Source organism: Rhineura floridana, chromosome 2 (assembly GCF_030035675.1).
Source record: "Rhineura floridana isolate rRhiFlo1 chromosome 2, rRhiFlo1.hap2, whole genome shotgun sequence".
Lineage (NCBI taxonomy): Eukaryota > Metazoa > Chordata > Lepidosauria > Squamata > Rhineuridae > Rhineura > Rhineura floridana.
This window is the reverse complement of record NC_084481.1, coordinates 230,906,599-232,060,031: the sequence shown is the minus strand read 5'-3', so window position 1 is coordinate 232,060,031 and position 1,153,433 is coordinate 230,906,599. Positions and strand designations below refer to the sequence as shown.

At 44.7% G+C, this 1,153,433-nt stretch overlaps 17 protein-coding genes, 2 non-coding genes and 2 pseudogenes across 35 annotated transcripts; 10 read left to right on the top strand and 11 right to left on the bottom strand.

Annotated features, from left to right (window-relative positions):
• Positions 1 to 7,553: 7,553 nt before the first annotated feature.
• BMP4 (bone morphogenetic protein 4) lies at positions 7,554 to 13,246 on the bottom strand. The gene is made up of 3 exons (XM_061612530.1): positions 12,981 to 13,246; positions 11,357 to 11,784; positions 7,554 to 8,771 (listed from the first exon to the last, which is right to left on the bottom strand). The coding sequence occupies exons 2-3, from the start codon at positions 11,775 to 11,777 to the stop codon at positions 7,906 to 7,908; spliced, it is 1,287 nt and encodes a 428-aa protein (XP_061468514.1). The 5' UTR covers positions 11,778 to 11,784; positions 12,981 to 13,246; the 3' UTR covers positions 7,554 to 7,905.
• Positions 13,247 to 353,017: 339,771 nt separating this feature from the next.
• Positions 353,018 to 360,928, top strand: CDKN3 (cyclin dependent kinase inhibitor 3). The gene is made up of 7 exons (XM_061613315.1): positions 353,018 to 353,091; positions 355,145 to 355,197; positions 355,859 to 355,903; positions 357,169 to 357,391; positions 358,294 to 358,325; positions 359,686 to 359,789; positions 360,759 to 360,928. Exons 1-7 carry the CDS (start codon positions 353,018 to 353,020, stop codon positions 360,843 to 360,845), a joined length of 618 nt encoding a protein of 205 aa, XP_061469299.1. The 3' UTR covers positions 360,846 to 360,928.
• A 4,606-nt stretch (positions 360,929 to 365,534) lies between these two features.
• CNIH1 (cornichon family AMPA receptor auxiliary protein 1) lies at positions 365,535 to 376,702 on the bottom strand. 2 transcript variants are annotated; one of them, XM_061612528.1, is made up of 5 exons: positions 376,547 to 376,702; positions 372,947 to 373,015; positions 369,011 to 369,123; positions 367,625 to 367,768; positions 365,535 to 365,928 (listed from the first exon to the last, which is right to left on the bottom strand). In XM_061612528.1, exons 1-5 carry the CDS (start codon positions 376,685 to 376,687, stop codon positions 365,901 to 365,903), a joined length of 495 nt encoding a protein of 164 aa, XP_061468512.1. In that variant the 5' UTR covers positions 376,688 to 376,702; the 3' UTR covers positions 365,535 to 365,900. The 2 variants fall into 2 exon arrangements, with proteins under 2 accessions (XP_061468512.1, XP_061468513.1); XM_061612529.1 differs by lacking the exon at positions 376,547 to 376,702 and adding an exon at positions 375,342 to 375,588.
• A 31,596-nt stretch (positions 376,703 to 408,298) lies between these two features.
• Positions 408,299 to 918,466, bottom strand: GMFB (glia maturation factor beta). Of its 4 annotated transcripts, none has more exons than XM_061612525.1 (7): positions 918,463 to 918,466; positions 424,839 to 424,936; positions 422,915 to 422,964; positions 422,319 to 422,368; positions 420,464 to 420,546; positions 413,635 to 413,708; positions 408,299 to 411,421 (listed from the first exon to the last, which is right to left on the bottom strand). In XM_061612525.1, coding segments are annotated over exons 1-7 (429 nt in total). In that variant the 5' UTR covers positions 918,465 to 918,466; the 3' UTR covers positions 408,299 to 411,349. The 4 variants fall into 4 exon arrangements, with proteins under 4 accessions (XP_061468509.1, XP_061468510.1, XP_061468511.1 ...); XM_061612526.1 differs by lacking the exon at positions 918,463 to 918,466 and adding an exon at positions 505,073 to 505,076; XM_061612527.1 differs by lacking the exon at positions 918,463 to 918,466 and adding an exon at positions 441,917 to 442,022 and having other exon boundaries at positions 424,839 to 424,935.
• On the top strand, positions 441,989 to 458,551 carry CGRRF1 (cell growth regulator with ring finger domain 1). Its single transcript, XM_061612521.1, has 6 exons — positions 441,989 to 442,251; positions 444,439 to 444,578; positions 446,903 to 447,080; positions 449,833 to 449,980; positions 454,197 to 454,304; positions 457,509 to 458,551. The coding sequence occupies exons 1-6, from the start codon at positions 442,148 to 442,150 to the stop codon at positions 457,803 to 457,805; spliced, it is 975 nt and encodes a 324-aa protein (XP_061468505.1). The 5' UTR covers positions 441,989 to 442,147; the 3' UTR covers positions 457,806 to 458,551.
• On the top strand, positions 479,253 to 668,207 carry SAMD4A (sterile alpha motif domain containing 4A). Of its 5 annotated transcripts, XM_061612516.1 has the most exons (14): positions 479,258 to 479,565; positions 481,335 to 482,115; positions 586,512 to 587,030; positions 629,604 to 629,867; positions 638,051 to 638,160; positions 639,396 to 639,482; positions 647,700 to 647,994; positions 650,920 to 651,005; positions 654,510 to 654,628; positions 656,158 to 656,359; positions 661,206 to 661,332; positions 662,886 to 662,969; positions 664,020 to 664,319; positions 666,787 to 668,207. In XM_061612516.1, the coding sequence occupies exons 2-13, from the start codon at positions 481,920 to 481,922 to the stop codon at positions 664,277 to 664,279; spliced, it is 2,349 nt and encodes a 782-aa protein (XP_061468500.1). In that variant the 5' UTR covers positions 479,258 to 479,565; positions 481,335 to 481,919; the 3' UTR covers positions 664,280 to 664,319; positions 666,787 to 668,207. The 5 variants fall into 5 exon arrangements, with proteins under 5 accessions (XP_061468502.1, XP_061468500.1, XP_061468503.1 ...); XM_061612518.1 differs by lacking the exon at positions 629,604 to 629,867 and having other exon boundaries at positions 479,253 to 479,565; XM_061612519.1 differs by lacking the exon at positions 481,335 to 482,115 and having other exon boundaries at positions 479,295 to 479,565.
• Positions 522,713 to 522,830, bottom strand: LOC133378486 (5S ribosomal RNA; annotated as a pseudogene).
• TRNAA-GGC (transfer RNA alanine (anticodon GGC)) lies at positions 575,498 to 575,569 on the top strand. Its single transcript has one exon. It is a non-coding gene; the product is annotated as a tRNA-Ala (tRNA).
• LOC133378553 (5S ribosomal RNA) lies at positions 623,363 to 623,481 on the top strand (annotated as a pseudogene).
• GCH1 (GTP cyclohydrolase 1) lies at positions 694,235 to 744,127 on the bottom strand. 2 transcript variants are annotated; one of them, XM_061612513.1, is made up of 6 exons: positions 743,096 to 744,125; positions 721,780 to 721,889; positions 712,078 to 712,133; positions 702,891 to 702,922; positions 701,318 to 701,402; positions 694,235 to 700,178 (listed from the first exon to the last, which is right to left on the bottom strand). In XM_061612513.1, exons 1-6 carry the CDS (start codon positions 743,463 to 743,465, stop codon positions 700,052 to 700,054), a joined length of 780 nt encoding a protein of 259 aa, XP_061468497.1. In that variant the 5' UTR covers positions 743,466 to 744,125; the 3' UTR covers positions 694,235 to 700,051. The 2 variants fall into 2 exon arrangements, with proteins under 2 accessions (XP_061468497.1, XP_061468498.1); XM_061612514.1 differs by having other exon boundaries at positions 700,089 to 700,178; positions 701,318 to 701,397; positions 743,096 to 744,127.
• On the bottom strand, positions 761,359 to 806,923 carry WDHD1 (WD repeat and HMG-box DNA binding protein 1). Of its 4 annotated transcripts, XM_061612508.1 has the most exons (27): positions 806,816 to 806,895; positions 805,257 to 805,298; positions 804,818 to 804,903; positions 802,753 to 802,864; positions 801,394 to 801,545; positions 800,322 to 800,433; positions 798,068 to 798,118; positions 795,457 to 795,552; positions 792,734 to 792,826; positions 791,849 to 791,955; positions 790,579 to 790,717; positions 790,192 to 790,393; positions 789,847 to 790,034; positions 786,602 to 786,786; positions 784,899 to 785,140; positions 783,315 to 783,452; positions 780,592 to 780,748; positions 776,366 to 776,480; positions 773,726 to 773,857; positions 771,094 to 771,323; positions 769,383 to 769,504; positions 768,992 to 769,030; positions 767,464 to 767,510; positions 766,818 to 766,979; positions 765,132 to 765,262; positions 764,858 to 764,993; positions 761,359 to 762,586 (listed from the first exon to the last, which is right to left on the bottom strand). In XM_061612508.1, the coding sequence occupies exons 3-27, from the start codon at positions 804,892 to 804,894 to the stop codon at positions 762,383 to 762,385; spliced, it is 3,369 nt and encodes a 1,122-aa protein (XP_061468492.1). In that variant the 5' UTR covers positions 804,895 to 804,903; positions 805,257 to 805,298; positions 806,816 to 806,895; the 3' UTR covers positions 761,359 to 762,382. The 4 variants fall into 4 exon arrangements, with proteins under 4 accessions (XP_061468492.1, XP_061468490.1, XP_061468491.1 ...); XM_061612506.1 differs by lacking the exon at positions 805,257 to 805,298 and having other exon boundaries at positions 806,843 to 806,923; XM_061612507.1 differs by lacking the exon at positions 805,257 to 805,298 and having other exon boundaries at positions 806,816 to 806,891.
• SOCS4 (suppressor of cytokine signaling 4) lies at positions 806,185 to 823,083 on the top strand. 2 transcript variants are annotated; one of them, XM_061612512.1, is made up of 2 exons: positions 806,185 to 806,242; positions 821,264 to 823,083. In XM_061612512.1, exon 2 carries the CDS (start codon positions 821,373 to 821,375, stop codon positions 822,675 to 822,677), a length of 1,305 nt encoding a protein of 434 aa, XP_061468496.1. In that variant the 5' UTR covers positions 806,185 to 806,242; positions 821,264 to 821,372; the 3' UTR covers positions 822,678 to 823,083. The 2 variants fall into 2 exon arrangements, with proteins under 2 accessions (XP_061468496.1, XP_061468495.1); XM_061612511.1 differs by lacking the exon at positions 806,185 to 806,242 and adding an exon at positions 806,638 to 807,999.
• MAPK1IP1L (mitogen-activated protein kinase 1 interacting protein 1 like) lies at positions 873,990 to 885,589 on the top strand. The gene is made up of 4 exons (XM_061612505.1): positions 873,990 to 874,097; positions 879,951 to 879,978; positions 882,247 to 882,951; positions 885,153 to 885,589. Exons 2-4 carry the CDS (start codon positions 879,955 to 879,957, stop codon positions 885,162 to 885,164), a joined length of 741 nt encoding a protein of 246 aa, XP_061468489.1. The 5' UTR covers positions 873,990 to 874,097; positions 879,951 to 879,954; the 3' UTR covers positions 885,165 to 885,589.
• On the top strand, positions 909,836 to 927,872 carry LGALS3 (galectin 3). The gene is made up of 6 exons (XM_061612523.1): positions 909,836 to 909,921; positions 920,727 to 920,748; positions 921,794 to 922,171; positions 922,965 to 923,053; positions 924,935 to 925,103; positions 927,588 to 927,872. The coding sequence occupies exons 2-6, from the start codon at positions 920,731 to 920,733 to the stop codon at positions 927,741 to 927,743; spliced, it is 810 nt and encodes a 269-aa protein (XP_061468507.1). The 5' UTR covers positions 909,836 to 909,921; positions 920,727 to 920,730; the 3' UTR covers positions 927,744 to 927,872.
• Positions 927,873 to 928,690: 818 nt separating this feature from the next.
• DLGAP5 (DLG associated protein 5) lies at positions 928,691 to 962,423 on the bottom strand. The gene is made up of 19 exons (XM_061612515.1): positions 962,200 to 962,423; positions 959,664 to 959,906; positions 957,990 to 958,192; positions 956,077 to 956,169; positions 954,019 to 954,118; positions 951,419 to 951,523; positions 951,086 to 951,156; positions 949,906 to 950,198; positions 948,802 to 948,938; positions 944,924 to 945,020; positions 942,884 to 942,969; positions 942,536 to 942,696; positions 942,137 to 942,232; positions 937,705 to 937,927; positions 935,121 to 935,322; positions 933,991 to 934,048; positions 933,645 to 933,813; positions 931,931 to 931,980; positions 928,691 to 929,243 (listed from the first exon to the last, which is right to left on the bottom strand). The coding sequence occupies exons 2-19, from the start codon at positions 959,893 to 959,895 to the stop codon at positions 929,118 to 929,120; spliced, it is 2,502 nt and encodes an 833-aa protein (XP_061468499.1). The 5' UTR covers positions 959,896 to 959,906; positions 962,200 to 962,423; the 3' UTR covers positions 928,691 to 929,117.
• Positions 953,208 to 953,344, bottom strand: LOC133378658 (small Cajal body-specific RNA 14). The gene has a single exon (XR_009761091.1). It is a non-coding gene; the product is annotated as a small Cajal body-specific RNA 14 (non-coding RNA).
• Positions 962,424 to 963,741: 1,318 nt separating the features above from the next.
• On the top strand, positions 963,742 to 966,987 carry IMP3 (IMP U3 small nucleolar ribonucleoprotein 3). Its single transcript, XM_061613314.1, has 2 exons — positions 963,742 to 963,900; positions 965,761 to 966,987. The coding sequence occupies exon 2, from the start codon at positions 965,769 to 965,771 to the stop codon at positions 966,330 to 966,332; it is 564 nt and encodes a 187-aa protein (XP_061469298.1). The 5' UTR covers positions 963,742 to 963,900; positions 965,761 to 965,768; the 3' UTR covers positions 966,333 to 966,987.
• A 9,358-nt stretch (positions 966,988 to 976,345) lies between these two features.
• FBXO34 (F-box protein 34) lies at positions 976,346 to 1,050,462 on the top strand. 2 transcript variants are annotated; one of them, XM_061612503.1, is made up of 4 exons: positions 976,346 to 976,689; positions 1,015,793 to 1,015,871; positions 1,046,178 to 1,046,382; positions 1,047,668 to 1,050,462. In XM_061612503.1, exons 3-4 carry the CDS (start codon positions 1,046,303 to 1,046,305, stop codon positions 1,049,823 to 1,049,825), a joined length of 2,238 nt encoding a protein of 745 aa, XP_061468487.1. In that variant the 5' UTR covers positions 976,346 to 976,689; positions 1,015,793 to 1,015,871; positions 1,046,178 to 1,046,302; the 3' UTR covers positions 1,049,826 to 1,050,462. The 2 variants fall into 2 exon arrangements, with proteins under 2 accessions (XP_061468487.1, XP_061468488.1); XM_061612504.1 differs by lacking the exon at positions 976,346 to 976,689 and adding an exon at positions 1,001,208 to 1,001,517.
• Positions 1,050,463 to 1,059,377: 8,915 nt separating this feature from the next.
• Positions 1,059,378 to 1,085,048, bottom strand: ATG14 (autophagy related 14). Its single transcript, XM_061612499.1, has 10 exons — positions 1,084,716 to 1,085,048; positions 1,074,683 to 1,074,745; positions 1,074,504 to 1,074,546; positions 1,072,363 to 1,072,444; positions 1,070,244 to 1,070,481; positions 1,068,986 to 1,069,215; positions 1,067,817 to 1,067,934; positions 1,063,790 to 1,063,880; positions 1,063,597 to 1,063,682; positions 1,059,378 to 1,062,918 (listed from the first exon to the last, which is right to left on the bottom strand). The coding sequence occupies exons 1-10, from the start codon at positions 1,084,970 to 1,084,972 to the stop codon at positions 1,062,606 to 1,062,608; spliced, it is 1,521 nt and encodes a 506-aa protein (XP_061468483.1). The 5' UTR covers positions 1,084,973 to 1,085,048; the 3' UTR covers positions 1,059,378 to 1,062,605.
• A 1,151-nt stretch (positions 1,085,049 to 1,086,199) lies between these two features.
• On the bottom strand, positions 1,086,200 to 1,114,019 carry TBPL2 (TATA-box binding protein like 2). Of its 3 annotated transcripts, XM_061612500.1 has the most exons (7): positions 1,113,819 to 1,114,018; positions 1,110,721 to 1,111,109; positions 1,110,097 to 1,110,184; positions 1,103,174 to 1,103,265; positions 1,096,626 to 1,096,793; positions 1,091,147 to 1,091,241; positions 1,086,200 to 1,086,490 (listed from the first exon to the last, which is right to left on the bottom strand). In XM_061612500.1, exons 1-7 carry the CDS (start codon positions 1,113,867 to 1,113,869, stop codon positions 1,086,411 to 1,086,413), a joined length of 963 nt encoding a protein of 320 aa, XP_061468484.1. In that variant the 5' UTR covers positions 1,113,870 to 1,114,018; the 3' UTR covers positions 1,086,200 to 1,086,410. The 3 variants fall into 3 exon arrangements, with proteins under 3 accessions (XP_061468484.1, XP_061468486.1, XP_061468485.1); XM_061612502.1 differs by lacking the exon at positions 1,096,626 to 1,096,793 and having other exon boundaries at positions 1,113,819 to 1,114,017; XM_061612501.1 differs by lacking the exons at positions 1,086,200 to 1,086,490; positions 1,091,147 to 1,091,241 and adding an exon at positions 1,095,516 to 1,095,617 and having other exon boundaries at positions 1,113,819 to 1,114,019.
• A 6,325-nt stretch (positions 1,114,020 to 1,120,344) lies between these two features.
• ACTR10 (actin related protein 10) lies at positions 1,120,345 to 1,145,609 on the bottom strand. Its single transcript, XM_061612498.1, has 13 exons — positions 1,145,311 to 1,145,609; positions 1,133,163 to 1,133,235; positions 1,132,109 to 1,132,191; positions 1,130,723 to 1,130,831; positions 1,129,259 to 1,129,366; positions 1,128,692 to 1,128,759; positions 1,128,205 to 1,128,284; positions 1,127,349 to 1,127,384; positions 1,125,912 to 1,125,991; positions 1,125,742 to 1,125,815; positions 1,124,041 to 1,124,122; positions 1,123,454 to 1,123,655; positions 1,120,345 to 1,120,916 (listed from the first exon to the last, which is right to left on the bottom strand). The coding sequence occupies exons 1-13, from the start codon at positions 1,145,385 to 1,145,387 to the stop codon at positions 1,120,735 to 1,120,737; spliced, it is 1,254 nt and encodes a 417-aa protein (XP_061468482.1). The 5' UTR covers positions 1,145,388 to 1,145,609; the 3' UTR covers positions 1,120,345 to 1,120,734.
• Positions 1,145,610 to 1,153,433: the final 7,824 nt, after the last annotated feature.

The window sequence follows — 1,153,433 nt, the reverse complement described above, 5'->3', positions numbered from 1 at the left end:
TCTACCTTACGAACATCAGTGTCTGCTACTGGGTCAGCTGAAAGATCTTCATCCAGTATTATACACCTCTGCTCAGAGGTAAGTCCCACTGAGTTCAATGGGGCTCACTCCAAGGAATTGTAGACTGCGTTCTGTTTCCTGCGCCAACCAGCATTCCCCCCCCCCCCGATGGTTCTCTGCATCATTCAGAGATATACTGCTTCTATATTTATTTATTTATTTTATTCATTTATTATTGGATTTATGCCCTGCCCCCTTCCTCCCAGCAGGAGCCCAGGGCGGCAAACAAAAATGCTAAAAACACTTTAAAACACCATAAAAACAGACCTTAAAATACGTTAAAACAAAACAACATTAAAAACATTTTTTAAAAAGCTTTAAAACATCTTTTAAAAAGGGTTAAAAACATTGTTTTTTTTTTTAAAGCATATGCAGAAGTTCTGTTTGGTTAGCACAGCCAATGGCCTTCATTCCTTGAATTGGCTCTAATCTATTTTTAAGGATAGAGAGCCACTGTGGTGTAGCGGTTAAGGTGTTGGGCTATGACCTGGGAGACCAGGGTTTGATTCCCCACACAGCCATGAAGCTCACTGGGTGACCTTGGGCCAGTCACTGCCTCTCAGCCTCAGAGGGAGGCAATGGTAAACCCCCTCTGAATACCGCTTACCATGAAAACACTATTCGTAGGGGCGCCATAAGTCGGGATCGACTTGAAGGCAGTCCATTTCTATTCCTTTCATTTTTAAGGATGTATTTTAAAGTGTTGTAACCTACCCTGGGACCTTAGGTTGAAGGATGGATAATAACAATAACAACAACAATCATAATTTATTGATGTTGCTATTGTTATTATTATTATAAATGTGGCAAATCCTAAACACACTTATAGCACAACCAATCCAAACCCAAGATAAGCGGGGATGAGTGAGTTTGGAATAAGAACTGTAGGCCATGGGCAATTATATAATCATTGTAATGCAATTATATTTTATGTGTAATAATTGTGTATTGCCTACAAGAACGTAAGAAGAGCCTGCTAGATCAGGCCAGCATCCTGTTGACACAGTGGCCAACCAAGGGGAGCCTGCAGGCAGAACTTGAGTGCAGGAATAGGTTGTCCCAGGCCTGGTTGAGCCAGGGTTGCACCAGCATAACTCCCTTATCCTGACTCAGCTGGGAATATGCCAGTGTAAGCACTTCAACCCAGCTGAGCTGGGGCTATGCTGTGTTCAGTTGCAGCTCATCTGGTGGAACTCAAGCCGGAGGAATTTAAGCCAGCAGAAATCCCCCAAAAGGGGTCTTCTGGGGGCCTGGCAGCACAAGAAGGGACTTACCCCTATTCCAAACCCAGCGGAGCACCAGCCCGCAAGAAGGGTTGTGTAAATCAAGCTCTGTTTTAAAGGCTTGTTTTCCCTCTGCTTAGCTCAGCTGGCAGTAGTCACACTCCTGGACAGAGTTTGGAATTTATAGTGGCTTAAGTTAAGCCAGAGTAAATCCCTCCAGCTTCCTATACCTAGGATTGCTCTGTTCATTTGGAAAAATGCACCCCACGGAACTCAGTGGGGCTTCCATCTGAGTAAACATGCTCAGGTCAGGCTGCTCTGCCATCTAATCTATTGGCCTTCTCTGCATCTTGCACTAGTGAACTGAGTGTTGGGTGAGGAAGCATTTCTCATTGTTGGTCCTGAACCACCATTGGTCATCGCCGCACACACTCAAGATCCGACCAAGGCTGGGTCAAGAAAAGATGGTTGGCACAAAATGGGGTGTCCCAGGATCCTTTGCTGCACTGCAACTGGCCCAGACTAGCACAGCGGTGCAGCAACTGCCTTGTAGGAAGGAGATCTCCGTTTCAGTGCCCCACACTCTCCACATAGGGCTAGGAGCAAATCCTGCCTGAAACCCTGGAGAGCTGTTGCCAGTCAGTGTAAACTATACTGAGCTAGATGGACCAATATAACTCAATTGATCTGACTCAACGTAAGGCACCTTCCTGTGTTCTTACATAAATCAACCCCTTCTTCCGAACCATGAGGACTGGAATCCTTTTATGGCAAATGCAATACCTCAGTGGTACAACATCTGCAGGAAAGCCTGGGAAAAACTCTTGTCTGAAACCATGGACAGGCACTGCCAGTCAGTGTAATCATTACTGACTCAGGTGGACCAACGGCCTGACTCAGTGTAAAGCACCTTCCTAAATTCACTACCTCTAGCAATATTGTGCCAAGTGCCCGTCTTGACTTGCTTCCACCATCAAGCGGGGCCCCAGTCGGACCTTCCAATTAATTAATTCCAGATGAATTAAACTTGAGGCTTTGATTAGAATTCCCACTCCGCTCCCAAGCATGCACATGGTGAGTAGGGAGAGAGCAGCCCACCCCAATGTTAAGTTGTGCTGCAGCAGTGGCAGGAGGGCAGGAGGAGACGAAAGTCCCCAAATGGCTTGGAAACATAGCAGAGATTGGCAGGGACGAAACGCCATCACTGATTTCCCCGCAGGGCCAACGGTGTCGTCTCCTGGGGCCACCCCTTCACAATCCTCTCCACGCGGAACAAATAAGCCTTTCTCGGAGATAAACCCACCCATCAAGCTAAGCGGAGGAAGAGGCAGGTGACATGAACACAGACAGCTACTGTTGAACATGACTTTTTTTTATTTCAAAAAATTCCAAAGTCCCTTTATTATGACCAACCAAGAAGTCTCAAATAGTGGGCAAGTTTTTGAGTCCACCAGAATTCCCTATCTGGCTGGGTGTTAAGCAAAGCAAGGTGGAGGGGCAGGGGGGTTTCAGGGGGAAAAACTGGCTTAGTATTGAAGTTATTACATCTGCACTGCTCAAAGATGCTTTTGTTGTTGTTGTTGTTGTTGCTAAGATAGTCTTTCAAGGAGCATGGGTTAGCTTTGGAAGAGGTTGCCCCAAAGACCTGCTGAACTATCCCCACTGTTGCAAAACTTCTTGATTTTGCTGCCTGCTTGGGACTACAAAAACAGCAGAGTTGCCCATCACCTGCAAGCTAACATACATGGCTATTGGGCTACAGTCAACAGAAGAGGGCTGAGTAATTAAACCAACTGACTAGGACAAAAGCAAATGATGTAGCAACCTTGCTGAAGTTAAGCAGGCCTGAGTCTGCTAATGTCTGGATGGGAGACATCCTGGCATCTCCATGCATGCCATATTGCACTCTATTGGGGGAAAACAGGCATAGTATAAATATTATCAATAAACAATCAAAGGACCACACTAGATGTCCTAGGGAAAATCCCTATTTCTTATAAAGCAGATGGGGGATGTTATTTTAATTCAAGGTTGCGTCCACAGTTGTCTCCTCCATCTCTGTTTTATCCTCACAAGAACCCTGTGAGGAAGGTTAGGCTGAGAGACTGTGACTGGCGTAAGGTCACTCAGAGAGCTTCATGACCAAATGGGGATTTAAACCCTGTTCTTCCAGGTCCTAGTCCAACAGTCTAACCACTACACCCACTGGCTTACGTAGAATGATATCCAACTAAGTCAAATCTTACTACACCCATTGAAATCAATGGATTTAAGTTACTTAAATTCATCTATTCCAATGGGTGGTTAGAATGTTGGACTGGGACTTTGGGAGGCCAGAGAACAAATCCCCACTCAGCCGTCAAGCTCATTGGGTGACCCTGGGCCAGTCAGCATCTCACAGGGCTATTGTGAGGACAAAGTGGAGAGGGGAAGAAACATGTATGCCACCTTGAGCTCCTTAAAGGAAAAAGTGGGATATAAATGCACAAATACATTGTTGTTATCACTACCACCTCCCACCATAGAGTTGGAGGGAGCTTTATAGGCTATCTGGCCTGACTCACTGCTCAGTGCAGAAAATCCAGTTCTAGACGGACCAATGGCCCGACTCGATATAAGGTAGCCCTCTGTTTAAATCTGCCCTTTTTCAGAACCATGAGGAACCTCCCTATGATTTCGAAGGGAAGTGCGATCACTCAACGTTGCCTGCGCGAGGCTGCAGGTTCAGTCACCGGCATCCCCAGGAAGGGGATTGAACCGAAACCCCCACCTCACTGCTCACCTGCCCATCACCCCAGACACTTTTCTCCCAGCTTGGCTCTTTTCTGGTACCAGAGCTAACTGGGAGAATTGCACCCAGGGGTGACAGGCCAACAGGCGACCGGGAGAAAGCGCTCAGGCTCTCTCATCTGTGCAATCTTTTTGGTATTCAAATCAAACCTCATTCCCTGGAATTCTTCCTTGCCCTGAAACCTGCCTCCTCGCAATGAAATTTCCTTCCAAACTGGCATACAAAGAGGCCCACCTTTCAAAACCAAAACCACTAGGGACATGATCCACCAGAAGGTTCTCCTGCACAGACGCCGGCCGTGCAAGGGCTCAACCACTGCAGTGAATGGTGCCCATTATTTATTCAAAAGCGGTTCAGGACGTAAGAAGAGCCATGCCACTAGATCAGGCCAAAGGGGGCCCATCTAGTCCAGCTTCCTGTTCTCATAGTGGTCAGCCAGGTGACTCCTCTGGGAAGCCTGCAAGCGGGACCTGAGCAGAACAGCACTTGCCCCACCTGCAGGTGCCAGAAATTGGTACTCAGAGGTTGCCCTCCAACCGTCTATTTAAAGCACATGGCTGCCCCCAAAGAATCCTGGGAAGTGCAGTTTACCTCTCACAGAGTTACCACCTCCAGAATCCTTAACAGATTGCAGTTCCCAGGCTTCTTTGAGGGAAGCCATGCGGTTTAAATGGATGGAATGTATACGGCAAGCTGCATGGTTCTCAGACCTGGCCCTTTCTGCGACCCCCCCCCCATTCACTTCCATGGAGCGTTCAAAGGCTCAGTGGACTGTGCCCACAGCACCATGGGCAACATCAAAGCTGTGATGCACACTCTCCATGCAACCTGCCCTTTTGCAAGTTTACTTGGCAGCAAACTACCACTGAGGTCAAGTCTCGCTCCCTCACAGTGCTTTCCCTCGATTTGTTCCTCACTCCCTCCTTCCCTTCCAAGCCTCTTTTCATGGGGCAATCTTTTTGTTGTTGTTTCTTTCAAAAAAAAAAAAAAACCAGACCCCCAAATAGCCATTTAGCTCCCAATCCATGCTTAACTCTTTTGAAATCTCCACGCACCTCTTTGAGCATCATAATTGCCAGATAGGATCTTCAAAGGCTTGTGAAAGCTTTGAAGCCAGGTAAAGTGCCCTCCCTCATCACTTTTCTGGTCCCAAATGTTAATAGCTTTGAACCTGAAGGCTAGAGGCAAAATAGGTTTAAAAGAAGAAGGGAAGGGAAGAAGGTGAAAAAACACCTCTGGGGATGAGCATTATTCTCCCTCAGGTAAACCCCGAGTCTCTTTCAGATGCATCTCTGTCCCTCCCTTGATGAAAACACTTGGTTAGCAAGTCGGGTGCTTTTCCCCATCTGGGTGAGGTGAATTTGGTGTGGCCAGCTGGCTTGTTTTCTTGCTCCTGTAGCTCAGGGCAAAAGAACAGGCCCATCCCAAACAAGCAACCTTTCTTTTTCCCAGGGCTGAAGGGATGGCACCTGAGGCAGGTCTCTAGACTCCCTTGCAAGGTTCCCAGTTTCTTGATGGCACCAGAAGGCTCCCCTGAACACATGCAGCGTATTTCCTCCCACATCCAACACCTTTGCTAACTAATCATAGTCTGGCTACACCATTGTGATGACTCTTGAAGAGTCTCCTGAGCATATGCAAAGTATTTCATCCTCATCCACCCACCCACCCCAATTAATCACAGCCTGGTTACACAAATTGGGGGAAGAGCAACAGAGCCAGGTGAGAAGATGCAATTGCAGGAAATCAGAGTTGTAGTAATACTCATCGCAAAGGCAGAGCCTGCTGCCTTGAGGTCAGTGTGGAAATAAACATGTTTCAAAATATTAGGCACAGGGAGGGGGGGGGGGAACCAAGCATCCTTAAAATAAAAAATAAAAAGATGAAGAAAGTGTGTTGGGCAAAGCCCATGCCAAATAAGACCCCATCCAAAAGCAAAAGCTGCAGACACACAGGACGTAAACAGGAAAAGGCAGCCACCCACAACAGCCTGACACTGATGTCCTCGGATTTAAGCCCAGGGGCAACGGAATCAGCTCCATCCCTTGAAGGCAAAGCTGTGGTTGGCTTCAGGAAAGAAAGGCAGCGGCCCAGGTGTGACTGTTGGCCTCCAGTCCTAGAGGTGAGGAGGGGAGGTCAGAAAGTAACCCAGAGGTGACAGAAATGCACTCTGCATGTGTTCAGGTTACCCACTTTTCCCATACCTGATTTTGGGACAGTGGCTGGCTTAAATTAAGCCCTGGGGCCAAAGAACGCAATCAGCATGACTCCAGTGGGCTCAGTGCAAGTCACACCAGCAAACGCTGGCTTCCAAGGGCCCTGCAGTCAATCCGCATTGTTGCAATTTTTTGCCTTAATTATTTTGTGGCTCTGGTTGAGGAGGGAAAGTCTGCAGGGCCCTGAAGCCACATACCAGGAAGGACACGCCATTGAAATGGTTGGGACTTGCTTCTGAGCAGACGCAGGTTTACACCTTGAGCAAAGCCTCATTGCCACCCCATCCATTTAAAGCACTGGGCTTCCTCTAAAATATCCTGGGAAGTGTAGTTTATTAAGGGTGCGGGGAGTTGTCGCAGCTCTAATGAGGGGTAAACAACAGCTCCCAGGATTCTTTGGAGGAAGCCAGGTGCTTTAAATGGGTGGTGTGGGCGCCATCTCATCAGCCTTTCAGTTTGGGGGCTCTTAGGTGCTGCAGTTTTGAACTTGAGCATTCTTATCTGAGAATCGCTTCCACTCAGTCTGGGACTTTGGACAGGAAAAGGCAGAATCCATCAGATAGTTTGAAAACTGCTGGAAGGAAAGGGGGATATAAATCAAATATAAATAAAATAAATGAATAAAACTCCAGGCAAAGTGCATCCCCGACAACAACACCCAAAGTTGGTCACAAGCATGCACAGGAGCTGTGGTTAGCCCAGTGGGGGCAAGGGAGATAAGGCCCTTTCAAAGCCAGAAATCAGAGCCTAATCCCCACCCCCTGCCGAGGGCTGGCTGTGACCCAAAGGCTTCGTTTGGCCGGGTGGAGCTCATCAGGCAAAGCAATGATTAAAACCCTGCTGCAGTCATTTAAACAAAAAAAAATGCTAAAAGCTAGACTGGTCGAGAAGAGCAGAGGAAGGAGGTCCTATTTTTAGGAGGAGGGGAAGAAATCTAAATCCAGCCATGCCCCAGAATTGCATCCACAAGAAATTGCAGGAAAGCGGGAGAGTTAACCATCAAGGCTGCAATCCAACAGATGCTTACCTGGGAGTAAGTCCCATTGAACCCAATGGAGCTTACTTCTGTGTAGACACATATTGGATTGTAAGGCGATGCAAAATGAAAGAGTAACAGGGGGATACAACCTCCATGCAACCCCCACAACCAGGAGGGAAGGGAAGGACACCCCACCCCACCTCACCCCACCTAAGAATAAAGGATATTTTTAAAATAGATAAAAATATTGCATTTACCTTTAAAATAATGACTCACTTTATTTTTTATCTTTTAATATGTCGTTATAAATATATTTTGTCAAAATATATGATCATTATTGTCAACACATTTGCACATAAAGTCATAAATAAGGTCAAGGTGAACGGATTAAGGGGATTTTTTCTCATTTCTCAGTTTGTGTAGGTGAGGAAGAGGATTTACGATAACTTTTTTTTTGGTCCTTTTCTTTTTAAAAGCAAAGACCAGCCCATTTTTGAAACTGGGAGCAGACTTTTCTCCCTGGCTTCCGCTTCCGTTGCTGGGGATTTTGGATGGGGAAGGCTGGCTAGGTGGGGGGGAAAGGGGGTGGGGTGGGGTGGGGGGAAGGTAATCGATCCCTTAATCTCTCTCTCTCATTTAGCGACACCCACACCCCTCCACCACCATTTCCTGGTAGTTCTTCAGAACCACTTTGTCATATTCGTCCAGATAAAGCATGGAGATGGCGCTGAGCTCCGTGGGGACACAACAGGCTTTGGGGATGCTGGAATTGACGGAGTTCACCAGAGTCTGCACGATGGCGTGGTTGGTGGAGTTGAGGTGCTCAGCTAAAGGGAAGGGGCAGTCCCCGTGGCAGTAGAAAGCCTGGTAGCCCGGGGGCGCCACGATCCAGTCGTTCCAGCCCACGTCGCTGAAGTCCACATAGAGGGCGTGGCGGCGGCAGTTGCGCTTGTTCTTGCGCAGCCGCTGGTGCGCGTGCTTGGGGCTCCGCTTGGCCCTCCGCGTCAGCAGAGACTGGCCCCGGCCGTCGTGGCTGAAAGTGACCAGGAGAGGCCGGAGGCGAGCCCATTCGCCGGCCTCCAGGCGGCCCCCTTGAGGTAAAGAGCGGCTAATCCGGACATGTTTGCCCTGGTGAGTCTGCACGGGGTGGAGGTGGGCAACCTCCACGGCCAGCCCGTGGTTGGGCTGGCCGCCTGCGGTCCATCGGATGATGGCGGGGCTCACGTCGAAGGTCTCCCAGCGGCTCACGTTGTGATGCACCAAGCGGGTGTCCAGCAGCCGGGTGACCAAGTCCCCCCCTCGGAAAGGCTTCATCACCTCGTAAATGTTTATCCGATGGAAGCCCCCCTCCCAGGCCGCCGCCTCTTCCTCCTCGATCTGCTGTCGGAAGAGCCGCAGCTCCGCGGAAGAGATGGCCTCGCCCGACGGGACGCTGCTGAGGTTGAAGAAGTAGCGGAAGCGGGCGGGTTGATTCTCCGGGGCCGGCACGTGCTCCAGGTGTTCTGCGGGGGGGGGAGGACGTGGGGAGAGGCAGAGAAAGAGAGCAATGAGACGGTTGGTTTCACTGGGAGGAAGACGAAACAAACAAGACGACGACACAACTCTTGCAAGCCCAGACAAAACAGACCGCGATGGCTGTGCCAGGGTCACTGGGAGGGTAGCGCATCGGGCGCGATCCGCCCGCTCATGCACCAGGCTGGAGAGGGCAAAAAGGAGGGCTAACGTCCTCACCCCCACCCCAAAAAGCACACCTGGCGCGGCCTCTCGTCCATTGCACTGGTCTATTGTGCCATCACACACGCCGGGGAGGCCTTTGCACTCTAGCCGTGTTTTTACTCGATTTCCATGAGGCGGCTACCGCCCTGTAGGCACCCCCATTGACTCCCTGCCGCCGAAGCCCAGCCCAGGTCAACGAGAGATACTTGCACATAGGAGAGCCGTCTTGGCTGCCATCCTAAACGCACCAGAAATAAAGCCGGACTTGCTGCTGCTTCCGGGCCGACGATCCGGCTGCGCTGCTATGATTTCACGCAGACTTAGGAGGGTGTAACCCATTCCCACCCACCCCACTTAAATCCGTAGGAGTCCCTGCAAGCATCAGGGATGCAGGTCAGAGTAACTTCTGCTGCCACTTTTTGAGAGCTCGCGCTTTCAACTCAAGGTTATCTTGCGCGATTCTCTACCACTGGGAAAGATTTGCCCCGGCCTCGTTAGCTGTTGGGGGTTGCTCTGGATTTGGGGGCTGCCACGGCTCAGCCCAGACATCCAATGGAACCCTCCGAGCACATGCAGAGTGCCCATCCCTCACCTCACATTTATCATTATTTATTATTTTGTTTCTAGGGCGCCACACATGCACACAGCGCTTAACCGAGCAAACGACACAGAGGCCCCCTGCCCCGAGAAGAACGCGTGCATGCCCTTGGGACCCAGGAACTCGACTTCCCTTGGAGACTGTAAGATCCCCAGGATGGGCGAAAGCTACGCATGTCTCTCTCCCTCCCAAAGAAATCTACGCCCTCCAGCCGGGGAGCAAACGTAGATGCAGCCACTGTGGAATTCACCACCGCTGGATTTCCACCAGCGATTTGCAGGGTGGGGCTTCTGGCATGATCCCCTCAAGTTCGAAGGCAGGCCTTGTTGTGCTATACCCACATCCCCCTCTGTGGCCTTTCCACTCGCGGAGTGCCCCCCTCCTTCCCCGGAAAGTCCTGGCACTAGCAGATGTGACCCCTCTCTCGCCACGCACGCATCTCGGCTCTTGACATCCGCCAGGCCCTCCGCGGCAGTTCTGGAGACTACAACAGGCGCTCCTCTAGAGGAAACAGGCTGTACCTTGCCACAGACGCGCCTTTTACACAAATCTGCCATGCCTGTTATAGCTGCTGCTGCTATTTTTCTGGTTGGTTTTACAGAGGAATAACTCTTACACCGAGCCCCCGAGCCCCACTGAAGGCGGAGTCGCAGTAGGTCAGGATGCCGGGCTCGAGAAAAGGCAAACGCTGGCTCGGAAACATTTGGATCCAGTTGTACAGAAGACACGCACACCTTTTTTTCCCTTTCTTTTTTTTTGCAAACGCAGCTGTAGCAACTCAGGCCCGTCGTTAAAAAAAGACACTCCGCCTCCCTCTCTTCCTTCCCCTCCCCAAAAGAATCAAGCGGGAGCTGTTAAAAAAAAGGCGGTGTCGAGAGCTTTGATGTCTCTACATAAAGTTTGGGCCGGGAAGGGCCGGACGAGGAGCCAGACGGGGGTGGGAGGAACAAAACCGGAGTGAAATCTGGATGGCTGTTCTTGCCTTGATGGAAGGGTTGGAGAGAGAACGCCTTTTAGCCCAGGATGATTGGAGGGTGATTGTTTAATAATATTAATAATTACTGATTAAATAATAATAATAATAATAATAATAGCCACCTCTATAGCGTTCCCAAGAGCGCAGAGTATTCTACAGGCCTCCTCTCTACCAGGCGATGCAGGTCACCTCCCGCCACTAAAGCAATCCAGCGCGCTTAGAATGGGAACGTCTTTCCTGTGTAAACGTTTCCCCGGATCCTGGAGCTCAGTCAGAGCATAAATGGCCCCTCAAAGCCGCCCACCCCACCCCGTTCGACCTCCTCAGCTGCTTCATGGGGCCATGCTGAAGAAGGCAAGACGCATACGTGCTCATCTCCTGATAAGGGCAGCCGGAGTCAGGCCGGAATATTCCACCGGGAACCGGTTTCAGTCCAAATCCATCGCATCCAAAGACGAGTAGGGGGAATGCGGAAGGGGGGGGATAAACTCTCCTCCACACACACACACACACACATACACACCGAAACAGAGGAGCATTAAACCTCCGGTGCCACCTGGGAGTCTTTCAAGCAAGGCTTTTGCCCCCAAATTATCCTCTTGCGGCCCGATTCTTTGAAGCGCCCTTCCTCGGAAGTAAACCCCAGGGAACAGAGTCAGGGTGCGCCCACTCTTGACAGATTACCCCCGCCGCCGCCGCCCCGCGGATGCAATTTTGAAATTCTATCTATCCTCATCGCCCCCTCCAAAAAAAAAACCCCTTTCCACGTCTAATGACTGCTCCGCGCGCTCCGCTACCTTCGTGGTGAAAGCTTCTCACGGTGTTTGCGCGGCTGGTAGACTTCTCCGGGTACTGGAGGCTGAGATCGTGGAGTTTTTCCTCCCCTTCCCCGGACTGGAGGCGATAGAGATCCAGCATGTACGAGGGGACGAGGACTGCTTGGCTGGGCTGCGGCCGCCGCCGGAGCCCGAACATCTGGAGGAGGGTGGCCTCGAACCCGCGCAAGAGTTCATGGTTTGGGAACGGGCGGCGCGAAGTTCCCGGGGCGCCGCGCTCCGGCTGCTGCTCCTCGGGCTGCTCCCGCTGCTGGTGCTGCTGGAGATCCCCGGCGACCTTCTTCTTGCCAGTCTCGGTGGGTATCAAGCTGGCACGGTTAGTACCTCCTAACAGCACTTGGCATAATAAGATGACCATCAGCACTCGGTTACCAGGCGTCATGATGTCTCTGGGGGGGTGGAATAGGGAGGGGAGGGGAGGGGAGGGGGAGAAAAAAAAGAAAACAAACAAACAAGATTGGTCAAACACGCCGCACAATATTTTTTTTTTGAGGAAACAAAACGCGCACGCACCACAAGCTCGCCAAAAAAAAAACACTCCAGAGGAGCCCAGTGCAGGCTTTCTTGCACCCACCCGAAGAATAGCCCCCCCCTCTGCAACTAAGCCCCCGACATTCTTTTCTTCTCTCTGTGTATCCGACCGAACAGTCTCCGTTAAAATGGGGTCATGAAATCAGCTATTAATGCACACACGCGCGCACTTCTGAGTACAAAGTTCTGAAAATCCATCTTTGTGCAAGAAACGCTGGTTGTTTCCCCGCTTCGCAAAGACGAAAGCCTCTAATCGATCCAAGCAGGGCTTCCCCCTGGTCGTCATTTTCACTGTTGTTGTTGCTGGAAACAGACAGACAGACACGGCAGGGAGGGCGGAGAAGTGGGGGTCGGAGGTCTCGCGCATTGTTGCGCCAAACGCCCCGCGGGAAGGCTGGGCAAAGAGCTTTGCGAGCAAGTGCTCAGGGCTGCGCAGCAACGTCCCCGCCTGCCGGCCGCTAACCACTAGGTCTGCAACCAGGCGTCCCGCCCGCGAGGGTCTGAGGGGTGTGGGGGATGCTCCAGGGCCCCCCCTCCGGCGTGAAAGGGGCTCTGTGGGTCGCGGCGGGAAGTCAACGCGGAAGGCAAAGACGGCCTTCGTCCGCCCCTTCCAGCTGTTTGAGTTACTCTCCATTTCGGCAATTGACAAATATCTTCCCCCACCCCCGGCTGGGACGGAGCCGTATCGGGGGGGGGGTTGAATCAATCAATCAATCCAGTCCGATCCTATGTATGTTTACTCGGAAGTAAGTCCCACGTTGGTCAATAGGGCTTACTCTCACATCGGTGCGCAAGGGGACGGCAGCCAAAATGCCCCCCTTTCCCCCGAAAAGAAAACTGCTTCGAAATGAACCATTGGTTTTAAAGGGGCCGAAGGCAAGAACTACAAAGTTGAGAGACCACAACAACCCAAGACGTGTTCTCTCTCACGCGCGCACACACACGCACACACACACACACACACAAGCTGTGAATGATTATTATTAGATTGTTTTTCTGTGGTGGCGGCGGCGGTTGCAAGAACTCACACAAGGAATGAGAAAGCGTTACTCACTGACAGAAAGCAAGGCATATAGAAACAGTCCATGGTTCTTGACAGCCAGGAGTGGAGCCGGACTCGTGGAAAAAGCTCCCGCGGGGAATCCGGAGTCAAGCGGCTTCGCGGAGCGGAGGAGACTCTGGCCGGCCAGCCAGGCGCTCGCTCGCTCGCTGCTGCGCGCTGCTAGGAGGGAGCGATCGCGCCGCCACTTGGTGCTCCAGAGCGGCTCCTGGAAAATGAATATATTTGAATATAATGCAACTCCCGAGCAGGCGCCTGCTTTTCTTCCAGCCCCGGAGAGAGTCACGTGGATCCGAGGAGTCACTCCTCGCACCAGCCTGTCAATCAACAGGGCGCAAGCACCGCCCTCTTCCTCCTCCTCCCCCCCCTCTGGTTTTGCAGTCCCACCTCTTGGCTTCTGTCAATCTCCCCGGAGCTCGTTCTTTCATTCTTTCTTTCTTTCCAAATCAAAAACAAAAATCTCCTCTCTGCAGGACCTGCGTTGCGAAGAGGGGCGGTTCTTGCGCAGAGCAGCGCTCGGCTTAACGGGGGAATCGAACTCTCTTCGGCTTCAGCAGACGTATTGGGCTGACCCAGATGGGAATTCAAAGCCTGCCCCACTATATTCGAGGCTTTGCCTTAGGAAGCCGCCTGATCCTTAGCCAAACCATCTAGCCAAGTATTGCCCACATGCTGCCGGGCAGTGGATCTCCCAAGATTTCAGACTTTCGCATCCCTCCTGGAGACTGAACCTGAGACCTTCTGCGCTGACAGGCAGCTACTCACCGGAGGTTCAGGCCGAGGTCGTGCCCAGGCCTACCTGGACATGCCAGGGACTGAACCTGGGATGTTCTGCATACAAAGCAGATGCTCTAGCACTGGGCTACAGCCCTTCTCTTCAGGAGTCCAGCAAGATCCCATTCAAAGGAAATTGGATGACAGGGGAGGGGATACCCAATCCATCCCTTTTGTGGATGACAAAGAAGATGGGGGGGCTCAGGGTTCAAAGAGGAGATGCCTAGAACCAAATGGCTAATCTTAAGACAAAGGCGATGTTCACACAGCCATGCCCACCACTTGATGAGTGCTCCATCAAGGAAAGACTTGCACGTGCAAATAAATGGACCATGGCAGATTTCCACCCCTCTCATATGAGCCATACTTTTCAGTGTAGCTGAGTTCACACGTTCAGCTGTTCTCAGTGTACACACACAGTGTCTGTGTGTGTGTGTGTGTTAGCAGGGCTTTGATGTATGAGCTGACCCCATGATCGAGGCAATATGAAAGACCCCTCGGTAGTGTTTTATCATCTCTACAATGGTGAGCTTTACACTGGGTCCTAAAGGGGAGGGAGACGTAAACGTGGTGGTAATGACTAACGAAGGCTTGTGCATAGTAAGAGGAACTGAGAGAATGGCTCTAATGGGGCACAGTAAGTCTTCATAAAAATGTAGGAAGGAAGACAGGCTGGAAATCACATGGTCTTCGATGTCTATATACAAATGCCCAGAGTATGGGAAACAAACAGGACAAACTTGAACTCTTAATACAGGAGGGCAGTTACGACTTGATAGGTATAACTGAAACTTGGTGGGATGACTCCCATGACTGGAACACAGCAATTGAAGATATAACCTGTTCAAATAGAACAGAAGGAATAGAAAGGGAGACAGAATTGCACTCTCCATTAAAAATATATATCCCTGCAAAGAAATACAGGAGGATGAGCTTGGTAGCTCCACCAAGAGTATCTGGATTAAAATTAATGGGGCAAGTAATAAAAGGGACATGGTGGTTGGAGTCTACTGCCGACCACCCAAACCAGTGGAAGACGAGGATGAAACGTTTGCAAGGCAAATTGCCAATGTTTCGAGGAGGCATGATGTAGTAGCAGTGGGGGACTTCAATTACCCCGATATCTGTTGGGAGACAAATTCTGCCAAACACGGCCCCTCCAAGAAATTTCTGACTTGTGTTGGAGATAACTTTCTCCTACAGAAAGTGGAGGAAGCAACCAGAGGAGCAGCTATCCTTGACTTGATTCTAATCAACAGAGATGATTTGGTGGATGAAGTGGCAGTTACGGGAACTCTGGGGGAAAGTGACCACATCATACTTGAATTCTTGATTTTACCAGAAGCAAAAGCTGAGAGTAGCCATACTTGTATCCTGGACCTCAGGAAAGCTGATTTTAATAAACTCAGAACAATGGTAAGTGAGGTTCCATGACAAGTGGCCCTAATGAGAAAAGGAGTCCAAGATGTGTGGAATTTTCTAAAAGAAAATTCTAAAGGCACAATGGTAAACAATTCCATCAAGGAAAAAAGGGGGAAGACAGCAGAAGAAGCCAGTGTGACTTCACACAAAGCTTAGAGATGACCTGAAAGCAAAAAAGGATACACACAGGAAGTGGAAAGAAGGCCAGGCCACAAAGGAAGAGTAGAGGTAGGTATCACGGAATTGCTGGGGTGGTATCAGGAAGGCTAAAGTTGAGTATGAGCTGAGGTTAGTGAGAGATGCCAAAATTGGGCGGGATAGCTACTACCCTGGAAGACAGAAGCAAATTTCAAGTGATCTTGAAAGGCTGGAGTGTTGGGCTGAAAACAACAGAGTTAAACTTAACTGGGATAAGTGCAAAGTTCTACACCTAGGACAAAGAAACCAAATGCACAGTTATAAGATGGAGGATACTTGGCTCAGCACTACCTGTGAGAAGGATCCTGGGATTATAGTTGATCACAAGCTGAATGAGCCCACAGTGCGATGTGGCTGCAAAAAAGGCAAATGGTATTCCAAATTGCGTGAAGTATTGGTACTCCTCTATTCGTCACTGGGAGAGCCAGTGTGGCGAAGTGGTTAGAGTGTTGGACTATGACCTGGAAGACCAGGGTTTGAATCCCCACACAGCCATGATGCTCACTGGGTGACCTTGGGCCAGTCACTGCCTCTCAGCCTCAGAGGAAGGACCTTTTCTAGTTCTCTCATAGCTGCCCTCCCCAGTCCTAGTCTTCTACTGATTCCTTGACTATTGTCTCCATTTTGGTTAATTACTGTGCCAAGGTATTGATAATCCTTGACAAGTTCAATGTCCTCATTGTCAACTTTAAAGTTACATAAAACCACCTAAAATTGCTGCAGCCCCACAAACATGTTGGGCACTTTGTTGGTGAGAGGAGCCACTTGGCCCTGCCTGCCTCCGCTCCAAGTACCTGAGTTGCCACCTCTCTAGTACTGGGGGAGTGATTCTTGGTGCCCCCTAATATTGGGGCCATTTTCAAATAGGAGAGGGAGTCCTGCTACAATCACAGACCCAAGTGGCCAATTTGTTTGGCAAATGTGCCCATGCTAAAGTCCAAAGAATACATAGGCTATGCAACTCTGGTGTATGGTGCAGCAGACGTTCCCAAACTATGGTCTATGGACCACCAGTGGTCCACAAGTTTCATTCAGATGTCTGCAGCATGTCCATGTTAAATAGTCATGTTAATTTTTAATTGCATTTTTATTGCTTCTTTCATTTGTTATATTTTTTTTAATATTACAGTGTGGATTCTATAGAATGCAAATTGCAATACAATAAAATAAATTATGAGAAATGAAAGAAGCAATGCAAAGACAATTAAAAATCATTCATTCATTCATTTCATTGGCAATCACTCGTGGCCGAGTAAGATTGTCTTCCAAGATAAGGTCTTTAACGGTGGGTCCTTAAGTGACTGTGGAGGCCAATTCTGGATCCACACAGCCTCTGCAACAAGCAGAAAAATCATTAGGTGGTCCGCCCAAGACCCTCACCAACTTTCAAGAGGTCTGTGTGGGGGAAAAGGTTGAGGAACCACTTTGTTACAGTGAATATATATGTATGCACAGATACATATATGCACTCCCAATTTGGTTCAGGGCTTGATTCAGTTATCCTGATCGGGCTTTGATCCAGGCTGGATCAATCCAAACCGAACTGTGGACCTCACAGAGCCCTAATGTTTAACTAGGGTTTTATACTGAGGCTGACTGGACTGGCAGCTGTATCTTACTTCAACACTGGCAAGGGGATATATCGCATCCTCTGCTACACCTGAGGGCAGCAAGCAAGTATAGACAGGCCCGTGTGGCGCACATAACTCAGAGGGGAATGACCAGGGGAGCTCAGGGGAAATGGCTGGGATTGCCTCACCCTGCCTAATAGGAGGCCAAGACTTCTAGAGGTAGGTGGAAACCGACGACGGGGTTTCTCCATACTTGGCCTTCTGAGGACTCAGTTTCAGCACTGGTGGGAGCCTCCACTCCCCCACCCTTTGCAGGCGGAGCCTTTCCATGAGAGTTGCAACATGGCCTGAGTGTGAGTGTGGCGTTGTGGCACTCCTCTTCACTGATGTTACAAGCATTAGCCAATTGGTGCCTGTGATACATGGTCACATTCCAGACAGCACAGGGCTAACTTGGATAAGAATTGAGCTGGGATGCCATTGAAAGACAGTGGTAGCCATAATGATGGATGGATGGATGGATGGATGGATGGATGGATGGATGGATGGATGATTTAAATGTTGATTCTTTGGGATTAAGTACAAGATATAACTGAACCAATGGATGTAGAGATTATAGGAAATTTACTGGTCATTGCGCAATATCTAAACTGACACACGTGGGAAAACTTAATATATGCCAACAATCTCAGAATGATTAAGAAAAGATTTGGATACCATCTTGTTGGTGAAATAACACATTTTCCAAGGAGTTACTTTAGAAGACAAGAAAACAGATTTATTGAAAAGTGGTCTCTATTTATAAATTATTGGAGTGGATAACTATATAAATAAGATAACATCTATACATTTTTCCTCTTTATTGTAGCAAGTTAGAATCGATTTGTTATAAGGTGTTATGGATTCAATTGACTATAATAAATCCCCGCACAGCCATGAAGCTCACTGGGTGGCCTAAGGTCAGCCACTGTCTCTCAGCCTAACCTACTTCACAGGGTTGTTGTGAGGATAAAAGGGGTAGGGAGAAAACCCTATATGTCACCTTGAGCTCCTTGGAAGAAAGGCAGGATACAAACATAATAAAGTAATAAACATGCTGCCATTGGTCCATCTACCTCAGCATAGCCAACACTGACTGGCAGTGGCCCTCCAGGAAATGCCAGGGATTGAACCTGGGGTCTCCTGCAAGCAAAGCAGATGCTCTGCCACTGAGCCACAGTCCTCCCCATGGACAGGAAGAGGACACAGCTCTATATGCTGTGCAGCCTGTTCTGTGCCTCCTAAGTCAACCTGCTGCCCTCGGGTGCAGTGGAGCCCTCTGTATTCTCCATCCAGACAAGCGGGAGGCCTGATCAGAGTTCAAAGGCACATGCCAGACCGGCCAAAACTCTCCAGGAGGCTGAAAAGCAGGGCTGGTGCAAGGTGTGGCCTGGGGAGGAGCCCTTCAGAGAGGCCTCAAGGGCCACACTTGGCCCCCAGCCTGAGGTTCCCACCCCTGGCATGGTGGAAGTCACCACCTTGCCCTTCCCCTCAGGCAGCAAAGTGTCTTGGGCCAGCCATGAGTGTTGGACTGAAGGCTGGAGAGCCCCAGGTTCTGTTGGAATGTATGAGGTTCAACTCCAACTTGTGGGTTGAGGCTGCATGGGGTTAAAAGGGGTAGCTAGAGAGGAGACCTCTTGGTTGCTAGGCTATACCTGTCCTTTGATCTCCTGCTGTCTCTCCCTTCCTGCTAGACCGATATGCAAAGGATGTTGATCCCAGTTCCTTCCCTCCTTCCCAGTCTTCTTCTTTCTCGAGAAGGGAGCAGACATCTTTCCTTGTCTCTCCTTCTCCACCAGCATGAGGGTGAGTACTGGGCGCAGCTCCTCGCTCCAACTTAGCTAGTTAGCTAGATATAGGACTCTTTCCTATCAAGCATGTACTTCCAGAATAAAGTATTTCTTATTTAAAAGCTTAAAGTCTCTGTCTGACTAATTTGCAGGGAAGGTAGAATCTTAGCAAAGATTCAAACACACACACATAAGCTCGCTCAAAACTCTCCATTCCGCTATGCAACTCTGCAGGGTCCTACAGGACATTGGGCCCAGCCTCCTGTAGGTTCAGACCTCGGCTCAGCAGCAAAGCATTGGCTGACCTTTAGCCAATCACCGATCAAAGTCTCACCTACCTCCTGAAGGTTGCTGTGAGAATAGAAAGGGGAAGCCTTGAGCTCCTTGATGGAAAGGTGCGGGGCGGGTAGGGGAATGTGATAAATAAATAAATAAATACATTTGCTTCTACAGGTTACACCTTGGGGACTCCAAGTGCCATGTGTAACCCCTCAAACAGTGTCCAGAGCCTCCCTACTCCCCCCCCCCCAAATTCTACAGTCTTTCAAAGTGATGTAAGTTCTCAAGCTGTGCTTTTCTGTTCTGGGGAGAGAAAAAACAAGCCGAGGGCTCAAGCCATTCTCTTTGGAGTGCTTTCTCCCAACATGTCCTGATCAACCCAGAACCTACAGGTCAGTTATGCAGATGGAATCTCTTGTGTAGGGTCAGGATTAGGGTTGGGGAGTCCTGGGGCTTAGCGCTTCATAAAAGGCAGCAAAGATATTGTATACATTCAGTACCTTGGATCTTTTCTTTTTTTTAACAAACTTAGAGGGTCTCCATTTCCTCCTCTGAGTGACTGAGGGAAAGACAGTTAAATCCCACTTTTGTGGAAACGTTTTGAAAGTCCTGTCCTCAGTGACATGTCGTTAAAAAAAAAGGTTCTTCAGAACGAATAATGAGGTTTCAACTTTGATCCAAACTTTGAGGTTGAATCTGCTTGTCCAAATCATTGTCCTACATGTTCTCTCTCTCTCTCTCCGTTCCAGAATGGATTTTCCTGTAATTCTCATAAAACGTTGCTACCTGCATAAAGAAACAATCCTTTCTGATCACTTTGTACTCAACTGAGAGGCCTTTGCATAATTCCTTCAGGAAGAATCAAGAATCCTCACCCCCCCATCAAACTCAAATAGGATTAGAAACTTAATCACCCCAAGTGAAGTAATGCAAACATGTTGGGTACTTCTTTTCATAAGCAAACATTAAAAAAAAGAAAATAAAGAAAAAGACAAGCTGTTAATTGGTGCAACAGGGCCCTATCCACAAAGGCTCAGTGTGGGCAACAACCTTTTGCAATAAATATATAAATCACTTGCCAAACTATACATTATAAAGCATTTCAAATCCATATTGTAAATGTTGCTTTCATTACATAAAATGCATTCATTGCTTTTTCTATTAAAGGCACTGAAAGCCTTTGCCTTACTGTGGAATGCATAAAAAGTTACCTACAACACAACCATACTGTTTTCAGATGTTTCAATTGTTTTATTGTGGTGAGTTTGCCACCCTGGGCTATATTGGGGAGGAAGGGTGGGGTATAAATTTAAATAATAATCCCCCAGGTGATTTAAAGCACTGTGAAGGGCTCTTTGCAAGCCCTGTAGGGTGCTTTGAAGTCCCAAAGTCAGGACTTCAAAGCACTCAATCACCTGGTGTCATTGTGATGTCAGGTGACTGACAGCTGGGAGGCCTACACCTGCTTGTCAAATTTGGCCCGCATGGCTAAGACCTGATAAAGATCTGACCCACGGAATGAAAAAGGTTCCTCAACCCTGATGTAGGCAATGCAGGGCTAGTAGATAGATCAACGATCTGACTTGGCATAAAGCAGATTCATGTGTTCCCAGATGTCACAGTTACCTTCCGGTTTTACAGTTCCTGTCTCCAAGTGCATTCAAATAAATAGGGTTCTCACTTTAGACACAGACTCTAGGAATTACCGTAACATAGGTTCTAAAAATACATTAATTGAAATAAATCAGTGAAAAAGGTGTAGCCCAAATCCCTCTGGAACCCCTTTAGAACAGTTCTCATGGGAAGAACATACGCATGTTGCTTGATTCACTAAATCACCCTCCCCAGGCGTCTTGGCCAGTGCGGAGGTTTGGTGGCTGTGTTTTGTTTTGTTGGTTTATGCAGCTGTTTGGAATTTTCACCTAAATATTCATCTGGGCCCTATCGTTCACCATTTCGAAGAGATAATAAGTAGCTTCAGAGGATGAAATGCACATTCCTTCTGTTCTGAAGTTATCACTGGCAGGGAGAGAGGAAAGTATGCTGTCCTAGGGCGCAATCTGCTTGGAGGTTATCTTGCACAAGGCCTGTCGTTGGAATGAACTACTGATCTCTTCCGTAGCTCCTGTTTGTTCCATCAGGGCTTGTGCAGGAGACCTTCCCAATCCTAGCTTCCACCATGAGACCATCTGGCGGATTCAAATAAGCAGATTCCTCACAGATTCATTGACTGCTTTTTTAGGCATCCCACAATGCTTTTGGCAGCTTACGATGCCTCTGGCATCGGCACATCAGAGCCCTGCCGCTTGAGCTGAGCCTCTCTTTACTCTCCGCTTCCAAACTTATTTCGCCTGAGCCAAGCCACACACCGCTAGAGAAGGTGGCATCTGTCTTCGTCCTCTAATTGTCTCTTGCGGATCTGCTAGAGCTTTCGAGGCAGTGTGAAAATCCATTTCAGAGACGGGTGGCTAATCTATCAGTGTGTCTGTGGCTACACATTTTAAGAGTGGGGAAAATGGGAATAATTATGCTAAGCACGCTATTGCCAATAATCTCTGCATTCTGCACAGGTGTGACAGGGGCAGTCTATGGCTTCCCCTTTCCAGCACTCCAGCCAAACTCATGACATGACAACATTCTCCGGAACACCAACAACAGGACTGGGAACTGCAGTTGGAACAGGATGCTGTGGCATGACTGCTGACAGATGTAAGGCCCTGTTGCGCAAGGCCTTACAATCAACCTAATTGCACAACCTTCTCTCAATCCCGCCGACAAAAACAGCTAGATTGGCGGGAACTAGAGAGAGGGCATTCTCAGTGGCGGCCCCCACTCTCTGGAACTCCCTCCCGCAAGATCTACGCCATACCTCTTCCCTAAATGTATTCCGTAAAGCCTTAAAGACCTGGCTCTTTCAACAGGCCTTTGGGATTTCCGGGGAGGGTTAATTGTTATGACTGAAATGCCTCTTACCCTGCATTAGTGCTGTTGTTGCTGCTGTTTTTATATTGTATTATTGTATTTTATCACATTGTGTTTTAACTGTTTACATGTACGTTGCCTAGAGTGGCCATTGGCCAGATAGGCGACACAGAAATTAAATTATTATTATTATTATTATTATTATTGCCAGTATATGACTGAATCATATCTGAAAATAACAACATTTTGGAAGCACGCACCCCTGTTCTCTTGAACTCGCTGCCTATCCATAGCAGGCCTTCGTTGTACTGTTTTCAACACGTGGCAGAAAGGTTTTGGTTTAGGCATGCTTACCCAGACATGTACATTTGTTTTTAAAACACTTGATTTTATCTATATTTTGATAATTTTATTATGTGAACTACTTTTAAAATCTGCTCTTATTGCTATTTTTAATGAATATTTTGTACCATTTGATATAAACTTCTTAGTTTTTTTTATTAAGTGGAATATAAATCTTACTAAGTAAATAAATAAATGCAAGTAATTGCTAAGAAGTAGTACATAGATCTGTGCAATAAAATGAATAATAAACCATCTATCTAACCAGAGCTAACCTGTATCGGCTACCAGTGGCTCCTGCCATGATAGTTAGGTTCTACTTCCATTGCCGGAAACAGTATGTCTCTGAATTTCTGTTGCTGTGAATTATTATATGCTTTGCATCCAATTGATACAAAAACCATTTCACATTGGTAAGTAATTGTGGACACAGGGAAATTAGAGGGTTTTTTTGTCAAAAAATACATTTGAGTCTTTTCTCAGTCATCGCTTGTGAGTATTTTTTATCAGCAACAGCAGAGGACTCAATGAGAGGCCTCTTAAGCTTCTGCAGGTGCCAGTAGAGGACTTGAAACAGTAGAGGGCTATCCACCCACACCCCCAACAGCAGTCAGCTTCACCAGACAGTGGAACTTCAGATTTCCAACCAGTTTCTACATTTAGCAGAATTTGGCAGTGAACCCATTGACACACCTCAGTATGTGACCAGGGTGGTGGTGGTATGCTTGCTTTACATTAAGTTCATCATAGTATGGCAAGCCAAGCATTTAAGCCACATTCATGAGGTCTAGTGGCATGCCTTGCCAAAATAGTTCAGCATTTTGATGGCAGTATCATAATATACATTTCCACATAACACAGCATGAAAGTAAGAATGAGCAATTCTGTCCATTTCAGTTTCTCTCTGTTTCTAATTTTTCCAGTCTTAAGTTCAGCTCTTCACATTGGCTAATTAAAACTAGCAAGGAAGGAACAGTTGGCTGGGCCAAGGAAGTGATTAATGCCTCTTTACGAGAGGGAGTGGTCCCTGGCTGTCTGAAAGAGGCGGCAGTGAGACCACTCCTGAAAAAACCTTCCTTGGACCCAGAGGATGTCAGCAGCTACAGACCAGTAGCCAATGTTCCGTTCCTGGGCAAGATCCTGGAACGTGTGGTTGCTGACCAGCTCCAGGCGCTATTGGATGAAACCGATTATCTAGATCCATTTCAATCGGGGTTCAGGCCTGGTTTTGGCACTGAGACTGCCTTGGTCGCCCTGTTTGATGACCTATGTCGGGAGAGAGACAGAGGGAGTGTAACTCTGTTGATTCTCCTTGACCTCTCAGCGGCTTTTGATACCATTGACCATGGTATCCTTCTGGAGAGGCTTGCGGAATTGGGAGTTGGAGGCACTGCTTGGCAGTGGTTCCGCTCCTACTTAGCGGGTCGTCTCCAGAAGATAGTGCTTGGGGAACATTGCTCGACACCGTGGGTTCTCCAATGTGGGGTCCCGCAGGGTTCGGTTCTGTCTCCCATGCTTTTTAACATTTATATGAAGCCGCTGGGGGCGGTCATCAGGAGTTTTGGAGTGCGTTGTCATCAGTATGCTGATGACACGCAGCTCTACTTCTCCTTTACATCTTCTTCAGGTGAGGCAGTCGACATGCTGAACCGTTGCCTGGCTGCGACAATGGACTGGATGAGAACTAACAAACTGAGACTCAATCCTGACAAGACTGAGATGCTGTTGGTGGATGGTTTCTCTGATCGGATGGTGGATATATACCCTGTCCTGGATGGGGTTACACTCCCCCTAAAGGAACAGGTGCGTAGTCTGGGAGTCATCTTAGACTCTTCCCTCACACTTGAGGCTCATGTAGCCTCGGTGGCCCGGAATGCGTTCTACCAACTTCGGTTGGTAGCCCAGCTACGTCCCTATCTGAGTAAGGAGGACCTCTCATCAGTGGTACATGCTATGGTAACCTCGCGTCTGGACTACTGCAATGCGCTTTACGTAGGGCTACCTTTGAAGACGATTCGGAAGCTACAGCTAGTGCAAAATGCGGCAGCCAGACTGCTAACAAGAACTAAGCGGTCTGAGCATATAACACCTGTGCTAGCCCGTTTGCACTGGCTTCCAATATGCTTCCGGGCCAGATTCAAAGTGTTGGTACTTACCTATAAAGCCTTATACGGCGCGGGACCACGATATCTGTCGGAACGCCTCTCCCAATATGAACCGGCCCGTACACTACGGTCTACTACGAAGGCCCTCCTCCGGGTTCCGACTCATAGGGAAGCCCGGAGAGTGGTGACAAGATCTAGGGCCTTCTCAGTGGTGGCCCCCGAACTATGGAATGGTCTCCCCGAGGAGGTGCGCCTTGCGCCGACACTATCATCTTTTCGGCGCCAGGTTAAAACCTTTCTCTTCTCTGAGGCATTTTAATTCCTGTTAATTGTAAATTATTATATTTTGATTTTAGACTGTACAGTTTTGTGTACAGTTTTGTGTTATTTTTATTGTATTTTTAATGTTCACCGCCCAGAGAGCTGTTGCTAGTCGGGCGGTATATAAGCTTAATTAAATAAATAATTAAATAAATAAATTTCAACATCAATTTGTAGCTTTGGATTGCAAAATTCAGAGAAGTGCAAATTTTGAAGGATGGCTGTGTTTCAATTCACTTAGGGCTCATCTACACAGTGGTTTACTGTGCGTTTGGTGCTACTCACATCTTTAAATTTGTATGGTTCACATGATGTTACCGCCAAACAGAAGCTATCACACAGTTTTTCTCCTGTACTAGCCCAATCCACTGATAATATGAAAAGGGGAGAAAAAAAACTCTCTACTTAATTTCTCTAGTGGTTGCAGACGCTTTGTTCTGATGTTTTTAGGTAAATGTGTCAATTGTTCCCCTCTCCACGCCCACTATCTCCTCCTCCCTTCTTTCATTTTGTTTCCTGTGGGCTGAAAAGCAACTTCTGGTTGCTTTCCTCCATTCTGCTGGCCTTTTTTATGTTGCTGCAAATGGTGCTTTTATTCCCCCCCAACTTGTGCACAAAAGCATAACACTGCTCAAACAAAGATTTGTATTTCAGCGGTATCCTACCAACCATTGGCATGGAAAGCACAGATATTCGCCCTTCCAGGTTTTTGTTTTTAAAGGAACCAACTCCAGCTGGTAGAACAGACTGAGCATGCTCAGTCACCTAGCAACAAGAGGGAGAGGAAATGTATAATTAGAGGTCGGGGCCACAAGGAAACAGCAAAACTAATACTCCCCAGAGGAATGCCTGCTTGTGTGGATGGGGAAAAACAATTGGCAGCTAACTTTTAGCAGGAACTGCAGAAAGTACAAATCTATTACAAAGGTAAATGCAGTGTATTTCCCATGAAGAAATGATCTCATGTAGATGAGCCCTTAGTGTTTGGAAACTGTGAATTAGGTAGGATCACCTTTAAATGCAGACTGAATCTAAGGTCTCCTCCATCTCTGCTTGAATGTTTTAACATTTAGACCTCTTTTGCCCACAGTCTGATTTTTTGTATAGACACCCAACATAACGCCATGGGCACTTATGATGGTGATGATGATGCCTTCTAATCCTGAACTTGGGCTGGCTGTGCTAACGGACAAAACAGTCCCACCGAGAAATGAGAAGGTCATACCTACATGCCGATGTGGACCCTGGGATTTGCAGATGTAAGCAGGGGGTGGATGGGAGATTTTTTTTAACACCCAGAAGGGACAACAGCAAACCAAAAAAGAAATGTATTTGTTCGTATGTTTCTCCAATTTGTGGACCACCCTTCATCATGTCAATGAAACGCCAGAGTGGTTTCCATCAAGGCCCAAAATATACCACATAAAATATAACAATGATTAAAAACAGCCCAGTTAATAAAACAAGTGACAGTGCAGCCGTATGAGAACAATAAAATCAAAGAGTGGCTACTAATTTAATCCAAATGCCCAGGTGAATAAGACTGTTTTTACCTGCTGGCAGAAATCCATCAGAGTCTCCACTGTCCAAACTTCCAGCATCTCAGACTGCATATATAATGCGCTCTATGTAGGGCTATCCTTGAAAATGGTCCAGAAGCTGCAACTGGTACAGAATGCGGCAGCACGCCTGATTAAAGGCAGCCGCCGGCGAGATCACGTAACTCCAGTGCTCAAAGAGTTGCACTGGCTACCAGTTGCTTGCTGGGCCCAATTCAAGGTGTTGGTTTTGACCTTTAAATCCCTACACGGTTTCAGCCCAGCCTATCTGAAGGAGAGCCTCCAGCATCATCAGCTATGCCGCCTAACGAGATCGGCCTCAAAAGACCTTCTCTCTATCCCACCAGTCAAAACAGCTAGACTGGTGAGGACTAGAGAAAAGGTTTTTTCAATTGTGGCCGCCACCCTATGGAACTCCCTTCCAAATGCTTTCCGCCAGGCCCCCTCTACAATGAGTTTCCGCTGGGCCGTGAAGACCTGGCTCTTCAGGCAGGCCTTTGGGGTGGGCTTAGAGTTACCAGATCTCTGGTTTTTGGCCGGAGTCTCCAGCTTTTGGGGGGCCCCTCCGGCTCTCCAGCTAGAACTTTTAATCTCCGGACTCTCCACTTCAATTTTTTAAAAAATTAAGTTTCTAGGTGGTCTCGTTCCCAAGATATACACCAAAACGTCAGCCGCCCCCCGTGACTGTTTAATCTATTTAACTGATACGACGCTGAAGTTGGTTCCTAGATCCCAGTTCCTTATTTGCTTGAAAGTTCAAAACACTGAAAAAGAAGAGTTGACAACTACAGCAACTTCAAACCAAACTTAACATGTCTCTGAACCCCAAAATATATGTTGGGGTACCCTGTATGATATATCACTGTGATCGGGGGACTCTCCCCATCAAGAATAACAATACATTTATGCAATCAAAATAATCAGGCTTCTGATATTATCATAAATACATAATGATGTCATAAAATCATAAAAAATAAGTAACTGGGGGTGCCCACCCCAAACTCTGCTCTGGGACAGGACAAATCATATACCCCAGGAAAGGGGAGGGTGTCCTCTATGAGATGCCACTGCGTCCCGCCTGGCCCAGAGCTTCTGCTGGGCACAGGGCACGGAGGAGGGCATCTATGCAAAATCAAAGCAGACCAAAACATACAGGAAAAAATAAATAACTGGGGGTGCCCACCCCAAACTCTGCTCTGGAACAGGACAAATCATACACCTCATGAAAGAAGAGGGTGTCCTCTATGAGATGCCACTGCGTCCTGCCTGGCCCAGAGCTTCTGCTGGGCACAGGGCACGGAGAAGGGCATCTATGCAAAATCAAAATGGACAAAAACACGTAGAGAAAAATAAGTAACTGGGGGTGCCCACCCCAAAATCTGCTCTGGGACAGGACAAATCATATACCCCAGGAAAGGGGAGGGTGTCCTCTATGAGATGCCACTGCTTCCCGCCTGGCCCAGAGCTTCTGCTGGGCGCAGGGGAAGGATGAGGGCATCTATGCAGACAGAAAGGGTAGAGAATCTTCTTACTCTTACTCATTTCTCAGACCTCTTTCTGAAGTGAAGGGTCAAATCTGTAAAGAAGTTTGGAGCAGCCACATTAAAAGATAAGGGCAGGGCATTCCAGGCAGGGGGTTGCCCACCCTGCTTGGAGATGGATGTCTTTGCAGAGGATCCCTAGTCAAGCTTTACCAACAGCACAATCCAAACTATATCTACTCAGAAGTAAGTCCTGTTGAGTTCTATGAGGGCTAAGTCCCTTAGTACGTGTGTTTAGAATTGCAGCCTTCAGGGGCATCCATCTTTACTCCCGAATGCCCCATCTAACATCTCCACAACACTAGGCTCCTTTCTTCCTACAGTGGCCTTCTGGTGACTGGCCTGGCCTGAAGGGACTTAAACCCTTCTTGCTGAAAGCAAGTTAGGCTAGATTAAATGTTCCCTACCCAGGCTCCATCTTTTAGCTAAGATGTCTAGCTTAATTTCCAGTCAGATTTTTTTTTAATTGTACGCTCCAAGCAACTGTGATTGATGCTTAATCTATCATGCTTAATGACATCACTCGGGCCTGCCCTGTGACATCACTCGGGCCTGCCCCATGACATCACTCAGGCCCGTCCCTAAAATCTCAGGTTTTGGGATGCTTCTGACCTGGCAACCCTAGGTGGGCTAGATTTTAACATCACCTCTTTTAGATTTTAATGTTATTGTATTGATGTGTCATTTTGTGCTATTTTGCTTATTTTGTACGTCGCCCAGAGTGACTGGTTAGCCAGCCAGATGGGCGACTAAGAAATCAAATAAATAGATAAATAAATAAATATGCACAATACATTTAAAGCATGTGACTTCCCCAAAGAATACTGAGACCTGTATTTTGTGGGTGCTGGGACCGGTAGTTCTGTGAGGGGTAAACTACAGTTCCCAGGATTCTCTGGGAGAAGCCACATGCTTTAAATGTGCATTAAATGTCCTTTAAACATATGATGTGCATATAGCCCCAGAATCAGGGGGCCACAACAGAGAAGGCCCTTTCACGTATCACCATATAGCAGGCCAAGCCCGCTGACTGGACACAGATGTATGAAAAACAGTGCATTTGTGTGCCCATGCAAGGTAGGAAGGGCGTGACTTGGGAGTGAAAGGTGAGGAGACCATAAGCCACTCCCATACAGCACAAGCTCCATTTTAGCCGTTAAGAGCCAATGGCTGTACTAGCTCAACTCAATGAGTCTCTCTGTAGTGTCTCATATGGGAAGGGGGGAAAGGCAAGAGGTAGGGAAAGGTGAAGGAGGGAAGGTGAAAGCAGGAGGGAAGGTGGAAGCAGGAGGGAGTGCAACTGACAAGGGAGGGAGCAGACGTACTGCAACAATTTGTTGCAGATCCCCCACTTTTTATTGGGTGCCTCCCGAGAGCCACTATTTTGTGATTTAGGGATTTGAGCTCATACGGAAATTTAGATTTGCACAGTTAAAGTGGATTAAATCACTTTGTTGCCCTAGCACAGCAGCAAATCCACTTCTTAAAAAAAACACTGACTTTTTGCGGTTAGGAAAATGACAGGTAAATGTACTGAAAAAGTATGGGATGAATGAATAATAAGTGGGAAGATGTAGAAACACTTCCCAAGCAAATCAAGATGCTCATTGTCATAATTTCTCCTCCCCGTAAACAAATCAGAACAAATGCTCAATAAAGACCAGATATAATCTAACCTCCACACAAGTGTTTTGCAAGCAAATCAGGATGAATGTTCAATAAACAGGTTATCTGGAGGAGCTCATTATTAACAACTTAATTGTGTGTGGGGACATTTACCAGGAATAGACTTTGATTTTGGCGCTAAGGTTCCAATCTGCAGTCAACAGAAAGTTTGCAGGCAACTGTGCCTTATATTTTCTTTCCATATTTTTTCATTTAGAAAGTCCCTGAGATCTCTTTGCAGACCGGCACAGTTCCTCTTCAGCCTTATCAGCAAAATAGCAACTGTTCCTTCTTCCATGCCTCTTCTCCGTTGAAGCTGGGAATGTTTCAAAGTGGGGGAGAGAGGGGGGGGAGAGAGAGAGAGAAGGAAAGAAGCCTGAGGCTTGCTTCTGGGTGTTCTCAAGACTTTAAATGCCACTTCTTAAAGAGTTAAAGATCTAGATGGCTGTAGTAAGAGGGATGATAAACTAATCACTCATTCGCTGTTGGAGATCTGGAGTGTCATTTACCGAAACATGGAATGCGTTTAACAATGTCAAGGGAAAGAGAAGCCTCTTAGCACCCATCACAGAAGATCGATGGATTGTCAAGGGCTACTCTGGGGAAAGTCCTCCAAACTCATAATTATCTATGCATGAGTAATAACAATATTTATCTCGGTTTGGTTTGCTCGCTTGAAACTCATTCTCTGCTCTTCCAAGAAATTGAGTAAGGGCCATCTTGGCAATTTGAAAGCGACTTCTAAGAGCAGGTTTTGCTTTGGCATGGGAAGGCCTACAGAATCTAACAAGACATTCCTCTTCTTCATTGACCAATCAACGTCTTGTCCAGGTGGCTGTTGAGGAATGAATCCCATCGCTACCACCAGCCTTACTGTCCCCGTGAAAGGCCTTAAGTCAAACCAAGTAGCAATGTCATATTAAAACAAACACACACTCATCCAAAAATAATAATTGCACTGAGCTAGTTTATCTATCAGGAGGCATCTCTGATAAGCACTACTACAACTCATGAGTCATTGGGGGGAAATGTCTAGGGAAACAGCCTCAAGTGACCTCACACAGCATTTAATGGAAAACTTTGTATCTCTTTCTTCATTTTGTTCTGCAGTGAAAAAGCCAGGCTCCCTTTTGCTAGGGGACAAGGCATAATAATTCACTTGGAAGTCTGTGTAACAGGTTGAAAACCAGTCTGAAATCAGATTAAAAGTCAGGGGATCCTCTGCCCTGCCCACAAAGAATTCTGGGAACTGTAGTTTCATGGGGGTTGCTGAGACTTTGCTGCTGGAGATTCTTAGTCCATGGATGGGAAACCTGTGGCCCTTCAAATGTTGCTCCCATCGTCCTTGGCTATTGGCCATGCTGGTTGGGGCTGATGGAGTCCAACAACATCTGGAGGAGCATGGCTTCCGGATCCTTCCCACAGCCTGTTCACACCACAAAACACTTTTCTATGGTTCCTTGGTTAAGGGCAAGAGAATGATAGCGGCTTGTCATTGGTTTAAATATGTAGTGCAGGAAAGGGCCGTAGGTCAATAGTGGAGCACATTCTTCGCATGTAGAAGGCCCCAGGTTCAATCCCCAGCATCTCTAGGCAGGGCTGGGAAAGACTCCCTACCTGAAACCTGGAGAGCTGCTGCCAGTCAGTGTAGACAACACTGAGCTAAATGGGCCAAAGTTCTGACTTCCTAAGTTCCTAGATAGCTATTGGGCTCCAAATTTCTGGACAAAAACTTCAGACAAGATGTAACTGGTGTTAATTTTGTGTGTGTGTGGAGGAGAGTCTTTTCACCAAGTATAAGAGATAATGAATCACTCCATTCCACTTTACAGCCTTATCCTCTTTCACAGATTCAGGCTGCTTAGGATGACAATGAGCCAATTCCTCCCTTACTTCCACAATGGCATTCCAAGATCTGGGATGTACCCTTAACGGAGAAACTTTACTCACCCAACTCATAAGAAGAGCCTGGCTGCTGGATCAGGCCAGTGGGCCATATAGTCCAGCATCCTGTTATCACAATGGCCAACCAGATGCCCATGGGAAGCTCAGCACTCTGCAAGGCAACGCATGTTTTGAAATTTGGTTGCCCTTCTTGACATGTGAAATTGGTTGCTCTTCTTTGAAATTTGAAACTGGTTGCCTTTCTTTGAAATGTGGTTGCCCTGTAAAGAGATACTCCAGCTCATTTTTTGTGCTCTAACATTATTTGTATTCTAACATTATTTTTGTTCTACAAGCCCTTCCAGGTATTCTTTTTAACATGCATTCATGCTGCTTTGTGTTCATGATGGTATCAGGCTTTAAAAGAAATGGGGGTGCCACAGCATCTGATTGTCCTGATGCACAACCTATACTCTGGACAAGAGGCTACTGTAAGGACAGAATATGGAGAAAGGATGTAAGACAGGGGTGTATTTTATCACCGTACTTGTTTAATCTATACGCAGAACATATCATACGGAAAGCGGGATTGGACCAAGATGAAGAAGGTGTGAAAATTGGAGGGAGAAATAGTTTAAGATATGCAGACAATACCATACTCTTAGCAGAAACCAGAAATGATTTGAAACGAATGCTGATGAAAGTTAAAGAGGAAGAAGAAGACTAAAGTAATGACAACAGAAGACTTATGTAACTTTAAAGTTGACAATGAGGACATTGAACTTATCAAGGAGGACTATCAATACCTTGGCACAGTCATTAACCAAAATGGAGACAATAGTCAAGAAATCAGAAGAAGGCTAAGACTGGGGAGGGCAGCTGTGAGAGAACTAGTAAAGGTCCTCAAATGTAAAGATGCATCACTGAATACTAAAGCCAGGATCATTCAGACCATGGTATTCCTGATCTCTATGTATGGATGTGAAAGTTGGACAGTGAAAAAAGTGGATAAGAGAAAAATCAATTCATTTAAAATGTGCTGCTGGAGGAGAGCTTTGTGCATACCACGGACTGCAAAAAAGACAAATTGGGTGTTAGAACAAATTAAACCAGAACTGTCACTAGAAGCTAAAATGATGAAACTGAGGTTATCATACTTTGGACACATCATGAGAAGACCTCATTCACTAGAAAAGACAATAATGCTGGGAAAAACAGCAGGGAGTAGAAAAAGAGGAAGGCCAAACAAGAGATGGATTGAGTCCATCAAGGAAGCCACAGACCTGAACTTACAAGATCTGAACAGGGTGGTTCACGACAGATGCTCTTGGAGGTCGCTGATTAATAGGGTCGCCATAAGTCATAGTCATCTTGAAGGCACATAACAACAACAACAACATGCTGCTTTGTGCTCATGATGGTATCAGGGTAGTTTTCAGTATCGTTTGCTCCTGCAAAGGTTTCGGGATGGACATATTGCTGTGTTTACGATCAGCGCATGTCCAGTAACATCCTGCTGAAATCCTGTACCAGTTTATTTTTTGTTCTGCTTTTTGTTGCACTATAACACAAGAGTGCCCCTTTAGACAGTGATAAAGCATCACAGAACAACTCATAAAAGTGGAATGATGTGTGGAGGGTCCAGTATAAATCTACCACTAATCCACTATTATCTCATTCATAACATGTTGCACAATGCACCCCCACAAAAACACACCACACATCTGGAGGAGGCCTAACCTAAGCGAACAAGCATTATTTGTGTCCTAACGCTAATTCTGTTTTATTTTAGGTTATTTAGTGTCAGCTCTGTGACAGATGGGGTGGACGTTGTTGGGGTTTTAAAATTTGTTTTTACATATGCAATTGTTTTAACTGTTTCAAATATGTAACTGTTTTATATATGCTTTTATTATATTGTAAATCGCTTTGAGATGCCGCATGAGAAGCAATTCAGTAATAGCAGAACCAGAGCCAAGGCCCTCGCAGGTGCCTTCCCCTGGGTCTGAAGAACTGAGGGCTCATCCAGACGACTGCAAAATGTGTGACACGCCTGCTATGTGTGTTCATTATTTTTCGGTCGTCCAAATGACGTCTGGCGCTGTTACGCATTTTCGTGGGTTAAATCCGCTCCTTGCAATACCGGCAAAAATGCGATTTGCTGTTTAAAATTAGGAATCATCCGCTGTGCCTTCAGGAGTTAGGATGCAATACCGTGGACTTTACAGCTGATGGGCGGTTCTTCGGTGTTTCCCCTTGCCCCTTCTCCTCATTCCAGCCAATCACGTATCTGCACTTTTGCGCATATGCAAGAATAAGCCCGGGAAAATTGAACCAATCATCGCAATGGTGGGGTGTTGGGGGGGGGTCTGCAACTACTGCGCTGATGCATTTTATTTTTTGCCAGCCTGCAAACTGGGCGGCCGCTCTGGGTGAGATCTGCAATGCACAGCAAGCGAGAAAGGGGGGGGGTTGGTTTCAGCCTGCCTCTGAAAGCTTTGTCAATTTCATTCTACTTGCTGGGGGTTTTGCTTCAAATCAGAAAAGCATACATTTGTTTAAGTGTAATATTGCAAATGCAAACAAGAAAAGGCTTCTGGTCGGTTTCAAGCCTGCTCCAGAAAGCTTTGTCAATTTCATTCTCTGTGGGAAGGAAAGGGAAAAGGAGGGGGGGTGACACGTTTCTTGCTTTTTTGGAGAAATAAGTGCATTGCCAGCCTGTGTATCTCCTTAAATATCAATAAAGGCAGAAAAGCATACATTCGTTTAAGTGTAATATCACAAATGCAAACAAGAAAAGGGCTTTGTGGGAAGGCAGGCGTGAAACCGACCAGCAGCCTTTCCTTCCCAGGCGAGAACTCCTTTGCAGCCATATTGTGCTTCGTTGCAAAGGGGGAGAGGAGCATACGTAATTTTTTTGCTGACCAATTGGTTGATAGGGGGAGGTTTTAGAGGCGGAGCTTGGAAAAAGCGAAAAGAATGTAGGGGGTCTTACCGCTGCATGTGCGGGTGCAAAAAAGGGGTTTTTTTTAATTGGGAAAGAGCGAACTAAAAGGCAAAGTGAGGACTATCAGATGACAAACCGATTATGGAAACCGTGGATTATCCCGCTCCATTTGGATAAGCCCTGAGTGTGCCCCAACCTACCCCGCTAGTCCAATGGCAGGAGGAGCACACCAGGGGAGGAGACAGAAGTGCCCATCCACAAACCAGAGGGTTGGCCCTTTAAGGATGATAGAACCTTGGAGAGGGGAACTGGAGGCAAAGGTTCGAAAGTCCTCAGTCCATCTCTAGCCTGTGTTGGAGCAAGTTGCTCACCTAGAGCTCCTGACCTGCCTTGTCCTGTAGGCTTCTTGGCCAGGACAGACCAGGCTAAGACAGGGGGCTTGCAGCTAGGAAGAGGGCCTTTGCAACTGCTGTGTCCAATCCCCAGAATTCTCTCCTAAGGCCGGCTTGCCTGGCACTCACATTGTCTTCTGTTTTTAATTACTTGATTTTAACTGTTTTTATTGATAATTTTGGTCCCAGGCTATGATCTGAAGGCACATGAGGCCAGCTAAGCAGGGTCAGGTGTGGTCAGTGTCTGGATGGGAGACCACCTGGGAACCATATGTAAGCCGTCTTGCGTTTCAATCATGAAAAGAAAGGCGCGGTATAAATGTAATAAATAATTAAATAATTTTAATATTTCTTGAAAACTGCTTAGAGGTTTTGTTAATATCAAGCAGCGTATACATTTTGTTAAAGAAACTCTTATAATTTTGGTGCCGTGCAAATTCCATTTTATTTAGTGGCTGTTGATATTGAGGGTTCCCCACGACCACATTTCTTTTTATTGGGTTCTGGCTGCTGTAATTGCTAAAATTATGTGTTATGATACACTGGATGTTTAATTGTTGTAGCTTATTCGTTTTAATGGGTTTTTTTTGCATATTGTGAACTGCTTTTAAATTTATAATTTATAAGTGACATGTGGTATATAAGTTTTTAAAATAAATAAATAAATAAAATGAATATTCTTCCAGACGGCTTAAATTGTTTTGATTTGGGGTTTTATGCTGCTTTAAATTGCCAATTTTGCTCTTTTATGAAGATGCTTGTTCTTTGATGCTTATTCTCTATCATTGGGTTTTTCTTCTGTCTGACTCTGAACGCTTTGTAAACTGCCCTCATAACTGAGGTTGAAGTGTGCTTGCTTATTTAATTAACTAGATTTATTACATAGTAATCATTCCATAGTAATTGCAGGTAATTTTCAAGAGAATAATCTAAAAACATACTGCAAGATAAAACAGGCAATATAATACAAAGGAGATAAAATCTAACATAAAGCTGTCAGAAACAGACAGCCACCGATCAAACAAAGCCAAGATGTTAAAACATCCATTAGAACAGTTATGGGGAACCTTTGTCCTTCCATATATTGCTGAACTACATCAGCTTAGTAAAGTTGCGGCCATCTGTGCCTCCCGGTGCAGTGAGTTCCACAGCTGGGATGCCACTGCAGGGAAGGCCCTGTCCCCATGTCACGGCCCAGTTAGTAACACCCACACAGAGAAATTTTGCAATAAATAAATAAGGAGGGCATAGCTATGGAGCCACAGCTTTATTTATTTGTTTTAAAGCCTTTACATATTGCTTAATATTTCAAAAAACAGCCTATCATTAAAAGGTTTAAACAAAAACACCACCTAAAACCAGTAAGACGATAAAATAGGCACATATAAAAATATACAAAAGCAAACACAAAACATATAAAAACTGTCACCTGGCAGCAGCCCTTCCATCAGATCACCTCAGTGTAAGACTTCAGAAGTTCTGCTGAAAGACCGACTCCATCAGGCACCCCCACCACCCCGGCCCCTGAGCTGTTTCTAGGACAGCTGGTCATGATAAGAACTACTGTTTAAGAATTGGTCCCTGAGTTTGTTTGTTTTCCTCTTCCCTCCCTGACCCTTTCCCCTCGTGTGTTGTGTTTTTTACACTGTAAGCCTGCAGGCAGGAACTGTCTTGCATTCCTTAATTGTATGTAAGCCACTCTGGGTCTGGGAGCCTTGTTTGGCTGAAGAGTGTGGTACAAATACAATAAATAATAAAATAAACTAAAATTTAAAAACCAGAAATTCAGAAGATTCAAACACGTAAAACAGGGTCCGATCTCACGGGTCAGGAAGACTGGATGGAAAGAGAAATCTTCACGAGACATCTGAAGCAATCCGTGGTTGCTGTTTCACGTATGGCAGAAGGGAGGAGATGACGCAGGAGTGTAGGGGCAACAGCAGAAAATGATATTCTATAGGGCGTGGTGCCACGAGTAGAATTTCCCCAGCTAATCTAAGTCAGGGGTGGGGAACCTTTGGCTCTCCAGGTGCTGCTTAACTACAACTTCCATCAGCCCTAGCAAGCATGGCCAATGGCCAGGATGCTGGACTAGATGGGCCTCTGGCCTGATCCAGCAGGCTCTTCTTATGTTCTTATGTTCTTAAATCCCCAATATATGGATTCTATTGTTTTTTGTTTTTTTAAGTGTGCTTCAGCAATCAGAAGTTTGGGCAATGCTGTTCCAGGGAATCAGAGCTCTGAAGATGGGCCGATCAATATTTCCTGGCTGTGAGGTTGCGGCCCAGAGATCATGCACACAGGTGTACTAGGGTTGCCAGGTCCATGGCCTGAGACTGATCCTGAATCTTTAGGAGAACAGAAGGTCAGCCAAGTGCAGGTGTTCTTGAAACACTGTAATGGGAAAAACTACAAGGTGGAATTCTCCCTTCTCCCTGCACAACTTTTAAAGATACAGAAGACCTCTTGGAGGCCGGGCCTGGCAACCAAGAGGTCTTCTGTATCTTTCAAAGTTGTGCACAGGGAAGGGAGAATTCCACCTTGTGGTTTTTCCCATTATAGCGTTGCAAGAACATCTGCACTCGGCTGACTTTCTCTTCTTCTAAAGATACAGGATCAGCCTCAGGCCAAGAACCGGGCAACCCTAAGGTGTACCATCCTTGCCATGTGCTTAGGGAGTCAAACAAGGCCCACGTGTATAGAGATCAGGCCTTCTTAGCTGTGGCACATATCTGTTGCTATACACTAACAGAAACAAAAGGGAACAGCACCAAACAAAGGGCAGGATAGAGAGGCAAGCTCTGGTGCTGGAAGAAGTTTATTAAAAGCTCAATGCGTTTCAGAACTGGTCCTTTGTCAGGAGCTGTGAGGAGCTGTGGGCCTGTTTTAGAGAATGTGCATTGCCTGACAAAGGAAAGATAAACAGATCCTCACAGCTCCTGACAAAGGACCAGTTCTGAAACGCATTGAGCTTTTAATAAACTTCTTCCAGCACCAGAGCTTGTCTCTCTATCCTGCCCGCTCTACACAAACACCAGCCTCACTCACACATGTAGCCTTTCTTTCCAGAGGTAGGGAAATCATTTCTGACTGAAAGGACTTTTCAGATGTCATCTGACGTGCTTTTCCAAATCTATGTTGATATACTTGCTATCTTTCTATCTTGCTAGATTCCTACATTTCTTCCAAAGGAACTCAGGTCTTTCTCAACCAAGTCACCCATTTTATCCTCACAACAGCCCTCTCGGGTAGGTTAAGCTGGGAGATAGTGACAAGCTGCTGGTGCAAAGGACAAGGGAGAGTTAATGTCTTCACGTCCTGGTTACAGGCTCTGTGGAGGCATCTGTCTGGCCACTAGGAGATGTGAGGTGCCAGGTGATAGACTAGATTGTCTGATCCAGCAGGGTCCCCCTGATGTGCCTGTGGCTCATGATTACCCAGGGAACTTTGCAGCTGGGGGAAGACCTCAACCCGGCTCACCCAAGACCTAGTCAAGGGGCTCCCTAACTGCTCTGCAGACCAGACCAGTGGTGGCCAAAACCTTCATTCAGGTGGTGCACCACATCTCTGTAAAAGCATAATTTAAAATCATTATGTATCTAGCACTGCACATTACAATTGCTACAACAGGCAGGAAAATTAAGCGGTCCACCAAGATCCTCAGCAATTTTCAAGTGGTCCATGGTGGGGGGGGAGAAAGTTTGGGGACCACTGCCACAGTCCAATATAGCTGCTTTGAGTCAGTGTATATGTATGTGGTGTGTGTACTGTGAGAACAGGATGCTGGACCTGATGGGCCATTGGCCTGATCCAACAGACTCTTCTTATATTTGTTGTTGTTACGTGCCTTCAAGTCGATTACGACTTATGGCAACCGTATGAATCAGCGACCTCCAATAACATCTGTCGTGAACCACCCTGTTCAGATCTTGTAAGTTATGGAATCATTCAATCTCGTTTGGCCTTCCTCTTTTTCTACTCCCTTCTGTTTTCCCCAGCGTTATTGTCTTTTCTAGTGAATTATGTCTTCTCATGATGTGTCCAAAGTATGATAACCTCAGTTTCATCATTTTAGCTTCTAGTGACAGTTCTGGTTTAATTTGTTCTAACACCCGATTATTTGTCTTCTTCACAGTCCATGGCATGCGCAAAGCTCTCCCCCGACACCACATTTCAAATGAGTTGCTTTTTCTCTTATCTGCCTTTTTCACTGTCCAACTTTCACACCCATACATTGAGATCAGGAATGCCATGGTCTGAACGATCCTGACTTTGGTGTTCAGTGATACATGTGATGTATTTGGAAAGATTGTCACTCAGTTGGTAGAACATCTACTTTCCATGCAGAAAGTCCCACAGTTTAATTTCTGGCATCTCCAGGAAGAGCTGGGGAAAGATCCCTGCCTGAAGTCTTGCAGAGCCGCTGCAAGCCACTCAGTGTAGACATTACTATGCTTGATGGACCAATGGCCTGACTCAGCAAAAGGCAGATTCCTAGTATATGAAAAATAAACCTGTGATATAAAATCCGGACTTGAGGTTTTGTCCATGGAGATGCATTTGTTTTTGGTTTAAAATCTAGCACCCTAGATGATCATCATCATCATTTCCAGTGGGAGATAGTCCACTTGTCAAAATAGACTATCCTTGAAGACAGCCAGTGTGGTGTAGTGGTTAAGGTGTTGGACTACGACCTGGGAGACCAGGGTTCGAATCACCACATAGCCATGAAGCTTGCTGGGTGACCTTGGGCCAGTCACCGCCTCTCAGCCTCATGAAAACCCTATTCATAGGGTCGCCATAAGTCGGGATCGACTTGAAGGCAATACATTTACATTTCGCTTCAAAGCTGTCTCCTAAATGTTTGGCACCAGAACTGTTCTACAGCCTCAAGATTTATTTTACTGACCCTTCTTTCTCGCCATCCTTTGCATGTGGCGGGTGGCACCTAATTATGTCACGGGGAGAGGGGGAAGGTTGCCACAGAGGGTGGATGTCTGAAGCATAGCGAGGCACCCAGCCAAACAGTTACGTGCTCTAAGACAAAAGAGCAGCACTGTTCCAGGGACAATTTATTTGCCTGACCTTCTGAGTGGGATTTTTGTGAAGCTCATCCCCGCCCGCCCCCCCTTATTCAGGCTGCCCATTATTGTTGCTGTTGTTCCATGAGGGAGGAGGGAATATTATGGGCTGTTGTTGAGACCATCAAGGCTGCTTTCCCACATGGGGCTGATTGCTTTAGTTTAACGCGTTAAAAATGTAACGCTTCTGACCCAATTGCTAAAATCCCGTTCACACTGCAGTACCTGTTGCATTAAGGAACAGCAGTTTTTTCAGCCGATACGCTGGAATTTAATGCAACTGTCTTTTGCACAGCTGCAATGGCAATGTCTCGGTTTTGTCCCTCACCTGTTATACACATGCACACTGTAGTTCCCCACTGCGTAGGAGGTCTAAGATCATCCTGTCACTATGCAACCTCTTTCCCTTTAGCATCTGACATATATGTGTGTGTGTGTTAGTTGTACAGACACAGGAGGATGTATAGGAAATGGTGCTGCTACCTGCACCTATGCCGGAATACCAGTACAATTTTCATCAGGTTAAAGAACCCCCACACAAGCGTAAAGGGCGGGAACGCACTGCATGCTGGAATGCCTGTCACGTGAGTGGCTTCAGCTGGTGAAAAACTCCCGCAATCTTCCGGGTTCCCAGCCTTGCAAACCGATTATTTCTGGTATCATTTATCACGAAAATTAGCGCTAAACTTGCATTATATTCCACTAGAATTCTGGAGCTAGCTTGTATGTCATGTGAAAGATCAAATATAATCTGCAAATTACCAGGTAAGAAATCGTCAAAATAACAAAATACAGTGCAGTGTGAAAGCAGCCCAACTCTCCCCCTCCCCCAAATGCGCCAGGTCAAACTGGTGGGTGGCTAAAAGGGGCAGGCCAAATTATTTCACTCCATTGCTGATTTAGAGCATTTCTGAAGTGTTAAAGGACACCACAAGGACTTTTAAATAACAGTTTTTATAAGGGGGGGAAACTAAGAAGACTTTATGGAATATCATTCAGAGGTCTCAGAGAGGTGAGAGGCTGGCAGGCAAACAGCTTCCATTCAGGATCTCCTCTGAAGTCTCTCTTTGCACGCTGACTTGTTCCCCACCACCAACATCCCCCTCTTCTCCACTCCCTCTCTCTCAGGAGTTGAGCGACGCTTCAGTTTTGAACTTCCAGAAGAGGAGGCAGGAGGTTAAACCAAACTGTTAACTGTGTCTTTTCAAAACTGACATTTAATACAGGGCATAAATCACAGGGCAACCCTGTTACTCCTTCAGGAATGCAATTACATAGGGTCAAATAAAACATGAAAGGGGCCAACAAGTTTTAAAATGGAGCATGTTCGCCAAACCAGGCAAAAAGGAATGTCAAGCAGTTCAAATATGCTAACATCCACATGTCGGCCTGTGCAAAAAAAGGGAGGCGATGGGAGGGGGGCCGGCGAAAAGGATTAGGAGGAAAGGTTTCTGCACTTTAATGATTATGTCGTTAAGTAGAGGTACGAGTATCCAGGTTCAGGGCTCTCTCTGAGCGGCCCTCCGCCAGGGGAGCATTCAGCCCTTCCCAACGGTTACTGTGTTCATTCAAAGCAGGTGTCTTTTCTGTGTTTCATTACCTTAATTGCCAACCACGGGCCCATTCACCATGTGCCGTAGCCACTTACAGGAAAAGGCCTCTTATATGGGTGCGCAAGGAGGGGCATGTGTATCCTCTCAGGTTCTGAACCCCGTCGTCCTGGCAACCGTTAATCAAGACTTTGATGGTAGGCCTTGCTCGGAGAGGGAGCCATGTTTGGATTGGTCAGCAACTGCCTCGGTTTAATTCAGTCCATCTGAGCAGCACCCTGGCCCTTGGCCCCTTGTCTGCTGAGCTTTGCAGTATTCGGGATCAAGAGGCCAGAAGCCAAGTTCACTCATCATCTACAGCAGCGTTCTCCAACCTGGTGCCCTGCAGACACTTTTGGACTATAACTTCCATTAGCTCCAAAAGCATCTGCAGAGCACCAGGTTGGGGAAGGTTATTTTAGAGATACTATCTATCCACACACCAAGGGAATGTACTTGGGGAAGATATTAAATATCATTATGCAACTTTGGGGATGAGGTGGTCAGTCCCTACAGGTATGTAGGATCCAAAATGGCCAGGATCCTTTAAGGGCTTAGGGCTTATCCAAAAGGAGCGGGATAATCCACGGTTTCCATATTCGGTTTGTCATCTGATAGTCCTCACTTTTCCTTTTAGTTCGCTCTTTCCCAATTAAAAAAAACGCTTTTTTGCACCCGCACACACAGCAGTAAGACCCCTACATTCTTTTCGCTTTTTCCAAGCTCCGCCTCTAAAACCTCCCCCTATCAACCAATTGGTCTGCAAAAAAATTACGTATGCTCCTCTCCCCCTTTGTAACCAAGCACAATATGGCTGTAAAGGAAAGGCTGCTGGTCAGTTTCAGGCCTGCCTTCCCAGGGAGAATGAAATTGATACCCTTTTCTTGTTTGTATTTGCATATTACACTGAAACAAATGTATGCTTTTCTGCCTTTATTGATATTTAAGGAGATACACATGCTGGCAATGCACTTATTTCTCCAAAAAAGCAAGAAAGGTGTCACCCCCCCCTCCTTCTCCCTTTCCTTCCCATGGAGAATGAAATTGACAAACCTTTCCCGAGCAGGCTTGAAACAGACCAGAAGCCTTAAAGGAATGTATGCTTTTCTGATTTGAAGCAAAACCCCCAGCAAGTAGAATGAAATTGACAAAGCTTTCAGAGGCAGGCTGAAACCAACCCCCCCCCTTTCTTGCTTGCTGTGCATTGCAGATCTCACCCAGAGCGGCCGCCCAGTTTGCAGGCTGGCAAAAAATAAAATGCATCTGCGCAGTAGTTGCAGACCCCCCCCCAACACCCCACCATTGCGATGATTGGTTCAATTTTCCCGGGCTTATTCTCGCACATGTGCAAAAGTGCAGATACGTGATTGGCTGGAATGAGGAGAAGGGGCAAGGGGAAACACCCAAGAACCACCCATCAGCTGTAAAGTCCGCAGTATTGCATCCTAACTCCTGAAGGCACAGCGGATGATTCCTAATTTTAAACAGCAAATTGCATTTTTGCCGGTATTGCAAGGAGTGGATTTAACGCGCGAAAATGTGTTACAGTGTGAGACGTCATTTGGATGACCGAAAATTAACGAACACACATAGCAGGCATGTCACACATTTTGCAGTCATCTGGATGAGCCCTTAGTCTCCCATGGTCTTTTCAGTAAGCAGCTTTGCCATGCTGTTTAAGAAGCAGCATCCAGCAGTGGCTAAGGATCGTTCCCCCCCCAACTCCATTTTGTTACACAAGTGTCAAGCTCCCTTCTTGGACAGAAGAGGTCTTGCTCCATTACCCACAGTGTTTTAATCTCTGAGCTTGACTACTGCAATGTGTTCTGTTATGGGACTGCCCTTGAAGGTTCATCTGGTGCAAAATGTCACTAAATTGCTCCAGAAATGGTGCCAAATGCTGCTGCTGGTAGATGGGGAGATGTGCACATGTACAACATTTGTTTCAACAGCACTGAATGCCGGTGTGCTTCCAGGCTCAACGTAAGGTGCTGATTCTCACTTTTAAAAACATTTGTTGCCTAAAAGAGAGTCACCAATATGGTGCCCATGGGCACCATGGTCCATTTGAGGACTTCCCCTTGTGCCTGTGAAGCCTCTGAGGCCTCCGCCACCTCCATTCACTGGCCCTTGATCATGAGGTGGTCAAGGTGGCTGCCTTTTTCTCATTTGAAATGTACATAGAGCTGAAGGAGGAAGTTGGGAGAGTGACTCTCTTTACCACTCCCTCTTTCTGCTTGGGGTGCTTTTCAAGGATTCTGTTGGAAGTGATTTTTTCTCAGATCTCTTGAAAAAGTGACGTTTGTGTCCATGTGTAACCCCTATGGATTATTGATTGGGCCCAGAGGGTGGGGAAACCTTAAGGAAAGGGCTGTACTTGTGAGTTTTAGTTCAGAAAGAGAGAGCTGAAGAGGAAAGGAGCCATTAATGCCATGGAGCAAGAATTAGGCCCTTGTCACCTTGAATTAGGTAAGGGGAATTTAATGATTGTGTGTAGGAGGGAATGGAAAAGTAAATTCTTTTAGTGGCTTTATGTATTTGCATTATGTATCTATCTTGTATTTTATTTAGGGCTTTAAGGTTTTGTCTGTGGGGACTCTTATTTTGCTATCTTGAACTTCACTGCAAGCAACTCCTGCACTGGTTGGAAGCATACTACTTTGGAAATTATGATATTCTGAATATACATGTTATATTTTGTTGGGGACATTGTTGTATTGTTGTTGCTACATTTGCTACCTGATTTAAACTTGCAAAATATTACAAATTCTAATTATGTTTGCATTATTCATTTATAACATAGAACCCAAGGGATTGGTACACGTGTACTTTCTGTCTGTCTCTTGGGGGGGGGGAACTCATCTAGGGGAAGAGAGAAGTGACCAGGCCCCCACAGCTTGTTGTTGTTGTTGTTATGTGCCTTCAAGTCTATCACGACTTATGGCGACCCTATGAATCAGCGACCTCCAGTAGCATCTGTTATAAACCACCCTGTTCAGATCTTGTAAATTCAGGTCTGTGGCTTCTTGCTCAAAAATCCAAACGTACCCAAAGGCCTAAAAAGGTAGCCTAAATGGCCTAAATCTATTCTTGAAAGTCCAAGGACACATATTTTGCATTAAGTGGGATATGGCACTGAGTCATTTCCTTGATTTTCTCTAAAATGCTTTTGCATAGTTCACTGGACCTTGCCAGTGACAAATGCACACCCACCAGAGAGAACTGAACCCTAGTTCATCCTTGCTCCCTCCCCATGGATCGGGTGGGTAGCTCACCTCTTAATTTTTATTTTTATTTTGCTGCAACAAAATTTTATTCAAAGCAGCACAATGACTTTATGTGGTCGATTATACAATTAAGCATAGGGATTAAATTGTACAGGATCAGACATCTAGAAAGGTCTACAATATTAATATTTACCTGTGTTAATCTAGACGGTTCCAATGAATGTGTGCATCCAAAACTTCGTGAACAGTTAATTCTGTTTCTCCACAATACAATTATCCACCTGTGTGTTTTTTTATGTTTAAAAAGTGACGGTTTGTTTTAAATTTTGTTTCAAGTTTACTTATTCGTCCAGAGCTTGGAAAAGTTACTTTTTTGAACTACATCTCCCATCAGCCCCAGCCAGCGCCATGCTGGCTGGGGCTGATGGGAGTTGTAGTTCAAAAAAGTAACTTTTCCAAGCTCTGTTCGTTTCATGTTCATTTGTCACCTTTCTTTAAAAAGCGCAAGTTAAACACAGTCACTAAAGTGATCCACAGATGGGAGAGGTGGCTTCCTGGAACCACAGGCACTCACCAATCAGCATTCTGTTCAGTGGACCCCGGCTGCAAACCTGCAATACTTACCTTACAGGTCTATTGAAAGGATTGCTGTGATTATGGAGGAAGGGAATGTTCTTCGCAGGATTCTTCAAAAGGTGACTTCTTATGTGAAGCACCTCCACCACTTCAAACACAGGTCTGCACAAGCCAAACAAAGCCCACTCTGTTGGCAGGGCCATATTATCCATTAGGCTTAGTAGGCTGAAGCCTAGGGGCCTGGAGCTTTTGGGGGCCCGTGCATAAGCTAAAAAAAATTATCGTGGGACAAGAGCTTCCGAACCGCCTGCCATACCCCCGCTTCACTTACCTTTTTCTGTGCTGTTTTTTGCGGTTTGCCATCAATCAAGATGGCGGCCGAGGTTTCCCTAAGGGGCTGAAGCCTCTGCCGCCATCTTGGTTGATGGCACACACGCACGCATTGCTGCCATCAACTAAGATGGCGGCAGAGGCTTCAGCCCCTTAGGGAAACCTCGGCCGCCATCTTGATTGATGGCAAACCTGCGCAAAAAAAAGCGGAAAGGTAGGGAGAAGAGGGCCCCAAACACCAATCAGCCTAGGGGCCCTCCTCAGCTTAATCCGGCCCTGCCTGTTGGAGCTAGCTATGTGCCGGGCCAGCTGCCCTGCTTTTGCTCTCCTTGCTAGGCAGAGAAAAGAGGTTTATTGAGTTCTTGATGGCCTCAATTTGGCTTAGAGGGTCACCAGTTGCATGGAACGATGGGACTGAACGCTAAGTGTTGATTACGTTTTTATCTTTCCAAGTCACGGAACTGAAATTTCAGCTGTAGTAGATAAAGGGCCTGAACTAAAAATCATGGAGCTCTCATGGCAGCTGCCAACCTCCCTGGTAGGGCAGCCACATGCCCTGCTTTACAGAGGACAGTCCCTTATTTTGAGTAGGGCTGCGCACTGGATTCATAGAATCATAGAATCATAGAATAGTAGAGTTGGAAGGGGCCTATAAGGCCAACAAGTCCAACCCCCTGCGCAATGCAGGAATCCAAATCAAAGCATTCCTGACAGGTGGCTGTGCAGCTGCCTCTTGAAGGCCTCCAGTGTCGGAGAGCCCACTACCTCTCTAGGTCATTGGTTCCATTGTCATATGGCTCTAACAGTTAGGAAGTTTTTCCTGATGTCCAGTCGAAATCTGGCTTCCTGCAACTTGAGCCCATTATTATTGTACGTCGCCTAGAGTGGCTTCGGCCAGATAGGCGACACAAAAATTAAATTTATTATTATTATTATTATTATTATTATTATTATTATTATTCCGTGTCCTGCACTCTGGGATGTTTGAGAAGAGATCCCGGCCCTCCTCTGTGATTCAGCCGTGAGACCTGAGCCAGATCAAGCCTATTCAGAGGCATATGAGTCTCGGCCAAGAAGGGTTGAGGTAACCTCAGATCTCCACGGTTCTGGCTGAGCGGCCCAGAGTGATCTGGGGCTATCAAGGGTGGTGGACATAAAGGAGAGGTGGATGGGCGCTGGGAGAAAGAGAAACCAGGAAAAGGAAGTACCTCTTTGCAAGAAAAGGTAGGTGGCTTTCCCGCCCAGCCTTCCCAAGCCCTGTGTGGCATCCAAGTCCCCTTCTCAAGTGGCTTTTCTCTGTGCAGGAACCCGCTGGATGGAATCCTCCCACTGATCAGCTGGTAAGCAGAAGGATTGACTCTGGTAGTGCCCATAAACCCCTCTGAATTGCTTCAGAGATGGGGCATGTGGTCCCTTAGTCGAGGCAGGGCAGATGGGCCGTTCTCAAGGCCCATAGTTTGGGGCCACAGGGTGGATCAAGAGGCCTAATTTTGAGGCATCCTCTGTTTGAGGTGCTGCCCAAGCCAAGTCCTGTTTGAAAACATAGAACCCTAAGAAGAGAGATCTGAAGGGCCTTCAACTTGCCCATCAACAGTTAGTATCTGGATAGCAGACTGAGCAGGAGCCCAGCAGGTCATGGAAACACAAGAAGTTGCCGTCTGGCTCAGTATTCCCTGCACTGCCTGGCAGTGGCTCTGCAGGATTTCAGACAGGAGATATTCCTACCCCTACTTGGAAATGTCAGGGTGCCTTCTGCATGCAAAGCAGATGCTCTGCCGAGCGAGTGATGGTCCTTGTTCATATATTACAAACATACACACTGACAATATGTCACTATTTGAGCCCAAATTATCCCCTCAAAGCAGCTATATTAGATTAGGGAGTTTTTTATTTATTTATTTATTTATTATTATTATTATTATTATTATTAATGATGATGATGATAATGATAATAATAATATAAAAATTTCTGAGACACCTACTACAAAAATAGTCTCAAGGTGACATACAGCATAGAAGTAGTAAAATATATATATATATTACTTATACGCTGTACTTCCCTGTGGGATATACATAAGCTAAATCAACAGTGAAGTACTCTTAGGAGTTGGCCTTTCTGCATGGAAAGCAGATGCTCTGCCATTGAGCTATTGCCCTTCCCAAAAAGATAAAGTAAGATTCTAGTCTTCATAGTTGTGAATAAAGGACTGATTCGCGGCCCTGGACTTCTGCTGGGAGAAAGGGCCGGATATTAATCTAATAAAATGACAGAAACTGTGGAAGTTGCCTTATACTGCGTCAGACCATCTGTCCACCTCCAGGCCTTAGATGGGGGCAATCCCAGTGCTACCTGGAAACACCCGTTTCTATCATAGACATGATAGAAGTGTATAAAATTATGCATGGCATTGAGAAAGTGGATAGAGAAAAGTTAATAATATAATAATAAATAATTTAATTTTTAGGCCGCCTATCTGGCCGAAGGCACTCTAGGCGGCGTACATATTAAATTCAATAAAATACAAAATACAGTAAATACAATAAAATACAAATAATCAACAGTGACAGAATAGCAGCAATTGTAATACATAGTAACGGGCGTTGAGTATATAATTAGCCCACCCCGATAGTCCCAAAGGCCTGACCAAACAGCCAAGTTTTTAATGCTCGGCGGAAGGTATCCAGGGAAGGGGCATGTTGAAGATCGAACGGGAGGGAATTCCAGAGAGTGGGGGCCGCCACCGAAAAAGCCCTCTCTCTAGTCCCCACCAACCTAGCTACTTTTGTTGGTGGGATTGAGAGAAGGCCCTGCGTGGCGGATCTTGTCGGGCGGCATAGTTGGTGACGCTGGAGGTGCTCCTTCAGATAAACCGGGCCGAAACCGTATAGGGATTTAAAGGTTAACACCAACACCTTGAATTGGGCCCGGAAAACTACTGGAAGCCAGTGTAGATTAAATAATACTGGTGTAATATGATCACGGCGACGGCTGTTTCTAAGTAAACGAGCCGCCACACTCTGTACCAGTTGAAGTTTCCGGACTGTTTTCAAGGGTAACCCCACGTAGAGCGCATTGCAGTAGTCTAATTGAGAGGTGACCAGGGCATGTACTACTAGTGGGAGCTGATGAACAGGGAGGCAGGGTTGCAGCCTGCGTATGAGGTGTAGTTGGTACCAGGCTGCCCGGCTCACTGCCGAAATCTGAGCCTCCATGGACAGCCTGGAATCAAGAACAACCCCCAGGCTGCGGACCTGGTCCTTCAGGGGCAATTGTACCCCATTAAACCTCAGGTCAACAGGACCCAGCCTACCCCTGTCTCCCACAAGCAGTACCTCGGTCTTGTCAGGATTTAGCTTCAGCCTATTCCTTCCCATCCATCCACTCACGGATTCCAGGCACTTGGACATGGTCTCCACAGCCAACTCTGGTGAAGCCTTAAATGAGAGATAGAGCTGTGTGTCATCCGCATATTGGTGACACCGCAGCCCAAATCTCCTGATGATAGATCCCAGCGGCTTCATATAGATGTTAAATAGCATGGGAGAGAGGATAGAACCCTGTGGCACTCCACAAGTGAGGGGCCAAGGGTCTGAAACCTCATCTCCCAATGCTACCTGTTGGTGCCTGTCAGAGAGAAAGGAACGGAACCACTGTAAAATAGTGCCTCCAATTCCCAGTCCTTCCAGGCGATCCATCAGTTCTTCTCCCTCTCTCATAATACTAGAACTCGTGGACATTCAAAGAAGCTGAATGTTGGAAGATTCAGGACAGACAAAAGGAAGTACTTCTTTACTCAGTGCATAGTTAAACTATGGATTTTGCTCCCACAAGACGCAGTAATGGCCACCAGCTTGGATGGCTTTAAAAGAAGATTAGACAAATTCATGGAGGACAGGGCTATCAATGGCTACTAGCCATGATGGCTGTGCTGTGCCACCCTAGTCAGAGGCAGCATGCTTCTGAAAACCAGTTGCTGGAAGCCTCAGGAGGGGAGAGTGTTCTTGCACTCGAGTCCTGCTTGTGGGCTTCCCCCAGGCACCTGGTTGGCCACTGTGAGAACAGGATGCTGGACTAGATGGGGCACTGGCCTGATCCAGCAGGCTCTTATGTTCTTATGTTCAGTGACAGAACTTGGGACCTTCTACATGCAAAGGAAATGCTCTGTCACTGAGCTATGGCCCTCCTCTTGGGTTGCATTCAATTCAGAGTAGACCCATTGAAATTAATAAAGTTAAGTTAGTCACATCCATGAACTTCAATGGATTTCCTCTGAGTAAGACTAGCATTGAATCCCATCTCTTATTGTTCAGTCTTCTCCACTAAGGTGACATATGTTGTTGTTATGTGCTTTCAAGTTGATTACGACTTATGGTGACCCTATGAATCAGCTACCTCCAAGAGCATCTGTTGTGAACCACCCTGTTCAGATCTTGCAAGTTCAGGTCTGTAGCTTCCTTTATGGAATCAATCCATCTCTTGTTTGGCCTTCCTCTTTTTCTACTCCCTTCTGTTTTTCCCAGCATTATTGTCTTTTCTAGTGAATCATGTCTTCTCATTATGTGTCCAAAGTATGATAACCTCAGTTTCATCATTTTAGCTTCTAATGATAGTTCTGGTTTAATTTGTTCTAACACCCAATTATTGGTCTTTTTCACAGTCCATGGTATGTGCAAAGCTCTCCTCCAACACCACATTTCAAATGAGTTGACGTATACTGTATTTGTATTTGCATCGATACCTATAAATAAGCACATGCAAATTTAATGCAAACCTCTGGCCTTGTTTTTCTTTTTTCCCCCTTCATTTCTTTTCTTTTTGGTGATGCATTGCCTCCTTTTTGGTGATACGTAAGTGGACACCCTGTTAACATTTGGTACAGGAAACGGGACGTGGCGACTTCATCATGTCCTACATTTCCTAACCCTGTGGAAGTGGCAGCCAATGAATTGTTGCAGAGCTGAACCTCAGGCCGTGCCCCACCTTGCATGTCTTTTCATCGGCAGCAGAAGATGCATCAACTGGGGGGGGACTGGATGTAACTGGCAGTCCAGATCCTTGTCCCTTCTACTCCCCATGGGCCAAAACTGACAGGGGATGGGGCCACCTGCCTGTCAATCACCTGGTGCCACAACAATGAGATCACAGTGACCTGTTTTTGCCCACACATGCTTTGCAGGCCTCAACAACCAGCTGATTGTCACCACTTGTGAAGTGCTATGCACAGCATTTTGCAGGTGCCGCCAGTCTGCAGATCAGTGGTGCCTGTGAATCTTTCAACCCAGCTTCATCCTTACCTGCCCCACACTCTAGGGCAGGTGAACATGGCTGTAGATCAGTGGTAGAGAGGGTTGGAAATCAGTTTCGGTTTCTCAGTTTCCCAATCTTAAATTCAGTTCTCCACATTTCTGAGGCAATTTGTCATTTTTTTTAAAAAATCCTCATGAAAATTCTCCAACATTTTAGTGCGAATTTCTCCTGCTCAAAACACGTCCTTGTAGGCAGTTTTGACTAACGTACACATTTTTGTGAGCAATTTCTCCTCATCTAATGCATTTGTGTATGTTATTTTCACTCATATATTCATTCTTATTCACACTTTCCCCTAATATGTGCATTTTTGTAAACGTTGGTTGGCCAACTGCATTGCAAAATTCAAATAAGGGTGAATTTCAAAGGATGGATGCGTTTCCATTCTCATATTGTTTTGTAAAGTGTGAAGTTGATCGATCCAGCTTGGAATGTGAACTGAATCGAATTTCTCGCCCAACCCTACTGGTAGAGCATCTGATTTGCATTAAGAATATAGAATCATAAAGTTCGAAGGGGCCTTGTAGGCCATCGAGTCCAACCCCCTGCTCACAGCAGGAAATCCACAGCTAGAGCATCTCCCGCAGATAGCTGTCCAGCCTCTGCTTGAAGACATCCAGTGAAGGGGATCCCACCACCTCCCTAGGCAGTCGGTTCCATTGCCGAACTGCCCTTACTGTCAAGAAGTTCCTTCTAATGTCCAATCTGAATCTACGCTCCTGCAACTTAAAACCATTAGACCTAGTCCTACCCTCCGGGGCAGCAGAGAACAAATCTGTACCCTCCTCTATGTGACAGCCCTTCAGGTACTTAAAGAGTGCAATCATGTCGCCCCTCAGCCTTCTCTTCACCAGACTGAACATGCCAAGTTCCTTCAACCTTTCCTCATAAGTCTTGTTCTCCATACCGGCTATCATCCTTGTTGCCCTCTTCTGAACCCGCTCTAACTTGTCTATATCTTTCTTAAAATGAGGTGCCCAGAACTGAACGCAGTATTCCAGATGAGGCCTGACCAATGCAGAATATAGTGGGACTATTACTTCCCTCGACCTGGAAACTATAGCTCTGTTTATGCAGCCCAAAACTGTGTTTGCCTTTTTTGCCGCAGCATCACACTGGTGGGTCATGTTCAACTTGCGATCCACTACAATTCCAAGGTCCTTCTCACACGCACTACTGCTAAGCTGGGTGTTTCCCATCCTGTACCCGTGCATTTTGTTTTTGTGGCCTAAATGCAGAATCTTGCATTTGTCTTTATTGAATGTCATTTTATTAATTTCAGCCCAATTTTCTAGTCTATCCAGGTCCCTTTGGATTTTATTCCTGTCTTCCATTGTGTTAGCTATCCCTCCCAGTTTCGTATCATCCGCAAACTTCATAAGGCTTCCCTCCACCCCGTCATCTAAGTCATTGATAGAAATGTTGAAGAGTATTGGCCCCAGGACAGAACCCTGTGGCACTCCACTCGAAACATCCTTCCAGTCCGAAGCAGAGCCACCGACGACCACTCTTTGAGTACAGTTTTCCAACCAGTTGTGAATCCACCTGACAGTATTTCCATCTAGTCCACATTTGACCAGTTTGCTAATCAAAAGGTCGTGGGGGACTTTGTCAAACGCTTTGCTGAAATCTAGATAGATGACATCTACAGCATTTCCACCATCTACTAAGCTAGTGACCTGATCAAAAAAAGAGATGAGATTAGTTTGACAGGATTTTTTCTTGACAAACCCATGCTGGCTCCTACTAATCACAGCATTGTCATCTAGATAGTTGCCAATGGACTCTTTTATTATCTGTTCTAATATCTTTCCCGGTATTGAAGTCAGACTGACCGGCCTGTAATTCCCCGGATCTTCTTTTAAAAAAACCTTTTTAAAGAGCGGGACGATGTTTGCCCATCTCCAATCCTCCGGCACCTCTCCCGTTCTCCAGGATTTCTCAAAGATGATGGCAAGAGGTTCCGAGAGTACATCCGCAAGTTCCTTCAATACTCTGGGATGCAGTTCATCAGGCCCTGGAGATTTGAACTCATTTAGGTTAACTAGGTATTTCCTGACTATCTCCTTATCAATCTCGAACTGCAATCCCGACCCCTTACTGAGATTGCTACCGATGCAAGTTTGCACACTGTTCCCTTTTTGGGAGAAAACGGAGGTTTTGCCTTTTCCTTGTCAACATTTTGCCCTCCTCATTGAGCAGCAGTCCCACCGTTTCCTTGGTCTTTCTCTTGCTTCGAACATATCTGAAAACCCCCTTTTTGTTGTTCCTCGCTTCCCTCGCCAGCCTCAGCTCATTCTGGGTTTTAGCTTTCCTTACGCTATTCCTGCAAGCCCGAGCCGCTCGTCGGTACTCTTCCTTGGTGGTGCGTCCTTCCTTCCATTCTTTATACATGCTCTTTTTTATTTTTACCTCCTCCACCAGTCTTCCGTGTAGCCACATTGGCTTTTTCCAATGTCTTCCGTTTTTCTTCCTCTTTGGAATTGTTTGCGATTGCGCTTTTTGTAATACCTTCTTCATGAACTCCCACGCTTCTTGGGCTCCTTTTTTCTTTAGTCTATCTAGCCACGGGATCCTACCCATCATTTCCCTGAGCTTGCTAAAATCGGCTTTCCTGAAATCCAAGGTCCATATTTGACTATATTCTTCTTTGGCTTTCCCCAGAATCACGAATTCCAGCATTACGTGGTCACTTTCCCCCAAGGTACCGACCGCTTTAATTCCCGTGACCAATTTGTCCCTGTTAGTTAAGATCAGGTCCAGGATTACCGATCCCCTTGTTCCTTCTTCTACTTTTTGAAAGAGGAAATTATCAGCAAGGCCCATCAGGAATTTGTTGGAGGCTTTGTGCTTCGCAGAGTTTGTCTCCCAGCAGATATCTGGGTAGTTGAAGTCCCTCATCACTACTTCTTCTTGCCTCCTTGAGATTTCAGAGATTTGTTTGAGAAAGGCCTCCTCTACCACCTCTTCTTGGCCAGGGGGGTCTGTAGTAGACACCTACTACCATGTGGGTTTTATTTGTTTCTCCATTTATGTTTACCCAAATGGTCTCTACTGGACCCCTTTATTTGCTCTCTTGGATTTCCATAGAGGTGTATTTGTCTTTGACGTATAACGCTACTCCCCCTCCTTTTCTGTTGCTTCTATTCTTTCTGTAGAGTTTATATCCTTGAATGGCTATATTCCAATCATGGGAGTCATCCCACCAAGTCTCTGTTATCCCTATGAAGTCATATCTCAGGTTCAATCCCCAGCATCTCCAGGTAGGACTGAGAGGAGCTCCTCCCTGCTCCTAAATGAAAATGGACTGCCTTCAAGTCGATCCCGACTTATGGCGACCCTGTGAATAGGGTTTTCATGGTAAGTGGTATTCAGAGGTGATTTACAATTGCCTGCCTCTGAGGCTGAGAGGCAGTGACTGGCCCAAAGTCACCCAGTGAGCTCCATGGCAGTGTGGGGATTCGAACCCAGCTCCTTAACCACTGCACCACACTGGCCAAAACCACCTTGCAAGCCAAATGGGAGGACTGAGTGCCTCATTAGGCCCACAGGCTGGAGGTTCCCTACTGCTGAGATGTATGGTAGATGGGGCAGAAGTCCATGGCAGTCACGCATCCCCTGAACATTCCCATAAAGCCTTCCTGCCATTGTTATTTATTTAACAATTTAAATGCCACTTGATTGTTTTTAAAAAACCAAAACTGTAAGTGGTTTACAAGAAATATTAAAACTATCAGTAAAAACAAGTAATTAAAAACATTTAAAGGACAATTAAAATGAGCAGTAAACTAAAAAGAAATTTAAAACCTCATCTGGTCCATGGTTCTGATCCGGCGGGGGCATCAAGCCAACCCACCTTGGGTTGATCTGGGTACCACCACCACCCGCCCCAAACCTGGTTCAGGGAGGGGACTAATGTGTTGAAACCCTCATTAAACATATAGCCATCTCCTTCCCCCCCTTCCTACTGAGACATCCATTTTGCAGGGTGCCGTGATGCCTTCCCCCCCAATGCCTCCTGGAGGCAGGGCTGGGTTATCCATCAGGCTTAGTAGGCTGAAGTCTAGGGGCCCGGAGCTCTTGGGGGCCCGTGATCCACACAAGCAGGACAGGAGCCGCGGATCGCGGGACAAGAGCTTCCGAACTCCCCCCCCACTTCACTTACCTTTTTCTCCACAGTTTTTTGTGGTTTGCCATCAATCAAGATGGCGGCCGAGGTTTCCCTATGTCCACCAATCAGCTGTCAGTGATGCTGTGCAAACATCTTTCCTAAAGGAAAGCTACTTGAGGAACAATTTCCACATGCTGCAGAAACAAACAGCCATTGGGCAGCAGGGTTAATTCTATGTAGGCGATGCTTAGCAAGTGACTTTCCTTTAGGAAAGCCCCTTGTGGACATGACTCGCACCCTGCAGAATCACCCCTCAGCAGATGGATCAATGTGGGGGGGGAGGAAGCACCCAGCAGGCAAGAAACTGGGCCAACCTTTTCCCGGATATGAGATAGGTCTTGGCCTTTGCAGCCACGGATTGCTCTGGGTCATCCAACCTGACCCATAGCAAACCGTGGTTATCTGAACCCAATTTCTCCAATGCACATGTCTCTCCAAATAGCCCCAGGACTCGGCCTAATCTGGTGCACAGCCCTAATCAAAACACGTCAACATCTATGTGTCTGGATAGGCTTGCCAGAAATGTTTTAAGGAGACGCTGAAAAGAGTACAGCAAAGGCGCCTGCCAGATGTCAATAGGCAAGGAGTTCCAAAGTGTAGGTGCTGCCACATTAAAACAATTCTGTCTTACAAATGCGATTTCTTGTTCTGTATTATTGAATTGTCTTTCCATTGCATCCCTCTTTTTTAACACATGAAGATGTTGCCAATTCCTTGTTTGATTGTGTGACCTTTAGCAAGTGATTTGGCATTAGGGCCCAGAGTTTTAATTTGGGAACCGTCAAGAGGAGCTTGCCCCATAACAGCTGCTGCAGCAGCAAAAAGGATTTCACCTTTTCTTGGTGGCTACACCCACCTGGTATTATCTCATTTGATTTCCTTGGACGGCAAGAAGAAAATTAAAGGTTTGCAAAGTTTGCTTTCATCTCCCACAAGAGTTGGCGGTTTTTTCAGCATGGAACTTCCCTGCCTCCTTTTATTCATTCCCCCCCTTTTCTTTCCTCAACCACTCCCTTCTTGTTTTCGTGACTAAAAATATCGCCCGAGTTGTCGCTTTAGTTTGAATTATTTCAAGGAACCTAAGAAAAGCTGAGGCTTCAATTTGAAAGGGGGACCGAACCAAGAATAGGTGCCATCCCTGCTGGTAAAAGTCTGCTGCAAAAAGATCAGCCAAGCAACCAAGACAAGGGCCTGATTTGAGTAATGCACCAAAGTCTTTATGGGCACTTCCAGATGACCTGGTTATTGAGCATTCATTTCGATTTTTGTGGGGAGATACCGGCTGCATTCAGACATGGGGTTTATTGTGTTCACTTTACTGACTATAACAGTAAGCTCTTCTCTCAGAATGTAACATGAATGCGTGCAAAAGCTGATACAGGCTGAAAATAGGCTGATGCAGACTGGCCTGCCTATTCCTAGCATTAGCATCTTTTGAAAGAACATGTAGGATAGTAGCAAAGAGACTGAGGGGTTCCTGCTTCATATCTTGCCTCTGAAAATGGAAATGGAAATGGACTACCTTCAAGTCGATCTTGACTTATGGTGACCCTATGAATAGGGTTTTCACGATAAGCAGTATTCAGAGGTGGTTTACCATTGCGTGCCTCTGAGGCTGAGAGGCAGTGACTGGCCCAAGGTCACCCAGTGAGCTTCATGGCTGTGTGGGGATTCGAACCCTGGTCTCCCAGGTCGTAGTCCAGCACCTTAACCACTATACCACATTGGCTCTGTCTTGCCTCTAGTATGAAATAATTAGGAGGCCTTAGATAAGCCATTGAGAGCCAGTGTGGTGTAGTGGTGAAGGTGTTGGACTGCGACCTGGGAGACCAGGGTTCGAATCCCCACATAGCCATGAAGCTCGCTGGGTGACCTTGGGCCAGTCACTGCCTCTCAGCCTCATGAAAACCCTATTCATAGGGTCACCATAAGTCGGAATCGACTTGAAGGCAGTGCATTTACATTTATTTAGATAAGCCATTATCTATCAGCCTTCTCCTGCCCCCAAGCTGCAATACTGGGATTATAACACAGATCTGTCTTGCAGACTTGTTGTAAGGATTGCTGAAATGATACATGTGAAGTGCTTCAAACCCTCAGCAAGTGTTAAGGAAAATGCTAAGCATCGTTGTTATTGTTATTGCAAGCTGTGCAATTTGGGGTTGGATCCATGGGGCCCAACATTGGGGTGATATGTCAAAACAGTGCTGAAACGACACTGTAATTTAGGAAAGAGGCAAACCCATGCGATGTAGTTCAAAGCACACCTCAGCAGTCTCTATTCCACTCCCTACCCCGCCTCTAAAGACAAAATTGCCTGAAGAACCCCTCTAGCCGAAAACGCATCTTGGCGTGATCCTGGTTGACCTTTCCCTCCATGCAGTCTCCCTTTAAACAGAGGTCTTAACTGAGCCAGAGGGGTTGCAGATAAACGGCTGGAAGGAGCTGGATTTTCTTGTTGCACATGTCCTCACTTGCCCTGCTCTGCTTTATAAAGAATGTTAGGAAACTGCCCCAAATTATACACTGGATATTTGGTGGGATGGTGGCAGTAGCTCTTTGTATGCACTTTCTGAGATCTAACTTGTGCATCTGGCTGATTCCCCTTTCCTAATTTAAATGTGAGCCCCATCAGTGCTGCCCTACCACCTAAGTGAGCATGTCCATGCCAAGGTGCTACCATGTTGGGGCAGGGAGGTACCCTCCAACATCACTGCCATGGTCGTTTTATCTTCCCGCTGGATCTGAGTCCACATCCTGTGTGGTTACCTTCAGCCCCTTGGCTTTTCATGTGGTTTGACATGCCTTTAATTTAGAAGCAATCACGTTGGGTCTCTAACTTGAAATGCGAAAGGGGGGAGTCGTTTTCGGGGAGATGGTGAGCCTCTCGAAGAATTGAACAGATGTCGACATGGCGGGAATGCAAAGTCAAACTGTCAATTAGGTGGGTAAACAGGGCCGCTGGTAATTACACACCCAGCACAAATATTATTTGATGTAACTATGGGCTGACTGCAGGCTCTACCAGCTCATCTAAATAGATGATATTATTATGCTAAATCTGCAACAGGTTCGACCCCAAGCAGTCCCTTCTAATCCAGTTGGGTTGCCTCACTTCCACTGAAGGCCCAGATCTTTGACCCTTCGCTTATATTCTTTCAATAAACAATAATGAAAACAGCCTCCTACACCCGAAATAAGGCAGAATTTGTCAAAATGTAGAGTAGGACTTCTTGCCAGAGACCAAAGGAGCCTCAACTGGGCTACAGCTGAGGTGGTCAAATGTGGCTGTCAGCCTCCCTGTCTGGCCCTTAGGACTCTCTGCAGGCCACACCCACTCCCGAAACACACCCTCTCCTCCCAGGCCTTAACCTTCACCGGGCACGAGAGCAAAGAAAGAGGCACCCCAAATGCACCGCAGACAAAGGGCAAGAAGCCCTTGAAGCGCAGAGCCAGCAACCATCCAAAAATGAAAATGGTAATTGTTTTATTGCAGGGCTGCAATAAAACAATTGCCATTTTCATTTTTGGATGGTTGCTGGCTCAGCCCTCGCCCGGCCCTCACTGGCCTTGCTTCACACCCTCCCTGAGTGTTTTTGCCTAGCTGGAATGCATCCTCAAATACTGGTAATGACTCCGGCTTGCCTGGATGGGAGGCAGAGGGACACGGAGGATACAGTCAGGTGTTTGAATGGAGAAACTAGCCTACTGTGCAATGGTAACATTTACAGTCATGGCTCCACCCACTTTTTCCTCTGGCCCCGCCTACTACTGGCATTGCAATCACTATTAGTATTTATATACTAAATTTGCATCCTGCTCTTGCTCCCAAAAGAGCCCAGGGCAGCAAACATAACCAACACTATTTAACAAAAAAAAAAACCCATACCAAAAGCAGTTAAAAACATTCTAAAACTTAGTAAAAATATTGTAAAACACAGCTTAGAAACATTATTTCATCAGTGATCTTCAGGATGCCAGGAACAGCCATCAAACGCCGGGGGAAACAGGAGTATAAATGCACCCCAAGTTTGTCGTGTCTGTTAACTTCAGCAGGTTTACTCTGAATAGGACTAGCATTGAATGCCACCCTTTCTTCTTATGTTTTAGTATCTATAATTTGCAATTATGTTGTTCTTCAAATTACTGTGCTAGAGATAGTACCAGGCGTTTTGGTCATAGGAACATAGAAAGCGGCCTTATACCAAGTCAGACCTTTGGTCCATTTAGCTCAGTATTGTCAACATTGACTGGCAGCGGCTCATCAGGGTTTCACAGGAATCTTTCCCAGTCCTGCTTGGAGATTCCGGGGATTGAACCTGGCACCTTCTGCATGCAAATCATGTGCTCTACCATTGAGCTACAACCCTTCCCCTTCAGGATGGGCATCTCATCAATAGGACAGTCAGACTGTCTGCAACTTCTGTCTATTTCCAGTGTTCAGTGGTGACTGATGAAGGAGGGGGGAACGTAGATGTGAAATGCCCACCCCAGAGTCATGACAGGTTTCTACTTGTACATTTGCAACTGTAGATGTAAACATGGGGACCTTTGGGAGGAGCGGTGGGATATAAATTGAATAAATAACAATAGTATCAATAACAAATAAGGATAATACTACAAGTTCTGCTGATAGAAGACTGGCCAGGGGGAAGGCAGGTCTGTCGCTTGGCCAGGCAGATGGGGATGCTCCCCTAGGATTTGGGGGGCAAAATTGTCTCCTTTTTAATTTCTGACTAGAAAGCCAGTGTGGTGTAGTGGTTAGAGTGTTGGACTACAACCTGGGAGACCAGGATTCGAATCCCCACGCAGCCATGAAGCTCACTGGGTGACCTTGGGCCAGTCACGGCCTCTCAGCCTCAGAGGGAGGGAATGGTAAACCCCCTCTGAATACTGCTTACCGTGAAAATCCTATTCATGGGGTTGCCATAAGTTGGAATCGACTTGAAGGCAGTCCTTTTTTTTAAAAAAAAAAATTGTGACATGCCAGACAGTGGCAGCCTCCATTTCAAGAATGTTTTAAGAACAGGAGCAATTTAAGAATAGGACCCTCTGAAAAACTCAGTGAATAAGGAAGGGTGAGTGCACAACAAAAGCCTCATCTGGAAGAGCCCCCAAAAGTCTGATCATTCAAGACTTTCTCTAACCGAGGGTGGATTTTTCATGATCACAATCATGGTATAAATACTTAAGTGATCCTGAAAAAATCAGCCTGTATAGGAACATGACACTTGTTGCAGATTAAATATTAGAACTTTGTAATATGGGCTAGAGTTAGGCTCCACCCCATGGACATTCCTTTGCTCTGCTTTTCAGTTTCAGTTTCCATTGTGCTGTCTACCTAAGACAGCAATAAAGACGCAAGTTTGTTTGCCTGCAAAAAAAAAGGTGAGTTTGTTTATTCTGCAGTTATTATAATGAGCACAGCAGCATTGGGTGATTATTGCTAAAGGGTGAAATAAAGAGCTAACGTAAAGTGATCTGAAAAAATTGGCTACCCTTTGATCTTTTAAAGTGCTCACTATACTCACAATCATACTGGCTTTTTTTTATTATTAAAGTAGGGCCCCGCTTACCGGTGTTCCATTTTGCGGCGTTCCACTGATGCGGCAGCTTTCAATTTGGGGAAATTCCCGGTTTTAAAGCCGATCTTGCGATTTTACGGCATTTTGCGACATTTTCACGTCATTTTCGTGCGACGCGGCTCATTATAGTCAATGGGTTCCACTTTACGGTGATTTCCGCTTTACGGCGGGGGTCTGGTCCCTAACCTGCCGTATAAGTGGGGCCGTACTGTACTTGATGGCAAAGGATGGAAACCGCCCTAGAGGAATAGAAATATTGCTGTATATGCTACATTTAGCTTGCTGGCTGGCTGGATACCTAGGTTGTACCTCAGGCCTAATTTCTGATTTTCCCAATATGTGCAGCTCAGCATGAGGCCTGTTCAGAGTTTCTGGACAGAGAAATCAACCCAGTATCCAGTAAAAAACCCCACCACAGTTGCTTTCCCAATTAGTTTCCAATTGCTTAGTTCACCCTTTATATAGCAGCCAGCTAAAAACTTTTCCCTTGATTGTCCAACAGGAAGGAAAGTCTAAAGGTCAGGAACAAGACTAGAAGGAGGGACTCTCAAGGAGGAGCCAACGAACACACCCTAAAGTATTTGTTTTCTCTCTGCCCTTCCCTAAACCTGTAGTATGGACAAGTTTGTTTTTCAGGTGGAATCTTAAACTGAGATACCTAATGTGGCATCAAAGCCAAGCTCAGGAGCTCAATGTAACTACCAAAGTAGTTCAGTTCATAAAAAATCAGAACACAGGGACAGAACACAGGTAAAAGGGGACTGTGTCTATAGGCAATGTCAAGCTTTTGAGTCTGGTATACCTGGGGTAGAGAGTGAGCTGCTTCAACAGATTAAAGTTCATTCATGTAAATTAACATTCTGGATGAAGAAGGAAGAGTGAGGGGGAAGAAGGTCACTGCCTTTCCCTTCCCCTGGCCTGGCTTTCATGTACTTTCCTCCAGGAAGGGGGAGGGGAATTGGCTGGCACTATGCGCCTCCCCCCCCAATGCCCCACATAGAAATGTGGCTGCCCCATCTAACAAGGAGTGGTGGCTACAGGGCTAGGGAGGGGATCAGACTCTGAGAAGGAGAACCAATGAACAGCGTGAAAGGCTTCCATGCCCAATATACCCACCCACCCCCACCCCATCTGTGTACAGAAGTAAATAAATTGTGCAGAATAAGAAAATAGCAACATGTTTAAAAAACCCTATTTTTAAAAAATGTCTATGCATTGTTAGGTACCAATTTTTCTCAATCCATTCTGAAATTAAAGGAGCCATTCTGTTCTTCCAAATTTTAGCGGTACAATTTTTTTTGCAGCAGATAGTAAATTTAACACAACTGATGTGTTATAGAACAGCAAGCAACTATTAAGCAAATAGGTTTTTGTTTTAGAACTATGGGCTTTATTTATTCTATTCTGTCACAAAAAGCTTCAGGATAACAGCCATTCTTGTAATGCTTTTGCTGTGTTGTAAAAATGGAACTTATGTGTATACGTGTACATATATGTTTCTTAAAAAAAAATTTAAGTCTATGCAAAAATAAGTTCCAGAAACTTTGTGTAATTAATAAAAATGATAATAAGGCACTATATATACAAACTCCCAATGTCATGACTTCCCTTGGGCTGGGGTCCCAGGCAGTGGGTGGGTCAGTGGATGAGCTGGTTGAGTCCAGAGGATCCACATTCCAAGGGCTGAGTCCCTAGGACCAGGGTACTTCCTCAGAGGGAGATTTTTATTTATGATTATTTATTTTATTTCATTTTTAAACCGCCCATAGCGAATAGCTCTCTGGGCGGTGTACAAAAGATTAAAAGTACAGAAATACAAAATATCACAATAAATAAACTGAAACAAAGAGATTTAAAATTGTAACATTAAACGCATTAAAATGCCTGGGAGCATAGCCAGGTCTTAACCTGGCGCCGAAAAGATAGAAGCGTCGGCGCCAGGTGTATTTCTTCGGGGAGGCTATTCCACAGATACTGATGACTCATCTGTATACAGATACTTTCTAAGGCCATATAAAGGCTGGATGGCCTGACATCCCCCATGGACTCTGCCCCTTCTCAAGAGCAGTCTGCTGTTTAAAGGGCCACTGCCCTCTTCTCCTCTGGCCTGGAGGGCCATGTGCGTGGATGCCATGCTGACTGGTGCTGATGGGGGGCACCTGCTTGGTGATGGCCACCGTAGGTAGGTAGAACAAATAAGATCAAAAGAAAGATATAAAATAATAGTTCATCTGCTGATCAAGGTACAAATTAATTGTGAATGGATCCTTTCCATCAATTCTGGTGTAAGCCCCCCCCCCCGGGTTTTCTTAACAATCTGAGCAGTGTGCTTTTCCTTCTATAAATCCAGGGTTGGGAAACATATGCCCCTCTAGATGTTGTTGAACTATGGCACCGATAATGACTGACCATTTGGCCACCCTTGCTGGGACTGAAGAAGGATGGCGTCCAGCAACTTTGAGAGGGCCACAGTTCCTGGGCCCTGATGTGGACTGGAGTTAGTGTTCTGTTCTACTTCAGCCTCCCAATTAATTGCTTTAACCTGGTGCATACCGCACATTACTATATGGCAATTAACTGCAGCCCAGTCGTAATTAGCTGGTTATTAGACATTGTTAATTGTCTTGTTAATTTCACTCCAGGGAGGGGGATTCACTTTCAGACCTGCCAGGTGGACAGCTTGGCTTCTACACAAGAGAGGCAGCCTTTAAAACAAGGAAATCCTGCACTGTAGATGGGTCTTGTCTGGTGGGCGAGAATATGTGAAAGATTTAGGAACAATTTGCATTGCAAGTAGCAATAACATATGCAGTCCATGAGCCTGAAAGCAGCCAAATCCCCTGGGTCATAAATGAATTAATAATAATAATAATAATAATAATAATAATAGGAAGAAGAAGTAGCCAAACATATACCTCATGGGATCTGAAGCTAAGAAACCCCTATTAAGTTAAGAGAGAGGCATGTGATCTCTGATTGTTTTGTGATAACATTTAATTTAACAAAAAATAATATACCACTCGATTGTAAAAAAGAAAGCAAAAAACCTTCTAAGCAGTTTACAAGAACCATTAAAATTATCAATAAAAACAGTCAAAACCAAGTAATTAAAAAAACTTTTAAAAACAATCAAATCTAGCAGCGTTTATTCCGTTCTGTTAAAAGAAATGCATGGATAAAAATATGGTGAAATATTGAAGCGGAAGAGAAGGTTGTATCCAGCCACGTTATACTCAGAATAGTAGACCCATCGTTGTTAAAGGCCATGACTAACTTAGGTTCGTTAATTTCAATGGGTCTACTCTCTGAGCAGGACTTAGTTGAACAGTGAAACGAATAAGCCTATGCAACAATGCAAGGCAATACCTGTCGACTTTAGAAGTAAACTGCAATGGGTTCAATGGGACTTACTCACAGGTAAGTATGTATTGGATTGCAGTCCAAGGCATCTTCATTAACTCCAGTAGGTCTACTGTGAGTAGGAGGAGCATTACATACCACCTAGAATGTTTGGATTAATGTAAGTGCATAAATACCATTATATTACATACTATGTTGTGTTATATTACCTCAGTGTAGAAGATTTATTGTCATTATTGTCATTATTGTCATTATTATTATTATTATATCATTGAACAGCAGAGCACATGTTCTGCTTGCATGCATAAGCTGTAAGTCTCAGTCCTTAGCATCAGCAATTAAAAGGATCTCCAGTAAAGTGACTATGGATCCTGCTTTGTGGGGGACAGTCCTCTGTTCAAAGGCCTGTCTGTTCTAAATCTATTTTAAAGATAAAGAATCTAAAAGGCAACACACAGGTCACCTGCTCACAGTGTTACCCTACTACAAGGAGATGTATTGGATTTCTTTTTAAATTATAGCCATGCGTAAAGTTGCATCTACACATATAAACCAGCATATGTAAATTTTATGCAAATCTGTGCTGTCTCCCTTTTTGGTGATGTGGTTCCTGGCCACCTTAGGTCTGGAGAGCTTTTTTTGTAGGCAAGATTCTAATTCAATCTAAGGGAGCTTCACATGTATCACTTGCAATGTGGAGCACTTCAGATTATTTTTGTAATACCTACAACAGCCCTTTAAGGTAGGTCACCATCATTATTATTATCTCCATATTGCTGTGTTACCATCCTTATAATTTTCTGCACACTATTGTTATCAGTTAAAGGGACCTCTGTAATGTCTATTAAAAGCACTCCACCCTCTGATCCCTCCTTCCTCCTCCATAATAAGGTGATTGATTAATCTGCAATGAAAATTATTTTTAAATGCTCTCTGAAACATACAACTGCACTGTAATCTTAATACAACCAAAACAGAAGTTTTAACAGTTGCTGAGATTTTTTGCTCCCTTACTGAAAACCCTTTGTCAGTTAGGCCCTTTGAAATCTGAAATTGCACCCTTTTCAGCTACTGTTAAATATTGCTGGGTCCCTGGTCACCAGTGGCAATTGGTGGCTCCATGTCCGTGGGGCAGTGGAATCCGCTCCAGGTTTTAATCCAAACTTTCAATGAGCTGTCTAAAGCACCGTGGACAGCTCATTGAAAGTATCTACTAAAACCCAGAGTGGATTCCACTACCCCACCAACATGCAGCCACAAGCCACTGCTGGTCATGTCTTTGTGAGACAGGTATTTGGACTGCAGTCTTTGATCATCCCAGCTTGGGCTTTGCCATCATCACCACCACATTCTGAAAGCTGCAGTTGGTGCAGAATGCAGCAGCTTGTCTTTTGACCAGGCTGGACCCCACATAAAGATGGTTTTGCCACACCTCCTCTGCCTACCTGATACCTTCCAGACCCAATTTAACATCAGAACATAATATTAGCCCAGCTGGGTAAGACCAAATGCTCACCTAGTCTGTTTGGTATTTTAAAAATATGTGTGAAATAGGAATAGTTTCGTGGTCCTACTTCTTAGCAGAGATATAATGCCAGCAGCGGAATGAGAATCAGCCAGTCCACCCTTTCCCTCAGACACAAATAATAACAGACACAATCTTCTTAAGTAAAAGATAAAGAATGTTTACTCACGACCTTTCATATGTTCAGGAAACACAGGCTCTAGCTTAGGTGAAAGAAAAGTAGAAGTCATGGTAATGGTCATGTGCATGCTTCACTCTCCTCAGGCTTAATGGAGAATATGCAAAAATCCCAGACAAAGGAGGGGGAAGAGAAAGCCAGGTAACCCCACCCTTTAGGAAGTTACATCACTGGTAAACAGGTACATGGGATATTTCCCAAATATCCCTTAAAGGGAACATGCAAGTTTGCTTATTGTAACAGTCCAGTAGTCTGTTTCCCACGGTAGCCGTCCAGATGCTTCTGTGAAGCCCTCAAGCAGGATTCAAGAGCAACAGAACTCTCCCCACTTGTGATTCCCAACAACTGGAACAGAAAAGCATACTGCCTCCAACAGTGGAGGTAGAACATAGCCATGGCCGATAGCCATGGACAGCCTTATTCTCCTGCATGAATTTTTCTAATCCTCTTTTAAAACCATCCAAGTTGGTGGCCATCACTACATCTTACAAGAGTTAATTCCATACCTAATTCAAGGTGCTGGCTGTTCCATTTAAGGCCCTATATTGCTTTGGCCAGGAATACTTTAGGGAATGTCTCCACGCATTTGTATCCCCCTTCTCATCATATTTCACCAGCTGTCCTTGTTCCACATATCTTCTTTTACTGAAGTCCGAACTATGAGGGCATACAGCGGGGCCTTTATAGTTGTGGCACCCTCCCTCAAAAGCTCATTTACACCAAAAAGTGCACCAGGCAGGCTCCACCCTTGCATACTGTTCTCTGTCAGGTGAAAGGGCTTGATGCAGAAATGTATGAGTGGAAAACATTCTGGCAGTGGCACTGTTCTGCCAACAGTTGTCTATGCCTACAGAGGGAGCAGAAAGTTTCACAGCACAGTGTAAAGGCGCATCTTCTTCAGATGTTGTGAAATACTTTGTGCAAAGTAAAGTAAAGGTGTCCCCGCACTTGTAGTGCAAGTCGTTTCCGGCTCTTAGGGTGACATCTTGCGACATTTACTAGGCAGACCGTATATATGGGGTGGGATTGCCAGTTCCTTCCCCGGTCTTTCCTTACCCCCCAGCGTATGCCGGGTACTCATTTTACCGACCACGGATGGATGGAAGGCTGAGTGGACCTCGACCCCTTTTACCAGAGATTCGACTTCCTCCTTCCGTTGGCATCGAACTCCGGCCGTGAGCAGAGCTTCAGCTGCGTTACTGCAGCTTGCCACTCTGCGCCACAGAGGATCTTGTGCAAGAGATTGTGCAATTCCTTGTGCTAACTGCTGGATTTCTGTTCTCTTTTCTCATGTGAGGACCTTGCACTAAGTCGAGAAAAGCCCTTCCGCTAGTGGAAAAGGTCTTCTGTAGCTCTGGACCCAATCCAAAGTGGTTCTATTCCAGAAAGGTTATTAAAATAGTAAAATTTGCTTGATGGCTGGTTGAAGCATGATTTTAAACAGGTTTTAATTTTAATTGCATCTGGTTTTAAAGCGCTGCTGATTTTTCATGCTGTTTTGCTTTTCAACATATATTTTTTCATTCTCTGTTTTATTGTACAGCACTGGGTTATCTTTTCGACAAGTGACCAATAAGCTTTATCAGTACATTTTGAAACAATGCCTGGCGCATCTCTCTCATTTTTAGAGCCTTCAATAAGTACTTGACACGCACTATCTCTGTAATGTCCGCAGCCTGGATTCCTGACCCAGCATTGTTGGGTCATCGAAGGCAGCATGGAGTGGACGCAGGGCCAGGCCCCTGTCTATTTTTCTCAATGGGAAAACCAGGGATTGAAGCCAGAATGCCTGACCACTTCTAAGCCCTCGCTGGGATTAGAGATCTGTGTCGTTTACTTCCAACCCCATCTTTAAGAGCAGCAAGGGCTAAACAAGTGGGGTAAGTTAAACAAAGGAAATACAATTTCTGCATGTACTCGTTTCAAGTTTATGCAAACTGTCCATTCCCAAAGCTGTCTTTCGCACCGCTGGCAAGGTTTCCTCCCAGGACGCTTGAGGAAACGTCAGGGAGATTTCTTAGATGCTTTCCACGGGCCAAGTTTCTCCTCTCAGCTCTATGCAATGTCGAATTCTGGCCGGAGCCAAATATTGACTCAGGAAGTACAGTTCCTGACATGGTATTTGTGGGATGTGGACGAGAGCGAGGTGCTCTTTAATTTTACACATGATGGGCAATGTCCAGCTGGAATCACTGTTCTGCATGCCCAGCTGAAAGGAAGGCATAATGAATAGGGACAGGATGCCACGGGTTTCATCGGGCCTTTCCTGGGAGGGGTTCCTAGTGGACTCTGCCCAATCCAGACCCAGCCACAGGGAGATTGCATCATTATCTACACTGGCTCAAACCAGGGGAGCTGGCATAGTGTGGCCATTTAAAAAGATAAAGGTGTCCCCGCACTTGTAGTGAGAGTCATTTCCGATTCTTAGGGTGACGTCTTGCGACGTTTACTAGGCAGACCGTATATATGGGGTGGGATTGCCAGTTCCTTCCCCGGCCTTTCTTTACCCCCCAGCATATGCCGGGTACTCATTTTACTAACCATGGATGGATGGAAGGCTGAGTGGACCTCGACCCCTTTTACCAGAGATTCGACTTCCTCCTTCCGTTGGCATCGAACTCCGGCCGTGAGCAGAGCTTCGGCTGCGTTACCGCTGCTTACCACTCTGCCCCACTGAGGGTCTATTTACACATCACCAAAAAAGGAGGGCAAGCAACAGCACTGATTTGCATAAAACATGGATGCCCTAATTTATATGCATCGATGCAAATTTGTGAATGATTACCATTATTTAAAAAGAATTACAGTGCAGTTCGCCATAGCGGGGGAGACTGTGGCCCTGCACATGTCCTGCTTCGTTTACTGATGGAGAACTTCCAGACCCTTTCAGGTCTCCTTTCTTAGGATCGTCTTGGTGATCTCATTTTTTTTAATAATTTATTATTATTATTATTATCATTATCATTATTATAATTATTATTATTTATAGCCCACCTTTCCTCCAAAGAGCACATGGTGGTGTACATGGTTCTCTGCCCTCTCCATTTTATCCTCACAATAACCCTGTGAGGTAGGATATGCTGAGAGACTGTAACTGACCCAAGGTCATCCAGCGAGCTTCATGGCTGAGTTGGGATTTGAACCCTGGAGTCCCAGGTCCTAGTCCAGCACTCTAACCACTACACCACACTAGCTCCATTACTGAATCACTTCCTATAAACCAAATGCACAGTTATAAAATGGGGGATACTTGGCTCAGCAATACAACATGTGAGAAGGATCTTGGAATTGTCGTCGATCACAGTGCGATGCGGCTGCAAAAAAGGCAAATGCTATATTAGACTGCATTAAGAGTATAGTTTCCAAATTGCGTGAAGTATTAGTTCCCCTCTATTCAGCACTGGTTAGGACTCATCTTGAGTACTGCATCCAGTTCTGGTCTCCGCACTTCAAGAAGGATGCAGACAAACTGGAACAGGTTCAGAGGAGGGCAACAAGGATGATCAGGGGACTGGAAACAAACCCTATGAGGACAGACTGAAAGAACTGGGCATGTTTAGCCCAGAGAAGAAAAGACTGAGGGGAGAAATGATAGCACTTTCCAAGTACATGAAAAGTTGTCACACAGAGGAGGGCCAGGATCTCTTCTCGATCATCCCAGAGTGCAGGACACAGAATAATGGGCTCAAGTTTCAGGAAGCCAGATTTCGACTGAACATCAGGAAAAACTTCCTTAACTGTTAGAGCCATACGACAATGGAACCAATGACCTAGAGAGGTAGTGAGCTCTCCGACACTGGAGGCCTTCAAGAGGCAGCTGGAGAGCCATCTGTTGGGAATGCTTTGGTTTGGATTCCTGCATTGAGCAGGGGGTTGGACTGGATGGCCTTATAGGCCCCTTCCAACTCTACTATTCTATGATTCTATGAACATCTCAAAGTATTTTAAAAATAAAAACATCAGTAACAAATACATATATGTAACAATTTCATATATGAAAAACAATTACAACAATTTCATATATAAGCACAATTTCAAAGTTCAGTACATATATAGAATGGGATAAAAATTGCAACTTAAAAGGCTTGTTGAAAAAAAGGTCTTCAATAAACACTGAAAAAATAACACAGACAATGCCTGTCTGATGTGTAACGGGAGGGAGTTCTGAAGGGCAGGTGCCATCACCCTAAAGGCCTGATTCCTACACTGTATGAACAGACCTCCTGAAGAGACGGTATCTACAGGAGGCCCTCACCTGCAGAGCACAGTGACTGATTGGGTATATATGGAATGAGATGGTTTTTTTGGAATTCTAGCATTTTGGAAGAACATTTTCCCCTCTCCACCCTGTTTATATTTTTATGAACATTTCTCACAGCAGTTTCCAAATGGACATAGCCAGGGTGGTGTAGTGGTTAGAGTGTTGGCCTTAGCACAGGGATATCTCATTGGCCATGAAGTGTACAGAGTGAACCCAGGCCAGTCGCCATCTTTCAGCCTAGCCTACCTCACAGGGTTGTTGTGATGTTTAAATGAGGAGGTAGAAGCCCATGTAAGCTACATTGCGCTCCGTGGAGGAAGGGCTGAATAAAAATAATAATAAAGAAAACTACTTGTATGGCAAAAAAAAAAAATATTGTTAAATAATTCAAGGTTCCTATGAGCTAACCCATTAAAGTGCGAAGCACGCAGTCACCAAGAAGGGCTGCCTCTTATATGAATCCCGGGTCTCCTTCCAACCATCCTCTGTGGTGGGTGGTTAATTCTGTCCCAACTTTGCATTGGGCATGGCTGGAAACATTCAGTCAGTCCCACTAAGATATGCAGGAGAATAATCTGTCCTCAGTGGAGGCTGCCTGTTGAACCTTTGCATGAATCATGGCGCAGTCTACCAGAGACAGCCAGAACAACTTTTTGTTGTTATGTGTCTTCAAGTCGATTACGACTTACGGCGACCCTGTGAATCAGTGACCTCCAACAGCATCTGTCGTGAACCACCCTGTTCAGATCCTGTAAGTTCAGGTCTGTGGCTTCCTTTATGGAATCAATCCATCTCTTGTTTGGCCTTCCTCTTTTTCTACTCCCTTCTGTTATTCCCAGCATTAGTGTCTTTTCTAGTGAATCATGTCTTCTCATGATGTGTCCAAAGTATGATCCCAGAACAACTATCCATGCAGAAACACAGGGCAATTTCTAGATGAGTGGTTCATGCTCTAAAACCGGGGCAGCCAGCATGATGCCCTCCAGATGTTTTGAACTACAGTTCCCATCAGCCTCAGCCAGCATGGCTAACAGTCAGGGGTGAGGGGAAGTGTAGTCAACAACGTCTACTCCATGTTGGCTACTCTTGCTCTAAAAGCAAATGTTTGTGGGCACGTCTCTAATTTTAATTTTGGGGAAAAGGTGTGCTGTAGCTCTCAGAATTTTGGGAAAGATCATTCTCACAGTGGCCAGCCAGATGCCACAATGGGAAGCTCACAAGCAGGACCTGAGCGCAACAGCACCCACCCTCCTGTGACTCCCAACAACTGGTATGCAAAAGCCTCTGACAGTGGAAGCCGAGTATAGCCATCATGGCTAGTAGCCGTTGACAGGCTTATCCTCCATGAATTTGTCTAATCCTCTTTTAGAGCCCCCCAGGGTTGGGTGGCCGTCATCGCTACCTCCTGTGGGAGAGAATCCCACAGTTGTGCTGTGATTTCTTTTGTCTCCTGACAAGTGTGCATCTTCATGAATTCTAGCGTTAAGGGAGAAAACCTTTCCCCTGTCCACTTTCTCCATGCCATGCATCATGTTGTACACCTCTATCGTGTCTCCGCTTACTCAACTTTGTTTTCAAACCAAAAAGGCCCCAAAGTTGTCCGCATTCCTCATGGAGGGGTTGCTCCAGCCTCTTGATCGTTTGGGTTGCCCTTTTCCGAACCTTTCCCAGCTCTCCTCTCTGGGATAGTTGACATGTTTTACCCCCGATGGTATTGCGCCTCCAGATTAATCCAAATCTGGCAAGGCGGCTCTTCTGCCCCTTGCATGTTTTCTCCTTCTTCCTTGAATTCATTTATTCTGCCATCCTGGTGGATTTACTGCGGCCGTTGTGCTGCACATGCAAGTGACATTTTCACAGCTGACCCATCTGGAGGAGAGCCCTAATAAGATAATTTCTAGCTTAGAGAGGGTTGCTGGTAATTGCAGGCCATTTCCAGGATAATTGCAATCGAGTTGAAAAACGCTGCACTTGGAGTGTTTATGCTCATCAATCTAATTTAAGATCTAGAAGGATGGAAGAGCTGCATCTGGGTCCACGCCCTCTTTCCTTTTTTTTACTCTCCTCCTTCATCTTCCTTATTTTTTGCCACCAGTGGTTAAAAAAACAGCCCCAGCAAAAACCGCAGTCTGCAATGCAAAGCAGCTCTTGGAAAACTCACATTCAAAGTTTCAGGCAAAGCTGGCTGGAGATGAGCAACGGAGGATGGGAATGATTAGCGAGAAGGTGGTGGAGGTGGGCGGGAAGGAAGCCACCAAATACTTGGGGCCCAATCCCCTGGGAAGTTCTCCACTGCAAGGGCCATTGAGATGAAAGTGAGCTGTTCTCTTTGAAGGTAAGCCCCCCAAAAGCCTCTTAGATCCAATGCTACAGAGAGCTTGATTGCTGTAGTGCAGGGGGGGGGAGCCTCAGAGCTGGGAGTCCAATGTGGCCCCCCAGGCTTCTCTGTCTGGCCCTTGGCACTCTCCGCAGACCACACCCTCTCCCCCCAGGCCACACCTCTCACCAGCCCTGCTTTGATCCCTCTTTGAGCATTTTTGCTTGGCTGGGATGTGTCCTCGGACTCTGATTATGCCTCTTTGCTTGCCTCAATGGAGGATAGAGGGGTGCATGAGTGTGTGTAGAAACTAGCCTATTGTGCAAATTTACATTCATTGCTCCACCCACTTTTGCTTCTGGCCCCGCCCAGCCATGTGCATTCAGGCTGAAAAGCCCACCCACCCTTTCTGTAGTGGTTATAGTGCTGGGCTTAGTCCAGAGAGATGTGGTTCATACTTGTGGTTCGTACAAATCTGATATTTAGAGGTACAGTGCCTCCGGCCATGGAAGTTCTTTTTAACAATCATGCCTAAAAGCCATTGCTAGACCATCATTTCATGTGACCAGCATCATCTCTTGCCACAGTGACATGTGTGCAGTCCTGGATATTGCCCAGTCCTGATCTACTGCCCAGCTCCTTCACTGAGTGACCTTGTGCTAATATTCTGAGAAAGGATGACACGTTCTGTACACTTGTGCATTGTTTATGATTTTATAAATCTCTGTTAGTGGTGGCTGGTGGCTCCATGCCAGTAGGGCAGAGGAATGAGGGATTTTTATGTGAACATTACCTTAGTATGTGCATTTTTGTATCAATTACTTGGCAAGAGAACTGTGGTGTGAATTTAGAAGGATGGTTGAGTGTATTGTCTTGGGAAATCTACCATATCCACCTTTAAATGCAAACTTTTCCACCCCTAATGCATAATGGTATGGCCACAATTCTGTGTTGTGAGTTCAGGGACACATGGCATCAGTCAAATTCCACCCCTTTTTCTTCCAAAATCTGGGATTTTTTTAGATCACATGCATTTTCCCTTCAAGCCACACCAACGTCAAAACTGTCTGGTCAACCCACTTGTTGCGACTCCAAGGTGTGTCCAATGGAATTGCTTCACTGTGTGTGGTCCTGAAGGGTCTGACATCAACAGTGGGACTGGGTGTATTCCAAATATCATACGATAGAAATGGTTAGAGTTAGGCATAGATTCATTCCAAGCCACACCCGGACAAAACGGTCTTGCTGCTTTTTATGGACATAGTGTGTGCATGTTGCCTTAGTCATGCTTACAGGTGGCTCACTGAAACTGATAGGTCAAGTTAGTCCTAAGTAGGGATGGAAAGATCTGTCAGTTTTGGTTCCCTCTGATTCTCATTTTTCCAGTCTTAAATTCGGTTCTCCATATTTCTGCAGCAATTTGTGATGTTTAAAAAAAATCCTCACGAAAATTCTTCAGCATTTTAATCATATAGTTGGAAGGCGCCTATAAAGCCATCGAGTCCAACCTGCTGCTCAATGCAGGAATCTAACTTAAACCATTCTCGACAGGTGGTTGTCCAGCTGCCTCTTGAAGGCCTTCAGTGTCGGAGAGCCCAACACCTCCTTCGGTCATTGGTCCCATTGTCATACCACGCTAATGGTTAGGAAGGTTTTTCCTGATGTTCAGCTGAAATCTGGCTTCCTGCAACTTGAGCCCATTATTCTGTGTCCTGCACTCTGGGATGATTGAGAAGAGATCCTGGCTAGGGTTGCCAGGTCAGAAGCATCCCAGACCCTGTAATCTCCTGCTGAAACCCCAACACTTTTTATGCCACAAATGTTCTGGTTTATTTTTTGACTTGCTTTTGTTGCACTGTAGCTCCTCTGGACAGCAATAGTGTGGTGGCATAGGGGAGGCCTCACAAACTAAATCAGGATAAATCCATCACTAATGCACTATGGTTGTGTCAAGAACATGTTGCAGAATACTCCTGCACGAAAACACCAGTCTGGAGAGGCCTTAAGAATGAGTTGGCATCGGAGGAGCCCACCTGCTGTCTCTCTGTATGAATCACCACCCTGAACCTGTCTCCTCTGAGGCAGGGAATTCTAGGGCAGCCTTCCAGAATCTGGTGCTCTTCAGATGTTTTCAGTGACAACTCCCATCACCCACTGGCAGTATGGCCATTGAAGAATGACGTTCTAGGTCTATGACATAGGAAGTGCCTTGTAGTAAGTCAGGCCATTGGCCCATTGAGCTCAGTATGGGCAAGGCTAGTCCTAGAATCAAAGAATCATAGAGTTGGAAGGGGCCTCTAAGGCCATCAAGTCCAACCCCCTGCTCAATCCAGGAATCCAACAAAGCATACCTAACAGGTGGCTGTCCAGCTGCCTCTTGGATGCCTCCAGTGTTGAAGAGCCCACCACCTCCCAAGGTCATTCCATTGTGCTACCGCTCTAATAGTTAGGATGTTTTTCCTGGTGTTCAGTCGAAATCTGGCTTCCTGCAACTGGAGCCAATTATTCCATGTCCTGCACTCTGGGATGATCGAGAAGATGGTGGTTCATGACAGATGCTCTTGGAGGTCGCTGATTCATAGGGTCGCCATAAGTTGCAGTTGACTTGGAGGCACATAACAACAACAACAGTTTAGAAAGTAAGTAAAAGGGGACATGAGCGAGGTGTATAAAATGGCTCATGGCACATGGTGCATGATGTGGAAAAAGTGGACATGGGGAAATTTTCTTTCTTCTCTCATAGTACTGGAATGCCAGAGCAACTCCAGGAAAGACATGGAGAAAGCTTCTGATCAGGGCTGGCCCTACCATTAAGCAAGTGGAGGCAGCCACCTCAACTGGCAGATGCTGGCAGGGGGATCAACAAGATGTGGGAGGACACTGTTGCATGTGCCACACAACCTGCCCTCCTCCCCAGCAGCGGAAGTCTTGGTGGGGCAAAGACACTTACCTGACCTCCTGGCAGGTGAGTTGCTGCTGCTTACCAGGAGGGAGAGCGAGGCAGCAGGGAGGGCAGGGCAATGCATACACACTGGAAGGAGCACTAGATTGCTTCTGCTGGTGCATTTGCACCATGCCAACCTCACCGCCATCTCGCCCCGCCCATCCTGTAAGCAGCAGAGACTCACTTGCGGGGAGGTCAGCGAGCGTCTCCGCCCCACCAGACTGGTCCCCTACTGCTCTTCCCTCTAAGCTAGACTGCTGCCCTCTAGTAGTCCAGTTAGTTTTCATACATGACACTGGAGGTAGCGGAGAATCTTGTCTTTGCTGCTGTTGGGCAGCAAAGTCTTTTAGGCAGCCCCTTCCCCTGATCCAGTGGATCGAAAACCAGGCGGCATCAGTATTGCAGAAAAGGGAATGGGGCGAGGGGTTGTCCGCAGCAGGGAAGGCCTAAACCCAGTTAAACTCTGACTGGGAGTCTAGCTCATTCACAGAAACCAACAAAGTGGTGTTACTTCACGACTGGGGCGGGGAGGGGATGCGGTCTACCAGGAAGATGGGAAACATTTAGCTGGGGAATCTGAGAAGGCAAGGGCGGCTCACCCCAACAGGCAGCTGAAAGTATTTTCCTCATCTTCTTCTATAGACCCAGTGTCTCCTGAAGGGCCTGGCTGAAAACATACATAAATCTAGGCAAATTCTCTCTTAAAAGTGCCAGGCGATAAAGGGCTCACAATCTGGCTGTTTAGTCTCTGGTAACCTCCCGTGTCCTGAGGCCATTCGTTCAGAAAATAAATACCCTCACAAAAACAAGGGGGGGTATTAAACAGCAGGGGATGTACCCTTGGAAGATGACGTTGGAGGGTGAGGCAAGCGATGGGGAGTCAGTGAAAGGGACTGTGGCCTCTTAAGCCCAGGGCTCAGGTCATTCCAGGAACACACAGGCCAAAAGAGCAACCCTCCTCCTTGCATCAGCAGGATAACATCAGGAGCAGACAGCACGGGGTGGGTAGCTCTTACCTGGACTCCCGATACCTGGGTCACTGCTGCTTACCGGGAGGGAGAGCAGCAGGTGCGTTTGCACCGTGCCAACCTCGCCCCAGCTTTGCCCCACCCATCTCTCTCAGTAAGCAGCAGTAATTCTGCTGTCATGAGGTCAGGTTCGTGGCACCACCCCGCCCCATTTTCCATTAAGCCCTACAGCCTGTGGGAGGTGTCCACATTGTGGCTACTCTCCACAGCAGCCTCACCCCAGTTTGTAAAAGGTTGGTACAGAGAGGGGAGGAGCCACACATGCGTTCCTCCCACATGTCTCAGGGCTTCTCACATCATCTCAGCAACGTGAGAAGGAGCAGCATCACTGGGGAGACATGAGCATCGACACTTGGGACTCATTCGGAAGGCCACTTAATGTTGTTCATTTAGCCACTGAGTTGCTTGTTCTTATATAATTGACTAGTGGGACTTGCCCCCGCCAGGCGTGGAACCAGCCACAGGCCTAGATGGCTCAGAACAGAGATAAGAACAGCCTTCGCCAGCCTCCTGACGTTTTGGACTACGGCCCCCATCAGCTTCAGCTAGCACAGCCATGCTAACTGAGGCTGGAGGGAGTTGTTGTCCAAAACAACAGGAGGGCACCAGATTGCAGAAGGCTGGATTAGACAAATCTGTGGAGGAGAAGTCTTTTGGTGAGTGTTATGGTAACTATGTGGAAACTTGGGTTGGCCGTATATATCAGTACTTTATCTCAGTCTGTATCTCTAAAACATAAAACATATTTCTTTTCTCTAGCATTTGAAGACTACGTTATGTTTAGATTGAGTTGAGATTTTAGCCTGTTCTGTGATATTTTGTGGTGTTATTGATTGATACTGTTGTTTTTTATTATTTTCTGCATTGTTTTTACAATACTGTATTATTCTTGCTATGGAAGTGCTTTGAGGTAACCTAGTGATGAAAAGTGGCATGTTGTTGTTGTTGTTATGTGCCTTCAAGTCGAGTACGACTTACGGCGACCCTATGAATCAGTGACCTCCAGTAGCAACTGTCATGAACCACCCTGTTCAGATCTTGTAAGTTCAGGTCTGTGGCTTTCTTGATGGAATCAGTCCATCTCTTGTTTGGCCTTCCTCTTTTTCTACTCCCTTCTGTTTTCCCCAGCATTATTGTCTTTTCTAGTGAATCATGTCTTCTCATGATATGTCCAAAGTATGATAACCTCAGTTTCATCACTTTAGCTTCTAGTGATAGTTCTGCTTTAATTTGTTCTGACACCCAATTATCTTTTTCACAGTCCATGATATCCACAAAGCTCTCCTCCAACACCACATTTCAAATGAGTTGATTTTTCTCTTACCCACTTTTTTCACTGTCCAACTTTCACATCAGTACATAGAGATTGGGGATACCGTGGTCTGAATGATCCTGGCTTTGGTGTTAAGCATGAGCAAAAAGAAGGTGAGGATGCCAGTAAGGACTAGATATTATTCATCCATTCTGAAGTTCAACAAGAGGAGTGGGAGTTTGCAAGGACTGCCACGGATGCCTGCATTTCTGCCAGCAATATCCGTGACACTGAATGGGAAAATCTGGTGGGATATTATTTCATCTGAATGCACTTTGAAGCTTCCCCATCAGCAGGAATCCCAACCCCACACTTTAGACCCTACCCAGCATGCCCCAGTGAGTACATGGGAGAGCTGCCAGTGTGGAAGTAGAGGGGATTAACTATAGGGGACTCCTATGATGGCTTAGCAGTGTGGTTGACAGAGGGAATGTGGTAGGGGGCTTGTGGTAGGGGAGCTCCCATGGTCTTGTTGTTACAGATGCACAGAAAAAATGAATTCCAACCCCACCACAACCCTCGAAAATAAATGCTCTCCCAGTCTTCACAACGTTGGTTTTTGCTCAATGCCTCATTCTGGCTCTGAAAGACATTTTACTGAAAAGGTTTGAGGCCTTGAACTGATCCTCCCAAATTTATTTCTGGGCCTTTACAGGATAAGCATTTGTCCCAAATGTAACAAGGCGTTATTTTGAGAGATGTGCAGTTTTTTTACTAGTCCATTGAAACATTCCCTCCCGCTTCTGTTGAATTCCCTCAGGTGTTACCCCAGAGAAGGTAAATCTGCCTTGAATTTCACTTTATGCAGAAACCAGCAGCAATATCCCGAGCCAGCCTTACTATTATGCAGATGCCGCTGCCCACAGGTGCAACACAGGGTATTACCCCATTGCTAGTATTAAAGAGGATTCAGCTGCCAGTCCAGTTAGATCCTGTAGATGGGAGTGCCATCTTTATCTCAGGCAGCAAAATGTCTTGGGCCAGGCCTGGATACATCAATATGGCCACATCTGTATCTTACACTAAAATCGCTGTTATACCACTGTAAGAGTCATGGATTCCCTCAAAGCATCCTGGGAACTATAGTTTGTTAAGGGTGTTCGGAGACCCCTATTCCCCTCACAGAGCGACAATTCTCAGAGTTCCCTGGGAATGGGGCGTGACTGTTAAACCACTCTGCAGATTGTAGTTCTGTGAGGGGAACAACTCTCTGCACCCAGAAGGCGCTACAGTGCCCAGGATTCTTTGGGGGAATCCCTTACTGTTTAAAGTGGTATGATACTGCTTTAAATGTATCCTGCAGATAGGGTCTATGTCAGAAACCTCATCACATTCGGAAATGTCTCATGTGTTGCCAAAACACCCCAGATATATTTCATCCTTCAAATTCACCTCGGAATTTTGCGTTATATCAAACTCAGCTGCAACTCTAATTACACTGATTTTATAGCGGAGGCTCCTGGGCCATTCTGAAGAGTTGCCAGTGATTACTCTTGTCTACTGAAGTTAAATGCCTGCGATTTCCCCCAAGCTACAAACCCACCATAAGCACGCAGCTGGTGCAGCGGAGGGACACAAGGTCTCCTAGTGTAAACTCTGCAGATATCATCGCCATCAGAAGGTCATAAAGCTGATGGATTATAAATACAATCCTCATTTGTTTACAGCTAACATTTTTGGGTCCTCGGTAATTAGAGCATTAGCCATCTCTCAGAGTGATTGTTCGCAGGTGCTGCTGCCGCTCGCTGGAGGAACAGCCCAGGAGAGAAGCATCGTTGTAAGTTTTAAACAATCCTTGGGATGCCTGCTGTTGGGAGGGGTGGAGAGGACGGTAATTGATTCTGTAATTGTTTTGTCACTTAATCACGCCTACCCAGGAGTCGTGGGCAATGACGGTTGGGTTCGCTGAACTTCCTTAAGCATGAATGTAAACTAGTACTGTGGGAAAGAGAAAGAAATACCAGGAAAAGTGATCTCAGTGATGTCTACGGCGGGATGAGACTTCTAAGATTCCGTCTCCTCCGCACGAGCCAACATAGATATAGATGAGAGGGGTGGAGGAGGAATTCGATTCAGTTTGCATTTAAAGCACCCTCCAAAACAAGGTGAGAACCAAAACAACAGCCATCCTTCAAAATGTGCGCTTATCCAAATTTTGTGATGCCATTCTCCAACCAATGTTTACAAAAATGCACATAGCAAGGGAAAGTGTGCGTAAAAATGAATATATTAGTGAAATACAAAAATGCATTGTGTTGGAAGAAACGGATTATAAAGATAAGTTCCGTCTAAACTGCATACAAAAATATGTGTTCATTAGGAGAAATTCATTAAGATTTTTTTTTAAATTGCAAATTGCTGCAAAGGAGAAAGGGAGAGGACCAAAACCGACAGATCCATCCTGAGATATAAACAAAGATCCACCTTCTTTCTAGTAACTGCTGTTTCATCCTCAGAGCCAGAGCTAGATGCTTTTGCTGCTTGAGGCAAAGAACAAGATGGTGCCTCCTTCCATCCTAGAAGCTCGCTGGATGGGCAGTTGAATCTCTTTTCACCACTGGTGATGGGACAGCATTTGCAACCGTACCTGAGGGCTGTCAGTTGGCTTTGGTGGAAATGTGGCCACGAAAATGTAGTTGAATGGTGGAGGGAGACTTCTGGTTGTTGCTCAAAACTGTGTGCTCACATCCAGCTATTTTCCTTTCCAGACTATTAAGTGCACTAGCCTTTATCTCTTGGTCACTGGGCATGCAAATAGGTCTGAGAGGAGGATAGGGATTGGCTCACGATGGCTGCCGATGTCACAAAGGCTCCCTAAAAGAGTGATATATTACTTCATGCACCTCCTCATGAACACATCCATGGAACACATGAAACTGCCTTATACAGAATTCAGACCATTTCCCCATCTAGCTCAGTTTTGTCTGCCTTGACTGGAAGCAGCTCTCCAGGGCTTTAAAACAGAAAGAAGTCCCTCCCAGTCCTATATGGAGATGCCGGGGATTGAGCCTGCAACCTTCTGCAGGCAAGGGAGATGCTCTACCGCTGAGCTATGACACTCCCTCCCCACACAGCCCGTTATCTTCCCCCTTCCTCTCAGTTTTCCAGAGGTTGGACAAGTTACTTTTTTGAACTACAACTCCCTTCAGCCCACTCTAGTGACCATGCTGGCTGGGGCTGATGGGAGTTGTAGTTTTTAAAAAGTAACTTTTCCAAGCTCTGGCCTTTCCAATAATACCGTTCCTTGGCCATGCTGGCAAAGCTATTCAAAAGGAGAGGGTAGGCAGTCAGACTTGCAGAGGTGTGAGACATTATAACCAGGGTAGGCTGGTCCATTAGGGCAAGGGCGGTCCTGCCCCACCAGCCTGCCTTCATGCTTACCACCTGACCAGGAGGTAGGCCTGACTGTCAGCTACCTCCTCCTTTGTCTCATTATTGCCCTTGTAGAACGCAGGAGGAGGGAGGAGGAAAGGGTCTAAACTAGGATTAGTCGGGTCCACCTGCCATTGGCTCTGGCTCCACCCATCATTAGGCTCCGCCTACAGCCCCGCCATTCCCAATGGTTGCCAGCCACCACTGATCACAGTACCAGATTACACTTGCATCTCACCTTTCCTCCAAGGATTTGAGGGTAGCATATGTAGAGGTTATCCGATTTTTATCCGCAAAACAACCTGAGAGTTGTACAGAGTGACCATGTTGACCTGTTTTTATTTTGCTTTTTATTTTATTTTGGTCATGAATGCATGTAGACTGTCCACTGGCAAACCAGTGCCAAGCAGGAAGACACAGCTACTTTTGCATCTTGCCTGATGAGGAATCCTATGAAACTCCAAAGGTTGCACAGTTCTCCTTGCAAGCCACACCTGGCCCAATAAAAGCAATCAGCTTATGTCAGTTGTATGGCTTCTTTTTCTCTCAGTCATTTTACAACCCTCCTGAAGACCTAGAGACCTCGATTTACTGCGTTTTTTACTGCCTCTCTGGCTCTGAACAGGTTCACTGGCTCAAGGAAGCAAGCGCTCAGCCAAAATAAACCGCTACGGGAACATTTTATGAAAAATGTTTAATATTGCTTTTCAGCACGCTGCAGCAAGTGGAATGTCAGCCGCACGGCACTCGTCCCAGGGCAAGTGACCTTCATGGCAGAGCTGGGCATTACTGGGCCCTTTATGCTGCTTGGGTGAATCACAACAAGCCGGCCTGCAGACCTGCCATTGACATCTCCTCACCTAATGATGGCCAAGGCAGAGGAAACGCAAAATAACTGAAGCAGCAGAGCAGGGATGGAGGAGAAATTCAATTCGGTTTGCATTTCAAGGCAAATCTTAACCGAATTCACATTTTCTTGAACAGTATGGAAACCAAGTGACGTCCATCCTTCGAGATGCACAATTGTCTGAATGTTGCAATGGAGTTCTCTTGCCAAGTGTTGTGTACTAAATGCATACACTGGGGTAAAGTATGCAAAAAAGAAGAAGCTTTTATTAGTGAAAACAACATGCATTATATTAGAAAATTTTGTCTTTCCAAAATGTGTATGTTGCCTACAAAAATGTATATATTAGGGGGAACATGCACTAAAATGCTGATACCTATTTTTTTAAAAAAATAAATAAATGCAAAGCTATGAGGAAATGTGGAGAACTGAACTTAAGAGTGAGAAAATGAGAAACCAACATGGACGGATTCACCCATCCCTACAGCAAAGGAAGAATCCCAAAGTGAAGTGGGATTCATATTTGCTAAAACCAATATTGTTCTTTACACTCAGCCATACAAACCACCGAGCAATTTACTGGACCGCCAAAAAGAGAGGTTTGCCCCCGCTTGGAGTTCATATCTCCAGTGTTTCTCCAAAGTCAACATCAGGCAGTTGTCTTTCTACCAGCACAGTTTGGAAACTGGCGACCCTCCCCCCCTCCAGTTCTCTTGCTGCATTGAGGCCTCAAAGAGAGCTGCCCCCACCAGCATCTGGTCTGACAGGCCCAAGCTGTCCCACGATTACAAACGGAGAATTGCCATGTCCGTTTGGAATCCATCTCAGAGCCCCCAACATTCTTGAGTTTTGTTCAAATTATGAGGAGGCGGGAAGGGTTAGGGGTGGGCTTTAATGAAATCTGCAAGCCCTACCCCTTCATTCTTCCCGATTTCAGGCAAATCATGCACACAGGGACACACTCGCCAGCTAGCCTCCTAACAACAGTAGCCAAGATGAACTGGCCATCACAAAAGGTTAGCAGGCTCCCCTTCCTCTCTGCTTCCCATAATTCAAGCATTGTTTTTTTGTACACAGCTCTTGCTTCACTTATTTGTTTAAAAAGCATTTTAAGACTGCTTCATTAAGAAAAGAAATCTCTAAGCAGCGCTCCAGAATGACATAAAAAGAATAAAACACTATACCAGCCTTTTCCAACTTTTGGGGTCCCCAGATGTTGCTGGACTCCAGTTCCCATAATTCCTGACCTTCAGCCATGCTGGCTGGGGCTGATGGGAGTTGTAGTCCAACAGCATCTGGGGACCCAACGGTTAGGAAAGGCTGCAGTATACCAAGGATGGGGGATCTATGGTCTTCCCGACATTGTTGGACTCCAGCTACCATCTTCCCTGGTTGTTCGCTGTGCTGGGTGGGGCTGATGGGATTTGAAGTACAGCAACTTCTGCATAGGTTCCCCGTTCCTGCAGTGCACTAGAAAAAGCAAAAGGGCATTATTAAAAAAAACAAGGGTGGGTGGGAAGGAATTAGAAATTCAGAAGTAATGGGTTCCACTCTTATCAGTCAGGGTAAGCCTGGGCATAAAGGTTTGTTTTCATAAGGCATCTGAAGCAACTAAGAGAACCCTGGATCCCAAACATTTTTGGGGTGGAAAACTGCTCATCATCTACGTGGACCATTTAATGATGATTCTGCCCATTAGAATCACTGAAATCCCGTGGGATTTAAATTTTAATATAATAAAATACTGATAAGAAATAAAAAGAAGCACTAAAAATGCACTGTCTCCCATCTTCAACCACAAATCCTGGCCTCCTGAATGAAGCTCGCAGACCACCGTTTGGGAACCTCTGTAATAGATTATGCTTCACATATGTTTAGCATGGGGGGGACTCCACTCTTAGCCTCTTCCAGACAGGATTGGCCCACCTGTTAGCCACTCAAAGGCCTTTGTTTCAGGCAGACAATCCGGAGGATCTGCGTTCCTCCCCAGAGTGGCTCAACCAGCCCGCTGCTGATGCCAGCTGTCCACAGGCCTGTCCATCCTCTTGCCACCCATTGTGGCCAGAGCTTAGCACTCTAAGGACATAGGTAGACATAGGAAGGTGACTTATACCGAGTCAGACCATTGGTCCATCGAGCTCAGTTCTGATCTACACTGACTGCCCACAGGGGTTTCAGGGAGGAGTCTCTCTCAGCCCTATGTGGAGAAACCACTCTGCCACTGAGCAACGGCCCAGTGAAGGGTGTCGCTGCTGCTTTGCCACTGCAGCAAAGTAGTCAGTGGCACTCCTACTGGGCTCTTCAGTGTGAGGTACAGTCCTCTGTACTGTGGGTGAAGGGGCTCCAGAGGGCGCTTCTGCGGCCGCTGCTTTGCCATGGCAAACGCAGCAGGTGTTTTTCACGGCCGCTTCACCCATAGTGCTTTGCTCTGGAAGAACCCGACATCACCAGGTCCTTTGTCAGAGTGAGGCATTGCTGGGAAGGTGGCCCTGGAGAACCTCAGAACGACTGTGCTGACAGCATAGAACAGCAACGTCAGGAGCAGATCAGTGCAAAGCAGCAGTGTGTAGCATCAGCTGCTGGTCTGCTTCCGGCAAAAGAATGCCTTTCACTGGCCCAGTTTCCTCCACACCTCGCCTTTTGCTCACAGCTGCCCGATAAGCATTTTCCTGCAAGAAAGTGCCTTGGGAGCAGCATCTATGGCTGTCTCTTTTGGCCGCGGGCACCAACAGCTCCAGGCATATCTGCCATCCTTCACATCTAACCTAGCTGGAAAGAACAGGTCAGGAGCTGCTGGGATCCAAACTGTTTGGATATGTGTGACCATCAGGCTGAAAGCTGGAACATCTTCCTAGGCAGTGAAGTAACAACAAGCCGTGGAGTGACTTCACCAACCGAGGCTGGCCACTGGCTTCTCCTGGGCAAGGAGAACTCTTACGAGGGGGCTTCCTGTTCTCTCGTTTTAAGCCTTGCCTGAGCATCATGGTCTACTCTTCTTGAGCTTTGGAGTGTTCCTGTATCCTTTGGCTGTTCTTCAGTTCCGAGTTTGAGCTCTATCTTTGGCCTTGCTTCCAGGTTTTCCTTTGGTCTTGACTTGCCCTCTGGTGTGGATTCCTGTCTCCTGGTTCTCAGTTCATCCTGGACTTGTTCAGTTGAGTTCACATTTCCTGAAACAGTAACCAAAAGACAGTGGACTGTGCTGAGCTAAACTTAAGAGGCCTTTCTCTCAGTCCCGCCATCCTCAAAGGCATTACGGTGGGAACACGGGAAAGAGCCTTCTCGGTGGTGACCCCCAGGCTCTGGAACTCCCTTCCTAGAGAGGTTAGACTGGCTCCCTCCCTGCCATCCTTCCATCAGCAGGTGAAGACTTTCCTGTTCTGGCAGGTGTTGAGGAACTGACTGCAAGGGCTATTAAACAGGGTGCTGTTTTTACTGATTTGTCTTTTGTGGGTTTTTTAAATTGCTACATTTTAATTGGCTTTAATTTTATAGTTAGTTTAACTGCATTTTAATTAACTTCTGTATGTTTTATTTTTATGCTTTTAACTATATTTGTTTTAATTTTTGTAAGCTGCCTTGAGTCTCAGTTCTGGGGAAAGGCGGGATATAAATGAATAAAAGTATTAAGATTGGAAAAGTGTCGTCCCCACCTGCAATTCCCAGCAACTGGTATTGAGAGGCATACTACCTCCAACAGCAAAGGTAGAACATCTGCTGAAGCAGAATGTTGGAAGAATCAGGACAGGCAAAAGAACATTCTTCTTCATCCAGCAAATAGTTCTTCTCTATTCTTTTCTTTCTTTCTTTTTTTTAAATTTCTATCCTGCCTTTCCTCTCAGAAGGAGCCCAGGACAGCAAACCAGGAGAAAAAAAATCTAAGCACATCTTTAAACAAAACATCTTAAAAACAACTTTAAAATAAAACTTTTTAAAAGCATCTTTTTCTAAAAAAAATCTTTTAATACCTCTTAAAAAGCACAGACGCAAACTGGGATAAAGTCTCTACTTAAAAGGCTTGTTGAAAGATGAAGGTCTTCAGTAGGCGCTGAAAAGATAACAGAGACAGTGCCTGTGTAATATTTAAGGGGAGGGAATTCCAAAGGGCAGGTGCCACTACAGTAAAGGTTGATTCCTATGTTGTGCGGAACGGACCTCCTGATAAGATGGTATCTACAGGAGGCCCTCACCTGCAGAGTGCAGTGACCAACTGCGTATATAAGGGGTAAGACGATCTTTCAGGTATCCTGTTCGCAAGCTGCATTGGGCTTTGTGCACCAAAACTAGAACCTTGAACTTGGCCCTGTAGCTAATGGCCAGCCAGTGCATTTTTTTTAGCAGTGGGGTAACATGATGGTGAGCACTCATGCCACCGCATTTTGCATCAGCTGCAGCTTCCCATCTTACCAAGTCGGCTCAGAAGGATACCATGGCCAATAGTATCAAAAGCTGCCAATATATCAAGTAAGAATAACAGCGTCGCACTCTCCCTGTCCTTCTCCCGATAAAGGTCATCCATCAGGGCGACCAAAGCCAATTCAGTCCCATAACCAGGCCTAAAACCAGACTGGAATGGGTCAATTTAATCTCTTTCATCCAAGCGTACTTGCAATAGCTGTGCCACGACCCTCTCAATCAGCTTCCCTATTAAGGGGGTATTTGCGACCAGGTGGTAGTTGTCACAAACCAATGGGTCCAGGGTGGGCTTTTTCAGGAGCAGTCAGATCGCCACCTCTTTCAGGGTGGCTGGGATCACTCCCTCCCACAAAGACTCATTAACCACACTTTGGATCCACTTGGTCAAACTCCCTCGGCAAGCTTTAATCCCAGAAGGGCAAGGGTCAAGAGGACATGTTACTGGCCACATGGCTGCAAGCACCATGTCCATGTCATCAGGCTGCATCAGCTGAAACTGACCCCCCAAATTTGCAGCAGATGTTGCACTGGACACCTCACTGGGGCTACAGTAGATGTAGATGGGGCATCAATGGGGCATGTTATGGAGGTGAGCAACTTTACCCAAAAAAAACTGTAAACGTACTGCCTTCAAGTTGATTCTGACTTATGGCGACCCTATGAATAGGGTTTTCATGAGGCTAAGATGCAGTGACTGGCCCAAGGTCACCCGGTGAGCTTCATGGCTATGTGGGGATTCAAACCCCGGTCTCCCAGGTTGTAGTCCAACACCTTAACCACTACATCACACTGGCTCTCTAAATGCCTTGCAAAAAAATTTCAGTGGGCTTCCAAAGGGTCTAGAGCTCCATTTCCTGGAGTTGATGTTAGCTGACCCCGGACAATACGAAGTTAAACTATGTTGTTTAAACTAAACTACTTTTAACAAAGTTAAATTTACTCCCACCAGAGGCAGTGATGGCCACCAGCTTGGATGGCTTTAAAAGACAATTAGGCTGGAGGCTCCTAACCCTGATCGCTATGCTCTGCTTCCACAGTCGGAGGCAGCCTGCTTCTGAATACCTGTTGTTGGGATCGCAGGAGGAGAAAATGCTCTTATGCTTAGGTCCTGCATGTGGGCTTCCCATTGGGGCATCTGGTTGGCCATGGTGAGAACAGGATGCTGGACTAGATGGGCCTCTGGCCTGATCCAACTGGCCTCTCCTGGTGTTTTTAATGTGGTACCCTCCATATCATGCAAGCTGCTTAATTTTTTATGTAAACTGTTTAGACATTTCTGATGATTAAGTAGTTTGCAAATCCTATTAAACAGTTAAATAAAAAAGAATTGTCTCTGATAATTGCCTTGGGCTGGTGAGAGTTGGAGTCCAGCAACATCTGGAGGGAACCATGTTGGCTATCCATGGGCTCAGCTGAGAGTAACCCAGTAAGCTTCGCAGCTGAGCAAGGATTTGAACCTGACTTTCCCCGGTCCTTCTCTGATAATCCAACTGCTATAGGAGCCTTCCCCAAGCTAGTGCCCCCCAGATGTTTTGGACTACCACTCGCATCAACATCTGGGGGACGTGGCTGGGGAGGCTGTATTACACCATACTGGCCCTTGGTACATAGGTTCCAATTCTGGTTTGGATGGCAAGCCCAAAGCATAGCTTGTCCAAACCAGGAACCGAACCACATCTTAAAAGCAAGCAGCCAAACTCCATTGTTCTTGACGTTTGTGGGAAAGAAATAAAAAACTGTGGATAAGAGCACACCAGGGGGATTGCCTTTGATATAGAAAATCGAGTGTCATGGAAGACAGTTATCTGCTCACTCCACCCCACCCCCATTTTAAAAATAGAAAAGAAAATAATGGCTTTGTGAGGGCAGGCAGGAAGTGACACCTGCTATGGTTGCACAACATCAAAGACTCGTAAAAGAATGGAACAAACACCAGTTGTCAGTCTGCTCCTTTCTGAGGTCATGAAAGTGTGTCTGAGCTGATTCACACAACCATGTCTCTGAAGGTGACTCTGGAACTGACCTGGATTCATTTTGCTAAAGGGCAGCATACGCATTTTATAAATAAACAAATGTGACCATTTAAAAAATAATAATCTCCTTGATTGACTTGTATTGAAACACTTCACATACATTCTCATAACAATCCTCACAACAATCCTGTGAGGTAGGTCTGTTTTAGTATTCTCATAATGTAGAGGGAAGGCTAAGACAGAATAGGTTCCTAAGACCATCTTTTAATGCAGCCTTCGTCAACCTGGTGCTCTCCAGATGTTTTGGACTACAACTCCCATCAGCCCCAGCCAGCTGGCTGGGACTGATGGGAATTGTAATCCAAAATATCTGGAGGTCACCAAGTTGGCGAAAGCTGCTCTAATGAGTTCATGGGAGAGGCAAGATTCACCTAAAGAATTTCTGATTCTTAGCTCAACGTCTCAGCCACCATGCTACATTTGACTTCAGTATAACAAAGGTCCCAAATATTTGGTCTGAGAACACACACACACATCTGAGACCGATTCCCAACACAGAAACCAAATCCTCCCTCTTCTCTTTTCCTTCTAGTAGTGCACAAAAAAATCCACCCGAGAGTTCTCAAAGAACTCAAAGGTGAAATTGCTGATCTGCTAACTAAAATATGTAACTTGTCCCTCGGGTCCTCCTCCGTGCCTGAGGACTGGAAAGTGGCAAATGTAACGCCAATCTTCAAAAAGGGATCCAGAGGGGATCCCGGAAATTACAGGCCAGTTAGCTTAACTTCTGTCCCTGGAAAACTGGTAGAAAGTATGATTAAAGCTAGATTAACTAAGCACATAGAAGAACAAGCCTTGCTGAAGCAGAGCCAGCATGGCTTCTGCAAGGGAAAGTCCTGTCTCAGTAACCTATTAGAATTCTTTGAGAGTGTCAACAAGCATATAGATAGAGGTGATCCAGTGGACATAGTGTACTTAGACTTTCAAAAAGCGTTTGACAAGGTACCTCACCAAAGGCTTCTGAGGAAGCTTAGCAGTCATGGAATAAGAGGAGAGGTCCTCTTGTGGATAAGGAATTGGTTAAGAAGCAGAAAGCAGAGAGTAGGAATAAACGGACAGTTCTCCCAATGGAGGGCTGTAGAAAGTGGAGTCCCTCAAGGATCGGTATTGGGACCTGTACTTTTCAACTTGTTCATTAATGACCTAGAATTAGGAGTGAGCAGTGAAGTGGCCAAGTTTGCTGATGACACTAAATTGTTCAGGGTTGTTAAAACAAAAAGGGATTGCGAAGAGCTCCAAAAAGACCTCTCCAAACTGAGTGAATGGGCGGAAAAATGGCAAATGCAATTCAATATAAACAAGTGTAAAATTATGCATATTGTTCAATAATCTGAATTTCACATATACGCTCATGGGGTCTGAACTGGCGGTGACCGACCAGGAGAGAGACCTCGGGGTTGTAGTGGACAGCACGATGAAAATGTCGACCCAGTGTGCGGCAGCTGTGAAAAAGGCAAATTCCATGCTAGCAATAATTAGGAAAGGTATTGAAAATAAAACAGCCGATATCATAATGCCGTTGTATAAACCTATGGTGCGGCCGCATTTGGAATACTGTGTACAGTTCTGGTCGCCTCATCTCAAAAAGGATATTGTAGAGTTGGAAAAGGTTCAGAAGAGGGCAACCAGAATGATCAAGGGGATGGAGCGACTCCCTTACGAGGAAAGGTTGCAGCATTTGGGGCTTTTTAGTTTAGAGAAAAGGCGGGTCAGAGGAGACATGATAGAAGTGTATAAAATTATGCATGGCATTGAGAAAGTGGATAGAGAAAAGTTCTTCTCCCTCTCTCATAATACTAGAACTCGTGGACATTCAAAGAAGCTGAATGTTGGAAGATTCAGGACAGACAAAAGGAAGTACTTCTTTACTCAGCGCATAGTTAAACTATGGAATTTGCTCCCACAAGATGCAGTAATGGCCACCAGCTTGGATGGCTTTAAAAGAAGATTAGACAAATTCATGGAGGACAGGGCTATCAATGGCTACTAGCCGTGATGGCTGTGCTGTGCCACCCTAGTCAGAGGCAGCATGCTTCTGAAAACCAGTTGCCGGAAGCCTCAGGAGGGGAGAGTGTTCTTGCACTCCGGTCCTGCTTGCGGGCTTCCCCCAGGCACCTGGTTGGCCACTGTGAGAACAGGATGCTGGACTAGATGGGCCACTGGCCTGATCCAGCAGGCTCTTCTTATGTTCTTATGTTCTTATGTTCTTAATATTCCTGTTACATTTCTTGCAAGTGACACTTAGCAAAAATGTGCTGGCTGAAACATCTGGTCACATTCTCTCAGCGCCTAATTTCTTCCTTAAACGTTCTTTTATTTTATTAATGTGTCACAGTTGTTAAGCTTTGCAACGAGCCTTTTCCCACGGAAGCAAACAACAGCATGTGGTATTTGGAAAACGAACACTACATTTACATCAGTAAACCAGAGAGGCAATTGTAAGTAAACATTTAATGGAGCCAACTTCGTTCACTCCACGCGCTTTTCGGGCCAGTTTGGGAGACCGTGTCTTCTCCTCCATGTCGGAGTCATATGACCAGGCAATTCAGGGCCAGGAAAATCTCGGGTATCTGACTGTCTGGGAAAACCAGAAGTCAGAAACTGTTACCAAGGGATTCAAAATCTTTGTTTAGTTCTTTGTGGGGCTGGTACCAGTTGTACAAAATGGAAGTGATTGCCTAAAATTTGAAATTGTTTTCCAGCCTCAACATCCTTGTCTCCTTCTGATCCTCTTCTAGGAAAGTTTGAGATAGCCATAGATTCTCCCTCTAACCTTGTTCCTCCACCACCGCCATTAACTAGAATCCAGACCAGAAACTCGGGTTCAAGCTGATAATGAATGTCCAGTCTGCTGTGGTCAACTTGGAGCCCGTTCCACATTGGATTGCGTGCTCATTCCATTCATAAATACAAGCTGAGGCATAGGATATCCAGGGATGCCCTTGGCCGTGAATGCTGTGAGGATTTGGGCACACTGAGGGTTCCTGATGTGGTGTGGAAGCTCATTGCCTTCCCCTGCTGTCAGATTTGCCAGACACTGAGTAAATATATTTGCTATTTATTTATTACATTTATATCCCGCCCTTCCCCCCAAAAGGAGCCCAGGGCAGCAATCAACAAACAATAACACATTTAAAAAACTCTTTTTTAAAAAAAGTCATAAGAACATAAGAAGAGCCTGCTGGATCAGGGCAGTGGCCCATCTAGTCCAGCATCCTGTTCTCACAGTGGCCAACCAGGTGCTTGGGGGAAGCCCGCAAGCAGGACCTGAGTGCAAGAACACTCTCCCCTCCTGAGGCTTCCGGCAACTGGTTTTCAGAAACATACTGCCTCTGACTAGCATGGCAGAGCACAGCTATCACGGCTAGTAGCCATTGATAGCCCTGTCCTCCATGAATTTGTCTAATCTTCTTTTAAAGCCATCCAAGCTGGTGGCCATTACTGCATCTTGTGGGAGCAAAACAGTCTTAAAAAACAAAACATTTTAAAAACAATTCCAGCACAGATGCACACTGGGGTAGAGGTCTCTACTTAAAAGGATTGTTGAAAGAGGAAGGTCTTCAGTAGGCGCCAAAAAATACAACAGATACGGCGCCTGGTAAGAGAACTAGAAAAAGTCCTCAAATGCAAAGATGTATCACTGAACACTAAAGTCAGGATCATTCAGACCATGGTATTCCCGATCTCTATGTATGGATGTGAAAGTTGGACAGTGAAAAAAGCGGATAAGAGAAAAATCAACTCATTTGAAATACGGTGCTGGAGGAGAGCTTTGCGCATACCATGGACTGCGAAAAAGACATACTTGGGTGTTAGAACAAATTAAACCAGAACTGTCACTAGAAGCTAAAATGATGAAACTGAGGTTATCATACTTTGGACACATCATGAGAAGACGTGATTCATTAGAAAAGACAATAATGCTGGGAGAAACAGAAGGAAGTAGAAAAAGAGGAAGACCAAACAAGAGGTGGATTGATTCCATAAAGGGAGCCACAGACCTGAACTTACAAGATCTGAACAGGGTGGTTTATAACAGATGCTATTGGAGGTCCCCAATCTAGGATGCACATCTTAACGTGGTGAGGGGGTTTGAGAATGTTGAAGAAGCTGACAGCAATGCCGTCAGGAGTCGAGATCAAGAGGCTAGACTCCTTGCAGGGACACCCAAGGCGGAATGGTCAAAGCTGAGACACCAGACTAAAATGCATCCAAACTCAGAGGAAAGCAATGGTAAACCACCTCTGAATACCTCTTACCATGAAAACCCTGTGAAGTGAGTATCCAAAATGGAACATGAGATAGTGCTAGAAGATGAGACCCCCCAGGACAGAAGAAACTCACCAAGCTACTGGGGAACGACAAAGGACAAGTAAGAGTAGCCCTGTGACTAATGACACAGCTGGGTGAAAGCCGAAAGAAAGCTCAGAGGCTGATGCGCACAGAAGAGAAAGGTGAGTCCAGAGTTGTATGACACACACAATAGGAAAATGGAATGTGAGAAGCATGAACCAGGGAAAGTTAGAAATTGTCAAGCAAGAAATGGAACGTATCAACATTACAATACTTGATGTGAGTGAATTAAAATGGACTGGAATGGGACATTTTCAATCAGGCAACTACAAAATATTTTATGCAGGAAATGAGAAATTAAGAAGAAAAGGGGTTGCTTTAATAGTGAGAAGTGATGTAGCAAAAGCAATTACGAGCTACAACGCAAGGTCTGAGCAAGGGATATCAATGAGATTAAACAGGAATCTTATTAACATAACCATCATTCAAGTTTATGCTCCAACGGCAAACACAGAAGAAAAGGAATTGGAGAGATTCTACGCAGAAGTACAGGAAGAAATTGATCGCACACCAAAACAGGATGTGCTTATAATCATGGGGGATTGGAATGCAAAAATAGGGAACAGAGAAGAACTAGGAATTGTGGGGAAATGGGGCCTAGGAGATAGAAATGAAGCAGGAGAAAGACTTATTGAATTCTGTGAAGCCAATAATTTGTTTCTTGCAAACACATTTTTTGAGCAACGGAAAAGATGATTGTACACGTGGACACCACCAAATGGTCAATATAGGAATTAAATTGATTATATAATTGGCAACAGAAGATGGAGAAGTTCCATACTTTCTGCGAAAACAAGACCAGGAGCAGACTGAGGTACAGTTCATGAACTGGTCGTACTGACAATCAGAGTAAAGCTAAAGAACACCAACAAAGCAATCATAATGCCAAAATACAATTTAAATAACATCCCAGAAGAATATAAAGATCAAATAAGGAACAGGTTTGAGGCTTTAAACTTAGTTGACGGAGAACCAGAAGAACTATGGAGTGAAATCAGAAGACATTATCAGGGAAGGATGCAAAAAGACAATACCTCTAGTTAAAAAGAGAGAAAGACCTCAATGGATAACTGAAGAAAGTCTTAAAATGGTTAAAGAGAGAAGGAAAGCAAAAGCAAAAGGAGATAGAAACACAGTCAGAACCCTATATGCAACAATACAGCGACTAGTACGTAGGGACAAAGAGAACTATTACAATAGTAATTGTATAGAAATAAAAGAGGACAACAAAATGGGAAGAACAAGAGCCCTATTCCAAAAGATTAGAGAAATGAAAGGGAAATTTAAACCAAGAATAGGGATGTTGAATAATCAACAGGGGAACACACTGACTGACTGAGAAGAAATAAAAGGAAAATGGAAGCAATACACTGAAGAACTGTATAAAAGAGATGCCAGGATGACAGATTCATTCATGGAGGAACCGTACGATGAAGAACCAGAAATTTTAGAATGTGAGGTGAAAGCTGCTCTTAAAATACTTGGAAGAAACAGGAGCAGATGGCATACCAATAGAGTTGCTACAAGCTACTGAGACTGAATCTGTCCACATTTTGACAAAAAATTGTCAACAACTATAGAAAACTAAACAATGGCCCACAGACTGGAAGCGTTCAATATACATCCCAATTCCAAAGAAAGAGGATCCCAGAGAATGTAGTAATTATCGAACTATTGCCTTAATATCCCAAGCAAGTAAAGTAATGCTCAAGATTCTACAACAAAGGTTCTTGCCATATATGGAGCGAGAAATGGCAGACGTCCAAGTTGGATTTAGAAAGGGAAGAGGCACCAGAGATAATATCGCAAACATACGTTGGATAATGGAATGGTCCAAGGAATTTCAGAAGGAAATCACCCTGTGCTGTATAACCGCAAAGCCTTTGACTGTGTAGATCATATGGAATGCTTTAAAAGAAATGGGAGTGCCACAGCGTCTGATTGCCTGATGCACAACCTATACTCTGGACAAGAGGCTACTGTAAGGACAGCATATGAAGAAACCGATTGGTACCCCATCGGAAAGGGTGTGAGAGGGGTGCATTTTATCACCCTATTTGTTTAATCTATATACAGAACATATACAGAAAGCAGGATTGGACCAAGATGAAGGAGGTGTGAAAATTGAAGGGAGAAATATCAATAATTTAAGATATGCAGACGATACCATACTCTTAGCAGAAACCAGTAATGATTTGAAAAGAATGCTGATGAAAGTTAAAGAGGAAAGCACAAAAACAGGACTACAGCTGAACGTCAAAAAGACTAAAGTAATGACAGAAGATTTATGTAACTTTACAGTTGACAATGAAGACATTGAACTTGTCAAGGATTATCAATACCTTGGCAAAGTCATTAACTAAAATGGAGACAATAGTCAAGAAATCAGAAGAAGGCTAGGACTGGGGAGGGCAGCTATGAGAGAACTAGAAAAAGTCCTCAAATGCAAAGATGTATCACTGAACACCAAAGTCAGGATCATTCAGACCATGATATTCCTGATTTCTATGCATGGATGTTAAAGTTGGACAGTGGAAAAAGCCGATAAGAGAAAAATGAACTCATTTGAAATGTGATGTTAGAGGAGAGCTTTGCGGATACCATAGACTGTGAAAAAGACAAATAATTGGGTGTTAGAACAAATTAAACCAGAACTGTCACTAGAAGCTAAAATGATGAAACTGAGTTGATCATACTTTGGACACATCATGAGAAGACATAAGTCACTAGAAAAGACAATAATGCTGGGAAAAAGAGAAGGGAGTAGAAAAAGAGGAAGGCCAAACAAGAGATGGATTGATTCCATAAAGGAAGCCACAGACCTGAACTTACAAGATCTGAACAGGGTGGTTCATGACAGATACTCTTGGAGGTCACTGATTCATAGGGTCGTCATCAGTTGTAATCGACTTGAAGGCACATAACAACAACAAAATGGTAGACAAGAGTAGCTGTAAATCAGGGTCGGGGAACCTGAAGGGGCTGAATATGCCCTTCCAGGCCTCTCTGTCCTGCCACTGGGACTCTCCACGGGCCACACGCCTCCCTGGCCATGCTTTGTGTCCTCCTTGAGTGTTTTTGCTTGACTAGAATGTGTCCATGAACTCTGACGATGCATTTTGTTTGTTTGGATGGAAGACAGAGAGGGGTGTGTGTGTGTGTGTGTGTGTGTGTGTGTGTGTGTGTGCAAGTCTACTATAATTTACATTCATTGCTCTGGCCACGTTTGCCTCTGGCCCTGCCCACCACAGACATGTGGTCCTTGGAAGATTGCAAAAAAAGTGAATGTGGCCCTCCTGCTGAATATGGTCTTCTGCCACTGATGTAAATAGTATAACCGGAGTTTTTGTGTGTGACTTATTTATTTCTGCCTGCCCTTACGAAACTGTTCCATTTTGCAGACCGATATTGGCCACAGAATGTTCCAAGCCAGTGTAGCTAAAACTGTCTTCACTTGTGACGCAACCGGCTGCATTGCGCACTTTCTGGTGAGTTATTGCTGTTTGTAAAACAACAGCAGCCTAGGAGGAGATGTTGATTTATGCATGTCTGCACATTAAGAAATAGCAACATGACCAACTAAAGACCACAAGAATGACATAATTTATGTTGCCTTATTTCCCAGTTGCTTAAAACTACTGCTTGGTCAGAATGAGCAAGCAAAGAATATAGTGCAGAGTGCCGGGTAAACCTTTAGACAATGGTAAGCCTCAAAAATTGCAGACACCTAGAGCTGGTATAGCACAGTGGGGAGGAGAGCCTGGCTGGGAGTCCAGAGTCTGTGAGTTCAAATCCCAGCTCGTGTCTCCTAGATGTAAAGGGCCAGCTAAAGATCGCCCCCACAGTGAATGGCTCAGGGGTTACGTGTCCTGCCACCTGTGCAGCCGTGGGCAAGCTGCAGAGTCCCAAGGAGCCCAATTGCCCCCCAGCTGGCTGTTGCGGACGAGGAAGGGGCTAGCTTGTGCAGCTGTGGCAAGCTGAGCAGGCCCTAGCCAGCTGGGGAGGACTAGCCTCAGAGGGAGACAATGGTAAACCCCCTCTGAATACCGCTTACCATGAAAACCCTATTCATAGGGTAGCCATGTCGGGTTCGACTTGAAGGCAGTCCATTTAAATTTTCAGTGATGAGAATTAGACACTACCCACAGAACTGCCTGCATGCATACTTAATCTGCATAGGTGGGCAGGGCTTGTTTACATGATCAGCTGTAGAGCTTTTTGAAAAGTAGAACAGTGCAATGGATTGTGGGATGAGGAGAAATCTAATTTTGTTTGCATTTTAATGAAAAACCATCTAACTTGCACATTCTAAACCAATAAGCAAAGTGAACCAGAGCAACCCTTTTAAATTCATGCTTCTCTGAATTTTGCAATTAGGAAGGAGCATAGGCAGATCCTTGGTCCATCTAGCTTAGTTCTGTCTACGCTGACTGGTAGTGGCTCTCCAAGGTTTCAGGGCAGGGGTCTTTCCTAGTTTACCTGGAGGTGCCAGGGATACAGTTTTCCAGCCAAACAATGTGTTCAAAAATGCATATATTGGGGGAAGGTGTGCATAAAAATGCATACATCCATGAATGTAAACATACAAAAATAACACACAAAATGCATTATATCTGGGAACGTTGCTTGCAAAAAGATGCATATTAGACAAAACTGCATACAAAAATGTGTTTATTAGGATAAGTTTGCACTAAAATTCTCATGAATTTTTCATGAGGATTTTTTTTAAAAAGGGCAAATTGCTGCAGAAATATGGAAAACGGAATTTTTAAGACTGGAAAAAATGAGAAACTGAGATAACTGAAACGGACAGTTTCATCCATCTCTACCCTGAAGGCCAACTAGACAACAAAGGGGCCTGCTGCCTTCCTGTGTCACTGGACACTGGAAGCATCCGGTTTGCTGCTGTTGAAAACAGTTTGCTGGGCTACCCAGACCTTTGGGCTGATCCTGTGGAGCTCTTCCTAGTAGCTTCTGTTGAAATCAGTGGGGCTTACTTCCCAGTTAATGTCTTCAGAAGCAGGCTCCCAGACTTCCAAACAGCTGAAGATGAGATGCACTTAGGTTAAGCCCCCGACTCTGACTTACTCCTGCCCTTCGCATCTGTCCCCTTTGACCTCTTGAGATAACATTTGTCTTAAAAATGGCCGTCCTGTCTTACGCAGTAGTGACTGCTTCCAACATTTGTGCAACAGATGGTGAAAAACTCTTTGACAAGGTCGTTGCATTGGAGGGTGTTTTTTTTTTTTTTAAGAATCTCCAGAATGAGGTTATTGGTGACTGAATGTAACCCAATATTAATCACCATGACCACTACTTTAACCTCATCAGACTCCCTCCCTGGGCTTTCCAGGGGCTCACCTTCATCCTTACCTTTGTGCCAGGCCTGACAAACATAAGACCTCATGGGACCTACTGGGTGCTTTGAGGGTCTCTGGTGTGACCCACGCCATGGTTCAAGACTGAATGGCAAGAAATCTAGGAATTGACACCCTAAGTAAGAGGATGGCTTGCCAACAGTTGCTATTGCCTGCCTCAGCAGTGGCATCGCCCTCAATTCCATGTCAGTTAGTGGATCGGGTAATCAAGGAGGGGAGATTTTTAATTTCGCCAGCATTCGCAGCATGGAGAGAAGGGTGGGAACTGACAGCAGTGGCTGCCATAGGTCAGTGGAAAAGAAGAGTTGAAGGGTTGTAGCATCTGCTTTGCATGCAGAGGGTCCAAGTTTCAATCCCCGGCATCTCCAGGTAGGCCTAGGAGGGAACCTTGCCTGAAACCCTGAAGAGCCACCACTAGCCAGGTAGACAATACTAAACCAGGTGGATCGATGGTCTGACTCAGTATAAGGAAGCTTCTTTCAAGGAGAGGGCCCTGGCTCAGTAGTCGAGAACCTGTGTTGCCATTCCTGGCAGCTTCGGTCATTCCTTCCTTCTTGAGCCTCAATCTCATGGTTGGGATGGGAAATGGAGGCTCAGGGCTGGCTCCAGGTTTCTGGGGGGCCTTGGGAAAAGGCTGTTAGTGCGCCTCTTGCCCTCTTGCTTTCCTCCTCCTTCTTGGCCCTTTAAAGTCAAACAAATGCTGTGATTTGGATTCCTGCGTTGCGCAGGGAGTTGGACTTAGGGTTGCCAGTTTCAATCCCTGAGACTGATCCTGTACCTTTAGGAGAAGAGAAAGTCAGCCAAGTGCAGGTGTTCTTGCAACACTGTAATGGGAAAAACCACAAGGTGGAATTCTCCCTTCTCCCTGCACAACTTTTAAAGATACAAAAGACCTCTTGGAGGCTGGGCCTAGCAACCAAGAGGTCTTCTGTATCTTTAAAAGTTGTGCAGGGGGGAGGGAGAACTCCACCTTGTGGCTTTTCCTACTACAGGATTGCAAGAACACCTGCACTTGGCTGACTTTCTCTTCTCCTAAAGATACAGGATCAGTCTCAGGGATTGAACGTGGCAATCCTAGTTGGACTTGATGGCCTTATAGGCCCCGTCCAACTCTACCATTCTATGATTCTATGAAATCTTGACCAACATGGCAACCCCCTATTGCCAAAGAAAAACAAGACAGCGTCTCAACTATTGAAATGGTGAGTGCTGTTTCTTTATCACTGAATGTACACACCATTCCTGCACGTCTAAAATTAATCCTTGGGTCTCTCTACTATAATTTATTTTATTTATTTTATTTATTTATTTTATTTAATTTATATACCGCCCTAAGCCCAAGGGCTCTCTGGGCAGTGTACATAATAATAAAACAATCAGAGAATATATAAATACAATAATACAATGGAATCAAACAAAAACAATCAAAATAGCAGCAAAATACATCAATAAATATTAATAGTACACATTAAAATGCCTGGGAATATAAAAAGGTTTTCACCTGGCGCTGAAAAGATTGCAGCGTCGGCGCCAGGCGCACCTCATCGGAAAGACCATTCCACAGTTCGGGGGCCACAACCGAAAAGGCCCTATTTCTAGTCACCACCCTCCGAGCTTCTCGATGGGATGGTACTCGGAGGAGGGCCTGAGATGTTGAGCGCAGTGTACGGGTAGTTTCATATTGGGAGAGGCGCTCCACCAGGTATTGCGGTCCCATGCCGTGTAAGGCTTTATAGGTCAAAACCAGCACTTTGAATTTAGCCCGGAAACAAATAGGAAGCCAGTGCAGACGGGCCAGAACAGGTGTTATATGAGCGGACCTTCTGGTCCGCGTCAGCAATCTGGCCGCTGCATTCTGGACTAACTGTAGTTTCCGAACTGTCTTCAAGGGCAGCCCAACGTAGAGCGCATTGCAGTAGTCCAATCTAGAAGTTACCAGAGCATGAACGACTGAGGCGAGGTCGTCACTGTCCAGATAGGGACGTAGCTGGGCTACCAATCGAAGATGGTAAAAAGCATTCCGTGCCACTGAGGCTACCTGAGCCTCAAGAGACAGGGAAGAGTCGAAAAGAACTCCCAAGCTACGAACCTGTTCTTTCAAGGGGAGTGTAACCCCATCCAGAACAGGGTGAACATCCACCATCTGGGCAGAGAAGGCACTCACTAACAGCGTCTCGGTCTTGTCTGGATTAAGCTTCAGTCTGTTAGCTCCCATCCAATCCATTATCGCGGCCAGGCAACGGTTTAGTACGTTAACAGCCTCACCTGAGGAAGATGAAAAGGAGAAATAAAGTTGCGTGTCATCAGCGTACTGGTGACAACGCACTCCAAAACTCCTGATGACCACACCCAGCGGCTTCATATAGATGTTAAAAAGCATGGGGGACAGTACCGATCCCTGTGGGACTCCACAATGGAGAGTCCAGGGTGTCGAGCAGTGTTCCCCAAGCACTATCTTCTGTTGACAACCCACCAAGTAGGAGCGGAGCCAGTGCCAAGCACTACCCCCAACTCCCAACTCCGTGAGCCTTCCCAGAAGGATACCATGGTCGATGGTATCAAAAGCAGCTGAGAGATCGAGGAGAATCAACAGGGTCACACTCCCCCTGTCCCTCTCCCTACAAAGGTCATCATACAGGGCGACCAAGGCTGTTTCGGTACCAAACCCAGGCCTAAAACCGGATTGAAACGGATCGAGATAATCAGTGTCATCCAAGAGCCCCTGGAGCTGGCCGGCCACCACCCATTCCAGAACCTTGCCCAGGAACGGAACATTCGCCACAGGTCTGTAGTTGTTCAAGTTATCTGGGTCCAAGGAGGGTTTCTTCAGGAGCGGTCTCACTACCGCCGCTTTTAGGCAGTCAGGGACCACTCCCTCTCGCAAAGAGGCATTGATTACCTCCTTGGCCCAGCCGGCGGTTCCGGTCCTGCCAGCTTTCACCAGCCAGGAGGGGCAAGGATCCAGCACAGACGTGGTCGCCCGCACCAGTCCAAGGATCTTGTCAACATCCTCAAGCTGCACCAACTGAAACTCATCGAATAAATGAGGACAAGACCATGGCCTGGATGCTTCATTGAATCCAACTGCTATAATATTGGAGTCTAAGTTCCGACGAATGCAAGCGATCTTATCTTGGAAGTGTCCAGCGAACTCTTCACAGCGGGCTACAGATGAATCTATAGTATCCCGAGGGCCAAGATGTAAAAGCCCTCGTACAGTTTTAAAAAGCTCCGCTGGGCGGGAGAGTGATGCCTTAATACTGGCAGAAAATATCTCTTTTTTGCTTCCCTCACCGCTGCTATATATCGCTTAGAGCAGGCACTTACCAAGGCATAATTGCATTCGTCGGGAGTCCGCCTCCATCTGCACTCAAGCCTCCTCCTCTCTTGCTTCATCGCTCTCAGCTCCGGAGTATACCATGGAGCTGTATGAGCTCTGCATAGGAGGGGGCGCATGGGAGCGATCGTGTCAACCGCCCGGGTCATCTCCGTATTCCACAGTTCAACCAGGGCTTCAACAGGAGCACCAGTCTTCTCAGTCGGAAAATCCCCCAGAGCCTTTTGGAAACCCTCAGGATCCATTAATCTCCGAGGGCGGACCAATTTAATAGGTCCCCCACCCTTGCAGAGGGAAAGGGTTGCTGTAAGCCTAAACCTCAGCAAGCGGTGATCTGTCCATGACAAAGGGGTAGATGAAAAAACCCCAACCTCCAGATCACCATCTCCCTGTCCAGTGGCGAAGATCAAGTCAAGGGTATGTCCCGACACATGCGTTGGGCCAGTAACAAACTGAGACAGCCCCATGGTTGTCATGGACGCCATGAAGTCCTGAGCCGCCCCAGATAAAGCAGTCTCGGCATGGACATTGAAGTCCCCCAGTACCAACAGTCTAGGGGACTGCAACAGTACCTCCGAGACTACCTCTGTCAGCTCAGTTAGGGAATTTGTTGAGCAGCAGGGCGGGCGGTACACCAACAAAATTCCCAACCTGTCTCTCTGGCCCAGCGCAAGGTGGAGACACTCCGGACCAGTCGTCACCTGTACAGGGTGCTTGGAGAGTGAGAAAGAACTCCTATAGACCACGGCAACCCCGCCTCCCCGACCTTCGGCTCTACCATGATGCTGAACCGCATACCCAGGTGGGCAGAGCTGGGTAAGAGCAACTCCTCCCATATCACCCACCCAGGTCTCGGTTATGCGCTTTTGGAGATAACAATAACATTACGCCAAAGTACGTAAATAAATAATATTTGATATTATAGCAACATCCACAAACTGGCTCTGCCAGTGGGGGTGGGTTGTGGGAAGACCCTGAAACGCAATGCTGAGGCGAAGGCTGCCCTCACATAAAGTCCTGCTTACAGTATCTCTGCCCCACTCCCTCAAACAGTGCCTTCCTTTCCAATGTCAGCTCTCTCTGTCAGCTACTCCTTTCTCCTCTCCCAGGCCCAAGGATCCAGCTCTATCACTCTCCTCTCCCTTTCTCTAGGATTTTTACATGTATAGATTAGGGATAGGGTAAGACTCAGGATGCACTTCAAGCCAAATCCATCGAATCCGCACTTTCCGAAACGATTTGAGAACTGAAACACAGCGACTTCCGGGAAGTGGTGCTGGCTGGTGGTTGTCTCTGAGGGAGCTCTGCCTCAGAGGAAGCTTTTTTCAGGTTAAAAGTCAGCCAAGAGGAATCTTGGACTGGCTTAAATGTTCTCCAAGGTATAGGAGAACCGATCAGATCTTCCACAAGACTTCGTTGAGCTGTCGGCGGCTGGAATTGATCAGGAAATTCCTGAGATAAGAAGGCAAGCCGATCGGCTGAAGACGGAGTCAGGATTTTCACGCAAGCTGGACTGGAATGAAGCGAAGCGTTTTTTCTTTTCTTAAAAAAAAAACGTTCTTAACCAGCGAGCCCACTTCTGCCTAAACCTTATCATTTGGCTTAAATTACTGCAATAAAAGGGATTTGTTTATGAATCAGCAATTGAGAAACCTGGGTGAGTCATACTTTTTCTCTTTTAAATATAATTAAGGAAGAAAGAAAATATAAACAACTTATTTACTTTTCTACGACAAAAAGCTGGCTTGAATTTGGACTTTTAAAGTTTAAAAACGGATGAGAGGTAATTATTATATTTTGGACTATTTTTCTCTTTGGACTATTTCTTGTTGGATGAATCCGCTGCTCGTATATGCTACTAATTGTTTAGTCTTGGCAACCAGAATTGTTTTGCATTCTTGGATGCAGATAAGGACTGTGTTGTGCTGGCTGGATTCCAATTACAGGCCTGGAATATTAACTCTTCTTTTTGGTGGAGGGAAAAAAAGAAGAAATAGACTGCCCTTAGGTTCTGAAACAGTGATTAATTTTAGAAATTAAAGGCCTCTTTTTGAAAATGACAACTAAAAAAACAACTAAGGCCCAGGGGCGAAGAGGTTCTATTGATACACAGGAAGAGGATATACCCCCAGAAATGTTTCAAAAAATAATGGAAGGGATTAATGCTATAAAACAGGAAATTAAACAGGAAATGAAAATTGAATTGACAGATATAAAAGACTATATTAAAACACAAGTGGATGAGATTAAAGGGACAATTGGGCAAATAAAGGAGGATGCAAAAAATACTAAAGAAAAGGTACAAACCTTGGAGAATAGAACAGATATACTAAATCTGGAACTAGAAAAAAATTTGGACTATTTAGCTATGACTGAAATGAGAAATAAAGAGCATTGTTTGAGATTCCGTGCAATCCCTGAGGAAACAGGTGAAGACATTAGAGACAAAATTGTTAATGCTTTAGTAAAATTTCTGGACTTGAATGAAGATAGGATGGAATTTGAAATAGATAAAGTTTATAGAATTAACTCCAGATATGCAACAATGAAAAAAATTCCAAGAGATGTGCTTGTTCACTTCGTAAAGAAAACGACCAGAGATATGGTTTTACAGCAACACTTTAAATATACCTTTAAGATTGATGGTAAGGAAATACTGGTGATGAAGGAAATTCCTATTAGACTTTTACGTAAGAGAAAAGAATATGCTTTCCTTACAGAAAAACTTAAGCAATGCAAAATTCAATTTAGGTGGGACGTTCCAGAAGGAGTGATTTTTACATTCAGACAACAGAAATATAGATTGAATACTGTTCAAAAAGCAAGGGACTTCTTGAGAAAAGCTTCAAAAGATATGGAAGAAGATAAACTCAAAGATATGGATACAGTTCCTGGGAAACAAAGTCAACAAGGATACGCAGAGGAGGGGAAGGAAGATGATGGATCAAAAGGAGCATCAGGCAAATTTTAAAATACACGCTTAACGATGGATTACAAATACCTAACTTGGAATATAAATGGAGCCAACACGGCGCAGAAGAGAAAGAAAGTGTTTCATTATTTGAAAAAATTAAAATTGGATATAATTTGTCTACAAGAAACTCATATTCAGAAGAAAGATTCTAAATATTTGATTTGTAAAAATTTGGGTGAAGAATTTATTTCAGCTGGACCAAAAAAAAAAAATGGAGTTGTTCTCTATATTAACCCACAATTGCTTCCTAAATTGGTATTATTGGACGATAGTGGTAGATTTGTGGGGGTTGAAATTACTTTACAAGGTACAAACATTTTGATAGTGGGTATTTATGCCCCCAATGAAGATAAAACAAGGTTTTATACAGGACTTATGGAAAAATTGTCAGAGTTTTCATATGAGCATTGGTGTGTCATGGGTGACTGGAATGGGGTAATCTCACCAAAAATTGATAGGCTTTCTGAAAAAAATATCAAAGAGACACAAGGTAAATTACCGAAGATTTGTTTTGAACTCATGGAACATCTAGAATTGGTGGATACCTGGAGATATATAAATGATAATGCAAAGGAATTTACTTATTTTTCAGAAAGACATAAAACATTTTCGAGGATTGATATGATTTGGATGTCAAAAATTTTAGCGAAGGATATTTTTAAAATGGATATATTACCAAAAACTTTTTCGGACCATAATCCTGTGATATTAACTTTAAAAAAAAAAAATCTTGGATTTAGATGGAGACTAAATGAATCTTTATTACAGAATGATAAAGTAGTACAAGAATGTAAGAAGAAATTAAAGGAGTTCTTTGAATATAATTTACATAAAGGAACAAGTGAAAATATTGTTTGGGATACAAGTAAGGCATTTATGAGGGGATACTTTATTAAATGTAATTCTGAATTAAAAAAAAAGAAACAACAGAAAATGCAATTAATTTTGGAAGAAATAAAACAAAAAGAGGAAGAATTGAAAAAGAATCCAGCTAAAGTTTCTATTGTAAATCAAATTAAAATGTTACAGAAGCAAGTATCAATGTTGACAGTTAGAGAAATTGAAAGGAAATTAAATTTTGCTAAACAAAGGACTTTTGAATTTGCAAATAAACCTGGGAAATGGTTAGCATATAAATTAAGAAAAGAACGTCAAAAAAATATTATTTTAAAGATACAAGAAGGAGATGAGACGCTGACAGACAATGTAAAAATCAAAAAGATTTTTCATCAATATTACTCAACATTGTATAAGTGTCAAGAAATTCCATCTGAAAAAATAGAAGAGTATTTATTTAAACAGAATTTGCCTAAAATTACAGATTTTCAGAGACAAGTTATTAATGGCCCTATTACGTCAAGAGAGATATCTGAAGCTATAAATAAAATTAAATTAGGAAAGGCACCAGGACCAGATGGGCTATCTGCAATGTATTATAAATGTTTGGAGGAAGAACTCCTGCTACCTTTACAGTCTACAATGAATTCTATTTTGCAAGAGGGAAAGATACCGGATAGTTGGAAAAATGCTAATATAACATTAATACCTAAAGAGGACCAAGATTTAACTAAAACAAAAAATTATCGGCCAATATCTCTACTGAATAATGACTATAAAATTTTTACAATGATTTTGGCTGAAAGATTGAAAATAATATTGCAACAATTTATTCAGGAAGATCAATCAGGGTTTTTACCTAAAAGACAACTACGTGACAACGTCAGGAATGTTTTGAATGTGTTGGAATATTTAGAACAACGAAATGATAAACAAGCAGCTCTGATTTTTTTAGATGCTGAAAAAGCATTTGATAATTTGAATTGGAAATTTATGTTCCAGGTTTTGGAGCAAATGGACTTTGGAGACAACTTTATAAAATGGATTAGATCGATTTATACATCACAGAAGGCCCAGATAATTGTTAATGGAGACTTAACGGACTCATGTGAAATACAAAAGGGTACAAGACAGGGATGTCCATTATCTCCCCTTTTATTTATTCTGGTTTTAGAAGTGTTGCTTAGAGATATAAGGCAAGATAAAAGGATTTCGGGATTAAAAATAAAAAAAGAAGAATATAAATTGAGAGCATTTGCTGATGATTTGATAATTGTACTAGAAAACCCTTTGGAAGGAATTCATATACTGATGGACAAATTAAAAGAATTTGGACCTTTAGCAGGATTTAAGATCAACAATCAAAAAACAAAGATGTTGGTGAAAAATTTAACTTTAAGGGAACAGAAAGAGTTAATGGACAAGACAGATTTTACAATAGAAAAAAAGTTGAAATATCTAGGCATTATTATGACAAATAAAAACTCAAAGTTGTTTCACAATAATTACGAAAAATTATGGACAGAGATTAAGAAAGACTTGCTAAAATGGGATAAACTACAACTGTCATTAATGGGTAGAATATCTGTGATAAAAATGAATGTATTACCGAGAATGATGTTTTTGTTTCAAACAATACCTGTAATATCCTCTGATTTACCTTTTAAACAATGGCAAAAAGATATTTCTAAATTTGTATGGCAAGGAAAAAAACCAAGAGTTAAATTTAAATTACTTCAAGACGCTAAAGAAAGAGGAGGACTGGGATTACCAAATTTGAGACTTTATTTTGCTGCCTGCTGTTTAGTCTGGATAAAGGAATGGATCTTATTGAGGAATAAAAGACTATTGGATTTGGAGGGCCACAATCTGAAGTGGGGATGGCATGGATATCTATGGTATGACAAAGTAAAAGTAAATGTAGACTTTAATAATCATTTTATAAGACGTCCTCTGTTGAAAATATGGAATAGATACAAACCAAGGTTTTATTCGAAAATACCATTATGTGTCTCAAGTCAAGAAGCGTTTTATAGAAGAGAAATGTCTGGAAAAGAGAAATGGTTAACTTATCAAGAACTATTAGAAAATGTACATGGAGAATACATAATGAAAGAGAGAGAACAATTGATAAAGGAAGGATATAGTTTTCATTGGTTTGCATATTTACAATTGTTAGAAAGATATAAAATGGACAAGAAAATGTATGGGTTTGAAATAAATAAATCTGATTTTGAAATAGGTTTGTGTACAAATGATGAAAACATAATTGCAAAAATGTATAAACTTTTATTGAAAATGGATATGGAGGAAGAACAAGTAAAAGAGTGCATGGTAAAGTGGGCAAAAAATTTTGGTCATAACATACAAATGGATCAATGGGAAAATATGTGGAAAAAAGGCTTGAAATTTACATTATGTTATAATCTTAAAGAAATTTTTTATAAAATGATGTACCGTTGGTACATGACTCCAGAAAAGCTGTCAAAAATGTATAGTAATGTCTCTAATGTTTGTTGGAAATGTAAACAACAAGAAGGATCTTTTTATCATATGTGGTGGTCATGTAAAAAGGCGAAATTATTTTGGGCACAGATAGGTAGGAAGATGCAAAAAATTCTAAAGATAAATATTCAGTCAAAACCAGAATTTTTTTTATTGGGTTTTATGGATAAACAAATAGAAAAGAAATATGGAAGAATAATATTATATATGATTACGGCAGCAAGATTATTATATGCACAAAAGTGGAAAATGGAATCAACACCAACAATGGAAGAATGGTTATTGAAATTAATGGACTTAGTAGAAATGGATAAATTGACATGTTTACTTAGAGAAAAATCGACAGATACATTTCTTAAGGAATGGAAACCTCTCTTAGACTTTTTGTTGAAAGATCAAAATAAAATGATGATACTGGGATTTGACGATTAATTAAGACAGCCTATGGAGAAAAGGGACTCTGTATGTATACATTAAGGGACAGGTTTGATGTATATTATATACTTATAGCTGATCTGCGACAAATCGGAAGTCAACTATTTTATTTTCATTTTTTTGTTGATGTATTGTTATGTCTTTTTGACTTTGTTTTGTTTGTTTTTGGAAAAATTTGAATAAAAATTATTAAAAAAAAAAAAAAAAGAGAACTGAAACACAGCCATCCTTTGAAATTTGCGCTTATTCAAATTGGACAATGCCGTTCGCCAACCGACCAATGTTTACAAAAATGCATCTGTTCGGGGAAAGCGTGCATAAAAATGAATGTATCAGTGAAAATAACATACAAAAAGAAATTGATTTTTGCATGTTAGATGAGAAATTGCTTTCAAAAATGTGTACATTAGTCAAAACTGGAGGGGGAATTCACACTAAAATTCTGGAGAATCTCCATGAGCTTTTTCAAAAAATTGCAAGTTGCTGCAGAAGTGAAGAGAACTGAATTTAAGACTGGAAAAATGAGAAATGGAGAGAACCAAAATTGACAGAACTTCCCATCCCTAATATAGATGCAAATTTAGAAATGTATATAGAAATACAATCCATCTCCCCATTGTAGGAAAACTGTAACCAGGTCAATCCATCTGTGTGCTCAGTCTGCTGGCTAGGTGCTCACTGTTGATGGGCAACGTCAAGGCCCCTGCAGGTCTCCATTCTTGTGGTCCTTTATCTTAAACTGGCCTTGGATGAGACGCAGCCCTTCAAACAGTGGGCTGTACTCTGATGGCCCTTCTGATAGAGGACTTACAGTCTTCTGTAAAGTGGGACAAGGCTACTCTACATGGAACAGTGTGTAGCCTCCATCCAGGTCAGGAGCTGGATCTTCTGCATATGACTTGGGGCTAGGGTTGCCAGGTTCATGGCCTGAGACTGATCCTGTATCTTTAGAAGAGAAAGTCAGTCAAGTGCAGGAGTTCTTGCAACTTTGTAATGGGAAAAACCACAAGGTGGAATTCTCCCTGCACAACTTTTAAAGATACGGAAGACCTCTTGGGTGCCAGGCCCAGCCTCCAAGAGGTCTTCTGTATCTTTAAAAGTTGTGCAGGAGGATGGGAGAATTCCACCTTGTGGTTTTTCCCATTACAGTCTTGCAAGAACACTTCTCTGCCTCCATCGCATCCTCAAGTAGCCGTCTGGTGTAGCTTTTCCGTATTGTCAGGAGTCTGTTGACATCAACTCCAGAAAATAGAGTTTTAGACCTTCAGAGGCCCACTGTGAATTGTTTGCTAGGCACTTTGAGGGTAAAGTTGCTCGCCTCCGTAGCAGTCTTGATGCCCCCTCCAGATCTACTGTGGTCCCCAATGAGGTGTCCAGTGCAACGTCTGCTGCAACTTCTTGGGAATGGTTTCAGTTGATGCGGCCTGATGACATGGACAAGGTGCTTGCGATGATGCGGCCAGCAATGTGTCCTCTCAACCCTTGCCCTTCTTGTCTTATTAAAGCTTGCCAAGGAGGTTTGACCGAGTGGATCCAGAGTGTGGTCAACGAATCATTGCTGGAGGGAGTGGTTCCGGGCGCGTTGAAGGAGTCAATGATCCGACTACTGCTGAAAAAGCCCACTGTAGACCCATTGGTTTATGACAACTACCGACCAGTTGCAAATACCCCCTTTTTAGGGAAGGTGACTGAGAGGGTTGTGGCACAGCAATTGCAAGTTCTCTTGGTTGAAACAGATTATCTTGACCCATCCCAGTCTGGGTTCAGGCCTGGTTATGGGACTGAATCAGCCTTGGCTGCCCTGATGGATGACCTTTATCGGGAGAAGGACAGGGGGAGTGTGACCCTGTTATTCTTACTTGATCTCTCAGCGGCTTTTGATACCATTGACCATGGTATCCTTCTAGGCCGACTTGGTGAGCTGGGTATTGGAGGGACTGTTTTACAGTGGTTCTGATCCTATCTCTAAGGTCGCTCTCAGAGAATAGCATTGGGTGACTGTCTTTTGGCCCCCTGGCAGTCATGCTGTGGGGTGCCACAGGGTACCATCTTGTCCCCCATGCTGTTTAACATCTATATGAAGCCCTTGGGAGCAGTCATCAGGAGATTTGGGGTGAGGTGTCATCAGTATGCTGACGACACCCAGCTCTATTTCTCCATAACATCTGAATCAGGAGAGGCCGTGCAAGCCTTGGACCGGTGCTTGGACTCGGTGGTGGGCTGGATGAGGGCCAATAAACTGAGTCTGAATCCTAGCAAGACAGAGGCGCTGTGGGTTGGTGGTTCCCGAGTTCGGATAATTGGTCAGTTGCCTGCTTTGGATGGGGTTGTACTCCCTCTAAAAGAGTAGGTCCATAGCCTGGGGTGCTCCTGGAACCATCTTTGTCGCTAGAGGCCCAGGTGAACTCAGTAGCTAGAAGTGCTTTTTACCAGCTTTGGCAGATAAGACAGCTGTGGCTGTTTCTGGACCGGGATAGCCTGACCACTGTTGTCCACTCACTGGTAACCTCTAGGCTGGATTACTGTAATGCGCTCTCAGTGGGGCTGCCCTTGAGGTTGGTCCGGAAGCTGCAGCTAGTGCAAAATACAGCAGCGAGACTGCTGACTGGGACAGGGTATCGCCAACATGTCACCCCGCTGCTGAAAGAACTGTACTGGCTGCCCATTTGCTACTGGGCCAGGTTCAAGGTTCTAGTTTTGGTGTACAAAGCCCTATACAGCTCGGGACCAGAATACCTGAAAGACCGTCTTCCCCTTATATACCCAGCCGATCACTGCGCTCTGCAGGTGAGGGCCTCCTGTAGATACCATCTTATCAGGAGGTTTGTTCTGCACAATATAGGAAATGGACCTTTAGTGTGGCGGCACCTACCCTGTGTAATTCCCTCCCTTTAAATATTAGACAGGCGCCATCTCTGCTATCTTTTTGGCACCTTTTGAAGACTTTCCTCTTCCAACAAGCCTTTAAAGTTGAGACCTATCCGAGTCTGCATCTGTGTTAGAATTGCTTTTAATATGTCTTTTAATATCTTTAACCCTTTTTTAAAAGATGTTTTTTTTAAAAAAATTAATGTTTTTAATGTCGTTTTAATGTATTTTAAGGTCTTTTTATGATGTTTTAAAGTGTTTTTATTGTTTCTGTTTGCCACCCTAGGCTCATGCTGAAAGGAAGGGCATCTGCAACCACTAGAGAAACAGAGTGGAGACGCTTTTTTCTCCACTTTTTGTATCATCACTGGATTGGGTTCGTATGAATTTACAGGGGGAAAACTGCATGAGAGCTTCTGTTTGCCGGTAATGTCATGTGAACCATGCAAATTTAAAGGAGATGTGAGTAGCACCAAACACACAGTAAACCACCGTGTAGATGAGCCCTTGGTAAACCAGGCTTAGCATCACCACCCGGCAGTCTCAGGCAGCAGATGGGAATATCCTCTCAACAGAGCTGGAGTTGGAGGTGAGGAAAGAGACTTAGCACAGGTGTGGCAAACCTTTTTCAGCCTGAGGGCCGCATTCCCTTCTGGACAACCTTCTGAGGGCCACGTGCCACTGGTGGGCAGGACCCGAGGCAAAATTGGGCAGAGCGACAAATCTACATTTCACCTTTGTACAGTGGGCTAGGTTCTACACACACACAAACACACCTCTCTATCCTCCATCCAGAAAAGCTAAAGGCATGATCAGAGCTCGAGGACACATCCCAGCCAGGCAAAAATGCTCAAAGAGGGATCAAAGCAAGGCTGGTGAGGGGTGTGGCCTGGGGAGAGGGTGTGGTCTGCGGAGAGTCCCAAGGGCCAGACAGAGAAGCCTGGAGAGCCGCATTGGACTCCCGGCTCTGAGGCTCGCCACCTCTGCACTACAGCAATCCAGCTCTCTGTAGCATTGAATCTGGGAAGCTTTGGGGGAGGCTTACCTTCAAAAAGAACAGCTCGCTTTCATCTCAATGGCCCTTGCACTGGAGAACTTCCCAGGGGATTGGGCCCAAGTATTTGGTGGCTCCTTCCCACCCACCACCACCACCTTCTTGCTAATCATTTACATCATCTGTTCCTCATCTCTAACCAGCTTTGCCTGAAACTTTGAATGTGAGTCTTCCAAGAGCTGCTTTGCATTGCAGACTGTAGTTTTTGCTGGTGGGAAAAAAAGTAAGGAAGGAGGGAAAAATCATTCAGAGTGTGCAGCAGGGATAAATGAGGTGTGGGGAGAGGGCTGTTGCCTAGGAAGAGTCTTTGAGGGCCACACAGAGAGACCTGCAGGGCCACATTAAACCCCCAGACCTGAGATCCCCCTCCCCCTGATGTAATACAAAACTGCATCTGATCCCAAAAAGAGGCAGGAGTTTGAGACCAGAGATTTCTTCACTCAAGTGATCTAAAGCTATCAAAAGCATCTTGGAGAATGTTCCCAATGATGTCAGCGGGGTGCGAAGGGCCTCCTCAACTCCCACTCCCCCGTCCGATGAACTCTGTCCAACCACAGATTGAGTCAAGGTATTTGCATATGAATGATAGAACTCTACGAAATTTATTAGTATCAGGGAGATAATGGGTGCAAGAGAGGAGGAAAGAGGTTGCAATGAAATCATGTTCACCCTCCTCCAATTCTTGTCAACTTTCCATCCTTGAAAGAAACATTTGTCAATGCTTGCCGTATGCCAAATTCTGTTTCTCATAATCTAAACGGGGGCCAGTAGCCTTCTTGAGAAAGCAGAGGGACCTGCAGGCAATAAATCTGCACTGGCCTATATTTTATCACGTTTCCATGGCAGAGAAGGAAAGATTGATGGTGTGACTTGAAGAGGTTGGACAGCCTTCTCCCCATCACTTAGGTACCTACCCTAGCTGGTGTCTGAAATATTAGTGACTTCTGGACCTAGATGGGGAAGACCCAGATGTTCTCTGGCTCTGTTGAGTTTTACACCTGTCTAATTAAAAGAGACAAGACGCAAGAATTAAATGACTTGGTCATTCTTTCAGAGAGGTACACCATACATTGTCCATCATACAAATAGGATATTGTCTCATAACAGTCTTCAATGCCAGATTTATGCACAAGCTAAGTAAGCTACAGGTCAGGGCCTCAGATTATGGGGGGGGGCTCTAAATACATAAAAATTATTAAATGTCAAGTTTTACGTAATTATATTTTAGGTTGTTAGTTTGCAGCTCGTTAGACTGCAAATGTTAAAGTTTATTATTTCTATGTTCATTGTCCTTTCTGTTAGAATAACATACTTTGGGGGGGGGCAGTCATGCTATAACGGCCTCTTAAACTTGGCATGACTTAGGATCTCAGCAAGTTGTTTCAAAAGCCCTGGCAGTCTTTATCTGTTTTTCTTTTGCTATTTATTTATCATTTATTTATTTATTTATTGCATTTGTATTCCGCCCCACAGCTGAAGCTCTCTGGGCGGTTTACAACAATTAAAAACATTACAAACAAATATACAAATTTAAAAATACATTTTTTAAAAAAGCAATTTAAAAAACATGCCAAAATGCCTGGGAGAAGAGGAAAGTCTTGACCTGGTGTCGAAAAGATAACAGTGTTGGCGGCAGGCGCACCTCGTCTGGTGGATCATTCCATAATTTGGGGGCCACCACTGAGAAGGCCCTCTCCCTTGTTGCCAGACTCCGAGCTTCCCTCGAAGTAGGCACCCGGAGGAGGGCCTTTGATGTTGAGCGTAGTGTACGGGTGGATTCATGTCGGGAGAGGCGTTCCATCAGGTATTGTAGTCCTAAGCCTTGCAAGGCTTTTTGGGTTAAAACCAGCACTCTTTCCTGCTGTTCTATGAATCAGTGACCTCCAAAAGCATCTGTCATGATCCTGTAAGTTCAGGTCTGTGGCTTCCTTTATGGAAACAGTGCATCTCTTGTTTGGCCTCCCTCTTTTTCTACTCCCTTCTGTTTTTCCCAGCTTTACTGTCTTTTCTAGTGAATCATGCCTTCTCATGATGTGTCCAAAGTATGATAACCTCAGTTTCATCAGTTTAGCTTCTAGTGACAGTTCTGGTTTAATTTGTTCTAACACCCAATTATTTGTCTTTTTCGCAGTCCATGGTATGCATAAAGCCCTCCTCCAACACCACATTTCACATGAGTTGATTTTTCTCTTATCCGCTTTTTTCACTGTCCAACTTTCACATCCATACATAGAGATCGGGAATACCATGGTCTGAATGATCCTGACTTTGGTGTTCAGTGATACATCTTTGCATTTGAGGACCTTTTCTAGTTCTCTCACAGCTGCCCTCCCCAGTCCTAGCCTTCTTCTGATTTCTTGACTATTGTCGCCATTTTGGTTAATGACTTTGCCAAGGTATTGATAATCCTTGACAAGTTCAATGTCCTCATTGTCAACTGTAAAGTTACATAAATCTTCTGTTGTCATTCCTTTAGTCTTTTTGACGTTCGGCTGCAGTCCTGCTTTTGTGCTTTCCTCTTTAACTTTCATCAACATTCGTTTCAAATCATTACTGGTTTCTGCTAAGAGTATGGTATCATCTGCATATCTTAAATTATTGATATTTCTCCCTTCAATTTTCACACCTCCTTCATCTTGGTCCAATCCCGCTTTCTGTATATGTTCTGCATATAGATTAAAAAATAGGGTGATAAAATACACCCCTGTCTCACACCCTTTCCGATGGGGAACCAATCAGTTTCTCTATATAGTGTCCTTACAGTAGCCTCTTGTCCAGAGTATAGGTTGCGCATCAGGACAATCAGGTGCTGTGGCACTCCCATTTCTTTTAAAGCATTCCATAGTTTTTCATGATCTACACAGTCAAAGGCTTTGCTGTAATCTATATAGCACAGGGTGATTTCCTTCTGAAATTCCTTGAACCATTCCATTATCCAATGTATGTTTGCGATATGATCTCTGGTGCCTCTTCCCTTTCTAAATCCAACTTGGACGTCTGCCATTTCTCGCTCCATATATGGTAAGAGCCTTTGTTGTAGAATCTTGAGCATTACTTTACTTGCTTGGGATATTAAGGCAATAGTTCGATAATTACTGCATTCCCTGGGATCCGCTTTCTTTGGAATTGGAATGTAAATTGAATGCTTCCAGTCTGTGGGCCATTGTTTAGTTTTCTATAGTTGTTGACAATTTTTTGTCAAAATGTGGACAGATTCAGTCTCAGTAGCTTGTAGCAACTCTATGGATACGCCATCTGTTCCTGGTGATTTGTTTCTTCCAAGTATTTTAAGAGCAGCTTTCACCTCACATTCTAAAATTTCTGGTTCTTCATCGTACGGTTCCTCCATGAATGAATCTGTCGTCTTGGCATCTCTTTTATACAGTTCTTCAGTGTATTGCTTCCATCTTCCTTTTATTTCTTCTCGGTCAGTCAGTGTGTTCCCCTGTTGATTATTCAACATCCCTATTCTTGGTTTAAATTTCCCTTTCATTTCTCTAATCTTTTGGAATAGGGCTCTTGTTCTTCCCATTTTGTTGTCCTCTTTTATTTCTATACAATTACTATTGTAATAGTTCTCTTTGTCCCTACGTACTAGTCGCTGTATTGTTGCATATAGGGTTCTGACTGTGTTTCTATCTCCTTTTGCTTTTGCTTTCCTTCTCTCTTTAACCATTTTAAGACTCTTCAGTTATCCATTGAGGTCTTTCTCTCTTTTTAACTAGAGGTATTGTCTTTTTGCATCCTTCTCTGATAATGTCTCTGACTTCACTCCATAGTTCTTCTGGTTCTCCGTCAACTAAGTTTAAAGCCTCAAACCTGTTCCTTATTTGATCTTTATATTCTTCTGGGATGTTATTTAAATTGTATTTTGGCATTATGATTGCTTTTTTGGTCTTCTTTAGCTTTACTCTGATTTTCGATACAACCAGTTCATGAACTGTACCTCAGTCTGCTCCTGGTCTTGTTTTCTCAGAAAGTATGAAACCTCTCCATCTTCTGCTACCAATTATATAATCAATTTGATTCCTATATTGACCATTTGGTGATGTCCACGTGTACAGTTATCAAAGCAACCCCATTTCTTCTTAATTTGTCGTTTCCTGCATAAAATATTTTGTAGTTGCCTGATTGAAAATGTCCCATTCCCATCCATTTTAATTCACTCATAGGGTCGCCATAAGTCGTAATCGACTTGAAGGCACATAACAACAACATGAAAATTTAGAGGGTTGTTAAGCAAGTGTTTCTGAGTTTAGGACTATTAAGTTTTGTAAGATTTTGTTTTGACCATGTCTTATGGAAAGCAGCAGAATGGCATGGGGTTGGCCACTGTGGGAAGAAGGGCCAAGGACCTGATGGACATCTGATCTGGTCCAGCAGGGCTCTTCATAAGTTTGCATGAGTTAGATCTATAAGGAAGGGCCATAGCTCAGAGGCAGAGCATTTTCTCTGCACGCAAAAGGTTCCAGGTTCAATCCCTGACATCTCCAGTCAGAGCTGGGAATATCACGGAGCGACCCGCTGCCAGTCAGTGCAGACAATACTGTCCTAGATGGCCCAAAGGTGTGACTCAACATGAAGCAGCTTCCCGAGTTCTTGTTTCCCACTCTCCCTCCCTTAATGGCACCCAGTACCTCTTACCTTGTCTTGTGCATTGCTCTCCTCTTGCTCAGTCCTTCACACACGCTGCATTGGTGTCAAGGGTTGGCATGGTCTGCTGAAGGCCCACACCCCAGCAAGGTGTCCACTGAGAAGCACCCTCCAGACCTGCTTCCAGCAGTGGCTGGTGCCCATTGGGACTGGTGGGGGAGTAGGCCAGGAGGCCAAGGAGAGGCAGAGCCAACTCATTCTAGTTTTGCCCCCATCCTCATTGCTGCTGAGTTCTACAATGGGCAACGCTGAGACTAAGGACACTGACAGGCAGCTCCACCCTCTGGTCCAGTTACAAGTAAGAAGGTGAGGGGGGAGGTCTACATGAAAGCAATCTGTGTTTGGTGGAGCTGTGCCCCATTTCCCCTAGTAGGCGACCCTCCATTGCCTGGTGCATGAGGAAGCAGAGGGATGGCTGTGACGCCCTTCCCTGGCTCTCCCTGTCAGGTTCCTACCTGCTCGTGGCTACTGCCTTTCACTAGGCACCACCAGGGACTCCACCAGTCCGGACTGTCCTTTTTTATGGTTTCTCTCTCCGCTCTAGCACAGATCTCAATAGATCCCCCTGCTAGGCAGCACCACCAGTCACGTTCTACAACCAATGTTCCCAGAGACCTTGCCTGAGTCTCTCTATCCGGTTACATTCGTGACTGCGTGCCTATGCTGTTCCCAACCCCCTTGTATCAATGCAGATAACTCATAACTCGGGGTTGCTCTGGATACTTATAATGTTATCTTCTCCTCTTCACCGCTGCCACCATTTGTTACTGTTTCCCTTCAGCCTTGGTTATTACCTTACCCTCCCTTCTGGTCTGTGAAACCCCAGCCAAGGATAAGGCCTTCGGTAAACCAAAATAGTATTTATTAAATAACATTAATAACAAGATAACTTTGATAATGATCTACAAGCTTATGGTTTCATCTGTTACTGTGATATTTGACATTACTAATCCGAACTCCACCTCCCTCTTTCTCCACACTCTCCTGACATACACCAACTCACACCCACCTCCAAACTCCACCAAAACAACCCACTCACATCCACCTAACACCTCTCAAACAACCCACTAACGTCCACCAAACACCTCTCAAACAACCCACTAACGTCACCAAACACCTCTCAAACAACCCACTAACGTCCACCAAACACCTCTCAAACAACCCACTAACGTCCACCCAGATTCAACTGTCATCCTTCCATTTATACTCTCAACAATTCAAACACTCAGCCAATCATCCAGCATTCTACTGCTCATTTACTCCCCCTCCTCTTTCATTCTACTTACCATGTATCTTCTATACAAACAGCACTTACCATATATACATTAATACAGGAACATCACAAGGGGCGCCAATGGAGAGTGTCTTGTTATGTTATGTTATGTTATGTTATGTTATGTTATGTTATGTTATGTTATGTTATGTTATGTTATGTTATGTTATGTTATGTTATGTTATGTTATGTTATGTTATGTTATGTTATGTTATGATGTTAATGTTTATTTATACCCTGCCTTTCAGCCAAAAGGCCCTCAAGGCGGCTTACAGAAAAAGTAAACACAAATATAAAAATACATCAAGAAGGCAATACATCAATAAAGCAATACATCAGTTAAACAATACATCAATAAGCAGTACATTGTACAAAAATTAGATTAACTAGCCAATAACATTATATTAAGAAAAAATATCCAGGAAAGGCATTTTGTCTCACCTGAACTTACAAACTATTTCAAGGGACAGTACACCAGTCCGAAACAGCGACGGCCTGCGGCTCAGGCCAAGAGTAGTACAGCTTAACGCTGAGGGTCTCCGTCTTGTCAATGGGGCCTCAAAAGCCGAGAGCCAACACTATCTCCACACACCCGGACATGATCACTAGATTACAAAAAGAGGAGTGGGATGGGGGTGTGGCTAGGTGAGCCACAAGATGGCCTCTTAATCTCTCAGTACCTCTTCTCCCTGGAGGGGGAGAAACCCCCTTTTCGCAGCATTTAGCCACTGAAACGAGGAAATATTGATCCGCTTGGCTAATAGGGCATGATATCTTCCTATATTAAGACCAAAGAAGAAGTGTTAGAAGGCTATTTTCGCCCGATTGAACTGGATTGTCCTACCTCAAACAAAAGGCCTCTCACAGGTAGCATGGCACCTGGCCATTCTAAATTGGCACGAACGTCTCATGGCGATATGGGACAAAACACTTCTAATTTCAAGGAAGACGTGGCCTCACAATTAGGAATATTGGAGAAAAAACTGGAAGGAAGCTGGTTGGCAGCAATAAGACCCATAGATGACAAATTAGAAACACTGAACTCTCGGCTGGGGAAAATTGCTGCCACAGCCTCAGGAGCTATGGACATGGGCTTGACGAACTCAGAGGACATAATATTCCTGAAACATGCAAATAACATTCTCAAAAATAAGCTGACAGGATTGGAAAATCACAGCCGTAGTTCAAACCTGAGATTTTGTGGAATTCAAGAAAATGCGGAAGAACATTCACCCTCAATGACGTCCTTTATAGCAGGATGGCTTGCTTCAATTACACCTGACCTAGAAATAACAGCTGAAGACTTTGATAGAGCTCATCATGCACTAACTACAAAAGCTAAGGACTCTGGTCCGCTGAGGGACATCATAGTTTGTTTTTCACGATATGGGGAAAAAGAAGAACTTCTGACAAAATAAAAAAGATGACTTAGTTTTTGAAGGAAAGTCAATAATGGTCCTCCAAGATTTAAGCCCCGAAACCTTGAAAAAACTCAGGGAATTCCACCCTATCACAACCCAGTTGCAAATAGCAGATATTCCCCTTTCGTCTGATTGTTCCACGGAATGGACAAATATTAACCGCAACCACAATAAAGGAAGCAATATCCATATTACAATTATGCAACGTAGAAGGACCTAAGGACTCAGACTTAATACCTGAAGTTGGGGAAGAAGTAAGGAATCAAAATAAGGAGGGAGAATGGCAAAGAAAACAACCAAGAAAACAATTTCACAAAAGACTCATCACAATGGAGGAGTCGACGAGAGGCATCAGGCACGCCCTGAGATTCAGGTGTCGTGGTCAACTTCACAGATACATTTCAAGCGGCAAGAAGATAAAATATGAACACTTTAAGAACTATTGGCAATTTCAGTGGTAGTATTAAATATAGGTAAAAAGGTAAGCATGAATGTATATGTCCCTATAGATATAGGGAAATGTGGATATATATATGAATACCTAATACCTGGTTAAATGAGGGGAAATTATTTGCAGGGACGTTGTCCCTTTTTGATTGCTACTTCCTATGTTTTAGGGAGAAATCTCCTGGGGGGGGGGGAGGTAGCGAGTTTATTATTTTTTCTTCAAGTTAATTCATAAAATATAATTTGGCGGTTTCCCCTGGAAGGAGATAGTGTGCTGATAACACACAGGGCATAGGCCAGTGTCTCACACTGATGGGTGTGGGCATTGCTCCAGCAGGTTTGCAGGACTGCACTGGATAGACCCTATATTGTTTTAATTAGTTAATAGGTAGTTATATAGTTAATGGCAAAAAATGTTAGGAGGGAAGGGGGAGTAAAAGCAATGGTAATATCAAAAGGGAATGAAAATACAGTAGGGACCTGCTTTACGGTGCTTCGCTAATGCGGCTGTCTCAATCAGACACAATTAGACTAAAGCCCCACTCATATGGCGCTTGTTCTGCTTTTACGGTGGTTTTCGGGCGTCACACAACATTCTATTCAATGAGTTCCGCTTTTCAGTGGTTTTCGCCTTTCAGCGGGGATCTGGAATGTAACCCGCCATATGAGTGGGACCCTACTGTATACCACATTTTAGTTTAGATACTTACAATCTGTTAACAAGTAAAACATTTATTTATTTATTTATTTATTTATATACCGCCCCATAGCCGAAGCTGTCTGGGCGGTTTACAATAACTAAAAATAGTGACTTTGAATGTTAAAGGTTTAGGTAATGTAATAAAAAGAAAAAGGATAACATCGTATGTTAGGAAAATGCATCCTACAATAACTTTTCCACAAGAGACACACAAAGTTGAAAACCGAGAGTCTTTATTTAATCATAGATATTTTGGAGTGCAATACATAGCATCAGGTTCCTCTCAGGCAAGAGGGGTGGCTATTATTTTTAAAGCCAATTTCCCTTTTGTAGCAGAAAAGATATGGAAAGACCCGGGGGGGGGGTTCCTCTTTATAAAAGGACTGCTTAATGGTACTGATTACTTTATAATTAGCACAATCTATGCTCCCAATAAAGGAGAAATTAAATTCTTAACCACACTCTTAAAAAACCGTAAACTTTTCAGAAAGGTCAATTGATAATAGGGGGTGACTTCAACATTAATCTTAGAGGCATGACATCCTTTGAAAAAAAGAGGAAGAATACCACTGGTAAAAAGCAGAGGAAACAGTCTCCACCTTCTCAGGATAAACAACAATTTGCTACGGTTCTCAAGAAATTTAATTTAAAAGATACCTGGACTGAATTACATTATAGCTTTATGTTTTTCTCAATGACCACTAAATCCCATTCCAGGTTGGACAGCATCCTCATCACAACAGATCTGCTCCCATCTTTAATTAATGCAGAAATTTGAGCAACAAGAATCACAGATGATGCTCCAGTCTCAATAACTATAGAAAATACACAATTCAATAAAAAACCCCTTTGACCGGAAATTGAACCCTATATTACTCACCACACAGTCAAGTAGAGACATGATCCAAAACGCTTTAAATAATTGGACTTCCGGGAAGGGTGACTTAGCCTGTGCCTGCTTTTGGGACGGGCTCCCGCCGCAAAAGAAGCTTATTCAGATATAAATCAGTCAAAACTTTTTTTTTTGACTGATGAAACTTCTCCCGGGCAGGGAGAAACGAAGAGATTAACCTCAAAGCCTATTTTTGTTGGGAGGACTAGATTTCATTGTTTTATGAGACGTGGTCCAGCCGACAAAGGAGGACGGATTTTCAACAAGCTCTATCTGATAAAGCGACACGTTCATCTTTTCTTTAGAGAGAGAACGGACTAACAGGCAAGCACCCTTCTTTCTATATTTTTTTACTTGACTTAAACTGTTGCAGTAAAAGGAGATTTGCCAGATTGATCGGCTTTGGACATCTTTCCGGTGAGCTATAACTCTTCTCTGCTATGCACTAATTAACAGCTTATCTCTGTTTTTGTTGCAAAAAGCTGTCCTGGATTTGCATTCTAAAGATATACACAGAAGAGAGATTTCTATTCCTGATTTCTATTCTGAAGAATATTATATTGTCTGAGACTACTCTCTTTTTGGTTTATTTTATTTTGACGAATCTGTTTCCTGACGACGCCATTAATTGTTTCGATCCTGGGAACTACATTTTGTTTTCCTAAGCATAGTGAGATAAGGCTGGCTGTTCTGTTTATACTGTGATGTCATCAAGTTTGGAGTATTAACCCAATTGTTGCTGAAATAAGAAGTGGTTCTCTTATATTTTTCTTTTAAAATGGCAATCAAGAAAGTGGCTGAGAATCTGGAAGTAACTAGGTTTCAGAAAATAATGGATGAGATTGAGATAACGAAACGAACCCTGCGACAGGGTTGTAAGGAGCTGAAAATTGAATTGTGCAAAATGATCCAGGAGTTTAAAGAAATAGGGGTCCCTGTGAGAGAGGAGACCCTGGAGCCTGGAACAAACGTGGAACAGGAAAAAGATTTGGAATTTATGGATTTTAGAAATAAAATCTACTGTTTGGAATTCAATGTTATCTCTGAAGAAATTAATGAAGATATTAGAGATAAAGTTATCAATGGCATGGACAATCTTCTGGACTGGAATGATGTGATGGAGCCTAATATAGAGAAAACCTATGGAATTAACTGCAGCCATGTGACAAGGGAAAAACTTTCAAGAGATGAGCCAGTACATTTTGTAAAAAAGAACAGAGATATGATTTTACTGCAGTATTCCAGCAACCTATTCAGAATGGATGGCAAGAAAATATTTGGGATAGAGGAAATTCCCATTAGACTCTTACTATATGACTATGGTTATGACAGCAAGATTATTACGGAATACTGATAATGGAAGATTGGACACTGAAATTACTGGAGTTAACAAGACTATTGAAGATGGAAGATGGAAGATGGAACTAATAGGGATAATAGAATAATGGCTATTGAAATTATTGAACCTAACAGATTCTGATGAGATGGATTAATCGAAATGTTTATTTTGACTATGGTTATGACAATAAGATTATTATAATTATTAATGAGATGGATTAATCGATATGCTTATCTGGAGAAAAATTGATAGATATATTTCTTAAAGAATTGAAACCTCTCTTTGACTTTTTGTGGAAAGAATAAAGTAATGTTTATGAGATTTGATGATTAAGTAAGATAACTACTGGAGGAAAGTGATTTTATAATATGATTTAAGAGACAGGATTGTTATACATTGTAGACCTATAACTGATTTGATCTGTGACAAATGGGAAGTTAATATTTCTATGGTTATGACAGCAAGATTATTACGGAATACTGATAATGGAAGATTGGACACTGAAATTACTGGACTTAACAAGACTATTGAAGATGGAAGATGGAAGATGGAACTAATAGGGATAATAGAATAATGGCTATTGAAATTATTGAACCTAACAGATTCTGATGAGATGGATTAATCGAAATGTTTATTTTGACTATGGTTATGACAATAAGATTATTATAATTATTAATGAGACGGATTAATCGACATGCTTTTCTGGAGAAAAATTGATAGATATATTTCTTAAAGAATTGAAACCTCTCTTTGACTTTTTGTGGAAAGAATAAAGTAATGTTTATGAGATTTGATGATTAAGTAAGATAACTACTGGAGGAAAGTGATTTTATAATATGATTTAAGAGACAGGATTGTTATACATTGTAGACCTATAACTGATTTGATCTGTGACAAATGGGAAGTCAATATTTTACTTTTTATTTTTTTTTGTCTAACTATTTTTGATTTTGTTTTTTGTCTTTGAATGTTTTATGGTTTTGTTATGTATGTTATATGAAAATCTGAATAAAAATTATTGTAAAAAAAAAAAAAAAACGCTTTAAATAATTATTTCAAAGAAAAGAATACCACGGGAATGCCAATTAGAACTCAGTGGGAAGCCATGAAAGCAGTATAATTTGTATAAAAGAACTATATGAAATTAAAAATAGAAATAATTTGCAAATTAATAAACTGACAAGGAGATAAAAGATCTAGTACAAAAATATGGGAAAACAGGATCCCATGAGATTTATAAACAAACAGAAATAAAACGTAAAGAATTAGACCTACTGGAAGTGAACAAAACCATAGTTAACATTCTATACACCAAACAAAGGTTTTATGAGCTTGGTAGCAGAGGTTCACAGTTACTAGCAAGCAGGATTAAACAAAAACCCCAAAAACATACTGTAACTACAATACAAAAGAAAGATGGCTCAATAACTTGTTCTCCAATGGAAATTAGGGAGACATTTGATACTTTTTTAAAAAAAACCTATACCAAAATAATACTGTAGATCCAGAAAATACTGAGAAATTTATACAAAAAGCAGAACTTAAATCCCTGCAACATACAGATAAAAGAACCCTAATGAAAAATATTAGTACAGAGGAAATTGAATCAGTAATTAAATCCCTTAAAACAAATAAAACACCCGGACCAGATGGTTTTACCAATGAATTTTACAAACTATATAGATCAATATTGATTCCACAATTAACATATCTTTTTAACGGTCCACTTCAAGGTGACCCTTTTCCAGACGTGAGATGTGGACTCAGTCTAAAATTGTAGTCCTTTTAAAACCTCATTGTGATCCCCGACTGAGAGCTTCCTATAGACCCATAGCACTACTTAATACAGATTATAAAATATTTACTGCAATTATAGCCAATAGATTGAAATATATAATTCCAAAATTAATTCATTCTGATCAATCTGGTTCTGTGCCACATAGACAAATTGCTGACCCCATAAGAAGAATTTTAAATCTTATTAATTATTGTAAAATTAATCAATTGCCCCTAGCCTTTTTATCTTTAAAGCATTTAACTGCGTGCATTGGCCTTTTTTAATATCAGTAACACAAAAAATGAATTTTGGTAATGAATTTATAACACTTTTTTAAAAAAATTATTCCCCAACAATAGCATCTGTAAAAATTAATGGGATTGACTCACCCTAAATTGACATATGCAGTGACACCAAACAAGGATGCCTTTGTCACCTCTCCTATTCCTCTTAGCAATAGAACCACTAGCACAGCATCTGAGAAACAACACTAAAATAAAGGGAATTGAAATTGGGAATGAAACGCATTTGGTTAGTATGTACACAGATGATACATCCCTACTTATTACAAACCCAGTAGAAGCTGTACCTCATATCAAAGATATACTGGAAACTTTTGCAAATGTCTCTGGACTTCGGGTGAATCTTTAAAAATCTGAAGCATTATGTTTCCATATTCCCCCGCAGCTCAGAGGCAATTCTCATCTGCCCTGGGAGTTAGTTTGTGGCCAAGGCAGTTGAGATATTTAGGTATACAGATACATAAAAATATGCACAAACTATTTATGGTTAATTATAGGCACTTGTGGTATAACATAAAGGCAGATATGAACAGGTGGATCAAATTAAAACTATCTGCTCGAGTAGCTATAATAAAAATGGATGTTTTACCTAAATTAACATTTATTTTCCTAGAATACATAGCTGAAAAAAAACTTAAAATTTGGCAAAAGGAACGTGTCATTTTGTTTTTGAGAAAAAATCTCCTATGATTAATAAACACATTATTTCATAAATCCATAAATTCAATAATTTTATGATGCCAACCTGTTATACCACTTACTACAACTGATAGGTGACAAATAAAAAAAATGAACTCAATTAGAAAACACTGAAATACAACACTTTCTGCTGGGAATATGGCTCCTTAGACTAAAAGCAAATAAAACAATAATGCAAGTCAGCAAAAACCCATTTACAACCGCTTTGCTCAGGATCTGGGGCCAATGGTCACGATGACTTGTACCTAAACCTTCTCCTTAAGTCCCTGTATTCTTTTACCAGGACTTTTTCAGTAAAAATAGATATTTACCATGGCAACAGTGGCAGGAACAAGGATTATTTTGTTTAAGAGATTTTTACCCCAATAAAGCTTTAATAAGAGAAAGAAACTTTAAACAAATAGTGGGCCAATCAGGATTTCAATGGCTTTTTTTGGAGACAAATTCATGATTTTCTTTCCTGCCCCAAAATCAAAGCACAAGTAATATCAAACCTATTATCTTTCAAAAATATAATTTTGGTAGCACAAAATGGAGAAAAGGGGATTATCTCTAGACTATATAACCTACTTTGAGATATGGGGTCAGAACAGCTCTCAAACACCAATGGAAGGGAGATTGGTTGATGGAACTGGATGAGAGAGACTGGGAACAATTATGGATATGGAATAACCGTTTGATACCCACTTCCTCCCATCAAGTTCGGGAAGTAATGTTAAAAATTGCCCATCGCTAGTATGCTACTCCAGTGTACCTATCAAGGGTGAACCACACCCTCTCCCTTAAATGTTGCAGAGGATGTGGTTCAATTGGTACGTACCACCATATGTGGTGGACGTGGGAAAAAGTTAAAACCTTTTGGAATGCTATTTTCAAAGAAATTAATCAAATAACCAATCAAGACATCACTCAGACACCACAACTTGCTATTTTAAATTTATTGATTGATTCCAATAAGAACATACGATGTAAGAACTTAAGCCAAACAACACATGGATGGACCCCACCAATAGAATATGTGGCCACTTGGAATGCCTAAACCATAAAATACTTTAATTTAGATAAGGTTGCATATATCTATTTATTTTCTAGTCTTGTTAACATATCAATACATAGAAAACAAAAGGAGGAGTGGCCTGGGTAAGGGCCGTCGCTCAGTGGAAGCACACCTGCTTTGCATGCAGAAGGTCCCCAGTGGCATGTCCAGGTAGGCCTGGGAGAGACCCTAGTCTGAAAGCCTGAAGGTCCACTGCCAGACAGTGTAGACCCATGTTCTTCAACCTTGGGTCCCCAGATGTTGTTGGGCTGCAGCACTCATCAGCCCCAGCCATCTTAGCCAATGGCCAAGGATGATGGGAGCTGCAGTCCAGCAGCATTTGGGGAGCCAAGGTTGAAGAACGGTGGTGTAGACAATATCCAGCTAGATGAACCGATGTGTCTGACTCAGTGTAAGGCACTTTCTGCTTGTTACTGTCCTTCCCCTCTCTTTCTTCTTCTTCTCTTTTAAACCAATGATTCCAAACTTCCTGCTTCCAAACTTTTTGCTTCCAAAGTCAAATGAGATTAATAAGAATACCACCTGAGGGAAAAGGCTAATGCACAGACGCACTTCCTCTCTGGAGGATCAAACAGCCAAGACTTCCTTTTCAAGTTTTATTAATCCCCGGTTCATAATTTCTACCACATCATTAGTCATTTCCTATTATCAAATACTTGGTCACCGAGTCATCCCCGCCGTAAACAGGGAGATAGCCTTCCTGCCACCTGAGGGGCTTGAGATGACAGCTCCCCACGAACACATCTGTGTGGAAGAGAGAGAGATGATGTTTTAAAGGCAAGCCAATTAGAAACACAGGGCGAGATGGCTTTGGGGCGCTTTGTTTTGCTTTGCTTTAAGTGCTTGCTCATTTCTTTTATCCGCATTATCTTCCCAGCTGGGTCTCTTCTGGTCACCCTCAGGAGGCAGATACAATTCTCTCTCTCTCTCTCTCTCTCTCTCTCTCTCTCTCACACACACACACACACACACACACACAGAGAGAGAGAGAGAGAGAGAGAGAGAGAGGGAGGGAGAGAGAGAGAGCACCTAAGAAAGAGAAAATGAAATTTTCAGGAGCAGCAGGGTTGAAGTGTCCTAAAAGGGGTGTTCACATGTTACATCCAATAAATGTATAATTGGTGTGCCTATGTACCATGAAGCTCACTGGGTGACCTTGGGCCAGTCACTGCCTCCCAGCCTCAGAGGAAGGCAATGGTAAACCACCTCTGAATACCGCTTACCATGAAAGCCTATTCATAGGGTCGCTATAAGTCGGGATCAACTTGAAGGCAGTCCATTATTGGCATTATGTATTTATTCATTTTATTTATTTCTTACATTTATCCCCCGCCTTTCTTCCATCATTGAACCGAAGGCAGTCTCCCATCCAGACATTTTCCAGACCCGGATCTGCTTAGCTTTAACAAGCTGTGTGGCCGGCGTAAGGTGGCCTCTTGTGCCTTCAGATCACAACCTGTATGCAGAGAGTTGATCTGTCCATTTGTACAATTATTCACATGTAACGTTCAACACTTGCACAGTCTGTGTTCCTGTGTACACAGTTAAGGGGTGTTCACTCATTACACTCACTGAGTGTGCAATCTGTGTACACAGTTAGTTGAGCTGTGCACTCATATAGATATTCACATGTAGCATTCAACGAATGTACAGTCTGTACACCTGTGTATACAATAGTTGTGAAAATTGTACATTCTTTCACACAAGCACATGTACACACATAGAGACAGGTTGTACCTGTGTTCAGGATAACATGTGAACAATCCTAAAGTCTTTGCTCTACAGAGGGTCTGAAAGGCTCATCTGTGGAGACAATGAGAGAATGCACATTTTGAAAGCCCTGGGTTTCTGTGCTTTGAGTGTCAGCTCAGCTGTGTGAGACTGATCGAATCGGTGCAGTTGGAAAGAGATTCTGGCTTTTTTTTCATTGTTCGAGGCAACCAAGTGCTGCAGCCTGCACAACTTGTGACTTACCAAGCCAAATGAAGCATACTAGCAACATATGATTATCTGCAGCGGCAGCAGCAGAAACTCAGGGAGCAGCAGCCTGAGAAAATGGAGATGGAAGAGTTAGGAAATATAGAACACGTCGGTGTCAGCGGCCTCCTTATACTACTCCTCAGGCCCGGTCGCTGTCACATCTTCAGGGCCATGACCTGGAGTTCGTGATGCATCGGCCGTTGGTGACGATGGGCCGTGGCTCCTCACAGGACTCGGTGGACTTCAACATGGGCCACTCCAGCTTCATCTCACGCCACCACCTGGAGCTCGCCTTCCACGCCCTGCACTTCTATCTATGCTGCCTCAGCAAGAACGGCATCCTTGTCAACGTTGCCTTCCAGCGCAGGGTGGCCCAGGCCTCCAGCTGCCCCCACATCCTTCTGTTTGCCATTTTTGGGATCCCCTGGGAAGCTTGTGAGACTTTGGGGATGATTTGTGTATGTTGGACCTTGGGTGAGAGCCAGGAGGTTGAGAGATGTTGAGTGGAGAAGTACAAGGCAATAGTTTTAATATTTATTTGTTAATTTGTATTATGTATGCATTTCTATTGTGGCTTTATTGAATATTTTTATAAAATTTAATGTTATATCTTCTGTACAATGCTTAGAGATTTTTATACATATTAAGTGGTATAGAAATGGCTTTAAAAAAAGGCTGCTATGCAAATCTATGATGTGACCACAGTTGCAATGCTGTGTACAGTTCTGGTCACCACACCTCCAACAGGAGATTGTAGAGCTACAAATGTGAAGAAATGGGCAGCCACAATGTTCAAGGGGATGGGGCAACTCCCCTGTGAGGAAAGGTTTCAACAATTGCGTCTTTAGAAAAAAGGCAAGTAAAGGAGGAACATTACGGAGGTATATAAAATTATGCATGGTGTGGAGAAAGTGTATAGAGCTTTTTTCCCCCTCTCTCATAATAATACTAGGACCTTTTCTAGAAAAGGTCCTCAAATGCAAATATGCATCACTGAACACTAAAGTCAGGATCATTCAGACCATGGTATTTCCGATCTCTATGTATAGATGTGAAAGTTGGACAGTGAAAAAAGTGGATAAGAGAAAAATCAACTCATTTGAAATGTGGTGTTGGAGGAGAGCTTTGCGCATACCATGGACTGCGAAAAAGACAAATAATTGGGTGTTAGAACAAATTAAACCAGAACTATCCCTAGAAGCTAAAATGATGAAACTGAGGTTATCATACTTTGGAGACATAATGAGAAGACAGGATTCACTAGAAAAGGCAATAATGCTGGGAAAAACAGCAGGGAGTAGAAAAAGAGGAAGGCCAAACAAGAGATGGATTTTATTCCATAAAGGAAGCCACAGACCTGAACTAACAAGATCTGAACAGGGTGGTTCATGACAGATGCTCTTGGAGATCACTGATTCATAGGGTCGCCATAAGTCGTAATCGACTTGGAGGCACATAACAACAACAACAACATAATACTAGAACTCAGAAACATGTTGGAAGATAAGAACAAATGAAGAGCCTGCTGGATCAGATTAAAGTCATCCTGTCCTCACAGTGGCCAACCAGATGTCCCCATGGGAAGCCCACAAGCAGGACATGAGCCCAAGTGCACTCTCCCCTCCTGCGTTTTCCAGCAACTAGTATTTAGAAGCATACCGCTTCCGACAGCAGACGCAGAGCATAGCCATCATAGTAGCCAGCAACAGCTTCATCCTCCACGAATCTGTCTATTCCTCTTTTAAAGCCCTCCAAGTAGGTGGCCATCATTGTCTCCTGTGGGAGTGAATTCCATAGTTTAACTAGGTGCTGTGCGAAGAACTCCTTTCTTTGATCTCTCCTGAATCTTTCAACATTCAGCTTCATTGGATGTCCACAGATTCAGGACAGGCAAAAGAAAATACTTCTTCACACAGCACATAGTTTGACCTGATCCTGAAGGGCTCTTCTTATGTTCTTACATCCTTTGCCTCAAGAGTCAAAGTATCTCCCAACGTGGAATTTATAGCACCACCAGGTACGCACATTTCATGCAGACCTTTGGGATGGGACCAGTTTGAACAAACAACCATTGGAAGAAAGGTGTGACACAGTATGTGTGCCAGCTCCTTGAGAATGTCTACATACACACACACACTAGGGTTGCCAGGTTCAGGGCCTGAGACTGATCCTGTATCTTTAGAAGAGAAAGTCAGCCGAATGCAGGTGTTCTTGAAACACTGTAATGGGAAAAACCACAAGGTGGAATTCTCCCTTCTCCCTGCACAATGTTTAAAGATACAGAAGACCTCTTGGAGGCTGGGCCTGGCAATCAAGAGATCTTCTGTATCTTTAAAAGTTCTGCAGGGGGAAGGGAAAATTCCAGCTTGTGGTTTTTCTCATTACAGTGTTGCAAGAACACCTGCATTTGGCTGTCTTTCTCTTATCCTAAAGATACAGGATGAACCTGGCAACCCTAACTCACACACACACACACAAACACACACACTCCAGAACATAAGCAGAGGCTGGCTGTAGGATCAGGCCAATGGACCATCTAGTCCAGCATCATGTTTTCACTAGGGATGGGTGAGAATTTCAATTCAGTTCGCATTTCAAGCAGAATTTATCAAATTTGCGCTTTCCAAAATAATATGAGAACCAAAACTCAGCCATCCTTCGAAATTCGCATTTATTAGAATTTTGGAATGCAGTTCGCCAACTAAACAACATTTACAAAAATGCATATGTTAGGGGAAAGTGTGCATAAAAATGAATACTTGAGTGAAAATAACATGCAAAAAGGCATGAAATGATGAGAAGTGGTTTGCAAAAAATGTGTACCTTTATCAAAACTGCCTACAAAATGTGTTTATTTGGAGAAATTCGCACTAAAATGGTGAAGAATTTTCATGAGGATTTTTTTCAACAAAATTCGCAGATGTAGAGAATTGAATTTAACATTAGAAAAGTGAGAAACTGAGGGAACCAAAATTGACAGATCTTTCCATCCCAAGTTCTCACAGTGGCCAACTCCACGGGCCTGTGGGCACAACAGCACTCTCCCCACCTAGGATTCCCAATATTATTTATTCATTATATTTATATCCCACCTTTCCTCCAAGGAGCTCAAGGTGGCATACAAACATGCTCTCCCTCCCCATTTTATCCTCGCAACAACCCTGTGAGGTAGGTTAGGCTGAGAGACAATGACTGACCAGTGAGCTTCACGGTTAAGCAGGGATTTGAACCCTGCTCTCCCAGGTCCCAGTCTGACACCCTAGCCACTACACCACACTGGTTCTCAGAGGCTTACTGCCCCTGCAAATTTCCCACCACTGCAGCTAGAGATTTGAGGTGGCTGGATTATTACTCAGGCAACAGTATCTGTTCAGCAAAGCATGCCCCAAATTGGAGGCCTTCAATTCATCTCATGGCTGGGCTGGCCATGCTGTCCCTTCCCCAAGGACACATCCCTTTTCTTTCAAGCTTTGTCTCAGATGCTATAAGGACCACCCTTAAGGACTTTATTAGCAGGGCTATTTGACATCCAATTAAAGAAATCTTTAAAACAGTCCATGATCACACACTGGTAGCTTCAGCACATCTGCATCTGCACACCCACTCTGGACTCCACATTTTTGAGAGAAGTTTAATCCGTGTTCACTTTGAAATTCATTGAGTGCATGATCATTCACACAAACATCGGTACTTGGATACAGAATAGTTGTATATGTGTACAGCATAGTGTGTGAACAGCCCTTTAGCTCATGAATAATATGAGTTGTAATTCAGCAATGAATCAATCAACTAATTTTGCATCAGCATGTATATGAGCGGGGGGAAACAATAGTTCTGAAGCATAAAAATCATGCCTTTTTCTTTTTTAGATGTGCATGTATGTCATAGTATCATTTCAGAAGAGGCATTCTCAACTGTGAGAGAAAATGGCAGTTTCCATCTGCATTTTTAGTAAATACCGGGGGGAGGGGGAGTGGCTCTTTAGTCAATGAATTTGAAATAAAATCTATCCAAATTAACTGATTAAGGCTGCAGTCCTATAGATATCTCTCAATTGAAAGAAAATCCCATTGAGTTCAGCAACTCTAACTCACACTTCCCGAATCAGTAGACAAATCAAACAAATTCTTCAAAATTTCCTAAAAAGCTACCTTTCAAAATTCCCACCCTGGGTTCCTACTGGGAGGAAAGCCAGGACATAAATCTAATTAATTAATTTTTGGACTTTTTGCAATGCAGTTCTCCAAGTAACCAGTCACATCATGTGAACAACAGTGTGTATGCTAGGGGCAAGTGTGCATAAAAATTATGTTACATTGCTGAAAATAACACAGAAAAAAAGTATTCTAATAGGAGAAATTGCTTGAAAAATGTGTATATTAAGCAAAATTGCATACAAAATATGGATTATTTTATGTAAACTACATAGAGGTTTTTTATTAAGCAATATATACATCTTGTTAAATCAAAAAATGTGCATTATGAAAAATGACTAAAATGCTGACAAATTTCTGTGAGTTTTTTTTTAAAAAAACCTGCATTCTGATGCAGAAATGTGAAGGATTGGAGATCGGAAAGTTGGAAGACTGAAATTGACATATTTCAGCCATTCCTAAAAAGGAGGCTCTGTGTACACCCATTGAGTTCTACAGCCTTTACCAACCTGGTGCCCTTCAGGTCTTTTGGACTACAACTCCCATCAGCACCGGCCAGGAGACTGTTGGTAGCTGTAGTCCAAAACATCTGGAGGGCACCAACTTGTCAAACAGTTGAGCTCCACCTGATCTGAAACATCCACACAGACAGACAGTGGAATTGCACAAGGAGATTGGATCAGGGCCACTGTGTCCAAAGTGCCCAAGCAAGGCGCAGTCTTCCCCTCCCTCGCTTTTTTTGATTGTTCTCTTTATTAGTAACAGTAATAACATCTCAGAAATGGAGGCTTAACCATAATTGCTACATGCGTCTAATAAATTGCCTCCGGTTCCTCAAAATGAATTCTTGTGAATCAATCCAGGCCTTTGTTCTCAAGGCTGCTGAGTTATTTTACTTCATTTATTTCTGCCTTCCTGCTGGGGGGAGGGGGTTGCGGGGGTGTCATGCCATAATAATGAGGGAACGTCTCTAAAGGGGGAAATGGAGGGTCATTGCTCAAGGGAGCGAAGTGGATCATGCAAGAAAAGCCTCATCAGAAAACAGACCAAAATATAGTGTTTTATGAGCACCAGTTCTGTTACTGCGGTTGGGCTGAGAATATCAGAAGATCCTGGCGGCTAGATCAGGCCAATAACTTATCTAGTCCCACAGTGGCCAACCAGATGTTTATGGGAAGCCCCCAGAAGGACCTGAAACAACAGCACCCTCCCCACTTGTGATCACTGGCAACTGGTATTCAGAGACATATTGCCTTGGGCCCTGGAAGTAGTACACAGCCATCATGGCCAATAGGCATTGGCCACCTTATGTTCCGTGAACCTGCTTCATCTCCCTTTCAAACTACCCAAGTCGGTGGCGATCGCAGCATCTTGCAGTAGCCAATTCCAGAGCAGTGAATTCCCCTGCCTGCCATGTTTTTGCACACAGCATAAAGATTATAAGAAGACCCTGGGTACTGGGCAGGGCTAAAGGTCCATTGTGTCTAGCAAGCTGTTTCTCACAGTGGCCAACCAGTTGCGACAGCACTCTGCCCACTTGCAATTCCCAGCAACTGGCATTCAGAGGTGTACTTCGCCCGAGAGTGGAGGTGGAGCATGCCCATCCTTGCAAGTAGCCAAGGATAGCCTCAACCTCCATGAATTTGTCTAATTCCTTTTTAAAGCTGCCTAAATTGGTGGCATCAGTACATCTTGCAGTAGCAAATTCCATAGCTTATCTCTGTGCTGTGTGTTGTATTTCCTTTGGCAGTCCTGAATCTCCCACCCTTCAGCTTTCATGAGATAACCCTAATGAAAAGGGGAGGGAATGTCTCTCTTTCTGCACACTGTGCAACATTTGATAAGCTTCTATCATGCCCCCCCTCCTTTTATTGGTCATGTGCAGCTCCTGTTCATCCGGGAGGGTGCAGGTTAGGAAGGAGAACTCTCTGGCAGATCGTGCCTTTCATTTCTCTGCCATTGTTTTTCCCTGCATGGTTCTGCATTCTGCACGAGGTTTGAGGATATCAAGTGGCCTTCAACACGGCCACTGTTCTCTCTAAAAGGATGAGGAGGGATAGACAGATGGGATTGCAAGCAAAGGAAAACAAGCCCGCCTTTATCGGTTCGGAAGTCATACTTCTGCCTTTATCTAAAGCGGTGTAATTGCATCGTGCACTTTATCTAGAAGTGCTTCCATCCTCCCCAACCCATTTCCTAAAGGGGGGGTGAAGGGCTGGCTTTCATTTTCTAGAGAGGCCTGAGCTGCCACCCCCATTCCTGCTCAGAAGCCCATTTTGCTTTTCACTAGCAAAGTCCACCCCCCCAAAAAAAAGAACTGATGTAAGAAGAGCCTGGCTGCTGGATCAGGCCCAAGGGGGCCCCTCTAGTTCAGCATCCTGTTGTCACAGTGGCCAACCAGATGCCCCAATGGGAAGCCTGCAAGCAGGACCCGAGCGCAAGAGCACTCGCCCCTCCTGCGGTTTCCAGCAATTGCTACTTCCTTTGACCATGGAAGGCATCCTTTATTTGAAGACAGTGGTGGTTGGTGCCCATTGGGCGGAAGGCAGGGAGCCCCACAGTAGGTGGAGCCAGAGCCAATGGCAGGCAGGGCCTGCAAATTCTAGTTCTGCCCCTATCCTCTTCCTTGTCCCTGTGGAGTTCTCTAAGGGGTAACGCAGAGACTAAGGAGGAAGAAGCTGATAGCCAGGGCCACCCCCTGGGCTGGTTGTAAGTACACAGGCAGGCAGGTGGGGGGCTGGCTGAAGCCAGAGTGAGGATGGCGAGGCAGTGCCCCATTCACCCTAATGGACCAGCCTCTGTCCGGTCCAAGTCTAGTTTAAAGAGAAAGAGCTATAAGAAGCGACAGCAGGAAGGATGTTGAAATTGCCCATCGGCTGTTAGCACCTGGACAGCAGACAGCAGTAACACCCTTCTTTGCTATGGAAATGGAAACGGACTGCCTTCAAGTCGATTCCGACTTACGGCGACCCTCTGAATAGGGTTCTCATGGTAAGCGGTATTCAGAAGGGGTTTACCATTGCCTCCCTCTGAGGCTGAGAGGCAGTGAATGGCCCAAGGTCACCCAGTGAGCTTCATGGCTGTGTGGGGATTCAAACCCTGGTCTCCTAGGTCGTAGTCCAACACCTTAACCACTACACCACACTGGCTCTCCCTCTTTGCCTTAGCAAGATGTATTTCTGTTTAAATTATGGTATTTATTTCTCAACTTGCACCTACATAATGTAATGTAGCATAAATCAGGGCATGCAAATTTTCATGCAAACCAGTGTCAATCTTCTTTTTGTGAGGTGTTTCCTCTTTAGGCCACCCCAGAACACACACACCGCATTGCTTTTGGTTCTGAGAAAGGGGCCTCCGTTTCATAGGAGTGGGGCAGGACTGATTGCTCAGGCTGTGCAGGTTGAAGGTATTCCTCAAGCCCCCATCACACAGGGGTCTCTGCCAAGATATTTATTTATTTATTTATTACATTTGTATACTGTATAATTAAAACATTAAAAACAAATATACAAATTTAAAAACACATTAAAAAAAAAATTAAAAACACATGCTAAAATGCCTGGGAGAAGAGGAATGATCTCTCTGATGAGGTGTACCTGGCACCGAAAAGATAACAGTGTTGGTGCCAGGTGCACCTCGTCAGAGAGATCATTCCATAATATGGGGGCCACCACTGAGAAGGCTCTCTCCCTTGTTGCCGTCCTCTGAGCTTCCCTTGGAGTAGGCACCCAGAGGAGGGCCTTGGATGTTGACCGTAGTGAATGGGTGGGTTCATGTCGGGAGAGGCATTCCATCAGGTATTGTGGTCCTAAGCTGTGTAAGGCTTTATAGGTCAAAACCAGCACCTTGAATCGAGCTCGGAAACATACAGGCAGCCAATGCAAGCGGGCTAGAATCGGTTTTATATGTTCGAACCATCTGGTCCCTGTTACCAATCTGGTGGCCTCTTGAGCTCTGTCTTCAGCTGGTTCCTTTGGCATCATCCTCTGACGGAATCCCAGCAAATCTTCACAGCAGAGCTCTGCTAGGTCAAGCAGAAAGGACCACCTAGTCCACCATCCTGAGTCCCACAGTGTCTAGCCAAATGCCTACCAGAAGCCATTTGGCTAGTGCCCATTGGGGCTTCCAGGGCGAAAGGCAGAGAGGCTAACAATTGGTGGGGCCAGGGCCAATGGCAGGCGAAGTCGCGTGGTTCTAGTTTTGTCCAATCCTCATCCCTTCTGAGTTCTGCAAAGACAGCACTGAGACAAAGGAGGAGGAGGAGGAGGCTAACAGCCAGTGCCACTCCCTCGGCTGGTTGTTGTAAGTAAGAAGGCAAGCCAGTGGGGGGCTAGCTGAGGGCAGGCCGAGTTTGCCCGGGCAATGCTCCATCTGCTGAAATGGACAAGCCTCCACTACAAGCAGGACACAAGGATAACAGCCCTCCCCTGCTATTTCCCTGCCAACAACAGGGATCCAGATGAGGTATACTGACTGTGATCATGGGGGTCCCATTTATTCATCATGGCTAATAGCCATTGGCAGACGAATCCAAAGAATAAGCCTAATCCCCTCCGAAAGCCGTCCAAGTCAGTAACCATCACCATGTTTTGATTATTCACTTATTAAACTTCTGTCCTCCCAAAGAAGCCCAGAGTAGCCCATCTTGTGGCAATGAGTTCCATAAGTTAAAATCATCTCCTGATGTGTGAAGAAAGAGGGACCATTTTTCTCTATTTGCTTTTAGAAAAATCCTCCTACATGTCTCCCTTCATACATATGTTTGTGTGGATTGCATCCATGATATGGCATAGTTTTGCCTCCAGACTGATTCATAGGGTCGCCATAAAGTCGGAGGCACATAACAATAACACTATTCAGCCAGTGATTAGCAACATAATGGGAAAGGCAGGCAGAGGTTCAGATCTGCCTCTCTGTGCAGTAGTCAGGCATGCAGGCTTTCCTGTTCCTGTCCAGACAGGACACAAAACAATTCTGCCCATGGCCGTTATGTCATGGGTGTGACACAGGTAGGTGTGCAGGAAAAGCATCAGTGCAGTGAGCAAACTCCATCATGCTGAGAATGTTACCTTACTTTAAAAAAAAAAAACCTGCACAATCCAAACCCAAGATCTGCCAAGATGAGAGTGGAGCTTAGGCTTTCCTGGCAGAGTCAGGGCTACACCAACATAAGTCTCTTGCCCCAGATGAGCTAGATATATGCTGGCGTAAGTCCCTCATCCCAGTTCAGCTGGGGCTCTGCCAGTGTAACTTAAGCCGGAGTAATTTACACCAGTGTAAATCCCTAAAAGGGGGCATTCTGACTGAGACAGTGGCCTGTTCAGCTAGGTCATGTTACCTAGGGCCTGATCCTCAAAACTTGGGCTTCCACTCACTTGGTGGCTGAGCCAGCAAGCCTTTCCAGAGCCTCCTGATTGGAGTTTGGAATAGGGGTAATTTATGGCCGCGTAAATTACAATGGCCTAAATTATGCTGGCTCAATATATTTAGGATTGCCCTGTAAGTTACTAGTTCTTATGACACCAAAGACTGACGAGAGAAAGTATAAGCAGTGCTTGGTAAAATCACAGAATCCCCGTCAGCGGCTGCTGGGTAAGATTATTGGCTCAGCAAGAAAATTTCCTACTTCACCCTGGGAATGATCCCCAGAATAGATAAGAGTTGGGATAATGGACAGAAGTCAGCTTGACCATATTGCTGTTTTTGCCCAGGAATCATTGGCAGCTGGGCGTGTATGGTTAGCAAAAAACCCAGCTGTCTCTCAGCCAGTTCCTTTAATCAACAGATGCAGTGTTGTGTAGGCCTCCATCTTCAGTACACGGACACAATGAGAGCTTTTTTCCCCGCAGTAACTGCTTCATCATGATAGACACACACCCTGCTATTTAATCTGTCACTGATAGACATGGTTGCTGTCAGTACACCAGTTCAGATACAGGATGCTTCTAGAACTTCTGCATACCTCTTATTACAAGATGCAGAGGACAAGCAAGAGCCGGGTGTCAATCTCCCATCGGTCCTTCTCGTGAGGTTCCCAAGGGGCCCCTGGCCGGCCACTGCTGGAGCCAGCTGGTCAGTTGCCCTGACTCAGCAGTCAGCAGGACACTCCCTTAACATTGCATTAATCCTTAAAACACCTTGCTAACTTCTCTTCTAAGAAAAGAGCAAAAAACAGAAGTCAGCAAGGCTTTTTAAGGATTAAATCATCTGAGGCTGTGTATATTCAAAGCACATGACTTCTTCCAAAGAGTCCTGGGAACTGCAGTTTACCCCTCACGGTTACACTTCCTAGCACCCTTAACAAACTACAGTTCCCAGGATTCTTTGGGGAAAGTCATGTGTTTTAAATGTATGGTGTATACACAGCCTAGGCACATAGGACGCTGCCTATCTAGCTCAGTATTGTTGACACTGACTGGCAGTGTCTCTCCAGGGTTTCAGACAGGGGACTGTCCCAGCACACCCCATAGAAGCCGGGGATTGAACACGGGTCCTTCTGCATGCAAAGCAGATTCTCTGCCACCGAGCTGTGGACCTTCCCAAGAAACTGTTGGGAAGAAATTTCCCAAGCCGGAGTCATTTTTCATGAATACATTTCCACACATGCAAGAGCTTGATTATTTGTCTACTTGTTTATTACATTTATATCCCACCCTTCCTTCTCAAAGGAGCCCAGGGCAGCAACCACAGAAGCAATAATACATCTTAAAAAGCCATTCTGATTAGGGTTGCCAGGTTCAGGGCCTGAGGCTGATCCTGTATCTTTAGGAGAAGAGAAAGTCAGCCAAGTGCAGGTGTTCTTGCAACCCTGTAACGGGAAAAACCACAAGGTGGAATTCTCCCTTCTGCCTGCAATTCCACCTTGTGGTTTTTCCCATTACAGTATTGCAAGAACACCTGCACTTGGCTGACTTTCTCTTCTCCTAAAGATACAGGATCAGTCTCAGGCCCTGAACCTGGCAACCCTAACGGAGCCTAAAAGTCTCATTGCAGCTGAGGGGCGAAATAAGACACTGACACATCAGCTTGGGTTAAACAAGGGCCACTTTATTAAATTACAGCAGACAAACCCAATTTTAAAGTGACCTGCAGAGGGAAAATCTAGGTGCGGGACTATCTATAAGCAAGTAGCTTGCCATACAGCTCTTGGGCGACCAGCCCCTGCCGGGGCAAGGGCAAGCCCATCTGCTTACCCCTTACCCTGGCCACACCTTGTAGGTGAGTAGGGGGGCCTTCCCACATCATCCCCACCCGGGACCGTATAACCCCTGGGTAGATGAGGATAAGTTGGCCCCAGAAGCAGCCCATATCCTGCTCTAGAGCCGTAAAGCCCTGAGAGACAGGCCCTCCGGAACCGCCAATCACCTCCAAAGGTGCCTAAGGGGGCCACCTAGCTGTCCTTAACTATTTCCCTTCCCACACCTTCCCGCACCAGTGCTATAACAAAACTGCCCCATAGGGCATTAGCCTACAATATATCAATTTTACCAAATTAGCCAAATCCACCTATTAATAACAACGCCCCCTAACCCGATTCCCTCCCCCTCCCATAGTCTCAATGTCAGAAGACCTCTTGGTTGCCAGGCCCAGCCTCCAAGAGGTATCTTTAAAAGTTGTGCAGTGGAAAGGTTGCCCTGAACCTGGCAACCCTAATTTTGATATAGGTGCAGGCTGGGAAAGATCTCTACTCAAAAGCCTTCTTAGAAGAAGGAGGTCTTCACTAGATACTGAAATGACAATGAACGGAGACAGCATCTAATATTTAAGGGGGGGAGGGGATTCCAAAGGGTAGATACTACAACACTAAAGGCCCAATTCCTAAATTGTGGGGACTAGACCTCCTGACAAGCGCAGTGACCAATTATTGCACCATCAATTAACACTGGGGGTATGCAGAGCAACACCAGCAGCTGGGACCCTGCCCCTGAGGAACTTGCAATCAAAACTTTTGCCACTGGGGAAGAGAACAAAGGAGGGAAGGGAGAGGACTGGGGAACCAAACATCATGTGAGCAGCTGCAGGGAATGTCCCTAGGCTTTGCTTCGGGTTGGAGTGAGGGTTTAGGTCAAAAGTCAAGCTGGGATCAGAAGGAAAAGAAAGGGAGGTCACCCTGTAGGGTGTATGTTTTTAGGACCCGCCCTTTTTTATTGCAAGTTGTTTTATTGCAAGATGTATTTTATTTATGTATTTATTGCAAGTTTTATTGCAAGATGTATTTTAAATAGTTGTAACCCACCCTGAGAAAGATGAGAGGCAGGTAAGTAGTAGTAATAGTAATAGTAATAGTAATAGTAATAGTAATAATAACAATAACAATAATAATAATAATAATAATAATAATAATAATAAAAACTGAGGCACAGCCACCCTTTGAAAATTCACACTTTTCTGAATATTGCAGTCCTATCTTCGAGCCAAATAGTGTGTGCAAAAGGCATATACTAGGGGAAAATGTGCACAGAAATGCATATATTGGTGAAAATAGCATAGAAAAATGCATTAACCGCTGCCTGGCCGCGATAATGGACTGGATGGGAGCTAACAAACTGAGGCTCAATCCAGACAAGACTGAGATGCTGCTCGTGGATGGTTTCTCCGACCAGGTGGTGGATATCTACCCTGTCCTGGATGGGGTCACACTACCCCTAAAGGAGCGGGTTCGTAGTCTGGGAGTTCTTTTAGACTCTTCCCTGTCACTTGAGGCTCAAGTGGCCTCGGTGGCTCGGAACGCATTCTACCAACTTTGGTTGGTAGCCCAGCTACGTCCCTACCTGAGCGGAGAGGACCTTACATCAGTTGTACATGCTCTGGTAACCTCACGATTAGACTACTGCAATGCACTCTACGTTGGGCTGCCTTTGAAGACAGTTCGGAAGCTACAGCTTGTCCAAAATGCGGCGGCCAGATTAATAACGAGGACCAAGCGGTCGGAACACATAACACCTGTTCTGGCTCGCTTACATTGGCTGCCAATATGCTTCCGGGCCAGATTCAAAGTGTTGGTTTTAACCTATAAAACCCTACATGGCACGGGACCACAATACCTGTTGGAACGCCTCTCCCGATATGAACCTGCCCGGACACTGCGCTCTACATCGAAGGCCCTCCTCCAAGTCCCGACTCATAGAGAGGCTCGGAGGGTGGTGACAAGAACTAGGGCCTTCTCAGTGGTGGCCCCCGAACTCTGGAATAGTCTCCCCGTTGAGGTGCGTACGGCGCCGACGCTGCTGTCTTTTCGGCACCAGCTTAAGACCTACCTCTTTTCTATGGCGTTTTAATTTAAATTTTTAAAAAATTATGTAATCTGATTTCTGCATTTTATATGTTTTTGTAATATTTATTATGCACTTTTTCTATGAGATGTATTTTGTATTTTCTGTTGTACACCGCCCAGAGAGCTATGCTAGTGGGGCGGTATAAAAATCCAATAAATAATAATAATAATAAAATTATGTTACAGGAAGATTGCTTTGCAAAACTGTGAGTATCAGGCAAAATTGCATGCAAAAATTTGAATGTTAAAAGAAATTCGCATTAAAATGCTCATGGATTTTCATGAGGACATTTTTATTAAAAAATTGCAAACTGATGTGTAAATGCGGGGAACTGAATTTCAAATTGGGAAAATATATACCCCATCGATCACTGCGCTCTGCAGGTGAGGGCCTCCTGCAGATACCTTCTTATCAGGAGGTCCGTTCTGCACAACATAGGAAGCGGACCTTTAATGTAGTGGCACCTGCCCTTGGGAATTCCCTCTTCTTAAATATTAGGCAGGCGCCATCTCTGTTATCTTTTCGGCACCTATTTAAGAACTTCCTCGTTCAACAAGCCTTTTAAGTAGAGACCTTATCCCAGCAGGCGGTCTGTGTTGGAAATGTATTTTACGATGTTTTAAACTTTTTTTAAAAAAGTTTTTAAACATGTTTTATTCTAATATGTTTTTAAAGATGTTTTGTTTTAATATGTTTTAAGTCTGTTTTTAAGATATTTTAGAGTGTTTTCAGTGTTTTTGTTTGCCGCCCTAGGCTCCTTCTGGAAGGAAGGGCGGGATACAAATTTAAATGATGATGGTGATGATGATGATGAACTGAGACAAACCAAAACTGACCAATGTGCCCATCCCTAATTCTAACAACCTCTGTAGGGCACTACGTTGGCTACCCTGCTCTAGGCCTCCTTGGAGGGAGTTAGAAACAAGCAGAGCTTGGAAAAGTTACTTTTTTGAACTACAACTCCCACCAGCCCAATCCAGTGGCCATGCTGGCTGGGGCTAAGCTCTGGAAACAAGCTGCCCCCACCCACCCATGGCACACGCCAGGACTCTGCCTTCTGAGAATGAGCCTCTTCCTTCCCTCAAGCAACTGAAACAAATTACTTCTTCTATTTTGAGATCTCACCAGCCAAGGCATCGCCTTCCCCCTACCACAAGCCCAGCCATGTGTTACTATATTAGAAAATGGGAAGCAATAATTATGGGCTGCGCGATGCACGCCAGCCACCATCTGCCCAGCAGCTATATGATGGTAGCTACAGACTCTTGGAGGCTGGTCTTTGAGCACAGGGCAGTATTATTCAAACAGAGAGAAGGGGGGGCAGTGAATTGCTCCACCTTTGAAAAAGTTGTGTAAGTTAGCCTTCCAGAGTAATCCAGTCAGCTGTAAGTCTAACTAGGATAGTCTGATATCAGTTAATGGAGGCTGAGCCTGGTACAGAATTCAACTGCTTGAGAGTCTCGGTTTTCTTGCTTGCTTTTTTAAAAAAATAAAAGCAAGTTTCTAACCCGTAATATTGTAAAGACAGACTTGGAAATGTATGAGTTCAGGAACCTCTTTTGAAATGTAAGGAGCCTCTAAGCCAGAATGTTAACTGGAGCACGGCACAGGAAACATATCACCCCTGTGCTTTATCAACTCCACTGGCTCCCAGTTTGTTTCCGGGCCCAATTCAAAGTGCTGGTTCTGACCTTTAAAGCCCTAAACAGCCTTGGACCAATGTACCTGAGGGACTGCTTACACCCATACACACCTGCCCGGGATTTAAGATCATCTGCCTCTGGTCTCCTCTGCGTGCCTGGAGTGAAAGACGTTAGACTGGCAGGCACGCGGGAGAGAGCCTTTTCAGCTGTGGCCCCCAAGCTTTGGAATACCCTACCCCAAGAAGCCCGCTCTGCTCCCTCCCTGTTGGTTTTCTGGAGACTTCTGAAAACGATCTTGTTCCAGAGAGCCTTTGGGAGGGACTGAAGGTGGAGCCTGACACTGATTCTATGCCTTCTACAATAAATTTTACCTTTGTAGTCCCTTTAGTACCAATCCCTATATGTGTGTGTGTGTGTGTGTGTGTGTAGTATTTTATGTATTTTAATTGTATTTTAGGTGTTCTAATTTATTTTAATGTTTATGTGATTTTACTGTTTACAATTTTATTATGTACATGTTTGATTTTATTTTTGTAAGCCACCCTGAGTGCCCTATTATAGGGTAGAAGGGCGGGATAGAAATATTTTAAATAAATAAATAAAGGGGGAGTTGCCAACTTTTTCATGTGTCTTGCTCCTTTACCTTCAACAGCAGCTTGATATGCAGCAGTCTGCTGTTGGTAACATTTGCCCTGCCACAAAAACTTTCACCTAAAATTCCTGCCTGTGACGCTACTGATGAAGGAAAGACACAGGAGCAGGTCGAAAAGCTGGCAACCTCCCTGCTTCTCTTACTGGGAATTGAATCACCATGGATTTGAATTGAACAGGAACACTGAGACAGCTGTAGAGCGAAAGTTCTATCCAGAACAAGCAACTATTCAGTCATAGAACATGGGAGCTGCCAATGAGGCTTCTTGTCCTCAGTGCCTCCTCTGTATAAAATGAAGTGCGTCACAAAATGGGGGGGGGGTGTAAAAAAAATTGCCACTGCTTAGGCTGCATTGCTTTAAAAGAGGATTAGACAAATTCATTGAAGATAAGGCTATCAATGGCTACAAGCCAATGGCTACAAGCCCTGGGCTCCTGCTGGGAAGAAAGGTGAGATATAAATCAAATAAATAAATAAATATCACACAGCTGGCAAAGGTTCAGAAAAGGGCAACCAAGATGACCGAAGGAATGGAGCAACTCCCCTGGGAGTAAAGGTGACAACATTCAGTGCTTCTTGATTTAGGACAAAGGTGAGTAAGAGCGGACATCATAGAGGTGTATAAAATTATCCATGGCATGGTGACAGTGGATAGAGAAGAGTTTTTCTTCCTCATATAATACACAAACTCGGGGAGATCCAATGAAGCAGAATGTTGGAAGATTCAGGACAGACAACAGGAGGTCCTTCCTCACGCAGCTCACAGTTAAGCTAAGGGATTTGCTCCCACAAGAGGCAGCGATGGCCACTAGCTTGGATGGCTCTAAAAGAGAGTTTAGACAAATGCATAGGGGATAAGGCTATCAGCGGCTGCTAGCCAAGATGGCTAGGGTCTTCCTCCATTGTCAGAGGTGGTCTAACGGTTTCTGGGAACCAGAAGCAGCGAGAGGTGCTGTTGCACTCATGTGATCCTTGCAGGCTTCTCAGAGGAAATCTGTTTGCCCACTGTGAGAACAGGATGCTAGACAAGAAGGGCCCAAGGTCTGATCCAGCAGATATTAAGTTCTTAGTGGACTCACTCCTCATTCACTGGCTTGGTTGGAAGATGCCTGTGCGTGAATTTGTTTTATGTGGGGAGATCAGTGCATGACAATCAACACACAATCTTGACAGAAAAAGGCTTTGATCCAATGGCATGGATACCATGACGATTGGAAGTCTTTTATCTGCTGCAGCCTTCATCCGCCTTCACAGCTGTTGTAACATACACATTGTTATCCTCCGCCTGTTCTGCCGTTGAGGACTTTCTTGGATCGTTCTTTGTCTGGTTCCTCTCCTTTGACCTCACCGCCATGGGTGGCCCTGCTGGGAGTACATGACTCCAGACATCATTGCTCACAGGGTTCATTGGAACACGCAAGCCCACTCACCACTCCAAGGTGACGATCCAGCGAGGGGTCCATAAGAGCATGTAAACGTTTGATGGCAACCCTATCAATCAGCGACCTCCAATAGCATCTGTCGTGAACCACCCTGTTCAGATCTTGTAAGTTCAGCTCTGTGGCTTCCTTTAGGGAATCAATCCATCTCTTGTTTGGCCTTCCTCTTTTTCTACTCCCTTCTGTTTTTCCCAGCATTATTGTCTTTTCTACTGAATCCTGTCTTCTCATGATATGTCCAAAGTATGATAACCTCAGTTTCATCATTTTAGCTTCTAGTGATAGTTCTGGTTTAATTTGCTCTAACACCCAATTATTTGTCTTTTTCACAGTCCATGGTATGCACAAAGCTCTCCTCCAACACCACATTTCAAATGAGTTGATTTTCTCTTATCCGTCTTTTTTACGGTCCAACTTTCACATCCATCCATAGAGATCAGGAATACCATGGTCTATTTAACATTTATTAATCATCAGTTGTCATTACTAAGAATCATAAAGTGTCCAAAATATGGAATATCATTGGATTGTGGAATCATTAAATACCAAGGTTCTTCATCATTAGGAGCTGTGCATTCTGTACATGCTCTATCCCCTATTTCTGAGGCACATAATTCCTAGTTCAAATTTTTGCACTGTACATTTTTAAACCTCTTTTCCACCCCAAGAGGGTCCACCTAGCTCAGACACTGGCTGGCAGCAGCTCTCCTGGGTTTCAGGCAGGGAGCATTTCCCATCTCTATGTGGAGATCCTGAGGATTAAACCTGGGACCTTCTGCATGCAGAGCAGATGCTCCACCACTGAGCAATGGCCTTCCTGGAGTTGTAGTACAGGTTGGGTAGGGCTGCTGTAGAGCATGGGTTGTGAGATGTATATATTTAGCAGAATACAGGCTTTGAGGGTAAGAGAAAAATCAACTCATTTGAAATGTGGTGTTGGAGGAGAGCTTTGCGGATACCATGGACTGTGAAAAAGACAAATAACTGGATGTTAGAACAAAATAAACCAGAACTATCACTAGAAGCTAAAATGATGAAATGGAGGTTGTCATACTTTGGACACTTAATGAGAAGACATGATTCACTAGAAAAGACAATAATGCTGAGAAAAACATAAGGGAGTAGAAAAAGAGGAAGGCCAAACAAGAGATGGATTGATTCCATACAGGAAGCCACAGACCTGAACTGACAAGATCTGAACAGGGTGGTTCATGACAGATGCTGTTGGAGGTCACTGATTCATAGGGTCGCCATAAGTCGTAGTCGACTGAAGGCACATAACAACAATAACAGGCTTTGAGCCTTGCAAAACAAATTTTGTTCTCTTTGTCACGCCTCTTAGAATATGAGCCCTGTTCTTCGCGAAAACTCCTGAGAGCATCAAAGATTCATATTTTTGGCTCCATGAGCAAAATGCCACTCAATCACCACGGCAATTTAAGTGGTTTTTCTCTACCTGCCTTATACCTAGAAATGGGGGAGGAATTCATTGAGTCCGTGTTTCACAACAGACCGACTTGATGATCCTGAACTTGGTTGCGGATGGGACTGCAATTCCCAGATGGGTTACACACTTTTATGGATATGACACTGCAGTTTTCGTGCAGAAAAAGTGTGTACAAAAACACATATTTTATGTAAAAGATGCCTACAAAACACATATTTTACTTGTGAATGCATTGAAAAGTGTGTATTTGATATAATAAGTGTAGGTAAAATGTGTACAAAATGCATATAACTGGACGGAATGAGGTGGAACAGACCTCTGACTGAACGCCAGCAAGCAGGCCCGGCACCAGCAGGCAGCTGGGTAGGACATGGACCCGAGGGCCCCTGGGCCTCAGAAGAGTCCCTGGGAGGGTGGGCAACTCCTGCTCCACACCAGTATCAGGTTGCAGGGTGTGGCTTGTTGCACACATCACCCCCTTACCCCCAGCCGCAAATCACATCCTGCAACCTGACACTGGCATGGATTGCAGAGCTCCACCCCACACACACAGGACCCCCTGATGTAGCCAGTGTGGGCTTCAATAGGCCTGGCCACCCCGCCTCCCATGTTTCCACATCAGCGCATGTGAAGGTGTGTGCATGCAGCGCACTAATGTGCTGATGTGATGACATGGGAGGCAGGTCGGCCAGGCCTACTTAAGCCCCCGCCGGCTGCATGAGGGGGGCTGATGCCCGAAGGCCCCCTCATGCTTGTCACCAGCCCTGCCAGCAAAATTTAAACAGGATGGAATTAGGGATTCATCTCATTCCTATTTATAACCTAGGCATTGGGTGGGATAAATACACTCTCAGTGTCGAAAGCTGTTTTGAGAGGTCTGATGAGATCAGGTCCCTCACTGATTTTATTATCATTCCATTCATTTGTACATCCTCAATAATTCGAGAAGTTCCTGGAATCTTTGAAAGAACAAGACATGGCCTAGCAGTGCATGATGAAATGTACAGTTCTGTCTGGAAGAGGAGAGATAATAACACACAAGAATATAATTTCATTTGGGGCAATGAAAATCCCACAAAAGGAGTTCCTCAGGGCCGTTTGGGGGGAAAAAAACCTGATCTTTTTAATTATTTTAAGAAATAAACAAACATAGAAATGAACAAATAATCAAAATCCCCTTTCAGCAAACATTCTCTGCCTCCATGGCCCCTGGTAGTGGTGTGGAAAGTTCCAAGAATGCTTTTAACCACAGGGAAAGAAACCCACAGCACTCGCTCAGTGAAGATTCAGTGGAAGAAAATTCCATCATAAGCCAAATTATGGAGAAAACATTACCACTAACATCAGTTAACCTCTTCCACCGATATCATACCCTGAAGGTCGGAACAGGCTGGATTTGGTGCACAGGGACTCTCCGTTCACACAGGGAAAGACTTAATAGCTGTGTGATGTATAATCCTATAGAAGTGTGCTCAGATGTAGGGATGGGTGCATCTGTCGGTATCAGTTATATTTCCACACATAAGTTCGCTTCTCCCTACTTCCACATGTTTGCTTAAAAAAAAGTATTTATTAAAATTCATCAGCTTTTTTAGTGTCAATTTCTCCTAATATACACATTTTGGATATCATTTTCCCTAACGTGCACGTTTTAGCCAAGCATTTTCCCCTAATACAATGCATTTTTGTATGTTATTTTCACAAATATGTGCATTTTTTATGCACGCTTTGCCCTGGTATATCCATCTTTGTACACATTACTTGGCCGGAGAACTGTATTGCAAAATTCGGAGAAGTGCAAGTGTCGAAAGATGGCTGTGTTTCAGTTTGTGGATTGTCTCAGAAATTGTGGATTAGGCAGATTTAAAGAACTGAATCTAATTTCTTCCCTATCCCCATTCAGAAGCCCTATTGACTTCAATGTGGTTTATTGCCAGGTAAGTGTGTATAGGATTGCAGCCTACCCAAAGTGATACTATAATACCCTAACATGTATATAGGGCATCATACATTTTTTTAAACACACAGCAAAATTAATTAAGAATAAAACTATTGAAGGTTAATTCAGAGAACTGAAAATAGCCCGGTTCTTATCCTTGGCCACTGAAAATCTCTGTTTTTGTTTTGCTTTTAGTTTTACATTGCCTGAAAAAAAATGTTCAGGCTAGAGAATTCCAGAAGAGTTAGGAAATCACCAAAAATGCTTCCCTCCTGTTGGACCAGGACTTTCAAACTGTACACTTCTTGGTATGAGGAACCTCATGGCTTCAGGCTGGGTCTGTGACCCATCTTGAATGGCCAGAGCTTGGAAAAGTTACTTTTTTAAAACTACAATTCCCATCAGCCCCAGCCAGCATGGCCACTGGATTGGGCTGATGGGAGATGTAGTTCAAAAAAGTAACTTTTCCAAGCTCTACGGCATATGCTTAGATCTTTCTTCTTTGCATACAGAAAAGGAACAAGTGCCTGTGATTGGTAGGCAGTATAAATCCTGTGGAATGGTCAGGCCTAGTATAAACAGAGGGATCCTGGTCTTCTGCCCTTGATTTGCTTGATGAACAATAGTTATCTTTAGGGATAGGAGACAAATTCAAATTGGTTTGCATTTAAAGATGAAGCTACCTGATTCACCCTTCCTGAAACAATATGCAAATTGAAACACAGCCATCCCTTCTCTTATTATTGAAATGCAGTTCTCCGGCCAAGAAATGTATACAAAAATGCATACCATAGGATAAAGTATGCATATAAACACATATATCAATGAAAATAGCAAGCACCTCACGGTTTGTTTGCAGAGAAACATGTGAGTGCTGTTCCACACATAATGTGAAGCTACCCTCTGGTTTGTTTACACTCACTCCAGCATGGCAAAATCAGGAGCAGGGGAGAAATGAAGTTGGCGCATTAGAGCACCAACGCACTGCTCGTTCATGTTCAACCATAACTTAAAATTAACCCGTCAACATGGCCCTGTGCAATACATGTCTACTTATTTTAACAACAACATCAACCAGCACAACATGTGGGATTAAGCCACATTGAATGGATTTACTCCAAAGGAAGTGTGGACAGGACTGCGGTTTTAATCTGCTTCACATTCTGTTGCAATAGCGGGGGAGGGGGGAAGCACTAAAGCCATTCAGCAGGTAGAGACGATTGCCCTCCCCATTGGAGGGATATGTGTCTCTACTGATTCATGCTACTGTCAGCATATAATGCTTTGTCTGCAAGATGTGCTCTGGCTGCCAGTCTACTGCCAGGCCAAGGTCAAGCTTTTGGTGCTAAGGCCGTATACAGCTGAAGGCGCTGCCTTGTCTCTTATATACCCAGTGCAAAGAGTAGGGTGGCCTGCTCTACAGAGGACAGCTCTCTATTGGAAGGTGGTTACCTGGTTGAAGCCTGGCTTAAAGAGAAAGGATCCCGGGAAGGGAAGCCGGGACCTTGAAGTTTCCCACTAACAGTTCATACTGAACAGCAAGCGGACACACAGGACACTTGATCACAGCCTTCCCTGGTATGAGATTGCTGTATATCTAATGAAATTGTCTAATGGCTGCATCTGTGTTGGAATTGCTTTTTAATATTTTTTTAACAATATGTTTTTAACCCTTTTTAAAGATGTTTTAAAGCTTTTTCTAAAAAAATGTTTTTAACGTTGTTTGGTTTTAATGTACTTTAAGGTCTGTTTTTATGATGTTTTAAAGTGTTTTTTAATGTTTTTGTTTGCTGCCCTGGACTCCTGCTGGGAGGAAGGGTGGGATATAAATCCAATAATTAATAAATAAATAAATAAATAAAATTGTAGTAACAAATTCTAGCACAGCATGTGCCCATTTGAATTAGCATGTGCACATTTTATGGTCGCAGATTCATAGGGTCGTACTTGACAGGTTAACCTAGTAATCAATACACACAAGAGACAAACACTGGGTGCTGATTTAAGGATGGTCTTCCAGTGTGGTGTAGTGGTTAAGATGTTGGACTATGACTTGGGAGACCAGGGCTCGAATCCCCACAGAGCCATGAAGCTCACTGGGTGACCTTGGGCCAGTCACTGCCTCTCAGCCTCAGAGGAAGGCAATGGTAAACCCCCTCTGAATACCGCTTACCATGAAAACCCTGTTCAGAGGGCCACCATGAGTCGGGATCAACTTGAAGGCAGTCAATTTCCATTTTTTTTATTGATGGCCTTAGGGGGTTGGGCAGCAAATGCCAATGTCACTTTCCTGCCCCTAGAACATGGGTGCTTGAAAGAGCCAGGCCTAAAGCCTCCTGCTCCCTTTCCAGTTGAGAAACGGCATCCTAATGGCACACTTAACACTCCCCAGTTATTTGACCTGTCTCACTAATGCGTTTGGGGGGAAGGTTAATTAGCAGGGGAGAGCTATATCCTTAAAGCTTTGTTTCTTTCCCAACAGCCTTGCTCATAAAAGGGAAGGGGAGGGGGAATCCAGGCCATATTAAAGGAAGCAAGCAATTAAGTTACACAAATAGTGAGCTCGCCAAAGTGCAGCTGATGTCTATCATGTCAAAGAACAGCTAAACACAGAAGCAATGAAAAGATTGTTAACCGCCGAGCCGACCACCACGGAGGACTGACTAGCAATAAAGATGAATAACTTCCTACTTGAAGATTAGTGATGAACCCCTTGGGAAAGCAAAAAAGGTTAGATGCAGGCATCGCTGGAACAAAATCATTTGGAACCCTCCATCGGAGGATCCTGGAATGTTTGCTCCCAGAACACCCCCCCCCCCGAGAATTCAAAAACACTGATCTGCCCAAACATTAATTAGCTCTCTCCCATTCCAAAACAGCTGCAGCTACAAGCGTTTTCTTTTCTTTTTTGGCTGTCAACTATCTTTCTCACACATTCAGTCGACAGACTTTGTCCTTTTGGACCAGCATACTTATAGCAAAGGACAGATTCTCCCCGAGCTTCTTGTGCTACTTACAACCTCAAACACGGGTCTAAATGAATTGTGATGAAACCACCGCCCAAACTACAACAACAACAACCGTAAATCCAAAGCAAAGAGAATAAAAACAGACTGCCGTTAATTGCCAGCAAAGGCCCTGGACAAGATATGTGTTTTCAGCAGTTCCCAAAACACCATTAATATCAGTACCTGCTAGAGGCAGTATGTTTCTATACAGAGGGGGCCTCAACAGAAAAGGCCCTCCCTGTAGTTGCCACAAGATCTTTCAAGTCGGTGGTGTCACTTATCACTAACGTGGCACCTTTTTGCTAGATTTTCAGGGCAAGATGTTTTGTTGGCTTATTTTGATATGTATTTCTATGATAAAAATCAAATCCAAGGTTTATAAATCAAATGGTTAAGGTTATAATAATCCTTCCATCACGCTAGGCCAGACTGGACCAGCCCTGAAGCCTCTAGGCCAGCCCTTGCCAACCTGCTGTCCTAGAGAGGCTTTGGACTACAACCCCCAGCATGCCTAGCAAGCAGCCTGGTGGTACATAGCAATGACATCATCAGCACATGTGAAGACTTACATCAGATTCACATCAGCAGGTGACCCTGAACGCATGGCACAAAAGTCGGTAATGGAATAACTAATGGAATGTGGAGCTTTGGAGATCTTCTCTCCCAGAGGTCATTAAGACAATGTTTTATTTTATTTATTTATTTGATTTATATCCTGCCCTTCCTCCCAGCGGAATGCAATGTTGCAGAAGCATCGAAGAATATAAGAATAGCCCCACTGGATGGAGCCAAAGGTCCATTTAGTCCAGCACCCTGCTTCCCACAGTGGTCCAGCCCAGAGCTTGGAAAATTACTTTAAAAAAGTAATAAATTACAGTTACAGTTGAATGGCCCAAAAAAGTAGTAATTACCGTTACAATTACAATTGCTCTGAAAGTAACTGATTACTTTTCCTCCAAAGTAATCACTACAATTACATTTCAGTTACTTTAGAAAAACCACCTACAAGGTGCTGGCCTTGGCTGCTGCACATCTAAGTAGCCTAAAACAACATTAAAAATAAACAAACACATACAGAGGTAGTAGAATAATTATTTTTATTCATAAGATAGTAATGGTGGTCTCTCTGCTGGTAAGGGAGGTGGGGAGGGAGGCAGAGGCCACTACTCAGATATTTGCACGTCAAACCAAGTGCAACCCCCCCCCAGTCAGCCAGCCAGCATAATCTCTCTCAGTTAATCACCTGCCAGACCCTGCCCTGCCCCCAACTAAGGGACACTCACCCCAGCAAACATTTTCCCCTGAGATGCAAAGAAGTTAAAATACTGCAAATGTAGCACAGTAGCCAGAGAGGGTGGTGGAGGCCACTTTGTGTGCCAAGTGCAAACACAGTATTCACACACACACACACATTGTCATCTTTCACCTCCACAGTTCTTTATCTCCATTCTGCTGCTGCCTCCTTCTCCTCCTTTATCCATGTTCTTGACCTCCGGATCCTTTTTCCCTCCACTCCATTCTTCACCACCACTATCTGTTTTTTTAAATAATTGTTTTCTCCACTCCACCCCGTCTCACTCTCCGCCTCCTCCCTCGTCTCCTCCTACCCATCCACAGAGTATGAGGAAAGCGACACTGCACAGAAGCCCAGTTTGAGGCACATGATTTTCATGCACAAATCAGAGGAGCAGAAGACTTCCCCTGCTCCCCTCCCAAGTAACGCCCAAAAGTAATTCTGGAAATGTTACAATTACTCCACAAAAGTAGTAAAATTACTCCTAGTTCTATTACAATCAAAATGTAACGGAATTACCCACTCATTACTCAAAAAAGTAATGAATTACAAGTAATTTGTTACATGTAACCAGGGCTGGTTTTAAAGGGTGGCCAGGTTGGGCACTGGCCCAAGGGCCCCGGAGCTACAGGAGCCCCTGAGGGGCCCTCCGCTCCCCTTCCACGATCCGCCCCCACACGCCCCCCCCCACTTACCTGTCAGCCGGCTTTTTAGCATTGCCCTTAATGAAGATGGTGGCCGCAGCTTCCCTAAGGTACTGAAGCTGTTTGCTGCCATCTTAGTTCATGGCAGAGATGTGCGCATGTAGCATACACGTGTGCCATCAACAAAGATGGCGGCGGAGGCTTCATTCCCCTTAGGGAAGCCGCGGCCGCCATCTTCATTAAGGGCAATGGTAAAGACTAGACAGGTACGGGGGCCAGGGGGTGTGCAGGGGGCGCACACACGTGTATGCACATGAGTGCACACCCACCCACTGGGGGGCCAGGGCAAGCTGATGCCCAAGGGCTCCCGCATGCCTGGAGCCGGCCCTGCGTGTAACTAGTTACTTCCAATCTCTGGTCCAGCCAGATGAGCCAACGGGAAGCCCACAAGCAGGATATGATTGCTTCTTCTGGACACGGCACTTCCATTCATTGTTTTCTGTTATCTGGCTCCTCCTTATCTCTCCGTCCTCATTTCCCATTCTAGCCCTGCTCGGGAACTCCGCTCCTCAATCTCGGGGTTTCTTACCTGTCCCAGGGTTGTTTGTTCAGCTCTACTTCGGCCACTTTCTCTTGCTGCTCCTTGTTCCTGGAATTGCCTCCCTCAAGCTCGGTTTGTAAGTCTTATTCAAAAACTCTCCTTTTTTTCCAAAGCTTTTGGAACATCAGCTTAGGCTGTTCATTTTCTATAATTTGTATACCCCGAGTTTGTGCATTTGCAGTCCTCGCTTTGTCGTCTGCTTGTTCCCTCTTCCTTCCTTTGTTGCCCTCATTTCATTTTATTTAGACTGTATGCCTTTGGGGGCAGAGACTTGTTTTTCTTGTTTTATTTCCTCTACAGTGCCATGCGCATTTGATGGTGTTATATAAATAAATGATAACTATAATTATTATTCCATGTCTTCTTCTGCTCTCATTTTATGTTGTAGATTTTATGTGATTGATTATTGTATTGTTGTTGCTTTATTTAATTAAATTCATGTTAATTGCCTTGAGAGGATATGGTCTGAAGAATGAGGCAAAACACTGGGGTGAAGGAGAAGTTTGTTCCATCTGCATTTTAAAGCAAACTGACACAATTCACTGGTCCCACAGACATGAGGACAGGAATGCAGCTCATCAATCAGATTGTGCACTTCACCGAATTTTGCAATTCGGTTTTGGTTCCAAATTGTTTGTTTTAAGGACAAATGCATACAATATGCATATTTTAGGGAGGAAATGCATACAAAATGCATATTAGAGGAAAGTGTGTATAATTTTAAAAAAAATTCCTTGCAGGTTTTTTTTAATCTACAGAAAATAGGAAGAACATATGTTTGGCCACTGGGTAACTGACACAGAACAAAAATAGGAATGAAAATGCAACACGCATATGAAACAAAAACAGGCTGGTGCATCCACACCTATTCAGAAGTAAGTTCAGTTGAGTCCAATGGAACTGAGTCCATGCTAAGTATGTACAGGATTACAGCCTAGATTTCCTTAGCAAGTAAACAAAGCAATCATCATCAACAGAAAGAAATCTCCTCCATGAATTAGTCTAATCCCCTTTTAAAGCCTCCTGATCCATTGCGTGCTTTGCGCCAATGAACTCCAGAAATTAAATGTGTGTGAAGTTCTTCCTTCTGTGAGACCTGAATCTGTAGCTTGTCACTGAGAAACACTGACTTCTAACGTTCTGAGAAAATAAAATAAAAATTATCTCTATCCATTTCTCCACACCATGCAGCAGTTTATAAACTTCTGTCCTGTGTCCCTTGATTATGGTACGGACAATGGATAGAGAGAGGTTTTTCTCCCTCTCTCATAACACTAGAACTCGTGGACATCCAATGAAGCTGAATGTAGGGAGATTCAAGACAGACAAAAGAAATGACTTTTTCATGCAGCGCATAATTAAACGATGGAAGTCGCTCCCACAAGAGGCAGTGATGGCCACCAACTTGGATGGCTTTAAAAAAGGATCTGACAAATTCATAGATGATAAGGCTGTCAGTGGCTACTAGCCAGGATGGCTAGGTTCTATTTCCATTGTCAGAGGCAGTCTGCAGTTGCAGGAAGCCACAGGAGGGGAGAGCACTCAGGTCCTGCTTGCCAGCTTCCCGTGGGCATCTGGTTGCCACTGTGACAACAGAGTGCTGGACCAGATGGGGCACTGGCCTGATCCAGCAGGCTCTTATGTTCTTTGTTTGGTTGACCTTCTCTGCACCCTTTTCCAAGTCTACAGTATCATTTCTGAGATGAGGTGATCAGAACTGTACACAATAATCCAACTCTGGCCCCAGCACAGAGTTATGCAAAGGCAAGGGACCTTGGTCTCCAAAATCCTAGTCCCAACACTTGGCTTCATTTCATCAGTGACAGATAGGCAGACAGATAGACAGATGTCTTGTGAACGGATTTCAACATAATTAATTGCATTTATATCCCACCTTTGCTCCAAAGAGCTCAAAGTGATGCGCAACCACCCGGTGAGATAGGTTAAGCTGAAAGATGGTGGCTGGCCCACAGTCACCCAGTGAGCTTTGTGGATGAGTGGTGATTTGACCCCTTGTCTCCTGGGTCCTACCCCAACACTCTTCCCACTGCACCAGCTTTGGGCATATCTTCCCATACTCGGCTTTGGCCACATCTACCACCTTGGACAGCTCCTTGAAAATTCGGATGAAAACCCAGAGCAGATTCCACTTCCCCACTGACTTGGGGTCACCAGCTGCTACTGCACTGATGAGAAAATCCATTTCTTGGAGCGGGGTGAGGGTTTGTGTCTCAAGAGCACCACATCCTTTCATGCAGGATTTTGGCGATGGCACAGGACTTCGCTCCATATGGAACCGCCCCCGGTAACAAATCCCAAAAAACCAAACAAAAAGGCGGCAGTATCTCTCGTGATTAGTGCCCGGTTATGCCCTCTGTAATAGCTCACTCTGCGTTGCACAGTTACTGGATGCCGGCAGCATGACATAAATCAACTGCTAACCGGTCTGAACTCCCTTTATGAGAACCAGAGTACCAAAGAATGTCGCTGGGACTTTTGGTCAGTCCAGGAGAAAGGGAGGAGGAGGGAGTTCAAAGAGAAAGGGAGAGGGTTGTACTGGAGCACAAGAACTCAAGTGAGCCAAAGTGGGAGAAGGTTTCTCTTTCATACATGGGTAAAGCAACTCCCCTATGAGGAAAGGTTGCACCATTTGGGGCTCCTCAGTTTAGAGCAAGGGTTTCCAAGCTGTGGTCGGTGGACCACCAGTGGTCCATGAGCTTCATTCAGGTGGTTGATGGCATGTCTGCATTAAAAAGTCATGTATTTTATCGCTGCTTTTATTCCTTATATTGTATTTTATTGCCTTACAATTTGAATTCTGCAGAGTGCAAATTGTAATACCACAAAATACAATATAAGAAATAAAAGTAGCGACAACAGGGAGAAGAATCATTAAGTGGTCCGCCAAGACAGTGATTTTTCAAGCGGTCCTTGGGGGAAAAGGTTTGGGGACCACAGGTTTAGAGAAAAGGCGAATCGCAGGTGACCTGATAGAGGCGTATAAAATTATGCATGGCATGGAGAAAGTGGGTAGAGAAAATATTTCCTCCCTCTCTCGTAGTATTAGAACTCTTGGACATTTCTCTGAAATGCTACCGGTTCCACACGCAGGACCAGCCAGACAGGACCAGCTTCACAGTCTCAATGCGTGGATGAGACGATGGTGTCGGGTGGAAGGGTTTGGATTTGTTAGGCACTGGGGAACATTTTGGGACAAGCCGGACCTGTACAAAAGGGACGGGCTCCACTTGAACCAGAATGGAACCAGACTGCTGGCACTTAAAATTAAAAAGGTGGCAGAGCAGCTTTTAAACTGACTGAGGGGGGAAACCTGACAGGAGCTGAGAAAGGTCCGGTTCGGAATAAACCTCCCCCCTGGGATAAAAACCAAAGAAATGATGAAATTTTAAAAGGGGTAGGCCTAGAAGTAGGCATTGTGAGAGCAGGGGCACAGGATATAAATTCAGAAGAGCAAAATTACCACAGGCCTAACCACAAGTGCCAAAGACACTTGAAGAGAGACACTGCTTACAAGTGCCTGTACGCTAATGCTAGGAGCCTGCGAACCAAGATGGGAGAACTGGAGTGCTTGGTCTTAGAGGAGAGCATTGATATAGTGAGCATAACGGAGACCTGGTGGAATGGAGAAAACCAGTGGGATACGGTTATCCCTGGATATAAACTATATCGGAAGCACAGGGAAGGACGTATTGGTGGCGGAGTCGCTCTATACGTGAAAGAAGGCATTGAATCCAGCAAGCTCGAAACCCCAAAAGAGGCAGACTCCTCCACAGAATCGTTGTGGGTGGTGATACCATGCCCCAGGAGGGACTTAATACTGGGAACGATCTATCGTCCCCCTGATCAAAATGCTCAGGGAGACCTTGAGATGAGATATGAAATTGAGGAAGCATCCAAACTAGGAAAGGTGGTAGTAATGGGTGACTTCAACTACCCGGACATAGACTGGCTGCATATGTGTTCCAGTCATGACAAAGAAGCAAAGTTTCTAGATATTCTAAATGACTATTCCCTAGACCAGTTGGTCATGGAACCGACCAGAGGGACGGCAACCCTGGACTTAATCCTCAGTGGGGACCGGGACCTGGTGCGAGATGTAAGTGTTGTTGAACCGATTGGGAGCAGTGACCACAGTGCTATTAAATTAAACATACATGTAACTGGCTAATTGCCAAGAAAATCCAACACGGTCACATTTGACTTCAAAAGAGGAAACTTCACAAAAATGAGGGGATTGGTAAAAAGAAAGCTGAAAAACAAAGTCCAGAGGGTCACATCACTCGAAAATGCTTGGAAGTTGTTTAAAAACACTATATTAGAAGCTCAACTGGAGTGCATACCGCAGATCAGAAAAGGTACCACCAGGGCCAAGAAGATGCCAGCATGGTTAACGAGCAAAGTCAAGGAAGCTCTTAGAGGCAAAAAGTCTTCCTTCAAAAAATGGAAGTCTTGTCCGAATGAAGAAAATAAAAAAGAACACAAACTCTGGCAAAAGAAATGCAAGAAGACAATAAGGGATGCTAAAAAAGAATTTGAGGAGCACATTGCTAAGAACATAAAAACCAACAACAAAAAATTCTACAAATACATTCAAAGCAGGAGACCATCTAGGGAGACGATTGGACCCTTGGATGATAAGGGAGTCAAAGGTGTACTAAAGAACGATAAGGAGATTGCAGAGAAGCTAAATGAATTCTTTGCATCTGTCTTCACAGTGGAAGATATAGGGCAGATCCCTGAACCTGAACTAACATTTGCAGGAAGGGATTCTGAGGAACTGAGACAAATAGTGGTAACGAGAGAGGAAGTTCTAAGCTTAATGGACAATATAAAAACTGACAAATCACCCGGCCCGGATGGCATCCACCCGAGAGTTCTCAAAGAACTCAAATGTGAAATTGCTGATCTGCTAAAATATGTAACTTGTCCCTCGGGTCCTCCTCCGTGCCTGAGGACTGGAAAGTGGCAAATGTAACGCCAATCTTCAAAAAGGGATCCAGAGGGGATCCCGGAAATTACAGGCCAGTTAGCTTAACTTCTGTCCCTGGAAAACTGGTAGAAAGTATTATTAAAGCTAGATTAACTAAGCACATAGAAGAACAAGCCTTGCTGAAGCAGAGCCAGCATGGCTTCTGCAAGGGAAAGTCCTGCCTCAGTAACCTATTAGAATTCTTTGAGAGTGTCAACAAGCATATAGATAGAGGTGATCCAGTGGACATAGTGTACTTAGACTTTCAAAAAGCGTTTGACAAGGTACCTCACCAAAGGCTTCTGAGGAAGCTTAGCAGTCATGGAATAAGAGGAGAGGTCCTCTTGTGGATAAGGAATTAGTTAAGAAGCAGAAAGCAGAGAGTAGGAATCAACGGACAGTTCTCCCAATGGAGGGCTGTAGAAAGTGGAGTCCCTCAAGGATCGGTATTGGGACCTGTACTTTTCAACTTGTTCTTTAATGACCTAGAATTAGGAGTCAGCAGTGAAGTGGCCAAGTTTGCTGATGACACTAAATTGTTCAGGGTTGTTAAAACAAAAAGGGATTGCGAAGAGCTCCAAAAAGACCTCTCCAAACTGAGTGAATGGGCGGAAAAATGGCAAATGCAATTCAATATAAACAAGTGTAAAATTATGCATATTGGAGCAAAAAAACTGAATTTCACATATACGCTCATGGGGTCTGAACTGGCGGTGACCGACCAGGAGAGAGACCTCGGGGTTGTAGTGGACAGCACGATGAAAATGTCGACCCAGTGTGCGGCAGCTGTGAAAAAGGCAAATTCCATGCTAGCAATAATTAGGAAAGGTATTGAAAATAAAACAGCCGATATCATAATGCCGTTGTATAAATCTATGGTGCGGCCGCATTTGGAATACTGTGTACAGTTCTGGTCGCCTCATCTCAAAAAGGATATTATAGAGTTGGAAAAGGTTCAGAAGAGGGCAACCAGAATGATCAAGGGGATGGAGCGACTCCCTTACGAGGAAAGGTTGCAGCATTTGGGGCTTTTTAGTTTAGAGAAAAGGCGGGTCAGAGGAGACATGATAGAAGTGTATAAAATTATGCATGGCATTGAGAAAGTGGATAGAGAAAAGTTCTTCTCCCTCTCTCATAATACTAGAACTCGTGGACATTCAAAGAAGCTGAATGTTGGAAGATTCAGGACAGACAAAAGGAAGTACTTCTTTACTCAGTGCATAGTTAAACTATGGAATTTGCTCCCACAAGATGCAGTAATGGCCACCAGCTTGGACGGCTTTAAAAGAAGATTAGACAAATTCATGGAGGACAGGGCTATCAATGGCTACTAGCCATGATGGCTGTGCTCTGCCACCCTAGTCGGAGGCAGCATGCTTCTGAAAACCAGTTGCTGGAAGCCTCAGGAGGGGAGAGTGTTCTTGCACTCGGGTCCTGCTTGCGGGCTTCCCCCAGGCACCTGGTTGGCCACTGTGAGAACAGGATGCTGGACTAGATGGGCCACTGGCCTGATCCAGCAGGCTCTTCTTATGTTCTTATTTTCTTATGACATCCAATGTAGCTGAATGTTGGAAGATTCAAGACAGACAAAAGAAAGTACTTCTTTGCACAGAGCGTAGAGAAACTATTGAACTCGCTCCCGCAACAGACAGTGACAGCCACCAACTTGGATGGCTTTAAAAGAGGATTAGACAAATTCATGTTCTTATGGAGAAGATTTATCTTCAGAATAGGAATGTTAGTTCTGCTTCACTGAGCCTCACTCAACCTGGTGCCCTGCAGAAGTTGCTGGACTCCAGCTACCATCATCCCTGACTACTGGCCATGCTGGCTGCGGCTGATAGGAGCTGGAGGTCAACAATATCTGGAGGGCACCAATAGGGGAGTACCAATCTGTTAGCGTCAATTTTGCTCAATTTTTCCAGTCTTAAGTTCAGTTTGCCACATTTTCTGCATCCGTTTGTGATTTTTTTTAAAAAAAAAAATGCCCTCACAAAACTTGGTCGGCATTTAAGTGCACGTCTCTCCAAATATACATACTTTTCTATGCAGTTTTGACTAAACTACACGTCTTTGTAAACAATACTTTGTTTTTAATGTTTTTAATTGCTGTAAACCGCCCAGAGAGCTTCGGCTATGGGGCGGTATATAAACGTAGTAAAATAAATAAATAAATATTCCCTAGTAGGATTTTCACGAATATATGCGTTTGTCTGCACACTTTCTCCTGATATGTGTGTTTTTGTACACATTGTTATTTGGTTCTGTGTCACAAAATCTGGAGCAGTGCAAATTTCAAAAGGTAGCCAGCTTTCATTCGCATGTTGTTTCCGGCAATGTGTGAATTAGGTAGGTTTGCATTGCCGCCCTGGGCTCCTACTGGGAGAAAGAGTGGGAGATAAATAAATAAATAATAAACAAAATTTAATCAATTAATATGCACACCACACCAAACTTCTCCCCCATCTCTAGTATGCCTCAGGTTAAGAACATAACAAGAGCCTTGTCGCTCAAGCCAGAGGCCCATCTAAACCAGCATCCCGTTCTCACACTGGCCAACCGGATGCCCCAGTGGGGAGCTCACAAGCAGGATAAGCAGGACCTGAATGCAAAGAGCAAGGCTTTGTTCCCTTACCCAAGGAGGGGCACCTTTTGACCTGCTGATACATTTCTCTGATGGCTTATTTCTTGTTGCTTTCTCTCCTAAAATACCACCTCCTGGGAAATTATTTCAACGTTCTCCATACTGTCCTCCTAAGAAATACAGAGCTTGGAAAAGTTACTTTTTTAAACTACAGCTCCCATCAGCCCCAGCCAGCATGGCCACTGAGTGGGCTGATGGAAGTTGTAGTCCAAAACAGTAACTTTTCCAAGCTCTGAAGAAATATTTTGGGGTTTTGTGCTTCAACCAAGAACTTGTTCCCCCAGTGCATAGTTAAGCTACGGAATTTGCTCCCACAAGAGGCAGCGATGGCCTCCAACTTGGATGGCTTGAAAAGAGGATTAGGCAAATTCATGGAGGAGAAGGCTACCAATGGCTACTAGCCACAATGTCTCCGCTGTTGGAGGCAGATTGCCTCTGAACACCAGTCTCAGGTGAGTAGAGCACTGTTGCATTCAGGCTCTGCTTCTGAGATTCCCACTAGAGCATCAGGATGGTGGTCCAAAGGCCTTCCACTTTTGCAATGGAACTTCCCCTCTTTCTCCTCCCCCCCCCCGTGCAGCCCCCAAATCTGTTCTGGGAGTTCCCCAAACCCTCTGGACCAAATTGGGGGGGGGAGAGGCGCACGGGAAGGGGAAGTTTTGTTGCATAGTTTTGTTGTGTAAAATGAAAGTCCTCCTTGTGCAAGCAGGACGGCTTTGTTGGACACAACCCTAAGAAATTTAAGGTGCCACAAGTCTCTTGCATCATAGTTTCATATATGGCCAGATGGAAGATCCATACAGGGGGTACATCCCAAATTTTTGGCAGGGGGAGGTTGAACCATGTTAATTTGAGGGTTGGTTACTTTTCAAAAACTACAAATCTATGAAGTGGCCCAATTTAAACCCAAGTGCTCCATCTTAAATTACTTTTCAGTTTGGCTCGCTGTTTTATTGCCTACCTGCTCCTTCGTCCCCCAGCCCAAATATTTTTTCTGGAATTGCTTTCTCTCTGAGATGAATCATGCAAGGAAATGAAACTCCTAATTGCCTCGTGTAAGCTAAACACCACGCCTTGACTTCATTACCACAAAAGATAATCAAAGGGCAAGGGATCAGCGGCATCTCAGGATCATGGGGCTTCCCTCTTGCATTTACCATATGCCAGCATATGGGAGTGTGCAAAGAAATTAGAGGGGGGAGAGTTTCTTTTATCTGCCCCGTGTGTATTCCGACAACTTCCTTTGTCTGGTTTCACCTCAGATGGGCTCGTGGGATGTGCTGGTGTCTTCCGCTTGTGACCAACAACCGGAGCAAAAATAGGGAGAGGAAATAGGTAGTATAGAAAAAGAGAAAAATTTGAGAGTGGGGAAGAATATGGTACAATTTTTTCTTTCATGATCAGTCATTATCATTATTATTAATTCAATATCATCATCATCATTGAATCATAGATAATGATTCATCATGAAAGAAAAAAAATCATTCATTCAATTTATTACCTGCCCTTCACCCTAAGGTCGCGGGGCAGGTTACACCAATTTAAAATCCAAAATTAAAACAGTCTAAAACAAACCCTAATCTTGGTCTATATTAGGGCAGCCTTCCCTATCTTAGTTCCTTCCAGATGTTGTTGGATTACAGCTTCCATGAGCCCCAGCCAGCCTGGCCGACGGTCAGGGACAGTGGACTACAACTCCACCAAAACTACTGCAGGGCACCAGGTTGGCAAAGGCTGTATTAGGCTGTATTAGGCAAAGTCAACGGCTGTTTGTTTACTTGTTCATTCATTTGGTTTATAAGCCACCCTATACGGTTAGTTCTCTGGGCTATGTGCAATGTAAAACACAATGGAAATGTTGAAGAAATTAACCCCCTATTCCCCTCACAGAGCTACAATCCCCAGAAATCTCTGGGAGGAGGGGCTGACTGTTAAGCCACTCTGCTATCAGGGAATAAGGGTCTCCTAACAACTCTCAGATCCCTTCACAAACTACACTTCCCAGGATTCTTTGGGGGAAGCCACACCTGTTTTAAGTGGAATAAATGTCTGGCGTGGATGTGGCCCCTTGATTAGCCAAGCCAAACAGCTGTGAGTCTGGCTTTTAGAACACTGACAGTTGGTTCTTACTGAGCATGCCCGTGCTTATCATTGACTCCAATATTAAATTTATTAAATTAATTAAAAATCAGCAAGGCATTTTTTTTAACTTTTAAACTGCAGAAGATGAAGGTCAGAGTATGGGACAAGATCAGTAATAGGATTACAGCACTCTGTGAACATGGCTGATGTTTAATTAATTTCAACAAATTATAAGACCACTGACGGAAAAAAGTCCAACAGGGGTCTGGAGTTGTTTACTCTTATTTGTCACTTCAAACTCTCTCTTAAATGTTTTGTATATCGCCATGAAAACTTAGAGCACTGTTCAGCAAGTGTTTCTGAGTTCAGGACTATACATTTTGTAAGATTTTGTTTTGAAATGAGCTTATGGGAAGCAGCAGGATGGCATGGGGGGTATTTTCAATTTAACATAGTGGAATGTGAAAAATTCATGCTGTATAATAAATGCAGCTTTTCGATCCAGTATTGAAATGATAAGGTTCGTGATGCAATTGCCACCTTCCTAGCGTGGCTTCAGAGCAACTCGACATCACATTGTGTCATATGATTCTGACCGTCCTGAAAGTGTAGGAAATAGTGGAAGGGAGTGGGCATGGAGACATTTATGCAACTGTGAGTGGTGTGAGCCCTTCTTTAAACGGTTAAAAAAACAGCACAACAACCTTTGGTCACCTCATACATGTAAGGTGAGAGATGAGAGAAGTGGCCACGGAGCGGAGGGCAGAGTGGGCTAACTGGTAGGGGAGAAGGTTTGGCAGAGAGCACCCCATCAGTGATTCCCTCTAACCTGGCAATGCCACTGTACCCACAACATTTTTCTATTATCATTTCCAAAGTTGAGCATGGAGGGCAGCCAAACATCTAGACATCGGTGGTAACTGTTGAACAGTCCTTACCCTGGCTAGTAAGTGTGTCCAGTGGCTAATAGCCACACGGCTACAGAAACCATTGAATATTATTGTCTAGTCATTGTCTGGCTCTTCTCCAGGTCCCCCCTCTGAGGGAGGCTTGGAGGGTGGTGACAAGGGAGAGGGCCTTTTCAGTTGTGGCTTCCCATCTGTGGAATGCTCGCCACAGCAAGGTCCAGCTGGCACCTTCCTTGAGATCTTTTCAGCGCCAGGTAAAAACTTATCTTTTTCCCTTTTGATAGACTAATGATATTGTTTCTTATTAGTGTGTTGCCAAAGCTTCCTGTAGCTGTTACAGGGGTTGGTTTTTGTTCTGTATTAGTATATTTATTAGTGTTTTTAACAGTGTTGTAAGTCACTTGCAGACCTTTTGGTTATTGTTATTATTGGCCACTGTGAAAACATTTAATTATTAACAGCTAAAGAAAAGATTAGAGGTGAAGTTATCTCCTCACTTGGCAACTGTTGCAGATAGGAATATTACAGGAATCATGTATGTATTCAGGTTAGGACAGAACTCTGTGTCACTGTATACCATTCAACTGCACAAACCTGTCCCCACTCATCTATAACCCACAGAAGGGAACCACCTTGCTAAAGCTAAGCAGGTCTGCATCTGGTTAGTGTCTTGATAGATGACTGTATGGATTTTCCTCCCTCTCACATCACAGTAGAACTCAGGGACATTAAATGACTTGAATGCTGGAAGATTCAAGACAGACAGAAAAAAGTACTTTTTCACACAGTGCATAGTTAAACTATGGGATTTGGTCCTATGGGATGCAGTGAGGGCCACCAACTTGGACAGCTTTAAAAGAGGACTAGACAAATTCATGGAGGAAAAGGCTATCAACAGCTACTAGCCACAATGGGCTATGTTCTACCTCCATTGTCAGATCCAGTATTCCTCTGCATACCAGTTGCTGGAAATCACAAATGGTCCTTGCTCTTGGGCTTCCCAGAAGAGGCATCTGGTTGGCCATTGTGAGAACAAGATGCTGGACTTGTTGGATGCCCCCAAAGTATGCCCCCTTTGGCCTGATCCAGGACCCAGGCTCCTCTTACGTTCTCATCTTCTTATGCCACCTTGGGTCCCACACTGGATGACAGATGGAATGTAAATGTAATCAAATAAATAAACAAGCAAACACACAAATAAATAAGTGGAAGATCCCACCTGTTCACCCACAGCATTTTTCTTTTTTGAGACCATTAGGCAGTTACTTTTGAATATATATATTTTTTAATCCCCCACACAACCATGAAGCTCACTGGGTGACCTCTCAGCCTCAGAGGGAGGCAATGGTAAACCACTTCTGAATGCCGCTTACCATGAAAACCCTATTTGTAGGGTCGCCATAAGTCAACATCAACTTGAAGGCAGTCCATAAGAAAGAAGGGTTCCTGGGTAGCCCAGCTTTCTTCACATAATAAACCAAGGAGGTATCACAGATTACCTGCGATGAAGCAGCCACAGAAGCTACTAGATCAGTCTTCACCACCCCACACTGCCCAGATGTTTTGGACTACAAAGCATTGTTTTCATGAAGGCTGGTACTGATGGGTGTTGGAGGCCAAAACATCTGGAGAGCACTGAAAGCAGAACTTGGAAAAGTTACTTTTTTCACTACAACTCCCATCAGCCCAACCCAGTGGCCATGCTGGCTGGGGCTGATGGGAGTTGTAGTTCAAAAAAAGTAACTTTTCCAAGCTCTGGGTGAAAGCTATATTAGACAGGTATCTTGCAGGGCAATCTTTCCTGTCCCTAACACCCCCAAACTAACTGAGCCTCTAGAATGCTGGCCTCAAGCTATATTTTATGCTGCCTTTTGGTTGGTTTTAATTATTATTGTATATTGTGTTTTTAATATTTTGTTGTCAGACACTCAGAATGTTTATGGGTGGGTGGCTGTATACATCTAATAAATAAAGGGTTTTACTGTCAGAAGAAATGTAATTTTACTATGCATATTTAGCAGTATATAAATCTTTATATATTTATTTATTTATATCTATATTTATAAACAATAAATTTAAGTAATGACAACAGAAGATTTATGTAACTTTAAAGTTGACAATGAGGACATTGAACTTTTCAAGGATTATCAATACTTTGGCACAGTCCTTAACCAAAATGGAGACAATAGTCAAGAAGTCAGAAGAAGGCTAGGACTGGGGAGGGCAGCAGTGAGAGAACTAGAAAAGGTCCTCAAATGCAAAGATGTATCACTGAACACTAAAGTCAGGATCATTCAGACAGTGGCATTCCCGATCTCTATGTATGGATGTGAAAGCTGGACAGTGAAAGAAGTGGATAAGAGAAAAATCAACTCATTTGAAATGTGGAGTTGGACGAGAGTTTTACAGATACCATGGACCACAAAAAAGACAAATAATTGGGTATTAGAACAAATTAAACCAGAACTATCAGTAGAAGCTAAAATGATGAAACTGTGGTTATCCTACTTTGGATATATAATGAGAAGACCTGATTCACTAGAAAAGACAATAATGCTGGGGGAAACAGAAGGGAGTAGAAAAAGAGGAAGGCCAAACAAGAGATGGACTGATTCCATCAAGGAAGCCACAGACCTGAACTTACAAGATCTGAACAGGGTAGTTTATAACAGATGCTATTGGAGTTCGCTGATTCATGGGGTCACAGTAAGTTGTAATCGACTTGAAGGCACATAACAAAAACAACAGAGATGCAGGAGAAATTTGATTCAGTCCTCATTTAGAAATTAATCTATCAAATTATATTAGGGAAAATTGCTTGCAAAAATGTGTACAGTAAACTGCACACAAAAGGTGCTTATTAGGAGAAATTCACACTAAAATGCTGATAATTTAAGAATGTAAGACTAGAAATATGAGCAACTGAGAGAATCGAAACTGACAGATCCTTCAATCCCTATCCCACCCCAGGAGTTTTCAAAACATCTACCTTCTGGGAAGTCTTTCCTCATTGTCTCCTTTGCCTTGCAAGTCCCCCTGGCCTGTCCATCACAGAGGATCCTCACCTCATCAGAAATGTTGGCGGAGGGCACATTTAGCCTCTACTAGTTGGAACACCCCCCCCATAGGAACATGGGATGCTGCCTTATGCTGAAATCAGGCCATTGGCCCATTTAGCTCAGCACAGTCTACAGCGTAAACAATCATCTGATTGTCAGAGCTTGCATTGCTCCATGTGTGGCACTTTGCAAGGCCCATCAATCAGATGATTGTCTGCAAATCCCTTGGCCCAACCAGGTGGGTGTGGCTTGACCAATATGGCCTCGCAGGCCAAATGGGGAAGTCTATGAACCTAATGAGGCCCGTGGGCTGGAGGTTTTCCACCCTTGGTCTACCCTGACTAGCAGTGACACAGACAGCAAGTCCTACCTGAAGATGCCAGGGATGGAACCTGAGGCATCTTACATGTAAAGCATGTGCTCTACCACTGAAAAATGGCCCTTCCTCCCATCTTCATCTTGGCAAGATAATCTGTAGCGATGCCAGTGGGCAAAGTGCCTTTCGGGGATGCCAGTCTGCCACGACAGGGGATCGCTAGGGTAGAAGATCATTCTTCTGGCCCACACATACCTCAGCATGCTTTTATGAGGCCGTCAAAGGAGTGTCACTTTTATAAGCTGCCTTCCAATGAAACAGGCTTTGTATTATATTATTGATGATTTGGCACACAAAGCAGATTACAAGAAATAAAAATGTTCCAGCAATGAGATTTAGTATTTGTACCACTGAGTACACTGAGCTTGGAAGTTCTCAGTGGTGCCTGTTAGACATAATGGCTATAATGCTGAGCGATGCTAGTACCTCCCATACGCGAGGATCATAGCCAATAGAATTTTTTTTCTTGTTTGTTTTTTCCTGTCTATCTCTCCTGACCTCCCTTCTACTACAGCAAAGTCAACACATTCCTCATCCAGCTTGCTCTCCATCTTCCCATGGCCCACACTACTAGCAGGTCCTGACCCAACGTTCAGAAATCACTTATCTATGATATAATTCATGCTAGACTGCAGTGCCATCTAGTGGATGCACAAGGAACAGTCCTCCCTATTTGCCTATGGGTCAATGAAACAGCAGAGCAAAGGGGCAGTTGGAAGTTGCCTAGGTTCAGTTTGCAGGGTAGCTAAGGGTGTCTATGGGAGGGAGACATGCCCAGTGCATGCCAAAGATCCCAGGTTCAATCCCTGTCATCTCCAGGTAGGGCTAGGAGACACCCCCTGCCCAAAAACCTGGAGAGCTGCTTCCAGTCAGTATAGATGATACTGAGCTGGATGGACCAATGGTTTGAGTCAGTATAAGGTGGCTTCCGAGGTGCCTATGGAAACCACAGGAAGATGCATGCAAAAAGGAGCATGAGAAATAGTCTCATGGGAAAACGAGCACATGACTGATCAATGGGTTTATGCCCACCATATGTTTTGGACTACAGCTCCCATTGGCCCCAGCCAGCATTCCTGGAGGAGATCACTATCAATGGCACAGTAGATAAATGGACCCACCAACCAGTACACCGCTGAATACGTTAGAAACAAAGGAAGGTCCCTTAGACTGAGTCAGACCACTGTCTAGCCCAGTATAGCCTACACCAGCCTTCCCCAAACTGGTGCCATTCAGTTGTTTTGGACTACAGCTCCCATCAGCCCTGGTAGAACAACCTCACTATCTGGGGCTGAGCGCAGTCCAAAACATCTCAATGGGCCCAGGTTGGGGAAAGCTGGCGTAAGGTGTGAAAGCTGCTGCCTGCCCATAGCTGGGCCTTCTCAGTGGTGGCTTTGTGACCACCTTAGATGTCTGTCAACCATTTCCCTGTTTTAAGTCTCTGCTGGCGGGTGAAATCGTTTGTTTTCTCTAGCAATGCTTAATATGGATAGCTTTTTATTAAGATCACATTCTTTTGTTTTAAAACACTGTTTCACACTGGGTTTTTTTGGATGCTTTTTCTTTTCTTTATTGGCAGAAGAGCAGCTAATGAATTTACAATGACGTTACTGCTGCATCTCCCAGGGGTCATTTAATTCCTACCTAATGCCACTCAAAAGCAAACAGCAAGAGCAGCGAGGATCCTCCTCCAAGGAACAAGAGGAACCTGATGCAAGGCTGAACTGTGGAAATGGTAGGCACATTTACAGTTGCTGTAGAGGCATAAAGTGAAGACAGATACAGTGTTTTAACAGCAGCCATACATAGGTGGTCCTTCGTCCAGTGTGAGCCCAGCGGAAGGGCGACTTTGCATCTTGCTTTAAGAACATAAGAACATAAGAAGAGCCTGCTGGATCAGGCCAGTGGCCCATCTAGTCCAGCATCCTGTTCTCACAGTGGCCAACCAGGTGCCTGGGGGAAGCCCGCAAGCAGGACCCGAGTGCACTCATAGGACCATAGCAAGTTACCTTATACTGAGACAGACCATTGGCTCATCTAGTTCAGTATTGTCTGCACGGACTGCCAGCAGCTCTCCAGTGTTTCAGAAAGACTTTGCCAGCTGTACTCGGAGATTCCGGAGACTGAACCTGAAGCCTTCTGCATGCAAAGCTGAGGCTCCATTGCATAGCTACAGCCCTTCCCACACATATTTATCAGACACTGGTTCAGTCACCAATCATGCCTCATGTTTTATGCATATTCAGGGAGGGCTATTGCTCAGTGGCAGAACACATGCTTTGCATGTAGAAGGTTGCAGGTTTTCTCCTCGGCATCTCCAGTTTAAAAAAAGATCAGGTGCTAAAGAGCCACTGCGAGTCAGAAAAGACTATACTGAATTGCTGCTGTACTGGGCTAAAAGGATTTATTATTTATTTATTTATTTATTGAATTTTTTAGTCGCCCATCTGGCTGGCTATCCAGCCACTCTGGGCGACATACAAAATAGGCATACAAATATAACAGACATTAAAAATCTGAAAACAATAATGATAAAATACAGATAAATAACGATACAGATAACAATTTAACATAATGTTCATAAAATACCCCAAAGTAGACAAGCCGTGAAAACAAAAGCAACAAAGTCTGAGTCCCTCTGAAACATGACGAAGTTTCCATCTGGGAGATCTGCTCAAATTCAGCCATCAGTTAGCAGGCTTGACACCCAATACAGCCTTGAAGATCTTGACGATCTTCACAAAGAACCCTCATCCACAGAAGTGCTGGGCCACATTCCCTGACGCTATGCATTTCAGCAACCTCTCACACACCTTATTGCACTTTTCCAGTGAGTGGAATTCCAGATTTTGAGGTTTTGTTCTCTTTCCTTCACTCACTTTCTCTCCTGTAAATTTAAAAAAGCTAGCTCCTTCAAATATCTCTCTCAACCGTTTCTTGTATCCCTGTTTTGTGATTAGCTCATCATGACGCAACTGCTCCACTTCATCCCACTTTCTCCGGAGGGTTTCAGGCAAAGCTGGGTACACTAAGAGAGAATGTGGGTGACAAACAAGTGGAGTTTCAAATGTAAGAGAATAAACACAAGTGCTTGGTTCAGACACATCAGCCAATCTGTTGTTCTTTCCACATACAAGAAGAACCTTTGTCTGTCTGTTCTTGGTTTCACATGAATCTCCATCTCTAAATAGTCTGACCTGATAAAAGTCAACATGGACTTGTTCATCCAGTGTGGTGTAGTGGCGAGAGTGTTGGACTAGGACCTGGGAGACCAAAACTCCAGCTGTGAAGCTCACTGGATGACCTTGGGCCATTCACTGTCTCTCAGCCTACCTCATAGTGTTGTTGTGAGGATAAAAAGAGAAGGGGAAGAACCTTGTATGCCACCCTTGAGCTCCTTGGAGGACAGGCAGGATGCAAATGTAATAATAAATAAATTAAACCCGTCACTTAAAAAAAAAAAAACATTTTTTTAAAATGTTGCAAAATTGTCTCAGTGTTTGGGAGTGGGGAGCTGGGTGGGGTGATGCAACAGGTGTTAGTCAATCTGCGCGGTCCAAAGCCAAACGCCGCAAAATGGGTCAGAAGGTGGGATTGTGCCCAGCCTTTATTGAACATTTGTTCTGATTCATTTGCAGGGCAGTTGTACAACACTGAGGATTCCTCCGGATTTGCTTTGCAGGGTCTTTTACACATCTTCCCGTTAATCATTTGTTCTTCCCATCACTTTCCAAATCTCAGAAAGTCCTTGCTTTGTTTTTTTTTTTTTAAGTGAATTTAAACTACTTTAAGTTTATAAACCTAACGTTCCAGCATGCTCTTGAATCCCCCACACACAAAACACTGGCAGCCTGGAGGCAACCCTGCAACGCTAACCTCAAACGTTTTGCCTTAAACAACAGAGCCAGCCTTGATTTGCTCAAAAAAAGAGAGAAGAGTCTAACATCTTAAACCCATCATGTACAAGGGAGGGAGGGGAGCAAGGGAGGAATACATACGGAATAGAAGAATATATTTTCTTCCTCTCTGTCAAATTGGAGTGGAGAGGAACCAGATCCCTGGAGCGTGAACTGGTGCAGTTTTTAAAAGAGCGGCTGGTTGTTGGGCTCATTAACAAGAACTCTGAACTCTCTTTGACCACAGTGTTGGCTGTACTTTCTGAAGGTATTGGGGGGGGCAACTGAAGAGGAGGAAAGGATATTAAATGCATGGGATTATGATAACAAAGTGAGTGAGTTAATTCTTTTTTTCAAGCCACTTTCCAAAACTACGTACCTCAGGGAACTGAAGTGAAATTCTGTTTGTAATGTTTGACACCCCGCGGATGGTGTTTTGAGCACAGACGTAGCAGGGTGGCCGTGTGTCAACTTTATACAGGACAGTCCTGTCTCTAAAGGACTGTGAAAGGAAAGGGTCCTCTATTAAATACTGTGATGCCAAAAGGAGTTTTTGTGGCCTGCCAAGCCCCCCCTCCCATTTTTTCATTTAAAAAAGAATTTGCAATTGTTTTTTTAAAAAAGAAAACAAAGCATTAGTGACTCTTCAAGCACTTGAGAGGTTGTCACACAGAGGAGGGCTAGGATCTCTTCTCGATCACCCCAGAGTTCAGGACACGGAATAATGGGCTCAAGTTACAGGAAACCAGATTTCAGCTGAACATGAGGAAAAACTTCCTAATTGTTAGAGTGGTCCGACAATGGAACCAATGACCTGTGGAGGTGGTGGGCTCCCCAATACTGGAGGCATTCAAGAGGCAGCTGGACAGCCACCTGCTGGGCATGCTTTAACTTGGATTTCTGTATTGAGCAGGGGGTTGGACTCGATGGCCTTATAGACCCCTTCCAACTCTACTATTCTATGATTCTATGATTCTACTCCCCACCATGATACTACGATGCCAAAAGGATTTTTGTGTCCCTGATCAACCACCACCACTAAATTGTCCATTTTTTAAAAAATTGGGGGTTATGTCCACTTTTATTCTTTGGGCACTCCTATTTTTACACTTTGAGAGAAGTAAAGCATACTGAAAACATATAAAACTTTAAAATGCAATTATTAAAAAAGAAACATTGGGCTCATCTACATGGGAGCATTTCTTCGTAGCAAATACACTGCTTTTACCTTCATTATTCATTTGCATCATCTGCAGTTCCTGCTCAGTGGCAGCTGCCAATCGCTTTTCCCCATTCACACAAGTAGGCATTCCTCTGGGAAGAATTAGTTTTGCTGTTTCCTTGTAGCCCCCCCCCCTCTAATTATACATTTCCATTCCCTCTGGTTGCTACGTGACCAAGCATGCACAGTCTCTTCTACCGGCTGCAGCAGGTTCCTCTAAAAAAAAACACCTGGAAGTATGAAGATCCATGTTTTCCCTTCCTATGGCTGATAGGATACAGGTGAAATACAAATCTTTGTTTGAGCAGTGTTATGCTTTTGTGCACAAGTTGGGGGGGGAATAAAGGCACCATTTGCAGCAACATAAAAAAAGGCCAGCAGAATGGAGGAGAGCAACCAGGAAACAAAATGAAAGGAGGGGGCAGGAGATAGTGGGCGTGGAGAAGGGAACGATTGACACACCCACCTAAAAGCATCAGAGCAAAGCATCTGTGTGAAGGAGAGCAGCGCAGTGGAGATGTTTTTTCCTTCTCATTTCGTATTATCGAGGGATTGGGTTAGTACGGATTTACAGGGGGAAAACTGTGTGACAACTTCAGTTTGCCAGTAACATCATGTGAACCATGTGAATTAAAAGAAGATGTAAGTAGCACCAAACACACAGTAAAATACCAACACGGTCACATTTGACTTCAAAAGAGGAAACTTCACAAGAATGAGGGGATTGGTAAAAAGAAAGCTGAAAAACAAAGTCCAGAGGGTCACATCACTCGAAAATGCTTGGAAATTGTTTAAAAACACTATATTAGAAGCTCAACGGGAGTGCATACCGCGGATCAGAAAAGGTACCGCCAGGGCCAAGAAGATGCCAGCATGGTTAACGAGCAAAGTCAAGGAAGCTCTTAGAGGCAAAAAGTCTTCCTTCAGAAAATGGAAGTCTTGTCCGAATGAAGAAAATAAAAAAGAACACAAACTCTGGCAAAAGAAATGCAAGAAGACAATAAGGGATGCTAAAAAAGAATTTGAGGAGCACATTGCTAAGAACATAAAAACCAACAACAAAAAATTCTATAAATACATTCAAAGCAGGAGACCATCTAGGGAGACAATTGGACCCTTGGATGATAAGGGAGTCAAAGGTGTACTAAAGAACGATAAGGAGATTGCAGAGAAGCTAAATGAATTCTTTGCATCTGTCTTCACAGTGGAAGATATAGGGCAGATCCCTGAACCTGAACTAACATCTGCAGGAAGGGATTCTGAGGAACTGAGACAAATAGTGGTAACGACAGAGGAAGTTCTAAGCTTAATGGACAATATAAAAACTGACAAATCACCCGGCCTGGATGGCATCCACCCGAGAGTTCTCAAAGAACTCAAATGTGAAATTGCTGATCTGCTAACTAAAATATGTAATTTATCTCTTGGGTCCTCCTCCGTGCCTGAGGACTGGAAAGTGGCAAATGTAACGCCAATCTTCAAAAAGGGATCCAGAGGGGATCCCGGAAATTACAGGCCAGTTAGCGTAACTTCTGTCCCTGGAAAACTGGTAGAAAGTATTATTAAAGCTAGATTAACTAAGCACATAGAAGAACAAGCCTTGCTGAAGCAGAGCCAGCATGGCTTCTGCAAGGGAAAGTCCTGTCTCAGTAACCTATTAGAATTCTTTGAGAGTGTCAACAAGCATATAGATAGAGGTGATCCAGTGGACATAGTGTACTTAGACTTTCAAAAAGCGTTTGACAAGGTACCTCACCAAAGGCTTCTGAGGAAGCTTAGCAGTCATGGAACAAGAGGAGAGGTCCTCTTGTGGATAAGGAATTGGTTAAGAAGCAGAAAGCAGAGAGTAGGAATAAATGGACAGTTCTCCCAATGGAGGGCTGTAGAAAGTGGAGTCCCTCAAGGATCGGTATTGGGACCTGTACTTTTCAACTTGTTCATTAATGACCTAGAATTAGGAGTGAGCAGTGAAGTGGCCAAGTTTGCTGACGACACTAAATTGTTCAGGGTTGTTAAAACAAAAAGGGATTGCGAAGAGCTCCAAAAAGACCTCTTCAAACTGAGTGAATGGGCGGAAAAATGGCAAATGCAATTCAATATAAACAAATGTAAAATTATGCATATTGGAGCAAAAAATCTTAATTTCACATATACGCTCATGGGGTCTGAACTGGCGGTGACCGACCAGGAGAGAGACCTCGGGATTGTAGTGGACAGCACGATGAAAATGTCGACCCAGTGTGCGGCAGCTGTGAAAAAGGCAAATTCCATGCTAGCGATAATTAGGAAAGGTATTGAAAATAAAACAGTCGATATCATAATGCCGTTGTATAAATCTATGGTGCGGCCGCATTTGGAATACTGTGTACAGTTCTGGTCGCCTCATCTCAAAAAGGATATTATAGAGTTGGAAAAGGTTCAGAAGAGGGCAACCAGAATGATCAAGGGGATAGAGCGACTCCCTTACGAGGAAAGGTTGCAGCATTTGGGGCTTTTTAGTTTAGAGAAAAGGTGGGTCAGAGGAGACATGATAGAAGTGTATAAAATTATGCATGGCATTGAGAAAGTGGATAGAGAAAAGTTCTTCTCCCTCTCTCATAATACTAGAACTCGTGGACATTCAAAGAAGCTGAATGTTGGAAGATTCAGGACAGACAAAAGGAAGTACTTCTTTACTCAGCGCATAGTTAAACTATGGAATTTGCTCCCACAAGATGCAGTAATGGCCACCAGCTTGGATGGCTTTAAAAGAAGATTAGACAAATTCATGGAGGACAGGGCTATCAATGGCTACTAGCCGTGATGGCTGTGCTCTGCCACCCTAGTCAGAGGCAGCATGCTTCTGAAAACCAGTTGCTGGAAGCCTCAGGAGGGGAGAGTGTTCTTGCACTCGGGTCCTGCTTGCGGGCTTCCCCCAGGCACCTGGTTGGCCACTGTGAGAACAGGATGCTGGACTAGATGGGCCACTGGCCACAGTATTCCAAATGCGGCCGCACCATAGATTTATACAATGGCATTATGATATCGGCTGTTTTATTTTCAATACCTTTCCTAATTATCGCTAGCATGGAATTTGCCTTTTTCACAGCTGCCGCACACTGGGTCGACATTTTCATCGTGCTGTCCACTACAACCCCGAGGTCTCTCTCCTGGTCGGTCACCGCCAGTTCAGACCCCATGAGCGTATATGTGAAATTAAGATTTTTTTGCTCCAATATGCATAATTTTACACTTGTTTATATTGAATTGCATTTGCCATTTTTCCGCCCATTCACTCAGTTTGAAGAGGTCTTTTTGGAGCTCTTCGCAATCCCTTTTTGTTTTAACAACCCTGAACAATTTAGTGTCGTCAGCAAACTTGGCCACTTCACTGCTCACTCCTAATTCTAGGTCATTAATGAACAAGTTGAAAAGTACAGGTCCCAATACCGATCCTTGAGGGACTCCACTTTCTACAGCCCTCCATTGGGAGAACTGTCCATTTATTCCTACTCTCTGCTTTCTGCTTCTCAACCAATTCCTTATCCACAAGAGGACCTCTCCTCTTATTCCATGACTGCTAAGCTTCCTCAGAAGCCTTTGGTGAGGTACCTTGTCAAACGCTTTTTGAAAGTCTAAGTACACTATGTCCACTGGATCACCTCTATCTATATGCTTGTTGACACTCTCAAAGAATTCTAATAGGTTACTGAGACAGGACTTTCCCTTGCAGAAGCCATGCTGGCTCTGCTTCAGCAAGGCTTGTTCTTCTATGTGCTTAGTTAATCTAGCTTTAATAATACTTTCTACCAGTTTTCCAGGGACAGAAGTTACGCTAACTGGCCTGTAATTTCCGGGATCCCCTCTGGATCCCTTTTTGAAGATTGGCGTTACATTTGCCACTTTCCAGTCCTCAGGCATGGAGGAGGACCCTAGGGACAAATTACATATTTTAGTTAGCAGATCAGCAATTTCACATTTGAGTTCTTTGAGAACTCTCGGGTGGATGCCATCCGGGCCCGGTGATTTGTCAGTTTTTATATTGTCCATTAAGCTTAGAACTTCCTCTGTCGTTACCACTATTTGTCTCAGTTCCTCAGAATCCCTTCCTGCAAATGTTAGTTCAGGTTCAGGGATCTGCCCTATATCTTCTACTGTGAAGACAGATGCAAAGAATTCATTTAGCTTCTCTGCAATCTCCTTATCGTTCTTTAGTACACCTTTGATTTCCTTATCATCCAAGGGTCCAATCACCTCCCTAGATGGTCTCCTGCTTTGAATGTATTTATAGAATTTTTTGTTGTTGGTGTTTATGTTCTTAGCAATGTGCTCCTCAAATTCTTTTTTAGCATCCCTTATTGTCTTCTTGCATTTCTTTTGCCAGAGTTTGTGTTCTTTTTTATTTTCGTCATTCGGACAAGACTTCCATTTTCTGAAGGAAGACTTTTTGCCTCTAAGAGCTTCCTTGACTTTGCTCGTTAACCATGCTGGCATCTTCTTGGCCCTGGCGGTACCTTTTCTGATCTGCGGTATGCACTCCAGTTGAGCTTCTAATATAGTGTTTTTAAACAACTTCCAAGCATTTTCGAGTGATGTGACCCTCTGGACTTTGTTTTTCAGCTTTCTTTTTACCAATCCCCTCATTTTTGTGAAGTTTCCTCTTTTGAAGTCAAATGTGACCGTGTTGGATTTTCTTGGCAATTGGCCAGTTACATGTATGTTTAATTTAATAGCACTGTGGTCACTGCTCCCAATCGGTTCAACAACACTTACATCTCGCACCAGGTCCCGGTCCCCACTGAGGATTAAGTCCAGGGTTGCCGTCCCTCTGGTCGGTTCCATGACCAACTGGTCTAGGGAATAGTCATTTAGAATATCTAGAAACTTTGCTTCTTTGTCATGACTGGAACACATATGCAGCCAGTCTATGTCTGGGTAGTTGAAGTCACCCATTACTACCACCTTTCCTAGTTTGGATGCTTCCTCAATTTCATATCTCATCTCAAGGTCTCCCTGAGCATTTTGATCAGGGGGATGATAGATCGTTCCCAGTATTAAGTCCCTCCTGGGGCATGGTATCACCACCCACAACGATTCTGTGGAGGAGTCTGCCTCTTTTGGGGTTTCAAGCTTGCAGGATTCAATGCCTTCTTTCACGTATAGAGCGACTCCGCCACCAATACGTCCTTCCCTGTGCTTCCGATATAGTTTATATCCAGGGATAACCGTATCCCACTGGTTTTCTCCATTCCACCAGGTCTCCGTTATGCTCACTATATCAATGCTCTCCTCTAAGACCAAGCACTCCAGTTCTCCCATCTTGGTTCGGAGGCTCCTAGCATTAGCGTACAGGCACTTGTAAGCAGTGTCTCTCTTCAAGTGTCTTTGGCACTTGTGGTTAGGCCTGTGGTAATTTTGCTCTTCTGAATTTATATCCTGTGCCCCTGCTCTCACAATGCCTACTTCTAGGCCTACCCCTTTTAAAATTTCATCATTTCTTTGGTTTTTATCCCAGGGGGGAGGTTTATTCCGAACCAGACCTTTCTCAGCTCATGTCGGGTTTCTTCACCACCACTATCCATTTTTAAAAAGAATTATTTTCTCCATTCCACCCCGTCTCACTCTTCGCCTCCCCCCTCTTTGCCTCCTCCCCATCCACAGAGCATGAGAAAAGAGCGACACTGCACAGAAGCCCAGTTTGAGGCACATGATTTTCATCCACAAATCAGAGGAGCAGAAGGCTTCCTCTGCTCTCCGCCCCCAAGTAATGCCCCAAAGTAATTCTGGAAATGTTACAATTACTCCACAAAAGTAGTAAAATTTATTATAATCAAAATGTAAAGGAATTACCCACTCGTTACTCAAAAAAGTAATGAATTACAAGTAATTCGTTGCTTGTAACTAGTTACTTCCAAGCTCTGATCAGGTGATTGGGCACTTTGAAGTCCCAAAGTCAGAACTTCAAAGTACCATGAAGGGCTTGCAAAGTGCCGTCCATGGTGATTTAAAGGGATAGCAAGCTTTGGCTGAGGTAGAGCCAAAGTCCACTTTCCCTCGCCAATGCACAGTTGGGAGTGCATTTTAAGGCTCCTGGTTGTGCATTGGCAGCATCCCTAGTATGTTACATATGACTGCAGCTGTGGGGCAGGTGGGTGCTGTTTGGTGGAAATGGCCTTGCAGGCCAAATTTGAACCCCTGGTTGGCCAACCACGGCTCATAGGCCGGAGAGCCCCCACCCCTTGTCTAGCATGGAGAAGAGATGCTTAAGAGGCAATACAATATCCACTTTCAAAAATGCCACATAGGCAATGGGGAAAAAATTATTTTCTTTAGCTTCAGTGGGCATAATCTGATCTAGTGGGTTGGAATTACAAAAAAAAGAATTTGGACTAAACATTCGGAAGAACTTCCTGATGGTATGAACTATTTAACAATGGAACAGACTGGCATGGAAGGTGCCTCGTTCTCCATTACAGTTTTTGTTTAATTTTTTCCCCATTATTTTTTTTAAAAAACAAAATTTGAAAATATCAGCAAGAAGAAGCCACTACAGAACAGCTGTTCACCTACTCAGAACGTCTTTGTCATCCTTCAGTGCGCTCTTCTTCAACCTTGGGTCCCCAGCTGTTGTTGGACTACAACTCCCATCAACCCCGGCCAGCCTAGCCAATGTCCAAGGATAACGGGGGTTGTAGCGCAACAGCAGCAAGGAACTCAAGGCTGAAGAACAGCATTCAAGAGGTTTTTATACAAAGGCTGCATGGCCCCCTAGCCGGGATGCTGTACCAGGGAATCTCCTGCATTGGCAGGAGGCTGATGACCTTTGAGGTCCCTTCCATGAGTCTATGAAGAAAGGAAGGCCTCTTTCATGCCTTGTTACCTTACCTATTTTGGAAAAGGGTTGCAGGAGTAGATGGAGCTTCGTTTGAACCACCAAGGCAATTATTGCATCCCAATGTTTTCACCCTTGCTGAAGCCTTGCCCTACTCTGTAAGAGACGCCCTACATAACATTTGTGCTGAGGGCATAAGATAGGTTCTCCTGTTTGAATCTGGCATTAAAGCTCTACACCAGGTGGGAAGAGACAAGGATGTAGAGCGGTGTCTCGTGCCTACGTTCCATTAAGGCAAGGATTTACACTTGTGCAACAGAACTTCCCCTCCTTCCCCTGTGCACGCACCCTCCCCAAATCTGCTCCTGAGGGTTGGGGAAACCCTCAGAATAGATTGCGGGGGCACACAGGGAGGAGAAGGGGAAAATTCCATTGCACAAGCATAAATCCTTGCACTTATGAAATGTGAGACTTAGGGCTCCTTTAGATACAAGCCAGATTAAGGTCACTTCAGACAACCTGTTTTATTGAGGATTTGTCCTGATTTTGTTTGTTACTTAGATGATGTTGGCTATTTATTGAGCAATCATTCTGATTTCTTTGTGGAGAGGTTATATAAAGTTTCATCAAGCAATCATTATCCCACACTTCCCAGTGTGTTTTCCTGTCATTATCGCAAGAAGTCTTGTTTTGGGGGAAAGTGGGTTTGTTGCGCAAGATCTCCAGTCATCTTTGATTATGCAACCTGGATTTGCCAGCATGCAACTGAAGCCCATCCAAAAATAGCCACAGTCTGGAAGCACCAGACTTGCTGCTCAAAAGGTCACGTGGTTAACCACTTGCAGCACAAACTTTCCTTGAATGCTTGTGCTTGGAGATTTCTTTTCCATATCATCCCTCTCGCAGTAAATACCCAACCGAAAAGACCATCTCTCTGTTGGGCCATACACTTTGGCACAAACTACTCTGTCTCCATAGCTGCTTGCTGGTTTATTTTTATTGAGATAAAGTTTTGATCTCTTCCCTGGTTAACGTCTTTCACCGTCAATTATAGGCAACGTACCATGAAAAGGTTAGTGTGGTCAACTGAGCGGAGGGAGGATTGGAAGAGTTTATCTAATGATCAGGGATGCCTTGTTGGTGTTCATCCCTTGTAAACAATAAGAAATGTCAGCGTTCCTGGTTGCCGTCACCACTGACAATATAAAGAGCAGAAAGCCAGGCATTCTTTTCGGGGAGCTCTCGTGGTGGGAGAAATAAACCAGTGGGGAGGGATGGAGAGGAAGGCAGCTCACGGATATCTGAGTACCTTGGGAAAAACAGAGGCGTTCCGACTTTTCACTCAGCGACCTAATGAAAACTAGACAAATTGTCTTGCGTTTAATATATAGTTTCCACTGATTCTGCTTGCCTTTTGTTCAGAACAATTCCAGTCTGTATTGGAAAGAGACAGTTAAATATAAAGAAATCATTTCACATTGGCAAGGGACAGCCCAAACTGGAAAGGGGGAAAGGGACTTATGAATGAAGACGGGAAGACATTATAGATCAGGTGGTTTCTGTAACCCAAACAACTCATTCCTTCATGGAGATTTTTACACACATACACACGCCAAAATAAAGGAAAAGAAGGAATTGTTCAGATACCTGGCCAAGTAAAAGAAGCGCTCATGGAGAAAACAACTGCATCTTAGTTTGCCATAAGGGTAGCTGTTACCATATAGTTACCGTACACACCATACATTTAAAGCGCATGACTTCCCCCAAAGAATCCTAGGAACTGTAATTTGTTAAGGGTGCTGGGACCTGTAGCTCTGTGAGGGATAAACTACAGTTCTCTGGATTATTGGGGGGAAGTCATGAGCTTTAAATGTATGGTGTATGTGTACACAGCCTGAGTCTCAATGGATTGAAGCCAACAACCATGATGCAATCTCTTCAAGGATAACAGAATAGCTTTGATGGTTTTATATCTCCATTGTATCCCCAGGCAATCTGGGAAAATGTGGGTTTGCACCCAAATCCAAACATAGGGAAAACAGGAAGCTGCCTTATATGGAGTCAGACCACTGGTCCATCTGGCATGCTATTGTCAGCAGACACTCTGGCAGCTGTGCACCCTAGCCCTAACAGGAGATGCTAGGAATTGAACCTGGGATATTCTGCATGTGTTTTACCCTAAGCTACATCCCTCTCTTTAAAGGAAGCTGCCTTATACTGAGGAAGCTGAGTCAGACCCTCGGTCCATCTAGCTCAGCATTGCTGACAATGACCGGCAGGAGATCTCCAGGGTTTCAGGAAGGACGCTCTCTGAATCCTACCTGGAAATGCAGAGAATTGAACTTGGGACCTTCGCGTGCAAAGCAGAGGCTCGTTCACTCAGCTATGAAACAAGCAAGGGAGAAAGAAATTGGCTGCAATGACTGTTTTTTGTGCCTGGATTTGGATTTTATGTCTGTATTTCTGAACTCCTCTGACTAAACAGCCTTTTGTACCCAGAAGATGGAAATCAGGAGATGATCCATGTATACCTGTCACCCAATACTCTTTCAACGCTTGTCACAGTTCTCCCTAACCAAGACACCTGTAAAATTAGCACAAATGGACATCAGTGTTTAGAGGCAATACTGACCTTAACCTTGGTGAAACCCACACTGTGTGCAGGATTCCACCTTCCAAATTTATGGAGGGCTCCCTGCGAAAACTCCCATTTTTTACTCCCTCTCCTTTCTCTTTTTTAAAAATGGAAAAACTATTCTTAAAAATTATTATTATTATTATTATTATTAAAAGGAGGCTTTTGCCAGCTACAGAAGATGATTAAGTGCAACACTGTTTATTATAAGGTTTAAAGTCTGTGATTAAGAATACCAAAAGGCCTCAGCTAGAAAGGGAGTTAGCCTGTAATTTCCCTACAACCTAAGCCTGTACATCCTTAAGAGCCATTGTGGGTAGGGGGTCGCTTCCCCCCCCTTCTCTCTCTCTCTCTCTCTGTATCCATCATCAGCTTGTAATTATTGCCATTTCCCAAGCTTTTCCAGAGACAGGAGTCCTTTCTAAACTGGCCGGCCGCATGTTTATGAGCGAGAGGAAGCTGTAATATTACTCTGCATCATGGTCTATCTAGTCCTATGCCTTTTCTGCCCCACTTCTGTGGGCCACAGCAAACCCATCCCTTATCAACCACAACAAAAACCCTATCTCAGTTTCTGTCTGTTTTTTGCATCTAATGGGGCTGAAGACAGGATAGAAGATTTGATATCCTATGCTAAGGATGTCATAATGCTCTAGATTCTTCTTCAGACAATGTATAGTTAAACTATGGGATTTGCTCCCACAGGAGGCAGTGGTGGCCACCAACTTTGAGAGCTTTAAAAGAGGACTAGACAAATTCATGGAGGATAAGGCTATCCATGGCTACTAGCAGGGCTTTTTTTTTGTGATGGTGCTCACCGGTATAGAGTATTGCCACCTCTTTCTTTTGGCTGCCCATGGCAGCCATTTTCTGCTGGCACTCACAGCAGATTGATCAAGGCATAAGTACTGGCACCGCACTTTTTTACAAACAAACAACAACGAAAGCACTGGTGACTAGCCACCATGGCTATTTTCTGCCTCCACTGTCCGAGGAGGTTTATGCCTCTGAGTACCAGTTGCTGGGAATCCCAAGTGGAGAGAGCACTGTTGCACCCAGGTTCCACTTGCAAGGACCTGTTTGGCCATGGTGAGATGGGCCTTTGGCCTGGGCTGCTCTTCAGTTCTGATGTTCTTAAGGGAAGCAGGTCGCCAACTTGCGACACTCACTCTTGGCTCAAAAGGCCTGCCAAACCTCCGCTCAGACGAGCGCCCTTTTGGGGGGTTCCTAATGTTTGTTGTTCCACCACTGACAATCTCCCTCCGCCCCACCCATCACCATAAACGTTCTTGCCTTTGCTTGCATTTGGATTCAGAAGACACATATCTGTCTCTCTCTCTCTCTCTCTCTCTCTCTCTCTGCAGTTTAGCCTAGGCGAGAGAAAAAGGGTAAACATTTTCCAAAGAGGTTAAGGTCAAGTCTTTGCACAGCACAGCGTAAGAAAGGGAAGAGTTTCTACTAGCCTAAAGTTCAACTCGTCCTACTGGGAGGCGGGGAGTGAGGGGGGGACAATAAGGGGTCAGCCATGAGTGTTAGGTATCCCAGAAGGCCAAGGCAATGGTTCTGTTAGCAGTTAATGAGGCAGGACCTGCAACAGATAGCCACTTTCAACTCACAAAAGCTTTCAGATTTCTCTGTTTACTTTGAGCCATTTGGGTTCATTCGAGACCTTCCCGGGTGCTTTATCCACCAGGCTCCCCCATTGCCTCCCTCCAGCCTAGATAAATGGCCTCCACTCCCACAATAGTATCATTTACTGACTTTATGCTTAACAAGTTTGGAGATCTGTGACAATGGAATAAAACCCTTTTATTTTTGAGGAACGGGGGGGGGGGAGGCAAGAAAGAGCTGGACTCGGAGCACAATTTTTTTAAAAAAAGCCAAGTGTCGAAAGATAAATGGAAGAGGGAGAAAGGGAGAAACAACAGGAAAGGCTGCATTTTTGGGAGAGATTTAAAGTTATTTGTTTCTGATTAGGTGAGCTGCTCATTTTTTTTTCATCCATCGCTATTTTATCCATGTGATGCCAAAAGAACTCTCTTTGTTAAAATGTTCTCAGAACGGATAAAACTAATTTGCTGGAATGTGAAATAATCCAGAGAGCAAGCTGGACTGAGCCTAATTTTCACAGACCGAGAGCAGCAAATTAAGCGGCCACTTTTTCCAGTCCCCTGGGGCACTGGGCAGGAATTTGAAGCTTCCGAAGAAAGCCCCGGAGTTAATGGATTTGCATGAAGTTTGGCATGCTAATAGAGATTGTCTCTTGTAATGAGCTTTTAATTAGGTCTCCTTGGTGCTTGACCTTCTGGTAAGATGCAGGCCACTCTTCAGATGACAGCCTGGGTAACCCGCAGGTGTGGATAAACAGAGCCTGGATCAGCACGCAGCACATTCCCAGCATTCTCCGAGCTGGCCTCACAGCTTGGCTACTTCCCACCCACCCCCACCCCAGTCTTTTTCAATAACATCCTGCCTGATTGCCACCGCCAACATTAGACCAAAACGTTTTGCTGCCCCAACTCGCTGTTGTGCACGATCCGCGAGGCAGATCCTCAGATCCCCTGCGGGGTTGCAAAGGAGGCTGGCGTAGCCTTTCCCAACCTAGTGCCCTCTAGATGTTTTGGGCTACACCCAGCCCCAGCAAGCACATCTGTGCTGCCAGGGCTGATGGGAGTTGTGGTCCAAAATATCTGAAGGGCACCGGTTTACGAGTGGCTGGCGTAGGCTGTATAGAGCTAGATGGATCAGTGATCTGACTCCTTTGTTCCCAACCTGTTCAGCAGTATTCTGGCTGATGGGTCCGTTTATATACTGTGCCAATGATAGCGATCTCCTCCAGGAATGCTGGCTCGGGCTGATGGGAGCTGTAGTCCAAACCATTTGTTTGTTTGTCTACTTGTTGGAAGCTGCTTTGATGTTTTTAAATGAAATGGAAATGGAAATTGACTGCCTTCAAGTCGATCCCGACTTATGGAGACCCTACGAATAGGGATTTCTTGGTAAGCGGTATTCAGAGGGAGTTTACCATTGCCCCCCTCTGAGGCTAGTCCTCCCCAGCTGGCTAGGGCCTGCTCAGCTTGCCACAGCTGCACAAGCCAGCCCCTTCCTTGTCCGCAACTGCCAGCTGGGGGGCAACTGGGCTCCTTGGGACTCTGCAGCTTGCCCACAGCTGCACAGGTGGCAGGGCACGTTACCCCTGAGCCGCTCAGTGTGTGGGTGATCTTTAGCTGGCCCTTGACGCCCAGGAGACACAAGCGGGGATTTGAACTCACAGACTCTGGACTCCCAGCCAGGCTCTCCTCCCCATGGTGCTATACCAGCTCAGGTTTTAAATGAGATAAATAAATGCCACGAGGCCAGTTCCCATGCTCCATTTTGCATGCATTTTACTGTGCAATGGGAATCTGGTTTCTGTAGGGACCTAGCAAGCTGCCTTATGCTGAGTCAAACCATTGGCCCATGTGGGTCAGCATTCTCTACACTGACTGGCAGCAGCTCTTCAGGGTTTTCAGACAGACATCTCTCCCAGCTCTACCTGGAGATTGAACCTGGGACCTTCTGCATGCAAAGCAGATGCTCTCCCATTGAGTACAACCCTTCCCTTAAGATCTAGGGAGCTGCCTTGTACCGGGCAGACCATGCGTCCATCCAGCTGAGTATTGCCTCGACATACTGATCGTGACTCCAGGGTTTCAGGCAGGAGTCATTCCCAGTCCTGCTTGGAGATGCCGATGATCAAACCCGGGAACTTCTGCATGCAAAGAAGGTGCTCTGTAAGTGAGATTCGCCCTTTCCCCAATGGACACTGCCTTTCCAGGCTGCTGTAAGTGAGAGGCAGGAAGGAGACAGGCGATCATGAAAGGGCACGGGATTATGTGCAGCCCACACAAGCTAGAAATGCCGTGGAGTGATTGCACTAGGGGTCTTGGTTTTCAGCCTGCCTTCTTGGGAACTCTGGGGCACCTTGTTATGTAAATTTGTAATATATTAGCAGAGATCATCTGTGGTCTGAGCTGCGTGTGTGCCAGTGTGTGCGTTTACCTAAGTAGCAGGCTTTTACCCTGCATTGAGATCACTGAGACTTAAGACTTTGTAAAATAAGAAAAGTTACTTTATTTATAGAAATACATATTAGATAGCAAAGGCACACCTAGATCTAACTAAGTTGGAGGCACAACACCCAGGTTTGGGAGTTGCCCTCATGGCTCAGGAGGGAGAGAGCAGAGACAAAGGTGTCTCCTCTCTCTCAGATAGTCAAAGAAGAGAAGAGAGGAAAGGGAGGAAGGAGGAGGGGCAGATAAGCTCCCTAAGACATATCAGTCTAGCGATGGAAGGAAGTCAGTCAGAGCATCACAGGTAAAGGTCGTCAAGCCTATCCATCTGGAGGACCCTAGCTCTATCTCCCTTCTGGAACATAAACAAAAGAACAAAACAGGAGTTGCTCTTGCCCCACTTCCAACACACCTCAGGTGGAAAGTGTTGCTCGAGAGCCACTGCAGTCCCTCTGTGGGGTCCTCCTTCAGGTTATGCCCTCTTCCCCACAGTTCACTCCCATTAAGGCTTCACGGGAACTGCTTGCACATCTGAACCTCCCCAGGCAGAGAGAAGAGTCCACCTAAGAGAAAGTCCTAGGGTGGCAACAGTTGCTCCACATTACTGTGGGGCAGGGCCAACACTCAGTGGTGGTCCAGCACATGCTTTTCATGGAGAAGCACCCAAAATCATTCCCTAGCATCTCCTGTTAAAGGGTCTCTAGTCCTGAATCGGGTAAAGTCCCCCGCCTGAGATTTTGAAGAACCCCCGTCGGTTAGAGTCAACGGTACTAGACTAGATGGAGCATTGGTGTGATTGAGTTTGATATATATCTTCACCTCTCTTCCTGACTCCATCGGCCAGGAGAATACTTTTGGTCTTTTCCGCTAGGCCAAGGTCAGGGTGCAGAATTAAATTATATACACACCTCTTGTTACCTGGGCACACCCCTTCTTCACACCCCAAACCCCTTTAACTAGATACGGTGAACCACCTCTCAATAAAATCATAGAGGCAAAACCTGGTTTAAAATGTTTCCGCATACCTAGGACCCTTCCAGACTGGTCTGATTGGGTGGGTGGGTGGGTGCGTCACACAACATGTCATTGAGGCCATAATAGTACATTAGTGATGGGTTTATGTTGGACCATCCACGCAACATTCTGCTTTTTTAGTTATTCTGAGAGGCTTCCCCGCTGGTGTTGCATTATTGCCACCTGGAGTAGCATTCTTGCGCTATAGTGGAAGAAAAGCAGGACACCCCCCCAAAAAAACAATTGTGGTATAATGTTAAGGATTGCATGGGACCGAGGGAAGACGATGACGACGTTGCTGGCTCCGGAAGCCACTGCCACCACTGCCCTGAGCTGGGGGAGGCCAACGAGGCCTACAACGAAGCAGTTCAGAGCCTGGCAGAGGGGCAGCAGTTGCCACCTTCACTTTTGAAAGCCCCAGAGCCACCAAGTGCCACCCACCCATCTCCGCCACAGTGTCTTCTCCGTTGCCACCCTCCCTGCCGGACTTGTTGTCATCTGGCCTGGTCATGATGGTGGACCTGCACCAACTCTCCGACAACACAAGCTCTGGCGCCGGGACCTCCCCTGCGGACAGGTCCACGTGCGCTGAGCCGGCCTCCACCTCTTTCCTCTCCTTTCCCTTCGAGCCCCTCGTTTCCATCTTTGCCACGACCTGCGAGAGCAGTCTGGCCAGCCTGGGCAGGGAGATTGTGGGCTGGAGCATTGATCACTTTATTCCCGTGATCAAGTTGAAGTACTGCTTACCGTGGACACTGTCTATGATGGCAAAACACTGGACTGCTCCTGTTCCCTTCCCTGTATCAGGACTGAAGCAGTGAATGAAGCAGGCATAAACAATATTGAAAGTGGAACAATATTGCCATGAGCACACATCATCATAAATGTACAATACAAAGGACGTTTGAAGGGGCCCCTAGACTACAAGCTGTAAGGGTGCTACACAGCTCTTCTTTGGTTTAATAGGTTTTAAAGGTATATACTTTGCTTTGCAGAGCTTGGAAAAGTTACTTTTTTGAACTACAACTCCCATCAGCCCCAGCCAGCATGGCCACTGGATTGGGCTGATGGGAGTTGTAGTTCAAAAAAGTGACTTTTCCAAGCTCTGCTTTTGAGTTACTAGGACTCTAATCTTTCACCTTAAAAATCTGCCTAAACTCAATTAGGGACACCTGTTTCTTGAGCACTCATCCTGAGAGATTAGGCAATGCTGGTTATCTAATGAGTATTTGTTTTGATTTGTTTGAGGGGAGATTAGGTGGTGTTGTGTCCAGCAAGTGCATTTTCAGTGCATTTCTTTTCGGGAAGTGGGTTTGCTATGCAAGACCTCCCAATCAACTGTAACTGCACAACCTGGATTTTGTGATTGAATCCTACCTGAAAATACAGTCTTGAAATGCCCCCAAAGGAGACTTTATGCCAGGAAGCATAGGGGAGAGCTGTGGACACCAATCCTCTGCCAACAAAAGGACACTGGTGAAGAATGCTTACAGGCATTGACAGCATGAAGAATAAATATTTTGTCCATTTCCTTCTAGTTGTGCTGATGAAGATGTTCAGACCATCTGCAATGGTTGCAATGCACTGTTTTCGTTCATTCATTCATTTTATATCCCACCCTTCGTCCCAGCAGGAGCCCATGACACAACTGTGTCATTGTGTTTTGAGACATTCAGCTGAGACTTCTCAGCAAGATATTTCTTTAATTATTTCAACCTTTCTTTCAATGTGAGATGGAAACCACTTCTCTAAGATATTAGGGAAGGGCTGTGGCTCAGCAGGAAAGCACCAGCTTTCCATGATTCCAGGTTCAATCCCCAAAATCTCCAGGTCCCTTACCTGATGCCCTAGAGAGCTGCTGCCAGTCATGTAGACAATACTGAGTTAGATGGATGGTGTTCTTATGTTGTGCTGCCAGCCACGTGGTTCGGTGCCTCACCCCCATCCTGTGTGATTATTCCTCCTGTTGTCTTTAAGCCATCCTTGCACATACCTATCAAATATCGGTTCCACTTCACGATAATAAAAACTGCTTGGGACAAAGAATTTTTGGATTTATGCCTGTCTGAATTTTTCTCCAAGTGATTGCTTGTTTCACTTGTCTTGTTTTGTTTTGATCTATTTTAATAAAGTGCCTGTAGCAGATCTTACTGGTACAAACACAATGCGGAGCTCTGTTTTCTTCCACAATTGATGAAAAAATGGAAATGGACTGCCTTCAAGTCGATCCCGACTTATGGCTACCCTATGAATAGGGTTTACCGGGACACAAAATTTTTCAGAAAAATCCTTGCAAGTTTTCAGGTGGACAGTTTTCGGTGTTGTATACTGCATCCAACAGTATGGTCTTTTTCTGACAAGGTGAAGATCTTGGTGTATGTTGGACACCTGTGAGTTGCGAGGAGGTCTCACCAGATCTAGGGCATAGGTGGCGAATCTTTCTGGTCGTTAGGCAAGATCCTTATCAGTCCCCACCTCTGCAGAGCAACTTTGACAGGTGGGTAGGTCAGCCCACCTGTCAATCACCGGATGTCATTCATTCCATGCAGGACACGGGATAATGGTCTCCAGTTGCAGGAAGCCAGATTTCGACTGAACATCAGGAGAAACTTCCTAACTGTTAGAGCCATATGACAATGGAACCAATGACCTAGAGAGGTAGTGGGCTGTCTGACCCTGGAGGCACTCAAGAGGCAGCTGGACAGCCATCTGTCAGGAATGCTTTGATTTGGATTCCTGCATTGAGCAGGGGGTTGGACTTGTTGGCCTTATAGGCCCCTTCCAACTCTACTGTTCTATGATTGACACTGGTTGGTTGATAGGTAGGTTGTCCCACCTACCTGTCTAAGTCCCTTGAGGAGAGCTTCTCAAGACCCCAAAAGCCAGCTGGTTGCCAGGCACTTGGCAACCACAGTGCAGGGGGCTTTGTCACTCCTATGCTTGGCACTTCCTAAGCCTCGAGCATCAGGCTGGCACAACTGCTTGCTGCAGGAATCAGCTGCACAACTGAGTTCCCCATGGGGAACTTGGTCATGTGGCCAATCCAGCAGGCTTGAACTCACTGCTCATTGGCTGATGGCAGTGACTTCAACCCTGCTTTCAGCAAAGATTCACTGCGTGATCATTCCCCGCTGGGTTATGCAGCTGATCTAGTCGCATCTCTACCTGCTCCAAAATTGATGTCTCATAAAAGATCAGGTGTGGGGCAGGTTGGTGTGGTTTAGGGGAAATGGCCTCATGAGCTAAATTGGGACCAAATCTGGCCAGAGGGCTGGAGGTTCCCTGCCACTGTTCTAGGGCATGCATGGCTTGAGTCTTGTCCTATGCAAGGAGCATGTTTCCATCTGGCATGAAGAAGGGCCTTGGGTGTGCTGAGAACTCATAAGAACATAAGAACATCCAAGTGCCTCTTTGGGGTCAATGTGTGTCCGGCTTCTCAAAGCTCAACAATTTTGCCCTTGGCCTTGGCCTTGATGCATTTGAAAGAATCTTTAAATAGTTTCAAGGAGGAATTCTTTTCATAGGGGATCAGGCTGGCTGCTGTACCGATCTTTTCATGCACAAATGTTTTGTGTGGCTTTGCCCCATTAAAGTCCCATTAAGAATGCCAAGTTTGGAAATTTCTTGGAATCACAGCCTTTGTTACAACATTGACAAGCTCACATGACTTGACCAAGAAGGGGTCCCTGTATTCCAGAATGGTATCCTTCATCTTTGAAACTGTTATGTAAATTTGTATAGATATTAGCAGAGATTGTCAATGGTCTGAGATGCTGCGTGCCAGTGTGTGCGTTTACCTAAGAAAGCAAGGTTTTACCCTGCATTGAGACTTAAGATTAAAATAAGAAAAGCTACTTTATTTATAGAAATACATAGTAGATAGGAAAGGCATACCTAGATCTAAGTTGGAGGCGTAACATCCAGGTTTGGGAGTTGCCCTCATGGCTCAGGAGGGAGAGAGCAGAGACAAAGGTGTCTCCTCTCTCTCGGACAGTCGAAGAAGAGAAGAAGGGAAGGGCGGAAGGAGGAGGGGCAGATAAGGTTCCCATATCAGTCTAACAACGGAAGGAAGTCAATCAGAGCATCACAGGAAAAGGTAGTCCAGCCTAGCCATCTGGAGGACCCTCACTCTATCTCTCTTCTGGAACATAAACAAAATAACAAAACAGGAGTTGCTCTTCCCCCACTTCCAGCAGAAACGTTGGTGAACATTCTGAAGTGTTTTGGACTCTGGAAATCAACCATCTTGGACACTACAATCAGCAGGCGAGGTCTTGTTGGTGGTGTTGCTGCCAGGGGCTGCTCGGTTGGCAGTGACCTGTGACAGGCCCTTTTCAGTGTTAGATCCTCGTTTGTGGAATGCCCGTCCTGGAGAGGTGCATCTGCATCATTACTGACTTTTGGAAAGAATCTGAAAACGTTCTGTCTACCTTAGCATTTGATGGCTGAAGGAGGCTGTTCCTGGCAGAGAATGGAAGAATGTTTTTAACTGTAACTGTCTTTAGAATGTTTTTAACTTTAATTGTTTTTAGAATGTTTTAAACTGCTTTAGACTTTATTAAAAAATTGTTTGGTTGGCATGTATGCTGCCTTGGGCTCCTTCAAGAGGAAAGGCGAGATATAAATTCAATTAAGAATTATTATTATTATTATTATTATGTTGTTGTTGTTGTTGTTGTTGTTGTTATATGCCTTCGATTATGACTTATGGTGACCCTATGAATCAGCTACCTCCAATAGCATGTCGTGAACCACCCTGTTCAGATCTTGTAAGTTCAGGTCTGTGGCTTCCTTTATGGAATCAATCCATCTCTCGTTTGGCCTTTCTCTTTTTCTACTCCCTTCTGTTTTTCCCAGCATGATTGTCTTTTCTAGTGAATCATGTTTTCTCATGATGTGTCCAAAGTATGATAACCACAGTTTCACCATTTTAGCTTCTAGTGACAGTTTTGGTTTAATTTGTCCTAACACCCAATTATTTGTCTTTTTCGCAGTCCATGGTATGCGCAAAGCTCTCCTCCAACACCACATTTCAAAGGAGTTGATTTTTCTCTTATCCGCTTTTTTCACTGTCCAACTTTCACATCCATACACAGAGATCGGGAATACCATGGTCTGAATGATCCTGACTTTAGTGTTCAGTGATACATCTTTGCATTTGAGGACCTTTTCTAGTTCTCTCACAGCTGCCCTCCCCAGTCCTAGCTTTCTTCTGACTTCTTGACTATTGTCTCCATTTTGGTTAATGACTTTGCCAAGGTATTGATAATCCTTGACAAGTTCAATGTCCTCATTGTCAACTGTAAAGTTACATAAATCTTCTGTTGCCATTACTTTAGTCTTTTTGACGTTCAGCTGTAGTCCTGCTTTTGTGCTTTCCTCTTGAACTTTCATCAGCATTCATTTCAAATCATTACTATTATTATACTATAGTATTAATATTAATATTTCATGGTGCTTTCTAGTTGTTGACCTCTCTTGTACACCACTGACCTGATCAAATTCTTTAGCTGGCCTGGGGGAAAAACTACTGAGGGCAGCTTCTGCTTCGGTAATACCAGCTATTCCTCCCAACACCTTCATGCCTCTGTTTTCATGCTCCATTCCTGTCTTCACCAAAATGATGGCCTCCAGTTGCATAATCCCCATGTTGGCTGCAGCTGATGGGAGTTATCCAAAAGATTAGGAGGGCACCAGGCTGCCAAAGGCTGCATTATTCAGTGATCAGGATCAATGGAGATTCCCCTCCCCTGAACTAGATCATGGGTTCCTCAATGCACTGAGAACCTGTGGATTAAATTATCCAAAGCTGAGGGTAGCCCAGCCAGCCTTGGCAATGCCAGCCCACATTGCCAAAACAATGACAGCTGCACGGGAGGAGGCATCCAGTTTCTTGTGCGCGGATCTGTTTTCCCACTCGGCCTCTTGGCCTCCTGCTCCAGTTCTCCTGTCCAACTGGAACCTCCTGAGTTCGCATTCTTCCCACTCGACACGGAAAATACAGCTGCTCCCACAGTTCACCACTCTTTACCCAGGGCCTGTAAAATGTTAAACCTACCGTAACCGGGCTTTAATCACCAGAAACAGAGTCGGCTATCCAGAACAGATGTTGGTTTCTCTTACTTTTTTTTCTCAAACACCTGCAGTCAGGTAAAGGCAGACCAAATATACAGAAGGGGGAGGGGGAGGAAACTCTGGCCCCAAACTTCCAGGCAAGTGCAGTGGTGATATTTACTATTCAGTGGCAAGTAATGAGAGCTCTGCACATGCTCAGAAGCAGTGCCAACTCAAGGTTTCAGGGGACGTTTGGGCGAAATAACTTTAATGGCCTCCCTTGGGAGGATGACCATGCCAGACAGTGTAGTGTACTGGTTAGAGTTTTGGACTAGGACCTGGAAGACCAAGATTTGAATCCCCACTCTGCCATGAGGCTCACTGGGTGAACTTGGGCCAGCCACGGTCTCTAAGCCTAACCTACCTCACAGGGTTGTTGTGAGGACAGGAGAGGGGAACCATGTACACCACCTTGAGCTCCTTGGAGGAAAGGTGGGGTTTAAATGTAGTAATAGATAAATAAATGCAAATAAATAAATAAACAAAGTAGCAGTTGGGCAGGGTCCCAAGGGAGAAGGCCGTGAGCCATGGAAGGATCCCAGCCATTGCCAACTCCCAATGTTGGCCCTATTGGAGTTTGGTATATCTTGCAGCAGAGTGCAGAAATGAGTAGCCTGGTAAGACTTGTGGTCAAAAGAATAAAGAAATGTAAGGTTTACAGCCACTGAGAAATAAAGCCACTCTGAGTACATGGCCCTTATGGAGTCATGAGGCTAGCACTCTATCTATCTAACGAACAAGATGAAGGAGGAAGGAAGTAACGCCTGAGAAAAGTAATCTACACATCAGCAATTGGTTTATTAAAGAAGGAATCAGGAAGGGAAGACTAGATTGCCTTTCTGTCTATTGACCCCCCACTGATTGAGGTCACTTGTTACAAGCGTTGGTGTTTTACTCCCAACAAGCCCTTCTTGCAAACACTTGGCTTCTCATCTTGCACGGCAGAATCTTGGCATGTGACAACAGATTCCACAGCTGATTCTCAGTTGTAACCAAACACCAGAAGAACACCAGAAGAGCCTTACAGCTGGATCAGACCAAAGGTGCCCATCTAGTCCGGCATCCTGTTCTCACAGTGGCCAACCAGATGAACTCCTTCCAATGGGGCCGGCCCTACTGCTAGGCAGCGTGAGACAACTGCCTCAAGTGGCAAAAGCTGGGGAACAGCAGGAGCAGCACACACACTAAGTGTGTGGAACTAAGATTCGATTTCCACCTTAGGCGGCTTCTGCATGTGGAAAAGAGGGTGGTGCCATCTCGTTAATTGCCTCCAGCCGCAATGTGTCTTGGACAGGCCCTGCCTGCAAAGATGGGTTCGTCAACTTTAAGCTGACTAGTGCTCTCTCCGCTCCAGCTTTAAACTTTTCTCTGCTTCAGCCTTTGCTAACCTGATGCACTCCAGATGTTGCTGGTCTACAGCTCCCATCAGCCCCAGCCAGCATGGCCATCAACACGGCCATCGGCTCCACCTTTTGGACTTGACGTGAACCCATGGAGATTGACAGCGAGGCTACCAGATATGACTCCACTCCCACTCCCTGGCCCCAATCCGCTTGTTAGGAACGTAGGAGGCTGCCATGTCCTGCTTCCAATGATTGGGAAGTCCATTTTAAAAAGGAATTTGTTCCGGTTCTGGTTCCAGTTCACACTTTCCAAAAAGGAATACATTCCATTCCAGTTCAATTCACAGTCCTTTCACATAGTCCGTAGCAATTTTTTTTAAAAAAAAAAACAACCTTCAGAAGCTGTTTTGCAAAAGTATAAAATATACTTCAGAAGCTGTTTTGCAAAAGTATAAAATATAAAATGTATAGTCAAAAGACTATACAGCTTTCATCAGATGCACCTTTTCACCCTGGCCTTTGACACCTGTGGTTTTAGAACCTTCTCTAGTTGTGATTGTAATTTGTTTTAAATTGTTTTTAATATTGTATTTTATATTGTTTTGACTCACCTTGGGACCTACTGGTGAAGGGCAGATAATTCAGTTCACATTGAAAACCGAATTTATCAGCTTCACACTTTCTGAAACAATATGTGAACCGAAACACAGCCATCCTTCAAAATTCGCCCTCATCTTAATTTTGTGATGCAGTTCTTCAGCCAAGCAAAGTGCATATGTTAGGGGGAAATGTGTGCAAGGTTGTTGAAAGTTACATACAAAAATGCATTACATGAGGAGAAATTGCTTGCAAAACTGTGTACATTAGTCAAAACTGCATACAAAAATAATTCAGTTCACCCAGAAATTATAGCAACTACTTTCAGGTGTAATTCAGAGATTTTTCAATTAATTCAATGAATTAGTTAATCTGAATTAGTTCGTTCCAAGCACTGACTAAGTCAGACCACTGCCCCATCTAGAACAGTATTGGCAACACTGACTGGCAGAAGTTCTCCAGGATTTCAGGCAAGGGTTTTTCCCAGTCCTAGCTGGAGATTCTGGAGATTGAAACTGGGACCTTCTGCATCCTTCTTCAACCTTCTCGGATTAACATGGGAGCATTTCCATTCTATTTCAAGGTGTACATCTTTGTTTTTAAGCTGTGCATCTAAAATGTAATAATTTATTTATGTATTTATTATTTATTTATAATAAATAAATAACACGAAACCACCTGTACACTACGTTCAACATCAAAGGCCCTCTGCCGGGTGTCTACTCTGAGGGAAGCTCAGAGGATGGCAACAAGGGAGAGGGTCTTCTCAGTGGTGGCCCCCAAATTATGGAATGATCTTTGCGACGAGGTGCGCCTGGCGCCAACACTGTTATCTTTTCAGCGCCAGGTCAAGACCTTTCTCTTCTCCCAGGCATTTTAGCATGTGTTTTTACATTGCTTTTTAAAAATGTGTTTTTAAGTTTGTATATTTGTTTTTAATGTTGTTAATTGTTGTAAACTGACCAGAGAGCTTTGGCTATGGGGTGCTATACAAATTCAACAAACAAACAAACAAATAAATAAATTACATTTAAGAACATAAGAACATAAGAAGAGCCTGCTGGATCAGGCCAGTGGCCCATCTAGTCCAGCATCCTGTTCTCACAGTGGCCTACCAGGTGCCTGGGGGAAGCCCGCAAGCAGGACCCGAGTGCAAGAACACTCTCCCCTCCTGAGGCTTCCAGCAACTGGTTTTCAGAAGCATGCTGCCTCTGACTAGGGTGGCAGAGCACAGCCATCATGGCTAGTAGCCATTGATAGCCCTGTCCTCCATGAATTTGTCTGATCTTCTTTTAAAGCCATCCAAGCTGGTGGCCATTACTGCATCTTGTGGGAGCAAATTCCATAGTTTAACTATGCGCTGAGTAAAGAAGTACTTCCTTTTGTCTGTCCTGAATCTTCCAACATTCAGCTTCTTTGAATGTCCACGAGTTCTAGTATTATGAGAGAGGGAGAAGAACTTTTCTCTATCCACTTTCTCAATGCCATGCATAATTTTATACACTTCTATCATGTCTCCTCTGACCCGCCTTTTCTCTAAACTAAAAAGCCCCAAATGCTGCAACCTTTCCTCGTAAGAGAGTCGCTCCATCCCCTTGATCATTCTGGTTGCCCTCTTCTGAACCTTTTCCAACTCTATAATATCCTTTCTGAAATGAGGCGACCAGAACTGTACACAGTATTCCAAATGCGGCCACACCATAGATTTATACAACGGCATTATGATATCGGCTGTTTTATTTTCAATACCTTTCCTAATTATTGCTAGCATGGAATTTGCCTTTTTCACAGCTGCCGCACACTGGCTCGACATTTTCATCGTGCTGTCCACTACAACCCCGAGGTCTCTCTCCTGGTCGGTCACCGCCAGTTGAGACCCCATGAGCGTATATGTGAAATTAAGATTTTTTGCTCCAATATGCATAATTTTACACTTGTTTATATTGAATTGCATTTGCCATTTTTCCGCCCATTCACTCAGTTTGGAGAGATCTTTTTGGAGCTCTTCGCAATCCCTTTTTGTTTTAACAACCCTGAACAATTTAGTGTCGTCAGCAAACTTGGCCACTTCACTGCTCACTCCTAATTCTAGGTCATTAATGAACAAGTTGAAAAGTACAGGTCCCAATACTGATCCTTGAGGGACTCCACTTTCTACAGCCCTCCATTGGGAGAACTGTCCGTTGATTCCTACTCTCTGCTTTCTGCTTCTTAACCAATTCCTTATCCACAAGAGGACCTCTCCTCTTATTCCATGACTGCTAAGCTTCCTCAGAAGCCTTTGGTGAAGTACCTTGTCAAACGCTTTTTGAAAGTCTAAGTACACTATGTCCACTGGATCACCTCTATCTATATGCTTGTTGACACTCTCAAAGAATTCTAATAGGTTACTGAGACAGGACTTTCCCTTGCAGAAGCCATGCTGGCTCTGCTTCAGCAAGGCTTGTTCTTCTATGTGCTTAGTTAATCTAGCTTTAATAATACTTTCTACCAGTTTTCCAGGGACAGAAGTTAAGTTAACTGGCCTGTAATTTCCGGGATCCCCTCTGGATCCCTTTTTGAAGATTGGCGTTACATTTGCCACTTTCCAGTCCTCAGGCACGGAGGAGGACCCGAGGGACAAGTTACATATTTTAGTTAGCAGATCAGCAATTTCACCTTTGAGTTCTTTGAGAAATCTCGGGTGGATGCCATCCGGGCCCGGTGATTTGTCAGTTTTTATATTGTCCACTAAGCTTAGAACTTCCTCTCTCGTTACCACTATTTGTCTTAGTTCTTCAGAATCCCTTCCTGCAAATGTTAGTTCAGGTTCAGGGATCTGCCCTATATCTTCCACTGTGAAGTCAGATGCAAAGAATTCATTTAGCTTCTCTGCAATCTCCTTATCGTTCTTTAGTACACCTTTGACTCCCTTATCATCCAAGGGTCCAATTGTCTCCCTAGATGGTCTCCTGCTTTGAATGTATTTATAGAATTTTTTGTTGGTGGTGTTTATGTTCTTAGCAATGTGCTGCTCAAATTCTTTTTTAGCATCCCTTATTGTCTTCTTGCATTTCTTTTGCCAGAGTTTGTGTTCTTTTTTATTTTCTTCATTTGGACAAGACTTCCATTTTCTGAAGGAAGACTTTTTGCCTCTAAGAGCTTCCTTGACTTTGCTCGTTAACCATGCTGGCATCTTCTTGGCCCTGGCGGTACCTTTTCTGATCTGCGGTATGCACTCCAGTGGAGCTTCTAATATAGTGTTTTTAAACAACTTCCAAGCATTTTCGAGTGATGTGACCCTCTGGACTTTGTTTTTCAGCTTTCTTTTTACCAATCCCCTCATTTTTGTGAAGTTTCCTCTTTTGAAGTCAAATGTGACTGTGTTGGATTTTCGTGGCAATTGGCCATTTACATGTATGTTTAATTTAATAGCACTGTGGTCACTGCTCCCAATCGGTTCAACAACACTTACATCTCGCATCAGGTCCCGGTCCCCACTGAGGATTAAGTCCAGGGTTGCCGTCCCTCTGGTCGGTTTCATGACCAACTGATTTAGGGAATAGTCATTTAGAATATCTAGAAACTTTGCTTCTTTGTCATGACTGGAACACATATGCAGCCAGTCTATGTCCGGGTAGTTGAAGTCACCCATTACTACCACATTTCCTAGTTTGGATGCTTCCTCAATTTCATATCTCATCTCAAGGTCTCCCTGAGCATTTTGATCAGGGTGACGATAGATCGTTCCCAGTATTAAGTCCCTCCTGGGGCACGGTATCACCACCCACAACGATTCTGTGGAGGAGTCTGCCTCTTTTGGGGTTTCGAGCTTGCTGGATTCAATGCCTTCTTTCACGTATAGAGCGACTCCGCCACCAATACGTCCTTCCCTGTCCTTCCGATATAGTTTATATCCAGGGATAACCGTATCCCACTGGTTTTCTCCATTCCACCATGTCTCGGTTATGCTCACTATATCAATGCTCTTCTCTAAAACCAAGCACTCCAGTTCTCCCATCTTGGTTCGGAGGCTCCTAGCATTAGCGTACAGGCACTTGTAAGCAGTGTCTCTCTTCAAGTGTCTTTGGCACTTGTGGTTAGGCCTGTGGTAATTTTGCTCTTCTGAATTTATATCCTGTGCCCCTGCTCTCACAATGTCTACTTCTAGGCCTACCCCTTTTAAAATTTCATCATTTCTTTGGTTTTTATCCCAGGGGGGAGGTTTATTCCGAACCGGACCTTTCTCAGCTCCTGTCGGGTTTCCCCCCTCAGTCAGTTTAAAAGCTGCTCTGCTACCTTTTTAATTTTAAGTGCCAGCAGTCTGGTTCCATTCTGGTTCAAGTGGAGCCTGTCCCTTTTGTACAGGCCCGGCTTGTCCCAAAATGTTCCCCAGTGCCTAACAAATCCGAACCCTTCCACCTCACACCATCGTCTCATCCACGCATTGAGACTGCGAAGCTGGGCCTGTCTGGCTGGTCCTGCGCGTGGAACTGGTTGCATTTCAGAGAAAGCCACCTTGGAGGTCCTGGCTTTCAGCATCCTACCTAGCAACCTAAATTTTGCTTCCAGGACCTCACGGCTGCATTTCCCCATGTCGTTGGTGCCAACGTGCACCACGACCACTGACTCCTTCCCAGCACTGTCTACCAAACTATCTAAACGACGGGCGATATCCGCAACCTTTGCACCAGGCAGGCAAAACACCTTGCGGTCTACACGCCCATCACACACCCCACTGTCCATGTTCCTAATGATCGAATCACCCACTACAAGGATCCCTCCACCCCCTGGAGATATATCCTCGGCACGAGAGGATAGCTGCTCATCCCCCAAGGAATGGGTCCCTTCTAAGGGATCGTTTCCCTCTTCCTCAGCTGGATGCTCTCCTTCCCCGAGACCATCGTTCTCCATGATAGCAGGAGAGCTATCATCGTTGGAGTGGGACACAGCTATAACGTCCCTGAAGGCCTCCTCCACACACCTCTCTGCCTCTCTCAGCTTTTCCAGGTCCGCCACCTTGGCCTCAAGGAAATGAAGTCGTTCCCGGAGAGCCAGGAGCTCATTGCATGGAGAGCACACCCACGACTTCTGTCCAACAGGCAGATAGTCGTACATGCTGCAGGCAGTGCAAAACACTGGAAAGCCCCCACACCCCTGCTGGCTTCTTACCTGCATAGTTTTGTTTAAGGTTTATTACGTCAGTAGGTTGGAGACTGCGGTTTAGTTGAGGTCAGGGAACAGACGGGCAGAGTGGGGGGCCCTGGCCTCCTCGCCCTGCTGCCGAACTCGCTCTGCTGCTTAACTCGCCTTGACGCTTCATCAGCTGGGGCTCCCTCTAGCTCATGGATTTATATCTCACCTTTCCTCCAAGGAGCTCAAGGTGGTGACTTCAACTACCCGGACATAGACTGGCCGCATATGTGTTCCAGTCATGACAAAGAAGCAAAGTTTCTAGATATTGTAAATGACTATTCCCTAGACCAGTTGGTCATGGAACCGACCAGAGGGACGGCAACCCTGGACTTAATCCTCAGTGGGGACCGGGACCTGGTGCGAGATGTAAGTGTTGTTGAACGGATTGGGAGCAGTGACCACAGTGCTATTAAATTAAACATACATGTAACTGGCCAATTGCCAAGAAAATCCAACACGGTCACATTTGACTTCAAAAGAGGAAACTTCACAAAAATGAGGGGATTGGTAAAAAGAAAGCTGAAAAACAAAGTCCAGAGGGTCACATCACTCGAAAATGCTTGGAAGTTGTTTAAAAACACTATATTAGAAGCTCAACTGGAGTGCATACCGCAGATCAGAAAAGGTACCGCCAGGGCCAAGAAGATGCCAGCATGGTTAACGAGCAAAGTCAAGGAAGCTCTTAGAGGCAAAAAGTCTTCCTTCAGAAAATGGAAGTCTTGTCCGAATGAAGAAAATAAAAAAGAACACAAACTCTGGCAAAAGAAATGCAAGAAGACAATAAGGGATGCTAAAAAAGAATTTGAACATTTGCTAAGAACATAAAAACCAACAACAAAAAATTCTATAAATACATTCAAAGCAGGAGACCATCTAGGGAGGCAATTGGACCCTTGGATGATAAGGGAGTCAAAGGTGTACTAAAGAACAATAAGGAGATTGCAGAGAAGCTAAATGAATTCTTTGCATCTGTCTTCACAGTGGAAGATATAGGGCAGATCCCTGAACCTGAACTAACATTTGCAGGAAGGGATTCTGAGGAACTGAGACAAATAGTGGTAATGAGAGAGGAAGTTCTAGGCTTAATGGACAATATAAAAACTGACAAATCACCCGGCCCGGATGGCATCCACCCGAGAGTTCTCAAAGAACTCAAAGGTGAAATTGCTGATCTGCTAACTAAAATATGTAACTTGTCCCTCGGGTCCTCCTCCGTGCCTGAGGACTGGAAAGTGGCAAATGTAACGCCAATCTTCAAAAAGGGATCCAGAGGGGATCCCGGAAATTACAGGCCAGTTAGCTTAACTTCTGTCCCTGGAAAACTGGTAGAAAGTATTATTAAAGCTAGATTAACTAAGCACATAGAAGAACAAGCCTTGCTGAGGCAGAGCCAGCATGGCTTCTGCAGGGGAAAGTCCTGTCTCAGTAACCTATTAGAATTCTTTGAGAGTGTCAACAAGCATATAGATAGAGGTGATCCAGTGGACATAGTGTACTTAGACTTTCAAAAAGCTTTTGACAAGGTACCTCACCAAAGACTTCTGAGGAAGCTTAGCAGTCATGGAATAAGAGGAGAGGTCCTCTTGTGGATAAGGAATTGGTTAAGAAGCAGAAAGCAGAGAGTAGGAATCAACGGACAGTTCTCCCAATGGAGGGCTGTAGAAAGTGGAGTCCCTCAAGGATCGGTATTGGGACCTGTACTTTTCAACTTGTTCATTAATGACCTAGAATTAGGAGTGAGCAGTGAAGTGACCAAGTTTGCTGACGACACTAAATTGTTCAGGGTTGTTAAAACAAAAAGGGATGGCGAAGAGCTCCAAAAAGACCTTTCCAAACTGAGTGAATGGGCGGAAAAATGGCAAATGCAATTCAATATAAACAAGTGTAAAATTATGCATATTGGAGCAAACAATCTTAATTTCACATATACGCTCATGGGGTCTGAACTGGCGGTGGCCGACCAGGAGAGAGACCTCGGGGTTGTAGTGGACAGCACAATGAAAATGTCGAGCCAGTGTGCGGCAGCTGTGAAAAAGGCAAATTCCATGCTAGGGATAATTAGGAAAGGTATTGAAAATAAAACAGCCGCTATCATAATGCCGTTGTATAAATCTATGGTGCGGCCGCATTTGGAATACTGTGTACAGTTCTGGTCGCCTCATCTCAAAAAGGATATTCTAGAGTTGGAAAAGGTTCAGAAGAGGGCAACCAGAATGATCAAGGGGATGGAGCGACTCCCTTATGAAGAAAGGTTGCAGCATTTGGGGCTTTTTAGTTTAGAGAAAAGGCGGGTCAGAGGAGACATGATAGAAATGTATAAAATTATGCATGGCATTGAGAAAGTGGATAGAGAAAAGTTCTTCTCCCTCTCTCATAATACTAGAACTCGTGGACATTCAAAGAAGCTGAATGTTGGAAGATTCAGGACAGACAAAAGGAAGTACTTCTTTACTCAGCGCATAGTTAAACTATGGAATTTGCTCCCACAAGTTGCGGTAATGGCCACCAGCTTGGATGGCTTTAAAAGAAGATTAGACAAGTTCATGGAAGACAGGGCTATCAATGGCTACTAGCCATGATGGCTGTGCTGTGCTACCCTAGTCAGAGGCAGCATGCTTCTGAAAACCAGTTGCCGGAAGCCTCAGGAGGGGAGAGTGTTCTTGCACTCGGGTCCTGCTTGCGGGCTTCCCCCAGGCACCTGGTTGGCCACTGTGAGAACAGGATGCTGGACTAGATGGGCCACTGGCCTGATCCAGCAGGCTCTTCTTATGTTCTTATGTGAATATGGGTCTCCTTCCTCTCCATTTTATCCTCACAACAACCCTGTGATGTAGGTTAGGCTGAGAGGCTGTAAATGAGAGGCAGATCACACATTATAGGCCAACATGTGTAACAATACTCCAATGCCTTTTTTAATTTTAATTTTTCTTTTAAAAAAAAAGCTTCATAAGGAAAAAGTAGTGAAGCTCCTTTTTTCTGCTCCAAAATATACCGCTTGATAGCTTCACAGAGAGGGTTTGGATGTGCTTGTTGTGTCTGGAAGGCCAGCATTTATTTATGTATTATTTCTTCAATTAATGAGGCACCAAATTTTAAAAAAATATTTCGGTGACAGAGAAAATTAAAAAGGCAAAATTAAAATGTCATACTACAATAAACAAATCAATAAAACCAACCCAGCAATAGTACCAGAATAAAATCCAGTCTTAAAATCCACTTGAGACAGACACAAATCAAACCCCTTCAATCAATCCAATCAGCATAACAAAACTCAGCCTAGATAAAAAAATAAATTGTCGTTTATTCTTGCAGAGAACTAAAATAACAGAAGAACATCAGTGACGTATTTTGTTAGGAGAACAACAAACCCTTCATATGGTGCAGAAAATATATTACAGGATTTCTCAGGTGAGCGAGTTCTTCATCCTTGGGTTCCCAGATGTTGCTAAGCAACAACTCCCATCATCCCTGACCATTGGCTAACATGGCTGGGGATGATGGGAGTTGTGGGCCCATCAACATCTGTGGGTCCAAGATTGAAGAACTCTGTGAAAGAGAGAGCATTCCACAGACGGGGTTGGTCACTGCTGAAAAGGCCCGCTTTCTTTCATAGCAGCTCTTTGGGCTGGTGGAGGAACTTATGCATGATGTGGAGAAAGTGGAGAGAAAGAAAGAGAGTTTTTCTCCCTCTCTCATAACACTAGAAGTCGTGGGCATCCAATGAGGTGGAATGCTGGGAGATGCAAAATGAGCAAAAGGAAGTGCTTCATCCTGCAGCACATAGTTAAACTATGGAATTCGCTGCCAACCAGAGTCAGTGATGTCCACCAATTTGGATGGCTTTGAAAAGGGATTAGACAAAGTCATGGAGGATAGGGCTATCAACGGCTACTTGCCATAATGGCTATGTTCTACCTCCCCTCTCAGAGGCAGCATGGCTCAGAGTACCAGTTGCTGTGAATCGTAGGTGGGGAGGGCTGCTGTTGTGCCCATGTCTTGCATGTGGGCTTCCCATTGGCGGCATCTGGTAGGCCTCGGGTTGGAGAACAGGATGCTGGACTAGGTGGGCCACTGGCCTGATCCAGATAGGGCACTTCTGATGTTCTCCTGTTCATTTCTGTTGTGTCAATTTGTACACAGAATGTCAACAGTCTGAGATGTGTATGTGCTAGTGTGTGAGTTTACCTAAGTGGGCAGGCTTTTACCCTGCACTGAGATCACTGAGACTTAAGACTTAGTAAAGACTTAGTAAAATAAGAAAAGCTACTTTAGTTATAGAAATATATAGTAGATAGAAAGGCATATCTAGTTCTAACTAACTAACTCCCAGGTTTGGGAGTTGCCCTCATGGCTGAGGAGAGAGAGAGCAGAAATTAAGATGTCTCCTCTCTCTTGGACAGTTGAAGAAGAGAAGAAAGGAAAGGGCGGAAGGAGGAGGGGCAGATAAGCTTCCCTAAGCATATCAGTCTAGCGATGGAAGGAAGTCAGTCAGAGCATCACAGGAGAGGTAGTTAAGTCTATCCATCTGGAGGACCTTAACTCCATCTCCCTTCTGGAACATAAACAAAAGAGCAAAACAGGAGTTGCTCTTGCCCCACTTCCGACAATTTTGAGGGTACACCCAGAGAAGAGCATTCATTTGACCCTGCTGCTGGGGTTCGGAAAAGCAATCTGAAAGAGGGAAACTTCCTGGATGGTAGAGCCGGGATGGACTGCAGCTCCCACTTGCTGGCAAACCTCGATTTGGTATCATGGGATATATGGAGCACCCATAACAAAATGAAGGCCAAGCAAAACGAACTGGGGTAGCCAATTCCCACCTCATTGAATGGGGTCTCATTTTTACGTCAGTAGGAGGGTACAAGTGGGGGGGACATGAACCTGACCTGAGGCCCTGTGTCAGCATCCAGCACCTTCATGCTGCACATCCTAGGACAAAAGTGAGCTGGGCTGGAGGGGACGGGTAATGTGTGAGAAGTCACAGAGGGGGGGGTAAAGGCCAGTTCCAGGTTTGAGGAGGCCCTCAGCACAGTGCTCCCCCTCTTACCTCAGTGGGCCACTGGCCAGAGGCTTACTTGACGGTTTTGATTTAATTTCCCACAATGCCCCCAATGTCATGTCACCCTGGAACGCTATGAGAAATTTAAAATGGCGGCTTGCAGACCAGGCAACCAGTTCAAACTTGCCTCAGAAGCTGGCCTTAGACACGCCCACGCCTCTCTCAGCAAGGAGTCATTCCCTCCACGTGCAATATAAGGACTAATCATATCGACCTACCTTGCAGGGCCATTATAAGGACCGCTGAGAAAAACGTAATGAGTCCCTGCGAGCTCTATAGATGTGTTAAGCATTTGGGAATAAAATTCATGGGAAGCAGCCATCTTCTTTTGCTTGTTTCTGGTCCCTCTGAGACACCAGAAAAAGTTCCTTGTTTCTCCCTCTCACACAACTGAAATTCATGGTAAAGGTCTATTCTGAAGGTTCCCAAAGAGATTCATTTACCAATATCGATTCGGGGGGGGGGCTTTTACGGTCTCCCAAGATGCACCTCATCCTCTGTTAATTGCTCCAGTATCTCCAAGTATATGTGTATAATTATCTACTCGGATACCTGGAACTCATTGCAACAATCCTTACAGCCAGTAATCCAAACTATTCCCAAGGGCCTTGGGAAACACTCCAATCAACCAGAGGAGGGCTGTGGGTGGGGGAGACTCCTTCACCTCTGGAAACCAGCAGAATCTATGATTCTATATTGGGAATAAGAGAGAATATCCGCTAAATCAGACTTAGTACCAGATTCTGACTGAATTAGATATTCTGCTCGCTTTTCAGACCAGCACTGATTTCTTGGGGCAGGCTGTGGATGTAATCAGCATGGATTTTTTTCCTGAATTTCCCCCCAATTTTACGTAATTATCTTCGTAATTCCCGCTTAGTTGATGCATTCTTAACAGTGTGTGTGATAAATAGGAAAAAATAAACCACGTGGAACACTGTGATCATTTACACAGGCATTTACGTTAAAAATTACGTATTTTTTTCCACAAACAAAACAAAAAAACTCAGCGGATTGAATCAGCAAGTGCAAAAGCAAGCAGGAACAAAAAAAGGGCAGATCGGGATTGAACAACAGACTATCAGAATATAAGTAGATCTGTTTTTGAGCCACATTCTCACCATACATGTATTGTACTATTCACTTTAAACATTCATGGCTTCCCCCCAAAGAATCCTGGGAAGTGTAGTTTGTGAAGGGTGCTGAGGCCTCTATTCCCCTCAGAGAGCTGCAATTCCTTGAGTGGTTTAACGACCAATCCCTCTTCCCAGAGAACTCTGGGAACTGCAGGTCTGCGAGGGGAATTGGGGTCTTCTCTCAGCACCCTTAACAAACTACATTTCCCAGGATTCTTTAGGGGAAGTCGTGGTTGTTTAAAGTGGAATAATAGTGGATTAAATGTACAGTGGGGATGCAGCTTTGAGTTCCTGCATTGAGCAGGGGGTTGGACTCGATGGCCTTATAAGCCCCTTCCAACTTTACAGTTCTATGATTCTATCAAGTCTACATCTGGGGGCCCTAGTCGTTTCCTTGCTCGTGAGTGAGGAAACTTTTTATACGTACATAGAAGTAGCCTGAGAGAGAGAGAGTACATCTTACTTCCTAATATATTATACCTTCCCCTGCTGAGTCCCAAGGATTTGGGCCCGGACTCGGTAACTAAAGTAATATAAATGTTAGCTAAGACGCATTCCGGCAATCTGGTTCCAATTTACGCTTGTTTTGAAGTCTGAGGGACCAATAAGTCTCCTAGATTCTGTACTGGGCATTGAAGGTCTAAATGTAATTTGTGGAGAAGGGGGCGCTGGCTGGTCCCCTCCCTCTAAGGCCCTCTTGTAAGCACTTCAGATACTGGAGAGAGAGAGAGAGAGAGAGAGGGTGGCGAGGAAGATGTTTGTGTGTTGCGTTCTTCACTGAGCATTCTCCCAAATCTCTTTTGATCTTGAGGACTGGCGGAGGAAATGGCATCATATTTGCCAGGCCTCGACAGATAAAGGGAGCCAGGACAGGACTGGCCTTTGTCATGCTTTTGTTTCCTGGGTCTCTTCCAAGGGAAGGGAGGTGTCAGCTAGCAAAGGAAGATAGCCTGTCTTCTGCAGTTCCAGGCACATAGGATCTGGTGCCCCTCCCGGGTAAGAGTTGGGAGGCCCAAAAAACCATTGCATCCAATCCCTTGGCAGAATGAAGGACCACCCTGCCTCCAGTCTCAGCCTCTGCCCCCCACTCTCCTCCATACGGGCAAATCAATGCATGCATGAGTGACGAGGGGTGTCTCTTGTTGCTTTCCTCCTTGGCTTCCAATCTACACTTAAACTGTAAGCACCTGAGGGCAGGGACCCTGTTTGTAAGATGCTATATAAATACTAGATAATAGCAACAGTCCGGACTAAGGCTGCAATGTTTAAACGGTTATAAATAAATAAAACATAGGCAGGCATCTCAGCTGTACTCTTTTCAGCACCTGCTAAAACCTTTTTTGTTTAGGCAAGCCTACCCAGACATGTGAAGTTGACATTTTTTAATATATAATTTTGTTTTATAAGGTATGTTTTAACAGTTGTTTTTATTTATTTATTTTAAACTTTTTTTCAGAGTTTTTAAAAAAATACAACTAATCATTAAACTGAGTTTCCACATCCAGATGGGAATGCTTTTTCTATGGCATTCAATGGCCCTACAACACACACATAAACCTTCATCAACTTTTTTTTTTTAAAAAAAACAGCCCTAACTCATATCTAACCCAAAATGAGAAGACTCAAGGCATTCAAGAGGCAGCTGGACAGCCAACTGTTGGGAATGCTTTGATTTGGATTCCAGCATTGAGCAAGGGGCTGGACTTGAAGGCCTTATAGGCCCCTTCCTACTCTACTATTCTATGATTATATGACTCCTGTCACAGAAAGATGCCAACAGAATCAGGTCACATCCACTCCATTTGAAGAATCCTGAGAACTGTAGTTTGTTAAGGAGGAAATGGGAGGCTTGCCTGGTTCAACCTAAACGGAAAGCAGCCTGGAGCTCTTTCCCCATTGCACACATCACAGGCAAGAACAGAAGGGGATAGCTGGCTCGTGGCAAGGAAGAAGCGAAAGAGAGTCTCTTGTTGCTGCCACGAGACTCCTCGGCCATTGCTCCAAAGTGAAAGGAATTAGACAACTTGCAATGGCTCCACCTGGAAATAGAATGGCCCAAGTGTGCTATGAACCAGAAGGAAGCAGAAGAGATGTGCCGGTATAGCACCTCCCCAAGAAACATCTCCTGGAACCCTCCCTCTCTGCCTGATAACACCAGCCTTTACACCAAGGGAGGAGAGAAACCATTTTACTTCAGGCTTGAAGAAATCTGCTTGCTGTGTCCAGCATTTGGCATTTTTGAAGAACTGGCTGCTGCTTATATTTTTATTGATATTTCACTGTACCCGAAATGTTTTTCACAGCTGACTTTGTTTCATATGTTCTGATAGTGTATTTTACAATGTGTTTTAAATGTTATAACATTTAGGTTATCAAAATGAATTCTTTGTTTGGATTGTTATATTGTGTTTGAATAGTCGTTGGACTGTTATTGTAATGATCTATTGATAGGCGCTTTTTTTCTTTTGTGTTGTGAGCCACTTTGGGCACATTTGTGTGGAAAAGCGGCATACAAATAGAATGAATGAATGAATGTTGAGGGTGCTGGGAATTGTAGCTCTGGGAGGTGTTGCCTAACACGTCTCAGTACCCTTAACAAACAATGGTTCCCAGGGTTCTTTGGGGGAAGCTACAACTGTTAAAGTGCTATAAGAGTGCTTTAAATGTATGAATATAGGAACATGAGAAAAGCCTGCTATATTAGGCAAGTGGCCCATCTAATCCAGCATCCTGTTCTCAGAGTAGCCAGAAATGGGATGCCCACAAGCAAGACCTGAGTGCAAGAGCACTGTGCCCTGCTGTGGCTTCTAGCAACTGCCATTCAGAGGTACCCTGCCTCCACCAGTGGAAGTAGAACATAGTCATTGTGGCTAGGAGCCTTTTTTAAAGCCATCCAAATTGGTGGCCATCACTGCCTCCTGTGCCAGCAAATTCCATTGTTTAACTCTGCGCTGCATGAAGAAGCCCTTACTTTCGTCTGTCCTGAATCTTCCAACATCCAGCTTCACCGGATGTCCACGGGTTCTAGTGTTATGAGAAAAGGAGAACAATGTTTCTCTGTCCACTTTCTCCGTGCCATGCTTCTGCACCTTGGACAGTCATTGAAAGTTCAGACTAAAACCCAGAGTGGATTCCACTGCCCCACTACTAGGTGAGGTATCAGGAAAGTCAGTACAATGCAAACACACCCAGTAGGAGTGGTGGATTGGGTCCACGGGTGCGCTTGCACCACGCCAACATCCTTGCCTGCTTTGCCTCTCCTGGTAAGCAACAGCAGCCTGCCTGCTGGGAAGATAGCATAGCTGCTCCTCCCTACCTGAAAAGCTGCTTCTGTCCTTTTCTGTCTCCAGGAATCATCTCTCTTCACAGATTTTGCAAGTCTTTGGCTGAAGAAGGAAGACCACTGTTACCAAAAGAGAGACCCCTTTTCCCTGGGTGCAACTGGTGGTGCCTTTTGATCCAAGGCTGCCACTGATCAAATAGATTTCTGCAAAAATAAAAATAAAAAACCCTGACAAGCTGCAGACAGAATATACTGGGAAGGTTGTGCAGAGTCCCTTGGGCAATGATGCCTTTACCAGAGCATCTTCCACTCTCTGGGAGAAAAAAGTTGGCTGCCTTCAGGGCCTGTCCAAGACATATTTTCTGCCTGAGGAAAAGGAGAATACCTCCCTCCCCACCACCCACAATTCTCCATGCAGAAGCTGCCAGACTGGCAGATGAATCTTACTTCAACGCTGGCAACAGGTAGAGTCCTCCAGCACACCTGCAGACAGTGGGCTGGTTTAGGGGGTGCATGTCAGGCCACACACAGCTAGGAATGGATTTGGTTCACATTTAAAGGCAAGCTTAGTTAATTCACACTTTCCAAACCAATATGAGAATGGAAACGCAGCCATCCTTTGAAATTCGCACTGCCCCGAATTTTGCAGTATAGTTGTCCAGCCAAGTAACGTGTGCAAAAATGCACACAGTAGGGTAAAGTGTGCATGTAAATGCATAGATTAGTGGAAAATAACACAATAGTGCATTATATTAGGGGAAATTGCTTTCCAAAAATGTCGGCAAAATTGCATACAAAAATGTGTACATTGGCATTCACACTAATTTGCTCATAAATTTTCATAAGGATTTCTTTTTAAAAAAAATTATTTGTTTATTTATTTATTTATTGAGTTTATCAGTCGCCCATCTGGCTGGCTGTCCAGCCACTCTGGGCGACGTACAACATAGGCATACAATACGTAGGCATTAAAAATCTAAAAATTAAAAATTAAAAATCAGAAAGACGCCCGGAAGGCGACTACAAGAAAGAGGGCCTTCTCGGTAGTGGCCCCCGAACTATGGAACACCCTTCCTGATGAGGTACGCCTGGCGCCTACTTTACTATCTTTTCGGCGCCAGGTGAAAACCTTCCTCTTTCCCCAGGCATTTTAATATTTTTAGTATTTTAGTATTTGTATTTAATGTTTGCAAAGATAGTTATATGTTCCATCTTTTTTTTTCTCTAATTACTTCTGATTTGTATTTAATATGGGTTTATTAGATTAATCTTACTTTTGTTGTATGTTTAAACTGTTGATTTGATGATTAGGTGCTTTTAAATTGAATGTAAATATATATTTTTATTTGATGTACACAGCCCAGAGAGCCTTGCTATGGGTGGTATAAAAATTGAATTAAATAAATAAATAAATAAAAACAATGAAGATAAATTCTAACCCACCCCAAAAGCCTGCCTGAAGAGCCAGGTCTTCAAGGCCCGGCGGAAGCTCATCATAGAAGGGGCATGGCGGAGATCATTTGGGAGGGAGTTCCACAGGGTGGGGGCCACCAACTGAAAAAGCCCTCTCTCTAGTCCTCACCAGTTTGGCTGTTTTGACTGATGGGATGGAGAGAAGGTCTTTTGAGGTTGATCTTGTTGGGCGGCATAGCTGATGATGCTGGAGGCACTCCTTCAGATAGACTGGGTTGAAACCGTGTAGGGATTTAAAGGTCAAAACCAACACATGGCAAACTGCTGTGGAAATGTGGGGAACCAAATTTAAATTGGAAAAATGAGAAGCCAAGAGAAACCAAAATAGGCAGGCTCACCCATCCCTACCCACAGCTCTGATCTCTGGCTGGGGGAGAGGGACTCGGGGGGAAGGGATTCTGCCTCCACCACTGCCTCCAATATCTGCCACCTCAGACAACCCTCTCACTTTTACCCAGTGGTAGATGTGCCCTGTCTGCCTTCAGCCTTTCTGTTGAAAAATGTGGCCAAAGCATTTGACCCGACAGAAAAATGGGACAAAAGAACTGTGTTTATATCCAGCATGAGCAACAATACTTCAACAGTAGACTTTTGGTACTGGGGGATTTCAACGTCCATGCCGAGGCTGTCTTATCTGGCGCAGCTCAGGACTTCATTGCCTCCATGACAACAATGGGGCTGTCTCAATTTTCTACCGGCCCAATGCATGTGTCGGGACATACTCTTGATTTGATCTTCGCCACTGGACATGGAGATGGTGATCTGGCGGTGGGGTGTTTTTCATCTACCCCATTGTCATGGACAGATCACTGCTTGCTGAGATTTAGACTTACAGTGGCTCTTTCCCTCTGCAAAGGTGGAGGATCTATTAAGTTGATCCGCTCCCGGAGCCGGATGGATCCCGCAGGTTTTCAGAGGGCTCTGGGAGATTTTCCGGCTGATAGGACTGGTGCTCCTGTCGAGGCCCTGGTCGCACTGTGAAATACGGAAATGACCCGGGCTATTGACACAATCGCTCCCGCGCGCCCCCTCCGCTGTAGAGCTCATACAGCTCCGTGGTATACCCCGGAGCTGAGAGCGATGAAACATGAGAGGAGGAGGCTGGAGTGCAGATGGAGGAAAACTCCCAGTGGATACAATCATGCCTTGGTAAGTGCCACCAATAAGTTGTATACAAAAGTGGTAAGGACAGCAAAGAAGCTTTATTTTGCTGCCTCTATTAGATCATCCCTATGCCGCCCAGCGGAGCTTTTTAAAGTCGTGCGTGGGCTCTTACACTCTGGCCCCCACGATACTACGAAAACATCGGAAGCCCGCTGCAACGAAATTGCTGGACACTTTCAAGATAAGATCGCATGTATCCGCAGGGATCTTGACTCCGATGTTGTGATAGATGAATCCATTGAAGTGTCCGGAGCACGGCCTTGTCCTTCATTATTGGATGAGTTTCAGTTGGTGCAGCTCGAGGAAGTGGACAAGGTGCTTGGAATGGTTCGGGCAACCATGTCTGTTCTGGATCCTTGCCCATCTTGGCTAGTGAAAGCTAGCAGGGCTGGGACCACCGGTTGGGCCAAGGAAGTGGTTAACGCCTCCTTGAGGGAGGGAGTAGTCCCTGGTAGCCTCAAGGAGGCAGTAGTGAGACCTCTTTTAAAGAAACCCTCCTTGGACCCAGATAACTTGAACAACTATAGACCGGTGGCGAATGTCCCTTTTTTGGGCAAGGTTTTGGAACGGGTGGTTGCCGGCCAGCTCCAGGCGCTCTTGGATGAAACCGATTATCTAGATCCGTTTCAATCCGGTTTTAGGCCCGGTTTTGGCACCGAAACAGCCTTGGTCGCCCTGTATGATGACCTTTGTCGGGAGAGGGACAGGGGGAGTGTGACTCTGTTGATTCTCCTTGATCTCTCAGCGGCGTTTGATACCATCAACCATGGTATCCTTCTGGGGAGACTCGCGGAGTTGGGTGTCAGGGGCACTGCTTGGCAGTGGTTCCGCTCCTACTTCGCGGACCATCACCAGAAGGTAGTGCTTGGGGAACATCACTCGACACCCTGGACTCTCCATTGTGGAGTCCCTCAGGGGTCGGTCTTGTCCCCCATGCTTTTCAACATCTACATGCAGCCGCTGGGTGCGGTCATCAGGAGTTTTGGAGTGCGTTGCCATCAATATGCTGATGACACACAGCTCTATTTCTCCTTTTCATCTTCTTCAGGTGAGTCTGTTGATGTGCTGAACCATTGCCTGACCGCGATAATGGACTGGATGAGAGCTAATAAACTGAGACTCAATCCAGACAAGACCGAGACACTGCTGGTGAACGCCTTCCCTGCTCAGATGGTGGATGTTCACCCTGTTCTGGATGGGGTTACACTCCCCCTGAAAGAACAGGTACGTAGTTTGGGGGTTCTTTTTGATTCTTCCTTGTCTCTCGAGGCCCAAGTGGCCTCGGTGGCACGGAATGCATTTTACCATCTTCGTCTGGTAGCCCAACTACACCCCTGTCTGGACAGGAACGACCTCGCCTCCATTGTTCATGCTCTGGTAACTTCAAGATTGGATTACTGTAATGCGCTCTACGTAGGGCTGCCCTTGAAGACAGTTCGGAAGCTTCAGCTGGTGCAGAACGTGGCTGCCAGACTATTGACGAGGACCAGTCGGTCTTCGCATATAACACCTATTCTGGCGCGTCTGCACTGGCTCCCTATTTGCTTCCGGGCGAGATTCAAGGTGCTGGTTTTGACCTATAAAGCCTTACACGGCGTGGGACCTCAATACCTTGTGGAACGCCTCTCTCGCTATGAACCTACCCTCCTCCAGGTACCAGCTCATCGGGAAGCCCGGAGGGTGGTTACTAGATCTAGGGCCTTTTCTGTGGTGGCCCCTGAGTTGTGGAACAGCCTCCCCGAAGAGGTACGCCTGGCGCCTACACTTCTATCTTTTCGGCGCCAGGTAAAGACCTTTTTATGCTCCCAGGCATTTTAATCTTTTAATTTTCTTAATCTTTCTACTTTTAATATGTATCCTTCTTAATTTGTGTTGTATTTCGTTTTTGTTGTGCTTTCTGTTGTTTGTTTGTACATGTTTTTGTGATTTTTTACTATGATATATTGTATTTTATCTTGTTTGTTCACCGCCCTGAGAGCTATTCTGCTAAGGGCGGTATATAAATTGAAATAATAAATAAATAAATAAATAAATAAATAAACTCTTTTTTAAAAAGGGTGGCCTTCTCCAACAGCCAGTAAAGTGCTCTTTCTTTTTCATTTTCTTTCCCCCTTCCCTCTCAGGCTCTCTCCAGAAGATGCCAACTGTATTTGCGCAGAAAAATGCTTGTTCTGAGAGACCTGTCTGCCCTCCCCCCTTCTTCCCTCCCCCTCTCACACCCCACTGGAGCCCCCCAGCTGAATCCACGTAATGAGCAGAGTCCTGCAACTTCTTGGCCTCTCCCTCGCCAGGGCCGCGTGGCCCTTTTGAACTGCCATCTGTGGATTCCGTTGATGCACTAACTTGTTAACTGGGCCATACTGTGAAGGAAATAGCATGATTTAGATCAAGTGCTCGGGATGCCTGTTCATGAGAAACACTTGAGCTAAGCTGTTGCCGCTCAGGATGCACCCTGGGGAGAAGGGTTACCTTTCGGGTCATGCTCTTCCCTTGTATGAGGGCAGGAGCAAAGCAGGCCTTCAGTGGAGCCAGGGGGAAGAGGGAGGCATGGGGAAAGGAGGAGAGAAACATTATGAAACCATAGAAGCGAATCTGCCAAATTAACTTCTCACCCTTTCAATCACACTCTGGAGGATAAAACACAGAGCATTTCTCTTTTAGAAGCGAGCTCGCTTTACACCAATCGGCTCCTTTCCGTCATTTATCAGAGCAGCCAGCTATCACTCTGATTATTTGGGGAAAGGTGAGGTTAAGAATCGAGGTCTTTTCCTTTTGCAAGATTCATCAAGCCATTTGCTGATGGAGGGGGTGGGGGTGGGGAGAGAGTGGCAGGCACAAAGTAGGATTGGGGTGCGGGGGGAGAGCATAATACTCTTTTGGAAATGGTCCGATGGGTTTCTTTGCCCAAAGTTAGGTAGGGGACCCAAGCGAGTGCTTCTGGATTCAATTTTCCAATGTAATATAACCCAGCTAAAGTAAACAGGGGAGAAGTCAAGCTGGATTCGAGCCTATCAGGATCAGGAGAGAAAGAATCCCATTTACTTGGAGGCGATTTGGATCTGCATCCCTCCAGTTGCTGAACCATAGAAAGTGAAACTGCACTCCAGTAACAGGGGAACAGCCAAAAGCATCAGTCCTGGGCTGGATGTTCACATGGACAAAGAAAAACAGCCACCAAGTACTGCTACAGGGGTTATTTAAGAAGGATGTGCCTCAGTGTCTTAAAAAGAGTGGCCCCTCTCTCCTTCCCCAGCTGTCACCACAGGGGCATCTGCAGTGAAACCATATTGACCCCAGGGGAGAAGAGGAGAAGCAGTGACATATTCTTCTTAAACAAGCTGCCTTTTCCATTTTAATGTAACTTTTAAAAAATCATGACTTGTAATAATCTTATGTAAAACCGCTTTGTGAGATCCGCCTGAAAAGCAGTATATGAATGCCTTAAATAAATAAATAATGTCCCGATGTTCACACAAGCTTCAGCCAATCTTGTGAGGATATTCCAGAATTCTCAGTTTTTAAAGAGGAGGCAGCTACAAAATTTGATTCAGTTCGCATTTAAAGCTAAACCTATCAAATTCACATTTCAAGCCGAAATCTATCAAATCTGCACTTTCCAAACAAGATGAGAAGTGAAACACATCCATTCTTCGAAATTCACTCTTATCCAAATTTTATGATGCAGTTCTCCAACCAAACCATGTCTACCAAAATGTATATATTAGTGGGAAAGTGTGCATAAATATGAAAATATCAGTGAAAATAACATGCAATATGCATGATGTTATGCATTGTTTGCAATTAGTCAAAACTGCAATCAAAAGTGTGTTCATTCAGAGAAACTTTCATTAAACTACTGAAGAATTTGCATAAGGATTTTTAAAAAATTATCACAAATTCCTGCAGAAATGCCCAAAATGACTGATCCTTCTATCCCTTTCCCTCCTTGATAGATTAAATTTATCCTTGGAAGAGATACATCCTCTTTAGGCATTTCAGCACCATGGAGAGCTCCCTGAAAGTTCATACTAAAACCCGAAGTAGATTCCACTGCCCCACTGACATGGAGCCACCACTGCATTTAAAGCAATGCTATGCCGCTTTAAAGAGTCATGGCTTCCCCCAAAGAATCCTGGGAACTGTAGGTTGTGAAGCTTGCTGAGGGCTGTGAGGAGGCCCCTGTTCCCTTTACAGAGCTACAATTCTCAGAGTGGTTTAACAATCATTCCTTTTCCCAGGGAACTCTGGGAACTGTAGGTCTGTGAGGGGGAATGGTGGCATGATAGTGCTTTGGCCTAAAAGGCAACCAGTTTGGGCCTAACAGACAACCAGTTCCCCACTTCGTTGTACACTCAGAGTGTTCAGTTACAGAAGCAGCTCCCGTGGGGGGCTGCTATGTTCCACACACTGACCGAAATGGGTTGCTATTGCTTACCAGAAGGTGTGAGGTGGTGAGAAGGTTAGTGCGGTGCAACACCAATGGCAGCACCAAGCTGGTGTTCCTGCCGGTGTATCTGCATCATGCCGCCATATCTGCATCACACCAGCTTCTCCATTGCCTCACCCCTTTCCCTCCTGATAAACAACAGCACCCGACCTGCCGGGAAGCTAGCATAGTGCCTCCAACCCACCTGGCAAGGCGCTTCTGGTAAGTTGTCATGTGGAAATTCACCCAACAGTTTTTAAAAGGGCGCTCGTAGCGATTTATTAACAGATTGGCTGTTTACACATCACCCTAGTGCTATTTGGCTCCCTCCTTATTGGGTTCCAGGCATGTTATGAAGACACACCACTTTAATCAAGCCTTTAAACCAGAGTGACGTTGCTTGGTTTTGTATTAGGATACTTGCTGCAGTTTTGTTCAATGATTTGGATTGTTTAATCGCAGGACTTTTAACCTGAGGTTTAGTTTATATTTTAATGTTTTATTGTGTATTTTGCTGTTTTGACTGGACAGATGTGTAAACTGCCCTGAGATCTTCACTGATGAAGGGTGATCTTTAAAAATCAGATAAAATCAGATAAATCAGGAGCAAAGATGGCACAGACTTGCATAGCATTTGCATATGATAATTTCTATTGCCGCCCTGGGCTCCTGCTGGGAGGAAGGGTGGGATATAAATCAAATAAATAAATAAATAAATATTTTGCAGATGCAAATTCAGAAAAAAATTAAATAGAAATGCAACATCATCTCCTCATAGTGGGGAAGACTGTGACCGCGTGGCTTGTGTGCCTGTTCACAGCCTGCCATCAGGTGTAAACTGAAAGTATTCCACATTCAGTATTGCAGGGAACCCCACCCTGGCTGAGCTGAAGTGGGTCCCCTGCCTCAAAAAGACCTTTCCTTTTCAGCAGACATTTTAAAGGAATATTTGCTTTTAATTGATTTTTATCCACTGGGTGCTTTTTATAATTTTTATGTAAATTGCTTAAGAGACTTTATTTAAGATCAACAAATTTATTTAATTCAACAAATTAATAACTGCGGATGGGCAGTTCAAGGCTTCTCCTCTCACTTCTTATGTTCCTTCATCTTTAGGCTTTAGGGGCCTTCTTCAGATAGAGGACTGTCCTCTGTAAAGCAGGACACACAGCCACCCAACTTGTTAAAACTGTTGTTATTTTCGATGAGAAGGAAAGGGCATCGCTGATGAGATGTGACTAGGCTACTCACCCATTTCAGATCCAAACGCAGCCTTGTCCATTTTATGAAAATGAGCTATAAAGGTCATCCTTGAAGACAAATTTTCTTTTCGGCACACTGTAAATCTGCACAGTTGCTTCCAAGGTGTCGATTACTGGGGCTGAGCTCAGAATATGGATTTCTTAGTAATAGCTTTAATAACATATTGAAATGAAAAGCAGATACCTTGAAGTTTGGCTTTCTTTGAAAAGTCGCATGGGTCAGTCTGCTTTTAATTTATCTCCCTTTCTACATCTGGAATCCCTTATAATTAAAAGGAAAGGTTGGGCTACTACTTCCACCTGTCAAATGATGAAAAGATAAATGCACTAATAGGGTACTAAATAGCCCAACAAAATGGATTTTATACATTCCTGTGCTATACAGTAAGAAAATAAAAGGAGAAGACTTTGGGACTGACGGTCTAAAGCCTTCAGTCATTGCTAATAACTTGTTTTCATTATTAACCTACATACCCTTGTGCCACCCATGTCACATACCTTTTCAAGGTTCAGTTCTCGAAATAGTTCCTAGTGCTATGGGACCTGCAACAAAATGATGCAGTGTATTCAGGGCTGGCCCTACCGTTGGGCAGAGTGAAGTGACTGCCTCAGGTAACAGATGCCAGGAGGTGGCAACAGCTGCCCCTTTCTCCTTGGGCCCATCTGCACTATACATTTAAAGCAGTATCATATCACTTTAAACAGTCATGGCTTCCCCCAAAGAATCCTGGGAACTGTTAAGGGCACTGAGAGTTGTTAGGACTAATGTTCCTTTCACACTGCAGTACCTGCTGCGTTATGGAACTGTGGTTTTTTCATCAATAAACCACCATGTCACACTAAATTCTATTATTATTATTATTATTATTATTATTATTACATTTGTATACTCCTCCATAGCCAAACCTCTCTGGGTGGTTTACAACAATTAAAAAACATTAAAAACAAATATACAAATATACAAATTTAAAAACACATTTTTAAAAAAAAAAAAATTAAAAACACATGCTAAAATGCCTGGGAGAAGAGGAAAGTCTTGACCTGGCGCCAAAAAGATAACAGTGTTGGCACCAGGTGCACCTCATCAGGGAGATCATTCCATAATTTGGGGGCCACCACTGAGAAGGCCCTCTCCCTATTCACACCAGTGGGCATGGTATGACACAACAGCAGTGGACATCTCAAGACACATCACACACCCCGCTCTTTATGGGCATGCACACTTCTGTATGCTGGAATACTGCTCCCGATTTTGTCACGTGAGCAGCAGTGGCATGATCCTAAGAAAAAAGCCAGAAAAATAAAACACCAAACTCTCACAATTTTCCAGGTTAATGTGGTTTGAACGGGATTGTTTTTCTAGAAACAAGTAACATGGAAATTAGCGCTAAACTTCCACTTGATTCCATTAAATTTCCATAAGTGGCTTTTACGTCATGTTAAAAATCACATAAAATGAGAAAATTAACAGGTAAGGAAACATCAGGAAAATAAAGTGCTGTCTGAATGCAGCCCTTGCAATGTTGTTTCAAGAGACTCCTGAGTATCTATTTATTTATAAAAAAATATTTGTATACCTCAATTTCATTAAAAAATATCAAAGCAGTTTACAATTATAATACAATTTTTAAAGACACAAAAAAATTACAACAGTTATAACGCATTAAAACCACACCAAAATTAAAAAACGACCACTCCCTAGCTATTGCAAACGTAGCAGAGCTTAGAAGATTACTTTTAAAAAGTAATAAATTACAGTTACAATTACATGGCCCAAAAAAGTAGTAATTACCATTACAATTACAATTGCTCTGAAAGTAACTGATTACTTTTTTCAAAAGTAGTCACTGCAGTTACATTTCAGTTACTTTTTTTAAAACACGCTTAAAAGGTGCTGGCCTTGGCTGCTGCACATCTAAGTAGCCTAAAAAGACATTAAAAATAAACAAACACATACAGAGGTAGTATAATAATTCTTTTTGTCCATAAGATAGCAGTGGTGGTCTCTCCACTGGTAAGGGGAGTGGGGAGGGAGACAGAAGCCATAGCTCAGATCAATGCATGTCAAACCAAGGGCAACCCCCCCCTCAGCCAGCAAGCATAATCTCTCTCATTTAACCACCTCCCAGACCCTGCCCTGCCCCCAACTAAGGGACACTCACTCAAGCAAACATTTTCCCCTGAGATGCAAAAAAATAGTTAAAATACTGCAAATGCAGCACAGTAGCCAGAGAGGGTGGTGGAGGCCAAGTGCAACACAGTATTCACTCACACACACACACACACACACACACACACACACACACACACACTCACACACACACTGTCATCTTTCACCTCCACAGTCCTTTATCTCCATTCTGCTGCTGCCTCCTTCTCCTCCTTTACCCATGTTCTTGCCCTCTGGCTCCTTTTCCTCTCCACTGCATTCTTCACCACCACCACCCTTTTTTAAAAACAATTGTTTTCTCCACTCCACCCGTCTCGCTCTCCACCTCCTCCCTCATCACCTCCTACCCACCCACAGAGCATGAGGGAAGAGCGATGCTGCACAGAAGCCCAGTTTGAGGCACATGGTTTTCATCCACAAATCAGAGGAGGACTTCCCCTGCTTCCACACCCAAGTAATGTCCAAAGGTAATACTGGAAACATTACAATTACTGCACAAAAGTAGTAAAATTACTCCTAGTTCTATTACAATCAAAATGTAAAGGAATTACCCACTCATTCCTCAAAAAAGGAATGAATTACTTCCAAGCTCTGAAATGTAGTAGATAGCACTCCCTTATTTTTGGAATGTCCTGTTGCACTTCCAAACTGATAGGCACTTGACCACCTGTGATATGTGTGTGTAAAAATGTATATATGAAAATGAAACAGTTGGGCCTAACTCACTGACAATGCTTCCACTATGCACAGAAAATTGAAAATTGACACAGATGGGTTAGTGTGTGAACTCCGGATTAGTAGAAAAGGCTGAAAATGGGGACATAGGAACTTGCCTTATGCAGGGTCAGACCACTGGCTCATCTAACTCAGTACTGTTTACACTGACTGGCCAGCAGCTGTCCAGGGGTTCAGGCAGGAAGTCTTTTTATTTTTGTAAAAGAATTGTTATATGTGATGTTCCTATATTAATGTATATATGGTAAGTGTTGGTTGTTTAGAAGATACATGGTAAGTGGAGTGAAAGAGAAGGGGGAGTAAATGGGCAGTAGAATGCTAGATGATTGGCTGAGTGTTTAAAATATCTGAACGTATAAAAGGAAGAGTGAGAGTGGAATCTGGGGGGAGAAGAGAACTGAGTGGGTTGCTTGGTAGGGTTTAGAGAGTTGTTTGACAGGAGAGAGTGGAGAAGGAGGGAGGTGGAGTTCGGATTAGTATTGAGTAAAACCATATGCTTATGTGCTTTAAGAAGAAATCTTGTTAATCTTGTTAGCTTTGTTATCTTTAATAAATACTTAATTTGGTTTACCAAAGGCCTGATCCTTGGCTGGGGTTTCACAGACCAGAAGGGAGGGTAAGGTAATGACCAAGGCTGAAGGGGAACTGTAACAAATGGTGGCAGCGGTGAAGAGAATAACAATACCAGTATTCAGAGTCTCTGGGAATACTAGTATTGAGACGTTACTGGTGGTTGCCTAGCAGGGGGATCTGTTGAGCGGGGAGAGAAACCATAAGAGAGAGCGGTCCGGACTGGTGGAGTCCCTGGTGGTGCCTAGTGACAGGCAGTAGCCACGAGCAGGTAGGAACCTGACAGGGAGAGCCAGGGAAGGACGCCTCACATTATACCCCTTGCTTGAACCTCAGGGCACAACATATATCTCAGAATAGGGGCCGGCGTCACCAAGGAGGCCTCGGGATAGGAGGTTTTCCCCTTTGCACACACACCCTTTGCCTTGGATTGTGAAAAGAGGGTTAGCAGTGGAAGCCCAAAATTGTCAAGAGGGCAAATCAGACGTGTGATGTGGCAGAATGAAGGAGCATAGGAATTTCCCCTTTGTATAGTGACCCTTACATTAAAGGAAAGGGCAGAAGATTTCCAGGGGCTGCTGGGAATGTCCCTATGCTGGCAGAAATGAAAGCGTCTTTTTATTAGTGAGCAAACTCCGTGAGTGTGTAATATTTCTCTATCTCATCATCTCCATGCAAGGTGAAATCTACACCTGCACAATTTCTACCTGTCCTCCTGAAGTTCCATCCCTTCTTGGTGTCCCCAGCCCCCAATTTCTGTTATATCTCTTTCCATTTCTTAGCGGAAACAGCACAAATTGTACAGGAAGGCTCCTGCATATTGGTTGTTAACATTTATATGGTGAGTCTGTGTGGCTGCCAAGCTGTGCAACAGATTCTCCTTTCGTTGTTGTTATACCTGTAAAAAATACCCAGTCATTGACAGAGGAGGAAAGGTTGTGTTTTTTTATATATAAACCACATCCAATACAGCTGTTTATGCACACTCTGCCAACATGCATTGCAGTCTTCAATGGAAATTCTGAGTTGCAAGGCAATGGCTCTAATAAAGCTAAAATTATAATCATAATCATAGTCATTGTAGACTTCCTTCCACCATGGTCCAGCTGTTCACATAGCTATATTTCAAGCTATATTCCCAGAGTGTGGTCTGATGGCACATGAGGCCACCACCTTGATGAATCTAAGCAGGTCTGGGTCTGGTCAGTGCCTGGATGGGAGGCCATCTGGGAACCACATGTACACCATCTTGGGTTCCATGATGGATGAAAGGCAGGATCTAAATGTAATAAAAGTGAATAAATAAATATGCTGAAGTCAACATTACTTGGTGCCTTCCATTGATGTTCACATGAACTATTCTTCTGAATGGTTTAAGACATATCACTGCACATCCTAGGTATCTTTTAAAATTAAATGCAAAGTCTATCATGTACCAGCAAACTCTTGAAGGATGCTGCTCCTAGTGGTTTCTTATTCATCTATATTGTTACCGCTGTTGGTGGATTGAGGCCCCTTTGGCGACTTTGATTCTCATTACTTTGATCTGGTCCCTTACTGCTCCCTCAGTGGGTAAAACCACCTGGAGGAACCATTCTGTAGGGCCAGCATTTCACACCTGCATGGGAGAGGAGAGATAGAGACCCCTATGGGGCAGACATTGACAGGGGCAGGTCTTCACGCCCCTCTTCTAGATCCTGGTCCTATAGGGAGCACTGAGACACTGAGAGTTATGTTTAGGCTTTAATGAAATACCTCTGTATGGAGGATATTGAAAATATATGTGTGTGTGTGATGTGTTTTTTGTGTGTATCCTTGTATATGTACACCAGTTTGCTGTGGAAGAAATGGGATCTGTAAACACCAGAGAGCCAATGTGATGGAATGGGAGTTGGGCAGTAGAGTTTCACTCAGGAGATCTAGATCAAATTCTGAAGCTTTCAACTTAAAGATGGCGGCAGGAAGAATGGCAGTGGCTGCAGCCGCTGCCGCTGCGGGTTGCATCTCCTTCTCGGTAGGATTATCTTCGGGCAGAGCTTGGAAAAGTTACTTTTTTAAACTACAACTGCCATCAGCCCCAGCCAGCATGGCCACTAGATTGGGATAATGGGAGTTGTAGTTCAAAAAAGTAACTTTTCCAAGCTCTGTCTTTGGGTAAGGAAGCCGCCATCACCACCTCTTCCTGCTCCGTTTCGTCCACCGCAGTTGCCACCGCCGCTCAGAGCCTGAAATCTGTGAGGACCAGCAGGACTGGGAGCACTGGAGGCAATGGTAGCGGCTTGGTTGGAGGGCTTCTGGCGAGGGACTCGGGCGGCAGTGGTAGGGAGCCACACTCAGACTGGAGGCGGAAGCAGCTGCACAAAATGCGGAGAGTGTAACTCGACGGGCTGTAGGAGCCCGCTGAGTGCCCAGAGTCGCCCTTCTGCCTCTAGGGAGCTGCCGCCCCCACTATCACCACCTCCTCTTCCTTGGTGGTGCGGCCTGTGCCACGTTCCTCCCCTTGCAGCCGTGCATCCTCCCCCAGCCGCAGCTTCATTCTCACCGGCTTCCATGACACACTGCTGGCGGGCATTGGGACTCAAGCCACGGGAGCTGGTGCCACTGAAAAGACCATGGAGCCGCCACCGCCTTCAGTTGGAACAGGTTTCAGGGAGTTGTGACACTGAGATGCAAAACACTGCAGGAAAAAGGATGGATGTCTTTTTAAGACAAGGTCTTCAACTCTGAGTTTCTTTCCTGGACATTTTTGTTTCTTAATAATGTTATTTGTTATTTAGTTTAATTTTTGTAAATTGTATTGCTTTTACTGAAGTATTTTTATACTTGTGTTTATTTTTCTTTGTAAGCTGCCTTGAGGGCCTTTGGCCAAAGGGCAGGGTATAAATAAATTTACTGATACTGATACTAATACTAATACTAATACTACTACTAATACTAATACTACTGCTGCTGCTGCTGCTGCTGCTACTACTACTACTAGTACTACTTCTACTACTACTACTACTACTACTACTACTACTAATAATAATAATAATAATAATGTTAGCCACCTCAAAGCTCAAGTGGCCAAGGCAGAATATACAACGGGAAGATTATTGAGATTGTAATTTAGGATAGGCCAAAAATTCAAACACACTGGACCCTAATCTGGACTGGCACACTGTACGAAAATTCAGTAACTGTGCTTCCAGGCGACCCATTCATTGAGCCTTCATTCTGATTTGTTTGCATGGTGATTAGATGGTGTTGGCTGTTTAATAAGCATTAATTCTGATTTCTGTGCAGGGTGATTAGGTGAGGTTGCATCCAAGCAAGTGCTGTCCCACACTCTCCAGTGAATTTTCCCAGCGCTTTTCTTACCACAAAAAGTCTGAGCTTTTGGGGAAGTGAGTATTGTTGTTGTTGTTGTTATTATTATTATTATTATTATTATTATTATTATTATTATGTTGATATATTACCCACCCTTCACCCTAAAGTCCCAGGGCAGGTCAGAACAATTTAAAATACGACATTAAAAGCAGTTTAAAACAAATTACTATTACAAGAATAGGATGGGTCTGAAAAATATACATCTGTCAAAGGCCAGGGTAAAGAGGTGTATCTTCAGCATTTGACAAAAACTGTATTGTGAAGGTGCCCAACGCAGTACAAAGACATCATTCCCCAAAGCGAAGTCTATAGAAGACAAAGAAGCCATCAAGTCATAGAATCAGAATTGCAGCGCTGGGCCTCTAAGGCCACCGAATCCAGCCCCCTGTTCAATGGAGGAATCCATATCCAACATAAAGCATACTCTACAGGTGGCTGTCCAGCTGCCTCTTGAAGGCCTCCAGTGTTGGAGAGCCCACCACCTCCTGAGGTCATTGGTCCCATCACTCTAACATCACTCTAACAGTCACATCACCCTAACAGGAAGTTTTTCCTGATGTTCAGTTGAAATCTGGGTTCCTGTAACTTGAGCCCGTTCCATGTCCTGCACTCTGGGGTGATCAAGAAGAGTTCTTGAAGAGTGCTATCATATCTCCCCTCAGTCTTCTCAAGGCTAAACATGCCCAGTTGTCCTCCTCTGAACCTGTTCCAGTTTGTCTGCATCGTTCTTGAAGTGCGGAGACCAGAACTGGACGCAGTATTCAAGATGAGGCCTAACCAGTGCTGAATAGAGGGGAACTAGTACTTCACGCAATTTGGAAACTATACTTCTGTTAATGCAGCCTAAAATAGCATTTGACTTTTTGCAGCCACATCACACTGTTGGCTCATATTCAGCTTGTGATCAACAACAATCCCAAGATCCTTCTCACATGTAGTATTGCTGAACCAAGTATCCCCCATCTTGTAACTATGCATTTGGTTTCTTTTTCCTAGGTGTAGAACTTTTCACTTATCCCTGTTGAATTTCATTCTGTTATTTTCAGTCCAATGCTCCAGCCTATCAAGATCCCTTTGAAATTTGTTTCTGTCTTCCAAGATATTAGCTATCCCTCCCAATTTTGTATCATCTGCAAATTTGATAAGCATTCCCTGTACCTCTTCATCTAAATCATTAATAAAAATATTGAAGAGCCCTGAGCCTGCAGTACTCCACTCATTACCTCCCCCCCAGTTTGAGAAGGAACCATTGATAAGCACTGTTTAAGTACAATTCTGTAGCCAATTGTGGATCCAACTGATAATTGTTCCATCCAGCCCACATTTAGCTAGCTTGCTAATCAGAATACCATGGGGCACTTTGTCAAAAGTGTTGCTGCAGTCAAGATATATTATGTCCACAGCATTCCCAAAGTCTACCAGGGAGGTTACCTTATCAAAAATGAGACAAGATTAGTCTGGCAGGATTTCTTCTTGATAAATGCATGTTGGCTTCTAGTAATCATTGCATTGTTTTCAAGGTGCTTACAGACTGACCAATTATAATCTACTCCAGAATTTCCCCAGGGATTGATGTCAGGCTGACTGGTCTGCAGTTTCCAGGTTCCTCCTTTTTGCCCTTTTTGAAGATAGGGACAACATTAGCCATCCTCCAGTCATCTGGCACTTCACCCATCCTCCACAATTTCGCGAAGATAATAGACAGTGGTCCCAAGAGTTATTCAGCCAGTTCCTTCAATACCCTAGGATGCAGTTCATTGGGTACTGAAGATTTGAACTTGTTAAAAGTGATTAGGTATTCCTTGACCATTTGTCTATCAACCTCAAACTGCAATCCTGCCCCTTCAACTTCATGTTTACCAGGTGGGTCGTAGACCCTCTTTTGGAAAAAGACGGAGCCAAAGTAGGAATTGAGCCCTTCTGCCTTTTCTTTGTCATCAGTTATCATTTTGCCATCCTCATTGAGTAGCTGTGCCACCATTTCTTTTCTCTGTATTTTACTATGGACGTACTTGAAGAAAGCTTTTTGTTGCTTTCAGCATCTCTCACTAACCTCAGCTCATTCTCAGCTTTAGCCTTCCTGACTCCATCTTTGCAATTCCATGCTACCTCTCTGTACTCTTCCTTTGTGGCCCGACCTTCCTTCCACTTCCTGTATGTGTCCTTTTTTATTTCAGGTCATCTCTAAGCTTTCTGTGAAGCCACACTGGCTTCTTCTGCTGGCTTCCCCCATTTTTCCTTGATGGAATTGTTTGCCATTGTGCCTTTTGAATTTCCTCTTAGAAACTCCCACCCAGCTTGGACTCCTTTTCTCATTAGAGTCGCTTGCCATGGAACCTTACTTATCATAGTTCTGAGTTATTAACATTGGCTTTCCTGAAATCCAGGGTATGCGTATGGCTACTCCTAGCTATTGCTTGACTGAGGAGCTGCCCTGTCCTTCTGCCCTGGACATTATCATTTGCTTTGCTTCTGCATCTGATTCAAGGGAGGGGCTATTCTTCATCAAGGGCCAGAACCACCACTAACATCACCTGTGACTTTAAGAACTTGTGCTTGAGTTTGCTTTTTCCTTCTCCTTCACATCCCTTTTTCCTCGTGTGTCATGTCTTTTTAGACTGTGAGCCTGAGAGTTGAGGCCCTCTTAGAAATAATTTTTGTTAGCTGCTCTGAGAGCCCTTTTGGCTAACGGGCAGGGTATAAATACTGCAGGCAAATAAAGAAAATCTCATTACACATTTATCTTGTTCAGAATAAGCCATTTCTAATGGACCAGTCTCTACTGCTTTTACTAAAGATGATGATGTTAACTGGAACTTTACAGTGTTACACAAAAACAAAAAAAGACAGGTCTTCGCTGCAAAGATCCTATCTCTTAAACCGCACTGCAGGATGCCAGTGGGTTACTCATCTTCATTTGTAAAATGAGTGGTACCGGTGGCTTGAAAGACTCGCCTCTGACCCCACAAACAGGGAGGTGGCCTCCTTTGCAAGGAAAAGGCACTTTTTGCATGCTCAGAGGCACACTCTTGTCTTCGTTTCTTCTGCACATGTTTCACATTGACTCCAACAATCCTGCTAAGCCCCTCTCTCCAATGTTGCTCTGGAGGACTCTGAGGTTCAATTTGATCCTGCCCAAGGAAAGCTGATGGACCGCTGCCATTTAAACCATGAGAAATCTGGCTGTTTATGCAAGTGGAGAGACCTGGCCATTTTTCAGATCTAGCCTGCTTGGGGAATTGTATAACAACAACCTTTTTAAAGCCTCGAAAGGTTGATGACAAATTTGGAACTGTGTTAGGCATATGCTGAGCAAGATGTTTGCCTCCAAGATCAAGAAATTAAATCACCCCAAGACCTGCTCTCTGAGACGCCCCTGTCAAAGGGCCATTTTGAAATGTGCATCGGGGTCTTAATGACTGTACCCTCCCTACATTCGGCAGACTCTACGCCCAGTTCCAGCCCTTCTGGGGCTGATTCATAAATGATGTGTGTTGGTTTAATCTATTTCTCACAGGGGGTGTTTGAGAGTAGGAAAATTAGAACCAGGTAAAAAGAACTATTATTACTGTCTCATAGTGCGCTTTGGTTACATGAGGTCTGGATTAAGGTAACATCTGGTCTATATTTCTTGAACTATTTCCCTTTTATCACGAGAAAGGATCGGCAACCCGCCCCGCAACTGCTCTTAATTTAGGCCCAAATATTACTGATGAAACATTGTACAACATGCTGTTATCTATTAAAACAATTTCCCTGAAGGAAAACTTGATACTTCTATGTTTTCCAGCAAAGCCAATCACACGCCGCTAACCAGAGCTTGCAGTAACAACATGCACTTATAATCCCACGCTCATTCCAAATGTTGTATGAAGAACAGGCAAGTCGAAGAGCCTTGCCGTTTGAGGCCAACCCCACAGAAAACCATTTTGGGAATCGAGGCCAGGTGTGGCATGACCCTGCGGGTTGAAAAACCCAACACTCTTTTCCCCTCCCCCCAACACGGTTTGTGTTTGGGGACACCAGTACAAGCTCCTGCACAGCAGGGGTGGGGAACTGGTTGGCCTCCAGCATCCAGATGCCATCAGCCAGCCCTGTAGCCAAGATGGGCCAAATGGACGCGCGCGCACAGGCACCTGAGCTGTGCTTTGCCCTGGTAGGATTTGGGGGGGCGTATTTTTAATTTGTGACATGACAGACAATGTCAGCCTCCCTTTCAAGAATGACAGCTTGTTTTAAGAACAGGAGCAATTTAAGAATAAGACCCTCTGAAAAACTCAGTGAATAAGGCAGGGCGAGTGTACGACAAAAGCCTCATCTGGAAGAGTCCCAAAAAGTCTGCTCGCTCAAGGCCTTCCCTGTCTGAGAGTGGATTTTTCATGATCCTGGGGAAAAAACCAGCCAGTATCATAACATGATGCTTGAAGAGTTAAATATTAGAACTTTGTATTATGGGCTAGAGTTAGGCTCCACCCCTTGGACTTTCCTTTGCCCTGCTTTTCAGTGTCAGTTGTGTTCTGTACCCAGCCAGCAATAAAGAAGCATGATTATTTGCCTGCAGTAAGAAGTAGGAGTTTGTTTATAATGCAGTTTCCACAGTATTCTGAGTAGAAAAGGATTGGGTGCTTGCTTATTGCTAAAGGATGAAGTAAATAGATAACTTAAAGGGATCTGAAAAAGTATCTACCCTAAGTTAACGTTCACTCTTTTAAATCACTCACTATGTTCAACAATCATAGTAGTGATTTTTTTTCTTGAGTACTTAATGGCAAAGGATGAAAACCCTAGAGGAATAGCAACACAATTGTGCACACTACAGTTGGCTGGCTGGCCAACTAGGATGTAACTCAGATCTATTTTCTGATTTTCCCAGTGTGTGCACCTCAGCATGAAGCCTTTTAAGGGTTTCTGGGCAGAACAATCAACACAGCAATCAGTAAAAAAAAAAAAGTCTAATTGTTTTCTACAATTAGCTTCCAATTTCTTTGTTAATCCTTCATATAAAAACCGGTTTAAAGGTTTTCCCTTGATTATCCAACAGGAAGGAAACTCTAAAGGCCAGAAGCAAAACTAGAAGGAGACACTCTCAAAGAGGAGTTAACAAATACACCCTGTAGTATTGGGAGTGGCACTGTCTATCAGCTTCCTCCACCTTTGTCTCAGTGTTGCTTTTATAGAACTCTGCAAAGAGGAAGATGGGAACAAAACGAGAATTAATTTACTCTGCCTGTCATTAGCTCTGGCTCCAATTACTATTTGGGCTCCCTGCTTTCTGCCCCACCTGTCCCAATGGGCACCAGCCATCAATGATTTGCATACTCTTGAGAACATGGGAAATATGGCTATCTCACCAGTTCTTCATATCAATAACTGTCTTTCCCCCAAAAAATATGGGAATTGTAATTGGGGGGGGGAAGAGATCTCTAATGGACTTCTCACCCTCCTCACCAAGCTACAATCCCTGGGACTCAGGGGCAGGGGGATGTCAAGCTATTAAGATGAACTGGAATAAACCCATTTCCCCTCAAAATTAAGAGGCAAACAGATGAGTCCATTTCAGCTTGTGTCAATGCTACATTTCAGTCTGCTTTCATGTTATAATAATAATAATAATAATAATAATAATAAAATTTTATTTGTTAGTCGCCTATCTGTCCGAATTATCGGACACTCTAGGCGACTTACAGCAACATAAGAAATACAATAAACAGTTAAAACATAATTATGAATTAAGCTAACATCAAAAAACATCCAATAATATATCAAAAAGCTAATCCACCCCAAAATTCCCATAGGCCTGCCTGAATAACCAGGTCTTAAGAGCTCGGCGAAAACCCACCAGGGAGGGGGCATGTCGGAGATCACAAGGGAGAGAGTTCCAGAGGGTGGGGGCCACCACCGAGAAGGCCCCCTCCCTGGTCCGCACCAGCCTAGCTGTCTTGACCGGTGGGACCGAGAGGAGGTCCTGTGTGGCTGATCTTGTCAGGCGGCCTGTTTGGTGATACTGGAGGTGGTCCTTCAGATAAACTGGGCCGAAACCATATATGTTAACCTGTGGCTTAAAAAAACCTCTACCTGAAAATTATATTTAGATATATATTGTATCTCAGTGTATGCATCTCTAAACATATTATGTCCTATAATACATAATTTTAACACATCTTCAGACTTTTATTTTAAAGCCGGGAACAGTACTGCAAGATTCAGAGAAGTGTGAAATCCGATGGATAATTACATTCTAATCCATCTCCTTGTCTGGGAGGTTTAGATTAGGTCGATATGCACAAAAATGCAGACTAAATGACATTCTCCTGCAGCCCTACCCAGGACACAGTTGCTTCATTAGAGTAAGAATATAAGAAGAGATCTTACAAGATCTGAACACGGTGGTTCATGACAGATGCTCTTGGAGGTCACTGATTCATAGGGTCACCATAAGTCATAACTGACTTGAAGGCACATAACAACAACAACATAAGAACAGCCTGCTGGATCAGGCCAGTGGGCCATCTAGTCCAGCATCCTGTTCTCACGGTGGCCACAAAGCAGAACTGAGCACAAGACCAACTCTCCACTTTCAAGCAACTGGTATTTGGAAGCACACGGCCTCTGACCATGTAGTAGCCACTGATAGCCTTATCCTCCAGGAATTTGCCTAATCCTCTTTTAAAACCATCCAAGTTGGTGGCCATCAGCACTACCTCCTGTGGGAATACAGGTTTTGGTTGCCTTCTGTGAACTTCTCAAACTGAATACAAACTTCAGTTTATATTCAAAGCCGAATCTATCAAATCCGCACTTTCTGAAACAATGCGACAACCGAAATACCATGTTGGCTGATGGCACGCATGCGTGCTGTGCGCTCACATCCCTGCCATGAACCAAGATGGCGGCAGAGGCTTCAGCTCCTTAGGAAAACCTCAGCCACCATCTTTCTTAAGGGCACCGCTGCATGCACAACCGCAGAACAAGGTAAGTTAAGGAAGGGAATGGCGGAGCCCCGAACCTCTCGCTGTGCACGAGTCGCGGAAGGGGAGCGCTGGGGCCTGGGGCAGGCTTTTGCTCAAGGGCTCCAGCATATCTGGGGCTGGCCCTGGGCACGCACACATGTGTATGTGTGTGTGTGCACATGTGTGCCAGGGCCCAGGGCAAGCTGGTGCCCAAGGGCCCCGGCATGTCTGGGGCCGGCCCTGGGCTCTCCCCTTTGAGCTGGACTGAATTCTATGAAAATATGAAAGGCCTTGAGCTAGTGATCAGAGGCCAATCATTTCGCCTCCAGGCCCGCTGCCTTTTGGCAGGCACTCAGAGCTGCTATTGCAAGAATTAAGATCCAGCGAAAAAGATTGCCCTGCAGATGGTGAGGTAAGGATAGGGGAGTGTGGCACCTTATCGGTGCAGTGACCATAAGGAAAAGGGTTCAGGGTCTATCCAGAACCAGACGAAAACTGGGGGACGCAAGGTTCTTACTGACCTTCGATTACTGTTGTGTAATGCCAGGTCTGTGGCACAAAAAACTGCGCTCATCCATGATATGATCTTGGATGGGCGGGCAGACCTGGCATGCATTACGGAGACTTGGCTGGACGAGGCCTCTGCTCCCATTCTTGAGGCCATGTGTCCACCAGGTTTCCGTTACGCACAACAGCCGAGGGTCGGAAGGCGGGGAGGGGGTGTGGCAGTCATCCATCGAGAGTCCTTGGTTTTTGCCAGACCTCCTCTCCATAGGACCCAATTTGTTGATTGCATGTACTGGAGGTTGGGCCCGAAGGGCAGTTTGGGGATCCTGCTAGTGTACCGCCCACCCCGCTGCACAGCAGACTCCCTGGCCGAGGTGCTGGAGGTGGTCTCAGCTGTACGGATGTTGTCCCCAGAATTGTTAGTGCTGGGTGACTTCAACGTGCATGCCGAGACCACTCTCACTGGAGCCCCTCGGGATTTCCTGGAAACCATGGCTTCCTGGGAACTGCACCTTAATAACACTGGGCCCACCCATGTAGCCAGTCATGCTCTCGACCTTGTGTTTGTCCTGGGAGAGGAGAGGAGTGCTCTGAAGTTGGGAGTGGTTTATTCCACCCCAGTGTCATGGTCAGATAAACATAGACTTCTCAATGCCACACCCCATCCACAGGGGCGAAGGACCTATTAGAATGGTCCGCCCCAGGCGCCTGATGGATCCGGATGGATTCCTGACTGCGCTAGGGGAACTAGAACCTGCTGAAGGTCGCCCAGTCGAAACCCTGGTGAGGGAGTGGAATGATGGGATCACCAGGGCATTAGACCGGGTGGCTCCGAAACGTCCTCTCCCCCTGAATAGAACTCAGTTAGCACCATGGTATACACCACGGTTGCGTACTCTGAGGCAGGAGGTGAGACGACTAGAACGCCGGTGGCGGAAATCCTGCTCCGAAGATGTCCGGACACAGGTCAGAGCAGCAGTAGCTGCCTACCAAGTGGCAATAAAGGCAGAAAAGAAGGTTTTCTTTGCTGCCTCTATTGCGTCTGTGGAGTGCTGTCCCAGGAGGCTGTTCCAGGTGGTCCGAAGCCTGGTCGGTCCAGTTGCCCAGGAACCCTTGGAACAGTCAAAGGCCTCCTGTGACATATTGGCAAAGCACTTCGCCGACAAAATCGAACACCTACAGAGCTCGATTCCATACGCCGTGGACACAGTGAGTGAACCAGAGTTGGCCAGTTGCATAGCGGTAAGTTGGGATCGGTTCCAGCTTCTCCCTTCTGAGGATGTGGACAAGGTGCTCTCGACTGTGAAGCCTACCACTTGCCTAACTGACCCATGCCCATCGTGGCTCCTTATGAGCTGCAGAGAGAAATTGGGCAAGGGGATCAAAGCGGTGGTAAACGCATCCTTGAAAGAGGGTGTGATGCCATCTGCTTTCAAGGAGGCAATCGTAAAGCCCATCTTGAAGAAGCCCTCCTTGGATCCCCAAGTTTTCAATAACTTTCGCCCAATTTCGAACCTACCATTCTTGGGCAAGGTCATTGAGCGAGTGGTGGCCAATCAGTTGTCGACACACTTGGATGAAACGGATTATCTAGATCCATACCAATCGGGTTTCAGGACTGGGCATGGAACAGAAACAGCCTTGGTCGCTCTGGTAGATGATATGAGGAGGGCATTAGATAGGGGAGAATTCACCTTTCTTGTCCTCCTCGATCTCTCAGCGGCTTTTGATACTGTCGACCACAGTATCCTTTTACATCGCCTGGAGGGATTGGGAATTGGAGGCACTGTATTACAGTGGTTCCGTTCCTTTCTCTTTGATAGGTATCAACAGGTAGCATTGGGGGAGGAGGTGTCAGACCCTTGGCCTCTCAATTGTGGTGTGCCACAGGGCTCTATCCTCTCTCCCATGCTATTTAACATTTATATGAAGCCGCTGGGGACAATCATTAGGAGATTTGGGCTGCAGTGCCACCAATATGCGGATGACACTCAGCTCTATCTCTCATTCAAATCTTCACCAGAGTTGGCGGAGACCTTGTCCAACTGCCTGGAATCCGTGAGTGGATGGATGGGAAGGAACAAGCTGAAGCTGAACCCCGATAAGACCGAGGTGCTGCTTGTGGGGGATAAAGGAAGGTTGGGAGATGTTGACCTGAAGTTCAATGGGGTGAGTTTACCCCTGAAGGACCAGGTCCGCAGCCTTGGGGTTGTGCTTGACTCCAGGCTGTCCATGGAGGCTCAGATTTCGGCTGTGAGCCAGGCAGCCTGGTACCAACTACACCTCATACGAAGGCTGCAACCCTACCTTCCTGTTCATCAGCTCCCCCTGGTAGTACATGCCCTGGTCACCTCTCGTCTGGACTACTGTAACGCGCTCTACGTGGGGTTACCCTTGAAAACGGTCCAGAAATTACAACTTATACAAAATGCGGCGGCTCGACTGCTTACGAATAGTCGCTGCCGGGATCACATCACCCCAGTGTTGTTCGATCTACACTGGCTTCCAGTTGTTTTCTGGGCCCAATTCAAGGTGTTGGTATTAACCTTTAAATCCCTATACGGTTTCGGCCCAGTTTATCTGACGGAGCGCCTTCAACGCCACCAATTATGCCGCCCGACAAGATCAGCCACGCAGGGCCTTCTCTCAATCCCGCCGACAAAAACAGCTAGATTGGCAGGTACGAGAGAGAGGGCATTCTCAGTGGCGGCCCCCACTCTTTGGAACTCCCTCCCGCAAGATCTCCGGCATGCCTCTTCCCTAAATGTATTCCGTAAAGCCTTAAAGACCTGGCTCTTTCAACAGGCCTTCGGGGTATCCGGGGAGGGTTAATTGCTATGAATGAAATGCCTCCTACCCTGTTTTAATATTGTTAATATTGTTAATATTGTTGCTGCTGTATTGTGCTTATAGTGTTTTTATATTGTATGTTGTATTTTATCTATTGTGTTTTAACTGTTTTGTACGTCGCCTAGAGTGGCCATTGGCCAGATAGGCGACACAGAAATTAAATTTATTATTTTATTTATTATTATTATTATTTCATTTCAAGCAGGTCATCTCTGTTCAAATAATGGAACAATTGTGGCTATGGAACACTGTGGGCCTGGCCACAAGCTAACATGAAGGACATAAGCAGTGGAGATGAGTGGCTCCGATGTAAGTGGGGTAGTGAATCCGCTCCAGATTTTAGTTTAAACTTTCAAGGCACTGTCCAAGGTGTTCCTTGAAAGTTTAGACTAAAACCCAGAGTGGATTCACTGCCCGATTGACAATGGAGCCCCCCATCTCCACCGAACATAAGAAGAGCGTGGCGGAGCAGACCAAATGCCCCTCTAGTCCAAAATTCTGTTTTCCATAGTGGCTGACCAGATGCTTCAGGGAAATGCACACGTCGGACATGATGCAATAGCTCTGTCACACTTGTGATCCCCATCCTCCCTCTGATACTGTGGAGGTCAAAGGTAGCCATCAAGGCTAGTAGCCATTGTTAGGCTTACCTTCTGTGAATTTGTCAAATTGCCTTTTGTAGCCATCCAAGTTGGTGGCTATCACTGCCTCTTGTGGGAGCGAATTCCATAGTTTGACTATGCACCGTGTGAAGTACTTTTTTTGTGTCTGTCCTGAATGTTGCAACATTCCACTTCATTGGATGCCCACAACTTCTAGCGTTACGAGAGAGGGAGAAAAACCTTGTTGTAACTTTTCATCATAGGGGAGTTGCTCAAACTGCAAGACCACTTTGGCTGCAAAATGATCTGGCGCATTTGTGTGTCAGTGGGATCTGAGCGGACCCCACTCTCCTCACTTGCAATTCCCAGCAACTGGTATTCAGAAGCAGAATTTGGAAAAGTTACTTTTTTGAACTACAACTCCCATCAGCCCCAGCCAGCATGGCCACTGGAGTGGGCTGATGGGAGTTGTAGTCCAAAAAAGTAACTTTTCCAAGCTCTGTTCAGAAGCATACTGCCTCCTCCAGCGGACATAGAACATAGCCAGCATAGCTAGTAGCCAAGCCATTGGTAGCCTTCCCTTCTGTGAATTTGTCTAATCACCTCTAATCTGTAAACCGCCCAGACAGCTTTGGCTATGGGGCGGTATATAAATACAATAAATAAATAATCATCCAAATCAGTGGCAGTTGCCACATCTTGTGGCAGCAAATTCCATAATTTAACTATGCACTGTGTGAAGAAGCCCTTCCTTCTTTTTTTTCTGTCCAGTATATCTCCCCCCCAAAAAAACAGCTCCAGAGAGTTGGAGGTTTCCCCCAGAGCAGGGCAGAAGATGCCATGTGGGGCTGCAGGGGGGGGGGATGAGTATCAGGTGTGTCGTCATCTGGGGTTGTGGAGTGTCATTGATCCATTACTTTTTTGGGAGGAGGGTCCCAGCCAAGTCCCTATGTGTGAGCCAATCAGCATGAAAAGGGAGCGCATTCACCAATGAGAAGAGCCCTTGTCCTTTTGTGTTGTTTGGAGCCAATCAGTGCAAAGGGAATTGAGTCAGCCACTGAGAAGACTCTTCTTGATAGCTAACCCACAGGCTCCCCTTTCATGCTAACTGGCTCCTGCAGACATCTATTGTAGTAGAGTGTGGACTCGGAGATGACACGGAGAGCAAGGGAGACGAGTGAAAGTGGAAAAGGGGGCATGGCGTGACTATCATGAGGGGACCTTGCACTTCTGAATTTGCCACTACTGGTTCCGCTGCTCTTCTGTTGGCAGAGGCACCCACTGGATCAGTGGGGGCTGGCCCATTAGGGCCCTGTCCCACCAACCTTAGTGTGCCCTCTGCCAGCACCCACCTGCCTGCTTTCTTGTTGGCGACCAAGGGGTGGGCATTGCCTGTCAACTTTCTCCTCCTCCTAAATCTCAGCGTTGCCCTTGTAGAACTCAGCAGGGAGGAAGATGGAGACAGAACTAGAATTAGTTGGCTCCACCTGTCATTGGCTCTGGCTCCACCCACTGTAGGGCTCCCTGCCTTCCGCCCCACCAGTCCCAAAGGGCACCAGTCACCAATGCACTGGATCAAATGCCTTTCCATGAGTGCAAGAGCACCAGTTGGATTCCACCCTTGGCTTTTAGGCATATCTTATAATGGAGGTGTCAGACATGAGTCACATTGGCACCATACATTTAAAGGACATTTAAAGCACATGGCTCCCTCTCAACCCCCCCCCCCAAATGGTAGTTTAAGGGTGCTGGGAACTGTAGCTGTGCGTGGGGCAAACGACAGTTCCCAGGATTCTTTGGGAGAAGCTGTGCACTTTAAAAGTGCTTTTAAATGTATGTTGTGGATTTGCCCGTGGATGTTTTGGACTGGCCTCCTTCAGAGTAGATCTATGACTAGTATCTCAACTGCGAATTTCTTTTACTTTTATTATGATTATCATAGTCATTTTAACCTGTGTTTCAGTGATTTCACTCTAAAGGCTGCTTATAATAATATGGCCGGTTGGAGAGGAACCAAAAATTCAACATGCAATATTTGAAAAAGAGAGAGATAATTTAAAAGAACGGGGGGAGCCATAAAAACATGGGTTTGTAGTCAAATAAGTCTTATTCAGAGTAGACCCACTGAAATCAATCAACCTAAGTAAGGCTGCAATCCAATACGCACTTACTAGAAGTAAGTCCCATTGACTCCAGACATCTATCGGATGCAGCCGTATTCATCTATATTAATTTCAATAGGTCTACTCTGAGTAGGACTAGCACGGAATACCACTCAGTTACTGACTCTGTAACCTTTTCAATACAACTATTTGTACAAATTATCTACCAGTGATATGTATTTTTTATGGAATTATCTTTAATATATTATGATACTCTATGTTTATAGTTAGCAATTTCTTGGAATTTGGAGGCTGGATCCAAAGTTTTCTGTGTATATATACAGGGCTGGTGAAAGCTGACTTAAGAACATAAGAAGCCTGCTGGATCAGGCCAGTGGCCCATCTAGTCCAGCATCCTGTTCTCACAGTGGCCAACCAGATGCCCTAATGGGAAGCCCTCAAACAGAACATTCAGAAGCATGCCACCTCTGATGGTGGACGTAGAACATAGCCATCACAGCTAGACTTCCCTGCCCTCTCCGTCTCACTGCAACCCCACAACCCCCACTCGTGGAGCATGCCTCAGCCTAATTTGTGGAGATTTCCCCTGAACCACAGCCTACCCCATCAGCAGGTTTTTACGACACACGGTAGAACATTTTGAGGGGGGACGTGGGACTGCCATGGGGAAACCAGTTTCCACCAGTCCCATTCACAGCCACTTAACTCCAAACCTGACTCATTTTTGTAAAAAAAAAACACCCTTGCATGCTGCTTTTCCAACAAGTATCCAATATGGCTTATCACAACAAACCAGTAAGGCGATAAATATAAAACAGTTTTACAAAACCAAGATAAAAATCTGAGATGATGAGAGCAAGAAGAGGAATTTGGTTAAAACGTTGCAGTCCAATTTGAATGGGACAGTGTTCAAAAGTGGCTGGCAGACTTCCTAAAGTCTGCAATGTTTTCATTACATACACTGCGCATTCATTCATCCGGGAAGGGCCCTCATGTTTTTCGGTACTGCGACAATATCTTGATTGTGGCTGCAAGCAAAAGTGTACACACAAAGACATTCAGGACTCAACTCCTCCTGAACAATCTAAAAACACACTGAAGGGCAGAAGTACCATATAGGCTCGGTCAATCCATTTGCTGGAGGCGAAGAAAACAGAATTAGCTACAGAATTCATCCAGTGACGTTTGCTCATCGTGAGTCAGCCAAAGTCATGGGAATCAACAGGGATGAGGCAACTTTTTCAACCCAAGGGCAGCATCGCTTTCTGGGCAACCTTCGGGGGGGGGCACATGGCAGTGATAGGTGGGGCCAGAAATAGGCGGAGCAGCAAATGGCAAAAACAGGCAGACCAACAAAAGTAAATATTACCGTTTTGAGAAAGCTAGTTTCTACACACACATGCTGAGACGTCTCTCTGTAGCCTCCATCTAGACAACCCTCTGGGGGCTGCAAGACCACTGTAGGTGTGGCCATCCCACACACTCTCACATACACTCTTGCACACGCGCGCGCACAGGACACGCTCCAGCAGACAGCCTCTCATCCTGATCTGATCTGTGCAGATTAGCAGAAGACGGGGGGTTATCACCACCGACAATCCACTCATCAAATGATCCATCTGATGACCAAGGAAGGAGCTCAGCCCACTCCAGCAGTATATCACGTCTTTTTTTTTCTTTTTGCAACCACCACCAAAATTGGGGTTGGGAGGGGACTGGAAAAATGTGCTTGTAGTTACCCACTCCTGGTCTACACTCTCATGGTCATTGTGGTTCAGGAGCACTAGGCAGTATCTCCTAACCTATCCCCATCCTTTCCAGGGATAGCCAACATGATGCTCTACAGACAACGTTGGATTCCAGTTCCCATCAGCTCCAGCCAGCATGGCCAGTGATCAGGCATGTTGGGTGTTGTAGCCCAACATCTGAAAAACGCACCCTCATGTTCTCTACCTTGCTTTACGACCATCACCAGCCATAAGAACATCAGAAGAGCTCTGCTGCATCAAGCCAATGGCTCATCTAATCCACCATCCTGTTCTCACAGTGGCCAACCAGTTGCCTCAATGGGAAGCCAGCAAGGAGAACCTGAGCACAAGAGCATTATCTCTCCCACACACACACAGTATACAGAGACATACTGCCTCCAGCAGCGGAGGTAGTATATAGCCTATAGTGGCTAGTAGCCACTGATAGCCCTGTCCTCCATGAAGATGCCTAAACCTCTTTTAAAGCCATCCAAGCTGGTGGCCATCACTGCTTCTTCTGGGGGCAAATTCCATAACTTAACTACGCACTGCATGAAGAAGTCCTGTCTTTTTATTCATTTATTTTATTGTATTTGTATACCGCCCCATAGCTGAAGCTCTCTGAGCGGTTTACAGTAACTAAAAACAAATACACAAATTTAAAACACATCTTTTAAAAACAATTTAAAACACAATTTAAAACAATTTAAAAACACATGCTAAAATGCCTGGGAGAAGAGGAAAGTCTTGACCTGGCACCGAAAAGATAGCAGTGATGGTGCCAGGCGCACCTCGTCAGGGAGATCATTCCATAATTTGGGGGCCACCACTGAGAAGGCCCTCTCCCTTGTTGCCACCCTCCGAGCTTCCCTCGGAGTAGGCACCCAGAGGAGGGCCTTAGATGTTCGACGTAGTGTACAGGTGGGTTCGTATCGGGAGAGGCGTTCCATCAGGTGTTGTGGTCCCAAGCCGTGTAAGGCTTTATAGGTTAAAACCAGCACCTTGAATCAAGTTCAGAAACATACAGGCAGCCAAGGCAAGCGGGCCAGAATCGGTTTTATATGTTCAGACCGTCTGCTCCCTGTTACCAATCTGGCTGCTGCATTTTGCACAAGCTGCAGTTTCCGAACCGTCTTCAAAGCAGCCCCACATAGAGTGCATTGCAGTAATCTAACTTGGAGGTTACCAGAGCATGGACAACTGAACCTAGGTTATCCCTGTCTAGATAGGAACATAGTTGGGCCACCAACCGAAGTTGGTAGAAGGCACTCCGTGCCACCAAGGCTACCTGAGCCTCAAGTGACAGAGATGGTTCTAGGTGAACCCCCAAGCTATGAACCTGCTCCTTCAGGGGGAGTGCAACCCCATCCAGGACAGGTTGGACATCCACCATCTGGTCAGAAGAACCACCCACTAGCAGCATCTCAGTCTTGTCTGGATTGAGCCTCAGTTTATTAGCCCTCATCCAGTCCATTGTCGCAGCCAGGCACCGGTTCAGCACATTGACAGCCTCACCTGAAGAAGATGAAAAGGAGAAATAGAGCTGCGTGTCATCAGCGTACTGATGGCAACGCACTCCAAAGCTCCGGATGACCAAACCCAATGGTTTCATGTAGATGTTGAACAGCATGGGGGACAGAACTGACCCCTGCGGAACCCCATACTGGAGAGTCCAGGGTGCCGAGCAATGTTCCCCAAGCAACACCTTCTGGAGGTGACCTGCCAAGTAGGAGAAGAACCACCGCCATGCAGTCCCTCCCACTCCCAACTCAGCCAGTCTCCTCAGAAGGATACCATGGTCGATGGTATCGAAAGCCGCTGAGAGATCAAGGAGAATCAACAGAGTCACACTTCCCCTGTCTCTCTCCCGACAGAGGTCATCATACAGGGCGACCAAGGCTGTTTCCGTGCCAAAACCAGGCCTGAAACCGGACTGAAATGGATCCAGATAATCGTTCTCATCCAAGAGTGTCTGGAGCTGGCCTGCCACCACTCGTTCAAGGACCTTTTGCAGGAATGCAACATTTGCTACCGGCCTATAGTTATTAAGATTTTCTGGGTCCAGGGAGGGCCTCTTCAAGAGTGGTCTCACTACTGCCTCTTTCAGTACCCTGTCCTGAATCTTCCAACATTCAGCTTCATTGGATGTCCATGAATTCTAGTGTTGTAAGCGTGGCAGCTACTTGGACCAGTGGCCAGGGTAGCCAACAGCATGCAGATCCAGCACTAGCAGTGGGTGCAGCCAACTCAAGTTCCCATTCCCTGGTCTGATGGGAAGGAAGGAAGGAAGGAAGGAAGGAAGGAAGGAAGGAAGGAAGGAAGGAAGGAAGGAAGGAAGGAGCTGGCTGAGAGCAAGCTAAAGGTACACACTCACTGTTCTGCCGGTTTCAGTATGTCTCCATCTCTCCCTTCTGAAAACGAGGACACATGGCGCTAGTCAAACCCCACCCCTTTTTACTGCAAAACCTGGTGGAATCAGCTGAAGCGCAGGTATTTTGAAAAAAAATCAGGTTCAAAGAGATTTCACAACTGATTGGCAGATTAACCCGTTGCCCCTCCAGGTGCGGCCAATGGAAACACTTTGCTGTAGGTGACTAGTGTGCTCACAACCTAAGTCTGATACAGTAGGGCCCCGCTTTACGGCGCTTCACTTTACAGCAATTCACTAATGCGGCGGCTTTCAGTTAGGGAAAGTCCCCGCATTAAGGCACTTGTTCCGTTTTTACGGCGGGTTTTTTCCATCGTGCGTCATTTTGATGTCATTTTTGCGTAACGCATCCCATTATCGTCAATGGGTTTCGCTTTACAGCGATTTCCGCTTTACGGCGGGGGTCCGGAACGGAACCCGCCGTATGAGCGGGGCCCTACTGTAGTGTACTTTTTACTCTAATGGGCCAGGCTCTACTGCTCCTCACGCTTTGTGCTTGGCACGCTGCTTTGGAATCACTGCAAAACAGAATTCCACCCACCACCTGCAGGAGAGGAAAGAGGTTTTCTTTTGGCACCATTGCTTGTATTCCTAAATATTCTGGACCAACCTAACTTGGCCAGGGGCTCACATATGGGGAGTGAAGTGTAGATATTCCACATTTTTAATAGAAAATGCAGGGGCTGGGGTTTGGGTTTTTTTTTTTACGTCTGTGCACCACAAATGTCCTGCAATAATTTGAGGGGTCCAAGGAAGCTTTGTGGTTTACTCGTTGCATGAAGCATGTTCTATTTCCTTGCACACCATCTTTGAAATTAGCCACGAAGAGGCATTTCTTTGAATAATCCAAGCTAAAAACATTAGTATTCCTCCTCTCCTTCCTCACAAAAAGCCGTTTTGAGTTGCCAAGCGGGAGGCAAGAGCATTGTGCAGAATAGATCATATAGGAGATACCCACTCATGATTGATTCAACAGAGCTCCCAACTTGTCTTCCCTGCTATTCAACCTCTAGTAAGAGCCAACAGATGTTTTCCTCCATCCCATTCCACTCCACCCCCAAATATCTGTGATTCCATAAATTCCTTGAGGTGGTTTGGCATAATAACCAGAGAAGCCTCTGGAAGAATCAGCTACAATACAAGTCTGCACTGAGCCTCAAGACCTGCATGGCTCGACGAGAAAGTATTTAAACTGGATGTGGTCAGAATAAGCCATCATTTGGGGCCTGAGAGGGCTAGTGGCTGGGATGTGGAGCTGACCAGGCACAATGGAGGACTGGGTCCTGTACCTGTAACAGTGGTACAGAAGAGGGGATTTCAGCTGACCCTAGCAATGGGGGAGATGTCTGGTTTTGTTTGCATTTTAATGAGAAAATACCCAATTCAGGGCTTATCCACAAGTGAACATAAGTTTGTGCTAAAGATGCCGTTTTTACCTCTGTTTTCTATTTGCACCATCTACAGTAAGGGCTGCAAACACGGTGTTCTCTAGTCACACTTGAGGGGAAGCATCAATCACACAGTTTCCTAAAGACCACGCCCTCTAATTTAACATTCCCACTCCCTTTGTTTACCTGGCAACCGAGCATGCTCAGTTTGTTCTACCAGTAAGTTTCATTTAAAACAACAACAACCTGGAAGTGCGATTATTTGTATTTTCACTGGTACAATACAGATGAAATACAAATCTTTGTTTGAGCAGTGTTACGCTTTTGTGCACAAGTTGGGGTGGGGGAGAAAATAAAGGCACCATTTGCAGCAACATAAAAAAGCCTTGCAGAACAGGAGGGAGCAGTGGACATTTCTCTTCAGCCCACGGGAAAAGAAATGAGCGAAGGGAGGAGGAGGAGGGAGTGGGTGTGGAGAGGGGAACAACTGACACACCCACCTAAAAGCATCAGAGCAAAGCGTCTACAAATCTTAGTGATACGAAGACCATTTTTCCTTCCTTTTTTGGATTATCAGAGGATTGTGTTAGTACGGATTTACAGGGGGGAAACTGTGTGATATTTATTGTATTTATTTATTTATTACTTTTATATACCGCGCCATAGCCGAAGCTCTCTGGGCGGTTTACAGAAGTGATAGCTTCTGTTTGCTGGTAATCTCATGTGAACCATGCAAATTGAAAGGAGATGTGAGTAGCACCAAACACACAGTAAAGCCCTGTGTGGATGAGTCCTCACTCTTCTCGAACTGATACTTGAACTGCAACACAGCTGTCCTTCAAAATTTGCTCTTCTCTGAATTTTGTGATGCAGTTCCCCAAACAACCAATATGTACAAAAATGCACATGTCAGGGGGGAAGTGTGAGTAAGAATGCATATATTCGTGATAATAACATACAAAAATGCCTTACTTTAGGGGAACCTTTTGGCAGAAATGTGTATATTAAACTGCATACAAAAATGTGTTTATTAGGAGAAATTTGCGCTAAAATGCTGATTTCTTTTTTTAAAAAAATATGCAGATTGCTGCTGAAATGCGGAGAGCTTAATTAAAGCGTGGAGTGAGGAGAACGTGACAGAGACCAAAATGGATAGATTCGTCCATCCTAACCTGACCCTCCATGCCCCCCCTCCTACCTCCTCACTGCAGCATGTCCTGGGGCCCTTGCCAGTGGACCTCCTGCTGGTACGTGGGCACTTGGCCAACACCGGACAGAGCTTGGAAAAGTTACTTTTTTGAACTGCAACTCCCATCAGCCCAATCCAGTGGCCATGCTGGCTGGGGCTGATGGGAATTGTAGTTCAAAAAGGTAACTGTTCCAAGCTCTGCCTGAGCATGCCAACTCTTGATGCCAGCCCAGGGGCCCAGTTTTCCTCATCCCTGCCTGCAGTGATTGCTGATGCTCATTGGGACCGGTAGGGCAGAAAGCAGAGAGGCCAACAGGAGGTGGACCCACAACCATTGACAGGCAGATCCAACTCGTTCTAGTTTTGCCCCCGTCCTCCTCCCTCCGGGGTTCTACAAAGGGCAGCCCCTGGGCTGGTTGTAAGTAAGAAGACTACCTGGTGGGTGTCTGGCTGAGACCAGACTGGGGTTGTTGGGGCAGTGCCCCATTTCCCCCATGGATGAGCCTCCAGGGCCTGTATGCATTCTCTCTTTTACGGACCTGTTGAGGGAAATAGATCAATGCTGGCTCCCGGTTTTGAGAGGCCATTGGGCAAGATGTAACTCCTCTGATAAAACATCTGCACTGGCTGTCCATATGCTGCTGGGCCAGGTTCAAGGCTCTGGGGTTGATATGCAAAGCCCTGACCAGAGGAAGCTGCCTTGTACTGAGTAAAAAATATTGCCCATCTAGCTCAGTACACCTGGAGATGCTGGGGACTGAACTTAGAATCATAGAATAGTAGAGCTGGAAGGGGCCTGTAAGGCCATCAAGTCCAACCCCCTGCTCAATGCAGGAATCCAAATCAAAGCATTCCCGACAGATGGCTGTCCAGCTGCCTCTTGAAGCCCTCCAGTGTCAGAGCCCTCTGCATATGCCACTAGGGGCAACTTGGGGCCCTCTGCATATGCCACTCAGCTACAGCCCTTCTCCAATGGGCCCAGCATATCTTAAGGACCACCAGAGCCCTTCTGTCCCAGCGCAGTCACTGAGATGATCGAGAGGAGTTCTGTTAGTTGTCCCCCCCACCCATGTTACAGAGGCCCAACTGGCCTTAACCAGAAGTTGAGCATTTAGTGTGGCCGGTCTGATGCTGTGCAACACTCTTCCGGCAGAGATTCAGCAGGCAGACTCGCTTTTGACTTTTCTTGAAGACCTTTTTCTTCCAACAGGCCTAGGCAGCTGTTTAAACTTTCTTGTTTAGCCAACCATACTAATGATTATTTTGTACTGCTGTTATGGTGTTTTCTGTTTCATTGTACTCATATATATTGTTGTACACCGCTTTGATATTCTATACAAGTTGGCAGTATAGCAGTAATTTTCTCAATGCAATTAATAAATAAAAGTCCTTTCTGGGGGCCCTCCCTGTTTGATTGTTTTGTTATGTTAATGTTTATTTCTACCCCGCCTTTCGGCCACAAGGCCCTCAAGGCGGCTTACAGAAAAAGTAAACACAAATATAAAAATACATCAAAAAAGCAATACATCAATAAGCAATACATCAATAAGCAATACGTTGTACAAAAAATTAAATTAAACAGCAAATATTATATTAAGAAAAAAAATATCCAGGAAAGACATTCTGTCTCGCCTGAACTTACAACTATTTCAAGGAGCGGTACACCAATCCAAAACGGCGACGGCCTGCAGCTTAGGCCAAGAGTAGTACAGCTTAACAGTGAAGGTCACCATCTGCATGCCCTGGCCCATGACGACGACGATGACAATGCCGCTGGTAAAGTGGGAGCAGGGCAGCGGCAACTGGCATGCCGACCAACTGGATTTGGCCTGTGGGCCCTCTGACGCTGCAGCAGTAGCTCCCAGGCCTTGTCGTCTTGCAGCTATTGGATATAAATAGCAAAAGCAAGGAAGAGGCAGTCACACTTCTGAATACCAGTAGCTGGAAACCATAGGAAGTGAGAGTGCTCATGAGCTCAAGTCCTGCTTGTGGGCTTCCCATTGGGGAATCTGGTTGGCCAATGTGTGAACAGGATGCTGGACTAGATGGGCTGTTGGCCTGATCCAGCAGACTTCTTCTTACGTGCTTAGGTGAAGGGGCAGGGGCAGGAGGTTCTGGGAGTCAGCAGTGGGGTCCCTGCAGGGCCGTGGGCCTCAGCAAATGCCTAATAGTGCCAGCTGCTGGCACCGGCACCATTAAGGAGCCCTCTGCTCTTGTTCATTCTGCTGGGGGTTCCATATCTGTTTTCCACCCAACAGTAACCACTCTTTAAATGTTGAGGAAGGAGAAAAAAATTCAAATTAGGATAATATGAAATGTTGTCGATTTTAAATTTTGCAAGCCAACTGGGGGGGCTGAGATTTCCACCCCGGTTAATTTATTTTCCATTCTGTTGGACTCTGTGGCCTTTGGTCTGCACCAGCATGGCAATTCTTCTTATTTTCCTAATTGCAGACCTCCTCCAAGAACATCCCTGCTGGTAGCAAGGGGGATTTTAACTGAGAGATGCTTCCTTATGAATTAGGAATCCTGAACCAGTGACCCAAAATAGTGTCGGGGGTCCCAGGGCTGCCGGAGACATCACAATCGGCATGACATGCGAGGGCCAGGTCCTGACTACAGTGGTCATTAACGATCCCAGAGCACAATTTTCTCTCTGCCAAGGCTGGGAGAATGAACCCTGTATCCTGGCCAAATTCCAACTTGCCAGTGTTGTGTTATCAGGGAGCGCTGGAGGAAGGGGAGGGAGGCAGAAAAGGAAATGCACCATTCAGTAAGCTGTGTCTTCAAGCGCCGCCACAGGGGGAGTCAAACTCCACCTTGTGCAAAAGAAAAATGCATGGGAAATTGCAAGGGGGCTGGGGACCAGTGCTTAATGTTTATGACAAAAGGGCTCAAATTTGTCTGGAAGGCATAGCCTCTGACCTGGGGGGAGTCTCATTTCCTAAACTTAAATGGATGAATGTGAAAATGTCTCCGTGTTTCCAGCACTGAGGCAAATTTTGCTGTCTCTCATCGTTTGCATCAGAACTTGTTTGGGGCAAGTTGATTGGCCCAGGGCATAGTCTGAAGACACATGATATGCCACCTCCCTTGCTGATGCTAAGCAAGTCTGGGCTTGCTCAATGCCTGGATGAGAGACCACCTAGGCTATCATTCTGCCCAATCTACAGTCTGTAGGATTTTTTGGGAGATGTCATGGTAGTGTAAAACTGATCATAATTGGGTGCAAGCTCTGTTGGGCTACCTTCATGACATATCTTGCTAAATATCTTGCTAGATGCAAAAAGGACAATGGAAGAGGACCTTGGGGTTCTGATGGACAGCTAGGTGAAAATGTCATCCCAGTGTGCGGTAGTGCCATGGAATTCAAATTCCATGCTAGACATTATTGGGGAAGAAGCATAAAACTGTCAGTATTGTTATAAACAAAACGCCCTAGTCCATTGTCACAGTATCATGAAGTCAATATCATAAATATCAGAATGTCAATATCATAAAGTGAAGTGTGCAACCACACTCAGAATACTGTGTATAGTACTTGTTGCCTCACATTAGAAAGGATATTGCAAGTGCTGAGAAAGGTTCAAAAAATGACAACCCAAATGATCAAGGGGACGGAGCAACTCTCCTAAGAGGAAAGATTATTATATTGGGGGCTTTTTAGTTTGGAAAAAAGACAAGTAATGGGGTGACATGATAGAGGTTTATATTATGCATGGAGTGGAGAAAATGGATAGAGAGTTTTTCTCCCTCTCTTATAATACTAGAACTTGCGGCCACTCAATGAAGCTGAATATTGGAAGACTCAGGACAGACAAAAGAACGGACTTCTTCTCAGAGTGCATAAAGTATGGAACCCGCTCCCATAAGAGGAAGTGATGGCTGCCAACTTCTTGTTGTTATGTGCCTTCAAGTCGACTATGATTTATGGTGACCCTATCGATCAGCGACCTACAAGAACATCTGTCGTGAACCACCCTGTTCAGGTCTTGTAAGTTCAGGTCTGTGGCTTCCTTTATGGAATCAACCCATCTCTTGTTTGGCCTTCCTCTTTTTCTACTCCCTGCTGTTTTGCCCAGCATTATTGTCTGTTCTAGTGACTCATGTCTTCTCATGATGTGTCCAAAGTATGATCACCTCAGTTTCATCATTTTAGCTTCTAATGATAGTTTTGCTTTAATTTGTTCTAACACCCAATTACTGGTCTGTTTTGCAGTCCATGGTATCCGCAAAGCTCTCCTCCAACACATTTCAAATGAGTTGATTTTTCTCTTATCCGCTTTTTTCACTGTCCAGCTTTCACATCCATACATAGAGATTGGGAATACCATGGTCTGAATGATCCTGACTTTAGTGTTCAGTGATATCTCTTTGCATCTGAGGACGTTTTCTAGTTCTGTCATAGCTGCCCTCCCCAGTCCTAGCCTTCTTCTGATTTCTTGACAGTTGTCTCCATTTTGGTTAAGGACTGTGCCGAGGTATTGATAATCCTTGACAAGTTCAGTGTCCTCATTGTCAACTTTAAAGCTACATAAATCTTCTGTTGTCATTACCTTAGTTTTTTTGACGTTCAGCTGTAGTCCTGCTTTTGTGCTTTCTTCTTTAACTTTCATCAGCATTCATTTCAAATCATTACTGGTTTCTGCTAGTGGTATGGTATCGTCTGCATATCTTAAATTATTGATATTTCTCCCTCCAGTTTTCACACCTCCTTCATCTTGGTCCAATCCCGCTTTCCGTATGATATGTTCTGCACATAGATTAAGAACATAAGAACATAAGAAGAGCCTGCTGGATCAGGCCAGTGGCCCATCTAGTCCAGCATCCTGTTCTCACAGTGGCCAACCAGGTGTCTGGGGGAAGCCCGCAAGCAGGACCCGAGTGCAAGAACACTCTCCCCTCCTGAGGCTGGTTTTCAGAAGCATGCTGCCTCTGACTAGGGTGGCACAGCACAGCCATCAGGCTAGTAGCCATTGATAGCCCTGTCTTCCATGAATTTGTCTAATCTTCTTTTAAAGCCATCCAAGCTGGTGGCCATTACTGCGTCTTGTGGGAGCAAATTCCATAGTTTAACTATGCACTGAGTAAAGAAGTACTTCCTTTTGTCTGTCCTGAATCTTCCAACATTCAGCTTCTTTGAATGTCCACGAGTTCTAGTATTATGAGAGGGAGAAGAACTTTTCTCTATCCGCTTTCTCAATGCCATGCATAATTTAATACACTTCTGTCATGTCTCCTCTGACCCGCCTTTTCTCTAAACTAAAAAGCCCCAAATGCTGCAACCTTTCCTCATAAGGGAGTCGCTCCATCCTCTTGATCATTCTGGTTGCCCTCTTCTGAACCTTTTCCAACTCTATAATATCCTTTTTGAGATGAGGTGACCAGAACTGTACACAGTATTCCAAATGCGGCCGCACCATAGATTTATACAACGGCATTATAATATCAGCTGTTTTATTTTCAATACCTTTCCTAATTATCGCTAGCATGGAATTTGCCTTTTTCACAGCTGCCGCACACTGGGTCAACATTTTCATTGTGCTGTCCACTACAACCCCAAGGTCTCTCTCCTGGTCGGTCACCGCCAGTTCAGACCCCATGAGCGTATATGTGAAATTCAAATTTTTTGCTCCAATATGCATAATTTTACACTTGTTTATATTGAATTGCATTTGCCATTTTTCCACCCATTCACTCAGTTTGGAGAGGTCTTTTTGGAGCTCTTCGCAATCCCTTTTTGTTTTAACAACCCTGAACAATTTAGTGTCATCAGCAAACTTGGCCACTTCACTGCTCACTCCTAATTCTAGGTCATTAATGAACAAGTTGAAAAGTACAGGTCCCAATACTGATCCTTGAGGGACTCCACTTTCTACAGCCCTCCATTGGGAGAACTGTCCGTTTATTCCTACTCTCTGCTTTCTGCTTCTTAACCAATTCCTTATCCACAAGAGGACCTCTCCTCTTATTCCATGACTGCTAAGCTTCCTCAGAAGTCTTTGGTGAGGTACCTTGTCAAAATTCTTTTTGAAAGTCTAAGTACACTATGTCCACTGGATCACCTCTATCTATATGCTTGTTGACACTCTCAAGTAAATCTACTCAGCACCAGAGCCTGTCTCTCTTTCCTGCCTTCAGTTTGGTGCTTTTCCCTTTTGCTTCTGCATATAGATTAAACAAATAGGGTGATAAAATACAGGCCTGTCTCACAAACTTTCCGATGAGGAACCAATCGGTTTCTCCATATTCTGTCCTTACAGTAGCCTCTTGTCTAGAGTGTAGGTTGCGCATCAGGACAATCAGATGCTGTGGCACCCCCATTTCTTTTAAAGCATTCCATAGTTTTTCATGATCTACACAGTCAAAGGCTTTGCTGTAATCTATAAAGCCAGGGTGATTTTCTTCTGAAATTCCTTTCTCCGTTCCATTATCCAACGTATGTTTGCGATACGATCTCTGGTGCCCCTTCCCTTTTTAAATCTAGCTTGGACGTCTGGCATTTCTCGCTCCGTATATGGTAAGAGCCTTTGTTGTAGAATCTTGAGCATTACTTTACTTGCATGGGATATTAAGGCAATAGTTCGATAATTACTGCATTCCCTGGGATCCCCTTTCTTTGGAATTGGGATGTACATTGAACACTTCGAGTCTGTGGGCCATTGTTTAGTTTTCCATATTTCTTGACAAATTTTAGTCAAAATCTGGACAGAGCTGCCAACTTGAATGACTTTAAAAGAGGATTGGGCAGATTTAAGGAAGGTAAGACTATAAATGGCTACTAGCGATAATGGCTATATGCTACCTCCATTGTCAAGGACCATATACCTCTGAATGCCAGTTACTGGGAATTACTGGTGGGGAGAGGCATTGCTGGGGCCAGGTCCTGCTTGCAGGCTTCCCATGGGGGCATCTCTTTGCCCACGGTGATAACAGAAGCTGGACCAGATGGGCCATTGATCTGATCCAGCAGTCAAGCTCTTCTCATTTTCTTATGATGTGGAACTGGAACTAGGGATGGGCAAGAATTTCAATTCAGTTTATTGATTGATTGATTGATTGATTGATTGATTGCACTTGTATACCGCCCCATAGCCGAATCTCTCTGGGCGGTTTACAGCAATCAAAAACATTAAAACAAATACACAATTTAAAAACATATTCTAAAAAACAATTTAAAACACAATTTTAAAATTCAAAACTATATAAAAACAATTTGAAAACATATGCTAAAATGCCTGGGAGAAGAGGAAAGTCTTGACCTGGCGCCGAAAAGATAACAGTGTTGGCGCCAGGCGCACCTCGTCAAAAACTTCTTTCCATAATTTGGGGGCCACCACTGAGAAGGCCCTCTCCCTTGTTGCCACCCTCCGAGCTTCCCTTGGAGTAGGCACCCAGAGCCTTTGATCTTGAACGTAGTGTATGGGTGGGTTCGTATCGGGAGAGGTGTTCCATCAGGTATTGTGGTCCCAAGCCGTGTAAGGCTTTATAGGTCAAAACCAGCACCTTGAATCGAGCTCGGAAACATACAGGCAGCCAATGCAAGCGGGCCAGAATCGGTTTTATATGTTCAGACCGTCTGGTCCCTGTTACCACTCTGGCCATTGCATTTTGCACAAGCTGCAGTTTCCGAACCGTCTTCAAAGGCAGCCCCATGTAGAGTGCATTGCAGTAATCTAATTTGGAGGTTACCAGAGGATGGACAACTGAACCTAGGTTATCCCTGTCTAGATAGGGACATAGTTGGGCCACCAACCGAAGTTGGTAGAAGGTACTCCGTGCCACCGAGGCTACCTGAGCCTCAAGTGACAGAGATGATTCTAGGTGAACCCCCAAGCTATGAACCTGCTCCTTCAGGGGGAGTGCGACCCCATCCAGAACAGGTTGGACATCCACCATCTGGTCAGAAGAACCACCCACTAGCAGCATCTCAGTCTTGTCTGGATTGAGCCTCAGTTTATTAGCCCTCATCCAGTCCATTGTCGCAGCCAGGCACCCGTTCAGCACATTGACAGCCTCACCTGAAGAAGATGAAAAGGAGAAATAGAGCTGCGTGTCATCAGCATACTGATGGCAATGCACTCCAAAGCTCCGGATGACCACACCCAATGGTTTCATGTAGATGTTGAACAGCATGGGGGACAGAACTGACCCCTGCGGAACCCCATATTGGAGAGTCCAGGGTGCCGAGTAATGTTCCCCAAGCACCACCTTCTGGAGGTGACCTGCCAAGTAGGAGTGGAACCACCGCGATGCAGTACCTCCCACTCCCAACTCAGTTAGTCTCCCCAGAAGGATACCATGGTCGATGGTATCGAAAGCCGCTGAGAGATCAAGGAGAATCAACAGAGTCACACTCCTCCTGTCTCTCTCCCGACAAAGGTCATCATACAGGGCAACCAAGGCTGTTTCCGTGCCAAAACCAGGCCTGAAACCGGACTGAAATGGATCCAGATAATCGTTCTCATCCAAGAGTGTCTGGAGCTGGCCTGCCACTACTCGTTCAAGGACCTTTTGCAGGAATGCAACATTTGCTACCGGCCTATAGTTATTAAGATTTTCTGGGTCCAGGGAGGGCCTCTTCAGGAGTGGTCTCACTACTGCCTCTTTCAGGCAGCCAGGGACCACCCCTTCTCGCAGAGAGGCATTAATCATTTCACTGGCCCAGCCGGCTGTTCCATCCCTGCTAGCTTTTATTAGCCAAGAAGGGCAAGGATCCAGCACAGAAGTGGTTGCACGAACCTGTCCAAGCACCTTGTCAATGTCCTCAAGCTGCACCAACTGAAACTCATCCAAGAAGTCGGGACAAGGCTATGCTCTGGATACCTTGCTTGATTCATCTGCTATAACACTGGAGTCTAAGTCCTGGCGGATGCTAAAGATTTTATCCTGGAAGTGCCTAGGAAATTCATTACAGCAGGCCTCAGATGGTTCTACCATGTCCCTGGGGCCAGAGTGTAATAGCCCCCAGACAATTCTGAAGAGTTTCGCTGGGCGGCAGATTGATGATTTGATAGTGGCAGCAAAATATTTTTTTTTTGCTGTCCTCACTGCCCCTAAATACAGCTTATCATAGGCACTTACCAGTGTATAATTGCATCCACTAGGAGTTCACCTCCATTTGCACACAAGCCGTCTCCTATATTGTTTCATCGCTCTCAGCTCTGGGGTACACCATGGAGCCATACAAGCTCTACACAGGAGAGGGCGCTTAGGAGCAATCATGTCAACCGCCCGGGTCATTTCTGTATTCCACAATTCAACCAGGGTTTCGACAGGAGCGCCAGCCCTATCAGCCAGAAAACTCCCCAGAGCCCTTTGGAAACCATCCGGATCCATTAGTCTCTGGGGGCGGACCAACATAATAGGTCCCCCACCCTTGCAGAGGGGAAAAGCCACTGTAAGTCTAAACTTCAGCAAGCAGTGATCTGTCCATGACAGAGGGACTGATGTAAGGCCCCTCACATCACCAACTCCATGTCCAGATGCAAAAACCAAATCTAGAGTATGCCCTGCTACATGTGTTGGGCCAATGGCATATTGGGACAGTCCCATGGTTGTCATGGAGACCATGAAATCCTCAGCAGCCCTGGATAAGGTGGCCTCGGCATGGATGTTGACATCCCCCAGAACCAACAGTCTGGGGGATCTCAACAGTACACCCAAGACCACCTCCATCAGCTCAGCTAGGGAGTCTGTTGGGCAGCGGGGTGGGCGGTACACCAACAGAATCCCCAGTCTGTCCTGCTGACCCAACATAAGGTGCAAACACTCCAGTCCAGTAGTCACATGGACAGGGTGCTTGCAGAGGGAGATGGAGCTCCTATAGACCACAGCAACCCCCCCTCCCCGACCCTCAGGTCTACCCTGATGCTGGACCAGGTACCCTGGTGGACATAGCTGGGAGAGACTGACTCCCCCCTGCTCACCCACCCAGGTCTCGGTTATACATGCCAGATCGGCTGCCTCATCCACAATTAAATTGTGAATGAGGGAGATCTTATTATGCACCGATCTGGCATTTAGCAGCAGCATCCGGAGGCCTGAGAGCTGGCTGATAGGGCAACCAACAAACCTGCAGGTGTGGGGAGGACTGGAACAAGGCACAGCCATTAACTGCCTGGGCCGAGTTCCCCTTACCTGGCAAGTCCTCCTCACAACGCCATATCTCCCTCTACCCGTCACTACACTAATTGGCCCCCCCTCAAATCTCCCCACTTGGCTCTGAGTCCTCTCTCCCAGGCACATAACTGAAGAACCAGAAGAAGAAGAAAAGAAAAGAAAAGAAAAGAAAAGAAAAGAAAAGGCAGACAAAGCAGGAGCCGCCTCAGCCAGCCGGCTTATGTATCCCCTCCAGAGAAGGGACAGGTGGAAAAAATCAGCCACAGCTGGCTGAGTACGTGGGGCCTGGTCCTGCAAGGTGTGACCCCCGCAGAGCAGAAGTCCAACCGGGAAAGGGTGGTGGTGGTGGTAGCCGAGCAGCAGCAGCAGCAGCAAGCAGGCAGGCAGACAGCAGCAGCAAACGGCTCTCTTTCCCTGGAAGGGATGGTGGTGTTCCCCTTCCTCCTGCAGGCACAGTTATCATTTAAAGGCGAAATTATCAAATTTGTACTTTCCAAAACAATATCCCTTCCAAAACACTTATCCTTCAAAATTCACACCTTTGAATTTTGCAGTGCAGTTTGCCAACCGAGCAAAGCTTACAAAAATGCATATATTAGGGGAAAGGGCGCATAAAATTGAATATATGAGTGAAAATAACATGCAAAGATGCATTATATGATGAAACATGGCCTGCAAAAATGTGTACATTAGTCAAGACTACCTACAAAAATGTATTTATTAGGAGAAATTTGCACTATTGTACCAAAGAATTTTCATGAGGGTGTTTTTTTTTTTTAGAAAAGCAAGTTGCTACAGAAATGTGGAGAACATTGAGAGAACCAAAAGTGGCAGATCTTTCCATCCTGGTATGAAACTGTGTATATTTATGGCTCATGGTCAGTTCCTTAATCTGCTATAGCCCTTACATCCTTTGCCCATGCTTTATGCATGGTCAGTTACCCTCATTCTGTGTAAGTGCATTTGGTCCCTCCTGGTTCCCCTGTTTGCACTGGAAGATGAGCATCCCTTTTTAATACATAATACAAGTATTTATTAGTTTGTACATGTGTTCAAGTACCCCTGCCAATATGACAAGAGAAAATGGGCGGTATCCAGCTAGCTTCCACACAACATAGGAAGGGGACCTTTAGTGTGGTTGCACCTGCCCTCCGGAATTCTCTCCCCTTAAATATTAGACAGGCGCCATCTCTGTTGTCTTTTCGGCGCCTACTGAAGACCTTGCTCTTTCAAGAAGCCTTTTAAGTAGAGACCTTATCCCAGTCTGCGTCTGTGCTGGAATTACTTTTTAAGATGTTTTTTAAAGATGTTTTAAAAGATGTTTTGTTTTAATATGTTTTTAAAGATGTTTTGTTTTAATATGTTTTTAAAGATGTTTTGTTTTGATATGTTTTGAAGGCTTTGATTTTTAAGACTTTTTGAAGTGCTTTTAGTGTTCTTGTTTGCTGCCCTGGGCTCCTTCTGGGAGGATACACATTTAATTAATAAATAAATAACTTCTACTCAGAGTAGATCCACTGAAATGAATAGACCTAGGTTAGCTATGGCTATTAATTTCAATGGGTTTACTTCGAGTAGCACTGGATGCAACCCAGCGTGCCTGAACTTTAGAGAAGCTAATGATGCAAAGAATCCGATTTGAATTTGAAAAAACAGAGAGGTGAGGAGGATCAGGTCTCTCCATCTGTAGTTTCCCTTTGTCATGGCTGTCAAAGTTTTAGCTTGAAATCAAAGGCTGTTCCTCCTCCTCTTCGCCAGTACTACCTCCCACCCCGACCTTCTTCTCTGCTCCCTATTAGCTCAGTGTGCAGCACAGGCAGGGGAGAATGGCAAATTATCACTCCCTGGCAATTACCAACTGATCATCTGTCACTAGGATAAGCCGGAGGAAGTCTTTAATTAGGGGTGATTCCCTCCTCATGTGTTGACCAAGCACAAGGTCAGAGTAATGGAAGCAAGTGCTAGCAGAATCTCAGACATAGGATGATGATGATGATGATGATGATAAACACGAAGAAGGAGAAGTTTTGACAAAGTACTTCACCAAAGACTCCTGCATAAGCTTAGCTTAAAGGGGATTTTGCACTATTAATGGTTGAGGAAGGGCCGTAGCTCCGTGGGAGAGCATCTGCTTTGCATGCAGAACGTCCCAGGTTCAATCCCCGGCATCGCCAGGGTAGGGCTGTGAGAGACTCCTGTTTCTGAAATCTTGGGTTGTTGCTGCCAGCCAGTGTCAACAGCCCTAAGCCAGATGGACCAATGCTGACTTGGTACAGGGCAGTTTCCTATGTTATGTAAAAGAGGCAGTGTGATGTAGTCTCTAGAGTGCCCAGCTAGGCCTAGGGAGCCCCTTGTTCAAATCCTCACTCAGCCACGAAGCTCACTAGGGTGACCTTGGGCCACTCACTATCTCAGCCTAGCCAACCTCACAGGGCTGTTGTGAGCATACAGTTGGGGTGGGGGAGAACCATGCCTTGAGCTCCTTGGTGTAAAAAAGAAAAGGGATATAAATGTAATCAATAAATAAGAGGAAATTACACAGCAATTAACGTTACAGAAGCCCTGTCCACTTTTTCATCCATAAGGAGGGTTAAGAGCTGGTTTCTGTTGGGAACGTTACAGCTCACTTTTATTTATTTATTTACTTAGAATACTTGTTTCCAACATAGAATTTTCAAAGTGGTTTACATCATAAAAGGATGGCTTATAAACTTGTTTCAGTAAAGTTGTTTGCAGCAGGGGCAGGCATTCAGATGCAGATCTTTCCAGCCTCAAACATCACTTTACATCACTTGATGGTCTATGCAAACTAAGGCTGTCTTGAAGAACAACCCATCCCTGGAATCACCCATTCCCACCCCGCAAAAAAGTCCAAATTTGGGAACAGATCAGATAATGTCCAGGCCAGTAGGACAGGACTCCTCCTGCCATACAGTTTTATAGCAAGTTTATCTGGAAGTCCCACTGTGCTCATTGTGACTTATCCTTTGAAATAGACGCCTATCTTGGCACAAAGCAGTTACGGATGTAAGGAGGCAGTGATTTCCATCCTGTCCTGTGTTCATCGCAATCAGCGCCGTTTCTTTTCTGCTACTGTTCAGCTTCTGCTAAAAGCTACATTACTTGGCTTGCTGGCCGCTGTGGTCAAAACTAACATAATTAATTGCATAATTAAATTCAGTGCATTTCAACAGAAGGGAAACCTCAAAAACAATGTAGAAAATAATGTAATTATTTATATAACTTTTACATACTAAAAACACACACACATGAGAAGTGGAGCAATTTCCACTCCCATTTCCGTTTCTGACAGAATTCTCCAACATAAGCAATATATTAATTAATGAATAACAATAACAACAAACCCAGTACGTGTGTATAGGATTGCAGCTTTATGGTACAATCCTATGCATGTCTACTCAGAATAAGTTCCGTTGCTTTCAATGAGCCTTACTGCCAGGTATGTTTAGAGCAAGAGTGGGGGCCCTTTGGCCCTCCAGATGTTGCTGAACTACAACTCCCAACAGCCCCAGCAAGCATAGCCAATGGCTAGGGATGATGGGAGTTGTAGTTCAGCAACATGTGGAGGGCCAAAGGCACCCCACACCTAGTGTATAGGATTGCTGCCTATGTCTTATTCCACTGCACTATCATAACTAAGAACATTGCACATTTTGCAAGACACTCAGACCCTTTGGGATATTAGGGTTGGGAATCCAAATAAAGGTGCTTCCAGGCAGGGACTAAATTTGCAAATGGGCCACTGAGATATCGCAAATGGAATGTCAGCAACAGGTTTTTGTTTTTTAACTTATCTAACTTCCCTGGGAAAGGGTAAAACTGGATTACATGGAGGAAAAATGGCCTGGCATTTTGATGCCAACCATGTTGAGTGGATGCCGGGGGGAGGGGAAATGGTATACAAGAGGAACATCAATCCCACTATAGACACCACCCATCTGGAAGTACCCAAAATGTCACAAATTGCTTTGCAAGAGAAATAAGCATTGTTAATTTTGATACCAATGTGGTATCAAAGGACAGTGATCTTCAACCTTGACTCTCCAACTGTTGCTGGACTATAACTCCCATCAGCCTCAGCCAGCTTAGTCAATGGTTAGAGATGATGGGAGTTGTAGTCCAACAACATCTGGGACCCAATGTTGAAGAACACTGGTATAGGAGGATGCTATTGGAACAATCAGCTGGAGTGGCTGGGGCTGAACATGTTATCCAACTTTGTTTTCCTTTTCCCCTGTTGCCTGCAGAAAATAAGGTCTTTGCTGCCTTTTGGGATAACGTCCTATCCATAGGGAGCCTGTTGTGCAGCCGTCTAGAGATGGTTTCTTCCCATGGAAATAAAGCCCTATGAGGAGAGACTGAGAGAACTGGGCATGTTTAGCCTGGAGAAGAGAAGAGTGAGGGGAGATATGATAGCACTCTTCAAGTACATGAAAGGTTGTCACACAGAGATGGACCAGGATCTCTTCTCGATCGTCCCAGAGTGCAGGACACAGAATAATGGGCTCAAGTTGCAGGAAGCCAGATTTCGACTGAACATCAGGAAAAACTTCCTAACTGTTAGAGCCATACGACAATGGAACCAATTACCTAGAGAGGATGTGGGCTCTCCAACCCTGGAGGCCTTCAAGAGGCAGCTGGACAGCCACCTGCCGGGTATGCTTTAATTCGGATTCCTGCATTGAGCAGGGGGTTGGACTTGATGGCCTTAGAGGCTTCCTCCAACTCTACACTTCTATGATTCTATCCTTTTCCTTACTCCTAATGGATCCCAGGCAGATTTGCAAGTTAGACATTTATTATTTACACTAAATCCCACCAAGCTGTTGATTTAATCTCCCGAAAAGTGGGGACAAAAGAAATTGGAATGCTAATTATTTTAAATGGGGAGTGGATGTAACACAGAAAAGGCGCTGACTTTGAATTAAACACTTAGTAGAACATATTGAATAGAACAACTCAAGTAAATCTGCAAAGTCCTTTTATGGTGTTACATTAGATCAGAGCTTGGAAAAGTTACTTTTTTGAACTACAACTCCCATCAGCCCAATCTAGTGGCCGTGCTGGCTGGGGCTGATGGGAGTTGTAGTTCAAAAAAGTAACTTTTCCAAGCTCTGCGGAGTAAGACAGTCCCTTGCATACATAGATGCAGTGGCAGCTGTTGGCGCCATGTCAGTGGGGCAGTGTAATCCTCTCCGGGTGTTAGTTCAAACTGTCAGGTGCTTCAGCACCTTGGACAGCTCCTTGAAAGTTTGGACTAAGACGCAGGTTGGATTCTACTGCCCTACTTACATGAAACCAGCAGCCGCCGCTACATAGATGAAGAAGTTATCAGTCAGCTTACTGCAAATTCACATTCATGTTTATTTGTGTTTATCTGCCAACAAAGAAACTGAATGTTTATGGAATCATTGGCTTATTTCAGGGGCTGCCAACCTTGGCTCCATCTCTACTATACATATAAAGGAGTATTATGCCACTTTAAACAGTCGTGGCTTCCCCTAAAGAATCCTGGGAAGTGTAGTTTGTAAAGAGTACTGAGAGTTGTTAGGAAGCCCCTATTCCCCTCACAGAGCTAGAATTCCCAGAGTGGTTTAACAATCAATCCCTCTTCCCAAGGAACTCTGAGAACTGTAGCTCTGGGAGGAGAATAGGGGTCTCTTAAAAAAATTCTCAGCGCTCTTAACCAACTCCAATCCCCAGGATTCTTTGAGGGGATGCTATGATGGTTTAAAATGGCATGATACTGCTTTAAATGCATAGTGCAGATGGGGCTCTTTTGGAGCCACTGGACACATCTGGAACTCTGAGGAAGTGCTGTGGGCACTAGTCACAAATGCAGTGGGGGGCGGTAACACAAAATGGCTGCCATGAGGGCCTGTAGGAGAGGCCAAGCCAGTGCAAACAGAACTGAATGGGAACAGCAAACAACTTCTCATGAATTGTGGGTTTTTGAGGGGATATTTACCCTGGGAGACCAGGGTTCGAATCCCCACACAGTCATGAAGCGCACTGGGTGACCTTGGGCCAGCCACTGCCTCTGAGCCTCAGAGGAAGACAATGGTAAAACCCCCTCTGAATACCGCTTACCATGAAAACCCTATTCGTAGGGTCACCATAAGTCGGGATCAACTTGAAGGCAGTCCATTTCCATTTATTATTTACTCAGAGCTTGCATGGGCACCATAGGAGATACGGATGGGTACACTGCCAAACACAGGTGCCCCATTGGCAATCACTAGCTTATTTTACCAAGAAAACATTTACCTCTCTGTGTGTGACAGAGTTATCCATTTTCCTCTGCTTGACCTTCCTGAGGACTCACTTCTTTGTAGGATGGTATAGTCAGTAGCGGACACACCTTCTTGTGGGCCCTTGTGCACAATACATTTTCTGCCCACTCTCCCAATTTCACGTGATGATGCACCATTATCCAGTGATATGCCTTCTGACCAGAGATGAGACATCATTATGAGAAGAAATTTGATTTAAGTATGAAGTAATAGCTTCAGAATGCAGACACATTTTATACATAACATTAATTGCCATGAAAAGTGATATTAGAATATTACAATATAAATATATAAATTCTAACATCAATAACTTTTTCAAAGAGAATTCACAATTTTTCAACTCAAGTGCAAAATAAAAAAATCTTGCTTGCTTTGAGACAAGCAGACTCATCAATGAGAAAAATACAAACAAAAAGTATTGTTTATGCCAATTTGAGATGATTTCTGGGTTTGGTGAGCCTCCTAGAGTCTGTGGGCTCTCATATACCTCTCACCCTATATGCCCTCTACATGCCCTGTGAAATGGCCTCAGGTCTTCCTTCATGTGAATTCAGGTCACATTAAGATGTTCAGGACAGAATGCTTCCTTAACGTGACTATTTCTGGCTTCTTGCATTCAGATGTCAGAATCAGAAAATAAATCAATGTAAAGGGAATTTCTTGAAGCTCTTGGGGGATATGATCCATTTTTATGTGGCCATTTGGAAATGGCAAAAGAACACCAGAAAAATGGGAAACAAGCACATTGCTTATTCTGGGAAATTCAGAATGAGTTTCTCAAATTATGTGGAAAGCGTATGACAAAGACTGCTTGCCATGATGGCCATCTTCATCTCCACCATCGGAAGCAACATGCCTCTGAATACCAGTTGCTGGGAATTGCAGGAGAGAAGAGTGCTCTTGTGGGCTTTCCATTGGGGCATCTGGTTGGCCAATGTGAGAACAGGATGCTTGACTAGATGGGCCACTGGCCTCATCCAACAGCCAGGCTCTTCTGATGTTCCAAAGACATTTCAAGTCTCTGAACTACACTTGCTCTTAAAAGTCACAATTTACCTGAGGTGCACCTCCTGATGCGTATGAACATTTATTTATTTATTACATTTGTGTACCACCCTATAGCCGAAGCTCTCTGGGCAGTTTACAACAATTAAAACATTAAAAACAAATATACAAATTTAAAAACACATTTTTTAAAAACAATTTAAAAACACATGCTAAAATGCCTGGGAGAAGAGGAAAGTCTTGACCTGGTGCCAAAAAGATAACAGTGTTGGCACCAGGCACATCTCGTCACAGGGATCATTCCATAATTTGGGGGCCACCACTGAGAAGGCCCTCTCCCTTGTTGCCATCATACGAGCTTCCCTCGGAGTAGGCACCCGTAGGAGGGCCTTGGATGTTGAGCATAGTGTACGGGTGGGTTCATGTCGGGAGAGGCGTTCCATCAGGTATTGCGGTCCCAAGCCATGTAAGGCTTTATAGTGCTCAACAACCGCTCTGCCTGGTGAAATACAGGAGGCCCCATCAGTACGGGTATTCCACGGGCTCCTGAGGACACCCCTGTTTGGACAAGCATTTCCCCGATCTCCTGACTTGAATGTGCTTCTTTGATTGTGGCATTAACTGTTTGAAGTGGTAAGTTTTTTTAATGGGCTTGTTTATTATATATTTTAATTATGGATGCTTTAATGTAGTGGGGTTTTTTTTTGCTATATACACTGAGCTGTATTTTTATAAGCAGTTTTGTTCCTGTTATTTTGCTGTTGGCTTAATTTGCTTGTGAACTACCTGAAATGCAACTTAATATATCAATTCTAGTCGGTAGTAGTAGTAGTAGTAGTAGTAGTAGTAGTAGTAGTAGTAATAATAATAATAATAATAATAATATAATAATCATCATACCATTCTCTTAACCCTGTTGCCTCCTCCTTTTTCTACAGCTTAGTTCCTCAACTAAGTTCCTCTCCTCCCTCTTTGAAGGGCAGGAGGATCATGTTGACAAAACCAATTGCTTTTGTGTGGAGCGTTATCCTTGGAATAAACGTTAATGACGGCATTGCTGCAAACATGGCACTGGTAGGCTTGGGAGCAATTAGCTCTCACAAATACCAAGACAAGATGTCTGCAAGCAGACTAAAAGGTCTCCAAAACAAGGAGGGCCTCCATGGCCCCGTGGGCCTCTGTCATGCCCATGAATGTCAGCCTCCATCACAAAGGGTGTGCCGGCCCTTTGATGACCAGGAACCCGAGGTTTTGACTCTCTGCAAGAAATGTCATCCCAGTTTCCGGTTCACCCATCAGGTCCCCATGGCATTTGATTTCCCAATCCCAAGAGCACCAAGTCAATAAACAAAGAGAGGGCCTGGGTAGCAGGGAAGACCACCAGCTTAATTACCTCCAACTCCTCATTTTCTTGTTGTTATGCGCACCATGGATACTTGTCAGCATTAACATTCCTGGGATGATATCTTCTGACCATCCCTTTGTAAAGAGATGGAAGGCTTGGCGTTAATGTGGGTTCGTAGGATGTTTGTGTCTCCCAAGAACAGCTTAATTATGGACATTGTTTACTGATCAGTGTTCAGTTGACAGATGATGGGAGCTAATCTGCGGATTAGCACAATTGCTTGTTTGTATTTGATTGAGGAAGAAGGATTTCCAATACACACGCAAAACCACCTTGCCTTCTTTTTCTTTTGTTTTAGTGATCATTACTTTTCTCCTATGTGGTTCATATGTACCAGAGTGGTGTAGTGATTAGAGTGTTGGACTAGGACCTGAGAGGCTAGGGTTCAAAGTCGTTGGGGGAAAGGTGGGATATTAATGTCATAAATAAATAAGTGTGTGTCTGCACATAAACACACACACTTTTAACGCTTCAGTGCAATGATTATTTGCGTTTGTTTTTTTATTTTTTGCAGATTTATAAACCATTTCACAGCCAAAAGCTACCAAAGTGGTGTACGATAAGATAAAGATAAAATACAAAAGATTACAGACTCAATAAACTAATAATAATAATAATAGTACAAATCTACAATTGTACAATTAACATTCCATAAAATGACTGGGCACACTTCAGGGAAATCCTTCTTTAAAATGTGTTAAAAGAAAAACAGTCAGCGCTTGTCTAATTTCAGTTGGTAACTGTTTCCAGAGGACTAGAACTGCGACACTAAAAGCCCATTTTCTAGTATATGAGTATTCTGAAAGGCATCTGAAGTTGCAGCTGCCAGTCATTGCGGACAACACTGAGCTAGATGGGCCACTGGTCTGACTTTGTATACAGTGCCTTCCTGTGTCCGTAGAATTATCCCCGCATGATTTAAAACAGGTACCTCCTTGAGAAATCAGGACAGGCAAACCAGAAATTTAACCATGGTTTGGTATTCAACATCTGCTTGTAATCATCCTATTCATGATCAACTGAAGGTCTTCCTCATTAGACGCATGATCGTTGCAAGGGAAATGCTTGACAAGTTGGTGCATGATGGAGAACTAGCCTTATGTGCTCATCATCACCACCACCACCACCACCACCACAGGATTTGGCTTTAGCATGGACTGCGGCTTTTGTAGCTTAGAAAAAAAGGACAAGTTAGTTGAGCTATGATGAAGTTTTATGCAAGTATTAAAGGTGTGGAAAGGGGGACATTTTTCTACTTTTCTCATGCTACTGGAAGCCAGGGGCACTTGATAAAGCTGATGGGCCAACAAAATGAAGCAATTCTTCACACAATGCACAATGCCATGAGCTCCTTCTGGGAGGAAGGGCAGGATATAAATAAATTTATAAATTTATTTATTTATAAATAGTATAACTATTACTATGGCGATCATTCATAACCAAGTAAGATTGTCTTCCAAGATAAGGTTTTTAACGGTGGGTCCGAGGCCAATCCTAGATCCACACAACCTCCCACAGTGAGGACATAGGTTTCCAGATGGAAGACAGTCGCAATGAGGATTTGCTTGATGTGCCTTCCGCTTAGCTGATTTGTCCATTTCACCCTGTACTCGGTCTTCTTCAAAGTCCATAGCACCTTTGATAATGGCCGACCTCCATTTGGGATGTTCATAAGAACATAAGAAGAGCCTGCTGGATCAGGCCAGTGGCCCATCTAGTCCAGCATCCTGTTCTCACAGTGGCCAACCAGGTGCCTGGGGGAAGCCCGCAAGCAGGACCCGGGTGCAAGAACACTCTCCCCTCCTGAGGCTTCCGGCAACTGGTTTTCAGAAGCATGCTGCCTCTGACTAGGGTGGCACAGCACAGCCATCATGGCTAGTAGCCATTGATAGCCCTGTCCTCCATGAATTTGTCTAATCTTCTTTTAAAGCCATCCAAGCTGGTGGCCATTACTGCATCTTGTGGGAGCAAATTCCATAGTTTAACTATGCGCTGAGTAAAGAAGTACTTCCTTTTGTCTGTCCTGAAACTTCCAACATTCAGCTTCTTTGAATGTCCACGAGTTCTAGTATTATGAGAGAGGGAGAAGAACTTTTCTCTATCCACTTTCTCAATGCCATGCATAATTTTATACACTTCTATCATGTCTCCTCTGACCCGCCTTTTCTCTAAACTAAAAAGCCCCAAATGCTGCAACCTTTCCTCGTAAGGGAGTCGCTCCATCCCCTTGATCATTCTGGTTGCCCTCTTCTGAACCTTTTCCAACTCTATAATATCCTTTTTGAGATGAGGCGACCAGAACTGTACACAGTATTCCAAATGCGGCCGCACCATAGATTTATACAACGGCATTATGATATCGGCTGTTTTATTTTCAATACCTTTCCTAATTATCGCTAGCATGGAATTTGCCTTTTTACAGCTGCCGCACACTGGGTCGACATTTTCATCGTGCTGTCCACTACAACCCCGAGGTCTCTCTCCTGGTCGGTCACCGCCAGTTCAGACCCCATGAGCGTATATGTGAAATTAAGATTTTTTGCTCCAATATGCATAATTTTACACTTGTTTATATTGAATTGCATTTGCCATTTTTCCGCCCATTCACTCAGTTTGGAGAGGTCTTTTTGGAGCTCTTCGCAATCCCTTTTTGTTTTAACAACCCTGAACAATTTAGTGTCGTCAGCAAACTTGGTCACTTCACTGCTCACTCCTAATTCTAGGTCATTAATGAACAAGTTGAAAAGTACAGGTCCCAATACCGATCCTTGAGGGACTCCACTTTCTACAGCCCTCCATTGGGAGAACTGTCCGTTTATTCCTACTCTCTGCTTTCTGCTTCTTAACCAATTCCTTATCCACAAGAGGACCTCTCCTCTTATTCCATGACTGCTAAGCTTCCTCAGAAGCCTTTGGTGAGGTACCTTGTCAAACGCTTTTTGAAAGTCTAAGTACACTATGTCCACTGGATCACCTCTATCTATATGCTTGTTGACACTCTCAAAGAATTCTAATAGGTTACTGAGACAGGACTTTCCCTTGCAGAAGCCATGCTGGCTCTGCTTCAGCAAGGCTTGTTCTTCTATGTGCTTAGTTAATCTAGCTTTAATAATACTTTCTACCAGTTTTCCAGGGACAGAAGTTAAGCTAACTGGCCTGTAATTTCCGGGATCCCCTCTGGATCCCTTTTTGAAGATTGGCGTTACATTTGCCACTTTCCAGTCCTCAGGCACGGAGGAGGACCCGAGGGACAAGTTACATATTTTAGTTAGCAGATCAGCAATTTCACCTTTGAGTTCTTTGAGAACTCTCGGGTGGATGCCATCCGGGCCTGGTGATTTGTCAGTTTTTATATTGTCCATTAAGCTTAGAACTTCGTCTCTCGTTACCAAACGAGTTCATGGGCCAAAACTTTCCAGTTCTCGGTGCTCATGTTACATTTTTTTTAGATTATCTTTAAGAACATCTTTGAACCTCTTTTGCTGTCCACTGATATTCCATTTTCCATCCTTAAATTGTGAGTAAAGGAGCTGCTTTGGAAGATGGTAATCAGGCATTCAAACAACATGTCCAGTCCAGCGAAGTTGATGTTGAAGGATCATTGTTTCAACACTGGTAGTCTTTGCTTCTTCCAAAACGCTAACATTAGTCCATCTGTCTTCCCAAGTAATTTGCAGAATTTTCCGGAGGCAGTGCTGGTGTAATCTTTCAAGAAGTTGGGAGTGGCTTTTATAAATGGTCCATGTTTCACAGGCATACAGAAAGGTCTGTAGTACAATGGCTTTGTAAATAAGCATTTTGGTCTCCCTGTGAATATCCCGATCCTCGAACACTCTACGCTTCACCTTGTAGTGCTGAGTGGGCTTGCGTGCTCCAATGAACCCTGTGAGCGATGCCGTCGGGAGTCATGTACTCCCAGCAGGGTCACCCATGGTGGTAAGGTCAAGGGAGAAGAACCAGACAAAGAATGATCCAAGAATGTCCTCAACGGCAGAACAGGCGGAGGATAACAATATGTATGTTAAAATCTAATAAATAAATATGTGAACCCTAAATGTATGGGTTGCTCAGTTATAGGATGGTACCAGTCACTGATTCTTCAATTAGTTATTGTTCTGTACATTATTTTCTGCTGCCTTTTTGTTGGTTTTAATAATTATTGTATATTGTGTTTTGAATATTTTGTTGTTAGACACTCAGAGAATGTTTATGGGTGGGTGGCTGTACAGATCTAATAAATAAAGGGTTTCACTGTCAGAAGCAATGTAATTTTACTATGCGTATTTAGCAGTATATAAATCTTTATATATTTATATATATTTGACACATTCATTAACCAAACTGGAGACAATAGTCAAGAAATCAGAAGAAGGCTAGGACTGGGGAGGGCAGCAGTGAGAGAACTAGAAAAGGTCCTCAAATGCAAAGATGCATCACTGAACACTAAAGTCAGGATCATTCAGACAGTGGCATTCCTGATCTCTATGTATAGAGGTGAAAGTTGGACAGTGAAAAAAGGGGATAAGAGAAAAATCAACTCATTTTAAATGTGGTGTTGGAGGAGAGCTTTGTGCATACCATGGACTGTGAAAAAGACAAATAATTGGGTGTTAGAACAAATTAAACCAGAACTATCACTAGGAGCTAAAATGATGAAACTGAGGTTATCATACTTTGGGCACATAATGAGAAGACATGATTCCCTAGAAAAGACAATAATGCTGGGAAAAACTGAAGGGAGTAGAAAAAGAGGAAGGCCAAACAAGAGATGGATTGATTCCATAAAGGAAGCCACAGACCTGAAATTACAAGATCTGAACAGGGTGGTTCACAACAGATGCTCTTGGAGGTCACTGATTCATGGGGTCACCATAAGTCAAAATCGACTTGAAGGCACGTAACAACAAAATCTTGTTAAATAAATAAAGAAGCTATGGTCATTACCTATTTTTAAAGGACTGAACAAATGCAGAGGGGAGCGGTTTGTCAAGTGTCATTAGACATGACAACTAAATGAATCCTCCCTGTTCAGTGGCAGCATACCTATGAATATATGTGAGTACCCAGAGGCAACTGCTGGAAATATAAAGCCGGTCTAGATCTGGGATGGGGAACCTGTGGCCCTTCAGATGTTGCTGGACTACAGTTCTCATCATCCCTCACCATTAGTCATGCTGGCTGGGGCTGGGGAGAGATGGAGTCCACCAACATATGGAGGGCCACAGATTATGCACCGCATAGTTTGGATGGCTCTTGGTCAGATCCAGCCAGACAGTCCTTACTTAGGAAGGACTTCCCGATGAGTGCTGAAAGTTGTAGCCTCCACATGGCTGGCGAAGGTCACCAGTTTGTTTAAGGGTGCTGAGAGCTGTTAGGAGACCCTTAACAAACTATAGTTCCCAGGATTGGGAGTGGGGGAGCCATGATTGCTGAGGTGGTATAAGACTGCTTGAAATGTGTGGATGTGACCTCAAGCAACCTATTTCCCACCCAGGTCCAGAGGAGAGGAAGCCACTCCCAGCTACCCTTTGAGACCTTTCCATGAAGTGGTCCAAGATGCCAGCTTAGAAGGACCCCAATAGTGAGGGCCGGCTCTAGCATTACGCAAAGTGAGGCAGCTGCCTCAGGCCACAGAAGCTGGGGGCGGGGAGGGGGAGGCAGGGAAGAGTCCCAAGGTGTTGGAGGACAAAGCTATATATATCGCACAACTTGGCCTGTGCCCCCTAATCTAGCCTGCTTTGTTCAGTTGTGATGGAGAATCCTCTCCTATTGCCAGTGTTGAAGAATGGCCCCCTTGCACCATACATTTAAAGCACTATGATTCCCAGAGTGGTTTAACAATCAATCCCTCTTCCCAGGGAACTCTGGGAATTGCAGCTCTGTGAAGGGCACAGGGAGTCTCCTAATATCTCTCAGCACCCTTCACAAACTACCAGTTCCCAGAATTCTTTGAGGGGAAGCCATGACTGCTTAAAGTGGTATCATAGTGCTTTAAATGTATAGTCCAGATGGGGCCTAAGAATTTGCTTCCAATTCAGTCAGCAGTACTTGGAATTGGGAGCGGAGCTAGGTGGGTACGCCATCTTGCCCTTGCTAACAAACCCTCTCTTGCATTCTTAAAACAGACAGCTGCCACACCCCATCAGGAGACAACCTCCTGGATATGGAAATAATTGTGCCTGGCTTAATGGAAGATATCAGCAAGTTTCCTGCCAAACTGAAGCAATGTGCACATGGCAGAAGAGATGTAATTCACAAGTATAAATAAAAGAGACCATAAATAAATAAATAAATAAAAGCACACACAACAACCCAGGCCCATGGCGCACTGATCACATCAGCCCAGATGTTTGCAAAATGAAAAGCAGTCCCAGTACACTGCCCCTTGTACTGATGTAAGGGAATGTTTAACATGTGATGGGGTCATTATATATCACAGAATGTAAGAACCGTCACAGAGGAAGACTTCAGCGCAGTCTGGAGGAATGTGGCATTGTTAACGATTTCAAATGCTTTGTATAGCCAGAAAAATTCACATGTAATATAAGAACAGGCAACTTACATTTAGACCTCCTCCAGATGACCTTTTTATTCAGGATTCATCTTGATTTGCATGCACAAAGGTTGGATGATCTGCAGTTTTTATTCAGCATTCATTTTGATTTGATTGTGGGGAGGTTCTATGGCTGTAAACACATAAAGTTGCCAGAACAAAGCCTTTCCACTGGCCATACCTGGGGGGGGGGAAGGGTTGATCTACTGATCAGTTGCAAAATCTCATTGAAGTTGATTTTTTTTTTAAAGCACTCAAGGTTCTCCCACCAGGTGAGGGGCAGGGTTTGACTAGCGTCGTGTGCCCCAGTTTTCAGGAGAGGTGACGACACACTGGAACTAGCAGAACAGTGAGGGTGTTTCTACTCTATGACAATGAGCGATCATCCTCCATTCACCCTGATTTGCTTGCAGGATGTTTACACATCTTCCCATCAATAATCTGTTCATCCCACACTTTTCAATGCACTTTCCTGTCAAGTTTCCTAACCGCAAAAGGTCTGTGTGTGTGTTTTTAAGTGGATTTGTTGCAACAGAGCACTGTAATCCACTTTAATTGTGCAAACCTGATAGGTGCTTGAATCCTTCCCTCAAAATGCCAACAGTCTGGAGACAGAGACTTGTAAATTAAACTGGCACTTGAGGTATATCATATATTTTGCATCATGGCCTGAATTTGCAAGAGTAATGCCAGGTTTGGAGCTCCATCACCCGAGTTTTGTAGTACACTCACTCTACATGAAATTCACGAATTCACATTTGCTTTTTTTGAATGCACGAGATTTCCCATTCTCATTGGAACAGTTCAAGAGCTCGAGGACAAGAAGCCCTCATTTGAACGAAAGGGGATGAGGCCACAGGCTGCTTTTTAATGACAGAGAAGATTTAAGCATACTCAAATTCAAGCACAGGCCTTATTTAGGCTGTGAGCACACTAGTCTGCTACAGCAAAGCATTTTCATTGGCCACACCTGGAGGTGGAATGGGTTGATCTGCCAATCAGTTGCAAAATCTCTTTGAAGCTGAATTTTTAAAAAATGTACTCAAGCTGCTCCCACTAGGTTTTACAGTAAAAACGGGTGGGGTTTGACTAGCTTCATTTGCCCCTGTTTTCAGAAGAGAGAGATGGCGACGCACTGGAACCAGCAAAATAGGGAGTGTGTCTCTACCCTTAGTCTGTATGGGCAGGGCCGGCTCCAAAGGGTGGCCAGGTGGGGCTCCGACTGAGGGCCCTGGGGACTACAGGGGCCCCTGAGGGGCCCCCTCTGCTCCCCTTCCGTGATTCGCAACAGGATCGCTGCTGCGGATTGCAGAGTGGAAGCTTCGGAGCCTGTGGCATTCCCTCGTTCAACCTACTTTTCTCAGCTGTGTTTTGTGGCTGTGTTTTGTGGCACATGGAGGGCTGCCCTTAACCGAGATGGCGACCGAGGTTTCCCTAAGGGGCTGAAGCCTCTGTGGCCATCTTGGTTGATTGCACACATGAGTGCTAATCCCTGCCATCAGCCAAGATGTTGAAGCTCCCACTCTGCAATCCGTGGCAGTGATCCTGCCATGAATCGCGGAAGGAAATCACCAGGGGCAGGGTGCTGCCCAAGGGCCCCGGCATGCCTGAGGCCAGTCCTGTGTATGGGTTGTATGTATCCAACACTGCACAAACAGAGTTCCACTCACACAGTGGGACTTTCTTTTCCTCTCCTCTCTCCATGTGTCCCCAAAATCTGCTCCAGAGGGTCCCCCAAACTCCTGGAGCAGATTTTGAGGGGCTGCAGGGGAGAGGAGGGGGAAGCCCCATTGCACAAGTGGAAGTCTTCTGCAAAAGTGGAACAGCTGCATTAGATACGACCCCAAGTCTGCAATATATTTAGTGGGAGGGGTTCAAAATAATTTACACTGGGTTGTATCCAACAATGTCCTATTCAGAGTAGACCCATTGAAACTGATAGACCTAATTTAGGCATGTTCATTAACTTGAGAGGGTCTACTCTGAGTAAGATGAGCTAGTGCAGAACTCAGCAGCCAGATTGCTGAGCGGGATAGATCGGTCCACACATGTAACACTAATTCTGGCATGGCTGCACTGGTTACTGATTAGATTCTGGGCTCAATTCAAAGTGCTGACTTTGACCTCTAAAGCCTCATGCAGCTCAGGACCTCAAGGACTGCCTCTCACCACATAAACAAACTCCAGCTCTGCATACATCATCAGAGACCCTTCATCGTGTGCCCCCTCTACAGGAGGCTCAGAGGATGGCAACACAAGAACGAGCTTTTCAGTAGTGGCCCCCTGGCAGTGAAATGCTCTCCCCAGGAAGGCCTGCCGGGCGCCTTCTCTATCCATCTTTAGGCGCCAGGCAAAGACCTTTTTTTTCACTAAGGCCTTTGGTTTACTGTCTTAGCCCTTTCTGTTTGGATTTTAAATTTTGTGTATAGTATGTTTTAAAATTTGATTTCTACTGTACATTTTTAAAAAGTATTGTCGGTCACCTAGAGACATGTTTTAAAATGAATAAACTATGTCACATGATACCATGCGGTGGGACTGGGAGTGGTTTCCATGCTTTTTTTTTGCAACAGGAACCCACAGGCCTTAGCTGGTGGACTTCAATGTCTTCCTCTCGGGGGATAATTTTCTCACATTGATTTGTCCCCTGAGAAAACCCTGCACATCTCCATCGGCATCCCTGCACCGGACTGAAACTACAGGGATGGATTCTGCCTCAGTTCAGTGGGGTCCAAACCAGTCCTGCCTCATATGAAACTTCTGGCGCATTGCATTTTGGGAAAATAAAGATGGTGCCCGCAACTGCAGCCACCATCCACACAATGCCCAGATAGCAGGGAACATAAGAAACTATCTTATACCAAGTCAGACCATTGGTCCACCTAGCCGAGTATCATCTACACTGACTGGCAGCGGCTCTCCAGGATTTCAAGCAGTAGCCCCTCCCAGCCCTACCTAGAGATGCCGGGGATTGAACGTGGGACCTTCTGCAGGCAAAGTGGATGATGTACCCCTGAACTACAACTCTTCCTTGTTACAGGTTCCCCAGACCCTGGAGCTGGCTCTGACTTGATATTATGGGGTGCTAAGTGAGAAACATGAACATGTGTGAGCCAACCATTTTATCACACAGTATAAGACCAAGCTGGTTTTCCTCCTGTGCAGTGAGCACAGATTTGCTCACTGAATACCTGTGGGACGGAACGGTGGTGTTTGGATGACTGCCAGTGAGCAAGATTTGGATCCGTTTTACCAGGGCTGTGGAGTCAGTATGTCAAACCTTCGACTCCAACTCTGACTCCTCTATTTTTCTACTGTCTACTCCGACTCCTTCATAAATGGCAAATGTATATTTATTTATTAATATTAATATTTATTTATTAATATTAATATTAATTTACTAATATTAATATTTATTTATTTATACCCTGCCCTTCTTCCCAGCAGGAGCCCAGGGCAGCAAACAGAAACACTAAAAACACTTTAAAACATCATAAAAAAGATCTTAAAAGACATTAAAACAAAACGTTAAAAACATTTTTAAAAAAGCTTTAAAAACACTTTTTTTTAAAAAAAAAGGGTTAAAAACATATTATTAAAGAAAACATATTAAAAGCAATTCTAACACAGACACAGACTGGGATGGGTCTCAACTTAAAAGGCTTGTTGGAAGAGGAGTCTTCAGTACGTGCCGAAAAGATAGCAGGAATTCCACAGGGTAGGTGCCACCACACTAAAGGTGTAAAATATTGATTTTATTTTGAAGCCAGAGTCGGAGTTGGTACATTTGTACCGACTCCGACTGCACCCAAAATTGCTTCCGACTCCAACTCCACGACTCCGACTCCACAGCCCTGTGTCTTACCAGTTCAGTCCACCCAAAGGAAGAATTTGCACAATACGAAAAAGTGAGCTTTGCGGCATGGGCATTGCTGGGGGCTAGGGATGGGGGGGGGAATATTGGCTAAATTGGACTTAGTACCAGATTTTGACTGAATCTGACAGTCCGCTGTCTTTTCGGACCTGCACTGATGTCTTGCAGTGGGCTGTGGCTATAATCGGAACGCTTTTCCCCCCCAATTTGTTCCTCGATTTTATGTTATTATCTTTGCAATTATAATTGCTATAATCCATTAAGTTCCATGGATATACATAAGCATTTATGTTAAAAAAAATTACGTGATTTTTTTCGCCACCAAAAAAACCAAAACGCAGCAGATCCAATCGGCAAGTGCAAAAGCAAGAGGGAACAAGAAAAAAAAGGCAGATTAGGATTGAGCAACGGACTATCGGAATATAAGCGGATCAGAACTAGGCAGCGAATCCCGTCTCTGCTGGGGGCACACATGAAGAAATGACAAATGAGTCTTTTTTTATTATTACGTAAAAGTAGCCTGTAGGAGACTGAAAGGAGATAGGACTTGTGTTTCAGGTCAGTTTACAGTTTACAGTTTCTTCATGAGCGAACCTGGTAACGTGGCCTGCTTTCTGTTTGTTTGTCAAATACACCCCCCCCCAAAAAAAAGCAATGGCACTAAAACCACCATTTTAACTGAACATCTACCCACAATTACTGCAGAAATAAGTCAGCAATTTTGAATTATGCAAGCACAAAGGAAAACATCTGTAACCAATCACCATTTTTCTTTTCTTTTCCTCACCCCCACTCTCCCTCCCTCTCCTTTTAGCCATTTTACATCTCCAAGTTTCATACGCAGTTTTTGCAACCCTTAAAAAAAAAGTACTAGTAGTATTTTTTTTAAAAGCTCTCAAGGCTGGGAAACACATGCATGAGATGTTTAGCCTGAAGAGAGAATTTTTACGGCTGACTTGTAACCTCCAGAAAAATAGGGATTTATAATGGAAATGCTGACAGACCTATAACCAGAACAACAATACATGAGGAAGAGTAGAATTGCCAAGTTATCTCCTCTCTCTCTTTTGTGTGTGCAGTGCAACTGCAGAAATTGATGTATCAAAACACAATGCACAATTTATCAAGGACTGGACTTTTGCACAGCCCACTGAAATGAATATTACTGTTCCCTTTATAGGGAAATGCCTGTAATGAGAGGGGGTGATGATGGAGGAACATCCTATAGATCTGGCACCAGAGTCTTGTTTTTCTCCTCATCCCTCTGTGCTCTTTTCCTTTTGTGTCATGACTTTTCTGTTCTAAGCCTAGAGGCAAAGATTGCCTTGTTTAATTGATTGTATGTAAGCTGCTCTGGGAGCCTTTTTGGCTAAAAAGCAGGTTGCATATTCTCTCAATAGATATATAAATATTGCAAGTAAACCACCTGCACCTTCCGACTTCCTACAGTATCTGCTATTGCATATATACTATTGGTGAGCATTTTAGGTTGTTTCTAACTCTTGTTTCTACACTTGTTAAGAACATAAGAACATAAGAACATAAGAAGAGCCTGCTGGATCAGGCCAGTGGCCCATCTAGTCCAGCATCCTGTTCTCACAGTGGCCAACCAGGTGCCTGGGGGAAGCCCGCAAGCAGGACCCGAGTGCAAGAACACTCTCCCCTCCTGAGGCTTCCGGCACCTGGTTTTCAGAAGCATGCTGCCTCTGACTAGGGTAGCACAGCACAGCCATCACGGCTAGTAGCCATTGATAGCCCAGTCTTCCATGAATTTGTCTAATCTTCTTTTAAAGCCATCCAAGCTGGTGGCCATTACTGCATCTTGTGGGAGCAAATTCCATAGTTTAACTATGCGCTGAGTAAAGAAGTACTTCCTTTTGTCTGTCCTGAATCTTCCAACATTCAGCTTCTTTGAATGTCCACGAGTTCTAGTATTATGAGAGAGGGAGAAGAACTTTTCTCTATCCACTTTCTCAATGCCATGCATAATTTTATACACTTCTATCATGTCTCCTCTGACCCGCCTTTTCTCTAAACTAAAAAGCCCCAAACACTGCAACCTTTCCTCGTAAGGGAGTCGCTCCATCCCCTTGATCATTCTGGTTGCCCTCTTCTGAACCTTTTCCAACTCTATAATATCCTTTTTGAGATGAGGCGACCAGAACTGTACACAGTATTCCAAATGCGGCCGGACCATAGATTTATACAACGGCATTATGATATCGGCTGTTTTATTTTCAATACCTTTCCTAATTATCGCTAGCATGGAATTTGCCTTTTTCACAGCTGCCGCACACTGGGTCAACATTTTCATCGTGCTGTCCACTACAACCCCGAGGTCTCTCTCCTGGTCGGTCACCGCCAGTTCAGACCCCATGAGCGTATATGTGAAATTAAGATTTTTTGCTCCAATATGCATAATTTTACACTTGTTTATATTGAATTGCATTTGCCATTTTTCCGCCCATTCACTCAGTTTGGAGAGGTCTTTTTGGAGCTCTTCGCAATCCCTTTTTGTTTTAACAACCCTGAACAATTTAGTGTCGTCAGCAAACTTGGCTACTTCACTGCTCACTCCTAATTCTAGGTCATTAATGAACAAGTTGAAAAGTACAGGTCCCAATACTGATCCTTGAGGGACTCCACTTTCTACAGCCCTCCATCGGGAGAACTGTCCGTTTATTCCTATTCTCTGCTTTCTGCTTCTTAACCAATTCCTTATCCACAAGAGGACCTCTCCTCTTATTCCATGACTGCTAAGCTTCCTCAGAAGTCTTTGGTGAGGTACCTTGTCAAACGCTTTTTGAAAGTCTAAGTACACTATGTCCACTGGATCACCTCTATCTATATGCTTGTTGACACTCTCAAAGAATTCTAATAGGTTACTGAGACAGGACTTTCCCTTGCAGAAGCCATGCTGGCTCTGCTTCAGCAAGGCTTGTTCTTCTATGTGCTTAGTTAATCTAGCTTTAATAAAACTTTCTACCAGTTTTCCAGGGACAGAAGTTAAGCTAACTGGCCTGTAATTTCCGGGATCCCCTCTGGATCCCTTTTTGAAGATTGGCATTACATTTGCCACTTTCCAGTCCTCAGGCACGGAGGAGGACCCGAGGGACAAGTTACATATTTTAGTTAGCAGATCAGCAATTTCACATTTGAGTTCTTTGAGAACTCTCGGGTGGATGCCATCCGGGCCTGGTGATTTGTCAGTTTTTATATTGTCCATTAAGCTTAGAACTTCCTCTCTCGTTACCACTATTTGTCTCAGTTCCTCAGAATCCCTTCCTGCAAATGTTAGTTCAGGTTCAGGGATCTGCCCTATATCTTCCACTGTGAAGACAGATGCAAAGAATTCATTTAGCTTCTCTGCGATCTCCTTATCGTTCTTTAGTACACCTTTGACTCCCTTATCATCCAAGGGTCCAATCGCCTCCCTAGATGGTCTCCTGCTTTGAATGTATTTATAGATTTTGTTGGGTTTTTTTTTATGTTCTTAGCAATGTGCTCCTCAAATTCTTTTTTAGCATCCCTTATTGTCTTCTTGCATTTCTTTTGCCAGAGTTTATGTTCTTTTTTATTTTCTTCATTCGGACAAGATTTCCATTTTCTGAAGGAAGACTTTTTGCCTCTAAGAGCTTCCTTGACTTTGCTCGATAAGCATGCTGGCATCTTCTTGGCCCTGGCAGTACCTTTTCTGATCTGCGGTATGCACTCCAGTTGAGCTTCTAATATAGTGTTTTTAAACAATTTCCAAGCATTTTCGAGTGATGTGACCCTCTGGACTTTGTTTTTCAGCTTTCTTTTTACCAATCCCCTCATTTTTGTGAAGTTTCCTCTTTTGAAGTCAAATGTGACCGTGTTGGATTTTCTTGGGAATTGGCCATTTACATGTATGTTTAATTTAATAGCACTGTGGTCACTGCTCCCAATTGGTTCAACAACACTTACATCACGCACCAGGTCCCGGTCCCCACTGAGGATTAAGTCCAGGGTTGCCGTCCCTCTGGTCGGTTCCATGACCAACTGGTCTAGGGAATATTCATTTAGAATATCTAGAAATTTTGCTTCTTTGTCATGACTGGAACACATATGCGGCCAGTCTATGTCCGGGTAGTTGAAGTCACCCATTACTACCACCTTTCCTAGTTTGGATGCTTCCTCAATTTCATATCTCATCTCAAGGTCTCCCTGAGCATTTTGATCAGGGGGACGATAGATCGTTCCCAGTATTAAGTCCCTCCTGGGGCATGGTATCACCACCCACAATGATTCTGTGGAGGAGTCTGCCTCTTTTGGGGTTTCGAGCTTGCTGGATTCAATGCCTTCTTTCACGTATAGAGCGACTCCGCCACCAATACGTCCTTCCCTGTCCTTCCGATATAGTTTATATCCAGGGATAACCGTATCCCACTGGTTTTCTCCATTCCACCTGGTTTCCGTTATGCTCACTATATCAATGCTCTCCTCTAAGACCAAGCACTCCAGTTCTCCCATCTTGGTTCGGAGGCTCCTAGCATTAGCGTACAGGCACTTGTAAGCAGTGTCTCCCTTCAAGTGTCTTTGGCACTTGTGGTTTGGCCTGTGGTAATTTTGCTCTTCTGAATTTATATCCTGTGCCCCTGCTCTCACAATGCCTACTTCTAGGCCTACCCCTTTTAAAATTTCATCATTTCTTTGGTTTTTATCCCAGGGGGGAGGTTTATTCCGAACCGGACCTTCCTCAGCTCCTGTCGGGTTTCCCCCCTCAGTCAGTTTAAAAGCTGCTCTGCCACCTTTTTAATTTTAAGTGCCAGCAGTCTGGTTCCATTCTGGTTCAAGTGGAGCCCGTCCCTTTTGTACAGGCCTGGCTTGTCCCAAAATGTTCCCCAGTGCCTAACAAATCCAAACCCTTCCACCTCACACCATCATCTCATCCACGCATTGAGACTGCAAAGCTGGGCCTGTCTGGCTGGTCCCGCGAGTGGAACCGGTAGCATTTCAGATAAAGCCACCTTGGAGGTCCTGGCTTTCAGCATCCTACCTAGCAACCTAAATTTTGCTTCCAGGACCTCACGGCTGCATTTCCCCATGTCGTTGGTGCCAACATGCACCACGACCACTGACTCCTCCCCAGCATTGTCTACCAAACTATCTAAACATGAGTAGGAATAAATGGTCAGTTCTCCAAATGGAGAGGTGCAGAAAGTAGAGTCCCCCAAGGATTGGTATTGGGGCCTGTGCTTTTAACCTTGTTCATAAACCATCTGAAGTTCAGAGTGAGCAGTGAGGCAGCCCAAGTTTGCTGATGATACTAAATTGTTCAGGGTTGCTAAAATAAAAAGGGATTGCAAAGAGCTCCAAAAAGACCTCTCCAAACTGAGTGAATGGGTTGTGAAATGGCAAATGGAATTCAATATAAACAAGTTATGCATATTGGAACAAAAAGTAATAATTTCACATATATGCTCATGGGGTGTGAACTAGTGGTGACTGACCAGAAATGAGACCTTGGGATCATAACGGATAGCTCAATGAAGATGTCAACCAAGTGTGCGCAGCTGTGAAAAAGGCAAATTCCATGCTAGGGATAATTAGGAAAGGAATTGAAACTAAAACTGCTGATTTCATAATGCCGTTGTATAAATCTATGGTGCAGCCACATTTGTAATACTGAGTACAGTTCTGGTTGCCTCACCACAAAAAGAATATTGTAGAGTTGGAAAAGGTTCAGAAAAGGGCAACCTAAATGATCAAGGGGATGGAGCGACTCCCCTGTGAGGAAAGGTTGAGGCATTTGGGGCTTTTTAGTTTAGAGAAAAGGCGGGTCAGAGGAGACATGATAGAAGTGTACAAAATTATGCATGACATGGAGAAAGTGGATAGAGAAAAGTTTTTCTCCCTCTCTCATAACACTAGAACTCGTGGACATTCAATGAAGCTGAATGTTAGAAGATTCAGGACAGACAAAAGGAAGTCCATCTTCACACAGTGCATAAGTTAAACTATGGAATTTGCTCCCACAAGAGGCAGCAATGGCCACCAACTTTGATGGTTTAAAAGAGGGTTAGACAAATTCATGGAGGATAAAACTATCAATGGCTACTAGCCCTGATGGCTACGCTCTGCATCCATAGTCTGTGCTGACTTGGGCTGAGGGGGGTCGTAGTTCAACAAATCTGGAGGACATCACGTTGGGGAAGGTTGTTCTAGGGAACACTGACTTGTGTCTCAGTGCTCAACTTCTCATAAAGCCTAATCGGTGGAACCATTTGGACTGTCCTCCCTGTGATTTGAGATCTACTGGGCAAATCCTTCTGGTGATAAATCACTGAATGAAACCCGGCTGCCAGGACTTATGGTAGATTCTTCTTGGTGGTGGCACCACAGCTGTGGAACCCCCAAGATCAGGCAGACATCGGCTGACTTTCAGTGCCAGCTGAAAACATTCCTATTCTGTCAGGCTTTTTGAGTCAGCTGGGTTGACTTACAGTGGCAGCTTCAGAAGTGCAGAGTCTCTTCATGTTAGTCATAGCCACACCGTCTCTCCCTTTTTTTGCTGCAGAGTTGAGGAGATCCTTGTTAATGCCTTCTCCCACAACAACAGTCATCCATAGAAGCCAATAAGCACCACAGAGAGTGTTAGCTACTGAGAAGAGTCTTCTCAGTGGCTGACTCACCTCCTTTCACTCTGATTGGCTCCAGTCAGCAGGAAAGGACAAGGATGCATGTTAGAAGACTCTTCTCAGCGGCGAACATGGCTCTTTCACGCTGATTGGCTCATGGGATGCTGGAGACATTGGGACCCTGCTCCCAAAAAAGTAAAGGGTCTAAGACACACACACCCAGACCCTGGACGACTACACCCGTGTTGACTTATTTATGAAGGTGGGACAGATGTACAATTTGTTTCCATGAAATTGAATGTCATAATTCTGTAGTTTTGTTACAATTTTATTGAGTGTTTTTATTCATGGCAGGGAAGGGCTGTAGCTCACTGGTAGAGCATCTGCTTTGCATGCAGAAGGTCCCAGGTTCAATTCGCAGCACCTCCAGGTAGGGCTGGGAGAGAATCCTCTCTGAAATCCTGGAGAGCTGCTGCCAGTCAGCATAGACCATACAGAGCTAGATGGACCAAGGGTCTGACTCGGCATAAGGAGCTTCCTGTGTTCCTGTTCTGTGTGCTGTGACCCACCCTGAGATCATTTTTATGACGAAGGGTGGGATATAAATCTGGAAAATAAATAGCCACGGCGGCTAGCCTCAATGGTCGGAGGAAGAATGCTTCCAAATACCAGTTGGTGGAGGTGGGGAGAGCATTGTTGCATTCAGGTGCTGCTTGCAGACTTCTCCTGGGCATCCAGTAGGCTTTTCTTATGTCCTTGTTACCCTTTACTCTTTTAAAGCACTCTCTGCACTTACATAGTGGCTTTTTTTGTCTTTTTCTTGAGTACTTGATAGAAAACAGCCCTAGAATAGAAAACACTGCTGTGCATACTACAATTAGCTAGCTGTCTGGCCACCTTGGCTGTAACTCAGACTTAATTTCTGATTTTCCCAATGTATGCTGCTCGGCATGTGACCTTTTTGGGGTTTCTGGGCAGAAAAAGCAACCCAATAACCAGTAAAAAAAAATCCATTTGCTTTCCACAACCAGTTTTCCAATCACTTGGTCATTTTATTTTATTTTATTTTATTTATTATATCCCAGTGAGGTTCATGGCTGAGCAGGGATTCAAACCCTGGACTCCCAGGTCCTCGTCCAATCCACTAGCCACTACACGACACTGATTAGTCCTTTAAGTAGCAACCAGTTAAAAAATTTCCCCTTAATTGTCCTATGAGAAGGAAATGCAAAAGGTCAAGAATGAGTCTAGAAGGAGCGACCCTCAGGGTGGAGGTAACACCTTTTGATATCCCCTTGTTCACTGTATCCTTTTTTCTTATGAAACAAAAACTTGACCTTTACATAGCCCATTAACACACTGTCTGCATGGAGGAGGACTGAGGGTCACTGCCTTTCCCTTCCCCTGACCTGGCTCACATCTCTCCATAGTGTGTGGGGGGGGATTGGCTGGGGCTATGCACACCCTCCACAAAAATGCCTCAGCTAGAAAAATGGCTGCCAATGACAGGTGGAGACAAAAAATGCAACTTTTGCCCCCATCTGAAGTGGCAAAACTGAGACTAAGAAGGAGGAGGCAGCCACCCAGGACCATCCTCTGTACTGGCTGTATGTAGGAAGGAAGGCAGATATAGAATCACAGAATTGTAGAATCACAGAATTGGAGGGGGCCCATAAGGCCATCAAGTCCAACCCCCTGCTCAATGCAGGAATCCAAGTTAACGCATACCCAACAAGTGGCTGTCCAGCCGCCTCTTGAAGGCCTCCAGTGTCGGAGAGTCCATTACCTCTCTAGGTAATTGGTTCCACTGTTGTATGACTCAAACAGTTAGGAAATCTGGCTTCCTGCAACTTGAGCCCATTATTCCATGTCCTGCACTCTGGGACAACTGAGAAGAGATCCCGGCCCTCCTCTGTGTGTCAACCTTTCAAGTATTTGAAGAGTGCTGTCACATCTCCTCTCAGTCTTCTTTCCTCCAGGCTAAACATGCCCAGTTCTGTCAGTCTCTCCTGAGCTGCTATGGGATGGATGAGGGCAGACTGAGATTGATAAAACCAGCATTGGAGCAATTCAGGGGGGGCACTTACAGGGGATGATCAGAGGTTGGGACACATGCCTGATCCCCCCCCAAAAAAACATTTCTCCTCAGCTGGGCTCACCTAAGAGGTCCTGGAGCCTAGATGAGGGACATTTGCAGGGGTGATGTGGCAGGTGAGGGGAACCTTTAATCCCTCCTTTCTCTCCTGTGCAACGCTTTGTAAGGTCTGGCTGTGTCCTGTAGCCCATGGTTTGATGACAGTATCACCGTGCAGCAGCCTGGACAAAAGTGGGTGGTTTGGAGGCTCCCGTGTGAGGGAGGAAAAGAGGGAGGTGACAATTGTTTTAGCAGGTGTGCGTTCATGGGGCAGAAGAAACGCGCTGATCTAAAAAGCACATGTTGGGCTTGCATGTCTCAGAAGCATGCTAAAGCCATAGCACACTGGGAGCATGGATCCGATTAAAAAATGAATTCAGTAACATCTCCCCTACTCCCTCAGCCTGCACCGAGCAGGGTTTAGGTTCCAGTAAAGAGGAATGCCCATTTAGAGCCGGATGAAAGAGCAGGGGGCTCTCGGCTAAATGAAGAGACTTCTCCGCTCTGCCAATGTTCCACAGGCCAGAGCTCTTTCTCACTGTGGCTTTTGATACCACGGTATCCTCCTGGACCATCTCCATGAGTTGGGAGCTGGTGGCAGTGGGTTGCAGCGGTTCTGCTCCTACCTACGAGGCTGGGTTCAGATAGAATCACAGAATTGTAGAATCACAGAATTGGAGGGGGCCCATAAGGCCATCAAGTCCAACCCCCTGCTCAATGCAGGAATCCAAGTTATGTGGGGGTTATGTGTCCGCCCCCGGCAGTTGTACTGTGGAGTACTTAAGGAGTACTGTGGAGTACTACTGCTACTACTACTCCTATTACTGCTACTACCACTACTACATTTACAACCCACCTTTCCTCCAAGGAGCTCAAAGTGGCGCACATAATTCTCCTCCCTCTCCATTTTATCCTCACAACAACTCTGTGAGGTAGGTTAGGCTGAGAGACTGAATGGCCCAAGGTCACCCAGCAAGATTCATGGCTGAGTGGGGATTTGAACCCTGGTCTCCCAGGTCCCAGTCCAACACTCTAACCACTACACCACACTGGTTCTCAGCCTCTGTTGTTGACTTATGCATCAGCCTTGTTTGTCAAGTCTACATTGCTTTGTCAGAGGTAACACTTTGCCCAAATGCAAGATACATGAAAACACACTGTTGGATCCCTTAAATGACACTGAATACTCCTACTGAGAGGAGGGTTCTTCCATTACCACTGCGGTTTAATATCTATATGAAGCTGCTGGGAGGATTAGGAGATTTGAGGCATAATATCATCAGTATGCTGATGGTACCCAGCACTTTCTCGGTTACATCTGAATCAGGAGAGGCCGTGACTGTTTTAAACCGGTGCCTGGGTGAAGTGGTGGGCTGGATGAGGGCCAACAAACTGAGACTGAATCCTGGTATGATGAAGACTCTGTGGTGAGTGGGTCCCTGGTTGGGGAGCTCACCTGTTCTGGATAAGGTTGCACTCTCTCTGAAGGAACAGGTGCACAGTTTGTGGGTGCTCCTAGATCCATCTTGGTCACTAGAGGCTCAGGTGACCTCTGTGGCATGGAGTGCCTATTATCAGCTTAGGTTGGTTTGAAATCCCTGATAACTGTTACATCTGTTTTATAGGCTTCTGAATCGGTGTTTGGTTGGTCTTCTGTTGTATTTTTAAAGATTAAAAAATATGTATCGTACACCACTTAAGTGGGTTGTCAGAGCAGTCCTCAGTACAGCAAGCCAGTGGAACTTATGCCGGCTTAACTTCCTCTGCCTTAAGTTACCCTGTTCCAAACTCCATCCAGGAGCTGGGCTGTGCCTAGCTGAGGGGAAATGAGCCTTTAAAATAAAGTTTGACTTACACCACGCTTTTTGCCAGTGTAAGTTCTGCCAGGTTGCCAAGTCATATGACTGAGCTAAAAGAAGTTTAAGACTCTCCTTGCCCTGCCAGGCCCGTTTGGGGGGACTTACACTGGCTTAAGGTCCATCAGCTGAGCAAGCATAACTGAAAGAGTTGAGGGAGTTAATGCCAGCATAGCCCCTGTTCAGCGCAAAGTGGTGCACATCATTCTCCTCCCTCTCCATTTTATCCTCACAACAACTCTGTGAGGTAGGTTAGGCTGAGAGACTGAATGGCCCAAGGTCACCCAGCAAGCTTCATGGCTGAGTGGGGATTTGAACCCTGGTCTCCCAGGTCCCAGTCCAACACTCTAACCACTACACCACACTGGTTCTCAGCCTTTGTTGTTGACTTATGCATCAGCCTTGTTTGTCAAGTCTACATTGCTTTGTCAGAGGTAACACTTTGCCCAAATGCAAGATACATGAAAACGCATGGGTTTGGATTCCACTGTGAAAATATTACATGGTTTATAAGTGCATTTAAATAAATCATAAAAAAAAAACACCACTGCCTCTAGGATTCTGGCCAGTTAATACTCCTGGTTGGGAAACATTTTCAGCAGCATGAAAGGTGATTGCGTCAAAAGTCATTGGAGTGGTAATCTGTTTAGGAAGCATTGCCCTCACTGTGAACTGACTTCCTTTGCCCTCAGAGATGTCACCACACATCAAAATCTGATGGGCTATGCAGCCTTTTGACTTAAACCCATTTGGATCACCAACCTTTTTGAGCCAGTGGGCACATTTGGAATTTTGAGAAAGTGTAGTGGGTGCCACTCAGAAAATGGCTGCTGCGGGATATGTCGTATTGTTGTTGTTATGTGTCTTCAAGTCGAGTACGACTTATGGCGACCCTATGAATCAGTGACCTCCAACAGCATCTGTCATGAACCACCCTGTTCAGATCTTGTAAGTTCAGGTCTGTGGCTTCCTTTATGGAATCAATCCATCTCTTGTTTGGCCTTCCTCTTTTTCTACTCCCTTCTGTTTTCCCCAGCATTATTGTCTTTTCTAGTGAATCATGTCTTCTCATTATGTGTCCAAAGTATGATAACCTCAGTTTCCTCATTTTAGCTTCTAGCGGCAGTTCTGGTTTAATTTGTTCTAACGCTCAATCATTTGTCTTTTTCGCAGTCCATGGTATGAGCAAAGTTCTTCTCCAACACCACATTTCAAGTGAGTTGATTGTTCTGTTATCCCCTTTTTTCACTGTCCAACTTTCACATCCATACATAGAGAGATGTGTAGTATAACAAGTGCTTTTTTGGGGGGGGGAAACTGAGGTTCTGGTAGGTACTAATATCTTGATCAAAGTGCTGTGGGTGCCATCCCAAAATGGCAGCAACGGGCACCACAAAAAGAGGTGCTGATACTCAATACCAGACAGTGAGTACTGTCACACAAAAAGCCCTCAGGATAAAACAAAATGGCTGCCATGGGGGAGGGTGGCACAACACAAAATGACTGTCGCATCTAAAAGAGTAGAAAAAGTGACAGGACCCCCAAAATCTACAGATATGCCCTCCCTCAGTGTGGGGAAAATGCAGCCACATAAGCCACCTCTCTCATGCAGAGAGAGAAGTTATTTGCACTTCTGTTCAGAACAGATGGGAGGGTATGCAATCTTGGCATCTAATGAAATGTGGGCATGCTTAAGGGGGCATGTTAAATGTGGGAGAGGCTGGTCCAGTGTAAACAAGAACTGAGCAGGAGGAGCAGTCTCTCATGCACTGTTGCAGTGGAATTTCCTGAGATCTTTCACAGACACCATAGGAGGTACTGGTGGGCACATGGGTTCCTGCCAGCCCTCGGCTGGTGATCCCTACACCAAATTATCTCTGAGAGGCTGACGGGATCAGCTATGTGACTGATCAAGGAGCCATCTCCTCACTCTCCATTGGCTTTGTGTGCCACCAGTGACATCAGCACATAGTGAATTCCAATTGACCACATAGCGTTGTGATGTCATCCCATTCACTACACCGGGGTGGCAAACCTGTGGCCCTCCAGATGTCCTTGGACTTCAACTTCCATCAGCCCCAGCCAGCAAGGTCAACAGTCAGGGAGGATGGGAATTGTAGTCCACCAGCATCCGGACGGCCACAACAAGTTAGCCATCCCTGCACTACACAATCTCAAGTAGGCTGGGGTTACCTATTTCATTAATCCAGGAAAAAAGACAATATAGTAATTGGGGGGGGGAATTGTGCTGAAGAAGTAGCAGATAGAGGAAAAATGGCAGCAAAGGGGTTTTCCAGGAAATCTCTCTGCCCCCATCCCCCCCCTTAATAGTGTTGCTTTTGTCCCAGATATCAAAAGTGGATTGGGTAGTGCATCACTCTATTTACTTGGTTTGTTTTGCCTGTTTAATTTACCACCCTTCCTCCCAAAAGGAGCCCATAGCTGCTCCCTTGTGTCTGGATTCTTTGGCAATGTATGTAAAACCTATGAAGGGGTCCCTTCCCACGCCAGTGCAGTAGAGGATTATGGGATGCGCTTTGCTCTCCAGGTGGCCATCATTGGATTGGAAGACACCAGCTTCTCGGTGATCAGCAAACCAAAGACAAATGTTGCCCCCATATTTGTGCTGTTCATATTTGTTATTGAAAAGTCTGTCTCCTTTTGATGTGATCTGGGAGAGAATAGCCCCGACTAGAAGATTACTTTCATATCTTAATTTTTCCCCTGAGGAAGAACTTGTATGTTCAAAATGTGTCAGGGAATTAGCTTGGCAATAAATTATTTTCTGCACCTGGCTCTTTCTGCCTTATGCAGCTTTCTCGGTCTGTGGTTCAGCCTTCCCTCCCTCAGTCTGCAATCCCTGGCGAATGTCTACCACGTGTCCCCAAGTGTTGTGAGATGAACGTCTCCCCTTCGCACTGAATGTGTTCAGCACAGCACACACACCACAGCAAATCCTTTGGTTGGCTACAGCATGAACTGTCTCTCAAGAGCTCCCAGTCACCGAGAACTGTGTCTAGTTAGTTGGCCTGCATTTTTACTGCCTTGAGTTTGGGGGAGCGGGGGAGGGAGTTTCCCCCAAATCATTGCATTTTCATAAAAGTGTGTAGCAAGTCAAAAGGGAAATAGGTTAGCCTTGTGCTACAATAAATTGTACTTTCTCTTTATAAGCTCGCCAGCTGTTTATGCAAAAATGTACCAGTAAATGTACTAGTTGATAGCCCCTGTACATTCATTTCACCGTAATGAAACATTTTTTCTGCAACGTGCTCTCTTGAAATTGCCTTCTCCAGAGAGGTGCATATGGTATTCTCACTGAGCAAAGGCATAACTTTACTTCACCAGTTGGAAAACACAGGCACTTGTGCCTGTGTCCCTGTATCTTCTAAACCATTGGTTTCAACTACGTCTTCAAAGTGAACATCGCTAAGACCAGCCCAAAACATTCTACTGCCACAGAAGAAATCCAAGAGGTGCATCTGAGAATCCTTTGCAATGTCACAGAAGAAGAGGTGAGGCACAACTCTCAGGCTGTGCACAGGAGTGCATAATTCAAGAGTATTTTATTTTTATTTTATTTGTATCTTCTTACATTTATATCCTGCCTTTCTTTCATCATTGAACCCCAGACACCATACATGTAAGAACATAAGAACATAAGAAGAGCCTGCTGGATCAGGCCAGTGGCTCATCTAGTCCAGCATCCTGTTCTCACAGTGGCCAACCAGGTGCCTGGGGGAAGCCCGCAAGCAGGACCCAAGTGCAAGAACACTCTCCCCTCCTGAGGCTTCCGGCAACTGGTTTTCAGAAGCATGCTGCCTCTGACTAGGGTGGCACAGCACAGCCATCACGGCTAGTAGCCATTGATAGCCCTGTCCTCCATGAATTTGTCTAATCTTCTTTTAAAGCCATCCAAGCTGGTGGCCATTACTGCATCTTGTGGGAGCAAATTCCATAGTTTAACTATGCGCTGAGTAAAGAAGTACTTCCTTTTGTCTGTCCTGAATCTTCCAACATTCAGCTTCTTTGAATGTCCACGAGTTCTAGTATTATGAGAGAGGGAGAAAAACTTTTCTCTATCCACTTTCTCAATGCCATGCATAATTTTATACACTTCTATCATGTCTCCTCTGACCCGCCTTTTCTCTAAACTAAAAAGCCCCAAATGCTGCAACCTTTCCTCGTAAGGGAGTCACTCCATCCCCTTGATCATTCTGGTTGCCCTCTTCTGAACCTTTTCCAACTCTATAATATCCTTTTTGAGATGAGGCGACCAGAACTGTACACAGTATTCCAAATGCGGCCGCACCATGTAGTTCCCAGGTGGCCTCCCATCCAAGCACTGACCAGATCTAGACCTGCTTAGCTTCAGCAAGGTGGTGGCCTCACATGCCTTCAGACTAGGCTTGCCAGGTTCAGTCCCTGAGACTGATCCTGTATCTTCAGCCAAGTGATGGTGTTCTTGTAGTTTTTCCCATTACAGGGTTGCAAGAACACCTGCACTTGGCTGACTTTCTCTTCTCCTAAAGATACAGGATCAGTCTCAGGCCCTGAACCTGACAACCCATGCAACCTTCTGCACCTCTCAGGTTGCATTCTAAAAAGCTTGTCTTTTCCAAACAACCTTGTGCACTGAATTTTGCTGAAGACTCAAAAGAATTCCCCACTGGTAGGAAGAGATGAATGCCTCTGCACTTATTCTTTACTCTGTGCTCATTGTTGGTGCTTTAACATCCTGCTGGAAACAGTAACAATAACAACAACAGGCAACCTTGGCCCAAGCTTTGAGACTTCTGGCTCAATCATCTTTCCAATGTGGAATTTGCAAAGATGTCTTAAATTTCCCAGGTACCCAAAAGGATGCTGCATTCGCTGTGAGATCGTAAGCACTCCTGAGGCTCTTTCAGATGACCTGATTTGTTTGCAAGGAGGTTAGATGGCATTGACTATTTAGCAAGCACTCATCTTGATTTGCTTGGGGGAGGTCACACAATGTTGTGTCAATTGTTATCCCACACTTTTCAGTGCATTTCACTTTCCTTATGGCAAAAAGTCTGATATTTTGGAGAAGTGGGTTTGTTGCGCAAGACCTCCCAGTCAACTGTAAACATGCCACCTGAATTTGCCAGTAGGTGATTGAATCCCACTCAAAAACAGAAACAGTCTGGAAGCACCCTGTGTTCGGTCTTTATTGAGCCATCGTTCTGACTTGTCTGCAGGAAGGCTATACAACAATGAGCATTCATCCCAATTTGCTTGCTTGGTGTTTATATGTCTTCCTGTCAATCATTTTTCATCCCCACACTTTTCAGTGCATGGCGCTTTCATGTTCCAAACTGCAAAAACTCCATGTGGTGGGTTTTTTTTAACTGCATTTATTGCACCGAGCACCAGAGCTTTTTAATTCAGTTTAATTATGCAAATCTAAATTTCTGGTATGCACTTGAATCCTTCCTGCAAAATGCTAACAGTGTGGAGGTGAGCTTACAGCAAAAGAGCTCCAGTTTTAGTAAGCCTAAATTCTCTTACATTACTTTTGACTTAAAACTGCCATCTCTCCATTCCCCTCATAAATAACACCCCTGTCTCCAACTCAATAGTTCCAATCAGGCTGACTCAGCACAGCAGTAGAAATGCAAACCAATGTTCCTGAAAATATTGCCCTTTCAAAAAGAAGCATCTTTCTCTGTGCGGCCTTATAAGAACACCTGGCTGCTGTAGTCTAAATAGCACCCCTGTGTCTGACTTCACCATGGAACACTCCAAGCAGCTTTTAGACACCTGTTTGCAGCTTTACAACCAAAAATATAAATACCTTCCTAAGTATAAATCATGCACAAAAATTTGCTCAGCAGGTGAAACTGCTCGTCCATTCATTAAGTTTCGGCTTCCATGATGCAGCTTCACAGTGAAAGAAGAAAGAAAGTAGAATTAACTTTAAAATCTTCCCCAAACAACACCAGCACCATTGCAACATCCCATGATTATTCCTTTTCTTAATTCATGCACACATAATATCTGGGATCTTCAACAGTGCATCACATTTCCACCACACAACTGGAAGTGAGCTAGCACACAACTTTGGTATGGTCCCAAAATCTTGGATGGCCAGGCTAATCTGATGAGCGCTAGGCGGAGCTGGGCTTTGTCACTAAAGGTGCAGTCCTAAAGACATTGATCACAGAGAAAGACCCACTGTGGTTAATGGGACTTACTTCTGAGTGAAAAGGCTTAAGACTGCATGGAAGAAAATGTCATTTTAATATAGGAAATGATTGGTATTGCTATCAGAATATAGGAGACTTCCCACTCACCTCCCCATAAAATGGGGTGCCCTTGTACAAGAGCCTGAAAGAGCATAAATGTTTTAATGTATTTTAAGATCTGTTTTTATGATGTTTTAAAGTGTTTTTAGCGCTTTGTTTGCCGCCCTGGGCTCCTGCTGGGAGGAAGGGCGGGATACAAATTAAATAATAAATAAATAAATAAATAAATAAATAAATAAAAATATGAGTAAAATTCAAGAAGACCCTGAAGAAAAGTATATCAACACAAATTACTTTACACATTTCAGCAAATGTCTTTATCTGGAATGAAAACTGAAAGTTCTCCTATATGAAGAGGTGGTTCCTCAGACTTTAAGCACAAAATGCGTAGCAGCTTCTGGAGCTGCAGTGATGGCCATAACTATGGTTTGTTCATTCAGATATTGTGTGTGTGATGTGCCTTCAAGTTGATTACAGCTTATGGCGACCCTATGAATCAGCAACCTCCAATAGCATTTGTTGTAAACTACCCTGTTCAGATCTTGATTCAGATATTACCCAAACCATAGTGAGCACAAACCATGCTTTGCAAATTAAACGTTTCTGATCCTGGTTAGCTAGCCAATCACAAACTATGGTATGTTGACTCAGACAGCTTCCTTAACCATGGTTTGGCATGATGTCTGAATGCAGCCACTTTGAGGTTGCTTTTCAGTCCCTCACCATAACATCCACATGAAACTATGAAAGTAAGTCCAGTTGCATTCAGGTTTCCCCACAACAATGCCTTTGGCATAATTGACTTCAAAAAACTAAATTTTGTAGCTTCCTCTAAGTCCTCGTGCAAGCGTATTGAGAGATCACTTCTTGTACTTGTTTCTGATGTCCCCATGTGCTAGGTTCAGAAAAAGGTTTTGAAGAAGCAGCCTTCATAATGAGGCAGAACAGCAAAGAAGCCTCTTGAACAGCAGCAAACCAGAGCAGGCCACCGGGCAGGGCCCGACATCTCTAAAAGCCACAGTCTCAGGCTTCTCTCTGTTAGGAGCAGCAAAAGGACATTGTGACAAAAGAAGAGCCCTGTTGGATCAGACCAAAGGCCCATCTAATCTCACAGTAGCCACCCAGATGCCCATGGGAAGCCCGCAAGCAGGACCTGAGTGCAGCCGTACCTCTCCCCCCTGCGATTCCTCCCAGCAACTGGTATTCAAAGGCTTACTGCCCAGCAGTGGAGGTAGAACATAGCCATCGTGGCTAGTAGACACTAATAGTTGTATCCTCCATGAATTTGTCCAATCATTCTTCTGGAAGCAAATTTCACTGTTTAACTCTAGGCTGTTCCTTCCTCTGCTGTTGTACCTGCTACATTCCATGGCTTGGCGTCACTTCTCTTTTGCCTTGCCCAGAGCTTGGAAAAGTTACTTTTTTTGAACTACAACTCCCATCAGCCCCAGCCAGCATGGCCACTGGATTGGGCTGATGGGAGTTGTAGTTCAAAAAAATAACTTTTCCAAGCTCTGTCCTTGCCTCGTCTTCACTTTGCTGCCTCCACCCCAGCTTTGCCTTGCTCCCAGGAGCTTGCACACTTGGCTTAGACCAGCCTTACATAAGAACATAAGAACATAAGAAGAGCCTGCTGGATCAGGTCAGTGGCCCATCTAGTCCAGCATCCTGTTCTCACAGTGGCCAACCAGGTGCCTGGGGGAAGCCCGCAAGCAGGACCGGAGTGCAAGAACACTCTCCCCTCCTGAGGCTTCCGGCAACTGGTTTTCAGAAGCATGCTGCCTCTGACTAGGGTGGCAGAGCACAGCCATCATGGCTAGTAGCCATTGATAGCCCTGTCCTCCATGAATTTGTCTAATCTTCTTTTAAAGCCATCCAAGCTGGTGGCCATTACTGCATCTTGTGGGAGCAAATTCCATAGTTTAACTATGCGCTGAGTAAAGAAGTACTTCCTTTTGTCTGTCCTGAATCTTCCAACATTCAGCTTCTTTGAATGTCCACGAGTTCTAGTATTATGAGAGAGGGAGAAGAACTTTTCTCTATCCACTTTCTCAATGCCATGCATAATTTTATACACTTCTATCATGTCTCCTCTGACCCGCCTTTTCTCTAAACTAAAAAGCCCCAAATGCTGCAACCTTTCCTCATAAGGGAGTCGCTCCATCCCCTTGATCATTCTGGTTGCCCTCTTCTGAACCTTTTCCAACTCTATAATATCCTTTTTGAGATGAGGCGACCAGAACTGTACACAGTATTCCAAATGCGGCCGCACCATAGATTTATACAACGGCATTATGATATCGGCTGTTTTATTTTCAATACCTTTCCTAATTATCGCTAGCATGGAATTTGCCTTTTTCACAGCTGCCGCACACTGGGTCGACATTTTCATCGTGCTGTCCACTACAACCCCGAGGTCTCTCTCCTGGTCGGTCACCGCCAGTTCAGACCCCATGAGCGTATATGTGAAATTCAGATTTTTTGCTCCAATATGCATAATTTTACACTTGTTTATATTGAATTGCATTTGCCATTTTTCTGCCCATTCACTCAGTTTGGAGAGGTCTTTTTGGAGCTCTTCACAATCCCTTTTTGTTTTAACAACCCTGAACAATTTAGTGTCATCAGCAAACTTGGCCACTTCACTGCTCACTCCTAATTCTAGGTCATTAATGAACAAGTTGAAAAGTACAGGTCCCAATACCGATCCTTGAGGGACTCCACTTTCTACAGCCCTCCATTGGGAGAACTGTCTGTTTATTCCTACTCTCTGCTTTCTGCTTCTTAACCAATTTCTTATCCACAAGAGGACCTCTCCTCTTATTCCATGACTGCTAAGCTTCCTCAGAAGCCTTTGGTGAGGTACCTTGTCAAACGCTTTTTGAAAGTCTAAGTACACTATGTCCACTGGATCACCTCTATCTATATGCTTGTTGACACTCTCAAAGAATTCTAATAGGTTACTGAGACAGGACTTTCCCTTGCAGAAGCCATGCTGGCTTTGCTTCAGCAAGGCTTGTTCTTCTATGTGCTTAGTTAATCTAGCTTTAATCATACTTTCTACCAGTTTTCCAGGGACAGAAGTTAAGCTAACTGGCCTGTAATTTCCGGGATCCCCTCTGAATCCCTTTTTGAAGATTGGCGTTACATTTGCCACTTTCCAGTCCTCAGGCACGGAGGAGGACCCAAGGGACAAGTTACATATTTTAGTTAGCAGATCAGCAATTTCACATTTGAGTTCTTTGAGAACTCTCGGGTGGATGCCATCCGGGCCCGGTGATTTGTCAGTTTTTATATTGTCCATTAAGCCTAGAACTTCCTCTCTTGTTACCACTATTTGTCTCAGTTCCTCAGAATCCCTTCCTGCAAATGTTAGTTCAGGTTCAGGGATCTGCCCTATATCTTCCACTGTGAAGACAGATGCAAAGAATTCATTTAGCTTCTCTGCAATCTCCTTATCGTTCTTTAGTACACCTTTGACTCCCTTATCATCCAAGGGTCCAATTGTCTCCCTAGATGGTCTCCTGCTTTGAATGTATTTATAGAATTTTTTGTTGTTGGTTTTTATGTTCTTAGCAATGTGCTCCTCAAATTCTTTTTTAGCATCCCTTATTGTCTTCTTGCATTTCTTTTGCCAGAGTTTGTGTTCTTTTTTATTTTCTTCATTTGGACAAGACTTCCATTTTTTGAAGGAAGACTTTTTGCCTCTAAGAGCTTCCTTGACTTTGCTCGTTAACCATGCTGGCATCTTCTTGGCCCTGGCGGTACCTTTTCTGATCTGCGGTATGCACTCCAGTTGAGCTTCTAATATAGTGTTTTTAAACAACTTCCAAGCATTTTCGAGTGATGTGACCCTCTGGACTTTGTTTTTCAGCTTTCTTTTTACCAATCCCCTCATTTTTGTGAAGTTTCCTCTTTTGAAGTCAAATGTGACCGTGTTGGATTTTCTTGGCAATTGGCCAGTTACATGTATGTTTAATTTAATAGCACTGTGGTCACTGCTCCCAATCGGTTCAACAACACTTACATCTTGCACCAGGTCCCAGTCCCCACTGAGGATTAAGTCCAGGGTTGCCGTCCCTCTGGTCGGTTCCATGACCAACTGGTCTAGGGAATAGTCATTTAGAATATCTAGAAAGTTTGCTTCTTTGTCATGACTGGAACACATATGCAGCCAGTCTATGTCCGGGTAGTTGAAGTCACCCATTACTACCACATTTCCTAGTTTGGATGCTTCCTCAATTTCATATTTCATCTCAAGGTCTCCCTGAGCATTTTGATCAGGGGGACGATAGATCGTTCCCAGTATTAAGTCCCTCCTGGGGCATGGTATCACCACTGTTGCAATGAGTTAAAATTAAAATGTTATAGTGGAATAAAATCAAATAATGTTAAATGAAACATATGCTTGCCTCCCTTATGAAAAGTACGGGAGTTTTTCCGCTTATCAGCTTCATTCGCAATTTGTAACACCACCCACAACTATTCTGTGGAGGAGTCTGCCTCTTTTGGGGTTTCGAGCTTGCTGGATTCAATGCCTTCTTTCACGTATAGAGCGACTATGCCACCAATACGTCCTTCCCTGTCCTTCCGATATAGTTTATATCCAGGGATAACCGTATCCCACTGGTTTTCTCCATTCCACCAGGTCTCCGTTATGCTCACTATATCAATGCTCTCCTCTAAGACCAAGCACTCCAGTTCTCCCATCTTGGTTCGCAGGTTCCTAGCATTAGCGTACAGGCACTTGTAAGCAATGTCTCTCTTCAAGTGTCTTTGGCACTTGTGGTTAGGCCTGTGGTAATTTTGCTCTTCTGAATTTATATCCTGTGCCCCTGCTCTCACAATGCCTACTTCTAGGCCTACCCCTTTTAAAATTTCATCATTTCTTTGGTTTTTATCCCAGGGGGGAGGTTTATTCCGAAGCGGACCTTTCTCAGCTCCTGTCGAGTTTCCCCCCTCAGTCAGTTTAAAAGCTGCTCTGCCACCTTTTTAATTTTAAGTGCCAGCAGTCTGGTTCCATTCTGGTTCAAGTGGAGCCCGTCCCTTTTGGACAGGCCCGGCTTGTCCCAAAATGTTCCCCAGTGCCTAACAAATCCAAACCCTTCCACCCGACACCATCGTCTCATCCACGCATTGAGACTGCGAAGCTGGGCCTGTCTGGCTGGTCCTGCGCGTGGAACCGGTAGCATTTCAGAGAAAGCCACCTTGGAGGTCCTGGCTTTCAGCATCCTACCTAGCAACCTAAATTTTGCTTCCAGGACCTCACGGCTGCATTTCCCCATGTCGTTGGTGCCAACGTGCACCACGACCACTGACTCCTTCCCAGCACTGTCTACCAAACTATCTAAATGACGGGCAATATCCGCAACCTTCGCACCAGGCAGGCAAAACACCTTGCGGTCTACACGCCCATCACACACCCCACTGTCTATGTTCCTAATGATCGAATCACCCACTACAAGGATCCCTCCACCCCCTGGAGATATATCCTCGGCACGAGAGGATAGCTGCTCATCCCCCAAGGAATGGGTCCCTTCTAAGGGATCGTTTCCCTCTTCCTCAGCTGGATGCTCTCCTTCCCCGAGACCATCGTTGTTCATGATAGCAGGAGAGCTATCATCGTTGGAGTGGGACACAGCTATAACGTCCCTGAAGGCCTCCTCCACACACCTCTCTGCCTCTCTCAGCTTTTCCAGGTCCGCCACCTTTGCCTCAAGGAAATGAAGTCGTTCCTGGAGAGCCAGGAGCTCATTGCACCGAGAGCATACCCACGACTTCTGTCCGTACATGCTGCAGGCGGTGCAAAACACTGGAAAGCCCCCACACCCCTGCTGGCTTCTTACCTGCATAGTTTTGTTTAAGGTTTATTACGTCAATTTTTATTACGCCTTCCCCACCTTTGTGCCTTCCAGCTGTTTTGGACTACAACTTCCATCAGCACCAGCATCATACAGCCATGCTAGCTGGGACTGATGGGAGTTGTGCTCCAAAACATCTGGAGGCGACTCAGTTAGGGACAGGTGACTGAGGCAAATAGCTTCACAGAATGTACATTCACTTTTGAAAGCAATTCTCAGCCATGTTGCATCTTTCACAGACCTAATTTGTTCAAAAAGAACGGAAGGAATAGAAAGGGAGGCAGAGTTGCACTGTATGTTAAAAATATATATCCCTGCACAGAAATACAGGAGGATGAGCTTGGTATTTTCACCAAGAGAATCTGGATTAAAGTAAATGGGGCAAGGAATAAAAGGTACGTGGTGGTTGGAGTCCACTACCAACCACCCAATCAAGAAGAAGATGAGGATGAAACTTTTGCAAAGCAAATTGCCAATGTTTTGAGGAGGCATGATGTAGTAGTAATGGGGGTCTTCATTTACCCCGATATCTGTTGGGAGACAAATTCTGCCAAACAGGGCCCCTCCAAGAAATTCCTGACTTGTGTTGGAGATAACTTTCTCCTATAGAAAGTGGAGGAAGCAACCAGAGGATCAGCTATCCTGGACTTGATTCTAACCAATAGAGATGACTCGGTGGATGATGTGGCAGTTATGGGAACTCTGGGGCAAAATGACCACACTATACTTGAGTTCTTGATTTTAAAGGAAGCAAAAGCTGAGAATTCTATGATTCTAACTCAAACTGCATACAAGAGACTCAAAGCCTGTTCCTGGTGTCATGTGCAAAAAAATGATTAAATACACATGCCATCTCTGCTATCTTTTCGGCGCCTTTTGAAGACTTTCCCCTTCCAACAACAAGCCTTTTAAGTTGAGACCCATCCCAGTCTGTGTCTGTGTTAGAATTGCTTTTAATAAGTTTTCTTTAATAATATGTTTTTAACCCTTTTCTAAAAAAATGTGTTTTTAAAGCTTTTCAAAAAAATGTTTTTAACGTCGTTTCATTTTAATGTATTTTAAGGTCTTTTTATGATGTTTTAAAGTGTTTTTAGCGCTTCTGTTTGCCGCCCTGGGCTCCTGCTGGGAGGAACGGTGGGGTATAAATCAAATAGTAATAATAATAAATAACACTTTATTCTAGAATCAATGGAGACTGAGTACTTATTTCTTTCTATGCAGTCCAAATACAGTCTAGATCTATTGCATATGTTTTGCCCCTGAAAACGCTTCTTGAGAAACTGATTTCATTCTGAAAATAAAAGCTCATTACAGATTGATTCTGCATTACTCCGCAGTGTGTCCATTTGAAAACAGATGAAAATAGATGTAGGCAGTCCCAGCAATAGAGGGATGTATCCATACCTGCCCAATGATGTTGTGAGTGGGCATATACTAAGATTGCAACCACCACTTCCTTCTTCATTCCCCTGGGGCATGTGCAGAGAGGAAAAGGTGAGTATAACCTAACGGGGGGAGGCCTTTCAAGTGCCTATCAAGTAACCACACCCACCATTTTGGACAGCAAGATCTAGACTCCATCTAGATTGTTGAGGATGAGCATTAATGATGCCAGATTGAGGGGGGAAACTACATTTTGGGCTACAAACAGGTTAATGTGTTTGCAGCTACAAGCTTAGAATTTCCCCTCTCCAGCCCCGCTAAGGTACACTTAAATCTCCCAGCACCTCGCAGCTCCCTAATGCTTTCTGCCAGGCACATTGATAAATATCCCCAAGATGTCCGCCCGGTTGCATGGCAAAACATTTCTTCTTTTAATAACTCCACCAGCATGGCAGGCTCTTCCCCCTCACTCCATTACATCATCATTATCAAAGTCGAAAGGAAATTAATTTTGTTTTCCAAAGGCTTGGCAACGGGTCGGCTCTGTGCTTCACCCAACATCTGCTGTTTTTCCTCATAGGTCATTCTCCGAAGCGTACTTTTTCCTTCTGACTTTCTTCTCATAACAGTTTATCATGCTACGCTCTTTGCCAGGGAAATAAAACGTGCAGCGAGATTTCTCACCGGCCCAGTAAAAAAGTGTAAAGCTATCCCTAAAGCTGATAGTCATCGTCTATATTTCACTTTCAAAATAGTTTTTCTGGTTTTGAAACGAGAAAGAGAGAGGGGGGCAGGCAGGGGGGGGTGGAGGCCTTCTCACCAAAGACTGTCAAGCAAAAATAACCTTTCTTGGTCTTCACTTGAAATTTATTACTGTCTCTCTAGCAGTTTGTTTTAACAGATGGCACGTTATCAGCAGGTTCTGTGGGCAGCCTACCAGTTCCCCTTAGGAATGGAGGAGTGCCTCTATTGACTTGGGCTGTTATCTCTGCACTTAAAGCTATATTTGGGCCACAACATTGTAGCAGTTTTATTTTCATTTATTGATACAAGAGATAAAGCACAGGGAATCTTATGTTCTCCTAAATGCATCCAGGCTAGCTCTCGTTAGCCTTCCCCGTGTATTGTCAACAGATAGCGGATGGCTGTCACATACTTTGCATCAGCCAAGTACACCTTTCCCTCATCCCACCCCCAGCTCCGAAACACTTTTGTGAACTACGTTTCCTCCTTGCCATAGACCTCCCATTAAGGTTACCTGAAAGGAAAGCCGCCTCCATAGCTGTGTTGAGGTCTGACAAATCGTCTGGAGGGAGCTTTGTTTCCTTTGCCGCCAACCCCCAAAATGTCATTTCAGCAAACAAGCAGTATTCCAAGGAGCCCATGGGCTTCTGGGTGATAATGGGTGCAGACCAGAGGTGCTTCCAGATGGGAGTTTATGGTGGAATTGGCGCCTCCCACGCATGCATGCATTTCACAGCAACCACACAATGCTATTGTTATCAAAATGCCAGCCCATACTAACATTTTGCATTTAAGCCAGATTTCCTCTTAATGCAGAAAATGCTGAGAGTTGCTAGGAGGCTCCTGTTCGCCTCACAGAGCTGCAATTCCCAGAGCGGTTGAACAGTCGTTACCTCTCCCTAGAAAGGTCTCCTAACAACTCTCAGCACCTTTAAGAAACTACTGTTCCCAGGAACCTTAGGGGGGAAGCCATGACTGTTTAAAGTGGCACAACACTGCTTTAATTGTATAGTCCAGATGGAGCCAAAGCAATTCAGCCCACGTATATTCCACCAGGCTCTGCCCGCTGGTGTGGACATTTGTTGTTGTTGTTATGTGCCTTCAAGTCGATCACGACTTATGGCAACCGTATGAATCAGCGACCTCCAAGAGCATCTGTCGTGCACCACCCTGTTCAGATCTTGTAAATTCAGGTCTGTGGCTTCTTTTATGGAATCAATCCATCTCTTCTTTGGCCTTCCTCTTTTTCTACTCCCTTCTGTGTTGGACATAAAGCAATGGAATAGCAATAAATATCCATGACTGAAAAAAATGGGAATGTGCAGAAGCAAATGGGCCAAATGCACACCTAGAAAAGCCAGACCTTTGTGACCTGTTTGGAATACAAGGCTCCTATATGGAAGCATCCTAGAAGTGACGGAGTTGTTTCAGCTGTGACAAAAAAGGAGAGGGAACAGGAAGTGCAATACAGAAACAGCCACTACAGTAGATGGTGTATCGCTGCAGCTGGCACTGAAGATAAACTTTGGGCTAATTCATGCCAGGATGTGCCCAACAGATGCATCAGTTTCTAAGTTCTACTGCAACCTGCTGGTGTCAGCAGGTGTCCCAAGGAGCCTTGAGGCCCTTTTTGGATATCCAAGCATTTTCACCAAATGGGTTTTAAAAAGAGTGTGTGCAATCACACACACAGAGACAATTCCAATGACTGCACTTTCAGCATTTGACAGCAACTCTGGACATCAGGACGTGACAATAAGTTGGGTGGATGGGGTAGGAAAGAGAGAGGAATTTGTTGGAATATGTGGTTCAACTCCAACTTGTGGGTTGAGGCTGCATGGGGTTAAAAAAGGGTAGCCAGAGAGGAGACCTCCTGATTGCTATCCTTTGATCTCCTGCTGACTCTCCCTTCCTGCTAGACTGATATGCATAGGATGTTGACCACATTTCCTTCCTTCTTCTTCTTTTTCTTGAGAGGGAGAGCAGACATATTCTCTTTGTCTCTCCCTCTCCTCCAAGCATGAGGGCAAACACTAGGCTTAGTGTTTGCATCTCCAACTTAGCTAGATGTAGAACTCTTTCCTATCAAGTATGTCCTTCCAGAATAAAGTAGTTATTTCTTATTTTAAAGCTTAAAGTCTCTGTCTGACTAATTTGCAGGGAAGGTATAATCTTTAGCAAAGATTCAAACACACACATAAAGGCTCACTCAGTCTCTCGGTTCCCAGCATCGCCACTCTCCAACAGAATTAGCAGAAGAGTAGATGAAGTCATGACAGGTCAGTTCAGAGAAAGAGCTGGGAGACTGACACTGTTCATCTGGATCTGCTATTAATAAGCATGTAAGAAGACTGGTCCAACTGCACTGAACAACCTGTGATCTGTCTCTGGTCATAAACGGTCCTAGAGCTGGGGGTGAGCAGTGACTGACCCAGTTTGCTAATGACACCAAATTGTCCAAACCAAAAAGAAATTGCAAAGAGCTCCGTTTGTTTAGCTGTAGCTATGGATAGATGAATCTGTCAGTTTTGGTTTTTCTCAGTTTCAATTGTGGCAGACTTTGGTTCTCCACATTTCTGTACCAGTTTGTGATTGATCAATCGATCAATCAGTCAATCAATCAATCAATAGTCCTCATGAAGAAATGGTCAGCATTTTAATGCAAATGTCTCTTCATACGCCCATTTTTGTATGTAGTTTTGCCTGATATACGTATTTTCATTTTTTCATTTATTCATAAAAATGTTTATGCACTTCCCTCATGCAAAACATGAAAAGCATTTAAAAGCAATACAGAACAATCATTAAAATGACTGCATGCAATCTTTTTTTTTGCAAGCAAATTTCTCTAATATAAGGCAATTACTTTCACTATTCTATGCATGTGAGCACACTTTCCCATAAAACAATCATTTTTGTACACATGATTTGGCTGGAGAAGGGTGCCCATGTTTCAGTTGGCATATTGTTTCAGAAAGAGCAGATCAGGTGGGTTCACATGAAAATCCTAACCAGACCGAATGCCTCCCCCACCCCGAGCCGCAAGCAGAGTACCAGCTTTTCCCCCAGGGGATGCTTGCCGCATTGCTTGAAGGATGAATCTGCCCCTGGTGTACTGGTGAGCTTGTTCGCTAGTGAGCTTCTTGCTTTTCCAGTTCTGTCAGGAAGACAGTATGTGGGAGTGGCATCTCCCATCCCTCATCCAGGGAGCCGATTCAGAGCTCTCTACATTGACAAATAGGACTTTAATTTTGCTCCCTTAGCAGGTGGAAGATGAAGCACTGGGCTGTGAGCTGCTGCTGCTGCATTGTGACTGTGACTGTAGATACCATACATTTAAAGCACATTTGAAGCACATTTCCTTACCCCACCCCAAAATAATCCTGGGAACTGTAGTTTGTTAAGGGTGCTGGAAATTGTAGCCCTATGAGGGATAAACTACAACTCCCAAGATTCTTTGGTGGGGGAAAATGCTTTAAATGTATGGTGTGTGTACATGCAGCCATAGTCCCTGCCTAGTAGCTGGAACTGCTGTCCGGAAGATGTTGCTGTTGTTTTCTTCTCTAAAATAATTAGAAATGGCTGCACTCACCTGAACGTTGCTCAAATAATGAATAACTATTTTTGGACCTTTAGACTTTATTCATGCATGCATTCATTCATGTAATTGTTTTCTGTGTCCTTTCTCTATAAGTAAGCAGTAAATGTTTAGGGTGCAAGAAAAGGATGAGATTTATTTATTTAAAATATTTGTACCCTGCTTTTTTACCCTACAGTAGGGCACTCAGGCCAGCTCACGATGAAGTCATACACAGTAAAAAAAAAAAAAAAAAAATAGACATCACATCTCTGTGCCACTGAAAGCATTAAAAAGGAAGGGGGGGGGTCTTGAGGCAGAACTATACAGTAGCCAAGCTCCAAGAATTGAAGTAAGCATAAAAAATAAGAGAAAGAGAAGAGCCCTGCTGGATCTGGCCAAAGGGGGCCCATCTAGTCCAGCATCTTGTTCTCACAGTGGCCAGCCCGATGCCCCAATGGGAAGCCCGCAAGCAGGACCCAAGCGCAATATCGCTCTTCTCTCCTCACTTGAAATTGCCAGCAACTTGTACTCAGAGGCATCCCTGGGGAAAAAGAGGCGTACAAAGCAGAGTGATGCAGTTTTGCAGTCAGGCATGGCAGGGAAAGTGTGGGATGAACAAACTATTAATGGAAAGACGTATAAACACTGCACAACCAGATCAAGATGAATGCTTATCGTTATTTAACCTTAAAAATGTAAATGGACTGCCTTCAAGTCGATTCTGACTTTTGGCGACCCTATGAATGGGGTTTTCATGAGGGTGAGAGACAGTGACTGGCCCAAGGTCACCCAGTGAGCTTCATGGCTCTGTGGGGATTCGAGCCCTGGTCTCCCAGGCCATAGTCCAACACTCTAACCACTACACCACACTGGCTCTCATGGCCATTGATGCACCCAGCTAGGTTATATTTAATGGAAATGGACTGCCTTCAAGTCGATCCCGACTTACGGTGACCCTATGAATAGGGTTTTCATGGTGAGTGGTATTCAGAGGGGTTTATCATTGCCTCCCTCTGAGTCTGAGAGGCAGTGACTGGCCCAAGGTCACCCAGTGAGCTTCATGGCTGTGTGGGGGTTTGAACCCTGGTCTCCCCGGTGTTAGTCCAACACCTTAACCACTACACCACACTGGCTCTTCTTGCAGACAAATCAGACCAAATGCTCAGGAAAACAGCCAACATCATCTAACCTCCCCGCAGGCACAAACCATGAATGCTCAACGAAACAGGTCACCTGGAAGCAGCCTACGGGCGGTATTAAAACCCTAACTCTATGTTTACTTCATAGTGCTCTGTTGCCCTGTTTCCTCCCAGCCAAGCTGCTCAGGTACCAGAAGTGAACAGGTTCAGGGGAGGAAATCAGTTCAAGCAACAAGGTGCAGGAAAGGAAGGAAGGGAAAAGCTCACTTCCCCTCATCCATATGCACCTTTTGTTGCTGCAGTGGGAGGGGAATGCAATCTCCCCTTAGAAACACCATTTCCATCACTCTTTCAGGTCAAGGTACGACTGAGGACGGGACACAAATTCTGTTCAGTTCACATTTAAGGTGAGCCTACCCTAATACACATTTCCTGAAACATTGCATGAACCAAAACATAGGGTGGAATTCTATTTAGGAGTTCCATCAGTGCAAGGATTTTTAAAAGCGCAACAGGACGTTCCCCCCTCTCCTTCCCCCGCATGTGCCCTGCGCCCTCCCCCAAACCTGCCCCAGAGGGTTGGGGAACCCTTAGAACAGATTTAGGGGGTACACAGAGGGATGTTGGGCCTCAGCTCCTCCGCGGGGGCCAGGAAGGGGGAAGGCATGAGTTTCTGGGTCCCCAGCTGTCAGAAGGAGCGGTAGATCCAGGAGTTGTTGAGTCTCCGCAGGATAGAGGGTGTGGGAGTGAGTTGGAGCCAGGGTCAGTTCCCACGGATGGCGCTCTCTCTGAAGAAGGGCGTGCCCCACCCCCAGACCAAGACAAGGAGCCGTTGGAAGTTGCTCCAGAGGGTGCGCTCCCTCCCCCTCTGCCTAGCGGTTCTCGGGAGGCGCCAGGAGAGCAACCTCCCTCTGACATCAAGCCTGTTGCTGAGGCCCTTTCGGACGAGCCATTGGACGCCCGCCCCCCCCCTCACCCCGCGCTCGTCGTCGCGAGAAACGGACCGGTCAGAGACAGGACTTGAGAAGGAGTCAGAGATTAAGATCAAGGACTTTCCCTACTTAAACCTGTGGCTCCAGGGGAGGAGCTGCTAAGTCAACTTCCTTTATACGTTGCAGAGCATGTCTAGAGTGCAGCTAGGGAATTAACATAAGAACATAAGAAGAGCCTGCTGGATCAGGCCAGTGGCCCATCTAGTCCAGCATCCTGTTCTCACAGTGGCCAACCAGGTGCCTGGGGGAATTCTAGTGAGTTAGTTTAGTGCTCTCTATGAAACTTACTGCTTTTGATGTATCCATTACTCTAATAAAACAAGAATTAATTACACCTGCGTCTCAGCCTCGTGGATCCCACTCTGAACGGGACAAGGGGAGGGCGAGCATGTTCTGCTGCACAAGCAGGAATCCTTGCACGGGCAGAATGAGAGACTTAGCACTACGCTGGATTCAGCCCTTCGTCATCCTTGTAAATTTGCACGTCTCCGAATCTTGCAATGTGGTTATCCAGGCAACTAACGTGTACAAAAATGCATATATGAGTGTAAAGCTTGCATGAAAATGCATATATTGATGAAAACAGAAATGAATTATATCAGGGGAAATTGCTCCCCCCCCAAAAAAAAGTGCATTCAGCATCACTGCCTACAAAAATAGGAGAAAAAGGTGAGAAAAAGTTGATGAATTTTCATGTGATTTTTTAAAAAAAATCACAAATGGCAATGGAAATGTGGAGGACTGAAGAGTGGAAAAATGATTACTTGAGAGCAACCAAAACGGACAGATATGCCCATCCTTACAGCCAAAGCTGTGTGCGAGGCCCTCCTTGAAAACAGTGCCTCTCTCCCATAAAGCAGCGAAGTTGCTGAAGTTACAGTCAGACGGTACTGCAAAGGCTTGAATATGAGGGATTCCAGAAATCTGCTACCTGCTAAACAGGTGGGATTCCCTTCACTTGTCATTCTTGCTAGAGGCCCTGCCTGTTACTTCCAAGAAATAAAGGCTCTTCCACACCAGAACCACCACAGCACAGGGCAGATGCATGCATGAATGAACATCCCACCCATATCTAGGCCCCATCCACACCCTACATTTAAAACACATGACTGCCCCCCAAGAATCCTGGGCACTGTAGTTTGTTAAGAGTGCTGGGAATCGTTGCTCTGTGACAAGTAAATGACAGTTCCCAGAATTCCAAGGGGGAAGCCATATGCTTTAAATTTATGGGGTGGAGGATGTGACCCTAGTCACATCTAGTTTGGTCCTCAACCTTACAAGTGAATGAGAGAATGGAGGCGATCTGGGTGCCTCAGCAAGCCTGTAACAACTCTTTCTAGGCTGGGTTTTAAATCACAACTAAAGCATATCAGACTTCTTGGGAGTGTCACCCAGCTGCAAAACATTCTTCCCATCAGGCCCCTTTGATGGGTCCCCAGCTCTCTTTGTGTTACACTACGCTAAGGACCACATGCCCTTCTGAAGTGCGGCTATGCTTCAATTACTTCATCTGCGTATAAATTTCATAGTTATTTGAAACACATGCAAAACGCAGATACCGATGTACTCTAAAATTGATTAAATATCTGCCTCATTAAAGTATAAAACCTGCAGCGTAAGAGGCCCCATTGGAGTCTTCACTTTGCATTAAGACTGCTAACCTTTGCCAACAAAATAGTATTCTCATCTTGGCTCGAGTTTAAGGGTGCCGCATCTGAGCTGCAGCAGCTGGTCTGCTTCTAGGAGAAGCACAAAACTTGCACGGAGGCCGTCATGATACCTTTGCTCCCCTCTGAGTAAAGCAGGGGTGGGAAAGTTGCTCCAGCCCAAGGGCCACGTTCCCTGCTGAGCAACCTTCCAAGGGGCCACATGTAGAGTTAACAGGTCTCCGGTTTTTGGGCAGAGTCTCCGGTTTTTGGGAGCCCCTCCGGCTCTCCGGCTAGCACCCCTTAATCTCCAGACTCTCCGCTTCAATTTTTTAAAAAATTAAGTTTCTAGGTGGTCTGGTTCCTGAGATATACACCAAAACGTCAGCCGCCCCCCCGTGACTGTTTAATCTATTTAACTGATACGACGCTGAAGTTGGTTCCTAGTTCCCACTTCCTTATTTGCTTGAAAGTTCAAAACACTAAAAAAGAAGAGTTGACAGCTGCAGCAACTTCAAACCAAATTTAACATGTCTCTGAACCCCAAAATATATGTTGGGGTACCCTGTATGATATATCACTGTGATCGGGGGACTCTCCCCATCAAGAATAACAATACATTTATGCAATCAAAATCATCAGGCTTCTGATATTATCATAAATATATAATGATGTCATAAAATCATAAAAAATAAGTAACTGGGGGTGCCCACCACAAAGTCTGCTCTGGGACAGGACAAATCATATACCCCAGGAAAGGGGAGGGTGTCCTCTATGAGATGCCACTGCGTCCCGCCTGGCCCAGAGCTTCTGCTGGGCGCAGGGGAAGGATGAGGGCATCTATGCAGACAGAAAGGGTAGAGAATCTTCTTACTCTTACTCATTTCTCAGACCTCTTTCTGAAGTGAAGGGTCAAATCTGTAAAGAAGTTTGGAGCAGCCACATTAAAAGATAAGGGCAGGGCATTCCAGGCAGGGGGTTGCCAACCCTGCTTGGAGATGGATGTCTTTGCAGAGGATCCCTAGTCAAGCTTTTCCAACAGCACAATCCAAACTATATCTACTCAGAAGTAAGTCCTGTTGAGTTCTATGGGGGCTTAGTCCCTTAGTACGTGTGTTTAGAATTGCAGCCTTCAGGGGCATCCATCTTTACTCCCGAATGCTCCCATCTAACATCTCCACAACACTAGGCTCCTTTCTTCCTACAGTGGCCTTCTGGTGACTGGACTGGCCTGAAGGCACTTAAACCCTTCTTGCCGAAAGCAAGTTAGGCTAGATTAAATGTTCCCTTCCCAGGCTCCATCTTTTAGCTAAGATGTCTAGCTTAATTTCCAGTCAGATATTTTTTTTAATTGTACGCTCCAAGCAACTGTGATTGATGCTTAATGTATCATGCTTAATCACTTGGGCCCGCCCTGTGACATCACTTGGGCCCGCCCCGTGACATCACTTGGGCCCACCCCTAACATCTCAGGTTTTGGGATACTTCTGTCCTGGCAACCCTAGCCGCATGCCAAGGCAAAGTTGGGTGGAACAAACTTTATGAACGCACATTTTACCTTTGCACAGTAGGGTGGTTCCTACATCCACTCACACCACCCCTCTCCACCCTCCATCTAAAGCAAGAGGCATCGTCAGAGCTCAGGGACGCGTTCCGGCCAGGCAAACACCAACAAGGAGGGTGCAAAGCAGGGTCAATGGGGGCTTGGCCTGGGGAGAATTCCAAGGGCCAGAGAGAGAAGCCTGGAGGGCCACATTCAGCCCTCTGGCCTGAGGGTCCCCACCCCTGCAGTGAGGAGGGAACTGGAATTCAGAGGCCTTCTCTGACAAGTATGAGGAGGGCCAGCGCCAGAGGGCGGCCAGGTCGGGCCCTGGCTGAGGGCCTCTCCTTAGGCTGAGTGGATAGTGCTCCCTTCTGCGATCCACAGCAGCATTGGCTCCTGACCCTGCCATGGATTACAAGGGAGCTCCCAGGCACCCCCCTACTGCTGCACAGGGCCGCGACACCCGCCTGCATGCCCTACCTACCTCTCCCTTGCCATAAATGCTGGTTGCGCTGCAGGTGCAAGCCTGCCATCAACCAAGATGGCGGCTGAGATTTCCCTAAGGGCCTGATGCCCCCGCCGCCATCTTGGTTAATGGCAGGAATGCACGTGCATGCTACGCATGCGTGCCATCAACCAAGATGGTGGGAGAGGCATCAGCCCCTTAGGGAAGCATCAGCCGCCATCTTGGTTAATGGGAGGCATGAGCACACAGCGCGGGCAGCATTCACCAAGGGAAAGGTAGGTAGATGGAGTGTGCATGCATGCGTGCGCTGGAGGCCGGGGCAGGCTGGTGCCCAAGGGCCCCGGCATGCCTGGCTCCAGCCCTGAGAATGAGGCAGAGTATATTCAGATGATCAGCTGAGGTAGCGAAGCCATAACAGAAGCATTTTGGCACAGTGGCTGTTTATATTGTTGCACTGACACAGCACAAAAAAGTGGGACAATCACAGTGAATGAGTCAGGATGCACGTCAGCTATTTACCAGGGACTCCAGGGGTTGAGCAGGAACCTGGTAGCCCAGCAAGCAACTTGGAGCCATGCACTCTTACCTCTACAGACCCCCCTGCAAAAAGGACTGGGGGATGCAGGCCACTCACCGGTGGTGAGGTTTGGGCTGAACATGGCTTCTCCAGTCTGCAGGGGTAGGGGACCCATTGAGATGGCCCACCCATGGACATTTATGGGCTCTGAAGGATTCTGGAATGCTCTGGGGGTTTAGCTGACATGGGCTGCGATCCTGTCGAGGCTCTCATCACACTGTGGAATGTTGACGTGCATAGAGCCATCCATATGATTGCCCCTGAGTGTCCTTGCCATCCCTGTGAAGTACTGTATGTAGGTTACCACTCTAGTGACCGGCATGTGATGAAGTGGGAGGGTGAGTGGTCAGAGTGCAGATGGCCTAAATCTCCACCTGAACCCAACCAAACATGGATGAGGTCACACTGTCACACGTGGCAGTGATGGCAGCGAAGAAACCTTACTTCTCTGCCACCATAAGTAGCTATCCAGTGGAGCTTTTCTGAGTACTGAATGGACTTTGGGCATCTGGCCATGACAGCGTTGCTCTGACACTCTTGGCAGCCTGTTATAGATATTTTGTGAGGCACTTTAGGGACAACATTACTCTGATCTGCACAGAATGGAATACCACAGTTGCAGAAAGTCCAATGGAGGCGTCCAGATCACTGTCTGTCCCATCCATACTGGGTCAGTTTTGTCTATTGTGGCCTGAAGATGACGAGCTGTTTGAAGAAGTATGGCCAACCACCTGTCCTCTTGACTCCTGCATATCTTGGCTCCTTAAAACGAGCCAAAGGGCATTGACATGGTAAGCTCAAGGAAGTGATTAATGCTTAACTAGAAACATAGAATAGTAGAGTTGGAAGGGGCTTATAAGGCCATCAAGTCCAGCCCCCTGCTCAATGCTGGAATCCAAATCAAAGCATTCCCAACAGATGGCTGTCCAGCTGCCTCTTGAAGGCCTCCAGTGTCGGAGAGCCCACCACCTCCTTAGGTCATTGGTTCCATTGTCGTATGGCTCGAACAGTTAGGAAGTTTTTCCTGATTCAGTCGAAAACTGGCTTCCTGCAACTTGAGCCAATTATTCCGTGTCCTGCACTCTGGGACGATCGAGAAGAGATCCCAGCCCTCCTCTGTGTGACAACCTTCCATGTACTTGAAGAGTGGAACTAAAGGAGGGGCTGGTGAAGGACATGGTGCTGCATCCCCTCTTTGAGACCTCCCTGGACCCAGAATATCACCCAGTAGCAAATATACTCTTTGGGGGCAACATGTTTGGGAGAGTGGTGGCTACCAGTTTCAGACATGTTTGAAGGAAACTAATTACCTGGAGGCATTTCAGTGCAGCTTCAGGCTTAGTCATGGCACCGAAACTGCCTTGATCTCTCTGGCTGATGGTGCTTGTTGGGAGAGAGATGGGGGAGTGTGACCGTGCTTGTTCTCCTTGACCTCTCAGAAGCTTTTGATACTGTTGACCACGGTTTCCTTCTGGAGCAGCTCAGGGAACCAGGGGTTGGGGGCACTTTATTGCAGTGATTCTGCTCCTACTGTTTCCAGAACATAGTTATGGGAAGCCACTCTGTCAGCACCATGGGAGTTATCCTGTGGTGTTCCGCAGGGTTCCATCTTGTCCCCCATGCTTTTGTTGTTAAGTCAATTACAAGTTATGGTGACCCTACGAATCAGCGACCTCCAGTAGCATCTGTTATAAACCACCCTGTTCAGATCTTGTAAGTTCAGGTCTGTGGGGGGTTACGATCTGCACAGGGGCTGCCTAGGTAATTCTGCCACCCACAGTAGTGCAGGGAATGGTGGCCCAGAAGAGGGCTTCCCTTTGGGAGACCCTAATTTCGGTACTGTTTCCCCACAAACATGTGTCTATCATTTTCACTGTACAGCTTTCACATCATCATCATTATCATCATTAAAGAAGAAGCAGTAGTAGTAGTATTTCAATTTATCACCCACCTTTCACCATCATATCCCAGGGCAGGTGACCAATTTAAAATTGAGTGTTCTTGTTGTCGTTATATGCCTTCAAGTTGATTATGACTTATGGAGGCCCTGTGAATCAGCGACCTCCAAGGGCATTTGTCATGAACCGCCCTGTTCAGATCTTGTAAGTTCAGGTCTGTGGCTTCCTTGATGGAATCAATCCATCTCAAATCAAATTAAATCAAATTCTTTATTTACAGTCGATAGACCCATAGGAGAGGGTGGTACAAAAGAAAGATAGTACATAATGATGAACATATAATATAACTTTAGGAAGGCTGATGTTAACAGAATTTGAAGATCAATGCTGGGAGAGGCCCTTACGTTTCTGTTGGATTGCATAAATATATTTAGCAACTTGCATGGTGTTTTGTTTATCAGCACAAGATAGTAGGTATGCAACTGATGCTTCTGGAGACTTATGGGAAATTTTTAGCAGTAGATCTTTGAGATATTTGGATCGAAGTTGTGAATACAGGGGGCAAGCAAAAAGACTATGGGAGAGAGTTTCTACATCTATACCACAAGGGCATATGCGTTGTTCATATGAGATCCCCTTGAACCTCCCTTCGAGAATCGCTGAGTATAGAACATTGAATCTTGCTTTTGAAAACGCTTGTCGAAATTTGGGGATTGTGAGGTGATCTAAATATATACTTAATTTTTCAGGGGGGAGATTCAAATTCAGATATAGTGGAGAACATCTTTTAGACGCTTGGGTAAATGTTATCTGATAATCGATGTCCTTGATTCTTGAGCGGATTATTGTTAATGCGTCTTCAGGAGGTTGAGATCTTAAATACTCTTTTGAGAGGCCTATATGGCGTAATTTCGATTCCAGTTTGGAATTCCATTTGGAATGGCAATTGTCATTCCAGAGCAGAGTTATTAGATTGGGCGTGGATTTGGATGAAATTCTAACCCAGTAGTTAACGGTTGTCAGCCAAGCATGACATTCCATTGATAGAAAACCGCATTCCAATCTGAGAGCCGCCGAGGGCACGCATCTGGGAACTCCTAATAAACGTCTTAAGAAGGAAGATAGAATTATTTCAATTGAGGGGTCCCAGGAGTGAATCCAAATTGGGGCTCCGTATAGAATTTGTGGGATAATTTTACTTTTAAATATTTGCAAAATCGCAGGGATAAATTGCCCTCCTTTATAATAGAAAAATCGAATCAAACTATTTAGGGAATACTTTATTTGCCTTAAGGTTGTTTTTATATGGAAAGCCCAATTCTTTGAGGAATGGAAATTTATTCCAAGATATTTGTAATGTGAGACTTGTTCTATAGAATGATTATTTACAATCCAAAGTGGAGTACTTATTCGCTTGGAGAAAACCATAATTTTTGTTTTGTCAAAGTTGATTTTTAGATGATTCACTGCACAGTACGACATAAAAGCCTTTAAAGTGCGTTTTAAACCTACTTTTGACAATGAAAGGAGCACGGCGTCGTCAGCATAAAGTAAGAGGGGACATCGCACATCTGCTAGCTTAGGGGAATGAAAATCATGGGAAAGGCAGCTTTCGTTCAGATCATTTAGGAACAGGTTAAAAAGGAATGGCGCGAGTATGCAACCTTGTCTGACCCCTTTTTCAGTGGGAATAGAATTTGATAGCCCTCCCTCTTTTCCACAACGGATACGCAAGGAAGTTTGTTGGTGAAGCTGGAAAATCAGAAACAAAAGTCTTTTATCAATTGAAGAGTTGGATAATTTTGCCCAAAGAATATCGCGGGGGATATCAATCCATCTCTTGTTTGCCCAAAGAATATCGCGGGGGATATCAATCCATCTCTTGTTTGGCCTTCCTCTTTTTCTACTCCCTTCTGTTTTCCCCAGCATTATTGTCTTTTCTAGTGAATCACATCATCTCATGATGTGTCCAAAGTATGATAACCTCAGTTTCATCATTTTAGCTTCTAGCGGAAGTTCTGGTTTAATTTGGTCTAACATCCAATTATTTGTCTTTTTCACAGTCCATGGTATGCGCAAAGCTCTTCTCCAACACCACATTTCAAAGGATTTTTCTCTTATCCCCTTTTTTCACTGTCCAACTTTCACATCCATACATAGAGATTGGGAATACCATGGTCTGAATGATCCTGACTTTAGTGTTCAGTGATACATCTTTGCATTTGAGGACCTTTTCCAGTTCTCTCACAGCTGTCCTCCCCAGTCCTAGCCTTCTTCTGATTTCTTTACTATTGTCTGCATTTTGGTTAATGACTGTGCCGTTGTTGTTGCTATGTGCCTTCAAGTCGATTACAACTTATGGTGACCCTATGAATCAGTGACCTCCAACAGCATCTGTCATGAACCACCCTGTTCAGATCTTGTAAGTTCAGGTCTGTGGCTTCTTTTATGGAATCAATCCATCTCTTGTTTGGCCTTCCTCTTTTTCTACTCCCTTCTGTTTTTCCAAGCATGATTGTCTTTTCTAGTGACTCAGGTCTTCTCATTATGTGTCCAAAGTATGATAACCTCAGTTTCATCATTTTAGCTGCTAATGACAGTTCTGGTTTAATTTGTTCTAACATCCAATTATTGGTCTTTTTCGCAGTCCATGGTATGCACAACGCTCTCCTCCAACACCACATTTAAAATGAGTTGATTTTTCTCTTATCCACTTTTTTCACTGTCCAACTTTCACATCCATACATAGAAATCAGGAATACCATGGTCTGAATGATCCTGACTTTGGTGTTCAGTGATACATCTTTGCATTTGAAGACCTTTTCTAGTTCTCTCATAGCTGCCCTCCGCAGTCCTAGCCTTCTTCTGATTTCTTGACTATTGTCTCCATTTTGGTTAATGACTGTGCCGAGGTATTGATAATCCTTGACAACTTCAATGTCCTCATTGTCAACTTTAAAGTGACATGAATCTTCTGTTGACATTACTTTAGTCTTCTTGACATTCAGCTGTAGTCCTGCTTTTGTGCTTTCCTCTTTAACTTTCATCAGCATTCATTTCAAATCATTACTGGTTTTGCTAGTAGTATGGTATCATCTGCATATCTTAAATTATTGATATTTCTCCCTCCAGTTTTCACACCTCCTTCATCTTGGTCCAATCCTGCCTTCCATATGATATGTTCTGCATATAGATTAAACAAATAGGGTGATAAAATACACCCCAGTATCACACTCTTTCCGATGGGGAACCAATTGGTTTCTCCATATTCTGTCCTGACAGTAGCCTCTTGTCCACAGTATAGGTTGCGCATTGGGACAATCAGATGCTGTGGCACCCCCATTTCTTTTAAAGCATTCCATAGTTTTTCATGATCTACACAATCAAAGGCTTTGCTGTAATCTATAAAGCACAGGGTGATTTCCTTCTGAAATTCCTTGGTCCATTCCATTATCCAACGTACGTTTGCGATATGATCTCTGGTGCCTCTTCCCTTTTTAAATCCAGCTTGGACGTCTGGCATTTCTCGATCCATATAATGTAAGAGCCTTTGTTGTAGAATCTTGAGCATTACTTTACTTGCATGGGATATTAAGGCAATAGTTCAATAATGACTACATTCTCTGGGATCCCCTTTCTTTGGAATTGGGATATATATTGAACACTTCCAGTTTGTGAGCCATTGTTTAGTTTTCCATATTTGTTGACAAATTTTTGTCAAACTTTGGACAGATTCAGTCTCAGTAGCTTGTAGCAACTCTATTGGTATGCCATCTGTTCCTGGTGATTTGTTTCTTCCAAGTATTTTAAGAGCAGCTTTAACCTCACATTTTAAAATTTCTGGTTCTTCATCATACGGTTCCTCCATGAATGAATCTGTCATCCTTGCATCTCTTTTACAGAATTCTTCAGTGTATTGCTTCCATCTTCCTTTTATTTTATCTTGATCAGTCAGTGTGCTCCCCTGTTGATTATTCAACATCCCTACTCTTGCTTTAAAATTCCCTTTAATTTCTCTAATCTTTTGGCATAGGACTCTTGTTCTACCCTTTTTGCTGTCCTCTTCTATTTCTATACAACTATTGTAATAGTTCTCTTTGTACCTACGTACTAGTCACTGTATTGTTGCATTTAGGGTTCTAACCGTGTTTCTATCTCCTTTTGCTTTTGCTTTCCTTCTCTCTTTAACCATTTTAAGAGTTTTGTCAGTCAACCATTGAGGTCTTTCTCTCTTTTTAACTAGAGGTATTGCCTTTTTGCATTCTTCCCTGATAATGTCTCTGACTTCACTCCATAGTTCTTCTGGTTCTCTGTCAACTAAGTTTAAAGCCTCAAATCTGTTCTTTATTTGATCTTTATATTCTTCTGGTGTGTTATTTAAATTGTATTTTGGCATTATGATTGCTTTGTTCTTCTTCTTTAGCTTTACTCTGATTTTCAATATTACCAGTTCATGATCTGTACTGCAGTCTGCTCCTGGTCTTGTTTTCACAGAAAGTATGGAACTTCTCCATCTTCTGCTACCAGTGTAAAATTCAGTGTAAAAAACAGTTAAAACAAATTACAGTCACAGGAGCAAGGTGCGTCCTGTATGCTGAAGATGCACCTCTTTATCCTGGCCTTTGACAGAAGGCATTTTGTTTTGTGAGACCTACCTCTTTTGCTGAATTTATACCGTCCTGTTCCATTTTGAATGGTTTTACTTATTTTTATAATCGTAACAGATTTATCTGTTTTTATAACTGTATATTATGTAGTCACCTGCTCTGGGAGTTTACGCTGAAGGTTTATTTATCAGAAAAACGTTTTGTTTATTTAATAATAAACCCTGTAAATAAACATAACATTGGCCCCTATAATTGGCTGGCATTATGAAGTCCCTGGATTACATAGGTCTGTACGTGTCACGTAGAGCACACACACCCCTCACCCTCAGTCTTAGACGACAATCTGGACAAGGAGTCTCCATCTCCCCAACCAGGTTCTTCACTCACAGGCCTTTCGCCCCAACACCATAGGGACTAATAGCTGAAGAACAAGGCAATGGCCTTTTAAGGACACAGATAGTTCCTCAGAGAGGGTGAGGCCAAAGTCTAGCCAGGCTTCATAAGTCCTCCAAAGCCTGTTGCTGAAGTAGGGATGGAATAGAAATTCGATTCAGTTCACATTTACAGTCGACTTTATCACATTTATACTTTCCAAAACAACATGAGAACCAAAACACAGCCTTCCTTCAAAATTCTCACTTATCCGAACTTTGCAATGCAATTCTCCAGCTAAGCAATGTTTGCAAAAAATGCATATATTAGGGGAAAGCGTGCATGAAAATGAACATTAGTGAAAATAACATACAATTAGGAGAAACTGCTTGCAAAAATGTGTACATTAGTTAAATCTGCATACAAAAATATGTTTATTTGGAAAAATTCACAGAAAATGCTGAGAAAATTACATAAGGAATTTGGTGCAGAAATGTGAAGAAACAAATTTAAAACTGGAAAAATGGGAAGCGAAATTGACTGATCCTTCTATCCCTATGCTGAAGCAACAGCTCCCCTTCAGCCAGTGCTCTGTCCAAGGGCCTTGCATTGCCTTGCCTCATCTTGCCTTGTTCCACTTTGCCTGTTGCTACACCACTATGTTAAGAGGTGCAACAACTGATGCCCACTTCCCTAGGAGCTCAGAGCAAAGCCAAGTCAGAGCAGGATAGTCTCCGCACTTCAAGAAGGATGCAGACAAACTGGAATGGGTTCAGAGGAGGGCAACAAAGATGATCAGGGAACTGGAAACAAAGCCCTATGAGGAGAGACTGAAAGAACTGGGCATGTTTAGCCTGGAGAAGAGAAGACTGAGGGGAGATATGATAGCACTCTTCAAGTACATGAAAGGTTGCCACACAGAGGAGGGCCGGGATCTCTTCTCGATCGTCCCAGAGTGCAGGACACGGAATAATGGGCTCAAGTTCCAGGAAGGCAGATTTCGACTGGACATCAGGAAGAACTTCCTAACTGTTAGAGCCATACGACAATGGAACCAATTACCTAGAGAGGTAGTGGGCTCTCTGACACTGGAGGCATTCAAGAGGCAGCTGGACAGCCATCTGTCGAGAATGCTTTGATTTGGATTCCTGCATTGAGCAGGGGGTTGGTCTTGATGGCCTTATAGACCCCTTCCAACTCTACTATTCTATGATTCTATGAATACTAGCAGCCAGACTTTCTACCCACCATGATCAACAGAGCATTATTTTTTACCTGCTGCACTTCCAGCTCTCTCTCAACCCCCAGCACAAACTCTGTCTTTTTTTACAGCAGAACCCTTCAAGACTCCATGAATGGCTTTTGGTACCATGGCCTCTGGCTGACCTTGACATAAATGTCTGTGTGGTTTTGCAACTGTTTAGATGACAGTTCAGCATATAAACAGACTATAAATCAATCAATAATAATAATTGTTAACCAAGCATTTTATTTTGTAAAGAGCTTAGAGGTCTTTAACATTCAAGCGGTATATATATATTGTTAAATAAAATAAAATAAAAGCCTTCATAAAAAAGAACACAAAACTGTAGAGAAAAATCACATTTTGCATTCATTATTTACTTTAATCAGGTGTTATTACGATGGTCCATGAGAAAAGCAGAAAAGCCTGCATGTTCAGCGGTCCCCAAATATTTTGGGTGGTTTGAAAGTGTTGCTAAAATGAAAATATCAGGTTATCCCTGCCCCCGCTCCAGTCCAAGTTATCCTAAACTCTTCTCTGGAATCTAAAATGAGTTCTAAATTAACTTCCCCCAGTCAAATGCCAATTTTCCTGGAGCCTGAATCCCCCAATAAAGTAAGGCAAATCAAATCAGTCAGGAGGCAGAGATGGAAGAAAGAGGAAGGGCTGACAGCTGAAAAATTAAATGGCTATTCCTCTGCATGTGAAACTTTGTGCAAAATGCTTCGCTATAAATAGTCATCCATAAACACAACTGCAGCAAACATATTTGGTAAACGCCTTTAACGTTTGTTATTGTGCCTTCAAGTCGATTACAACTTACGGCGACCCTATGAATCAGCAACCTCCAAAAGCATCTGTTATAAACCACCCTGTTCAGATCTTGTCAGTTCAGGTCAAAGGCAAGAAAATGTATTGCTTGAATGAGTTTCTGAGTAGTGGTTGCCGTAAAACCCTCCTCTCCAGGTACGAGAAGCCTCATCAGTTTACTCTGCAGCTATTCCAGGCTCTGAGGACTCCCACACGCTTTGTAATTCAAGTAGATAGACAACCAGGTCCGCCATGTTGAATCCATCTTGCTGCAAACTAGTACCTCACTACATCCGTCATTACTGCAAGGATCAATCCTGTCACTGCCTGCTTTCTCACACTGGCCAGTTTCTGGATGGAGTTGCACTTTCACTGAAGGATCAGGTAAGCAGCTTCAGGGTGCTTTGAGATCTGGTCCTATAACTGGAAACCCAAGTGACTAAAGTCAAAGATGGGTGAAGCCATCCTACCTGGAGGAAGCCAGTGTAAGTGTTGCTGGCATGAAGTTATGCCAGCGTAAAGTATGCCACATACTAACTCTGTTCAGGAGGCCTTGGGAAGGGAAAATGGACAGGGAGAAATGAAAAGCAGCAAAAACCAGAGAGCGTTGGTGCACCGACAGCAGGCCACCTGTTGATGAGCACAGGGGAGTGTTCCCAAGCACCCTTATTGGCTGTGGACAAACACAGAGGTCGCCCACAGACAGCGTGTGAGAAGCAGCTAGAAAGCAAACATACTCTGAGCATGGCATGCATGGCGTCCATAGCAACAGCCACCCAGGCAACCAATCAGCACAACACGCATGACACACACCCACAAGTCCGCCCACCACAAGCACCGCCAATCACACAGCCACACGCACAGGCAGTACGACGCAGCGTGACCAGGTAAACAAACACAAGGGGAGACCACAAGCACACCCTGAGACACACAGTGCACCCCCATCACACAGCCCACAAATGCCTCGAGCACACACACATAGACTCCCCACCCCTCTCAAGAACAGGCAGCATACAAGGGGACATGCAAAAGGACAGTTAATTAAGAGCAACCTACAAGAGACATAAGGCTACGGCTCCAGCAGAGACAGTGGGCAGGCAGACCAGCCCCTAAAACACAGGTGCATGCCCTCAGAAGGATATCATGCATGGATACCAAACACACATTTGGGATTCTCAAGGCCTGCTTCCACTGTCTACATCACACCAGGGGGGCGTGGCAGATGCGCTTCCCCATGAAGATGTTGCAAATGGCGCTGGCCTGCACCATGCTGCACTATGTTGAGATGGCTTGGTGGCTGCCTCTGGACATGGAACTTGCCACACAGGTGCCCCTGGGGCCAGAAGAGGGGGGCTAGAATGGGAAGTAGAGTCCTCTCCCCATCACGGCTAGGATCCCCTTGGAGCGGCAGCCTATGATCATGTTGCAAGGGAATTCTTCGGCCCATAGGGTGGCATCCCTGTCCATTATTGGGGGCCATGGGGCTGCCCCTATCTGCTGCCTTCAGCCACTACAGGTGTGGCGGCGACTCATTCCCCCATCCAACCCCACCCTATACCTGTGTGTCTCCGTGGGGCAAGTTGGCCATTCCCAGGTGCCTTTCAGCTCCCCTCCCCATTAGTTTCTCTAGCCCTTCCCCTGGCTAGAGGTGACCTGGGGATGTGACAATGCCCTCTGCTCCCCCTCCCCCAACTGCTACTTAGGTTCCCACACGGCAACTGACTTGTTGCCGCGCGTGTGCGCGTGCGCGTATGTGTGGTGTCCTTGCCATCTCTCTCCAGACCACATCTCCCACAGGCCCCTGCTGGTGCTGTCTCTTCTGCATCAGAGGCTCTTGGGAGTTGTGGTGGAGACCCGCCGTAAACACCTATTGGATTGAGGCCTAAGTTGGGTAAGAATAAGGAACAAAAAAAGAATAAAAGATATGAAATGTTTCTGAAAATTATAGGAAAATTATGTATAACTTTAATCAAATATAACTATATAGAAATGAATAAAATTACAAAATTGTATTTATTATTTATTTATTTATTATTTGATTTATATCCCGCATTTCCTCCCAGCAGGAGCCCAGGGCGGCAAACAGAAGTGCTAAAAAACACTTTAAAACATCATAAAAACAGACCTTAAAATACATTAAAACAAAACGTTAAAAACTTTTTTTAAAAAAAAAGCTTTAAAAACATCTTTTAAAAGACATTTAAAAAAAATTATTAAAAAAACATATTAAGAAGCAATTCTAACACAGACACAGACTGGGATAGCTCTCAACTTAAAAGGCTTGTTGAAAAAGAAAAGTCTTGAAAAGGCGCCGAAAAGATAACAGAGATGGTGCCTGTCTAATATTTAAGGGAAGGGAATTCCATAGGGTAGGTGCTGCCACACTAAAGGTCCATGTCCTATGTTGTGCAGAACGGAACTTCTGATGAGATGGTGTCTGCAGGAGGCCCTCACCTGCAGAGCGCAGTGATCGACTGGGTATATAAGGGGTAACACAGTCTTTCAGGTAACCTGGTCCCAAGCTGTATAGGGCTTTGTACACCAAAACGAGAACCTTGAACTTGGCCTGGTAGCAAATGGGCAGCCAGTGCAATCCTTTCAGCAGTGGGGTGACATGTTGGCGATACCCTGCCCCAGTGAGCAGTCTCGCTGCTGCATTTTGCACCAGCTACAGCTTCTGGACCAACCTCAAGCACAGCCCCACATAGAGCGCATTACAGTAATCCAGCCAGTGCATGGACAACAGTGGTCAGGCTAAAAATGATACAGTAACAAATAAGCTTCTCTATTCAGGTCAAAGCCTGATCAGAAACCTTATATAACCAATAAATAGCAACTAAATATATCAAAGACCAGTGGTCAAAATGGATAAAATTACAAAGACAATGTATTATTATTATTATTGTTGTTGTTGTTGTTATATTACCTGCCCTTCATCAGCAGATATCAAGGCAGGTTACAAATTCAGTATTTAAAAACAATTAAAACAAATCACAGTCACAGAAATAGGGCAGCCCCATAGCCAGCCTTCCTTGTTAGGCAGGGCAGTCACATTTCTAGATGGAGCATTTGTTGAGCTCTAGTCTGCACAGGCAAGGCAGAATTAGCTTGCTGCACAGGACACAGAGGTTTACAGCCAAAACAGTTCCAGTAAGGCGGCAAACAGGAATGAAGAACTCCAACACAGTCCAGCTTCGTGCCAGTAACAGAAATCTTTATCAACATGCAGTTAACAATTACAAATACATTCACCAACATTACATGCTCCTACTATTCCCCCACACAGCCTGGCTCTCTAGGCTTCTATTTATAGCCAGTAGATTAGATCAGTTGCAGCTGTGTGTCCTTGACTAATTGCATAGCTTTTAACCCATTCCCAACATGGGGAATGACTCAGCTTAAACATGAGCCAACAGCCCCCACCTCATTCCACATGTTGGGTGTTGCTGTTGCTCCGCAATTCTTGTTTTACATTTTTACATAATTTTGTTTTACATTTCATTTTACATTTACATTTAGTTTTAGAACACATACTTAATACAGTTGTATACATACAGTCTCAGTTCCATTTGAGTTACATTTTCATATTTGATATTCATTCAGTTATTCATTCATTAAACATTAACGTCAGTTTATCACATGTCTTGGTCAGCATTTATGTTATGTAACTTATCTCGCCAATCTCTACCCCCATCCAGCATTGCAAACCATTCTTGAAAATCCTGCTCGGTCCAGTCATCTTCCCTATTCTGACACTTTGCTGGTGTTTTGTGTTCCTGTTTTACTTTTACAGTCGTCACTTTAAATCTCTCTGGAGGATGCCCCAGATTAGCTCTTTTTGATCTCCTTGGTATGGGTGTAGGTTCAACTATTGGTACTTCTGGACTCTCTGTCTGTGCAATGTTTTGTTCTATCTCTGGTATGGGTGTAGGTTCTACTATTGATACTTCTGGACTCTCTGTTTGTGCTATGTTTTGTTCTATCTCTTCAACATTCTGACATTTATCTGTTCTTTCCTCTGCCTCTTGTTTAATTTCAGTTTCTGCAATTTCTACAATTCCCCCTCCCCTCTCTTCCTGGGGATCAGGTTTAATGTTTATTTCCTGTTGCTCATTTTGTGTGCTATCTATGTGTATTTCTACATGTTGAATGCTGTCCTGTGTCTCATCTTGTGTGCTATCTATGTGTATTTCTCCATGATGAGTACTGTCTTCCCAGTCTTGCTCCTGTGTTTTAACACTTCTACACACATGTAAACGTTTTTCTTTCATTAACCAGACTCTGTGATAAGCTCCCTCAAAGCCGAGATAGTAACCCTTTAACGCTCTCGGACTTTGTTTGCCTTTATGTTGAGGCTTGGGAATATGTGCCCAACATATTGCTCCAAATTTCTTTACATGATTGAGATAAGGCTTTCTGTTAAACATCTTTTCATAAGGTGTACAATCCACAGTACTTTTATATACCCTGTTCAACAGAAAATTAGCATAAATTGCTCATTCACCCCAGAAATCCCTGGTCAGTTTAGAGTCTGCTAACATTGCTCTCACAGTGTCCTGTAAAAATCTATGATATCTCTCTGCAACACCGTCCTGATGTGGCGCAAAAGGAGCTGTTAATTCGTGTTTTATTCCTTTTCTGTACAGATATTTTTGCAGAGTTGAGGAGAGAAATTCCCCTCCTCTATCCAACCTGAGTGTAGCTATCCTGGTTTTGAATCTCGCCTCTACCCATTCCACAAAATGCTGTAACTTCCCAGCGGCTTGTGCTTTGTTATTCAATAGGTAAACAAAAGCGTATCTTGAATAGTCTTCAACCAACACAAAATAAAATTTTGCATTTCCTTTTGACTGTTTAAAGGGACCGGCCAGATCCATGTGGATTAACTGAAATGGCCTTTGAGTGCTAATTAGACTTTCTTTGTGTATGGGAGCTGCAGTTGATTTCCATTCACTGCAAACATCACAGTCCTCATACTGCTTATAAGGTTTAAACTGTAAGTCTGCACTATGATTCATTGTTTTTAGTAGAGTAGCATAACTTACATGTCCCAATCTTCTATGATACAAATGTATACATTTTTCATGCTTTTGTTTGTTTCTTACTGTGTTTACACATTGTGGGGCTTCATCATTTACTATGAACAAGGCTTCTTTGAACTTTCCCATCACACAAATCTTATTCCCTTTGGCTATTGTGCATTTCCCTTTGTCAAAGTTAACAACATAATTCATAGCATTTAACTTGGCTACTGACATATTTCTGTCCATACTGGGAACATAAAGCACATTTGTGATTAGCATTTTCAAACATTTTAAATATATCACTCCTACCCCTTTAACTTCGCAACAGCTTCCATCCGCCAAGTAAACGTTCTGGTTCTTTGTTGGGGTCAGGGTTTTAAACTGTTTTTCATTATTTACTAGAAAATGACTTGCTCCCGAATCTACGGCCCAGGATGTGTTTTGTAGTTCATTGTCCTTGTCTTTAGTGCCAACGACATGCACTTTAAACAGGTCTTTCTCGCTTTGTTGCAATCTTCTTTTCGTCTCTGCCTGGCATTGACTGCGTAGATGAGTTGTGGAGCCGCATCTGTAGCAACGTTTCACTCCATACATCTTCGGTCCTTGCGCATTCCGCTCCGGGTTTTCTTTGTTGCTCTGTTTACTTTTCTCTTGTCGGTGTTCTGCTTCTTGAAGTAGTTTGTTTGTGATGTACGTCATGCTGAGGTCCGCGTCCGGAAGACTTTCTAACGCACTTATCACTCCTTCCCAGGAATCATTTGGAGTAGACAGCATAATATATGCCATCTGTTCCTGTGTATGCTGCATGTCCATTTCTTGCAGGTCGGCAAACAAACGTTGTAAGTTCTGTAAATGCCTCTGCATGGACTCTCCCTCTTTGTAACGGGTCTGGTACAGTCTTTTAGCAAGTAAAACTTTAGAGCCTGCAGTTTTTCTCACATGTACAGCACGTAAAACATTCCAAACTTCCTTTGCTGTGTTTAAGCCACTGACATGTATTAACTGTTCATTCTCCAGAGCTAGGATAAGCAGAGCTTTAGCTTTCTCTGCTGCTCTTATCCACTCTGCCGGTGGGGCTGCTGGGGGGTCTTCTGCAACAGTGTGCCAGACGCCCTCCTTCACCAGCAGCATTTCAGTCTTTACCTTCCAGTAGGAGTAGTTGGTGCTTCCCAGCCTTTCCAAGGGATAAGACGCGCTTCCAAATGCTGCCATCCTTTTCACCCTTCTTGGCTGTTCAGTTCTTTTGCACTTTCTAATTCTCTGCCTGTTGCACGACCTCACAGGATCATTGTGTCAGCTGCAATGACTGGGCCCATAACCCTTTGTTGAGCTCTAGTCTGCACAGGCAAGGCAGAATTAGCTTGCTGCACAGGACACAGAGGTTTACAGCCAAAACAGTTCCAGTAAGGCGGCAAACAGGAATGAAGAACTCCGACACAGTCCAGCTTCATGCCAGTAACAGAAATCTTTATCAACGTGCAGTTAACAATTACAAATACATTTACCAACATTACATACTCCTACTATCTTTCCCCCCCCCGCCTGGCTCTCTAGGCTTCTAATTTATAGCCAGTAGATTAGATCAGTTGCAGCTGTGTGTCCTTGACTAATTGCATAGCTTTTAACCCATTCCCAACATGGGGAATGACTCAGCTTAAACATGAGCCAACAGCATTTGGGGCCATGGGGGGAGGCACAAAGTGCCATCCAATCCCACCACCACCACTCACTGGTGGAGCGGGTGTGAGGGCCATGCCAGGGAAAGGGAAGGCAGTGACCTTCCCCCTAACTCTTCCTCCATGCAGAGAGTGTGTTAACTTGCTTAATGGACTATGTAAAGGTCAAGTTAAGAAAAAAATTAGTATGAACACCAGGAATTAAATGAATGGCACATTTTTGTTTGTTTCATAAGGAAAAAGGATGTGTTGTCATGACAGCATCAATACCGTCAGTGAGATTTTCCTTCCTGTTGGACAATCCAGGGACAATGTTTCAACTGGTGTTAAACGACTAAGTGATTGTAAACTAATTATAGAAAGCACTTAGATTTTGTTTTACTGATTGCTGGGTTGATTTTTCTGCCCAGAAAACGTGAAACCTCATGCTGAACTGCTGTTTTCATCTTTTGCCATTGAGTGCTTAAGAAAAAGAAGAAAAAATAGTCACTAGTATTGTGAGTATAGTGAGTGCTTTAAAAGAGTCACTAGTATTGTGAGTATAGTGAGTGCTTTAAAAGAGTCATTAGTATTGTGAGTATAGTGAGTACTTTACAAGAGTAAAGGGTAGCCATTTTTTCAGATCATTTTCAGTCATCCCTTTATTTCACTCTTTAGTAATAAGCACCCAATCCTGCTCACCATAACTGCAGAATAAACAATCTTTTCTTACTACAGGCAGACAAACATGCTTCTTTATTGCGGGCTGGGTAGTGAACACAACTGAAACTGAAACAGAAAAACAGAGCAAAGGAAAGTCCAAGAGGTGGAGTCTAACTCTAACCTCATAATACAAAGTTCTAATGTTTAACTCTTCAAAGGTCATGTGATTTATTTATTTATTTATTGTATTTCTATACCGCCCCATAGCCAAAGCTCTCTGGGCGGTTTACAGCACCTAAAAACACATATACAAATTTAAAACACATCTTTTAAAAACAATTTAAACACAAATTAAGCATTTAAAACAATATAAAAACATGCTAAAATGCCTGGGAGAAAAGGAAAGTCATGATACTGGCTGTTTATTTCAGGATCCCTTAAGTAATTATAGGGTGATTGTGATCATGAAAAATCCACCCTCGGTCAGGGAAAGTCTTGAGCAAACAGAATTTTGGGGGCTCTTCCAGATGAGGCTTTTGTCTTGCACTCGCCCTGCCTTATTCACTGAGTTTTTCAGAGGGTCCTGTTCTAAAATTGCTCCTTTTCTTAAAATAAGCTGTCGTCCTCTAAATGGAGGCTGTCATTGTCTGTCATGTCACAAATTAAAAAGCCAATTTTAAAAAATCCTGGGGGCAGCAAAGCACAGCTCAGGGGGGCAATGCATCCGTTTGCTATGGGACCCGCCTGGGAATAAGACCCATTGAATTCAGTAGGACTTACTTCTGAGTAGCCATGCATAGGATTACAGTCTTAGTTCCTGCTGTGTTTCCTTGGTCATGAGACTACTACTACTACTAGTAGTAGTAGTAGTAGTAGCAGCAGCAGCAGCAGCAGCAGCAGCAGTAGTAGTAGTAGTACTTTTATTTGGTTTAAATCAATATAAAATATCATATAATAAAACACATCCAAATAAAACAAGTAACCTTGTGACCAACACACAGAGGGCTGGGAAAAGAGAAAAAGTAGTTCTGGGAAGGGATGGGAGACATTCAATGATCCCAGTAGTAGCACTGGGAACTATTACTGAATCCTGTCTCCTAAAGTCTCCTTATGCAAATAGATGGAGACTTGTATGGAGACTTTGTATGGAGTCCAGATAGCAGAGAATTTCCTCTCCTGTTGCTTTCTCATATTCTGCCAGTGTAGGCAAAAAACAAACACCTTTCAACCTGGAGCACCAGTCTTTGTGTCGGAATTAATTTGCTTAGAATCTACTTATGTTGCCCTTCTGTCAAATTCCACAGCACCATGAAATAATTTAACTTGATTTACATCCATAAACCTCAATAATCTGTCCAATATTATGTTAATGCAACCAAAATTGGGCTACCACCAGACCATGTATATCAATGATTCCTGTGGTGTCCTGAAATATGTAGCTGAAATATGCTTTTGAAAAAGGTGATAGGGACTCCAGTGTGCTCTGAAAATCATTTTTTGTTGTTTTAAATTCAACCTGAGGTCTAAGGAACTGAGCCTTACAAAAGACAGAATGGCCTTCCGCTGTCACTCATGCATCAGGAGCTCCAGCTGCCAATTATGCTGCTCCCAGAATTTATATAAATAAATTTTGGTCTTTGACGAGGAGGACGTTACATAGGTAAATTATGAGTTTAGGGTGCTGCACTAAGGCAATCGAATCTTCCAATAATTAAGTGACTCAGATAGTCTCAGGGTCTCAGAGTTTGGAGAAGGTTTCCAGATTCTTGACTTGTCTCATCACCTCAGCCCAAAGCTCTTTGGTCTTTCAGATTGTCAGCAGCCTGGCATCACTGTTCAAAGAAGGAAAAGCATAGCAAATATGGGTGCAAAGTTATGATGGCTCTGCTATTACCTCAATGGGCAAGGAGCGATAAGAGAAATAGCCAACATGCCTAGTCTAGTCAGTCATTTGCTATCTACGATTGACTGAAGCTTCTGCATGATTTTTACGGAATCTTCTTACTGTGCACTGTGCTCTGAGACTTGCTGCAAATAACTCATTCTGCTATTTCTTGGGAATGTCGTAAGATTTTGCCTTTGATGAAGACCACATTGCTCAACATGCATATGATATTCCTTTTTGCTAGTATAAACACCTTAGAGCTCCTGTAGGTGTTCTGTTTCACCAGTGCCATGAGTTTTCAGACACGTGTCTCTGACACACACATTGGAAAAGGTTCGGGAAAATGGGCAACCAGAATGATCAAGGGAATGGTGTGACTTCCCTATGAGGAAAGGTTGCAGCATTTGGGACTTTTTAGTTTAGAGAAAAGGCAAATAAGAGATGACATGATAGGCATGTATAAAATTATGCATGGCATGCAGAAAGTGGATAGAGAAAAGTTTTTCTCCCTCTCACATAACACTAGAACTCGTGGACATCCAAGGTAGCTGAATGTTGCACGATGCAGGACAAACAAAGAAAATACTAATTCAAGTAGCACTTGGATGGATTTAAGAGAGGATTAGACAAATGCATGGAGAATAAGGCTATCAATGGCTGTTAGCCATTATGGCTATGCTCTGCCTCCATAGTCTATGCTGGCTGAGGCTGATGGGTATTATAGTCCAAAACATATGGAGGGCATCGGGCATCGGGCATCGGGCATCGGGTTGGGTAAGGCTGCTCTAGAGAACATTGATTTGTGTCTCAGTGCTCAGCTTGTCATAAAGGCTAATTGCTGGAACCATTTATACTGTCCTCCCTGTGATTTGGGACCAACTGGGGAAATCCAGGCTTCTGGGACTTACAGTAGTCTTCTCGGTAGTGGCACCACAGCTGTTGAACACCCTTTCCCCCAAGATCAGGCAGGCACTGAGACTGGTTGATTTTCAATGCCAGCTGAAAACATTCCTCTTCTGCCAGCCTTTTGAGTCAGCAGGGTTGATTTATTTATGGAGGTAGGGCAGATGTACAATTTTTTTCATGAAACTGTATATTGTGATTCTTTAATTTTGTTACAGTTTTATTGAGCGTTTTTATTTATGGCAGGGAAGGGCATCTGCTTTGCATCTGCTTTGCATGCAGAAGATTCAATCCCCAACATCTCCAGGTAGGGCTGGGAGAGATTCCTGCCTGAAATCCTGGAGAGCTGCTGCCAGTCAGTGTAGGAAATAGTGAGCTAGACAGACCAAGGGTCTGACTTGATATAAGGCATCTTTCTATGTTCCTGTTCTGTACGCTATGACCCTGAAATCCTTTTTGCGATAAAGGGTGGGACATAAATCTGGGAAATAAATATTTCCAGTTCTGACACAGATCAGGGATGTAGCTAACAGAGCATTATTTGGCTCTTTAACAGGCAGATTCTCACATAGTTTTCCATACTGCATGTGCCTGAATACATGCTTGATTGAACTGAAATCAGGTATTCCACAAACAGCAGGAGCCAAGAGCTCCAAGAATTCTAGGACTTAGAAAAATGAGCATGAAAAATCAACCTTATAAATCAAATTCGCAACCCTGAAGATTGTAGGAGGCTTTGTGACACCTCCTGGAGAATTTCGGTACCACAGATTGACACGTAAGATCTCATCTCTTCACAAAGAAACGTTTGAGACCAAGTGGAGCAAAATCTAATCTTTCCTATGGTACTTTAATATGAAAGAATGCTTTTCCTGCTTTAATCCAGAAGGAATTTTTAAATAAGTCTCTCTTTGGAGAAATTAATCCCTGTCACTTTTAGTTGTCTTTGCATTTTAAATCATAGTATATAACATACCAAGCTGTAAAGCACACCAGATAAAACTTTAAAGTGGATTCCAAACTTCCCTCAAGGAACCTTTTTCATGTGAGCCCAGTCTTGCCTCTTCTATGGAATCACTGCATGTTGCAAAGCAAAGGATTATGGGGCATGTTCTAGGCTGCACTCACAGTTTGTACAAGATGCCAGCCAGACCTACTGCCCTGTACAAAATAATTGTTTATTCTGAAGGGATGGGGAACCTGTGGCCCTCCAACTCCCATCATACCAGACCACAAGCCATGCTAGCTGGGGCTGATGGGAGTTGGAGTCCCAACTTCCGGAGGGTCACACGTTCCCTATCCCGGCTGTAATGGAAGGGCGATTGCATCCCCTCCTGCCCAATGGAAAGACAAACATAGGCCCATCTGCACTATATATTCCTTGCTGGTCATGGACCGAAATAAACATTCATCATCACTATATATTCCAAGCAGTACCATACCGCTTTAAATAGTCATGGCTTCCCCCAAAGAATCTTGGGAGTTGTAATTTGTTAAGGTTGCTGAGAGCTGTTAGGAGACTCCTCTTCCCCTCACAGAGCCACAGTTTCCAGAGTGGTTTAACAATCAATCCCTCTTCCTAGAGGACTCTGGGAATTGTAGCTCTGGGAAGGGAGAGGCGTCTCCTACAAACAAACTACAGTCCCCAGGATTCTTTGGGGGAAGCAATGACTGTTCAAGGTGCAATGATATTAGTTTATTTATTTATTTATTTATTTATTTATTTATTTATTAACTTTATATCCTGTCCTTCCTCCCAGTAGGAGCCCAGGGCAGCAAACAAAAACACTAAAAACACCCTAAAAAATGTAAATGTACTGCCTTCAATTCAATTCCGACTTATAGCAACCCTATGAATAGGGTTTTCATGGTGAGCGGTATTCAGAGGGGTTTTTACCATTGCCTCCCTCTGAGGCTGAGAGGCAGTGACTGGCCCAAAGTCACCAAGTGAGCTTCATGGCTGTGTGTGGATTCGAACCCTGGTCTCCCAGGTCACAGTCCAACACTCTAACCACTACAAACAGACATTAAAATACATTTATTTATTTATTTTTATTATTTGATTTATATCCCCCCCTTCCTCCCAGCAGGAGCCCAGGGCGGTATATTAAAACAAAACATCTTCAAAAACATATTAAAACAAAACATCTTTAAAAACATCTTAAAAAAAAAGGTTTAAACACATATTAAAAGGCAATTCCAAACACAGACACAGACTGGGATAAGGTCTCTACTTAAAAGGCTTGTTGAAAGAGGAAGGTCTTCAGTGGGTGCAGAAAAGTTAACAGAGATGGCGCCTGTCTAATATTTAAGGGGTGGGAATTAAAAAGGGTAGGATCCACTACACCAGGCTTTCCCAACCTTTGGGTCCCCAGATGTTGCTGGACTACAGTTCCCATCATTCCTGAGCATTGGCCATGCTGGCTGGGGCTGATGGAAGTTGTAGTCCAGTGACATCTGGGGACCCAAAGATTGGGAAAGACTGCACTACACTAAAGATCTGCTTCCTATCTCGTGTGGACCTCCTGATAAGATGGTATCTGCAGGAGCCCCTCACCTGCAGAGCACAGTGATCAACTGGGTATATAAGGAGTAAGACGGTCTTTTAGGTATCCTGGTCCAGAGCTGTATAGGGCTTTGTACACCAAAACCAGCACCTTGAACTTGGCTTTAATTGTATAGTGCAGGTGAGACCTCAGTGAGAAATTGTCACATTCCTGCTCAGTCCATGAAGCCTTGAGCAGGAACTCTGGCACCTTCCTGGTTAGCTCCACAGCAGGGGTGCAGAACCTTTGAGGCCAGGGGCCAAATGCAGCACTCCAGGCCCGTCTATCTGGCATTTGGTTCTCTCCTCAGGCCACACCTTTCACCAGTCCTGCTCTGCACCCCCCTTGATACTTTTGCCTGGCTGGAAAGTGTCCTTGAGCTGGGATAACGCCCCTTGCTTGCCTCAGTGGAGGATGGAGAGGGATGTGCGTGTGTATTAACCTCTGACTTGTGCTTGGCTTGTACGAAGCCTCCTGTACCTGTACCAATTAGGGTTGCCAGGTTCATGGCCTGAGACTGATCCTGTATCTTTAGGAGAAGAGAAAGTCAGCCAAGTGCAGGTGTTCTTGCAACACTGTAACCCCTGAGCCACTCGCTGTGGGGGTGATCTTCAGCTGGCCCTTGACGCCCAGGAGACACGTGAGGGGATTTGAAGTCACAGACTCTGGACTCCCAGCCAGGCTCTCCTCCCCACTGGCTCTCTTAATGCAGGCATGAGGGAACCTCAGGCCTAAACATTTAATATGGCACTCGAGGCTTCTGTATCTGGCCCTGAGAACTCTCCACAGATCACAGCCCTCTCCTCAAGCGGCACCCTTCACTGGTCCTGACTGTACCCCAAGTGTTTTTGCCTGGATGGAACATGCCATTGGACTCTGGCAATGCTGGCCTGGATGGAAGACAGAGAGGGATGTGCAGGGTTGTCAGGTTCCGGGCCTGAGACTGATTCTGTATCTTTAGGAGAAGAGAAAGTCAGCCAAGTGCAGGTGTTCTTGCAACACTGTAATTGGAAAAACCACAAGGTGGAATTCTTCCTTCCCCCTGCACAACTTTTAAAGATACAGAAGACCTCTTGGAGGTCGGGCATTGTGGAACCTCTGACCATGATACACTTCTGAGGGACTTCACGGCTTCTAGGAATAGACTGCCTTCAAGTTGATCCCGACTTATGGCGACCCTCTGAATAGGGTTTTCATGGTAAGCGGTATTCAGAGGGGGTTGACCATTGCCTTCCTCTGAGGCTGAGAGGCAGTGACTGGCCCAAGGTCACCCAGTGTGCTTCATGGCTGTGTGGGGATTCAAACCCTGGTCTCCCAGGTCGTAGTCCGACACTCTAACACCACTACACCACACTGGCTCTTTGGCTCCTAGGAACAGGTTTCAAAAGCCAGCAGTGCTTTTTGCTGTCACAAAAATCTTTGCAAAATCAATTTTGTTCGTACCATTGTACATATCAGTTTTATAAAACCAAATGGGTGACAGATGCAAATACAGATGCAAACAATAGTTACAATGATATAAGGAAAGAGAGAAAGGGAGAGAGAACTTGTGGGTGGGTGTACAGACTGACCCATCAAAAGATAGCAGTGGATGGAGGATTCAAAATGTAAACTTCTTTTCTGCGTATGTGGGTGTGTGGGTATGGGCATGCATGTCTGATTTTTTAGTACCTGCACTTGTTAAGGAATTCTTCAGGGTAGAAAGTGTGGCAAAGTTAGGCCCCCTCTGTCTGCCCACCAACATCTGAAGACCAGCTGGCAGGAACATAAGAGAGGGCCTTTTCAGTGGTGGCTCCGAGGCTCTGGAACTCCTTGCCAAAGGAGACAGGCTAGACCTATCTCTGATGACCTCCTGCTGGCAGGTAAAGACATCTTCATTTAGACAGTCCTTTGGCCTACAAGCTGACTTGTAAATATGTCGTCATTGGTTTTAACTGGTTACAATAAGGCCCCACTCATATGGCGGGTTATGTTCCGGACCCCCGCTGTAAAGCGAAAACCGCTGTAAAGCAGAACTCATTGAATAGAATGGTGTGTGATGCCCGAAAACCGCCGTAAAAGTGGAACAAGCACCGTATGAGTGGGGCTTTAGTCTGATTGCATCTAATTGAGACCGCTGCATTAGCAAATCGCTGTAAAGCGAAGCGCCGTAAAGCGGGGCCCTACTGTATTTTTATTGAATTTACACAGGTGGAATGGAACTGATATGCTATTTTTCTGGCCTGTGGGTCACTGTGACTTACCGGGAGGGGAGGGGCAAGGTGACAGGGAGGTTGGCACACCAGTGGAGCCGATACGGCACTTCTGTGAGTGCATTTTCACCACCCGCTGGAAGTAGCACAATGACTCTGCCCTACCTGGAAAGCCCCTTCTAAGTTTTACCTGCCTTGATTTTTTAATATTTTCTATGTTATTTGTTTTGTGGATGTTAGCTGCCTTGAATGTAATTTGGTAGAAAGGTGACATACAAATTTAAATCAGAAATAAAAATATACGGCTCCATCAGAGTCTCTTCCCGTGCTATTTAATACAGCCTGGTCAAAATGATAGTATAAATACAGTCTGGTACAAGCTCACTGAAATGAAACATTACACCAGTGTAACAGTGCCTTGTTAGGAGATTTTTTTTGTCATTCCACCAGTCAGTGCATCTTGCGCTGCAGGTTACTAGCATTCCTGGCGAATACAAGCGAAGAGGTAATAAACATGTTTGTTTCATTACAGCATCCTTAAAAATGTAAAAATTCTTTATGTATAAAACAAAGAAAACAACACACAACTCAACCAACTGTAAGCTGACCTCCAGCCAGAGTACACATTAATTATCCAGCTTAAGTCAGGCGGATGCTCAAGGGAAGGGGAGATAAAGTTACCCTCAGCTGGATACTTTGTAGTTAGCACAAATGTAATATAAAGCGAACCAGAGTTTGTCAAGTGTCTGTCTGCATTTTCAGTTTTCATTAGTGCCCTAATTAAAACCACATTTCTCGAGTATATTACCTATAACAAGAAAGGAATGAGAAATGAGGTTGTCAAGGTCATTCACTCTCTGCTCTTTATGCTGAGGATCTGCAGGCCACGAGCTGGATTTTGGCGTAAACCAGAGCAACTGGGGTGGAATGTCGCGTTACAACTGAACCTTTGTGGCTGAAAAGACAAACTTATGAGGTCACTTCCTTTTAATCACCAACGGAACGCGTTTATCCGAATGGCATTTCTGAGACAGGGAGGTGGATAGGACAATGACAGGCAGAAGTGACAGGCTTCCTGAACCCATGTCTCATCACCCCTTAGGCTTAAACTGGAGGCACAGGCCCGGCTTAATTTGGGCTAGGTCCTACAACCAGCATTGAGTGCCAGGGCTGAGCTCCAAATGACATAAACAATAATACGTTTTTGTCACTCACTATATGGAGTTTATTCCATATGCCGTGCAAGTATTCCTGCATTTTAGAAACTCATTTTTAAAAGACAAAAAGAAAACCACAACCAGCTTATGTAGGAATACAAATGAAAGAAACCCTAGAATAATGTCAAATGCTAGCCAGTACCCACAGCCCTGCAAATCTGACTATATCACACATGCAGCAACTCATACCCGCCTAATTGAAATAGAGGAGGGCCGGGATCTCTTCTCGATCGTCCCAGAGTGCAGGACACGGAATAATGGGCTCAAGTTGCAGGAAGCCAGATTTCGACTGGACTTCGGGGGAAACATCCTAACTGTTAAAGCCATACGACAATGGAACCAATGACCTAAGGAGGTGGTGGGCTCTCCGACACTGGAGGCCTTCAAGAGGCAGCTGGACAGCCATCTGTCGGGAATGCTTTGATTTGGATTCCTGCATTGAGCAGGGGGTTGGACTTGATGGTCTTATAGGCCCCTCCCAACTCTACTGTTCTATGATTCTATGAAATCTCCCTTTTATTACAGGATAGCGTCCACCTTTTTAGCAGTTTTTAGCAGGTTAGATAGCCTAAATGACCTGAGTCAGCAAGTAAAGGCTAACAGCACTAGGCCCTGCATTTCTTAGGAACATAGAAATCTACCTTATACTGAGTCAGACCCTTGGTCCATCTAGCTCAGTACTGTCTACACTGACTGGCAGTGGCTATCCAGGGTTTCAGGCAGGAGTTTCTCCCAGCCCTACCTGGAGATGCCAAGGACTGAACCTCGGACTTTCTCCATGCAAGGCCAATGCTCTACCACTGAGTAGCGCCAGGATGATCAGATTCAAAGCAACTTCTCTACTTTTAAGAGTTCTGCAGAGTTTCTGGCAAGTGCAGAGTGCCCTACAGGGGAAAACAAACTGATTAACTACCCTTTCCTTACACAAGCCCCAGGCGGCAAGGATACGTACACAGAGAATGGGACAGAATTCCATAAGGGGGGGATGGACAGTTCTCAAATAAGGTTTTCATTTGATGAAATTTTGTTTTATTTTGCTAGGTTTCCCTCCACTTTTTTTCTTTTGGTACCCTAGCCTTTGGCATGGAGCATGCTAAAGAAAAAGAGTTCTCTTAAATAGTTGCAAATGGAATCTGTATAATTCCCCCTCCTCACCCCCAAGAAAGACAAACTTATTTTGGAACATATAATTTCCAAAATATACACTTTTTATTGTATTGTAATGGTTGTAAACCACTTAGATTTTTTTTTATGAAATTGTGGTCTAGAAATATGTTATAATTAAAGATAAAATACAGTTTGCATTTGAAAAGGGTCTAAATGTCTCACCTGCTGGTTAATGTGCAAAGCCATTTGGTCCCTGTGAAGGTCAATGAGCCATTCCTAGAGATGACCTTCCTTGATAAGCATCTTTGTGAATTAATCTGCTGGCAGTTGGCTGTTGTATTCTGTTGGGCATCCCCCCCTGCCCCCACCCTCCCTATATACTTCCCTACGGCTCCAGGAAGAAGCGATCTAAGGCAGTAAAGAGATTTAGATAAGAATGGGTCATGGTGACAGCAGGACTGGCAGAGCCAGCCTGGGGGAATGAAGACACATACTTGCCAGCAGAACAATTGCCATCCTTTGGGATTTGGGGCTTGGGAATCTAAGTTGACCTTACAGGCAAGAGCAATGGAGAACAAGACTGTGATTTATGAGAAGTAAAGCTGACACAGCCCTGTGCCCTCTTTGAGCTTTCTTTACAACACGTCTTTTGTGTGTTATTTGTGATCTCTGATATTTGTGGAGAGTATTATTTTTAAGCCTTTCTGTTTTCAAATACTTTGCTCATCTCTTCTCTGAAAATAACTCTGTATGCAGTTCACCCCAAAGTTTAAGCACCTGATATCTCATTGATTGAGATTTTAAAAGCATGTGCTCTTAAAAGTACGTAGCTTCGTTTGGATCGCCATATCATCTTTGTTTCTGTCTCCCCCCCCTCCTCCCCGTTGGATAGCCAGCCAGAAGTAGCTTGGCTTTTCATTCATTTTGAAAAGGTCTAATGTTAAACTGGGGAAATCACATCCGTGATTCAAGTCCATTTTCATGCTTACCGACTTGAGAATAGCTGTAGCTACTTTACTCCCAACTTAAGGATGGAAAACGGAATATCGGTGGACAGTAAAAGAGGTTTAAAGATGTTCTTAAAAATAATCTAAAAAAATGTAACACGAGCATCGAGAACTGGGAAGCTTTGGCCCATGAGCGTCCCAATTGGAGGTTGGCCATTATTAAAGGTGCTATGGACTTTGAAGAAGCACGAGTACAGGGCGAAAGGGACAAACGAGCTAAGCGGAAGGCACGTCAAGCAAATCCTCATCGTGAGCATCTTCTGCCTGGAAACCGATGTCCTCACTGTGGGAGGCTGTGTGGATCCACGATTGGCCTCCACAGTCACTTACGGGCCCACTGTTAAAGACCTTACCCTGGAAGACAATCTTACTCGGCCACGAGTGATCGCGAATGAATGATGATGGTGTAGCTAACACTTTATGTTGGTATCCCAGTCAAAATGTTTCCATTGCATAAAAACGACAGACAAAGCACGCCAACTACTCCACTACAACGGAGATATCACAAAGCATGTTGCATCTCCTGACTCTGAGGCAATCCTAGAATGCCATCCCCAACAGGTGTACTGATGCAAAAGTTTAAGACTGCTGTATGGGTTAGCAGTTTTAGGGTTTTATGTTGTGACAGGATGTGAAGCCAGTACAATTGGTTAAGAACATAAGAACATAAGAACATAAGAAGAGCCTGCTGGATCAGGCCAGTGGCCCATCTAGTCCAGCATCCTGTTCTCACAGTGGCCAACCAGGTGCCTGGGGGAAGCCCGCAAGCAGGACCCGAGTGCAAGAACACTCTCCCCTCCTGAGGCTTCCAGCAACTGGTTTTCAGAAGCATGCTGCCTCTGACTAGGGTGGCACAGCACAGCCATCACGGCTAGTAGCCATTGATAGCCCTGTCCTCCATGAATTTGTCTAATCTTCTTTTAAAGCCATCCAAGCTGGTGGCCATTACTGCATCTTGTGGGAGCAAATTCCATAGTTTAACTATGCGCTGAGTAAAGAAGTACTTCCTTTTGTCTGTCCTGAATCTTCCAACATTCAGCTTCTTTGAATGTCCACGAGTTCTAGTATTATGAGAGAGGGAGAAGAACTTTTCTCTATCCACTTTCTCAATGCCATGCATAATTTTATACACTTCTATCATGTCTCCTCTGACCCGCCTTTTCTCTAAACTAAAAAGCCCCAAATGCTGCAACCTTTCCTCGTAAGAGAGTCGCTCCATCCCCTTGATCATTCTGGTTGCCCTCTTCTGAACCTTTTCCAACTCTAGAATATCCTTTTTGAGATGAGGCGACCAGAACTGTACACAGTATTCCAAATGCGGCCGCACCATAGATTTATACAACGGCATTATGATATCGGCTGTTTTATTTTCAATACCTTTCCTAATTATCGCTAGCATGGAATTTGCCTTTTTCACAGCTGCCGCACACTGGGTCGACATTTTCATCGTGCTGTCCACTACAACCCCGAGGTCTCTCTCCTGGTCGGTCACCGCCAGTTCAGACCCCATGAGCGTATATGTGAAATTAAGATTTTTTGCTCCAATATGCATAATTTTACACTTGTTTATATTGAATTGCATTTGCCATTTTTCCGCCCATTCACTCAGTTTAGAGAGGTCTTTTTGGAGCTCTTCGCAATCCCTTTTTGTTTTAACAACCCTGAACAATTTAGTGTCGTCAGCAAACTTGGCCACTGCATGATTTAGAGGCAGTATGCTCCTGGCTATTAGTAGCTGGAAACCGCAAGTAGGGAGAGTGCTGTTGCGCTCAAGTCCTGCTTATGGGCTTCCCATTAGGGCATCTGGTTGACCACTGTGATGTCAAGATGCTGGACTACATGGGCCCCCAGGGTTATTCCAGCTGTTTATCCTTTAAAGAGACTTTAAAAGAGCTCCTGTGATAAAGTGCCACCTTTGCCAACCTGGTGCCCTCCAGATGTTGTTGGATGGCAACACCCATAATTGCCATGCTGGCTAGAATGTGCTGGCTGGAGCTAATGCTAGTTGTCATTCAACTACATTTGTGTTGGAAGTGGTGCAAGAGCAACTCCTGTTTTGTTCTTTTGTTTATGTTCCAGAAGGGAGATAGAGTTGGGGTCCTCCAGATGGATAGGCTTGTTTACCTTTACCTGTGATGCTCTGACTGACTTCCTTCTGTCGCTAGACTGTGATGTCTTTAGGGAAGCTTACCTGCCTCTCCTCCTTCTGCCTTTTCCCACTTCTTTCTTCTCCGACTGTCCAGGAGAGAGGAGACTGTCTCTGCTCTCTCTCCTAGCCATGGGGCTAACTGCCACACCTGGGTGTTATGCCTCCAACTTAGTTAGTTAGTTAGAACTAGGTTTGCCTTTCTATCTGCTATGTATTTCTATAAATAAACCAGCTTTTCTTATTTTACTAAGTCTCCAGTCTCAGTGACGGTGATGCAGGGTAAAAGCCTGCTTTCTTAGGTAAATGCGCACACACGCTGGCACACTCGCATTTCAACAGGGCGGCAAACAGGGCGGCAAACAAAAACACTAAAAGCACTTTAAAACATCTTAAAAACAAAAGAGTTTAAAACATATTAAAACAAAACATCTTAAAAGCATCTTAAAAAGCAATTCCAGCACTGACACAGGCTGAGATAAAAGGCTTGTTGAAAGAGGAAAGTCTTCAGTAGGCACTGAAAAGATGACAGAGATGGCACCTGTCTAATATTTAAGGGGAGGGAATTCCCAAGGGTCGGTGCCACAACACGAAAGGTCCACTTCCTATGTTGTGCGGAGGGGACCTCCTGATGAGATGGTATCTACAGGAGGCCCTCACCTGCAGAGCACACTGATCGACTGGGTATATAAGGGGTGAGACGTTCTTTCAGGTATCCTGGTCCCAAGCTGTGTAGTGCTTTGTATACTAAAACCAGAACCTTGAACTTGGCCCGGTAGTTAATGGGCAGCTAGTGCAATTCTTTCAGCAGCGGGGTGACATGTTGGCAATACCCTGCCCCGGTGAGCAGTCTTGCCGCTGCATTTTGCACCAGCTGCAGCTTCCAGACCAACCTCAAGGGCAGCCCCACATAGAGCGCATTACAGTAATCCAGCCTGGAGGTTACCAGTGCGTGGACAACAGTGGTCAGGCTATCCCTGTCCAGAAACAGCCGCAGCTGTCGTACCAGCTGGAGCTGGTAAAAGGCACTCCTAGCCATAGAGGTCACCTGGGCCTCTAGCGACAAAGATGGATCCAGGAGCACTCCCAGGCTACAGACCTGCTCTTTCAGAGGGAGTATGACCCCATCCAAAGCAGGCAACTGACCAATTATCTGAATTCGGGAACCACCAGCCCACAGCACCTCCGTCTTGCTCGGATTCAGACACAGTTTATTGGCCCTCATCCAGCCCACCACCAAGTCCAGGCACCGGTCCAGAGCTTATTATTTTCAAAGCAATTCATATGAACAACAGCAGAATTTATTGCCTTTTGTTGTTCTAAAAAATCCAAAGGTTCAAATTTTAAAATGTAGTGGTGAAATGGAGTGGTCAGACTTTGACAGGTGAGAGCAAAGTCCAAATACCTGCTCAGACATAGTTCCCTGAGTGATCTTGAGTCATTCATTACTAAACCATATTGGAGGTTGGACCAGAGAGAGGGCCTTCTCTGTTGTGGCCCCCACCCTCTGGAACTCTCTCCCTTTCGATCTCAGAGATGCTCCCTCCCTGTCCAGCTATCGCCGAGCCTTGAAGACCTGGCTGTTCAGGCAGGCCTACAAGATTGGGACAGATTAACTTATGTTACAATTGAATTAATGAATGGTTTTTTAGCTTAAAATTTGATTATGTTGATCTATATGTATTGTTTTTATTCTTGTTGTTCGTCGCCTAGAGTGTCCCTAACCCGGACAGATAGGCGGCTGAAAAATAAAATTTTATTATTATTATTATATAATTCCCAGGTGCATTTCCTTGAGCTTCTTGGACATGGTAGGAGTCATGACAGCATCTCTGTCATCAGAGATCCCATGCACACACAAGGACCCCAGTCCAGAAAGAAGCTATATACAAAAAGTTGTTGACGGGGACTAGCGATGCATGAGCAGTATCCATTTGCTGTGTCTCCAAAGAGCAGTCGGATATTTCCATTCCCATCTACATCACCAGGGAAATGAGAATGAGACTGAATGCATTCAGTAATATGAAGATATTCCCCCTTGAAATGTGATTTGTGACTACACTGATTATCTTTCAGTATCAATTGGGAAAAAATGGAAATGGACTGCCTTCAAGTCATTTCTGACTTATGGCGACCCTGTGAATAGGGTTTGCATGGTAAGCGGTATTCAGAGGTAGTTTTACCATTGCCTTCCTCCAGAGCTTGGAAAAGTTACTTTTTTGAACTACAACTCCCATCAGCCCCAGCTGGCTGGGACTGATGGGAGTTGTAGTTCAAAAAAGTAACTTTTCCAAGCTCTGCCTTCCTCTGTGGCTGAGAGGCACTGACTGGTTCAAGGTCACCCAGAGAGCTTCATGGCTATGTGGGGATTCGAACCCTGGTCTCCCAGGTCCTAGTCCAACACCTCAACCACTACACCACACTGGCTCTTATAAGTTGAAAACCTCCCACCTTCATGGCGGGGGCAGGGGGAGGTTTGACTGCCTGGCCAGATTTTGGTAATTATTGTTACTGTTGTTTTTCCTGTGGTTTCCTCTGCTCCTTTTATATTTCTGTTTGATGACTGTAGTTGTTGGTTTCGTTGATGGCCCACATCCCATTTTAAGGCAGGGCTGGGGAACATTTTTCAGACCAAGGGCCACATTCCTTTCTGGGCGGCCTTCCAGGGGCCGGGGGCAGAGGTGGGCAGGGCCAGAGGCAAAAGGAGATGGAACAAAGAATGTAAAATTTACCTTGAGACAGTACCCTAGTTTCTGCACACACTCACACATCCCTAGAGTTGCCAGGTTCATGGCCTGATCCTGTTATCTTTAGAAGAGAAAGTCAGCCAACTCCCTTCCCCCTGCACAACTTTTAAAGATACAGAAGATCTCTTGGTTGCCAGGCCCATCCTCCAAGAGGTCTTCTGTATCTTTCAAAGTTGTGCAGGGGGGAGAATTCCACCTTGTGGTTTTTCCCATTACAGTGTTGCAAGAACACCTGCACTTGGCTGACTTTCTCTTCTCCTAAGAGACTCAGGCCATGAACCTGGCAACCCTGCACATCCCTCTCTGTCTTCCATCCAGGCCACATTGCCAGAGTCCAATGGCACATTCCATCCAGGCAAAAACATTTGGGGTATAGTCAGTCAAAACAGGGCCAGTGAAGGGTGTCGCTTGAGGAGAGGGCTGTGATCTGTGAAGAGTTCTCAGGGCCAGATACAGAAGCCTCGAGTGCCATATTAAGTCTCCAGGACTGACATTCCCTCATGCCTGCATTAAGAGAGCCAGTGGAGAGGAGAGCCTGGCTGGGAGTCCAGAGTCTGTGAGTTCAAATCCCCGCTTGTGTCTCCTCCTGGTGTCACGGGCCAGCTAAAGATCACCCCACAATGAGTGGCTCAGGGGTTATGTGCCCTGCCACCTGTGCAGCCGTGGGCAAGCTGCATAGTCCCAAGGAGCCCAGTTGCAGACAAGGAAGGGGCTGGCTTGTGCAGGTATGGCAAGCTGAGCAGGCCCTAGCCAGCTGGGGAGGACTAGCCTCAGAGGGAGGCGATGGTAGACCCCCTCTGAATACTGCTTTCCGTGAGTTGGGATCGACTTGAAGGCAGTCCATGTTCATTTCATGTGATGCACTCTGTTGAAACATCCAGCCAGGAGATCTGTTCACAGAAACATGTCCTTGTGCAAACAATTCCTTTGCTGGATTGGTACATATGGCTGGCATAAATGTGCAAAATAGACATGTGATCCTGAAGACAGGGGAAATAATATATTAATATTGGGCCAATCCACCTAGTTAAGGCCCTGTGTGTCCCCTTAATTTTAGCGGTAGGGGTTTAATTTGGATCATGTTCCATATATTTGCTGAAAAATATGGCCACATCTGCACTATGCATTTAAAGCAGTATTATGCCACTTTCAACAGTCATGACATCCCCCAAATAATCCTGGGAACTGAAGTTTGTTAAGGATGCTGAGAGTTGTTAGGAGACCCCTGATGGCCTCACAGAGCTACAATTCCCATAGTTCCCAGGGGAAGAAGATTTATTGTTAAACCACTCTGGAAATTATAGCCCTCTGAGAGGAATAGGGGTCTCCTAAAAACTTTCAGCACCCTTCACAAACTACAATCCCCAGGATTCTTTGGCGGAAGCTATGACAGTTTGAAGTTGTATAATATTGCTTTAAATGTATAGTGCAGATGGGACCAACACGTTATTAAGGCTGCAATCCTATGAATGCTTAACTAGGACCAAGCCCCATTAAACACAATGGAAGTAGACATTTAAAAAGGTAAAGGTGTCCCCGCACTTATAGTGCGAGTCGTTTCTGACTCTTAGGGTTATGTCTTGTGACATTTACTAGGCAGACCGTATATATGGGGTGGGATTGCCAATTCCTTCCCCGGCCTTTCTTTACCCCCCAGAATATGCAGGGTACTCATTTTACTGACCACAGATGGATGGAAGGCTGAGTGGACCTCGACCCCTTTTACCGGAGATTCGACTTCCTCCTTCCGTTGGAATCGAATTCCGGCCGTGAGCAGAGCTTAGGCTGTTACCGCCGCTTACCTCTCTGCGCTATGGAGGGTCCTACGTAGACATTAATAGAATTAAAAATAATATGGAAAGAAATGTGTTCAATTAGTAATTATCAGGTTCAGCAGGTGTGGCACTTAGCGGAGAAAGAAAAATAAAATAATTGTGGAAATATATGGAAATGAAAATATTATCTCGTTTCTTGACTCATACAAATTTTATGTGTCAGACATCATACATTTTTGTTTCCTTCAAAAGATAATAGCCGTTGGTTTTAAAAAGAAAAAGAAAAACCACAAGACTAATGTAGATAGGTATAAACCATTCCAAGTACATGACATGACATGTAAAACATTAACAATGAATGGTACTATTTTGATAACATTATTCTTCTGTAAGGACACAACATTATACTAACAAAAAAAATTTTAAAAATACCCTTTGAAAAATGTTTTACATTTATAAAGCAAGAGTGCCCTCTACTGTTGCAGTAGTGTTTTAGTAAAATGTACTTCCATTTCTCCTCTTTAGGCTGCAATTCAACACCCACTGACCTGGGAGTAAGCTCTATTGAACACAATGAGACTTACTTCTGAGTACATATGTATAGGATTGCATTGTCAGTTAATAAAAAGGAGAGCAATCCAAATAATAAATCCTAATGTCATAAAAAAATTAAAAATTCTAATGTGTATCTTAGATCCTCTGTGTAAGGTAACTGAAACTCCTTTAAAATGTTCATAGAATCATAGAATAGCAGAGTTGGAAGGGGCCTATAAGGCCATCAAGTCCAACCCCCTGCTCTATGCAAGAATCCAAATCAAAGCATTCCTGACAGATGGCTGTCCAGCTGCCTTTTGAACGCCTCCAGGGTCCAAGAGACCACTACCTCTCTAGGTAATTGGTTCTATTGTTATATGGCTCTAACAGTTAAGAAGTTTTTCCTGATGTTCAGATGAAATCTGGCTTCCTGCAACTTGAGCCCATTATTCCGTGTTCTGCACTCTGGGATGATTGAGAAGAGATCCCGGCCCTCCTCTGTGTGACAACCTTTCATGTACTTGAAGAGTGCTATCCTATCTCCCCTCAGTCTTTTCTTCTCCAGGCTAAACATGCCCAATTCTTTCAGTCTCTCCTCATAGGGCTTTGTTTCCAGTCCCCTGATCATCTTTGTTGCCCTCCTCTGAACCTGTTCCAGTCTGTCTGCATCCTTCTTGAAGTGTGGAGACCAGAACTGGATGCAGTACTCAAGATGAGGCCTAACCAGTGCTGAATAGAGGGGAACTAAAGAGGAAGGCCAAACAAGAGATGGATTGATTCCATAAAGGAAGCCACAGGCCTGAACTTACAAGATCTGAACAGGGTGGTTCATGACAGATGCTCTTGGTGGTCGCTGATTCATAGGGTCGCCATAAGCCATAATCGACTTCAAGGCACATAACAACAACAACAAAATACTTAACATGATTTGGAAACTATACTTCTGTTGGGACTTCCGGGAAGGGTGACTTAGCCTGTGCCTGCTTTTGAGACGGGCTCCTGCCTCAAAAGAAGCTTATTCAGATATATCAGTCAGATTTTTTTTTTTTGACTGATTAAACTTCTCCCGGGTAGGGAGAAACGAAGAGATTAACCTCAAAGCCTATTTTTGTTGGGACGACCAGATCTCATTAATTTATGGGACGAGGTCCAGCCGACGAAGGTGGGACGGATTTTCAACAACAAGCTCTATCTGATAAAGCGAACGTTCATCTTATCTTCTAAGAGAGAACGCACTAACAGGCAAGCACCCTTCTTTCTATATTTTTCTTTTACTTGACTTAAATTGTTGCTGTTTAAAAGAGATTTGCCAGATTGATCGGTTTTCGACATCTCACTGGGGAGCCATAACTTCTCTCTGCTACTCACTAATTAATAGCTTATCTCTGTTTTTGTTGCAAAAAGCTGTCCTGGATTTGCATTCTAAAGATATACACAGAAGAGGGATTTCTATTCCAGATTTTTATTTTGAAGAATATTATATTGTCTGAGACTACTCTCTTTTTGGTCTATTTTATTTTGACGAATCTGTTTCCTGACGACCGCCATTAATTGTTTCGATCCTGGGAACTGCATTTTGTTTACTTAAGCATGGAGAGATAAGGCTGTCTGCTCTGTTTATACTGTGATGTCACCAAGTTTGGAGTATTAACCCAATTGTTGCTGAAATAAGAAGTGGTTTTCCTATATTTTTCTTTTAAAATGGCAATTAAGAAAGTGGCTGAGAATCTGGAAATAACTATGTTTCAGAAAATAATGGATGAGATTGAGATAACGAAACAAAACCTGCGACAGGGTTGTAAGGAGCTGAAAATTGAATTGAGTAAAATGAAGTAGGAGATTAAAGATATAGGGGTCCCTGTGAGAGAGGTGACCCTGGAAGGGGTCCCTGTGAGAGAGGAGACCCCGGAGATTGGAACAAACGTGGAACAGGAAAAAGATTTGGAGTCTATGGACTTTAGAAACAAAATCTATTGTTTGGAGACACAGGAGATTAAAGACATAGGGGTCCTTGTGAGAGAGGAGACCCTGGAGACTGGAACAGGGGTCCCTGTGAGAGAGGAGACCCTGGAGACTGGAACAGGGGTCCCTGTGAGAGAGGAGATCCCGGAGATTGGAACAAACGTGGAACAGGAACAAGATTTGGAGTCTATGGACTTTAGAAATAAAATCTATTGTTTGGAACTCAATGTTATCTCTGAAGAAATTAATGAAGATTCTAGAGATAAAGTTATCAATGGCATGGATAATCTTCTGGACTGGAATGATGTGATGGAGCCCAATATAGAGAAAATCTATGGAATTAACTGCAGCCATGTGACAATGGAAAAACTTTCAAGAGATGACCCAGTGTATTTTGAAAAAAAGAACAGAGATATGATTTTACAGCAGTATTTCAGCAACCTATTTAGAATGGATGGCAAGAAAATATTTGGGATAGAGGTAATTCCCATCAGACTCTTACTATATGACTATGGCTCTGACAGCAAGATTATTATGGAATACTGATAATGGAAGATTGGATACTGAAATTACTGGACTTAACAAGACTACTGAAGATGGAAGATGGAAAATGGAACTAATAGGGATAATAGAACAATGGCTACTGAAATTACTGAACCTAACAGATTCTGATGTGATGGATTAATTGAAATGTTTATTTTGACTATGGTTATGACAATAAGATTATCATAATTAGTAATGAGATGGATTAATCGATATGCTTATCTGGAAAAAAAAATTGATAGATATATTTCTTAAAGAATTGAAACCTCTCTTTGACTTTTTGTGGAAAGAATAAAGTAATGTTTATGAGATTTGATGATTAAGTAAGATAACTACTGGAGGAAAGTGATTTTATAATATGACTTAAGAGACAGGATTGTTATATATTATAGACTTATAACTGATTTGATCTTTGACAAATGGGAAGTCAATATTTTACTCTTTATTTTTTTTTTTTGTTTTTTTTTCTTTTTTTTTCTTTTTTTTGTTTAACTATTTTTGATTTTGTTTTTTGTCTTTGAATGTTTTATGATTTTGTCTTGTATGTTTTATGAAAATCTGAATAAAAATTATTGAAAAAAAAAAAAGGAAACTATACTTCTGTTAATGCAGCCTAAAATAGCTGATTCTGCAATTGTGAAATTGAATTCTGCACTTATTTACTTTGAGAGAGATAACAGATAAAAATTAAAAATATTGAAAATATACCATTTTAGAGAAATACCTCAGGATGACTGAAGAAACTCTTAAAATGTTTAAAGAAAGAAGGAAAGCAAAAGCAAAAGGAGATAGAAACACGGTCAGAACCCTAAATGCAACAATACAGCGACTAGTACGTAGGGACAAAGAGAACTATTACAATAGTTATTGTACAGAAATAGAAGACAACAAAAAGGGTAGAACAAGAGCCCTATTCCATTTCCTGGGAATCAGAAGCGAGGAGAGCTATTGCACTCATGTTCTGCACGTGGGCTTCCCATTGAGGCGTCTGGTTGGCCAGTGGGAGGACAGGATGCTGGACTAGATGGGTCCACTTTGGCCTGATCCAGCTGCAGGATTCTTCTTTGGTTCTTATGTTAGGTAGAATATTGCTCTGCATGTCAGGAGGGCAAAGAAAGGCATTTCCTAAACAGGGAAGGTGTCATTACGTTGCAATTCTGTTTGTGACTGAAAAGGGCACTTCTTTATCGCAAAATGGAAATGGACTGCCTTCGAGTCGATCCCGAGTTACAGCAACCCTATGAATAGGGTTTTCATGATGAACGGTATTCAGAGGGGTTTACCATTGCCTTCCTCTGGGGCTGAGAGGCAGTGCCTGGCCCGAGGTCACCCAGTGAGCTTCATGGCTGTGTGGGGAGTCAAACCCTGGTCTCCCAGGTCGTAGTCCAGCACCTTCACCACTACACCACACTGGCTCTCTTCAAGGATAGTCTATTTTGACAAGTGGACTATCTTCCACTTGAAATTGGAATGCTGAGTAAACATGTATAGGTCTGCATGATTAGTCTTTGTACCACCAGACTTGTTTCCCTTCTTTTTTGGTACAGTAGGGCCCCGCTTATATGGTGGGTTAGGGACCAGGCCCCCACCGTAAAGCAGAAATCGCCATAAAACGGAACCCATTGACTATAATGCTGTAAAATCACAAAGTCGGCTTTAAAACAGGGAATTTCCCCAAATTGAAAGCCGCCGCATCAGCGGAACGCTGCAAAACGGAACGCCGGTAAGCAGGGCCCTACTGTATAGAGAGAGAAAAAGAGTCTGGTGGTACAAAGGCTAAGGTTTGTATCCAATGTTAGTTCTACTCAGAGTAGACTAGGGATGGGGGAGAAATTTGGTTCAGTTTGTATTTAAAGTCATATTTATCAAATTTGCACTTTCTGGAACAATGTAAGAACCACAGCCATCCTTCAAAATTAGCACTTATCCAAATTTTGCAGTGCAGTTCTCCAACCAAGCAAAATGCTCATTAGGTGAAAGTGCGCAGAAAATGAACATATTGGCAAAAGTAGCATGCAAATATGCATTATTATATTAGGATAAAGAAAAAAGAAATCGCAAATTTCTGCAGAAATGTGGAGAACCAAATTTAAGATTAGAAACCTGAGAAACAGAGAGAACCAAAATTGATGGATAATTCTATCCCTAAAGCAGACCCATTGAAATGAATGGATTTTATGAACTGAGGTCCATTAATTTCAGTGGATGGAATTTAGACCTCAATCCAGTGCACATTTACCTGGGATTAAGTCTCATTGAACCTAATGGCGTTTACCTCTGAGTAGACATGGATTGCAGCCTTAGTTGGAGCCAGCCCTAATGATGCAATCCTATACATGTCTACTCAGAAGGAAATCCCACTCGTCTCAATGGAGTTTACTTCCAGCTAACTGCGGATTAAGCAGGGCAGCCAACACACAGAACGACAGAGGGGCTCTGCCGCCCAGTCAGTTCCACCCCGTTTAAGAGCTGGGGGGGGGAAGCACCTCCCCTTCCCCCACTTTAAACGCCACCATCCAATAAGAAGCGTAGCAAGGCGGGAGCTTTGTGATTTCCCGCCGGCTGATAGGGTGAGTGAGAAAGCGCAGGCGGGAGACGGCAGAATGACCAATCCGCGCTCTCAAACCTGCGCGAGATTTCTCCCATTCGAAACCGTTGGTGGCTGCCTGCCAACGGCGGTTGATTTGTATTTTTTTTAGAAAAAATAGACAGATGGCGCGAGTCCGCCCATCTGAGGTGAGGAAAGGGCTGTATCGTAGCAACGCAGAGAGCTGGAGGGGATCTGCCAATCCTGCGTCGCTTTTCTGTATACTTTGACGGAGAAGGGGCTTTTTCCCCGCCCCCTCCCGTGACTTGGCTGAGGGCGGGGCAAGTGGAATTAATTCACTCTCAGCCTTCCCCTTCCCCCGTCCGTTTTCTTGTGCCTTTGTGAAGCATGTTAATAAGGGTGCCTCTGAGCATGTGCAGAGTAAATTTATCTCAGTATTGCATGGCACACAGGGGGTTAAGGGGAAAGGAATTGGGCGTGGGCCCTAGCACCTCTGAGGGCACAGTTATGTTCTTATGGGTTTCATATTCCTGAATGGTGGGGTGTCGGGCTTGCAGGATCAATCTATTTATTGGATTTATTTAATATAACATTTTCTGTACTGCTTCTCAGTAGAAATTCCCAGGATGGTTTACATTCCTTAAAAACACGCATGCACACACAAGTGTTAAAATATAGGTAAAACAAGTCAGAACCATCATAAACCACATAGAATTAGCCATGTAAATGAGCAAAGGGAAGGATATGTGATATGCAGATTTATGGTTTTATTTATGTAATAATCTTATTCCAGGCCTTCAGCATAAATTTATGCTCCCTCGGTGGCTAACAAAGGAGTAATGAATAGGGAAAGTAGATTTCCTTTTTCCAAAAAAGTGTGTATGCCGTAATTTTTTCTAACAGAACAAACCATCAACAGTCCATTCAAATAGGGTATCAGGCAGTAAAATCTAAAGTGCTCTAAGTTAAAGCTAATGTTTGTGGCTCTTCAAAGATTGGGAAAACAAATGCTTTCCAGTTGCCCATTTAGGCTGAGCATTTACAGAGAAATAAAGGCAAGTTCTTTATCCCACATTTATTCTGGCTGAAACTGACACTTGTTTCCTTCTCCATCCTCACCCTCCACAACTAGCCCTAAGAAAGGATTAGAATGAATAGTTTTACTTCTGTCCCCTTGTCTCACCTACAAAATGCCCAAAGTGGCCAACAGTCCTTCATGGTGCATCAATCCTAGGCTGGTTTTCTCAAAAGTTTGTTCCATTGTGTTCAATGGTGCTTACTCCCAGGAAAGTGTGGCATGTGCATAGGCTTGCAGTGTAAATCACTTTGCTTTTCCAAATCACCTTTTTTGGTATTGTCATCATATAAAGCCCCTCCTGAAATCCCTACACCAGCTTCCCAATGGTTCCTAGATTTTATTTTTTATTTATTACATTTATATCCCACCTACAGGACCTTGCCTCTCTGCTCTTACATCCCATTGCAATCCTGCCTATTACCTTAAGCATTGCCAAAAAAAAGAGGACACTGATGTGCATAAAATTTGCAAACAGCAGTTTGTAAGCACCGATGCAAATTTAAAAATAAGGATTAACCATTTAGATACAAAAAACAGTACATCTCATTCTAATGGGGAAACTGAGCTGATGATTTGTGTGCCTGCTCAGTCCGCCGTCCAGGTGCCTGCAGCTTCAAAGAGCAAGATTTATTTATTTGTTCGTTTTTTTGTTTGTTTGTTTATTGCACTTGTATACCGCCCCATAGCCGAAGCTCTCTGGGCAGTTTACAGCAATCAAAAACATTAAAACAAATATACAATTTAACACACATATTTTAAAAACAATTTAAAACACAATTTTAAAATTTAAAACAATATAAAAACAATTTAAAACACACGCTAAAATGCCTGGGAGAAGAGGAAAGTCTTGACCTGGCGCCGAAGAGATAACAGTGTTGGCGCCAGGCGCACCTTGTCAGGCACATCATTCCATAATTTGGGGGCCACCACTGAGAATGCCCTCTCCCTTGTTGCCACACTCCCAGCTTCCCTTGGAGTAGGCACCCGGAGGAGGGCCTTTGGTCTTGACCGTAGTGTAAGGGTGGGTTCATATCGGGAGAGGCGTTCCATCAGGTATTGTGGTCCCAAGCCGTGTAAGGCTTTATAGGTCAAAACCAGCACCTTGAATTGAGCTCGGAAACATACAGGCAGCCAATGCAAGCGGGCCAGAATCGGTTTTGTATGTTCGGACCGTCTGGTCCCTGTTACCAATCTGGCTGCTGCATTTTGCACAACCTGCAGTTTCTGAACCGTCTTCAAAGGCAGCCCCACGTAGACTGCATTGCAGTAGTCTAATTTGGAGGTTACCAGAGCATGGACAATTGAAGCCAGGTTATCCCTGTCCAGATAGGGACGTAGTTGGGCTACCAACCGAAGTTGGTAGAAGGCACTCCGTGTCACCGAGGCTACCTGAGCCTCAAGTGACAGAGATGGTTCTAGGAGAACCCCCAAGCTACGAACCTGCTCCTTCAGGGAGAGTGCAACCCCATCCAGGACAGGTTGGACATCCACCATCTGGTGAGAAGAACCACCCACTAGCAGCATCTCAGTCTTGTCTGGATTGAGCCTCAGTTTATTAGCCCTGATCCAGTCCATTGTCGCAGCCAGGCACCCGTTCAGCACATTGACAGCCTCACCTGAAGAAGATGAAAAGGAGAAATAGAGCTGCGCGTCATCAGCATACTGATGGCAATGCACTCCAAAGCTCCGGATGACCACACCCAATGGTTTCATGTAGATGTTGAACAGCATGGGGAACAGAACTGACCCCTGCGGAACCCCATACTGGAGAGTCCAGGGTGCCGAGCAATGTTCCCCAAGCACCACCTTCTGGAGGTGACCTGCCAAGTAGGAGTGGAACCACCACAATGCAGTACCTCCCACTTCCAACTCAGCCAGTCTCCCCAGAAGGATACCATGGTCGATGGTATCGAAAGCCGCTGAGAGATCAAGGAGAATCAACAGAGTCACACTCCCCCTGTCTCTCTCCCGACAAAGGTCATCATACAGGGCGACCAAGGCTCTTTCCGTGCCAAACCAGGCCTGAAACCCGACTGAAATGGATCCAGATAATCGGTCTCATCCAAGAGTGTCTGGAGCTCTCCCTTCCTCGGGTTCTTTATCTTTAAACCTGACAGCCCTTCAACAAGAGGTGTGACCTGTGTAAAGGAGGCCCTATGGCCTGCCTAGACCTTTGCACCTCCACCCTTGGCTGTCCACAGGTCTCCTGCTCCATTTTCCCTTGCTAGAACTGTCTCCCAGCCTACTCTGTGATGACACTGTGACCTTATTTTAAACTGAAATGTTGGAGGATGTGACAACAATGTTAAATCCACCACAAAAATAAATACATCATCAAACAATTTGGGTCTAGGCATTTAAAAACAACAGCTGGGCAAGTGACAATCCTAATTTTAATGGATGGCAACCAGTAGTCTTTCAAGATACAGTTTTTAGCTAACCAGAATGAACAAATGCCGTGGAATTGCTATGCAGGTATCAACTATTTATTAAAAGTGTGGGAGTTGCTTTGTATCCCTGAGGTAGTGTGTGTGCAGTAAGTATGTTGATGATGTAAAATATTCCAATGCAGGCAAATAAGTTTGACTCATCAGATGAAGAGCCCTTGGAGGAAGAACAAGCACCCTTTCAAGTATCCTGGTAAGTCCAAAAATGTGGTAGAACAGAAATGCTGCCTATTTTCTAAGGGGATCCCCCCCATAATTCCTTTGGAACAGACCACACATTTTAGCTTTCCTAATTTTGTTCATATAATATACCTCGGAGGCCCATCTAGTCCAGGATCCTGTTCTCACAGTGGCCAGCCAGATACCAACAGGAAGCCCGCAAGCAGAAATTTCACATTTGAATTCTTTAAGAACTCTTGAGTAGATGCCATCTGAATCTGGTGATTTATTCATTTTTAGTTTGTTAATAAGGTCTAGAACTTCACCACTCATCACCACTATTTGCTTCAGTTCATCAGACTCCCTTGCTGAGAAAGTTAGTTCAGGCACATGGATCTGCCTTGCATCTTCCATTGGCATTCAGCTTCTTTGCAATCTCTTTTTCCTCCTTTAGCATGCACTCGACTCCCTTGTCATCCAAAGATCCAACCACCTCCCTAAGCAGTCTCCTGCTACTAATGTATTTATATTTATTTATTTATTTACTTGATTTATACCCCACCCTTCCTCCCAGCAGGAGCCCAGAGGTCTGTATGCTTTTAGCAATGCACTCCTCCAATTCTTTCTTTTTTTTAATCCCTTATTGTCTGCTTGCATTTCTTTGCTATCCTCATTCCACCATTTTCTGAGGAAACTCTCTTTAATTTTCTCCAGTCTTAGCCCAGTGGCAGTGGCAATTTCTGTCCTGCTTCTTTCCAACAGTTCAAAGTACATGCATAAATCTGTTTACATCAACAATTAACCTTGAAGGTTAAGATGAGCTCTGAAATGTTTCTGGAGAAAAGATCAAATCTGGAAATATTCAAACCAAGGACTTCCCACATGTATTCTTCTTTTAATTTCCAAGTGACCTCTGTGGCTGAGCAACTATTGTGAAATAATTTGGGAAGTGGGGGGTCACTGACCTCTGATGTACCAAGTCCTTGAAGTTAAAAAGATTGTTAATCTTCAGTCATTAATTGTGGTATTTTTACTCCAGATAAGAACAAAGCTGTTTTAAGACACATAGTAAAATATTCTCAGATGAAAAAACCTTTGGTTTAAGAAAAGAGTTAGGCACTTTTAAGACACTTATATACATATCAAAAAACATGCCAGTCATAAGTTAAGGGATCCACTTTAATTTACATTTCCTGTAAGCAATAAACTCGCATTATAGTGTCGCATATTGGCTGTGTTCAGACATCACATCATAATTTATCAGCAGTACTCTGTCTATCCTTGTCTCTCCTCCACCACAGTGCAGCTCCAAGAGGAGATTGGAAGATGTTGCTTCCAATTTCAGTTAAACACAGTTTGAACAAAGTTGTTTAAACCCTAAACCATGATTAACGTTTGCTGTGGTTTATTTCAACAAGCCTGATTCTTAACCAGTGGTTTGAAGTTGGCTTGTTTCAAATAAAATGTAGTAAAGATTAATCACAATTTGTTGGTTTCAGACAATATAACAAGCTGGACTGGCAGAAAGCAAAATCTTCTGAATTCCTCCTCACAGCTGCACCAGAGGAGGGGAGGTATAAGTATAATTAGTGGGTGCTGAGAGTTGCTAGGAGATGCCCTGTTCCCCTCACAGACCTTCAATCAGGGGTTTTTTTCTATCTTTTTAGACTTTGAACTCTCGATTCTCTCTGAATGTTTTGTGTATCGCCATGAAAATTGAGAGGGTTGTTAAGCAAGCGTTTCTGAGTTCAGGACTATAAGTTTTGTAAGGTTTTGTTTTGAAATGACCTTATGGGAAGCATCAGAATGGCATGGGGGGTATTTTCAATTTAATATTGCGGAATGTGAAAAATCCACGCTGGCTGTATAATATACCCGTATACCTTGGAACCCTCAAGTGAAATTGTATGTCCCTCCACAGGTCTGGATCATAAAACCTCTTACTGTATGTAGCCATCTGAAGCACCTCTGAGCTAGATTTTAAACCCTTCTGCTGACGATGGACAAGACCTACAGTTGTAAAGAGAACTTGCTGCTTGCAATTTAAATGCAATTGTAAAGGTTTTTAACTTGCTTTCTCCTTGTAGGTTAGCCTTATCACCAACCAATTCCCAATTTCTGGGAATATGTTCACTGCCAGGTATGCAGCAATGACTAAAAGCTTATTAAAAAGCTTATTTATTTGACAGACAAAAAATCTTAACCCAATATGTGCCCACTCGAGCACTTTGATCTGCAGAACTAATACTATTACAGGTGCCTCATAATACTTATTCCACACATGTAAAAAATTGTTCTTTTAGTGTAGCAGCACCTACTCTTTGGAACAACCTGCATATTAACATCCAGCAGGTGCCTTCACTGTATTCTTTTCAGCACCTGCTTAAAACTTTTTTGTTTAGGCAAGCCTATCCATTCCAGACACATACATGTTGATGTGTTTTAATCTTTTTTAGTGTGTTGCTGTTTTAATTGTTTTTAAAATGTTTTTATTACTTGTTTTTAACTGTGTTATCAATAATTTTAATGTTTTTTTTAAACCGCAGCATGTTTTTTACAATCAAGCAGTATATAAATTTTGATAAATAAATAAATAAGCTTCACACACACACCCCAGTTGTATAGAACTTCTTCATTAATCTGTATGTGCGCAGTACATGTGAGGTAAAATTAAATATAACTAGCCAAGGCAGTCTGTTGGGCCTAGTTGTCTAATGTTTAACAAATATTTGTTTTAATATTTCTAGCAGCATTTGTACCTGATCTCTTCTCTTTCATGCATCCACACTGCATTATTTTAGGTTGCCGATTCAAAAGTATTAGAAGAAGCCTTCAGAAAGACATAGGTAATTATATATCAATGTCTTACGGATTCTTCAGCCTTCCTTCAACACCTGTTAGCCCCGAGTCTCCCACTTCTCATGACATCATCATCATCATCATCATCATCATCATCATCATCATCATCATCATCATTATTATTATTATTATTATTATTATATCCCACCCTTTCTCCCAGTAGGAGCCCAGAGCGACATGGTACTGGGACTGTCATCTGATCATTTATTTGTTTAAATGACTTGTATCCTGTTTTTAAACAGCGCTTTCAAAACAGCTTCCGAAACATAAAGCCACAGTTAAAAACATAATAAAAATATATTAATACAAATCCAAATGAGCAAAATGAGCAGCAGTCACTTAAAGTATCAAAAACACCACAAGGCAGCAGCACTAAAAAATACTCCATTGAAGGTCTGGGTAAATAAAAAAATCCCAGCCTAGCACCTAAAACAAAGTAGATGAGATGCCAGGCAAGGAGCCCTTGGAAGAACATTGGGGTGCCACCAAAGGAAAGGCCCTTTCCCTGATAGCTACTTACCTAATCTAAGAAAGCAAGGGTATCCCCAAAGAAAAGGGCCTCAAAAGAAAAAAAAAACGCATGGACAGGTTCATATGGACACCTGGCAAAAGTGTGGTAAGTTTCCATGTCCTTCAGAACTCTATCAGGCAAGATGTTACACAAAGCAGAGGAGACAAAGGGGGAAATTAAAAATACAAAAATTAAGCTGATGTAGCCGTCAGACCACCTTGTAGACTTGGTTCCAGGATAGAGATTTCAAGCTATGGAATGAGTCCCTCCCAGGTGGTGCAGATATTGGGTAACTCACCTAGGGTTCTGGGATAAAGAATTGTTGGGTGGAATCCAGCTAAATGATCCTGCTAGTGCAAGCACTTTTGGCTGCGCAGTGGGACATCCCCACCCTCTCCTCTCCCCCAAGTCCCCTAAATCAGTTCTGGGGTTTCCCTCAATCCTCCAGAGCAGATTGGGAGGAGGGAGAGGAGAGGAACTCTTACTTTCCTTGTATCCTCTTCACAGAGCCCACCAGCACTGTTTTCACCCTGCCAGAATATCAAATTCCAAGACAGAGCGCTGCAGTTTCTGTTGGCAAGCTTTAAGCGAAGCATCCTTACTTTGCCTCATAATCAGGTCATGGGATACACAGATTCCTTGCTGTAAGTCAATTTGAAATGTTTTCTGAGTTAGGATTCACAAGGTTTGTATGACTTCATCTAGCATTTTAACAAAGCAAACTGGTTGGTTTCATTGCAGATGAACTGAAGAATTATGGGGTGCAAGATATCTTTGTACTCTGTACCAGAGGAGAACTTTCAAAGTACCGGGTCCCACACCTCCTAGAGGCATATCAGAACCAAGGGATCACTGTACACCATCACCCTATACCTGACGGAGACACTCCAGATATTGCCAAATGCTGCGTGATTCTAAGAGAACTGCAAAGCTGCCTTGAATGTAATCGGAAAACCTTAATACAGTGAGTTCCAGTGTACAAGTCCTCCCTCCATACATATAGGTGGTAAAACACTTTCATATCCACAGGTTCTCTGCTAACACCACCGTTCAAAAATTTGCCCCCTCCTAGCTGCTGCCACCCTCCGGAATGCTGCCATCACATTCCAGAATAGGTGGCAGAAAATAAAAGGCAGACATAGCGTATACTAGAGAAACTTCCTGTATCAATAAGTTTCTACAGCGGGATGCTTTAGGGAAAAGTTGGAAATGGGCAGTGAGCCTGTGAAGTCAGGATGACAAGGAAGATGTGTGCCCTTACAACATTTAGGTTGTAGGCTTCCTCTTAGGAGCTTAAAGGCAACTTTCGATAGGTTTCCAGCAGTCCCCATGCAGGACCCAGATTCACTTGGCTGAAAAAATGGAGCTATACTAGGTGTCTTCAGACCACAGAGAAGCTTCTGTTCTGACTGGAATTGTTTTAACAGTTTTTAGTACTGAATTTTAAATTGTTATAACCCGCCTTGGGTCCTGATGGTGAAGAGAGGGTAATAAATTGAAATAATACTACTACTAATAAAAAGGCTCATTATAAGAAAACTGGAGAGGCCTTATCCACAATAATCCTAGGATAGGGCAGGATTTTTGAAGTGGAGCTCAGGAAACAGAGATCCACATGGAGCCCTAGACGTGCATATGCTAGGGCACGCTTCCGCAACCTGATGCTGCTGGGCAGATGGATAGTTATAGGCCAAAACACTGGTATGGCACTAGGCTGTGTTAGGCTGTGTTAGGGAGTGCCTCTCAAAACCAGGTTGGAAATCTCTCTAGAACACAGCCACAGCTAGTTCCTTTTGACTCATAATACTGTTGCAATGTACTTGTCCAGTCTTTGAAAAAGATGTTCAGTCCTTTTTTTCCTTTCAGCGGTTACGGAGGGCTCGGAAGATCCTGTCTCAGTAAGTAAAGCCTTTTTAAAAAGCATTGATTAGTTTAATATTATTCTCCTGCATAAATCCATCTGATCGTGAACGTGCGTCAATCAGCCTTTCCCAACCTTTGGGTCCCCAGATGTTGCTGGATTACAACTCCCATCAGCCCTAGCCAGCATGACTAATGGCCAGGAATTATGGGAGCTGTAGTCCAGCAGCATCTGGGGACCCAACAGTTGGAAAAGGGTGCCTAGTATGATACAGAATTTCATCCAGCAGTACACAGAGCCTCATCTTTGCAGATGAAAAAAGCTGAAGCTTTTTCACTGCTGAGCTGGAGAAATTTGCCATGTCTCAAACAAGTCCTTATTGGATTTTTTAACAGCACCAGATTCCCCACCCAGCAAAATACCTAGAGGCTGAAACAGGAGGCTCTGGAAGAAGAGAATCACTGGCTGTGCACATCCATGAGGAGCCAAGATGATACATGCAAGATGAGAGAAATCTTTGGCCCTTCAGATGTTGCTGAATTATGACTCCCATTAGCCTAAACAGGCACTGGCAATGGCTAGGGATGATGGGAAGTGTAGTTCAGCATCATCTGGAGGGCATGTGCAATAAAAAGGGGAAAGTGGGATTCCTTTACAAGACCTGTCTCATGATAAACACTATGAGATTGGAGCTGGAAATCCTTGGTTTAAAGCCTGGCTGAGCAAACCAGACAAAGATTCTTGTGGCACCTGAACTATTCACAGATGGTATTATGGCAGAAGCATTTAGGGACTAGAGTCCAGTTCATCAGAAGCCTGAAGAGTTATCCTCAACTGGCAAGTATATACACAGCGGAGCGAAAGCCATGAAGTTCAAAAAGGTATAGTCTGATACTTCTGGGCTGGCCTGTAGCTCAGCCACAAACTCTGTGGGGTTCCTGAAGCAAGCCTCGCTCTCTTAGCTTTAGCCTCAAGAACAAGTCTAATAAATGCTTCGCAGGGTTCTTTTACGCTTGCTGGGTGGGTGAGGGAATGTGCTTGGAACATGTACAGCAGGGATGGAGAACCTATAGACCTCCAGATGTTGCTGGACTAGCAACTCCCATTATTCCTAACCATTGGCCATGCTGGCCGGGGCTGATGGAAGCAGGAGTCCAACAACATCTGGAGAGCCACAGGGTGTTTATCCCTGACATACAGCATCATCCCGGACATGTCTACTCAGGTGCAAGCCTCACTGAGTTCAGCTGGACTTACTTCCAGGTAAATGTGCATAGGATTGCAATCTTAATCGTCTTAATATCCATTGCCCTGGCTTTGAAACAGATTCTGCCTCCTCTCTAAAAACTATTCGTTTCCTTAAGCTGTGTTAATAGGAAATCTCTTGCTCTTTACAGTAGCAGCTTGTCTCCTGCTTCAGATATCTGACACAATAGTCCCACAGCAGGCCATAGACAGCCTCCGAGACTTGAGGGGTTCAGGCGCAATACAAACCATAAAGGTACGATGGTAGGTTGTGACGGGCTTGACAGGAAGTAGGATGGGAGATAAAAGAGTGACACCTGATTTAAAGGCAGTGTTTTGTCTGGCACTAAAAGGCTGTCCTGGCTTCCTAAGAGTTAAAGCAGAACATCATGTTGCTGGTGACAGTATCCATAATACATCATTTCTGCTTTCACTGACAAAACCATGCCAAAATCCTGCCTGGTTGCTCCTGGCCCCTCTGTTTATATCAGTAAGCCTTGTATCCTTTTGTATGCAAACTCTCTATTGTATGCCTTACCTTTTTTTTAGTTCTTGATTGTCCTTATGTCTTTGCTCTTAGCAAATGCTCAAGCTGCGTCTTCTGTATCATTAGTCTCTCGCTCGCTCACTCGCTCTCTCACTCTCTCTCTCTCACACACACACAAGGCACTGAAACACATGCTCAAAATAAACTGTGAAAATCTCCTTGTCTTGAACATACGTGTTGAGGCTCCATGCTTTGTTCTCAACCTTATAACCAAGTATTTGCAGAATTAGGGTATTTTGCAAAAATCATAGGTGTGTGTATGTGGAGGGGGGGGATCAGTATCTCCCATGCTTCTCTCTGATGTAGAGAGCTTGGCATTTTCTGAAAACTGCCAAAATCGAGGACCTCTGAGCAAGGAGATTTGAAGGATCCTGGGCCATGGCCTCTCTAAGCAAGTACATTTGGGAGGGAGAGAATGAAAGACACTCTATGAATCTAAAGTCCATCAGACAGGAATTAATGCACTACTATCCACCTCTTGTAGAACCTGAGGAGGGAGGGGTCTGCATGATTGACAGCTAGAAAGCGGAAGGGCCGGGAGTCATGAGTGCTGGCTCCTTTTGGCATTTCTCACAACTACCTTCTTCTCATTTCAGCCTCTGTGGTTGGACGTTAGGGCTAGTCATCCAGATTATGCAGTTCGTTCACCCTAAAATCATCATCTGCTTTTTCTTGCAGCAATACAACTACCTCCATGACTTTCAAGACACCCTGGCAGTCCATCTAACAACAGAAGGTGCAACAGCAAGATCAGTATCCCGATAAAAGCCAGTGAGATTGGAATTGAGCAGCTTCTTATATGTTCATGTTGCAGTTTGTTTGCTTTGCGTACACAGCTGAAAATGAACTTACCTCTAATGTCTTACTGGAATGTATCGGTCAGTTATTCTGTCAATATCTCCCTAGCAATCTCTTTGAGGTGAGAAAGAACAAATTTAAACTCCATGAGCAACAGTGTGATGTTTTAACAGCAGAAATCCAGGTTGGTTTAGGCACATCTGGAGACTGGATTCATAAAACACAATATATCCAACATGTGGTTGACTTCATAATAAATATGAAAACAGAATCATGCATTTTTTAAGTTGAAGGTGGGTTGTGCCCCAGGACACATCAGCAACAGCTGGCATTCTGGGTGATGGGTACCATTTCCAGATGTTGCCTCTCCCATGAGGTTTGAACAAAAATTGCAAGAAATATTGCCCCTGCACGGTTGTCTCTTACCATGGCAGGCTGAGCATTTACTCGCAAGTAGTCTTCTTCAGGGGCAAGAATTCTCATTTGCCTCCGGAAACAATATGCATACATGCCTTGAGCAGATCTGGCATATCTACCCACAAGTATACCAAGCAGCTGGCTGAACCACCCTACCTACCAGAGATCTACTCTGACGCTAATGCCCTCACCTGCTGGTTGAAATGGCACACTTGACATGTCTTCCTGCCTTTCAGATCTAGTCCACTGCAAGTGGCTGTGTGAAGCAGCAAGGAATACATAGTATCATTCTTGTGGCTGCTCTTTTCGTGCGTAGAGTGCAAAGAGCAAAAACATCATAGAAATGTACTAGGATGAAGAGGGATCTTGTGCTCATCTTTATTTTCTGCTAGAATAGGCAATGGAGTCCTAGTGCAGTGGCATTTTTGGAAAACAGAGTCAAGGATCTTGACTTCAGGTACAGAAAAGAAATTAAAAAGAAATACAGATGTGTGTTCCCATAAGGATGGCACATGGTTACTAGTGTGTATTGACCAGATGCTGATGTAGCAACAGAGAATAAGACATTTCCAGAGTTTTCCTGGGTGGGACAATCTTTGACTTCTGGGAATAACATCAGAACTCATGGGTATCCAATGAAGCTGAATGTTGGAAGATTCAGGACAGACAAGAGAAAGGACTTCTTTATCCTACATAGTTAAAATTATGGAATTTGCACCCACAGGAGACAGAAATATCTGTTGGCTATAGGTACGTTCTCAAACCACAAGGTTTTTTGCCTGTTAGTGAATTTTCCCTAGCCCTGGCCTAGGCAGGACTGAAGGGATATTCAGACCTCTCTTACCTGTCTCAAAGGCCACTGTATCATTTTCAGTCTAGCTAGAAGCTCTCTTCTGATGCAGGGGATTCATGACAAAATCAACAGCATCCAGTTTAAGACACAGACTAGGACTTTATGGCTGTGTTTATAGTACCAGGTCTACCACTAGGCCTTCTGATAAGGGTGACTGGTCTGGATTCAACAAGGTGAAGGTCCTTCTACTTTTTTTTCTTCATTTAACCCACATATTACTGAATTTTTTCCCTTTTTTATATATCATTTTGTAGGACTGGTGGCCCTTTATTTGAAATGCCAGGCTTGGTCTGGGAGCTGAGGGGAAGCCCCTTCCCTTGGTGTCATTCTTGCTGGAAGCCTAATCTGTCCACCAAGAGGAGGTTCTTCTCAAAAGCTGAAGACTGCCCTATCCCAGAACCCGAGAATAGAAATGTACAATTGAGTTCAATGTTTCCTTTTCTAACTAAAGAAAAAACAGTGCTACTTCATACACTTTAGACATTGTATGTTGAAATCGAGGGAATATCTATGTAGTTAAAGGCATTTTGCAGAGGCCTGAGAGTGTATGCAAAGTGCTTCTAACTATACAAGCAATAGATGGACAATCAATTTTTCTGTCTGGCTGTAGACAGAAATGCACTACACTGAAGGCCACTTCAGTGTCCTCCTGCAACGCTCAAGAACGGCTTTTGCTATAAAGGAAAGTCCCTGAAAAACATGCAGCCATTAGGATCCCAGTGTTACCTTTATACTTTCCTGTCCATTTCTCTAAAAATATAAAGGCAGCTAATGAATTGCGTGAATTAAACTGACTGCCCTCTAACTTTCATTATTGCCTAACCTGATTCTGTGTTGTCGTCGTCCCCATTTATCTCATATCTTGAAAGCATTTACTGCTATGGACGTTCTAAAAACAGCACTTGTAAACTGGTACTTGTCAAACCAGAAGTGCCTCCTGTTTCATTTGAATTTTCCCATTCTGAAATCAAGGGCAATATAGATCTCTCTGATATAGCCAGCCACAATCTATGTAAACTTAGGCAGCAATCCTGTTTGATGTTAGCTTGGATGGGTTGCTTGCTTGTTTAAAGAGTTTGGAAGGCTATGTAGAAGGAAAAACATTTCATCAGTTCTCAGCCTCAGATATACCCACATACACAGGTTGGACTATGTGTCCATGTACTCTACTTTGACTGGCAGTAGCTCAAGGGTCTCAACAGTCCTTTCCTATCAACTGCTACCTCATCTGAAGAGCTATGATCCCTTTCCCATAATAAGTTCATGGGGTGTATGTGCACTGTAAAGAGGTTCGAATAACTGTGCAGGGATTCCTGGGGATGCTAGTTGGTGGCATACTCATCTCCTGTACAAAAACAGCTCAACTTGCTCCTACACTCCCATCCTGGTACCTTATTTTTAAAAAAAGATCACAGAGTCAGCTTTGAACGATAGCAGACAGCGTGGAGCCAGTATGGTGTAGTGGTTAGAGTGCTGGACTAGGAAACCAGGGTTCAAATCCCCACTCAGCCATGAAGCTCAGTGGGTGACATTGGGCCAGTCATGGCCTCTCAGCCTAACCTATCTCACACGGTTGTTGTGGGGATTAAATGAGGAGGGGATAACCACGTATACCACCATGAGCTCCTTGGAGAAAAAGTGGGATATAAATGCAATGAATAAATAACAATGAATAATAATGAGAGGCAGAGCCAGTTTGGTGGTATCACTGTTGTCTTATCAACAAATTTCCATTTTTCTCTCCAGAGCAAGCTCTGGAAAATAAATGCTGCACACATCATGGGTGAAAAACCCACTTCATTTGTTCTTAAAAGAACAGTTACAGGAACTAATGATGTTGCCAGCTGCACGTTTAAAGATCATGTGAAGTACATGAAAGGTTGTCACACAGAGGAGGGCCAGGATCTCTTCTCAATCGTCCCAGAGTGCAGGACACGGAATAATGGGCTCAAGTTGCAGGAAGGCAGATTTCGACTGGACATCAGGAAAAACGTCCTAACTGTTAGAGCCATACGACAGCGGAACCAATTACCTAGAGAGGTAGTGGGCTCTCCAACACTGGAGGCCTTCAAAAGGCAGCTGGAGAGCCGTCTGTTGGGAATGCTTTGATTTGGATTCCTGCATTGAGCAGGGGGTTGGACTTGATGGCCTTATAGGCCCCTTCCAACTCTACTATTCTATGAAATTAGTCACAAAGACGGTAACAGGCAGAGAGAGATCTTTTCTATGATGGATATTGCATCCTACTAAAGCTATGATAGGGACAATTTCAGATCTTCCAGCAACTTCCCTGGCTGAAGATGGTATCACCAAGTGAACGTAAGCTACGCAAGAACATGTGGCATAAAACACTCTGCCCCAATAGATGATGACTGTTTTGAAGATGGCAATCGAGATAAATGCCTAGAAAAAACTAACAGAATATGGTCTCACATTTGGATCTTATAAGCTTTTGGCATCCTCACACACACACCTCATTTAAAAGTCTTATTTCATAGTTGTACAATACAATCAGAAAATGTTTGACGGGATCTTAAACACTTAGCTATGAGAGAGGATAAGGATCAGCTGAGATTTGTTGATAAGGCAATGGTACCACAGAACTGCCTCTGCCTCTCTTCATAGCGGAATGGCTATGCGAGCCAATCAGCATGAGAGGGGATTAATCCTGATTACTGATCAGCCGCAGCGCTGGAGAAAGAAGAACCCAAGAGGGGATGGTGGCTCTGATAAAAGTACCTGGAGCAAACTGGCAGCAACACAGAGCTGATAAAAATGGAACGGTATTGCCTAGTAGCAACAGGCTAAAGCCAACTGTGCCACAGTGTAAGGTTAAAAAGCGTAGCAGTAGAAGAAAGTAAACTTTTTATCTATCTTTGAGGTTTTTATTGTATTGCACTAAGGAACAGCAGGAATATTCATCCAACCTTGTTGAACATGAGTCTCAAAGTGTATGCAGTTCCACTTGCAAACTCACAAAACAATTTTTATGAGCACATTTGATCCACGTTGTATGGTAATTTGAGACTTACACAAGGTATTTTCTTTTTTTTAAAAAGGTGGTTTAAAATGCCTTCTTCACCAATAACTCCTACTTCACCTACCATATTCACTTAGTTTAGAAAATTAAAGCAAGGGGCATTCACTATTTGCTGTAAATATGGAAAGTTTGAGCCATGCACATTATAGGGAGAGAATATCCAAATAGTAAAAAATGGAACTCCAATTCTTCCTGCAGTTGTAGTCGTGTATTCATCTATAAGACACAGACAGGCTACCACAGAGAAAACATGCAGAAAAGCGTTCGGTCTTTCAGAAGCACTCGGTACCTACAGGTGACAGCTAGATGACAGTCCATAACCCAAATGAGCCACTACAAAGTCCAATAAACAGAAACAAAATTCTATTAGACTAAGGACAGCAATTAATACAATTATAATTGAGGGTATGGCTGCTCCTTATGGAGTGCAGGGTCAAAACTGTCCAAAGCCAGAGGTAATCGCTTTACATTAATTTAGATGTAATTTTCATCACTTAAAAAAACAAAACAGTCTTTCCGTGAGTATTAAAGTATGGACACATTTTAAGGGGGCAAGGGAGAAGAGGAAGGCATTTTTTTCTCCCAGGTGCAACCGTGATCATCAGATTCCATATGTAAATCTTGACACCAGATTCATTCTTAAAAATAACCTTTTGCTTTGTGGCTTCTCTGCATGCACTTTGTTGGAACCAAGTCTGCTGGGCACCCACTTTTAGGAGCTCACCAAAACATAAATCATGCTGTTGGAAAGAGAAGGATAAAGAGTAATTAATATATATTAAATTTAGCAGTGGTATTTCTGTTAAGGCTTTGTTTTGTTGCATTCTAGAACCACTCTGTGTTCAGTCTTCACCAGTTAGTTTATGGTGCTAAGCTAGATCCAGATACTTTTCTTGGTGCGCCCACTATTCCCATGCCAAGGGAAGCCTATTTCTATGCAATCACACACCTGACACCATGATAATAACCACAGCCACCATTTAAAATCTCTGGTACTTTTCTTCCTCCCATAGGGCTCAGAATATGGACCCAGGCTGCACATCCCCTTAAAGACACCATGTAAGCGAATCAGGGGTGGTACCCAACCTGCATCCTGTCAGTGTAAGGATTTCTGCTTGCACAACAGGACTTCCCTCCCCTTCCATCCTGCCTTCCCCAAATCTGCTCCAGAGGGTTGGAAGAACCCCTAGACTATATTTATAGGGATGCATGGGAAGAGAGGGGGGAGAAAGTTCCATGATGCAATCAAAATCCTTGTGCTAACCTTGTTGTAAACCGCCCAGAGAGCTTCAGCTATGGGGCGGTATAGAAATGTAATAAATAAATAAATTATTATCATCATCATCACTTAACGCTATGCTGGACAATGCGCCCAATGTGTTCCTGCTCTTTGGCCTCAGCCATCATTTTGTCTCAAGGGATCCCCAGAAGCAAGGTGCTGCCACTGGCACTGGCCATGATTATTTGCATGGAGTTATTTACTGCATTTTGCCCTGAACACAAGAACATGTATATCTTCAGTAATAACATCACAGTGGTTCACTACTTGGTCCCACCAGCTGGCAAACTTGTTTCTTCTGCCAGTGTCTAGCTTAGCTTTAATATAAAATCTTAACTTTCAGTAGCAGAAACATTTTTAAAAGCATATTAAGTAACCATTTTACTTTGCTGACACTTCAAAACAAGAAAGTATTTCAAGAGCATGACACAAAGGCTTTAAAAAAAGTAGTTTTGTACAAAACAAAAGTCCACATTAGATAGCAAATTCAGAAAACGCATCTAAATGGAAAGGATTTGCTTTCTCATGATAAGCTTTTTGCCTTTTAAGATCCACTCTTCTCAGTCACAGTGATCCAATTATGGAACTCCACCTATTCCCTGCTGAAAAGCACGTAGGTCATGAGATGAATTCTGGATAACAATGAGACAGGTATGAGATGCCTGGGCTTTCAGTATTATTTTTTTTAAAATGCTGAGACTTAATAACCTGTTTTATAATACACTCATTGTACTTTTCTAAACTGTCAACCACCTTGAACTGCTCAAAAGGCAGTATTAAAGGTTAGCTTGGGAATGTCCGATTATTACATTATTTTGGGAGTCAGTATTAGCAGAAACAAGTAACATCCTTGGTCAAGACCTTCCCATAGATCCCACTGTAACAATATCTGGATATATCAAAAGCATCATTCCAGAGGAGGGTCAAGAAATAGAAACCTATCGGCCTTTATGACTAAACGTACAAATCTAGTAAGAGTGAAATAAAAGGTAACTTTACTGTATGGAGCTTCCTTATACTACACTGGAACGACAAGGTGCAAGAACTAATAGATCTGTATTCCCTATTAGGAGACAATAGAAATTATAGAAAAGCTTTTACTTTTTAATGATCGGGGAAAAATTCTGTAATAAATAAAAATAAAATTGATGACTTACCCATATAGGTAGTAAAAAAAAGACAGAAGGTAAAATGCTAGTTTGCACCATCCTTCCTTCTGGCAATATGCTAGAATATCTGCATTCATGATGGTTGTAGGATCATAGAGTCCTGGTCCACTCATTACAGGCCTACTCATATACCTGGAAAAGTGAATTTGCATTTTAAAAGAGCTGTTGGTCTCAAACAAAATGAATTGCACCTATATGGCTGGGACGTGTTCACTCTAACCCACAATTTATTCAGTGTTCATGTCATATGAATACATAAAATTCCTTCATTCAGCAATAAGCCAAAAAATGCAGCTATTACTATTATTTTATATATTTATGAGTCGCTTTTCTTACCAGGTGACTCAAAATGACTTATACAGCTACATTCACAGAACTGAGAACTCTCTTCTTAGTTCACCTCTTCCAACTAATCAAAATGTACGCATTTATTTATATTTGTTAGTTATCCCACCTTTCCTCCAAGGCAGTTTACAAAAAGCTTTAACTTAAAAGAAACTTTACCAGTGAAACACATGCCTAACTATCAATCCTAACCAAAGTATCCTTTGTGATCCATTGCAACGCTGACATATCCAGACCACAACGAAGGGAATCCTGCCAGACAGCTGAGGGTTAGCAACTAGATCTTGACCTGATTCTTTTGATCTTAATTTGCTTTTGTTATTGGTTTCCTAATGAAAAATAAGTATTCTATGCAATGGTTTCATGTAGCAAGTTGCTCTGGGCCAAAAAAGCAGGATACTAACAGTGTATATTGCATTTAGCCATATCAGCTAAGTGCAGTATACCTCTGATTACCAGATAGGGGTAGCTCTGTATCCATGCAGCTCTGTATCCAACTGACTACTGTTACAGACAGAGCAACGCACTAGACAGATTCTTGGACTGATCCAGCACAGGGCAGCTATGTCCTTACATTCATAAAGGAAAATACAAGCTCAAAGTATGACAACACACTTTAAGATCTTAAGTTAAGGTGAAGAGTTGGAAAAAAGAACCTCCCTCTACTTTGCAAATGGAAGTCACGGAAATAACGAAGAAGCATACAGGGAAGTGAAGATTTAATTTAGGCCCAAGTCTGTCTCATTTTCTTATGTCCTCTCTTCCAACAGGAAGAGGTAGAAACTTGATTTCCTTCAAGTCACAGCCAAGACTCCCAGAAGCCAATTTATGTGCAACACACACACACTGAATAGCCCTGGCTGTAGTAGTATTAATTCTTAGACAGCTGTATGCTTTAAACATACAAGAAAGCTCCAACAGCATCCTTAACCCCATTTCTCCACAAGCTTCATTTCTAGAGAGTCCACATGAGACAGTAAAGAGTGTGTTTCCATAAGTAAACTGACACCAAACTGCGCCCAGCATTACCTCCAGATGTGGTAAGCCAGTAACGGCATATTGAGACCCAGCGTGAGCCACTCTGTCGCACACAGAAACATCACACAGAAGAATGCATGGATGAGGTACTCCGGAAGTACAAGCTGAAAAGGAAGACACAAAAATCAAAGCAAAACTGCCCCCACATTTCATGCATTTGATTTATGCTATGATGGTGGGGGATGTACAGATTGTTTAGGGGAAAGAAAAGGTGAGGAACAGTAAGCAAAGTCAGCATCAGACAAGAAAAGCCAATATATAGAGAGAGAAATAAGAATTTCAACATACTGTGTTGCGATGATTGTGTAAAACGTGCAAACAATACTCAGTACAATTTGCATAAAACTGGTCACTTTGCTAACAATACCATTTACAAAATATGCAGTATGAGAATAAAGACAGGTTGTGTATTTTGGAGAGGGTCATTAGTTAAACTGAGGACTTGTACATACCTTCCATTTTTCTATATTTATCCCAGGGGAAATTAGATGGAAAATACCCATAGTAAATCTATATTCATATTTTACTAGCAGATGAGTCTATAACAACCCTCCAAAAGATTCCTACTTTCCTCTAACGAGGTATCTCCAAACCACAGTTTACGGGTGGGATTTCAGCTGCCCAAAGCAACCTTCCCCAGCCTGGTGCCCTCCAGATGTTTTAGATGCAACTGCCATCAATTCTAGCCTACACGGCCAATTGTCAGGGGTGGCGTGAGTTTAGTCCAGCAACATCTAGAGGGCACCAGGCTGGGGAAGATTGGCATTACAACATTTAGTGGCTAAAATGATGTGTGTGAACCTAAATTATATAGCTTTTAGTGTACAACATACAGCAAAAGAGAAGACAGGATACATGGCATTTCATTGGGGGGGGGGGGGTTACCGAGATCTCAAGGTAACAAGTCTTGTCCACTGCAACTCCTAATCAAGTAGGATGGATACCCACTCTAATACTGCTATTTCTTTGAAAATCATAAGCCAACAGCTCTTTTCAAAATTTAGCATATTTTAAAACAATTCTGAATTTGCTTTTTCTTCCTGGGCTCTGTGATTTTAGAAAATTCCACTATCAGTTTCTCTCAGTTATCTCTACAACTTATGACTAGAAACTTACCTAGAATCCTGAGAATTTCTACATTCAAACCAAGACTTACAAACTGCACCGTTCCATGCTAATTTTCTATTGCTCCACTTCCATGCATTTTGGATGGCCTAAACTATTCAGATAATGCTATGTCCTACTGTTTGTCTAAATCCTGGAGTTCTGGAATGCTGTGTATGTTAATAAACCAAGGCGTCTTTTTAAAAAGCACTCTTCCCTTTACAAAGAGTTGGACAGAGTTAGGACCGCTACTGTGATTAAACCAAGCACAAAAATATCAACAACACAAATTCTCCTGTGCAGAAGGGAGTAAACAGTGCCTAGAACTAACTTTTTAGAAGCCTTAGTTCCAGAGAAAGCATATCTGCAATTTACATTTCTGGCATACCCACTGCTTAACCATCCTACTTTCCAGTGAAAATCTACAGAGACACTGTACTCTGCTTATATGGGATCCTGGTATCACGGATAACAGTTTGTACCCAGCAAAAACTGGTAACCATCAGCCACAGATGATCACAGAGGCTGCTGTTGATCCGATGCTCCTCACTTTGAGCTTGCAGCTATAGATGTGTCCAATATGAAAGGAGCAAGCACTGTAGTTGGCACAGACTATTCAAATCCACAAATCCAGGCAGAAATTCTAACTGCACTTCTCCTAAGCAATACGAAATGACAGAAAGAACTAAAAACATAAATTGTTATAACCATTCAGCCATGAAGCATTAAAAACTATAGTTTGATGCTAAAATTCTTGTCAACTTGCTGGCCGGTTCATAAACTTGCAATTTAATTATGCCTTTGAGTGTCCTGCACTTCTTTCTAATGTGCTGCATCCCTAGCGGGAGTAAAGCAATTACAGGCACATTTTCCAGTCACAAGAAAGCCCATAGACTCTCACCTGTATATTCAAAACATAGTTAACCAACATATTTCAGAGAGACACTGATAGCCATTGTCCAACATGCATATGGTAATATCTTTTTGGTTAAAAGTCTGTGATACGGGGAATGCATACATGTGGTGAACATTTTTGCACCATCCCACATCAAATGAGAGATGACTGAGCAGGGTAAACTGTTTCACGCACAGCCACTATCCAGACTTGCTGCATTCTCTCACTTCCACATCTCCACTTTGTGGAAGCATCTTCTCATGGTCACACCTACACAGCCCATGACCTGTTGCTAGGTGAACAGTTTGCATTCAGAACTGACACTCATTCCTACTGGTGCCCTCTGGCTCAATGTTAGCAGTGTACCAGGGCTATTCTCTAAAATCCTATTGCCCAGGGGTACGAACCCACAGCCCTCCAGATGCTGTTGGACTACAAGTCCCATCATCTCTGAACACTGGTCATAGTGGTTGGGGCTGATGAGAGTTGGAATCCAACAACATCTGGAGGGCCAGAGGTTCTCCATGTCTACTACAACTGAATGCAGCTTCCCCAACCACCACCAACTTTCTCAAGCACCCTTGGCAAACAGATTGGCTGTAAGCAAAAGGGAACATTTCAAGCAAAGGCAGAAGTGTGTGTGTGTGTGTATACACACACACAGTGGGGCCCTGCTTTTTGGCATTCCACTAATACGGCGGCTAAAATAAGAGTAAGGCCCAACTCATATGGCTCTTGTTCCACTTTTACGGCGTTTTTCAGGCATCAGACGCCATTTTATTGAAGGAGTTCTGCTTATCGGTGGGTTTCACTTTCAGGCGGGGTTTTGAATGTAACCCGCCATATGAGTGGGGCCCTACTGTATATATACACACATACATATACACAGTACATATATATTGCTCACTATCTAAGCACCGCCTGTTCCAACAGCTAAAAACAGTGTCAGTAACATCTCTTGGGGTTTTGGCAACTATTTTTCATATGTCACACAATGCAGGGATTTAATCCCCATCACAAAAGGCCACCTCAAAGAGAAAACCATGGACTGGAGGTTATCCAACTCTGATTTAAACTGAAAAGCTTTTCAAGAAGATGGACTATGTCTCTCACTAACCTCTGGAGCAAATGTAACTGGCTCCCTATAAACCATTTTTTTGAAAATCAAGGAGCTAGCCTTGGAACAGCACACTCCCTTCTCACTCCCTCTTTTCTCCCACCCCCAGCATGAATTCTCTTAACCATGGTTTAGAGTTACATCTGCACCATCGCTAATCAGGGTTCACATCTGAATGCGAGTCTGAAGCCAGGTTTTGAACTAGATTTGCAAATTCTGGTTAAGAATAAATCTGTCATTTCCCCTTTTAACAACAATTATCAAATCTGTTGGATTCTTGGCAGCTTTGCTTAATTACAGAATAAGAATTTAAGCATGTAACAGTTTCCCCCATCTCTTATTAAGCAAGCCAACTTACAATGCACAAAGTCCATGAAGTTATTACAACCCCTGAATGGACAAAAGACAAGCAAATGAGCAAGCACAGCAAACAAAAGGAAGTTAACATAAATCATACAGATGTTCCTAACAAAATGGAAAGTAAAGAGTGCCATTAAAACATTAAACTAAAAAGCAGTACACACCTTTAATGCAATTTTGACTCTTTTAATCTTTTTAACCTTTTCAACTGTCTTTGTGCCGAAAATGTAAAAAGCAGATTGAAAGAATGTTAGTATGACAGCTAACAAGATCACCAGCAGAAAAGTAAGTCAGAACTTCAAGCTTCGGGGAATTCTGCCAAGAAATCTTAGATCTATTAGATATGATCAAGCAACAATTTACTGAAGCATCTTAAGTCAGCAATAATTACTATAAAAACTAAAACCTAACTACTAATGAATACAAAGAGATCTCTCTCATATAAACTTACAGGGTTAAGCGTATTACACTGGTCTATGGGGTTCTTGTAGTCAGTCTTCAGCTCATCAAAAGCTATAATCTAGAACAAAATTACAACAGTTGTTTTTTTATTTGATTTATATCCCGCCCTTCCTCCTAGCAGAAGCCCAGGGCAGCAAACAAAAGCACTAAAAACACTTTAAAACATCATAAAAACAGACATTAAAACAAAACAACTTTAAAAACATATTTTAAAAAAGCTTTGAAGACATCTTTAAAAAAAGGTTAAAAAACATTGTTTTTTTAAAAAAAAGGTTTTAAAAAAATATTAAAAAGCAATTCCAACACAGAAGCAGACTGGGATAAGGCCTCAACTTAAAAGGCTTGTTGAAAGAGGAAGGTCTTCAACAGGCGCCGAAAAGATAACAGAGATGGCACCTGTCTAATATTTAAGGGGAAGGAATTCCACTTCCAGTTAGACAGCTGGGTGAGAGCAGCTCAACCGGAGTAGATAACCCTGTCCCAAATAACCACACCCTGAAGAGACCAAATCCTAGATCCAATTTCAGAGGGAATGTTCCCAAGGGCTAGATCCTAGCTAGCCTCTCAAACAGTACTGAGCAGCCAGTCTCATTCCAGATGAAATGTCAAAGAACCTGGAGAAAACGTCCTGCCGCACAAACAGCAGCAGTGTCCCTGGCTCACTCCCCAGGCCTGCCTAAGGTAGACTGCTCAGTTCACAGGTTTATAACGGTTTGCGTAATTTTGCAGCAGGGCTGTGGAGTCGGAGTCGTGGAGTCGGAAGCACTTTTGGGTGGAGTTGGAGTCAGAGTTGGTAGAAATGTACTGACTCCAACTTCAGCTTCAAAATAAATTTTGACTGACAAATTTTTTAAAATATAAATTCAAAATGTCAAAGAAGCTTCCCATGAAGTCAGCTGTAGTTGAGCATTTCACCATAACTCAAGATGGAAAACATTTTGTGTGTCAGTGTATGACACAGGACCCAGATGAAGACAAATGCTGTGATGCCAAGATCAGTGCATATTCAGGCAGCGATAAAAATGCTCCTATGAGAGCTTCCAATTTAAAAAGACATTTACAGTGCTTTCCAGGGCTGTGGAAGCAATTCTGGGTGGAGTTGGAGTCAGACAGTAGAAAAATAGAGGAGTCGGAGTCAAAGGTTTGGCGTCCCGACTCCACACCCTATTTTGCAGGGAAAGATGAGAGGCACAGCACAAGCTCTCCATTCAGTTTGAAAGCAGGCAACCCGCTTGAAATCAATTAACTTGTCCAGGGAATATGGTATTCTATGCAAAAAGTTGCTAAAAGCAATATACCTACTTGTAGCAGACTCACATGCTACAGCCACATGGGCACATTTTATCCCAATGCTACTTAGTTAACACTTTCCAGTTCTGTACAGTGCAACCCCAACATTTGCAGAGGAAGCAGATTTTGCTGTCAAGTCTACTTTGGAAGTTGGTGGCAAATGGAAGTGGAGGAAATAATAAAGTGCCCTTGGCTCCATCAGACCTTAAACGGGCTCACCTCTGATGGGCAAGAGAGATACCCTCCATTTTCCTTTTTGTTATTGTGATTTGTATATTATTTTTACCTCCTTCTTTATTAGAGTTTCCAAATTTGTACAGAACAAACATACAACACAACCATCAACAACAAAACAAGGAGAATATTCATATATCAAATTGGTTACAGGCCAAAAGAGTTCCTTTTTTAAATACTTGAGCAATATCATATTAATTCACCTCAAGGCTGGAGTATTAGGAGAAATACCAAACTGCCGCACCATTTTACACACACGCACCCCTCAATGGCCACCCACTTCTCTTTCTCCATGACCATCACCTCAACCTGCCTCCTTCCCAGTTGCTCCTACTTTCCACCAAGGGCCACCACTAGTCACGCCAGGAATGGATGTTTTTCTCGTACTTTCCCGAATACCTCAAACACCCCACTTTATCTCCCCACAACTTCTTGCCCATTTCTTCCTTGACCACCTCCGCACAGACCCCCTCGCTCTCCCCCATGAAATAGCTACTCAACTCTTGCACTCTCCCTCCCCACTTTTCTCCTCCTGCCCCCCCCACCTCATGAGGATTCCCCCCCCAGTGCATTGTCTCTTCCTCACTCCTGGCCCATAAAGGCTCCGCGCGTCACTTTTCTCTTCCCTCCCCCGCCTCATGTGGACCCCCCATGGTCTCTCCCCGCACGCACTGTCACCTCTTGGCCCCACAGGATCGCCCCCCAAACGCACACCCCTCCCAGCCCCACTTTCCTCCTCCCGCCCCCTCGCGCCTCATGCGGAACCCCCCTGGTCCCCCTCACAGGATTTCCCTCCCCCCAACTCCCAGCCCCACTTCCTCACCCCCGCGCCCGCGGGGGGGCCGCCCCTAATCACTCACATGCCAGATGGCGAAGAAGATGAGGGCGGCGGTGAGGAGCAGCGCCAGCATGTAGCAGAAGGCGGCGAACGTGAACGCCATGGCGGCGGCAGCGGCGGCGGCAACTGAGGAGGAGGCGGCGGCGGCCCGGGCCAAGCGGCGCGCGGGGGATGCCGGGCCGGATCATTCAGGGCGGCCGCGGGCCCGGACGGTGAGCGAGGAGAGAGAGGCCACCTGGACCCCACTGCGCAGGCGCCACGGCACCGATGTGGAAAGGCGCCGCAGCGGCCGCTTGCGGCCGGAGGTGAAATTGCAACGCTCCTCGCCCGGCTGTCTCTTCGCCGACTCCGAGCCTCGCTCTGCCTTCCCTCTCCCCAGTAGCGTAGCAGCAAATTCAGAAGTGCAGGATCCCTCCGTGATAGTCACAGCCAAGCCCCACCTGTTTGTTTGCTGCTGGGTTGAGAACGAGACCCTTCTCAGTGTTTTCTCCCACAACAGCTTTTCCCAACCTTTGGGTCCCTAGATGTTGCTGGACTACAGTTCCCATAATTCCTGACCATTGGCCATGCTGACTGGGGCTGGGAATCGTAGTCCAATAACATCTGGGGACCCAAAGGTTGTGAAAGGCTGTCCCACAACAGACGCCCCTTGAACGCTAGCCTGCCGGGATGGGGAACAGAGAGGGCTACGTGTGAGTGCCAGTCTTAGGAATGCAGCTGCTGTACAAAAGCCACATTTTGCATTCACTGCTCCGCCCCCTTTATCTTCCCGCCCCTGCTTTAAAGAAAAGGAAAGGCTCTTCACTCCGCCAGCCATGGAAGCAGGTGGCTTTCCGGGGGCCCTCCTCTGTAAGTGGGCCTGGCGGGCCGAGGCGGCAGGGACGCTGCGAGGAACGTGAAGAAGTTTCTAGGCCCAGTCCCATAGATGTACATTTGCACACATTTAGATTAGAGATGCATACTTGGGATGTAAATGTCACTGAAGGCAAGGCAGCTGGTTCCCCATTCAAAATAATCCAGATAAAATAAAATCCTTCAGTTCACTTGCATGTTCCTCTTCCTTTCATTTGTTCATTTCTTGATGGGTCCTGCTCCAAATCTGTTTGGTTTCCCCTGCCGTTACTCCCCCCATTACCCCCAAATAATAATGTCATATTAAATTATTTCCCCAAATTACTATCCTACCCAGACCACCCCCCTTCTGTTTGTCCCAAATTCATTACCTACCAAGAAACTCTTGGGGAGTCTAGACGAAGACTTGGGGCCACCCGTAGCAGTGTCCTCTGGGCAAAGGTAGCAGTAGGAATGCCTCATGAAGCTCCAGGCAGGTGGGCTTAGCCTCCATTGAAATTTCCCACAATGCCCCATAGGGGAGGTGTCAGTGCATTCTGGGAGTAAGTCTTCTTGATTTTAATGGGATTTACTCCCAGGTAAATGGGAACATATTATGATATTCTGAGTTTATGCCAAGGAAGTGATTTAGGCCTGGCAGATTGAAGCCAAGCTCTGCCACTCTTCAGTATTTAGTCACTGGTAATGGACTGGAAGTGTTTGCAGTAGCCTATCTTGATGATGCTCCTGCAGCTTGCCTGGCTTCCCCCAGGCACCTGGTAGGCCACTGTGAGAACAGGATGCTAGACTAGATGGGCCACTGGCCTGATCCAGCAGGCTCTTCTTATGTTCTTATAAATCCCCCTTCTTGTAGAGGATTCAGAAGGCAGGGCTGATGATGAAAACAAAAAATATGGCAGGTGGCTTGGTTGCAGTTACAGCATTTAGGCCACAAAGTGGGGTGAGGGTATATAAAACTGTCAGAAACTAAAATGGACGCAATCAGAAATTGGCCTCAACATACTTCCAAAAAGCAAAGCCATTCCTTCCATGGATCAGCTGCTACAGGTGGGACATTTCAGTAATCTGGCCACCCTCCTCATGGCCTTGTGTCAAAGGCACCTGCTGGACAGGGTAGTGTGGACCAAAAAGTGTCCAAAGGCCTTTGTTGCTCTCAAGGCCCAACAATCCACAGGTCCCATCCTGAAAGCCCAAGACTTTGATGCACCTTTTACTCTCCATCTGATGGGCATACTGAGAGCTAGGAGCTGTGTTTTACCACAGGCTAGACCGAATCAAGAGCTTCATCTACAAGAAGCCCCTGCCCTGGGAAAGAAATTTGGCAACCATAGAAAAAGACCCTTGCAAAAACCGCAGCCATATTCTCGGGATGGAAATTTCTCCTCCAAATAGACCACTCCCTCACAGTATGCTGGCTGCAAGATGCCAGAAGGCACCAAAAGTAGCTCGAGCATTGGAAAGGGCCAGGTAGGCTGGATCTGTCTCCCCACAGAGGAATTTGCCTGGCATCCCAGGGAATCACTCCCGCCTAGAAGTGCCAGGGCTGCAACACTTCCTTGGTACTCAGAAGTTGCTGAAGGACTTCTTTTCATCTGTCTTCTCTGTCTCCTTCTGAAGCTGGGTCACAGGGCTGGCACCAGATTGCAGGGGCGCTTTTTGTGATGACAGTGGCAGCAGGGGACTTAAATAGGCCTGGCTGTGTCATGGATTAGCACACTCTGCGTGCATGCCTCCGCCACCCAAGATGGCGATGCTCCCATTGCCATCTTGGGTGATGCCAAGCATGTGCACGCTGACATGGCACCATAGGAAGTTTCCATGGAAGCACATCACTTGAAGCTTCCCTAGGAAAAAGATGTGCCTAAGCCTTTGCCATGCAGGAGGGTTTCTCTTGGGGTATATTTACACCAAATGTTTCCAGTGGCCAAATGAAGGCCCCCTTTATTAAGGAAGTTTGGAAAATGAAGTTCTGTGGAGGACCAGGGTGGGGTGGGCAGGGAGTCAGGGATCTCTTACAAGGATATAGGGCAAGGAGGACAGGCTGTGCAAGTACCATCTGGTGCCCCCAGCTTATCAGGAGATGCAGGGAAGGGGAAATTCATCCTCAGAGAGGAATGTCTGCTGTGGAGATCTTCTCTAGGAACTTATAAAGTTGTTGGAGGCTCCACCCTTTCCTGGAAATCAGGGTGTTCCTGATCCAGACAGGTGCTTCCATGAGCTTCCCCTCCTCCTGAGTAGCCTCACATGCATCCTGATGTCCCTTACCCAAACTGGGTCTCAGGAGAGTTGTCCCAGTTGGAAAGGTGAGCTATGTCGTCTGAATAACACTGTAGTTTTCATCAGAAGATGAAGTCAGAAGGGGCACCTGATCATGTGCACTGATCCTGAGTGCCAGATACCTTTGCAGTTCTAACTCTCTGTGTTTCTTGTCTAACAGGAAAGGCTTTCCACAGGTCTGCTGTGGAATGTAATTTCAATCCCAGAACAGCTGATTAAGAGCCACAAAGGTGAGAGACAATGTCCTGGGAAGGGGCTTGCAGAATATTGGGGCCAGGGTTCATTTGTCTGAGGAGGGGATGGAAGAGAGGGCACATTGCCCAGGGCCATTGAAAACTGGAGTGTGCCAGGGATTGTGGCTATTAAAAACAATTAAATAGAGGTTTTTTTAATGAAATGGAAAGGGGGTCTCTTTAGGGTTAGGTTTTATTATTGTTGTTGATATTTTTAATGTTCTAATATAATTATATGTTTTTATTCTGTACGTCGCCCAGAGTGGCTGGACAAGCAGCCAGATGGACGACTAATAAATCTAATAAATAAATAAATAATTTACACACAGAAAGAGTAGGACAGAGAACTAGGGGCCACCCAATGAATTTGATAGACAATGCAGGGCAGACAATGCAAAAGCCTTTTAAAGACATGGTGATAGTCACTAGGCGAGATGACTTTAAAGGGGGAATGAATGGCGGACAGAAGCTTATGAGTGGCTGTTATGAAATCTCTGTATTCGGGGCAGGATATCTGAATGCTTCTCAGAATACTCAGAATGTCGCCCCCTGCATGCACTCTGCCATTCTGCTGTGCTCCAGCATCCTTTAGCTATGTGAGCCTCCTTCCTTGGCAAGTTTTGCACTTGTTTGGTTCTTGTTCCCGCCTCAGCTCCTATTTCTCCACCGGCCTCCAATTTACTTAGATGGCCTTAAAAGGGGCATTGAATGGAGGCCAGGGTCCTATGAGTGGTTGCTATGAAATCTCCATATTCAGGGCAGAATGTCCGAATACGTGGCCCTAGGGACACAGAGTGGGGGAAGGGCTATTGCCTTCATGTGGCTGGCTGGCTACTGGGGCATCCCTGCTTTGACACACCAGGGACACTCTTAGGGTCTTCAGGAGTTCTTGGAGCTTGTGAAACTCTTTCTGTGTACCTGATACCTTTGCAATTCTAACTCTCTGTTTTTTCTCCAACAGGAATTCATAGCCAATTGCTTTAAATGGCTCTTTGACATCCCAAAAGGCGAGAAACAATGTCCTGGGAAGGGGCTAGTGGATTATTGGAACAAGGGACCCCTGTTTTGAGAAAGGGACAGAAGGGAGGTGATTCTAAGAGGCAAGGGGCCAATCTCAAGAAGGCTAATCCTTTAATCAGGGCCCGGGAAGCCACAAGCATATAAATGTGAACACATTTTCACAGGAAATGTACAGTAGGGCCCCGCTTTACGGCATTCCGCTTTACGGCGTTCCACTGATGCGGTGGCTTTCAATCCGGAAATTCCCCATTTTAATGCTGATTTTGCGGCATTTTCGCAGCATTTTCGCGCGGCACGACCCATTAAAGTCAATGGGTTCTGCTTTACGGCGATTTCCGCTTTACGGTGGGGCCCTGGTTCCTAACCCGCCGTATAAGTGGGGCCCTACTGTACATACAATCTTTCCCTCTCAGAACACAAATTTCTAAATGCATTTTCTTTAAAAATATGCATTTTATTTATTTATTTATTTATCCAAGCCATTTCTGTACCGCTTAATATATATATATATATATATAAATCTCTAAGCGGTGTACAGAAGACAAAAAACAGCAAATATTATAAAAATATACAATAAAACCACAATACAAATGGATACATAATACAAATTAACAAATAAATATTAAAACAATTGCCTGGCACTTCTCCACTGTACATCTCTCAACCTCCTGGCTCTCACCCGGGATTCCACCCATCCACCCTGGCTCTCACTCAGGGTCCAACACACACAAATCGACCCCAAAGTCTCACAAGCTTCCCAGGGGATCCCAAAAATGGCAAACAGAAGGTTGCGGGGGCAACTAGAGGCCTGGGCTGCCCCTGCGCTAGGAGGCCCTGTCGACAAGGATGCCGTTCTTGCAAAGGCAGTGTAGGTAGAAGTGCGGGGTGCGGAAGGCGAGCTCCAGGTGGCTGTGCAAGATGTAGCTAGAGTGGCCCATGTTGAAGTCCACCTAGTGCTGCATGGAGCCGCGGCCCATCACCACCACCGACCACCGCATCATGAACTCTCAGGCATTCTCCCAGGCATTTTAGCATGTATTTTTAAATTGTTTTTTTTTAATGTGCTTTTAAATCTATATATTTGTTTTTAATGCTTTTAATTGTTGTAAGCCGACCAGAGAGCTTCAGCTATGGGGTAGTATATAAATGCAATAAATAAATAAATAAAATAAACTCCAGGTTCATGGTAGAGGAGGTATGGCTGTAGAGCCTGGCTTATGAGAGCCCTGGATGAAGACCTCCTCTGCACCCTACAACTTTCAGCATCTCTAAGGTGAATTTTTACAGTGGGTGCAGTGGCCCACAGAAGAAGTTGCTACTGTTACAACTACAGCATTTTAATTAGGTGATTGACCCCAAAATAGAGTGCAAAATTTGGAGAGCTGAAATTCAAAGGAGAAGATGGAGGAAGGGGGCGGGTGAGAGGCTCCACCCCTTGCCAACCCTGATCATGGCACCCTTGTCTGACACAGGTGTGATATTAGAAGGGTCTCCTCAGAGAAACTTGGAATGGTGGTGATCGGGGGATGTGACTCTCCTACCACCCCAAGGGCCCCTCAATTAATGCTTGGAATACATTTGTCTCTCACAGGATGTCCCCCAAGTGCAGTGAGGGGCCGCCAAACTCCATCTGGGAAAGTAAATATGATAAATAAGATATATCTGGAAGTTCATAGCCTTCCTAGAACTAATGGCTTATGTAGCGCCAGTGAATTACAGGAGCTCTGAGGAATAATGTACTGGGGAGGAGGGAAGATGGTTTCAACTGTTGGGGACAGCTAAGGAAAGGGAGAGCAGAAAGAATCACTGGGCAAATGCGAGTTGCTTCACCATGGAGATTACAGACTAAATATTGGCATTGGGACAAGAGAGGCCAAGATGAGGAGGGTCTGTAGTGATCTTGATGTCAGAGGGTCTCCAAGGTCTCTCCCAATACTCTTGAGGGAGAGATTCCAGAGAGTGATCCTGTCGCCCCCTGCATGCAGTGCTCCACCATTCTTTAGCTACAGGCCACTCCTGCCTTGGCAAGTTACAATTTAACAGAGCAGCTTTTAAACTGACTGAGGGGGGAAACCTGACAGGAGCTGAGGAAGGTCCGGTTCGGAATAAACCTCCCCCCTGGGATAAAGACCAAAGAAATGATGAAATTTTAAAAGGGGTAGGCCTAGAAGTAGGTATTGTGAGAGCAGGGGCACAGGATATAAATTCAGAAGGGCAAAATTACCACAGGCCAACCCACAAGTGCCAAAGACACTTAAAGAGAGACACTGCTTACAAGTGCCTGTACGCTAATGCTAGGAGTCTCCGAACCAAGATGGGAGAACTGGAGTGCTTGGTCTTAGAGGAGAGCATTGATATAGTGAGCATAACGGAGACCTGGTAGAATGGAGAAAACCAGTGGGATACAGTTATCCCTGGATATAAACTATATCGGAAGGACAGGGAAGGACGTATTGGTGGCGGAGTTGCTCTATACGTGAAAGAAGGCATTGAATCCAGCAAGCTCGAAACCCCAAAAGAGGCAGACTCCTCCACAGAATCGTTGTGGGTGGTGATACCATGCCCCAGGAGGGATTTAATACTGGGAACAATCTATCGTCCCCCTGATCAAAATGCTCAGGGAGACCTTGAGATGAGATATGAAATTGAGGAAGCATCCAAACTAGGAAATGTGGTAGTAATGGGTGACTTCAACTACCCAGACATAGGCTGGCCGCATATGTGTTCCAGTCATGACAAAGAAGCAAAATTTCTAGATATTCTAAATGACTATTCCCTAGACCAGTCGGTCATGGAACCGACCAGAGGGACGGCAACCCTAGACTTAATCCTCAGTGGGGACCAGGACCAGGTGCGAGTTGTAAGTGTTGTTGAACCGATTGGGAGCAGTGACCATAGTGCTATTAAATTAAACATACATGTAAATAGCCAATTGCCAAGAAAATCCAACTCGGTCATATTTGACTTTAAAAGAGGAAACTTCACAAAAATGAGGGGATTGGTAAAAAGAAAGCTGAAAAACAAAGTCCAGAGGGTCACATCACTCGAAAATGCTTGGAAGTTGTTTAAAAACACTATATTAGAAGCTCAACTGGAGTGCATACCGCAGATCAGAAAAGGTACCACCAGGGCCAAGAAGATGCCAGTATGGTTAATGAGCAAAGTCAAGGAAGCTCTTAGAGGCAAAAAGTCTTCCTTCAGAAAATGGAAGTCTTGTCCGAATGAAGAAAATAAAAAAGAACACAAACTCTGGCAAAAGAAATGCAAGAAGACAATAAGGGACGCTAAAAAAGAATTTGAGGAGCACATTGCTAAGAACATAAAAACCAACAACAAAAAATTCTATAAATACATTCAAAGCAGGAGACCATCTAGGGAGGCGATTGGACCCTTGGATGATAAGGGAGTCAAAGGTGTACTAAAGAATGATAAGGAGATTGCAGAGAAGCTAAATGAATTCTTTGCATCTGTCTTCACAGTGGAAGATATAGGGCAGATCCCTGAACCTGAACTAACATTTGCAGGAAGGGATTCTGAGGAACTGAGACAAATAGTGGTAATGAGAGAGGAAGTTCTAAGCTTAATGGACAATATAAAAACTGACAAATCACCAGGCCCGGATGGCATCCACCCGAGAGTTCTCAAAGAACTCAAAGGTGAAATTGCTGATCTGCTAACTAAAATATGTAACTTGTCCCTTGGGTCCTCCTCCGTGCCTGAGGACTGGAAAGTGGCAAATGTAACGCCAATCTTCAAAAAGGGATCCAGAGGAGATCCCGGGAATTACAGGCCAGTTAGCTTAACTTCTGTCCCTGGAAAACTGGTAGAAAGTATTATTAAAGCTAGATTAACTAAGCACATAGAAGAACAAGCCTTGCTGAAGCAGAGCCAGCATGGCTTCTGCAAGGGAAAGTCCTGTCTCAGTAACCTACTAGAATTCTTTGAGAGTGTCAACAAGCATATAGATAGAGGTGATCCAGTGGACATAGTGTACTTAGACTTTCAAAAAGTGTTTGACAAGGTACCTCACCAAAGACTTCTGGGGAAGCTTAGCAGTCATGGAATAAGAGGAGAGGTCCTCTTGTGGATAAGGGATTGGTTGAGAAGCAGAAAGCAGAGAGTAGGAATAAACGGACTGTTCTCCCAATGGAGGGCTGTAGAAAGTGGAGTCCCTCAAGGATCGGTATTGGGACCTGTACTTTTCAACTTGTTCATTAATGACCTAGAATTAGGAGTGAGCAGTGAAGTGGCCAAGTTTGCTGACGACACTAAATTGTTCAGGGTTGTTAAAACAAAAAGGGATTGCGAAGAGCTCCAAAAAGACCTCTCCAAACTGAGTGAATGAGCGGAAAAATGGCAAATGCAATTAAATATAAACAAGTGTAAAATTATGCATATTGGAGCAAAAAATCTGAATTTCACATATACGCTCATGGGGTCTGAACTGGCGGTGACCGACCAGGAGAGACACCTCGGGGTTGTAGTGGACAGCACGATGAAAATGTCGACCCAGTGTGCGGCAGCTGTGAAAAAGGCAAATTCCATGCTAGCGATAATTAGGAAAGGTATTGAAAATAAAACAGCCGATATCATAATGCCGTTGTATAAATCTATGGTGCGGCCGCATTTGGAATACTGTGTACAGTTCTGGTCGCCTCATCTCAAAAAGGATATTCTAGAGTTGGAAAAGGTTCAGAAGAGGGCAACCAGAATGATCAAGGGGATGGAGCGACTCCCTTACGAGGAAAGGTTGCAGCATTTGGGGCTTTTTAGTTTAGAGAAAGGCGGGTCAGAGGAGACATGATAGAAGTGTATAAAATTATGCATGGCATTGAGAAAGTGGATAGACAAAAGTTCTTCTCCCTCGTAATACTAGAACTCGTGGACATTCAAGACTCCAAGAAGCTGAATGTTGGAAGATTCAGGACAGACAAAAGGAAGTACTTCTTTACTCAGCGCATAGCTAAACTATGGAATTTGCTCCCACAAGACGCAGTAATGGCCACCAGCTTGGACGGCTTTAAAAGAAGATTAGACAAATTCATGGCGGACAGGGCTATCAATGGCTACTAGCCATGATGGCTGTGCTCTGCTACCCTAGTCAGAGGCAGCATGCTTCTGAAAACCAGTTGCCGGAAGCCTCAGGAGGGGAGAGTGTTCTTGCACTCGGGTCCTGCTTGCGGGCTTCCCCCAGGCACCTGGTTGGCCACTGTGAGAACAGGATGCTGGACTAGATGGGCCACTGGCCTGATCCAGCAAGCTCTTCTTATGTTCTTATAAGTTGTGCACTTGATTGATTCTTCTTCCCACCTCAACTCCTATTTCTCCACTGGCCTCCAATTTACTTAGAAGGCTTTAAAGGGTGATTGAATGGTGGACAGACAGCTATGAGCGGTTGCTATGAAATCTCCATATTCAGGGGCAGAATGTCTGAATACAAGGTCCTAGGGACATAGAGTGGCAGAAGGGCTATTGCCTTCATCTGGTGGCTAATGCGGGATCCTTGGTCTGACTCAGGAGGGACACTCTTAGGGTCTTTAGGAGTTCTTCGAGCTTGTGACACTCTGTGTAGTTGATACCCAGTAGTATGCTGGTAAATGTTTAACAACCGGCTCTCCAAAAAAAAATGTATACAATATATATATGTATATAAGTTTATTATAAATTTTACTGATATAAAGGATGTGTAGCACAAAATTTACAAATAATAATAAAATATACAATACTCTTTATTGTAAATTCCATATAGCTAATTGATTCTCACAGAATGCTTTCATTGATTTTTGCCGAGCTCTTGTATCCGTAGCCAACCTATGGGTGCAGTTACACCCCATATCACAAACTGCTTCCAAAACTCCCTTCAGTTTCCAAATTCTTTTATTGTGCCGGATGGGGAGTTGGTGTCTGTGGCAGGGGTGAGGCAACATAAAACTGAATGGGGCACATGGAGCTAGCCCCCCCAGCTTTTTGGATCTATGTCTCTGTGAATACAAATTGTAACAAAAACCCCAAGAGAAGTGAGTATTTAAAAAGAGACTGAAAAGTGCATTTAAAACTGGAAAGCTTCAAAAAGGAGAAACAAGCAACTTCAAGTGCACAAATGTAGCTTTCTGTGCTTTGGAAAGACCCCAGTCAAGTATGAGTGAAATAGGGGTGGGGGATTGGAATGCAAAAGTAGGGAACAGAGAAGAATTAGTAATTGTGGGGAAATGGGACTTAGGAGACAGAAATGAAGCAGGAGAAAGACTTATTGAATTCTGTGAAGGCAATGATTTGTTTCTTGCAAACACATTTTTTGAGCAACCGAAAAGATGACTGTACACATGGACATCACCAAATGGTCAATATAGGAATCAAATTGATTATATAATTGGTAGCAGAAGATGGAGAAGTTCCATACTTTCTGCAAAAACAAGACCAGGAGCAGACTGCGGTACAGATCATGAACTGGTCGTATCGAAAATCAGCATAAAGCTAAAGAAGACCAACAAAGCAATCATAATGCCAAAATACAATTTAAATAACATCCCAGAAGCATATAAAGATCAAATAAGGAACAGGTTTGAGGCTTGAAACTTAGTTGACAGAGAACCAGAAGAACGATGGAATGAAGTCAGAGACGTTATCAGGGAAGAATGCAAAAAGACAATACCTCTAGTTAAAAAGAGAGAAAGACTTCAATGGATGACTGAAGAAACTCTTAAAATGGTCAAAGAGAGAAGGGCAAAAGCAAAAGGAGATAGAAATGTGGTCAGAACCTTAAATGCAACAATACAGCGACTAGTACGTAGGGACGAAGAGAACTATTACAATAGTTACTGTATATAAATAGAAGAGGACAACAAAAAGGGTAGAACAAGAGCCCCGTTTCAAAAGATTAGAGAAATGAAAGGGAAATTTAAACCAAGAGTAGGGATGTTGACTAATCAACAGAAAAATAGTCTTAATAAATAAATATTCCATAATAGGCATTTAAGGTTGAAAATGAAGGATTTTTTAAAATCTTCAAATCCTCCCCCAGTTTTTGGTGGTAATTGCTAGGCACAAAACAAAACTAGACAATGCAACTTTTAATAGGATTAATTTGCCTAATCAGGACATGATTTGCATAATATGCAAATTACACACCTAAAATTATAATTTGCATAATATGCAAATCAGCCTGCCCGGATTTGTGGAATTGGAATATGGCAACCCTAGGCTCGAGGCCAGGACTTACAGCACAATCCTCTGCAGGTTGACCAGAAGAAGGCCCCACTGGACTCAATGGGGCTTCCTCCTAGGAAAGGACGCACAGGATGGCAATCTTACAGAGCTGCACAGGCTCCCTCTTTTCCCCCAAGCACAGTGCCATTGGGTTCAGGAAAGCCCTTGTTCACCTTTGACATTTGGAGGGTCGGTTTCGGTCAGTATCGGGACAGGTCACCTTGCAGCACGAATGGCTTCACTGCAGAGGCTGCCAGTTTCCTCCCTTTTGTAGTCAGAATTTCTGTGCCTATGTTATTATTTGAAAGAACTTTCCTATATTGGATGTTGTGGGAAGGAGTGAATCTGCATGTCTCGCAGAGGAGGTTGCTTGCTCTTAGGATCAATGTCAAAATAGAAGATACCTAAGAAGTTGCCTTATTCCAAGTCCATCTAGCTCAGTATTGCCAACACTGACTGGCAGCAGCCCACCAGGACATCAAACACGGTCTTTCCTTCCCAGCCCTGCCTAGAGAAGCTGGGGATTGAGCCAGGACCTTTTGCAGGCACAGCAGATGCTCTGCCCCCCTGAGCCTCCAAACTGTGGGGCGATGAGTTTCCCACTGGGTATAAAAGGAGGCTGGGGGGACCGTCTCCCTTCAGAAAAGCTATTTAATAGAGAACAACCCGATTCATTAGAGAAACACACATTTAGACGAAGAGGGATGCTGAGGCAAGCCGGCCGGCGGGACAGCAGAACCTCCAAGTTCTGAAGACGCCTCCAGAAGACTCAGGAGGGGCCATTGCCTGGGGTCCAGGGAGGAGGATTGCCAAGGCAACAGGTACCCGCCCTCCTTTCTGACATCTCTGGCTGCTGGCTTAAAAGCCACCAACTAGGGATGTTCCTTGTGGGTTAGTCAGGAGGAGCGGGAGGGGGTGGAGGAGAGAGAGAGAAGGAGAGGTTGGAGAGAGAGGAGAGGAGGTTTTGGTTTATCTTTTGGTTTATTTATCTTTTGGTTTATTTTTGTTTGTTGTTGTTGTTGTTATGTGCCTTCAAGTCGATTACGACTTATGGCGGCCCTATGAATCAGCGACCTCGAAGAGCATCTGTCATGGACCACCCTGTTCAGATCTTGTAAGTTCAGGTCTGTGGCTTCCTTTATGGAATCAATCCATCTCTTCTTTGGCCTTCCTCTTTTTCTACTCCCTTCTGTTTTCCCCAGCATTATTGTCTTCTCTAGTGAATCTTGTCTTCTCATGATGTGTCCAAAGTATGATAACCTCAGTTTCATCATTTTAGCTTCTATTTATCTTCTGTTGGCATTACTTTAGTCTTCTTGACATTCAGCTGTAGTCCTGCTTTTGTGCTTTCCTCTTGAACTTTCATCAGCATTCGTTTCAAATCATTACCAGTTTCTACTAAGAGTATGGTATCGTCTGCATATCTTAAGTTATTGATGTTTCTCCCTCCAATTTTAAGAGCAGCTTGCACCTCACATTCTAAAATTTCTGGTTCTTCATCATACGGTTCCTCCGCGAATGAATCTGTCATCCTTGCATCTCTTTTATAGAGTTCTTCAGTGTCTTGCTTCCATCTTCCTTTTCTTTCATCTCGGTCAGTCAGTGTGTTCCCCTGTTGATAATTCAGCATCCCTGCTCGTGGTTTAAATTTCCCTTTCATTTCTCTAATCTTATTTTTGTTTACATTTCATTTTATCTTATTTTTGTTTATATTTTTATTTTATCTTATTTTGTTGATTTTTATTTTTATTTTGCTGCTTCTATTTTGTTTACCTTTTTGTTTATTTTTTTCTTTGCCATTTGAATATATTTGTGTATATTGCTTTTGTATATAGGGGTTGGGGCCGGATTAGGGTGGGGGGCTGGGGGTGGGGCTGGGGGTAGAATTGGGGCTCGTGTTAGTTTAGGTAGGTCTTTTAGAGTAGGTTTAGGTAGGTGCTTTACAAAGAGGCCTCGACACGTTCAAAATGTAAGTAAGATTTCTTCACACTATTTCTATTTTTGTGTTGATATCCTGGGGGGTCCCCTACGTGGCCTTGGTCCCTGGAGGGCACTTAGGCAAGTTGCCCCAGTTCCCTGCTGCTGAGCCCAGGGACTTCCCCCCGCAACCCACCGTGACACCTGCCTCCACCTCCTCCTGAGGCCAGCACGATTCTCCCTCCACAAGACACTGGAACACCCAGAGAAGGGCGCAGCTAGATTAAAACAGTAAAGGTGTGTTTATTTAAGCAAAATAAGTAAGGGCAGTTTGACAATGGAACCGACTGCCTAGGGAGGTGGTGGGATCCCCTTCGCTGGATGTCTTCAAGCAGAGGCTGGACAGCTATCTGCGGGAGATGCTCTAGCTGTGGATTTCCTGCTGTGAGCAGGGGGTTGGACTCGATGGCCTACAAGGCCCCTTCCAACTCTATGATTCTATGATTCTATGGTTCTATAATATTCAGAACTAGTCGTTCTCTTGTACAGAATGCTAAAATTAGGACTTTCACTCCCTGGCCACATCTCCCCTCCTCCCCTCCTTAGGAGCCCCCCTCCTCCCCCGAGCCCCCCTCCTCCCCCATCTTCTTCCTTCTCCTTCCTCCTTCTTCCATCTCTCCAACGGTCCCAACAGCCACTCTCTCTGCCTCCCTGTCATACATGCCCTGAAAGAGGTTCAAAGTTGGGCCAGCACCCCTATTTCTGTCTTGCCTGCTCTGATCCTTGGCCTCTCCAGACCCCCCTCCCCTCCCCACAACCTTTCCAGCCATGGGCTTCATTCTGACCTCTCCTTCTTCTGTTCTAGGTTGAGGCGGCTGCGGCAGCTGCAGAGGCTTCTTTGGCGCAGGCCTGGCAGGGTCACCCCTTCAGGGGCCAACCAGAAGTCCTCCTGGAGGTGCCCGTTTCAGGTTGAGAAGAAAGCCGGAAGCCAAGCCAGGTGAGGTTGCTGGGGCGGAGGTGTTCCCCCAGTTTTGGGGGAAGGGAGATGGCGAGGATGAGAGCCCAGGAAGATGGGGGTGGTGCTCAGGAATCCCTCATAGGGGTGTAGTTGTCAGGGTCCCATGTGGTCTAAGACCACTTACCCTTTTGGGGAGCCAGATCCCAGTAGGGTCCCTATGTCTCCAGCATCCTACAAGCCAATCGGCAAGAACAGGGAGTGTGAAAAGAGTCCCAGCAAGTGTCAATTGCAATCAAGCCTCTATCAGTTCCTAGTCAAAAGCCAAGACAAAGAGAGTGAGAATTCTGTCATGGCAGAAGGAGAGAGAGGGAATCCTGAGGATAGCATGCCGTCTACATCCTCAAACAGTCTGGCAGCAGCAGGAGACAAAAGTGTAGACAATGAATTCAGTAATTCAAGCAATATCTCTTGACAGTGAGAAAGGACAGTCAAATGGGGGCATTGCTAGAGAAGCACAAAGCAGCATTCAAGCCTGGCCAGATTATTCTATAATCTTAGAAGGTTGCAGAATGTTAGAAGGGGAAGGACTATTACTTTCATGAAGGGACCGTGCACTTTGGAACTTGCCACCGCACCACTGAGATTCCCTCACAGGAAGAGCCCCGCTGGGTCAGAAAACAGTCCTGTCTGGTCCAGTCGCCTGGTCCCACAGTGGCCAACCAGATGTTTCAGGTGGACACTCTACCCCAGGACACCCTGACAGTCACCCTCTCCCACTTCGTATTTGTCCCTCCGGACGTTGCTGAACGACAGTGTGATGTTCCTATATTAATGTATATATGGTAAGTGTTGTTGTTTTAGAAGATACATGGTAAGTGGAGTGAAAGAGGAGGGGGAGTGAATGGGCAGTAGAATGCGAGATGATTGGCTGAGTGTTTAAAATGGCTGAATGTATAAAAGGAAGAGTGAGAGTGGAATCGGGGGGGGGGGAGAAGAGAACTGAGTGGGTTGCTTGGTGGGGTTTAGAGAGTTGTTTGCCAGGAGAGAGTGGAGAAGGAGGGAGGTGGAGTTCGGATTAGTATTGAGTAAAACCATATGCTTATGTGCCTTAAGAAGAAATCTTGTTAATCTTGTTAGCTTTGTTATCTGTAATAAATACTTAATTTGGTTTACCAAAGGCCTGATCCTTGGCTGGGGTTTCACAGACCAGAAGGGAGGGTAAGGTAATGACGAAGGCTGAAGGGGAACTGTAACAAATGGTGGCAGCGGTGAAGAGAATAACAATACCAGTATTCAGAGTCTCTGGGAATACTAGTATTGGGACGTTACTGGTGGTTGCCTAGCAGGGGGATCTGTTGAGATCTGTGCTAGAGCGGATAGGTAAACCATAAGAGAGTGCGGTCCGGACTGGTGGAGTCCCTGGTGGTGCCTAGAGACAGGCAGTAACCACGAGCAGGTAGGAACCTGACAGGGAGAGCCAGGGAAGGACGCATCACAGACAGCTCCCATCAACCCCAGCAAGCATGGTCAATGGCAAGGGGTGGTGGGAGTTGTAGTTCAGCAACATCTGGAGAGCCAAAGGTTCCCTACAACTGCTTTAGAGGCACGATGGGGAAACAGAGAGCCCCCTTAGACTAGTTGCCGTCAAGGGCTTTGTCCCCCTTGAATTTTCTCTAATCCCGTTTTACAGCTGCCCAGGATGGCCCCTCTCACTGCATCCTGTGGCCGGACATTCAGTCCTTGAGGGATGCAGTGCTGTGTGATGATGAAGAGTCCCTCCCCTCCCTTTCACCTGTCCTGCATCTAGGGACAGAGGAAGCTGCCTCATACCGAGTCAGAGCATGGGTCCACCTAGCTCAGTATTGTGTGCACTGACTGGCAGGAGCTCTCCCAGCCCTCCCACTCTTCAGCATCCCTGGATTGCAGCATTAGGAAAGACGGAGGGAGAGGGAGAAGAGGCACTTTGAAGAAAGGCAAGGGAAGAGGCGGAGGGGGCTACATGCAAAAGAGGGGGCAAGGAGTGGGTGCCCAGCCAGAGGGAAGGCCTCCCAGGGACAGGGAGGTGGGAGGAGAAGAGGGGAGGCAGGTGGGGGGGAGTAGAGCAGAGGGGGTCATCTGAGGAATGGCCAGGAGATGGGGAGCAGGAAGGTCAGCAAGAGGATGGCTAAATGCATCAAGGCGGGAAATACTAAGTGGTGCATGGACCTTCCTTCAAGGCCTTTCCTCCTCTTTCCGTTGCAGAACCGCAGGTGCCGCAGGGGGAGGAGTCCATCCCCTCGCCCGAGGTCAGTATCTGGGGGACTGGAAGTGAAGAGGGGGCACAAAGCCCCTCAGCATAGGAGATGCCCTTCCACACCAGCTCACACACACACACCCCAAACCAGGAAAATGCCCATTCTAGGCGTTTGCCCTTTGGGCTCTGGGAGCACACAAGGGTGTCTGCAGGGTGGGGGTGTCCCCCCAGAAGTCTGAATGTGATGACGCATGGAGTTCATAGACCTTCCTCCTCCTGAAACATTTCTGTGGACACTCTTGGGAACACCCCTTTCACCCCATTATTTTCATAGCTCTAATTTTTGGAAACCAAAATGTCTTCCCCTGATGAAAATCTGTACTGTTTCCCTTTTCAGCAACTCGCGAGGGATGAATTCTTCCTCTTCTCCTTCCTACGGAGCTGCGAGGAAGCCTGGGCGAGGGGCCAGGACACCCTCCCCTTTCCCAAGGATGCTGCAGCCCGTGCAATTGGGGTGAGTGAGTTGCAGGAGGAGACGCCCCGGGGGGGGGAGGGAGCCCTGGGGATGGGATTTGGAGGAAGTTCTGTGGGTCTGGAAGGGAGGAGGCCTTTGCAGGTATCTGGAAAGACCAATGGCCAAGGAAGTCAAACCCTGCGTTTGGGGCTGGAGCAGCCGCCCTGAAGTCCCTGGAGAAATGACTTTGTCTCTTCTGCTCTCTTCTCAGGACATCCTTGACAGATCCCAAAACTCAGGTATATTGCGGCGGGGGTGTGTGTTTGTTATGGAACAGTAATTGGGGTTTTCTGCCATTGTGGGGAGGGGGGTGTTTTGGGGGGGCAGGGAAGGTCAGCAACTTGTCCGTGATGTTGGAAGTAAGTATGCGGCCAGCCATGAGGGAATGTCTCATTTAGGCAGGCTCTGGCAGGTAGACTCCGTGGTGGGGGCTGCCAGTCTGTGTCTGTAGCCCTTGATGCTGAAGTGCTCTTTCCCTCCACAGGAGCCGAGTTTTTATGTTATTTCGGAGGAAGAGAAGGAATGGGATCTGGCTGCCAGCAGCATTGAAAGGATGCTGGCGTATGCCATCAAGCTGCCCAACCTGACCGTAAGTATCTCACCTTTATTCATTTATTTTGAATATTAGATGGCGCTTTATGGCCCTGAGGGGCTTTCAGAGGGATGATCCAGACGCCATTTCCTGCCCTCTTCCTTGGGGTTGCCCTTCGGCCTCTGCCTACTAGGCAGCAGAGCCCACAGGGGTCCTCTGAGGCAAGGGAGGGGCTGGGCAGCAGGATCTCGCTTAGTTCTGATGCAGCATTTTCTTTCCTCTACAGCTGGATTCCATCGAAGACGCCCTCCCTCCGGAGGTGTCCCCGCTCTGCCCCCCAAAGAGAGAAGGTAAGATCTCCATCCTGGAGCCACAGAATGAGCCCACAGGTCTCACTGTCCACATGAAATCCACGATTTGTAGCCTGAGGCCTGAGAAGGGTTCACCTCTCGGCTTTAGCACACCTGCCTCAGGCCAGGTCTTGAAATCCCTGCCCTGGAGAGGGCAGAAAATCGGGGGAGGAGGGAGGGAGTGGCCTTACCAACGGTCTGACAATGGTAGTGATGAGGGGTGATGGACAGCAGCCCCGTTGGGCTATACCAGGGCATGGCCCCCCCATCGGCTACCTAAGTGTGCCGGGTGCCGGGGCCAGGCCTGGCTAAGTCACAGAATTCAATATAAGCTTAAGTACGTATATTGACTCACAAATGTTTAATTTACGATGAATGTAATTATGGTTATTCTATTCTTATTGTGAGGTGATGCAGTTTCTTGGTTTGTTTTGCTCTCCTTCACGTTTTTCTTCCTTGGTTTTTCTTTTTCTTCCTTAAATTTGTTATTAAAAATAGTTAATAAACCTTTGAAAAGGTCAAATGAAGCAGCTGTAATGAAGACTTCGCTTGTCTTCCTTTCTCTTCCATGCAGAGGAACTCCAGGCCAGAGCTTGGAAAAGTTACTTTTTTGAACTACAACTCCCATCAGCCCCAGCTAGCATGGCCACTGGATTGGGCTGATGGGAGTTGTAGTACAAAAAAGTAACTTTTCCAAGCTCTGCTCCAGGTAGAGGACTTGGAATGCGACAGTGTGAGAGAGGAGTTCCAAGAGAGGAGTTCCTCTTCTGGAACCCGGATCCAGGCATTTTGTGGACAGCGATGATGGAGGGACCACTGCGCGTGGTTTATGCTTGTGTGGTTTTCTTTGTTTTGAGGTTTTTGTGTGTGTATGTATACTAGTATGTAATTTTGTGTGTGTACGCATACTGGTGTGTGTATGTATAATGTGTTTATGTAATTAAATGTATAAACAGTTCTTCTGAGTCTGTATTTCTCATTTCTTAGAATACAGAATCGCAGAATAGCAGAGTTGGAAGGGGCTGGTAAGGCCATCCAGTCCAACCCCTTGCTCAGTGCAGGAATCTAACCTAAAGCATCCCCGACAGGTAGCTGTCCAGCTGCCTCTTGAATGCCTTCACTTTTAAATGAGGGAAGGACTGGCTATTTGTCCTGAGCCCTGCTGAAAACTCCTGGCAAAGTGAGCAGGGGGAGGGGGGTTCAGGGGAGGGTCCCAGTTGTCTGCAATGTGCGGGTGTTGAAACCAAAGAAGACTTCAGTAGCCAGCATCAGTCCCCCCCCCCCGGTGAGGTGCGACCTGCAATAGAGGAGATGGCAACTGAGGGTGAACGTCCCATATCCGTGCCTGCAGGCTCTGCTTTGCGGTGAAAAGTTGTCACTGCCCGGGATACTAGGAATGGAAGATCAGCTATTAAACAATATTTGTATGCCATTTCTAATGCTTTGCAGTTCCGTTTTTCATTCAACATACTGTAAAGTTCAACACAACGTTACATAACTGAGAGAGAGTGTGACTGGGCCAAAGACCCATAGGAAACCCATAAGAACATAAGAAGAGCCTGCTGGATCAGGCCAGTGGCCCATCTAGTCCAGCATCCTGTTCTCACAGTGGCCAACTAGGTGCCTGGGGGAAGCCCGCAAGCAGGACCCGAGTGCAAGAACACTCTCCCCTCCTGAGGCTTCCAGCAACTGGTTTTCAGAAGCATGCTGCCTCTGACTAGGGTGGCACAGCACAGCCATCACGGCTAGTAGCCATTGATAGCCCTGTCCTCCATGAATTTGTCTAATCTTCTTTTAAAGCCGTCCAAGCTGGTGGCCATTACTGCATCTTGTGGGAGCAAATCCCATAGTTTAACTATGCGCTGAGTAAAGAAGTACTTCCTTTTGTCTGTCCTGAATCTTCCAACATTCAGCTTCTTTGAATGTCCACGAGTTCTAGTATTATGAGAGAGGGAGAAGAACTTTTCTCTATCCACTTTCTCAATGCCATGCATAATATTATACACTTCTATCATGTCTCCTCTGACCCGCCTTTTCTCTAAACTAAAAAGCCCCAAATGCTGCCACCTTTCCTCGTAAGGGAGTCGCTCCATCCCCTTGATCATTCTGGTTGCCCTCTTCTGAACCTTTTCCAACTCTATAATATCCTTTTTGAGATGAGGCGACCAGAACTGTACACAGTATTCCAAATGCGGCCGCACCATAGATTTATACAACCCAGTGATGAGCAGACTCAAATCAAAGCCTTCCAGCTCCAAGACACCTTGAATTCCATGCAAACAAATGTAGAACAGTTATCTTCAACCATTTTAGACAGACAACCCACCTTTAATCCAAGCATGCACTTAGGGACCCATCTTTTTTTTTTTTTTAACAAAAAATTGAATGGTGCTAGTGATCCTGTTGCAACCCACTTTAGTTCAGGCTGCAATCCAGTAGTAGGTCCCCACCCAATATTCAAAGACAAATTACCAGTAACCAGTTTATTGCCTTATTCTGTCATCACAATTCCTAATGCCTATTAGAACACATAATGAAGCATAATAACTCTTTACATCAAAGAACAAAGCAGGATCCGCCATTCTCTGTGCATCTGCACGGAAATACTTTCTTGGAACAATAGTAAAGATACTATAGCATAGCAGAAACAGAGATTGTAAAATGAACCAATGGCGTGTATGTAATATGTAGTGTGTGTAAGGACATATTCAATTACCGCTTGAACAAAGCACATGAAGTCTGTAAACATATTAATAAATCTTAGTCATCAATAATACATGTTGATTAGAAACACTAACATATGGATGCTTGTCCGGTTTCATTGGTTTCAGTTGTACTTGCTCTGTCATTCCTGGAATATGAATGGTTGTATAATTATGGCAGTGAAGTCATTTTCACAACTTATATTTTCAAATTATTAATGAGAACTAGAAAATCATTGAAGATTACAGCATGTTTGCAAGATCACTTGATATGAATTAGGTGCTTCTTTAAAAAGAGTTGAAGCTCAGTGTGTGACCTTGCGCAAGTAACTGCCGCTGTCTCAGAGGAAGGCAATGTTAAGTTCCCTCTGAATAACACCAAGAAAACACTGGGTGAGAGTGCTGGGTGCATTTTGAACCCTTTCGACATGACCCAAGAAAAAACTAAAAAACCTGTTGTTGTCCGCTGGCTGGCAGAGGAGTGGGCTGCTGAAGAATTCAGAAAACAATGGCACCTCCAAGGGCAGCCGCCCTGACATCCCTGGAGAAATGACTTTGTCTCTTCTGCTCTCTTCTCAGGACATCCTTGACAGATTCCAAAAATTCCCGGACCCCCCAAAAATTGTCAAAATGGCCCTAGAGGCAGTTTATGAAGTCAGGTATATTGCTGGGGGGGGAGGGGTTTGTTTTGGAACAGTAATTGGGGTTTTCTGCTATTGTGGGGAGGGGGGAGCTTTTGGGGGCCAGGGAAGGTCCAAGTCAGCAACTTGCTCTGGCCAAGTCTCCCAGGGTCCAGAGGCTTTAATGCTCCCAGCACCAGCTGACTCCTCCCAGTCTCCGCCCCCAGGCACCTGAGATGAAAGCTGCTTCTCCTTGCTGACGCAACCAGAAAGTGTATGGGTAAGGGGTGGAGCTGCATGTGTTGATCAAGTGGGCATGTGCAGTTTTCTAACCTGCTAGATTCTGCAGATGCAGCAGGCAAGCAGACTAAAAGTCTTTCTTTTTCCAGGACAACTGTGGCGTCCCTCATTGACTAAGAACAATGGAAAGCGGGAATTAGGGTTGCTGGGTCAGAAGCATCCCAAGCCCTGAAATTTCAGGGGCGGGCTGGAGGGGGTACTCCTGAGTGATGTCAGAGGGTGCACCTGAGTGATGTCAGAGGGATGGGCCCTAGTGCTGTCATTAAGCATGATACATTAAGCATCAATCACAGTTTTTTAGAGCATACAAGGGGGGGGGAAACATTTCTCTGATTGGAAATTAAGATAGAAATCTTAGCTAAAATATGGAGTCCGGGTAGGGAACATTTAATCTAGCCCATTTGCTTTCAGCAAGAAGGGTTTAAGTGCCCCAGGCCAGGCCAGTCACCAGAAGGCTGTTGTAGGAAAAAAGGAGCCTAGTGTTGTGGAAATGTTAGATGGAAACACTCAGGAGTAAAGATGGATGCCCCTGAAGGCTGCAATTCTAAACACACTTACTAAGGGATTAAGCACCATAGAAGTCAACAAGACTTACTTCTGAGTAGATATAGTATGGATTGTGTTGTTTACTAGGGATCCTCTGCAAAGACATCCATATCCAAGCAGGGTTGGCAACCCCCTGCCTGCAATGCCCTGCCCCTATCTTTTAACATGGCTGCTCCAAAATTCTTAACAGATTTGACCCTTCAGAAACAGGTCTGAGAAATGAGTAAGAATAAGAAGATTCTCTACCCTTTCTGTCTACCCTGTGGGCTGCTATAAACTCACTTTGACAGCCAATCCAATTCCAGTGAGCAATAATGGACAGAGAGAAAACACACATGGTTTCATAGGCAGCAGCTTGGAACAACAGTTGTAGCCACACTTCCAAATACGTGAATTCTCTTTTACCACTATTGGGCAAGAAACAAACTGTCATGCAACCGACAAGGTGCATCATCAATGGGTTTAAGGGGGTTGCCCTGAGCACATGGAACCACTGCTATTGCTTCTATGGCTGTAACAGAGTGAGGTTAAAGATAAGTGAAATGCAAATAGGAAAAACAACAACACAAAAGGCAGTACCACTTTCCTAAATGCAATACCATACCAACCACAACAAGATTCCTATGAGTAAGGCAGAAAACTCAGCATCCCACAACCTGTCAGGATTCATAACCAAAAACCAAAAACTAAAAAAATCCCAGCAGCCAGTCAGCCAAGGTCACAGAAATCCCCTTGCAGTGCAACCTGACCTGGGGACTGCAGTTAATGCAGAATGCTGCAGCACAATTGCTGACATGAGTGAGATCCTATCAGCACATTACACCTCTGCTCTGAAATCTGCATTGGTTGCTGATTTGCTACCAGGCCAAGTTCAAGCAGTGCTTTCCATGTTATGGGTGCCACATAGTACTTGTTCTGCTCTTGTAAGAAATCAGTCCTGTAAAGTGGCAGCACCTACGCTTTGGAACTCCTTGCCTATTGACATTAGGCAGACGCCTCTTTTCAGCACCTGCTAAAATCAGTTTTCTTGAGGCAAGCCTCTCCAGGCATGTAGAAGCTATTGTGTTTTTAAATCTGTTTTTAACTCATTGTTCGTTTTATTATTTTGAACTTTTTAAAATATCTGTCCTTAATGCTTTTGCCAATATTTTATTGTTTTAATTCTTTCTGTAAACCGCTTTGAGATTTTTTTACAATAAAGCGGTATATAAATGTTGTAAATAAAAATACATAAATAAATGTTGGAGTCACTGTGGCCCTTGAGTCTCTTCCCACTTTTAGGAACCAAGGAATCTGCCTTATACTGACTCAGGCCATTTCGTACCATCTAACTCAGTACTCATGACATGGACTAGCATTGGTGCTCCAGTGTGCAGAGAACTACAGCCTCAAGTGATAAGGAACTTGTTCTTTCAACAAGCCTTTTAAGTTGAGACCTTATCCCAGTCTGAGTCTGTACTGGAATTACTTTTTAACATGTTTTTAAGCCTTTTCTTTTTTTAAAAAAATGTTTTTTTAAAGCTTTTAAAAATGTTTTCAAAGATGTTTTAATAGATTTTAAAGTCTGTTTTTTATGATGTTTTAAAGTGCTTTTAGTACTTTTGTTTGCCGTCCTGGGCTCCTACTGGGAGGAAGGGCAGGATATAAATCAAATAATACATAAACTTCACTCACCCAACCCAAAATTCAGAATCATGCCTCTTTAGGCTGTTTTCCAACTGTTTATTCTTGCTTTATGGTTATTGGATTTTAAAGGGATTTATTTCTTATTGTGAGTTGCCTTGGTTTCCAATCACCAACCCAATCACAGGGTTGTTGGAAAGACTCCATACACACACGCACATGCACACGCTGCAGATGTACATATATAGCCCATATTATAGTTTATTGTCAAACCAGCTGGTCATTGCAAAAAATCAGTATTAATTTTTAAAAAATCAGTATTAGTTTCCTACATAATAAAAAACTGTAATACCTAAGTAAGCCCTGCCTAATTGCTTTAAAATAGGACTGGAGGGGGAAAAGATTTAGAACACAAACACGATTCTTTTTTATATTCACTCCAAAGTCCCATTAATTTACAGCACATTCATAACCATGTCTACTCAAAAGTAAGTCCTATTGAATTCAATGAGATTTACTCTGGGCATATGGGATTAGTATTGCTTTTACCCCCACAAAAGCAAGTATTGGGAAGGTTTTCAAAACACTGCCCAGGATCTGACTCCTGCACACAAGAGGGGGAAAAAACTGAAATGTATATACTTACACAATTTATGAGATTTTCAGATAAACGGGGGGGGGGGAGGGACCACTATTTTCTGGCATTGCAATGAGGTTTTCTAGACACTGCCTCAGGTCAACCAAACACAACCCTGGCTTCACTTATTGGCTGCAATCCTGAATGAGCGGGGTTAGAGGCGAGCTACGAAGTGCTGTATAGGGCAGATTTGTTAAAAAAAAAATTAATAGTGGGGGGGCAGCTGATGTTTTGATGTATATCTCGAGAACCGGACCACCTAGAAACTTTGTTTTTTAATTAAAGCTGAGAATCCAGGCCACCTAATGGGCTAAACGGGCGCTGGGTGGCATGGAAAGAATCCGGATAAAACCGGGCAATATGGCAACCCTAACCATGGTATCCTTCTGGGCCGACTTGGCGAGATGGGCATTGGAGGCACTGTTTTACAGTGGTTCCAATCCTATCTCCAGGGTCATTTTTAGAGAATAGCATTGGATTATTGTCTTTTGGCCCCCTAGCAGTTGATCTGTGGGGTGCCGCAGGGTACCATCTTGTCCCCCATGCCATTTAACATCTATGTGAAGCCCTTGGGAATGGTCATCAGGAGATTTGGGGTGAGATGTCAGCAGTACACTGACAATACCCAGCTCTATTTCTCTGTAATATTTGAATTGGGAGAGGCCGTGCAAGCCCTGGACCAGTGCCTGGACTCGGTGGTGGGCTGGTTGAAGGCCAATAAACCGAGTCTGAATCCTAGCAAGACAGAGACGCTGTGGGTTGGTGGTTCCCAAGATTGGATAATTGGTGAGTTGTCTGCTTTAGATGGGGTTGTACTCCCTCTGAAAGAGCAGATCCGTAGTCTGGGGGTGCTCCTAGATTCATCTTTGTCGCTAGAGGCCCAGGTGACCTCAGTGGCTAGGAGTGCCTTTTACCAGCTTCGGCTGGTACGACAGCTGCAGACACTGTTTTCCATGCACTGGTAACCTCCCTTAAATATTAGACAGGCACCATCTCTGTTGTCTTTTTGGCACCTACTGAAGACCTTCCTCTTTCAACAATTATTATTATTATTATTATTAAATTTATTTATACCCCGCCTTTTGGCCAAAGGCCCTCAAGGTGGCTTACAAAGAAAAATACACACAAGTATAAAAATACAACAAAAAAAGCAATACAATTTACAAATTAAACTAAATAACAAATAACATTAGAAAAAACATGTTAGAGTCCTTGGCAAATAGTCAAACCAGAAACAACTCTGTGCCCTATTAGCCTTGAGCACTATGCATAACCGTCTGTAATACCTGGCCCCACAACATGATCTAATTTTCTGTGTTTACATAGCTCATGTGCTTGGATAGTGAACGAACTAAACTAAGATACCTGATTTTCTAATCCTAAGAGGTCTCTTATTTCTAGTTAATTTGTAAAATGGCTGACTGTAATGAAGAGACAATGACTTCGTGCAGGGAACGAATACACATGACTTAACTAGAAGTGTTTACTGGGCTACTTAAAAAGTTTTAAAATATGGTCCCACTAACACATTAGATTGATTACATGTTGATTTATTAAAGCAAACAGTTTCATGTACAAAATTAGTACATTTCCCTCAGTTTTCAGCCTCACATTGTTGTTCATAGCATGAAAGGCAGGTCTGTGTTCTTCTCTCCATGCCCAAAGTAGATGTAGCCATGTTGTTTAGTATTGGGAACATGGTAGAATGTGAGTCCAGGCCATAGCAAGCTTCGTAGTACTATCACTCTGCCTCCCCTCTCCACTTGGATGCTCCAGGACCCATATAATCTATGTTGCTGCTGCAGATATCTGCTGCAGATAGGAAAATAACTTTACAATTCTTCGGTAAAGCAGCATGATATAAGCCTCTGCAAGCATAACCACTAAGGGTTATATTCCAATTCAGGCAAGAATATAAAACAGAATTTATCTCAATTATCCATGAAAAATACACAAGCCTTTTAAATAGACCGTATCCCAGTCTGCATCTATGTTGGAAATGCTTTTTGTTTTTTAAGCTGTTTTTTTAATGTTTTTAAAGCAGATTTTTAATGTTTTTAAAGCTTTTTTAAATGTGTTTTAAAGTTGTTTTGTTTTAATGTGTTTTTAAAGATGTTTTAATAAGTTTTAGAGTGTTTTTAAGGTTTTTGTTTGCTGCCCTGGGCTCTTTCTGGGAGGAAGGGCAGGATATAAATCTAATAATAGTAAATAATAGTAAATAGTAAATAGATAAATAATTAACACTTCGTCACCACACATGTCTGTTGGGAATAGAGTGTGTGAACCTGCCACCTAAGTGTTCCATTAAACTCACCTCCTTTAGAGGAGGGGGATCTTTTGCTAGGGATAAACCGAGCGCTTTGCCCTGAAACGTAACTAAATAGTGTGTGTATAACCGAAGAACTACAGGTCCAAACCAGACTAAAGCAAAGCTTTCTTTTATTGAGAGAAAAGAGAAGAATAGCATGACAAAATTAAAAGGTGCATGGCAGCATTAATCATTCATATCCTAACCCATTCATAACCTTAAACTAGAGATAAAAGATTCTTACTGCTATAAGGAAGGACAGGTACTTAGGCAGAGATTACCTATCCTAGGCCCAGGAGCAGGCAGTAGCTTACAGCTGAAATAGGGTTGCCAGGTTCTTGGCCTGAGACTGATCCTGTATCTTTAGGAGAAAAGAAAGTCAGCCAAGTGCAGTTAAAATTAAAAAGGTAGCAGAGCAGCTTTTAAACTGACTGAGGGGGGAAACCTGACAGGAGCTGAGGAAGGTCCGGTTCGGAATAAACCTCCCCCCTGGGATAAAAACCAAAGAAATTAAATTTTAAAAGGGGTAGGCCTAGAAGTAGACATTGTGAGAGCAGGGGCACAGGATATAAATTCAGAAGGGCAAAATTACCACAGGCCAAACCACAAGTGCCAAAGACACTTGAAGAGAGACACTGCTTACAAGTGCCTGTACGCTAATGCTAGGAGCCTGCAAACCAAGATGGGAGAACTGGAGTGCTTGGTCTTAGAGGAGAGCATTGATATAGTGAGCATAACGGAGACCTGGTGGAATGGAGAAAACCAGTGGGATACGGTTATCCCTGGATATAAACTATATCGGAAGGACAGGGAAGGACGTATTGGTGGCGGAGTCGCTCTATACGTGAAAGAAGGCATTGAATCCAGCAAGCTCGAAACCCCAAAAGAGGCAGACTCCTCCACAGAATCGTTGTGGGTGGTGATACCGTGCCCCAGGAGGGACTTAATACTGGGAACGATCTATCGTCCCCCTGATCAAAATGCTCAGGGAGACCTTGAGATGAGATATGAAATTGAGGAAGCATCCAAACTAGGAAATGTGGTAGTAATGGGTGACTTCAACTACCCGGACATAGACTGGCCGCATATGTGTTCCAGTCATGACAAAGAAGCAAAGTTTCTAGATATTCTAAATGACTATTCCCTAGATCAGTTGGTCATGGAACCGACCAGAGGGACGGCAACCCTGGACTTAATCCTCAGTGAGGACTGGGACCTGGTGCGAGATGTAAGTGTTGTTGAACCGATTGGGAGCAGTGACCACAGTGCTATTAAATTAAACATACATGTAACTGGCCAATTGCCAAGAAAATCCAACATGGTCACATTTGACTTCAAAAGAGGAAACTTCACAAAAATGAGGGGATTGGTAAAAAGAAAGCTGAAAAACAAAGTCCAGAGGGTCACATCACTCAAAAATGCTTGGAAGTTGTTTAAAAACACTATATTAGAAGCTCAACTGGAGTGCATACCGCAGATCAGAAAAGGTACCGCCAGGGCCAAGAAGATGCCAGCATGGTTAACGAGCAAAGTCAAGGAAGCTCTCAGAGGCAAAAAGTCTTCCTTCAGAAAATGGAAGTCTTGTCCGAATGAAGAAAATAAAAAAGAACATAAACTCTGGCAAAAGAAATGCAAGAAGACAATAAGGGATGCTAAAAAAGATTTTGAGGAGCACATTGCTAAGAACATAAAAACCAACAACAAAAAATTCTGTAAATACATTCAAAGCAGGAGACCATCTAGGGAGACAATTGGACCCTTGGATGATAAGGGAGTCAAAGGTGTACTAAAAAACGATAAGGAGATTGCAGAGAAGCTAAATGAATTCTTTGCATCTGTCTTCACAGTGGAAGATATAGGGCAGATCCCTGAACCTGAACTAACATTTGCAGGAAGGGATTCTGAAGAACGGAGACAAATAGTGGTAACGACAGAGGAAGTTCTAAGCTTAATGGACAATATAAAAACTGACAAATCACCGGGCCCGGATGGCATCCACCCGAGAGTTCTCAAAGAACTCAAAGGTGAAATTGCTGATCTGCTAACTAAAATATGTAACTTGTTCCGCAGGTCCTCCTCCGTGCCTGAGGACTGGAAAGTGGCAAATGTAACGCCAATATTCAAAAAGCGATCCAGAGGAGATCCCGGAAATTACAGGCCAGTTAGCTTAACTTCTGTCCCTGGAAAACTGGTAGAAAGTATAATTAAAGCTAGATTAACTAAGCACATAGAAGAACAAGCCTTGCTGAAGCAGAGCCAGCATGGCTTCTGCAAAGGAAAGTCCTGTCTCAGTAACCTATTAGAATTCTTTGAGAGTGTCAACAAGCATATAGATAGAGGTGATCCAGTGGACATAGTGTACTTAGACTTTCAAAAAGCGTTTGACAAGGTACCTCACCAAAGGCTTCTGAGGAAGCTTAGCAGTCATGGAATAAGAGGAGAGGTCCTCTTGTGGATAAGGAATTGGTTAAGAAGCAGAAAGCAGAGAGTAGGAATAAACGGACAGTTCTCCCAATGGAGGGCTGTAGAAAGTGGAGTCCCTCAAGGATCGGTATTGGGACCTGTACTTTTCAACTTGTTCATTAATGACCTAGAATTAGGAGTGAGCAGTGAAGTGGCCAAGTTTGCTGACGACACTAAATTGTTCAGGGTTGTTAAAACAAAAAGGGATTGCGAAGAGCTCCAAAAAGACCTCTCCAAACTGAGTGAATGGGCGGAAAAATGGCAAATGCAATTCAATATAAACAAGTGTAAAATTATGCATATTGGAGCAAAAAATCTGAATTTCACATATACGCTCATGGGGTCTGAACTGGCGGTGACCGACCAGGAGAGAGAGACTTTGGGGTTGTAGTGGACAGCACGATGAAAATGTCGACCCAGTGTGCGGCAGCTGTGAAAAAGGCAAATTCCATGCTAGCGATAATTAGGAAAGGTATTGAAAATAAAACAGCCGATATCATAATGCCGTTGTATAAATCTATGGTGCGGCCGCATTTGGAATACTGTGTACAGTTCTGGTCGCCTCATCTCAAAAAGGATATTATAGAGTTGGAAAAGGTTCAGAAGAGGGCAACCAGAATGATCAAGGGGATGGAGCGACTCCCTTACGAGGAAAGGTTGCAGCATTTGGGGCTTTTTAGTTTAGAGAAAAGGCGGGTCAGAGGAGACATGATAGAAGTGTATAAAATTATGCATGGCATTGAGAAAGTGGATAGAGAAAAGTTCTTCTCCCTCTCTCATAATACTAGAACTCGTGGACATTCAAAGAAGCTGAATGTTGGAAGATTCAGGACAGACAGAAGGAAGTACTTCTTTACTCAGCGCATAGTTAAACTATGGGATTTGCTCCCACAAGATGCAGTAATGGCCACCAGCTTGGACGGCTTTAAAAGATTAGACAAATTCATGGAGGACAGGGCTATCAATGGCTACTAGCAGTGATGGCTGTGCTGTGCCACCCTAGTCAGAGGCAGCATGCTTCTGAAAACCAGTTGCCGGAAGCCTCAGGAGGGGAGAGTGTTCTTGCACTCGGGTCCTGCTTGCGGGCTTCCCCCAGGCACCTGGTTGGCCACTGTGAGAACAGGATGCTGGACTAGATGGGCCACTGGCCTGATCCAGCAGGCTCTTCTTATGTTCTTATGTTCTTGCTATCCTGTAATGGGAAAAACCACAAGGTGGGATTCTCCCTTCCGCCTGCACAACTTTTAAAGATACAAAACACCTCTTGCTTGCCAGGCCCAGCTTCCAAGAGGTCTTTTGTATCTTTCAAAGTTGTGCAGGGGGAAGGGAGAATTGCAAGAACACGTGCACTTGGCTGACCTTCTCTTCTCCTAAAGATACAGGATCAGTCTCAGGCCAAGAACCTGGCAACCCTACTCCGATGTAGTATCATGCCATAGCATGGTGGGAAATTTGTATGGTGGCTTAAGTGCAGGCCCAGAGGGTGGATCAGAGGCAGTGTAAGGAAGATGGGCTATGGCTAGGGTTGCCAGGATCATGGCCTGAGACTGATCCTGTATCTTTAGAAGAGAAAGTCAGTCAAGTGCAGGAGTTCTTGCAACTCTGTAATGGGAAGAACCACAAGGTGGAATTCTCCCTTCCCCCTGCACAACTTTTAAAGATACAGAAGACCTCTTGGTTGCCATGTGTCCCAGACCCTCCACTTTTTTGGGAGCAGGGTCCCAAGGTCTTCAGCACCCAATGAGAAAATCAGCATGAAAGGGGAGTGTGTTAGCCACTGAGATGAGTCTAACATGCTTCCCTGCCCTTTCCTGCTGATTGGAGCCAATCAGAATGAAAGGAGGCAAGACAGCCAGTGAGAAAACTCTTCTCAGCAACCAACACCCTCCCTTTTCAGAGCTAGGAAAAGTTACTTTTTTTAAACTACAACTCCCATCAGCCCCAGCCAGCATGGCCACTGGATTGGGCTGATGGGAGTTGTAGTTCAAAAAAGTAACTTTTCCAAGCTCTGCCCCTTTTATGCTCATTGGCTCCCAGGTATATCTGATGTTGTGGAAAAAGGCACCAACAAGGATCTCATGCTTTAAATGCATTGTGCAGATGGAGTGCCAGATTCCAAGGTTTCAAATCCAAGTTAAGTTGAGACTGCCTGTTATCCTTAACTATGGGTTCTCACCACAGCCAAAAACTTTAAATGGTTAATGTAGTACTGAAGATGAATGGGAAGAGATCAACTTGTGAGGGGGAACCAAGAAGGCAAACAGCATCTTGCAGCTTATTCCTGATCTCTCAGAAACGAGGCCATGGTCAAGTTGAGAGAACCCCTTAGTTACACAACCCCATTTCATGAAAAGGCAACTCCAAAGGGTTCTCGTCCACAGAGACCTTGCCAACCTTCTCTGGCCATTGCAGTTACTCAATTTCTTACCACAGATGACAATCCTATTTTTACATAACTCTGGCTTGAAAGGGAGGCAAGCAGGATCCTCAGATATGTGCTAGATTAGGTTAATTCCCCCCGATACTCTTTAACTTTCTGTTTTACTTTAACAGCAAAAAATTGATAATGCAAGGTTTAAGAGCGTTCAGGGCTTATCACCCCATGATAAACTGTTTTTGTTATGTGCCTTCAAGTCAATTATGACTTATGGCGACCCTATGAATCAGCGACCTCCAATAGCATCTGTTATGAACCACTCTGTTCAGATCTTGTAAGTTCAGGTCTGTGGCTTCCTTTATGGAATCAATCCATCTCTTGTTGGGCCTTCCTCTTTTTCTACTCCCTTCTGTTTTTCCCAGCATTATCTTTTCTAGTGAATCATGTCTATGTATCCAAAGTATGATAACCTCAGTTTCATCATTTTAGCTTCTAGTGATAGTTCTGTTTTAATTCGTTCTAACACCCAATTATTTGTCTTTTTGTGATCCATGGTATGCGCAAAACTCTCCTCCAACACCACATTTCAAATGAGTAAACCAAGACTGGATCAGTAACAAGATACACTTCTTTGCTACCTTGCAAAAACAATAAAACAAAAACAAGAAAAGAGCAGAAAGGATTCTGCAGATAAGAAAAGGACAAACGCTCAACTGTTTCCTGCACAGAGGAATCCTCAGAGATGATTTCATGCCTGGGCAAGAAATGTACATGGCAACCCTCTACCCACACAGCGGCTAAAACAAGTAGGTACTAAATTGATCATGGAACACTAAGTCACGTACATACCATACATTTAAAGCACACACACCACTCCACAATCCTGGGAACTGTCGTTTGTTAAGGTGCTGGGAATGGTACCTTTGTGAGAGAGTACCGACAGCTTCCAGGATTCTTGGGGTTTTTTTGGGGGAGGGGATGTATTTAAATGTATGGTGAGTGCACAACCCAAGAATATCCAAGCCTGACTGCTTCACCAGGCCCAACAGCAGAATCCACTTGAAGAGGCCTGTATGATTCTGGTAGGACATGCGACCACCAGTTTTGGTCTGTTGGTAACTCCCCTTTTGGAAACTGCCTGAAGCAGAAGAATCATACAAGGGAATCATACAACTGACCCCGTTGGAAGACTCCCAAGAATTTTACAGAGAGCTTCTGCAGAAGTTATTATTGGTGGCTTATACAAATACAAAGCTTGTTATTCCAGTGTAGGTTTCACGTCATGAAAGAAAAGCGCATCAGTCATTCCACTCCTTCAGAGAATACAGGATTTATTTTAGGTATTTACAGCTGCTTTTCAATTTGAGAACAAGAACATCCATGGCACATCTTTCATGGAAACTGTTCTTTATGATCCTTTGCATTTACACCACAGTCTTTCACGAAGCAGCTCAGAGCAGCTTTAGGCAATGCTTCCTCAACAAATCCTTCCAATTTATAAACTGAAATGTTATTAAAAAGTGAACTTTTTGCAGACTTGGTTAATCTCTAGCAAAAAGACATCCTATACTATTTACGGTATTAAAAAGGACACCCTGTCAATAAAAAGGTTAATTTATTAACTTCGTTATAAAAAGCATTGTTTTCTTACTGGAATCTTGATTGTTCCCCACCCCAACCCTAGGGATGTGTGTCTATGTGTGCACTTATCTTGTCTTTCTTAATGTGGTTGACATATAGTTATGGGGGGGGGGAACTGAAGAAAAAATCCAAGGCTGGAATGAATTTCCCAAATTAAACCAAGTAGAAGATTGTCGTTAGTCTAAAAGTAAAAAGGAAAGACACCCAACACGATGTTTCACAATCATATCACCTGCAAAAAAGGACAATAAGATCTCCCAAACATTCAAATCATCAGTATCAACTGCACTGTTAAGACATTTAACACCCTGATTGTATCAGCTGCTGCACAAAAGCCTGTAGGATTAGGCAGACCAAAAAAGCTCATCCCAACAGCAACTGCCTGCATCATGTTGCTACGGTGAGCAGGGACAAACTGTTTTACCTAATAAGTACCAGAGAAGGGCACCTCCCCCATCCTCTGGGTGAGAGAGAAGCAGTTCTATGGCCCAGGGCTATCAGGTTTTCTGCTGGGAAGTCCCCCACCCCACCCCTCATCTGGAACAGAGATAGCTACCTGGCAGTCCCCAACCCAGATCTAGCCTGCTGATACATTTTTATCTGGCTACTGGTGGCTCTGCCCAGTTTTAAGCAGTGCTAGGTAAATAGGTTTCCTGTAGTCTCACTCCAAAGGTAAATGCCAGTTTGCTCCCAGAAGTCGATTTCACATTTTAGTGTAGCAAAATCCAAAGAGATGTATAAATAAACGGCCCAGCCATGCAGGACCACATTGCTCCAGAAGTTATGAAGCCCTCACTGAAGAGCGGCACGAGTCTGAACAGACAGCAGGGACAGGGAATATCTGTGGGCCTACAAATGTTGCTGGGACTCCCAGCTCCAGTCACCGCGGGCCATGGTCAGGGGAGTTGTAGTCCAATAACAACAACAACTGCAGGGCCTGAAGGTTCCCCATCCAGAGATAGAACTTGATCAACTGGGAAGAAGGGCAGGCTATGGGGAAATGCACTACTATACCTCCAGTTCATCCCAGCTCTTGAAAAAGGCAGGCCAAGGCCTTGGGCAAGCTGTAACGTAGCAGCAGAGGTCGAGGCCAGGGGAAATGCCAGGCCAAAGTCCTATAGGCAGAGCCATTAAAGTTCAAGCGCCACGTTCCACATCCAGGAAATTAAAGTTGTGTGCCAAGGAAGGTGGGATTCTGCAACCTGTACAAGTGTCCCAGTCCCAGAAGAAAGGGAAGGAGATATGCAGGGCACCAATACCAGCAGTTTTCCCCAACATGGTGCCCTCCAGATGTTACTGGACCACAACTCTCATAATCCATGACAACGCTGGTTGGGGCTGATGGGAGCTATAGACCAAAAGATCTGGAGAGCACCGGAGTGGGGAAGGTAGGGACTAGCTTGGAATGAAGAAGGTGACAAATCAAAACAGTCAGGAATTCTGCAATTGGAATTCTGTATGTGTGCTTTCTGCAGCGGAAAGCTGTGAAGGACATTCAAATATTAAGTAGGAGGGTTTGTTTTTGTAGATTTTTTTGGTTTTGTCAGGCAAAGAATCCCACTTTAGATCATAGCAGGACAAGCCATGAAGTTTATGCCCTGCAGATGAAGTAAATGAGACACTGTGAGGCCTGTTCCTTTAGACACGCTGGCCTGTGTATCAAGTTTAGTGCTTTTTAAAAAACTGGCAATGTAAGATTCTCTTACAATCAATTGAGAGATAAAGACAAGTAAAAAAAGGCACACAGAGAAGTGCTTGTATAAAAAGACAAGAGAACAGTTAATAAAAAGTACATATAAAGACTTCTGGAAGGGATGTCCACCAGAGTGTTACCAAGCCCTTACAGTTTTTGTTTAATCAACTTCCCATTGAGCTAGTAAAAATGCTATCTTCTACACGCAGAGAGAAAAATAGAAGGGTCTAACTTTTGACCCGAAATGGAATTATGTTGACTCAAGATCAACTGAGAACATCACTGGAATTTTAAGAGGAAACGAAGTGGTCAATCCTGAAAGTTGGAGAAGTTAGGATGTCAAAGAATTGGTAATGATATTTCAGAAGGATTGCATTTGGGACCAGTTCTGAACCCTTTATGCCTAGAAGATTAAGCCACCCAAGAGTAAGCTGTTTCACGTAAAGCTGTTACTGTCCAGTCTCTCCCAAGCAAGGATGCGTCTGTAGCTTGGGGGGGGGGCGGGGGAAGAAAGGCTCCTCTAAATTTCCAGACTATGAATATATTTGACTGGGAACATCCTGCAAACACACACCCCAGACACAAGCAGGAGCAGTAGAGAGGGTCCCATTCATCTTAAGGGGGATTGTGCAGGTGATGTTCCTTTGGAGACTGTGCCACATACCTGTATCAGTTACAAGTTCTGGATTAAGCCATATAGAAATATTAAGTCACAAGAGTGCAAAAAAATAATAATAATCTTTTTTTGTTGTCGTCCCTGCAGGGGGAGAATTGTTCCCTTTTAAACAGTTACTAAGAAAGGAAAAGAAAAGAAAGGAAAAACATCCCTGGGCAAAGTTTAGTTCTGCAGCAGATGCAACCCCCCACACGCTTGTATGAACTTTGCACGCACAAAAATATATATGTAAATACATACACACACTGCAGGAAAACTACTATAAATACAGTGCATTCTTTGTAGGTCTAAAAAGGAGGAGCTGCTGCGTCTGGTTCCAGTTCGCACCAGGCTGGAATGCTTAATAAGTCTTTCAGTGGAAGTAGCCAAGCTTCTCATGCAGCCACTCCTCAGTGAGGTCTTCTGTATTCCTGATTTCAAAAACCTGTAAAAAGAAAAGAAGAAAAAGAGGGGGAAAGAAAGAGAAAGGAGAAAAAGAAAGGTACGGTGTGACAACTATGATGCTAGCACAGTATAAGCTATACCACTGTAAGTGTTCATTCTTTAGAGTTGCTACAAAACCACAGTTTCACCGGTGAGGATTACTAGCTGAAGAAAGAGGCTGGAAAGCTCAGCAGGAGAAGGCGTTGTCCTCCCTCTGCCGACTCTACAGGCCGCTACACTGACTTGTGCTCTTAAAAGGGCACCGCGCAGGCTGTCAGGAGCCAAAGGCCAAACCTCAGGGCTACTTTGAGTTCTGACTGCAGGTAAGGACCACAGGAGTGAACTCTCCTCCTAATGCGTCTGGGAGAAAGCGAGGCTAGAACTCTCCTCACCAATACTGGATCTCTTAGTTCACCTAAGAAGTGAAGTAGAGGTGCAGGCCTGAAAGAGGAATCACATGAGGTGGTTTGGGGGAGAAAAAGAAGTGGTGCATTAGCCACTGCGGTGTTATTTAATGCTCCCTCTGAAAGCGCCCAATCTTGTCTGATCTCGGAAGCTAAGGAGGATCAGGCCTGGTTAGTACTTGGATGGGAGATCACCTGGGAATACCGGGTACCGTAGGCTCAGAGGAAGGCAATGGTAAACCACCTCTGAATACCTCTTACCATGGAAATCCTATGAATGTATCCAAAAAAGATTCAGAGCCGCCATAAGTCGTAATTGACTTGAAGGCATATAACAACTGAATGCAGTTCAGCGGCATTTACAGCTACTGATTCATACACTGATTTTAAAAGGCAAAGATGGGGGGGGAACAGAACACCCCCCCTACAATCGATCACATAGCACAGGTTATTTGTTGCATTTGAAAATGGAATTGGCCAATATTAGAAAATATGTTGGGGTGAGAAGAAAGTCTCCTCAGGGAAGCAACGATGGGCCAGGCAGGAGAACCCAGCCCTGTGGAAGACAGACTAGCTTAGAAGTGTTGCTGCTTGGTCAGGGGGATCAAGGGAACAGTAAGAAGCTAAAGGGTGCAAAAAATACCTGGAAGTCTAAATCAGCCTTCCTTAACCTGGTGCCATCACATGTGGCTGGGCACATGGGAGTTGTAGTCCAAAACATCTGAAGGGCACCAGGTTAGGGAAGACTGATCTAAATCCTGTCTTCCTTGGAAGCTGGAGTGCGCAAGGAGAAATGCAGAAAGCATCCTTCCATCTGCGGTGCAGACACTCCTGTAGGGGCCACAAAAGACTCGTTCCGCACTTCTAGGAAATCAGTCTTCTACCGTGGCAGCACCTACGCTCTGCAGCTACCTGCCCGCTGACACCAGGCAGGCGTCTTCACTGTAACCCTTCTGGCTTAAAACGTTCCTGTTTAGGCAAGCCTATCCCAACACGTAGAATATTGGCATGTGTTTTGATCTCTTTTTGTTTACTGTTGATTTTAATTATCTTTGAATGTTTTTAAATACCTGTTTTAAACCATATTTTATTAATAACTTTAATGTTGTTGTTATCTGCAATCAGCTTAGGGGTTTCATTACAATCCAATGGGGTGTAAATTTTGTTAAATAAAAATTATTCAGGCCAGTGTTCCTCACCCCAGATTCGCTCTGCACAACTGTGAACCAGGTGGCTTGTCCTAGGCCCAGTTAACCCTGCAGAGTAGTCAAGGCAGGCAAGGGAGGAAGGGACTCTCTTACCCATCTTCCCAACACATCTGAAATTTAGAGGGTTATCTAGAGATGAAAGCAAGCAATTAGCCAGTGCTGTGTGTCTCTGTGCCCCTCAAATAGCACTCAGCATCCTAGCAAACTTAGGCGTTCATGTACAAGTAGTCAAGTGCTAGCCCATATGGCCACAAAGATGTGGACTTAAAATTGAAAGATGATGCCCAGTGAAATCTGAAGCCAGGGGTGGAGGGCCCCCTCTTCCCCCGCTGAATTTCTAGCATAAAAATAGGGACTGATTTGTACAGCTGTCTGCCTCTCCGCAGAATTTGCAGAAAAATGTGATTTTGCCTAAGTTATAGGGACACAGATTTGTGTGCAGGCCACAAAGTTGAATCTTTCCGCTTAGGGCAGAATTTTATGAGCACCATGTTAGACACACACTCTGAAAATAGCAGTGTTTAAAACCGGCGTAAGAGTTAAGGCAGTAGGATAAGCAGCAAGTTCATATCAAGCATATTATGGGTTTGTTCCAGATTTACCTTTGTGAGTTCTGCTGTCTGTACTAGCTTATTTTTGCTGCCAGCATACATCATCTGTTGCTCAGGCTTACACCCTACAATTTTGGGGGAGAGGCGGGGTGAGGGAGAAAAGAGAGAGAGAAGCAGAGGCAAAGCAAGTCACATTAGACGGTCTGTTCAGTTATAAGCCTTCTTCAATCCGTACCGTGCTTGCAAATAGCTATTCAGGGAACAATCAAATCCTTTTCACACAGGGTTTATTACTTTAAAAAGTTTGGCGTTGGTGCGCCTCTCCTTTCTCACAGAAAACATCACTGAACACACCAAGAGAGCCTCAGCAATTCTGTTAAAAGCAGTACTTGAAAAACAAACAAGGGACTACTCCCTATATAGACGTGTGTACCCAAGAAGAGCTCAGCTGCACCGTTTTGACTTCTCTGAATGCTAACCTACCAGAAAGATATTTCCCAAAGACAACAGGCACCAATTCTGTTTACGCAGCTCCCTGGCAAGGGGTCCAATAGGACATCTTGCCCTGTTTTGCAAGATCAATTTCAGCTGAAAGGGTTGGACTACAGTGGCAAGGTGTTTGCAACAATGTATCCAACTACATCCCCTCTAGACCCCTGACTCTTCCGGCTAATCAAGCCTAGCTGGCAAGAAAAGACTGGTTGGGTCGAGGACGCTATCCACGTTTTGTTTATGCAAAGGGCCGATTCCCCACTTGCCCTTAAAGAGGGAGTGGTATGACCACTCCTAAAGAAGCCCATGCTGGACCTAATGGTTTGTGACAACTACTGAATGGCTGCAAATATCACGGTAACCGAGAAAGCAGTGGCAGGGCAACGGCAGACACCCTTGGAAGGAACCAACTATCTAGACCCATTTCAGTCTGGGCTCAGGCCTGGTTTTGGGACCAAGTCAGCCTCGGTTACCCCAATCTTTATCAAGAAAGACTAAAAGGAGTGTAGTCTTGCTTCTGTAGGCTGCTGGGGAGTCTATCTGTCTAGTTTTCCAGAAAGACAGAAATGAAAGACAAGTAAAGGGTTAAGGTGTGCAGCAGCTCAAGGACAGCTAACAGCAGAGGCTGCAGCTGGCACAGTGCAAACCCAGTCTATACAACCTTGAAAAAGGAACTACAAGGTGTGGGGGTGTTAGGAGAGTAAAGGAAGGTATTCATATCTGTATTGTAACCGTTCCTGTACAAAATCCTGTCAGTAAAAGACTCTTAACAATTAACGGCCTGTGTGTGGGTACTTTCAACTTGCTCTATCCTGCTGGGCACACGCAGTCGATACACCGCTGCCAACAAGGGTTATGGGCCCAGCTAGCCCAGCAGGCCCAGCAAGCCCAGAGGCTAGCCCAGCAAGCTACGAAAGCTTGGAAAGCGCAGCTTGTCCACAGTGCCAAGGAAGAAAGAAAGAGTGCTTAATTGTGAAGGCCAGTTGGGTGACGGAATAGTGTCCAGAAGTGTTCAGGGGACGTGGCTGCAGGCATGGCAGTCTCACTTTCAGCTGGGATGCCTTTGGAAAGGCTCACTGAACGAAACTATTCCTGTTGGCGATTAAGGATGCAAGCGTTCCTTACTAAGGAAGATTTATGGCAGGTGATTGTGACCGACCCACCGGCGGAACCGCAACCGGCTCCATGGATTCGACTGGATGAAAGAGCAAGGGCGTTTATCATCTTGGCAGTAGATGATTCCCAGTTGCTGCATATACAGGATAAGCCGACAGCAAGGCTTATATGGACTGCATTAAACGAGGTGCACGTAAGAAAAACAGCCAGCAGTAAAATCCATTTAGCATGAAGACTCTATCAGATTAAGCTGCCTGATGACGGGACAATGTCTGCCCATTTATTGGAGATAAAGAAACTGTTTGCGGAGCTGCAAGAAAGGAATGTGGTGCACACACAGTTGCAACAAGTGTACATCATTCTCTCTTCACTGAATTCGTCATGGGATCCGGTCGTAAGCTCAGTGGAAGCTATGCCAGACGAGGGTCTGACAGCCGAGTACGTATCGGGCAAGCTGCTCCAGGAGTGGGAGCGACGAAAGGAAGCCGAAGGAAGGGAGCGAAATGAGAAAAGAGAAAGCAGAAAGCTAAACTTTAAGGAAACAGAAGCACGGTCTTTCGGACTAAAGGCCTGCTACCTCTGTGGTTCTAACACACATCTACAAAGAGACTGTGAAGCGAAGCGGAAAGGACAAGGAAGGAAGCCTTCGAAAGTACAAACAGTAAGAGTATCAGGTTCAAGAAAAGAGGACAGAGATTGCACTGTATGGGTTGTAGACTCAGGCGCTACCCACAGTATGATAAAGGACAAAACATTATTCAAAACCACACTTCCCACGAAAGAGGATGTTGTGCTTGCGGATGGCATGCACAGACAGGTATTGGGGAGGGGAACTGTAAAGTTAAGCGTACTTAACACTGTAATGACTGACGTATTATATGTACCAGGCTTAGAAAGTAATATCATGTCTGTAACGAAGTTGAATGCAATGGGATATATTGTCACGTTTAGACAAGGGACATGTGAGATAAAGAAAGGGGACAAACTCTGTTTGAAGGGGTATCTTAAGAATGCACTGTTTTACATACAATTAAACCACACAGGATGTGCTACTATGATTGCAAACAAGAAACCTCATGATAGATGCATTCACCTATGGCACAGGAAACTAGGCCACGCTAAATTCGGTACAATCATAAAAACACCCAGTAATAGTATGGACATAACATTAAAAGAGTGTAACCAGCATGTGGAATGTGATATATGTAATCAAACTAAAGCCACAGTTGCTCCCGAACGTAAAGAAGCAGAGAATAGCACAAGTGCACCATATCAAACGATCCATATTGATCTTGCAGGACCGTTTCAAAGATCACAAGGTGGTGCCAAATATTTTCTAGTAATAGTAGATGACTATACCAGGTTTTGCACCATATATTTGTTACATGCGAAAGACGAAGCAGAGGGGAAACTGAAACTGTTTGTGAAAAAGATTGAGGTGCAACACGGTATAACAATCCAACGAATACACTCTGACCAAGGGGAAGAATTCACTGGTAAATCGCTAGAGCAGTATTTGTTAAAGAAAGGGATAGAACAAACTTTAACAGCCCCATTTTCTCCGTTTCAGAACGGAATAGCGGAGAGAAAAAATAGAACTCTACAGGATGCAACAAGAGCCATGTTAAGGGACTCTGATTTACCGAATGCTTTTTGGGGAGAGTGTATGTTATACGCCAATTACATTCAAAACAGGCTTTATCATAGGGCAATACACATGTCACCATATGAAAAACTCAATGGAAAGAAACCAAAACTGCAGCATATTGTGAGATTTGGGGCGAAATGCTGGGTGCACATTCCCAAAGGTAACCGGAATGGGAAACTGGCTCCCAGAGCACAAAAAGGGCATGTACTGGGATTCCAAAATGCTTATTACCATATCTGGATACAGAATCAGAGAAGGGTGGTGCTTAGCAGGAGCATCAAAGTCCAGGAACAGGATTGGGATAACATTGAGTATGTTGAACTAGGCAATTCACATGAACATGACGCAACCACAGAACATGAAATAGAACAAGGGATAAAACAGGAGGAAGAGGAACGACCTCTTGCTAGCGTGGATGAGAGAGGCAAAAAGGAAACAGAGCCTCAGGTAACATTGAGACGCTCTGAAAGAGCGAATCTAGGTAAACCACCTGAAAGGTTTCAGATTGGCACAGTAACGGGCCAAGGAACGAAGAGGTGCATAGAAAAGGATGATGGTGAAACATTGTACCTAGAATGTGTTAAATAAAGATCGCCATAACAGTAGAAACTGACTGTAATTGTGGGAAAAAAAGTCATTAAATGTGTCTTTATGGAAAAGGTGGGAGCTGTAGGCTGCTGGGGAGTCTATCTGTCTAGTTTTCCAGAAAGACAGAAATGAAAGACAAGTAAAGGGTTAAGGTGTGCAGCACCTCAAGGACAGCTAACAGCAGAGGCTGCAGCTGGCACAGTGCAAACCCAGTCTATAAAACCTTGAAAAAGGAACTACAAGGTGTGGGGGTGTTAGGAGAGTAAAGGAAGGTATTCGTATCTGTATTGTAACCGTTCCTGTATGAAATCCTGTCAGTAAAAGACTCTTAACAATTAACGGCCTGTGTGTGGGTACTTTCAACTTGCTCTATCCTGCTGGGCACACGCAGTCGATACACCGCTGCCAACAGCTTCTCCTTCTTGACTTCTCGGTGGCTTTTGATACCATTAACCGCGGTGTCCTCCTGGCCTGGTTCTGTGGGATGGGTATTGGGGACACTGTTTTACCGTGGTTCTAGGGTTGGTTACAGAGAGGAGCACTGGGGAAATGCTCTTCAACCCCCTGGCAGTTATTCTATGGGGTTCTACACAGCACAGTTCTACCCCCATTAAAATCTTTCTGAAGGTACTGGGAGCAGTCATTAGGGGGTTTGGAGCACAGTGCTATTAGTATGCTGATGACACTCAACTCTTGTTTCTCCATAACATCTGAATCAGGTGTTGCTGTGCAGCACCTGGACCGGTGCCCGGGTGTAGTGGTGGGCTGGATGAGGGCCAGTTAACTGAGTCTGGATCCTGGTAAGACAAGAGGCTCTGGGTGGGAGCACTTCCCAAGTCCAAGATATCTGTCAGTTGCCTGTTCTGGATAGAGCTGCAATCCTGATGAAGGAGCTTAGTGGTGCTCCTGGATCCATCCATACCACTTGAGACCGAAGTGGCTGTGTGGCTTGGAGCACCTTCTGCCAGCTTTGGCTGGTGTGACAGTTGGATTGGGAAGCCCAAGCTACAGATTGGATTACTGCAATGGGCTCTATGTGGGGCTTCCCTTAAAGTTGGCCCGGAAGCTGCAGCAGGATACAGGCGCAGGACTGTTGAAGTGGGTGTCCTTCTGACAGTGCAGAACCCCTGTGTTCAAAGAACTGTGCTAGTTGCCACTATGCTACAGAGCCAAGTTTAAGAGCACCTTGGGACCAGGTATACCCCTTCACAGTGACTTTGATCCTCAAGAGAGACACTCTGATTGTGCCCTGTGCTCTTGAAGTTCATCTTATGCCCACTAAGAGCAGGTCCTTTAGTGTGGGGGCCACCAACCCTTTGGAATGCGCTATTAATGAACACGAGTCAGGCACCTACAGTACTGGCATTTAGGCACCCTAAAACTTACCTATGCACCCAGACTTTCCCTGAGGGGCAATCCAGCTATGTTGACGTACCAACATGATCAACTGACTTAAAACCAATGCCAGACGTATCCTATCTCATCTAATTTTATTGTTGATTTATTATTATAATAAATTTTATTATTTTTCAATGTTGGCAGTACAGAAATTTTCATATGAATAAAATCATGAGTTGTTCCTCACTGCTTTAAATCGGTTCTCATGCAGGGGGGGGAAAGGTGCAAATTTTAGGCAGTAACTAGCTTGCTCAGCAGAGAGGAATTTTGCCGTTCTCTCTGCTTAGCAGAGAGAAGAGTAAACTGGCAAACAGGTGCATTCACAAGATACGTGATTTTCCCTGAAGAAGCGGGTGCAAGATCACAGCGTAACTACTTGTGCTGGAGTTGGGGTAGGTGGGTTTGTTAAAAAAATAAAAGCAGCAATCACGGATTTTTACTCCATTTTTTTTCTTTTACGTAGCCACCGTACCACAAGAAAGAGCCTGCTTGCACCGAGATTCCTCTCCCCAGGAGGACATCTGCACGTCCTGCACCACAAGAAGGAGCCTGTTGCATCTGTGAGGTGCCAGACATGAGAAGAGGCAGGAGGGTGGAAATAAGCCAGCCGCATCACTGCTGCTCCTATCTACTTGTCACCTACTCCTTGCTCTGCTGCAGCCTTTACCAACCTGGTGCCTTCCAGATGCTTTGGACTGTAACTCCTGTCAGCCCGACGGCACAGCCATTTTGAACTAGAATTCCCATCAGCCCGACGGCACAGCCATTTTGAACTAGAATTCCCATCAGCCCGACGGCACAGCCATTTTGAACTAGAATTCCCGTCAGCCCGATGGCACAGCCATTTTGAACTAGAATTCCCGTCAGCCCGACGGCACAGCCATTTTGAACTAGAATTCCCGTCAGCCCGACGGCACAGCCATTTTGAACTAGAATTCCCGTCAGCCCGACGGCACAGCCATTTTGAACTAGCATTCCCGTCAGCCCGACGGCACAGCCATTTTGAACTAGCATTCCCGTCAGCCCGACGGCACAGCCATTTTGAACTAGCATTCCCGTCAGCCCGACGGCACAGCCATTTTGAACTAGCATTCCCGTCAGCCCGACGGCACAGCCATTTTGAACTAGCATTCCCGTCAGCCCGATGGCACAGCCATTTTGAACTAGAATTCCCATCAGCCCGACGGCACAGCCATTTTGAACTAGAATTCCCATCAGCCCGATGGCACAGCCATTTTGGGCTGCAACTCCCATCAGCCCCAGCCAACATGGCTGCGCTGCTAGGTGGAGCTGACAGGAGGAGCGGTCCAATGCAACTGGAGGGCACCAGGTTCGGCCAAAGCTGCTCTAACAGCCTCTCATCCCTTGCAATAACCCATCTGGCTTTGGTCCAAAATGTAAACCCTTAAAAAACAAACAAACATGGAGGTCCTTACATTGGCAGTCGACAAGCCTGCCCCCTCCCCACCACAATAATGCACACAGGTTCATCTCAGCGCTTTTATAAGATACGGCTTTCTCCCATCCGATCGAAACATGGCTCTCCATCAGGCTGTCTGCAGTCTCCATCTTGAACAGCTGCAGCGTCTTATTTGTACCAAAGCAGCTTTCCTACCAGTCAGCCAGAGCTCGACTTACCAACGGGGCTGGAGAAAATGAAGCAGAGCGGATAAGAGACTCTCCCGTCGTCATGCTGGTACTTGTAGCTATAGACAATGAATGTTTTCTTCAGGTTAAGGACAATGAAAGCCAGGGAGGGAGAAAGAGGAGAGGCAGGCTCTTAAAACCTGCTCTTTGCAAAGGGCTTGGTGCATGCTGTTTTTAGCCAGAGTCTGAAAGGGTGAAAAGTTTATAGCAGGGCTGCAGCACTCAGATCATAAAAATGTTGAAACTGACTAAAGAAATTCCTGATAAATCAGACAACTGGCAACACTTCTTTGGGACCACTGTTTGGTCCGAGCAGGGCTGTGGAGTCGGTACGTCAAACCTTCGACTCCGACTCCTCTATTTTTCTACTGTCCGACTCCTTCATAAATGGCAAATGTATATTAATTTATTAATATAAATAAAATAAAATTAATATTAACATTAAAATATTAATTTTATTTTGAAGCTGGAGTCGATACATTTCTACCAACTCCGACTCCGACCAAAATTGCTTCCGACTCTGACTCCACAGCCCTGGGTCTGAGGCCACATTTTCCTGGTTGTGAAGACCTCCTACTTTCCCCCCTTACTCTGAAACCTGACCGCCTCCCTCGGCCCCAATGCGGCCAAAGGTTTGCTCCCTCCTGACCCGAGGGGTTCTAATCCTGTTGTCACTTGGGTCACCACCTGGAACAGAGAACCAGCTCTTACCCAAGTCATGAAGCGTTTCCCCCTCGCCCCCAGTGAGGAAGGAACGCAGGACGCTGCCTTATACGGAGCCAGACTGCAGGTCCATCTATTCCATGTTGCCGACGCAGACTGGGAACTCCTCTCCAGGGTTTCAGGCACAGCACCTTCCCAGCCCTACCTACAGATGCCAGGGATCTAACCTGGGACCTTCTGCATGCAAAGCAGGTGCTCTACCACTGAGCTACAGCGCCTGGATTTGCAAGCCTCATAGAATCATAGAATAGTAGAGTTGGAAGGGGCCTATAGGCCATCAAGACCAACCCGCTGCTCAATGCAGAAATCAAATCAAAGCATTCTTGACAGATGGCTGCCTCTTGAAGGCCTCCAGTGTTGGAGAGCCCACTACCTCTCTAAGTAATTGGTTCCATTGTCGTATGGCTCTAACAGTTAGGAAGTTTTTCCTAATGTTCACTCAAAATCTGGCTTCCTGCAACTTGAGCCCATTATTCCATGTCCTGCACTCTGGGGCAATCGAGAAGAGATCCCAGCCCTCCTCTGTGTGACAACCTTTCAAGTACTTGAACAGTGCTATCATATCTCTCCTCAGTCTTCTCTTCTCCAGGCTAAATATGCCCAATTCTTTTAGTCTCTCCTCATAGGGCTTTTTTGCAGTCCCCTGATCATCCTTGTTGCCCTCCTCTGAACCTGTTCCAGTTTATCTGCATCCTTCTTGAAGTGCAGAGACCAGAACTGGACGCAGTATTCCAGATGAGGCCTAACCAGTGCTGAATAGAGGGGAACTAATGCCTCACACGATTTGGAAACGAAGGCTGAGCGTGTGTGCCAAGGGCAAAGCCAGGGATCTGTCGGATTTAAGGGTAAGGGCTGTAGCTCATTGGCAGAGCAACTGCTTTTGCCTGCAGAAGATCCTATGTTCAATCCCAAGCATCTCCAGCTCAGGCCGGAAATGTCCCCCTGCCTGACACCCTGGAGAGCCACTGCCACTCAGCGTAGACAATCCCAAGCAAGATAGAGTCATTGTCCGACTCAGCATAAGGCAGCTTTCTGTGCTCCTAAGGCCTTTGTAGGCACCAATACTGAGAAGAGAAACGGGGTTTTCGAAACCAAGACATATCAGCCACCGGAAAAAGGATATCGAGGTTGTCTCTCTGGAAGCTCGTCTTTTAGCTCATCTGGAGAAATGCCCTGGTAGCATTAAGGAGGAGGCAAGAGATAATAATAATAATAATAATAATACTTTAATTTATAGGCCGCCTATTAACAGACCTACACAGTAGTTATACAAAATGGCATACATCATAGCAATTGACAGAACAAATCATTGAAGCTGCTGCCTTACTCTGCCTGATGTCAGGGCCGGCCCAGAGTAAGAGTTAAAAAAATAATAATCAAATATCAATCTATTTTCCCCATAGTTTCAGTGGTTATACTGATATTGTGGAGTTTACATAAATAAATCACTGCACTTTATTTCCCACAGGCTTAAAAATGGGGCCCATGTGAACACAAGATCACTTAGGCTTTCCCTGTCCTTTCTCAAGCTCTGTTTGATGCCAGAGCATTTCCATTAGCATAAGTTCCCACTCGTAGATTATACACCGGCCCAAGTGGGTGCTCTGCAAAATCCAGAAATAAGAAAAGCCTTGCCGTGAGAAGGAGCAGGTTTCAAGCACTTTCCAACTCAAAGCAGAGCCACAAACTCCCCGCCACACGAGAAGCCCATCCACAAACCTCGTGCTCTTCATCCAGAACCACCAGCTGCTTATCCTTGTCGATCTTCACTACAGCAAAAGGGGGAAAGAACAGAGGCGAACTTCATGTTGATGGAGGGCACCACCGCTACTCACTCCGCTTCTTCTCTTTTTAGAAGAGCATGCCTTCCTTTCATTCTTTTGGCTGGACCTAATCACTGTGGACAGTGGCACAACTGATAGGGCAGGGTTAGTACCACTCAAGCCGCCCAGAGAATTGACCTGCCTCAATCCTTGCCTCCCTAATCTATGGGAAAGGGCCACAGCTCAGTGGCAGAGCACCTGCTTTGCGCACAGAAGGTCCCAGATAGGTCTGGCAAAAGACTCTTTGTCTGAAATCCTGGAGAGCTGCTGCCAGTCAGTGTAGAGAATACTGAGCTAGGTGTACCATCAGTCTGACTTGGTATAAGGCAGCTCCCCTCAACCCTCTTTTCCTAATTAGATCCTCGGCAGGGACAGGGCTTTCTCAGTAGTAGCACCCAATTTACTTCTCCAGGAGGATATTCTTGCCATATGGAAACCAGATAGAAGCCATACTTTTTAATTTTTTTTGCTTTGAGCTACACTAACTGGACATTTGCCGGGTGTGGTACCTTTGTTTTTGCTGATGGCCGTTGAACAATTTTTGTTCTTCCTAGCGTTCATTTACCTTCTATTTCATTACGAGCTGTTTGAAGGCCACTTGAAAGGCGGGATATAAATATTTTTCCTTTTAAATATTCACCTAATAATGTCATCATGCAGCAGTTCGCCAGGCTGCTGACAGGTGGCACTGTGAACTACAGTGTGATGACAGACTTCTGGGAGCTGCTGGGCCAGTGGAGGAGATACAGACAGGCAGGCGTAAAGGAAGTGGGTGGGTGGTGAAGTGTGTAGGTTAGTGAAGCAAGCAGAGGTGCAGCCCCTAGTAATAAATTTTTAAAAATGTAAACCTCCCCACCATTATTAAACCCCTGAAATTCGCAAATACCACTACAGCAGATTCTTGTACTTAAGAGATGTTTGCTCAACCAGTGCAGGGAAGGAGAAAGAATAAACATTTTACAAGGACATGCACCATGACACATCCCCACTTATCTCTGTAACCATAAGGGCTGTAATCTTCTTTTGTTTTTAAAGGAATCCTTGGGATTATAAAACAGGCTTCGCAGAAGAGCCACTGAAGCCCACAAACTCAGCTCTAGACCAACAGATCCAAAGCTTAACTACATGGTTAAAGGCGTTCAGAAGAACCACCGTGGAGCTGCCACCACAAGACCCAAATGGCAGTTTTATATCACGTTGTTTTTATGTGCCTTCAAGTCGATTATGACTTATGGCAACCCTATGAATCAGCGACCTCCAATAAACCACCCTGTTCAGATCTTGTAAGTTCAGGTCTGTGGCTTCCTTTATGGAATCAACTCATCTCTTGTTTGGCCTTCCTCTTTTTCTACTCCCTGCTGTTTTTCCCAGCATGATTGCCTTTTGTAGTGAATCATGTCTTCTCGTGATGTGTCCAAAGTATGATAACCTCAGTTTCATCATTTTCGCTTCTAGTGGTAGCTCTGGTTTAATTTGTTCTAACACCCAATTATTTCTCTTTTTCGCAGTCCATGGTATGCGCAAAGCTCTCAGGCTGTCAAAGGCTCCCCATCCCTGCACTGCATGGGCAAGCTGCCTTAAGGCCACTCATCAAACTCAGAAGTAAAGAACTGCCACGACATTGGCATGTGCAGAGGAATCTGTTCCTCTGTGGGTGTCAAAATGCAAAACCTCTTTCCACTGCGCAGTCGTTTTCAGAAACAGAAGGGCACGTAGATCTAGGGCCGACGCAAAGCCCAGCATCCCCTGTTCCTACTTGGCAGACCATTCCCACCCACGGAGGCCTTTTGCAACTTTTTGAGGAGTGCCTTCCATCTTACTGATAATTGCAGCGTTGTTTGTCTCTTTGCGGAAACGGAATTTTCTCAGCTTCTCCACAAGGTCTTCAGCGACGTCACAAACCACGAGGGATTCACTCTGTAGCGGGCAGGGAAGAAGGGGGGGGGATGAGTAAGATAGTTGTCATTTCAGCCAGAAACAACCCTCTGACTCCCCCCCCAAGCTGCTAAGGATTCAAGACAAGTGCAAAAATCCCAGAAAATAATGAGACAGAAAAGACAAGTAACTATTCTGGAGGGAAGAAACAGACCCAGGACCCTGCAGCGTCAGGAAAGTTACCGTAGACCAGGGAAGGGGAACCTGCGGCACTCCTGATGTTGCTAGACTACAGCTGCCGTCTTCTCTAACCATTGGGGATGCTGGCTGAGGCTGATAAACCGCCCAGAGAGCTTCCGCTATGGGGCGGTATACAGATACAATAAATAAATAAATACGGAGTCCAGAAACACCTAGAGGACCACTGGTTCCCTATTTCCTGCCAAAGACAGTGGATTTGGGGAAACAGGACTAGTTTGTACGTGCCCACTCAAACACTTCCACCTGCAGAACTGTTCTTGTTACAGGTGCTGCATAATACTTGTGAGAAACTGTTCTTTTAGTGTGGCAGCATGTACTCTTTAGAAGCCTATTGACATCAGCTAGGCGCCTTCACTGCAATCTTTTCGGTACCTGCTTAACACTTTTTTTATTTAAGCAAGCCTATCCTCTTCAGTTGATCCGTTTTAGTCTCTTTAGTCTGTTGCCAATTTAATTGTTTTAAAAATGTTTTTAGTTACTTTTTAAAACTGTTTTATCAATCGTTTTAATGTTTTTTGTAAACCACTTAAACGTACTGCCTTCAAGTCGATTCCGACTTATGGCGGCCCTATGAACAGGGTTTTCATGAGGCTGAGAGGCAGTGACTGGCCCAAGGTCACCCAGCGAGCGTGGGGATTCGAACCCTGGTCTCCCAGGTTGTAGTCCACTTAGAGGTGGTTTGTTTTTTTTACAATCAAGCTTTTAGTTTTTTACCAGGCATACGGTTTTTTACAATGGAATTCGCTCCCACAATAGGCAGTGCTGGCCACCAAACTGGACGGCTTTAAAAGAGCATTAGACAAATTTATGGAGGATAAAGCTATCAGTGGCTACTAGCCATGATGGCTATGCTCTCCTTCCATAGTCAGAGGCGGTACGCTTCCAAGTACCAGTTGCTGGAAGCCGCAGGAGGGGAGAGTACTCTTGCAGTCAGGTCTGCTTGCAGGCTTACTATTTATTTATTTGATTTCTAACCCACCCTTTCCTCCCAGTAGGAGCCCAGGGCGGCAAACAAAACACTAAAAACACTCTAAAACATCATAAAAACAGACTTCAAAATATTTTAAAACAAAACATCCTTAAAAACATATTAAAACATCTTTTAAAAAAAGCTTTACAGACACCTTTTTTTAAAAAAAGGTTTAGAAACATATTAAAAGCAATTCCAACACAGATACAGACTAGGATAAAGTCTCTACTTAAAAGCTTCCCATGGGCATCTGGTTGGCCACTGTGAGAACAGGATGCTAAGGCCAGATGTGCCACTTCCCAGATCCAGCAGGGTCTTCTTATGTTCTTAAGCAGTATATATATTTTTGTTAAATAAACAAACAGAACAAACTGTGTTCATGCCACTGGGAAGCCCATAAGCAGGACAGCTGGTTGGCCACGGCGGGGAGCAGGATGTTGACGTGGGCAGGACCATGGCCTGATCCAGCAGGGCTCTTCGTCTATTATTTTTTTAATTGATTTCATAACATATAACAACTAACAAAACAGTACAAAGGTGGTACATTATTTAACAGGATATTTGCATGCCAGAGTATCTAGAGCAGTGATTCTCAAATGGTGCGCCCAGGCACACTGGTGCACCCTAAGAGGTGGCTAGGTGTGCCTCAAATATTATGAAAGTATATTTTAAAAATGAGAAGAAACCCATTTGTATAGGGTAAGTAATAGTTTTCTATAGTTTAATTTTATTCATAGTTTAAAATATATTAATATATTTTTAATTGTGTACACAAAGCGCGCCAGAAAATGTTTATATGTTTTACAGTGCGCCGCGAACCAAAAAAGTTTGAGAACCACTGATCTAGATAGTGCATTATATGTATTCATGGCAGACATGAACACCTTTGTACTCGTTTGGTGGAAAGGAATCCAGGAATTCCAGACCTTCACGTACTGCAATTGTGGCATCGCATCATTACCAGCTCTGGAACATTACGCAATAAAATCCATCTGCTCTGCACCAAATTCAGCACGGCTCTTCTTACATTCTTACGTAAAAAGCCCAGTACCAAGCCCTATGGACAAACAGTGCTTTTTAAGCAAGCGGGTGAGGCCTTAGTGTCCTATGTCTTTACTATCTTAGGCTGCAATCCCACACACACTTACCTGGGAGTAAGCACCATTTAACCCAATGGAGCTTACTTTTGAGCAGACATGTATTGGATTGCAGCCTTACTCTCCCCAACGTAGCAGCCAAAGACGTGAGCCTGCAGACTGCTAAGGAGTGCAGAACAGCAGATGCATTCAAAGGAAAGCCAGCGAGTGCAATGGAACTTACTCCAAAGGCAGGTACGGAGAGGATTCCTGTATTTGCCTTCGAAGCCATCCACGGCCTTGCCCACTGTCTCCCTGCCCTTATATCCCAACACCGTGAACTTTACTCATTCAGTTGCATCACACCTAGCTGTCCAAGGGCCTCTTGCAGGGGCAGGAAGATTTCCAGCTTGCTGAATCTACTTTGGGTTGTATTCAACTAAGTCCTACTCAGAGTAGGCCCACTGAAATGAATGAACTAACTTAGGTTCACCTCTCTTAACTTCAATAGGCCTACTCTGAGTAGGACTGGCACTGAACGCTGCCCTTTGCTTCACTCCCTAGAATCCCAAGATCTACCAAGCAGAGCCAGGTGCAAAAGACGCACAGTTTGAATTAAAGAAGAAGGGAGCGCCTCTTGAGCATATTTTGAGCCTAGAAATTAGTTTTCGATACCTGAACTGAGCTCATGGTCCCTTCATACAAAAGTCCAACTCCCAATTAGCTTTCTTCATTTCTGCAGCCTAATTTGAAAAAATGGAAATGGACTGCCTTCAAGTCAATTCCGACTTATGGCGACCCTGTGAATAGGGTTTTCGTGGCAAGCGGTATTCAGAGGTGGATTTACCATTGCCTCCCTCTGAGGCTGAGAGGCAGTGACTGGTTCAAGGTCACCCAGTGAGCGTCATGGCTGTGTGGGGATTCAAACCCTGGTCTCCCAGGTCGTAGTCCAGCACCTTCACCACTACACTACACTGGCCTAATTTAGGTGGGGAAAATCATTTTGTTGCTGCTGCTGCTCCTAAACAGTTGGGTGTCAGAAATCTTTGCCAATCCCAGAGGCTGGGAATAGCAGGTGGGCAGAGAGCTGCTGCTGTGTTCAAATCATGCTTCCAGGCTTCCCATTGGGGCATCTGGTTGGCCACTGTGAGAACAGGATGCTGGACTAGATGGGCCACCGGCCTGATCCGGCAGCCAGACTCTTCTTATATTCTTATGTACTGCAAATCAGCCGAAATCTCTAACCCAATTTACCTGCCTCTGTCCTCCCTCCTAGAACACCAGCATGATGCTAAACCTCTTTCTTCAAATCCCTCATCAAAAACCAAACTTTTCGTGAAGTCTTCAAAATAAGCCACAGTCCCCATATCTGATGGAAAGTAAGCCCTTGCAAGTATTTACAGCTGGAGTTAAAGTCACATCTTCTTACCCCGGTTCACTGTCCCTCCATTTATCTTCATTCTGTCATTTTCTAGATTGTAAGCCCCTTGGGGCAGGGACCTGTATTTTCATCCTTTGAGAAGAATCATATCAATATAAAAGACGAGCAGCCTTGTAAGTCTAAGCAACCAAAATATTTTTTAAAAAAAATCAGTGAGCAGAAACCCAATCCTTGGTGTCAGAAACCATCATGCAAAATTTGGTTATGGTAACTTAAAGGTGTTCAAAATCGAATGCATAGTGAACAAACAACTTTCCAAAATATGTAGTAGAACATCATAGGGTTAGGACACATAAAGCAACAGCTGAGGAACTTGTGCCTTATGCTGGAGTGGGCACAGACTATTCCCAGTGGGCAGCACTTCCCTACAGGTATCCTCTTACCACCATCAACTTGGGATGCAATCTTAAGCATGCTCCAAAAGGGAGACTTTCACAACCTGGTGCCCTCCAAACGTTTTGGACTAAAATTCTGAACAGCTCCACCGGGCAGGGGCGAATGATGCTGGGGCTCATGGGGGCTGTAGTCCAAGACTACTGGATGGCACCAGGTTAGCAAAGGCTGCCCTGTGGCAGGGGTTCCCAAACCATGGCTCGTGGACCACCAGTGGTCCACAAGCTTCATTCAGGTGGTCTGCGGCATGTCCACTTTAAATATTCATACTAATTTTTAATTGTATTTTGATTGCTTCTTGTGTTTAAGAACATAAGAAGAGCCTGCTGGATCAGGCCAGTGGCCCATCTAGTCCAGCATCCTGTTCTCACAGTGGCCAACCAGGTGCCTGGGGGAAGCCCGCAAGCAGGACCGGAGTGCAAGAACACTCTCCCCTCCTGAGGCTTCCGGCAACTGGTTTTCAGAAGCATGCTGCCTCTGACTAGGGTGGCACAGCACAGCCATCACGGCTAGGAGCCATTGATAGCCCTGTCCTCCATGAATTTGTCTAATCTTCTTTTAAAGCCGTCCAAGCTGGTGGCCATTACTGCATCTTGTGGGAGCAAATTCCATAGTTTAACTATGCGCTGAGTAAAGAAGTACTTCCTTTTGTCTGTCCTGAATCTTCCAACATTCAGCTTCTTTGAATGTCCACGAGTTCTAGTATTATGAGAGAGGGAGAAGAACTTTTCTCTATCCACTTTCTCAATGCCATGCATAATTTTATACACTTCTATCATGTCTCCTCTGACCCGCCTTTTCTCTAAACTAAAAAGCCCCAAATGCTGCAACCTTTCCTCGTAAGGGAGTCGCTCCATCCCCTTGATCATTTCTGGATGGGAGATTTTCTACCATTCCAACTCATTAAAGAGTTTGTATCTGTGAATCTGGTGAAGTTGAGAACATTGTACATTATCTACTAAGCTACCCCCTATACAAGTCCCCAAGGCTTACATTTATTTTCTACATTCTTTGTTCCTTCTCAAATAGATCTTTCCTGGCGCAGATATGTATTAAGGCAACAATACATTTATAACTACCCAGGTGGCAAAATTTGCTCTAGCTACAAGGACACGAAGAGCTAGATACCAAAACAAAAACCTTGTGCCCTGGCGCCATTATGGCTGTAATAATCCACTAAGTCATGGGGTGGGTCAGTGTATCTTTCGCCTGGGACAGAGAGGAAATTTTATTTGAAATGTAGCGCTGTTGTCCCTTTACTGTATGCTGTCGGACTGTTTGTTGAAATATGACTTGTATCTTAATATGTATATTTTATTTTCCTTTTACATGTGATGAATTGTGGTAGCCAGAGCTTGGAAAAGTTACCCTCCCAAAACTACAACTCCCATCAGCCCCAGCCAGCATGGCCACTGGATTGGGCTGATGGGAGTTGTAGTTCAAAAAAAGTAACTTTTCCAAGCTCTGCCTATGGCTTTGAGCAATAAAGATTCATTTCATTTCATTTCACATTAGATCAGTGATCAGGTTTCCCAGCTTGGCTTTGGGTTTTACTAGAAGCGGTTATGGGAGAGGTGCCTAGTAATACCCTACCCCCATTTTCCCGCTCTAAATTCCCTCCCGAACCTGATATTAGGTCCGCGTGTGGAGAACACACAGGTATGTCACATGTGCTCAGAAGCTTATTGGCTGAGCTCGATGGGTCTTATTCTTTAGCGACCGTGATTAGGTTTGCAGCCTTGAAGTCTTGTAGCAGGAAGTCCCGTAAGGCAACTCTCGCCACAACTTTTCCTTTTTTCGTTTATATTGATAATTTAACAAAACAACTCCCACACCCAAACTCCCTCTGTTTCAAGCATCTCCAATTTATATACAGCCCCTTCCCTGCACCCGCATTTACACCTACCACAAGCCAAAGCTTCAGAACAACGCGGATACTTCTCTTGCTCCTGTACCCAAACTCGCTGGATTCTTTTTATTCTCTAATAATTTGAATTCTATGAAAATGCAAATTGTAATACAATTAAACACAATATCAGAAATATCTGGCCCGCTTGCATTGGCTGCCTGTATGTTTCCGAGCTTGATTCAAGGTGCTGGTTTTAACCTATAAAGCCTTACATGGCTTGGGACCACAATACCTGATGGAACGCCTCTCCCAACACGAACCCACCCGTACACTACGCTCAACATCCAAGGCCCTCCTCCGGGTGCCTACTCCGAGGGAAGCTGGGAGTCTGGCAACAAGGGAGAGGGCCTTCTCAGTGGTGGCCCCCAAATTATGGAATGAATCCTTTGACGAGGTGCGCCTGGCGCCAACACTGTTATCTTTTCAGCGCCAGGTTAAGGCTTTCCTCCTCTCCCAGGCATTTTAGCATGTGTTTTAAATTGTTTTTAAAAAATGTGTTTTTAAATTTGTATACTTGTTTTAATTGCTGTAAACCGCCCAGAGAGCTTCAGCTATGGGGCGGTATACAAATGTAATAAATAAATAAATAAATGAAAGAAGCAATAGAATTACAACTGAAAATCATACAGCCCCTAGCACAGCACATTACAATTGCTACGGCAGGCAGAAAAATCATTAAGTGGTCCGCCAAGAGCTTCAAGGGTTTTCAAGTGGCCTATTGGGGGGGGGGGAAGGTCGGGAACCACTGCCTTAGGAAATAAGCTCTACCAAACTCAGTGGGATTTATTTCTGAATAGACATCCCTAGGATTGCATTATTACTTCTGCCACGACCCAGATGCATTTTTAGAACATCTTACAGAAACCAGGTTTGCAAACAGCAGAACCAGTGTGGTGGTGTGCTTAGAGTGTTGGACTAGGACCTGGGAGACCAGGGTTCAAATCCCCATTCAGCTTTATATTTATTGAGCAACCTTGGACCAGTCACTGTCTCTCAGCCTAATCTACCTCACAGGATTGCTGCAACAATAGAATGAGAAGGGAAGAATCATGTACGCTACCATGAGCTCCACGGATGAAAGTTGGGAAATCAGAATGCATACAATAAAGGGACAAGATGAAATGCCACCCAGGGCCATAGCTCATGCTGGAGCCTTTCCGAGTATACATTGGTGACTCAATGTTCTTGTTAAACTACAGAGCCAAGAGAAAACAGCTTGCCTACAAATTCCTTTGCTCTCTGCAATGAAATCTGCCTGGGATAGCCATGCCCAGCATGAGAGGGACAAACGGATGCCAAGTTACTGTGCATGGAATGTAGATTATTATGTATTACACAAGGCAGAAGGAGCAATGGTACCCCAAAAAGGAGAAACAGAAGCAAAGCGGCTAACAGTCGTCACAAAACACGTTCTTCACTATTCCAGTTTGAGGTTCTATGCTCTGACTCTCACAAGTATCTTTATGAAAATATATTCCTCGCGGTTACACTTACAATTGCATGCAGATTAGCAATTACATCAGAAAACTGAGCCGCGCCTCCTCTTGAACAGGCTGCCTCCAGGTATTTGTTGGGAAGTGTGAGTTCACCACCCAGAAAGCATTTGCTCATAATAATAGGGGGCTTTGAGCCAGCACGGAGCCCTTGAGCATCAGAACAGCTTATCACAGCCCTGTTGCCAAGGAAAATAGGAGGAGAGGCATCTGCACATCTCCAGCTTACATCTTCCCACTGTGTCGCAATTTGGAATCACTTCTGTACTACAAATTAAGCCTGTTTAAAAGTCAGCTGGGTTGAATCCTCTTCTACTGCTGATGTTTTGATTGCAAGCTCCATGGGGCAGGGGACTGACTCTTTTTTCCTTTTGCTTATGTTAATCTAAAGCATGATGAACAATATAAGCATGTTTATCTCAAAGCACTATGTACATCGCTGGAACTAATACTGTAATACTACTTCAAGGGAGTGAAGAATCTAGCAGAGAAGCGTCAGCTCCTCTGCAAAACTACAGAGGACGTAACGCTTGGGGTGGGGAGGAGGAAGCCATCCTGAGAGTAAAACTGGATTAAGTTTTGCAAGACAGGCATGCCCTACATTTTTTGTGTGCACAGCCAGACATAAGACTAAGAGCTCCCACAAACAAAACAGCTTGAGGCTACCAAGGTCCAAGGGAAGGCAGCTGAAAGAGTTCCCTCCACAGCCTTTTGGCACATAAGCCAATTTCCTTGACAGTTAGCCTTTTGAGCATTATGATCAAGACCATCTAGCACAACTGCCACGCACGCACTAGCCCCCTTCCATCAGCTGACACCAATCACATGCCGAGAACGTGGGAAGTTTATTTTTGAAAAGCAAATATGCTCACAGAAGCAAGCCGAGCCAAGCCTGCAGGGGAATACAGAGTCACCTACAGCAGGAATAGGGGTCCTATGGCCCTCCAGATGTTGGTAGGACTCCATTTCCTGTCAATCCCTGCAAGCATGGTCAATGGTCAGGGATGATGGACTCCCAACAAAATCTGGATGGCCAATGGTTCTCCACCCCAACATAGAGCTCATCTCAATTTGATCCACCATCTTGGGAGGAAGGAAGGACAGCATCATTAGGACCAAAAAGACACTATATAAGGGAACCTGCAACAAAATGTTGCAGCGTAACCTCCCTCTGAAAAGGAGTACTCCAGTTCAGGGTTGTGGCCAGCCATTCCCTCCAAGTAGGGCATTTTACTCTCTTCTCCTTCTCCCATTTCCCATGGAAGGAAGCCAGATTTCGACTGAACATTAGGAAAAACTTCCTAACTGTTACAGCCATATGACAATGGAACCAATTACCTAGAGAGGTAGTGGGCTCTCTGACACTGGAGACATTCAAGAGATGGCTGGACAGCCATCTGTCGGAAATGCTTTGATTTGGATTCCTGCATTGGGGAGGGGGTTGAACTTGATGGCCGTATAGACCACTTCCAACTCTACTATTCTATGATTCTATGTTTCTTTTTCTGTCTGACACTCCACATTCCTTAGCTACTGGGTTTCCCAGAGGGCATTTGTCTGGCCACTGTGAGAACACAAGGAGAGTCTGCTGGATCAGGCCAGTGGCCCATTTAGTCCAGCATCCTATTCTCACAGTGGCTAACCAGATGCCTATGGGAAGCCCACAAGCAGGACCTGAGTGCAATAGCACCAGTGGTGGCTGGTGGCGCCATATCAGTGGGGCAGTGGAATCCGCTCCAGATTTTAGTCCACTGTCATGACACCACCAGCCACCACTGAACACCACTCTCCCCACTTGCAATTCCTCCCAGTTGCTGCTAGACAGAGGCATACATGGATTGGTTTGTTTTTTTGGCACAGTTGAGTTTTTTTTTTAAATGTACTTCTGCAAGCCCCACAATTCTCCCAAGAATACTTCCCTCTTATCACTCAGTGACTCCATGTTGGCTACAAAATGTTTACTGTTAGGAGCACGGATGATGCTTGGAGGGTGAGCAGGGAGTTATGCTTGGGGTGGGTGTGAGAGGAACAACAGGGAGGTTATAGAGGAAATAACTTTCCCAAGGGGTGTGAGCGAGCGAGAGCACACGCGAGAGAGAGAGAGGGGTCAACAATTACATTTCTGGGCTCCCTGAGTGGGTTTTGGGGAGGAAAGGAGAGAACGCAGCCATAGGTGAGGTGAGGGCGGCACCTTTAGCCCATAGTAAGGGCACCATATTTTGAAAAAGTGCTACTATTAGTTTAGTATTCTGAGAGAGATCATGGTAGATGCGCAGAAGAAGCAAAAAGGAACTAAGACACGCACACGATCACATCCTTTCACACTAGATTAGCCAAACACAACCACCGCCCCGGTCCCAAATTCACCATTCACTAAAGCAGATTAGAATGACAAGTCTGTACAGAGGTGTGCCTTGGAATAGATGAGAAAAGACAATTCAATCCTCTTATTGATCTTTATTCTCCGGGGTGGCTAAGGTGCATAAAACACACACACAAAACCCCATCTGGTGGCATTCCAGATTGCACTTACCTGTGCAATCCAATATAATTTACTTCCAAGCAAACAGCAGTGGAATCAGGCTGCAAGTCATCTGGAGCAACTCCAATTCGCAAAAGCAGATGATACCTACCACTTTATAAACATACACGGGGGGGGGGGGAGGCCACTACAGTCAGCCATTCCCTTCACTAACTCTACACAGTTACCTGGGTGTGAGACCCATTGAATTCAGTGGGCCTTACTTCTGAGTAAGCAAGCACAAGGCTGCAGTTCGTTGATTAAATAATGTGGACTGGTCACCCTTGAAGCATTTTAGCGACTCATCTCCCCACCCTCTCCATTCATGCCCGCAAGGGGAACATTTAATCCACATCCCCGACTGTGAATGTAGAGATCCAGAGATACGGTAGGGTACTTATTCTGCATTAAGTAACCTGGAATACAGAGTGAGACACTTGCGCGTGGCAATGAACAACAAATCCCCACGAATCAGTCTTTGAAATACACCACACACACACACACACCCCTCAGCCACTTCCAGGGGGTGGGTGGAGCAGAGTTGGGAGGGAGAAACAGACAAAAGAGAACACCTCGGGGGAAGCCTTCTCCAAGAAAGGGCCAGCTAAATACAAATGGGAAGAATTACAGTTTGGCTCTTTCCTTGCAAGAATCCCCGTGATTTTTCTTTGAGGGAAGGCGGATTCTAGTCTACCCCTTTCGGGCAGACGAAGAGTCTGGAAAAAGGCGTCGCTTTACATAAACAATAATAATCGAACAGCAGCCACAAATTATTCCTCCTGCAGGAAGCCACACAGACACATTTATTTTTAAATGCCATATTGATTATGCAAGACCTTTTAAGAGATAAATCGACTGGCTCTCAGCCCACACTGCATTATTTGTCTCCTTCGGATAAATGGGCCCCATTCCGGTTCATTGGTCGAATTCTTCTGTTTGCTTCTCGATGTTCAAGAGGAAGGAGGGTCCCTCCCAGACCACCCTCCACTCCTGCAAGGCAAAAGACTTTCCTCCCCCAATGCATGGGGGGTGCGGGTAGACTGGGACCCCTCCTTCCTATTAAAATAATAAACTTTTTTCAAAAAATGGGAATTTCAGACCAATGAAACTCCAGTGACATAAACCGTCCCAGCAAGCAGAGGAACGATTCCATCCCAGCTCTTTCCCCGCGCCCAACGACTCTCCCACACTCACCATCTTGCTCCTGCAACAGCCTTTCCGAAAGTCCCTTCGAGCCCCTTTAAGAGCTCCAGTGGGCCCTCCCTAGTTCACTTTCAAGCAGGCTTCAGGACTTCGCAATGCGCATGCCCATTGCAGCCTGTGAGCCAATCAGCGGGGCCGCTCGGCTCGGCCGGTGGCGTCACTAAGCTATGGCGAGCGGGAGGTGCCAGTCCTGTATTTATTTATCTCTCTTTCGTGTGATTCTCATCCTCCGGACATCCGTCCACCCGCCCACGCCTAGAGAGGCCCGAGGCTGAAGAGGTGCCTTGCGGCGTCCTCAACCTCACTCGATAGCCTAAGGGCGGGGCGACGTAGAGCTCTTCCTCCTCCTTCCCCCCATGTGTCAACCAGGAAGCACTGTTGCCATGGCAACCAGAGAGCTGCTCCAAATGGAGATGATGATTGCAGAATGCCCAGAAGTGTATCCAAAGAGGTCGATAAGGAATAAAATGCGTGATGAACAACGAACAAACAGTCACATATTTATTGGGAATAGGTTTGTTGTGGATTGGGATATATACATTATTATGATTTATTTATTATTTATGCTCCCCTGGGCTCCTGCTGGAAGGGCAGGATATAAATCAAATAATAAATAAATAAATTTATATCCCACCCTTCCTCCCAAAAGGAGCCCGGGCTTACAAACAAGAACACAAAAAACACTAGTTGTTGTTGTTATGTGCCTTCAAGTCGATTTTAGCTTATGGCGACCCAATGAATCAGCGACCTCCAAGAACATCTTTCATGGACCACCCTGTTCAGATCTTGTAAGTTCAGGTCTGTGGCTTCCTTTATGGAATCAATCCACCTCCTGTTTGGCCTTCCTCTTTTTCTACTCCCTTCCATTTTTCCCAGCATTATTGTCTTTTCTAGTAAATCATGTCTTCTCATGATGTGTCCAAAGTATGATAACCTCAGTTTCATCATTTTAGCTTCTAGTGATAGTTCTGGTTTAATTTGTTCTAACGCCCAATTATTTGTCTTTTTTGCAGTCCATGGTATGCGCAAAGCTCTCCTCCAACACCACATTTCAAAGGAGTTGATTTTTCTCTTATTCACTTTTTTTGCTGTCCAACTTTCACATCCATACATAGAGATCGGGAATACCATGGTCTGAATGATCCTGACTTTGGTGTTCTCCATTTATCTGCCTCTGCAAGAGGCCCTCTCCTGCATAAGCACAGTGATCCGTTGGTAGGTAATAGTTGTTGTTATGTGCCTCCAAGTCGACCACGACTTATGGTGCCCCTATGAATCAGTGACCTCCAAGAGCAGCTGTCATGAACCACCCTGTTCAGATCTTGTAAGTGTAGAGCGAAGAAGGACGCGAGACAAAGCCCCTCTGTCTGCGTTAAACCCCCACCCCCATAATCCAGACCCCCCTCGCCCACTTCCCTAAGCGCAGCCCCCTTTCACCTCTTTATGACTCTCTCATTTCTCTGCCCCCCCCAATAAAATTCACTGGAAGGCATTCCTCAGTCACGCCCCCTTTCCAGACGACCCTCCGGCTCCAGCTGACCCCCTGCCCAAGTTAACAGACATGACTAACTTACGTCTATTTATTTCAGTGGGTCTACTCTGAGTAGGACTTGGTGACCACAACCTAATGGCATCAAGTGTAGGTTACATAACAAATTCTACACAACTGTTAAAAGGTACAATAGCCCTGGCCTCTTTTGCATCCGGCTGCTCTGTTATTCGCAATCAGTATTTTTACCTTGAATTTACATGTAGGAAAATTATTGATTTGATTTCCCTGCCTACTTGACACGCTGGCACACCACGAGCCAAGAAGGCAGGCATGGAAAATCACCGAACAGCGCAAACAACTGCAACTGCCGAGTAAGGAGCTGCTCACGCTACAATCACGCGCGCTAACCGCCAATCAGAAAAGAACACGATGTAATCATCCTCCAATTATTGCTCGGCTGCTTATGTAACTTGTTTATGTCCTACAATAAATACAAGCAACCGAGGGTGCTCGGGATGCCTCGCCCATGATCTTTGTCTCGTGTCCTTCTTCGCTCTACAGCTGGTGACCCCGACGTGATCCGCCGGAACGCGCCGGAGGAGCAACCCCACTCACCGACTGGAGAAGTCTGCGTGCCACTACCATTCGTAGTCCCGTGAGTATGGGGGGAGAATTATCTACGGAGCAGAGAAGGCATGCTAAGGAGCTCCACCAATTGGTGCAGCGCCTGAATAAGGACAAGGACATTACCTTATGGGAGATCGAGAGTCTCTTAAAGGAAATAGTCTGTCAGTGCCCATGGTATCCTGAGAAGGGGAGACTTGACAAGGATACGTGGGGAAAATTAGGGGCATACTTAAAAGAGGAGCCCCGGGCTGCGCCACGACATCTTGTCGCGTGGCAAGCAGTCTCGCGGGCAGTAGGGCATTTAGGTTTCGAGGCATCCCCTACTGCCCCGCCGGCATCTCTCTTAGAGGAGGTGCCCAAACTCAAGTACCCTCAGGTACTTCCCCCGACGGAGGCAGCTCCGCCATACACCGCTTCAGAGACAGCGGCAAAACCTGCTGTGACCCTTGGGGCGGTGAGAGCAGGGATTGAGGAGGCACGAAAGAATGGGACGAACTTCTGGGAAGATGACATCTGGGAAGCCGGAACGGGACCGGCATTCTTCCCTGTTAGTTACGTACAGAATAACCAAGGGCAGGTGATAGCTCAATGGAACTCCTTGCCGTTCTCAGTAATGCGGGAACTTAGAAAAGCAATCACTGAGACCGGGATCCGCTCTTCCTTCGTGAGCGGAATGATAGAGGGAATAGCCAATGGATATACCATGGCACTCAGAGATTGGAAAGATCTGTTCAGAATGATTTTGACTCCAGCCCAGTATGTTGTATGGGACAGTGAGTATCGAATGGCTGCAACTGTGATTAACGCAGCGGGGATCACGCCTGAGCAGATTTATGGTACAGGTCAATTTGAGGATATCAATATGCAGATTCAACTCCCGGCCAATGCCTTTGTGGCTATAGGACAGTGTGTGCAAAGAGCCTTTAAGAGAGTACCAGAAATGGGAAAGCCGACGAAGTCGTTCTCGGCAATAAAACAACAACATAGCGAGCCCTATGCTCAATTTATAGACCGGTTGAAAGAAGCGATCTCGAGACAAGTGGAAAATGGGGAAGCACAAGGCGAGCTCTTATTAAACTTGGCCTTTGAAAATGCTAATCCGGACTGTAAAAAGGTGTTGCAAAGTGTCACACCGCTCGAGTTACGGGCTAGCAGATATGATTAGGGCTTGCGCAGAGGTAGGAAGCCAGGGATTCTCCATGAATTTGTTAGCAGGGGCATTGCAGAGAGGCTCCAAGCCCACCGGGAACTGCTATAATTGTCAAAAACCGGGTCATTTTAAAAGGGAGTGTAGAGCCCCAGGAGGGGGAGCATTCAAAGGAGGGACGGGGGCAGAAAAAAGACCCTCAAAGAAATGTCCAAAATGTCAGAAGGGATATCACTGGGCAAATCAGTGTCGGTCGGGAAACCCGTTGACGGGCCGGCCCCAGGCCCAGGGACAATAAGGGGACAACCGAAGACAACTTTCTTTAATCAGCCACCAAGGGGAGTGCAGGAATTGACTTAGTAGCAGTCCAAAATATCGAAACAAAGCTCCCTGGAGAATTATTAGTGTATGATACCCAGTTAACAGGACCCCTTCCCCCTCAGACGGTTGGCCTGGTTCTGCCCCGCTCCTCGTCTGGAAAAGCGGGTATTCACATCATTCCCGGAGTAATCGATTTTGACTACACCGGAACAATTAAGGTCCAGGCTTGGAGCCATTTACCTATGGCCATTAAAGAAGGAGACTCATGGGCGCAACTTGTAACTGTTCCTTACGTTCCCCCAACGACGGAAACAGACAGGCAGAGAACTGGTGGATTCGGCTCTACCCGATCAACAGAAGAGGCACATCTGACGGCAGCCGTGATTCACCCCTCTCCCGCTGGAAAGCCCGTGGAACAGTACAGAGTGGGTGGTAAGATCTTTTCAGGGATTTTAGATACAGGAGCCGATGTATCCGTCATCAGTCTAGCAGAATGGCCCTCAACGTGGCCCCTAGAACAGGCTCCTGAAGTGCGCGGGGTGGGAGGTACTCAAAAGGCGTGCCAAAGTGCCTGCTGGCTACCAGTCTCCACACTTGCCTCCAACCAGATTCTGGGCCATATCCAACCCTGTATATTGAAAGTACCCTTTAATTTGTGGGGTAGAGATCTTCTGCAACAGATTGGCGCCACCTTGACAATACCTGATTAGATATGAAAACCGCGGCACCCTTGTCGTGGAAGACCTCTGATCCTATATGGGTGGATCAGTGGCCGCTAACCCAAGAGAAACTGACTGCCCTGAAAGAATTAGTTTCTGAACAACAAAACCATATAGAACCTTCAGTAAGCCCTTATAATACCCCCGTGTTCGTGATCAAAAAGAAGTCCGGAAAGTGGCGGCTTCTACATGATCTTAGAAAAATTAATGAAATTTTACAACCTATGGGAGCATTGCAATGTGGGTTGCCTAATCCAAACTTAATCCCGGAAAGTTATGAATTAGCGATTATTGATTTAAAAGATTGTTTTTTCTCCATACCACTACAGCCGCAAGACTGTAAGTATTTTGCCTTTACAGTCCCCACCACAAACAATCATCGTCCAACATCACGATACCAATGGAAGGTCTTGCCACAAGGTATGCTAAATAATCCAACCATGTGTCAAATGTTTGTTGACACCGCGTTGCAACCTTTCAGGGACAAGAATCCAAACCTCCTGGTGTATCATTATATGGATGATATTTTAGTGGCGGGTCCTAGGTTACCTACAGACTGGCTTACACAGCTGACCGCAATCTTGGCACAATATGGATTGACCATAGCCCCGGAAAAGGTACAAACCCAAGAGCCTTTCAAGTATCTTGGTCATAAGATGATGCAGTCATACACAATTCCTAACTATCCGAAATTTAGCCTAAAAAACCCAATTACATATGTTGAATTACAAAAGTTATTAGGGGACATTAACTGGATACGCCCCTACGTAAAACTACCGACTGAATTTTTACAACCATTATTTTTTGCTCTCAAAGGCCATAGCCACCCAGCGGAGCTGATTACTTTAAACACTTTAAAGGTGTATAAACCTTTAAACGAGGTTTAAGTTAGGTCTTAATGGTGTGCAGCACTGGCCCCTCTGTCTGCGTTAAACCCCCACCCCCATAATCCAGACGCCCCTCGCCCACTTCACAGAGCAGCCGGATGCAAAAGAGGCCAGGGCTATTGTACCTTTTAACAGTTGTGTAGAATTTGTTATGTAACCTACACTTGATGCCATTAGGTTGTGGTCACCAAGTCCTACTCAGAGTAGACCCACTGAAATAAATAGACGTAAGTTAGTCATGTCTGTTAACTTCAATGAGTCTACTCTGAGTAAGACTAGCACCAAATACCACCCCATTCCCTTCCTCTGCCCAGATATTCCTCTATAGAATATGCATATATATAGATATAACCTTGTTGTTATTATTATTAGGACAGGTGGTAGGGAGAGTCAATTAAGTCTCAATTAACGAACAGGCCCGCAGGTAGTGCCGGATTTAGGCATAAACTAAACAAACTACAGCTTAGGGCCTCACAATCCGCAGGGGCCTCAAAAAATTTCAGAATTTTTTGGGGGGGCGTTTAAAATTTTATGTGTACTGAATATATAGCTTAGGGCCTCACCAAGTTTAAATCCGGCACTGCCCGCAGGGCTTGCAAAGGATCGCTCACGCTGTCGTCCGCAGTTTGCTATTCGGGAGAAGCGAAGTGAGGGCAAACGCGACAGCGGAAGAGGGCAGCGGCTTCTTTGCCCCCTCGCGGGCATGCGCAGGATTCGCGCAGGCGCTCTCGGCCAGCACGGAGGCGGGCTTGCGAGGCGGAGTACCACTGTATCCCCTTGGCTCGGCGTCTCCGATGGCTGCCGCTTTCCTGGTGGCGCTCTACGAGTACTCGCCTCTCTTCTACATCGCCGTCGTCTTCGTCTGCTTCTTGGTCACCAGCGGCCTGGTCATGGGCTGGTCAGTGGGGCTGGAGGGATCAAAGGGCACGGGAGGGCCAGAAGGGGGCTCAGAGTTTGGGGTGGGGGGAGTTCTTGGGCAGGGGGTCAGCTGGAGCCGGAGGGTCGTCTGGAAAGGGGGCGTGACTGAGGAATGCCTTCCAGTGAATTTTATTGGGGGGGGCAGAGAAATGAGAGAGTCATAAAGAGGTGAAAGGGGGCTGCGCTTAGGGAAGTGGGCGAGGGGGGTCTGGATTATGGGGGTGGGGGTTTAACGCAGACAGAGGGGCCAGTGCTGCACACCATTAAGACCTAACTTAAACCTCGTTTAAAGGTTTATACACCATTAAACCTTAACATCATTAAGACCTAGCTTAAACCTCGTAGCTTAAACGTCATTTAAAGGTTTAAACACCATTAAACTATACTGTAACCTTAACACCATTAAGACTTAACTTAAACTTCATTTAAAGGTTTATTTATTTATTACATTTGTATACCGTCCCATAGCTGAAGCTCTCTGGGGGGCATACAACAATTAAAAACATTAAAAACAACTATACAAATTTAAAAACACATTTTTAAAAAACAATTTAAAAACACATGCTAAAATGCCTAGGAGAAGAGGAAAGTCTTGACCTGGCACCAAAAAGATAACAGTGTTGGTGCCAGGTGCACCTCGTCAGGGAGATCATTCCCTAATTTGGGGGCCACCACTAAGAAGGCCCTCTCCCTTGTTGCCAGACTCCCAGCTTCCCTCGGAGTAGATAGGCACCTGGAGGAGGGCCTTGGATATTGAGCGTAGTGTATGGGTGGGTTCGTGTCGGGAGAGGCATTCCATCCGGTATTGTGGTCCTAAGCCACGTAAGGCTTCATAGGTTAAAACCAGCACTTTGAATCGAGCTCAGAAACATACAGGCAGCCAATGCAAGCGGTTTAAACACCATTAAACCTTAACACCATTAAGACTTAGCTTAAACCTCATTTAGAGTGCCAGAGCCCTTGGAGCTAGCAGGCACAGCATGCTACTATAGTCATGGATGGAGAGAAAAGTTTTTCTCCCTCTCTCATAAAACTAGATCTCGTGGACTTCCAATGAAGCTTGAATGTTGGAAGACTCAGGACAGAGAAAAGGAAGTCCTTTTCCACGCAGTACAGTTAAACAGTGGATTTCCCTCCCACGGGAGGCAGTGATGGCCACCGACTTGGATGGTTGGAAAAGAGGATTAGACAAATGAGTTTAGAATAAGGTTATCAATGGCTACTTGCCATGATGGCTGCTCTTTGCCACCATAGTCGGAGGCAGCATGCTTCTAACAACCAGTTGCTGGAAACCACCGGAGGGGAGAGTGCTCTTGTGCTCTGGTCCTGCTTGTGGGCTTCCCATTGGGGCATCTGGCTGGCCACTATGAGAACAGGATGCTGGACCAAATGGGCCCCTTTGGCCGGATCCAGCAGGCTCTTGGTCACAAGCGGCCTGGTCAGCATATGTTCTTATGCTTGCAGCAACCTTACAAAGGAGGGCACTATTGCACTCCTCATAGCTATATGCAGGTGGGGGGGGGAATTAGGAACATACAATACTGCCTTGCACAGCCAGACTGTTGGTCTGTTTAACTCAGTGTTGTCTGAAGAGATTGGCAGCGGCTCTGCAGGTTTTCAGGCTTGGCTGTCTCCCACCCCTACCTGGAGATGCCCCGAATTGAACCTGGGACCTTCTGCATGCAAGGCAGATGCTCTGCCAACTTGGAGTGTGGCTGGAATAGGCTGCAGGAGGGATAGGAGTTGCTTAAGGCCAGGAAGTTTGGGAGGGGGAGTGGTATGGATGTTTGGGAGGCATGGAGGAGTAGAAAGAGCCTTTTTCATTGAGGGGTGGGCGGGTTGTATTTTTAAAGGGAGGGAACAAATAAGAGTGGCTGCAGTGAAATCCAGATGTTGAGGGTCAGATAATAATAATATAATTAATTTATACACTGCCTCTCATTTCCAGAAGAAAAACTAGAGTGGTTCTCAATCAATTCAAAGCCAACAGCACAATAACAAGAATAAAACCAATTATATTATATACAGGAGTAAATTGGGAGTCAGTGCAATAGGGTTGGGGGCTTGAGTTCTTTTATCTTAAGGTGTTTGTTATTTGTTGCTATAATTTAACCAGATATGACTGTTAATGCTAAGTTCTGCTGTTTTGTTATTTCACTCTGCTTAGGTTTGGGTGGGATGTTCCTGTGATTCTGAGAAATTCAGACGAAACAGAATCGAGTGTGAAAGTGTCCCAGAAACAGATGCAGCAAGTGAAAAACCCATTCAGCTTGGAAATAAAAAACCCAGAAACTGCTTCAGCTGCAAGTCAGTACATTTTCTGTTTTGGCCACTGTTCATATTTCTTTTCCACCCTTTCCTCCCTGCTGTGCTGAGCCTTTCCTCTTGATTGACCAATAGTACCTATTCCTGTTGGATCCTATTAACTGGAACGAGCTGACAGAGTTTAAGCTGGCTCCTACAGAAAGAAGATGGATTCCCTGTTCTGGTTGACTACATTTTTACCCATGAGGTTTAAATTGCCTCCCTGGCACTATTTCTTCTAACATAACAATCATGCAGAGGAGAGGTGTTTGTAATTTGAATGAGCATTCTGGCTGATGTAGGTTTTACACTCTCATTGTGAATTTCTCAGAAGTATGAGCCATCATTTATGAAAACAGCCCTAATCTGTCCTCAGTGCTAGAGGGATGATGGGGGCACAACCACATTAACAGGGTGGTTCAAAGCAAAGGCCATTTAGTTCTGCATCCTTTTCTTGCAGTGGCCTATTGGAAGCCTAGAAACTGGACCCAGGTGCAACAGCAAGGTGTACAGGTGCTGCTCTAACTAAATTTTAGACAGCCACAACCAAGTCACAATAACAACTCATTTTGAGCTAGGTAGTTCTTCTCCAGAGATGAAATCTAAATGTGCTTAGAACTTAGCGTCTCCTCAAAGAGGTTACATACGCTGATTATGAAGGCAGTTTCTAGAATTTATTTAAGATTTTGGATGCTTCTAGATGGGTGTTAAGAACATAAGAAGAGCCTGCTGGATCAGGCCAGTGGCCCATCTAGTCCGGCATCCTGTTCTCACAGTGGCCAACCAGGTGCCTGGGGGAAGCCCGCAAGCAGGACCCGAGTGCAAGAACACTCTCCCCTCCTGAGGCTTCCGGCAACTGGTTTTCAGAAGCATGCTGCCTCTGACTAGGGTGGCACAGCACAGCCATCATGGCTAGTAGCCATTGATAGCCCTGTCCTCCATGAATTTGTCTAATCTTCTTTTAAAGCCGTCCAAGCTGGTGGCCATTACTGCATCTTGTGGGAGCAAATTCCATAGTTTAACTATGCGCTGAGTAAAGAAGTACTTCCTTTTGTCTGTCCTGAATCTTCCAACATTCAGCTTCTTTGAATGTCCACGAGTTCTAGTATTATGAGAGAGGGAGAAGAACTTTTCTCTATCCACTTTCTCAATGCCATGCATAATTTTATACACTTCTATCATGTCTCCTCTGACCCGCCTTTTCTCTAAACTAAAAAGCCCCAAATGCTGCAACCTTTCCTCGTAAGGGAGTCGCTCCATCCCCTTGATCATTCTGGTTGCCCTCTTCTGAACCTTTTCCAACTCTAGAATATCCTTTTTGAGATGAGGCGACCAGAACTGTACACAGTATTCCAAATGCGGCCGCACCATAGATTTATACAACGGCATTATGATATCGGCTGTTTTATTTTCAATACCTTTCCTAATTATCGCTAGCATGGAATTTGCCTTTTTCACAGCTGCCGCACACTGGGTCGACATTTTCATCGTGCTGTCCACTACAACCCCAAAGTCTCTCTCTCCTGGTCGGTCACCGCCAGTTCAGACCCCATGAGCGTATATGTGAAATTCAGATTTTTTGCTCCAATATGCATAATTTTACACTTGTTTATATTGAATTGCATTTGCCATTTTTCCGCCCATTCACTCAGTTTGGAGAGGTCTTTTTGGAGCTCTTCGCAATCCCTTTTTGTTTTAACAACCCTGAACAATTTAGTGTCGTCAGCAAACTTGGCCACTTCACTGCTCACTCCTAATTCTAGGTCATTAATGAACAAGTTGAAAAGTACAGGTCCCAATACCGATCCTTGAGGGACTCCACTTTCTACAGCCCTCCATTGGGAGAACTGTCCGTTTATTCCTACTCTCTGCTTTCTGCTTCTTAACCAATTCCTTATCCACAAGAGGACCTCTCCTCTTATTCCATGACTGCTAAGCTTCCTCAGAAGCCTTTGGTGTTCCTCCTGCGTGCAAGGTTTTTTGTGTTTTTTTGCAATGGCCACATGATGGGTGTTTGCATCAAAATGGCAGTCTGTATATTGTCCCCATCTAATCTAAATTTACCCTTTCAGGGGAAAATCCAGTAAGATTTTTTTAAAAAATACCCATGTTGTATTTATGATTTCTCAACAACCTGTTTGCAAATTAAGATCCTGTCTGGACGTGCTCTTTCATTGCTTGAGGAAGATCCATTGAGTGCAAAAGACTTCAGACTTTGTGATTTTCATCCAGAATGCAGGATTAACATACTGGGTTTTTCCCTCTTTTGACCGTTCACATTGTCTAAACTCCTCTGTGTGACTCCATGTTCTTTTTTTTTTTGTAAGATGGCATAACGCTGATGCCTGATTGTCTGGAAGACTGTCTCCTTACATGCTATTGGGGTTGCAGCGTGCAAAAGCTCCATGAAGCGCTGCAGAAACATGCCTATTGCTTTCGGATAAAAACTCCACAGGCTTTTGAGGATGCACTGTATAATGAGTATCTCTACCGCCAACAGTATTGGTATCCTTTAATCAGACTTGCATATCTTCAGGTTTGGACAAGTGTAGAAACTTGGAGCATTTCTGCTTTATAAGCCAACAATTTAAAGCAAGTTTCTTTGGCTTTCATGAAAAGTTGGAAAAACCAGGAGAGGACGGTTCAGAGACTGGGTGTGCAGTGCCCATACTCCTCTTCCTTGTACCTAGTCTATTTAAAAACAGCAACAACAAATTACTTGAAAACCTCATTGTTGAACAGTGTAGATGTTACGAAGGGTGGGTTGAGAGTGGGCCACAGTTTGGAACTGGTCGTTTTCATGGCATATAGAAATGAATGTGTAAATTGAAGAATTAATTTGAATACAGGATATCTTTTGACTCTAGATGTTTAGTTCTTTGAAAGCAGTATGTCCTATATGTTTCCTTGTAACTCACTGCTCTGCTGCCACTAAACAGCTGATTAGCAGAATGTAAAACAGCCCCGTATGGTCAGTGCATTGCCATTGAACTTTTGCTGTGCTTCTCCATGCGCTGCTTTACTACCATGGAAAAGTGATGGATATATTATTATTGTTGTTGTTGTTGGATTTATATCCCACCCTTCCTCCCAGTAGGAGCCCAGGGCAGCAAACACTTTAACACATCACAAAAACAGAACTTAAAATACATCAAAACAAAACAACGTTAAAAACATTCTTTTAGAAAGCTTTAAAAACATCTTTTAAAAAAGGGTTAAAAACATTATTAAAAAAAACTTATTAAGAAGCAATTCTAACACATACGCAGACTGGGATAGGTGTCAACTTAAAAGCCTTGTTGAAAGAGGAAGGTCTTCAGTAGGTGCCAAAAAGATAACAGAGATGGCGCCTGTCTAATATTTAAGGGGAGGGAATTCCACAGGGTAGGTGCCACATAGTTTGTTCATTAGGCATCTATATGTTTAAAAACATATTAAAAAGCAATTCCAACACAGATTGGGATAAGGACTCTACTTAAAAGGCTTCTTGAAAGAGGAAGGTCTTCAGTAGGTGCCAAAAAGATAACAGAGATGGCGCCTGTCTAATATTTAAGGGGAGGGAATTCCACAGGGTAGGTGCCACCACACTAAAGGTCTGCTTCCTATGTTGTGCAGAACGGATCTCCTGATAAGATGGTATCTGCAGGAGGCCCTCACCTTCAGAGCGCAGTGATCGACTGGGTATATAAGGGGTAAAACAGTCAGGTATCCTGGTCCCGAGCTGTATAGGGCTTTGTACACCAAAACTAGAACCTTGAACTTGGCCCGGTAGCAAATGGGCAGCCAGTGCAATTCTTTCAGCAGCGGGGTGACATGTTGGCGATACCCTGCCCCAGTGAGCAGTCTCACTGCTGCATTTTGGACCAGCTGCAGCTTCCCGACCAACCTCAAAGACAGCACCACGTCGAGCGCATTACAGTAATCCATCCTGCTTTGGGGGAGACCTATAGCTCAGTGGAAGAGCATCTACTTTGCATGCCAAAGTTCCCGGGTTCAACCTCTGCATCTCCAAAAGAGGATGGGAATGCCCTGCCTGAAACCCTGGAGAAACCCCTCCAGTCAGCAGACACAAAACTGGATGCTAGATGGACAGTCATCTGATTCAGTGCAAGTCAGCTTCCTACGTTCCTTTGTGCCAGTTGCACAATTAATGGAGCAGGAAACTGACACCCTTCAGTCTTTTGTCAGTCTTTGAATGCCTGCAGCGAAAGTGGATGACGTCTGATGTGCCAGGAGAGGGGGGGAAAGGGGGGGGAGAAACCCCAAAGACGCCATAAAGGATATTTGCAAAATGTTTCCAAAACAGTTTATTAAAATGACAAGCCCAATGCATTTCGGCCATGTTATATTTCGGCCTTCGTCAGGGGCGAAGGAAAAAAACAACTTTTTTCTGAAGGGATTTCAAGCAGTGTAGCGAAAGATTCTTTTTTATTGAGGAAAATGTCCAAGTCACTGCTTGAAATCCCTTCAGAAAAAAAGTTATTTTTTTCCTTCGCCCCTGACGAAGGCCGAAATATAACGTGGCTGAAACGCGTTGGGCTTGTCATTTTAATAAACTGTTATGAAAACATTTTACAAATATCCTTTTTGGCGTCTTTGGGGTTTCTCCCCCCACTTTTTTCCTCTCCAGTCTTTGAATGCCTGCCAGCTGTTTGCCATAACAAATATAAATTCCTGTCCATAGTAACCTAGGTCTCACACTAAGGAAAGCCAAACTCTGATCTGACCAAATTATGAAAATCAAGCAGACTTGCATGTGCTTGCCGATGTTATATAACCCATTCTCGTTTTTGGCATAATTTATTCTGTTTGTAGTAGCCAAGGGGAGCGCTGGTTATGCAGCCCACTAAAGCCACATCCCCCTGACTACTGGCAATCCTGTTCATCTCTTCGGTAACATTTTTAAAAAGATTTTTTTTAAAAAAAGAAACTTATGATTAATCAGCTGAAGTTGTTCCTCCACTTAACCACAAAGTAACTTCCTCTAAAGTCAGTGAGGCTTACTTCTGAGCAGACCTGTACAGGATTGCACTGACCGAGGCTGAACTTTGCAACTGATGCTAAATTGTGTGTTTGTGAGCTGCTGGGTGGGCAGATGGAACGCAACACAGTTCGTCTGTCCCAGGTGATTCTAGGGATGCTGGTGCATCAGGCAAAGGGACCGGTTGTGCATCTTGTGTGAAATGTCCAAGAACATCCGTGGCGCAAAAACTGTGTTTGTCTTTATTTGTGGATCTGTTCCTTGACACAAACAAAGTATAAAGACAACGGACAAAGAGGAGAAGCATTGCCAGGTACCTGAAAAGGCGCAAATAATTGACTTTGGCCCAGTGCCTAGATCTCGGTACCCGCTGGTTGTGCTGCTGACATTGACTGATGAAGGCAATAGAGAAATATACGACATTGTAGGTAACCTCTTTCTTTTTAAAAAAAAATGGAACAGGAGTTTGTGTTGAACTATGTGTAAAAATGTCAATTGAACAGAATTTACTGGGGTGCTTCCTTTTTTCCATTATTGAATAAGTTTTGGTGTGTGTTAATCCTTACTGAAGATGACATCTCAACCTGGAATCCTTGGAAAATACTGGAATTCAAATAATGTAAAATTACTATTTTATATTGTGTTAACCTGCCCTGGAACCTTATGGCGAGATCTGACTAACAAATCTTTGTTTTCATTTATTAAACTATATTTATCATGTAGAAATAGGCAACCTAATCAATGAACAGTAGTAGGAAATAAAATCAGTAATTAAGGTTGGCCATTAAAATTGAGGAAGGAATTTTGTTCATCTCCTTGAAGTGGAAGTGGACTGCCTTCAAGTCTATCCCGACTTATGGCGACCCTATGAATAGGGATTTCATGGTAAGCGGTATTCAGAGGGGGGTTACCATTGCCTCCCTCTGAGGCTAGTCCTCCCCAGCTGACCTGCTCAGCTTGCCACAGCTGCACAAGCCAGCCCCTTCCTTGTCCGCAACTGCCAGCTGGGGGGCAACTGGGCTCCTTGGGACTCTGCAGCTTGCCCATGGCTGCACAGGTGGCAGGGCACATAACCCCTGAGCCACTCACTGTGGGGTGATCTTTAGCTGGCCCTTGACACCCAGGAGACATGAGCGGGGATTTGAACTCACAGACTCTGGACTCCCAGCCAGGCTCTCCTCCCCACTGTGCTATACCATCTCCTTAATACTGTGTAAATGAAAAGTAGTATATAAATTCTTACGATCTGGTTGGATATGTATGTATGATACGTCTATTTCCCTCCCTATAAGGCTAGGTCTTTATCCCCAAATAATGTTTGGGACCAGTTATCTGAGTTTCTAGCTCTTTTGGAGTGTCAGTATTCGGATCATAGTATGATTATTTTAATGCCCGGATGGGCGATGGTAACATAGATGAACTTTCACTAAATTATGGTCCGGTTACCCCTTTACCTTTGGAGGAAAGGAACTCGAGAGATAAAACGATCAATAAACAAGGACTGAAGTTAATAGATTTAATACTTACTCACCAGTTAGCCAATTTACATGGATCTCAACTCGATAAGTCCAACGGGGCCTTTACTTTCTTCTCAAGTCGGGGCGCCAGTGTAATTGATTTTATTCTGGTTTCAAGTATACTTCTCCCTAGGGTTGATTGTTTTTGTGTAATGGATAGAATTGAAAGTGACCATTTTCCTTTGTTGTTGAGTCTAAAATTGATGTATCATTTGCCCCCATTGATATTACCAAATTGTGAAGATCTCCAGATTGCAGATCGGAGAGTAAGATGGTCCTCAAACTTACACACACTCACTCTCCATACGCTTGAGAACTCTGGTTTCTCTGAGATTAGGCAGGCAGTAATGGATAGGAAAATGGATCCTGCTATAGCTTACCAGCAAATTTTATCAATGATCAAACCTTTGCTGATCAAAAAACACAAACCCATTACAGATCAGTCTAGATGTAAGAGTTGGTTTGATCAGGAATGTAAGTTAGCAAAGAGGCAGCTGATTAAATTTACTCGTAATATATTAAGAGATCCTCTTTCGTATAGTTGTAACCAACTTATTAGCTTGCGCTCCTCTTATAAATCCCTAATCAGATATAAAAAAGTGATGTTTGCAAGAGTTCAGTGGGACCGGCTCAACCAAGCTTGGCATGAAGGCAATGACCGACTTTTTTGGGATTTAGTTGCTGCTGGATCTGGGGTTTATAGACAATTTTTATCTAACCACATTCCACCCATAAAGTGGCAGGAGCATTTTGCCAAGTTGTTTGCTCCTCGGATTTCAACAAATCTTATTAGCCCTAGTCAAATTACGCTCAGTTCCAGCTTTTGGCCGCCGGTCACATCATCTCATGTTCGATCACTTATTTCAGCATTAAAAAAGGGCAAAGCCCCGGGGGAAGATATGATTCCCCCGGAACTTTTCCTTGACTTTCCAGACTGGTGGGCACCTGTTCTGGCCAAGCTTTTTACAAATATTAACAATACAGGAAAAATGCCAGATGGTTGGAAGCAAAGTATAGTTATCCCCATTCATAAAAAAGGAACAAAAGAGGATCCGAGCAATTATCGGCCTATTAGTCTATTGGACATAGGCGCGAAGTTATACAGTAAGTTCCTTCTTCAAAAATTGGAGGAATGGGAAACCGAAAACTCGATCATTGCCCCGGAACAAGCAGGGTTCCGGAAAGGACAAAGTACACTGGATCATTGTGCCACTCTTTATTGCCTCGCAAGGCAGGCAGTGGGTGGACCCACAAAACATTTATATGCTGCCTTCGTGGATTTAGCAGCGGCGTTTGATTCAATTAATAGAGACCGCTTATGGGACAAGCTGGTGTGAACTAACATCAATAAACGCCTTCTTTTTTTAATAAAAGAACTATATTCAAATAACACTCTAAGAATTAGAGTGGGCAATAACTTGACAGCCTCAATAGCAGTAAGGAGAGGTGTTAGACAAGGTTGTCTTTTGGCACCCACTCTATTTAATCTATATCTGAATGATACAGTTCTTGAATTAGAAGGATTAAAAAATTTTCCGCCCTCCGCAGGTAGTAGAAAGATTTCTAGATGATATGATCCTCCTCTCCCTCACGCCTGTAGGTTTAAGAAGGCTCTTGTCGAAGCTGGACTCTTACTGCAAGAAGGAGGGTCTTCAAATCAATTATAAGAAAATAAAAATATTAGTTTTTGGCAATAAATTTCAAAAGCATACATGGTCTATTGGGAACTACCCAATAGAACAATGCCGGTCATTTAAGTACTTGGGAATTTATTTCCAAGATACGTTAGCCTGGAAAACCCATTTGGCAGCCATTAAACTGACCGCCTCTAAAGCGATAGGCTCAATTTTAAATTTTTTTAGGACAGCGGGGGGACATTTGGTAGCCCCTGCTTTAAAAAAATTTCAAAGTAAGATTTTAGCTCAGATTACTTATGGAGCGGCAATCTGGGGATGGTCAGTATCGCCTTACTCCGCATTAGAAGCTATACAAAATACATTTTTGAGACGATTACTTCGCCTCCCGTCTGGCACTCCGGCTGCATGTCTGAGAGCAGAAACCGGTTTGTTACCAATCAGTGCCATGAATCTTTTATGCGATATTGGACATCCTTGGCAAATTCGTCAGTAAAGATACTGGCAAGGTTATGTTTTGAAAAGGCAGCTGTAAATAATGTCTGGAACTCTAAATTTCGGATGGTTCTTGCTCATTATCATATTCCCATTCACTCAATCTCAGCACTGTACAGGTATAACATTCATGATCATATAGCGAGACATTGTGCGTGGATGGATGGTTTGTCAATCTCAAACTCCAAATTTTCCAGATGGTTCAAATTTTTCAAACTTGATCATAAATTGGCTAATTATTTAACACTTCAATTTCCTGTTCATTTAAGATACTCATTTACTGCTTTGAGATTTCAAACTATGCCAACAGCAGTGCTATCTGGGCGTTATCAACATACCCCACTTGAACACCGCCTTTGTATATGCCAAATGGAGAAAGTGGAAGATCTCCCCCATTATTTATTGGAATGCCCAATTTATTCTCAGCCTAGAGCTGAATTTCTTGATTGTTTAATTTCCCGACAGGGCCATAGATCCGATGAGTATTTGATTTCACTTCTTCTTGGTGATAATGAATATTGGATTACTTACCTTGTGGCCCGCTACGCCTTTGCCGCACAAAAACTGAGGGCTAAATATCTATGTTCATTGTGAGGAGTCTCAAACTAAGGCTTTTTTACTAGAGTTTTATATGGTTTTTTAAATGAAAAGTATGTTATTTTTAATGATGTTTTGTACTTGTATGAGTTTTAATTTGCATGTTTGTTGCGATGGCCAATGGACTGCAATAATAAAAACTGACTGACTGAGTATGATACATTAGTAAAATGTATCCCTAGAAATGTTCCTATGTGTGAAATTAATGGAGGTTATGTATGGATGAACGTTTGGTATTTAAGGAAGCTCTATACAAAATATGGGCAAGAGCTTTTTTGGAAATGAAGATGAAGGAGAGTTAACATTTCATTTTTCAGATTTTTTTAAAGTACTTCACAGTCTGGTTGGAAGTTGTTTGAACTATAAGTGAAACAGTATTGTTTTTTTCTTTTTAAAGATTTCTATGGTATCCGTAATTCATGTTCCTGATGATAGTTATAGGCTTTCCTGCCGAATACTGTATCAGTATCTCCTCATGGCCCAAGGTCAATTTCATGATCTAAAGGTAAGCTTTTGGATTTATTCTCTTCATTTTACATCTCAAGAGTGGGCAAAGGATCTTTAGGCTAGAAGGAACTGCTTTGTTCTGTACTGGATGAAAATACTACCTGCAAGTACGTGCAAGCAAAATAAAAATTAAAAAAATTGTACAGCCACAAGAGTGGCTATAGCCGCATGGATTTTTCACATTCCGCAATGTTAAATTGAAAATACCCCCATGCCATTCTGCTTCGCATAAGCTCATTTCAAAACAAAATCTTACAAAACTTATAGTGCTGAACTCAGAAACGCTTGCTTAACAATACTCTTAAATTTTCATAGCGATACACAAAACACTCAGAGAATCTAGAGTTCAAAGTATAAAACGAGAAGAAAACCAGACCCCTGCTGGACCCCTGCTTTTTTCTGCCAGTGGTCTCATAATTTGTTGAAATTGCTTAAAAATCAGCCATGTTCACAGAGCACCTGTGATCCTATTACTTACCATACCTCATACTCTGACCTTCATCTTCAGCAGTTCAAAAGTTTAAAAAATGCATGGCTGATTTTTAATTAATTTAATAAATTATTAAATTTAATGAATTGAAGTTTATTATCATGTCGGGCATGCTCAGTAAGAACCAACTGTCAGTGTTCTAAAAGCCAGAGTAACAGCTGTTTGGCTTGGCTAGGCTAATCAGGGGGCCGCACCAGAGATTTATTCTGGTTATATTTATTTCTATTTTGGGTGCATTATTTTGAGTTGAATCTGAAACTGCAGTTTGATGTAAAATCAGACTGATGACAATATGTTGTTACTTAAGCAATGACTCTAGCTGTTGGAAAAAACAAACTTGGCCCTGCCCAAGATGCATATTTTCAGCCTGCTGTACTTAAACCACCCCATTTAAGGAAGGGTGTGTATGGCCAATTAAAAACATAGAGCACACCTAGAAATTTGCTAGAGTATATTTCACCTCTCACTGTTTTTTATGCAAACTGAGACACTCCTCATGTTCGCTGGAGGCTATTCTGCAGAATAGTCAGTTCCGTTATTCCATACTTGTTTTTGGCGTTTTTTTAGTGTAAATTATGCAAAGTGTTGCTGTACTTCACATATTCACAGAAGCAAAAGGTGAACTCGGTGTCTAGGAGTGCCTTTTACCAGCTTTGGCTGGTAAGACTGCTGCTGGTGCAAAATGTGGCAGAGTGACTGCTCACTGGGGCAGGATATCACCAACATGTCACCCCGCTGCTGAAAGAACTGCACTGGCTGCCCATTAGCTACCGGGCCAAGTTCAAGGTTCTGGTTTTGGTATACACAGCCTATACAGCTTGGGACCAGGATGCCTGATTCAGTATAAGAATGTCTCATTCCTTACATACCCAGTCGATCACTGCGCTCTGCAGGTGAGGGCCTCCTGCAGATACCATCTCATCAGGAGGTCTGTCCTGCACAACATAGGACACGGACCATTAGTGTGGCGGCACCTACCCTGTGGAACTCCCTCTCCTTAAATATTAGACAGGCGCCATCTCTGTTATCTTTTTGGCGCCTACTGAAGACCTTCCTCTTTCAACAAGCCTTTTAAGTGGAGACCTTATCCCAGTCTGCATCTGTGTTGGAACTGTTTTTTAAGATGTCTTTAAAGCTTCCTTTTAAAAAAATATGTTTTTAAACTTTAAAAAAAAAAAAAGTTTTTAAAGCTTTTTTTAAAATGTTTTTAAAGGTGTTTTGTTTTAAGGTATTTTAGGGTCTGTTTTTATGATGTTTTAAAGTGTTTTTAGTGCTTTTGTTTGTCATCCTGGGCTTCTACTGGGAAGAAGGGTGGGATATAAATAAAATAATAAATAAATAAAAGAAAAATAAGTAAAAGAAAATTACTTAGTATAGGAAACGCCACTAAAATTGCAAAGTAAATCTCACACATTTAAAATGTCTGAACTATATCAACTGTCTTAATAATGTTGCTTCCTCCCTGCTAAAACAAGATCAGCGCAGCTCATGTCTTGTTTCTGTTATTTGGGCTGATTGCAGGTGTTGCCGCCACTCACCATATGCTCAGAGGCACATGTTACCAAATTTTCCCAAGCTACACAGGAAGTGAATTAGATTGTGAAAGACCAACCCAAATTGTGTTTGCATTTTACAAATTTGTAGGGTAGCACAATATCTCAGAGAGGAGGTCAGGTCTCCTGCTCCCCTGGTACATTCACTATAGCTGCCCAATTTCCCTGCTTTTTAAATTTTGATAGAAATATCTGTTGGCTGTAGGTACATTCTTAAACCGCAAGGGGTTTTTTTGCCGATTAGTGAATAAGCAACTTAGCAGGAAGATTCTAGCCTATCTTGCTCCCTTTTTGTAGTTTTGCACTTGCAGATCAATTCTGCATAGGGCACCACTTCAAAAAAAATGTACTCCTTGCATGCAATCTGAAGTGGTACAGGCTTTTCTACTACGTTATTTTGCAGTACATTTTAATGTTGTATTTTAAAATTGTTGTAACCCACTCTGGGACCTTTGGGTAAAGGGCGGGTAACAAATTTTATTGATGATCATATGTGGAGACCAAGCTTAAATCTCTCTTGCTACAGAAACACTAGTTTGAGAGCGGAGCGTTGTCCTAAGAGTTCCCAGACAGCAAAATTCCGACTCTTGTTTAGACTCACCAGGTAACATTACTAGGTGAGCTAGTCAGGATCTTCTAGCAAACCAGGACAAAGTTCTAGCAGCTGAAGGTGTATGCCAAGCCCTCTTGCTCTGATGTCCCCAATGCATTGGGTGCAGTGGTGCCTCTGAAGACCTCCCTCCATAACTGCAGGAAGGGCATGATCTCCGCCTGGAGACGTAAATGGAGTTGAGAGAGGAAAAAGTGAGGAAAGCGATGCTCTTATTGGGGAAACTCCTTTCTCTACTCGTGCTTCACAGCTCTTCCCATGATGCCCAAGAAAACAGTGCTGAGATCATGGTGGGGGGGGGGGGAGGAGGAGAGTGAGAGTGTGTGTGTCACTCCTAACATTTTTGGGGGTTGGCCATGCACCATCCCCACCTGACTGCCATTTGGTGGTGTCACCCATGACACTTTTTGAAAATCTCAAGTGTTCCTATGGGTCCCAAGTGTTGAAGACCCCTGTATTGAAACAGACAAGGGGGTGTCCATGCTGTTATCACGCTGTTCCTAAATGTTGGTCTCTTTCTTCCTGCCTCTCTGCATGCCCCTCCCTCAGCAACTCTTCATGTCTGCCAACAGCAACGCCTCATCTTTGAGTAGTCCCCCCGCAGTCGAGAGAACGGAGGACTGTGCCCTTCTCGAGAAAGTCAGACTGGCTGAGAACGACGAGGCGGAGACTCCGGACGAGAGCAACAAGGACTGCATCGTCTGTCAGAACAGGGCCGTCAACTGGGTGCTCCTCCCTTGCAGGCACACCTGCCTGTGTGACGAATGCGTGAAATATTTCCAACAGTGCCCAATGTGCCGGCAGTTTGTTAGGGAGTCCTTTCCCCTGTGCGGCCAGAAAGAGTGAAAACCAAAAAAGAGGCAGGACCAGAGGGCTGCAAGAGTTTCAGCTGGGACTTCTGGAACAGTATCTTCAGACCTTGCATCCCCTTCCTCTTGAACTATAGCTTTGGTGGGCAGTCGATGGGCCACCTCTGAAGCAACGTTGGCACCTTTCCTCAGGAATGGATTGGAAGTGGCGCTGTTAAGCCTTGCGATGCAGGCGCTCTGGTGCTGTCTTCCGGAGCAGTGGAAAAGCGTACGCCTTTTCGGCAGGGACAAAGTGTCGAACTCTACGAAGAATATCTTTACTCTTTATCCTAATGCAGTATTTGGGGGTATTTTCATGAACTTTTTATGAAGAGGTTTATTTCAACAAACTGACGTGAGGAAAGGAGAAATACCCCCCTGGGAGAAATAATTAATATTTATATATGCTTTCAAAACTGGTTAATATGGTTTCACGTCTGCCTGATAGCAGCTCTGCACTTTTAAGCTGTAGCGAGCGAACAGAGAAAGACAAAAGTATACAGAGGACACGTTTGTTTGCAGTTCTTCAGTAGGTCCACGTACATTTTGTGTATTTGATTTTCTTGGGACTGGTGGAATCCGGGCATTTAGACTCGGGAGTCACTTTTGGGAATCTAAAGTGTTTGGGAACATGCGAGATCCTCAAATGCACAGATTTGTAAATGCAAGTGTAGTCCCCAATGTGAGTTACCCCACCTGGGAAGACAGTCTCTAAAAGGCAGTAAATACATATTGAAAATGCAAGCCCATTTTTGTTTGTCTTCCAGCAGGAAAAAGTACGCAGACCGGTCCTATAACATATTTTGAAAGGGCTTATGCAGCTCCTGCCCAATACAGTATCACCTCCCAATTCACGCTCTCTGTATAAGTCTTTGATGCAGGCAGTGGGGGTGGGGGACTTTTCTTCAACCTAAGGGCAACCTTCCCTCAGAGACAAACTCCTGGGCACCGCATGCCAGTGATGAATGACGTCTGATGCTAAAGTGGGCAGATCAATGGCTGTGACTCTTACATTTGTACTGTCAGGTTCCAGTCCAGCCATGCAAAACTTGGAGGTTTCTATGCCGCTTTCCATCCTCCTTCCAAGGGCCTAAGGTTCTCCACCCCGGCTTTAAAGTAACAAGCTCAGCACGTCACGAAACGTGCATTAACCAAACTGAGAGTTCCTTTAGGACTTACAACGATGGTCTGTTGCAGACTTTTTTTGTAACCTCCTTTCATCCAGAAGCTTCTCTGCTCTCCCTTAGTCCAGACTTTTTTTTCTTTTAAGTCTCTCTGTTTATTCATCTTCCTCAGTAGCTCTCTTCTTCCTTTTTTCCTTCCACCCCATGGCTGGGGCTTATAGTTCCTGGCCCCTGGTAGCAGGTTTGCATGACTGTACTGCCACCTGCGGATACAGCCTCCCCATCTGCTGTTCTGTCAGCCTCTGAGGGCTGCACCTGAGCCATCAACATTTAGGTTAAGGAAATCGGGCTCCTTGCAACATGGTACGAGAGACTGAGCTGCAGCTCCTAACATATGGCTCCAGTTTTGCTGGCAAGGCGCGTTTCGTGTTTGCTTAATTAGCTGCATGTCATATTGAAAGCTAAAGCATATTTGCATGCCGCACGCAAGCACCAATGTGAGAGAGACCTCAGCCTTCGTATGAGCTACGTTTCCCAGGGGTGAGAGACAAGCAGGTCTAGGGAGGTGTGGCCTGTTTGATTCCTCCCAAAGGAATGTTGATTGAGCTGGGAAATAAGGTGACAAGAAGGCATCGTCCCTTCCTGTTATTGGGAAATGCAAGATGCCATGTAATTGTATTGGAATAGGACAACACTAGAGCCAGTGTGGCCTAGTGGTTAGAGTGTCGGACTATGAATCTCCACACAGCCATGAAGCTCACTGGGTGACCTTGGGCCAGTCACTGCCTCTCAGCCTCAGAAGGAGGTGTGACGTCCTTCCCTGGCTCTCCCTGTCAGGTTCCTACCTGCTTGTGGCTACTGCCTTTCACTAGGCACCACCAGGGACTCCACCAGTCCGGACTGTCCTTTATATGGTTTCTCTCTCCGCTCTAGCACAGATCTCACTAGATCCCCCTGCTAGGCAGTACCACCAGTCACGTCCTGTAACCAATATTCCCAGAGACTTTGCTTGAGTCTCTCTCTATCTGGTTACTTTTGTGACTGTGCGTATGCTGTTCCCAACCCCTTGGTATCTATATAGATTACACATATAACTCTGGGTTGCTCTGGATACTTGAAATGTTATTATTCCTCCCTTTGCCGCTGCCACCATTCGTTACTGTTTCCCTTCAGCCTTGGTAATTACCTTGCCCTCCCTTCTGGTCTGTATATTCCCCAGCCAAGGATCAGGCCTTTGGTAAACCAAATAAGTATTTATTATCAGAAATAACAAGATTACTTTTATAATGTTACATAAGCGTATGGTTTCATCTATTCCTGTGGTACTTGACTTATTATTAATCTGAACTCCCACTCCCTCTTTCTCCACACTCTCCTGACATCCACCACCAAACACCTTCTTCCTCTCACATCCACCAACACCCACCCCGATTCAACAGTCATTCTTCCATTTATACTCCCAGCCATTCAAACGCTCAGCCAATCATCCAGCATTCTACTGCTCATGTACTTCCCCCTCCTCTTTCACTCCACTTACCATATGTCTTCTATATAAACAGCACTTACCATATTTACATTAATACAGGAACATCACATTTCCCCCCCCCCTTAAAAATGACGGCAGAGTGTTATTCCTGCTCTAGGATTCATACATCGCGTTAACAATAAGACAAGTCTCTATGGGGAAAATGTCTTTTTTGTTCCTACTTCTGGGTCACGTCACTGCAGTCCCGGCCACCTGCCTTGAAAGTCCATTGGCCAATACATTGTCCTTGCCTTTTATGAACTTGAAGTCCACTTGGTAGTCTTGTAGAGCCCAGGACCACCTCTGCAACATAGCGTTATGATTTTTCATAGTCTGTAACCATAACAAGGCCCAGTGATCCGTCGTCACTGTAAATCTTCGTCCCCACACGTATGGGTGCAACTTGCTCAGTCCCCACACGACCGCTAGGCACTCCTTTTGGACCGACGAATAATTCTTCTCCCTCGACATCAGCTTGCGACTAAGATACGCCACTGGATGTCTGGTGCCTTCTCTCTCCTGCAGCAAGACGACTCCCAGCGCTAGATCCGACGCATCTGTAGCCACGATGAATGGTTGCTCGTAATCCGGTGCTATTAATATAGGTCCTTGGCACAAGGCTTTCTTCAGAAGGTCAAAAGCCTTTTGACATTCATCCGTCCATACCACACGCTCAGCACACTTTTTCCTTGTCAGCTCATGCAAGGGGGTTGCGATTTCCCCAAAATATTTCACAAACTTTCGGTAAAACCCAGCCACACCTAAAAATGCCCTAACTTGTTTCTTGGTTAAGGGGATAGGCCACAATTGTATTGCCTCAACTTTGCTCCATAAGGGGGTTATTTTCCCACTCCCCACCTTATGTCCTAAATAGATCACTTCATTCAACCCAAATTGACACTTCTTCGCTTTTATTGTTAGCCCTGCTTTCTTTAATGCCTCTAATACTGCCATCAGGTGTTGGACATGCTCAGGCACCGACTTGCTAAAAATGGCCCATGTCATCTATATAGGCCACTGCAAAATCTGACATGCCTCGCAACACAGTATTAATTAGCCTCTGAAACGAACTTGGTGAGTTCCTTAGTCCCATGGGTAAAGTCACAAACTCATATAACCCATCTGGTGTACTGAAGGCAGTTTTGGCTCTGGATTGCTCGTCTAGTTCCATCTGCCAAAATCCTTTACAGAGATCTATCGTAGAGATAATGGTTGCTGCCCCCAATAACTCTCATTGCGTCCACCCTAGGCATAGGATACACATCTGGGACAGTAATTTTATTGATTAAATGATAATCAATACAAAATCTTGTGGTTCCATCTTTTTTCGGAACCAGCACAATACTTGAGGCCCAGGGACTGATGGATTCCCTGATCACTCCTAGTTCCAACATGTCTTCGACCTCCTTTTTAATTTCACTCAAAACTTTCCCATTCATGGTACGGAACAGATCTGATTGGGGCATGATTTCCAGTATCAATGGAATGTCTGGCTATACTGGTTCGGCCAGGTTTATTGCTAAAGAGATCTCCATAATTTTTCAAAACTCTCAGAATCTCTTCCTTTACTTCTTCCTTCACCTCCTCCGACCATTCCAATTGATCTACCCCTCCTTTTGCTTTGTTTTCCTGTACCAAATCTGGAAGTTCAGGCCCAATTCCCTCAGGGAATAAGGTAACTTGCAACACCTTTGCATCCCTGGTGTGATAAGGTTTCAACATATTTACATGAACCACTTTGTGCTTTTTTAATTGGTCTGTGGTTATCACATATGTCACTGTGTCAAGCTTTTCCCTTATGGTACATGGTCCCTCCCAGCTGGCCTGTAATTTATCGTGTTTCCTGGGTATGAATGCCATAACCATAGCTCTCACATACACACGTTCTCTGGCTGTTCTGTCATACCAGTAATTTTGCTTCTGCTGAGCTTGACTTAAATTCTTCTGCACAACTTCCATCATTTGTTTCACTGGTTCACATTCATTCTCTCTGTCAGCAGGCATCCACAGTCTATATAAAATCCTATTCTCACACACAATTTGATTCCTCAGTTTGTCAGTAAAGGGAATCTTTTGTGTCAGGGCTTGGTCCTTTATTTGCTTCAAACTTGTATCTTTATCCAGTTCTTCCCTGAACTGCTCTGCCTCTTCACTAGAGACCATTTGATACAGTTTGTCTCTTTCAGCAGGCCTGCCAAGGGTTGCTATGGTGACCTTAGGCTCGATAACAGGTTCCACCCTGTTTTCTTCAGCCTCTGTTAACATGGTTTCTGTTGCTTTGCCAAGTTGTCGTCTGGTCACCACATATATTTTTCCTTGTGCCCCCATAACATCTCTTCGCAGTATCACTGGTTCTTGTTGTTGGGCATTAATACCTACTTTATATTTTTCCTCCCTACCTCTCCACTTTCTCCTTATCAGGGCCATGGGTATGCTTTCTGGTTCACCCCTCACTCCTTGGATGGTCACCATTTCCTGAGGTAATATTTCCTCAGATTTTATCAAATCTGGCCTCAGTAACGTCTGAGCGGCACCAGTATCAAGCAATGCCCAATAATTTGCCCCTTGCACACTCACTTCTTCCCTCAGACTCAAATCAAAGTCTTTTACTTTTGTCCAGTTTATCTGGCAGAACTGAACCTTTTTCGTTTCTAAATCCTTTGGTTCTTTTTTCACTGCCCTTCCCTGAGCAGGATTACCAATGGGGTTGGCAACCTCACATTGAAAACGTAGGTGCCCCAGTCTACCACATTTATAACATAATTTCTGCTCCATTTAAGGGTACACCGATCCACTCTGGGGTGACCTGTGCCCTTCAGATTTTATTGGAGGACTCACTCGCTGTGGTACTACATCCTTTCTGCCACCATTATATGGTCTGGGTTTAAACTCTCTTGATGTTTTCTCCACCCAGCCAGTTCTATTGGAGGCAAAGTGATCCGCCATCTCTGTGGCCTCCTGCACCGATGTAGGGGAACGGTCTTAAGAACATAAGAACATAAGAAGAGCCTGCTGGATCAGGCTAGTGGCCCATCTAGTCCAGCATCCTGTTCTCACAGTGGCCAACCAGGTGCCTGGGGGAAGCCCGCAAGCAGGACCCGAGTGCAAGAACACTCTCCCCTCCTGAGGCTTCCAGCAACTGGTTTTCAGAAGCATGCTGCCTCTGACTAGGGTGGCAGAGCACAGCCATCACAGCTAGTAGCCATTGATAGCCCTGTCCTCCATGAATTTGTCTAATCTTCTTTTAAAGCCATCCAAGCTGGTGGCCATTACTGCATCTTGTGGGAGCAAATTCCATAGTTTAACTATGCGCTGAGTAAAGAAGTCCTTTTGTCTGTCCTGAATCTTCCAACATTCAGCTTCTTTGAATGTCCACGAGTTCTAGTATTATGAGAGAGGGAGAAGAACTTTTCTCTATCCACTTTCTCAATGCCATGCATAATTTTATACACTTCTATCATGTCTCCTCTGACCCGCCTTTTCTCTAAACTAAAAAGCCCCAAATGCTGCAACCTTTCCTCGTAAGGGGGTCGCTCCATCCCCTTGATCATTCTGGTTGCCCTCTTCTGAACCTTTTCCAACTCTAGAATATCCTTTTTGAGATGAGGCGACCAGAACTGTACACAGTATTCCAAATGCGGCCACACCATAGATTTATACAACGGCATTATGATATCGGCTGTTTTATTTTCAATACCTTTCCTAATTATCGCTAGCATGGAATTTGCCTTTTTCACAGCTGCCGCACACTGGGTCGACATTTTCATTGTGCTGTCCACTACAACCCTGAGGTCTCTCTCCTGGTCGGTCACCGCCAGTTCAGACCCCATGAGCGTATATGTGAAATTCAGATTTTTTGCTCCAATATGCATAATTTTACACTTGTTTATATTGAATTGCATTTGCCATTTTTCCGCCCATTCACTCAGTTTGGAGAGGTCTTTTTGGAGCTCTTCGCAATCCCTTTTTGTTTTAACAACCCTGAACAATTTAGTGTCGTCAGCAAACTTGGCCACTTCACTGCTCACTCCTAATTCTAGGTCATTAATGAACAAGTTGAAAAGTACAGGTCCCAATACCGATCCTTGAGGGACTCCACTTTCTACAGCCCTCCATTGGGAGAACTGTCCGTTTATTCCTACTCTCTGCTTTCTGCTTCTTAACCAATTCCTTATCCACAAGAGGACCTCTCCTCTTACTCCATGACTGCTAAGCTTCCTCAGAAGCCTTTGGTGAGGTACCTTGTCAAACGCTTTTTGAAAGTCTAAGTACACTATGTCCACTGGATCACCTCTATCTATATGCTTGTTGACACTCTCAAAGAATTCTAATAGGTTACTGAGACAGGACTTTCCCTTGCAGAAGCCATGCTGGCTCTGCTTCAGCAAGGCTTGTTCTTCTATGTGCTTAGTTAATCTAGCTTTAATCATACTTTCTACCAGTTTTCCAGGGACAGAAGTTAAGCTAACTGGCCTGTAATTTCCGGGATCCCCTCTGGATCCCTTTTTGAAGATTGGCGTTACATTTGCCACTTTCCAGTCCTCAGGCACGGAGGAAGACCCAAGGGACAAGTTACATATTTTAGTTAGCAGATCAGCAATTTCACCTTTGAGTTCTTTGAGAACTCTCGGGTGGATGCCATCCGGGCCCGGTGATTTGTCAGTTTTCATATTGTCCATTAAGCTTAGAACTTCCTCTCTCGTTACCACTATTCGTCTCAGTTCCTCAGAATCCCTTCCTGCAAATGTTAGTTCAGGTTCAGGGATCTGCCCTATATCTTCCACTGTGAAGACAGATGCAAAGAATTCATTTAGCTTCTCTGCAATCTCCTTATCGTTCTTTAGTACACCTTTGATGGTCTCCTGCTTTGAATGTATTTATAGAATTTTTTGTTGTTGGTGTTTATGTTCTTAGCAATGTGCTCCTCAAATTCTTTGTTAGCATCCCTTATTGTCTTCTTGCATTTCTTTTGCCAGAGTTTGTGTTCTTTTTTATTTTCTTCATTTGGACAAGACTTCCATTTTCTGAAGGAAGACTTTTTGCCTCTAAGAGCTTCCTTGACTTTGCTCGTTAACCATGCTGGCATCTTCTTGGCCCTGGCGGTACCTTTTCTGATCTGCGGTATGCACTCCAGTTGAGCTTCTAATATAGTGTTTTTAAACAACTTCCAAGCATTTTCGAGTGATGTGACCCTCTGGACTTTGTTTTTCAGCTTTCTTTTTACCAATCCCCTCATTTTTGTGAAGTTTCCTCTTTTGAAGTCAAATGTGACCGTGTTGGATTTTTTTGGCAATTGGCCAGTTACATGTATGTTTAATTTAATAGCACTGTGGTCACTGCTCCCAATCAGTTCAACAACACTTACATCTTGCACCAGGTCCCGGTCCCCACTGAGGATTAAGTCCAGGGTTGCCGTCCCTCTGGTCGGTTCCATGACCAACTGGTCTAGGGAATAGTCATTTAGAATATCTAGAAAGTTTGCTTCTTTGTCATGACTGGAACACATATGCAGCCAGTCTATGTCCGGGTAGTTGAAGTCACCCATTACTACCACATTTCCTAGTTTGGATGCTTCCTCAATTTCATATCTCATCTCAAGGTCTCCCTGAGCATTTTGATCAGGGGGACGATAGATCGTTCCCAGTATTAAGTCCCTCCTGGGGCATGGTATCACCACCCACAACGATTCTGTGGAGGAGTCTGCCTCTTTTGGGGTTTCGAGCTTGCTGGATTCAATGCCTTCTTTCACGTATAGAGCGACTCCGCCACCAATACGTCCTTCCCTGTCCTTCCGATATAGTTTATATCCAGGGATAACCGTATCCCACTGGTTTTCTCCATTCCACCAGGTCTCCGTTATGCTCACTATATCAATGCTCTCCTCTAAGACCAAGCACTCCAGTTCTCCCATCTTGGTTCGCAGGCTCCTAGCATTAGCGTACAGGCACTTGTAAGCAGTGTCTCTCTTCAAGTGTCTTTGGCAGTTGTGGTTAGGCCTGTGGTAATTTTGCTCTTCTGAATTTATATCCTGTGCCCCTGCTCTCACAATGCCTACTTCTAGGCCTACCCCTTTTAAAATTTCATCATTTCTTTGGTTTTTATCCCAGGGGGGAGGTTTATTCCGAACCGGACCTTTCTCAGCTCCTGTCGGGTTTCCCCCCTCAGTAAGTTTAAAAGCTGCTCTGCCACCTTTTTAATTTTAAGTGCCAGCAGTCTGGTTCCATTCTGGTTCAAGTGGAGCCCGTCCCTTTTGTACAGGCCCGGCTTGTCCCAAAATGTTCCCCAGTGCCTAACAAATTCAAACCCTTCCACCCGACACCATCGTCTCATCCACGCATTGAGACTGCGAAGCTGGGCCTGTCTGGCTGGTCCTGCGCGTGGAACTGGTAGCATTTCAGAGAAAGCCACCTTGGAGGTCCTGGCTTTCAGCATCCTACCTAGCAACCTAAATTTTGCTTCCAGGACCTCACGGCTGCATTTCCCCATGTCGTTGGTGCCAACGTGCACCACGACCACTGACTCCTTCCCAGCACTGTCTACCAAACTATCTAAACGACGGGCGATATCCGCAACCTTCGCACCAGGCAGGCAAAACACCTTGCGGTCTACACGCCCATCACACACCCCACTGTCTATGTTCCTAATGATCGAATCACCCACTACAAGGATCCCTCCACCCCCTGGAGATATATTCTTGGCACGAGAGGATAGCTGCTCTTCCCCCAAGGAATAGGTCCCTTCTAAGGGATCGTTTCCCTCTTCCTCAGCTGGATGCTCTCCTTCCCCGAGACCATCGTTCTCCATGATAGCAGGAGAGCTATCATCGTTGGAGTGGGACACAGCTATAACGTCCCTGAAGGCCTCCTCCACACACCTCTCTGCCTCTCTCAGCTTTTCCAGGTCCGCCAACTTGGGCTCAAGGAAATGAAGTCGTTCCCGGAGAGCCAGGAGCTCATTGCACCGAGAGCACACCCACGACTTCTGTCCAACCGGCAGATAGTCGTACATGCTGCAGGCGGTGCAAAACACTGGAAAGCCCCCACACCCCTGCTGGCTTCTTACCTGCATAGTTTTGTTTAAGGTTTATTACGTCAATGGGTTGGAGACTGCGGTTTAGTTGAGGTCAGGGAACAGACGGGCAGAGTGGGGGGCCCTGGCCTCCTCGCTCTGCTGGCCTCCTCGCTCTGCTGGCCTCCTCGCTCTGCTGGCCTCCTCGCTCTGCTGGCCTCCTCGCTCTGCTGGCCTCCTCGCTCTGCTGGCCTCCTCGCTCTGCTGGCCTCCTCGCTCTGCTGGCCTCCTCGCTCTGCTGGCCTCCTCGCTCTGCTGGCCTCCTCGCTCTGCTGGCCTCCTCGCTCTGCTGGCCTCCTCGCTCTGCTGCCTAACTCGCTCTGCTGCCTAACTCGCTCTGCTGCCTAACTCGCTCTGCTGCCTAACTCGCTCTGCTGCCTAACTCGCCTTGACGCTTCGTCAGCTGGGGCTCCCTCTAGCTTGTGGAGCAGGCTCCCTCGCTAGGGTGCTCTGACTTTATATGTGTGGCTGGTTCCTCCCAGCTACTGCTGCCAGCCAATGATGTGTTACTTGAGGCTGATGGCTATCAGCTGGGGCTTAACTCTTTAGTATTCTCTCAGGCTTCCTTCCTTCCTGAGCGAGGGGCGGGGCTGTTTAAGCTTTTGGCTGCTTTTAATCTAATCAAGGGGCTGCGCCTTCCAGGCAAGTCTTTTGTGTTTGTTGTTTTCCCACCTAGAACAGCCTGACCTTTCTTTAACCTAGGGAAACAGAGCTTGTGGTTGTGTTTCAGGAAGGCTGAAGCTGCCCTTTTTAGCAAGGACTGAGCTGACTCTCTCCCTGTATGTGTCGGTGGAGTTTCCTTTTCCCCCTTCTCTCCGACTGGAATTTAGCCTTGTTTACAGTGTCCCCTGAAGCTTTCCTGCTAGGGTGGTGTTGAAAACTAGCTTTCTATAGGCTTCCTTCTCCTAGGATCTGTCTCCTAAGATATAGGTTCTTTCAGGATTTGGCTCCTAGCTCAGGGTGACCTTGGGCTGCCCTTATTACTTATTGCTCTGAGCTGTTTTACTTCAATTAAATAATGGAATAAATGGGAGCTACTTACCCTCTTTTCGCTCTGCTGCTTAACTCGCCTTGACGCTTTGTCAGCTGGGGCCTTGACGCTTCATCAGCTGGGGCTCCCTCTAGCTCGTGGAGCAGGCTCCCTCGCTCCGTCTTTGACAAGGAGCCTTATTTCTGGTGGTAACTGATGGTATAGTTGATCCAGTATCATGAGGCTTTTCACCTCTTCCACTGACTTAGCTTTGGCACTTCTCATCCACTTTCCAAATATATCCATCAACTTTGCTCCCAGTTCAACAAAAGACCTCCCTGCTTGGATCTGACAGTTTCGAAATGACTTTCTAAAGTAGTCAGATCCCAGTCTGAATCTTTTGTACACTGCCTCTTTAAACTCTGCATATGTGACGGGCCTGTCTGAGGGGAAATATTGGTATACCTCTGCCAATTCCCCTTTGATCAGGTTTGATAAATATTGCATATATTTATCCTCTGGTAGCCCCCACATTTGAGCTGCCTTTTCAAAGGTGCTGAGGTAAATTTGTGGATCTTGTCCCGGCTCAAACACTGCAAAATCTTTTGGTGTAACCTTTATCTTTGTTTCATTTCTGTCCTTTCTTGTTTCATCACAATGAAACTTCTCTCTTTCAAACTTTAACTTTTCCACCTGTATTTCAGCATCCACTCTCATTCTCTCAAATTCCAACTCCCTTTGCTTTTCTTTCTCATCTGCCTCCCTCCTCAATCTCTCAATTTCCAACTCCCGCTGCTTTTCTTTCTCATCCGTTTCAAAGACCCTCTGCTTGTCTTTTTCCTCAGCCTCCCATCTTAACTTCTCTCTCAAATATTCTATATAAGCGGGATTGCTTGAATACCCTTCTGGGGTCTCTTCCCTGACAGGTTGTTTTTGCTGGACAGTTGTAAATGCTATTAGTGCCACCCGCAATTCATCTACCCCTTTACCCTCGTGAGGTAAATTGAATGTTATGCACTTTTCCACCAGCTCCTCTCTTTTCATTTTTATATATTCAGCCATGGTGTTGGAGTTCACTCTTTGCCACACACTCTTTGCCAGTCACTCTCACAAGTAATCTTTATTTGTTATTTCTTTTTGCCACACCACGTTTAGGGACTCTTTATTGTTCGTATCTGGACTCTCTTTTGTTCATATCTGGACTCTCTTTTGTTCGTATCCGGACTCTCTTTTGTTCGTATCCCACCGCTACAGCCACCACATGTGACGCCCTTCCCTGGCTCTCCCTGTCATGTTCCTACCTGCTTGTGGCTACTGCCTTTCACTAGGCACCACCAGGGACTCCACCAGTCCGGACTGTCCTTTATATGGTTTCTCTCTCCGCTCTACCACAGATCTCACTAGATCCCCCTGCTAGGCAGTACCACCAGTCACTTCCTGTAACCAATATTCCCAGAGACTTTGCCTGAGTCTCTATCTGGTTACTTTTGTGACTGCGTGCGTATGCTGTTCCCAACCCCTTGGTATCTATATAGATTACACATATAACTCTGAGTTGCTCTGGATACTTGAAATGTTATTATTCCTCCCTTTGCCGCTGCCACCATTCGTTACTGTTTCCCTTCAGCCTTGGTAATTACCTTGCCCTCCCTTCTGGTCTGTATATTCCCCAGCCAAGGATCAGGCCTTCGGTAAACCAAAATAGTATTTATTAAATATCAGAAATAACAAGATTACTTTTATAATGTTACATAAGCGTATGGTTTCCTCTATTCCTGTGGTACTTGACTTATTATTAATCCGAACTCCCACTCCCTCTTTCTCCACACTCTCCTGACATCCACCACCAAACACCTTCTTCCTCGCACATCCACCAACTAACACCCACCCCGATTCAACTGTCATTCTTCCATTTATACTCCCAGCCATTCAAACGCTCAGCCAATCATCCAGCATTCTACTGCTCATGTACTCCCCCCTCCTCTTTCACTCCACTTACCATATGTCTTCTATATAAACAGCACTTACCATATTTACATTAATACAGGAACATCACAGGAGGCAATGGTAAACCACCTCTGAATACTGCTTACCATGAAAACCCTATTCATAGGATCGCCATAAGTCCGGATCGGCTTAAAGGCAGTCCATTTTCAGCCCCGTGTCTGCAATAGTTCAAGGTGCTGGTTGTGCTGTATAAAGTCCTCTATAGCTTGGGACCAGGACACCTGAAAGGTCATCTCACTCTAAGGAGACCCAACCAATCGCTGTGCTCTGCAGGCGAGGGCCTCCTGCAGGTACCACCTTATCAGGAGGTTTTCTATACAATGTAGGAATCGGGCCTTTAGTGTCAGGGTGCCTACCCTTTGGAATTCCCTCCTGTTAAACATTAGACAGGTGCCATATCTGTTGTCTATTTGGCGCCTACTGAAGACCTTCCTCTTCCAACAAACCTTTCAAATACAGATCTTTCCCAGTCTGCAACAGTATTTAAATTGTTTTTAGATGTTTTCTCACTTGTGTGCCATCCTGGGCTCCTTTGGGCGGATGGATGGCCTATCAATCTAACAAATACGGGGGAAATTATACAACAAAAAATATATGGGAGGTTAGGAATGATTACTGATACGGGTGGAACTTATTTAGTCCAGTAGTGGCCACTTGTCAGCCCATCAGAGGGGCCATAGCTCAGTGGCAGGGCACGTTCCACAGTTTAAATACCCAGTTTAAAAGCTACTCTTTTCTGAGCCATTGACCAGTGAAGGAATATCACGCAGGACTAGATAGATCGATGCGCTGCTTATTAAGGTGGCTTCCTGTGGTCAGCTTCCCTTCATAATCATATTCCAGGACTATGTTTTTCCACAAAGGGCAGGTATATGATTTTAGACCTGTACCCAAGATTTAGGAAGCTAGTTCAGGATGTGAAGATTTATCTTCCTGTTGTTACGTGCCTTCAAGTCGGTTACAACTTATGGCGACCCTATGAATCAGCAACCTCCAATAGCATCTGTCATGAACCACCCTGTTCAGATCTTGTAAGTTCAGGTCTGTGGCTTCCTTTATGGAATCAATCCATCTCTTGTTTGGCCTTCCTCTTTTTCTACTCCCTTCTGGTTTTCCCAGCATTATTGTCTTTTCTAGGGAATTGCCTTTAGGGGTTGCCAGTGTGGTGTAGTGGTTAAGGTGTTGGACTACAACCGAATCCCCACATAGCCATGAAGCTTACTGGGTGACCTTGGGCCAGTCACTGCCTCTCAGCCTCATGAAAACCCTATTCATAGGGTTGCCATAAGTTGGAATCAACTTGAAGCAGTACATTTTTTACAATTGCCTTTAACTTGGTGTCCCAGACTCCAAAGCTCCCTTGTCTGTATGTATATGTTAAACATCCTCAGCAATTTGCGGGCATAGTGAAAAAAGCAACGCATTAGGCATGTGTAGCATTTAGCCTTGTGGTATGGTATTAAGAAGTTGGGCAATTTTTGCTATCCTCACAAGTTTATAAGTACCTCTGGGATGAGATGTGTGCAATTCAATTGATGTGCCGGGGAGAGCATTTGGGCAGAGGGGGACGGGGCAAAATGTAGCCTTACATTTTGCAGAACAAATTTGACTTGGGCAGGCAATACCTGCCTGCATAGGAAGCTGCCTTATACAGAATCAGACCATTGGTCCATCTAGCTCAGTATTGTCTACTCTGACTGGCAGTAGCTCTTCAGGTTTCCTAGCCCTACCCAGAGACGCCGTTGGGGATTGAACCTTGGGACTTTCTACCTGCAAAGCAGGTGCTGTCCCACTGAGCCCGTTGCCATCTTGTTCTATAATCAGTATGGCACAAGTGTTCAGAGTTCCAGGCTAAGATCAGAGAGAGGCAGGTTCAAATCCCCACTTAGCCATAAAATTTGTCAGTTGAAGTAGACGCAGCCAAAGCTGCCTCGCAGGGTTGCTGTGAGGATAACATGGAGAGAGCCAGGTTTGCCATGCCAAGCGCCTCAGTGTGAACGGATAACAGTTTTAAGTAAATAAATGGACACCGAGTTTACCTGAAATTCTGACTCCCGTGTTGGACTCTGGATTCTCAGATGTGGCAATGCGAGTCTGATAACTCTCCACTAGATGGCATTTCCCTCTAACTTTATCTAGGAGAGCTGCCATAGTTTCACCACGCACTTTCCCCTACCATTTCCCATCTCTTGCTGCATTGACATCATCAGAAAAGCACGAAACTTAAGAAGTTGCAAAAGAGCTCAATCTATCACCCGAGGTGGCTGCTTTGCCTTGTGAGGTTCTTGCCTTTCGCCACCCCCGCTATGCTTCAAAGGAACTGGAGAGGATCCCATGTTCCCCTGTACCCAGTACGGAGGATGCTGCCTTTAGAGAAGCAACTCTGTGCAGCTGCTAGAGTCGGGGCATGCATCCTGACCGCTGTGGTTCAAGCCACTCAGGCTGGTGCCGTGCCACTGCTAGGCTGTGCTGAAACAGAGGCACTGCTTGTGAGAACCGATGTGATGGGACTGTCAGTGTGATTGGCGCTGCAGGACTGTGGCCAGACTCAGCTGCACAAAGAGGAAGCCATGGGGAGGCGGCACTGCTTCACACAGATTTTGTTTAATGAGCTTTATTTGGCCCTTCCTCCAAGGAGTTTGAGGCAGTGTCCAGAGTTCTCCACCCTCTTAAGAACAGAAGATGGCCTATCTAGACCACCATCCTGTTGTCACAATGGCCAACCATATGCCCCCGTGGGAAGCCTGCAAGCAGGACCTGGATGCCATAGCCCTCTCCTTTCTGCAGTTTCCAGCGACTGGTCTTCAGAAGCATATTACCTCCGGCTGTGGAGGGAAAACATGGCCTTATCCTCCATGCATTTGTGTAATCCTCTTTTACAGCTGTTCAAGTTGGCGGCCCTCACTGCCTCCGGTGGGAGCAAATCCCGCAGTTTAACTGTGTGAAGCAGTCTTTTGTCTGTCCTGAATCACCCAGAACTGTGCCGGGTGGGGCTTTTGGAACTTGTACTCCAAAACATCTGGAGGGCACCAGGTTGGCAAAGGGTGTTCTATATGTTGATAACGCCTTATAATATCGTGCTACCCTGGTGGAGCTGGACTTAACAGCTAGCTAGCAGAAACTAACTACCAAGCCTGGCTGTAATCTGTGGAATGCTGACTCAACTCCTGACCTGTCTTATCTCGCTTCTTGTTGAAAAAGATTTACAAAAGTGCCATGGGCCCCATGTTCTCTGCTCTGATGGTGAGTGATTCTCCAGGGCAGTAAAGTTTTCCTTTTCCAGACTTTCTGATATCTTCTTAAGTGGAGATGCCAAGGGCTGGATCCATGGTGTACCAGTTTCTGGAAACTGCAGGAGGGGACAGTGCTGCATTCGGATCCTGCTTGCGGGCTTCCCATTGGGGCATCTGGTTGGCGACTGTGAGAACAGGATGCTGGAGATCCAGCAGCCAGGCTCTTCTTATGTTTGTTTATTTATTTATTATTTGATTTATATCCCGCCCTTCCTCCCAGCAGGAGTCCAGGGCGGCAAACAGAAGCGCTAAAAACACATAAAAACATCATAAAAACAGACCCTAAAATACACCAAAACAACTTTAAAAACATTTTTTTTAAAAAAGCTTTTAAAACATATTTTAAAAAGGGTTAAAAAACATAGTGGTTTTTTTTAAAAAAAAAAAACACATATTAAAAAGCAATTCCAACACAGACACAGATTGGGATAGGTCTCAACTTAAAAGGCTTGTTGAAAGAGGAAAGTCTTCAAAAGGCGCCGAAAAGATAACAGAGATGACGCACGCCTTGTTTATATATTTTATTTATTTATTACATTTATATACCGCCCCATAGCCGAAGCTCTCTGGGCGGTTTGCAGCAATTAAAAACAATAAAAACAAATATACAAATTTTAAAACAAAAACAATTTAAAAACACAATCAAATTTTTTTAAAAAAACAATTTAAAAACACAATCAATATTTTAAAAAAAAACAATTTAAAAATACATGCTAAAATGCCTGGGAGAAGAGGAAAGTCTTGACCTGGCGCCAAAAAGATAAGTGTTGGCGCCAGGCGCACCTTGTCAAAATCATTCCATAATTTGGGGGCCACCACTGAGAAGGCCCTCTCCCGTGTTGCCATCCTCCGAGCTTCCCTCGGAGTAGGTACCTGGAGGGCCTTAGAAGATGAGCGTAGTGTACGGAAAAGTTATATTTGGGGCTTTTCAGTTTAGAAAAAATGGAAAGTAAGGGGGAGTCTTGATACGAGTTTTATAAAATTGTTGATGGTGTCCAGAGGAAAAAGCTGCCCCCTTGGACTTAAAGACAGTCCATTTCCATTTCCCATAACACCACAAGGCTGGGAAGGCTGGACGTGGCAGATTCCAGGACAGACAAAAGGAAGGTCCACCAGCTTGGATGGCTTTAAAAGAGGATTTTGACAAATCAGTGGAGGTGAGCAAGGCTTTCAATGGCTACGTGCCACCTCCATGATCAGAGACAATGTACCGCTGAGTACCAGTTGCTGGGAATCGCAGGTGGGAGAGTTCTTAAGTAGGGACAAGAAGAGATGTTTCTTCACACAACACACTTCTAAAGACCCCTTGTAGTCATTGGTATGGGATGCTGTGATGACCACTAATGGTAATTTCTTCTGAGATCTGCTGTTGGCCACAGATTCAGCAGCAGAGCAGCAGGTGGGGACGACTTGCACACACCTCTGCCTCTCCCTAATAGTTCCTGCATCCACCCCGAGAACTTCTGTTAATTGGTGGGGCACAAATACTTCAGATAAATAAGTGGTAACTAGTTTGGGTTTGTTTTTCTAAAAAAAGGTCATATTCATCAAGGTGTGACCTGCTGTTTTGTCGTAAGCTTTTTAAATAAAAGTGGAGATAACAGAAAGTGTGCCCATTTTCAGTGACATGCCTGTGACTATCTGAAGATGGAGATTAAATTACAGGGGATGGGCATTGCTAATGATGCTCTGCTTGTGAACTTGCCTATGGCCTCGGCATGCACAGTTGCTGGCCAAGCCACATGAACGATCGATTTGAACCAGAAACTATTTTCGTAGAAATGATGTAGGACATTTCACTGCCAAAATATATGACCCATTTTTATTTCTGATGGTTTTAATTCTGATTTCATTAGGTTATAATGATTGTATTATTTATAATCTTGATTATGCATTTATAAAATAATACAAATGTGGAGGTGCATCACATTACGGCACACTGCCGAGTTCACAGCAAAATGCAACATCCAGAAGAGACTAGCCCATCTTGTTGGTATGACTTGTTTCATCTGGAGTAATATTTAGCAAAGATGCCAGACACTTCCTGCTGTGAGCTGTCTTTTTGAAACACACAATTCTTGCATGCAAGTCCTCCCAGGCTAGGACTAGTACAAGTGTGAAAATGAGCAGTGCAGGGTATCAGGGTAAGTTTTAGTGATGGAATGGAAGCACTGCTGTAAATTTCCTGCCAAAGTATGAACCAGATCATCAGAATGCAATCAAGGGGGGAAGGAAGCACTTAATGTCTAAAACGTGAGGTACTGGCAGGTGTTGACACTGCTGTCTGCCCTGGAAGGAATCCCTTGGCAATTCTAATAAGCATCTCAGGTGGGGAAAAAGTATTCTGTACATGCTCAGAGATACCTTACATTTTTTGGTATCTATTGCTTCAAAAGGGGGGGGGAGTGTGGCTGCAGGGGGAACAAATGAGAGGCCCAGAAGGCAGTATTTGGCTTCTGGGCCTGGAGTCTCCCATCCCCACGTTAAATGGAGGAGGAGGTTAAAACAAATTCCAGCAGGCATTTTAACTGAATTCTGATCTTGCACAGAGGGACTGAAAGTAGAGCCTGAAACTGTTTCTATGCCTTTTAATTTTTATCTTTTTTGTCCCTTCGGTATCACTCCCCTATATGTATGTGTGTGTGTATATATATTGTATTTGATGTATTTTAATGTATTTATTTATTATTTATTATGTGTTTATATATTAGATGCTTATATTTTGGTGCTCTCACTGTACTTGCCTAACTTGGATTAACGATCTTCGGCATGCCCCTTCCCTGAATGTATTCCGCAAAGCCTTGAAGACCTGGCTTTTCAGACAGGCTTTCTGGACTTCCGGGGAGGGTTAATTTTCAGGACTAATTGCCTTTTACTCTGAACTGTTATCATTTCTATTTATAGTTTCCTTGTTATATTGTATTTTATGTGTATTTTATTGTGCTGCATTTACTGCAACTGATTTGTACGTCGCCTAGAGCGGCCATTGGCCAGATAGGCGACACAAATTAAATTATCATTATCATTATTATTATTATTATTTGATTTATATCCCATCCTTCTTCCAAGCAGGAGCTTAATGTGATCTTTATTTTATTTGTGATCTTTACTGTGTACAATTTTATTATGTATGTGTGCAATTTTATTGTAAGCCGCCCTGAGTGCCCTGTTTTAGGGTTAGAAGGGCAGGATAGAAATATCTTAAATAAATAAATATTATCGGGGGGGGGGTTGTACAAGTATTGAGTTACTTCAAGAAGACTAAAGTAATAACAGAAGATTTATGTAACTTGAACTTGTCAAGGATTATCAATACCTTGGCAGTCATTACCAAAAAGGAGACAATAGTCAAGAAATCAGAAGAAGGCTAGGACTGGGGAGGGCAGCTTTGAGAGAACTAGAAAAGGTCCCCAAATGCAAAGATGTATCACTGAACACCAAAGTCAGGATCATTCAGACCATGGTATTCCCGATCTCTATGTATGGATGTGAAAGTTGGACAGTGAAAAAGGCGGGTAAGAGAAAAATCAACTCATTTGAAATGTGGTGTTGGAGAAGAGCTTTGCGCATACCATGGACTGCGAAAAAGACAAATAATTGGGTGTTAGAACAAATTAAACCAGAACTATCACTAGAAACTAAAATGATGAAACTGAGGTTATCATACTTTGGACACGTCATGAGAAGACCTGATTCACTAGAAAAGACAATAATGCTGGGGAAAACAAGGGAGTAGAAAAGGAGGAAGGCCAAACAAGAGATGGATTGATTCCATAAAGGAAGCCACAGACCTGAACTTACAAGATCTGAACAGGGTGGTTCATGACAGATGCTATTGGAGGTCACTGATTCACAGGGTTGCCATAAGTCGTGATCGACTTGAAGGCACATAACAAAACTGAGTTACCTATACACTGCTTAGAGACGGTTGGTGGCATTTATATTGTCCAAATAAAAATAACTAAGACCAGCAAGTAGAAGGAAGAGAGACTGTGTTCCCCCCCCTTTTTTTTTGGTATAGCACTGGGTCAACTGTCTCTTTGCAAAGAAACACAGCTTTTCTGCATCCACCTCAATGGGTAAGCCCAAGCTTTATAGCCTGGTAGGTTTTGATCAGCATGAACAGGCCTACCTGGAAAGTGACCCTCAATGGGCCAGTTTGGGGTAGATCTTCCTTAAATGACTAGTCCAGGGATGGAGAGCCTGCTGCCCTCCAGACGTTGCTGGACTCCAATCCCCTGACTATTGGCTATGCTGCCTGGGGATGATGCTTGTAATTTAACAACATCTGGAGGGCTGCAGGTTCTCCTTCCGTGCACTAGAGAATGCTTCCCTTCATGGTCTGGAAGCCATCTCTCTCTCCCCTTTGGAATGCAACCCCGATCAAAGCTAACGGGCGGGGCTGGCCAATAAAGTCTGTAGAGCGTATGAAATCTGGGCCCCCGAAGCGAGGGCGCTGTGAACTAGGCTGCAGGCACACCGCAGCGCTGCCTGATGCTTTGATGCAAGGCCGGCTCATCACCTCCAGCAGGCTCTGCTGGTGCCACGCCAAACAGTCAGGCTATGGGAAGGGCACCATAGGCGTCCCCTGGCCGCTCTCTCTCCTAGTCTTCGGGCAGTCACTCCATACATTTACAACACACCCACAGCGCAACGAAAGCGTGGGTGCTCGGCAGGGGGGCACCTAACCGTCGAAGGCACCTCGCTTTGGCCTCATTTCCCACGCCCGTCCCTGGGGCGACGCTACCTGTCGCACTGCATTACAGTGTGAAGAACCGGGGGCCTTGCGGCTTACCGCCTGGGCGTGTTTGCGGCCTTCCTGGCCGCCCCCCCATCGCCGAGTCTCCTGCCACCACCGACCCTCGCTCTGCAATGCATCAGCGTTCGGGGGGGGGCGCAAGGCGGGTCCCCCGCTGGCGAGGAGAGGCCCCTTCCCACCGACAGGCGCAAAACCCTCGCCCGGCCGTGCCCGCTCCTCCACGGCCAGGCTTCCTGGAAGCAGCGGCACGCTTCGGCCAACGCCACCTGATTTCCGCCCCCCCCCCGTTTTTCCCGCCACGCAGAGCAGGCGTCTCCGCGCGCATCCGAGGAAGAGGCAGGCCAGGCGGCGGCAGCTCCTTGGCGCCCGCGCTCAGCAAGGGCACGTCTCCTTCCCCAGCGGGGTGCGCAACGCTGAGCGCAACAAGCCGGCGGGCTCTCTTCCTCCCCTTTTGCACAAAGTCCCGCTGTCGGGCGAGCCGCAGCAGCGAAGAGGCCCTCCTTCTCCTCTGGCTGCTGCTCCTCCTGCTAGCTGGAGCCCCGCGACGGCCCTCCGTCCGTCCCGCTGCAGGCGATCGCGCCCGGCGCAAAGCCGCCGCCGCGATGGCCTGGCCTGGCCCGGGCTGAGTCAGCGGCGGAGGAATGCGAGGCGGAGGCGCCCCCGCCCTGCCGTGAGCTCCCTGGCGCTCCTCCTCGGGGGAGGGGGCGTTGCGCCTCAGCTGCCGAGGCCATGACGTCAGGGGCCATGCTAATGACTCGCATGTGGGGAGCGGAGGCTCCGCCGGGCGCGCGGCTCAATCGCGCCTGAGAGGGCAGGCAGGCAGGCGACGCCCGCTCGCGCGCTCGACGGCGAGCCCGGACGCTGTGCCGCTGCCAGTGCTGGGCTGGTGCTTTTGCCGCGCGGGCTCGCCATGGCCCAGCTCGGGCACCACCAGGCGCGGCCACCATCGCCGCCGCCTCCTCCACCTCTTTTTTTTCAGTAAAGGGACAGCTGAAGCCGGCGAGAAAGTCAGGTGGGCATCGCGGGCAGCTGCGGGCGGGCAGGGCAAGGTGTTGGCGGCGGCGTCCCCCGCTCTTCGCTCCTTCCAGGCGCCCCTCGCTGCGGGAGGTCTGGTCGAAGAAGGCGGGGGGCAGGCGTTGAGGCGCTGGGCTGGTCCAAGGGGGGCGCGTGTGGTCGCCCGTCTGAGTTCCTTCCACAGGCGGCGAGCCGGCAGTGCGTCTGCTGCGGGAGTGGGGGGCCTTGGAGGTGTGTGTGGGCTGCAGGGGGGGCGCTCGAGAGGCGGCGGTGAAGAGCGCCGGGGTGCCCTCCCAAGGGGGTGCGGTGAGTGCTGGGGGACGGCGCCGGGGGTGCGTGGGTGGGTCGGTGGGTCCCGGAGGAGGCGTCGCTGCTGCCGTCGAAAGGGGGATCCCGGACTTAACTTTTCACGGGATCGCCTCTCGCCCCCTGGCATCCACCTCCAATCGTGAGCCTTTGCATCGATGGGAGTAATGCTCTCGGTAGAGCTGCTGTGGCTCCTCTGGGGGTCCTAGAAGAGATAGCCCAACCCCAAATGTATAGCACTTTCCTTCCCGCCCCTTCTTTCCTTTTATTTTTTTTGTAGTGGATCAGAGTTGCGTTCCCGAAGCCCACCTGTTTCTTCAGGCGCGCACCCCACCCAGTAAAGGGTGCCCACCCCAAGCTTTGGCAGGATAGCGATGCTTTGATGATAGGCTTGCAGTCGGGGAGCGGGGGGAGCGGCAGGGAGCTAAGCCGGGCTTAGTCTGCTTGTGAACTCTAGCAAGAGGCGGCTGAATAGGCGCAACCCTTGTGAGAAAGACGCCCGTGCCTTAGTTTGTGTGTGAGAGAGAGTTGCGCGCAGGCACAGCTGATTGGAGAAGAGGGAGGGGGCTGCTGTGTGTTGGGTGCCCCCTTTTGAAAACCAGTGCCTGGCCTTCCCTGCGCCTTTCCTGCTGAACGGTGCCTTACCTGTGGTCTTGGGGGGGCACAGCCTGGCAGAGTTTATTTTTGGCTCCCTGCTGGGGCTGCCAGGGTTTGCTGGGGAGGGGGTCTAAATCCACGGGGGGTGGGTGGGGAGGCACTGCACAGCCTGGCTGGCTAGGAGATGCTTGAGTTCTGTAGATAGACGCTGCAGTGGTGCTCTTCTGCTTCCTGGCTGGGGAGGGGGGAGGAGGAGAGGGAAGTGCTAGACTGGGGGGCTGCTTTGAATGAGCTATCTGTAGCCGCAGTGTTAAGTGCTCCGTTACCTCTATCTGTCTTCCCTTTATTTCCTTCCCCTGCCCGCCCCATGCATGAATGATCAGTTTGCAGCCCCTGCACATCACCACTCAACTCAAGCCAGGTACATTCCTATCCGTGAAGGATCTGCTCAGAATGTGGGGGAGCTCCATCCTCCGCACTGTGTGGGCGGGAGGTTTCTTTTCAGACCTCTCGGATGTGAAGCCCACACCTCTTAATCACTCCCTCCCTCTCCTGCCTGCGTGTGGGCTGCATATTTAGTCTCATCTCTCTCCCCCCCATTGCTTTTTGCCGTTATTTCTTCAGAACATTTAAAAATAAAAAAACACTGCAGAAACCCCACTTCCCTCCAAAAAAAAAAAAAACCAGCCCCCCCTCCTTTCTCCCAGTTATCACTGATCCCAAATTTCCCTCTGTCATATTAGGAAGTGAGCTGAGGGTTCTGCCATGCTGAATCATAGCACTGCCTTTCAAAGTGTGTCATTGTTACCATCACTGCAAAATTCTTCTCTCTCTCTCTCATCCTTCATCCCTCCTCTCCAACAGTTGTGAATGCTGCTGCTTCTCCTTTTTAAAATTTTTTTATCCCTCCTCCGTGAGGAATGCTGCGGCTGTGGATGGTCCAGATTGCTTCCCGAGGAAGGAGTGAGGAGCCGGAGAAGACTACAGCCCTGGGCTGAAATAACCAGGCTGGGAAAGGGAGAGGAGGAACAGGAGCTAGATCAAACACGTACTCACACAATTTTCACACATTGCTGTGCCTTGTTGAGAAATACAGCTAAATAAGTCTACCCACACACGAGTGTGCATGCACACACAACTGCCTGCTTCCCTGCTGTGCTGCGTGTCATCATCTTTGGAGGAATTAAGAAGCAGCCACTGGCATCTTGGCCTGGAGCAAGAGGAGAACAATCAAACCTCAAGATCTGTCTCCAAACATCTGTCTCATTTTTGCAGTAACAACAAAATTGTAAAGTAGACTTGAGCAGGAGGAGGTGCGTGAGAAGGAAAGAGAAGGATTCTTAGGAGGATTTATTCCTGCGGGGTCTCTCCCCCCTTGCAAATACATTTCCCTCCTCCTTCTCCTCCTAGTGTTACACCCGCACGCGTTCCCACACGCCAACGCCAACCATGATGTTTCGAGACCAGGTTGGAGTGTTGGCAGGTTGGTTCAAGGGCTGGAATGAATGTGAGCAGACGGTTGCTTTGCTCTCCTTGTTGAAGAGGGTGACTCGGAGTCAAGCCCGCTTCCTTCAGCTCTGCCTGGAGCATTCCTTGGCTGACTGCACCGAACTGCATATCCTTGAAAATGAAGCCAACAATCCTGGTAAGTTCTGCTCTTTGCCCCTTTCCCCCGCCCCCTTGGTGCCTCCAGTCCATTGTGAATGCTATATTGTTCTCTGATTGATGGCTGTAAAGGGTGGCGCTGGCTCGTACTTGAAGGGAACTGGGGCGCACCCCATAGGAATCGCCCTGGTTTCACCTGGAAGCAACTTACTGCTGTTTGATTTTCTTTTTGCTGCGAGCTCATCTAGCGGAGGCTTTGGTGTCCCCCCCCCCAGTAGCATGAATGATTGATTTGTCTTTTTCCTTCCTCCCTTGGAACGTCCTGTCAAATAAGTAACTCAGGTCACGTAGAGTCTGGGTTTCCTACGTGTTGTGGCTTTGCTCTGCCTCTCTCAGCAGGATGAAGTAGAAAGAAAAAGAAGCAGTCAAGTGTTGCCTTGTATCGGTTGTTAGATAATTCTTTTCTCCCTTTGGAGGAGCTGGTAGAAGCTAAATTTAATTTAACTTGTGTGTGCGCGCATATGTGTTAATGGTAGTTGCTGTTTTTTTATATGCTCCTAATATATGTCAGTTTTAGCAGTTCTGGAAATGCTGTTCCGCTGCACAAGAACTCTTTACTGGAAACATTTCAGCTTGGAAAATAATTCATCGTACATGGCAGCATGTTGAGAAACACCGCGTGCTACTGCATGAAATATATGCATGTTTCAATCGGCACGTTTTGCTTAATTTCAGTATTCTCTCTTGTGTTAGATAGCTGTAACTTCCTAGATGTTGGTGGTAAAGATGTAGAGAGATGGGGGAAATGAGACTAAAGATTTGCTCATGCCAGGCACCTGGTCTTCCAGATGCCAAAGAGTGTGTTGCTGGTGCATAGGCATTTTTTTGTGTTTGTTGCTGGTTGCATGGGGCTGATCTCCAAAGGTCAGCATGCTTCTGGTGAGAAAAAATAGCTAACGAATGCTCTGCATTCATAACAACAGTCAAGTACTTGTGGGGCTGACTTTTGAATAGGCATGGATTGGATTGCATGTGAGTGAAAAACTGAGTGGTGCCTGGTTCAAATGGCATGTCTGCCATGAATTCATTAGGTGCCTTTAGACAAATCACTCTCTCAGTCTCAGCCTACTGATCTACCTTACTGGGTTGCTGTAAAAACAAGAAGAATATAATGCATGTAAAGCACATTGAACACTGGAAAGTGTTATATAAATGTTCAGCATTATTAGCCACCAGAACTGCCTTTGGGAACAGGGCACTTGTTTGGAGTCCCAAAAATGTGTTATAGCAGCTCTTTAAAAAATCCAGCTGAGCATGCTCAATAACAGCTCCATGTGAGCAGTTAAGTTGCAAGTGTGCAAAGGGAAACAGAGTCTCTGAGTTGGGGGAGAAGGCTTATGGCTTGTGCCCTCTGCTTTGGCACTTGAGAAGAACCAGGTTTTGAAAATGTAAGCCCAGGCCTACCTATTGTGATGTTTTTTTTTTACTAGGCATTTATAACACGTCCTTCACCATGCAATCTCAGGGCAGGTTACATACAGTACAATTAAACTGTGCAAGATCTTCCACCTCCAACTGCCTGTCCAAAACAAGTGCATCTTGACCTGATTTCAAAATCTGTACAGTTGACGAGGTCAGGTGCTCCTTGGAGCGGGGGAGGGCATTCTGCAATCTAGGGGCCACCACAGAAAAGGCCCTCTTGTGCACCATTGCCCCATGAGGTTCGCATGTCAATGGAACTACAAGCAGGGACTCCCCCACAGATCTCAACACGCACACACACACACACCCAACAGGTCTGTGTGGGAGGCGGCACTCCTTCAGATATTTCTTGTGGCTTCCTCATGGTGCATGCATTATCTTGGTTGTGGTTGGTTTAGCCTCTCTCACTGATAAGGAGAGAATCAATAGGAACTGAATAAATGGCAAAAATGCATGGTAAGCTGTCTTGTTAGAGAGGGTGGAACTGCAAAGTGCTTTTGTATGTCAGTTGACATATGATGAGTTGGACTACATCTCCCATTGACATGGCTGTGCTGTGCTGGCTGGGGCTGATGGGAGCTGTAGTCTTAAAAAAAATTGGAGGGCACCAGGTTGGAGAAGGCTGATATGCCAACTACATGTTCCTGTTTGGAGATTTCTGCAGCGAGAGGCAGGTGGGCAGCAGGACAAGTTTAGCTCTGCTGCTAGATCCACTCTTCCTGACTGCTGCAGAGTTGAAGGCGCAATCTAAACGTTCTCCTGCCCTTGCTCACAAGTGATGCTATAAGGATATTTTTTAAAAAGACAAGCTGTCACCTACACAGTGGCATCCTTAGAATATTTCAGTGCGGGCAAAGAATAGGCAGGCAGTTGACCATCGAGCCCACTTTGGCGTTAAGAGTAAAATGTGCTTTGTGTCTAGGACGTGTTTAAACTCAAGAAGAAACTCCCCGGAAGAGGCTTTCCCCCTAACTGTTCCTTCCCCCATGGGAAGGTATAGTAGGCTTGCAGATAATTTTGGCTCCGTGCCATTTGCGGGGGGGGGGGGCTCTCTTTCTAACTTTTTCCTGCCTTTTTTCTTTTCCCTTTTTAAAAGAGAAGGAGCCGGTTTGATGCTAGAAATGTTTACACCCTGGGGCTTGCACATGGCTGGTGAATTGAGGGGCGGGAGATGGGTGGCGGAAATGTGTGGGTCAGCCCCGTTGTTTTGTGTTTTTTTTTTCCAGGAGGTGGAATGTAGGAGGCCCAGCTGCACTAGGATCCTGAACAGAGCCCCCAGTGTTTACTCAGAAGGAAAAATGCTGGGTGTTCTTCCAGTTCACATTAGAACACAGAGCCTGCAACGTTTTTTTGGCAGCTGTTGCCTGGAGCAATTTGACAGTAGCTCCCAGCCGACTCTTGCAAGGCCTGGGAGGCTGGCTGAAGCTTGTCTTTCGGAAACCAGCCTAGTGGGGGGAGGCTATTCCAGGGCAGCGAGGCTCTCTGCATGGGGATGTCCTACTAGAGACTGGGCATTTCCTTCAGTGTAGCACGTACAAATGAATACGGAGAAGCAGTGTTTGTTGATTGATTTTTCTTACATATATATTATACTACACTATAGTCAGAATGGGTTTTTCGCATTCTGCAATGTTAAATTACATCATTTCAAACCAAAACCTTACAAAACTAGTGGTGAACTCAGAAACGCTTGCTTAACAAGCCTCTAAATTTTCATGGCGATACACAAAACAGTCAAAGAGAATCAAAAGTTCAAAGTGTAAAAAGAGAGAGAGAGAAACCAGAGCCCTTTTGGACTTTTTTCTGCCAGAGTTCTCATAATCAGTTGAAATTCATTAAAAATCAGCCATGTTCACAGAGTACCTGTAATTATTTATTTATTTATTTATTTTGTTGCATTTATATACCCCCCTTGCCCCATACTCTGACCTTCATCTACTGCAGTTTAAACGTTTAAAAAATGCCTGAACCAACTGTCAGAGTTCTAAAAGCCAGACTCACAGCTGCTGGGCTTGCCTAATCAGGGGGCCACACCCACACCAGACTTTGATTTCACGTGAGACAGTCATGGCTTCCCCCAGAGAATCCTGGGAAGTGTAGTTTGTGAAGGGTGCTGAGAGGAGACTCCTGTTCCACTGAGAGAGCTCCAGTGGCCAGACTGGTTTAACAGTGAGCCACTCTGACTGACGCTCTGTGAGGGGAACAGGGCGTCTCCTGGCAACGCTAAGCACCCTTCACTTACTACACTTCCCAGGATTCTTTGGGAGAAGCCATGACTGCCTAAAGTGAAATAAAGGCCTGGTGTGGATGTGGCCAGGGACAGCTTTGGTTTAAATTTGGGTGGGAGGCTACATGTGCCTGCTGTAGAATAAAAAGGTGGGGGAAACCCTGAAAAAGAATGATACTGTTCACAATGTTTTTCTTTTGGAAAGGCAAGGAGCTTCCCCACTGCCCAGTGCCCACCCACCCAATCTCCTCCCCTCCCTCTCCCTCCTCCCTTTCTCCCTCCGCCCCCTCCTGCCCTCCCCCCCCTCCCTCAGGTCACTTTCACCTATCCTAAGCATGACTGCACAGGAGTAAATCCCACTGAACTCAAAAAGTATGCAGATGATCAAACCTGCCCTCCCCTTCTCCTCCCTCCTATCCACTCCCTCTTGCCCCTGCCCTCCCTCTTCCTTCACCCCTCCCCTCCTCCTTCCCCTCCCCTCTGCCTTCCCTCTCCCCCATGGTCAGTTTTACTTATCCTAGGACTACGACCTGGGAGACCAGGGTTCGAATCTCCACACAGCCATGAAGTCCATGAGGCACGTTACCAAAGTCTTCCAAGCTACACAGGAAGTGGATTGGACTGTGAAAGACCAACCCAAATTGTGTTTGCATTTTGGCAAATTTGTAGGGTGGTACAATACCTCAGAGAGGAGGTCAGGTCTCCTGCTCCCCTGGTACATTCACTAGAGCTGCCCAATTTCCCTGCTTTTTAAAGTTTGATAAAAAAAAAATCTGTTGGCTATAGGTACGTTCTTAAACCTCAAGAGTTTTTGCCTATTAGTGAATATGTACATATATATACATACTACCTTTTCTTCCAAGCAGCTCAGAGTGGTGTACATAGTTCTCCCCTCCCCATTTTATCCTCACAACAGCCCTGTGGGATAGGTTAGGTTGAGAGACAGTGACTGGTCCATGGACACTCAGTGAGCTTCATGGCTGAGTGGGGATTCGAACCCTGCTCTGCTGGGTCATAGTCCAGCACTCCATATAGCACAAAACAGTTGAAAAATGTGTGCGCTTAGTAAGAAAGCCTGATTCAAGAATAAATAACTGGGGGTGGGCAGAGAACATCAGAGGAGCCCTTCTGGATCGGGCCAAAGGGGGCCCATCTAGTCCAGCATGCTGTTCTTTTAGTGGTCCACCAGATGTCTGTGGGAATCCCAAAAGCAGGACCTGAGTGCACAGCAATTCTCCTCACTTGTGATTCCCAGCAACTGGTGTTCAGAGGCACACCGCTTCTGACAGTGGAGTTAGAACATAGCCGTTGTGGCTAGTAGCCATTGATAGCCTTATTCTCCATGCATTTGTTTAAGTCTCTTTGAAAGCCGTCCAGGTTGGTGGCCAGCATTGCCTCTTGTGGGGAAAATTGGGTTTAGGCTTAGCTGGTTCGCAAATAAAGCTGGCAACGGTCTTGGCTGCTGTTGAGAGGTTTGGCACAGAGGACTGTGCGCTCCCTCCTCAGGTGTGAATGTCCTCTCCCTGCCCTTAGCCTTGCGTAAATGTTATAGGAGCGTTGCTGGTCTGCAAGGTGTCAAAGCTCCCTGGCTGAGGCTGCAATCCCGAGGGAGATTTGCTTTTGAGTAAAGATGTAGGATCGCACTGTAGCAGACTGAGGCCGTCATGGTGATTGGAGTTTGCCACTTTCAGACTGAATAAAGGCTGGCTGACTGTGTGTGTGTGTGTGTGTGTGTGAATGTATTTCTCTTTCACTTGTGTGTTGATGCACGCTGTAGATTTTGCTTGTCATTTCTGTTACCAGTAGGGGATGGATTACACTCAGTCTGCGTCGCTCTCTTAGCCTTTCCAGTGGACCTTGGGTCTCATCCACACCATGCATTCAAAGCACGTGCCCCCCTCCCCCAAAGAATCCTGGGAACTGCAGTTGACCCCTCACAGAGCTACAATTCCCGGCACCCTTAACAAACTACAGTTCCCAGGATGTGGAGGAAATGTGCTTTTACATGTGCTTTAAATGCATGGTGTGGATGCACTTGTCTCTGCTTAGTGTAATGGCTCACCTTTTATCTAGAGTTGGAAGGGGCCTATAAGGCCATCAAGTCCAACCCCCTGCTCAATGCAGGAATCCAAATCAAAGCATTCCCGACAGATGGCTGTCCAGCTGCCTCTTGAATGCCTCCAGTGTCTCTAGGTAATTGGTTCCATTGTTATATGGCTCTAACAGGAAGTTTTTCCTAATGTTCAGTCGAAATCTGGCTTCCTGCAACCTGAGCCCATTATTCCGTGAACTGCACTCTGGGACGATCGAGAAGAGATCCCGGCCCTCCTCTGTGTTACAACCTTTCATGTACTTCACGAGTGCTATCATATCTCCCCTCAGTCTTCTCTTCTCCAGGCTAAACATGCCCTGTTCTTGCAGTCTCTCCTCAAGGGCTTTGTTTCCAGTCCCCTGATCATCCTTGTTGCCCTCCTCTGAACCTTGTCTATAATTGAAATATATTATATATATATATATATATATTATAAAATCCACCAACTGAGGATAATATATGCGTTTTGATGACATAGACTCTGGATCCCAGACGTTTCGACTCAATTAATAGTTTATCTTTTGAAGTGCTGCAGAACATGTTGATATTTCATCCGTTTCATTATAGATTCTATGGACTTATCAGGTGGTTCCCGGACATTTTTCCCACGGACCACTTGAAAATTGTTGAGAGTCTCGGTGGACCACTTAATGGTTTTTCGCCCCGCTGTAGCAATTGTCGTGCGCAATGCTTGGAACCCTTAATTTTATTTGTGTTGCGTCTTTTATTTCTTATACTGGGTTTTCTTGTAGTACAACTTGCATTCCACAGGGACGGGGCTGTAGCTCAGGACAGAGCATCCGCCTTGCATGTGGAAGGTCCCCGGTTCAATCCCCGGCGTCTCCAGGTGGGGCTGGGAGGGATTCCCTGCCTGAAACCCTGGAGAGCCGTTGCCAGCCAGTGTAGGTAGTATTGAGCTAGATGGACCAATGGTTTGACTCAGTATAAGGCAGTTTCCTATGTTCTTCAAAGACACACCGTGGACTACCTGAATCAAGCTTGCAGAGCACTGGTGGTCCATGGTCCGTAGTTTGAAACCCTGGACTACTCTCTTTTAAATCAGTCAAAAGTTGTGGGAGTTGGCTGCTTACTTCTGTTCTCCTCTGCTCCACCATTTTTGATCTTCTTAAGATTTAAATTAACTCTAGTCCAGAATAAGAGGCAGTGTGTTAAAAAAAAAAAAGTAGTTCTGCAGGTGTGGGCCTCCTGCAGATACCATCTTATCAGGAGGTTCGTTGTGCACAATATAGGAAACGGACCTTTAGTGTGGCGGCACCTACCCTGTGGAATTCCCTCCCCTTAAATATTAGGCAGGCTCTATGCTATCTTTTTGGCTCCTTTTGAAGACGTTCTTCTTTCAACAAGCCTTTTAAGTAGAGACCTATCCCAGTCTGCGTCTGTGTTAGAATTGCTTAATATGTTTTTTAATAATGTTTATAACCCTTTAAAAATTTTAATGTTTTAACGCTGTTTTGTTTTAATGTATTTTAAGATCTGATTTTATGCTGTTTTAAAGTGTTTTTTAGCGCTTTGTTTGCCACCCTGGGCTCCTGCTGGGAGGAAGAGCGGGATACAAATTAAATAATAAATAAAATAAATAAAAATGTAGATACACCAAGTACACTGTCATCTCTGTTATCTTTTCGGTGCCTACTGAAGACCTTCTTGTTTCAACAAGCCTTTTAAGTAGAGACCTTATCCCAGTCTGCGCCTTTGCTGGAATTGCTTTTTAAGATGGTTTTAAAGTTGTTTTTAGTTTTAATATGTTTTAAAATTGTTTGTTTTTAAGATGTTTTAAAGTGCTTTTAGTGTTTTTGTTTGCTGCCCTGGGCTCCTTCTGGGAGGACAGGCAGGATATAAATTTAAATAAACAAATAAAATAATAACAATACTTTTTAATGTACAGATTGCTCTACAGGTGTATATTATTTACAGGCTGTGCTGTAGGAAGGAAATTTCTCTAGAGCAGCTTTTGCCAACTTGGTGCCCTCCAGATGTTTTGAACTACAACTCCCATCAGCCCTAGCCAGCGAGCGCTAAATATCAGTGGATGTGTCATTCTGTTACCTAGAAGTTGGTCTCTTCTCAGCCATGGGGGGTGGGGAACCTGAAAAAATTAGTCATTAAGGAGGAACTTTGTTGCATCTGTGCGCTTGCAATAATTTAAGAATTGGCTTCATTTTGCACTCATTTCAGGGTTGCTACACGGTGCCTATAGGGTTGCTGCCCTGGGGCTTCATGGTGAAGAGTGGGCTGTAAATATAATAATATAACAATACTACTACTAATAATGAATGAGGCCATCCTGGTAGAGCTTTTCACATTCTTGATTCATCTTATGTTTCATGGTATTACTGCTATCAGGAGCACAATGTGGGAGGTGCTGCTTAACCTCCCGTTGCAAGACATTTCTCCTCTGGGGTTCCAATATTTCATAGCTAGGGGGGTGGGTGGGCTAGTTCCTGCATGCAGGTAAGAACATAACATAAGAACATCAGAGGAGCCTGGCTGCTGGAGCAGGCCAAAGGGGGCACCTTCTAGTCCAGCATCCTGTTCTCACAGAGGCAAACCAGATGCCCCTCTGGACAGTCCATGTGCAGGGCATAGGTGCATCAGCCCAGTTAACCGATGATGTGAGAGCTCTTTCTCTGAGGACTTTGAGAGCCGCTGCCTGTCAGAGTATGCTGTACTGGGTTAGACAGACCAACAGTCTTGATGTGGGGTAAAGCGACTGTCTGTGTTCCTGTGCTGCAGAGGTGAAGGCTAACTTTTCTGCCGCTTTAGAAGCCTCGCTTTCCCCACAACTAAGCAGTTACCAAACGCTGCCACATTTCTTCTGTGATTGCATATTTTTGCAAACAAGGCAAGCCTTCCACCTGAATCTGTTCATTCTCCCTGATTTGCTTCCAGCTTCAGAATCTTTGGGCGTTTCTCCCGGTTGTGCTGCCGGTGTAAGGTAAGGCAATGCCAGCACCACGGGGTGAAATCTAATCAGCACCAAACGGAGCAACAGGCTGAGGTGGATTCCCAGCCTGTTAAAAATAATGCTCAGCTGTTTCTGGTGGTTTCTTCCTCTTTCTGTTGTCAGCTTTGCATCCACCTGTTGTCTTATTTGTAGCTTGTTCAAAGTTGCTTTCAAGCTTTTTTTCATTTTGAAATGCACCTGTCAAGTTGCTCACACATGATGAGACCTTCTGTGCTGTACAACTATGGGAGCAGGCAAGGCTGTGGCCTAAACTTGCTGACTTTCTGCAGCTCCAACAGCATGCATGGTGCTTTACAGAGCGACAGCAGAAACCAAAAGAGGGGGGAAAAAATCTTTCATGCGTCTGACTTTTGAGAGTGTTTATCTTCTTCCTTGCCTATATGTTAGTCTGTGAATGATAATCACAAGCATATCTACATAAGCGCTTTGCTTTCCTTTATTTATGCTGTGTATATTTCTCTTTTATTTCCTTTCTTGTGTTTGTGTTGGAAATATATCTACAATATTTTTAAGCACTTTAAATTAAATAAAAAGCAAAACGCCAAAATCTACAGGGCTGTATTAGGATCAAAATCCAAAATGTCACAAAACTGTGGCAAGATTTTGAGTTTTCCAAAACTTCACCTGGCAAGACATTTCACACAACTGGGGTGGGTGGGGGAGAGGATTGATAGTAAGAGTTATTGACACTCAGTCATTTGATGTCACAGTGATATCCGGTGATTGACATCTGTCAAAGCGCAGAGCCTTCCGAAACACCCAACAGTCAGGAGAAGCCCACTTGCAGGGGGAAAATCCCATAAAAATCAAAAACAATGAGGCTTTCTGTGTGTAAGGATCAGACACCTAGAGTTCTCTACTTGTGGCCAATGGCATAGGGTGGGACCTGAACAGTAAACCTGTTCCTTTTTTAAAATAAATAAACAAAGCAGCAAAAAAGAGTCTCTGTGCTACATAGTAGAAAGGTGTGGGTCAAATTGGGGCGGCAGGGTCCTTTCTTGTTGCAAGGGTGTTTGTTTTATTTATTAGAGTATTTATATATAACGCCCTCTCATGAAATATCAGGGCAGTGTACAGCAATAGAAAAATATTAAAAACACTGTTAAATTTGTTACTTTATCAAATTTATATACCGATTGGTTGTGAAAAACCTCTCAGCGCTTTATATATATAAAATAAACTTACAATAGTTAAAAACAAATAATTAAAAACAATTTAAAGCATGATTAAAAGCAACAATAGATTGAACAGAATAGAACACTTCAGCATCTATGTGCCTGGATGTTGTTGTTGTTATGTGCCTTCAAGTCGATTACGACTTACGGCGACCCTATGAATCAGTGACCTCCAAGAGCATCTGTCGTGGACCACCCTGTTCAGATCTTGTAAGTTCAGGTCTATGGCTTCCTTAATGGAATCTATCCATCTCTTGTTTGGCCTTCCTCTTTTTCACCTCTGTTCTGTTTTTCCCAGCGTTATTGTCTTTTCTAGTGAATCATGTCTTCTCATGATGTGTCCAAAACATGATAATCTCAGGTTCATCATTTTAGCTTCTAGTACAGTAAAGGTGCCAAAGAGTAGATGCTGCCACTAAAAGATCCATTTTTCGCAAGCGCAGAACAAGTATTGTATAGCACCTATAACAGTGCCTGTTCCGCAGGTTAAAGCATTTGAGTGGGTACATATGGGGTAAGGTGTTCCTCCAAGTAAACTGGTCCCAAGCCGGTCCCAAGCTACCAGTAGTAGCACCTTGAACTTGGCCCAGTAACAAATCGGCAACTGGTGCAGATCACTGAGCAGAGATGTTACATGCTGACAGGGCTTTGCTCTTGTCAGCAACCTTGCTGCATCATTCTGCACTAACTGTGGTCAAGCGCAAGGGAATCCCCACATCGGATGCATTGCAGTAATCAAGTCTTGAGGTCACCGGTGCTTAAGCTACTGTGGTCAAGCTGTGCCGGTCCAGGAACGGTCACAGCTGTTGTACCAAACGCTGCTGATAAAAGGCGCTTCCAGCCGCTGAGGTTACCTGAGCCTCCAGTGACAAATTTGGGTCTGGAAGCACCCCCAGGTTGCACAACTGGTCCTTCAGGGGGAGTACAACCCCATCCAGGGCCTGTACGACCTCTTCTGATTCAGTTGTCATGGAGAAATGGAGCTGAGCATCATCAGTGTATTGATGGCACCTTGCCCCAAAACGACCATTTCCAGCAGCTTCATATAGAAACTAATTAGCATTGAGGATAAAATAGTGCCCTGCAGCACCCCTTAGCATAACTGCCCAGGGGGGTGGAAAAGCACTTTCCCAGCGCTGCCTTCTGTACTCTGTCCTGTAGGTAGGACCGGAACCACCGTAACACGGTGCCCCCAATTCCCATTCCCCCGAGCCAGTCCAGGAGGATGAAGGGCGGGATATAAATGTAATAAATAAATGAATGAAATGTTGAAAGCCCCAAAGAAATTGAGAAGCAGGAGCAAGGTTACTCTCCCGTTTTGCGCAAAGGCAACTGATAGACGCAAGCCTTTCTCTCCTTGCCTTGCTTCGAGTATGGCACCTGTTTTGATATTGCCTGTACCAGTAGCCATTCATTTATTGTGTTAGTCATTTCTTTTTTAAAGCCAGACTTCAAAACTATCCAGGATTTAGGGGAGAAGGTTTTCTTCGGGACAGTGAATTAGCATTGTCCAGGCTGGTTTCTCGGGCAAACCTACAGATCTGTCCCCTCCCCGAGCTGGGCCTTGGAGCAGGGAAATGGGCCTGGACTGAGTGCAGTGGAGCTCTTCTAAGTCAGTTCCATGTTCAGGACGCCGTCTGAGGCTACCTGATGCAGGCTGCTTTCTAGAGCTGGTCGGCGAATGTCTGCTTGGGAAACCCCATTTAGGCTGCCTGGAGCTTCTAGGGAGAAAAGCATGCTAGGAACACAATAATGAAGTATTCAGTACATGGATCAGCCCTCTGGATTTTCCATCTGCTGCAAAAATGTCCAGACTGAATTAAGAATTCTAGGTTGCTTCTTACCCCAGTCTTGAGTTTACCAGCTTCTGATCCTCGCAAGCAAATCTCACCTATCATCATTAGTAGTAGTATTTAGCTTTCTTACCAGCCTTTCATCATGAGGTCATAATTTAAATATACAATATTAAAAATGGTTAAAACAGATTACAATCAGAAAGACAGGTTGGGCCCTAAATATATCTCTTGGGTGTCAAAGGCCAGGGTAAAGAGGTATATAACGATGAGGCCAGATGCCTTTCCGTGAAGGTCACACCTTAGGGCAGAGGTAGCCAACGTGGTGCCCTCCAAATGTGGTGGACTACAACTCCCATCATCCCTGGCCGTTGGCCATGCTAGCTAGAGGTGATGAGAGCTGGTGGTCTAGAATGCCTGCAGGGCACCACCTTGGCTATCCCTGGCTTAGGGTACTTCTAGCACACGCACAGCTCAACTCCAGCCCCTCAAAGGTAGGAGATTGTGGGCTTTGCGCAAGCCCCACCCAAGGGAAATAATGGCATTGGCTCCTCCTCTTTCTCAAGATATGTTCACACAAACAAAGGCAGACCATGGATGTGAACACACTAGTTGCCTACCCCGAAGCGTTTCCATTGGCCACACCTGGAGGGGGAACGGGTTGATCTGCCAATCAGTTGCGAAATCTCTTTGAAGCTGATTTTTTTTTTTAAAAAGTACTCTAGCTGTTTCCACAAGGGTTTACAGTAAAAGGGGGCAGGGTTTGACTAGCATCGTGTGCCCCCATTTTCCGGAGAGAGAGGTGGAGACCAGCACAACAGTGAGTGTGTTTCTACCCTATATTAAGCACTCCTGAAGAGTTTGTTCAGGAGGGAAGATGTCATTTCTCATACTTTTCCTGTGTGTAGGGGACAAGAGAACAGTCCTTACACACTTTGTCACCTCCCTCCTCCCCCCATAACCATGTCAGAGAAAGTGTGTGAGGAACATATCCTGCACTTTTCTTCCTTGAGATTCCATCCTGCCTGGTTTTGCTCTGAGTTAGGACCCCAGAGAGCTGGCGTGTCCTCCCGGTAAAATCTGCCATCCACTCATATTGCATGCAGCAACATAGTCTGTACCATCCACCAAGGTGAATTTGCCATTCCTTTTCCACCAGGAATTGCATTACACCTTGCAATCAGCTGGAGTAACTGAAATAATAATTAGTCTGAGCGTTTTGCTCTATTTTTAGGCCACTTTAGTCAGCGCTTTCGCTTCTCTTGAATCGCATTTGGTAGCTGAAATGTTTCCGTTCTACAGGGGTAGCATAAGTGCTCGGAGGGCGAGCAGAGAAGCCCCCAATTCAAATCACACCTGGGCCACAATCTCACTGCATGGCCTTTCAGGAAGCTGCTGTTTGGTTTATCTAAGGGCCCATCCATATGACTGTATGATTAGCTTTGTGTCCCCATTAATTCACCGTTGTCCATATGACGTTGCAAGCTAGTATGGATTTTTGTGTTCACAAATCTGCATTAGAGATACCCCGGAGAAAGAGACAAGCTTTCCTAAACCAGTAATCAATTGCATTAATGTCCATGCGCTTGGATGTAACACCGCAGACTTTCCTGCAGTAGGCGGTACATGGGCATTACTCAGTCGTATGCCAAGCCTCCGTCTCCTTCGGACACAATAGCACATCTGCAAACCTGCGCATGCGTGGGAATTTAAAAAAAAAGTTTCTGCGCTCTTCCAAAAAAGCATGTGAAAAGCAAACGAGCATTATGGACCAATCACTGAAAAGGGATCAACTTAGGGGAGTCGCCAATGCCCACACGTACAGATGCTTGATAATTGGGTTTTCACAATAATCCAACCACAAACAGGCCACCAACTGAATATGGAAAACAAGGATTTTGCGGTTAGGTATGGATGGGCTTCAAGAACTGACCCTGGGGGCTGTTCTAGTAGTCACTTGTTGTTTTCTTATGGCCCCTTCAGATTTTGCAAATGGAGGGATGTGGGCAAGATCCTTAGAGAAGTGAGATCCTTCACCGCCTGTGCTTTTGATCATGGCTCTATAAATGAGGGCTAAAGGATACAGTTTGGGAGGTTGTAAATGCTGCATTAAGAGAGGGTGATGAAGCTCACAAGGAGGCTGCAGTGAGATCCCTCTTTGGGGAAGAGGGCATTTGCCGATTTGGATAAACATTATGGCTTTGCAGCGAGGTGTTTTGAGTGCTTGGCAGCTGGCACCAGCTCCAGATTGCCTTGGGTGGAAGTGATTGCATGCATGGCTTCTGAACAGACTCTGGCACCCAAAGTGGCTCTGTTGCCCTGGCAGATGGCTTGCACCAGAAGATGGATTGGGGAGTACAACCAGTAGCGGTTGGCAGCGCAGGAAGGGCGGTGTTGCTCCCCTGCCTTCCCAGTGCCAAGTGTCGCTGCCAGTTCCCAAGAGGAGGCAAGGCGAGGCAGAGGGAAGCCAGTGTGGGCACGGCGGCTGAGCCAATCCCAGGCTCCTGCTGCCATGATCCTGCGCAGCACTGAGCCCCCCGTACCTCTCCCTCTCCGGGGCCAGCAACAACGCTTGGCATTTGGGAAGGCAAGGGATCAGTGCCACTCTGCCAACTGCTGCTGACCCACCTGTGGCCAGAAGCTGCTTTCAGTCCCATCGACCCTGATCTCCTCCTAGGCTGAGTAGCTGGGAAGGTTTCCTGATTCATAGCAATGCCCACCACCCAAGGGAATGTCATGGCCCAAGCACAGTGGGGATCAGCAGGCCCAGGGCTCTGGAAGATAAGACGAGGGAAAGGTCAGGACCTTGGACAAGGACCTCAGGGGCTGGGTCAGTCCTCCAGCTGAGACAGACAATATAAGTTGTTTCAGCAGTGTCTTGGGGAAACTTCTAAGAACGGATGGCAAGCCCTGCAGCCACATCAGGCCAAAGGCCTGTGTCCTCCAGCATTCTGTTATCCAAGCAGCCAAACAGATGCCCCTAAAGGAAGCTGTTAAGCAGAACCAGAGTGCAGCAGCACTCTCCTCCCTTGGGATTCCTCCTACCAATTGGTATTCCTAGGCATACTGTCTCTGACGGTGAAGGCAGAACTTTGCCATCGTGGCTGCTGTCCACTGATAGCCTTATCTTCCATGGATTTGCCTAATCCTCTTTTAAAGCCATCCAAGTTGGTGGCCATCGCTGCATCTTCTAGAACTTTGTAGTCTGGGCCAGCTGGTCAAGATGGAAGCCTCCTGGGTGCTGCATCCAGCCAGTTAAAAGGCTGCTGCTTTTTCCTTCAGCTGTTAGCTTTTTCTAGGTGGTGTGTTTCAGTCTTCCCAGACTTCTTTTGAGGGAAGTTCCTCATCTCTTTCTTAAACTTCCAACGAGTTTGTGGTCCAGTCATTAGAATCTGCTCTCCCTACCCATAAGAGCCTTCCTGATAACTTCATTCCTGTATTGTCTGAAGTGCAGTAGGTGAGGACAAGCAATAGGGTTTTCTGGATTGTGGGACGCAAATTATGAAAGATCCTTGACAGGGAGGCGCACCTGGCCTTGTATACTGCCTGCCTTCAGGCATCCATTCCAGTGAGCTTTGTGGAGTGGTGCCTCTTTGAATCTGCTGACATGTTTTATTTCCTGTTGATCTTGTTGTGTTTTTTACTTGTTTGTCTTTGGGCGGAGTAGAGGGTTGTTACACAGGGAGTCCTGGTATAAATTAAAGGCTAATAATAATAATCTCACTGCCTCAATTCTCCTGTCTGCAACACTGCTTCAAATAGTGAGGAACAGTGTGTGGATATAACAGCAAAAAATTAGAACTGTCACCAGACTGAAATTAGTCTGATTAATCAGCTAGGATTTTAATGAATTTAATCAATTATCTCTGCGTAAATTTGCATATGAATAAAAATGTTGAAGGGGAAAAGATGGCATGCTTTCCTTGTTTTTAGACGTTTATGGGTTGCGGCAGATACCATTATAGAAGAGGTGTTTTCCCTGGGTGAGTAAAAGTTGGGGTTTGGGAAGGATGGCTTTGCTAAGACGGCACCTGACAGCTGCAGTTTTTGTAAGTAAGGTCACATCCGCCGCGTGCATTTAAAGCATTGTTATATTGCTTTAACAGTCACGGAGATTCCTGGGTACTCTAGCTTGTTAAGGGTGCTGACCTTGCAGAGCTTCAGCTCAGCACTGATTTAAAGGTTGCTGCCCTACTAAATATTATTCCCTTTGCCTTCTCTCTTTCTCTCTCTCTCTCTGACCTCCTCTCCCAACGCAACCATTTCTGTTACTCCTGGAAGCCCATTTTTGTAATATTTTTTTGCTGGGGTTGGGGATCTGCAGTTGCGCTTGCTTCCTTTTTATGTAATAATTGATTAGATCACGGAATGTGCTGATTCCAAATTCCAGAGCTCTGACATGGTGAGCTGTAAGAGAGAAGGCATTTGCTGGACGCTTATATAAACTGTTGTGATTGTGAGCCCAAATGTTTTAGAACTGATGTCTTTCGAGTTTTTAAATTTCTTCGACAATACTCTTAAATAGAATTGTGCCACATGGCAGTAGGTGAGGATTGACGGTTCAGATAGGTGGGTTGTTAAATTTGGGAACTTTATTGCCCTGGGTTGAATTCCGTCTCAGTGTCCATCCAAAGAGGTTTTGGCTGCATGTGCAAAGATGCTAAGCATGGGTTTTTGCTTGTTTTTTAAAATGGCTATGCAAACTATGATTGAGGAAATCTGTCTCATAATTCCGGAATCCCTAGTGAGATCATCCCGTGAAAGATGAATGTTGGAAGGTTCAGGACAGACAAAAGGAAATACTTCGTCACAGCGTGCATAGTTTAAATCACAATTTGCTATCACAGGATGTAGTAAAGGCCACCAACTTGGCTGACTTGAAAAAGGGTTTAGACAAACTGATGGAGGAGAAGGCCGTCAGTGACTAACAGCTACAATATCTAGGTTGTACCTCCACTGTCGGAGGCAGTATGCTTCTGAACACCAGTTGCTGGGAGGAATCACAAGTGAGGAGAGTGCAGTTGCGCTCGGGTCCTGCTTGTGGGCTTCCCGGAGGCATTTGGTTGGCCAGCGTGAGTATCAGAGGAAGGGTATGCGCCCAAAGCTGGAGCCCTAATTCAAAAGTCTTGCTTTGTATTGAGGTGGCAATAGGAGACCTCTCTCTCTCTCTCTGTATGTGTGTGTGTATATATATATAAATATATATTAAATCTTTTATTTTTATCTTTTGAGTTCTTTTATTCTCACTCTTTTATATGTGTATGCACATTTATTTATTTTATTATTTAATTTGTATCCCGCCCTTCCAGCAGGAGCCCAGGGTGTCAAACAAAGCGCTAAAAACACTTTAAAACATCATAAAAACAGATCTTAAAATACATTAAAACAAAACAGCGTTAAAAACTTTTTTAAAAATACAACTTTTAAAAAGGGTTAAAAACATTATTAAAAACATATTAAAAGCAATTCTAACACAGACGCAGACTGGGATAGGTCTCAACCTGAAAGGCTCGTTGAAAGAGGAAAGTCTTTAAAAGGTGCTGAAAAGATAGCAGAGCCTAATATTCATACGTGTATGTATGTTTGTATATTTATGCATAATGCATTTTATATATGTGTATTCATAATACATCTTATGTATTTTAATGGTATTTTATGCATTTTCATTTATAGTAATGTTGTGTTTTTATTGTGTATTTTATTATACATGTGTGATATTTTATTGTAGCCGCCCTGAGTGCCCTATTGTAGGGTAGAAGGGTGGGATAGAAAAAATAAATAAATGAATAAATAAATGAATAAATGAATGAATGAATAAATAAATGTGTACACACACATATAAAACATGACTCATTGTGTGTGTCTGGATTCTGTGCTCCGTCACTGTTGTTGGTGAGGTTATTCACCCTTAAACATAGCCCTGTTTATGTTTGCTGCCCTGTGCTCCTTCGGGATGAAGGGCGGGATATAAATTCAATAAATAAATAAATGGCTGCACGTGTTATGTGAGAGCTACAGGGTGCTGCTGGTGGTTGAATGGTGGTTAATTTGTGTCAAGCGATCGTCCATATAAATTGAAGATTGGCCAACTGGGATTAGGCAGAGCTGGTACTATAATTTTCTGAACTAAGAGAAGCTGGATTTTGCAGTTTATGGAACCGTATGCATCCTTATGCAACTGAATACCTATGCAGGTTTGTTTATACATAATTCATTCTGTTTGTGCCGGGGGTGTGGGAGCTATGCAGGGGCTGCGCTTCTGAGATTTCAGGAAATGTTGCTGGCTCATGATCAGACCTGCCTTGAAGAGCCTTAAAGACTAGGGACTTCCTTTCCATTTTAATTCCCTGGGATGCCGAAGTCTGCGTGCGTTGCCAAATCCCAAATCGAGCAAAGTTTGGAGGGCCAGCAACATTGGGAGCTGGCTTATTCCATGTCAGACCCTGGGCCCATCAGTAGCCCAGTTCGGTCTGTTGACTGGCAAAGGCTTTCCAGAATCTCCAGAGAAAAGTTGTCTTCGCCTATTGCCTGCTCCTTTTTCTAACTGTTGATGCCAGGGATTGAATCCGGGGGACTTCTGTGCGTAGAGAAGGTACCCTACAACTGAGTCAGGGACACAATTCAAAGCAAAGTTTCAGAAGCCTGTGCTTAGATGTAATCAAGATTAAATTGTGTATATAGTGTATATATAAAAAAGGGAAGTCCAAAACAGAGTACTTTTCAAGAACATAATGTTATGGCATTCCTTGATTAGGCCGAATGCTACTTAATAGCCCTGAATGGTTGGCTGATGCGAGCTGTTTGTTTAGAGTGGCGCATTCAGGCAGGGGGCTTATTGTGTTAGTTTAACGGATTATAATGGTAGTGCTTCTGTCCTGATTTCTAGAATTCCTTTCACACTGCAGTACCTGTTGCGTTAAGGCTTTTTCGGCATTTCATGCAACTGTCTTTTTCACTTCTGCAACAAACAGCACCTTGTTTTTGTCCCTCACCTGTTATACACATGCGCACTGTAGTTCCCCCATAATTCATTGTGCAAGTTGGTGTCTGGACACGGGGTGGGGTGGGAAAAGGAGGAAGGCAATGCTGCTACCGGTGCCTCCGCTGGAATACTGGTACGATTTTCACCAGGCAAAAATAATTGGTGTGCACCTAAAAGGTAGGAATGCATTACATGCTGGGATGCCTGTCATGTGAGTGGCTGCAGCCAGCACAAATCTCCTGTGATCTTCCAGGTTCTCAGGCTTGCAAATGGATTATTTCTGATGTTATTTATCACAAAAATTAGTGCTACATTTCCACTAGGTTCCAGTAGATTTCTGGAACTAGCTTTTACGTTGTGTGAAAGGTCAAATATGATGTTCAAATTGTTGATGTGCCTTCAAGTAATTACGACTTATGGCGACCCTATGAATCAGTGACCTTCAAGAGCATCTGTCATGAACCACCCTGTTCAGATCTTCTAAGTTCAGGTCTGTGGCTTCCTTTATGGAATCAATCCATCTCTTGTTTGGTTTTCCTCTTTTTCTACTCCCTTCTGTTTTTCCAAGCATTATTGTCTTTTCTACTGAATCCTGTCTTCTCATGATATGTCCAAAGTATGATAACCTCAGTTTCACCATTTTGGCTTCTAATGATAGTTCTAGTTTAATTTGTTCTAACACCCAATTATTTGTTTTTTTCACGTTCCATGGTATGAGCAAAGCTCCCCTCCAACAGGTAAGAAATTGTCAGAATAATGGAATAAAGTGCAGTGTGAAAGCAGCCAGTGTTTGGAACCTGGTCATCAGCCACAAAGGGCCCCAGAGTGGCTTATGTACAATCAGTTACATGTTCTTCAACCTTGGGTCCCCAGTTGATGTCAGACTACAACTCCCATCAACTCCATCCAGTTTAGCCAATGGCCAAGGATGATGGGAGTTGTAGTCCAACAATATCTGGGGCCTAAGGTGAAAGAACAGTGATAAAGCAGGCTTCTAGTCTAAAAGACACAACACAAAAGGAAAAAGGGACAAGGAGAAAAGGGGGAAGAGGAAGTGGCCAGACATTTGGGCATATCTCTATAGGGTTGTCCACCTGAATATTCCTCCTGTAGTTTGTGTGTGTGTAAGCAGAGCTAGTGTGACATAGTGGTTAAAGTGCTGGACTAAGACCTGGGAGACCAGGTTCAAATCCCCACACAGCCATGAAGCTCACTGGGTGACCTTGGGCCAGTCACTGCCTCTCAGCCTCAGAAGAAGGCAATGGTAAACCACCTCAGAATACCACTTGCCATGAAAGCTCTATTCACAGGATTGCCATAAGTCGGGATTAACTTGAAGGCAGTCCATTTCCATTTTTCTAGCAGAGTGGCCATGCTCTTCTGCCCATGCTTGCTCCCCCCCCCAGTGACTGTGTGTTCAGCATGCCGTCTTACACATAGACAAGGATCCTAGGCCAATCAGGATCCCTCTTTGCATGGAGGGGCTCTTAGGACTCATTCTCACAGGTGCCGGGTGCAGCATGGGGCAGGGGAGAGACTAGTCAGAAGGGCCATAGCTCAGTGGTAGAACATCTGCTTTGCATGTAGAAGGTCCCAGGTTCAGTTGTGTCCAGCACCTCCCAGTAGGGCTGGGAAAGACTCCTGTCTGGAATCCTGGAGGAGCTGCTGCCAGTCAGAGTAGACAGCACTGAGCTAGATGGACCTATGGTCCGACTCCCTATAAAGCAGCTTCATTCAGATTTAATGAATTCTGATGGTCAATCTGGATTTGTCTATAATTTAGGGAGAAGATGATGTACTGCAGTCCTTTATCCTCTGCTGCCACCGACGCCCAAACACTCTTCGCTTCCAAATTGAATCTTCTAATTCAGCATCCATCCTAATTTATTTGCACAAAGTTTGCAAGGATGGATATTGAGAGTTCATTCCGATTTGTTTGCAGGGAGGTGCTACAATGTCACATCAAGCAACTGCTATCCCACACTTTATTTTTTGTTCTAAAAAAGCGTATATTCCACTTGATTGTAATAAATGGCTTACAAGTATTACTCAGTATTACGGAGTACTACAAATGTTAAAATTATTCAGCCCCTTCTGAGCCATGACTGGAGTCTGACTGTGGCTGAGGGAAGGGCCATTGCGTAGCGGTCCCAGGCTTGATTCCTGGCATCTCCAGGCAGGGCTGGGAAGTTCCTCTCTCTGAAATTTATTTATTTTATTTATTTCATTTCATTTATACCCCGTCTTTCTTTTTCATGAAACCCAAGGCGGCTTACATATGGTTCCCAAGCAGTCTCCCATCCAGGCACTGACCAGACCGGACCCTGCTTAGCTTCAGCAGGGAGCTGGTCTCATGTTGTACACTTTACTGAGCTAGAGGGGCCAACGGTGTGACTCGGCATGAGGTTGCTTCTTCTGTTCCTAGCAGCGCCCCTCCAGGCGACGTTTGATTAGAGCAGCGTGTGCAATCTCTTTGCCGTCCTTTGACGTTCTGTGCTGGGTTTGTGTTTGCCGTTGTGGAAGTAGTTGTGTCCACCCATTGTAGCAAAGACTGAATCTTGTGGCACCTTAAGGGCTAGAGCACATCCTTTGCATTCAGAAGGTCCCAGTTCAACTTCCAGCTAGGGCTGGGATTGTCCCCTTCTTGAAACCCTGGAGAGCCACTGTCAGTCAGAGTTGACATTCCTGAGCTTGGTGAAGCAGCAGTCTGACTTGGTATAAGGCAGCATTGCATATTGTCCAGCGGCCCCTTATGTGGTGTTGGATCACGGGGAAGGGGTCCGTTAGAAACCATCACCACTCCTTGTGCTTGAATGAGATCCATCCAAATTTGGGGAGGGGGTGGAGGTAAACTCTGTATATATAAGAAGAGGAAGCAATTTGCAGGATTTTGGGAATAGGTAACCTAGGGAGATGGTGGGCTCTCCAACACTGGAGGCCTTCAAGAGGCAGCTGGACAGCCACCTGTCGGGTATGCTTCAGAAGTGCAAGGGCCCTTCGTAACTCACCACCACACCCCCTTTTATGGCTGTAAGACCTTCTAAGATTATACAATAATCTGGCCAAGCCTGAATATGCTTTAATTTGGAGTACTGTATGCTTTGATTTGGATTCCTGCATTGAGCAGGGGGTTGGACTCGATGGCCTTATGGGCCCCTTCCAACTCTATGATTCTGTGATACTATGAAAGAGAGCTGCATGTTGGCTGAAGGCATCTTTGGAGGGGTGCAGACAGAGTAACATTCAGGGGATGCGATTCAGGGCAGAAGATCTGCTGTAATGCAGGAATGCCAGTTCTTCGCTTCCACTTACATTCTGCTCATATGTTTGAAAACAGAGCAAATATTCCAAAGAGATACCTCAGGCATGCAGTGCTTTCTCCAAAGGAAGTTGAACCGGAGTTAGCAGATTTCCTTGGAGAGAATATGTAATGGTATGCTGCGTTTTCTCTTCTTTAAAGACCTCATAACCAGAACTAAAAGTGCTTGTGAGAAATAATTGTGTGGTTTTAAACCACAGCCGTGTGTGTGTGGGGGGGGGGTACAACCCTCCCTTTTCCCCTGCCCAAAACAAAGCAAGTCCCTCTGGTACCAGGTACAACATAATGCGGCTGTTGCATTTTCAAAGGCTGCTTTTGTTTCAAGAAGTTGTCTCCTCATTACACATGAGGATTGTGAAGTGTCCATTCCTCAGCTAGCTGGACTAACTTAGGTTGCCAGTTGTAGATCCAACGGGCCCTCCAAAAGGGCTGCTCTGCGCAGGAGCTCCTCAGAGTCCGCTCTGTGCTCCAGTAACAGGTGGCGTACGGTAGAGAGACAGGCCTGCTGTTTTCCTGCAAAGCAAATGTGCTAATGCAGTGTTTTGTGGTGGGGGCTCTAAAGCACAAAGCCTGGTCTTGTAGTTCGACAGGCAGCTTTCTTCCCTCCACCGCCTCCCCTCCACCGGGTTCTCCTCAGTTTCCTTAAGGAGTGAGGGGCACGAAGGGAGGAGGAGGTACGACAGAAATATGGAGAGATTTCCCAGGAGGATGGGGCACAGCAGCTGAAGGATCCCGCATTCTCTGTGGGATTTTATCACAGAGGGGCTATTGTTCCACTCTGCTGTGTGCTTGGTTTGAAAATTGGGTTAACCTTTGCTGTGCTGCATCCAACACAAGTGGAGAGTGGGAAAGGGGTGTGTGAAATCTTCCTCATAAATGTAGAGGAGTTGCGGGACGGGGGAACCTCTCATTAATGGAAGCATCATATCTCAGAAGCTTTCATCTTGCTCTAATTTCGCTCCTCTTCTTCTCCCCTGGCTTAACCATGGTTAAGCCAGCACTGGGGCTAACCTTGACTATAACCATAGTTACACTGGCCTGGTTTATTTATTTATTTATTTAATTTAATTTAATTTAATTTAATTTCATGCATGTTCAATGCCCTGTTCAGGGCCGGCGCCAGAGGACAGCCAGGTTGGGACCCAGTGAAGGGTCCCTGTGGCCCGGAGGGGGCCCTGAAGGGCCCCTCCTTAGGGTGGGAGGGTGGCACTCCCGTTCCACGATCCATGACAGCATTGGGTCCTGCGACTCATCCCCCTCCCAAGGGAGCTCCCAAGCACCCCCCAATACCGACAGCACGGGCTTCAGTAAGCATGCCTCATCTACATCTGCGTGAATTCCATGTGTGCATGCCTGCCATCACCCACGATGGCAGCGGGGGCTTCTCTAAGGCACCCCTGCCGCCATCTTCGTTGATGGTAGGCATGCACGCTATGCGTGTGCATCGTTCACACAACACAAGAGGTAGGTGGTCTGTGCGTGCAGGCATATTGAAGACCATGCTGTCTCTATTGGGGGGCAGTCCATTTCCATTTCAAATATTGGACAGGCGCCATCTCTGTTGTCTTTTTGGTGCCTACTGAAGACTTTCCTCTTCCAAAAAGCCTTGTAAGTAGACACTTTATCCTAGTTTGCATCTGTACTGGAATTGTTTTTAAATGTGCTTTATTATCTGTTTGCTGCCATGGGCTCCCTTTGGAAGGAAGGGTGGGATATAAATTTAAATAATAATAATAATAATAATAATAATCCTATCAAAATTCTACAGTATGTATTGCATTTCTCTTCATTTCTTTTGTAATATGTATTGATGTTGTTCACCACTTGGGGGCTTTGTGGCCCCAAAGTGGCAAATAAATAAATAAATAAGATCTATAGTTCCCAGAGTGGTTTAGCAGTCAGTCCCTCTTTCCAGGGAACTTGGGAAATTGTTCCGATGTGAGAGGCAGGCGCCAAGAGTATTGAAAGTAGGATTGCATATAACCAACCCGATACCATCATAACCAAAAATAATCATGAATGCACAACAAAAAGGATGCCTGGAAGAGCCCTAATACTGCTACTCTTCTATTCAAGTCGCTTTCAGCTCAGTGGGAATTGCTCCAGAGTAGATGTGCATAGGCTGGGATCCGGTGCCAACCTGAAAGCGCTTCATTAGCCTAACAAGCTGGTATTGATTTGAGCCCATTTTTTACTGATCCATTTTTCCCCTTCAGAAATTACTGATATTAATATTGATATTTTGAAAGGAAATATTGATAACATTATTCTTATTTATATTTTAGAGATTTTTTTTAAAAAATACCCATTTTCAAAATAGCAGTGGAAAATTGCTACATAAAAATCGGATCTGAAATGATAGAGAATAAGTCAATTAATGAAAAATTTGGTACTAAATCTAAATTGCGTGGAAATCTAGCACATCTAGCATAGAGTTAACCAAACTGGAGACAATAGTCAAGAAATCAGAAGAAGGCTAGGACTGGGGAGGGCAGCTATGAGAGAAGTAGAAAAGGTCCTCAAATGCAAAGATGTATCACTGAACACGAAAGTCAGGATCATTCAGACCATGGTATTCCCGATCTCTATGTATGGATGTGAAAGTTGGACAGTGAAAAAGGTGGGTAAGAGAAAAATCAACTCATTTGAAATGTGGTGTTGGAGGAGAGCTTTGCGCATACCATGGACTGCAAAAAAGACAAATAACTGGGTGTTAGAACAAATTAAACCAGAACTGTCACTAGAAGCTAAAATGATGAAACTGAGGTTATCATACTTTGGACACATAATGAGAAGACATGATTCACTAGAAAAGACAATCATGCTGGGAAAAACAGAAGGGAGTAGAAAAAGAGGAAGGCCAAACAAGAGATGGATTGAGTCCATAAAGGAAGCCACAGACCTGAACTTAGAAGATCTGAACAGGGTGGTCCATGACAGATGCTCTTGGAGGTCACTGATTCATAGGGTCGCCATAAGTCGTAATCAACGTGAAGGCTCACAACAATAACAACAAACATAGAGTTGGGTTGTCAGAAATTGATTTTTTTTTTTACATGAATGCTGTGTGCAAGGATTAAAATCTGTACTCAGCATGGAGGATTTAAAGGGATCGATCTGCTAGATAAAACCAGATCTTCCACTCCTTTGGTGCACAGATGAGGTTTTCTGAGAGGCAAGCAGCACTGATAGTGTGTGTCACTGCTATTCCTTTCCCCCGCAGGAGAGCACATTAAGCCCAGCAGGCAATGAAAGATTGTGTAAATTGGACATGAATGAACTTCTAATATACATAATTTTAAAACTGATGGTGTAGGGGCCCTGGCAGTGATTTGCAAGGGCTGTGCATCTGTTTTACTGCATTAGCCTCTTTAATTTTTTAAAAAAACAGCATCCCACAAGTTATCCTTTAATTTTGCTTCTGTGCTGCAGTACTTGACAAACCCAGAGTCTCACCATGCAGAAATTAAACGCTGTTTAAGCTGCATGACATTTCCCCTTTTTCTCAATAGGCTCCCAGCTGCTGAAAGAGTATTTATAAACTTCTGAAAGAACCAAACAAACAAAAAATACACTGCAGCAGCCCTTGTGATTGAAAAAGCCACCTTGTTTCATTGTTGCCCATGGTGCTAGGTTCTAGGGGCAAAGCTGCAGTTCCCTTGGCTGAGAGCACACTTGAAAACTACAGGTATCATTCCTTGCATTTGCTTTACCAAATATGCAAGCGGAACATAGCGGAGGCAAATATGCTCCTATAGACTGATTTCATGCCTTCTACGTTAAATTTTACCTTTGTAGTCCTTTTAGTGCCAATCCCTATATATGTGTGTGTGTGTTTTTATATATATGTATATATATATGTATATGTATATATGTATATGTATATATGTATATGTATATATGTATATATATGTGTGTGTATATGTATATATGTGTATATATATATATATGTATATGTATATATGTGTATATATATATATATGTATATGTATATATGTGTATATATATATATATATATATATATATGTATATGTATGTATATATATATATATATGTATATGTATATATGTATATATATGTATATGTATATATGTATATGTATATATGTATATGTATGTTGTATTTTATGTATTTTAATTGTATTTTATGAATTTTAATTTATTTTAATGTTTTTGTGATTTTACTGTTTACAATTTTATTATGTACGTGTTTGATTTTATTTTTGTAAGCCGCCCTGAGTGCCCTATTATAGGGTAGAAGTGCGGGATAGAAATATTTTAAATAAATAAATAAACAGAGCGCTCCTTAAGTGACACGGTGGAGGCTGTTCCGTGAGGGCGAATGGGACGCTGCCCCACCAAACTCAGTCTGCCTTCATCCAGCCTTACCTGCCTGCCACCTTACTTGCAACCAGCCACCAGGGTGGGCGCCACCTGTCATTGGCTCTGGCTCCATCTCCTGCTGGTCGCCCTGCCTTCCGCCCCACCAGTCCCAATGGGCGCCACATGCCGCTGGACTGAGATGTTTCCAATCTGCTGCCTGGTCTTTGGGCATTCTGTTTTTTAAATGGCATATCCCATTACTGCTTGAGATCTCACGAACAATTCTTGCGTTCTTCCTTTTCTTCTTAGGACTTGGTCTTCACCTGCCTGGCGCTCTCCAGGTGGTTTGGACTACAACTCCCGTCAACCCTACCCAGCGCGGGATTTGCGGTCCAAACCATTTGGAGGGCACCAGGTTGAGGAAGGTTGTGATACTGATTGAAATGAGAGATTCCCCCCCCCACTGCTTTCCTGGCTGACCTTGTTGTCCAGAGTTGGCCTGCCTCATTTAATTTTACCACCACAGGTTTGTGTTAAGGTTTGTTGCTGTTTGTGAAAATGTGGCTTACTGCTTCAGTTTCTAAGCATATGGTCAGCCAGCTGTCTTCCAGAGTGTAATCATGACTGGGCATACTTGTTTCATTCACGCCCCCAAAAAGCTGCTCCCGTGCATTATGCAAACTTGTACAATCCCTCTTCGTTTGCATAAATCTGCTGTTGCTGCTCATGGGAAGGAAGTGAGATGCTCTATGTAGGACAGGCACAGAAGGAAGCCTGCATTGCATGCCGGGGAGGAGTCAGTGGTTATGGTGCACGTTGGCACCAATGACATGGGGAGACTCAGTTGTGAGGTCCCGGAAGCAGAATTTAGGTTGCTAAGTGGGATGCTGAAAGCCAGGACTTCCAAGGTGGCTTTCTCTGAAATGCTACTGGTGCCACGCACAGGGCCAGCTAGGCAGGCGCTGCTCTGTAGTCTCACTGTGTGGGTGAGGCTATGGTGTCGGGAGGAGCACTTTGGGTTTGTTAGGACTAGAGAACATTTTGGGACAAGCCAGGCCTTTACAAAAGGTACAGGCTCCACTTGAACCAGGATGGAACTAGACTGCTGGCCCTCAAAATAAGGTGGCAGAGCAGCTTTTAAACTGCTTGAGGAGGGAGAAAGCCAACAGGAGCTGAGGAGCGTCCTGTTCAGAACAAATCTCCCTCCTGGGAAAAATGGCGACAATTTAAATGGAGACCGAAGTCAGGACCATTCAGAGCATGGTATTTCCGATCTCTATGTATGGATGTGAAAGTTGGGCAGTGAAAAAAGGGGATAAAAGAACAATCAACTCATTTGAAATGTGGTGTTGGAGGAGAGCTTAGTGCATACCATAGTCTGAGAAAAAGACAAATAATTGGGTGTTAGAACAAATTAAACCAGAATGATCATTAGAAGCTAAAATGATGAAACTGAGGTCATCATACTTTGGAGACATCATGAGGAGACCTGATTCAGTAGAAAAGACAACAATGCTGGGAAAAACAGAAGGGAGTAGAAAAAGAGGAAAGCCAAACAAGAGATGGATTGATTCCCCAAAGGAAGCCACAGACCTGAACTTACAAGGTCTGAACAGGGTGGTCACGACAGATGCTCTTGGAGGTCGCTGATTCATAGGGTCGCCATAAGTCATAATCGACTTGAAGGCACATAACAACAACAACAAAGGCCCAGAGCTAGGCATTGTGAGTGCAGGGGCGCAGGATAGCAATTCACAGAGGCCAAAGTACCACAGGCCAAGCTTAAAAGTGCCAAAGACAGTTGAAGAGAGACACTACGAAGAACTGTTTATATGCTAATGCTAGAAGCCTCTGAGCCAAGATGGGAGAACTAAAGTGCTAGGAGTGCTAAGAGGACAGCACTGATATAGTGACCGTAACTGAAACCTGGTGGAACAGAGAAAACCAGTGGGACGCAGTTATCCCTGGAAATAAACTTTATTGGAAGGACAGGGAAAGGAGGTGGTGGCGCTCTATCGGTGAAAGAGGGCATTGAATCCAGCAAGCACCTTGGACAGATCCTCCAGAGTTTGGACGCAAACCCGGAGCGGATCCCACTTCCCCAGTGACATGGAGCCACTAGCTGCCACTGCCTGGATCTTAAGCAGTGGGCACTTTCAGGCTGTTGCCATTTTAAGGGTGGGATCCCATCATGTACCAACAAATTCATGTTGTGCAGTAATAGTGGATGTGGAGCTCTTGCGTAGCCAACTTTCTACCACCAAAACAAAGACCCCCAGACTTTTTATAGTAAGGGAAGTGACGGGAAAATGGCACAGGTGCCACATAATACTCATTCCACAGTTGTAAGAAATCTTTACTGTTAATTGCAATTATCTCTTAAATGTTTTTAATCACGTTTTAACTGTTTTTATTGATAATTTTAACATTTGTAGTACTCCGTAATACTTAGCAATACTTGTAAGCCATTTATTACAATCAAGTGGAATATACGCTTTTTTAGAACAAAAAATAAAGTGTGGGATAGCAGTTGCTTGATGTGACATTATAGCACCTCCCTGCAAACAAATCGGAATGAACTCTCAATATCCATCCTTGCAAACTTTGTGCAAATAAATTAGGATGGATGCTGAATTAGAAGATTCAATTTGGAAGCGAAGAGTGTTTGGGCGTCGGTGGCAGCAGAGGATAAAGGACTGTAGTACATCATCTTCTCCCTAAATTATAGTCAGATCCAGATTGACCATCAGAATTACCTCTGCACATGCTCAGAATCTCCTTTCCTGCTCTTGGGTCTCCAAATCATTAAACAGAATGCAGAAACATTTTTTTTCCTGCTGAAATAAAAACCAACTCATTTGAAATGTGGTGTTGGAGGAGAGCTTTGCAGATACCATGGACTGCAAAAAAGACCAATGATTGGGTGTTAGAACAAATTAAACCAGAACTATCACTAGAAGCTAAAATGATGAAACTGTTATCCTACTTTGGACACATCATGAGATGACGTGATTCACTAGAAAAGACAATAATGCTGGGAAAAACAGAAGGGAGTAGAAAAAGAGGAAGGCCAAACAAGAGATGGATTGATTCCATGAAGGAAGCCACAGACCTGAACTTAGAAGATCTGAACAGGGTGGTTTGTGACAGATGCTCTTGGAGGTCACTGATTCATAGGGTCGCCATAAGTCGCAGTCGACTTGGAGGCACATAACAACAACAAACTCTGTGCTGCATTTTCAAGCTGTTCATTTATTTAACTGTAATTACGCAATGTGGGCTGCTGGACAAATGAATCTGGTGATATAGATAGTTGCCATGCATTATGGCAGGGAAGGGGAGCCTCTGGCCCTCCAGATGTTGCTAGGCTACAACTCCCATAATCCCTGACCATTGGCTATGCTGGTTGGGGCCAGTGAGGTCCAGCAACATCTGGAAGGCCCCAGGCTTATGCATGATAAAGGGTGCATTCCGCTCTCTGTGTCTGTGGCGGTGGAGATTGCTGTTCTCCCTGACATAATCCTCCAAACCAGACCCTGACGATACAGCCATGACACCATACACTTGAAGCACATGACTTCCTCCAAAGAGTCATGGGAGCTACAATTCCCAGCAACCTTAGCAAACCACCGTTCCCAGGATTCTTTAGGGTAAGTCATGCCTTTAAAGGTATGGTGCGCTCAGAGGCTTTTACCAGCCTTGGACCCAGGGCCGTTTAGAATCAGAAGTTGCCTTATATTAAGCCAGACCATTGGGCCATCGTGTTCAATATTGTCTACACTGACTGGCAGTGGCTTTCCAGGGTTTCAGACAGGGGACTCTCCCAGCACTCCTTAGAGAAACCAGGGATTGAACATGGGACCTTTTGCATGCAAAGCAGATGCTCTGCCACCAAGCTATGGCCCCCATCTTTCGTGCCTCCTCTCAAAGACATGTCCAAAATATGATAACTTCAGTTTCATCATTTTAGCTTCTAGTGATAGTGCTGGTTTAATTTGTTCTAACACCCAATTATTTGTCTTTTTCGCAGTCCATGGTATGCATAAAGCCCTCCTCCAACACCACATTTCACATGAGTTGATTTTTCTCTTATCCGCTTTTTTCACTGTCCAACTTTCACATCCATACATGGAGATTGGGAATACCATGGTCTGAATGATCCTGACTTTAGTGTTCAGTGATACATCTTTGCATTTGAGGACCTTTTCTAGTTCTCTCATAGCTGCCCTCCCCAGTCCTAGCCTTCTTCTGATTTCTTGACTATTGTCTCCATTTGGGTTAATGACTGTTCCGAGGTATTGATAATCCTTGACAAATGGCTATGGCAGTGCTGTTTTAAGCTCGCTAGCCGGTTGTATATTGAGCAGGGAAACTTTTCCTTTGCGAGCAGGGCGGGGAGGGAATAGGGAAAACATTCCCTCAGTTACATGAAAAGATTCTGGCATGTACCGCAAACAGATCTATTTATGTCCATGAACAATAGGGCCAGACGTTGGAGGAGAACATTCCTTTTCCAGCAGCCAGTCTGGGCCTCTCCAAAAGAATGTGTGCATTCCTTTGTTTTCCTCTCTTGGCAGTAGGTAGGCCTAGAGGACAGACCAGTAAAGAGAGAGAGAGAGAAAGAGAGCAGCCTCCCTAAACAAGAAAAGGTTCCACCAGGAGCTTTCTGCGCTTGGAAAGCAAGGAAGTGAGAGGTAGGGTTGCAGTGGTGTGGGTTTTCTGGAGAATTTCCCATCCTCCCCCCCGCAGTGTCCTAAACTGTTGGATATCTGAGGGCTCATCCAAACGGAGCGGGATAATCCATGTTTTCCATATCTGGTTCGTCATCTGACAGTCCTCACTTTGCCTGTTTGTTCGCTCTTTCCCAATAAAAAAACCTGCTTTTTTTGCGCTCACACACGCAGCGAGAGGACCCGTACTTCTTGGTTTTTCCCACCCATAACACTCCCCCCTATCAGCCAATTGGTCTGCAAAAATATGACATATGCTCCTCTCCCCCTTTGCAACAAAGCACAACAAGGCGCATGCGCTTGAACGTACGAGCGTGAAAGTTTGAGTTTCCTGATGGTTTGGTAGTAGTGGCTGTAATTTATTTATTTATTTAAAACATTTATAACCCGCTCTATTTTCAAAGAACTCAGAGCGGTGAACATAAACAATCAAGAACAGTAAAATTAGCATAAAAACAACAATATTAAAATACACATAGTCAACAACGAAATATATCAAAAGTTAAAAACATCCTATGTAACATTTAAATTAAATGCTTGACGGAATAAAAACGTCTTAACCTGACGACGAAATATCATAAGAGAGGGAGACAACCGTACTTCTGCTGGTAAAGAGTTCCAGAGTTGGGGAGCAGTTATGGAAAAAGCCTTAGTTTATTTATTTATTTGTTTGTTTGTTTCATTTATAGACCGCCCATAGCGAGTGGCTCTCTGGGCGGTGTACAAAAAGGTTAAAATACAAAATATCAACAATAAAATCAGACAACAAACAATAAACACAAGCAGCAACTAAAGAAAAAAATAAAAAATAAAAAATTTAAATTATAACATAAACGCTTAAAATGCCTGGGAGCATAGCCAGGTCTTAACCTGGCGCCGAAAAGATAGAAGCGTAGTTCTAGTTCTCATCAAATGAGCTTGGGAAATTGGAGGAATCACAAGAAGAGGTTCAACAGAAGACCTTAAGGGCCGAGAAGCCTCATAAAGGGATATACAATCAGACAAATAGCGAGGACCCAACCCATGTAAAGCTTTAAAGGTCAAGGACAAGATCTTAAACTGCGCCCGGGAACAAACTGGCAGCCAGTGTAATTGTTATAAAAGGGGTGTTGTATGAGCTCGTGAGTCGGCTCCCGTTAGCATCCTAGCTGCCGCCCTTTGCACTAATTTAAGCTTCTGAGCTGTTTTCAACGGAAGCCCTACATAAAGCGCATTGCAGTAGTCTAATCGAGATGTGACTAAGGCATGTGTTACCTTCGTCAAATCGGATGTCTCTAGAAACGGGCGCAGTTGGCGAACCAGTCTTAACTGGGCAAAAGCGCTCCTGGAGACTGGCGAAACCTGGGCTTCTAAGTTCAAAGCAGAATCCAGAAGCACACCCAAACTGCGAACCTGAGACTTCAGGGGGAGAACTACCCCATCCAACCTTGGCAAATTCCCTACTTCCAGATCAGTCATACGACTAACAAGGAGCACTTCTGTTTTATCCGGATTTAATTTCAGCCTATTCAACTTCATCCAGCCCATCACTGAGGCCAGGCACTGGTTCAGGGGTAAGACGGCTTCACTAGTATCTGGAGGAAAGGAAAAATAAAGCTGAGTGTCATCGGCATATTGATGGTATCGGACTCCAAACTTCCGGATGACCTCACCCAGCGGCTTAATAATGGAGTTCCTTGTTGCTCACCACTCTGGAGCAGCGCCGGCCAGGGGGGTGTCCCTGACCATCCAGGGGGATTGTGGGCAGTGCAAGGGATCAGCGCTTGTAATGGCCGGGCGAATCGCCCCGTAACCCTTGGGCTCATTCACTGCAGGGTTCAGCCCCGGACCGTTATGCGGCTCGGCAGCAGGAATGCTGCCCCTGAGGGAAGCAAACAGCCCCCCCCCCCACGGGTGGGCGCTCTTGGCTCAGGCAGGGAATGCGGGCAAACAGCCCCACGTGCTGCGTGTCAGTCTGCACTGAAGCGACCAGCACAGGCTTTGCGGTGTTCCCTCTGATAAAAGAAACATGCAAACCACTTATATGCCTATAATGCCTGTATTTTTGTTTGTTTGTATTTGCGATATTTCGCAAAACCGACTGTATGCTTTTCTACCTTTAACGTTTCTGGAGATACACGTGATTGCAATTCCACTTATTTCTCCAGAACAGCAAGTAAGGATGTGTCATGTCTAGGAAGGTAGACCACCAGTCTCTATGGTTGCGGGTGGCTGAGATGCTCTAGCAAACCACTTATATGCCAATAATTCCTGTGGGTTTTTTGCTTGTATTTGCGATATTTCGCAAAAGCGACTGTATGCTTTTCAGCTCAGCTGGGCTGGGAGAACCTGCAGCCTGTGGTTGAAATTGATAAGACTCAAAGAGAATAGCCTTGCAGGCAGGAAAGCGAAATTGAGTAAGGGTGTGTGAGTGTCTGTAATCCAAAATGAAAGCCTTTATTTCTCTTCTCCCCCCCCCCCCCCCGGACTCTGGATGCCTGGAAGCAAAGACCAATACATTCACGAAGGGCATTTGATGCGGGGATGAGGGGTGGGAGGTGGAGGTTAGGCAAAGATAAATATTTTCTCCCTTGAAAAAGTTTACAAACAACCACAATTGCAGATCTCACCCTGAACGGCTGCCCAGTTTGCAGGCTGGCTAAAAATTAACTGCTGTTGCTTCTTCTGTGCAAATGCGCTTTTTTGCATCTGCGCAGTAGAAGTTGCAGGGGGGGCCCCCAACACCACACCATTGCTCTGATAGGTTCCTTCCCCCCCCCCCGGGCTTTCCCCAGACATTCGCCGCACATGGGCAACAGTGGAAATATGTGATTGGCTGAGAATGAGAGAAGGGATATGGGGAACCGCTCAAGAACCGCCCATCAAACGCCCACAGCTGTAAAGTCCGCGGTATTGCATCCAAGCACCTGAAGGTACAGCGGATGGTTCCCCGTTTAAAAAAGCAAATCACATGATTTGCGGTATTGCAGGAGCGGATTTAACCATGCGAAAATGCACAAAAGCGCACGGCGTCATATGAACGACCGAAAAATAATGAAAACACAAAGCGATCATGTCACACATTTTACAGTCGTCTGGATGAGCCCTGAATCTCCAGAGTTTTTTCCGAACAGCTAAAATTATTTGAGCAGACCCATTGGGATGTGGGCGGGGGAGGATCAATAAAGCAAACACCTATAGCACACCAACAAATGCAAAGCTTTGAAAATTATTCTTACTGGCATACGTGTAAAACTTGTATTGTGATACGTGACAGTTCCGTCGCTTCTGCATTATGCAAGCTTGCAAGGCTACCCTTGACTCCTTCTCAGGCTGTTTCAGAAGTTAAACAAAAACAACAACAAGAACTGTGAAGTTAAAATCTACCTTAACGCGAAAACAGTGCTCCAAAACAAAATTAAGGTACAGACATAGAATGCATTGTTATAAAATAATATCAAAAATTTAATATGTATATAAACAATCAATATAAAATCCTTATAAGTATTCTCATGTAGTGATAAAAAGATGGTCAGAAGATATGTAAGAAATCAGTGCCCAAACTCAAAATATATAATATAATCAAGACAATATCAATGTGAAAATAAAAGGCAAGCTGTAAACAGGGGCCAATGTACATAAATTAGTGCCCATATAATGCACAATGTATACCATAGCCAGACACGTTTTGTATTTCATTGAGTTTGGGCACTGGTTTTTTACATATTTTTGGGCATCTTTTTATTGTTTCAGAGGTTATCCTTATCCTGTCTGGCCTTAAGACAGTGTTAAGACCCCAAAGATCAAACCTGCCTGGGTGGGACACTGGCCCAGATATGAGTGTGTTGAAGAAGCTGAGAGCAATGCCGTCAGGAGTCTAGACCAACAGGCTAGACTCCTAGCAGGGGCACCCAAGGCGGAATGGTCAAAGCTGAGACACCAGACTAAGATGCATCCAAACTCAGAGGAAGGCAATCGTAAACCACCTCTGAATACCTCTTACCACGAAAACCCTATGAACAGAGTATCCAAAATGCAAATGTGGTGTTGGAGGAGAGCTTTGCGCATACCATGGACTGCAAAAAAGACCAATAATTGGGTGTTAGAACAAATTAAACCAGAACTATCACTAGAAGCTAAAATGATGAAACTGAGGTTATCCTACTTTGGACACATAATGAGAAGACAGGATTCACTAGAAAAGATAATAATGCTGGAGAAAACAGGAGGGAGTAGAAAAAGAGGAAGGCCAAACAAGAGATGGATTGATTCCATAAAGGAAGCCACAGACCTGAACTTACAAGATCTGAACAGGGTGGTTCACGACAGATGCTCTTGGAGGTCACTGATTCATAGGGTCACCGTAAGTCATAATCAACTTGGAGACACATTACAATAACAACAATTTTAGAAGATGTTTTCATACCTTCTTTTAAATAACATTTTTGAAGATGTTTTGTTTTAATGTGTTTTAAAGTTTGTTTTTATGATGTTTTAATGTTTTTAGTGCGTTTGGTTGCCGCCCTGGGCTCCTGCTGGGAGGAAGGGCAGGATATAAATCAATAATAATAATAATAATAATAATAATAATAATACCTGGTGTGGGGAACCTCTGGCCTTCCAGATGTCATATGACAATGAAACCAATTACCTAGAGAGGTAGTGGGCTCTTCAACAACGGACGCATTCAAGAGGCAGCTGGACAACTAGCTGTCAGGAAGGCTTTGATTTGGATTCTTGCATTGAGCAGGGGGTTGGACTTGATTGCCTCATGGGTCCCTTCCAAGTCTACTATTCTATGATTCTATGATGCTGAGCTACAGATCCCATCATCCCTGGCCATTGGCTGTGCTTGCTGGGGCTGATGGGAGTTGTAGTCTAGCGACAGCCAGAGGGCCAAAGGTTCCCCACTCTTGGCCTATATCTATCCCAGCAGCTGTAAGTCTGATTGCCCAGTTACTCCTTTTCTCCTCAAGCTTCAGGCTACTTTTTAGTTGCTTAAGGAGTCTTCAGATGTTGCACTAACTGCAGGCGAAAGTCTTCCCACCCAGCGCTTAATCTTCTGTCATTCACTGGCAAAGAGTGAAGGCTTTCTGCCAGCCTCTTTCCCTGCCCCCCGCTGACCTTCTCAGAAAGGGCACAATTGTTGGAAGCAATCCAGTGAGAGTAAGCTTTGCAGCCTTGGAACCTTGGGCCACACAGCCACTTGCGGCCCTTCGCCATGGAGACTCTGGCTCCATTTTGTGGCTGTGGCTATACTTTCAGACACACACACACACGAGTATAAACCCAGCAAATGCCTTTCTTCCATCTTGGGTTGCCATGCCTGGCCTGTAATGGGAAGGACAGAGCTTGGAAAAGTTACTTTTTTGAACTACAACTCCCATCAGCCCCAGCCAGCATGGCCACTGGATTGGGCTGATGGGAGTTGTAGTTCAAAAAAAGTAACTTTTCCAAGCTCTGGGAAGGAGGCAGTCTCTTAATGTCCAGGCACAGAATTCCTAATTAATCTGCTTGTCATGGCCTTTGGCTATTACAGTAAACTTTATGATGATGATTGATTAATCACATAAATTTATATCCTGTTCTTCCTTCCCGAAGGAGTCCAGGGCAGCAAACACACAAGTGATTAAACATCTAAAAACAATTGCAGCACAGATGCAGACTGGGGGAAATCTCTACTTAAAAGGCTTGTTGGAAGAGGAAGATCTTCACTAGGTGCCCAAATGGCAACGAACAGAGAGGGCACCTGTCTCGTATTTAAGGGGTGGGAGGGGATTCCAAAGGGCAGGTGCCACAGCACAAAAGGCCTGGTTCCTGTACTGTATGGAAAAGGCCTCCTGATAAGATGTTATCTATAGGAGACCCTCACCTGCAGAGCGCAGTGATCAACAGGGTATATGAGGGGTGAGGAGCTCTTCCAGGTATCCTGGTCCCAAGCTGTATAGGAGGCAGGGAAGGCCACCAACTTGGATGGATTTAAAAGAGTATTAGATTCATGGGGGGAAAGGCTATCGACGGCTGTTAGCCATAATGGCTGTGCTCTGCCTCTACAGTCGAAGGCAGTATGCTTCCAAATACCACTTGCTGGAAGCCGCAAGAAGGGAGAGTGCTCCTTGCACTCAGGTCCTGCTCGTGGGTTTCCTGTTGGAGCACCTGGCTGGCTACTGTGAGAACAGGATGCTGGACTAGATGGGCCACTGGCCTGATCCAGCAGGCTCTTATGTTCTTATAGGCTTCATACACCAGAACCAGCACCTTGGAACTTAGTCCGGTAGTTGGTCCACGCAGACTAGCAGTAGGGTGCTTCATGCCTGGGGGCCAAATGCAGACATCCCTGTCTGGCCCTTGGGAGACCACATCTTCTCCCCAGCTACATCCCCAGGCCACGAGCCTCACTGGCCCTGCGTTGCGCCTTCCACGAGTGTTTTTGCTTGGCCGGAATGTGGCTTTGAACTCTAATAACGCTTCTTGCTTTCCACAGTGGAGGACAGAGATGCATAGAAACTAGGGTGCTGTTGCTCCGCCCACTTTTGCCTCTGGTCCCTCCCACCATAGGCATGCCCCAAAGGTTGCCCAAAAGAAAATGTGATCTGGACCAATGTCGTCTGTTCTGACTGGCTGTGGCTGTCCAAGGCCTCAGGCAGAGAAGGAACCTGGCCATCACCTTTTAAAGCTGAAGATTGACCCTGAGGACATCAGCATGCAAAGCATGTGATCTGCTATTTCATAAGTAACTCTAGGCTGGATTACTGTAATGCGCTGTATGTGGGGCTGCCCTTGAGGTTGGTCCGGAAGCTGCAGCTGGTGCAAAATGCAGCAGCGAGACTGCTCACTGGGCAGGGTATCACCAACATGTTACCCCGCTGCTGAAAGAATTGCACTGGCTGCCCATTTGCTACCAGGCCAAGGTCAAGGTTCTAGTTTTGGTGTACAAAGCCCTATACAGCTCGGGACCAGGATACCTGAAAGACCGTCTTATCCCTTATATACCGAGTCCATCACTGTGCTCTGCAGGTGAGGGCCTCCTGCAGATACCATCTTATCAGGAGGTTTGTCTGCCCAATATAGGAAAAAGACCTTTAGTGTGGCGGCACCTTCCCTGTGGAATTCCCTCCCTTTGAATATTAGGCAAGCACCATCTCTGCTATCTTTTCAGCGCCTTTTGAAGACTTTCCTCTCCCAGCAAGCCTTTTAAGTTGAGACCTATCCCAGTCTGCGTCTGTGTTAGAATTGCTTTTAATATGTCTTTTAATATCTTTAACCCTTTTTTAAAAGATGTTTTTAAAGTTTTTTTTATATATTTTTAACGTTTTGTTTTAATGTATTTTAAGGTCTTTTTATGATGTTTTAAAGTGTTTTTAGTGTTTCTGTTTGCCGCCCTGAGCTCCTGCTGGAAGGAAGGGCGGGGTATAAATAAAATAATAAATAAAATAAAATATATAAATAAGTAGTTATCTAGTAATGAAGCCTTTTCTTGTTTTTAACATGGGCACCATAGTGCCATAGTGCTTGACCATGGAGTAGAAAGGCTTTGTATGTGCATGGGTGACGCCGAAGCAGATTTCGCCATGACCAGCCAGCCAATTGCAAGATGAACGTGGCTCTTGTCTTTTTTTTCTTTTTCTTTTTTTACAAGAAAAAAAGGTGGCTGGGGGCATTCTTGGGAAACTATTGACTCCTTTAAAAATGCACAGGAAGGGGACTTCTGTTATGTCAGCCTTCGCCAAGCCGGTGCCCTCCTGATGTTTTGGTCTACAACTCCCATCAACCCCAGCCAGCAGTCATGGCCATATTATGGATTTAACTATGTATATTTCCACCTACCGACCCACCCCAAAATACAGTTAAACGAAACAAGAGAAAGATTCAGCCACTCCCTCCCTCGGCATGCGCTTGACGTTGAGATTGCTGGCACTAGTTTCAAAGCTTCTGGTTCTCAGATGTTTTGCATTCAGCAGACAGCCTGCCCAGTTGTCTGTTATCTGCCATTGCTCTGGAATAGCGTCGGAATGTCCATCTTTTTGACCTTAGGAATTGCCTTGCTTGTAGCCAGACTGGAGGTCCATCCGGGGCTGTGGTTTTAAGAACAGAAATAGCTGCATGATACTGAGGCTGATTTCACACATGGGGCTGTTTGGGTGAGTTTGACTGATTAAAAAGGTAGCGCTTCTGTCCCGATTTCTAAAATCACACTGCAGTACCTTTTGCGCTAAGGAACAGCAGCTTTTTCAGCCGATATAATGGCATTTTGTGCAACTGTCTTTTACACGGCTTGTCCCTCACCCATTATACACATGCACACTTTTCCCCACTGTGTAGGAGGTCTGAGTTGTTGTCCTGTCACCATGTGAGCCGTCTCCCTTTAGGATCTGACTTTCTAATTATTTTCATTGTATCCACATGGGGTGTATATGGGAAATGCTGCTGCTATCTGCACCGATGCAATTTTCATCAGGCAAAAAAACCCTCTGCGAGACTAAAGGGCGGGAATGCACTGCATGCTGGGATGCCTCTCCCGTGAGCAGCTGCAGCTAGTGAAGAACTCCCATGATCTTCTGGGTTCCCAGCCTTGCTAGCGGATTATTTCTGGTATCATTTATCATGGAGATCTGCACTAAACTTCCACTACATTCCACTAGAATTCTGGAGCTAGCTTGTGCATCATGTGGAAGATCAAATATAGTGCGCAAATTACTAGGTAAAAAATCATCAGAATAACGGAATAAAGTGCAGTGTGAAAGCAGCCTGAGTCAGACCACTGGTCAGCCTAGCTCAGTTTGGTCTATACTGACTGGTAACAGCCCTCCAGGATTTCAGACCAAGGTCTCTCCTGGCCCTATCTGAAGGTGTTGGGGGTTGAACCTAGGACCTTCTGCATGCAAAGCAGATGTTCTGTTACTGAGACACAGTTCTTCTCCAGCCAGATAATCACAGATTTTTACCACATGTCCTTCTGTCTGCTCACAATGCTGAGGAAGTCTTGGCTCTTAGAGCTGGATGGAACCAAAAGCCATCTAGTCCAGCTCTTCCATGTTCTGTACATTAAGGATGAGGAATCTGTGAGCCTCTGAATGTTGTTGAACTCTGGCTCCCATCAGCTTTAGCCAGAATGGCCAATGGTTAGAGATGATTATTAGTAGCAGAAGCAGTATTTTATTAGTTGGATTTCTTACCTGCCCTTCACCATAAAGTCAGGGAGACTTGAAAAATGGGAATGGATTGCCTTCAAGTCGATTCCCACTTATGGCGACCCTGTGAATAGGGTTTTCATGGTAAGCGGCATTCAGAGGTGGTTTACCATTGCCTCCCTCTGAGGCTGAAAGGTCGTGACTGGCCCAAGGTCACCCAGTGAGCTTCATGGCAGTGTGGGGATTCAAACCCTGGTCTCCCAGGTCATAGTCCAGCAATACAATATTAAAATCAGTTAAACTAATGTTGTTGTTATATGCCTTCCAGTCGATTATGACTTATGGCAATACAGCCAAAAGATTCATAGGGTTTTCATGGTAAGAGGTATTCAGAGGTGGTTTACTATTGCCTTCCTCTAAGCCTACGGCACCCAGTATCCCAGGTGGTCTCCCATCCAAGTACTAACCAGGCCTAACCCTGCTTAGCTTCTGAGATCAGATGGGATTGGGCGTGTTCAGAGTAGTATGGCCATAGTAAACCAGTGTACAATCAGAATAATAGGCTGGGTTCTAAAACAACAACAACAACAACTGATGTGGGCCTTACTAAACAAAATACCTTCACTGTCAAAAGGTCAGAACAAAAGAGCTGCATCTTCAGCATATGATGAAAGCTATACAGTGAAGGTGCCAGGCGGACCTCTGTGAGGAGGGAAGTCAACAACTTAGGGGCTGCCGCAGAGAATGCCCTTTCCTGGGCCACATGCACACCCTGGAACTTCTCAAGGTGATGGAACTACCAAGACGACGTGCTGATCTTAACACATGCTAGAGATGGAGGTGGTCTTTCAGATATTTATAGGGTTGTAATCAACATAGCGCCGAGGAAATCCTTGCGCAAGCAGATTGATTGGGTTCTCCCAATCCTCTAGAGCAGATTGGAGGACGGTGCAGGGCAAGGAGTGGGGGCAAAGTCCCATTGTTAGGGTTGCCATATTGCCCGGTTAGCCAGGTTTTACCCGGATTCTATGCATGCCACCTGGCGCCCGGCTAGCCCCTTAGGTGGCCCGGATTCTCAGCTTTAATTTTAAAAAAAATTAAGTTTCTCAGTGGTCCGGTTCTCGAGATATACATAAAAACGTCAGCCGCCCCCCGACTGTTAAATCTTTCTTTAAACAGTACTGTACTATAGCACTTCGTAGCTTTAACCCCGCCCATTCAGGATTGCAGCCAATCAGGGATTGTGTTTCAGTTTCATTGACCTGAGGCAGTGTCTAGAAAACAAAATGGTGGTTTCCCCCCCCGTTTATCTGAAAATCTCATAAATTGGGTAAGTATATACATTTCAGTTTCTTTTCCTCTTGTGTGCAGGAGTCAGATCCTGGGCAGTGTTTTCAAAACCTTCCCAATACTTGCTTTTGTGGGGGTAAAAGCATGCTAATCCCATATGCCCAGAGTAAATCCCATTGAATTCAATTGGACTTACTTTTGAGTAGACATGGTTATGAATGTGCTGAAAATCAATGGGACTTTGGAGTGAATGTAAAAAAGAATTGTGTTTGTGCCCTCTAGTCCTATTTTAAAGCAAGTAGGCAGGGCTTACTTAGGTATTACAGTTTTTATTCTGTAGGAAAGTAATACTGGTTTTTTTAAAAACTAATACTGATTTTTCTGCAATGACCAGCTGGTTTGACAATAAACTATTATATGGGCTGTATGTATTTATACATCTGCAGTGTGTGTGTGTGCGTGTGCGTGTAACACCCCTGTGAGGTAGGGTTGGAAACCAAGGCAGCTCACAACAAGAAATAAAGCCATTTAAAATCCAATAACCATAAAAACAAGTATAAACAGTTGCAAAACAGCGTAAAGTGGCATGATTCGGAATTTTGGGTTGTGTGAATGAAGTTGCTTATCACTTGAGGTTGCATTTCTGTCCCTGTTTGAGTAAGCCCCACTGAATACGCTGGGACTTGCTTCTGAATAAATAAACCTAGGATTGCACTATAAATATCTGTACAGTTTGTGTAAATAATAAATATATTTTATAGTCATGCTTATATAAATATTTCTTCATTTATCATATTTTTGGTTTTTGGTTAGGAATCCTGACTGGTTGTGAGATGCTTAGTTTTTTGCCTTACTCATAGGAATCTTCTTGTGGTTGGTATGGTATTACATTTAGGAAAGTGTTACCGCCTTCTGTGTTTTTTTTTCCTATTTGCATTTCACTTATCTTTAACCTCACTCCGTTACAGCTGTAGAAGCAACAGCAGCATATGCAAGATAATTAACTCCCATTAGTGATAAGAACAAGAATTTATAATTATTATTTCGATTAAAACAAGAGGCTTATCAATACTTTGAAGAGGACCAGATATTTATTTTCTTTCTGAGCCCAGGACTGGGTCTTTCATGATGCCTGGTTGGGGGGGGGGAGCAGGAGAGTAGTTGATAAGACAGACATCCTGGCATTGGTAATCTAATTAGCAAGGTATGTGTGGAATTGTTGCACACTTCCAGGCCCAGTTTCATTTTGAGTATGGAGGTGGAACCTGTGTAGATGTGGTTGATCAAAGGGAAAAGAAATTTTGAGTTAAGCAAAGCTCTGCTTTTATAAAACCTAAGAAACATACAAATACTCTGAATGTCTGAGTGCCTGCACCAGTGGAATACTGGAAGAACTTGTAAAACTTGCTGCAACAGTATTTACAACTGAGCATGTGCTGTGAAAGACTCCTTTTCCTAACATTTTGGCTTCTTGTTTTTCTCCACCCACCACATCTTTGAAATATATCGTATATGGTTAACCGTACTGCTGCCCTGACTTACTTTGTTTGTTGCTATTTTGTGTTTTTATTATGTTTTTATATTGATTGTGTATTTTTATTGTTTTTATTATATTTGTAAGCTGTGCTGAGCTCTGTTTTTAACAGCAAAAGGGCAGGATATAAATTCTCTTAATCAATCAATAAATACTCCATAGTGTTGGAAACTAGAGTCTAGGCATTTAAGGCTGAAAATGTTGCTTTTAAAAAAAAGATTTCTCACATCTTTTTGGTGGTAATTCCTAGGCACAAAAACAAAACAACTGGACAATCCAAATTTTAAAATGCAAATAATATGCAAATAATTTGCATAATACGAAAATAATTTGCATAATATGCAAATTAACCTGCCTGGATTTGTGGAACTGGACTATGGCAACCCTACCCATTGTGCAAGTGAAAGTCATTCCGCTTGTGCAGTTATTTAGTTGAATACCACTCATAAATCTGTGAAATAAATAAGGGCCCAAGCTGTTCTTTATAGAGCTCTGGTTTCCATAATGATATTCAGCTGTGTTTCCTCTACAACACATTATTAGCTACAGTTTTTTTGCCCCTGAATTGACTGTTTATATCCCCCCTCCCTGCTCCAACCTCAACCTCATGCTCTGATCTCTAAGGGAGATGACAGCTCCCCAATGCAGATGGCAGGGGAGTATCCTCATGTTGCTTGCTCAGAACCAAAATAAGTTTCCTGTCAATAGAAACTGTGCATTCTGGGCCTTTTGGTGATGTTGCTGGTGGTTGGCTTAAAAAATCAGCTGAACTCTCTGTAATGCAAAGGGTTTGGTGTTTGTTATATTTGGGGTTTTGTTGAGAAAAGTCAGAAAGTAATGGTTTTGCCTAATTTGAGCGTTGTATTTGTAGGCAATAAGGATGTTTCAGGAGATATAATGCCTTCAAATATAATACTCCAATTACGCAAAAGCATTACTTTCTGACTTTTTCAGCGAAACACGAAATAAAACACGCACCAATCCCTCTGCATTCTCGTTTAGAGACACTTAGGGTAGGGATTGGTGCTTGTGGCAAGAGGACTCTGTGTGATCAAATGAAAATGGACACAATCCTCCAATCTTATTTTTATTAAGATATTTAGTATCTCTGCAGGACTTGTTCTTGGGACCACTGTTGTTGTTATGTGCCTTCAAGTCGATTATGACTTATGTCGACCCTATGAATCAGCGACCTCCAATAGCATCTATTATAAACCACCCTGTTCAGATCTTGTAAGTTCTGTGGCTTCCTTTATGGAATCAATCCATCTCTTGTTTGGCCTTCCTATTTTTCTACTATTTTTCCCAGCATTGTTGTCTTTTCTAGTGAATCATGTCTTCTCATTATTTGTCCAAAGTACGACAAGCGCATTTTCATCATTTTAGCTTCTAATGATAGTTCTGGTTTAATTTGTTCTAACACCCAATTATTTGTCTTTTTCATGGTCCATGGTATGCACAAAGCTCTCCTCCAACACTACATTTCAAATGAGTTGACTTGGGACCTCTATGTTGTTTTACTTATTACATTTATACCCCACCCTTCCTCCCAGAAAGAGCCCAGGCCAGCAAACAAAAATGCTAAAAGCACTTTAAGATATCTTAAAAGCAAAAGACCTTAAAATATATTAAAACAAAACATATTTTCTCCCCCAAAAGCTTTAAAAACATCTTCAAAAGCAGTTCCAACACAGATGCAGACTGGGAGGTCTGTACTTAAAAGGCATGTTGAAAGAGGAAGGTCTTCCGTAGGTGCCAAAAAGATAACAGAGGTGGCGTCTGTCTAATATTTAAGGGGAGGGAATTCCAAAGGGTTGGTGCCTCTACAGTAAAGGTCCGTTTTCTATGTTGTGCAGAATGGACCTCCTGATAAGACGGCATCTGCGGGAGGCCCTCACCTGCAGACCTCAGTGATTGACTGGGTATATAAGGGGTAAGACTTTCTTTCAGGTATCCAGGTCCCAAGCTGTATAGGGTTTTGTACACCAAAACTAGAACCTTGAACTTGGCCCGGTAACAAATTTAAGCCTCTTTTAAAGGCACCAAGTGGGTGACCATGGGTGGGTGATTGACTAGGTATATAAGGGGTAAAATGATCTTTCAGGTATTATTAAATTTCTGGCCCATCCTTCCTCCCAAGGGGAGCCCAGAGCAGCAACTTCTTGTTCTTTATTGGCTGATGTATGAAAATGAACTGATAGTGGCCCTGCCATGAGCCACATGTGGCCCCTTGAATGATGGCATATTGGCCCTTGGCTGCCATCCTCTAGAGGCAAAAGAAAGCCTGGATCAACCGGATATGTAGGGCTGTTTCCCAATGAGTGTTTATTGGGAGATTCATGCTCTTCATGCATGCATGCAAGTTTTTCACAGTGTTCATGTGATGTCATTGTCATTAAAATGCCAGCACGTATTCCCCCTTTTAATCTGAATTTTGAGGGGAAATCAGATAAGAAACAGAGGGAGAGAGAGACAACAACCTGTTTGCAATATCTGAATGGCCTGTTTTGTAAATTACATATCCACCTGAAAGCACCCCAGGAATGGAACTGGGGATGAGAATGACAGCCTTGTCTTCCTTTGGCATGGCCTTATCAGAGTGGCCCCTCTGACGTAACTAGTTGTAAGCAGAGTTCATCAGCATTCCGCCTTTTGGAGACATCTGTGCCTCTCCAAAGCCCAGCATCTTTCTGACCTCCTGCATGCAAAAGCTGGAGATGGTCTCCATGATTTATTTTACTAATTAATGATTTTCAAGCTCATTTCTGTGTGTGTGTCTGATATATAGATTTTTGTAAACTGCTTAGAGGTCTTACTACAATCAAGTGGTATATTAAACACTGAAAAATAATAAATATTAACTTTTTTTTTAAAAAAAAGGTTGTTGAAATTGTTAGTGGAAGATGTGTGCTGTTAACTCACAGCCCTGTTGATTGAGTTTTGACTTCTTACCAGTTCACCTGGGCTGATCAGCGGAAATTTTATTTAATTGATTTACTGAGGACATCAGTTAACAGTTGATGCCCTAATGTATTTATTTATTGTATTTATATACCGCCCCATAGCCGAAGCTCTCTGGGCAGTTTACAGCAACTAAAAACATTAAAACAAATACACAAATTTAAAAACACATCTTTTAAAAACAATTTAAAACACAATTTAAAAATTTAAAACAATTTAAAATGCCTGGGAGAAGAGGAAAGTCTTGACCTGGTGCCGAAAAGATAACAGTGTTGATGCCAGGCTCACCTCGTCAGAGAGGTAATACCAATATCTGCTAGTACATTCTAGAGTAAGGGTGGAAAACCTTTGGGCCTCCAGATGTTTCTGGACTATAATTCCAATAATCCCTGGTCAGTGGCCATGCTTGCTGGGGCTGATGGGAATTGCAGTTCAGCGACATCTGGAGGGCCAAAGGCCCCCCACACCTGTTTAAGGGGAAGCACATCCATCAATGTTGGCTGTAGAGACCACCTGGACCCTCCCTTCCTCCTCTCTGTTTCAATGCTTGGTGAACCGCTTCAGTGGACTCTAAAGCCAGATCATAGAAGGGAAGGGAAGAGCCTTCAGTCCAGAAAATATTTGACATTTGAAACTTATTTTGAAGGCACTGTGACCTCCAGGCGAAGTTTCAGTGCTGTCCAACTCCTAGATTTCCTGTTTGAATTTTTAAATAGTAACACTTGAACTGGATAATCACAGGGTGCGCATCTTTGTGCCGGCTTCTGAGTGCCAATAATAAAACCAGTCTCTTTAAATTTAAAAAAGCCCCATGCAGTGTTTCAAGTGGTGTTTTATGTTTCAGATTCTCATTTGGAGACTAAAAAGGCAGCACTTGCATTGGCAGACTTTATTAAGGGCCTTTTTATTCCTCACTCTTCACCATCCAAAGATAATAATGAATCTGGGCTTGTCTTCCCTTCTACTCCGACCCCCACCTCTGAACCCACAGGGGACTCTTGTTGCTCTGGGCTGTGCGTTTTTAGCAGGAATAAAACCTCCTTGATGCTAAGAAGGTGCAACTACCGGTTCCAGAGAATGTTTCCCTCTTCTGGAGCCCCAAAGGGAAAGTTAACGTTTTAAAGTGTTAAAACTTAGAATGTAGGGGGCAGAACTAGGATTGGCTTTCTCTGTGTTGCTTTTGCTGCAAAGTACATTTTAAAATGCAAGCTGCATTTCAAAGTAAGTGCAATAACGGAAGCTTCCCTAATATAATATATCATATCATAGTATAATATAATATCAGAGCTTGGAAAAGTTACTTTTTTTGAACTACAACTCCCATCAGCCCAATCCAGTGCCCATGCTGGCTGGGGCTTATGGGAGTTGTAGTTTAAAAGAGTAACATTTCCAAGTTCTGTATAACATACACTCTTCCCTTCCTTGACAAGGCAACTTAGATGAGATGGTTTTTAACAAAGAAGGGGAGCAACATACAGAATGTTGGGGAAATAGTGCTGTTGGTTAATCTTGTTTGTTTTAATGCTTGGGGCTAATTTAAATGTTGTGACTTCCTCCATTGGTCCAATTGGAAAGGGGCAAAGTGTTCGGCCCATTAAGGCCAATGTATTATTTGACATTTAAGAGCCAAAGGCCCACCAAGTCCAGCATCCTGGCCAAACCGATGCCACTTCTGGGTAGCCAGCAAGCAAAACTTGAGCACAACCACACTCTCCCCACCTGCGATTCCCAGCAACCGACATTAGGAGGCGTATCGCCTTTGACAATAGAAGCAGTTCACAATCGCCACTGATAACTTTATTCTCTATAAATTTGTCTAAGTTACTATGAAAGCCATCTGAGTTGGTGACCATTACTGTGTCTTGAGGGAGTGAATTTGTTGTTGAATTAGGTGCTTTGTGAAGAAACACCTTTTATTACTATTTTAGGGCTGTCCTGAATCGATAAACATTCACACCATTGGATTGGTGAACTAGTACCATTGGGTTCTACTTTTATAAGAGACGGAAAAAAACATCTCTGTTCGCTTTCTCCATACCGTGCATACTTGTGTTTTTGTTGTTATGTGCTTTCAAGTTGATTTCGACTTATGGCGACCCTATGAATCAGCGACCTCCAACAGCATCTGTCATGAACCACCCCATTCAGATCTTGTAAGTTCAGGTCTGTGGCTTCCTTGATGGAATCAGTCCATCCCTTGTTTGGCCTTCCTCTTTTTCTACTCCCTTCAGTTTTTCCCAGCATTATTGTCTTTTCTAGTGAATAAGGTCTTCTCATTATGTGTCCAAAGTGTGATAACTTCAGGTTCATCATTTTAGCTTCTAGTGATTGTTGTTATGTGACTACAAGTCAATTATGACTTATGGCAACCCTATGAATCAGTGACCTCCAATAACATCTGTCATGAACCACCCTGTTCAGATCTTGTAAGTTCAGGTCTGTGGCTTCCTTTATGGAATCAGTCCATCTTTTGCATATTTGTGTACATCTCTATAATGTCCCCCTTACTTACTTTTTTCTCTAAATTCTAACCTTTCCTTATAGGTGGGTGTTTCCAGTCTCTTGCTCAATTTGCCTGCTCTTTTCAGAACCTTTTCCATCTCTACCGTACCCTTTTTGAGGTGAGCCGTCAAGAACTGTTCACAGTATCCTAACCATGCAGTCATTTCTCTTGGACGTGCATGGGCTGAAGCTGGGTTCAGGTGCAGGGTTGTGCACACGAGCCCCGTCCCCGGCATCTTTGCATGTGCTGCCTCATCCATGAGCTTCCTCGTGTTGAGTGGGGAAGGTCTGTGGGGCTTTTATCCATGTTCACATGGACACATGTAGAACCTGCTCACTGATCAGCAATTCTGATAAAGCAGGGTCCTCAGTTACATGAGGCATTCTGTGTGTGTTCAAGTGCTCTCAGGTAAAAGCCTCCTGGAGGTCTTGCCCGCTTCACATGGGGACTGAGTGAATAGGGGCAATGCACACTGGGACGTTGGGGATGGCTTGGGCGCACCACCCCTTCTGTGTGGCAGCACCTACCCTCTGGAACTCCCTGCCCATTGATATTAAGTAAGCGCCTTTGCTGTTTTGTTTTTCACTGCCTGCTAAAAACCTTTTTTATTTAGACAGGCCTACCCAAGTACGTACATTTGACATGTATTTTAACATGCAATTTTATTTTATTTTATCATTTTTTTTTAAACTGCTGATTTTACTTCTGTTTTAAATTATTTTTAACATCTGATTTTATCTATATTTTAAGTGTATATTTTATATTGTTTTATGTATACCACTTAGGGTTTTTGATGATTAAGTGGTATATAAATCCCCTTGAATAAATAAATAAAACCCTACTCCTTTGCATAGTTTTAGCTCATGCATGTTCAGGCATATATCTGGAGACGCCTCCTGTTTGCAAAAGTTGACCAAAGTTACTATGGGTGCGTGTGGTCACATCCACACCATGCATTTAAAGCACATGCCTTGCCCTAAAGAATCCTGGGAGCTGTAGTTCACCCTTCAAAGTGCTACAATTCCCAGGATCCTTAATGAACTACAGTTCCCACAGAAGGGATTCTGAGGAACTGAGACAAATAGTGGTAACAAGAGAGGAAGTTCTAGGCTTAATGGACAATATAAAAACTGACAAATCACCGGGCCCGGATGGCATCCACCCGAGAGTTCTCAAAGAACTCAAATGTGAAATTTCTGATCTGCTAACTAAAATATGTAACTTGTCCCTCGGGTCCTCCTCCGTGCCTGAGGACTGGAAAGTGGCAAATGTAACGCCAATCTTCAAAAAGGGATCCAGAGGGGATCCCGGAAATTACAGGCCAGTTAGCTTAACTTCTGTCCCTGGAAAACTGGTAGAAAGTATGATTAAAGCTAGATTAACTAAGCACATAGAAGAACAAGCCTTGCTGAAGCAGAGCCAGCATGGCTTCTGCAAGGGAAAGTCCTGTCTCAGTAACCTATTAGAATTCTTTGAGAGTGTCAACAAGCATATAGATAGAGGTGATCCAGTGGACATAGTGTACTTGGACTTTCAAAAAGCTTTTGACAAGGTACCTCACCAAAGACTTCTGAGGAAGCTTAGCAGTCATGGAATAAGAGGAGAGGCCCTCTTGTGGATAAGGAATTGGTTAAGAAGCAGAAAGCAGAGAGTAGGAATCAACGGACAGTTCTCCCAATGGAGGGCTGTAGAAAGTGGAGTCCCTCAAGGATCGGTATTGGGACCTGTACTTTTCAACTTGTTCATTAAGGACCTAGAATTAGGAGTGAGCAGTGAAGTGGCCAAGTTTGCTGACGACACTAAATTGTTCAGGGTTGTTAAAACAAAAAGGGATTGCGAAGAGCTCCAAAAAGACCTCTCCAAACTGAGTGAATGGGTGGGAAAATGGCAAATGCAATTCAATATAAACAAGTGTAAAATTATGCATATTGGAGCACAAAATCTGAATTTCACATATACGCTCATGGGGTCTGAACTGGCGGTGACTGACCAGGAGAGAGACCTCGGGGTTGTAGTGGACAGCACGATGAAAATGTCGACCCAGTGTGCGGCAGCTGTGAAAAAGGCAAATTCCATGCTAGCGATAATTAGGAAATGTATTGAAAATAAAACAGCCGATATCATAATGCCGTTGTATAAATCTATGGTGCGGCCGCATTTGGAATACTGTGTACAGTTCTGGTCGCCTCATCTCAAAAAGGATATTCTAGAGTTGGAAAAGGTTCAGAAGAGGGCAACCAGAATGATCAAGGGGATGGAGCGACTCCCTTACGAGGAAAGGTTGCAGCATTTGGGGCTTTTTAGTTTAGAGAAAAGGCGGGTCAGAGGAGACATGATAGAAGTGTATAAAATTATGCATGGCATTGAGAAAGTGGATAGAGAAAAGTTCTTCTCCCTCTCTCATAATACTAGAACTCGTGGACATTCAAAGAAGCTGAATGTTGGAAGATTCAGGACAGACAAAAGGAAGTACTTCTTTACTCAGCGCATAGTTAAACTATGGAATTTGCTCCCACAAGATGCAGTAATGGCCACCAGCTTGGATGGCTTTAAAAGAAGATTAGACAAATTCATGGAGGACAGGGCTATCAATGGCTACTAGCCATGATGGCTGTGCTTGCCACCCTAGTCAGAGGCAGCATGCTTCTGAAAACCAGTTGCCGGAAGCCTCAGGAGGGGAGAGTGTTCTTGCACTCAGGTCCTGCTTGTGGGCTTCCCCCAGGCACCTGGTTGGCTACTGTGAGAACAGGATGCTGGACTAGATGGGCCACTGGCCTGATCCAGCAGGCTCTTCTTACGTTCTTTGGGGAAAATCACATGCTTTAAATGTATGGTGTGGATGTAACTGAGAGAGAGAATGTTCATGTGTGAGAATGGGGTGTGCATGTTTTGGCACTGCCCACTTTGAGTTTTGTCCATGCAAACTTACAAGTACATAGCCCCTCAACCGCTTTTCCTCAAGGAAATTCAGCCCTTGGAGAAGAAAAAATGCACCTCAATACAGCGTGAATAAATTCAAGACTGGCTCCAGATTTAGGGATTCCCACAGCAAGATATCCGTTGGTGCTTTCCCCTGTAAGCCCCTGTGGCCGCTGGTTTATCTGGGCATCAGCAGCTGCACCTGGGAAGCCACCTGCTCTGTTAAACTTCCCATAATGCTTTAGGGTGCCCAATGTAGTGTTGATCCAGTGGTACGTCAGGTGCTTTGGAGCCTTGTGGGGTGACTCCTCACCTGCTGATATCCAGATAAGTTATCGGGCAGGTGAGCTGAGCAGGCATTGGGGTCCCAGTGCACGTGGTCCACGTGAACTTCCTAAGAGCGCAGGGTTTTGTCATTGGACCTGGGTGCACTCATATGGGCATTACCTGTATAGCTTTATATTTCAGGTTTAGTTGAAACTCAGCTATTTGGACCGTATAGATATACAACTGGTTTGCACAAATGTGTGGCTTGTCACCGAATGACTGGCTACTGATTGTGTGAATGAGCTTTGTGGAAAATGCTGTATTTTAAAATTATTGTAACTCGTCCTGGGGGCTCTGGGTGAAGGGCAGGTAATAGATGATGATAATGATGGTGTTGTATTTGCAGTGGCATCAGGGAACGCAAGAGTCCCATCCGTAGAGTTGCCTGTGATGGGTCATTTCCAACATGCCAATCATGTGTGTACATTGCAGTTGTCAGGTAGCAGTTGTCAGGTCGCAGCTGCGCAGGGATGAACTCAGCCTATAAAAGCAATTCCTGTAGTAACGACACCATACCACCTAAGCCAGCTTTCACTGCCCTGGTGCCCTATAGATGGACTACAACTCCCATCAGCCCCAGGAGTTACTTCCTGGAACTGCCTTCCCCAACCCGGTGCCCTCCAGCTCCCATCAGTTATGGTGGCTGAAGGTGTTGGGAGCTGTAGTCCAAAGCCTCTGGAGGACACCAAGTTGGCGACGGGTGCCCAGAGCGGTCACAGAGCTGTAGTAGAGATGGCTATATCACAGTTTCATCTTAACTCAGCTTACTGTTTTCCGCACTTCACTTTCAACATTAAATCATCCCTCACTATTTAAATAATGGAAACTCACTTTACTTGCCAAGTTTTGGGGTTTTGTTGCTGCTTCTGTTGCTCTGAGAGCTAATTCTTTTCCTCACCCCCACATCCCCCACCCCAAAAGAACTGGAAACACCACACAGCGGCTGTACACAGAGCAGAATGGAAAAGTTCACATTTTATTGTGCCTCTGATTCATACTTTCCAGATACAACCATTTCAGCCACAGGTTGTAATCTAGTACACTAGTAGTTAAAATAAAATAAAATAAAATAATGAATGCTTATTAAGGAACCTCTATTTTTAAGCGAGGAGGGAGTGAAAATATGATCCCACCTCAAGGCACCTTTCAGTAACATGATTAAATTGCAAAATATGAAGGAGCTCTTTTGAAGGAGGAGGACCTATGTCCTAAGGCTCTGCTGCCAGTCAGAGCAGGTCATCCTTCCCCAGGCTAGGGCCCTCCAGATGTTTTCTACCCTCCTCTCATCACTCTTCTGTAGACATCGTAGATCTATATTCTTTCCGAGCCTGTAGATCTGTGATGTTGTAGATTTCATAGATTTATATACGGAATTATGTAGATTTATAGATCTATAGCTGGGAACATTTTGGGTAAATTAAAATGGTTAGCTGACACCAGAATTGAGAGCCACGCTTTGCTCAGTGGCATGGCTACCCGCCTGCCACTGGAACAGCCATCCGTGGGCCCAGCAGGGAGGGTGGTATGTAGCAGCGTGGCCTGGTCAAAAGCACTTCAGGGGTCCTTGGCCGGTGCCTGACTGCTGACCACCGGTATCAGACCTGGTTCTGAACCAGATTGGGATGCAGGGTGGGCAACCAACAAGGGAGCCCAGAATCTGATCTTTCATTTAAAAAAAAAAAGTCAGTCTGTAAGCTGTCCTAGAAAGAATTTTATGGAGTAAAATGTGCCAGGTACCATTCTAAGTGATTTCTGTGAAATGAGCCAGTCTGGCCGCTCCTGCCTGTCCATGTTATTAGCCAATGAGTGAAGTCAGAGCTCTGATTGACAAGCAAGTTGTTTGGACACCAGCCAATAGGAATCCTTGGGATCCTAAAGAGCTGCTGTTTGCCCTTTTCCTTACTGTAGTGCACTTTTCCTGTTTCTGCCTGTTTCCCCTGGTCCTTGGAATCTCCATAGTTTGCCCTTCCTTTTCCAGAGCAACCAGGACGCATCTTTCCTGTGCTGAGTTCATCTGAGATCAAGTAGTTCCCAGAAATTACTTTATGCAAATACAACTACATAGTAAGTGTTAGTGAATGTAAAAGAATCTCGCCCCCCCCCCAACAGCAAATGCAGTAGTATAATAGCAAATTCAGAAGTTTAAGGGCCCTTCGTAACTCACAGCCACACACCCTTCTATGACTATAAGACCTTCTAAGATTATAATCTGGCCAAGCTTGAATATGCTTTAATTTGGATTCCTGCATTGAGCAGGCGGTTGGACTCGATGGCCTTATAGGCCCCTTCCAACTCTATGATTCTATGAATACTGCTTTCTGCTTCTCTGTCACTGTCACCATTGGACTGCCCTTTCTCACTATCGGAGATATTGCCTGAATGACTGAATTCAGTGCCTCGTGCTGCTCGATGATGTAGATGGGATGCTATAATCCAGATTCACTGTCTCTTCTTCTGCAGTTACAGAATTCTTACTCTGTACAACTTGGCTTTTTGAAGTAGGAACTAATAGGAACTGCTTTCATTCTGATTGGCAACAGGAAACAACAAGGAACTGTTAGAAGACTCTTCTCAGTAGCTAACTCCCTCCCCTTTCATGCGGATTGGTTCATAGGATGGTGGAGACATAGGGACCCTGCTAGGACCTGGTTCCCAAAAAAGTAAGGGGTGTAAGACCCCCCCCCGAGACCCTGGACGACTGTACCCCTGGGCAAATGTAAAAACTTTGCAAAGAGATTTAGGCATGGTACCTTTAACAGCTATATGGTAAGCAGAAACTCAACAGGCCAAGCATTTTCTAGTATGGAAATACAATTATGAGAAAAGCTTCACCATGACTACTCTCTAACTTGGTGTTATGCTGTGCGTGCCCCCCCTCCCCCCAACGGCAGCTATTTTGTGACTGGCGACCTTAGCACTCTCTCAACATTTGAAATGTGCCCTCTGATCTGAAAAGCTTAGTGACCCCTGAGATAAAACTTCTGTAGAGAAGTGGGTGGGACATAAAAGATGCAGTGCCCAAGTGGGTTAGGACTTCAGTTTTTTTAAAACAAAAACACGCCTGTCCTGAATCAAGAGTGTTATGGCATCTTAAAGCAAGGGTGAGGAACCTTTTTCATCCCAAGGGCCACATTCCCTTCTGTGCTGCCTTCTGAGGGCCATGTCCCAGTGGTGGGCAGGGCCGGAAGAAAAAGCAGGTGGAACAATGAAAGTAAATATTACCTTTGTATAGGTAATATCCTTGCACGCACTCACACGCCCTTCTCTATCCTCCATCCTGGCAACCAAGAGGCATTAGCAGAGTTCAGTGACACGTTCTGTTATGATTATATCCTGCCCTTCCTCCCAGTAGGAGCCAGGCCTGCGGAGTCAGTACACCAAACCTTCGACTCCTACTCCTCTATTTTTCTACTGTCTGACTCCGAGTCGGAAGTAATGAGTGGGGTACCACAGGGCTCGGTCCTGGGCCCAGTGCTTTTCAACATTTTTTATTAACGACTTGGATGAGGAGGTACAAAGCATGCTTATCAAATTTGCAGATGATACAAAGTTGGGGGGCCATAGCTAATACTATGGAAGACAGAAACAAAATTCAAAGGGACCTTGATAGGCTGGAGCATGGGGCTGAAAACAACAGAATGAAATTCAATTATTATTATTATTATTTGTTCCATTTTTATACTGCCCCACTAGCATAGCTCTCTGGGCGGTGTACAACAAAGCAGTACAAATATATACAGTAAAATCCAATAATAACATACAACAAAAATACAAAGATACAAAAAGCTAAAAACAATTATAACACATTTTAAAACTGAATTAAGTTAGATTAAAAAGCCTTAGAAAAGAGGAAGGTTTTAACTTGGCACCGAAAGGATAACAATGTCAGCGCCAAGCACACCTCATCGGGGAGACTATTCCACAGTTCGGGGGCCACCACTGAAAAGGCCCTAGTTCTTGTTACCACCCTCCGAGCCTCTCTGTGAGTCGGAACTCGGAGGAGGGCCTTCGATGCAGAATGCAGTGTACGGGCAGGTTCGTATCGGGAGAGGCGTTCCAACAGCTATTGTGGTCCTGCGCCGTATAAGGCTTTATAGGTCAAAACCAGCACTTTGAATCTGGCCCGGAAGCAAATTGGAAGCCAGTGCAGGCGGGCCAGAACAGGTGTTATATGTTCGAACCGTTTGGTCCTCGTTATCAGTCTGGCCGCCGCGTTTTGCACAAGCTGTAGCTTCCGAACTGTCTTCAGAGGCAGCCCTACGTAGAGCGCATTGCAGTAATCCAGTCGCGAGGTTACCAGAGCATGTACAACTGATGTGAGGTCCTCCCTACTCAGATAGGGACGTAGCTGGGCTACCAACCGAAGATGGTAGAACGCATTCCGTGCCACCAAGGCTACTTGAGCCTCCAGTGATAGGGAAGGATCTAAAAGAACTCCCAGACTACGAACCCGCTCTTTTAGGGGGAGTGTAACCCTGTCCAGGACAGGGTATATATCCACCATCCGATCAGAGAAACCCCGCACCAACAGCATCTCAGTCTTGTCTGGATTGAGCCTCAGTTTGTTAGCTCTCATCCAGTCCATTATCGCGGCCAGGCAACGGTTCAGCACATTGACGGCCTCACCTGAAGAAGATGAAAAGGAGAAGTAGAGCTGCGTGTCATCAGCATACTGATGGCAGTGCACTCCAAATCTCCTGATGACCACACCCAACGGCTTCATATAGATGTTAAAAAGCATGGGAGACAGAACCGACCCCTGCGGGACTCCACATTGGAGAACCCACGGAGTCGAGCAATGTTCCCCAAGCACTACCTTCTGGAGACGACCCGCCAAGTAGGAGCGGAACCACTGCCAAGCAGTACCACCAACTCCCAACTCCGCAAGCCTCTCCAGAAGGATACCATGGTCGATGGTATCAAAAGCCGCTGAGAGATCAAGGAGAATCAACAGAGTTACACTCCCTCCGTCCCTCTCCCGACATAGGTCATCATACAGGGCGACCAAGGCTGTCTCAGTGCCGAAACCAGGCCTGAAACCCGATTGAAATGGGTCTAGATAATCGGTTTCATCCAAGAGCGATAGGGATTTATCAGTAGGGATAAATGGAAAGTTCTACACTTAGGAAAAAGAAACCAAATGCACAGTTATAAGATGGGGGATACTTGGCTCAGCAGTATGACATCTGAGAAGGACCTTGGAATTGTCGTTGATCACAAGCTGAATATGAGCCAACAGTGTGATGTGGCTGCAAAAAAGGCAAATGCTATATTAGGCTGCATTAACAGAGGTATAGTTTCCAAATCGCGTGAAGTATTAGTTCCCCTGTATTCAGCACTGGTTAGGCCTCATCTTGAATACTGCGTCCAGTTCTGGTCTCTGCACTTCAAGAAGGATGCAGACAAACTGGAACAGGTTCAGAGGAGGGCAACAAAGATGATGAGAGTACTGGAAACAAAGCCCTATGAGGAGAGACTGACAGAACTGGGCATGTTTAGCCTGGAGAACAGAAGACTGAGGGGAGATATGATAGCACTCTTCAAGTACTTGAAAGGTTGTCACACAGAGGAGGGCCGGGATCTCTTCTCGATCGTCCCAGAGTGCAGGACACGGAATAATGGGCTCAAGTTGCAGGAAGCCAGATTTCGACTGGACATCAGGAAAAACGTCCTAACTGTTAGAGCCATACGACAGTGGAACCAATTACCTAGAGAGGTAGTGGGCTCTCCGACACTGGAGGCCTTCAAGAGGCAGCTGGACAGCCATCTGTTGGGAATGCTTTGATTTGGATTCATGCATTGAGCAGGAGGTTGGACTTGATTGCCTTACAGGCCCCTTCCAACTCTACTATTCTATGATTCTATGACTCTGACTCCTTCATAAATGGCAAATGTATATTAACTAGTAATAACAAATTTACTGTAGTAAAATGGTAGCACAAGGCATTTCATCACCACCACGTGAATCATCAGGCTAGATTGATAGATATATTTATTTGATTAAAATTTCTGAACAAGAAAACTTTCCTAAATCCTATGAAAGTTTTTATTTTGAAGCCGGAGTTGGTACATTTCTACTGACTCTGACTCCACCCAAAATTGCTTCTGACTCCACGACTCTGACTCCACAGCCCTGGTAGGAGCCCAGGGCGGCAAACAAAAACACTAAAAACACTATAAAACAACATAAAAGCAGACATTAAAATATATGAAAACAAAATATCTTTAAAAACATCTTTTTAAAAAAAGCTTTAAAAACATCTTAAAAAGCAATTCCAATACAGACGCAGACTGGGATAAGGTCTCTACTTAAAAGGCTTCTTGAAAGAGGAAGTTCTAGCCAGCCAAAACACCACAAGGTGTGAAGCTAGGCCAATTAGGTGTGTCGCCTGGGGAGAGTTCCAAGGGCCAGATAGGGAGGCCTTGAGGGCCACATTCGTCCTTCAGGCCTGAAGTTCCCCACCCCTGCCCTAAAGACTTAACAAATCCTTTATGGTATAAGTTTTTGTGTCCTAGAGTCCACTTCATGAAATGCAACAGATGCAGGAGACAGATCTTCCAGTGTGATTGAGCAAGGCGATTCTTTTTGTCTGATTCTGACAACAGGAGATCAATCTTCACCAACTAACTAATCCCTTCAGTTCTGTTGTTGTGTTTCCAGATTCGCGACAGCAGAGAATCGGCACAACTTAGAAGCTCCCACCAAAAAGGCGTAGAGAATTCCAGTGTCCAGTGTCTGATCTTGCTGTGCCACAGAAAGAGCTCCATTTGTGATCCCTCACAATCCCTCAGCTTTGTGTGTCTGAGATGCCAGAAAAGGCAGCAACAATTGCTGTGGGGTTTCTCAAATGAGTTGCTTTGGACGGTGTCGGTTTAGATGTCTCTGTTTTGGTTTCAGCTGCCAGAGCAAAAATGGTAACATCTGCATGCAGAGATGATAAAAGGAAGGAAGTGCTTTCTAATTTCCCACTCTGTGGTTCCATTGTGGGCTCCTTCCAAAAACATTCATGGTGCGTCCTAGTTGTGTGTTCCTCTAAACTGACTGCTGCAGATCCTTTTTTTCCAATAGTATGGTTTGGGATTTTTCCTCCCCACCCCCCTTTGTTTTTGCATACCTTAGCATAGAGCACTGAAAAATATTTTTGCAGAAGCTTTTACTAAAACTTGGAGCTCAGTTAATACGTTTGTTGAAGACTTGCTTCTGTTGTAAACTGTCATGAGGGAAGAAAGGAAGGAGAGAGTTGTATCCATTTAAGAGTCGCTCCTTCTCTGTGGCGTTTTGTAGTCCCAAATAAGCAATGGTGGCTGGTGGCTCCATGTCAGTGGGGCAGCGGAATCCACTCCAGGTTTTAGTCCAGCCTTTTTGACTTCCAAGTTAGGAGAAAACCTTGAGCGGATTCCACTGCCACCAGACACCACTGCAAGTAAGCAAATGTTTGAGATGAGGGTATGCCAGCCTTCCCCAACCTGGTGCCCTCCAGATGTTTTGTATGGCAATTTCCATCAGTCCTAGACAGCACAACGGAAGCACTGCTTGTTAAGCCAGGCCTGTACCTGACTTGCTGACCAAGCTGAGCACAGCCTAGTTGCCCCGTATTGTGGTCTGATATCTGTGCTTGGAAACTGCCGTGAAGTAGCAGTCCCAGATAGGTGATAAAACTAAAAGGTTTTATCAAGCTGCTGTTGCGCCACTTTCAGCTTGTCGGGAAACAGGTCTGCGCAGGAGTGACATAGGCCGCTGGAGCAGCTGGCCCTTCTAGGGATTTCTTCCAGGGTTCTGTGAAAAGCACTTAAGTCGGAGGGTTTTTTTTATCAGTGGAAACACTGGCTAGCTCAAAGTCAAGAACGTGGCATGCATGGGTTGCTGAATGGATGTTTTTAGCTCCTTGATAGGTGGTGGCTTCCCTCTGTTTTGGCTTCAACTGTGTCATTGGGTGTACCTTAGTAGTTTGGGAAGGACCGTAGCTCAATGGAAGAGCATTTCAGGTTCAATCCCCGGCATCTCCAGGTAGGGCTGGGAAAATGTCCCTGCCTGAAACCATGGAGAGCTGCTGCAAGTGACGGCTGGTGCCCATTGGGACTGGTTGAGCAGAAGGCAGGGAGCCCAACCGTAGGTGGAGCCAGAGCCAATGACAGGCAGAGGCAATGGATTTTAATTTTGCTCCCATCCTCCCTCCTGAGTTCTACAAGGGGCAACACTGAGGCTAAGGAGGAAGAATCTGCTAGCCAGGGCCACCCCCTGGGCTGGTTGTAAGAAGGCAGGCAGGTGAGGGCTGACTGAAGGCAGACTGAGTTTGGTGGGACAGCGCCCCATTTGGTGTAATGGACCCATCTCCACTGGCTGCTGCCAGTCATTGTAGACAACACTGAGCTAGATGGACCAATGGTCTGACTCAGTATACAGCAGCTTCCTATGTTCCTAGTTCCCCAAAGTTTGGTGATTTTTTTTTAACTGCTTGAAAGCCCAGCTTGCTCTCCTGAGTAAACTCCTTTGCAATTAATGGGAGCTGCGTGAGAGCACAGTAGTGCCCCTTTCATTTCAACAGGGCTTGTGCAGTTGAATTTTCAACTTAGATTGTGCCTTTACATTTTTAAATATGTGCCAGTCCCCTGGACAAGGCACCAGTCCTTTAAAACCAAAAGCAAAAATAGGTCAGAATGAGGCCGTTGCTGAAATATCATTATGTCATTAGCCTAGCACTGCTTGCTCGCAACCACTGCACCGGGAGAAACCTATAACTGTCTCAAAACTGTGAAGGGTTTGCTGCAACTTCGGGGGGGGGGAATGCCCAGATTTGAACTGTGACAGCGTACCAGGAAAAGGGTGTTCCATATCCTGACTATGCAACTCTCTCCTGAAAGAAATCAAGCAGTCCTCCACTTTGTCTGCATTCAGGAAATGTGCAAAGATTTTTTATTTATCTACGGTTTGGCCGATAGCTTTATGAAGTTTTTACACTGCTGGTTTTAACTACGATCTGTCTTTTATTTATTTATTTATACATACATACATACCCCACCCTTTTTCCAGTGTAACGGAAGGGTGGGATGTTGTTGTTGTTGTTATGTGCCTTCAAGTCGATTGCAACTTATGGCGACCCTATGAATCAAGAGCATCTGTCATGGACCACCCTGTTCAGATCTTGTAAGTTCAGGTCTGTGGCTTCCTTTATGGAGTCAATCCACCTCTTGTTTGGCCTTCCTCTTTTTCTACTCCCTTCTGTCTTTCCCAGCATTATTGTCTTTCCTAGTGAATCATGTCTTCCCATGATGTGTCCAAAGTATGATAACCTCAGTTTCATCATTTTAGCTTCTAGTGACAGTTCTGGTTTAATTTGTTCTAACACCCAATTATTTGTCTTTTTCGCAGTCCATGGTATCCAGAAAGCTCTCCTCCAACACCACATTTCAAATACGTTGATTGTTCTCTTATCCTTTTTTTTCACTGTCCAACTTTCACATCCATACATAAATTAATAAATACATCACAGTGATTATTTGAATTGTTTCATGTAATTTTATTGTTGAGAGCAGGTGGGTGGTTCCCATTGGGACTGGTGGGGCGGAAGGCAGGGAGACCAACAGAGCCAATGATTGGTGGAGCCAGAGCCAATGGCAGGCAAAGCCACCTTACTCTGGTATTGTCCCCATCTTCCTCCTCCCGGCTGAGTTCTGCAAGGGGCAAGGGTGAAACTAAGGGGATGGATGAAGCTGAAAGTAGTACCACACTTTGGTTTGGTTGCAAGTAGGAAGGCAGGCAAGTGGAGGCCAAGAGCAAACTGCAGGGCACATCTTCTTTTTCTCTAATAGACCAGCCTCCACTGGTTGTGAGCTGTCCTGGGCTCCCCTTGGGGAGGAAGAACAAGGGATGCCTTTAAAACAATAAGAGTAATATATAAGAAAGTCGCTTCGCTGTAATCCTGGCATTGCTGTCACACGCAGCTGCAGGTATGGAGCATGTTCAAGCACTTTTTAGCCCTTAAAAGATCCTGCTTTCCCCAGTACCAATAGCACAAACCACGTTGAGGGGCTGTGGTGATTCCACACTCGTGGGCTGAAGTCCCTGTGGCACGTGAACAGTATAGATATACCACATCAGTTACTGAATCCTTCAAATGGGACTGCCTTCAAGTCGATCTCGACTTATGGAGACCCCATGAATAGGGATTTCATGGTAAGCGGTATTCAGAGGGGGTCTACTATTGCCTCCCTCTGAGGCTAGTCCTCTCCAGCTGGCCAGGGCCTGCTCAGCTTGCCACAGCTGCACAAGCCAGCCCCTTCCTTGTCCGCAACTGCCAGCTGGGGAGCAACTGGGCTCCTTGGGACTCTGCAGCTTGCCCACGGCTGCACAGGTGGCAGGGCACGTCACCCCTGAGCCACTCCCTGTGGAGTAATGTTTAGCTGGCCCTTGATGCAATGAGACATGAGCGGGGATTTGAACTCACAGACTTTGGACTCCCAGCCAGGCTCTCCTCCCCACTGTGCTATACCAGCTGTTATCCTTCAAATACATGAAAGGAACGAGATCTTGGCAATGGAGGCTGGCGGCTCCGATGTCAGTGGGGCAGTGAATCCTCTCCAGGTTTTAGTGCAAACTTTCAAGGAGCTGTCCAAGGTGCTTTCTGGCTGCCTCATCTCAAAAAGATTATTGTAGGCATGGAAAAGTTTCAGAAAAGGATGACTAAAATTCCTCTGAGTATCACTTGCTGGATGTGATGGCGCAAACAAGTGCTTTTGTTTGTCAACTTCCCATTGGGGCATCTGGTTGACCAGTATGAGAACCGAACGCTGGACTAGATGGCCCCCCTTTTGGTCTGATCCACCAGCCAGGCTCTTGTTATGTTCTTAAATGCTGTGGAGAAGCACCTAAAGCATAGCTTTTGATTGCTGATGCTATCCTTGCCAGATAGGAACTTTTGGGATGTAGGAAATGAGGTGGTCTCTTAGGCATGGCACATGAGGAGAGAGCTAGTAAAGCTGTGAGGTAGATCTATGACGTCTCTCACATCTGGATCTTTCTGCTGCCACAAACTCAGTAGATAAGCCACTGTTTTTCAGCTTTGGGAATCCTGTTGATGATGCTGACCCACTTTACAGGGTTGTTGTAGTAACGGTTATAGAGATAATGTATGTGAAGATACTGGACTTCTAAATAAAGCACTATATGAAGTAAGGGTGGGAAACTGGGTGGTTTTTTAACTGCAACTCCCATAATTCCTTATCATAGAATTATATAATCAGAATCGTAGACTTGGAACGGGCCTATAAGGCCATTGAGTCCAAACCCCTACTCAACGCAGGAATCCAAATTAAACCATACCAGATAGGTGGCTGTCCAGCTACTTCTTAAATGCCTCCAGTGTTGGACAGCCAACCACATCCCTAGATCATTGGTTCCATTGTCATACTACTCTAACAGGACGTTTTTCCTGTTCAGTCAAAATCTGACTTCCTGTAACTTGGACAGCTACCTGTTGGGTATACTTGAACCTGGATTCCTGCATTGAGCAGGAGGTTGGCCTCAGTGGCCTTATATGCCCCTTCCAAGGCTACTATTGTATGATTCCTTGACCATTTGTCTATCAGTCTCAAGCTGCTATCCTCCCCCTTCAACTTCCAGTTTGCCAGAAGGGTCATAGAACCTCTTTTGGGAGAAGACTGAGCCAAAGTTGGGATTGAACCCTTCTGCCTTTTCTTTGTCATCTCTTGTCATTTTGTCATCCTCGTTGAGTGGCTGTGCCACCATTTCTTTTCTCTGTCTTTTACTATGGATGTACCTGCCATTTTGTTTGTTTGTTTAATTTGTATGCTGCTTCATACTTGACAAGAAGCCTGTATGCGGTTTACAGTTTTGTAAAAACAAATAAATCAAAATTACCCATTTTAGAACAATTTGTTGTTGCTATGTGCCTTCAAGTCGATTATGACTTACGGTGACCCTATGAACCAGTGACCTCCAAGAGCATCTGTTATAAACCACCCTGTTCAGATCTTGTAAGTTCAGGTCTGTGGCTTCCTTTATGGAATCAATCCATCTCTTGTTTGGCCTTCTTCTTTTTCTACTCCCTTCTGTTTTTCTCAGCATTATTGTCTTTTCTAGGGAATCATGTCTTCTCATGATGTGTCCAAAGTATGAGAACCTCAGTTTCATCATTTTAGCTTCTAGTGACAGTTCTGGTTTAATTTGTTCTAACACCCAATTATTGGTCTTTCTCGCAGTCCATACAAAACATTTAAAAGAAACCATCTTAAACATTAACAACATTAACATTAAACATCATAAAAACCAAATTAAACATTTAAGACAATGCAAAGCATTTTAAAAGGTCATCTTAAACATCAATATAAACTGAAATAACAAGCGTAATAAATTTCGAGCGTGTGTATACAGATAGCAGCATCCCTCCCACTTCTGCTGCTATCACCCCAAAACTACACCCTCTCCACTCCTGGAGCTCCCTCCTTTCACCAGGGAGCATCCACAATCATTCCACCCCCACATATCACCTATAACAACAACAGGCACAAAGAGTGATCTGCAGTAGCACAAGTTGTATATCCATGGATGGGGATTTGAAGATACATTGTGTTGAAGCCACCTAGCGACTAAACTTTTCCTCCCCACCAGGAAGGTGGCACACTCCATGAATGCCTTACTGGCCAGAATGTTGCACTCAGGCTGCTCGCCCCCAGCCAAGAACTGCAGGACGAGAGCACTTTTGCTGTCACCCTTCAGCGAGCGCCCTTGCAAGGCATGAGTTTAAATAGGTATCGTAAGACAGGGAAAAAACACAACCTTCAGTCAGACCACTCCTGAAGAGACCCTTCCTAGACCCAGAAAATCTTAATAACTTTAGGCCAGTGGCAAATGTTCCATTCCTGGGCAAGGTCCTTGAACGAGTGGTGGCAGGCCAGCTGCAGACACTCTTGGATGAGACCGATTATCTGGATCCATTTCAGTCGGGTTTCAGGCCTGGTTTTGGTATGAAAACAGCCTTGGGCTCCCTGTATGATGACCTCTGTCAGGAGACAGATGGGGAGTGTGACTCTGTTGATTCTCCTTAATCTCTCAGTGGCTTCGATACCATCGACCATGGTATCCTTCTGGGGAGACTGGCTGAGTTGGGAGTGGGAGGGACTGCATGGCGGTGGTTCTTCTCCTATTTGGTGGGTCGATTCCAGATGGTGTTGCTTGGGGAACACTGCTCGGCCCCGTGGATTCTCCTGTATGGGGTTCCGCAGGGGTCAGTTCTGTCCCCCTTGCTGTTCAACATCTACATGAAACCGTTGGGTGCGGTCATCCGGAGCTTTGGAGTGCATTGCCATCAGTATGCTGATGACACAGCTCTATTTCTCCTTTTCATCTTCTTCAGGTGAGGCTGTCAATGTGCTGAACCAGTGCCTGGCTGCAGCAATGGACTGGATGAGGGCTAATAAACTGAGGCTCAATCCAGACAAGACTGAGATGCTGCTAGTGGGTGGTTCTTCTGACCAGATGGTGGATGTCCAACCTGTCCTGGATGGGGTTGCACTCTCCCTGAAGGAGCAGGTCTGTAGCTTGGGGGTTCTCCTAGAACCATCTCTGTCACTTGAGGCTCAGGTAGCCTCAGTGGCACGGAGTGCCTTCTACCAGCTTCAGTTGGTGGCCCAACTACACCCCTATCTGGACAGGGATAACCTGGCTTCAGTTGTCCATGCTCTGGTAACCTCCAAATTAGATTACCGCAATGCACTCTACGTGAGGCTGCCTTTGAAGACAGTTTGGAAACTGCAGCTTGTGCAAAATGCAGTGGCCAGATTGGTAACAGGGACCAGACGGTCCAAACATATAAAACCGATTCTGTCCCGCTTGCATTGGCTGCCTGTATGTTTCCAAGCTCGATTCAAGGTGCTGGTTTTAACCTATAAAGCCTTACACGGCTTGGGACCACAATACCTGATAGAACGCCTCTCCCGACACGAACCCACCCGTACACTACGCTCCACATCAAAGGCCCTCCTCCGGGTGCCTACTCGAAGGGAAGCTGGGAGTGTGGCAACAAGGGAGAGGGCCTTCTCAGTGGTGGCCCCCAAATTATGGAATGATTTGTCTGACGAGGTGTGCCTGGAGCCAACAGTTATCTTTTCAGCGCCAGGTCAAGACTTTCCTCTTCTCCCAGGCATTTTAGCATGTGTTTTTAAATTGTTTTTAAAAGATGTGTTTTTAAAATTTGTATATTTGTTTTTAATGTTTTTAATTGTTGTAAACTGCCCAGAGAGCTTCAGCTATGGGGCGGTATACAAATGAAATGAATGGAATGAACGAGTGTCGCAGCTGCGCCTCTTTTCACTAACACTTCTTGCCAGGCACGCGTTTTGATACGTTTTTGCAAGCAGTTTCCCACCATACAATTCATTTTTGTATTTTATTTTCACTCATCTATTCATTTTTATGCACACTTTCCCCTAACATCTACATTTTTGTAAACATTGTTACAGTTGGCAAAGCTGCATTGCAAAATTAGAATAAGTGTGAATTTCAAAGGATGGCTGTGCTGTGCTCACTTTGGCCTCTGGACCTGCCCGCCACTGGTATATGGCACTTAGAAGGTCGCCCAGAAGATAGGGAGGCCCTTGAGCGGAAAAGGGTTCCCCATCTTCTATCGCTGGGGCGACAGAGCCATATAGAGAGATTTCTGCAATGAAGGTGGATTAAAGTTCCAGAATGTGCTTGAATCCCTCCTGTGGATTAGTGACAGTCTGGAGACACCCTTGGTCTGGTCAATGCGTAGACAGAATCCTGTATACGCTGTCTTGCCTTGCGTTCCAGGGAGGAAAGGCAGAGTATAGATAAATGCAGAGCAGCATGAAAGGCTTTCTTTCCCGTCAGGATTGCCAGCAGCCAAGAGCGCTTTTTGGCCAGCTCACACTGGTCTGCCAGCTGCACCCGTTCCTGGAAGCAGTTCACTTGGCCACCCGTGACACATGCATCAGTGACATCAAGGCTTGATTACTGTAATGCACTCTACATGGGGCTGCCTTGGAAAACGTTTCGGGAATTGCAGTTGGTTCAAAACGCGGCAGCCAGAATGCTGACTGGATCACGGCATGGGGATCATATCACCCCTGTACTTTATCGACGCCACTGGCTCCCAATTTGTTTCTGGGCCCAATTCAAAGTGCTGATTTTGACCTATAAATGGCCTTGGACCAGTGTACCTGAGGGACTACTTATGCCCATACGTACCTGCCCATGATTTAAGGTCAGCTACCTCTGGTCTCCTCTGTGTGCCTGGAATGAAAGGCAACAGACTGGCAGGCACACAGGAGAGAGCCTTTTCAGCTGTGGCCCCCAAGCTCTGGAATACCCTGCCCCAAGAAGCCTGCTCTGCTCCCTCCCTGATGGTGTTCCAGAGACTTCTGAAAACCGTCTTGTTCTGGAGAGCCTTTGGGAGGGACCGAAGGTAGAGCCGGAAACTGTTTTTATTTTCCCCCTTTTTTAGTTTTACCTCTTTAGTCCCCTTATAATATCACTCCCTTCGATTTCTTTACTGTATTTTATGTATTTGTAACTATTTTAATGAGGCCAGTGTGGCATAGTGGTTAGAGTGTTGGACTATGACTTGGGAGACCAGGTTCGAATCCTCACACAGCCATGAAGCTCACTGGGTGACCTTGGGCCAGTCACTGCCTCTCAGCCTCAGAGGGAGGCAATGGTAAACCCCCTCTGAATACCGCTCACCATGAAAACCCTATTCGTAGGGTCGCCATAAGTTGGAATCGACTTGAAGGCAGTCCATTTCCGTTCATTCCATTCAACTATTTTAATGTTTTTTGTTTTGTTTTTACTCTGTGATTTTACTGTGAGCCGCCTTGAAATGCCCTATTTTAGGCTAGAAGGGCAGGATAGAAATATTTTAAATAAACATCTTAATTAGGTGGCGGAGATTCCAGAGACCTCTGCAAAAGCTGTACATGGAGAGAGAATATAATACATGGGTTTGTGGCTGTAGGAACTGCATCAGGCCAGTGACAAATTTGGCTAGACAGCAGTGGTTAGGAGGTGTTAGGATTCTCTCTGGAAAGCAGCTGGTTTTTTGGAGGATCACTATCCTGTTTGGTCCCACCTCTCCCCTCTCAGTTACACCTGTCCTTGTTGTTTTTGCAGTGTGGTGTTTCAAGGAGTTAAAAAGAGAAATCCTCGCCTGCTTGCCTCCTCTCTCCGCCCCCGCTCCCTCCATCCTTGCTTTCCACTGTCCTGCTTTTCTAAATGGGGATTGGTGATCTCGAAGCAAAAGAATGCAGCTAACCGCTGTCATTTGGGATCCTCTGAAGCGCTACACTACGGAAACGCTGCATTCTTCAAGCTGGCTTGCGGCGTGCCAACACATTCCACTCCTGTGAGGTGGAAGGGAATAAGTGGCCGCGGGCGCTGGGATGTGGACCTTGGGGGTGGAGGGAGAGAATGTGATTTTTTAAAAATACACTCTTAATTATATTCTTTCTGAGCAAGAGAGCTTTAGAACCATTTTTAGCCTGTTACGAATGCAGTGATTCTCTCTCCCGTTTTAATTTTTTAAATCAGACCATGATCCTGTTAACCTTTGAAATCTTGCTCTTATTTTTAGACTTTATAAGAAAAAAAAGTGCAGTAAGTATGATTGCATTCAGCTGCTTCTTTCCTCTTTGGTGGGTTGTAGACCCCTCCCTCCCCCCCACAAAGAATCTGGACCTGACCACTGATTTATCCACGACAAGCTGGTCATGATGAGCTTCTGCTGCATGACTTTGTCACTGGTTCTGGGCCAGTGGCATGCACTCAACTGGACTGCCACTATGCTGCTCAGTTGGTGGTATTACCGATGCCATATTATGGGATGTCATCCATGAACCAGATTTCTACCCTCCCGTCATTTGGGAAATTGGTTGATTTTCATTGTCAACCTGTACACCACATCAATAAAGTTTGGCTGTGAAGCAGTTTATAAATCTGCAAATGAAATAAAAATAATAACTAGATTAGATTAGATTTAATATGTATACCCCGCATTTCTTTTACAATAATACTCAAAGCGTCTTAAAACACAAAATGAACATACCAATACAGAACACTGTATACAATATGAAATTTAAAACACTTTATAAAAAAATAAAATTACATAATGAATCCCATAATATCAAGAATAATTATATCTCCAGCTGCTGTTCCTCTTACTAACAGAAATTCTGGGAAATGTCCTTACCACCTGTATTCTGACAAACACAGCCTGCCTATGAACTCCCAGAATTTCGGTTTACATCTCATGGTAAGACTCAAAGCTCACCCAAGCATAATCAGTTCATTTCAGTTTCCTAGTTTCATCTTATTTAGCAGGCTTCCCATTGGGGCATCTGGTTGGCCACTGAGAACAGGATGCTGGACTAGGTGGGCCACTGGCCTGATCCGGGCTCTTCTGTTATGTTGGTAGTGTTGAGGGGTTGGAAGGCTTCAATTAACAGCTCCCTTTGGTGGTACTTGTCATATTAATCACTTTTCTGTAAGCTTTAAATAAAGGTTAGAGACTATTCTTACCTCTGCAGAGATCTCACCCAACAGTCTGAAACCCTGGAGAGCCACTGCCAGTCAGAGTAGACAGTACTGAGCTAGATGAACCACTGCTCTGACTCCATGTAGGGCAGCTTATGTGTGACTTATGTTCAAAATCATAAAATCCCGTAACGTTTTATTATAGCATCTTGGTCTATTTTAATTAGTTTGATGTTTTAACTGTTTATCTTGTTGTATTTTGCAATGGCCTCTGGCTAAACGCAAATAAATGGAACACAAGGTGCATTTTCTCCAAGTAATTATTAATTTTTAAAAATACTTATAATCTGCTTTTCCCATGCTTAAGATGGTGCCCTGCAGGTTTGGACCACAACTCCCATCAGCCCTACCTAGCGCAGCTATGTTGGCTGGGGCTGATAGGAATTGTAGTCCATCTGAAGGGCACCAGGTTGGGGAAGGTTGCTTTAAACATTTTACTTATGAACCTAATCACACTCCTCCAGCAAGAATGAATGAAATATGCTGGGTTAGTTTAGGTCCCCAAAAGCATGGTTGCAATTTGCCCCCTGTAAGGTTTTAGTTCCAGCCAAACTGACAACTTTCCCGTCTCTCACAGAAGCTGGCCTGCAAATATTCTAACAGCTGTGTTTTCTAGTTGGGGGATTTGTGAACCTTCCCTGTCATTACCCCAGTTCAGCCAGTTAGTTTAAGAGGCTTCGCTGCCACAAATGGTGTAGTTGTTGTAGGCTTCCTTTAGAGAGTCGTAGGCACTAGTGAAGTTTGAAGTGATTAAAACAGAGCGGCACTGTTACAAAGGAGCCGGTGTGTGCTCCGGTTTATTCCTGGCTCTTGGTGAGACCGCAAATGTATTTTTAGAAACGCAGTCATATGTTTGCTATATCTAGTGTGTGTCTGTACTCCCCCCCCCCAAATCTACTCAAGAGGGTTGTGGCCTTCTTTACTAGATAACCATTCTTAGGAATTGTGTTGCTCACACTTATTTAAAACAACTTCAGTGCTGGAGGCTGCTCCTTAAAGGGATGCAACATACCTTTTCTCTTTAATAAGCCATTTTTGAAAATATACCATTCTACTGCCAAAAAGAGTCAATATCATTCAGTACCACTTTCAGTTAATATTTAATGCAATGTGGATACATTATCATTATTGCTACTATTGCTTATTGTTATTATTTACATTTCTAACCTGCCCTACCTCCCAAAGTGGCAGACACCAAAGCAGTAAAATAATACAATCAAAAATAAAATAAAAACCTATTTAAAATATCTAAAAACAATTATCATGTAAAAACATTTTAACACATTAAAAACTTTTTAAAAACTGTCACATACCCTTGCAGCGAATAATTGGAAGGTTGCCAGGGACAGTATCTTTCAGCCATCAAATGCCTAGGTGAACAGGAATGCTTTTAAATTACTCCCGAATGTTAATAATGAGCACGACAGGTACACCTCACCAGGTAAGGCATTCCACAAATGGGGATCCGCCACTGAGAAGGCCCTGTCATGGGTCAGTGCCAAGCAGGCAGCACCCAGAGACCAGAATTATATGTTCATTAGGTCCATATCCATCCTCCTCTAACCAAAAATACAATCTTACGGAGTTTTCTTCTGGGCAAGCTCTGCTGAAATGAGATACAAGAGTCTTTTAAAACTGTTTTAGTTTTCCTTCCAGTTGGCTGTAAACTGTTTTGCAGCCATTATCGGTTAAACAGCCCATTTGCTTTCCTGGAAATTTTCCTCCCCCCAAGCCAAGGATATGTGGATGCCTTGAATCTCAAACATTGGGTTGCATCCAATGCTGCCATTCCAATCACACAAAGGACTTCTCCTTGTGCAATGGAACTTTCCCCTCTTCTCTCCTGAGCCCCCCCCCCGAACCTCAAAATCTGTTCCATTGAAGGAAGCCATCCCTCTGAGGGGGGCGCAGAGGGTGCTGACAAGGAGAGGGCCTTTTCAGTTGTGGCTCTCCGCCTGGTTCCTTTATTGACATATTTTCAGTGCCAGGTAAAGATTTCTCTTTTCTCCCCCGGCATTTGATAGACTGAGATGACGTTGCTTTGTTTTTCATGTGCTGCCAAGGCGTCCTGTGGCTGTTCAGTTTTTATGGCATTATACATTAATATTTATGTTTTAATGCATTGTAAGTTGCTTGGAGACCTTTGGGTGACAAGTGACTTAACAAGTCTAACAAATAAGTATCCACAACATTGTCTGGCCCTTAGGACTCCCCTTCAGGCCATGCCCCCTCCTGGGGTTACCAGCCCCCCCCTTGCATGACCCTGGAGTGTTTTGCTGGCTGGAATGGATGCTTGCTTGGATTGAGATGGGTGTACGAATGTGTGTAGAAACTAGCCTACTATACAAAGCTGAACTTCACATATATTCCTTCACCCACTTTAACCTCTGGCCTAGCCCACCACTGGTATGTCGCCCCGGAAGATGCATCTTGTTTTCAAACACCTTGAAAACAATGCAGTGATTACTAGGAGCCAAAATGGATTTATGAAGAACAAATCCTGCCAAACTAATCTTATCTCGTGTTTGTCAGCTCTACACTGCATCAGCAGTGTCGGGGGGCTGGAAATTCCTGGGTCTTTGGCAGGGAAGGAAAGTCCTTAGCCAGCAGTCGGGTTGTAAATCTGCCAGGCCTATCCGAAGCGTACTTGCCAAGTCAGAGGTCCAGAAGCGAGGTCAGTGGAGGTCCGGGATCAATTGCCAAGGAGGTCAGTCAAAGAGATGCTGCAGGGAAACTAGGTCTACACAAAGCCACGCCTGACATTGCAGTCAGCAACAAGCTGCAGCCAAGGTGTGCCTTATAAAGAGCAGGATGGACAGCAGGTGTGAGCCCTCAGCGTTTGGGCCTTAAGGAGACAGGCCTGCCTCTCTTCTGCCTGACCTTCTGCTGTCTACGTTCTGCAGGTGAGGGGGGAGTATCCTGTTCACTGTCTGTGTCTGGCTGCAGGGCCTCTGCTGTCCCTGGGGTGCTCTGCAGCTGAGGGGCAGAAGGAGCTGGATTCTCAGGAGGCTCCTCCGTGTCTCCTGCTGCTCCTGGGTCTGCTGCTGTTACTCCCGAGTCGTCCTCATCTGAGGAGTCCTCTGACGGGGCCATGACAGTGTTTTGATTAGGTAACCTCCCTTGTAGACTGTGGGAATGCTGTGGACATAATATATCTCGACTTCAGCAAAGCTTTTGGCAAAGTGCCCCATGATATTCTGATTAGCAAGCTAGCTAAATGTGGGCTGGATGGAACAACTATCAAGTGGATCAACAGTTGGCTTCAGAATCGTACTCAAAGAGTGCTTATCAATGGTTCCTTCTCAAACTGGGTGGAAGTAACGAGTGGGGTGCCACAGGGCTCAGTCCTGGGCCCAGTGCTCTTCAACATTTTTATTAACGACATGGATGAGGAGGTACAGAGCATGCTTATCAAATTTGCAGATGATACAAAATTGGGGGGCACAGCTAATACCATGAAAGACAGAAACAAAATTCAAAGGGACCTTGATAGGCTGGAGCATTGGGCTGAAAACAACAGAATGAAATTCAACAGGGATAAATGGAAAGTTCTACACTTAGGAAAAAGAAACCAAATGCACAGTTATAAGATGGGGGATACTTGGCTCAGCAATACGACATGTGAGAAGGATCTTGAAATTGTCACTGATCACAAGCTAATATGAGCCAACAGTGTGAGTGTGATGTGGCTGCAAAAAAGGCAAATGCTATATTAGGCTGCATTAACAGTATAATTTCCAAATCGTGCGAAGTATTAGTTCCCCTCTATTCAGCACTGGTTAGGCCTCATCTTGAATACTGCATCCAGTTCTGGACTCAGCACTTCAAGAAGGATGCAGACAAACTGGAACAGGTTCAGAGGAGGGCAACAAGGATGATCAGGGGACTGATAGCACTCTTCAAGTACATGAAAGGTTGTCACACAGATATGGACCAGGATCTCTTGTCGATCGTCCCAGAGTGCAGGACACGGAATAATGGGCTCAAGTTGGAGGGAGCCAGTTTTCAACTGGACATCAGGAAAAACTTCCTAACTGGGACTTCCGGGAAGGGTGACTTCGCTTGTGCCTGCTTTTGAGACGGGCTCCCGCCTCAAAAGAAGCTTATTCAGATATAAGTCAGTCAGAACATTTTTTTTTTACTGATGAAATTTCTCCCGGGCAGGGAGAAATGTAGAGATCAACCTCAAAAGCCTGTTTTTGTTGGGAGGACTGGATTTCATTAATTTATGAGAAAAGGTCCAGCCAGCAATGCCGGACGGACTTCCGAACAAGCTCTATCTGATTAATGCGATACGTTTATCTTTTCTTCAAAGAGAAAACGGACTAACAGGCAAGCACCCTTCTTTCTATTATTTTTTTTACTTGGTTTAAATTGTTGCAGCAAAAAGAGATTTGTCAAATGAATCAGCTTTAAAGAACTTCTGGGTGAGCTATAACTCTTCTCTGTTATTCACAAAATTAACAGCTTATCTCTGTTTCTATTGCAAAAAGCTGTCCTGGAAGTGCATTCTAAAGATATAAACAGAAGAGGGATTTCTATTCCGAGGAACATTATATTGTCTGGGACTATTCTCTTTTTGGTCTATTTTATTTTGACGAATCTGCTTCTTCACGACGCCACTAACTGTTTTGATGCTGGGAACTAAATTTGTTTTGTATTCTTGAACATAGAGAGATAAGGCAGGCTGCTCTGTTTATACTGTGATGTCATCAAGCCTGGAATATTAACCCAATTGTTGCTGAAATAAGAAGTGGTTCTTCTTTATTTTTGTTTTGTTTTCATGGTTTTAAAAATGGCAATCAAGAAAGTGGCTGAGAATCTGGAAGTAATTATGTTTCAGAAAATAATGGATGAGATTGAGATAACGAAACAAACCCTGCGACAGGGCAGTAAGGAGCTGAAAATTGAACTGAGCAAAATGACGCAGGAGCTTAAAGAAATAGGGGATCCTGTGAGAGAGGAGAATGAGATCAGAGATGAGAAAAGAAAAAATAAAGGGAAGATACAAGCCCTGGAGATTGGAACAAATGTGGAATTGGAAAAAGATCTGGAGTTTATGGATATTAGAAATAAAATCTACTGTTTGGAATTTAACGTTATCTCTGAAGAAATTAATGAAGATATTAGAGATAAAGTTATCAATGGCTTGGATAATCTTCTGGACTGGAATGACGTGATGGAGCTTGATATAGAGAAAATCTATGGAATTAACTGCAGCCATGTGACAATGGAAAAACTCTCAAGAGATGAGCCAGTGCATTTTGTAAAAAAGAAGAACAGAGATATGACTTTACAACAATATTTCAGCAACTTATTCAGAATCGATGGCAAGAAAATATTTGGGATAGAAGAAATTCCCATCAGACTCTTATTATATGACTATGGCTATGACAGCAAGATTATTATGGAATACTGATAATGGAAGATTGGACACTGAAATTACTGGACTTAACAGGACTATTGAAGATGGAAGATGGAACTAATAGGGATAATGGAATAATGGCTATTGAAATTATTGGACCTAACAGATTTTGATGAGATGGATTAATCGATATGTTTATTTGGACTATGGTTATGACAATAAGATTATTATTATTATTAACGAGATGGATTAATCGACATGTTTATTTGGAGAAAAATTGATAGATATATTTCTTAAAGAATTGAAACCTCTCTTTGACTTTTTGTGGAAAGAATAAAGTAATGTTTATGAGATTTGATGATTAATTAAGATAACTACTGGAGGAAAGTGATTTTATAATATAATTTAAGAGACAGGATTGTTATATATTGTAGACCTATAACTGATTTGGTCTGCGACAAATGGGAAGTCAACATTTTATTTTTTTGTTTAATCATTTTTGTTTTGTTTTGTTTTTTGTCTTGTATGTTTTATGAAAATTTGAATAAAAATTATTGTAAAAAAAAAAAAAGGAAAAACTTCCTAACTGTTAGAGCCATACGACAATGGAATCAATTACCTAGAGAGGTAGTGGGTTCTCTGACACTGGAGGCCTTCAAGAGGCAGCTGGACAGCCATCTGTCAGGAATGCTTTGATTTGGATTCCTGCATTGAGCAGGGGGTTGGACTTGATGGCCTTATAGGCCCCTTCCAACTCTACTATTCTATGATTCTATGAATGCCTTAGACTGAAAAAAATTCCCCTACTCCTGGTCTTAACTGCTTTTACAGAAGTTTCTCCTCCTGTTTAACTGAAATCTGCTTCCTTGCAATTATCACCCACTACCTCTAGTCCTACCCTCCGGGGCGACAGAAAGCTAGTCTGTACCATCTTCCACCTGATACACAGTTCAGTTGATTTAAAATCCCAGTTCCCCTCCCTTGGACAGCTCCTTGAAAATCCAGATTAAAACTCGGAGCGGATTTCAGTGTCCCACTGACATGGAGCCACCAGCCGCCACTGTGACAAAAGCTAATTGCTTAACAGAACAAGATTAACTGTTGGAGAGAAATCTAGAGAGAGAAATGAGTTTTTCTTCTCTGTGGTGAAAAAGAAAAAGACAAGAGGAGGAGAATAGCTGAGAACAGTTTAAAACCCGAAGGCTGCTGCATTCTCTTCGGAGACCTGAAAATTTGTAGAAAAACATGTCAGTAAGTGTAGCTGTGAAACAGATTGTATCTGCTCAGCTACTGATGGAAAGTCATTCATTAATCACCTGAGAATAAGTCATATTCCAAAAACAGCTGCCTTACACAGACGTCTCCAGACACCCTCGTCAGATAGATGGTTCTGTAACGTTTATTCAAGAAGAAGGCAAAAAATAAAACTCTTGCTACATCCTCTTAATAGCAATGTGTCTAAATTATATTTCTATTGACTGCTTTTAAGTCAGGGGGGAAAAACTGTGTCTTGGGAATAAAACACCAGAGTTGAGACACCAAAAAGCCTGCTTTGTTCTTTTAGCCCCGTGAAACGTGCCCTGCAGATTAACTCCAAAATTTGTCCAGCTAGCTAGCAATTTATTTTAAACAACGTGAAGTTTGCGACAGAATCCTTCAGAAACTGGACTTCTCTAGAACTATTCCTGTTCTTTCGCATTCTTTGATTGTATTACATTGGCAAATGGCCATTCATCTGAAGCGAGAATGGAGAATCTGCAGCCCTCCAGTGGTTGCTGGACTACAGCTCACATCATCACTGACCATTGGACATCTTGGCCAGGGCTGATGAGAGTACAACAACATCTGGGAGACCACAGGTTCCCCAGTCCTGACCTCAAGGCAAGTCTTTATGGTTTAATTAAGAAACCTTTTGAAACCCTGGGCCAATGCAGCATGCATTTGCTGCTCAAACTTGCTTGTGAAATGAGGGGAAACTGTAATATCGTGGAGAGGGTTCTCAGAGAATTCCAGTGAAAACAGAAACAGGAGCTGAAATTGCCAGTGTTCGCTCATCCATCCCATGTCCAGAATGGAAATCAATCCAGTGAATATAGTCGGCATACACTGTTGTGGAACCAATTACCTAGAGAGGTAGTGGGCTCTCCGACACTAGAGGCATTCAAGAGGCAGCTGGACAGCCACCTGTTAGGTATGCTTTGATTGGGATTCCTGCATTGCGCAGGGGGTTGGACTTGATGGCCTTATAGGCCCCTTCCAGCTCGACTATTCTATGATTCTTTGTTGTTGCTTTCTATCCACAAATGATTACAATTTTCCCCTATTTGCATTGCCTTTCCTTTGCATTGAAGTGACTGGGCGGAACAGCGTCATGACGATGTAATGTATGGAATTAATTCCATAATAAATTATTTATTTATTTATTTATTATTACATTTATATCCCACCTTTCCTTCAAGGTGGCATCCAAACCTGGTTCTCCCCCCTCCCAATTTTATCACGCAGCACATCATTACAGTATGGAATTCACTGCCTCAAGAGACAGTGATGGCCACCAACTTGGATGGCTTTAAGGGAGGATTGGACAAATTCATGGAGAAGAAGGCTATCAATGGCTACTAGCCATGATGGCTGTGCTCTGCCTCCACGGTCAGATGCAGTATGCTTCTGAAAACCAGTTGCCAGTAGCCGCAGGAGGGAAGAGTGCTCTTGCTCTCAGGCCCGACTTGCAAGCTTCCCAGAAGAGGCATCTGGTTGGTCACTGTGAGAATACGATGTTGGACTAGATGGACCACTGGCCTGATCCAGCCAGGTCTTCTTATGTTCTTATGTTAACCCTGTTAGGTAGACTGAGAGGCAGTGACTGGCCCAACATCACCCAGCAAGCTTCACGGCTGAGTAGGGATTTGAACCCTGGTCTTCCACGTTCAAGTCTGACACTCTTAACCACTATACCACACTGGCTCTGTAATAGCATTATAGCAGACAGCGAGATGAATAAAGTATTTTTTGGGTGGAAGAAAAACTGGAGTGGAACAGAAATGGTGGTGCATGCGACGAATGCAGAGCAGAACAGAAAACGACGCCTTCTTGAATCCCTAATCATGGAGGGTAAACAAATAAATCTGTCAGAGGCCACTAGTGATGATGGCTGCAAACTGTCTCCAATGTTTATTATTTTTTGTTTCATTTATAAATCGTTTCCTACGAGGCATCTCGAGGTGATTTACAATGCAATAAAAAAACTATTATACAGCAAAGCCGTTAATAACAATTTCTTTTAAAAAAATTTAAAGCAAAAACTAAAAAGAATTACATATATAACAATTAAAAACAACAACAATTATGTATATAAAATCAATTTCAAATACCAACAGGAATTACTTAGAAGGCTTGTTGAAAGACAAAAATCATCAACCAGTGCCTGAAAGACAGTAGAAATGGCGACTGTCTCATAAATACCCGGAGGGAGATCCAAAGGGTGGGTGCGATCACGCTAAAGGCTCGATTCTGATGTCTTGTCGAACAGACCTTCTGATAAGATGGCCCCTGCGTGTTGGAGTTTGTACAAGTACATAAGAACATAAGGAGAAGCCTGACCGCTGAATCAATCCAACAGCTCATCTAGTCCAGCATCCTGACCACACAGTGGCCAACCAGATGCCTCTTCTGGGAACCCCAGAAGCAGGACAGAGCGCAAAAGTCCTCTGCCCACTTGTGATTCCCAGCAACTGAGAGCTTCCAACACAGACACCAGTGCTAGAAGCTATTGATAGCTTAAAATCCTGCAAGTATTTGTCCAGTGGCTCTTTTAAAGTCATCCAAATTGGGGGCCATCACCACCTCCCATGGGAGCGAATTCCATAGTTTAACTATGCACAGTGTGAGGAAGTCCTTCCTTTTGTCTGTCTGACCTTCCAACGTTCATGTTCATTGGATGTCCACGAGTTCTAGTGTTATGAGAGAGGGAGAAAAGCTTTTCTGTATCCGCTTTCTCTAGGCCGTGCATACTTTTATACAAAGGGAGTAGAAAAAGAGGAAGGCCAAACAAGAGATGGATTGACTCCATAAAGGAAGCCGCAGACCTGAACTTACAATATCTTAACAGGGTGGTTCACTACAGATGCTCTTGGAGGTCGCTGATTCATAAGGTTGCCATAAGTCGTAATCGACTTGAAGGCACATAACAACAACAAGAACAAATTAAACCAGAACTATCACTAGAAGCTAAAATGATGAAACTGAGTTTATCATACTTTGGGCACATAATAAGAAGACAGGATTCACTAGAAAAGATAATAATGCTGGGGAAAACAGAAGGGAGTAGAAAAAGAGGAAGGCCAAACAAGAGATTGATTGATTCCATAAAGGGAGCCACAGACCTGAACTTACAAGACCTGAACAGGGTGGTTCATGACAGATGCTCTTGGAAGTCGCTGATTCATAGGGTCGCCATAAGTTGTAATTGACTTGAAGGCACATAACAACAACAACCGAAGGCCAGTTGCTGGGGAACCACAGTGGGAGAGAGCTACTACCCTCATATTCTGCTTAGGGGCTACCGATAGGCATCTGGTTGGCTGCTGTAGGGGACAGGATGCTGTACTAAATAAGCCTTCGGTCTGATCTGGCAGGGCTTTTATTCTTGCGTAATCTCACATTGCCTACTTCACAGGGTTGTTGGGAGAATAACAATGGGAACATCCCTCCTCTCTCTCCCCTCTGTGCTGGAGGGGATGCCCTATCCCCGGCTCTTTCCTACATTTATGGTGGGACTAATAAAATGAGACAATTCTGGAGTGGTGTTTTTCAAATTGCCTTAGAGTTCTTAAATCTGCAATTATTCCGGATCCTCCTTGGCACTTCTTGCCCTTAAAGGGGGTTCCATTGTTCCTAAAATTCAAGACGTCTCTCCTATCCAGATTCCTACTAGCAACGAGGCTTGAAATAGCCAAAAATTGGAAGGAGGCAGAACATTTATCGATAAAAAGTTGGTTTACCAGAGTTTGGCCACTTGCACTAGATGAAAAATTAACTCAAGAGCGGAAAAAAGCTTGGGGGGAGTCATCCTCTGATAAATTTACTCCAATATGGTATCCTTTTATATGTTATGCTGTCGAAGATGTGGCAGAAGCAAGGCTGCCCTCATCATTAGCTTCTTTTTGGTGGGATGTGTACCATGCTTTTTAATTATATTTTTCTGCTTTCTGGTATTCTCTCTATATTTAAAGCTTATGTTGCTGAATGTACTCTCTGTTTTATATAGAGTGACATGTTTATTGTACTTTAATTGTTTTACTTGTTTGTTGTTACATTTACTAGAAATCTCAATAAAACACTATTCACACACACACAATGGAAACCTACCTTGATGTCCTTGGAGGAAACTGGGTAGATACCCTTTGAAAAAACAAATACGTAGCAAATGGGCGCCTTGCACCTTCCTTCAAACTTGCATCTCTCCCCCCCCAAAAAAGACAACCTTAAATGCTCTGTAAAGGGGAAATAAAGAAAGGAGTGTAGCCTGAGAATTGCCAAGAAGCCCTGTACATTCCATCATTATGACGCCGAGCTTAGAAACCTTCGCATGCATCACACAGCTATTTTTATATTCAACTCCTAACGCCTGAGGTTCAAAGAGTCAATGCTGGGTTTCGCCTGTCTGCTGCACAATTTTTAGATGTTTTGCCAGGTGACTCTGCCATGTAATGAAAAGTGATCATTCAGTGGGTGAAGAGAGTGCCAAGTCTCTCTCTTAAATGGCAAATGGTGTGAGGTGTAGGTTGTTCATACTACTGGAGACATGAGGGGAACTACAGGTTCTAAAGCCAACTCAGCCAAGGATCTAATATTTCGCTTCCAAGATATACATCATTTCCCACCCCACGTGCCCAGACAGTGGCATAAATGCACATCTAGCTGCTATTGATATATGCATGTGGTGTCCGATGCATTATCTGCATGGGGACTGTGTGCTCTTACCACACAGGTAGAGCCAGGGGATCTGTCAGTTTCTGTTTCTATCAGCTTCTAATTTTCTCCTAATATACACATTTGTATGCAGTTTTACCTGATATACACATTTTTGTAAAATAGTTTCCCCTAGTATGTTGCATTTTTGTGTGTTATTTTCAATAAAATATGCATTTCTACGCACACTTTATGCATATTTGTCCATATTACTGGGCTGGAGAAAATTTGGGAAAAGTGCAAATTTTGAAGGATGGCTGCTGTGCTTCCTTTCTGATATTGTTTCGGAAAGTGCAAACTAGGGAGGTTCTCTTTTAAGTGCAAACTGAATCAAATCTCTCCGCCATCGTTAGGTAGAACACCTGCTTTGCATTTATAAGGGCTAGGGAAGGCCAACTCCAGAGATGCAGGAGGGGTGATTGCTGTGCGGGCAACAGTTATAGCTCAGCTTCTGTGTCTTACGCAGGCCGTCTGCACTTTTCAAATCCAAGAACAGAATGTTGGAAAGCTCCTTCCACATTTCCAGGCCAGTTGAGCTAAATACAGCTCAGATGCCAACCTTCGGTCGTTCTCTTTGCATGTAAACAGTAGCTGCTTTAGGAACAGAGGAAGCTGCCATATACTGAGTCGGACCATCACTTAGTATTGTCTGCACTGACTGGCAGCAGCTCCCCAGGGCTTCAGACAGGGAGTCTTTTCTAGCCTTTCCTGGAGTTGCTGGGGATTGAACCTGAGACCTTCTGCATGCAAAGCAAGTGTTCTGGCACTGAGCTGTGACCCTTCCAAAGAGGTTTGAAATCCAAGTTCAGCTTTGGATTGGTGACTTTGTCCAGGTGCCACACTGGCTTCACTTCATTCTTTAAAACAATAATCATCAGACCTCTTCTGTTTCTTGGAACGTAGGTTGCAATCCAAAGAGCCCCTTGAGGTGCTCGCCATTGCTTATGCATGTGAGCATTGCACCTCCTCCTGTAAGTCGGGTGGACTCCGCACTCGCATCTTTTTTGTTTTAAGCACCATTTATAAATGTTAACTTCTTTGTATGTTCCTCGTATGCATTCTTTTTACTTATTATATATAAATAATATATCACTGAACACTAAAGTCAGGATCATTCAGACCATGGTATTCCTGATCTCTATGTATGGATGTGAAAGTTGGACAGTGAAAAAAGCGGAGAAGAGAAAAATCAACTCATTTGAAATGTGGTGATGGAGGAGGGCTGTGCGGATACCATGGACTGCGAAAAAGACAAATAATCGGGTGTTAGAACAAATTAAACCAGAACTGTCACTAGAAGCTAAAATGATGAAACTGAGGTTATCATTCTTTGGACACATAATGAGAAGACAGGATTCCCTAGAAAAGACAATCATGCTGGGAAAAACAGAAGGGAGTAGAAAAAGAGGAAGGCCAAACAAGAGATGGATTGATTCCATAAAGGAAGCCACAGACCTGAACTTACAAGATCTGAACAGGGTGGTTCACTACAGATGCTCTTGGAGGTCGCTGATTCATAGGGCCGCCATAAGTCATAATCGACCTGAAGGCACATAACAACAACATATATAAAAGGAGTGAGAACACGTTTTAGGTGTTGCACATCTGTTTTAAGGATTGGAGAGGGAGATAACTTGATGACGTTCCAGGCACTAGCCAACTGGTGTCATGCACAGATGGCTCTTTGCAGACCTGTTTTTGTCAGAGGTGGAGAAGTACGTTTGGATCGAATGTCATGAGGGTCGCTTCCAAATTGGCCCCTCTGATCCACGAACACCACATCTGTCTTCACCCGATGAGGAGAACATTTATTTGCCCTGGGTTTTGAAACCAACTCTTTATGGTGGTGCAAATCAACTATAGTCATATGAAATTGTTAAAGTGTTTGCATTTAAAACTAGCTGAGGATTTCATCTGTTGTCGTTGGCAGAGTCTTGAGATTCATCACAATAATTGCCTACAGTAACTGGGACACAAGCAGTGCATTAGATTGCCAGTTGGGTTTTTTGTGCACTCCTGTTAATAAACAAAAAAAATCAAGTAAAGACATTCTACATCAAGATATCCCAGCTTTTGTGAAAAGGAAAGCTGAATTCTGTGATATTTGCAGAATGTCCATCCTGCTGAAGCTTGGGTCATCTGGCTGACATATTTTTAATGGCTAAGGATTGGGAACAAAAGGAGATCCAGGCAGCTGCCTATTTAATCCACTAAAAATAAACCCTTCTCTTTAAAAGGGGCATGAGGAATAACAGGAGCAATGTTGACAAAGAGGAACAGCATCATGCTACACAATTATGTGTAAATGGGTATGTGTGTTTGGTGTTTAACCCAGGAATAGCCAACATGGTTAGAGTGTTAGACTAGGACCTGAGAGACCTGGGCTCGAATCCCCACTCAGTCATGAACCTCACTAGGTGACCTTCTTCTGATTTCTTGACTATTGTCTCCATTTTGGTTAATGACTTTGCCGAGGTATAATCCTTGACAAGTTCAATGTCCTCATTGTCAGCTTTAAAGTTACATAAATATTCTGTTGTCATTCCTTTAGTCTTCTTGAAGTTCAGATGTAGTTCTGCTTTTGAGGTTTTCTCTTTAACTTTCAACAGCATTCGTTACTGGTTTCTGCTAACCCTAGAATCATAGAATAGTAGAGTTGGAAGGGGCTGGCCCAACGAGACTTCCCACCTCTTCTCTCCCCTCCCCCTGCGTGCTCTGCAGCCTCCCCAAATCTCTGGAGGGTTGGGGAAACACCTTGAACAGATTTAGGGGACACATGGGGGTGAAGCAGGGGGGGTTCTGCACTGACAGAACTAGTTAGCGCTATGTTGACTACAACCCATAGTGGTTCAGCTCAGCCATGCAGCATTTCTGGCCTGCATAGTTCCTACCTTCTCATGCCTCATTTATGGCTCTTCCAGATGGCCTGTGCTTGGTATCCATCCTGTTTTGTTTGCAGGGAGGTTATATGACGTTGCATCAAAGGAAGAGTCATCCCACGCTTTCTGGTGAATTTCCGCATGCACTTTCCTAAATGCAGAAAGTCTGTTTTTTTGGGGGGGGGAGCGGGTTTGTTGCGCAAGACCTCCCAATCAGCTTCAATTGCGCAACCTGAATTTGCTGGAATGTGATTGAATCCTGCCCGAAAATTGCAACAGTCTGGAAGCAACTGTTGCAAGTCTTCACTTGTTTCTTAAAGCTACTCACTCTGGGGGCCAACCATATTTTCCCAGGGTGGGCTTTCTAGAATTGGGGGCTGTGAGGCATCCTTCCCGGGCTCTCCCTGTCAGGTTCCTACCTGCTCGTGGTTACTGCCTGTCTCTAGGCACCACCAGGGACTCCACCAGTCCGGACCGCACTCTCTTATGGTTTACCTATCCGCTCTAGCACAGATCTCAACAGATCCCCCTGCTAGGCAACCACCAGTAACGTCCCAATACTAGTATTCCCAGAGACTCTGAATACTGGTATTGTTATTCTCTTCACCGCTGCCACCATTTGTTACAGTTCCCCTTCAGCCTTGGTCATTACCTTACCCTCCCTTCTGGTCTGTGAAACCCCAGCCAAGGATCAGACCTTTGGTAAACCAAATTAAGTATTTATTAAAGATAACAAAGCTAACAAGATTAACAAGATTTCTTCTTAAGGCACATAAGCATATGGTTTTACTCAATACTAATCCGAACTCCACCTCCCTCCTGGTAAACAACTCTCTAAACCCCACCAAACAACCCACTCAGTTCTCTTCTCCCCCCCAGATTCCACTCTCACTCTTCCTTTTATACATTCAGCCATTTTAAACACTCAGCCAATCATCTCGCATTCTACTGCCCATTCACTCCCCCTCTTTCACTCCACTTACCATGTATCTTCTAAACAACCAACACTTACCATATATACATTAATATAGGAACATCACAGGGGCCACTACAGAAAATGCCTCGTCTCCCTCAAAGCATGTGGTGGGAAGTGAGAAGGAGAGGCATTCTTTGAGGTACTGCTTGGGTCCCAGATCTTTGAGGGCTTTACATGCTGATAACAAGACCTTGAATCGGGCCTGGTAACTCACAGGCAGAGAGTGCAGAGCACTAAGAATGGGTGTTGCATGATCCCCCCCTCCCAGGCTGCACCTGATACCAACCTGGCAGAGGCATTCTACACCAGCTGTAAGTTTCCAGTAGGGCTGTGGAGTCGGTACATCAAACCTTCGACTCCGACTCCTCTATTTTTCTACTGTCTGACTCTGACTCCTTCATAAATGGCAAACGCATATTATTTATTATTTTAATTTTAATTTTTTATTATTTGATTTATATCCCGCCCTTCCTCCCAACAGGAGCCCAGGGCAGCAAACAGAAACGCTAAAAACACTTTAAGACATCATAAAAAGTCCTTAAAATACATTAAAACAAAAAATTTAAATTATTAATTTTATTTTGAAGTCGGAGTCAGTACATTTCTACCGACTCCAACTCCACCCAAAATTGCTTCTGACTCCGACTCAACAGCCCTGGTTTCCGGACCGTCTTCAAGGAAAGCCCCCTGTGCAATGCATTGCAGTAATTTATCCGGGATGCTCCTGCTGTAATTTGTATTGAGATGCACACGGGCTGCCTCTTGGGAAAAGCAGCCTAAGGAGGGAGGGGTTTTCAGTGGAGAAGACCCGGTGGGGGGTGGAAGTGGGGGGGGTGCTTCACGCTTTTCTCGCCTGCTGCATTTCTGATGCAACTCGTGGGGGGCCTCCCCAAGGCTTCTCCAGTAAATTGGCTTACAGACACGCGTTTCCCCTCAGAAATCCCACAGAAAGGGGAGGTGGGGTGTGGGTGCTGGAATGGGAAAATGACGAGCCGTGGGGGAAGGGGGCTACCCTACCATTCCCCAAGTCTGCTTTTCTCTAGAAGACATAGCAGTTGGGGTTTGAACAGACATCCCATTCCATCTGAGGTGTGGTTTGCCCTTCAGCTAAACTCCCTGAGTGTGCAGGTATTTCCGCTGTCGACCCCTACCAATCTGGACACAAAGTGAAGGCTGAAGGAGCAGGACAAGAACATCAGAAGAGTCTGGCTGCTGGATCAGGCCAGTGGCCCATCTAGTCCAGCGTCCTGTTCGCACAGTGGCCAACAAGACTGGGAAGCCTGCAAGCAGGACCCGAGCGCAAGAGCACTCCCCACTCCTGCAGTTTCCAGCAACTGGTATTCAGAGAAGCATACTGCCTCTGGCAGTGGAGGTAGAACATAGGCATTGTGGCTAGTAGCCATTGATAGCCTTATCCCTCCCCCCATACCCTCCAGCTGTCTTGTTTTGGTGGCTGTCGCTCCCTCTCGTGGAGAAAACTGGACTTAGACTTCACTGGTTCCCAAATAAAGCTGGCAACTGTCCTAACTGCAATGTATTTATTTATTTATTTATTATTTGATTTATATTTATTTGATTTATTTATTTGTTACATTTCTACCCCGCCTTTCTTTTCATGATTGAAACCCGAGGCAGCATACATATGGTTCCCAGGCAGTCTCCCATCCAGGCACTGACCACACCTGACCCTGCTTAGCTTCAGCAAGGTGCTGGTCTCATGTGCCTTCAGACCATAGCCTGGGAACCTTCCTCCCAGCAGGAGCACAGGGCAGCAAACAAAAGCACTAACAACACTTTAAAACATCATAAAAACAGACTGTACATTAGAACAAAACATCTTTAAAAACATTTTTTAAAATGCTTCCAAGACATCTTTTAAAAAAAGGTTAAAAACATTGGGTTTTTTTTTAAAAAAAGGTTTGAAAACATATTAAAAAGCAGTCCCAACACAGACGCAGACTGGGATAAGGTCTCCACTTAAAAGGCTTGTTGAAAGAGGAAGGGCTTCAAAAGGCGCCAAAAAGATAACAGAGATGGTGCCTGTCTAATATTTAAGGGGAGGGAATTCCACAGGGTAGGTGTCATCACACTAAAGGTCCATTTCCTATGTTGTGCAGAACGGACCTCCTGATAAGATGGTATCTGCAGGAGGCCCTCACCTGCAGAGCGCAGTGATCGACTGGGTATATAAGGGGTAAGACGGTCTTTCAGGTATCCTGGTCCCAAACTGTATAGGGCTTTGTACAGCAAAACTAGAACCTTGAACTTGGCCCGGTAGCAAATTTAAGCCTCTTTTAAAGGCACCGAGTGGGTGGCCATCGCTGCCTCTGCCCTGGTATGAAAACAAGCAGCCTCCAGCATGCCACAAGCCCCCCGCCCCATCCTTGCCCGTAGCAGGATGTCTGACTCTTTAAAGTAGGGCAGGGAGCGACGCAGCTGGGATGAGAGGTGGGGAGAAAATTCGGATGTCCTATCCCTTGCTTGAGCGTTCCCTTCCAAGAGGCTGGTGCGTGCGCTCTCTCTCCCTTTTCAAATTTCCATTTGCAGATGGAGATCCTAGCCAGTGGCCTCCCATTTGGCAGACCTTCCTTCCATTCTGGCTCAAACTGCGATGATTTCACCCTGCTCTCTCTGCCCCCCCCCTTTCTTACTTTCTTTGAATGTGGAAGTCATCATGGCTTTGCGTCATATGGCAATAGATTCAGGCACATTTTATTGGCCTGTGTGAGTCATTGTTGCTTGTCCAGCTGTTCGTGTCACTTGCTTGGAATTTGTGTTTGATAGTTTCCCCTCTGCTCTGTTTGTTCTGGCTTTTTTCTTTCTTTGTGACCGTGATGATGGTGCTTCTGCACATTGCTGTTGTATCTCTTTGCGTGGTCTCCCTCCCCCTTCCCTTCCTGCCCCAAGGGTTAGGGTAAGGGACCAAAGGCAAATCCAGGTTAGAGTTTGGGATGGAGGGATCAGGCTATGGCAAATCCTTATGCATTTGTTCAGAGGTCTGTTCCAAGCTTTGCCAAACTGGTGCCCTCCATCAGAGGGAGTCGTAGTCCAAAGCATCCGGAGAGTACCAGGTTGGCAAAGACTGGTCTGTTCTGTCCTGTTTCCATAAACAGGGTGAGGTGGGGGGGGGTTCTCCAGAAAAGTTGGTATTTCAAATGGAGATGGATTTGTAAGGGTTGGACTCCTACATATGAAGGCTATGGTTGGATTGGAGCCTGGGGGGCTATGTTCTGAAGTGTCTGTTTTATCTTGTTGTGACCCGCCCCTGGACCTTCTGGTGAAAGGCTGACTATTTATTTATTTATTTTATTACATTTGTATACCGCCCCTTAGCCGAAGCTCTCTGGGCTGTTTACAACAATTAAAACGTTAAAAACAAACATACAGATTTAAAATAATAACAATAAATAATAATAACTACCTGTAATTTTTCTAATATATATGAGTGAATTTGCACTATATTCGTATGCATTTTTTGTAGTTTTAAAAACCATTCTTCTGGTGCAAGAACTCTGTCGTGAAATTCAACAGGAGACAAAAAAGCAACAATGTTCTGATCTGCGTATTCATTCAAGAAAGGTGAATCAAGTCCAGTAAAATGCAGACGGAACAAAATCCCCAAGCATTCTTGGTAGAGTTAACAGGGCCTGCACCAGAGGGCAGCCAGGTCAGGCTCTAACTGAGGGCCCCTGTGGCTCAGAGGGGCCCCTGAAGGGCCTCTCCTTAGGTAGGAGGGTAGCACTCCCGTTCTGCTATCCGCAGCAGCGTTGGTGCCCAATCCTGCTGTGGATCACAGAGGGAGCTCCCAGGCACCCCCTCAATACAGTCAGTGCGGGCTTCAGTAAGCACACATTCCTCTCCCATCTCTGTGAATGATGTGTGCACTATGCACGCATGTCTGCCATCAACCAAGATTGCAGCGGGGGCTTCCCTAAGGGGCTGATGCCCCCTTCACCATTTTGGTTGATGGCAGGCATGCGTGCATAGTGCACACATCATTCACAGGGACAGGAGAGGAAGGTGGGACATACGAGCGGGCTTATTAGCCCTGTGCTGCCTGTATGGCGGGGTTGGGCTACAACACCACAGGCCCAGGGTAGGCTGGTGCCCAAGGGCCTGTCATTCCTGGCACCCGCCCTGAGAGTTAACACTTCTACCCACCCCTGACTCTGTTCGTGCTTTTAACCCGGAGACACTTTCCTGGTTGGTTGTTTTCACACAAACTCACAGGTGTGTCTTCAAATGAACATTCCACAAGCACAAGGATTTTTGCTTTTGCAACAGAGCAATCTCCTCCTCTCCTTCCCTTGCGTGCCTCCTAAATCTGTTTCTCAACCCTTTGGAGCAGATTTGGGCAACGATGCTGGGTATATGCGGGGAGGAGGAGGGGGAAGATCCCCTTGCGCTAGTTCCCCCCCCCTATATTCCATTATTTTCATTCAGAGGACAGGTAAAGATCCCTCTCTCAACCCAGGCTCTTGAGACGAAGTCCGTGGTGATGTTTTATTTTAGCATAGTTAAACTATGGCATTTGCTCCCACAAGACGCAGTAATGGCCACCAGCTTGGATGGCTTTAAAAGAAGATTAGACAAATTGACGGAGGACAGGGCTATCAATGGCTACTAGCCATGATGGCTGTGCTGTGCCACCCTAGTCAGAGGCAGCATGCTTCTGTAAACCAGTTGCCGGAAGCCTCAGGAGGGGAGAGTGTTCTTGCACTCGGGTCCTGCTTGTGGGCTTCCCCCAGGCACCTGGTTGGCCACTGTGAGAACAGGATGCTGGACTAGATGGGCCACTGGCCTGATCCAGCAGGCTCTTCTTATGTTCTTATGTTTTACTTGTGACCGTTAATAATGTTAAGGTATTGTTTGATTTATCTTGTTTTAAATTGTTATTAGTTGTGACCTTAATGTTATTGCGTGCCACCCTGGGATCCGTGGATGAAGGGTGCAGACTACAAATACCGTAAACAATAAATAAGTTAAGTACGGAATTAATTTCCACAAGATGTGGTGACAGCTACTGAGACAGCTTTAAGGAGTGGGTGGGGTTTTAGATCAATTCCTGGAGGAGAGCTCTATCAAGGTTCATAGGAAACTGCCTTGTACTAAGTTAGACCATTAGTCCATCCAGCTCAGTATCGTCTACACTGACTGGCAGCAGCTCTCCAAGGTTTCAGGCAGGGAGTCTCTGCCAACCCTCCCTGGAGACATCGGGGATTGAACCGGGGACCTTCTGCACCCAAGGCAGATGCTCTGCCACCGAGCTACAGCCCTGCGCCGTTGTAACTAAATGGGATGTCCACATTCCAAGGCGGTCCATCTCAGTTGCTTGGAGCAAGGGACAAACAGTGGGGGAAATTGTGGAAGGCTCTTGTGCTTCCCAGAGGCATCTGGTGGGCTGCTACAGGGAACAGGTTGCTGGAACAGGTACTCAGGTTCTACTCTATTGTCCTGGCAGTGGTAGAATTTCGAAAACCTGGTATTGCCGGTCATGAGGGCTGATCCTGTGAGTCTTTCTGTAATGCCCTTTCAGTGCCGGGGGCATATGAACTTCTGTGTCTTGGGAAACCTTAGAGTTTCTCAAAAGCTTCCCAGAGGTTCCTTAATGTCATCATATTGCACCAGAGACCTGCGTGGGCTGCCAATTTGTTACCAGGGCCAAATTCAAGGCGTTGCTATTGGTAGAAGAGGCCCTCAACAAATTGGGGCCACTTTACTTGAACTTACTCCGTATGTGCCCACTTGGCCACTTCTATTGTACAAGGGCCACGTAAGGTTGGTTCCACACTTGCAAGGAGTCAGTGCTTTAGTACAGTATTACCTACTCTTTGGAGCTCCCCGTCCACTGATACTAGGACGGTGTCTTTGCTTTACCGTTTTCAACACCTGCTAAAAACTGTTTTGTTTCAGCAAGCCTATCCAGACATGTAATTTGATTGTGCATATTGGTTGTGCATATATTTTGTTTTTAAAAACTGTTGATTTGGGGTGGTGTTCGGTGCAGTCCTACGCAGAGTGGACCCATTGAAAGTGGTAAACATGCCTGACTTAGGTTTGTTAATTTCAGTGGGTCTACTCTGAATAGGACTCAGTTGAATACAACCTCTGTGTGTGTGTGTGTGTGTGTGTGTGTGTGTGTGGGTATGGGTGTGTGTGGGTGGGTGGTTTAGAGAATGACAAGGAAATGCATTGAAAAGTGTCGGATGACTGGCTGATTAACTAAACACCCAAGGAGCAAATCAGGATGAATGCAGGCTGAATGCTCGTAGTTTTATAACTGCCTCGCAAATAAATCAGAACGAATGCTCACTAAAGACTGGGTCCAACCTAACTTCCACATCAGCTTTTTGCAAGCAAATCAGGATGAATGTTCAGTAAACAGGTCATCTGGAGGGACCAAATAGGATTTTACATGGAGTGTGAACTAGAAACCCACCCACCCCCAATAAAAATGTGGGAAGTGTTCTCTGAAAGCTGGACATTTGAAAGCCATTGCTCCAGATCACCCCTTGAAGCAGAAACATTTGGACCTTGCAACATGAGGGAAAGGGCTGTAGCTCAATGATAGAGCATCTGTCTTGCATTCTGAATTAGATGGACCACAATGGTCTGACTCGGTATGAGGGAGCTTCCTATGTCTTTGTGAAAGGAGAGCATTATGAGCATGGAAAAGAGGGGAGAGAAAACTCCTCAATGCCCATGTCCCACTTTGCAGGGTGGAGAGAGGCCAAGTGAAACTCTGTGCTCTAATTTTAGAGTGGTGCTACTGCAGGTCACAAGAGAGTCAGTTTCAAGCTTAAATCAAGTGGCCAGTCACATGTGGAAGCTGCAGAAGGGGGGGCCTGGTCACATGACAGGGTCACACACGAGGCTTCTGCAAGTGACAATTAATCTTTTTTTAATTTGGTCAAGAGCACTAAAATAGTTTGTGTGTCTTATTTTGAAAACAGAGCAAAGCAAATTTGTTGCTTTAGCGTTTCCTTTCCTGTCCCCCCACCCCATGGCATTTCCCAGCTCCCTGGACAGATGCGTTTATATATAGGGGCAGCACCACAGTAGATTCGGTAGCATTATTTTGGTGCTGGAGGAATCTCATCAGTGATTAAGGAGGTTAAGCTGCAAGCAGTGGCGACTAGTGGCTCCATGTCAGTGGGGCAATGGAATCCACTCCGGGTTTTAGTCCGAACTTCCAAGGATCTGTTCAAGGTCTCTGAGTAGGGCCTTCTCAGATATGGCTCAGCTATGGTAGGGCACAGGTGGAATCCCAGGCAGTGGGATGTCTAAAGACAGGATGATGGTGCCCTGAAAACTTCAAACGTGTTATATATGAACAGATGAAGTTGCCTTGCAGCGGCCTCCCCCTACCTGATGCCCTCTGGGCTGGGGTTGTAATCCAAAACATTTGGAGGCCATCAGGTTATGGGTGGCAGAATCAGCCCATTGGTCTTTCTGTGGCAATGTTGTGTCCTCTGGGGGGGTGTCAGTGTTTTAGGGCCAGAGGTCCCATTTGGAATTTTGAGAGAGAGTTCTGTGAGCGCCAGTTCCAAAATGGTTGCCATGAGGGCATGCCATAACAGAATAGCTGCTGTGAGGGTGTGGCTTCAGTGTAAGAGACGGTAAGCAGGTGCTCCTACAGGAGGCAGGAGTCACTGAAAATGGAAATGTGCTGCCTTCAAGTCGATCCCGACTTATGGCGACCCTGTGAATAGGGATTTCATGGTAAGGGGTATTCAGAGGGGGTTTCCCATTGCCTCCCTCTGAGGCTAGTCCTCCCCAGCTGGCTCAGCTTGCCACAGCTGCCCAAGCCAGCCCCTTCCTTGTCCGCAACTGCCAGCTGGGGGGCAACTGGGCTCCTTGGGACTATGCAGCTTGCCCACAGCTGCACAGGTGGCAGGGCACGTAACCCCTGAGCCACTCACTGTGGGGGTGATCTTTAGCTGGCCCTTGACACCCAGGAGACACGAGCGGGGATTTGAACTCACAGACTCTGGACTCCCAGCCAGGCTGTCCTCCCCACTGTGCTGTCTTTAAAAGAGGATTAGACAAATTCATGGAGGATAAGGCCACCAGTGGCTGCTAACCCTGATGGCTGTGCTTTGCTTCTACAGTCGGAGGCAGGATGCTTCTGAATACTGGTTGCAGAGGGGAGACTGTTGTTTGCGCTCAGGTCCTGCTTTTGTGGCTTCCCAGAAGAGGCATCTGGTTGGCCATTGTGAGAAGAGCATGCTGGGCTAGATGGGCCTGATCCAGCAGGCTTTTCTTATGTTAAAACAGTAACGGAACAGGAAGAGCAAACAGTCTCTTGTGCCGTGTGGATTTTTTAGGGGATATTTACTGAGACCTTTCGTGGGCAACACAGGTGTTACTGTAGGCACCATGTTGACAATCCCTGGTCTGCTACTCTGGCAGCTGATGCTGGCTGTTAACAGTTGTTTTAATTCATGTAATCAAATTCCCTGGTCTGCAGTAATTCATAGAAGTGTTTTGTTTCCATATAAATAGTATTGTTGGGGGTCCACAACTCCACTCACAATGGTGAGGTCTTCCATTGCCGCGTGGCAAGTGGGGTGCTAGCTTTTCTCTCCACCTCAACGCCAGGGAGAGGCAGAGGTTGCTGGTGCAGTTGCATCGCGCATGGCAGCGCAGCAGAGCCACCGGCAAGATCCCCACCCCGCCCTCCGGTGCCACACTTGGAGCTGGAGGGAGAGCAGGATGGGATGTAGGCTATTATCCCTGACCTGCTCCGAGTAAGGGACAAGAGGAAAGGAAGGGTCCTGGCAAACATAAATTTTGCCATGGCTACTAAGGCCAGTTAAGAATTGTGGGCCTCTGTATATTCTGTTGCTTTGACATGCACGCACACATGCCTGCTCGATCCATGATTTCACACACATGAGCATACGAGTCCCCTGGAGCCGTAGCTCAGTGGTAGAACATCTGCCTGGCATGCAGAAGGTCCCAGCTTCAATCTCTGGTGTCTCCAGGTAGGGAGCAGTGTTGGCTGGTGGCTCCATGACAGTGGGGCAGCGTAACCCGCTCCAGGTTTTAGCCTGAACTTTCAAGGAGCTGTCCAGGATGTGTGGCGAAACAAATATCTGCTCCCTAAATCTGTGCCTAGGATTAGAGCCCCCTCCCCAAGTAGATGAAGGTGGCCCACCCCTGCTTCAGATCTTTATTTATTTATTTATTTATTTATTGTATTTGTATACATTAAAAACAAATATACAAATTTAAAACAGTTCTTTTAAAAACAATTTAAAACCCAATTTAAAACAATTTAAAAAACACATGCTAAAATGCCTGGGAGAAGAGGAAAGTCTTGGCCTGGTGCCGAAAAGATAACAGTGATGGCGCCAGGCACACCTCGTCAGGGAGATCATTCCATAATTTGGGGGCCACCACTGAGAAGCGAAGTGGCCCTGGTGACCATACTTGCAGCCAAAGGCCAAAATGGCTTATGGATGCTCACTACGAAGGCAGCATTTCAATTGTCTCTCATCCCCTTTGAACCTTTTCTGTTCGTGTTTTGACGAGGCTGCACAAGTCTTTCCAAGCTGCTTGACCTGGGAAGGTGACTTCTCTCGGGCTCAGCTGTACCTGCATCCGCTCTTTGGCAGAGAGCATCTTTCCAAGAGGCGTGTTGGAGGGGCTGTCAGTTCTTTTGCGAGGGGAGGGGGGATGCTTGCAGCTATGGCCCTTCCACACACATAGAGAGCTGCATTATGCCAGGTCTGCCCAGACCAGTATTGGTCTACTCTGGCTGGCAGCAGCTCTGCGGCGACTCAGGCACAGACTCAGGGACTGAACCTTCTGCATGCAAGGCACGCACTCTGTCCATGGGCTAGAGTCCCTCACATCGCACTCCCTTTTTTGGCTTCTTATAACTATAAAGATTGGAGTGGAAGACATAACTTTCCATGTAGCAGGGAGTCATCTGTTGCAGGCTGTACCTGATGCACCTCTGGTATGGGCACAACTGTTTTCAAATCCTGAGACATAAGTAACACTAATGTGGATAGCTTGCTTCCCCTGCTGTGGAGGTGTGTCAGCCCTCAGTATTGTCCTTTCTGTCATGCATCCAGTGGGCTACCTGTCTTTTTTTCTCTCCTTTTTTTTAAGTGCTACGTGTTCACCTTAACCATATCCTCTCCAAATTCACAAACATATCAAAAACAGTTACATATTTTGCTCTGCAGCTTTGGGGAGAAGGAGTGGGGTTTTTTGTGTGTGTGATGTTACAGACGCTAGCCAGTAGGCACGCTCTTCAGCCAGCTTTTACCCAGTTCAAATTGAGACATGCTGAAAATCTGCAGGATAATTTTTCTTGGCCCCAGTTTTAGAAACTTGTCTGCATGAAAGGCAGCAATTGCGATGGTGGCATCATCTCATCTCATCTCATCATGACTGAAATGTTTTATCATTTATTCCCAGGTTAGCACAGCTGAGAAAGGAGATGCTGCTAATGTATTTCTAGATGGACCACCAGTCTGACTCTCTCTTTATTTTGCTTTGCTTCTATTACATGATTTGAAGATGAGCAACCAAGACTTTTTAGTTGATGAAGGTTATATTTGGGGGGGGGGTATTTTTTCATTTTCTTTCGTAAATTACATCTTACCGTTCTCTTCAAGCCATGCGCCTTCTCCAACTTGGTGTCCTTCAAATATATTTATTTATGTGTTTATTTAATAGCCCACCTTTCCTCTAAAAAGGTGGTGTTTTGGACTACACCTCCCATCAGTTCCAGCCAGCATGGCCATATGGTACTGTGGCTGATGGAAGTTGAGGTCCAAAACATCTGGAAGACACCAGGACATTTTTTCCCCCATGAATACCTTTGTAGACATGCTTGTCTTCATCTCTGGTGTTTTGTCTTGCCTGAGGAAATAGTCTGAAAGCACTTGGAAGAAAAAAGAGCACGCTACAGGGTGTGTTCATAAGCTGAAAACAAGAGCGTAATAAAACAGCAATTTAAGCGCAGTTTGCTAACAACTGGAACCCTTAAATGCACCACCGTAGGAGTGTGTAGGAATGATACCCCATTTGCTGCTGCGCTGCTCTTTGATTCCTAGGGCTGTGTTTTTGTCCTTTTTTAAAAAGCAAAAACAAAAATAATCCTTGTGGTCTTTAATTATAGTCCTTGCTGGTTGTTATAAATTGCTGTCTTGTTTGTAAATGGTAGAAAAATCACAGAGGGATTTTTTTTCTGCGTCGATTCCCCTTCCTGCCGCATTTGTATTCATTACTTATTCACGTTCTTACAGAAGCGTATGAGCCCATTGAGGGCAGCCTCCTCCTTACTGTGAAACTTCTAATGTTGTGCTTTCCCCCCCCTCTTTGTTTCAACACAACTGACTAAGGACGCAGTCCTATAGGTACTTAGGCTGGGCTGAAGGGAGTTAGGATATGATGGATCTCTGGCTGGGTCCTGGCTCTAAGTCCTTCTTAGAATTCTACTGTTTCTCTACCAAAATTGCATGTGCAGTTTGAAGCATGCCAAAAAAAGTAAACAGCCTCCTCCAGCCTGGCGCCCTCCAGAATCATAGAAGAGTTGGAAGGGGTCTATAAGGCCATCTAGTCCAACCCCCTGCTCAATGGAGGAATCCAAATCAAAGCATTCCCGACAGATGGCTGCCTCTTGAATGCCTCCAGTGTCGGAGAGCCCACTACCTCTCTAGGTAATTGATTCCACTGTCGTATGGCTCTAACAGTTAGTAAGTTTTTCTTGATGTCCAGTTGAAATCTGGCTTCCTGCAACTTGAGCCCATTATCCGTGTCCTGCACTCTGGGACTATAGAGAAGAGATCCCAGCCCTCCTCTATGTGACAACCTTTCATGTACTTGAAGAGTGCTATCATATCTCTCCTCAGTCTTCTCTTCTCCAGGCTAAACATGCCCAGTTCTTTCAGTCTCTCCTCATAGGGCTTTGTTTCCTGTCTCCTGATCATCCTTGTTGCCCTCTTCATCCACGCTCAGCCGTGGCTGAGCTGACAAACCCTGCCCTTCCCAGTTCAGCCAGGGCTCAGCCAAGATTGGCATAAGGTAAGCCAGTATAAGTCCCCAAAAAGGCCTTCCAGGGATGTAGTGGTGCCGGACCTAAGGGAGGGCGACTTGCGCTGTATCCTGCATCACATGATCAAGCTGGCCTCCAGTCCTGGCATAAATTAAGCCAGGAAGAAGGGTGGTCTGAGTAAAATTCATCAGCATATTAGTGTGAATTTCTCTTAATAAACACACATTTGTATGCAGAAATCTAGAGAACTGAATTTAAATGGTAGAAAAATCACAGAGGGATTTTTTTTCTGCATGGATTCCCCCTCCAGATATATTGGACTACAAGTCCCATCAGCCTCTGCAAAAATTGCCAAAACTCAGGGACCAAGGGAGTTGCACTCCAACGACACCTGTAGGATACCAGGTTGGGAAGAGTGCAATAAAAGATAAAACTGAAGCAAATGTAAGTGCATCCTGGGCTTTCCAGATGCAGTTGACGGGTGCAGAGGAATCCCAGAAGTTGGCCGGACAGTGGAGACCCATCCCTGGGCCTTCACTTAATGGGCAGATTGGGAGAGAGGAGAACTGGGCTGCCCGTTGCTGCTTTGAGAGCAGAGGGTGAATACACTTCTTATAATGAGTGAGAGGTCAGTGTGGATCATGCCTTTGGGCCCCTTCCAAGCAGAGCTTGGAAAAGTTACTTTTTTGAACTACAGCTCCCATCAGCCCCAGCCAGCATGGCCACTGGATTAGGCTGATGGGAGTTGTAGTTCAAAAAAGTAACTTTTCCAAGCTCTGCTTCCAAGCCTGTCAAGATGGCACTGTCTAGTGGAAAGAACTGCTGAAAGGGTGAAACCAGCCTCTTTGTTAAGTGAATGGCCATAGCCAAGGCTGTTTTGTTGTTGTTATGTGCCTTCAGGTCCATTAGGACTTATGGCAACCCTGTGAATCAGCAACCTCCAAGAGCATCTGTCATAAACCACCCTGTTCAGATCTTGTAAGTTCAGGTCTGTGGCTTCCTTTATGGAATCAATCCATCTCTTGTTTGGTCTTCCTCTTTTTTACTCCCTTCTGTTTTCCCCAGCATTATTGTCTTTTCTAGTGAATCACGTCTTCTCATTATGTGTCCAAAGTATGAGAACCTCAGTTTCATCATTTTAGCTTCTAGTGACAGTTCTGGTCTAATTTGTTCTAACACCCAATTATTTGTCTTTTGCGCAGTCCATGGTATGTGCAAAGCTCTCCTCCAACACCACATTTCAAATCAGTTCATTTTTCTCTTAGCCACTTTTTTCACTGTTCAACTTTCACACCCATACATAGAGATCAGGAATACCATGGTCTGAATTATCCTTTTTTCACTGTCCGCCAAGCCTGTTAAACATCCTTTTTACATGTCTAAAGGGTTGGTCAAGCACAGATGTGTTGCCATAGAACCAACAAACTAGCAATGCCTCAAGAAGGAGGTAGGCCTTCCCCAGCCCGTCACCTGCCTGGATGCCATGTCATCCTAGGGATAGTAAAACTAGTACAGGAGCTAGTCTGGGCTCACCTCATCTAGAGCTGGGAAGCCACAGAGGGCAGGACTTGCTCTCTGTGCTGAATCCAAAGCTGTGACATTGGGAGTCTCCCAGGAAACCTAATGAGGGAGCAAGATCTGATAGAGTGTCAGTGATGTGGATCCCCACATCTTATGCTCAGCTTGTATACTGTATCACTAATAGGCAAAAAACCTTGCGGTTTAAGAGCGTAATTATAGCCCACAGATGTTTCTATCAAACTTTAAAAAGCAGGGAGATTGGGCAGCTATAGCGAATGCCCCAGGGGAGCAGGAGACCTGACCTCCTCTCTGAGATATTGGACTGCCCTACAAATTGGTAAAAATGCAAACACAATTTGGGTTGGTCTTTCACAGTCCAACCCACTTCCTATGTAGCTTGGAAGAATTTGGTAACATGTGCCTCTGAGCATACGGTGAGTGGTGGCAACACCTGCCGTCGCCAAAGATGGAGAATTATATTTTTGTATGTTTGTTGGTGTTCTTCTTACTTTGCTTCTTTCCTGTTTCTACAGAGAATCTAAAATAGAAAATTTTATTTCCCTCATTATTCATCCTAGAAATCTGTCAAATTTATTTTTATTAATTTCAAATCCTTTTTATTGGTCAGTGTCTTATGATGGTGAAGATAGCCTTTTGTGTTTCATACTGGAGTTCATGTTCTGTTTCTATTTTGGGTACATTAACAGTTGAATCTAAAACTGCAGTTTGATGTAAAATCAGACAGATTACAATATGTTGCTACTTAAGCAATGACTCTAGCTGTTGGGGAAAAAAGAGGATACATGTATTCAGCCTGCTATATTTAAACCACTTCATTTAAGGCCAGGTGGGCATGGTCAATTAAAACATACAGCACATGTAGAATTTTGCTAGAATATATTTCACCTCCACCTGTTGTATCTTGTGCAAACTGAGTCACTCCTGATGTCCACTGGAGACTATTCTGCAGAATAGTCAGTGCTGTTATTCCACAATTATTTTTGGAGTTTGTTTAGTGTAAATTTTGCAAAGTGTTGCTGTACTTCACATATTCACAGAAATAGAAACGAAAGAAAATGATTTCCTATAGGAAACTTCACTAAAATTGCAAAGTAAATCAGACATATTTAAAGTGACCATCTGAACTATATCAACTGTATTAATAATGTTGCTTCCTCCCTGCTAAAATAAGATCAGCACAGCACATGTCTTGTTTCTATTATTTGGACTGATTGCAGGTGTTGCCACCACTCACCATATGCTCAGAGGCACATGTTACCAATTTCTTCCAAGCTACATAGGAAGTGGATTGGACTGTGAAAGACCAACCCAAATTGTGTTTGCATTTTGACAAATTTGTAGGGTGGTACAATACCTCAGAGAGGAGGTCAGGTCTCCTGCTCCCCTAGTGCATTCACTATAGCTGCCCAATTTCCCTGCATTTTAAAGTTTGATAGAAATATCTGTGGGCTATAGTTATGTTCTTAAACCTCAAGGTTTTTTGCCTATTAGTGAATTTCTCTGCTTTTTAATCCAGGAGGTAAGAAATGTGATCCTGTGTAAGTTTGCTGAGAATGGATTGATCCTTTACATGCTTATTGAGTTCGGTAGGATTTACTCCCCTGCAATCATGCTTAGGATAGGTAAAACTGACCACAGGGGATGGGGAGGGGAGGGGAGGAGGAAGAGGGGAGGAGGAGGAGGAGGGAGGGGAGGGAGGGCAGAGGGGAGGAGGGGGATGGGAGCAGGCAGGAAGAGGAGGGGAGGAGAAGGGCAGGTTTGATCATTTGCATGTTTATTGAGAACAGTGGGATTTACTCCCATGCAATCATGCTTAGGATAGGTAAAACTGACCATGGGGGAGGAGGAGGGGAAGGGGGAAGGAGCAGATTGGAGGGGGGCAAGGGGAGGGGAGGGCAGGTTTGATCATTTGCATTCTTATAGAGTTCAGTGGTATTTACTCCCATGCAATCATGCTCAAGATAGGTAAAACTGACCATGGGGAGGAGGAAGGGGAGGGGGAGGAGGGTGAAGGGGAAGGAGAGGATTGGGAGGGGGAGGAGGGTGAAGGGGAAGGAGAGGATTGGAAGGGGAAGGGGAGGGAGGGGGAAAGGAAGGGGGAGGGAAGGGGCAAGAGGGAGGGGATAGGATGGAGGACAAGGCAGGGTGGGTTTGATCATTTGCATACTTTTGAGTTCAGTGGGATTTATTTCTGTGCAGTCATGTTTGAAAATGGAAATGGACTGCCTTAAAGCCGATCCTGACTTATGGCGACCCTATGAATAGGGTTTTCATGGTAAATGGTATTCAGAGGTGGTTTTACCATTGCCTTCCTCTGAGGATGAGAGGTCACCCAGTGAGCTTCGTGGTTGTGTGGGGATTCAAACCCTGGTCTCCCAGGTCGTAGTCCAGCACCGACCTCGGGGAGGAGCAGGGAGGGTTGGTGGAGGGGGAGGGGAGGAGATTGGGTGGGTGGGCACTGGGCAGAAGGGAAGCCCCTTTCCAAAAGGAAAACACTGTTAACAGTATAATTGCTTCTCAGCCTTTCCCCCAACTTTTTATTCTACAGCAGGCACATGTAGCCTCCCACCCAAATTTAAACCAAAGCTGTCCCTGGCCACATCCACACCAGGCCTTTATTTCACTTTAGGCAGTCATGGCTTCTCCGAAAGAATCCTGGGAAGTGTAGTAAGTGAAGGGTGCTGAGCGTTGCTAGGAGACGCCCTGTTCCCATCACAGAGCGTCAGTCAGAGTGGCTCACTGTTAAACCAGTCTGGCCACTGGAGCTCTGTCAGTGGAATAGGAGTCTCCTCTCAGCACCCTTCACAAACTACACTTCCCAGGATTCTCTGGGGGAAGCCATGACTGTCTCACGTGAAATCAAAGTCTGGTGTGGGTGTGGCCCCCTGATTAGGCAAGCCCAGCAGCTGTGAGTCTGGTTTTTAGAACTCTGACCGTTGGTTCTTACTGAGCATGCCCGATACTATCATTGGGTTCAAGCCAACATTTCTTAAATTAATTAAAAATCAGCCAGGCATTTTTTAAACTTTTAAACTGCAGAAGATGAAGGTCAGAGTATGGGGCAAGGTCAGTATTAGGATTACAGGTACTCTGTGAACATGGCTGATTTTTAATGAATTTCAACAGATTATGAGAACTCTGACAGAAAAAAATCCAAAAGGGCTCTGGTTTCCCCCCCCTCTTTTTAGACTTTGAACTCTCGATTCTCTCTGACTGTTTTGTTTATTGCCATGAAAATTGAGAGGGTTGTTAAGGAAGTGTTTCTGAGTTCAGACTATAGGTTTTGTTTTGAAATGAGCTTATGGGAAGCATCAGAATGGCATGGGGGTATTTTCAGTTTAACATTGCGGAATGTGAAAAATCCACGCTGGCTATAGTATATAGCCACTCTCTTGGCTGTATAATATGTGTAAATAAAGCCATACATCATCAGGACACCACAGTCTCCATTGGCCTCATTCCAAGGAAACCAAAATGGAGGTAAATGCTGGCACCCCTGAAGTCTCTTGCCACTCGGAGATTGGGGTGTGTGAAACCCTAGACTTCGAAGCATGTCTCTAGTTTTAATACAGAAAAACACTCAGGTGTCAGAAATGTAGGAAGTCCCGTTCTAAAGGGCTGCCTTTATGAACATTCTTAACAAGCTGCTCAGTGGTCTGTAGTGTTATATATCTTATTACAAACTACCCTGAAATGTCCAGTTGAATTTTCAGCTAGTGGTGTTTTGTGGAGTGGGGAGGGGGAGCGTGAAGCTTGAGAGAGCTCTGTGGGTTTGGGACATGTGCGTTATGTTGGAGGTGGCTGTATGACAGCCATAGGGACTGTGTGGGTCTCAGGCAATTTAAGCACAAATGTGCCAGTGAATTGGGACGCTTGTCATTTTTTTTCTCCTACGCAGTCATTCCGCTTCCTTCCTTCCTTCTCAACTCAGCGAGCCCTCACTTTTATCTATGACCCAGCTATAACCCACGTACAGAGGCATTTGGCCCTCTGTCAGCTTGTCTGCCCTCTGCTCTGAGTGGAATTTGTACAATGTTAGCACAAGGCAGGGATGAATGTAATCCTGGGCAACCCATGGACTCAGAATTGCAACTAGAATTATGAATGGTATTCTGGGAAAGCAGGATTGGGAGGTTGTTTTGAGCCCCCCCCCCCGCCTTTTTTTGTCAGAATGGACAAAAATCACCAAAAGAAAAGAGTGTTGAGTGAAGCCAAGCTTTGTATTTCTACTTATATTTATAAACAACAGTGAATATTCATTGCTTGATATCCAGTGCTATCCTAAATATGTTTACTCAAAAGTAAGGCCCTATGTGGGACTTACTCCCATGTAAATAAGCATAGACTTGCATCCTTGCCCAGGAAAAGAGACTTTGTACCTCCTAGCAGGGTTCACTAACGATATATAATTTATTAAAGTACTTTTTACTGTTTTAGAAAGTGTTACGTGATACCTTGCTTATTTAATGGATAACTTACTCTCCTTTCAGTATTTGTGTTAGTCTGTATTAGGATGGCAATTAAAAACTAATTAAACTTTCAAAACATTCAAACAGAGTTTTTTTCTTCCAAACGTAGATTTCCATCTGTCTCCTTATTAACAGACACTGAGGAAGACCATTTACTTGCAGATCCAGTGCCCAGTAGCAGTCAAAAGCAAAATGCTGGCAATTAGTAGAAAGTGCTTTCCCAGTGGATAAGAAGTAAATGTTCATGTTATTAAGCCCGAGCCCAGGCTTGTAGTTTGCCTCCTCCAGACAAGCTACGAGTGGTTAGCCGTAGAACAAACCTTGGCTACAGCCTGTGGTTTGTTGGAACAAGATAAACCACAAGCCTGGTTTCAGACATAACTCTAAACCAAACCATGGCTTAGTTCACAGCAGTGCAGCAGCAAGACCAGAGTAGGAGCAGAGCAGCTGCCATCCCCCCTCAGGGAGCCTACACGTTCATGGTAAGCCATAGTTTGGCTTTGCGTTAACACAAGAACCATGTCTGAGTGATAGTTCTGCTATTCTTTGTTGAATTTGAATTTTTTTACGTTTGCCATGATATAAAGAATCCCCAATGTAAGAACATAAGAAGAGCCTGCTGGATCAGGCCAGTGGCCCATCTAGTCCAGCATCCTGTTCTCACAGTGGCCAACCAGGTGCCTGGGGGAAGCCCGCAAGCAGGACCCGAGTGCAAGAACACTCTCCCCTCCTGAGGCTTCCGGCAACTGGTTTTCAGAAGCATGCTGCCTCTGACTAGGGTGGCAGAGCACAGCCATCATGGCTAGTAGCCATTGATAGCCCTGTCCTCCATGAATTTGTCTAATCGTCTTTTAAAGCCAATTTTTAAAAAGGGATCCAGGGGGTGGGGGTGTAGCATATGAATACTTATTTCTTCCTCTGGCCCACAAATGATCAGTACATTTATTTATTTTATTTATTATTTAATTTGTATCCTGCCCTTCCTCCCAGCAGGAGCCCAGGGTGTCAAACAAAGCGCTAAAAACACTTTAAAACATCATGAAAACAGATCTTAAAATACATTAAAACAAAACAGCTTTAAAAACATTTAAATTTTAAAAAAACTTTTTAAAAGGGTTAAAAAACATTATTAAAAAACATATTAAGCAATTCTAACACAGACGCAGACTGGGATAGGTCTCAACCTAAAAGGCTCGTTGAAAGAGGAAAGTCTTCAAAAGGCGTCGAAAAGATAGCAGGGATGGCGCCTGCCTAATATTCAAATATTCAAGTATGTGTGGGGCTATGACCCTGGGATATATCTTTTCTGACTGCGTCCTTGAGTCAGTGCCGTAACCAAGCATGCCTTCCTGGGACAACAGTGCAGGTAATACAGGTGTGGTTTCTTTACTGTTCCTCCTTTCAATATCAGGAGTAGGAAACTGGCATATTAATTCTTTTTCAGTCCTTGGTCTTTTTTTCGAAAGCTCGATTCTGCAAAGCCCTTTCTGTTTTACACCCAGGAGGGATTTCCTCCCTGCTTCTTTCTCACATGCATTGTATTGCACTGGTCTGTCTTCTATGAGGAAAGAAGCAGCCTTCACACGGAAATAGGTACAGGGCTTTTCATTTAAATTAAGCCATTGTTTGTTGATGTGGTAGTTCTGCATGTTTCCCACCTGGATGTTCTGCGTGACTCAGAAATCTACACACTTCCACAGAGAGTTCGGTTTCCCTGATTGGTTGCGTTTGGACTCTTCCCCCACCCCAGGGAGAAAAGGAAAACAATCAGACTGTGTTTCTTGTCCTTGTCTTGCAAAGCCGCCTCAAATTTACAGGGTGTTTGAATCTCCTTTATTTGCTCACTCGGGTTGTTTGCTGATTTCACAACTCTTTTCCTCTCTCGTTTTGCCCCATGACAGGAATCATTAACCAATGGCAGCAAGAATCGAAGGACAAAGTGATTTCTCTGTTGTTAACTCACCTGCCTTTGCTGAAGCCGGGGAATATCGAGGCAAAAGTAGAGTACATGAAGCTGCTTCCCAAAATCCTGGCTCACTCAATTGAACACAGTCAGCACATAGAGGAGAGCAGGCAACTCCTGTCTTATGCTTTGATCCATCCCGCCACTTCCCTGGAGGACAGGAGCGCCCTGGCCATGTGGCTGAATCACTTGGAGGACCGCACGTCGGGCACCTTTGGCGGCCCAAATAGAGGCCGGTCCGACTCGGTGGATTATGGGCAGTCGCACTACTATCACCAAAGACAGAACTCGGACGATAAGCTCAATGGGTGGCAGAGTTCGTGGGACTCCGGCATATGCGTGAACGCCCCCAGCTGGCAGGATAAAAACCTGGGGTGTGAGAACGGCCACTTGCCTCTCTATTCTTCCTCTTCTGTCCCCACGACCATCAACACGATTGGAACAGGCACAGGCACAAGTAAGTTGGGGACATCTACGTGGTTGGCGGTTTCCATTGATAGCAGGGCTCAAGAACAAGATGGCCACATGGCTCAAACGGTGGAGTTATGTCGTCACCTGTGTTACACCGAGAGGCTGAGCCCGTTAGACAGAGGTGACGATTCAGTAGGAGGCACTCCTGAACAAGCCTAATTGAAATGAATGGGAGCTGTCTGAGGGCCCCTGCAACACCCATGGGCCGCTCCTGTTCAGTTCATTGGATCTTGCACAAAAGGGCTTCCCGGTGGATCGTGCCCAAAGAGATCATTACAGAAAATAATCTAATTCAACAGGTGTGGAGGATACTTGTGTAAATTATTTGCATCTGACAATGCAAGCCATTATCTATACAATTTCATGTGGCAGTAAAGGTTGTTTTCAACTCAGTTCTACTCAGAGTACACCCATTGAAGTTTACGAAAACCCCATTAGTCATCTCTATTAACTTTAATGGATCTACTCTGAGTAAGACTAGCACTGAATACCCCTCTAAGTTTGTGTACTAAAGCACACCCATGCTACCTCTGTTCCACATTTCATGTCACCGCTGTACTTCAGTTTCTCGGGACTAATCTTTACCTGTGCCCCATCTGTTCAGTGTGATTCATGGGTGATATCCAGCTAAGTTTTACTCAGAGTAGACCCATTGAAATGAGCGAAACTAAGTTAGTCACGTCCATTAATTTCAGTGGATCTAAGCTGAGTATGAGAGCCAGTGTGGTGTAGTGGTTAGAGCAGTGGTTCTCAATCTTTTTTGGTTCGCAGCGCACTGTAAAACATATAAAAAATTTCTGGCACACTTTGTGTACAATTTTAAAAATATATTAATATATTTTAAACTATGAATAAAAATAACTTAAACTATAGAAAACTATTACTTACCCTATACAAATGGGTTTCTTCTCATTTTTAAAATATACTTTCATAATATTTGAGGCACACCACCTCTTAGGGCGCACCAGTGTGCCTGGGCACACCGTTTGAGAATCACTGGGTTAGAGTGTTGGACTATGACCTGGGAGACACTGGTTCGAATCCCCACACAGCCATGAAGCTCCCTGGGTGACCTTGGGCCAGTCACGGCCTCTCAGCCTCAGAGGAAGGCAATGGTAAACCACCTCAGAATACCACTTACCATGAAAACCCTATTCATAGGGTCGCCATAAGTCGGGATCGACTTGAAGGCAGTCCATTTCCACTAATTATCACCTAGCTGGGTGCATCAATGGCCATGAGAGCCAGTGTGGTGTAGTGGTTAGAGTGTTGGACTACGGCCTGGGAGACCAGGGCTCGAATCCCCACAGAGCCATGAAGCTCACTGGGTGACCTTGGGCCAGTCACGGCCTCTCAGCCTCAGAGGGAGGCAACGGTAAACCCCCTCTGAATGCCACTTACCATGAAAACTCTATTCACAGGGTCGCCATAAGTCGGAATCGACTTGAAGGCAGCCCATTTCCATTTTCCAAGCTGAGTATGAGTAACACTGGAAACAGCCCTATGGTTTTTTTTAAATTATTAGTATTTAAAGCACATAGTAGAGAACCATCCTCAGCACCTCCAGATGTTCTTGGACTCAAGTTCCCATCAGCCCCAGCCCAGAATGGCCAGTGGGTTAAGTATGATGGGAAATGGAGTTCAACAGCATCTGGACGGACCACAGGTTCCCCACTCCTGATTTAAGGAAACACTGTTTTTGTACAACTTCCAGAGCAGTAGCCATGCCCATCTATTGCAAAAAATAAATCTTGTAGCTTCTTCATTATGACATTTTGTTTCTAGTCCAATTTGTTTAATGGCATAGTAAATAAATGTGTTAGACTTTATATTTGTTTGTTATGTGCCTCCAAGTCGACTACAACTTATGGTGACCCTATGAATCAGTGACATCCAAGAGCATCTGTCATGAACCACCCTGTTCAGATCTTGTAAGTTCAGGTCTGTGGCTTCTTTTATGGAATCAATCCATCTCTTGTTTGGCCTTCCTCTTTTTCTCCTTCCTTCTGTTTTTCCCAGCATTATTGTCTTTTCTAGTGACTCATGTCTTCTCATGATGTGTCCAAAGTATGATAACCTCAGTTTCATCATTTTAGCTTCTAGTGATAGTTCTGGTTTAATTTGTTCTAACACCCAATTATTTGTCTGAATTTCTTGCTGGCTGTGTACAGCCCCTTTGTACACACACACAGCTTCATATATTTCATGAATGACCTGGGTTCCAACATTGTAGAGAAAGTTGGGCTTAGTTTCTATTACACAAAATTACCAAACAATTTCGCTGAGCCAGGTTTAGATTCTACCAAAAGGAATTAGGAGACAATTCATAACTTAACAGTTTGTAGGCAATTTCACAACATGCTTAAGAATGGCTGTGTGGCTGCTTCCATATTCAGTTGGTGCTGCAGGCTTTTCACATTTTATAGGGCAGAAGATATAGATCAGCAGTGGGGAACCTCCATCCCATGGGCCTAATTAGGCCCACCAGAATCCCCCATTTGGCCCACAAGGCCACGCCATGCCCACCTGACCCACACCTGACGTCCTGTAAGATGTGAACTGTGGAGCAGGTAAAGGCACAGTTGGGCTAAAAGGGAGTTTTGCAGGCACCCAATCAACTGATGGGTGAGTCTTGCAAAGCACAGTGCATAGCAGGTGCCAATCAGCTGAGTCTTGCAAAGCACAGTGCATAGCAGGTGCCAATCAGCTGAGTGGTGAGTCTTGCAAAGCACAGTGCATAGCAAGTGCCAATCAACTGAGTGGTGAGTCTTGCAAAGCACAGTGCATAGCAGGTGCCAATCAGCTGAGTGGTGAGTCTTGCAAAACACTGTGCATGGCCTGTACCTTTGCCTACATAGTTTGGTTTCAAACTGTGTAGCCATAAATGTGTCACCTGACATCACTGTGACTTCAGGACATTGGCAGGTAAATGTCCCCGCTCACCTGTCAAATTTGGCCCATTGTGGTGGGGTAGAGGAGATAACCGGCTGGATCCAGTTCCTCATCCCTGCTCCAGGGCATCAGAAAATTGTCCAGTGCACATTTTTCTGGAAAATCCGCATCACTTGTGTCCCTATACATATATACACACAAACATGTATGCGCCATCTCCTGCTGCCACATCCTGCGTCCTCCTGTGGATGTGCAACTTTTTTGTCCTTACAGAAAGCGAGTAGTAACATCTAACAAGAGCGTAGTCTCAGCCATTGCAGAATGGAAAAGCCGGTCAGTAACAAAGTGCAAAGATGAACGTATTGTTTTCAAGGCACACGTCGTCGTTGCCTGCAGTTTTCCTCAGCAGTCTGTTCAAAGGCATACTGTTTATCTAATATCTCCACGTTTCCCATGGCGAAGAGCTGTATGCAGCTCCAGAAAACCCACAGTGGGCCTTTTCTCTCAAAATAAACTCACCTCTGCACCCTTATTACTGATTTTTATCTTTGGGCTGTTGCAAAGCCGCGCATTCAGGGAGACGGGTGCAGTGGGCAGCAGCCCAGTTCATGTTTGCATGTGTTGTGGCAGATAGACATAACAGTTACAGCCGTCTCCAGTGCATCAAAGCCAGTGGCTGCATGTCAACGCACAGGGAAACCTTTCTTTGTGGCGAGGCACTGTCTGGCCTCCCCATCCATGTGTGGGAAATGCACAATTAAATGATGTGAGAGCATCACAGTTGCTGTTGGCGGGGGCTTTCTGCTTCTGATTCCTCTTTCCAAAGTCTTGAAACCAGCACTATGCTTTGTTTTTGTTTTTAAGGAGGAAAGCCAGTTCCAGGTTCATAATTAATCTTTACTATTTTCCTGTGACTGGGCCTAAACTTAATTATGATCTGTTTTTTACCAAACAAAATCCATATCCCCTGCTAGCTTCAATGGGGAATGCTGAAGATTAAACAACAAACTTGCAGTTATTAAATTGCAGTCATTGTAATCACTGAATAAAATGCAGGAGTATCATGGAGAATAGCAGAGCAGCCTGAACTCCCAGATCCAGTGGCTGGAGAGGTTAGGATGGGGCAGAAGCCTTCCTCCATTGGCAGGTCCTTGGGTTGGAATGACTGTTCTCCATTTAGGGACGGGCCATAGTTCAGGGACTGAGCATCTGCTTTGCATGCACAAGGTCCCAGGTTTAGTCCCCAGAAGCATCTCCAGGTTGTGCTGGGAGTGTCCCCTATCTGAAACCCCCTGGAGAGCTGCTGCTGCTGCTCAGTGTAGATCTTCGGCAGGAACCAGCTGGGGCAGATGGAAAATTGCAAGTTCAGTTTTCCACATTTCCACCTCAGTTTGCAATTTTGTTTAAATCCTTGTGAAATTCATGACCATTTTAGCACACATTTCTCCTAATATATATATATATTTGTATCCAATTTTGCCTTACCTCCCTTGTAGACTGTGGGAATGCTGTGGACATAATATATCTTGACTTCAGCAAAGCTTTTGACAAAGTGCCCCATGATATTCTCATTAGCAAGCTAACTAAATGTGGGCTGGATGGAACAACTGTCCTGTGGATCCACAGTTGGCTACAGAATCAGACTTGAAGAGTGATTATCAATGGTTCCTTCTCAAAATGGGGGGGTAATGGGGGGTGCTGCAGGGCTTGGTCCTGGGCCTAGTGCTCTTCATTTTTTTTAATGACTTGCATGAGAAGGTACAGGGAATGCTTGTCAGATTTGCAGATGATATAAAATTGGGAGGGATAGCTAATACCTTGGAAGACAGAAACAAAATTCAAAGGGATATTGATAGGCTGGAGCATTGGGCTGAAAACAACAGAACGACATTTAACAGGGATAAATGCAAAGTTCTACACCTAGGAAAAAGAAACCAAATGCACAGTTACAAGATGGGGGATACTTGGCTCAGCAATACTACATGCAAGAAGGATCTTGGGATTGTAGTTGATCACAAGCTGAATATGAGCCAACATGTGGATGCAAAAAAGGCAAATGCTGTTTTAGGCTGCATTAACGGAAGTATAGTTTCCAAATTGTGTGAAATACTAGTTCCCTTCTATTTGGCACTGGTTGGGCCTCATCTGGGTTCTGGACACCACATTTCAGGAAAGATGTAGACAAACTGGAACGGGTTCAGAGGAGGGCAACGGGGATGATCAGGGGACTGGCAACAAAGCCCTATGAGAAGAGACTGAAAGAACTGGGCATGTTAGCCTTGAGAAGAGAAGACTGAGGGGAGATATGATCGCAAAGTACATGAAAGGTTGCCACACAGAGGAGGGCCAGGATCTCTTCTTGATCGTCCCAGAGTGCAGGACACAAAATAATGCCACCCTGGGCTCCTGCTGGGAAGAAGGGCGGGATATAAATCAAATAATAAATAAATAATGGGTTCAAGTTACAAGAAACCAGATTTCGACTGAACATCAGGAAAATTTCCTACCCGTTAGAACAATACGACAATGAAACCAATGGCCTAGCGAGGTGGTGGGCTCTCCAACACTGGAGGCATTCAAGAAGTAGCTGGATGACCACCTGTCAGGTACACTTTAATTTGGATTCCTGCATTGAGAAGGGGGTTGGACTCGATGGCCTTACAGGCCCCTTCCAATTCTACGATTCTGTAGTATTCACATTTTCGCACTGCAAAATTGACAGAAGTGTGAATTTCAGTTTCAAAGGACAGCTGTTTTTCGATTCACATACTGTTTTGGAAAGTGCAAATTAGGTAGGTTCACCTTTAAAGGTGAACTGAATAGAGTTTCTCCCACATTCCTAGTTGTAGACCAAAATACAAGGAGGGTACCAGGTTTGCAAAAGTTGGCGTAGACTGTGCTGCGCTAGATGGCCTAATGGTCTGACTCTGCTACAATGTTCCACTATACTCCTGTATTTTATTCGGAGATGATGTTAATGGAAAGAGAGGACCTGGGCCTCCTCTGCAGTCTCCCTTATTCCAAAGCTTCCTTTAGGTTTAGCCCTGTGGGTTAGCTCCCAGGAGACTTTAAAAACTTTTTTTAAAGGAACCAGGCTGCCGTTTGTGGCTTTTTGTGCTGCTCCTAGTTAGGGTTGCCAGGTTCAATGCCTGAGCCTGAGCCTGAGCCTGTATCTTTAGGAGAAGAGAAAGTCAGCCAAGTGCAGATGTTCTTGCAACGCTATAATGGGAAAAACCACAAGGTGGAATTCTCCCTTCCCCCTGCACAACTTTGAAAGATACAGAAGACCTCTTGGTTGCCAGACCCAGCCTCCAAGAGGTCTTTTGTATCTTTGCAAGTTGTGCAGGGGGAAGGGAGAATTCCACCTTGTGGTTTTCCCCATGACAGTGTTGCAAGAACACCTGCACTTGGCTGACTTTATTTTCTCCTAAACATACAGGATCAGTCTCAGGGATTGAACCTGGCAACCCTACTCCTAGTGCATGAGTGGTTTGTGTCAGGGAACTGAATGAAAAGAGAGGAATTGTTGAGGCAGCTGTTGAACAGAGCTCTGAAAACATAAGTGCTGGATAGTAATAATTATTACTGTGTTGGGTGAGATCTACTTCGATTATACTCAGAGCAGACCCAGAGTAGACAAGGGGAAGCTGTGTTAGGCTGCAGTCCTAACCAAGACTGCTCAGAAGTAATTCTCCTTTCATTCAGCGGGGCTTGCATCCAGGTGACTGGATTGCAACCTTTAGTCTGCTTTGCAAGAAAGAGTCTAGTGCCACTTTAAAGACTTGCAACTTTGTAATGTCAGAAGCTTTTGTGAACTACAGTCCACTTCGTCAGATGCGTGATGATAATTAATACTGTACTAATATTTAATAGTGATGATGAAACAGCGTAGAAAGTTGAGACTGCACTTTGGTTAGAGCTGACCTAAAACTACCCAAACTACTTTCCAATCTGATGAGGCCCCTGAATTTTCTCTTTCCCCGTACCCCACTCCTAAAAGCAACTTGTTTCCATGCCCAGCCTATAGTGGTGACTGAGGGTAGACATTATCTTTGTAATGGCCTGAGGCTGTGTGCCTTTTGAAAGAGCTACACAATGGACAGAACAAAAGTGCATGTGTGGTGTATTGAACAAAGTGCTGGGGTTGGAGCAGGGTTCAAATCCACACTTTTTAAAAATTTTGTTAATCTTTTTACATTAGAAACGTGGGACATTGCACTCAGCCCCTCAACAGATATCTGGAATTTTAAATGACAAAAAAGGGAGGGGGGGAAGCTGGGATAGCACAGTGGGGAGGAGAGCCTGGCTGGGAGTCCAGAGTCTGTGAGTTCAAATCCCCGCTCGTGTCTCCTGGGTGTCAAGGGCCAGCTAAAGATCACCCCCACAGTGAGTGGCTCAGGGGTTACGTGCCCTGCCACCTGTGCAGCCGTGGGCCAGCTGCAGAGTCTCAAGGAGCCCAGTTGCCCCCCAGCTGGCAGTTGCGGTCAAGGAAGGGGCTGGCTTGTGCAGCTGTGGCAAGCTGAGGAGGCCCTAGCCAGCTGGGGAGGACTAGCCTCAGAGGGAGGCAATGGGAAACCCCCTCTGAATACCGCTTACCGTGAACACCCTATTCATAGGGTCGCCATAAGTTGGGATTAACCTGAAGGCAGCCCATTCCATTCTGACCTTGGCCTGGTCCACACAATTTTAAGGAGTAGTTGCAGCAAAGGCACTTGCAAGGTCAGGTTATTTGCCAGATGAATCTGTCAGGAGGTATTGTGGGCTCCTGTGGGTGTCATCTGGGTTCTTTCTGGGTGCCCCTGGCTGAGTCTGTCTCTCTCTCCTGCACAATGTTCCTCTGTTAAGTTGCATTTCTGGCATGAAGCAGCCTTTCCCACCGAAGGAGCCTGCTGTGTAAGACTTTTCTCTTTTGCCTCAATGTTCTCTCCAGGCCATTCCTACACAAACAACCCTTATCCCAGCCCAAGGTACTTCCTGACTTCTTACAATGAAGGCCTTCTGCTCTCAGCAGTAGTAGCGTGGCTCGTTCGGGCCAACACGCAGCTCTCGTTCCACTGAAAGAGGTTTATAGAGGCTGATTTCACGCTGCACTTTATTCCGTTATTCTGATGATTTCTTACCTGGTGATCTGGTCCTTATATTTGATCTTTCACACGATGTGCAAATTAGTTCTGGAATTCTAGTGGAATGGAGTGCAAATTTAGTGCAAATTTCCATGATAAATGATACCAGAAATAATCTGTTAACAAGGCTGGGCACCCAGAAAATCGCAGGAGTTTTTCACTAGAGGCAACTGCTCATGTGACAGGCATCCCAGCATGCAGTGCCTTCCCACCCTTTAAGTCTCACAGGTGGTTGTTTTTTTGCCTGACAAAAATTGTACAGGTATTCCGGCATCAGCGCAGATAGCAGCCTCTCATTTCCCACACACGCCCCTGTGTCGATGCAACTAAAATAATTTTAAAAGTCAGATACTAAAAGGAGAGGGCTTGCATGGCGACAGGATGAGAACCTAGACCTCCTACACAGTGGGGAACAGGGTGCATGTGTATACTGGGTGAGGGGCGAAAACAAGCCGTGTGAAAGACAGTTGCTCGAAATGCTGGTATATCAGCTGAAAAAACTGCTGTTCCTTAACAGAACAGGTACTGCAACGTGAAAGGGATTTTTGAAATCGGGACAGCAGCGCTACCTTTAGCGCTGAAGTTGAGGCTGAAGTTGAATCCTGATAAGACTGAGGTGCTACTCGTGGGAGACAAGGGAAGGCTGGGAGATGTTGACCTGGTGTTCGACGGGGTGAAATTGCCCCTGAAGGACCAGGTCCGCAGCCTTGGGGTTGTTCTTGATTCCAAGCTGTCCATGGAGGCTCAGATTTTGGCAGTGAGCCGGGCAGCTTGGTATCAATTACACCTCATTCGTAGACTGCAGCCCTACCTTCCTGCTCATCAGCTCCTACTGGTGGTACATGCCCTGGTTACCTCTCGGTTGGATTACTGTAATGCGCTCTACGTGGGGTTACCCTTGAAAACGGTCCGGAAATTACAACTTATACAAAATGCTGCGGCTCGACTACTTACAAACTGTCGCCGCCGGGAACACATCACCCCAGTGTTGTTCGACCTACACTGGCTCCCAGTTATTTTCCGGGCCCAATTCAAGGTGTTGGTATTAACCTTTAAATCCCTATACGGTCTCGGCCCAGTTTATCTGATAGAGCGCCTCCAGCGCCACCAACCATGCCGCCCAACAAGATCAGCCACACAGGACCTTCTCTCAATCCCGCCAACTAAAACAGCTAGGTTGGCGGGGACAAGAGAGAGGGCATTTTCAGTGGTGGCCCCCACTCTCTGGAACTCCCTCCCGTATGACCTTCGACATGCCCCTTCCCTGAATGTATTCCGCCAAGCTTTGAAGACCTGGCTCTTCAGACACGCCTTTGGGACTTACGGGGAGGGTTAAATTTTTACGACCAATAGCCTACTACTCTGTACTGGAACTGTTTTATTGTTTTATTGTTATATTGTATTTTATGATGTATTTTATTATGATGTAATGTATTGTTGTTAAATTGTACATCGCCTAGAGTGGCCATTGGCCAGATAGGCGACCCACAAATTAAATTATTATTATTATTATTATTATACCTGAAAGACCATCTTACCCCTTACATACCAAATCGATCACTGCACTCTGCAGGTGGGGCCTCCTGCAGATACCATCTTCTAGGGAGGTTCGTTCTGCACAATATAGGAAATGGACCTTTAGTGTGGCGGCACCTACCCTGTGGAATTCCCTCCCTTTAAATATTAGACAGGCGCCATCTCTGCTGTCTTTTCAGCGCCTTTTAAAGACGTTCCTCTTTCAACAAACATTTTAAGTTGAGACCTATGCCAGTCTGCATCTGTGTTGGAATTGCTTTTAATATGTTTTCTTTAATAATATGTTTAATAATATGTTCTAACCCTTTTTTTTCAAGACCCTCCGTGGCGCATAGTGGTAAGTGGCGGTAACGCAGCTGAAGCTCTGCTCACGGCCGGAGTTCGATTCCAACGGAAGAAGGAAGGCGAATCTCCGGTAAAAGGGGTCGAGGTCCACTCAGCCTTCCATCCATCCGTGGTCGGTAAAATGAGTACCCAGCGTATGCTGGGGGGTAAAGAAAGGCCGGGGGAGGAACTGGCAATCCCACCCCATATATACGGTATGCCTAGTAAACGTCACAAGACGTCGCCCTAAGAGTCAGAAACGACTCGCACTATAAGTGCGGGGACACCTTTACCTTTTTAACCCTTTTTTTTTAAAAAAAAGATGTTTTTAAAGCTTTTAAAAAAATGTTTTTAACATTGTTTTGTTTTAATGTATTTTAAGGTCTTTTTATGATGTTTTAAAGTGTTTTTAGTGTTTCTGTTTGCCACCCTGGGCTCCTGCTGGGAGGAAGGGCGGGATGTAAATCAAATAAATAAATAAATAAATAATCCATTAAACTAACACTGTTAGCCCCATATGTGAAAGCAGGTACGGTCTCTGTGGCGCCCTTCCCTGGCTCTCCCTGTCAGGTTCCTACCTGCGCGTGGCTACTACCTGTCACTAGGCACCACCAGGGACTCCACCAGTCCGGACTGTCTTATTGTTTCTCTCCCCGCTCTAGCACAGATCTCAACAGATCCCCCTGCTAGGCAACCACCAGTAACGTCCCAATACTAGTATTCCCAGAGACTCTGAATACTGGTATTGTTATTCTCTTCACCACTGCCACCATTTGTTACAGTTCCCCTTCAGCCTTGGTCATTACCTTACCCTCCCTTCTGGTCTGTGAAACCCCAGCCAAGGATCTGGCCTTTGGTAAACCAAATTAAGTATTTATTAAAGATAACAAAACTAACAAGATTAACAAGATTTCTTCTTAAGGCACATAAGCATATGGTTTTACTCAATACTAATCCGAACTCTACCCCCCTCCTTCTCCACTCTCTCCTGGCAAACAACTCTCTAAACCCCACCAAGCAACCCACTCAGTTCACCTCATCCACCACCACCACCTCCCAGATTCCACTGTCTCTCTTCCTTTTATACGTTCAGCCATTTTAAACACTCAGCCAATCATCTCGCATTCTACTGCCCATTCACTCCCCCTCCTCTTTCACTCCACTTACCATGTATCTTCTAAACAACCAACACTTACCATATATAGATTAATATAGGAACATCACATTTCCCCCCCCTTAAAACAACGGCAGAGTATTATTCCTGTTCCAGGATTTATACGTCGCGTTAACAATATAACAAGTCTCTATGGGGAAAATGTCTTTTTTGTTCCTTCATCTGGTCACGTCACTGCAGTCCCGGCCACTTGCCTGGAAAGTCCATCGGCCAGTACATTGTCCTTGCCTTTTATGAACTGGAAGTCCACTTGATAGTCCTGTAGGGCCCAGGACCACCTCTGCAGCATAGTGTTATGGTTTTTCATAGTCTGCAACCATAACAAGGCCCGATGATCCGTAGTCACTGTGAATCTTCGTCCCCACACGTATGGGCGCAACTTGTTCAGTCCCCACACGACCGCTAGGCACTCCTTCTGGACCGACGAATAGTTTTTCTCCCTCGGTGTCAGCTTGCGACTCAGGTACGCCACTGGATGTCTGGTGCCTTCTCTCTCCTGTAGCAAGACGACTCCCAGCGCCAGGTCCGACGCATCTGTAGCCACGATGAATGGTTTCTCATAGTCTGGTGCTATTAATATGGGTCCTTGGCACAAGGCTTGCTTCAGTAGATCAGAAGCCTTCTGACATTCATCCGTCCATACCACACGCTCAGAACACTTCTTCTTTGTTAATTCATGCAAGGGGGTTGCTATTTCCCCAAAATTTCTCACAAACTTCCTATAAAATCCAGCCACACCCAGAAATGCCCTTACTTGTTTTTTGGTTAAGGGGATCGGCCACGCTTGTATTGCCTCCACCTTGCTCCATAAGGGGGTGATTTTCCCACTCCCCACCTTATGTCCTAAATAGATTACTTCCTTTAGTCCAAACTGGCATTTCTTAGCTTTTATTGTGAGGCCTGCTTTTCTTAAGGCCTCCAATACTGTTGTCAGGTGTTGGACATGCTCAGGCACCGACTTGCTAAAAATGGCCACGTCATCGATATAGGCCACTGCAAAATCTGACATGCCTCGCAACACAGTATTGATTAGCCTCTGAAATGAACTTGGTGAGTTCCTTAGTCCCATGGGTAAGATCACAAACTCATATAACCCATCTGGTGTACTGAAGGCAGTTTTGGCTCTGGATTGCTCGTCTAGTTCCATTTGCCAAAATCCTTTACAGAGATCTAGTGTAGAGATAATGGTTGCTGCCCCCAATAACTCTAACATTGTGTCTACCCTAGGCATAGGATACGCATCTGGGACAGTAATTTTATTGATTAGCCGATAATCAATGCAAAACCTTGTCGTTCCATCTTTTTTCTGAACCAGGACAATACTTGAGGCCCAGGGACTGATGGATTCCCTGATCACTCCTAATTCCAGCATCTCTTCCACCTCCCTTTTGATCTCATTCAAAACTTTCCCATTCACACGGTACGGAACAGATCTGATTGGGGCATGATCTCCAGTATCAATGGAATGTATAACTATACTGGTTCGGCCAGGTTTGTTGCTAAAGAGATTCCTATAGGTTTTCAAAACTCTCAGAATCTCTTCTTTTACTTCCTCCTTCACCTCCTCTGACCATTCCACTTGATCTACCCCTCCTTTGTCTTTGCTTTCCTGTACCAAATCTGGAAGTTCAGGCCCACTTCCCTCAGGGAATAAGGTAACTTGCAACACCTGTACATCCCTGGTATGGTAAGGCTTCAACATATTTACATAAACCACTTTGCTTTTGTCCAATTGGTCTGTGGTGATTACATACGTCACTGTGTCAAGCCTTTCTCTGATGGTATATGGTCCTTCCCAGTTAGCCTGTAATTTGTCATGTTTCCTGGGTATGAACGCCATAACCATATCTCCCACATCATACACACGTTCCCTGGCTGTTCTGTCATACCAGTAACGTTGCTTCTCCTGTGCTTGACTCAAATTCTTTTCCACCACCTCCATCACTGATGTTAATTTATTGCGGAATTCCAATACAAAATCTACTACAGATGTTTTGTACTCTCCCAGGGTTCCTTCCCATGAATTTTTTAACAGTTCCAAAGGTCCCCTCACTTTTCTAGTGAACATGAGTTCAAAGGGTGAGAAGCCTGTTGACTCTTGAGGGACTTCTCTGTATGCAAATAAGAAGCATCCCAAACGTTCATCCCAGTCTTGTGGGTGATCTTGAACATAGCTTCTGATCATGCCCTTCAAAACGCCATTGAATCTCTCTGTTAACCCATTAGTGGCGGGATGGTAAGTAGTGGTCTTTAGATGTTTTAGACCACAACATTTCCACATACATTGCATCACTTCTCCCATGAATACACTGCCTTGATCCGTCAGCACTTCATGAGGGAAACCCAGCCTCATAAAGATTTTTAATAAAGCCTCTGCCACTACAGGGGCTTCTACAGATCTTAATGCTTCTGCGTCTGGGTACCTGGTGGCAAAATCCACCACCACCACTAGATATTTCTTGCCATGCCTTGTGGGTTTGGAAAAAGGGCCCACCAAATCTATTCCCACTCTATAAAAGGGTTGTCCAATTATAGGAAGGGGCTTTAAGGGTGCCTTAGTCTTTACTCCACTTTTCCCCACCTTTTGGCATATTCCACAAGATAGACAATGTTGTTTTACATCTTTGGAGATGTTTGGCCAATAATAGTGTGCCGCCAATCTCCTCTTGGTCTTTTTTATTCCCAGATGTCCTGCACATGGGACATCGTGGGCTACCTCTAGCAATCTGGTTCTGTATTTGCTAGGTACTATCAATTGCTTCACTGGTTCACATTCATCCTTTCTCTCAGCGGGCATCCACAGTCTATATAAAATCCCATTCTCACACACAACTTGATTCCTCAGTTTGTCAGTGAAAGGAATCTGTTGGGTCAGAGCTTGTTCCTTTATCTGCTTCAAACTTATATCTTTATGCAGCTCTTCCCTGAATTGCTCTGCTTCTTTCTTATCAGAGACCACTTGATACAGTTTGTCTCCTTCAACAGGCCTGCTAGTGGTTGCTATGGTGACCTGAGGCTGGTTAACAGATTTCACCCTGTTTGTTTCAGCCCCCCTTAATATGGCTTCTTTTTCTCTGCCAATTTGCTGTCTGGTCACTACATATATCTTTCCTTGGGCTCCCATTACATCTCTTCCCAGTATTACTGGTTCTTGTTGCTGGGCATTAATGCCTACTTTATATCGGCCCTCTCGGCCTCTCCAAGTCATTTCCACCAGGGCCACAGGCAAACTTTCTGGTTGACCCCTCACTCCTTGGATAGTCACAGTTTCCTGAGGTAATATTACCTCAGATTTTATTAAATCTGGCCTCAGTAATGTCTGAGCGGCACCAGTATCAAGCAATGCCCAATAATTTGCCCCTTGTACACTCACTTCCTCTCTCAGACTTGAATCAAGGTCTGTCACTTCTGTCCAGTTTATCTGGCAGAACTGAACCTTTTTCGCTGTTTCTAAAGCCTTGGGCTCTGTTTTCACTGCCCTTGTCTGAGCAGGATTACTAATGGGGTTGGCAACCTCACATTGAAAACGTAGGTGCCCCGGTCTACCACATTTGTAGCATAATTTCTCCTCACTTTTAGGGTACACAGATCCACTCTGGGGTGTCCTGTGCCCTTCAGATTTTACTGGAGGACTCACTCGCTGTGGTACCACATCCCTTCTGCCAGCATTATATGGTCTGGGTTTAAAATCTCTTGATGTTTTCCCCACCCAGCCAGTTCTGTTGGAGGCGAAGTGATCCGCCATCTCTGCGGCCTCCTGCACCGATGTAGGGGAACGGTCTTTGACCAGGAGCCTTATTTCTGGTGGTAACTGATGGTATAATTGATCCAATATCATGAGGTTTTTCACCTCCTCCACAGACTGAGCTTTTGCACTTGTCAGCCATTTCCCAAATATGTCCATCAGTTTTGTCCCCAGCTCCACAAAAGACCTCCCTGTCTGTATCTGGCAGTTTCTGAAAAGCTTTCTAAAATAATCAGGCCCCAGTCTGAACCTTTTGTATACTGCCTCTTTAAACTCAGCATAGGTGACGGGCTTGTCTGAGGGGAAATATTGGTATATCTCAGCCAATTCCCCTTTAATCAGGTTTGATAAATACTGCATGTATTTATCTTCAGGTAGCCCCCACAACTGAGCTGCCTTTTCAAAGGTTGTGAGATAAATTTGAGGATCTTGACCAGGCTCATAGACAGCAAAGTCCTTTGGAGTAATTTTTATTTTTGCTCCATCTCTGTCTTTTCTTGTCTCATCAGAATGAAACTTCTCTCTTTCAAATTTTAACTTTTCTACTTGTAATTCAGCATCCAATGCTCGTTGCTTCTCCATCTCCTCAAACCCCCTTCTCATTCTCTCAGTTTCCAACTCCCTCTATTTGTCTTTTTCCTCAGCCTCCATCCTTAACTTCTCTCTCAAGTACTCTATATAAGCGGGATTGCTTAAATATCCTTCTGGGGTCTCTTCCCTGACAGGTTGTTTTTGCTGGGCAGTAGCAAATCCTATAAGTGCTACCCTCAATTCATCTACCCCTTTACCCTCGTGAGGTAAATTGAATGTTATGCACTTCTCCACCAGCTCCTCTCTTTTCATTTTTATGTATTCAGCCATGGTGTTTGAGTTCACTCACTCTTTGCCACACACTCTTTGCCAGTCACTCTCACAAGTAATCTTGTTTTGTTATTTCTGTTTGCCACACCACTGTTAGGGATTCTCTAGTATTCGTATCTGGATTCTCTGTTGTTCGTATCCCACCGCTACTGCCACCACCTGTGACGCCCTTCCCTGGCTCTCCCTGTCAGGTTCCTACCTGCGCTTGGCTACTGCCTGTCACTAGGCACCACCAGGGACTCCACCAGTCCGGACTGTCTTATTGTTTCTCTCCCCGCTCTAGCACAGATCTCAACAGATCCCCCTGCTAGGCAACCACCAGTCACGTCCTAATACTAGTATTCCCAGAGACTCTGAATACTGGTATTGTTATTCTCTTCACCACTGCCACCATTTGTTACAGTTTCCCTTCAGCCTTGGTCATTACCTTACCCTCCCTTCTGGTCTGTGAAACCCCAGCCAAGGATCAGGCCTTTGGTAAACCAAATTAAGTATTTATTAAAGATAACAAAGCTAACAAGATTAACAAGATTTCTTCTTAAGGCACATAAGCATATGGTTTTACTCAATACTAATCCGAACTCCACCTCCCTCCTTCTCCACTCTCTCCTGGCAAACAACTCTCTAAACCCCACCAAGCAACCCACTCAGTTCACCTCATCCACCACCACCACCTCCCAGATTCCACTGTCTCTCTTCCTTTTATACGTTCAGCCATTTTAAACACTCAGCCAATCATCTAGCATTTTACTGCCCATTCACTCCCCCTCCTCTTTCACTCCACTTACCACGTATCTTCTAAACAACCAACACTTACCATATATACATTAATATAGGAACATCACAGTCTCTCCCTTGCTGGATCTTTTCAAGCAGGGCTTCATACACAAGATGTACACTTATGGAAGCTGCAGTCTGTGCACACAACCCACACACACCATGGCTCTAGCCTGCATAGGCCAGGCTGTTTCCCTGAATTTTAAGGTTTTTTCTTTAAAACAATCTGTAGCCTGTTTACTTGCAGTGATGGAAACATGCAGGCAGCATTTACAACAGAAGAAGAGCCTGGCTGTTGGATCCATCTAGTCCAGCATCCTGTTCTCACAGTGGGCAACCAAATGCTCCATTGGGAAGCCCACAAGCAGGACCTGAGTGCAAGAGCAGTCTCCCCACCTGTGATTCACAGTAGCTGGTATGCAGAGACATACTTCCTCCAACAGTGGAAGTAGAATATCGCCATTGTGGCTAGTAGCCGTTGATAGCCTTTTATCTTCTTTCAAAGCCATCCAAGTTGGTGGCCATCACTGTCTCTTGTGGGAGCTAATGCCATAGTTTAACAATGTGCTGTGTGCATCATAGAGCAAGGAAGTAGAGTTGGTAAGGCCTTCAAGTCAGACCTTCTGCTCAGTGCAGGAATTCAACTTAAAGCATACCTGACAAGGACTTTCTTTTGTCTGTCTGTCCTGAATCTTTAAACGTTCAGCTTCACTGGATGGCCCCTATGCTCTAGTATTTATGAGAGAGGGAGAAGAGTCCCCCGTCCACTTTCTCCACAGCATGCATAAATTTATACACTTCTGCCATGTCTCCTCTTACTTGCCTTTTCTCTAAAGCAGATCTTTAGTGTAGTGTAGTGTGAAAGAATTGCACTGGCTGCCCATTTGCTACCAGGCCAAGTTCAAGGTTCTAGTTTTGGTGTACAAAGCCCTACACAGCTTGGGACCAGGATACCTGCAAGACCATCTTATCCCTTATATACCCAGTCAATCACTGCGCTGTACAGGTGAGGGCCTCCTGCAGATACCATCTTATCAGGAGGTCTGTTCCATCCAACATGGGAGAGAAGCAGACCTTTAGTGTTGTGGCATCCACCCTTTGGAATTCCCTCCCATCAAATATTAGACAGGCACCATCTCTGTTATCTTTTTGGCGCCTACGGAAGACCTTCCTCTTTCAACAAGCCTTTTAAGTAGAGACCTTATCCCAGTCTGTGTCTGTGCCGGCATTGCTTTTTAAGCTGTTTTTAAAGGTTTTTTAAACATTCTTTCTTTTAATGTGTTTTAAAGGCTTTTGTGTTTTTGTTTGCCGCCCTGAGCTCCTTCTGGGAGGAAGGGTGGGATATAAATTTAATAAATAAATAAAATAAACTCAGAAGCCCCGAATATTGTAGCCTTTCCTCATAGGAAGCCAGATTTCGGTCAAATTTCATCTATACCATAAAGGTAGATATAAGGCAACCCACATCGTCAGTCCCCTCTTTAGTTGCAGTATGGGTGGTGATAAAATAATGCTGACTTTAAAAAAAGGATAGAGTATATTGTCGCAGACTAGGGTAATTTTCATTTTCCCAACTTGGCCACAGAGCTCCCTTTAAATAGGCATGCAGAACACATCCTCACCATACATTTAAAGCATTCTTACAGCGCTATAACAGTCATGGCGTCCCCCAAAGAATCCTGGGAACTGTAGTTTGTTAAGGGCACTGGGAATTGTAGCTCGGTTAGCAGTCTCTTAACACCTTTTGCCCTTAATCCTTGGCTGTGTCGGTTCATAAGACTACAGCATATCAAAGATGTATCCCAAGGTAGGGAAGTGTACCTAACTGTCAGGAGGATTATCAGAAGCAATGTCAGCCATTGCTTCCTGGTGTTGCATAGTCAGGGAATTCTTCCTTTGTGTTCCAGAGATCCTTTATATTATATTAGGGATTCCTCCACGATGAGAAGAATTTCAGTAGGCATCCTTGAAAGAGACCTTCTCTACCCTTACTATTCTTCCTGTACATAGCCTCAGGGTGTTTTTTTTTTTGGAGGGGTACTTTTTAGTTCATCCAGGGCAGTGGTGATCCCAGGAGGCTTAGCTAGTAGTGACTGTGTGGGCACTTCCAGGCTGTTCCTACTTTCAGGAGCAATTTAGACATATATCAGCACATTCAGGTTGCGCAATTAAAGTTGATTTTGCGCTCTTGCCAAAAATGGACTTTTTGCAATAAGGAAAGTGACAGTGAAATGCACTAGAAAGTGAGTTTGATGAAATGACGTATAATCTTCCCATAAATATGTCAGAACAAATGCTCAATAAAGAACCAGCATTGCTTAACTTCCCTGCAGCCTTTGTGCAACCAAATCAGGATGAATGTTCAATAAACAAGTCATCTGGAAATTACTTGTATTGTCGGCCAGGGGTTGGCCACACTTGTGGGATTTCCTTTCCCCCCTTCTTCTTACTATTCACTATTCACTCTTAAAATAATTTCATTTTAAAAGGTGTATCACAACGGTTTACCGAGCAATAAAGCAACAACATGTAACAATAAAAGCCATATCAATAAAACATCGGTATCAGTAGCCAGATATGCCAAGAGCCAGTATTAACAGCCCAGAAAAGCTTGTGTGAAGAGGTATGCTTTAAATTGCTGGAAATACCAAGCAATTGCCACCCACCAGATCTCCAGGGGGAGATCATTCACAAGATAGCTGGCCGCTACAGAGAAAAATTTCAGAGAAAGCACATGCTGGGTGGGGCTGATGGGAGTTGTAGTCCAAAACATCTGGAGCGGTTGGCAAATTCCAAGGTAGACCATCAGTTCCAGTCCCAAGTTCTTCCAATGGTGGCGCACTCTGATGAGTTGGTGATGACACCTAAATGGAGGCCACACACCTATAATTCATCTCCTAAGCCAGCTTTCCCCAACCTGCTGCCCTCCAGATGTTGTTGGACTTCCAACTCCTATCACTCCTGACCAAAACAAATGAAGAGCACCAGGTTGGACTGCACTAAGCTCATAAGCATCCTTGACAAAATATTTATGTGGGTGATGAAAGGCCAGGTATGGGAGCTGTTGGTCAGAGGTCTGATCAACATGCTTGCTAATCATCCTTTCCACAGCAAAATCCTCAAGCTTTTAATGTTTGCTCTAGAACAGCCTTTCCCAACCGGTGTGCCTCCAGATGTTGTTGGACCACAACTCCCATCAGCCTCAGCCATTGGCAATGCTGGCTGAGGCTGATGGGAATTGTGGTCCAACAATGTCTGGAGGCTGCTCTAGAACGTCAGAAGAGCCCTTTTGGGTTGGACCACTGGCCCACCTAGTCCAGCATCCTCTTCTCACAATGGTCAAACAGGTACCTCTGGGAAGCCCTCCTGCAGGAGCTGAGCTCAACAGCTCTCTCCCTTTCTCCGGGTTCCAGCAACTGGCATTCAGTTGAGGCACGGCATAGCCATCATGGCTAGTAGCCACTAATAGCCTTATCCTCCATGAATTTGTTATACTGTGACTTCTGGTGGTTGTGCCCCCACCCTACCCCTTGGCCCAATTGTATCGCTCCTGGGCCTGTAGTAGTTTCTTTAAGCAGCCAGTGGGCCACAGAGTCCGTCTCCTGATTCAATGGATAGCATTGAAAGAAGTGTCCACACACACGGAGGACAGGAGGAAATCACACACACAGTTGCAGCTTTCCTGGTTGTTATCGTGAAAGAGGTATACCATGTTCTGAACTCAACAATAGCTTGGCTCTTTGGCAGGGAGAGAGGCCTTTGGTCAGGGCCGGCACCAGAGGGCGGCCAGGTTGGGCCCTGGTTGAGGGCCCAAGGGGCCCCTAAAGGGCCCCTCCTTAGAATGGGTGGGTAGTGCTCCCTTCCGCAATCCGTTGCAGCAGAGGCTCCTGACCTTGCCGCGGATCGCAGAGAGAGAGCTCCCAGGCAGCCCTCATACTACCGTGCAAGTCCACGACACCCACCTGCACACCTCAGCTACCTATCCCTTGGAGTAAATGCTGGCTGTGCTGCAGGCACATGCCTCCCAGTAACCAAGATGGTAGCTGAGGCTCCTTAAGGGGCTGATGCCCCTGCCGCCATCTTAGTTGATGGCAGGCATGCGTGCACAGCGTCACCAGCATTCACTTCAAGGGAAAGGTAGGTGGGGTGTGCGGGCGGGTGCCGGAGCCCAGGGCAGGCTGGTGCCCAAGGGCCCTAGCATGCCTGGCACCAGCCCTACCTTTGGTCTGATCCAGCCAAGGCTGTTGTTATGTGCTGCAATAGAGCACTGGTCCCAGACCAGGGAGGAATGCCTTCAAACCCCTACTCAAAAATTTCTTAGATATCTTTGGGCCACTCACTAGGGGGGCCTGCAGGTGTCCTTTTTATTGTGCGTCCATGATTATTTGTGCTCTTGATGGTGTTGGGGCAGTTATACATGACCTTGCTTTCAATAGTATTGGTGCTTGCAGACGTTTCGGGGCAGACATACTACTTCATAAGAACGCAAGAAGGGCTGGTGGATCAAACCAATGCCTCATCTAGTCCAGCACTAGGGATGGGTGAGAATTTCAATTCAGTTTTGCATTTTAAGCAGAATTTATCAAATTCTCAATTTCTGAAACAATATGAGAACCGAAACTCAGCAATCCTTCAAAATTCGCATTCATTAGAATTTTGGGATGCAGTTCGCCAACTAAACAACACTTACAAAAATGCATATATTATGAGAAAGCGTGCGTAAAAATGAATACATGAGTTCAAATAATGTGCAAAAAGGCACAATGTAATGAGGAGCGGCTTGCAAAAATGTGTACCCTTGTCAAAACTGCCTACAAAAATGTGTTTGAGAAATTCGCCCCAAAATGGTGGAGAATTTTCATGAGGATTTAAAAAAAAAATTCGCAGATCACTGTAGAAATGTAGAGAACTGAACTGGGAAAATGAGAAACAGAGAAGTGCAGCAGGCAGATGTTTCCATCTCTATCCAGCACTCTCTTCTCACAGTAGCCAACCAGATGCCCATAGGCAGGCCAGAAGCAGGCCCAGAGCGCAGGAGCGCTCTCCTCTCCTGTGGTTTCCAGCAACAGGTATACTGCCTCCTGGGTAGTAGCCATCAATAGCCTTCTCCTCCATGAATTTGTCTAACCCCCTTTTAAAGCCATCCAAGTTGGTGGCCATCACTGCCCCTTGTGGGAGCGAATTCCGCAGCTTAACTACTACTACTACTACTACTATTATTATTATTATTATTAAATTTATTTATACTTCGCCTTTTGGCCAAAGGCCTTCAAGGAAACTTACAAAGAAAAACAAACACAAGTATAAAAATACATCAATAAAAGCAGTACAATTTACAAAAATTAAACTAAATAATGTTATTAAAAAAAATGTCCAAGAAAATTTTTGAACATGTGAATTTAAAATGAATCACTCTCTGTCTTTGCCAGCACACAATATTGAAATTGAAACTTTATTTTTACTCCGCCCTTTTTCCAAACTGGAACTCAGGGTGGCTTACAAATAAAACTACATATAGTTAAAAACATAGAAAAACATACAGTTAAAATACAATTAAACTATGCACAACCTTAAAACCGTAAAAGGCACTTAAAAATCTAAAAACAATTTAAAATAATACAGATAATAATATAAAACAATAAAACAAGCCTTGTAAAGCCCAATCCTAAACACCTTCTATCCCAAAAGCCTGTGGGAATAAAAAAGTCTTTATTTGCCGATGGAAGGATGGCAAGGAGGGGGCCATTCGTGCCTCCCTAGGAAGGGAGTTTCAGAACCTAGGAGCAGCCACCGAGAAGGCCCTATCTCGCGTCCCCACCAATCGCACTTGCGAGGGTGTTGGGACTGAGAAAAGGGCCTCTCCTGAAGATCTCAGGGCCCGGGCAGGTGCGTATAGGGAGATACGGTCTGACAGATAGCCTGGACCTGGGCCGTATAGGGCTTTATAGGTCAGAACAATATTCCATGCTTAGAGTCTCTCTCAGACTCAGTTTGCTTTGTTCCAGTCCCAGCAGACTGTTGGGATTGGACCCCATTTTTGAGACTTCCGTTTCTAAGCCAAACTCAGTCATCGGATGCAAGCCGAAAGGAGGCAGCTTCCTGGGGATGGGGATGGTGCTACTCCTGGTGTTGACGCTCTGGGTGGTAATGGCCTTCTATGTGCTGCAGGGAGGGGGGGAGAAGTCCAGAAGCGAGCCCAGAGAAGGACCGGCACAACTATGCGCTGTGTAAGTTAACTACGCCCTTTCTTTCTAGTTGGTGAATGCCGTGTAACGTCCTGCTGAAATCCTGTCACTTCTTTTGTACCGCAAATGTTCCAGTTTGGTTTTTGGTCCCGCTTCTGCTGCGCTGTAGCACAAGAGGGCCCCTCCAGACAGCTGTAGTGCAGTAATGTTAGGAACATTCTGTGGCTGGAGCTTAATGGTGAAACGCTGACAATACGAGTCCCGCAGGGCTCTGGGCCGGTGGTGGTGATTAGTATTTTATAAGCAGCAATGCTGCCTCAAATACATGTAATCAGCACTGGAAATGGATCTGTGGGCCTGTTGTGGCTTGTGGGAAAGGAAAGATCGCAGCATTTGGGCTTCTTATTTGATAGAAGTGTATATAATTTTGCACGTGGGCTCTACTTTTGGGTTTCCCAGAGGTGTCTGGTTGGCCACTGTGAGAAGAGAGTGCTAGACTAGATGGGCCACTGGCCTGATCCAACACACACACACCTGGCTGAACACATGCAGATCCCCAGTATCTGCCAACTTCTGTTAAGAGCAGCACACAGAACAACTTTTCATGGGAAACAACTCTGGCATGTCCCAGCTTAGAGCCAGGCACATTTAATGTGTGTTTGACTGTGGCTTCCTACCTTCACAAAGGCTGCCTCTTTTCTGCCTGCCTGCCTGCAGGAACACAGTTCCCTTCCAAGCTATTAATATATCATTTCAGTATTTTCGCTTGCACAAGGTAGTGGGATGAGAGAAAGTATTTTTAAAACTCAATTTTAATAAAGGCAGCCTATATCTTTGGCTCTTCCTGTTGTGATCTACTGCAGAGCAGAGGGGAGAGAGAATAAAATTAACGTTGCAGACCCCCAGTTTATTATATATGTGTTGTCTCACAGTCTCCTCCATTCCAGCTACAGTTGGTTCTCTCTGACAGATATCTTGATGCTTCTGAGGTCTCATTTGCCAAATGAAGATGTGGCAACAGTTAGCTTCTTATGGGAAGGTGTGGCTCTCATCTAGGGATCTTGTAAAATCAAAGCTGACATCTTGGCAAAATGTTCAATTTAAGTTAATCCCCCAACAATCTCTACCCGAGTCAAGTCTTTTGAGGGCACCTCCTCCCAGTCCTGGTTTCCCATCACTAGTTGCTCTGAAAACACTTTAATAAAAAACGAATTAACTAAAGAGGACGGGTGAGCGTGAAGTCTGTTTCCCTACTGGGTATCTAACTGGATTCAGCTTGACTGAAAGGCAGAGTTGGTTATGGAAGCCCCATTTGAAAGAAAAAATATGCAGCAGAGAACTTTTCCACTAAGCTTTTTTGCAGTAAAGCAAAACTGTAAGTTTGGATTCCTTGATTTTGCCACTTACTCCTCCCACGTTCGGCAAATGCATGGAGAATGAGGCTACCAGTAGCTGCTAGACACAGTCGCTGCGTTCTGCCTCCACTGTGGAGGAAGTGTCCCTCTGAATATCACTTGCTGGGAACCGCAGGAGGGAAGAGTGCTCTTGCATTCAGGTCCTGTTTGCTGGCTTCCCACTCAGTCTGCCTCCCCTTTAATCAGTGGCACCTCTTCAGTCAATCAAATTGTTTTAAGAGTATTTTTTGGAGTTTGTGTATTGGTTTCATTGTACACCCCTTACACTAGCTAGAAGTGGTATATTTATTTATTATTTATCATTATTTTATTTATATCCCACCGTTCTTCCAAGCAGGAGCCCAGGGCTGCAAACAAAAGCACTAAAACCACTTTAAAACATCATAAAAACAGACTTTAAAATACATTAAAACAAAACAACTTTAAAAACATTTTTTAAAAGCTTTGAAGACTTCTTTTTTAAAAAAAGGTTAAAAAACATATTTTTTTTAAAAAAAGGCTTAAAAACATATTAAAAAGCAATTCCAACACAGAAGCAGACTGGGATAAGGTCTCTACTTAAAAGGCTTGTTGAAAGAGGAAGGTCTTCAATAGGCGCCAAAAAGATAACAGAGATGGTGCCTGTCTAATATTTAAGGGGAGGGAGTTCCACAGGGTAGGTGCCGTCATACTAAAGGTCCACTGCATATTGATGATAATAATGATTAATAGACTATGACTGCAATCCTGTCTGCACCAACCTGTGAGTAATCCCATTTGAAGTCCATGGAACCAAATTCTGAATAGACAGGTATAGTAGATTCGCACAGACAATGTTACCAGCCTACCTGTGTTACCTAGTGGAAGCAGAGCCAGTGATAAAGACCACAGACTCACGATTATAATTGAAACGAGTTGTTCGATTTATTGATACACAGTACTTAATTCAAAGAACAGCATTGTTTTTGTATAGAAAATAATGTAGTACAGTAAACTTTGGAGAAAGGCATAGCAAGACGCCTTTGGGAGGAAGGGTGGGATATAAATTTAATAAATAAATAAACATAAAAGGAGATGTAATATAGCACAGATTAAGAATCATCAAAATCTTAAGAAGAGCATCAAAACAATTTTTTATTCATTTTATTTAGAAAGGTTTATAAATCAAAGAGCTCTCTACGCTGCATAAATAATAATTGCATTGACAAAGCAGTGAACGTAATTTGAATGAGAATCCCTAGGATTGCTGTTTCCTACTCTAACTGAAGACTCCGCCTTTTCCTAACTTCCAGCCCACCTAGTTTTTTTAAAAAAAATCTAAGTTTCCTAGCATTTTGATGTTTCCATTAAAATTTTAAAAGCCCCACAGGAAGTTTCCTTGCCAACCCGATTTTAATATCCATTTATCTCCTGCAGAGAGTGATAAACAGATTGCCCGTGCTAGGAGTCTTACCCCACATACGTAGCTACTGTTCTTATATCGCGTCCAAAGGAGAGCTGTTGGAAACCACACAAGCCTTTCCAAAATTGGCAGCTGCAATGCTGTTACGAAGGGTGGGTTTTTTGGGGGGGTTGTTGCTGTTTCTTCTTCTTCTTCTTTGCCTAATTCTGTCAAACACTTTACACTAGTCCTGTTGCTTGTTCGCAAACAACAAACTGCTTGCCAGCACTTGGAGAACGTTTTGTGGAGCTTCACTTTCTTTTTTTTGTTAAGAATGGGGGGGGGAGAGAGAATGTGTCATGGAAGTCCTTTCTAAACACAGAAGGCTGTAGCAGCCTGGCATTGTCTAGGGGTAATCTTACACAGTCCCTTTTTATGCGGAAAAATGCTGTATCCTCACATTCATCTATGATTGCTCATTTTTAATAATTGCTTCCCTCTTGTGATGAAATTGAGATGCATCCACAGGAGATAACAGTATTAAGTTTGCAATAGAATTTCCCAAAAAAATTTGTGACTCATCGCTTCATATACAAGAACTTGAAAAACTCTGGAAGAATTGCAGGGAAATGTCAATTTGTGGTGGCATTTCTTCACCATTTTTTTTTTTTAAAACAAACAACCGGGGTGCCTAACCTACAGGCCAGGGTTTTTTATAGCTTCCAAAGAGCCCCTGAAGGTTGTTGTTTTTTTGGTAGAGAAGAGTTTTCGTGTGTGCAAATGAGGGTGATGTGTGTGCGTGCGTGAGTATGTGCAAGAGATTTGTGATAGGTATTTCCATGTGTGTGTGTGTGTGAGAGAGAGAGAGAGAGAGATGTATGTGTGAAATGTATTTGTGATGGGTGTGTGTATGAATGTGATCCATATGTGTGATCTGTAACCATGTGAGAGATAGTGTCTTAGATCTGTATGTATGTCTGTGATGGGTGTGTGAACAAGAGAAAGTGTGTGTGTGTGACCACACCCACTTTTGCTTGTGCCACACCCATTGCTGTGGCCCTTGGAGGGTCTGTCAACAAATGCGGCCTCCAGGCTGCAAAAGGCTACCCACTCCAGCCATACAATATAAAAATAACTCTTCACTGTCTGGTTGTCCTTCCTTACCATGCTGGGCTTCAACTACAGTGTAGCTTTCTCTCCTTTAGAGGGAGAGCGACTGAGAAGTGGGTCTCCTCCTTTCTCTTAATCCTATTGGAGAATGCTGTGGAGCTTCAGTCTGGAAGTCCTATGAGATGTGGTCTACATCATGTCCTCCTGTCCTGGCATTTCTAGAGGGTAACCATTTGGAGACCTGCAGGCACCGGTTTAACTGTCACAGCCCCCAACGAAGGAAACCATTGAACTGTAGTTCTGTTGAGGGGACTGGGAGTTTTCCAACATGCTGCCATCCAGATGTTTTGGACGCACCAGCTGGAGCTGATGGGAGTTGTCCAAAATATCTGGAGGGGAACAGGTTAGCAAAGGGAGCTTTGTCATGCAGTAATCTTACCACCTCCTCAAAAGTACGCTTCCCTTGTTTCTCTGGAGGAAGCCGTGACAGCAAAATCGTTTCCAACTTGGCTTGAATTTCACCTCTGGGTTCTATCAGATCAACCCAGATTTATCTCCTGCAACATTAGAATGCACATCAAGTTCCTTTTCAGTGAGAATTGTTATTGAAGGCTGCTCTACAGCTGGGAAGCCCACTGTAGATGAGGAGTGCTGGAGCATTTTTTGCAGAAGTTCTGGGATTTCTGGCACACAGTCCAAATTTTTGCCCAGAAAACTCAGAATTCTGCCCTCAAAGCAAACATTGTGTACATCTGATGAAAACTTCTCACAACAGCCCCTTCCACAGTAAGCCAATTAGTCCTGAAAGGTTATCTGTATTTTCTGCAACATACCTCCTTTCAGGAATGTATCAATCAACAACATGCAAGGGAAATCAGTTTTTTCTACATACGCTCATTTGATTTGTATACTCTTATTATTTATATATACTTTACAGAATTGCATTTTCTCTCTCCTAAGGGAATTGTGTGATGATTGGGGAGTAAAATATTGGTAGGTAATGGGTGATAGTCAAATGTGTATGGAAAGATGTCTGCAGATTACAAGAGGATGAATGGCAAGGCATAAACTCTCCACCCCAAAATCCTACAGCCTTTTGAAGATCTTTCGAACACCTGTACAACAGCAAGGACTAGAATTTGACCACAGGTACTCAGGAATCCAAATCTGGCACCAGGCAGCAGCTTCTCGTGATCTGGTTCTACACATAGTGATACACCATGGTTTAAATGTTGGGTGTGGCCCTATGGTTTGTTTACTACTGCCCTGTTCTCACCAGGCTCCTTAACGAGGAGAGAGACTCCCCAGCAGAAACACAAGGGAGGGCAGCACAAGGCAGTATCCAGGGTCAGTCCAAAGCCAGAGTCAAAACCAAGAGAGTCAGGCAAGAATCGGGGTCAGAGCAGTCTGGGGTCAAAATCCAAGCCGTCTGTAAGCAACACACACGTAAGGGGCAAGGAAAGAGATGGGTCTGGGCTCCACAGGCAATCTATAGATGGGTCAGGTACAGAGCTGGAGTATAGACGGTTGTTGCAGCAACCCTGGGGGTTTTATGCTGCAGCTGCTGAGCCCACACTTCAAACCTCAGCTGATTCCATTTCAACACCTGCAGCCAGACCCTTACTCCTGAGGAGTCCAGGCCTGTAGTTGGGCACTACTCCGAGTGAAGGCGATTCCTCTCCCTTGAGCTCGGGGGGCCATTCAACCTCGATTCCAGAGGCTGAACTTGCCCCGGGTGCAGACATCCCGTCCTGGACCTTGTCATAGGATCCTGACCCCTCACCCTCAGATGGAGCCTGAGTCAGGGCTGAGTCTGGAGCCTCCTGGTCTTCCCCCGATGAGGACTCCCCTAGCTGGGACCTGATAATGACCAACAAACCACAGTTTGAAGCCATGTATTTTTTTGTTAGCTTACGAAATTTGGTTGGTTTGCACTATGGCTTGGCATTACCTGGGAACCCTTCCTTGCCCATGGTTTGCTTGGCCACCCACCCCAGATGCTCACCGGGCTACAGAGGCAAGCGCAGCTGGGAAACAAACCATGGTTTCTTAGAGAACTTGTGGTTTGTTAAACTTGCTGCTGTGCCCCCATGCATGCATGAAACCCCTCTGGGTTTTTTAAAAAATGTTGGTGTTGGCTATTAAACCGAGAAAGCAGAGGTTAAATTTCCACAAGTGAGCTACGTGACTTAGCAGTGAAACTTGGCAGAGCTCGAGCCATCTTCAAGGACACGTTGCTAAGAAACCTAGGCTTGGGCAGCTGGCCTTATCTATATAGAGGGCCAGCAGACACTTGTGAGTGTGGGAGTCGAAGAGTTTGTACAGAGAGAGCTTGTGATATATTGTCAGTAAAGTGACTCTTAAAACTTATTGCTTGTCCGGCTCATTGCTTCAACTGGCATCTAGCCTGTCACTATACTGTTCTGCATCCTGGGCATCTGCTTGCGCCAGATCCAACATCCAACAAGTGGTAGCAGAGGATGGTTACCTGGTGCTGATGGTTACTTGGTGCTGAGGATTGCAGAAAAGCGGCAGAGAAAAGCCAGAACTGCAGACCAGCGAGTAAAACAGCAGAGAGACGGAGAAACCGAAAGCTGAGCTGAAAGCTGTGAGAGAGCCGTGGGGAAAAAAAACCCTACTGAAGGACAGAGGTGAGAAGCTCTAATTACAAAGGCGGTGAACTGTGAAAAGTGAAAGTATGTCTGTTACGTTATCGGCCGGGATTCCCTTGGAAAGGCTGACAGGGAAAAATTATGGCACTTGGAAACAGAGAATGCAGGCTTTTCTAGTGAAAGAAGACCTGTGGAAAGCTATCGCAGAAGACCCACCCGCCGGGGTGCCTATTCCAGCAGATTGGAGAAGGCTGGATGAGAGGGCAAAGGCATTAATTGTTCTTGCTATTGATGATTCTCAATTACTGCACGTGCGTGATGCAACAACGGCAAAGGAAACCTGGGAAACTTTAAGAAATATTCATGTGAAAAAGACTGCCAGTTCTAAAACATATCTTGCCAGAAGATTGTATCAGATGCGCTTATCTGGAGATACAACCATGTCAGAGCATTTGTTGGAAATAAACAGACTGTTTACTGAGTTGTCAGAACGTGAAATTGAACATTCTCAAACGCAAAAAGTGTATATCACATTAGCTTCACTAGATTCAAGTTATGATAGTCTGGTGAGCTCTTTGGAAGCAATGGACGATGCAAATCTCAATATGGATTATATAGAAGGCAAACTTTTACAAGAATTCCAAAGGAGGCAGGAAATGGCAAAGCAGGAAAAGACTGAGTCTATACACAACGTGGAAAAACAGAACAACAAAGCTGCACAAGAGAGACTGTATGGACAAAAGGCGTGTTATTTTTGTGGTTCCAGGCAACATCTTCAAAGGAATTGTGAAGCAAGAAGAAGAGAAAGAGGAAGAAAACCATGTGTACAGGTGATCTATGCTAGTAAGAATAAGCAAAGTATTAACAATGAGCAGGGAAATAACTGTAAAGATTTATGGGCAATTGACAGTGGGGCAACAAATAGTATAATCAAAGATAAATCTATGTTTCATACATTTTGTGACATAGAGGATCATGTAATAATGGCTGATGGATCTAAGAAACAGATCAAAAGTAGGGGTACAGTGAAATTAGCAGGTTTCAATACCATTATGACAGATGTGCTGTTTGTTCCTGATATCGAATGTAACATTATGGCTGTGTCGAAACTCAATGAAATGGGGTTCACAGTAATGTTCAAAAGGGGTTCAGTGCATGTAATGAGAGGAGAAAAAATATTCATGAAAGGAATAGTGAGGAACTCATTGTTCTTCTTACACGTGAAACAAACAAATCATGTACTCATGTGTGTTAATAAGAAACCCCATAATAATTGTGTTCATTTATGGCACAGAAAACTAGGCCATATAGGATATGAAAATGTGGTGAAAACAACAGAGAACAGTAATGATGTGACATTGAGAAACTGTGAAAAATATGTAGACTGCCACGTGTGTAAACAAACTAGGGCAGTTGTGGCTGCAAAGAACAAAGAAGCCATGCCCAGTACAAATGCACCTTATCAATTAATACACGTGGACTTAGTGGGGCCATTTCAACCTACTCAGGGGGGTGCAAGGTATTTCCTGACAATAGTTGATGATTTTTCAAAATTCTGCACTGTTTATTTACTAAAAGCTAAAAGTGAAGCTGCAGAGAAACTGAAAAGATTTATTACAAAAATTGAAGTGCAGTTTGGTGTCAAAATACAGAGAATAAGATCAGATCAAGGAGGAGAGTTCTTAGGACACTCTTTTACTGAATACTTGGATAAAAGAGGAATAAAACAGGAGTTAACAGCCCCTTATAGTCCTCATCAGAACGGGTTAGCTGAACGCTGGAACAGGTTGCTTCAGGACTCAATAAGATCAATGCTATGTGACTCCTCTTTAACACAAGGTTTCTGGGGAGAGTGTGTTCTGTATTCAGCTTACATTCAAAACAGAATATTCCATAAGGCCACTGGAATGTCTCCTTATCAGAAATTGTATGACAGAAAACCCAGATTAAACCATTTGATTAGGTTTGGAGCAGAATGCTGGGTACATGTTCCCAAAAATAAAAGGACAGGGAAGCTGCAAAGGAGAGCAGACAAAGGGTTCATGCTGGGATTTGAAAACACGTATTACAGAATATGGCTGCCAAAACAAAGGTCTGTAGTGTTAAGCAGAAGCGTGCAAGCAATAGAGCAGGATTGGGAAGAGAAAACATATGTGGAGTTGGGAAACACTGAAGGTAGTAATGAACAAGAACAGGCAGACACAGTACCAATAAAACAAGAAGAAACAGGCAGCAGTAGTGAATCAAGTTCTAGCTCTGAGAGAGAAACAGAGGAATTGCCTGACACAGACACAGACACTAAGGCAGAAATACAACCACGCAGATCAGAGAGAACAACAAAAGGTATTCCACCTGTTAGATTTAAAATAAATTCCATTAAACATATAGACTTCAGTAACTGGAAAAAGTGGGATGATGGAAATCATGAAGAGTAATGAAATGTAATGAAAATGATGCTGAGATTGCAATGGAGTAACTGTATTACAAATGAAAGTGATGTAAACTGAAATAAAAGGAAATGTATCAGAAGAATAAAACCAAATGATGTAAATGTAATGACATGTAAAATGTAACACATGTAAATGGAAGAGAAATGTAACTGGCTGAATGTGGAAATTTAAGGTGGGGAATTGTTGGCTATTAAACCGAGAAAGCAGAGGTTAAATTTCCACAAGTGAGCTACGTGACTTAGCAGCGAATGTTGGCAGAGCTCGAGCCATCTTCAAGGACACGTTGCTAAGCAACCTAGGCTCGGGCAGCTGGCCTTATCTATATAGAGGGCCAGCAGACACTTGTGAGTGTGGGGGTCGAGGAGTTTGTACAGAGAGAGCTTGTGATATATTGTCAGTAAAGTGACTCTTAAAACTTATTGCTTGTCCGGCTCATTGCTTCAACTGGCATCTAGCCTGTCACTATACTGTTCTGCATCCTGGGCATCTGCTTGCGCCAGATCCAACATCCAACAGTTGGTGTTTAAATTTGCCTTCCGGCCTTTCTTGACAGTCGGCATTTCCTCCCCAATTACTCACCTCAAAAGCGATATTGTCCTTTTGGTATTACTTGCTTTCCCTTTTTAGAGCTGCAAAATGATAATTTTCACAGAGTTGCTGTCCCACACACGCACACACACTTCTTAATGTTGCCCTGTATAATTTGGAGAGGCTGGAATTTGCTTACTGGATACTGCATGAATAGCCCATGAGCCAAAGCAAGGGTTCAAGAGCAGGGAAGGGAATAGGTGGGAAGTCATTTGCCAACGGGGGCTGCCAAAAGAAAGGGACAGGTGAACCTATTGCATGTGGGGGGGGGATTACTCAGAGGAGCTGTCACAGAGCCAGGAAGTGCCATGTGTGTCTGCGCACGCACACATACACACACCAGTTTTCTAGTCCGGAAGGCGTGGATGGAAACTGTCGTTTGTATACATTTAAAGCACAGATTGGTATCTTTATATGACTTCTGAGATCAGACTGATTAATGATGTCTCCATTTTGGGACTATACTGCTGGCATCCTAGCAAGAAAAGGGGACCTTTTTTCTAAAAAAAAATTACCAGACCAGGAAAATCCTATCAGCAGCCCTGAGTAACATAATCAGCCAAACCACAAACCACTTACTTTACAGCTGTCTTGTTGGAACACACAGCTTTCTCGTTTCCGTCTTAAGGTCAGTTCCTTACATCTGCAGCTGCAGTGTGGCTCAGTACTGGTTTCAGTGAGCTTTTTCATTTGCAAGGTTCTGCCCACGTCCCCTTTCTGTTCCCATTCCTCAAATGGTCCAGCGGCGTCACTAGCGGGAGTGCGGGGGGGTGCGGACCTCCGGCGCGCGCCGTTGCGCGTCCGTGCCCTCGCTCCAGGCTGGCTGTGGAAGGCCCGTCCTGGTTTCACCGCCAGCGAGTGGGCGCCTGCTTTCCGTCTCGCCCGTCCGCCTCCGAGGAGGAGCTGGCTGCGCCGACCCGGAGCGCTTCTCGGCTCCTTTGCTGGGCAACGGCACAGGGCGGGGGCGGCTCTGGGTGTCACCCCCCTCAGGGTGTCACCCGGGTGCGGTCCACACCCTCCGCACCCCGGTAGTGATGCCCCTGAAATGGTCTGCAGCCACTGAGTGCAGGGCAAGCAGAAGTGTGGTGCATGTGGTTTCTTAAAAGTTTTGGGGAGCAGGGAATCTGTTAAGAACCTGTACATTAAGTTGATGTAAGTGGCAATTAAGAACATAAGAACATAAGAAGAGCCTGCTGGATCAGGCCAGTGGCCCATCTAGTCCAGCATCCTGTTCTCACAGTGGCCAACCAGGTGCCTGGGGGAAGCCCGCAAGCAGGACCCGAGTGCAAGAACACTCTCCCCTCCTGGGGCTTCCAGCAACTGGTTTTCAGAAGCATGCTGCCTCTGACTAGGGTGGCACAGCACAGCCATCATGGCTAGTAGCCATTGATAGCCCTGTCCTCCATGAATTTGTCTAATCTTCTTTTAAAGCCGTCCAAGCTGGTGGCCATTACTGCATCTTGTGGGAGCAAATTCCATAGTTTAACTATGCGCTGAGTAAAGAAGTACTTCCTTTTGTCTGTCCTGAATCTTCCAACATTCAGCTTCTTTGAATGTCCACGAGTTCTAGTATTATGAGAGAGGGAGAAGAACTTTTCTCTATCCACTTTCTCAATGCCATGCATAATTTTATACACTTCTATCATGTCTCCTCTGACCCGCCTTTTCTCTAAACTAAAAAGCCCCAAATGCTGTAACCTTTCCTCGTAAGGGAGTCGCTCCATCCCCTTGATCATTCTGGTTGCCCTCCTCTGAACCTTTTCCAACTCTAGAATATCCTTTTTGAGATGAGGCGACCAGAACTGTACACAGTATTCCAAATGCGGCCGCACCATAGATTTATACAATGGCATTATGATATCGGCTGTTTTATTTTCAATACCTTTCCTAATTATCGCTAGCATGGAATTTGCCTTTTTCACAGCTGCCGCACACTGGGTCGACATTGGCAGCTCTTGAGCAAAAATAATACCCCCAGTTACAAACCCAGAGTCTTCCTTATGCCCTTACAGGAAGAGTAGGGGAGAGACAGCTACAGAAGAAAGAATGCTTCCACACACACACACCATTCGTATGTGAACCTAACAATTGCCTGTTTGGATGATATCAAGGGGCCGTATTTCCAACAGCCAGATTGGTTTGTTCATTGAAAAAAGGACCACAGTGGCAGTCAGCCATCTAACCCTGGGCCTCATTAAATGGCCCATCTTACAGTGTTATTGTACAGTTTGCAAGGAATGTTAGGGATCCCTCCAGACTGGTGGGTTGTTGGGGTTTTTTGCGAGTGTATTCCGCACCACGTCATTAGTGCAATAATAGTGTATTCGTGGTGGATTTATCCTGGACCGTCCACCCATTGTTCCACTTCATTAGTTCTTCTGCAATGCTTCTCCAGTGTTAATGCATTATTGCCGTCTGGAGGGGCACTCTTGTGCAGTGCAACAAAAGTGGGACAAAAAAACTAAGTGTAATGTTTGCGGTATGAAAAGTTAACAGGATCTCAGCAGGAAGTTACCAGGCATGCACTGATTGGAAAGCAAGCAGTGTGTGCACCCCAAAACTTTTAAAGGTGCAAACAGTATTGAAGGCAGAGTTGCATAAATTTACTATTTATTTATTTCTTAAATTTATATCCTGCCCTTCCTCCCAGAAGAAGCCCAGGGTGGCAAACAAAAACACTTTAAAAGGCTTAAAAACAAAAGACTTTAAAACATATTAAAACCAAACATCTTTTTAAAAAACACTTTAAAAACATCTTTAGAAGCAATTCCAAAACAGACGCAGACTGGGATAAGGTCTCTACTTAAAAGTCTTGTTGAAAGAGGAACATTTTCAGTAGGCGTTGAAAAGACAACAGAGATGGCGCCTGTCTAATATTTAAGGGGAGGGAATTCCAAAGGGTGGGTGCTGCCACACTAAAGGTCCACTTCCTATGTTGTGAGGAACAGACCTCCTGATAAGATGATATCTGCAGGAGGCCCTCACCTGCAGAGTGCAGTGATCGACTGGGTATATAAGGGGTAAGACGGTCTTTCGGGTATCCTGGTCCCAAGCTGTATAGGGCTTTATATAGCAAAACTAAAACCTTGAACTTGGCCCAGAAGCAAATGGGCAATATAACTGCCCCAATACCATCATGAGCACAAATCATCATCAATGCACAATAAAAAGAATGTCTGGAGGGGCCCTAAGTGACACTCTTTGAGCTCTTGGGGAAAAGGTTATATAAATGCAAGGTGCTATGTACTGTTGAGAGCCAGTGTGGTGTAGTGGTTAAGGTGTTGGACTACGACCTGGGAGACCAGAGCTTGAATCCCCACACAGCCATGAAGCTCACTGGGTGACCTTGGGCCAGTCCCTGCCTCTCAGCCTCATGAAAACCCTATTCACAGGGTCACCATAAGTTGGAATTGACTTGAAGGCAGTACATTTACATTTTTTATGTACAGTAGGGCCCCGCTTATACGGCGGGTTCCGTTCCGGACCCCCACCTTAAAGCGGAAATCGCCATAAAGCAGAACCCCATTGACTTTAATAGGGCGTGTTGTGCGAAAATGACACTAAATGCCACAAAAGCGGCTTTAAAAGAGGGAGGAAAGCTGCCGCATTAACGGAGCGCCGGGAAGCAGGGCCCTACTGTGCTATTGTAATTGTAATCTGTCCTGCAGGCTACACCGGCTGCAATTTCCTATTGCAGGAGACTTTCCCTTGCTTGCCTCTGGCTAGCCTACCTCCAGCTCAGCTCAGGAGATCCCTTCATGCACCTGATAGAATGGATTCTGGTCCACAAGAGCTTATGCTGAGGGGGAAATTGTTGGCCTTTACAGTGCCAGAGGACTGTTTGCTCATCTTTGTGAGTAGATCTGGTGCTGTGAAAGAGGCGCTTCGAAAGACCCACAGCAGCTCTTCTTTGCAAATGGGTCTGGCTTTGGGGAGGGGCAGGACCTCTCCACTGGAACCTTTCCCTGCCAGCAGATCTATTCACAAGTAACCTCCTCTTACTCTTTGTGTGTTGACTGTGCACGCACAAAGAAGAGGAATTAAGTGGGCAAGGAAGGCCAAATTCTGGAGAGTTTTGTCCCCTCTTTATCCCAGACGATAGAGGCTAGTGTGGACACAGATTTTAGGCTGCACTCCTTTATGCATTTACTTGGGAGTAAGTCTCTGACTGCGGCCATACTACCCTGAACATGCCTGATCTTGTCTCATCTTGAAAGCTAAGCAGGGTCAGGCCTGGTTAGTACTTGGATGGGAGACTGCCTGGGAATACCGGGTGCCGTAGGCGTAGAGGAAGGCAATAGTAAACCACCACTGAATACCTCTTACCATGAAAACCCTATGAATACATTCATAGGGTCGCCATAAGTCGTGATTGACTTGAAGGCATATAACAACAACAAAGCCTCTTTGAACTGTGCAAAGCTTACTTCAAAGTCAAGGGTGGGAAGCCTTCTTCATCCCAAGGGCAGCACTCCCTTGTGGGAATTCCCTTCCAGGGGTTGCATGCTAGTAGTGGGTGGAGTCAGGGGCAAAAGTGAGTGGAGCAACAGGTGCGATTCTTGCCATTGTACAGTGGGCTACATTCCAGCCTTGCAGAAGTCAGTATGCTACATTACACACGCACCTCCCCATCCAAGCAAGCAAGAGACATTATTGCAGTTCAGGAATGCATTCCAGGCAGTCAAAACCACTTGAGAAGGGTGTAGAGCAGGGCTAGTGAGAGGTGTGGCCAGGGTGGGGGTGTGGCCTAGGCAGAGTCCCCGGGGCCATATAGAGCAGCCTGGAGGGCCACATTTGGTCCCAGGAGCCAGAAGCTCCCTGTCCTAAGTAGGCATGCATAGGATTGTATTTTTAAGTCTCATTAATTTCAGTCACAGGGGAAGCATGTAAAGCGGTGGCTCTTTTACCCACTTGATTGCTCTATTTATTATCTCACTTTTATCTTATTTTAGCAATTGTAACAGCATTATGCCTCCGATGAAAGGAGTTACAGATTTCTCCCTCTCTTGCATCATGTGGAAAGCACAAAGATCACACAAACACATAAAAATCTAAGAGGAAGGGAGAGAAAAATCTCTCTTGCCCACTCAATAATTACACACTGTGTTGTGGAAAGATTTTGCTGGTGCCTCCATGTCAGTGGAGCAGTGGAATCCACCCCGTGTTTTAGTCTGAAAGGTCAAGGAGATGTCCAAGCACCTTGGACAGCTCCTTGGAAGTTTGGTCCAAAACCCAGGGCGGATTCCACTGCCCCACTGACATGGAGCTGCCATTGCCCATATGTACTACTAGGGGCCCTTTCCAGCTCTGTTTTTACCAATACATTTGTTCTTTTGGGTCAAGGCAGGCAGGGTTAATAACTGCCTGGGCTAGTGAACGGACTGAAAGCTCCCTATCCCTTCCCTAGAGATGACCTATTTATTTATTTATTTATTTATTAAATTTATTAGTCGCCCATCTGGCTGGCTGTCCAGCCACTCTGGGCGACGTACAAAATAAAAACATACAAATACATTAAAACATTAAAAATCTCAACAACAATAATAAAACCTAGCCCACCCCAAAAGCCTGCCTGAAGAGCCAGGTTTTCAAGACCCGGCGGAAGCTTATCATAGAGGGGGCATGGCGGAGATCATATGGAAGGGAATTCCACAAAGTGGGGGCCACAATTGAAAAAGCCCTCTCCCTAGTCCTCACCAGTCTAGCTGTTTTAACTGTTGGGATAGAGAAAAGGCCTTTTGAGGCTGATCTTGTTGGGCGGCATCGCTGCTGATGCTGGAGGCGCTTCCTCAGATAGACTGGGCCAAAACCGTATAGGGTTTTAAAAGTCAGAACCAACACCTTGAATTGGGCCTGGAAAACAACCGGTAACCAGTGCAACTCCTTTAGCACTGGAGTGATGTGATCTTGCCGGCGGCTGCCTTTAATCAGGTGAGCTGCCGCATTCTGTAGCAGTTGCAGCTTCTGGACCGTTTTCAAGGGTAACCCCACGTAGAGCGCATTACAGTAGTCTAGGCGAGAGGAGACCAGGGCATGTACCACCGATGGGAGCAGATGATTGGGAAGGTAGGGGCGCAGCTTCCGTATCAGATGGAATTGATACAGTGCCGCCCGGCTCACAGCTGAGACCTGAGCCTCCATGGACAGCTGGGAGTCAAGAATGACCCCCAGGCTGCAGACCTTGTCTTTCAGGGGCAGTTGTACCCCATTGAGCACCAGGTCAACATCCCCCAACTTTCCCTTGTCTCCCACAAACAGTACCTCAGTTTTGTCAGGGTTCATCTTCAGCTTATTCCTTCCCATCCAGCCACTCACTGACTCCAGGTGTTGAACAGCATCGGGGAGAGGATGGAGCCCTGTCGCACCCCACAAGTGAGAGGCCACAGATCCGAAACCTCATCCCCCAATGCCACTCTCTGGTACCTACCAGAGAGGAAGGAACGGAACCACTGCAATACAGTGCCTGCTATGCCTAACCTCTTCAGGCGGTCCAGAAGGATACCGTGGTCAACGGTATCAAAAGCCGCTGAGAGATCCAGGAGGACAAGGAAGGTGCATTCGCCCCTATCCAACGCCCTCCTCATATCATCCACCAAGGCGACCAAGGCCGTTTCAGTCCCATGTCCAGGCCTGAAGCCTGATTGAAATGGATCCAGATAATCCGCTTCCTCCAAATGCACCTGCAACTGCTTCGCCACCACCCGCTCAACCGCCTTGCCCAGGAATGGCAGATTTGAGACTGGGCGAAAGTTGTTCAGATCTTGGAGATCCAAGGAGGGCTTCTTTAGAATTGGTTTATTACTGCCTCCTTGAGGGCTGATGGCATTACTCCCTCTTCCAGGGATGTATTTACCACCATCTTGATCCCCTCACCCAGTTTATCCTTGCAGCTCATAATGAGCCACGACGGGCAAGGGTCGAGTAAGCAAGTGGTTGGCCTTAAGGTTGAAAGCACCTTGTCCACTTCATCAGAAGGAAGAAGCTGGAACTAATCTCACACCACCAGAGCACCACTGGCCGCCTCTGGCTCGCTCACTGTGTCCACAGCGCACGGAATAGCACTCTTAATACGATCGATTTTCTCGTAAAGTGCTTTGCAAACTCATCACAGGAGGCCTTAGCATGTTCCATCGGTTCCGGGGCAACTGGACCGACCAGGCTCCAGACTACGTGGAACAGCCTCCTGGGACAGCACTCTGCGGATGCAATAGAGGCAGCATAAAAATCCTTTTTTGCTGCCCTCATCGCCACATGGTAGGCTGCCGCAACCGCTCTGACCCATGTCCGATCGTCGTCAGAGCGAGATTTCCGCCACTGGCGCTCTAGCTGTCTCACCTCCTGCCTCAGAGTTCGCAACCGTGGAGTATACCACGGTGCCGTCTGAGCTCTATTCAGGGGGAGAGGGCGTTTCGGAGCCTAACGTTTACTCCGATAATTCAAGTGACGAGGGCCTTCGACAGGAGAAGCAAATAGTTCGAATCAAGTTGTGAACATGATTTGTTTTAAACTGTTTTTTAATGATGTATTTTATATTGTCATGACCCGCCCTGGGACCTACTGGTGAAAGGCAGGTGATAAATAACGATTATGATGTTGGTAGTGCAGGAGAAGAGGCATTGTCAAAAACATGCACTTTCTGCTTTGTTCAGCCCAGTCAGCAGGATCACCTCCTCCGCCCGGCCAGATCTTCACAAAATAGCCAAAAGAGATACAGGCACCTGCAGATTTTCATAGAGCCCAATATATACACATTGTAGAACTGCGTGGTAGATTTTTTTTTTTTCCCAGTAGAATTTCAGTTTGCAGGTGGAGGAATTTCTTGTTTGAATCCTTTCCATGGAAAGGTTTGTGTTTTTCAGGGGAGGTGGGCTGCACTTTGAAATCTAGCATATCAAAGAAAGGGGTTCTAGACTAGCCTTCCCCCTGAGTTGCTAGTTTTCTGCATGCAGGTGGGTGTCTTCTTGGCAGTGAACGAGCATGAAGAACAAAACACACACATAGAAAATACCCTCCCCTCCAGTCTGTAATACTACAGGAAATGCCACAACATGCATGTGTAACTAGGCTTTAAATTGTGTAATTTTTATGGGGGCAGAGGTGTGGGAGGGAAGGGATTTCCTTCATGCAAATGTATGTGTATTTATTATTACTATGGCAAAAAGTACTAGTGGCCAGGTCAACATTTTAAAAGCTTATTTTCCTTTACTGGGTTCTCCTGCCTGTTTACATGGTAAGACCTGATTATAGGGACAAAGGGAGCTGCCTTATGCAGAGTCAGACCATTGGTCCATCTAGCTCAGTATTCTCTACACTGACTGGTAGCAGCTCTCTAATGTGTCAGGCAGGGGACATTCCCAGTCCTACCTGGAAATCTGGGGGGGTTGAACCATGCTCCACTTATGAGCTGTAGGCCCTTCTCCATGAATGTGGAGGTCTCACCACCAGTGGCAGTGGTGAGAATTGTTTGTAGTTGGCAGGATTTTACCTTTAAATGGAGATCCTGCAAAGGTTTCATCCCGACATCCACGTTACAGTGCAAATACTGAACTTGGCGAAGAGGTCTGTCTCTCTCTTGTTGGGGCAACCAGTAATTTTGTTAATTAATTACTCGTTTTTTAAATTGTTTAAACCGTATTTCCAGATGCCAGGCAGGCAGGGCAGCTCACATCCTCAGTATTGATGAAACATCTGTAAAATGTTATATCTAATAATGTCTGAGCCCTTTTCCAAGCAGCGGCATCACTAGCGGGAGTGCGGGGGGGGTGCGGACCTACGGCGCGCGCCCTCCCAGGGGCATGGACAGGGGTGGTTGGTCACGCGCGCTCGCCGCACTCCACGCTGACAGTGGAAGGCCCGTCCAGGCTTCACTGCCAGTGAGCAGGCGCCTGCTTTCAGTGCGCACTGGACCGGGTGCCAGGGGGCAGCGGCGTCACTAGCGGGAGTGCAGGGGGGTGCGGCTCTGGGTGTCACCCCCCTCATGGTGTCACCCGGGTGCGATCCGCACCCTGGTAGTGACGCCCCTGTTTCCAAGTTACTCTCTTGCTTCTCCTCTTCTTCCTGAATCTTTTTGTCAACGCTGCCTGATGGCTGAGAGAGAGGGGAAAGTAACAGGGTGTATTTACAGAAACCTCCATCCCTTTTCACTTAGGAAAGACCCTACCCACCACCATCAAAAAAAAATCCCTGTCCCAAAAGGAACTTAATACGAGGGGTAATGTAAGGTTCTGTGAAACCAAATCCCCAGCCTCACCTCATACCCATTTGCATGCTTAGCAACCACCCTACCTCATGCTAAGGAAAAAGTGAGTCAGGCTACAAAGCTTAAGAGGCCTGGAAGCAAAAGGTCAAGAATGAATGTAGGCAGGCAGACTGCCTAAGAACACAGGGTTGTCTTCAGTGATGTCCTACTCAAAGAAGACCCACTGAAATTAATGAAACTAAGTTGATGGCTGTTAACTTCAATGGGTGAGTCAGACTAGCACTGAATGCCACCCACATAGAGCATGGTTTTGGAAAAAGAGGGGTGTGTTCAACAAGGTTGCAACCTTTGCTGACCTGGCATCCTCCAGATAGTTTTGTACTACACCTGTGCTGGCTGGGGCTGATGGGAATTGCAATCCAAAGCATCTGTAGGATTCCCATTTGGCAAAGGCTGGAGGGTTTGGTGAGCATCTTGTAAAAGGGGCTATAGTGATGGACTGGGGCAAGGATGCACATGAGGTCACAGGCAGAGGTGAAGATCCCAAGCAATCAGGCGATGGAGGAAGCCGGGGCTAAGTGGGAAAAGTGGGGCAGAGCCAAGTCACCCTCCTGCTTATAGGCAGCCCATTTTTTATGTTCCATGTCCGTCTTTTGTCTTTAGAGTTTCAGAGAAATCCAGTGCCTATTTTTTGTTTTTATCCAGAGTCAAATGCACATTCTATTAGGCCACATCTGCACCAGTCATTTGAAGCATTATGATACCACTTTAACAGTTATCCTAGGAACTGTCATCTGTTAAGGGTGCTGAGAGTTGTTAGGGGACCCCTATTTCCCGCACAGTGCTGCAATTCTCTGGGAAGTTCCTTGGGAAGAGGAGCCAGTTGTTAAACCACTCTGGGAAGTGTACCTCTGTGAGGGGAATAGGGGGGGGTGTCCTAACAAATCTCAGCACTCTTCACAGACGGCACTTCCCAGGATTCTCTGGGGGAAACCGTGACTGTTTAAAGTGGCGTACAAGTGCTTTAAATGTGTGGTGTGGACGTGGCACCGGACCTTTAAAGTACCAGTCAGTCCGCTTGCGTCTGTGGGTCCGGCAGAGCAACTTTGACTTTCTAAGCATTTGGAAGGGGTGGATGGGGTGGGGTGGGGAGGTGAAATACCTTGTTTTAATTTTTTGTTCCCACTTTTTGTTGTTGTTTTTTTCAGTTCTCTCAAGCCAGACACACCACAGCCCTTTGAAACGGTCTGTGTCCCTTACCCCGCCCATGACCGTGCCCAACCAGCCTTTAGGACACGGATGGATGTCTCATGAGGACTTGCGAGCTAGAGGACCCCAAGGCATCCCTTCCGACCATGCCCCCCTCTCTCCTCAAAGCAGTGTAGCCTCTTCGGGAAGTGGTGGGAGTGAACACTTAGAAGATCAGACTTCTGCTCGTAACACATTCCAGGAAGAAGGGAGTGGTATGAAAGGTGAGTGGCAAGAAAAACAGATTCCCCATCCTCTTCCTGCTTACATAAGAACAGTGGCAGGTGATGGCTCCGTGTCAGTGGGGCTGTGGAGTCCACTTCGGGTTGTAGTCCATACTTTCAACGAGCTGCACAAAGTGCTTCATCTCCTTGAAAGTTCGGTCTGAAACCCAGAGCAGATCCCACAGCCCTACAACCAGATGTCTCAAGCAGGACCCGAGTGCAAGAGCACTCTCCCCTCCTGCGGTTTCCGGTAATTTCCAGCAACTGGTATTCAGAAGCACGCTGCCTCTGACAATGTACGTAATACGCACCCGTTGTGGCTAGCAGCCATTGTTTTGCTTAACATTACACACACAGCCCTTGGAATTACTTTTAAATGCACTGTTCAAAACAGCACGCTGCTGTCTGTTTCTGTTTTTATATTTTAATATAAATCCTCTCTGTGAAAAGAAAAGAGAGGATTAGACAGATCCAGTGAGGATTAGACAGATTCAGGGGGACTGGATACAGAACTGGCCTTTACTCCATAGGATACTTTGACAAGTGGGCGGGACTGCCTGCCTGTCAGTCATCTGTCAGGTGATCCAAATTTAAACCTGCAGGTGCACAGGAGGAATTGGGTGCACTGCTCCAAGCACCCTCCAAATTCTTCCTTTTTAGGATCCACCCTGTTTTTTGTGATGTTGCGATTTTAAGCTGTTTTTAATTCTTTTAATGATGTATTTTAAACCAGTGGTTCCCAACCTTTATGAGCATGGGACCCCCTTTATAACCTGAAAATTTGTTGTGACCCCCTCCCCCCAGGGAGGCAGGCTGGCTGACAGGAAGGAAGGGGAAAGCAGCCTTTCTGTGCAGGCTTGCTTCTTTTTTCTTCACAAGAAGCCCTCTCCTCTCATTCTAAGCAAGGGTGTTGCCAGTAGCGGCAGTGCAAGGAGACGGGAATCAGTGATAGCAATCCCCTCTTCTTCCTGGCAGCTCCACCCTCAGCCTCCTTTGGCATCTGCCATGTATTTTATAGGCGGATGCCTGACCTTAGTGCGCCTGAAAGACGCTCTGGTGCTTCAGAAAAGGCCTCCCCTCTCGTTTGGAGCAAGGGGGAGGTGTTATCTGCAGCGCCAGTGGAAAGCAGACAGTGTAGAAGGAGTGAAGACTTTTTTAAAAAATTAATAAATCATTCATTTCTTTACTGTTCACGGCCCCCTCTGGATTACTTCGCGGCCCCCCTAGGGGTCCCGGCCCCCAGGTTAGGAACCACTGTTTTAAACTATTGTAAACCGCCCTGGGACCTTAGGGTGAAGGGTGGGTAATAAAGGGTGCTTTTTGAATTTGGTGCCTCTTTCGGTCACCATGCAAGGTAACAGAGAAAGGCTACAAACTCAAGCAGCAACTGCAAAGGAAGAATCGTGAGCACATTCAGAGCGTACGCCTGATTTTGCGTTTTGAATTTGGTGCTCAGCTTCAACTGTCCCATCTGATCCCTTATGCTCTACCTCAATCACTGAGATCCTCTGAGGGGGCATTTCTTGTGGTTCCCCACACCCCTGAGGTTTGGTCAGCCTTTCCTAGGGATCGAGAACTTTAAGTGTAGCAGGCCCTGCTTTGTGGAACTCCCTGCCACTAAAGGTTTGGCAGGAATCTTCCCTGCCTTTTTCCAAACTTCTCCTAAAAATGGTGTCATGCAGATATGCCTTCAAAACATGGATTTCTTCTACCAACCACTATTTATGGATGTTTTTATTGTTAATTTTGTATGGTGCCCACCCTTCGTATTTTTACAAAACTGCAGTTTACAAACATTTAAATAAACCCAATGAAATAAGATACATTTACCCACCTTTCTGTTCCATCAAGAGAGCCAGTGTGGCATAGTGGTTAAGGTGTTGGACTACACCCTGGGAGACCAGGGTTCGAATCCCCACACAGCCATGAAGCTCACTTGGTGACTTTGGGCCAGTCACTGCCTCTTAGCCTCAGAGGAAGGCAATGGTAAAAAACCCTCTGAATACCGCTTACCACAAAAACCTTATTCATAGGGTCGCCATAAGTTGGGATCGACTTGAAGGCAGTCCATTTCCATTTTCCTGTCCCATCACGAGGGCAAGCCCACCCCATGGCTGGCTGGAACTCTGAACAGGAGCATTCCACATTGCAACGTATTTTTGCAGGTCCCCCCCTTGTCCTTCTATATACTGGGGGTTTAAACAACTTTAAACAACTTCTTGCTCTGTCCCTAGTTTCCTGAAGATATCTGATTCGCTGCTACAGGAAACAGAATGCTGGACAGGAGGACCTTTGGTCTGGCCCAACAGGCCTCCCCTTTTGGGATTCATTTGCATAACTTAAATGCCTGCAGGATTTTTCTGGCATATGCATTCGAATAGGCTGCCCTTAATTAGAGTCACAGGCAGGCAGTCTTACTGCCCTCCATGTGTTCTTCAGTATGTGCTGCCTCAGTGGCACATTGCTCGGAAGTTTCACCCTTTCCCATCTGTTTTCTCTAGTTAACAGCCTAGGCTTGACATGGAAGCTATCCCTTCTCCTGTTCCTTTTGTTTGACAAGAGAGGTGGCCTTTTGATTTTTGCATTTTCTCGTGCCGCTCTTTAAATTTGATTCAGTTAATTCCCCTTAGGAAACTGCATGTAGCTTTTGTTCTTAGTTAAGGAATGCAAGCACGAACCAGAAATTTCTTTTAAAAAAGGCACCAGAAAGGGATTTTCAGTACAGAGGATTACTTTGCAGTGGACAGCTGCTGATCTACATGTTATAATTAGTACAGTTGGTGCCATAGAGTAATTGCTTGTCCCAGTATGTGATGCGTCCATGATGGTCCCTGCAGCCACTAAGAAGCTTTTGGGGAACAGGGCCAAGACTTGAAGTATTTATTATACAGCCATGAGAGTGGCTGTATACTATAGTCAGCATGGATTTTTCGCATTCCACAGTGTTAAATTGAAAATACCCCCCATGCCATTCTGATGCTTCCCATAAGCACATTTCAGAACAAAACCTTGCAAAACGTACAGTCCTGAACTCAGAAACGCTTGCTTAACTGCATGTTACCAAATTTTTTCAAGCTACACAGCAAGTGAATTGGACTGTGAAAGACCAACCCAAATTGTGTTTGCATTTTGACCAATTTGTAGGGCAATCCAATATCTCAGAGAGGAGGTCAGGTCTCCTGCTCCCCTGGTGCATTCACTACAGCTGCCCAATTTCCCTGCTTTTTAAAGTTTGATAGAAATATCTGTTGGCTATAGGTACGTTCTTAAACCACAAGGTTTTTTGCCTATTAGTGAATTAATGCTTTACAATCATTCATTCATTCCCTTTTTTATCCTACCCTCTTAACCTCATAACAATCAAGTTAGGCTGCTGGGAGAGTGACTGGTCCTGGGTCGTCTACTTAGCTTCATGGCTGAGCTGGGATTTGAACCCAGGACTCCCTACTCTGTGTCCAGCGTTCTACTGATTAACACCACGCTGGGTTACTGTCATGTTCAGGCTGGGAAACGAAGCCGGGTCTTCACAAGTGGCATAATGAAGTGGTTGAACCGACTGTTCTCCTTAAAGCTGCAGAGTTCTACTTTGGGGGCACATTTTTTTTAATTCCTCCTCCTCCCTCTAAAACTTCCCTAAAGTTGAAATCCAGTACACCAGGGAGAGAGGTTCTACATCCTCTTTATCAGTTGACAACTTGTGCTGTTGTTTTCTGTTTGTATAGGTCCATTCTGCTGCAGGTATAGTCTGGTCCTAAACTCTACATAATCAGATGATTTCATGGCTGCAGGGAATCAGTGTGTGCTGCTGACAGTGCCAGGCCCCCAGAGTTTCCCTTTTCCTGGTTCAGATTCAAATTAATTCTCCCAAATTACAGCATTGTTTTTTTCCAGCATGAAGGGGCCAACTTTGCTATTAACTATTTTAACTATTGCGAAGTTACTAGTGCATCTCAAGCTTCTCCCCAAACTCTTCATTCTCTTTCTGTCTGCTACTCACACCTCTATCCTAGAATGTTTATTTCCCATGTTCTGAAAGTAGCTTATGTCTGGTTCCCAGGGGGTCCAATAGTGGATGGCAAGGTGGGGCAGCGGCACTTCCTGACCTCCTGACAGCTGAGTCACTGCTGCTTATCAGAGAGGCAGCGGGGAGGTTAGCATAGTGTAGACACACTGGGCAGGAGCACTGGATTGGCTCCACCAGTGTGCTTGCCCCATGCTGACCTCCCAGCTGCCTCGCTCCTCTCCTTCCCAGTAAGCAGCAGCGTCTCAGCTGTCAGGAGGTCAGGAGAGGAGTGGCACCCACCAGGCCGTAGCTACTGGGGGAGTCTTTTGCCCAGAGCCAAATCTGCTGAGCTTCAGCTGTAGAACTGCCATCCATTATTTTCCCAGGCTGTTCTTGACAGGTGTTGAGGGTCACGATTGACCCTGCAGTGCCATCCCCAGACAGTGCTGCAGAAGTTGTGGTTTTGATGCTTTGGATTTTTTTTTCCTGGCTTCTGATTCTTCCTAACTTGCTTCCTGGTGTCTACTCTGTGCATGCTTTAAAAAAAAAGTGTGCTTTCATCCCTTGCAACTGGGGATCGATGTCTGTTTCTGTTCTGTTCTGCTCGTGAGCTTCCCAAATGCATCTGACCAGCTGTCAAAAAAACCCCCCAAAACTGGTCACTGCCATACCTCACATTTAAAGCTCTACAAGACCACTTTAAGCAGTCGCGGCTTCCCCCAAAGAATCCTGGGAACTGTAGTTCGGTAAGGATGCTGAGAGTTGTTAGGAGACCCCTCCCAGCACTCTTAATAAACTACAGTTCCCAGGATTCTTAGGGGGAAGCCATGACTTGGTATAAGAGTGCTTTACATGTGTCATGTATAATTCACACACACACACACATACATACATCTTGGTTTAATTCTCCTTCCACCCCAGGGGGGACGGAGTAGAAACAGCCACAAGAGAGGTGAGGAAGATTGCCAGCAATTATAGGTAGATAGAGTAGCAGGGAATCAATTGCCCTCCCCACAAATAATTTATTTGCAAGGCTGATGTGGTTCATAAAATGGCAGAAACCTGTTGTTGTTGACTAGCCCCTTAGGACTGTCCACCAGGGGACCCTCTAAGGAACGTCTTACAGCTCATGAATCGGCCAGAAATAACCTGCGGTAGAGGTTGGTGGGGAAGGGGGAGGAGGAAAGAAAACATAGCCTTTTCAGAAGAAGAGGAGGAGTTTCCTGACTTTGGACCTGAGACATCAGCTCGCCTCAGACCATTTAGACTGAGGAGAAAGAAGCAGCCCTCCAGCTACTTAAGGCCACTGATGTGCTCTTCAAAGAAGGACAGTAGGAAGGGGACCTTCATGGCATGCAGCAGGGCCCTGGGTTTAACCTCTGGCATCTCCAGTTAGAATGCGTAGGTGGAGCAAAGATGGGAAGCCTCTGCCCTGTGAGCCTAATTAAGCCCACCAGACGTCCCATTTGGCCAAGCCACCCCAACCTGCACTACACCTAACATCACACAGGAAGTCAGGTAAAAAAACTAGCTCAGCTGAAAGGGAGGTTGCAGGCACTGCCCAACCAGCGGATTGACGGAGCCTGCAAACACCTATGCAAAGGGCTGTGCAAGGTAGTGCTTTGAAAAGGGGCTTCAAAAGATCTGCCAGTCAGCTGACTTGTTGGGTCTTGCAAAGGGCTTAGGAAGACATGAAGATCAGCTGATTGTCAGATCTTGAGGAGCTCTTTGCAAGGCACATGTGGGGCAAAAAGAATCAGCTGATGTCATTGAGGCATCAGGTGATTGGCAGGTGGGCGGCCCCACCTTCCTGTTAAACTTGGTCCATAAAGGGTGGAGGAATTAGGGGTCTGCCTCACCGGCTGGGGCAAAGGTCCTGAGAAAGACTTTTCTTCCTAAAGTTTTGTAGAGCTGCTCCTAGTCAGTTAGTAGACTGTGGTGGCCTTGATGGACCAAAGGTGGCTTCATATGCTTGTTTATTTATTTACTTATAAAAATATTTGCATAGCATTTTTTATCGTAGAAAATATCAAAACAATTTACATGAACCGTTCGTATAGACAATTTTAAAAAAACCACATAAAGATTTTAAAATCAGAAATCGTCAACTGTTACAGAAAGATTTTTATTATTATTGCCTGCCTAAGCTTGGTGGCATAGAAGAGTTTTCAGCGGGTGTTCAAACAGGTTAAAACAGAAGGCACCTGCTGAATCTCTGTTGGGAAGGCATTCCACAGGACTGGGCTGATAAAACAAAAGGCTTGGTTTCTTGTCGCTGTCAGGTGAGCCTCACCAACTCGGGGCAAACAGGGATGCTTGTACAGATGGTCTCAGTGACCGAGCTGGAATAAGAGGGGCAAGGCAGTCCCTAAGGTATGAGGATCATTTCAGGCAGGGGCCATAGCTCAGTGGTCAAACCACTTTGCATGCAGAAGCTCCTGGGGTTCTGTCTCTTTTTAAAAAGAATCTGGGGAGTCAGAACAGACAGTACTAAGCTAGATGGACCAGTGGCCTTGCTTAGCTTCCTATGTCAGAATCCCCACTGGAGAAGGAAAATTCAAAGTCTGCCACAAATGCATAGCACCAAAGCAGGGCACTGCATCACCAGCAGATTGGGACTTCGGCAGCCACTAGTCTGGGGCTGGGTAACAGGCAGCCACTGCTGTTGTTGCTAGACTGCCAGCTCCTGGCACCCCTGTCTGACTGGGGCTGGTGGGAGTTGGGACTCCCAACAACATCTGGAGGACATCATTGGTCTACTCATCCCTGCACTCTTGCTTTGAGATTAATGCAGGGATGGGAACCTTTGCCCCTCCAGATGTTGCGGAGCTGCAACTCCTGTCAGCCCCCAGCAAGCGTGGCCAAAAGGCTTGGGATGATGGGAGTTGTAGTTCAGCTACATCTGGAGCCTTTCCCAGAGCATCTCCTGGTGCATCTAGGAGTTGTCCCAGGTCCTGAAGTCCCCGAGTTTCACCAGATGTAGTGAGCAGGCCCTCTTTGCTCTGGGCTCTTGCTCCTCACTGCCCCCTGCTGGTTGCCCTCTGCTCTGTATTGGTTTCTGTCAGAACATACCACTAGCGTAGTGGCAAATTCAGAAGTGCAAGGTCCTTTCATGCATTTCACCTTACCATGCATGCATACACACACACACACTTTCTCTCCCCCCCCCAAACATATTTTTCTCTCTTTTCCTCCTCCTCCCCTCTTCCTGGCTTTGGGCTGGAACAAAGCCACTCATCTTCCCCCTCTCCCCCCCTTTTTTTTGCTGCTAGGTTGAGAATGAGTCCCTTGTTAACACCATGTCTCACAACAACAGATGTCCAGCATGAAAGGGGGAGTGTGTTAGCTACTGAGAAGAGTCTTCTCACTGGCTGCCTTACCTCTTTTCACTGTGGTTGTTTCCAGTCATCAGGAAAGGACAAGGAAGCATGTTAGAAGACTCTTCTCAGTGGTGAAAACACTCCCCTTTCATGCCGATTGGCTTGTAGGACATTTGGAGACACGGGAACCCTGCTGGGATCTGGCTCCCCAAAAAGCCAAGGGGTCTAAGAGACCCCTGTAACCCCAGATGGCTACACCTCAGCTCTCAGCCCAACTGGAAGAGGACAGCAGGCCTGCAGCTGCACACTCACACAATCCAGCCAGGCTGTACAACGAGCAACGCTCAGCAGCCCTCCGTACATTAACTTCCCATGTTCTTTTGTTCAAGCGTTCAAGGACATGAAGCGTCCCACAGAAAATGCAGGCATCCAGCTGCGTGGGGCGTTTTTCAGTTGTTTAGTTGCTACATTCACTTCCTTACACTTTAATGACACTTTCCAACTGGGGTTCTTCAAAAGGGCGAAGAAATTGAACAGGAAAAAATTCTGTGCCAGGATGGCACCAAGCAGGGCTGGTGAGAGGTGGGTCTGGGGGAGAGGGCTGTGGCCTGGGAGGGGGGAGTCCCAGAAGCTAGATAGTGAGGTCTGGAGGGCCGCTTTTGGCCCCCAGGCCTGAGGCTCCCCACCCATGACATACGTGGTCATGACCTGAAAGACTGTATTGTCTAGTTCCAAACTGATCCATGGACCACAAGCATGATTCAGGTGGTTCACAGCATGTCTGTGAGAAATGCTTACAGTCTGAATTCTGTAGACCCGGTTGTCGCATTTTTTTCTCTCTCTCTCTCCCACTCCTGCAGATGTTCCCGCCTGGCTGAAAAGTCTCCGCCTCCACAAGTACGCAGCCCTTTTCTCCCAGATGACGTACGATGAGATGATGTCTCTGACGGAGTGTCAGCTTGAGGCACAAGTACGTGAGGGCACCCAGCCGGGAATTCCCACGGGTTTGCTTTGGCTGCAGAAACACAAGAGGTGGCGTGCAACCCAGTCGATCCCCTGGCGCAAGGACTGCTGGCTGTGCCAAGGAACTTCCCTTCCCTCTCCAATCCCTGCTGTACCCCCCACAGACACAAATCTGTTCTGGGGTAGAGTTGCAGAGTGCACGGGGGAGAGGTAGAGGGATGGGAAGGTCTGTTGCACAAGCAAAACTCCTTGCACTAGCGGAGCTGTCAAGTTGGATGCCACCCAAGGCCCATAGAAAAATAAAACAGCCACCAGAAGCTTGGGGCACCCAAACTGACCAAAAGTGAGGCGGTGGGGAGGAACAATGGAACGCCAGGCATGGGTTACCCCCTTCTCTCTCTTTTTTTTAATAAATCAGTTTCCCTCCTATTGTTCTCTGTTCCAGGGATGTGTCGGGGAAACAGGAAGGCTTTGGATCCTGCAGACCCACAGTCTCTCCTGGCATGCTTATAACCCCCCCCCAAAAAAAACCCACCTCTTTTTCTGCCCCTGTGACACCAGAGCTCTAACCCTAGAGAGACAGTGGCTGGGGACCTTTCCACAACCTCAGTGAACGAGGGAGATCTGCAGAACCCAGGATCCCCTGAGGGCACCTTTTCAAGGACCATAGCCTTCGTTGATTAACAATATGGGTTTTAATTGATCGTTTAGTTAATTCTGCACATATTACCTTGTGAATAAACAATTATTTTGAGGTGTCCGGGAGGGAAAGCCATGCTCTCTTTGTTTCAACATAATACCTGCATGTCACAGCAGCACCATCTTAGAAAGAGACCTTCCCTCCCTCCTGTGCGAGAGAAGGACTCTTCTAAGATCCAACACTTGTCAATGGCTGTTTTTGTAAGTACTTATATTCAAAACAAGTTTTTTTGCGGGGTGGTGGTGGAATAACAATAATAATCTGCCAGATTATGAGACACTTTTTCAATCAAAGGAAATATTTCTGATTGGTTAATCTAACCGATTAATTGACTAAATGTTTCAAACCTTAATAGGCCTGCAGCCTTCCCTTCCTCTCAAAGGATCCTAAGGCAGCAAAATGACCAAGTAGCAGAACAATTAAAAGTAAAACTCAAGCATATATAAAAGATGTACTGCGGCCTTCCCCTCATCCCACTCTCTTGCAGTGGTGGGTCTCCTTGTGCATCTTGGCTAACACCGAGATCTCTGTTACTTTTCCAGAATGTTACCAAAGGTGCAAGGCACAAAATTGTCATTAGTATCCAAAAACTAAAAGAGAGGCAGAACCTTCTCAAGTCCCTGGAAAGGGTGAGTTGACTCAACTTTTCTTTCAAAACCGATGTAGATTTTGGCCGTTACGTCAGTTAAGTGTATTAGTAATTAAGTAAATTTCTTTTTTGCCCTCTGCATATATCTCCTTTCTATGCTTTATGCAAATAATTTGCAATGAGCCTTCTTAAAACATGTTTTGCTTCCTTCTCCTGCACCCGTGTTGCAATTGGCTAAGCTGCTCTGATGTCATAGTATGTTCTAACTTCATAGGAAAGAAATGGAGAGAGGTGAGTCAAAGTGGAAAATAAAGAGTTGAGAGCTATGGAGGCAGGGAAGGAGAGAAAACAGCATCAAGGGGTCTAGGAGTCCTATAACAGGTTTGCCAACCTGGTGACCTTCAGATATTTTGGACTGCAACCCCCAACAGCCTGATGGACTGATGGGAGTTGTAATCCAAAACGTCTGGGGGCACCAGGCTATCAAAGGCTGCTGTGCAGAGCAGAGGCTGTAAACAAGGGCTGAAAGAGAGAAAAGTCCACAGCAGTAAAGGAAAAAGAGGCAAGCAGAAAAAAAGCTCGGAGAGGTGATTACAATGGGCCATGGATTGACTTTCGGTCTCTAGCAAGGCTTACTGAGCATTCCATACTCTTTTAAGTATTACATTACATCTACTATATATTTTGGAAAGCCGTTTGTTCACTATGCTTTGAACACCTCCGATGATTGCGTAACCTAATTGTTCATGACGGTTCCTGAGATTAAGGAGCAGGTTTTCATCTAGGTTTAGATACAGTTGGTCATCATTTTTAATCAAGATGGCTGAATGAACATTTCAAACGGAACGGATTTTAATCACCAGTTTCAAAACTGCACTGATTTTTTTGGCTTCTTAGAATTCCTGAGCAATGCTGGGTACAAGGCTGCTATTAAATAATATTGAGGAAATGTTAAATGTATAGTTAGCTAACCAGTCACCTCTGTTTGGGCCTCTTCAGTACCTCTACAGGTTGTCCCTGTGTCTGTCTGGTTAGCTCATACCTCTGCTCCACTCATTTATAATACAAGGCTGTATTTAGGAAACCTGCTGAAGATAATGAAACTGTAATAGATCCCTCTTAGAGTTAATATTAGCTCTTAAAGGCCAATAAGGGGGGGAAAGCCTGCATACTTTATATGTGATTTCTGAGCCATTTCATGGTCTCTCTCCCCTGTTGCATTTGAAATATTGAAGTATTGATTTGTCTGTCATGAATATGCAAACGCAACCACAGCCTTGCTGCATGCTCTGTGAAACAGAAGGTGATGAATCAAGGTGTATGTAGCTGTTGACATTTGCCCTGTGGGGCTGCAATCCTCAAACGCGTTCACTAGTGAGTAAGTTCTATTAAACACCATTAAGACAACATCCAGATAAGCATGCACTGGGTAGATCCTGAACTGTAAGGATACTTCTAGACTCCCGCTATTTCAGGTGGAATTCAATCACATAACAGCAAATTCAGGTTGTGCGATCATAGCTGATTTGAAGGTCTTGCGCAACAAACCCACATCCCCAAAAGACTGAACTTCTGCAGTAAGGAAATAGATGGGAAATGCACTGGAAAGTATGAGATGTTATGTATTAATTAATGTATTAGATTTATATTCTACGCTCCCAGTAGGAGCCCAAGGCAGCAAACCAAAACACTCAAAAACATCATAAAAACAGGCTTGAAAATATATCAAAACAAAACATCTTTAAAAACATATTTTTAAAAAAAGCTTTGAAAAGACCTTAAAAAGCAATTACTAACTTACTTAATTAATTAATTAAAAAGCTCTACTTAAAAGGCTTGTTGAAAGAGGAAGGTCTTCTGTAGGTGCCAAAAAGATAACAGAAATGGCGCCTGTCTAATATTTAAGGGGAGGGAATTCCAAAGGGTAGGTGCCACTACACTAAAGGTCCACTTCCTATGTTGTGTGGAGGGGACCTCCTGATGAGATGGTGTCTGCAGGAGGCCCTCACCTGTAGAGCGCAGTGATCGACAGGGTATATAAGGAATGAGACATTCTTATACTGAATCAGGCATCCTTGTCCCAAGCTGTATACTGCTTTGTACACCGAAACCAGAACCTTGAACTTAGCCCAGTAACTAATAGGCAGCCAGTGCAATTCTTTCAGCAGCAGGGTGACATGTTGGCAATACCCTGCCCCAGTGAGCAGTCGCACCACCGCATTTTGCACCAGCTGCAGCTTCCGGACCAACCTCAAGGGCAGCCCCACATAGAGTGCATTACAGTAATCCAGCCTGGAGGTTACCAGTGCATGGACAACAGTGGTCAGGCTATCCCAGTCCAGAAACGGCCGCAGCTGTCTAACCAGCCGAAGCTGGTAAAAGGCACTCTAGGCACGAAGGCCACCTGAGCCTCTAGTGACAAAGATGGATCCAGGAGCACCCCCAGACTTCAACCTGCTCCTTCAGAAAAAGCAGGCAACTGACCGATTATCTGAACTCAGGAACCACCAACCCACAGCGCCTCTGTCTTGCTAGGATTCAGACTCAGTTTATTAGCCCTCATCCAGCCCACCACCAAATCCAGGCACCAATCCAGGGCTTGCATGGACTCTCCCAATTCAGATGTTACAGAGAAACAGAGAAAGAAGAAGAAGAATTTATTACCCACTCTTCACCCATAGGTCCCGGGGGGGGGGGGTTACAACAATTTTAACACATATAATTAAAAACCGTTAAAAACAACCTAAACAACGAGATCATGTTTGCTTTGATGGAATGCCATCTCCCCACAAACAAATCAGAATGAATGTTCAGTAAATAGCCAATGTCGTTTGACCTCCCTTGCAAATAAATCAGGATGAAAGCTCAAGAAACAGGTTGTCTGGAAGCGACATGACTAGGATCTGCCCAAATAGTAAGAATGTTATAAAGTGCAGGGGGGACATCCTAAACCCCTAACACGTGGTTTTTATATATCTGTGCATGGACAAAGCCAGTTTTAGAAAGTCTTTCAGGGTACATACCAAGGTTGTTGGGAAACAAACCTGGCATGAAATTAAATCAGATAATGTATGGATTTGCAAAAAAAAGAGCAGTTTTCTCTTTCACCCAGAAACCAGATAAAATCGACAACTACAAAACGCTGCAGCCTTTGAAGCCTCTATAGCTACTGGCTGAAGGAGTTGTGGGTTGTGTTGAGATGAGCCTTCCTTCACGATTGGTTCAGCCACTGGGTGACACGGAATGTTCTCAAGCATTCCAACTGCTTGGAGGTGGTTAGCGAAGAAGACTTGACAACAGATTGGCCTTTGTGTAAAGGCAGTAGTAGCCAGTATTGTCAGACTCGTGCTCAGCTGTGTGTGAATGTAATGTTGCATACCAGTCGTAAATGAATTGCATATTTCTCCATGGGTTCTGCTTGTGAGGAGGGTGAATGGTGGAGTGTGGGGCATTGTCCACACAAAAAGTCTGCAGATTGTGTGAGTTTCCACGTTGTCCCCCTTGCCTATTGGATTTATATAGGACCATAGGAAGCTACCTTATATTCAGTGGCAGCTGGTAGCTGAAAGCACCTTGGGCAGCCCCTTGAAAGTTTGGACTAAAATCCGGAGCGGATTGCACTGCCCCACTGACACGGAGCCAACAGCTGCCCTAGCTTATATTGAATCAGACCATTGATCCATCTAGCTCTGTGCTGTCTATATCGGTTTTTCTCAAGTTTTTTTAACTCATGCCCCCTAAAAATGCTGAACCGCTGCAACCCTGTGATGCAAATCCTACTATAAGCTGCATGAGATCGTCTTGCTTTCCAAACATGACATTTCATACTCTTATATTTTAATATTGTTAATTTTTAAATTATATTGTACATAATTTTGGAAACACTCATGCCCCCCCCCCCGAGATCGCCATGCACACCTGAGTGAGTCATGCTGACAGGGAATTTTGTAGTTCGTTGGACTGGGCGTCCTTGAGAGAACTGAAGACACAGGCCTGCAGCAAAAAGGTTGGCCTTTATTGGATGACAAATGTACGCTTGGTCAGTCTCCCTCTGAGTGAGTAGAGAACTGCAACATGGCACTGCTTGCCTGGAGTTTTTATACACTTCAGGGCAAAGAAATTAGCGTTAACGAATCAGGGAGTTTACACATCAGTGTTACACTGGCATTACAGTATTGTATAGGCATTGCAATAGACATTGCATAGTCTACATTATGTTCTAGTCAATTTGGCAATGTTTAAAACTTCACATCCCAGTACATTTTCGCCATGAGCTGAGTACTCCAGCTAATGAGCTAAGCATTTTAGTTAACACAGTCCTTCCTATGTTTTGGAGAGTACAGAGATGTTCAGTGACTGTTCACTGTTATCTTATCTTGTAGAATTCTAGCTGTTCCATTCAAACCAACACAGTCAGGGAAGATAGCTCCAAGAAGCAAAGGGTTCTGGCTGGCTACTAAACTAATTAAAATAATATAAACCTTTATAGCTTTATAAAAGAATATATTTTTATTTATTGTTTAAATAAAAGAATTCTCCATCAGTCTCCCCCGATTGAGAAACACTGGTTGTCACTGACGAGCATCAGCAATGCAGGGTTTCAGGCATGTTTCTCCCTCACCCAGTCCTACCTGGAGGTGCCGGGGGTTGAACCCGGGACCTTCTGTACGCAAGGCAATTGCTGTACTTCTACAGTCTTTCCCCATTTTCTTCTTTTTTCTTGTTAAGTCAGAGCATGCTTACAGCTTTAGGGATATCTTGATTGGGAAAGTGGAATGATAGTCACACGCTTTTATATTTCTGTCATGGCCTGATTCACACATCACGCTAAGCCAAACCATGGCTTAGTGTGAACACACAAGTATGCAAGCTCCAGGAAAGGAGATTATGTCTGCTTTGCTCCTCCCTGATCCATCTACTGCTGTGCTGCGCTCACCTAAACTATGGTTTGGGCTAGTATGTCATCCGAAGCAGAACTCGTGGTTTAGCTCTCTCCCGACTAATGAGGAGCTGTAGCCAAAGTTTGTCCTATGGCTTATGGCTCATGGTTTGTCTGAGAGAGCCAAACCATGGGTCCCATGCTCAGCTCAGTGTACCACAGAAACAGAAGGCCCAAGGGAGGCGCACAACAGCCATAATCTCATCTCTGGGAGCCCGCACATTCCCGCTAAGCCATGGTTTGATTTAGCGTGACATGCAAACCAAGCCTGTGTCTTGCCAGGAAACATTCCTAGTCCTCTGGGCTGAGAGATGACGATGGTAAAAAGAAACGTTGAGGTGGTTTCTTTGAATACCAAGTTTCCTTGTATCATAATATCGCTGACTTTTTTTCCCCTTCCTTCCTTCCTTCCTTCTCTACTCTTGATGGTTGCCAGAAGGCGTTTGTAAACACAGAGCATAGGAGTGTTGTAAATCCTGATGGGCAGCCAGATTGGCTGGCTAATTTATAATGAAACACTGTGGCTTTGGGGCTCTCTCCCTACATGTTCATCTCCTGAATCCATAAAAGGCAGCAAGAGAAATGAATGGAATTATGTAGTGGCAGAAGTGCTCAGTTCTGATGACAAGAAACAGACAACAATGCTGCACTAATTGGGACTGCCTGAAGAAGAGGTTGGCAGCTGCGGAGCGGGTTTGAAGTTAGGAGCTGACTTTCCTTCTCCCTCCAGATCCAATTTCCTTTTGTGTTGTGTCTTGTTAGATTCTAAGCCCAAGGATAGGAACTGTCTTGTTTGTTATTGAACTTTAAGCTGCTCTGGGAGTCTTTTTTTGGGGGGGGGGGGCTGAAGAGTGGGGTATACTTTCTTCAAAATAATAAATAAGTTAATATGAATTAACAGATAATACATGTGCTATGCATACCCTTTGGAGAGATCTCTCCTTAAGGGGATTGTTAACCTTTCCAATAAACAAATAAATGGGCCAACTGGCAGCCTTTGTCTGGGTAGATTTAGCCAAGGGGCTTCAAGTCTCCCACCAATTTAGATGCCTCCCTGGGCTCCTTCTAGGAGGAAGGGCAGGATACAAATTTGATAAATAAATAATAAATAAATAAAAGTCACAGGCAACAGCTGTCACCTCCCTTCCCTGCTCACAAGCTCCCAGATGTTGGCCACAGTAGAAAAGAGGATGTTGGGCTAGATGGGCAGTTGGCCTGAGTCTACGGAGCAGTTCTTACATTCTTAAACTAGCTTCAGTGGTATGCCTTCCTCTGGTGCAGCTACAGTTCTACAAAGATGAGGAGACGTCATTGCTTGAAGCCCCCATCCCAGTTCCCTAACAAAACAGATGATATTCAGCAGTCATTTCTGTGTCACCCGTCAGCGTACAAAGTATTTAACCATTTTTTCCACTTACCCTGGCATTCGTTTACTGTAGGTCAGGCTGAATTATCCCAGGACACTCAGAAACCTTCATGGATGAGCAGGGTTTTAAACCTAGATCTCTCACAAAGCAAAGCAAACATTCTACCCCGCTGGCCCTTTAAATGCTGAATATTCTTCAAATGCCATTTTTTCCCTTTGCTTTGCCTTATCTAGTACAGTACAGTGTTGTCTGACAGTGGGTCCCCAGACATTGTTGGACTATGGCTCCCATCATCCCTGACCCAGAGACTGGAGATGATGGAAGGTGTAGTCCAATGTCATCTTTGTTGTTGTTGTTATGTGCCTTCAAGTCGATTATGACTTATGGCAACCGTATGAATCAGTTGACAATGAGGACATTGAACTTGTCAAGGATTATCAATACCTCGGCACAGTCATTAACCAAAATGGAGACAATAGTCAAAAAATCAGAAGAAGGCTAGGACTGGGGAGGGCATCTATGAGAGAACTAGAAAAGATCCCCAAATGCAAAGATGTATCACTGAACACCAAAGACAGGATCATTCAGACCATGGTGTTTCCGATCTCTATGTATGGCTGTGAAAGTTGGACAGTGAAAAAAGCGGATAAGAGAAAAATCAACTCATTTGAAATGTGGTGTTGGAGGAGAGCTTTGTGCATACCATGCACTAGGTGTTAGAACAAATTAAACCAGAACTATCGCTAGAAGCTAAAGTGATAAAACTGAGGTTATCATACTTTGGACACATCATGAGAAGACATGATTCATTAGAAAAGACAATAATGCTGGGAAAAACAGAAGGGAGTAGAAAAAGAGGAAGGCCAAACAAGATGGATCGATTCCATCAAGGAAGCCACAGACCTGAACTTACAAGATCTGAACAGGATGGTTCACGACAGATACTCTTGGAGGTCGCTGATTCAAAGGGCCGCCATAAGTCATAGTCCACTTGAAGGCACATTACAACAACAATGAATCAGTGACCTCCAAGAGCATCCGTCATGAACCGCCCTGTTCAGATCTTGTAAGTTCAGGTCTGTGGCTTCCTTTACGGAATCAATCCATCTCTTGAAGAACGCATATATAAAAAGAGCCTGGCTGCTGGAGCAGACTAAAGGCTCATCCATCCAGCATCCTGTTCTCACAGTGGCCAACCAGATGCCTTTTCTGGGAAGGCTGCACTCTCCCCTCTTGCTTTCCTCCCAGCAACTGGTATTCAGACGAATACTGGCTCCAACAATTTATTTATTTTATTAGTCGCCCATCTGGCTGCCTGTCCAGCCACTCTGGGCGACATACAAAATAAAAACATACAAATACATTAAAACATTAAAAATCTCAACAATAATAATAAAACCTAACCTACTCCAAAAGCCTGCCTGAAGAGCAATGCGGGGAGAACATAGCCATCGTGGCTAGTACCCATGGATAGCCTAAACTTCCATGAATTTATTTTATTTGTTGTTGTTTTTCAACAATTTATATGCCTTTTAACACCATAGTTTCTAAGTGATGTTCAGTAAGTTTTTTTAAAAAGATACAGAAGATAAAATCAGTTTAAAAGTTTACTTAAAATACCTGCTAACATTTTGAAAAGTCTTCACCAAGTGCCTGTCTAATCTCGGCTGGGAGACACTTCCACGGAAGTGGGCCCACAATACTGAATGTGCAGCTCCTGGTGAATGCAAGTGGTGCATTTAAGACATGGGGGACCACTAGCAACATTTTTCTAATCATCTTCTGAAGCCATCCAGGTTGGGGCTATCAGTAATTTACTGCCTCTTCTTTTTTTTGAGATGTGTGGTTGGCCCCAAACTATATTTCAGGACAGGGCGAATGCTGCTCCAAGGATGTGGGGTAGATAACCAGATATTGACAGTCAGGGGGCTGTTTTCTTGCTTGACCACAGGACATCCTAGAAGGGGGCAATCTGCGTGTGCCGCTGCAGGAGCTTCACCAAATGATCCTCACCCCAATCAAAGCTTACTCTTCTCGGAACTTGACGGTGGATGATCACGGACGGGATTCCGAGCCCCATCGCACGTCTTCTCTGATTGGCTCAGACAGCCAAGGGTCCGACTGCAAGGACTCCGCCTCCGGGGGAATGCCACATCACCGCTTGCCGGGCTGCGAGGGAGAATCCGGAGGGGGCCCTTTGCCAGAAGGCGACATCCCAGGACAGTTTACTAAGGTGATGGGCAAAGGTAAGGAAGGATCCATTACTGTGGATGGGCTTGCTCCTAGGTGAGAGATTAGAGCAGCCGTACGAGGTGGTGGATGTGAATTCACCTGGCTTCCAAGTAAGAGGTGGGATGTTGGGGAGCCTGCGACTCATGAGGGCATGAATGCAGCTCACAAATGAATACCCAGTGTGCTTTGGTGATTTTGCAATGTTGCTTTGATAGATTTGTCGCATTTATTGTGTGTTGCGGTGCTGTTCTTTTGTATTAATATTCCGTTTGCCACTTTAGGGGCCTTTGGGCCCCAAAGCAGTGTACAAATAAACCATAATGTTCCTTTCTTGCTGCTCTTCAGCATTGTCTGATGTTGTGAAATGCCTCACTCTCTGCGGTTGTCATTAGTGCTACTTGTCAGACAGCCTCACCTGGGCAAAGAGTGGTAAGTTGGCTGCATTTGTTCAGAGAACTGCGTGATGAGAATCAAATAGAATTAGTCTTCAGACCCAAGAACCACTCCAACCTGAAATGTGGGCTCTTTTTAAACTGTCTTGTGTATGATTTTTACATTTACGTTTACCTGTATCTACGCGTCTTTTTAGACCTGCATTTCCTCCTCAGTTATATCTGTCAATGGCGGCTGGTGGCTCCATGGCAGTGGAATCCATAGAATTCAAATTGTGATGCAATACAGGCAATAAAAGAAACAATTAAAATACAATTAAAAATCAGTATGAATACTGAATGCAATGGATGTGCCGTCTCCTGTCTTCAACCACAAAGAAACACGCCACAGACTACCAGAATAAAGCTCACAGACCTCTGGTGGTCCACAGACCACATTTCGGAACCGCTGGGCTAGATGGACCCGTCTTCTGACTCAGATGAAGAAGCTTCATAAGGTCTTCACAAGCCGTAGATCAGCCTTTCCCAACCTGGTGCCGTCCACATGTTTTGGAGCCCCATTATTTATGTATTTATTTATTTTCTTCTGTTCCTAAACCACCCTCCATCCCAAGGTGGTTTACAAGCAGATCAATAAAATACAGATAAAAGAACCATTTAAAACATTAGGACAAAATCTAGCAGCAAAACAGATGAAAATGCAGCAGCAGACGTAATAGTCTCTAGATTCCAAAACCTTGGAGAGTATAATCAGCACCACCAAAAGCCTGGTTGAACAAATGTGTTTAGACTTGGTTCTGGAAGCCTATCAACGTAGCGGCTAACCGCACCTTTAGGGGCAGAGGATTCTATAGTTGGGGTGCCACTTTGGAGAAGGCCCTGTTCCATATCACCATACAGTGAGCAATCCCTGGTGACGGGAACATGAGAAGGGCCCCCTCTGCCAATCTCAGGGCCTGAGGCAGCTGGTAAAAGGGAAGGGCTATATAACAACCATCCCTTCACCATTGGCTGCACTGGCTGGGGCTGATGAGAACTGTATTTCAAAACATCTGGAGGGCACCAAATTGGAGGAGGCTGCCCCGGAGACAAGAAGCAGAACCTTTTGGGGGAGGAAGGTTCACAGCTCAGTGGCAGGAAATGGAAATGGACTGCCTTCGATTCTGACTTATGGCGACCCTATGAATAGGGTGTTCATGGCAAGCGGTATTCAGAGCGGGTTTCCCATTGCCTCCCGCTGAGGCTAGTCCTCCCCAGCTGGCTCAGCTTGCCACAGCTGCACAAGCCAGCCCCTGCCTTGTCCACAACTGCCAGCTGGGGGGCAACTGGGCTCCTTGGGATTCTGCAGCTGGCCCATGGCTGCACAGGTGGCAGGGCACGTAACCCCTGAGCCACTCATTGTGGGGTGATCTTTAGCTGGCCCTTAACACCCAGGAGACACGAGCGGGGATTTGAACTCACCGACTCTGGACTCCCAGCCAGGCTGTCCTCCCCACTGTGCTATACCAGCTGTTGCTCAGTGGCAGAGCAAAGGCTCTGGGCTCAGTCCCAGAGAAAGAATGTTAGGAAACCTCCAGACTGTATTTTTGCAGAAGGGATTCAAGCACATGCCGAGAAATTTAGATTTACACAATTAAGCAGATTAAAGTGCTATTTCGCCCTAGTACTATAAATCCACATTTTTTTAAAAAATGGAACTTTTTGCAGTTTTGAAAGTGACAGGGAAATGCATTGAAAAGTGTAGGATGAACAGATGATTAATGGGAAGACGTATACACACCTTGCAGGCAAATCATAGAATAGTAGAGTTGGAGGGGGCCTATAAGGCCATCAAGTCCAGCCCCTTGCTCAATGCAGGAAATACTCAAATCAGGCTTAATGCTCATTGTCGTATAACCTCCCCAGAAACAAATCAGAACTACTAATGTTCAGTGAAATCTCTTCTAACCTCCACATAAGCTGTGTGCAAGCAGATCAGGAAGAATGCTCAACAAATTATCTAGAGCAGCTTTTGGGAAACACGAAAGATCCTTCTCTACCTAAGACCCTAGGAAGCGGCCACCTGCCAAAGATCACGCTGGGCTATAAGGCCCAGTGCTCTGCATCACCATGTGCCCATCTCTGCCCCCTTGTGGCAAGCCACAGACTTTACTCCCTGAGACTGCATCTGACCTGTCCACTCAAAGGCCCTTCGAGTAGCTTTTCCATATTGGAGCAGAAGGCTGTCGACCCAGCTGCTTCCTTTTTATAAATAGACTTAAATGAAGTAATTCCAGATTGACACCATAGTAACAGGGAGCAAAATAAGGAGCTAAAGAGAGAAAGGCATTAATGGAATCTAGTGCGTGTGTGCGTGCGTGCACATTCTTTGTGGATTGCTGTTCTGTTGGTGGCAGCTCTGCTGAGGTCCCTGCAAAAGGGACAGTTTGAATCCTTTCTTAACATGAAAAAGTTTGAAACAGGTGCAGTTTTCCACCCAAGTGAATAAAAGTTCCTGTCTGACTCTCTTCCTGCCCCCACTTTTAAAATTACTGTTGTTATTTGCAGTGTGTACCCAGCTCCTTGTCTCCAGACCAGATGAGGAGAACATAAGCTCCTATCTACAGCTCATTGACAAATGCCTAATTCATGAGGTGAGTCATAGAATCATTGAATCATAGAGTTGGAAGGGGTCGATGAGGCCATCGGGTCCAACCCCCTGCTCAATACAGGAATCCAAATTAAAGCATCCCCGACAGGTGGCTGTCCAGCTGCCTCTTGAAGGCCTCCAGGGTTGGAGAGTCAGCCCCAGTCATTTCTGGGGGGGGGTCTTTGCATAATTAGTGTTCTTTCCTCATGGCTTAAAGAACACCCTCTGGATTTTCCTGGTGTGCCAAGATAAGAGTTTCTTGCACAAGTGTGGCATGGGGGGATTCAGGGGAGAAATAGCACCTAGGCCAGCCTTTGCCAATCTGGTGCCTTCCAAATGCAGCCGATAGGAGTTGTAGTCCAGAAACAGCTGGAGGGCACCAGGGTGGTGAAGGCTATACTAGGCTATCTAGGATGAATTATGTGAACAAGTGTATAAATTATTTTTTTTAAGTTATTCAAAACGGTTTTTAAAAATTATTTCAAACAGCTTCAAAAATATACTATAAGCTGAGACCGGTAGGGGAAACACCACAGCTAATGAGCTGTATCGGTTTGCAATAATATTTATTTATTTATATTTATGAGATTTGTATCGCTTCATCCCAAAGAAGCCCAAGTTAACAACAGCAAACATGCATTCTAAAAACATTCTGAAAACAGTTACATTCTTCCATACAGTGATATCCGGGTCGCCAGGAACAGTCTTCTTCCGCTATCAAACACCTAGGTAAACAGGAATGTTTTCACATTCCTCCTAAAAGTCATTAATGTTGGAGACAGATACACCTCACTCGGAGCCACCACTGAAAAGGCCCTGTCATGGGTCAGTGCCAACCAAGTAGCCCCCAGTGGTGGCAACCCCAGCATTTTGGCACATCCAAGCCCTTGTTTGGTTGCAAATGCTCTGCACTCAAGCCACCTGCTCCCAGCTAGGTTTGTTCATATTTTTGGGAGGGGTGTGGAGGAGTTATGAGACAGTGCTAGCAGGTGCCTCATAGAACATTGTTGTCCTTAGTCACCCACCACATACGCACACAAAGACCTCGGCCCCCAACCTCACACCTCTCTCCCATGCAACTTTTCTTCTCCCCCCACAACCAATTGGCTGCTTTGAGACTTTTGGTGTCAGACAAAGCCCTTCTGCGTCTCTCCACTTGCTTTGAGAAGATCCCCAAAACCTTGTTCAGGACTTAGTGATTTTTGTTTGTTTGTTGAACACTGTCCTCATTTATAGGTGGCTTTTCCACCTCAAATGCCCTCAAAGTGGCATATAATTAAAAAAATGCAAGTTAAACAAAATAATCGCAAATGTTAAAACAGTGCCGCCTTAGAAACCGGAGCAGCACAAAAGGAAGGTGTGGAAGGGCCATAGTTCAGTGGCAGAGCATCTGCTTTGCATGCAGAAGGTCTTGGGTTGAATCCCTGCCATCTCCAGGTAGGGTTACAAATGTCCCCTTCCAGAAACCCTGGAGAGCCAATGCCAGTCAGTGTCGACAACAGGGATGTAGTCCTCCAGGGTCTCGAGAGATCTTGGAACCCTTACTTTTTGCAGGAGCAGGGTGCCAGCCAGATCTCTATGTCTCCATCTTCCTACGAGCCAATCAGGGTGAAAGGGGAGTGTATTAGCCACTGAGAACTAACATATCTCCTTGTCCTTTCCTGCTGATTGGAGCCAATTGGAGGGAAAGGAGGTGAGTCAGCCACTGAGAAGACTCTTCTCAGCAGCTAACACTCCCCCCCCTTCAAGCTCCTTGGGATGTCTGTTGTTGTGGGAGAAGGCATGAACAAGGATCTAATTCTCAACCCAGCAGCAAAAAAAGGGTGTGTGTGGCTGTGACTACCATGAAGGGACCCTGCACTTCTGAATTTGCCACTACACCACTGGTAGACAGTATAGAGCTGGATAGATCAGTGGTCTGACTCAGTGCAAAGCAGCTTCCTTTGTCCTTATGCGGAACAGAGCCAGTTGGGGGAGTGGCCTGAGGAGAAGGCCTGAAGGGCCAGATAGAGAGGACTGGACGACCACATTCGGCCTGAGGTTCCCCTCCTGTCTTGTATGGGTTGCATGGGGTTCCTGATGGCAGGTAGGATGCCAGCCACCTTCACAGGAACATGGCCGGAGCACCTCATCAGACCTTTGCATGTTAAGTGCGCACCCCCTTTCCCTGTCAGTCTCACGCATGACCTTTTGAATGCCTGAAGAGGGCTGTTGAGGGCTGCTGAGGGCTGCCAATCCCACCATCCTGAAACAAGGAAGATGGAGGACAATTCAACGTGGGAATGCTGTTTTAGGGGGCAGCCTCATTTTGGGTGCACGGTGCAGTTCTCTCCAGAGACCGCCTTGCGTCCCCATGGGCCGATGGTGGGTGGGTGGTCCTTACTGCTTGCTCCTAAGCCCAGCCCTTGCTCCAGCTTGTTCAGGATTGTCTACAGCACTGACTGGCAGCAGCTGTCCAGGTTTTCAGACAGAGGACATGCGCAACCCTTCATGGAGATTCCAGGGATTGAACTTGGGGCCTTCAGCATGCAGGTATCAGAGCTTAGTAGACAGCACACTGCTCTGGGTCGAAAAAATGAGATCTGTTCAGTGCAAAGCATCACAGGTATTTTTTTCCCTCAAGAAAACAAAGAACAGGCCCCCTTCTGCAGCCAGTAGAGGCTTTATTGTTTCAGCCAAAGGCCATGTTAAGCATCCTGTTAGTTAAAACAATTGATGCTCAAGCATCCCCAGCCCCCAGGGTCGAGGCTGCTAGAATAGCAGCTTGCTTGAGAGGCTACATTTATAGCCAAGGTGGGATTTGAGTTGGCAGTTTCTCAGCTCATAGATCACACCCATAACCACCCCAGTCCCCTGTCCTGTATGGCAAGCTATTTATGAAATAGAGGGCATGGCAGGATCAGACCTTTGGACCATCTTTCCCCATCTCTTCAAAGTCTCAGCCCTAGAGGAAAGGGAGAAATCTCCTGAGGTGCACATAAGGTTGCCTGCAACGGCTCTGTGGGGTCTCAGCCAATATTCGTAACCAACATGACTGTCATGTAAAGTTTCTGAATTTTTGATCCTATGGGAACCTAAAGAATTTTGTCACTTGCCATGAAATACGGTCTGCTGTGCGGGAGAAGCTAAGCAGGACGGGAGTCTGGTTGGTTGCACGTAGAAGGAGCAGTCCTTGGTGTCAAGAGATCAGAGGAGGCTATTTACACATGTGCACACACACTCATGCCTCACCCCAAAAGAGGGTGTCCCCAGGGCTGCAATATCCATGCAGTTCAATCCCTTGGTTTGTGGGGTCTTCTTTAATGACCCACACGTAGGAAAGTGTCTGAAGTTCAATTTGTCTTCCCCAAAGGGTAATCAGTTGGGTCAACCCTCCTAGGAAAATAGATTTCAGACTTTACATTCAGAACTTGCTGCTTGGTTACAGTGGGGGCTTTCCCCCTTTTATTCATTTATTATTATTATTATGTTGCCTCCTCCTCTCTCCCCCTCCCCTTCTTTTGCGCAGGCATTTACAGAGACCCAGAAGAAAAGGTTGTTGTCATGGAAACAGCAGGTGCAAAAACTCTTCAGGGCTTTCCCTCGGAAATCCATCCTCGACCTCTCGGGGTATCGACAGCAAAGAACGTAGGTTTGGGCCTTTGCCTCTCAAATTTGGGGCCTGGGAGGGGGGCTGTGGCTAGGCTGGCACCATGATGCCAGACCGTGCGTGGCTCAGTGGGGTGGAAGACAGGAGGCCCAGGCCTTGAGCGGGTCGAGAAGACAAGAGTGAGACTGAAGTGTCTGGAGCAGAAGGAGAATCACTGGCCAGGAAAGTTTTCAGTCTGAAGCACCAAAGGACTTGCCCAAAGGGGAAACAGCTCAGATCCAGAAGCTCCTATTTTAGAGATGAGGGCAAAGTTTGCCAAATAAAATAACCATACACTGGCAATAAAAAACTAAGACACAGCACTGGCAAATTAAGGTGGCTAAAAACAACTGACACTCAGAGCAGGTTGAACAATCCAGGTGAAACCTCTTGAAAGGACTCAGGCAAACAAATGTGTCTTTAACTTGGCACCTAAACAATAACAGGATCTGCATTAGTCACACCTCTGAAGCAGAAGATGTTCTGCAGGTGCCACTGCAGAGAAGGCTCTCTCCTGCATCATCTTCACATGGTGGATTTCCCTACACAATGGAGTTCGGGAAAAGCCCCCTTTGACAAGGGCAAACTGGTATAGAGAGAGATGCTCCTCCGGAAGGCTTCCTACAACCCGAATCAAACATCTCGTGTGAAGCGTTCCCTCCCCTTAAATATTAGACAGGCACCATCTCAGTTGTCTTTTTAGCACCTACTGAAGACCTTCCTCTTTCAACAAGCCTTTTAAGTAGAGACCTTCTCCCAGTCTGTGTCTGTGCTGCAATTGCTTTCTAAGATGTTTTTAAAGTTGTTGTTTAAAGATGTTTTTAAAGTTGCTACTTAAAGATGTTTTTAAAGATATTTTGTTTTAATATGTTTTGAAGTCTTTTGTTTTTAAGATGTTTTAACATGCTTTTAGTGTTTTTGTTTGACGCCCTGAGCTCCTTTTGGGATATAAATCTAATAAATAAATAAAATAAAGTGTTGATTGCAGAGGAAGGCTTAATTTCCAGGTTTTTAAAGAAATATTTGCATTATTTAGGAGCACAGGAGCCTGCCTTATACTGAGTTAGACCATTGAGCCATCTAGCCTGGTAATGTGTACACACTGACTTGGCAATGTCTACACCAATTTCAGGAAATGAACATTTCCAGCCCTACCTAGAGATGTCAGGAATTGAACCTGGGGCCTTCTGCATGCAGATCAGATGCTCTGCCACTGAGCTACGGCCATAATTTATGTTAATGCAAATGCTTGCAAATCCAGAAACTAATTATTAGAATTCGTATGCAATAAATTAATCATTTATTTTAAAAGTGTTGACATAAAGTAGTAAAACATAAATATTGCTGTAATTAATACTTTGAATTAAGGACCATTGGTATTATCTTTGATTTTGAACAGCGGTACTAACCAGCTAAATCTCTGGCTCCAAATAAAAATGCAATATATTTCCAAACGAGGGGTAGCTTTTGAGTTTGTAGTGGGCTCCTTGATGGAATGGAGGTCAGTGGATTTGTTTTGTTTTTCCAGGCGAGGCTTTGGCCAGTCGAACTCCTTACCGACAGCTGGATCTGTAGGTGCAGGGATGGGCCGCCGGAACCCACGCCAGTTCCAGATCCCTTCCCGAAATCTCCCCACCACGCGGCTCGGCCTCTTGGGCTCCAGTGGCCTTCTGGGAGCCGCCCAGCGCAGTGCAGCTGCGAATCCCACCATCTTGAAACAAGGAAGACAGGTGCGTATCCGCCCGTTTGCAGGCACCTCCTTGAAGCGAAAAAGAAGGAGGGCCAGTTGCCAAGTGAGGCAAGACAAATGGGGCCAAGCCAGAGGGGGGCAACCTGCAAGGAATGATTATCACGCTGGTATGGAATGGAAGGGCTGCCTCAGCGTATAATGAGGTGGAGCTAAAATGGAAATGGACTGCCTTCAAGTCGATCCCGACTTATGGTGACCGTATGAATAGGGTTTTCATGGTAAGCAGTAGTCAGAGGGGGTTTACCATTGCCTCCCTCTGAGGCTGAGAGGCAGTGACTGGCCCAGTTGCCCAGTGAGCTTCATGGCTGAGAGGGGATTTGAACCCTGGTCTCCCAGGTCATAGTCCAACACACTAACCACTACACCACACTGGCTCTCGAGGTGGAGTTAATTAAGTAGGAAAAGAAAAGGGAGATGGGAGCTGCCATCAGGCAAGAATCCCTAAGGAAAACAGGATGAGGCAGTGTGGTGTAGTGGTTAGAGTGTCAGACTAGGACCTGGAAGACCAGGGTTCAGATCCCCTCTCAGCCATGAAGCTCACTGGACGACCTTAGGCCAGACACTCTTGTTTTAGCCTAACCTACCTCACAGGTTGGTTTTGTGCGGATAAAATGTGAATGATGGCCACTACTTCAGATGAGGCTAAAAAGAACCTCCATGTCCAAAATCAATAACTCATGAGTGCTGGGGGCAAATAGCAGGGGATAGCCCTCAATTTCAAGTTCTTTATGTGGGCGTCCCAGAAGCATCTGGCTGGCTGGTATTGAAAACTAGATGGACTTTTTTAATATGCAACAATATTTATTTATCGCTTGATTATAATAAAACCTCAAGTGGTTTACCACAAATATTAAAATTATCAATTAAATACAGGTAAACAAAGAATTAAAAACATTTAAAAGATAAATTAATATTAACAGCAAGCTAAAACAAAATTTAGCTCCACCAAAATGGAGAAAATAGTCAAGAAATCAGAAGAAGGCTAGGACTGGGGAGGGCAGCTATGAGAGAACTAGACAAGGTCCTCAAATGCAAAGACGTATCACTGAACACTAAAGTCAGGATCATTCAGACCATGGTATTCCCGATCTCTATGTATGGGTGTGAAAGTTGGACAGGGAAAAAAGCGGGTAAGAGAAAAATCAACTCATTTGAAATGTGGTGTTGGAGAAGAGCTTTGCAGATACCATGGACTGCGAAAAAGACAAAGAATTGGGTGTTAGAACAAATTAAACCAGAACTATCGCTAGAAGCTAAAATGATGAAACTGAGGTTATCATACTTTGGACACATCATGAGAAGACATGATTCACTAGAAAAGACAATAATGCTGGGGGGAAAAGAAGGGAGTAGAAAAAGAAGGCCAAACAAGAGATGGATTGAGTCCATCAAGGAAGCCACAGACCTGAACTTACAACATCTGAACAGGGTGGCTCATGACAGATGCTGTTGGAGGTCACTGATTCATAGGGTCGCCATAAGTCATAATCGACTTGAAGGCACGTAACAACAAAATGAGATTAACACATCAGCATCTGTGTGTCTGGATAGACTTGCCTAAACAGAAATGTTTTAAGCAGGCAGTGAAAAGGGTAGAGCAGAGGCGCCTGCCTCCTGTCAATAGGCAGGGAGTTCCAAAGTATAGAGGCTGGATCTGGGTCTGAACCAGCAATTCGTATAAATCATTTTGGTGGGCCTGTGGGAGAAAGAGGCTATTGAAAAGATGTCATTTTGACTGAAATTTGGGATTGGAATGGGGAAGGTGTCCTCCCCCACTCTCATGCACACCCACACAAGCAAACACACGCACACACAAATGCAGTTGTGACATCCATGTCCCAGAGAGAGAATCCAAGCCCATGAACAGTTCTCAAAGCCCAATGTATACATTCCTTAAGTCATCCTATTTCCAGTTTCCTTTGTCAGGCTAAATTGAGTCCGTCTTATTTTTTTTTATTTCAAAAATAAAAAGGAGAAAAGGATTGAGGCAGCCAGAATGGTCTGCAGGCATTTCCTGTTTTCACTCTCTTCTATGCTGTAAAGAAGGCCTGTATAGGGGGCAAGGAGAAGGGAGGGAGCAGAGCTTGGAAAAGTTACTTTTTTGAACTACAAGTCCCATCAGCCCAATCCAGTGGCCATGCTGGCTGGGACTGATGGGAGTTGTAGTTCAAAAAAGTAACTTTTCCAAGCTCTGGCGAGGGAGGGAATGCTTTGAGGATAGGAGAGAAAGGACTTGGGGTGGGGAGTGGTGTTTTCAGGCACATGCATTTTTTTTTTTTTTAAAGTGCCGTGTTTAGAAAGTTAAAACACAGGACACTTCCAAGCGGTTGCTGTTTTCGGATGGGATTCAATAACATATTGAAATGCAGATTCAGGTTCTGCAGTTACAGCTGATTGGGAGGTCTTGCACAACCAACCCACTTCCCAAAAAGATCAGAGTTTTTGCAATAAGGAAAGCGATGGCAAAATGGCACTGGAAAGTGTGGAAATAACACTTGATTTGACGCAGCAGCATCTCACCGCCCTGCAAACAAATGAGACTGAGTGCTCATTTAATAGCTAATGTTGGCTAATCTCCCTGCAAACAAATCAAGGTTTCAGATGGGACAATCCCACCCCTACCTGGAGATGCTGCCAGAGACTGAAACTGGGATCTCCTGCACACAAAGCAGGCGCTCTAACACTGAGCCACTGCCCTTCCCCAATGATGGTAGCACCACTAGCGGTACTTCTCTGGCGACCTCCAGGTGGCTGCCATTGTAGTTGCCCAAGAGCGAGGCATTGTGGGTAATTACAATGGCAGCTACTCAGTGCTGATTAGACGAACAGTAACTGCAAAAGCTAAATTAGAAGCTAAAATGAGGAAACTGAGGTTATCATACTTTGGACACATCATGAGAAGACATGATTCACTAGAAAAGACAATAATGCTGGGAAAAACAGAAGGGAGGAGAAAAAGAGGAAGGCCAAACAAGAGATGGATTGATTCCATCAAGGAAGCCACAGACCTGAACTTACAGGATCTGAACAGGGTGGTTCACGACAGATGCTCTTGGAGGTCACTGATTCATCGGGTTGCCATAAGTCGTAGTCAACTTGGAGGCACATAACAACAACTGCAAAAAACATTAGGGCAGCCCACTGCCTGTGGATGCTTCCTGCAGGCACCAGGCCTGATTACATATCTGTACTGTTTCATTGCTGTACATTGCCCTGATAGTTTATGAAAAGGCGATATATAAATCCTTTCATTAATAAACAAACAAGCATCACCTAAGGCGCACTCCTTTTCCACAGAATCCATTTCTACACCAGTTTATCGAAAGCACCATAGGAACTAGGCCCATCTAGCTCAGTATTGTCTACACTGACTGGCAGTGGCTCTCCATAGTTTCAAACAGATCTTTCCCAGCCCTGCCTGGAGATGCCAGAGATTGAATCTGGGACCTTCTCCATGCAAAGCAGGTGCTCACTATAGAGTTACGGCCCCTCCCCAGAGTCGATTGTTTATTTATTTAACAAAATTTATATACCGCTTGAATGTATAGACCTCTAAGCAGTTTACAAAAAAACATGAAAATTATTAAACAGTTAAGAACAAGTAATTAAAAACTCATTTAAAACAAATAAAACAGCTACTAAAAAGATTAAAACAGATCAGAATCTGTGCGTCTGGAAAGGCTTACCTAAACAAGAAAGCTTCCAGGAGACAGCTAAAAGAATATAGTGAAGGCCCCTGCCTGATGTCAGTAAGCAGGGGGTTCCAAAGAATAGGTGCCACACCTACAAGGTGCTTACAAGTGCAGAACAACATTATGTGGCACTTGTAACAGGGCCTGTTCCACTGAGCGAAGTGCTTGAGTCGGCATATATGGGGCAATGCAGTCTCCCAAGTAAACTGGTCCCAAGCTCTTAAGAATTAGGAACACCTTGAAGGCCCGGTACCAAATTGGCAACCTGTGCAGATCTCTGAGCAGAGGTGTTATATGCTGAGAGGGTCTCACCCCTGTCAGCAATCTGGCTGCATCATTCTGCATTAACTGCAGATTCCGGGTCAAGCACAAGGGAAAACCCCACATGGAGTGCACTGCAGGAATCCAGTCTTGAAATCTTCACTGCCTGAACTACTGTGGGCATACTCCCATTATAACGAAGAGCCTTGGAGATGCTCTTGCCAAGTAACAAAATGTGAGAACCCCTGACTTAGAATGGCTGCTCCTCACTGCATACGCCACACTGATACATTTCCAGTGTGACCCGGTGTGCCGTATCATGTAATTTCCTGATGCCTTCCTGATCTCTAGCATGATAGGTTCTGCAACACACAGAGCCGGAAGGAATATAAATTATATTTATAATAAATGTGAACTTTCCTAATTCACGCTTTCTGAAAAACATAGCCATTCTTCAAAATGCACCCTTCTCCAAATTTTGCACTGCATTTCCCCAGCCGAGTAATGAGTACAAAATGAATGTGTGAGTGAAAATAAAATACACAAACACATTTATAAAGGGTAAATTGCTTTGCAAAAATGTGTATATTAGGCAAAATTGCATACAAAAATGTCTGTGGTAGGAGAAATTTGCACCAAAACGCTGATAAATTTTCATGAGGACTTCAGTTTTTTTATATATATTTATTTATTTAAATCTGCAATCTGGTTTGGAAATGTGGAGAACTGAAGCTGAGACTGGAAAAATGAAACGCTGAGAGAAACTGAGCCAAACAGCTTCTCCCCTCCCTACTTTTACCTTCGCCTCCCTCCCTGTCTGCATTTGTGGCTTGCTTTGCCTTCATGACGCGCACTCTGCCTTCTGCCTTGTAGAACCTTTGGTTTGCAAACCCTGGAGGGAGCAACAGCATGCCCAGCCGGACTCACAGCTCAGTGCAGAGGACGCGCTCGTTGCCAGTCCACACCTCTCCACAGACCATGCTTATGTTTCAGCAGCCAGGTAGGCCAAAGGCATTTTCTTCCTTTTATCAGTCATCACCCTCTCTCTCGTCTCCCTAAGCAGACGATGGATGTTTGGCAAGCAGAACAGAGGAAGCTGCATTATACCAAGTCAGACCATTGGTCCATTCAGCTCAGTACTGTCTACACTGACTGGCAGCAGCTCTCCAGCCCTACCGGGAGATGTCGGGGATTGAACCTGGGACCTTCTGCATGCAAGTCATGTTATGCACATGGAGAGTAACTTAGTGGTCTGAGCTGTGTGTGCCAGTGTGTGTATTTACCTAAGTAGCAAGCTTTTGCCCTGCATTTAGACCACTGAGACTTAAGACTCAGTGGAGTGGGGCAGGGGGGCGGGACATTCAATCCTTTTCTTCAGAGCATTGAAAGTGCGAGTGTATTAATTTAATCCATTCATCCTCTGGGGACATCAAGGCCAGAAGGAGAGCCCTTGCTGCTGAACTAATTCTTGAAGATTTAACCGATTCATGTCAAAACAAGAAATATAGGATATGTGGCTTTGACTTGTTTTTAAATAACGATATTTTTTCTGTTTTGCTATATTAATTATTATGATAATTTGTGTTAATTTGCTGTTACCTTCTTTGGGCTTCCCTTGGGGAGGGAAAGAGGGATATAAACATGTATTTCTTTGTTTATTATTAGAATTATTAGCCGCTTGTTACTCGAAGGTCTCCAAGCGACTGATAACAAATGAAATTAAAAATCATTGCCCAAGGTGTGCACACTTGTTATTTCTGCCCCCACCCTCATCTTTGGCCAAACAGATTTTGAAGGGGTTTTGTTTTGTTTTTAAAGGAGTGCCAAAACCTCATTGACCTCTTCCTGAGGTGGTGGTTCATAGCACCTTCATCTTGCTTAAAAATCAGCTGTCTGCAGTCCAAAAAGAACAAATAATGGCGCTTTCAGACTGTCACTATTTTCAGGTGGGCTTTGATCACATGCCGGCAAATTCAGCAACTAAAGCGGATTGGGAGGGGCATAGAATCATAGAGTTGGAAGGGGCCTATAAGGCCATCAAGACCAACCCCTGGAATCCAACTTAAAGCATACCCGACAGGCGGCTGTCCAGCTGCCTCTTGAATGCCTCCAGTGTTGGAGAGCCCACCACCTCCCTAGGTCATTGGTCCCATTGTCATATACCTCTAACAATTAGGAAGTTTTTCCTGATGTTCAGCCGAAATCTGGCTTCCTGCAACTTGAGCCCATTGTTCCGTGTCTTGTGCAACAAATCTGCTTCTCTCAATGCTGAACTTTTTCTGATGGGGAAAGTGCATTGGAAAGCATGGGATAACACTTGCTTTGGCACAATAGTGTCTAATTTCCCTGCAAACAAATCAGAACGAACGCTCAGTAATGTCTGGAAGCATGCTGAGAGAACAGTCAGCCAGCCTAAAATGGAAAAATCAAAATCTTTTTCTCCAGGAAGAGTACGTTGTAGCCTGAAGTTGCTTCAAGTTACGGGAAATGCAATCAGCTGCACTAGAAATGCTTCATGTTTGCCTTGAAACGCGCTTCCCGTTGCTTTTTCAGAGTTCCAAGTACCGGTGACAGAACCTGACATCAATAACAGGCTGGAATCCTTGTGCCTCAGTATGACAGAACATGCCCTGGGGGGTAAGTACTACTTTCCCCCCCATTTCCATCTGGGCAGCCAATTACACATGATGCAAACTGAGGGGGTAGAATTCAGGACTCTCCACATCAGACTGCAGCTAGGGGATCTGAGTTGGGGGACAAGGGAACACACACGCGCGCACACAGAAACACACCCCTTTGGAGAAAGGCTGTAGCTCAGTGCTAGAGTCTCTGCTTTGCCTCCAGAAGGTCCCAGAATCAATCCCTGGCATCTCCAGGTACAACTGGAAAAGACTCCTTACCTGACAGCTGCTTAGACATTACTGAGCCAAGTGAACCAATGGTCTGACTCGGTAATAGGCAGCTTTCTGTGTTCCTCCCTGCATGCAGTAAACTAGCACACACCCTTTTCCCTGATGACTGAGTTTACTACATGCAGGGAGCTTTTCACATAGAGGAGTGTTCCAAAAACTAAAACAAGCAATCCCCATCCCCAGTTACAGCCTGAAGTGGCGCAGTTCAGCATTCATCCCCCTTGTTCAAAATGTGCAGAACAGCCTTGGCACAGAACCTCAATTCCCACTAGCCAATAAATAAAATCAGTGCTTGGAATAAACTGGTTCTGTTTAACAAAGTTCACTGAATTAGTTCAAAATTATCTGAACTACACCTGAAAGATAAATTGAACATGAATATGTAGACCTTTGAACAATTTTTAGTTCATCTTCAAGTTCATTCTCTTGCAGTTTTTTTAACTATTTAGAGTCTTTGGGCCGTTAAGCGTAACGATTATAATTGTTGGGGAGAATAAATTAAAGCATTCACATGCAGCTGTATGTGTGTGTTGACTTTTCTTAATTTATTAAGTATATGTTATATTTCAGCACAGCAGCTTGTAACATTCTGAATGCTGGGAAAAAATTGCTGAGAATCACTTGGATAAACTTGAATTGAATTGTGAACTCACGTGAACCGAACTAGCTAGTTTTATACAGGGGCAAACATGAACTGGAATGAGTTTCTTTTTGGACATGTTGAATTTACACTAGAACAAGTTCCTACAGCACTTCCATCTCTCATCTCCTTCAGTCGCTCCAGAAGGACACCATGGTCACTGGTGTCAAAAGCCGCCGAGAGGTCAAGGAGAACCAACAGAGTTACATTGCCCGTGCCCCTCTCCCGATAAAGGTCATCCATCAGGGCCACCGAGGCTGTTTCTGTGCCAGAACTGGGCCGGAAGCCAGCCTGGAATGGATCCAAGATCATCTGCTTCCTCCAAGCATGCCTGCAGCCAGCCGGCCACCACAACTGGCTACCCCTGTGATGGGCTGCAAAACGTCCCTTTTTAAAGGCCACGTCCCCCTATGGGAAATTTCTAGGAGGAAGGAAGTAAGTTCCTTTTTCAAAAAAGAAAAGCAAAAGTTTGAGGAATCCTTCCCCCCCCCCCAGTCAGATTAAAGTACAGCTCAAAACATCAGTTTTTCAGGCCAGGCGTAGGGAGCCTTTTTCAGGCCAGGGCCGCATTCCCTCATGGACAACCTTCTGGGGGCTGCATGCCAGTGGTGGGCATGGCCAGGAGCAAACATGGGTGGAGTAATGGGTGTGACTCTTTCCTTTATACAGTAGGGTGTGTTCCAAAAAAACCCAAAGAGGGCCAGAGCAAGGCCAGTGAGGGGTGCAGCCTAGGGAGATTCCTGAGGGCCAGAATGAAAGGCCTGCGGGCCACATTTGATCCCGGAGCCTGAGGTCCCCCACTCCCACCATAAACAATTAAACGCAGCATTTAACTACAGAATAAAACACTCATTAAAAGCAGCAGTCGCTAGAATCACAATTAAAAACAGGCTGAAATCAGAATTTTAGCTGAGGGGATAGAGAGGAAGGGGCAGGCACAAGTCTCCTGTTTGCATTACACCACCAAGTTAAGCCCAAATTAATTACAGACCAAATTAATGCCCAGAGATTTTCCTGCTTGTGCAGCCAGTGCAGCGCTTTCAGCACCGGAGGCGCATGGCCCCATCGGGCTGCTGCAGTCCCTGGCCTAGCAGCCGCATTCTGCACTAGCTGCAGCCTCTGACTGTCTCCAAGGGCAGCCCCACATACAGCACATTATGATAGTCCAGACAGGAAGTCATCAGAGCACGGAAAACTGAAGCCATGCTACCTCAGTCCCGGAATGCCCTACCTGGCAAATCAGCCTCAGCGGGGCATAAGCCCTTCTAAGATGACATCAGCTGCATTCTTGGGGGGGGGGAATCCTACTTGGTGCAGCTGCTTTAAAAGATTGTGGCCGAGACATTCCACGACAGGATCCTGTTCCCTGTCAGTTGTTTTCATTCAGTAATACTAGCCCATGGTTTCCCAATCGAGTTGCACTATAAATACCATTTTAAAGAGAAGGAGCAGGGGAACGGGTTGTTGGGTTTAAGTTCAGGTGTACGGGGTGCTTGTTTGCCCTCTCAAATTCTTTCTTTCTCTTTTTAAGTCTGAAAGGTCCCCAGGTGGACAGATTGAGGCTTCAGTGCCAGGCAATTCCCAGGGCGATTGGACATAACAGTGTTTAACAGGGAGAGCTGTAATGGCCAGCTTGGGAAGGTTTCTGTTTGCCGCCCTGGGCTCCTGCTGGAAGGAAGGGCGGGGTATAAATAAAATAATAAGTAAATAAAAATAAATAAGGGCCAGAGACAGTGAGAGGCTGAGTTGCCTGTGTGCCTAACAAAGCCTTCTGTGTGTGTCTCTCTCTCTCCGCCATGTGTGCCTGTGTAACTTAGAAGCTGCAGCAATACCAGCAGCCCCTAGAGGCATTTCCTGCTTCTCACCCATGGGCTAAATGGAGAGCATTCTGTGGCTTTTTGGGGAGGGAGCATCTCTCCACAACCACCCCTCTTTTGCCCTCCCCCTGTTTGTCTCCCCTCAAAGAGGGATATTGTAGAGCTGGAAAAGGTTTGGAAAACGGCAACCAAAATGAACAGGAGGGTGGAGTGGCTCCCCTGTGAGGAGAGGTCGCCACATTGTGGGCTTCTTGGTTTAGAGAAAAGGCGAGTCAGAGGGGACAGGATAGATGTGTGTAAAATGATGCACGGCATGGAGAAAGGAGATAGGCAAAAGGAAGTATTTCTTCACACAGAACGTAGCTAAGCTATGTAGTTTGGTGCTACAGAAGGCGCTGATGGCTTTAAAAGATGATTAGGCAAATGAGGCAATCCATGGCTAGTAGCCATGATGGTTAGGTTCTGCCTAGGGTTGCCAGGCTCAGGGCCTGAGACTGATCCTGTATCTTTAGGAGAAGAGAAAGTCAGCCAAGTGCAGGTGTTCTTGCAACACTGTAATGGGAAAAACCACACGGTGGAATTCTCCCTTCTGCCTGCACAACTTATACAGAAGACCTCGTGGTTGCCAGGCCCGGCCTCCAAGAGGTCTTCTGTATCTTTAAAAGTTGTGCAGGATGAAGGGAGAATTCCACCTTGTGGTTTTTCCCATTACAGTGTTGCAAGAACACCTGCACTTGGCTGACTTTCTCTTCTCCTAAAGATACAGGATCAGTCTCAAGCCAGGAACCTGGCAACCCTACTCTGATTCTGTTTCTCTCTGATATGTCACGAGGAGGTGAAGGAGAAGAGCAGACCTCAAGAGGTTTAAAGTCTGCCTTGTCATTAAGGGTGCATCCACACATGGACTGTAATGTGATCCATGTTGCTTGGCTTATGAGGAGGGAGGGGAAGTGGAGGAGAGTCATGGGTTGCATCCACCTCCCTGGGACAAAAATTGCTCCTGCGCAGGTAAGCCTTTATGTTAACAGCCAGCCTGCCGTTGTGGTTATGGCGCACAGCTTCTAATTGTGAACAAATCCTTTCAGATGGCGTTGACAGAACCTCAACGATCTAGAAGATAGACGCGTCTGCAGGGAGGGAGAGCACTGGCCCTGAGCAAATGTGGCTGCTGTGAAATTCGGCAACAAGCCCCTGGATGTGTTAAGGCTCCCTGGAGTTAATTTGCAACCTTTTTGTTGCTTCTCTCTCTCTCTCTCTCTCTCTCTGTCTCTCTCTCTCTCTCCCTCTCCCTCTCCCTCTCTCTCTCCCTCCCTCCCCTTCTCCTCCATCTCTTTTTACATTTTGTGAAAGGGCCACTTATCTTGCTGTTACGCATCATCAGAAACCGAACTGGGATTTGTCAGGTTTATTATGCACAAATGAACAGAGGAAATGTTTGGTGGGGAGCGTAAGAAATCGGAGGGCTTCATCAAAGGGGCAGGCATCCCAGTAGTATCTAAGAGCATCTACAGGCAGGCATTTTGGTAGCAAAATAATATGCATGAAGTCTCCACTAGGAAGTGGAGCGGGTTGGGGAGAGGGTGGCCGATGCAACTCCTCTTGTATGAAGCAAGAGACTTCTTAAAGTACATCACTGAAGCATGAGGAAGACGAAGAGAGTATCACATTAGCCATCTGTAAACATGAGCTGTATTTCACTGGCATTCAAACCACAATTTGCGCGGCAGTTATTTGTGCGGAGGGTGGAGTTGAGGAGATGGAAAGGAAATTAAAAAGGCCAACCAATTTCCCTTCAGTGATGGTCAAAAGAGTGGCTTTGGGATTTTGTGCAGTGTTTACAATGAAGGCAGGTAGAAAAAAGCATGTCAGATGTGCAGAGCACTCCACCTTCCTCCTCCTGCCATGTTAACTCAATGAAACGGTGGGGGTGGGCGAGCTGGACCCCCTGACCTGCCACCAGGGGCCATCACATGTAGCCAAGAGACTTGCTGCTTTGTGTCCTTGCCACTATCCCAGTCCCGGCTGCTGTGTTTCCTTAACAGTGGTAACTGCACATGAACTATCTTGGGAGGCGTGTGACAGCCAGGACAGGGGCACCAACACCTGGCAGAGCAGATGAACGGCAGGCACAGCAAGTGCGAGACGGGAGCAGGTCAAGGCCCTGTGGTCGTCTCAGAAATGTTTGTTGCTGCCTCTCCCTGTCATGAAGGAACTCATAAATGGTAACTGTGTGCGTGTGCGTGTGCACCTTATTACAGCAGGTTTATCTTTGAAAATAACTGCCAAGCTATTGCTTCTGTCGCTTCTAGAGGGCTCCTCAGGCACGTGTGTGACTTTTTCTTGGCTTTTTGAGCTGGGCCGGAACAGGAGGTCAAAGAAATGAATGAGAAATGTCGCAGAATTAGACAGAGCTACTGTATGTCTGAAGGAGTTGCAGAGAAGGTTATGTTTCTCTCGTGTGTGTGTGTGTGTGTGTGTGTGTGTGTGTGTGTGTGTGTGTGTGTGTGTGTAAAAAAGAGAGATAGAGGGAACATAAAAGATGTTGCATATGGATTTGTGATCTCACATCCTCAGAGCAAGTGGATGTCTTAAAGTTGTTTCTCTAGGGGCTTTCCTTGCTCTTGGCTTGGTACTGTAATGCAAAACTGAGAGGGTTGAGTAGCCAAGATCCAACCCCTTTGCCCCAAGTGCCGCCTGGCACTAGGTTTTCCCCAGTACACTTTGCGCATTGTGCTAATACTAGAGTGTTACGCGGGATGAAATTTCCAGTGTCGGATTGAAAGCAGCTGATTGGGTGACAGCAGCATGGTAGAGATAGCGGCGAATCCATTTGTACCCCCACATATCTATGGCACAAGCCCTAGTTGCTTGGCGTTGGTCGTCACCCAAGTGGATGTGTTCAATTGGGACCCGGAAGTGTTGGCCACACAGTGTGGAGAAAGGGTCCCTTTGGCTGTGAGTCCCCTCAGCTGACCTTACAATCCTCCATCTTCTCCTTGTGGGAGCCAAAGGATGTTCAGGAAGGGTTGCGCACCAGAGGTGCCCTTTGGGTATGGGATTGGATGCATTAGATCAGTACGTCGGAGCTCTCCTCAAAGGAAGAACCCCATATAGGGACAGGGGAGAAATTCACTTCACATTTGAAAGGAGCACCTACCTAATTAGCACTTTCCGAAACGAGGACTGGAACACAGACATCCTTCCAGATTTTCACTTCTCTGAATTTTGTACAAAAATCCACATACTGGAGTAAAAGCATCCATAAAAAGGGATTCATTAGTGAAAATAACATATTTTTAAAAATGCATTATTTGATGGGGAAATCGCGTCGCCTAATTCCATGCTTTGCAACCATCTCATTTGGTCTGGTGCCCATCGGGATGGGGAGGGCAAAAGGCAGAGAGGCCAACGGGAGGTGGAGACAGAGGCAACTAAATCTGATTTTGTCTCCCTCCATCTTCCTGCTGAGTTGCGCAGTGGCAGCACTGAGGCTGAGGATCGGACAGGCAGGGCTGCGTGCTGGACTGGTTGTAAAGAAAGAAGACGGGCAAGTGTGGGCTTGGCTGAAGGGCAACTGAAGTCAGCGGGGCACTGCCCAGTAACCCTCATGGACCAGCCTCCACCGGTAGCAGGGAAGGTACTGTGGTTGGAGTGGAGCAGCCTTTGCCAACCAGGTGCCCTCCAGATGTTTTGAACGACAACAGCAGTCCCATCAGCCGCAGCTGGCATGAGAGTTGTAGTCCCAAACAGGTGGAGGGCACCAGCTTGGCAAAAGCTGATGTAGACAGTAACTATGTCACAGATTCTTCCCACCTAACCTCAGGGTACCTTTGGAAGGAAGCCCTTACTTCCAAGGAAGCCTGCTTGGGACTGGGACCCTAGATACCCTTAACTTGGAAGACCCTTTGAAATTTGGGGGGGCGGCTGCCTTGCTCGCAAACGTGTTTTGGCTTGGAGTGCTGGCCATTCAAGTCAGTAAGAGCCCGGGTGAGGCAGAGATTCCATTTTTTCTTTTCCCTGCTCTGTGAGGTCGTGGAGCCGGAGGAGGAGGAAGTGGTGGTGTCATCTCAGGAGCGTAGAGCATGCCACGCAGGAGGGAAGGATAAACAGGGCAGCGCGAGGCAGCAGCCCCCTGTCTAAACAGGGCATCTGTTCTGCGGCATGTTTGTGCTGGAAGGCAGACACTGCCGCCTTTCTCTGGGCCTGGCAAACGAGGGTCGTGCGTGAGGCCAAGAGAGGAAAGAAGCCAGCGAGCCTGGCTCTCCTCATGCTATTGCAGGTGAGGTCAGTGCACAGGCGGGTCATGGAGGAAAAGGTTCAAAAGAAAACTGATCTGGTAGCGCGTGGCTTTCCAACACTGGCCATTTCATGTTCGTCGTTTTCCTCTGGTGCTGGGCCTGCCAGATTTCATACAGGCAAGTCCAGAATGCCTTTGAAAGCAGCCTCTGTGCAAACCTGCGAGGGATGTGAGGTCACGTTGGAGCAGTATGCGCATGGATGGAATCAATGTGGTTTGCTCGTGTTCTGTCTAAACAAGAAGCTGACGTGTAAGCGTTTTGCTCCTTGTGGCTACTTGGAATTGTCTAGAAAAGGCACCATAGACTGCCGCCCCCCAAAAAAGCAAGCTAAGAGAGTGTGACTACAGCCTCACGAACTCCATGCTTCATATCAATGTTTCTCTGCTGGCTTTGCAATTATGTGCTGTTGCCACCTACAGGAAGATAATAGCTTTAAAAAAGTGTGCAGCTCAAAAATCTGACATATTTTGGTGCATCACATCATACCAGCATATAGTGTAATACCTGATTATAAGGGCTCACCTAAACAGCACTTATTTGGGGGATCTGTGCACCATTTCAACACTTGTGATCATAGCAGTGCAGGAATGCACACCCTGCTTCAGCCACGCTGGCATTCCCCAATTCATCTGGCTAGCGGCTTTCTGCATTTCTTGATCCCTGTTCCTGCTGTGGTGGTTTCAGTGGAAGAAGAAACACCTCTGTGTCTTCTTCTCCAGGGATATTCCTTCAGGGCATCTGGTTGGCCACTGTGTGAACAGGATGCTTGACTAGATGGGCCTGATCCAGCAGCGCACTTATGTTAGTTCTTGGCTGTCTCCTTCAGTGCCAAGCAATGGCTATCTCTACACTGTGAACTGTAAAGTGGTGTGAAACCAATTTCATCATCATGGCTTCCCCCATGGAATCTTGGGAATTGTAGTTTTGAGAAGGTGCTCAGGAATCATTGTGATGGAGTATATACTGTAGGCTTAAACTGGTTTGAGACTGGTTTTAAGTGGGTGTGGTTCCCTTAACCCTCTTTCCAATCTTGCGGAGATGCTAAGCACCCACTTTTGTGTATCCTCAACTCCATCCCAGAAGTACAGTTGACAGGGCACACAGGTGGAAACCACAACAGTTTAAGCCAGGTGTGGGGGCCCTTTGGCCCTCCAAATGTTGCCAAACGACAATTCCCATCATCCCTGGACACTGGAGTTGTAGTTCAGCAATATCAGGAGGCCAAAGGTTTCCTGCACCTTGTTTAAGCCTACATGAAACTGGTTTCAGCATGGAGTGTAGATGTGCCCAAGGTGTGATACAGAAAGCCCCTGTCTTGTTAAGCATATGGTGTGCAAGTTAATTGCTTCCTACCCTTGCCTCCCTGCAATGTACCCATGACCCAGTGTAATCAGGAAGAATGGAAACTTTCTGAACCTGATCAAGGTTTATCTCTGTGCCAAACATTTGCTGTGACTTTTTAATACGCAGAGTGAAGTGGAGAGGAAGGGAAAAGGCTGCATCACAGCATCTACAACCATAATTTTGAGCCTCCAGAGACCTATGTAAATGCGTTTGAGATGCAGTATTTTGAAGACATTCATTTCGTTTTATTTTATTCTTAAAAGTGCCAAAATGCCATTTCTGTTTCATGTTTACCAGAATGCAAGAGGGGGCATATTTTGATTGCAGCAAAGGAGGAATATTGTAGTGGAGAGAAAAGGTTTTGGAAAGTGATGTTTTCTTTTGTTTTTTAAGGCCCTTGGGAAGAGATGCACAATCCGCCCAGCAGGTCTCTGGCGCAGGCTGCACTGCTGTGAAGGAGGGTTGCCTCTGTTCCATGCAGTGCAGCTTGCTCTGGAGAGCAGCCTGACCAGTGATGCTCAGCCTATCAATGGGGAGAGCACATGGGTCATCCAAGAGTATAAGAAACAGGCTGGACACCAAAGGAGAGAGAATGGCAGTTCTGAGTGTTTTTGGAGATCTACAAAACCTGTGTGGTGTTGCTTGTGCGGGAATCTCTGGATGCAAGGTGGGGGTAGAAAAGAGCGGCGTTCCTCAAAGTATTTAGAAATCTTTATTTATTCCTTTTGCTGAATATAGGAAAACAGAGGTTATCTGATTATTAAGATATATTATTTTGGATAAATATATGAACTATAACTTGCTATGGCTGGTAACCATGATAGAAATCCTGATATTAACAATCATATGCTTCATTCTTTTCCTTTGAATAAGAGATCATCTTTCCCACTGACTGTGTGCAGGTCCATTGTCTTTTAAGTTGTGTGCGTGTGTGTGCGTGTCGTTCTTGTCTAAGCAAAAGAGACTTCAGATGCATTTTTAGGGTATCCCACCCAAGTTCTCTTTTAGGTCCTGTATTGACTGCAGGTAGAGAACATGTTTAAGGGGGTGGGGGGAGAGCACCAGATGTATCTGAACTAAATTGAAATCTATTTATATATATTAAAAAAAAGTTGCATGCAGAAGGCCATGGAAGTCAAATGTTTAGTATCTTAAAATTTAAAAAGTGGCAGTGCCTTTCGTTTTTGTATTTACCCATTTATTGCCAAATGCAACCGTTTTATAATAAGCAATTATATACGATAGTGTCATAAACTGCAAAATATTTCACTATGTAGAAATGTGTGGGATTCTATTTTTTCTTCTTCCTCCTTGCTCTCATTGCAAGGGTGTGTAAGCTGCTTATCCCAGCCTACTCTCCCAGAGAGAACTTTTACTATGCGATTGATCACATACGAAATTTGTATTGCTGCTTGTCTTTTTAGTTGTTTGTGACTATCGTTGAATGGGGAACTGCAAAGAGATTCATGTAACAGGTTTGGGGTTGGTGGGGGTGGGGAGGAATTCTGAGGTTTCCACTACTTTCGCATTCATTTGGGGACAGTAGCCCCAATTCGGAAGAGGTCTGGGGAGGTCTCTTACTTCCTGCACTGTGATACTTTCTATACTGCTACATGAACCAATCCAGTATTTTTCCAAGTGCCCTTGGCTGTGTTTCACACCGTGGAAACAAACTGTGTAGACCACAGGGTGGCACAGGTCTGAGCACAGTTCCTTAGGCTGTCAGCTGGAATGGAAAGCGATTATATACAGAAAATGGCATGACTGGGAGATGATGGAAGGCAGCCACTGTTTGACGTGTTTCCATGTCCTTGCACAGTGAGGCTCTTGTTCATTCCCAAGAAGCTTGTGCAAGGGAGATTTCCCAGTGGAGCGTGACCCATGTTAATCAGCCATTTGGGGTTTCCCCCTCAGGCACCAAACTGTCTCAGGGTGGCCCTTGCTGCGTTAAGAACAAGCACACCGGAGACCTAGGTTACATCCACCCCATACATTTAAAGTACTCATAACAGCCATGGCTCTCCCACAAAGAATCCTGGGAACTGTAGTTTGCTATGGGTGCTGGGAATTGTTGTTCTGAGAAGGGTAAACTACAGTTCCCGGTATTCTTCCATGACTGTTAATAGTGCTATAAATGTGCTTTGCATCTATGGTGTGAACATGACCCTAAATGAGCTCGGTCAATGGATTCAACAGGATTTGGGATAGTTTGCCATGCCTGTCAAAACAGGGCCCATACATACATTTTCCTGGCAGGCCTGACTGTTTAATTCAAGTCTTGCGAACACGCCAGTTGGTTCCAAGCCCTTGGTGGTCAAGATGGCCGCTGTATATGCCTGTCATCGAGCCGTTTGTTTTGATAGCAGGGATCCACGCCGCAGCCTCCTTAGACTCTCCAAAATCTTGGGCTTTGGCAGTGCCTTTTTCGCCTCTCTGTCCTTTTCTCCTGGGCGGGGCCAAGAACAAATGACACGGAGGAAACCAAGCCTTTCTATTGAGGTGTCATTCAGTGCCCCCTTTGTGCAGCTTATCCAGGATGCAGTCTAGCCATTTTCCTTTTTTTTTTCATCCTGAGATCACAGAGGGAATTGGGATGGGAGAGGGGGAGGGGGGGCGTTCTGTCCCCTGCTCTCTGAATCAATCCTGTGGCAAATGATGTACAGACCCATAGGCAGTTCGGATAGCGGAATCAGTGTTCTGCATAGAGCCCACATTTCAAGCCAGCGCTGAACTTTCTCTCACCAACTTCCTCTCTCGCTCTCAATCTCTGGATGTCACAGGGCTAAATTAGATGCTGTTGTCTTTGCCGTCTCTTTCTCTATCAAATGCGGCGCATGATGTGTCCTCCCAAACCCCCTCACAGCCTTGGCTTCAGGGGCAAGGCAAGAGGGTGTGCAGGGACTGGGCCATGTTTTACGCAGAGCAGCCTTTGCCAGGCTGGCACCCTCCAGATGTTTTGGTCTACGGTTCTCATCTGGGGCTGATGGGAACCGTAGTCCAAAACTTCTGGAGGGCGCCAGGTTGGCAAACGCTAGCCTAGTATGCTAGGAGGAAACAGAAGGGCCGAAGAGGCTTGCAGAACAGCAGCCACTCCGGGTCTCTCATAGCACCTAGCGAGACCCACAGGCACAGCCCTCTTTCCACCTCCCTCTCTCCTCTCCTCAGTCCTTAGAGGTTTTCTGGTTGTGCCTGGTTTGAAGAAGCAGAAAGAGGAGACCTTGCAGAAAAGTATAATTTGCACGCACAGCTATGATAACACTAAAGTTGATTTTATACAAATCATCAGAGTTTGCAAAGCGAGTTTTATTTTTTGTATTCCTTTAATCTTTACTTTAAAAAAAAATGGTGAATGTGTATTCCTCTGGGAGGAATTGCAGGAAAGCAGGATTGTTAATAAATGTTAAAAACAAGGCAAACAAAGCAAAATACTTCCTCCCGTATTAATATATAATCCTTATGTATTTATGCCTACTGTAAGTAAATGAAAAAAGCTTGGGTTTCCTATTTTGTTGCATGCCTGCTCTCAGCACAAAACAAGCCCTAAGTTGCTGTTCGTGCACGCATTTTAGTCTTGACCTTTTCCCCCCCTTTTTTTTCATTTTGTTGGAAGGGGAAGGATGCGTTTCCCCCTGTATAAAATTAGTGCACAAAGAAATATTTTTGCCTAATTAATGTTGCCAAGCAATGCATATTTTTTAAAAAAAGGAAATTTGTCATATATGGAAATAGCATGTTTGTTTACACGTTTTAGCTTCCTGAATATACGGGGGGGGGGGGAAGGAAGAGGAGGGAGGGAAATCCTAACATTTGGGGATGCTGTAATTTCTTTGGAAGTGTACAGTTTTCAATTTGTTGCTGTTTCTAGTGAAACACCCTCGTGATTTCAACTTGCTACAATATATATTTGTTCTCCTCCCATGTAACTAGGAGTCATGCCTATGTTTCATATCAACATTATATTGAAAGTGAAGGAAGATGATTAATACAAGATTTTGTAACACTGGGGAGTCTTGGCTCTTTATTTGGGGCTGTCTGTTTTGTTTTGGTTTGGAGAGAGGAGGGAGGAGGGTGCTTTTTTCCTCCAAAAGGGAGAAAGGTTCTCCCCACTTTAGTCGTAAGGTATCAACACACACCATATGTTTAAAGCACATTTTGAGCACATGACTTCCCCCAGCAAACCGTGGGACAGCAAAAGAGGTTTAAAGATGTTCTTAAAGCGAATCTAAAAAAATGTTTTCACACCAGCATTTTTGATTGCCACTAAAGTAATGCATCACAAGGCTTAGGCTGCGCTTGAGGTTTTGCTTAGGAACACCTTTAGGAGGGGAGGTTTTTGGCACTTGCAACGTGGCATGTCCAAAAGGTAGGCAGAGGAGCACCTAGGGAGAAAAGGGGGGGGGCTTTTTTGTTTTGAGAAAAAGGTGAGTAAGAGGGGACATGGCAGAGGTGTATAAAATTATGCACCGTGTGGAGAAAATGGATAGAGAAAAGCTTTCTCCTGCTCTCACAATACTAGAACTCAGGCTGACCCAAGAAGACTGAATGTTGAAAGAATTCAGCACAGATGAATGAAAGTACTTCCTAATGGTTAAAGCAGTACAGCAATGGAACCAATGGCCTAGGGAGGTGGTGGGTTCTCCAACACTGGAGGCATTCAAGAGGCACTGAGCAGGGGGTTGGACTTGATGGCCTTACAGGCCCTTCCAACTCTACAATTCTGTGATTCTGTTATTCTACTTCACACAGTGCATAGTCAATTTCAATCAATCAATCAATATTTATTTATTTGCATATGGCCATAGGCCGTTGCACCATAAAAATATACATTTTAAAAACTGTCAAACATAGTTTGGTTCTATAGGTTACAAAAAATAGTCAATCTATGGAACTCACTCCGGCAAGAGGAACATAGGGGCTGCTTTATACGAAGTCAGACTAATAGTGCATCTAGCTCAATATTTGCTACAGTGACTGGCAACAGCTCTCCAGGGTCTTGCACGAAATCGATCTCTCCCCCCCGCACCTGGAGTAGATGCTCTGCCACTGAGCTACAGCCCTTCCCACATAGGTAGTGATGGCCACCAACTTTGATGGCTTTCAAAAAGAGGGTTGGACAAAGGCATGCAGAATGAGGCTGGCCATGGCTGGTAGCCTCGATGGCCGTGCTCTGTCGGAAGCAATTTGCCTCTGGATGCCACTTGCTGGGAGGAATCATAAGTGGGGGGGTGCTCTTGCGCTTGGGCCCTGCTTGCAGGCTTCTCACAGGCATGTGGTTGCCCACAAGAAGCTGTAGTCAATGGGCCTTAGCCCTGATCCATCATCCAGGCTCGTCTTCTGCAATGGTGCCTTTGAGCAATGCTGGAAAGTGGAACTGGCAGAAGTTTCAGGAACTCCAGCCTGAGTACCTGATGGGTGTTGGCAGCATGACAGGTGAGTTGGCATGTAATAGTGAAGTGACACAATGATCCTTCAACATCAACTTCGCTGGACCAGCCATGTTGTTCGAATGCCAGATCACCGTCTTCCAAAGCAGCTACTTTACTCCCAACTTAAGGATGGAAAACGGAATATCGGTGGATAGCACAAGAGGTTTAAAGATGTTCTTAAAGCGAATCTAAAAAAAGGAACATGAACATCGAGAACTGGGAAGTCTTGGCCCTTGAACGTCCCAAATGGAGATCAGCTATTATCAAAGGTGCTGTGGACTTTGAAGAAGCACAGATATAGGGTGAACGGGACAGACGAGCTAAGTGGAAGGCACGTCAAACAAATCCTCATCGTGACCCTCTTCCACCTGGAAACCGATGTCCTCACTGTGGGACCTTGTGTGGATCCAGAATTGGCCTCCACAGTCACTCACGGACCCACCGTTAAAGACCTTATCTTGGAAGATAATCTTACCCGGCCACAAGTGATCTCCAATGAATGAGTGAAGTGAGGCCACTGAGCTAGGCTCATTGGCTTTTAAAATAGGTATTTTATTACCAGGCCACCCTCCACAGCAGCTTCGGATTCAGCAGCCCTTGCCCTGGTTCACAGGATACTGCTTTCAGGGCGTGGGGAACAAGCTTGCTGTGGCGGTCATCGGGTCAAACGATTCTTTAATAGTCACTCCTAGGGATGTGGGTAGAGGTGAAGCAGGCCCAGCAACATCATCTTGACCTATAAATACATTCAAAGCAGGAGACCATCTAGGGAGACAATTGGACCCTTGGATGATAAGGAAGTCAAAGGTGTACTAAAGAACGATAAGGAGATTGCAGAGAAGCTAAATGAATTCTTTGCATCCGTCTTCACAGTGGAAGATATAGGGCAGATCCCTGAACCTGAACTAACATTTGCAGGAAGGGATTCTGAGGAACTGAGACAAATAGTGGTAACGAGAGAGGAAGTTCTAAGCTTAATGGACAATATAAAAACTGACAAATCACCGGGCCCGGATGGCATCCACCCGAGAGTTCTCAAAGAACTCAAAGGTGAAATTGCTGATCTGCTAACTAAAATATGTAACTTGTCCCTTGGGTCCTCCTCCATGCCTGAGGACTGGAAAGTGGCAAATGTAACGCCAATCTTCAAAAAGGGATCCAGAGGGGATCCCGGAAATTACAGGCCAGTTAGCTTAACTTCTGTCCCTGGAAAACTGGTAGAAAGTATTATTAAAGCTAGATTAACTAAGCACATAGAAGAAGAAGCCTTGCTGAAGCAGAGCCAGCATGGCTTCTGCAAGGGAAAGTCCTGTCTCAGTAACCTATTAGAATTCTTTGAGAGTGTCAACAAGCATATAGATAGAGGTGATCCAGTGGACATAGTGTACTTAGACTTTCAAAAAGCGTTTGACAAGGTACCTCACCAAAGGCTTCTGAGGAAGCTTAGCAGTCATGGAATAAGAGGAGAGGTCCTCTTGTGGATAAGAAATTGGTTAAGAAGCAGAAAGCAGAGAGTAGGAATAAACGGTTCTCCCAATGGAGGGCTGTAGAAAGTGGAGTCCCTCAAGGATCGGTATTGGGACCTGTACTTTTCAACTTGTTCATTAATGACCTAGAATTAGGAGTGAGCAGTGAAGTGGCCAAGTTTGCTGACAACACTAAATTGTTCAGGGTTGTTAAAACAAAAAGGGATTGCGAAGAGCTCCAAAAAGACCTCTCCAAACTGAGTGAATGGGCAGAAAAATGGCAAATGCAATTCAATATAAACAAGTGTAATATTATGCATATTGGAGCAAAAAATCTTAATTTCACAAATACGCTCATGGGGTCTGAACTGGCGGTGACCGACCAGGAGAGAGACCTCGGGGTTGTAGTGGACAGCACGATGAAAATGTCGACCCAGTGTGCGGCAGCTGTGAAAAAGGCAAATTCCATGCTAGCGATAATTAGGAAAGGTATTGAAAATAAAACAGCCGATATCATAATGCCGTTGTATAAATCTATGGTGCGGCCGCATTTGGAATACTGTGTACAGTTCTGGTCGCCTCATCTCAAAAAGGATATTCTAGAGTTGGAAAAGGTTCAGAAGAGGGCAACCAGAATGATCAAGGGGATGGAGCGATTCCCTTACGAGGAAAGGTTGCAGCATTTGGGGCTTTTTAGTTTAGAGAAAAGGCGGGTCAGAGGAGACATGATAGAAGTGTATAAAATTATGCATGGCATTGAGAAAGTGGGTAGAGAAAAGTTCTTCTCCCTCTCTCATAATACTAGAACTCGTGGACATTCAAAGAAGCTGAATGTTGGAAGATTCAGGACAGACAAAAGGAAGTACTTCTTTACTCAGCGCATAGTTAAACTATGGAATTTGCTCCCACAAGATGCAGTAATGGCCACCAGCTTGGATGGCTTTAAAAGAAGATTAGACAAATTCATGGAGGACAGGGCTATCAATGGCTACTAGCCGTGATGGCTGTGCTCTGCCACCCTAGTCAGAGGCAGCATGCTTCTGAAAACCAGTTGCCGGAAGCCTCAGGAGGGGAGAGTGTTCTTGCACTCAGGTCCTGCTTGCGGGCTTCCCCCAGGCACCTGGTTGGCCACTGTGAGAACAGGATGCTGGACTAGATGGGCCACTGGCCTGATCCAGCAGGCTCTTCTTATGTTCTTATGTTCTTATGACCCCCCTCTCATAAAGTCTAGTCATGCCCTCAGCTTTCCCACCACCCCAGTCGCTAAATAGATTACTTGACTTGGACCACAGGCGCTATGTAGGGTTCAACCTCTAGGGCAGCTTTCCCCCAACCTGGGTCCCTCTAGGTATCTTGGAGTGGTAATTCAAAACATCAGGCTGGGAAATGCTGCTCTAGGCATATTAGCTGTTGTTCAGTCACCTCAGAATTGCTAAGCAACCAGCCTCTGAAATGCAGGACAAATGTCCCTTTCCTAACTGGAGTAAAACATTCCAAATATGATGAGGGGAAGCCTTGTTCCAACTGAACAGAGCGGCCCTTGAGGGAAAAGTATGTGTTTCCATGTTACCAACCACCACTGGAACCCCATAAGCATTGGTTGGATGAATCAGTAAATCTGAGTGATTAAGTCATTTCCTTGTCTTCAGGTGACTCTTTCAGTGTATTTATTTTTTTTGTCTGCCTCTCTTGTTACTTGGGAAGCCTGATCCTCAGCACATTTACTCAGAGAAATAGCGCTTAAAACTGCAGCTTGTTTGTTCGACTGCAGTAAAAAAAAGAAAAGAAACATCTCTCAGTATGCATGGCTGTGCGGACACTTCTTCCCTGTCTCTGCTATGGCTACGTAAAAAAGTGGCCCTTTAAAACAGCAGGTATAAAACCTAATTTGAAAAATAATTGCAAATGGCCAATAGATGAACGTGCAGGAAACGGACCGTTTCATTTGTTGTGCATTTCATAAGATCACAAAAGAAGGTGAAGGCTCCCTTTTTAATGTTAATAAAGCAGCAGGAGGGAGATGAAGAGTACAGATGTGTATAGCTATTTGGCTTCCCCCAAAGAATCATGGGAGCTGTGGTTTGGCAAGGGGGCAGAGACGTCTCTGTGAAGAGATAACTAGCCTCCCTCACAGAACAGAGAGAATAGTTCACGTTGCCAAAGAGGGGCCCTCAAGATGTCCTTTTTATTGTGGACGCAAGATGATTCTTTTGGAGTCCTATAGTTTAAGGGTCCCACTCTAGATGACAGTAAGGCAGTAACATTGCGGAAGCCTCACAGAACAGCAAATAAATTGGAATGATGTGTGGCCGGGCCAGCATAAATCCACCATTAATGCACTGTTACTGTGTCAATGACATGTTGCAGAAATATACCTGCAAAGAAAAGAAAACCACCAGTCTGGAGGTGATTGCTTGCCCCCTTCTCACTGTGGGCATCAGGCCCTATAAATAGCACCAAAGAACCTGGTAACATTGATTAATATCGACATTACTCACCGGGCTGTAGCTTTTTGTCTCCCTCGATGTTTCCACTGCTCCTGGGAGATGTGATGTTAGAAGGTTAACTATTTATGTGTATGTAGGTTGGGGAGGGTAGGAAGTATTATTATTATTATTATTATTATTATTATTATTATTATTATTATTATTATTTATCTTTGTTACCTTCTCTGCTAAAACCATGGGAAGCAGAACCTTGCAGGATCTTTTATTACATCGCATGGAACACACAGCAGCATCTTTACTCAGCGCATAGTTAAACTATGGCATTTGCTCCCACAAGATGCAGTAATGGCCACCAGCTTGGATGGCTTTAAAAGAAGATTAGACAAATTGACGGAGGTCAGGGCTATCAATGGCTACTAGCCGTGATGGCTGTGCTCTGCCACCCTAGTCAGAGGCAGCATGCTTCTGAAAACCAGTTGCCGGAAGCCTCAGGAGGGGAGAGTGTTCTTGCACTCGGGTCCTGCTTGTGGGCTTCCCCCAGGCACCTGGTTGGCCACTGTGAGAACAGGATGCTGGACTAGATGGGCCACTGGCCTGATCCAGCAGGCTCTTATGTTCTTATCCTTAAGTGCAGGGTCCCTTCATTATAGTCAAAGCCACAAACCCTTTTTTTTTTTGCTTGTGGGTTGAGAATAAGATCCTTGTTAATGCCTTCTCCCACAACAACAGATGTCCCTAGGAGCCAATAAGCATGAAAGGTCTGTGTGTTAGCTACTGAGAAGAGACTTCTCAGTGGCTGACTCACCTTTCACTCCGGTTGGCTCCAATCAGCAAGGAAGGACAAAGAAGCACGTTAGCAGACTTCTCAGTGGCCATCACACTCTCCTTTCGTGCCGATTGGGTCATAGGATGCTGGAGGAATAGGGACCCTGCTCCCCAAAAGGCAAGGAGTTTAAGACCCCCTGAGATCCCGGACAACTACACCCCTGTGTATATTATAAATTATTGGCAACAATTCACTTGGAGGGCTGTTGGCAGGCAGGCGCTTTGGACTCACAGGAGACTTTTTAATTTTTTTGGTGACAAGTAAACACCACCCTTTGCTATCTATAGTGCTTTGGTCAGCAGATGGCGCAATAGACTCATTTGTGACAGCCAGTCTGGAGAACTGTTGGACAGATAGGCTGGCAGTTGAGCCATGTTTGGAAGGAAAAGACAGCAACGCTCCAGGATTTCCCAGAATTGCAGCAAGCGACAGGAGCAAAGCAAAACATGCCCGTGTTATGTTTAGGGTTGAGACTGGCCAGAGGGGATTTCCCTTCCCCTTCCCTCCCCCCCCGCCAGAATACTGGAACTTGGGGATTACATAATGAAAGTGACTGACAGTAAGTTCAAGACATCTCTGCCAAAATGCACACATTTTTGCTGCCCAATCTTCATGTAGTACCAGCATTAAAACAAGCAAACGATCCATAGCTCAAACATGGAAATCTCTGGAAAATATGGATTTAGCTATATGGTACAGGAATGACTGGAAGTTGGAGATAGCATGAAAGCCAACACATGGAAGATTGTTAGGAGGTGCAGGAAAAGCCACACAACTTCTGTGCAGTGTGGCATATTTTTATTTCTTATGTTAATAATACAGAAATGCAATACATTCCATCAGAGATGGCACCTTCAATTAAAAATTGAAATTGTTGTTGTGTGCCTTCAAGTCGATTTCAACTTATGGCGACCCTATGAATTGGTGACCTCCAAGAGCATCTGTCATGAACCACCCTGTTCAGATCTTGTAAGTTCAGGTCTGTGGCTTCCTTTATGGAATCACTCCATCTCTTGTTTGGCCTTCCTCTTTTTCTACTCCCTTCTGTTTTTCCCAGCATTATTGTCTTTTCTCTACTGGCTAATATTCAATGCTAGTCCTACTCAGAGTAGACCCATTGAAGTTAATGGGTATTACTAAGTCTACTCTGAGTAGGACTTAGTTGAATATTATACTGTACACTCTCTTTATAGTAAATGCACATAGTTAGCCATTTTTTTTCTTCCTCTGTCAGGTAACAGCTATGATATGCAGTCTTTCACTTTTGTGACTTCTTCCTGTTATCAAAAAACTGGAAAACCGTAATGTGAAACCATATGTGAAATTATAAATATTATGTGTGTGTGTTAGATTGAAAATGGTTATATTTTAAAAACCTAATAAAAGTGTGATGGCACCTACCCTGTGGAATTCCCTCCCCTTAAATATTAGACAGGAGCCATCTCAATTATCTTTTCAGCGCATGCTGAAGACCTTCCTCTTTCAACAAACCTTTTAAGTAGAGACCTTATCCCAGTCTGCATCTGTGTTGGAATTGCTTTTTAATATATTCTTAAACATGTATTTGAAAAAATGTTTTTAACTTTTTTTTTAAAAAAAAGATGTTTTGAAAGCTTTTTTAAAAAAATGTTTTTAAAGATGTTTTGTTTTAATGTATTTTAAAGTCTGTTTTTATGATGTTTTAAAGTGTTTTTAGTGGTTTTGTTTGCCACCCTGGGCTCCTGCTGGGAGGAAGGGTGGGATATAAATCAAATAATAAATAAATAAAAAATTTTTAATGTGCTGAACAGTGTGTGAAATATCCTAAGAATCCTGAACGTCCCTGTTGCTGCAGTGAGAACGGACACACCTCCACCCTGCAACGCATAGTTAACCTATGGAATTCACTCCCACAGGAAGCAGCGATGGCAACCAACTTGGATGGCTTTAAAAGAGGTTTAGACAAATACCTGGCTACTAACTATAATGGTTATGCGCTATCTCCACAGTTGGAGGTAGTATGCTTCCGAATACCAGTTGCTGGGAACCACAGGAAGGGAGGGGGGTGCTGATGCTCTCAGGTTCTCCTTGTGGACTTCACATTGGGGCATCTTTTATTTATTTATTTATTTTATTTAATTTAATTTATATACCGCCCTAAGCCCGAAGGCTCTCTGGGCGGTGTACATAAAAGGTAAAAGCAAGCACAATATATAAATACAATAACTCAAGAAACAAAAACACACAAACAATACGAAAACCAAACAACATCCAGAATACAACATAGTAATAAAATACTGTAAAAATACACTTTAAAATGCCTGGGAGTATAAAAAGGTTTTCACCTGGCGCCGAAAAGATAGCAGCATTGGCACCAGGCGCACCTCATCGAGCAGACCATTCCACAGTTCGGGAGCCACAACCGAAAAGGCCCTATTTCTAGTCACCATCCTCCGAGCTTCTTGATGGGATGGTACTCGGAGGAGGGCCTTAGATGTTGAGCACAGTGTACGGGTAGTTTCATATTGGGAGAGGCGCTCCACCAGGTATTGCGATCCCATGCCATGTAAGGCTTTATAGGTCAAAACCAGCACTTTGAATTTAGCCCAGAAACAAATAGGAAGCCAGTGCAGACGGGCCAAAACAGGTGTTATATGAGCGGACCTTCTGGTCCGCGTCAACAATCTGGCCGCTGCATTCTGGACTAACTGTAGTTTCCGAACTATCTTCAAGGGCAGCCCAACGTAGAGCACATTGCAGTAGTCCAATCTAGAAGTTACCAGAGCATGAACGACTGAGGCGAGGTCGTCACTGTCCAGATAGGGACGTAGCTGGGCTACCAATCGGAGATGGTAGAAAGCATTCCGTGCCACTGAGGCTACCTGAGCCTCAAGAGACAGGGAAGGGTCGAAAAGAACTCCCAAGCTACGAACCTGTTCTTTCAAGGGGAGTGTAACCCCATCCAGAACAGGGTGAACATCCACCATCTGGGCAGAGAAGGCACTCACTAACAGCGTCTCGGTCTTGTCTGGATTAAGCTTCAGTCTGTTAGCTCCCATCCAATCCATTATCGCGGCCAGGCAACGGTTTAGTACGTTAACAGCCTCACCTGAGGAAGATGCAAAGGAGAAATAGAGTTGTGTGTCATCAGCGTACTGGTGACAACGCACTCCAAAACTCCTGATGACCGCACCCAGCGGCTTCATATAGATGTTGAAAAGCATGGGGGACAGTACCGATCCCTGTGGGACTCCACAATGGAGAGTCCAGGGTGTCGAGCAGTGTTCCCCAAGCACTACCTTCTGTTGACAACCCACCAAGTAGGAGCGGAGACAGTGCAAAGCACTACCCCCAACTCCCAACTCCGTGAGCCTTCCCAGAAGGATACCATGGTCGATGGTATCAAAAGCTGCTGAGAGATCAAGGAGAATCAACAGGGTCACACTCCCCCTGTCCCTCTCCCGACAAAGGTCATCATACAGGGCGACCAAGGCTGTTTCGGTACCAAATCCAGGCCTAAAACCGGATTGAAACGGATCAAGATAATCAGTGTCATCCAAGAGTCCCTGGAGCTGGCCGGCCACCACCCGCTCCAGAACCTTGCCCAGGAACGGAACATTCGCCACAGGTCTGTAGTTGTTCAAGTTATCTGGGTCCAAGGAGGGTTTCTTCAGGAGCGGTCTCACTACTGCCATTTTTAGGCAGTCAGGGACCACACCCTCTCACAAAGAGGCATTGATTACCTCCTTGGCCCAGCCGGCGGTTCCGGTCCTGCCAGCTTTCACCAGCCAAGAGGGGCAAGGATCCAGCACAGACGTGGTCACCCGCACCAGTCCAAGGATCTTGTCAACATCCTCAAGCTGCACCAACTGAAACTCATCCAATAAATGAGGACAAGACCGTGGTCTGGATGCTTCATTGAATCCAACTGCTATAATATTGGAGTCTAAGTCCTGACGAATGCAAGCGATCTTAGTTTGGAAGTGTCCAGCGAACTCATCACAACGGGCTACAGATGAATCTATAGTATCCCGAGGGCCAAGATGTAAAAGCCCTCGTACAGTTTTAAAAAGCTCCGCTGGGCGAGAGAGTGATGCCTTAATACTGACAGCAAAATAACTCTTTTTTGCTGCCCTCACCGCTGCTGTAAATCGCTTAGAGCAGGCACTTACCAAGGCATAATTGCATTTGTCAGGAGTCCGCCTCCATCTGCACTCAAGCCTCCTCCTCTCTTGCTTCATTGCTCTCAGCTCCGGGGTATACCATGGAGCTGTATGAGCTCTGCATAGGAGGGGGCGCATGGGAGCGATCGTGTCAACCACCCGGGTCATCTCCGTATTCCAACCAGGGCTTTAACAGGAGCGCCAGTCTTCTCAGTCGGAAAATCCCCTAGAGCCTTTTGGAAACCCTCAGGATCCATTAATCTCCGAGGGCGGACCAATTTAATAGGTCCCCCACCCTTGCAGAGGGAAAGGGTCGCCGTAAGCCTAAACCTCAGCAAGCGGTGATCTGTCCATGACAATGGGGTAGATGAAAAATCCCCAACCTCCAGATCACCATCTCCCTGTCCAGTGGCGAAGATCAAATCAAGGGTATGTCCTGACACATGCGTCGGGCCAGTAACAAACTGAGACAGCCCCATGGTTGTCATGGACGCCATGAAGTCCTAAGCCGCCCCAGATAAAGCAGTCTCGGCATGAACGTTGAAGTCCCCCAGTACCAACAGTCTAGGGGACTGCAACAGTACCTCCGAGACTACCTCTGTCAGCTCAGTTAGGGAATTTGTTGAGCAGCAGGGCGGGCGGTACACCAACAAAATTCCCAACCTGTCTCTCTGGCCCAGCGCAAGGTGGAGACACTCCAGACCAGTCGTCACCTGTACAGGGTGCTTGGAGAGTGAGAAAGAACTCCTATAGACCACGGCAACCCCGCCTCCCCGACCTTCGGCTCTACCATGATGCTGAACCGCATACCCAGGTGGGCAGAGCTGGGTAAGAGCAACTCCTCCCATATCACCCACCCAGGTCTCGGTTATACACGCCAGGTCAGTCGCCTCCTCCACAATTAAATCATAAACAAGGGAGATCTTATGTTGTACCGACCTGGCGTTTAACAACAGCATATGGAGATCCGAAGGCTGACTGATAGGACAACCAGCAGTCCTGGGGATGTGAGGAGAACCGGAACAGGTCACAGACACTACTTGTCTGGGACGAGTTCCCCTTACCTGGCATGTTCTCCTCACAACACCATACCTCCCATTACCCGTCACTACGCTAATTGGGGCCCCCGAAGGTCTCCCCGGTTGATGTATAATACACTCTCCCAGGCACATATTAAAACAGATAAAAGCACCAACACACACACACATTCATACCAAATAATAACAAATAATACCAAAAATTTATATCAAAATACACAAAAATTCACACACGTACACACACTTAATCAATAATACAATACAATAAACATACACTCAATACACTCAAACAATATTAAACTACAACACAATTCCAACTAAAGACTCACATATAGTAACAATTCAATCATTCACAAAACATAAACACATTCAAAGCTATTTATTACATCCAGGTGGCAGCAATGAGTTAAAATGTTGCAATCTCAGAGCCGCAACTATATTAACAACACCGGCCGTTCTTAAAAGGACTGGTTGGCCACTGTGAGAACAGGCCTGATCCAGCAGGCTATTCTTATGTTCTTCATAAGGGAGTGAAGGGAAGGCACACAGTTATCCATCCCATGCTCAAGTTTAACTGAGGTTGCCGCTTAAAAGCTATAAACCAGGGGTAGTCCACGTGGTGCCCTCTGGATGTTGCTGAACTCCAGCCTCCGTCATGCCCTGGCTTATGTCCATGCTGGTTGGGGCTGATGGGAGTTAGAGTCCTACAGCACGCAGAGGGCAACATGCTGGATCCCCTTGCCATAAATGAGCCCAACTTGACCCTGTTGCTTCTCTACAGAAAACAGAGAGCCTTTGCTTGCCATCTCAAGCATTGCAAACATGATCTATGGACTCCCAAAACAGCTGTTTCTGTTTCCCCTTCCTGGTGTTCACTTGAAAAACAAATACAGTGCTTTGCAACATACATTTTTATAGCACTATTAAGAAGGTTAATTGTAGTAAAATATTCATTTTTTTATTTGACACATTTATTGCCCATTTTCAACAATTGGTCTCAAAGCAGCTTACCATTAAGTGAAGGGGGAAAAAGTACAGATAAAATTATAGCAACAAGAGAACATTAAAACATCTAATGATTAAAAACGGAGAGGTGGCAATACGTTTATTGTGAAAGGCTTGCCAGAACTTAATGGCTCTTTCAGACAAGTTGACAAAACTATCGATGATGAGGGATACATTTGATTCAGGTCACATTTAAAGGCAAAGCTACCTAATCTGCAGTTTCCAAACCAATATGCAAACCAATATGTCTAATCTTCTTTTAAAGCCATCCAAGTTGGTGGCCATTGTCGTATCCTGTGGGAGTGAATGCCATAGTTTAACTATGCGCTGCGTGAAAAAGTACTTTATTTTGTCTGTCCTGAATCTTTCAACATTCAGCTTCATTGGATGTCCATGAACTCTAGTGTTAAGGGAGGGTGTTCTGTCTACTTTCACCACAGCATGCATAATTTTATACATAATTGTACATATCTCTATCATGTGTGTCCTGTCTTACTCATATATATTTCCTTTACTCTATTTTGCCTTTTTTTTGGAGGGGGGGGGGAAGGGTTGCCCCTCAATGTGGATACTTTGCATCTTGTTCACTGCTGCTGTTGCACTCATCCTTCAGCAGTGAATTGGTGCACTGTACAGGCTTTTGACTAGTTTGTGTAGGTGCAAGCGGGAGATGTAATAGTTTGAATTTGTTGCTACCTAGTGGCCAAAAAGAACACCGGTTAAGCCAAATAACACTCCCAATGGATACCAGGTGGAGTCTTCTGCAAAAATCAGTCCAGAAATAACGCCTAGGGTGAATGGGATTTGACAGTACTGTGCTAGATTGTCTGACATGGTATAAGGCAACGTCTTATATAACAGGGAGGTCCTGTTTTCAGATGAGGATTGGCTGCTTTGTCAACACCCCAACAGTTAACTCTCCCTCCTCCTCCTCCTTCCGCCCCAGCTGCCTTCTCTTACCAGCTTGATTTTACTGCCTTCCTGTGTCCCTCCTCTACCCACAGATTCCAGCTTTGCAGAAATTTGGGTATGCCTGTAAGGCGTTTAAAAGCTAGTGAAAAATCCAAGAGTGTTTTGTGCTTTGAACTAGTCAAGGATTATCAATACCTTGGCACAGTCATTAACCAAAATGGAGACAATAGTCAAGAAATCAGAAGAAGGCTAGGACTGGGGAGGGCAGCTGTGAGAGAACTAGATAAGGTCCTCAAATGCAAAGATGTATCACTGAACACTAAAGTCAGGATCATTCAGACCATGGTATTCCCGATCTCTATGTATGGGTGTGAAAGTTGGACAGGGAAAAAAGCGGGTAAGAGAAAAATCAACTCATTTTAAATGTGGTGTTGGAGGAGAGCTTTGCGGATACCATGGACTGCAAAAAAGACAAAGAATTGGGTGTTAGAACAAATTAAACCAGAACTATCCCTAGAAGCTAAAATGATGAAACTGAGGTTATCATACTTTGGACACATCATGAGAAGACCTGATTCACTAGAAAAGACAATCATGCTTGGAAAAACAGAAGGGAGTAGAAAAAGAGGAAGGCCAAACAAGAGATGGATTGAGTCCATCAAGGAAGCCACAGGCCTGAACTTACAAGATCTGAACAGGGTGGTCCATGACAGATGCTCTTGGAGGTCACTGATTCATAGGGTCACCATAAGTCATAATCGACTTGGAGGCGCATAACAACAAAATGAATTTAAAGAATTCCTTTCCTCCCCCCTTTCTGCTACTGTTTTTGGGGGGGGGCGATTAGTTTAAAGTGGAAGTGGATTTCAATTGGAAGAAATCTCCTGTCTGAATGTGTTGCAGAGTTTCTGCCAGCAAAACAGAACAGGAGAAGTAACTCCCATTCATTGCCAGGTGTTAATAAGGGTAGGGGTATTTTATCGTGAAGGCAGCAGAATTGCCAGCATGGTTTGAAGACCAGCTCTTCGATATAGTCAGGATTAAACTGCAAAAAGCAGAGTACTTTTATGCAGAAAGCATGCAGTCCCTAAATGAGATCTCTTGTTTGTTGTAGCATTGCTTGCTCTCTGTTTTTCAACTCAGTGTGCCTCAGCTTTGGGGTTTTGTACTGAAACATGTGCTTGCCCTTTTGCCTTTGGGATCAAAAGAGGTCTGTGCCAACTTTACCTAAAGCCAATAAGAGGTTAAACTGTCCATCCGGGACCAGCCCCTGTTCCCAACCCTCTTCTCCCGTTATTCTGGAAGGAGCCTTGTTCAAGGACTTCACAAAAATAAATCACCTCGTGCAAAGAGTCATTTTTGGCTGAGCATTTTCTGTATAAATATGCATGTTGTCAACTACCATGTGTCCCAAGAAGATGGGGGGGAAAGCCAGATCCATGTATTTCAGTCTATGCTTGAGTGGTTAGCCAATCATGGAAGGAGGGATTCGGCAGGGAAAAAACAAAGTTCAAAGGGCATTGGCGAAAGCAACGACTGGTAGCCACACTTGTGGTTGTGCTGGTTTCAGTGCGTCCCCAGCTCCACACACAACACTAGTCAAAACCTGCCCCCCTTTTACTCCAAGACCTCGGAAATTGCAGCTCGAGCTCATTTTACCTTGAAGTCAGCTTGGCTGTGAGCACACTAATTGCTTCAAAAGCAGTGAGAATGGTTTTTCTGGCTATGTTTTGAAGCCACACTGCTCTCTGCTGGCCACACCTCCCTTCCTCAACTGCTGCTTTTCAGGACCACCCACAGCAAAGTGTTGGGCCAATCACTGTCTGCCTGCAGCAAAGCATTTCCATTGGCCACACCTGGAGGGGCAATGGGTTGATCTACCAATCAGCTGTGAAATCTGTCTGAAGCTGAATTTAAAAAAAATGCACTGGAGCTGATCTGACCGAGGCAGAAACATACTCACTGTTCTGTTGTTCCAGCAGGTCTCCACCTCTTTCTCTTCTGAAAACAGGGGCACACGACACTAGTCAAACCCCACCCCTTTTTATTGTGAAATCTGGTGGATGGGTTTTAAAAAAAATCAACTTCAAAGAGATTTAATAACTGATCGCCAGATCAACCCGTTTCCCTTCCAGGTGTGGCTAATGGAAACACTTTGATCTGGCGATTAGTGTTTACATCCTGAATATTTTTTAAAAACCCAAAACACTCAAGCTGATCCCACCAGGTTTTAACAGTAAAAAGGGGTGGAGTTTGACTAGAGTTGTGTGCCCCCATTTTCAGATGAGAGAAAGGAAGAGACCCGCTGGCACCAGCACAACGGTGTGTCTCTACCCCTTCCCACATACTTCTAAACTAACTGACCATCTGCTCTGCTCCCTCCCTCATGGCTTTCCAGAGACTTCTGAAAACAATCTTGTTCCGGAGAGCCTTTGGGAGGGACTGAAGATAGAGCCCGAAACTGATTTTATGATTTTATGCCTTCTGTGTTAAATTTAGAAAAGACAATAATGCTGGGGAAAACAGAAAGAAGTAGAAAAAGAGGAAGACCAAACAAGAGATGGAGTGATTCCATAAAGGAAGCCACAGTCCTGAACTTACAAGATCTGAACAGGGTGGATTATAACAGATGCTGTTGGAGGTTGCTGGTTCACAGGGTCGCCATAAGTCATAATCAATTTGAAGGCACATAACAACAAATGTTAAATTTTACATAATCCCCTTTAGTACCACTCCCTATATGTGTGTGTGTGTGTAGTATTTTATGTATTTTAATTTATTTTAATGTTTTTGTGATTTATTGTTTACAATTTTATTATGTACGTTTGATTTTATTTTTGTAAGCCGCCCTGAGTGCCCTATTACAGGGTAGAAGGGCGGGATAGAAATATTTTTTTAAAATAAATAAAATAAATCAACTCCATTGGTAGACTGGTGGTACAGCATCCACCAGTGGCATCTGCGTTGCACACAGAGGGTCTCACGTTCAATCCCCAGGCTCTCCAGGACCTGACCTAGGTGGACCAAATGTCACACTCAGTATGAGGCAGATTCCTATGTTCCTAGCAGGGGCATGAACTCAGGTTTCTGCAGCCAACTCCATCACGCTAACCATGCCACCATTTTTTTTTTGTAAGAGAGCAGGTGGCTTGCAGAAAGTGGAGCCTTGCAAGCAGTTGCAGCTGGTGAGAACACAAGGTTGCCAGTGTTTGAGCAAAGGGCCCAAGCTTTTGAAATACCTACTCACGATGTACTCAAACGTCAAAGCTTTCGCAAAAGGGGGAGGGGGAGGAAGGGGACACACAGCCTGTTGGCAACTACGCAAGGCTAATGACCAAACCAGCCTGCTCAGCGACCAAGAGAACCAATGACATGCTGAGCTTCAGTCTGCTTAAAGAGCATCACGGTCTGCACTGTCCAGCTCACGCACGCCTCTCCAGAGTTGCTGAATCACAGTGACATGGTGAAGAAGAGCAGCTCACTGTTTCTCACTTTGATAATGATTAACCTCTTCCTATCAGGGCAGTACAAGATCTGAGCAGGGTGGTTCATGACAGATGCTCTTGGAGGCCGCTGATTCATAGGGTCGCCACAAGTCGTGATCAACTTGGAGGCACATAACAACAAATCAGGGCAGTGCTAGTGTTCAGGAAGCGAAAAGAGAAGGCCTCCCACCTTGGCAGGGCTCCAATTTGTGCCACAAGGTGGTGTTTCTTAAGTCAGCTCTGCTCTGCCGAAATTCAAATCCGGCACCAGGGTAAGCTGGAAACCTGCACGCTCAACAAAGCAGGCCTGCTGCAGGTGGGCGTTCTCCTGCTCCTTCTGCCAAGCTGGGCCCTTGACTTTGGGCTTGAAGTCCTGCCCTGCCGCCGGGCAGCAACCCTTGGCCGCTTCACCTGCACCCACCCACCTCCCTTTCTCCTCGTAGGGGGGTCACAGCTGGCCAGGTAGTGGTCAGAGCCACCACATCATTGCTTCTGGTGAACAGAGACCATCAGAGAAGCACTGCAGCTGGAACAGGCCAGAGGTCCATCCCATCCAGCATCCTGTTCTCCCAGTGGCCAACCAGATGACCCAATGGGAAGCCCACATGCAGGACACGAGTGCAGCAGCAGCTCTCCTCATTTCTGATTCCCAGCAAATGGCTCTCTGAAGCATGCTGCCTCTGAAGGTGGAGGTAGAACATAGTCATTGTGGCTGGCAGCCATTGATAACCTTTCCCAGCATGAATTTGTCTAATAATCCTCTTTTAAATCCATCCACGTTGGTGGCCATCACTGCTTCCGGTGGTTGTGAATTCCATAGCTGAACTATGTGCTGCGTTAATAACTTTTTCTCTCCCGTCCTGAATTTTCCAACATTCAGCTTCAGTGGATGGCTCTTGGTTCATTGAATGGCCTCAGTTATGGCTGAAATCATTCATATGTCATTTAACACTCCACAACAGGGAGTTTGCTCAAGAAAGCATAGTGCAGAGAGCAAAGTGCTGGGTTTGAACCAGAGAGCCCTGGGTTCAGATCCCAGCCACGGAGCTCAGCGAGCAACATTAGGCCAGCTACTCTCACCTCATAGCTGAGGGATGGGGAAATGTGGCCTTCCATATGATGTTGGACGATTTATTTATTATTTATTTATTTTATTACACTTTTAGACCCCCCTATAGCAATAAGCTCAACAACATCTGGAGGGCCACATGTTCCCCATCTCCATCCTCCTCTACAGGGTTGTGGTGAAGATAAAGATGGGCAAAGCGTGGGCTCCATGTTTGTTGTAGGGCAGGATTCAAATGTGTGTGGGGTGTGTGTGTGTTAAGTTTTGTTTTTTCTCCACTGATGAAACAACTACCCAGCTTTCATTCACCTGCTACAAAATACAGGCTCTTCTGGGTATTAAAGGTCAACATTTCAGTTATTTTGTGGATTCAAAAAAGCTGAACAAAGGCAAGAGGCAAGTAAAGGGTAATTTCAAGAGCATTAGATGCCTCAGCTAGGCCAAGCAGTGGTGTTTGAGCAACCTAATATTGACACTGCTTTTTTATTTTATTATGTTTAAACTTCTGTTATTTTCCTGATTTCTTAAAACAGTTGCGGCTGTTCTTCCCGGATGAAACAAATGAGACATTTCATCCCTCTGGGGGGTTCCTCCACTTCAAATATAATTTAAAAGATGGTGGTTTGGTTTGGAGAAAAGATTGTCTCTTTCTCTCACACACACAAAACAAGAACCCAATGAACGAGGGAAACTGTAGGCATTACATTTAGAAGCAGTGTGGGGGAAGAAATTGTGCATCCTTTGTGGCACCAATTTCCAAGTGCCAACAAAATAGGTACAGAGAAGCCTTCAGGGATTGTAGCAGACCATTCTCTAGAAATCATACAACTGGGCATCAGGTCATAGCCTGGTCTAAACCTCGTCGCCCCCACTCAATTAACAACTGTCTTCATCTGGAGGATGCTGAACTACTTTCTGCTCCATGGATACACTTGGTAGCAGCAATACTCTGACCCCACCCCACAAATATATATATGTGTGTGTGCAATTCACAAGTAATTTAACCCCTGGGTTAAGCTGCCAACTGCTAGCACTCTCAACGGATCATACAACAGAGAGCCTCCAAAAATGACCAATACTGTATCTTATTTTTTAATATTTTAAATAGAACAGAGTTTGACAGAAAGAGAACACATTGACAGACTGTGCGTGGTTTACATATGTGTTTGTGTGGGTGCACACAAGCTGGGCACAGTCCAGGGTGGTTAAGGGTCAAGTTCTATAGTGTTCACAAAAGAGGAAGAGGCGTAAGCAAGATTTCCTCACTCTGGCGCTATCCAGATGTTTTGGACCACGACTCCCACCAGGGAGTCCCAACACATCTGGATGGCATCAGGTTGGGAAGGCTTGCTGTAAACAATAATAATTCACCAAACCATATGACACTGCTCAACACGTTTAAGGCCACGAAGGGCACAAGCCACTTGGAACTTCCTTTTGCTCGCGGTGGAGGTGAAATGGAATAGGAAATTCTTGCACATTGGGAAGTTGCCAGGAGTTTGCTTGCATCGCAGTGCCAGTTCAGAGGTACATCTGAAGGACTCCCAGGATGAAACAAAAAGCAGAGCCTGGACAGCGATGAAACCAGCTCTGTCCCGAATGAAAAATGCAACGCCTCTGCTCTCCTGAGCAAGGCAGGGCGTTAACAGCCTTCCCCACCCCGGTAACGTCCAAGTCTTTTGTTGTGCAGCACCCATCATCCCTGCCCCATTGGGCCACACTGGCTGGGGCTGATGGGAGTTCGAGTCCGACAGTAATCAAAAGGGCACGGCTAGGTTGGGAAAGGCTGGAGGGCCGTTTCACTTTCAAGGAGTAAACATCCATTTAAAATCTTGCTGGTCTTCCTGCTCTTTCCCCCTCCAACAAAGACTCACCCAATTTCAGCTGAAAGGCGATTTAAGGCTTTGAAACCCTCCAGTGCAATCTGCAAAGCCAGCTAGGGGGGCAGTCACGGAAAGTTTGATGGATTCAAGCCAGGGAGATCGGCTGAAATCTCCACTTGGAGGAAGCCGTCGTCAGCCAACATTGGGCCATCTAGCTCAGTATGGTCCACACTGACTGGCAGTAGCTCTCCAGGATTTCAGGTGGAGAATCTCTCCCAGCCCTACCTGGAGAACGCCGGGGGTTGAACCCGAGGCCTTCTGGATGCAAGGCAGAGGCTCTACCACTGAGCCATAGCCTAGCGGAGGCTGGCCAATTAGGGCAAATGGGCCACTGCCCCACCTCAGCCAGAAGGCACCTGCTTGCCGCTTTAATTACAGCCAGTCCAGGGGGGGTGGCCTGGCCTGTCAGCTTCCTCAGTCTCAGGGTTGCGTTACAGAAGTCAGCAGGGAGGCAGATGGGAGCAATACTAGAATCAGCTGGCTCCGCCTCTCATTCGCTCTGGCTGCACCAATCATTGGCTCTGGCTCCACCTCCTGTTGGGCGCCCTGCCTTCTGTCCCTCCAGTCCCAATTGACCACAGCCATCACTGCTGCAGCCATCCAGCCATGAGGCTTACTGGGTGGCCTTTGGTTTAGTTAGCTCACACTTGCCTCCCAGGGGATACAGATCAGAGGAATTTATTTATTTAATTTCATTTATAAACCGCCCATAGCCAATGGCTCCCTGGGCGGTGTACAACATACAAAAGAAGAGCAATTAGTTGGAATAACCTTGCATAGGAACATAGGGAGCTGCCTTATACCGAGTCAGACCATTGGTCTCTCTAGCTCAGTATTGTCTATGCTGACTGGCAGCAGCTCTCAAGGTTTTAGACACAGAGACACCAGGGACCGTCTGTGTGCATGGCTGATGCTCTACCACTGAGCCACGGCCCTTCCCCTTTGCGTTGTGTTGTAGTTCTGATGAACGATACCTAATAATCGGCTCATTCACATGACTTACTGTGAGATTGGTGCTACTTGCATCCCCGTTCTATTCGCATGGTTCACATGACGTTGCAGGCAACCAGCAGCTATCACACAGTTTTCCCGTATCAACCCAATCCAATTTTAATGCGAAAAGGAAAAACCATCTCAGGTTCGCTGCGCTCCTCCGTGTAGGCGCTTTGCCTCAATGTTTTTTTAGTGGGCGGGCTCTCTTATGCCCCTTCACCAGCTCCCTCTCTCTCTGCTTCCCACAAAAGCTGCCTTTCACTCACTCCCCCCTCTATTCAGTTTCATACAGTTTCATGTCAATTGCACTCCCAGGCTCTCCTGTCAGCTGCATGAAATTGACAAGAAACAATGAAAGACAAAAAAAAACCCTCCCATTCTCCATTAGCAATATTGATACTCCGGAGGGAGTAAGCATGTAACATTAGGGGCAGGGCCATAAGGAAACAGCGATACTAAACCCTTCCAGGGGCACGGCTACTTGTGTGAAAGGAAAACAGCAGATTTGAAGGCAGGAAGCGTGAACCTTGCAAATCTATGACGATGGCAAAAGCTAAATCTTTATGGCGAAGTTCAGCTCCCGTGTGAATGAGCCCCATGTTAAGAGTCCTGCTTTGAAGCCCATCATCCTGTTTGTCAGAGCGGCAGGCGCCTCTTGGAAGCCAATCAGCAGTGCAGGAGGGCAACAGCCCTCGGAACACAACAGTTTAAAGAACAAGTCTGAGCGTTCTCTTGCACAAATTGGGAAAACTGTGGCCCAATGTTTCTGGGACAACAGCTCCCATCATCCCTGGGGCCAGTGGACAAGCTGGCTGGGGCTCAGGAGAGTTGCAGCCCAGCAACCTCTGGAGGACATCACAGATTCTCCACCTGGGCTGTATTGACTGACCGATCCAGGTCTCACTGAATGATGCATTTCCCAAATAGCGAGTAAATGGATCAGAGGCTTAGGGGCCTTCATGCCTGCTCAACAGTTGCTTCCAATTAGTGCACCTTCTCTAATTAAAGGGATTCTTTAAAAATCCCCTTAAGTTTTCTGCTCAGAGCACAATGATTTAGATCAGCTGCACTGAGCCACTTCTCACAAGGATGGCATTCTGGTTACACAAAAGAAATGGGGTGGGACGGGTAACCTACTCTAACATCCACTGAAAAGTGTCCCCGTGAAAGGGTGATGGGCTGGTCACAGGTCAGAAACTAGGGAGGAGGCAGAGCAAAATGTCTGGGGAGAAGGATTTTCAGTGCCCTGCATCGCTGCTCTGTGCTCCTCTCCAGGAATGGCAGAATTATGCAAATTTTCTCTGGTTTCAGAACTCAAAGCGTCTCTGGTTGTGGAATCCTGCTTTCAATGGTGCAGAATGCTGCTTACTTTGAAGCAACAGAGGATGCCCCACCAAAGCCACGTCTAACTAAGCCTGAATTTGGTTAAGCCGTGACAGCAGTTCCATTTCCAGAGTCAAGGAGAGGTGAGCAGCATGCTTCTGAAAACCAGTTGCCGGAAGCCTCAGGAGGGGAGAGTGTTCTTGCACTCGGGTCCTGCTTGCGGGCTTCCCCCAGGCACCTGGTTGGCCACTGTGAGAACAGGATGCTGGACTAGATGGGCCACTGGCCTGATCCAGCAGGCTCTTCTTATGTTCTTATGTTCTTATGAGCACTTCAGCCTACATCAGGCCCCACCGCACAGCCAACCAGAGCCAACACGAGCTGTATGGAGTCTCAGCTTTGTGACCTTGGTATCTTTGCTCACCATGGGGTAAGAGTGGCCAAGCCTCAACCCCTTCCCTGGAAGACAAAACCTGCTAGGTTTGCCAGGGAGACTCTGCAATTCAGCATCCGACAGAGATAGCACTTGGCGCTTCCAGACTGCTATTTTCAGGTGGGATTCAGTCGCATACTGGCAAATTCAGGTTGCGCAATTATATTTGATGGGGGGGCTCTAGCACAACAAACCCGCTTCCCCCAAAGATCTGAATTTCTGCAATAAGGAAAGCGACAGGGAAATGCACTGGAAAGCGTGAGGTAACAATTGCTTTGGCACAATCATCATCTAATCCCTCTGCAAACAAATCAGAACGAATGCTCAATAAATAGCTAACGTTATTCAATCAGAATGCAGCTGCTAGGCTAGTGAGTGGGGCAGCCCAACGAGACCATGAGTCACCAGTCCTGAAAGCGCTGCACTAGCTGCCAGTGACCCACCGCGCCCAATTCAAGGTGTTAGTACGAACATAAAAAGCCCTAAATGGCTTGGGAACCCAGCATCGAAAAGAGCGCCTTCTCCAATATCAACCATCTTGGACCCTACAATTGGCAGGTGAGTCCTTGTTGGCAACGCTTCCACCAGGGGCTCCTCAGTTGGCACTGACCTCTGACAGGGCCTTTTCAGTGGTAATTCCCTGCTTGTGGAATGCCCTCCCCAATGAGCTGTGTGTCTCTCTCCTTTGGGGAGAGATGTGAAAACATTCCTGTTTACCCAGGCATTTGATGACTGAAGGGGCCTGTTCCTGGCAAACTGGAGATCATTGGGGCCACATTCACACCATCCATTTATTCCACTATTATTCCACTTTAAACAGTCACAGCTTCTCCCAAAGAATCTGGGGACGAGTAGTTTGTGAAGGGTGCTGAGAGTTGTTAGGTGACCCCTACTCCCCTCACAGAGCTACAATTCTCAGAGTTCTCTGGGAAGTGGGACTGACTGTTAAAACCACTCTGAAAATTGTAGCTCTGTGAGGGGAATACAAGACTCCTAACAACTCTCAGCACCCTTCACAAACTACACCTCCCAGGATTCTTTGGGGGAAGCCATGACTGTTTAAAGTGGAAAAATGGTGGCCTGTCTGTGGATTACTGGCTGCAGATAGGAGGCACCATGTCCATTGCACTGAACACACATATTCATTTTTCATTCTATTTCTATTGCTACATTTATTTCTTAATATTGTATATGATTGTGTTACAGTTCAAATTCTATGGAATTCAAACGGCAACACAATTAAACACAATATATCGGAAACCGTTACAAACACAATTAAAACACCATACAGCATCTCACACAGCAGAATTGCTGCAGGAGGCAGAAAAATAATCAGGTGCTCTGCTGAGACCCTAAGCAATTTGGTCTGGGGGAGGGGGGTGTTTGGGAACGGTTGCCTTAAAAAGCACTACAAAATTTGTAAAATCCTATGCGCCCCACCCATAAAAATAACAGACTGCACTGTGTGAGAATCTGCCCTGAAGGGTCACATAACACCGACGGGTTCAGAAGAGGGAACAAAAATGATCAGGGGACTGGAAACAAGGCCTCATCTTGAGTACTGTTTGGACACCACACTTTAAGAAGGATGCAGACAAACTGGAATTGGTTCAAAGTAGGGCAATGAGGATGATCAGGGGACTGGAAACAAAGCCCTATGAGGAGAGACTGAAAGAACTGGGCATGTTCAGCCTGGAGAAGAGAAGACTGAGGGGAGGGATGATAGCACTCTTCAAGTACTTGAGAAGTTGCCACACAGAGGAGGGCTGGGATCTCTTCTTGATCATCTCAGAGTGCAGGACAGAATAATGGGCTCAAGTTACAGGAAGCCAGATTTCAATTGAACGTCAGGAAAAACTCAACTGTTAGAGCGGTACGACAATAGAGTCAATTACGTAGGGAGGTGGCGGGCTCTCTAACACTGGAGGCCTTCAAGAGGCAGCTTGACAGCCACCTGTTGGGTATGCTTTAATTTGGATTCCTGCACTGAGCAGGGGGTTGAGTTGGACTCAATGGCCTTATAGGCCCCTTCCAACGCTATCAAGAACCTCCGAGATGAAGGTCTTGCTTGAGCAAATCAAGGGGTACATCGGACTTACCATAAAGAACCTTTTACAGAACCAATGAGAAGTAAAACAGAATTTAAATTGACAGCTACTTTAAAAAAAAATAAAATGACAAGATGGGAACAACCAGCAAAGGAACCAACAGTGACAGCAGATAAGACAGTCCAGAGAGGGAGTCCAGGGAAGGACGGCACAGTTTTAGCTGCGGATGAGTGTCAAAAACTCTTCCCGGGTCTTTGGATCTTCCCGGAACACCCCGAGCATTGTGCTGGTAACAGTTTTACTGTTCATTTTCTGAACCCCCCGCATCACCATGCACATGTGTCTGTGGGAGAAGAAAGAAAGAGAATTATTCCATTAGGCAAAAAACCAAATTCAAACAAAATAAGCAGTATGGTGTAGCAGTTAGAGTGCCGGTCTAGGTCCTGGAAGACCAGGCTTCAAATCCCCACGCAGCCCTGAAGCTCACTGGGTGACCTTGGGCCAATCCCCGCCACAAAAAAAACCCACAACTAATTAAACATGAAGAGTTGGCTGGGATACAATTTTCATTTTTTAAAAAGAAAAATCTGCCATAGGAACTTAAGAATTTGCCTTATACTCACAAGCCCTTTTGACTGTAATGTTTTAATACTGAATTTTAAATTGCTGTAACCCGCCCTGAACGGTATGGTGGTCGAGGAAGAAAGTGAAATAATAAAAATAATTATAACAACATCATCCTAATACTGAGTCAGGCCATTGGCCCGTCTAGCCCAGTATCGCCTACACTGACTGGCAGCGGCTGTCTGAGATTTCAGGCCAGGAATCTTTCCCAGCCCTGCCTGGAGATGTTGGGAATCGAACCTGGGACCTTCTGCACACAAAGCAGGTGCTCTGCAACTCGCCTCCACATTCTCCTGTACAACTGCATTTACAGCTTGGGTTCGAAGGCTCTCCATTGCCACCCCGGGATATCCCCCTCTAAAAGTGCAGGCAGAGGCCGTCATTCCTGCACTGCAGAAGTGAGCGCCCCAGGAATCTGGACACCCCAAAGAGATGCCGAGTTTGCCTGTGTGGCTGGGCCAGCCCTGGCTGCCCCCATCACCCCCTGCACATCTGCCAGACCGACAGCTGGGCAATCCATTCCTTCACCCCACCCCGTGTAGGTCTCTTCATACTCGGCAGCCTGAGTGGGAAACTCCTGTTGGACAAGCCCTGTCACTCACAGATGGGCAGCCGCGCATAGGAAACTGCCATATCTAGCTCAGTAGTGTCTACTCTGACTGGCAGCAGCTCTCCAGGATTTCAGACGGGATATTCCCAGTCCTACCTGGCGCTGGGAATCGAACCTGGGACCTTCTGCATGCAAGGCAGATGCTCTGCCGCAGAGCGACAGCCCTTCCCCATGTCAGCACTGGCTGTCCCCAAGCTAGGGAACCCCCTCCCCTCTTTGGAAAGTCAGCAAAGCTTGTGCAAGCTTACGTGGCTTCAATCACTACACCGACACCAGCGGGCTGCAAGGCTTCTGTGATGGCAACAGCGATCTGTTTTGTGAGGCGCTCCTGAACTGCAACAAGGGGGTGGAAGGGTGGGGGACAGATTAGTAACTGTTATGGGACATCTGGAAGGTGCACCCCTTGGGAAAGAGCTGCTTGGAAAGGCAGCATAGCTTTTCAAAGCATGGTGGAAGCCAAGTGGGAAAAGTACGAAAGCTCCTCTGAAGCTGCTGAGGGCGAGGAGAGGTGTTTACGCAAGAAGCCCCTTCCTCTAGGGCACCCCCCCTTCTGCATCTCTTTTACAAAGTGCCGTCTTATTCAGGTGCCTCTATTTAGGCACAAGCAACAAGAGGAAACAAACGTTTATATGTATTATCTTATTTATATTTACATTATATTATATTGACAGCTGGTATAGCACAGTGGGGAGGAGAGCCAGGCTGGGAGTCCACAGTCTGTGAGTTCAAATCCCCGCTCATGTCTCCTGGATGTCAAGGGCCAGCTAAAGATCACCCCCACAGTGAGTGGCTCAGGGGTTACGTGCCCTGCCACCTGTGCAGCCGTGGGCAAGCTGCAGAGTCCCAAGGAGCCCAGCTGCCCCCCAGCTGGCAGTTGTGGACAAGGAAGGGGCTGGCTTCTGCAGCTGTGGCAAGCTGAGCAGGCCCTGGGCAGCTGGGGAGGACTAGCCTCAGAGGGGGGCAATGGTAAACTCCCTCTGAATACCGCTTACCATGAACACCCTATTTGTAGGGTTGCCATAAGTCAGGATCAACTTGAAGGCAGCCCATTTCCATTTCCATATATTATATCTACTACATATTTTGGAAAGTGTTTATTTGCTATGCATTTGGACACCTCTTAAGATACCATAACCAAATTTTGCACAATGGCTCCTGAGATCAAGCAGCAAGTTTTCACCTGTGTTTGGATACCATCAGACACCATTTGGAATCAAGGTGGCGGACCGAACCTTTCAAAATTGCACCTTTTTTTGGTTTCCGAGCAACATTGGTCATGAGGCTGCTAGCTTACCATATTTATATATTGCTTCATACAAAAACAGTCTCTAAGCAGTTTACAAAAACAAACGCTATATAACAATGAAACTGAAAAACTACAATATAATACGAAACTAAAACACAACATAAAATAAAAGCCTCCAAAAGGGAAAAAAATATAGCAGCTGAAAATACGCTATACACTCTAAAACAGCTTTCTAATTTGACCTCAAACAATACTTCAATCAGGAAAAGGCAACAAGAGATAAGTAGGTTTTTAAAACCCAGTTAAACATTTGTAGAGTTGAAGCCATCTGCACTTCAGTGGGAAGACCACCTGTTCAGCCAAGAGTTCAATCCTGCCTTCTGCAGGGATCTGCCTTGCCCGCATATTCCCCACAGAAGGAGGGCCGGGGTTCAATCCTGTGTTGGCCATCCTGTGCCAGCCTGACACCTTCTAGGTGTTTTGGACAACAACTCCGATCAGCCCAGAGCTGGAAAAGGATGCCTTGTGCCTAATTCTACCAGAGTGATTGTAGAGCACAAAAGGAGATCACTTACCCTGTAATCTTCTGCTGTATATTTCAACAATCCTAGAAGAAAAGGTCACATTCTGTTATAACAGCGCTTTTGAGGTGCACGTTTGAAAGCAGAGCTCAAATTTGTAAACACACACACAAAAGCAAGCTATTTCAAATACAGGCATACCCCGCTTTAACGTACGCAATGGGACCGGAGCGTGTATGTAAAGTGAAAATGTACTTAAAGTAAAGCAATTATCTATGCATGTACTGCACTGCAATCGCCACTAGATGGCAGCTGCGTCATGCCATTAAGTGTCAGTAATTGCGAAGCGCGCGTACGTTAAGCGGGGTACGGTGGCGTATGGAGCATGTAAGTTATAAAGAGGTGACGTTAAGTGAAGCAAAGTTAAGCGGGGTATGCCTGTATAAGAAAGCCCATCCTGGCATAATAAAAACAGGAGCCAGTGAAACATCAAGTGATGCCACTTAGTTTTAAAGATCCTGCAGCAAAGGTAGCTGCCTTGTGGAGACTTTCCAGCTAGGGCAGCTGACGTAAGACCGATGACATCCTGGAACAAAATTAAATCCAGCAGCTGCCCAACATCATTCAAGCTAAGGCAGCCTTTGCCAACCTGTTACAGTTGGGCCCCACTTTTCGACATTCTGCTAATACGGCGGCTTTCAATTAGAGTAAGGCCCCACTCATACGGCGCTTGTTCCGCTTTTACGGAGTTTTTCAGGCGCCGGGCACCATTCTATTGAATGAGTTCCGCTTTTAGGCGGGTTTCACTTTTAGGCAAGGAACGTAACCCGCAGTATGAGTGGGGCCCTACTGTACCCTACTGATGTTTGGGATTTCAACCCCCATCAGCCTGTCCTAGCACAAAATAATGTGTCGTTTATTTTGGCACTCTTCAGTTGGCACCCTTATCCAAAAGTACACCCTCCCACACATATTTAAGCTTCCCCAATTTGGGAATACCAGAGGCTTTTCAGGCTTTCAGTCTCTCCCAACATGAATGAATATAAAAAAAAATTCTTAGCTCTGAATGGGTTGTGCCTGTGACACATGAGTTAGCAGAGACTGGTGAATACCTGGATCATTCAAAGAATCAAAGGAGAGAGTGGCAAAGTGTGTAATGCTGGGCGGGGGGGAGGGAGAGAGAGACAGAGAGAGAGACAGAGACAGAGAGAGAGAAGCATGCCAACTGGCAGGGTCAAAGAGTTACTGGAGCAATCTTTTCTAGCCTGCATGCCAACTAGAGATGTGGGTGAAATTAGATTCAGTTCTCATTGAAAGCCGAATTTATCAAATCTGCACTTTCCCAAAACAATATGAGAAACCAACACACAGGCATCCTTGGAAATTTGCACTTTTGCAAATTTTGCAATGCAGTTCCCCAACCAACCAATGTTTACAAAAATGCATATATTAGGGGTCAATGTGCGTAAAAATGAACACACGAGTGAAAATAACATATAAAAATGCATTATATTAAGAGAAACTGCTTGCAAAAATATGCACAATAGTCAAAACTGCATACAAAAAATGTGTTAGGAGAAATTTACACTAAAATGTGGAAGCATTTTCATGAGGATTTTGTGGTTTTTTTAAAAATTGCAAATTGCTGAAGAAACCTGGAGGATTGAATTTAAGATTGGGAAAATAAGAAAGTGATAGAACTGAAATTAACAGATTCTTCCACCCCTGATACCAACCTAGACAGATGTGGCTCCTGAGACACATTTTAATTCTTAAAATGGCTTATACAGAGAAGGGGTCCACCTGCAGAATCAATGCTACATTTGGCTCTAGGCTGAATCCATTTTGCACCTCCTGACTGCAACCTAAGTTGTTTGATGGTGAGATGTCTCTCTCTCTCTCTCTGCTAGAGCGTGGAGCAAGAGAGCACCGCAAAGCATTTGGGAAATTATAAGGATTTAATTACAGAACTTAATCCCAAACTTAACTCGCAGTAAAATGCAAACGGGGAGTAGGGGAGAAAACCTGTTTGTTTACTGTTCAGGGGTCATGCCCCAAGAATACAAATCCAAGGCATTAGACAGGGAAATCCTATTATGAGAGATGATTCTTCTCCTGTTGACAAGCCTGATTTGGAGACATAAGTGGTTTAAATAAAATAGGACAAAGAAAATGTGTGCTTTTGGAGCTCTTACGAATGAGGTATGAAAACTAAAGTACAATGCGTGGATTTTCAGAAAAAATAAAATGATTAACTTCCCAAATTTGCCACTTGCAAAATCAAACTGAACCCCAAAAGCCGCACGCTCCCTGCCTGTTGACATCAGGCAGGCACCATCACTGTATTCTTTTAGACACCAGCTGAACACTTGTCTGTCTTGGTGGGCCTATCAGTTACATTTGTTCTTAAATTTGTTTTAGATTTTTTTAAATTTGGTTGTTTTTAAAATTCTTAAATGCTATAGATATGTTTTTATTTTATTTTTAATTGCATTTTTATTGCAGATGTGTTTGCTGCCCTGGGCTCCCTTTGGGAGGAAGGGCAGGATATAAATGTAATTAATTAATTAATAATTTCAAAGAAACTCATCAGTGAACTTCTGCAGGTCTCCACTTGACATATTTCCAATTTTTAAAAAACCACAAAGTAGCCAAGTGCTGTTACCTGCAGCAATATCAGTATTTGTTTTTATTTGTTTGCACAGTTTCTATACCACTTATATTTAAACAAAACTCTAAGCGGTTTACAACATAAGTTAAAACAACTTAAGCAAACACCAAACACGCACAAAAGCCACCAATTTCTATAGTCTATAAAACACAACTAACAACTGAACAGAACGCCCTCTAATACAAGAAAAAATCATAATAAGGATAGTAAACAACTGAACAAAATATCCGCTAGACATCAATAAATAAAATTACTAATAAAAATATAAAAATTCAACCTTTTTTAAACCTGATGAGTAGACAAAAGAAAAATCAACTCACTCCCCACCTATCATACATCAATCACATCATTAAACAAATCGAAAGGACTGAACTGTCAGCTCCCTTTATAGTAACATCACCAGGAACACCGTAACTGACATAAGCCATTTGTCTGGTTACCAGTTTAGAGTTAACAACGCTGCTGTGCATGAATGAGCTCGAAGGGCAGCCCTGCTGGATGAGATCAAAAGGTACAGCATCTCCACATCCTGCTTGCAACAGCAGCCAATCAGCTGCATCCAGGAAGTGCACTGGTGGGGCTGGAGGGCAAAAGCCCTCCTGCTGTGGTTTCCCAGCAACTGGGATTCAGAGGCTTACTCTGAACATGAAGGTGCCTGGCGACCCTATGAATCAGCGACTTCCAAGAGCATCTGTCGTGACCACCCTGTTCAGATCTTGTAAGTTCAGGTCTGTGGCTTCCTTTATGGAGTCAATCCATCTCTTGTTTGGTCTTCCTCTTTTCTACTCCCTTCTGTTTTCCCCAGCATGATTGTCTTTTCTAGGGAATCACATCTTCTCATTATGTATCCAGAGTATGATGATCTCAGTTTCATCGTTTTAACTTCTAGTGACAGTTCTGGTTTAATTTGTTCCAACACCCAATTATTTGTCTTTTTCACAGTCCATGGTATGCGCAAAGCTCTCCTCTTAACACCACATTGCAAATGAGTTGATTTTTCTCTTATCTGCTTTTTTCACTGTCCAACTCTCACATCCATACATAGAGATCGGGAATACCATGGCCTGAATGATCCTGACTTTGGTGTTCAGTGATGCATCTTTGCATTTGAGGATCTTTTCTAGTTCTCTCACAGCTGCCCTCCCCAGTCCTAGCCTTCTTTTGATTTCTCGACTATTGTCTCCATTTTGGTTAATGACTGTGCCAAGGTATTGATAATCTTTGACAAGTTCAATGCAAAAGATATACACTTAGATTAAAGAACTTGTTCTGAACCGAATGGAGCTCACAATCCTTCCACACAAAAATCCCCTCTCTGTGCTTTCTTCATTTCATCAATTAATTTGGGGGGGGGGAGAATAAAACATCTGGGATTCAAAAATCCTTGCCAATCTACTTCAGATCACCCAGAGCTCTGCTCACTCCTGCTTGGGAGGCACTGACAGACCTCTCCTCCAAGAATATACACACACAAAGCCACGCGCTCATAGCCACCTTCCTGCTACTTTGCATTTATTCAGAATTGCAGGCACATGGAATATCCTCTCTCTGTCTCTTCCCCGCTTCTGGTCTTAAAGAGCTACACAGGAAGGCACCATGTCCTCAGGCACTAATGCATTTGGATACTCATGCACATAGGAGGCTGCCTTTTACTGAATCAGAATAGCGCGGACACTGACTGCCAGCAGCATGCCAGGATGTCAGGCAGGGGTCTCTCTCAATCCTACTTGGGGATGCCACTGGAGACTAAACCAAGGACGGTCTGCATGTAAATCAATCAATCATTCATTTTATCTAGCACACTGCAAAATGTTTAATACTGTAAAAACATCTAGTCAAAACACATAAAAAAATTATAAGAAACAGAAACAAGCAGATTACCCTGCATCCCCTTCTGTACCTCATTTTTACCTCAGTGAAAGGCCGTATGTCTATTACACATAACGATGTCTACAATCCTGAGGATCAGGACCACAGAGATTCCGTAAAAGGTCAAACAATCATGATTTTCGAACTACTGGTGGTTCTCACTACAGTAGGGCCCCACTCATATGGCGGGTTACGTTCCGGACCCCCGCCAAAAAGCAAAAAGCGCCAAAAAGCGGCACTCATTGAATAGAATGGCGTGTGATGCCCCAAAACCGCTGTAAAAGCAGAACAAGCGCCATATGAGTGGGGCTTTAGTCTAATTGAGACTGCTGCATTAGCGAAGTGCAGAAAAGCTGGGCCCTACTCTAGTCCACACTATGGGGAACGTCTAGATAAATAATCTGGCATCGCCTAGCTTTTCAAGGCTGTTTATACTGTGCTTGGAGTAGAGCGGAAGGGCTGTACCTCAGGGGTGGAGCACTTGCTTTGCGTGCAGAAGGTCCCAGGTTCAAGCCCAGCTTCTCCAGATAGAGTTGGAAGGGACCCCTGTCTGAGACCCTGGAGAGTAGCTACCAGCCAGTGTAGGCAATACTGAGCCAAATGGACCAACCGTTTGACTCGGGATAAGGCAAGGCAGCTTCTTACATTCTTATGAGTGTTCAAAGTCCTCTGGATGGAGAGAGTATGAGGCTTGGAATTAGGGAGACCTGGGTTCTAATCCCTGTTCAGCTGCAGAGCACTGAGAGCCTTTGGGCCAGGCTTAATATACCTTGCAGGGCTGTTGTATTGTATAAAAGGGAGAAGGACCATGAACACTTTCCTGGTACACCTTGGAGGAAAGCTGGAGCAAATCCGAAAATTAATCACAATGAGCGATATCTGTCTAAGTCATACTCAGACTCCTTGAAATCTGAAGTAACTTAAATCCATTGATTTCAGTGGGTCGACTGTGAGTATGACTAGCACTGGGTATCACCTGTTAATCCTTAAAGCAACTCTATAAGGAAAACCAGTAATTTTTAGAGGGAGGGAAGGAGAAATAATCGCTTCCGCAAAGCTACCCAGTGAGGAAATGGCTGAAGTGAGATTTGACCAGGAATCTCCACCGACAGCAGCAAGCAACCAGCCACTGACAGGTAAGAAATTCAATTCATCACGTGTAAAGCTGAATCTATTAGATTCACACTTCCCGAACCAATATCAGAACCAAAACACAGCCATCCTTCAAAATTCGCCCTTATCCGTATTTTGCAGTGCAATTCTTCAACCAACCAATGTTTACCAAAATGCATATATTAGGGGAAAGGGTGCATGAAAATGAATATACGCATGAAAATAACATACAGAAATGTATTGTATTAGGATAAATTGCTTGCAAAAATGTGCACATTAGTAAAAACTGCATGAAAATGATTTTATTAGGAGAAATTTGGACTAAAATATTTAAGAGTTTTCATGAGGAGTGGGAAAAAAATCACAATGCTGCAGAAATATGGATAACTGACTTTTTAAGATTTGAGTCATAAAAACAGAGAGAACTGAAATTGACAAATCTTTCCATCCCTATCAGCCGGTCAACATCTTGTGCCACTTGACTTTGAGCGATTTATTGACTGGTAAGAGATGGAAAGAAAATACTGTGTTTCCAGTGCCATTATTAGCAGACACATCAGTAGTGAGGGAGCATTCTAGCTTAAAGTCCTTCCTGCACTTCTGCAAATCAGGGATAATTGTAGAGTGGTGATACAAACCCATCGATCGCCCCCTGCCAATGCGGCCCGGAGCAAAGGGCTGATAAACAGATCGGAAATGAATCCCCCCCCCCAGGATAAAAACACACCACACGATGGGTGAGGCGCTGGAGAACAATTTCAACATTTGCTCACACGGAGACAGACAAAAGCCAGCCACTACGCACGCTGCCCTCAAAAGTTCCTGCACTGGGAAAGTCAATAGTCGTAAGGCAAGTGGATCACCAAATGCCACAAGGCCAGAAAGTCCCCACTGAAATCAGTGGCAAGACAGAGACCAAAAAGACCAGTGAGAGGCAGAAACGTGGCCACAAGGTCTGGAGGTACCTGACTGGCCATGCTGGAAACAGGAAGCACGGCTGCTCTTTGGCTCTCCAGACACCTGCCTGTTTTGACTGTGCTGCCAACCAATTTCACTGAATCACCTTAAGTTCTAAAGTCACGAACGAGGACGGGGAAAGATGCCTTTCTACAAACCTCTGGTGTGACTGCACTGCAAATACTGTGTGCAGTTCTGGTCTCTAAATCTCAAAAAGAGATTTTGCAGAGCTGGAAAAGGTGCTGAAAAGGGCAACTAAAATGATCAAGGGGCCTTCCCAGTGCTACTCACTTAAACCTATTATCTCCTCAGTTGTTTTGAATTAATAAAAAAAAAATACAGTGGAAGATCACCCTTATCTTGCCTCTGCCACCATCTCACCTTCTCCAGCTACACCAAGGTTCTACCCTCCAAGCTAAACGGCATTTATGACATGGATAAAAAGTTTCCAAAAAGTGAAGCGCATTGCTTTGAATTCATCTCTGAAACTCATACAAAAGGACTGATCCCTGCAGGTTGCAAAGAAATGCAAAAAGTCAGATTTAATTTGAGATGCTGATGAAAGTGGAAGGTCACTGGAGTTTCAACATAAGAAGCAGAGCCCATATCAACCTAAACTGTGACTACAGGATTTACTATTTAAAGACGTTACCAAGGGGTTTACTATTTTATTGCTTATTTATTTTTATTAACCTCCTTCAGCAGATTTCCAGGGCAGAGTATAAACACAGGAACAAAACTATTCACATAACATGCAATGGTGGTTTCTTGCAATGGTGTTACCATTACAAAAATAAGTGCCTGCAATTTTTTTAAAGAACTTACCCACCTATCCTTCTTAGAAACCCAGAATAGTAGAGTTGGAAGGGGTCTCTAAGGCCATCCAGTCCAACCCCCTGCTCAATACAGGAATCCAAATTAAAGCATACATGACAGGTGGGTGTGCAGCTGCCTCTTGAATGCCTCGTGTTGAAGAGACCACCACCTCCCAAGGTCATTGGTTCCACTGTCGTACCACTGTAACAGTTAGGAAGTTTCTCCTGATATTCAGTCGAAATCTGGCTTCCTGTAATTTGAGCCCATTATTCCATGTCCTGCTCTCTGGGACGATCGAGAAGAGATCCCGGCCCTCCTCTTATGTGACAACCTTTCATGTACTTGAAGAGTGCTATCATATCTCCCCTCAGTCTTCTCTGAAGGCTAAACGTGCCCAGTTCTCTCAGTCTCTCCTCACAGGGCTTTGTTTCCAGGCTTAATTATGTTTTAACTTAACTGCCAGATAGTATTGTGTTTTTTTGTTGTTGTTTAAATATGGCAATGGCCATTTGCTACAAACAGTAGGCTGAATCCAATGCGCTCTGTCCACTAGCGCAAGGGCTCTTGCGCTACAGGTGGGTGAGCTTTAATGTTGTGCAACAAAGGAATCTAATGCAACAGCTGCAGTAGTGGAAACTAGGGATGCATTAGAATTCCACCCAACTCAGATTTGGTACCGAATTTTCCATTAATTTGCCGATTCTCAGTCACTGAGGATCGGATTTTAATGTAATGAATTTCTGTGACTATTTCTGAAAATGGATTTAAAAAAAAAAAAAACACCAGCCTCTAAAACATCAATTGTAAGAATGATAATTTATTGGTATTTTATTTTAAAATATCAATATTTCCTTCAAAATACTGATATTAATATCAATATTTTTTCCGAGTGAAAAAAACCAGATCAGTAAAAGCAGCAGGTGGCATGTACAGAACAAGCTTGAATCAATGCCAGTCTGTTAGGTCAACAGAATGCTTTTGAACCAGCAGTGGCCAACGGATCCCATCCCTAGCGGAAACTCACTGCACAACAGAGTTTAGGCATTCTCTTGTGCAACAATGTTCCACTGGCGCAAAATATTTCACCAGCAGAACTAGTATACTGCTAAGTGGCCTTAACTTAGCGCTACAGCAGTGTAGAAGCAAATTCAGAAATGCAACGTCCCTTCATGATAGTCACGGCCACACCCCACTTTTTTGCTGGTGGGTTGAGGAAGAGATCCTTGTTAACGCCTTCTCCCACAACATCCCTAGGAGCCAATCAGCATGAAAGGGTTAGCTACTGAAAAGAGTCTTCTCAGTGGCTGATTCACCTCCTTGCACTCTGACTGGTTCCAATCAGCAGGAAAGGACAAGGAAGCATGTACACTCTCCTTTCATGCTGATTGGCTTGTAGGATGCTAGAAACATAGGGACCCGGCTCACAAAAAAGTAAGAGTTCTAACCCCCCAACAAGACCCCCGACAACTACACCCCTAGTGCTACACTGGACACAACCCAATAAAATCTGATGGTCATGTCCTGTTATCCCATGCTGGCTGAGGCTGATGGCAGTTGTAATCCAGCAACATCTGGAGGGCCACAGGTTGGCCATCCCTGCAGTAACTGGTGTGTGCTGGGCACAGATCCACGGTACAATGTCTAGTCGTAAGCAGCTTTGTGGCAGGTGTGCCTTGCCCCAAATATAGGAGGCTTACAGCCAACAGCACAGCTTGCTGGGATTTAGAGAAGGGCCAGATTATACAGCTCAACATACTTCACTCAAGGGAATCCACTTTCGCAATCCGCATTACTTTAATTACCTGGAGTTCTTACCTGGCAAGCTTGCTGAGTCCGAGAACTTGTTTGTTGGGAAGGTACCCTATGTGCACCTAGGGAGGGAAAATCATGAGACAGATCACACAGACGCACAGGGATCTGGCAAGGACCGAAAGATACATGCATGTGCATCCATGCCATATCAAACATGATCCAGAAGTGTGCTTTTTAACATGGGGGGGGGGAGAAGCCAACAGCCATGCAGTTTGCCACAAGGGCCAAGAAGAAAGAGAAATTCGGCATGCTCGGTGAACTCACTTCCCATTTGTCTTTCCTTCCTGTAACGAGGGGAAGAGGCAGTCAGATATCATTAAAAGTTGACTTTTTTAAAAAAAGTTGAAAAGCTTATTTGGAGGTTTAAGAAAATGGAAATGGACTGCCTCCAAGTCGATCCTGATTTATGGCAACCATATGAGTAGGGATTTCATGGTAAGGGGTATTCAGAGGGGGTTTCCCATTGCCTCCCTCTGAGGCTAGTCCTCACCAGCTGGCGAGGCTTGCCACAGCTGCACAAGCCAGCCCCTTCCGTGTCCGCAACTGCCAGCTGGGGGGCAACTGGGCTCCTTGGGACTCTGCAGCTTGCCCACGGGTGCACAGGTGGCAGGGCATGTAACCCCTGAGTCACTCACTGTGGGGGTGATCTTTAGCTGGCCTTTGACACCCAGGAGACACGAGCGAGGATTTGAGACAGACTCTGGACTCCCAGCCAGGCTCTCCTCCCCACTTTGCAGAATGGCTACACAAATCCATGTAGAATTTAACACCTTGGTGCACTAGGCTGTTAAAACTGAAAGCTGCATATGAGTCCTATCTGCACTACAAACTTATCAGTGGTTAGTCCATTAGGGTGAATGTGATGCCACCCCACTGACATCCATCTGCCCTAAGCCGACCTCCACCTGGCCTGTCTCCTTTCTTAAAACCAGTCCGGGGCGGTGGGTGGAACTGCTGGTCAATTTCCTTCTCCGTCATCTCAGTGTTGCTTTTATGCATGCATCAGGCAGGAGGACGGGGGTAAAGCTAGAGTGTGTTGGCTGTGCTTGCCATTTGACTCTGGCTCCACTTACTGTTCGGACACCTTGCCTTCCACCCCACCAGCCCCAATGAGCACCAGCCACCATAATGGTTTTGTAGCAAAGAATCCTGATGACCTTTCATTAAAGGTGCTGCAAATTCTCTGAATATCTCCTCCCTGCACAAAACTACATAAAGTCATTTCCCCAAGATTTCCTGAGAAGACAGAAGGGCTGTTGTTGTTGTTGTTGATTAGATTTATATCCCACCCTTCCTCCCAGTAGGAGCCCAGCAAATTAATTTAAGTCTGGAGGGCAGATCAGGACTGCAGGTAGCACACGCCTGCAGCGAGTAGGAATTTCTCCGAGATGACCAGGCAGCGGAGCACAATAAATGTTTCCGGTTCTTTTAGTTTAGGCCACTCGGGGGGGGGGGGAAGTTCCCCCCCCCCACACACAGCTAATCTATTTTCTTATTGTTGAAACATTTTTGTTTTGCATTCAGTGTGAGTAAAAGAAGGTATAAGTTAAAAAGGGGTGGATTTGGGGGGTGGGAGAGGGGAAAGAGAAAGACCCAAATAGATGCAGGCACTGGACGGAGGATGGCCTGCACAAACTTTGGTTTAAGAGGAGAGGAGAAATGCCAGATCCAACCAGCGGCAGAAATTAAGAACTCCATAGCACTCAAGATGCTCTGTCTGTCCAAAAGAACATCCAGAAGGCATGTTAAGAGTCCCAGGAATGAGAGTTGCATTTATGCCATACCTTGTTTTACCCTTTGCTCAGATGTTTTTAGATTCAAATTTTGTCCTTAATTAATTTAAAAAATTATTAGTATTAGTATTCCTGTTGATAATGTTTGTGTAACTAGAAAAAAAGATCATTTTTTTCCTGTTGCTTATATTTAATTGAAGATTTGCTTTCTCAGCAGCGTTCAACAGGCACTTAATCACAAAGTCTCCGTAGGTAATTGTGAACTGTCAGCCTAGCTAAAAAAAAGTGTGCAGACCACTTTATGGAGTATATGGACAAGTTGCAAGGCTGGTGTAGATAAAATGCCCTTGAGAAGGGCATTTATATTAATATTAAATTTATTCCCCACCCTTCACCAGCAGGTCCCAGGGCAGGTTACAAACATTTTACATTAAAAACAATTAAAGCAAATTACAATCACAGGAATAGGGTAGGTCCTGAATATGTAAGACCCACAATTACAGAAACAACATAGGGAGCAGTGGGGAAGTTCAAGGTTTATTTTGCTGACTTAGGCAGAGGGGTGCAAATGCTAGGACTGTTCATTTGATTCGGGGCCTGATCCAGCACATCGGAGCAGCCCTGATCCAGCCCAGGACAATCCAGGGCTGATCTGAAACAGATCTGGGCCCTGAACCGAATTAGAACTTCCACAGCCTGTAATTAGGGTTTTAAACCCTAATTAAACATGCAGTCAGGAGGTGGTGGTGAAGGAGACACATGGAGGTAGCACGTGTCCCTTTCTGACAGCCCTGGATAGCTCCTGGTGGACCTGATCCAACCTGGGGCTGCCTCAATCTGCTCTGGCTGAATCCTGGGTTGACATGAATTAGCCCAATTTGGTTCAGGATGGAGCCAGAGCCGGTGCACAGCCCTAGCAAATGCACCCTGACCATGCTGTGTCATCGCAGTGGATTCTAGGGTGCACTCAGATTGCACAGAGAATTCTAAAGTTCAAAAGCATGCAGACACTTAACAAGAAAAGAGGGCGATTTAGTGTAACAATCACTTTTTGAGCTGTTCTGTGTTTTATGAAGAACACTCCCTTTGAAGGATTAGACCTGAAGCCTAATCACATTTACTGCCAAATATAAACTCCAAGGCTTCTTCACTAACAAAAGAACATTAAAAAAAGGCCCTGCTAGATCAAGCCAAAGGACCATCTAGTCCAGCATCCTGTTCTGACAGTGGCCAACTAGATGCTTCTGGGAAGCCCACAAGGAGGACCTGAATGCAAGAGCAACTCTCCCCACTTGTGACTCCTCGCAGCAACTGGCATTCAGAAGCACATTGCTCCCGACAACGGAGGCAACAGGGGTGCATCTGTGTGATCAAAGCATCAATCGGAGCCTACCAGAACATGGAGTTGTTCAGTCGCAGTAGTGAAAAGGGACAAACTGTCCCACAACAAACTAGCTGGAACTGCTTCGAAGGAAATAATAATAATAATAATTAGAAAAGCCACAGAATGTACTTTCTCTGGAGAATAGTCTTACAGGCGTCACAATGTCGTCATCTCATGCGGGAGGTAAAGAGCAAAGAGGAAGCTTCAGAGCTCAGGTCTCGGGCCCATCCACTTTGGAGAGCATAAGGAAAATATCCCCCAAAGCCTGTCTTCTGTAGGTTCTACAGCAGGGGTCGGCCACTGTCAGGCTCCAGAGAGCATTCCACAAAAGTGGCTCCCATCAAAGTCTTCCCAGCTACAGCCTCAGTGACACAAGATATAGGAATGTAAAAGCTGCCTTCTACTTGGTCCATGTAGCTCAGTACTGTCTACACTGACTGGCAACAGCTCTCCAGGATTTCAGACAGGGGTCTCTCCCGTGATCGCATCCCTTATCTGGAGATGCCATTAGGGATTGAACCTGAGATCTGATGTCCTTATATTCGTTAGGAAGGGGGTAGATAAAGACAGGCGGGCAAAAAAGCAAGCCCACCTGCAAGAATAATTTGTGAGTCGTTTTGCCTCAGATTTAGTCTAACAAAGAGGTGTCAAAAGATCAGTTGCGTCATCAGCCGCTCTTTGGCAACTTACACATTTATAGCACTATCAGAGCTTGAAAAAGTTACTTTTTTGAACTACAACTCCCATCAGCCCAACCCAGTGGCCATGCTGGCTGGGGTTGATGGGAATTGTAGTTTAAAAAAGTAACTGTTCCAAGCTCTCATTATGATACCGCTTTGAATAGTTATGGCTTCCCCCAAAGAATCCTGGGAACTGCAGTTTGTGAAGGGTGCTGAGAGCTGTCAGGAGACCCCTAATCCCCTCACAGAGCTTCAATTCCCAGAGTGCTTTAACAGTCAATCCTTCTTCCCAGGGAACTCTGGGAATTGTAGCTCTGTGATGCTGAAGGCTGAGCGCCGTTCAGACTGAACTTTCAGCAGACTGAACTTTTGCATGTTGTGGAAAAAGCTTTTCTTTTTAGAAGAGGAAAAAAAGAAGTCACTTGATAAGACAAATTGCTCACAAAAGGTCCTGCACTGTTTGTGTGACCTGTAACAGATCAAAGCTTATGTCAAGAGTGATCAGGTTTAATGCACGGGCTCCTGTCCTCGAGGCACGCCACCAGTGTCTCTCCCCAGAGGGCTTTGAAATGAAATGTCAGAACGTATTACGACGGAGGCAAGCCCAATGCGCCAAGAGCGGAGCGACCTTTACAGCAGAAGATTTCTGCAAAGAAAGGTCTCCGGAAATCACATTTGGAAGATTTGCTGGGAGATGTCAGAGAATCTCTACTCCCACCGCGCCCCAGCCATTCTCTAAAAACATGGATCAAACTGTAACAAGCAAGATATTCTTTCAGTTCTAGAAATGACTCAAATCCTCCTGTTGTTCGCAAACCATGAAATCCCAGTCCTTTGCAAACGTGACTCTTTCACTGGGCGACAATGACGCAATTTCAATTCATGCCACTTGTTCTGGTTAACACAATTTGGGTTTCCCTGGATCCTAGTTTGGACTGTTTTGGATGTTGTTGGGGTTTTTTTTTAAAGGAGAAGAATAATTCCAGCACTGGAAAAACAGCTCATCCCAGATGGTCCCCAGATGTGGTTGGACTACAACTCCCATCAGCCCCAGCTAACATGGCCAACGGTCAGGAAGGATGGGAATTGTAGTCCAGCAACATCTGGGGACCCCAAAGGTTGGGAAAGGCTGCCTTAGAGGGAAGGTGAGATATAAATGTAATAATAAATAACTAAGATAGAGGTTCTGTGGAGCTTATACACCTCCTGGACCCTGAGGTCCTTCAAAATACTAGATGATTTACCTGAGGGGACCCCCCCCATAACCCAATGTAAAGAATGCACTGAGAAACATGGAGGATAGGACTTCTTGGCTTGGGCCGTAGCTCAATGGTAGAGCACATCCTTTGCATGCAGAAGGTCTCAGGTTCAAACGCCGGCATGTCCAGGTAGGCCTGAAACCCTGGACAGCTGCTGCCACCGGTCCATAGAAAATACTGACCTAGATGGACCATTGGTCTAATTCAGCATAAAATAGCATCCTGTGTTCTTATTTAAATCTGTTGGGAGTAAAGAATCAGTGCCTGTAACAAGTAACCTGAACTGGGGGGTGGGGGGAGAGAGAGACAGAAAGGCAACCTATTCTTCCCTCATTGATTCCTTCTTTAGTAACTACTTGTTTGTTTTTCTCAGGCTTTACTTCCTCCCTTCCTCTTCCTGTCTAGACAGCCAGTGTCTGTGAACGCAGGCCTCACGGCTCTACAATGGCCAGATATATTTCTGTAGTCAGAATGACTTTATTTCCCAGTAGTAATAAACCTTAAGTCTCTTTATTCTTTCAACCACATCTTAGCAGACTGTTTATTTATACACTCCGCTGCAATATACACCAAACTCCGATAAAATCAGTCCTTTATTCAGAATCATGAGGGCTAGAACCTTACTTTATCGTTAAGGGGAAGGGCCATTGTTTAATGGTACCGCCTCTCCTTTGCATGCAGAAGGTCCCAGGTTCAATTTCCAGCAGCGGGGAGGACAGCGTGGCTGGGAGTCCAGAGTCTGGGAGCTCAAATCCCCACTCCTGTCTCCTGGGTGTCAAGGGCCAGCTAAAGATCACCCCCACAGGGACTGGCTCAGGGGTTACGTGCCCTGCCACCTATGCAGCCATGGGCAAGTGGCATAGTCCCAAGGAGCCCAGTTGCCCCCCAGCTGGCAGTTGTGGACAAGGCAGGGGCTGGCTTGTGCAGCTGTGGCAAGCTGAGCAGGCCCTCGCCAGCTGGGGAGGACTAGCCTCAGAGGGAGGCAATGGTCAACCCCCTCTGAATACCCCTTACCATGAAATCCCCACATGGAACAATAACCTGACTCAGTATAATGGAGCTTCCTGCATTCTAAAGGCATGCAAATGTGGCAATCAAAAGACCTTCTTAAACCCTCCCTTTCCCTCGACAAGGTTTGTCACTCTACTGCCTTAGCAAACAGAGAGAAATAAACAAGCAAAGCTTTTCCCTTGCAGGGAGATAAAGCAATGAGGATCACAGAAAGCTGCCTTACACCAGTTCACCCTCTTTGTCAGCCTAGCCCAGTAATGTGTATTCTGGCCATCAGTGGCTCTCCAAAGTCTCAGGCACTGACAGGCCTTTACCACCGCCTGCTATCTCATCTTTTATTTAAAAAAAAACACTGATGTTGAGGATCAAGCCTGGGACCTTCTGTATGCAAAGTGTTGGAAGAGGGGCAGGTTCTTTTGTGTTCCAGAAGGGAGACAGAGTTAGAGTCCTCCAGCCGGCTAAGGCTTGCCTACCTTTACCTGTGCTCTTCTCTGCCTAACTTCCTTCTATTGTAGACTGATATGCTCAGGGCAGCTGACCTGCCCCTCCTTCCTTTGCCTTCTTCTTCGACTGTCCCAGGAGAGAGGAGACATCTCTGTCTTTGTTCTCTCTCCTGAGCTATGACGGCAATACCCACATCTGGGTGTAGCGCCTCCAACTTAGCTAGTTAGAAGAGGGTATGCCTTTCCTATCTACTATGTATTTCTATACATAATGTAGCTTATCTTATTTTACTAAGTCTTAAGTCTCAGTGATGTCAATGCAGGGTAAAAGCCTGCTGCTTAGATAAATACACACATGGGCTAGAGATGGGTGAGAATTTTGATTCAGTTCGCATTTCAAGCAGAATTCATCAAATTGCAATTTCTGAAACAATATGAGAACCGAAACACAGCCACCCTTCGAAATTCAGATTTATTAGAATCTTGGGATGCAGTTCGCCAACTAAACAAGATTTACAGAAATGCATATATCAGAGGAAAGTGTGCATAAAAATGAATACGTGAGTGAAAATAACATACCAAAAGGCATGAAATGATGAGAAATGGCTTGCAAGAAATGTGCACCTTTGTCAAAACTGCCTACAAAAATGTGTTTATTTGGAGAAATTCGCACTACAATGGAGAATTTTCATGAGGATTTAAAAAACAAAATTCACAGATCGCTGTAGAAATGTTGAGAACTGAATTTAACATTGGAAAAATGAGAAGCTGAGAGAAACGAAACAGACAGATCTTTCCATCCCTAACACTGGCACAAGCAGCTCAGACCGCTGAGGATCTCCACATATTGCCCTAATGCAAAGCAGGTGCTCTGTCACTGAGCTACAGCCGCCTGTTAAAGGGGCAGCTACAGAAGCCATCTGGAAAGTTGACAGCGACCAGCAGTCAAATGCCAGGCATAAGAACACTCCCCCATTCCATGCACTCCCCCCTGCCCCCTCCTGCTCATTTGTCTTTCTTTCTAAACTCAATTTTTTCCTGACACGCAGCACTGGCAAGAGCATCAGTTCTGCCCCATTGAGCACCAGCTATGTTGCTTGGCCATAGAGCATGCAATGCACCACGGAGACACTCTATCTGACTTCTCTATGGCTGATTGCCTGGAAGCCGGGAATGGAAGAATCGGGTGAAGGGTGGCTAGATCAATGCTGAGCTTGGCGCTAGCCTTAGTTCAATTCTGGGTTGCAATTCTCGGCACCAAATCACCAACAGAGGCACGTTCAGCAATGCTGACAAAATCTGCAACACATTCAGCCACAAGTGAAAAGGGCCACACATGAGAATGACAAGGGCCACATGCAGCCCATGGGCTGCCCACGTGTGCTTTAGCCACTGGTCGACACTGGCTCCTCAGATAGCACCAAACACTACCCATATGTGTTATTCCATGAGGACTAGAAATCTATTTCAAACAAGAGAAAAAGGTGAAAATCTGGGGTTCTTAATTCCATGCTGGTATTCAGAAACATAGTGTCTCCAACTACGGGCCAAACAAGGATCGACATCAGATGATGGTTTGGCTTATTAACCATCCAACTATGAACTCCAGAGGCAGGAGAAGGAAGGACCAGCGCTGGCTGGTGTCCACTGGAACTGGCAGGGCAAGGAGGCCACCGACAAGCACAACGGCAGCCAAGGATAGGCAGAACCAACTAATTCTGGTTTTGTCACCAACTTCCTCTTTGCTGAGTTCTACAAGGCAGTGCTGGCAGATGCCCATTGGGACCGGTGGAGCGGAAGACAGGGAGCCCAACTGTAGGTGCAGCCACAGCCAATGACTGGTGGACCCAGAGCCCATGACAGGCAGAGCCAACTAATTCTGGTATTGCTCCCATCCTCCTCCCAGCTGAATTCTGCAAGGGCAAAACTGAGACTAAGGGAGGAGGAAGCAGAGAGCCAAGGTCGCCCCGTGGGCTGGTTGTTGTAAGTAAGAAGGCCGGCTGATGAAGGCTGGCTGAGAGCAGACTGAGGCTGGTGAAGCAGCACCGTATCCGCCCAAATGGAGCAGCCTCCACTACTACAAGGTCAGCACTGAGACGAAGCAGAGGACGCTTTGCCCCTGGACTGGTTGGAAGCAAGGAGGCAGACAGGTGGAGGCAGACCAAGGTTGATGGGGCCAGTTCCCCAGTCACCCTAAAGGACCGTTCAACCTTCCGCTTCCCAATGGAAAAGGCAACTGAACAGGAAATGGGGACCTCTGAAAGTGGCGACGGGGTACAGCGGGTCTGGTTTATGTGAAAAGACGGGGATGAGTGCAGGGAAAGCACAGAAGGATATCTATTAACATGGAACAATGATGCACAAAATGAGAATCAACCAAAGAAGTGCAATGTCATTTTCAGTTCTCTTGCTCTCTCCCCCGCCCCCATGGCATGTTTCACTACAATTCCCTCCCCCTTGATTCGTAAGAGACAATTAGAATGATCCCCACACAAGATGCACTGCTAGGCCCCATCTGCACTACACATTTAAAGCAGTATGATAGCACGTTAAAACAGTCATGGCTTCCCCCAAAGAATCCTGGGAGCTGTAGTTTGTTCAGGGTGCTGAGAGTTGTTAAGAGACCCCCTGTTCCCCTCACAAAGCTATAATTCTCCGAATTCCCTGGGAAGAGGGACTGGCTGTTAAACTCCTCTGGGAATTGTACATCTATGAGGGGAATAGGGGTCTTTCCTAACAACTCTCAGCACCCTGAACAAACTACACCTCCCAGGATTCTTTGGGGGAAGCCGTGACTGTCTTAAGTGGTATCACAGTGCTTTAAATGCATAGTGAAGATGGGTTCTTAGTCCCACAACTACCCATGGGTAAACCAAGATGAGGCCATCCCAAGAAAGAAGACTTTATGCATCCAGCCTCTGAGAGTCAGTTGTAGTTGGTGGTTGCATCCAGCACCTTGTGGCATTCCCAATATACAGAAACACCCCACAAAGAGTTTTGTACTCGTCTTTGACAGTATACAACTTCCTGGTGAATAAGCTCTGTCCCTTTCCCCACCCCATGACATCTAATGACCTTCTGATGACTTGCCAATTAATCCCTCATGGCTGGGCTCTGGCGAAGCAAACATTCAGAATCCCTGGCCTGCTCATTCTGTTTTTCTTCTCAGCATGAAAGGGGAAAGTTAAATTTTACCTTTCCAACAAACGGAACCAGGTGATGCTCACACATCGAGAACATGTCAATGTCCTTCACAATCACCATTTCATCATGGTCTTCATCAAATATGGCATCATTTAGCACATCTGAAATTAAGCAAATCACATTAGCACGAATTGCAAGATACAAGACAATGAACAATTATGTTTTATGTCAGCTTTTCTGCTCTGTTCCCATTTGTGTTGTCACCAGACCAAATATCTGGTATCAATTCTTGTTTGGCCCAGTTATAAATTATGCTGATACATATTCTACAAATATGTAATCCTGTGATACAGGCACACAGAGTTCCTTATCTGGCTAACACAATTCTAAGTATCCCAAAATTTTCAGCTTTTCAACGCCTCTTGTAGACAAGTGTCTAGTCCTCACAGATGTATACACATGAAGTCTTTGATGAACTCTAAGGTACCTCAACCACTGTGACCCTGTGGTTAGAGAGTTAGACCTGGATCTGTGAGATTTGAGTGTGTGTCTCGGCTTAGGAACATAGGAGGATGCCTTATACCAAGTCAGACCATAGGTCCATCTAGCTAAGTATTGTTAACACTGACTGGCAGCAGCTTTCAATGGTTTCAGACAGGGGTCTCTCCTAGTCCTACTTGGAGATGCCAGGAATCAAATCTGGGACCATTTGCATGCAAACCATGTGATCTACCACTGAGCTATGGCCCTTCCGCAATCAAGTTGCCATGACCTCACTGGGCATTACCTTTGTCTCAGTTCCTGATCTGTAAAATGGAAACAACAGCGGTTTACCTCACATGAATATTGTGAGGAAAAGCAAATATACTGTAAAGTAGTTGGGAAGATTTGGGAAGTAGAAAACAGACAGCACCAGTGTCAGACATTTCCTGCATTCTGGGATATTTCCAATTATGGTTACCTGCCCCAAACTTTCAGGAGGAAAAAAAAAGAGGGAGAAAGAAAGTCTATAAATAAGGATGCAGCTTGACTTCATTTTACACTTTTTACACAGTTCCTGGATACCGTAAAAAGAGCCAATCTGAATAAGAACAAAGGCCCTTGGGGTAGCAGCCCCCATAGACCATCAAAAGCTTCCTTCTCGTCTCCGAGTGACGAAAAAGCTAATATAAAAATTCAACAGCTGTGCCAGACACCTTTCATTTTACAGCTTCCTCTGACACACACAAGGACGCACACACGCCCCTCACAAACATAGGCCTCGCTACCTACGAGCTGCCATTTGGGGCTGATAGCGATATGCTATCGTGGGTGGTTTTAATTTCCTGTGCGCTGCCCGACCGACGCAGGTAACCCTGGTGACCGGGGCTGGAGACTCGCTGCTGTTTTGTTGTGCCATGTCCATCACCAGGAAGGATCTCACGAAGGTGGAGGGGGGAGGAGAGGGAGGATAAAGAGACCATCCAACCAAGTAGAAGGGCTTCCCATAAGGCAACCTTTGCCAAACTGTTGCCCTCCAGATGTTTCAGACTACAACTCCCATCGGCTCCGGCTGCATAAATGTGCCAACTGAGGCTGGAGGGACTTGAATTATTAATTTCTAAATGTATTTATATATCGCCCTCTTGCAAAACAACAGGGTGATGTACAGCAGCAAATACACTTAAAAACAATGCAAAACAATCATTAAAACGACTAGCAACTCAAGTGACATTTTAAACACTGGCATAACTGCTGGCGTAAAAAAAGTCTTCAAGAGATGTTTTCTTTAATAATATGTTTTTAGCCCTTTTTAAAAAAGATTTTTTAAAGCTTTTTTAAAAATGTTTTTAACACTGTTTTGTTTTAATGTATTTTAAGGAATTTTTATGATGTTTTAAAGTGTTTTTAGCGTTTCTGTTTGCCACCCTGGGCTCCTGCTGGGAGGAAGGGCAGGACAGAAAGAAAGAAAGAAAGAAAGAAAGAAAGAAAGAAAGAAAGAAAGAAAGAAAGAAAGAAAGAAAGAAAGAAAGAAAGAAAGAAAGAAGAGATGCCTGAAAGTCAAAAGCGAGGATGGCTGCTGAGTCTCTGCCGGAAGAGTGTTCCACAGCATGCGACTGGCCACACTGAATCCCCAACTTCTAGCTGAGGCCAGTTGGGCCTCTGTAACATGGGCGGGGGGGCAACTAGCAGCACTCCTCTGCATGATCTCAGTGACTGAGCTGGGACAGAAGGGCTCAGATGGTCCTGAAGTTATCCTGGGCCCAAACAGTTCAGGGCTTTGTACATGGACACGACAGCCTTGAACCTGGTAACCCGAAATATCTGGAGGGTATTAGGTTCGAGACGAAAACAGGGCTACAAAACAGCCTACCTCACAAGAGGAAGGCCAAACAAGAGATGGATTGATTCCCTAAAGGAAGCCACAGACTTGAACTTACAAGGTGTAAAATTTATATCCCACCCTTCCTCACAGAAAGAGCCCAGGGCGGCAAAGAAAAACACTAAAAGCACAAATTTCTACATGGGCTGTTAAAAGAGAATCTGATACATTAACAATACTATCAAGGCCTTCGAGTAAACTTTAAAAAATCAGAAGCCTTATGTACGCATACACATGTCTCCACAAAGAAGAATAAAGGGGCACTGGCAACATTCAAAAACCAGTGATGAAACGTCAAATCTCCAAGCCTAGAACATCCTCCTGCTTATCTGAAAGTTAACATTTTTCCAACAGAGAAACCTGCAAAGAAAACTTGAGTGTAAAAAGGTTGAACTAGAACTTATCAGCAAATTTAATTCCATTGGTTTAGGTCTCAACAGAGACAACAGTTTTCCTCTCCTGCTACTGGTGTTAGTTTAGAATAGCAAAGCTAGGATGATTGCGTTATCTCCTCTTGCTCCCATCTGTAAATGGGCCACTGGGCTTATCTTGTGTAGATTTACACTTTAGATAAAACTGTGATAGATTGCATCAACTGTACTTTGTAGCCATTTAGCCCCATCTATCATTCCCTCCCCCCATATGCATGTGTGTCAATCTGCTAATCAAGGACAACACTCCATGAACCTGAGAGTGGCCTCTTCTACTCCAAGCCTAGTCAAAGTTGCCCCAATACATCTGTTAAGTCTTTGAGGGGATACAACCACCTGGTCTATGCTCACACTCAGAACATTTATTAACGACTTTGATGAGGAGGTACAGAGCATGCTTATCAAATTTGCAGATTATACAAAATTGGGGGGGCACAGCTAAAACCATGGAAGACAGAAACAAAATTCAAAGGGACCTTGATAGGCTGAAGCTGGTATAGCACAGTGGGGAGGACAGCCTGGCTGGGAGTCCAGAGTCTGTGAGTTCAAATCCCCGCTCGTGTCTCCTGGGTGTCAAGGGCCAGCTAAAGATCACCCCACAGTGAGTGGCTCAGGGGTTACGTGCCCTGCCACCTGTGGGCAAGCTGCAAAGTCCCAAGGAGCCCAGTTGCCCCCCAGCTGGCAGGTGCACAGAAGGAAGGGGCTGGCTTGTGCAGCTGTGGCAAGCTGAGCAGGCCCTAGCCAGCTGGGGAGGACTAGCCTCAGAGGGAGGCAATAGTAAACCCCCTCTGAATACCGCTTACCATGAAAACCCTATTCATAGGGTCGCCATAAGTCAGGACCGACTTGAAGGCAGTCCCATCCAGGCTGGAGCATTGGACTGAAAACAACAGAGTGAAATTCAAACAGGGATAAATGCAAAGTTCTACACTTAGGAAAAAGAAACCAAATGCACAGTTATAAGATGGGGGATACGTGGCTCAGCAATACGACATGTGAGAAGGATCTTGGAATTGTCATTGATCACAAGCTGAATATGAGCCAACATGTGGATGCAAAAAAGGCAAATGCTATATTAGGCTGCATTAACAGAAGTATAGTTTCCAAATCGCGTGAAGTATTAGTTCCCCTCTATTCAGCACCGGTTAGGACTCATCTTGAGTACTGTGTCCAGTTCTGGTCTCTGCACTTCAAGAAGGATGCAGACAAACTGCAACAGGTTCAGAGGAGGGCAACAAGGATGATCAGGGGACTGCAAACAAAGCCCTATGAGGAGACACTGAAAGAACTGGGCATGTTTAGCCTGGAGAAGAGAAGACTGAGGGGAGATAGGATAGCACTCTTCAAGTACATGAAAGGTTGCCTCATAGAGGAGGGCCAGGATCTCTTCTCGATCGTCCCAGAGTACAGGACACAGAATAATGGGCTCAAGTTGCAGGAAGCCAGATTTCAACTGAACATCAGGAAAAACTTCCTGTTAGAGCCATATGACAATAGAACCGATTACCTAGAGAGGTAGTGGGTTCTCCGACACTGGAGGCCTTCAAGAGGCAGCTGCACAGCCATCTGTCGGGAATGCTTTGACTTGGATTCCTGCATTGAGCAGGGGGTTGGACTTGATGCCCTTACAGTCCCCTTCCAACTCTACTAATCTATGATCCACCTCCTGCTTTGAGGCACAATGTTGAAAACGCAGTGGATGTTAGGGTGCAAAATCCCCATCAGCCGAAGTGACGCTGGAGAAAAGCAAAGAGCTTAGCAATAGTGGAAAAGATAAAGCCCAGATAGGAGGGGAACATACAACAGACACCAATGACTTGGAGACTTTGCGTCAGAGGTAAGAGAGCCTGTTGCTATAGGAACTATTTGCATGACTTTAATGTCGCCAGCGGACCGACCTCTTGACAGCCCTGGTGGGCCCAAAGACGCTTGACAGCCGGAGGGGCGAGCCAGCAAAAGGCACAAATGATGGGTTTGCATCCCCTCACCAGAGCATAATAAGCACAACAAGGAAAGTCTAGTAGGCCTTCCCGATGTTGCTGAACTACGACTCCCATCAGCCCCAGGAAGCTTGGCCAATGACTAGGGATGATGGGAGTTGTAGTTCAGCAACATCGGGAGGGGCACAGGTTCCCCACACCTGCAAAAAACCATCAGCCAATGATGTTTATCAGGGCACAGGCACGCATGTGGTCAAAGGCCTCTCCTCGAGACTTCTACTGCTTGCTTAGCCCACCTAACATCATCCTCTCTCTACAGGAGTCTTAAGCTGTTCTAACCTGAGAAAAAGGCCCGGATGGTGCATCAATGTAGCTAGCAAGAGCTGAACTACACATTCGGAAATACCACACTGTACAGCAAAAGTCGCCAACCTTTTTAGGTCTGTGGGCATGTCTAGAGTTCTGAGCAAGTGGGCAGCACTCCCTTTGGTCATAAGAACATAACAACAGCCTTGCTGGATCAGACCAAAGGCCCATTTAGAGATGTGAAGACCGGGGGGGGGCGGAATGCAACAAAAGATTAGGGGAGGTGGAGAGTTTTTTCTTCTTTTTCTTCCAAAGCCTTGTTTGTTTTTTTAAACGGGGGGGGGATTGGGAAAAACAGAAAAAAATGTTTGTTTTTAATTTCTAGGCCTTCACATCCCCAGGCCTGTCAGTCCAGCATTCTCTTCTCACAGTGGCCAACCAGACGCCCCAATGGGAATCCCAAAGCATCATCTGAGTGCAGCCGCCCTCTCCACACTTATGATTCCCAGTAACTGGCATTAAGAGACACATTGTGGGGAGGAGAGCCTGGCTGGGAGTCCAGAGTCTGTGAGTTCAAATCCCCACTCCTGTCTCCTGGGTGTCAAGGGCCAGCTAAAGATCACCCCCACAGTGAGTGGCTCAGGGGTTATGTGACCTGCCACCTGTGCAGCCGTGGGCAAACTGCAGAGTCCCAAGGAGCCCAGTTGCCCCCCAGCTGGCAGTTGCGGACAAGGAAGGGGCTGGCTTATGGTAAACCACCTCTGAATACCGCTTTTCATGAAATCCCTATTCAAAGGGTCGCCATAAGTTGGGATCGACTTGAAGGCAGTCCATTTCCATTTTGCCTCTTCCCCATCACCCAGATCCGCCCCCACTCCTAGAGACAAAGCAAGAGAAAGCACACACTGCGTCAGACCTAGCAGGATTAATGTACGTAAGAAAAGCACATAAAGCTGAAAGAAAAAGTAGGAAAGAGTATCAACATTTGATGTACTTTCCCACTTAGAACGTTTGGGGCTTTTCAGTTTAGAGAAAAGGCAAGTAAAAGCAGACACTATAGAGACGTATAAAATTATGCATGGCGTGGAGAAAGTTTTTTTTTCTCTCTCTCTCATAACACAAGAACCCGCGAACACCCAATGAAATTGAATGTTGGAAGATTCGGGACAGACAAAAGAAAGGACTTCACACAGTACATCAGTTAAACTATGGAATTTGCTCCCACAAGAGGCAGTGATGGCCACCAACTTGGATGGCTTTAAAAGAGGATTAGGCAAATTCATGGAGGAGAAGGCTACGACCTACTAATGCCTCCTAGTCATGATGGCGATGCTCTACCACCACTGTGGGGAGGCAGAATGTCTGCAAATACCTGTTGCTGGGAGGAACTGCAAGCGGGGAGAGTGCTGTTGCACTCAAGTTCTGCTTGCTGGCTTCCCAGAGTAGGGCTGCCAGGTCCATGGCCTGAGACTGATCCTGTATCTTTAGGGGAAGAGAAAGTCAGCCAAGTGCAGGTGTTCTTGCAACACTGTAATGGGAAAAACCACAAGGTGGAATTCTCCCTTCCCCCTGCACAACTTTTAAAGATACCTCTTGGAGACTGGGCCTGGCAACCAAGAGGTCTTCTGTATCTTTAAAAGTTGTACAGGGGGAAAGGAGAATCCCACCTTGTGGATTTTCCCGTTACAGGGTTGCAAGAACACCTGCACTTGGCTGACTTTCTCTTCCCCTAAAGATACAGGATCAGTCTCAGGCCCTGAGTCTGGCAACCCTATCCCAGAGGCATCAGGAAAGTGTCAGGTAGCAATTGCTTCATGTGATGTCGTATAACTTCTGTGCAAAAAACCCCAGAACGAATGCTCGACAAACAGCGGATGTCATATAACCTTGACTAGATCCGCATCATACATTTAAAGCACTCTTATACCACTTTAACAGTCACGGCTTCCCCAAAGAATCCCAGGAACTGTAGCTTGTTAACGGTGCTGGGAACTGAAGCTCTGAGAGGTAAACTATAGTTCCCAGGATTCTCTGGAGGAAACCATGACTGTTAAAGCGGCGTAAGAGTGCTCGAAACCTATGGCATGGGTGCGACACTAGGCAAACCTTGTGAAAACAAATCATGACAAATGCTCAGGAAATGCTCTTAATTATTCTTAGGAGTTTTAAATATTTTTATTATATTTTAATTGTATTGTTTTACCACCATTGTTTGCCCCTTTGGGCTCCTTGGGAGGAAGGGTGGGATATTAATTTAAATAATAGTGATAAGTTTTTTTAAAAAAAACAGGTCATCTGGAACAGTCCTAGTCTCCACTTCTTGCTGTTGTAACCAGTTATCAGTACTGCCCCCTTGGAGGGCTGCCCCTCCAAGTAACATCTTTTGAGTCTTATCCCCTCTGAATGACACAACCCTATACTACTTTGCATTTTCCACATTCTATGCCTCAAAAAGGCGCCCACAAGGAAGTTTCATGGTTATGAACATAAACATGAACTGAAATATCACAGGCAAAAGCAAAGATTATCAATTCCAAAGGTCTACGGATATTACAGGCCGTCCTAGATCTCTTTGATTCCTCTCCCTCAAATACGATTCAGCTGAACTGCAGGAATGGTTTTGATATTTTCTTAAAAAATAAAAAAGAAGTTTAGTAAGTTTAATATTCACGAGAGCCAAAATAAGGCATTTTCCTGAAACACTGACAGATAAAACGGGGGGGGGGGGGAATGGTAGATCATAGAGGGGCAAGAAAAGGCTTTAAGAGATACCTGGCCCAAATCTCCTCTTCTTTCTCCTGCCAGAATGGGATTTACAAGAAGGGTGACGTACAAGAGCCAACAAGGTTTGTTTCTGTCATCAGTCTCTAATGAGGTCTGGAATGATGTGCCCAGCCCTAAATGGAATCACTTGTTCAGAATGCATCTGCTAGTTCCTCCATCAACAGCAGCGGCAGAGAAAAGGGGTATAATTTAATACACATTGCACTCTATTGGCAAATTGCTCACGGAAACAGCGAGAAAGGGCCAAGCGTAGTTTTGCCCTTTTCAAGATGGGCTCATACACAGTCTCTTTTTAAAAGCTGAGCTTTTGGTGCAGAGCTGAGCTGACACTACAGCGGACATTCACAGCTTGCAGCCCCCCATGTTGAAGTATGCAGCCTACTAGTCACAGACCGTGGCCCTTCTTCGAGTGATGTACAATCCCCTGCTTTTATAATCACAGAGTACAAAAATAAAAATAAACTAGAGAGACTCATATAGACATTTTTGCAAAACAATTTGGCCTCCCCCGATACAATGCAATTTTGAATACTATTTTCACTAATATATACATTTTTTACTTTACCCTAGTATATATATTTTTGTGCACATGACTTGGCTAGAGAACTGCATCGCAAAATTCGGAGAAGTGTGAATTTCAAAGGAAGCCTGCATTGTGGTTCATGTGTTTTTTGTAAAGTCTGAATTAGGCAGGTTTGCCATTAAATGTGAAATGAATCAAATTTCTTCCCCATCCTTAGGCATAAGCACACACAAACCCCGGTCGGATGCTGGGCAGATGCTGGTGAGCCGTGCTCAACTTTAGGAGGTCGGGGCAGACGTGAGACGGACTTTATTTTTCACTAGAACCCAAAGATCTAAATACCAGAGCCAGGTGCAAAAGATACAGTTAAAACTGAAGAGCATGCAAAAGGCCCCAGGATCAATCCTCGGTGTCTCCAGGAAAAGCTCCTGTCTGAAATCCTAGAGAGCTACTGCAAGTCAGAGTAGACAATACTAAGCTAGATTGACCAATGGCCTGACTCTGTATAAGTCAGATTCTGATGTTCCTAAGAATGCATTTTCAGTAGTAGAAATGAACTGAGCTTGGCAAAAGGCAGTGTTCATAAGAGATCCCCAAATGCTATAGCATTTAACATTATTGGGCCTTTGGGATCCTGATTTTATTATTATTATTATTATTATTATTATTATTATTATTATTATTTACATCATAAGTTGAAACTACTTAAGCAAACAGCAAGACACACACAAAAACCACCAAAGAATTTCTACAGTCTATGAAACAATTAACTATACAGAACACCCTCTTAATAATAATAATAAAATTTTATTTCTGAGTCGCCTATCTGGCCAAAAAACGGCCACTCTAGGCAACGTACAATCCATTAATAAAATACAATATAACAATAATTAAACACAATAATTAATAGGTTAAAACCAAGAACTATAATTAACAGCAGCAGCAAAACTAACTCGCCACAGAAATCCCATAGGCCTGCCTGAAGAGCCAGGTCTTTAAGGCCCGGCGGAAAACATTCAGGGAAGGGGCATGACGAAGATCGAACGGGAGGGAGTTCCAGAGAGTGGGGGCCGCCACCGAAAATGCCCTCTCTCTAGTCCTCACCAGCCGAGCTGATTTAGCTGGTGGAACTGAGAGAAGGCCCTGTGTGGCTGATCTTGTTTGGCGGCATAATTGGTGATACTGGAGGCGCTCCTTCAGATAAGCTGGGCCGAAACCATATAGGGATTTAAAGGTCATCACCAACACCTTCAATCTTTTGACTGAAAATAAACATGGCCCATAAAAATCAGCTACAAAAATACAAGGGAAAGACACACAACAAACATGGTAAACAACGGAACAAAATATCCTCTAGAAATAAAAATCAAGTAAAAAAATATAAATTCAGCTTCTTTAAATTAACATGACAGATGATAAGACAAAAGAAAATCTGCTCATTTCCCAACTGCGACAGAGAATCCCTGAGCATATCAAGGCTTCACGCTATGACAGGATCCACGGAAATCTCTCAACACAAGACTGAAAAAAACCCAAACAAATAAAAACATCTAGTGATGACTGCCGTGGGCTTAAATTATGAATTATATAGGACAGCTTTCCCCAATGTGGTATCCTCCAGATCTTTTGGACTACAACTCCCAGCAGCCCCAGCCAACGTGGCCACGCTTTTTGTATGCTTTAATTTGGATTCCTGCATTGAGCAGGGGATTGGACTCGATGGCCTTATAGGCCCCTTTCCAACTCTATGATTCTAGGTGTCTGAAGTCTGATATAGGGAGACAACAGGCAGCTGTAAGCACTGACAATGTCTTTGTCCACTTCTGCCAGGAATCAGCACAGAGGCACTCACAACTGCAAAGATGTGTATATGGAACTGTAGCTCACAGGTGAGGCTTCTTTATTTAATGAGAAAAATCCTCAGGATTACACTTGTATTGTCAAAAATGATTCTATATTTGATCATGTGTACAGTACATTTGGCGATTTAAAAAAAAAAGTGTGTGTGTTGCCTTCAAGTCGATTCCGAGTTATGGCGACCCCATGAATGGGGTTTTCATGAGGCTGAGAGGCAGTGACTGGCCCAAGGTCACCCAGTCAGCTTCATGGCTATGTGGGGATTCGAACCCAGGTCTCCCAGGTCATAGTCCAACACCTTAACCACTATGCCACACTGGCTCAAAAACATACGCTGCTAAAACTTCACATTCTTCAAAACGTCTAGGTTTGGATACAGATGTGCATCATAAGGAATTAATTAGCCTTATTGTCAACAGCAACATCAGTGACTGCGTGACACTGGAAATATTTCAAGGGGGTTAACATAGAAGAATTGTATCAAAGAGCATGCCAATTAGCCCTTTTGGAAAAATTAACTCAAAAATTAAAAGTGGTTCATGGAGTAAAAAAGAAAGATCATCTTGTTTCTGTGTAGGGGAATTTGTTTGTGGTTCATGGCCAGACTCCAACAGCCCTATCCCATCTCTGGATGAATTAATTTTTTTATTTTCTTTTGAATCCTTGGTTGTATATCATATATATGATCTTTACTGGAAATTTAAAATATTATTTCTTTTTTTTTTTTTAATAATTTTTATTCAAATTTTTCAAAAGACAAACAAAACAAAGTCAAAAAAACATAACAATACATCAACAAAAAATGAAAATAAAATAGTTGACTTCCGATTTGTCGCAGATCAGCTATAAGTATATAATATACATCAAACCTGTCCCTTAATGTATACATACAGAGTCCCTTTTCTCCATAGGCTGTCTTGATTAATCGTCAAATCCCAGTATCATCATTTTATTTTAAAATATTATTTCAGGGTTTTGAGATTGGATTTTTGTTTTTGTAATCTTGGATCTGGATTTTGACTCCTGTACTTGATGAAAAATGTAATTTCACCAGTGGGAGAATTCTGTATGTTTAAGATGTAATATTATTCGTGGAGAAAACTTAATAAAAAGTCAATTTTATATATATATAAAAGCTTCACGTTGTGCTAAATCAAAGTTAAAAGTGGACCCAGTCAATCTTTGGGATTATTCCTATTTATAAACTAATTCAGATTAGGATACCTAAAAGATCATCTCCCCATGCACTTATAAACCCAACTGATCACTGTGCTTTGTAGGAGAGGGTTTACTGCGGACACCATCTTATCAGGAGGTCCATTCTGCACAACACAGCAACCAGGCCTTTAGTGTGGCAGCACCTGTCCTGTGGAACTCTCTCCTGTTACACTTCAGAAAGGTGCCAATTCTATTATCTTTTCAGCACCTGTTGAACACCTTCCTTTTTCATCTAGTCTTGATTCCCATCCCAGGTTCTATCTGAACTGAACCTTGACATTGTTATTACATCTGTTTTTATTGTTGATCCTCCTTATCATGGAGGATAAGGCCATCGGTGACTACTAGCCACAATAGCTATGTGTTACTTCCACTAATCAGAGGCAATATACTTCTGAATGGCAGTTGCTGGGAATCCCAAGTGGCAGGGCCGGCACCAGGCATGACTGGGCCCTTGGGCACCAGCCTGCCTCAGGCCAGCGGTGCCCACCTGCACACCCCACCTACCTTTCCTATTGGGGTGAATGTTGTGCGCGCTTTGCGCGCATGCCTGCCATCAACCAAGCTGGTGGCGGGGGCTTCCCTAAGGGGGCTGATGCCTTCACCACCATCTTGGTTGATGGCACACATGCGTGCTACACACACGCACATGCCTGTCATCAACCAAGATGGCGGCAGGGGCATCATGGATAATGGACTGCCTTCAAGTCGATCCCGACTTATGGCGACCCTATGAATAGGGTTTTCATGGTAAGCGGTATTCAGAGGGGGTTTACCATTGCCTCCCTCTGAGGCTAGTCCTTCCCAGCTGGCTAGAGCCTGCTCAGCTTGCCACAGCTGCACAAGCCAGCCCCTTCCTTGTCCACAACTACCAGCTGGGGGGCAGCTGGGCTCCTTGGGAATATGCAGCTTGCCCACAGCTGCACAGATGGCAGGGCACGTAACCCCTGAGCCACTCCCTGTGGGGGTGATCTTTAGCTGGCCCTTGACACCCAGAAGACACGAGCGGGGATTTGAACTCACAGACTCTGGACTCCCAGCCAGGCTCTGCTCCCCACTGTGCTATACCAGCAGTGGCAGGGGCATCAGCCCCTTACGGATGGCTCGGCCACCATCTTGGTTGATGGTAGATATGTGTGCACAGTGCGTACAGCATTCAAAGCAACAGGGGAAGTAGGTGGGGAGTGCAGGTGGGCATCGTGGGCCTTTGCAGTTGTACAGTGGGTGCATGGGAGTGCCCTCTTTGCTATCCGCTGCAGGGTCGGGAGCCAATGCTGCCGTGGATCATGAGCACTACTCTCCCACCCTAAGGAGAGGCCCCTTAGGGGCCCCTCTGAGCCACAGGGGCCCTCAGCCAGGGCCTGACCTGGCCACCCTCTGGCACCAGCCCTGCCAAGTGGGGAGAGGTGCTCTTGCGCTCAGGCAGTGGCGTCACTAGGGTTGGTGTCACCCGGTGTGGCCCGCAACGCCTTCTCTCTCAGACTCTGAGTGATTGTGCATGCGGCCTCTAGGAGTGCGCGGCCGAACGACAGGGTCCGGGAGCGCGCCGCCGCCTCGTTGTCTGCCGCCGCTTCCACCTTCTAACAGCCGAGGAAGGCAGCTGGTGCGCCACGCGAAGACTCTTGTTGGTGCCTAGGCAGTGCCTGGGGGGGGGGGGCGGCTCTGGGTGTCACCCCCGTCTGGAGGTGTCACCCGGTGCGGCCCACACCTGCCGCACCGCCCTAGTGATGCCCCTGCGCTCAGGTCCTGCTTGCAGGCTTCCCAGAGGCATCCAGTTGCCCGCTGTGAGAACAGGATACTAGACCAAATGGCCCTTTGATGTGATCCAGCAGGGCTCTTCTTGCGCGTGTGTGATGTTTTTATGGTCAATCACTTCGAGATTTTTCATGCGAGGTGATATATAAATGAAATGAAATAAAATTAAGTATTTTTAAGGGCACAGAGGGGCTGCAGGTAAGTGCGGCTCTCACAGCAAGACGGCATTTATGCCATCAGAGACTCCCCCCCCCCCCCGTATGCCAGAAAGCTCCATAAGCATAGCTGTCTAGCTGGCAGAGTTCTGCTCATTGGGAGGGGGGAGGACATCTGGCAGCTGATATTTTCAATCCAACGACCTTGTGGGAGCCCTGCAAAAAATGTGCATGCATGAGGAGCACCCATCCCATAACAGACACCCATCTGAAAGTGACCTAAAACTGAAAATGCACACACAATTAGATTTTCTGTTGGGACTAGATAAGACACAGATTTCACATGTTTGCCTTTAAAGTGAGCACACATGCAAGTACAGACTGCAGACTACTTATTAACATAAAAAGCAAACATAAAGGGTGCGTCCGTTAATTTGCAAACGAGTCACTAAAATGTCACAAATGGGATGTTGGCGCAGGTTGGATTGGTTTTTTGCTTTTACTTATTGGCTTTCCCCTGGGAAGGGGAAATCAAGATTAAAGGGGGGGGGAGGAGAGAGAGAGATGGACTGGCATTTTGATGCCAGTGACATCATGTGGATGCTGCAAAAAACTTGCATGCATGCAGAACACCCATCCCACAATAAGCACCTGGCCGGAAGCACCTAAATCAATAAAGAAAACTGAATGCATTTTCAAGAGAGACTTAGAACTGATTGCTTCTGCACAACGCCATTGTATGCTACCAAAACTGCATTACATTCATGACGTCCTAGTGCACAAAAGGCCTCCTTTGACTGCTTATAGGTCTATATCCAAAAAAGAAGCCCAGTGTAAAGCCAGAGAGTGAGATTTTTAAGTTCAAAACCCATTCCAGCCAGTACAGCAGAGATGAAGAACCTGCAGCCCTCCATATGCTGCTAGGCTACGATTCCCATCATCCCTGGGATTACTGGCCATCCTGGCTAGGGCTGATGGGAGTTGGAGTCCAACAACATCTGGAGAGTCACAGGTGCCCCAACTCTGCAGTACAGGTCTGGTATTCAAATTAGGACACTGAGCATAACTCAAGAGGCAAGGCCTTGCTGCCGGCCTTGCATTGCACCTCCAAAAGTCATCACAAGGTCAGAGACAAGCCCCTGTTCCACCATCCCAGCTTCAATTTGTATCTCAACCCCTCTGTTCCTACTTTCTAACCTGGGAGACCAGGGCGAGTGAGGGTAGCCCAGCTGTGACAAATGGCGCCTTGGGCTTCAGTTTTGAGTTTTGAAATTAGTCAACCGTCACTCAAAGGAAGAACAACTTTGGGAAACCACAGAAGGCGTAAGGAAAGTCCAAGTAAAAATCTTCCTTTTGGCTTCTCTTGCTTTTAGGTGCTGACTTTTTTCTCTATGATCTGGAGCATTGACTCACTCTGCACATTAATATCCCGGAGCTGATGAACAAACTAAGCTAAGGATTAGCACAGGAAGCCTGGAACCAGCCAGAAAGGCAAGAGAGATCACCAATCAGCCTGGCACGCCTCATCTTTGCAACATGAAGGGCTTGCTGAGATGTAGACGAAAATGCAATGATAGATAATCTATCTCATCAGCAGAGGTGTCCTGCGTGGGACGGGAACTTACACTGTTCGGAGCAAAACTGGTACTCAAAAGCCCCAACAAGTTTGCATGCAAGCTGAATCTGACTCCAACGACAGCACAAATAAGAAGGGAAGGACAGCCTAGCTGGATCAGGCCAAAGGGGGCCTATTTAGCCCAGCAGCCTCTTCTCCCAGTGGCCAACCAGATGCCTCTTCTGGGAAGCACGCAAGCAGGACCTGAGTGCAACCGCACTCTCCCCACTCAATTCCCTGCAACTGCTATTCAGAGGCATACACCTCCCACACTGGCAACAGAATAGCAGGGGAAAGCTTCATCTTGCTGATTTCCACTTGGAAGAGCCTGCATTTGGTCCCAGACTATGGTCTGAAAGCACCTGAGGCCACCACCTTGCTGAAGCTAAGCAGGTCTGGGACTGGTCAGGGCTTGGATGGGAGATGGCCTGGGAACCACATGTATGCTGGGGTATGTGTGTTTGGAAGGACTCTGTGTGTTGCTGCAGCTATTGCCATTTGCCCACAACTTTGCCGTATCTTCTCTCTGCTCTAGGTTTATAAAGGGGAGAGGCTGCCTGAGGCATGCCTCAGCATGTGTCGCACAAAGTGCGATGCTAAATGCGCACTTAGAGTCGCATTTGGAGTCATCTCGGAGTCAGTTTGGAATCAAACCCCCACCAAGAAAAACCATTGCCGCAAGTGCTGGAGAGAGACCCACAACCGACAAGTTGTTGTGACTGAAAGCCTGTCCCTCTTTAGGGTGAAAATTTGATACTTTAATAGTTGTTGTTCCTCAATTGAGAGATGAGGAAGTGTCATTGCCTACTGTGTTGGAAAAAGTGCTTTCTATACTCCCAGAGTGAGAGCCTAGCGGGGGTAGTGTCTGTCCCCTTGCGCAAGAGACAAGGGGGAGTGTTTGGTGTGGATATTTTATTTAGAGTGCATATGTATGTGCAGTACTTGGTTGCATCTATGTAGATCTGAGTGGTTCTCATGGTATGGATGTGCAAGTGTGCTGTTTCCAGGATGTGAGATTGAATTATGTGAGTGCTTGTAGGGTGTGATTTGAGGTGTGCTAAAATAGTAAGCTTGAGTATGTTGGTTTAGAATGTTGATGTTTGATGAACATGAATGTGTTGATCTTGTAAGGGTGTGTTTGAGTAAACTGAATGATATGTATTTTCAACTGTAGTTAGATGAAATTCTGTTATGAAGGAGGGCGGCTGTTTTAATTGTTTTGCTTTTTATTACACTGTGATTAAGAAATGAACTGATTTATTATGTTTAATCTACTATGTTTAAAAATAAGCTTGTTTTTTTTACCTTAATTTTTATTATTTTTTTCTTGAATCCTATTTCTTGCAATGAATGTTATTGATTGATTGATTGAATTTGTATAGCGCCCTATAGCCGAAGCTCTCTGGCTGGTTTACAAAAATTAAAAACATTAAAAACAAATATACAAATTTAAAAACACATTTTTAAAAAGCAATTTAAAAACACATGCTAAAAGGCCTGGGAGAAGAGGAAAGTCTTGACCTGGCGCTGAAAAGATAACAGTGTTGGCACCAGGTGCACCTCATCAGAAAAATCATTCCATAATTTGGGGGCCAGCACTGAGAAGGCCCTCTCCCTTGTTGCCACATTCCGAGCTTCCCTACTATATGTTGATGCTAAAGAGGATGTTTCATTTATTTATTTATTTATTGGGCTTCTGCTGGGAGGAAGGGTGGGATATAAATCAAATAATAAATAAATATTTATTACTTGATTTATATCCCGCCCTTCCTCCCCGCAGGAGCCCAGGGCGGTTTTATTCTGTTGATTATTAGCGATTGTGGGGGGTTTTGTATCTGATGTTTTAAGGTGTTTTGACTTATGTTGTACACCTCTTAAGAGTTTTATTTAAATACAGACTGTACAGAAGTGGTGTAAATAAATAAAATAAATAAATATGCCGCCTTGGGTTCTATGATGAAAGAAAGACGAAGTATAAATGTAATAAATAAAAAATGTGTAAACAAGGTGAAGCCACAGCCTTCTGCAGCCTTTTCTTATTTCCGGAGGCTCCTCACGTAATTTAGAACCATGATCTTCCAGGGAGCCTACTCAAGTAGGGCACACTCCCTGCTGGAGACGTTCAGCCTCCAATCTGCGGAGGGCTGCAAGGGGACACATCTCCACTTGTAGCAGCCATATGCTGGGCAACACAGGAGTTTAAATGCCAGAACAGAGCTCTGTGCTGCCTTGCCTCCTCTGCTGTTACAGAGGATGTTTGTGTTGCGCTGTGTGTAGTTGTGTTGCTTAATTTCGTTTAAAAGCAGCACCACAGCAGCAGAGTAAAAGCAGATGTTGAAATGCGAGTGTGCCAGCGTGTGCGTGCGTGTGCGTGCGTTTGCCTAAGAAAGCAGGCTTTTACCCTGCATCAGCATCACTGAGACTGGAGACTTAGTAAAATAAGAAAAGCTACTTTATTTAGAGAAATACATAGTAGATAGAAAAAGGCATACCTAGTTTAACTAACTAACTTGGAGGCATAACGCCCAGGTGTGGGAGTCAGCCCCATGCTTGGAGAGAGCAGAGACAAAGGGATGTCTCCTCTCTCCTGGACAGCCGGAGAAGAAAGGAATGGAAAGGGCAGAAGGAAGAGGGGCAGGTAAGCTTCCCTAAAGACGTCACAGTCTAGTGACAGAAGGAAGTCAGTCAGACCATCACAGGTAAAGGTAAACAAGCCTATCCATCTGGAGGACCCTCACTCTATCTCCCTTCTGGAGCACAAACAAAAGAACAAAACAGGAGTTGCTCTTGCCCCCCTTCCAACAGTTTGTTCTGTTTTACGGTATCATATATTTATATTTTTATGTTGTAAGCCTCTTGGAGACCTTCAGGTCTCCAGGTAACTAACAAATTTAACAATAACAATAATTATCCCTTGTATACCCAGTCGAGCACTGCATTCTGCAGGTGAGGGCCTCCTGCAGATACCATCTTATCAGGAGGTCCGTTCTGCACAACATAGGAAATAGACCTTCAGTACAGTGGCACATGCCCTTTGGAATTCCCTCCCCTCAAATATTAGACAGGCGCCATCTCTGTTATCTTTTCGCCACCTGTTGAAGACCTTCCTCTTTCAACAAGCCTTTTAAGTAGAGACCTTATCCCAGTCTGCATCTGTGTTAGAATTACTTTTTAATATGTTCTTAAACCTTCTTTTTTAAGATGTTTTTAATCTTAGATGATGTTTTGAAAGCTTTTTTTAAGGAACGCTTTTAAAGATGTTTTGTTTTAATGCGTTTTAAAGTTTGTTTTTATGATGTTTTTAGTGCTTTTGTTTGCCGCCCTGGGCTCCTGCTGGGAGGAAGGGCGGGATATAAATCAAATAATAAATAAATAAATAATTATGTGGCTTTGTATTTCAACAGGAGAACTATGCATACTTCAATGTGTGTGTGTGTGTGTCTGGATCACAACACGGAGAAGCAGTGATATGGTGGACTGCATTTTGACTCGCATGCCAGCTAACCGCACAAGCAGGATTGGACTTTTTAACAGGGAAAGTGTCTTCTGGTTGACTTCTCTCTGTTACACAGCTGCTAAAAATCACAAGGCTTCCCAGGCAGAAGTCAATAAGGAGAAGCTTCCCCCATCTTCACTTTACTGGCTTGTGCCGGTTCCTCAGCACTTAGAAACACACCGCTTGGGTCCTTGAAACACAAAAGAGAAATACAACACACACACACCCCAAAAATGTGGCAGGCAGTGGTAGCACTAAATACAAAAGTCTGTGTTTAATAAAGAGCAAGAATTTTGAAACATTTGCTTCAGTCACTATCCCTTCTCTGGAAGCAGGGCTAAATGTTTGCTGGTATGGTTCCTGCCCAGGACACACAAAAAGGCAAGCAAGTGTAAAGTGATGCTCACTGGGACAAAACAACCACCTCAACTTCACATATATGCTTATGTGATCTCAATTGGTGGTGACTAATAAAAAAAAAAGAGATCTTTGGAGTCGTGGTAAGTGATTTAATGAATGGCAGCGGACGGCATCGTGAGGCTGAGTCGAAGGGGTGGCGAGGTTAGCGCAGTCCAAACGTGTTGGCAGGAACACCAGAATGGCTCCACCGGTGCATTTGCACTGTGCCCAAATCAACCTCGCCTCGCCCTCTCGGCATGTAGCCGGCATAGCATCCAGAGACAGACAAGCTGAGCAGCAAAGCCGTCATCGACGAAGATGCTGGCCCAGTTGTGAAAAAGGCTAATTCCACACTAGGGGTCATTGGGGAAATGATCCAAAATAAAACTGCCAATATCATAATACAATTATTTAAAGCAGCCTTTCCCAATCTTTAGGTCCGTAGATATTGCTGGACTACAATTCCCATCTTTCCTGACCCTTGGCCGTGCCGGCTGGGGCTGATGGGAGTTGCAATCCAACCACATCTGGAGCCACAACGTTTGGGAAAGGCTGATTTAAATCTATGGGGCAACTGCACTTGGAATACTTGCCTGGCCACACATAATGCTAAGCCATGGTTAATATTTAGGGAACAGGTCATAGCTCAGTGACAGAGCATCTCCTCTGCATGTAGAAGGTCCCAGGTTCAACCCCTGGCATCTCTAGGTAGGGCTGGGAGAGCCCTCTATCTGAAATCCTGGAGAGCTGCTGCCAGTCAGTGTTGACAGTACAGAGCTAGATGGATCCCAATGGTCTGACTCAGTATAAGGCAGCTTCCTCTGTTCCCACAAGCAGGACATGAGCATCAGGGGTGTAGTCATCCAGGGTCTCGGGGGGGTTAGACCCTTAACTTTTTTGGGAGCAGGGTCCCTATGTCCAGCATCCTATGAGCCAATCAGCATGAAAGGAGAATGTGTTAGCCACTGAGGAGAGTCTTCTGCATGCTTGCTTGTCCTTTCCTGCTGATTGGAGCCAACCAGAGTGAAAGGGGGTGAGTCAGCCACTGAGAAGACTCTTCTCAGTAGCTAACACACTCCCCTTTCATGCCGATTGGCTCCTAGGGATGTCTGTTGTTGTGAGAGAAGGCATTAACAAGGATAGAGAAGCAGAAAGCAGTATTCAAACCTGGCCAGGTTATTCTGTATTAGGTCATATCATCTTAGAAAGGGTGTGGCCATGAGGGGGTGTAGCTGTGATTATCATGAAGGGACCCTGCACTTCTGAATTTGCCACTACACTACTGAGGAGCACAACAGCCCTGTTTGAAACCCTGGAGAGTCAGCTGCCAGTCAGTGTAAAGTCAGAGAGAGGCTTTCCTAAGAGCTCGTGGCAGAGGCAAGATTCGTACCTAAGATTCCCCCATTCACAGCTCAGCCGTGATCATGCTATACCAGGTCCATACAAAGGAGTCCAGCAATTTAAAGATGTTTCACTGATTAAAGTCTGGTACTACATTTTAAAGTGAAAGTAAAGTCTCGTTAAAAAGGAAAAATCATGCAGAAAAATTCAATCCCCAGCTGAGAACGTCCCCTGCCTGAAACCCTGTACAGCCGCTGCAAGTCAGAGTGGCCAATATTGAGCTACACAGACCACTCGTCCAATTCAGTGTAAGGGAGCGTCCGATGTTCCTAAGCACTTTGAAGGTACCATTGATTGCAGAGGAAAGGTCTGGTGCCCATTTTGTTTCCCTGCCAACAACAAGGGCCACTTTTAAAGTGTTTCCTACTTACTTCCATAACCCCCTACAGCAGCACCTCATGAAGACCCAAGTTTTACCCCACCTCTGCCGCACGCTCATCAAGGGGCCTCAGGCAAGCCTCTTTTCCAGGCTTCCCACAGTCTGCTGCCCTCTAGCTACTACGCAGGAACAATAATACCAATCTATTCTCAGGGGTGTAGTCATCTGGTGTCTAGGGGGGTCTTAGATTCCTTACTTTCTTGGGAGAAGGATCCTTTTGTCTCCAGCATTGTGCAAGCCAATCAGTATGAAAGAGGAGTGTGTTAGCCAGTGAGAAGAGTCTTCTCAGTAGCTAGCACTCTCCCCTTTCATGCATATTGGCTCCTAGGTATGTCCTGTTGTGGGAGAGGGCATGAATAAGGATTCATTCTTAACCCAGCAGCAAAAAAAAAAAAAGGAGGAAGAGGAAAGGTCGTGGCTGTGATTATCATGAAGGGCCCCTGCATTTCTGCACATGTCACTACAATGCTGTCTATCCTACAGGGATTAAGATGCCTGAAATGACAGCTCAGAAACACTTTAAGGGCAAAAAGCACGCTAAGGAAGTGTGCATTAATTTCCTGGAGCCACGCACGATGGCAGCTGAGTCTGACTCAGCTGCTCACCCATAATAGAAGAGTGGCGGGCCTGTTTCACAGGGCTGTTGTGGACACAGACGCTGCAGAGCATGCAACTTGCCCCGGTTTTCCCTTTTAAGCGCTCTGTCCTCCAGTTGCAGGCACATCTCTCTCCCTTGGGGCCCTCACCTGTGATGGTCTCCTGGTAGCCTTTGGTGAAGAACTGCATGGCCGTAGCCGCCCTCCAGGGGGTCTTGAGAAGCCCTTGGCGCTGCGGGTCCTCGCCCAAGGCGCGCAGAATGGTGGTGTAGGCGGCGGCCAGGCCGGGCAAGTTCATCTCGTTGTCCTCCTCGCTGCGGGTCCGCTCCTCTTTCCAGCTCTCGAAGGGGTGTCCGCTGGCCTCAGCCTTCGGGCAGCGGGAGCCGGCTTCCCCGGCCCCGGTTCCCGAGCGACTGGGCAGCGGCTGCTGCTGCGGAGGCTTCTCCGGCCGCGCGTAGCCGTTCCAGCTGGCAGCTCGCAGAGGCTGCTCCAGCAGCGCCCGCGCCTTCATGCGCTCCATCCGGCCAAGCGTGCGCCTGGAGCCGGGGGACTCCTCCGTGCGCCCCCGTGAGCTACCTAGAAGGGTGACCGTCCGTGCGCCCCCGAGACGCCGAACCCTGGCAGTCCCCGGCGGCGCCCCAAGGGCCGATTTAGAAGCGTTGCGCGTTAAGAGGACTTTCCCTGGAGGATCAAGAACTTTGGAAAGAGCGCGCCCTCTCCCTCCCCGGACGGAGGGACCCCGGAGCCCAAGGAGGCGAGCTGCTCTGGCCAGGGGAGTGGGGAACCCTGCCCAGCACGGGAGGCGGGCCGGCTAAGCGACGCGGGCGCGCTCTGCAACTGGAGCGGCCAAGAAGTAGCTGGGGATGCCTTGCCGGGCGGGCAGGCGGGCACTGCGCGCCGTGCCTCGAGTAGGCAGGCAGAGAGGAAAGCGCTCAAAGGTCGGGAAAAGGCTCCAGCTCCGCCCTGCGCCTGCTCCTCTACGCCGGCTCGGCCCCGCTTTATAGCGCGCCTGCCGTCGGGCCCCTGGCTCGGCGCCGCTCCCATTGGGCACCCCTGCCCGTGCGTCACCCAGCCCGGCAGCCTGTCAGAGGATCAGGCGGCGGCCAGATCAAAAGGCGGCAGCGGCCGAGGCGGTGGGAGACCGGCGGGCGCCGCAGCTCCTGTTGGGGAGCCCAGGCGTGGCCCGGCGGAGGCGAGGCGAGGAGGGGCCTGACCGAAGCTTCCCTCCTCCGAGCGGCAAAGGCCGGGCGTAGGAAGCCCAAGAGAAGCCGGGGCGGCCTCGTAAGAGGATTTTTTTGCGCTTTTGTTTTAGTTTATTTATAAGACTATTTCATAGAATAGTAGATTTAGATCAGATCCAGTTCAAAGCATTCCCAACAGATGGCTGTCCAGCTGCCTCTTGAATGCCTCCAGGGTTAGAGAGCCCACTAGCTCTCTAGGTCATTCATTCCATTGTCGTATGGCTCTAACAGGAAGTTTTTCCTGATGTCCAGTCGAAATCTGGCTTCCTGCAACTTGAGCCCATTATTCCGTGTCCTGCACTCTGGGATGATTGAGAAGAGATCCCAGCTATCCTCTGTGACAACCTTTCATGTACTTGAAGAGTGCTATCATATCTTCCCTCGGTCTTCTCTTCTCCAGGCTAAACATGCCCAGTTCTTTCAGTCTCTCCTCATAGGGCTTTTTTTCCAGTCCCTTTGTTGCCCTGGTTTACAAACCTTGTTTACAAACCACCAACTCAGTATAAAAAAAATACAATAATCATGGTATACAATAAAGCCATCCAAACATATAAAATGCAAAACAAATGACCAACCCTGAATCATATTCTCTTTTCACCTGTTCTTTGCACAGCATTGTTGCTCCCTCTTCGGATTTGCACTCGATGTGAATGCGTCCGTAACCTCTGGCAACAAGCTGGGGAAAGGCTGCTGCAGGTCAGGGGCAGAGCACCTGCTTTGCATGCAGAAGGTCTGAACCTTGGAGAACCGCAGCAGGTCAGTGTAGCTAATACTGGCCTAGAAGGACCAATGGATCAGATTTGGAATAAGGCGCTTTCCTGCGTGAGGCAGAACGAGAACTGACACAGCAACAAAAATATACACAATCTAACACCATTTCATTTCAAAATATAAGAAAGTAAGTTCATGTTGATAACACATTATTACATTTTAAATTCAATAATTGAGAGTCAGATATGACAAGAAAACACTTTCTAGTGCAATCAGCTATTAATTATTATTGTATGTTGTTATATGCCTTTGTTGATTATGACTTATGGCGACCCTGTGAATCTCTTTTGGATACAATCATAAGGTTTTCACGGTAAGAGGTAGTTTACCATTGCCTTCCTCTAAGCCTACGGCACCCAGTATTCCCAGGTGGTCTCCCATCCAAGGACTAACCAGGCCCGACCCTGCTTAGCGTACGAGATCAGGCGTGTTCAGGGTACTACTGAATGGGAATCAACCTGGGTGATCCTTTAGCTAAAAAAGTCTTGAGCTTTTATAAGTCTTTGAAGATCAAAAGCAGCACTTTAAATTGCTCCCAGAAACAAATATCCTTAGAAATGCAAGGAGCATTTTTTAATGGGAAACCATTGCCCAAAATTTGCCCAGATCTCTTGCTCTGGAAATGAACTGCCTTCAAGTCGATTCAAACTTACGGAGACCCTGTGAATAGGGTTTTCATGGTAAGCGGTATTCAGAGGGGGCTTACCACTGCCTCCTCTGAGGCTAGTCCTCCCCAGCTGGCTAGGGCCTGCTCAGCTTGCCACAGCTGCACAAGCCAGTCCCTTCCTTGTCTGCAACTGCCAGCCAGGGGCAACTGGGCTCCTTGGGACTATGCAGCTGGCCCATGGCTGCACAGGTGGCAGGGCACATAACCCCTGAGCCACTCACTGTGAGGTGATCTTTAGCTGGCCCTTGACACCCAGGAGACATGAGCGAGGATTTGAACTCACAGACTCTGGACTCCCAGCCAGGCTCTCCTCCCCACTATGCTATACTATCTACAATTACAGCACCTTGGTCCCCTAGAATAGGGAGTTCACGGTGGAGAGAGCATTAGAACCTGGAACCTGCATCTCTGCCCTTTACATTGCAAGTCCTGCTTCCAGTGGAAGAGAGTTACATAGGAAGATGCTCTATCTTTCAAGAAATCCAGACACTGGACCTGTCTGGAAACAGATTGCCTTCAATTCAGAGAAAGCTATTCATGCTTACCAGCAGTTTAAATGAAAACAGCAACAATAAACAAAGTTAGTTATTAACTTGTCACATTGATTTTGATGGGGCTTAAGTGCAATTCACTTTCTCTGTAGTAAGACCAAGTTTTGTAGTGTGGTCTTTTCAAGGGACACCTCCCATTCACTACATTTTCCCCCCTTTTTGAAATATCAGAAATGTCACAGTCCTGCAGTTCATAGTGGAGATTCCTTCTTCCAATGCATAATATCCCATTCTGCAGGCTTCTTTTTTGAAGTGCTATAGAGTGGATAGCTTCCACACGTTTTTAGACTTTGATAATGCAAGCCCTCTGTGTGTGTTTTAAAAAACCTGCCTTTTGCCTGTTCCCTCTAGAGCTCTGTTAGCTCAGTGGTCAGTATTCCCATCTGCTAAACAGAAGCAAGGAAATTGCTAGCTGCCGAGGAGATAAAGACAGGGGAAGGGAAATATGTCACAAATACGTATTAGTGACTCATTTCCTCTCTGCCCCATTTGGGCACTAATATCATTAAAAATAAAAAAGAGAGAGAGAAAATAGCCGAATTGGCAGCTCAGTGTTCAAAGGTGACATTTGCAGAAACCTAGCTGAAGCTAACAAAGTTGCAGTGCAGGTAACACCATCATGGAAGAGCCAATAACACACGCAATCAGGGCAGGATCATAGTACCTACAGTGAACCAACTGGGCCCCTGAGACAGAAAATCCTACACGGACCTCTTCCTTCAATTAAAATAAATAGCCATTTGCTGCCCTTTCATGATGTTAGAATTGCTTAATATTTTTTTAATAATGTTTTTAACCCTTTTAAAAAGATGTTTTTAAAGCTTTTTTAACAAATGTTTTTAACGTTTTGTTTTAATGTATTTTAAGGTCTGTTTTTATGAAGTTTTAAAGTGTTTTTAGTGCTTCTGTTTGCTGCCTTGGGCTCCTGCTGGGAGGAAGGCCGGGATATAAATCAAATAAATAAATAAATAAATCAGCTGCCAGATTGCCACCTTAGCCTGCCTAATAGGCTGGCCCTATTTCACAGCTATTTAATACTCTAGGGCCGGTGTGGGGAACCTTTGACCCTCCAATGTTGCTGAACTGCAATTCCCTTCAGGCCCAGTGGCCAGGGATGGTGGAAGTTGTAGTTCAGCAACATCTGGTGATGCAAAGGTTCCCCACTGGAGATAAAATTCCCTGCAGTGTAAATACCACATCTGATGCTTTCTGCGCAACATTCAATGCAAGATGAAGCCCATTTCCTTAGCCTGAGGAATCTTGGTTTTCTCATTAATTATATATAAAAAACATTATTGTTCATCATCATCATCATGAAAAGGGTTCTAGTCCAGAGGGGGATTGCAAATAACAACTTGAAAATATGGCAGTAGGCCTTCTTAATTAAATTATGTAAAATTATGCATATTGGAGCAAAAAATCTTAATTTCACATATACGCTCATGGGGTCTCAACTGGCGGTGACCGACCAGGAGAGAGACCTCGGGGTTGTAGTGGACAGCACGATGAAAATGTCGACCCAGTGTGCGGCAGCTGTGAAAAAGGCAAATTCCATGCTAGCGATAATTAGGAAAGGTATTGAAAATAAAACAGCCGATATCATAATGCCGTTGTATAAATCTATGGTGCGGCCGCATTTGGAATACTGTGTACAGTTCTGGTCGCCTCATCTCAAAAAGGATATTCTAGAGTTGGAAAAGGTTCAGAAGAGGGCAACCAGAATGATCAAGGGGATGGAGCGACTCCCTTACGAGGAAAGGTTGCAGCATTTGGGGCTTTTTAGTTTAGAGAAAAGGCGGGTCAGAGGAGACATGATAGAAGTGTATAAAATTATGCATGGCATTAAGAAAGTGGATAGAGAAAAGTTCTTCTCCCTGTCTCATAATACTAGAACTCGTGGACATTCAAAGAAGCTGAATGTTGGAAGATTCAGGACAGACAAAAGGAAGTACTTCTTTACTCAGCGCATAGTTAAACTATGGAATTTGCTCCCACAAGATGCAGTAATGGCCACCAGCTTGGACGGCTTTAAAAGAAGATTAGACAAATTCATGGAGGACAGGGCTATCAATGGCTGCTAGCCATGATGGCTGTGCTCTGCCACCCTAGTCAGAGGCAGCATGCTTCTGAAAACCAGTTGCCGGAAGCCTCAGGAGGGGAGAGTGTTCTTGCACTCGGGTGGATGGACCAACGGTCTGAGTTAGTATAAGGCAGCTTCCTATGTGCCTAAAGTCTTAGATCTCACTGCTTGCTGACGCAGCTTGCACCTTTGTAACGTTTGCTTTGGGAAGCTGCAGATCCTCCTCTGAAGAGGATTCCTCCAGTGGAGCATGATGGTTATATCTTAACAGCAGCACAGTTTTGACAGGTTCAGTCCACCATCTTGATTCAAAATGGCATCCAATTCTTGCCAAACATAGACTGAAACCTGATCCTTTGGTTACAACAGGGGTCAACCCAGAGCTCTCCTTCATTGGCACCCCAGGAAGGGGCTCCAGACTTTTTTTTAAAAGAAGTCTGTGGCCCTCCTATAAAAGAAGGTATGAAGCAAAATGTCCAGGTACTCCTCTAAGGAATTTCTGTGAAATAAGCCAGCCTGACTGATCCCACTTGTCAGTATTTTAGCCAATAAGTGAAGTCAGGGTTGTTATTAATAAATTAGTTGTTTGAACACCAGGCAACTGGAATCCTTGGAGTCCTAAGAGCTGCTGTTTGACCCTCCCCTTTAGAGTTCTTCTCCTGCTTTTGTCTTATTGTCCAGTGGTCCGTAGTTTGCCCTCACTTTTTCCCTAGCAACCAGGATGCATTTTTTCTGTGGTGGGTTCATCTGAAATCAGGTATTCTCTTTTGAATGAGTGGGCACATTTGAATACTGAGAGCATGTTGTGGGAACATGTTAAATAACTTCCTCCTTAAGATGACCACCCTGGACCCAGAATATTAATCACTCAGTGGCAAATATCACCCTTTCGGGCAAGGTGCTTGAGAAGGTAGTAGCAGTCCAGCTTCAAGTATGCTTGGAGGAAACCAATAACTTGGATCTGTTCAAGGCTGGTCTCAGGCCTGGCCATGGCACTGAAACCCCCTTGGTCGCCCTGGTTGATGACATTTGTCGGGAGAGAAATAGGGGGAAGGCAACTCTGCTTCATCTCCTTGATCTCTCAGCAGCTTTCAATACTGTTGACCACAATACCCTTCTGTAGCCTCCCAGGGAGGTGGGGGTTAGGGGGCACTGTGCTTCAGTGGTTCTGCTCATACCTCCAGAGCTATTTCCAAAAAGTAGTTATGGGAGGTTATTATTCAGCAGGATGGGAACTGTCCCACAGGTGTTCCACAGGGTTCCATCTTGTTTCCCCATGTTATTTAGCATCCATATGAAGCCACTGGGATCAGGCGATTTGGAGTGAGTGCCATCAATATGCAGATGACTCCTCTCTATTCCATCTGAATTAGGACAGGCAGATGAGGTGTTGAAGTGGTGCTTGCAGGCGGTGATGGGCTGGGTGTGGGCTAATAAATTGAGGCTGAATCCTGAAAAGTCAGAGGTGTTATGTGTCCAGAGTTCTCATGTCCAGGAGATGGGGAAGATGGCCTGTTCTGGATGGGGTTGCTCTCCCCTGGAAGGAGCAGGTCCGTAGCTTAGGGATACTCCTGGATCCAACAAGAGATACATCTTGGGGACAACTTGTGCCATGACCCCCGTGGCAGTCATTTTGTGCCTGGCTCCCTCAACAGTCTCTGAGCATTTGAAATGTGCCCCACTGTTCAAAAAGGTTGGCAACCCCCTGGGTTACGATATCTTCAGAGGTATCCAAATGCATAGAGAACAGACAGGCAACATTCCAAAATATGGATACAGAAGAAGCCGTATAACGCTTAGAAAATGTTAGGAGCTTTGAAAGTGTACAAGAAATAAAAAGGCCTGGGTCAATAAAGTCCTCCAGGGCTGAGAAGGCCGTAGAGAAAACACCGGATGGCCTTTTGGGGGGAGGCTATTCGGTGGGAGGGGGAGGGACCATGTTTGTATGCCACCTTGAACTCTTTGGAGGAAAGGCGGAATAGAAGTGTAATAATAATAAAATTAATAAATAGGTGCGGTGCCACAACCAAGAAAGGCCTTTCCTTAGCAGGCACCCACCTCACTGGACTTGATCCATTTGCCAAGAAGAATACTGTAGGGTGTACTGCTTCACATTCTTTGCTTCAAACTTCTTTTCAGTTATTATGTAACGGATTTCTCTGGCTTTTGTCTTTTTTTTTCATTGATCTATGGCGAGGATGGTATGTTGCAACTGATAGGACTTTTGAGCCTACGTTCAAGGTAAAGGTTGCCCTACGGTCGGATGTTTACATCATCTTGTTTAATCAGTAAACAAAAGGCTTCATCCCCAAATTTCCAAACTTCTGTAAAGCCAAACACTGAGCTACAAATAAGGCAGTTTCACCCGGCACAACAGCTTACGTTTGTTTGCATGCTAGAATCTCTTCGCACTGCAACTCAGGCAAAGTGCTGGGAGGAATGCTTAAAGGAGTTGTTTAGCTGAGAAGAGCTGATTAAAGAGCAATAGGCCAGCATCTTCAAATATTTTGAACCTAGACAATACAGCAGACCCAGTGTGGTGCAGTGGTTAGTGTTGGACTACGACCTAGGAGACCAGGGTTCGAATCCCCACACAGCCATGAAGCTCTCTGGGTGACTTTGGGCCAGTCACTGTCTCTCAGAGGAAAGCAATGGTAAACCCCCTCTGAATACCGCTTACCATGAAATCCCTATTCATAGGGTCGCCGTAAGTTGGGATTGTCTTGAAGGCAGTCCATTTCCATTTTTCAGACAATAAAGCAAATTCGTTTTCTCTTGCTCCAGAGGGTAGGACCCAAACCAGGGAGTTTAAAATCACAAGGGAAACGTTAGGAGGAATTGTCTGATGCTATGAGTTGTTTGACAGTGGAACAGTGCCTTGAGAGGTGGTGGACTCTCCTTCCAGAGACTGTGTGCCCGTTTTCAGAAAAGAGAGGTGGAGACGCACTGGAAGCGGCAGAACAGCGATGTGTCTCTCCCCATAGAAGCATGCACAGGAACATAGGAAGCTGTCTTATACCAAATCAGATCTTTGGTCCATGTAGCACAGTTTTGTCTACATCACCTGGTAGCAGCTTTCCAGGGTTTCAGACAGGATCCTCTCCCAGTCCTGGGATTGAACCTGGGACCTGCTGCACGCAAAGCAGATGGTCCACCACTGAACTACAGCTTTTCCTCTGCATGCCCATCGATGTGGTACTTAGAATCATAGAATAGTAGAGTTGCAAGGGGCCTATAAGGACATCAAGTCCAACCCCCTGCTCAATGCAGGAATCAAAATACCTGAAGCCCGTTCACACTTCATAGGGTTAACGGCAGTATTTATCATTGATAAATTATAATTTATAAGTCATCTTTACGAGTTCCCACATACATTGCCCCATTAACCTTTAAGGCGAGCCCTGTAAGGCAGTTCAATATTATATTCCAAACTGAGGGGCTGCAGATGCGGAAGTAAGTGGTGGCCTGATTGATGCCCGAGATTTGACCCGAGTGTTCCTGGCTCACCGTTCACTTTCATCCACTCCAACAGACTTAGCAAACCACTCCTTGCTTTTTAAAAACTGCAGCCTTCTCAAAACGCCTCTGAATGAAAGAGGAAAAAAGGGCAAGTGTTTGATTTGTGAGCCAGGACGGCTTAAAAGCAGCTGTGCTCCTGCATCTCTTTGCTCATTCACCTCGGGGCATCGTTATCCTGGGATCGATTGTTCAATTTGTACTTAGAACACAGTATGCTTTCAACAAACATGTTGAATTTCTTCAGTCCCAACTGTCCACCAGTGAAGGGCTATTATCTCCCGTTGGCTATTAGCAGTGATGTTCTATTGAATATGGATAGGGAGGCCATGTCCCATATGTTGTTGTTGGTTAATGTTAAATAATAATAATAATAATTCCCCACCCTTCACCCAAAGGTCCCAGGGTGGCTTCAGGGGTGTAGTCATCCAGAGTCTCAGGGGGGTCTTAGACCCTTTACTTTTTGGGGAGCAGGGTCCCTATGTCTCCAGCATCCTATGAGACAATCAGCATGAAAGGAGAATGTGTTAGCCACTGGGAAGAGTCAATTCTGGCATGGCTGCACTTGATACCAATTACTTTCCGTACTCAATTCAAAGTGCTGGTTTTGACCTATAAAGTCTTATGCAGCTCAGGACCTCAATATCTCAAAGACTGCCTCTCCCTGTATGAACTGACCCGGACCCTGTGTTCATCATTAGAGGCCCTCCTTTGTGTGCCCCCTACACGAGAGGCTTGGAGGGTGGCAACATGAGAACAGGCCTTTTCAGTGGTGGCCCTCTGGCTGTAGAATGCTCTGCCCAGAGAGGTATACCTGGCACCTTCTTTCTCCATCTTTAGGCGCCAGGCCGTTTCACTCAGGCCTTTGCCACTTGATGTGTGCTGTCTTACGTTATTCCTTTTTGTTTGTGTTTTACGTTAACATATAGTATAACTATATGTTTTTTAAATCTGTCCTATATTGTACGTTTTTAAATGTGTTGTAAGTTGCAAAGAGACTGTTGGGGATGAGGCAGCTAACAAATAAAATAAATATTAATCATAATCAATTAAGCTGGAAGGGACAAAAAAGGTCTGCCACCTAAACCAACCTTCAAGAATTCCCCAGCCACACGCCAGCAACCCACAAATCAGCTCCTCTGCAGTCAGGACAACCTGTATGCGCACCATCTAAGAGCAGATGTACAGGTAACAGTAAAAACATTTCACATCTATATAACTCCTTTTCTGTATGTTCACACTGCTTCACATGCACTGCCACGTTACAATGAAAACAAGACTGTGGAGTCTTTCACATCTGTCTTCACAGTGGAAGATATAGGGCAGATCCCTGAACCTGAACTAACATTTGCAGGAAGGGATTCTGAGGAACTGAGACAAATAGTGGTAACGAGAGAGGAAGTTCTAGGCTTAATGGACAATATAAAAACTGACAAATCACCAGGCCCGGATGGCATCCACCCGAGAGTTCTCAAAGAACTCAAATGTGAAATTGCTGATCTGCTAACTAAAATATGTAACTTGTCCCTCTGGTCCTCCTCCGTGCCTGAGGACTGGAAAGTGGCAAATGTAACGCCAATCTTCAAAAAGGGATCCAGAGGGGATCCCGGAAATTACAGGCCAGTTAGCTTAACTTCTGTCCCTGGAAAACTGGTAGAAAGTATGATTAAAGCTAGATTAACTAAGCACATAGAACAAGCTTTGCTGGAGCAGAGCCAGCATGGCTTCTGCAAGGGAAAGTCCTGTCTCAGTAACCTATTAGAATTCTTTGAGAGTGTCAACAAGCATATAGATAGAGGTGATCCAGTGGACATAGTGTACTTAGACTTTCAAAAAGCGTTTGACAAGGTACCTCACCAAAGACTTCTGAGGAAGCTTAGCAGTCATGGAATAAGAGGAGAGGTCCTCTTGTGGATAAGGAATTGGTTAAGAAGCAGAAAGCAGAGAGTAGGAATAAATGGACAGTTCTCCCAATGGAGGGCTGTAGAAAGTGGAGTCCCTCAAGGATCGGCATTGGGACCTGTACTTTTCAACTTGTTCATTAAGGACCTAGAATTAGGAGTGAGCAGTGAAGTGGCCAAGTTTGCTGACGACACTAAATTGTTCAGGGTTGTTAAAACAAAAAGGGATTGCGAAGAGCTCCAAAAAGACCTCTCCAAACTGAGTGAATGGACGGAAAAACGGCAAATGCAATTCAATATAAACAAGTGTAAAATTATGCATATTGGAGCAAAAAATCTTAATTTCACATATACGCTCATGGGGTCTGAACTGGCGGTGACCGACCAGGAGAGAGACCTCGGGGTTGTAGTGGACAGCACGATGAAAATGTCGACCCAGTGTGCGGCAGCTGTGAAAAAGGCAAATTCCATGCTAGCGATAATTAGGAAAGGTATTGAAAATAAAACAGCCGATATCATAATGCCGTTGTATAAATCTATGGTGCGGCCGCATTTGAAATACTGTGTACAGTTCTTTTTTTTTTTATATAATTTTTATTCAAATTTTTCAAAAGACAAACAAAACAAAGTCAAAAAACGTAACAATACAACAACAACAAAAAAAAAATAGTTGACTTCCGATTTGTCGCAGATCAGCTATAAGTATATAATATACATCAAACCTGTCTCTTAATATATACATACAGGATCACTTTTCTCCATAGGCTATCTTAGTTAATCATCAAATCCCAATATCATTTTATTTTGATCTTTCAACAAAAAGTCTAAGAGAGGCTTCCATTCCTTAATAAATGTGTCTGTCGATTTTTCTCTAAGTAGACATGTCAATTTATCCATCTCTACTAAGTCCATTAATTTCAATAGCCATTCTTCCGTTGTTGGTGTTGATTCCATTTTCCACTTTTGTGCATATAATAATCTTGCTGCCGTAATCATATATAATATTATTCTTCCATATTTCTTTTCTATTTGTTTATCCATAAAACCCAATAAAAAAAATTCTGGTTTTGACTGAATATTTATCTTTAGAATTTTTTGCATCTTCCTACCTATCTGTGCCCAAAATGATTTTGCCTTTTTACACAGCCACCACATATGATAAAATGATCCTTCTTGTTGTTTACATTTCCAACAAACATTAGAAACATTACTATACATTTTTGACAACTTTTCTGGAGTCATGTACCAACGGTACATCATTTTATAGAAATTTTCTTTAAGATTATAGCATAATGTAAATCTCAAGCATTTTTTCCACATATTTTCCCATTGATGCATTTGTATGTTATAACCAAAAATTTTTGCCCACTTTACCATACACTCTTTTACTTGTTCTTCCTCCATATCCATTCTCAGTAAGAGTTTATACATTTTCGCAATTATATTTTCATCATTTGTACACAAACCTATTTCAAAATCAGATTTACTTATTTCAAACCCATACATTTTCTTGTCCATTTTATATCTTTCTAACAATTGTAAATAGGCAAACCATTGAGAACTATATCCTTCCTTTATCAGTTGTTCTCTCTCTTTCATTATATATTCTCCATGTACATTTTCTAATAGTTCTTGATAAGTTAACTATTTCTCTTTTCCAGCCATTTCTCTTCTGTAAAACGCTTCTTGACTTGAGACACATAATGGTATTTTCGAATAGAACCTTGGTTTATATCTATTCCATATTTTTAACAGCGGACGTCTTATAAAGTGATTATTAAAGTCTACATTTACTTTTACTTTGTCATACCATAGATATCCATGCCATCCCCACTTCAGGTTATGGCCCTCCAAATCCAATAGTCTTTTATTCCTCAATAAAATCCATTCCTTTATCCAGACTAAACAGCAGGCAGCAAAATAAAGTCTCAGATTTGGTAATCCCAGTCCTCCTCTTTCTTTGGCGTCTTGTAGTAATTTAAATTTAACTCTTGGTTTTTTTCCTTGCCATACAAATTTAGAGATATCTTTTTGCCATTGTTTAAAAGGTAAATCAGAGGATATTACAGGTATTGTTTGAAACAAAAACATCATTCTCGGTAATACATTCATTTTTATCACAGATATTCTACCCATTAATGACAACTGTAGTTTATCCCATTTTAGCAGATCTTTCTTAATCTCTGTCCATAATTTTTCATAATTATTATGAAACAACTTTGAATTTTTATTTGTCATAATACCTAAATATTTCAACTTTTTCTCTATTGTAAAATCTGTCTTGTCCATTACCTCTTTCTGTTCCCTTAAAGTTAAATTTTTCACCAACATCTTTGTTTTTTGATTGTTGATCTTAAATCCTGCTAACGGTCCAAATTCTTTTAATTTGTCCATCAATACATTAATTCCTTCCAAAGAGTTTTCTAATACAATTATCAAATCATTAGCAAATGCTCTCAGTTTATATTCTTCTTTTTTTATCTTTAATCCCGAAATCCTTTTATCTTGCCTTATATCTCTAAGCAGCACTTCTAAGACCAGAATAAATAGAAGGGGAGATAATGGACATCCCTGTCTTGTACCCTTTTGTATTTCACATGAATCTGTTAAATCTCCATTAACAATTATCTGAGCCTTCTGAGATGTATAAATCGATCTAATCCATTTTATAAAATTGTCTCCAAAATCCATTTGCTCCAAAACCTGAAACATAAATTTCCAATTCAAATTATCAAATGCTTTCTCAGCATCTAAGAAAATCAAAGCTGCTTGTTTATCATTTCGTTGTTCTAAATATTCCAACACATTCAAGACATTCCTGACATTGTCATGTAATTGTCTTTTAGGTAAAAACCCCGATTGATCTTCCTGGATAAATTGTTGCAATATTATTTTCATTCTTTCTGCCAAGATCATTGTAAAAATTTTATAGTCATTATTCAATAAAGATATCGGCTGATAATTTTTTGTTTTAGTTAAATCTTGCTCCTCTTTAGGTATTAATGTTATGTCAGCATTTTTCCAACTATCCGGTATCTTTCCCTCTTGCAAAATAGAATTCATTGTATACTGTAAAGGTAGCAAGAGTTCTTCCTCCAAACATTTATAGTACATTGCAGATAACCCATCTGGTCCTGGCGCCTTTCCTGATTTAATTTTGTTTATAGCTTCAGATATCTCTCTTGACGTGATAGGGCCATTAATAGCTTGTCTCTGAAAGTCTGTAATTTTAGGCAAATTCTGTTTAGATATATACTCTATTTTTTCAGATGGGATTTCCTGACACTTGTACAATGTTGAATAATATTGATGAAAAATCTTTTTGATTTTTACATTATCTGTCAACATCTCATCTCCTTCTTGTATCTTTAAAATAATATTTTTTTGACGTTCTTTTCTTAATTTATATGCTAACCATTTCCCCGGTTTATTTGCAAATTCAAAAGTCCTTTGTTTAGCAAAATTTAGTTTCCTTTCAATTTCTCTAACTATCAGCATTGATACTTGATTCTGTAACATTTTAATTTGATTTACAATAGAAACTTTAGTTGGATTCTTTTTCAATTCTTCCTCTTTTTGTTTTATTTCTTCCAAAATTAATTGCATTTTCTGTTGTTTCTTTTTTTTAATTCAGAATTACATTTAATAAAATATCCCCTCATAAATGCCTTACTTGTATCCCAAACAATATTTTCATTTGTTCCTTTATGTAAATTATATTCAAAAAACTTTTAATTTCTTCTTACATTCTTGTACTACTTTGTCATTCTGTAATAAAGATTCATTTAGTCTCCATCTAAATCCAAGATTTTTTTTTTTAAGTTAATATCACAGGATTGTGGTCCGAAAAAGTTTTTGGTAATATATCCATTTTAAAAATATCTTTCACTAGATTTTTAGACATCCAAATCATATCAATCCTCGAGAATGTTTTATGTCTTTCTGAAAAATAAGTAAATTCCTTTGCGTTATCATTTATATATCTCCAGGTATCCACCAATTCTAAATTTTCCATCAGTTCAAAGCAAATCTTCGGTAATTTACCCTGTGTCTCTTTGATATTTTTTTCAGAAAGCCTATCAATTTTTGGTGAGATTACCCCATTCCAATCACCCATGACGCACCAATGATCATATGAAAACTCTGACAATTTTTCCATAAGTCCTGTGTAAAACCTTGTTTTATCTTCATTGGGGGCATAAATACCCACTATCAAAATTTTTATGCCCTGTAAAGTAATTTCAACCCCCACAAATCTACCACTATCATCCAGTAATATCAATTTAGGAAGCAATTGTGGGTTAATGTAAAGAACAACTCCATTTTTTTTTTGATCCAGCCGAAATAAATTCTTCACCCAAATTTTTACAAATCAAATATTTGGAATCTTTCTTTTTAATATGAGTTTCTTGTAAACAAATTATATCCAATTTTAATTTTTTCAAATAATGAAACACTTTCTTTCTCTTCTGCGCCGTGTTGGCTCCATTTATATTCCAAGTTAGATATTTGTAATCCATCTTTAAGCGTGTATTTTAAAATGTGCCTGATGCTCCCTTTAATCCATCATCTTCCTTTCCCTCCTCTGCATGTTCCTGTTGACTTTGTTTCCCAGGAATTATATCCATATCTTTGAGTTTATCTTCTTCCATGTCTTTTGAAGCTTTTCTCAAGAAATCCCTTGCTTTTTGAACAGTATTCAATCGATATTTCTGTTGTCTGAATGTAAAAATCACTCCTTCTGGAACATCCCATCTAAATTGAATTTTGCATTGCTTAAGTTTTTCTGTAAAGAAAGCATATTCTTTTCTCTTACGTAAAAGTCTAATAGGAATTTCTTTCATCACCAGTATTTCCTTACCATCAATTTTAAAGGTATTGTTGAAGTGTTGTTGTAATACCATATCTCTGGTCGTCTTTTTTATAAAGTGAACAAGCACATCTCTTGGAATTTTTTTCATTGTTGCATATCTGGAATTAATTCTATAAACTTTATCTATTTCAAATTTCATCCGATCTTCATTCAAATCCAGAAATTTTACTAAAGCATTAACAATTTTATCTCTGATGTCTTCACCTGTTTCCTCAGGGATTGCACGGAATCTCAAACAATGTTCTTTATTTCTCAATTCAATCACAGCCATGTAGTCCAAATTTTTTTCTAATTCCAGATTTAATATATCTGTTCTATTCTCCAAGATTTGTACCTTTTCTTTAGTATTTTTTGCATCCTCCTTTATTTGTCCAATTGTCCCTTTAATCTCATCCACTTGTGTTTTAATATAGTCTTTTATATCTATCAATTCAGTTTTCATTTCCTGTTTTATATCATTAATCCCTTCCATTATTTTTTGAAACATATCTGGGGGTAAAGCCCCTTCCTGTGGATCAATTGAACCTCTTCGCTCCTGAGCCTTAGCTGCTTTTCTAGTTGTCATTCTCCAAAGAAGCCTTTAATTTCTGATATTAACCACTGTTCCAAAACCTAGAGGCAGTCTATTTCTTTTTTTTTTCCTCCATCAACAAAAGAGTTAATATTCCAGGCCTGTTATTATAGTCCGGCCAGCACAGTTCTTATCTACGTCCAGGAATGCAAAACAATTCTGGTTCACAACACCAAGCGATTAGTAACATATACGAACAGCAGATTCGTCCAAAAAGAAATAATCCAAGGAGAAAAATAGTCCAAAATATATTTCCATCAAATAATAATTACCTCTCATCCGTTTTTAATCTTTAAAACTCCAAATTCAGGCCAGCTTTTTGTCGTAAAAAAATATATATAAATTGTTTACATTTTCTTTCTTCCTCAATTATATTTAAAAGAGAAAAAGTATGACTCACCCAGATTTCTCAGTTGCTGATTCGTAAACAAATCCCTTTTATTGTAGTAATTTAAGCCAAATGATAAGATTTAGACAGAAGGAGGCTCGCTGGTTAAGAACGTTTTTAGGAAGACTGTGTACAGTAATGGTCGCCTCATCTCAAAAAGGATATTATAGAGTTGGAAAAGGTTCAGAAGAGGGCAACCAGAATGATCAAGGGGATGGAGCAACTCCCTTACGAGGAAAGGTTGCAGCATTTGGGGCTTTTTAGTTTAGAGAAAAGGCGGGTCAGAGGAGACATGATAGAAGTGTATAAAATTATGCATGGCATTGAGAAAGTGGATAGAGAAAAGTTCTTCTCCCTCTCTCATAATACTAGAACTCGTGGACATTCAAAGAAGCTGAATGTTGGAAGATTCAGGACAGACAAAAGGAAGTACTTCTTTACTCAGCGCATAGTTAAACTATGGAATTTGCTCACACAAGATGCAGTAATGGCCACCAGCTTGGATGGCTTTAAAAGAAGATTAGACAAATTCATGGAGGACAGGGCTATCAATGGCTGCTAGCCATGATGGCTGTGCTCTGCCACCCTAGTCCGAGGCAGCATGCTTCTGAAAACCAGTTGCCGGAAGCCTCAGGAGGGGAGTGTCCTTGCACTCAGGTCCTGCTTGCGGGCTTCCCCCAGGCCCCTGGTTGGCCACTGTGAGAACAGGATGCTGGACTAGAGGGGCCACTGGCCTGATCCAGCAGGCTCTTCTTATGTTCTTATGTTTCAGTTGCCGTTCAAAGGACAGACTGTCTGTAAGCAGTTCCTTAAAACTGTAAAAGGAATATGCAAAGTCTCTATCCTTTGACATTTCCTCATTTTCCTTAGACCATCCTTCCCCAACCTGGTTCCCCTCCAAATGTTTTTGGCTTCCAGCCCCCATGGCTGTGGCTGACAGTTGTTAAATCCCAAAAATCTGGATTGCACCAGGTTGGGGAAGGCCAGGCCCTAAACAAAAATCCTGAAAGAGGGTACAGCATTGAGACCTGCTTGTCTCATGGCATGGCTTTCTTAACAATTCATCTACATCAGATTCAACCATCTGGTTGGGAAACAGCCTTATACGGAGCCAGACCACTGGTCCATCTAGCCTGCTATCTTCTCCACTATGACAGGCAGTGGCTCTCCAGGATTTCAGACAGGGTCTTCCCCAGCACTGCCTTGAGATTCCAGGGATTAGCCTTGGGACCTTTTTCATTCAAAGCAGATGCTCTACCATTGCACCCTCCCCTTTGGGGTGGTTTTTGTGCTCTTGCATCCAGTTTGTTCAATTCTGGGTCTTCCCACTTAATGTGGAAACGCTGATCTGAGGATGCTGGAAGTTGGACATTCTCACAATCATAGTCAGAACTCAGATAGGATTTTCAAGTCTTTTTTGGAGGAAAGGGGAGAGGGAATGAAAATGTCACATGTGCTCTTGTGCAATCCATTCACAACAGTGGGCTTTAGTGCAACAGACGATGCCAGTGGATTGTGCCTCTTCAGCAGACTGGACGGGAATGATGGTTTCAAACAGACTTCATCAATCTGGTGCCTTCCAGGTGTTTTGGACTGGAACTTCCAAGCAGCCCCAGCAAGTGCAGCTGTTGGCTGGGACTGATGTGCGTTGCAGCCCAAAACATCTGGAGGGCACCAGGTTGGCTTGATAAGTCCCTCTGGAAAACGTTAACCACAATTTCACCCCGGACCTCAAAAATCAGCGAGTTACAGTGACCCTGCGGGGACATGTAAAGAGAAATAAGAAATAGAGATGAAGAACGTAAAACTAACATCTGAGTAATCTGGAGCAGCATCAGGCACTGAAAGTGAAAATGAAGATGTAAAAATATCACCACTTTATTTAGTAATGGCAACAACTTAAAAATACAAAACACTTAGATGTGGAAAATTTGCTGTACGGAACTCAGATATACCCAATGATGCCCCACATGCCTGTGACAGGGGTAGCCAACGGGGTACTCTCCAGATGCTGTGCAGCACAGCTCCCATGAGGACCGTTGGCTAAGCTGGGTGGGGCTGATGAGAACTGAAATCAGACAACATCTGGAAGGCACCGTGCTGGCCACTGTGTTACCTAAGATACAAGACTCTCCTCCATTCTTTTCTTCTGCAAGGCTGGGGGGAAAGTTACACAAACCAGATGGATGTGGGTTGAGTGAAGCCTATTCAACCTGGCTGTGTGGCAAAGGGGTCACACTCTGGCTCCATCACTTACCCAGCTCACCTGCCAGCAGATAAATGAGACAAGCCAACACGTTTACAAGCCTTGTTATTGGACAACAGGCGAACCAACCAAGTGACGGTACCCAACAAAGGCTTTCACATTTTCTATCACTTACAAGAAAAGAGTAGTACTGAGAAACAACAGGTCAGAACAGCGACTTGGTGTCAACCTGGCACACTGGACATCTCTGGAAATGACACCCTGGCCTTTTCACCTTGATCATACCTGCTTCCTACTGCCGTGCTGCATTGTGCAAAAAGAAACATGTTGCACTATTGAAAGAACAAGTTTTATTCAGGGGATGTTTGATCTTGGCTCACGGAAGCAGACTTATTGGGACTAGCGCAATATGTGGCATGGCATACGGTGGTGATGCCTTAACTGCAATGGCAAAATAGCTTTACAACTACTCTATGCAACGCAGGTAAAGATTGAAGCTGCAACCATCAGGTGTGCAGCCATATTTCTACAAACTGTAACTTTGTCTGGACAATTAGCACAAAACCCACCCTCGTTTGTAGAGCTGTTGTCTTCAGCTCCCTGTTGGCAGGCTGGTTCATGCAGCTGTCTAAACAAAATCACCAAGATGTCCTTAGGAAGGCACAGGTTAGTTTAGTTTTGCTTGTACGCAAATGCTGATAGCTTTGAAATGGTAGCCTGCTCAAAGGAATTGGATGTTTTGGCTGAGCTTGTGTCCTCTTTCGATCTTTTTTCTTGGCTTTCTTGCCCATCTCTGTTGACCCCTTCCAGGCGCTTCCTCTTTTTCCCTTCAGATGGATCACCGGCTTCTCTTCCTTTGGCTTTCTCAGTCCAAACCTAGGGCAGGCAAAAAAAACCCCAGTTAGCTCCACACTGTAATTGATGGGTGGGGAAGGCTGTTCCTTTCTAAGAGATGTCACATAAACCCACTACTGGGATTGTCAACATTGGCCCTCCATGGAAGAAGGAAACAGAAGGGAATTTTCACTCTTAGTTACCCACCAAGGTCAGGTGCAGAAGGAGCGAGATGGTGTCACTGAATGATCTTGGTTCAACTAGTTGCAACAGTCTTCAACCTTTTCAGACCCACCTTTAACCCAAACATGCATTTGGGGACCCATTGTTGTTGTTATGTGCCTCCAAGTCGACTACGACTTATGGTGACCCTATGAATCAGCGACCTCCAAGAGCATCTGTCATGAACCACCCTGTTCAGGTCTGTGGCTTCCTTTATGGAATCAATCCATCTCTTGTTTGGCCTTCCTCTTGTTCTACTCCCTTCTGTTTTTCCCAGCATTATTGTCTTTTCTAGTGAATCATGTCTTCTCATGATGTGTCCAAAGTATGATAACCTCAGTTTTATCATTTTAGCTTCACGTGATAGTTCTGGTTTAATTTGTTCTAACACCCAATTATTTGCCTTTTTTACCGTCCATGGTATCCGCAAAGCTCTCTTCCAGCACCACATTCCAGATGAGTTGATCTTTCTCTTATCCACTTTTTTCACTGTCCAACTTTCACATCCATACATAGAGATTGGGAATACCATGGTCTGAATGATCCTGACTTTGGTGTTCAGTGATACATATTTGCATTTGAGGACCTTTTCTAGTTCTCTCATAGCTGCCCTCCCCAGTCCTAACCTTCTTCTGATTTCTGCCGAGGTATTGATAATCTTTGACAAGTTCAATGTCCTCATTGTCAATTTTAAAGTTACGTAACTCTTCTGTTGTCATTAGTCTTCTTGACATTCAGCTGTAGTCCTGCTTTTGTGCTTTCCCCTTTAACTTTCATCAGCATTCTTTTCAAATCATTACTGGTTTCTGCTAGTAGTATGGTATCATCTGCATATCTTAAATTATTGATATTTCTCCCTCCAATTTTCACACCTTCTTCATCTTGGTCCAATCCTGCTTTCTGTATGATATGCTCTGCATATAGATTAAACAAATAGGGTGATAAAATGCACCCGTCTCACACCCTTTCCTATGAGGAACCAATCGAACTAGGGAATAGTCCTGCACTAACACTGAATCCTAACATAAGAACACAAGAAAAGCCCTGCTGCATCAGGTCAAAGGCCCATCTAGTCCAGCATCTCACAGTGGCCAACTAGATTCTGGCTTCTCTCAAGGCACCATCCCTTGACCACATTCCAACTGCAGTACAGATGGACAGATACTGACCAAGAGGTACAGTACAGATATGACGGCCAGCGTGATGTAGCGATTCGTGTTGCACTGGGACTGGAGAGTTCCCGGTTCAAGTCTCCGCTGAACCATGAAGCTCACTGGGTGATTTTGGGCCAGTCACTGTCTTTCAGCCTAACCTACCTCACTGGGTTGCTGCTAGGATGAAATGGGAATGGGGAAAAGCATGTGTGCTGCCTTAAGGTCCTTAGAGAAAGAAAGAGATAAAAATGTAACAAATAAAAATGGAAATAGATTCCAACAATTTGCCAGAGATGTGCCAAAGAGCTATTCCACACATTTCTGCAAGGAGGATCTATCATTGTTTGTGTTCCAGTTCCTGGTTTTTCAAGCAAAACCTTGTAGCTCACTTTTAAAAAAAATGCATTGGTGCAACATGTCCAGGTAGAACCCTTGCTTTGTTCTTCTTTGTTATTTTCCTGACCCTTCTCCATGATTGAAAACCCTTTTTTAAGATACATTTTCATCATTGTACTGCATGTCTTGTTAAGTTCATCTGCTAACTTCTTGTTCTGTGCAGACCAATTAGGAACTTTATGGTGTAGCATAAACCGTAAGCGTAGGGATTCTTTGGCTCTCTAGACGTTGCTGAACTACAACTCCCATCAGCCCTGGCTGTTGGCCATGCTTGCTGGGACCGATGGGAGTTGTAGTTCAGCAACATCTGGAGGGCCAAAGGCTCCCCACACTTAGTGTGGTAGAACACAGGCTGTTTTGTGCCAAATGTTCAGATTAATGTTTCGAGCTGCTACCTATAAAATCCTCTCATTCTTCAGCATGAAAACGACGCTGGAGTAGACATTGGAAAGCAGCAGAACTGAGGGGAAGGTAAACGAATTAGGATTTCTACAGGAGAAGCAAACAAATAAAAAAATCTTCCACAGGGGGACTCCATTACCATCCTTTCTTCAGCAGACAGATTTCTGAATCGACTCATGCCTTCTTTGATTATCTCAGTTTCTTCAAAATGAGGATTATCTGCCAAAATACTGCTTCTGTTCTCTTCCAGCCACATCTGGAACCCAGTCTTTGGCCTAAAAAAAATAAATACAAAGGGATTTGGAGAAAATATTGGAAGTGGGATTTTTGCAACGCCCGAGAAGCTTTCTGTTCCCACATCTGGAGTTTTCATGCCACAGTAGCAATGGACAAGACCCCCTTGGCACGCTGACCTTTTGTTGTCACTGCTCTCAGCTGGAGTTTGAGATTCAGGCAGGGGTGTTTCAGCTTTTCCTCCTCTCTCTTCTAGATTCTTCTTTGCAGAACTAGGTGCTCGGGGTTGGAAAAACGCAGCTGCTGCAGCCTACACAATTAGACAGATGTTTCTAAAATTCACAGTAAAATGTATTATTTATGCATTTCAGACTGTGAACTCCTCTGCGCAGGGACTACTCATCTTCATAGTGTTAAAACATCTCTCTCAAAAGGAAGAGCATCTTTTCAGATCCTTCCCCCTGGCCAATACTTTTAAATGCATTATTAAATAACTATGAGAGAAGAAATTAGTGAGATAACATTAGTTTTCCTATGTGGGTGTGCACATGCATGCGTTTGTATGTATATATGCATTGTTTCTGTACCAAAGTCCAATTTCTGTATCTTGAAAGCAATAGACGTAGCAGGGTGAGTATTATGTTGTTGATCATCCAACATTATTCCCCCCACCTTTTAAGAATTGCTGACAAACTCAAGGAAAATTTATGCACAAGTTGAAATATTGCTTCCAGAATCTTAAGCATCAGTTGGTCTGAATACAGTAACAAGTGTAGCTGTTCTGTATTCATTCTCTGTCTTGTGTATCTGGATATTTATGAATGGTGCACCACAACTATAAGCCTAACCTTCAACAAGTGACTGGAAAACCTTCCTCTTTGCCCAGGCATTTTAATATTTTTAGTATTTTAGTATTTGTATCTAATGTTTGTAAAGATAGTTATATGTTCCATCTTTTTTCCCTCTAATTACTTTTGATTTCCATCTAATGGGTTTATTATGTTAATCTCATTTTGTTGTATGTTTTAATTGTGATTTGATGATTAGGTGGTTTTAAATTGAATGTAAATATATATTTTTTATTCAATGTATACCGCCCAGAGAGCCTTGCTATGGGCGGTATAAAAATTGAATTAAATAAATAATAAATAAATAAATTTATCAAGATAAGCCCAATGGATTTCAGGTATGACACCCTTCTTCAGTGCCAACAAGCAAACACATAATACTTATTCAGAAGCAAAATAAGTAAAATGTGTGCCATTAAGATAAATACAATAATGTAGCCTTTGTGCCTAGCCCAATATTACAAATTAAATCCCTAGTGTGTTGCTCCTAAACAACATTTGAAAATCTTAAAGATTAAGAAAAAACAACACATGATATTTTGCATTGCATTGTATGAATTGGTCCACAGTGGCAAGCCCTCTGACAAAGGGTCTGTGCCGCTTCAATCTAGCACCTAGTCAACAATCAGTGCTATACAACCAACCAATAAAATCACACCACTGTGCCTTTCAGTATATATTAGTTTTCTGCAATACATCAAATGGCATGAAAGACAGAGGAGAAAAAAGCACCACCAAATCTTCAACACTACAAATACTGATTGGTCACTTAGGACAGAATTCTTACCTGCTGTTTGCAAGAAGTTATTTACAAGCCTGAAAAAGGAAGTGAAGGAAGAGGGAGAGGAGTCCGCTTTGTGGCTCTGCCTTTTTCCTTTCCTCATCCCACAAACCGACCACTATGCTTGGTCCTACAACCTTGACTTAGGATCCATTTCCTACACTTGATATGGGCTGATAACAATGAATTCGCTGAGCTCTTCCCTAACAAACCAGCACAAGGCTCAAGATGATCACCTGCTTTGACTTCGGCTTGGGAACCAGTGGCTTTATGACTGGACACTTCTCCTTGTTCGCAGCAGCTCGGCCATTTGGAGTGGAATTTTTCTTGGGCAGTTTGGTAATGTTGTCTAAGATATTAGCTGAATGAACCAGTTGATTCTTTTGGCTACTGGATACCTACGGGAGCAAAACATTTGAAAAAAAAAATACTTTCTCAGGATTTCCAACATACCTTACATATATTATTATTGTTGTTATTAAATTTATTTATATACTGCATTTTCCACAAATGCACATGTGCTCAAAGCGGTTCACGCAAGCAGTCCAAATGCTGTAGCACAACGCATAATAAAAAGGATAATCGCTACAACATTAAGGAAAAAAAATATACATGAAAGTATAAATAAGCATAAAGATCAACAACACAGCCAAAGCAAAAATGTTTAAAAACTAACCCCCAAGCTGATACAAAAATCTTTTCCATCCCCCTGACCCCCATAGCTCCACCCAAAGGACCAGAAAGTCTTCTGAAAGAAGCTGCATTTGAAGGCTTCCAGGGCTGGAGGGTGGGGCAAGGCAGGTGGAAATAGCCTCCCCTGATGACAAACAAGAGTCTCTCTTACTTAAAAACTGAAGTCAATTAAAAGCAACAAATTCTCACCTTGAAGGGATTGACTCGCCCTTGGTTGCTGGGTACAATTGCAGCTTCTGTTACCAAAATTTTAAAAAAGAACACCACCAATGAGAATCTTTGGAAACACGATGTGTGCCTTTTGAGAAAAAGAACTGAATATTTTTCATGTACACTAGAAGCAGGCCTGTGTATCTAGAAGCCTATTTTGGCATTAAGTGGTACGTCAATTGGTTTTATCTTTAAGCTTGTATCCAATGCTGTGTGTGTAGTTCCACTGGTGCAATGTGACTTCTATTTCCTCTTCTCCACCCTTCCAAAAATCCAAAATCTTCTCCGGAGGGTCCCCCAACCCTCCAGAGCTGATTTTGGGGACATGCTGGGGGCTGCAGAGGCCTGGAGAAGGAAAGGAAGCTCCGTTGCACACACAGACATCCATTGTGCCAGCACAGCTTCAGCATTGGATACACCCCTTATTATTATTATTATTAATAAAATTATATTAACCTGCAGGTCCTTGGGTCTACAGCATGGTCAGAATCTTTTATCTGGCATGATAATCTGCCATTCTGACAAGCCCAGTTTTATAACAACAGAAAAAGGAAACGTTTCTGCAGAGAAAAATCTGACAGCCTGATCCTTTGCATAGTTGCAGAGTTGGTGCTGCCCAGCAGCCTGATTGATTGATTGATGATGGCAAAGCAGTTCCTATTTGAGCCCTTTGTTCAGGGCGCCTCCAACTCATTGTTCCTCCCCCATTGTCTGTGGCAGGGGTCCAATCATGTCAGCAGGTTATCTGACTAGTCCCTGGCATTGCTCTGTTGAGGATGCTTGGATTTTTGACCAGGCTTTGGCACTTGGAGTACTCATATTTTAATACTTGTCTGGTGGTTTCAATGCCACACTATTACTATATTATATTATCATCACACCATTACAAGACAGAGCCCATGGTCCTATGGAGGTGAGCAGGATTGTGGTTGGTATCATCAGTCCAGTCTCCTGCGCTGCCACCCTATTCTCCATCCACGTCTGACTCCATGCCAGGCCTCTCACAGTGCATCTGAATTGCAGCACAACTACAAAGCTAACTGCTGATACAACATCTTGATTCATAATACTGACCTGGAGCAACAGCTTTTGCACTAACATCCTAATTGCTTTTTGCCTTGCACAGCAAGACTATACAATTGTGGCACTGGCAACATGTGGCTAACGTGTGTTGAAAGTTTAAAGATGGCTAATTAAAACCAAAGATCAGGTAGCAAGCCTTTAGCGGAAGGATAAGAAATGTGAAGTATGAGCAAATTTGCATTATCCAATTTATTGCAAGTGGAGAATTTATATTTAAACATAGCTCAAAATTTGGACGGCAGGGGCAACAGGGACACCTCGTAAGATACATATTTCCAATTTAGTAGATTTAAAGGTTTTCATGGGATACAAGCATGTTGTTTGACAAAAGGGGAGGAAATGCACTTGGGTAGCCGACATCAAAAGTTGGACAAACAGGCACAACAGTTTCCTTGCCAAGGGGGGGAAAAATAGTTTAACTCACCAGATTTGGGAGTAGATGCACTTCCAAGTGTGGGAAGTCCTTCAAAGAGATATTTAAAAATTGTGAATATATAAGCATCTTACAGGTTAACTATGAAATAAGTGACACAATGTTACATTCCCTATTTTGATACAGAGAACAGCTAAGCAGCAGAAGAGATGGATATGGGGAGCTAGAAATCATTAAAAGCTACAAAACACAGAAAACAGACCCTACTTGCTACTTTGAAACTGAGGGAAGGGTGAAGTCAAGAAAAAAAAATCCCAGGAAAAACAGTTCTTCATTGGGTGGGCCTGTTGTGCATCATTCATCTGCTTCTATCAATGACCCATCCTCAGGATATGATGAATATCAACCTTCCACCCTGAATATTTATGTGCATCAGTCTTACTAGGTTTTGTCACTTCAGATGTGCCCTCCTCTTCCTCCTCCTCCTCCTCCTCCTCCATACTTTGCTGGCACTGAAGATTTCTGACCCGGGCCTGACCCCATTCAGTGGGGGTGTTACTGTAACTGAAAGTAGAGAAACACACTCAGCATTCTACCCATTTATAGTAGTAGTAGTAGTAGTAGTAGTCAAGAATAGCTAACTTTGGTCAAGATGAAATGGGTCAGCCAGAGAGAATTCTGGGAGCCTTTGCTTCCATAGGACTCCCTACTGGGGAAGATCCGCAGCTGTGTCAGACAATGTGCGACCTCGCAAGGGGGTGCAACTGATCCCTAGCTGTTATCATCAGCTTCCTGGGATTAAAAGTCAGGAAGAGGGGGTGTTGTAGATCAGGACCCCTGGGTGATGCGGTCTACTTCCCTTATCTTCAAAGACTTCAAAGGAGTAGATCCCCTGCAGGGGCAGGATATGACTATTTGCTTTCCCCCTTCCTTGTTGATGGTTAAACCCCATAAAAAAGGAAGGATAATCTTCCAGGTTCAGTTCCCTATTTTCCATCTACTGGGACACACTGAAATATAACAGAGAAAGCCTTTTCAGGAACCAGGCTGATCTATGTAAGTATAGGACCTAGCTTAGTAAGTTCTTTATTTTACCCTTTTGTCTGTATTGAACCTCTCCCCGTTTGTCATGCCAATGTACCTGATGTAACCCGCCTGAGGGTGTTTAGCTTGAAGGAAACAAACCGCTGCTCTCTATTGTAAATACCAACTCATTCACTCTTAAATAAATTATCTTTGTATAAACGGTGTGTATTGGATTGGAACTAAGGATTCTAAATCTAGTCCTTGGTCGCTGGATGTTACCTATTACATTTTATTAATGAGGGCTAATCCCTTGGAATTCACATTGGTCTCTGAGGTCCCTTCCCTCAGAGAAAGGAACCGGGAGGAAGGGTGGCGGTGGCACTACTACGAATAATTACTCCTGGAAGAGGGAGAGTTTTGCCTGAGAAGCAGAGACCCAGGAAAGTGGGACTGTTCTCGGAAGCAAGGACCCCCCTTGGGGAACTAAGGACAAGTGACCCCAGGGGGACAAGTCTTTGACAGTAGTAGTAGTAGTAGTAGTAGTAGTAGTAGTAGTAGTAGTAGTAGTAGAAGGAGAAGGAGAAGTAGTAGTAGTAGGAGAAGGAGAAGGAGGAGAAGGAGGAGAAGGAGAAGAAGGAGAAGGAGAAGGAGACACACATCTCACACAAGAAAGGCTGGGGAATTAATAGGATTAAAAAAACAGATTAAAGTCACAATCCTAAAAATATCTATTTACTTCTTAGATTTCTTACCCGCCAATCATAATGCCCCAGGGCAGGTTACAAAAATTAAATACTCAATTATAAAACAATTACAATAATGAAACAAGAGAAGTGAAAAAACAATTAAGAATAGTTCCATATGTAAAACAATTAAAAACAATTGTTTAAGTCCTGGAGCCAGTTAAAAAGGCTCAAGGATTCCCATTACCCAAAGACCTGAGAAGGAGCAGACACTGCCAAGTGTCAGGCACTGAGAGAGAGAAAAATGGGACAGCAAGCCACACAAATACCCACATTCGCTATCTGCAGAAAGATACAACCCCATATGAATTGGCTGAATGAGGTCCATGGAGCCCCTTCGCTACTAAAGTTAGCCAAGTGCTGTGTCACTCTGGAATTTTTTACCCGGCATTCAGGTGGTTTCTGAAATCCTCCTCCTCTTCCTCCTCCTGCGTGCCCTGCCCTTCAGCAGCCGCCATCTCCGCTGCTCTCTCCGCTGCCAGTTCATTGAGCCGCTGGGCAAGCACCAGCCTCCGAGAGCGAGAGGCATACTTAATAGCTAAGCTCATGGCATTTTGAGTCATCAGCTCAGCAAGCTCCATACAGCGAAATTCACGTTCCAGTGTGCAGGAAAGCTATTTGTAAAATAAATAAAAGCCAGGGAGTGGGGTGACGTGGGGGAGAAAGAGAGAGAGAGAGAAGTCGTGGAGGGTTTAGTAAGGAGAGATTCTCTTGTAAAATCAAAAGAGAACAAAAAGGTATCATCACCATCTTCTCCTCACTGGGAAGGCCATGCATCCACCCTGCCACCTGTATTCATTCTTTTTAAACGTAGTAACATTCATTATTCTGTTATTTAGATTATTTATGTACCATCCTTTGCACAAGCCACAGGTCAGTTTATAACAAGCAAATAGATAAAAACCCAGCAAATAACACAGTCCTTTAAAAAAACACAAGAAAATCACTAATGGCAGCAGCAGCTGTAATCTGGTCTCTTTTCCTCCAAATGCCCACTGAAAGATGCATTTTCACTTGAGCAGTTACCAGCTCACTATTCCTGTCTGCAGCAGTGGAGAGAGTCCAAGGTGTCATACAAACAAGAGTCCATTTTCAGCAGCGTAAACAAGTGCACTGTTATTGTCAAGAATTGCTAACTTTGGTCAACCTAAAATGGTTCAACCAGAGAGAATTCTGGGAGCCTTGTGGATCCCTGGGACACCCTACTGAGGGAGATCCGCGGCCCAGCACCAGACAGGCCATTTGCAAAAGTCAAGAAGACTCTGCTATCTTTTCGGCGCCTTTTGAAGACTTTCCTCTTTCAACAAACCTTTTAAGTTGAGACCTATCCCAGTCTACATCTGTGTCAGAATTGTTTAATATGTTTTTAATAATGTTTTTAACCCTTTTTAAAGGTTTTTTTAAAAATGTTTTTAATGCTGTTTTGTTTTAATGTATTTTACGATCTGTTTTATTATGTTTTAGAGTGTTTCAGTGCTTTGTGTGCTGCCCTGGGCTCCTGCTGGGAGGAAGGGCGGGATACAAATTAAATAAATAAATAAATAAGAAGATGCAACTGAACCTTAGCTGTTATCTCTTATCTGCTTCCAGAGATCAAAAGTCAGGAAGAGGGGGTGTTGTAGATCAGGACCCCCGGGTGGGGTTGTCTAGCCCCCTTATCTTCAAAGAAGATGATCATGGCAGGGGTGGAATATGCCCCCCCCCGTTAACCGGGAAACTCCATAAAAATGAAGGATGTTCCTTCAGTTGTTGTTCCCTATTTCCGTCTATCTCGACTCACCTGAAGGTTACAGGGGAAAAGCCGTTGGGAACCAAGCTATTCTACTGTGAGTATAGAATCTTAGGTTAGCAAGCTCTTTGTTATGTTTTTCAGTCTGTGTTGAATCTCTCACCTTTGTTATGCCAATGTATCCCTCGTAGCCCGGCTGAGGGCGACTAGCTTTGAGGAAACAATTGCTGCTCTCTTTTTGTACACACCTTTCCATTCCTTTTAAATAAACTTCCCTTTTATCACTGGTGTGTATTGCTTGAAGCTGATGATTCCTAAATTCAGTCCTTAATCGCTAGATGCTAAGAACATAAGAACATAAGAAGAGCCTGCTGGATCAGGCCAGTGGCCCATCTAGTCCAGCATCCTGTTCTCACAGTGGCCAACCAGGTGCCTGGGGGAAGCCCGCAAGCAGGACCCGAGTGCAAGAACACTCTCCCCTCCTGAGGCTTCCAGCAACTGGTTTTCAGAAGCATGCTGCCTCTGACTAGGGTGGCAGAGTACAGCCATCACAGCTAGTAGCCATTGATAGCCCTGTCCTCCATAAGAACATAAGAAGAGCCTGCTGGATCAGGCCAGTGGCCCATCTAGTCCAGCATCCTGTTCTCACAGTGGCCAACCAGGTGGCTGGGGGAAGCCCGCAAGCAGGACCCGAGTGCAAGAACACTCTCCCCTCCTGAGGCTTCCGGCAACTGGTTTTCAGAAGTATGATGCCTCTGATGCTACTGACTACTGTTGATTAGTGGGGGTTAATGCACTAGAACAGAGAAAGTAACAATAGGTCTGTTCTAGGAAACTCTGCTGGCGCTCTGGGGTCCCCTTCCTCAGAGTAGGAAGCTGGAAAGGGGTGGTGGCAGTTACTACCGTAAGATTAATCCTGAAAGGAGGGAGAGTTTGTCTGGGAAGCAGAGACCCAAAGGTGTTGGGACTGTTCTCAGAAGCAAAGAACCCCCCTTGCAGTACTGAGGGCAAGGGACCCCAGGAGGGGCAATTCTTTGACAGTTGTGACCCTGCACCATCATCATCATCACTGTATGATGATCTTGCCATAGTATATGCTTAAACCTAATAATCCCTTGTCTATCATAGGAGTTACCAAAGAGCAACAACCAGCCATATGATGTGAAAAGTGAAGAGTCAAATTCCTGAGCTGCAGGAGAAAAATTGTGTTTAAAATGAAAGCAACGTAACATCAAAATGCTCAAAACAACTTCAGTTGCTTTTGAATTTAAATCATCATCCACTTACTGCAAACATTTTCATCAAAACATTCTGCTGTTCTTGGATTGCCTGGCCTTTCACACCTTCATCATGTTCGTATCCATTTTGGGACAAGTAGTCCAGGTAGCTATGGAACATGACAGAACGCCAGAACTGCTCCTAAAGCATGCAGAAAGAAGGAAGGAAAAAACCCATAGCTTGTCGTGTTGCTGTTTAATCAGAATCGTTTCTCTGCAGTGCAGAGAAAATTGTCCAATACCACATTTTGCACCAAGGGAGAAAAAAGTTTCAAGCTCTCTTCGTTTTAGAAATGCATTTCAAAATGTGATGGCAAAAATACCAACAAAACAAAGAAAAATACGACCACATTAAGTCATATTTTCAAACCTGGGTGAATTTTAAATTCACATATTAAAGAATTTCAGAATCAGAACAATCTAAAGATATGGATGTGAATCTAGTGGCTTCTTCCTGAAGTAGACACTATCAGGAGGCACAACACCAAGTTACACCACGGTAAATGCAGAGGCAGACTGTTAGCGTTGCATTGTTAGCAAGAGAGCTAGGGAGTGCACATTCTATGGAGCTGCGAAAGGGACAGAAATGCCCTATGCATTCTGTGCTTCACTTGGCTTAAGAGGCAGTTTGTTCAGACACAGGTTACTAAAGTGCCCTTGACGTTATGCATTTTATATAAGCCCAGAGTTGCCATTTCCCCTTGGACACTGCTCCAATAAGCGACTGTTTTTGCTTTATTAGGGAAGTGGTCTTTAAAGTTAATAATATGGTCAATTCAGGTTTTAGAAAGTACTTGTTAGTGAAACATTGTATACTTAGAAAGAATGGCGGTATGTCATATTGTCGTGTGAACATAAAGTAAATGGTCGTAACAAGTTTGTGTGCCTGCTTGTGTTGGGACAACACAGTACCCTGTTCAGTGAAGGAGAAGACTCTTGTCTGCTGCTAAAGGGAGCTTTTTTTTAATCTTAACAGATGTGCAGCCAAACACCGAATGGCCATGATGCAAATCCCACCTGAAGAGGCTAGCGTGTTAAGTCATCCACAGTTTTGGCATTAAAGGCCACCGTGGCATGTCAGGGGAAGGGCCGTAGCTCAGGGACAGAGCACCTGCTCTGCATGCAGAAGGTCCCAGGTTCAGTCACTGGCATCTCCAGGCAGGGCTGGGAAAGACTCCTATCTGAAACCCTGGAGAGCCGCTGCCAGCCAGTGTAGCCAATATGGAGTTAGATAAACCAATGGCCGGAATGAGTATATGGCAACTTTCTAAGTTCCAAGGGTCTCTCCAACAACAAGCGTGCTTAGGGCTTAAGGGTTGGATGTCTGCCCCTTACCCTCTGGAAATCTTGCCCAGACCCTCCCAAGATCTCGGTAGGCATTGCCCATGCAAGTCCAAGCATACATATTTGCAGCCGTAAGGACTAACAATTTGCTTGTTTATTATTAAATAAACGTTAATATTCTTGAGAAACCATTTTGGGTGTTTTTTAAAGTGTATCCTAAAAGCAATATTTGCAGAAATTAAGTAAGAGCCTAATATTACTCCACTACTTTCGATGGACAAGCATTCACATGCTCAATGTGGAATATAGAGACACATATACAACGAAAGGCATAATTTCTGTACATACGTTGCTTGCCACATGCGAACGAACTGAACAAATGATTCTGACTTCTGCCCACAGATAAGGCCAAAGGTTCTGCAGTGCTTTTCCTAATGGCAGAGATAATTTGCCCGACATGATTTATATTACATTCGATGAAGTGTCAGATAAAGCTCTTCAGAAACTCATGTGTTCTGTCATTTGCATGCGATAGAAACAAAGCAAAAAGCATGCAAAATGGGTGTGAGGAAAGAAAGCAAACTGCAAATTCCTTATTTAGGGCTTCAGTCTTCCAGCACCAACTGAGACATATTTCTCCCTTCAGACCTTTGAGTGTGTAGTATTATGTGGAGTCTAGCAGCCGATATGTTGTTGCAGCTGCGTGGAATATGTTTATGTTTGTAATTTGCTTTTATACGATTTGTATTGTTTAAATATTTATTGCATGGTGTATGTAGTTTTGGTTTTTTTTTAATCAGCCCTGGGATCCAAACGAAGGGGGCTTAAAAATGAAATAAGTAAATAAATCTTACCATATAATATTTTTCTAATATTAGGAGGGGGAGCACTGGCAGCCCATCGGAGGGTAGCATGATGCTAGGAAACGAGGCAGCAGTGGCAATGACGGCGTGCGCGGCGCATGAAGCACATGGGTGAGCAAGTGAGGGAGAGAGGCAGAGGCAGCTGTGCTGGCTGGGACTGGCCCTCGGTGGGTGGGCAGGCTGGTTGGTGGGTGGGTGAGAGGGTCGTGGGGAGGGGCAGCATTGGCAACCTGTGTGCAGAGGGTGGGGGAGCGCTGGTGACCCATGGGAGGGAGCGCTGGCAACAGTAGGCAGGGTTGGTGAGCGAAGCAAGCAGGAGCAGAGCCCCTAGTAAAACAATATTACCATTGTGGTCATCACCACCACCTTTTTCCAAGATGGATCTAGGGACCAAAGTCTGATCAAGTGTACACTGCAAGAACAGCTGAAATGCCCTGGGGACATCTCAAGAGGGCACTGATACAAGCTGGCCAACAAACCAGGCTGATGTTGAGTTCACCTACCTCCATCTGACCCTTATCTGTTGCAACCTGACAAAAAGGAAGCTTGAATGACAGCACTGCTACTGCAGGACGGGGCAGCGTAGGCGGAAAGCGGGCTCCTTTACAAGGAATGCATCTGCAAGGACAGAAACAGAGAATCAAGACAAAACTTCTAATTGCAGTGTTTCCCCTCTGCTCTCCTTCCCACAGTAGGCTCTGTCTAGAGGAGAAATGCAGGCATTCAGCAGAATAAAAAAGTAACACCTTTGCAGTATTTTATGACTTTAGACTGCAGGCGAGGGAGGGATAGTTTCTATATTCTCCCAAGGCTGAGAGGAAAAAGGTCTCAACATGTAGAAAAACAGCGCACCAGGCAAGAAGCTTAACCCTTCTTCATGACAGTAGTTTTAAATGCACAGAGTTTTCTTTCACTTAGCATTTAAATGCAACTCCCCCGCACGGATGCAGCCTAGGAAAGTTTTGCTACCAATTCATTTCGCTGAACCAGGGCAGGTTCAAGGCTCTTGTGTTGATCGACAAAGCCCTAAACAACCCTACAGACTGCCTGAGCTCTTGTTACTGAGATCAACCGGAGCAGTGCTGTCAGTTGTCTCCCATCTCACAGAGGCCTGACTGGCCTCAACCAGAAGTCAGGCATTTAGTGGGATCAATCTTCCAGCCGAGATTCGACAGACGCTCTCGCTTTTGACTCTCAAGTGTCTCCTGAAGACTTTGTTATGCCGGCAGGCATTGGTAGAAGTTTAATTTTTTTCTTGAGTAGACTGTCATTTTAATGATTGTTTTGTACTGCTTTTAATGGTTTTAAAAATATTTTATATTGCTGTTCACTGCCCTGATGTTTTGTGAGAGGGCAGTATATAAATACTTTTATAATTAAACAAACAAATATAAATATATACAGCTGTCCTTTAGTCACAACTGTTAACACACAACACTGCATAAGAACATCAGAAGAGCCTGCTGGATCAGGCCAGTGGCCCATCTAGTCCAGCATCCTGTTCTCACAGTGGCCAACCAGGTGCCTGGGGGAAGCCCGCAAGCAGGACCCGAGTGCAAGAACACTCTCCCCTCCTGAGGCTTCCGGCAACTGGTTTTCAGAAGCATGCTGCCTCTGACTAGGGTGGCACAGCACAGCCATCACGGCTAGTAGCCATTGATAGCCCTGTCCTCCATGAATTTGTCTAATCTTCTTTTAAAGCCATCCAAGCTGGTGGCCATTACTGCATCTTGTGGGAGCAAATTCCATAGTTTAACTATGCGCTGAGTAAAGAAGTACTTCCTTTTGTCTGTCCTGAATCTTCCAACATTCAGCTTCTTTGAATGTCCACGAGTTCTAGTATTATGAGAGAGGGAGAAGAACTTTTCTCTATCCACTTTCTCAATGCCATGCATAATTTTATACACTTCTATCATGTCTCCTCTGACCCGCCTTTTCTCTAAACTAGAAAGCCCCAAATGCTGCAACCTTTCCTCGTAAGGGAGTCGCTCCATCCCCTTGATCATTCTGGTTGCCCTCTTCTGAACCTTTTCCAACTCTATAATATCCTTTTTGAGATGAGGCGACCAGAACTGTACACAGTATTCCAAATGCGGCCGCACCATAGATTTATACAACGGCATTATGATATCGGCTGTTTTATTTTCAATACCTTTCCTAATTATCGCTAGCATGGAATTTGCCTTTTTCACAGCTGCCGCACACTGGGTCGACATTTTCATCGTGCTGTCCACTACAACCCCGAGGTCTCTCTCCTGGTCGGTCACCGCCAGTTCAGACCCCATGAGCGTATATGTGAAATTCAGATTTTTTGCTCCAATATGCATAATTTTACACTTGTTTATATTGAATTGCATTTGCCATTTTTCTGCCCATTCACTCAGTTTGGAGAGGTCTTTTTGGAGCTCTTCGCAATCCCTTTTTGTTTTAACAACCCTGAACAATTTAGTGTCATCAGCAAACTTGGCCACTTCACTGCTCACTCCTAATTCTAGGTCATTAACGAACAAGTTGAAAAGTACAGGTCCCAATACCGATCCTTGAGGGACTCCACTTTCTACAGCCCTCCATTGGGAGAACTGTCCGTTTATTCCTACTCTCTGCTTTCTGCTTCTTAACCAATTCCTTATCCACAAGAGGACCTCTCCTCTTATTCCATGACTGCTAAGCTTCCTCAGAAGCCTTTGGTGAGGTACCTTGTCAAACGCTTTTTGAAAGTCTAAGTACACTATGTCCACTGGATCACCTCTATCTATATGCTTGTTGACACTCTCAAAGAATTCTAATAGGTTACTGAGACAGGACTTTCCCTTGCAGAAGCCATGCTGGCTCTGCTTCAGCAAGGCTTGTTCTTCTATGTGCTTAGTTAATCTAGCTTTAATCATACTTTCTACCAGTTTTCCAGGGACAGAAGTTAAGCTAACTGGCCTGTAATTTCCGGGATCCCCTCTGGATCCCTTTTTGAAGATTGGCGTTACATTCGCCACTTTCCAGTCCTCAGGCACGGAGGAGGACCTGAGGGACAAGTTACATATTTTAGTTAGCAGATCAGCAATTTCACATTTGAGTTCTTTGAGAACTCTCGGGTGGATGCCATCCGGGCCCGGTGATTTGTCAGTTTTTATATTGTCCATTAAGCTTAGAACTTCCTCTCTCGTTACCACTATTTGTCTCAGTTCCTCAGAATCCCTTCCTGCAAATGTTAGTTCAGGTTCAGGGATCTGCCCTATATCTTCCACTGTGAAGACAGATGCAAAGAATTCATTTAGCAGCAGGCTGCTGAGTTGTGAACAATTTCATAATCATTTAGCTGTTTTTTCTTCAGGAGAAGAGGAATGCTCATCCACATACTAGGAGCAACATCATGCTTTTCATCTTGTTTCCATGCTGGCCTAGCGGGATGCTGCAGTATAACTGCCACATAGTGGATCTTAAAACCAGTCTTTCAGTGTGGCTTGTGGGTCATAGGACAGCCTTCCAGATGCTTTGGACTGAAACTCCCATCACATCGAGACAGCAACAGTGACAAGTAACAGCACAGTACTAAATGGGGTTATTCAGAAGAAGCTGAGCAGCAGTTCTGACACCACATCCCAATCTGATCTTCACTGACCAGGGCAGAAGATGAGGGAGCATTTCCCACCCACCACCCGCATCTTTTCATAATGCCAATTCTTGGGAAATGTACAGGGCTTTGAATCTAGCAGATCCATCTCTCAAAATTCTCTGTTTATGGATTCTCGGCTGCCAGTACTGGCACAGCTGGGGCATCCATCATGGCAGAGTGTTCCACCCTTTCCGCTGGCAGAGAAGTACCAATGTCTACCCTAATCCACTCCAGCCATCAACATTGGGGGGGGGGATCAGAGGAAGGGTTAGGATTGTGATCTGAGTGTTCTCCAGGTAACCAGGCAGGGATGCTTTACAACGCTGGTGTGAGCAAAACTCTGAAAAGCATTAGCAAGATCTAAAATTTTAGTCCCATTCCATCACATTTTTACAATCAAATCCTTCTACTTCTGGGCAGTATTTTTTAAAACTACAAATAACACATTTTTTGTCTTTAGTTATCTTAGAAGAGGGAGGAAAATCACAATGACTAACTCACGTTCACCCTCTCAGTCTGACATATCCTGGCACTTTCAATGAGTTCCCTAGAAATGAATGATTTGGTAGAGGAAGGGGAACAATGTGCCATTTTTGTACTGTTGGCACAGTCCACAGATAAGGCCAAGATACTTCCCTGTGCAACTGCAGTGAACCCAAGCTTAGCTTTATCAGTGGGAAATAACTGTCAACCATTGGAAGAAAAAAGATAAAATGAAGCAACCACGTGCTGCTTGCTGGGTTCTGCATCTGCAGGGCATTTGAGGCAAGTGAGGGGACCCGTGGCAGCCCTGAAACAATGACAGGTGCACCAGCACAGTCTACCATCAACACAAGCAAGGGCAATACAGCCTTGGCTGCATGCCTAGCCCTTTAAGGGGAAGCAAGGGATGCTTCCCCTGTTAGCTCCACACAGTCCTCTTTTCAGCCAAGATTTTAAAGCTGGAGAGGCCTGGGCTAAGCAGGCAGCAGCAGGGAAGTGGCAGACGGCAGGAAAAGATAACCGAGCTGGTGGCCTCAGGCAGAACAAGCTGAAAATTCTTGTGCCAAACAAGGCTGTTCTTTTCATTTCCTACTGTAGTAGGAGATGTTAGGAATAACAGTGCACGCTTTGTCTTCCTACCTGAGCTGCTGAGGGTTTTCATGAATGCTAATAACCCAGTAGTGATCCGACTTCCCTTTACAGTGATCTCTTGTGTCACAGATTGGAGTCCAGGTATTACCAAGCCCTCTGTTCAGCATGCGCACTACACCCTCTGAATCCACGTAACAAGGGGTACCTACATAATCAGAGACACACACACACAGCATTTTTGGAGAGTCAGTTCTCTCTAAAGCAAACTCATGAGCTGCTAATATGATGCTACTGTCTTCCTGAATTAGTAAACGTACAATGCATTTTGGAGAGAATCACTTGCTGCTAACTTTAGAAATGACGCCACCTTCTGGTAGTCTGCAGTAACCACAGTGTTGAAATTCAGTTTTAACAGCCAAGGGACAACACAGCTTAGAGAGTTTCCTTTTCTATGTCCACTTGTAAACGAGATCAGCCTCCCAAGACCTTCTCTCGGTCCCACCAGTCAAAACAGCTAAGCTGGTGCGGACCAGAGAGAGGGCATTTTCAATTGTGGCCCCCGCCCTCTGGAACTCTCTGCCTTATGATCTCCGCCATGCCCCCTCCCTGACAGGCTTCCGCCGAGAACTGAAAACATGCTTTTTTAGGCAGGCATTCGAGACCTCTGTCTAATTTAGTTTAAATTTTTGTATGATGGGGGTAGGTTTGGATTGAGTATACTTATTGTTGTTTTGTATTATATTTTACTCTATGTTATATTTTAGTCTATGTACGCCGCCTAGAGTGGCCGTTAATTCGGCCAGATAGGCGGCCTAGAAATAAAATTTTATTATTTTATTATTATTATAAATCTTCTAGATGTAGTAGTGGCTCCACATCAGTGGGGTAGGGAAATCTGCTCCAGGCTTTAGTTTGAACTTTCAAGGAGCTGTCCAAAGTTCAGACTAAAATCCGGAGTGGATTCCACTGCCCCCATGATGTGGAGCCAACAGCTACCATTGCCTCTGGAGTAACCAAGGGCACTCTCTTCACAAGTGTGTTTGTTGTGACAGAGCTTGGAAAAGTTACTTTTTTGAACTACAACTCCCATCACCCAATCCAGTGGCTATGCTGGCTGGGGCTGATGGGAGTTGTAGTTCAAAAAAGTAACTTTTCCAAGCTCTGGTTGTGCACCACCTTCAGCCGGCAAGGCATGTAGCAAGGCGCCGTTGAGGGCTGCCCTACAGTTACGCAGCTGCCTTGTCTCGGTGAAGATTCTCAAACAACTTTTGGATGCTGTGCAAGACCTGTATGTTCCTACTGAGTACTGGGACTGAGGTTGTGCTAAGGTGCATCTATGCATCTTAAACTGGCAACAATTTATTCTTTTTATTCTTTGCTTTAGTTTGCTTCCCATCCTGAGACTATAAATAAGTAAAATTATGTGATAAACATGAAAACTCTTAAGTCATATTATGTGGTAAACAAGAAAAATCTGATGCAATCGTAGAGAAAATATTCCTCTCATGAAATGGGACTTCCCATAAGAACCTGCTGGATCAGGCCAGTGGCCCATCTAGTCCAGCATCCTGTTCTCACAGTGGCCATCCAGATGTCTTTCAGAGGAAGGGTGGGAGAGAAATGAATTAAATAAATAAGTGCACCAGCATGCCTTCAACCCCTCCCCTGGCTGGAAGTGATGTCATCGGTGAGTGTCAGAGAACAGTAGTCCTGGTGGCCCAGTCTTGTCTGAAGCTGGGCCTAGGAATGCACAGAGAGGCCTGTTTTGTCCTCTGTGCTGAAGCCAAAGCTATGGCTGGGGGTTAGGGGATAGAAACCTAATGGGGGAGCAAGATCTGTTGGAGCATTAATGCTGTGAGCCCTTCCATGTTATACTCAGCCTTCACATACGAGTAAATAAAACCATGTATCACATAAGAATGTATCAAGTAAGAAGAGCTTGCTGGATCAGGCCAATGGACCGGCTAGACCAGCATCCTGTTCTCACAGTGGCCAACCAGATACCTATGGGTAGCCCACAAGTAGGACCTGAGTGCAAGAGCACTATCCCTGCCTGCGGCTACTGATTTTCAGAAGCATGCCGCATCTGACTGTGGTGGTAGAGCCTAGCCATCATGGCCAGTGGCCATTGGTAGCCTTATCCTCCACAAAGTTGTCTACTCATTTAAAGCCATCCAAGTTGGTGGCCATCACTGCCTCTTGAGGGAGTGAATTCCACAGTTTAACTATGCACTGCATGAAGTCATTTCTCTTGTCTGTCCTGAACCTTTCAACATTCAACTTCCAACATTCCCCTTTCTTCTCCTGCTTGAGAGCCAGTGTGGTGTAGTGGTTAGAGTGTTGACTACGACCTGGGAGACCAGGGTTTGTATCCCCACACAGCCATGAAGCTCACTGGGTGACCTTGGGCCAGTCACTGCCTCTCAGTCTCAGAGGGAGGCAACGGAAAAACCCCTCTGAATACCGCTCACCATGAAAACCCTATTCAGAGGGTCGCCATAACTCGGAATCGACTTGAAGGCAGTCCGTACTTCCATACTCTCCTGCTTACAGATCCTTGTGTGCTTCCCCCCCCCCAACTCCAAAATACACTTCAGAAGAATTGGAGGAACCTTGGAGGAACAGATTTGATGGGGTGTAAGGGGGCTGCAGGTGAGAGTAAAGGAAAGTCCACTTGCATAACACTGAATATTACTCAATCCATTTCCCCTCACCCCGGGAAACAAATCAATACTGATGTCTCCAAATAGAGAAGTCACAAACCATCTTACCTTCTGCTGAAAATCCTACCCATGTTATATAGGATTTCCTGGAAAGGGGAAGTGGGTCGCCATGTAAAACCTGTCTTTTCTTTCTTCCAAGCTCTATCAGCTGCACCCCAAGACACTGCTCCCCTTCAAAGCCAGTACCTAGAAGAGCAAAATAGGGTGGGGATGATTAATTCTAGACAGAAGGAAGTTCCACAAAAGGAGCTGCTGGAGGTGAGGACAGCTGAAAGTTGCACAGTCTGAGTGTGTACAGGAGCAAGCCGCCTTTGTGCTCCTAAAGGACTTGGCTGAATTTCTACTCCCTGGTTCACAAAAAGGATTTAGAAAAATATGTGGGTTATCAGAATTTGAGACTTGGGGATTTTCACTCATGTGACAGGCCTTCTTGTTCCTCAATACTGCTCTGGAAGGTACTCCATCCAGAGGGACGGGGGCGCCTGCAAAAATCCAGTTTGCCAGCCATGTCTCATCTTCAGGCAGATGGATACCCTTGGATTGCAGCCTCAGCTTCCCAAAATAATTCCTATTATATGAAGTCTACAGTATAATTCTCTATCTGTGACGTCCAGCGACATGTAATGATCAACTTTCTCCTGCTAAAGGAGCCACTAATTCATATGATTTAGAAAATATTTTAGCTGCCTTTTGGGATCCTTAACTTTAGGGGAAACTGCTGCCGTTTTTAAGATGTTTTAGAGTGCTTTTCATTTTTTTGTTTGCTGCCCTGCACTCCTTCTGAGAGGAAGGGTGGGATATAAATTTAATAAATAATAATAATAAATATCTTCAAGCTTTTAAAAACCATCTATAAAGGGAAAATGGAAAAAGGGAGGGAAGATCCCCTCTTCAGTACCCAGCATCTCTACTTAGCAGGACTAGGGACGGCACCCCCCATCCCTTGACAGCTTGGAGAGGTGTTGCCAAGCAAAAGTAGACAGCTCTACACTAAAAGGGCCAATGGTATGACTCAAGTTAAATTTTGACAACTGTGCAGAATTCACTTATGTTTCTGGGCATGGAAGCAGTGGGGTTGATTATGTAATGATTTCTCAATCCCTGTCTAATTGGATTACTAACTTTACAGTAGGTGATAGGTTTGACAGTGACCATTTACCTCTTAATTTTATTGTTATCATCTGTGGTTGTCCATTTAGATGCTAAATTTCAGTATCAAGATAAATCCCTTAGCCTTAGACATACGAGGATTTACTGGTCAGAAGAGGTTTTGAACAAGGTTATCGGTTTTCTTGGTTCTTCTCGGGGGAAAGATTTCAAAATTCACATTTCTGGAGCTACTGAAGTTACCTCTGCTCTAAACGATTATTCATCATTGATTTCACCCTGAATACGGTCCTAAAGTCAAAAATACCTATTTTAAGGCCTTCAGTGAAACAGTAATTCCAAATAAAAGGAAGTTGTTAGGCATAACTTACTTTAGTTACGCAGGACATTTGTCGTTCGAAATCGAAGCATATTTGTGATATTTTAAAACAGTAGTTGCAGGGGAGGGGCGTGGAGAGGTAGAAGGAGAAAACGTAACTAACCATGAGACACATTTAAACGGAAAAAGCATGTCAGGGAAAGCACCTCTGTGAAAAACCAGCAGCAGCTGGTCTCCGTGTCCTGCCATTGACACCACAGGACCAGGGATGCTGAAGATCTCCTTCTGAACTCCCGCAACTGTGAACAGGCGAAGCAGAAGGGTGCTGGTGGCACAAGCAGCCCAGCCCTGGCCCAAACAAACAGCTTCAACCTCTTCGTCCTGCAACATGTCGACTGTCCATTCCTTGTTGGAATCCCAGGAGTTAAAGTGGATGCAGTGAAGCTTGCTAAAAATGACATGGGAGAGGGGAATGTGGTACATAAAACAAGATGAAGTTAGGGATGTTGAGACTACAGCCTCTCTGTTGAGCTTCTTTTTGGGGGGGGGTGTCTTTCCCCAGTAGTAGCAGCTTTCCTGGATACTGAATTAAACCAGAATGCTGATTTGCACTGTTCTGTTTTTGATAAGATGATATGGAGCTTCCCTTGAAGAGGAACATGCATGTTCAAAACATGCTTGGACATCAGATCACCAATTTATTAATTAATAAATCTTTTCATTTATCAGCTCCATCTTGTCTTCATTCTTCTGCTGTTCCCCTTAAATTTTGCAAGAAACAGACACCAACAGCATATTCCCAAGATGATACGAGCACAACAGCAGCTCTGAAATATAGTTGTCATGAACCTGTCCTAAACTGGACCCAGTTCGTCCAAAGACTCAATCCCCACCCAGGGCAACTGATCCTGGCAAGGCACAAACCAGTACTTCCATTACCAGGGCTGAGTAAGCCAACAACAACCCTGCAAGATAGGTAGATTGCCACCACCCCTTAAACTGATCAATCACTCTGAGTCCAGGGGAAATCCAGAGTACCAGAAATAAGCCTGCCAAGGATTCCAAAACACAAGAGACAAGAGAACACTCCTTGTCCTGGAGCCTTAGGCAAATAACCCAGTACACAGTAGTCTGTGTCAGTAGCCAAGGTACCAGATTCGGAGCCAAACTCCTCCTGAAATGAACACACACTGGTAAATACGAAGTAGCTTTATTAAATAGAAGTGCACAATTAATAGCAGCAAAATGGTTCCTTAAAACCCACACCCAAAGGGGCAAGGTAAAATACAGAGAGTCCAATCGCAAAACAACACAAGAAAACTAACTAACCTACTCTATACTTGCAGGGAGGTATTGGTTGTATAGTCCCACATCTCCTCAGAGATACATAGTCTGGGTAGCAGATGGAAACGGAACCCAACAGGTAACCACCTATAAGGCAAGATGGAACCCAGGGGAACAAAGGCTAAAGTTCTCAATCCTATTCTTATAGAAAAACCCTTAGCAACAGTCCAGAATTAATTAGCCAATCAGGGGCTTTCTCATGATGCAATGCTCTTCATGTTTTCACACCCAACGGTCACATACTCCGAAAACCTTCCCAGGCCAAACTGTACCAGGCTCTTAGCTGATAAGCAGATGTTCTTGCTTAGGCCTCACTAATTAGCTTCAGCTGTGAAACAAAACTGCAAAGTCATTGCTCTCACACAGAGGCCCCATTTCAAACAAGATGAAATCCCACAGTTCTTTGCCACAGAGCCATTTTAGATTCAGGTTTTCTTGACAATAGTAATCCTGACTACCAACACAACCCATAGGTAAGCCGCAGGTACATGCCAAAAATAGGGTGTCTTTTGTGTTTGTTTTTTACAAGTTGTGCTCCACACAGAAATGTTAAAAGGAGTTTTACCTTGGTAGCTCTTCTGTACTCTCGCAGGCTAGTACCATAGCTTCACTGGAAAGATCTGCCATTGTGTGATTCAAAGAATTCGGCAAGTGCATTGCATGATGGATGGCCGTGTCATGGAATTCCACATCAATGGCATTGTCTTGTTCATCATTATAGCAGCGAATAATTCCAACAGAGTTCCATGCCTATGGGAGGGAAGTCAAGAGTAATACTGCTTTCAACAAAGCCATCTACAGCATTGAATGGACCCAGGTCGCCTGCTCTTATTCTAGAACAGGCTTATTCTAGGAGAGGCGTCTATCACTGCACAGGAAAAAGTACAAGACCCTGCACTGTGGGATCCACCCCATTCATGTAGTCCTAATAAGATACACTCTGTGGATGCAAGTGGTGGCTGGCATAATATCCTTACAATGTTTTCATAAAGGAATTTGTTTAAATGTTTATACTGTATTGTTTAATTTTAATTTTGGATTTTTGGAAACCACTTTGTGATCTTTTCTTAATGAAAAGCGGCATATAAATACTAAAATAATAGTAAACTCTCCAAATCCTCCTTAACTACATCGAGCATTTCTTTATCTGACAATTTCGATTTGTACTTAGCTTGGAGGGAGGAGATGCAGTTTGAAACCGTGGAGGAGAGGATCCTGACGTTTGCTTTGGAATGATCTGCTAAAAGCCAGCCAACACCACACCACAGTGAAGTAGGGTTGCCAGGCTCAGTGATCCTGTATCTTTAGGAGAAGAGAAAGTCAGTCAAGTGCAGGTGTTCTTGCAATTCTCCCTTCCCCCTGCACAACTTTTAAAGATACAGAAGACCTCTTGGTTCCCAGGCCCAGCCTCCAAGAGGTCTTCTGTATCTTTAAAAGTTGTGCAGGGGGAAAGGAGAATTCCACCTTGTGGTTTTTCCCATTACAGTGCTGCAAGAACACCTGCACTTGGCTGACTTTCTCTTCTCATAAGAACATAAGAAGAGCCTGCTGGATCAGGCCAGTGGCCCATCTAGTCCAGCATCCTGTTCTCACAGTGGCCAACCAGGTGCCTGGGGGAAGCCCGCAAGCAGGACCCGAGTGCAAGAACACTCTCCCCTCCTGAGGCTTCCGGCAACTGGTTTTCAGAAGCATGCTGCCTCTGACTAGGGTGGCAGAGCACAGCCATCACGGCTAGTAGCCATTGATAGCCCTGTCCTCCATGAATTTGTCTAATCCATCCAAGCTGGTGGCCATTACTGCATCTTGTGGGAGCAAATTCCATAGTTTAACTATGCGCTGAGTAAAGAAGTACTTCCTTTTGTCTGTCCTGAATCTTCCAACATTCAGCTTCTTTGAATGTCCATGAGTTCTAGTATTGAGAGGAAGAAGAACTTTTCTCTATCCACTTTCTCAATGCCATGCATAATTTTATACACTTCTATCATGCCTCCTCTGACCCGCCTTTTCTCTAAACTAAAAAGCCCCAAATGCTGCAACCTTTCCTCGTAAGGGACTCGCTCCATCCCCTTGATCATTCTGGTTGCCCTCTTCTGAACCTTTTCCAACTCTAGAATATCCTTTTTGAGATGAGGTGACCAGAACTGTACACAGTATTCCAAATGCAGCCGCACCATAGATTTATACAACGGCATTATGATATCGACTGTTTTATTTTCAATACCTTTCCTAATTATCGCTAGCATGGAATTTGCCGTATTCACAGCTGCTGCACACTGGGTCGACATTTTCATCGCGCTGTCCACTACAACCCCGAGGTCTCTCTCCTGGTCGGTCACCGCCAGTTCAGACCCCATGAGCGTATATGTGAAATTAAGATTTTTTACTCCAATATGCATAATTTTACACTTGTTTATATTGAATTGCATTTGCCATTTTTCCGCCCATTCACTCAGTTTGGAGAGGTCTTTTTGGAGCTCTTCGCAATCCCTTTTTGTTTTAACAACCCTGAACAATTTAGTGTCGTCAGCAAACTTGGCCACTTCACTGCTCACTCCTAATTCTAGGTCATTAATGAACAAGTTGAAAAGTACAGGTCCCAATACCGATCCTTGAGGGACTCCACTTTCTACAGCCCTCCATTGGGAGAACTGTCCGTTTATTCCTACTCTCTGCTTCTCAACCAATTCCTTATCCACAAGAGGACCTCTCCTCTTATTCCATGACTGCTAAGCTTCCTCAGAAGTCTTTGGTGAGGTACCTTGTCAAACGCTTTTTGAAAGTCTAAGTACACTATGTCCACTGGATCACGTCTATCTATATGCTTGTTGACACACTCAAAGAATTCTAATAGGTTACTGAGACAGGACTTTCCCTTGCAGAAGCCATGCTGGCTCTGCTTCAGCAAGGCTTGTTCTTCTATGTGCTTAGTTAATCTAGCTTTAATCATACTTTCTACCAGTTTTCCAGGGACAGAAGTTAAGCTAACTGGCCTGTAATTTCCGGGATCCCCTCTGGATCCCTTTTTGAATATTGGTGTTACATTTGCCACTTTCCAGTCCTCAGGCACAGAGGAGGACTCGAGGGACAAGTTACATATTCTCCTAAAGATACAGGATCAGTCTCAGGCCCTGAGCCTGGCAACCCTACAGTGAAGAGAGTTTAGGCTGCAGGGCAGCCTTGTTCTGCTGTGGACTGTTACTCCAAAGGACTGTAGAGAATTAGAAGCAAGCAAGCAGTAAAAGACATAGGCAATGTCTGAGAGACCAGAGGATAAGCTGGGAAGGTGGGAGCAGACAGTCATTCCTACTCATGCACAAATCTGAAGGGTATTTATCCCCATTCAATTCCTTTCCTAATGATCATCAGCACAGAATTTGCATTTTTCACAGCTGCGGCACACTAGGTCAACATCTTCATCAACACCAAGGAATCATTCCTGGTCAGCCACCACCAGTTCAGACCCCACGAGCATATATGTGAAATTAAGACTTTTTGCATCACTTTACAATTGTTTACACTGAATTAGATTTTTTTTTTTAAAAAAACTCAACCAAAAACCCCCAATAATACCAAAGGGACCAATTGATTAGGCAACTAGTACAACTCTGGATAGCACCCCACTCCCCTTGAAACATCGGATGCATAGCCTGGGCGTACTTCTCAATTCAGCATTGCTCTTGGATGTTCAGGTGAGACCTATGGCCAAGAGTGCTTTTTACCAACTTATCCAGATACACCAGGTATAGTCAGGTTTCATTTTTAAAAAAGAAATCAGCCAATGAAACAAAACAATGGAAATCTAAAACATACCATGAAGCGGTGAGTGAGGTGTACTGGGGTGGAGCCAGGCTGGAAGGGCTTCTGCCGAGGAGTTGGCACTGGCCCATCGTAGAAAGGCCTCTGGGTCGATGAAAGTGGCTGAAGCGGGGCAAGGCTTTCCCGATCATCCTCTTCTTCCTCCTTATCAAAGGCAGGGTTAGCTTTCAGCAATCCAGTATCTATGAAAGATAGATCAGAGGCTTATGATATTGTTTTGCAACTCCCTCCAAGGATGCTGACAGCATCACCACAAGATTATATGCCTGCAGTTATCCCAGTGCTTGCTCCCCTTCCCTTAACTACTCCTCCATACATCACGATGTGGGAAATCCAAACCTAGAGAGTTCTCATCGTCCTCAATTATCGCTCCTCGGTTTCTAGGACGTCCTGAGACCATCATAAGGTCGTCATCTTCATCTTCATCATTCCTTGCTGCTTTTGAACCCCAGTCATTCTCATCCAAGTCTCCATTCAGGAAGTCCTCATTGCCATCCTCATCAAAAAGATCATCATAGCCTTTGATGTCAGGAGCAGATGCCTAAAGCCAAGATTTAAGAGTTTAATGACCTCAAATGCATATGCCAAATTAGCTAATATCAAGAAAACATGACTTTTTTTATCCTCGAGTCTGCAAAGCTCCAGATTTACATGACTGCATAAATGTCGCCATCCATGATGGAAAAGGATGCAGAAAAAGCCAAGAATGGTTCCAGTCTGTATTACCTTGTGCTTTGATTTCTTTCCATTTACACAGGCATTCTCCAGTAGTCCCAGATTGCCTTCCATGTCTGTATAAGCAATCTGACCTCCTTTTGGGTGCCATGCCAGACCACAGATGGTATAACCTTTTTCATGCTTCACTCTAAAAAATAATGGAAAACTGGTGTTTTGTGCAGGTTTAAAAACCCGCTCCATGAAACCCTTCAGACAGGAAAAATTATTTGGCCCACAGACACATTTTTCTTGGCTTAGAGCAGTGGTTCTCAAACTTTTTTTGTTCTTGGCACACTGTAAAACATTTCTGGTGCAATTCGTGTACAAAATTAAAAATATATCAATATATTTTAAACTATGAATAAAAATAAACTATAGAAAACTATTACTTACCCTATACAAATGGGTTTCTTCTCATTTTTAAGATATACTTTCATAATATTTGAGGCACACCTAGCCACCTCTTAGGGCGTACCAGTGTGCCTGGGCACACCGTTTGAGAATCACTGGCTTAGAGAGTATCACTGTTGCAGAACCTAAGAACTCCGGCAACAGAGTGACAGAGGGATTCCTGTGCTACGTACCAGTCCTAATATGATTATGTATTCGTTTTCTATAGCAAATGTTTTCCACTTAAGTAAGAAAGGGCCACTCCCAAACACACTCACTCTCCTAACCCCATCAAATCTTCTCAATGTGCTGCATCCTTCTTCTGAAGCGTACGTGGCAAAGGGCATTTCTACCTGGGGACTTTAAGGATGACTGAAGCACATCTGGTCAGTGCAGTCCACACTGCAATGCCCATACTGGCCCACCATCAGTCTGCCACTTATCTAAAAATGATTGTGTGCCATACACAGTTTGCACAGTTGATAAAGAGAGAGATGTCTTAGGCCCCTGGTGCTGAGGTTTCCCCATCCGTGTTCTAGGACACCAGAACATTTTCCAATGCAAACTAAAAAAATTCCCAGTGCAAATTACCCTAATTTACATAGGAAAATGTCCCAATTCTAACTTTTCTGGAAAACCCACACCACTGAGCATTGCAATACAAAGAGGCTGACAGTTCTGTTTCCATGGACAGAGATGGCCCCAAACCTGTCTAGAAACAAAAATAAGAGGCTGTCCTGTCATTAGCTGCTTCACGCGTAGACTATGCCAACTGGATGTAAAAGCTATTGAGAGGGACACATGCTCATTTTATAGAGCCATGGCTCGTTAATTGTTTTACTTTGCAGAAGCCTTTCTTTACAAGAGACACTGTGAAATGTACTGGCACCTCTCTATGCACTTCTGGGTGTCCGCGTTCCAAATGACTATACAGCCGCCGACACTTCCTGCTGCCACATACTGTCCACATGGAGACCAGGCCACAACATTGAGAGGCTAGTGGGGGGGGGGGAGAGAGGGAAAAAAATAAAGCTGTATTCTTAACTGTTGAACACTTTGAACGTGTATTTAAAAATCTGTAACTTATATAAGTACGGAAGTCAAGAAACTAGTTCCAGTTGCCACAGCCATCAGCCAGTTCCATGAAATGCCAATTTTACTTTACAACTGTAACTTCGGAAAGAAAATTAATATCCCTCCCCAAGCAACTCGTTTCATTGTACTGTTATGCACTCCCTGTTTACCTGACCAGTGAGACATCTACTAGTTTCCTTTGAGTAAGAGACAGTGTGCAAGTGCACTTTGTAGTGATCTGTTTACAAATTCACATGCAGGAGACATTGAGAGCAAGCAGACTCCTTCAGCAAGCAGTACAAGCACTGATACTGGATACGATCCCGAAAGAGCAACTGTTGTGTCCCAAGGATACTTACAACACAATCCTATACATGTCTACTCAGAAGTAAGTTCCACTTTCAATGGGGCTTACTCCCAGGTAAGTTGATATAGGATTGCAGCCTTAAACTTCAACTGCTTCTTCTAATCAAAGGTCTCTGCATTTACTCTCACTCTCACCCACACCCTCACCCTCACACACACACACACGATCCCCCCCTCCGGAGGTAGACTGCTAATTTAGAAAAGCATCTCCTAACTATTAATTAATAAGCAATTAGTTTTAACCATGGATGGTCAGCACTTCCTTCACATGCCAGGAAAGCACTCTCCTTACAAAACATGCTGATTAAATAGCAACCATCGGAAGGATACCAACCTGCGTGATGGAATTATCCGACAGATCTAACTGATGATCCCAGGTTTCTCTTCTGTATAGTTTAACAACCTTCTCTACTGGAATGGCTAGAAGCTATTCAGAAGGGAAAATATTTTGTTAATGTGTAAATCTTATTTGCAAAATGAATTCTGGTTTTGTTGATTTATTTATAAATATATTTGTACACCACCATATCATAAAATATCAGGGCAGCATACAACAACTACAAAAGACACCATTAAAAACAATACAATATTTGGTAAGCAAACTTTGATGCTTCATTTATTCAGTAGCTCACCAGACACAAAGCACTGGGCACAGAGCAAAGAACATATTATATGGGTTCTGTCCTGTTCCAGTAAAGCTGAGAGGCTGGCCTGTGGCAACAGTCTGGGTCAGAAAAAGGAAGAGAGCTCCCACGGGTTGATATGACGAATGTTTGAGCTCAGCTGAACACATACATAGTGCAGCAGCCCTACCAAGTGCCAGGCTTCACCAATTCTGCTCAACATGGCAAGCATGGCACTGCCCTCTGATGAAAATGACAAGTGGCCACTCTTCTTCCCAACTTTGAAGCAGCAGAGATGGCCAGGGAGCTTTCTAAGCAACAGGGTGGGAAGGGTGTAAGTCACTTTTTGTGAAGAAAAGTGACTAATAAATGCACTCATAAGAACATAAAAAGAGCCTGCTGGATCAGGCCAGTGGCCCATCTAGTCCAGCATCCTGTTCCCACAGTGGCCAACCAGGTGCCTGGGGGAAGCCCGCAAGCAGGACCCGAGTGCAAGAACACTCTCCCCTCCTGAGGCTTCCAGCAACTGGTTTTCAGAAGCATGCTGCCTCTGACTAGGGTGGCACAGCACAGCCATCATGGCTAGTAGCCATTGATAGCCCTGTCCTCCATGAATTTGTCTAATCTTCTTTTAAAGCCATCCAAGCTGGTGGCCATTACTGCATCTTGTGGGAGCAAATTCCATAGTTTAACTATGCGCTGAGTAAAGAAGTACTTCCTTTTGTCTGTCCTGAATCTTCCAACATTCAGCTTCTTTGAATGTCCACGAGTTCTAGTATTATGAGAGAGGGAGAAGAACTTTTCTCTATCCACTTTCTCAATGCCATGCATAATTTTATACACTTCTATCATGTCTCCTCTGACCCGCCTTTTCTCTAAACTAAAAAGCCCCAAATGCTGCAACCTTTCCTCGTAAGGGAGTCGCTCCATCCCCTAGATCATTCTGGTTGCCCTCTTCTGAACCTTTTCCAACTCTATAATATCCTTTTTGAGATGAGGCGACCAGAACTGTACACAGTATTCCAAATGCGGCCGCACCATAGATTTATACAACGGCATTATGATATCGACTGTTTTATTTTCAATACCTTTCCTAATTATCGCTAGCATGGAATTTGCCTTTTTCACAGCTGCCGCACACTGGGTCGACATTTTCATCGTGCTGTCCACTACAACCCCGAGGTCTCTCTCCTGGTCGGTCACCGCCAGTTCAGACCCCATGAGCGTAAATGTGAAATTCAGATTTTTTACTCCAATATGCATAATTTTACACTTGTTTATATTGAATTGCATTTGCCATTTTTCTGCCCATTCACTCAGTTTGGAGAGGTCTTTTTGGAGCTCTTCACAATCCCTTTTTGTTTTAACAACCCTGAACAATTTAGTGTCGTCAGCAAACTTGGCCACTTCACTGCTCACTCCTAATTCTAGGTCATTAATGAACAAGTTGAAAAGTACAGGTCCCAATACCGATCCTTGAGGGACTCCACTTTCTACAGCCCTCCACTGGGAGAACTGTCCATTTATTCCTACTCTCTGCTTTCTGCTTCTTAACCAATTCCTTATCCACAAGAGGACCTCTCCTCTTATTCCATGACTGCTAAGCTTCCTCAGAAGCCTTTGGTGAGGTACCTTGTCAAACGCTTTTTGAAAGTCTAAGTACACTATGTCCACTGGATCACCTCTATCTATATGCTTGTTGACACTCTCAAAGAATTCTAATAGGTTACTGAGACAGGACTTTCCCTTGCAGAAGCCATGCTGGCTCTGCTTCAGCAAGGCTTGTTCTTCTATGTGCTTAGTTAATCTAGCTTTAATCATACTTTCTACCAGTTTTCCAGGGACAGAAGTTAAGCTAACTGGCCTGTAATTTCCGGGATCCCCTCTGGATCCCTTTTTGAAGATTGGTGTTACATTTGCCACTTTCCAGTCCTCAGGCACGGAGGAGGACCCAAGGGACAAGTTACATATTTTAGTTAGCAGATCAGCAATTTCACATTTGAGTTCTTTGAGAACTCTCGGGTGGATGCCATCCGGGCCCGGTGATTTGTCAGTTTTTATATACACTCAGAAGCAACAGGTAGAGGTTCTTGTTCCATTTCATATGTTGCCCTCTCTCCAAATCTGCATTGCTTAGAAGACACCGCATCTAGGAGAATGACAGCAATGTCTTCACCATCACCCCTCTGCCATTAACTCTGAGCAGCGGTCTGCCACTGTCTCACTGAGGCCAGAAGTACATGTTGCCATCCAACTCGCATTTCTGAACACAACATTTCCACTGTAAAGTGGAATCAGGACATGTTGATCTGCAGAGGAACAGCAATCTGGAAAGAGGAGGGGTTCTAAAACACTTCCCTACTTTTGCTTTTCCAATTCTGTGCACACCCACGCACAGGAGAGAGGATTAAAACAGACAAAGACAGCTTGTTACCTTTCCTTGTTTTGGTTGCCATGAGAGTCTACATATCGATTTTGCATTCACCACATCATTACACATCTGCAGCAATGGCCAGCTTGTCTCGCAAGTCTGGAAGCAAAATATATTAACAGTGATTATCCATTTTGATATTAACCCTTCCAAAACACGAGTTGCAGATGAAGTGGGTGCAGCCATGAAGCCTACTGGCTGCTTTTGAGCTACTTAGGTTGCAATCCTATACTTGCTTATCGGGAGTCAGCCTCATTGAGCTCAGCTGGGCTTACTTCTGAGTAGATATGAAAAGGATTGCACTGACAGTCTCTCGTCCTAACGCACTTAACAGTCGTGTTCTGCAATTAATTGCAGTAAGAGTTATAAAGTGCTTCTGCCATAGTAATTCTAAACCTTATTAACTACCAATTCTTTCCAACAGTGGATTTTCAAACTGTGTCCTGGAGAATGTTAAGAATTCTTAGAAGCTTCTCAGCAACTTCTCAACGAGAAGGCCAGTAATGTGGCAGCACCTCCCCTGTGGAATCTCCTCCCCTTAAATATTAGACAGGCACAATCTCTGTTATCTTTTTGGCGCCTACTGAGGACTTTCCTCTTTCAACAAGCCTTTTAAGTGGAGACCTATCCCAGTCTGCATCTGTGTTGGAATTGCTTTTTAATATGTTCTTATACTTTCTTTTTTTCAAATGTTTTTAATCTTAGATGTTTTCATAGCTTTTTTTAAGTAACATTTTTAAAGATGTTTTGTTTTAATGTTTTTAAACATTTGTTTTTATGATGTTTTAATATGTGTAGTGCTTTTGTGCGCTGCCCCGGGCTCCTGCTGGGAGGAAGGGTGGGATCTCCTCCTCCTCCTCCTCCTCCTCCTCCTCCTCATAAAGGCAACCACTGTTGTTATTTATTTATTAGTGATATATTAATGAGAGAGAGAGACTGCCCAATAATAATGTTATCTGGGCAGTTCACAACAATTTATATACTGCTTTACACTATTGTCTCTAAGCAGCATCCAGTAAGGTTAAAATACAATAAAAATCAGTAAAAACTAGTCTCAAACAACCAAACAACAGAATATCAGTAAAATGAAGGGGGGGGGGAAGACAGATAAAATGGTGGATTAAAAATTCACAGCCTTAAGATTACAATTTTCAAAGCCCTGGGAGAATACAAAGGTCCAGCTAGCACCAAAATGACCATAAATGTGATGCCAGGCAAGTCTTTCTGGGGAGGGTATTCCGCAGTCTCCTTAGAAGGCCTTGTCCATGGGATTCACCCACTTCACTTCACTTGGTGGGGGCACCCAGAGCAGGGCCTTTGAACAGGATCTCAAGGTTTGGTTAGGAACATGAAGGAGGAGGGCCTCATGAGCCCAAGCCATTAAGGGCTCTAAAGACCAAAATCATCACTTTGAACTGCATTCAGAAACATCCAAGGATCTGAGCTAAGACAAAGCATTCACAATAGCAAGGCTTACTGCTCAACCCTACGCATATTTACTCAAAACCAAGTCCCATTGCATCCAACGACTTTACTCCCAAATGTGCATAGGACTCCAGCCTTAATCCTGCAACCAACTATTTATTAGTTCTCTGCTGCTATTCAGTTTCATAGATTTCCATGCAAAAGTACATCTGCAGGAATTCAGCCCTTTTGCTTGACTGATCATACCCTACACATTATTTGGCATTGAACTGCACCTACAAAGACGTTTAAAGGACAAAGGGATCCTTATGCTGACCACAGATCAAGAATCTATGCTTTCTCCATCCGCTGACTCCTAATTAAAAGCACCCTCTTCCAAGTTGCAAATAAAATGCATGTTATTGCCTTCACTTTCTGTTATATATGCATTCAAAGTGGACTCACAAAACTTGGATGAAGAACCCAAGCGTTAAATTCAGTGTTGTGGTCACTCCATTCATACCTCTGCACTTTCGATCTCATGCACGTAAAGGTTCATAGAAAAAATCTTCTCCGTTTACTAACTGGACAGAAGTATCAGCATGCCAATGGAGATTTGTTTTGAGTTTGCATGGTTTCACTGCAGAATCCACTTACCAACTGGAGTAGTTTCAGATCTGATAGAATAGTTAGAATCATGTAGGTTATTCTGTATGAGTAAGCTTTAGTCAGGTGCTGAATCTTGTTAAGTTTAGATTTTTTAAAAAAATCCATTTTGAGAAATGATCAGGAACATTTTTATCCCTTAACATCAGTGTTTCTTTAAAATGTGTCAACAGGGTGGGTGCAGAGAACAACATGGGAGACAGCCTTTTTTATTATAATTTCAAATTATAATTCCTAGTAATGGGCCTGTTAAATCTGAATGATCTAGCAGGTGTGCATTCTTATGAACATGCTGCCCTTAAGATGGGTGTTCCTCGTTGTCTGTCAGAACAGCAGCCTTTTATTATTTTTCCTGTAAAGAAACACTTTCCTGGAGGCATGGGAAAAACTGCAGGGGATGGCATTTCTAAGAGCACAAAAATGGTAATGTGGACACAGACAATGTGGTTTGGTACAAGGTCAATGCAGACATGAAATTCAAAAAACTACTTAAGCGTCTCGTGCTGTAAAATTCCAGGCTTAACTCCAAGAAGTAGCGTTTTACCTGCTCTGAAATTTTCCACACTCTGACTGACCCATCACAGCTTGATGATGCCTGCACAAGGGAACATTTATAAAGAGTTATTAGTCTCTGGTCGGCAAACTACTGTTGCATTAAGATTTTCATTTAAAACAGCAGCACAATGGTCAGTATCATTATTATTATTAATAATAATTACATTTATACCCCGCCTTCCTTTTCATGATAGAAACCCAAGGTGGCTTACATGTGGTTCCCAGGCGGTCTCCCGTCCAGGCACTGACCAGACCTGACCCTGCTTAGCTTCAGCAAGGTGGTGGCCTCACATGCCTTCAGACCATAGCTATATCATAAGCATGTTAATGCAACCAGAAGTTGATGGACATACTGGTCTTCAAACTTGCCCCTCTGGCCAAGAGGAGATCTAATCATCAGCCAAACCAGACTTTTGCCTGTAGACACCAGCAGGGATGATAGCATGCAAGAGCCTATACTACCTTTTATTAGTATTTCATTTATGAATCGTTTCCTATGAAACATTTTGAACTGATTTCACAATACAATATAAACCATATATAAAACAATTCCATATATAAAATAATTTCAAACAAATTCAGGCTCTGACTGGAATATTCACTGAGTCCAATAAATGCATCGAGCCTACAAAGGTTTATGTCATAATATATCTACTAGCCTTTAGGGTGCCCCCATTGTTTTCCCAAACAGTGCCCTTTTCATAAGGGGATAACTCCTCTCTCCAAGTGCTAGTCATGTCCAGTCCTTCCAGCTCTGTCCCTTCATAAAGATGGGGGTAAGAGTGGCCTCGCTGCTTAGGGAGCAGCCTTTTTCAATCCAGACTGAGGGAGGCATGTTCTCCAGACTGGAGAAGTGCACAGCCTCCAGAATATTTTTTTTTTTAAAGCAACACATTAGAAGACATGCCTGCTGAAGCTCTTGGACATACAAAAAGCCACATATAACTGGGGAAGGGACATGTAACACTCTGCTCAGTGAAGGCACAGCAACAATCATCACAGTATTAAAATAAGGGACAGACTCACATTTTCCCATAACTCTACACTATGCTTTGAATACTGGAAAACCACAATTCCCATGCATGTGCACAATACGCTAGTAAAGAGGAAACCACATATCATCTATAGTCCCCTTTAACCTAGAAACCATCCTCCTCAAACACACATGGAATTCTCATTCATCCATTCAAATATCTATTAAACAGCTATGCTAGTGAATTAAAACTTGGTCACAGAAGAACAAAAATTCCATACACTGAGAAATAAAACACACATCTCTTTCTCCATTAAAAAAATGGATGGAATCACATAAGATGAACTTTTACTTATGGCCAGTTCCCAAGAGTTGGCCAAAATGAATGTTTCTCCCACTGCAAAGTGCCCTTGCATGCAAGAAACCAAATAAAAATAAAAAGTGTCTTTGTGTTGTCTCTTCATAATGGAAAACCAGTTTTGTGGTGCATTAAGACATCTATTGATCCGAATTCTTGAACTTTGCTAGGTCTATATCAATTTAGCAGCCGACTGGATGATGAACGCATTCAGAAGACTCTGCTCTACTTGGATCTCTGTCAAGTGTTGGAATAAGTAGTTCAACAAATCAACTCTGAGTTCGATTCTCAGGTTATCTTTTGTACTTTTTGACAGTTTTATTATTTGATGTGGCAAAGTGACACCATGAATTACATGTGATAAATATTTCATTTGAATGCACCCATATGCGGAAACACCTAGTATTTACAAAACCTGGACAAAAATCTCATTTTTAAAGTGGGCATGTACATTATAAACTTTTTATTAGTTTCTAACTGTCATGTCTTTCCCCCAAAGCAACCTAGGAATCATAGTGTATGTAGATTTGCAGGTTAAGTCTCTGCTGTACTCATGCCCAAAATAATTATCTTTTGATGTTATGTTTTATTATTATTTTGATATATTTATCAATTTAAGATATGCAGATGATACCATACTACTAGCAAAAAGCAGTAATGATTTGAAACGTACTGATGAAAGTTAAAGAGGAAAGCACAAAAGCAGGACTACAGCTGAACATCAAGAAGATTAAAGTAATGACAACAGAAGAGTTATGTAACTTTAAAGTTGACAGTGAGGACATTGAACTTGTCAAGGATTATCAATACCTTGGCACAGTCCTTAACCAAAATGGAGATCATAGTCAAGAAATCAGAAGAAGGCTAGGACTGGGGAGGGCAGCTATGAAAGAACTAGAAAAGGTTTGTTACCAGAAAAGTGTCCTTTGGATCAAATGACACACTTAAAACAGGGGCACCATGTCCTCGAAATGTCTTTTGCTGGCTGCTGTCAGTTACCTCCACAATTTTCACAAGAAAGTCACTAGAAACAATCATAGTAATATTATTAGGAACTATATAAGGAAAAGATGGAACTCATTTTTATTGAAACAAATGAGCTTGTATTTCTTCCATTTAAAACTGATTCAACTACAATTCTATGGTGTCAGTGCAGATGAAATTTTTAAAAGACAATGCATACTTCTATGTAAGTTTGGGCACACTTATACAATTACAGACAATTATCCTATCTCAGAAAACCAGAGTTCAAAAGGCCATAATCTCTACTGAACCTCTGTATTTCACAGATTTATTGCTGTTATCTAACATTTTAGACTTAAAAACCATTTAATATACGATTTAAATTTTTGATTATAATGACAAATTGCTTTTCTACCATGGGCTCTCAATGCAATTTACAACAAATTGATCCAATTTAAAATTATAATTAAGAACACTTAGAACTATCTCTACAAACATCCCCTGCAAATTCTTATAACAACAGCAACAGCTAAAAGAACCGCTTAGAGGTCCTAGGTACAGTCAAGCAGTATATATATTTTGTTAAATAAAAACAGGGGAGAATGGCACTAAAAGTCAACTGAAATAAAACAATGTCTTAAGCAGGCCTTCAGAAACTCAGTAAAGTGATCATTTATATCGCATATACTCTTCTGCAGTCCATGTGAAATTCTGTACAGCCAGACTCACTTCGACACAAAATTGGTACAAGAATGTAGAAAGCTTCCTGTGAGCAAAGCAATTATGCATTTCTCAAGGGAATGTCCATTGCATGTGGCAAGGACTATATTCCCACAGTGCTCCCTCCACTTAACACAGTCAATCAGCAGAGCATGAAAACGGTTTTTTAACTTACATGAACAGAGTATTTGCACCATGTTTAAAAGAATGTCTTCAATCCAAAGAAGTTGATAGTATTCAAAATTCACTGCGGAAAGAAGCAGTTTGCATATCTTTTCCCGCCGCTTCCCAGTTAAATTACCTGGATGCAGCCGCTACTCTGCTCCCATCAGCACTGAAAACCACATGGTTTGCATTCATTGTGAAGCGCGTGAGGATACCATCTGGAGTGCCCTCTGGGAATGTATGGATCTGGACAGTATTGTTAGAGACTGCAGTAATCAATCGTCCATTCTACAAATAAAGCAATGCTAGGATTAGGCGATTTAAAGAAACATCAGCTGGCTCAAGGAGTAGATCATTCTCATCTGCAATTTTGACATGTCAGACTCAGATACAAAAAAGATACAAGAGATGCAAAAAGTAAGTGAAAAATGATTAGAGTGATTGTAGTGACCACTCAACAACACAACAGCTATGACGCTGATAATGCTAAATGTTTCCAGGTAAATTCACAAGCACAGCATAACCAACCGTTAGTTAAAAGTAAAGGATTTTTAAATTTAAGGGATAATTTTCTTCTAATAATAGTCTCAATTGAGGCTTATAATAATAATCTCAATTACAATAGTCTCAATGGAGGTGCTTTAACTTGCCATATTCACAAGAGGGCAGACTTGGTCAAGGTTTCGCAAATAAAAAGATATTGTTAAAAAGTGCACTTTGCATATCAAACTTAACAAGCTTGCTTTGAAGAAAGTATTGTTAAACTCTGAAACAAGAGCCCAACTTAAATTATCAGAAAACATTTTAATGTAGCACAAATAATGTTTCAAAAAGGAGCTGCTAATGCACAACGTGAGAATTTGTAATCGTAATGTTTTACTTATCCTGTTTCACTTTTTTCATCCAAGCTGGAAGCTCAAAGTGAATAAAATAATAATGTTGAAATAAACATTCCACCCAGAGCTAGAGATTTGTTATTTGTTAACAATAAGGCTGAAGAATGGATGATACAAACATTAAGTGACCTCTCTTTCAATTAACAAATTTAGCAGTTTTGTCGACCTTATGCAGCCTTGCAAATAATTCTGCACAAAAAATGTTACCAGACCATCAGTTTCTACTAGTCCAACTAATCCATGTGAACCATTTGTAGCACAGAAAGGTGTTTGTGTGTGTCTGTGAAGAGAAGCAGTTCTTCCAGTTTACACTGTTTTGTGTGTCTAGGCTTCACTCTTACTTGCCATAGGTAATCAGGTGAGTGACTATCTTCACGTCTGACATAATAGCCTGTGTAGCAGAAGCATTCAATTGTTCAGAACTGCTGGCCACTAAATCGTTACAGAGCAGAGCTGTGCAAATGAAAACCTCATGCTAGGTATTTACCTAATACACACAACCTATCCAATGACACTACTTTTACAAAGAAGCCCTGCACATGTACTGGAACAGCCAAAGCATCTCCAGGTCCTCTCCGCATAGTTCACAACTGCAGTACCTTGAGAGCAAATGAGTAGGCCTTTTCTCCTACGTTAATTGATTTGGGGTCATCATCATTGAGGCTTTCCCAAATCCTGATATCTCCATCACTGCCGCAAGTTACGATGCAGCTATTCAAAGAAACAAAATCAGCATTACACATATTTGAAAATATACCAATAAATGTACACAGAGTCTTCTCTAAAGTAAATAGTGAGAAATGCCTCTCTCCAGTCCTACCTGGAGATGCCGGGAACTGAACCCCAGCCTTCTGCATGCAAAGTAGATGCTCTGTCATCAAGCTACAGCCCTTCCCCAAGTATCTACATTGACAATGTTGGAAAAGTGATTCTGGTGCTGCTGAACTCTATTTTTGTAGGGTTCAAACTACATCACGTTGAAAGAGGGCACTACCCCAGCTATGTGTATCTGTATTTGACCATCAGAAATCCTATGGTAGTTTGTATTCATCTTGAATACTGCTTCCAGTTCTGGTCTCCGCACTTCAAGAAGGATGCAGACAAACTGGAACGGGTTCAGAGGAGGGCAACAAGGAAGATCAGGGAACTGGAAACAAAGCCTTGGACGGCTTTAAAAGAAGATTAGACAAATTCATGGAGGACAGGGCTATCAATGGCTACTAGCTGTGATGGCTGTGCTCTGCCACCCTAGTCAGAGGCAGCATGCTTCTGAAAACCAGTTGCTGGAAGCCTCAGGAGGGGAGAGTGTTCTTGCACTTGGGTCCTGCTTGCAGGCTTCCCCCAGGCACCTGGTTGGCCACTGTGAGAACAGGATGCTGGACTAGATGGGCCACTGGCCTGATCCAGCAGGCTCTTCTTATGTTCTTATGTTCTTAAAGCCCTATGAGACTGAAAGAACTGGGCATGTTCAGCCTGGAGAAGAGAAGACTGAGGGGAGACATGATAGCACTCTTCAAGTACATGAAAGGTTGTCACAGAGAGGAGGGCCGGGATCTCTTCTCGATCGTCCCAGAGTGCAGGACAAGGAATAATGGGCTCAAGTTGCAGAAAGCCAGATTTCGACTGGACATCCGGAAAAACTTCCTAACTGTTAGAGCCATATGACAATGGAACCAATGACCTAGAGAGGTAGTGGGCTCTCCGACACTGGAAGCATTCAAGAGGCAGCTGGACAGCCATCTGTCGGGAATGCTTTGATTTGGATTCTGCATTGAGCAGGCAGTTGGAATCGATGGCCTTGTAGGGTCTACTATTCAACTCTACTATTCTATGATTGTCTTTGTGCCTCTGTTGCTTTTCACTGCTATTAAAGTGGAATCTGCTTCCACTTAGATCATGCAAATGCATCTGTGCCCAACCATACTGTTCTGCAGTTCAAGATTTATTATTTAAAATTATACCCCACCTTTGCACAAAATGGAGCCCTGTGTGGCTGACAACAAACATATAACAATCCTATAAAATATCCAACAGTATATAAAACAACCAAATTTAAAGAAGAGTAAAAATATTTACCCACAAGCTTTTAAACCCTTTTTTTTTAAAAAAATTAAAAATGCATGAGAACGGCAGATAATGAATCCTCCCACCAATCACACAAAAAAAGCTTAAGGGACAAGCCTTTGTTGACATGGGAGCATTCAGTGCTATATAACGCTGGAGTTCACTTGTAATTCAGCAACAGTTATTCAGATGGCACAGGCAAGGCAGGCCCTGAAGACTAGCCCAGGACCAATATGAGCTGCAGCAAAGGCAAGGTCTTTGGGCCACTTCACAACAGATGAAATCGTTTCTGTGTAGAAAGTGATTTCCTTGCTTTATTCTTCACATGAAACCAATATTGTGGGAAGCCACCAATAATGACCTTCTGCCATATATATCAGGGCTGGAGAACCTGTGGCCCTTCAGATATTGTGGGACTCCAACTCCCATCAGCCTCAGCCAGCATCACCAATGGTTAGTGATATACTATGACTGGTGTATATATTTATCACATGCAACTAGGTTGCAAAGTTCATGCAACTTTAAAATACACACACAAACACACAGAGGAAGATCCATCATTTTAGCAATTTATCTTGGAAGAAGGCCACAGTCACTTACCTTCCAGTGTCATCAAAGCAAACTTCTGTGTGTCCTTCTGTGTGCCCATATCTCATTGGCTTTTGTGACAAAGCCATTTTCTTTACCTATGTTGCAAAGTTAAAAGGGGGTTAGCAATACAAATACAGTGATTTGACAGAATACAGCAAAAAATCAAAGCTTATTTATTGTTTTGGTGATTTATACCCCACCTTTTAGTAAAAACCTCAGGGTGGCTAAATGCAAAGTTAATCCTTTACATGTATTCTCAGAAGTAAGCCTCATTGAGTTCAGAGGGATTTACTCCCACATAACTGTGTTCAAGGACTGTAGCCTGAGTTGTGGAAGAACTAAAAGGAAACTGAGTTATCAGAGATTTGCAAGAATAACATTAAATATATAGCCTATATTGTCATATCAAAAATAACAGGTCTAAGGCTGCAATACTATACACACTTACATGGGAATAAAGGTAAAGGTACTGCCTTCAAATCGATTCCAACTGATGGCGACCCTGTGAAAAGGGTTTTCATGAGGCTGAGAAGCAGTGACTGGTCCAAGGTCACCCAGTGAGCATTATGGCTATGTGGGGATTTGAACCCTGGTCTCCCAGGTCGTAGTCCAGCACCTTAACCACTACACCACACTAGCTCTACATGGGAATAAGTCCTACCAAATATAGGTTGTGAGCACACTAGTCACCTACAGCAAAGTGTTTCTACTGGCCACACCTGGAAGGGGAACGGGTTGATCTGCCAATCAGTTGCAAAATCTCTTTAAAGCGGGATTTTTTTTAAAAAAACTTATGCTGATCCCACCAGGTTTTACAGTAAAAAAGGGTTGGGTGTGACTAGCGTGCTCTGTTTTCAGAAAGGGGAGTTGGAGACACACTGGAACCTGCAGAACAGTAAGTGTGTCTCTACCCATAGCAGGGCTTCCCTCTTGAGTAAATACACATAGGGTTGCTCTGTAGAACAATACATAGTTCAAACAGCTGGTACTGGAGATTTCTAATCAGCACTTGCCATTTCAGGCAGTGGTGACTGGTGGCCACTGGGACTAGTAGGGTGTAAGGCCAGGAGGCCAATCACAGGCAGAGCCAACTAATTCTAGTTTTGCTCCATTCTCCTCGCTGCTCTGTTCTACAAGAGCAACACTGAGATGAAGGAAGCCGACAGCCAAGGCTGACTGTAAGAAAGAAGGCAGGTGGGAGGGCAGACTGAGATTAGTGGGGGCAATGCCCCATTTGTCCTACTGGACCAGCTTCCACTGGTTTCAAGCAGAGCTGCATGAGAGCAATGCAATTCCAGTTTCATTGTCCCACAATAAAATGGCATAGCCTTATAAATGTAACATTTGGAGGATTCTTTGGCAAAGGATGCAGGAAGCAATGGCAGGAGTTGTGCAAACAAGGTGCATGCATTGCACGGCTTTCGGTGTGCACAGGTAGGCTCTTCACTCCAGGAGGAGCCAGGGTTGGTTCCTGCTCCCTTTTGGGAGTACACCCACTGGGGCCCCAGATTTGCTGCCAGGCAATGTCTGGAGCAAGCTGTGCCCAAAGGGTGCATCTAAATTATACAAAACTCTGTGTGTGTTGGGGTGTGTGTCTCTTTTTCCTACAACTTTCCTGCTTTGGCTAGCCTGGTGGAGGAAGGGGGAAAAGGAAAAGAAACAGAGTTCAGGAGAAAAATTAAGGGGCACAAAAAAGAGAGAGAAGCATCAACTTGGGGAGGGGGGAGAAGGCCGAGGTAACAAATCGCCCCATTTACTCCCCACGCCAATAATAACCCGAGATCGAGGGGGCTTTACTCCTCCATGCAAGACCCTCCTCTGCTTTTCGGAGAGGCTGAGGAGAAGAGAGCGAGGGGGGCGTAAGCCTCCCAACTTAGCCAGCCTGGGGCAATAAATCGTCCTGTTTCCCCCGCCACGCTGATAGCCCCGGGGTCAAGCCTTCGTGCAACACCCTCCTCTGCTTTCCTTGGGGGGCGTAAACCCCCAAACGTAGCCAGCCCTACTCACACACGGAGGCCCCACACAGCCCCTCACCGCGGCTCGACGACGGCAAGGGCAGCGCGCCGCCTCCCTCGCGTCTCCCTTCCTCCTCCTCGGCTTCGCGGCTTCCCGCGCTCTCGGCCTGAGGCGGAGCCGGCAGCGTCAGAGGCCGGGCAGGCAGGCCTCCGCTTGGCCGTCTCCTCCTCCCGCTCCTCCGGTCCCTCCTTCCCGGGCCGGCTGGGTCGTGTCACCAGCGGCGATGGGGGCCGGGCGACGGCGGCGCCTGAGGTGACTCGGGCCGCCTGGCTGGGTGTGAAAGAGACGCGGGAGGAGGAGAAGCAGCGCCTCTGCCCAGCCGGGTGACTGGCTGGCTGGCTACGAGGAGGACGGGGAGCTAACCGGGCCTCCCCGGCCTGGCTCCTTCTTCCCCAGCTCTCTCCCTCCCCTCTCTGCTTTAATCTCCCAGCTCCCTGGTTGTCCCTTCTCCCCTTCCTCCGCAATTTCTGCCCTCCTTTAATCATCATCACCTTCCTCTATTCAGCATTTTCTTCTTCACAGTTCCTTCTCTCTCCCACCCACCTCCATCCCTTTTTCATGCCTGTCCTTTTCCATCAATCTCTTCTTTTGGAGCGCCCCTCAATTTTTCTCTTTCTTAAAAAATAAAATACGTATCTTCCACCATTTCATTTCTCATTTCTTCTCGCCTTTCCTTTCCCGTCGCAGCCTGATCCTAACCATGCCCAGCTAGAAATAACTCCCATTGATCTTTAAGGGGACTTCCTTCCAACAGAGCAGGTTTTAGGATTGCAGCCTTAGCCACTGTCCCCATCTATCATCTATCTATCTATCATCAATCTCTGTCTATCTATCTAGTTCCTCTTTCTGCTGCCTTAATCCTTCTTTTTCTCCCTTCTGTCCTCTCATCCTCCAGTTCCCTTCTCTTGCCCCCTTTTTAAGTTCCTCTCCTCTTCTGGCTTCTCCCTTTCCCTTCTGCCATCTTCCTTTTTCACCCCAGTTCCCTGTTATCCACGGGTGCCTCAGCCCAGCCCATCTCCCTCCCCTTCCAGCTGTGCAGTTAATCCAGTCTGGCTTTGTGTCTGATGGGGAGCGGATGTGCCTGTCTGTTGTGGCTATTGCATTGGGATGAAGGCTCCCCTTGGCCCCCTCTTTTGACTGTGCCCCTCCAAAATGTCTCTTCTGGTAAGCAGCAGGTAAGTGTGTGCATCGAGGGAGGGGGGAAAGTATCCCCTCATTATGACCATTTTTTTCACAGCTAAATGTTCCAGCAGTGCACATTTTTTGGCATGCTTCTCAAAATCCTGGGAAGGATACAGCTAGAAGTTCTTGAATTGGAGGTAGAGGTCTATTAACTGTGTTTGCTGGATATTTAGGGGGTGTCTGACAAAATCTGGCTTGCTGTCAGTTTCATAGCTGTTGTCCCAGAAATATAACTGTATAGAAAATAGCTGAAGGCAAAACTTTTTAATGTGTCTGTATCTTCAAGGTTGGAATTGGTGCTGTAGAATAAATCTTGATTTGAGAAGCTCTCAGTTATAATTTTTATAACTTGCTCTAGAGATGTGTAGTACAAAATGCATAGACTATGTAGTTAAATATTTAGGATCCTTGCCTACGCTGGTGAATGTTCTGAGTGCAAATTTTACTGGAGAGCATCCTATAGTGACTTGTCCAACATTTGACTGTATTGTTGGTCAAGGTAGTGTCTTACTTCTGCCCAGAAAGTGATATTTGGCTGACAGACCTTCCTTATGTCAAAGGATTACCCTTTATTTTGGAGCATCCCATCTTAAAAGCAAGCACTGTGCTTGTAGTTTTAAAAACATTGATCTGCCCACCATACTTTAGGTGTATTTTCACTTTTCAAAAATTAAAAACAAGGCTTTCTTATTTTCCAAATGACATTTCCAAGTGTGTCTGCTTCTGGCACTGCTACTTACATGGCACTCATTTCATGCCTCAGGTCTTGAAACATGCATGAAAATGTCACTTAAGAATGATTGAAATGCATGTTGGTTTCACTGCCACAAAATATTCCAGAAACACATGTGTGTGCCATCGATGATAATAATACTGAGAATAGTAAAAGATGATGATAGTAGCATTAAAGGTGTGTGTCTTTGTAGACACCACAAGGAACAAATCTGCCACCACCTTCTTGTGTTAAAATGCTAGTTTGGTATCTCGGCTGACAAAATACATAAAATAATAATAAATTTAATTTTTGTGTCGCCTATCTGGCCAAAGCCACTCTAGGTGACGTACAAACTAAAATTCAGTAAATTACAATACAGTACAGATAAAATACAATAAAATCAGTACGATCATTAAACATAGCAGCATGAAATCAGTTAGGGCGATCAACAGATAATAAAATATCAAAAAAAAAAAATTAGCCCTCCCCGGAATTCCTGAAGGCCTGTCCAAAAAGCCAAGTTTTTAATGCCTGGCGGAATATATTCAGGGAAGGGGCATGGCGAAGATCGAATGGGAGGGAGTTCCAGAGAGTGGGGGCCGCCACTGAAAATGCCCTCTCTCTAGTCCCTACCAACCTAGCTGTTTTCGTTGGTGGGACTGAGAGAAGGCCCTGTGTGGCTGATCTGGTTGGGCGGCTTAATTTGTGGTACTGGAGGCGCTCCTTCAAATAAACTGGGCCAAGACCGTATAGGGATTTAAAGGTTAATACCAACACCTTGAATTGGGCCCGGAAAACAGCTGGCAGCCAATGTAGGTGAAATAATACTGGCGTGATGTGATCACGGCGGCGGCTGTTTGTAAGCAACCGAGCCGCCGCATTCTGCACCAGTTGTAGTTTCCGGACCGTTTTCAAGGGTAACCCCATGTAGAGCGCATTGCAGTAGTCTAATTGAGAGGTGACCAGGGCGTGTACCACCAGTGGGAGCTGATGAATAGGGAGGTAGGGTTGCAGCCTCCGTATGAGATGTAATTGGTACCAAGCTGCCCGGCTCACTGCCGAAATCTGAGCCTCCATGGACAGCTTGGAATCAAGAACCACCCCGAGGCTGCGGACCTGATCTTTCAGGGGTAAACTCACCCTATTAAACTGTAGGTCAACAGCACCCAACCTCCCCCTGTCACCCACAAGTAGCACCTCGGTCTTATCAGGATTGAGCTTCAGCCTGTTCCTTCCCATCCATCCACTCACGGATTCCAGGCACTTGGACACGGTCTCCACAGCCATCTCTGGTGAAGATTTAAAGGAGAGATAGAGCTGCGTGTCATCTGCATATTGATGACATCGCAGCCCAAAACTCCTGATGATAGCTCCCAGCGGCTTTACATAGATGTTAAATAGCATGGGAGAGAGGATAGAACCCTGTGGCACTCCGCATGTGAGGGGCCAAGGGTCTGAAACCTCATCTCCCAATGCTACCTGTTGATGCCTGTCAGAGAGAAAGGAACGGAACCACTGCAAGACAGTGCCTCCTATTCCCAGTCCTTCCAGGCGATCCAACAAGATACCATTGTCGACGGTATCAAAAGCCGCCGAGAGATCCAGGAGGGCAAGAAAGGTAGATTCTCCCCCGTCTAATGCCCTCCTCATATCATCCACCAGAGCGACCAAGGCTGTTTCAGTACTATGTCCAGTCCTGAAACCCGATTGGTATGGATCCAAATAATCCGTTTCATCCAAGTGTGCTGCCAACTGGCCAGCCACCACTCGCTCAATGATCTTCCCCAAAAATGGCAGATTTGAAACGGGGCGAAAGTTGTTCAAGACTTTGGGATCCAAGGAGGCCTTTTTCAGAATAGGTTTTATAATTGCCTCCTTGAGGGCTGATGGCAAAACACCCTCCTTCAAGGATGCATTTACACCGCCCTGATCCCTTCGCCTAATTTCTCCCTACATTTCATAAGAAACCATGATGGGCAAGGATCAATCAGACAGGTGGTAGGCTTTACCGTTGAAAGCACCTTGTCCACATCCTCAGAAGGGAGAGGCTGAAACCGATCCCACAGAACCGGACTGCAATTGGTCAACTCTGGATCCCCCACTGCATACACAGCGTACGGAATCGAGTTCTTCAGGTGCTCGACTTTATCAGCAAAGTGCTTTGCTAATTTGTCACAGGAAGCCTTAGAATGTTCCAAGGGTTCCTGAGCAACTGGACCGACCAGGCTTCGGACCACTTGGAACAGCTTCCTGGGACAGCACTCTGCAGATGCAATAGAGGCAGCAAAGAAATCCTTCTTTGTTGCCCTCACTGCCACCTGGTAGGCAGCTATTGCTGCTCTAACCTGTGTCCGAGCATCTTCAGAACGGGATTTTCGCCACCGGCGCTCTAGTCGTCTCACCTCCTGCCTCAGACTACGCAACCGGGGTGTATACCACGGAGCCGTCTGAGTCCTATTCAGGGGGAGAGGACGTTTCGGAGCGACCCGGTCTAATGCCCTGGTGATTCCCTCATTCCACTCCATCACCAGGGTTTCGACCGGGCGACCTTCAGCAGGTTCCAATTCCCCCAGTGCAGTCAGGAATCCCTCTGGATCCATCAGGCGCCTAGGGCGGACCATTCTAATAGGTCCTTTACCCCTGCGGAGGGAGTGTGGCATCGAGATGTCAAAATTCACCAGATAGTGATCTGACCATGACACAGGGGTAGAATAGCCCCCAACTTCAGACCACTTCCTACCGCTCCCAGGACAAATACAAGGTCGAGAGCATGACCGGCTACATGGGTGGGCTCAGTATTATTAAGGTGCAGTTCCCAGGAAGCCATGGTTTCCAGGAAATCCCGAGGGGCTCCACTGAGGGTGGTCTCAGCATGCACGTTGAAATCCCCCAGTACTAAAAGCTCTGGGGTCAACGCTCGTACATCCAAGACCACCTCGAGCACCTCGGACAGGGAATCTGCCGTGCAGCGGGGCGGGCGGTACATGAGCAAAATCCCCAAACTGCCCTTCGGGCCCAACCTCCAGTACATGCAAAATAGCCCCGGATGGCTTGTTTAGCCATGTTTACAATACATAAGGAAATATTTCAGATCTTGCCATGTGTATGTGTTTTCTATAACTAGATATTTCAGGATACAGAAATATGCTCAAGTTGGTCCCTTACTCTGTTTCTAGGAACCCAACAGTTTTGTTAACCTGCTCATAGCTAGAATATCATTTATAATTTCTGAAATGACGTTTTAAAAATTAGCAGCTAAATAGCCACTTGTTTTATTTAAAGAAATATTTTAAACAGAACAGGTGTTTTCACTTTTACTCTTTTATTTAAATATATATATTTTAGGGTGTTATTAGGACTTTTTCTTTTTAAGTGAAATTGTGATAAATGCCTATTGAGGCTGTCTCAATCCAGGTTTAACTGCAGCACAGTAACGAGGCTAAATATATTTCTGTGTAGAGGGAGAAACAAATTGGAGATAAATAAATGGGAGCTCCACAGGAGTATTTTTTTTCCCTCCAGGTTCCATTCATTCGAATGAGGTTTGCACAGGAGAACCCAAGGCACTCTGCCTTGTTAAAGCCTGGAGGTAGTAATGGATTGGATAACTTGAGACTTAATCCAGACAAGACAGAAGTACTATGCGTGGGTGGGTTGTATGCCAAGTTGAGTAGTATTCAACCTATTCTGGAGGGGTCTGCACTCCCTCTAAAAGCATGTGTGGAAAACCTTTGGCCCTTCAGATGTCGCTGAACTACAACTCCCATCAGTCCCAGCAAGCAAAGGCAATGGCTAGGAATAATGGGAGCTGCTGTCGAGCAACATCTGGAGGGCTGAAGGTTTGGGACTACCAGTCAATCCAATACTTTCACAAGTGGCCTCAGTGACTTAAAATACTGCCTTTTATCAACTTTGGCTGATAAATGAACTGCAACTTAGTTGGAGCAGCTTAGCTTGGCTAGAGTCATCCACGCTCTGATAACCTCCCCTTCTGTTATTATAATGTGTTATGCATGAAGCTGCCGTTGGAAACTGTCTTGAAACTTGTTAGTCCAAAATAGGGCCACAAGGTTGTTCACTAAGACCGGAAAATTGAAACATATTGTGGCAGTGCTTTGTCAGTGGTGCTGGCTTGCTGTCCATTTCCAGCCCCATGTCAAAGTGGTGATTTTAACATTTAAAACCCTGAACAGTTTTGGGCCAGGTTACCTGAAGGATCATCTCCTCCCACATATACCTGCCCAGTCCTTGAGGCCGTTGTTAGTGATATTGCTGCCAGTGCCACTGCCACGTGAGATCTAATGGATAACTACTAGAGAGAAGGCCTTCTCCATGATACCACCCTGGTTATGGAATGCCCTCCCCAGAGAAGCTCACCTCAGCCCTATTCTGTATTCTTTCTGGTGCCAGGCAAAGACGTTTTTATCCTTCCAGGCTTTTAATGGATTTTGAGGGGTTTGGGGGCTTTTAAGACCTGCCTGTGCTGACTTGTTTCATTTATCTCTGTCATGATGTGTTTTGTTTGGAATTTGTACTTTTATTTTTGAATTTTAACAATTTTTATGTATGCCACCTGAAAGTGAGATTCTTAATTTCTCCAGTGGGCCAATTAAGAGCCTCACTTTCAGTGCCCTAAAACCTTCGCTTATGGGGCTGCATTGAAATACTTTAAATAAATAAATAAAGCGTATGAAGGGATGTCATTTGAATTTTCTGCCTATAGTACCAGAACATGTTTGGCCAGCCCAGTTCAGTACACTTCAGTCGTACTTTATATACTAATGACTGAGAATCCTTTGCCAGAAATAGCAGCAATAAAGCAAAGGTTTTGCATGATGTGATTTCTTTCCCTTCACACCATCGCTGCACTGTCCGTGCAAGTGCTTCCATGGATGGACACACTTGCAAACATTATGTGAGTATGCCTTGTGTGTTACCTGTTGACCATTAGAGCCCAATGTCTTGCTTTTTATTTATCCATGTGTTCAGGCACACAAATAATGGTCACTAAAGCTCCTTCACTGAAACAGTTTGCATTAGCAGATTACTGAGGCTGCAGTCCTACATACACTTGGAAGAAAGTACCATTGAACTCAAGAGGGCTTACTTTTGAGTAAACATATATGGGATTGTACTGTGAGTCCCCAAACCTCAAAAATGCATTACATGTTCTTCCTCCAACTCTTCTGGAGAGCTGATAGCCTATTACGTTCTCTTTGCTGTGTAGTTCCTGTGCAAAAGATTTGTTACATTTAAGCGCTTGTAAATCTTTGCAGAATTGGGACTACCATAAAAAGTGCTCATGGGTAGGCAGTTGTACTTTAGTGAGTACCTGCTTTAAAATACAGCCAATCTTTGGAGCAGCCTTTTAAACATGATGTTCTTAAAGATGAAATTTTTTTGGCACAGGGTACAAAATATCTGAACTGAAAAGAGAATTTCTTATAATTTCTGCAGTTGACGCTAGTTCAATTTTATTAGACAAAAAGATCACTCCCAGGCAAAAATCTTTCTTTAAAAAAAAACAAATTTTCAAGTAGCTTACACAACATCTTTGCTTTTTGCATACAGTCCCTTCACTGAATGTATGCCCTTGAAATGCTTTGTAGACGAAATGGTGCTGTAACAGGTTTTAGAACATAAGAACATAAGAAGAGCCTGCTGGATCAGGCCAGTGGCCCATCTAGTCCAGCATCCTGTTCTCACAGTGGCCAACCAGGTGCCTGGGGGAAGCCCGCAAGCAGGACCTGAGTGCAAGAACACTCTCCCCTCCTGAGGCTTCCGACAACTGGTTTTCAGAAGCATGCTGCCTCTGACTAGGGTGGCACAGCACAGCCATCACGGCTAGTAGCCATTGATAGCCCTGTCCTCCATGAATTTGTCTAATCTTCTTTTAAAGCCATCCAAGCTGGTGGCCATTACTGCATCTTGTGGGAGCAAATTCCATAGTTTAACTATGCGCTGAGTAAAGAAGTACTTCCTTTTGTCTGTCCTGAATCTTCCAACATTCAGCTTCTTTGAATGTCCACGAGTTCTAGTATTATGAGAGAGGGAGAAGAACTTTTCTCTATCCACTTTCTCAATGCCATGCATAATTTTGTACACTTCTATCATGTCTCCTCTGACCCGCCTTTTCTCTAAACTAAAAAGCCCCAAATGCTGCAACCTTTCCTCGTAAGGGAGTCGCTCCATCCCCTAGATCATTCTGGTTGCCCTCTTCTGAACCTTTTCCAACTCTAGAATATCCTTTTTGGATATTTTATTCTGATGCCTACTTTAAGTCCAGCTGAGAGAGCCTTCACTTGAGTTGCAGAAGGAGGGATGAATTGCCCTAAAGAACAGGTGATTGTTGATGGGCACCACCCTTTGTCCTATTGAATTTAACCCCAAGTAGGTGGGGTTAGGATTGCTGCCAAAATTACTCTGGGATAGCATATTCCATTTGTCTGCAGCCTCCATGTATGTAGTTATAATGTATTCATTACTCCTGAATTTTTCTTGAGGGAAATGCAGTCTCAACCACTTAGTCTCAGAGGAAGGGTGTTGGCCTGGACCCCTTGCCTCTATTCAAAAATAATGCAGGGTCCACAATAACTGGTTTCACATGTCTGCAATCTTCTGTCTTTCCTGGTGTTGGGAAGGATCAGTCAAATATCTTCCAGGTTCTGCCATGGAAGAAAATCTAGTTAGTTCCTTTATAAGTGAAGTGAAAGGGAACAATGTTGAGTTCCATGCTTTCCCTGAGATAGAATTCATTGAGATTGTAGCCAGCAGAAGAGGCAGTCCTGTGTCAATGGATCAAACTCCTCCACAGTGTTTTTCATGCTTTGATGACTTCCCTGTGGCAGAATCGTATGGTCCAAAAGGAACCTGTCATGTTATTGTCTGTGTGTGGGAGCTAGCTGCATGTGTAAGTTTTTTGTCAAATCCAGAGTGCTTTCAAAATGCTTTCAGTGTGTGCCCACTAACAAGTAAGTTGTACATGGAAGACGTGATTCTCTTTGCTGCTGTTTTGCATCTGCTCAGTTTTCGTGAAAATAAAGCCTACAAGGCAGATGCTCATAACTTGGTTTACCAAATGGCTCACTCCATTAACATTGCCCTTTAGGTGAAAGTGTACTTAATATCTATGCCGTATTTCATTATTATCTGTATTGCTGGCATTGGCAGACATAAAGCTGTATACATTTATTTAGTTCAAATGTCCTTGGGTTATGAAGATGTAGTTAAAGCCTGATTTGGGGGGTATGGGAGTAGAGCTGTAGGGGGAGGAGAACAAGTTAAGGCATAATGTTAAGAAGTCTGCACAGCTGGCACGAATCCAGTTTATATGAGTACTCCTCGAAACAAAACAAAGCATGATCAGGAATTTTCTTCCATCATCCCGTGTTGTTAAAATCTTGTACTTGTAGAATTTTACTCTGTATTTTGGACCTTTTTTGTGTTAATGTGTTATTAGGTTTCTCTAGCCTTCAAGATGGTGCTGGTTAAGGATGACATTTAATAAATAGCCCCTTTCTCTTGCTCATTCATTGACTGAAAAGGAGGAGTGAATGTCTGAGAAATCAGTATATGTACCCTCGGGGAATAGGACATAGAGACTGGGTGTCTCTCAGTAGCAATATTATGGTGGGCAAATGCAATGAAGAGAATGGATAAATTAAATGGAGAGAAGAACCGGGAACTGGTTTTTTCAGTCATTTTAGTTGGTTTAATAAGGAAGAGAGAGCCAGTGTGGCATAGTGGTTAGAGTGCTGGACTACGAGCTGGGACACCAGGGTTCGAATCCCCTCACAGCCATGAAGCTCACTGGGTGACCTTGGGCCAGTCACTGCCTCTCAGCCCCAGAGGAAGGCAAGGGTATACCCCCTCTGAATACCGCTCACCATGAAAACCCTATTCATATTGTCTCCATAAGTCGGAATTGACTTGAAGGCAGTCCATTTTTCAATAAGGAAGAAATGGAGCTGACCTGAGGGAGGGAGGGAGGAATGAAAGGTGTGATGTAAAATTGCTCCAAAGGTCAGATAGAAAACTTTGTTTCATTCCCCACCCCCACACCCTGAACTGTATAGATGAGCTCCTTTCTCTTTATCTGGGAAAAAACAAATCCATGATTTCAGCTATAAACGTGAGAAGAATGTCTGTGTGCTTACATTTTTCCAAAGGCTGCAGCATAAATAAGACAATGCTTCTCTGCACAACAACATTTATTGCTTTTGATTTGTAGTCCACCCTATCCCAAAAGCTCAAGGTAGTAAATGGGGTGTTTGTTTAAATAAATTTTTATCAGCAGTGAAATCAGGGCAAGTTATTAATACCATTCTACAGATGAGGCCCCAGATTTGTTTTTCAGGGTGCAATCTAAACACTACAGAGTAAGCCCTACTGAACACAGTGGGACTTACCTCTGAGTAAGACTTCATAGGATTGCTCAGTCTACCATCCATAGTTCAGAGACTAACAAGGAAAAAATTCTCTAATGGGCTTTTCTTCCATTGACCTCTCAGTGGCTTTTGAAATGACTTTTTTTATTATACCTTGCCTTTCTTTCAAAAATGGCATTCAATATACTTTGCACGACTCTTAAAACAACCATAAAAATCATAATACAAAGGATTATAATGAACAGCAGAATTAAGCATTTTAAAACTGAGTGGTAAAGCCACAGCCTCAAATCTCTAACAAATTAAAGCACTCAAACCAGCAGTAAAAACTGCTGGTCACCATTAGAACAGTGTTAACCATCTCCAAAGGCTCAGGAAAACAAAGACATTAGACGTCACATCCACACCATACATTTAAAGCACATGGCTTCTCCCAAAGAATCCTGGGCATAGTGGTTTAAGGGTGTTGGAAATTGTCGTTCTGTGAGGGCTAAATTACAGTTCCCAGAACTCTTAGGGGAAGGCCATGTGCCTTAAATGTACAGTATGAAGGTGACCAGATGTTGCCTGACACCTAAAAGACAATAAAGACAGCTCCAGGTGAACATCTGTCCAGAGGGAGTTCTGTAAGCCCTTCTCTGTGGTGGCTCTCTGTCTCCAGTAGCTGTGCGCCTAGCTTCAGAATATGGTGACACCTGAAAAATGCCTCAGAGGTTCAAGCGCCCTTTCCCTATGCTATTAAAATATTTATTTTTATGGAGCCCGGGAACACAAAATATGTTCCACGTTTATTCTCTTGGACCAGTATGGCAGTACGTTCAAAAATTAAACTAGGGAGAGCAAACAAAGGCATGTGGGCTAAATCTTGAGGAATGCTTAATTTTTGTAGTGTCATTTCCCCCCCTCTTGCAGTACCTAAAAAAGAAAAAAAAATCCATCCATCACAGGTCTTTTAAAATTGCTTTCATAAAACGAACTGGATTTTATATAATCCTCTTCAATATGCAAAGCCCTAGATAGTTCAAGTGCCTTGTGTGGTAGAGCGTCATTTCCTTTTTTCCCTTTTTAACTTCATCTTGAAAAGCAAGTGACAAGAGCACCAAGAAATTCCCAGTATGTGATTTATGTATTTTTAATTATTTTCTGTCTTGAGTGTGACCTGAAAATGTCAGTATAGAATAAAAACTCTTAACATCACGCTTATGGGAACTAATATTGAAAAAGAGTAATGTGGATATATGAATATGTTACACTTTGTGGCCTATTTTTTCTCCTTCTGGATTTTTTGCTCTTGAATGGCACACTGGAGGGCATAAATAGCTGTTGTTTATAGGACAGACATTTTGGATACTCTGTTCATAGGGTTTTCGTGGGGAAAACAGAAGAGAGTAGAAAAAGAGGAAGGCCAAACAAGAGATGGATTGATTCCATAAAGGAAGCCACAGACCTGAACTTACAAGATCTGAACAGGGTGGTTCATGACAGATGCTGTTGGAGGTCACTGATTCATAGGGTCGCCATAAGTCGTAATCGACTTGAAGACACATAACAACAACAACATAGGACAGGCAAAGCAAAATGATCTACTACAGCCTTTGCCTACCTTGTGTCCTCCACGTTTTGGACCACAACTTCGATCAGCCCCATCCAGCATGAATATATAGCACCTGTGCAAAAGCGGTGGGAGGATAATATAGCCTCTCCGAGGGATGATATTAAGCTCTATCTGTAGATTGTTTATCTTACCAGGAGCCACAGATCTATTTGTCTGAAAGTACTAAAAGACTGGGAGCAACTGAGGGTCTATCAAAGTTGTTGTTAAACAAAACAAAGAAAGTGCCTGTGGGTATTCCAGTGTGGTGGTGGTGTTATTGCCTTCAAGTCAGTTAAGACTTATGGCAACCCTATGAATCAGTGACCTCCAAGAGCATCTGTCATGAGCCACCCTGTTCAGATCTTGTAAATTCATGTCTGTGGCTTCCTTTATGGAATCAATCCATCTCTTGTTTGGTCTTCCTCTTTCTCTACTCCCTTCTGTTTTTCCCAGCATTATTGTCTTCTCTAGTGAATCAGGTCTTCTCATTATGTGTCCAAAGTATGATAACCTCAGTTTTACCTTTTTAGCTTCTACTGATAGTTCTGGTTTAATTTGTTCTAACACCCAATTGTTGGTCTTTTCCGCAATCCATGGTATGCGCAAAGCTCTCCTCCAACACCACATTTCAAATGAGTTGATTTTTCTCCCTCCAGTTCTCACACCTCCTTCATCTTGGTCCAATCCCGCTTTCCATATGATATGTTCTGCATATAGATTAAACAAATAGGGTGATAAAATACATCCCTGTCTCACACGCTTTCCGATGGGGAACCATTCGGTTTTTCCATATTCTGTATTCCAGCGTGTAGCTGACACCAATAGTAATATTGACAGCTCCACAGGAAAAAGAATTTTGTATGAATATATTGTCTATGTGAGGTAGTCATCATTTGCATTGGGGTAGTTTTTTGTGAACTCCCATCCTCATGTTTTTATACCAGCCTTTGCCAGCTTGGTGCCCTCAAGATATTTTTGGCTACAACTTCCCATCAGGTGTATTGACTGGGGCTGATGTGTTGGGACTGAGGGCACCAGGTGGGCCAAGGCTGCCTTACATAGTAATTGTTGTTCTGTAAAAATGTTGCAACCTGAGGGTTCAACTAAGATCCCCAGAGTGTTCTAATATTTCAAAGCTATTACAGTCCTGCCACATGAAGGTGTTTCTGGCTCCTTAATTATACAGCAACTCTTCACCCCGGCCTTCAACAGTATTTGGTGAAGGTTGAGTAATAAATTCAGTAATAATGATAAAAGTGTTTTGCCTGGGAGTAAGCCCCATTCAACACAGCCTGTCTTCTGAATTAGCATGCATAGGATTGGGCTTCAAGCCTAGTTTCAACACAAATAGCCTCTCTCATGGTACTTTACATAGTTGCAGCACAAGCCAGGGGACTTGGAAGGGGCTGCTGAAATCAGTGGTGTAACTTTGGAGCAAATTATGGCCTAAATAGCATAGGGATGAATTGGTGGATTCTTACACCTGTGTGTGTATGTGTATAATATAGATACTGAATGACTTCAGTGGGACTGTATCACTGTAAGTGATCACTGAAGTTCCCCAGTGGAAACCTTTTGAAAGGATTATGAGAATAAAATGTGCAGGGTGGGGCACGTTATATACGTACATCAGGTTGAGCTTAAGGAAGTATGAGATAAAAGATATCCCTTGTAGTCCCCTTTAGTACCACTCTGTCTGTCTCTGTGTGTGTGTGTGTGTGTGTGTGTGTGTGTGTGTGTGTGTGTGTGTGTGTGTGTGTGTGTGTGTGTGTGTGTGTGTGTGTGTGTGTGTGTGTGTGTGTGTGTGTGTGTGTGTGTGTGTGTGTGTGTGTGTGTGTGTGTGTGTGTGTGTGTGTGTGTGTGTGTGTGTGTGTGTGTGTGTGTGTGTGTGTGATATATATTTTAATTTATTTTAATGTTTTGTGATTTTATTGTTTACAATTTTATTATGTACGTGTTTGATTTTATTTTTATAAGCCGCCCTGAGTGCCCTATTACAGGGTAGAAGGGTGGGATAGAAATATTTTAAATAAATTAAATAAATAAAAAGATAGGATAAAAAAAGAAAATATATATTTAGTGGTTAGCTAGCTCAGGTTGCACTTAAGTCTTGACCGAGTGCAATTCTAATTACCCCACAGATGCTAGCGTAGCCTTTTCCTTTCCAACATGGCTGCTGCACTGCTGGTCGCGCAGCCAGGCTGTTTAGTCCAAGGCACCTTCAAAACCTCCCCTAGGAACATGTTGTAAACTGCCCAGAGAGCTTCGGCTATGGGGCGGTATACAAATGTAATAAATAAAATAAATAAATAAACATCCAACAGCTTGAACTCCCTGTCCCTTGTTTGTGGCTCTACTGCTTTTCCTAGGAGTAGTTTGAAGCCTGTGGAAGGACAAGCTATCAGATGTTCCTTAGGGAAGGCACAGAAGGGTTGTGAACCTCTGGTTCTGATGCTTCATGCCTGCTGGCAGCCGATGTGTGGGAAGCTGGACTGCTTGCTTGATCTCTTACACATGTATTCATAAACACAAGTTGAAGGCTGTCTTTTCTCTATTCATAGATATATCCAAAAAGTACCTGATGGAAGCTTTCTGGGATAGAAGCTGGGACAGAAGAATTTGGCAACAATAGCCCTGGACCTTTTGTGAACACAGTTGCATTTTTTTAAAATGGCAGAAAATAATGAAAGTAATTCCAAAACTACAGATGTGAGGCCTAAGACCAGCCGGAGTAGAAGTGCAGACAGAAAGGACGGCTACGTATGGAGTGGGAAGAAGCTTTCCTGGTCAAAAAAGAGTGAGAGCAGTTCCGATGCTGAAACGGCAAGCACCTCAGGAAAGTCCACATTTAGTTTAAGGAGCCAAGAGAGGAAACACAGCTGTTCTTCAACTGAGCTGGACTTGGAACGCTCTTGCAGCCACAGATTCTTAGGCCGTTCTCTTAAGCAGAAGCTGCAGGATGCCGTTGGACAATGTTTTCCTATAAAAAATTGCAGCAGTCGACATTCTTCAGTCCTTCCATCAAAGAGGAAGATACATATCAGTGAGCTTATGCTGGACACGTGTCCTTTCCCACCACGGTCGGAACTAGCCTTTCGGTGGCATTTAATCAAACGGCACACTGCCCCAGTAAAACAAAGATCTGAAAGCTGGTTAAGTATGGGGTCATCGCAAGGAGAAGGGAAGGATGAGGAACGGGGAGATGTCGAGAGTGCAAACGGAGGAGGGTCAGCTGTTTTGCAGGCATGTAGCAATACTGCTTCCTGTAGATGTGATCCTCGGGGTAACTCTTCCGCAAGTAAGCTGCTGAAGAACAGCAGAGAAGAAAGCGACATGGATTCAGATGATGAAGTGGTAACCCTTTGCACTAGCTCTAGGAAGAGAAACAAGCCACGATGGGAAACAGATGATGAACTGCTGCAACTGGAAACACCTCCTAAATATCACACCCAGATTGATTATGTTCATTGCCTTGTCCCTGACCTCCTTCAGATCAATAACAATCCGTGCTATTGGGGAGTGATGGATAAATATGCTGCAGAAGCACTTTTAGATGGGAAGCCAGAAGGGACTTTTTTGCTACGAGACTCTGCCCAGGAAGATTACTTGTTCTCTGTTAGTTTTAGGCGCTACAGTCGTTCCCTTCATGCCAGGATTGAGCAGTGGAATCACAACTTCAGCTTTGATGCCCATGACCCATGCGTCTTCCATTCTCCTGACATTACTGGACTCTTAGAACATTACAAAGATCCAAGCTCTTGTATGTTCTTTGAGCCTCTTCTCTCTACTCCCTTAAACAGGACTTTCCCTTTTTCTCTCCAACATATATGCAGGACAGTTATTTGCAACTGTACAACTTACGATGGTATAGATGCCCTTCCTGTTCCTCCATCTGTGAAGTTATATCTGAAAGAATATCATTATAAGTCCAAAGTTAGAGTTCTCAGGATTGACGTACCAGAGCAACAAGCCTAGGAGATATTCTGAGAGACATTTGGGTCTTAGAAAATTATTTACAGCTGAAACTGAATTCTGCTTGAGCCTTATGGTCCAAATAGATTTTTATTCCCCTGCCTCAATGGGCAGATTTTGTTTGTGTGAAGACACAGTGTTTTCATTGGTAATAAAAATAGGGTTTTATGGAATTTCATGTAGATTTTTTTTAAGTTTTCACTCAAGCCTAACCTTATAGATTTGAAGTTAAGTCAAAATGGATTTTGACTTGTCTTTTATATACTGTGATTTATATGCAGCACAGGCATGTTTGAAACACTGTATGCAATGTCTACTCAAGAGTGACTAATTTGTATTTTATACCTTTCTTTGAAAATTAGTACGTTGTCCTCTCTATAAAAAGTAAAATTGATGTCTATTTATGATGCTGCTGCTACTATGTAGGTTCTTAACATTGTTTTGTTATGAACAAGATTATCTGTCTGTTGAGATTCCATGTGACCACAATCTTATATTTGGCACAACACAAATAGGTCTTCTGATCATTTTTATTTTTTGTTTTTAAAGCGTGTGCATAGTTTGGAGATGCTGTTATCTGCTGAGAAGCCGGAATGATAATTCACCATATTAAGAGCTGTCAGTGTAAAGTTAGTATCTGTTTTACAAGGAACTAAATCTTGGATGGGGACCCAGATTGGGTGCAGACTGCACAAGCTATTAACCACATGTGCTAAGACAAAAATGATTAAAATCATCTGAAGAGGTCACATCTAAGTTCACCAAATCCACTACTTCCGTAGATTCTTTAGTGTGCTCTACTCACCGATTCCTGTTAACTTCCCTTCTTCCCAAGCGAGGCAACACACACACACACACACACCCTCTCTCTCTCTCTCTCTCTCTCAACCAGACTTCCGTGGATTATCACTTGCTTCTCAGTACTCCACCCTCTATCACTCCCCAATTCTAACTCTTGGCCACATCTTGCACGGTTAAAATTGCAGTAAAATTTTCCCCAAACCATGGACTGCACCTGGTATGGCAAATGTCCTAAATCTGTATCCTTCATGCCATTATATATACTTACTGCTGAAGAGTACTTTCATTGCAGGCATTGGGGGCTCCTCATGAGTAGAGAGAAGCACATAGCCTGAAGATCAAGGTTACAAGGGTGGAAATCATTCTCTTTCAGTCTTGAGTCTCTCAAACAAAGTATATATTGAACCATACATGTGGTTTGTCCTTGAGATGGGAGGGCAGGACTGTGTTCCCTCAGGACTAAGAAGTAGATTATTAGGCTTTTTCCTTACTTGTTATTTTAAAATTGCTTTCGAACTCCAGAGATTTCCCTAGATAGTTGGAAGGGCATTGGGTCCTACATGCTGCATGTGGCAGTCACTTAGAAATTTATGAATGGGTCTTGGTGAATTATCTATTCTTAATGCACGCTTTTTAGCATTGCTTCCCTGTCAATCATTTTCTTCGATTTCAGTGACTGTTTCATTCATAAAGCTACCTACATTTCAGTTTTAATAATATCAATGGAATGTTATGTTATATTTAATCCAGCTCTTAACCCCCAGGTGGTGATGTATCACTTTCTTTTTTCCTCATCCTCCATGATTATTTTTCCCTCAGAATAATTTTTTTAAATTTATTTACTGACTTGTCTGTTTTTTTAAAAAAGAGGGAATCCCAATTTTCAGTTTTGAAAGTTCTCAAGGTGACCCATGCCTGGGCCTCCTCCCGTGGCAGCTTCCTTGTGCTTTTATTTCATCTGATGCTCCTCTTTCATCTCTTAGTTGCTTCCTGTCTACATTTGCTTCACCCTTACCTCTCTCTGAGACAGGGAGGGAGTAACCCCATGTTCCCTTGTAGTGCGAAAGGAGGACCACTGTGTCTGGAAATGTGTTTGACTGCCTCTCCTAAAGGCAATATAAAGGCTACTTCACATGCTGTGGAAAAGATGTTTGCAGTGTGTCCACAGCGGGGGCAGATGGTGATCACTGTGAGGCTGGAATGGGAGAGTTGTGGGGGTAAGGGCAAGTGACAGCATGTGTCTGGGAGCATTTAGTGAGCTTTCAGAATAATATTTTTTTCATATTTTAAACTGGTTCTGTAATTGGTCAGCGGTAATTTTGTTTATGAAAGTACTCAAAAATGTGAATGTTGGAGGAAAATCACTGTGCACATATGCAAAGATACAATCTGCAAGGGATATGAATAGTGCATGATGTGCATGTTTCCATTTCTGGGGCTTGACAACTGCATTTACATTCATCCATCACTTGTTGCCATGTGGTGAGGAAGGGGTGTACACCAAACCTTTTGTTTGAGCCTGAGGAAAGGGGTTATTCCCACCCTCCTTTCTTACTTTCATTTGTTCGTCCTTTCTCTTTCTCTGTGACCAGAGAGAACCAAAGACCCCCTGCATCTTGCCTTCCAAGTGCGTACCTCCAGGCATGTGTTATTCCTGGGGTCCTTGCTTTGCTGCCAGGGCTGTGGAGTAGGAGTCGTGGAGTCGGAGTCGGAAGCCATTTTGGGTGGAGTCGGAGTCAGAGTCGGTAGAAATGTACCGACTCTGACTCCAGCTTCAAAATAAAATCAATATTTTAATATTAATATTAATAAATTAATATACATTTGCCATTTATGGAGGAGTCGGAGTCGGACAGTAGAAAAATAGAGGAGTTGGAGTCAAAGGTTTGATGTACCGACTCCACAGCCCTATTTGCTGCTGTGTGCACCCTGACGCATGAGCAAGCTTGGGGAAGCATTTTCCAGGGCTGAGGGAACCATTTGGCGGGGGGCGCAGCTGACAGCCTGCCATCCTCTACTGTAAACTTGCAGCTTCCCCCATGGATCCCCTCTCTGCTCAGCTGTACACTGTGGGAATCTGTGGTGGGGGCAAGGGGGTAGTTCCTCCCCTTCCCTTGAAGAGCCATAATCCTCAGATTCCCCATTTTCATTTTTTAAAAAAAGTCTCTAGCCCATGTACAACCTGATAAACGAGGGGAAATGTGCAGGCACGTTAGCTTTATGAGAAACTATCCTGCCCCTGCCTTTCAGTGTTTTTAGCCAATGAATGAGGTCATAACAATGACTGACATTTGTGAAAGCAGATCTACTCCATTAAAGAGAAGCTTTAAGTGGCACACCTATTATCTGAAGAAGGAACTTGAAGCCCTTGAAAAAGTTGGGAGGACAACACAGAAAACACCGGCACGCCGTGCTGCAGCAGCATTATCATCTGAATTCTCCATACTAATGTATTGTTGCGCGCCACCCCAATCTCCGAGCTACGAGATTTCCAGGGGTCCCTGCACTCGCCCTGGGTTTGGTTTCCTTGGGAAGAAGGTCAGCGGAGACTGTGGTGTCTTTATGAAATACGGTTTATTTATTTACACACATTCCAACCTGAACTTAGGATGGAGGGATTCAAGGCATCAGCAGTCCAATATCCAGCTTTTCCATCACAGTTACAGGAGGCATCCTAAAGCCATGGTGCAGAGAGCTAGTCTCTCCGCCTGCCTCCAGTTCCCAGCCTTTCTCAGACACAACTAAAAACAAGCCTCTCCTAGCAGGGCTGTGGAGTCGGAAGCAATTTTGGGTGGAGTCGGAGTCGGTAGAAATGTACCAACTCCGGCTTCAAAATAAATTTTGATTGACACATTTTTTAAAATATAAATTCAAAATGTCAAAGAAGCTTCTCATGAAGTCAGCTGTAGTTGAGCATTTCACCATAACTCAAGATGGAAAACATTTTGTGTGTCAGTGTATGACACAGGACCCAGATGAAGACAAATGCTGTGATGCCAAGATCAGCGCATATTCAGGCAGCAATAATGCTCCTATGAGAGCTTCCAATTTAAAAAGACATTTACAGCCCTTTCCAGGGCTGTGAAGTTGGAAGCAATTTTGGGTGGAGTCGGAGTCGGACAGTAGAAAAATAGAGGAGTTGGAGTCGAAGGTTTGGAGTACCGACTCCACAGCCCTGTCTCCTAGGCCCCCATACAGCTGGTATAGCACAGTAGGGAGGAGAGCCTGGCTGGGAGTTTATAGACTGTGAGTTCAAATCCCTGCTCGTGTCTCCTGGGTGCCAAGGGCCAGCTAAAGATCACCCCACAGGGAGTGGCTTGGGTTACATGCCCTGCCACCTGTGCAGCCATGGGCAACTTGCACAGTCCCAAGGAGCCCAGTTGCCCCCCAACTGGCAGTTGTGGACAAGGAAGGGGCTGGCTTGTGCAGCTGTGGCAAGCTGAGCAGGCCCTAGCCTCAGAGGGAGGCAATGGTAAACTCCCTCTGAATACAGTTTACCATGAAATCCCTATTCATAGGGTCACCATGAGTCGGGATCGACTTGAAGGCAGTCCATTTCCATTTTCTCCTAGGCTCCAGGAAGGGGGAGGCTCTCCTGCAGAGTTTCAATGACAAAAGGATCTCCCTGGCCTATACACCAGTTGCTGGGCTCCTGATAGACCCATTAACCTTCCTGGCCACTCTGTTAGACTAACAAAAGAAACTCATCTGACCAGCAGAGCGTTTCTCACCCCCAGGCGCAAGTCTCCAAATCAGAGGCTGGAACGGGACTCACAGGAATTATCCATCTCAGCCCCCCAAACTCACAACACTATAAATGGAAAATGGCACTAGGCGGAGAAAATGGTTAGCGTGGAAGCCACTGTTGTTTTCAACAAGAGAAAACCAAGATTGTTTAGCTAGAAGCAGAAGGTCGAGGGATAATCTTTCAACTTGCTCCACTATTTATGTTTTTTTTTAATGTTAACATTCCTAACTGGTATCTGTTTCCACAACAGCAACTGACACCAGCCATTTCTCAGTCACGCTTTACCATCTCAGCAGACAAAACAGCTCCTCCGATTCGCAGCTGTGTTGGTAAAAATAGTGACTGTCCACTCCTTCCACCCTGGCTATGACCACAGCTCTGTTCAATCACATTATGCAACATGAAAGGCCCTTCTACGTGGAGAGTAGAGTTGGAAGGGCTGTCAGTTTCGGTTGCCTCAATTTCTCATTTTACCAGTCTTAAATTCAGTTTTCCACATTTATGCAGCAATTTTCATTTTTTTTTTTTTTAAAAAATCCTCATGAAGATTTGTAAGCATTTTAGTGCTAATTTCTAATAAACACATTTTCGTATGCACATTTTTGCAAACAATTTCTAACAGCATGCACTTTTTTTTCCAATTAATTTTTATTCAAATTTTCAAAACCAAAACAATACAAAAAGAAAAAAATACAAATCAATACAATAAAAAAAGAAAAAAATATATAAAAATATTGACTTCTGATTTGTCATAGTTCAGCTATAAATCTATAATATATAACAAACCTATCTCTTAATAGATTATAAAATCACCTTCCTCCAGCGGTTATCTTAGTTGGTTTCAAATCTCATTAACATCATATCATTTTAATCTTCCACAAAAAGTCAAAGAGAAGTTTCCAATCCTTGAGATATGTCAATCAATTTTTTTTTTCTAAATAAACATGTCAAATAATCCAACTCATCAAGTCTACTAAGTCCAGTAATTTCAAATCGCTCTTCTGTCATTATCCTTATTGGGTCCATCTTCCATCTTTACGCACCCAAAAATCTTGCTGTCATAGTCATAATAAAAGTCTGATAGGAATTTCCTCCATCACAGATATTTTCTTGCCATCAATTCCGAACGTATCACTGAAGTATTGTTGCAAAGCCGCATCTCTGTTCCTCTTTTCCACATGATACACTAGTACATCTCTTGAAGATTTTTCCATTGACACAAAACAGGGATTAATTCTGTTAACTTTCTCCATTTCAAGTTCCATCAAACCCTTCCAGTCCAGGAATTTTTTTGAACCGATAATATCTTTATCTCCAATCTCTTCAATTCCTTCAGGGACAGCACTGAGTTCCAAACTGTAATATTTGTCTCCAGGATCCATCACAGCCAGGAAATCCAAATCTTTTTTCATGTCCATATTTAATCCAATCTCGATAATTTGAACCTTGCCTTTAATTTCTCTTTCATCCTTTTTTGGTTTTCCAGATCTATCTTTATTCTCCTTTCTCATAGAATCCTGAATTTCTTTCAGCTCCTGTCTCATTTCGTGAAATTCAATTCTCCACGCTTGTCTATTATTTCTCAGTTCTTGTTTTATTGAGTTAATCCCATTCATTATTTTCTGAAACATGTCTAAAGATAAAGTCCCTTCTTGTACATCCATGATCTTCTTAATTGTCATTCTTAAAGCCAAAGGAACAAAACTCCTTCAATTTTCAATGTCCCAAGCAAAGAGCAAATGTCCCAAGCAAAGGGCTGTCTAGCGTGTGACGCCAGTTGGTTGGAAAGATTAACTCCTTTGTAACTGGATAAAGTAACAGCATGCACTTTTGTATGATATTTCAAATAAATAATCATTTTTATTTGTGCTCTTCCCTAATACATGTATTTTTGAAAAAACAATGGTTGGTTGGAGAACTGCATCAAAAAATGTGGATATAAGCGAATTTCTAATAATTTCTAATAATTTTACTTCTCATGTTATTTTGGAAAGTGTGGATTTTATTCAGCTTTATATTTGAACTGAATTGAATTTCTCCCCCATCTCCAGTAGGGAGATTTATTTATTTATTTATTTAGTTGCATTTCTAAACCGCCCTATAGCTAGCAGCTCCCAGGGCGGTGTACAACATGATAAAACCACAATATTTAAAATACAGCAAGTGTGTATTGCGCAAACAATATAAAACATTATATAAACAAAGTAAAAGAAAACTAGAAATAAAATAAATAAGATTAAAAAGCATAAAATACATTAAAATGCCTGTTTGAAGATTCCCCAATGACCAGAGAAGCCACCCAAATGCCAAACCACAAATGGGATGAGTTAGTGAGATTCTCTTTCAAAATAGGTGCTTGTTAGTACTTAATACCTCGGTTCTGCAGTTTAATGTCTGTCCTGGGAAAACCGGTGGAAAATATTGTTAAAGACAAAGTAACCAAGTATTTAGTAGAGCAAGTCTCACCTATTAAGAGTTCTTTGAGAGTGTCAACAAGCATATAGATAGAGGTGATCTGGTAGACATAGTGTACTTACAATAATGTCAATGGCAGAACAGGCAGAGGATAACAGTGTGTATGTTATAACGGCTGTGAAGGCGGATGAAGGCTGCAGCAGATAAGACTTCCAATCGTCTTGTATCCATGCCATTGGATCAAACCCCTTTTCTGTCAAGACTGTGTGGTGGATCGTTGTGCGCCGATCTCACCACATAAAACAAATTCACGCACAGGTGTCTTCCAACCAACCTTATTTTGGAAAACAATCTTCATCGGTCACGAGTGATCACCAGTAGTACTTAGACTTTCAAAAAGCTTTCAACAAGGTCCCTCACCCAAGACTCCTGAGTAAGCTTTGCAGTCATGGAATAAGAGGAGAGGTCCTCTTGTGGATCAGGAATAGGTTAAGTAGCAGGAAGAAGAGAGAAGGAATAAATTGAGGGCTGTAGAAAACGGAGTCCCCCAAGGATCAGTATTGAGACCTGTGTTTTTACCTTGTTCATAAACAGTCTAGAATTAGAGGTGAACAGTGAGATGGCCAGGTTTGATGATGATATGAAATTATTCAGGGTTGTTAAAACAAAAAGTGATTGTGAAGAGCTCCAAAAGCTGAATATGAGCCAACAGCATGATGTGGCTGCAAAAAAGGCAAATGCTATTTTAGGCTGCATTAACAGAAGTATAGTTTCCAAATCATGTGAAGTATTCAGCACTGGTTAGGCATCATCTTGAGTACTGCGTCCAGTTCAGATCTCCTCACTTCAAGAAGGATGCAGACAAATGAACAGGTTCAGACGAGGGCAACAAGGATGATCAGGGGACTGGAAACAAAGCCCTATGAGGAGAGACTGAAAGAACAGGGCATGTTTAGCCTGGAGAAGAGAAGACTGAGGGGAGATAGGATAGCACTCTTCAAGTACATGAAAGGTTGTCACATAGAGGAGGGCCTGTAGTGAAGAAGGCCGTCTCTCAGATATTTCAGACCTATGTCCTTTAGGGCTGTAAACACTAACATGAGCACCTTGAATTGTACCCAGAAATGAATGCAGCTGTTTAAAACAGGATTATATGAGTTCTAAAGGGAACCCCAGTGGCGTCACTAGCGGGAGTGCAGGGGGCTGCGGACCTCCGGTGCATGCCCTCCCAGGTGCATGGATGGGGATGGCTGGTCTTGCGTGCACGCACATGCGCACACACTCTCCACGCACTCCAGGCTGGCGGTGGGAGGCCTGTCTCAGCTTCACCGCCAGCGAGCGGGCGCCTGCTTTTAGTCTCGCCCGCCCGCCGCTGAGGAGGAGTTGGTGCGGGGCAACGGCGCGGGGCGGGGTGGCTCTGGATGTCACCCCCCTCAGGGTGTCACCCGGGTGCGGTCCACACCCTCTGCACCCCGGTAGTGATGCCCCTGGGGAGCCCCAGCTAGTAATTATGATATTAGCAGATTTTCAGTGCCTTTCCTAATGATCCCTACCATGGCATTTAACTTTTTCACAGCTGCTTTACACTGGGTCGACATCTACCTATAGCTATCCACTACAACCCCAAGTTCTCATTTCTGGTCAGTCACCATCAGTTCAGATCCCATCAGCATATAAGTGAAATTAAGATTTTTTTGGCCCTGATATGCATAACTTTACACTTGTTTACATAGAATTGCATTTGCCATTTGCTACCGCCCGTTCATTCAGCTCGGAAAGGGCCTTTTAGATTCATAGTAGAATTGGAAGGGGTTTGCATAACAGTTGCATATGGTAATATATAGATGCAAATTTAGAAATAATTACTGTAATGTAAATAGGAAAAAAACCAGTACATCTCACCCTAGTAGGGAAGACAGCAAGTTTGGTGTCTGCTCTCCAGGTATTTGCAACTTCAGGACCCCTGAAGGTGTCCCTTCTTAGAGTTCTTTATATTTAAACCAGAGGATCCCTTAAAACAGAGAACTGTCCCTTCTAAGTAGGACACACAACCACTCTACATGGAACTTCCAGAAGAAGTGTGGTTGGTGTCTCTCTTTTGAGTTTAAGGAGGGTGGCAACGACTTATTTGCCTTTAATCTATTTGATTCCACTGTGCCCCATCTGTACTATACATTTAAAGCAGTATTATACTGCTTTAAACAGTCATGGCTTCCTACAAAGAATCCTGAGAAATGCAGTTTGTTAAAGGCGCTAAATAGGGTTGCCAGGTTCAGGGCCTGAGACTGATCCTGTATCTTTAGGAGAAGAGAAAGCCAGCCAAGTGCAGCTGTTCTTGCAACCCTGTAATGAGAAAAACCACAAGGTGGAATTCTCCCTTCTCAGTGCACAACTTTTATAGATATAGAAGACCTCTTGGTTGCCAGGCCCGGCCTCCAAGAGGTCTTCTGTATCTTTAAAAGTTGTGCAGGGGGTAGGGAGAATCCCACCTTGTAGTTTTTCCCATTACAAGGTTGCAAGAACACCTGCACTTGGCTGACTTTTTCTTCTAAAGATACAGGATCAGTCTCAGGCCCTGAACCTGGCAACCCTAACGCTAAGAGTCATTAGGAGACTTCTGTTCCTCTCACAGAGCTACAATTCCTTTCTTTGAGTGGGTTAACAATCAGTCCCTCTGCCCAGGGGACACTGTGAGGGATCCAAAAGGCAGCACAGAAATGTTCTTATTCACTAATATAGACAAAAAAAACTTGCGATTTAAGAAAGAGCATATAGCCAACAGATATTTCTATCAAGCTTTTAAAAGCGAGGAAATTGGGCAGCTATAGAGAATGCACCAGGGGAGCAGGAGACCTGACCTCCTCTCTGAGATATTGGACTGCCCTACAAATCTGTAAAAATATAAACCCAATTTGGGTTGGTCTTTCACAGTCCAATCCACTTCCTGCGTAGCTTGGAACAATTTGGTAATGTGATTAACGGAGTCCTTATAGGGATCCAGGGCAAGCTTAGGTGAAGTTCAGTTTGTTGCTGTCAAAACTCTCTCTGTCTTTCTCTCTATCTACACACACACACACACCATGCACAAAAATGAACATACAAATTGTGATTCTTTATACAAATATAAATTCTACCTCAGTTCCTTTAAAATCTAACTTCCATCTAATATATTGAATCACACGGATCCAAGAAAAAGCAAGCAAAGAAAACTAATCCAAGAAAACTAATTCTACGATAGCACTCTTCAAGTACATGAAAGGTTGTCACAGAGAGGAGGACCGGGATCTCTTCTCGATCGTCCCAGAGTGCAGAACAAGGAATAATGGGCTCAAGTTGCAGGAAGCCAGATTTCGACTGAACATCAGGAAAAACCAGAGCTTGGAAAAGTTACTTTTTTGAACTACAGCTCCCATCAGCCTAATCCAGTGACCATGTTGCCTAGGGCTGATGGGAGTTGTAGTTCAAAAAAGTAACTTTTCCAAGCTCTGGGAAAAACTTCCTGACTGTTAGAGCCATACGACAATGGAACCAACTACCTAGAGAGGTAGTGGGCTCTCCGACACTGGAGGCATTCAAGAGGCAGCTGGACAGCCATCTGTCAGGAATGCTTTGATTTGGATTCCTGCAATGAGCAGGGGGTTGGACTTGATGGTCTTATAGGCCCCTTCCAACTCTACTATTCTATGATTCTAATTTAGATGTTGCATAAAATTGTTATCATTAGTTTTATATTTTCAATATGCTGTGAGTCACCTTGGATTAACCCCGAAAGCAGCCTGTAAATACTAACATAAGTAAATAAATACACATAAATCCTCATACCACCCGCACAGCAGCAACTGTGTAAGGTAGGTTATGTAGTCTTAGAGATAATGACTGGTCCAAAGTAATCTCATTTACTATATTTATTATCACAAGGCCGGCACCAGACATAACTGGGCCGTTGGGCACCTGCCTGTCCTGGGCCCGCGGTGCCATAGCCCAACACCTGCCAGCAATACAGATGGCACGGGGCTAATAAGCCCACCTGCGTGCTCCACCTACCTCTTGTGTTGTGTGAATGACTTGCATGCATGCCTGCCATCAATCAATATGGCAGCAGGGACATCAGCCCCTTAGGGAAGCCCCCAGCACCATTTTGGGTGATGGCAGGTATTCAAAGGCATTCACACTGCCGGGAGAGGCAAGTGAGGCATTCAGGTGGACTTATTGAAGCCCGACCTGTCTGTATTGGAAGGTGCCTGGGAGTTCTCTCTCTGCAATCCATGGCAGGTTCAGGTTGCAGGATCCAACGCTGCTGCAGATCACGGAATGGGAGCACAACCTTCCCACCCTAAGAAGGGGCCCTTCAGGGGTGCCTCTGGGCCCCGAGGCCCTTTGCCAGGGCCCAACCTGGTCACTGTCTGGTGCCGGCCCAGTTGTTTCATATATGCTAAGGTGAATGTCGGTAACTTGGTGAAAGTCAACATGCATCTGAGAACTCAAGAGTTCCACTGTAGCATACTGAACAGTTGCCTACACTGGAGGCATTCAGGAGGCAGCTGGACAGCCATCTATCGGGAATGCTTTGATTTGGATTCCTGCACTGAGCAGGGGGTTGGACTTGATTACTTTATAGGCCCCTTCCAACTCTACTATTCTATGAAATCTAGAAATGTGATTGTGTCAGCATTTGTTGGTATGTGCTGAAAACCTGAGGAAATACCTACTTTTGGACATTCACAAAATGAATCACGTGAATGTCAACCTTCAATATACTGTATGTGTAGATGAGGAACTATAGACATCAATACCTTTGAGAGCTTATGCTTTCTAACACCAAAACTGTAGTGTGCCTCTTTAAATAAACTGGCCCTACTTTCCAGTTGAAGGAAGTCATCCTTGTGTGATCCATTCATATATGTCCTTACTGTAAAGCTGGCATGCTCTTAAATAATTAAAAACGGGGGGGGGGAGTTACTCAGTTTTGAAAAAAAAGTGCCCTGGAGGATGGAGGGAAAGGCTCAAGGAAGCTTTTAGTCGGTTCTTTGGCCAGGTTTATTGATGACCTGCTGATCAATTCCATGTTCTTTCCTGGACATGAAGCTAATGGGAAGTGAATAGCTTTTAGTTTTTGGACTCAAAGAAATAAAACCAAGACATGATCTAGCACGAAATAATGATAAATAAGCTATTCCCTCAATCTTTTTAAACAGCGCAAATGTGGCAAAACAAGGCTCCGAATGTCATCCTTGTTGCTGCTCATTAGAGAAATGGCTTTTTCTTGTCTGTCTCTTTTATTTTTCTTTTACAAAAGATAACATAACTCCTCCTGTTATTTATTCATGAATCGTAGCCATTAAGATGATAAATCAAATTATCAGTTTCCTGTCTCGCTCCAGGTTTAATCATTTTTTATGGCTGGCGTAATACAAAGACAGCTTCCTTCCTATGAAACAGGAGACCTTTGATGACCTATTTATTAGGAACCTGCATTTCCTCCCCATTTCTAAGTCTATCCTAGACATTTTCTCTGTCAATTCTAGCTGTAATAAAAATCCAATAAGGAACTTGGAACATTGATTCAATGGAGCAAAATTACCCACAAAACCAGAGGGTTTTTTAACCTTTAAACAACTATATTCAAATTTTTCTTTAAATGGGTAGGTAAGGAGAGAGTTGGGTAGAAATATTGTGTGTCTGCCAGCGGGGAAACCTAACAGGTGTGAGCACATATGGATCACACCAAACATATAGTTAAATATTATTTATGGGCGCTATTCAACATATTGCTAAGCAGATTGTTCCTTCAGCCCTTGCATCTGTACAACTTTTTAGTTGAATGCCGCATTATGTAATCCACTTATGAATCGCTTCCTATGAAACATTTCAAAGTGACCGAACAATATTGTTGTTGTTATATGCCTTCAAGTCTATTATGATTTCTGGCGACCCTAGCATCTGTCGTGAATCACCTTGCTCAGATCTTGTAAGTTCCAGTCTGTGGCTTCCTTTATGGAATCAATCCATCTCTTGTTTGGCCTTCCTCTGTTTCTACTCCCTTCTGTTTTTCCCAGCATTACTGTCTTTTCTAGTGAATCATGTGTTCTTATGATGTGTCCAAAATATTATAACCTCAGTTTCATCATTTTAGCTTCTAGTGATAGCTCTGGTTTAATTTGTTCTAACACCCAATTATTTCTCTTTTTCAAAGTCCATGGTATGCGAAAAGCTCTCCTCCAACACCGCATTTCAAATTAGTTGATTTTTCTCTTATCCACTTTTTTCACTCTCCAACTTTCACATCCATACATAGAGATCGGGAATACCATGGTCTGAATGATCCTGACTTTAGTGTTCAGTGATACATCTTTGCATGTGAGGACCTTTTCTAGTTCTCTCATAGATGACCTCCCCAGTCCTAGCTTTCTTCTGTTTTCTTGACTATTGTCTCTATTTTGGTTCATGACTGTGCCAAGGTATTGATAATCCTTGACAAGTTCAAGGTCCTCGTTGTCAACTTTGTTTGCTATGTGCCTTCAAGTCAATTACGACTTATGGCGACCCTATGAATCAGTGACCTCCAATAGCATCTGTCCTATTGTGTGCATCCTACAACTCCGGACTCTCCTTTCGCATCTGTGCGCATCAGCCTCTGGGCTTCCTTTCAGCTTTGACCCAACTGCATCATTAGTCACAGCACTACTGGTACTTGTCCTTTGTTCTTCCCCAGTAGCTCATTGAGTGCCTTCTGACCTGGGGGTCTCATCTTCCAGCACTATTTCGTGTTGCATTTTGGATACTCTGTTTATAGGGTTTTCGTGGCAAGAGTTATTCAGAGGTGATTTACCATTGCCTTCCTCTGAGTTTGGATGCATCTTAGTCTGGTGTCTCAGCTTTGACCATTCCGCCTTGGGTCTTCTATGTAAAACAATTTCAAAAATAAAAACAACTTCATATATAAAAATATATAAAACAACTTTATATATAAGAACAATTTCAAATCCCAATACAGATACAGATTCTTTCAGGGAAGCCATGACTGTTAAAGTGAAATAATAGTTCTTTAAATGTATGGTGTGGCTGCAGCCTTGGTGGCAACATGGAAGTGGGCCTTTTCAGTGATAGCACCCACCTACTCATTCTCTGAGTAGGGCTTCATTTAATACAACTCTGCTTTCCTTTCCTAAATGCATTTTATAGTAAAGTAGCACCGTAAAATAAAAAAATTAGTAATAGTGAGAGGAAACCAGAAATTAAAGCTTCTTACCACCTCAAGGAACAGAAGCTAACTGATTAAGAGGTCAGTTCATCAGTAATTCTTTCAACAGCTCTGAACAGGAAACATAGCAGGGTCAGAAGCTGCTGGAAGGAAGCAACTCATTAACATTACAGGGGACCTTTGGTGAACAGGACTAACTTGCAAGTAAACTTTGTAAAACCTTTGCAAACTTTGTAACAGTATCTTGGCTATGGGGAAGGGCATTTCTGCATAAAGGTATTTACGCTGGCCGTTAACCAGAGCTTGGAAAAGTTACTTTTTAAAACTACAACTCTCATCAGCCCCAGGGAGCATGGCCACTGGATTGGGCTGATGGGAGTTGTAGTTCAAAAAAGTAACTTTTCCAAGTTGTGCTGTTAACATCCAAGACATGTATTTTTAGGACCCAAGCTATTCAGAGATTTTAGGTTGTTTTTAATGTTAGATTTTAAAATTGTTGTAACCCGCTCTGGGACCTTTGGGCAGGTAATAAATGATGATGATGATGATGATGATGATGATGATGATGGTGATGATGATGATGATGATGATGATGATGATAACAGGAACACACAGAACTACTTTTTTATTCTGCTTCCAGCTGAATACAGAAAAGCCCTAAAAGGATGGAAGCAGCCGGTGATGTGCGTGTCTTGTGTCCAACTGCTTGCAGTTCCCTCTGGTATCCCTCCTGCAACCAACAGCTATGGCCTTTTCTCCAAATGAGTTACTGAATGCCGCGAGTTCCCCATCACTCTGAGAAAGAGTAACACGAGGTTGTATCCAACAAGGTCTTTCTATTAGCACAAGGGCCTCTGCCTGCACTGTGGGACTTCCTCTATCTCTCCCTGCACACACACACACCCAGCAAACCTGTTCGGGGGGTTCCCACAACCCTCCAGAACAGATTTGTGGAGGGCAGGGGGCAGGCGTAGAGAGAAAGTCCTACTGAGCAGGTGGATGTCCTTGCACTAACAGGACAGCATCGACAGATACAACCCATGGACTCCAAAAACAACATTATATTTTACTCGGTAGTGTAGTGGCAAATTCAGAAGTGCAGGGTCCCTTTATGTTAATCATAGCCATGCCCCCCTTTTTTGCTGCTGGGTTAAGAATGAGATCCTTTTTAAACCTTCTCCCACAACAACAGATATCCCTAGGAGTCAATAGGTATGAAAGAGGAGTTTTAGCTGCTGAGAAGAGTCTTCTCAGTGGCTGACTCACCTCCTTTCACTCTGATTGCCTCCAATCAGCAGGAAAGGACAAGAAAGCATGATAGAAGACTCTTCTCAGTGGCCAACACATTCCCCTTTCATGCTGATTGGCTTGTAGGATACTGGAAACATTGGGACCCAGCTTGCAAAAAAAGTAAGCGTTCTAACCCCCAAAAGACCCCGGACAACTGCACCCCTATGGCTGCACTGGATACAACACAACAAAATTTGTCTGTCATGTCCCCTTGCATGCTGATTGGCTTGTAGGATGAGACATAGGGACCCAGCTGGGACTCTGCTCCGAAAAAAAAGTAAAGGGATCTAAGACCCCTCTGAGATCCTGGATGACTACACCCGTTTTTACTAGCGAGATGGGTGAGCTGCAAGTCCTCCTTAATAAATGAATTTGTCAATGCTTAGGAACCCAGTTCCTTTGCAACAGATCTACACTGCTGCTGACATTGCCTGTGGAGCCCGATTGATTTTTCACCCAGCTGCAGCTTGTTGCATCAATTTGTCATGGTTTAAATTTCAATTAAAAGAACTACTCTCCCCTGCCTCCACCCCAATGTACATGTTTGCTCCCTTCATTTGCCTCCCTTCCCTCCCACGCACCCACCCAAAAACTAATGAACTGTTTAATGCCCAAGAGGCCATTTCAGGAGCCGAAGCAGAAGATTTATTCCCCTTGTTTGATCTTCTGCCAATGTATTATTATTCCGATCAAGCCAACAACCTGAGCTGCTGGCGCTTCTTTCATGTCACTCTCTTTTCAGGGTATGTGGGGGGGGGGAGTTGTTAGCAACAGACCACAAATGGCCCAAAGGAGCTCAGCCCACCAGCTCACCCACTGGTGGTCTGTCATTGGGGACAAAATTGGATTAAGCCATTTCCTGATTGCACTGCAAACTTTCAAAGATGAAACTATATGCACATATGCGCCCTTTTTAGCTTAGAGAAAAGGCGAGTAAGAGCCTTACTCTTATGGTTGAGGTGTATGAAATGACACATGGTGTGAAGAAAGTGGATAGAGAAACATTTTTCTCCCTCTCTCCTAACGCTAGAACTTGGTAGCATCTGTTGAAGCTGAATGTTGGAGGATTCAGGACAAGAGAAAGGATTTTCTTCACACAGCACATAGTTAAACCATGGAATTTGGTCTTGCAAGAGTAGAGATGGCCACTAATGTGGGTGGCTTTAAAAGAAGATTAGATAAATCCATGGAGGATAAGGCTGTCAGTGGCTACTAACCATGATGTCCTCCCTTCACTGTGGGAGACAGTATGCCTCCGAATATCAGTCGTTGGAAACCAGAGGAGAGGAGAGTGCTATTGTGCTCAGATCCTGCTTGCGGGCTTCCCATCGAAGCATCTGGTTGTTCTCTGTGAGAACAGGATCAGATGGGCCATTGGACTGATCCAGCAGCCAGACTCATCTTGTGTTCTTACACTCAACATATGTGGGTAGAAATCCTAGAAAATCTCTATTGTTACCATAAACACATTAAAGCTGCAATCCTAAACCCACTTGCCTGGGAGTAAGACCCACTTAATTCATTGGGCATTTTGCAGATGCTCATGATGCACAGGGCTTTTTTAAAGCCACTACCTGTCAGTGTTCCTTTTTCATTGGCGATCACTCATTTCTGGATCCACACAGCCTCCCACAGTGAGGACATAGGTTTCCATATGGAAGATGGTCGCGATGAGGATTTGTTTGACATGCCGCTTGGCTCATTTGTCCCTTTTGTCCTGTACTCATGCTTCTTCAAAGTCCATAGCACCTTTGATAAGGGCCGACCTCCAATTGGGACGCTCATGGGCCAAGGCTTCCCAGTTTTCGATGCTTATGTTACATTTTTTTAGATTAGCTTTGAGAACATCTTTAAACCTCTTTTGCTGTCCACCAATGTTCCGTTTTCCATCCTTAAGTTGGGAGTAAAGTAGCTGCTTTGGAAGACGGTGATCAGGCATTTGAACAACATGGCCGGTCCAGCAAAGTTGATGCTGGGGGATCATTGCGTTCCAGATATGGCAAAAAGACATTAACTGTGCTGCTAAGAAAAAATCTATACCAGTGCAAAGGCTGAGATCCAAAGAAGAACTAGAGAACTTAAGAACGCCTGGTGGATAAAGAAAGCTCAAGAAATCCAGCATTTTGCAGATGCTCATGATGCACAGGGCTTTCTTAATGCCACAAAGGCCATCTACGGACCAACAAATTATGGTACAAACCCCTTATGTTCAATAGATGGTACCAAACTTCTAAAGGACAAAGAATCTATTTCACTGTGCTGGAAAGAGCATTACCACGGCCTCCTTAATCATAACTCTATTGTATCTGACGAGGTCTTCTTGCAAATCCCGCAACAACAAATTAGAGATGAGCTTGCAGTATCCCCTAATTTGGATGAAGTCAGTAAAGCCATTAATCAAATGAAGAACAACAAAGCTAGTGGACCTGATGGGATTCCTGCTGAAGTCTTTAAAGAAGGTGGGCCTGAACTTACACAACAACTTCATAAGCTCGTTGAAAAAATCTGGATGAGGGAGGAGATCCCGGAAGACTTTAGGGATGCCATAATTATCACTCTTTTCAAGAAGGGTGATAGAACAGATTGTGGGAACTACTGAGGCATCTCTCTTCTAGCTACCGCAGGTAAAATCCTTGCAAAGATCCTTGCAAATCGCCTCCTACCTCTCTCAGAAGACATCCTCCCTGAATCCCAAAATGGTTTCCGCCCTTCCAGGGGGACAGTGGACATGATCTTCACTGCACGACAGCTTCAAGAAAAATGCAGGGAGCAAAACCGACCTCTGTATATGGCATTTATTAATCTGACTAAGGCCTTTGATACTGTAAATCGAACTGCTCTCTGGACCATCCTTCTGAAAATTGGATGCCCTGATAAATTTGTGAATATTTTGCGACTCCTCCATGACAACATGACAGCAACAATTTTGGATAATAATGGCTCTCAAAGAGATCCATTCAAAGTGGGATCAGGCGTTAAACAGTGATGTGTCATTGCTCCAACCTTATTTGCTACTTTCATCGCCATGATTCTACACCTTGTTGAGGGCAAACTTCCCACTGGCGTGGAAATCACATACCGAACAGATGGAAAGCTTTTAAATCTCAGTAGGCTGAAAGCAAAAAGTAAGGTAATTACAACTTCTGTCATAGAACTTCAATATGCCGATGATAATGTAGTCTCCGCACATTCAGAGGAAGATCTTCAAACTATCCTAAATGTCTTTGCAGAAGCATATTAAAAGCTTGGCCTCTCACTTAACATCAAAAAAACCAAAGTGCTTCATCAGCAAGTGTGAACCAATCCCTGTGTAGCACCATCAATCCAGCGTAATGGTGTGACGCTGGAGATTGTCGATCACTTTTCTTATCTTGGCGCACACGCATCACTGCCATGAACCAAGATGGCAGCACAGGCTTCAGCTCCTTAGGGAAACCTCAGCCGCCATCTTTGTTAAGGACATGCATGCATGCGCAACCACAGAACAAGCTGGGGCCTGGGGCAGGCTTGTACCCAAGGGCCCCAACATGTCTGGCACCGGCCCTGGTCCCAACCAAAGGCTCTCCAGAACAAAATAGTTTTTACAAGTTTCCGGAAAACCATCAGGGAGGGAGCAAAGCGGGCTTCTTGGGGCAGGGAATTCCAAAGTCTGGGAGCCACAGTTGAAAAGGCTGTCTCCCGCATGCCTGTCAATCTAACTTCTTTCATTCCAGGCAAGCAGAGGAGACCAGAGGCAGATGATCTTCAAAAACCTCAAAGTGGTTTATAGAAAGAATTAAAACAATAAAATTATTGGCAAAAACAGTTAAAGACAGGTATTTAAAAACATTCAAAATAATAAAACCAACAAAGAGTTAAAAACAGATATTAAAAACATAATAGCTTCTACATGCCTGAGAAGGCTTGCCTAAACAAAAATGTTTTTAGCAGGTGCCAAAATGAGTACAATGAAGCACCTGCCTAATATAAATAGGCAGGGAGTTTCAAAGTGTTGGTACTGCCACACTAAAGGATTGATTTCTTAGAAGACCAGAACAAGTACTACGTGGCACCTGTAACATGGAAAGCACACCTTGAACTTGGCCTGGTAGCAAATCAGCAACCAGTGCAGAAGATTTCAGAGCAGAGGTATTATGCGCTGACAGAGTCTCACTCATGTCAACAGTCATGCCACAGCATTCTGCACGAACTGCAGCCCCCGGGTCAGGTTGTGCTACATGGGGATTTCTGTGACATTGGCTGACTGGCTGCCAGAATTCTTTTAGTTTTGGTTAGGAACCCTGACTGATTGTTTTCTGTCTTACACATAGGAATCTTGTTGCGAGTGGTATGGTATTGCATTTAGGAAATCATCACTATGTTGTTTTTCTTTTTCTATTTGCATTTCAGTTACCTCTGACCTTACTCCCTTACATCCATAGAAGCAACAACAGTGATTCCATGCCGTCACCTTAACCCCCTTAAACCCATTGATGATGCACCTTGTTAATTGCATGATGGTTTGTTTCTTGCCCAATAGTGGTGAAAGAGAATTCACCTACTGGTAAGTGTGGCTTCCACTGCTGTTGTTCCCAGTCTGCTGCCTGTGAAGGTAGACCAAACCATGTTTGTTTTCTCTCTTAATTATTACTCACTAGAATTGGATTGGCTGTCAAAGTGAGTTTATAGTAGCCCACAGAGTAGGCAGGAAAAAGTACAGAATCTTCTTAACTTTACTAATTTCTCAAACCTCTCTCTGCAATGAAGGGTCAAGTCTGTAAAGACGTTTGGAGCAGCCTCGTTAAAAGGCAGGCAGGGCATTCCAGACAGGGGGTTGCCAACCCTGCTTTGATATGGACATTGTTACAGAGGATCCCTAGTCAAGCTTTACCAACAGTACAATCTTAACCACATCTACTCAGAAGTAAGTCCTGTTGAGTTCTATGGGGCTTAGTCCTTTAGTAAATGTGTTTAGAATTGCAGCCTTAAGGGGCATCCATCTTTATGCCTGAGTGCTCCTATTTAACACCTCCACAACACTAGGTTCCTTTCTTCCTACAGTGGTCTTCTGGAGACTGGCCTGGCCTGAGGGCACTTAAACCCTTCTTGCCAGAAGCAAGTAGGCTAGATTAAATGTTCCCTACCCAGGCTCCACCTTTCAGCTAAGATTTCTATCTTAATTTCCAATCAGATATATTTTTTTAATTGTATGCTCCAAGCAACTGTGGTTGATGCTTAATGATCCTGCTTAATGATATCACTCAGGCCCACCCCTGTGACATCACTCAGGCCTGCCCCATGACATCACTAGGGCCTACCCCTGAAATCTCAGGGTTTGGGATGCTTCTGACCTGGCAACCCTACTGAAAAATGTAAATGTACTGCCTTCAAGTCGATTCCGACTTACAAGGGTCTTTTATCCCCTCATTGCAATTTCAGGACAGCCTCAAAAGCAGAACCTTTATTTATCTTTAGCCACCCTGGGCTCCTACTGGGAGGAAGGGCGGGATATAAATATTATTAGTATTATTGTATTATTGCCCAGGGCGGCAAACAAAAGCATTAAAAACACTCTAAAACATCATAAAAACAGACTTTAAAATATATTACAACAAAACATCCTTAAAAACATATTAAAACAACAACAATTTTTTTTTTAAAGCTTTAAAAACATCTTTAAAAAAAAAGCTTTAAAAACATATGAAAAAGCAATTCCAACACAGACGCAGACCGGGATAAAGTCTCTACTTAAAAGGCTTGTTGAAAGAGGAACCTTGCTAAACGTATATTGCTAATATATGTTTTTTTGAAAAAGATTAATTTTTTAACATTTTATTAAGCAGGAAACTTTCATTTGTATAAGAGAGAGAGAGAGATGTGAAATGGTGTCACAGAAGAATGGTATTCGCATCCATCATCAAGTGGGTAAAGCAACGGATAGGAACAATGCTGGAAATGGGTTTGGCGAGCAGTGATGGAAATGAATTTAGAAGCACAGTCATCTGCCTTACAGAGCTGAAGAAGAGATTGATTGCTTCAATTATACAATCTGACTTCCTCAAATGACGCCTGAGGACGCTGGAGTATTTCCGCAGTTCCCCTCTTCTGCATGCTGACAAATCTTCTTATAGGGGCAACATCTCCCACCAATGGCCAGCGGGAGGTGGGGGGGAACCTTGGCATTGCAAAGGAACGCTCAGAAGTAGCGGTGCCACCTCCCCCCCCAAGCAAACATCCACTTGAGCAGGCCCATTCAGAACAAACAGCCCGATCTTCCAAGAGCTCTGGCCCCTTGCAACGCTCACAGCAGGGCTTGCATGCAGCAAGCCTAATTTATCACTGAAATGTCTATAAAACTCCCCAAGGGAGACCGGTTGCTATTTCACAAATGCTCCTCTGCAGCATAATCTCTTCCTCTGTTCATAAATGGAAAAAGGAACTGGTGGGTATTACATTAATAGCCCTGTCGGAAGAATTAGGCAATTTCTATGGAATTTGCTGGGTTTGTTACTGTCGTCATAAATATCCCTAAGGACAGAAAGGGGTGGGAAGCCCAGTTATTTATATTGTATTATCAAAAGCATATTTCGAAAGCACATTAAGCAGAGTCGAGACAGTTCAACAGCAGTGGAGGCCCCTTCCGAAGTGCAGGTGGGCACTGCCCACCCTAAACCGCCAGCCCCCCAAAGCTATAATCCAGTCCCTTTTCTGTTCCTTACATTCATATTCAGTACATTACCTCACAGAATCATAGAACAGTAGAGTTAGAAGGGGCCTATAAGGCCATCTAGTCCAACCCCCTGCTCAATGCAGGAATCCGGTTTTAAAGCACACCTGACAGGTGGCTGTCCAGCTGCACTCTGGACTTGTTTCTGTGCGTCTTCTGTACTGGCCAATCATCTCTGGACAGCACAGCCAATCACAATCATCCCTATGGTCCCACCTATCTCCAGGGGTTAAAAAAGTTTATAAATGACAAATTTCATTAGGAGTAATTTAGGGAGGGCAGGGGACCCCTCTGCACCTCTGTGTGATTTTATTTCCCTTGGAATAAAGTCTAGCCAATCAGGAATCTCTCAGAAATGCACTGAAAGTTCCATAGCAATGATGCAGGACAATGAAGAGCCTCCCCAGACACTCAGAGGCATGCATTTAAATCTGAGCCAATCAAATGTGTGCATTTGCAAGGTGCTTGTTGCTCTTCTCTGAGGCTGAGTTACTTTCCCCCTTTTGCAAGCACCAGGTCAAAACAGCAGTAAGCACATTTTTTTCTATTTTCTGTGGCTAACCAGTCTTGGAAATCAGCAATATATCTCTGTGAGTTCATTGTTAAGCTTCTGGGTTCATCAGTGCCACACAAACATAAACAAATAAATTCATATTGATATAGATATTTGTCTCATTTGAAATGTGGTGCTGGAGGAGAGCTTTGCACATACCATGGACTGTGAAAAAGACAAATAATTAGGTGTTGGAAATTAAACCAGAACTATCATTAGAAGCTAAAATGATGAAGCTGAGGTTATCATACTTTGGACACATAATGAGAAGACATGATTCACTAGAAAAGACGATAATGCTGGGAAAGACGGAAGGGAGTAGGAAAAGAGGAGAACAAACAAGAGATGGATTGATTCCATAAAGGAAGCCACAGACCTGAACTTACAAGATCTGAACAGGGTGGTTCACGACAGATGCTGTTGGAGGTCATTGATTCATAGGGTCGCCATAAGTCGAAATCAACTTGAAAGCACATAGCAACAAAACAAAATAGATATTTGTAAGCTTCATGGCAAGCGGAGCGGGCAGGCAAGACGGACAACTGAAGCGAGCAAACTGTATCTCCCTGCCTGGGTGATGGTGGTGACAGTGACAGCAGCAGGCAAAGGGAGACGGGAGGCAAACCGCAGCCACCCTGGGCTCAAGGTTGGGGGCAGGGGGGAAGCAAGCAAGCAACGTGGGGAGGAGGCAGCAAGGCCGAGCTCAGCTGGGCTCCAGGCCAGGGGCGGGGAGGGGAGGCTGGTAAGCGGCTCACACAGTGACAGAGGCAGCAGCCTGCATAGCAGCAATGGCAGCATCAGCAGGAGGCCAGTAAGCGGCCTAGATGGGGGCAATGGCTTTGGTGGTGGTGGTGGAAGGCTAGTAAGTGGCCAATGTGGGGTGGAAGGGCAATCCTGCCTAGTGCTGAACTCAGCTGTGCAAGAGAGATCCCTCTTCTCTTGCGCATGCGAACCCAGAACTAAGCAGGCATAGAACTTCTCCCCCAAGGAGGAGGGAGGCAGGGGAGAGAGACGGAGGTGGATGGCCCAGGCAAGTGACAGGAGACTCACCCCTTCTTGTCCTCCATTGCTGAGCCTGGATCCCTGCATTGAGCAGGGGGTTGGACTTGATGGCCTTATAGGCCCCTTCCAACTCTACGATTCTATGAGGTGGGCTGCAGCAGCGCGGCACAGCAGGACAGTTGCTGAGGATCTTCCTCTGTAGCTTGCCTCCCTCTGCGCCTCCCTCACCTTTGGCCTCCAGTGCCTCCAGCCATTGGTGCGCCCATTAGCTCACTAGCACTCCTCTCCCACTTGCCTCTTCTGTTCCTCTGCCGTCACCCCATCTCTCCACAAAACCTTCCACCCCAGCTTACTCCTGCCTCTCTCCATTTCTCTCCTCCACTGCAGTGTGACGCTTACAAAAATATTATATAGTTAGACAAACAGATTCACTAGAAAAGACAATAATGCTGGAAAAAACAAGGGAGTAGAAAAAGAGGAAGGCCAAACAAGAGACAGGTTGATTCCATAGAAAGAGGAAGCCCCAGACCTGAACTAATAAGATCTGAAGAGAGTGGTCCATGACAGATATTATTGGAGGTTGCTGATTCATAGAGTCACCATAAGTCGAAATCGACTTGAAGGCACATAACAACAGTATATGCCACTGAACTATGGCCCTTCCTGTAAGAATAAAGTAAAAACTAGTCCTCATGGTCCTGAATGATTTAAATAGGAACACTGAATCAGAGCATTGGTTCATCCAGCTCAATACTGTCTGCACAGAGTGGCAGCAGCTCTTCTGGAGGAGAGCCTTGCAGATACCATGGACAGCGAAAAAGACAAATAATTGGGTGTTAGAACAAATTAAACCAGAACTGTCACTAGAAGCCAAAATGATGAAACTAAGGTTATCATACTTTGGACACATAATGAGAAGACATGATCCACTAGAAAAGATAATAATGCTAGGAAAAACAGAAGGGAGTAGAACAAGAGGAAGACCAAACATGAGATGGATTGATTCCATGAAGGAAGCCACAGACCTGAACTTACAAGATCTGAACAGGGTGGTTTATAACCCATGCTATTGGAGGTCGCTGATTCATAGGATCACCATAAGTCGTAATCAGTTTGAAGGCACATAACAACAAAGATAGCTAAACATGAAACTGCAGTAAAATAATAAAAGGTTGCTTCTGGCTTCTACACCTGCCCTACTTGCTAATATACACAGGTAGCTTCTCTAGGGTCCTGCAGGCCTACATCAACCTAAAAACAACAGTCTATTCAGTAGGTGGTAGCAGCTACCTATCCACTGGGCTACTCCACTGTGAGTTTAATACCAGTATCAAACATGGAGTAAATTCATCTACTTAGCGTAATTTTGAGAAATAGTGGGCGTTTTTCCCCATAGCATTTTATATATCTCAAATTTGTTTCAAAATGACTTTTAAAAACTTGTACATAAGAACATAAGAAGAGTCTGCTGGATCAGGCCAGTGGCCCACCTAGTCCAGCATCCTGTTCTCACAGGGGCCAACCAGATGCCCATGGGAAGCCCACAAGCAGGACCTGAGTGCAAGAGCACTCTTCACTCCTGTGGTTTCCCAGCAACTAGCATTCAGAAGCATCCTGCCTCTGATTATGGCGGCACAGCACAGCCATCATGGTTAGTAGCAATTGATAGGCTCATTCTCCATGAATTTGTCTAGTCCTCTTTTAAAGCCATCCAAGTTAGTGACCATCACAGCCTTCTGGGAGCAAATTTCTATAGCTTAACTATGGAGTCACAACAGAGTCACAACAATGCGCTATGTGAAGAAGTACTTTCTTTTGTCTGTCCTGAATCCTCCAACATTCAGCTTTATTGGACATGAATTCTAGAGTTATGAGGGAGAAAAACTTTTCTCTATCCACTTTTTCCATGCCATGCATAATTTTATACGCCTCTATCATGTCCCTGATTTTGAGAAAAATCAACTCATTTGAAATGTGGTGTTGGAGGAGAGCTTTGCACATACCATGGATTGCGAAAAAGACAAATAATTGGGTCACAGAAGAAATTAAAGCAGAACTGTCACTACAAGCTAAAATGATGAAGCTGAGGTTATCATACTTTGGACACTTAATGAGAAGACATGATTCACTAGAAAAGACAATAATGCTGGGAAAAACAGAAGGGAGTAGAAAAAGAGGAAGGCCAAACAAGAGATGGATTGATTCCATAAAGGAAGCCACAGACTGGAACTTACAAGATCTGAACAGGGTGGTTCACGACAGATGCTGTTGGAGGTCACTGATTCACAGGGTCGCCGTAAGTCAAAATCAACTTGAAGGCACATAACAACAACAACAACCATGTCCTCTCCTTACTTGCCTTTTCTCTAAACTAAAAAAACAACAACCCAAATGCTGCAACCTTTCCTCACAGGGAAGTCGCCCCCATCCCCTTGATCATTCTGGTTGCCATTTTCTGAACCTTTTCCAGCTCCACAATATCCTTTTCGCAGTGAGGCCAACAGAACTGTACACAGTATTCCAAATGCGGCCACACCACAATTCAACAGCTTTATGACATGAGCAATTTCATTTTCAATACCTTTCCTAATGATCCCTAGCATGGAATTTGCCTTTTCCACCTCTCAAACAAGCCACCGGGGCACTTAATGCTCCATGTGAACATCTTCAAGAAAAAGCATGAGCTCACTCTCTGCTGTCTGGTGTCCGTAATCACAGTCCCAATTGTAAGGTCAAATTAATTGCTTGCTTTGGGACTCCTGCCCACTGTCATCCAAGTTCAGCCACATAGAAAATGTGATTTCCTACACAGTCCCCTTTCCAAAGTCTACGAAAGATCCGGGATGACTCAAAGTACAACTGGGGCCGGTTGGTATATGGTAGAAAACGAGACCATGCTGCATAAAAATCCAAGGCAGAGCCCATTCCTTTTGCCACTCTTTGTCTGGAACTCCACCCAACTGATCCTCTTCAGGCATCTATAAATCTTCTATGATGAGATCATCTGGATGTAAGAGAAAAGGCTTGGTACTTCATTATTTGTGTTTATGTATTGTTACATTTATATTCCCCCCTTTCCTCCAAGGAGCCCAAGGTAGCATACATGCATCTCCCCCTGCCCACGTTATCCTCACAACCCTGTTGAGGTAGGTTAGGCTAAGAGACATTAAGTCACCCAATCAGTTTTAATGGGTGAGCAGAGATACGAACCCTGGTCTCCCATGTCCTAGTGCACCTGCCTAATTCATGGGAGTAACCAATCTTGCTGGGCCTGTGGGCACATTAGAAAAACCCGTGAAACTATTATAGGCTCTACATCATACTGCAACCAGGCACAAATTCAAATCTATCATGTTGAATATCACAGAATGTTTGTTTCAAGCCTAATTTCAGTGGGGCGAGGGGTAGGCACCCTGAGGACACTAGAGAAGATCTGTGTGCTGGTAACTGGCACCTTGGCACCCTGTGACTTAATTACTGCAGAACACTGACTCTCAGTAAGGACGGTGGAGGTGGTACTTTAGAATTATAGAATCACAGAATAGTAGAGTTGGAAGGGGCTTATAAGGCCATCAAGTCCAACCCCCTGCTCAATGCAGGAATCCAAATCAAAGCATTCCCAACAGATGGCTGTCCAGCTGCCTCTTGAATGCCTCCAGGGTTGGAGAGCCCACTAGCTCTCTAGGTCATTCATTCCATTGTCATATGGCTCTAACAGGAAGTTTTTTCTGATGTTCAGTCAAAATCTGGCTTCCTGCAACTTGAGCCCATTATTCCTTGTTCTGCACTCTGTGACGATCCAGCCCTCCTCTGTGTTACAACCTTTCAAGTACTTGAAGAGTGCTATCATCCCTCCCCTCAGTCTTCTCTTCTCCAGGCTAAACATGCCCAGTTCTTTCAGTCTCTCCTCATAGGGCTTTGTTTCCAGTCCCCTGATAATCCTCATTGCCCTCCTTTGAACCTGTTCCAGTTTGTCTGCATCCTTCTTGAAGTGCAGAGACCAGAACTGGATGCAGTACTCAATATGAGTCCTAACCAGTGCTGAATAGAGGGGAACTAATATTTCATGCGATTTGGAAACTATACTTCTGTTAATGCAGCCTAATATAGCATTTGCCTTTTTTGCAGCCACACTGCACTGTTGGCTCATATTCAGCTTGTGATCAATGACAATTCCAAGATCCTTCTCACATGTCGTATTGCTGAGCCAAGTATCCCCCATCTTATAACTGTGCATTAGGTTTCTTTTTCCGAAGTGTAGAACTTTGCATTTATCCCTGTTGAATTTCATTCTGTTGTTTTCAGCTCAGTGCAACAGCCAATCAAGGTCCCTTTGAATTTTGTTTCTGTCTTCCACGGTATTAGATGTGCCCCCCCAATTTTGTATCATCTGCAAATTTGATAAGCATGCTCTGTACCTCCTCATCCAAGTTGTTAATAAAAACGTTAAAGAGTGCTAGGCCCAGGACCAAGCCCTGTGGTACCCCACTCATTACTTCCACCCAGTTTGAGAAGGAACCATTGATAAGCACTCTCTGAGTACGATTCTGGAGCCAACTGTGGATCCACCTGATAGTTGTTACATCCAGCCCACATTTAGCTAGCTTGCTAATCAGAATATCATGGGGCACTTTGTCAAAAGTTTTGCTGAAGTTGAGATATATTATGTCCACAGCATTCCCACAGTCTACAAGGGATGTTACCTGATCAAAAAATGAGATAAGATTAGTTTGGCAGGATTTGTTCTTCATAAATCCATGTTGGCTCCTAGTAATCACTGCAGTGTTTTCAAGGTGCTTACAGACTGACTGCTTTATAATCTACTCCAGAGTTTTTCCAGGGATTGATGTCAGGCTGACTGGTCTGTAGTTCCCTGGTTCCTCCTTTTTGCCCTTTTTGAAGATAGGGACAACATTAGCTCTCCTCCAGTCATCCGGCACTTCATCAGTCCTCCATGATTTCGCAAAAATAATAGACAGCGATTCTGAGAGTTCTTCAGCCAGTTCCTTCAATACTCTAGGATGCAGTTTACAGGACCCTGCTGATTTGAACTCGTTCAAAGTGATTAGGTATTCTTTGACCATTTGTCTATCAATCTCAAGCTCCAGTCCTGCCCATTCTACTTCATGTTTCCCGGGAGGGTCATAGACCCTTTTTTGGGAGAAGACTGAGCCAAAGTAGGAATTGAGCACTTCTGCCTTTTCTTTATCATCGGTTGTCATTTTGCCATCCTCATTGAGTAGCTGTGCCACCATTTCTTTTCTCTATCTTTTACTATGGACGTACCTGAAGAAAGCTTTTTGGTTGCGACGCCATCCCTGCAATTCCGTGTTACCTGCCTGTACTCTTCCTTTGTGGCCTGACCTTCTTTCCACTTCCTGTATGTGTCCCTTTTTGTTTTCAGGTCATCTCTAAGCTTTTTGTGAAGCCACGTTGGCTTCTTCTGCTGTTTCCCCCCTTTTTTCCTTGTTGGAATTGCTTGCCATTGCACTTTTAGAGTTTCCTTTTTTAGAAACTCCCACCCATCTTGGACTCCTTTTCTCATTAGGGTTGCTTGCCATGGAACAGTACTTACAATTGTTCTGAGTTTATTAAAATCAGCTTTCCTGAAGTCCAGGGTGGGCGTATGGCTACTCTCAGCTTTTGCTTCTGTTAAAATCAAGAATTCAAGTATGGTGTGGTCACTTCCCCCAGAGTTCCCGTAACTGCCACTTCATCCACCAAATCATCTCTATTGGTTAGAATCAAGTCCAGGATAGCTGATCCTCTGGTTGCTGCCTCCACTTTCTGTAGCAGAAAGTTATCTCCAACACAAGTCAGGAATTTCTTGGAGGGGCCGTGTTTGGCAGAATTTGTCTCCCAACAGATATCGGGATAATTGAAGTCCCCCATTACTACTACATCATGCCTCCTCGAAACTGCGACCCTACCTTCCTGTACATCAGCTCCCACGAGTGATACATGCCCTGGTCTCCTCTCGCTTAGACTACTGTAATGCGCTCTACGTGGGGTTACCCTTGAAAACGGTCCGGAAATTGCAGCTGGTACAGAATGCGGCGGCACGTTTGATTACACATTGTCGCCGCCGGGAGCATATTACCCCGGTGCTAAGAGATCTGCACTGGTTACCAGTTGTCTACCGGGCCCAATTCAAGGTGTTGGTCTTGACCTTTAAAACCCTATACAGTTCCGGACTTCCGGGAAGGGTGACTTAGCCTGTGCCTGCTTTTGAGACGGGCTCCTGCCTCAAAAGAAGCTTATTCAGATATATCAGTCAGTTTTTTCTCTTTTTTTTGACTGATTAAACTTCTCCCGGGTAGGGAGAAACGAAGAGATTAACCTCAAAGCCTATTTTTGTTGGGACGACCAGATCTCATTAATTTATGGGACGAGGTCCAGCCGACGAAGGTGGGACGGATTTTCAACAGCAAGCTCTATCTGTTAAAGCGAACGTTCATCTTATCTTCTAAGAGAGAACGCACTAACAGGCAAGCACCCTTCTTTCTATATTTTTCTTTTACTTGACTTAAATTGTTGCTGTTTAAAAGAGATTTGCCAGATTGATCGGTTTTTGACATCTCACTGGGGAGCCGTAACTTCTCTCTGCTACGCACTAATTAATAGCTTATCTCTGTTTTTGTTGCAAAAAGCTGTCCTGGATTTGCATTCTAAAGATACACACAGAAGAGGGATTTCTATTCCAGATTTTTATTTTGAAAAATATTATACTGTTTTGAGACTACTCTCTTTTTGGTCTATTTTATTTTGACGAATCTGTTTCTTGACGATTGCCATTAATTGCTTCGATCCTGGGAACTGCATTTTGTTTACTTAACTATTGGAGAGATAAGGCTGTCTGCTCTGTTTATACTGTGATGTCACCAAGTTTGGAGTATTAACCCAATTGTTGCTGAAATAAGAAGTGGTTTTCCTATATTTTTCTTTTAAAATGGCAATTAAGAAAGTGGCTGAGAATCTGGAAATAACTATGTTTCAGAGAATAATGAATGAGATTGAGATAACGAAAATTGAATTGAGTAAAATGAAGCAGGAGATTAAAGATATAAGGGTCCCTGTGAGAGAGGTGACCCTGGAAGGGGTCCCTGTGAGAGAGGAGACCCCGGAGATTGGAATAGGGGTCCCTGTGAGAGAGGAGACCCTGGAGACTGGAATAGGGGTCCCTGTGAGAGAGGAGATCCCGGAGATTGGAACAAACGTGGAACAGGAACAAGATTTGGAGTCTATGGACTTTAGAAATAAAATCTATTGTTTGGAACTCAATGTTATCTCTGAAGAAATTAATGAAGACTCTAGAGATAAAGTTATCAATGGCATGGATTATCTTCTGGACTGGAATGATGTGATGGAGCCCAATATAGAGAAAATCTATGGAATTAACTGCAGCCATGTGACAATGGAAAAACTTTTAAGAGATGACCCAGTGTATTTTGAAAAAAAGAACAGAGATATGATTTTACAGCAGTATTTCAGCAACTTATTCAGAATGGATGGCAAGAAAATATTTGGGATAGAGGTAATTCCCATCAGACTCTTATTATATGACTATGGCTTTGACAGCAAGATTATTATGGAATACTGATAATGGAAGATTGGATATTGAAATTACTGGACTTAACAAGACTACTGAAGATGGAAGATGGAAAATGGAACTAATAGAGATAATAGAACAATGGCTACTGAAATTACTGAACCTAACAGATTCTGATGTGATGGATTAATTGAAATGTTTATTTTGACTATGGTTATGACAATAAGATTATCATAATTAGTAATGAGATGGATTAATCGATATGCTTATCTGGAAAAAAAAAATTGATAGATATATTTCTTAAAGAATTGAAACCTCTCTTTGACTTTTTGTGGAAAGAATAAAGTAATGTTTATGAGATTTGATGATTAAGTAAGATAACTACTGGAGGAAAGTGATTTTATAATATGACTTAAGAGACAGGATTGCTATATATTATAGACTTATAACTGATTTGATCTTTGACAAATGGGAAGTCAATATTTTACTCTTTATTTTTTATTTTTTTTTTTTCTTCTTTTCTTTTTTTCTTTTTGTTTAACTATTTTTGATTTTGTTTTTTGTCTTTGAATGTTTTATGATTTTGTCTTGTATGTTTTATGAAAATCTGAATAAAAATTATTGAAAAAAAAAAAAAAAAACCCTATACAGTTCCGGCTCAGTTTATCTGAAGGAATGCCTCCAGCATCACCACTTATGCCGCCTAACAAGATCAGCCACACAGGACCTTCTCTCGGTCCCACCAGTCAGAACAGCTAGGCTGGTGCGGACCAGAGAGAGGGCATTCTCGGTTGTGGCCCCCACTCTCTGGAACTCTCTCCCTTTCGATCTTCTACATGCCTCCTCCCTGATGGGTTTTCGCCAAGCCTTAAAAACCTAGCTATTCAGGCAGGCCTACAAAACCCTTGGGGTGGATGAGCTTTTATAATGTATTAATTGATGTTTAGATTATTTTTGTACTTTTTTGATTGTATATTGTATTTTACCCTGGTTGTTGTAAGTCGCCTAGAGTGTCCGTTAACTCGGACGGATAGACGACTAACAAATAAAATTTATTTATTTATTTATTATTGGCCAATTGCTTTTCAAAAGTTATATTCTCGTCTTCTCCTTGATTGGGTGGTTGGTAGTAGACTCCAAGCACCACATTCCTTTTATTCCTTGCCCCATTAATTTTAATCCAGATGTTCTCAGTGGAGCTACCAAGCTCATCTGTATTTCTGTGCAGAGATATATATTTTTAACATATAGCGCAACTCCACCTCCCTTTTTATTCCTTCTGTTCTTTTTGAACAAGTTATATCCTTCAATTGCTGTATTCCAGTCCCACCAAGTTTCAGTTATACCTATCAAGTCGTAATTACCCTCCTGTATTAAGAGTTCAAGTTCGTCCTGCTTGTTTCCCATGCTCTGCGCATTAGTAGACAGACATAAGAACATAAGAACATAAGAAGAGCCTGCTGGATCAGGCCAGTGGCCCATCTAGTCCAGCATCCTGTTCTCACAGTGGCCAACCAGGTGCCTGGGGGAAGCCCGCAAGCAGGACCCGAGTGCAAGAACACTCTCCCTTCCTGAGGCTTCCGGCAACTGGTTTTCAGAAGCATGCTGCCTCTGACTAGGATGGCAGAGCACAGCCATCACGGCTAGTAGCCATTGATAGCCCTGTCCTCCATGAATTTGTCTAATCTTCTTTTAAAGCCGTCCAAGCTGGTGGCCATTACTGCATCTTGTGGGAGCAAATTCCATAGTTTAACTATGCGCTGAGTAAAGAAGTACTTCCTTTTGTCTGTCCTGAATCTTCCAACATTCAGCTTCTTTGAATGTCCACGAGTTCTAGTATTATGAGAGAGGGAGAAGAACTTTTCTCTATCCACTTTCTCAATGCCATGCATAATTTTATACACTTCTATCATGTCTCCTCTGACCCGCCTTTTCTCTAAACTAAAAAGCCCCAAATGCTGCAACCTTTCCTCGTAAGGGAGTCGCTCCATCCCCTTGATCATTCTGGTTGCCCTCTTCTGAACCTTTTCCAACTCTATAATATCCTTTTTGAGATGAGGCGACCAGAACTGTACACAGTATTCCAAATGCGGCCGCACCATAGATTTATACAACGGCATTATGATATCGGCTGTTTTATTTTCAATACCTTTCCTAATTATCGCTAGCATGGAATTTGCCTTTTTCACAGCTGCCGCACACTGGGTCGACATTTTCATCGTGCTGTCCACTACAACCCCGAGGTCTCTCTCCTGGTCGGTCACCGCCAGTTCAGACCCCATGAGCGTATATGTGAAATTTAGATTTTTTGCTCCAATATGCATAATTTTACACTTGTTTATATTGAATTGCATTTGCCATTTTTCCGCCCATTCACTCAGTTTGGAGAGATTTTTTTGGAGCTCTTCACAATCCCTTTTTGTTTTAACAACCCTGAACAATTTAGTGTCGTCAGCAAACTTGGCCACTTCACTGCTCACTCCTAATTCTAGGTCATTAATGAACAAGTTGAAAAGTACAGGTCCCAATACCGATCCTTGAGGGTCTCCACTTTCTACAGCCCTCCATTGGGAGAACTGTCCGTTGATTCCTACTCTCTGCTTTCTGCTTCTTAACCAATTCCTTATCCACAAGAGGACCTCTCCTCTTATTCCATGACTGCTAAGCTTCCTCAGAAGTCTTTGGTGAGGTACCTTGTCAAACGCTTTTTGAAAGTCTAAGTACACTATGTCCACTGGATCACCTCTATCTATATGCTTGTTGACACTCTCAAAGAATTCTAGTAGGTTACTGAGACAGGACTTTCCCTTGCAGAAGCCATGCTGGCTCTGCTTGAGCAAGGCTTGTTCTTCTATGTGCTTAGTTAATCTAGCTTTAATAATACTTTCTACCAGTTTTCCAGGGACAGAAGTTAAGCTAACTGGCCTGTAATTTCCGGGATCCCCTCTGGATCCCTTTTTGAAGATTGGCGTTACATTTGCCACTTTCCAGTCCTCAGGCACGGAGGAGGACCCGAGGGACAAGTTATATATTTTAGTTAGCAGATCAGCAATTTCACATTTGAGTTCTTTGAGAACTCTCGGGTGGATGCCATCCGGGCCCGGTGATTTGTCAGTTTTTATATTGTCCATTAAGCTTAGAACTTCCTCTCTCGTTACCACTATTTGTCTCAGTTCCTCAGATTCCCTTCCTGCAAATGTTAGTTCAGGTTCAGGGATCTGCCCTATATCTTCCACTGTGAAGACGGATGCAAAGAATTCATTTAGCTTCTCTGCAATCTCCTTATTGTTCTTTAGTACACCTTTGACTCCCTTATCATCCAAGGGTCCAATTGCCTCCCTAGATGGTCTCCTGCTTTGAATGTATTTATAGAATTTTTTGTTGTTGGTTTTTATGTTCTTAGCAATGTGTTCCTCAAATTCTTTTTTAGCATCCCTTATTGTCTTCTTGCATTTCTTTTGCCAGAGTTTGTGTTCTTTTTTATTTTCTTCATTCGGACAAAACTTCCATTTTTTGAAGGAAGACTTTTTGCCTCTAAGAGCTTCCTTGACTTTGCTCGTTAACCATGCTGGCATCTTCTTGGCCCTGGCGGTACCTTTTCTGATCTGCGGTATACACTCCAGTTGAGCTTCTAATATAGTGTTTTTAAACAACTTCCAAGCATTTTCGAGTGATGTGACCCTCTGGACTTTGTTTTTCAGCTTTCTTTTTACCAATCCCCTCATTTTTGTGAAGTTTCCTCTTTTGAAGTCAAATGTGACCGTGTTGGATTTTCTTGGCAATTGGCCAGTTACATGTATGTTGAATTTAATAGCACTGTGGTCACTGCTCCCAATCGGTTCAACAACACTTACATCTCGCACCAGGTCCCGGTCCCCACTGAGGATTAAGTCCAGGGTTGCCGTCCTTCTGGTTGGTTCCATGACCAACTGGTCTAGGGAATAGTCATTTAGAATATCTAGAAAGTTTGCTTCTTTGTCATGACTGGAACACATATGCGGCCAGTCTATGTCCGGGTAGTTGAAGTCACCCATTACTACCACATTTCCTAGTTTGGATGCTTCCTCAATTTCATATCTCATCTCAAGGTCTCCCTGAGCATTTTGATCAGGGGGACGATAGATCGTTCCCAGTATTAAGTCCCTCCTGGGGCATGGTATCACCACCCACAAGGATTCTATGGAGGAGTCTGCCTCTTTTGGGGTTCCGAGCTTGCTGGATTCAATGCCTTCTTTCACGTATAGAGCGACTCCGCCACCAATACGTCCTTCCCTGTCCTTCCGATATAGTTTATATCCAGGGATAACCGTATCCCACTGGTTTTCTCCATTCCACCAGGTCTCCGTTATGCTCACTATATCAATGCTCTCCTCTAAGACCAAGCACTCCAGTTCTCCCATCTTGGTTCGGAGACTCCTAGCATTAGCATACAGGCACTTGTAAGCAGTGTCTCTCTTTAAGTGTCTTTGGCACTTGTGGTTAGGCCTGTGGTAATTTTGCTCTTCTGAATTTATATCCTGTGCCCCTGCTCTCACAATGCCTACTTCTAGGCCTACCCCTTTTAAAATTTCATCATTTCTTTGGTTTTTATCCCAGGGGGGAGGTTTATTCCGAACCGGACCTTTCTCAGCTCCTGTCGGGTTTCCCCCCTCAGTCAGTTTAAAAGCTGCTCTGCCACCTTTTTAATTTTAAGTGCCAGCAGTCTGGTTCCATTCTGGTTCAATTGGAGCCCGTCCCTTTTGTACAGGCCTGGCTTGTCCCAAAATGTTCCCCAGTGCCTAACAAATCCAAACCCTTCCACCCGACACCATCATCTCATCCACGCATTGAGACTGCAAAGGCATTGAAGACCATGTGATTTATGGCTTGGCTTCCTTACTACGTTTTTCTGAGGACTGTTACTGGGCCCTATTAGAGCCAATCTCTGTTCCCGTTACTGTACACAAGCCTTCATCAGTCGTTACCACCAAGTTTAGGTCTTAGGAGAAAGAGTGCATAAAAATGAATACATGAGTGAAAATAACATACAAAAAGTCATGAAATGATGAAAAAATGGCTTGCAAAAATGTGTACCTCAAAACTGCGTACAAAAATGTGTTTATTTGGAGAAATTCGCACTAAAATGGTGGAGAATTTTCATGAGGATTTTTTTTTTAATTGCAGGTTGCTGGCGAAATGTAGAGAACTGAATTTAACACTGGAAACACGAGAAACTGAGAGAACTGACAGTTCTTTCCATCCCTGGGGATGGGTGAGAAATTTTATTCAGTTCACATTTCAAGCCAAATCTATCAAATCTGCACTTTCCAAAACAATATGAGAACTGAAACACAGCCAACCTTTTAAATTCACACTTACTCAAATTTGACAATGCCGTTCGCCAACCAAGCAGTGTTTACAAAAATGCATATGTTAGGGGAAAGTGTGCATAAAAATGAATATATGAGTGAAAACAACATACAAAAATTAATTGATTTTTGTATGTTAGATGAGAAAATGCTTTAAAAATGTGTACATTGGTCAAAACTGCCTACAAAAATGTGTGTGTTAGGGGAAATTCACACTAAAATGCTGGAGAATTTTCATGAGGATTTAAAAAAAATATCACAAATTGCTACAGAAATGTGTAGAACGGAATTTAAGATTGGAAAAATTAGAACTGAGAGAACTAAAGTTGACAGATCTTTCCATCGCTTGTTGAGATAGACTGGGAGAGAGAGAAGATGGAGGGGAGAGAGAGAGAGTCTGGAGGAGTTAAGTTCTTCAGGAGGGGAGTCAGCAAGCCTAGGTCAGGATATAAAAAGGCTTATATCCGAATTGGCAATGGGCTCCATTTCTGAAATAATCGGATCTGCCACCGGATTATTATTTCTGATATTTTCTATCTTTGCAGAGAGAATTTTGAAGTATCAGCTCTACATGCCTGGTTTCCGATTCATTCTTTTTTCCCCAATTTGTTTTTTTTATTTGGCTTTGAAATCATCAATAATGCAAGTGTAAGAAACGTAGTTTTAACGTGGTTTTCCTTAAGGGAAAAACCCCCTATGAGACCCCAAAAATGGTCTCCTGTGGAAGACCCACGACAGAGACAAGTGTGAATCAATTTTAAAAGCTTTTATTTCGTACTTGCAAGGACGGGTGTCCTACCAGAAGGCAGACACACCCAACATGACATTGATACAGACTTTTATCCCCTAGCCCGACGCTATGATTCCCTCCCCTGCCTCCTGATTGGCCAGAGGCAGGGTTTACAATCTTATCCGAAGAACGCCTTAATGAAGTCCCATCCCTATTTAGATTTCTTATTACTTAATTCTACATTGCCCCATACCAATATTTATTATGTAAATATTAATTAAGCAGAATATCTTCAAAACACTCCCATTACGTCAAGCAAAGTAAAATTTCCCTATAATTCTGTCACGCGAAAATCCCCATTTTATTATTAAAACAGATTTTGACCGCAAACAGGTTTCATCTGTCTGTGTTCCAGATGGCCATCTTATCTTCTTCTATCTTTATGGGTGAAAAACCCCCTTCTACCTAGCAACGTCTTGCCTAAGGTCAATCTATGAAACAGTCATTTAAAACAATCTATTATTTAACTACTCCCCTTTACATCAAGCAAAGAAATAAAACCTCCTCTAAATTAGCCAAGCATGAATCCTTTATCTATTTTAAAATTAAGTTTGTCTACAAAGCAAACAGAGCAGCTACAGCCTCATAGCTTGTGGTCGATCATATCCTGTTCAGAGAAAAAGCCCCTTTTCGTTTACTTGTCTTAGCTTCAGCTTCTATAAAATATCTACTGCAACCTATTACTTGAGTAATTATTTTGAACAATAAAATCACATATTTTATTTATCCTTAGAATATTCTGAAAAAGCAACATTTTATATACATTTCTCTCAATCCCTCCTCTTTTTATTTTATAATTTTTCTGTTGTCTTTTTCATTAAGTTCTCATGCTTCTGTTGAATTCTTCTAACATGGTTTCACATCGGGCTTCCTGGGAGGATTGAGAATCTCCTTCTGGTTCTGCTAAAAGTAACACATTTTCATTATAAAGACAAGGTTCTAAAGGCATCTGTTTGGTTACAGCCGTCTCTATAATTCTCTGTGCTAAGCCTCATACACATGGTATGAAGTAACATCCTACAACAATCAATACCCCTGCTACTATTATCAATGAGGTAAATATATAAAATCCATCCCTTCCATTTTCCAAACTTGGACTCCGACCACCCAGTAAGTTGGTCATCTATATTTCATTGAGTCTATATAAATACCTGTATCAATTGAGGAATCTATTGCCTCTCTTTTATTTCTTCTACTAAACATCTTAGTTTGTTCAAATGCCAGGGTAAATGGCTTTGCCAATTGTGCTATAGCACATGTCCCTTTCCAGTTTTCAGGAAGGATAGCCTGTAATGTTCCAATACCACTATAAGTCTGCCCTTGTTACCTGAGGGTGAGAAGAGCTACTCAACCCATCTCCTGTACAACCATCCAAAGTTCCCACCTCTTGAGTGAGTCCTAGAAACTCTGGCGAACACTGAAGGTGTCCTTAGTCTTCTAGGTTTTAAGGCTGGGAACTGGTGGGAAAGCTCTTGACAGGGTCTCTAGGCATTCTCATGCTGGTACAAAGTCAACAGGCAACTTATTTTAGTGGTACTGTCTGGTCCTTCTATAGAGGGAGCTATTTGTGCCATTGGCCTGCCTGCTGCACAAGCATAGCAGTTCGAATATATATTTTACCCATCCTACCCAGGCATTTTATTTCTCCATATCTTGTCTCTATTTTGAATATAAGCACACGGACTAGGAGCGTCCTAACCAAACTGAATTTTAGTCTCACTCTATCTTCTCATAAACTCCTGTCTCACCCCTCTGCCTCTCACAAGACTTCTGCCGGCTGCCCACTTCTTCATTCATTTCGCCCCTGGTGTTGTAGAGAGTGTTGAGGCAGGGTTGTCCCTCCTCACTGTCCTCGCCTAACAGCAGGACATTGGTCAAGTGGGCGATGTAGCTGGAAGCCAGGCGCAGTGTCTCAATCTTGGAGACGGGTTTAAGGGGAATGAGGGTGCGGAGGGTTATAAAAGCCATATTAATTTTATGGGTCCGGACCTTCTGGCGGGCATTGGCTGCCTGTCGGGCATTGGCTGCCTGTCGTTGCCTCACCATCACTTACAGAAAAAACCGCTTACAGCAAAAGAGATATAAGAAAATGATTACAAGGCAAATACTGATTACAAATCCCACTATTTCAAGGAGGATGGAAATCATTGGGACTACAGTAGTATTATACATTCCTCCCAACTTTTATTTATACTGATATGGTACCAGTTGTTAATCTGGAAATATAGGAATTCCCCTCCCGGGGTATTTTATCAAGAGTGGGTCCATTTTGAAGAGGTCTTATATGCCAAAACTTGTGGTTTTATTTATCCAAGTTTTCTGTATGATAATACTATTGGTTGTATTCCTAATTCTGATAGGAAGTGTTTTGGTCTATAGTACTATGGATACTCTGCTATCCATCTGCTCATTTCTTCTTCTCTTCTTACTTCCTCTGGAGTCCAGGAGCTATTTTGTAGTTCGTTAGTGAAATTCCACTCCTTCTCACACTGATTACACTTTAAACTATTTCGATGTTCCCTTATCCCTAATTTTCCTATGCTCTGCCAACCCCAACCTTTTTGTCCCCACCTGAAATTATATAAGGGGAAGACTAGGTTTTGCCCTTTATGATATATTATCCAATATCCTTGGTCCCCTTCTCCCCACAAGACTATTAGCTGTTTCTTCTGGCAATATTCTGCCTGATATATTTTAAATCTTACATGTGGACACGGGGTCCTAACCCAAGTTTCCTTCCATTCCCACCCTGAACTCCAAGTATCTATTTCTGGAATTAGTAAAGTCTCAAATCTCTCCTTATCTGTCCAGTTTTGATCCTCTAACTCAATCCTCGAGTGGTCTTCCGCAGGAGTAGCCGTGGTGTTTGTCCTGGGATTTCCGCCTGTATTGTACTGGTCCGCGTAGTGGGTAAGGAACCTGGTTTTACTCTAGTGTAATGAGTCCAGCCTTTTTAGGAACACCCAGTCTCCTGGCTTTGTCTCATAAACAGCGCTCTCCCTTTTTCCTTAAAGATATAGAAGAAAATAGTGCCAGTACATAATTTTTCATAAACTAATCCTTAGTTCCAAAGGTTAGTGCTTTTGCCACACCCCTAAATATAGTAGTCCATAATCTCCAACTCATATATACAGTAACAGTTACAAAATGTATAATAGCCATAATATGTGAACATGCAAAAGGAGGGTCAGACTGTAATAAGTCCTGAAACCCTGGGCCATGAAGTGAATGTCCACCGTCCTTGTCATGACCCAAAACAAAACTAACATAAAAAAATACAAATAATTTTAATACCATGATCATTTCTGATATTATCCTAAAGTACCCTTTTAACTATAAAAGAGTAATCTAAGTACTCCATTTTACCTTATTTCTTAGTAAAGCAAAGGAGAGAATTCCCCTAGAGTGAAATTCTCACAATAATAACCAGACACTGTTTTGCCATGAAATTTACCTGTACCCCCTTTTCCTGGCAAAACAATATGAGCATAATAATCCATTGAATGGGTAACATCAGTCTAGGTCCTCTGGTCCAGGCAGTTGGCCACCTGCCACATCCATCGGCCCAGACACAATGATTTTCCCCCTACAAAGGACTACACTATTTAACACTTATTATCAAACTTAAAACCCATACTGATTTTATGATTATATTGCCCCTTATCTTATCACAATTGTCACAAACAGGCACTTCCTCCTGTTCTATTAATAGGAATCTGTCTGTGTTAATACAGAAACAGTTCCTGTGTGGACAGTTTTCAAAAAGGTTGGTCTTTTCAGCCTGTGTTGGCACAATTTATCAAACTACTAGTTTACAAAAAGCAAAAAGTCTGTTTCAATTGTTTCAGATTCTTTTTCCCGAGTTGAATGTCAGGCTGTAGCAAAGATAACGCACACTTGTGAACTTTCCCCTGAGCGATCTGTTCAGCTGGGAAAGTCCCTGCCACTCACTTGAGAGAGACAGACTGAAATGAAGTAATTTCTTCAACTGGATGTTATCCCAAAAGCCCGTTCAGATCTGGACTTTTCAGATGACCGTCGGACTGGATTTTAAGGAAACTGGCACAACTGAAAGTCCACTTCAGTAGACACCCAGGTGTGAAGTTTCTACGGTAGGAATACCTTTTAATTTCTTAAATATTTCTCCTCCTTTACTTTTTATAAATTAACATTAATATAATTTTTATCCTATCAAATGACTAAAGTATACACACGTGCCAATTCTGTATACAGAATTTCTTAGTGTTTTTCATCTGTCTTAAAATAGTGTTTGATTTAACAATATTTATGACATTATTTCCTAATTAAATCAGTCAAATTCATTTATATCTCATTCTCCTTATATATAATTACTATAGTCATGACTCCCCTTTCTCTTCTCATGACATTATTCACTTTCCTGAGAGTCTATGCTTATAACCAAATACTGTCTATTCCAATTATTTTTAATTCTGAGTGAGTATCCCCACTCAGGAACTACTTCATAACTACTGAGAAACATTCAAAGTTTTCCTAAGAACCTGAATGTTTATACATAAATCCTTACTTATTAGGCAACAAAAGGGTAGGATAGAGTAATTTCCCTCAAAAGGGATATACATGTAAAATCATATGGCAGTTCCAAATTTTCTAAACAATTGGCCCTACACTAATAACCCAAATAAAATTTATATTCACCATATAACTTATCAGAAGGTTAATAGACTCTCTTCTTATTTAGAGGGACCTAGTTGTCAAAACTGGAAAACTAAGTTCTACCTTCCAAAGCCATTTTAATGATTTTAATTCTAAATCAAAGATTCTTTCTTCTGGGAACTGTCGCTTTTTGCTTTAAGTACTTATATGAGTATGCCACAAAGACAAGAATTCTATTGGAAACATGCCATATTTCTCATACACCTTGGACATTTTACTTGCTTATTTTCTGCTGCAAAAGTGACAAGTGGGTAAAATTGACCACCTTTATACACATTTTACTTCTTTTTGTTCTCAATTAATTTTTCTCCACAACAAATCCTTGATAATGTTTGGAATCTAAACATTTGTTCCTTACAAAATCCAGAGGATGAGTTGTGGGGTTTATCTTAACTTGGGTGCATTAATTTTGGTCTGAATCCTAACTTCCTAATATGACCTCCTGCACTTGGTTCCCAGTTTCAAATTCCACTCTTTATCTAACAACTTTCTCCACCTCTCAATTGAAAACACTGGAGTGAAGAGAATAGTCTTCTAAATTTTCCTTTTCTTCCTTTTCCTTATTTTCTAACACATACAATGTCCAGACCACAATTCTCACCCTTATTGGATCCTTAAATTAATGGCCTTGACTTAACTTCACAACATTGTCCATCTCTTTTGTCACATCCTTAATTCCCAGCACCAACAACACCAAATGATTATTCAAACCTAATTTTCTAATTGTTTTATTTCCTGTTTGATGGAACTGGGGACAATTTCTATATTAGTATATTAATTGTGATTGGTTCTGACTGTAAGGCAGTTTCTTTTACCTTTTCATTAACTAACTTGTTTAGTTACTGTATAAACACCCATACATCCATAACTTGTATCCCTCTGTGACTTCCTTTGTGTAAAATAGTCATTATTATTCTCTGTTTCTTACTGATAGTTACAATTTGTTCATCTCAACTTTCCAAATTTATTGCCAATTCTACTAGTAAATCCTTTTTAGTATGGTATGGAGTCCACCTCCTGAATTTGATTAACTATTTCAAATCCCATTGTTCTTTGATTCATTAATCTGTGACATGACTTGACTCTTACTTCTTCCTTGTTCTTTATTCCTATATCTATGTCCTCTTTATTCCAACATTTTGTTGGAAGAGGAGTTAATGTACAGGCCTGGTCTGCCAATATGTCTAAGGGACCTGTATTACAAATAGTAGTTGGGCCTTGAATCACTGTTGGACGAACAGATTCAAGGTAACTAGGAAGGACCGAATTATTTCTAAAACAAGGAATTCCTGGTGGAATTCCAGGACAGGATACCATTTTTGGTCATCTTTTTCTCAATTTATTATCAAAATTTGGGTTTATTTTCCAAAAACACCCTCTGCCTGGTTCTTCTGGAGAACGTGGTGTTTTGATGAAATGACAACTCACAGAGAGAGTATGACGTATTGAATTCTGCCATGACTTGTCTATGGTCCTGTAATAGGGATAATTTTCCATTATGTACATATAAATTTCTTTTACTGTAAGTTTTTTATGAGGTGCCATCATAATTGCCTGGAATATTAATTGTAAATAGGACCAATGTGGCTTTGAGTCCTCAGATGTTTCTTCCTTATTTTCTGACTGCATAATGTCAGTCACTATGTTTAATTTAGATAGTTTTACATAGTTTATCTTAGAATGAGGCCTTTCTTCCAGCCTTTTCACCACTCTATATTCATTTCGTGTCCAGGACACGACTCAGTCACACACATTCAGATCTGACACACACTCACACTTTTAAGGCTAATACCTTCCTCCTCCTGTTTTACAAACAAGATGACAAGGTCCAGCCCGGGACTTTATCCCCACTTTTCCTGTCTCACACACAAGACAGTAAGGTCCAGTCCTCTAACCCAAGAGAGTTCACTCAAGGGGCTCAAGGGACTCCGTTAACCCAAGAGACTTCCAGAGGGGTTTTTTTAATCCCTCTACCAAGACAAAATATCACTTCCCAAGTGACATTTCTTCCAAGAGATATTACTCTCAAGGAACCCAAGAGAATCCACTCAAGGGGCTCAAGGGACTCCGTTAACCCAAGAGTCTTCCGAAGAAACACCCGTTCCTTCTGTCTTGGTTTCCCTGACCACCAAAGTAATACTTAACCCAAAACCCTTGTGTTTTTCTTACCTTGGTCCGTGCGCACAGAGTTGGCTGGTCCTTTTACGCGTGTCTAGGCGGTGTGCCTACCGTTCCAGGTCTTTTCCTTCCAAGAAACCCACACCCAAAGAATTTCCCCTTGATTCACAATGTCTGGTCTATCAAATTATGTCCTGGGATCTTTGTCAGTGGAGTAGTTGGTCAGTCCTTTCGTCCCCTAGGACCGTTGAAAAGTTTCACCGGGGCGCGCCTTCCTATGGGGCAGTCAGGACCACCGGTCACTCCAAAAATAAAGGGATCCCGGACGAGCCCCCAACTGTAAGAAACGTAGTTTTAACGTGGTTTTCCTTAAGGGAAAAACCCCCTATGAGACCCCAAAAATGGTCTCCTGTGGAAGACCCACGACAGAGACAAGTGTGAATCAATTTTAAAAGCTTTTATTTCATACTTGCAAGGACGGGTGTCCTACCAGAAGGCAGACACACCCAACATGACATTGATACAGACTTTTATCCCCTAGCCCGACGCTATGATTCCCTCCCCTGCCTCCTGATTGGCCAGAGGCAGGGTTTACAATCTTATCCGAAGAACGCCTTAATGAAGTCCCATCCCTATTTAGATTTCTTATTACTTAATTCTACATTGCCCCATACCAATATTTATTATGTAAATATTAATTAAGCAGAATATCTTCAAAACACTCCCATTACGTCAAGCAAAGTAAAATTTCCCTATAATTCTGTCACGCGAAAATCCCCATTTTATTATTAAAACAGATTTTGACCGCAAACAGGTTTCATCTGTCTGTGTTCCAGATGACCATCTTATCTTCTTCTATCTTTATGGGTGAAAAAACCCCTTCTACCTAGCAACGTCTTGCCTAAGGTCAATCTATGAAACAGTCATTTAAAACAATCTATTATTTAACTACTCCCCTTTACATCAAGCAAAGAAATAAAACCTCCTCTAAATTAGCCAAGCATGAATCCTTTATCTATTTTAAAATTAAGTTTGTCTACAAAGCAAACAGAGCAGCTACAGCCTCATAGCTTGTGGTCGATCATATCCTGTTCAGAGAAAAAGGCCCTTTTCGTTTACTTGTCTTAGCTTCAGCTTCTATAAAATATCTACTGCAACCTATTACTTGAGTAATTATTTTGAACAATAAAATCACATATTTTATTTATCCTTAGAATATTCTGAAAAAGCAACATTTTATATACATTTCTCTCACAAGTGATACTTTTATCGATCTACTTTCCATGTGAGGTCTTCAAATGTGTATTCATTCCCTTTCACTGATGTCGATGAAGTGTTGATTGTAACTAACAGACAGAAAGCAGCAGGGGGAGGGGATGAAGTATTGATTGTAAGCAGCAGGGGGGGAGACACTGACTTGATTATCTGCCTCAATCTGCTCTGCAATGCACTTGAAAAGGGATGTAAACAGGCAAGAATTACAGAGTAGATACCAGTGGAGACTTGTGAATAAATTGTGATTATAATATAGATAATTATCTGCAAAGCAAAGCAAAATAAAAATAAAAATCGGGAGATCAGAAAAATGAAAAGATATCGGAGGAAAAAGGAATTGGGTCATTAACGACCACCAGGGGGCCACACTTAAAAACAGAACATAAAAAAGGAGAGGATTCCATCCTTAATAAGAATACAGAGGAAGAGTCCTTCTGGTCTAAGTAGTTCAGGTGGTGGTGGAGACAGGCATTGAGAGGACCATAAAGAGAAGCCCTTGCACTCAGGAGAGCAACAGAGTGACTGACCTAGCAATCTCAAGGGGGCAAGACTATGAGGGAAAACCTACCCCCCGAATATAAATAGAAGCAGAAGAAATCCTACTTGCATTTTAATGTTTCTCTTTGGAAAGGCAACTCTTCCCCCAAAAGACCCCAAAGCCCTGTCTAAGCTAACTGCCCAAATTCCCACCTAAGCTACCATCACCCCACCCCCTAATCCTACCTTTACACCTATGCCTAGCCGTAAAGATCTATGAAAATATGTACAAAAATGTACACACACACACACACACATATATATACAAAATATATACAAAAAGAAATAAACAAAATATAAGAAAATAAAAATCAAATTAAACAAAATATAAAGAAAAATAGAAATAAAGAAAATAAAGCATAAATAAGGAAAAGATAAAGGAAAAATAAAGGAATATATAAACAAAAAGAATCAAAACCTTCCTCTTCTTTCCTAACAGCCACTGACTCTTTCCCACTCTCCTTTCTACCTCTGCTCCCATGTCTGCTCCGAACTCCCACACTGGACATTTGTGGTAGTGACTTTTAAGCCAGCAGCAAGAGTTGTCACAAAGGAGGGCGGGTCCCTGTTAACCTTGACGACCCACCTGCCTTGGCTCCAGGCATGGCTCCTCCTCCTCGGCCTTGAATGATGCTCCTGCAGACGTTTGAGGCACTAATTGTCCTGGCTTCTGGCTTCCTATAGCATCTCTCTTCATGTTCATATCAGTAATTATCTCATAAATCTGATTGTTCTTCATTAAGCAACATTTCACGTAATGGAGACCATCCCAACCTCCTTTTAAATACAGTAGAAATCTCATACCCATTCCAAACTGAGGGAGGACTGTTGCACAGTATTAGACAATCTATGTTGCATACAGAAGGTCCTGGGTTCAATCTCCAGAATCTCCTGGTAGGGATGGGAATTTCTCATGTCTGAAACGCTGAAGAGCCACTATCAGTCACTGTAGGCAATACTGAGCTAGACAGGGCAATGGTTTGACTCAGCATAAGGGTGATTCCTCTGTACATTTCTATTTTGTCATTGATTCTAAGGGTGGAAACACACTCCCTGTTCCGCCGGTTCCAGTGTGTCTCCACCTCTCTCTTCTGAAAATGGGGGCACACAATACTAGTCAAACCCCACCCCTTTTTACTCATGGGAGCAGCATGAGTGCATTTTAAAAAAAACGTTTCAAAGAGATTCTGCAACTGATCGGCAGATCAACCCATTCCACCTCCAGGTGTGGCTAATGGAAATGCTTTGATGTGGCAACTGGTGTGTTCACAGCCTGTTGTTGTTGTTATGTGCCTTCGACTTATGGCTTACAGCAGAAATAAAACAATAGTCCAGTAGTACTGTAAAGTCTAGCAAATGTATAAACTGCATAAGCTTTCATGGATTACCAAGAATGACACATCAGATGAAGTGGATAATTTATGTCATAATAAATTTGTTAGTCATGAAGGTCTAAGTCGACCCTATGAGTCAGCGACCTCCATGAGCATCTGTCATGAACCACCCTGTTCAGATCTTGTAAGTTCAGGTCTGTGGCTTCCTTCATGGAATCAGCCCATCTCTTGTTTGGTCTTCCTCTTTTTCTACTCCTTTCTGTTTTTCCCAGCATTATTGTCTTTTCTAGTGAATCATGTCTTATCATGACGTGTCCAAAGTATGATAACCTCAGTTTCATCATTTTGGCTTCATGTGATAGTTCTGGTTTAATTTGTTCTATGACCCAATTATTTGTCTTTTTCACGGTCCATGATATCTGCAAAGCTCTCCTCCAACATCACATTTCAAATGAGTTGATGTTTCTCTTACCCACTTTTTTCACTGTCCAACTCTCACATCCATACAAGAGATCGGGAACACCATGGTCTGAATGATCCTGACTTTGGTGTTCAGTGATACAGCTTTGCATTTGAGGACCTTTTCTAGTTCTCTTATAGCTGCCCTCCCCAGTCCAGTCACAGCCTAAGAGCAAGCAACTGTCTCTACAAGACATGAGGATTCCTTCTTTTTCTTTCACATGTAGTAACAGGCAAGTCCTGTTTAAAATAAAAATGCAAATGCAAAAACTCTGAATATAAAAAGGAAACTTTGTAGCTGTGCAATAAAGCCATTGGTGCGCCTCCTCAATAAAATCAGTCCCCCAATAATTTCTATTCAGAAATAGCCATCTACTAGGGCGTTCTAACCCAACACCCTAAATTTAGCCTCTTTCTATGGCGACTTAGAAGATGTATCCAATTATGCATCTTATTTCTTCTGAGGTTCATAATTCTTAATCATGTAAGTCTCTGCTCAAGGTAAACCTACTTGGCTGTGTCATACTTTGATTGGGGAGATTATCGCCTACACATTTTCCTTCTTAGTAAGCCAACCGACAAGAGCCTTACCTTTACACTTAAAAGAACAACAAAGTCCACCAGAAGATCCGGAAGCCTAATTTAAAATTCCGCTTCTGTGCCACAAGCTCATTGTATGGTATTGGGTACATTTATTACTCCGGTACATTTTCAATCAAAGGGGTAGCCAACTAGTCATGGCTTACAGCAGAAATAAAACAATAGTCCAGTAGTACTGTAAAGTCTAGCAAATGTATAAACTGCATAAGCTTTCATGGATTACCAAGAATGACACATCAGATGAAGTGGATAATTTATGTCATAATAAATTTGTTAGTCGTGAAGGTTCTAGTACTGTTCTTTTTGTTGTTTTGCTAAAATTGCACTAGGATCTTCTTTACAGGGTTGATGGGAGGATAAAAAGGCTATAAAGCATTCTGACAAACTTAAAACGCTATTACAAAAAGTAGGATGGCACAGAGGTGGTTCAAATTAGAATTCAGGGTGCAGAGCCTGTATGTAGTATGGGAGAATGGACTGCACCCTGCCTGCACGCCCTACTCAGGCAAGCCTGTCCCAGCAGATATCCACATGTTGGATTTGCAGAGGACTTATATGTAAAGTCCAGTGTTTGTAGGCCTGAATATCCTGGTTGTGTCCATGATTTTTTTCCTTTGATTTTTCGGTTGGGTTTTTTTCATGATTCCAAACCTGACCCCTCCCCCAATTCAAAATCAAAGGCAGGCAGGCTGGAGAGAGACTTTTTTACTTTGATTAGTCCTTATTTATGTCCGTTCCATGATTCCTCTAAGAAGCACAAGATGGCATTCATAGGTTTCCTTTTCCCCATGTTGTTCTCACAACAACCCTATGAAGTTAGGCTGGGAGACAGTAACTGGCCCAAGGTCACACAGTGAGTTTCATGGGTGATGTTAACCCTGGACTCCCAGGTCCTAGTCCACTTAATATTCCTCCAGCTTATTCCACATTCTAGAAAAAAAGTAGAAGAGAATAAGCTGGGGGAGGGGAATATTTTCCCATAGGTCTGGAAATGTATGGAGTCCCTTGTTAGCAGTCTCGTGTTGCTGCCACTTTTAAGACTAACCAACTGAAGCTGCAAGCCTCTGCATACTCATAATGAAGGAATCCCCATGGAAGTTGGAGGGGCTTATCCTGAGTATGGATGTATGAGGATGGATGGAGTATGAGACCATGGTATTCCCGATCTCTGTGTATGGATGTGAAAGTTGGACAGTGAAAAAAGCAGGTAAGAGAAAAATAAACTCATTTGAAATATGGTGTTGGATGAGAGCTTTGCGCATACCATGGACTGCGAAAAGACAAATAATTGGGTGTTAGAACAAATTAAACCAGAACTATCACTAGAAGCTAAAATGATGAAACTAAGGTTATCATACTTTGGACACATCATGAGAAGACATGATTCACTAGAAAAGACAATAATGCTGGGGAAAACAGAAGGGAGTAGAAAAAGAGGAAGACCAAACAAGAGATGGGCTGATTCCATGAAGGAAACCACAGACCTGAACTTACAAGATCTGAACAGGGTGGTTCATGACAGATGCTCATGGAGGTCGCTGACTCATAGGGTCGCCATAAGTCGGAGTCTACTTGGAGGTGTTAGGGATAAATTGAAAACCCCAGTGCTTGTAAAACTATAATTCACTTGTCCTACCTAAACCAGCTTGGGCTTCACGGGACATAGAACCAAACTGGCCTTTATTTGACTTTTGATATAAAATGTCGGTTTATTTCCTGGTGACCTGACCCTTACCTACATTCCAGTGGCTCGCATAATAAAAGCCGGTTTAAGCTGGAAACTTCCCCACTATGCATTTCTGTATCACACTTATGCTTATGGCCTTGCTTATTGTTACTAATGTGCCTTGCATAGGAATGTCAAACGCTGTTCCAAACCTTGACTTGTAATACTCCTTTGATATGTAAGCAAAGTAATATCATGTCTGTCTCCAGTTTAGGGGGTGCCCGGTTGCAGCTGGGCCTCCCCTCAATAGTTGCCTTTGTCTGCTCCTGCATAGTGCTTATCTCAAGGACATGCGAAATATGCAGACATAGAGTCTAAGAGATAGTCTTGATGTTTCTACTTTGTCCTTCCCCCTGTACCCCTTTACCTCCTTACATATGCCCCAAAGCTATGACAGCAATTGTTTCTTTTGTATTTTATGACGTAACCCCATATTGTAAACTTCAGGGTAAGCCTATATAAACCCTTAAACACCAATAAACGAGGTTCCCATGCTGGCCTGCTTCGGCTTGTAAGTATTGGGTCCCCTTTGCAAAGGTTTTTGTCTCGTGTTACTTGATCTCTGATAGTGGGTTCATTTGCACTCAACTCCGCACTCTTCCCGGGTGTAATAAGCGAGTTGGGGTTGACAGGGCGACTTGCGTGTTGGGTTTGGACCTAACAGAGGCATGTAACAACAAGGGCCTAGAAACTTGCATAGGTAGGTGGGGAGTGAGATGAAAAGCTCATTTTCTTGGCATGCAGAGTCCTGCATCCAGCTCCAGAGTTTGCATGAGTGATTTCCAGATAACTTTATATATATATATATATACAACAAGCAGCTCTTCAATCAGCTTGTTCGGGGAGCTTGAGGGGCCACCACCCCAAGGCCACGATTCAAATCACCCCTCTCTCGCCCAAGTGTCACTCCTTCCTCCCACCAGCAGGGGCCGCCATGAAGACTCCCGTCTCTGAGCGGAGGAAGAGCGATTGTTGTCGTCACGTGGTCGGAGGGAGGGACGGAGGGAGCGGTTGGCTCACGTGATCCCTTGTGGGCCTTAGCGCCTCTCTGCCCCTGTTCGCGCAGAGGGGAGTGTGCGTCACGTGATCAGCGGCACCTCTTGCTCCGCGCGCAGCGAGGCTCATTTCCGCTTCCGCCTGGCTGAAGAGACGAACGGGGGGGGGGAGAGTGAGTGTCATTTCCGCTTCCGACTCTTTAAGAGAAAGGGGTAAGGGAGGAGAGAAGGAGGATCGGCGGCTGCTGTTGTCCTTGTCGGGCTCCCTCGACGTGCCCCAGGTAAGGCTTGGCCGGTGGGTTGGGAAAGGGTTGGGATCTTCCCGCTGCCCCTTCCTCGGCTCGGAGACGGAGAGGAGCGGAAAATGTGGCGCGTCTCCCCTGTCGGCTCCGGATTGCGGAGGGCCCTCGTGTGAACGGGAAGAGGCGCCTATCAGCACCGTCCTCCGTCGTTTCCTCTCCCTCCCGCCCCAAACAAGTGTTGCTGTGGCGATGCCCCATCAGCTCGATTCTATCCAGGGGTCAATCTCTAGGAGCTGGTGCTGGGGGTCTTCAATGGGCCTTGGTCCATGGAATCGTAGAGCTGGAAGGGGTCTGTAAGGCCATCGAGGCCAATCCCGTGCTCAAGGCAGGAATCCAAATTAAACCATACCAGACAGGCGGATGTCCAGCTGCCTCTTGCATATGTCCAGTGTTGGAGAACTTATCGCCTCTCGAGGTCATTGGTTCCATTGTTGTACCAGACTAACGGTTAGGAAGTTTTTCCTGATGTCCAGTCGAAATCTGGCTTCCTGCAACTTGAGCCCATTATTCCGTGTCCTGCACTCTGGAATGATCAAGAAGAGATCCTGGTCACCCTCTGTGTGCTTGAGGAGTGCTATTATATCTCCCCTCAGTCTTCTCTTCTTCAGGCTAAACATGCCCAGTTCTTTCAGTCTCTCATAGGGCTTTGTTTCCAGTCCCCTGATCATTCTCGCTGCCCTCCTCTGAACCTGTTCCAGTCTGTCTGCATCCTTCTTGAAGTGCGGAGACCAGAACTGGATGCAGTACTCAAGATGAGGTCTAATCAGTGCCAAATAGAGGGGTCAGTTGCTGCCCCTGGCGTTTTTTATTGTTATTCCTGCAGTAGTTTCCTAGGGGCCCTGGAAAAAGGTTCAGAAAAGGGCAACCAAAACAGTCAAGAGGCTGGAGGAACTCCCCTATGAGGAAACATAGGAAGCCACCTTATACCAGGTCAGAACTTTGGTCTATCTAGCTCAGTACTTAAACTGACTGGCAGCAGCTGTGCAGGATTTTAGGTGGGAGTCTCTCTCAGCCCTACTTGGAGATGTCGCCAGGGATTGAACCTGGGACCTTCTGTATGCAAGGCAGATGCTCTACTTCTGAGCTAAGGCCCTTTCTCATAGAGAAAAATGGGGCTTCTTAGTTTAGGGAAAAGGCTGAGTCTTTGGAGGGGATAGGGAAGAGAGGGTATTATAGAGACATATACCAACATAGAATCCCAAGTGGGGAGAGTGCTCTTGTGCTGACGTACCGCTTCTGGGCTACCCACAGGCATCTGGGTGGGGACTGTGAGGACACAATGTTGGACTAGATGGGCCACTGGCCTGATCCAGAAGAATCTTGTGTTCTTAAAGATAGGCCCTGTTGCAAGGAGATTGCAGTGTTACAGGGAAACAAAGAGGAAGAGGAAAATGAAGCCATGGGTATGTAAGGGAAGAATAAGTTATGCTTTTCAACCACATGTACTTTGAGGTGGGGTGGTGGCTAGGAGAGGTCTGAGTTGAGGACCAGGAAGTCCCCTGGTTTCTGCTGTAAGTATGCCTCGGGTACACCCCCCCTTGAACTGCAGTATGGAGGGGAAACAATGATACTCCTTTACCTTGCGGGTCTGGTGTAAGGATTAGTGAAGAAATCTCAGAGTACTCTTAAACTCTGTATTGGTGATTATCAATCTATGTTTGAAGGCTGAAACCAGCCTTGGAAAACTAAGCTTGGCTATCTGTTGGAGTAAGGACACTCTGTGCATCCTTGGTGAACACACCAAAATATAGGTCAATGGTGACATCTTTGTGGACGAAGTAGTGATGACAGCCTTGGGGAGGAAGTAAGGATGCATGGGGATTTTCTGGGGCATCCCACATCACAGTAACTGGGGTGCAGGAATGGGGATTTCCCAGAAAACACAGTCATGGCCTGGGCAAAGTTCCAAGGAGAATGCCTGCCCCTTATTGAGGAAAATTTACTTATAGTGTGGCTTTAGTTTCAATAAAACAAAACAAAAGAAACACTTGTGCCCCAGGAATTAATAGGGTGGAATACACTACTACAGAGTGAGGTGCTTTAAAGATCTGGCTTCAGTTGGAGGGTTGGGATTAAAAACAACTTTTTGGAGAACCTGATTTTCACCACGTGTACTTGAAAGTTAGTTCCATTGATTTAAATGAGAACTGCTGCCAGAGGAGTGCCTAGGACTGCACCTGTAGAATACAGTCTCAGAAATCCTTATCGCTCTTTTCTATGAAATCTAAAGAACAGAGCTGCTCTATGTGTGAACAAACATCTCCTGTGGAAGCATACCCTTTGCCTTAATGGAGTAATAGAGATCACCTACACCCACCTGCTTTCCTATGTTTTGACACTCAGGCAATAGCTAGAGGGCTGTACACCGTATAACCTTCACGGAGACCCATGATCAAATATGTGCGCTCCTGTGGCAAGCTTGTAAACAACCTACAACAGTGCACATATGCCCCAGAGGCCTAAGTTGTGTTAGCCATCCACACGCTGGAATATGTTGCCACAACATTCAGTAGAAGTCTGAAGTATCTCTGTTCCCCTGTTGCTTTCCGTACCAAGCCACAGCATTCTACATGAGCTCACATCTTGGTCTCTAGAACTATGGCAAGCAAGTGTGTGTGCATCTTTAGTACCTTAGCTGATTCAGTACACTCTCTCTGTGCCACATTTAATCCTATTGGGGCCTCAGATGGCTTATATTGCCCACTGCGGGGATAGAAGACTAGAGTTGAGACAAAGTTATCTCACACTGTACCCCCAGGTTTGTGACACTTCCTGGAATGTCTGATTCAAAACTAGTTTCCAGTTAAATAATAGGATTTCCTCCTTGCCAATCCTTAGGGTTTAGTATGTTTAAGCAATAGTTCATTGCCTTGGTACATTTCCTAATTAGGGATTGTAACGTCATCACTGTTTCTATAGAAATAACTGACCACATTTCCCCATTCTGCTAGGGTGTTTCCTTCTACCTAAGATTATTTTGTAGGGCAGCTTTTAATGAGGTACTTAAAAGCCAAATCCGCACCACCTCCTGAGATACTAGCTTATCAGAAGTGTTGTTTTGCTTCTAGCAAAGTAATGCCAAATGGTTGCCAACACTGAAACAATTTAAACTAAGCCATAGGGGAATTGCGACAAGTGAGCTCTGTTGCCTGGTGGGATTTCAGCAGCTAGCTAATTTGTGGTATGTTTAGCTGTTGTGAGTTGGGAAAGAATTCTGGAGAGGGAATGGAGATCGGCGTGGGGTGTTCCAGGAAACCTGGCTAAACCATCCTGTTACGTGTACCATGTGGCTGCTGTGTACCATGTGGCCGTGGCCGTTGTACAATAATCTTTAGATTTGGTGCATTCCTTTCTCAGCTGGTTAATCCTTTGGATACCTCAAGCTCACATGATTTCCCCCCTTCTCCATCATGGCTGTGAGGAGGAAATTGGACGCTTTACCTTCTTTTCTTAACAAACGACAGTTTAGCATTTTGTTTGGAGATAATAATAATAATTATTATATTAAATTTATTAGTCGCCCATCTGGCTGGATGTCCAGCCACTCTGGGCGACGTACAAGATAAAAACAATACATTAAAACGTTAACATTTAAAACCATAACAATAAAAACCTAACCCACCCCAAAAGCCTGCCTGAAGAGCCAGGTCTTCAAGACCCGGCAGAAGCTCATCATAGAAGGGGCATGGCGGAGATCATTTGGGAGAGAGTTCCACAGGGTGGGGGCCACTATTGAAAAAGCCCTCTCTCTAGTCCTCGCCAGTCTAGCTGTTTTAACCGGTGGGATCGAGAGAAGGTCTTCTGAGGCTGATCTCGTTGAGCGGCATCCCTGCCGATGCTGGAGGCGCTCCTTCAGATAGACTGGGCTAAAACCGTGTAGGGTTTTAAAGGTCAAAACCAACACCTTGAATTGGGCCCGGTAAACAACCGGTAGCCAGTGCAACTCCTTCAGCACTGGAGTGATGTGATCTTGCCGGCGGCTGCCTTTAATCAGACGAGCCGCCGCATTCTGTACCAGTTGCAGCTTCCAGACCGAGATGTGAAGGCTCAGGAAAAAAACAGAATAATACAAAGGTGTCACCCCTTTTCCCCCCCAAAAAAATGGGGGTGGGGGAATGTATATTTGTTTTTAAAAAATTTCTGGGTCTTCACATCTCTAATTTTGTTCAAGCTTGGGCAAACTAGTTAATCTTAACAATGTCTTGCTGAAACAGAGCAATTTCAAGCCTTGCTTTATAAAGCTAGCTTGTTTCAGGGACAGTAGTGTGCGAGCCTGAGGCTAGTATAGGCTGATTCCCATGATGATAAAACATAATTCATTATTATGTCTGAACACGGTCTCTGTCTGGTTTCAAATTAGTCTTGAACCCCAGTGGTCTGAGGGATATGAAGCAAGATTCAACCATCCCTGTGTTCTGGCCAAAGAAAGACCTGTCAGACCCCTAACAGAAAATTTATTCAAAACTCCTGAGGAAATGGTACAGCCAGATTGAGTTAGGTAGATGCAGGGTGGTTTTTAGTCACTGGTATGTGCTGGTGCAGAGCTCTGGGCATCTCCCAGTGGGTGTGGCTGGGTAGCTGGTATCAAGGACCTTTGCATCTCATTCATTCTGGTTGCAGTTGTGCCTATTAGTCAGCAGCTGGTTTAAAGGTCTTCTAACTCCCCCCTCCTTCTTTCCCATTCCTAGCATGGGTGTGACTGCAAAGTTATGGAGGTCATCAAAGCAGCAATTACTGTAGAAGCTGTTCTATTTTTAGGCTTTGCAATGTTACTCAGGGTTGGGAGGGAATAACTCTTGGACAGCGCTTGCTCTGCTAGATTCATTCAGTGTTTCAGCCACTTCCCTGCTTCTCTACTAGAATACTAAGTAGGGTTGTCATACTTGGAGTAGACCCGTGGAGGTCAAGGGACCTAAATTAGTCATGTCCGTTAATTTCAGTAGGTCTGCTTTGAGTAGGACTAACAATGGATGGAAATCCAGATAAGAGAAAAATGTTATACTTGCATGCTTGAAAATAAAGTGTGTGTCTGTCAGAGGGAACCTTCTTCCAAGAGATCTATCCCAGTTAAAATTTGCTATTTTGCACAAGTGCCTCTGCAGTTAAGAGTTAATGGTACTACGGTATTGAGAACTTAGTTAAGATCTTTGGGTGGTATCCAACTAACTCATTCCATCAGTGCAGAGATTACTGCTTGTGCAACTGAACGTACCTGTGTGCACCCTGTGCCCTCCCCACATCTCCCCCAACTGGAACTAATGACTTAGGGAGGTGGTGGGCTCTCCCACATTGGAGGCATTCAGGAGGTAGCTGGACGAGTATGCATTAAGTTGGATTCCTGCACTGAGCAGGGGTTGGACTCGATGGCCTTATAGGCCCCTTCCAATTTTTCTATGATTCTATGAAATCTGCTCCAGAGGGTTGGGATAACCCCTAAAACAGGTGTAGGTGCTGAGCAGGGGGAGGAGGGAGTTGCCTTGTGCTTGTGGTAATCCTTGCACTGACAGAACGAGTGAGCTGGATGCTGCCTTTTAATCCTAGTGAAAAGGGATAATGCGTTCTAAGTGAGCAATGAGCACACTCCTTAGCTGATCCCTTCTGCGCACAGGTGGCTCTCTTCACCTGCAGTGATGTAGGCCCTTTATTTTAGGGTGGTCCCAAATAGCAGTTTATAAGACCCCAGCTGGTGGTAAATCTTGCTGAACATGTGCAGGCTTGATGATGTGCCGTTCAAGAATGTTCATTTGTTCACCGAAATCAAACCAGTAAATTATTTGTATGCTGTAGCCTGGAACTCTGCATTAAACCAATCTAATTTCTTTTCATTTACAGGAAAATGTCGGCTGCTGACGACTTTTCGGTAAGTTGTCCAACTTGGCAGCTTTCTTAGTTGTAACCAATTTGTGATTGTAATGAGACTAATTCAGATGTTTGAACAGATGGTCATTTATGGTCTTCATCATAAACGTGAGAGCTGCATTTTTATGGGGAAAGAAGCTCATTAAGTAGCTATAGCTTTTTATTCTGACCCTTCAATGTTATAGTTGGAACACTTTGTTTTGTTAATGCAGTTAACCATCCCCACCCTGCATGCGTTAATGGATAGTCTTTGCCCACTGGGACGATATAAACCGCATTTTTTGGGGGGGGGATTTGAGATTGTCTGACAAAATGCTTGGTAGAAGCATGCCAAGAGGAAGCAGAATGATCAAGGAGAAGCTTTTCTGAAGAAGCAGTTCTGGGAAAGCGGGATTTAAACCACAGAGAGGGCTTGACAAATTGCAAGTCAGAGGCTGTGTACCATACACAGGACAGGACAAAAGCAGCTGAACTCGTGTGAGATGAAGAGAGAAACAAAAGGACTGGAAATGGTCTGTGCGAGTTATGAGCCATCAGTACATGCGGCAGGTTTTCAGAAAATTTTCCAGCGTCCCACATAGACTGGGTTCTGATTTAGTATGTTTAATAAAACTAAAAAAGTGTCATGTTACCTTTTCCAAGCAGTATAGTTTCTTTCTAATAACCATAAATATTTGAGCTGAAATACTCTGTTAGGGGAATATTCAGTAAAGCACACTTGACCATGTTAACATTTACCCAGGTTAACTTCCCTGATCCCATCTTAGCACAGAAGGGCAAACGCAGCTTGGAGAAAGCCATCTTTGCTGTCTATTGTGCCTTTCATGCCTTAGTTCTGTTGTGATTCTAAGACGGTCATCCTTGTTTTAAGGTTAAGGAATGGCAAGATGTATTTAAGGCAGTCTTCCCCAACGTGGTGCCCTTCAGGAGTTGGGACTTCAGCACCCATCAGCCCGAGTCAACAGGTTCAGTGGCCAGGGATGATGGGAGTTGTAGTTCCAAAACATTCCCAAGGGCACCAGGTTGGGGAAAGCTGATCTAAGCCCTGTGGTGTTTAACACAGTTGCATTCAGCCATTCCATCCTTCTCACAAACTGTCCTGGATTTGCAATTGTGTTGAGAAAAGACTGAGCCAGTGGTACATGTGTACGCCTTGCAGAAATTCCCTTGATGCTGGTAGCGGTAGCAGCTATCAAAACATGCTGCCTTATCAATCAGTGTAAGTGTACTACTGCTTCATGGAGTACTTCGGCCTCCTCAGCATGGGTATATATGTGTCTGTTGAGAATGGCTGCACGGAGAGACCTTGCGGCAATGAAGGTCAGTAGTGGAGGTGCATGCTGGTCCTTCTGTATTGTCCTATGATACAAGGGAGTTCCACCATGTCCTGGCTCTCAGTAGACAGAAAGACCCTGTCAAGAATAGCCAACTTTGGTCAAACTGAAATGGGTCAACCAGAGAGAATTCTGGGAGCCTGTGGTTCCCTAGGACACCCTACTGGGGGAGATCCGCGGCTCAGTGCCAGACAGACAATTTGCAACTTTGCAAGAAGATGCAACTGAACCTTAGCTGTTATCCCTTATCAGTTTCCTGAGATCAAAAGTCAGGAAGAGGGGGTGTTGTAGATCAGGACCCCTGGGTGAAGCTGTCTAGCCCCCTTATCTTCAAAGGCGTGGATCACGGCAGAGGTGGAATATGGCTATTTGCCTCCCTCCTCCTTGTTGACCGATAAACTCCATAAAAATGAAGAATGCTTTTTCAGTCTTTGTTCCCTATTTCCATCTACTGGACTCACTTGAAGTTTTACAGAAAATAAAAGCCATTGGGGAACCAGGCTATTGTACTGTAAGTATAGGATCTTAGCTTAGAAAGCTCTTGGTTATTTTCTTTGTCTGTACTGAACCTCTCCCCTTTGTTATGCCAGTGTACCTCGTGTAGCCCGGCTGAGGGTGATTGGCTTTGATTACACCCAACAAACCTGGCCTTTGGTCTGTGTGAACCTGAAAACCTCCCAGAGTCTTGCATTGTGCAGTGGGTCCATCAGAGTTCATCAGCACAGCAGTTACAGAAATGCATGATGAGTTTACTTGTGTTCTGAATCTGGTGTTCTTAGCTGAGATCAGCAAGGAGGGTGTTAAAAACCGTCTAGACAAGCGGTGGTTAGGATGTGGCTGATATCCGAGATGGTGATGATGAAATGTAAGTTGATGTAACTGTTATTGGGTGGCGGCAACGACAGCAGAGTCTCACCAGTGTTCCACTTTTTCAGCTGGCGGATGCTCTACCCGATAGCTCCCCTGCCAAGAACGCCACAGTGGGCAACACAAAACCTGCTCAGCAGCCTGGCCAGCCCCCACAAGCCTGGCCAGCTCCCAATCCCTGGAGCAACCCGCCGAGTGCTCCCCCTGCAGCGATGTCCGGATTACCTCCAAGCACATCCACCTCCAACGTACCTTTTGGACCGCCACCCACAGGGATGTATCCTTCTCTCCCTCCTGGAGCACCTGCTCCTTTTCCTCCGCCTGGATCTGCTTCTCTACCTCCCGGTGCTCCGTACCCACCCCCAGGCCCTGCCCCGCCAGGGCAATACCCACTGCCAAACATGCCCTTTCCAGAGCTTCCAAGGCCCTATGGGGGCCCAGCAGAGCCAGCGGCACCCCCTGCTGCTGTTGGACCGTGGGGATCCATGTCCGCTGGAGGAGGGTGGGGCCCCGCGGTGGGGGGTCAGTATCCTGCACCTAGCGTGCCATATCCACCCCCGGGGCCATATTCTACTCCGACCCAGACTCCGGGGGCTGCTCCTACGGTGCCATGGGGTGCTGTGCCCCCAGGACCATGGGGACCTTCGCCACCAGCCCCATTTCCCCCACCCACAGGGTCCTATCCAGCTCCAGGACTGTACCCAACACCGCCTAACCCTTACCAAGTGCCACCTGCTCCAGCTGGGGCTCCATCCATGCCCGGTGGCCTTCATGTGAGTACCGCAAGCTTTTCTCTTAACAGTACCTCCTCTGTTTACAGCTAAGCTTTAGAAACTGCTCTCTTGCCATTGCTGTGCTCTCACAGAGCCAGCGAATCAGTCCAGAGCCCTTTTGGAGAGGCAGCTATCCGATTGGAACTTCATATTTGATAAGATTTCTTTTTCGTTCATCATAGTCACTCCTGAATTTTTAAGAGAAGCTTTTCTCTTGTGACAACTGCTCTGAGGAATCTCTGTGTATTGGAAAGTATTATGGGATGTTTTCTGGAGTGCACATTAAATAGGTTGATGGCCAGCCCTGTTGGGCTTCCATCTTTGCCCTGGAACACGCTCCTTCAGCTGTGCGTTGTAGGGGAAAGAGCAGTACCGATGGGCAAGCAAGATGACTTCTCCATATAAGCTTCTCTGCTGTTGATTTTCCATGAGAAAAAACTCCCAGAGCTCTCCCTAAAATACTTTGAAAACCACAGAGGTAAACTAATCAAAATTTAATTGTAACTGGTCCGACAGGCAGGCCTTCTAACTTGACGTAGCCCTCACATTTCGACTTGCATACCACAGTGACCTCTACCTATAGCCTTAAAGGGGCCAGGTTGTGGTTCACATATGGGGTAAATGGTTTCCAAATAAACTTGTCAGCTGGAAGGTAAACTGGATGTTTGTCGGATTGGGTACCCAGGGCCCTTGAGAGAACAATAGGAGAGAGTGTTAATTCCTGCAGTCTGTTTCTCTTGGGACTCTGTCCACGTGCCTTGGAAGCATGTTTCCCCCCCTTGGCAGAGTTTGTTTATTTATTAATTAAATTTATACCCCGCCTTATGGCCAAAAGGCCCTCAAGGCGGCTTACAAAAGAAAACGAACATAACAATACATCAATAGAACATAATACATCAATAAAATAATACAATTCTCAAAATTAGATAACACATAACATTATTAAAACAAATTATTGAGCAAGTGTTACTTAGATACTTGTATATACATGTCCGCAAGCCAAGAGTTGTGGGGAGTGATGTGCAAGTCCCTGCCCCGTGCCTTGGAAGGAAGTAGAACAGAGGAAGTTGCCTTACCCTGAGGGAGGCCATTGATCCATCTAGCTCAATCTCTACACTGACTGGCAGCAGTTCTCCAGGGTTTCAGACTGGTGGTGGTGGTTCTCTCGGGGCTAACTGAAGATGCCAGGGACTAAACTTAGAGTCTTCTGCAGGCAAAGCGGGTGCTCTGCCAGTGGCCTATCTCTGGCCCTTCCCCGCTCCTTCTTCAGTAGGAAGGAATGCTACAAGTTTACCAGCCCTTACAAAAACGCTCATTTCGCCCCATGTTGGATCCAGACTTGCTGCTCTGCAGACTGAAGAGTGCCTTCTGTTTGCAGAAGTTGGCTGGGTACAGCAGACGCTCCCCTTCACTGCTTTGCCAGTAAATACTGGCACTTCCAGAACGTAAGAGCCTTGCAGGATCAGGCTGGTGGCCCTTCTTGTTCAGCATCCTCTTCTCGCTGTGGCCAACCAGATGCCCCAGTGGGAACCCCTCAAGCTGGACCTGAGCGCAACAGCACTCTCCCTTCCTGCAGTTTGCAGCAAATGGTATATAGAGGCATACTCCCTCTTGACAGCAGGGGTACAAGATAGCCATCGGGGCCAGTAAAGCAGCAATTTGCTCTCTGGGTGGGAATTGGTATCTGTAGGCCATATATGCACATTGTGCAGATCGTGACCTTTATCATGGGATACGAGTCATTTATGGTCCTTACGCTTGAGAAGAAAACCCTGTCAGTGAGTGACGATGGTCTAGAAATAGGGGAGAGTATGGTTTCTGTTGGTGAAAGGATGGGATGTCTTAATCCAGACCTGATCCTACCCTCTTCACATGATCTGTAGTCACTGCAGGACTAGCCCGAGTAGAATCTTCTCATGTGGCAGATTTTGGTTGCCATTAAAAAAAAGAATATCCTACCTATTTTATGTATTATCCTTTCCCCATGGAATGGTGCAGAGTTGGAAATTCTTCCACAGACAAAAAAAAAAGTCTGCGTCAGTTGGATATCAGTTTAGATCTGTTGGGAGAAGTGTCAGTTTAATGCAGAAAGGCAATATTTGTCTGTCTCTTAGGCTTCCGTCCAGCTCCTGGAGCAAGCAGTTTACACTTTGATCTTGGAACTGAAGAAACTGACCTCTCTTTTTAATTTTTTTCCCCAGCCTTACCGTTGAACGTGTGCCGGGCTGATGAAGGACGGTCTCCTCACCCGCACCTGCTATTTACAAAAGAAGTTGAACACTTGTTTTCTGTGACCTTTTGGAGTCTTGAAGAGCTTGCTCACTTTCTGCCTGCTCATCTGAGGCAGGAAGGAGGACTCTGTTCAAATGCTGAAGTAACCTTTTTTGTTTGTCGGTGAATTAGGATAACACAAGCCTTCTCCCCCAGCTCTTTAATCCTTACTTTGGACTTAAGGATGCCATCTTGGGGAAAAAAATGGCTGTTTCCCCAGTAAGTAAGGACTGCTCCGGAATAGTCTAGGGATTTGTTGGAAACCTGGACCATGACCGGTGCTGGACTTGCAGGATTGACCAGACAGACCACACCCTGTTTCTGTGTGTTCAGGTTATTCAAGTCATTTCAATAAACTCAAAATGTATTTTGGAGACCTTCTTGAACAAGTGGGCTAAGTGCACTACAGTCATTCATCAAACTGAAAAGAAGCAGTTAGTTTGGAGGCAGTTCTCACATAAGATTCAATTTTTCCTAGCTATGTTCTGGGAGACTGTTGCAAAGATGCAGACTTGGCACTAGATTCCTAGTGCCTGCAGACCCCCATGGGCATTGTTGCGCAAGCCATGTTAGTTGCTCAGGCAGTTGGGATAGATCATTCTGAGGGGCGAGTCTGCCAGCTGAGTGAAACAGCATAGTTTTCATTAAGAGATGGATTTTTCTTTTGAGATGGTCCATGTTAAATCTGGGACTAAAACTATCGTCAGCATGACTTTTTGGTGGCATTTTTGTGCTTCTGCAAACTGAATTGAAACGTTTATTGTAGGGAGGAGGCAGGGATCAGACTAGAACCATCTTTTTCTTGTCCAGTGGCTCCAAATAGAACCTTTGCACCTAGCATTGCTGCTGCTCTGGCTTGGGAACGAGCCAAATCTGTCGGAACTCTGCAAAGCACAGTTGTGCTTCTTTACCTGAGTGTCCTCTCTTTGTCCCCAATTGGATGGAAAAGTCTAATCTGGGATCCAGTAGTCAGAAAGATCTCGAATGTTGTGGGTGCCTCCTGAAGTCTCTTCTCAGACCATCTCCATTTAACCAAGGGATTTGTGTATAGTGAACACCAGGTAATTGTTGCAACAGCAGTTTCGCTTTGCCAGTGTGTATTGTATACATTTTTCTTCACTCTGGCTTCTTGGAGTTCATCCCTAGGCTCACATAAACCTCTCCTTCAAGGAGCCTCTATAGGGTGCCATCATGAGCTAAACCCGTTGCTGTCAGGATTGGCAATGTTGCAGGATAGGGCAGCCTTGCAAATAAACCCACCATTTAGTAGCCCATAAAACTAACTGTTGTCCGATTGATAAAACTTCTGTCTAGTCATCAGAAGATAATTTTTACACTTCATCAGCAAGTAGTTATTTACTGTTGGCAAGTAAAAAGTTCCTAAGAGTATTTTTCCATGGCAGAGTTACAAGGCCAAGTAGCTCACAAGGCTGGAGTGGACGTGCACTCCTCAAGGACACGTTGCCAGGACAACCAGCTGTCTTATCAGTATATAGCTGGAAACTCAAACTGGCAGGGTGTGGGGGTCGAGGAGTTTGTACAGAGAGAGCTTGTGATATATTGTCAGTAAAGTGACTCTTAAAAATTATTGCTTGTCCGGCTCATTGCTTCAACTGGCATCTAGCCTGTCACTATACGCCAGATACAACATCCAACAAGTGGTAGCAGAGGATGGTTTCGATGCACAGACGGATGTCCGAAGAAAAGCCAAAAGAGGAGTAAAGAGGACAAGCGTGTGAAGAGACGGAGAAACCGAAGGCTGAGCTGAAAGCTGTGAGAGAGCCGTGGGAAAAAAAACCTGACTGAAGGACAGAGGTGAGAAGCTCTAATTACAAAGGCGGTGAACTGTGAAAAGTGAAAGTATGTCTGTTATGTTATCGGCCGGGATTCCCTTGGAAAGGCTGACAGGGAAAAATTATGGCACTTGGAAACAGAGAATGCAGGCTTTTCTAGTGAAAGAAGACCTGTGGAAAGCTATCGCAGAAGACCCACCCGCCGGGGTGCCTATTCCAGCAGATTGGAGAAGGCTGGATGAGAGGGCAAAGGCGTTAATTGTTCTTGCTATTGATGATTCTCAATTACTGCATGTGCGTGATGCAACAACGGCAAAGGAAACCTGGGAAACTTTAAGAAATATTCATGTGAAAAAGACTGCCAGTTCTAAAATATATCTTGCCAGAAGATTATATCAGATGCACTTATCTGGAGATACAACCATGTCAGAGCATTTATTGGAGATGAATAGACTATTTGATGAATTGACGGAACGGGACGTTGAACATTCCCAAATACAAAAAGTTTATATTGTGTTATCAAGTCTGGATTCCAGTTATGATGCTCTGGTGAGTTCTATGGAAGCAATGAATGACGCAAACCTAACCATGGATTATATTGAAGGAAAACTATTACTAGAATTTCAAAGAAGGCAAGAAATGGCAAAGCAGGAAAGGACTGAGTCTAAACACAACTTGGGAAAGCTGAACAACAAAGCAGCGGAGGAGAGACTGTATGGACAAAAGGCGTGTTATTTTTGTGGTTCCAGGCAACATCTTCAAAGGAATTGTGAAGCAAGAAGAAGAGAAAGAGGAAGAAAACCACTTGTACAGGTGATATGTGCTAGCCGAAACATGCAAAGTAAAGCTAATAACAATAAATGTGATGATGTATGGTCTCTTGACAGTGGGGCTACAAATAGCATAATCAAAGATAAATCAATGTTTCATACATATTGTGACGTAGAGGATCATGTAATAATGGCTGATGGAACTAAGAAACTTATCAAAAGTAGGGGTACAGTGAAATTAGCAGGTTTTAATACGATTATGACAGATGTGCTGTTTATTCCAGACGTTGAAAGTAACATAATGTCAGTTTCTAAACTTAATGGAATGGGGTTCAATGTGTTGTTTCAAAGGGGCTCATGTCAAGTCATGAAAGGGAACAAAATATTCATGAAAGGGATAGTAAAGAACTCATTGTTCTACCTACACTTGAAACAAACAAATCATGTGCTTATGTGTGCCAATGAGAAACCCCACAATAATTGTGTACATTTATGGCACAGAAAATTGGGACATATAGGATATCAAAATGTGGTGAAAGCAACTGAAAATAGTAAAGATGTGACATTAAGAAATTGTGGTAAATATGTAGCCTGTAACGTGTGTCAGCAAACCAAAGCAATTGTGTCAGCAAGAAACACTGAAGCCAAGTCTAGTACAAATGCACCCACAGTACATGACAGAGAAACAGAGGTAAAAGAATACCTTGGTAAAAGTGACAAGCAAACGTTGAGACGTTCTGGAAGGGCAAATGTGAGTATGCTGCCTGACAGATTTAGGATTGCCACAGTAAAGGGGATTGAAGCACAAACACACAGGGAAATGGATGCTGACACATTATACTTGGAGTGTGTAAAACCCAAAGAAATAAACTGATGATGTTTGTAAAACCTCTGAAAAATAAAGGAACAAAGAAATGTAGAAGTACACTGAACTGAACATGTAAACTGAAAAAAAAGATGATGTATCATGTGGAAGAAAATGATATAAGTAAATGCAGAAATGAATGTAATAAAAATAATGAAACAGAACTGATGTTAATGTAAACAGGATAATATATCATGCAAGAAATGTAAATGTAATGACAAATGGAAGCAAAAATGTGAACAAATGTAAAAGGTGCTGCTTATGGAAAAATAGGTGGGGGGTGTTGGCAAGTAAAAAGTTCCTAAGAGTATTTTTCCATGGCAGAGTTACAAGGCCAAGTAGCTCACAAGGCTGGAGTGGACGTGCACTCCTCAAAGACACGTTGCCAGGACAACCAGCTGTCTTATCAGTATATAGCTGGAAACTCAAACTGGCAGGGTGTGGGGGTCGAGGAGTTTGTACAGAGAGAGCTTGTGATATATTGTCAGTAAAGTGACTCTTAGAAATTATTGCTTGTCCGGCTCATTGCTTCAACTGGCATCTAGCCTGTCACTATACTGTTCTGCATCCTGGGTGTCTGCTTGCGCCAGATACAACATCCAACATTTACAAGCCTCCTTTAGGAAATGGCTTTGTGGGAGGGATTCTGTTGATAATCCATGACTCTCCTCAGTGAGAATTTGGTAGGCTAAGTTAATAGAATGGTAGAGATGGGTATGAAATTAACCCTCTGTAGTGGCTGCAAAAGCACTGGTTATGCATGGAGTGGAAGGGAGCCAGGAGGAAAAATAAATCAGTAAATCTGCATGTGTGAAATTAAGGGGTCTTTCCCGTCAGTACTTGTATAAGTTTGTAGCAAGCATTTATTTTTTTTTGGCTGCATGTCTTCCCTCCACGTTGCCCTTCTCTCGGGATACTGCATCTTCCCAGAAACTCAAAATTCTAGTGTTTCCTTCCTGGGAAAATGCAGTTCTCCCCTAGATAGCACATTCATGGCTGTTGTGATTTGCTTGGTGGAACGTGGCTGTGCAACACTCACAAGCAACTATCGGATATTGTTTGATGTGGTTAGTGATGGGTGGCAACTTTTCCCCATCTTCCCCCCCACCGACTTTGTTGAGAATCCCTAACCTAATAAACCCTGAAGTCAAAGTCCTGTGAACTTTTGAACCTCCTTCAGTTTTGTGTCCTAATGCCCTTCTTTGCAGGCTGTGTGCTGTGTTTCTCCGGGGCTGGAGTATCCGTTCTCCTTGCGTGCATACTCAACAATGTTCTTTGTTTCCTGTCTCCCGGTTAAACTTGGAGGGGAATTGGCACTGGACAGCAAAATGAAGTTTGGGGATGCATTGTCTAGAAAGGCCCTAAATCTTTACTACTATTTACCAAATTTGCTGTTTGGGAGAGTGGGTGGCGATTATTTTTTACTAATCCGGCTTTAAGTCAAAAGTGTGCAGGCTTCTGAGATGCACAGGACAGTATTTGAATGTACCTACCATAGATCAGCCTAAGATGACCCTTGTGTATGTTTCTTGTATGTAAATATTACTTTTTATGAACTCATGGGAATAGAAACTTTAAACAATTCCATGGAGTTTTCACAAAACTGGAGCAGATCAGTGTTCCTGCCAAACCTCAAGTTCATAGAACAGATTTATCCTAACATGTTCTGCTTAGATAGTCTTCAACTGGAGGACTTGTCTCTGCTAAGAAAAAGCTGCAGCTCTGGGGGGGTGGGGTGGCAGGAGAAGGTAATCTCAGGTGTAAGGAGGGATGGTGGGGGTGGGGAGCCTTCTCATTCCTCTAGTTTCTGCCCCATCCTAATGCATGTTCCCTGTCTCCAACCTGAGGCCAGCCTGTTAGAGACAGCAGGGTTTGTGGTGCTCTGAACTGGAACTGGAGGGGCTGTAGGCCTGGCTATAGGCAGTACTCTATATGTCTGCTCAGAGGTAAGCCCTATTGAACTTGATGGGGTTAACTCCCAGGTAAGTGGGTACAGGATTGCAGCCTCAGTCAGAGTTGCCTACACTGTCTAGAGAAGAAGCAGAACCACTCCAAGGCAAGCCGACACTGTCTGTGTGCATGCCCATGTGAATGCATGGTATACACTAGGACACTGCCTTAGACGGTGCTTTAAACACCGGGCGCACTTGGCAAAATGGTTGGCTGCCCACAGCTTCGAAGTGGCAGCCACTTAGAGAAGGCAACACAAGGAGACTTTAATGCAGGGCTTTGTGTACTAATTAAACCTGTGTCCAGGCAACTTGGGTGGCGTTCTAAGAGAATCTATACTCTGTACATTGTGCAAATTTGCACTGGCTGTTGTCCTTAAGATCTTTCTGGTGTGCTGGGAATTGGAAGGAGCAAAGAGCTAAGCGGGCTGCTTAAACCAGTCTCCACTGACTGGGGAGATCTGACTGAGCCAGCCTTGTGGCTTCTGAAATGTCATGCCAGCATTGGATTTCTGCGTTCTGCGCCTTTTCTGCCTCCTGCAGAAATGCTACTTACATTCCACAATGACTACATAGGCACATGTTGACCGATGCATTGCTCTGATCCAGCCTTCCCCACCCTGGTGCCCTCCAGATGTTTTGGACTGCAGCTGCCACCAGCCCCAGCCAGCACACCATGCTGATGGGAGTTGCAGGCCCAAACATCTGCTCTGATAACACCATACTGGAGGTCCCTTGGCAATGCACATCTGGAAAAGGTTCTGCTCTGAGTATGTACAAAAAGAGTTGCAGCCATCTTGGGCACAGCCGTGTCCAAAAGGGAGATGGAATTGCTGGTAATTAAAACATATTTTGTACCCACATTCCCCTTGCCCTGGGCTCCTCTGGGAAACTGGTTTTTGATGAAAATAGTCACGCTTCAAAAAATGGACTGGACTTACCGATAGAAAGCAGGATTAAAAAGAAAGCTTCCTTCCTGGGTGCTTAGCATCTGTGTTGATTATCCCTTGGTGTTATGAGAAGACCTTGGACTTGCCCCATCCCCAGACCTGAGACGGCCTTTCCCCATAAGCATTGGAAGCATCACCCCACGCTATTGTTGTTCAGTGCTGTGTAGTAAAACTCTTTTAACCATTCTGTCCCAAGTGTGAGCAATTTATAGCCCGATTGATGCTTGTTATACAATGGAATTTGTATCGATCTGTACTTTGTGAGGTTTTTTTCCCCCAAAAAATAATGCTGAGAAGTTTGGGGTTGTTTGGTTTTTTTGGCTTGTTCTTCTGGGATGGATATTTAACTGCATTTGTTTACAATATGGAATTATTAAGCAATCACACTTCTGACGCATAGACCATATCACCTGCTGCTGTATATATTGTTTTGTTTTAGACGACAAATTTGCTGTATGATGGTAGTGAAGAGGCTTTAAAATACAGGATTTGATATTTTTTGAAAATGCTGTCACTTTTTGTATACAATTAGACATTAAACGTATTTTCAAAACGACAGTGTCCAGAGTACTTAAACCTGCTTTTGCCTTAAGAAGCGGTCATTGCCTCACACACGCTGCATGGCTAGGCCTTTACCCTCCATTACAAGCTTGCATTGGTTTTATATACCACTGAGACCTCAGTAGCTTACCAGTCTGCATCTGTGTTGGAATTGCTTTTCAATGTGTTCTTCAGCTTTCTTTTTAAAAATGTTTTTCATCTTAGAAGATGTTTTCATAGCTTTTTTAAAAGTAACATTTTTGAAGATGTTTTGTTTTAATGTTTTTAAAAGTTTGTTTTTATGATGCTTTTAGTGCTTTTGTTCGCTGCCCTGGGCTCCTGCTGGGAGGAAGGGCGGGATATAAATCTAATAATAATAGCAGCTTCGGTGCAAAGTATCCTTTTTAAAAAGTCGTCTGTGCCCCTGTTGCAGAACTATATTTCGCAGGGTTCTCTGGAAAAGAGGATGTATTAAATTTCTATCCTGCTGTTCCTCCCAAAGAAGTGCATGGCAGCAAACATTAAAAAGTCAAATATTTTATATTGTTTTAACACACTTAGAAACAATTTCAACACCAACTAAACACATTTAAAAACATTTAAAGCTTTTTTAAAAAAAGATGTTTTTTAGAATGTTTTGTTCTAAAATATTTTAATGTTTGTTTTTTTGATGTTTTGTGGTATTTTTAGTATTTTTGTTTGCCCCCCTGGGCTCCTACTGGGAAGAAGGGCGGGATATAAATTTAATTAATAAGTTATTATTATTTATTTATTTATTTTGTATCCCACCCTTCCTCCCAGCAGGAGCCCAGGGCGGCAAACAAGGAAGGCACTAAAAACACTTTAAAACATCATATAAACAAATCTTAAAATACATTAAGACAAAACAGCGTTAAAAACATTTTAAAAACTTTTTTAAAAGGGTTAAAAACATTATTAAAAAACATATTAAGAAATTCTGACGCAGACTGGGATAGCTCTCAACTTAAAAGTCTTGTTGAAAAAGAAGTCTTCAAAAGGCAGCGAAAAGATAGCAGGGATGGCACCTGCCTAATATTCAAAGGGAGGGAATTCCGCAGGGTAGGTGCCACCACACTAAAGGTCCGTTTCCTATATTGTGCAGAACGAGCCTCCTGATAAGATGGTATCTGCAGGAGGCCCTCATCTGCAGAGCGCAGTGATCGACTGGGTATGTAAGGGATAAGATGGTCTTTCAGGTATCCTGGTCCTGACCTGTATAGGGCTTTGTACACCAAAACTAGAACCTTGACTTTGGCCTGGTAGCAAATGGGCAGCCAGTGCAATTCTTTCAGCAGCGGGGTAACATGTTGGCGATACCCTGCTCCAGTGAGCAGTCTCGCCGCCACATTTTGCACCAGCTGCAGCTTCTGGACCAACCTCAAGGGCAGCCCCACATAGAGCGCATTACAGTAATCCAGCCTGGAGGCTACCAATGCGTGGACAACAGTGGTCAGGCTATCCTGGTCCAGAAACGGCTGCAGCATCTAAAAACAATTAAAACCAATTGCATAAGAACATAAGAAGAGCCTGCTGGATCAGGCCAGTGGCCCATCTAGTCCAGCATCCTGTTCTCACAGTGGCCAACCAGGTGCCTGGGGGAAGCCCGCAAGCAGGACCCGAGTGCAAGAACACTCTCCCCTCCTGAGGCTTCCGGCAACTGGTTTTCAGAAGCATGCTGCCTCTGACTAGGGTGGCAGAGCACAGCCATCATGGCTAGTAGCCATTGATAGCCCTGTCCTCCATGAATTTGTCTAATCTTCTTTTAAAGCCGTCCAAGCTGGTGGCCATTACTGCATCTTCTGGGAGCAAATTCCATAGTTTAACTATGCGCTGAGTAAAGAAGTACTTCCTTTTGTCTGTCCTGAATCTTCCAACATTCAGCTTCTTTGAATGTCCACGAGTTCTAGTATTATGAGAAAGGGAGAAGAACTTTTCTCTATCCACTTTCTCAATGCCATGCATAATTTTATACACTTCTATCATGTCTCCTCTGACCCGCCTTTTCTCTAAACTAAAAAGCCCCAAATGCTGCAACCTTTCCTTGTAAGGGAGTTGCTCCATCCCCTTGATCATTCTGGTTGCCTTCTTCTGAACCTTTTCCAACTCTATAATATCCTTTTTGAGATGAGGCGACCAGAACTGTACACAGTATTCCAAATGTGGCCGCACCATAGATTTATACAATGGCATTATGATATCGGCTGTTTTATTTTCAATACCTTTCCTAATTATCGCTAGCATGGAATTTGCCTTTTTCACAGCTGCCACACACTGGGTCGACATTTTCATCGTGCTGTCCACTACAACCCCAAGGTCTCTCTCCTGGTCGGTCACCGCCAGTTCAGACCCCAAGAGCGTATATGTGAAATTAAGATTTTTTGCTCCAATATGCATAATTTTACACTTGTTTATATTGAATTGCATTCGCCATTTTTCTGCCCATTCACTCAGTTTGGAGAGGTCTTTTTGGAGCTCTTCGCAATCCCTTTTTGTTTTAACAACCCTGAACAATTTAGTGTCATCAGCAAACTTGGCCACTTCACTGCTCACTCCTAATTCTAGGTCATTAATGAACAAGTTGAAAAGTACAGGTCCCAATACCGATCCTTGAGGGACTCCACTTTCTACAGCCCTCCATTGGGAGAACTGTCTGTTTATTCCTACTCTCTGCTTTCTGCTTCTTAACCAATTTCTTTGAGAACTCTCGGGTGGATGCCATCCGGGCCCGGTGATTTGTCAGTTTTTATATTGTCCATTAAGCTTAGAACTTCCTCTCTCGTTACCACTATTTGTCTCAGTTCCTCAGAATCCCTTCCTGCAAATGTTAGTTCAGGTTCAGGGATCTGCCCTATATCTTCCACTGTGAAGACAGATGCAAAGAATTCATTTAGCTTCTCTGCAATCTCCTTATTGTTCTTTAGTACACCTTTGACTCCCTTATCATCCAAGGGTCCAATTGCCTCCCTAGATGGTCTCCTGCTTTGAATGTATTTATAGAATTTTTTGTTGTTGGTTTTTATGTTCTTAGCAATGTGCTCCTCAAATTCTTTTTTAGCATCCCTTACTGTCTTCTTGCATTTCTTTTGCCAGAGTTTGTGTTCTTTTTTATTTTCTTCATTTGGACAAGACTTCCATTTTTTGAAGGAAGACTTTTTGCCTCTAAGAGCTTCCTTGACTTTGCTCGTTAACCATGCTGGCATCTTCTTGGCCCTGGCGGTACCTTTTCTGATCTGCGGTATGCACTCCAGTTGAGCTTTTAATATAGTGTTTTTAAACAACTTCCAAGCATTTTCGAGTGATGTGACCCTCTGGACTTTGTTTTTCAGCTTTCTTTTTACCAATCCCCTCATTTTTGTGAAGTTTCCTCTTTTGAAGTCAGATGTGACCGTGTTGGATTTTCTTGGCAATTGGCCAGTTACATGTATGTTTAATTTAATAGCACTGTGGTCACTGCTCCCAATCGGTTCAACAACACTTACATCTTGCACCAGGTCCCGGTCCCCACTGAGGATTAAGTCCAGGGTTGCCGTCCCTCTGGTCGGTTCCATGACCAACTGGTCTAGGGAATAGTCATTTAGAATATCTAGAAAGTTTGCTTCTTTGTCATGACTGGAACACATATGCGGCCAGTCTGTGTCCAGGTAGTTGAAGTCACCCATTACTACCACATTTCCTAGTTTGGATGCTTCCTCAATTTCATATCTCATCTCAAGGTCTCCCTGAGCATTTTGATCAGGGGGACGATAGATCGTTCCCAGTATTAAGTCCCTCCTGGGGCATGGTATCACCACCCACAACGATTCTGTGGAGGAGTCTGCCTCTTTTGGGGTTTCGAGCTTGCTGGATTCAATGCCTTCTTTCACGTATAGAGCGACTCCGCCACCAATACGTCCTTCCCTGTCCTTCCGATATAGTTTATATCCAGGGATAACCGTATCCCACTGGTTTTCTCCATTCCACCAGGTCTCCGTTATGCTCACTATATCAATGCTCTCCTCTAAGACCAAGCACTCCAGTTCTCCCATCTTGGTTCGCAGGCTCCTAGCATTAGTGTACAGGCACTTGTAAGCAGCGTCTCTCTTCAAGTGTCTTTGGCACTTGTGGTTTGGCCTGTGGTAATTTTGCTCTTCTGAATTTATATCCTGTGCCCCTGCTCTCACAATGCCTACTTCTAGGCCTACCCCTTTTAAAATTTCATCATTTCTTTGGTTTTTATCCCAGGGGGGAGGTTTATTCCGAACCGGACCTTTCTCAGCTCCTGTCGGGTTTCCCCCCTCAGTCAGTTTAAAAGCTGCTCTGCCACCTTTTTAATTTTAAGTGCCAGCAGTCTGGCACTTATGCCAGTCTGGCACCTCATGCTTGCTAATTTCAAGTTTGCCATGGTCTATATTTCAGGGCGTCTGTACTAAGACGTACCTCTCTGTTCACCTGGTGTGTGTTTGTGTATTTGTATTTAAACCTTTTATACTCCAGTGTGGCCTAGTGGTTAAGGTGTTGAATTACAACCTGGGAGACCAGGGTTTGAATCCCCACACAGCCATGAAGCTCCCTGGGTGACCTTGGGCCAGTCACTGCCTCTCAGCCTCAGAGGGAGGCAATGGTAAACCCCCTTTGAATACCGCTTACCATGAAAACCCTATTCATAGGGTCGCCATAAGTCGGAATCGACTTGGAGGCAGTCCTTTTTCCATTTCATACTCCTGGCCTTTAGATAGGAAGGCTGCTGGAGCGGCTTACAAAAACTGAAGGAAGAGGCTGCCTTACTCTCAAGCTTAAAAACATGACAAAAACAGGATGGGTGGGTGGGGGTGTGTGAGAAGCAAATTCAGGTACTAATTGTTAAAATCATAGTTCTATCTCTGCAGATTCTGGCTGTCTAGGACTGCAATCCCTCCCCAGAAAACCCTCCACGTCAGATCAGGGACCAGAGCAAGATACAATATTTGGGCCAAGAGGGCATGGGCTGCTCAGGGAAGGGCCATAGCTCAGTGAATGCAGAAAGTCCCAGGTGCATCTCCAGGAGAGGCCACCACCTAAAACCTTGGAGAGCCACTGCGGGTCAGTGCAGACTTAATTCTGAGCTAGATGGACCACTGGCCTGACTCGGCATATGTTCCTGACACACAGTTGTTCCTTCACACAGCTGACTTAATGTAGGAACTAAAAGTACCATTTCCTAGTTCCACCAGAAGAGAGCAGTAACGCCATTGTATCTGAGCACAGACCTATAACCTAGAAGTCTGGCATCTTGGGAAGCTGCTGATTCGACTATATGCCTCTTTTCCCTTGGTCTGGATTGACGCACGCAGCAGGAGAAAGGTGAACCGCCTTTTGCAGTTTATGAACTGCGTTTCTGTTCTCCCTTATGTAACAACTTCCCGCAAGCAGAAACGGAGCCCTGCAGGGCTCTATGTGCAAGTTTTTCCTCGCCTCCACTGTCTCCTGAATATGAAGTGGAACATTTCAGCCTGCCACTCCATTTGGCTGCAAACTATAGATAACAGATGTGTTGGGCATTGTTTTTTTCCCCCTCCTATGTTTCAGCGGACAGTATGGACCATTGTTTACGCGGGCAAGAGCAGCAACAGTGTACTCGAACTGCAGACAAGAACATTTCAGCTGTATCCTGAAAGTTCATCCTAAACGACAAGTGGCGTTGGTTTTGTGGGATGAAGAACCTTCACAACAGGGAGAGCGGTGAAGCCTTATCTATGCTATAAATTTAAACCACTTCCAGACATGTTTAACAGGCACAGCCAAGGAATTCTGGCAAGGGATTTGCAGAGATTTCTTAATACTTATTTCCAACGATGCTATCTCAGAAATAAGTCTTTTATTGACATGAATCCTTGCAACTGATTTCCACAAAAAAGCAAGGTGGTGTGTAATACTTCATGACGACGAGCCAGCTTTGAGCTTCCCAGAACTCTGGTTAGTGTTCCCCACCCCACACAATGCAAGGGGCAAGGGTAGGAGAGAACCAGCCATACCTAAGATTTGCAGTTTATTACAATCTTAAATGAAGTGTGCAGCAGGAGAGTAGAGGATTTAATCAGGATGGTTTGTGCTGGTTGTAAAACGTGTTCTGGTTGCACAAGGGCTACTGAGGCACAGAAATATCATCTGTCCTCTGCCTTACGAAAATGTAAAAGCCAGCATTTCTGCCTGTAGTGATCTGCTTCACACCCAGCACCATCTGACCAGTTTTAAGTCTGCCTAGCACAGCCTTTGCCAACCTTGGGTGTCTAGAAATGATGATGATCGTCCCTGACCATCGGCTAAGCTGGTGGGGTGGTGGTGGCTGATAGGAGCTGTGGCCCAACAGCAGCCAACTTTTGGGCTCCAAACCGGAAGAATTCTGGCCTAGCACCCACTTTACCTCCATCTCAAGCCTGCTACAAGCTGTTGATTTTGCACCATTAATCATACTTGAAGTAGCCTGCAGAAGACTGAGGGGAGATATGATAGCACTCTTCAAGTACATGAAAGGTTGTGACACAGAGGAGGGGCAGGATCTCTTCTTGATCGTCCCAGAGTGCAGGACACGGAAGAATGGGCTCGAGTTGCAGGAAGCCAGATTTCGAATGGAAAACTTCGTAACTGTTAGAGCCATACGACAATGGAACCAATGACCTAGAGAGGTGGTGGTCTCTCCGACACTGGAGGCCTTCAAGAGGCAGCTGGACAGCCATCTGTCGGGAATGCTTTGATTTGGATTCCTGCATTGAGCAGGGGGTTGGACTCGATGGCCTTATAAGCCCCTTCCAACTCTACTATTCTATGCCCACTGAAATTAATGGACATGATTAACTTAGGGCTATTAATTTCAGCGGGTCCAACTCATTGATTAATATTGGATATATCTCTTTGCGCTTTTCCTATCATGCCCAGCACTGTCCTCACCTACAATTCCCCGCAACTGGTACTGAGGAACATGCCACCTCCAACATGGGAGGTAGAACATAGTCATTGTGGCTGGTAAATGGGGCAGTCTGATGGGACCACATGCCAACAGTCTTCAAAGCACTGCATTGGCTGCCAGTAAGCTACCGGGCCCAATTCAAGGTGCTGGTACTAGCACATAAAGCCCTAAATGGCTTGGGACACAAGTATCTGAAAGAGCATCTTCCCCACTATCAGCCCACTCAGACCCTACAATTAACAGGTGAGCCCTTGTCAGTGGTGCTGCTATTGGGGACTGCTCAGTTGGTGCTGACCCGCAACAGGGCTTTTTCAGTGGTGGCTCCCCGTTTGTGGAATGCCTTTCCTGGTGAGGTGTGTCTCTTTCCATCATTATTGACTTTGAAGAGGAATTTGAAAACATTCCTGTTTGATGGCTGAAGGGAACTGTGCCGGGCAACTTAGAGATCACTGGATGGAAGACTATTTTTAGCTGTAACTGTTTTAGAATGTTTTTAACTGCTTTTAGAATACTGTTCTCAGACCCTGCAATCAGCAGGTGAGGCTTTGGTGGTGCCACAATCAAGCACTGTCAGATTGGTGTTGACCTGTGGCAGGGCCTTTTCAATGGTGGCTCCTCATTTGTGGAATGCCCTCCCCAATGAGATATGTCTGTCTCCATCACTATTAAGTTTCAGGAGGAATCTGAAAACGTTTCTGTTTAATCAAGCATTTGATAGCTGAAGAGGACTGTTCCTGGCAACCTCAAGATCATCAGCGAAATACTGTTTTTAGCTGTGTTGTAGAATGGCTTTTAAATGAAATTGTTCTTTTGGAATGTGTTTAACTTTTTTAGTATATTTTTCTTGTTAAATTGTTCTGCCTATGTTTATTTCCCTGGGCTCCATTGGGAGGAAAGGCGGGAGATAAATTCAATAAATAAACAGCCATTGATAGCCTAATCTTTTAAAGCCTACAAGCTGGTCACCATTACTCCCTTAGTGAGTTGTAGAAGGCAGTGGACCTTTTGCTGGGCTTGAGATGGTGGCCAGGGCCCAACTGTGCCGCCTTCTGGTTCAGGCTCTGGAGGTGCTTTTCAGTTCATTAAAGAAATGGAATGGTTGTTGGGAGGCACCTTTCAGCAAGGATCTTGGCCTGTAGCTCCGTAGGAAACTAAAAAAACCTGCTGTAAGTTAGTTAGCACTCGCCCCAGTGAATGGAAAAGCAGAGCCTGCTCCCTGGAAAACAAACATTCCTGAGCCTTGGAACAGGTGAGAAGTTTGAACAACACAGGCGGCAGCAGTGAAACCAGTACGTAAGTGTTTAAAGAGGAACGAGAAGAGAAAGGCATGTTCCTGGCACTTTTGAAAATCCAGAAAAGGGTGGAGCCTCACCTTGAAGCCCCTCTCTCTATCCCCACTACTTGCCCCCATGCTAAAAGTAAAGCCAAGGACATCAGGCATGATATTCTAATATTGTGAGATAATATACCTCCATGCTAAAAATGTCAACATGCTTCATTAACTGGACAATTTAAGTCTTTATTATTCCACACTCTGTACATTTTTATCTAGGTGTCTTTTTTATTTAAATAATTAAACTCTGCATTTGCTTTAGGAGTTTCTATGCTGCCCTAAAATCAAGTCCTCTGGGTGGCTTACGGCCAGAATAAAAAGCAAATTAAGCACGCACAAACAAAAACTAAAAATGTACATACACATACAAACAGGTCAACAAGAAAACATAAAAAGGGCATAAAAACAAGTGGCGAAGATAAAACTAAGCAGACCTTGGAGGAGATTAAAATACTGGCCAACTTCACAGGGTTGTTGCAAGGATTTCTGGAAGCATACATGTGAAGTGCTTCAAGGACCTGAAAAGAGCTGGAATAAGTTGCTATGGGATGAGGTACTTGAGTCAGCTGCATTGTGGCTCATAGCAGCTTTCGCAAGATATATTGTGTCACTTCAGAGATTATACCAGTAGTGGGGAATAAGATCTGTATGCTTCTAGCTCATGGGGTGATACTGCTGTTCTTGAGTATTAATTAATGAAGGAAGGAAGGAAGGAAGGAAGGAAGGAAGGAAGGAAGGAAGTGGCTGACTTGCATGGATGCTCTTAATTTTTTGAATGCATTCCAACAATATTTTGTTATTACATTTATATCCCACCTTTCCTCCCGAAGCCCAAGGTGGGATACACAATCTTCCTTCACCCTATTTTAGCCTCATTACAACCTGGTAAGATAGGTTAGGCTAAGAGACAGTGTCACCCAGTGGGCTTCATAGACGGGTGGGGATTTGAACCCATGTCTCCCAGGTCTTAGGCTGACACCACACTACACCAAATTGGCTGGTGCCTATGTTTCTTGAACACATATTTTCCCTGCAAGCTAATCCGAGCCACCGGGATTTGTAATGCGCTCCACTGTGTTGCATGGATTTTTGCAGTTCGTATTTGGCACAAGGAGAAAAGTGCAATCCTATGCATATTTATTCACATAAATTCTACTATGTCCAATGGGACTTACTCCCAACCCAGGTAAGTATACACAGGAGTACAGCTGAAGTTTTGATGCAGCAAGGTAAAGAGGAGTCTGCTTTGGGGAGCTGAGCTGCACTGGCACCACCTGGCAAGTGAAACTGCTTCCTACCTAGTCTACCTGTAAATAGATAAATACTAGAAAAAACTATGCAAGGCTCGGGTGTAAATTCAGAGCTGCCCCCTGAGACTTACCACTGCTCTGGGAATGGGAAGGAAGCACCAAACAGTGCACACGGTCACATCCACACCATACATTTAAATCACTCTACCACTTTAATAGTCATGGCTTCCCCCAAAGAATCCTGGGAAGTGTATTTTGTTAAGAGTACTGGGAGTGGTAGCTCTGTGTGGGGGTCTCCTAACACCTCTCAGCACTCTTATCAAACTACATTTCCCAGGATTCTTTAGGAGAAAGCCGTGAAAGTGGCATAAGAGTGCTTTAAATTTATAGCACAGTGGGGAGGAGAACCTGGCTGGGAGTCTACAGTCTGTGAGTTCAAATCCCCGCTCGTGTCTCCTGGGTGTCAAGGGCCAACTAAAGATCACCCCACAGGGAGTGGCTCAGGGGTTACGTGCCCTGCCACCTGTGCAGCCGTGGGCAAGCTGCAGAGTCCCAAGGAGCCCAGTTGCCCCCCAGCTGGCAGTTGCGGACAAGGAAGGGGCTGGTTTGTGCAGCTGTGGCAAGCTGAGCAGGCCCTAGCCAGCTGGGGAGGACTAGCCTCAGAGGGGGGCAATGGTCAACCCCCTCTGAATACTGCTTGCCATGAAATCCCTATTCACAGGGTAGCCATAAGTCAGGATCAACTTGAAGGCAGTCCATGTCCATTTTCAAATGTATAGAGTGGATGGGACCTAAATCCTGTTTTCTTTGGCTTTCTTTTCGTCATGGATCAAGGCAGGAGAATGGGGGTCACGACTTCACCTAGGAACGTAAGGATTGCCTTGCTGGATCGGCCAGGGCAAGGTCCATCTTAGTCCAGGGATGAATGTGGCCCTCCGGAGCTCTCTCTCTGACTCCCAAGACTTTCCCCAAATACCCACTTTCTCCCATATCATGCCCCCTTCCCCTTGCTTTGTGCCCTCTGTCAAAGACTGTCCCCCTGGGATCTCTTGACCTCAGCACCCCAAGGGGGTTCTTTGCTTCTGAGAACAATCCCAATTCCTTTGGGTGGCTGCTTCCCGGGCAAACTCTCCCTCTTTCAGGATTAGGTTTATGGTAGAAACTGCCACCACCCCTTTCTTAGTTTCCACTCCGAGGAAGAGGACCTCAAAGTGCTAACTGAGATCCTAGAGCAGACCTAGTGTTACACCCTCTGCTCTAGGGCAGTAATCCACACTAATTTAATCAGTAGCGTCCACTGATCAAGGATTGAATTTAGAGTCATAAGCCCCAATTATTAATGGCAACACATACCATTAATAAAAGGGTAGTTTGTTTAAAAGAAAAGAAAGGTACATACAAAAAGAGAGCATCATCTGTTTCCTTAAAAGCTAATTGCCCTCAACTGGGCTACAAGAGCTACATTGGCATAGCAATAGTGAGAGATTCAAACAGACAACAGAAAATAACAAACCTACAATCTATTCATACTCACTTCAGCAACGCTTGGTTCCCCAACAGCGTAACTGCAAATCAGGCATGTCAAGAAGCTGGAATTAGGAAACAGGAATGGGAACAACTAACTGAAGGATCACCATTTTTATGGAGTTTAGCTGGCAACAGGGAGGGGGGCCAATTAGCCATCATAGGCACCCCTTCCGTTATCACCTTCTTTGAAGATAAGGGGGGGCTAGACAGTCCCACCCAGGGGTCCTGATCTGCAACACCCACTCTCCCTGACTTTGATCTCAGGAAGCAGATAAGAGGTAACAGAGAAGGTTCAGTTGCCTCTTCTTGACATTAGCAAATTGCTTCCCCAGCAGAGTATCCCAGGGATCAACAAGCTCCCAGAATTCCCTCTGGTTGAACCATTTTAGCTTGACCAACTTTAACTTGGTTAGGTTTTTCAGGTGTTGTAGTCATTAGTTTGTGCTTTTAATTTTCGTGTATATGTTTTTATATTGAATGTACCATGTATTTTATTGTACGTCGCCCAGAGTGGCAGGCCAATAAATAAACAAATAAATCCAATAAATAAATAAATCTCAAAGTTAGCTATTCTTGACACCCTCCTTTTACATCTGGCTATAATGGGAGCTTGAACTATGGTCATCCCTCTTGCTTGACTGGAAGGAGGTTGGGACATGTGGGGGTGGGGTGGGTCTGGCTTTTGTGTGGCTGGAATGTTGTCCACTGTACAGAGATTGCCCTCCCCACTTTTCACCTCTAGCCCGGCCCCCTTTTTTCTCAGGTTCCACCCACTCACTACTGGTATTCACCCCCCTTTCCAAAAGGCTGACCGCAAGGGCATGCGGCTCTCATGCTGAAAACTGTTCCTTCCTCTTGGTCTCGCTCAACATCCTGTTTCCAACAGGAGCCTCTGGGAGGCACAGAAGCAGGATACGAGAGCAACAGTCATGCTCTCTTGCCTGGAAGTCAGAGGTATGGTACCTCTGAACATGGAGTCTCTACTTAGTGGCAGTCACTGACAGCTGCAGGGGCATTGTTGGTAGGTGGTGCATGGGGCCGGAGCCGTGCATCTTTTCCACTGGGCCATGGATCCGCTTCCCCTTTCCCTCTTTGTAGGCTATTATTAATATTATTTTTACTTTGCTTACAGGGCAGGCTGCAAGCTGAGGCTACATGCTGGGCTCCTGCTGGGAGGAAGGGCGGGATACAAATTAAATAAATAATAATACTACATCTGCCCACTATTTTAATTTGCCCAGAGGCAAATTTGTGCCGTATGCTTTGCCTAGAATCTTCTACTACTACTACTAACTACTACTTTTTTATTATTACAAATTTAATAAAGATTGACTTTTATAAGAAATGTGTTCAACTGTAGCAAGGTCATAAGAACATAAGAAGAGCCTGCTGGATCAGGCCAGTGGCCCATCTAGTCCAGCATCCTGTTCTCACAGTGGCCAACCAGGTGCCTGGGGGAAGCCCGCAAGCAGGACCCGAGTGCAAGAACACTCTCCCTTCCTGAGGCTTCCGGCAACTGGTTTTCAGAAGCATGCAGCCCCTGACTAGGGTGGCAGAGCACAGCCATCATGGCTAGTAGCCATTGATAGCCCTGTCCTCCATGAATTTGTCTAATCTTCTTTTAAAGCCATCCAAGCTGGTGGCCATTACTGCATCTTGTGGGAGCAGACCATTGCACAATAGACGGTGGGCGTTTATCCTACCGGGCTTGAAGCACAAGTCTCTTACTGACCAGAAAGGGTTGCAAAACCCACTTTTGCTATCCTGCCGTTAATCCCCACACTACAGGAATATAGTTCAAAAATACATGGACATCTGCAAATATTAAGGATTTTGCCAATTCCCAGAGTGGTTTAACAGTCAATCAGGGGTGCAGGCATCCAAGGTCGCAGGGGGTCGTAGACCCGGTACTTTTTTGGGAGGAAGGTCCCAGCCAGGTCCCTGTGTCTGAACCAATCAGTATGAAAAGGGAGCGTGTCAGCCACTGAGAAGAGTCCGTGCCCTTTTGTGATTATTGGAGCCAATTGGAGTGAAAAGACATGAGTCAGCTACTGAGAAGACTCTTCTCAGTAGTTAACACAGTCTCCCTTTTCATGCTGATTGGCTTCTAGGGCCATCTGTTGTGGTGGAATGTGGACTCGTGAGATGACAGGAAAGGCAACGGAGAGGAGGGAAAGCGAAAAAGGGGTGTGGCTGTGAGGGGGTGTGGCATGACTATCATGAAGGCACCCTGCACTTCTGAATTTGCCACTACACTACTGCAGTCAGTCCTTCTTCCCAGGGAGCTCTGGGAATTGTAGCTCTGTGAGGTGGGGATGAGGGGCTTCCTCTCAACTCTCAGCGCCCTTAAAAGGCTGTTTAAAGTGGTATAATAATGCTTTAAATGTATGGTGGAGGTTGAGTCTTAAGAGGGAGACTGTGAGGTGGGGAGAAGGACCCTGTCCCCCTCTTTTGAATTCTCAGAGACTGGGACAGCCTTTGGAGACAGTTTGTGAACCTTCAGTTGCAGTCTGCAGAATGCCTTCAGGAAACACCAGAATTACTCCAGAAGATACGGCTCTTGGTCAGCAAACTGGGTGTCCCATTCCTCAAAGGGGAGTGAATGTGTGGACTGAAAACAAATTTCACACCCTCTCCAAAAATGCCTTTATGCATAACTGTGGTTAGGTGGTGGATGCTTCTATGACTCATTATTTGGCATGCAAAACTGTTTTGAATGTTTGCAGAGTTAACAAAATAATAGTAATGAAAAGAAGAAGAAACATCACCCCCTGAGCTTTCCTAAAAGAGTCCTCCTAGTATTCCAGAGTCTGAAGGATTTCAGTGAACTGTTGGAACATGATTCCAGCACAGACATGCAAACTGCCTTCTAAGCCTGAGGCTGTTTGGGGGTGTGGACCGGGCAGGGAGAGAAATGGCTTTCAGTGAGCTGAAGGTGGCAAGGCGCATACAGTTTAACCATGTCCTGCATGGGAAATCTGGAGGATTTCAGATTAATGGGTAAATAATGAAACTAAGGTTATCATACTTTGACACATAACGAGAGGACATGATTCCCTAGAAGAGATAATAATGCTGGGGAAAACAGAAGCGAGTAGAAAAAGAGGAAGGCCAAATAAGAGATGGATTGATTCCATAAAGGAAGCCACAGACCTGAACTTACAAGATCTGAACAGGGTGGTCACGACAGATGCTCTTGGAGGTTGCTGATTCGTAGGGTCACCATAAGTCGTGATTGACCTGAAGGCACATAACAATAATATAATTAGTTGCAAATGGTGTTGAGGATATTAACTGGAACCTAAGGCTGCACACACACTATAAATTTAAAATACACTATTTTCCCTCAAATAATGCTTTGGGAACGGTAGTTTACCCCCTCACAGAGCTATAATTCCCAGCGTCCTTAACAAGCTACAGTTCCCAGGATTCCTTGGGGGAAGTATGATGTGCATGTTAGTCTTGGAATGCTTGGATCCAGCCAAAATTGTGCAAGCCCCTTTATTTCAATGGAAAAGATTTATGCACGCGCTCAGCCCTTTCCCACTGAAAACAAAGCAGGGTGAGGAAGTCATTTCAAGCAGCAGATGCTGAAGAGTATGGGATAATGGCAGGAGCCCCCCCCTCCCCACAGCCATTCCCCTTAGTTGGAGGACAGAACTGTGTGTGACCAGTTCTGTGGCCCCTACGCTAACCTGCCATCTTCAGGTGCGGTGGGTGATACTGCCCCAGTGCCCATGTTGAACTAAGATTCACCTGCCACCCAGTGGGCTTCAGGGCACAGAATGTGTGTGCGTCATCTTGTCCTTTGCCTCAGGGAGTAAAGTGTCTTGGGCCGGCTCTGGCCATGAGACTTACAAATATTTAATTTGGGCTGGATCGTGGCCAAGGTGTTAATGGAATCATAGAATAGTAGAGTTGGAAGGGACCTATAAGGCCATCAAGTCCAACCCCCTGCTCAATGCAGGAATCCAAATCAAAGCTTTCCCGACAGATGGCTGTCCAGCTGCCTCTTGAAGGCCTCCAGTGTCAGAGAGCCCACCACCTCCCTAGGACATTGGTTCCATTGTCGTATGGCTCTAACAGTTAGGAAGCTTTTCCTGATGTTCAGCTGAAATCTGGCTTCCTGTAACTTGAGCCCATGATTCTGTGTCCTTCACTCTGGGATGATCGAGAAGAGATCCTACCCCTCCTCTGTATGGCAACCTTTCATGTATTTGAAGAGTGCGATCATGTCTCCCCCCAGTCTTCTCTTCTCAGACTAAACATAGCCAATTCTTTCAGTCTCTCCTCATAGGGCTTTGTTTCCAGTCCCCTGATCATCCTTGTTGCCCTCCTCTGAACCTGTTCCAGTTTGTCTGCATCCTTCTTGAAGTGTGGAGACCAGAACTGGACGCAGTACTCAAGATGAGGCCTACCCAGTGCTGAATAGAGCAGAGTGTATTAAGTGAGGCTGTGTGGTGTCGTGGTTAGAGTGTCAGACAAGACCTGGAAGGCCAGGGTTGAACTCCCCACTCTGCCATGAAGCTCAGTGGGTGACTGTGGGGGAGTCACAGTCTCTCAGCCTAACCTAGCTCACAGGGTTGAGGTGAGAATGAAATGGAAAGGGAGGAGAATCATGTATGCCACGCTGAGCTCCTTGGAGGAAAGGCCATCAGTCTCAATGCCATCAGTCAGTCAATTAAGACTAAGTCAGCAAACACACCATGCATTGAAAGCATATTATTTCCCCCCAAGAATCTTGGGAGCTGTAGTTTGTTAAGGATGCTTGGAATTGTAGCTCTGTGAGGGGCAAGATACAGTTCCTAGGATCCAGGAGGGGGAAAATAATGTGCTTTAAATGTGCTTTAAGTGTATGGTCTGCACGTCGCAGCCGCAGGCTCGTTAGCGTTCCAGGCAGGAGGCTGCTGTGTCTGTTGCTGGTGGGAAGCAGCACAGAGAGATTGTTTAGTTATATTTGTTACATTTCTATTCCACGTTTCCTCCAAGAAGCTTTACTAAACATGCTTCTTCTGCTCCCGTTATCCTCACAACAACCCTGTGAGGTAGGTGTGGCTAAGACATAGCGAATGGCTTATGGTCACCCTGTGAGCTTCATGGCTGACTGGGACGTAAATGTATGCGTTTAATGAACTCGAGGGTCTCATGGCCCCACCCTCCTTGAACCACACCTGTTTGCCGTATGCACCCACCTCCTACCCACTATGCTCCTTTAAAAAAGAGGAAACAGACATAAAGTATATTAAAGAACAGTAACTGAGCATGTGCAGAGTGCCTATCCTATCATTAGGTCTTATGGCCTGAACCTCCGTCAACATAGGCACCCACCCCCCACCAGCTGTCCTCCCTTAAAAAAAATGAAACAGACATGAAGTATAATTGAGAATAGCAACTGAGCATGTATAGAGTGCCAGGCATTAGAAGCAGGACAGAGGGCAGAGGTCCCCTGATAGGCTGTGAGACAATACACCTTAACAGCGTGTTTTTGGAAGTTTAGCAGGATCCACATTTCCCCATGACAGCACGCTGAGAGCACAGTCCAACAATCCAACTATTTGAAACTCGGAAAGTTGACAGCGCCCCTGACAGACGGTGCCAGCTCACATTCACCCTGGGATGAATTTCAATCACTCCCACTAGTGGTACTTGTCACCAAATATGTAACTCCTTGTGACCGTTTCAGGGAGATCCCTTCCACGTTGCACATGCGTAGCAAGGGTGCAAAACAGCCTTCAAGTGACTATGAATCATCCTTGTGTCAGTTTCCATGGTGATAAACTCAGCTGTTCTGTTGTATTTAACTCTTAAGAGGCAATGCTGTTGTTTAGCCTTTGCCAACGTGGTGCCCTCCACATGTTTTGAACTACAACCTCACTGTACTGGCTGGGGCTAATGGGGGGTGTAGTCTGAAACATCTGGAGGGCACCAGGTTGGCAAAGGCTGCCCTAGTCTAATTTGCACCCAGGCCTCCAGCATATGACAAGACTTATGACCCTCACACTGCGATATCGGCTTCTTTCCCTGAGCTGTGGAGTTTGGGGGGGGGGGGCGTTCCCCTTGCCTCCCTCAATGTACACCAACGTCAGGGACTGGCCCAGAACGTTTTTGCTGCCTCCGGCAAAGGACAAGAGTATTTTTTAAAAAACTCGTTCAATTTCTATGCCATCTTTTCTCCCAAAGGAGCCCAGGCATAAAGTATAATGAAGAATAGTAACTGAGCACGTACAGAGTGCCTTGCCTATCACCACCTGCTGGCAGACCACAAAGCAGCAAGCCAAGACAATTAGAAATTAAAAAGCAAAAAGTTTTAAAAACAACAAGAGCATCTGGACTCCTTTAAAAACGCGAAGAACAGCTACAAACATTTCAAAAGTCTCATATATCTGCATCTGTACTGGAACTGTTTTTAGATGTTTCAATTGTTTTATCGTTGTGTGTTTGCCACCAGGGCTCCTCTGGTTATCTTTGGACATGTATATCCGGGGACATACATGTATTTTATCATCATCATCATCATCACTCTAACCACGAGGCCAGGCTGGCTAAGCCGTCCTGGGCTCCTGCTGGGAGGAAGGGCGGGATATAAATCAAATAATAATAAATAAATAAGCGAACGGCCCTTCTTTCCGTTTCCGACGGCGGGGCGCCAGGAGTTGGTGCCCCTGCTGGGGCGGTCCCCGACGGGGCGGTCCCGAGAAGGGCGTGAGTATATGAACCGCCGGCCCGGCCCAGCCCGAGAGCCAGTTGCACCCGCTCCTGCTCCGACGAGATCCAGCCGGGTAAGGGGGAGCAGTTCGGCATTTGGGGAGGGAAGAGGAAATCTGGGGGGACGGCGCTTGCCCCACTGGCGACGAGAGGGGCCCTTTGGAACGCGGGGGGGGGGGCGGCGGCAGAATGTTGGCCGGTCTGACTCGCATACCCAGAAGGAGGCAGCTTTGGGGGATCGTCCCTCCAGCCTCGCCCCATGAAGAGTTGCCCGCCGGGGGGCCGAGGGGAGGCTGTTGGAGAAGAGAAACGGACCCCAAAAGGAGAACCCTCTGAATTGGAGGGTGTGTTGGGGGTAACTGACCTGGGAGGGTAGGATTCACCCTCCCCTGGGTCAGGGCTGTTTGCGCCCAGAGATTTGCGGGATCCTAACACCAGCGTGAGTCTGTGGACGGGCCCCGCCGACGTACGCGGAGCTTTATACACTGGCCTCTTCGAAGAGTGGGGCATCGGAGGGTGGTCGGAGAGACCGGGGAGAGTTGGGCTGAGATTGACCCCCCTCCGTCATCGCGCTCCCGGTGTGCCCCCTGGGGCCAATCGCTCTCTCTCTTTCTCTGTCAGCCTAACTAACCTACCCCGCAGGGCTGTTGGGAAGACAAAACGGCGAAGGTGGAACGATGCATGCTACCCCGACGTTCCTTGGGGGAAGGGTAAAATAAAAAGAGAGAACGCAGGGAAATCTAAAAAGTGGGCAGGTCTCTGCCCCAAGGAGCTTCCAAGGGCAACATCTTGATTCTTCAGCAGATAATAACTAGGAGGAGAGGGAGGGAGAGATAGACGTGAGCAAATGGTGTATGCAGTCGTACGTAATTGTCCCCTCAGACACCCCCCTCTCTTGGCATCCTCCAAGGCCCCCTCCACCCTTCTGATCTTTCTTTTATTGTGAGTGTATTTTGTTTTGTTTTGCTTTGGGGGGGGAGGTTGTTTGGTGGAGGGGTTGCCTATTTGTTGTGTGGTGTTGCCTGCCTTTTTGGGTTTGTTTCGGGGTGCACGTAGGTGTTTTGCATGCTTCTTGAGGGAAGGGTTCTGAGCACTGCCAGTGTCTCTTCTGCAAAATGGGTATTTCCTGGTGCCTGCGGCAGTTTCTTGGATTTCCAAACGTGCTCCTGGGCCCCAAAAGGTTCGGAACCCTTATTCCGAAGGCTTAATGGGAGGACAGCTTTTGAGAAAGGTTTTGGGGGGAGGGAGAGACGGCACAAAATAAAGAATTCTTGTATGAATTGTTTCCCACAAAATATGAGCCCAAAGCAATTAACGATAAAAACATCAACAAAGATGGCGTGGCTGAGACTATCATGATGGGACCTGCACTTCTGAATTTACCACTACGCTGCTGAAAGCAGTAGTTGTCATTTTGTGCTCAAAAATGGGGGTGGGGGAAAGAGAATACAGCTGGCTTATACCGAGTCAGACCATTGATCCATCCAGCTTAGTTTTGTCTGCACTTACTGGCAGTGGCTCTCCAGAGTTTCAGGCAGGAGTCTCTCCTAGCCCTGCCTGGAGATGTCATTGGGATTTGAACCTGGGACTTTCTGCCTGCAGAGCAGAGGCTCTGCTCCTGAGCCAAATCCTTCATCCACTCGGGATGCAGAAATATTAAACTGTGACTGGATTAATTTTGCAGATGTTGGCAAACAGCCCAGGAACAGGACAGACTTTTGCAATGGTATGAAATATGAAATCCTATGTGCAACAGTCACAGCTCTCTTCTGTTAGTTCAGCTTCAGTTAGAATGATGCATATCACCTTTACAGGTAGCAAATCTCTCTCTGTGTGTCTTTCCCTCCCTCTGTTTAATAGCGGCATGTAGCATTTATACTGAGAGTCAGCTTGGTGCAGAGGCTGTACAATATAAGTAATATTCAAAATTCATATCCTGGTTTTCTATCAAAAATCCACGACCTTACAATCAGGATACAAGTTTATGAACTGTCATAAAAATGTCAGCAAGAAGGGGAAAGCTATTTTTGACCAGAAAAAAAAATCAAGGTTCAAATCCAAACACCATCGTGAAGCTCACTGGGTGACCCATCATCCATTCAGCCCATCCTACCTCACAGGCTTGTTGTAAGGATAAGGAGGGGTAACCCATGTCCATGCTTGCCAACCTTGGCAGAATGGAAGAAGGGGTAGGATACAAAGGAGAGTAATTATTATATAAGCCTTACAGCGTTCAAGACATTTCATAGAATTGCAGAATAGTAGTGTTGGAAGGAATAATCGAGTCCAACCCCCTGCTCAATGCAGGAATCCAAATTAAAACATACCAGATAGGTGGCTGTCCAGTTGCCTCTTGAATGTTTCCAGTGTCGGAGAGCCCACTGCCTCTCTAGGTCATTGGTTCCATTGTCGTATGGCTCTAACAGTTAGGAAGTTTTTCCTGATGTCCAGTTGAAATCTGGCTTCCTGCAACTTGAGCCCATGATTCTGTGTTCTGCACTCTGGGACGATCAAGAAGAAATCCCAGCCCTCCTCTGTGTGGCCACCTTTCAAGTACTTGAAGAGTGCTATCATATCTCCCCTCAGTCTTCTCTTCTCCAGGCTAAACATGCCCAGTTCTTTCAGTCTCCCCTCACAGGGCTTTGCTTCCAGTCCCCTGATCATCCTTGTTGCCCTCCTCTGAACCTGCTCCAGTTTATCTGCATACCTCTTAAAAGTGTTGTGTCCAGAACTGGAGGCAGTACTCAAGATGTGGCCTAACCTTACATACTTTACCAGAGTAATTTTTACGTCCCTGTAAGGCAGGACACTATTGTCACCATGCCACAGATGCAAAGACTGAGGCTGAAATGCAGCAGCTTGCCTGAGATCCACTCGACAATTTAGTTTAATTTGCACAATTTTTAGACTGCTAAACTTGAAGGTATCCAAGCAGTGCATGGAAAAGTTTGTGGCAAAGTTCATGTGACTTGATTCAGAAGAGACTTCCTGGTTTACAGCCGCCCCATCTCTTCACTGCTCTGCCCCATCGGTTGTGGCTCCCAGCTATTTGTGGGGCGGCCTTTTGCTTGACACCGCCGAGTCAACATCCCTCCCTTTAAACTACAGCAGCAGCTATAGAAGGTCCCTTTTCCCTTGTGTGTTGCGTGAAATAGGCGAGGCTCCGTAATCCCCTTTGCATTATTTCTGCGTTGCAGGTCTGAGTCCTTCCAGGCGTTGATGCTTAGCAGTAGTCAGACCACAGTCGCTCTGCTACAAGGGCCTACCCAGCGAACCGGCTGAGGAGCCATAGCTCACGGGTAGAGCATCTGCTTTGCATGCTAAAGGTTCCAGGTTCAGTCCCCAGCATCTCCAGTTACATCCTGGAGAGCTGCTGCCAGTCAGAGTAGGCAGTACTGGGAAAGGGATGGTCCAACGAACCGACTTAATACAAGATGGCTTCATATGTTCAACTCTGGTCTGATCTGGCGCACTCTTCACATACCACCTGCTGTGCTGGGTTAGAACAAATATCCATCTGGGAGCTCACAAGCAAAGGGATGCTCTTTGCTCTTTATACCCAGTAAAAGTATACTGCTCTTGTACATGGAGGCTCTGTTTTATTTATTTCATTCTAGCATTCATCTTCCACTTTTCCCGCATGGGTAACGTGTTCAACGCAGTGAACTACATAATGAAAGCACTGCAAAATATGCAGCAATGAAAGTGAGATAACGATACAAAAACAAAATCATGCAATGCTTTGATCTTGTCTGCCTGCAACTGTGTTGAAAGCCAAAAGGGGTTAATAACTGTTTTGGTGCTTCAGAAGGCCATGGATGGGATTTTGTTGTCTAAATACTGGATGTTCCAAGAGGGCTGTTATTTACCTGAGTCCCAGAGTCTGCTGATCTGTGTTTTGTGAAGACATTCTTGGCTTCTAGGGGAATGGCTTAAGCTTGTCTTCACCAGCCTGGGCTTCGTTCTTAAAAGGGTATTGTAACGAGCAATGAGACAATGAAGGAAGATGAAACCTATTCAGAAAGGTTCAATGTTATTTCCAGTGTTAGTATTGCATGGGTCCTACAATAAGATTCCTTAAGGCATCCCTAACAGGCTCATGTGCAACTTCATCATTCCACATCCTCCCTGGGCAGAACAGCTTCCATGGGGAAGAAATTCTTGCCATAATGTGTGCTTTAAGTAGGCTAGTAAAAAAAATTAAAATCATCCAGCCGCCTCTGGTGAGTCACAGTTGTCTCCAGGTGACCACACAGGAAAGTTAGTTGGTGTTTTTTTAAAAAATTATTATTTCAGGCTCTCAATATGCTACAAAGGGCTCACACAACAATGCGTAGACAGGTAGGCTAGTGCATTTTTCTTGCGATTTAACTTTGCAGATAAGTACACAGATTTGTTAACTTAGAGTTTATGGGGGAATAATAAGAGAATAATGCCTTTGAGCATGCGCAAGGTGCCTTTCCTTCACCACACAGTAAACACAGTTAAATTCCCTGGGATTAGGGCTAGGCTGATAAGATGGCTAAGCAGGCTGGATTTCCATTATGGTTTTTTTGGAGAAAGTTTGCACTGTTGATGTTAGTGGCATTTTGCAACAAAACCCAGGAAGGAAAAAAAAAGCAAAGTCCTGGTTTGGCTGGTTTGGAACTGGCTGTTGGACAATTATATCTATCCTAATTTTATGGACTGATTGGTTTGGAATGCATGGCATGGAGGCTTTTGTTTCATCATAGCAGTTCAACTGGATAGCTATTCAGCCTTACAATCTTAGTGTCCGATATTTTCTGTCAGTGATGCTTGCCTAAAGCTATGACAATCCTAAATTCCATTCCCCCAAAATCTAGATTTCACAACCGGAATAAATTGTATACTGGAATGAATTGTGCAAAAGTTCCTCCCTCAGTTTATGGTTGGTTTCCAAGCAAATCTGAACCTTGAGGTCTGTTTTTATATTGCAAATGAAGACCTTGATATATCCTTTGCTGCACCGAGTCGTAACTGATGTGTTTACTTCCAAGGTGCCTGTAAGATAACTTTCAGGCATCAGCTAGAGGTGACTCACTCAAGATAAACTGGAAGCGACATGCCTGTGAGTTAGACTCTTGGAGGCTCCATTCCTCGCTGTCTGAAGGGAGAATCAGAATAGTTTTAAGAGTTGCAGAAATGAAGTAAAATGCATATAAAAATGGGGGGGAGGGCAGCAGTCCCTCTGCAGTCCCACTGTCAATTTTTAGTTTGTCATGCCCACCACTACTACAACAGGAAGTGGAAAGCGGAATTGACAGGGATATTCTCCCTCTTTCTTAAACCACGGATGCTGCAATTGTCCAAAAGGACTAGACGCTGCTGTGGCGTCTCATTCATGCTGGCCTGTTGCCTGGATGCAGGCGTTAGCGCCTAAGGGAAAGAGAGACTTGCATTTATTCTGAGACAGGGGTGGGGAATCTTTAGCCTGGAGACCGGATGTGGCCCTCCACACATCTCTGTCTGGCCCTCAAAAAACTCTACCCAGGCCATGCCCCTCACTGGCTCTACTCTGTGCCCTCCTCGAGTGATTTTATCTGGCTGGAATGCGCTGTTGAATTGTGATGATACCTCTTGGCTTACCTAGAGGGAGGGTGAAGAGTGGTACTTGGCCATACTTTGGCCCCCGGAAGGTTGCTGACCAGAAAATGTGGCCCTTTGGCTGAAAAAAGATTCCCCACTCCTCTTCTAAGAGAAGGGAAACTAGCTGCTCGTTCTCTCTTTCTCTCTCTCTTCTTCTTCTTCTTTGGCACACAGGATGACCAACGTCTCCCTGCTTATTCCACCCTGGGGTGCAGGCAGGTTTCGGATCCCATCCATCCATTTGTTGCGCTGCTCTCGATTCAGTCAATCGAGTTATATCCTGAAACAGTATAAAAAAGCATCAATAACCATCAAGCATTCCAAACCTAAGAACACAAATGATAAAACAGTCACATTTAAATCAAGCAGAGCAATGAAACCATCCATCATCGCTAACAATAAGAAAAGAGCTATGGGGTTGAAGCGATTCATAGGCAGAGTTTTTTGTTGTTGTTATGTGCCTCCAAGTTGACTACGACTTACGGCGACCCGATGAATCAGTGACCTCCAAAAGCATCTGTCGTGAACCACCCTGTTCAGGTCTTGTAAGTTCACGTCTGTGGCTTCCTTTATGGAATCAATCCATCTCTTGTTTGGCCTTCCTCTTTTTCTACTCCCTTCTGTTTTTCCCAGCATTATTGTCTTCTAGTGAATCATGTCTTGTCATGATGTGTCCAAAGTATGATAACTTCAGTTTCATCATTTTATCTTCTAGTGACAGTTTTGGTTTAATTTGCCCTAACACCCAATTATTTGTCTTTTTCGCAGTCCATGATATCTGCAAAGCTCTCCTGCAACAGCACATTTCAAATGAGTTGATGTTTCTCTTATCTGCTTTTTTCACTGTCCAACTTTCACATCCATCCATAGAGATTGGAAATACCATGGTCTGAATGATTTGGGGGGTGAGGAGAGAGACAGAGAAAAGACATGAGTCCCATCAGGAAGAGAGCCTGGCTGTTGGATCAGGGCAAAGGGCCCCCCTCTAGTCCAGCATCCTGTTCTCACAGTGGCCAACCAGATGTCCCAATGGGAAGCCCGCAAGCAGGACCTGAGTGCAAGAGCAGCTCTCCTTTCATTGTTCTCCAATAGTTAGTATTCAGAGGTCTACAGCCTCCAATACTGAAGGTTATACTTGAGCCATCATGACTATTAGCCATTGATAGCCTTATGCAAGGACTCTGACAGTCTGCTGGGATCCTGCTCTCAAAAATATAATGGGTCTAGGACCCACTGAGACCCCCGGATGACTGTACCTAGTCAGGAACCGAGGCAAAAACCTTATTATTACCTGTCTTAAACAAGAATAGGCTGTTCTGACCAGAGGTGCATTTAAGTAATTTTAGACCTTGATGAACATCCCACAGAAGAATATAAAGATCAAATGAGGAACAGATTTGGGAACAGAAGGGAGTAGAAAAAGAGGAAGGCCAAACAAGAGATGGATTGATTCCATAAAGCAAGCCACAGACCTGAACTTACAAGACTTGAACAGGGTGGTCACAACAGCTGCTTTTGGAGGTCACTGATTCATAGTCATAAGTCATGATCGACTTGCACATAACAACAACAAAGACCTTGACTTAATTGTTTCACTTCACTAGTTCAAAATGTGTTTTAAGCCACGAGCCCTGCTGCTTTGGGGAGGGGGCCCTTCCTGCACATTTGGCTGAGAGGAGCCCTGGAGTCCTGCCCCCAAAGTCCTGCCCTGGAGGTCCCATGGCTCCTAACAGTACTGGGACACTTGTTGAGTAAACTCTATGATGCATATCGTCCAAGTCCTTTGGACTTTGCCACAGATATGAAAAGCCGTAGACTACTCGAGCATCTTTCTGGCAGTTGAAATAACATCTGAAATTACTCTCTTGGATAATAATAATAATAATAATAATAATAATAAAATATCCCATCCTCCTGAAGAAGTCTAGGGTGGCATACATAAACAAAACAAATTAACAAAAGAAAAAGGGGGAAAACATTCTTAAGCACAGTTTAAAATGTAAAACACAGCTTAAAAACATTCTTTCATCAGTGATCTTCAGGTTGCCAGGAACAGTCCCCTTCAGCCATCAAATGCCTGGGGAAACAGGAATGTTTCCAAACTCCTCCTGAAATCAGTAGTGATGGAGCCAGGCGCACGTCACTGGAGAGAGCATTCCACAAACGGAGCTGCCACTGAAAAGGCCTTGCCATGGGTCGGCACCAAACAGGCAGCACTCAGTGGCGGCACCACTGAGGCCAACAAGGCCTCGCCTGCTGATCGAAGGGTCCGAGATGGTTGAGACTGGTGGCATCCACCCACGCTGTCGTTAGAAACCTAGGACGTTCCCTCATATTGAGTCAGACCATTGGTCTGTTTAGCGCAGTATTACTTACTCTAACTGGCAGCAGTCTTCCAGGTTCTCAGGGACAGCTCTTTCCCGCCCTGCTTGGAGATGCTGGAGTCGAATCCAGGATCTAGGTTTGCTAGACTGTTTGCATGTAGAGAGCACTGAGTTATGGTTGGTTACACTGCTTCGACCCCAGTGCACTGCTAACAAGGTCATCCGAATCTTTTTCAGAAGTTCTGTCAAACCTCTGTGCAAGTAACTTGACTAAGGCTCTGGTCCTCAGCCCACCTTCTAGCAGTGGCGGCTGGGGGCACCATGTCAATGGGGCAGTGGAATCCACGCTGGCAGCTCATAGAAAGTGTAGACTAAAACCCGGAGCAGATTCCACTGACATGGAGCCACCAACTGCCACTGCCTACTACGGAGTAAGTCCCGTTTAGCTCAGTTGAGCTTTCTTCTGAGTAAACCTGTTTCAGACTGCACTGCTCGGCAACCTTGCAAAGAGCCGCTTGTTTGGCTTGCCCGCACATGGTGAAGAAGAACTCCCGTCAGGCCCTGAGGCCAGGGATCTTTTCTGTGTGTGTGAACTAGAAGAGGGTTGCCTCTTCCTGTGTGTCAGGCTTGCAGTGTGCCACAGAAGATAGGAAACTGCCTTGTGCTGAGTCAGACCATTGGTCCATCTTGCTCAGTGCTGTCTACACTGACCGGCAGCAGCTCTCCAGGGTTTTGGGCAGGAAATTTTATTTATTATTTGATTTATATCCCGCCCTTCCTCCCAGCAGGAATCTCTCCCAGCCCTACCTAGAGGTGCTGTTGGGGACTGAACCGGGGACCTTTTGCATGCGAAACATTTGCGTTGAAAGGATCTCTGGTTGCAGAGGAAGGTGAACTCGTACACAGAGCTCAGTCATGCCTAACAGCATGAGAAAGTGGCTCGTGCAATTCCTGGAGAGGAGAGCATGTTGGATTTTGATGGAGTGTGGAGGAACCTGGGTGCAGGCGCTCACTCAGTCGTGATGCTTGCTGGGTGACCTTGAGCCAACTCTTTGCCTAACATACCTCACAGGGTTGTTGTGAGGATAACAGATGTACGCTCCCTTGCTGAGCCTAACAAATGGCATTGGTTATCCTAGCAACACAATGGCAGTTAAACCTCCTTATCGTTAATGGCAGGCGAGGAGAAGCTGTGACACTGGAACTCATCAATCAAATCATGGGTGGGGTGGAGTTCTGAGTCATTGTTTTACACTGTGAGATATTGCGACATACCTCGCAGGATTGTTGCTAGGGTGGCTTCAGCAGGGCAGTGCCCACCGTGCAAATACTCAACGTTATTTATAGTGGCCCAACTTAACCTTAATGGGGGCAGATGCACTTTCTTATCATTAATGGGGAAGGGAAGACCGTGTAGTCTGAACACTTGATTTGAGTCCCGGGTGTGTCAAGTTATGACTCATGTTTGCACAGAGCTTTACCCTGAACCCATGGACAATGTCCATATGTTTTCCCAAAGAGGATGCTATGGCAATTTCCCTGAATATCTCTTTGAATGCGAGGGGTGTGGGTTTGTGGGTTATTTTACTCAGGCCAACCCTTCAGTACTATGCAGGTTATTGAACTCTCTCAGAAAAACAGCTGTGTTTGTGTTAAGGAAAAAACCCTGAAATATGTTCCTGGGCGGTCTTCTCTGTTTTTTCCAAGATGAGTCAACACCATGTGTGTATAAAATGCAGAAGAAAATGAATTGGTAGCAGATTTTGAATGCTGACTTGCTAGGAGTCGGGGAGAAAATAGATTTGCTTGGTGTTTAAAGGCATACCTACCTAATATGCACTTTCTGAAGCAATCTGAGAACTGAAATACAGCCATCATCCTTCAAAATTTGCACTCCTCTGAATTTTGCAACGCTGTTCTCCAGCCAAGTAGCGTAAATGACAAGACATAAAGGAGGGTAAAGTTTGCATAATCCACATGTTTGTGAGAATAACATACAAAGATGCTTTGTGTTAGGTCTTCAGGGTTTCAGGCAGGGAATCTTTCTCCCAGCCAGCGATTCTCAGGTTGCCCCGGCATCTCCAGGTAGGGCTAGAAGAGTTCCCCTTCTGAAACCTGAAGACCAGCTGCCAGTCAGTGCAGACAACATTGAGCAAGATGGACCAACATCTGTGTCTGTGTTGGAATTGCTTTTTAAGATGTTTTAAAAGCTTTTTTTTTTTTTAAAGATCTTTTGTTTTAATATGTGTTTAAGGAAGTTTTGTTATAATATATTTTAAAGTCTGCTTTTATGAGGTTTTACAGTGTTTTTAATGTTTTTGTGTGCTGCCCTGGGCTCCTACTGGGAGAAAGGGTGTAAAAGGAAGGAAGGAAGGAAGGAAGGAAGGAAGGAAGGAAGGACTGACTGACTTGTAGGGTTGCCAGGTTCAGGGCCTGAGACTGATCCTGTATCTTTAGGAGAAGAGAAAGTCAGCCAAGTGCAGCTGTTCTTGCAACCCTGTAATGGGAAAAACCACAAGGTGGAATTCTGCCTTCCAACCATTACAGGGTTGCAAGATCACCTGCGCTTGGCTGACTTTTTCTTCTCCTAAAGATACATGATCAGTCTCAGGCCAGGAACCTGGCAACCCTAATTCTGAGCCATGGTTTGTTGTCTCTCTCTCTCTCTCTCCTCTCCCTCCAAAATAAAGAAATCCTACATCCTGTCCCAGCTTTGCCAACCTGGTGCCCTCCAAACGTTTCGGACTACCGCTCCCACCAGCTACGGCCAGCATTTGATGGGAGTTATAGTTCAAAATGTCTAGGGAGGGAACCAGGTTGTCAAAGGCTGCTTTATCCATTACACCACAAAGTCTTTCTTGCTTTGGGGCTCTACCATGATTTGGCCTGTGCAATCCAAGGAAGCTGCATCGTCTTGTACTGATCTGTTTCTCTCTCTCTTGTTTCAGGAGGATGTCTGACGGTTTTTCAGTAAGTATCTGTTTTCTTAAGGCAGTAGTGCTTTTAATGCCATTTTTTTAAAAAGTGTATATATATATTGTAAGCTTGGGAGTTGCATGATCAAACTGTCTTGGGCTGCATCCCAGTACAGTGGTTGATGGGGATGCTCTCTGCTGAAGATGCCCCATACAGCTTCCTTGTTAAAGCTGGGCGCATTCTCTATTGCCCAGGAAGCCCCATCCATAGTTTCAGCTAATTGCTACCAAGTCTGGGGTGGCGCAGACATGGTGGCTAAATTAATGCAGGCCGTTCATCTCATCAGTTTATTAGTCTGCCAGTTTCCCACAAAACTGTCCAAAGTGACTCACAAAATAGCAAATGAACAATACATATTAACGATTTGAAACCTCTTAGAAACAATTATAAATAATTGTATCAGTAAGTACAAAACGATAAATCCGTACAACATTGTGTAAAACAGGAACAGGGAACCTCCGGTCCTGAGGCCAAAGGTGGCCCTCCAAGCCTCTCTGTCTGGCCCCCAAAACTCTCCCTAGGCCACTCCCCCTCTTCCTAGGCCACACCCCTCACGGGCCAGCTCTGCATCCTGACTGGTCTTGCCGAACTCTGATCATGCCTCTTGCTTGTCTGGGTGGAGGAGAGAGAGGGCTGTGTGTGAGTGGGTGTTGAAACTAGCCTACTGGACAAAGGCAAAATTTACATTCATTGCTCCACCCACTTTTTTTCCTCTGGCCCCGCCCACCACTTCCATGTGGCCCTTGAAAGGGCATCCAGAAAGGAATGTGGCCCTTGGGCTGAAAAAGGTTCCCCATCCCGGTGTAACCCCCCCCAAACAAATAAGCTAACCTAATTTTTAAACTGCTTTTTGTATGCTTTGCTTTTTCTTGTGAAATTGTTTTGTGTGCAAGTTTGCCAACCTGGGCTCCTTCACGAGGAAGGGCAGGATATAAATTAATTGAATAGTAATAATAATGCTAATGTACCAGTTTAAACATAATTACATCATTGAAACCGAACAGAAGTGGTTGCTGATGTGGCTTTGTTCTCCCCGTAGCTGTCCGACGCCCTGTCGGGGTCCAACAACCCCAACCCCAATGCGCCGCCTGCTCCTTGGGGAAACCAGCCCGGTGCTTTCCCAGGCTTCCCCGGGGCACCTGGTGCATACCCCGGGGCACCTGGCGCATACCCCGGGGCACCTGGCGCATACCCTGGAGGGGCACCTGGCGCATACCCCGGGGCACCTGGCGCATACCCTGGAGGGGCACCTGGCGCATACCCTGGAGGGGCACCTGGGATTACCCCCCCAGGAGCATCGGGAATGTATTCTGGCCCTGGACAGCCCCTTAGTGGTGGAGGAGCCCAGCCGGCTGCACCACAAACAGGACCTGGATTTGGATCTTCCTTTCCATCTGGAGCACCTTCTGGCCCTTTGGTGAGAAACTTGTGTGTTGTGCATGCACATTTAGTTGCTCTAATTCCTAGGTTTGGAAGTCTAGAATTCTGTATCCTATGAAGGAAAATAATCAGTTCACAGAGCAAAAGTTACAGCTGGGTTAATCTATGAATACAAGCTGGTATAGCACAGTGGGGAGGAGAGCCTGGCTGGGAGTCCACAGTCCGAGTTCAAATCCCTGCTCGTGTCTCCTGGGTGTCAAGGGCCAGCTAAAGATTACCCCCACAGTGAGTGGCTCGGGTTACGTGCCCTGCCACCTGTGCAGCCGTGGGCAAGCTGCAGAGTCCCAAGGAGCCCAGTTGCCCCCCAGCTGGCAGTTGCGGACAAGGAAGGGGCTGGCTTGTGCAGCTGTGGCAAGCTGAGCCAGCTGGGGAGGACTAGCCTCAGAGGGAGGCAATGGTAAACCCCCTCTGAATACCGCTTACCTTGAAATCCCTATTCATAGGGTCACCGTAAGTTGGGATCGACTTGAAGGCAGTCCATTTCATTTCAACCTATGAATACGGTGGATTTACAGTACTCCCCATAAACAGATTTGCTGCTCGACCCCAGCTGGCCTTTCAAAACTCCATTCAACAGGGTGCCTGCATTGTGCAGTTACGGGTTGAAGGATCATGTGAAGGGAAAGCCATAGAAGTCAGAGTTCAGAGGTTGAACATCACAGAGTAATTTGACCTAAGCTTGCCAGATTGTTGGCTCTGCCCGCTGGCCTGTGGGTATATGTGTTTTGGGTTTTTTTGTACATGGAAAATAATCTTTTGTTCTTTTGCAGAAAGTTCCCTGTGACATACCCCTTCAGTCAGGACTCGTGCCTCGCCTGTTAATAACAATTGTCGGGACGGTGAATTCAAGGCCGAACCAGTAAAGATGGGAACGGGCGGGGTGGGGATCGACCCAAAGTGTTCTGCAGGAGGGGATTGCATGTTGTTTTGGGTGGAACTGTGATGTGGATTTTCACCCAGTCTCCTGCCCTGTGGCACTGTCCTTTCTCTCTCTCCCTCCCCCCCCCCCCACTCCCCGGTGGCCTTGCCTTGGGGTTGGGAATAAGGAGCCAATAGATAGCGGTGGAGGTTTGCTGTTTAGAGCCAGCCCAGGGGAAATGGACAAATGAGCTGGCTAGCCATGTAATAGCCCTAGGCAGTTTCCCAAATACCCTCCTCCCATGTGGGCTTCTCCAGATGACCTGTTCCTGGAGCCTTCACCCTGATTTGCTTGCACAAAGGTTACGGGGAGGTTGGATTATATCCGGTCTTTGTTGAATAGCTACAATTCCCAGAGTTCCCTAAGAAGAGGGATTGATGGTGAAACCGCTCTGGGAATTGTACGTCTTTGATGGGAACTGGGAGTCTCCCAACAACTCTCAGCACCTGTTAGGCTTGCCAGGCTCAGAGCCTGAGAATGATTCTGTATCTTTAAGAGAAGAGAAAATTCAGCCAAGTGCAGGTGTTCTTGCAACACAGTAATGGGAAAAACCACAAGGTGGATTTCTCCCTTCCCCCTGCACAACTTTTAATGATACAGAAGACCTCTTGGTTGCCAGGCCCAGCCTCCAAGAGGTCTTCTGTATCTTTAAAAGTTGTGCAGGGGGAGAAATCCACCTTGTGGTTATTCCCATTACAGTGTTGCAAGAACACCTGCACTTGGGTGAGTTTTCTCTTCTCTGAAATATACAGAATCATTCTCAGGCCCTGAGCCTGGCAACCCTAGCACCCGTAACAAATGACAGTTCTCAGGATGCGTTGGGGAAAGCTATGCCTGTTTAAAGTGGCATGGTATTCCTTTAAATGTATAGCACAGATGAGGCCATAGCTGAGGAAGGCTCGGAGGGCGATGACCCAGGCGAGGGCCTCTGCAGCTGTGGCTGCCCAGTTGTTGCATGCTCTTCCCAGTGAGGTCCACCTGGCACCATCCCTAACATTTCTGCACTGGGTAAAAACTTGCATCTTCCCAGGCATTTGATGGAGTACGATGATAGCTGTTGCCAGCTGTTACCCGTGAGGTGTTGCTGCCAAAGCCTTTTATGCTGTTGTTTTGGTGCCTTGTCAGTGAATTTTTATTATAATGTATTTATAATGCATTTTAATTGATGCTTATGCTCTTAAAACGCTTGTAAGTTGCTTTGAGACCTTTTCTGTGTAGCAAGTGACTAATGAGTTTTTATTTAACAAAAATAATGGGTTTTATCCAGGGTTCGTTCTACTCACAGTAAACCCATTGAAAAGAATAGACATGACAGACTTGGGTCTGTTAGTCAGTGGTTTTCCTCTGACTAGGACTTTGTCAGATTCAACCCAATAAAGCAGCCTTTCCCAACCAGTGTGCCTCCAGATGTTGTTGGACCACAACTCCCATCTTTCCTGACCATTGGCAATGCTGGCTGAGGCTGATGGGAGTTGTGGTCCAAAAACACCAGGAGGCACACTGGTAGGGAAAGGCTGCAATAATGAGTCCTTATTACCAATATTGGGGGAGGCAGACACTCCAAGTATCTGGGGTCCTGGGTCATGCAGTACGCCGGTGCCAATACCTTTCTGATCATTGGGAATTTCCCTCTTTCTGGGATTACTAAATGGCAGTGCTGGAGAGACCAACACCGTAACTCAGATAATAGTGATCTTAATTCTAAATAACTCCCACTGCGTATTATTATTGTTGGTATTAGCAATCATTTAATGACAAAGGTTGTGGCATTCCTCTGGCGACAGCAGGATAGTGACCGCTTGTGTCTCCCGTTCCTTGCAGGCTTAAACTGGACTTGAAGAAAGGCAGTGACATTGCCTTCCACTTCAATCCCCGCTTCAATGAAAACAACAGGAAAGTGATTGTGTGCAACACCATGCTCCAGCACACCTGGGGGAAGGAAGACCGAACAGCACCCAGGTTCCCTTTTGAGGCTGGCAAACCTTTCAAGGTAATAAAATAAATAAATTGGGGTTCTTTGTCTAAATCAAAACAGAAGCAAGACGATGACATTAAGGGCAGCATTCAGCTAGCTTTTTGTGCTAGTGTGGCAGAGTTGCCCCCCTTCTCCTCTCCCTGTTCTGTCCTCAAATCTGCTTGGGGGGGTTGGGAGAACCTTAAAAACAGATTTCAGGGGCACGTAGAAGGAGAGGGGGAAGATTGTTCTATTGAACAAGGATAAGCTTGCATTGATGGAACAATCCGCTTAGCGCTACATTAAATATAACCCAGGCAGAGCAATCCGACTCGGGGGAAGCCAGCAAAGTTCTGCCATATCTAATTGCTGTTCAGAAACCTCTTGGTTGGCTGAACGTGGGCTCAGCCTGGAGCTGTGCACAGAGACCAGAAAGTGAAAGCCTGCTCTCCCAAATACCGCTACTGAGGAGTAAGCCCTCTCCCATGACTTCTATTGTATTCATTTTCTTAGACTAACCTTTTCCCCGGCATAACTTTTGCCTGAATTGGGACCTGCAGGAGTGCTCCAAGCCCACGCTGGATGAGGCTTAAGTCCTCTCACCTCAGCCCCTCCCATGACATGCCCCCAACACGCCCCTTTTCAGGCCTTACCCCAGCTTATGCTGGCTCCACTTGTGCTGGTCTCAGCTGAGCCTGCTGAAGGACTTACGCCGGCGTAGCCCAGCTAAACTGGGATCCAGCTGGAGATCCGCTGCATCCAACTCCCTTCAGCCCAAGATAAATATGAGTTAGATTGTGCCCTAAACATTTATGCCATATAATGATGTGAATTATCACTTGAATTGTCATATTGCTTTAAAATGAATTGGCATTTAGAGTGATTGTAATGCTGTAATCGATTTGTATTTTTTTTATATTGTGAGCTGCTATGGGCCCATTTACGTGGGAAAGCAGCATATAGATTGAAATCTATTCATGTGGGAATGGCAAGATCAATTTTATTTATTTGACAATTATATACTGTTTGATTGTAGAAAACCTCTAAGCAGTTTACAAAAAAAAAGTTAAAAGCAAGTAATTAAAAACATTTTAAAAACAAAACAGTAGACTAAAAATATCTACCTGTATGGATAGATTTGTCTAAATAAAAAATTTTAAGCAGGTGCCAAAGAGAGCACAGTGCAGGTACCTTCCTGATACCAATAGGCAGGGAGTTCTAAAGCTTTTGAACCAAGTCCATCTAACATCTAAATCCACAAAAATTACTTCCACTTCCTTTTCATTGCGTGTTATTCAACTGTTAAGCCTGCCACCTTATTTCTGTATTCCGGCTAGAAGGAGGCAACGCCTATTTATTGTTAACACCTATCATGCAAAAAGCAACATCTAGAACTTGAAAAGGCCAAATGCATGTCATCACCCGTCTTCCCCAGCGCTCCTAGTAGCAAGAACAGAAGATGACCACAAGCTGGATCACGCTCTCTCAGCAGCCTGTTTTTCACAGTGCCCCAATGGGAACCCCATAAGCATTCAACATACAGCATTTACACTTTTTTGTCAGTGTCTTTGGCTCAGTACAGTAGGGCCCCACTTATACGGCAGGTTAGGGACCGGACCCCCACCGTAGTGAAAATCGCCAAAAAGCAGAACATCGATCAGCTGACAGTGCTTGGCCCCTGAAGCTCCCCCCGCAACAGCTGATTGATGTTCTGCTTTTCTGTGCATAGCCCTTTCCCCCCCCCTCTCGTTGTGGTGGGGGAGTAGTGCTCTCCTTCTGCAGCAGGCTCCCACGCCTGTTCGCTTGCTCTCCGCCACCTCCCTCGCTCATCCCCCCCTTGCCCGCTCACCCTCCCCCCTGCCTGTTCACTCTCCGCCACCTCCCTTGCCCTAAAACGGCACCCAATGCTCTTCTCGGACTCAGAGCTTGGAAACGTTCCTTGTTTCAACTACAGCTCCCGTCAGCCCAACTGTAGTTTAAAAAAGGAACGTTTCCAAGCTCTAACGATGCAATATCGCTGCAAAAACAGAACAAGCCCCGAACATTCAAAACCGCCACATTTGTGAAGCACTGAGAAGCGAAGTGCCGTAAAGCGGGGCCCTACTGTATGCAGTTCCAGTCTTACCAATTCTATACCCATTTTCCTTTTGTATGGTGCCTAAAATCTTCTCCATCAAATACTGAGGATAAAGGCTTGAAAAACTCTTGCTCTATAAGTTATGCTGAGATTTGGTATAGCTACCCATATAGTGAAATCACTGTTTTCTATGTTCTGTGCCTGGGACAGTATCTACATGACTCTGCTACTTAATTGCATGACGCTCACGTTAAGGTGAGTCTTCTGCATAGGACAACTGCTAGGTGAAGTTGTCCCAAGACACCATCTTGATATCGGATAGCAAAAGTGTTGGGAAGCCAGAGATCAGTTTAACAAAGAATTTGGGAGTTAGACCATCTCTATTTTCAGTTCCCCCCCCCGATTCTCAATACTTCCGTTTTTAACATCTGCCCTCGTTTCAGATCCAGATTCTGTGTGAAGCAGACCAACTGAAGATAGCTGTCAATGATGCTCACCTGATGCAGTACAGCCACCGCATAAGAGAGCTTAACCAGATCACCAAGCTGTGTATTGATGGTGACATCAGCTTGACCAGTGTCACACCAACCATGATCTAACCCAGGCCCACATCACAGTAATACTTCATCCATGTTTATTAAAACAGCAGTTTTTTTTAAAAAAAGAGATGTTTAACCAGGTTCACTTAGTAAGGGCAAATAATAAAAATGTAGGCCCAGTCCAACAAAGGCTGAGTGTCATATGTAAACACACAAGATTCTAGTCCTTATGGCTGCTGCAAGTTTGAAAGGATGTGAACAACTAACAGGATTCTCAAAAGATGGAGTGGGGAGGTAGTCGAGCAGGACTACCAGGGGTAAGAACGCCAACCTTCTTTTGATTTGAGGATTAAGCAAAATTTGTTTGATTGGTGTAGTTTGATGCAGGCCACTGAAAGGGGAGGTGGCTGCATGCAGAAGATATGCTTTACCATGTGCACCCAGTTGGAATTGGATTAAGACAGCTATGACTGTATGAGAGTTTTACGGAAGCAGAAAATAATGCCAGTGGGCAGACTCCAGCTTCGTGACATCTATCTTCATTTATAACTCTCATTGTTGCAACGCTATGTTTGAAGCTATGTGTGAAGCCTACTGAAAATCACAGAAGGATTGTTAACAAAGTTCCAGTGGTCAGGCACATTTCCCACCCACCCCAAATTCAACACACATGCAAAAATTGCAGCATAAGTTATACAAACAAAAGCATATAGCTTCTCAGTTTACATGAATTGTGCAGGTCACACTTTCATATTTTCTTGGCTCCGAATGCACCTTTTGTTTTATTCTTTCCCCTCTACGCAGCGCCCTGCTTGTTGCAACTCAGGGTGGGCTGAACTGAAACAGAGAAAACAGCCTTCCCATCCACTGCCCCAGACCAATTGTAACATGTGCAGCTCTGTTCAAATTGAACTGCTGATTTTGGAAGGGAGGGGGATGTTAGGATGAAGAAAGATGATAAAAGAACCCAAAGAGAGAGCTTTGAGAAGCAGCTTAAAAGACACAGACCAAGTTATTTAATTTTTAATAATTTCAATGGATATTGAAGTACAAATTTAGTAAAAGAAAATATCAGACACCACTATAATTAATCTCTCTCACACAAACCATGACATTTATTTACAGACTTTTGAATCTCAAAATGTTTTGCCCCCTGGTGCGGTCAGGCCCATTCAGAATAGAAGCCCTTGCAAGCGACACAACACAAACATTTGGGTAATGCAAGATTCTAGCCCTCATTCTTCATTGCATAACTTGGAGTTCTCTGGCAGAAGCACCCATCTTCAAGACACTTACATTTAAAGTACAAGTACATTATACCACTACTAATTCTGTAGTGAAACTAGAAATTAACGAGGTCAAGAGACACTCCCCTGTGGATGCTGCTGTTGTTGAGCAAGGCATGGCCCCAGTAGACTGCAGTAGTCCAGCCCCTTATTTCTCCCCATCCGGGAAAGAAAGGGGAGAAAAAACAATGAGGTCATTGCACGAAGCGGCTGCCACAAATTTCTCAGCTTTGTTCCTCAGAGGGGTGAAGAAAAGGCTGCCATCCAGGTTTGGCTGTGGGGAACAAATAAGGGGGTAGGGTTAAGGGCCCAGGGAAAAGAACTACCACTCAGTCCCCTTCATAGTCAAAATCCAGACTCTGAAGGACCTCAGCTGTCAGTTAAACCCAACCCCAAGTTTCCAGCCCTCTTCATGGCAGAGAAAAGCTTTTGCAGAGAAATATTTATTGCCGGTTTTGAGGCAATAAGTGGGCCATGATGGGGCTTCTGTTAGCCAACAGAAACCTACCTAGCCCTTGTGTCCCTTATCAATGCTTCCTGAGGCCTACATAGAGGTCATAGCCATAGCTTTCCTCAGTGATCAACTTTAGAATCTTCCTCACTGTAGTGCATGGCACAGTTCACTGGCCAATTTTTACTAACCTATTTCCTTTAACTGGACAGGAATCTTTTTTGATGCCAGGTACCTTGCTTGTGAAAATATCACAGAAATGCGCACCTGCAGCTTCACATTGAACTTGGGCATCCTGTCTATTCCCTGCCTTTTCTTCCCCCAGCAAGGGCAAGGAAACATGTTTCTAGATCTCACTGTTGCAAAGTGGTCATTCTAGAAGGTAATTGGTGAAACAAAACATTTCCAGAAAAGCTTCAAGTGAGCTCCCAGAACATGGGCCATGAATTTCCTCCCTACGCTACAGCTGTATTCTCCAATACAACTTGACCATCTAAAGCCCTTCCCTAGATGCCAGAAATTCCATCGGCATTATCTTGCCAAGAACATTCTATACTACTAAAAACCCAAACACTTGGAGGCAGGACATATTACACAATAACATCAAATCTATTGAATATGCAGAGGTGATTCAGACAAGAGTCTGTCCTCTTCCTGCTCCATGCCCCCCAAATGTGGAAAGACCTCGATTTTGCTCTTATTTTTGGTACAGAATGCACACCAACCTGCTTCATCTCAATAGCAGCCAAGTGATAAAGAGCAGCATTATTCAGATTACATGCTTTTAAAAACAAAAACTGTTTTCCTCACTTGGGTGCCCTGCACCTAATTCATACTTGTATAGGCACGGATGCCTTCTTTAGGTGCAGCATCTTCGTGCTTAATGGCACTGCCTCAAGGAAAAAACACTGAGCTCTGAAAAACCAACCTAGCCGGTTGTGCAGCCTGAACGAGAGATCATGGATCCTCCCACCGAATTCAAAATTTTGAGATCTGACACAAACGCACTTATCACTCATGGTAGCGTCACAAACCTGCTTCTGACAACTTTGTATATAGACAGGAAAAGTTAACTCTGCTGGATTAAGAGCACACATCATGCCATGTTGCCTTACCTCCCAGCCTTATCTTACAACCCCCCCACCCACCCAAATTTTAATCAGCCAGAGAAATAAAGGGATCAGTGGTGGCAGGTACACTCCAGATGTAGGAATGGACTGAGACTGATTCCTCTAGTTCTAGGCCTCTGTATGCACCACCCACAGCTATGAGCGGGTGGATGAGAAAGAATTCTGCCGGATCAGTTTCAGCCTGTGGTACAACTTAAATGATAATTTCCTCTCTTCAGTTCCTTGCCAACACTCCCATAGTAACCTTGACAAGGGGTGTACTCTGCGAGGCTAGTATGCCTAGCCCAATAAGGCTCTGATTCATTTTGAAATCTCCCTCAGCCTCGCTCCCGATCACTGTCATTAGCACCAGACTTTGAAATTTCACTCCAAGTATCTCTATGGCACCCTTTGCTGACTTTTTAAAGTGACACACAGACAACGGAGATCTGAGACAAGAAGGCGGCCCTCCCTTTCTGTCCCGATTCAGCAATTTGCTGCTTCACCATAAGGCTCGCTCTGGCTACTGCAACACAGGAGAGAGCGTGAACTAAAGAGCAGCCATTTTGAATCAGCCCAAACCCCATCTAGTTCCCACGGTGGCCAACTAAATGGCTCCGAGAAAGCCCAAAGCTGGACTTGAAGTAGCCATCTCCCATTGTTGCTTTCCAACAACTGATATTCTGAGGTACACTACTACTGAACCTGGAGGTTCCATCTAGCTGTTACAGTTTCAAGAGAGTTCTGTTCTGGGGTATCGGGCCAACACAGCTCAGAGATTCTGGTGGATCTCTTCTCTCCTTCAGACCTCTTCTCAAAACCCACCCTGAGCTTCATTTCTGTGGGAGGGACTAAAGGATTAAGCCAGACTACATATAACTGCGTTCATTCACCTCTATCATCCTCATCCATCCCCATTGTTGAATATGGATTGTAAGCTCCTTTGGGGCAGGGGCCTGGCCATTTTCCCTTGTCAGTGATGTACTTTCATGGCACCACACAAGTAACAAGAGACAATACCTCAGATGAAAGATTTCCCACCCAATCAGACAGCTGTTCCTTCCTACTCATCCCTGACAGATTTGCTAGCAAATCCGAAGTTTTACAGGCCGGGGTGAGGAGGGGAGTCAACTGGTGTCATTTACTCTTTGGGCAATTCAATGCAACCTCCTTACGACAAACTATCACCTGCATTGTGTGTGTTTGTTCTGGGGCTGCTAAGTCCTGCCTTGCACTGGGGGTGCGCTTGACATTTTGTGTCCTTTCCAATCCCCACTCCCTATTTTTTTAATTAATGGAAAAGCATGTCATCAAATTCACTGCAGTAATGGGACAAACACTGCAGTTGCCAGCATTCAGACGTTTACCCAGCTCAATTAACTCCATTCCAAGCAAACAAACCTGGAGACCGGGCATCCCATCGTCACAGGAGAAGTCACCAAGAAGGAGGCCTGGAAGATAAAGTTGTATTTTCAGTGGGGTTTTTAATGTAATTTAGGGCTGGTTCACCATAGGTAGGAGAGGTTCCAGTGGATTAGGCCAATATGGTTTTATGCTTCACATCTCATTGGCAAGTATTTGTGATTCACGAATGACAATGGTGACTAAAAGCTGTCCCATCTCATAAAGCCAGTAGCAAAAACGAAAGATCTCCATTCCAAGATATCTAGTCAAGCACAAGGCAGTGAAAGTATGGCAAGTGTGTAAGAGCAACGAGACATCCTATCCTGTTCCACCCCACCCCCCTGATCCTAAACATACTGACTTGGATGTTTGTTGCATTGATCACAATGGGACCTGCTTCTAAGAATGCAGCCCTCAGAAGGCAGCCTGAAGGTCTCACCAACAGCGTAAGGGAACTGACTGAGGAGACTGTAACCTAAACAGAAGAGCACACAATAATATATTTGCTGCCTTGGGATCCTTCTGGGAAGAAGGGCAGAATATGAATTTAATTTGTTGTTACGTGCCTTCAAGACGATTACGACATATGGCGACCCCATGAATCAGCGACCTCCAAGAGCATCTGTCATGAACCACCCTGTTCAGATCTTGTATATTCAGGTCTGTGGCTTCCTTTATGGAATCAATCCATCTCTTGTTTGGCCTTCCTCTTTTTCTACTCCCTTCTATTTTTCCCAGCATTATTGTGTTTTCTAGTGAATCCTGTCTTCTCATGATGTGTCCAAAGTATGATAACCGCAGTTTCATCATTTTAGCTTCTAGTGACAGTTCTGGTTTAATTTGTTCTAACACCCAATTATTTGTCTTTTTCGCAGTCCATAGTATGCACAAAGCTCTTCTCCAACCCCACATTTCAAATGAGTTGATTTTTCTCTTATCTGCTTTTTTCACTGTCCAACTTTCACATCCATACATAGAGATCGGGAATACCATGGTCTGAATGATCCTGACTGTGGTGTTCAGCGAGACATCTTTGCATTTGAGGACCTTTTCTAGTTCTCTCATAGCTGCCCTCCCCAGTCCTAGCCCTCTTCCGATTTCTTGACTGTTGTCTCCATTTTGGTTAATGACTGTGCCAAGGTATTGGTCACAATGGGACCTGAATTTAATAAATAAGTAGTCTTTAAAGTAGGGGTGGCAAACCCTGGCCTGTGGGCCAGACTTGGTTCAGCAGGCCTCCCCATCTCATCCACAAGGCCATTTTGCAGAAGCCACGACCCCGACCTGGTCCCACACCTGATGTCATATATGATGTCAGGTGTGGCGTGAGCATGAACAGGGCTTCAAAGGAACAACTGGGAGCTTAAAGTGGGCGTCCCTCTGTGGCTCCTTTCCACCTCTGACATCAGGGATGGAAAGGAGAAGCGTATGGAGGTTTCCAGTGCAACGGGGCTGCAACACTTGGGAACCACAGCGCAAAGGATTTGGACAGATGGGCAAGGCAACTTGCCTATAGGGTTGGGCCAGAGAGAGACCTGGAGCCAAAACGGTTCCCCACTCCAGCTTTTAAGGGTGCCGAAAAACAAGGTTGTGTGGCACAGGCAGCTCCTGATATTCAAAACCTAACCTTTTCCATGCAATCTCAGAACAACTTGAGGACCACAGCAAGAGAAGCTCTTCACACTGCTTGAAGAGCCACGGGGAAACATACCTGTTTTACATTCTGGGGTGTGCAACTCTTCAGTGGGAGAGCATGTTCCTTCACACTGGGAATCCTCATGACTGCACAGAACATTCTGTTCATCCAGATCTGCCGCCATCTCCATCACCTCTTCTGCAATTTCTGGGTCTTCCATTTTAACACTGGGATCTTCCAGGCCCTGAGAATTGACAGAAATCAAGTCATTCATATCACACAAGAGCGATCTCCTGTCACACGTGGCTGTTTGCGCATCCTGGAGTTTCAAAAGATAAGAGAAATAGATTTGACATGATGTGAAGTCGGCTGTTCTGAAGTTCAAGACAGGCACGCATTCAACAAATGTGTCACCACTTACAGGAGCTTTTGCCACGCCTTCGGCTGCAGCACATGGTTCCTCTGGGGCTTGGATGTCACTGGGGGAAAAGGAAGAAACATCACATGCATGCAATTTAGAAGCTCCATCACTGCCCCAAACCTTCCCTTTCACTTAATGCAAGATACTGGATGAACCATCATAGGGACTAAGTTTATCACGTGAAGTAGCACAGAAAAGCAGTCTGACCGCTTCTCTGAAATGAATAGCGATTTCTCCCAGGGAAGTACTCCAGCAGTAGCAGGTTCGCCCTGCCCCAACTACATCTTTCCTACAAACATAAAAATACTCTGTTCAGAACTGGAAGCAAGTGAGGTGACACAGTTGGACATGTGACCAACAAAGATCAGGTGAAGCATTATTGCCAGGAAGAACTGAGAAGGGAGAAAAAGGTGAATTTTTAAGTAGCGCTATCTGTAAGGCGTTATCAGATGAGCTGAATGAACAACTTCCATAGGATAATTCGAGTTTTATAACAAACCTTCCGACACAGGAAAAGGCAGGATGGAGGACTGAGGTCTTAAGCAAAACACTGTGGCATAGGAAGAGCAGGCATTGGTTCTGGCTCGGCAGGTGGGAAAGCCAAGTGAAAGTTTCAGTTTTCTGTTGCAAGTCTCTAGCTCAGTGTGGATTCCACACTGCAGCTGCAACTACCCTGCTCAACAGCACCAGCCTGCATTTGTCTTAAGGGTGGAATGGAGCCTCCATTCACAGAAGCAAAATACCTTGGGGGGGGGGAACAACAGAGGAAGGGCACCCATTTCATGCTCTATGTATGAATGCCTAAACATGCATGGGAACACCCAAAAGCATTCTTGTGGTTGCTACGGGAAACACAACATTCTCCAGGGATGGGGAACCTGTTGTCCTCCAGATGTTGCTAGGCTACAGCTCCCATCATCCCTGACCATCAGCCACACTGGCTAAGGAGCTGTAGTCCAGCAACATCTGGAAGGCCACAGATTTCCCATCTTGCACTAGATGGACTTTTAGTCTGATCTGGAAACCGCCATTCCCATGCCGTTGACCAGGTGCTTCATCTGGATCTTGCCGCCATGGGCCGCCATCTCTACAACCAGCCAAATGGGCTCCCATTCAGGTCAGCTGGATACCTTTGTTCAGAAATGCATCCAAGGTCACTTCCAGCAGGATCCGCAAATACATCCACGTCTGCTTTAGGAAGAATGGTGTTGGACGCGGTTGCTGTGCCCAGTCTCACAACACAGCTACCTGCACAACTCCTAAGCAGGGATCTGCTGGCAGATCTTGGAGTCATCTGCCTGGAAATCCTGCTTGCAGATTTGGGTGTCCGGCCTAGGCAGATGGGAGAGGAGGAATAAAGTCTTGGACATTCTGATCATGTTATCCATGTCAAAAGAACATCTGAATCCTTAAAAGTTGCCCCAGGCTCCAAAACTCCTAGAAGTTGCTTCAATCTGGCACGTGCCTATCTGGAATGGCAAAACCTCTCTAAGAGCCATCCAACACTGTACACAGAATGATACGGAGTTATTTTACTAACTTTATATCCCAACCTTCCTCCCAAAGGGAGCCCAGGGCAGCAAGCAAATGATAAAAGCACTGAAAACATCTTAAAAACAAAACAAAAAATCTTTAAAAAAAGATCAGTACAGATGCAGACTGGGATTTGCATTGCTGAAAGAGTTCTGAACTTGCAGGGAGAGAGGGAGTCACATTTTTCAAGCTCCCTGGATACATTAAGCAACAGGAAGAGGGAGCAGTCTGAAATGGTGCAGTCTAAAACTTGACCACCTCAGAAAGCCATCTCATTCTGCTTAATGCATCCTTCCAAGAGACTTCTTTGAGGCGATTGGCAATCCAGCCAAGCAGCACTGCAGCATTCTTTAAAGGAAAGACTTCCTTCTCTCGCAAGGTTCAAACTCAAGCCGGACCCAGAAGAGACAGAGCTGGAATGTTGTGGACAAAAACGACACTCTCCCTGAACGACCATGTCAGAGATTGCTCAGGGAACATCCATGGTTATAATCATAATACAGTGCCATCGGAGCAATAATTCAACCTAGCATCAAGTAAGCGTCCAGTCAGTGCAAGGATTACCATGAGCGCAACAGGACTTCCCCCCCCTAAAACTGTTCTAGGGGTTCCCCCTCAACCCTCCACAGCAGATTCGGAGAGGACACGCGAGGGGGGGAAAGCGGCGTTAACACTAGCAGTAACCCTTGTGCAGACAGGGCACGTTGGTCGAATACTGCTCCAAGTGGAACTTGAACCTGGACGTCCCCAGTTGCAACCTAGGAAGCTGCCTTACCCCACTGAGTTCAGTATTGTCTACAAAGTGACTGCGGGCAGCCCTCTAGGGCTTCAAAGAGGAGTCTTCTCCTGGCCTTAACTGGGCTGTTTTGTCTGCAGACCACGTGCCCTGCCACCAAGCAGTGCTCCTTCCCCTCTCAAACCACCACAGCGGAAGCGCATGCATTCGACCTGTTTGGGCTGGGGCGTTACTGCGTTCACTCAGAAAATGCGGAGCTGGTTTCCTCTGTATGTAACTGCCCTTGGAAATGTTGGAAGTGGGGCAAAAGCAACTCCTGTTTTGTTCTTTTGTTTATGTTCCAGAAGGGAGATAGAGTGAGGGTCCTCCAGATGGATAGGCTTGGCTACCTTTACCTGTGATGCTCTGACTGCCTTCCTTCCGTTGTTAGACTGATACGTCTTAAGGGAAGCTTATCTGCCCCTCTTCCTTCCGCCCTTTCCTCTCTTCTCTTCTCCGACTGTCCGAGAGAGGAGAGACACTTTGTCTCTGCTCTCTCCCTCCGGAGCCATGAGGGCAACTCCCAAACCTGGATGTTACGCCTCCAACTTAGTTAGATCTAGGTATGCCTTTCCTATCTACTATGTATTTCTATAAATAAAGTAGCTTTTCTTATTTTATTAAACCTTAAGTCTCAATGCAGGGCAAAACCTTGCTTTCTTAGGTAAATGCACACACCGGCACACAGCATTTCAGACCGTTGACAATCTCTGCTAATATCTATACAAATTTACTCAATGGAAGATGGCCTAGAAACTTCAGCAGATACAGAGTGAAACAACCCCAGTGTTGAAAGTTTCCCTGGCTGCTTGGTCCTGTTAAAGATGCTGGCTGAAAGGGAAGGGCTGGGCCTCCTCACGCCCTTCAACGTTCTAGAGAGCTTGCTCTGCATGGTGCCACCACAGGAGGAGAGGCTGCCGGGGTCATGGAGCAGGACTTTTTGGTGGCATTTGGGGAATTCCCTCCTTCAGGAGCCCTGCCTAGCTTAGCTATGCAGAACCTGAAGTCAAATGGCAAAACCTTATCGGTTTTGAAGAGACTTTTGGAGTACTTTCAATAAAGCTTTGTGCTGTGGTGTGTGTAAAAAACAGGGAGCACACTTTGCCTCCTAGCCCAGTACGTACAACAAAAAACATTCAGTTCAGTTCAGGGAAGGAGAGAAACTCAAGATTCCCCTAGCTATGGTTCCTATTCTAGAGACAGGCCTGGTTCCCATCAAAAAAAGCCACAGTCAGTCTTCATTGGCTGGTTCCCAGGCTCCCTGAGGCAAACGACCTTCTCTTTCCCAGTAACTAAAATGAATAAGTATGTTCACAGGAGGCCCACTGGGCCATCAGGAGGGACCCCCCTCTGTGGCAAAGAACCCCCCCCCTTCAAGCCCAAATTCTTGCACAAAGGCAACTGACCTGGGAAGGGTTTGGAAGGAGATTCAATCCGGAAAAACCCTCCATCAAACATCACTTTTCCTGCTTCCTTTGGCATTTCTTGACCTACGGCTTCAGTTTCCAGCTCCTTCTGTCTCACCCTGCTCTTCACAGCTGCCTTTATAGCGGCAAGGCGCTTTCGGGCTGCTCTCCTTTCGGCAGTCCCACCCCCAGCTTTAGTTGCCTTCGGAGGGGCTGCCTTCTTCTGGAAGACAAAAGGCAGGACAGCAGCTTTTTCTCTGAGACGCCTTCTAAGAGTCCAGTGATGTAGGCAACGTTAACGGGACCGCTGCAGAGCGAACAGATGGCATCTGGACCATTTAAATAAACTTTCTGTTTCGTTCATGTCACAGCAGACGTCCAGACCTCAGAGAGACTTAGACGTAGGGCTGCTGTGGGGGAACCTTTGGCCCTCCAGACGTTGATGAAATACAGCTTCCATCAGCCCTGGCCACTGGCCACACTTACTGGGATTGAACATTCAAAAAGTGCTGGACGCTCGCCGGTTCAAGGCAAACAGGGAAAATGGATGTCAAATAAACCCTGTCGCCTGGGCAGGATGATGTGGGTAGCACAGGGGAAGGGGCTCGATCCAATGAGATTCTATTTCCCAGATGAGGAACATCTCACTTCAGTAGAAAAAGGAGAATTTTATTCTCAAGCCATAGCGTCAGGAGGGTGAGGCTCTGAAATAGGCAATCTGGTCTGGGAGGCGCAACGTAGATGGTTGCAATGGGAGAAGTAAGAGAAAGAACTGCAGCTGCTGGTGGAGGCGGTGGTAGTCTCCTTTTCAGAATACAACCCCATCAGAATTCCAAAGTTTGGAAGGGGCTGCCACAGCAATTTTAGGGCTAGCCAAATGCAGCTTGTTTTATCACCTCACTAGGCCGGCCTTCATCAACATGGGGGCCTTCCGATGTTTCGGACCACGACTCCCATGAGCCCCAGCCAACACGGTTGTATGATGAGAGCTGCAGTCCGAAACATCTGGAGAGCCCCAGGTGGGCAAAAATTGTACTACAAGGCTATGGGATGTAGAGCCCTCTAGTGGTAAGCAGAATAATTAACACATGGACATAAGAGCCTGCTGGATCAGGCTAAAGGGGCCCCATCTAGCCCCACATCCTGTTCTCACAGTGGCCAACCAGTTGCCCCAATGGGAAGCCTGAAGGCAGAACCTGAGCGCAAGAGCACTCCCTCCTCCTGCAGTTTCCACCGACTGGCATTCAGAGGCGTATTGCCTCCAGCAGCGGAGGTTGATGCTGCCTTCAGAACTGTAGTCAAAGTCCCTGGTCAGGAACTAATTCGTAATAGGACCTATACCTTGGACTAAGCAAAGGCGGAAAGACAAGAACATAAGAAGAGCCTGCTGGATCAGGCCAGTGGCCCATCTAGTCCAGCATCCTGTTCTCACAGTGGCCAACCAGGTGCCTGGGGGAAGCCCGCAAGCAGGACCCGAGTGCAAGAACACTCTCCCCTCCTGAGGCTTCCGGCAACTGGTTTTCAGAAGCATGCTGCCTCTGACTAGGGTGGCACAGCACAGCCATCATGGCTAGTAGCCATTGATAGCCCTGTCCTCCATGAATTTGTCTAATCTTCTTTTAAAGCCATCCAAGCTGGTGGCCATTACTGCATCTTGTGGGAGCAAATTCCATAGTTTAACTATGCGCTGAGTAAAGAAGTACTTCCTTTTGTCTGTCCTGAATCTTCCAACATTCAGCTTCTTTGAATGTCCACGAGTTCTAGTATTATGAGAGAAGGAGAAGAACTTTTCTCTATCCACTTTCTCAATGCCATGCATAATTTTATACACTTCTATCATGTCTCCTCTGACCCACCTTTTCTCTAAACTAAAAAGCCCCAAATGCTGCAACCTTTCCTCGTAAGGGAGTCGCTCCATCCCCTTGATCATTCTGGTTGCCCTCTTCTGAAACTTTTCCAACTCTATAATATCCTTTCTGAGATGAGGCGACCAGAACTGTACACAGTATTCCAAATCCGGCCGCACCATAGATTTATACAACGGCATTATGATATCGGCTGTTTTATTTTCAATACCTTTCCTAATTATTGCTAGAATGGAATTTGCCTTTTTCACAGCTGCCGCACACTGGGTCGACATTTTCATCGTGCTGTCCACCACAACCCCGAGGTCTCTCTCCTGGTCGGTCACCGCCAGTTCAGACCCCATGAGTGTGTATGTGAAATTCAGATTTTTTGCTCCAATATGCATAATTTTACACTTGTTTATACTGAATTGCATTTGCCATTTTCCTGCCCATTCACTCAGTTTGGTCTTTTTGGAGCTCTTCGCAATCCCTTTTTGTTTTAACAACCCTGAATAATTTAGTATCGTCAGCAAACTTGGCCACTTCACTGCTCACTCCTAATTCTAGGTCATTAATGAACAAGGTACTCTTTAAGTACCTGAAGGACTGTCACATAGAGGAGGGTACAGATTTGTTCACTGCTGCCCCAGAGGGTAGGACTAGGTCTAATGGTTTTAAGTTGCAGGAGCGTAGATTCAGATTGGACATTAGAAGGAACTTCTTGACAGTAAGGGCAGTTCGGCAATGGAACCGACTGCCTAGGGAGGTGGTGGGATCCCCTTCACTGGATGTCTTCAAGCAGAGGCTGGACAGCTATCTGCGGGAGATGCTCTAGCTGTGGATTTCCTGCTGTGAGCAGGGGGTTGGACTCAATGGCCTACAAGGCCCCTTCCAACTCTATGATTCTATGATTCTAAGTTGAAAAGTACAGGTCCCAATACCGATCCTTGAGGGACTCCACTTTCTACAGCCCTCCATTGGGAGAACTGTCCATTTATTCCTACTCTCTGCTTCTTAACCAATTCCTTATCCACAAGAGGACCTCTCCTCTTATTCAATAGCTTTGCCTACTGAACCACCCGCATGCAAAAGAAGATGCAGACCAAGGGCTCTTTAATTCACTCCTACCCAATGGAAAAACTACTGGTACTTTGGTGGAGCCCTTCCTGGATGCCCCTCCGCTGCTCACTCCAGTTTTCCTCCTCTTGGCTTGCCAAGACACATAAGGGGAGAATTAAAAATAAAAATACTAATAGATTTATTTATTTATTTGCTTAAGCATGCAAATAAACCCTGACTTTGCTGTTAATGATACATGATCCAATAACCAGTGTTATCAGTCCCATATTGGGAGCAGGGGGCCGAGAGAGGGGGCTCTCCAAGGAACGTGACCTGGAGATTTCAAGTCTTACAGCTTGCACTCTTAGCAAGGACATCACTCTGGTTCAACTACACAATTCGAACTGGGTGTGAACAAATCCACAAAGTAGCGTGGGGCATTCCCCCTTCCTTCTAGTCTGAGCGCTCATTCTCTCACCCCTTCCAGGAGATCAGCAAGAGGATGAAGGATAAGGTCAACTGATGGCACGCACCACTTTTCAGTTGGACAGAACAAAATGTGATCCCCTAACTTCTCTCCATCTGAGCCTTGAATACCCAAGAAAGCATTCTCAGCTGATATGAGACATGGGACATACGGTTCCAATATATACATTTCTGCCATACAAGCTATTAGAATCTCCTGTAACTGACAGGAGTGTTCATATGCAAGACCAGCAAAGTACCCACCCATGGTTCTGAATCAGCTTCATAGCTGCAGGAGGGGAGAAGGCACCCAGGAACACAGTTGCCTTACACATTACATAGTAGATCCTAGAAGCTTTCATTGGAATCCTAACAATCACATAACACATTTTTTTTTTAAAGAAGCAAACTTCTAGTCCTCATTATATGGGGAAAACGGAGGGTAGAATAGAAGGAAGGCTTGCATTGTGTTGAAAAGGGAAGTGTGTTGGTTACTAAAAGGGGAGCTAGAAGACAATAGGTGCTTCATTGGCTGTTAACCATCAGCCTGTAAATGGGGGAATATACGGTTATTTTTATTTATTCATTTATATAGCACTGAGAGTGTGTGTAGTGCTTTACAAAGTACAGGAGGCAGGTCTTTGCTCCAAAATGAGCTTACAATCTAGAATTCTACACAAGGAAATCATGGGTAGGGGAAGTGGAGGCAGGGATATACAGAGAAGCAGCAAATGGTTGCCTCAGTTGCAGGCACTTAGCATGGCTTACAGTGATTTGCAAATGGAAAGTTTGTCAAGATCTAATCCAAAGAGAAGGTGAGAGAAGGACTCGTGCCTTTTTTGAGCAGCCACCTCTGGTTGCTTCAGGAAAGCCTGCCTTAGAAAACTATGCGTTGTAATAACTATGCGTCATGCAAGATGACAACCCATCTTGCACTCTGGTCCTGCTTGCAGGCTTCCCATGGGCAAATGTGAGAACAGGATGCTGGACCAGATGGGCCACGGGCCTGATCCAGCAGGCTCTGATGTTCTGAACAGCAGAGCTACAGAAGCCTCTCATACCTTGACGGGTCTCTTGGACTGGACATCATCCACCATTTGCCATCCGTTCTCCTGAAGCTTCCTCAAGTTCTCAATTTTTTTCTTTACATCGTCTACCTATAAGGAAAATAAAAATAAACCAAAAAGAAGAACTCCAAGACTAGGCTAAAGTGAGCCTGCTCAAAAATCTTCACTTGGTTGCATCTTTTGTAAACAAGACAAAAAAACTCAAATGCACAGTCAGCCTGCTTGGTGAAACACAGGGCTAAACTTACACAACAACATCAGGAAATCACAAAGCTAAGCTTCACAAAGTGCAAATGGAAAACAGAAGTCATTTTCCTGTATTAAAGTGGTGAGCTGACAATGCATTCCTGTAGAACCTCCTGAATACAAGACAGAAACACTCAGAAGTCTTACTTGGAAGTTCACCATATCCCAGAATCCTTCCAGATCTCCACATGTTGTCTCCTTTTCCCCACGCCTGAACTCACAGTTATCCACCAGTCCTTCAAATTGCTTGAATCTTTCAGCTATCAGCAGCCTGGTTTGCCCAATGGTTGTACGGACCAGATCTTTTGCTGAATAAATGAATATTTTGTTATTTATATAAAGCATCTGGTGAGAGGTTTAAGGAATGTACTTCTTATAAATCTCATTTATCTTGGTTGGGCGGTTCACACTTGAAACCTCTTAGCAATATAGTTAAGCAAATTGTTCTGTCCTGGACAGCAATTTCGCATCTACTCCTTGAGTTTCTTCTCTTACCATCCTGGGGGATATCTGTCTCAGCAGTTCCTTCCCATTCAAGACAATGTGATTTCAGCCTCTGTGTCTCACACTGAAGAAGGTTTCTTTAAAAAATAAAAAAAAGCATGCAGACACAAAGCTCAGTTACACGAGGCCTGGGAGATATTTGAAGCTAGCTATTGATTGAAATATTTATAGATCGCGCTTTCATAAAATACAGCACAAAATTGCAGTAAGATAAATAAAAACACCAGTAAAAATATTAATACATATTGTTCAATAAAAATAAATTCATACTGCAAGGTCCTGTCGGAAAGTTTTTTACAGACATCTGAATGAAGGCAGGAATAATTCCTGCTGAACTGTGACTAGCAGAGAGTTCCACAGGGCTGAGCCTGCCAGACTAAATGTTCTGTCCTTAATAAAGGCTGATCAAGCCTCAGGTGTGGGGAACCACATGAAATGCCCCTTCAGAGCATCTCAATGACAGAGGCGGAACATGAGGAATCAGACTTTTGTGAATTAACACAAGAATCTTGAACCTGGTCTAGTAGCAAATTGGCAAAAGGCAGGGTGGGCTCCAGACAAACTTTGTTCCACTTCCCAGTCCTTTAACATAATGTTATTTGTTCTGAATCCTTACTCAATGGAGCTTTGAATGGCATACATAGGCTTTCCCCAATATATCCTTGCAAGTTTCACTGAGAGAGGGCGACTGCCTTGAAGGCACCCAGTGAGCCAAGTAAGGATTTCAGCTGGGTCTCCCTAGTTCAAACCAGGGCTGTGGAGTCGGAGTCGTAAGCAATTTTGGGCAGAGTCGGAAGAAATGTACCGACTCCAACTTCAAAATAAATTTTGATTGACAAATTTTTTAAAACATAAATTCAAAATGTCCAAGAAGCTTCCCATGAAGTCAGCTGTAGTTGAGCATTTCACCATAACTCAAGATGGACAACATTTTGTGTGTCAGTGTATGACACAGGACCCAGATGAAGACAAATGCTGTGATGCCAAGATCAGCACATATTCAGGCAGCGATAAAAATGCTCCTAGGAGAGCTTCCAATTTAAAAAGACATTTACAGCCCTTCCCAGGGCTGTGGAGTTGGAAGCAATTTTGGGTGGAGTCGGAGTTGGACAGTAGAAAAATAGAGGAGTCAGAGTCGAAGGTCTTAGCGTACTGACTCCACATCCCTGGTTCAAACCCAAACCACCATCCACTATGCCACAGTGGCTCTCCTTCTGATGACTCTCTCCGAGTCTCTTAGCCTAACCAACCTTACAGGGTTGTTGCGAGGATAAAAATGATAAGTTTCCGGTGCTTCATGAAAATGTACTTACTCCCATTTTATTATTACTATTAATTATATTTAATAGTCTTTTTTTCCAGAAAAAACCCTCAAAGCAACTGACAAAGAAATCTCAAAAACATGTACAAAAATTAGTCAAACACAATACAAAAATATCAATATACCAGATGCAGTTATAGTTGCTGCTGCATGTATTGATCATTGTATTGATTTTAATGAACTTATATTTCAGTTGGTTGCAAACTGCTTTTTGAATGATAAGACAATACATAAATGGTTTTAAGAAAAAAATAAAATAAATGAGGTAAAAGGAGTGAGGGAAGTAAACTCCTTGGAGGATAAACAGAGTAGGTTCTGACAGTGTTCTATTGATAGCATTCCTCAAATGAAGCTGTAAAGCATTTGCAGAGGGTTTCCCCACCACCACCAGAGATAACCCCTGAATTTAAGAGCTCAGATGAAAAAGGCTCTGGTCTGAGGTACCAATGTCATCTCCGCGTGTGCCACATTAACGGAGGGAAAGTGTGCCAGATTAATGAGCCAAAAAAGGAGCTTTAAGTGGCACTATAGCTCAGAGAGGGAAGAGAGCACCCAACTTAAGGTCTTTTTACTGGGACAAGCATTTGTTACTTTAATGGGAATGCAAATCTCTTATGCAGCAGAGACACTTCTAAAAAGAGAGAGCATTCTGTCAGTAAGCCTTTTGTTTAGCCACACTTCAAGAGTAGCTTCTGCCCTTTGATACAAACCTGAAATAGGGCACGTTGTGCAGGGGCTCTCCTGCTGAGTCATTTGCTGGCAGATTCGCACCCTGCAGAGCATGCATCATCTCATTAGGCGCACATTCTGGAAAGACAGGAGATTTTACAGGGAAAACTGCAGAACTCTGCAGACAGTACAGGAAGAAATTAAGTCACAATATTACACTATGGTTACCCATCACTTCAAGAATTTTTAGTTGAATAAACATCTGCCTTTTAACAAAATACTTATGAAGTTTAATACATATATGACCAAAACCTCAATATAGGTGCTTTGTAGAGATAGTGGAGGTTGTAATACGTTAGGCTGCAATCCATGTCTACACAGAAGTAAGCTCCATTGGGTTCAATGGGACCTACTCACAGGTAAGTGTGTATTGGATTGCAGCATTCAAGTAAGTCCTACTCTGAGTAGACCCACTAAAATTAATGAACATGTAGTCATGTCTATTAACTTCAATGAGTCTCCTCAGAGGAGCACTAGCACTGAACACCACCCTTGCAGTTTAACCAAAGTGACCGTTAATTGTTAAATGTTTCCTTCTAATATTCTCTCTCATTTCCTATTACAGTAATGCATCAGTCAAAATGGCTTCAGAACAGACTTGAAATTCTCAGTCTCAGCCCACTGATACATCAACTCAATCTTTAGTTTGCTAAAGTGCACAGTCCTGATAGTAAGAATGCTTAGCATTTTTATAGCGCTTTAGAATGTTCCAAGCATTATGTATTTATTAAATTTCTATTCTGCCCTTCCTCACAGTTGGAACCCAGGGTGGCAAATAAAAGCACTAAAAACACTTTAAACTAAGCTATATTAAAACAAAAACATCCTTAAAAACATATTGAAACAAAACATCTAAAACATTTTTTTTAAATCTTTAAATAATCTTTAAAAAAGGTTTAAAAACATATTAAAAAGCAATTCCAACACAGACACAGACTGGGATAATGTCTCTGCTTAAAAGGCTTGTTGAAAGATGAAGATCTTCAGTAGGCATGGAAAAGATAACATAAGACGGCACCTGTCTAATATTTAAAGGGAAGGAATTCCAAAGGGTAGGTGCCACTACACTAAAGCTTCCTTTCCTATGTTGTGTGGAACAGACATCCTGATAAGATGGTATCTGTAGGCCTTCACCTGCAGAGCACAGTCATCAACTGGGTATATAAGGGGTAAGATGGTCTTTCAGATATCCTGGTCCCAAACTGTATACAGCTACGTACACCAAAACTCAGAACCCTAAATGCAATAATACAGCAACTAGTCTGTAGGGACAAAAAGAACTATTACAATAGTTATTGTATAGAAATAGAAGAGGACAACAAAAAAGGTAGATCAACAGCCCTATTCCAAAAGATTAGAGAAATGAAAGGGAAATTTAAACCAAGGGTAGCGATGTTGAATAAACAGGGGAACAAACTGACTGACCGAGATGAAATGAAAGGAAGATGGAAGCAATACAATGAAGAACTCTATAAAAGATGCAAAGATGACAGATTCATTCACGGAGGAACCGGATGATGAAGAACCAGAAATTTTAGAATGCGAGGTGAAAGCTGCACTTCCAATACTTGGAAGAAACAAATTATCAGGAACAAATGGCATACCAATAGAGTTGCCACAAGTTACTGAGACTGAATCTGTCCAAGAAATATGGAAAACTTAACAATGGCCCATAGACTGGAAACGTTCCATATATATCCCAAACCTTTCAACAAACCTTTTAAGTTGAGACCTATCCCAGTCTGCCTCTGTGCTGGAATTGCTTTTCAATATGTTCTTAAACCTTCAAAAAATGTTTTTAAACTTAGATGTTTTGAACGTTTTAGTTAAGTAACGTTTTTGAAGATGTTTTGTTTTAAAGTTCGTTTTTATGATGTTTTAATGTTTTGGTGCTTTTGTTTGCCGCCCTGGGCTCCTACTGGGAAGAAGGGCGGGATATAAATCAATAATAATATCCCAATTCCAAAGAAAGGGGGTCTCAGGGAATGCAGTAATTATCAAACTATTGCCTTAATATCCCATGCAAGTAAATGCTCAAGATTCTACAACAAAGGCTCTTACCATATATGGAACGAAACATGCCAGATGTCCAAGCTGGATTTAGGAAAGGAATTTCAGAGGAAAATCACCCTGTGTTTTATAGATTACAGCAAAGCATTTGACTGTACTGTAGATCATGAAAACCTATGGAATGCTTTAAAAGAAAATGGGGTGCCACAGCATCTGATTGTCCTGATGCGCAACCTATACACTGGACAAGAGGCTATTGTAAGGACAGAATATGGAGAAACCGATTGGTTCCCCATTGGGAAGGGTGTGAGACGGGTGTATTTTATCACCCTATTTGTTTAATCTATACGCAGAACATATCATACGGAAAGCGGGATTGATCCAAAATGGAGGTGTGAAAACTGGAGGGAGAAATATCAATAATTTAAGATATGCAGATGACACCATACTCTTAGCAGAAACCAGTAATGATTTGAAAAGAATGCTGATGGAAGCATAAAAGCAGGACTACAGCTGAACATTAAGACGACTAAAGTAATAACAGAAGATTTATGTAACTTTAAAGTTGACAACGAGGACATTGAACTTGTCAAGGATTATCAATACCTTGGCACAGTCATTAACCAAAATGGAGACAAGAAATCAGAAGAAAGCTAGAACTGGGGAGGGCAGCTATGAGAGAACTAGAAAAGGTCCTCAAATGAAAAGATGCATCACTGAACACTAAAGTCAGGATCATTCAGACCATGGTATTCCCGATCTCTATGTATGGATGTGAAAGTTGGACAGTGAAAAAAGCAGGTAAGAGAAAAATCAACTCATTCGAAATGTGGTGTTGGAGGAGAGCTTTGCGGATACCATGGACTGCAAAAAAGACAAATAATTGGGTGTTAGAACAAATTAAAGCAGAACTATCACTAGGGGCTAAAATGATGAAACTGAGGTTATCATACTTTGGATACATCATGAGAAGACAGGATTCACTAGAAAAAACAATAATGCTGGGAAAAACAGAAGGGAGTAGAAAAAGAGGAGAGCCAAAGAAGAGATGGACTGATTCTATAAAGAAAGCCACAGACCTGAACTTACAAGATCTTAACAGGGTGGTTTATAACAGATGCTATTGGAGGTCGCCGATTCAAAGGGTCGACTTAAGTCGTAATCGACTTGAAGGCACATAAGAACAAAAAACCAGAACCTTGAACTTAGCTCGGTAGCTAATAGGTAGCCAGTGCAATTCTTTCAGCAGCAGGGTGACCTGTCGGCGATATCCTGCCCCAGTGAGCAGTCTCACCACCACATTTGCACCATCTGCAGCTTCCAGACCAACCTCAAGGGCTACCCCACATACAGCACTTTACAATAATCCAGCCTGGAGGTCACCGGTGCATGGACAACAGTGGTCAGGCTATCCTGGTCCACAAACGGCCACAGCTATCTTGCCAGCTGAAGCTGGTAAAAGGCACTCCTAGCCACCGAGGTCACTTGGGATGCACGGACATCACAGGAGCTGCTAGCCAGTATGACACCAAGGAAGAACAAGAGCAGGAAAAGTTGTCTGGACAGCCTGTGGATATCGTGTAATGTTCTAGATTTGAGAATATTTTGTTAGTTTCTTTTAAAGCCTTGTGGGGCTATAACATGAGATAAGTGTTCTATATAAACAAACAAATAAGCATAGTAAGCCTTACAAACCAACCTGTAAAAGGTAGGTCAGCATTGCAGGTGAAGGGGGCGAGAGAACAGCATCTTGCCTAGGACCGGTTGTGAGCTCCCAGTGAAAGAGAGGTCTGAACAAAGGACTTGTGGCTCAGAATTAGCAAGCATCTAAGAAAGCTCTCTGACACACCTGTTTTAATATCTGCCAATTCCAGTGAAGACGGACATTCCTGAAGATCCTCCTTAGTCACTTCTGGGTTACAGAACTCTTTTTTTAGACCACAGTCCTGTGGCACCATTTCCACTGCACCGTCTTCAGGGTCTTTGCTAGGAAGAAAAATAATCCTTTTGATGTTCATTTGAATGGACAGAGTATTACAGAATTTGGGCAGTTCAAGTTCTATTAGTGACATGGTTCTCAGCACAAAAAAACCCTCCAACAAGTGAGGAGAGAGATAGATCTGGCTATCCCTTTCAGATTGTACCTTGATTGGGTTAAGTTAGTCCATTCTTGCCACAGCTACAGCAGCATAAATGGCAGGAAGGTTTCCATACTACAATCCCTTTTTAAAAAAATTGAATTCAGGTTTACCAATATTCAGATCACCCAGGAAAACTCAACACTGAATCTGAGCCTCTGTTATACTGGCTTGGGTTGGGGTGTCAACTCTGAAAGACTCCTTGGGCTCATGATTTCATCCAATGCTTCAGATCAGGAGTGGCTAACCTTTTTAGGATGAGGGCCACATTAGTCCAGTCAAACATCTGAGGGCTTCATGTCAAAGGGGAACATGGCCAATTTTTTGAGGGGTTAAGGGTGTGGGTCACAAGAACCTTCTGGCATCACAGTGTCACATCAGAGGATCTATGGAAGCAGTCAATTAAAAAAATGTAAGTGACAAATTTTGGGGGCTCGAGGAGGGGCACAAAAACGTATTGGGGGCCAGATACGGCTTGTGGGTCAGCCAGCTCTCCCGAACCAACCACTGTATGGAGTCAGCAGCAATACTCCTGTAGCTGGACATACTCTTCTTGAGTTGGGGCGTATCAAGAGGCAGATTGCAACGGGGATCTAGGAGGACCAGAGAAAGCTGGGAAGATAAATAGAAAAGAACAAAGGAAAGAGCTGGCTTTGCAGTCTTCAGGGGAGACCCTGCTCTCAGGGAAGGAAGGGTGTGCATTTGACGTCAGACAATGGCATCTCACAAAGAAGAGTGGGTTAGTAAGATTTGTTACATTCATAAGGCCAGTCCAACTCTAAAGCATCTTACAGTCTAAGCAGCTGGGTTCTTACCAGGTGGTCTTTCTGGGACCCCAGCAGGGTGTTAAGAACACATTTGCCCTGGTAGGGCTCATTGGTTTAACTTTGTAGGTTGTCAAGCCCTCCAGAGGCTTAAACACAAAGTTCTGAGGGGCAAATGAGCGTGTTCTCTTTGGTGGAGCAGGAGCCAGGATGCAAGGCGCTGGAAGGTTTTCTTTCTCCAGGGAGGACTTATCTTGGTCAGTGTCTGTAGCAGATGTGATATGGAGGATCGCTCCTTCTTTCACAGCCTCCACTAAAGTATTCTCTTTCATACCACATGTTGCCTGTAAAAGAAAATCAAGACTTTTTCATATATACCACCCTATATGCTTGAGGAGCCCCCAAGATGCATTCTATGTTCACCACTTAAACATATATATACATGGGAGGTATTCAGTGGCAGTCCTCCTCAAAGTAGACCCACTGAAGTGAGCAGACATGACTAACATAGGTTCATTCATTTCAGTGGGTCTACTCTGAGCAGGACTTAGTTGAATGCAACCCATATGAAAATAGAGGTGGTTCCCACCATTGTCATATGCCTAGAAATATGGATGCAGCCAAGAGAGCTGGAAAAAAGTCAGAATGTTGAACCAGGACGTGCCCAGTCACAGATTGGGAACCTGCGGCGCTCCAGATGCTGCTGGACTATAATTCCCATCATCCCTGACCAGTGATCATTTTGGCTGCAGCTGATGGGAATTGGAGTCCAAGGACATCTGGAGAGCCACAGGTCCCCAGCCCTACTCTAGATGGTTTTAGACAATCCACATTCTTGATCTCTCGCGTGCAACCCCCCTCCCAAGAAAACCCCTACATGGCAAGATCCTAGCAGAGGATTGTTGTAAGAATTATCAATTGATTGATATCCTGCCCTTCCTCTCAGCAGGAGCCCAGGGCGGCAGACAAAAGCACTAAAAACTTTAAAACATCATAAAAACAAACTTTAACACATTAAAACAAAACCTCTTCAAAAACATCTCCCAAAAAAGCTTTCAAAACATCTTCTAAGATCAAAAACATTTTAAAAAGAAGGTTTAAGAACATATTAAAAAGCAATTCCAACACAGACGCAGACTGGGATAGGTCTCAACTTAAAAGGCTTGTTGGAAGAGGAAGGTCAATGTGATGCCATAATGTGAAAAAATATGAGAAAAGTTACAACATTTACCATTGCCGCTGGATTTTTAACCACTCTCTGCAGCTTTCCTTTATTTGTTGCCTTTTTCTGCGACTGATCACCTGTAACAGGACAGATCCAACAATATTGGAGGCATTTTTTTTATCACAGGGCTCCCAACTGCTCATAAAAGCAAGGGAAGGTAAGTCAATTAAAGTTTCTCAAAAGGTCTCAATAGGACACTATCCAGATATTTATAGGAGGCAAGAGGGAAAATGCCATGAAAGTGCAATTTAGGCACAGAGTAAAATGAAGAAAAATTGTAGCTATACTGACTGCTTGAGATTTTGCTCCCCCATCATAGCTTTTTACTACTTCACTCACGTGCACTTGTAGCTGGCCGTGATATCTGTGGTATTTTGGTCAGAGGAGCAGCTGCAGTCCTTGTAGTTCTTCCGTCTGTGGCTTTGGAGGCTGCAGGTTGCACCCCTGAAAAGGCGGGGAGGGGGAGACGAGAGAAGACGTGTGCTCTTAAAACCTTTCTCGTTCCGGATATAAGGTGTCAGCAGCACTCCCTACTCAGAATCAAGTCCCATTGAGGTCAATGGAGCTTACCCCCAAGTAAGTCGGTATAGGACTACAGTCTTATACAGCCTTGGCCCATGAGCGTGCCAATTGGAGTTTGGCCATTATCAAAGGTACTATGGACTTTGAAGAAGCACGAGTACAGGGCGAAAGGGACAAACAAGCTAAGCGGAAGGCGCGTCAAGCGAATCCTCATCGTGAACATTTTCCATCTGGAAACCTACGTCCTCACTGTGGGAGGCTGTGTAGATCCAGAATTGGCCTCCACAGTCACTTACGGACCCACCGTTATCTCGGAAGACAATCTTACTCAGCCACAAGTGATTGCCAATGACGAATGGAAAACAGTCCAAGAGATACTTTTAAGTCTTCAGGCCTGTAGTATTAGAACTTCATGTTTAGTTTGAGGAAACACTTGGGATGAGGACAAGAAAAGGCTAATAAGGCTGCTGTAAAGAGAGAGTAATGACCCTTGAGGAAAGAGGATGCGCTTAGGTGTAGCAGAAGATATTTTTTCTGGAGGCAATTCAGTGTACACAGCAAGCAGGAGACAAAGACTGATGTCTCTGGAATAAGCTTCCCCAGGAAGTAGGCATGATCCCTTGTTTGCTGACTTTTAGGAGGATTCTGAAGACTTACTTATTCCAGTCTGCATTTGGTTAATTTTAGTGCACTGTGCTGTTAACCAAGCTCTTACTTGTGTGATCTTATTTGTTATTTTAATTATTAATGTCCCAGGCTATGGTGTGAAGGCACATGAGGTCGCTAAGCAGGGTCAGGTCTGGTCAGTGCCTGGATGGGAGACCGCTTGGGAAACACATGTAAAGCCACCTTGGGTTTCCATGATGAAAAGAAAAGTGGGGTATAAATGGAATAAATAAATAAAATAATGTATGGAACGTTGTTTTTATATTTTGATTATGTGCTTTGTATTTTAAAGTGTGCTGCAATTTGCTCTGTGGAAGTTTTTACCCTGAAAAGCGGGCTAGGAATCCATTAAACAATAAATTAAAGAAATACTCCTCTCCAGACCTGCAATTTTACAACTTGGCCAATGGCAAAAATACATCTGCCCAGTCTGAACAGGTATCAGTGGAGGAATATGCAGAGGAAAGCCACGAGGTAGAATCAATAAGGCAGATTTTAAAGGAGGATTTGCAAGGAGGGGGATACTTCTGGGCGAGGAAAGCAAGAAACAGTGGCCTTGTTTGCATGTCATGGTAAGTCATAAATCACAGCTTATCATAACATGTGAATGCAGCCACTATGTGGAGGAAGCAACTTTTCACATACACTGAGGAGATGGAGAGACTAAACTCGATGGAGAGTACTTGGAGGCAGAATGGAAATGGTGCAACCACGTTCCCCACCCCTCCAATCAGATGCGCTGTATTCCCAGAAAGAAAAGAGGGAAGAAAGAGGGGAAAAAACTTTGCCAATGCCATTCAAAACCACAGGACACAATCTCCCTCTCCCAAAACTCCACTCCAGGATTTTTAGCAGTCTCACGTAGCAGCAGTAATACAGACTCTCGTCAGGCATCTCACACATACACTCTTACGGGTGATGGGGAGTGATTTTATCAGGGACTGTGTGGGGCATCGGTTCACAGAAGACCTGATAACTGGGCAGGTGCTGCTTTGGGAACCACTAGATTTATGTATGTGGCTGTTGGGAATCACATTCACATTATTAACAAATGCAGTCAATTCCAATTGCAGCCATAATCGTTTGCATGCCCAGCAGTCCAGTGTGAGAATTGAATTCGGAGCTCTGCAGAGTGAGGCAGTGTTTTAACACTATGCTATCCAGCACATCATCCGGCTTCAGGCCTGGGTATGGTACCAAAACAACGACCTGCATCAAGAGAGACATTGGGAGAGAGAGGGTGATATCCTGCTGACCCTCTCCGATTTCCCCACAGGTTTTATACCATTGATCATGGTCTGTCTGGAACAACTCAGGCAACTGCACTGCAGTGGTTCTGCCATTTGGATGGCAAGCTTTCTGCAGAACCTCCGGCATCTTCAAAAATCTACTCCTTTCAAAACGCTTGACACACCTGGGTTCAAATCCCTGGAAAGCCACAAAATCTTACAGGTGCTGCCGTAGGATAGGTATGGGATGGCAACATGCCCATTTCCCAGGTTCAGGAATGGGAAACCTGTGTCTTTTCAGATGTTGTCGGACTACAAGTCCAATTATTTCTGGCTATTGGCCGTGCTGGAGAGCTGCAGGTTCCCCTTTCTTGATCTAAGTGAAATAAAGGATAGGCTGCAATCCAGCCTGAGCCCTTGGGAAAGGGCAGGGAGGGACTCAAACATTCAACGTCACTCTACACTGGCACACACACAGCACCAGTCCTATAGTGTTTGGATGATAGGGTGGACAATTCAAACCTTTGCTCTCCTTTGGGGCAGGTTTGTCTATGTAGATCTGCTTCAGTTTATGCTGATCTGTTTGCAGACTGCAGCTCTTGCTGGTATAGCTTGGGGCCACCTGCAGAGAGAAATTTCGCATGACATCCTTTGTTTCTAGGGAACACATTTTACCATCCATTTACTTCTGGAGTCTACAATGCCTTCCTTTTATTACCAATTGACACCACAATGAGACAATAATTCCCTCATCTATAAGAGCCTTATATCTATTCTTGCAAACAGACCCACCAGACTCACTATCCACCTGCATATGCATAGCTATGTCTAGATTAAAGTGCTAAAATTAACACAAAAACTACTGTAAAACTCACCTGGAGGCAAATCTTACACGCTGCAGGTGACTACAAGAGCAGTTACTCTCAACTGGTAAGTCATTGGGATCAAATAGCACGCACGAAAGACAGCTAGCTGCCAGTTCAACAAGCTCAAACAAACTGAAACACAGCCCTCAATTCTACATGAAGGCGCAACTAGTCTTTTGTACTGTTCTGTTCAAAAAAAGTTCCATTCTAGGAAGAGGTCACTACAGGAATATTTACATATTTGTCCTTTTTAAAACGTACAGTCCAAATGATTATCTGGCCAACTGTCTGCAATGTTGAATTCCATCAACTCGATATGCAAAGGTCAGGATCCAAAGAACTTGGCAAGTACTGTAATTCCACATGTCAGGGAATAACTGTCAGAATGTGTTTCTGGATCTGCAGCGCAATTCCCTGCCCCTCTGAAGAAGATGGAGAGGAGTTTCAAAGAGAGTTTCTGATGTGGTATGAGGGCCTGCTGTTTATTTTATCTTTGAACAGTTTCCACTGGGCGTGCCTCACGTATCTCTTCGAATCCCAACCAAGGTATTTCATTGACCATTTGAATGCAAGTACTATGGGGGGCCAATACTTGTCTGTCAAAGAAAGCTCCCTTATACCATATCAGACCCTTGGTCCACCTAGTTCAGTATTATCTACTCTGATTGGCAGCAGCTCCAGGGTTTCAGATTTGGCTGTCTCCCAGCCCTACTCGGAGATGCTGGAGATTGAACTTGGGACCTTCTACATGCAAGGCAGATGCTCTACCACTGAGTTATGGCCCTTCCTCAAAGGGCCTGGCATTCTTGGACTGGTCTTCTCTAACCACAAACATTTAAAGTGCATTAGACCAGGGAGGGCGGACTTCATGCTTTTGGAATCAGATTAATTTTTTTACTCAGAACCTTGACATCTATGATGGTGCAAAAGCAGAGGTTTTAGCATTTCAGAATTAGGATTGCAGAATTCTAAGCCCAGGAACTTCAGTACCAGAGCTCAGCAGATCTCACAGCCCCTCCACCCAAACGGCTGCTCCAAGATTTCTCCATTTCAGGAGTGCCATTTAGGGAAGGACAGAGTAATTTTGTTGCTGCAATTGTTAAACAATTGCAAGTCAGAAATCTATTACTGCAGATCACCTAGAGGTTGACCTTCTACCACCCTTGCACTGACTACTAGATCACTTAGGAAATTTGAATTCAAGGAACAGGAAAGCTAGATCTAGGATTCAGAGTAACATACTGTCCATCATATTGGAAAGAAATGGTTGGCTGGAGTGGAATTGTAATGGATGTAATATGCAGCACAAGCTAGGTAAGGCAGTATGGAGCTGGACGGATGTCTGTGGGCACAGATTAAGAAAAAAGATAAAAGAAAACCAGTTCTCAACTATGAGAGAAATTTACACACCAACCAGCATTTATGGTTGCATCCAAATAAAGTTATGCTCACGAGCAGACCCACTGAAGTTTGTGGACCTGGATTAGTCATGATTGTTATATTTAATGGGATTACTCTGAGTAGGACCAGCATGAGATACAACCCTTAATTTCAAGCTGCAAATACAACGCACGCATGCACAACAAAAACCCACATGCAATACTACTCCTGCTATTACCACCACCCACCCCAGTTTCCAATTTAATTGCCACAGCTCTGGTAGCTCATTTCTACATTCAAACCACATGAACAAGCATAAAAATATAAGACAAACCACTGAAAGGTGTGATCTAGCTGGTGGTCCGACTGGTTCTTGCAACTGGTTCTTTGCCTTTGATCTTGTTATCCGCACTGGAGGTAGCACTTCCTAGGAGTAGCCCAGAGACAGAGTAAGCAAATTTCACACACAGACACCAAAAGGACGCACACGTTTAAACAAAAACCCACATCTGCACCCCCTAACCAGACTAGCCAGACACAGTGATTTTCTTTGATGCCTTGTTTTGCTTCTGATCTCATTGGATTTTTTTACTGTTATAATAATTATTTATTCATCTTTTTTCACAAGAAGAGGTCTCAAAGCAACTTACAAATCTAGAAGATACAAAACTGCTTGACAATGATTAAAAACCAAATACGTAGGAGGAAAAAACAAGAGAACAAAATTCTTAAAAGTGCTCATCTGTCTACCAATATGTATAAAAAGGACAGATCCTACCCCTTCTAATTAAAAGATAAATCATCCCACAGTATGGTCCAAACTGACAACCAAAAGCTTGGCACCTAAAAGATGACACTGATGGCTCCAGGAGTGCTTTCATATTTTATTGTAGGCTGCTTTTGGAGCTTTTCCGGAAAGCTGCTTATAAAATAATTTTTAAAGATATACTTAAAAAAAGAAGTCATGAGCAGATTTTAAGCAGGCAGTAAACAATGTTGATGGGTTCAAGAAAAGCTTAAACACAGAAAGTTAAATTCTTTACATGGCCACAATCCTTATGTGACATTTAACAAGTTCTGTGTCCACCAAATTTTTTATTATTACTGCTAATATATTTTATTGAATTTTCCAAAAAGAAAGAAAAGTTACAAAGCAAACCATAATGAATCAAGACAATGTGTTCTGTGCATACATGCAAGGGGGAGGAGGGGAGACACAATTGGTGATCCAGACCAACCCAGTGCTCAGGCATTCAAGCAAAATGATCTGCATGAGTCCACAGATCAGAGAACTTCCCATCTTTCCTGTGTTTGTGAAGGTCACCCTTCTCATATGCTGCCATTTGAGTCATGTCCTGTGCACGAGTGGGCTGTGCCTACCACACTTAAAAGTATAACAAACCCCTTCATACCAACCAAGTCTTCCCCACATCTATATGGAAATAAATGCAAACCACTCATTTACAGGCCCTTGACTTTACTACAAGCATGCAAGTGAATGTCAAAACCCAGTTTACATGTAACAGCCATCAATTCTTGATTTGGCCATTCTGAATTGCACCGATTCACTCCGTTTTAAATCATCACCCTCCAAATCTCTCCTTTTCTGGACCACACAAGCCATAGTAGCCCTCCAAATCAGAATTGGAAACCCACTCCAAGCCCTAATTTTCAACTCTAGCTTGGACAAAGAAAGAAGGGAAAGAGGGAACTGGAGCATACAAGGATGAACAGAGAGCAGGGCCAGCTCCAGGCATGCGGGGGCCTTTGGGCATCAGCTTGCCCTGGGCCCCCGGTGGGTGGGTGTCCACACGCCTCCCCGCACGGGCCCCCTACCTCTCTACAGTAGTCTTTACCGTTGCCCTTAATTAAGATGGCAGCCGCAGTTTCCCTAAAGGGAATGAAGCCTCTGCTGCCATCTTTGTTGATGGCACATGTGTATGCTACACACATCTTTGCCATCAACTAAGATGGCAGCAGCGGCTTCAGTACCTTAGGGAAACTGCGGCCGGCATCTTAATTAAGGGCAATGGTAAAGACTACTGTAGACAGGTGGGGGGATGCGGATCGTGGAAGGGGAGCGGAGGGCCCCTCAGGGGCTCCTGTAGCTCCGGGGCCCTCAGGCCAGTGCCCAACCTGGCCGCCCTTTAAAACCAGCCCTGACAGAGAGCCTGTGCAAGCCCAAGGCATGATTTACGTGATACATATGAGCTGGACCCCAGCAAATGACAGGGAAAAAAGAAATACCTTCTCCTTGGGCTTGCTGAATATTGGGATATGTGATGATTTGGGCAGAAAGGCAGAAGCCTCTGGTTTGAATAGCCCACATTTAAATGTGGGTTTCTCTCTCTGCTGTTTTAACTTGCGAAGTTCTTTCTCAGCTTTGTATCGCTGCAGCATTTTCAAGCGTTCCTGTTCACGAGTCTTAGCTGCAGAACTTGGGATCTGGCCTACAAGGGGCAAGAAAAGAATTTAGATCCCATCACACAAACGTCATCAGAATGTTCAGCCCAGTCCTATCCATGTTTATATTAAAACATCCCATGGATTTCAATGTGGCTTACTTTCAAATGCAGCCTAAATCGGAATGATCTAAGCCCTGATTGATCAGGACAAAAGTCCGTCTAGTCCAGCACTCTGTTCTCAGAGTGGCCAACCAGATGTCCATGGGAAGTGCACAAGCAAGACTTGAGTGCAACAGTGCTCTCATCACCTGTGATTCCCTGCAACTGGTGTTCAGAGGGTTACTGCTTCTGAAGTGGAGGCAGAACACAGCCATGATAGTCGCTGTGTCTTTAGAATTTGTCCAATACTCTTTTTAAAGCCATCCAAGTTGGTGATCATCAGTGCCTCCTGAGGAAGCAGATTCAGTGTGAAGAAGGACTCTTCTGCCTATCCTAAATCACCCAACATTCAGTTTCATTGGATGGCCCCACATTTTAAGGTTATGAGAAAGGGAGAAAAAACTGTTCACTTTCTCCACATTATGCATAATTGTGCACACTTCTAATGTCCCCTCTTACTCACCTTTTCCTCTCACCCAACAAGCCCAAAATGTTGTAACCTTTCCTCATAAGGTTGTTCCACCCCCTTGATCAATTTCATTGCCCTTTTCTGAACCTTTTCCGGCTTTACAATGTACTTTTTGAGGTGAGGCAACCAGAACTGTATCCAGCATCCCACAGGCAGTCTCACCATAGATTTGTATAATGGCTTTGTGATATTAGCACCTTTATTTTCAGTCTCTTTCCTAATGATCTCTAGCATGGCATTAGCCTTTTTTGCAGCTGGCACACAGTGGATTGGCATCTGAACTGTCCATTTATTCCTACTCTCTGCTTCCTCTTACTTAATCCGTTCCTGATCCACAAGAGGACCTCACCCCATACTCCATGACTGCTAAACTTACTCAGGTGTCTTTGGTGAAGTACTTTGTCAAAACCTTTTGGAAGTCCAAGTACACCATGTCAACTAGACCACCTCTCTCTATATGCTTGCTGATACTCTCAATTAATAGGGTAGTGAGATAGGACCATGCTGGTTCTCCTTCAGCATAAATTGTTCTTCTGTATGCTTGCTAATTTTATCTTTAACAATGCTTTCCACCTGTTTTCCTGGAACAGACATAAAAGCTAACCAGCCTGTAATTTCCAGGATCCCCCACCCCTGGATCCCTTTTTAAAAATTGGTGTTATGTTCGCCAGTCCTCAGGCATGGAGGCTGATCTTAGGAACAAATTACATATTTTTGTAAGGAAGTCAGCAATTTCACATTTGAGCCTTTTAACAATTCTCGGGTGGATGCCATCCACACCCGGCAATTTGTCAGTTTTTATTTTGCTAATATGGCCTAGATAACACTATAGTGACAGAGTGCGAAAAGCAGTGCTTTGTCAAACAATAGTATCAAGTATCTACTTACTTGGCTTTATGTTGCTTCTCAGCAAGTGCCCTTCCCCAGACTCCTCAAGCAGAGAAAGTTCCCTGTCTCTTGATGGCTGTGTATTGACATCAATCACTCCAAACTGCCTGCCTTTATTAAACTCCTTCTGTCTGCTCTCCTTCTGAAAAAGGGACTTTCGACGGACTAGTTTCGTCTTGAGATTCTCTTTGCTCAGGTCCTTTTTGTATCGAGTAGCAAAATTTGTAGCCATCTTATTATTTTCTAGATAGAACAAAGGGACAAATATTTTATATTATGAATGACAGCCAGTTATGTCATCCCACTTGCACAATAAACTTCTGTTCACACAAAGGGGAATTCCCCTTCCTCTGCAGCCTCCATTGTGTGCCCCCAAAATCTGCTTTTGGGGGATGGAGGACCTTCTGGAGAAAATTGGGGAGGGGCTCATGGGGAAATGAGAGGAAAGGGAAGAATGATCAAGGGGATGGAGCGACTCCCTTATGAGGAAAGGTTGCAGCATTTGGGGCTTTTTAGTTTAGAGAAAAGGCGGGTCAGAGGAGACATGATAGAAGTGTATAAAATTATGCATGGCATTGAGAAAGTGGATAGAGAAAAGTTCTTCTCCCTCTCTCATAATACTAGAACTCGTGGACATTCAAAGAAGCTGAATGTTGGAAGATTCAGGACAGACAAAAGGAAGTACTTCTTTACTCAGCGCATAGTTAAACTATGGAATTTACTCCCACAAGATGCAGTAATGGCCACCAGCTTGGACGGCTTTAAAAGAAGATTAGACAAATTCATGGAGGACAGGGCTATCAATGGCTACTAGCCATGATGGCTGTGCTCTGCCACCCTAGTCAGAGGCAGCATGCTTCTGAAAACCAGTTGCCGGAAGCCTCAGGAGGGGAGAGTGTTCTTGCACTCGGGTCCTGGTTGTGGGCTTCCCCCAGGCACCTGGTTGGCCACTGTGAGAACAGGATGCTGGACTAGATGGGCCACTGGCCTGATCCAGCAGGCTCTTCTTATGTTCTTATGTTCCCATCACATCTTACCCTCAAGCCTCTCTTCTTTCTAATAATTTTGCTCCACCCCAAAAGGAGAACGTCTTGAAAAAAACAGGGTCTCTGGCAGCTACAGTGTATCACCTTAACCATAAGAAGAGTCTTTAATTTAGTCTAGACCAGCATTCTGTTCTAACAATGGCCATCCAGATACCTCTGGGAAGCCCACAAGCAAAACATGAGCACAACAGCTACCTGCCACTGTTGCTCCTCAGCAAAGGAACGTTGCCTTCAATGCTGTTAACCATTGTTAAAGATCTCTCTCTCTCTCACACACTCCCACGCGCGCGCGCGCGCACACACACTCCCACGCGCGCGCACACACTCCCACGCGCGCGCACACTCCCACACACACACACACACACAGAGCACTTCATGTAGCTTATTATTCCACCCCATTTGAAAGAAAGTGAAGGATCACCTCTCTCCCAACACTCTCTTTCCACCCTCACAAATAAAGGATGGTCATCAATCTTAGTTGTAAGCAAGTGCAAGCTCACTGGACTCAGTCAGCTTTGGGGCAGCTGCCAACTAAGGCTGTAGTCCTAGCCTCACTTGTAAGCCATAGGACTTGCCTCTGGATGCTACGTTTATGCCAGACCTTTATTCCACTTTAGGAATTCATGGCTTCTTCCCCCAAAGAATCCTGGGAAGTGTAGTTTGTGAAGAACGCCAAGTGTTATTTGGAGACAACCTGTTCCCCTCACATACTTCTAATTCCCACAATTCTCTGGGAAGAGGGGCTGACTGTTAAACCACTCTGGCCACTGGAGCCCCATTAGGGGAACAGGGTGCCTCCTAACTCTCAGCACCCTTCACAAACTACACTTCCCAAGATTCTTTGGGGGAAGAAGCCATGACAGTCTATAAAGTGGAATAAAAGTATAGCGTGGTTAGGAATGCACTGTAAAATCATACTCCAGAGTAGACCCACTAAGGTCAATGGACCAGAGTTACTACAGCCCGTTGGTTTCAGTGGGGTATGGTACTCCTGAGAATGACTAACAAAAATCAACTCATTTGAAATGTGGTGCTGGATGACAGCTTTGTCCATACCATGGACTGTGAAAAAGACAAATAATTGGGCATTAGAGCAAATTAAACCAGAACTATCACTAGAAGCTAAAATGATGAAACTGAGATTATCATCCTTTGGACACATCATGAGAAGACATGATTCACTAGAAAAGACAATAATGCTAGGAAAAACAGAAGGGAGTAGAAAAAGAGGAAGGCCAAACAAGAGATGGATTGAGTCCATAAAGGAAGCCACAGACCTGAACTTACAAGATCTGAACAGGGTGGTTCACGACAGATGCTCTTGGAGGTCGCTGATTCATAGGGTCGTCATCAGTTGTAATCGACTTGAAGGCACATAACAAAGAACCAAACATACAACTAATTCCCCCCCCCGTTTCTCTCTCTTTCCCCCGTTTCTTGGGCCTTCCAAGGAAAGTCTCCACAACCAGCACCTCCCCACGCGCACTTACCTCACGTATTGGACGAATCAATAAATAAATATCTGCTCAACTCCACACAGGACCTCTAACTACTACTGCGCCACCCCAACGGTTTCCGCCGATCCTCCGATTCAAATATTAGCCGCCGCCTCCACTGATTGGTTGTTAGCATCGGATCTCAGGCCCTCCATTGGCTGGTTCCCTACCCTCTCGCGCCGGCCTACCTATGAAAGGCGTCTCTTGCAAGCTCTCACTAGCAGACGAGATTGCCCTGCTCCTCCCAACCTTAAATCCCGCCTTCCGTGCCACTGATTGGCCCGAAGAGGCGAAGTCCGTCACCCGCTGTTTTACTGGCGTTCCGAAAGCTCCCCGGCATAGAGGCAGCAAAACTGTAGAGTAGCACGCCTATTGTCTGAAGGCGGGACTCGACGACGCCGAGAGCTGCCCAACAAGAACACAAAATTGAAACCCAGGATTTAAACGGGGCCGTTCCTTCTCTTCCTATAGAAAAAATTATTTCAGATTTAAAAAAAAAGTCATTTTAATTTTTTAAAAAAATTATAAACTTGACCTGACAACAGTAACCTTTTAAATTACAAAATTAATTAATTAAAAGACACATTTTCAAATATGAAATAAGCGCAGATTTAGAAAGAACAGAAAGTCAATCCTTTGTTATTATAGGCGGGAGAGGACAGGATAACACACTGGACTGCACTGCAGGGCTGCTGTAATACATTGGACTTTAATTAATTTTTAAACTAGAGTAATATTCCTCTTAATCAACAAAAACCTCTACGTTGAATGCATAAAACAAAAACAATATAAAATGTTCATTTAAAAATACTGATAAAATCAAATGTTAAAAATAAGTTAACTTAAAATTTATTATACTGCACTTGGCTGACTTTCTCTTCTCCTAAAGATACAGGATCAGTCTCGGGCCCTGAACCTGGCAACCCTAAAGAGCACACAACAACTCTGCAGTGCGGTCCAGTGCATTATCCTGTCCCCTGGCTTTTTGCTTTAGAGAAATCATCGCTTTCTCAGGGAGTCTCATCTCACACACACACATGCCGCCGCCGCCGCCGCCGCCGCCTTCCACTGGGGTTTGAAGCAACTGGTGCAGGGAGGCATTGTGACTGCAGAAGCGGCCACATCAGCTTTTTCCCAACCTGGTGCCTTGGAGGTGTTTTGGACTGCAGCTTCCACCAGATCCTGCCAGCACGCTGGGGCAGGTGGGAGTTGCAGTCCAAAACAGCTGAAGGGCACCAGGTTGGGGAAAAGCTGGCTCACCCTTATCCCTACTGTTGTTGTTGCTATAACGTCTGCAGCCTCTGAGATTGCATCCCACGCACCCACCCCCCTCATGCACCTTGTGTGCGTAGTGTGTTGCTTTAAAAATATTATTATCGTTGTTATTATTATTTATTAAATTTATATCCCGCCCTTCCTCCCAGTAGGAGCCCGGGGCTGGAATATAATCCTCTCTTGCCCCTTCTTTTGTTATTGACTGTTAGAAACATTCCAAGGCTACCCGGAAGTTGGGCAGTGCTTGTCAGTATATATCTTTTTATACCTCTGTTCAGAAGAACTACAGAGGGTGGAGCTCTGCCTGGAGAGGGAGGGGGGACCGGAAGAGGAAATTGTTCAAGGCTTTCCCACGTTGTTGCGGCTTGCTAGGGCTGGATCTTGGCCGGCCTTGATTTTTCTGCTTGGAAGCTCCTGCAGGTTCGTTTGGTTTTTTATGTAAAGATTCTTCTAACTTACCCATCTCCTTTTCATTTCTATTGATTACAGCAGTCATACCTCCCACATTTTACTATAACGGGCGAAATTATGATGGCATTTGTGCCCACAAGAGACAGTGATGGCCACCCACTTGGATGTCTTTAAAAGGGGGGTTAGAGAAATTCATGGAGGGTAAGGCTATGAATAGCTACTACCAGTTGCTGGGAATCGCCGCGTGCGATAGCACTGTTGTGCTCCTTTACTGCTTGCAGGCTTCCTATTAGGGAATCAGGTTGAGGACAGGACTAGATGGTTTATTTATTATTATTTATTATTTATTTGATTTCTATCCCGCCCTTCCTCCTAGCAGGAGTCTAGGGCGGCAAACAAAAGCACTAAAAACACTTTAAAACATTATAAAAACAGACCTTAAAATACATTAAAACGAAACAACATTAAAAACATTTTTTTAAAAAGATCTTTAAAGACATATTTTTAAAAGGGTTAAAAAACATATTGTTAAAAAATATTAAAAAGCAATTCCAGCACAGACGCAGACTGGGATAAGTCAACTTAAAAGGCTTGTTGAAAGACGAAAGTCTTCAAAAGGCGCTGAAAAGGTAACAGAGATGGTGCTGCCTAATATTTAAGGGGAGGGAATTCCACAGGGTAGGTTCTGCCACACTATTCGATTTATATCCCACCCTTCCTCCCGGCAGAAGCCCAGGGCAGCAAACAAAAGCACTAAACACTTTAAAACATAATTGAAACACATTAAAACAAAACATCTTTAAAAACGTTTCTTAAAAAAAGCTTTCAAAACATCGTCTGAGATTAAAAACTTTTTAAAAAAGAAGATCCAGGAGGGCTCTTCTTATGTTAGCATGTACCAAGGAGACAATATTGTCTATTCAGTAGCTCTCTACAGTATCCAACAGAGGAGCCTGTCCCATTGCTTGATCCTTCTAAGCAGAGATGGCAGGAATTGCATCTGTATGGGCTTAACAATTACGCTGTGATCCTGTGCCCAATCCCTGTAAGCTGCCTTGAAGGCATTGGCAGAAAGGCACATAATATTATATCTTTTTTCCCCTTTTCTGTTGTGTCTTAGCAGTCACATAGCCTTTTGCTTTCTGGGGGAGTTGTCAAACATTTGGCAGGGCACAATGCATGGTTTAGGGTGGGGGCTGTATTTTCCTTCAAGTTGTCCAAACCTGATGTTCTTGAAAGTATCTAGGTTAATGCCTTCCTCCTCTTACCTTACTTAAATGAAGGCTAAAGGGGGTGCATCTGCAGGCATTCTCCCCATGCTAAGCTTGTTTCTCCTCTTCCTCTGCACTCTTGTCTTCTCTGCCATCAAAATGTAGCCTGCAGTCTCTTTTTGCTTATAAGAAGGAACATGATACGCCTTATACGAAGTCAAACCATTTGTCTATCTAGCTCAATAATGTCTACTCTGATTGGCAGTGGCTGTCCAGGTATCCAGGCAGGAGCTTCTCCTGACCCTACCTAGAGATGCCAGGGATTGAACCTAGGGCTGTCTGCCTGCAAAGCAGATACTCTACCACTGAGACTCATAGGATCCTAGAATTGTAGAGTTGGAAGGTGCCCATAAGGCCATGTAGTCCAACCCCCTGTTGAGTGTAGGAATGCAACCTAAAGCATCCCTGACAGGTGGCTGTCCAGCTGCCTCTTGAATGCCTCCAGTGTTGGAGTGCCCATCACCTCCCTAGGTCATTGGTTCCATTCTTGTACTCCTTTACTGTTTAGTGTCTGCAAGTTTCTGATGCTTCCTATGTGTTTAACAATAATCATAATTATAATGCACTTAGGTAAGTTTCTCTCCCTGATTATTTCCAGGAGGGAAGATGGTGCGCAAGCTGAAATTCCATGAGCAGAAGCTCCTCAAGAAGCTAGACCTGGTGAACTGGGAGGCTGCCTCCGGGAACCTGTCTGAGCTGCGTGTTCTCCGCCGTTACCGCTTGCAGCGCAGGGAGGACTACACTCGCTACAATCAGCTAAGCCGGGCTGTTCGGGAACTTGCCCGCCGGATCAGAGACCTGGGCGATGCGCCAGAGTCAGCGGCTTTCCGAGCTCGGAGTACTGCTGCCCTCCTGGAGAAGCTTTACGCCATGGGGCTGGTCGGCTCCAAGAGCTCTCTGGAACAGTGTGACCGCGTCTCAGCCACCTCTTTTTGCCGCCGCCGCCTGCCTTGCCTGCTCCTCAAGCTCCGCATGGCCCAGAACATGAAAGCCGCTGTCACCTTTGTGGAGCAGGGGCACGTGCGTGTGGGGCCTGAAGTCGTGACGGACCCGGCGTTCTTGGTGACACGGGCCATGGAGGACTTTATCACCTGGACTGACTCCTCTCGCATCCGCCAGCATGTGCTCAACTACAATCAGGAGCGAGATGATTTTGACTTGGCTTGTTAAAAGTCGAGCTTTCCCTCCCTCTGAATTTTGCACCCCATGTGCAAATCTGTGTGCACCACAGGGATAGGCCTGAAATGCTAAACCTGGATAATCTCTGCAGGCCCCAACATTTCCCGTTTTCAGGTGATGCCCTGTCTGATTTTGATAGTGATGTCATTTTGATGGATAGATGCTTGGGATAGTGACCCTGCCTGTTGGTACTGTGCTGCAGTCTTGCCCATCTAATGCTGGCTGGGTGTGGTGGTGGTGGTGGACTAGGTAGATCCTAATGAATGCAAATCTGATGTTGGTATCTTCTATTCAGATGTCTGATGTCTATATATTACATTCAGATGGCAAAAGTTGAGCTGCAACAATACCTTCTCTTTACTTCCTTGAAAAAAACAAAATTATAGGCAGGGACTTGAATAACACATAGACAGTATCCACCAGAGGTGAGTTGTGGACAAAAGATTGTTAGAGTAAGCTTGGAAAAGCAAATATATTGGCAAAATGTTGTATAGAAGTGCTCTTTGTCAAATGTCCTCTGTGTCTTTATCATAGATATCTTCCAGGACTAGCCTGGAAGTTAAATAACTGAATTACATTTGACTGCTTCCCAGAAAACAACCCCAAATCTTGATCCATCTTTAATTAAAAAACCCAACAAACTGTATCATTCATTTCTGATCACAGACTGGATGGCTGCCTGCAATTAATCCACACAACTATTCTTTTGAACAATTTCCCCCCCTCCCCTGGCACTTTGGCAAAATAATTTCCTCTCAGTCTCTATGGTAACATGTTCCTTGATAGTACAGTAGAAGGCATTCCGCGACTGAATCTGTTGGCCAGGACCTCCGTCTTTGAATCAATGCTTTGAGTGTTTGTACATTTCTCCTCTTCTACGCTCTCCACAGTCACTAGCATGAAGCAAAATATGTTTTCCCTTGTGTTTCTCATGTCGGCAATAGCTTTGCCCGCAAAAGTGGTTTTGAGATGGCGGGGGGGGGGGGCTAAGTGTCCTGTGTGTCATTGTTACTTGCATGATTAGATATTTTTCATTCTCCTTAAAATCAGGTTTGCTTCCAGCTTTGGCAAGTTCAAAACAAAGCATGCGCCTGTCAAATACTATTAAAAGACAGGCGCTTGTAACCATGGAAGGCAATGCCTTGGCTACTCAACATACACCAAGGCAATTTATGATTAGTTCTGTGGTGCAAGTCTAGAGCTTTCTCACCGGAGTGCTGCAGTCCTCTCTCCTCCAGTGCCACTGCCGTGATTGCCTTTGCAACCTCTCCAACTGCATTTCACTGGAAAACAAATTGATAAAACTGAAAAACTGTAGTTTGAGTTTCAGTAATGAAAGAGCCCTGCTGGTTCATCTAGTCCGGTGCCCTGTTTCCTACTTTTTAGGGAGCCCACAAGCTGGATGTGGAGAGAACAGCCCTATTCTGCATATGTTCACTTGCTGCTGGTATTGAGAAGCAATCCTGGTGATCCTGATGGTCGCATATAGCCATCATGCCTAGCAGCCATCAAGTGCTTTATTTGATGTATTTTTATTTATTTGAGCTTATATACTGCTTTTGTCACGAGTGACCTCAAAGCGGATTACATACAAATAAATGAGTCGCTCATTGCAAATTACAAATCATATCACCATCAATATGATTAATTAATATGATTAAATATCAGCAAACATCAGTATCAATAATAAGACCACGATGTAAAACCATAATATTTCAATATCAATAATTAAACCACAAATCACTACTGCAGAACAAACTCAATGCTCCAAAACAATCTAACCATAGCCACCAAGAGCTGAAGAAAACAGGTAAATTCCTCTGTGAACTCCCAACAGCAACGTGACCACCCATGCCTCCAGAAGGATGGAGTACCAGAACTGGGGCACCTCTGCCATACTAGAGCCATTTGGTGGTTCTCCATCTTCAAACTCATCTTACCTGCATCAACACACCTTGGACTGACCCATCCTCCATTTCTTCCCTTGTGGCAAAATGACACAACACCAAATCTGGTCACTTTCTGTCAATGACTTCTTGGATTTCCAGCAGTAAATCAATACAAAACCGTCCCTCTCACAAAATCTCCAGCAGGTTGTAGCAGAGGTAGCCACAGTGGTGCCCTCCAGACGTTGCTGGACTTTTATTCCCATCATCTGCTGCTCATGGCTGCAGCTGATGTAGGTTCACAGTATTTGGAGGGCACCATATTGGATACCTCTGAGTTATAGCAGAGGCCAGTGACTTTAAAATACCCCTTACACACCCAGCTTAGTAACGTCAACCTGGAAGGTGGGCAGGTTGTGGAAGTCTAGGGGTCATCCCCCAAAGCCTCTCCTTCCCCACACACTCCCTAAATCTGTTCTGGGGTTTCCCCCAACCCTCTGGAGCAGACCTGGAGAGGGCACAGAAAACACAGGAGAATAATTGCTATTTATCTAGCCCAGTTGATGGGCATAGTCCCTGTGCTGGGAGGCCTATAATCTAGAATATGACATGGGAATCAACCGGGACAGTGGTAAACTAGGGAAGGCTAAGCGTTAAGAACGTAGGAAGCTGCCTTAGACTGAATCAGACCATTGGTCCATCTAACTCTACTGTCTGCTCTGACTGACAGCAGCCCTCCCAGGTTTCAGACAGATTCTATCCTAGTCCTACCTGGAAAGGTCAGGGATTGAACCTGGGACCTTCTGCATGCAAGACAGATGCTCTACCACTGATTATTGCCACTGGTTTTTTCAGTTATGCCTACTTGGATTTAGGTAGAGCAGGTTATAAGGATTAGGAGGGTTTCGATCTTATGAACTAAACACTCAGTTAAGAGAATCAAGGGAGGTTCAAGAGGCATGGACTCAGACAGGCAGAATCCAGGATTTTAGCTAAAGTCACATCCATGCCATACATTTAAAGCGCACGGCTTTTCCCCAAGAATCCTCGAAACCGCCATTTGTTAAGGGTGATAGGAATTGTGGCTCTGTGATGGGAAAACTACAGTTCCCAGGATTCTTTGCAGAGAGCCATGTGGATTAGGCTATGGTCTGAAGGCACATGAGGCCAGCACTCTGCTGAAGCTAAGCAGGGTTGGGTCTGGCCAGTGCCTGGATGGGTGACCACCTGGGAACCATATGTAAGCCACCTTGGGTTTCATGAAAAAAGCAAGGTGGGGTATAAATGTAATAAATAATAGTTAAAAATGTATAGTGTGGATGTGACCATAGTTAGGATAGGGTGGCAGTGTGACCTTTCCCATCCAAAAGATAGTAGAAATAGGTGTTCTTGCGCTTCCCAACTTGGGCCTTACTGTGTGTGTGGGTATATATATATGTATCATTTTTAGACATTCCAAATTGCATGCAGGTCATTGGATCACAAAGCTCCTGTATTAAGTGCAGGATATGAGCCAGGGGATAGTCCGAGAGGGCAGTTTAAATAAGCTGTTCTTTGCTGTAACCTGAAAGGTGTTCTGAATAGAGGATTTTTGACAGAAACCCCAAAACAACCAGGTACTTTGCAGGGCTGTTGTAACTAAACGGACAGCCACATTTATTTATTTATTTTATTTAACAAAACGTATACACCTCAGATCAGTTACAAAAACCATAAAGCAGTGTACTAATAAACGACGGTTAAAAAGAGGTATTTAAAAACATTCAAAAACTGTAGTCAACAATAAGCTAACACAGATTAAAACCCATGTAACTTCTACAAGTCAGGATAGGCTTGCCTAAACAAAAATATCTTCAGCAGGTGCTGGAAAGAGCACAGTGAAGGCGCCAGCCTGATGTCAGCAGGCTGGGAGGTCTAAAGTGTGGGTGCTGCCCCGCTAAAAGATCGGTGTTTTTTTTACAACTGCAGAATGAGTATTGTGCAGCACCTGCAACAGTGTGAGATCGAGCGGGCATACATGGGATGTTAAGTTCCTGCAGTTGTGGCATCACTTTTTCCATGCAAAGACTTGAATAAGAAATATCAGGAATGTCACTCTTTGATGTTAGCTTTTGGTGTGTGTGGTGTAGTGGTTAAGGTGTTGGACTACGACCTGGGAGACCAGGGTTCGAATCCCCACACAACCATGAAGCTCACTGTGTGACCTTGGGCCAGTCACTGCCTCTCAGCCTCAGAGGAAGGCAATGGTAAACCCCCTCTGAATACCACTTACCATGAAAACCCTATTCATAGGGTCGCCATAAGTCGGAATCGACCTGGAGGCAGTCCATCATCATCATCATTTGGTTTCTGGCTGGCTCCACTGCTGTATACTCACAACTATACTAAAACCCTGGATTTCTCAATAGTTATGTTATGGGCAGCTCTTTCTCTTGCTCAAAAGGAACCAGGACGTGAACCCCTCTAGCCTTTTCCTAACTCTTTTTTACTGGCTGTGGCTGCCGAGATTGATTGGATAGAGAGAACTCTTGTCGCAGACAGGACACACTGTCCCACTGGCAGAGGAAGAATATATTTGTTGCGGAGGACAATCAGTAGGACAGCACTGAGACTCCATTGTAGGAGTGGAGTGCAAAGCAGCCTTCACCAACCTGGTGCCTCCCAGGGATTCTGTACTACAACTCCCATCAGCACTAGCTACCACTGGCTGGGCTGATGGGAGATGCAGTCCAAAATGTCTGGAGGGCTCCTGTTGGGAAAGGGCAGTATGAAAAGCAATTGCTCCTCCACAGGGAAGTGTCCAGATTCCAAGATGGATGCTAAATTCTCTTGATGTTTGCACTTCAGGATCGGTGCAACCATCTCTGTATAATCCACTCATCTACTCTTAGTGGTCAGTGTAGTGTAGGTGTGCTTTGAAACGGTAATGGGTTGTAATTAAGCCCCGTCCCGCAGGGGAGGTACAAACATTTGAAGCGTTTTGTGTGTTGGGATGCTAAGGCTGCAATTCTGCATGCACCTTTGCGAGGCATAAATGCCATTGGACAATGTGGGACTTTATTCTGAGTGAGTATATATTGGGCTATAAGATTTTAGCAAGACAGCTCGGCTCATCTGCAAGCTCTGCAAGAGCTCAACCTTTATGTTAATTGGGATAATGCTGCGAAACTGACCCAGCAGATAGCTGATGCTCTTCCTTTCATTAATAGAAGTTGGACTGTAAAACATTCTGATAGCTTTATTCCCCGAGTGGTTTATTTATTTATTTGTTTATTATTTGATTTATATCCTATCCTCCCTCCTAGCAGGAGCCCAGGGCGGCAAAGAAAAGCACTAAAAATTATTTAAAACATCATAAGAACAGACATTAACTAAAACAAAACAACTTTAAAAACAAATTTTTTTAAAAAAAAGATTTGAAGACATTTTAAAAAAAGGTTAAAAACACATTTAAAAAAGGTTTAAAAGCATATTAAAAAGAAATTCCAACACAGAAGCAGACTGGTTGAAATGTTCTTGAACATTCTGTGCCATACATTAGCCCAGGTAATCAATATCAGAGGCTATACCACCACAGGAACAATACACCATGGACTACGTTGTAAGGAATCTTTCCATTTCCAGAATGGTACAGCTGCCAGCAGATCCCCTGAAGGGTCAACAATGGCAAAGAAGTACATAATAATTAATTACACTTAGCTTAAACTGATCAGAAGGCACACAAACAACCAGGAGGCTCAACAGCAACAGAGATCAACCAGTTTAGAACATATGAAACTGCCTTATAATGACCATTGGTCCATCTAGCCAGTGTTGCCTACTCTGACTAGCCACGGCTGTCCAGAGTGTTGGACAGAAAAAAGTCTTTCCCGTTACCTGCCACCGGGATTCTTTTAAGTGGCAATGCCACTGACTGAAGATGGGACTTCTATGCAAAGCACGTGCTCTGTTACTTGCTGAGGGCCCTTCCATGAGGGTAGAGCTTGTGCCATTCTGAAGAATCTTAAGCCAAAAGGCAGAACCAATTAAACATTTTTTTCCAAGTGGTGTAAACAGACACAAGTATTTTCACCTGGGTATTAAGCGATGGCAACAGAACTTCCATGTTTAGTACCAGTATGTCTTGATACCAGCTACTGGAGCCAAACAACCAAAGAAGGCTGTGGCCTCCATGTACTGCTTCTCCAAGTGGTCACTGCTGCTAGACAAGACAGATTTTGGGTCTGACTCAGCAGAACTCTTCACTCATTCATTTGCGATCACTCATGGCCGAGTAAGATTGTCTTCCAAGATAAGGTCTTTAACGGTGGGTCTGTGACTGTGGAGGCCAATTCTGGATCCACACAGCCTCCCACAGTGAGGACATAGGTCTCCAGAAGGAAGATGGTTGTGATGGGGATTTGTTTGACGTGCCTTCCACTTAGCTCGTTTGTCCCGTTCGCCCTGTATTTGTGCTTCTTTGAAGTCCACAGCACCGTTGATAATAGCTGACCTCCATTTGGGACGCTCATGGGCCAAGACTTCCCAGTTCTCTATGCTCATGTTACATTTTTTTTAGATTTGCTTTAAGAACATCTTTAAACCTCTTTTGCTGTCCTCTGATATTCCGTTTTCTTCAACCATTGTCCAAACAGTGCAGCATGACTTCAGAGCAGTGGCAAAGATTATTGCTCTCAGCACCTTTGGCCTGCCCGCTGCTTGAGGCAAATGGCGCCACTCACGTGGCTTTTAGCTGATCTTGGAAAACTGGGGTGCTATGTGCAGTGTCTGCAGGCAATTGTTTTCATGGTTAAAGCAAACAGCAAGGCGATAAGGTGGCATACACCCATGAAAGCCTTGATAAGTGCAATAATTAAATAATCTGCTGCCCACACAAGAGCTGCAGTGGTTTGGCTAATTCCCCTAATTACTCTGACAGAATCTAACTTCTTCCTTGGACAGTGATAAGATAGGACTGTAATTCTATCTCTTGTTTACCTGATTCCTGGGAAAGGCTGTAATGCTGAGAGGCCAAATGGCTGGGGAAAGTTATACAATATGCAGACCATTCTTTTAACAGTGGATTCGCAATGCTGTGCATTTTGTATCAGGCTATCTCTAAGGTTAGCACCTTACATTAAAACACACACACACACAAAACCCCCTCACAAAACCTGGTAGCAGCCTGGTGTGAAAAGCCCTTTGCTTTGGGGGTGGGAAGAAGCCGGTATCATTCTTGGTTTGATTGGCATCATGCATAAAAAACAACAACGTGGTATCAGGCTGGCTCTACGATTAGTGCCTTGTGTAAAAAAAGAGAAGTTGGTACAAAGCTGCCCATTTGCTACCGGACCACGTTCAAGGTTCTAGTTTTGGTGTACAAAGCCCTATACAGCTCGGGACCAGGAAACCTGAAAGACCGTCTTATCCCTTATATACCCAGTCCATCACTGCGCTCTGCAGGTGAGGGCCTCCTGCAGGTACTATCTTATCAGGAGGTTTGTCTGCACAATATAGGAAACGGACCTTTAGTGTGGCAGCACCTACCCTGCGGAATTCCCTCCCTTTGAATATTAGGCAGGCTCCATCCCTGCTATCTTTTTGGCGCCTTTTGAAGACTTTCTTCTTTCAACAAGCCTTTTAGGTTGAGACCTATCCCAGTCTGCATCTGTGTTAGAATTGCTTAATATGTTTTTTAATAATGTTTTTAACCCTTTTTTAAAGTTGTTTTTTTAAATGTTTTTAATGCTGTTTTGTTTTAATGTATTTTAAGATCTGTTTTAGTGATGTTTTAAAGTGTTTTTAGCGCTTTGTTTGCCACGCTGGGCTCCTGCTGGGAGGAAGGGTGGGATACAAATTAAATAATAAATAAATAAATAAATAAAGCTGGGTTTAAGGTTGGCACCTGGCTTTAACAAAGCAGGCATCAAAGCTGGCATCTTCTGATAAATAATCTGATACCAGAAGTAATGATCCACTTGATTCTGCACTGGTCAGGACACATCTGGAGTCCTGTGTCCAGTTCTGGATGTCACATTCTATGGGCAATGATCAGCTAGTGCGTGTCCAGCAGAGGGTGACCGGGCTGGTGAGGTGTCTAGAAATCAAGTCCTTTGGAGAACGATTGAAGTCCTGGGTGTATTTAGCCTGGAGAAACTAGAGTCGACAGTATTGAGCTAGATGGGTCAGTGGACTGATTCAGTTTAAGGCAGCTTCCTATGTTCTGACTAGAACCAAAGGGTGGAGTTTACAGAGAAGCAGATTTTGGCTAAACATTAGAATATTCCTCAGCAGTTAACAGTGAAGCAGATCAGCCAGCCTGGCTCTGAGACTGGCACTTGGCTTAAAAAAGCTGGTACTACAACTAGCATTAACGTCGGTATCATCTTGCTTTTAAAAAAAGCTGATACCAGCCTGGGTCTTAGGCTGGTGCCTAGCTTTAAAAGCTAGTATTGAAACCTGACAAAGTTGGCATCCTCTTGTTTTTAAACTTGTCTCTGAGGTTGACAGTTGGCATTCAAAAAGCTGGGGCTGCAACTGGCATTGAAGTTGGTATATCATCTTTTCTTTTTAAAAGCTGGTACCAGCTTGGCTCTAAGGTTGGCACTTGGGCTTGAAAAAGCTGGGATTGGGACTTAAGAACATAAGAAGAGCATCAGACCAATGGCCCATCTAGTCCAGCATCCTATTCTCACAGTGGCCAACCAATTGCCCATGGGAAGCCCACAAGCAGGACCCTGAGTGCAAGAGCACTCTCCCCTCTTGCAGTTTCCAGCAACTGGTATTCAGAAGGATACTGCTGACTGTGGAGGCCAAGCATAGTCATCATGGCTAGTAGCCACTGATAGCCTTATCCACCAGGAATTTGTCTAATCCTCTTTTAAATCCATCCAAGTTGATGGCCATCACTGCTTCTTGTGGGAGGAAATTCCATAGTTTAACTACGCGCTACATGAAGTCCTTTCTTTTGTCTGCCCTTAATCTTCCAACATGCAGCTTCCCTGGGTGCCCAGGAGTTCTATTGTTATGAGAGAAGGAGAAAAACTTTTCTCTAGGCACTTTTCCCATGCCATACATAATTTAAACATTTCTTTCATGTCACCTGACTTGCCTTTTCTCTAAGCTGTTTTTATAATGTTTTAAAGTGTTTTTAGTGCTTTTATTAGCTGCCCTGGGCTCCTACTGGGTGGAAGGGCAGGATATAAATAAAATAATAAATAAAATAAATAAATAAACCTTGATCATTTTGATTGCCCTTTTCTGAACCTTTTCCAACTCTACAATATTGTTTTTGAGGTGAGGCTTTCAGAACAGTACACAGTATTCCAAATGTGGCTGCACCATAGATTTATACAACAGCATTATATCAGCAGTTTTATTTTCAGTACCTCTCCTAATGATTCCTAGCATAGAATTTGCCCTTTTCACAGCTCCCGCACACTGGGTCGACATCTTCATCAAGCTATCCACTACAACCCCAAGGTCTTGTTCCTGGTCAGCCACTGCCAGTTCATTGAACTGGCATTAAAAGACCTCACCCTCTTCCTTTGACGCCTGGCTTAATGTTGGCACTTGGCTTAAAAAAGCTGTCACTGCAAATGACATGAAAACAGGCATCACCTTCCCTTTTTATTTTTAAATTTAAAAAGCTGGCGCCAGCCTGGCTCTAAGGGTGAGCATCTGGCTTGAAAACGCTGGGGCTGCAAATGACATGAAAATGGGCATCACCTTCCTATTTTTTTTTCTTAATTCAGAAAGCCGGTGCCAGCCCGGCTCTCAGAGTGAGCACCTGGCTTGAAAAACCTGGGATTGCATTTGACATGAAAATGAGCATCACCTTCCTGTAAAAAAATAAAAATTCAAAAAGCCTGGCTCTAAGGTGGGCACCTGGCTAGAAAAAGCTGCCACTGCAACCTGGCATGAAAGCCGATCCGCCCTCTCGCTTTTAAGCCTGGCTCGAAGGCCGGTACGTTCCTGGCCCTTGGCGCTGGATCCCCCGTGCCTGCTTGTGCTGAGGGTGGCGTGCGTGCCGGGCTGCGCCTGGCGCTCAGCCTGAAGCCGGAGGGGAAGGGAGGGCCGCTCTGTCGGTCCCTGGCACGACTGAGGAGGAGGAGGAGGGCGGCGGCGGCGGCAGGGGTGGGGAGCCGAAGGAAGCCGGCGAGGCCTGCTGCAGGTCGGAGGCTGCCTCGCTTGGCCCGGCGCCACTTGCAGCCTGCATTGCCTGAACCCCTCCCCGGCAGGCGATCGGGCGGTCCTTACTCGGCGTCGCTGCTCCGCCCCGGGCCTGGATTGGCGAAGAGGCCGCGGCCGCGGCCGCGGCTCCTCCCCGCCGAGTAGGGGCCGAGCGAGGGAAGGGGACGGAGGAGACGTCGGCCAAGGTAGCACCGGGGGAGGAAGCAGCAGCAAGCAGCAGCAAATAGCAGAGGCGGCAGGAGCAGCCGAGGAGGCCCCGCGAGCCGCCGACTCAGCTCGCCCCTCGCCAGGTAGGGTAGGCCGCTCGAGGAAGGGCCCGCGCAGGGGACTCTCTTTCTCGGGCCCGTGCCCTCCTCGGGCCTTGGGTGTGAGAGGGAGGGGGCTCTTCTCTCCCCCCACCCCATAGCTCAAGGGTAACTGGGGGGGTGAGGGCCGCCTAGATCCCCCCGATCCCCCCTAATTCTCTGGTTTTCAGGTTATAAGCGGGTCTGTCACACATGCGAGGTTTTGCTGCTTTTTTTTTCAGGGGTGGGGGGAGGCTATAGGTTTGGGATGGGGGATTCTGCTTCACTGTGGGGATATTTGAGGTGGGGTCCCTTTTTTGTGAGGTCTTGTCTGGGTTCAGGGTTGGGAATTGGAATTTTTTTTTTGCCCTCCGCACTTGATTTTGGGGTGCGAGGTTCGTGTAGCTCCAGCATCAAAAAAGTCGTATGTGGGGCTCCCCATCCTTTGGGATCTGGACCTCCTTCTCGAACTCCTCCATGTTAAGGGCTTTTGGTTTAAGAGGGATCTGTACAATTGGGGCTGCCTTTGCCTTGAAGATTGGGAGTGCAGGTGGGGCGCAGGAGGCTTCAGTATAGGAGGGTCCCTATATTTAGGATTTTATCGTGGTGGGGAATGTAGGGTTGGGGCGGTTGCTGCTGCTGCTTGCAAGATTTGGAAGTCATCTTGTTGGGCTGATGGAGAGATTTTCTATTTTCAGAAGGGGGGGGTTGGTTGGCTCGTTTCCCCTCCTCACACTTCTTTAAGACTTGATATCTAGGCTTTCGGAATTGCTTTGTGCCCATTCATATTTGGAGTTGCCCCTAAGTCAAGCCTGTCCCTTGGATGCAAGAGCAGAGGTGTTATCCTTTTCTCTCCCCCCCCCTTCTAGAATTGCAAAGACCTCCTTGTGCCATCATCTGGGTCCTCTGACTAGTTTGAAATGTCAGCTGGATTAGGAAATTGCCAGCCCATGACCTCCTAAGGGTTTCTTCTGGCATCCTGAATTTGCAACACTGAATGCACTTCCTTGAAAGAAAGAAGCATGAAAGTTGCAACCCTAACTCCACTTACCTGGGAGTAAGCCCTGTCGACTTCAATGGGACTTGCGTCTGAGTAGACATGGTTAGAACTGCGCTGTATGTTCATGTTGATGTGACTTTTTTTTCCCTGTGTCTGCATACAGTTAATGGACTTGTTTCCGAAGATTGCAAGGAGCTAGGATAACTTTGCCCTTCAGTTTCCCTGCGTGAGCATAGGGAAAGCTCTCTATGTTTTGTGTACATGATTTTTCTCTTACCTGAACAGGTAATTAGCATATGTGACGTGTCATCTGCTTCTTTCCGAAATACAGTTTAGGGAAGGAGCGGTACGTCCTCAGTAGGTTTTCTTTGTGGTGTGCGGCCTCCATTTTTACTCTTTTCCTTCCTCTCTTGGCTGCATTTAAGATATATTTGGGCATCTCTTTTTGGTTTGACTTACAGGGAACCCAAGATGGTGGCTGATTAGGTTATATCCTATGGTAGAGTTTCTCTGATGCATCTCTGTTGACATGAAGAGTTCCATGACTTATGATAGGATCAGTTAATGCGTTCAGTGGAATCAGGAGGTAAATGCGTTATTCTGGATTGTGTGTGGCTGCAGGTGTGTGGCATTGCTCCTAGAGAATAAAAGAGGAATTATGTTTTTGAAGACAGCTGGTATAGCACATTGGGGAGGAGAGCCTGCCTGGGAGTCCAGAGTCTGTGAGTTCAAATCTCAGCTCGTGTCTCCTGGATGTCAAGGGCCAGCTAAAGATCACCCCCACAGTGAGTGGCTCAGGGGTTACGTGCCCTGCCACCTGTGCAGCTGTGGGCAAGCTGCAGAGTCCCAAGGAGCCCAGTTGCCCCCCAGCTGGCAGTTGTGGACGAGGAAGGGGCTAGCTTGTGCAGCTGTGGCAAGCTGAGCAGGCCCTGGCCAGCTGGGGAGGACTAGCCTCAGAGGGAGGCAATGGTAAACCCCCTCTGAATACCACTTACCATGAAAACCCTATTCATAGGGTCGCCATAAGTCGGGATCAACTTGACGGCAGTCCATTTCCATTTTATAATGCTACACAAACATGAGCATTCTTCAAAGCTCCTTGTGCAATAGGTGGTCCTACGCAATGGGCTGACTACTTCAGAAGAGCTCGCTATTCTGGGGAAACTTCACTGTTCTCCCTTCTTCCCCTTTTACAGAACTGCCTATGGCCACTTCTGCTGAGGGACCTTCAGCCATTCAGCCCTTTCGATTTAAAGTAAACCTGCAATTGCTATTGCTGTTCCAGGGGGAACTTTACCTGTCTGTTCCTTTTCCTCCAAGGGCTGTCAGATGAAAACAGAAGGGGAAAAACTGATAAAGAATTTGGCAATTACACATCATTTCCCCCCCACCTTGAAACTGTATGGGGGCTGGTTGTGGAGGTGACCTGTCACTTTCACTCTAGCATTAGAGGGAGGCTGTACAGTCCACATATTTTCTCTTTAAGGAGCTAAGTTGACAATCTTTGTTTCTTTCCTCTCTGCAGTCCTGCTATAGTTTTCAGGTAAAATGAGATGATGTTGACAAACCGCTTTGGGAACTCCATAGCAGGTAATGATGCTTGGGTGACTAGATAATGAAGAATGATGGGGTTGTACTCTATCATGAAGGATATCATTAAAAAAAAAAAAGCTGTATCTCTAACCAAGAGAGATAAAAGCACTACCTTGGTTCATACCCGAAAGGTCTTACAATTGTGTCAAAAGCACCAAAGCTATGTCTGGAAGTAACCTAGACTGAACCCTTCTTCCTGACATGCTAGATACCTTTCATAACTGAGCATTAAAAGACGCCATCCCCACCTGCAGCCTGAAGTAGTTCAGACCAGGAAAAGTGTTACCGTTTGATTCAACTGAATGTACAAGCTGGTTCTTGCCAGTTTCTGCCCATCACGAACTGCCTAACGTTGAAATGAATTTCATGCCATGCAAACTGGTGGTACAATGCTTTAAGTATTGGTAGCCATGTTTTCTAGATGGGTGCTGTTCTTGTGTAAATGCAGTCCATTAAAATGCAGTAGGCATTTTTAAAAGAAGTGCTGTAAATGTTTTTGCACTTGTGTGATCAATTTTGTTCTCTTTCCTCTGTCTCATTGCTGTGCGACAGTTACATAAAGAAGGTATTGTGGAACTGGATTGGACAGTGTCGTCAGATGCGCAATGACACTTCTGAATTCACTGATCGTGCTCTGTAATGTGCTCAGCACAGTGTGCGTGGAGTGAGACAGCATCATGTTTTAAATATTCAGCACATTAGTGTCTCTTTAAAATTCCCTTTTCTTAAAACCCTCTGTGTCACGCTCATACTAATTGCATGGTTAGATGTGCTTATGCATTTTTTAAACAGAGGGCATGATGACAGTAGCTGGTGGTGCCTGCTCTGGTGTTTGAGGCTTGAAGAATGTCTGTGATGTGCATTTTCAGTCGTGGCGCAGAAGATGCTATTCAGGTGCCAGCCTGAATCTTTTATTAACCAATGGAAGAATGCGACCCCAGGTTGCTGAGTAGGATGTGAGAATGCAAAGGGTTCCTTTGTGTGCAAGTTCACCCAGTGCCTACCAATTCACAAGCAGTAACACTTGAGAGCCATATGTATTCTGTTGTAGAATGTGTATATGCATTGTCAACTAATGTAGAGTTATCATAAGTTCTAGTTTGGTAATTGGCAATTCCAATTCCATATGTGGGATCAATTAAACTTTGCAGTTTAATTCCTCAGCTAAAAGAAGAAGCATAGATAAGCTGTGAAACCAGCAGTACTATCTACAATCATGCCTCTGTTTGCAGTTGTGCTGCTTGAGAGATTTAAGAGAAATGGCTTCAAAAGGCAGAGGAGGGTGGTCAACAACTGGGTTAAGGCTATTAAAGCAAAATCCCTAAACACAGAATGAATTTGAGTTCTGAAGAAGACAGGAATGAAATATGGACGAACCATTTGATTTGGTCTGCTTTTTAAAGCAAACCAACCTAATTTGTACCTCCTGGACTCACAAATGGACGGGAACACAGTGATCCACCTGGCACACTCTCTAGATTTTTGTGATGCAGTTCTTGGCTCAAAAATTATTTTTGATAGACACGGATTGATGTGATTTGGGCTCTGATGTGTATCGAGTGTTCACCACATAATATGCAGAATAAAAATGATATGTGTAGATGTCAAAGAATGTCCTTTGAACAGTACTCAGGGATGAGTGATAATTAACTTCAAAAACAAGAAGTTTTAAAATATATGTTTTAATTATATTGCCATTTTGGCAATATAGAACAATTCTTGTCATAAAGAAGAAAATTAATATAAAGGAGAAAATTACTCTTGCTGGATATTATATTGCTGTTCCATATGAGGAAACCTTTGGGGTGGGCTAGATTTTAACATCATTGCTTTTAGATTTTAATGTTATTGTATTGATGTGTCATTTTGTGCTATTTTGCTTATGTTGTACGTCGCCCAGAGTGACTGGTTAGCCAGCCAGATGGGCGACTAAGAAATCCAATAAATAAATAAATAAATAAAATATTGAGGAAGAATATGAGATCTCTATTTTTAAAAGGCACTTGGATCTTTCCAACCCACCTCACTTCCTTGCCCTGCGAACGTTATCCTTTTAACCCATGTGTGGGGAACCTTTGGCCATCCAGATGTTGCTGAACTACAACTCCCATCATGCCTAGTGCTTGCTGGGGCTCACAGCCTCAGAATTCTCAACAGACAGGCAGAGCCTGGCTTAAGCAGGTGACTTGAGGCATGATGAATGCAATATGCGGCCACGGTCTGGAGAATAAGGGAAATGAAAAATAAAGCAGCAATTCCCCTCCTCCTCATGTGCTGCTTTCTCAGTAGTAGTCTGGTCAGGCCCAGACCTGCTTAGCTTCAGAGATGGAAAGTACACCACCAGGTGCCTTCAGAGCATCTGATAACAGCTTACAAGCAAACGATGGGAGAATGGAACGCCTCTTCTAATCCTAAAGTGTTGGTCCCAGGGCTGACATAAGCTGAGGGTGGAACATCTGGTGTTATGTATGAGCAGAGCCTTAAGACAGTCGTCAATAAACTGCAGCGTTTCTCTAATGGCATCTATAGCTTCCTCAAGTCTAACGTTACCTTTGCCTCTTATTCCCCCGGTCATATCATTTGCTTGTATCATAAACGGCACTTAGCCCCTGGACTTTCACTAGCAATGAGTTTGGCCTTTGAAATCATAACTTGCAAGTTCTCTGCGGTGCATTTCCTCTTTAATAAATGGATAATCGTTTGCTTCAGTGACTGGGTGTGTTTGGGATATTGAATGCTGAGGAGAGGAGGAGTGTCCTGTGGAGCTTTCCAAACAGCCCTGAAGTGAAAGAGCGTCATTCACTAGCTAGGCTGGCATTGCATGCAGTGTATGCCTGCTGTTGCATGACACCGCTTATCAGTGGCTTTTGCTGGGTTTTCAGTAAACATATGGCAGCCCAAATAAGATCTTGTGTGACAAACAGTCATTACACAATCAACACCACTCCTTTATGCTCACCTTGCTTTTTCCCAGTCTTGTGAGAGTCTCTCCCTTCTAGAAAACAAAGACAGGGCACAGATTGCTTTCGTAGTATGGGCAGTATGCTCTGAATATCAGTTGCTTGAAACCGCAGGAGGGGAGAGTCCTGCTTGCGGGCTTCCCACGGGCACTAGTTGGCCACTGTGAGACCAGAAAGCTGGACTAGATGGACCAGGGCCTGATCCAACAGGCTCTTCTTATGTCCTTATATCCAGTTTTAGTTTTAAAGCAGTGGAGGGTATGATCTTGTACAATACAATTGATACGTTCCTAAAATTTCCATGCATACATCTGCAAAAGATTTCCTTTTGCCATCTCCAGTTTTAGTCTGATATAGCATTTTGTCCAGATGTTACGTATGATACTTTTACTGGCAAGTCTTATTTGATGTGGATTGTTTAGACTTATGGCTCCGATCCTCCCCTGCAGGAATGGTGGGCAGATTAAGATGGTCTGCGACAATTACCGACCGGTCGCAAATGCCCCCTTCTTAGGGAAGGTGATTGAGAGGGTTGTGGCGCAGCAGTTGCAAGTAAACTTGGATGAAACAGATTATCTTGACCCGTTACAGTCTGGGTTCAGGCCTGGTTCTGGGACTGAATCGGCTTTGGTCACCCTGATGGATGACCTTTATCGGGAGAAGGATAGGGCAAGTGCAACCCTGTTATTCTTACTTGATCTCTCAGTGGCTTTTGATACCATTGACCATGGTATCCTTCTGGGCCGACTTGGTGAGATGGGTATCAGAGGCACTGTTTTACAGTGGTTCTGATACTATCTCCAAGGTTGTTTTCAGAGAATAGCATTGGGTGATTGTCTTTTGGCCCCCTGGCTATTGTGCTGTGGGGTGCTGCGGGGTAATATCTTGTCCCCCATGCTGTTTAACATCTATATGAAGCTGTTGGGAGCAGTCATCAGGAGCATTGGGGCGAGGTGTCAGCAATATGCTGATGATACCCAGCTCTTTTTCTCTGTAACATCTGAATTGGGAGAGGCTGTGCAAGCCCTGGACCGCTGCCTGGACTCGGTGGTGGGCTGGATGAGGGCCAATAAACTGAGTCTGAATCCTAGTAAGATGGAGGCGCTGTGGGTTGGTGGTTCAGTTGCCTGCTTTGGATGGGATCATACTCCTGAAAGAACAGGTCCATAGTCTGGGGGTGCTCCTGGATCCATCTTTATCACTAGAGGCCCCGGTGACCTCAGTGGCTAGCAGTGCCTTTTACCAGCTTCAGCTAGTGAGACAGCTGCAGCCGTTTCTGGACTTGGGATACCCTGACCATTGTTGTCCACACACTGGTAATCTCCAGGCTGGATTACTGTAATGCGCTCTATGTGGGGCTGCCCTTGAGGTTGGTCCGGAAGCTTGCAGCTGGTGCAGAATGCCAGCATGTCACCCCGCTGCTGAAAGAACTGTACTGGCTGCCCATTTGCTACCGGGCCAAGTTCAAGGTTCTAGTTTTGGTGTACAAAGCTCTATACAGCTTGGGACCAGGATACCTGAAAGACCGTCTTACCCCTTATATACACAGTCGATCACTGAGCTCTGCAGGTGAGGGCCTCCTACAGATACCATCTTATCAGGAGGTTCGTCCTGCACAACATAGGACATGGACCTTTAGTGTGGCAGCACCTACCCTATGAAACTCCCTCCGCTTAAATATTAGTTAGGCGCCACCTCTGTTATCTTTTTGGCACCTACTGAAGACCTTCCTCTTTCAACAAGCCTTTTAGGTTGAAACCTTATCCCAGTCTGCGTCTCTGTTGGAATTGCTTTTTAATATATATATTTTAAACAATATGTTTTATTAACCCTTTTAAAAAACTGTTTTTAAAGCTTTTTTTTTAAAAAAACATGTTTTTAAAGTTGTTTTGTTTTGGTGTATTTTAGGGTCTGTTTTTATGATGTTTTGATGTGTTTTTAGGGCTTCTGTTTGCCGCCCTGGGCTCCTGCTGGGAGGAAGGGCGGGATACAAATCAAATAATTAATAAATAAACTACATTTTCTTTCAGTTTTGAGAAATGTAGAATTGCTAACAATAAGTATCTTTTTCAAAATGCCCTCCGGCAATGGCAATTTCTCCATGCGCACAAACCAGTCCTGTTTACAACTTTGGGAGTTATGTTAAGTGGTTTTTCCAGCAGATATTTTGAATCCTTTGAAGCCAAACACAGGAGGCTTTGAATCTGGCTCCTTGCAGTACAAGCTAGAACATAGGTGTGAAAACCGCAGGGGCACCATTTGCTGTTCAAAAGACTTGCTCTTTCCTTGAGGACAGTTGATCATGATCTTTGTTTTCCAGCAAGCCTACATCAGCCCTGCCTTGTTTGTGAGCAGTTTGTGGGTTCAAAGGTTACAATAACGTAAACATGTTTGCTTTTCTGTGCCTTTTGCAGTGAATGGCACTTGTGGCAAAGCTAGAATAGGCCTGCGCGTTGGGCTGAATTAACTGTGTCTGTTGCATCTCTTATCCTTCTTAACTGCATTATTTCCCAAAAAGAATAGCTAGGCAGAGGGAAAAAAATGCTGTTGCCAACATAACGGACTCGATTCCCTGGTTGGAATTTTCTCAGCCTTTGGTGGGAGACTGCGGCTATGTTCTACCTGTGGTTTCAGAGGCAATGTGCCTTTGGATACTAGTTGCTGGGAATCGCAAATGGACAGAGTGGTGTTGCTCTCGGGTCTTGCTTATGAGCTTCCCAGAAGAGGCATGTGGCTGCCCACTATGAGAACAAGACTGTGGACTAGATGGGCCACTGGCTTGATCCAACAGGGCTCTTCTTAACTTCCTAAGGGCTGTCTGTCTGTTGACCTACTCATTTTAAAAGCCCTTCCCTGGAGTCGGAGCATAGATGGCACAATGGGAGTGGCAGATCTGATCCATACATCTGGGTCCTGGAGCGTTTTCCACGTGTGAGCCCTTGCCCATATCAGTGGTGGCTTGTGCCCCATATTACATAGATGGGAGTGGGGTGTGTGCATGTGGCAGCCGTCTCTCTATAAAAGCCGACATCAACACTGAAATTCAACATCATCTGAGCTCTGCAAGTGCCTCATTCTCCCGAATGAAGCGTACAGTATTTGAGGATCGGGATATTCGCTTGGTGACCAAAATGCTTATCTACGAAGCCATCATACTACTGACCTTACAGTAGGCCTGTGAAACATGGACCATCTATAAACGCCACTCTCAACTTCTTGAAAGAGTCCACCAACGCTGCCTCCAGAAATTTTTGCAAATTACTTGGGAAGACAGACGGACTACTGTTAGTGTTTTGGAAGAAGCAAAGACTACCAGTGTTGAAACAATAATCCTTCAACATCAACTTCGCTGGACCGGCCATGTTGTTCGAATGCCTGATCACTGTCTTCCAGAGCAGCTACTTTACTCCCAACTTAACGATGGAAAACAGAATATCGGTGGACAGCAAAAGAGGTTTAAAGATGTTCTTTAAAATAATCTAAAAAAATGTAACATGAGCATCGTGAACTAGGAAGCTTTGGCCCATGAGCATCCTAAATGGAGGTCAGCCATTATCAATGGTGCTATGGACTTTGAAGAAGCATGAATACAGAGTGAAAGGGACAAACGAGCCAAGTGGAAGGCACGTCAAACAAATCCTCATCGCAACTGTCTTCCATCTGGAAACCTATGTCCTCGCTGTGAGAGGTTGTGTGGATCTAGGATTGGCCTCCACAGTTACTTATGGACCACTGTTAAAGACTTTATTTTGGAAGACAATCTTACTCGGTCATGAGTGATTGCCAATGAAAAATGAATGTGTGTGTGGGCGTGTACCATTTTGGATTTTCCAAAAATGTATTGAATCAGCCTTGAATCAGTGCTGATAAAAATTAGCACTTCTTATCTTATGCACCTTGCATAGCAGACTTTGACAATGCACGTTGCAGAAACTGCCTTAAATTGAAGCCTTTGTGTGGTATTCAGTGCTAGTCCTACGCAGAATAGTCCCACTGAAGTTAATAGACACGACTAACTTAGGTTAATTGATTTCAGTAATTAATTAACTACTATTCTGAGTAGGGCATAGTTGAGTACAACCCTTTGGAAGCTGTTTTAATAATAATAATAATAATAAATTTAATTTCTTCGTCGCCTATCTGGCCAATGGCCACTCTAGGCGACTTACAAAATTGTTAAAATTGTTTTGGCTTTTTTGATGTATAGTCTGGCCTGGGGACTGGAAAATCACTTTGCTTCTCCTGCTTAGGTTTTTTTGGCTTGCTTTGAGTTATGGCATGGAGCTTTCAAGTGCGGGAACCGTAATGGTGAATGGGGGAGGTGGAGGAGTCTTGCTCACAGCTACAACTGAGGGAAGCATCATGGTACCTTGGACTGTAGCTCCACCCACCATTTTTTTTTGAAAGCTATCCTGGCATCCCAAAAGAACCTCAGTTGGATACGTGCGTTGGGCGCATTGCACCATTTGCAACCCCGACCACTTCTGGCAGAAAACCCTGTCTACATTTCCTTGTTTTCCCACGCAGTATTAGCATGTCTTAACATCATGAGCTGTTCCGTATCGGAGGTTCCCAAACTAGGTCCGTGAGCTTCATGCAGGTGGCTTCTTCTCATTAAATATTCATATTGATTTTTAATTGTATTTTTCTTACTTCGTTTTGTTTCTTATATTTTATTGTGTTCTGTTACAGCTTTAATTGTACAGAATGCAAATTGTAATACAATAAAATACAATTGCAAGGAAGAAAAGAAGCAATAGACACAATTAAAAATCATACGGCACCTGGCACAGCGCATTGCAATTGCTACCGCAGGCAGAAAAATCATGACGTGGTCTGCCAATATCCTCGGCAATTTTCAAGTGGTCTCTGGGGGGAGAAAGGTTTGGGAACCCCTTCTCTATACTATAGTGGAGATAAATATTTTGATCTTTGGCCCATCCTGAGGTCTTGGGGTACCTACAGGGCTGATCCTGCCTCCAGAGCACTTGCGGTATAACGGAGTGCTTGGTGTTGCATAGTGCAGTTTTCAAATCGTGTATTTCTAGGGATCTATATCCTGAAAGGTGTGACACAAATTATCGTAATAACTAAGTAAATAAAAATGCTTAATTTCTTCCACATTAATTTGGCTCTTGGTGCTACACTCTGCAGAAGATTCTGGGGCAGATTCTGTGACGCACAGCCAGTTGACGTAGAGCATTGGCCAGGTCTTTTTGTTGCCCTGTGTGAACTGAATGCGCATCTTGGAATAGGGCATATTCCTCCTCCTCTGAAGCCTTGCATTGCAGATGTAGGTCAGCACAAGCAGGGAAGCTTATCCGCCATTGCCGATCTTCTCTTTGAGACACTCTTGGGAAACTTATAAGCAGAGGAACTTAGGAAGCTGCCTTATAACAAATTCAGACCAATTGTCCTTCTAGCTCAGTGGTTTTGTTTGTTTACCAAATATATATCCCACACCTCCTCCCAAAAGGAGCCCAGGGTGGCAAACAAAGATGCTTACAACATCTTTAAAATGTCTTAAAACATCTTAAAAGCAAAATATCTTTAAGATTCTAGCGCAGACTGGGGTAATGTCTCTGCTTGAAAGGCTTGTTGAAAGAGAAAGGTCTTCAGCAGGTACCAACAAGACAACGGAGATGGTGCCTGTTTAATATTTAAGGAGAATGAATTCCAAAGGGTCAGTGCCACAACCCTAAAGGCCTGATTCCTGTGTTGTGTGGGACGGACCTCCTGATAAGATGGTATCTGTTGGGGGCCCTCACCTGCAGAGCGCAGTGATCGACTGGGTATATAAGGGGTGAGGCGATCTTTCAGGTATCGTGGGCCCAAGTTGTACATGCAACCAGCACCCTGAATGCAATGTTATCTAAAATGAGTAGCAGCAGTTCTGCAGGGTTTCAGGGCAGGAGTTTCTCCCAGCCTTGCTTAGAGATATCGAGAGTTAAACCAGGAACCTCCTGCATGCAAAAGCAGATGCTCTAACACTCAGCTGTGGCCCTTCCATAACCAACCCAGAACTCTTCAGAATGCAGTTTAAAAACCACTGGGCTAGAGAGATACTCAATTTCCCCTTATCTCCCCTTCTTTCCTTCCCTTTTTTGTCTCCACACCCAAGATTTTTCCTAGCTGTCTTCCCGCTTTGCTAATGCTGTTCCCCCCCACCTTTTGTCTGTAGTCCTCTTTTTAAGTTTGTAGTCTTCAGCAATAACATTGAACGGCGCCCTGCTGCAGGAAAGGTTCAGCTGATTAGAACCAGATAACTTGTAGGGGAAAGTGAGCATAATGCTGCTGAGGTCATGAGGATTTTAAAAACAACAAAACGTGGCGATGGTAACAGCTGCTGCAAGCTGCAAAAAAACCGAAAACAAAACAATTCATGTAGGTGATGGCTGAAGTTGGGCTCCTGCCAGTTTTAAAAAAGATCTTGGTTGTAATTCACCAGGCTGTGTGTGCTGGCTTGTGCTTGAACTCAAACCTCTGCCTCCCTTGATGGGAGCTAGAGAGGACACGAGTGATTCAAAATTCAGCCGATGACAGGGCCAGCCTGTTCACATGCTTCATTCATGTGCTTATGCAACTTGCAAACCCTTCTGCCGACAAAACAGATTCAGCTGAATGACCGTGCAAGCTACCATAGTGATTGCTCATGCATTCTAAAAGTAGAGTTTACTGAAAGACTACTGCTGTTGGCGTGAGATCAGAAGTAGTGCTTTGCTAAGTCAAACTGGTGTCCACCTGGCGTAATGTTTTAACAGTGGCCAGCCAGAGGCCTCCAGAAGCTCATCAGCAGAGCATGAAGAGGATGGTCAACCACAGTGTTATCCTTTCCCAACTTTGGCACCCTCCAGCTCTTTTGGACTATGACTCCCATCATTTGGAATGGTTGGGGCTGATGAGAGCTGTAATTCAACGCAGTTGATACAGGAGTTGTAGTTCAAAACGTTTGACGCAGGAGCCCTGAACTGCACCTCTGCATGGCTAGAAGTCCTGTGGATGACTGTAGTAGGTGCGGTGCTCATCCATCTAACACTGTCTTGGGTACTCCCTTGTTCTTGCCTTCACAAATTGAGCCGCCCTACAAGATCTGCCACGCAGGGCCTTCTCTCAGTCCCGCCAACTAAAGTGGCTAGGTTGGCGAGGACTCGAGAGAGAGCTTTCTCTGTGGCGGCCCCCTCGCTCTGGAACTCCCTCCCAATAGATCTTCGTCATGCCCCTTCCCTGGATCTATTTCGCCGGGGCCTGAAGACTTGGCTGTTTAATCAGGCCTTCGCAACCTTTGAGACCTCTAAGGTGAATCAGCCTTGAACTAAAATGTTGATAAATCTATCATACTGTAAACTTTGTATTGTACTGCACTGACTATATTTATTATTGTATTTTATCGTGTTTTATTGTTCGCCGCCTAGAGTGGCCATTGGCCAGATAGGCAGCTTATAATTTAAAGTTTATTATAAGTTTATCATTATTATTCAATCGGTGGCTGACCTACCTGCTGGTCCGGCTCATTCGCCCTCCAGCAGTGCCCACCTTCCTCTGGTAGCAGCAGTCGAGGGGAACAAAGCAAGTTGCTGTGTTTTCGTTACTCCCTGCCCTGAACTAGCCAAAACTGAAGCTCTGCTTGAGTTTTAGCCTGCCTATCCTTTCCTTACCAAATGCAGGCAGAACTGGACATTTCTGCCTGAGCTGCTACTATTAAGGAAGAGTTTAATCTTGTTTATTGTAGTAAAAAAAGAAAGGAAGAAAGAACAAGCCACACGTTGATCCCAGAGGTCTGCTCAGGGTCTGCTGAACAGCCTTGTGTTGGGCTGCTGTCTTCAGGGCCCGGGTAAAGTAACGTGCCTGTTAGAGGGGGTGGGCTTTGCTCTGGCATCTTCCTTCAGCTGCTGCCTTGGCGCAAGTTGCTCGTAGGATTTAGCTGCCCATCTGGAGATCTATTAAAAACGAATGACGAGAACGCCTGCCCGAAACAGAGCATTTATTCCGATGGAGTCCAGCTTTCGTAGTTCCCCCTTAACGTGGTGAGGGGGTTTGAGAGTGTTGAAGAAGCTGAGAGCAGAGCTTGGAAGTAACTAGCTACAAGTAACGAATTACTTGTAATTTATTACTTTTTTGAGTAACGAGTGGGTAACTTCATTACATTTTCTGGTAATAGAACGAGTAGTAACTTCATTACTTTTGAGGAATAATTGTAATGTTTCCAGCATTACTTTTGTGCATTACTTGGGGGGGGGGAGCAGGGGAAGTCTTCTGCTCCTCTGATTTGTGAATAAAAATCATGTGCTTCAAATTGGGCTTCTGTGCAGCGTTGTTCTTCCTTCATGCTCTATGGGTGCTTAGGAGGTGACGAGGGAGGAGGTGGAAAGCGAGACGGGGTGGAGAATATAATTGTTTAAAAATTGACAGGAGTGGAAGGAGAAAAGAGCTGGAGGCAATATATATATACAAAAAATATGTGTGTTGGGGTATCATCATTGCTAGGGGTGGGATGAGGGGATGTGAGATTCTGTTATGCCATTCTGTTAATCTTATGGATAAAAATAATTATTCTACTACCCTCTGTGTCTGTGGGTGCTTATTTTTAATGATGTTTTAGGCTACTTAGATGTGCAGCAGCCAAGGCCAGCACCTTGCAGGCAATTTTTTGTTTAAAAAAAGCAACTAAAATGCAATTGTAGCAATTACTTTTGAGTAAAAGTATAGCAATCAGTTACTTTCAGAGCAATTGTAATTGTAACGGTAATCACTACTTTTTGGGGGGGCATGTAACTGTAACTGTAATTTATTACTTTTTAAAAGTAATCTTCCAAGCTCTGGCTGAGAGCAATGCCGTCAGGAGTCTAGACCAAGAGGCTAGACTCCTAGCAGGGGCACCGAAGGTGGAGTGGTTAAAGCTGAGACACCAGACTAAGATGCATCCAAACTCAGAGGAAGGCAATGGTAAACCACCTCTGAAAACGTTTTGCCACGAAAAACCTATGAACAGAGTATCCAAAATGCAACACGAGATAGTGCTGGAAGATGAGACCCCCAGGTCAGAAGGCACTCAACGAGCTACTGGGGAAGAACAAAGGACAAGTACGAGTAGCGCTGTGACTAATGATGCAGCTGGGACAAAGCTGAAAGGAAGCCCAGAGGCTGATGTGCACAGATGCGAAAGGAGAGTCCGGAGTTGTACAAAAATCTGAACAGGGTGGTTCACGACAGGGTCGCCATAAGTCGTAATCGACTTGAAGGCACATAACAACAACAATTGCTTTTAGAACCTCAGTTTCTGATGATGATAGTGATGGTCGAGGTCAGAGGCAAAAAATGGGTGGAGCAATCAATATGAATTTTACCTTTCTTTCATAACAATGTGGTTTCTACACATAGCCACATACCTCTGTCCAAGCAAGAAGCGTTACCAGAATTCAAGGACGCATTTTAGCCTGGGGGGGGGGGGATACCCACGCCAAGAGGGTGCAAAGCATGGCCAGTGAGGGATGTGGCCCAGGGAGAAGGGGAGAGTCCTAAGGGCCAATAGAGAGGTCTGGAAGGCTACATTTGGCTCCTGAGCCCAAGAGTCCCCATCCATGAGGTACAGCAATAACACGATTATTGTTTTTCAAGAGCCAATTGAAATCCCACAAACCCAGATATGTCCTATGGATGGTACCGTGTTGGGTTTAGGCATACTGTCTCATCTCAGAGGAGCAAATATGGTTAAAGTTAATCAAACACAGATGTTTGTTTGTTTATTTTAGCTCCTGAAGTCATAAACCTATTGATTGTGGCAAATTCCACTTGTTGAGTTTACCTCTGAAACGGAGGTTATCATACTTTGAACACATAATGAGAAGACATGATTCATTAGAAAAGATAATAATGCTTGGAAAACCAGAAGGGAGTAGAAAAAGAGGAAGGCCAAACAAGAGATGGGCTGATTCCATAAAGGAAGCCACAGACCTGAACTTACAAGATCTGAACAGGGTAGTTCATGATAGATGCTATTGGAGGTCACTGGTTTGTCGCCATAAGTCGAAATCGACTTGACAGCACATAACAAAACTTTCTTTCAGAGATGTGGGAAAGCCAAGAAAAAAACCCTCAATACTTGCTGATTGCTTGTCATGCGAGGTACAAATAAGTCTTGACAGCTTTGGAAGATCAACTGATGGCTGTTGATAGTGGGGATTGTCATCGTTCTTGTGGTTTGTGGTGATGTTTTTATTATTATTTTGGAGATAATAAGGACTTGTTCATACAGTGTAAGGTATTTCCTCTGTTGTCCTGGAGTAAACACCCTGGAATTCTTTGAAATTCAGGTACACCCTTTTTCTGACCATCCTGACTCATACACATAGAGAGACAGTGTGGTGTAGTGGTTACAACATTGGACTAGGATCTGGGAGACCAGGGGTTGTATCCAACTTAGTGCTATGTGAACGTTCTGTCAGTGCAAGGATGTCTGCTTGTGCAGCAGAACAATCTCTCCCTCTCCTCGTCCCCGCACACTGCCTAAAGTTGTTCTAGGGACTCCCCCAACCATCCGGAGCAGATTTGGAGAGGTGCAGGGCATGCGTGGGAGGAGGAGAGGTGTGGGAAAGTCCCACTGCACGAGCAGAAATCCGTGTTAGCTGAAGCCTCCCCAGAGTTCAAATCCCTACTCAGCCATGAAGTCACTGGGTGACCTTAGTGAGTCCAGCCTCCCAACTTAACCTACTCCACATGGTTGTTGTGAGGATAAAATGGGGGAGAGTCCTGTATACCACCTTGAGCTCCCTGGAGGAAAGGTGGGATATGGAAGGAAGGAAGGTGTTTAAAGGATTGGGAACTCCACCATTTAGAAATGAGAACCTTGATATTTTTACATGAGCCTTGAGCAATCTGGCGCCCTCCAAAAGTTTTGGACTGCAACTCCTATCATCCCAGATTACTGAAGGCCAGAGAGGTGATCCATGAGCCTCTGTTTTCCATTTTCTTTGATGAGAGATTCTGATTGGAATACAAGAACAAATCAGAGGTTGGAGTGAATTTAAGGGTAAGTTGTTCAGTCTCTCGTGAATGCGAAGATGTTCACGGTTATTGTACCCAAATGGATGCTGAGATGTTCACGGTTATCATACTCAAATGGAAGTTTATACTTCTTGATGGAATTGGGGGTTAATGCCCTGATGACTAGTGGAATGGCTTTTTCCATTTCCCTGTTCATGGGGAAATCAGGGGTTCCTAAACTGTGGTCCTCAGACCTTCGCTTCTTTGGTCTGCGGCGTGTCTGTGAAGAGCACTTACAATTTAAATTCTATGGAATTCAAATTGTAATACAATAAAATACAACCTGTAAGCAATAAAAATACAATTAAAAATCCTACAGCATGTAGCACAGCATGTTAAAATTGCTCCATTAGGCAGGGGGGGAAATCATTAAGTGACCCTTGGCAATTTTCAGGTGGTCCATGGGGAAAGACTTTAGGAAACCACTGCTCTAAATTCATGGAAGGTAGTAGACCTGCTTGTTTGTTTGTTAGCTTTTGTTGTTGTTATGCACCTTCAAGTTGATCACAACTTATGGCAGCCCTATGAATCAGCGACCCCCAAGAGCATCTGTCATGAACCACCCTGTTCAGATCTTGTAAGTTCAGGCCTGTGGCTTCCTTTATGGAATCAATCCATCTCTTGTTTGGCCTTCCTCTTTTTCTATTTCCTTCCGTTTTTCCCACCATTATTGTCTTTTCTAGTGAATCAGGTCTTCTCATGATGTGTCCAAAGTATGATGACCTCAGTTTCATCATTTTAGCTTCTAGTGACAGTTCTGGTTTAATTTGTCCTAACACCCGATTATTTGTCTTTTTCACGGTCCATGATATCCGCAAAGCTCTCCTCCAACGCCACCTTTCAAGTGAGTTGATTTTTCTCTTATCTGCTCTTTTCACTGTCCAACTTCCACATCCATACATAGAGATCAGGAATACCATGGTCTGCACTATCCTGACTTTAGTGTTCAGTGATACTTATAGTTTGCTTATTGAGTTTATATTCCCTCCTTCCTCCCAGAAGGATCCCAGGGCTTCTTAGTTGTGATGGTTATTGGGGGGGGGGCTTCAAGGTCAAAGGAAGTATGTTCTCTGGGGAACAAGAACAGAGATGGACTGTTCCTTTTGTGCCCTGCTAGGGGGCTTCTCAGAGGCATCTGATTGGCCAAAGGAAGCAACGTGCTTGATTTGGTGGATCTTTTATGTGATCCTTTAGGGTGCTTTCATGTTCTTAGGGTATTTTGGTGATGACTCCAAAGTAATCAGAATGCTTTTATTCACCTTTAAAGGCCTGTGAGCAGATTTATAACATTCTCTGCAAAATGTACATTCTGTGACAATATTTGTCATCTCTTACGTGAATTTGGATGGCCCAGATTCCCTTTGCAGAGAAGATTGAGAAACCACCACCATCGTTGTTGTTGTTGTTACGTGCAGAGGGACATTGTTCCTCCTCCTCCCATGCTTCTTAACACTTTGCACCCTGGAAAATTTGCATAACCTTTTGGCCAGTATTAAATCTCTCTAATTGAGGGTTTGTCTGATTTTTCTTGTTGCTGTTGTAATGTTCCCAGCAGTTCAGAACTATTTTTAGCTTGGCTTGTCATTTAGTACTAGGTGTTCTTGAGAACTATTAATTATTAAAGTTCATTGGCATTCTTTTGTTGTGCCATGGATAGTGTTGCTACATACACAAAGATCAGGACAAACACAGGTTTTCACCAGCAACTTTATTGCCGTGTTTCTACTGTCATTAAGAAACACAATGACCTAAAGTAGGTAAAGTGGCCTTAAATCAATGTTTTCCATACTTTTTATAAGAACATAGAGTGGTAACTGATGCGTTTGTTCTGTTAGCACAAGGGCTAACAGCAAGGGCTAATTGCACAACAAAATGTCCACCCCTCCTCCTGTGCACATCTCGGACCTTCCCCATATTTTGCTGCAGAGGGTGGGGGAACCCCCCCCCAAAAGATTTGGGGGCATGTGGGTAGGAGGAAAGGGGGGCAGTTCTGATGTGCAAGTGTAAGTCCTTGCACTAACAGAACAAGAGTCAGTATAAGGCAGTTTTTAACATCTCTGACTTGTCTCTTCATTTTATTATTATTAATAATTTTTTTATTTATATCTCGCCCTTCTTCCCAGCAGGAGCCCAGGGCGGCAATTTTTTTAAAAAGCCATCATGACAGACATCAACACCACCAAGGTTAAGTGACTCCTCCCCATCTGAACCAGTTTATTTTATTTATTTATTTATTACATTTATACCCTGCCTTTCTTTTCATGATAGAAACCCAAGGCGGCTTCCATATGGTTCCCAGGCGGTCTCCCATCCAGGCACTGACTAGACCTGACCCTGTTTAGCTTCAGCAGGGAGCTGGCCTCATGTGCCTTCTGGGACTATTCTTTTTAAACCACCTATGATATTGTTCATCATCACATCATGTGGCACTGGATTCCATAGTTTAATCATGTGATGCGTGAAGTGTTTCTCTTTGTCCTGAAATTCCTGCCAGTCAGTTTTGTTAGATGACCCTGCGTTGTAGGAGGGAGGGGGGGGAAATCTTTCTCTCTTTACTCCTGCAGCCGTATGTATTTTAATCCCTGTAAGGTGTTGTAGCATGCTCAGTCATCTTGTTTCTTTACACTGCCATATTTCCTCCTTTGCCATTTTAATACTCCTGGTCATATGGGATTGGATAAGTTAAATGTACTCTGTAGAAGAAATTTCTTTACAGGGGCCTTGGCAGAATCCTAAATATTAAACCATGTTCTAGTCCTCACTCACTCCAAGTTTAGAACATGCAGGCAATATTGGTTTGACTGTAGAGAAATTGCGTAAAATAAAATCTATGCCAGTTTTATTGCACATTCCTGAGAGCAGGCTTTTTTTTTTTTGCTTGCCTGACCTTAGATCTGATTTTGATGTGCCAGGTCAGTTTTACACAAAATGGAAATGGACTGCCTTCAAGTAGATCCTGCTTATGGCAACCCTATGAATAGGGTTTTCATGGTAAGCAGTATTCAGAGGTGGTTTATAATAATAAATAATAATAATAAATTTTATTTCTAGGCCCAATCTAGGCCTCCCTCTGAAGCTGAGAGGCAGTGACTCGCCCAAGGTCACCCAGTGAGCTTCATGGCTGTGTGGGGGTTTGAACCCTGGTCTCCCAGGTTATAATCCAGCAAATGCCATCAATCTGAAAAAATAGAGGGATTTGTTTCTTTGGCAGAGCAAACCTCTAGCTTTTCTTCGTGCCTGAGCTCTGATTGGTTCCATGCTGCTCCTTGTATTGTGTAATATAGGTGCAGGGAACCTGTGGCCTTCCAGATGTTGTTGGACTTCAACTCTCATCAGCCCCAGCCAGCGTGGCCAATGGTCAAGCATGGTGGGAGTTGCAGTCTAGCAACATCTGCAAGGCCACAACATCTGCAAGGCCACAGGTCCCCCACTCCCAGTGTAATATGGGGAAAGCTCTCTCTGGCTGCATTTTATGCCTGTGAGCCAAAATTCTTAAACTTGGATGCTAGAGGCTAAGAGTTTTCAAACCTTGTTTTGACACTTCTAAAATGCTTCTATTGAAGGTAAGAGGATTGCATTTGTTCTGCATCTTTGAAAGGGCTGTGGAGTCGGAGTCGTGGAGTTGGAGTCGGGAGCAATTTTGGGTGGAGTCAGAGTCGGTAGAAATGAACCAACTCCGATTCCGACTCCTTCATAAATGGCAAATGTATATTAACTAGTAACAGATTTACTGTAGTAAAATGGTAGCACAAGGCATTTCATCACCACCACGTGAATCCAGAGCTTGGAAAAGTTTTTTTTTTAAACTACAACTCCCATCAGCCCCAGGAATTGGGCTCGTAGGAGTTGTAGTTCAAAACAGTAACTTTTCCAAGCTCTGGATTCACGTGGTGGTGATGAAATGCCTTGTGCTACCATTTTACTACAGAAAATGTGTTATTACTAGTTAATATACATTTGCCATTTATGAAGGAGTCGGAGTCGGACAGTAGAAAAATAGAGGAGTCAGAGTCAGAGTCGAAGGTCTGGCGTACCGACTCCTCAGCCCTGGTCGTTTGCATCTAGGACTTAAGACTTCGGGGATGTTTCATATGTAATGCTTTGGAACTTCCTGGACTGGGAACAAACCATTACATCTAACCTGGCAAACTGTAATTTGATCAAACCAGGAAGTTATTTGTTAAGCCAAATGCATTAGTTGATAATGTTGCAGCTGAACCCACTGTCCCCGTCCCCCCATTCATTCCACCAGAATCAAGGCAGATAAAAATAAATCACTAGTCAGTCTGATTGGCTTTCTTGTATGTGTGCTAGAAAGGGCTCCTTTCTTGCGTCTCAGAGTTTGACCTTATTGTGCATCAGTCCTTTGCTGCTTGTGGCCCACTAAGACAGAGTAGAGAACCTCGGGCACAGGATCCAAGGCGGCCTCCTGGCCTGCCCTGTCCAGAGTGCGATTCACGAGACGGAGAGGAGAATGAAATTAATTCTTGTTTTATTGGAGTAATTGAGACATCAAAGGCAGAGTGCTTCATAGACCTTGCTACGCCAACTCTCTACTGTCCCTAACTAAGCTACCTAAGCATACTCTGCAGCGTGTGAAGAAAGTTGACTCAGCACCCAGATCAGGGGGGCGCTGGCTTAAGTAGGGAAGGTCTTCGCCCATAATATCTCTGACTCCTTTGAGGAGCCTCCCTCTGGATGAGGTGCTTCTTGTGACGTCTCACACGGGGCAAAAGGGGGCGCGTCTCTGGCGACTCATCTGACAATACAGTCTTGATAGGTGCAGGCTCAGCTTCAGGAGGCGGGGATGCGTTTGAAGTTTCAAGAGGGGAGCTCGGGGGGGTTGAGTTGGCGCTCGCAACCAGGACATCCTCCAACGGCTCTGTTGAGGCGGCTGGAGGTGGCGCGAAGTCTTCTTCGGCGGGAGAACTGTCCGTGGGAACTGGCACAGAGTCAACCACACCTCCTCCCCAATGATCCTCGAAAATGTCTATACCCTCTGATTCTTCCCCTTGCTTTAACTGAGGGATCTGCAACTCATCCAGCCCCCCTCCTTGGTTCCCTTGAGGGAGCTGGGGCTTGATATGGCCTCTCTGCCTGGTCCCCAGGACTTTTAGGCTACACCCCTCTCACCAGGTCACGTCCCTTACTGGCCTGACTTCTCAACAACCTTGAGTGTCTTTGCCTGGCTAGAATTTGTCCTTGAGCTCTGATGCATGTCTGGATGGAGAATAGAGGGGGCTGTGTGAGTGTGGGTAGAAACTGTTGTCCAAAGCTAACATTTACATTCAGTGGCCCACCTACATTTGCCTCTGGCCCCACCCGCCACCAGCATGTGGCCCCTGGAAGGTTGCCCTTTAGGTGAAAAATGTGGGAATGTGGCCCTTTAGCTGAAAAAGGTGCCACACTCCCTGCACTAAGATAAATGCAGCTCACCAGCCCAGTATGGCAGCCCACCAGGTCAATGAACATCCTGTTCGGGCTGCTGGCCTGGAACTTGAGATGGCCGTGAGGTTCCCAAGTACGTGACAGGCCTCGATATGTGCCTGGAGGGTAAATTCAGCTTGGTGGGTCACACTAAGTTGTTCTGACCTGGTTTGAATGTAGCAGCTTTGACATATATGTAAATTCTGGGGTTGACGTGGAAAAGTTTTGGTTTGGAAGGTTCCTCAGTCTGTAGGTAAGTGGAGCCAGAAAAATAAGAGGGCATCTGTTATCCTTGGGATTGCATCTCCTGGGGCTTGTAGGCAGGGCCACTCTAAAATTGCTTTTCCAGTGGGAGTGGCCCCCCTGACGTCCAAGACCAGCTCTGCCTAGGGAGCTTAGCATGGGACCCTCTGCGTAGTAGCAGCATGCATTTTAATTGGAGAGGAGGAGTTGGGGGGCTGGCATTTTTTGAAGGCAGATGTGACACGGGGCAGGGAGTGAAACCAGGAGTAGGGGCAATGGCAGAGACAAAATGCTGCTCTTTGGCCCTTGCATATTTGTAAAAAACCAAAACAAACAAACAAACCATCCCAGAACACCAAACCGAAGTCTAATTTTCCTCTGGTCCAAAATAGCAACGTCTGAGCCAAGCGTTTGCTGAGGCTAGATGTGCTTTCAACCAGGAAAGCCATTGCAGTCTTGATTAGGACCTCCCAGTCTTCCTTTCTTTTCTTTTCTTTTGGTTCGGCTTATTTATTCCATTTAATAAGATGCTGAATGCCAGCATCTGAGGAGTTAGGTATGCAGGGAAGATTCCTGCCTTGCACTTCCAGATGTGCTTCCCTTGAGGAGCCCGAGTGGGGAGCTGTAATGGAGACCTGCAAGCAGGTGACCCTGTTTCAACTGAGGCAATGAGGGCAGTTTTATAATAAATGGCATGGGATTATCTGCCATTCTGCGCCTGGTTCAGACCAATATTTAATTGCATTCTGCACATCTAAGCAGACTTCAAAGGAAGGTTTCACTTTTTGGAAAAAATCGTTCCACCGCACCCACCGGTGCTGTAATAACTTGCATGCAGCTTCCAGTGAGCTCAGGCTTATTAAACTTGCTAGATTTGTTATTTCACCCTGGGGCTAGAATAAATATGCCTCCCACGCGCCTTACATGCTGGCTATTTTGTAATCCACTTCCTAAGAAAGCGCAATGCTCATGTAGTTGGCGACCAGTTGGCAGACTATTTACGTTTGGGGGGTGGTGCGTAGGGAGTAATTTTCAGATTTTATTTACGTGAGTCGTAACTTTTCCCTGCTTTATTTGCACTCTCTTCCCCCCCCCTTTCATTGTATTAGGATGTTTGAATAATGTCTGTGGAAGTGGAACTGGGGGAGGCTGAGATTACAGCAGGTAGATTACAGCAGGTAGATTAACAACCCGTACTTCCTTGTTCCAAGGGAAGCTGTTCTGTGGCATGCTTCCCATAAATGATGCATTCTCTGTGGATTTGGTGAATGCCAACTGCTGGGAATTGCAGGGGGGAGACCTCTGTTGTGCTCAGGTTGTGCTTGCAGGCTTCCCATGGACATCTGGGTCACATTCACAGCATACGTTTAAAGAATATGGCATCTTCCACCAGCCTTCCCTGTGGGACTTCTGCCTGGCAGACCTGCATCCTGCAGGACCAGGCCCCAGGTACCCAGCCAGCTGGGACTGATTGCTACCACCTGTCCCTCTTTGGAGGGATACATAAGCCGGCTGGCTGGGGTGGCCTGGGAGACCCAGGGGCTGCAGGAAGAGAACATCGCCGCCCAGGGAAGGAGAGTCTGCTGCTGCTGCTGTGGGATCACCACCTCCACCAGCCTTCCCTGTGGGACTTCTGCCTGGCAGACCTGCATCCTGCAGGACCAGGCCCCAGGTACCCAGCCAGCTGGGACTGATTGCTACCACCTGTCCCTCTTTGGAGGGATACATAAGCCGGCTGGCTGGGGTGGCCTGGGAGACCCAGGGGCTGCAGGAAGAGAACATCGCCGCCCAGGGAAGGAGAGTCTGCTGCTGCTGCTGTGGGATCACCACCTCCACCAGCCTTCCCTGTGGGACTTCTGCCTGGCAGACCTGCATCCTGCAGGACCAGGCCCCAGGTACCCAGCCAGCTGGGACTGATTGCTACCACCTGTCCCTCTTTGGAGGGATACATAAGCCGGCTGGCTGGGGTGGCCTGGGAGACCCAGGGGCTGCAGGAAGAGAACATCGCCGCCCAGGGAAGGAGAGTCTGCTGCTGCTGCTGCTGTGGGATCACCACCTCCACCACCCTTCCCTGTGGGACTTCTGCCTGGCAGACCTGCATCCTGCAGGACCAGGCCCCAGGTACCCAGCCAGCTGGGACTGATTGCTACCACCTGTCCCTCTTTGGAGGGATACATAAGCCGGCTGGCTGGGGTGGCCTGGGAGACCCAGGGGCTGCAGGAAGAGAACATCGCCGCCCAGGGAAGGAGAGTCTGCTGCTGCTGCTGTGGGATCACCACCTCCACCACCCTTCCCTGTGGGACTTCTGCCTGGCAGACCTGCATCCTGCAGGACCAGGCCCCAGGTACCCAGCCAGCTGGGACTGATTGCTACCACCTGTCCCTCTTTGGAGGGATACATAAGCCGGCCGGCTGGCTGGGGTGGCCTGGGAGACCCAGGGGCTGCAGGAAGAGAACATCGCCGCCCAGGGAAGGAGAGTCTGCTGCTGCTGCTGTGGGATCACCACCTCCACCAGCCTTCCCTGTGGGACTTCTGCCTGGCAGACCTGCATCCTGCAGGACCAGGCCCCAGGTACCCAGCCAGCTGGGACTGATTGCTACCACCTGTCCCTCTTTGGAGGGATACATAAGCCGGCTGGCTGGGGTGGCCTGGGTGTTTGTTTGTTTTTTGTTCGTTTGTTGTGTGCTGCTTTTTTTTTTTGTGGGAATAAGGAGGATTAATTTTATGATGTTTTAATTGGAAATTGGTTTTAAATTGTTTAGGACTGTGGTTTGTTTTTGTATATGTATATTATGTATAGCTTTTTGTTATTGTAAGTCGCCTAGAGTGTCCACTAACCTGGACAGATAGGCGACCAATAAATAAAATATTATTATTATTATTATTATTCCAAAGTATCCTGGGAACTGTAGTTTCTTAAAGGTGCTGGGAACCATAGCACAGATGTGTATGTGCATGTGGAGATAAACTACAGTTATCAGGATTCTTTGGGGGGGAAATCTGGTGTGGATGTGACTTTAATTGGCCACTGTGAGAACAGAATGCTAGACTAGGAATGTAGGAAGCTGTCCTGTACTGAGTCAGACCATCTCCTGATCTGAGCTGCTTCATTGCTGAAGCAACAGCTCTCTCTCCAGTCTATGAAAACATTGTCTGGATCAGTAGATTCTCATGATAACCAAACACCTTATTCTGTAGACATGCGGGGCCCCATTACACCAGACACAGGAACATAGAAAACTACATTTACATGGAGCCAAGACTATTGTCCCATCTAGCTCAGTGTTGTATACACTGACTGGCAGCAGCTCTCCAGGTTCTGCCTCTCAGTCCTACTTGGGGATGCTGGGGATTGATCCTGGAACCTTCTGCATGCGAAATAGATGCGCTGCCACTGAGCTAGACCACACGGGCCTTTGGCCTGACCCAGCAAGGCTCTTAATATATCCTGGTGGCGGAATTGTAGACATTTAAGACCAGCATGGATGCTGTTTCATTCCACCTGCCTGTCTGTCTGTGTGGGGGTGGGGGTGGCGTGGGACATGTTATGTTTTGCAGCCCACATGAGGCAGAAAATACCTGCTGCGCTTGGCTGGCGGCTTTAATCATTGTTTGTACAGTAATTTGAGCCTCTGGGAGGCTGGGAGCCAGATTTGCGGGTCTCTCCCTCTTTATCCTGGCTGGGAATGCAGGTCACTGGGCATCGGGTAGGTTTTGGTTTTGGTGGTGGTTGTTTTTCCCCTTTTTGAGCCGGCGCTGCTTTTGCTTTGCAGCAAAACAGCAAAAGAAATTCTCTCACCCGCTCAACACGGTGGCGTTTTCCAAATGGTTGCTTGGCTGTCAAGGACTTGCCAGTGCCCCTTTGGGCCTTGGGCCAATTCCTAGCCAACTGTGAGACTCTCCAGCCAGGCACTTGATCATGTGGCAAAACCTCTTCTGGAGCCTCCCAATTCAGACTGCTTGCATGATTGAATGTTCCCCCATGGGTGTGTGTGTGTGTGGGGTGGAATTCTTACACAAGGAAGACTAGAGCTAAAAATCTAGGTAAGAACCTTTTTCTATAACATCTGCATTCCGAGCTGAGTACGAGGGTTGTTATTTCCCTAGTGGGGAACATTTAGTCAGCTGATTTCCCCCCACCTGTCGTGCAGGAACATTTTATGCTAGGATGAGCTGTTGATTTAAAGCAGATTTTTTTCCAACCTTGGACCCGCAGATGTTATAGGACTCCAAACCCCATCATCTCCAGCTAGCATGGCCAGCGAGTAAGGATAATGGCAGTTGCAGTCCAGCAACATCTGCGGGCCCAAGGTTGGCAGAGGCTGGTCTGAAGGACTTCTGGAGGGGTGTGGTGGTTTTCTTTTCAGGACTGCATTGGGTTACTCAGTCTAAGGAGATTCACCTCTGCTGGATTGTTGTGAGAGGGACCTGTAGGTTTAAATTGCTGGAGGGATAGATGTGTCTTTATTTTACTCTGTTGTTTTACTCATCCGATTTGGTGCCCACCCTGTCCTGTGGGCTATAGGCAGATTACAGCCATTTTTCCTAAACAGGGCACAGCCCTGCCCCACAGGATTCAGTGTAAGGTGGACAAGGAAGGGGAGAGAGAGAGTGTATGTGTGTGTATAAACGTAGATATAGGATCTGATACTGCAGTTGTATACATGTTTACTTAGAAGACAGTCTCACTGTGTTCGATGACGCTTACTCTCAGATAGGTGTGCATTTACTTGCATGCTGCTTTTTCTGGGTAAACCATGCTTCAGACCCATCTCACACCCATATCAGAAAAGTTTACCTAATCAAATCATAGCAACGTTTCAAGGTAAGTTTGCAAACAATTACAAAACATAGCAGAAGGCAAACAAATAGTCATGCAATTGTTAGTAAGCAAAAGATCTCGTATTAATGACTGTATACCAAAGTTAAAACCTCTACTGGTCATTCACACTAAATGTAAATGTACTGCCTTCAAGTCGATTCCGACTTACGGCGACCCTATGAATAGGGTTTTCTTGAGGCTGAGAGGCAGTGACTGGCCCAAGGTCACCCAGTGAGCTTCATGGCTATGTGGGGATTCGAACCCTGGTCTCCCAGGCTGTAGTCCAACACCTTAACCACTACACCACACATTCACACTAAGGCCTAACAAAAGGAATACAAAAGCGTAAGCCAAATAGCAGCAAAAGCAGGACGTTAACAGGACATGTTGCCCTTGAGCTCCTTCCTCCTGGGTGGGTGACAAGAAGCAGGGGTCAGATTTTGCAAGGCGCACTGCTACGTGGATGACAGCTTCAGAAACCCAGCCTATGACCTTCCACATCCATGGCTGGCTGGGGCTGATGGGGGTTGCAGTCCAAAACACCTGCAGGGTGCTACATTAGTGAAGACTGCTCCGTTTCACTTCCCATCCCTGTCCAACCAGGGCTGTGGAGTTGGTATGTCAAACCTTCGACTCCGACTCCTCTATTTTTCTACTGTCCGACTCCGACTCCTCCCAAAATTGCTTCCGACTCCACAGCTCCTGGAAAGTGCTGTAAATGTCTTTTTAAATTGGAAGCTCTCCTAGGAGCATTTTTATCGCTGCCTGAATATGCGCTGATCTTGGCATCACAGCATTTGTCTTCATCTGGGTCCTGTGTCATACACTGACACACAAAATGTTGTCCATCTTGAGTTATGGTGAAATGCTCAACTACAGCTGACTTCATGGGAAGCTTCTTGGACATTTTGAATTTATATTTTAAAAAATGTGTCAGTCAAAATTTATTTTGAAGTTGGAGTCGGTACATTTCTACCGACTCCGCCCAAAATTGCTTATAACTCCGACTCCTCAGCCCTGTGTCCAACACTCTGTTCCTTTGCTCCACTGTTGTCGAAGCCAACCTTTCCAACGGTTCCCAGGTTCTGAAACATTTTGAAGCACCAGTGCAACTTTTATTTATTTTACGACAAAGAATTTTGGTGTTTAGGTATTAGCCATGCACAGGGCTGAATTTCAGTTGTGTGGGTGCCAGGTTGACCATTTCTGACAGATTCTTACTCTCCCCCCCCCTGCATCCCTGTTTCCAATTCATCCTCATAACATTCTTCCCCTTCATGTGGCTGTAAACGGCATTCCTTCCCTCTCCCTGAATCCAGCCGAGGTTGTACTCCAGGCAGTTGTCGGGTTCAGGGACCAAGGGGGAGGTGGTTGTCAGTCTGAGTGGCCCAGAATATTTATTTCATTTATATTCTACTTTTCCACAGTGTTTGTCCTCAAAGTGGCAGACATCAGTCACGACAGTCTCATTGTTTTACAGGACTTGATAAATAGGGATTGTTCCAGGGAGGGCATCTGATTGAATCCAAGCCGCTGGCATCCTTTGATGGTGTATGTTTGTGGCTTTCTTCAGTTATTCATTTCTGGGACACAGCTCTGTATGGCAGGATGTCATCGCATTCCCAATCCCCTCCCTCCAAGATATGGAATTCCAGTCTTTTTTCAAAACCTCCAAGTCGATGCTTTACAAGGTTTGGGCTGTATTCAACGTAGCGCTGTGGCAAAGGTTTTGCCAGCACAAGGATTTCTCCTTGTGCAATAATCTCACCCTGTGCTACTCCCAAATCTCTTCTGTGGGTTCCCCCAACCCTCTGGAGCAGATTTGCGGACAGTGCGCAGGGCATGCATGGGGGGAGGGGGGGAAATCCCCTTGCACTAGCACAAAAAAGTTAATTGAATTCCGCCCTTTAACAACAGGAGACTCCACATCATCATTATCATAACTGTTTATTTGTATGCCATCTTTCCATAGTAAATCATGCTCAAGGTGGCTCACAACGTCACAAAGTTTACACAGTTCATTAACGGTTAGAAGGCATAACAAAATGTAAACAGCCATAAACCATAAGCTAATGAAAATATCTCATACTAATAAATATCCAGTAAATTTAAACAGTCTATGGATACTTCAAAATAAGAGTCTAACAATAACAAATATAAGGACATAGTCCAGATTATAGGAAAAATAACGCATGCTCAAAATTAAATCTTGGCCCTTGCTACAACCCCTAAACAAGACCCCACCCCGATGGTATCTAGGCCCCTACCAGCCAGTTCCACTGCGGACCTACTCTTGTGACAAATCACTGGCTGACTCTTAATTTCTATTTTCTTGCCTCTTGCCTTGAAGCCGTGGATTGTGCCATATTTTCCATGGATACGGTCAATACTGTCTTCAGACAGAAGCTAGCAAGGCGTTCTCTGAAGACAAGCAGCTGTGATGGCGATGTGGGAGTGGTGACAATCGCTGTGGTCACAGCCCACAGTAATCCATGGCTACCGTGAACGTGCAGATTGCTCCTGCTCTGCTTCTCTCCCCCAGCAAGTGGAAGCAAGAAGCCACAATCCTTGGTTTAGCATCCCATCTGAACCAGGACTGTGGTTTGCTTTGCTCGGTCCCCGTTTTGGACATAACGCTAAGCAAGGATCGTGGCCTGTTTCTCCCACTTGCTAGCAGAGAGGAGCAACCTGTGCATTCATGGTGTTGACTGTGGCTTGCCATCCTGTGCAGACGAGTCGTGCAGATCTCTCGTTGCCGTCAAGAGTCAACATTTTTCCCACCCCACCCATTTATAGGGGGCAGTATTCCACTGGATGGGGGAAAGTAGAAAAAGAAGGGAGGCAGTTGCCTTCCCTCTGAAGTTCTTCAAACATTCTGCTGCCGCTACTGAGTACGTTTTCTCAAGTGGAATGGTGGCAGTGCACGTAGGTATATACCCAGGCTTCATTTGGTGAAGTTCCCAGTTACCCTGCAGAAATGCTGCAGGTGTGGTGACACGCTTCAGGAGCAGGGGCTGACTTAGAGGAACATGAGGAACTGCCTTATACCTAGTCAGACCGTTGGTTGATTTCGCCCGGTATCATGTACACTGACTGGCAGCAGCTCTCCAGCGTTTTAGACAGGTGACATTCCCAACCCTATCTGGAGACGCCAGGGACTGAACCTGGGACCACCTGCAAGCACAGCAGCGTGTGCCGAGCCACTGAACTACGCCTCTTTCCTAGTAGGAACTGAAAAAGCTGCCTTGTACTGAGTCAAACCATTGGCCCATCCAGCTCAGTATTGTTTACACTGACTGGCAGCAGTTGTACAGGGTTTCAGGCAGGGGTCTTTTTCATCCCTACCGGGAGGTGCCAACAGTTGGGCCTGGAACCTTCTGCATACAAGGCAAATGCTGTACCACTGAGCTTTGTACCCTGTCAAACATGTCCCCATGGAGTCCTGAGTGCTGCTAATACCACAATATAAAAATAGTGTTGAAACATTCTTGGTGATCACTCATGACCGAGTAAGATTGTCTTCCAAAATATAGTCCTTAACAATGAATCCGTCTGAATCTGTATCCACCACCGATGTACCAGACCGTGACTAGGGCCTTCTGGATTTCACAGTCCTGCCCCCATCGCCATTTGCCAATCACCGTGGGACTTCCACATTGGAGTGGCTCAAGAATAAAAAGGTGAATGTCCTACCGTGGCCCAGTCAAAATCCTGATCTCAATCTCATTGAGAATCTGTGGCATTCTTTGAAAATTGCACTCCACAAGCAACGTCCAACCAACCTGAATGACCTGGAGCGAATCTGCCAAGAAGAATGGGCCAAAATCCCCCCGACTTTGTGTGCAAAGCTGGCACATACCTACCCCAAAAGACTTAAAGCTGTTATTGCAGCGAAAGGTGGCTCTACCAGATATTAATGTTTGGGGGCTGAATACTTATGCAAGCAACATGTTTCAGTTTTTTGTGTTTCTTACAAACATTTCCCAACATAAAACCAATGTCACCTTACAATAATTGATTTTGCATTTCAGTGTTTCAAAATAAGATATCATACAGAACGAAATTACAATGTCCCATTTGTAATTCAGTAATATGAGAGCATTGGTCAGGGGGCTGATTACTTTTGCAAGGCACTGTATGTGTGTGTACACATATATTCTGCCTATGCCAATTTTATTTCACATTCCTGAGAGCAGGCAGGGTTTTTTTTGCTTGCCTGAACTTCGATCTGCCAAGTCAGTTTGACACAAAATGGAAATGGACTGCCTTCAAGGCAGTGTCTGGCCCAAGGTCACCAAATGAGCTTCATGGCTATGTGGGGATTTGAACCCTGGTCTCCCAGGTCGTAGTCCAACCCTCTAACCACTCACACACATATATACATGGTTTGTTGAAAGAACACTAACCCCAGAAGGCTGGCATTGACCAGCACCAACTGTGGTGTGGGCTTTTTCAATGCAGTGGACTTAAGCTCTTCAACAGGAAATGTGCAAAAAGGGTATCTCTCACCCACCCACATATGTTACAGTCTCGGATGCAATCCATCTGTGATCTGAGTAAAGAGCAACAAAGGAACATGCTGATTTTTAACTGGCCACAGTTACATTCATGTGGATACATTCAGCGGCAGTTTTATTTCTGCTTTGCTGCAAGAACTCCACCTGGAAGTCTGCTCTCTTGCTGTGGAACTAACCATTTTCCTGCTGCTGGTGGAGTGTGAAAATCCAAACTGGTTTCCTCTGGGAGATTGAGCAAGTAGTTCTGAGGTTCTTGAGAAGTTGGCGGGGGGGGGGAGAGAGAATGGCTTTAGCAGTACAATGCAGACAGGCCTAGTCATTTGGAGCTAACTGCTTCTATTGCTCCAGAGAGAGAATAATATCCACCTCCTGTTAGCTCTCAAGTTAATAGAGGATTTCTATTTCAAGCATATAAGTGTGGGAAGGGAGAAACTGGTGCAGAATGAGAATAATTCCATGAGAAGCCACTGAAGTAATGCTCTGCAGCTGGAATAGAAGGGGGAGTTGGTCTGGAGGCAGAAAAGAACGGAATGTACGCCCCTGAAAACAGCTCAGTGCTTACTGGGTGGATGGCGGGCTGCAAACAGCTCCCCTCTTTCTAAGGGGCTCCCTTAGATGATCTGAGCAATGATCCTGATTTGCTTACGCAAGCCTTACGAGGAGGTTAGATGATGCCCGGGCTCTATTAAGCATTTGTTCAGATTGGTTTGCGGGACGGTTCTACGACAATGAGTGTTCCTCCTGGCTTGCTTGTGCGGTGTTTACACGCCTTCCTGTTAGGCTTCATTCAGCCCACACTCTTTAGTGCATTTTCCAGTTGCTTTCCTAACCACAAAAAGTCCTTTTTTTTTAAGTGGATTTGCTGTGCTATAGCAGAAGAACGCTTTTATCCACTTTAATTGCGCAAACCTAATTTTACAGTACGCACTTGAGTCCCTCCTGCAAAAATGTGACCGTCTGGAGGCATCCTAAAGCCGTCTTGCATTTCTTGCTCTTTCATCGAGTGCCCAAGAGAGCCAAGGAGGTTTTAGCCAGTATGAAAGTATAATATGCATTTCTTCAGTGAACTAATACTCCCCCCCAGCCAGGTTAATTCTCCTCCTCTGCCCTGTTTCACCTTAATGCTGCCTTTTGAAAGTCAGCCAAAGTGAAAGGATCTTTTCCTGTTCCAGTAAGAGGAAACACCACAGTTACAGAGCAACTGTTGAGGTTTTGTCTCTCTGTGCCCGCTCTTCGCATGTGTGTGGTGCCCAGGCAGCTCAGTCAGCCATGGCGATTGTGGTGGCACATAATGCGCGCCTGCTTCCTCTCTGCCCAAAGAGCAGAATTCCACAACCTGCATGTTGTTGGTCTTGTTATGTGCCTCCAAGTCGACTATAACTTACGGCAACCCTATGAATCAGTGACCTCCAATAGCATCTGTCATGAACCACTCTGTTTAGATCTTGTAAGTTCAGGTCTGTGGCTTCCATTATGGAATCAATCCATCTCTTGTCTGGCCTTCCTCTTTTTCTACTCCCTTCTGTTTTTCCCAGCATTATCATCTTTTCTAGTGAATCATGTCTTCTAATGAGGTGTCCAAAGTATGATAACCTCAGTTTCATCATTTTAGCTTCTAGTGATAGTTCCGGTTTAATTTGTTCCAACACCCAATTCTTTGTCTTTTTCGCAGTCCATGGTATCCGCAAAGCTCTCCTCCAACACGTTTCAAATGACCTGCATAGATTATGTAAATACCACATCTTCCTCCCCCCCGCATAATCTATTCTGCTTTTTCTAGTCATATCCAGGGGCAAGGCTAAAACCCTACATCGAGGCCCCTGGGGATCTTATCAATCACCTCTCTGGCTTCTGAATGTTCACCTGCGAGTCTGCAGGTGTCTGTCTTTTCAGTCATAAGGGGCAGAAAGTTGCTTCCCCTCCTGCTTATTTTAAAAATAAGGGCTTCTGCTGGAAGGGTGGGATATAAATCAAATAATAGATAGATAGATAGATAGATAGATAGATAGATAGATAGATAGATAGATAGATAGATAGATAGATAGATAGATAGATAGAAAGAAAGAAAGAAAGAAAGAAAGAAAGAAAGAAAGAAAGAAAGACTCTCAGGAAGAAAAATTCTGCAGTCCACATTTTGTGCTTTCTCTGTTTTCCCAGAATTGTGCAAACCACATGGCCCTGGATATATGGAAGAAAACAATCCGAAAGGGTTACATCCCTGCCTGTGGGGCAAGGGGGGAAGAGAGAGAGAGAGAGAGGGAGAGAGTCTTTTTTTGTAGCCGTAAGTTTATTTAAAAGGCTTGCAGTCCAATCCTGTGCACATTTGCCTGGAAGTAGGCCCCTCTGCAATTCCACACACACTTCTGAAGAGAAGCACCTAATCAACGGGACAGATTTCTGAGTCAAGAGATGTAGGATTGGACAGTTGTTTTGAAGGAGTGATCTTCTGGATTCAATAAGGGTCGCTGTTGTCTTTCCTAATTTTGACAGTGTCCTCATTTGCCAACCTTGGATTTCATCGTTCTTCCCCAGATGAGCTTTTCAGGTGGTTTTAAAAAAAAAGAAGAGCTGTATGATGTGCCATCAAGGATCACAGCTTCTGGAGTGTGCAGTGATGCTTGTTGGGGTGGAGGAAGCTTGTGTGGCATTGTCTCTTGCCTTCCTTGCAGGCTCCTATGTCTTGGTCTATTCATAAGCTGCTGGTCTAAACTTAGCAGGTATGTGAGGGGAGTGGGGGCGCTACCTGGCACTCCTGGCCTCCTTCTATGCCGCAAGCTCCAGGGTGCTGAAGACTGACGTTTCATAGCCTGCCGTTGGGAGTGAAGGGAAAGGTGCGTTGCATGCTGTGCGGTGTCCAGGGCACTTGAGATATTTAGCCAGGTTGTGCTGTTCATTGTTCTTCTGGTATCGTTCTGTACAAATGTTGTGCAACAGCCGATTCAACTCTCCAGACAAGCTCAGAATCTGGAATCTGGAATGGGGCCTTAAGTATAAAATGTGTAGCTGTAACAGGATCATGATGAGCTGGGCTCATGCTGAAGAGTCAGGATAATGTTGGAAGATTCAGGGCAGGTTTGTCTATGAATACCACATACAGCTGGTATAGCACAGTGGGGAGGAGAGGCTGGCTGGGAGTCTAGAGTCTGTGAGTTCAAATCCCCGCTCGTGTCTCCTGGGCGTCAAGGGCCAGCTAAAGATCACCCCACAGTGAGTAGCTCAGGGGTTATGTGCCCTGCCACCTGTGCAGCCGTGGGCCAGCGGCATAGTCCCAAGGAGCCCAGTTGCCCCCCCAGCTTGTGCAGCGGGCTTGTGCAGCTGTGGCAAGCTGAGCAGGCCCTAGCCAGCTGGGGAGGACTAGCCTCAGAGGGAGGCAATGGTAACCCCCCTCTGAATACCACTTACCAAGAAATCCCTATTTGTAGGGTCTCCATAAGTCGGGATCGACTTGAAGGCAGTCCATTTCCATTTTCCATGATTACCACATGCCTGAAATTACAAGTGAGGAGAGTGCTGTTGCATTCATGCCTGCCGGTGGGCTTCCCATAGGCATCTGATTGGCCACTGTGAGAAGAAGATCCTAAACTAGATGGGCCTCTGGCCTAATCCATCAGGACTTTTCTTACGTTCTTGTGCTGCTTTTAGAAATAAATTTCTGCACTGCTGTTTTTTTGGGGGGAAATGAGGTGCCATCTTGATAAAAGTGCGGTGGGTGCCAGCACAAATGGCTGCCATGGGCAGGAAAAAAAAGAGAGAGACACCCCAGTACTCTGTACCAGTGAGTATTGTCTCAAAAATGTGCTGAGTTTCTAAACCTCAATGTTGCAGAAGCAGAGATGGAAAATCAAGATTTTTTAAAAAAAACAATTTGTTACCTTCCTCAGGGGAGCTCAAAAGTGGCATTGTAGCCTCACAACAGCCCTGTGAGGTAGGTTTGGTTGAGAGCTGGTAACACCTAAGGAGGAATTTCCATCTGGTTTCAAAACCTCCAGAAATGAAAGCCCAAAGACAAACTCTACTGCGGATACATTTTCTTCCCATGCTTTGGGTTTTTGCATTTTTGCTGAGGGTTTTCATTGTGTGGTGTTGTGTTTTGGGTTTCTTTTTCTTTTTTTACTGTTGTGTGATGCTTTGTTGTTAAAATTTAAAATGATGAACTTAAAGATAAGCATTAACCTTCCTGCATATACAGGCAGGCCCCGCTTTACGGTGCTTTGCTTTGCAGTGTTGCGCAAAAGTGGAAAGTCCCCGCTTTAAGGCGCTTGTTCTGCTTTTACGGCGGTTTTTCCCATCGCGTGCCATTTTTGCACAACGCGCACCATTATTGTCTATGGGTTCCACTTTTCGGCAGTTTCCGCTTTTCGGCAGCAGTCCGGAACGGAACCTGCCATGTAAGCGGGGCCCGCCTGTATGGCTTCTGAATTTGCATAATAGGATCTTGTCCCAAAATGTCAATTGTTTTTAGTTTCCAAGGTGCCCTGATAGCAGGGAGTGTGTGGTTAGAGCTCTTAGAGCAGTGATTCTCAAACGGTGCGCCCAGGCACACTGGTGCGCCCTAAGAGGTGGCTAGGTGTGCCTCAAATATTATGAAAGTATATTTTAAAAATGAGAAGAAACCCATTTGTATAGGGTAAGTAATAGTTTTCTATAGTTTATTTTTATTCATAGTTTAAAATATATGAATATATTTTTAATTTTGTACATGAAGTGCGCCAGAAAATTTTTATATGTTTTACAGTGCGCCGCGAACCAAAAAAGTTTGAGAACCACTGTCTTAGAGCCACAGGGCAGGAGTGAGCAACAGAAACCTCTGCTCATTAACCCCCAGCTGTACAACCCCATTCGTCCCTTTTCTACCTGTTTATCCAAAAAACCCAGCTAGCCTTAAAAATCTGCACTTCTCAGAATTTGGCAATTCACTTCTCCAACCAAACGTGTAGAAAATGCATGCACTAGGGTAAACTGTGCATGATAATGCATTAGTGAAAATAACACAACTGCATTATATTAGGGGCAATTGCTTTGCAAAAATGGGCACGCTAGGCAAAACTGCATATAAAGGTGTGTATGTGTATTAGCAGAAATTCACACTGAATGCTGATGAATTTTCATGGGGACTTTAAAAAAAAAATCTGCAAACATATGGAAACGTGGAGAGCCCAAACTTCAGAATGGAAAAAAGAGAAAGTGAGAGAAATTGAAATTGATGGTTTTGCTTATCCATAGCTGGGAGTGAAGAAAGAGGGCAGTGCCTTTTGAGCACATGTCTGTCTTGGCCACTCTGGTGCCGCGGCCAGCTGTGGAACTGTAATCTCCCAGAGAAAATGGCTTCTTTGTGCAAACTTCCGGCTTGTTCCGGGCAGATGTCCCTTCCAGACCCACAGACACCCAGGACCAGGTTACTATATGGTAATATTAAATGATATAGTTCTTAATGACCGGAGCTTGCCTCATTGCTACTCTGTGAAGTTTGAAGTACGTTGAGGGGCAGTGAGGTATAGTAGTGTAGAGGGCTGAGCTTTATTTAGAAAAAAACAATTCTACCCCTTTCCTTTTAAAAATCAAAAGCAGCTTGCAAACTAAGTTCTTTAAAAAAAAGAAAAAACCCAGTTAAAATATCATAAATTACAAGGTCAGTTTCGTGCAGCGGTCTCATTTGCCTCAATGCGAAGCCAAACCATGGCTAAGCGTGAACGAGTGAGTGTGTGTAGGTTCTCTGTAAAAATCCAGAGCGCTTCACTCCCCCCTCCCATTCCTGCTGCTGCCATGCTACCTGAAGCGAACCCATGGTTTGGTGTGGCGTTTATGTTGGAGCCTGTGCTAAGGGTTTGTCTCGCTCCAGACAATCCACGAACGGTAGCCAAGGCTTCCTGCTCAGGCTTGCTCTAGGGGAGGCAAGTTTGTTTATCTATTTATTTATTACATTTATACACCACCCCATAGCCAAAGCTCTCAGGCGTTTACAGCAGTTAAAAACATTAAAAACAAATATACAAATTTTAAAACAGAAAAACAATTTAAAAACACAATTAAAAAAAAAATTAAAAACAATTTAAAAACACATGCTAAAATGTTGCATTATCTCTGAAACCGCCTCCCTCCCCTTTGCCACCTGGAAAAAAAGTCCAGCCCTCATGTTTTTCTGAATCACTGAAAGGCTATCACAGTAGGGCTGCCTCTTGTTTGCACGGATTAAGCTGGCAGGAAGTGGAAGGGCTGTCACTCAGTCGCAGAGTACTGTACATGCTTTGAGCATAGAAGGCCTCTAGTACAATTCTGAGCAACTCCAGTCAAAAGGAGCTGGTAGCAGGGGATGGGAAAAACCTCTGCTTGGGACCCTGAAGAGATGCTGCCAGTCAGTGTTGACAGCATTTGAGCTAATCAGAGGTGGCCAGTCCTGGTGACCTCCAAATGCTGTTGGATTACAGCTCCCATCATTCCTGGCCATCGGCCATGCTTGGTGCGGCCAGTGGGACTCGGAGTCCAAAGACCACCGTAGGGCACCAATTGGCTACGCTGAGCTAGATTAATCCAGTGGTCTGTCTCCTTATAAGGCAGCTTCCTGGAGTTCTTGCCATTTAGAATCATAGAATCATAGAGTTGGAAGGGGCATATAAAGCCATCGAGTTCAACCCCTTGCTCAATGCAGGAATCCCAATTAAAGCATTCCTGACAGGTGGGATTTGGTTTCTTTTTCCTAGGTGTAGAACTTTGCACTTTTGTCTGTTAAATTTCATTCTGTTGTGTTCAGCTCAATGCTCCAGCCTATCAAGATCACTTGAATTTTGTTTCTGTATTCCAAGGTATTAGCTATCCCTCCCAATTTTGTATCATCTGCAAATCTGACAAGCATTCCCTGCCCCTCCTCATCCAAGTCATTAATAAAAATGTTGAAGAGCACTGGACCCAGGACCAAGCCCTGCGGTACCCCACCCATTAGCTCCCCCCAGTTTGAGAAGGAACCATTGACAAGCACTCTGAGTACGATTCTGGAGCCAGCTATGGATCCACCTGATAGTTGTTCTATCCAGCCCACATTTAGCTAGCTTCCTAATCAGAATATCACGGGGCACTTTGTCAAAAGCGTTGCTGAAGTCGAGAGATATTATGTCCACAGCATTCCCACAGTCTTTATCCCATTTATAACGATTTTGCCCACATGTTGGGTATTTTGATACGTCCTTGTATTGTTTTGGTTCTTTGTGACTCTCCTTGAGCTTTTTGTGTTGAGGTGGGCTGTAAATCTCCAGAAGACAAGTCATTGGGACTGCCGCATCTGCAGTAGCTTTTGGCAATTCACTGCCCTCTCTCGCTACTTTGACTTGTAATTCCTGTTGCCCTCCAGAGAGGAGAGGCTGTGATGTTCTGGGTGTTGGTGCTTTTAATACATCTGGTTGATCTTGTCCTCTGGTAATTTTCATGATGTGTCCTTTCTATAAAGATGAAATGTTTGCTGCCTGCTAATTGCCTGTTGCCCTCTAACGTCCTCTTCCCATCCTTTGTTCTTCAGAAATGCCCTTCAAAGGATTGCGCAGAACACCGAGGGTGCTGTGATGTCTGAAACTGCGCAGAGCGGCTGCTCCCTGAAGGTACTGTTCCTAATATGCCCCTGGTGAGGTGTCTGTCGGCAGTTCCACTTGTTTTTGATGTCTTGGGCTTTCCAAAACATGTTGGTGTTTGTTTGTTTTTAAGGGTGGGGAAGGGGAATTGTTACTATAGTGAGAGACTGGTTGGGAAATTGGTGAGGACTGCCATTTTATTTTATTTCCATAGGCATTTACAAGTTTTAAATTAGATATATTTCTTTTATTTAGGTACTTCTATTTATGCATCGCTTCCTAGGATACATCTCGAAGCAATTTAACAATAAAGACATATACAAAGCAATTTCGTATACATTACCAATTTCAAATCCAGTACAGATACAAACTGGGATAAAAAGGCTTGTTGAAAGAGGAAAGTGTCCAATAGGCGCCAAAAAGACCATGGAGACGGCGCCTGTCCAGTATGTAATGGGTGGGGGTTCCAAAGGGTCCAGTTGGTGCCACCATGCTAAAGGCCCCGTTCCTATTTAGATGCTGCTCTGAAGTTCAGTTATGGTCTTTTTTAAAAACTTCCGTCTTTAGAAAACTGCTGGCACAGAGGCTTTCTGAATGTTTTGCTGGGCTGCACTATTGTGCCGTCAGAACCCTGCTGCAATAACTGAATGAATGAAGTACTGAAAGTCTCCTGGGAGTCTAAAGCATGCATGAGTTTTTTTGTGCTGGCCTTCCCATCTCCCAGTTGGTCTTGTCTGGGTGTGGGTAGGGTTTTGATTGTGCCTTTGATTGTGTACATCATGAAAAACGATGGAATTATTTAATGTATATTGGCATCTGGTTGGCCACTGTGAGAACAGGATGCTGGACCAGGTACGTCATTGGCCTGATGCAACAGGCTCTTCTTATGTTGCTTCCCCCGCTTCCAAGATCTGAACAGGGTGGTTTATAATGACTTTGTTATTGTTGTTATTGTACATCTCTGCATCAGGCTGATAGGAGTCTCCCGCTGCTCCTGGTGTGAAGGTGCAGCAGAGTGATCCGTTTACATGTGAGGCTGCCTGTTAAATCCCTGCATGAATCCCTGGGGGAAAGGGCCATGTGTCAGTGGTAAAGCACATGCTTTGCATGCAAGGTTCAATCCCTGCCATCTGCAGGAGGAGCTGAGACAGTTTAGACAATAACTGAACTAGATAGATCGATGTTGTGATTTGGTGTAGGGCAGCTTTCCTCCATAGTTTTGCACTTTCCTCATTCCAGTCAGGAGATATGCCCAGAACAGGAACTCGTGCAGAAGGTGGCAGGCTGTGCTGACGGCAGGCAACCCCGACTCGTACACATTTTTTAAAAAGTAAACGCTTTCTAGGATAGAGGAGCGAAATGTGTGCCCGCCAGTTTTAATTCTGGGAAGAATTGTACCTCATCTTTGGGAAATTTGGGAAACGCCACTCAGTGCTTATCATCTCCATTATGATCTCAGAAGAAGAATTTTAGAGAAGGTGATCTCCAAGAGACAAGCTTGCTGGTCATGCATGCACCCTCTCTCCTAGTCTTGCTCATTCATTGCCGGTGCTGCTAGATGAGCCCAAAGATGCAGTCTTCAAGCTACCCTATCAAGAGGGTACCCTTTCCATCTGGAGAGGATGCACAAGGAGCTTGTTGTGCCAGAAGCTTGTTGTGTAAGTTGTTGAATCTGCCAAGTGTTGGTGGGGTGAGTCTTGGATAGATCTAAGAGCTGGCTGGTTGAGATTTGCAGCTGGTAATTGGCTCCTGCTTTGACTAACCTCTTGTACGGTTGCCTGAGGTGAGTAAAACTCTCCTCTAGGCGATTAGACAGAGCTTTTGTAAACTGGCAGAGTGTTGAGGTTTCATCATGTTGGTATGATGTACTACAAATGATTTTCAAAGATGCATTGGCACCTGGGCGAGTAAGTTTTGTGGATCTATTTGCAAGGCTGGCTCCATTTGTTAAGTCACTTGGTAGAGTGTCTCGGCTCAACCTTACTTGGATCTCTGACCTAGAAGTCTTGTCCTAAAACCCGAGGATGGTATTCAGTGGTAGTCCTACTCAGAGCAGAGCCATTGAACTTAATAGGCATGACTAACTTAGTTTTATTAATTTTAGTGGGTCTCCTCTGAGTAGGACTTAGTTGAATTCAGCCCATTGAGGTGTAGGAGATGTCTACAGTTTCTCAGTCAAGAGGAGAAGGTGTACTTCGCTCGTACAGAATTGCAGGTCTCTTTCAAAGGAAGCCTGCGATGCAGAGGACCAGTTCTTGTTGTTCTCTTGTGAGCCGCATTGAGCCTATTTATGTGGAAAAGCAGCATACCATCTTAAATAAATAAATAAAGTTGTGTTTTATATAAGAAGGTCAGGTTTTAGAACTGCAGGTTGACAGTTGAAACCGATTCTGGGGGTTGATACCAGCAGAAAGCAAGCTCTGGAACTTATTTCTAGACAATGACTGGAGTTTCCCAAACTTCTCATAGCAGATGATCACTCCTGCACCTAAAAAGGCTTGTTTCTAGGGTTTATAAGAGTATGAATTACCTTTCTTCTGAGGAACCCATTTACAGTGCTTCAATCACTCATCTGGGCATGCCTCCTAATTGTGGAAGGAGGCAAGCCCAAAGCAGCGATTCATGCAGAGGTGCAACAGGCCGCCCCTTCTGCAGAACTATGGCTTACGGCTCATACAATTGCACATAGTGCTAAGAAGCTTAGGAGCTTTCCTACCCCCAGCAGAGACTGGTTGGAAGGGGCTGACTCTGGAACAGTGAGCCATGCAGCTCAGCAGTGGGCAGCCTCCCTTGTGGATGGGGCCCTTCAGCCTCACAGTAGTCTTATTTGTTTGACTAATTATTTAATATCCCACCCTTCCAGTAGGAGCCCAAGGCGGCAAACAAAACCACTAAAAACACTCTTCACATCTTAAAAACAGACTTTAAAATATATTAAAACAGAAAATCTTTAAAAGCATCATTTTTTACAAAGCTGCTTAAAAACACCTTCAAAATGGTATTTCGTACAGTTTGCTGTAGTATGCTGTGGCGGACGGTTTGTGAATAACTTAGCTAAGTTCTGTGCTGAGCTGCCTCAGGGGTGGAGGGAATAGGTCAGTGCCAGAAGGTTCCAGGTTCAATATGGCATTTTATTTGTTATTATTATGTATTTTATTCAATTTCTATACCGCCCACAGCCAACGGCTCTCTGGGCGGTGTACAACGTAAATATAAAAATACAGTAATATAATAAAATCACATAGTAAATACAAACATACCACAAAAATTCCCCAGAGCTAAAAACATATTACACAATTTAAATTTAGAATACCAGAATGTGCTAAATATGCTAAAAAAATATGTTAAAATGCCTGGGAAAAGAGGAAGGTTTTAACCTGGCGCTGAAAGGATAACAAAGTTGGCGCCAGGCGCACCTCGTCAACAAGACTATTCCATAGTTCGGGGGCCACCACTGAGAAGGCCCTAGTTCTTGTTGTCATCCTCCGGGCCTCTTTATGAGTTGGTACCCGGAGGAGGGCCTGCGATGTTGTACGTAGTGTACGGGTAGGTTCATATCTTATGCCTTGGGCAGCAGAGGTGGGAAAGATCTTGCCTTTCAGAGCAAACCGTACTGGCAAAATGGGCCCATTGCCTGGCTCTGTGCAGAGGCTTCATATGCCTACATACGCGGGAATGCTCATGGCAGATGTGTTTTGTCTCCCATGGGGTGGAGGATCATCTGGTAAAGCAGATTCATGAGAAGCTGCCTTATCTACCTGAGCATTGTTTACACCCCTGTTCTTCAACCTTGGGTCCCCAGATGTTGTCGGATTGCAGCTCCCATCAACCCCAGCCAGCTTAGCCAATGGCCAAGGGTGATGGGAGTTGCAGTCCAGCAACATCTGGGGACCCAAAGTGGAAGAGCAGGGGTCTGCACTGACTGGCAGTGACTCTCCAGGGTTTCAGGGGCAGGGGTCTTTCGCAGCCCTGCCTGGAGATGCCAGGGGTTGAACCTGGGACCTTCTGCATGCAAAGCAGATGCTCTGCCCCTCACATATATTTATTTATTTATTGCATTTATATACCACCCCATAGCCGAAGCTCTCTTGGCAGTTTACAACAATTAAAAACATTAAAAACAAATATACAAATTTAAAAACACATTTTTTAAAAAGCAATTTAAAAACACATGCTAAAACCTGGGAGAAGAGGAAAGTCTTGACCTGACGCCAAAAAGATAACAGTGTTGGCACCAGGCGCACCTCGTCAACAAGATCATTCCATAATTTGGGGGCCACCACTAGGAAGGCCCTCTCCCTTGTCCCCAGCCTCTGAGCTTCCCTCGGAGTAGATAGGCACCTGGAGGAGGGCCTTGGATGTTGAGCATAGTATATTGCATGCCAGCATCTTCCCCTATAACACGAATATGATCTCTACAAGGTGCTGGAAGTGGATGGGTGGCCGACGGAGCAAAAGAACCCTTGCAAATCCATTAATATCACACTTGACAGCATTTTAGGTATTCCACCACTGCTCCCTGGTATTTTGTACTAAGCTTGGGTTTAGTTTTACAGTCCCCATTGTGGTGGTCTTATCTGAATTGTAATTGCAATCCAGAAGGGGTGGTCCTCGGTAGATTTGGGAGGCGAGGCAAGGAACTGGAGGGCAGCCCAGAGCCAGAAGGGTCTAGTTCAAGGTAGGCAGTTCTGCCACCAAAGAACTCGCGTTACTAGTTAGAATGAGAAGAATAATCGAGACCGGGAATCGTGGCAGGGCGGGTGGAGGAAAGCGAAGGATTTGGCACCAACAGAAAGAACGTGATATTTGGACATCCAAGGGTGTCGGAAAGGGGTGTCTTGCCCCAGTTGACAGCTGGTTCCTGGGCTTGCTGCAGCTTAAATGGTGGACAATGGCAAGTGATGTTGGCTGGAAGATGCCAGACATGGAGTGCTTGCGACTCTAGGATCTGTTGCAACAAGGCATTTCCTCTAGCCAATAGTAGGAGCTAAAATTATGTCATCTGCTATTAGGAGCAAGTCCTGAGGATCTAACGAAGTAGGATAGATACCTACTGGAAGCCTGTGCTTCATCTGACCTCTTGAGATGCCCCTGCTTTTTGCCGGAATGTTTGTGAGGTTATTCTGCCACTGAGGATGCAGAGGCAGTAGAGGGAACATGGCATTTGCATTCGCCTCTCTTGCCAAAGGCAGCGAACCATTTGAATGCTTTTAAAACATATTTTTGCCAACTCTCCTCTCGAGAGATTCCAGCTGGCTGGTTGTCAAGCTGCTCAGGGCTGCAGCCTTGCAGGATCTGTGTAGGGAAGTCTTCGCCAACAGTGTTTGACTACAACTCCTGTCAACCCCAGCCTGATGAGTGACTTGGGGTCACTTATCGGAGTCATTTAGGGTTTGCTTGTGTGTGTGTGTGTGTGTCGTGTTTTGGGTGTGTGTGTGTGTGTGTGTAGAGAAAGCATGGAGGGCCTTGCCGTGCAGCAGTGACTTAATTCAGACTTCCTGGCTTCCAGCTCTGTGACTGGGTGAGCTGTTCCAAAAAGCAAGCAAGAGGGAGTATCTGGGAAGTCGATCTGGATTTAAAAGACACAGGGCTGCTGTGTTAACCCATATTCTCAGCCCCTCATCTCAGATCCATAAAGCTCCATATTTTCTTGTCTTGTCCTTGGCTACGTTAATGATGGTTGCAAGTTCTGAAGTGGTGGTGATGGGTTTGAGGGCTGGATTTATTTGTGGCTGTTTCCCCTGCACCACCCTATGATTTACTGCGGATCGGACCGCACAACACCCAGGGTCTGGTCCAAAACTGATGGGATCTTCCGGTTATTAATGGAGGCTTCTGTCCCTGAAACATCTATTAATCTTGCCAGAAAGAGGCAGGGGAGAGCTTTGATTACAAGGCTTTTGCCTTCAGGCCCCGAGTGCTTGGTGATGATGTCATCACCATCCGCCAGGATCAAGGGTCCCAATCCAGAGTGGCTTGGTGGAGGATTTCCCCATTGTTAGGCTGCCCTCTTCTTCTGTTCTCACCTCCCACCCACCTCCACTTCAAAAAAATCCTTTTTGGCTCTGCAAGTAGCTGTGCCTAAATGGAAGTTGTTTTTCCCCACAAGCAACATGTCCCCTAAATGCACTTACTAAAAGAGCAAAGCTGAAACACACTTGGAAGTCTGAGAACACCGTTTCTGCCGGTCTTCTTTCAAGAAAAGTCAAATCTCAGAAAAAGAAATTTAGCCCACAGTTTCCTGGATTGAAGGAATTCTCCTCCATCCCACCTCCCCGGCCCAAAGCGATGACAGCTTTGAAGAAGACGGCAGCTCTCGGTGAAAAGCCTGGTGAAAAAACGGGATTGTGTTGTGGGCTTTGGGGTCCAGTGCTACACTTAGCATCTTTCATCTTATTCTGAAATGGAAAGGAGAAATGAGTTTCTAGCCCTCATGGCTGCAGGAATATACTTGAAAATAAGTTGTATCTGGGGATATGGGTATGTTGTGGAGGGTCAGAGAAGCTTGTACAGTTTGGCTTTTTAATTACTACCAGCTATAGTCTTGTCCTAAAACCCAAGGACAAAAGTGAGCTGTGCTTGCAGCTTTGCAGAACTGTATAGCATGTTCTCTCTCTGTCTCCCATCTTTCTCTCTCCCTCTCTCTCCCTCTCTATCTCTTACACACACACACACACACACAGACACAGAGTGAGAGAGAGACAGTGAGAGTGTGAGAGTAGAGAGTGTGAGAGTGTGTGAGAGTGTGAGAGAGAGTGTGTGTGTGTGAGAGTGTGAGTGTGTGTGAGGGACAGAGTGTAAGTGTGAGAGAGTGCGAGTGTGTGTGAGTGTGAGTGAGTGTGTGAGAGAGAGAGAGAGTGTGTGAGAGTATGTGTGAGAGAGTGTGTGTGTGTGTGTGAGAGAGAGAAAGAGTGAGAGTGTGTGTGTGAGGGAGAGAGAGAGTGAGTGAAGGAGGGAGAGAGGGAGGGAGAGTGTGTCTGTGTGAGAGAGAGAGTGAGTGTGAGAGTGTGAGTGTGTGTGAGAGAGTGTGTGTGTGAGAGTGTGTGAGTGTTGGGTTCTCAGCATTTGGAGGGTGGCATCAAAGTAGTTTGGAGGCTGCAGGTTCCCCACCGCAACTTTAACTGGTGAAGTTGGGGGCTGCAACTTCTGTGTGCATAGCATGCCTGTGCTCTGCCCTAGAGCCACAGTTTCTGTCTGCGCAGGAGGCATTTTAACCACCGGCCAGCCACCTTGCAACAGGTTGCTTTCTGTTGGGACTGGCTTTGCCCAAGAAACGGCATGCGCTTGGGTGGGAAGAACAGGCGCTGGACCAGGTTGTGCCGTGCTCAGATAGCTGCTAGCTCTGTTGCATGATCCTGCAGCGACTCCAGAACACGGGGTTCTGAGCAGGCCCTGTCATTCCCATGGTAACAGGCTGATGTCACAGCATGTGAAGGAAGTGATTCCAATGACTGGATGATGCAGGGCTCTCGCGGCTCAGGTGGAAGAAGAGCAGATGGACTTTCAGTCTCCGGTGAAGGGCGTGAGCTGAGCAGGGCGGTTTCCCACACCCAGTGCTCAAAGAGGAAACGGTGACTCTGTGAATGGGCTGCTTTGGCTTTTCTGCCTGCTGGTGCAACTTGTAAAGTGGATGACGTGCTGCAGGTATCTCTCCTGAAAAGTACTTTGTTCTGGGGTACAGGTGGAGGGGAGAGGGACCTTTTCTCTACCGTCATCGCCTTTGTTCTTGTTCACTTCGGTAGAACTTTCCAGCGTTCCTCCTCTTGTTATAATTCTGTTCAAATTGCCTCATATGTTCTCTGAGCCGCTCTGTTCTCCCCTCCCTCCCCTCCTCCATTTGTTAGGGAAGGGAACTCTCCTCTGCCCTCTCTGCGTTACATTTTCCTATATCCTATGAGCAGATTCCAAGATTGTCGAACGGGGTCCCCACCCATTTAATTTGGCTGCAGCCTTTTGCTCCCATGGAAGCGGGGCTGATTGTTCTGAATCCCTCTGTGTATATGCTTTGGCACGGCATGAAGGTACCTCCAATCACGCTGCCCATTGTTGGCTTGCAGAAGCGGCTGCCAATGAAAAGGGTGCAGCCCCAGGGCAGTGAAGATAATGGGATAGTTCTCCACCCCTCCCCTGCCCTCCTTTTTCCCATGACATACAACTTTCCCTTTAGCACTTGCTTACTAGGACTTTAGTCTAAAAACCACTGCTTTGGGGCACTGAAATCCTTGCATCTCTCTTTCTTCCCATCCCCCAAATATATATTTTACTTTGCTCTCTCTTTGGGGCAGCTGGTATAGCACAGTGGGGAGGAGAGCCTGCCTGGGAGTCCAGAGTCTGTGAGTTCAAATCCCCGCTTGTGTCTCCTGGGTGTCAAGGGCCAGCTAAAGATCACCCCCCAGTGAGTGGCTCAGGGGTTACGTGCCCTGCCACCTGTGCAGCCGTGGGCCAGCTGCATAGTCTCAAGGAGCCCAGTTGCCCCCCAGCTGGCAGTTGCGGACAAGGAAGGGGCTGGCTTGTGCAGCTGTGGCAAGCTGAGCAGGCCCAGGCCAGCTGGGGAGGACTAGCCTCAGAGGGAGGCAATGGTAAACCCCCTCTGAATACTGCTTACCATGAAATCCCTATTCGTATGGTAGCCATAAGTCAGGATCGACTTGAAGGCAGTCTATTTCCATTTCTCTCTTCGAGAGGGGAGAGTGCTCTTGCACTCAGGTCTGGCTTGTGTGCTTCCCATACATCCACATCTGGTTGGCCACTGGGAGAAAATGATGCTGGACTAGACGGATCCCATCATGCGCTAGACGCTTAAAGCTTCCTGCAAAGGTTCCCGGGGACTGTTGTTCGGGAAGGGTGTTGAGAATTGTTAGGATGCCCTTATTCCCCTCACAGGGCCACAGTTCCCAGCGTGGTTTTAACTGTCAATTCCTCTTCCCAGGGGATTCTGGGAATTGTCACTCTGTGTGGGGGGAATAGGGTGTCTCCTAACAACTCTCAGCACCCTTCACAAACTACAGTTCCCATGATTCTTTGGGGGGGAAGAGCCATGACTGTTTAAAGTGGCATGATGCCTCTTTAAATGTTATTGTGCAGATGGAGTCTAGATGGACCACCATCTGGATCCAGGAGGGCTCCTCTGATAGTCTTATGTTACGTAGCATCAGTGTAGGACCCTTCACACGGATATTGCTCTTGGCCTTATTTCCATGTTTTGGAAGCGTTTATGCCAGGATCTTCTTGTTTCATTTTCACCTATGCTGACGACTACATCTTGATGAAAAACAACAACTATTAAAGAATTAAAAGCAATGCAGAGTTAGAGCTGAGTTTTCACACGGCACATAGTTAAAACTGTGGGATATGCTCCTACAAGATCTAGTGATGGCCTGCAACTTGGGTGGCTTTTTTTAAGGATTAGACAAATTTATGGAGGACAAAGCTACTAGCCACCATGTCTGTGTTATACCTCCACTGTTGGAGGCAGGATGCCTCTGAATGCCTGTTCAGGGGTGTTGTCGTCCAGGGTCTTGGGGGTGTGTGTCTTAGACCATTTACCTGTTTTGGGACAGGGTCGCTATGTCTCCAGCATCTTATGAGCCAATCAGCATGAAAGAGGAGTGTGTTAGCCACTGAGAAGAGTCTTCTACCGTGCTTCCTTGTCCTTTCCTGCTGATTGAAGCCAATCAGAGTGAAAGGTGGTGGTGAGTCAGCCACTGAGAAGACTCTTTTCAATAGCTAATACTCTCCCCTTTCATGTTGATTGGATCCTAGGGATGTCTGTTGTTAAGGGAGAAGGCATTAACAAGGATCTTATTCTCAACCCCTCAAAAAGGGGGGAGTGGGCAAGGCTGTGACTAACATGAAGGGACCCTGCACTTCTGAATTTGCAACTGCACTACTGTGCCTGTTGCTGGGAATCGCAAGTGGAGAGAGAGACGTGTTGTGTTCAGATCCTGCTTTCAGGCTTCCCATAGGCGCCATCAGGTTTGTCACTATAAAAATGGACTAGATGGGCCACTGGCTTGATCCAGCAGCTGGGCTCTTCTTATGTTATGCTCATCAGAGTTGAGGAACTCGGATCAGAATGTTTGCTGTGGCTGCCTCCGTCACATACCTCTTTGCTCCCGGAAGCACGTTCGTGTGCTCGCCCAGTTAACCTGACAGCTTTATCCCAATTAATTTGGGGGAAATGCTCGGCTGTCTTGCAATGTGCTTTGCTTTGGTCTTGTAAGCTTTAGCTCATGGGCATCTTACTTTATTTTCCACTATCCTTGTTTAGGAAAACTTGAACAAAGGGTAGCAAAGGCCTTTCTGGGTGAGTAGCTTGGCAGTTCAGCTCTCCAAAGGTGTCAGGGAGGGTTCTTCTTCAGCTCATCTTGGAATGCCAAAAAACATTGGCATGCGAAACATGTATTCTCCCATTGAGCTGTGGCCCTTCCCTAGGAGCCTGCTGAAACTCTCTGAAGCCAAATGGGTAGCTGAACAAGGAACTAAGGATCATAGGAGGCTGCACTTATATGGAGTCAGTTATACAGGTCCATCTAGCTCAATATTGTCTACACTGACTGGCAGCAGTCAGGCAGAGGATATTCCCAGCCCTGCCTGCAGATGGCGGGGATTGAACCCAGAACCTCCTGCAATGCAAAGCAGATGCTCTGTGTGTTCTGGTGTTTGGGCCTCAGTTTTCCACGGTACAAAGTTTAAACAGCCCTTGCTGGATCAAGCATAGTCCGTGTGTTTCTGGGATTCTTCTAAATGAAATGCGCTTTTAAAAAAAAGTAGATTCTGCAGTAGATGATGAAATTTGTGATTGTGAACTTGCGTGATGAGGATCTTTGTGGAGCTGCCGACGAAAAGTAAGTAATTGTCAAGAAAAGGACTCTGGGTTGTACAGTACCTTCACCTGTACTATTTTTAATTTGTTTTTTATTTATTTATTTATTTATTTATTTATTGCAATATACTGTGCCATAGCCGGAGCTCTCTGGCGGTTTACAGTAACTAAAAACATTAACACAAATGTACAAATTTAAAAACACATCTTTTAAAAACAATTTAAAACACAATTTAAAAATTTAAAACGCATGCTAAAAATGTTTTAAGAACTTTGTGATTTGTTTTAAGAACTTTGTAGCTTTGAGCTTGTTTTGCTAACAGAAACGTGGGGTAGTCCCACACCACTACACCACGGGTAGTCAGCTTGGTCCAGATGATGTTGGACTATAGCTCTCATCATCCCCAAATGTTAGGGTCAATAATCAGGGATGATGGGAATTTTAGTTCAGAGTATACCAGAGAAAGTGCGTGCATGCTCGTATGCATGAACACACACACAGTCTTTCCTGGGGTCCACTGCTAGGTCTTGGTTTTTTTGTTTTGGTTAAAAAGGAAACCATTCTTAGCGTGTATGCACACGTGCTGCCTTACTAAGGATCATAGAATCATAGAATCACTGCAGGAATCCAAACCAAAGCATTCCCGACAGATGGCTGTCCAGCTGCCTCTTGAAGGCCTCCAGTGTCAGAGAGCCCAACAATCTTGAACTGAGTAGTTCTTTATGTGACCATTACTTTGCCTGTGGTGTTTGCGAAGCAGCTCCTCTCACAGCAACGGGCTTGCCGGTGGTCCAGCAGATTGTCTCATCCCTCTGTGGACTCTTCCCCCCACCTCCACCCCGGTTCTGCAGGGTGTGAGGCGCTTCCAGTGACTTTCCAGATTCCTGTCAGTGTGTGCTGGGAGGGTGTGTTTTTAGTAGCAGTGATAAAAAGCAGCAATTCCTCCAGCTGGACGTTTGTCAGTTCTCTAGTATCGGTGCCGTAAAACAATGCCGGGATCACTCAGAAAGGAAAAAAGACGAAAGGCTTGAATTTCTGCACACACCCCTCTTGAAGGAAAGGCAATAAACAATTTGTCTGAAGTCTTGGAGAACGTTTAAGAGGGGCAATGAAGACACTCGGCGGAGGCTTAGCTCTTCTCCAGCTAAGAGGCTCGGCGGGGCTAATTTCCCAGCCCTCCAACCGCCATCTGGAACGAAGCTTTTGGCTGGCCCCAGCCTGGGCTGACCCAGGATCTGCCGTTGCAGGGAACGTGTGGCCCTCCAGCTGCTGTCAGACTCCCAACTCCCACCAGCCCAAGCCAGCGTGGCCAGTGGTCAGGGATCTCAGTGGCAGAACATCTGCTTTGCACGCAGAAGGTCCAAGGTTCACTCCCCAGTGGGCATCTCCAGGCAGAGCTCGGAGAGACTTCCTGTCTGAAATCCCAGAGGGCTGCTGCGAGTCAGTGTAGGCAATACTAAGCTCAGTGGCCACTGCTGTGGCTTGGTATGTGGCGGCTTCCTGTAGCGATGGAAGTTGTGATGCTCTCTTTTTTTTTTTTTTAAGGACTAAAAACTCTAAAAACAAGCAAACCCAGCCATGGGGAGGAGCTCGGATTGTGCTGGGTCGTGGCACTGGGGAAAGGGCGGTGAGTTTACCGGTTTCTCCTGCACAATTTCATCTTTCAGAGTCGCTCCCCCCCCCCCCCCCGAGCTGCTGTTAGCCACAATTTGGTGGTGGGGAAATGTGCCTTTTTTGTCTTTCCCCCTTCTCTGTGACTAATAGCAGCTTCAGGGAGAAATTGGAGAAATAAAGATGGGGGGTGAGGGTGCCCCTCTTCTGCCAGCCCTGCGGCCCCCAGTCCAATTCAGGCCCGTAGTTGCCTTTGAGCCTCGAAGGCAGCGGCAGGCAGTCGGATCAGAGACCTCCCGCCTTACCTTGTGGCTTGCTCCCCAGCATGGCTTCCTTGTGTCGAGTTCCTGTTTGGACCTTTCCTTCGCCTTGCCTTTGCCTCTGTGAACCTTCCCCTGGGTCTGCTGCCCGTGTGCCATGCCCAGCCTTGCCTCTTGGCTGGCCGGCCCTCTGCCCGGCAGGTTCTCGCCTGTGTCGCTAGACCGCCCGCCCCCCCTTCGCCTTCCCTGGCCTGGTGCCCTGCAGATGTTATGGACTACTGTCTCCATCAGCCCCAGCATCGTGCAGCCGTGCTGGCAGGGGCTGCTGGGAGTTGTAGTCCAAAAATGTCTGGCAGGCACCATGAAGTAGGGAAGGCTGCTGCAAAGATGCTGGGTCAGGCTTGCTAGTTTTCTTCCTGCAGCCTGACCCAGCCTGCTCTGGTTCCCTACTCCTGCTTGGCCTGGAGTCATAGGGTTGTAGCATACTTTTTTTAAGACAGGGGAAGCTTGAGAGAGGCCTGCACTGGAAGAAGGTCCCAGAGTGCAGGACATGGAATAATGGGCTCAAGTTGCAGGAAGCCAGATTTCGACTGGACATCAGGAAAAACTTCCTAACTGTTAGAGCCATACGACAGTGGAACCAATTACCTAGAGAGGTAGTGGGCTCTCCGACACTGGAGGCCTTCAAGAGGCAGCTGGACAGCCATCTGACAGGAATGCTTAGATTTGGATTCCTGCATTGAGCAGGGCGTTGGACTCGATGGCCTTATAGGCCCCTTCCAACTCTACTATTCCGTGATTCTATGATAAGGTAGTGAGCAGGTAGAGACAGGGGTGTAGTCATCTGGGGTCACGGGGGGGTGTAGACCCATTACTTTTTTGGGAGCGGGGTCCCAGCCAGGTCCCTGTGTACGAGCCAATTGGCACGAAAAGGGAGTTTGTTGGCCACCCAGAAGACTGCTTGTCCTTTCATGCTGACCAGAGCCAATCGGAGTGAACGGAGGTGAGTCAGCCACCGAGAAGACTCTTCTCAGTAGCTAACACACAATCTCATTTCATGTTGAACGGCTCCTAGGGATGTCTGTTGCAGTGGAGCATGGACTTGCGAGATGACACGGAGAGTAAGAGAGGTGAGAGAAAGTGAAAAAGGGGTGTGTGGCTGTGAGGGGGTGTGGGGTAGCTACCATGAACAGACCCTGCACTTCACTTGCCACTTCACTACTGGGTAGAGAATTAGCATAAGGGCTTGTGCACGTGATGGGGCTGCAATTCCTGAAGATGCTCCGACCTCTGATTTCTTGACAGGCTTCAGAGGGGTAAGCCTGGTGTAACTGGGGGCCTTTTGAGCTGCTGAGTCGGGGATGGCAAACCTGCAGCCTGCAAAGCCATTTGAAGTGGACCCCTCAAGAGCCTCATTCTCCCCTCCCCCTTCCCCATGCAGGAGAGAGCATATGCAACTTGCATATGGAGAGAAACAGAGAGGGCGCACCCAAACTCTTTCCCGTAATTAGGTGATATGTCATGTGCATGTGTGAACCAGCCCTAAGAGTCTCAGAATTCTTGCAAGAGTCTGAGGCCATAGGACGCTGCCTTATATTGAGTCAGGCCATTGGTCCATGTCACTCCATATTGTCTACACTGACAGGCAGCAGCTCCCCAAGGTTTCAGGCAGATAGTCTTTCCTGGCCCTATCTGGATATGACGGTCCGAGGTCACCCAGTGAGCTTCATGGCTGTGTGGGGATTCGAACCCTGGTCTCCCAGGTTGTAGTCCAGCACCTTAGCCACTACGCCACACTGGCTCTCCGCCACAGAAGGGTACATGTAAGAAACGCATAATATAAGATAGGAAGATATTGGGGGAACGGGTGCAAATCCGTGATGTGATATGAAGGCGCACTTCCGCTTGGAGTCGTCCCCCCCCCCCCAATCTTTGGGGTCTTTTCTCTGCAGCCTTGGGAATGTTCTGCCTTTTGAGTGAAAGGGTAGCTCTGAGTCTTGAGGTTCTGTGCCGCATGGCGGTGATTATTTCCCCACAGGCCGCCTTCACGCACAAATAAATGAGCTAGCGTGCTGACTGGATGGCCCAGGCACCATGCTGCGGCTTGGAGGGCAGGTGGCCAAGCGGAGACAGACTGACCTCTGCGAAGGGGGTGGGGTGGGCGATAAGTCAGCGGCATCCAGTTTTTCAGCAGGTGGCGTGTGCTCCGTCTCCCTTGACGCCAGCTTCAGCAGCTGCTCTGCCAAAACGCGGGGAAGGGGTGAGCGGAGGAGCCGCTGTTAGGAGAGGAGAACCAAAAGGCCTGGCTAGACGTTCCCAAGCTGCTCTCTAAAGGGGCCTGCTGGATTGTGACTGCTTTTCTTTGCACTGTGCGGCATCCAGTGTTAGTCCAACTCAGAGTAGACCCATCGAAATCAGTGGACGTGGTCTGCTCTGAGTATAGCTTAGCTGGGTACAACTCACTGTAACTACCTTTCCTGTATCCCTCATATTCACTTCCTTGCATTTCAGGAAGTCTACAGGACTAGTTCCTTTGGTGACTTATAGAAAACAGGAGAAGTTGTTGTTTTCTAATTGTCATGCTTTCAGGCTGCAGTGGCACTTTGTTCTCCTGTTTGTGCTGCTGCGTTTTTAGTTTTCGGTTTTTTAACTGCTGTGTTGTGTTCTGATGATTTCAGTAAGCTGCCTCAGTGGCCCTTTTGGTCAGACAAGCTGGGTTAGTTCGGAGGGCAATAAATATTTTTTTCCTGGTGTATTCATACTACAGAGGTCTCTTTCCTCAGTCCCTCCTTTTCTTTTCCAATTCCCTCATCCATCTTCCTGCCTTGCTCCTCAGCGTGCAAGGGAGAGCCGCTCCCACCCTCTCCAGTCAGCTCCATCCCCTCTGCATAATCCCATTTCTCTTCAAAGCCCTGTCGCTTTACACCAAGGGCCTGAAGGGATCTGGGGCTGATGATGGGGGGAAGCTCTACTATTTTTCCCAAGCACTGTTTTCCGCTGAAATGATTGGATCTGTAAATGATTTGTCCTTTCTTCTTGCAGAACGGATGATTTTTTTTTTAAGTACTCCAGAACTAAGAAGAGCCTGCTGAATCAGGCCACTGGCCCATCTAGTCCAGCATCCTGTTCTCACAGTGGCTAACCAGATGCCCATGGGGAACATGCAAGCAGGACCTGAGTGCAAAAGCACTCTCAGCATTTGAGATTTTTAAAACAACCTTCAGACTGCATTTGGAGGCTCCATGCCTACAAGTTCCCTGCACATAGGCAGCTAGCATGTGAAGGGAAAGCCTAGGCTAGAACTCCTGTCCACAACTGCTAGTTTTCTACACAAAGAGATTATTATTTGTTAACAGAGGAACTTTCTGTTGTGGGATCCCCACGGGGAATCGGCTGGAAGTAGTATAGCCCAGGGACAGTTTGAGAATCAGGCCTACATCTCTTCTTCTGCTTGTGACCCTTTCAGATACTGACCAAACTCACATGTTGGGATCCAGCTCTTCCCCTGGAGCCCTCCAGATGTTGCTGGTCAGCAAGGTCAATGGCCAGGGCTTATGGGAGTTGTAGCCCAAAGCATCTGGGTGGCACCAGCTTGGGGAGGGCTGGTAAAATGAGAATTCACACAGAGAACTAACAGGCATCCAGGAAGTGGCACCATTTCAGATGTAACTAATCCTAATTATATGTTCCTAAAATAAAGTACCTTCTTCCTCTGTGGTCTCCCCAGTGTCAAATTTTACACTGTAAGCTCCTCGGCGCAATGACCTATTGTTTTTGTGCTTGAATGTTGGTGATGCTACATATTCTTAATGATAAGTTCATTTGGCCTGGTACTGCAAAGGGCTCTTCATAGTTTCATCCTTTCCCACACTGAGAGATCCTTCAGCCAGACATTCAGAGGGTTGATCCTGGACCCATGCAAGTACAAACTCTGCACTCTGCTACTCGGTTACAGACCCTGTCATAGTTGTAGAGCTTGGGCTGCAATCCTAAACACTTTCTAGGATGGGAATAGCCAGTATGGTGCCCTCCAGATGTTTCTGGACCCCAGCTCCCATCAGCCATGACCAGCATTGCCATTGGTCCCAGGGATGATGGGGTTTGGAGCCCATCAACACCTGGAAGACACAACGCTGGGGAAGGCTGTAAGAAATAAGCCCAATTGGATACAATGGCATAGCAGCCTTCCCAGACTTGGTGCCCCTCCAGATGTTTTGGACTGAGGTTGCTGGGAGCTGGAACATCTGAAGGGGCACCAGGTTGGGGGAAGCTGATCCATAGGATTGTGCTGCTGGTTTGCTTTGCTCATGTAACGTGAGCCACCTTGCATTCTTAAGCATCACTGTATCGGAAATTCCCAGCGAGTCCGGCTTCCTTTGCGCACTCTGGGCTTGCAGCTTCTCATTAGAGAGGTGGTGGGCTCTCCGACCCTGGAGGCCTTCAAGAGGCAGCTGGAGAGCCACCTGTCGGCTGTGCTTTAATTTGGATTCCTGCATTGAGCAGGGGGTTGGACTCGATGGCCTTATAGGCCTCTTCCATCTCTATGAGTCTATGATCCTATGATTCAGCAGTTCATTCCATACCCCACAACCCAGCGAGAGTGGAGTGCTGCCATGACTCACCCGTTGTCTTCCCTTTGCTTTCCACCGGGCCTGTAATAACCTTGGCAGCTCTGTCATTTGGGACTGTTTTCATTTCCTCTGCTTGTAGCACATCTAACGTGGCAAGCTGGTTCCTGTGCCGTCTGGGAGGAGCCCAGGCAGCTCTGTTCCACAGCGGCTTCCGTGGAAAAAGCATGTGAACAAGGAGGCTGGTGTAAACACCAGCACCCAATGGCAACTCAAAAACTCAGGCTCAGTCATGGGTTGATTCTTTCCTTGAGGGGGCAGAACTGTGCTGCAACCCAACTCTGAAGCCCCAAGGAAAGAGGTCAGTTCTCAGCCCAGTGGCAGTAGGTTCATGATTGACAGAATCAAAATCGTACAGCTTGCAGTGAACTCTAGAATTCAGTGGCACAAGAGTTGTTTGGTGCTGGGGAATAATTTATTCTTTTTGTACACCGCCCTGAGAGCCTTCGGGCTTAGGGCGGTATATAAATAAAATAAAATAAATAAATCAGGCCTCTCCAGACTGGTGCCTTCCAGATGTTTTGGACTACACCTCCTGGCCGCCTCAGCCGTTGGTGTCAGTGGTGAGGGATGATGGGATCTGTGGCGCAAAGCACCTTGAGAGTATCAGGTTGGAGAAGTCTGATTTAGATAGTGGGCCTTCAGTGGGTGGGGTCAGGAGGTCACAGCCTGACCCAAGGTGGGCTGCAGCAGCAAGCACAGCTAACGTACAAGTACGTAGGTTTTATAAAAACGAAGAAGCAGGTGCCCAGCTGTATGTCTGGTCTAAAGGTGAGTCCTGGGTCTGAAAGGGTTTGAAAACGACTGGCTTTTAAAAAGGAGTTGCACCAGCGCAGAGCGGGTGGAAGCTTTGTAAGCAGAACCTCCATATTCAGGGGCAGAGCGCCACCATCTTCTGCTGGGGACTAAGAGAAGGCAAGTGCCTGTTGCCTTTGTGGCCTGCATGGGCATTTCCTAGATGCATCTGCCTGATCTCTGTGGGAAACAGGATCCTGGATAGATGGAACTTCAGGTTGATCTGACAGGTCACTTCCTGATGGGAGCTGCAATGGAGGAGACAGAAGCACCTAGATCCAGCCTCCTTCCTTGTGGTGCAAGAAGTACCCCAGGGTATTTATACCAAGTAATCAGTAGTTATGTTTGGGTATGTATAGTGCAGTGGGGAGGAGAGCCTGGCTGGGAGTCCAGAGTCTGTGAGTTCAAATCCCTGCTCGTGTCTCCTGGGTGTCAAGGGCCAGCTAAAGATCACCCCACAGGGAGTGGCTCAGGGGTTACGTGCCCTGCCACCTGTGCAGCCGTGGGCAAGCTGCTTCTGGAGTGTGCAGTGATGCTTGTTGGGGTGGAGGAAGCTTGCGTGGGTTCCTTGCAGGCTCCTATGTCTTGGTCTATTCATAAGCTGCTGGTCTAAACTTAGCAGGTATGTGAGGGGAGTGGGGGCGCTGCCTGGCACTCCTGGCCTCCTTCTATGCCGCAAGCTCCAGGGTGCTGAAGACTGACGTTTCATAGCCTGCCGTTGGGAGTGAAGGGAAAGGTGCGTTGCATGCTGTGCGGTGTCCAGGGCACTTGAGATATTTAGCCAGGTTGTGCTGTTCATTGTTCTCCTGGTATCGTTCTGTACAAATGTTGTGCAACAGCTGATTCAACTCTCCAGACAAGCTCAGAATCTGGAATCTGGAATGGGGCCTTAAGTATAAAATGTGTAGCTGTAACAGGATCATGATGAGCTGGGCTCATGCTGAAGAGTCAGGATAATGTTGGAAGATTCAGGGCAGGTTTGTCTATGAATACCACATACAGCTGGTATAGCACAGTGGGGAGGAGAGGCTGGCTGGGAGTCTAGAGTCTGTGAGTTCAAATCCCTGCTTGTGTCTCCTGGGCGTCAAGGGCCAGCTAAAGATCACCCCACAGTGAGTGGCTCAGGGGTTACGTGCCCTGCCACCTGTGCAGCCGTGGGCCAGCTGCAGAGTCCCAAGGAGCCCAGTTGCCCCCCAGCTGGCAGCTGTGGACAAGGAAGGGGCTGGCTTGTGCAGCTGTGGCAAGCTGAGCAGGCCCTAGCCAGCTGGGGAGGACTAGCCTCAGAGGGGGGCAATGGTAAACTCCCTCTGAATACCGCTTACCATGAAAACCCTATTCATAGGGTCGCCATAAGTCGGGATCATTTCTATTTTCACCACGATGTGGCCTCCCACCATCCACCCACCCTGCCCATTTCACGTACTGCTCTCTTACTTACAGCAGGGGTTGGGAACTTATGGACCTCCAGATCATAGAATCCTAGAATAGTAGAGTTGGGAAGGGCCCATAAGGCCATCAAGTCCAACCCCCTGTTTGACGCAGGAATCCAACTTAAAGCATACCCGACAAGTGGCTGTCTGGCTGTTTCTGGACTCCAACTCCCATCAGCCCAAGCTATCCCAGCCAATCGTTAGGGATGATGGGAGTTGTAGTCCAGCAATATTTGGAGGACCACAGGTGCCCTATTCTCTGATTTATGGGATATCGTTTGTGTCAAGGTTGCAGAGCCTCTGGCCCTCCAACCGCTGCTGGGATTCAAATGCCCATGGGCAGCCTGGCCAATAGTTAGGGAGGATTCATTGGTAGCTGGTGGCTGTATGTCAGTGGGGCAGTGAAATCCGCTCAGTGGGGCCACCACCCGCCGCTGAGAGGATGGGAGTTGTGGCCCAGCAACAACATGTGTGTAATACCGTTAGAACGAAGGGAGGGAGATGAAGAGCTAATCAGTTTGCGGAAAAATTGAGGCTGTTAATTGTGTACTAGAATAACTGCGTTCAGGATGCAGAACAATCTTATGCAAAATTGGGAAGATTGGGTTGTAGACCTGCTGGAATGAATGAACCTAAGTTAGTTGTGGCTACTAACTTCAGTGGGCCTACTCTGAGTTTGGACGGTTTTACATTTACTCCCATATGTTTCTTATGGGGAGTAGCAGGCTAGCGACAAATCTTATCAAAGTCTCGTGGCGAATGGAAAGCTAAACAGATGAATTATGGCACAAGCATTGTAGACTAAGCCCACCTCATCAGATACACAATGTGAAATGTTTGTTGGCAGCTAAGTGTGATAGCTAAATACTTGCAAAGGAGAAAATTGTATGGTGGGAGCTGAATGGCAGTGTGATGCAAAAATTATAGCCTGTGACAAGTACAGCTTGGATATATGCTAAATAGGCACACCTTTAGCCTTTTACGATAGCAGATTGGTGATAATTGCTGAGATGATTGTATTAGCATCTGTAGTGGGGCATGGAACCACTTGCAAGTAACAAACATAGATTGCACAGACATCATAGCATTGGTAAACTAATTAACCCATGTAGTGCTGCCTCAATTTAACCCACAAGTTATGGGATTGAACTTCTTCCACAAATTGTAAATTCAGCTGTTTCATGGGTTGCATCCTTCCTTGGACTTTCCTTTGTTCCAGAGTGACTGACCACCTTAAAGTAAGTTACTGAACGTCCTGAGAGGTGGAAATATTATCCCACCGAGTTTATGGACGTTGCCGTCTCTGGTGTCAGGTTTGTGCCCACTCTTCATCAGACAAGATTTTGCACAAAGTGGGGTGAGTGCTGTGCGTACGTGTGTGTGTGTACTCAAAAACTAGTCTGATCTCATGGCTAATTTTTTTCACTTTTGTGTTTGTGATCTTCTGTTCCTTCCCCTTACCCCCTTCTTTATTGTAACATCTTGCCTGATGAAGGGTTCTGGAGAACTCAAAAGCTTGCCAAGCTTTCGTGATAGTTTGGTAGGTCCCAATAAAGTTATTGCCAACTATCATAAAAGAGTGACTTTCCAAATAGAAGCCAAGACGCAGGGGCTGCATTTTGTGCTGAGCTCAGCAGCTTCTCACATACAGTAGGGCCCCACTCATATGGCGGGTTATGTTCCGGACCCCCACCGAAAAGCCAATACCACTGTAAAGCGGAATTCATTGAATAGTATGGCGCACGATGCCCAAAAACCGCCGTAAAAGCGGAACAAGCGCCGTATGAGTGGGGCTTTAGTCTAATTGCATCCAATTGAGACTGCCGCATTAGCGAAGCGCCGTAAAGCGGGGCCCTACTGTACCACAACTTAACCACCTGATCACCTTTGATTGAAAACACACACAGGCTGTTGGCTTAAAAGAGTTTATTTCCAGAAAAACACTGCAGATAACAGGCAACACAAAGGACAAGATAGTACAGTATTTTAAAAAACTAGCCTTCCCCTGCACAAAGGAGATGTGAGTTTCTATCATGAAAAGTTGTATTCAGTGCCTCATCTGTTCCACAGAGATAACACACATGAATTCGCCCTTTATCATCTTCCCTCAAATACAGAGGCATTTTCCAAACAACCAGTCAGTGTACAATAACACAGAGTCCATCAGTGCTGGTGCTGTTCTGCGGACATCACAACACCCCTCTTTGTGGCATTTTCCTGTGCTGAGGTCACAGCCATACCAGTGTGGCCACACAAACCACAGCACGGAGCTTGGGCATCGCCAATTTCCTTGGCATCTTGTGCTAGAAATACTGGGAACCCATTGTGAGAGCCAGTGGGCCTAGTGGCCAAAAAGCTGGTCTTGAATCACTTTGGAATCGTGTGCGGGCAGAATGCTGTTGCGCTCAGGTTTTGCATCTGGTTGAAGACTGAGGGAAACAGGCTGTTGGACTACAAAGGACTGTGGCCTGATCCAGCGGCCAGGCTCTCCTGCTGTTCTTCCGAGATCAGAGCTGAAGTCCCATTTCACCCTGCCAACAAGCACAGTTGACTTGTGGCCCTTCAATACCTTCCTCCTTTTATTTATTATTTATTTAGACTATTTCTATACCGCTTAATATATAAAAATATCTCTAAGCGGTGTACAAGAAAAAAAGAACACAAGAAGTATTATAAAAAGTACACAATGAAGCCATAATGCAAATAAACTCGTACTTAATACAAATTATTAACAAATAAATATACCAACACAGCAAGTTCCATCACACTTCCCCACTTATCCCCTGCCCCACTCTGTTCCAGCAACTTGGAAGAGAGTCCTGTCATAAGCGATGGTGCATTCGACGTTACCCTTCTGCCTCTGTTGTTCCAGTCTCCAAGGTGACTTCACAGTAATCCACCTCCTTGAGAAAGAGGCTGTCTGGTGGCACAATAGTGTTCCGGGGGTAAGCCATCAGGTCTCTGGTCTCCAGCGGTTCCTCTACATGGGGAGGCTGCAGCCGGTTCTGTCCAACAGCCACCAAAACGCTGGCCATGCACCGCACCGAGAGTCTCCCCCCCACCACGGCCATACTTGCGCTGGGGTCTGCGAGTGCAACGAGGCTCCGACTACTCCTCCTCCACCTCCTGCGCTGCCACTCCTGCCACGCAAGTAGTTCAAACTCGGCCCCGACAAGCGGCGTAGGTTTACCCATCATTTTTTTGCTTGCTTGCTTACTGCCTTGAGCCTACCAACTAACAGCCTTTGGTGGCCAGTGGGCACCTGGGTTTCTGTGGGAGTTGGGTCCAGCTGCAGACCCTCCAGCCGTTTGAAGTCACTCAGAAATTGTGTCCTAGCTTCCTAGAAAAGTTGGGGGCTCCGCTGACTGCATTCCCCCTGCTGCTAGCGGCGTGCTTTCCATGAAAGGGTCTGTGCATTTTTAAAATTGGCAGGCCTACAATTACCACTGCCCAACTCCCTCGCCATCTCACTGTTTCACGGAGCGTACAGCCTATAGTTTAGAAGACCCAACCAGTAGCCCCCATGCCTGCCGGCCTGTTCATTCCCCCAAACCACAGCCAAATGAGTTTAGTCCCAGTTGTCCACCGGATCTCAGCCCTGGAGCCACCCGTTTCTCTGCCATAGTGGCAGGTGGAGTTAACCACCTGTAAAGAGCACAGTTCAGAGTGATGCCTGACGATCTGCTTGCCCGGTTGCTTTTCCTGCAGTGGAGGAGTCTTGGATGGCTTGCCACCGGCCACTCGCTCCGCTGGCCAGAAACAGAATCTTTTGGAGGGGTTACCCGAGTGGGCTGGGCAACCTGCAGGCCGCTTGCCACAGCTCTACAGAAGCAACTTGGAATCCTTGCTGTAGCTTTCTAACCTTTTCTCTGCCTCTGGGAGGCAAAGGCTGGCAAGAATTCACTCCCCCCCTGCCCGGCATCACTTGAAAATTGCATAGGGTCTTGGAGGACCACTTAATGCCCGCTTAATACCTGTTGTAGCAATTGCAAATCTGCAGTACTGGATGCTGTATGTTTCTTTAATTGTATTTATATTGCTGCTTTTATTCCTTATACTGTATTGTATTACAATACGAATTCCATAAGATTCTAGTTGTAAGTGTTCTTCACAAACATCCTGCGGACCACCTGATTGAAGCCCACATACTACAGTTTGGAAACTCCTGGTTTAGATTGTAACACACACAGAGAGGACATTAGGCTTGAAAGAAGCACTCTGTTTTAGGGTAGATCCCAGTCTCCCTCATAGACAACTGGAAAATCGTTGAAGATCTTGGTGGACCACTTAATGATTTTTCGTGCCTGTTGCAGCAATTGTAATGTGCTGTGTGATTTTTATGGCTTTGATTTCTTACATTGTATTTCATTTTTGGGAGCCCCTGCTGTTGTAGGCAAGCAGCTAGGTTGTGGTGTGTCTGGGTGGTACCCAGGATTGTTTTTCCAGTTTGCAAACGTGCCCATGGGACCCAGGAGATTGGCAACCCCTCTAAGTAAAGTAATGGCCACCAGAGTTTTTATATAAATAAATACATGCCCAGCATTGTAAATATTCTGTGATCAGTGATGCAAATATGTCTGTCACTGACATATTTTACTTATTTGCATTGTTAATACCTTGCTTACTAAGTGAAGTTCTCAGGTGGCTGTAATTGGCTTGCTCTGAATGTATCTAAAACTCTTCTGCCTGATGAAGAGTTTTGTGAAACGTGTGCTCTTACAATTGTACATATTTTTAAAAATCTCAGTCCTTTGGGACCCACGTGGCAGTTGCCCGAGGTTATTGGGCACCGACAAGCCTTCTGCCAAAGTTTAGAGTCCAGTTTTTGTCCCATCGTTCAAGAGTAACAGTAAGAAACAGGAAAGGATTGAAGGAAAAGCTGCAAAGGGTACAATCCTGAGAGTCCACACTTGACATCAGTGGGGCTTATTTCCACCTAAAGGTGCTTAGGATTGAGTTGAGCAGTGGACTGGAGCCCTGCAATAGGCAGTAGACTCTGGAATTTAGTCCAAGAAAATATGGTGAGGTAATGAGTGGGGTACCGCAGGGCTCAGTCCTGGGCCCAGTGCTCTTCAACATTTTTTTAATGACTTGGATGAGAAGGTGCAGGGAATGCTTATCAAATTTGCAGATGATACAGAATTGGGCAGGATAGCTAATACCTTGGAAGACAGAAACAAAATTCAAAGGGATCTTGATAGACTGGAGCATTGGGCTGAAAACAACAGAATTTAACAGGGATAAGTTCAAAGTTCTACACCTAAGAAAAAGAAACCAAACGCACAGTTATAAGATGGGGGATACTTGGCTCAGCAATACTACATGCGAAAAGGATCTTGCAACTGTTGTTGATCACAAGCTGAATATGAGCCAACAGCGTGGTGTGGCTGCAAAAAAGGCAAATGCTATTCGAGGCTGCATTAGCAGAAGTATAGTTTCCAAATCGTGTGAAGTATTGGTTCCCCTCTATTCGGCACTGGTTAAGCCTCTTCTTGAGTACTGCGTCCAGTTCTGGACACTGCACTTCAAGAAGAACATAAGAACATAAGAAGAGCCTGCTGGATCAGGCCAGTGGCCCATCTAGTCCAGCATCCTGTTCTCACAGTGGCCAACCAGGTGCCTGGGGGAAGCCCACAAGCAGGACCCGAGTGCAAGAACACTCTCCCTTCCTGAGGCTTCCGGCAACTGGTTTTCAGAAGCATGCTGCCTCTGACTAGGGTGGCAGAGCACAGCCATCATGGCTAGTAGCCATTGATAGCCCTGTCCTCCATGAATTTGTCTAATCTTCTTTTAAAGCCATCCAAGCTGGTGGCCATTACTGCATCTTGTGGGAGCAAATTCCATAGTTTAACTATGCGCTGAGTAAAGAAGTACTTCCTTTTGTCTGTCCTGAATCTTCCAGCATTCAGCTTCCTTGAATGTCCACGAGTTCTAGTATTGTGAGAGAGGGAGAAGAACTTTTCTCTATCCACTTTCTCAATGCCATGCATAATTCTTTACACTTCTATCATGTCTCCTCTGACCTGCCTTTTCTCTAAACTAAAAAGCCCCAAATGCTGCAACCTTTCCTCGTAAGGGAGTCGCTCCATCCCCTTGATCATTCTGGTTGCCCTCTTCTGAACCTTTTCCAACTCTATAATATCCTTTTTGAGATGAGGCGACCAGAACTGTACACAGTATTCCAAATGCGGCCGCACCATAGATTTATACAACGGCATTATGATATCGGCTGTTTTATTTTCAATACCTTTCCTAATTATTGCTAGCATGGAATTTGCCTTTTTCACAGCTGCCGCACACTGGGTCGACATTTTCATCGTGCTGTCCACTACAACCCCGAGGTCTCTCTCCTAGTCGGTCACCGCCAGTTCAGACCCCATGAGCGTATATGTGAAATTAAGATTTTTTGCTCCAATATGCATAATTTTACACTTGTTTATATTGAATTGCATTTGCCATTTTTCCGCCCATTCACTCAGTTTGGAGAGGTCTTTTTGGAGCTCTTCGCAATCCCTTTTTGTTTTAACAACCCTGAACAATTTAGTGTCGTCAGCAAACTTGGCCACTTCACTGCTCACTCCTAATTCTAGGTGATTAATGAACAAGTTGAAAAGTACAGGTCCCAATACCGATCCTTGAGGGACTCCACTTTCTACAGCCCTCCATTGGGAGAACTGTCCGTTTATTCCTACTCTCTGCTTTCTGCTTCTTAACCAATTTCTTATCCACAAGAGGACCTCTCCTCTTATTCCATGACTGCTAAGCTTCCTCAGAAGCCTTTGGTGAGGTACCTTGTCAAACGCTTTTTGAAAGTCTAAGTACACTATGTCCACTGGATCACCTCTATCTATATGCTTGTTGACACTCTCAAAGAATTCTAATAGGTTACTGAGACAGGACTTTCCCTTGCAGAAGCCATGCTGGCTCTGCTTCAGCAAGGCTTGTTCTTCTATGTGCTTGGTTAATCTAGCTTTAATAATACTTTCTACCAGTTTTCCAGGGACAGAAGTTAAGCTAACTGGCCTGTAATTTCCGGGATCCCCTCTGGATCTCTTTTTGAAGATTGGCGTTACATTTGCCACTTTCCAGTCCTCAGGCACGGAGGAGGACCTGAGGGACAAGTTACATATTTTAGTTAGCAGATCAGCAATTTCACCTTTGAGTTCTTTGAGAACTCTCGGGTGGATGCCATCCGGGCCTGGTGATTTGTCAGTTTTTATATTGTCCATTAAGCTTAGAAATTCCTCTCTCGTTACCACTATTTGTCTTAGTTCCTCAGAATCCCTTCCTGCAAATGTTAGTTCAGGTTCAGGGATCTGCCCTATATCTTCCACTGTGAAGACAGATGCAAAGAATTCATTTAGCTTCTCTGCAATCTCCTTATCGTTCTTTAGTACACCTTTGACTCCCTTATCATCCAAGGGTCCAATTATCTCTCTAGATGGTCTCCTGCTTTGAATGTATTTATAGAATTTTATAGAAGGATGCAGACAAACTGGAACAGGTTCAGAGGAAGGCAACAAGGATGATCAGGGGACTGGAAACAAAGCCCTAGGAGGATAGTCCGAGAGGACTGGGCATGTTTAGCCTTGAGAAGAGAAGACTGAGGGGAGATACAAGTGTACTCTTCAAGTACTTGAGAGGTTGTCACATAGAGGAGGGCCGGGATCTCTTCTCGATCGTCCCAGAGTGCAGGACACGGAATAATGGGCTCAAGTTGCAGGAAGCCAGATTTCTGTTGAACATCAGGAAAAACTTCCTAACTGTTAGAGCCATATGACAATGGAACCAACGATCTCGGGAGGTGGTGAGCTCTCCAACCCTGGAGGCATTCAAGAGGCAGCTGGACAGGTGCCTATCGGATTCCTGCATTGAGCAGGGGGTTGGACTCGATCGCCTTATAAGCCCTTTCCAGTTCTATGATTCTAGGACTAATTAATGGAGGATAAGGCTACTAGCCATGATGACTGTTCTCCCTCCACTGCCTAAGGTAGCATGTCTATGAATACCAGTTTCTGGGAATGACAGGTGGGGGCAGCGCTGTTGCACTCAGGTTCTGCTTGTGGGCTTCCCCCAGATACTTGGTTGGCCACTGTGGGAACAGGAAGCTGGACTAGACAGGCTTTTGGACTGTTCTTAGTGTTAGGAGTAAAGCATTAGCTCTTGTAACATGTAACCTGAACCCGGGGTGGGGTGTGTGGGGGGCAGAATAAACAGAAAGGCAACTCATTCTTCCCTCCCTGATTCCTTCTTTAGAAAGTACTTGCTTGTTTTTTCTCAGGCTTTACTTCCTTCCTTTTCTAGCCAGACCTTTTGTGTGAGTTGAGTGACTGCTAGCCTCATGGCTCTATAACGGCTACATACTGTGTATGTCTGTATTCAGAATGGCTTTATTTCCCAGTAGAAATAAACCTTAAGTGCTTTGATTTGGATTCCTGCATTGCGCAGGAGGTTGGACTTGATGGCCTTATCGGCCCCTTCCAACTCTACGATTCTATGATTCTACAATTCTTATTCTTTCAACCACCAGTCTTACCAGATTTCTAATTTCTGCACTCCACTGCAATGCCAAACTTCAGTATATAGTACGTAGGAAAGAGAATGTGGTCCATTCATCATGGAATGGGAAATCCGTGGCCCTCCAGATGGACTACAGCTCCTGTCATTCCTGGCCAGTGGCTGTGCTGGCTGGGGGATGATGGGGGCCTGGAGTTCTAGACTACCTGGAAGCTACCAACTTGGCAAAGGCTGCTTAAGAGCTCCAGGGCAAGGAGGCATTCCGTCGCGGAACGTCCCTCTGCTCTGGAACATTCAGACAAAGTGACGGAACCTCCAGAGTTGTGGATAGCAGCCGGTTCCTTGACAGTTGAGAACGACCGGGGCAAGAGGGCGGACGCTCCCTGATGCTGCCCCATAGCACAACGGCTCTTGCCATCCTGTATGTTGAGGAAGGGCCAGATTAGGGCTGACAGGGGTCCTGAGGCTATAATATCTTTGAGTCACCCCTGATGCTCCACTGTTTGTCCTCGCCCGCCCCCAATCTTGATCAGCCAAGATCTCAAAGCCCTGTTGGTGCCCAGTGCCTCTTTCTCTCTCTCTTCTGGAAAGGAGTTTGACTACAGTGATGAATCTGGAGGGCAGGCAGGGGATGGCTCTGTCGGGTGGCATACAACCAACGCGTCCTGCCGGCACAAGGATTTCCACTTGTGCAACTGGACTCCCTCCCCCTGTGCATGCCCTCCCCAAATCTGCACCAAAGGATTAGGGGAACCTCTAGAACGGATTTAGGGGCCACTCGGAGAGACAAGAGAAGGGAGAACGTTCCATTGCGTCAGCGGAAATCCTTGCACTGACGGAGAGTTCACAGAACGCTACGTTGGATACATCCCTCTGAGCAGAGATTTGGGGGCGGGGGTAGAGGCCTGGGGAACTGGAGCAATGTCAGAGGAGAGGGGCAAAGAGCTGTGATGCTGAAAGCTCTGCAAGCCCTTTTTGGGTTCTGCGCCATCATGAGGCACCGTTCAAAGCATTTCAGAGCCTTTCCCTGCAATTGTGAGGACTAGGCCTGCTTGTTTTTTAAACGGAACACGTAGGCAGGATCTCATCAGATGGTTGGGGCTCTACGCCTCCCTGTGCTTACTCAGGGATTGTAGATCTGCAGAGATTTGGGTTGGTGCAGAAAGTAAGTCTGAACAAGGCTGATATCTTGAGATATTTGCCAGGAGTATGGATGCACCGCTCCATGAACATGTGCTGCTCTGATCGCCAGGAGAATCTGTTTTCAAGATACCAACCAGTACTGGACCTTGGCACTGGCTCATCCTTATTTTTTTTCCAGCTCAGGGCTTGTCTTCCACCTACAGGTTCTGTTTTTGCCTCTGATACTTTCCAGGCTTCTCTCCAGGTTTTGGTACGAAGGCAACTGCTCTTGTTGAACCCCCAGCAGGGGAGTTTAGGGCAGGCGAGGGGGAAACACACACATTGTAAGAAGGGAGACTTAAGGAGCAGATTGGACAAAGCCTTGAGCTCGCTCGGCAGTCCACTCAGCCCACGGGGCCACCGAGGGCAGCTGCTCCAAAGATCTGATGCCGTGTGTCAATCTGTTCTTCTTTGAAATCCAGTGCTTGGGTTTGGAAAGCCAGCATCACTCTCCAGCAGCAATTATGCCGTTTTGGTGTTCCGCTTTCCACCGCGAGAGCCATAAAAGGACCATTATATTGTAGGACCAAGTCCCCATTTGCCTAAAAGCAGTGGCAAGCTGTCTGACCCCATAGGGATCCTTCTTCATTAGAAGAGAATGTGTGATTAGCTATCACTGGGGGGGGGATGGGGAGGGACATTTGGGCCATAGCTCGTTGGCAGAGTAGACCCCATTTTGCATGTAGGAGGTCCCGTGTTTGGTCATGGGCATCTCCAGCTAGGGCTGAGAAACGCTTCCTGCCTGAAACCTTGGGGAGCTGCCACCAGCCTTTGCAGACCAGGGGTGAGAAAGCTGCATCCCTCCAGAAATTGTTGGACTGGCACTGCAACTCACCTGGCCACTGGTTGCACTGGTGGGGGCTGATGGGAGTTGTAGTCCAGCAACATCGGGAGAGTCACAGGTTCCCTGTCCCTGGTGTGAGGACAGTATTGATCTAGATGGGCTCATGGTCTGATGTCTGTCGGGGCGTCCTGCATGCCTGTCTTTGAGAGATTTGTTCCCTGAATACCAGCCACAACGCCACTAGTGGTGGGGTGTGTATCCATGATGCATTCTAACAGCATCTCTCCGGTTCATTTTTCCCAGCGGTTTCTAGGTGCCAAAGACCCAGTCGGCCGCCGTGGTGGGCGAGACAAGCTACTGCAGGAGCCTCGCCGTCAGACCGAGATGGATTGGCTGTGACAACCTGCCTCAGGTGGAGGTGGAGAGTTATGATGAAGAGTTCCTGCCGAGCGGGCCTCCACCGGGAACTGCTGAATTCCACATCCTCCACATTACACCCGGTCAAACGGTATGATAGACGCAGACACCCCACCTCACCCAGCTCAAAAATGAAATGCTTCAGAGCCTCATTTACCACCTTGGCTGCCTTTGATTAGGCACCAATTTTTAAGAAAGGATCCCCCAAGGGAGAGAGAGGAGAGAAAGTGTGTTCCAGGCACTTTATAGACCTATTTTGGGTGCCATGCTGATGTCGAGCATGATGAAGGCGACTTGTGTCAGAGACACAAAAGTAACGGGGACGGTCCTTTTTAGACTGGGTAACTGATTAGAAAACAGGAAGACAAGGATAGGAATAAGTCAACTATTTTCACAGTATTTACACCTTTAAATATTTGTATCCTTTGCATCCTAAAATAGGATCCTCAAAGCAGCTTATGAACCATCAAACAATAATCAGTTTTTTAAAAAATACCATAAGACAGAAAGAGTAGCATCAATAAACCCTTAATAAATGATCTGTTGTCCAGATGCCCCAATAAAAAGTGGGACTTCAATACACACTCTCCCTCTCCCTCTCTCTCTCTCTCACACACACACACACACAAAGATCATAGATGTTGTAATCCTTCAAAAATTCATTGTCCCTTGTGAAATTGCATTAAGGTTTACGTGTGGTTTGATTCTGCATTAGCATCCTCTGCTCTGCCATCCCAATAGGATGAGAGTCCATCACCTGTTTCAGGGTGAACCTTACTAATACAGTCCAAATAATGAATCCATTTGAAAAATAAAACCGGTCTTCATAGACCCAAAATGTGTTTGTTATCTTCGCTAAAACTCCTTGTTTCTGTAGACTCAGGGTCTAATTTACATGATAGCCTTCCCCAATGTGGTGCCCTCCAGATGTTTTGAACTACAACTCCCAAAAGCTTTAGCTGCCAAGGACAGTTGCCTGTCAGGATGGATGGAAATTGTAGTCCAGGGCTGGAGTGAGTGAGTGAGAACGGGAACAAGAATGAGAGAGGAGAACGAGAACGTAGACGTACACTTGGCACTTCACTTCCTGTGCTTTGCCACATGTTGGGCTCTAGATAGTCTGGATGTTGCTGGGCCACACAAAGACCGGTCTGCAGAGAAAGTGTACATCTTCTTATCTCTGTGGGTTTTATCCAATGTTAGTCCTAAACAGAGTAGACACGTAGCGATTCACGGACACGACTAACTTAGGTCCGTTAATTTCAATGGAAATTAATAACAACCCTAGGCTTCTTTGTTCATCAGATGGCCTCAAAATTAGCAAGTTTTGTTCTGTTTTTTTAAAAAACATGCACATCTCTCTCTTTCTTTCCCAGAATACCTGGCATGCACTTAAAGCCGTATCTTAAGTTACAGAAAAAAGAGCGGTCTCTTGAAATAAGCCTGGACCCTCCCCGAAGCCCACCCATGAGCCAGCCAAGGTTGGCGGAAGAGGAGGACCCTACCAGACCCCAGCCAAGTCTCTTTCTAAGCCCCCCTCCTCGGAAGCCATTGGGGAGCCCCTCCCCCAACACGACCTGCAGCACGAACGGCAGCAAGAGCCGCACAGAAGGACCGAGCGCTAAGGAGAGAAGAGCTGCCCTGCCGGCCACCATCCACCAGGGGGACGATGGAGAAGGACCGCTGGATATCTGGGCAGTCGTGAAGCCAGGGAACACCAAGGAGAAGATTGCCTTCTTTGTAGCCCATCAGTGCAACGACAACTACAGGGTATCCTCCGTGAAGAACAAAAACAGCTGGGACATAGATGGGAGGGCGACGAAACGCCGGAAAAAGTCGCTGGATATCAAAAAGGCGAAGATCCACTTGGAAAGGATGAAAGAGGCCAGCGGAAGGTGTTACCAGCCGGAGCCGTTTGCCTGCGGCATTGAGCACTGCTCTGTGCATAATGTGAATGACAGTGGGGATGGGGGGTTCCCCGGACGGCCCTTGTCAGTTGTTGAGATGGTTGCTTATCTGGAACAAAGAGCAAGCATTTTGCTGGCCGGCTGCACTAAAAACTGCCCCAGTGCATCCGCTGTGATCAAGGTTCCCGGGCAACCCAAAGCTGCCCCTGCTGCCGCTGCTGCTGCTGGAGCCTTCCCCACCTTGGGAGCCTTCGAAGCTCACTCTGAAAAGGCAGTCTGCGTGGGGAGCGGTAGCAGCAGCGGTAGCGATGGAGAGCAGCCGGCTGAGCCAGTGCGCGTGTTGGACATGGTAGCAAAGCTGGAATCGGAGTGCCTCCGGCGCCAGAGTGAACGCGAAGCGGGGTCCCTGTCGAGGAACAACAGCTTCCGGAGGAATGTGGGGCGGATGCTGCTGGCGAGTGGGATGCCACCTGAGAATGAAGCCAGCAAGGTGTCCTCTGGGGTTCTCAACCAGGAAGAAGGTGGCAAGGAGGACGACAGTAATGGATGGAGATCAAAGCACCGTTCTTCAGAGGAAAATCATTCATGGGACGGTCTATCGGTTGGCCAGTCCTCTTCATTTGCAGATGCTCTTGAGGGCAACAACGGTCTTCAGCTTGACTGGGGAGGCTCAGGCTCACCTTGTGGCAGCTGGCAGGATTCCGAAAAGATGACCAAACCACCTATCCCCTCTCCGTGTCCGGAAGCTGCTCACACATCCTCACATTCCTTGCACAACAAAAATGCGACTGTTGATTGTACACCGAAACAGCCAGTAACTCTTCCTAACCTGAATTCACACGTAAGAAGGAGAGAGTCCTTAAACATTAGCATCTCTGTCACCAAGACGGATGCAAGTTGCAGAACCACCCAGCCTTCTAACACCAGCTTTGGCGAAGATTCCCTGCCAGGAAGGCTCTTCTTGCTTTTATCTCCCCAAAGGCGCCTGCGGTCAGGGGAGGCTCCCACAGAAGAATGCCAAGCAGATCCTCGGGGGAAGGAATCCTCCCCTGGTGACGAACCTTCGTGCACGACAAGCCTCCTTTCTGGGGAGCCCCCAGAGTCACCCTCAGAAAGTGCTCTGCAGGTCCTTGGCTCTTCCTGTTTAAAGAGGCAGAGGTCTCATGACTTTTTGGAGACCCGCTTTAAGATCCAGCAGCTCCTGGAGCCCCAGCAGTACCTACTCTTCCTGCCCCACCACATCATCGTGAAGATATTTGGCTTGCTCCCCACCAGGGGTCTGGTGGCCCTCAAATGCACGTGTGGATATTTCAAATTTATCATCGAGTACTACAACATCAGGCCAGCAGACTCCCGCTGGGTCCGCGACCCTCGCTACCGGGAAGACCCTTGCAAGCAGTGTAAAAAGAAGTACAGCAAGGGGGACGTCTCGTTCTGCCGCTGGCACCCCAAGCCCTATTGCCAAGCCCTGCCGTACGGCCCTGGGTACTGGATGTGCTGTCACCGATCCCAGAAGAGCGTCCCCGGTTGCAAACTCGGCCTTCACGACAACCACTGGGTCCCTGCCTGCCACAGCTTTAACCGTGCTCTTCACAAGAAATCCAGGGAAACTGAGGAGGACTGTTAACACGTCCTGCGTTGTCTTTTGGGAGCCTCAGTCTTTGGTGGGAGGGGAAAAAAATTACGCCTTGTGATGTTTACATTGTATATAGTTTGTGGGTGGCTTTCCCCCCCCCTTTTCCTCGCTACACAGGGCTATGAAACTGCACATACTTCTAAATCACAAGAGCCTTTACCTTTTAGAGGGAAAAATACAGCGTTTAGCCCATCTCTGTTCATAATGCTCTGGAATCTCTTTGTCCGTAAGAGTGTCTGATAGCTGGTTGACCAACTTTTAAATTGCTACAATGCAGCTACAAGAGTCTTGCAGCTACAGTCCCGTGTTTTAAAAGTGTCTCATTTTCAAAATCTGTATATCCTGTACAAAATATACATATATATATATATATATAAATATATATTGAAAATGTTTCTGAAAAGAAACTCTAAATAGATGAAAGATGAATCTTCAAAAAAGATGGCTTAACTGGACAACCTTAAAAATAGACTAGAACAAATATTTGTTATATCTTAGGGTGGCAGGAGGCAAAAGAGGAATATTGTCATAGAGCAAAGAGTATTAAGGGGAAAAAACTGGTCTGCTGGGCCCATCTTCCCTGGCTTTTGTTTTTTTTACTTAAAATAAAATGTGCATTCTAAATCCACCTCTTGTTAGTCTCTCTTTCCCCATTTGCCCTTCTTTAAAAAAGAAAAAGGAATCCCAAACATTCAGGCTGTATGAAAGTGTTTGGGGTTGTGCCCAGGGGTGGGGGAAGGTACTTTGCTGCCTGGGCCGCGGACAAGATGGTGTCCCCTTCCTATTCGACATACCAAAGCCAATAGTTTAGTAGTTGAGTATTTTTTGGAAATTGATGGCATGATAGCGCCCTCTACTCATCTGGCTACTTTAGGGGGTCTAGGACGAGCTGAGTAGCCCTGGGCCTTGGGAGGAACACCCAAGAGGAGGCAGCCACGCCTACCCAGGGGCCGCCTGGGACAGTTGCTTACTGTACCTAACGATAGGGCTCACTGTGAGCTGAAGGCAGCTTATGTAACTGATCTCTCTTTTCCTCTCCTGCCTAAATGATAACTTTGCATAGTTAAAAAGTGCTATATTTTATCAGTCCCCACTCTAATCAAGTAGTAGATGGTATGTGGCTCAAGGTTGCAGATGGCACAAAATCAGGATGGAAAAGCAAATATTTTAGAAAAAGAGGCCCAAATTTAAAGACATCAACAATAAACTGCAGCGTTGCATAGACAGCAGTTAAGATGAAAATCAGCAAGAAGAAACAGAACATGCCGCATGTATCTGTGCGGCCAGATGGGGCACAGTTTAACTGGTAGCAACTTCTGAGAAACTGTGAAGCGTTCTATGGATAAAACTTAACATAAGTCACCCTGAGTCTACGTTACACTAGGCCAATGTTTCAGTTTCCCTTTAATAGGGGCCTAGTTTGTGAGATGCAGGAAGCAGTTTTGCATTACTGGTCAAGAGGAAGATGTTGCAACACTGGCTCCTGCAGGGCAAGGAGGATGTTGACAAGCTGGGGGGGGTGACTGAGAAGAGCTACGAAGATTTAAAAAAAAGGTCAAAGTAGTTGTAGCTCAATGGCAGAGCATCCGCTTTGCCTGCAGAAGGTCCCAGGTTCAAGCCCCACCATTTCCAGTAGGGCTGGGAGAGCCGCTGCCAGTCAGTGCAGGCAATACTGGACTAGGTCTGCATCTGTGTTGGAATTGCTTTTTAATACGTTTTTAAACCTTTTTTAAATATGTTTTTAACCTTTTAAAAATGTTTTTAAACCTTTTTTTAAATATGTTTAAACCTTTTTTTAAATATGTTTTAACCTTTTTTAAATACCTTTTTAAAATGTTTTTAACCTTTTTTAAATACCTTTTTAAAATGTTTTTAACCTTTTTTAATGTTTTTAAACCTTTTTTTAAATATGTTTAAACCTTTTTTTAAATATGTTTTAACCTTTTTTAAATACCTTTTTAAAATGTTTTTAACCTTTTTTAATGTTTTTAAACCTTTTTTAAATGTTTTTAAAACTCTTTAAATGTTTTTAACCTTTTTAAAATGTTTTTAACATTTTTTAATGTTTTTAACCTTTTTTAAAAAATTTAACCTTTTTTAAATATGTTTTTAAACCTTTTTTAATGTTTTTCACCGTTTTTAAAGACATCTTGAAAGCTTTTTTTAAAAAAAACATGTTTTTAAAGATGCTTTAATGTATTTTAAAGCCTGTTTTTATGTTTTAAACTGTTTTTAGTGCTTTTGTTTGCCGCCCCGGGCTCCTTCCGGGAGGAAGGGCAGGATATAAGTCAAATAACAAATAAATAAATAGGTCATTGGTCTGACGCCAATCTTCCAAACCCCTTAAGGGAGACGTGGCCTGACCAGCCACCAATATTAGGAAGGGAAACGGGGAACAATTGTTTTAGTCTGTCTGGGCTCAGGCAAGAGAAAAACAAGATTAAACTGTAGTGGGCCCCCCCAGCAAGTTTAGGCTACACCTTAGGAAGAGATTCCAGCCTTCAGCAGTAATTGGGACCAAGCAAGTTGCCTCTAGTTTTATTATTTATTTATTTATTTATTTGTTACATTTATATCCCTCCTTTCTTCCACCCTGGAACCCAAGGCGGCATACACGTGTTGATGCTTGGCGGTTCTTGCGTGAAACAACACGTTATGTTGGATGTAAGATGGTAAAGAATCATCACAGAGGCTTGAGAAAGTTTAAGAGTCTTTACTTAGACATTAAGGCCAAAGGCTTAAAAGTAGATACATGTAGAGTTCCCCCCCCCCCCAAGGAGAAGCTCTCAGTTCAGAGACAAGACACAGACAGCACAGCACAGAACAGCAATAGAAAGCAACTAGAACTTTTTCCCAAGCTATTATCACCCGTTACCATGGCAACGTGTCTGTTTCCCAGGCCAGTCTTAGCTGATAACGCTGCTCCTGCAGACACATGCTTGTAACTCTTTCAGACCTGATGAAAACATCCTTAGGCAGTATGGCCTAATGCCAACAACACGTGGTTCCCAGGCGGTCTCCCATCCAGGCACTGACCAGACCTGACCCTGCTTAGCTTCAGCAAGGTGGTGGCCTCATGGGCCTTCAGACCATAGCCTGGGACCTTATTACCTTATTACCATATACTTAGTACCTTGCTATCCCACATTTCCTGCAAAGAGTTCAAGGTGGTGTATCGTTCTCCCCAACCCCAATTTATTTTCACAACAACCCTGTGAGGTAGGTTAGACTGAGAGGTGGTGACTGGCCCAAGGTCACCCAGTGTGCTTCATAGGTGAATGGGGATTTAAACCCTGGTCTCCCAGGTCCCAGCCCAGCACTCTTCTAACTCTTAACCACTACCCCATGCAGGCTCATTGTCAATAAAATGTAGAGGGGAGGGGGTGGTCAAAATGTTGAGCCTGTCATAGTGCGTTAGGCACAGGTCAGGTGTGGGGAATCTTTGGCCCTCTAGCTGTTGCTGAATACAGCCCTCCTCATCCCGGGCCATTTGACCATGCTTGCTGGGGTTGATGGGCATTGTAGTTCAGCAATATCTAGAGGACCAAAAGTTCCTTACACTTGGCCTGGGGCATCCTGCCACCCTTTGGGATTGGGTTACTGAACGGAAATTCACCTTGAATGTAGAAGTTTCCCTGCAGCTTCTGAATCTCCCTGTCTGGGATCTGTTTTGCAAGTTAAAAAGCAACTCGGTCAGCGGAGATGCAGTCTATGGGTATCAATGAGGTGCCTGATGTAGATGTGACCCAGCCACACCCCTGGGTGGCTCAGCCTGACTGGAGTTGTGGTCTAAAACATCGGGTCAATCTGGGGAAACCTGTTCTACGTTAGCAGCCCCTGTAGGGTAGTGATAGTTTTCACCCAGAGACCAGTACGTAGCCTTTAGAGAAACTGTGCCATATGGAATTGCAACTCGGCAAGCCTCCAGTTCTGTGCCCTAAACATCTTTCGTTTACAGGTGATGAGCTTAAAGCAAGTGCTCTAAGTGGTGCTCTCCAGATTTTGCTGGACTGCAACTCTCCCCATGTCTGACTATTGGCCATGCTGGCTGGAGGGTACCATTGGAACATAGGAAGTTGCCTTCTACCGAGTCAGACCATTAGTCCATCTAGTTCAGTACTAGCTACCCTGACTGGCAGCAGCTGTCCAGGATTTCCAGCAGGGAGTTTTCCCAGCCCTACCTGGAGATGCCGGGGGTTGAACCTGGGACCTTCTACATGCCAAGCAGATGCTCTTCCACAGAGTTATGCCCTATCTCTGCCTTAAAGGGTCAACAACAAACGTGCTCAGAAACGGAAATGTTCGTCCATGCTGGTGTGTTGGTGCCACCACTTACATCCGCGCTGGTGCTGCCCTGGGCTCCTACTGGGAGAAAAGGCAGGATATAAATCTAATAAATAAATACATTTATTTGGAAGATGGAACCTTTTAAACGCAGGTGTGGGGAACCTTTGGCCCTCCAGATGTTGCTGCACTTCAAGGCACATCATCCCTGGAAATTGGCCTTGCTTGATGTGGCTGATGGGATTTCTAGTTCAGCAACATTTTATTTATTTACTATTTGGTTTATATCCCACCCTTCCAGCAGGAGACATCTGGTTCCCCACACCTGTCTTAGCTGTAGACACATGGGAACTAGCTGGGAACGTGGGAGCATCCTCGAGAGTGGCCAGGCAGATGTCTTTGGGAAGCCCAGAAACAGGAGATAAAAGCAACAGTCTCTTTGCTACCACCACCCTGCAATCTGCAGTTGTTCCTCAGAAAAGGGCAAACAAAATGACCAAATCCCCAATAAGGAAGGCTTATGACATTTCCGGCTTGTTAATTTGGAGGGGGGGGGGAACGAGGAACATAACAGGTGTAGAAAATTATGCATGATGTGGAGAGAGTGAATAAAGAATTTTTCCCCCTCATAATAACTTGAGGCCATACAAATGAAGCTGGACGCTGGGAGATTCCAGAGAAAAGACAGTCCTTCTGCACACAGTTAAATTATAGCGTTTGTTCCCATAAGTTGTGGTGATGGCCATCAAGTTGGACTACTTCCTAAAAAATGGACAAATCCATTGGCTACTGGTGAGGATGGCTACATTTTGCCTTCAGTGTTGGAGGCGGTCTGCTTCCAGATAGCGGGGAATTGCAGGCGGGGGGAACGCTGCGGTGCCCAGCTCCTGCCTGCAGGCTTTCCATAGGCATTGAGTTAGTGGCTGTGAGAACAAGAAGCTGGACCAGGTGGGCCCCCTTTGGCCAGATCCAGCTGTAAGGCTCCTCCGAAGTTCTTAACTGAGTATTCAGTGGCACACCACCTCACCGTGGAGGCTGCACAGAGCCATCAATGCAACTACCCATTGGTACACCTCTGGCTGTGAATCTAACCTAAAGCTCTTTTTCTATAAGAACAAAGCAAATGGTCTTCACAACCTACAGCAGCAAATTTCAACAAGCGTCCCTCTCCTGAAGCTGTCAATTTCATCGGGTGACCCAAATTTTAGTAATACAAGTAAGAGAAAGGTGTATTTTTCTCATTACCACTTTCTTCTCCCTGTGTGTAATTTTACAATCCTCTATATCCCCTTTGTCTTTGCCTCTAAATTGTTATGTGCCTTCAAGTCAATTACGACTTACGGTGACCCGATGAATCAGCAACCTCCAAAAGCATCTCTCGTGAACCATCCTGTTCAGATCTTGTAAATTCAGGTCTGTGGCTTCCTTTATGGAGTCAATCCATCTCTTGTTTGGTCTTCCTCTTTTTTACTCCCTTCTGTTTTGCCCAGCATTATTGTCTTTTCTAGTGAATCACGTCTTCTCATTATGTGTCCAAAGTATGATAACCTCAGTTTCATCATTTTAGCTTCTAGTGACAGTTCTGGTTTAGTTTGTTTGGAGCCAAGAAAGGAAGGCAGGCTAGCTGACAGGAAGGGAGGAGGAAAGCAGCCTTTCATTGCAGCCTTGCTTCTTTTTCCTTCACGAAAAGCCCTCTCTTTCTGAGTAAGGGCCAGAGTTTGGAAGATTACTTTTAAAAAGTAATAAATTAGTTACAGTTACATGGCCCCCCAAAAGTAGTAATTACTGCTACAATTACAATTGCTCTGAAAGTAACTGATTACTTTACTTTTACTCAAAAGTAATTGCTACAATTACATTTTAGTTACCTTTTTAAAAAAAACAATTGTCTACAAGGTGCTGGCCTTGGCTGCTGCACATCTGAGTAGCCTAAAACACAGAGCTTGGAAAAGTTACTTTTTTTGAACTACAACTCCCATCAGCCCAAACCAGTGGACATGCTGGCTGGGGCTGATGGGAGTTGTAGTTCAAAAAAAGTAACTTTTCCAAGCTCTGCTAAAACAACATTAAAAATAAGCACACACACACACAGAGGGTAGTAGAATAATTTTTTTTATCCATAAGATTAACAAAATGGCATAACAGAATCTCACATCCCCTCATCCCACCCCCAGCAATGATGATACCCCAACACACATATTTTTTGTATATATATATTGCCTCCAGCTCTTTTCTCCTTCCACTCCTGTCAATTTTTAAACAATTATATTCTCCACGCCGTCTCGCTTTCCACCTCCTCCCTCGTCACCTCCTAAGCACCCATAGAGCATGAAGGAAGAATAACGCTGCACAGAAGCCCAATTTGAAGCACATGATTTTTATTCACAAATCAGAGGAGCAGAAGACTTCCCTTGCTCCTTCCCCAAGTATTGCGCAAAAGTAATGCTGGAAACATTACAATTATTCCTCAAAAGTAATGAAGTTACTACTCGTTCTATTACCAGAAAATGTAATGAAGTTACCCACTGGTTACTCAAAAAAGTAACAAATTACAAGTAATTTGTTACTTGTAACTAGTTACTTCCAAGCTCTGGTAAGGGCATCAGCGGCAGCGCGAGGAGCTGGGAGCTGGTGATAGTAATCGCCTCTTCCTCCTGGTAGCTCCACCCTCAGCCTCCTGTGTCATGTGTTTTATAGTCAGGCGCCTGCCCTCAGCGTGCCTGAAAGACACTCTGGCGCTTCCGCAAAAGTTCTGCCCTCTCGTTTGGAGCAAGAGGGAGGTGTCATCTGCAGTGGCAGTGGGGAGCAGATAGTGTCCAGGGAGTGAAGACTTTTACAAAAATAAATAAATAATTCATTTCTTTACTGTTCACTGCCCCCCGGGGGAGGGGGGTCATGGTCCCCAGGTTGGGAACCACTGGTGTATTTATTAAGAGACTTGTTTTCTGTAGGCCAGTGAGGATGTGAATGTTAGGATACAAGCTGGACTGTTTTCTGTTCAGATCTTACTTTTGTGGGGTATTTTCTCAATGGCCTTTTAAGCACCTCCTTGCCTGTTCCTATCTGCAATATGGACACAACATTGACCTACCTTGCTAGGCTGTTGCAAGGCAGACTTGGCAATGCATCAACCTCAGAACTGCTCCTCTATGTCCTGCCAAGGGGCTTGCTTCCAAGAGCAGCCGGCAAGACATCTGATGCTGTATGACTATATCTTGGATTTCCAAATTCCAGAAGAGAAGCTGTGCCAGTCTGTTGTAGCAAAAGCTTGTGAGGCTACTATGAAATCCTTTTTTGAACACTGGAGATGCATTGTATCTGGATGCAAAGGATGTGCTCTCTCTCTGAGCAATACCCCCACTTTGGGGCAACATGTAGGCACTGGATGCTGGTGGTTCCATGTCAGTAAGGCAGTGAAATCCGCTCCAACTTTTAAGGTACGGAGCAAAAGCCAGAGCAGATTCCACTGCCCCACTGACATGGAGCCACCAGCCCACTGCCTGAAGGAGAGACCCTATTTCATCAGAAGGAATTCAGTTAACTCATCCATTCGATATTAAAGGCAAGAAATTTTAACATTCACATTCATGGTTTAAATTACGTTATTGTAATCTTTACATTTAATGGCTCCAAGATTTTTAAGGAATATATTTAGACACAGTGGGGTAGTGGGAAGCCAGGCCCAGCTATTCCACCACACCAAACCTGAAAACAGATGTTGGATGTTTGTTTGGAGATGTGTGTAAGGGTGTACTGTATAAACCAAGTATGGTGTATTATGAATTACGTAGGAGGCATTTCTTTGCAACCACACTCTGCCTAGATAAGGCTGGGCACCAATCAGATTCAGGTGCAAAATAGTGGCTCAGAGGGGAGGATGTTGCATTCAGGAATTGCTTCTGAACACATGGTCAACCCAGGAATGTGTTGAGCTCACAGCCCTTTCACACACCAATCCACTGCTGGTCCCCACCCTGCCAAGTTTTGCTTCAGCAGGTCAGTTTAAGGAGGGGGAGGGAAGCTGTTCTGTTGCTGCTGTGGGTCAGCAACCCTTACTGGTCTAGTACAATTCACCCAGAGCTCTACCAGAAAATCTTCATGTCTATTGCCCTCCCAGTCCCCTTAGGAGAGCTTGAGTGTCTGAAGGCCTGCCCTGCAGATTTCTGAGAAAGAAGAGGCCCTTTTGGGAACAGCCTTCTCCAATACTGTGGCCTCCAAGAGTGGAGGTAGGACATAGCCTTAGTGGCTAGTAGCCACTGATAGACTTATCCACCATGGATATCATAGAATAGTGGAGTTGGAAGGGACCTATAAGGCCATCAAGATTTAGTGTTATTGCTGGAATTTTAAGGCTCTAATGGGAACTGTATGTTTTTATGTTGTGCGTCGCCCAGAGTGGCTGGACAATCAGCCAGATGGGCGACTAATAAATTTAATAAATAATAAATAAAATAAACATCTAACCCTCTTTTAAAGCCACCCAAACAGGTAGCCATCACTGTATCTTATATGAGCAAATGACCATGTGCTGCTGTGTGAAGTTCTTACTTTTGTCAGTCCCAAATCTTCCAACATTCAGGGATGCCTGCCTTTCTGGAGGAGAGTTGAAATGTTAGGTTTGTGGCTGGCTACCTCCAGGATCAGAGGTGACAGCTCTTGAGGGCCTCAGATGAAGGTCTTTTAAATGAAGCTGCCAGGGAGGAAGCTGCGGGCGTCCTGCTTGCAAACCACATGTTCCATCACTGAGCTATAGACCCTCAGTGGAAGGGAGACTCTGGTATGCCCTCTCAGCAAGAACAAATAAAAGAGTGGGGCTACTCAGTAACAGTGCCTACAAGAACACTATCTGCGGTTCACTTGGGGGAACAGACAGTGAGATTCACCACAGTGTAGCTTTGGAAGTTACTCCATGGGTTCAAGAGGGGCTTTGTTCAGCCCGCATGTTCTACAGGAAGTACACGGAGAGGCAATTGTGCTCCTCCTCTGCCCACCATTTCAATGCATTGCAGAAGATCCCTTAAATCAGCCACAGGGGCTACATCTGCTGGGGCTTTATATGGCTTATTAGGGCCTGCTGAGAAAGTTAGGCTTCCCCCGTTCTGCTCAACGGCAGGGGAAGACACCAGACAGCTAGGTGTACACAACACACACACACACTCGTTTGTAGTCTTCCCTAACAGTTTTAGAAAACACACAAGGGTTCACAGAACTGGTCTCTCCTAAGACAGAATAATGAGATAAAAATCAAAAGAGCCAACCTTTAAAAAAACTGTTAAAAGATTTATTGCAATAATACAATAAACTTATGGGGAACAAAACACGCATCTGTTTAGTTACAACCCTACTAGTTTGAAAGTGGCATCACAAGGTTAAGATTGCTGAAAAGGAGGGTCAGGGATTTGGGACATACATAGATCCCCCTCTTTGAGGGCCTGTTTTGCTTTTAAGAGAGAAGGGAGAGGAAGCATCCCTCGCTTCAGAAGCTCCACTCGGCACCTTTGAGAACCTTGGCCCTAAATGCACAATCCTGCCCTTGTGATGTCACAACTATGATCTTGCAAAATGCTCAACTGGCCACCTTTGGCCATGATATCCATTAATGCAGAGTCCCCTCCCCTTTTCCGTTCAGCAGAACAATCAACTTTTCTCAATTGCACTAAAGTGTTGGACACACAACTCCCAGTTTCTCCACATAGCTATATATGTGTAAAAACATATATTGTTACAAAAAAAAGTTTATCTCAAAAGGATTCAACACCAAACAACATAACAATCCTTGGGACGCACCTTTGCGAATTCTCTAATGGACGCTACACTACTGCGGAAGAGAGGTGTCATTTTAAAATGAGGGAATTGTGACAACTGATGCAGTTTCATGGCTTAATGGCATTTAAACATATCTTCCCCAATTCACCATAGACAACTGGCATGTCTGTTGGGAGGGTTTCCTCTTTTCTTTTTCAAAATAAACCATAAATAAGCAGCAGAATGGTTAAAATACCACAAGAGTGGGAGAAAAAGAGAACACACAAGAATTATTGACATGGGGAAAGGGCCCAGGCCATCCGAGAGGAACCTCCCTCCAGCAGCTCCGAACAGCCCAGCTCATCCGAAACTAATCAAGTGCCTTCCTTCTCAAAACCTTTTTCCACCGTACATTTTTACACAGGAGAGACTTGCAGGACAAGCCTATGCTGCTGTAACAACATCCCTTGAGACAAAGCTCTGGCCATGCGTAACCCCATTTCCTTCACATCTCTTGTAGCTGGATACCACCTCACCAGGTGCCTGCAGAGAAGACGCGGACTGGATCATACTATTGCTGTTCTTCTGAATTAGTCTTTGTGGGCTGGGATCTCACACCCAACAGATTTTAAAATAAAAAATACTGAGCTAGTGGGATCTTTGGTTTAATAACAAATTCATGAAACAAAAGCCTCCCCATTCACTCACCCAGCCAGCAAATGCCCATCTACCGTGGGAAATCTGTCAAAGTAAATACTCAGATTCTCATGCAGCGCCTTACATCCAACTCCGGGCCAAAATGGGGCAGTCGGTCACTGAAAACCTGAACAGAAGTGCACTGCGGAACTGCTATTGCCAAGAGCCGATTCAAATGTTCAGCATCTAGAACCTTCTTCATATGAATGTATGACACTTCAGAATGCATGTCGGCATTGGCCTGTTATCTGTACGAAGGAAGCTTTTTGCTTGGCAAGATTTTTGACGGGGGCTATGTATCTGTCTTATTCCACAGAAGCAGATCTCCACATGACAGAACTACATGCCCTCCTGAAAGTCTGAATAGGCTTCAAAGCAGAAAAAGCACCTTCAGGCTCATGCTGTTGGGAATGGGATGTGCAGGGAGGCTGCCCATCAGACTGGCATCCATGAGTGTGCACTGGGGACAAAAAGAGCAAAGGCATCAACCACACTAGAGGAGCAGAAATGCACACGCAACTTTTCTCCTTACGGTACCATAATGCAAAGGAGTTGCTACGGGGCGATGCCGGATGCTGAGAACTTCCTCTTTGGATGTCAGTGTTCTATGTGTGTGACAAACTAAGGTGTGGTTCAGATGATCAAATTCCTGATGGGAGCGGGGACCTAAGTCCCCTCCCCACTGCTCAGAATTTCATGTGATGCACAGGCATGTAAAGCCAACTCGCCTCCTTTTTCCCCTCACCGCTTTTCAGGAAGAACAGCCTACAGCCCTCAGCATGAGATGGCCACCCTGCACCTTAAGACTGGAAGCATGGAGGAAAGGGATGGGCAAGCATGCGCGGGGCTTCTTCATGTGAACCGATTCACAAATGTACATGTCAACGCTTGAACTTTCTCAAGGGGGCTGATCAAGAAAGGGGAACATTTTGAAAGGCAAAGTAACCCACCATGGTAAGCCTGCCTACTCAGAAGTCAAAGGTGCATTGTGCTACACAGCCAACAAGAAGCTGAACTGGATGCAAACATGAGGACGATTTTGAACCAAGGAGGAAAAAGATCCTTGTGTCACCAGCCCCAGGAGTGCAGGCTTTCCGAAAACACATGGAATATATAGTTGCCAAATTGGGGGGGAAGTGCGGCTTCTTTTCATACAAGAGGATTTGTGACAAGGCAAACCTTATTATAGCAGTAGAATTACTCTGTATTGGCAAGTTATTTATGACCATAATAATTCTCTTTGGTGTCAGGTAAGCAGAATAAGAAGCCTAGGACCTCTGAGTCTCAACATGGAAAACCTTCTATTACTGGATCAACAGAGCATGCACGCACACGCACGAAAAGGCATGGCCTACCATCCATTTTTTCTTTTTAAAAAAAATAATCTATTGATAGTGAAGAAACATGATTTTTTTTGTATTAAAATTCTGGCAACTGAGATTAGAAACCACATAATGCATCGCTTGCACATTTTGCCAGAAGGCTCTACAAATGTGCATTTGAGCTGTACATCTTTTTTTCCTGTGCATTGTAAGAGACGCGCACCTTTTTTTTTTTTTTTTAAGGACAAAGTAACCCAAGACCCCCGTTAGGAACTATTCACAGGGGAAGGCCTTGTGCATTGGCATCACTCTCAAAATGGTTTTCCTTAATGCTGTTCCTCTTTTGGTCTTCACACTTCAAATGACTGCCAGTTCACATCTCTCGTCTGTTTTCTTCCTTTCCTTCTTTTTTAAAGAAACTAAAAAATAAACTAAAAATGACAGACAGGATTCTCCTCCTTTCATCCTCAGCAGAACAGTTGAGACTTAAGAGGTGCCAAGTTCCGTTTCAGGTGTTCGAAGTGTATGCGGAGAGAAATTTACAAAGCCATCGCAGTCAGCGTGGGCAAATTAAAACCATCTTTTAGACGTGTGTGTGTGTGTGTAATGCGATTAGAAGTCTGACCCTTGTTGTTCCAGGCACTACTGAGCTGAATATGTAAGGTTTACTACAGTGATGGCGGGTCGTAGGAAGGAACTTCCCCCCCAGAGGCCCAAAAGTTGCCTAGCGGTGTCCAGTGTATGCCTTGAACCAGGAGGTAACAGACGCTGCTGCCGAGGAGATCATGCCTCCGGCGCTGCTGGTGCTAGCCATGGGCTCTCGTGAGGCCAACGTGCTCTGGCTCTGCAGCATCTCTGCCGGCTGGGAGGGGATGTCGCAGAACCGCGGGCTGGGCAGATTCTCCCAGTCCGTCCCAAGGTCAGTCTCTTCATCGCTGATGTGCTCGTCTCCGCTCTCGTCTGTTTCGCCGGCGCCACTGGGATCCACAAACTCCATGGAGTCTTCCAGATCAGCACTGATCTCGAACGGACCGGATCTGCGAGCGTTAAAAAAAGATGTCTTGGTCAGTTGTCACCAAAAGGAGAAAGCCAAGCCTCTTCCGCTTGGATTAGAGCTGGAAAAGCAAAGCCCAAAGAGACAAAGTGTGTTCAAAAGAGGCTACACACAGAGAGATCTCTATTCATGCCGGTGGACAACAGGCACTCTCACAGTTCAGGGACTCATTCCAGCCTGGCAAAAGCACCAAAGGGAGGCAGGGAACAGGTCCAATGAGGGGCATGGCCTAGGGAGTGTCAGGGCTGGATAAAGAGACCTGGAGGGCTGCATTCAGCCCATCCCGAGGTTCCCACCCCTTGACATAGAAGGTCCTGCTCAGAGCCATGGAACAGCGTTTGTCCAAAACCTGCGAGAGTTGCTGCCGCTCAGATTCTCCTGGGCAACACAGACTGTTGCTCTACCTCAGTACAAGGCAGCTTTCATGGCAAAACTTGGCTCTCTGTTCAATCTCTGGTGCACTCATCAAGGCACCAGGATCCATTTCACTGTTCAGGAAAGGCTGCATTAAAGAAGCAAGCTTTGAGCAGGGAGAGGGAGGTATCCTGGTGGCAGAGAGATGGGGAAGGCTGTGCCAGGCTTAGGAGTGGCACAGGAACGAGGCAGGAGGGTGAGAAGAGGATGGCAGGGCGCCAAAGGGGCAGCGGCAGCAGCCTCTTACCTTCCCAAGTCTTCCGTCTCAGGGCTGACCAGGTACATCAGGTTCCTGAGCGTATGCAGAGGGTGCAGGAGGTCTAAGTTGACATGCTAGAACACCAAGAGGAAGAAAGCAGAAGAAAGCAGATCAGGCAAGGCAAGGAAGGGCAAGCGGGAAGCTGCCCAAGAAGTCAAAAGAAAAAGGGCATTCACTGTACCTGAGAAAAGCAAAGGTAAAGGATGTTGGTGTTCAGCTTTTTTACTGCCCACATGAACTTCCTCCTGCTGAGATTTTCCCCGCAGAACTCACTGCAAGACACGTTAAAACACACACATATGCACAAACTGAAGAGCAAGGCCTCAAGAAAGAAGCCTCTCCTCTGTCACACCAGTTGCCTTCTGCAATGCTGGCAAATCGTAAAACGTTTTGGCAAAATGATGGGTTTTTGCAACAGCTACAGAACCATTTGTGCATTTCACCCATACAGAAATGAATCCCTTGGAGAGGGGGGAGGAAATTGCACCTGCTTGCCCAGCCACCCACCTTGTACATATTCACCAGGATGTGTGAACAGACCGTGTGTGTGTGAGAGAGAGAGAGACAGAGAGAGAAGCTTGACGAACACAGAAACAGTTATTAGGCTTTCTGTTTTCTTTGCATTCCTTTGGGACACTGAGCTCAATGTAGTCCAATATGATATGGACACCAAGCCAAGGGTTGTGGTTCATTTCCTCTCAGCACCAGGAGTGAAGCAGGTACAATCAGCTCAAACACAGTTTACGTGAATGTGTCCCACTATAGTAATAGGATTACTAACACAGAATCTAGACAATCCGTTCACAGAGATCCTGTAAGGAGCTCTTACCAAGCTTGTAGCCTACATGTTAGTTGACAATTGTATGGAACGTTTCAACTTAAGGCTTAAGTCCAGACCCACACAAAGGACATCCACTGAGTTTTTGTTTGTTCAGCGTTTTCCACTGCTGAGGAGAAAGACCATTATTCCCTTTAAGGTTGGCCTTGTCTCTGGCAACCTTTGCACACAGCAAGCCAAGTGCCAGCTGGGGGAGCGTGTGTGCCATCTCCGTTCTCCAGACCCTGCCCATGGAAGACCCAGTTGCCGTGAGCTCTCCAAAGTCAGATTTGTCAAGAGTTTCTACCTCTGTTCTTTATCTTGCCCCCACTTCCTTCTCAATATGCATCCAAACCATCTTTTTCTAATCTTTCCCCGTTCCCAGATAAATGGAAAATGTGTTGGTAAGCAGGAAGCCAAGAGGACCAGGTATGGAGACGTTAAACAGATTTCAGTCCCCAGATGTTTATTCAAAATTCTCAAGATATAGTCCTATTCTTTGGATTTGATTCATAAAAATAAATAAAACGAGACCATTCTATGAAGTTGGCTGCTTTTGTGTAACCTGCACAATGCCCCTGACCATTTCCATCAAGGAGTCATGCTTGTCTTTTGGGACTTCCGGGAAGGGTGACTTAGCCTGTGCCTGCTTTTGAGACGGGCTCCTGCCTCAAAAGAAGCTTATTCAGATATATCAGTCAGTTTTTTCTTTTTTTTTTGACTGATTAAACTTCTCCCGGGTAGGGAGAAACGAAGAGATTAACCTCAAAGCCTATTTTTGTTGGGACGACCAGATCTCATTAATTTATGGGACGAGGTCCAGCCGACGAAGGTGGGACGGATTTTCAACAGCAAGCTCTATCTGTTAAAGCGAACGTTCATCTTATCTTCTAAGAGAGAACGCACTAACAGGCAAGCACCCTTCTTTCTATATTTTTCTTTTACTTGACTTAAATTGTTGCTGTTTAAAAGAGATTTGCCAGATTGATCGGTTTTTGACATCTCACTGGGGAGCCGTAACTTCTCTCTGCTACGCACTAATTAATAGCTTATCTCTGTTTTTGTTGCAAAAAGCTGTCCTGGATTTGCATTCTAAAGATATACACAGAAGAGGGATTTCTATTCCAGATTTTTATTTTGAAAAAATATTATACTGTTTTGAGACTACTCTCTTTTTGGTCTATTTTATTTTGACGAATCTGTTTCTTGACGATTGCCATTAATTGTTTCGATCCTGGGAACTGCATTTTGTTTACTTAACTATTGGAGAGATAAGGCTGTCTGCTCTGTTTATACTGTGATGTCACCAAGTTTGGAGTATTAACCCAATTGTTGCTGAAATAAGAAGTGGTTTTCCTATATTTTTCTTTTAAAATGGCAATTAAGAAAGTGGCTGAAAATCTGGAAATAACTATGTTTCAGAAAATAATGGATGAGATTGAGATAATGAAAATTGAATTGAGTAAAATGAAGCAGGAGATTAAAGATATAAGGGTCCCTGTGAGAGAGGTGATCCTGGAAGGGGTCCCTGTGAGAGAGGAGACCCCGGAGATTGGAACAGGGGTCCCTGTGAGAGAGGTGACCCTGGAGACTGGAATAGGGGTCCCTGTGAGAGAGGAGATCCCGGAGATTGGAACCAACGTGGAACAGGAACAAGATTTGGAGTCTATGGACTTTAGAAATAAAATCTATTGTTTGGAACTCAATGTTATCTCTGAAGAAATGAATGAAGATTCTAGAGATAAAGTTATCAATGGCATGGATAATCTTCTGGACTGGAATGATGTGATGGAGCCCAATATAGAGAAAATCTATGGAATTAACTGCAGCCATGTGACAATGGAAAAACTTTTAAGAGATGACCCAGTGTATTTTGAAAAAAAGAACAGAGATATGATTTTACAGCAGTATTTCAGCAACCTATTCAGAATGGATGGCAAGAAAATATTTGGGATAGAGGTAATTCCCATCAGACTCTTACTATATGACTATGGCTTTGACAGCAAGATTATTATGGAATACTGATAATGGAAGATTGGATATTGAAATTACTGGACTTAACAAGACTACTGAAGATGGAAGATGGAAAATGGAACTAATAGAGATAATAGAACAATGGCTACTGAAATTATTGAACCTAACAGATTCTGATGTGATGGATTAATTGAAATGTTTATTTTGACTATGGTTATGACAATAAGATTATCATAATTAGTAATGAGATGGATTAATCGATATGCTTATCTGGAAAAAAAAATTGATAGATATATTTCTTAAAGAATTGAAACCTCTCTTTGACTTTTTGTGGAAAGAATAAAGTAATGTTTATGAGATTTGATGATTAAGTAAGATAACTACTGGAGGAAAGTGATTTTATAATATGACTTAAGAGACAGGATTGTTATATATTATAGACTTATAACTGATTTGATCTTTGACAAATGGGAAGTCAATATTTTACTCTTTATTTTTTATTTTTGTTTTTTTTTTTTTTCTTTTTTTCTTTTTGTTTAACTATTTTTGATTTTGTTTTTTGTCTTTGAATGTTTTATGATTTTGTCTTGTATGTTTTATGAAAATCTGAATAAAAATTATTGAAAAAAAAAAAAAAAAAAAAAAGGAGTCATGCTTGTCTTTTGACCCGACTTGGCAGGCAGCAGACTCTTTAGCACACAGCATTTGCATCCTTTACAGTCAGTCAGTCTTGGGCTGTGTCTGCACACGCAGGGACGCTGAGCTTCATTAGGGCTAGTGAAAAGGCAGAACTCCCACTCTTAAGCTGTTTGCATGCAGAGAAGCTGATCAAATGCACCGAGAGGAGGTGAAATATATACTGCTGTCAAGAAGGGCGGTTAAGTATTACCATTTCTTGTAAGAACATAAGAGGCGAGCCTGCTGGATCAAACCAGTGGCCCATCTCGTCCAGCAACCCGTCCTCACAGTGGCCATCCAGATCCCCTAATGGGATGTCTGCAAGCAGGACCCGAGCACAAGGGCACTCTCTCCTCCTGAGGTTTCCAGCAACTTACATTCAGGAGCATGCTGCCTCCAACTGTGGGGTCAGAGCATAGCCATCATGGCTAGTAGCCACTGATAGCCTTTATCCTCCATTTGCTATCACCACCACATGTTTATATAGGCCTTGGGGTACCAAAGGTGCTTTGCATGCCTTACCGTGTTGTAACTGTTACAACAGGCAATTGCACAATGAGATTTGTTATGTCGTTGCATCTGCTGTGAATTTGCTTTGCGGAAAAGGGGTCTCTCAAAACATGGCACACGGACAAACAAATACTAAATTACAACTGGAGATCGGAGTCATATGAATTGGACACTCAAAACACATGATGTCCCCGAGCACCCCTGAATGGAATTTCCCAAGACGACTTACCTGTTGTAGAGCTTCTTGGGAAGGTTGACATTAAGTATATGTGACAAAATGTTGACAAGCTGAGTTGCATAGCAAAGCGCAGCACTGATAGTATAAGCAGGGTTGTTATGCTCCATGTCTACAACAGAAGGAAAAACAACAACCACCCATCAGCAGGTTGTGAAAGGACTCCCCAGAAGTGGCAACTGTATACATTGCTCCGAGATACTATCCAGGGATTTGTGCAGCCAGAAGGTAATTCATTGTTATTCGTATTCCTGATCCGCACCACAGCTTTAATCATCTCTGAAGCAGCAGCGCCTGGGATCCTCTCCCTACACATGTAGGACTGGAGATGAGAGCACCACACGGCCTGTAAGGGCCCCCAATACACCCCCACAGACGGAACACACACCTGCCGCCCTGGGCTCCTTTTGGAAATTTAATAAATTAAAAATAAATAAAAGTTCTGCACCGAGGCAAATGGCAATTTGTGTTCTCCCTAAGTTATACAAGTTGTTTTAACTCCCCTGAATTTTGCATGACAGTCAGCTTTTGCTAATCCAGAGGAAAGGCACGGAGCTCTGTAGGGCACTGATGGCATTCCCCAAATTACAGAAATTCTGGGCGCCAGATACCCTTTCAGCTTCTGAGATTTCTGCTGCAAGGCACTTGAAACATGTTGTCACAGCTACGATGGCAAGAAACTTGCTTTTTTTTTTTACTAGAAAAGAAAAGAAAGCCAAGGCTTATATCCAGTGCAGCGCTAAGTTAACATCCCATCAATGCAAGGATCCTTGCTTGCCCAACGGAACTTCTCCCCTCACCCCCCAAAAATCTGTTCTGGGGTTCCCCTAACCTCTGGAGCCAATTAGGGCATACGAGGTGGAGAGGAACCCCATGGTGTAAGCGAGATTCTTTGTGCTGGCGGGATGCTTACTCATGCTGCACTGGATACAAGCCCAAGATTCTTAGGAAGCTGAATTACGTGGCCAGCACCAGCTTCCACAGCTCTTTGTGTAGCTCCAAGATTACAAGCCGCATGGAGCCTCCCTACACCCTCTCATGTTTCCCCTGCATAAGACTATATGCTCTGCACTGATGCGCACAATGCACTCCGAGAGAAGAACTGGGGAGAAGCCAGCCTTCCAAGTGGCTCTGAGAAGCTTAACTCACACCTGGCACTTTACCTGGCCCTTGAGTGGTTTTCTTCTCTTCCACCCAGTTGTAATAAGCCGAATAATCCCCATTGTTGGGAAGGGTTATCCAAGGCCCTGCGATGGCGATACTGGTGTCCCCGTTGTGATCGTCACACACCCAGCGCCCAGACAGGTAAGTGGTCCTCCTGGCTTCTGCCAGCTTGCTCACTGTGCTAGAAGTCATGGCACTGTCGCTCTCGGACGACACGTCTGCAGGGTCCCTGGAAGAAAGGCAGGAGGCTGAAGACCAGTCTCTAGGATGGTATATAGCCATCATGGCTAGTAGCCACTGAAGTGTTCATGAATATGGGGAATTTCTGCAGAAAGTGTGCAGAAAGCATTTAGTTAATTAGTTAAATAAATCCCTCACCGTACAATCCCAACCTTTGCTCAGAGGCACATTACCAAACTCTTCCAAGCTACACAGGAAGTGGATTGGACTGTGAAAGACCAACCCAAATTGTGTTTGCATTTTGACACATTTGTAGGGCAGTTCAATATCTCAGAGAGGAGGTCAGGTCTCCTGCTCCCCTGGTGCATTCACTATAGCTGCCCAATTTCCCTCCTTTTTAAAGTTTGATAGAAATATCTGTGGGCTACAGGTACGTTGTTAAACGCAAGGTTTTTTGCCTATTTGTGAATGATCTCCAATCAGCCATGAAACTCACTGGGTGATCCTGGGCCAGTCACTAACTGAACTTAACCTAACCTACCTCCAAGGTTTCCTTCAAGGGTAAAATGGAGAATTCAGTGCCACATACATCACCATGATCAGGATGTAAATATAAAAGATTTTAAAAATTAAGACGTACATCTCACTGTGCTCAGTGGGACTTCTGTCCAAATAAACGTGGTTCTGATTTGGGTACAAGCTGGGTGATATAAGGGGGAAAGCAAATCACCCATCAACACAACTCCTCGTCCCCATATTCCTGTTGCCTTCCAATGTCGCCAGTTTTCCTGCCCCAACCCCACAACAGAACACAGACATCTGTCACTCATTACCTTTTGCAGACCAAGGAAGAGAACACTTCCTGAGCCAAATGCACTAAGAGAGTTTTTCAAACACATTCATGCCCCCAAGGATCATGGTGAATATCTTGAGAGTCTTATTACAAAGTTCTCACACAGATTTTGTGCTTGTAACCCTGATTTGATGGGAGAGCTTGGCCTTGGCCCAGACGCTGTCTATGTTCTCTGCTACTCCTCTGTGTTAACCGCAGCAGCTAGGCAGTGGCTTTTTCCCTACCTCATGCCAACCTTCACCTCCTCAATGGGGAAGATGACCGAGGTCAGTTCGATAATATGCGACCGCCGGAGGCTGGCGAGATGCTCATGCTGGCTCCTCAAGTCAGAGTTCCTTTTTTCCACCAGGTCTCCAAGCTTGCGGTTGTGCCTCTGGATCTTCTCCTTCTTCTCCTGATGGCGCTGAGCCCTGCGGTAAAGCTTCTGATTCTCATCTTTAATTCTAAGAAGCCACTCAGAATCTAGGTCAGCAAAAGGCAACAGTGAGCCTCTTGGACTGAACAATATCCTCTTCAAAATGGCGTCGGCACTGTTAATTACCCAAAGCTATTACTGCTTACATCAGAGATGGCCAGTCATGGGAATTAACTCTGGTTTTCAAACTTTTAACTCATTAAATTTTTCAGCTAACTTTAGTAAAAAAAAGCGGCTAGTTAAGTTGCTCTAACGGTTATAACTGGTTGCTCTAACAATTAGGACGTATCCGCTTGCAAATGAATGGTATCTTTATGAAACCTAAAGGCACTCTTCAGTATCTTTGACTATGCAGTCCATACGCCATGAGTACTGCAGAATAATGTCTGCTCATAGAGGAGATGTGAACACATGAAAGCACACTAACCAAGATGACTTACTTGAAGGCTAAAGCTTCATTCCTCTTATTTAGAAACAAATCCCACTAAACAAAGCAGAAATTACCTCTAAAAACAAATGCATAAGACTGGGCTGTGGCAAGTGTTTAGAATCTTCCAGGAATTACTAAGCAAAATGTGTCTTTCTCCGTGAGATGGAAAATGAATCTGCCCAAGCTGTTTGGGTGATAGTCATAAATATTAGTAACTTCAGGAACAAACACATTGCGGGGCCTAGGTAGTTGGGACATAAAAATTGGGAGTGTAAGACTATCCATCATCCTTATGGGATCAGTGGATGATCCTAACAAGATACGGGATGGTATCATCTAGATCAGCCTTCACCAGCCCAATGCCCTCCAGATGTTTTGAATTATTTGCCACTTCTTACAGCAAACAAAAACAGCAACAACATACACAGACATAACTAGTTATCCTCCAAATTAAGTACTGAAGGCCTGGGTAAATAAAAATATTTTTGCCTGGCACCTATGATCAGAAGAGTGCAGGACACGGAATAATGGGCTCACGTTGCAGGAAGCCAGATTTCGATTGAACATCAGGAAAAACCTCCTAACTGTTAGAGCCATAGGACAATGGATCCAATAACCTAGAGAGGTAGTGGATTCTCCGACACTGGAGGCATTCAAGAGGCAGCTGGACAGCCATCTGTGGGGAATGCTTTGATTTGGATTCCTGCATTGAGTAAGGGGTTGGACTTGATGGCCTTATAGGCCCCTTCCAACTCTACTATTCTATGATTCTATGCCAGACTGGGGTCTATGAGAATTGTAGTCTAAACAATCTGGAGGGCATCAGGTTGTAGAAAGCTGACCTAGATTCTAGCACGTACAATAGTTTCTTAATCTCTGCACCCGCTTATCAAACCAGAACCAGAAGAACAGTGCTATGAAGATGTTTTCCCCGCAGTTATTTCTATAAAGAACTCAGTCTGAAGATTTCACAAATACTGACTTCTTATATCTGAGAACTAAAAAACAAAAATGATTTTAATGTAAGGTATAAACATCTATACTTTTCGCCCAATGACAAGAAGGGGCCGATTTTAAAAAATTACTATGGTGACATCACGTAATTATCATTGGGACAGAATAGTAGTTTTCAAATTGCCTACCCTTCGGAAACCCTTTCTGCCTCAGAACCCCTGCATGTTAGCCATAGCACCCCTGGCTGTATCAGAGGATTCTGATGCACAGTTCTTCACACTGGGTGCCAGCCAGGCTGATTGGGCCAAGCAAATTTATGCAAACTGAAAGTGTCCTCTCAATGCTATACCGCTGCCGAAGACTGCAGGGGCAGATCGGTAACAGAGGACAAACCCTCTTTCAAACATGTTGCCCACTGTTACTGATCATCTTACCAAAGAAGCGTCTGAAAAATGCTACAGGTTACATAGCACACTTTGCAAAACCGCTGGGCTTGAGGGCTATGGGAATGGACTGACTCTTCTACTGCATGATCATCACTTACTTCTTGCGATTTCTTCATTTTCTTTGCAAATCGTTTGCTTCAGCTGCTCAATCCTCATTTTGCAAGACATTATTTTCCACCTCTGAAAGAAACAAAGCAACTAGGAGAAACTGTCCAAAATCCACTGCCTTTAGCAGTCTCAGTATTAAAAACAAAAAACACCAACCCTGATCTGCTTCAGGGCCCAAAGTAACAGTGCTACAATTGACTATTTCTTATCCCATCAACTGCATCTTATGGTGTTTAGGGCTAGAAGTTTCCTGAGCCACTCAAAAGGTAAACATTAAATAATTAGGACCCAGAGTTATCCTGGAGCTGGCAGAGGGCGGTAATTAAGTAAATGAGAGCTGCAATTGGGAACTCTTCCAGGATCAAGTTAAGAAGTTCAGAAGAGGGCAACCAGAATGATCAAGGGGATGGAGCGACTCCCTTACGAGGAAAGGTTGCAGCATTTGGGGCTTTTTAGTTTAGAGAAAAAGCGGGTCAGAGGAGACATGATAGAAGTGTATAAAATTATGCATGGCATTGAGAAAGTGGATAGAGAAAAGTTCTTCTCCCTCTCTCATAATACTAGAACTCGTGGACATTCAAAGAAGCTGAATGTTGGAAGATTCAGGACAGACAAAAGGAAGTACTTCTTTACTCAGCGCATAGTTAAACTATGGAATTTGCTCCCACAAGATGCAGTAATGGCCACCAGCTTGGATGGCTTTAAAAGAAGATTAGACAAATTCATGGAGGACAGGGCTATCAATGGCTATCAAGGGCTATCAATGGCTACTAGCCATGATGACTGTGCTCTGCCACCCTAGTCAGAGGCAGCATGCTTCTGAAAACCAGTTGCCAGAAGCCTCAGGAGGGGAGAGTGTTCTTGCACTTGGGTCCTACTTGCGGGCTTCCCCCAGGCACCTGGTTGGCCACTGTGAGAACAGGATGCTGGACTAGATGGGCCACTGGCCTGATCCAGCAGGCTCTTCTTATGTTCTTATGTTCTTAAGACATCAGATAAATCTGTTTTATCTCAACCAAATTCTTCTGCAACCTAAAGTTACAGATCTTGGTTATTGGCCAGCTATTTGGGCATTTTAGAAACACAAAGACTGGATAGAGGCTAGACTGCTTAGATGATTTTACACCACTGGAAATAGCTAAAGGGTCTGCATTTATTTATATTCTGCCTTTCCTTCAATGAGCTCAAGGCATTGCATATGGTCTCCTCCCACCCCCCACCCACATTTTATCATCACAATAACCCTGCAAGGTAAGTTAGGCTAGGAGATGGTACTGGCACAAGGTCACCAGTGACCTTTGAGGCTGAGTGGGGATTTGAACCAAGGTCTCCCCAGTCTGACACTCTAACCACCACCCCACACTGGTAGAGACATATGATAAAAGCAACTCTTTTTTGCTGAACTTAACAGATACAAGACATCCACAGAACTTAAGGGTATTTGATCTTCCTTTTTAATATGCAAGATTACTCTGGTAAGGACAAATGTAATCTCATTACAGGGCACTGAGCTCTGTCACTGATTTCTATTTTTTCCTTCTCTTAAGTATTATTAATTGACCAATGTGGATTTGGGAGTGAGGTTTACGAATTGCCCTTACAGTGCAGTTGTTGCATAGATTACCAAGATAATGCCGATATTGTGCTTTGAACACTTAGAAAATGGAAATGGACTGCCTTCAAATCGATTCCGACTTATGGTGACCCTATGAATAGGGCTTTCATGGTAAGCAGTATTGAGAGGGGGTTTACCATTGCCTCCCTCTGAGGCTGAGAGGCAGTGAGTGGCCCAAGGTCACCCAGTGAGCTTCATGGCTATGTGGGGATTCGAACCCTGGTCTCCCAGGTCGTAGTCCAGCACCTTAACACTACACCACACTGGCTCTCTGAACACTTAGAACAAAATGCTAAATAAATGCTAAGTATTACTATTGGACTGAAGCTGGGACCTTAAGGAAAGGGGCGAGGTAATAATAATAATCACACTGCCCTGGGAATGCATGCACAACAGAAACCCACATTTGCAAGGCCAATCATGTGGTTCCTTCCCATGTGAAGAATCGGTATAGGGCTACACTACAAAAGAGCAGCTCCACTTAAATGTGAACTGGATGACTTCCAAAGGACTCACCAACTGGTCAGTTATCCATTTTCCCTCCATAGCTTTTAACAACCTAAAAGAAATGAGGGAAGGGGGAGGAGCAGAAGATTAATGACAACCAGAATCATGCTCTTTGCAAAAGGCAGAAAGATGATCTCCCTGCGCTTAAGCCAACCCAAAAAGATCAGTTAAACTGAACAGGGACTTACTGGGACTGGAATTCATGCTGTTTGCTCCTCAGGTGGTTTAATCTCTCTTTCTTTTCAGAAAACCTGCAAAAGGGTAAGATGTAAAGTTGTGAACACGAAAAAGGTCTGCTAATCTATGTGACTAAGAGCTTGTGTGGAGATACTTGGTTTTTCTTTTAAAAAAAGAAATCTCTATACAGCACTTTCAAATTTAGGGTGCTTTATATATATTAACAATATATATTAACAAATCATTATCATCATCAATGGGCAACAAGATGAATGAAATGATGCCTCACATTTTAGAGTGCTTAAAGCACAGCTGTTTGGCTTAACTATGAGCAGGGGGGAAAGATAAGTAGCTGATGTTCCACTGGTAGATCACTAGCCAACTTCCAGTAGGCCACCTCAAGGCTGACTGTGGCCTGATCCAGCCAGCCAGCCCTCATGTTCTTAATCCAGATAACTAAACCCACATTAGTTACGCCTTAACTGCTAAGAGAACCTGAAAATAGACCCACAGTTTATACTATATAATATACCAACCATAGGATTCTAGTAAAAATAAATAATACAAACTGAGGTCAGCCCACCTGTGACCTAGAGAAACTACAGGTTGTTAAAAGCCAACCATATTTAATCATTTTGCAAGCTCTACTAACAGAGATGAACAGTGAAGGGCATTTCGAACAATATCTCATCTTCCTTCCCTTCTGCTTCATTTGCTTCTTTATAAAATCAGTAAATTTAAAAATATTATGGAATGTTGCATTTCCATCAATAGTAATTTCTGCCATATGTTTTAGCAGCATTTCCAGGTTGATTAGTTTAATTAATTTGTAGTAGAGAAGGAAGGGGAAAGCCAGCCATGAGTGTGTGTCACTCACTGTTCTACCCTGGGACAACATAAAAGAATTTTAGCAATATGATCAAATGTTTACTTGGCTGTACATCCATGATGAGTTGCAACAGTACAACATTCATATTTATATACTTTGGGAGGAGAAAAACAAACTATAGTGATGTCATTTAACTGCAATGTGTACTTTTAAGTGTCTGTTGCATAAGGTTTGAAAGAACAGGCAAGATACAACTTTTAAGATAAAACACATTGGTTTGAATCCAAATTTGTTGTTGCACAAGTAGAAGGCACTTTTGTTCACTCTGAGGAAGGGGATCCCAATTTTCGGCAATTCTCCATTCCTGCTGCACCTCCCCTCATGGCTCTGGCTGTGGAAGGAAAAGGGAGGGAGGCAGGAAAGCCTGAGAACGGCTCTGACTAAGCTAAAGTGAAGCCTGGCTTGAGGTATCACTGAAATCAGTGTGGACAGATTAGCCTTTGGAGAAGACTGAGATATGGAACCAATGACCTAGGGAGGTGGTGGGTTCTTCAACACTGGAGGCATTCAAGAGGCAGCTGGACAAGCCATTGGTCAAGTATGTTTTAAGTTGGATTCCTGTACTGAGCAGGAGGTTGGACTTGATGACCTTACAGACCCCTTCCCACTCTACTATTCTGTGGTTCTACAAGCCTGAGAGTAGGGCACAAGAAACCATGAAATGGTGGGAAAAGAGACCTTTCTGCACTACTGCATTTGTAGTTCCACAACGAAACCTGCTTGCCCTTATCTGACAAACGCAATTTAAGGTAGGAAGACTGAGCCTCTTGCAGCACAATCCTATGCATTTCTACTAAGAAGCAACCCCATTGAAGTAAGTGGGTGTAAGATTGGAACCTTAAGGTGCCAAATATAACTGGAACAGCAACACAGAAGCGCACCATGACAATTTCACATATTTACTGATGCAATGGCACCGATTTAACTATTTATGTATTTTTAGAGAGAGGTTTGCATTGCATATTTCCTCTACCGATATGAAGATGCCAAAAGCAACACACGTTAACAAAAGCCTAAAAACAAAAAATAATAAACATATTCAAACAAATAAATCAGGTATAAAAAGCACCAATCAATCTAAAACTCAAACCTAACAGGCCTAAAGGACCCAGGACTAAATCAGAGGAAAAGTTATACGGATAAATTAAAGGCTTGCTGGAAACGAAGCATATTCAAATGGAAATTGAACACCAGTGGAGCAGGAGGCAACCAAACTTCCTTGGGCAGGAAGCTCTACGTGTCAGGTGCCACAACAGAAAAGGCCCTCACAATGGTTGAAGACGGAGCAATCTAAACCCAATATCCACCAGTATGAGCAAGTTAGGATCTGGTGCAGTCCCCAATCACTGCTCGGCCAGAGATACACTGGCATAAGTCCCTCATCCCAGCTCAGGTGGGGCTCAGACGAGGCTGGCGTAAGTCCCCCAAAAGGGGCATTCTGGGGATGGGGGAGGCAGGGAGGGACTTATGCTCGATCCTAACTGCGTTCACCTCAGTCATGTGACTGGCAACCTGGTGGAACTTACACCAGCTAAGAGAGTTGTATAAATCAAACTATTTTAAAGGCTTGTTTTCCCTCTGCCAGTCTTGGGCCGTCTCAGCCGGCAATAGCCTCGCTCCTGAACGGGGTTTGGATCTGGCACATTTTACATGGCTTAACTTAAGCTGGCATAAACTATGCTGGCTTGCTTGCTCCCTAAGAGTTCCAGTAGCTAAAAAAACAGTGGCAGAACTCTAAGAGGAGGATGTGTAAAATGAGACCCTCCTTTCAGCTGGATCTCTGCTGTGCTTTTGGTATGTGCATTTGGTTTTGCTGTTCTGCTGAAAAGCTGCTTCTGAAATATATTAAGAGGCGTGTCCAGAACAGCAAGCCATGCAGAAACAAAGAAGCAGGCAATTCTTAAATGCTCTAAAATAAACTTTTTGGTGTGCAAATGAGAGAAAGGAATGCTTCCGCTTATTCAGGAAAAGACTGTGCCTCAGCTATGAGACATATGGAAAACCATGGCCTATGAGAATGAGATCAGAAATGGTTACACCAGAACTGGCCCCAAAGGGCTAATGCACTACTCATCAACAAAACATGTAAGAAACCATCGTGATTCTAGTATACTAAATATATTAAAAGCGACCCCTCAGCAAAGCAGATTATCAATTTGTTTAAAGTTTATAATGATCTTCTGGCTGTCACTACACAGAAATACAGATGACTAAGTGATCTATAAATATTTTAAAGAAATAAGTAACTATGATTCACGGCATGACCAAATCCTTACAGACAGCACCTCTTCAAGAACACAACATACACAGTCTGACATAATGGATTGCAAAAATGTGTAACAGATACTGCACACGTTCTGTTGGGCTTTCACACAAATGACCAATATAACCATCAAAGAAACTGTTCACAAACCGTAATGCAGAGTTTCTGTTGACTGAAGGTTACACCATGTGATATACCACAATGTGGGTTCACTCAGCAGGATAATTAACTGGCTGAACATTTTCAACTGGCACATGCCATCTACTTTCTGAGAAAGATTTATTTGCATGACCGAACAAAATAACAAGTTTCGATAATGCTTTGTGTAGCTCAAACCTATGCAAGTTTACTCAGAAGTCCCACAATGTTCAACAGGACTTGCTCCCATAAGTGCCCATACACACTTACACACACAATCCCATACACACTTACTTTAGGGGGGGGGAATCTCCACTGAACATACTGGGGCTTACTACAGAGTAAACTTGCATAATCTCTTTTTGAGTTTCCAGCAGATCCTGCAAATTTTCCAGTAACTGCAAACTAAGACACATATAACAGTTATTGCAATTAATTTCCATTAAAAAAATCTTCCTACTGCTACCTGGGTTCACACATTTATTTATTTATTATTTGATTTATATCCCGCCCTTCCTCCCAGCAGGAGCACATCATAGTCAGCCATAAAGGACAAACAAATCAAGTCCACTTTAGTTCTACTCATACTTCTCATGCTAGGAGGAAACAAGCCACAATCGCTAGTTTCATATTATATTTGATCCAGGGACTGTGGTTTGTTTCATTCCCAGCAAGCCATAATCAGTAGCCAAAGTTTGTTTTGGAGTGCCCTATGTCGGTGAAGCCAGTAAGATACACTAATTTTGACAGCTACCAGAAATAGTCTTTCCATTCTCCCAACATTGTTCCCTAAACTATGCCCCAATACCCAAAATACACTGCACAAATCAAGGGCAGGAGGACACCTCTATTTTTACTAATTGCAGGAGTTCCTGTCATACAATGATTCATCACTGACAATTAAGTGTTTACCAAGCTCAAACTTCATAACACAAAGAACTGGAAGGAAACGAATACTGCATTTCATCATGAAATGTAATTTAGGAGCAGACTAATAATGAGGACATTTAAATCCTATTAAGAACTAAGTGACTCAAAGGGCTATGAAATTTAGGCTTGAGAAGGAGGAATGACAAGCATACGTTAAAAAGCAAGCTTATGCACACTTACTTGAACTCAGTGAAAGATTTAGGAACTTATAAAATTGCCTTATACAGTGTCAGATTATTGGTTCAGTCGCCCCACTCTGAGTGGTGCTGGCACTTCATTCATTCATTCATTTATTAGATTTGTTAGTCGCCCATCTGGCTGGTTGTCCAGTCGCTTCAAGTGTCAGGCTGAGGAATCTCGCTCATCACCTGCTCCCTGATCTAATTAAGATGCTAGGAATGAATCTGGGAACTTCTGCATGCAACTCAAGGTATGGCCCCTCCCCAAGTTAGAACCAGACGACACAAGGCAGAGGAAGCTGTTCACAAAACCTAACAACAGAAGGGTGCTACAAACAAAAAGGGGCACCAGCCAAATGAAAGCCATGTACAACGTTAAAAAAGTTACAGCAGCACCTAAGACCCCACAGACATAAAGAAGAGTTTCTGCCATTTTGCATCCTACTGGAGATGGGACCAAAAAAAAGGTAAAGGTGTCCCCGCACTTGTAGTGCGAGTCGTTTCTGACTCTTAGGATGACGTCTTGCGACGTTTACTAGGCAGACCGTATATATGGGGTGGGATTGCCAGTTCCTTCCCCGGCCTTTCTTTACCCCCCAGCATATGCTGGGTACTCATTTTACCGACGGATGGATGGAAGGCTGAGTGGACCTCGACCCCGTTTACTGGAGATTAGACTTCCTCCTTCCATTGGAATCGAACTCCGGCCGTGAGCAGAGCTTCAGCTGTGTTATCGCTGCTTACCACTCTGCGCCACGGAGGGTCTTTGGGACCAAAAAGCCACATGATAATTTTTTCCAGCACAGCCTCCACTTGGATAGCCCAGAGACAATAAGAGTAATCCTAGTAGCTTATGCACCGAGACAGAAAAGGGTGGCCTTGAGGCTTCTGCTGGGGAAAGCTACCAACTGCAGGAGCAAACATCCACAAGAGAATACAGGTCAGAGTCTACCTGCACAGTCCTTGCAGGGTGAACATGAATAATATATTGGGGCACATGTTCCAAAACACACACACAGAGTACTGATTGATCAGCTTCAAATTTCTTCTGGGAATTTCACCCATATGGAAGCAGACATGCTACAAATAAAAGCTGTTTTGCCAATTTGCAGAGCTAAAAATATTTTTATATCTCTATAGGCAACAAATTTTAAAAACCAGCATTAAGATGTTAGGCAGCATCTCTCCACAGAATTAATCTTCTAAAAAACAATTCTTAGGAACCACCGTAACATTTATATGTGATCTATGCCAACTGGCATCTGGGATTCCTCCAACACTAAACCAGTGTAAAAAGAGAAAGGATGGGAATTGTGTCACAAATTTCTGATTTCAAAGCAGCAGGTCAATCTAATACAGTGGGTCACTACTCAATTTGAAGCTCACAAGGCTCCATTCACAACCACACCTGCAGCAACATGAGGTGCCATCTTATGTTGCTAAAGAGCCTCAAGGAGGAGCCTCCGAACCAAGATGGGAGAACTGGAGTGCTTGGTCTTAGAGAAGAGCATTGATATAGTGAGCATAACCGAGACCTGGTGGAATGGAGAAAACCAGTGGGATACGGTTATCCCTGGATATAAACTATATCGGAAGGACAGGGAAGGACGTATTGGTGGCGGAGTCGCTCTATACGTGAAAGAAGGCATTGAATCCAGCAAGCTCGAAACCCCAAAAGAGGCAGACTCCTCCACAGAATCGTTGTGGGTGGTGATACCGTGCCCCAGGAGGGACTTAATACTGGGAACGATCTATCGTCCCCCTGATCAAAATGCTCAGGGAGACCTTGAGATGAGATATGAAATTGAGGAAGCATCCAAACTAGGAAATGTGGTAGTAATGGGTGACTTCAACTACCCGGACATAGACTGGCTGCATATGTGTTCCAGTCATGACAAAGAAGCAAAGTTTCTAGATATTCTAAATGACTATTCCCTAGATCAGTTGGTCATGGAACCGACCAGAGGGACGGCAACCCTGGACTTAATCCTCAGTGGGGACCGGGACCCGGTGCGAGATGTAAGTGTTGTTGAACCGATTGGGAGCAGTGACCACAGTGCTATTAAATTAAACATACATGTAACTGGCCAATTACCAAGAAAATCCAACACGGTCACATTTGACTTCAAAAGAGGAAACTTCACAAAAATGAGGGGATTGGTAAAAAGAAAGCTGAAAAACAAAGTCCAGAGGGTCACATCACTCGAAAATGCTTGGAAGTTGTTTAAAAACACTATATTAGAAGCTCAACTGGAGTGCATACCGCAGATCAGAAAAGGTACCGCCAGGGCCAAGAAGATGCCAGCATGGTTAACAAGCAAAGTCAAGGAAGCTCTTAGAGGCAAAAAGTCTTCCTTCAGAAAATGGAAGTCTTGTCCGAATGAAGAAAATAAAAAAGAACACAAACTCTGGCAAAAGAAATGCAAGAAGACAATAAGGGATGCTAAAAAAGAATTTGAGGAGCACATTGCTAAGAACATAAAAACCAACAACAAAAAATTCTATAAATACATTCAAAGCAGGAGACCATCTAGGGAGACAATTGGACCCTTGGATGATAAGGGAGTCAAAGGTGTACTAAAGAACGATAAGGAGATTGCAGAGAAGCTAAATGAATTCTTTGCATCTGTCTTCACAGTGGAAGATATAGGGCAGATCCCTGAACCTGAACTAACATTTGCAGGAAGGGATTCTGAGGAACTAAGACAAATAGTGGTAACGAGAGAGGAAGTTCTAAGCTTAATGGACAATATAAAAACTGACAAATCACCGGGCCCGGATGGCATCCACCCGAGAGTTCTCAAAGAACTCAAAGGTGAAATTGCTGATCTGCTAACTAAAATATGTAACTTGTCCCTCGGGTCCTCCTCCGTGCCTGAGGACTGGAAAGTGGCAAATGTAACACCAATCTTCAAAAAGGGATCCAGAGGGGATCCCGGAAATTACAGGCCAGTTAGCTTAACTTCTGTCCCTGGAAAACTGGTAGAAAGTATGATTAAAGCTAGATTAACTAAGCACATAGAAGAACAAGCCTTGCTGAAGCAGAGCCAGCATGGCTTCTGCAAGGGAAAGTCCTGTCTCAGTAACCTATTAGAATTCTTTGAGAGTGTCAACAAGCATATAGATAGAGGTGATCCAGTGGACATAGTGTACTTAGAGTTTCAAAAAGCGTTTGACAAGGTACCTCACCAAAGGCTTCTGAGGAAGCTTAGCAGTCATGGAATAAGAGGAGAGGTCCTCTTGTGGATAAGGAATTGGTTAAGAAGCAGAAAGCAGAGAGTAGGAATAAACGGACAGTTCTCCCAATGGAGGGCTGTAGAAAGTGGAGTCCCTCAAGGATCGGTATTGGGACCTGTACTTTTCAACTTGTTTATTAATGACCTAGAATTAGGAGTGAGCAGTGAAGTGGCCAAGTTTGCTGACGACACTAAATTGTTCAGGGTTGTTAAAACAAAAAGGGATTGCGAAGAGCTCCAAAAAGACCTCTCCAAACTGAGTGAATGGGTGGGAAAATGGCAAATGCAATTCAATATAAACAAGTGTAAAATTATGCATATTGGAGCAAAAAATCTTAATTTCACATATACGCTCATGGGGTCTGAACTGGCGGTGACCGACCAGGAGAGAGACCTCGGGGTTGTAGTGGACAGCACGATGAAAATGTCGACCCAGTGTGCGGCAGCTGTGAAAAAGGCAAATTCCATGCTAGGGATCATTAGGAAAGGTATTGAAAATAAAACAGCCGATATCATAATGCCGTTGTATAAATCTATGGTGCGGCCGCATTTGGAATACTGTGTACAGTTCTGGTCGCCTCATCTCAAAAAGGATATTATAGAGTTGGAAAAGGTTCAGAAGAGGGCAACCAGAATGATCAAGGGGATGGAGCGACTCCCTTACGAGGAAAGGTTGCAGCATTTGGGGCTTTTTAGTTTAGAGAAAAGGCGGGTCAGAGGAGACATGATAGAAGTGTATAAAATTATGCATGGCATTGAGAAAGTGGATAGAGAAAAGTTCTTCTCCCTCTCTCATAATACTAGAACTCGTGGACATTCAAAGAAGCTGAATGTTGGAAGATTCAGGACAGACAAAAGGAAGTACTTCTTTACTCAGCGCATAGTTAAACTATGGAATTTGCTCCCACAAGATGCAGTAATGGCCACCAGCTTGGATGGCTTTAAAAGAAGATTAGACAAATTCATGGAGGACAGGGCTATCAATGGCTACTAGCCGTGATGGCTGTGCTCTGCCACCCTAGTCAGAGGCAGCATGCTTCTGAAAACCAGTTGTCGGAAGCCTCAGGAGGGGAGAGTGTTCTTGCACTTGGGTCCTGCTTGCGGGCTTCCCCCAGGCACCTGGTTGGCCACTGTGAGAACAGGATGCTGGACTAGATGGGCCACTGGCCTGATCCAGCAGGCTCTTCTTATGTTCTTATGTTCTTAAGAGGATGTATGAATGAAACAACCAAATATGCAGGCCAGTTTGGTGGATCTTTCTCTTATTGTCAGGCCAGGAAGGAAGACTACTTAGCTACTACTTAGCTACTATCCCTGTTTAGAATAGAAAAGGTCAACACTTGAACTGACAGTTCACTACCATCAAGTTGTGCACTCACTTGGGGATCTCAGTGTCCCTGTTCTGACATGGGGTGGAGGGAAAACTAACATCATCCTAGGTAAATGCAGCGAGGAGACAAATATCCATGCTTATAACCAAAATCAAGGAACACTGCCATTGTCTTGGAAGTGACCATACCGCCAACCAGCCTGGGTTTTCCTCAGCCCTAAGCCTGTGTCCACAGCATACCTTTAAAGCACACACTCCCAAATCCTGAGAACTATAGTTTACCCCTCACTGATCTACAATTCTCAGGGCCCTCAACAAACTACAGTTCCCAGGATTCTTGGGGGGGGGGATATAGAGGCATGCTGTGTATGTAGCCTAAAACCATAAGCACCACTGGATGTGACTAGAGGTTCACTTTCAGTCACAGATTCATAGAGTTGGAAGGGGCCTCGAAGGTCATTGAGTCCAACCCTCTACTCAACACAGGAATCAAAATTAAAACATACTAGACAGGTGGCTGTCCAGCTGCCTATTGAATGCTTCCAGTGTTTGAGGGACCAGTGCCTCCCTAAGTCATTGGTTCCATTGCCCTACAGCTCTAACAATCAGGAAGTTTTTCCTTATGTTCAGTCGAAACCTGGCCAACCAGATGCCTTCACAGAAGCCATTAAGCAGGGCATGAAGCCATCTGCCCCGCTGTTTGCCCACAGCAACAGAAGTACAATGACCCTCCACGCGCAAGTTTATAGAGAGAAGTGGTTGGGGGGGTCTATCAGCCAGGGCTTAGCCCTGGACCTCGGGGTAGTTACCACCTCTCGGCCCTGGAACACGGGAGGCATAACCCGAGTGCATTTGAGCATGTGCAGAGAGTCACTCTCTCTCTCTCTCGCTCCACACACACAATTTCTGAGGGAATCTTAACTACATCCAGCCCCCTCGGAGGGGCTCGGAGGGGGGAAAGAAACAGACGCACTTTCCCTTCTAGAGGTTTAGCCCAGATGCCCGTTTGTTCCCAGCAGAAGAGAAGCAGCCAGGGCCGCAGCCCCGGCCTAGCGTTCCTCCTCCTCAGGCTCACCCACCGCTCCGAGTCCCGCCCGTCGAAGAAGACGAAGTCCCCGCCGCGGACGCACTTGGCGCAGGTCAGCCGACGGCGCGTGGTGTTGCAGAGCGGGCACCGCTCCACCGCCACGTACAGGCCCTCGGCCCCGGACTCCGCCTCGGCGGGCTCTGCTCCCTCGGCGCCGGCGGCGGCCATAACACCGGGCCGTCCTTGCTGCTGGTGCTGCTGCCGCCGCCGCGCCAGGCCGGACCAGCCGCCGCCCCTGGGAGACGCCATGTTGCCGTTGGGCTCGCGGCAGCCGGCGGTCACGTGGGACTTTGTTTTCAATCCGGGGTATGATGGGAAACGAAAAGGAGGGAGGGCGGGGCTGCAAGAATGCTGATAACGATGACGCACTAGGGGGCGGGGCTGAGAGGAATTTCGCCACGTGGGTGCGGCTGTATTCTCTGTTGACTTGGGAGCAGGAGGTAGCCGTCCAGGGTCGTCTTAGGTCTCGTCCAGGCGCTCTCACGAGGCAAAGGAGCTGCAGCGATGAATCTGGCCTGACCTTGAATAAGTGCAAGGGTCAAGGGTCCCAGATCAGAAGCAAGAGCTCCGGGGCTGCATGGGAGCCGGGGCATTGCTCCAGCAACTTCCCTGCCCCCGCTGCTTGCAAGCATCCCTGTCCCTGCGAGCATCCCTGGCTGGAGCCGGGCACTTCTCTGCGTCGCTCGGTGCTCCTCTTCCTCTGAGCACTTCTGTTCAGTCACAGCAGGCCGCGCCCCATCTCTCCTCATCCTCAAGGCTGGGAAGGGGCAGCCTCTGGGTCTCCCACCTCACCAGTCACGGGGGCTTCATCAAGTGGGCTCTGCTGCCCAGTCTCTTCCCTCCTCCCCTTCGGAGTCCTCATCCTGAGGTGCCTCTCACTCCTGAGCTGAATCTGAGGGCTCGGAGAGAACTTCCTTCAACTGACTGAAAGATTTTGTGAGTGTCTCATCGTTCATCCTACAGATCATCACTCTAGTCGACTGCATTCTGCAGCCTTCCTAGGTGCTTGAAACCCCCATATACATATTTGGCTGGGCTTTCTTGTAAGTCGTTCGGGGGAGGTGTCTTAGACCCTTTACTTTTTTGGGAGCTAGGTCCCAATATCTCCAGCATCCCACAAGCCAATCGGCGTGAAAGGGGAGTGTGTTTGCCCCTGAGGAGAGTCTTCTAACATGCTTCCTTCCCTGCTGATTGGAGCCGATCAGAGTGAAAGGAGGTGAGTCAGCCATTGAGAAGACTCTTTTCACTAGCTAACACTATTTTCATGCTTATATTAAAATCATTGGGTCCCTGCTATGACTAACATTCAGTATCAACCAAAGTGGCTACACTGCATCATGTTTTTTTATAATAATAATAATATTTTAAATAAACCAATACCATAAATAGCATAATTTATCTTTTTTACACAAAAATAAGTTTTCAAATTGAGAGCTTTTTTTTTTACCAAAAAGTAATGTAAACAATATTTCAAGATTCTGATGCCAACTGTTTTTTTTTATTTAGTAAATGCATTGACTTCTCTTCAAAGAATTCACAGCAAAAATATGATACAGCAGACTGATGGAGACAAATAACAGAAGATAAACTGTGTGCAACCATCAACAACCAATCTGAGTGTTTGAGGAAGAATTTGTGCTTAATGCTTAAGACTTGCTTAAATGTATACATAGTTAGAGACAAGAATTTAAGACGCTTTCTTGAAACCCTTCAGGATTGGATAGATGTTTTCAAATGCTTCATATATTTCAGAACGGTCTTTGGCACCTGGGAAAAAGGGTTTTGGAATGAGCTTTAACAACATTCACAACAAGTACCAGTGTACATGCATGCGAGTGAAAGAGAGAGAGAGAGAGGTGACAGGGCAACTAGGAAGGAACCCATGCATAAAGTTGTGCCTCCCAAGAAAGGTTCTCTACCAGAACAGTAAAGGTACGGGAGGGGGGGAGATAAAAGTTTAAAATGGCACAGATCTTTATCAACTCCATATCAGAGTGGGATGGTTTTCAGCCAACTCCATTAGTCTAGTTGAAAAGCCTACCAAAAGTGGAAAATTGCACCTTCCTCCTTGTCAGTCCTAGGTTCAATGTTAATTGCCATGTTAGGTCAGACCAATGTGACCCCAGGCTTTATATTAGTGCAGGATGGCAGCCAAGCCAATGTTTGTCTTAGCATATTGTCTACACCTGGGATTGTGGTTCAGGTCTCTGCTCCTTAACCACGACCACAACCATAAATCAAACCTTGGCTACAGATTGTGGTTAAGGAGGAGAGACCTTAACCACTTTCCTGGAATTGGACTCTAAGCCATACCTTGGCGTAGCTGCTGAGGTTGGAGTCCAGGAAAGCAGCTGCAATCGCCTCCTCAGGAACGAGCGTGTCTGTGCTAAGCTATGGTTTGGCTTAGTGTGTCGTCCAAACACAACCCCAAATATTTATTTATTTATTAAATTTATATCCCACCCTTCCAGTAGGAGTCCAGTGTGGCAAACAAAAACACTCTAAAATATTGTAAAAAGACTTTTAAATATATTACAACAAAATATATATTTAAAAAGCTTCAAAAACATCTTAACAGCAATTCCAGCACAGACACAGGCTGGGATAAGGTCTCTACTTAAAACGTTTGTTGAAAGAGGAAGGTCTTCAGTAGGTGCCAAAAAGATAACAGAGATGGTGCCTGTCTAATATTTAAGGGGAGGGAGTTCCACAGGGTAAATGCCACTACCCTGAAGGTCTGCTTCCTATGATCTGTGGAAGATCATAAGATGGTATCTGCAGGAGGCCCTCACCTGCAGAGCGTAGTGATCAACGGTATATAAGGGATAAGAGGGTCTTTCAGGTATCCCGGTCCCAAGCTGTATAGGAGTTTGTACGCCAAAACAAAAAACTTGAATTTAGCCTAGTAACTAATAGGCAGCCAGTGCAATTCTTTCAGCAGTGGGGTGACATGTTGGCGATACCCTGCCCCAGTGAGCAGTCGCACCATCGCATTTTGCACCAGCTGCAGCTTCCAGATCAACCTCAAGGACAGCCCCACATAGAGCGCATTACAGTAATCCAGCCTGGAGGTTACCAGTGAATGGACAACAGTGGTCAGGCTATCCCAATCCAGAAATGGCCAAATCTGGTAAAAGGCAGTCCTAGCCACTGAGGTAACCTGGACCTCTAGCGACAAAGATGGATCCAGGAGCACCCCCAGACTACGGACCTGCTCTTTCATAGGGAGTACAACCCCATCCAAAGCAGGCAACTGAACCACCAACCCACAGCACCTCTGTCTTGCCCGGATTCAGACTCAGTTTATTGGCCCTCATCCAGCCCACCACCGAGTCCAGGCAGCGGTCCTGGGTTCGCATGGCCTCTCCCAAATCAGATGTTACAGAGAAATAGAGCTGGGTATCATCAGCGTACTGCTGACACCTTGCCCCAAATCTCCTAATGACCGCTCCCAAGGGGTTCATATAGATGTTAAACAACATGGGGGACAAGATGGTACCCTGTGGCACCCCACAGCAGAAAGCAGAGAGTAGGAATAAACGGACAGTTCTCCCAATGGAGGGCTGTAGAAAGTGGAGTCCCTCAAGGATCGGTATTGGGACCTGTACTTTTCAACTTGTTCATTAATGACCTAGAATTAGGAGTGAGCAGTGAAGTGGCCAAGTTTGCTGACGACACTAAATTGTTCAGGGTTGTTAAAACAAAAAGGGATTGCGAAGAGCTCCAAAAAGACCTCTCCAAACTGAGTGAATGGGCGGAAAAATGGCAAATGCAATTCAATATAAACAAGTGTAAAATTATGCATATTGGAGCAAAAAATCTTAATTTCACATATACGCTCATGGGGTCTGAACTGGCGGTGACCGACCAGGAGAGAGACCTCGGGGTTGTAGTGGACAGCACGATGAAAATGTCGACCCAGTGTGCGGCAGCTGTGAAAAAGGCAAATTCCATGCTAGGGATCATTAGGAAAGGTATTGAAAATAAAACAGCCGATATCATAATGCCGTTGTATAAATCTATGGTGCGGCCACATTTGGAATACTGTGTACAGTTCTGGTCGCCTCATCTCAAAAAGGATATTATAGAGTTGGAAAAGGTTCAGAAGAGGGCAACCAGAATGATCAAGGGGATGGAGCGACTCCCTTACGAGGAAAGGTTGCAGCATTTGGGGCTTTTTAGTTTAGAGAAAAGGCGGGTCAGAGGAGACATGATAGAAGTGTATAAAATTATGCATGGCATTGAGAAAGTGGATAGAGAAAAGTTCTTCTCTCTCATAATATTAGAACTCGTGGACATTCAAAGAAGCTGAATGTTGGAAGATTCAGGACAGACAAAAGGAAGTACTTCTTTACTCAGCGCATAGTTAAACTATGGAATTTGCTCCCACAAGATGCAGTAATGGCCACCAGCTTGGACGGCTTTAAAAGAAGATTAGACAAATTCATGGAGGACAGGGCTATCAATGGCTACTAGCCATGATGGCTTTGCTCTGCCACCCTAGTCAGAGGCAGCATGCTTCTGAAAACCAGTTGCCGGAAGCCTCAGGAGGGGAGAGTGTTCTTGCACTCGGGTCCTGCTTGCGGGCTTCCCCCAGGCACCTGATTGGCCACTGTGAGAACAGGATGCTGGACTAGATGAGCCACTGGCCTGATCCAGCAGGCTCTTCTTATGTTCTTATGTTCTTAACTGCCAGGGGCCCAAAAGACAATCACCCAATGCTAGTCTCTGAAAATAACCTTGGAGATAGGATCAGAACCACTGTAAAACAGTGCCTCCAATACCTATCTCACTAAATCGGTTCAGCTTATACCATGATCAATAGTATCAAAAGCCTCCGAGAGATCAAGTAAGAATAATGGGGTCGCACTCCCCCTGTCCTTCTCCCAGTAAAGGTCACACATCAGGGCGACCAAGGCCAATTCAATCCCATAACCAGGCCTGAACCCAGACTGGGATGGGTCAAGATTATCTGTTTCATCCAAGAGTACTTGCAATTGCTATGCCACAACCCTCTCAATCACCTTCCCTAAAAAGGGGGTGTTTGCGACCGGGTCCAGGGTGGGCTTTTTCAGGAGCAGTCAGATCACCACCTCTTTCAGGGTGGCTGGGAACACTCCCTCCCGCAACAACACGGTGACCACACCCTGGATCCACTCAGTCAACCCCCCTTGGCAAGCTTTAATAAGCCAAGAAAGGCAAGGGTTGAGGGGACCCTTCTTCACAGATCCAGGAAAGTTTCACAAATTAGGTTAGAACATAGATATTGCTGCCTGAGACTTGTACACTGAAAAATGAGCTTGTCATTTTTATATAATGGTTCCTAGTCCACACGTTAAACAAATGTGATGTGAACCAACAGTTCCTACCAGCTATCAATTTCAATGAGAAATCAAGAATCTTTGTATTAAGAATTAACACTGTTTACACTTTTCACAAAACAGTTATCCTGTTCCCTCAACTCACCTGTGCGTCCAAACAGGCACACACAGATACTCCCTATCCCCACTACATAGCCTGTCAGCTTTATCTGGGCTTCAAAAAAGGCCCATACAAATCTGTCTTCGTGATCATTTTAGAGCAGATGCGACACTTAAAATGCTTTTTGCATTTCATACTTAAGTAAACCAAGAACACCACACCATGTGGATTTGGATGCACAAGTGAGCAGTTGCCCTCTCCTTCATTAACCTTCACTAATGATGCATTCCAAGCGTTAAAAAAAAGTGTTCCTAGGCTGCGTTCCTATACCCAGGAGCATAGCGGCAAATTCAGAAGTGCAGGGTCCCTTTATGATAGTTACAGCCACGCCCCCTCCCATCTTTTTTTTCTTGCTGGGTTGGGAATTAGATCCTTCTTAATTCTTCTCCCACAACAACAGACATCCCTAGGAGCCAATCAGCATGAAAGGGGAGTGTTAGCTACTGAGAAGAGTCTTCTCTGGCTGACTCACTTCCTTTCACTCTGATTGGCTCCAGTCAGCAGGAAAGGACAAGGAACCACGTGTCTTCTGACACTCCTAAGTGACTAACGTACTCCCCCTTCATGAAGGTTGCCTCACAGGATGCTGGAGACTTTGGGACCCTGCTACCAAAAAGTAAGGGGTCTAAGACCCCCCGAGTCCCTGGATGACTACACCCCTGCCTATACTCACTTAACCTGGAAAGAAGCCTCACTCAGTTCAATGGGACTTCTGAGTAGATATGTATACAACTGCGCTGTCAGTCAAATGAAAATTTTAGTAAGAAAAATGGAAGATGTCCTGTTTTACGCCTCCCATTCATTTCAGCAGGACTTGCTTGCTGGAGACATTTCTGACTATTCTAGGCCATATAGGCCATATTTGTTGGGGCTGATGGGAGTTGTTCAGCAATATCTGGCAGGCTGAAGGTTCCCCACACCCATGCTATATTAATCACTCACCGGTTAATACAACTTTTCCAGACACGAAGATAAGCAATACAATCCGTGGTTTGACCATTCTGTAGATAAGGCCAGGAAACAGTTCTGGTTCATAGCTGCAATTGGGGGGGGGGGGGAACGTAAGAAAGAATTAAAATACACAAAATTAGCAAGTTCATTTGCTGTTATACGTGACTTTAATAGAGGTCTTCTTGACATTTGTATGTCATTTTATGTTTACGTTGCTTAATGTATCATGTCATAAGAACAGCCTCTTGGATCAGGTCAAAGAGGACCCTTCTAGTCCAGCATCCTGTTGTCACAGTGGCCAACCAGATGCCCCAATGGGAAGCCTGCAAGCAGGACCTGAGTGAAAGCGCACTCTGCCCTCCTGCGGCTTCTGGTAACTGGTTTTCAGAAGCATGCTGCCTCTGACAGTGGAGGCAGAGCACGGCCATCATGGCTAGTAGCCATTGATAGCCTTTTCCTCTCTGAAGCTCCGAAGGGGACTTTGTTGTGTGCTTGGTTTTTGAATGAATGTGGTGTGTATGTTTGGTTGTGTTAGACGTGTGTGTGTTGTGTGTTTGTATGTAAGTTTTTAATATGTGCTTGGGAAAGAGGTTTTTCTATCAAGCGGGGGGACTTGAGGGGGCCCCAATTACCATAGTGACAGGCAGAGGGAGGTATGGCGGTGTGAGAGGGACTGGCCAGGTAAGGGGAACGCGGCCTAGACATGTCGTGGCTGTGCCGTGTTCCGGTCCCTCTCACACCCGCAGGGTTGTTGGTTGTCCTCTCAGCCAACTCTCGGATCTCCAGTTGCTGCTTTTAAATGCCAGATCGGTACTTAATAAATCTTCCCTCGTCCACGACTTGATTGTGGATGAGGCTGCCGATCTGGCATGCATAACTGAGACCTGGGTGGGTGAGCAGGGAGGAGTTAGTCTCTCCCAGCTCTGCCCACCAGGGTATTTGGTTCAGCATCATGGTAGATCTGAGGGTCGGGGAGGTGGGGTTGCTGTGGTCTATAAGAGTTCCATCTCACTCACCAAGCACCATGTCCATACAATTACTGGCCTGGAATGTTTGCACCTGGTGTTGGGCCAGAGGGACAGGCTGGGAATCCTTTTGGTGTACCGCCCGCCTTGCTGCCCAACGGCTTCCCTAACTGAGCTGACGGAAGTGGTCTCGGAGGCATTGCTGAGATCCCCCAGACTATTAGTACAGGGGGATGTCAACATCCATGCCGAGGTGACTTTGTCTGGGGCAGCTCAGGACTTCATAGCTTCTATGACAACCATGGAGCTGTCTCAATTTGTTAGCGGTCCAACACATGTATCGGGGCATACTCTAGACCTTATTTTTGTGACTGGACATGGGGATAGTGATCTGGATGTGGGGAGTATTACATCTCTCCCTTTGTCATGGACAGATCACTGCTTGCTGAAGTTTAGACTCTCAGTAGCCTCTTCCCTCTGCAAGGGTGGGGGACCTATTAAATTGGTCCGCCCCCGGAGACTAATGAATCCTGAAGGTTTTCAAAGGGCTCTGGGGGTTTTTCCGGCTGACAGGACTGGCGCTCCTGTTGAAGCTCTGGTTGACCTGTGGAATACAGAGATGACCCGAGCTGTTGACACGATCGCTCCTGCGCGCCCTCTCCTTTGTAGAGCTCATATAGCTCCTTGGTATACTCCAGAGCTGAGAGCGATGAAGCAAGATAGGAGACGGCTTGAGCGGAGATGGAGGCGAACTCTCGACGGATGCAATTATGCACTGGTTAGTGCTTCTACCAAGCTATATGTAAGAGCAGTGAGGGCGGCTAAAAAACAACATTTTGCTGCCACCATCAATTCATCTCTCTGCCGCCCAGCGGAGCTTTTCAGAGTTGTCCGCGGGCTACTTCAGTTACGCCCACAGGACACGGTAGAACCATCGGTGGCTCGCTGTAATGAGTTTGCTGAGCACTTCCAGCATAAGATCTTATGCATCCGCCGGGACCTAGACTCCCAATTTATAGCAGTTGACCCTAACGAGGTGTCTGGAGCACAGTCTTGTCATGCTTTATTGGATTAATTTCAGTTGGTTCAGCTCGAGGACGTGGACAAGGTGCTTGGACTGGTACGTGCAACCACTTCGATACTCGATCCGTGCCCCTCTTGGCTAATAAAATCTAGCAGGGAAGGAACAGTTGGCTGGGCCAAGTAAGTGATAAACGCCTCTTTACGAGAGGGAGTGGTCCCTGACTGTCTGAAAGAGGGGGTGGTGAGACCACTCCTGAAAAAATCTTCCTTGGACCCAGAAAATTTCAACAGCTACAGACCAGTAGCAAATGTTCCGTTCCTGGGCAAGATCTTGGAACGTGTGGTTGCTGGCCAGCTCCAGGCACTATTGGATGAAACCGATTATCTAGATCCATTTCAGTCGGGCTTTCGGCCTGGTTTTGGCACTGAGACGGCCTTGGTCGCCCTGTATGATGACCTATGTCGGGAGAGGGACAGAGGGAGTGTAACTCTGTTGATTCTCCTTGATCTCTCAGCAGCTTTTGATACCATCGACCATGGTATCCTTCTGGGGAGGCTCGCGGAGTTGGGAGTTGGAGGTACTGCTTGGCTGTGGTTCCGCTCCTACTTGGTGGGCCGTCTCCAGAAGGTAGTGCTTGGGGAACATTGCTCGACACCATGGGCTCTCCAATGTGGAGTTCCGCAGGGGTCGGTTCTGTTTCCCATGCTTTTTAACATCTACATGAAGCTGTTGGGTGCGGTCATCAGGAGTTTTGGAGTGCATTGTCATCAGTATGCTGATGACATGCAGCTCTACTTCTCCTTTTCATCTTCTTCAGGTGAGGCTATTGATGTGCTGAACTGTTGCCTGGCCGCGACAATGGACTGGATGAGAGCTAATAAACTGAGGCTCAATCCTGACAAGACTGAGATGCTGCTAGTGGATGGTTTCTCTGATCGGATGGTGGATACATACCCTATCCTGGATGGGGTTACACTCCCCCTAAAGGACCGGGTTCGGAGCTTGGGAGTCGTTTTAGACTCTTCCCTCTCACTTGAGGCTCAAGTAGCCTCGGTGGCCCGGAATGCGTTCTACCAACTTCGGTTGGTAGCCCAGCTACGTCCCTATCTGAGTCAGGAGGACCTTACATCGGTGGTACATGCTCTGGTAACCTTGCGTTTGGATTACTGCAATGCGCTCTACGTTGGGCTGCCTTTGAAGACAGTTCGGAAGCTGCAGCTAGTGCAAAATGCGGCCGCCAGATTGCTGACAAGGACGAAGCGGTCCGAGCACATAACACCTGTTCTGGCACGCTTGCACTGGCTACCAATATGCTTCCGGGCCAGATTCAAAGTGTTGGTATTAACCTATAAAGCCATATACGGCCCGGGACACGCTGTCTGTCGGACCGCCTCTCCCGATACGAACCCGCCCGTTTACTATGTTCTGCTACGAAGGCCCTCCTCCGGGTTCCGACTCATAGGGAGGCCCGGAGGGTGATGACAAGATCTAGGGCCTTCTCAGTGGTGGCCCCCGAACTGTGGAACAGTTTTCCCGAGGAGGTGCGCCTGGCGCCGACACTGCTATCCTTTCGGCGCCAAGTTAAAACCTTCCTCTTTCCCAATGCATTTTTAACTTAAGTTATTGATTTCTTTTTGTTGTAACTGACTTTTGATCGTTTATTGTTATATGTTATATGTTTTTATTGTATTATATTGTGTATTTTATTATATTCCTTGTTGTTCACCGCCCAGAGAGCTTTTGCTAGTCAGGTGGTATATAAGTGAAATAAATAAATAAATAAGCTGTCTAATTTTATTTTAAATCCATCCAAGATGGTGGCTGTCACTGCCTCTTGTGGGAGCGAATTCCATAATTTAACTATCTGCTGCATGAAGTACTTGCTTCTGTCTATTCCTTTCCCTCTTTCTCGTATTTCATGCACCTTTTTGCCCCTTATCGTTATCCTGTTCTGGTATATTGGTCTGCCCTTTCAGATGATGGACTGCCTTCAAGTCGATCCCGACTTATGGCGACCCTATGAATAGGGATTTCATGGTAAGTGGTATTCAGAGGTGGTTTACCATTGTCTTCCTCTGAGGCTGAGAGGTAGTGACTGGCCCAAGGTCACCCAGGGAGCTTCATGGCTGTGTGGGGATTCGAACCCTGGTCTCCCAAGTCCTAGTCCAGCACCTTAACCACTACGCCACATCTTTCACATACAGAGATTATATTTCTCATCCACTAAGATAATATATCCAGAAAGTTACGTAGTTAAGTTACAAACAGGGAAGGCACGGAACAGAATAACAATGGTAGTAGGGCTGCAGATTTAATTGATTAAAAAAAAAACTTTGATAGATAAAGCAGTGCCTAAACTGGAGAGTTTTTTTTTTAAATGAATCAGTACAGCAACAAACGCTAGCCACCATTTTACGTTCTCCAGATGGCAAGAACACTTCTCCTGAGAGGTTGCCTGCAGGCATCATCTCGACTGCAACGAAAAAATATTTTTTTTGCTTCAGAAAGTAATGAAGTTCTCATATGTACATTAAATCAGTTAAAACTCACATGGATAATCACAATTTCTCTAGTTAGGACTAAAAAGTCCCCTTTAAAGATTTAGGTTTGCTTGGCATGAATTGCAAAAACCATCATTTTTCACAGAGGCTCTCTGTATATCTTATAATTTCCTGCATATAAAAACTGCCACTTGATCAAAAAGAGAAGAGATGGACTCTGGAGCTATGTATTTGATTTATCTGAGTGCTCTTGACACTGCAGACATCCCCTGTTATCCTTAGCAGATGCAAAAGGGAGCATCGTTCAGATTCACAACAAAACAAAACCTGCTGATAATTTCTATCTAGTTTTAAGTGGCACTTGGAGAAGGGAGAAGAAGGAAATATCAAAAAAGGTTCTGTCCTCTGCATAACGAAGAACGAAAAAGCAGCTTTCAAGCCATAAGGACCCATATAATCCATGTTAGCAGAACTGTCAGACGAGAGTTTGAAATTAGGTGAGAGGATCGGGGCAGCACGGGGGGGGGGAGGGTGCCCTCCCAAACAAGAAGCTGGTACCACCACCTAGTATATTTTGCCTACCTAGAAATATACTTTGCCCCTTCTGTGACCCCCTTTTTTTTCCTGGTACCACTACTAGATAAGATACAAGATCCATAGAAGGCCCAGGCCCAGCTTTGATGAGAATGAACCAGACCAGAAATCTCTGCCCTGACCCCCTCCTAAACAAAATCTTCTTGAACTCCCCAGATGCTGAAAGACGGCCACTCTAAGCAGCTCTTTTGCATGGTAAAACACAACCGCAACATCCTAGAAGTGCCTCTGTTTACAAGTGGCATAAAGAAGGTGAGAACAAGTAGTTCTGTTAGCACTGTAACCTGCACCAAGAGGCTCTGTAGAGCGTCTCCCGAAAATACCAAGAGAATTCCTTTTTTCTCTTTCCACCTCTTTCCTTCTGGTGGTGGGATGCACAGACATACCTACTGAACTGCTGATGAGTTAGGACCAAGCCTTCCAGCCGGATGGGGAACCTCACATCGCAGCTGCCTACCATGTTCTGTATTTTGAAATCCAGGAATTTAGCAGGGAACCCGAGTTTCTGTACCACACGAGCATACTTCCTGGCTGCCAGTCGTGACTGTTCTTCACTACAGGTTCATACAAAGGGGAGGGGGGGGAGAATCCAGCCACCAAAGCTTTAAGCAGGGATATGCATTATCTGTGCTTAACAATTCTTAACAATAATGATTCCATCATGCTACGGCAGAGTGAGAAGGTAAGCAGGACCACCATCTGCTCTCCTGGAAAGACAACTCCATCTGGCTCCTCCTTCCATCAGGCTGTCAACCTGGCAGCAACCATTCCATCAGGCTGCAGCCGAGCGGGCAAAAGAGAAGGAGGGTCACCCCAGGGGCTCTGCTAAGAGAGTGGCAACTTTTGACAACACCTCCCTTTGAACTGTGTCCATCCCAGGCTGACCATGAGAACTTTGTAACTCAGAACTACTGCCTGCCTGGGTGGGCTTTTTTCCTCCTCCTTCACAATCCCTTTTTCTTTTAGGTCATATTTTGGATTATAAACCTGAGGGCAGAGATAGTCTTGTTACCAATATTTGTCAGGTGCTCTGGGAGCCTTTTTCAGCTAGAAAAGACAATTCAAACAAAACATTATTTACTTTGTTCCAGTTGTTCCTAATTTATTTATTTGGGACAGCCCTTATTTATTCCTTAAAGTTTACTGTCCTCTTTTTTTGCGTTTAAAAGATATCTTTCAATGTTATTTAGGAATGAGCTGCTAACTCTCCTTCAGGGCTCAGCTTCCTCTCTGCGGTTTCCAGAAAGCTTAGATACATTGCATCTAGTGGTGGGAATAAATAAATGAGCCCAGCATACAGAAAGCGGAGCCTTCAGCAATGTGTAACAATGTGGTACAGGGTGCTTGGAAAGTGAGAGCTGATCTGAGAATTGGGGTATTAGAAGCCGGAGTCCATTTTCTTCGGTGAAACGTCATCAGAAATTTGGCAGTGTGTAAGTTACTCATATCAAGCAAATCTGCATGTTTTGACTTTCAACAATTTATTACAGACTTTTTGCTATCCTTTGGAGAGGAGCAGAGAACTCCACTCTCTAACCACTGGAAATCCCAGTAACGAACCCCAGCTCAGCATCTGGTATTTTGCTTGGATCGTCCACGTCACTCCCAAGCCTGTCTTCACAGTCACACTACTGAAAACATGCTTTAATAGAAAAGAAAGTGAAGACTTGGAGGATGCTCAGTCTTGCCTCCTGCCCCCTGGTATCAATTTCTGTGCTTGCGTGTGGCATCATTGGGGAATACCAAGCTCTGGCTTGAAGGAGGCATCAGGTCCAAAACAGATGTGATGTGGGAAACCCGTAACTGGATCTTTTCACTTCAGAGCAGCTACGGGGATAGGGATGTGTAGACCTCCAATTCTGGAGGGGAAAAGGGTGTTTAACTCTTTCTCCTCTGCTGCTCCCCCCTGTCAAAGCAACTGCCCTGAACAACTTGGGCCCAGGATACCTTAAGGACCGACTAAGTCTTATATCCCAGCCTGATCACTGAGATAATCCAGAGGAGCGCTGCTAGTTGTCCCTGGTGTTACAGAGGCTTGACTGGCTTCAGCTAGAAGCTGGGGATTTGGTGTCCCATGCGGTGGAATGCTCTTCCAGCAGAGATTCGGCAGGCATTCTCCTCACTTTTGACTTTCAGGCATCTCTTGAAGACATTTTTACGCTGACAGGCCTATACAGCTGTTTGAACAGTGTTGAACACTGATCAAGCCAGTCATTTTAATAAATATTTTGAATTGCTTTTCTGGTGTTTTATGTTTGATTGTATTTGTATATGCTGTTGGACACTACTTTGATATTTTATGTGCGCTGGCGGTATATAAATATTTTTGCAGATAAAATATAATTTTGCTGTCAGGACTAAAGTTAATGGGAATGGCAACACAGTTATTTGTTTTTCTAGAGGCCCTTGGCAGTATGCTAATGTGTTCCGATCCCCTCCCTTGGCATTACAGAGGTGCACTCAATCCAGATTCCAAAGCTCACCACCATGTTCAAGGACTCTCAGCCTTTGAACTGGCTTCCAGTAGCATTTGCAGAAATTCCCTTATGTGTATGTGAGTGTGTAACCGTTTCTCCCTCCTCTGAATGTAGGATCATGATAGTGACAATGATCCTCCAGCATAACAGAGAATCTCAAACGAGACTTCTTTCACAGTGGAGAATGAATGACTAAATAGCATTCAATGCCTGCTGTCCAAGGGGATATCAGTCCCATTAAAGTCTACGGAATTGATCACACACCAAAACAAGATGCTCCGATAGTCATGGTGGACTGGAATGCAAAAGTAGGGAAAAGAAAAGAACTAGAAATTGCGGAAAAATGGAGCTTGGGAGATAGAAACGAAGCAGGAGAAACACTTATTGAATTCTGTGAAGCCACTAATTTGTTTCTTTGAAACACATTCTATGAGCAACCGAAAAGACGACTTTACACGCGGACATCACCAAATGAGCAACATAGGAATCAAATTGATTATATAATTGGTAGCAGAAGATGGAGAAGTTCCATACTTTCTGTGGGGAAAAAAAGACCAGGAGCAGACTGCGGTACAGATCATGACCTGGTCGTATTGAAAATCAGAGTAAAGCTAAAGAAGAACAACAAAGCACTCATAATGCCAAAATACAATTTAAATAACATCCCAGAAGAAATTAAAGATCAAATAAGGAACAGATTTGAGGTTTTAAACCTAGCTGATAGAGAACCAGAGGAACTATGGATTGAAGTCAGATATTATCAGGGAAGAATGCAAAAAGACAATACCTCTCATTAAAAAGAGAGAAAGACCTCAATGGATGACTGAAGAAACTCTTAAAATGGTTAAAGAGAGAAGGAAAGCAAAAGCAAATGGAGACAGAAACACGGTTAGAACCCTAAATGCAATAATACAGCGACTAGTACCCAGGAACAAAGAGAACTACTACAATAGTTACTGTATAAAAATAGAAAAGGAGAATAAAAAGGTAGAACAAGAGCCCTATTTGAAAAGATTAGAGAAATGAAAGGGAAATTTATACCAAGAGTAGGGATGTTGAATAATCAACAGGGGAACACACTGAATGACCGAGATGAAATAAAAGGAAGATGGAAGCAATACACTGAAGAACTCTATAAAAGAGATGCCAGGATGACAGATTCATTCATGGAGGAACAATAGGATGAAGAACCAGAAATTTTAGAATGTGACGTGAAAGCTGCTCTTAAAATACTTGGAAGAAACAAATCACCAGGAATAGACGGCATACCAATAGAAATGCTACAAGTTACTGAGACTGAATCTGTCCAAATTTTGACAAAAATCTGTCAAGAAATATGGAAAACTAAACAATGGCCCACAGACTGGAAGTGTTCCATATACATCCCAATTCCAAAGAAAGCGGATCCCAGGGAATGCAGTAATTATCGAACTATTGCCTTAATATCCCATGCAAGTAAAGTAATGCTCAAGATTCTACAACAAAGGCTCTTACCATATATGGAGCGAGAAATGTCAGACATCCAAGCTGGGTTTAGAAAGGGAAGAGGCACCAGAGATCATATCGCAAGCATACGTTGGATAATGCAACAGACCAAGGAATTTCAGAATAAAATCACCTTGTGTTTTAAAGATTACAGCAAAGTCTTTGACTGTGTAGATCACAAAAAACTATGGAATGCTATAAAAGAAATGAGGGTCCCACAGCATCTGATTGTCCTGATGCGCAACCTATACTTTGGACAAGAGGCTACTGTGAAGATAATAAATAATAATAAATTTAATTTCTTCGTCGCCTATCTGGCCGATGGCCACTCTAGGCGACTTACAAATTTGTTAGAATACAATTGATAAAATATAATAATACAATATAAAAACAATACATCTGCAGCAACAATATTAAAACTGGGCAGGAGGCATTACAGTTATAGCAGTTAACCCTCCCCAGAAACCCCGAAGGCCTGTTGAAAGAGCCAGGTCTTTAAGGCTTTACGAAATACATTTAGGGAAGAGGCGTGCCGGAGATCTTGTGGGAGGGAGTTCCAAAGAGTGGGGGCCGCCACTGAGAATGCCCTCTCTCTAGTACCTGCCAGTCTGGCTGTTTTTGTTGGCGGGATTGAGAGAAGGCCCTGTGTGGCCGATCTTGTCGGGCGGCATAATTGGTGGCGTTGAAGGTGCTCCGTGAGATAGACTGGGCCGAAACCGTGTAGGGATTTAAAGGTCAATACCAACACCTTGAATTGGGCTCGGAAAACAACTGGTAGCCAGTGTAGGTCCAACAACACTGGTGTGATGTGATCTCGGCGGCGACTGTTCGTAAGTAGTCGAGCCGCCGCATTTTGTATCAGTTGTAATTTCCGGACCGTTTTCAAGGGTAACCCCACGTAGATCGCATTACAGTAGTCCAAACGAGAGGTGACCAGGGCGTGTACCACTAGTGGGAGCTGGTGAACAGGAAGGTAGGGTTGCAGCCTTCGTATGAGGTGTAGTTGGTACCAGGCTGCCCGGCTCACTGCCGAAATCTGAGCCTCCATGGACAGCCTGGAATCAAGCACAACCCCGAGGCTGCGGACCTGGTCCTTTAGGGGTAGACTCACCCCGTTGAACTTCAGGTCAATGTCGCCCAACCTTCTCTTGTCCCCCACAAGTAGTACCTCGGTCTTATCAGGGTTCAACTTCAGCTTGTTCCTTCCCATCCATCCACTCACGGATTCCAGGCACTTGGACAAGGTCTCCACAGCCAACTCTGGTGAAGATTTAAACGAGAGATAGAGCTGAGTGTCATCCGCATATTGATGACACTGCAGCCCAAATCTCCTGATGATTGCCCCCAGCGGCTTCATATAGATGTTAAATAGCATGGGAGAGAGGATAGAGCCCTGTGGCACACCACAGTTGAGAGGCCAAGGGTCTGAAACCTCCTCCCCCAACGCTACCTGTTGGTACCTGTCGGAGAGAAAGGAATGGAACCACTGTAATACAGTGCCTCCAATTCCCAATCCCTCCAGGCGAAGCAGAAGGATACTGTGGTCAACAGTATCAAAAGCCGCTGAGAGATCGAGGACAAGAAAGGTGGATTCTCCCCTATCTAATGCCCTCCTCAAATCATCTACCAGAGCGACCAAGGCTGTTTCAGTTCCGTGACCAGTCCTGAAACCCGATTGGTATGGATCCAAATAATCCGTTTCATCCAAGTGTGCTGACAACTGGTTGGCCACCACTCGCTCAATGACCTTGCCCAGAAATGGTAGATTTGAAATTCTTCAATATTCTGAAGACAGAATATGGAGAAAACAACTGGTTCCCCATCGGAAAGGGTGTGAGACAGGGGTGTATTTTATCACCCTATTTGTTTAATCTGTACGCAGAACATATACGGAAAGTGGGATTGGACCAAGATGAAGGAGGTGTGAAAATTGGAGGGAGAAATATAAATAATTTAAGATATGCATACAACACCATACTACTAGCAGAAACCAGTAATGATCTGAAATGAATGCTGATGAAAGTTAGAGGAAAGCACAAAAGCAGGACTACTGTTGAACATCAAGAAGACCAAAGTAATGACAACAGAAGATTTATGTAACTTCCAAGTTGATAATGGGGACGTTGAACTTGTCAAGGATTATCAATACCTCGGCACAGTCATTAACCAAAATGGAGACAATAGTCAAGAAATTAGAAGAAGGCTAGGACTGGGGAGGGCAGCTATGGGAGAACTAGAAAGGTCCTCAAATGCAAATATGTGTAATTGAACACTAAAGTCAGGATCATTCAGACCATGGTATTCCCAATCTCTATGTATGAACGTGAAAGTTGGACAGTGAAAAATGTGGATAAGAGAAAAATCAACACATTTGAAATGTGGTGTCGGAGGAGAGTTTTGCAGATACCATGGACCATGAAAAAGACAAATTGGGTGTTAGAACAAATTAAACCATATCTATCACTAGAAGCTAAAACGGTGAAACCGAGGTTATCATACTTTGGACAAAATAATGAGCAGACATGATTCACTAGAAAAGACAATAATGCTGGGGAAAACAGAAGGAAGGAGAAAAAGAGGAAGGCCAAACAAGAGATGGATCGATTCCATAAAGGAAGCCACAGACCTGAACTTACAAGATCTGAACAGGGTGGTTTACAACAGATGCTACTGGAGGTCACCGATTCATAGTGTTGCCATAAGTCGTAATCGACTTGAAGGAACATCACACACACGCACGCACGCACGCACACACACACACATGCAGTGTGTTGATGTGGCCAGTAACAAACCAATCAACCGACTGCATGAGTTAGGCTGCTTTTAGGCCTGCTCTGGACCATTCCTGTTCCTTCAAGTGTTTATAAGTCATATACATGCCCTTTCCCCCTATCCCCAATCACTTTCTAGATTCAGAAGAGTCCCAGTGCTACATGTTTTTCTCTGTTCATAGTAAAGGCAAATAGTCCTACCTTTTTGCTCCTGTGCAGACCATTTTTCCAGAGCTAAAAATAAGGGCTGTTGTTCTTGGTTCTCTAATTCTCATGATCACAGCAGCAAACCTCTAAAGTTCAGCAGGAAAATCCAGATTATTACCCTGTGGATCCATACTGCATCAAGCAGTATTTGAAAACTTTTGACAGTGTACCATGTGTTTTTAAAATCTATAAACATAAGAGGTTTTACATGGGCTGGCTGGTTCCAAGAGACTGAAAGAGAATTTCCCACGATAGAAAAAAAAAAAAAGCGTCTTCCAAATTGTTAAAGAAAGCCCATAAATATTTGAAGATGGGACAATTTCCTTTCCAAAAATAATTTATAACATTTACAGTTACATTTATCATTCATTCATTCATTCAGTTACATTTTTGCATCTTAAAGACAAGGTTGGGATCTAACATGGATCCAAGAGACTTCCATTCATGCAATGGGACCGTCACGTTTTCTCCCCTCCCAGCTGCAGCTCTCTGTGTGTGTGTTATGTGCCTTCAAGTCGATTACGACTCATGGTGACCCTTTGAATCAGCTACCTTCTATAGCATCTGTTGTGAACCACCCTGTTCAGATCTTCTAAGTTCAGGTCTGTGGCTTCCTTGATGGAATCGATCCATCTCTTCTCAAATAATAAATATGTCTTCTCATTATGTGTGCGAAGTATGATAATCTCAGTTAAAATCTTGTCCAGAGGATCCCTCAACCTCTACAACAGGTTTCGAGAGTGCACGGAGAGCTGTGGGGTGGGGTGGAGGAGGAGAGGAAGTTGAAGTCCTGTTGCATGAACAGAAGTCTGTCCTACTTGCACATGGATAGTGTTGGATATAACCCATTATCACTTAATATAGGTATCATTAAAATATATAGAGTTGTATTCAATGTAGGACTAAGAAATTGTTCCATCAGCGCAAGGATTTTTTCCTTGCGCAATGGAAGGGTCTTCCCCTCTCCTCGCCCTGTGTGCCCCCCTATAACTGTTCTGGAGAGGATCTGGGGGCAGCGCAGAGTGCGTGCTGGGAGGAGGGGGAAATCCTATTGCACTAGTGCTAATCCTCGTGCTAGCTAGTGCAACTATTTAGCTGGATACCACCCGTATCTTGTGGAAGAGGTATGGTGACTGGGTAGGCAGGACAACTGCTGAATTATGGAAGGGCAGATCTCCTCCCTCAAAATACCATTCAAATCCATCAAAGCCGTTTGCCAGGAGAGTTGACACTAGGGCCAAAAAAGGAGACAGGGCTATTGCCTTGAAGTCTTCCTCATGAGTTCCCAGGAGGCATCTGGATGGCCACTGAGTGAACAGAATGTTGGGATTGGCTAAGGATGGGGAAACCTGTGGCGCCCTCCAGGTGATGCTGGACTCCAACTCCCATCAGCCTCAGCCAGCATGGCCAAAGGTGTGGGAGGAGGGGAGTTGCAGTCCAGCAACATCTGGAGGGCACCACACATTCCCTCATCCCTAGATAGACCTCTGATCTGATCAAGTAGGGTACTTCTCATGTTCTTTTTACCTCAACTCTGCAAACATCCCCAAGATGCAGGGAGCCTTTTTTCAGGCCAAGGGCCACATTCCCTTCTGAGCAACCTTCTGAGGGCCATTTGCAGTAGTGTAGTGGCAAATTTAGAAGTGCAGAGTCCCTTCATTATCGTCACAGCCATTCCTCTCCCTCTTTTTTTGCTGCTGAATTGAGAATGAGATCCTCTTTAGTGCCTTCTCTCACAAGAGACATCCCCAGGAGCCACTACGCATGAAAGAGGAGAGTGTTCACTGCTGAGAAGAGTTTTCCCAGTGACTGACTCGCCTCCTTTCACTCTGATTGGCTCCAATCAGCAGGAAACAACAAGGAAGCATTTTAGAAGACTCTTCTCAGTAGCTAACACTCTCCCCTTTCATGCTGATTTACTCATAGGATGCTGGAGACATAGGGACCCTGATGGGACCCTGTGCCCCAAAAGGTAAGGGGTTTAAGACCCCCTGAGACCCTGCCTAAGTCCCCCTGAGACTACACCCATGGCCATATGCCGCCATTGGATGGAGCGCCAGGCAAAATCAGACAGCGCAATTCATGTAAACTTTAGTTTTATACAGTAGGCTAGTTTTGACATACCCCTCTCTGTCCCCCATCCAGACAAGGCAGAGATGTTATCAGAGTTCAAGGACACCTTTTAGCCAGGCAAAATCACTCAGGCTGTAAAACAGGGCCAGGCAGAGAGGCCTGGAGGGCTGCCTTCAGCCCCCATACGGACTTACCCAGTGCTATCAAGTGAGCCTTGCAGCAGAATGGGGATATGAACCTCCCAGATTCAAGCAACACATCACTGGGGCACACTGTAAACAATTTTTTTTTTTAAAAAAATCTCTCTTGCGTAGTTTTCATTTCCACAAGCTGCTTGATGCGCTTCCATTCACATGCACACACTTGTCCTGTTTGTAACAGGCATTTAAAAACAGCACAGTTGTGTTGCAGTATAAGCCCAGTACCACAGCTTGGAAAAGTTACTTTTTTGAACTACAACTCCCATCAGCCTCAGCCAGCATGGCCACCAGATTGGGCTGATGGGAGTTGTAGTTCAAAAAAGTAACTTTTCCAAGCTCTGCTGAGTGCTGCAGTCGGATGAGGGAAGCCCAGGTAGATATCCCTATGGGTCACTTCACACACATTACCCCCCCCATGCACTAACCAGAGAAACCCCCACAGACGTACAGGCATAGCCCGCTTAAAGTCGCTTCACTTAAAGTCACCTCGCTATAAAGTACATGCTCCATACTCCACCGTACCCTACTTTAACGTACGCCCTTCACAATAACGGACACTTAATGGCATGACGCCGCTGCCATCTAGTGGCGATTGCCATGCAGTACATGCATAGATAATTGCTTCACTTTAAGTACATTTTCACTTTACATACACGCTCCGGTCCCATTGCCTATGTTAAAGCAGGGTATGCCTGTATATATGTCTATGATGCTCAAGCCTGGAAGTGACAAAGTACCAAGGTACCCATGCATCGTAAGTTCCCTTCGCTGGATCGTCACCTTGGAGTGGTGAGTCGGCTTGCGTGTTCCATTGAACCCTATGAGTTATGCCGTCGGGAGTCATGCACTCCCAGCAGGGCCACCCATGGCGGTGAGGTCAAATGGGAGGAACCAGACAAAGAACGATCCAAGAAAGTCCTCAATGGCAGAACAGGCGGAGGATAACAATGTGTATGTTACAACGGCTGTGAAGGCGGATGAAGGCTGCAGCAGATAAAAGACTTCCAATCATCGTGGTATCCATGCCATTGGATCAAAGCCTTTTTCTGTCAAGATTGTGTGTTGATCATGGTGCGCTGCTCTCCCCACATAAAACAAATTCATGCACAGGCGTCTTCCATAACGAAAGTGCCATGGCGATTGGCGAATGGCAACAGGGGCAGGACTGTGAAATCCACAAGCCCCTAGTCATGGACTGGTACATCAGCGGTGGATACAGATTCAGACAGACCCATTGTTAAAGACTTTATTTTGGAAGACAATCTTACTCGGTCACGAGTGATTGCCAAGAGAGAGCATTGTAAGATGAATACAGCACATGCCATCGAGTTTCTCCGCTTTTGTTGTTATATGCCTTCAAGTCGATTACGACTCATGGCAACCCTATGAACCAGCGAATCCAATAGCATCTTTTCCCTCTTTACGCATGTAAATTACCAGTTTAGGAAGACTGTTGCATGTGCAGCAGCCCTTAGCCATGAAATTCACTGGATAGGCTTGGACAGGCCACTTATTCCTCAGCTTACCTTCACTCATAGGGTTCTTGCAATTACGTAAGAATAATTGTAAGTCCCTTTGTAAAATTGTTTTTGATCTATAAATCTGCATTTTGAAGGTTAGCTCTGACAGTGATCCGATAGGAGCATAGGAAGCCACCTTAGACAGATCCTTGGTCCATCTAGCTCAGTACTGCCTGCACTGACTGGCAGCAGCTTCCAGGGTTTCACGCAGGAGTCTCTTCCAGCCCTGCCTGGAGATGCTATTGGGGATTGAACCTGGGACCTTCTACGTGTGAGGCAGATGCCCTTCCACTGAACTACGGCCCTTAAGAATGTCGCAAGATTCAGGACTAGACCATTTGTTGAAGAAGTTGGCCATTTGTATGGATATGCAAGTGTGAAGGAGGTAGGGATGGGTGAGCATTTTAATTCAGTTTGCATTTCAAGCAGAATTTATAAGATTTGCACTTTCAGAAACAACACGAGAACTGATACACAGCCATCCTTCAAAATTCGCACTTATCAGAATTTTGGGATGCAGTTCATTGACTCCACAATATTTACAAAAAGGCGTATGTTAGGGGAAAATGTGCCTAAAAATGAATATATGAGTGAAAATAACATGCAAAAAGGCACAATGTGATGAGAAATGGCTTGCAAAAATTTGTATCTTTGTCAAAACTCCCAACAACTGCCAACTGCATCTGTGTTAGAGTTGCTTTTAATATGTTTTCTTTAATAATATGTTTTTAACCCTTTTTTTAAAAAAAAGTTTTTAAAGCTTTTAAAAAAATGTTTTTAACGTTGTTTTGTTTTAATGTATTTTAAGGTCTTTTTATGGTGTTTTAAAGTGTTTTTAGCATTTCTGTTTGCCGCCCTGGGCTCCTGCTGGGAGGAAGGGCGGGATATACATCAAATAATAAATAAACAAAAATGTGTTTATTTGGAGAAATCCACACTAAAATGGTGGAGAATTTTCATGAGGATTTTTTTTTAATTTGCAGATTGCTGCAGAAATGTAGAAGACTGAATTTAACATTAGAAAAATGAGAAAAGGAGAGAACCGAAATTGACAGATCTTTCCATCCCTAAAAGAGGGGGGAAGAGGAGGAGGGGTCTGGAGAGTGAACATTTGTGAGGTTCACTATGAGAAGGGACTAGGAAACAGTGGCATGGATTTGGTGGAATTTCTTTAGCTACAGCTTAACGTCTCTGCGGTGTTCACAGCATACAAGCTGTGGAGACTGTTGACTCCAATGTTGGTGGGGCAGTGAATCCATAGCTCCTGAATGTTTGCCCTAAAACCCAGAGTGGATTCACTGCCCCACTGACATGGAGCCAGCAGTCTCCTCTGTGTAAAAGGCAATGCACTCCCTGCTTTGTTGTTGTTATGTGCCTCCAAGTCGATTATGACTTATGGCGACCGTATGAATCAGTGACCTCCAACAGCATCTGTCATGAACCACCCTGTTCAGATCTTGTACGTTCAAGTCTGTGGCTTCCCTTATGGAATCAATCCATTTCTCGTTTGGCCTTCCTCTTTTTCTACTCCCTTCTGTTTTCCCCAACATTATTGTCTTTTCTAGTGAATCATGTCTTCTGATGATGTGTCCAAAGTATGCTAACCTCAGATTCATAATTTTAGCTTCTAGTGATAGTTCTGGTTTGATTTGTTCTAACACCCAACTATTTGTCTTTTTTGCAGTCCATGGTATCTGCAAAGCTCTCCTCCAACACCACATTTCAAATGCGTTGATTTTTCTCTTATCTGCCTTTTTCACTGTCCAACTTTCACATCCATACATAGAGATTGGGAATACCTTGGTCTGAATGATCCTGACTTTGGTGTTCAGTGATACATCTTTGCATTTGAGGACCTTTTCTAGTTCTCTCACAGCTGCCCTCCCCAGTCCTAGCCTTCTTCTGATTTCTTGCCTATTTGTCTCCATTTTGGTTAATGATTGTGCCAAAATATTGATAATCCTTGACAAGTTCAATGTCCTCGTTGTCAATTGTAAAGTTGCATAAATCCTCTGTTGTCATTACTTTAGGACATAAATGGCACCAAGTTAACGTCACGCTGGAGAGCGCACAGACTCTTGATGAGCAGTGACCGGCGAGGATAAGGGCACGTCCGGTGGCAGAAGGGGTGTTGTAAACACATTAGAAAAGCCCATCTAGTTGAGCATTCTGTTTCCATATTGGCCAACCAGATGCCTATAACAAAGCCCACACATAGGGCATGCCCACAGTAGCACGCATGTTCACGTTCCCTAGTAACCAGTATACTGCCTCAGATATTGGAGATAATATATAGCTCTGGAAAGAAGGAGCAGCACTGAAAACAAGTGGGGTTTGTTGTTGTTATGTGCCTTCAAGTCAATTGCAACTTATGGCGACCCTATGAATCAGTGACCTCCAAGAGCATCTCTCCTGAGCCACCCTGTTCAGATGTTGTAAGTTCAGGTCTGTGGCTTCCTTTATGGAATCAATCCATCTCTTGTTTGGCCTTCCTCTTTTTCTACTCCCTTCTGTTTTTACCAGCATTATTATCTTTGCTAATGAATAATGTCTTCTCATTAAGTGTCCAAAGTATGATAATCTCAGATTCATCGTTTTAGCTTCTAGTGACAGTTCTGGTTTAATTTGTTCTAACACCCAATTATTTGTCTTTTTCGCAGTCCATGGTATCCGCAAACTCTCCTCCAACACCACATTTCAAATGAGTTGATTTTTCTCTTTTCTGCCTTTTTCACTGCCCAACGGGGTATATAAGACAAAAGAAGAGCCTGCTGGATCAGCCCAGTGGCCCAACTAATCCAGCATCCCGTGCTCACAGCAACCAACCAGATGCCTGTGGGAACCCCACAAGCAGGACCCGAGTGCCCCCTCCAGTGGTATCCAGCAGCATGTCTGACAATAGGAGAACCCAAAACCCTAAAGCAAAAGGCATCCCTGTCCACACTATGACTACAAGGCCTGTTTTAAAAAGGACCAATTGCAGAAAGTCCATTTTGGACCAAAGCAGCAACCTGAAGCGACACCTCCATCTCTAAACGTTCGGCAGACCTGGGCCTAACCAGAATCCTGGAGGCCAGGGGGACCAGAAGAAAGTCAGATACCAAGTAGCCTTTCTGCTGCTTACCTTTGGGTTGTATTCTGCATTGCGCGCCTGAAGGGCTATGTTCTTGAGGTCCAGCTTACAAGCCAAGTTTACGGTGGCCACTATATTCCTGGGAGAACAAAAGAGGAACGGTACGCATTTAGGATCTCATGTACAAGGGAATTTCTGGATAGGATTGGGGGTGGGGTGGACCCAGGACCTCTGGTCTACAGCTTTGGATTTTGGGATGCAGGGGGGAAAAATACAGGGTGGTCTCTGCCCCACTTTGTTTAGTGACCAGCTTCCCCCACTTATTGGCAGAAAAATGGGTCAAAACTGTTTAAGGGGGTGGGATTCAGGGCCCCCACTCCCCTATCCATGCTATGTTTTTTTTAAAGCATCCCTCCGAGTGCCTAGCCCACTTAATACTAATTTGGCAGCAATCTAGACTTTACACACAGCCCCACCACTGTGAGTAGCTTGGCCCCTGATTTCTTGCTGATAAAGATATTTTCCCCATGAGCTTTGTTTCCTCCAATTCCAGTAATCCAGTAGCAAAAACTCCACTGCACCCATAAGCGAGCGCTCAGGAAAAAGTCCTACGGAAACAGGCTTTTGACTGGGCATTCAAACATGCTGGAACCCTCAACCTTTGGGTTGACCTACTGTAACTGTGGAACAATGCCAGAGGAACCTTCGGAAGTGGGGGTCATCGGGGTCATCGGAGTCATGGGAAGACGGGGTCCAGACCCATCCAACAACGGCTGAGTTCCATTTTCATCCCTATTTTGGGACAAGTCACTGTCGTCCAAGAAGATGCCGCTGTCCTGTGTTCCCAGTTGAGGGCTGCGTTGATCTCCTCCCAACATGCTGTCACCTTCATCTTTGTGATCCTGGCCAAAGTAGTCAGGCAGGAAACTGAGGTCCACTGAGAAGTCTTTGTTCCGGTCAGGCGGGGAACTAAACGGTGTACCCAGGGATGAGGAGAGAGGCAGGTCTGTCACAAAGGGGCTCATGGGAGCATAGACTGGGGGGCTGGTTGACGGCAGGTCATCCTTGAACCATGTAGGAAAGAAAAATCATTCATCGCACCTTTGTGGTTATAGAACCCCAAAATACTATGCCCAGTTCTCTGCACCAGCACACTCTATGCAAGCCCATGACTTCCTCACAGGGCCTCATTTATTGTACGATAAATGTACAACTGCTGCATCGTGAAAAGGCTTCCAGGTGAGCTGTTTATTGAGCATTTATTCTGATTGGTTTGTGCGGAGGTTAGGTGGTGTTGCATCAAAGCAAGTGTTACCCCACACCTTCCCAGTGCTTTTCTCCCATCATTTTCCTTGTTGCAAAATGCCCAATCTTTTGGGGAAGTGGGTTTGTTTCACAAGACCTCCCAATCAACTATAATTGCACAACCTGAATTTGCCATTATGTGATTGAATCCCATCTGAAAATGACACCCTATGGAAGCCATGCTGACAGAGTACAGCTACGTGCCTATGACATTAGCAATGCATGTTATCTTGGCATTTTCTTTACCTATGTGGATGCATATCCCATTCCAGAGGTTAATGGGTGGTGGTGCAATATTAAACAAGGCACACAACCAGTGACCTACCAAGTTGACTGCAGCTCTCCACCCTGTGCTGGTGGCCCCACCATTAGCTTAATAGTCCTTCTGCATTTGTTACTTGCAACAATGACTTTTTAAAGTTCTTGGCAGGCCAGAATAAATGGCTGGTGCACCACAAGTTGTGCAGGCTGGATATTATAAAACAGCGGAACAACAAAGAAAACTGCAAGGCTTTGTTTTGATTGTAACGTCAGCAGAATGAGGCAGTCATAGAAGCTCAGTATGGATGATGTTCATGCACAGTTAAGAGACAAAAGGAAGGAGCTCCATGGAGAGGCTCAATTGATGTGGACCATCTTATCAAGAAGCCCATCCTGTGCAATATAGGAATTTGGCTTTTAGTATTGTGGCACCTGCCCTTTGGAATTTCCTCCCCTTAAATATAAAACAGGCATCTCTGTTGACATTTCGGCACCTACTGAAGACTTTCCTTTTTCAACAAGCCTTTTAAGTAGAGACCTTATACCAGTCTGCATCTATACTGGAATTGTTTAAGATTTTTTTTAATTAACTGTTTTAATATATATATTTTTAGAAAGAGCTGTTTAAGAGGCTTTATTGCTTGTTGCTTGCCACCTTAGACTCCTTTGGGAGGAAGGTCGGGTTATAAATTTAATAAATAAATAATTCTGCTTATTCTTTTTAGCAGGCACTGTTTTCACCCTTTCAAATTGTCCTTTTGCAACCATAGCTACAATGTTAAGTTGTACCACTGAATAGAGCTGGATTTACTTCAGAGTAAACTTGGTTAGGATTGCACTGAGAACACCAAGTCTAAACCTGCTTTCAATATGGGTATCTGAGGTTAAGTCACCACCTTGCTTATCTATATTTATTAATGAAAATATATAATGGAAACACCAATGATTTATCTCAGAGGCTAATGGACACAAGTTAATTCAAAATTGTTAACGAGTTTGTAACAATAAGAAATATCAATGGAAGCTTGTGCAGTTTTAACACTGGAGCTGTGGATCAGGAAGCCACCAGTTCAAATCTCACCTGTGGCTGTTGATTCAAGACAGTCTTAGACAATCTGCTCAGCTTCAGCCCACTATCTGCAGTTTGGGACAGCACTCTATAAATGCTTTTGAGGCAGGCCCATGGCTCAGTTGTAGAGCACACATTTTGAATGCAAAAAGTTCCAGGTTCAAGATTCCTGCCTGAAACCCTGGAAAAGTTGATGCCAGCCAGGGTTGACACTATTGGGCTGACACCACTGTGCTAGGGTTCTGATGGAGTACAAGGCACTTCCTATGTTCATAAATGCTAAGCAATATAATCATAAGAATTACAGAAATAATATGGCCAGAATCAAACTAAGTAAACATGGAAATAAGATTATTTGCTCAACTTGTTCTAGCAGTGAAACGTGCATTGCACAGTAAGGAGCAGCTATGAACATCAGAAGAGCGCTGTTACATCAGAACTGCAGCCCATCTAGTCCAGCATCCTGTTCTCACAGTGGCCAGCCAGATGCTCATGGGAACTTTGAAAGCAGGACCCGAGTGCAAAGAGCACTCTTCTCTCCTGCAGTTTCCAGCAACTGGTATTCAGAAGCATACTGCCTCTGACAGGGGAGGGAAAACACTGTGGCTATTAGCCATTGATAGCCTTATCCTCTTTGAATTTGTCTAAACCTCTTTTAAAGCTCTCCAAATTGGTGTCCGTCACCACATCTTCTAGGAGGAAGTTCCATAATTTAATTATGAACTATGTGAAGCAAAACTTTCTTTTGACTGTCCTGGATCCAGTCAGCTTCATTGTCATCCGGCTAGCCATCGTATCCCTAAGGGCAGCAGAAAAAATAAATGAAAAAATAAAATGGACTGCCTTCAAGTTGATTCCAGCTTATGGCTACCCTATGAATATGGTTTTCATGGTAAGCAGTATTCAGAAGTGGTTTACCATTGCCTTCCTCTGAGGCTGAGAGACAGTGACTGGCCTGAGGTCACCCAGTGAGCTTCATGGCTGTGTGGGGATTCAAACCCTGGTCTCCCAGGTCCTAGTCCAACACTCTAACCACTACACCACTCTACATACTATTTTTTTTTCTTTTTGGCAAAACTAGAGATAGAAAACCAGTTGCCCTTTTAAAATTGATGAAGCCCAGTATCTTTGATTTTACCTGGCTCGTACACTGGTCCAGGTAGCTTTCCAGTGAGAATTCCCCGTCCATGCCTCACTTCTCTATTCTGTAACACTGCAGAACACACAGCAACACTGTTCTCAGTTCAATAATTGTATTAACACAGAAAGAAGTTGGAAACTGCTGTTCCAAGAGGAAGCCCAACTAAAAGATCATCACTCCAGCTGGTGGTAGTGAAGTAACTGAGTACAGCTGCAATAAATTAAGACACCTCCTTAATATGATAAGGGAATCAGGTGATCTTTCTTTTTTTTTTCAATAATTTTTATTCAGATTTTCATAAAACATACAAGACAAAATCATAAAACATTCAAAGACAAAAAACAAAATCAAAAATAGTTAAACAAAAAGAAAAAAAGAAAAGAAGAAAAAAAAAAACAAAAATAAAAAATAAAGAGTAAAATATTGACTTCCCATTTGTCAAAGATCAAATCAGTTATAAGTCTATAATATATAGCAATCCTGTCTCTTAAGTCATATTATAAAATCACTTTCCTCCAGTAGTTATCTTACTTAATCATCAAATCTCATAAACATTACTTTATTCTTTCCACAAAAAGTCAAAGAGAGGTTTCAATTCTTTAAGAAATATATCTATCAATTTTTTTTTTCCAGATAAGCATATCGATTAATCCATCTCATTACTAATTATGATAATCTTATTGTCATAACCATAGTCAAAATAAACATTTCAATTAATCCATCACATCAGAATCTGTTAGGTTCAGTAATTTCAGTAGCCATTGTTCTATTATCTCTATTAGTTCCATTTTCCATCTTCCATCTTCAGTAGTCTTGTTAAGTCCAGTAATTTCAATATCCAATCTTCCATTATCAGTATTCCATAATAATCTTGCTGTCAAAGCCATAGTCATATAATAAGAGTCTGATGGGAATTACCTCTATCCCAAATATTTTCTTGCCATCCATTCTGAATAAGTTGCTGAAATACTGCTGTAAAATCATATCTCTGTTCTTTTTTTCAAAATACACTGGGTCATCTCTTGAAAGTTTTTCCATTGTCACATGGCTGCAGTTAATTCCATAGATTTTCTCTATATTGGGCTCCATCACATCATTCCAGTCCAGAAGATAATCCATGCCATTGATAACTTTATCTCTAGAATCTTCATTAATTTCTTCAGAGATAACATTGAGTTCCAAACAATAGATTTTATTTCTAAAGTCCATAGACTCCAAATCTTGTTCCTGTTCCACGTTTGTTCCAATCTCCGGGATCTCCTCTCTCACAGGGACCCCTATTCCAGTCTCCAGGGTCTCCTCTCTCACAGGGACCCCTATTCCAATCTCCGGGGTCTCCTCTCTCACAGGGACCCCTTCCAGGGTCACCTCTCTCACAGGGACCCTTATATCTTTAATCTCCTGCTTCATTTTACTCAATTCAATTTTCGTTATCTCAATCTCATTCATTATTCTCTGAAACATAGTTATTTCCAGATTCTCAGCCACTTTCTTAATTGCCATTTTAAAAGAAAAATATAGGAAAACCACTTCTTATTTCAGCAACAATTGGGTTAATACTCCAAACTTGGTGACATCACAGTATAAACAGAGCAGACAGCCTTATCTCTCCAATAGTTAAGTAAACAAAATGCAGTTCCCAGGATCGAAGCAATTAATGGCAATCGTCAAGAAACAGATTCGTCAAAATAAAATAGACCAAAAAGAGAGTAGTCTCAAAACAGTATAATATTTTTCAAAATAAAAATCTGGAATAGAAATCCCTCTTCTGTGTGTATCTTTAGAATGCAAATCCAGGACAGCTTTTTGCAACAAAAACAGAGATAAGCTATTAATTAGTGCGTAGCAGAGAGAAGTTACGGCTCCCCAGTGAGATGTCAAAAACCGATCAATCTGGCAAATCTCTTTTAAACAGCAACAATTTAAGTCAAGTAAAAGAAAAATATAGAAAGAAGGGTGCTTGCCTGTTAGTGCGTTCTCTCTTAGAAGATAAGGTGAACGTTCGCTTTATCAGATAGAGCTTGCTGTTAAAAATCCGTCCCACCTTCGTCGGCTGGACCTCGTCCCATAAATTAATGAGATCTGGTCGTCCCAACAAAAATAGGCTTTGAGGTTAATCTCTTCGTTTCTCCCTACCCGGGAGAAGTTTAATCAGTCAAAAAAAAAAGAAAAAACTGACTGATATATCTGAATAAGCTTCTTTTGAGGCAGGAGCCCGTCTCAAAAGCAGGCACAGGCTAAGTCACCCTTCCCGGAAGTGAATCAGGTGATCTTTCTAAGAAACCCTAAGCATCTGAGAGATTTCCCCTGACTGTTCTGGAGAACTGTTAAGAGTGAGCAGGAAAATGTAATAGGCTTTTCCAAGCAACTCTGTGTTGGCCCTCATGCATGTGCCTGACTTCCATTTGATTGTGTGCAACCAGGACTTCAATCATATAAATGCTCCAAAGCTAAACTGGCTTCAAAAGGCATGATTTACCCCAATGCAGGAGGGGAACTGTAGTTTAATGAGCTCCTTTATCGAACTACAATCCCCACCATTTCTCACTGAGGAGCCAAATAGTTAGAACAGACTTGGAAATTGCTTGTCCATGAGGAAGTGTGTTTGTTGGGTCATGAATGTTTGCCCTGTGTAGTTGCGTATTTAGCATGGATCTCAGTGGACAGATAATCTTGTGCAGTCCTACTGGACACTGCCACCTAGGGCATAAAACCAACAATATGAACATATCTCACAATTCAAAAAGTCAGACCTGAACCTCTGCAAGCCAGAACTACTGAGGCTAACTATTGCCAGATTTTCTTTTAACTGGGAGCTGGAACACAGTTCGCTCCTATGAGAACAGGTTTAAATGTTTTGGGAGCTTTTTTTCAGAAAGCAAGCAATTAAGGGTGACATAAGAGGTTAACATAAGAACATAAGAAGAGCCTGCTGGATCAGGCCAGTGGCCCATCTAGTCCAGCATCCTGTTCTCACAGTGGCCAACCAGGTGCCTGGGGGAAGCCCGCAAGCAGGACCCGAGTGCAAGAACACTCTCCCCTCCTGAGGCTTCCGGCAACTGGTTTTCAGAACCATGCTGCCTCTGACTAGGGTGGCAAAGCACAGCCATCACGGCTAGTAGCCATTGATAGCCCTGTCCTCCATGAATTTGTCTAATCTTCTTTTAAAGCCATCCAAGCTGGTGGCCATTACTGCATCTTGTGGGAGCAAATTCCATAGTTTAACTATGCGCTGAGTAAAGAAGTACTTCCTTTTGTCTGTCCTGAATCTTCCAACATTCAGCTTCTTTGAATGTCCACGAGTTCTAGTATTATGAGAGAGGGAGAAGAACTTTTCTCTATCCACTTTCTCAATGCCATGCATAATTTTATACACTTCTATCATGTCTCCTCTGACCCGCCTTTTCTCTAAACTAGAAAGCCCCAAATGCTGCAACCTTTCCTCGTAAGGGAGTCGCTCCATCCCCTTGATCATTCTGGTTGCCCTCTTCTGAACCTTTTCCAACTCTATAATATCCTTTTTGAGATGAGGCGACCAGAACTGTACACAGTATTCCAAATGCGGCCGCACCATAGATTTATACAACGGCATTATGATATCGGCTGTTTTATTTTCAATACCTTTCCTAATTATCGCTAGCATGGAATTTGCCTTTTTCACAGCTGCCGCACACTGGGTCGACATTTTCATCGTGCTGTCCACTACAACCCTGAGGTCTCTCTCCTGGTCGGTCACCGCCAGTTCAGACCCCATGAGTGTATATGTGAAATTAAGATTTTTTGCTCCAATATGCATAATTTTACACTTGTTTATATTGAATTGCATTTGCCATTTTCCTGCCCATTCACTCAGTTTGGAGAGGTCTTTTTGGAGCTCTTCGCAATCCCTTTTTGTTTTAACAACCCTGAACAATTTAGTGTCGTCAGCAAACTTGGCCACTTCACTGCTCACTCCTAATTCTAGGTCATTAATGAACAAGTTGAAAAGTACAGGTCCCAATACCGATCCTTGAGGGACTCCACTTTCTACAGCCCACCATTGGGAGAACTGTCCGTTTATTCCTACTCTCTGCTTTCTGCTTCTTAACTAATTCCTTATCCACAAGAGGACCTCTCCTCTTATTCCATGACTGCTAAGCTTCCTCAGAAGCCTTTGGTGAGGTACCTTGTCAAACGCTTTTTGAAAGTCTAAGTACACTATGTCCACTGGATCACCTCTATCTATATGCTTGTTGACACTCTCAAAGAATTCTAATAGGTTACTGAGACAGGACTTTCCCTTGCAGAAGCCATGCTGGCTCTGCTTCAGCAAGGCTTCTTCTTCTATGTGCTTAGTTAATCTAGCTTTAATAATACTTTCTACCAGTTTTCCAGGGACAGAAGTTAAGCTAACTGGCCTGTAATTTCCGGGATCCCCTCTGGATCCCTTTTTGAAGATTGGCGTTACATTTGCCACTTTCCAGTCCTCAGGCACGGAGGAGGACCCAAGGGACAAGTTACATATTTTAGTTAGCAGATCAGCAATTTCACATTTGAGTTCTTTGAGCTCTCGGGTGGATGCCATCCGGGCATCCACAATTATACAATGATGCATGGTATGGAGAAAGCGGACAGAGAGGTCTTTCTCCCTCTTTCACAGTAGAAATTGGGGGTGTGCTCATCCAAATAAACTGATGGGTAGGAGACTTGGGTGAGACCGAATAAAGTACTTCTTCACATAATCTTAAGGGTGCCTCCAGACTGTCATTATTTTGCTGGGGAATTGGCGAGAGGAATTCAAGCAGCTTCTGGAAATTTTAATTTGTGCAATTAAAGTAGATTAAATAACTCTGTTGCAACAAATCCACTCTACGAAAGAGTGGGTCTTTTTGTGGTGTGGAAAGTGACAGGGGAATTAATTGAAAAGTGGGGGTTGAACAAAGGGAAGGCATATCAACACCCCACAAGCATATCAGGATGAACGTTCATTTTCATAGTACAGCCCCACAAACCAGAATGGATGCTCAATAAAGATCAGATATTATCACCCCCCTGCGTGCATAAGCACTGTGCGAGCAAATAGGGTGAATGCTCAATAAAGAGGTCATCTGAAAGAGCCCATAATGAATGTATAGAATTTGCTACCATAAGATGCTGTGATGATGGCATCTGGTGCTTTGATGACTTTGAAAGATGAATTCATGGAGGTTGAAGAAGTCTATCCATGGCTCCAGGTAATGTTATATATGCAGCCTTCAGATGCAAGGACAGTGTGCTGCTTTTGAGTTTCAGCTGCTGCAAAGCAATGTTGGAAGAGGACTATGGCCTCTATAGGCCCTGCTCATGGTCAGCTTCTTAGAGGCATCTGGTTGGCTGCAGCTGGGAACAGTAAATGGGCCCTTGGGCCGATCTAGGAGGATTGATCTTATATTATGTTCTTATTGAAATCTGGTGCACTTACACAGCTTGGCTCAATAGTCCTCCAAAATGCTCCCCACACAAGAACTGCCCCAGCCTTCCGACTGCCCCCTTGTAACACACATTCTAGCCTTGCCCCTGGCTTAAACGTTAGTCTTGGTTTTGTGTGTGACTGCTTAGGTCGGATTACTGGGTAACGGGGAAAGAGAGATGACCTGCCTCCCCCCCTCAAGAGAATGTACATGCCAGAAAAGATGGGGAGCTCTGGTGCATCCAGGACTGTGGTGGCCACTTGCACAGCACCGGAAAAGGAGGAACTGCACTGCCACAAAAGAGGACGCCAATTTGCACATGCTTATTGAGATGCACATCTGAAAAAGATTTAACCATGATTTCAACAGAAATACAACACAGCCCACCCTACCGGGGAAGACTATGGGCAGGTGATCTGCATGCCTGCTCAGTCTGTTGTGCAGATGCTAACTGCTGATGGGCAAGTTCAGGGCCCGGAGCTCTTTCCTTATGGTTCTTTACCTTTAAAAAGGACTTGGACTGGGCCCAGGCAGCCTTCAAACAGAGGAAGGAGGGGAGGGCAGTGTGCAATGGCTGCCTCTGACCAAAGAAGGGAACTTTGCAAGGCAACTGTTGGCAGGCAAACAAGAGATCACTGTGGGAATTCTGTAGCAAGTAGGTGAAAAAGACAATACTATTCAAAACAAACAGCTTTGTGGCACGTTAAGGACTAACAAATTTATTGTGGCACAAGCTTTTGTGGACTCAAGCCCATTTTATCAGATGTACAGGTATATGTTTTCACTTCAAATATTTGACAAAGTGTGCTTGAGTCCACAAAAGGAACCTAAAGGGCCACCTTAGACTGCTCCTTGAAAGTTTGGACTAAAACCCGGAGTGGATTCCACTGCCCCACTGACATGGAGCCACTAGCCGCCACCACAAAGGGGAAAAACGTCCAGCTGAGTTCATCTTTACAGCGAAAACAAAGTCTTGTGGTATCTTAAATACTAACCAATTAATTACAGTGCAAGCTTTGGTGAATAAAAGTCAACTGCATGAAAGCTTATACCAGAATAAGTGGGGAAAAACAGAAGACAATGTTACAGATATGTGTGTGTATATATATATATTAATGTTTTAATCAGCAGCTAGTGTGAAATAAAACATTACTATTGAGTTTAGCAGAGAACGCTGCAGGGACAGTTTCAGGTTCCAAGCAGTTTTAAAATGCTTCAAATAACAACAATAAAGGTCAGAGGCTTGAGCAGTTGTTAATGACTGTACATATAAATAAGACGCTATCACTGGGGTATCATCTTCAGCTAGGGAAGCAGACTCCCGGGCGACAGAAGTGGCAGATGGCTTGTCAGCTACTCCAGAACTCAACCTTGCTGGCTTGCCAGAAAGTGCGCTTTCAGCTTCATCAGTCTGACATCAGGAAAAGAAAGGGACAAAAAGGGGGTGTCACAATGCGAACAAAACACACATCTCAGGCAGACTCCTATTTCTCAGTGGAAAAGGCCCTTTTCATCAGAGGTGGGGGTGTTTTTCCAACATCAAACATCATTTCCAAAGGAGGGTTATTAAGGCAGCACCAGTCGGGGATACGGCCTGTCTGGTTGTAGTATTCCTTCGATACCGAACGACTCCCAAGGATGTCCTGGAGTGCTCCAAAAATGGCTCCTGGAACATGGAACAAAAACAAGAAATTTTGACTCGTGAGACAAGAAACATGGTGGCAGGAGATAAAAACGCACAAGCCATGGTTTTGTCTCCATGAGTTTACTGTTGGGCACAGCCAAATTGAAGTTTATTTGTTTTAGTGGCTGGCTTAAATTTTAGCCCGTCCACCCCGGGGGTGGACAACTATGCCCTATTAAGAATACACCCATTAGAGTCAACAGACAACCAACTTAGGTTTATTAATTTCAATGGGTCTACTCTGAGCAGGGCATAGTTGAACACAAGCCAGCATTTTCTAAATATACACATCATCGAATAGCAAACGTGGCTTCTGAGTGCCGGTCATTCTGATAAATGTTTTTGCATTTCTCAGGGGCAGGGGGAGAGGGAAAGGTAGTCAGGGCATATTTATCTATAAAAAAATTAATACTGCTTAATAAAAATTTCTAAGCAGTTTACGTAGAAACGATCAAATATAACTGAGATATATATATATCAGGGATGGGGCAATGTTATAAAGACTACAGGTTGCACCCAATGCAGTTGTTCTGTTAACATAAGGGCTGCTGCCTGCAGAATGGAACGTCTCCTTCCTCTTCTCCCTGCCTCTCTCCTAAGTATGTTCTGGTTTTCTTCCAACCCTTGGGACAGATTTGGAGTGGGGCACAGGGAGAGAAGAGAGGGGGAGGAAGTCCTTGCGTGAACAGAACAACTTTGTTGGATACAACCCAAAGAGTGGGTGACTGGCAAGCAATGTTTAGAAGAGGAAGGGGGAACTCCTGTGACCCTCCAGTTGTTGTTGGACTCCAACATCCATCAACCCCACCCTGGATGGTCAACGGTCTGGGATGGTGGATACTCCAGTCTGACATTTGGAAGGTCACAGGTTCCCCAGCCCTGAAGAGGACAGCCATCTGTCAGGAATGCTTTGATTTGGATTCCTGCATTGAGCAGGGGGTTGGACTTGATGGCCTTATAGGCCCCTTCCAACTCTATTATTCTATGAGTTCTATGAGGATTTCTGGCATCTCAAAGGGGAATGAAGAGCCATGGACCTGTAGCATGCTGACTCCTCCAGTACCAGGCAACTCAGTCCCTTAAAAGTGTGTGTGTGTTCTGCTCATGATGCCAGGCAGGATTCGGGTGGGGGGACGACATGTGGAAGTGTCTTCTCTATATTGGGGCCCTGACTCCAGAATGATCTCCCCGTAGAGATGCATCTCGTCTCCCACATTGCTGGATTTCAGATGTCAAGTGAAAACATTTTTATTTACAGGCTTTTGCAGTTTGACAACTAGGGGGTTAAATCAGCAGTACTTCTATTTTAACGGTTTGCTACTAAATTTTTAGTATATATATGTTTTTAACTTTGAGTTCTGTATTTTGATATATATCGCCCTTGGCTCTTTTTGAGGAAGACCTCTCTTAGAATCTTCTTCTTACAGGACTCCAGCAGCCTGTATGGTGCTGTCAACAGAGTTCTGGATGTAAACTAGGGAGACTCTGGTTTAAATCCCTGCTCAGGCACAACATTTACTAGGTAACCACCTCTCAACCTAGTCTTTCTCATCTAGCGCATGTAGCTCATGTGTGCATGGCGGATCCTGATCGCTAGACACTGGGACTTCTGGGTTGGGCCTTCTTCACCTAGACCCACTGGGGTCCTGGAGCTGATTTGGGGTGGGGATCAGAAGCTGTATGGTGGTACCACTCAGATGGCCGGGTCCCCAAGTGGGGAAAAAATAAAATAAAAGGAGGGAAGTCCAGGTTCTCTGGTGTGTCAGAACTGTTGCTAAAAACATACCCTTGAGAAAGGAACTTCTGCCATGTGCTGGGCTCACAATATGTTGTAGCACCTGAAGGGTTTTTTAAAAATATTTTTAAAGATGTTTTGTCTTAATATGTTTTTAATGCTTGTTTTGTTTTAATACACAGCTGGTATAGCACAGTGGGGAGGACAGCCTGGCTTGGAATCCAAAGTCTGTGAGTTCAAATCCCCGCTCTTGTCTCCTGGGTGTCAAGGGACAGCTAAAGGTCACCCCCACAGCAAGTGGCTCGGGTTACATGCCCTGCCATCTGTGGGCAAGCTGCATAGTCCCAAGGAGCCCAGTTGCCCCCCAGCTGGCAGGTGCGGACAAGGAAGGGGCTGGCTTGTGCAGCTGTGGCAAGCTGAGAAGGCCCTAGCCAGCTGGGGAGGACTAGCCTCAGAGGGAGGCAATGGTCAACCCCCTCTGAATACCGCTTACCATGAAAACCCTATTCATAGGGTAGCCATAAGTCGGGATCGACTTGGAGGCAGTCCATTTCCATTTCAAGCTCTTTGGAGGAACCATGGGATAAAAATGCAACCAATTTTTTAAAAACCAATTAAAAAAGCTCATCTTTGCCATGTTGGACTCCATCTGAACTTAGAGCACAAGGTACCTCTGGATTCGTCTAAGTACAGGCCTCACCGCTCTGGGCTGGAGGGAAGAGACCAAGTAGAATACACATCCCCCCATAAGCCCAAAGTTAATTCACAGATGTTTCAAACTCACCTCCTAGCCATGCCACACAGTTGGACTTGGCAGGTGGAGTGTGGACGCGGAAGGTCTTGGACGCCAGCATCTCCTTGTACTTGGGTTTCTCCACCAGGTATCTGATTTCCGCCATCAACCTGTGCAGGAATCCTGGCAACATGGCGGTGCCGCCAATCACCAACAAGTTCTCAGCTAATTGTTTCCTGGTGTCTATTGGGCACTGGTGGAAAGAAGAGAAGAGAAAATGTTTCATTTTCAAGCCATAAGCTCAACAAACGCTATGGTGTAGGATGCAGATTTGCCACACTGTCCCATGTGCAAAAAAATTGTAATGATACCTTGATCTGCAGGGGAAAGGGAAGCTGGCAGTGGGTGGCAGGGGGAGGAGCAAGTGAGAGCAGAGGATGATGATGGAAACTGCACAGCTACCTGGAGGTTCATTGCTGCTTCGCTTAACCGGCGGCTCTTGGAGAGAAGGACCAGCTCTTCTGCTGGGTGTGTATGCTTTGTCAATGTTGTGATGGGTTTGGAGGGGGGAATTCATCGCTGGCAGCATGTTATGGGCACAAGAGAAGCAAAATGCAAACCAATACAAGTTGTGGTACCTCGATCAGTGAATCCAATATTAAAGTGGCCACTGATTTTTCTTCATTGTCCTGCTCAAAGAGTATTTCGACAACAGAATCCCTGTTGAAAAAGGAACAAATGAAGGCTTTGAGTAATCCACACACACAAGAGAATAAGTCACTGTTCCTATTGAAGGGATTAGAAGACACCACCCATCTTCTCCCAGCTGCCCGACTGATTGGAAAGGGACAAAACTGACTTTAGGGCACCCCTACAGGATCAGAACTGTTGCTCCGACGCATCGAATACCAGCACTAGCTCCCTGTTTAGCTACGTAGGTTTGCAGGGTTGCCAGTCGAACAACCAGGAGTGATGCTCCCATCATCCCTGACCATTGGCCATGCTGGATGATGGGAGTCCAACATCTGGAGGGCCGCAGGTTTCCTGCCCCTGATTTATAGGGTTAAATGAACCTCTCTTGCATAGGAAGCTGCCTTATACAGAGTCAGACCATTGGTCTATCTAGCTCATCATTGTCTACACTGACTGGCAGCGGCTCTCCAGGGTCTCAGGCAGGGAGTCTTTCCCAGTTGTAGCTGCCTGCGATTGAACTTGGGACGTTCCGCATGCAAAGCAGTTGCTCTGCCACTGAGCTACACCCCCCCCCCAAGCATAGTGGCATCCAGGTTTGCACAGCAAGGCAAAACAGAGGAAAGTTTTTCTCCCTCTCTCACAACACTGGAACTTGGGGACATCCAATGAAATGGAATGCTGGAAGATTCAGAACACTGAACAGTTATCTTTTCGGCGCCAGGTCAAGACTTTCCTCTTCTCCCAGACATTTTAGCATGTGTTTTTAATTTTTTTAAGAAATTGTTTGTGCGTGTTTTAAAATTTTCATATTTGTTTTTAATTGCTGTAAACCGCCCAGAGAGCTTCAGCAATGGGGCGGTATATAAATGTAATAATAAAATAAATAATAAATAAATAAGATTCAGGACAGACAAAAGAGAGTACTCCTTGACATGTTGTTGTTGTTATGTGCCTTCAGGTTGATTACGACTTATGGCGACCCTATGAATCAGCGACCTCCAAGAGCGTCTGTCATGAACCATCCTGTTCAGATCTTGTAAGTTCACATCTGCGGCTTCCTTTATGGAATCAATTCATCTCTTGTTTGGCCTTCCTCTTTTTCTACTCCCTTCTGTTTTCCCCAGCATTATTGTCTTTTCTAGTGAATCATGTGTTCTCATTAAGTGTCCAAAGTATGATAACCTCAGTGTCATCATTTTAGCTTCTAGCGCCTAGTTAAGCTGTGGAATTCACACCCGCTGGAGGCGGCAACGGCCTCCAACTCGGATGGCTTCAAAAGAGGATTAGTCAAATTCATGGAGGATAAGGCTATCAGTGGCTGCTAGCCACAACGGCTATGCTCTACCTCTGCTGCTGGAGGTAGTATGCCACTGTAAGCCAGTAGCTGGGAGGAATCACATGGGGAGAGAGCACTGATGTGCCCAGGTTCTGCTTGTGAGCTTCCTATAAGCATCCGGTTGGCCATGTGCGAACAGGAGCATGCTGGGCTAGTTGGGCCTTGGCCTGATCTGGCAGGGCTTTCCTTGGGTCTAAAGGGAGAGGCTATGGAAGGCAGTAAGATTCTTGCCAGAAAGCCCTGCGTTACTGAAACAGACGGGCAACTTCAGCGCTGTTACAATCATGCAAAGCCCTGCGCTTTTTCTAACCTGATTGCTCCATTCACATGCAAAATCTTCTCTCCATCCAGTGGATAGTCTACATCTGGAGGCGGAGTGGGACGCTACAATACAATAAGTACTATCAGAAGGAGAAAAGTAACAAGAAAGGAATCAAACATCTTCTGCTGAATAGGAAATCCAGCTCATTCCTCACCTACCTCAGCACTGCCATCTAGATTGAACTTTGCTGCCTGGATTTTCAGTCCCCGCTGGAGGTCGCTCACAAAACAAATACGAACTTTGGGGACAAACAGAAAATTATTATTATTATTATTATTATTGTTTATTTATACCCTGCCTTATGGCCAAAAGGCCCTCAAGGCGGCTTACAAGAAAAACACAAATATAAAAATACATCAATAAAACAATACAATTTACAAAAATTAAATAACAAACAACATTATTAAACAATAAATGATCAAACACTAAAAACATATTTTTAAAAAAATCTTACAAACAATTACACTACAGATGCAGACTGGGATAAAATAGTTGACCCAAATGGTTTAAATTGTCCTCCGTCATAATTTACAGTCTTTTTAATGAGAAAAGTGCTTTCCAAACGCCTGCCTTGAAAGCAGGGCTGTGGAGTCAGAAGCAATTTTGGGTGGAGTCGGAGTCAGAGTCAGTAGAAATGTACTGACTCTGACTTCAAAATAAAATTAATATTTTAATATTAATATTGATTTATTAATATCAATACATTAATTTACATTTGCCATTTATGAAGGAGTCAGAGTCGGACGGTAGAAAAATAGAGGAGTCAGAGTCGAAGGTTTGACATACCGACTCCACAGCCCTGCTTGATAGAATGATTGATATTGGATGCAGGAGCTCCAGTGCACGTGAGGAACCCTTCTGCTGGTACAGGGTCCCCATTCATTTCAGTGGAGGAAGCTGACCTCCATGTGCACTCTGCCTTTTGGAAGTGATCTGCTGCCTCTACTGAAATGAATGAGGAGCCCCCAGGTGTAAGGACGTTGACTTGTAAAATTCACATTACATTTAAATTTGCATTCTGTGGTCATTTCCCTGGGAATAAATCCCACTGAACTCAATGGGGCTTACTTGTGAGTAGATGTATTTACAGTACAATCCTATATACATCTTCAAGGAGTGCCGCCTAGTCCTAGAGAGAGCTATGGGCCATATTTACTTGTCAATCTTCAGTCAGAGCCTGCCAAAGAGTTACAGATGACAACAGCAGGAGCTGGGAGTCAACCCTCATCGATGGCGATATGGCCTGCAGGCTAGAGGTTGCCCATTGTAATCTGATTTCCAAGATGCAAAAACTAAAAACATCACCCAGCATTGTATAAAACATCTGAAGCTGCAAAGGGGACTTGAAAACAGAATCTGACCATTTTGTGATAATCCAGCTATTCCCAACCTTTGGGTCCCCAGATGTTGCTGGACTACAACTCCCATCCACCCCAGCCAGCATGGCCAATGGTCAGGAATTATGGGAACTGTAGTCCAGCAACATCTGGGGACCCAAAGGTTGGGAAAGGCTGTATAATCTATTGCCTACATCTATGGATGGCAATTTCTGGATGAAAAGCAAGCTACGTTTCATACGAAGACAGACATTTTACCTTTTATGTCTTCTACAATGTCTTCTGGAACAGAGCCTAAATACAAATAATAGTTTAGACCAAATGGACCAAACAGAACTGTCAGCATCCAAATGCAAAGCCCATTGAGAATTTTGTACAAATGAGAAGTGATGGTGTTTCAAGATAACCCTATTATTAAAAACACACATTCTCATCAGTCTAACAGAACATTTAAACAGTCTAACAGAACATTTAAAAACCCCACGGACCCCTTGATTCTGCAGCAGCAAGGGAATGATTTATCTTAGACAGGGTAGAACGGAATAAATTGAAATCAAATGTGTTGAAAATTCCCCACCCTCAGAGGCAGCATAGCACAGAACCCCAGTTGCTGGTGAATACAAGCAGGAGAGTGCTGCTGCACTCAGGGCTTCCTAGAGGCATCTGGCTGACAACTGTGGGAACAGAATTCTGGGCTAGATGAGCTTCTGGTCTGATCCAGCAGCCAGACAATAATGCTGGGAAAAACAGAAGGGAGTAGGAAAAGAGGAAGGCCAACAAGAGATGGATTAATTCCATAAAGGAAGCCACAGACCTGAATTTACAAGATCTGAACAGGGTGGTTCATGACAGATGCTCTTGGAGGTCACTGATTCATAGGGTCGCCATAAGTCGTAATTGACTTGAAGGCACATAACAACAACAACAAAGAATTCTTGAACTGCTGTTGACTTCTGACATTCCTACTGGCTGCAAAGGAGACAGGGGTTTGCCTTCTCCTTTTCTTTTTGTAACAATAAATCAGAAAAAAAGAGGAAGAAAAGGGGATTTATCCCATTCTCCCCAGAGCAATTCCAGTAAGAAGCATCCCCCTCAATCAATAATGAGAAGTTACCCATCACCGAGGGAAGGCTCTGTCCTTTGGTGGCCCCTGTATCCACAGTGCTTTGCTCCAGAAGTTGATACTCCAGCTCTCTGCAGGATTGCAATTACAGTAAGAGTTAGTTTAGCAAAGAGCTGTCCTCTGTCTCTAGCATTCATCACACACAACGCATATTTCCATTTCCAGATTTATGCTCTCAACACTTAGGAGACACACAGTGGCTCAACTTCAACCAATGGAAATATTTCATAAAGGGCCACAAGGCCATTTGAGCATGCTCATAGGGACGTTTTAGATGTAGCACTTGGGGGTTTGGGGGAAAAGCTCTGTCTTATGAACTCCTTCCTCCCACGCCCTTTGGTTTGGGGGAAGCAGGGTGTAAGATCACAGGGCTCATCCCTGACCTTCCAAACCGTGGCTCGAGTACTAGAAATATCATACCTGAATCCACTCAAAGTTGCTCACTGCTGCTTTGACACAATACTTGCCGATAACTTACTTGTGAATAGCTTTTCCTCCCAAAGGAAGGGCACCCCAGCAGTTCAGGACTGGAATTCCTTCATAGATCTGCAAGGAGCTAAGGATGTTTTGTTGACAGTATTTATGATAAGGCCCAGATAAAAAAAACTGCTCCTGTGCACCACTTTTCAAAACCTCCTTTGTTCTATGGACAATCAGGTTACAAGTAAAAAAGCCTGAAGAGGCGAGAACACAAATTTACATCATTTGACTCTGAACATCGCAGCGTGGAGCTATTTGAAAGCTGTAAGAATGCCTTCTGGAGGACTAGAAGCAGTCCAATTAAATATATATTTTTGTATTCATTGCAAGAGAAGAGGCAGAATGTGGGACAGAGTGGAACGGGATTGTGATAAAAGAGTGCTTGAAAGCACGATTCAGAAGAAAGTGTGACCTTATCAGGCCAGCTAGGTTAAGGATCAAGTGTCTTCCAAAACTTTGTTGAAGCAGGATGCAGTTTAGTATATTGACTTTAGGAGTTAAAAGCTTTCTTGATGAACGTTTTCTTCCTGACTTATTCGCACTTGGGGGTAAAAAAAAAAGATACAGGTAGCACCAAACTTTCTGTATAGCCACAATCCAAGACCATCGCAGAATTAATCCCAAGGGTCAGAAGAGACATCAAGTGGCTTGGGGCAAATAGCACCGAAGGCACCTGGAGGGAACACAGATATGGCAAACTGAATACATGGCAAGGAAACTGTGAAGGTTTGGAAGCTCTCCCACAGCATCAACCATCTGCCTCCCTGGGGCAACTGGCAGCTAGGACCCAACAGGACAGTCGGAAAAGGGAGTCTATAAGCATCTAGGCTTATAGCTCCTTGCTTTACAATCTTGCACTCTCATGTTCTAATAACTATCATGCACTGAGATAGACCACGATTCTTCCCTTTATATCTTATCTGGAACAGAAACGAGTGTTTATAGCCTGGGACACCTGGAGGGTCATGAGGTTAGAGAAAGGCATCCCTGTGGTAACACAGAACTGAGCTTTATCACTGGTGGCCCCAGTGTTGTGGAATGCTCTCCCTGCTGAAATACAAGAGGCCCCATCAGTACTGGCATTCTGTTGGCTCTTGAAGGCACACCTATTTAGACAAGCATTCCCCTGGTCTCCTGACCTGAACCTCCTGTTTTAATTGCTGTACCGTTTTAATTGTCTTGCTTTATTGAACACTTTAATTGTGGATATTATTTTAATGTTCTGGTGGGATTGTTTTATTGTATATTTCAATTAAGTGTGCTTATTTTTTTGTAAGAGAGCCAGGGTGGCGTAGTGGTTAAGGTGTTGGACTACGACCTTGGAGACCAGGGTTCGAATCCCCACACAGCCATTAAGCTCACTGAGTGACCTTGGGCCAGTCACTGCCTCTCAGCCTCGAGGAAGGTAATGGCAACCCCCCTCTGAATACCGATTACCATGAAAACCCTATTCATAGGGTCACCATAAGTCAGAATCGACTTGAAGGCAGTCCACTTTTCCATTTTTTTGTAATTGGTTTTATACTGGCAATTAAGCAATATATAAATTAGTTAGGTAGCAATAATTCAGCACTTTCCTGCAGGTGCAAGGGTTCTGATGCACACACAAAGTTCCCCTGCCCACAAGAGTTCTCTCTTTCCCTTGTCTGGCTCTGTGCACACCAGTCTGCCCTCTCTATGCAAGTGGGTATGAAAATCTCTGAGTGAGAAAGCTCCGTAAGTGCCACTGGAGCACAGACACAGCTCTATACTCTGCCACCCAACAAGTTTATGTTGGAACTGGGAATTGAAATGGGTCTCCCAGTACTGGGCCTACTTGCTAAGCTAAATTTAAGGGGACTGTTTTGTAGATTATGCTGTGTAAAGAAAATTTAAACACAGATCCCGGCTTTGCCAGTGATTCACTGGTGATTGCAACAGCTACTGAAAAACCCAGATGAGTTTAACAGTTTCTTTTCTCATGAGCAAGCCAAGAAAACCTGACAAGTATGAAGACAGGCAGCTACAGCAGATGTTTGGAACGCATTACCTCAAAATATTTGAACAGAACCTTCGTGAGCGTCTCCCTGAAATGGGAAGGGCAAAGCACAGACTCCACAATCACAACGCGACGGTCTCGGGGGTTTACCAGCAAGTGCCTGAAAAGTTAATGAATGAGACAAGCTGGGACCTCTTCTTCCACACCTTTTTGTAAAAATTAATTTCCTCAGACTTCAGTAAACTCTGAAATGAGTAAACTTAAGCTGCAACCCTATGCAAAATTATATGGGTGTAAATCCCTTTGAACAAAGTGGGGTTTACTTCAGGGTAGAGATGTATAAAATTGCACTGTTAAGTAACACACCAACTGAAAAGAATGCTGTACTGATGGCAGAGCGGGCAGATCCACCTGCTGGAATGTTGCCTCCTGGCATAGAAAGCAGGAAGGAGAGCCTTTCTTCTCTACTTACATGTCAGTAGACAGATTACATTGTTTCAGGAGAAGAAGGGTCACCTCTTTAGGTTTCCTATGCCTGGGACTTTGAGACAGAACACTTTCCTCATTGTGCAAGACAGGGATGGTGGACTTCTGCCCGGCGGGCATAATTAGGCACAGCACTGGTCCCACTGTGGCCAGCAAGGCAGCTTCTCCATCAAATCAGGGGCGTCTATCCTATACCTGATATCATATGTGACATCAGGTGTGGGGCAGGTAAGGATATGGCTACTAAGGAACAATCAAGAGTTTAAAATGAGCTCCCAATTGCTCCTTTGGGCTTGCTGACTGACTGGCACCAATAGCAAGCCCTACTTGGACTGCCTGTACTAGGGAGTTTCTTAGCACAGTCGAAGGGATTTGCTATCTGCAGGAGCCTGTATTTTGTGTCTGCAGGCATTGTTTGGTTCATTTGAAGCCTGTTTTGTCTGTTGGCAGGCACAGTTTGGCCTCAAATTGCAGCTGCATACAGATATTTTCCTTCTGTAAACACTGTCATTATGATGTCAGGTGAGCAAATTAAGGATCCAGCCTGCTGACCAGATTCAGTCCCTCACTCTTCTACGGTTTTAACCTATCCTGGCCTTGCCTAATTTAGCATGCAACTAGTCTTAGGCTATGGACAATTCAAAGAGTGCTTCAGGTCAGGAGACCTTATGAACTATAAAAATACAGGCTCCTGCTGGCCTTTGAGGTGGTGAGGATGCTTCTACCTGCTTGAAGTAAACAAGATTAGCTCACTGCTAACACCAGCCACCAAAAACACCTGAGAGCCTTTTCACAGATGCAGCACCAAATTCTGGGCAGTCCAAATGGAACTGGAGACTTTATGATGCTCAGTACAGGCATTATGCTATTTTATTGCAACATGATACCTAAACAATCTCTTTCTTAGTCAATCACTCATCTAAGGAAACTCAGCATAGCAGCATCTCTCACCTGAAATAAAGCATGTGGATGAACTCCTTCAGATATGAATACAACTCTTCTGTGTTAATGTTGTATTGGACGACTTTGACAGGCTGTGAAAGCAAGTCCACTTTAAACATTTTAACACCATCACATACAAATAGTGTATTAATTTCAACAAATCATTAATAATAGTAAGTCTCTTTCTCAATAGTTCTAACCTAGTGGGCGTCTAGTGAACCTTTTTATGTACAAGATTCACGTATGACCAGCCCAATGCTATAGTCTAGCTAACAGGGCTGCTGCACCTCAGTTTCTCTCGTCTCCCGACCTGCCTAGTTTTGGCACTACTATCACTAATGTCACCCTACAAGTGGTTTTTACCTAGGAGGATTCTTTACAAGGCCACAAAGAGCTTAAGCACATATTCAATCCCTTGCATTTTTGGCTACATCAGTTTAAGAGTAAGTTACTTGCTATCTTATCCAGCTAAGATGTTCCAAGAGGGTTTCAGTGACATACACAGAAATGCAGTACCACTTATTCCAGTAGTTCGACAAATACTTTAATCCAGTTAAAAGGCTAGATATATCCTATACACAGGATCAGAAGCCAATTTAAACATCATCATCAAGTAAGATAAACAGGAGACAAGGTATTTCATCAGACATAACTGTGGAACATATGATTTATTGGTAAATCAATGGAATTTAAAGTTTAAAATAAGGCCCAGACATATTTATTGTAGACGGATGTTGTCTGGATGTTTTTGTTATTCAAGTTCAGCACGTGCAACCAAAACAACTGGATCTTGCATTTCTGTTTACTCCTGCCTTCCCTGTGCTGAACTTTATTTTGTAATCTTCTCAGGATGCAACAATTACAAATTTTATAATACAAAAGAAAAATAAATTAGACATTATAGAAGTAATACCACAGATAAAACATCTTTGCTTTCAACAAGCCTTTAAAATGTAGTAAAATGTTGCTGATTCATAGGGTCGCCACAAGTCGTAATCGACTTGAAGGCACATAACAACAAAATGTTACCAATGCTACATCTTAATTTTTTAAAGAGACCTACCTTTGAAATGCCAGGTTTCTTTATTTCGCTAGGAATAACACATCTTGGTCCTGTTTCTCCTGCAAAGCCACATCTGAAAAAGTAAGGTTATACAAATACATGCATTTGCTATTTAAATACGCCAACGTGTTCCAAACAACAAACTGGACTGAAATAGCAGAAGACAAAAATGTTTTTAAGCAAGTTCCGGTTAGCATCCAAATGACATTTTGATGAACTAAAAGCACCCTCCTGAGGTCACCGTGTATGTGCCAAGCTAGGGCAGTAATACCTCAGAAGTTTAGATATTAAATCAAGAACATTTTCTCAGCAAATTTGTATCCAGGGAACAAAACCAGTGTTACATATACTTCACTTTCTTATTTTACTATAAATGTTTTGGATTCCAAAACAGAGTTCAATAATATGTATGTCGATAATTTTGATCAATAAACTCAGTATTTCAGAAAACCATCCCCAAGGAAAATTGTCTTTAAATGCTCTTCATGTGATTTGCATCTCAATGTAAAAAAGGTTTTAAGAAGTTCTACCCTATAAACAAAGCAGCAGGTACAAGGAAGGTTAAATTCATTCCAAACAACACCCCAATTAGGAATTTAGGAAAATTGTTTTCCTTACTTCGGCATACATCTCCTAACCCTTTCCATTTTTACAAGGGGCAAACAGGCAGTGATTCTGAAGTAATTTTATCCCTCCCGTTACGTAGGATGTCTTAACCTGCAGTGCAGCCTTCGCAAGCAAAGAACTACATGGGATTCAAAATAAACTGCACAGTATTAAAACTATGAGACAAAGACAAAGTCCACAATAGATCAATGCTTTATTCTCCATCACATGATTCAAAAATACTCCCAAAATGGTAGAAAAGAGCTTTTTGTTGCCTTTGTGGTTTTTACTTCTGCCTTTGATCTCATTGACTTAGGCTGGTTGTGGCAAAAGTTTTGTTGTTTGTTGTTATGTGCCTTCAAGTCGATTACGACTTATGGCGACCCTAAGAATCAGTGACCTCCAATAGCATCTGTCATGAACCAACCTGTTCAGATCTTGTAAGTTCAGGTCTGCCACTAATATTAACAGAAGGTTATTGCATTTAATACAAATGTTGCACTCTAATACTTCTCTCAGGGTAAGGCTCAGCCCAAATGGATTACTATCAGAAAATATACTAACGGAACTTCCCAGAAGGATTGCTCGGCCTGTGGTTAACTCTGAGACGAGCTCCGTCACAGAGGAAGCTTTTTCAGTTTAAAAACCAGCCTAGAGGACCTTGACTGGTGTAAATTTTTCTTCCAGGCAAGGGAGAAACGAAGAGTTTATCCACAGAAGCTTTGTTGTGTTGTTGGTGGCTGGAATTCATTAAGATTCTTGTAAAGAAGGTATAACCAACAGCTGCGGACGAAGCCAGGACTTCAAGCAAGCTCAACTGATTAAGCGAGACGTTTACTAAAACGGACACTAATGGGCGAGCATTCTTCTGTCTAATCTTATCATTTGTTCTAAATTATTACAGTAAAAGAGGTTTGTTTAAGAAACAGCAATAAAGAACCCTGGGAGAGTGATAATTTTCTCCTTTATATAAGGAATTAAGGAGGTGGAGGAGAGAAAGAAAATTTAAGCAATCTATTCTATTTTTTTTTTATTGCAAAGAGCTGCCTTGTTTTTGGACACTATAAAGATACAAACAGACGAGGGGTAACTTATCTGATGAGAAGAATTGGATTTAACTAATATAGGTTTGTGACTATTTTCTCTGGACTACTTTCCTTGGATGAATCTGCTCCGCGTATAGGTTACTATTTGTTTTGACGCTGTGAAATGGATTCGCTTTGCATTTTTGGATATGTAGGAGATAAGTGATGTTAATAGGTTTGGAATATTAACCCCTCTGTTGCTGGGGGAAAAAAAAGAAATTGATTGCCTTTTTGGTTATGGAACAGTGGTTACGTTTTGAAACTTAGAAGTTTGCCTTTAAAATGGCAGCCAGGAAATCTAAGGCTCTGGAGCGAAGAGGATCAACTGATATACAGGAAGGTGTTTCTTCCTCAGATATGTTTCAGAAAATAATGGATGAGATTAAGATAATGAGTAAGGATTTGAGACAAGAAATAAAACAAGAAAGACAAGAAATAAAATTGGAGTTTGGTAAAATAAAACAGGAATTGGAAGATATGAAGGATTATATGAGAAAAGAGATGGATGAGATCAAAGATACAATTGGGCAAGTAACAGAGGATGTAAAAAAAATAAAAGGAAAAGTGCAAACTTTAGAAAATAAAACAGATATATTAAATGTGGAATTAGAAAAAGAGATGGACTATATGGCAGTGACGGAACTTAGAGACAAGGAATATTGTTTGAGATTTCGAGCAATCCCTGAGGAAACAGGTGAAAATATTAGAGATAAAATCATTAATGCCTTGGTAAAATTTTTGGACTGGAATGAAGATCTGATGGATTATGAAATAGATAAAGTTTACAGAATCAATTCAAGATATGCTATAGTGAAAAAAGTCCCAAGAGATGTGCTTGTTTATTTTGTAAAAAAGAGGACCAGAGATATGGTTCTACAACAACATTTTAGCACTTCTCTTAAAATTGATGACAAGGATGTATTTGTGATGAAAGAAATCCCTATTAGACTTTTACATAAGAGAAAAGAATATGCTTTCTTTACAGAAAAACTCAAACAATGCAAAGTTCAATTTAGATGGGATGTACCAGGAGTAATCTTTACGTTTAGACAACAGAAGTACCAATTGAATACTGTACAGAAAGCGAGAGAGTTTATGAAAAAAGCTTTAAAAGACATGGAAGAGGATAAAATTAAAGGCATGGAAATAACTCATGTGAAGCAGGGTCAACAAGATTATGTAGAGGAAGGAAAAGAAGAAGAAAGTTCATTGGGAGCAACAGGCATAGACTTTTCTAAATTACATGCTTGAAGATGGATTATAAATATCTAACCTGGAATATAAATGGAGCTAATACTCCTCAGAAGAGAAAGAAAGTGTTTCATTATTTGAAAAAATTAAAATTGGATATAATTTGTTTACAAGAAACCCATATTAAGAAGAAAGATTCTAAGTATTTGATTTGTAAAAATTTAGGGGAGGAATTTATTTCGGCTGGATCGAAAAAAGTAAATGGAGTTGTTCTTTATATTAATCCACAATTGTCTCCTAAATTGGTATTATCGGATGATAGTGGTAGATTTGTGGGGGTTGAAATTACCGTACAGGGTACAAAGTCGTTGATAGTAGGTATTTATGCCCTGAATGAAAGTAAAAAGACGTTTTATAGGGGACTTATGGAAAAATTGCTGGATTTCTCATATGAGTACTGGTGTGTTATGGGTGATTGGAATGGGGTAATCTCACCACAAATTGATAAGACTTTCTGAAAGAAAAAAATAAATTAGAGAGACACAGGGGAAACTTCCGAAGATATGTTTTGAATTAATGGATAATTTAGAATTGGTAGATACGTGGAGATATATAAATGATAATGCAAAGGGATTTACATATTTTTCAGAAAGACATAAAACCTTCTCGAGGATTGACATGATTTGGATGTCAAAAAATTTAGTGAAAGATATCTCCAAGATGGATGTATTACCAAAAACTTTTTCTGATCATAACCCAGTGATATTATCTCTTAAAAAGAAGAATTTTGGGTTTAGATGGAGATTAAACGAGTCTTTATTACAGAATGATAAAGTAGTACAAAAATGTAAAGAGAAACTAAAAGAGTTTTTTGAACATAATTTAGACAAAGGAATGGATGAAGTTATTGTTTGGGATACGAGTAAAGCATTTATGAGAGGATATTTTATTCAATTCAATACTGAAATAAAAAAGAAGAAACAACAGAAAATGCAATTAATTTTGGATGAAATTAAACTAAAGGAGGATGATCTGAAAAAATACCCGACTAAAGTTTCGATTGTAAACCAAATTAGAATGTTACAAAATCAAGTATCAATGTTAACAGTGGGAGAAATTGAAAGAAAAATAATATTTGCCAAACAAAGGAGCTTTGAATTTGCAAACAAACCAGGGAAGTGATTGGCATATAAATTAAGAAAACAAAGGGGAAAAAATCTTATTTTAAAGATACAAGAAGGAGATAAGATGTTGACAGATAATGTAAAAATTCAAAAGGTTTTTCACCAATATTATTCAACATTGTATAAATGCCAAGAAATCCCCTCTGAAAAGATAGAAGAGTATTTACTTAAACAAAATTTGCCGAAAATTACAGACCTTGAGACAAGTGGATAATGGTCCTATTACGTTAAGAGAGATATCTGAAGCTATAAGCAAAGTTAAATTAGGAAAGTCACCAGGACCTGATGGATTATCAGCAGGGTATTATAAATGTTTAGACGAGGAGCTTTAATTGCCCCTACAGCATACAATGAACTCGATCTTGAAAGAGAGGAAAATACCTGAGAGTTGCTAATACCTAAAGAGGAACAGGATTTAACTTTAACAAAGAATTACCGACCGATATCTTTATTGAATAATGATTATAAATTATTTACAAAGATTTTGGCAGAAAGAATGAAAATAGTATTGCAACAATTTATTCAGGAAGACCAATCAGGCTTTCTGCCCAAAAGACAATTACGTGATAATATTAGGAATGTTCTGAATGTATTGGAATATTTAGAACAACGAAATGATAAAAAAGCCGCTTTGATTTTTTTGGATGCGGAGAAAGCGTTTGATAATTTAAATTGGAAATTGATGTTTAAGGTTCTGGAACAAATGGATTTTGGAGAAAATTTTATTAAATGGATTATGTCGATTTATATATCTCAGAAGGCACAGATAATTATTAATGGGGACTTAACGGAATCATGTGAAATACAAAAGGGTACAAGACAGGGATGTCCGCTATCTCCCCTTTTGTTCATTTTGGTTTTAGAAGTGTTGCTTAGAGATATAAGGCAAGATGAAAGGATTTCGGGCTTAAAGATTAAAAAAGAAGTATATAAATTGAGAGCATTTGCTGATGATTTGATCCTTGTATTAGAAAACCCAGTGGAAGGAATTAATGTATTGATGGACAAATTAAAAGAGTTTGGACCGTTAGCGGGCTTTAAAATTAACAATAAAAAAACAAAGATGTTGGTGAAAAATTTATCTATGCAAGAACAAAAAGAGTTAATTGATCAGACAGGATTCACAATAGAGAAAAGGGTGAAATACCTAGGTATTTTTTTGACGAATAAACACTCGAAGTTGTTTTATAATAACTATGAAAAATTATGGGCAGAGGTCAAGAAAGATATGTTAAGATGGGGCAAATTACAGTTATCATTAATGGGTAGAATATCTGTGATAAAAATGAATGTTTTACCGAGAATGATGTTTTTGTTTCAAACGATACCTGTAATATTTTCTGACCTACCCTTTAAAAAATGGCAAAAACATATCTCCAAATTTATATGGCAGGGGAAAAAACCAAGAATTAAATTTAAATTATTACAAGATTCTAAAGAAAGAGGAGGATTGGGATTACCGAATCTGAGACTTTAGTTTGCTGCTTGTTGTTTAGTTTGGATAAAGGAATGGATTTTATTAAGAAATAAAAGATTATTGGATTTGGAGGGTTATAAATTGAAGTGGGGATGGCATGGATATTTATGGTATGACAAAGTAAAAGTAGGGTTGCCATATTGCCCGGTTAGCTGGGTTTTACCCGGATTCTATGCATGCCACCCGGCGCCCGGCTAGCCCTTTAGGTGGCCCGGATTCTCAGCTTTAATTTAAAAAAAAAATTAAGTTTCTAGGTGGTCCAGTTCTCGAGATATACATAAAAACGTCAGCCGCCCCCCCCGACTGTTAAATCTTTCTTTAAACAGTACTGTATAGCACTTCGTAGCTTTAACCCCGCCCATTCAGGATTGCAGCCAATCAGGGATTGTGTTTCAGTTTCATTGACCTTAGGCAGTGTCTAGAAAACAAAATGGTGGTTTCACCCCGTTTATCTGAAAATCTCATAAATTGGGTAAGTATATACATTTCAGTTTTTTTCCCTCTTGTGTGCAGGAGTCAGATCTTGGGCAGTGTTTTGAAAACCTTCCCAGTGCCTGCTTTTTGTAAAAGCAATGCAAATCCCATATGCCCAGAGTAAATCCCATTGAATTCAATAGGGCTTACTTTTGAGTAGACATGGTTATGAATGTGCTGAAAATCAATGGGACTTTGGAGTGAATGTAAAAAAGAATTGTGTTTGTGCCCTCCAGTCCTATTTTAAAGCAAGTAGGCAGGGCTTACTTAGGTATTACAGGTTTTATTCTGTAGGAAAGTAATACTGATTTTTTAAAAACTAATACTGATTTTTCTGCAATGACCAACTGGTTTGACAATAAACTATTATATGGGCTGTATGTATTTATACATCTGCAGTGTGTGCGTGTGCATGTATGGAGTCTTTGCAACACCCCTGTGAGGTAGGGTTGGAAACCAAGGCAGCTCACAACAAGAAATAAAGTCATTTAAAATCCAATAACCATAAAAACAAGTATAAACAGTTGCAAAACAGCGTAAAGTGGCATGATTCGGAATTTTGGGTTGTGTGAATGAAGTTGCTTATCACTTGAGGTTGCAGTTCTGTCCCTGTTTGAGTAAGCCCCACTGAATACGCTGGGACTTGCTTCTGAATAAATAAACCTAGGATTGCACTATAAATATCTTTACAGTTTGTGTAAATAATAAATATATTTGATAGTCATGCTTTTATATAAATATTTCTTCATTTATCATATTTTTGGTTGTGAGATGCTTAGTTTTCTGCCTTACTCATAGGAATCTTGTTGTGGTTGGTATGGTATTACATTTAGGAAAGTGTTACTGCCTTTTGTGTTGTTTTTTTCCTATTTGCATTTCACTTACCTTTAACCTCACTCCGTTACAGCCATAGAAGCAACAGCAGCATATGCAAGATAATTAACTCCCATTAGTGATAAGAACAAGAATTTATAATTATTATTTCAATTAAAACAAGAGGCTTATCAATACTTTGAAGAGGACCAGATATTTATTTTCTTTCTGAGCCCAGGACTGGGTCTTTCATGATGCCCGGGGGAGGGGGGGAGCAGGAGAGTAGTCGATAAGACAGACATCCTGGCATTGGTAATCTAATTAGCAAGGTATGTGTGGGGTTGTTGCACACTTCCAGGCCCAGTTTCATTTTGAGTATGGAGGTGGAACCTGTGTAGATGTGGTTGATCAAAGGGAGAAGAAATTTTGAGTTAAGCAAAGCTCTGCTTTTATAAAACCTAAGAAACATACAGATACTTTGAATGTCTGAGTGCCTGCACCAGTGGAATACTGGAGGAACTTGTAAAACTTGCTGCAACAGTATTTACAACTGAGCATGTGGTGTGAAAGACTCCTTTTCCTAACATTTTGGCTTCTTGTTTTTCTCCACCCACCACATCTTTGAAATATATTGTATATGGTTAACAGTACTGTTGCCCTGACTTACTTTATGTTTGTTGCTGTTTTGTGTTTTTATTATGTTTTTATATTGATTGTGTATTTTTATTTTCTTTATTATATTTGTAAGCTGTGCTGAGCTCTGTTTTTAACAGCAAAAGGGCAGGATATAAATTCTCTTAATCAATCAATAAATACTCCATAGTGTTGGAAACTAGAGTCTAGGCATTTAAGGCTAAAAATGTTGCTTTTAAAAAAAAGATTTCTCACATCTTTCGCCAGTTTTTGGTGGTAATTCCTAGGCACAAAAACAAAACAACTGGACAATCCAAGTATTAATATGCAAATAATTTGCATAATATGCAAATTAACCTGCCCGGATTTGTGGAACTGGAATATGGCAACCCTAAGTAAAAGCGAATGCGGATTTAAACAATCATTTTGTAAGACGTCCTTTGTTGAAAATATGGAACAGATATAAAATAAGGTTTTGCTCTAAAATACCATAATGTGTCTCAAGTCAAGAAGCGTTTCATAGAAGGGATACGCTAGGAAAAGACAAATGGTTAACTTACCAAGAAGTACTAGAAATTGTACAGGGAGAATGTATAATGAAACAGAGAGAACAATTAATAGAAGAAGGATACAGTCTGCAATGGTTTGCGTATTTACAATTGTTGGAAACATATAAAATGGATAAGAAAATGTATGGCTTTGAAACAAGTAAATCTGAATTTGAAATATGTTTATGTATAAATGATGAATGTATAATTGCAAAAATGTACAATTTTTTGTTAAAAATGGAAATGGAGGAAGAACAGGTTAAAGAATGTATGGTGAAATGGGCTAAAAATTTTGGTTATAATATACAAATGGAACAACGGGAAAATATGTGGAAAAATGGATTGAAATTTACATTATGTTATAACCTTAAAGAAAATTTCTATAAAATGATGTATCGTTGGTATATGACTCCAGAAAAGTTATCAAAAATGTATAATAATATTCCTAATATTTGTTGGAAATGTAAACATCAAGAAGGATCATTCTATCATATGTGGTGGTCATGTAACCAGGTGAAACTATTTTGGGCACAGATAGGGGGGATGATACAAAAAATCTTAAAGATAAATATTCAATCAAAGCCAGAACTTTTTTTATTGGGCTTTATGGATAAACAATTTGAAAAGAAGTATGGAAGAATAATGTTATATATGATCACGGCAGCAAGATTGTTGTATGCGCAAAAGTGGAAGATGGAATCAATACCTACAATGGAAGAATGGTTATTGAAATTAATGGACTTAGGAGAAATGGACAAATTGACATGTTTACTTAAAAAAAAATCGATAGATATATTTCTCAAAGAGTGGAAGCCTCTCTTGGACTTTTTGTGAAAAAACTATAATGAAATGATGACAATGGGATTTGTTGATTAATCAAAATAATTAAGATAGTTTATGGAGGAAAGTGAATTTGTAATGTATTAAGGGACAGGTTATATATATTATATTTGTATAGCTGATCTACAACAAATTGGAAGTCAATAATAATAAAAAAAAGAAAAAAGAAAATATACTAACCAACAGGGTAGTACACCAGGGATGCCTCTGGGCTCCCTTCCTTTATAATTTTTTTATCAATGGCATTGTTTGTGAACTGAGTGGTTTAGAATATTCTTCAGTTTCAGATGCCAAACTCCCTGTCCCCTTGTATGCTGATGACAGCGCTATGATTTCCATTACATTAATTGGGATGCAAAGGTTATTAAAAAGTTTGAGTACGTTTTGTTCAAAGGAGCATCTAATTATCAATCATGCCAAAACAAAAGTGGTAGTTTTTGGGAGGAAGAAAAAAACCCATGTATGGAAGTTGAATAATAAACCCATTGAACAACAACATAATTTCAGATACTTGGGTTTAATGCCCAACTTTCATGGAAGTCACATCTGGATACAGTTAAGTTGAAATCCTCCCATTCCATACAATCATTGATACGTTTCTCTAAGTTCCAAGGGAGAAGTTTGGTTGCACCAGCAGTTGAGGTGTTTCGGAAGAAGATAGTCTCACAACGGCGCAGAGCTCAGGGGTTACACAAATGCCTCTACTCTTGAGGTAGTGCAGAATTTCTTCATGAGATCTCTGTTAGCCGTCCCTCAAAGCACACCTGCATTTCTTTTAAGGGCAGAAACAGGGCTATATTTGATAGAATCCTGTGTTCATGCTGCACTTGTCTTGTATTGGCTGAAGATGGCTTGTATGAATGATTTGTGCCTGCCAAAGAAATGCTTTTTAGAACAACTGCAAACTCCAACCCAAAGCTGCTGGGTAAATTCTGGTAAATCTACTCTGTCTGCTTATGGGATCAACATGGAAGTTTTACCTACCTTCTCTTTCACTAAACAGCTGTTCAAAGAAAGAATCCATCTTTATTCTAAACAGCAGGACCTCTATTCAGTTACCTAAATGTCATATTCCATTTGGTACCCACTATATAAAACAACATTTGGCATGGAGCAATATTGCACATTTCTGACAGAGGCACCCTTGAGAAAATCATTCACAGCTTTACAACTTCAGACCACGCCCTCTGCTGTTCTGGATGGGAGGTTTTCTAACATTCCAAGTCAAACTGAATCCGGTGAAGTTCAGGACACTGTTCATTATTTACTATGCTGCCCCCTATACAAGTTTCCAAGGTTTAATTTTTTTCCTACATCCTTCACTCCTTGTTTGCCTGGAGTAGGTATGTATTCTGCTAGCAGTCAACGATATATTTATAACTATTCAGGTGGCAAAATGTCTTCTAACTGTGGGAAAATTAAGAGTTAGATACAAAAAAAACCCTTGTGGGGTGAGTGGGATGTGCCCCAGCGCTATTGTGGCTGTAGTACTTATACTCTAAGTCAAGGGGTGGGCCAGTGTATCTTTTGCTCAGGAGAGGAAATTTTATTTGAAACTTCTTGTTGTTGTTCCTTTACAGTGTTGTTGAACTGTGTTTGCTGAAATACGACTTGTATTTTAATATGTATTTTGTGTTTTCCTTTTACATGTGATGAATTGTGGTAGCCTATGGCTCTGAGCAATAAAGATTCATTTCATTTTACGAGACAAGGTTGGCAAAGTAGCGTTATGAGTTGTGGGACAAAGACAATAAGCAAGGATAAAATTGCCTGTAGCAGGGAATGAGATGACCATACAGTGAAATTATCTAGATTATTTGGGAAAAGGAATAAATTCATCACACACATGAATTGCGACCTTGCATTAAAAAAGGAGAAACTCCACTCTATGGACTGAGGGCAGAGAAAACCAGACAGAGAAGTGATTTGAAAGTGGCTCTGAGATTAAGCTGTGGTTCAAGATACCTGACTACTTTATGTCAGGGACATATGGAACCGATAATAAAGCGGGTGAGTGTCCAAATCCAAATAACTACTTTAGGTAGGCTCCAAGGATGTGCACACACCCAGAAGGATTTCTGAATTCCTTTCTCTTTCTTCCATTGCAGAATATACATGCAATTACAAATTTTGGGGAGGATCATTAGCTTAGCGGCATCTCCAGTAAAATGATCTCAGGAGGCAGGGATAGGAAAGAGATTTTTCTGCCTCAGTCCCTATACTAAAAGGCTATGAATCAATAGGCTTAACTCAATATAAGCCACAGTTATATACCATATCACAGACTGCCCTTGCAACTCCTGTTTTAAAAGTGAGTTGTCATCTGGAAGAGAAAGGAAGGAAGAAGGCTGTTAACCCAGAAATACACAAGCAAAACCCCTTCTGAGGAACTAGTTCAGGGTTCCAAGCAGTCACCCGCCTGCAGTGAATAAGACTCTTCCTCTAGGCACACATCCTGGGAAAACTTTATCACTGGCAAGGGAGTTCATTCACCTTTCCCCCATTGCTTACTTTTAGACCACCACTGGGGGTGGGGTGTAGTATTTTTTTTTTCCCCTCAGGGTCTGCCTCCCCACAAATGTTGTGCAAGTTTTGCAATACTGAACTAACAACCACCTTCGCTGACATCCTTTTGGAGTCTGGTAAAAACGAACCCTTTCTCCCAGGCATTTGATAGATTGAGATGAATGTTTTGTTTCAATATGCTGCCAAACCTTCCTGTGGCCACGTGGGGGCGGTATTGCTATTGTTTTGTTGTTTATTGTTATGTTTTTATAGGGTGCTTTCATACAATCGTAAAGTTGGAAGGGACCTATAAAGCCATCGAGCCCAATCCCCTGCTCAGTGCTGGTTTTATTTGTTTCAACAATGTGTAAGCTGCCTGGGAAACTTTGGGTATCAAGCAATTAATAAATCGCTCTGGACTCCTACTGGGAGGAAGGGTGGGATATAATTTTTTTATTACTATTAATAAATATTAATAATAATATTTTCAGATCTGGGCTGAAGCCTTTTTTTGGGCCCATGCAAGCGACCACCCTCCCCCCTCAAGTTACCACAACCAACACACTTAACACTAAGGCTTCCCAGGCAGCCTTAAGCGTTAACGTGCCCCAACAGAATCTGTCCTGCGTCTCACTCTGTGGGCAGGAGTTAAAAGGCACCATAACGTCGCTTTGGAAAGGAAGGATGTTAATTTAACAAATAATAAATAAACAGAGGGAAGTGGGGGGAAGAAAGAGGATCACTGCTGGTCAGGGAAGAGTTGAAGGGAGGGCATGGAGGGAAGGCTCTCACTTGGTGAAGGCCGCGCCCAGGTCGATCACCACCGCGGTTTTCTCGCCGCCGCTCCCGAGACCCTCGTAAAGCGGCATTACTGCAGCGGCAGCAGGCCCTGCCTCGGACGAAGATGAAGACAGGGACGGCTGACGACTCAAAACCCCGAAGAAAGCAAGTTGGCAAGGAAACGGGGGACTTCCCTTAGCGAGTGGCGCGCTGCGCTGAATGGCCAGGAAGAGCCAGGCAGGGGCCTTCTCCGTCAGCCGGCACGTGAGTCGCTCACCTCCAGGGCTGTCCTACTCAGCGCCTGCTCGCCGGATATCATACGTGGGCGGACCCTCCCCCATTTCTTTCCGCACGTCCTGCTTAACTCCCACAGCGACCTCTCTGTCTGTGCGCGCGCCTCACGGGTGTAATAAGTGGCCCTAGTCTTCCCCCCTTCCCCACCGAGGAGAGCGGTTCATCTGCCTACAGGCAATGTGATGGGCACCACATCATCGTTACCCTCTCCCTCACAGGTTGATGGAGAGTTGAGGCTGGGAATGGGAAGGGAGGATAAAGCGGCACAGTCCAAAACAATTGAAGGCGCATTTTCGGGTGTCTTGGGTTGCTTGATTAAAAATAAATAAAAAACCTTCTGTGTGTTGAGAGTTGTGGGATTTTCACGCAAACTAGGGAACTGCCGTTTTAAAATCTCTTCCACAAGGAAGGAGTGGGGATGAAATGTACCTTAATTATGGTTAAAACTGCATGAGGCCAGGACTTGCAGCACAATCCTCTGCAGGTTGACACAGAAGGAGGCCCCACTGGACTCAATGGGGCTTCCTCCTAGGAAAGGACGCACAGGATGACAATCTTACAGAGCTGCACAGGCTCCCTCTTTTCCCCCAAGCACAGTGCCATTGGGTTCAGGAAAGCCCTTGTTCACCTTTGACATTTTGGAGGGTCGGTTTCGGTCAGTATCGGGACAGGTCACCTTGCAGCACGAATGGCTTCACTGCAGAGGCTGCCAGTTTCCTCCCTTTTGTAGTCAGAATTTCTGTGCCTATGTTATTATTTGAAAGAACTTTCCTATATTGGATGTTGTGGGAAGGAGTGAATCTGCGTGTCTCGCAGAGGAGGTTGCTTGCTCTTAGGATCAATGTCAAAATAGAAGATACCTAAGAAGTTGCCTTATTCCAAGTCCATCTAGCTCAGTATTGCCAACACTGACTGGCAGCAGCCCACCAGGACATCAAACACGGTCTTTCCTTCCCAGCCCTGCCTAGAGAAGCTGGGGATTGAGCCAGGACCTTTTGCAGGCACAGCAGATGCTCTGCCCCCCTGAGCCTCCAAACTGTGGGGCGATGAGTTTCCCACTGGGTATAAAAGGAGGCGGGGGGGACCGTCTCCCTTCAGAAAAGCTATTTAATAGAGAACAACCCGATTCATTAGAGAAACACACATTTAGACGAAGAGGGATGCTGAGGCAAGCCGGCCGGCGGGACAGCAGAACCTCCAAGTTCTGAAGACGCCTCCAGAAGACTCAGGAGGGGCCATTGCCCAGGGTCCAGGGAGGAGGATTGCCAAGGCAACAGGTACCCGCCCTCCTTTCTGACATCTCTGGCTGCTGGCTTAAAAGCCACCAACTAGGGATGTTCCTTGTGGGTTAGTCAGGAGGAGCGGGAGGGGGTGGAGGAGAGAGAGAGAAGGAGAGGTTGGAGAGAGAGGAGAGGAGGTTTTGGTTTATCTTTTGGTTTATTTATCTTTTGGTTTATTTTTCTTTGTTGTTGTTATGTGCCTTCAAGTTGATTACGACTTGTGGCGGCCCTATGAATCAGCGACCTCCAAGAGCATCTGTCATGGACCACCTTGTTCAGATCTTGTAAGTTCAGGTCTGTGGCTTCCTTTATGGAATCAATCCATCTCGTTTGGTCTTTCTCTTTTTCTACTCCCTTCTGTTTTTCCCAGCATTATTGTCTTTTCTAGTGAATCATGTCTTCTCATTATGTGTCCAAAGTATGATAACCTCAGTTTCATCATTTTAGCTTCTACTGATAGTTCTGGTTTAATTTGTTCTAACATCCAATTATTTGTCTTTTTCGCAGTCCATGGTATGTGCAAATCTCTCCTCCAGCACCACATTTCAGATGAGTTGATTTTTCTCTTATCTGCCTTTTTCACTGTCCAACTTTCACATCCATACATAGAGATTAGGAATACCATGGCCTGAATGATCCTTACTTTGGTGTACAGAGATACATCTTTGCATTTGAGGACCTTTTCATAGCTGCCTTCCTTCCCCAGTCCTAGCCTTCTTCTGATTTCTTGACTATTGTCTCCATTTTGGTTAATGACTGTGCCGAGGTATTGATAATCCTTGACAAGTTCAATGTCCTCATTGTCAACTTTAAAGTTACATAAATCTTCTGTTGTCATTACTTTAGTCTTTTTGACGTTCAGCTGTAGTCCTGCTTTTGTGCTTTCCTCTTGAACTTTCATCAGCATTCGTTTCAAATCATTACCGGTTTCTGCTAAGAGTATGGTATTGTCTGCATATCTTAAATTATTGATGTTTCTCCCTCCAATTTTAAGAGCAGCTTTCACCTCACATTCTAAAATTTCTGGTTCTTCATCATACGGTTCCTCCGCGAATGAATCTGTCATCCTTGCATCTCTTTTATAGAGTTTTTCAGTGTGTTGCTTCCATCTTCCTTTTATTTCATCTCGGTCAGTCAGTGTGTTCCCCTGTTGATTATTCAACATCCCTACTCGTGGTTTAAATTTCCCTTTAATTTCTCTAATCTTATTTTTGTTTACATTTCATTTTATCTTATTTTTGTTGATTTTTATTTTCTTTATATTTTTGTTGATTTTTATTTTTATTTTGCTGCTTCTATTTTGTTTACCTTTTTGTTTATTTTTTTCTTTGCCATTTGAATATATTTGTGTATATTGCTTTTGTATATAGGGGTTGGGGCTGTGTTAGGGTTGGGGGCTGGGGGAGGGGCTCAGGGTAGAATTAGGGCTCGTGTTAGTTTAGGTAGGTCTTTTAGAGTAGGTTTAGGTAGGTGCTTTACAAAGAGGCCTCAACACGTTCAAAATGTAAGTAAGATTTCTTCACACTATTTCTATTTTTGTGTTGATATCCTGGGGGGTTCCCTACGTGGCCTTGGTCCCTGGAGGGCACTTAGGCAAGTTGCCCCAGTTCCCTGCTGCTGAGCCCAGGGACTTCCCCCCGCAACCCACCGTGACACCTGCCTCCACCTCCTCCTGAGACCAGCACGATTCTCCCTCCACAAGACACTGGAACACCCAGAGAAGGGCGCAGCTAGATTAAAATAGAAAATGTGTGTTTATTTAAAGAAAATAATATTTGGAACTAGTTGTCCTCTTGCACGGAATGCTAAAACAAACATTTTGACACCCTGGCCAAATCACCCCTCCTCAGGAGCCCCCTCCTCCCCCCAACTCTTCCCCCTCCTCCCCCCTCTCCTTCCTTCTCCCTCCTCCACCTTCCATCTCTCCAACGGTCCCAGCAGACACCCTCTCTGCCTCCCTGTCAATCACTCTCCATTGCACTCTGTCTGCTCCCAAAGTTCTCCCTCTGGCTCTTTTTGCACACCTGGAGGCTTGCAGGGTGCTCCTCGAGGCCTCCTCATCCTCACCACGGATCAAAGATTGCTGCCTCCGTGCTGCGGTTTGCAACGCGTGGAGAGGAATCTTGGCTTCCCTGGGATCGTTGGGGAGTGGAAGGTTGAGCACACAGACATATGCACACACACGGAGTGATCTTGATGGACCTGAAATGAGAAAGGCGATACCTGCCCTGAACGAGGTTGAAACTTGTGCGGGTGCCCCATTTCTGTTTTACCTGCTCTGATCCCTGGCCTCCCTCCCCTCCCCACAACCTTTCCAGCCATGGGCCTCATTCTGACCTCTCTCTCTTCTGTTCTAGGTTGAGGCTCCTGCTGAGGCTTCTGTGGCGCAGTCCTGGCAAGCCAATAAAAAGCCCTCCTGGAGGTGCGCCTGTTTCGGGAGAAAAAAGCCAGAAGCCAAGCCAGGTGAGGTTGCCAGGGAGGAGGTGGTGTCCAGTTTTGGGGGAAGGGAGATGGTTAGGATGGGAGCCCAAGAAGATGGCGGCTGGTGCTCATGAATCCATCACAGGGGTGTACTTGTCAGGGGTCCCAAGAGGTCATAGGCCACTAATTTTTGGGGAGCCAGATCCAAATCAGAGTCCCTATATCTCCTACGAGCCAATCAGTATGGAAGGGAAGCGTGTTAGCCAATGAAAAGAGTCCCAGTGAGTGTTAATTGCAAGCCAGCCTCTATGAGTTCCTACTTCAAAAAGCCAAGACAAGGAGAGTGAGAATTCTGTCATGGCAGAAGAAGGGAGAGTGAATCCTGAGGATAGCATCCCATCTACATCCTCAAACAGTCTGGTAGCAGCAGGAGATAAATGTGTAGGCACTGAATTCAGTAATTCAAGCAATATGTCTTGACAGTGAGAAAGGACAGTCAAATGGTGGCATTGCTAGAGAAGTACAAAGCAGTATTCAAGCCTGGCCAGATTATTCTATTATTTTAGAAGGTGGTATAATAGTAAGGGGGCCTGAATCATGAAAGGACCCTGCACTTCTGAATCTGCCACCACGCTACTGTGGTGTGGTGTAGAAGATACTGTGTATCTTCTCCCTCAAATGAAGAGCCCCGCTGGATCAGACCACAGGCCCATCTGGCCTTTTCCCAGAGTGACCACCAGATGCTTCAGGGGGAAAGTCCCCCAAAGGACACCTTGACGGTAGTCCTCTGCCACTCATGATCCCCAACAATATTTGGCCCTCCAGATGTTGCTGACGTACAACTCCCATCAACCTAGGGTTGCCAGGTTCAATCCCTGAGACTGATCCTGTATCTTTAGGAGAAGAGAAAGTCAGCCAAGTGCGGGTGTTCTTGCAACACCGTAATGAGAAAAACCACAAGGTGGAATTCTCCCTTCCCCCTGCACAACTTTTAAAGATACAGAAGACCTCTTGGAGGCTGGGCCTGGGAATCTGAAGAATGGCCAGGAGATGGGGAGCAGGAAGGTCTGCAAGAGGATGGCTAAAAGGGATCAGGGCAGGAAATACTAAGAGGTGCATGAACGTTCCTTCAAGGCCTTTCCTCCTGTTTCCATTGCAGAACCGCAGGTGCCGCAGGGGCAGGAGTTCATCCCCTCGCCCGAGGTCAGTATCTGGGGAACGAAAGCAAAGCCCCTCAACACAGGAGGTTCCCTTGCCTGAGCATGCACACAAAGACACAGAGACTCACACGCACACTCACCCCAAACCAGGAAAATGCCCATTCTAGGTGTGTGCACTTTGGGGTCTGCGAGCACCCAAGGGGGTCAAGAAGGTGGGGGCAGGGAAGTGTGTACCCCCCCGAAGTCTGAATGTCATGGTGGGTAGTTTGCCAATTCATGACCTGTAGTGTAATTCACAGACTTTACACCCCCTGAAATTTTTCTGCAGACACTCTTGGGACCACCCCTTTCTCCCCATTATTTTCATAGCTCTGTATTTTTGAAAACTAAAACGTCCCCTGATCAAAAGTTTTACTGTTTCCCTTTTCAGCAACTCGCGAGGGATGAATTCTTCCTCTTCTCCCTGCGAGGAAGCCTGAGGGACCAGGACACCCTCCCCTTTCCCAAGGATGCTGCAGCCCGTGCGATTGGGGTGAGTGAGTTGCAGGAGGAGAAGCCCCGTGGGGAGGTGGGGGGAGGAGGGAACCCTGGGGATGGGGTTTGGGGGGAGGTCTGTGGGTCTGGAAGGGAGGAGGACTTTGCAGGTATCTGGAAAGACCAATGGCCAGGGAAGTCAAGCCCTGCATTTGGGGCTGGAGCAGCCGCCCTGACGTCCCTGGAGAAATGACTTTGTCTCTTCTGCTCTCTTCTCAGGACATCCTTGACAGATTCCAAAAATTCCTGGACCCCCTGAAAATTGTCAAAATGGCCCTAGAGGCAGTTTATGAACTCAGGTATATTGCTGGTGTGCGTGTGTGTGTTTGTTATGGAACAGTAATTTGGGTTTTCTGCTATTGTGGGGAGGGGAGAGCTTTTGGGGGCCAGGGAAGGTCCAAGTCAGCAACTTGCTCTGACCAAGTCTCCCAGGGTCCAGGGGCTTTAATGCTCCCAGCACCAGCTGACTCCTCCCCCCTTCCTTGCTGAGGGGGAGCCCTTAAACGGGCAGGACTCTGGTGTGGAAGCTACAGCTTAATGGGTCCCTGGCTGTATGGCTGGCATGGGGGGTGGCTGGATCCTCAGGGGGACATAGAGGCTTTCAGGGTTCAGACTCTGGAAGTCCCAACTTGAGAGGCCTTTGCCTCAAGAGCCGCTGATATGTTGGCTTCAGGCTGTGGGTCAGGCATGGTCCTGATTCTGGGGACTGGGCTGGTGTCTGCTAGCTCTGCCTCCAGTGCTAGTGGTCTGAGGGTCCCACTGGCTCCTCCTCATCTCTGACACTCTGCACGGGGATGGAGGGCTAAGAGGGGCCTGAGAGGAGGTTGGGGCTCCCACCATCCCTTGCAACTGTCTACAGGACTTTGGGAAAACCCCTCTCATACTTTCCCCTCCATCCTCTCGGCTTCATGAACCCCCTATTTGAGGAGCACTAGAGGGCCACCCTGATATATGTGCCCATCCAGAGGAACTCCAGATAGAATAATTGGAATACGATCATGTCCGTTCCCAGAGATGAGTTCCTCTTCTCGGACCCAGATTTTGTGGGCAGCGATGATGGAGGGACCATAGTGTGGGTTTTATTGAAGTTTTGTTGTTTGTTGTCACTTTATCAGGTATACTGCATTTTATCTAATAAAATTTATCAACAGTTCTGAGTCTGCATTTCTTAGAATATGGAATCATAGAATAGTAGAGTTGGAAGGGGCTAAGTCCAACCCCCTGCTTTTTTGCTGCCCTTATCGCCACATGGTAGGCTGCTGCAGCTGCTCTAACCCATATCCGATCGTCGTCAGAGCGAGATTTCCGCCACAGGCACTCTAGCCGTCTCACCTCCTGCCTCAGAGTTCGCAACCATGGGGTATACCATGGTGCCATCTGAGTTCTATTCAGGGGGAGAGGGTGTTTCGGAGCCACTCAGTCTAATGCCCCAGTGATTGCAGCATTCCACCCCTCCACCAGGGTCTCAATTGAGTGCCCGTGTGCATGCTCCAAAGAATCCCCAAGTGCATTCAGGAATCTATCTGGATCCATCAGACGTCTGGGGCGGACCATCCTAATGGGTCCTCCACCCCCACGGAGGGTTTGTGGCACCAAGAAGTCCACCCTCACCAAGTAGTGATCTGACCATGACAAGGGGGTGATGGATGTACCCCCAATTTTCAGATCACTCCCCTCCTCTCCCAAGACAAACACAAGGTCGAGTGCATGACCAGCTACATGGGTGGGCCCTGTTGGAATAAGGTGCAGCTCCCAGGAAGTCATGGTTTCAATGAAGTCCCGAGGCGCCCCTGTGAGGATGGCCTCCGAATGTACATTAAAGTCTCCCAATACTAACAAGTTTGGGGACTGCGCATGCAGATCTACCTCCAGCACCTCGGCCAGGGAGTCTGTCGTGCAGCGGGGTGGACGGTACAAGAGCAAAATCCCTAGACTGCCCTTTGGGCCCAACCTCCAGTACATACAGTCAACAACCTTGGCCTCATGGAGAGGAGGCCTGGTGAGCATTCATCCTTCATTCATCTTGATTTGCTTGTGGGGTGTTCACACAACTTCCCATTAATCATTTGTTCATCCACACTTTCCAATGCATTTCCCCCTACTTTCCAAACCGTAAAAAGCTGCAAAGTGTGGGATGAATGAATGGTTTACAGGAAGAGGTATAAACACCCCACAAGCAAATCAGGATGAATGCCCAATAAAGACCGGAGATAGTTAATCACTGTGTAAGTTTTATGCAAGCAAATCAGGATGAATGCTGAAGGAGAAGGGTTGTAGCTCAGTAGCAGAGCATCTCCCTTGCATGCCAAAAGTGTCAGGTTCAGTCCCTGACATCTCCAGGTAGGATTAGGGAGACTCCTGCCTGAAACCTTGCAGAGCCGCTGCCAGTCAGTACTGAGCCAGATGAGCCAATGGTCTGACTCAGTATAAGGCAGCTTTCTATGTT

What these genes read in the sequence shown, in the direction of transcription:
- BMP4 (XM_061612530.1), bottom strand. Translation starts at nt 11,777, where the DNA reads ATGACGCCTGGTAACCGAGTGCTGATGGTCATCTTATTATGCCAAGTG. An exon ending in GAGAAGCTTTCACCACGAAG is followed by an intron (nt 8,772 to 11,356) that starts GTAGCGGAGCGC and finishes CCCCCCCCGCAG; the next exon opens with AACACCTGGAGCACGTGCCG.
- CDKN3 (XM_061613315.1), top strand. Translation starts at nt 353,018, where the DNA reads ATGCAGGCAAATAAGTTTGACTCATCAGATGAAGAGCCCTTGGAGGAA. An exon ending in GCACCCTTTCAAGTATCCTG is followed by an intron (nt 353,092 to 355,144) that starts GTAAGTCCAAAA and finishes TTCTCCTTGTAG; the next exon opens with GTTAGCCTTATCACCAACCA. An exon ending in GGGAATATGTTCACTGCCAG is followed by an intron (nt 355,198 to 355,858) that starts GTATGCAGCAAT and finishes GCATTATTTTAG; the next exon opens with GTTGCCGATTCAAAAGTATT.
- CNIH1 (XM_061612528.1), bottom strand. Translation starts at nt 376,687, where the DNA reads ATGGGGCATTGTGGGAAATTTCAATGGAGGCTAAGCCCACCTGCCTGG. An exon ending in GACTCCCCAAGAGTTTCTTG is followed by an intron (nt 373,016 to 376,546) that starts GTAGGTAATGAA and finishes ATTTTGTTCTAG; the next exon opens with ATTATAGCTTTTGATGAGCT. An exon ending in TTTTTTTACTACCTATATGG is followed by an intron (nt 365,929 to 367,624) that starts GTAAGTCATCAA and finishes TCTTTCCAACAG; the next exon opens with CATGATTTATGTTTTGGTGA.
- CGRRF1 (XM_061612521.1), top strand. Translation starts at nt 442,148, where the DNA reads ATGGCTGCCGCTTTCCTGGTGGCGCTCTACGAGTACTCGCCTCTCTTC. An exon ending in AGAAACTGCTTCAGCTGCAA is followed by an intron (nt 444,579 to 446,902) that starts GTCAGTACATTT and finishes TTTTTTTGTAAG; the next exon opens with ATGGCATAACGCTGATGCCT. An exon ending in GTCAATTTCATGATCTAAAG is followed by an intron (nt 454,305 to 457,508) that starts GTAAGCTTTTGG and finishes CCCCTCCCTCAG; the next exon opens with CAACTCTTCATGTCTGCCAA.
- SAMD4A (XM_061612516.1), top strand. Translation starts at nt 481,920, where the DNA reads ATGATGTTTCGAGACCAGGTTGGAGTGTTGGCAGGTTGGTTCAAGGGC. An exon ending in TACTAAGGTGATGGGCAAAG is followed by an intron (nt 647,995 to 650,919) that starts GTAAGGAAGGAT and finishes TGTTATTTGCAG; the next exon opens with TGTGTACCCAGCTCCTTGTC. An exon ending in TCTTGAAACAAGGAAGACAG is followed by an intron (nt 656,360 to 661,205) that starts GTGCGTATCCGC and finishes TCTGCCTTGTAG; the next exon opens with AACCTTTGGTTTGCAAACCC.
- GCH1 (XM_061612513.1), bottom strand. Translation starts at nt 743,465, where the DNA reads ATGGAGCGCATGAAGGCGCGGGCGCTGCTGGAGCAGCCTCTGCGAGCT. An exon ending in CTACCAGGAGACCATCACAG is followed by an intron (nt 721,890 to 743,095) that starts GTGAGGGCCCCA and finishes GCTTAATTTCAG; the next exon opens with ATGTGCTAAATGATGCCATA. An exon ending in GGTGTAGTGATTGAAGCCAC is followed by an intron (nt 700,179 to 701,317) that starts GTAAGCTTGCAC and finishes CTTCTCCCACAG; the next exon opens with ACACATGTGCATGGTGATGC.
- WDHD1 (XM_061612506.1), bottom strand. Translation starts at nt 804,894, where the DNA reads ATGGCTTTGTCACAAAAGCCAATGAGATATGGGCACACAGAAGGACAC. An exon ending in TGTGGAAAATTTCAGAGCAG is followed by an intron (nt 795,553 to 798,067) that starts GTAAAACGCTAC and finishes TTTTGCTTCCAG; the next exon opens with ACTTGCGAGACAAGCTGGCC. An exon ending in GGACGATGAGAACTCTCTAG is followed by an intron (nt 790,035 to 790,191) that starts GTTTGGATTTCC and finishes TATCTTTCATAG; the next exon opens with ATACTGGATTGCTGAAAGCT.
- SOCS4 (XM_061612512.1), top strand. Translation starts at nt 821,373, where the DNA reads ATGGCAGAAAATAATGAAAGTAATTCCAAAACTACAGATGTGAGGCCT.
- MAPK1IP1L (XM_061612505.1), top strand. Translation starts at nt 879,955, where the DNA reads ATGTCGGCTGCTGACGACTTTTCG. An exon ending in CGGCTGCTGACGACTTTTCG is followed by an intron (nt 879,979 to 882,246) that starts GTAAGTTGTCCA and finishes CCACTTTTTCAG; the next exon opens with CTGGCGGATGCTCTACCCGA.
- GMFB (XM_061612525.1), bottom strand. An exon ending in AAACAACGCTGCAATTATCA is followed by an intron (nt 422,965 to 424,838) that starts GTAAGATGGAAG and finishes CTTTTGCTGTAG; the next exon opens with TGAAGATCGACAAGGATAAG. An exon ending in AGACAGCAGAACTCACAAAG is followed by an intron (nt 411,422 to 413,634) that starts GTAAATCTGGAA and finishes TTCTTTTTACAG; the next exon opens with GTTTTTGAAATCAGGAATAC.
- LGALS3 (XM_061612523.1), top strand. An exon ending in GTGAATTCAAGGCCGAACCA is followed by an intron (nt 923,054 to 924,934) that starts GTAAAGATGGGA and finishes CGTTCCTTGCAG; the next exon opens with GCTTAAACTGGACTTGAAGA. An exon ending in AGGCTGGCAAACCTTTCAAG is followed by an intron (nt 925,104 to 927,587) that starts GTAATAAAATAA and finishes CCCTCGTTTCAG; the next exon opens with ATCCAGATTCTGTGTGAAGC.
- DLGAP5 (XM_061612515.1), bottom strand. Translation starts at nt 959,895, where the DNA reads ATGGCTACAAATTTTGCTACTCGATACAAAAAGGACCTGAGCAAAGAG. An exon ending in TTAAAAATCCAGCGGCAATG is followed by an intron (nt 950,199 to 951,085) that starts GTAAATGTTGTA and finishes TTTCTTTTACAG; the next exon opens with GCAACATGTGGTATGAAAGA. An exon ending in TCCTTCCAAACCCTTCCCAG is followed by an intron (nt 935,323 to 937,704) that starts GTCAGTTGCCTT and finishes CCATCTGCCTAG; the next exon opens with GCCGGACACCCAAATCTGCA.
- IMP3 (XM_061613314.1), top strand. Translation starts at nt 965,769, where the DNA reads ATGGTGCGCAAGCTGAAATTCCATGAGCAGAAGCTCCTCAAGAAGCTA.
- FBXO34 (XM_061612503.1), top strand. Translation starts at nt 1,046,303, where the DNA reads ATGATGAAGAGTTCCTGCCGAGCGGGCCTCCACCGGGAACTGCTGAAT. An exon ending in ACATTACACCCGGTCAAACG is followed by an intron (nt 1,046,383 to 1,047,667) that starts GTATGATAGACG and finishes TTTCTTTCCCAG; the next exon opens with AATACCTGGCATGCACTTAA.
- ATG14 (XM_061612499.1), bottom strand. Translation starts at nt 1,084,972, where the DNA reads ATGGCGTCTCCCAGGGGCGGCGGCTGGTCCGGCCTGGCGCGGCGGCGG. An exon ending in GACGGGCGGGACTCGGAGCG is followed by an intron (nt 1,074,746 to 1,084,715) that starts GTGGGTGAGCCT and finishes ACCCTTTTGCAG; the next exon opens with GTTTTCTGAAAAGAAAGAGA. An exon ending in AAATGAAGAAATCGCAAGAA is followed by an intron (nt 1,070,482 to 1,072,362) that starts GTAAGTGATGAT and finishes TTGCTGACCTAG; the next exon opens with ATTCTGAGTGGCTTCTTAGA.
- TBPL2 (XM_061612500.1), bottom strand. Translation starts at nt 1,113,869, where the DNA reads ATGGACGGGGAATTCTCACTGGAAAGCTACCTGGACCAGTGTACGAGC. An exon ending in GGCATTGTTCCACAGTTACA is followed by an intron (nt 1,110,185 to 1,110,720) that starts GTAGGTCAACCC and finishes TTGTTCTCCCAG; the next exon opens with GAATATAGTGGCCACCGTAA. An exon ending in TGGAAAAGTTGTATTAACCG is followed by an intron (nt 1,086,491 to 1,091,146) that starts GTGAGTGATTAA and finishes CCTTTTTCCCAG; the next exon opens with GTGCCAAAGACCGTTCTGAA.
- ACTR10 (XM_061612498.1), bottom strand. Translation starts at nt 1,145,387, where the DNA reads ATGCCGCTTTACGAGGGTCTCGGGAGCGGCGGCGAGAAAACCGCGGTG. An exon ending in AGAAACCTGGCATTTCAAAG is followed by an intron (nt 1,132,192 to 1,133,162) that starts GTAGGTCTCTTT and finishes TTGCTTTCACAG; the next exon opens with CCTGTCAAAGTCGTCCAATA. An exon ending in TATTGGATTCACTGATCGAG is followed by an intron (nt 1,123,656 to 1,124,040) that starts GTACCACAACTT and finishes TCTTTCCACCAG; the next exon opens with TGCCCAATAGACACCAGGAA.